At 39.5% G+C, this 1,153,433-nt stretch overlaps 1 protein-coding gene and 1 pseudogene across 5 annotated transcripts; one reads left to right on the forward strand and one right to left on the reverse strand.

Annotated features, from left to right (window-relative positions):
- Positions 1-61,107: 61,107 nt before the first annotated feature.
- Positions 61,108-573,736, forward strand: SORCS1 (sortilin related VPS10 domain containing receptor 1). 5 transcript variants are annotated; one of them, XM_059173260.1, is made up of 28 exons: positions 61,108-61,787; positions 251,349-251,416; positions 344,234-344,333; positions 394,078-394,236; positions 410,131-410,204; positions 437,438-437,502; positions 453,087-453,205; positions 455,711-455,800; positions 461,912-462,091; positions 470,364-470,510; positions 479,876-479,978; positions 480,243-480,319; positions 482,184-482,275; positions 483,570-483,677; positions 485,597-485,714; positions 487,811-487,941; positions 491,357-491,470; positions 504,100-504,271; positions 524,816-525,002; positions 532,544-532,677; positions 534,830-534,953; positions 540,189-540,301; positions 542,882-543,013; positions 552,184-552,283; positions 568,208-568,313; positions 568,436-568,596; positions 569,178-569,180; positions 573,455-573,736. In XM_059173260.1, the coding sequence occupies exons 1-28, from the start codon at positions 61,230-61,232 to the stop codon at positions 573,529-573,531; spliced, it is 3,612 nt and encodes a 1,203-aa protein (XP_059029243.1). In that variant the 5' UTR covers positions 61,108-61,229; the 3' UTR covers positions 573,532-573,736. The 5 variants fall into 5 exon arrangements, with proteins under 5 accessions (XP_059029243.1, XP_059029239.1, XP_059029240.1 ...); XM_059173256.1 differs by lacking the exon at positions 569,178-569,180 and having other exon boundaries at positions 570,402-573,736; XM_059173257.1 differs by lacking the exons at positions 569,178-569,180; positions 573,455-573,736 and adding an exon at positions 570,132-570,271.
- Positions 211,192-211,323, reverse strand: LOC131830902 (U4 spliceosomal RNA; annotated as a pseudogene).
- Positions 573,737-1,153,433: the final 579,697 nt, after the last annotated feature.

Raw genomic sequence — 1,153,433 nt, forward strand, 5'->3', positions numbered from 1 at the left:
CCAGTTAGGTGCCTAGGAGATTCAGTCCGTTAAGAGTCTGACTCTTTATTTTGGTTCAAGTCATGATCTCAGGGTGGTGAGATGGAGCCCTGTGTCTGGCTCTGTACTGGGTGTAGAGCCTGGTAAAGATTCCCTCTCTCCCTTGCCCTCTGCCCTTCAGCCTCCCCACTCCCACTCCTGCTCTCTTTCTCTTTCTCTCTTAAAAATATTAAAAATAAGAATTAAGAAGTGACCAAGTGATGATGTGGGGAGTCCAGTGTTGTTGAAAGACAAATGTAACATAACTTCTTTTTTCGCTAGAAATGAGAGAAAGCCCATCACCCAGGTCACAGAAGGAAAAACCAGTGTCAATCAGAGGCAGGAAAAAGAAAAGGAAATACATAGGTCACAGCCTTTATCGGGGTTTCTGTAAGAAAGACACGGCAGGGGCACCTGGGTGGGTCAGTGGGTTAAAGCCTCTGCCTTTGGCTCAGGTCATGATCCCAGGGTTCTGAGATCGAGCCCCGCATCAGGCTCTCTGCTCTGCTTCCTCCTCTCTCTCTCTCTCTCTGCCTACTTGTGATCTCTGTCTGTCAAATAAAAATTAAAAAAAAAAAAAAAGAAAGACACAGCAGAACAGGGTTCGATAATTTGAATAATTCGTGTGGGCTGTGGTGCATAGAAGCTGTCCCTAATTGTCTGGTATCTGTCCCTGAGTTGATTTAGGCCTGGAGAAATAACGACTTAGTGTGTGGAAGTTAGATAAAAGAGATGCTTGAGGGTACAGACTCAGGATCAGTTGGTTTGCGTTTGAAAGGCAGATCACCCACAATCTGTTTACTATCTCAAAGAAGTAGTTAGCCCTGGGAGGGACAATCTCTCTTCAGCCAGCAAGGGTCCCCCAAAGTGTCAAAACATTGTAAGATAAATTAAATTAAGAATATGATTAATACACTGAAAATATTTTGTGCCCACTATTAATCCACTTTTAGTTGAAGAACCCTTGTTGATGCCTGCATCAGTGTTCTGTGTGGCCCAGGTCAGAAAAGTGTTAGGTTAGGCTCCTTCTCTACAAATAACAATAGTGACAGTTAACGTTTATTGAGAGAATCCTATGCGCCAGCATGACACACATAGCACATCATGACTTAAAGGAATGATCACTATTAATTCTCACATACAACTTATAATACAGGCACTATTATAAGCTCTACTTTCCAAATAAGTAAACCAGAGTTATAAAAATAGAATTTTTTTCTTTTGAATCTCAAATTCTTTTCTTTCTTTTTTCCTTTTCTTTAAAGCTGAGTTAACCATCTCTTTAGTTCAGAACATGTTATAAAGGTTGACCTGTGCAATAAAAACAAGTTTTTCAATGAGGGGACTTGGCTGGCATTGGGCCAGGGTAGGGCTTCTTCTAACATCTTTTTATCGATGTCTTAACAGTTATCCTAACAAAATATAACCTTTAAAAAATATTGACTAGAGATCATTTTTAGAGAATTTGTACAGAATTTCTGACCTTTATGTGACTCTATAGCTCATACATTTAACCACCAAGCTCAATTGTCCTAAGTAATAAGCTGTGGAGAACATTTCTTATCATTGCTCACTCTGTGTATTTTCTCCTGTATCAGAGAAGGTACACATTTCTGTAGTTTAAGTAATTCCAATTTAACTTTGAACTTAACTCCCTTTGCTCTTCTTTATTGTGCTAAATCAGTCAAAGCTTCTCAGTCATAGACACACTTCCAGGAAATTGAATGGAAAAAAATAAGTGTGTGTGAAAAGTGCATAATATGATTCTTCTAGGCTGCTTAGTTATCTGTCTCCCTTTGGATTCCTCTGTAACCCTTCCCTCATTTTGTTTTCTGTTTTGTTGTTTCTTTTTTTGGAAAGTAACATTTCTACACTTTACGAAACCATTTATTTCCTTTACTTCTCTAAGTGCCAATCTAAGGGCCATTTCTGAGTATCTGAGACTTTTTTCCTTTGGCTGATTTCATACTTTTCTTTTTAAAATGGTAACTTCCTGAAGCAGGTGGTCTCTGCTGTCATAATTACATTCCCCGAATTTTCTGGGTGCAGTTCTAAGAATTACTGCCAGAACCTTTAGTAGTAGAGACAAGAGAAGTGAACACCATTGCCTCTTCATCATGGAGGCTCAGGTCTGCAAGAAAGAGCTCAGGAAATGGTCTACCTCTGCTGCTTTCGTGGCTTTCAGTAATTATATAATAATGCTGGCTTTCAGATAGCATCATCTTCTTCACATTAAAACCAAGAAAGAGGATCTTGAAGGAAAAAAGGAAAAGTTGAAAGCTAAGAAACCAGGTATATCTTCATATTTTAGGGATTATAGCACTGAGAGCACTAAACAAACAATAACACTAGCAATATTACACCACACAGATACACCAAAATCCCTCCTGGAATTGATTTAAAAATTTTTTTAAATAACAACCACCATCATCAACCCACAAAAACTGAAACATATTAAGAATTGGATAAAAATTAAGACCTTCTGAGAGGTTTCTTAGACATAAAAACAAATGCATTCATGATTACATTTTATTTTTCTGGCCTAAAACCTATAAAGGGACAATTCAGATGATCAAAATATTATTGTTTATTGGCTGAAAGAATTTGAAGTCACAGAGGCAAGAGAGAAAGGAGACCCAGTTGTGTCAAAATTCTGGAGAACAAATGCTAAGATTTTTAAATTTAGGAATGGTTTAAAGGGACTTTATAGCAAAATATGGGATCAAATAAAAATGTAAATGAGCTAGCTGAGCCATTGTGGGATTATGAAATTTTATATATCTATGCATACATATATATACAATATTAAAGATGTTAGATGAATTTTGTACATGTAATATCATTATTAATTTTTTTCTTTTAACACTGTGAGTAGTGAGTCATCTCTTATTCTTTAGAAATAATTTTCCTACTATGGGTTCTGAATTACAAAGTTCCATTCACAAACGTATTTTCATTTAAATATCAGTCAAGTTCCAGTAAGGAGGCAGAAGCAAGAACTTCCATTTTAACAGGAAGAATTGGTGTAATAAATTGTTAACCAGATTATTAGAGAACTGAATAAAACAAAAAAAGGAATTTGAGCTATGGCAGAGGCAGTAACTGAGGAAAGAGCTAACATGGGAAGAGGGGGAGGAGAAAGGGAGGAAGTTGGGATTATTAAAGGTATAGTTTTGGGGAAGTGGCTAGAAGGAGCTGGAATTCAGGCCTTTGGGGAACATGTACTACTGCTTGATTACCACACATACCTCAAAAGCTCAGAGCACGTTCTTGCAGAGCTGGGACCAAGACCACTGATTCATGGTTCTTCTAGACCTAGTAGCTGAGAAGTCATAGCTTCTAGCTTCTAGCTCTGAACTAGTCATCACTAAGAAGCTTGGAAGTCAACCCCATGGTGCTGCAACTCACACTACTAAAGAGAAGGTGTTGGACAGATGACGTGTTTCATGGATTTCTCAGTGAAAGTCTCAGAGTGGAGTACAAAAATATGCATAAATTACCATTAAGTTGCATAAACTCCTGCTAAGAATGATGCCTTCCATGTAATAGTTATCAGCACATGATGAAGTGAGTTGCCTTTCACCTGAGAATGCATAGCTCAGCATACTTCTCTGGGCCTTCAGATATTTCACAAAGATCGTGTGAGCCTCCATGAAGTTCATCTCACCATTTGGATTGCATGCATTTTTCCAAAGCCATGGAAGTAATTGCTACTATTTGTTCTTCTGGTCTGACTGGCACAATTTCATCAGTGTAGTGGACATTGTTAAGATGTTCAAGATTTCGGCAGACTATAATATAAGGGATAGGTAGGAGGAGATTCGATGTTGCCATGAGGCAACTTTGTGAAGATTAGTTGTGGGATAAAATAGAACTGCTTCAAAGGGATGGATCTTAGAAACTGGTATACAGGGAAAAAAAACACTTGCTAGTTGCATTCTAGGTACAGGAAATGTGTTCCTTTGTCCTGAAAGTTACTTTACCTTATCTGGAACAGCAGCTCAGCTTGGACTTGCCACTTAATTAAGTTTAAGATAATCCCAGTTGTTCTTGGAGATCCTTCTCCCTTCATCATGGATGGAATAGGACAACTAAATGAGGTATGGATGTGTCAGGACTCATAGTTATGTCAAATTTTTGATGGAAGCACTAATGTTGCTGGTTTCATGCAGGGGTAAGGTAGTATGTTTTCTTTTCTTTCTTACTCTGATAAGGGAAGGAAAATTCTCAAGGGTCCCACTTGGTTTTCACGTTCACAATGGCCTTCAGTCAACAGTCAAAGAGATGTGAATTTCGACATTTGCTATGTCTGCCCATTACAATTCTTCATTCAAGCACTAGGAAAATATATTAGAGTGTATCAACAAAACTACCAGGCCTCTTTTAATTCAAATCTGGCTCAAAACTCCATTTATTGCCTGGACTCCATGGTCTCCTAATTAACTTGTAGATCACAGTCACATTTGGGATTCCCAGAAATTACGGGCAGATCAAAGATAGTGTCTACTGATCTTGATAAGTGCTAAGTATTCCCATTTCCCCTTGTTAAAGGGCCTCAAGCCCCTTTGAAGAGGTTTAGAGAAATATTTCCATATATACTTGTGGCAGCATGGCAGGCCTTGTTCCTAAGAAGCGATTCTCCCACTAGTCAAACATCTCCAGGTTTGCAAGCTGGTTATGATCTGAAAACTGGGTGAGTGGCCATGATACTCCATGGTGGTAATTTTTTTTTTTTTTAAGATTTTATTTATTCATGAAAAAGAGCTCATAAGCAGGAAGAGGAGCAGAAAGAGAGAGGGAGAAGCAGGCTCCTGTGGAACAGGGAGCCCAACTCAGGGGTCAATCCCAGGACCCCTGGGATCATGACCCAAGTAAAAGGCAGATGCTTAACGGACTGAGCCACCCAGGCACTCCTCCCCCCAACCCATGATGGTAATTTAAACATCATCAGAACTGGAGTGGGTTTTTTTAATAATTTTTATTTTTTTATAAAGATATAATGTATTATTAGCCCCAGGGGTGAAGGTCTGTTAATAGCCAGGTTTACACACTTCACAGCACTCACCATAGCACATACCCTCTCCACGGAGTGGATTTTTTATTTATTTTTTTATGCAGATCATATATAAACACTAATATTTATCACTATTTATCAGACCACTCATCTATTTTTTCCTAAAGGCATCACAATTAGTTAGTGACCTCAAAAGTTTCCTATTAAGTAAAAAGAGTCTGATTTCTACCACATCCTTACTGTTGGTTATGGTAAATATCCCCAACTTGTCCATGGTGGTTATGTACTGTCAATTGTCTTTTGTTCCTCTGATCCTATCATCCCCTTTGAAATCAGAGAGTTAATTTCCTATTCTTATACCCTTACTAATGTTCTCACCATTAAGGTGCGTTAGTGGAATTATTATCTTCTGGGCACTCCTGGAAGAGACAGTGGGGATGTGAGGAAATGCAAGCCTTGAATGTTAATTCTCTTCCACATTTCTACATCTCTGAACCTTTGGATTCTCTCTGTCCATGGAAGTTCTGGCATCTCAACCACATTAAATGAGGAAACCGTTAAGATCAAGTTTTAGGCTATCATCAAATTTGTGGTAAACTCTTCTAAATCGGTGAGCATTAAATCCAGGATTTCTGGTAAATACACCTATATAAACATATTTAACTGAATCAAGAGTTACATTAAAACTTCCTTTCTCCTTAAGTGGTTACCATAGAGGCTCTTAGAATTCACTCGCATAGATTTCTGCTGGTATAAATTAGCAAGATATTGATAACATTTAGGAGTATAGCTATTTTCTGCTGGGTCAAATTTTGAGCTTTTTTTTTTTTTTTTAAAGAGGATTCTAAGGTATTATCTTGGGATTCTAAGTTATGATTCTGGTGGTAATAGTAGGTGGGTATATAGGGAGACTTTGGAGATAATAGATATTCCCCTGTAAGGCAACACCCCAGATGAAATTACAGGGTATTCAAGAGAAAGATAACTAGACTCCTCAGACACAAGAAGGTGGGTTGTATCAATTCGAAAAGAGACTCAAAATAACTTGAGAATCGAGATTCTCAGCTTCATCTGAGTTGACCCATATATTCCCATTCTAAATGTTAAGACCCAATATTTTCTAATAAATGTCCTAACTTTCACACAAGGTACTTGGCAAAACTCTGAATCCAGTGTAAACTGTAATTCTGTGACTTGCCCAATTAATATTTGTATCTGGATTTATTGAGCTTAATGCTATGGCTGTAAGAATAAGACACTGTCTTTGGGACCACCCAGAGAAGTTGTTGGCTGTTCAGTTGTGACCTTGTAATAGCACTCAACCTGTCTTAAGGCTTAACTTCTTCAAGCTTATGTAATCTTTGCTCACTGACCTAAGTCAACCTAAGTCCTTTGGTCTATAGGAGGACTAATCTACTTTCCTTGGCATTTCCAGACCACTGGCTTTGAGGAGTGAAGAATCAAACTTTCCCATAAAATAAGGCTTGACTACATTTGAAAACATCTGCCACTGATGCCAGCAAGTCTGTTCAGGGTCATGTCCACATATGATTAACTGCATGGACACCTGCTTCTCCTGCACAGAGCACTCCCTCCCTTTTCCCATGCTTTCCCCTTTAAAACCCTCTGGCTTCACCTAGATGGGGAAGATGGTCTTTGGGATGTTAGTCCATCATCTTCTCAGGTAGCAGCCAGCTTCCTCAGTAAGACAACCTTTCTTTTCCCACCATCACTTCTCTCAAGTATTGATTTTCAAGTGGTGAGCAGCTAACCCTGAGTACAGAACTGGTTCTCTGTCTGGTACCAACCAGCTTGTCATTTCTTTCTTTAAGCACTCCAAGACACTCAGAAGTAGTTACCCCACACCAAAGTTCATGTGTTCATCATTGCTGCCATCATAGTCAAAAGCAGCAAGCATCGCATCTCCCAAACAAATGCCTCACATCAGAAGGCACATTATCAAAACCATTGGTGATAATTTTATTGCTTCTCATACTACTAAATGGCACAGATTACCAGCACTCCATTCCTATCTTAAGGAGTACAGAACTGCGTTCAAACCCCAAAACATAGGAAGACCAATCCCAATGGGTCATCCTTGAGGGTTTGTTTCCCGGGACCCCAAAGTGACCAATTTTGCATCATTCAGGTTCCCGTGAGGATAGAGATCATCCTGCAAAACTGTAACAGACAACTTAATGTCTCATGTTTAACCAGATATTAGATAACTAAAAGGCAAAAGAGATCACTGATGTACAGTCACCACCCCCAGGACCAGGGAGAATAAGAGGAAGAGAATGAAAAGGAAGACGTCCAACCAAGCTGACTCTCGGCTCTCTGGAGAGAAGACACCAGCAGACTGCAACCCATGCTTCAGAATCTTGGAGAAGCACTCCCATCAAGACAGAACTCAAACCTCCAAGGAAAATGTGCTGAGATTTCTGAGGGAGCACTAGGGGACAAATCGGAACTAACCACATAGGAAACCAGCTTCTAGAATCAGGATGAACACAGATCCTGTGGTGATGTTAGTCACAAGTTCCTCTGTCATTTTCCTCTTTACAGGCTCCATCTCGCTCCCCCTGCTGGTGGAGCCTCACAGGAAGCCAGCAGGCAGAGGAGAGCTGCAGTTCGCACAGGACCAGGCACAGAACCCCAAAGTATGAAAGGGTGGCTTTTAAAGGAAGAGACACTCCCATGATAATCACTACCTACCAAATGATTGGAATAATCCCCAAATCAAAACAAATTGCAGGTGTTAGCTAAAAATGAGAGTAAAAAGATGATTTGGCATTTGTTCAAAACTTAATGTGGGAATAGTTTCCCATATTAATGTGTTAGAGAAGACTGTTTCTCCTCATGGTAGCACAACTAAGAATAAAATAATTATGTACTTCAAAAAAATCTGTCCTAATTAAAATGAAAAGATTTTTTTGCAGCAATAAAAATGGTGAGATTCTGGAATTGGTGACTAAGAGTATTTGCTGAATTTCTGTGCATGAGATTTTTAAGAAAAGAATATGCCATCTGGATAAGAAGAAGAATGAGCTGTGGAGGAAGAAGCAGGTTCTCTGGATAACCTTTAGAATTTCTTCCCCACTCTTGGTAGCATTTTGGTATGGTTTTTTTTTTTTTTTTCTAATCAATGTTCATTTCACATCCTTTTAAAATATATATCTTTATCACCACCAGAGCCTGCATTTGCATTGGGTTTTGAACTTTTAAAAATGTTCACACTTGTATTAGTTTTCTGTGGCTGCCATAACAAATTACCATAAATGTAGTGGCTTACAGACACAAATTTATTCTCTGGAGATGAAAAGCCTAAATGGGTCCTACTAGACTAAAATCAGAATGTTGGCAGGCTTGTGTTCTTGTCTGAAGGCTATGGGGAAAAAAAACACTTTCCTTGCCATCTTTAGCTCCAAAGACCTCCCACACTCTCTGGCTTGCAGCTCCCTTTCTCTGTCTTTAAAACCAACAACTTTGCATCACTTTGACCATTCTTCTGTGGTCTTGTTCCCTCTAACCACAATGGGGAATGGTTATCTGATTTTAAAGACCATGTGACTAGGTGAGGCAGACCTGAATATTGTACTTGCTTGTAGATCTTTTCCTTAATCACATACACAAAATCCCACTTCCCGTGTAAATTGATATAGTCACCCCTCCAGGGATTAGGACAGGGACATCTTGGGAGGCCATTACTCTAACTGACAACATCTTTTTGAGTTCCAGAGCCACGTGCAGGAATGCAAGGTGGGCATTTTATAGGGGAATTGTAACATTTACAGGGGAATTGTAACATGCAGAAATTAAAAGACTTGCTAAGGATCTCATTTCAAGCTAATAGCAAAAGCTTGAACTAAATGTATATTTCACACCTTAATTTGTTTTTATGATGTCATGGAATCATAACTGCCAACATTTAAAATTATCTAGCCCCATCTTTTATAACACAGATGAAGAAACTGAGACCTACAGAATTAGTGCTTTATTCTGTACCACATGCTAGGGATTGGCATATCTAATATTTCAACAAAGTACTGAACACAGAAGCAGGAAATCTATATTTATTATACCACTCTGGCCCTACAAAATCACTCCATATCTTCATTAACTATTTTAAAAATAAAATTCACAGTCAACATTTCTGTGGGCATCTGGGCACTTCCCACATGTGGACTTGCTATAGACTAGGTTTCACGTGCACAGAGCTGGCTCTGCTCTGATGTTTTAGAATTTTTGGATTTGAACCAAATTGTTCAAGGCTCAGTCTGTGTGTAACCAGTGTGTTGAGCAAGCACGACTCCTGACATAATCAAAACAAAACTTTATTTTTGTCTCTCGCCATCTTTCCAAAATGTATTCAGTTGTGATAATGTTTCTCTGCCCCTGGATGAAAACTTCAAGTCAATGATATTTTTGCTCACTTTTTTTTGGTTAAATATCCTGGAGTCACTTTAAGTAACAAACTGGTCCTAATTCAGGAAGTAGAATGTCCAATTCAAGATATCAATGCAAACCCTAGATCTGATTTAGCATTAAAAAGCTCTCACCTTCCCAGCTTGCAGAAGCCTGCGTCTCCTGGAGGTCTACAGTGGAAGAGAAGCATGGTTGACTTCTTTTGTATTTCCTTGCCTGTGCTTTCACTGCCCTCACTCTACCCTGCTGGATTGTTTCTGACTTCTATGCAGTTAGAGCAGAGTGAGAATGGAGTGGGAAAGAAGTGTGCTCTTTTGCTTAGACAGTAGTTTCATGAGCTAGTTTTCTGCTCCCTGAGCCACTGTTTAGTTTAGAACCCCTTTCTCTTTGGATACTGTCAGAGACTTTTTTGAGTTTCTGTTTTGGCCCTCTCTGTCATTAGATCTCATACTCTGAGCATCCTACTTTAGTTGATGGGTTGCCCTAACTTCAACAAGTCCTAGTATCCAGGGCGATCCCTGAGCTTTTTGCCGCGGAGACCTGAAATTCATCCCTGAACTCCCCAAGGTGACTCTAGGTTGGACAGTATTCTCCCACCCAAGAGAAAGATCTTGTGGCCCAAGAGAAAGATCTATATATCCGTTGTACTGACCAGTTCTTGGAGGAGTACAAGTTTATTGCAAAATAATCACAAAGCTGGGGCACCTGGGTGGCTCAGTCAGTTACGCCTTTGCCTTCGGCTCAAGTCATGATCTCAGGTCCTGGGATTGAGCACCACATCAGGCTCTCTGCTCAGTGTTGAGTCTGCTTCTCCATATCCCTCTGTGATCTATCTCACTTTTGCTCTCTCAAATAAATAAATAAAATCTTAAAAAAAATAATAATGACAAAGTAGCACCTCTAGCATCACTGAGATTTCATTAAAAGGAATTAGACTATAATCTTTGATCACAGAAGTCATATATCACAGAAGTCATATATTAAGTTTCCTATATTCTCAGGAACACACACATACATGTATATATTATCTAGCTGAAAGTTCTCAAAGTTGTAGAACTGGTCTGAAGCCTTTTCTTTGAACATTTGCATGTATTAATTTGGAAAGTTACTTCGGAATTTTCCATCTCCTATACCTTGGTGCTTAGTTGGAATATCACCTGTAATTAACTCTTCCATGTGATTCATTGCCAACTTATTGAAATCCATATCCTAGAGTTGTGGTTCTTTAAATTTTTTGTGCATCGAGATCCTCTGAAAATCCATAAACTTTCTGTTTCTGATTCAAGTTCTCAAGTAATGCTTATGCTACTGTGGTCCACAGACCACACTTTGAGAACGACTACTGTAGGACAACAGAATGCAAATGTATTCCTGCTCTTGTACTGTCTCGAAGTTAACATTTGGGAGATATAGAAAATTCATACATGTGAACTTTTCATAGGAAATTTAACAAATGTAATTCTTCCTCCCATCATCTCTGATCCTAGTGTCATAGAGTTAAGCACTTTGTTTCCAAATTACAAGTGATTCTATGAAGCAGTATGATTGATTTTGTTTATCAATCTGTCTATTTATTCAACTATGCAAAAAGTATCTGTCAATTATCTATATGTGCCCGGCATTGTATTCTGGGGCACTGTTTCTCAAAGTGTGGCCTCTGGCCCACCAGCATGAGCTGTGGGTTTTGTGGGGTTTTTTTGCATGAATCGGAATCACCTGGAGGGCTTGTTAAATGCTGATGGCTGGGCTCCACCCCCCCGTGTTTCTAATCTAGGAAGTCCAGAGTGGGGCATGAGAATTTACATTTTCCCAGTTGTTACTGTTCAAGTGAGTAGACAATTCTGAACTGTCTTAAAGTATTAGGCACTTCTGGTTGCTTCTTCCTGTTTTAAAAGTAAAGAAAAACAATATCTTTTTTTAAAAAAAATAAAGTCTCCATTTAAATAATTTTAGAATTATTTGCCAACTAAAGAAGAAAGGCTTATTTTTAGCAGTACAAAATATACCATCTTTAATGACGATACACTACAAATACAGTTCAGAGTTCATTTTATTTACATTCTTCTCCTTTTTCTCATGATTCTCTTTCTTCCAATTAGCTCTTTCAAAATCAAGGGCTTGTAGGTGATAGCGATGAGCTGGAGTTTTTATAATCCTGTCAATCAAAATAAATTCCCAGCATAAAAATGTCATACTCTTGTTGGCAATGACTAAAATGCAGTGATGTATTTTAAAGGGTCCAGTGGACACACGAAAAACAAAAGAGCACTGCAATATTTTAGAATTCTGATTATAGCCAAGGTGTAGGAACTTGAATCAGAATAATCCCCCTGTTGAAAACAACTGTAAAATTAGGTGATAACATAAAATTACTGTTTTAAAGGCCTTGGAAATAAACTATGCACAGAGGACTCAAGGGGCTACAATTCATGCAACGAGTTGAGCTCCATTGTCCAGGGTTTTACTCCTGAGTTCATTTATTAATTCATGATTGGGGGAATATTCTCCTTAACAAAGTAGCAGTCACATTGGGCCAAGGAGACCAAAGTTTACATTTAGGATGGGCAAAGCATCTAGGACTTAAAGGAAAGATACTACAATTACAAGAAACACTTAAAGTGAGTAAAATAATATGCATGTAATCTCCCCTTGGGAATTCATGATTGCACGTTATAGGATGAAACTTGAAGGAAAGCAGCAGAAGGTAGCAGCTGTTTGGAGATTAAAGAACTGAGCTGCACAGTGATTTCAGTCACCATTCAGTTCTGGGGAAACAAAATTGAAGATCAAGACCCATCAAGGTGCAGTGGTCCTTTCCCTAGTTTTTGTTTGTTTGTTTGTTTGTTGTTTGAGAACCCAGAACTACCATATCATAGCAACAAGGGCAAAACTGACATAGAGCAGTTCTAACAAACCCTAAAAACAAATCTCATCTAGATAAAGTTTGTATATTCTATCCATCACCTGAAAGAAATGTTTATACAGTATGACAAAGATAATTCATCTAGAGTATTTAAATAATTATACTATGTCTGGGATCCAAATAAAAGTACAAAGCATGCAAGAAAACGGGACTAAAATACTGAAAGAGAGAGAGACAGAAAGAGAATAGAAGAGACCCACAGATGAGCCACATAAACAGGTATATAAAAATAATAATTAATAGGTTTTGAAAAAAATAGATAAAAGGGGCATAATGCCTAAAGAATCCTATAAGCTATAAAAAATGGTCTACAATGGGAAAAAAGTTTTAATTTTGAATCTAAGAATCCAATAAAGGGGTGTAACAGAAAAACAGAGTATGTTTGATTGGGAAGGATGTCAGAATAATGTGATCAGATTGATGCTTTAGATGAAAAAAAGATAGGGTTATTTTAACATACTTTTTTTTTTTTTCATTCAGTTCTCAGAGAGAGAGCACAAGCAGGGAGAGCAATAGGCAGAGGGAGAGGCAGGCTCCCCGCCCAGCAAGGAGTCCTATGTGAGACTTAAGATTTGATCCCAGGACCCTGAGATCATGACCCAGTTGAAAGCAGACACTTAACTGACTGATTCACCCAGGTGCCCCAACACACTTCTAATTACATTCCATAGAGAGAGGAAGATTTGTAGGCAATATTTGAAGAAATACTGGCCAATAAAACTCTCCAAAACTGGCAAAAAAAAAAAAGTGAAATGTAGCATCAATCTACATCAAATGTAGATTAATGTAGCATTAATCTCATTAATAGCACGAGGACAGCATGAGCATCTTTGATTTTTGACTTCAGACTCATTCATGAGACTTGCTGAGGCTAGTTAGATGATAGCATACAATACACAGGAAGAGATTTGGAAAATATGTCCACATTAGGGCTTCTTCTCTCATTCTTCTATTATCATCAACATAGAAGCATATACCTCATACAGACAAACTGCTAAGCCAAAGGGGATGGCAAACACATAAAGCCCTTGTGCAAACAGATGTCTCCTTTATGCAGACCTAGCCAATCCACCAAAGCTCATCCAACCTCACCCAACCTGCAGATGCATGACTAAGAATTAAAGACTCTTGTTTATAATTCTAGATTTAAGTTAATGTTTGAAGGATTTTTTTTCAGGACTAGGTGACAACAGCAAAAAATATAAGATATAAATTTACTAAGTTCTCTATAAATTAGGAGAAACTTACTGGGAAGATGGGATAGAAATACTTTTCTCTCTTCTTCTCAGTGATATGTTTAAGAACATTGGGCATTAGATAATACAAACAAAATGATTTTGTAAAGTGGAAACAAGAAGGCAGATCAGCTGGGTACCTAAAGGTCCAGAGAACAACATGGTGGCAAGTTCCCTGGCTTTTCTTTTTGCCTTATATATCATAGATTTCAAGTTAGAAAAACTGACAACCTAAAAATACCAATAGTCACAGACCAAAAAATCCTAACAGACTGTTCTCTCTAGCCAAAGGACAAAGAAAGGTACAGACTACCAAGACACAAACTTTTGGTCAATAACTACACTACTTAAGACAAAACACAACAGAAAACACACACACACACACACACAAAAAAAAAAAAACAAACCCTACCTGTGGCTTCACTTTCAACCATGTCAATGAAGGCCACATGAGTATTTTAGCCTTCCATTCTTGCCAGGCTGTGACAAGGTATGCCAACCCTCCACCCATCAAGGTGGTATCAGAGAATAGAGAGGAGGAAGCAAAGATTTTCATCCCTGCCAGGCAATAATAAGGCACCCCTTCCCCAAAATGAAGACCATATAGGGAGCTTAGACTTCCACATGGACTCAAAGTAATGGAGAGCCCCTCTATCTTCCTTCGGAGGTAATGTATAGGAGGCCTAGTGAAGACACATGCCTTTCACAACTGTCCAGTGGTAACAAGGCAACCCTCACTTGGGTGTTGTTGAGGTTATGATGACAGCAGTACTAAGAACTTTTAGTCTCCCAGACAGTGAGGTATTTGTGCTAACCTAGTGGAGAGCCAGGACACTAACCCCACCTGGTAGTAACAAGAAGAAACCCTTGTGACTGTCAAAGATACTGAGAAGACAATGTGGAATTCTTTCCCCACCTGGCAGTAATGAAACAGCAGTTCATTTTCTCTGTTGGGAAGAAGCCACTAAACTAGAGGTTAAAATAACAGAATACCATAAGTGTTCAGTTTTCAACTGAAAATCTCTCATCATATCTAGAACTGCGAAGATCATAATCTAAGTGAAAAAAAGACAAGCAATAGAAGCAAAGACCAAGATGATAGAAATATTAGAATTATCTGAAAACAATTTTAAAGTATCCCTCAACAAAATACCTCAAGGAACAATACCTCAAGAAACAAGGAACAATGAACACACTTGAAACAAATGTAAACATAGAAAATCTCAAGAAATAAATAGAAAGACACAGCCAATGCAAGAAAAAGAAAGACCAAATGAAAATTTTAGAACTAAGAACTGCAATAACTAAAATGTAAAACTCAGTAGACGAGCTCAGAAAAAGAATGGAGAAAACAGAAGAAAAATATAAATGTAGAAATTATCAATAAAATATTACTAAATCAATCCCCAAAAGTATAAAAAGAATCACACACCACAGTCGGTTGGGGTTTATACCAGTTATTCAAAGCTCACTCACCATTTGAAAATCTATTAATGTAACACATCATATCAACAGAGTAAAAAAGAAAATGACATGATCCTACTAATAGACATATTAAGAACACTTGACAAAATCCAGCCCTCATCCACGACTAATATTCTAGGTAAGCTGGGAATAGAGGGGAATTTTCTCAACTTTATAAACTCTGTCTACAAAAAATCTCCAACTAACATCATACCTAATGAAAAAATCCAATGCTTTTCCACAAAGATTAGGTACAAGGCAAGGACGTCTACTCTCACTACTCCTTTTCAACATCACAGTAGAAGTCTGTGCTAATGCAATAAGGCAAGAAAAGGAAACAAAAGTTATGCATATTGAGAAAGAGGATATAAAATTGCCTCATTCACAGATGTCATGATTATCTATGTAGAAAATCTGAAAGAATTGAAACAAACAAACCAACCTGGAACTAATAAGCAACCGTTACAAGTTGCAGATTCAAGGTTAATAAACAGAAGGCAATTATTTTCCTATATATTAACAATGAGCAAGTGGAATCTGAAGTATAAAACAATACCATTTACATTTTTATCCTGTCAAAATGAAATACTCAGGGATAATTCTAACGAAGTATGTGTAAGATCTATATGAGGAAAACCAGAAAACTCTGATGAATGAAATAAACAACTAAATAAATGGAGAGATATTCCATGTTCATGAACAGAAAGATTTATTACTGTAAATATGTCAGTTCTTCCCAATTTGATATGTAGATTCAGTGCAATCTCAATCAAATCTCCAGTATACTATTTTGTGAATATCAACAAACTGATTCTAAAGTTTATACAAAGAGGCCCAACACCCAGAATAGCCTACAGAAAATTGAAGGAAAAGAACAAGGCTGGGAGACTAATACTACCCACCTTCAAGACTTACTATAGTACTATATTAATCAAGACAGTATGGGGGTACATGGGTGGCTCAGTCAGTTAAGTGTCTTCCTTCAGCTTAGGTCATGATCTCAGGGTCCTGGGATTGAGCTCCACACCAGGCTCCCTGCTCAGCCAGGAGTCTGTTTCTCTTTCACCCTTCCCTTTCCTGCTAATGCTCCCCGACCCTGCTCATGGGTGCGTGTGCGCGCACACTCTCTCTCTTTCTCTCCCTCTCTCCCACAAATAGAAAAATAAAATCTTTAAAAAGAGACAGTGTGATATCAGCAAAAGAATAAACAGATAGAGCAATGAAATGAAATGGAGATCCCAGAAATAGACCACCATAAATATAGTCAACTGATCTTTGACAAAGGACCAGAGACAATACAATGGAGAAAATAGTCTCTTCAACAAATGGTGATAAATCAAGTGAGCATCTACATGCAAAAAACAAACAAACAAATAAATCTAGACAGAGTTTACACCCTTCACAAAAATTAATTTAAAACAAATCATAAATGTAAATGTAAAACATAAAACTTTAAAATTGCTAGAAATAACATAGGGGAAAACCTACATATCTTTGGGTATGATGATGTCTTTTAGATACAACACTGAATACACAATACATGAAATACCTGATAAGCTGAAATTCTTTAAAATTTAAAAGTTCTCCTTTATGAAAGACAAAATCAAGGGAATTAAAAGACAAGTCACCAACTGGAAGAAAAGACTTCTGATAAAGGATTGCTGTACAAAATATACAAGACTGCTGTACAAAATATACAAAATGTTCTCAAAACTCTTTAAAAACTCTTAACAACAGGAAAACAACACAATTCAAAGTGAGCCAAAATCATAACAGAGACCTCAATTAAGAAGATATACAGATAGCAAATAAGTTTATATGTCATCATATGTCATCACAAAACTGCAAATTAAAACAACCATGAGGTATTGATACACAGCGTCAAACAACCAAAATACAAAACACCAACACCACCAAATGCTGACAAAGGTAGGGAGCAACAGGAATGCTCATACATTGCTGGTGGAAATACAACATGGTACAGCCACTTTGGATACAGTTTAGCAGTTTCATATAAAACAAAACATACTCTTAAAATATGATCCAACAGTTATGCTTGTTTGTACTTACTCAAAGGAGTCTAAGTTTATGCCCACACAAAAACCTCCATAAGAATGTTTATAACAGCTGTGTTCACAATTGCCAAAATCTGGATGCAACCAAGAATGCTCTTCAGTAGGTGAATGGAACCATAAACTGCTATACCCAGACACTTAATATTATTCAGCTCTATTAAGCTATGAAAACACATGGAGGAAACTTAAATGCATATTACTCTGTGAGCAAAGCCAGTAGGGAAAGATGACGTATCATATGATTCCAACTCTATAACATGCTGGGAAAGGCAAAACTATGGGATGGTAAAAAGTTCTGTGGTTGCCAAGGATTGGGGCATCATGGAGAAATGAAAAGATAGAGCACAGAGAACTTTTAGGGCAATAAAAACACTCTGCTATTATAATAATGGATGTATATATGCCATTATATATTGTCCATAGAATGCACAGTACAAAAGTGAACCCTAAGGTGAACTATGGATTTACATGGTTACACAATGTCACCCTAAGTTCATACTTGGTTAAAAAAAAAAAAAAAATGTACCGGTCTGGTGAGTGGTGTTGATAATGAGAGAGGCTATGTATATTTGGGGCTTATGAGAAGTTTCTGTAACTCCCTCTCAATTTTGTTGTAAACTGAAAACTGAAAACTGCTTTCCCAAAAGAATAAAGTATTAAAAAAGAATACAAAGTAGGAAGAATTCACCTACCCAGTTTCAAAATGTATTATACATCTATAGTACCAAGAATGTATGGAGGGTAAGCATACAAACCAATGGAACAGAACAGAGCTCAGAAATGAAAACCCAGTATGACCAACTCATTTTTCTCAAAGATGCAAAATCTTATGGGGGAAGATACTTTTCAACTAAACACTCACTCCTTATGCAAAAAATAACTCAAAATATACCATAGGCTTAAACATAAAGTGCAAAATTATTACACTTAGAAAAAAAAAAAAAAGAAAGAAAGAAAAGAAAAGAAACCTTAGGACTCTAGGGATAAGAAAGAATTCTTAGACCTGACACCAAAAGCATAATCCATAAAAGGAAAATTTGGCGAACTTGGCAGCCACAAAATTAAAAACTCTTATTCTGTGAAAGATTCCTTGAAAAGGATAAAAATGCAAGCTCTATAGTGGGAGATAATGTATGCAAACCATACATCTGAAAAAGGATGAGTATCTAAAATATATTTAAAAACCTCTCAAATCTCAACAATAGAAGAAGAAAATCAAATAATCAAAGCAGAATATAAGCAACAGACATTTCACCAACAAAGGTGTAAGAACAACTCCAAGGAGGAAGGGAAGACTTTCAGATGATGGTGTTGGAGCATGTTCATAAAATAAACAAAAGAATCTTAATCTAAGTCTCACGCCCTATGCAAAAGTTAACTTGCATTAACATTTCTGTGAATATACCACAGAAATAAATTTAAAGTTTAAAACTACATATTTAAGAAAAAAATGAGAGAAATTTTAGGATGTTTACTTATAGATTACTTTTAAAAAAGTCAAAGAATGACAGGAAGAAAAAAAAAACTATATGTTGTTTTAAAAGACTTTAACTATTGGGAAGATTGAAAATGAATGGATGGAAAATGAATACAATGCAACACTTTGGTAAAAAAGAAAAAAAAAAACAGGCATACCTGTATCACTAGCATACAAAGTCAATTTTAAGACAAGAAAAATAATCAAATTATTGATTTGCATTTTGTAGCATTTCAAGATGATGAAAGGATGCATTTTAAAGGAAGATATAACATTTCTAAATTTATTAGATCCTAATAAAACATCTCTGAAGTATATAAAACAAAGTATATAAAACAGAATATATAAAAACAATGTATATAAAATAAGTATTTTAAAAATTTGTTAAATCTTTCTTAATAAGTAAAAATTAAGCAGAAAATTAAGATCATAGACTATTTAAAAACATGACTTGGAACTTGATCTAAGGAACATACACAGAACACATTCCTTCAAGTGTGGTTAAATCATTTATCATTATTGATTATGGAGTAGACTAATTTCAAGTTTTGACTAATTTCAAATACTTGAAATCATAAACAGTATTTTTTCTGATCATAGGGGAAGAAACAGCCATTTAAGACAAAACAGTGATCAGGGAAACACAAATGTTTGAAAATTAAAGATAATATTTGTCAAAGCTCATTAATCAAAAAATAAATTATAATGAAAATTGGGACATAATTTAAGGCAAATGATAATGAGGTGTGTCAAAACTTGTCATGCTGCTAAAGCAGTGATTAAAATGGAAATATAAAGTTTTAAGTGTGTGTGTGTGTGTGTGTGTGTATGTGTGAAAAAGGTTGGAAAAATAATATTAGCTTTTACATCATTAGAATTAAAAAAAAAAATTAGCAAAGTAAGTCCAAAGTGAAAAAAGGGAAGAAAACTATGCAAAATGGGTATAGGTAAAAGTTGTTTTTAACAATTAATAAAATTGATAAACTTCTAGAAAGACTGGTCAACAAAAATGAGAGAAAACAAAAGTTACAAATATCAAGAATTAAAAAGAGAACATTGATGTAAGTCTAGTAGCAAAATAATAAAAGTAGTATAAGAGGATAAAGAAAAAATTTATGGAACAGATTTAAAAGTTCAGATTCAATGTATAAGTTTTTCAAAAAAACACAGTGTACCAAAATGAATGCAAAAAGAAATATATAGTTTTTATTTTACATTATGTTAGATTACAACATACTTTTTAGATTTAAAATTTATAACTATTTGGGTTGTTTAGTCCTTGTAGTTTCTAAAATATGTATATGTACATATATAGAACAAATTATGCATGTATATAAAAATTTCCCATACAGTAAACTCCAAGTCCTAACCACTTTATTTTTTTTTAAGATTTTATTTATTTATTTGTCAGAGAGAGAGAGAGCAGTAGGCAAAGGAACAAGCTAATAAAACACTGCTCAGCAGCGACCCCAACATGGGACTCAATCCCAGGACCTTGGGGATCATGACCAGAGCCAAAGACAGATGCTTAACAGACTGAGCCATGCAGGTGCCCTAAGTCCTGAACACCTTAATGGTTAAATACATAAGGAAGATTAAATGCCAGTCTTACACAAATTCTTCCAGAACATAAAGTGTGAACAATTATTTTGTTTTATGTAGCTAACACAACCTTGATTCCAAAATCTAGCAAAGACATTACACAAAAGGAAAATTAAACATAAGTTTTGAATATAATTGCAAAACCTCTAGACAAAAATATAAGCAAATCGGATTCACCAAGATAATGGAATAATAGATTATTTTCAAGTGGTTTGTTCCAGGAATTCAAGATTACTTTAAGATTTGATAATCAATTTACACTAATAGAACAAAGGAGGAAAATATGGGACTATTTCAAAAGATGAAGAAAAAGTATGTAGTAAAACTCAAAACCTATTCATGACTTTTAAAAAGACAGTGAACTAAGAATAAAAAGTATTGTGATAATGTCATTTGCAAAATAATCTCCACAAAACGTACTTCATAGTGGAATATGGAAATCTTCCGCCTAATTTTCTGAGCCTAATGCCACCAGATAAAGTAGCCCGCAGTTACCATCTCCATTCAGCACCATATTTGTCTTCTTATCCATAGAAATGCATTAATAAATAAGTATATAATAGAAATATTTGAAGGAGGGGCGCCTGGGTGGCTCAGTTGTTAAGTGCCTGCATTTGGTTCAGGTCATGATCTTAGGGTCCTGCGATCGAGCCCTGTGTCAGGCTCCCTGCTCTGCAGGAAGCCTGCTTTTCGCTCTCCCTATCCCCCTGCTTGTGCTCCCTCTCTGGCTGTGTCTATTTCTGTCAAATAAATAAAATCTTAAAAAAAAAAATAAATATTTGAAAGAAAGAAATAGACATGAAATCATTAGGCACATAGAAATTCAAAAAGATTCAAAAATTATTAGAATTTTTAAGTAAAATTAACACTAAGTACAAAATTAATATAAGAATTCCATTTCTGTAGGCTAACAAATATTAATTAAAAATTAAGATAAATGTAATATTCAAAGTGTCACAAAACACCTTCTATATCTGAGAATAAATTTCTTGAACGGTGTACAGGACTTCTACACTGAAAACAAATGAATATTGCTGAGAGAATTTAAAGAATGTCTACATAAAGAAAGAAAAATGTATTCACAGATTGGAGGACTCAATATTTTTAAAATGTTAATTTTTCCCTAATTGATCTATAGATGCAATGTAATCCCGTTAAAAAGCCCAGCCTTTTCAAAATCAACAAGGTAGTTCTGAAACGATCTAGAAGAATGAAGTAGGGGACTTCACACCAGACATCAAGATTTATTATAAAGTTACAGTAATTAATAAGTGTTTTTTTAGCACAGAATTTGACAAACTGATTAAACAGAGTAGAAAACTCTGAAACAGACACACACAGTTACCTGATTTATAGTAATGATGTTACAGTAGTGTAGTAGGAAAAGGATGGTCTTTTTAATTAATAATATTGGGTTAATTGGTAGACATATGAAACTATATGAATGCTCGTCCTTATACCTCATGCCATATACAGAAATTAATTAAAGATGGACTATAGACATAAATTGGTAAGTAAAACAACACAGTTTACAGAAAAATAAGATAATACATCCATGGATATGGTATAAGAAAAAATTTCTTAAACTAAAAATGAAAAGCATTACCATAAAGAAAAGTTTTGAAGTAGTTGAATTGTGTTACATAAAGATTAAGAATCTCTATTCATCAGAAAATAGAATATAGAAAAAGCAAACCACAGATTGGGACATTATATATAAATTATCATTACTGTCTCTATAAATCATATGAGGAAAAGGATTATATAAAAACTTACAGAAATCAATAAGAAAGACTGACCACTTAATATTTTTTAAATGACTAAAGCCTGAGACAAGCACTTTAGAAAATAGGATATTCAAATGTTCAATGAATACTTTAAAAATACTCAGCATCATTATTCTTTGGGAAAATGTAAATTAAATAACTATGGGATACATCTAAATTTTCACCAGCATTACTAAAAAAAGATTATTTTTATTTTTTATGAATTTCTTTTTTTATTAACATATAATGTATTATTTGTTTCAGGGGTACAGATCTGTGAATCTTATATTACAATTCACAGCACTTACCATAGCACATATCCTCTCCAATGCCCATTACCCAGCCACCTTATCCCTCCCCCGACCCTCACCCCCAGCAGCCCTTAGTTTGAATCCTGAGATTAACACTTGTCTCTTATGGTTTGTCTCCCTTCCCGGTCCCATCTTGCTTCATTTTTCCCTCCCTTCCCCGCATGAACCCCCACCCTGTCTCAAATTCCTCATATCCAAGAGAGTATATGATAATTGTCTTTCTCCGATTGACTTATAATACCCTCTAGTTCCATTCACAAATAAATAAACAAACAAACAAACAAATAAAAATTAAAAATTAGGTGTTGGTGAGGATGTTAAATTCCTGGAACTTTCTTATCTTGCTATTTGGAACAAACACTCTGAAAAGTTGGTACTATACAGTACAGGTAAACACATGCCTTCCTATGACTTCTGGATTCTAGACCCAAGAATGTATCCTCAAGAATGAGTACTTATGTCTACCAAAGCATGAACAGTGATGCTCATAGCCATTGTATTCATAATAGCCATAAAGGGGAAAGTATTTAAGGATCTGCCACTAGTGGAATAAAAAATAAATAGTTGTATATTCATACTTTTGGAATACTACACAGCAATAAAATGGACTGGTCACTAGTACACACTACATGCACGATGAATCTCATAAATGTAATATTGAATCATAAATGTAATATTGAATTATAACACCCAGAATATCTATAAAGAATATTTATTGTTTGGTCCTATTAAATATGTTCAAGAAGAGCAAAATTAATTTTTGGTGACAGAAAGTCAGAATAGGCGTATCTTTGTCAGAGTGGATGCATATTGGTGCTATGGACTGGTAGCGTTCAGGAAGCCTTTGTGATTCTGGAAAAGAAGTCTGTGTGTGTGTGTGTGTGTGTGTGTGTGTGCATGCACATGCATGTGTATGTGTAAAAACAAAATCACTAAGAAATATAGTTAAGATTTGGACATTCTCGGTGAGTGCTGTGAAGTGTAAGCCTGGCGATTCACAGACCTGTACCTCTGGGGCTATTAATACATTATATGTTAATAAAAAAATTAAAAAAAAAAGATTTGGACATTCTTGTGGTTGTAGGTTAAGCTTCAAAATAATTTATTAAAATATATTTCAAGGGGCGCCTGGGTGGCTCAGTGGGTTAAAGCCTCTGCCTTCGGCTCAGGTCATGATCCTGGGGTCCTGGGATCGAGTCCCGTGTTGAGCTTTCTGCTTAGCAGGGAGCCTGTTTCTCTGTCTCTCTGTGCCTGCCTCTCTGCTAACTTGTGATCTCTGTCTGTCAAACAAATAAATAAAATCTTAAAAAATAATAAAATAAATTTCAAATGCTAAAAAGTGCTGTCATTTTTATGGGGCAGGATTCCCTCCAAACAAGTTGTAGCTAATAGCAATAGATTGGAAGGCATTAACATTTCAGTTAATGATTTTTTAATAGCTTAGTTATTGATTCAACTTTTGTCTTGGGTGTAAATTTAGCTTTATGTGACATTTGTGGTGGGTGGCTGTGATTCATCCTAGTGATGATTATCTAACAAATATTAAGAAAATTTACCGGGGGTGGGGGGTGGGGGGTGGGGAAAGAAGCCTATCAAAGGTGGGAAAACGCCAGCCTTGTCATTCATTTAGACATTCAACAAACACTTGCTGAATGTCTAATGTGTACCAGCATTGGGTTGGATATAAGGTTAGGAGTTAAATATATAAGACATACAGGACCCCGACTCCATAGGAGTTTGCAGTCTGATGAAGAAGATGGATAGATAATACAGATGATTATAATAACAAAAATATAATGTCAGAGTAGATGCATGTGGGGCTGGGTGTCTCAATCAGTTAAGCCTCTGCCTTCAGCTTAGATCATGATTGCAGGGTCCTGGGAGAGAGTCCCACACCGTGCTCCCTGCTTAGCGGGGAGCCTGTTTCTCCCTCTGCCTGCTCCCCTTCCCCCAGTTTGTGCTCCTCCTCTCTCTCTCTCTCTCTCTATCTCTCTAACAAATAAATAAATAAAATCTTTTTAAAAAATTGATACAGGATACCAAAAAATATGTAGAAAATAGATACAGGTTACCTATTTAGTACTAAAACAACAGTACTGAAATATATGTTACAAGATAATTTCCATAATAAGAACCCTTAAAAGTCAACCAGTAAATTCCAAACATTCCTTAATGAAATGCTCAGGTCTACGAGGTAATGGCATAGGCTGTGGTAGGCAGGGACCAAAAGTTAGATTATTAAGAAGGTGACTGGTAGGTACCAGAAGGCTATCAATTCAGAGTTGAATCCATGGTCAGCAGATAACAAGGAAACAAAAGTAAACCATGTGAATCTAAGTAGGTAAGGGAATCAAAACCTGGAAATATTAGGGAGTTAGGCCAGAAGATGGAGAAATGGAATAGTAGAGAATAGATGAAGAAGTGAGATTGCTCAAGAAATCCAGCATTTAGACAGCAGCCACATAGCAGAGATTAACAGTGATCCTATCACCTTCTTAAATAGGAGTTCTTCAGAGCATCATAGCTAGGACCATAACTGACTTGAGAAAATGGACCAGCCTCTGCCCACAATGTAACTCTGCATCTGTGTATGTGTGTGTGTGTATTACCTCGTAACAGTAACTGAAACGAAGATAAATGTAGTTAGCTGAGCACTCCTTAGTAACATTGTTCAAGGCCAACAATCATGGGTCCATGTCTAAGGGTTGGTCTAAGCTTACATCTTCAGACTCCAGACTATCTTTACATTATAAACTGTATGTATTTATTCCATGATGTCTTAAATAAGGGATTCCCTCTGCTCTTTCTTAAGTTAATTTCCAACATTGCGAAGAATAATTCAAATACATAGTCAAAATTTCAGACTACCACCCAATCTACTGCTTACCTCCTGGGAGCTTGTGAAGTTCAAGGCAGACTCCTTGTACAGTGATTCACATAAAAGACAGGTTTGACAAGATGTAGGAAAAAGTAGTTCATTCCACCCTTTTAATTTAATTATAAAACAAACAAACATCTGAGTTTCAACCCCTGTTCTCAACCTTAAATTCTGGTTTATTTCTAGGAGGACGTAAGTTAATTTTTGACTGGATTTTAACTTCTTGTCTTCCATCTGGAGAGGCATGTTGGAGAACAGTGTCAGGTGGACAGTGATATCTGAACTGTGAAATAACTTTAACAACATCTAACATGTTTTAGTCTGTGTGGTTTGTGTATTTGCTCCAGGCCATACAGAGCAGCCTTACATATAGAATGTGATGGAATGTCCACTTTACAGACCAGGCAACAAAGACCCACAAAGTCAAATGATCTTTTTACAGCTTGTGAGTAGCATATACTGGATTGGAAAATGGGATTTTGACTTCAGAATTTAGGAATGTAAGCCCCACACTGTACTACTCCAGCAGTAGAGGCTGATAGACACGATGAGCTTTGGGCGTTGATAATTTCCCTTCCCTTCCTTTCTGTGCTTCTACCAGAGATTAACATACTGCCAGGGATATGTGGACTCTTGGGGGCTGGACTACATCTTCTCTTTGTCCAGATCAAGTAGAGAAATGGGAAGCTGTACAAAGTAGTTAATGTCTACCCATTGATGTGCTACTTATTCTTGGATTTGTTTGCTCCTTTTCTTTGCAAGCTACTCTTGTACTCTGAGAGAGAAGTCCCAAAGATCTTATTTTTCAATGGCTACTGTACATTTTATGGAGTTATATTCTGCTAGAATATTATGCCCTAGAAATCTACTGAATTTGGCTTCAATGTTAACCTCTTCGTCTTTGAATCAGTTCTATGGAAAAAAGACAAAAATAACCAAAGACTTCTTGTGATATGAAAGCTTTTGGTTTTCATCTCAGTGGCCCTTAAAGATTTGGGGAGTGGTTTTCTGTTTCTCTCTCTCCACTCCCCTACACAGTACTCCCAAAGTAAAAGAAGCAAAATATAGCTCCAACCAAGTTCATTTCTTACTATTTGGACTCTCAAGGAGTCTGGAATCAAAAGAGTGTTATAAAGCTAGTTTTGTGATTTACTATGATAAAACCTTTTTATTTTGGACTAACAGACAATTGGAGGACAGAAGAGGGATGATAGAAGTTACTTTTTATAGTTTCTAGATAATTTTAAGACTACAATAATTTTTAAAAACATTCTAAGACTTTCTGGTAATGGTATATTTTTAAAAGTCTAATAATACTGCTCTAAATAAACTTAGTCATAGCGTACACTTTATCTATTTCACATTAAGTAGGACTATTAAAATGGGGAAAATGTATATGCATATATGAGGTTCACACAATGCCAGTGATTTTATGCTTCTCTTTTCCTGTTTAATTATACAAACCAGCTTTTGAAACTTGAAATGATTGTGTAGGCTGTGCATAGTAGCTAAACAAAAATAATATAGAATTTTAATTCATGTATATATAAATTGGTTGCAGATTTGGACTAAATGAGAGGTGAGGTATAACAAAATTCAGCTCTAAGTTTTTACTCAAACTCCATGACCTTGGATAAATTTCTTTTTATTCTGTATGATGCAGGCAAAAACTGCCCCCTACCTATCTTTTGAAGCTGCTGCAAGATTTATTAAACTAGGGGGAAAAAACCCAAAAGCTCTTTAGACGTCTGATGAGATAGGAGTTACGTAAATATGAAGCTGTATTGTTATCTTCAAGAGGTATATGAAGTTGAATTAACTTTTATAGCATCCCTATGCATCAAGTAGATAATCTTAGACCTATTTTTAGAGATAAGAGAGTTTAAGTCCTTGCATTAAAGCCACTTAAATTGGGTATATGAGAAGAGATACAACTACTGGATTCAGACTCAGGCCAGTATTTGTTGATAGCCAAAGTATTTTAAAGGGCAGTTGTTCAAATCTCCCATCATCCCCTCAGCTGGTGATGAGAAGAGCCTGCATATTATTTTCCCTCACTTTCTTTCTATGGTTCCTCATGTAATTGATCCAAAATGCAAGACACCTTGTCTCAATGGTATCCAAGGAGAGCCAAGTATTTTGAGAGCTATTAAAAGACATTGTTCTAATGATGAAGCATATAATGTGATTTAGTGCAGCTGAAGCCAAGTTATCCACTAGCTATGGAGATACCTAGGGAAAGGGAAAGACACGGAACCGATGTGACAGCTCCTATAACTGGTGCAGGAAGGTCATGTGTGTAGTGAATGCACCAGCATCCTTAACATGAATCCCCACCCCCACCAAATAAAAGCCAATATAAATTGGAGAATACACATTTTACCTTCAACCTAAACAACTTACTTTCAGAATTGTTTGTTCAAGATTACTAGAAATCATTCAATGTGCTGATTGTAGTTCCTGATACAAAATAAATCACCAATAAACATCATCTGTTATTAGTTGGATTTGGAGAAAAAGGAGTACTGCACCAAGTCAAGAACATATTAGGAATAAGATGCCTACCTGGAAACCTTCCTCTTTACTAAATTGCTGTACGACTGCATTGTTGTTTAAAGAGATCTATGAAGTAGGGACAATGATCGCACTTAGCTGGGTTTTGTTATAATTAATTAATTAACTAATTAATTAATTAATGAGTGGTTACATGTAAAATCCTTAGCATGTTTTCTGGCACGGGTACACATCTGATTGACAAGGTCAATACTGGACATTGGGCAGACGAAGCCGCTATACCTCTGTGGTTCAGCCAGCCAAACATTATTCATTGAGGTCTCCCTGTGAGTCAGGCACTGAAGGAGGCACTGGGGAAGGAACAGATGAATAAGGGAGAGATGTGTTCCATACCTACTTGTAGCCTTCTGGGGAGTTTTTGCAGAAAACACTCAAATGAAATAACTGAAAACAACTGTATATGCTAAGAAGAAACTAATAGGGGACTGACACAGAAAATGTGAAAGGAATTTCTTGTTGGTTAGGGAGTCCGGGAAATTCTTTCCAAGGAAGTACATTTAGAGTGAAGACGTCAAAGAAGAGGAGTCGGCCATGTGAAGTAGCTGTGGTCATGGGAATTCCAGGCAGCATATGCAAAACTGAATGAGTTGAAAAAAACTTGGCGCAAGGGAGGAAGGCATGCCCAGAATGGCTGGAGCATATGGGTGAGGGGGGAGAGAGCTGCCAAATGTGGTTGAGAGACAGGCAGCCCTCACCTCTTGCAGCTCTTTGGCCATGCAAGGATCCTACCGGGATTTTATTCTGTTTGCAAAGGTTAAGGCAGTGAAGAGTTTCAAATAGCAGCAAGGAATATATATATATATATTTTTTACTCATTTCAAAGACCACTTGCTGCTTTGCAGAGCAAGTCATCTGCACTTTTTTGATCAAGGAACACCAATTAATACGTGCCCCAAATTGTTCATATTCTTTTTCTGTCTGTGTTTAGTTGGATAAACATACATTTATATGTCAATTGTTAATTAACCTATATGTTCATAGGTAATTAAATATTAACAGGGCTGTTTTCTTCCTGCCCACAATGGATTACCTTGTGATACTATCTGGGTACTTGCACCCCAATTCAGAGATGACTATTGCAGAGATAAGATGGAGCAGAGCAGCTGTGGAAAGGGGAAAACAATTAGAAGGCTGTTGTGTCAGTCCAGGTGAAAAATGATGAGCACAGACTAGCTGGTGGCATATCTTTCTTACGTACAATGAAAAGACTCCTCATTGGAATTACAGATCTATGCTTTCTACTGGCATATAATAGCAATGATTTTCCCAATAACCCATTCTTGATGCAGTACATCAATAAAATCTTTTAGGTTGCTTAGTGAGTTGTTGGATTAGAAATACCTTGAAATAGGCTAGCCCCTTTTCCCCCATAATTAGCTCATTTCTTGAAGTCTTCCTGAAAAAGAAAATGTTTAAGGACTTACTGGTACTTTTCTTTTCTGCTTGTTGACAAAAGATCAGAGACACAAGAAATAAAATGAATTTATATTAAAAAAAATTATTGGAGCCAATTTCACCCATATCTGTGTAACTTTTTTTCTCAAATGAATAATTAGAATCAGGCATTTAAAAAGCTCCTGCCCTCTATGAACTCACAGCAAATGGATTGCAAATGAATTCATTTCAAAGGGACTATTGAGGGTGCCTGGGTGGCTCAGTAGGTTAAAGCCTCTGCCTTTGGCTGGGGTCATGATGCCAGGGTCCTGGGATTGAGTCCCACATCTGGCTCTCTGCTCAGTGGGGAGCCCACTTCCCTCTCTCTCTGCCTGCCTCTCTGCCTACTTGTGATCTCTGTCTAATAAATAAATAAAATCTTTTTTAAAAAAGGGATTCTCATATTGGGTCTGTTTTAAAAGATGGTAGTTGTAGATTTGGGAAGGAAAACTCAGCTCTCTTTCTACCAATTCTTCAGGTAGAACCTCATTTTGAAATCAAAACCATCTAAATTTGGATAGAGCAGTAATAGACTAAGACCAGAAAAATTGAATTCCCTAATTTCCTTTCCTTTTCTTTCCATTTTGCGTTTCCCAGTTCTATATTAAGATGGGAATTTATTTAGGTTCTGACTCTTTAATCCGGTTTTTCTTCCATTGGAGGAAATCTCACACACTCATCCAGACTGGAAAGGAGGTTAGCAGGACATAGAAAGAAGGCTTTAACCAAACAACTTCCCAAAGCTCTGAAAACCTTTCTCAGGAGAGGAAAACAGCTACCCTGAGTTTTAAGGAAGAACACTTGTAGTTTGGGGAAGAGGGAGGACCTCTGGCTCTCCTCTCCATCTAGAAGCCTGCCAATGTTCCTTTTTTAGGAGGATCCAGGCTTGGGTAGTTGAGGTGCTTTCAGAAGAACTGTCTGTGTCTCCCTTAAAGACAAACAGGTCACTCTTTAAGTACTCACATTTAAAGGCTAAGAAGTCTGCCCTCTTTGCTTTTGCCTATTTCTGGGACTGCTCATAAGAACAAGAATTTAAATTATTGCTCGTGTAACACAGCTTTGGATTGGATTGATATAAGAGAAATTCCTCTTGAACAGTATCAAAAAGGGTATATTAACTAAAGAATAATTAGCACTGCTACTTTTAAGTTGGTCCTATCACAAACTCATAATTTAAATTTTTCAGTGAGGTTACCTTTGCAAGTGTGAAAATGAACAAAAATGTAATTAAAAGCTGAATATTGTATTATTTTGTGTGGCATTCATTTGTTTAATCAGTAAATATGCATTGAATAATTTAATAGCTACCATGTGATAAGGAAGTGTTATTAGGCACATGAAGACTACAAAAAAAAAAAATCTGAAGGTATTTCAACCCTTAGAAGCAAACCTTCTATTTGAAAAAGGCTTGGATTTTGAGAAATTCTTTGTAATTTTCAAAGCCTGTTCACCTACTATAAATCTTCATCTGAACTTTTGAACAGTAGCAGGGGAGCTGGGCTGGGCAGACATTATAATCACACAATTATAGAATTTTAGAAGTGGAAGGAATTTTAAAGGTCATCTAATGCAACCGCTTAATTTTAAAGTGTGGGAAGCAGAGATTGCCACTTTGTCAGGGCCCCACAGCAAACTCGTGGCAGAGCATTCCGCACCCACTTGAAGTTTGCTGATTAGAATCTTCAGGTTGCGCTAGTAGCTCTGGGCTAGGCACGAAGGACGCAGGATACAGACAGCACCATGCCTTTTTTCCTGCATCTATTTGCATACACAGAACAGACTCACACTACGTATTTATTCAATTAAGGACTGACGGATTTCTTACCGCCTGTGTCAAGCAGAGGATAAAAATGGCAAAACAAAATAAACTGGCCACTTCTTCCAAGTTGCTCACAATTCCTGTCATCAGTGAGTTTGTGGTCTCTTAGGGAAGCCAAGATACATGCCCGCAAAATGCAGAAAAACTGAATTCAAATACAGGGAGCGCTTTAGGAGCTCCGGAAAGGAATCTAAGCGTTCTAATTGAAAAAAAATCCCCGAAATCTCTCTCTCTCTCTCCTTCTCTCTCTCTCCTTCTCTCTCTCTCTCTCTCTCTCTCTCTCTCTCTCTCTCTCTCTCACACACACACACACACACACACACACATTTAATTACATCATTCTCTGCTGTTGCCTTCCTGGGATCTCCCCCAAGCTGGGGCACGCAGGCTCCGCTTAAGCTAAGGTCAAGACGCCAACTCGCGGAGACCCGGGAGGGAAAGACCAGGCGCCCACCCAACCTTATCGTCTAAACTGGAAGAGACTGGGAGGGGGCGGGCTGGGGGGGGGGGGAAGAAACGGCGGCAGAGACTGGCAGAAACAATAAAACAGGAATAGGAAGTCCCCAACACAGCGAGCGCTCGGCGAGCTCCGGCTGGCCGCCCCCACGGGAGGGGCGTGCGGGCGCCGCGCGGAGAGCGGAGACCGCGGCCGCGGGGGCGCAGAGCGGGCGGCGGCAGCGCCCGCGAGCCCAAGGGGAGGGTCGGCGACGCATCCAGTCCCCGCAGCCACCCGCGCGGCGCAGCTCGGCAGCGGGACGCGGCGCCCGGAGCCCCGGCAGCTCCCGCCCTCCCTCCCGCGTCGCCCGCCAGCGCGCCAGCGCCCGCTCCGCCCGTGACTTCAGTTCAGCTCCACCCCCGCGTGGCGGCGGCTCGCTCGGTCCGAAGCCGCGCTCGGCACCAGCCCAGCCTGGGCGAGCGGCCGCCACCTGCCCCGCGCCGCCTCCGCCCGCCCCCGCCGCGGCCCAACTTGGATGGAGTTGGGGTCCTGAGCGCCTGCCCCCCGCAGCCGGCCGGCGGAGAGCCCCGCGCCGCCGCCTCCGCTCCGGCCCCTTCTCCGCTCGCCGCTCTCCGATCCCGCGATGGGAAAAGTTGGCGCCGCCGGCGGCTCCCCGGCCCGGCTGAGCGCGCTCCTCGCCGGCGCGGGGCTCTTGGTCCTCTGCGTCCCGGGCGCCTGCGGCGGCGGCTCCTGCTGCCCCCAGCTGCCCCCCGGCTCGGCCCGACGCTGGGCTCCGACCCCAGGGGGCTTCCTTCGCCAGGGGCCGCGAGGCAGAGCTGCTGCCACGCCCCTGCCCCTCCTCGGGCGCCCCCTGTTCGCAGTGGCCCCCGGAGACCGAGCGCTGTCCCTGGAGCGGGCCCCCCGCACCGGGGCGTCCGTGGCGGTCGCCCCACGCTCTGGCCGGCGGAGACGGAGCGAAGCGGATCCCGGCAAGGCAGAACGGGGAGAGGGCGCGAGTCGAAGCCCCCGGGGGGTGCTAAGGGACGGAGGGCAGCCAGAGCCTGGGACTTTGGAGCGGGACCCGGACAAAGCCACTCGCTTCCGGATGGAGGAGCTGAGACTGACCAGCACCACGTTCGCGCTGACAGGCGACTCCGCACACAACCAAGCCATGGTCCACTGGTCTGGCCACAACAGCAGTGTGAGTAGAAGGGGGACTGAGGGCAAGGGGTGAAAGGTGGAAAGGGTTAAAACAGGCCGTGTGTTCTGATGGAGGATTGAGGGAAATGAGGTTTCTGGACTTGAGAGAAGCTGCAAACTAAAGTCTTCCCTGCCCACCTCCCCTAGGAGTTAATGTCACCTATGGGGAGACTGGAGACCCGTGACACCGTCAGAGTCCTCTCAGAACCCCCCAAAAGCTTCACACTGGGTAGGCAAATCCCTGTTTCCTGGTCTCATTGGTGTAGGAACAGAGCTGAAGACAGGCAGAGGGGGTTAAGGATTCTGAATGTTGAGGTGAATGGGTTAAATTTCCAGGCAGGATGACATTCCTTTAAGTGACTTTCCTTTTACTTGCTAGACTTATGGGTGAGCACAAGTAAGATCAAGAAGACTTTATGTGGAAGCTTTTAATTTTTCTGCAAAGCTTCTAACCCCCTCTTCCTCAGAAGGGAAGAGATATGCAATGCACACTAAGGTGCCCTTAATGCATTCTCTGTTTCTGAGGACCAAGTGGATGCAAGTTTCAGGACGGGAACTCTCTAGCATCTTCTAACAGCACCAGTCAGTGTGTTTTGAGAGCTGGGGCTTTCCAGCCTGTGAATGCGTGGTTGTTCTCCGGCATGATCAGTCCCAGGAAGATCAGATATATCGCAGTGACAACAACCCCCTGTTCTTCCCCATTGCCTGACCTCCTCTAGAGAAGAGAATAAAGACTTAGCCCTTCTTTTATGAAGGGACCAGAAGGATTGCTGGATTCCAGGAGGGTCACGCTGGGGAGAGTGGGTGAGAGACTGTGAGCTCTGGCCACATCAGGGGCGATTTTAGATTTTTGGAAAACCCTGCATGTCTGGAATCTGGGGTAGCTCTTCCAGCTTAAACTGCACCTGGAAAAACTTCATTGAGCTGAAATAGTAAAGATCCAGCTTTGACGGTAATAAGTGAAGATGACTTAAAAGTGTGGAAAGTTCTCTGAGCTGTCATTAAGCAGACAAGAAGAACGTGAAAACCAAGGATGGGTAAAAGGGGGAAAAAATCAGTTTTAGCTTCCATCGGGTTATTGAGATCGTAGTATTTTTAATATGCACAGTCGATGCAGCCTGGTATCTTTCAAATTGTTTTCAGTTGTGATGTCATTGCCAGAAACCTTCCCAGGGAAGCGCCACTTCAGTGAGCTGTGCTCATTGTCAGCTTTTTAATGAAAGTCGTGAATGTTGTAAAATAACAGTCTGTTACTATGAGTTCTTTGATTATATAGACATAAATTCTATTAGGACAAACCAGGATAAACAGTATTTTGCATTGGTGTCTCTGTCCTGAGGACATCGGTAAGGTTTTCCCTACAATTTGGCTCTCATGACTGAGGTTGTGGTTTTCTACGGTTATCAGGAATGGTTTAATCAAATAATTGAAGCTGATATTCTTTCCATTCAAGTTCTGGAGACCCTTGCCCTCATTTCTCACCGTAACTATCATACCTTTCGTGTCATAGCCACTAAAATTAATCCCCCAATTTGAACTTGAATCTTCTTAAACCGAATGAATAACTTTCACACTGCTTTATGTGATTAACTCAAAGCTTCTGGCTTTAAGGGGAGATTTTAAACACATCAAACATATTATATCTTGTTGTATCAAGAAGTAAAGGATATTGGACTCAAAATATTTCTGGCTTTTAATGTAATTTGAGCCGTAAAATATCACTCACCCATGAGACCTTTACTTTAGTTCATCTCTTGAAAGATCTTGGAAAGAGCTGGAAAAGGAGAGTACATCTTTGGCAAATATTAAACTCCATTTAAGAAATGGCGCCAAGCACTGCCAGCCGGTTTTTTTTTTTTTTTTTTTTTTTTTTTTTTTTTTTTAAGATGATGTTCATAAGCATAGTCTGGCTTATTAGGGTCAGGGCTTGGATGGGCAACACGCAGGGATGTCTGAACTAAAGTAGCAGATAATCAAGGTAGTACATGTGAAAGGTTTGAACACTCAAATCACATTGCTAGGGAGATTTCTATCCTTTGAAGTTTTTAATTCTGTAAGGAACCCCCCTGCTCTGCATTCCTGTCTACTTACACACAAATTGTGGGCTTGTTTGTTTTTTAGCATATATATACAGATCATAGAGGAAGAGCTACGGTTTTAATCCAGGTTCCACAAAACAAAGCTGGCCCAGATTCATAGGAGAGACAAAGTTTAACAATTGTTTTTAAGGGAAAGAAGGCAGAACAAACTTTTCTGGGCAACTCTGTTGGGAAAAGCAGTGTGGAGACTTGAGTTCTAGTTCTCTTTATCTGTGGCTTGATCTTGGCAAATTGAGTGTGAATTTCCTCATCCCCAAAGTAGGGGCCGTGCCAGTTCATGACGTGCCAGGTTCCACGTAAGCATGTTGTGATTGCCAAGTGTAGTACACCTGTCTGGAACTCTCAACTTACAGCACTTCACGTCTCCCCAGAGCGAGAAATCCACCAATTAAAGCCTGAGAGCAGGGGGCTCTCATTTTCTTCACATGTAGATGCCAGTCCCCCTGTAAATCTGCCCCCTGACCCACTCAGGGCCACAGGCAATACACATCCTCTCGAACCTGTCTCACCTTTAGGTAAAGCCTTGTGCGGTAGGGTTTCTGATTATAATAACACCTGCATTAAAGGTGTAAACGTGTGGTAATTATAGGCTGCCTGTCAAACTTGTGAGGAATTCTGAAGGTTTCTCTCTCGCCTCCTTTCCTTCTTCTTCCTGCCCCCTCCGCTGTTGGACTTGTGCAGTTGTGTAAAGACATGCCTCATCTGTGGGAGTGATGTGATTCCTCTGTACCGCAGTCTAGCTTGATGGAAAGTGTTGCTAGAGTTGGTGGAACACCTGGGGAGATCTTTTGGCATGAAAGGTGCTGGGTATGAATCATTTGTCATAAGCTTGGTGTCGTAAGCAAGAACATATTGTTCCTACCCTACTCATGCTAGGCATGCTGTGCCCTGATCTAAATTTATCCAGTAATCCTTAGTTTGTTAAAATACATATTTGTCTATATATGCATGTGTGATGGGGCATGTGTTTATTCTTTATTTCCAAGAAACTGCAAAGTGCTACACTTATTAACCCTTATAAAACCCTTGTTAGGTAACAGGTGAGTGGCAAATGTTAGTATCTATTTTTTCATATTTTTATGCTGGAGTCCATTTGAGTATTTCAGTTCACTGCCTTGTCCCTTTCTCACTGAAAATAGTGTCAGAAGGTTTGTTAACAGAGGCTTTTACTATGTGGCCATTGTGATACTCTAATGCTACATCTGCATGGACCACGATGATCTGGTTGATTTCCATGTGCCTCTTTGCCTTTCGCTGTTCTGGGACCTGACATTTACCATCCAGTCTTCGTGAATAAACTGAGTCCCAGCCTGGGTCAGGTTTTGCGTACATGCCTTATGTACCAGCATCTCACTTAATTTTCCAAAAAATGTATCCGTAGATATCCTTCTCCTCTTTACATAGAGAAGAAACCTGAGGCTCTGGAAGCTAACCGCCGTACTGAGATGGTACCAAAGGTCAGTGGCATATAGGCATGGAGACCCCAAGCTCCCAGAATGACTGATCTTAAAGACTTTCAGGTAGAACAAAAGAACTCAGACCTCTTGTAGTCAGTATTTTAAGTAGTCCTCTCTTGGGGTTCATATCTGATGACGCTGGAGGAGGACACAGTCTTACTGGGAACTCCATCTCCTTGTAGAGAAGCAAGGGCTTTAACATGTGCCTGTCACGTTGCACTCTTTACCTTAAGTAGTGATTTGGTTGTTCTCTTATCCGCCTACTTCTTCATCTTTAGTGAGACGTGGAATCTGCACCTGGTGATTCATTGAGCACGAGGTAACCTGCCATCATTCAGCTCTCAGATCTGGTGTTCTTCAGGAACAGATTCCTTTGCTTCCTTTTCTAAGTGACCGACAAACCGGATTTTAGAGAGAGGCTGCACGTAAACACTTGCTTTGACTGTACATTTAAACATATTCCTGACCTTTTTATTAAAGTGAAATGATGAACGATTTTAGCTTTCTCTAACAAGCCCACATAGTTCCTTCTCTGATCAGTGCTTTCTGCTATTCACGAATGTTAATGTGGTGTGACACGGAAGCAGACAAATTTGAGTTGAATGTTAACTCTCCTGCTTACCACACTCTGCCTTGAACAAGACACTTAAATTCTTTGAGTTCCACCTTCCTGGACTAAAATATGGGGATACTGTATCATTTACAGGCTCTTCCTGAAGATTTGACATCATGTATGTGGAGTGGTTGGTATACAATAAGTGCTTAATAAATGCTACTTGTTCTTTTAGTTGCAGAAATCATTCTCTACTGGCAGATAAGAGTCCCGGGTTATAGTTCGGACTGTGTACAACAGTTAAATATACAGTCATCACATGTCCTGTTAAAATTATGTGGCCTCTATTTCATAAATGATGCAAATAGACTAGAACACCACAGAAATAGGGGTTAAAATGAGCTCGATAGTTTGTTCAGTGTGGAGGTGTTATGCACCTACTGCATTTAAGTGAAGTACACTGGGAGTGTTGGGAATGCACAGATGACGCAATGATCTATACCCGTGACCTACAAGGAGCAAGCCTTTCATCTCACATGATCCCTCCTCTTCCCATGATTCATGTGCATATTCTATTTATAGGACATCAAAACATTTGAGATCCAAGCAAGCATTCATTTCAACAAGGGTTTGCAGCAAAACCTAATTTATTAAGTTTATTGTATCACATCTTCATGTAAAGGAATTTTGTATCTTTGGATAAAAAAAAAATGCTTCCTATGAAATTGGGAAGTTAGCTGCTCTTAAGATATTTAATGGGGTTTTCTAGAGGGAAACGACATGAATGTTGACTCTGGGAACTCTCTCCACATCCTTTTATGGAGGACCCTCAAAACTCTTAGACTAAAGTACAAAAGCTGATGGACAGATTTGTTGAATAATTATTTAGTAATTTAGAAGAATAATTGCTCATCTTCCAGGAGAGATTGTCAGGTGGCAGCATCATGCTAAGAAGCTTACACAAATTATCATAATTTTCTTTTAATTCTACAAATATGTATTGAGTCTTAATATTTGTTAGACACTGATAATAGAGATATATGTGGAAGGATGCACAAAGGTGAAAAGAAATAATACGCGCCCTCAAAGTGCTTTCTGTCTTGTGCTCCAAGAATCCTCTGAAGAGGAAGAGACAGCAGAGAGACTAAGTGTCCTCTGGGAGCCTAGTGTGCTGTAGAGGTTCAGAAGAGGACCAGACCTCTGCAAACTGGGGTGGTCTTCAGACTTCATTGCACAGCAGGTGCTTTAAGTGAACCTTGAAATGGAGAGAATATTTGGATCTAGAGACGGAGATTATTACAAGGATATTTTGAGCTGAAATGGGTAGTGTGACTGAAGATCAAGGGTAGAGATGTATAAATTACTGTGTATTCCAAGAAATCAGCCTCCATTAAATTTAAATTACGTTTAACTGAAGTTTATATCTTAGAAGCCATTTAAAAAATACTCCTTAAGCAAAAATACACACATTCATCTTCTAGCAGTTTGGGGTATATTCTAAGCCCAGAAAGAAAATAAGACCAGTGTGGTCACTTAGAGATGTGACTGTGTTTATTGCCTTTATTTGCACATTAAGTCTCAGCTGGAGACATCATTGTTTCTTTTTCTTTTTTTTTTTTTTTTTTTTTTTTTTTAAACCTAGACATTTGACACACAGAGTTTTCTCCAAAGGGCTTTCTTTTAAGTCCTTGGTCAGAAATATCAAGGGCTAGGCTGCCCAGAAGGTAAATTAATTTGGCCCCTGGCCAGCTGGTGTTAAATCGCTAAACGTATGTAAAATATTTGTCCTGTCTTTGTGTATGTCTCAATTACCATTCTATATGTCTGGCTCAAAAGGGTGGAGAATGCATCTGTGTGTCGTAGGAAGGAAACTAGCCAAAATGGCGTTGCTGTCATGGCCAGTGGGGATGGCAGGGAGTAGGCGTGGTCAGCGTGACGGGGGCCTGGTGCTATGGCATTGGAATGGTTACTTGGGAAGGGGGTGTGCTCTGCTCAAGGGGGGATGAATGGAATCGTCAAGTGGTTGGCAAGAAACGAAGGTGGAATCTTACTGTGCAAGGTTTATAAGGAAAGAACAGAACCTCTTCTGAAAGGTAAGTAGAGAGAAAAAGGACATGCGTGTTCTGTAGGAAATCCCACATGAAACTTTCCACGTGTATAAAAGATACTGTGTCTGTTTCTGTGGCCCTCCTGAATGTTGTTACAGCACTTTAGATCAGTTATAGCCATTTCCTTTGCAAAATGCTTTAGCTTTCAAGATTGGAATATTATTTCCCCTACCTCAGGTTTTTTTTTTTTTTTTTCTTTCTTTCTTTCTTTCTTTTCAACAGAGACCTATGAGGTAAGAAAGGCAAATATCATCTACATTTCTCAGGTAGGGAAATCAAGGCATTGCTGCTAAGCAGGTCACTTAGTGGAAGAAGAGGGTCAACAATGCTTAGTCACACTCTATGACTGATTGGTTTGGCCCACTGCTGGCTTTCCACAGGCAAGAGTTAGAACAGCTGCATCCTAGTCTCTCAGTTTGCCTGAAGCCTGTGCATGTGTGTCCATGATGCTTGCCGATGTGGGAAGAAGTGTGGAAATTGGCCGCAGAACTCCTGAGTTCTAGGCTCAGCTACTCAAGTTACTGATGCTGGCCTTCAGAGCAAGTGGCCTTATCAAAAGTCATGATCTTGGCATTATTTAAACCTTTCAAAGGGAACCTTTAAAAGAGATGATGGGACTTTCTGCAAGCTAGGTCTCTGGCAAAAGACCATCTTCCATGGCTAATGGACTTCAGAGGTCAAGTAACTTATGACTGAGCTAGTTGCAACAGGGGCTTGGGAGCAGGGGGAAATTGTCACCTCTTTCCCTCCTAATTGTCTGGCTCAGAGGAAATGTCGTTTAAAATAATATTAAGTATGGTCTTAGTCAAGGGAACCTAGCGTGTCAACATTTGGGAGCAGCAGTAGTCAGACTGAAGGGTGCCTTTTGAAACTCATGGATTTTATTCGCTCATAGATTGTAATTGACTTACCAACTAGTGCCTTTTCTACTCCTTCTGACTTTGGAGGTGGGGATGGGGATATGAGCAAAGGCGAATTTGCTACACACCGTGAGAGCTCTCTACAGCCAGATAAGGTATATTGATTATAATAGAAGCCCCTCTTCACAATAATATAAATAACCACCAGTTTAGTGAGCAGCTTCCCTGGAAGTATATTCTAGAGCCTCACATTATTTCACTCCATCCTACCACCGTCATAATGCAAATGAGGTATTATTATCCTCATTCCCAAGTTGTGGAAGTCATGGCTCAAGGAACTTACCCAAGGTCACCCAGCCAGAGGGTGGCACAGCTGGAATTTGATTTTTGCCCTTTCTGGCTCCAAAGCTTTTTCTCTTTGATCACATTGACCTTTGGTAAGGGGTCAGCTCTGGGTTTCTTTAGTGAGTCCCTCACAAGTCAGTGCAGAGAGGTCCTAGGGGAACTCCTAGCACGGGCACCTCCCCTCAGGGTTTTCTCTGTCCTATCCCAATCTCAGGGCACTAGCCTGATACATTTTACTTGGTAATAAGCTGCTTTGTGGTGGAACTTGATCAAAGCCCTAAGGGCCATCCGTCCCCATGAGTGGCTCTCCTGGGGTTATTAATATGTGTCTCCTTGTTATTCTGGGAGGATGTGTGGGATGTGCTATTTGGTTTCTCCCTGCTGGCTAATGAACCAAGAGTGGCAGTGTGGGCAACTTGTATGCTTTCTAAAGAAACTGCTAACAAGAATGATGTTATCCAACCACCAACTAATCATGTTGTGCCCTGAAGCCAATGGATTGATGCTTCTAGTCATCTTCCTCTAACCAGAGTAGCAGAGGCTATTGGGACACAAAACTGTGGGCCATAGATCCTTCTACTTCAGCCTCTTTGGGGGACAGTTGGGTGGGTTAAAAGCAAAATATCTTCCCCTTAACACTTCCCAAAATACACTCTTAAAAACATATTAGAGAGAGAGAGAGCCCGTGTGCACAAGTGGAGGGGAGGAGCAGATAGAGAGGAAAAGCAGACTCCCCACTGAGCAGGGCACCCGACTGGGGGCTCAGTTCTAGGACCCTGAAATCATACCTGAGCTGAAGGCAGACACTTAATCAACTGAGCCTCCCAGGTGCCCCCCAAAATATACTCTTGATAAAGAACCATTAAAGGGGTAAAAAAGGCTTTTTAGGCATGGTTGTCTCCTGATTAGAAACCTCTATATAGGGGCATCTGGATGGCTCCGTCATTAAGCATCTGCCTTTGGCTCAGGTCATGATCCCAGGGTCTTGGGATGGAGCCCTGCATGGGCTCCCTGCTCAGTGGGAGGCCTGTTTCTCCCTCTGCTTGTGTTCCCTCTTTCACTGTCTCTTTCTCAATCAAATAAATAAATAAAATCTTAAAACAAAAACAAAAAAGAAAGAAAAAGAAAGAAGGAAACCCATCTGTAACCTATTTACCTGACTTACATTTTGCTGAGTTAATGGGAGAATCCTAAATCGGGTAGCCATGGGCACCTCGGACAGCACTTCTCAAAGTTTGTCCTCACGGGGCCTACTTTTAAATCTGTTGATGGGGACTAGGAAACTTTATTTTGCAAATTCCCTTGGAACTCTCTATAAAGATCGAAAGTCATTTCCCTAAAATTCATTTGTGAATTTTGGTCCATGAACCCCTTGCATTATCACAGTGTATAAGTATCAGTAGGCTTCACTTTTCCCCATAGCAAACTAAAGCCCACAGCTTTTATCAGCTTCTCCATGGAAACCATGACCACAGGGATGAAGACCTGGGATGACATAGTATAGGAGAATGAGAGGCAGTTACAGGGGAGAGCACAGCTCCCCAGTCAGAAGAAGATGACACTTTCCTGGTGATACTTTTATCATTGAATATATTCTAGGCAGTTTCTTTCCTGAATGTCCATATGACCATGAGTAAACCATGTCTTCGGTGACTGAAAGCCTACACTATTTTAACTAGCACACAGTCTTTTGCGATGGGGTTGAATTCTTGCTCCCCTATCTACTAGATATGTGAACTTGCACAATTAGCTTTGTGGCTCTGTGCCTTAGTTTTCTCAGCTGCAAAATGGCAATAATGACAGTATACTTTGTACAGGATTTCTTAATGGTTAAAGGAGACAGTAGATATAAAAACGTTGGAAGTGGTATGTGGCACGTAGCCAGCAATCACTAAAGGTTAACTGTTATCATCATCATCACCACGATCACCATTATTTTGTTCCTGTTAATACTAGAATATTTAATGCTCAAGTATGACCTACTAAATGGTGTTTTTAATATGTTGCTTTTGATATTGCTTCTGTTTCTGCATTTACATTCTTCCATTCCAGTTCCATTTTCTTATCATGAGGCCAGGACTCTGTCTTACTCTTTCTGTCATCCCCCTCAGTGTCTCCAGCCATTTGCACATGATGGTTGTAATAGGGCTCTGGACCTAATTTCCACTGTGTGTGTGTGTGTATTGGGATGTGGGCGGGGGGGGGGGCGGTCCATACCAATAAGCAATTCTCTGACAGCCTCTGCATGTCTATAATTCAACTCGGTTTTGGCACGATCTACCCAGAGATGGCATCAGATTTCACCAGCTGAGGACTCAGTCCCACAGGACTTCCATCCCTCATCTCCCAAATTCAGATGCCAGAGGATCTCCTGTGCTTTGGACCAAGCAGCTATAGCTTAGAAGTTCCAATGACTCTTTCCTTGGCTTTGAGTAATTCGCTAGAGCAGTTTACAGAACTTAAGAGAAATGTTTTACTTATTAAATTGCCAGTTTCTTACAAAAGGATATAACTCAGGAATAGCCAGATAGGAGAGATGAGCAAGATGATACCTTGAGCAAGGTATGGGGAAAGGACATGTTACTCTCTCAGAGCATGCTGTCCCTGAATCTTCACATGTTTACCAACCTAGGATCTTTTGGAACCCTGTCCTTTTGGGTTTTATGGAGACTTTATTACATAGGCATGATTGATTAAATCATTGGCAATTGGCCATCAGTTCAACCTTCAGCCCCTCTTCCCTCCCCAGAGATTAAGGAGTTGGACTGGAATTTTCCAACCCTCCAATCAGGGTTGCAACCAGCCCCCATCTTTAGGTATGGTCCCATAGTCTTCTCATTAACATAGCAAACCACAACTTTATGTTTCTCATCACTTAGGAAATTCCAAGGGCTTGGGAGCTTGGTGCCAGAGATGAAATGAAAATAAAATATACATTTCTTATTATAAATCACCATCTCACAACTTGCTTATTACATATTTGCTATTTTGAAGGTGGGAACATTTTTCTCTATCCTTCAAAGTTCTTCTAGCTGGGAAAGCACCTATGTGGCTCAGTTTGTTAAGTGTCTGCCTTTGGCTCAGGTCATGATCTGGGGTCCTGGAATGGAGTCCAGTCCTTTGGTTCAGTAGGGAGTCTACTTCTCCTTCTCCCTCTGAACCTCCCCCTGCTTTTGTGCACACTCTCTTTCTCTCTAATAAATAAATAAAATCTTTAAAACAAAAAAGTTCATCTAGCTGCTTAAAAGATTAAATTGACAGGAGACAGAGTAACAGAAAAAAAATTTAATTCTTGTGTGTAGGGAATCCACATAAGCATGACATTCCAAAGATAGTAAAGCAAAATGGGTATGTATGTCATTCTCAAGTAAGGAGAAAAGGTATAGGTCTGAGACTTGAAAGGGAAAGAGGACAATTTTGGGGAAGATGAAAAAGAACAAACGTTTGGGAAGCAAAATGTTTTCTGGACCCTACAGAAACAATGGGACACAGAGAGGAATTTTGATAAAGACTTCACTACGTTCCTCCCTGTCTCCCACACCTAGTTCATGTTATATTGTAGTTGTCTATGGCGATAGCACCCTTCCTGAGCAGGTCCTCCATCTAAGTTCTTTTTAGCAGTTGGGGGAAGGTCAAAAATTCCTCCCAAATCTTTTGGGCTTTGATTATTTTCAGCTTGAAATAATCTACACTCCAAAGTGGCACATTTTGAGGCCACCAACCCTTAGCAACTACAGTGTTTTATTTGCTCTTTCCATGGGGAAAATGGCTTTTCACTTAGAACAAACAACCCATGATCTTATCCCATGATCACTAAAAGATTGCTTATGTAAAATATACATTGAATTGGGACCCCCCCCACACAAAATACTAGAAAGAGAAAAAATAGATTAAAAAATAGTACAAATATAAACCACATGAAGTCAGCAGGTGTTTTTTTTTTTTTTTAAGGTTTTATTTATTTATTTGACAGACAGAGATCACAAGTAGGCAGAGAGGCAGGCAGAGAGAGAGGAGGAAGCAGGCTGCCTGCTGAGCAGAGAGGCTGATGTGGGGCTCGATCCCAGGACCCTGAGATCATGACCTGAGCCGAAGGCAGAGGCTTTAACCCACTGAGCCACCCAGGTGCCCCAGTCAGTGGGTTTTGGTCTGTGTTCCATCAATATCTCAACCCCCTAGAAATATACCTGGACATGGAAGGGACTCAATATTTTTAAAAATTTTATTAAATACTATAAAATACCCCTTTCATTTAAAAAAAGAAGAAGAAGAAGGAATGGTAGGATTTGAAACGTTCACCTGTGATTATAATGCATGTTGGGTTTGTAGGTGATGTTTTCCACTTGTCCATAGTTTCCCTGTTGTTTTTTCTCAATAAACATGCATTGCTTGAGTTATTTTTAAAAGTTATTTGAAAAATGAAAGAAGACAAAACAAGAGAGAGCAGGCAAGATTTTGAACTTGGCCTCATTAGAACCGAATTCTAGGCAACTGAACTAAACAAAGAGCCCATGTTCAGGTTGCCTGATTTGCTTCTAATCACTGTTTCTGGGAGAGAGCTAGAGCCCCGGGTTTTTGTAAAGCAGCAAGATCACTCTGTTTCTCTCTTCTGGTGACAGTGAGCAGCAGCAGGGGCTACCAGGTCTTTTGTTTACCGTTCCCGTTGCTGATTCCAGAGAGACAGAGATCTGGAGGTAATTTCACCGACCTGATTGATAACCCTTTCCAGAAATTCTAGTAGCCTCCAGTCTCCAATAAAAGAGCATGTATTTCATTTTACATCTTAGTCTCTGTCTTGAGGTCTGTCTCCATCTCTAAATCATATATGTACGTATGAGTGCGTACGTGACAGATGTGTCAGTCCCTCTTCATCTCCATATGCTCACAGCGGCTTAAGCACTGATGTCCAACACTTACATCTCTACTCTCAGAAGTAGAATGTTAGATATTGCTGTAAGGGTGGTCCCTGACTGTGAGAGCTGAGTGGAAGAACATCTCCAGAACAAAGAGAGAGAGAGAGAGAGAGAGAAACATAGGAATGAGCCAGAGAGACGGTAGAAGCAGAGAGCTGGTGAGCAAGAAAGAAGAGGGGGAGAGAGAGACAGTATGAGATCCTGGCAGAGGCAAGGAGAGACGGAGAGCAAGACAGAGACAGCAGAGGTAGACCAAGAGAGAGGAGGATAAAGAGAAGATGAGGCAAGAGATAGACCAGAGACAGAGAGAGGCTGATGGGGAGACAAAAAAGACAGAATCACAGCAGAAGCATGGAAGCTCTAGAGTAGATCAGAGAAAAAGAGCAAGAGATGAAATAGAGAGGAAATGTGTTAGTGAGTGGAGAGAACTCGCTCTAAACTCCAAGATGGCAAAGTAGAACAGGAGTCCTAGTCTGATGGCACCTTGTCCTGTAGCAACAGCAAGCACTTCCCTGGCTGTTGCCCTGTGGGCGAGGGGCTCACACCCAGCCCTGCTGTGTTGTCAGTAGAGGCGGCCAATCTTACCTGTGTGACAGCTTTGAGAGCCATGCCTGTTGGTTAGCTGGGTGTGGGGTAGAAGGGGTGCATGTAGTGATGATACATTTTTAAGCACATCTTAAGCGTGATTTCCTGTGGGAAATGGAACCGGTGGTCTGGATGGTGGAAAGGCGACTTTTAACCTTTCCTTTTATACCAGCCTGTGCTGTTTTGAATTTTTAACATGGGCATGCATTTCTTTAATAATAAAAATACTAAAACATGTTTTAAGTGGCTGTTGTGTCAGCACTGTGCTGAGTGCTGAGAATACAAAGATGAACACGACCCGACCTTTACCCTTGAGGGTGCGTATTCTGGTGGAAACAGACAGACACATAAACAGATAAATTGCAATTTAGTATGATAAGTGCATAATAGCTGTAATAGAGTTTTGTGTAAAGTGCTATGGGAGCAAAGATGAGCGGGAACAACTAATTTTTTCCTGAGAGTGGGAGGCAAGGCTTTAAAGGGAGGTGACATTTAAGCTGGTCTTTATACAAGACGAGGAGTTTCACAGACAGAATAGGACCGGACAGGAGGAAAGGCCACTCCTGGCTATTTTAAACTCCCCCAATCGTAGGCCTCAGATTCATTTTAGGTTGCTAGCATAGTCAACAGGCTGTGGCCAGGGGTGGTATTCTCTATCATCTCATTGCCCAAGATATTTGGAACCGAGGCTTACGGTATGTTTAAATATCAGATTGGACTCCCTAGTTTAAAAAGTCCTATTAAGTTCTTGACTTCACACTGTCCAAAAGAACCTGATTTTCCCAAAGGGGCAAAGGTTTTCCCTGAATCTTTGCATTCTCATTTATGCTTGTGCAAGCATGTGCACAGTTGCACACACACACATCTTATTGCTATCGTCTCTATTCACAGGAGAATTTGATTCAGCAAAGATGGGTTTTTCCCCTCAGTTATGTGTCTGCTTTTAAAGAGTTAAAGGTGGGGGTTTCTGCCGTTTTCTTGGATGTGCTTCCAAATCAGCGTGGGGAACTGGGTACAGGATGGGCCGGGTGATCACCTTTGAGGATTGCAGAATGGTTCAAGGCAGTGAGAGTATGTCACAGAGTATTGTATGCCAGTGTTATGAATACTGAACTAGTGTGTCTTGTAAGTAGGAAGCAGAACATATATAAATATATAGGAAAATCTCAAAGAATAGATTTCACCTTTAATTGGTTGGCCCCTTTTCTTCCTTCTTATACACAAAGAAGGAAAAAGGGAAAGGGGGTAACAGATGAGGAAAGGCCATAGCCTGGGCAAGAGGGAGCATGTGCTCTCAACACTGGCTCACCAGCCATTGAGTGGCCGAAGGGACATTTCCGTGGTCTTTGAATTCTACCTTTTCTATGCACGGGACTCTAAATCAGACTGTGGTTCAAGATGATGTTACAAGGTTCAGAGCTGGCTTTGGGGTATCATGACTAAGGAATTTTTGCCCAACTTTTTGTGCTACTGTAGTCAATACAATGACTCAGGGATTTCACCATTTTCAGGCAGAAATGAGAATGTGCTTTGCAGCTGATCATAAATATGACTTGAGATGTACAAATGACTCTCCCTGAAGAGTAAGATGACCCCATGCATGTGTAGAAGCCTAACCCCCCAAATGGTGGTGTTATCAGATAGCGCCTTTGGGAGGTGATTCAGTCATGAGGATGGAACCCTCATGAATGGGATTAGTGCCTTTATAAAAGTGACCTAAGAAACTCCCTTGATGGGGCACCTGGGTGGTTCAGTGGGTTAAAGCCTCTGCCTTTGGCTCAGGTCATGATCCCAGGGTCCTGGGATCAAGACCCGTGTCGAGCTCCCTGCTCAGCGGGGAGCCTGCTTCCCCTTCTCTCTCTGCCTGCCTCTCTGCCTACTTGTGATCTCTCTCTCTGTCGAATAAATAAAATCTTAAAAAAAAAAAAAAAAGAAAGAAAAAGAAACTCCCTTGCCCTTGCCACCATGTGAGGACAGAATAAGAAGATGTCCTCTATGGAACCAAGAAGTAGATTTTACCAGACACTGGATTTTATATTGTCTTGATCTTAAACTCACTGGACTCCAGAACTGTAAGAAAGAAATGTCTGCTGTTCATAAGCCACCCGTTCCATGGTATTTTGTGACAGCAGCTTGAATGGACTGGACCAGTTTTCTACCAGTCACTGAAGCCTCATTTCCTATGAGACTCTCCTTGATACTCACTGCAGTTAGATTAAAATCTTAGGGAAAGGAGAAGGAAAAACTTGTATTTGCCTTTAAAACTCATGAGCTATGGAAGTACCCAAGTGCCTCTTGCTCAGCCTAAATGTAGATCTTGTCACAAACAGGCATTTCTCTAAAGAAGTCATACAAATGGCTCACAGACAGACACATGAAAAAATGCTCGATATCACTCATCATCAGGGAACGACGAATCAAACCATAATAAGATACCACCTCATGCCTGTCGGAATGGCTAAAATTAAAACAGATATCGGTGAAGACGCAGAGAAAGAACTCCCTCTTATGCTGTTGTTGGGAATGCAAACTGGTGCAGCCACTGTGGAAGACAGGAAGGAGCTTCCTCAGAAAGTTAAAAATAGTACTACCTTAGGACCTTATTGCACTACTAGGTACTTACCCAAAGGATACAAAAGGAGTGATTTGAAGGGGCACATGCACCCCAATATTTATAGCAGCACTATCAATGCTAGCCAAATTATGAAAAGAGCCCAAATGTCCATTGACTGATGAGTGGTTAAAAAGGATGTGGGATGTGTGTGTGTGTGTGCTTGTGTGTGTGTGTGTGTGTGTGTGTGTGTGTACACATATACATATATATTTTTAGAGATAGAAAATTTAATATTATGCAAGTAGCTATGCAAATTGGAGTCCTGACAAACTGCCAGAGAACTTTCCCAATGAAGATGTGCATCCCTGTATCATAGGTACCAAATCAGAGTAACACATCCTGAGAACAAAATGAGAATTCAGAAAATGCAGTATCTCAGATGTCCCCCAGATCTGGACTTTGTTTTCAAACACTCTAAATCAGTAGCTCTGAGCAAGTCTTAACTGCTTACTGAATGCTGATTGAGACACTGGCGAACTGTTAGGGAAGGAAAGGACTGTCCTGAGGAAGAAAAGGACTGGAGAGGAAGAACAGCCACCCTGCTTCTAGGAGATACCTTTCATGGCATGTCCAATGTGTGGAAGATGAACATTTGCTTTCTCTCTCTTTGCTGCTAAATCCTTAAATCAACCAATCTCTCTCTCTCTCTCTCTCTCTCTCTCTATATATATATATATATATATATAGGTATATATATAGAGAGAATGGGATATTACTCAGCAAAAGAATGAAATAACAAGAATGAAATCTTGTTATTTACAATGGTGAGGCTGGAACTACACGGTGTTATGCTAAGTGAAGCAAGTCAGCCAGAGAATGATACCATGTGATTTCACTCACATGTGGAATTTAAGACACAAAACAGATGAGCATAAGGGAAGGAAAGGGAGAATAAAATAAAATTAAAAATAAAAAAAATAAATACAGAGAGGGAGGAAAACCATAAGAGGCTCTTAAAACTGTAGAGAGCAAGCTGGGGGTTGCTGGAGGGAAGGTGGCACTTGCAAGGAGCATTGGGTGTTACATGTAAGTGAGGAATCACTAGATGTTACTCCTGAAACCCATACTACACTATATGTTAACTGACTTGAATTTAAATAAAATCTTGGAAGATAAACAAATAAATAAATGTAGGTCTTGGAAATATTCATAAGGAGCAGCACTTACATTACCATTGGAGGGAGAAGGATTCATTTATCTTTCTTTTACATGTGGGATTTGAAGTAATTTATTTAAGTCAGGGTTAGCAAACTATGATCCATGAACCATATCTGACCCAAGTCTTGGGTGTGCATGGCCCACAAGATAAGAATAGTTTTTATATTTTTAAATGGGTGAGAAAAATTAAAAGAAGAAGTTGTGACACCTGAAAATGATTTGATGTATTTTATTGGAACCCAACCCTCATTTATTTACATATTGTGTATGGCTGCTTTTGTGCAAAAATGACAAAGTTGAAAATAAAATGACAAAGTTGAGTAATGGTGACAGAGATCATATAGCCTAGAAAGTCTAAAATATTTATCCTCTTCTGCTTTCTGATAAAGGTTTGCTGTCCCCTGATCTGGGAGCTTGGAGAGCATGTGAGCAGTGGGGCATGAGAATGAAGATACTTAAGTTGTTATCTGTTTGCAGACTTGAGGGTGGTTGGTGACCCTGGATCTCTTGCCTAAGAAGCGTACATACTCCTAGCCACTCTAAATTCTCAGTCCAGTATGAACCTTTTGTTCTCTGTTTCTGTCCCTTTGCTCTCCCTATTTCCTTTGCTTAGAAACTTAATCAGCCACGGTTCTGCCCAGTTAAATCTACTTTATTTTTTAGGTCTTTGCTTGGATATCACTTCATTGGTCAGAGTTTCTCCAAGGCTTCCCAACAAGAAGAGACAACTGAATTTTATGAGAAGAGATCTTATGTGCCAAGCTACTCTCTTTATGCCTTTCTCCAAACACTGGCGTGTATTCTAATCAATGGACAGAGCTCCATACCATTCATTTTTATATACCAGTATTGGGCACACAGGAGGTGCTTTGATAAATGTATTTTAAAATATCAGAACACTAGGGGAACCTGGGTGGCTTCTTTGGTTAAGCATCTGACTCTTGATTTCAGCTCAGGTCATGATCTCAGGGTCTTGAAGACTGAGGCCTGTGTTGGCCACTGTGGGTACGCAGTCTGCTGGAGATTGTCTCTCTCCTGCTGCCTCCCCCTCCACTCTCTCTCTTAAATAAGCCTTTAGAAATTAAAATATCAGAACATTAAAGCAGTATAGGATCATTTTATTGGACTTTTTTGATAGGGAAGATTACTGGTCAACATTGAGACACCATAATCATGTGGGCTGCCTGGATATTTTTTCTTTCTCCTAATTCATGAAATATAAACTATCTGGATTGTCTCATGCAGACAATTCTAATAAAATGATACAAAATTAGCCAGCCAGCCAGCCAGACAGACTGAGAGAGAGAGATTGAAAGAAAAAGCATAGATTCAAAGCAAATAAATCAAATTGTGTTGGAGTCACAGCATCCTTGTTGCAGGAGGGGTAGGGCTGTGTTTTAATGAAGTCTGATGTTCTAGCTGCCAGGATGTGCTGATGGCTGGTAGGGGCTAGCATTGCCTCAGGCCTGAGGGAGAAAATAACTTCACGCTCCTAATTTAAGTAGCTGGGTTGAGAACTGGTCCCCATGATACAGAAGTCTCACCATTTGAGAAATGGTGGAGACATAGTACATTGTGAGAGATAAAATTGCATTTGTGATAATGGACAGAACTGAGAGCACTGTGACAATGAGAAAAGAATTATGGATTAAACAGACATGTTTTTTTCAGGCACATTTACCCGAAAGGGTAAGTTGAGAGTTGGTGGATTTCCCAAGTGAGTCTGGACAGAGTGGGAATTCAGTTAAAGGTGCACAAGGGCTGTTGTGTATTGTGGACTTAAACAAAGGTTGATAAAATGATAGCCAGCACTTACTGGGTGTTTACAATGTGCCAGGCACAAATTTTTGGTAGGATATGTATTAGCAAGAAGAAGTAGGCAGTGTCATTTTCCCCATCTTAGAAATAAGAAACTGAAAAATGGGAGGTTAAATAACCCACTCAAGTTGACGAGGGTAGCAGAAGGTAGAATTGGGATTTCAATCCAGATAGTTATGGTTTAAAAGCTCAGCTCTTTGTCATTATAGCCTACTTCATTTGAAACACTAGGACATTTCATCTTTAAATAGATTCAGCTTGTTCAGGTAGTAAATCATTATTTATTATGTGCCTAATACATATCAGGTATGTGCCGGGCACTGGGCATTTGTTCATGATTAAACCAGTAATCATCTTGATGCCCCATGAGCTTAGAGGCTGGTGGTCCATCCACAGACTGTCTGTAGACTTTGAGAGATTATGATCCAGGACTCCTTTTGAGAGGTAGCCTTTTCAGAACTCAAAGAGCTTGCTCATTCCTTAGGAATTCATTGGAAAAAAAAATGTGGGAGGAACATTTTTTTAAATGAGATGAACATTGGTAGGCAACAGGTAGAGTTCTGGTTGTCATGGCTAAAATGATGTATTCACAGAAACCTTCATCTAGAGATAGATAAACACTTAGGGGTTCTCTTTGTCATGGACTTTGGCAAATTAATAATTGTGCATGGGTGTGTTTGTGAAGGACATTTATAAATACACGTCTTTGCTTCTGCCTTCGTATCTAAATCATCAGCCATACTTATAGCTGGATCATCTCATTCAGTGTCTCTGCTTTGTTTTGCAAGTTTGAGGCAAATTCTATTATGTAAGTATATAATAAAACTATAGGATTGCTTTTCTATGGAAACAAAGCTGCTTGCCCCAGTTATATGATTAAGCAAACATTTTCTCTATAGATGGGGAAAAATGGTAAAAGTATTTCAAATGCATTAGTACTATAATATGAAATGAAAGTAGAGCTGGGCACCTGGGTGGCTCAGTCAGTTTAGCATCTGCCTTTGGCTCAGTTCATGCTCCCAGGGACCTGGGATTGAGCCCCTTGTCCAGCTCCCCATTCAGTGGGGAGTCTGTTTCTTCCTCTCCCTTTGCCCCTCCCCCTTGCTTGTGTGTGTGTATGTGCACTCTTTCTCCTACTCTCTCTCTCGAATATATAAATAAAATCTTAAAAAAAAAAAAAGTAGACCTAAAGTGAAAGTTACTTGGCAAAGAATTTGGGATTCTTTATTCTTGCAGTAATTCAGTTCTGACTCTTGCTTGAAGAATGCTCCTTTCTATTTAAGGGGTCTTTGATTTCTTTCTCTAAATCAGGGATTGTTTAAACCAGATAGTGTTGTATGCAACTGCCGTATTTCATCCTAACCCCTAAGTGGCCCTAATTCAATCAGAACACATTTAAATTATCTGACCTTGATTTATTATTAAAACTACCCTATAGCTAACATTTTTGTGTCTTTAATGGACTTCCTCATTTTTAGGCCTGCTTACATTTTATTTATGCTAAATTGCTTGCAAAGTTGTGGGTTTCTAATTAAGACCTATTCTCTTTCTTTGTTAAAGCACTTGGTGCGTGCTACTTCATTTTCCTGCACAGTGATTTTTTTGTTGGATAGAGTTTCTTAAAATGCAATATTTAGACTGTAGTGCAGACAGAAAACCAGGATAGTGAATGAGTTTCACATACTTTAGACAAGACCATTTCTGCAATGTGCCCATCTGGGACGACTGACAAAATGTTTCCTTCCCAGAAGTTGCTGGTTTCTGGCCTTTCTCCCATCTTCTCATTTTCTTGTAGGTGATTTAATTCAGCAGATTTTTGCCTCACTATTCCTGGTAGTTCAAATATCTTGTACAAGCCAGAAATGCCTAATGTGTTTGCCCAAGATTTTCTTACCAAACAATCTGCTTTATTCATTGCTTGCCCATGTTTTAACACCACCTCCCACTCACATCGGTGTTTACCACATTGTTTGGTGATGGATATGAGCAGAGAAATCAGAATGCTTTCATACCTCCTACTTTATCCATGGGAGATAGAGATTATCACCGCCTTGCTGAAGAGGGAGGTCATTTAAATAGCACCATGCACCCTGATAGTCTAATTCTTTAAAAGAGGCACTATAGAAAGTCTTGGCATATTGACGTAACCATTTATTTTTTTTTCCCTCTTTTTCAAGAGGTGATGTGGTTATTTGTCACACATATATCCTTATAATCCTGTGCAAAATGCAGGCTAGCAACTGAATGCAAAAGGTTTTTGTCCCCTCTGCAAAGCTATTGCTTCTCAAAAATTGTGACCACACCTCCACAGGTTAGAGGAAAACTGCTGAGTGGGGGGAGAAACCTGGAAGAATTCAGCAGGAGGAGCTGTTCCCTCTGAAACAGTGCTGAACCTAGCTCTTGCCCTGGGCTTCCGCCACTCACTGCTGCACCCCCACCTGGGCAAAGCCAGGGGCTTATTTGTTTGGCAGAGACAAGTTAGAACTAGCTGCAGGATTATGCTCTATTAAACTCAGGCCATATCCCCATGGGTATATCCCTTTATATGATGAGATGTTGCCAATGTGTGCTTAGATCTGTAGCTGACCGTTCTGATTCTCAGGAATACCTTGTGTGCTCAATAAAGGCTTACTAAGAAGGAGAGAGTAGTAGCTGAGAATATGGACTATATTGCCTCCTGACTCTTTGACTTTTTTTTTTTTTTTTTTTTTTTTGGTAGCATCACATAAACCCTTCATGTGCTAAATTTTCTGGTAGAGCTGAGAATACAGAAGTAGTCCTCCTCTCAAATGACTCACAGTCTAAGGGGGAAAATAAATAGTTAAGATAATTTTGGTAAGTGCAATATGCAGGTATTTACAGAGGAGAAGAATCCAGTCAGAAGGGTGGTGGCTGAGGTGATACCATCAGCAAAGACCTCCAAGAAGAGGTAACATATCATGTCCCTGGTAAATTAAAAGGATAAATGGGAATTTTCAGGTGAAGCAGTGAAGAGAATATGTTCCTTGGGAAAGGATTGGGTCACGTGACATCTCAGAGGCACCAGAGGGAACAGGCCATGAAGGGAAGGGAGAGCCCCTGGCACTCTGTGGAAGGTGGGGGAAGGAGATGAGGTCAGAGGAGAAAACTAGCATCGTTTCCTGAAGGGTCTTGCAAACCAAGCTGAAGAACTTGGGATGCACCCTGAACATATCATGGAGTGACATGATCAGCATTTCAGTTTGGAAGAAGAAAGATGGGGACAATGAATTGGTTGGAGGAAACATTGGAGAAAGAGAGGCTAGTTAGAAAGCTCCATGAAGCCCATTTGTGATGCATTGTGGGAACCGCTGAGTGCTTGCCTATGCATCTGGTCATGCCTTGTGACTTTCACACATACTTTTCAAGGTAACACTATAGAAGGCAGGGCTAACACACACAGCATGTCTCAAAATGTGTGTGATCAATAGTGATATCTTTTGTCTGTTATGATTTTAGCCTTCATCTTTGGAAACATAGCACATATTACCTCGGAAATGCCAAAGCCAGCTAGAGGGAGGCCTGTGGTAGGATTCAGGATGCCCGGGTGTGGCCCTCGTTCACCCCAAATTTCTGAATACCCAATGTGAGTCATTTTAGTTCCTGGGGCTTATGTTCTCCCTTCCAAAATGGAAATGTCAGACTGGACAATAACAAAGGTCCTGTCCATTCTATAGACTTATAAATGCGATCCTACCTATGATCTAGTGATAAGCAGGATTTGAAATGGTATTTAGGAAAAGGTGGGGAGGAGCCACAGGTGAAACTAATATTTACACTAATGATTGAGAATATCTTGTAAGGGATAGGGAGTATGGATTTGAACCATGCTAAGACATATTAATATAGGTCACTACAGAGATAGTATATAAATACAGGCTATGAATAAGTCTGCTGAGCATACAAGTGGTATTTAATAAATATTCAAATTAATTTTAAGCAGCTTTATCAAACAGATGTTATCTATTTTCCCCTAGTCTCCATGCTTAATGCAGTGCCCTCCTCATACTAATGCTTGAGAAATGTCAGTTAATGAAGATGATTTAAAAATGCCTTCTTCTAAGCGTGGTTGGACATTTTTGTAAGAACAGCACTAATGGTTTCAGCTGCTTCTTGCTTTGCAGATTTCCTGTGCTACAAAATCCAAGCTTCCTACACAGTCTCCAGTAGGAGTAGTCATGAAAGCAATCCCCAGTGGGAACTCTCCCAGAATCCTTATCTCCCAGAGTCAGATTTTAATATCTTTCCTCCTCCTAAACCTCTGCTACATTGTAACACCACAGGACAAAGGAGAATGCCTTGGGGGAGGCAGGAAGTGAGAGGGCTACCCCAGGATCTCTTTTCCCCAAGTTGAATGGGAAAGCTTAGGAAGATGAAAGCAGGGGAGGATAATACGAGGTGTCCGATCTCTTTTCCTCCTTCACCATCTTTTCTGTCTCCTTAGAATTAAGCTTCATTTAAGGGTGTTACGTTGTCAAGGACTCTGTTGAAGTCAGAGGGGAAGAATGGGGCTAATTTTCAGGAAGGTGAACACTGGTGTTTTTTATAGTTCTGTGTTCAGTGAAGTCAACGGGGTTGTGTTGAAGACAGAAAGTGACACTGCTGCCTCAGCATAGCTCCCCCGAGTGTGAGACCTGCCACTGGGACTGCACTGAGGAAGCTCCTGTGTTCAGCATGAAGCCAGGCATCTGGGGAGTTGTGATCAAAGGCAACAACTCCTCCCAGCTACAGCCAGCCTCTAAAATAGACCCAATTAAGCCCTTAACGAAGAACCCAAGGGATTCCTCTGCCCCAAGCCCATCACCACTCCACACTACCTAGGACTTCTGCATGCACACGGACAAGAAGCAGTGATAATAGTAACTTCTTTGCATTACATGATAAAGAGCCAGGAACAATTTTGAGTTAATGATCTGAGCTCTGCCCCAAAGCAAATCTGCATTACATAACAACCACCTTCTTGAAAAATAGTCCAATAATCTCATTGGGCTCACTGCATACTTTTTCATCTTGTTCTGGCTTGGAGAATTGTAATGGTGCTACCTATTGTTGGCTCAGAGGGTTTATGTTTTTATCTAGAAGAGACAGAAATAATATTAATTTGTTCTAATGTTAAATAACACAGTTATGTCCATCTCTGCAAATTTGACCAAGATGAAAGTTTGCCTAAAGGATGATCAGTACAGATGCTTAGGAGCTCAATTTGAGTGCACATGGGGATTTTACTAGATACTTCCATCCTTTGCTTTTCCACCAGTCTGATTTTGGTAATTGAGCGCAGTTAACTGTTGGGTCCCTTAAGAAGCAGAAAGATCTCTGAGGTCATTCCCTCTGATGCCCTCATTTTACAGAGGAGAGATCTGAAAATTGCAGAAACAGAACTAAATATACTGTGAAGGACTTCAGTTGTTGCTCTTGATTTTTACAAAGGGTTCCAAACACTGTTGGTGTAATTTGGACAGAAGTTGGCTCCTTAGTTCTGCCATTTCCATTTCCTAGTTGGGCAACATTGGATAGGTCACTTACTCTTCTCTAAGACAGTTTCATCACCCCTAAAATGAAACTAATATTGCATCCAACTGACAGGATTCACTTGAGTCCTACCAGAGATAATACATGCAAAGTGTTTTGAGCAGTGTCAGGCCAAAATAAGTACCATGGGTGTTACCTGTTGGGACATTGAAAGACCTTCTGAGAGGATGTAGCTAGACATGTCTTGAAAATCACGAGTTGCAGGAATATGTATGTATGTGCATGTATATAACTTTTTTTCCTATCACAGAGGTTGATGAGGCCGCAGACCTTTATAACAGACTTGTACTAAAAGCAGTTATAGAATGCATTTCACTTAAAAAGTAACATTATAGGCATTCTCTGAGAACATTCAGAGCTTTTAGCACAGTTTGTGCAACATGGTCCAATAAAAATGAATATGTGTTCACTTGTTTGAAAACTCAACACTTTAAAGTCAACCACAGAGAAGCAAATCACAAAAATGACAGTAGGGAAATGATTGCTGTTGGTAAAACTGCATGTCATGAAGTTAGAAGTTTGAAATTTAACTACTTTTAACATAACACATTTTTTATTTTCATTATTTATTTATTAGGGTAAAAATTGGTATTATAATACTATACTAGTTTCAGGTATACAACATAACTTGACATTGTGTAACACCACATACAGTGTCACCACAATAAGTCTGGTGATCAGTTTTATTTTGTTCATTTTGTTTTTTAGATTCCACAAATAAGTGAAATCTTAGATATTTATCTTCTCTCTCTGACTGACTTCACTTGATACATTCAAGGTCCATCCATGTTGCCATAAATGACAAGATTTCATTCTTCTTATGGCTAAACAATATTCCATTGTATACATACCACAACTTCTGTATCCATTCATCCAGTGATGGGCCCTTAGTTTTGTTTCCATATTTGTTTCCATATTTTGACTATTGTAAATAATGTTGCAGTTAACATAGGTGTGTATATAGCTTTTCAAATTAGAATTTTTGTTTTCTTCAGATAAACAGTCAAAAGCAGAGTAACTGGATCGTATGATAGTTCTATTTTTAACTTTTGAGGAACCTCCATACGGCTTTCCAGAGTAGTTCTACCCACTTACAGTCCTACCAACAGTGTACAAGGATTCCTTTTCTCCATAACCTCTCCAATAATACTTATTATTTCTTGTCTTGTCAGTGATAAGCTATTGTGACAGGTATAGATGATATCTCACTGGGGTTTTGATTTGCATTTCCCTAATGATGAATGATGTTGTGCAAATTTTCATGTGTCTCTTGGCCATCTCTATGTCTTTTTTGGAAAATAGCTATTCAGATCCTCTGACCACTTTTTGATGGCATGGGTTTTGTTGTTACTGTTATTGAGTTATCTAAGTTTTTTATACGTTTGGGCATTTGCTCCTTTGCAGATAATATGATTTACAAATATCTTCTCCCATGCAGCAAGTTACCTTTTTCATTTTGTTGATTGTTTCCTTCATTGTGTAGAAGCTTTTTAGAATGATGTGGCCCCATGTGTTTATTTTGCTTTCATTGCCATTGCCTTTGGAGTCAGATCCAAAAAAGATATATATTACAAAGCTATAAAAATCAAACCATCATAGTACTTGCATAAAAACAAGGACATAGATCAATGGAACAGAATAGAGAGCCCAGAAATAAACCCACACATATATGGTCAATTAATTTATGACAAAAGAGGTAAGAATATACAAAGAGGAAAGGGCAGTCAGTCTCTTCACTAGACGGTGTTGGGAGAAAGAACAAGACAGCCACGTGCAAAAGAATGAAAGTGTACTGCTATGTAGACTACAAAATTAACTCAAAATGGATTAAAGATTTGAGTGTAAAACCAGAAACTTTAAAATTCCTAGAAGAAAACATAGGTGGTGAGCTTCTTTTTTTTTTTTTTTAATAATTTTTTATTTTTTATAAACATATATTTTTATCGCCAGGGGTACAGGTCTGTGAATCACCAGGTTTACACACTTCACAGCACTCACCAAAGCACAGAGCCCCGCGCCGCCGCCTCTGTTTTAAAAGATGGTAGTTGTAGATTTGGGAAGGAAAACTCAGCTCTCTTTCTACCAATTCTTCAGGTAGAACCTCATTTTGAAATCAAAACCATCTAAATTTGGATAGAGCAGTAATAGACTAAGACCAGAAAAATTGAATTCCCTAATTTCCTTTCCTTTTCTTTCCATTTTGCGTTTCCCAGTTCTATATTAAGATGGGAATTTATTTAGGTTCTGACTCTTTAATCCGGTTTTTCTTCCATTGGAGGAAATCTCACACACTCATCCAGACTGGAAAGGAGGTTAGCAGGACATAGAAAGAAGGCTTTAACCAAACAACTTCCCAAAGCTCTGAAAACCTTTCTCAGGAGAGGAAAACAGCTACCCTGAGTTTTAAGGAAGAACACTTGTAGTTTGGGGAAGAGGGAGGACCTCTGGCTCTCCTCTCCATCTAGAAGCCTGCCAATGTTCCTTTTTTAGGAGGATCCAGGCTTGGGTAGTTGAGGTGCTTTCAGAAGAACTGTCTGTGTCTCCCTTAAAGACAAACAGGTCACTCTTTAAGTACTCACATTTAAAGGCTAAGAAGTCTGCCCTCTTTGCTTTTGCCTATTTCTGGGACTGCTCATAAGAACAAGAATTTAAATTATTGCTCGTGTAACACAGCTTTGGATTGGATTGATATAAGAGAAATTCCTCTTGAACAGTATCAAAAAGGGTATATTAACTAAAGAATAATTAGCACTGCTACTTTTAAGTTGGTCCTATCACAAACTCATAATTTAAATTTTTCAGTGAGGTTACCTTTGCAAGTGTGAAAATGAACAAAAATGTAATTAAAAGCTGAATATTGTATTATTTTGTGTGGCATTCATTTGTTTAATCAGTAAATATGCATTGAATAATTTAATAGCTACCATGTGATAAGGAAGTGTTATTAGGCACATGAAGACTACAAAAAAAAAAAATCTGAAGGTATTTCAACCCTTAGAAGCAAACCTTCTATTTGAAAAAGGCTTGGATTTTGAGAAATTCTTTGTAATTTTCAAAGCCTGTTCACCTACTATAAATCTTCATCTGAACTTTTGAACAGTAGCAGGGGAGCTGGGCTGGGCAGACATTATAATCACACAATTATAGAATTTTAGAAGTGGAAGGAATTTTAAAGGTCATCTAATGCAACCGCTTAATTTTAAAGTGTGGGAAGCAGAGATTGCCACTTTGTCAGGGCCCCACAGCAAACTCGTGGCAGAGCATTCCGCACCCACTTGAAGTTTGCTGATTAGAATCTTCAGGTTGCGCTAGTAGCTCTGGGCTAGGCACGAAGGACGCAGGATACAGACAGCACCATGCCTTTTTTCCTGCATCTATTTGCATACACAGAACAGACTCACACTACGTATTTATTCAATTAAGGACTGACGGATTTCTTACCGCCTGTGTCAAGCAGAGGATAAAAATGGCAAAACAAAATAAACTGGCCACTTCTTCCAAGTTGCTCACAATTCCTGTCATCAGTGAGTTTGTGGTCTCTTAGGGAAGCCAAGATACATGCCCGCAAAATGCAGAAAAACTGAATTCAAATACAGGGAGCGCTTTAGGAGCTCCGGAAAGGAATCCAAGCGTTCTAATTGAAAAAAAATCCCCGAAATCTCTCTCTCTCTCTCCTTCTCTCTCTCTCCTTCTCTCTCTCTCTCTCTCTCTCTCTCTCTCTCTCTCTCTCTCTCTCACACACACACACACACACACACACACATTTAATTACATCATTCTCTGCTGTTGCCTTCCTGGGATCTCCCCCAAGCTGGGGCACGCAGGCTCCGCTTAAGCTAAGGTCAAGACGCCAACTCGCGGAGACCCGGGAGGGAAAGACCAGGCGCCCACCCAACCTTATCGTCTAAACTGGAAGAGACTGGGAGGGGGCGGGCTGGGGGGGGGGGGGGAAGAAACGGCGGCAGAGACTGGCAGAAACAATAAAACAGGAATAGGAAGTCCCCAACACAGCGAGCGCTCGGCGAGCTCCGGCTGGCCGCCCCCACGGGAGGGGCGTGCGGGCGCCGCGCGGAGAGCGGAGACCGCGGCCGCGGGGGCGCAGAGCGGGCGGCGGCAGCGCCCGCGAGCCCAAGGGGAGGGTCGGCGACGCATCCAGTCCCCGCAGCCACCCGCGCGGCGCAGCTCGGCAGCGGGACGCGGCGCCCGGAGCCCCGGCAGCTCCCGCCCTCCCTCCCGCGTCGCCCGCCAGCGCGCCAGCGCCCGCTCCGCCCGTGACTTCAGTTCAGCTCCACCCCCGCGTGGCGGCGGCTCGCTCGGTCCGAAGCCGCGCTCGGCACCAGCCCAGCCTGGGCGAGCGGCCGCCACCTGCCCCGCGCCGCCTCCGCCCGCCCCCGCCGCGGCCCAACTTGGATGGAGTTGGGGTCCTGAGCGCCTGCCCCCCGCAGCCGGCCGGCGGAGAGCCCCGCGCCGCCGCCTCCGCTCCGGCCCCTTCTCCGCTCGCCGCTCTCCGATCCCGCGATGGGAAAAGTTGGCGCCGCCGGCGGCTCCCCGGCCCGGCTGAGCGCGCTCCTCGCCGGCGCGGGGCTCTTGGTCCTCTGCGTCCCGGGCGCCTGCGGCGGCGGCTCCTGCTGCCCCCAGCTGCCCCCCGGCTCGGCCCGACGCTGGGCTCCGACCCCAGGGGGCTTCCTTCGCCAGGGGCCGCGAGGCAGAGCTGCTGCCACGCCCCTGCCCCTCCTCGGGCGCCCCCTGTTCGCAGTGGCCCCCGGAGACCGAGCGCTGTCCCTGGAGCGGGCCCCCCGCACCGGGGCGTCCGTGGCGGTCGCCCCACGCTCTGGCCGGCGGAGACGGAGCGAAGCGGATCCCGGCAAGGCAGAACGGGGAGAGGGCGCGAGTCGAAGCCCCCGGGGGGTGCTAAGGGACGGAGGGCAGCCAGAGCCTGGGACTTTGGAGCGGGACCCGGACAAAGCCACTCGCTTCCGGATGGAGGAGCTGAGACTGACCAGCACCACGTTCGCGCTGACAGGCGACTCCGCACACAACCAAGCCATGGTCCACTGGTCTGGCCACAACAGCAGTGTGAGTAGAAGGGGGACTGAGGGCAAGGGGTGAAAGGTGGAAAGGGTTAAAACAGGCCGTGTGTTCTGATGGAGGATTGAGGGAAATGAGGTTTCTGGACTTGAGAGAAGCTGCAAACTAAAGTCTTCCCTGCCCACCTCCCCTAGGAGTTAATGTCACCTATGGGGAGACTGGAGACCCGTGACACCGTCAGAGTCCTCTCAGAACCCCCCAAAAGCTTCACACTGGGTAGGCAAATCCCTGTTTCCTGGTCTCATTGGTGTAGGAACAGAGCTGAAGACAGGCAGAGGGGGTTAAGGATTCTGAATGTTGAGGTGAATGGGTTAAATTTCCAGGCAGGATGACATTCCTTTAAGTGACTTTCCTTTTACTTGCTAGACTTATGGGTGAGCACAAGTAAGATCAAGAAGACTTTATGTGGAAGCTTTTAATTTTTCTGCAAAGCTTCTAACCCCCTCTTCCTCAGAAGGGAAGAGATATGCAATGCACACTAAGGTGCCCTTAATGCATTCTCTGTTTCTGAGGACCAAGTGGATGCAAGTTTCAGGACGGGAACTCTCTAGCATCTTCTAACAGCACCAGTCAGTGTGTTTTGAGAGCTGGGGCTTTCCAGCCTGTGAATGCGTGGTTGTTCTCCGGCATGATCAGTCCCAGGAAGATCAGATATATCGCAGTGACAACAACCCCCTGTTCTTCCCCATTGCCTGACCTCCTCTAGAGAAGAGAATAAAGACTTAGCCCTTCTTTTATGAAGGGACCAGAAGGATTGCTGGATTCCAGGAGGGTCACGCTGGGGAGAGTGGGTGAGAGACTGTGAGCTCTGGCCACATCAGGGGCGATTTTAGATTTTTGGAAAACCCTGCATGTCTGGAATCTGGGGTAGCTCTTCCAGCTTAAACTGCACCTGGAAAAACTTCATTGAGCTGAAATAGTAAAGATCCAGCTTTGACGGTAATAAGTGAAGATGACTTAAAAGTGTGGAAAGTTCTCTGAGCTGTCATTAAGCAGACAAGAAGAACGTGAAAACCAAGGATGGGTAAAAGGGGGAAAAAATCAGTTTTAGCTTCCATCGGGTTATTGAGATCGTAGTATTTTTAATATGCACAGTCGATGCAGCCTGGTATCTTTCAAATTGTTTTCAGTTGTGATGTCATTGCCAGAAACCTTCCCAGGGAAGCGCCACTTCAGTGAGCTGTGCTCATTGTCAGCTTTTTAATGAAAGTCGTGAATGTTGTAAAATAACAGTCTGTTACTATGAGTTCTTTGATTATATAGACATAAATTCTATTAGGACAAACCAGGATAAACAGTATTTTGCATTGGTGTCTCTGTCCTGAGGACATCGGTAAGGTTTTCCCTACAATTTGGCTCTCATGACTGAGGTTGTGGTTTTCTACGGTTATCAGGAATGGTTTAATCAAATAATTGAAGCTGATATTCTTTCCATTCAAGTTCTGGAGACCCTTGCCCTCATTTCTCACCGTAACTATCATACCTTTCGTGTCATAGCCACTAAAATTAATCCCCCAATTTGAACTTGAATCTTCTTAAACCGAATGAATAACTTTCACACTGCTTTATGTGATTAACTCAAAGCTTCTGGCTTTAAGGGGAGATTTTAAACACATCAAACATATTATATCTTGTTGTATCAAGAAGTAAAGGATATTGGACTCAAAATATTTCTGGCTTTTAATGTAATTTGAGCCGTAAAATATCACTCACCCATGAGACCTTTACTTTAGTTCATCTCTTGAAAGATCTTGGAAAGAGCTGGAAAAGGAGAGTACATCTTTGGCAAATATTAAACTCCATTTAAGAAATGGCGCCAAGCACTGCCAGCCGGTTTTTTTTTTTTTTTTTTTTTTTTTTTTTTTTTTTTAAGATGATGTTCATAAGCATAGTCTGGCTTATTAGGGTCAGGGCTTGGATGGGCAACACGCAGGGATGTCTGAACTAAAGTAGCAGATAATCAAGGTAGTACATGTGAAAGGTTTGAACACTCAAATCACATTGCTAGGGAGATTTCTATCCTTTGAAGTTTTTAATTCTGTAAGGAACCCCCCTGCTCTGCATTCCTGTCTACTTACACACAAATTGTGGGCTTGTTTGTTTTTTAGCATATATATACAGATCATAGAGGAAGAGCTACGGTTTTAATCCAGGTTCCACAAAACAAAGCTGGCCCAGATTCATAGGAGAGACAAAGTTTAACAATTGTTTTTAAGGGAAAGAAGGCAGAACAAACTTTTCTGGGCAACTCTGTTGGGAAAAGCAGTGTGGAGACTTGAGTTCTAGTTCTCTTTATCTGTGGCTTGATCTTGGCAAATTGAGTGTGAATTTCCTCATCCCCAAAGTAGGGGCCGTGCCAGTTCATGACGTGCCAGGTTCCACGTAAGCATGTTGTGATTGCCAAGTGTAGTACACCTGTCTGGAACTCTCAACTTACAGCACTTCACGTCTCCCCAGAGCGAGAAATCCACCAATTAAAGCCTGAGAGCAGGGGGCTCTCATTTTCTTCACATGTAGATGCCAGTCCCCCTGTAAATCTGCCCCCTGACCCACTCAGGGCCACAGGCAATACACATCCTCTCGAACCTGTCTCACCTTTAGGTAAAGCCTTGTGCGGTAGGGTTTCTGATTATAATAACACCTGCATTAAAGGTGTAAACGTGTGGTAATTATAGGCTGCCTGTCAAACTTGTGAGGAATTCTGAAGGTTTCTCTCTCGCCTCCTTTCCTTCTTCTTCCTGCCCCCTCCGCTGTTGGACTTGTGCAGTTGTGTAAAGACATGCCTCATCTGTGGGAGTGATGTGATTCCTCTGTACCGCAGTCTAGCTTGATGGAAAGTGTTGCTAGAGTTGGTGGAACACCTGGGGAGATCTTTTGGCATGAAAGGTGCTGGGTATGAATCATTTGTCATAAGCTTGGTGTCGTAAGCAAGAACATATTGTTCCTACCCTACTCATGCTAGGCATGCTGTGCCCTGATCTAAATTTATCCAGTAATCCTTAGTTTGTTAAAATACATATTTGTCTATATATGCATGTGTGATGGGGCATGTGTTTATTCTTTATTTCCAAGAAACTGCAAAGTGCTACACTTATTAACCCTTATAAAACCCTTGTTAGGTAACAGGTGAGTGGCAAATGTTAGTATCTATTTTTTCATATTTTTATGCTGGAGTCCATTTGAGTATTTCAGTTCACTGCCTTGTCCCTTTCTCACTGAAAATAGTGTCAGAAGGTTTGTTAACAGAGGCTTTTACTATGTGGCCATTGTGATACTCTAATGCTACATCTGCATGGACCACGATGATCTGGTTGATTTCCATGTGCCTCTTTGCCTTTCGCTGTTCTGGGACCTGACATTTACCATCCAGTCTTCGTGAATAAACTGAGTCCCAGCCTGGGTCAGGTTTTGCGTACATGCCTTATGTACCAGCATCTCACTTAATTTTCCAAAAAATGTATCCGTAGATATCCTTCTCCTCTTTACATAGAGAAGAAACCTGAGGCTCTGGAAGCTAACCGCCGTACTGAGATGGTACCAAAGGTCAGTGGCATATAGGCATGGAGACCCCAAGCTCCCAGAATGACTGATCTTAAAGACTTTCAGGTAGAACAAAAGAACTCAGACCTCTTGTAGTCAGTATTTTAAGTAGTCCTCTCTTGGGGTTCATATCTGATGACGCTGGAGGAGGACACAGTCTTACTGGGAACTCCATCTCCTTGTAGAGAAGCAAGGGCTTTAACATGTGCCTGTCACGTTGCACTCTTTACCTTAAGTAGTGATTTGGTTGTTCTCTTATCCGCCTACTTCTTCATCTTTAGTGAGACGTGGAATCTGCACCTGGTGATTCATTGAGCACGAGGTAACCTGCCATCATTCAGCTCTCAGATCTGGTGTTCTTCAGGAACAGATTCCTTTGCTTCCTTTTCTAAGTGACCGACAAACCGGATTTTAGAGAGAGGCTGCACGTAAACACTTGCTTTGACTGTACATTTAAACATATTCCTGACCTTTTTATTAAAGTGAAATGATGAACGATTTTAGCTTTCTCTAACAAGCCCACATAGTTCCTTCTCTGATCAGTGCTTTCTGCTATTCACGAATGTTAATGTGGTGTGACACGGAAGCAGACAAATTTGAGTTGAATGTTAACTCTCCTGCTTACCACACTCTGCCTTGAACAAGACACTTAAATTCTTTGAGTTCCACCTTCCTGGACTAAAATATGGGGATACTGTATCATTTACAGGCTCTTCCTGAAGATTTGACATCATGTATGTGGAGTGGTTGGTATACAATAAGTGCTTAATAAATGCTACTTGTTCTTTTAGTTGCAGAAATCATTCTCTACTGGCAGATAAGAGTCCCGGGTTATAGTTCGGACTGTGTACAACAGTTAAATATACAGTCATCACATGTCCTGTTAAAATTATGTGGCCTCTATTTCATAAATGATGCAAATAGACTAGAACACCACAGAAATAGGGGTTAAAATGAGCTCGATAGTTTGTTCAGTGTGGAGGTGTTATGCACCTACTGCATTTAAGTGAAGTACACTGGGAGTGTTGGGAATGCACAGATGACGCAATGATCTATACCCGTGACCTACAAGGAGCAAGCCTTTCATCTCACATGATCCCTCCTCTTCCCATGATTCATGTGCATATTCTATTTATAGGACATCAAAACATTTGAGATCCAAGCAAGCATTCATTTCAACAAGGGTTTGCAGCAAAACCTAATTTATTAAGTTTATTGTATCACATCTTCATGTAAAGGAATTTTGTATCTTTGGATAAAAAAAAAATGCTTCCTATGAAATTGGGAAGTTAGCTGCTCTTAAGATATTTAATGGGGTTTTCTAGAGGGAAACGACATGAATGTTGACTCTGGGAACTCTCTCCACATCCTTTTATGGAGGACCCTCAAAACTCTTAGACTAAAGTACAAAAGCTGATGGACAGATTTGTTGAATAATTATTTAGTAATTTAGAAGAATAATTGCTCATCTTCCAGGAGAGATTGTCAGGTGGCAGCATCATGCTAAGAAGCTTACACAAATTATCATAATTTTCTTTTAATTCTACAAATATGTATTGAGTCTTAATATTTGTTAGACACTGATAATAGAGATATATGTGGAAGGATGCACAAAGGTGAAAAGAAATAATACGCGCCCTCAAAGTGCTTTCTGTCTTGTGCTCCAAGAATCCTCTGAAGAGGAAGAGACAGCAGAGAGACTAAGTGTCCTCTGGGAGCCTAGTGTGCTGTAGAGGTTCAGAAGAGGACCAGACCTCTGCAAACTGGGGTGGTCTTCAGACTTCATTGCACAGCAGGTGCTTTAAGTGAACCTTGAAATGGAGAGAATATTTGGATCTAGAGACGGAGATTATTACAAGGATATTTTGAGCTGAAATGGGTAGTGTGACTGAAGATCAAGGGTAGAGATGTATAAATTACTGTGTATTCCAAGAAATCAGCCTCCATTAAATTTAAATTACGTTTAACTGAAGTTTATATCTTAGAAGCCATTTAAAAAATACTCCTTAAGCAAAAATACACACATTCATCTTCTAGCAGTTTGGGGTATATTCTAAGCCCAGAAAGAAAATAAGACCAGTGTGGTCACTTAGAGATGTGACTGTGTTTATTGCCTTTATTTGCACATTAAGTCTCAGCTGGAGACATCATTGTTTCTTTTTCTTTTTTTTTTTTTTTTTTTTTTTTTTTAAACCTAGACATTTGACACACAGAGTTTTCTCCAAAGGGCTTTCTTTTAAGTCCTTGGTCAGAAATATCAAGGGCTAGGCTGCCCAGAAGGTAAATTAATTTGGCCCCTGGCCAGCTGGTGTTAAATCGCTAAACGTATGTAAAATATTTGTCCTGTCTTTGTGTATGTCTCAATTACCATTCTATATGTCTGGCTCAAAAGGGTGGAGAATGCATCTGTGTGTCGTAGGAAGGAAACTAGCCAAAATGGCGTTGCTGTCATGGCCAGTGGGGATGGCAGGGAGTAGGCGTGGTCAGCGTGACGGGGGCCTGGTGCTATGGCATTGGAATGGTTACTTGGGAAGGGGGTGTGCTCTGCTCAAGGGGGGATGAATGGAATCGTCAAGTGGTTGGCAAGAAACGAAGGTGGAATCTTACTGTGCAAGGTTTATAAGGAAAGAACAGAACCTCTTCTGAAAGGTAAGTAGAGAGAAAAAGGACATGCGTGTTCTGTAGGAAATCCCACATGAAACTTTCCACGTGTATAAAAGATACTGTGTCTGTTTCTGTGGCCCTCCTGAATGTTGTTACAGCACTTTAGATCAGTTATAGCCATTTCCTTTGCAAAATGCTTTAGCTTTCAAGATTGGAATATTATTTCCCCTACCTCAGGTTTTTTTTTTTTTTTTTCTTTCTTTCTTTCTTTCTTTTCAACAGAGACCTATGAGGTAAGAAAGGCAAATATCATCTACATTTCTCAGGTAGGGAAATCAAGGCATTGCTGCTAAGCAGGTCACTTAGTGGAAGAAGAGGGTCAACAATGCTTAGTCACACTCTATGACTGATTGGTTTGGCCCACTGCTGGCTTTCCACAGGCAAGAGTTAGAACAGCTGCATCCTAGTCTCTCAGTTTGCCTGAAGCCTGTGCATGTGTGTCCATGATGCTTGCCGATGTGGGAAGAAGTGTGGAAATTGGCCGCAGAACTCCTGAGTTCTAGGCTCAGCTACTCAAGTTACTGATGCTGGCCTTCAGAGCAAGTGGCCTTATCAAAAGTCATGATCTTGGCATTATTTAAACCTTTCAAAGGGAACCTTTAAAAGAGATGATGGGACTTTCTGCAAGCTAGGTCTCTGGCAAAAGACCATCTTCCATGGCTAATGGACTTCAGAGGTCAAGTAACTTATGACTGAGCTAGTTGCAACAGGGGCTTGGGAGCAGGGGGAAATTGTCACCTCTTTCCCTCCTAATTGTCTGGCTCAGAGGAAATGTCGTTTAAAATAATATTAAGTATGGTCTTAGTCAAGGGAACCTAGCGTGTCAACATTTGGGAGCAGCAGTAGTCAGACTGAAGGGTGCCTTTTGAAACTCATGGATTTTATTCGCTCATAGATTGTAATTGACTTACCAACTAGTGCCTTTTCTACTCCTTCTGACTTTGGAGGTGGGGATGGGGATATGAGCAAAGGCGAATTTGCTACACACCGTGAGAGCTCTCTACAGCCAGATAAGGTATATTGATTATAATAGAAGCCCCTCTTCACAATAATATAAATAACCACCAGTTTAGTGAGCAGCTTCCCTGGAAGTATATTCTAGAGCCTCACATTATTTCACTCCATCCTACCACCGTCATAATGCAAATGAGGTATTATTATCCTCATTCCCAAGTTGTGGAAGTCATGGCTCAAGGAACTTACCCAAGGTCACCCAGCCAGAGGGTGGCACAGCTGGAATTTGATTTTTGCCCTTTCTGGCTCCAAAGCTTTTTCTCTTTGATCACATTGACCTTTGGTAAGGGGTCAGCTCTGGGTTTCTTTAGTGAGTCCCTCACAAGTCAGTGCAGAGAGGTCCTAGGGGAACTCCTAGCACGGGCACCTCCCCTCAGGGTTTTCTCTGTCCTATCCCAATCTCAGGGCACTAGCCTGATACATTTTACTTGGTAATAAGCTGCTTTGTGGTGGAACTTGATCAAAGCCCTAAGGGCCATCCGTCCCCATGAGTGGCTCTCCTGGGGTTATTAATATGTGTCTCCTTGTTATTCTGGGAGGATGTGTGGGATGTGCTATTTGGTTTCTCCCTGCTGGCTAATGAACCAAGAGTGGCAGTGTGGGCAACTTGTATGCTTTCTAAAGAAACTGCTAACAAGAATGATGTTATCCAACCACCAACTAATCATGTTGTGCCCTGAAGCCAATGGATTGATGCTTCTAGTCATCTTCCTCTAACCAGAGTAGCAGAGGCTATTGGGACACAAAACTGTGGGCCATAGATCCTTCTACTTCAGCCTCTTTGGGGGACAGTTGGGTGGGTTAAAAGCAAAATATCTTCCCCTTAACACTTCCCAAAATACACTCTTAAAAACATATTAGAGAGAGAGAGAGCCCGTGTGCACAAGTGGAGGGGAGGAGCAGATAGAGAGGAAAAGCAGACTCCCCACTGAGCAGGGCACCCGACTGGGGGCTCAGTTCTAGGACCCTGAAATCATACCTGAGCTGAAGGCAGACACTTAATCAACTGAGCCTCCCAGGTGCCCCCCAAAATATACTCTTGATAAAGAACCATTAAAGGGGTAAAAAAGGCTTTTTAGGCATGGTTGTCTCCTGATTAGAAACCTCTATATAGGGGCATCTGGATGGCTCCGTCATTAAGCATCTGCCTTTGGCTCAGGTCATGATCCCAGGGTCTTGGGATGGAGCCCTGCATGGGCTCCCTGCTCAGTGGGAGGCCTGTTTCTCCCTCTGCTTGTGTTCCCTCTTTCACTGTCTCTTTCTCAATCAAATAAATAAATAAAATCTTAAAACAAAAACAAAAAAGAAAGAAAAAGAAAGAAGGAAACCCATCTGTAACCTATTTACCTGACTTACATTTTGCTGAGTTAATGGGAGAATCCTAAATCGGGTAGCCATGGGCACCTCGGACAGCACTTCTCAAAGTTTGTCCTCACGGGGCCTACTTTTAAATCTGTTGATGGGGACTAGGAAACTTTATTTTGCAAATTCCCTTGGAACTCTCTATAAAGATCGAAAGTCATTTCCCTAAAATTCATTTGTGAATTTTGGTCCATGAACCCCTTGCATTATCACAGTGTATAAGTATCAGTAGGCTTCACTTTTCCCCATAGCAAACTAAAGCCCACAGCTTTTATCAGCTTCTCCATGGAAACCATGACCACAGGGATGAAGACCTGGGATGACATAGTATAGGAGAATGAGAGGCAGTTACAGGGGAGAGCACAGCTCCCCAGTCAGAAGAAGATGACACTTTCCTGGTGATACTTTTATCATTGAATATATTCTAGGCAGTTTCTTTCCTGAATGTCCATATGACCATGAGTAAACCATGTCTTCGGTGACTGAAAGCCTACACTATTTTAACTAGCACACAGTCTTTTGCGATGGGGTTGAATTCTTGCTCCCCTATCTACTAGATATGTGAACTTGCACAATTAGCTTTGTGGCTCTGTGCCTTAGTTTTCTCAGCTGCAAAATGGCAATAATGACAGTATACTTTGTACAGGATTTCTTAATGGTTAAAGGAGACAGTAGATATAAAAACGTTGGAAGTGGTATGTGGCACGTAGCCAGCAATCACTAAAGGTTAACTGTTATCATCATCATCACCACGATCACCATTATTTTGTTCCTGTTAATACTAGAATATTTAATGCTCAAGTATGACCTACTAAATGGTGTTTTTAATATGTTGCTTTTGATATTGCTTCTGTTTCTGCATTTACATTCTTCCATTCCAGTTCCATTTTCTTATCATGAGGCCAGGACTCTGTCTTACTCTTTCTGTCATCCCCCTCAGTGTCTCCAGCCATTTGCACATGATGGTTGTAATAGGGCTCTGGACCTAATTTCCACTGTGTGTGTGTGTGTATTGGGATGTGGGCGGGGGGGGGGGCGGTCCATACCAATAAGCAATTCTCTGACAGCCTCTGCATGTCTATAATTCAACTCGGTTTTGGCACGATCTACCCAGAGATGGCATCAGATTTCACCAGCTGAGGACTCAGTCCCACAGGACTTCCATCCCTCATCTCCCAAATTCAGATGCCAGAGGATCTCCTGTGCTTTGGACCAAGCAGCTATAGCTTAGAAGTTCCAATGACTCTTTCCTTGGCTTTGAGTAATTCGCTAGAGCAGTTTACAGAACTTAAGAGAAATGTTTTACTTATTAAATTGCCAGTTTCTTACAAAAGGATATAACTCAGGAATAGCCAGATAGGAGAGATGAGCAAGATGATACCTTGAGCAAGGTATGGGGAAAGGACATGTTACTCTCTCAGAGCATGCTGTCCCTGAATCTTCACATGTTTACCAACCTAGGATCTTTTGGAACCCTGTCCTTTTGGGTTTTATGGAGACTTTATTACATAGGCATGATTGATTAAATCATTGGCAATTGGCCATCAGTTCAACCTTCAGCCCCTCTTCCCTCCCCAGAGATTAAGGAGTTGGACTGGAATTTTCCAACCCTCCAATCAGGGTTGCAACCAGCCCCCATCTTTAGGTATGGTCCCATAGTCTTCTCATTAACATAGCAAACCACAACTTTATGTTTCTCATCACTTAGGAAATTCCAAGGGCTTGGGAGCTTGGTGCCAGAGATGAAATGAAAATAAAATATACATTTCTTATTATAAATCACCATCTCACAACTTGCTTATTACATATTTGCTATTTTGAAGGTGGGAACATTTTTCTCTATCCTTCAAAGTTCTTCTAGCTGGGAAAGCACCTATGTGGCTCAGTTTGTTAAGTGTCTGCCTTTGGCTCAGGTCATGATCTGGGGTCCTGGAATGGAGTCCAGTCCTTTGGTTCAGTAGGGAGTCTACTTCTCCTTCTCCCTCTGAACCTCCCCCTGCTTTTGTGCACACTCTCTTTCTCTCTAATAAATAAATAAAATCTTTAAAACAAAAAAGTTCATCTAGCTGCTTAAAAGATTAAATTGACAGGAGACAGAGTAACAGAAAAAAAATTTAATTCTTGTGTGTAGGGAATCCACATAAGCATGACATTCCAAAGATAGTAAAGCAAAATGGGTATGTATGTCATTCTCAAGTAAGGAGAAAAGGTATAGGTCTGAGACTTGAAAGGGAAAGAGGACAATTTTGGGGAAGATGAAAAAGAACAAACGTTTGGGAAGCAAAATGTTTTCTGGACCCTACAGAAACAATGGGACACAGAGAGGAATTTTGATAAAGACTTCACTACGTTCCTCCCTGTCTCCCACACCTAGTTCATGTTATATTGTAGTTGTCTATGGCGATAGCACCCTTCCTGAGCAGGTCCTCCATCTAAGTTCTTTTTAGCAGTTGGGGGAAGGTCAAAAATTCCTCCCAAATCTTTTGGGCTTTGATTATTTTCAGCTTGAAATAATCTACACTCCAAAGTGGCACATTTTGAGGCCACCAACCCTTAGCAACTACAGTGTTTTATTTGCTCTTTCCATGGGGAAAATGGCTTTTCACTTAGAACAAACAACCCATGATCTTATCCCATGATCACTAAAAGATTGCTTATGTAAAATATACATTGAATTGGGACCCCCCCCACACAAAATACTAGAAAGAGAAAAAATAGATTAAAAAATAGTACAAATATAAACCACATGAAGTCAGCAGGTGTTTTTTTTTTTTTTTAAGGTTTTATTTATTTATTTGACAGACAGAGATCACAAGTAGGCAGAGAGGCAGGCAGAGAGAGAGGAGGAAGCAGGCTGCCTGCTGAGCAGAGAGGCTGATGTGGGGCTCGATCCCAGGACCCTGAGATCATGACCTGAGCCGAAGGCAGAGGCTTTAACCCACTGAGCCACCCAGGTGCCCCAGTCAGTGGGTTTTGGTCTGTGTTCCATCAATATCTCAACCCCCTAGAAATATACCTGGACATGGAAGGGACTCAATATTTTTAAAAATTTTATTAAATACTATAAAATACCCCTTTCATTTAAAAAAAGAAGAAGAAGAAGGAATGGTAGGATTTGAAACGTTCACCTGTGATTATAATGCATGTTGGGTTTGTAGGTGATGTTTTCCACTTGTCCATAGTTTCCCTGTTGTTTTTTCTCAATAAACATGCATTGCTTGAGTTATTTTTAAAAGTTATTTGAAAAATGAAAGAAGACAAAACAAGAGAGAGCAGGCAAGATTTTGAACTTGGCCTCATTAGAACCGAATTCTAGGCAACTGAACTAAACAAAGAGCCCATGTTCAGGTTGCCTGATTTGCTTCTAATCACTGTTTCTGGGAGAGAGCTAGAGCCCCGGGTTTTTGTAAAGCAGCAAGATCACTCTGTTTCTCTCTTCTGGTGACAGTGAGCAGCAGCAGGGGCTACCAGGTCTTTTGTTTACCGTTCCCGTTGCTGATTCCAGAGAGACAGAGATCTGGAGGTAATTTCACCGACCTGATTGATAACCCTTTCCAGAAATTCTAGTAGCCTCCAGTCTCCAATAAAAGAGCATGTATTTCATTTTACATCTTAGTCTCTGTCTTGAGGTCTGTCTCCATCTCTAAATCATATATGTACGTATGAGTGCGTACGTGACAGATGTGTCAGTCCCTCTTCATCTCCATATGCTCACAGCGGCTTAAGCACTGATGTCCAACACTTACATCTCTACTCTCAGAAGTAGAATGTTAGATATTGCTGTAAGGGTGGTCCCTGACTGTGAGAGCTGAGTGGAAGAACATCTCCAGAACAAAGAGAGAGAGAGAGAGAGAGAGAAACATAGGAATGAGCCAGAGAGACGGTAGAAGCAGAGAGCTGGTGAGCAAGAAAGAAGAGGGGGAGAGAGAGACAGTATGAGATCCTGGCAGAGGCAAGGAGAGACGGAGAGCAAGACAGAGACAGCAGAGGTAGACCAAGAGAGAGGAGGATAAAGAGAAGATGAGGCAAGAGATAGACCAGAGACAGAGAGAGGCTGATGGGGAGACAAAAAAGACAGAATCACAGCAGAAGCATGGAAGCTCTAGAGTAGATCAGAGAAAAAGAGCAAGAGATGAAATAGAGAGGAAATGTGTTAGTGAGTGGAGAGAACTCGCTCTAAACTCCAAGATGGCAAAGTAGAACAGGAGTCCTAGTCTGATGGCACCTTGTCCTGTAGCAACAGCAAGCACTTCCCTGGCTGTTGCCCTGTGGGCGAGGGGCTCACACCCAGCCCTGCTGTGTTGTCAGTAGAGGCGGCCAATCTTACCTGTGTGACAGCTTTGAGAGCCATGCCTGTTGGTTAGCTGGGTGTGGGGTAGAAGGGGTGCATGTAGTGATGATACATTTTTAAGCACATCTTAAGCGTGATTTCCTGTGGGAAATGGAACCGGTGGTCTGGATGGTGGAAAGGCGACTTTTAACCTTTCCTTTTATACCAGCCTGTGCTGTTTTGAATTTTTAACATGGGCATGCATTTCTTTAATAATAAAAATACTAAAACATGTTTTAAGTGGCTGTTGTGTCAGCACTGTGCTGAGTGCTGAGAATACAAAGATGAACACGACCCGACCTTTACCCTTGAGGGTGCGTATTCTGGTGGAAACAGACAGACACATAAACAGATAAATTGCAATTTAGTATGATAAGTGCATAATAGCTGTAATAGAGTTTTGTGTAAAGTGCTATGGGAGCAAAGATGAGCGGGAACAACTAATTTTTTCCTGAGAGTGGGAGGCAAGGCTTTAAAGGGAGGTGACATTTAAGCTGGTCTTTATACAAGACGAGGAGTTTCACAGACAGAATAGGACCGGACAGGAGGAAAGGCCACTCCTGGCTATTTTAAACTCCCCCAATCGTAGGCCTCAGATTCATTTTAGGTTGCTAGCATAGTCAACAGGCTGTGGCCAGGGGTGGTATTCTCTATCATCTCATTGCCCAAGATATTTGGAACCGAGGCTTACGGTATGTTTAAATATCAGATTGGACTCCCTAGTTTAAAAAGTCCTATTAAGTTCTTGACTTCACACTGTCCAAAAGAACCTGATTTTCCCAAAGGGGCAAAGGTTTTCCCTGAATCTTTGCATTCTCATTTATGCTTGTGCAAGCATGTGCACAGTTGCACACACACACATCTTATTGCTATCGTCTCTATTCACAGGAGAATTTGATTCAGCAAAGATGGGTTTTTCCCCTCAGTTATGTGTCTGCTTTTAAAGAGTTAAAGGTGGGGGTTTCTGCCGTTTTCTTGGATGTGCTTCCAAATCAGCGTGGGGAACTGGGTACAGGATGGGCCGGGTGATCACCTTTGAGGATTGCAGAATGGTTCAAGGCAGTGAGAGTATGTCACAGAGTATTGTATGCCAGTGTTATGAATACTGAACTAGTGTGTCTTGTAAGTAGGAAGCAGAACATATATAAATATATAGGAAAATCTCAAAGAATAGATTTCACCTTTAATTGGTTGGCCCCTTTTCTTCCTTCTTATACACAAAGAAGGAAAAAGGGAAAGGGGGTAACAGATGAGGAAAGGCCATAGCCTGGGCAAGAGGGAGCATGTGCTCTCAACACTGGCTCACCAGCCATTGAGTGGCCGAAGGGACATTTCCGTGGTCTTTGAATTCTACCTTTTCTATGCACGGGACTCTAAATCAGACTGTGGTTCAAGATGATGTTACAAGGTTCAGAGCTGGCTTTGGGGTATCATGACTAAGGAATTTTTGCCCAACTTTTTGTGCTACTGTAGTCAATACAATGACTCAGGGATTTCACCATTTTCAGGCAGAAATGAGAATGTGCTTTGCAGCTGATCATAAATATGACTTGAGATGTACAAATGACTCTCCCTGAAGAGTAAGATGACCCCATGCATGTGTAGAAGCCTAACCCCCCAAATGGTGGTGTTATCAGATAGCGCCTTTGGGAGGTGATTCAGTCATGAGGATGGAACCCTCATGAATGGGATTAGTGCCTTTATAAAAGTGACCTAAGAAACTCCCTTGATGGGGCACCTGGGTGGTTCAGTGGGTTAAAGCCTCTGCCTTTGGCTCAGGTCATGATCCCAGGGTCCTGGGATCAAGACCCGTGTCGAGCTCCCTGCTCAGCGGGGAGCCTGCTTCCCCTTCTCTCTCTGCCTGCCTCTCTGCCTACTTGTGATCTCTCTCTCTGTCGAATAAATAAAATCTTAAAAAAAAAAAAAAAAGAAAGAAAAAGAAACTCCCTTGCCCTTGCCACCATGTGAGGACAGAATAAGAAGATGTCCTCTATGGAACCAAGAAGTAGATTTTACCAGACACTGGATTTTATATTGTCTTGATCTTAAACTCACTGGACTCCAGAACTGTAAGAAAGAAATGTCTGCTGTTCATAAGCCACCCGTTCCATGGTATTTTGTGACAGCAGCTTGAATGGACTGGACCAGTTTTCTACCAGTCACTGAAGCCTCATTTCCTATGAGACTCTCCTTGATACTCACTGCAGTTAGATTAAAATCTTAGGGAAAGGAGAAGGAAAAACTTGTATTTGCCTTTAAAACTCATGAGCTATGGAAGTACCCAAGTGCCTCTTGCTCAGCCTAAATGTAGATCTTGTCACAAACAGGCATTTCTCTAAAGAAGTCATACAAATGGCTCACAGACAGACACATGAAAAAATGCTCGATATCACTCATCATCAGGGAACGACGAATCAAACCATAATAAGATACCACCTCATGCCTGTCGGAATGGCTAAAATTAAAACAGATATCGGTGAAGACGCAGAGAAAGAACTCCCTCTTATGCTGTTGTTGGGAATGCAAACTGGTGCAGCCACTGTGGAAGACAGGAAGGAGCTTCCTCAGAAAGTTAAAAATAGTACTACCTTAGGACCTTATTGCACTACTAGGTACTTACCCAAAGGATACAAAAGGAGTGATTTGAAGGGGCACATGCACCCCAATATTTATAGCAGCACTATCAATGCTAGCCAAATTATGAAAAGAGCCCAAATGTCCATTGACTGATGAGTGGTTAAAAAGGATGTGGGATGTGTGTGTGTGTGTGCTTGTGTGTGTGTGTGTGTGTGTGTGTGTGTGTACACATATACATATATATTTTTAGAGATAGAAAATTTAATATTATGCAAGTAGCTATGCAAATTGGAGTCCTGACAAACTGCCAGAGAACTTTCCCAATGAAGATGTGCATCCCTGTATCATAGGTACCAAATCAGAGTAACACATCCTGAGAACAAAATGAGAATTCAGAAAATGCAGTATCTCAGATGTCCCCCAGATCTGGACTTTGTTTTCAAACACTCTAAATCAGTAGCTCTGAGCAAGTCTTAACTGCTTACTGAATGCTGATTGAGACACTGGCGAACTGTTAGGGAAGGAAAGGACTGTCCTGAGGAAGAAAAGGACTGGAGAGGAAGAACAGCCACCCTGCTTCTAGGAGATACCTTTCATGGCATGTCCAATGTGTGGAAGATGAACATTTGCTTTCTCTCTCTTTGCTGCTAAATCCTTAAATCAACCAATCTCTCTCTCTCTCTCTCTCTCTCTATATATATATATATATATATATATAGGTATATATATAGAGAGAATGGGATATTACTCAGCAAAAGAATGAAATAACAAGAATGAAATCTTGTTATTTACAATGGTGAGGCTGGAACTACACGGTGTTATGCTAAGTGAAGCAAGTCAGCCAGAGAATGATACCATGTGATTTCACTCACATGTGGAATTTAAGACACAAAACAGATGAGCATAAGGGAAGGAAAGGGAGAATAAAATAAAATTAAAAATAAAAAAAATAAATACAGAGAGGGAGGAAAACCATAAGAGGCTCTTAAAACTGTAGAGAGCAAGCTGGGGGTTGCTGGAGGGAAGGTGGCACTTGCAAGGAGCATTGGGTGTTACATGTAAGTGAGGAATCACTAGATGTTACTCCTGAAACCCATACTACACTATATGTTAACTGACTTGAATTTAAATAAAATCTTGGAAGATAAACAAATAAATAAATGTAGGTCTTGGAAATATTCATAAGGAGCAGCACTTACATTACCATTGGAGGGAGAAGGATTCATTTATCTTTCTTTTACATGTGGGATTTGAAGTAATTTATTTAAGTCAGGGTTAGCAAACTATGATCCATGAACCATATCTGACCCAAGTCTTGGGTGTGCATGGCCCACAAGATAAGAATAGTTTTTATATTTTTAAATGGGTGAGAAAAATTAAAAGAAGAAGTTGTGACACCTGAAAATGATTTGATGTATTTTATTGGAACCCAACCCTCATTTATTTACATATTGTGTATGGCTGCTTTTGTGCAAAAATGACAAAGTTGAAAATAAAATGACAAAGTTGAGTAATGGTGACAGAGATCATATAGCCTAGAAAGTCTAAAATATTTATCCTCTTCTGCTTTCTGATAAAGGTTTGCTGTCCCCTGATCTGGGAGCTTGGAGAGCATGTGAGCAGTGGGGCATGAGAATGAAGATACTTAAGTTGTTATCTGTTTGCAGACTTGAGGGTGGTTGGTGACCCTGGATCTCTTGCCTAAGAAGCGTACATACTCCTAGCCACTCTAAATTCTCAGTCCAGTATGAACCTTTTGTTCTCTGTTTCTGTCCCTTTGCTCTCCCTATTTCCTTTGCTTAGAAACTTAATCAGCCACGGTTCTGCCCAGTTAAATCTACTTTATTTTTTAGGTCTTTGCTTGGATATCACTTCATTGGTCAGAGTTTCTCCAAGGCTTCCCAACAAGAAGAGACAACTGAATTTTATGAGAAGAGATCTTATGTGCCAAGCTACTCTCTTTATGCCTTTCTCCAAACACTGGCGTGTATTCTAATCAATGGACAGAGCTCCATACCATTCATTTTTATATACCAGTATTGGGCACACAGGAGGTGCTTTGATAAATGTATTTTAAAATATCAGAACACTAGGGGAACCTGGGTGGCTTCTTTGGTTAAGCATCTGACTCTTGATTTCAGCTCAGGTCATGATCTCAGGGTCTTGAAGACTGAGGCCTGTGTTGGCCACTGTGGGTACGCAGTCTGCTGGAGATTGTCTCTCTCCTGCTGCCTCCCCCTCCACTCTCTCTCTTAAATAAGCCTTTAGAAATTAAAATATCAGAACATTAAAGCAGTATAGGATCATTTTATTGGACTTTTTTGATAGGGAAGATTACTGGTCAACATTGAGACACCATAATCATGTGGGCTGCCTGGATATTTTTTCTTTCTCCTAATTCATGAAATATAAACTATCTGGATTGTCTCATGCAGACAATTCTAATAAAATGATACAAAATTAGCCAGCCAGCCAGCCAGACAGACTGAGAGAGAGAGATTGAAAGAAAAAGCATAGATTCAAAGCAAATAAATCAAATTGTGTTGGAGTCACAGCATCCTTGTTGCAGGAGGGGTAGGGCTGTGTTTTAATGAAGTCTGATGTTCTAGCTGCCAGGATGTGCTGATGGCTGGTAGGGGCTAGCATTGCCTCAGGCCTGAGGGAGAAAATAACTTCACGCTCCTAATTTAAGTAGCTGGGTTGAGAACTGGTCCCCATGATACAGAAGTCTCACCATTTGAGAAATGGTGGAGACATAGTACATTGTGAGAGATAAAATTGCATTTGTGATAATGGACAGAACTGAGAGCACTGTGACAATGAGAAAAGAATTATGGATTAAACAGACATGTTTTTTTCAGGCACATTTACCCGAAAGGGTAAGTTGAGAGTTGGTGGATTTCCCAAGTGAGTCTGGACAGAGTGGGAATTCAGTTAAAGGTGCACAAGGGCTGTTGTGTATTGTGGACTTAAACAAAGGTTGATAAAATGATAGCCAGCACTTACTGGGTGTTTACAATGTGCCAGGCACAAATTTTTGGTAGGATATGTATTAGCAAGAAGAAGTAGGCAGTGTCATTTTCCCCATCTTAGAAATAAGAAACTGAAAAATGGGAGGTTAAATAACCCACTCAAGTTGACGAGGGTAGCAGAAGGTAGAATTGGGATTTCAATCCAGATAGTTATGGTTTAAAAGCTCAGCTCTTTGTCATTATAGCCTACTTCATTTGAAACACTAGGACATTTCATCTTTAAATAGATTCAGCTTGTTCAGGTAGTAAATCATTATTTATTATGTGCCTAATACATATCAGGTATGTGCCGGGCACTGGGCATTTGTTCATGATTAAACCAGTAATCATCTTGATGCCCCATGAGCTTAGAGGCTGGTGGTCCATCCACAGACTGTCTGTAGACTTTGAGAGATTATGATCCAGGACTCCTTTTGAGAGGTAGCCTTTTCAGAACTCAAAGAGCTTGCTCATTCCTTAGGAATTCATTGGAAAAAAAAATGTGGGAGGAACATTTTTTTAAATGAGATGAACATTGGTAGGCAACAGGTAGAGTTCTGGTTGTCATGGCTAAAATGATGTATTCACAGAAACCTTCATCTAGAGATAGATAAACACTTAGGGGTTCTCTTTGTCATGGACTTTGGCAAATTAATAATTGTGCATGGGTGTGTTTGTGAAGGACATTTATAAATACACGTCTTTGCTTCTGCCTTCGTATCTAAATCATCAGCCATACTTATAGCTGGATCATCTCATTCAGTGTCTCTGCTTTGTTTTGCAAGTTTGAGGCAAATTCTATTATGTAAGTATATAATAAAACTATAGGATTGCTTTTCTATGGAAACAAAGCTGCTTGCCCCAGTTATATGATTAAGCAAACATTTTCTCTATAGATGGGGAAAAATGGTAAAAGTATTTCAAATGCATTAGTACTATAATATGAAATGAAAGTAGAGCTGGGCACCTGGGTGGCTCAGTCAGTTTAGCATCTGCCTTTGGCTCAGTTCATGCTCCCAGGGACCTGGGATTGAGCCCCTTGTCCAGCTCCCCATTCAGTGGGGAGTCTGTTTCTTCCTCTCCCTTTGCCCCTCCCCCTTGCTTGTGTGTGTGTATGTGCACTCTTTCTCCTACTCTCTCTCTCGAATATATAAATAAAATCTTAAAAAAAAAAAAAGTAGACCTAAAGTGAAAGTTACTTGGCAAAGAATTTGGGATTCTTTATTCTTGCAGTAATTCAGTTCTGACTCTTGCTTGAAGAATGCTCCTTTCTATTTAAGGGGTCTTTGATTTCTTTCTCTAAATCAGGGATTGTTTAAACCAGATAGTGTTGTATGCAACTGCCGTATTTCATCCTAACCCCTAAGTGGCCCTAATTCAATCAGAACACATTTAAATTATCTGACCTTGATTTATTATTAAAACTACCCTATAGCTAACATTTTTGTGTCTTTAATGGACTTCCTCATTTTTAGGCCTGCTTACATTTTATTTATGCTAAATTGCTTGCAAAGTTGTGGGTTTCTAATTAAGACCTATTCTCTTTCTTTGTTAAAGCACTTGGTGCGTGCTACTTCATTTTCCTGCACAGTGATTTTTTTGTTGGATAGAGTTTCTTAAAATGCAATATTTAGACTGTAGTGCAGACAGAAAACCAGGATAGTGAATGAGTTTCACATACTTTAGACAAGACCATTTCTGCAATGTGCCCATCTGGGACGACTGACAAAATGTTTCCTTCCCAGAAGTTGCTGGTTTCTGGCCTTTCTCCCATCTTCTCATTTTCTTGTAGGTGATTTAATTCAGCAGATTTTTGCCTCACTATTCCTGGTAGTTCAAATATCTTGTACAAGCCAGAAATGCCTAATGTGTTTGCCCAAGATTTTCTTACCAAACAATCTGCTTTATTCATTGCTTGCCCATGTTTTAACACCACCTCCCACTCACATCGGTGTTTACCACATTGTTTGGTGATGGATATGAGCAGAGAAATCAGAATGCTTTCATACCTCCTACTTTATCCATGGGAGATAGAGATTATCACCGCCTTGCTGAAGAGGGAGGTCATTTAAATAGCACCATGCACCCTGATAGTCTAATTCTTTAAAAGAGGCACTATAGAAAGTCTTGGCATATTGACGTAACCATTTATTTTTTTTTCCCTCTTTTTCAAGAGGTGATGTGGTTATTTGTCACACATATATCCTTATAATCCTGTGCAAAATGCAGGCTAGCAACTGAATGCAAAAGGTTTTTGTCCCCTCTGCAAAGCTATTGCTTCTCAAAAATTGTGACCACACCTCCACAGGTTAGAGGAAAACTGCTGAGTGGGGGGAGAAACCTGGAAGAATTCAGCAGGAGGAGCTGTTCCCTCTGAAACAGTGCTGAACCTAGCTCTTGCCCTGGGCTTCCGCCACTCACTGCTGCACCCCCACCTGGGCAAAGCCAGGGGCTTATTTGTTTGGCAGAGACAAGTTAGAACTAGCTGCAGGATTATGCTCTATTAAACTCAGGCCATATCCCCATGGGTATATCCCTTTATATGATGAGATGTTGCCAATGTGTGCTTAGATCTGTAGCTGACCGTTCTGATTCTCAGGAATACCTTGTGTGCTCAATAAAGGCTTACTAAGAAGGAGAGAGTAGTAGCTGAGAATATGGACTATATTGCCTCCTGACTCTTTGACTTTTTTTTTTTTTTTTTTTTTTTTGGTAGCATCACATAAACCCTTCATGTGCTAAATTTTCTGGTAGAGCTGAGAATACAGAAGTAGTCCTCCTCTCAAATGACTCACAGTCTAAGGGGGAAAATAAATAGTTAAGATAATTTTGGTAAGTGCAATATGCAGGTATTTACAGAGGAGAAGAATCCAGTCAGAAGGGTGGTGGCTGAGGTGATACCATCAGCAAAGACCTCCAAGAAGAGGTAACATATCATGTCCCTGGTAAATTAAAAGGATAAATGGGAATTTTCAGGTGAAGCAGTGAAGAGAATATGTTCCTTGGGAAAGGATTGGGTCACGTGACATCTCAGAGGCACCAGAGGGAACAGGCCATGAAGGGAAGGGAGAGCCCCTGGCACTCTGTGGAAGGTGGGGGAAGGAGATGAGGTCAGAGGAGAAAACTAGCATCGTTTCCTGAAGGGTCTTGCAAACCAAGCTGAAGAACTTGGGATGCACCCTGAACATATCATGGAGTGACATGATCAGCATTTCAGTTTGGAAGAAGAAAGATGGGGACAATGAATTGGTTGGAGGAAACATTGGAGAAAGAGAGGCTAGTTAGAAAGCTCCATGAAGCCCATTTGTGATGCATTGTGGGAACCGCTGAGTGCTTGCCTATGCATCTGGTCATGCCTTGTGACTTTCACACATACTTTTCAAGGTAACACTATAGAAGGCAGGGCTAACACACACAGCATGTCTCAAAATGTGTGTGATCAATAGTGATATCTTTTGTCTGTTATGATTTTAGCCTTCATCTTTGGAAACATAGCACATATTACCTCGGAAATGCCAAAGCCAGCTAGAGGGAGGCCTGTGGTAGGATTCAGGATGCCCGGGTGTGGCCCTCGTTCACCCCAAATTTCTGAATACCCAATGTGAGTCATTTTAGTTCCTGGGGCTTATGTTCTCCCTTCCAAAATGGAAATGTCAGACTGGACAATAACAAAGGTCCTGTCCATTCTATAGACTTATAAATGCGATCCTACCTATGATCTAGTGATAAGCAGGATTTGAAATGGTATTTAGGAAAAGGTGGGGAGGAGCCACAGGTGAAACTAATATTTACACTAATGATTGAGAATATCTTGTAAGGGATAGGGAGTATGGATTTGAACCATGCTAAGACATATTAATATAGGTCACTACAGAGATAGTATATAAATACAGGCTATGAATAAGTCTGCTGAGCATACAAGTGGTATTTAATAAATATTCAAATTAATTTTAAGCAGCTTTATCAAACAGATGTTATCTATTTTCCCCTAGTCTCCATGCTTAATGCAGTGCCCTCCTCATACTAATGCTTGAGAAATGTCAGTTAATGAAGATGATTTAAAAATGCCTTCTTCTAAGCGTGGTTGGACATTTTTGTAAGAACAGCACTAATGGTTTCAGCTGCTTCTTGCTTTGCAGATTTCCTGTGCTACAAAATCCAAGCTTCCTACACAGTCTCCAGTAGGAGTAGTCATGAAAGCAATCCCCAGTGGGAACTCTCCCAGAATCCTTATCTCCCAGAGTCAGATTTTAATATCTTTCCTCCTCCTAAACCTCTGCTACATTGTAACACCACAGGACAAAGGAGAATGCCTTGGGGGAGGCAGGAAGTGAGAGGGCTACCCCAGGATCTCTTTTCCCCAAGTTGAATGGGAAAGCTTAGGAAGATGAAAGCAGGGGAGGATAATACGAGGTGTCCGATCTCTTTTCCTCCTTCACCATCTTTTCTGTCTCCTTAGAATTAAGCTTCATTTAAGGGTGTTACGTTGTCAAGGACTCTGTTGAAGTCAGAGGGGAAGAATGGGGCTAATTTTCAGGAAGGTGAACACTGGTGTTTTTTATAGTTCTGTGTTCAGTGAAGTCAACGGGGTTGTGTTGAAGACAGAAAGTGACACTGCTGCCTCAGCATAGCTCCCCCGAGTGTGAGACCTGCCACTGGGACTGCACTGAGGAAGCTCCTGTGTTCAGCATGAAGCCAGGCATCTGGGGAGTTGTGATCAAAGGCAACAACTCCTCCCAGCTACAGCCAGCCTCTAAAATAGACCCAATTAAGCCCTTAACGAAGAACCCAAGGGATTCCTCTGCCCCAAGCCCATCACCACTCCACACTACCTAGGACTTCTGCATGCACACGGACAAGAAGCAGTGATAATAGTAACTTCTTTGCATTACATGATAAAGAGCCAGGAACAATTTTGAGTTAATGATCTGAGCTCTGCCCCAAAGCAAATCTGCATTACATAACAACCACCTTCTTGAAAAATAGTCCAATAATCTCATTGGGCTCACTGCATACTTTTTCATCTTGTTCTGGCTTGGAGAATTGTAATGGTGCTACCTATTGTTGGCTCAGAGGGTTTATGTTTTTATCTAGAAGAGACAGAAATAATATTAATTTGTTCTAATGTTAAATAACACAGTTATGTCCATCTCTGCAAATTTGACCAAGATGAAAGTTTGCCTAAAGGATGATCAGTACAGATGCTTAGGAGCTCAATTTGAGTGCACATGGGGATTTTACTAGATACTTCCATCCTTTGCTTTTCCACCAGTCTGATTTTGGTAATTGAGCGCAGTTAACTGTTGGGTCCCTTAAGAAGCAGAAAGATCTCTGAGGTCATTCCCTCTGATGCCCTCATTTTACAGAGGAGAGATCTGAAAATTGCAGAAACAGAACTAAATATACTGTGAAGGACTTCAGTTGTTGCTCTTGATTTTTACAAAGGGTTCCAAACACTGTTGGTGTAATTTGGACAGAAGTTGGCTCCTTAGTTCTGCCATTTCCATTTCCTAGTTGGGCAACATTGGATAGGTCACTTACTCTTCTCTAAGACAGTTTCATCACCCCTAAAATGAAACTAATATTGCATCCAACTGACAGGATTCACTTGAGTCCTACCAGAGATAATACATGCAAAGTGTTTTGAGCAGTGTCAGGCCAAAATAAGTACCATGGGTGTTACCTGTTGGGACATTGAAAGACCTTCTGAGAGGATGTAGCTAGACATGTCTTGAAAATCACGAGTTGCAGGAATATGTATGTATGTGCATGTATATAACTTTTTTTCCTATCACAGAGGTTGATGAGGCCGCAGACCTTTATAACAGACTTGTACTAAAAGCAGTTATAGAATGCATTTCACTTAAAAAGTAACATTATAGGCATTCTCTGAGAACATTCAGAGCTTTTAGCACAGTTTGTGCAACATGGTCCAATAAAAATGAATATGTGTTCACTTGTTTGAAAACTCAACACTTTAAAGTCAACCACAGAGAAGCAAATCACAAAAATGACAGTAGGGAAATGATTGCTGTTGGTAAAACTGCATGTCATGAAGTTAGAAGTTTGAAATTTAACTACTTTTAACATAACACATTTTTTATTTTCATTATTTATTTATTAGGGTAAAAATTGGTATTATAATACTATACTAGTTTCAGGTATACAACATAACTTGACATTGTGTAACACCACATACAGTGTCACCACAATAAGTCTGGTGATCAGTTTTATTTTGTTCATTTTGTTTTTTAGATTCCACAAATAAGTGAAATCTTAGATATTTATCTTCTCTCTCTGACTGACTTCACTTGATACATTCAAGGTCCATCCATGTTGCCATAAATGACAAGATTTCATTCTTCTTATGGCTAAACAATATTCCATTGTATACATACCACAACTTCTGTATCCATTCATCCAGTGATGGGCCCTTAGTTTTGTTTCCATATTTGTTTCCATATTTTGACTATTGTAAATAATGTTGCAGTTAACATAGGTGTGTATATAGCTTTTCAAATTAGAATTTTTGTTTTCTTCAGATAAACAGTCAAAAGCAGAGTAACTGGATCGTATGATAGTTCTATTTTTAACTTTTGAGGAACCTCCATACGGCTTTCCAGAGTAGTTCTACCCACTTACAGTCCTACCAACAGTGTACAAGGATTCCTTTTCTCCATAACCTCTCCAATAATACTTATTATTTCTTGTCTTGTCAGTGATAAGCTATTGTGACAGGTATAGATGATATCTCACTGGGGTTTTGATTTGCATTTCCCTAATGATGAATGATGTTGTGCAAATTTTCATGTGTCTCTTGGCCATCTCTATGTCTTTTTTGGAAAATAGCTATTCAGATCCTCTGACCACTTTTTGATGGCATGGGTTTTGTTGTTACTGTTATTGAGTTATCTAAGTTTTTTATACGTTTGGGCATTTGCTCCTTTGCAGATAATATGATTTACAAATATCTTCTCCCATGCAGCAAGTTACCTTTTTCATTTTGTTGATTGTTTCCTTCATTGTGTAGAAGCTTTTTAGAATGATGTGGCCCCATGTGTTTATTTTGCTTTCATTGCCATTGCCTTTGGAGTCAGATCCAAAAAAGATATATATTACAAAGCTATAAAAATCAAACCATCATAGTACTTGCATAAAAACAAGGACATAGATCAATGGAACAGAATAGAGAGCCCAGAAATAAACCCACACATATATGGTCAATTAATTTATGACAAAAGAGGTAAGAATATACAAAGAGGAAAGGGCAGTCAGTCTCTTCACTAGACGGTGTTGGGAGAAAGAACAAGACAGCCACGTGCAAAAGAATGAAAGTGTACTGCTATGTAGACTACAAAATTAACTCAAAATGGATTAAAGATTTGAGTGTAAAACCAGAAACTTTAAAATTCCTAGAAGAAAACATAGGTGGTGAGCTTCTTTTTTTTTTTTTTTAATAATTTTTTATTTTTTATAAACATATATTTTTATCGCCAGGGGTACAGGTCTGTGAATCACCAGGTTTACACACTTCACAGCACTCACCAAAGCACATACCCTCCCCAATGTCCATAATCCCACCCCCTTCTCCCAAACCCCCTCCCCCCAGCAACCCTCAGTTTGTTTTGTGAGATTAAGAGTGGTGAGCTTCTTAACATAGCACACTTTTAAGGGCCTCTTTGAAAACCTGTGTTGCAGAAAGAAAGAAAGAAAACAAACCAACCTGTGTTTCTGGAATGTATGAAAGAATTGTGATGGCAGTAAATCTAGCTTTGCAGATTTCACGAGGGAATTTGGTTACCTAAGCTGGAGATATTTAGTGTATGTTCAGATAAACACAACTATACACTAATTTTCTTCTCAAATGTTAGGGAACTGAAAATTGTGAATGACTATTAGATCAAGATCAAGATTGTTTTATTACTGCATTGATATGAATGCTGCTTTGGCATTACCTTTGTTGATATGCAAGAGTGAAATGCAATGGGTAACAGAATCACTAATTAAAAAAAGGAGAACCCAAATACATGGAGACTAAACAGTATCCTTCTAAAGAATGAATGGGTCAACCGGGAAATTAAAGAAGAATTGAAAAAAATCATGGAAACAAATGATAATGAAAATACAACGGTTCAAAATCTGTGGGACACAACAAAGGCAGTCCTGAGAGGAAAATATATAGCGGTACAAGCCTTTCTCAAGAAACAAGAAAGGTCTCAGGTACACAACCTAACCCTACACCTAAAGGAGCTGGAGAAAGAACAAGAAAGAAACCCTAAGCCCAGCAGGAGAAGAGAAATCATAAAGATCAGAGCAGAAATCAATGAAATAGAAACCAAAAAAACAATAGAACAAATCAACGAAACTAGGAGCTGGTTCTTTGAAAGAATTAATAAAATTGATAAACCCCTGGCCCGACTTATCAAAAAGAAAAGAGAAAGGACCCAAATAAATAAAATCATGAATGAAAGAGGAGAGATCACAACTAACACCAAAGAAATACAAACTATTATAAGAACATACTATGAGCAACTCTACGGCAATAAATTTGACAATCTGGAAGAAATGGATGCATTCCTAGAAACATATAAACTACCACAACTGAACCAGGAAGAAATAGAAAGCCTGAACAGACCCATAACCAGTAAGGAGATTGAAACAGTCATTAAAAATCTCCAAACAAACAAAAGCCCAGGGCCAGACGGCTTCCCGGGGGAATTCTACCAAACATTTAAAGAAGAACTAATTCCTATTCTCCTGAAACTGTTCCAAAAAATAGAAATGGAAGGAAAACTTCCAAACTCATTTTATGAGGCCAGCATCACCTTGATCCCAAAACCAGACAAGGATCCCACCAAAAAAGAGAGCTATAGACCGATATCCTTGATGAACACAGATGCGAAAATACTCAACAAAATACTAGCCAATAGGATTCAACAGTACATTAAAAAGATTATTCACCACGACCAAGTGGGATTTATTCCAGGGCTGCAAGGTTGGTTCAACATCTGCAAATCAGTCAATGTGATACAACACATCAATAAAAGAAAGAACAAGAACCATATGATACTCTCAATAGATGCTGAAAAAGCATTTGACAAAGTACAACATCCCTTCCTGATCAAAACTCTTCAAAGTGTAGGGATAGAGGGCACAAACCTCAATATCATCAAAGCCATCTATGAAAAACCCACCGCAAATATCATTCTCAATGGAGAAAAACTGAAAGCTTTTCCGCTAAGGTCAGGAACACGGCAGGGATGTCCATTATCACCACTGCTATTCAACATCGTACTTGAGGTCCTAGCCTCAGCAATCAGACAACAAAAGGAAATTAAAGGCATCCAAATTGGCAAAGAAGAAGTCAAATTATCACTCTTCGCAGATGATATGATACTATATGTGGAAAACCCAAAAGACTCCACTCCAATACTGCTAGAACTTATACAGGAATTCAGTAAAGTGTCAGGATATAAAATCAATGCACAGAAATCAGTTGCATTTCTCTACACCAACAGCAAGACAGAAGAAAGAGATATTAAGGAGTCAATCCCATTTACAATTGCATCCAAAACCATAAGATACCTAGGAATAAACCTAACCAAAGAGACACAGAATCTATACTCAGAAAACTATAAAGTACTCATGAAAGAAATTGAGGAAGACACAAAGAAATGGAAAAATGTTCCATGCTCCTGGATTGGAAGAATAAATATTGTGAAAATGTCTATGCTACCTAAAGCAATCTACACATTTAATGCAATTCCTATCAAAGTACCATCCATCTTTTTCAAAGAAATGGAACAAATAATTCTAAAATTTATATGGAACCAGAAAAGACCTCGAATAGCCAAAGGGATATTGAAAAAGAAAGCCAACGTTGGTGGCATCACAATTCCGGACTTCAAGCTCTATTACAAAGCTGTCATCATCAAGACAGCATGGTACTGGCACAAAAACAGACACATAGATCAATGGAACAGAATAGAGAGCCCAGAAATAGACCCTCAAATCTATGGTCAACTAATCTTCGACAAAGCAGGAAAGAATGTCCAATGGAAAAAAGACAGCCTTTTCAATAAATGGTGCTGGGAAAATTGGACAGCCACATGCAGAAAAATGAAATTGGACCATTTCCTTACACCACACACAAAAATAGACTCAAAATGGATGAAGGACCTCAATGTACGAAAGGAATCCATCAAAATCCTTGAGGAGAACACGGGCAGCAACCTCTTCGACCTCTGCCGCAGCAACATCTTCCTAGGAACAACGCAAAAGGCAAGGGAAGCAAGGGAAAAAAATGAACTACTGGGATTTCATCAAGATCAAAAGCTTTTGCACAGCAAAGGAAACAGTTAACAAAATCAAAAGACAACTGACAGAATGGGAGAAGATATTTGCAAACGACATATCAGATAAAGGACTAGTGTCCAGAATCTATAAAGAACTTAGCAAACTCAACACCCAAAGAACAAATAATCCAATCAAGAAATGGGCAGAAGACATGAACAGACATTTCTGCAAAGAAGACATCCAGATGGCGAACAGACACATGAAAAAGTGCTCCATATCACTCAGCATCAGGGAAATACAAATCAAAACCACAATGAGATATCACCTCACACCAGTCAGAATGGCTAAAATCAACAAGTCAGGAAATGACAGATGCTGGCGAGGATGCGGAGAAAGGGGAACCCTCCTACACTGTTGGTGGGAATGCAAGCTGGTGCAGCCACTCTGGAAAACAGCATGGAGGTTCCTCAAAATGTTGAAAATAGAACTGCCCTATGACCCAGCAATTGCACTATTGGGTATTTACCCTAAAGATACCAATGTAGTGATCCAAAGGGACACATGCACCCGAATGTTTATAGCAGCAATGTCCACAATAGCCAAACTATGGAAAGAACCTAGATGTCCATCAACAGATGAATGGATCAAGAAGATGTGGTATATATACACAATGGAATACTATGCAGCCATCAAAAGAAATGAAATCTTGCCATTTGCAACAACATGGATGGAACTAGAGCGTATCATGCTTAGCGAAATAAGTCAAGCAGAGAAAGACAACTATCATATGATCTCCCTGATATGAGGAAGTGGTGATGCAACATGGAGGCTTAAGTGGGTAGAAGAAGAATAAATGAAACAAGATGGGATTGGGAGGGAGACAAACCATAAGTGACTCTTAATCTCACAAAACAAACTGAGGGTTGCCGGGGGGAGGGGGTTTGGGAGAAGGGGGTGGGATTATGGACATTGGGGAGGGTATGTGCTTTGGTGAGTGCTGTGAAGTGTGTAAACCTGGTGATTCACAGACCTGTACCCCTGGGGATAAAAATATATGTTTATAAAAAATAAAAAATTAAAAAAAAAATAAAAAATAAAAAAAGGATGAAAATTGAGAGGGAAGCAGACCCTAAGAGACACTGAACTCTGGGAAACAAACTGAGGGTTGTTGGAGGGGAGGAGGGGTGGGGAGAAGGGGTAATTGGGTGATGGGCAGTAAGGAGGGCACTTGACATAATGAGAACTGGGTCTTATATGCAACTGATAAATCACTAAATTCTGTCTCTGAAACTGATTTTAAAAAGAGAGAGAGAGAGAATCTCTAGAAGTCCACAAGCATAGGTTTGCATCTTGGGTCTACTGTTTACCACCCAGGTGACCTTGGACAAAGCACTTAAACATTCTACCCCTCATTTTCTTTGCATTCAAAATGGGGCTGATAATGGTGACCCCACAGAAGTGTTATGAGGGACGAATGGGAGAAGCCCTGAAGCATTTTGTGCTTGGTTACGTGTCAGGAGGTGCTGACTACCTGCCAGTTATAATTTTCAGTTTTCTGTCTGGGCTTTTCTTGGTGACTCCAGGTTTCTCATAAAGGACTGTGCAATCACTAGAAATAGTTAAAAAAAAAAAAAAATCCTGCCAAAAGACTAGTCCCCAGGATTGGTTACATTTTTTGTTCTGGATGGTGATGGAACAACCTTGTATATACAGGCTTCATGAATTCCTAAGTCTTAGTGTGTATGTGTGGGGACCTGACTATACTTCTAAGGGTCGACTTTCCATTTGTGCCTCTCTCTTGTGCCTTTTCTCTTTCTCTCCCTCTCTCCTCCTTGCCCTAAATTTGTGTCTCCCAGGACCTACTAGGCGTTCACTGCTAAGTCATCACTTGATTTCAAGAGCAAACCACAGAGTCTAGGTGTCCTTATTTTATTTGGAAAGATGTTGGAAGCATATAAAACAATAATGGGAATTATATTTTGTTTTGGCTCCCCCCTCATCAGGCTTTCCAGATAAGCTCCTCTTCCTTCGGCAAGGTTAAAATTAAGTGTACACCCCTGCCTGTTACCAGCTTGGTTTCTAATTTTAAAAATTGTGTTTTTATGTGTCTTTCTCCAACCAGTGACTTAAATGTCCTCCTTTCTACCTGCAATTTCTTTTAAATAAAGAAAGAATATCCAGATGATTTCAGCAAATGAGAATTTAATTCATAAGATTTAATCTTATTTCTGTGCTTAGATTCATAGCTTTAATCTGTAAACAAGCACATCATTAGGGAGATAGGTAATTACACAAATTAGATTGGAGAAACTTTGCCAGGGGAGATGGATTTTGTTTACCCTCATGTGTTTGGCACCAGAGGAATTTCTCTCTCATACAAAGCTATGTCTTGTGTGGCTTGAGAAAGGAAAAGAGTAGGAAGTCGAGGGAAGGAACACTTTTGGCCCTAGGACTAAATCTTGTAGCAATAAACACTTGTCTGGCCTCTTCCTGAGGGTCAGTCTGTATTGAAAGACAGCACAGAGCATGCAGCAAATAGAGGCATTAAGGTTTCCCCTTCTTAGGAGCCAGACACATGTTTGTTGTTCAAATTACGTTCTTCGGTTTCAGTGGAGAGTCTTCTAAAATTTCAGGGTGTGCTTTGCACGTGTTGAAGCGTGTCCATGAATAATCAATCAGATTGTCCTGGGGATCTTTACTGTTAAAAGTAATTTCTAGGATTTAAAAAGAGGTACATTGTTCTCAGAGTTCTGATCTTCTGCAAAGTAAAATGGTCTACTGCAAAGTAAAATGTAAATATAAATGGATGCTTCTGTTCGCTCATCTTAAGAGGGGACTGGTAAAACTTGGTGAGTAGTGTAGACCATCAAGCTTGGAAGGAGTTTACAGGCAGATATGGTCATTGAGGGTTGAGGCAGGCAGGGGAGGTTGGCAAGGAGAAAAGACATTGTTTGTGGAAAGATGGAGCCTCGTGAAGAATAATCAACAATAGATTTGCAAAGATAGTTCAGATCCTGGACACTAAGCATTATCTCTTTCTCATGGGCACTAATGATAGGTAAATACTTTAAATAAAAAGTGACATAAACATAGTTGCATTAAAATAGGAGTGAGCAGACTTGCCCTTCAGAAAGAATTATGGAGGTAGAGAAATGGTCTAGAGGTCCATCATTCATTCTTTTATTTTAAAGGATATTAATTGAGCACCTACTGTGCACTAGGGACCACACCAGATACAAGCGATTTAGCAGTAACAAAGCAAATAGGAATTTTGCCCTGAAAATTTTCAGATATCAAGACCTGACATACATGATTATGGTTTTGACTATTTTGGTGATAATGGGAATTGAAAGAAAACTATTTACCCATCCATTCCATACCTCACCCAACAAGCAGATGAGAGAGCTCATTACATTCCGAGAGCATAATAATAGGAGACAGAGGTCCTGTAATGAACTGGACGCTCATGGCCCCTGCCCTCGTGGGAGTCAGAGTTTAGCAGGTAGAGAAAGATATCAAGTGCAGAACGGTATTGATTTTTTTCTTGGTAAAAAATTACTAAAGTATAACACACATAAATCATAAATGGTTCATTTTCAGAGTTAGCCTCCTTGTGTAGCCAGCACTTAGATTAGGAAATAGAATATTATTAGTACCCCAAAATGCCCTGTGCTCTCTCTTAGTCATTACCTGCCATGGGTAATCACTATATTATTCTCAAAGGCAAAAAAAATCGTGTCATCTGTTTTTGAACTTGAAATAAATGGAACCATACCATACACACTCTTGGTGACTGGCTTCTTCTGTGACATTCATCCACATTATTCCGTACAGTAGTTCCTTCTTGTTGTAGAATAATATTCCACAGTGTGAATAACCCCCTGTTTATCTATCCATTCTCCCCATAATATGCGCCTGAGTAGTTTCCTCTTTGGGACCAAATACCTCTGCCATGAGCATTTTTATTAAGAGCAGCATTGCAACAGTTGTGATACATTCTATGAAAGCACATATAGAGAAAGTTTAACCTAAACTAGTGGGGTAGAAGAAAGTATGAAGAAGTGAAATTTGGCTTAGGGCCAATGTAATCCAGACAGAATGAATGATATATGCTGACATTCAGGGCAGAAAACAGTTCCAAGAGCTCCTCCAGGGCAAGAATGGGTAGGGACTGAGAGGGATCAGTTCAGTGAGCCTTACAACTCCCTCAAAACCTGCATCATCTACTGCCCATGCAACAGCCAAGGTACTCTGTCCTCTCTGCTGGTCCCACCTCCCAGCCTTGTCTTCCTCTACCTGGCTCACAGGCTCAAGGAATGATGACTGAGGGGCCAGGCTAGTAACCACAGAATACAGGGGTTCTGTAGTGGGAGACAGCAGGAACCCTTAGACCACAAAGCCCTAGGTTCTGTTGATGAACCTTTACTTTCCAGGATGGAACACTGGGCATGGTTTTTCATTAAGAGAGGTGGTTAGACCATGATTTTAGACCTGTCTAGTGGAGTGATTTGAAGGGAATTTGTTCCCAGATAGGGTTAGGTGGAACTGATTGGTTCTCCTGCATTTATTCTGCAGATGGGAAGTAAGAAGGGGGAGGCTTAGTGGAATATAGGGAAGCAGCCAGTGTACACTGGTTTAGTGGAACTATGGAAAGGGCAAGAGAACATCAGTGTTTTATTAGAAACTTGACCTTGCATCTATTTCTATTTGGGTGCAGGGCAAGGACAAATTGCGGAGCGGCTTGCTCCGCAGAAAGCAGTTCCCGAGGAGAGGCAGTGTTGCAAAGAGGCTAAGAGAAATGAACCCTGAGGTCAGAAGGCACGGACCTGAATCCTGACATCCCTGTTTAGTAGCTGGGTCGTCTTGAACATGACACTTAGCCTCCCATGTCTCTGTTTGCTTGTATATAACACGGACATTGTAATAAAGGCAGGCACAATGACTACAGGATTATAGACAAGGCATGTAGAATGCTGCTATATCTCAGCATCTCATAAGTGTTAGTGGTTATGAATCGGGCCCCTCACTTACCAGTATGACCTTGAAAGAGTCATGTTCCCTCTCTGAGCTTCAGCTCTTTCACCTGGCCCCCAAGCCCCGAGGTCTCCACTCTGCCCCCTGACAGTAACACTTGTGAGTCCAAAATGGTATGGTCACACAGCCAGGGAGGGAAGGATGTTTTGCATGCTCCTGATGCTGGCAATCACGGCCCCAGATTTGTCCAGCAAAACCCACTGCTTTCAAGCCTTGACTCAATCTGGACTTGATACATTCTGTTCTCACCGAAGGCTGTGCGGAACCCTAGATTGGAGCAGAAAAAGTCAAGATTTATTGTTCGTATTCTATTCTCTCATTCCCTTTTGAGTTTTAAGATTTTAATAGATCATTTGCATGTTATCCAGTCAGGATTCTTTGTACTCACCTTAAATACGGGTTCACCAGCCACTCCTCTGAAAAGTCTAAGGAAAAATGCCCCCATCTGTTTTGCATAAACAGATTTCTGGCTTCTGCTTTCTTGATCTTGTCTTCTGTCTCTTTTTCTATTTTCCCCCAGGACTTCAGAGTCCTTCCTACTAAACAGAGGCCACAGCTTACTTTCATCCTGATGAACAACTTAAAAGAAAAATGAGAGGTTATTTATCTGAAAACAGGATCATAGCAAAGTGTAGGGGCCAATGAGATCAGTTACACTTTTAGTTGCTATAACAACCATATATAATATCTGTATTCTCTTTCTTTTTTGCCTTTAGTAGCGTATCTAACCTATCTTTTGGTTTCGGATTCTAAAACTTAACTGGGTTCATTTTATGAAAGGACATGTGATTTTTAACAGTACTTGAAAAAGAAACACAAATGCAACAATGACTGTCAAGTCATTGTGGGTCCCTTACCTGCCAGCTACTTTACTGGGTATGTTCATATATTGTCATTTCATGGTAATTTTCTGTCTCTTCTAGAGCACTGCTTTCTAAAGAATACAGTATTAATCTGATACACTTACAGCTGGGGCCATTAGGAAACTCCTCATGCATGTCTGAGCTTCTAAGGGATCATTCTTATGGATTGGCTGGTGTTGGGTGGGGGAGGATAGTTTGATCAGTATCCTTGCATAACTTGTCCAATGACTTCTGTTCATTTTATAAAGTTAAAGCTGTGTTTAACCACATAATTGTCTGGATGTGTTTTTCTTTTGTCAAAGGGAATCCTGATCTCTGTGTATGACGCTATTACTTCTTCAGTGCCTAATTAGAAAAGAGTATAAACCACAGTTATATTTCAATGCATTCAGTTTTGTACCTACTATGTGCAAAGCACTGACTCAGTGTCAAGTTGGGTGAGTAGATATAGTCTGCAGCCTTCTGGAATTTGTATCCAAGTAGGAAAGAGAGTAACATACATGAATAATACAAATAATCTTATAATTGTGTTAAGTCCTAGGAGAGGCATGCAGTGATTAAAGGAGGTGGAAAACCTCTCTTCAGAATAAATTTACTTTAACAAAGACTTATCTGTCATTGTATCATAGTTCTTTCTCAAGGCCCCCTTTTTCTCTCTTCGAAATCAATTCACAAATATTCAGGGAGCACCTACAATGTATCGAGCTCTCTGTTCAGGATTGGTTTACAGTGGTAAATAAAACAGGACCCTCAATCAAAGGTACATTGTACATATTTATGCAAAGATACATTGTACATATTTACGCAGTGGAGTAGTATGAGTCTGTTTCCCAAAGCAACTTCTCCTCCTTTCCAGATTTTCCACCATAAGCCAGAGTTAGGTTTTCAAGGATTTTATTTCGTCACTCCTCTTCAAATCCTGCAGGGCCCCTTATAGGGAATGATTCGGGGAACAAGAAGGACCATCCCTGCTGGACCTTCCATGGTCCTCTCCATCCCACCATCACATTCTTGTCCGACAACGTGAAACTACAGTAGAGTGACAGGATGTCAATCTTCAACGATCCACTCTAGTCAGAGATGGGGGGGAGGGAAGACTGGTCGGTAGGAATTCATGGTAAATTCTAAAAGCTAAAAGCACTGTAGTGAAATGATAGCTATTTCTTTATGGAACAGATCGTCCTCACATCCTTTCCTTTCTTCTTTCCTCACATCTGTTTCCCACCCATACCTCCCTCACATTAGTGCGAAAGTACGCCAGGACCTTGCCCAGAGGCCACATGCCTCTGACCCCTTTATTATTTTTAGCAGCAGCAGCAGCGGCAGCAGCAGTACACAGAGACAATCATCTCAATGACTCACACAGAAATTCCAACAACTTGTGGCAAAGGTGGTGAGAATCTGTAGTTGTCCTTTCTAGCAGCTCTCCCACATAAAATGAAAGAGGGCTCGAGTCAGCTGCCCATGTTTGTTGCAGAGGTAGCGACAGAAGAAGAAAATGATTTAACTTGGAAATCTGCAGATCCCTTGAGGATTTCCATTCCGTCCTCAACCCTATCCTGGTTTTCAGATTTCTGGAGTCATAACACTAGAGGTTTTCAGAAGTTGTGGCCGTGGTCAGGGGCCGAGTGTCGTCCAAGAGATGCAGAAAAAAGGGCGTGATGGAAGCAGCGGGGCTGCCCCGAAGGTCTCTTCCCACAGTCTGGCCCGCAGTCTGGATTTCCAGCCCCTTTAAAGATGTCTCACATTCTTTTTTTTTTTTTTTTTTTTTAAAGATTTTATTTATTTATTTGACAGAGAACACAAGTAGGCTGAGAGGCAGGCAGAGAGAGAGAGGAGGAAGCAGGCTCCCTGCTGAGCGGAGAGTCCGATGCGGGACTCGATCCCAGGACCCTGAGATCATGACCTGAGCCGAAGGCAGCGGCTTAGCCCACTGAGCCACCCAGGCGCCCAGATGTCTCACATTCTTGACAAGGGAAAAACAAAACAAAACTGTTCAAGGCTCTTCCAAAAGTGTGACTGTTATTTTTTTCAAAGCCAAGAAAAATCCTGCATGTGGTTGTCGAAGTAAACTGTGCAAGGACTCATTTCTCTAGATTTTATTCTTAAAATATATGATAGAGAAAAAAATAATAGCTCAAACGTGGTTGCGCGCTTAGGGTAACAGCAGGGCTGTTGAAGATCGTAATCTTAGTGAATCTTGTTAATGCTTTAACAAACAGACAATAATCACAATCAGCACATTGATTCTTTGAATGGAAGCTGCCTCGGAAGTGCTGCTTAAAATAGTGTGTTGATTTTTACATTAAAGTAGGCCAAACTCTGTTTACAGTATTAATTTGCTTAGCAAGCCCTTTATTTCAGTGACAGTAAGAAGATAAGCTTCAGCCCAGCTGTGACTGAATTATCAATCAAGCAACAGGTGTTTGTTGTCTACTGTCTGCTAAGGACTGCTAGGCACCATGGTGGATCTGTAACGTAAATAATATGTAATAACTCCAGTTTTGAAGAAGATTGAATCTACAGCTAAGGTCTTACGGTAACTGATTTAAAAGTTAAATGCTGCCTTGTAAAATGAATATATAACATGGGAAATGAGAACAGAGACACTGGGATAGTGCTTTGTAGAACAGAGCAGATTCTCACTGGATGATTTAGGATAGGTATGTTTGGGCCCCCCCAAATGTGAAGTTTCCCATCAACGGAGAAAGGTTTGGCTACAGGAAAAGGTAAGGTGATTTCCTGGAGTTTGCAGAAACTGGACCCTGGTAGAGTGGTATGGATGAGGGTTGGAGGTGATGAAGGAGAGAAGCGGGAAGAAAAAGAGGGGGGAGGTGATGGAGAAGGAGGCTGGTCAGCTTTGGAAGCCTTTGAATGTGAGGAAGAAGAGAATTATAAATTCTGAGAGTTGAGTCTGAGAGGTTTAATTTTTGAGGTTTTATTTTACTACTTTCTTCTTCTTAAAGAAACACTGATGGTCTATGGCAGACTTGTTGGAACGTCTGCCATAGGCCATGGAAAGAGGTTAGGAACCTAAGGTCTAAGAGGTTGGAAAGAGGTTAGGAACAAGTGACAGGAGAGAGTAGACAAGGAAGATGAGGGATTTTCTCATCTAGGATCGTGTCTCACCTGCCCAGTTTGTGAATGGATGGGAGATAAGTCAGTCACAAAGTATTGTCATGATGGTGTCCTTTATGTAGTGTGGACTCTGCCTAGAAATACTCTAGATGTTAGAAGAGTGAGTTGACCTTTCGAAGGTACCATAACATCCAAGAGAAGGGCTGAAGCCAGACCATGAGGAGCAACAGTTTTTGAGAGCGCTGAATCCTAACCACTAGACCACCAGGGAGGTTGGAGGAGCAACAGTTTTTGAAAGAAGCTTTGCAGTTGTTATATGAGTTATCGGAGAGGGAGGTGGGGGACAGGGGAGCTGGAATTGGGAGAGGAAATAAGGTAGAAATGTGATCTGAATGGGCTCAGAAACAGGTCCAGGGAAGGGGGCATGCCAGGAATAACGTCTCGGTCAACATCAGTGGACAGACCTGCATAAGAAGTCCAGGTGCAAGACAGCTCAGAATTGGAATAGGTAGGGTAAGGAGCAGGACAGAGTACTCGGGGCCTCGCAACTTATGTGCGCTGTTTGCAACAATGAGGCCTTGAAAAGAGGTTTCTGCTTTTAGCCCTTTACACCTAGATGAGGTACTTGAATAGGCAAATTCTTAGAGACAGGAAGTGAAACAGAGGTCACTGGGGTAAGGAGAAGGAAAAATGGGGAGTTACTGCTTTATTGGTCCAGAGTTTCCGTTTGGGATGACTATACCCTTCTGGAAGTAGAATGTGGGGATGGTTATAGGACACTGAAAATGCATCTAATGCCACGGAATTGCACACTTAAAAATGTGTAAGATGGTAAATCTTACATTATGTGTGTATTACTATTAAAAAAAAAAAAAAACAAAAAAAAACTAGTCCTTTCAGAATTGACAGAAACACTACCTGCTTGGAAAAACAAAACAAATAAACAAAAACCAAAAACTAAAAAACCCTCTAGGGCTCAAAGTCTGTAAAGAAATCTTTTCAACTTCACATTGTATAAGAGCCAAATTGGGAGTAAAAGTTGATACTAGACAGATCCCGAGTCTTAAGATCTTTGTCTTTTTTACAGTAATGCCATGTCTCTGTGTTGCATGGAAGGAATTCTCAGCCATATGAGGCCACCATATGATGTTGATTTACTCTTGCAACTCTAAATAAATTATTCCCAGCCTTTGTTCCGTTGGGTAGACTATGAAAGGTTTTTGGTTAATCACTTAAAATATAATTTACCTTGTGTTCCACATATAAGTGAAACCATATGATAATTGTCTTTCTCTGCTTGACTTATTTCACTTAACATAATCCTCTCCAGTTCCATCCCTGTTGATGCAAATGGTGGGTATTCAACCTTTCTGATGGCTGAGTAATATTCCATTGTGTATATGGACCACATCTCCTTTATCCATTTATCTGTTGAAGGGTATCTTGGCTCCTTCCACAGTTTGTCTATCGTGGCCCTTGCTGCTGTGAACATTGGAGTAGAGATGGCCCTTCTTTTCACTACATCTGTATCTTTGTGATAAATACCCAGTAGCGCAATTGCTGGGTCATAGGGTAGCTCTATTTTTCACTTTTTGTGGAACCTCTATACTGTTTTCCAAAGTGGCTGTACCAACTTGCATTCCTACCAACAGTGTAAGAGGGTTCGTCTTTCTTCACATCCTCTCCAACATCTGTCGTTTCCTGCCTTATCAATTTTTGCAACAATGAGACCTTGAAAAGAGGTTTCAGCTTTCAGCCCTATCTGGTGTAAGGTGATATCTCAATGTAGGTTTTTTTTTTTTTTCATTTATTTATTTTCAGCATAACAGTATCATTATTTTTTCACCACATCCAGTGCTCCATGCAATCTGTGCCCTCTATAATACCCACCACCTGGTACCCCGACCTCAATGTAGTTTTGATTTTAATTCCCTGATGGCTAACGATGTTGAATATTTTTTCATGTGTCTGTTAGCCATTCATATATCTTCTTTGGAGAAGTGTCTATTCATATCTTCTGCACATTTGATTGTTTGTTTTTTGGGTATTGAGTTTGAGAAGTTCCTTATAGATCTTAGATACCAGCCTTTTGTCTGTAGTGTTATTTGCGAATACTTGCCTCTTTGTTTTGTTGACTATTTCCTTTGCTATGCAAAAGCTTTTTATCTTGACGAAGTCCCAAAATATCATTTTCATTTTTGTTTCTGTTGCCTTTGGAGACATGTCTTGAAAGAAGTTGCTGTGACTGCCTATGTTCTCTCCTAGGATTTTGATGGATTCAGGTCTCACACTGAGGTCTTTCATCCATTTAGAGTTTATCTTTGTGGGTGGTGTAAGAGAATGGTCAAGTTTCATTTTTCTGTATATAGCTGTCTAATTTTCCTAGCACTATTTACTGAAGAGACAGTCTTTTTTCCATTAGATACTTTTTTCCTACTTTGTTGAAGATTAGTTGACCAAAGAGTTGAAGGACCTTATCAGGGCTCTCTATTCTGTTCCATTGACCTATATGTCTGTTTTTGGGCCAGTACCATACAGTCTTGGTGATCCCAGCTTTGTCATATAGCTTGAAATCTATGTTGAACATAAGGAATAAAGGACATTATGAGAAGACAGGAAAAAATGAAGGGGGTGTTAGAGGGAGAGACAAACTATGGACTACGGGAAACAAACTGAGGGTTTCAGAGGGGAGAGAGGTGGGGGAATGGGTGAGCCCGGTGATGGGTATTAAGGAAGGCACATATTACATGGAGAACTGGGTGTTATACGCAAACTATGAATCTTGGAACGCTACATCAAAAACGAATAATGTACTGTGTGGTGATTAACATAATACAATAGAATTAAAAATAAAAAAAAATAAAAAAGGGACACCTGGGTGGCTCAGTCGGTTAAGCTGCTGCCTTGGGCTCAGGTCATGATCCCAGAGTCCTGGGATTGAGTCCAGCATCGGGATCCCTGCTCAACGGGGAAGCTGCTTCTCTCTCTGCTTCTGCCTGCCACTCTACCTGCTTGGGCTCTCTTTCTCTCTTTTTGATTGATTGATTGATAAATAAATAAATAACTTTAAAAATTTAATTGAAAAGTATATATATATGAAATTTACCTTGGGTGCCTGGGTGGGTTAGTCAGTTAAGCCTCTGCCTTTAGCTGTCCTCACGATCCTGGAATCTTTCTCTCTCTCAAATCAATAAATAATTTTAAAAGATTTTTAAAAAGGATTTTATTTATTTGAGAGAGAGTGACTAAGAGAGAGAAAAGTTGAGTGGGGTGAGGGGCAAAAGGAGAGGGAGAAGCAGACCCTGAGATTATGACCTAAGCCAAAGGCAGATGCTTAACCAACTGAGCCACCCAGGCGCTCCTCAAATAAATAAAATATTTTAAAATATAAAATAGAATACCGTTTACAATGGGGCACCTGGGTGGCTCAGTTGGGAAGTGACTGACTCTTCATTCAGCTCCGGTCATGATCTCAGGGTCGTGAGATCGTGCCCCACATTGGGTTCAGTGCTGGACATGGAGCCTGCTTAAGATTCTCCTTCTCCCTCTCTTCTGTCCCTATCCTCAGCTTTCTGTCTCTCCCCTCTCTAAAATACAATACAATAAAATAAAATTGACTTCTTCAAGTTATTTAACTTGGTCATTGCTTGGAGAACTTATTGCATTTTCCATTTTGTAGATATTTGAAATATCCAGCTTGATTTCAGGAAATGCTGATTATTTGTTGCTATGCTGTCTGTAACTCTATAGCAGTCGGTTGTTCTTTCTGCAAATAAAAGCAGCCTTAAGATAAAGCATCCTACTTTTTTGAAAAATTACTCTGCCCCTCAGGGCTATCAAATGGCTAGGTTTTCCAGATTTTCTCTCACTGTTGGTGGTTCTAGTGAGGGTGTTTGCATTCTCTTGACTCACAGCGAAGTCTGTTTCAGGGTCATAAAACAATGATTCCTTCTTGTCAGTCTTTTATTATATGTGAAACTCATCCCATCTTCCCTCATAGTCTGGTCTTTTTTCTCTGGAATATATAGAAATCTGGGACATACCTGAGGACATGATTGAGTCTGCGGTAGTTATAGAGGATGGAATCTTTGTAATGCAGAACAACATAATTCCATCTCCAATAAATACACTGACATTGACACCCACAGAAACTCCCACTTGAGCAGGGCGAGCGTTTGCGAACTTCGGAAAATGATCAGTGATGTCTCACATAGAACCCAACAATAGCACTAGTGCGAGTCACCGGGAAACTAAAATCAATGAAGAAAAGAGATTTCAGCTAAGGCATCAAAGACGTTATTAGGGACGGTGAGAAAGGGGAGTTAGAAGAGCAGCTGGAGGGATGCCTGGGTGGCTCAGTTGGTTAAGCAGCTGCCTTCGGCTCAGGTCATGATCCCAGCGTCCTGGGATCGAGTCCCGCATCGGGCTCCTTGCTTGGCAGGGAGCCTGCTTCTCCCTCTGCCTCTGTCTGCCTGTGCTCGCTCTCTCTCTCTCTCTCTGATAAATAAATAAAATCTTTAAAAAAAAATTATAAAAAAAAAAAAAAGAAGAGCAGCTGGAGAGGGTCTTAAAGATCTCCCTTGGAGGGCTTGTCAGAGAAACCTCTTGAATATATGATGACAGATCTTCACTCCCATTTTCAAATTAAATGGCAAGTTGGGAAAAGTGGATAAAATATAAAAACCCAAAGCATGTTTATGTGAAACGTTTTGCCAATTAATACATTAATCCATCTCTACCTGGTTTCTCCTTAAGGAACAAAGGCAATTGTGTTACCATTCGGGCTCCTGGGGAGCCTTTGATAACAGGAGTTATTTGTCCATTCTTTTTCCTCCCTCCTTTTAATGCTAGTGTCCAGTGGAGCCCAATCATTGTATTTCTTTTTCTGCTGAAGGAAATGGCAGCTCTTGCTTGAGCCTGACTGATTTATTCCATGTTCTTTCATCCCACGGCAACTAAATTCTAGTTAAATTTATTTTTGAACAAAGGTAGTCAGCCTCCAAGAGATTCTCTTTTAAATGAATGACAGCAGACAGTTCCAAGACCATTCATTTGCTTATATCTATTTGCTGTATCTAGACAGCTATTATCATGCATGTGGTACTTCAGAGCAATTTTACTCAGTCTGCTGTCAGTAGCAACCAGCTGAAGGAGCCAGACTTGTGCTTTTGGCATCTTGAATCAGGACTGAAACTTTCGATACTGCCTTGCTGTTTTGCAAGTTCCTGTTCAGAGACAGGTGATGGGAAAGAGCATCCTTATTTGCAAATGATTCATTGCTTTTAAGGGGCTTTAGATGTGTACGATAGGCTTTTCGGCAACCATTTTAGGAACAAGTTTGTACAAATGAAATGAAACGTGTTCCTCCTTGGAGCCTGGTTGCTAGAAGTGGTAGATAGTGGCACCAGCTGAGAATAAAACTCTGGAAACTTCATCAGATACTGAGATGATAGCTAAAGAGCAGTGAGGAGAAATGCCAGAGAACTAATGTGAATCTACGTTATGAAGCAAGGAGAAAGCTAGGGGAAATGCTCTGTCTCTGAGTTAAAGGGATGTTAGAATTTATGAAATCCCAGCTAGGAAAATGTGTCCTAGAAAAATAATATCGGCAATTTTTTGGTAATCCCCTATGTTGTGGTTAGGGTTTTTGTTTCTTTGCTTGTTTGTTTTTGCTAAGCATAGTATATGGATTATTTCATTCGATTTAATCGTCAGAAGCGCCCTTATTACTTCCATTTTACTGAAAAGAATACGGAGGCTCAACAAGCTTCAGATGCTTGTCCACAGCCAAAACCTGGTAGATGGCAGAGATAGAGTCAACCACTTACAGGCCTGATGATTCCAAAATTATACACTGCCCATTGGCTTCATCCGTGCCAGGGAAAGTTCACTCCTGCTTTCGGCAAGATTTCCTAACTGGGAAGGGGGAGTGGAGCCTTGTCTCAGCCCCGGATCCTGTTCTCCTAGAGGATGCTCAAGGATCCTCTTCATTTTGTGTAAATTCTTCTTTATGTAGGGCATGACTTAAGCTAAGTTTATCTCTCTCTCTCTCTCTTTTTTTTTTTTTTAACATTTATTTATTGGAGAGAGAGAATGAGCAGGAGGGGCATTGTGAGAGGGAGAGAGAACCTCAAGCAGGCTCCCCACTGAGGATGGAGCCTGATCTGGGGTTCGATGATCTCGTGATTCTCAGATCTTGACTTGAGACGAAGCCAAGAGTCAGATGCTTCACTAACTGCACCACCCATGCACCCCTAAGCTAAGTTTATCTTTATCCGGAAGAAGGAATTAACACCCCTGAGGAGAAATGCAGATGTTGTGGAATGTTTCTGATGCCCATGAAGATTTGTAAGACTTTCCCCTTACCCTGAAGAGCTTACAAACTAGTAGAAACATAGAAAGTAAAGTAACATGTTTTGAGAATCTCGTGAATTGTAGTCACTTTCCTAGCTGTTTTGCAGAGCTAATTTCATTCAATCTTTGAAACAGCTGAAGACATTCTTTGTGTCCCTAATTTCCAGTGAGAAAAGGTTCCAAGATGTTTAAGTTTTTGGTCCAAGGTTACGCGACCAGTAATCAAATGAGAGAGGCACAATTTAAACCCAGGTGTACCTGACTCCAAAACCAGTCTTGATGCCATGTTTGCCCAGCTCCCTGTTAAATAAGACCGTGTGCCATCAGATCCAGAGGAGGACGTGGGTCCAGCCTACCAGTTGGAAGAAATCAAGCGAGGTGTCCTGACTTTGAACCAAGCCATAGGGAAAGGAAGAATTCGAGCATGAGGGCAGAGAGGAGGGCAGAGGAAGGAAGCATAAGTGAAGTGACAGAGACTCCGAAGGGCCTGGGGTCCATACAGAAGACATGATCAGAGAGACCGTTCTCTTCTTTAAGTGCCTCTGCTGCCTTCGGGACAATGATTCCATCTTCCTACCACCTTGAAAATTAACCGCACAGTAGGTCTAGTTACGTCATGTGGGAGAGGTACCCAGGAAGGACACACAGACATTTAAGAAAGTGAACTAAAAGACATACCTGTTATGTAGAAATGCCTACAAACAACATGTCCTTTAAGAAAATAAGAGTAGTTGAGGGGTCTGTACCTATGCAGGGTCAAGCAGAGACGAACTTGCATTTGAAGCATAACCCTGAAAGCAGAAGAAACTTTATGCAAGGCAAGTGCATTCTTTGGTCCAAGAAACATAAGGAAAACAAATGTCCTAAGTGGCAGTGTAGAATCCTGGACCAGTTATTTCTATTACCTGGCAAGATCTGGCTCGTTATCAGCAAGCTTTCTTGAGGAGCCAATGTACCATGGTCATTTTTTTTTTTTTTTTCAATTACACATCTCCTCTGAATAATCAGCTTGTCATGAACAGGATTGAGGTTGGCATCTCATTTGCTGCCAAAGCCACCAAAGATCTGTAAATCACGTTAACCACTGCTGGGCTCAAGGGAGCAGGTGGGGGAAGGAAAGGCTACTTGCTCGTGGCGCTAAGTTGTAGGCTGTTCCCTTGGTGCTGCTATTTATGGCAAGCCCAGTGCTTATAAGTATTCTCCCAATTTGCTCATTAGTTCCTAACAAATCTTTGAGACTTCTTTTTCTGTCATGGACAGAGTATGTCCCTTCTGCTTGGAATTGATTCATTAATACAATTATCTTGAGGTCATAGATCCTCCTTCGTAACTGGGATACAGGGAAATGCCCACAATTAGAGGAGATTAAATACCCATCCATCAAAAGAAGTGCCCCAGTGATGAGCAGAACTGTTGTGTCTCCTCTCTTTGGTGTTTCATAATGAGGCTAGAGACATGGACACAGGCATTCCACACACGTGCAGGGCAAGAGTCCTAAGGAAGATTTCTGACTTCATCCCAGAGGCTGAACATGGTTTAGATCAAATTAGTGGAATGCAGATGATCATAGGGGTTCTTCCCCCTTAAAAGTCACAGGAGGTCAGAGTATTTTTGTTTCTAATTAAGATTTTATTATAACCTAGATTCCAAGGATTTTAATAAAGTAGAAACCTGTCTAAGATTTTTCTTGTTTGTGAACCATAGTATTCTGAGTGTTACAAGGGAAATTTTCAAAGTGCTGACCATGTGTCCTCGAAGTCCTAGGATGCCAGCTTCTTTTGGGCTGATGACCTAAGTGTTTTATTTAATTGCAATTTTTAAATTTAGAAGCAGGCATTGGAGGGTTTGTTGTTTGGTTGGTTTATTTTGTTTTAGACAGGGCGAGGTGATCATTGGTTTCCTTGGAGGAGGTCGGGCTTAAAGTGAACTTAAAATGAAGAGGAATATGGTGTGGTTCAAGAGACTCTTCCAAAGCAATGACAAAGGCAAGAAGGAAAGGAAAGGGACAAGTAGGTCAAAGAGGAGATAATAAAGTCAAGCCAAGATAAATGTGACCTTAAATAGGCATTTAATCAGATTGCATCATGTTTAATCATGTGTTATAGACGTTTGCTGACATGTTACTTTATTGGCAAATCACCTTAGGGACAAAGGAAGGAAGATCATTCCAATTTAGAAGCATTGGTCGCCTTTCTTCTGGGACCTGAAGCATTTCCCATAATGATGGTTTAATACAATCTTGGTCAATTACCTTTCTGTGAGAGCTGGGGATATGTGGCACCTTGCTGGAAATGTTAAAATCCCATTAAACTTCAGTTATTAGTGCAGAGAAGGAAAAAAAAAAATACAACCGAGTGATTCAATTAAGACACAAGCAACCAGATGTCTGTGGCACTGAATTAGTTTTCCTGTTATGACCAAGAAATACTGATTTTCAGGGTAGCTTGGAGCCTATTTCCTCCTCCTTAGTCACCTTTATTAATAGCTTCCCAGTCTTCTCATGCCCCCATTTCCAGATTTGCAGAGATAAACTCATATCCAAACACCTTCAGCCGTTTCTTCTGTATAAAGAGATACTAGAGCCACCACTCAAAGACAGGTGAGCCGTGACTAAGACACAGTATCTACATCTCTCCCTTGCTTTGTTTCTAGAATGTAGATGGGAAGATATTGGCAGGGTTTGAGATGTTGCTTCTTGGGATTAAGGAACTGAACAAAACTTCCTGACTCTTGTGTCGGGCACGTTTGTGTATAGCTCACTAGCAGTTTCTAAGAAATAAACAAATTGCTGTTTGTTGGGAAAGGGAGAAAATTACCTCCAAAGAATGCTGAATTTCAGGTCCGGCTTCATTAATGTTCGGTGGTGGGTGAAGTGCTTAGTACTTGAGAACACCTGTGTTGTTGTTGTTTTTCTTTTGTAAATTAAAGAGAGGGGGGTGCTCTGGGATTTTTTTTTTTAAGATTTTATTTATTTACTTGACAGAGAGATAGAGAAGGACACAAGCAAGGGGAGCGGGGCAGAGGGAGAGGGGGAAGCAGGCTTCCTGCTGACCAGGGAGCCCGATGCAGGGCTCTATTCCAAGATCCTGGGATCGTGACCTGAGCCCAAGGCAGATGCTTAACGACTGAGCCACCAAGGCACCCCTGTTCTGTAATTTCTACATTCTTCTAGCAGCTCTATTTTGTGCAATGATTCTACAAATACCAGGAAAGACCAAAGCAAGGAAGCAAACAAATGAAATACACAAAAATCTTAGAATCTACATGTTAGATAGCAGTGGATTTTCCCATAATGATGATTTTTGTATTGATTTTTTCTGTCATTGTGTTTGTAGGTTCCTTAATTATTAATTTTGGAGAGAATCTAGCTTGATTTTAATTGTACTGTGATACTCAGGACTTTGGGTGAAAGGATTTATTCTGCTTAGTCATTAGTTCATAATTGATTGATGTTACATTGGTTAAAAAAAGAAAAATCAGGCTAATCTAGGGAGCTCGAATGGAGCTCAATATTGGATGTCTGTATCATTGGTAAGAGGGAGACCCAGAGAGGCAGGCTCTTCTGATCTGACATTTCTAAAGAAGTCCTCGTGAGCGCAGACCCAGCCAGGGTGGATGCTGTTAAGTTGTTCCCAACTCCCAGTGAGCACAGTCAAAGCAATTTTCATGTTGACATGGCTAACTATCCCTATAATCCTTGCTAATTTCTGGCTGAACAAATCAGCAAAGCTTCCAGGTCTTTCTGGAAATGAAGAAGATGGGCATTTTTGTTCTGAGGAAGCTGGGAACAGTGGGCAGCAAGAGAGAACTCAGCTCTCAGCAGTTGCATTGAGCTGACCAAAAGCCTGACAGTTCCCATGATCCTTTTGGAGAACTGTTGTCGGCTCTGTGAGCTTGGTAAACAGAAAATTACACATTTTGTATATACTCTGCTTTTTTTTTTATTTATCAGGTTTGGATGTTTTCCTTTTTTTTTTTGTTTTGTTTTGTTTTGCTCTAACATAACTGCAAGTTGATGGATCATCAACTCTTAGATTGGATGACCTTTTCGTTTATTTCGTACTTCCCACCACTGGTAATTACATCCGCACTCAGACCAGAATGGTGACCACTTCCCAAGAAAATGTAGACAAGGAAGAGTGGACACTTAATGATATGCTTCCTTTCTTTTCAGTTTTCTGTACTCAGTTGTGAACACTAGCTTAAGCAGTCACCAGTTTGATGGGGTGCCTGGGTGGCTCAGTGGGCTAAGGCCTCTGCCTTTGGTTCAGGCCCTGGTCCCAGGGTCCTGGGATCAAGGCCGGCCTCCAGCTCTCTGCTCAGCAGGGAACCTGCTTCCTCCTCTCTCTCTGCCTACTTGTAATCTCTGTCAAATAATAAATAAAATCTTTAAAAAATAATTAACGAAAAATAATTAAAAGAAGTCACCAGTTTGCAATGACACATTGGTCTTTTGTTATGCACATGTGGAGACCTAGAGATTTTAATAAATTGTCCCTTTATTATTAAAAAAAAGAAGAAGTAGTCACCAGTTTGGGAGAAAAATATACATTTCAAAACTGCCCATTTTTTATTCTGTTTCCTGTCAGCTGTTTGGCAGGTTACCTATCTCAAGCCTGATCCTAACATCAGAATCAGACTTGCAGAGGGAGTGGGACTTAGGTACATTTAATAGAGGCGATTGTCTCCACCACAGACAGTGGTCAGAACTGGCAAGTCTAGGTTGGAACGCGCCATGCTTGTTGAGACCACTGCACACATCCCCTCTCTGTCCGAGATTGCTGTGCTTGACAAGAACAATGACAACACGTATTTCATATTTTGTAAGCACATGGACATTAAAAGGCATGGTGTAAAGGACTTTTCATACATTATACTATTTAATCTTCACTGCGTGGGTTTCAGGGCTGTGTCCATTTTTCAGAGTAGGAAACCAAATCTTTAAAAGGGTAATGTGCTCAACTCACCCAGCTCGGAAAATGGTAAATCACAGATTTTAACTCTTATCTGCCTTCTCTGGGACATACGAGTTTAAACATTAAGATGTATCTTCTATGTAAATGAAGGTTGTCACATTTCAAGTTAAACATTCTAAAAATTATCCAGCAATAATACCATCTTTAACTCTGGACAAACTTGAATCTTATTTGTAATCTTGGCATTAATTTGTGACACATTTTATTTAGTGAGTGTGCCTCATGTGCTAGGTTCTTGGCTCATTGCTGGGGTATAAAAATGTTTAAAACGTGTTTTATATTCCTTGCTCTCAAAGTGTGAGACTTTTGAGAAAGACTTTTGAAAAGTGACTTTTCATCCATTCATTTCAGGATTCTCTAGTGGAACCTACTTTCAAGAATTAGCATTCACATAGGTTAGGTCCATTTCCGTTTCTTTTTTACTGGTTATTGAACAGTACGTTTGTCTGCCATATTGGTTCATGACCATAAGCACATTGTTTCATCTCTTCTAAGCACTCGGCATCATTTGTGGGGACACTGTGAATGTAAAGACCAATTATTTCACTTTTTAGTGAGGAGATGCAACTTCATTTATAATCTTTAACCATGTACCCACTTCTCAGTTGGAAAATGCTTTGGTTCTTTAATGGAACACTTTGGGCCACATTCAGTTTGCTTGTTTTCTTACTTTTTTTTTTTTTTTTTTTTTTTTTGTCAGTTTGTTTCTGCCCTATAATTTTTAGAAGTTGGAAGAAAGTGAAAATGAGAGAGGGGAAATTGTGGACGTAAAGCAATATATTTTCTCATCTTGAATATGAGGGAAAGCAGTAACAGTGAACAGAAAGGGGCTTGTCAAAAAGACTGATACTGTCTCTGCATCTCTCACAATGTCTAGAATGACATCAACAGTCCTGAGGATTTACTTCACATTATTCCAACTTGAGTTTTCTCTCCTGCTTCCCTTCACGCCCAATTCATAGCTTATCTCCAGCTGCAAATTCAGCCTGTAAGACAAGAACTAAATTGGTGCCTCACTTTGGACCATGAGACGGGATTTTTTTTTTTCTCTTTGTTTTTAGCCTGTAAGAAGGTGATAGACATTTAGACACAAAGGTTTTCTTGAAGCTGCTTCATGCTGTTGCGCCGTCCGTGTCAGTATCAATACTTTGGTTCAATAAAAGAATAGCAGAATCTATAGCTGTTCATTTATGAATTATTTAAGATTAAGGTTTTGTGTTCTTTCCTTCAGGCTCTCTCTCTCTCTCTCACACACACACACACACACAGAGTCAAATGTCCTATTTTTATCTATAATTAATTTCAGTAGCTTCTTCCTCACCTTTCCTGATCAGAGAAGCAGAACCCTGACATTAGAGCAGAACTCCTGCTATGTTCTGCTCGGTAGTTCTCATTCTGAATGGGGGTGGGGGAGGGAAGAAAATGAAAAACAGTCTTCTGATGGTTTTACTTGAAGGAAAAAAAAAAAAAAACCATGGAAGAAACATCAAGATTGACCAAGGTCAAGAAAGGCTTAGGGGCGACAGCAGAGAGATGGAAATAAGGGGTGTAATTGGAAAGGATGTTTTCCCTTAGGAGGTGACCTCTTTGTGCCCTATGGAGCAGAGGAGGCCAGAACCAGGCTCCGCAGCACTTGTCAAGCCTGGCCCCGAGTGCAGACCGACACCATCTACATTCACGGAGGCGTCCGGCTGTTGCCTTCCTCCCCTTGGCACGTGCCCCATCACATACCAGTCGACATCTGCATGTAGATTTGCTTGCCTTCATTCCCTTATCTCTTTTATTTTTTTGTTATAATAATAATGCATGAGCAAATTTTTGCTGTGAGAGATAAAAAAAAAAAAATGATTAAAATATTGGTTTTCTCTGGTCTGTGCCCCAATCATGGTTCTTTTGACAAAGGGAACTGCTATGTATTATTTTCAGATAGTTCATACTTGTTGTGTATGGAGATGGATACACAGGGAAAGAAAATGCATTTTTTGTTGTTTTATAAATAACTGGTTTCATCATGTGTATACTGCTCTATAGTTTTGTCTTGTTTTATTCTCTGAACGATATTTCATGGGCATTTACCATGATGTTGCTTATAGAATAGCATGTGATTTTTACTATAAGACGGTGTTTTAGAATGTGGTTAAACCACACCCATTTTACTACTAATATGTTTCACAATACGGTGATGCAGCCACCATCTAGTCTTCTCTGTTGTGCTTTTCTTGAAACACCTGAAAAGCCAGATGGCACTGGCCCAACCCCATCATTGTATGGATTTTGCCCTGTGAAAGCCTAATTCAGGAAGAGCAGGGAGAATGCTCACGTTCTTGTGGTCAGCTCAGCTCTGAACTCCTGCTCCACTTTAATCTGTACATTTCGGGGATCATCTCAGTATGCCCCACATGTTTGTTGAATCAAGAACGTCTCTGAGGAGAGCCAGAAAGGAATTGTGTTTTACGAGCTCCTCCTATATGCCAGACACACTTAGAAATGACCTCATGTCATCCTATGGCAATTCTGAGAAACTGCCTCCAGGTTCTAAGGGAAAAAGAAGCTCAGGAAAATGAAGTGACCTGCCTGAGATGACACACACACTCCATAAGTAGCACATTAAAAATTTAAATACTCTGGCTCCAAAGACATTTGTGAATTGCCCTGTGCCGCGTTACCTTCTAATTGGAACTTCATCGTTCAAAGTGATGGTTGTTTTGCTCTGCATCCTCTTCCTGTCTTCATACGAACCCTTAGGCAAGGCTCTCATCAGCCAGCGTCGCTCTGCTTCTCCACGTAGATCAATGCTTGCTGCTTTTTACACTGGAACCATGAAATACAGAACCTAAGGATGTTCTCACCGGGGTCTTCCCTGCCAGAAGCATGTTACTAGAAGGGATGTTCTATGGAAATTAAATGGGTTTTCTTGAATGTGGTTAGCCTGATTTTTCGCATTTTCACTTGTAGCAATTTGATGCCAGTGATGCATGGCTGGTTTAAGCAGTCGTGCTTTGCCTATCAAGTTAGTCATCTCTGGGTTCATGGAAAGAATCCTCCCTTAGAGAAATAACAGGTGGGAAAGATCTATTAGGTTATCCTTTGCATTATGAGATGGCTTACCGCTGTGAATTTGCTGGGTCTTTGCTTTATCCCTATTTCAAGTGACCCACATTATAAGTCTTCGGTCTTTTTCTATAAACTAATAAGTATCACCATTGTGATTTGCTTAGTCTGAATGACCTCTTACTTATTTTGAATCTGGCAGTCTAAATCAGACTCTTACCATCAGAGAATAGAATAATATAGTACTATACAATCATCTCTCCCAAGGCACTTGGCTATAGGCAGGTGAATTTCTTTTATTAGTTTGTTTCTTTATTTGTGCATTTATTTATTCACTCTGAAAATACAAATTAAGGGCCTTCTATGTGTATATCACTCTAAGAAATACCTTATGACCTACCAATATGTGATGTGTTTTATGATACGCGATAATGCAAGGTAGTCAGCATCTAATATCTACCCTCAAAGGGTTTGACTATTTCTGACACAAAATATATTTACTTGCAAAGGTGATGTCGATATGAAGTGGAATTAATAACGATAACAAGGAGATAGGTTACAAAGCAGGCCCTGATTAAAAAGCCTGGTATTTATCCTAGATGCCATGTGCTTTGTGCTCTGAAAAGGTAGGTAGAATGAATTGGAAGAGATCATAAGAAGCTCTGCTGAGTGGCAGCTTTTGGAGGAGCTGTGATCAGTCTTGGATCTCAATGGATTATTCCATACACAGATGCTCCCCAGATTTCTTCATTCTCCACAACTGCGCTATCTTGATCAACTGATCAATACACGTATTATGTTACCTCTCTGAAAATGAATCCGACTTAATTCGTAACATATCGACTTGTTTGGTCCTTAGGAAATATGAAAAGTACCCAGCACCAAGGAGGAATCATAAGACTTTTTTCTTAGCTCTACTGACCAATTCTTGGACGTGGACAACTAAGTTAACTTCTCAGGACATAGGATGTTTCATCTGTAAAATGAAAAGTTTGAAGAGTCTTCTAACAATTCTTAAGGTTTTGGTTTGTTTAATTTTTTGGCCAATGACTTATTTGGACTATCTGATTGCCTCAACAATCCCAACATGCTGTAAGGCAGGTGCAATGCTCTCTCCATTTTATTAATAAAGCAAAAATCAAGGCCAAGCAAAGCAAATAACTTTCTCAAGGCCTGAGACATAGTAAGATATTTCTGCTTTACAACACTCTTAACAGGTTCAGTTGGATTTCTGCTAGGGATGATTCCAATACAAACCTTATATAAACTGTATCCTTTCTCTAAAACCAGCTGTATACCTCAGCTGAGGAAATGAAATGTACAAAGCAATGAGAATCTGCAGGGAAACAGTAACAGCACTTCTCGTATTTGTTGTTTTCTCTGTATCCATCCTGGTAACTTTGGTCATGCATCTCTAAACTCTTTCTAATTCTTCTGTACAATTTTGAAAGTATATATCAAAATCCACAATCCAGTTTTGCTATTTTTACTTTCTTCTTTCACTTCTTGTACTAGCAGATCCGGCCCCAGCAGATTTGGAGGATTGTCCACTACTTGCAATTTACTGGCTGTAAATGTAGGGTATGTAGCAGGACAGATTAGCCGACGCTGCAGTAACAAGCCCCTCTGAATTACCAGAAGCTTGAAACAGGGAACATTCGTATCTTACTTATATTATGTAACAAGTGTAAGTCATCTGGGGGCTCTGCTCTGCGTAACTATTTTTCAGAGACCAAGATGTTGAGGAGTTCGCCACCTGTGACTTTGCTAGTTTTGAGGCTAGGGAAGAAAGCCATGAAGGATCTTCCATTTTAACTAAGTGTTCTTATCTAGAAGTGGTATATGTCACTTCTTGTCACTACCCATTGCTCACATCTGGTCACATGTCTTTAGGTGCCTAGAAACAAGCAAGATGCTGATGTACTCAGTATATGGTTATTACTGTAAGAGAAATATGTTGTTAGTATTGCAGATATCCTGAAAAACTAAAAGGAAGTGGACAAGGGTATAAAAACCTTACTAAACAGGTGTCACGTACCTAGGTATAAATTTACCTGTGTAGTCTCCCATTGATCTGTTTATCCTTTTATACTATATAATTTTTTTTATCAAGTCTCTTATGACATTCTGGAATAAGATAGGGATAATTTTAAAATCAAGACCTTGGATGTTAAGTAAGTCAGTGGAGGAAAATGATTAAGTCCTAGAATAAATCTGTCATGGGCATTTGTATATGATATAGTTCTGTTCAACTGAAGGATTATTCCCCACATTCAGTACAAACATTTTAGTAGCTAAAGCAAAAAAATACACACATGTATTAATAAGATTAATAATGTTCATTTGATTTTAAAAAAATTGTGGTTAAGGAGTGAAATCTTTTTTTTTCCTTTTTTTAGATTTATTTATTTATTTTAGAGAGTAGGGGGTACCAGGCAGTGGGAGAGGAAGGGAGAGAATCCCAAGCAGACTCCTTGCTCAGTGTGGAGCCCAATATGGGGCTGGATCCCAGGATCCTGAGATCACAACCCGAGCTGAAATCGAGTCGGACACTTAACCAACTGACCCACCCAGGTGCCCCAGAGTCTTTCTTATTTCTGATACTGCAAGCTAAGTGTGATTTTTTTCTCCAAAATTCTGCAGGAGCCATTTCCTTCAAGAGCTGTAACAGCTTTATAATGCATTCAGTATTTAGAAGAATGGCTGGTGGAAGTGCACCACTTCTTTGCTAGCTAAGTATGTACAGAGCAAATAGGTCGTTCTCAGGTCTGGCTTGATTCCAGTAAAAGACATTTTATACTCATCTGTCCATAATACCCATTCGACATATACTTACTGAGCTTGTGATATGTTGGGCACTGTGCTTGATTTGGGAATTACCAAGATGAGGGGCTCATGGTGTAACTGGAACGACCTATTGCATAATTACTGTCAGGGAAAAGCCTCTTGCTCTTGTCAAACCTGGAGAGATGTTGGAATTTGTCCAGCATAAGGCTGTCCTAGGATTGAGTCTGCTTTATAGCATCTGAATGTACATAGTAACAGGAGAGCGTATTTGGTGAGCGGATCCTAATCCTAACTTCTCATTATCTGCATCCAACAGCAAAGGCATATCTATTTCTTGGTTTGACTAGTTCTGGGGGCCAAAGAAGTCCAAATCCAGTGCAGCTTTTTAACATTTTTTTTTTGCCCTTCCTACCTTCTGGACATCTTCTACTCTTTTTCTTCCCCTCGTTCTGCCCTTTTTCATGCCATGCTTTAGCCATGAAGAAGTACTCTTTCCTTCCTGATCTCTACAATCTCTGACCCATCACAAGTGCTTTGTGTATTTTGTGTTCACTTTCTAGATCAATCTCCCTCTGCCTTTTACAATATCCTTCCGATCTTAACTGACATATCACCTTCTGTCATACTTCCTGTTGTCTCCCAATAGTTAATTTGAGCCACTCTTACCTTCACCCCTACGATTTGATTCCTCCTTGGGCCAGATGTACTAAGCCCAGTGATTGGTCCCTAGTTTTCATTCAATATACATTAACAGTTGGATCACTAGTATTAGCAGTAGTATTCTTTTTAAAATACATGTTGCTCCTTGAGAAATAAAGTTGAGCTTGCTGTCCAGCATTTCTTTCCCAGGTTGGATCTTTTGGATCCACCACTGGCATTTAGGTCATTCTTGGCTCTTCCAGTTGGGCCCTTTCCGATTTCGTCTCCCACGTAAGGTTAAGGTTGTTTTCGTACTTGCCAGGCAGGCTCCCTGTTTCTTAGGTCTGACTACTAACTTCAGACTTGCTCTTTCCTGAAACCTAGACCCAGATACGACTCTTAAAAAGGTTATTAATACCAGCGTATCCCAAAGGCATTTCTCTGCATTCTTCAGAGGGTTTGGTAAAGGTGTGGGGTGGGAGGCGAGCAAAGGAAAGGATCGTGCCAGTACTATGGTGAGCAGTTAAATGATTTTCCAAAATGCCGAGTCTTAGAATGTCTTTTGGGCTTCCCTTTCTGGTGTAGACGCCTATACTTTTGGCCTGTTTATACATGCTTTCTACTGAGAATGTCACACTGATATTCCTTTCCATTTCCCAACTCTCAGTCCACGTGGTTCTAGGAGAGTAGATCCCACACTCCAGATCCTGAGGGACACATGACTCTGGTCTGTGAATGAGGGTATAGCATACCCCTTGGCCAGAAACACTGGCTCAAAAGAAGGAGGGTAACCAAATCCTTTCAAGTCCAAACCTTTTAAGCTAAAGAAACTCAATTTCCAGATTTTTGCTGCAACTAATGAATAATAGGGCTCCTAAGCAGGTCAGGTATTAACCGAGGATAAAAGGAGGGCAACCTGATGAGAATTTGCTTGAATAAAATCCGACAGCAAGGAAAGCTGAGCAAACAGGAGGAGCCAGGCTGTTTCCTGAGAATATTTGAGCACCTGGAGGTGTCCCACCTGAGGATTTGCTCCTTAAGCTTCTCAAATGCATGGGCAATGTATCTTCTTTGTTGTTGAAGCGTGATAGAGATGGGTTTCTGTCATTTGTATCTAAAAGCGTTCTGACTAAGCCACCACTCACTAAGGCAGAGGAAAAACTATATCTGGAATATTTATTTTTCCAAATAGATGAGTGGACTGTGAGTCAATTCGCAGTGAAACGTTGGCTTGTTTAGAACTTGAGTTTGCCCTGCTTTAAAATGGTGCCCATGGCAGTGGTCACAGGTGGTCAGGGGCATTTGGTCTTTGAGTCGTGCATGAAGGAGCACAAAGGGGGCATTATATGGCTAATGGATTCCTCTTCGGGATTCCCCTCTTTGCTTCCTACTGAAATGTAAAAGCCTACACAATGCAGATGGCATATTTCATTAATACAAACAGAAGTCCAGGCAACAGATGCTTCGGGGACTGAGGGGAAAGGAGATTTCTATATTTCTCCAACAGCAACAACTCCGATGACAAATTTCTCCCACTGAGCATATTGAACCAAGAGCAAAGAAACATGTAGTTTTCAAGCCTTAGGCACTGTATGGTATTTAAAAGTAGGAAGATCAAAACCAGCATTTTTTGGACAAAAGAATGTTTGTGCAGAGGAAGCTGTAGGGGAAAGGAAGGAGCAGAAAAGTGAGGCATGCTCTGTGAATTTCCCTGGGCTTCCGGATGGCCAGGACTTAGAGTGTTCCGTGTCTGTCTAGAGAGCATGTATTCATAAACCTTAGTCCGGGCCACTGTCCTCTACAATGACAAAAGCCAAGCCAGGCCAGTTATTTACACATTAAGGTCTGGGGTAGAATGGTTCCTGTTCCTTTGTTTCTTACATTGTTTTATGGAAAATGTAATGCAGAAATGATTAATTACAGAGGAGACCCAGTTCTCTTTCTGCTTACGATCAGGTTAAGTCAAAATGCCCAAGTTTAAAATTATGAAATGGTGTCCAGGTGTAGTGATTAAAGGATTATAAGAATTATACAGCACTTCCTGATCATATTCTCCTGAACCCATTGTGACTTTGGACAACTACCCAGTCAGGAGTATGGAAAGAGAGAGGTACAGGGACAAAAAGAATACAATAGGCAAAAAAAAAAAAAAGGTACTTTCTTTGGTGCTGTTTCATTGGTGCTATTTTACTAAAGAGGGAGGATTGATAGCAAACATTTAGAAGCAATATTATGGCAATTTTTGTGGCTCCTCAGTAGGGTAGGCATTATAATGACTGTGATCGTAGGACATCTTTCTGCTCAGAAAATGTAAAGATTTACATCATTCTTTGCAGTATGTGTGTGTGTGTGTGTGTGTGTGTGTGTGACTATATATATATATTTTTTTTCTTTACTAGACCCTCAAATTGTGTGTGCATTTTTTAACCTATTCAGGTGTCAGAACAGAAAAGGCTGAGTTAGACCAAAGAACCAAAATCCATAGCTTTGCATCTAATAGGGAGATGTTCAGACTCCTCTAGTTTTTCAAGGCTTTTTCTTTCTTTCTTTTTTCTTTTTAGAACAGAACTAAAACCCTAATGAAATGCCCGGTGAGATGTAGAAAACAAAATAAAACACGTTCAACCGATCCCAGTTAGATTGCCTTTTTAAGTGTAACTCAAAAGAGGTGATGCCATTAAAAGTTATGAACAACTTATAATTTGATACCATGCTGCTGCTGGAAACCAGGCTTCACTTGGTACAACTTGTCCTGGCCCACATCTCTAACACCTTATCCATTCTCCTGACTTTCCACAACTCAGAGGTCTCCTTGTATCTAGCTCCAGGGAGGTAAAATATACAGATTGGTTCCCATGAGAAAGGCCAAAATGTTTTTCCTTCTGAACTTTAAATTCTCTCACATCCACAATGTTTGAAAGAATAATAAAATAGGGAGGCTCACTCAGTTAAGTGTCTGCATTTGACTAAGGTCACGATACCAGCATCCTAGGATCATGATACGGGTCCAGAGCCCCACATTGGGCTCCCTGTTTTGCAGGAAACGTGCTTCTCTCTCTCCCTCTGTCTACCGCTCTCCCTGCTTATGTTCTCTCTGTCAAATAAAGAAGTTTTTAAAAATCTTAAAAGAAAAAAAGAATAATAAAATAATGAAGGGTTAATAATGGCAAGTGTCTAAAATGCAATGGCTGCTGTTAACCTCATGTATTCATTCATTCTGTACTTACTGATGTAACAATACATCTTATTCTTATTCTTACATCTTATTCTTATTTTGTGAAGCATTATTTCTAACCATTAGTGGAAAATGGTGAACGCAGTGTATGTGGTCTCTTATGATCTATAAAGGAAAGCTCTGTTTCTGTTTTGTACAATCCATGTTGAAAACATTGAATGTTGCATAACAAAGAAAAAGCATAACAAGTAGATCATGGTCAATTAAAATTGCATACTCAAAAGACTGAAGAGACTGTGTAGGTTACGACTATGTACAAAGTTGATAGTCCAGTGGGACCCATAGTTAACTGGACAAAGTCATGCTTAAAGACATTCAAATTATTTTTATTTTAAAGACAATCATGTCAACTTTCCCCAAACATAGAATAAACACACACACACACACATACATTTAGTCCATGGAAGACTTGTTTCTAGAAATATTTTATTTAGCTCTAAAATTTGAGGTTATTGCTTTCTTTCAATATATGCCCATTGTTTCTCAGAAGAAAGAATTAGTATTTTCTTAAGGAGGGAGAACTTTGAAGTAACATGAAGAATCTTGGCAGATAAATTTTTACATGGGTATTTTCTTGAGTTTTCTCTTGAATCATCTATGGGAGTCAGATCTTAAAACAATGTCAGGAAGAAGTGATCAAGATCTGTTTTTTTTTGTTTGTTTGTTTTGTTTTTTAACCACCAAAGTCATGGGTTAGAACGAGTGCTTACTCCTCTGAGTCATGCTCAGTTTGAGTAGATACAGATAACAAATATTCCTCTATCAACTAGGATAATTTAACCTAACCGAAGGCTGATTTTCAGTCTCCTTTTTTGATATTCTCAATGCCGGTTTGTCTCCCTAGACATGGAACTTTGATGCTATCATAAAAGCCTGCCTGAGAAACTCTGTAGTTACCTATTATTACAGATTACAAAACATCCTCATGTCGGAAAGTCTCATATTTGAATCAGTGTGAGATAAATATACCTAAATGCTTGTTCTTAAGCCCAAGTCTCAGTAACCTACGGAAATGTCTAGAAGCAAAGTTCCCTTTAGTTAGGAGGGGGTTGTATGTGACTCAGAAAGAGTGTAACCTCTCAGGAGACAAAAGTGTTTGCTCCCCTTCTCACATGTAAATGTCAGAGAGTTGCCATTTGTTGTTATGATTGCAACAAAATTACAGGTAGCAGTAAATAATCACATTCTATTGAAATGACATATTTTTTTGTCTGTTAGATGAATGAGGTCAGGAATTGTATCTATTTTGCTAATTATGTCTCCTATCACCAGTACAATGCCTGGCATATAGTAGGCACTGAATACATAATTGCTAAATCCATGTAGAACAAATAAATGAGTTAATTTAGAATATTTTCATCTATAGTGTTCTTATGGCTTTTTATTATGTGATCTAATGTTTCTTTGGTTCAACAACTTCAAGGAAAATGTATTTCAAACATACACTAGCACCGTTCAATAGAATTTTCCACAATGATAACAATGTCCTATACCTCCTCTGTTCACTATGGTATTAGCCCCATGCAGCTATTAGCACTTAAAATGTAGCTAGTGTGATTGACAAACTAGATTTTTAGCTTAGTTTAAATTTAGTTTTATTTAATTTAAACAGCCACTTGTGACAAGAGTTTGCTATACAGTATGGCACACAGACCATTTCTTAACTTTAGGGAATAATGTTTAACTATTAACTAGGAGCTCAGTATTTGGACCTGCTTATGGAAAGGGTCACATTTTATGAGGGGGATGTCCAGACCTCTTGTATTTTCTAGTAATTCCTCCCTCAAGAGGAGATGCAATTTGAGTCTAAGTAAAAATACAGAGGATACATTATATAGCCTGTAGTTAATGGAGGAAGAAAGCATCTTGTATCAAAACTTTCACTTTAATGTAATGGATACCAGATCTTTTTATTTTTTATTTTTTTCACAAAAAGATGTACTGAGCTTAACTTAATACCTTGCCCGTGGTTGGTCTTTTATGAAAGTTAGTGAAAAAGAATGGAATGTGGTATCGGCAGATTTGAATTCTAGTCTTGTCTCTGCCATGTTTCTAGGGAACTTGTCTACCACTTAATACTTCTCAGTTTCAGTTTTCGTAATTGGAAGACAAGAACATCAGTAAGTGCTCCCCAAGGGTAATGCATGAGGATTGCATGGAAGAATGTATACTAGCATAAAGGCTATCAAGAGTCAGTAGATCTAACTCTTGTCACTCTGGAGCTTCTGATCAATATCTCCAAAGAACTGATTTCAGTTCCAGGAAATAGTCATTCAAAAGTGTTGGGAGTTAGGCCACAAGGCATGAGTTAAATTCCCTCATTCCTTATAAAATGATGTCTTCTGCAAGAACAAGGTGTTGGGTGACCCCAAGTAGAAAACAATACATTTTCTAACGGGACATACCGCTATGCCATATAATACCCATTCTTATGCCAGCTCCTTTATCTTTGTGACAGATGAAGGTAGCCTAGAAACCTCATGTGGGAAAAAAAACAATACATACAATGATTGATATAGACCATGCGAGGAACTTACCACTCTACATTCAGAAAAATGACTAGTTGCCGCAGCTCCTGGAAAATGGCGAATAGTTCCTGGGACCCACATTATCTGCTGAGTGGCTCTCTAGATGTTCTGAAAAGAACCATAACATTGATGAGGGGTGGCACGGATTGACCTGGGAGGGAAGATGGAAAGAAAGAAAGACAAGCTGGCAAAGAAAGGCCCAAAGAGAAGTATCATAACTGCTTGCCAGTAGTTGTCTAACTTAATGTAGAGAACAACCTGGGTAGTAGCCAGAAAATGCAGTTGTTACAAAAGTTGTAGAGAACAACCTGGGTAGTAGCCAGAAAATGCAGTTGTTACAAAAGTTGTTTGCTCTGCAGCTTATCTAATGATCACCTGCCTATGACCCAGGACCTGATCTGCACAAGCAAAAATTGTATCATGATCCTGCTTTGCAGAAAACGCTGCTTCACAGTAGGATTTAACAGATGTCCGTTGATCACCTATCTATGCAACAGGCATAGAACAGGATGTTTTCACTTCTTTCATACCATTTTTACAATGTCTCAGCGGTGTAAACTTTTTTTTTTTAAGATTTTATTTATTCACTTGACAGAGAGAGATATCACAAGTGGGTGGAGAGGCAGGCAGAGAGAGAGAGGAGGAAGCAGGCTTTCCACGGAGCAGAGAGCCCGATGCGGGGCTCGATCCCAGGACCCTGGGATCATGACCCGAGCTGAAGGCAGAGGCTTTAACCCACTGAGCCACGCAGGCACCCCGCAGTGTAGACTTTTATGTGAATCAATCCTAACAGCAAAAAGATAGCATACTCAGGCAGGAATAGAGGAACATTTAACAAAGGGACTATTCAAGACTTACTGTAGGAGTTCAAGGAAACTAATAAATAATGAGAATGTGCATAGACACTAACAAGAGTCTGCAGCTCTCACCTCCTCAAGAGACAAGGGGAGAATATGATGACCAGGATGGAGAAGGAGCCATAGCAGGGGCCGAAGCAGAGAACAGGAGAGTGGAAAGCACAGATAGAGGAACATAGCCACTGGTTATCAGTGGCCTGAGAGAGAGGCAGATGGAAAGGAGAGAGGAATGGACATGTTGATCTCTCTCTCCAGCCGCTTTCTTCCCTTGGCCCAACCAGAAGCCGTAGCCAAGGGAGCCCAGTTGACACAGCCCCAAATACCAGCATCTTTTGGCACACAGCATGGAGAAAAAGGGTAGGAAAGAACCTGGAAGGGCAAGTGGAAATTATCCAGCCAATATTTTGCCTTTGGTTTGCAAAATGAGGCCCAGAGGGAATAGATGATTTGCTTAATAGCATGCAACAGAGGGATCGAATCCTTCTGATTTCAGAAATTTTGTTTACTTAAGTTCTCCATTTCCAGCTCACTTGTTTAAAATAAAGTGCCAGGTTAGACTTTATTGGACTAGGTTCATGACTTCTAACACCTGAGCACAGAGAGTATTTTATTTTGTTTTGTTTCATTTTATTTTGTTTTATTTTTCCAGTGTTCCAAGATTCATTGTTTATGTACCACAGAAGGTTTTATTCAGTTGCTTGACTGAAGACTACCTCCTAACCCTGACCCCTCATTTCCCAGAAATTTACATTCATCACAAGTGGATCTGATAAGCAAAGATCTCAAAACTAAGAAATGTTCTTTTTAACGTACATGAGTCACTTAATACAGTGTGAGAGTTGGGGAAAATTAATGTTGGGATAGGATAGAAAAGTGAATGGGGGAACATCAGATGGGAGATCTAACTGGAAATCGTGTGTGTAGGGGAGACATGTCTGGGGAAAATCTTGGTTTAGGAGTGAGTTTCTATTTGGTTACAGTAGGAATTTGGCCTTTAAAAATATTGATAATTTTAGCAAATCGTTAGTGCATATGATATGGCAAGCTGTGTTGTAAAACTTGGTCTTTTTTTTTTTTTTTTTTTAGGATTTTATTTATTTATTTGACAGAGAGAGAGAGCACAAGTAGGTAGAGAGGCAGGCAGGGGTGGGGGTGGGGAACAGACTCCCTGCTGAGCAGAGAGCATGATGCAGGGCTCCATCCCAAGACCCTGAGACAATGACCTGAGCCTAAAGCAGAGGCTTTAACCCACTGATCCACCCAGTTACTCAGGCTTTACGGACATAAGCTCTGTGCTCTATTTGAGCACTTATACATGAGAAAATGGAGGCATTACAGAAGCTGAAAGTTATACCAGTAATATGTGGTAACTAGGAATTGAATCTAGTCATCTGGCTTACCTGATGCCATTTCCTTCTACCTTTTACCGTGTATTAAAACAATGCACAAAGCCTTCCAGTTCTTATTCCTCATTTCTTAAGTGGGGGGGAGACATAACTTTGTCTATATGCTGCTTCTGCCATACAGCAATAACTTAGCTATATATTATCCACATGGAAGGTGATGGCTAACATTGGATGAGATGTAACTCATCTATTAACAAACAAAAGTAACTGTTTCAATTTATTATATTTTATCATGGTAATGGTTGTTTCTAGTTGGATGGAAACAGAATCCACAGTGAGGGTTTCATAAGTACAGGAGGGAAGTTTAAGGGCAAGTTGTGAAGTGTGTTTTTATTCTTGGGTTTTTATGTATATTGAATCCCACACACCATTTGGAAATAGCTACGTTGGGGTTATATAGTTTATTGTAAACAGGACATATAACAGTTTTTTATTCTTGGCTTTAAAATAATTTAGCGGAATCACTTTTATCATGTTTCCTTGGATGAGAAGTAAGGTTTTTTTTTGTTTTTTTTTGTTTTTTTTTTTTGGTCTTTTTTATTCCCCATGATTTCTACTGTATACTTAGCTATTGGGTAACTTTCTAAAATTTTATTTTACTGTAAAACTCAGCACTGATAAATCACTGGCCCTTACATATAGAGTGGATTTAAAATTTATACACTGTGACTCAGGTGGGTAGAAATATAACTTTATTTCTCCATAACTGAATATTGCTTGCTCACCAGTACCCATTTCTGCCTAAGGAAGGAATACTCATATGCCACTTAAATTTATCTCCCTTACTTCCAGTTTCAGTCTGTCTCTTTTCAGTTAAATCCAACCCTCCAACCCTTTAGAGAAAAGCTCTTCCAGAGTTTTTAACTCATCCTTTCTTTTGCTCTTCTACCTGGGTTCAGGGGGACCCTAAGTTCAAGAGCCACAGGGAGCCCCTGAAGTGGGGAAGAGGCAGCAGTCACACTCTGGTTGTTACACATTTCCACCAAAGAACATCACTCCTTGGTCTTTAGTGTTGATCCTGATGTAGTTGTAGGTGAGATCATTTGTGTTTGCTTTTCTTTTGTTTATTAGGCTTTGAGATCACTGCCCTGGTGGAGTAGGCCTCCATCTTCATGATCACGTAGGTGATGTTTTTCCTCTAGACTGACTGTGTCTGCCATTGAACCCCTAGCTTGGACTGTCTACCCTAATTCCTCTACCAGTTCCCTTACCCTCCTGCCTGGTGACTAGCTGGTGCCCTTAGGAAACATCTGTGTCCTCCCTGAAGCCAGGGGGACTTTCCACATCCCTTCACACTGCCTTGATGTGAGACATTCTGAAAGGCTGCCTTCTCCCATTTCCAAAAAGTAATGGAATCCTTACTACCCCACAGATCACCAAACCGGTCTATGAGATTCTTGCTCTTTTCCCCACTGAAGATTTTCTCTCCATAGGGGGCAGGGCTGGCTATGTCAGGGGCCACGCTTAAATCTAACCATGTTGCTTCTCTAATTCTCAAGGCTCCTCCCTTCCGGTCAAATGCTTCTCTCGCTTTTTCTTGGAAGGGGCTGGAGGGAGGTTGGCAGACTGCTCCGGTATCTTTTTATACCCAGTGTTTACCTTACTCTATCATTCTACCAACCATTGATACGTGGAGGCTTACACACAAAAAATTTAAAAACAAAAGCCACTTATCTTTTTTTTTTTTTGTATCTAAATATTACCAATCAAAATTCTTGGGCTCTAAATCACTTGTATAGGCTATGGCTTTGGGAAAAAATTTTGGGAATTTACAGTTGAATAATGAAATTGTCTCTCTAGTCTATTATTGTTGCCCTTTCTTGAGTTTTATGTCTCACCCTCCCAGTTTATTCTTCTCCTTCTTTTCATTTTTTAAAAATACTATTTATTTACTTATTTATTTATTTACACATAATGTATTATTTGCCCCCAGGTTATAGGTCTGTGAATCATCAGGCTTACACAATTCATAGCACTCACTATAGCACATTCCTTCCCCAATGTCCATAACCCAGCCACCCTATTACCTACTCTCCCACCACCCCCAGAAACTCTCAGTTTGTTTTGTGAAATTAAGAGTCTCTTATGGTTTGTCTCCCTCCCAATCCCATCTTGTTTCTTTTTTCCCTCCCTACCCTCCACGTGTCCCCTGCCTCTCAAATGCCTCATATCAGAGAGATCATATGATAATTCTTTCTCTGTTTGACTTATTTCGCTTAGCATTTACTAAGCAACCCACTAGTTCCATACATGTCATTGCAGATGGCAAGATTTCATTTTTTGATGACTGCATAGTATTCCATTTTGTGTGTGTGTGTGTGTGTACACATATACACGTATGTATGTATGTATACCACATCTTCTTTATCCATTCATCTGTTGATGGACATCTGGGTTCTTTCCATAGTTTGGCTATTGTGGACATTGCTGCAATAAACATTGTTGCTATAAACAACATGTGCCCTTTCAGATCACTACGTTTGTATCTTTAGGGTAAAAACCCAGTAGTGCAATTGCTGGGTCATAGGGTAGCTCTATTTTCAACTTTTTGAGGAACCTTCATACTGTCTTCCAGAGTGGCTGCACCGACTTGCATTCCCACCAAGAGTGTAGGACGGTTCCCCTTTCTCTTCTTCCTCTCCAACATCTGTCATTTCCTGGCTTACTAATTTTAGCCATTCCAACTGGTATAAGTTGGTGTCTCACTGTGGTTTTGATTTGTATTTCCCTGATGCCGAGTGATATTGAGCACTTTTTCATGTGTCTGTTGGCCACTGGGATGCCTTCATTGCAGAAATATCTGTTCATGACTTCTGCCCATTTCTTGATTGGATTATTTGTTCTTTGGGTGTTGAATTTGCTAAGCTCTTTATAGATTTTGGATACTAGCCTTTTATCTGATATGTCATTTATGAATATATTCTCCCATTCTGTCAGTTGTCTTTTGGTTTTGTTGAGTGTTTCCTTTGCTGTGCAAAAGCTTTTGATCTTGACGAAGTCCCAGTAGTTCATTTTTCCTGATCTATTCTTAAGGAGGAAGGGCTGCTTAAGTGAAAAAAAAAAATACTAAGCAGGAATATAATTAGGTAATATTTAGAAATATTAGCCAACTTTAGTAATAGGAACAAATATTAATTTGGAAGAATACTTAATAGGAAAGATTTTGCAGTGAGTTAAGATTGGTTCTATGTGATTGACAGACACTTCTTAGAATAGTAAAACAATGCATTATGCATTTTACAACAAATATTTGCCCTGCACGGTTGTTTGGGAGCTAGGAATGTAGCAGAAAATAAAAGAAACAAAACTCCTTCCCTAATAGAGTTGATATTCTAGAAAAGAACTAGAAAATGTATGTACCTAGGCAAAATATGAAAGACATATGGTCATCAATATTATGGAGAAAGTAAAGCCGGAAGAATGGTAGGACATCTGGGAGAAGCAGGGCTTTCTGCAGTGTTAAATGCAGTGATGAAAGTTGACACATCTTGAGGAAGTTAAGGAATGAGTTACATGTGCATCCGAGTGATCTAGGCAAGGGTATGGCAAGTGGAAACTTGCTGAAGCAAGAAGGACCTTAGTGTGTTCCAGATAGAGCAAGGAGACTGAGTGGTTGGAACAGAGCAAGTGAACAAGAGAGTAGAATGGGGTGAGGTCGGAGAGGTCATGGAGGAAGAGATAGTGACAGGTAGAGAGGCAGACAGATACATTGTAGGGAATGTGGTTTTGATTCTGAGTATGGTGGGGATCCAGTGGAAGGTCTTTAACAAGGAGTGATAGGAAAATCTCACTTTTTAATAGAATTACTCTAGTTGAGAGTAGACTGGAGTGAAGGGTAGAAGGAAGAGATTCCATTCAGGATCTTACTTCAAAAAGGGAAGCAGGCGGCAGCTGGTTCAGACCAGGTATGAAGCATGTAGTTGTGGAAGGTTCTCATACGATGGCTATATATGTGGAAATCACTCATGCATTTTGGGAGCCAGTATTGCGTTATGGTTCAAAACAAACAAAACACTGACTACAGAATCTTGGAGAATTTCACAAAAGTCTAAGCCACATGGGGCTTTCAAAAGGATTACATGAGAAATGACATGAAAAGCAACAAAAACAGTGCCTCACTCATAAAAACTCAAACTGTCACCTGACATTATTATTGTCTTGGTTGCTTTTATCATTGAACTTGAGAAAAGCAAAATCGGAATCACGAAGCATTTAGGTTTTTTTTTTTCTTTCTTTCTTTCTTTTTCATGATTTGTTTTCAGCCCATGCATCTGGGGATATTTTCCAAAAAGCTTTCAGTGCTTTCAGGATTTGTCTGGTATAGGTGCTTAGAAGTAAAATATAGAGCCTTCTCTTTCTCAAGTCCTACACTTAGTTCTCAAGTTGAAAGCCACAAAAACATGCATTTGGCATCTTATGGTTACTGTGAAAAGAGAGTGTGAAAAGAAAATTGTGATAGGTCTCTCACATCACCTTACTTCATTCTCAAGCCAACTTGTTGCTGGTATGTAGTACAAGTTTGGTTCCCAAATGCTGACTCAGTAGGAAGAATGGAAGATCTTAGGAGCCATTTGACTGGCAGGCATATTGGACTGCAATCTTCTCCTGTCCAAGGCAGGGAGGATGATACCATCAAGAGTCAACATTAATAGCTGTCCTGCATTCAGCACTTGGTGTGTACCAAGCACCATGTGACGTCCGTAACTCTCACCTGCGATAGAGATCATTCCTACTTTCTAGATAAGTGAAGCTCCGCACCACTCATTTCCATGGGCATAAGCAGCCACCAACTGAAGAATTTTTATGTAACATCCTGGCTTTTTACTGCAAAGGGTGCTTACCTCCATCTTGGGCAACGTCAACTCTTGAAGTGTTCTTGGCATCTTACAGTCTACCAGAAGGTGTATCTAACAGTCAGTGAGTCTCTTTTTTCTGAGCTCACATTTTTATTTCTAGATGCGCTTAGCATGGCTTCAGTGCTTCTATGTTAGGAGCATATTTGAACTTCAGATGTGTGCATGTGCTCTCTTTACTACATTTCCAAAGTTGGCTGAAGTGGGATATCTTTTCATTTTCCTTCATAAATCAACTTTCAATACTCTTAAACCATTTTTGCGGCTCTTCTCCTGATTCTCTTGGAATTATTGGTATCTTTGGGTCCTGGAGGTGTTTCCCATGGGCAGTGAAGCTCAGAGGGTTGTGCACTCTGATGGCATGACTGAAGGGCTCACTCATACACAAATTCAGGATAATAAGAAAGTAAATAATGGGTCATGAAACCATATGGCAGCTACTTTGCTATTGGGGGATCCTAAGATTTTTCCATTTCACGATCCAAAAAAGTAAAATGAGTTGAAGAAAATATGTTGCCATATGGACCATTTATGCTCTGAGGAAGCAGAGTCCAGCTGTTAGAAGCAGGTGGGGGGGCTCCGGTGGTTACTATATATTTAATATTCAAAAGCTTTTAGGCAAGAGGCTCTGAGGTAAGCATTATTGCTAAAGGTGTTTGACTCTCCATGACTTATTCTCCACCTGGCACCTTAGCAGCAGATGAACTCAGTCTCTGGAATTTCAAGCCCATGCCTAAACTGTTAATGATGACTTTGAAAGAGACACTCCATTCATCTTCCTGAATTTACAGGTTTGTCAGAAAGACCAGAGGCACAGATTTAGAAACTTCAGAAGAGTTTTCCTGCTGGAAATAGAAATTGATGTCTCATCTTCACTTCTGAAATCCCCCTCCTGTTTTAAGACCCCGCCGAGTGATGAAACAATGAAGTGCCATCATTACCAGGTTGATTCTTAAAAAAAAAAAAGGGGGGGGGAGTGGGGGCAGTGTTCACTTGGAATTCTAAGACATCGGCATCGTTCATGTGGGGGGCTAATAAACAAGTGGTGAGGATTATGGGATTTATCAGAGAAGGCTCAGAGGAGGCTACTCACCAGGTGCATTACACAGGCAGAGAAGGGATTAGTAGTGGAGTCTTGTTAGGCAGCTGCAGGACCAGATTTGTGACAGACTGTGGTAAAGGATGACCGTATTAACTGCTTTTGTTTTGGTTTCCCAAGCTACACCAGACCGGAGGGCTTGCGTCTTCCTTGCTTTTTCCTCTAGAAACCCCAGGGAGGAAATACTTTTCCCCATATGATTTCTCTCTTGTAGGAGTTGGCTATCTTACCTTTCATTCCACTCACCAGATTGGGGTGTGGGGGATGGGGTGGTGTGTGTGTGTGGGGGGTGTACTTGCATCTACAAATGCCCACTTGTGTGTGCATGTTAGAATAGATATCTGGCCATGTTGTTTTGGCCCATTAATCCTATACTTAGGGTTTCTCCTGACAGTGTTTCTCCACATCATTTCAGTTGTGAAATCTTGGTGTGGCACAGGGCAGGAGAGCATCCGATGAAAAGCTGGGCTTATGTGCCTGACAGACTTGGGTTCTGTATCCCTGTTCAGCATCTCAGTGGCCAACCTTTCCAGAACCTTCCTTCATCAGAATAAAGGCTTTGGTCTAAATTAAGTGTGCAGTCAGTGAGGCTATTATTGTTTGTGATTTTACCATCTCTCCCATGCCTAGACTATCCCAACCCCACCAAGCATCAGGGTCTCGTGTTGGTTCCGCACAGTTGGAAGAGAATAACTAACAGCGACCCACAGCTTTAAATTTTGCAAAGCAATTGCATACTTTCTCTTACCATCATCAAAAGTATTGGAAGAGAGAAAATATTAATATCATCGTCAGTCCTCCTACTCACCACCACCATCATCATTACCACCGCCATCATTTTACACAGGAGAAAGGGAAAGTCAGCAAAGCAGTGACCCAGCCCAAATTACAAACCTACTCTATTCACTCTTCCTATAGGGACAGTACTAAACCAAACAACAACAACAAAAGATTCGTTGCCCCAGGGAAACCCATAATTTCTCCCCAGCTTACATGGTCACTGGAAGCTGATGCCTTCCACTCTGTTTTCTCTGCTTCTCTGCTTCCTCCTTCATAGTACCTGAGGAGGCTCATGCTTCCACAGGTTTCTCTCCAGGAGGGAATAGAGTGTGACAGTTCACCGGTGGGAAGAGTGCTCTTGGTGCTCCCCTCCCCCTCCTCCTCTCCTATTCTCTTCTCCTCCTCCTCCCTTAATAAGGAATTGTGAGTGAGGAGGATGGAGATCAAGGCTTACTCACCCCAGACAAAGTCCTGGACCCTTTGCATAGAATTTCTCAGGGCTCGCCACTTCCTTTCACTCTCTTCTTGTTGGCTGGGTTAAGCAGTGAAATAAACACAGACTTCAGGGATTTTGGTGGTTCTATGGATGATTCATTTTCCTAGTTTTCTGCTCAGGATTCTAAGTCTGAAAAGAGCTTCAGCAATCTTAGAGTCCTTTTTAAAAGTTGTAAAGATGCATGGAGTAGGTATGGCTAGACTTTGGTGGGTGTATTTGAAGAAGAACTTACCGTAACTTGAATAATAAGAACTTACAGTAACTTGAATTTAGTTGTGTGCCAGTTTTTGGAGTTCTGTGCCTTAGGTGGGTAAGAGACAGTATTTGGGAAGGCGTAGAGGTAACAGCAGCGCATCCACTTTATATGTGGGGGAACTGGTTTGCTTTTACCCGACAGCACAGACTTGAATCGTGTTGTCATTTTGTTAAATTATTTTACCTCTTCACTTCATGTGTTTATTCTTTCTTCAACTTAATTATATAATAACCAATTTGAACCCTTGCTCAAGGTTTGACTCTGTGCTTAGTGATGGGAACAAGGCAGTGAGAAGGGCATAGACTAAATTCTCAGAGACAGGCAGTATGTGTTAAGACAGGACAGATTTTCCTGTGCCTGGACTAACTTAGTCTCCTCTTTCCTGAATCTCAGAGTAATAGAATATGTACAGTATTAGTATTATTTCGGCAGAAACCACACACAAACTAGGACATCTATGCCATTTTTTTGATCATCTCAATAGATATTCTTAGTTCACATCAAGTAACATCAGTCTTTTTGTTAGTTGATGTTGTGAAAACTTCAGCTTGTATTTTATTTTACTCTAACAAAGATACCAGCACAACAAAAGTAACAAGTAAAATGCTCAAAAAATAACAGGGTTTGTCCTATACTTACATGAAAAGCATAGGGATGTGATCTTAGGTGATTATAGCTACCGATGCTTTAAAGATTAATCATTGATTGATACAGACCATCTTTCACGAGTGACTTTGGCATGTCATGAGATTCTGAATCAGCCTCCTATTGCAAATTGAATGTGGTCAGTAGCAGCAATTAGAGTTCGTTAATAAAAATAAATCATGGTAACGTTGATAGTAATTTTCTCAAATTAGCTTGAATAAAGGGAGCACTAGTTAGAAGGGACACAGATGTCCCTCCATTAAGCCAAGGAAGAGCTGCACCAGAAGATTCCAGGAAAAGCAGGAACCATGACAACTCTAGGGGCTGCAGCAGAAGTTGTTCAGGAACTTTATTCTAAGACCTACCACTGGTGTGGTGGAAACTCTGCATCTGTATTCCACATGACTGTGCCCAGAGCAGGAGAGGCAGAAGGCTACTGATCACCGAGTCCAGTCTATGAGGGCTGACATTCTGAATAAAGGTGAGTCCAACACGTGACCAACATGCCTATTTCTTTACATCTTTGGATCTGCCACATTTATGTATATATACTGTTTTCCCTGTGGATCAAAGATAACCCAGCTTAGCACTCTCCAGCTATTACACGGGCAACCAGGGTGCCAGTTATCCCATACCCAAAGAAAAAGCCAAAGTCTCAAGCACAGGCCACCTCCAAATGCCATGAGTGCAAGGAAGCCCCGTAAAGCAGCTTGTCCATCACTGAGTTTCCTAGGTGATGTGTTTGCCTCTCTAATGTTTTTAGTTTAGTTTTGTTTTTTGCCTCTCTAATGTTTATCTCAATCTTGTCTCAGAATTCCGAGACTCATGGACCAAAAGGTGAATCTGACTATTACCAGTGCAATCTGTGTACAGTATTTGGGGAAGAGAGTGGGGAACAAAACAAAAATCCAACCATTTAAGAAAAAAAAAAAAGAAATTCAGTGGGTGAGTCAATTACCTGAACCGTAGCAACTGAGAAACCCTAGGAACCCAAAGAGAAGGAGGTAGAGGCTATCAGGAAGATTTCTGCAGACAGCAGTCTCTCGCTAATATTATCTTTCTTCTCCTCTGCTTGTTTTATTTTTGCCATGTCTTCCTGACAAATGAAAGCTTATTTTTCAAACATTTGGCTCCTCGGTGGCCTGGCCTGTATAAGGTTCTAGTAATCTTCCACTTCATATTTTTTACTTGCCATCATCTTCATCATCACTACTGCTCTGTATTGAACACCCACCAGGCTCCAGGAATTAGGCTTGATACACAGCTATATAGTTCTATGTATAGTTATAGTTATATAGTTTTATTAATTTATATATATGTATATATTATTCCCTTTTTATAACAATTTAAAAGATCATTAACATTTAGAGAAAATTTGATGGCTATTCAGATACATGAATCATTTGCCTGATCCTATAGCTAGAAAGTAATAGAAGCAATCTACATGGATCTTTCAGGATCTTTCCATCATACTGTGTTGCCTTTCATTTTTGCAATAAAAATATTTTTCTCCAGGAAAACTGAGCATATGGAATGCGGATGTTGCTGCTTATTAAAACCAGACTGGCTAGTGCCGCTATGGAGTCCCATGTTCTTTAGGGGAAAAAGGGGGGGGGGGTAGGGGCTATTCTAAACCCATCGGTAATGGTCCAAATTTGGAGATCCAGCCAACCACAGTGGCAGGTTAAGTGCACTGGGCTTCTTATATTTTATAGAGGACAATGCTTTGTCATTACCAAGGACAAGACCAAGATTGAAAGTACAAGAGAAGAAACCATAGAGGAATACAAATGAAATCTAATTTTGAGACTCTCAGTTTGTGCTCTTCTGCTTACTGGTATTATTTTCTCGGTGGACTTAAATAGCATGACCTGCTAGCAGTGCTCTATTATTTCCTCCATGTTGGTAATTCACTTAATCAACCCAAGAACAATGGTATACATGTCATTTCAATAGTTTTATTGTTTTGCCGTGAGAAACAAACAAACAAACAAAAAACCAAGAAATTGGTTAGTGCCTAAACTTACACAGTTACAGGTGACAAAGTCAAAATATTGAAACCAAACCTATCCAATTCCTAATTCATGGTCTTCCCCCTCTGACGTACGATTTCTGATTTGATAAATTTATTTGAAGAGATAAAAAATCCAGGATAAAAATTCAGAATACCTCAACATTTTAAGCTACTCCATAGTAACTTCTCTTAGTTATCAAAAACTGTAGTCTAGAAACCCCCTCAGCCACTCCCCCCAAAAATAATCTTCTGTGTTATTAAATACATCATCTACTCACGTTGGAGTCTTGAGAGGGGATTAATTTTTCTTCTGTATATTCACATCTTGGACTTTTTGTGGTATTGGCTGGGTTTTGCTACAATACACAATGGATTAGGACTTCTGTGTGAATTGTGAAGCTATTAAGTGATTATATGTCTCTAGAAAGCAATGAGCCCTCTAGGTATTGTGCTTCTATGAGATTACTCAGATGCTTCTCCGGTGCCTGAATTCTCTTCACTGTGAAAACAAGCTTTGAAAATTCTTATTTTGACAGCATCTGTGGAAGTGCTTTAAACCCCAAGTCACTTCCAGGCTTTGAACTTCTTTATTCAGTCACATTCTTCTTTGGAACAATGCAGCTTAGAAATTTGTTTGGTAATGGGGAAAAGGCCTCGGTTTGTTTTATTGTCAAATTCCAATTGCTTTGTGAGTGATTGTAAAATGTAGAGCTAGTGTCTGTAATGCAATTGCCTCGGTGTAAATACAAAATGCTCATTGTCAACTCCTTCTGAGAAAAACATTGTATCAGCTGTTAGAAAGGATTGTGCTCCTGCTTCTACAACGTGCAGCCAAGTGGGATCTTTTAGATCCATCTTCAGCACGTGACCTGCATTTGGGTGTCTCCAAACTTCTGTATTCTCTGGGTTGGGAAGTGGAGCAGATGCACTCTGGGACTTGATTTACTTGCCCTATTTCCCTTCAAAAGAGCCCCTGGCATTTTTTTTTTCACCCGCATTTCCCCTCGGTCACATTATGTTGTCCTTACTGTTGTCTTTAATTAGAATGTGATTTGATAGTAAATAAATTATTTAAGAGTTTAATAAAATAAAACATGGCATGAATTGTCCATAAAGGACAAACTGCAAAATGAGCTTTAATTGTGTTCCTGTGTTTTGGGAGTAAATTTTCCCATTTATTTGTGGAAGACAAACCATTACACTCCGCGTAATAAGTCACTCTAATTTGAGGAGAGCCATGTTAGGTCAGCTCAGATATAGTACGTTCTGGCTGGCTTTTGTTTGTTGTTGTGTTTAAATGGGATTACCTAAGGACAAATGAGGCTTTCCTAAAATTCAGACAATGTGGTTTTCAGAGTTATCTAAGATATGATGATTAAGAAAAGCCCAGAGTCAAGGCAACCCTGAGTAACATTTATGTCTCTATCTCTGTCTTTGCTCAAATGTGAATGAGCTAAAGGAATTGCCTCTTGGGTCCCTAAGATTTTAAATATCTGGAACCTGAGGTCTCCCCAATAAAAGAGCAGCTTTGAGAGCTTCATGCTTCTCTAACCTCCCATGAAAACCTGATTCTGGTTTTGAGAGAAGAGCACACAGATTCAGAAGCTGAGATTTTGAAAATCAGTATGGCCTTGGGTTTATAGGAGGTGGATCCTCAATGCTTTAATAAACTTGTAATCAGGATCTTGTGAGTCATGGACACAACATTTTTCAGGAAATGGAATAGATTAGAGCCCCCACGTAATTTTGGAAGCTGCATTCTTTTTAGACCAATTCACAATATCTTTTAAGTAATTTGTCTTTGTGGTTTCATAGCATTTACTTGGTCTCATTATGGGGCATGAAGTTTGTTGAGAAATACATCAAAGAATGCTTTATTATACTTCTATTTATTTTTTAGATTAAGAAGCCAAAGAGTGCATTCGATTATCTTGCATTTGTAGCTCTGTTGTGGACTGTTACTGAACATTAATAAATGAAATTACATTTCAGTTTTCCAAGTCCAATTTTTTTTACACCAGAAAATTCAGTGTAATATTTTCATTCTCCCTGCACCCCGCCCCGCTTTTCTCTCTCCGTATCTATATGTACATACACACACTGACATCTGTGCTCATTATGCAAACTATGGCTTAAGTGAAGATTTGGCTTCTGACAACAAAAAAAGTAATAAAAATATAGTTTTTGTTCATTTACAACCTTTCTTCCACCCCCACCCCACGGCTGTAGAAATTCACATTAACATTAGGAATACCGAACAGTTTAAGATATGTACACTTTTAAAAGTGCCCGCACCTAGAATATGGGAGACTCTATCATATTCATGTTGTCCTGGGTGAATATCCAACACCTTTCCTTACAGTAAGGCCTCAAATAGCAGAACAAAAGCCACATGCTGGAGTGCTAGAGTCACATCCAAACCTATAATAGGATCCTTTTGCAGTCAGAATCTCAATGGAATGCCAGGGGTTTGCCCTAATTCCTACCACTGTTCCCAGATAGAGGCCCATTTAGCCTCTTTGACATGAAGATGTAGATCCCTTGTCCAGAGAAGAAAGGCTTTCCCTTAAAGCAGTTGTGACTCATTTTGAAGCATAAGGATGGGTTAGGAATCTTCTAGAAATGTGTCCCATTTCCTAGAATTGGGGCAGTAATTGGTTTGAAGGAATACTCAGATTCACCAAACAGTTATGAGCACTCCTAAACGTTCTGAGAGTAAGGATTAAAACATTAAGAAAGTATGACCCATGATACTCTTGTATTTTAAATGCCTGGGTCTCGGGCAAGAAGGGTGTTAATTAAAAAGCATGTGAAATGAGATTGGAATAATAATATGAGAAAAAACAAAACTGACAATTGAAATAAAATCATTTGAAAGTCTAATGGAAAAAAAATGAAACAAAACCAGCAGTCTGTTTTGAAATGTATGTTATAAGATTAACAGTCCTCCAAGATTTTATGTCATAGAACGTTGCTTTAGATTTAAATATTCTCCTCTTCAAATATGCTCACCAAAATTCCAAGTCCCCATAGTGGGAATGAGCATTTCCTTTAAAATTTTCCTTTGAAATATTTAAGTATCTCACTCCCATAGATACCTTCTCACATCAGAAAATCCAGCTCTTGGATTTTTTTTAAGGACCTTATTTATTTAAGAAACCTACTCCCTTATGTAGTAAACAACATCTGCACCTTTGAACAGAACTGTACCTAACATGACAAAGAAGAAAAATGTCCATGTAAGAAATTTTTACAAGGTTAAAAAATAATAATAATAAGTTAATTAAAATAAGCTCTTTTTTAAAGAATAGTGAAAGTGAAGTTTCAAACATTTGAGGCCATTTCAATTCTCCCTCAGAGCCCCTGAGGGCAAATGAGACTCTGTTCAAACAGCTGGGAAACTGGACTTTGACAACAGGAAAATCTTTGCTCTGAGAGTTTCTGGAAATGCAGGTGTGATTAAAAAACAAACAAAGCCTGAAATTAAAATGAAAGAAAACGGCAATTTCACAACAAATTGGACAATTTAGAAATTGCACTGTTGCTTCGAACACGCCAAAATGGGAAAGTGTTGTTGTCTCTTTGCAGGATCTCTTCTTATCCGTTTTAAACCGAGTTTTTTTCTTCACTAGCATGGAAACAAAGCCAGGTATATTTGTTGTGAATTGAAAGACTGAGAGGATTTTTTCTATTGCTGTCCTCTTGGTCCAGGTAGTTTATGGCGGTGTTTTACTTTGTGAGCTCTTTAGTGTGGTTTTCTGGGTCATGTTTGTCACCTGTGAGATGGAGAGGCCACAGAAGAGGCCAATGATGGTTGGGTAGGTCTTGGTTTTTGTTTGTTGATGTTCTTCCTATTGTCTCATGTTAATCCATTGTTCTTTCCATCATGTTTTTCCCTCTCCCTTCCTCTTTGTATCTTTACATATTCACTAGGTCTAAAACTCTGCTAATCTGAAAATGGACTAAGTGATAGTCATGAGGAGGTGATACATAACATGTGATTAACTTTTGTCTGACCATGGTTGGATGCGATTGTTACAGAAGGCAAAGAGAGAAGAAAGCATTGAGGGAAATAGCCATTTGAGTCTTTCACCCACCAGAGGCAGACTGGGCCAGTGGGGTAGCCAAGAACAGCTCTCACAATGGCAAACCTTGTGGGTCAATACTACAGTGGTTTGATACAGTGGTAGGCATGTCCCCAAATTCACATTCTGTTCCCATCATATATGCAAAGCAATCAAGTCAACTTTCTATTCCGATGACTTAGACAAGGTTCCTTGTGAAGAAGCATAAGCTGCTTTCAACTTAGATGATTTTATTTGGGGTCAGACTATGACTCAGTGACCTGGGACTTATTCCTGAAAGTGTTTTCTTAACTTTCGCATGATCTCCAGAGTAGTAAAGTTACAGTAAGATTAGACTTGTGTAGAAGAGAGAGGGAATGATTGATGAGATGGCTTAGTAACGGGCTTAGAGGTACAGGTTCTAGTATCAGAAAGACTTTGAATTGTGTCTAGAGTACTTCCTAGCTTTGTGATCAGGTTGACTGACCTCTCCAAACCCCTGTGGATTCATTTATTGAATGGGAATATTGATACTACTTCATAAGATTGTAAGACTAAAATGAGATGAAAAATGTAATGTGCTTATCACACTGTCTCCTAAGGAGAAATCACCGGTAATCATGAAAGTTGGACTGGGGGAATGAAGAGAAGCCTCTCGGTGCATATTAGCACTCTGGGGACCAACAATGCCTTTGAAATTTCTGTAAGATTCTATTTTAAATGCGACATTTTTTAAGCCTTTGAGATCAGTCAGTTCCTTCATGTTAAAGTTGATCTAATAGATTGTGTATTTTACTGTTTTAATAATCAAGTTTTGAGGATGACTAAAGAGAACTTGTTAGAATTTGCCTTTCTATTTATTATAGTAGAGGAGTGAGTTTTGCCTTTGCATACAAAGCAGTTCTCATGGAAGTGTAGTAATTTCTTAACACTGGTTCTAGAACTGCCAAAAGTCCTTTATGTGCAAAGCTCTTTCGAAAATGATGCACTGTTGGATTAAAGACAATCTTTTATCAGGAAGTATGTTGTTACTAAGACACAGGGCCTTGAAGAAAGGGTTGTGGATAGATGCTCAAAGAGTACATGGGTTTTTTGTTCTAAGGATGCAAGTTGTCTGTAAATTGGAGGCATTATGAGTGTTTAGAATCCCTTCTGGCTAATGCTGGAATGACATGGGTTTAAGGGAGATCATCTTGTTTTATGAGTTGCCTGTGGATTGCAGAAGGTACCTTGGAGAGAGAGATTTAGTGCCCGGGAACCCGAGAGAAAGCTCTTACTTGGCAAAGGGAAGATGGCACACTGAAAAATAACATTATTGTTTAGTGTCAGCCACTCAAAAAACAAAACACAAAAACCACTGGGGGTTTTGTCATTCATTGGAAGACTTTGACGGTGCTAATAAAATACATTAGAAGCAGGTTGTTCAAAATGGTTCTAAAAATGGAAAAGAACCCAAATGTTTATTGCAGCAATTTTATTGCTGGGAAACATGGTCTTTACGACCAGAGTGTTTGTAATATATTCACTTGGGTCTCTGAGGAATTTCAGGCTGGTGAGAATTATTTGGATTGAGTGAGCATAATTATGTTACAATTTGAAAACTAAATCTCTCTGTTTTTGTTGTACATTTGATTTTATTAATCTTTTAGCTGGTAAGTAGCTCATGAGGAAAATTGTTAGCCAGCCAATGGTAGACATTGGGGTCCATCCAAGGTACCTTCGTTATTGGCTAGTAAATCCAAGTTTTGTGACAACTCGGAGTTCTCCCCTTGGCAATGTTTGTGTGGCATCTGTGCTGACTTCCACCAAATTGTCATTCCACCAAGGATGCTAGTCAGACGGAATATGTTTCTCACACAGGACCTTCCTGGTTTGTTTGTAGAGAATCTTTTGCCTCAGTTTTTTATTATCATTTTTCCAGAATCAGGGGGCAAAATTTCTTGGCATCTAACATTCTTTTTCTTTTTTGGCATCTAGCAATCTTTTTCTTTCCTTACTCTTTGGTTTACATTGAAAAACAAAGAGAAAACGAAACAAAAACCTTTAGTAATGGTGGCTGTTGGAACAATTGATGATTGTTCACTTCTTTGGGATTTTCTTCAGGATTAAGTTCTAAGAACCTCTGAAGCATCAAAGCCAACCTTCTACTCTAGTCAATGTTATAGAATGTGGCTACTTAGAAGATGTGTTGTTCTTAGTGACTTGACACCAGTTACCTAATTCCAGATCGACTCTCTGTTGGCATACCTAAGGAACTCTTCCAAATGGTGAAAATTCTTTATGTCGTGAGAGATATTATCTGCTTCAGAGTATTTCCTTATGATTGCATCATCATCTGTATTACCAATTAACTTCTTGAGAGGCTTTTAGGTATTTCAAGGGAAATACAGTATAATAAAATGAATTTAAGGTTTGTTATTTAGAATACTGTACATAAATACCACCAGCGTGAATCAATGAATGATCTTATTATTGTTTGGTGCTTAATTATGAGATATGGGATGTTATTGCTTTAGAAGCTCAGAAGAGAGAAATGGGACTTCATTCTCAGTGGTGGTCTTGGAAGAATGACCAAGTACAAAGGTTTAGGTAATTCAACTGTGAAGTGTCTCCCAAACATAGTTTGTGAAGAAAAATGTAGACTGCAGCTTGTGCATGATTGGGTGCTGGGGGGATCTTTGGGGACTGGGTTGAATGGAAGAGGTGTGTCCAGACCAAAGGCATTCATTATGTTTCGAATTGTTTTCATTGCCAGAGAACTCTTTAGTCTGAGATTTGGGCATGACTGCTAGGTAGAAAGAGTTCACAGGCAAAGTCCCTAACCACACAATTCTGTGTCAGACACAGGTTCCCCTCCCTTTCTTGCTGATAATCTAGTTTTGAATTCTCTGCAGGCTGAGCTAGAGCTCATTTGAATTGAATAAGTTTGTTTTGTTTTGTTTTGTTCGTTTTGTTTTGTTTTGTTTTTAATCCCAAACACTTCTACTACTCCAGGGCGGGATCCCTTTTTTCTGGCTGTAAGTTATCTAGCAGTGTGGGCTTCTTGTAAGAAAGGTGAAAATTATTGTTACACTGGAAGACTTTGTCAGTAGGATTAATGAAACAGAACCACTGTTGCAAAGCATTTACAATAGTATTTAATGTATATCAACTAGGAAAGACATTTCAAAAGTAATATTGGGCTTCCTCTAAGTTTTTCTAATTCACTTTTACTCACATAAAACTCTATATTGATTTTAAGTGATCTAGGAATAGCAGTTACATTGAACAGATGGGAGCCATAAGTTTCCCAGACATTAGATGGCAGTTTGGAATTGCAAAATCAGTGAAAATGAGTTTCCTGATGTCCCCAGATCTCAGCCTACTTCTCTTCCTAAATGTTTCCTTCTCCCCTAATTGACGTACTTTCATCTAAACCTCTTCCTGTCCCCTTGTTAAAGATTGCAGGTAGAGAGCAGATTGTCATTTTCTAGAGTCATCGAGGCCTTGTGCGTGAAAGGGAAAACTGGGGTCAGAGATCCAGGTTTGAGACCAAGCACTGTGTTACGCAGCAGTGCGGCCTGGACCCACTTATTCTTTTGTGTTTTGGTTCTCTCAAGTGTAAAACGGATATGATAGTGGTAGCTAACTAATAGATTATTGTGAGAATTAAGATATGGCACTTAAAATGCTTAATACAATGCTTACATTTTATTTTATTTTAAAGATTTTATTTATTTATTTAACAGAGATCACAAGTAGGCAGAGAGGCAGGCAGAGAGAGAGGGGAAAATAGGCTCCTTGCTGAGCAGAGAGCCCAGTGTGGGGCTCGATCCTAGGACCCTGAGATCATGACCTGAGCCGAAGGCAGAGGCTTAACCCACTGAGCCACCCAAGTGCCCCAATGCTTACATTTTAACAAATATTCAATCAACTTCAGTTACTAGTAAATGACTACATAAAATGAAGATCTCTCTGTATGTTTTCCCAAGTTTTATCCTACACTTCTTTTCATATAAGTATCCAGAAGCTATTACGGTAAAATCACGCCTGCTATTTGACAATGACTAGTGGTAGATAAGTTGTAACAGTTTATAAGAACAGTAAGATTTTAGAGTTATATCCTTTTTAAACATTTGAGACTGAATTTAGAGTTTATACAACAGGTAACATTCATTATGTCACCCAGTTTGAGCTAATTTTTTTTTTATAAAAATTGTATTCAGTTTTGAGAATTTGATTACCTAATTAAGTGTTTAAGTATTTTAAAAACTGTAAACACAGCTAAACCACAGGCAAGAGCACAGCGACCATGGAGGGGAAAAGTAATAAAACATCAGAGGGGGATAAATGAAACAGGAACACATGAAACTCTAGGTCACTGGAGACTAAAAGTCTGAGGGAAGAAAAGTGTGATTAGGAATGAAAAGAAAAAAAATAAGGCAAAATCCTCCAAGGTAGAGTTATTAGAAGGAATAGATGCACGTAATCAACAAGCTGCTTTCATCTTGAAAAACCACAGCAGATAAAGGATGTGTGTCCAATGCAAGTCCTACAGTGCAAGGCTTTTCACAGAGGAGCTAAATATATTGGATAAACACACCAACCTCTCTCATGATGCAAATCTTTCCTTCAGACCAATGTCCCAGATACCTACATACTATGAGAAATGGTTCCAGGGATTATGAGTGGAATAACAACTACCTCAGTCAGAACAATCAGAAAAATAAACTGCAGGGAACACCGAGCGGAGTCCCCCTTACCACGATCTTCATTCAGAGGGAAACAAAATAAAATATTGACCCTTGGTTCCTTACAAATAAGTAGCTATACGGTGCTTTCTCGAAAGTTCCATCACTGGCCTCATTAAGTGTTGGCTCAGAAAAAGAAAGTGAATTATGCTCAGATTGAACCAAGGGAATAAACAACTTGCCTTTATATATTATTAATTATTGGCAAATATTTGTTGGATGAATGAATTAGACCTTGTTCAAACATTGGTGGTATGCTGGTCGCTACTCGTTTTAAACTCACTGGGGTACTGGGCTTGTTTTTTAAGAAGAGATTGCTACAAGGAATGTCAATGTTAGAGGATATTAATATGTGTTAACAAAAGTGTTAAAAAGGCTTCCCTAGTCAAATACGCTGGCTTATGCAATATTAAGTAGATTTCTTCACTGTAGGACTTCAGAGACTTTAATATCCTGGTGTGTATTATGAATCACGAAGAAGACTTCTTACTTCACTACAGCCTGAGTTTTTCAGAGCATATCACAGTCCAGGTGTTCTACTAAACTCAGGTGGAAAACCTAACAACATACATTGATATTATGTATCAATTATATGTCTCCAACTTGTGGCAGTCCTCAGAAGTCCACCGTCTGAGAGAATTTTAATTTTGTCCCAGTTAGTATTTGAGTCTCAGGCACTGTCTAGAAAGTCATTTTAGTTAATCAGGCAGTCCAGCTGTATTCTAGATCCTTAATTTTTCTTCCTGGTGGTATCTCCCTTTTGAAGTAATAAAGCTTTGTTTCTTTATGAAAAAAAAAAAAAAAAGGTGGGGGTTCATCAGAAGAAAGTCAGATGATATGGCTGGGGACAATGAAAAAATGAATGTGAAGCTAAGAAATCATAGCCAGAAAACAGAAACTGCTAAGACAGTTAAGGGGTGAAAACCTGAATTCCGCTGTGGCCGTTCTTGATAGGAACACATTCAACATGTAATCTTATGGGAGCAAGAATGATTCAAGAACAGATTTTACTAAGTTCACCAGCTGGGGCAGAAGTTTCTCTGTATATAATGAAAAGAACTTTTACTGAAAGGTAAAAAGCTCAATTATTTGTGTGTAAAGTTGTACATAGGAAAGGTGTGACTTTAGAGACATGAATGGAGGAATTCCAGGGTCTGAAGAAGTGTTTTGTGTTCATGAACTTGGAGATTTCCAGCAATCTTCATGATTGATCATGTGAGAATATTAATCTCTTTTCTGTGTGGTGGTAATGTTTACCCAGTTCTCTGTACCAAGAACATTTACTCTAAAGAAGGTATATTGATTCCACTTTGCAGATGAGTAAACCAAGATCCAGAGAGATCAAGGCACCTCATCACACAAGACTGGAGGTTTAAGACTAAGCCTACCTACTTCCAAACCATGCTGTACCATCCTGCCTTCTAATAAGAAGTGGCTTCTTCGGTTGGGATTAATTGAGGAGTCACCATTACTGGATTTTGGTATCAGAACCTCAAGCCCTCTACTTTAACATATAAAACTTAACATATTCTGTTAGTTATGAAGCTGAACTGTCTAGTTGATAAAATGCCGAATGATTATTTTGAAGATCCATTCCAGGTGAATGTACTTAATAAGACTGATTTTTACAGATATTTACTATCCCATTTTTGGATATTTATGCCTTGACTATCTACTGCCTAACAGTCAATACTCAATAAATGTGACTACCATTATCAATGAAAACAGTTCCAAAATGTGTCTTATTGAAGAGACACCTGAGCCCGATTAAATGTCATCTGCTCCATGCCGTCTTCCCTGGTGCCCCAACTTAGAAGATATTTTTGCAGTCGCTATGTGTCCAAAATACTATATGACATTTTGCATTTCCTTGCTGTCGTCATGAGGGGAAGTAGGGCCCAGGAGAGCACAAAGGATCTGGAGTCAGTATTTCTAGAAATAAATGCTGCTTCCACCATTAATGGGCAATGTTACCCAAGTAACAAAACAGCTTAAACCTCCTGCACTTCAGTTTCCTTATCTCTAAAATTGGAGATACTAAGAATATCTGCCTTGTGAGGTGTGTGATTGTATTAGTGTGTGATCAGCACTTTCAACGGTGGAAGGGTTGGTACTTAACAAATGGTGGTTGCTGTTGAATCCATGTTCTCACTCTCCATTGGATTGTAAGCTCCTGGAATGGTCATTCGTCTCCGTCTGCAAACAGTACACACTGGAAAAATAATTTTTTTTTTACTGAATAAATGTGCCGAGTGAATGCCTATGGAGATTTTTTCTTAATGGTTTTGCTGTGGGTTTCGTGTATTTCTGAAGAACTTGAAACGTCAGGTGAATGCTCCTTAGAAAATTAGTTGCACCTCTTTACCCTGTTATTCATGGCCTTTCCACCTTGGCTGATCCCATCTCTCCAAATCTTTTCCTCTGTTTAAAGCGGTCTCCTTAGGGAAGAATTATATAAGGGTATCTGTGCTACATGTAATTGAAGCAGTAGCTCATTGTAATTAAAAGTAATTGGGACCACAGAGTGAATGGGCTTTAGAAGGAGCACAGCAGGCATCCACTAGACAGAGTGTCCTGGTGCTCTCCTAGCCCACTGAACTCTAGTAACCCTGCAGCCCTGGGGCACAATGGGCCTTTGTGTCAGTGCCACCAAATAGCACTGAGTGCCCTTCTGGGGAAGTGGCCTTTGAAAGACAGAGGCCTGGTGTGTCTCTTGTGGGTTTTGGGTAGTAGTGTAGATAGAGTAGCTGAGACTGTAGGGTTGAGGGTCATGTCCGCATGGGGCTTCTGGGGCAATTACTAAAACTTCCCTAGTCTTGGTAGTTCCTTTTTGTTGTTGCTGTTATTTATTTTTTATTTTTTTGAGATTTATATTAGGTCTCTAAAATTGGTCCAAATAATGCATGTGCTCTCATTTTTTTTCCCTTTCTTTTTAAAGATTTTATTTATTCATTTGTTGGGGGGGCAGGTAGGGAAAGTGAGAGAGTGCTGGGGGGAGGAGCAGAGGGAGAGGGCTGATCCCACTCCATGCTGAGTGTGGAGCTTGACACAGGGCTTGATCTCACAACCCTGAGATCATGACGTGAGCCAACATTGGGAGTCCAAGGGCTAAGCGACCGAGCCACCCAGGCATCCCTCATCTTTTCTCTCTTTCTTTATGCAATATTAAGTGCTCATTCTTCTTATACATGTATCTATGTATGTATATGCATGTGTCTATATTATATATATTAAATCTGTATATATATGTACATACGTGTGTCTATATTATATATACCATTAATATACATATGTAAAGAGAGAAAGAAGCTCATGTTATAGGGATGAAATGAAATAGTACACATTAACTAAATCATACTCTGGCATTTGCAGATGCTCAGGGCATGCTGTAGTGCGATTGGCCCTCAAAGGCATCTGTATGGGTTAGGTAGATAGAAACTTATTTAATTGGCTGATTTGAAAAATGAAATAGTCTGGAGGCTCCAAGTGGTAGAATGTGGCTTGCCTGGTATTATTACTGGCTCCAAAACCATCCCTAGGGACTCCATGGGCTGTGGAAAGGAGAAACAGGGCCACCGCTAAGGACCCTTCTTCTTTTCCTGGGTCTCTGTGTTCTCCTCCGCCCATAGAGGGCGCTAGAGCAAAAGCGACGGTGGGAAGGGAGATCACGCCTTCCCTGCCTTCGGTTCCTGGTCTTTGGGTTATCAGGAGCATCGCCATAGCCTTGCCCTCCCCTGAGCCGCGGAGCGCCTGCCTTCCTGTGGCTCAGCCGAACCCAGCTCCAGTTTTGCCAGCACTTGAAGAACCAACCTCCTGGTACCCCCCAGAGACACCCCACGAGCCAAGCTGCACCCGCTTCTCTCAGTTTTGGCAATTCCAGCCTCTTTCCCATCGCCCTCCCCCCCGCCCCAGTTTTCTGCAGTTAATCACCTTGTGATACCTTTAGGTTCCCTTTAGCCACGATCAGTCACTTAGTTCACAGTTTTATACTTAGCTCTCAGATCTTCACTTGAGTTTCTGCCTGTTCATATAAGTGATGTGGTTTCTGCCTGGTGCGGGAGCTGCCATGTGGGTCAGGGTGCCTGGGTGGGCAGTGCTGGAGTGAGGCGGGTTGGCAGATGCCGGCTGGGTGGTGGTTTCCTAAGTGCTGTAGAGTTCTTAGAGCCAAGGAAGTGTGCCAGTCTGGAGGGATGGTCCTCCAGGGATGTGGTGGCCTCAGTGCTACCAAATGAAGAAGTCTCACTTTCCCATGGGAACCTTAATGGCAGAGGACGTTCTCTGTCCACAGGTGCAATGACTCACCTTAAGGCGGGTGTCCCTGTGAAGGTTCATAGGCTGCTGGGGGTTCACATAATCTCTTGCAGTGGTGTGCAGACCTGAGCGCATGGACACTTTTCCATGGGGAGGATTTTCAGTAGGTTTTTCACCGAGCCCTGACCCATAAAAACTTAAACACAGTTGCAGTGGGGTTATTTGGAAGGAAAATATAGATGGCTTTTTTAAAAGCCTTTGGAATTATTTTGGGAATGAACATAAATAAAAATAACTACATAAAAAAAAAATCTAGCAGGATATTTCCTGCCCTTGAGGCTGATGTTGGGAAGAGCAACTCCTCTTCCCTGCCAAGGTCCATGCTCCCTCTTTTGGCAGCATGGTTCTGAGGCAGATGGGCTGTGTTTCCGAGCTGGTCATTCCAGCATGTCCGACCTCAGGCTGGGTAGAGCCAAAGCAAATGTTTACATTTTGCATCTTTTGCATTATTCACTGTTAACATTTAGTAGTTGCCAAGTGGGGAAAAAAAAAAAAAAAACTTTCTGGTGATTTGACTCAGGTCAATAGCAAGCCTCATTTATAAGATTTTTTTATCTTTTCTCTTGAAATGGTCATTGGAAGTTTTAGATTACTCTCCTTACATAACATATAGTCACAAGATAAACGTATGCATTTGAAAATATATGCTTTTGTATGTATGTAAACATATTCATATATAAACATATATATGAATCAGATTCTCCAAAATATTCACTGACATCATTAAATAAGTAATCATGATTTTGGGGGGTTTTTCTTGTTTTGAGAATTTTCCAATAATCCATGCAATCATTAAAAACCGTGTATTATTTTCCTGTTACTCGTGCCTTATGAGAGTTGGTAGAATGGATTAAAAAAGGAGACATTTTAAAAAAATGTTGAGGGGAGAGTACATTGTCTTTCTTGAGACTGATTTTGTATCCACCATATCGGAGCACAGTAGGAAGCTTAGGAAAAGAAGTTTTAATGAAGGATAAGTACTCAAAACTGACTTTTAAATTCTGCAATTCTGTTCTCTTATTTTCCATTAATTCTTATTCTCTCAGAGTGAAGAAAGAGGCATTTAAGTGGAAGTGTAAAATGGTGCAGCTGCTATAGAAAACAGTCTGTCAATTCTTCAAAGAGTATAGATTTACCATATGACCCAACAACTCTACTCTTAGATATATACTCAAGAGAATAATCACAGGCAAGAAAATGTACATGAATGTTTATAACAGTGCTATTCCTAGTAGCCAAAATGTGGAAATAATCCAAGGGTCAATCAGCTGATGAATGGATAAAGAAAATGTAGTCAATCCATATTTTGGAATATTACTCAGCCATAAAAAGGAATAAAGTACTGATAACATGCTCCAGTAGAGATGAACCTTAAACCATCCTAAGTGAAAGAACCCAGACACAAAATGTTATATACTATACAATTTTATTTATATGAAATCTCCAGAATAGACTATCCCATAGAGAATAGAAACACAATAAATTAGCAGCTTGGGGAGGGGAGAAAGGAGTGAGTGACAAGGCATATCGGGTTTCTTTTGGAGTGGTGAAAGTGTTCTGGAATTAGGTAGTGGTGATAACTGCACATCTCTGAGAATATGCTAAAACCCACTAAATTGCATGATTTAAAAAGGTGAATTTCAGGGTTTGTGAATTATATCTCATTAAACAAATTAAAAAGAATTGATAAAAATTAATCTTTTGCATTGAATGAATCACTTCATCAGACATTGTTTGAAGTGGGTACTCCTTCCTCTTTCAAATAAAGGCTGCTTAATTTGTCTGATTCAAGAGATTTTTAGGGACAGGCCCATGATTTTTAAAATTCAATCTTTTGTTTTTTTTTTTTTAGTTTAATCTTCAGTGGATTCTGAAAATACAAAAGTGTTAGAGATGCAGATGGGGTCAGCCTGGGTATCCTGTGGTGTTGGGAACTCATTCCCTTCCCCAGGTAGGATCCGTCCATGCTCACACTGGCAGATCTCCTCAATGGCACAGCTTTAGCTCCTCTGGAGGAGCTTTTTCCTCACTAGCTACACCTCCAGTGTCAAACCGAAGTCAAGGACGCTCTTTAGATTGAGAGCTGAGTTTGTAATCAGAAAAACAGATGCGAGAAACAGCAGCAACAAGAAAAGAGCAAGTGTGTACCTTAGGAGCTATTGGGAATCTGCCCGAGGTATGTTCTCTCACCAGCGAAGTCTCATATATAATCAGTTATTAGTGTGCTTCGATAATGCCCACTCACTCTCCCCCACCTCCCAAGAGCATAGTGAACTAGGGAGAAAACAAGCAAACCAACCCCCCAGAACCAACACTGCGAAACCTCAAGCTTTAGAGTCAGACTAATTTGTGCCTAAAGTAATGACGGTTCAAATACGTACTAGTTACCCGACCTGTAGAAAAAAACATGAACCACTTAAGTAACCAGTTCTTCATGGTTTATCATAAGATTTGAAAGGTATAATGCATGTGTGTCTTGATAGTATTTTGAGGAATGAAACTATTGGCTCTTCTTGTTACCTTTTACTGTTTTTCACCAAATTCAAGCAGTTCACGTCCTTGCTGTCCAATTGCCTAGTGAGGAAATTGGTTGCAAAAACTGTAAATGTGCTTTACAGATCTTCCAGACCTTTCTTTCCAAAAGCCCAAGCCCAGAGTAGACTCGGGATTTGTGGTAACAGGCTTTTCCAGAGCAGGTTAGAAAGCAATTGCTCCACGCTAGGAAGGGGAGGCAGATTAAAGTCACCAAAAAGCAAGGCAGTCCTTGTGTTGTTTCTCAGCAATACCAGTATGATGGAGGCAGGACCCAGGAGTGGAGATGAAAAATGGGTTTTTAAGAAAGCTAACAAAATTATTCTACATCTTGCTTACCACGGAGGCAGCAAAAAGCTGGCTTTTCTTCTTTTTTTCTTCCTTTTTTTCTCCTGACAGTTTCGTGAGATAGGGCCTTAGCCTCGTCATCATAGCCAACAGTGGGGTAGTGCTCTTAAGTGTGTCAGACATTTCTAAGCAGTCTGCACATATTGCTTTATTTAATCCTTACGACAACTCTACAAAATAGGTTCTCTTTATTATCTTCTTTTTACTACTGAAGGAACTGAGTGAGAACCACAAAGCTAGAGTGAGTTGTCCCAGGTAACAGCTAATAATGGGAAAACTAGGCATTTGAACCCAGTCTGATTCCGGTGGCTTTTAGGCACCATGTTACATGCCTCTCATAATGATGAATTAAATCTTGTATAAAATAAGGGAACTAATAGTTCCTAAAAAGGTGTATATATGGACTGGATTTCACACCTCCTGTGACTGAAAAGCACACACATTGTATATATCTTATTGATATAGTTCTATAAATAAAAAAAATACACTAAGATGTTTTGCAGTGCTAAACTAATTGATACCCCATTTCAAAAGAAATGTTCTTAACTGTCACCTGGCAGAAGGGACAAGTCTAGGAGGCCAGTGTGATCTTCGCTTAAACCACTGGGCAAGGACCAGAAGATGGTCATCCCATTGGGCCTCCAGAGACTGGCCAAAAACTTACTGTGTGGGGAAAAGTGTTGAACCAGCTAGCTGCTTTTCTTCTGAGGATGTGGACTTGGATCCCGGGAAACTGTGTGAGTCAGCGGTAGGAGAGAGGGCAGATTACATTTATAGAGCAGGTGAGTTTACGAATGGCAGAACCCAGGGAGGGATGACTTCAAAATCCCACGACTGAAATCCCTGGGACTGCCTCATCTCCAGAATGATTTTGAGTTTCAGCCCAGTTCGGTGAAACCACACTACCCTATCAGTCCTTTATAGTTTTACCACCGTAGTAGATGTTAGAACGTTCCTGTATTAACCCATATTTTTAGTATTAGGGTTGGATAATTCGATAAGCAAGATTATATTACAGAGGACCTCACGATGGCCAAAAACAGATTTTTTTTTTTTTTTTCATATCCCAGTGGCCTCTCTGGGATATGAAATCTATGGGGTTTCACATCTGGGATATGATATCTGCCATTTCTCCTTACCCTCCACTTACATGTTTGGGACCACACTCTTCTTCCTACTCTCTCTCTCGATCTCTAATAAAGGATCCAATCCTGTTTTGTGTTTCTCCCTTAGAAAAATTCCCCTAGTGTTCAGAACATAGTGAGAGAAATGACTCAATGATTTTAACAAAGTAGGCCTCTTGAATCTTGTAAGAGTCAAGGCCTAATCAGCATTAACTGAATGATTTCGATCACTGAACTTCATTTCTCTGTCGTCTTGGGTCTCCAATGTCTGGGCAATAGATTCATTTGTGGAGCCTTGTAGCAGATGGCTGGCTCTTCACTTTCAGATGGCTATTATCTTTGAAAAGGAAGACTGAAGATACTAAGTAATATTTCCAGATTTCCTTGTGGTTTGCATAACACATTCTCATTTCACTCAAAAACACTTTTATTTGGTAAAGCGATTGAAGGATGATGAACATGGTGGCAACTCCTAGTTTTCTGCCTGAAGGTATTTGAGGCTTTTGGAACACAGGGTACAGAGGCGACTCTAGAGTGAAATGTAGGAGCTCTTTCATGCCTAAATAGCAGTAGAAAGTGCTCCTGATGCATGGAACCCTAGGGGTAGCCTCAGAGCTACAGACACCTTCTCAGTTTCAGACAGAATGAGAAAATCAACCATCTAGATTGATTTGAGGTAACCTTAGGACTTGGTGGGGGAAAGTCATAAAAATATTAATGACCATGAACATTTCCACTTTTCTTCAAAGGCACAGTCGCCATAGGATTGAGAACTTGTTTTATGAAAGTTGAGAAAAATTGTTTTCTTTATAACAAGGATGTGGTGGTGGTGAAGTTTCGGGTCCTAAAATTATACAGATCGGATTTGAATCCTGTCTCTGCAACATTTTAGGTTTGAGTTGGAGCCTCAGGTGTTTTTTTGTTTTTTTTTTTTGTTTTGTTTTGTTTTTTTTTGTAAAATGAGGGAAATAATAGTACTTATCCTTAGAGTTTCTGACAAGATTAAATGAGATTATGTTGTTAGAAGCTTGAAGCACTCACTAAATGTTAACCAGTGATCCTTTTATTATTGTCTTTTGCTGCATTCTTACCGCTTGAAGTCAGAACATGCTAATTAGGAATGCTGACCATAAGCAGAGCTTCTTAGGATTCCTGGTATTGGTAGGGGAAGAGAATACTCCTTCAAATTACAGGCAGTTCTAGGATTTCAAAACTGCCTTTATTTGGGTTCACTACTCTGTTTTGCCACTATTCGGATGTTGTGCTTAGGCAGGAACTCTGAGACCCGCGTTCACCTTCTGTTAAATGGGAATCATCACAGTAAATGACACTTGTTGGTTGTCTTGAAGATGAGTGGAAGCTATTTCCAAAAATAGCACCATAGAATTACTATTTCCTTTGATCTGTATCTAGACCACTGGGAGTGTAGGGTAAGTCTTGTGACCAGAGCTTACAGAGTAGTATAATTACACAAAAATACAACACAGCGCATCAACAGTAAGAGATTGCTGTCAGCAAGAGAACAGGAATTCATGTCTGCAGAGGGATGGGTTGGATCAGGAGGGTAGATTTCACTTCAGGAGAGACTGTCAATAAACACACCTTCACAGAGATTAAGTATTAATAAAATTCCGTCATATAAAGTGCAGGCCCGTGTGCAGCCGACTGTTTACATTAACAGGAGCTCTTTGGGAGATGGGCTGGAGGGAAGGGTTCAGAGAGGAGTCACTTTACTGGTTATTCCTTCTTGCCCTAAGCACTGTTTCCTTGGGAACAGCTGTTAACCGTGAGCCAGGATGGGTCTGCTTCTCCTCACTGTTTGTCTCCCTCAGGTGGGAAAAGTGTAGTTTTGAGCAACAGGCTATTGAAGGCCTAAAATCAGTCAAGAGAAATGTATCAATTGATTGTGAGGGTCAGGAGAGACAAGGGTAGAACAGATGAGCCTAAATAATTTTTAATGTCCCTTCCAGTTCCAAGTTTAGGATTCTAAGATGGTAGACTCAGCTGCTGGTACCTTATTTAATCTTTCCCCTGATTAGTCAAGACAATTGTTTAAATGTTGTACGTGAGGGGCACCTGGGTTGCTCAGTGGGTTAAAGCCTCTGCCTTTGGCTCAGGTCATGATCCCAGGGTCCTGGGATCGAGCCCCACATCGGGCTGTCTGCTCCGCGGAGAGCCTGCTTCCTCCTCTCTCTCTCTCTCTGCCTGCCTCTCTGCCTACTTGTGATCTCTGTCTGTCAAATAAATAAATAAAATCTTTAAAAAAAAAAAAAAGTTGTACATGAGTTAAACTACTTTGGTGGGGGGGTGGTTTAAAGCCACAGGTAGCTGCCTAAAAAACTTATGAACTTTTGTGAACAAACAGTATTGGTTAATGGAGAGAATGGGGGTGAAGGGGGGATTTAATAAAGGTTATTGGTTAAATGTCTATGAGGTTTAGCAAGTATTGAACTCTACTGAACAGTTTCAGCCTGGTGTCTACTGTTCTTCCCATTCTTCTTTTACTTCAAGTATTTAAAAATTCACTCAGATTTCATTGCAACTAAAGAGTTACTGTCATGAACTTTTACAAGATCCCTGTGAGTTTCCATGTTTCACTGGGCATGTGGAGAACAGAGGTAGAAGTTGCAAGTTCATTTAGGTACTTGACTGTGGTATGAGAAAGCTCAGGATTGACACCAAAATCTGAACATCTATATGCATATGTTTATAATATGGAGGATAATAAACATATAGAGCTAAGCTCCTTTCATTAAGAATGCAAAAATGAGGGGTGCTACGTTGGCTCAGTTTGTTGAGGTTGTGACTCTTGGTTTGGGCTCAGGTCATGATCTCAGGGTCCGAAGATTGAGCCCCATAGCAACTCTGCTCTCAGCACAGTCTGCTTGCTCTGCTCCCTTTGCTTCTCCCTCTACCCCCTCAGCTTATGCTTGTGTGTGCACACCTGCTCTCTCTCTCTCTTAAATAAATAGAGAAAATCTTAAAAAAAAAAAAAATGCAAGAATGAAAACTTAGAGCCAGGCTTTGTTTAAACTCATGGTCAGTGAGGATTTATTTTTATTGTCATGGCCATGAGATTTTGATTGCCTTTCAAATTATCAAATGGATAGTAAATCATGTTAAACATCAATGAGTGTCACACATCCTAGTGTTTGGGAATTGATTTTCTACATATGGTACACATGGTTACTTTTTATTAAACAGAATTGAAAAAGCCACTAGCTTTTAAGTGATTTTTTTTTTTTTTTTTTTTTTTTTTTTGGAGAGAAAGAAAACACATCTACAGTGCGGGCACACACGGGAGTCAGGGGCAGGGGAGGGGGCATAGGGAGGAAGAGATTCCCCACAGAGCAGGGAGCCTAACACAGGGCTCCATTGCAGGGCCCTGAGATTATGACCTGAGCTAAAGGCACATGCTTAACCAACAGTGCCATATAGGTACCCCTAGCATTTTTGTTTGTTTGTTTGTTTTTAAGATTTTGTTTATTAAAAAAAAATACAATTTAAAAAAAGATTTTATTTGTTTATTTGAGAGAGAAAGTGTAAAGGGAGAATGAGAGGGAGAAGCAGACTCCCCACTGAGCAGAGAGCCTGATGTGGGGCTCAACCCCAGGACCCTGGGATCATGACCTGACCCAAAGGCAGACACTGAACAGACTGAGTCACCTAGAAAAACTGCCCCAGGGTTTAAATGGTCTTAAATATTGGTTCTGCAAAACTTTCTCAGCTACTGGTAATATCAGAATGTTCTCCTGTCATAGAACTAATAATAGTATTTAAATATTGTGATTTTCTCCAGAAGTTTTTTTTTAATATGGTTTTATTATAAAACTACTGCCTACTCACTTTAGAAAACATGAAATAGAGAATCATATAAAGAAGAACACAAAAGCTCCCCTTTTTCCACTAATAAGAAATAACCCTAATATGTTGGTGCATTTCATTATATACACACACACACACACATTTACATAAATATATGCAATAATATATTTATCCACACATCGATATGTACATACACATATATACACAAACATATGTGAGAATGATTGCATATACCCCTTCTAACCAACTTTCTGGTGTCCAGCATCATTAAGGAAAGGTCATCCACTTCTACCACCTGATTGTCTGATTTTCTGGAAACATATTTATTCCTCTATAATTTGAAATGAATACCTTGGAATTTTCCCCTTGGTTAGAAAGAATTATGTGAAATAACAAAAGCAAAAATCAAGCACAAAGCACCACCGTGAACCACAGTAAAACTCTTAGGTCTTTATGCGTTCTTACCCCTGACTTTACATTTCAGGGTGTGTTATTCCTGACCTTGTTGTATTTTGGGAACTGGAGAGAGAAGAAGTACTAGCTAAGGAAAAGGAAGTAATAGAGGCATGGCATAGATCCAAGTGATTTGCACATCAGTCCCAATGCACTTCAAAAGTGGCCACAATTCCTTTTGTGGTGGTCTCTCTGGATTGTTTGAACAGCTAACTTCTCTTTTCTGGACCCTGAAATTCAGACCTCATGTCTCAGCTGGCTCTATTAATTATTCTGAGCCATCACGGCTAGGTGATAAATAGTTTTAGCTTCCTGTGGTGTTTTAACATTACATCCCCTGCTTTTATGAGTATTTTAATGAAGTCTGTTTTTAGTTAGCTCTAATTGTAACCCAGAATGCCCCCCCCTTCTTCAAATTAATTTCACCTACCTCACTCATCTGTAATAGAAAATGATACCATGGAGGTATTAATCCATTTTAAAATGTTAATATTGATAAAAATATGGTGAGGATTGAAAGGATGACTTGATTTTTCCAACAACTTTAGAAGAAAGTAAATTCAACATCCATTCCCATGATGAATATTACTGTTGGGAATATAAACTCTTCTAAGTTAAGAAAATAACCCGTCCTTTAAAATGACATATGTGTGTCCTGCAGGCTATGTGGTTTTGGATAGATTCCTTTACTTCTCTGTGCCTCAGTTTCCTCCTCTAGATGAGGGAATGGAGGCTGCTTATACTGACTTAATAAAGTCATTGTGAGGGTTTATTCATATAATAAAATGTGAAGTATGCTTAACTGTGTCTGGTACAGAGTAAGAGCTCAGTAAAAGTTAGCTACTAATATTACTGTCCACTCAGATTAGCTTTTCATATTTCTTTCACATTTATTATTGACCAAACCTTATTCTGTTCATGTATTTCTCTGTTGCATTGCGATCAGCATATTTGCAATTTGCAGTGATTCATTCGTGTAGATACTATGCGCTACTTATATTTCCAAATTAATTTTAAGGTATTTTACATTATATGATAGATACAATGAGATAATCAGTTTTACGAATGAAATAAAACAGCCACATCACTAAAGGGATGAAAGAGTAATTAGGTTAAGAAAGCTATTATATTGGACCTGAACTAACCACAAAAAGGCAAAAAGGAAAACAGTGAGTTATGGAGTTTTTACCATCTTATAAGGAAAAGCTTGTTGGTTTTCCAAACAGTTTTTCTCTAGAGCTGCAATCTAAATGAAAATTATTGGATTGGCCTTTATATAAGTAAGGGATGTTGAAAAACCAAGTGGATGGTATATTAGCGGTTTTACTCCTAATAAATCATGAATAGTCTTAAAGTCATATTCTTTGCCTTTTGTAAGCTTGAAGTAAGCATTTTAATTAGGTATGTAGTCTTTTGTTATGATGCCATAGTGATATTTGCTTGGGAATTTACTTATTAAATTTATTTTACCTATGGTAAACATCCATTATGGATGTTCTTGAACAAGTAAATTTTCTTTTTTCTTTGATTATTAAGTTGTATATCATTCCCTGAAATAGATTATATAATAAGTAGTGAAAAGTTGTGTTGAGTATCATTAGATTACTTGGTAGAGAATCTGAACTGGTTCATTTTTACATCTAGTTTTCCTTATAGTTTTCTTTTTCTTGATGGAATACATCACCACCATAGCTCTTATACTTGTCAGGGAAGATAACTGTTATTTTTTACTCTTAGATGTGTCTAGGTGGAATAGAGACAGGATAAATTTTGAGTTAACTTGGGAAGAGAAAGAAGGTATATTTGAAAATGTGAGTACTTGATTCAGAAAACATTCTTAAGGCATTGGTTTGGGTCTAATGATTATATAAAATTAACTAACATATGATTTTTTAAAGATTTTATTTATTTGACAGAACACAAGCAGGGGGAACAGGAGAGGGAGGAACAGGCTCCCCACTGGGCAGGGAGCCCTATGTGGGACTTGATCCGAGGACCCCGGGATCATGACCTGAGTCAAAGGCAGATGCTTAACCAACTGAGCCACCCAGGCACCCCTAAAATAGAATTTCTTGAAGCCCCTTAAAACTCTAGTGGAAAAGGAAGATAAATATGAGGCAATAAAGAGAGAAATGAAATAAGTTATATTCAGTAATTTTTTTTCCTCTAAAAACATACTGTCTAAGAGTAAACATAATTGGAAATGTCAAAGAGAGGGGAGAATCGTGAGTTTGGGCTTTTGATCACAATTGTAATAAAGCAAGGGAAAAGGGTTGTTGGCCCAGATACTGAATTGGGCAGCTCCTTTTATGATTACGCAGGACGCTTTTGATCAAAAGGGGGTGCTCGAGGGCTGAAAGCCTGCTGGGGACTCTAAGGCGGGAACATCCCTGTGTGAACAGAGGACAGAAAGTCCACAGCCTGCGTTTGTAGGTCCGGAACGTCTGAAACCTCACTTAGTACACGACAGTAAAAATTAGAGCAAAGAAACCTACTTCAGTGTACACTTGGTTATCTTTGAAGGGATTTCCTATACATACATCAATTAATTATAACCTCACAAGAGCCCTCCTCAGTACTATTATCCCAGTTTTACAAATGAGAAAAAAGAAAATAAGCTAGATGGGTTAAAAATCATTGAGAATCCGATAAATCAAAGCATGGAAGATGGGTAGAACTCAGACTTTTTGTTTGTTTGTTTGTTTGTTTTTGAACTTAGACTGTTTAAATCCTTATTGCCATTTCTGTCCTGCTCTCTACATATTAATACTGCAGTGACCATGTGCATAGGTGTGAGTGTGTGTGTGTGTGTGTGTGTATGACAAGGTCTGGTAGTTATAATAGAGCCATGTTCTGTCACTCATAAGGAGTCTGTATATGAGGACAAATGATAAATTAAAGATCACTATGTTTGTCAGGAGCATTCTTTGACCCTCATGATAATCAAATCTCTGGCATTCTGATATACTTTATAATTGAATTTTATATCATTCTGTAGAACATCTACTTTAGAGTCTGAGTAGATTACTGAGGGTTTCTTTTTTAATTTACTTTTCTTTTTGACATCCAGAAACATGAAACAAAGTATTCTCTCCATTGTTTGTGCCTTGTGGAACATAAGCCTGCTCGATGGCATGAGGGTGGGCCAGATGGACTTTTGAGGTCCCTTTCATTTTACAGAACTCATCGTCTCGTCTCCAACTTCTCCAAAGGTCCTTTCATAATAAGGCTCACCATCAGAGCAGTAAACAGGCCCATCGTTTATACAGAATCCCTTGGATTCTTTACAACAGCAGGACTGCAAATCCTTGAATCTGACGTCCACAGTGTTTGAGACTTTTGCTTTCATTGTCATTTGTGACCTCATGGGAAATCTGAGCTTCTTGTTTCCCTGGGATTTTGAACATCTCTTCCGCCATTAGAGCAGGTGCCAGGCAGCGTAAAGGCTCTGTCTCCACTAGAGATCATGCCTGTAAAACAGTGTAAAACATAGCAAAGTAAATGCTTTTGTTTTAAGGTCCTTAACTTGGGGGAGAAAATGCTGAACAATAAGATTGCGTGGGAAACCATAGCCATTTCATGTCACAGTTTCAGCAAAACGAGACTGTTTGCATTTGTCACTTTTGCTGAAAGAGTGTCTTTATAATGTGTGCGTGGGATTTGCTTTCGCCCTTGTGGCAGGAGCTAGCTGCGTAGAGGGAAGGCCCTTGTTTTGAGCCTGTTGGCTGGCCGGCCTGTAACCCTAGGCTCCAGAGAGAAAACAACAAAGACAGGTTTTATGTTCTGTGTTAGAGATGATTTCGATTATGCTAAGGAATTTTTATGCAGACGTTTGTCATAGGAAACAAATTCAGATCAATGAAGACATAAAAATGGCGTATTGGTTTTCTGTCACAAGATGCATGACAAGGAAGAGTTTCAGCACACGAGAAAAACCCAGGGCACCACTGTTAGCATTGTGCCTTTCCAGATGGTGATTTCCCTAGTTTTCTCTGAAAAGCTGAAAAATTGTACTTTAATGCCATTTTGATGTCAAACAGATTCAGATTGTTTGTGCTTTAACTTATATTACTTGGAAATAAAATCTTAGGCAATTGGAATTATAAACCAAAATTCTGTGTCAGTCCCCACTTTAATGTAAGGACATTTAATATTTGTAATTCCTAATGTGTGTGATTGCTAACAGTTGCTTTCCAGTTCCCATGTGTCATGCCTGGGTCTGTCTGTACGGATTTACTACCCTATGAGGTATTATTTTCCCTGTTTAGCCATAAGGATGCTGAAGCACAGAGCTGGTGAGCCGCTGGCTTCCGACCACACTGACAAGTAGAAAGACTGGGATTCAAACTCAAGCATCCCAAACTGGGAGTCCTTGCTCCCTGAGAAAGGACAGTGAACAACTTGAAGTGCTTTCTGAATCATCGAAGCAAATTGCCGTCAAGATGATTTTATTGTTTCTTAACCTAAACCTAACACATTCTATATTTTTGAATGACAATCCATGTTGAAGATTTAAATATAAATCCTCTGTTAGCCAGAATATTTATTAACCAAAAATCCCTATTTCTCTGTCATGTTGAATAAAAAGTGACTTTAGATGTCTCACTTTTGAATTAGGTCCAACGGATGACTGCGATGACTGTTTTGAAACAGATTCTGTATACTCTTTTTTTCCATTGACAAGCAACAGAAATGTTCTGCATCCAATGGGTTTCTTTCATTTGAGGTGCTATAGCCTAAATATTTTTATCCCCTCAAAACTCCTATGTTGAAACCCAGTCCCCAAAGTGACGGCATTTGGAGGTAAGGCTTTGGGGGGAGGTGATTAGGTCATGAGGGTGGAGCCCTCGTGGGTGGGGTTAGTGCCCTTATTAGAGAGGCTTCATGGAGTTCCCTTGTCTTCTGCCAAGTGAGGACACAGCTGTCTATGAACAAGGGAGCTGGCAGAAGAATTAGGATTAATGTGTTGATGGTAGTATACTTTTACTTTCATATAACAATTAAGGGTGTAATTTTAAATTGGACTATACAAAATTTGGAATTTCTGAAATGAGAACAAATCTCATCTAAAATTTAATATATTTTTCTCTTATTGCCCTTGTTAAATACTGGAGTCTGTGGACCGGGTTAGATACTGAAGCTCAGTTCTATCAGACATTGTAAGAACCTGGATTTTGGTGGGGGGGGGGGGGTTGGGAGAAAGAGGTGAGGGAGCAGAAAAGGAGAGACAGCCGCAGCTCATGGACAGAAACTCTACACCTAACTCTAGGTAAACATGACAACAGAATAACTTTGTTTGGATTTAGGAGTTGAGAGCAGTTGGGCTCTTGGTGCAGGAGGTGTGGGTTGGGAAGGCCTATGACTGGAGACTCTAACCCCAAGAGGCAGAGGCAGATAATGTTTTGTAATGTCTATTATATAAAGGACAGGCCATTATCGTAATGAATTCCTTTTTCTAATAAACTTAGTGAGTTGTGTTGATGTGTATGTAAGGAAGAATACACTGGCTGGATTCATAACAATGATCACCTTAAGTTGAGATTTGTGTTCAAGAAACTCACTTTATGGGTAATTTTTTAATCTGGGGGGATATATCTGTTTCATAAAATGGTTCTACACTGATTATTTGAGAATAAACAATGGTGATTTCATCCTTTTCATGTCCTTGGAGCTCCGGTGGTCTGTTTTTCACTTCTCTGTGTGCCACAGTCAGTCGTGTTTTTGGGAGTCTTAATTGTGACATTTAGAACAGAGAGAGGTCAGTGGTGGAACATGAGGTTTGGGGAAGTGAATGTTGGGTGTTGGAGCTGATAGAGTTTTTGAGCATAAGATGACAAGGAAGCCACCCAGCACGCGGTGAGAGAGGAATAAGCAGAGAAGACATGAACAGCAAGTGACAATGAACTGAACATATAATGTCTCAGTTGTGGTTATATTAGCTATGGCTTCTTAGTGAACCTCTCCTATATGATTGGGCCATAGACAGTTACTGTAAGACCATAGTAAGATTAGAAATACAGCTCCAGGAAAAAGTTTGGGTAAAGAGAAAATAAATTTCACCAGTGCATTAGCCAATGGGATCAATTTATTTCCTTTTTTTCTTGCCCTCTTGCCCTTTGTGAGTTATAAATGAGTTGAATGAAACAGAGCAATACTGTTCCGCTTTCTGTATATCTTTGAATTAGCTACCAGTGGCTACGTGCTCAGTATGCGGCTGGAGATTATTTTCTCCTGCCCTCACGAACCATTTCCTTCTGTAAACTCAACTTTCTATGCCGCTAGAGGACACAGCACATCATTCTACTTCCCAGTAATTGGCAGAGAACGATTAAAATGAAAAGCTCAGTGGCAAAGGCAGGACGATTTATCTGTGTCTCACAGACTGATGGCCCATAGCCCTCCTCCCGTGCACCCTGCAAGGTGGGGCAGTGGTCGTGCCCGGTGCTTTCCCAATGAGGCAAGCTAGCTCGAGTGTGGTAAGTGACTTGTTTTTCCGGGCCATGGTGGCGGTTTGGAATCTCTTGAGTCCTGGCCCATTGTTCAGCTCACTGAACCATACAAGCGCATCACTTCATCCTGGCTCTTTATGAGGTTCTTTCCCATTCCTGATCACATTTTTTATAATGGTTGATGGGCTGTTTGTCGTGATTAAAGCCCCCCAGACGTCTGTACTCTGTAACAACCAAGGTCTATAAGGAGCTAGTTCCACAACTTCTAACATTCTTTTCTGCCAAATGTCATAAAGAAACGACTGTTTTCTGGAATTAAATAGCTTTGTTTCTCCATGGCTGGAGCTCAGATTGTCAAAGGGGGGTGTGTAGAGAAGAATAAACTCTCAAATGTAATCCCTCACGGGTGACTTCAGCCTTCAGAAGAGGAAAGGGAGTTACGGGTTGGGTCTGATAGCGACAGCTTGGAAGGGAGTATTTCTCCTTGTTTCTGCCCTGTTGTGGCTCGTGCTGAAGCAGCTTCACTGTCAGCAGACTGGTGTCAGGCCTGGCCTGATATCTTCTCAGTTTCGGAAGCAACCACGTGGCAACTCCAGATGCTAATTAGAAATGTCTACCTGGGGGCGCCTGGGTGGCTCAGTGGGTTAAGCCTCTGCCTTCAGCTCAGGTCATGATCTCAGGGTCCTGGGATCGAGTCCCGCATCTGGCTTTCTGCTCAGCAGGGAGCCTGCTTCCCACCCCCCTCTGCCTCTCTGCCTACTAGTGATCTCAGTCTGTGAAATAAATAAAATATTTGAGAAAAAAAAGAAAGAAAGAAAGAAAGAAAGAAATAAATGTCTACCTGCATTATTTTCCTGGTCTACTGTCACCCCCATGGACTTCTCTTCTCTTGGACTCATGCTATCATTGCTGCTGTCCAGTAGGGAAAAAAGCACAGAACTTTGTGTAGAACGAACAAGTTCATCCCCAAGTCAGATGGTTCAGAGTGCACTTAAAACAGCCTTAATATGCTCAGAGCAATGGTCCCTGCCCACTGGTGACATGCTAACATGTGAGGCACACCCTGCTTTTTTTTTTTTTTTTTTTAAGATTTTATTTATTCATTTGACACAGAGAGAGAGAGATCACAAGTAGGCAGAGAGGCAGGCAGAGAGAGCAGGGGAAGCAGGCTTCCCGCCGAGCAGGGAGCCCGACATGGGGCTCAATCCCAGGACCCTGAGATCATGACCTGAGCCAAAGGCAGAGGCTTAACCCACTGAGCCACCCAGGTACCCCCGCACCCTGCTTTTTAAAGAAGTGTTTTTTAGACTTATTTTTTGTATAAGTTATAAAAGCGTTATCAGTTCAAGTCCTCTTTATTGTTGGTAATGTAGGAAATCTTCCACATATCAGGCGCTCTTCTTTATTCAATCCTGCCTGTGTAAATTGAACTTGGGGACTATTCCTTTATGCATCTCTCTTTCCCCTGGGCCAGACCTCTGCTTCTCTCCTGCATCCTGCCTGAACATGAAAGGATGCTATGCTTTGCTCTTGTTTAGAACACAGAGGTAACAGGGATGAAAGAGCTGGTGGTTCAGGCGAAGTAAACCAGAGGGGAACAGGAGGATGATGCTCTTTGTTCTTCAAGGTTTCCCTCAGACATCTTCTCTCCCCATGAAGTCGTCTCTGGTCCTACAATTCAGAATCAATGCGCTTTCCCACTGTGCATTTCATTTCAGCTCCTCCGTGGTCCTCCGGACCTTCTCTGGTGGGTCTGAGGTAGCTGTGCTCACGTCTGGTCTCTGAGTACATGGTAGGCTCTTGTGAGTCTTAATGAGCGTAGCTAACACTTCCTGGGCCTGCGCTAACGACAGGGGCTCAACAAGCATGATCTCACTTGCTCTTTTCCTGGTAGGCATTAGGAGGAGCGCCTAGGCATTATTGTTTTATAGATAAAGTGAAGAGATGGTAAATAATTTGCTCACGTCAGATGGTGTTTCCTAAGTGTTGGGATTGAGTTTGACAACCCCAAACCCACTCTGGTCAGTGCGTAGCTTCTGCCCTGCTGTTGCCACTTGGCCACTGATGACTAACCATCGAGGAAGTAGAATTCTTGGCATTTAGCCGAACCATTTCACCCCCCAGCCCTGAGTTGTCATGTTAGTCTTTTAGCAAGACTGCAAATGTGACATTTTCCTGGTTATCCTTGACTTTTGGCTAAAATCGCTCTCTTGCCCTCAGTTCTAGCCAGATTTTCCTTCTTTCTGTTCACAGAATGGGCCCCCGCTGGTTCTGTCACACAGGTAGGATATCCGTGCCGATCTCTCTGGAATCTCTTCACCTGGCGCTTTTCTTCTCCTCCTTTAGACCTCAGTGGAAACTTCCTCAGAAGATCCTCCAGCCAGATCCCCCTGTTCCGTGCTTTCACAGTACCGGGTACCTTTGCTGTTTCAAAAGTTACTATAGTTCTCTGTTGTCTCAGGTCCCTTGGCTGGATTTGCTCATCACTGTAGCATCACCACCGATCACAGTGACGGTACTAAAGTTAAAAAAAAAAAAAAAAAGTATTGAAGTCGCCGTTCACTTTTCTGCTTGCCTCTCACCTGTTGTGAAGGTTTCCCCTTCGTGTTTCCTCTCTCTGCACCATATTGCGTATCCATCTGGAACCATTTTTGAGACATTTCAAAATAAATATCACCTCAATGAGAGGTCTTTGACACTTGATGGATGTCAGCGCCTATAAGGGACCTTTTAGAAATTTTGATAGCCGGGTCCCACTCCTGACCAATTAAATTGGAACCTGTTTGGGATAGGTCCCAGGTATCGGCATTTTTATTCCCTTCAGGGCTTCTAAAGTGCGACAAGGATCGAACTACTGATTTGAATGGTGATTGTGCACCCTAGGGGCTCTGTATAGAAATGCTCTTTGCCAAACAGGTGTGTGCATTTCATAAATGTAGACAAGTTCCATGCAGCAGGGGGTGAGCGTGCATGATTTAAGGGACTCTTACGAAGACTCGTACAAGTAATGGTAAGACACCAAAATCTTTATGAGACACCAGGATTTCTGCTTAGTGTCACTTTTAATGAAACTGATTCAACTTCTGAATCATTTGATTTGCCTCTCCTTTTGCCGCAGACAGCTTTTTGCAAGCATTTTCAGTGCACTCTCTAGGAGGACTATCCATGTGTGTGTTTCAAATATTATAGCTCTTCAAAGTTGCAAGTCACCCTTCTTTTCCAGTTGGAGTCACTTGACTAAAAGTGTTTTTCTGATTTAGAAAGAAAATACACAAATGGGGAAGTGTAAATATTCATACCCGGCTCACTCTGCATTTCGTATTCAACTACCGACTTAACCTTTGGCTGTCCGACCTCATTTACCTGTGCCAAAATGTGATCCGCAGGTGGTTTTTTGTTTTTTGTTTTAAGAAGTAAAGATTTTTAAAGGCTCTCAGTAATGGCAAAAAGCCTGCTAAAGCTGTTCTTATTTTAATATAATAAATCATAAATGTGTAAAGTGGATTTCCCTGGAAGTATGCATTTTAAAATTTAAGTGTGTGTGTGTGGGGGGGGTGCATATTTGAAGAGACTAATGCATCAGTACTCTCCTAGTGGAAATTACAATTAAAGAGTTTAAATAGGAGAATTTGGCTTGGGACAGGGTTTCTTAAGCATTTGAGTGCATGACTGAGTGGCTTTCAGTAAGAAAAAGCAATGGGGTTTGCCTGTAGGGTTTTAATGCACATGTAGAAAATATACTCCCAAGTTAGAGGTGTCATTGCCTCAAGATTTTACTATATCTAGAGAGTAGTTGACTCCTGCTTTGTACTGATTATGTCCTTAAATTAAAGTGACCATGTGGCTTGCAGTAAACATCCTGAGAAGGGAGAGGGGCGAGTTCCTTTGTTTGCAGTGAGTTTCTTATAGAGTTCAGTGGGGGAAAATAATTTTCTGCAAATGTGGATTTCAGGCCTTTTCCTATCACTGATATTCTAAAAAGGTCCTGTTCTACTAGAATATGATCCACCGAATTTGATGAAAAAAGATTCCTGTTGTAGGATAGGAGTTGACAAATAGCTGAAAAATAATTCAAGGGCACAAGTGTAGACAAATAAATCCATGGAGGCTAGGAAGAGATTAAGGACTTCTATAATACTGTTGTTTTGAAAAGTGCTTCTGTGATTGCAAAGGCTGGAATTCAGTGTTTGTCTTTGCATTATCCCTTAAGGAGATGATATCTACCTATCTGTCTGTCTATACCTCTGTATGTTTTATACCTGCCAGTAGTGGTACTCAGCAAATGATACTTGAATCTGAAGATACAGAGAACTGAGGTGAGCATACATCCAGTTAAGTTGTCCTAGAGGGCTACAGTTTACATATGTTTTTCTGGGTAATATTCATTCACGGTGCCCGTCTCAAAAACATCCTGGTTAATTGCTCATTTATATGTTCACTTCTTTAGAAACTGTAAGTCCTGCCTCGTGGACTTGATTAACTGAGATGCACCTGACTGGACAGATCTTGAAGTCTGAAAATGATGCTTGATTTGGACTAAAATGTCATCCTCATGTCTGAGGTAGTCCATGGATTCCCAACTGCTGAGAAATGATGAATGAACCTGTCCTGTAACCAGCAGGTGTCTGCAGGGATGGGTCAGGACCAGAGTTATTGAACAGCTCCATTAATGACCTGGAAGAGCTGTGATAAGCAGCTTGCTAATGAAACCTGCAGATGACACTAAATTTGTAAGTGTTGGAAGCAACAATTGAAGCATTAATAAAAAAGGATCCAAGCCAGGCCGGGGCCAGAACATAAAAGTCCATTTAGGGTGACTTTGTAAAGCAATTTTCTGCAGCATCAGTTGTCCATAAGACCAAAGTGAGGCAGAGCACAGAGGTGACTTATATCATTGAAAAGTCTGTGGCCACAATTCCCTTTGTCTGTAAGAGAGGGAATGCTGGCAAGACACAGGATTAATGTCAAAATAACTGGATTCAAGTTCCAGCCCTTTCATAGATGAGCAAGTTTTGAGCGACTTTCTGCATCTCTGGGATTTTTAGTTCCTTTTGTAAATGTTAAAATAATTATGTATCCGACAGTATTTGGGACACGCATGTAGCTCATTACAGACTGGTTGAATCAAATTTTAAGAGCAGCATCATAGCCCCCCAAATTGTTTTCTTTTATATCAAGAGTCCACAAGTCTCCAGTAAATATATAGATGGGCTTCAAAGGATGCACAAACCCTCTGTGGTAATATACCAAATATTTGGTATGGGCCTGTGAGTGTGGCTAGGTGTTTTTCTGGGGAAAGCATCTATAGGTTTCATCCTGTATTCGACGGTGCTGACATCTAGAAACTCATTAGAGCCTTGGCACTGGACTGTGAGCTTCTTTAAGTTCCTTTCCAGTACCCTGGCCACACATGTCATATTCTCTATCTTCAACGTGCCAGAATGGCCTGCAGCTCTGGGCTTGGGCAAGTGCTATTTAACTCTTGTCATCCCTAGATATTTTCGTGGCTGAAAACATGCCAGCTCCTTGGAGAGGGCTGAAGTGCTACCCTGTTTTGAGGGTCTCTCCATCACTGTGCCTTGTTTTGTTATCCTAATCATAACACAAGACCAGCCCAAGTGTGAGAACTTCCTGTTTATGATTTCATTCACTCGTGTGCTGCCAGCCATTAAACTACAAGCTCCTTGAAAACAGTGTTGAATTTCCTCACTCATTGCCATATGCCTGAGACCTAAAACTGATCCAGAATAGGTGCTCGGTGGTTATTTGTGGCAGGGAGAAATGAACAGACCTACTTTATTTCACTGGGACCTGGCACATAGTATATGTTACATGATTTAATGACTACAAGACTGAAAGAATCAATGAATGAATAAATATTCCTCACTGAGGGCTATGTGGGTGTCTCACTTGGTTGTGTCTGACTTTAGCTCACGTCATGAGCCCAGGGGTCCTGGAATCCAGCCCTGTGTTGGGCTCCCTGCTCAGCATGGGGTCTGCTTGATCCCTCCATCGTCCCTCCCCCTGCTCACGGGCCCTCTCTTGCTCTCAAATAAATAAAATCTTAAAAAAAAAAAAGTACTACTCACTGAGATTGTAAACATTTGGAGGGAAAGATGACATCTGAGCAATGGCAAAATTCACACCACTCTTCTTCAGCACAATAGAGTTTTTGCTCTCCAGCCTTCAAAACCTTTTATATTATCAAGTCCTTAAGTAGATCTGGGTAGTGCTTTTGATTCTAAGAAAAAGATTGCCAGGACATGTCCTCTATTGCAAGAATGGACTGAACTATCCATTGATCCATTTCTTGGATATACGCGGGAACTTTGGTTCAGCTGCCAACAAGATGAACTCTTGGCATATTGAACTTCTACCCAGAATTCAGTTTTGAGGAGAGGTTCCAATAAAAGTATTTTGTGCCTCCTTTTATTCAGCAGGACTAGAAGTTTCCAGAAATAAAGCCTAAATGGAGTGGCATTTTTATCACTGGGGTTTCTGTTTAACTACTCTGCAATCAAAATACATCCTTCAGAATCAGAAGGCAATGCCTTAGATCCTTCTCCTCACAGGAATCAACCTCTTCTGATTGTGGAAAAGGAATTTTCCTTATGGCTCAAGCCATATTGATTGATTCATATTTCACATTGGATTTGTTCTGTCAAGTGTTTAAAAGTGACCATATTCTCTGAAAGCCTGTCAACCCTGGATAGCAAGTTGTAGAATAAAAGAAAATATATGACCTTATATGTAAGCATCGACTATTGAGCCAAATCTACCAATATCTAAGATTCAGAGAGATTAATTAACAAGTACATTTGTTTTGACTTGATCCCTCCCTTAGGCTAGTTTTTAAAACTTAAGGATTCTGATTGCTTAGACCTCTTCCCACAGGAGCATGTGTTAATGGGCCAGGTTTTTTTCTTTTCTTTGAAGATTTTATTTATTTATTTGACAGAGAGGGATCACAAGTAGACAGAGATGCAGGCAGGGGGTGGGGAAGAAGGCTCCCCATGGAGCAGAGAGCCTGATGTGGGCTGGATCTCAGGACCCTGAGATCATGATCTGAGCCAAAGGCAGAGGCTTAACCCACTGAGCCCCCCAGGCACCCTGGGCCAGGTTTCTTGAAACTCTTGGGATATCCGTGTGTACTTGGTGGAACAACAAACCCAATTTCATTTACTAATATCCCTTGTTAAATGCGCTGGAAGCCAAAAATCCTAAACTGGGGCAGATTATGTTTGTTTACTAATTATCCTCTCGTCATATAAGCCATTAATCAGAACTGGAGCCTCAGTAATATCCTATGTAGATGCCAGAAGTACTGGAAAAATCTTTTCCCTAAAAATCCAGATTCATTTCTAGACTCTTGTAATTTTTACTGCATAATTAACAATAATGTCTCACACTGTCATCCTCTTGACAGAATCTAACTTGGAGCATCTGGTGTTATTTAGCCAAGAGCCTAGTTCTATTCTCCCAGTACAAAAGGGTTCTGATTAATTAATCATTGCTCATCCTGAATAATACATTAAAGATAAACTTCAATGCTTAGTAAAAAACAAAGGGGAAAGTTTTCTTATGTTCTAGACGATGGGGTTTCCTATTAATAGAAATGTAAAAATGAGTATGGTTTACCATTTATTCCCCACAGGTTTCAAGCCAAGAATGAAATAGGCAGAGTGTCTTCTTAGATGACTAGTTGTGGCTTCAACCAGCTGAGCTTACAACCTGCCCTAGGGTGTTTATTCCCGATTCCTCTCCAGCCACCCTGCCTTGCCTGTAATGCCTCTGTCTCACATCTAATGTGTCCTGTTGTCTATGTGCCAAGAAGGACTCAAAAGAGGATGGTTCATTGGGAGACTAGATTGTGAATTCTGTGTGAACTTTCTCTGTTTCATTCTCTGTTGGGCAGAGAATGTGTGTCCAGTGGAGTCCCACCCAGCTGTGCCAACTAGTGGTGTCTAGGTTCCAACCCCATTAGGGCCCTCCTCTGATCAAAGACGAGAAGGTGGTGTAGTTTATCATTCCGCCTGGTGTTCTCTGCATGAATGTGGCTCTCTGACCCACAGGTTCCATATCTATAGCCTTCTGAAATGCCCAAAGTGTGATGTTCATTGAATTGGGTAAGATTATAATGTGTTTGTGATTTGTGTTGCTTTTTTACCCAATTTAAGAGTCCTTAATATAAGCTTTCCAAACACAGAGTCTGTTATTTACTGTTATTTAATGTGGCCTAGTGTGGCTTTGTCCAGACATCTCCTCCATAAATCCTGTCCTTCTGTTTGTTCGTTATGTCCCTTCCATGGCTTTTCATTTAGACCTAACACAGGTGACTTTTCTACCCTATCCAAAATATCCTCTCCCTAGGGTGAGCATTCTGAATGGGTGTGCAAGTTGCACTTAACTGAACTTATGTAGAGCTTATAGCTCCATTCTGAAGGTCATGAGACATTTTTTCATCTTCTCATACCTCATCCAATACTTATTTTTGAGTGCTTATCAGCTGTCAGTTCATTCAAAAACCATTTGCTTTGCAAATACTATACCCCAGGCAAGGTCCTAGCCTGGAGACAGAAGAGTGAACAAAGCAACAGGCTCCTGCTTTCATGCAGCTTACACTTCATTGAAAGATAACAAGTAAATGCAAGGTGTAATATTTTAAATGGTGTGAAGTGTTGTGAAGAAAAGTAAGGCAGAAAAAGTGGGAAGACAGTGAGATGAAAGGCTAAGGTTCTTTGTGTTGTGATAGAAGAGCTTGGGCATGACCGATCACCAGTTAGATTCAGTGCTTTGTACTAATAGCCCATTCCTTCTAGTGCCCTTTCAGTGTGATAATGGAGAAGAGGACTCATGAAATATTAAGACAATATGGGGCACCTGGGTGGCTCAGTGGGTTAAGGCCTCTGCCTTTGACTCAGGTCATGATCCCGGGGTCTTGGGATTGAGCCCCTCATCGGGCTCTCTGCTCAGCAGGGAGCCTGCTTCCTCCTCTCTCTCTCTCTGCCTGCTTCTCTGCCTGCTTGTGATCTCTGTCTTTCAAATAAATAAATACAATCTTTAAAAAAACAAACAAACAAAAATATTGAAAATAAGCCAATGATAGAGGTTCAGTACAGTGGCAGAGGTATAGGAAATGAGGCTCCATTCCCAGGGAACAACATGAGTGAGGACATGACATTGGGAAACTGGTGGCAAAACACTGAAGTAGTGAATGACCCATTTTGGCTAATGTGCAGTGAAAAGACCTTGTGACTGTTGAAAGAGAAGTGTCGAGTTTCCTTGTGGCCGAATTTTGAAGGGCTTCCTGTGCCGAAATGAGACATCTGAATATAAGAGCAACTTTAAAGTATATATGTTTGAAACACTTTTTTCTGATTGTCAGAATAACACATTTTCATGAAGTAAAATGCAGGCAGTTCTTAATAATGAAGTTTCAGACAGAAAGGTGACTTGATCAGAGCTATGGTAATACAATAGTGACCTCTCAGTAGTATATAGACAAGCTTGGAGTAGAAGAGCTGCCAAATCTCATGTAAGTTTATTTATGTCACCTACAATAGTTTTGATTTTTGTTTTTTAATTACTTGTTCTGCTGACATCTGGGTTCTATCCAAAATAAAATTGAATGCCAGATGGGCCTTTTCCAGAAACCTTATGAAATTCAAATATGCAGCCACCGTCCTGGTTTCCGGACTGTTTGACAGGTACCAGACCACATTTACTGAATTTTTTCTCTTACACTTTCTACTCTAAATGGTTGTCCGAAAGTGTTGTGAGGTCTCAAGGGAGACTGATCCTTATTAAAGATTGCATTTTTTTTCTGGAAAGATTATAAATCCCAATGATTTTAATACAGGAGTTGAGAAAAGCAAAGGATTTCTTCCCTGGCATCAAAGTCCTCCCACTTTTCAGATTCTTTGTTTCCTGTTGGAATAATAGCTATGTCTTCTTTCACACTGCCTGGCATATGGAAGATGCCTGTCAGTGCCTGATGTAAAGACTTTCTCATCCTGTTGCATTTTCTCCCCTCTCTTGCTGGGCTGCACATGGACTTTTATGGGTATTACTTTGCCTGTGGAACCTGTTTCTCTCTAAAAATATATTGAAATTATATTTTATGACTGAATTGATAAAAGACAAATATATGTTATTTAAACATTTCATTTGAGCTAAAGTTTATTTTTTCTTCTGATTTCAAAATAAATTTAAAACCTTGTCCTGGCAATCTAAAACTAATACGACCCTTGGAAACTCTGTATACTGTGCTTTTAGGGTTGGTACTTCTTCCTTTCTGTGGAGAATTGATGATAAGCTGAATTGAAAACCAGTATGCATGGCTGGACCCAAGGTTGTTCATGCCCCATAAGACTACAAATATGGACTTCAAGTCAGATATCGCATACTTTGAAAATACCTTCCAGTTCTCCTGTAGGAGCATCGGGAAAGGTCAGATGCATTTTGCTGACCTTTTCACTCTGGTCAGTAGTGGCAGGTATAATCTCTTATTTGCGGTGAATTTGGGAAAAATAAAACACTTGGATGAGAAGGACCAGCTCTGGAATACTTACATGACAACTACCAGGGGCAGTTAACTAGGCCCCTTTTTAAATCAACCTTCAGCTTCTTAGGCGCTTTTTAATGGAATCAGATGTTTTGGATGTGTCGCAGTGTTGGGAGGCATAGAAATCTCATTTACAGATGAGCTTGTAGCCACTGTCCTAATAAAAATCTATTTGGGCTTCTTCCCTCCAGTCGTTCTCCATTACAGGATAAGGCCTAACCCTGAACCTGGTACTGACTGTCCTTCACACTTTGGTGTGACAGCTCTCTACGCCTGGCATCTCGCTCTCCAGCCATACTGAAGTACCCAAAGTTCCTCAAATGCTCAGCCTTCTCTTTAAGCTAACGTCCCCTTCCTTCAGAGACCTGTGAGTTCCCTGTGCCATTCTAAAGGCTCCTACCACATGCCATCCTTTCTCCTAAGCTTGTGTTGACCCTTTTGTGTAAAAGCTTTTCCTTTCTTTGTGCCCTGTCCACATACCTGCTGTAGCACCAGTGACACATTATGGCATTTGTTTGGTTGTGACTTTACCCAGACAAGGAGAACATTTGTTTCTTCAGAGAAGGGCCTCTTTCTTATTGTTCTACAAATTGCAATTCCTATTTCTTAAAAGTAGAGTACATTTCTTACTTATTTAGGTTTATTTGTGGTATGTGTATGTATGTGTGTGATTTGTTTATTTATTTAAATCCTCAAGACTTGGGACGCCTGGGTGGCTCAGTGGGTTAAGCCGCTGCCTTCGGCTCAGGTCATGATCTCAGGGTCCTGGGATCGAGTCCCGCATCGGGCTCTCTGCTCAGCCAGGAGCCTGCTTCCCTCTCTCTCTGCCTGCCTCTCCGACTACTTGTGATTTCTCTCTGTCAAATAAATAAATAAAATCTTTAAAAAAAAAATAAAAAAAAAATAAATAAATCCTCAAGACTAAACATAGAATCTAGCTAATGTTAGGTAGGCAGGACAGGATATATTGGTTTCTTTCTTCTTCTTCTTTTTTTTTTTTTTTAAATAAGGAAATAGTCAGGCATGTATTGGGTTAGCTAAGATTGAGATTAGGAAACAAGGTGAAAATCGCCAGAAAAATATTGAAAGCAAACAGTTAAAAATAAAGGATCATCTGACTTCACTACAGGACTCCATTATGAACAGTTCTCCCCCATAGGTTTTTGGTTTTGTTTTGTTCTTTTTCTCCAGCAAGAGGGAGAAGAGGAAAAACTAGCAAGGAACCAACACCATGTGATCTGTTGTTGGAGTGAGCAAAGGTAGGGAATCTAATGTGGCAAAATGTGAGTGCCTAATTGGGAGAACATAAAAAGGGACAAGCTATGCACTCCCTCCTTTTGTGGAACTTAAAATTGAATGCGAACGGCATTATCAAAGCCCAGGGACAGAAACTAGCAGGGCTTTTGGAAAGATAGTTCAGTTCAATTCATTGAATATTTACTGAACCAAAGACACAGATCATGGAGCTTTTTTTACTCTAGTGGGTGGGAAGACATTAAACATCAAATCCTACAATGAAAAATATAATTTTCGAATCTTGTAAGCATCACAGGTAGTTTGTTGTGGAAGGGCAGGGGCAGAAGGGGGCTCGGTGTGAAAACCAGCCTGGAGGGATAAGATAGGGCCAGATCTTGGCAGGGGGGAGAGTGGCCTGAAAGTAGTGATAACTTAGAGCATTTTAAGGAAATAGAGAAACTATATACTTAGGAAGTTTGGGGGCCATGGAAGTAAGGGAAGAAAACCACCACAAGAAGTGCTAAGAAACACTCCTTACCTTGTTAATGATTTTAAAGAAAGAAAGATTTGGTTGCTTTGTGTGTTTGGAGAGCTCTTTTTCCTATAAAGCCTCAATATAGCTATTTCCTATTTCCCTTATGTCTTCATAGAAGGAACACCAAGTTGATATGCACTGGCTGAGTCTGAGGACCCAGAGGGGGTCCTAGAGGACTAGCCAGGAGGCTCTTGGGTTTCAGGCCAGGTAGAAATCAAACACAAGCTAAGAGGAAGTGAGCACAGTTTATTGAAGACAGAGAGTACAGATAGAAACAGGAGTGTCTGGGAGACTGAGAAAGAAGAGGAGAGTGAGTCTCTGTCTTAGCTCCGAGGGCCATGGATTTTAGTAAGGATTGTTGTCCAGTGCATGTCTTCTCATCGCCAGGAACAAGACTTGAGTGTTCAGGTTCCTCCGTAAGTCACTTACACCCTGGAGCCAGGAGTCTTGGTGAGTCAGTGGTCTTAGAAAACATTCATGACCAGTCTACCCAGTCTCTCCTTAGATGTTACCTCCTGTGCTGGAAGACTCTAAAGAAATCATTAACTCTTTACCATTTGCAAGGAGGTCATGCATTCTCTGTCCTACAAGACCTGTGTAAGGAGGAGGTGGAGGTCCTAGTGAGAACAGAAGCAGGAAAATGAGCAAGAAAACCAAGCATCCTTCATGGGGTCCTTTCCATTTCCCTATCTTAGTTTCATCTGGCAAGGGAAAACATGAATCTTTCAAATGCAAAGTCAATGTTGAAAGGCATTTTTCAATATGAAACCTGCAGGTTGAATCAAAACTTGTGACAGAAAGGATCTACGACCCTACCCAAATTAAGTCTTCCTCCCTGGGTATGTGCAAAAAGGGTTTTTTTCCTTCTTCTCACATGCTTTCCAGACCTTTCCCTGGACCAGATTTTAATACTTGAGAATCCCCACGTCCCAGTATTACCCTGGAAAAATATTTTCCTGTCAAATTGGATCGTCTTGCAGATAGTTTTTGTTTTTCTTTTTCTTTTTCTCTTCCCTTAATTTGATTCTTGATTTGGTGGGTGACAAGTGACAAAGAGGAATGAATTAGAAGCCTGGGGTCTTTGGGGAATTACTTGGGAAATCTAGCTCAAATATTTTAATGCATTTATTTGGGGATAGTGGCAGCGTCTGCAACATGGAACTCTTGCCAACCATGGTCGCCTCCCCACTGGTGGAGTGAAAGTCTGAGCTGAGTCAGAGGTTTCCCACACACAGCATTGAGAGCTCCACTCCCCCTTCTCGGCCAAAGGCAGATATTCCTGATCTGTGGCAGCAGATTCACGCATACTCACTACCAAGAAATTTGAGTTAGCACCAAAGAGAACACTTACTTGCCAGCCTGGTTCTCGATGATTCCCAGGGTTCTTTGTAGTCTAGATTATGTGAGTCTCCTTGAGGTGTTTGTCTTAGAATTCAGTATAGGCCCCTTTCTGCCAGGTGAGAGCTCTTCAGTATTATTATTCTGGTTCACGGTTCTTGTTTTTGTTGAGTTAGTGGGTAATTTTTACCCGTTCAATCCCTGAAATGATTACACCAGACTCAAAGACAATGAAATCTATAGGTACAAGTTCTAAACCACAGCGGGAGATCTGTGGCCATCTGGTTTGTCGGCACCCTTTATTTAGTGTGATTGTCCCACGCCTAATTACAGAGGATGTGCTGAAGAGTTCGCTGCACTTAAGGGTTGACAGTATTATGAAGTTTTGGAAGCTATCATCTCTTTGCTGGAGATGGTGCATTTTAAGGTTAATGAATCTTTGTTATGGACTCAGATTTGAAACCTGAACAAGGATTTTAATTTTAAAAAGCTTTACAGCTTTCCAAAACACCTTAAGAACTGTTCTTTTCTTTTTTTATCAAAACCTAAAAGTACATAGGGAACATATTATTATTCCTATTTGCGATAAAGAAATCAAGGCATTGGAAGGTTAATTGGCTTGTCTAGGGAAACATAGATATGTACTCTGAAAGCACTGTTTGAAACCCAGTACCCCAGCCCTGCTGGCTAAGGGTTCTGAGGTCTGTGATCTCATTCCTCCTAACTTTTCACTGCATAGCTGGATTTACTGGGCTTTTATGTAAAATTCTATTTGAATGTAGGGCTAAAGTGTTTAAGAACCATTGGTGTAAAGGAAGGAGAAATGAGCTGAAATCCGAGTGTATTTCTTTTGCAAGTAACACAAACGGAACTCCACTGACTCCAGAGCAGAGGGGGTTAGCACTCCTATAACCGGGACATCAAACCACAGCCCTACCTTCATGGCCCCCTTGGACCCTAGTGCTTTAGTCATCAGAAATTCTAAAGAATTCAGAAATTCTAAAGAAATGCTTTAGTCACCAGAAATCTCCCTTCTTGCTTTCCTCTGGTCATCTCTCTAAGTAGGTTTCATTTTTGGCCAGGATCTTCGTCAACATAGCCAGCAGTCAAGAAATGCCTAAGCCACAGCAGAGGGAGAGACCCTCTCTCCCCATGGCATTAACCAGAGGTCTGTAGCTGCCTTTCATTGCATTAGAGAGGGCCATATGCTGGGTGAATCATCAGACAGGGATATATGTAGTAAAATATGCTGCATTTTAGTGGGGTTCTTTTTCCCCCTAAATCCAAGTTATGTCACACCATACATTTGTTCTGAACTTGCATTTTCCCTCCCACTTAGCTATACACTTTATAGATGTGTGTGTGTGTGTGTGTGTGTGTGTGTGAATCCATGTAGATCTACCTTATTCTTTTCAAGTGTTGCATGGTATTACATTGTACAAGTAGAATATCGATTATTTAAACATTTACCAATAGTTGACATTTAAGTTATGTGAGTTGTTTTTGTTTCAGCAAGTAGTACATCATGTTAACAGCATTGAGCCACATGTGAGATTATTTCTCTAGAATGGATGTCAGGAGGTAGATCTGCTGGGTTAAGAGCTATGGGCTTCCCACCTTTGTTGAGTGCCTCTTGACCTGTAAAATTTTCACCAGTCTCGTTAGCTTTTCAAGTTAAAATAATGTTGCTGCTGCTGCTCACAGAAAATTCACATCGAATACTTACTCTTTGTCAGGGACTCCGTGACTCCGTCAAGTGTTCTCATTGAATCCTTATCATGGGCAGATAGGGTTACCCATGTGTCTGAGATACATGCTAATTCTAGCATGATTGCTTTACGGAAGAGTCTGTTGAGGTTCAGAGAGTTCTTGGCTAAATTTGGCTAAATTTAGTCAAGAAATTGGCTAAATTTCTTGGCTAATTTTAGTCACTTGGCTAAATTTAGTCACTTGGCTAAATTTAGACCGGTGTTTATATCACCTTGATAAACCAAAGATGATCTTTATGTACTAAAGGTAGAGGGTATATGACTTAGGCCATCCCGGGTAGACAAGGAAGAAATTTGGCCCCTAGTCTTGGGCCAGACCTGCTAAGGAGCACATTCCCACATGTTCTATCCCAGTGTTCCTTACATGGGATCTGCATTCTGTACAGTATTTCTGCACTTATTATCTGGCATAATGAAACATGGAGTGAAACAGAAAGTCAATAAAAGAAAATTGCTACTGAGGTTCTACTGATCTGAGAGCAACCCAGAGAAAATTAACATGGCAAGGAGAAAACTGTATTGGTTAATGCAACACATACATTCCATAGAGTAGGGCATGTCGAGAACAGGGCAGTCATTGGCTGCTAATGTGGTGACAATAGTGACCTAGGAATTCTTGAAAGATGTCAGTGTTGTTACTTTGTTGCTGGCTTCCTGGAATCAGTTGGTATTAAGTAGCCTGATTTTCCTTAATCTTGTGAAGAAATGTGTTTATTTAACCCTCCATTATTGTGGTCATATGTTTAGCTTATTTAACATAGATTGCAGTGGTGGAAATTGTCTGGTCGCTTTAAAAAGTAGATCAGCTGCTGAGCTCTTAGGAGGTGGTTAATTGGTAGCTGCTGAGTCAAAAAAGCACCCCATGCCTCCCAGCTGAACCCAGAGGAGATCCAGAGAGGAAGGAAGGCTGCTTCCAACTATTCCAGCAAGAATGAGCTGAGCTCAGTTATTCTAAGAACCCGGAAATAATCAGACCAGATAAATTTAAGATACTTTGGCCCATACTAGAGAATATTAAGATATTCTTGGTACATCAAAGTTTTAGAAGTTTCTATAGAATGAGTGAGAAAGCATATGTAGGACCAGAATTTTCAATTTATAAAGACGTCTTGGATACTTTTTATTTTATGCTTTTTGGATTATCTTTATACTATTTAGCTTAATTATGTTTGGTAGCTTATCTCTGATTTGATCTTATAAATAATTCCTCCTTGTTTTGACATAAACTCTTGTGGCTTATCTTCAGCATTATTTTGTTTTAATATTCTGGATGTATTAGGGTGCCTGGGTGGCTCAGTGGGTTAAAGCATCTGCCTTCGACTCAGGTCATGATCCCAGGGTCTTGGGATCCAACCTCGGGTCAGGCTCTCTGCTCAACAGGGAGCCTGCTTCCCTTCCTCTCTCTCTCTGCCTGCCTCTCTGCCTACTTGAGATCTCTGTCTGTAGAATAAATAAATAAAATCTTTAAAAAAATATTCTGGATGTATCATGTTTTAATATTGGTCTTTTTTGTGGTTGTCCTCAAAGTCCTCAAAAGAAGAACCAATCACTGTTGACCTCTTGGCAGGGAGTAGAAGGTAGAGCATCTTAACAGATAGTATAAATAGTCGAGTCAGCCATTGGGAGGCTGACTCTCCTCCCATAGATGGAGAATATTTATTTGGAGCATATTCATCTGTCATGCAAGTTTAGGTCCCATTTCTAACAGAAGTACTGACACTTATGACCTTTATTGCCCTTAAAATGTGTGTCATGCACCTGGAAGTGGTAGACATTGCATTATGTCATTAATCTGCACCACCTGCCCACCCCTTTCAGGGAGGTTATACCTTCACCCTCATGCCCATTTTACCAGTTAGAAGCAAAGAGAATTTCAGGAGACCCTGTGGGGCATAGTTATGGAGCCTCTGACTCAGGTGCAGCTCACACCTGTCTGATTCCAGGATTCATTACACTACCTTGCTAAATGCTTACATTCCTTTTCCTGCCCTTTTTCTACCCCCGAGGCATCTTCTACAGCTTTAGGAGAAATTTGTTTGGTTTTTGTTTTGTTTTCCCATTTAGAGAAGCTTGGTACTCTTTTAACAAGTCTCCTCTTTCCTCTATAACGTTGTTTGGTGACACCTGGCCATAAATAGCTAAGAGGAAGAATGAACACATGAATAAAGTGTCCTCAAAACTAAGTGCAGAGAAAGTTCCTTCTTTTACAGTTATATCTGGGACCTGATGAGCAAGCTTCGCCTATTAGCCTCCTCAGCTGAAGCAATTGGGACTAATGATCCTTTTCTGGTGTTTACCTCAAAGGGATGTTATAAGAATTAGATGAGTCATTTGCTGGAATAACAATATAATATTCAATATTTTGAGAATGGCACCAAGTTTCCCTACGGTCTGGCCTGGAAATGATTTTAATCTGAGAAAGACACTAGATTTCCCTATTCCTGCAACTCATTTATAAAATGTGCCAATATTTATTCGAGCTTCTTTGGGTCCGGAAGCCAGATAGAAAAAGCAAACATATTGTGGTCATTTAATTCTTATTGAGCTACCACCTAGGCTGTATACGGTCCTGAAATGAGCACACAGACCCCTTGCTCCTTTCTGGGAGCTTGTGTACTGGTGTGTCCTCATGCACTCAAGTTAATTACGTAACTTGTGTCACCTTGGGAGTGTATTTAAATCATCGAACCTATCAAAAGCCTGGCTTCATTTGTGTGGTTCCTAATTTTAAAAAACATAAATGACCAGATAGAGAACTGACAAAAGTGGAGCCTTCTTTTTAAATGGAATGCTGAGCAATAAGGGAGGGTGACTATAATACCCAATTAAATATTTTGAAACTCGAAATTTTCCTAACAGTGATTTTCTTCCCCCAACTGTGAGCTGGGAAGTTTGAGTCTAGATATTGCAGCAGGGGGTATTCAGGAGATGCAGAAAAGGAGGAAGCACTCCCTAAGGGGGGTCTCACATCTTGGATCTGAAGCTATGGTGGACCCTAACAGCTATGGTTCTCACTTGTGTTGAAGTGACCGTTATGAACAGTCGTAGGGAACTAGCTCCGAGAGAAACAATGGATCTCTAGGCCAGATGATGTAAAGAGCTTGATGACGTCACCGGCAGCCTTGATGGGCTGGAGAATTTAAGTCATTTATATTAAGTATCACCGCCGTCATCAACAGACTTGAGTGTGTGCGCACATGTGGGAGCAGGAAGTGTATGGGCGCTGGTTCAAGGTTCCGCATCTGTACTTCACAAATTCCCCTCTCGAAGTGATGTCTAGAATGAAGATCCTGGCTATGGCCAAAGTGCCCTGAATGCGCCTGATCTTATCTAAAATGGAGGAACCTAAAACCCAGCATTTCTTATTACCAAAGCATTAAATACTTGCCCTTTATGCTGGCTAAATTAAACAAACAAACAAACAAAATATATATATATGCATCTATATGTATATATATGTCCATCTATCCCTAGAAGGTACAGTCTTTTGTCAGAGTATAAACATGTACCCTTGGGAATCACACTGTCTGGGTTCAAATCCTGATGTCGCCATTTACAATAAATATGACCGAGATATAATATACAAAATGAGAATAGTAATTATAATGTCGGTTTCATGGGAAGTTTCTGAAGGTAAAATCAAACCATCCATGTAAGGCACGAAGAGGGCGAGAACTGTAGAAGTGTTATACTTTTATCAGTCTGTTTGGAAACACAGATTTAATGATTCTCAAATGTGAAATAACTTTGAATTGAGGTTTGAGATTTACCATTGACAGGCAAAAGCAAGTTAAAGGAGGGAAAACCAAAATTATGAATGATGTTTGCAATTACTCACCCAGCCCTTGTATGTCATCTATGGAAATGACGACACAGATCATCATTGGTGGGATACTTGGGTGGCTCAGTGGGTTAAGCATCTGCCTTTGGCTCAGGTCATGATCCCAGGGTCCTGGGATCAAGTCCCTCATCAGGCTCCCTGCTTAACTGGGAACCTGCTTCTCCCTCTGCCTGCTGCTCCCCTTGCTTGTGCTCTCAGTCTCTCTCTCTGACAAATAAATAAAATCTTAAAAAAAAAAAAAAAAAAGCCTCATCAGCAGTGATGGAACACCATACATAGTATCCTGATTAAAATAAATAGAAAGTTTTTACTCCAATCTTCTTTTTTTTAATTAATTCATTTATTTTCAGAAAGACAGTATTCATTATTTTTTCACCACACCCATGCAATCCGTGCCCTCTATAATACCCACCACGTGGTTCCCCCAACCTCCCACCCCCCCGCCACTTCAAACCCCTCAGATTGTTTTTCAGAGTCCATAGTCTCTCATGATTCACCTCCCCTTCCAATTTTCCCCAACTCCCTTCTCCTCTCTAACACCCCTTGTCCTCCATGCTATTTGTTATGCTCCACAAATAAGTGAAACCATATGATAAGTGACTCTCTCTGCTTGACTTATTTCACTCAGCATAATCTCTTCCAGTCCCGTCCATGTTGCTACAAAAGTTGGGTATTCGTCCTTTCTGATGGAGGCATAATACTCCATAGTGTATACGGACCACATCTTCCTTATCCATTCGTCCATTGAAGGGCATCTTGGTTCTTTCCATAGTTTGGCGACCGTGGCCATTTCTGCTATAAACATTGGGGTACAGATGACCCTTCTCCAATCAAGACATACAAATGGCTATCAGACACATGAAAAAATGTTCATCATCACTAGCCCTCAGGGAGATTCAAATTAAAACCACATTGAGATATCACCTTACACCAGTTAGAATGGCCAAAATTAACAAAACAGGAAACAACATGTGTTGGAGAGGATGTGGAGAAAGGGGTACCCTCTTACACTGTTGGTGGGAATGCAAGTTGGTGCAGCCTCTTTGGAGAACAGTGTGGAGATTCCTCAAGAAATTAAAAATAGAACTTCCCTATGACCCTGAAATTGCACTCCTGGGTATTTGCCCCAAAGATACAGGTGTCGTGAAAAGAAGGGCCATCTGTACCCCAATGTTTTACTCCAATCTTCTATCAAAGCATGGTGCTTCTGCTATGGGGTTGGCCAAAAGGTGGGGCTTTGGGTCACTGAGTTCACTTTGAAGGGTGATTTTGTGTTTTTTATCACTGGGAAGAGACATTCTTGGTGGGAAACAAAATGCCTGATTCCCTGTGCTTTTCCCTCAAAGAGTAACCCTGCATAATGTCATGCATCAGGATTATTTTTTTCTGGAGGGATTCGTTGAAGCACGATGCTCTAAGATGCCTTCTAGGAACCCTGGAGCAGACTCAGCCTCCACATCTGTAAAGATGCAGGGAGCCCAGCGGTCACATGCAGCAGTGTCTTCCCTTTACTGTGGACACTGGTTGGGATTATAAAGGTGATACTAAATATCCTAAGCTACTTTTTAAAAAAAATTATAGATGCACAGTTGAAAGTCTGTGTCTGTGTTCTTAATTACACAGAATAGCTAAATCATTCAGCTTTTGGCGAATATTCCTTTAATACACTGAGGAGTTTATTTATGTATTGAGTTTATCAAAGTTATTTGATAGTTATTTACTATCAAATTTGAAAGTCATTTACGCGTTGAGTTTATCAAAGCGATTCGAAAGTCAGGTCAACATTTTAAATATTTAATAAAAATCGGTAAATAGACAACTGACAGTATATTTATTTTAAAAAAAGGTAAACCTTGGTGTTTATGGGAGAACATTGTGAATAGTGTACTGGTAGGAAAAAAAAAATGATAGGAGTCAATGTCCTGGTAACCTAACCCCCCTCAGAGAAACAGTTATTTTTTCCATTCTTCACATTTGGAGTGGAGCTGGCCAGAGGTTCCATTTTCTCCCTTAGAATCATTAGCGTTGCTCTACCCTGAAGTATGAAGGAAGGCAAGGTAGCATGCTCCTAAATGTCTCTCAGCCACACTTCCTCAGGCGGCCTTGCTCCTCATGCACCACTCTCCTCTGGTCCTCGGAGCGAGGCCAGCCAGATGCATTGATTCAACCACCTCAAGCTCCTGTCTTGCCCCTTCCCACTGGTTCTGGTTATGACACCTTCTTTTCTATGCAGTCTAATTAAGACTTAGCCTGGGTGCTTCCAGATGTGACAAATAAGAGATTTTCCTGTTGAATTGATCTGCCTGTCTCTGTTCTCTCCAAGCTGTCCCGTGGAACTCTCTTTCCAAATGTGTTTATGATGGCGATTAACAGTTTCCCCAACCCACTTTCAATAAGCTAGGGATTAACTGACTTATAATTGTATCTCACTTCTCCCAGAGCATCAGGAGTGATTAATGTGCCACATGTAGCTGGCTTTCCTAACTCCGTATTTCATTATCTGGGAGGCTTACCAGCCTCGGGCTCCTTCGCTGTACATGGCTGAAAAGTTCTCCTGGAAGCAGAAACCCCACTTGTACTGTAGACAGCAGAGCTCAGAAAATAAGGAAGTGAAGTACGGATTTAAGAAAAGCAGCCAAAACTTTATATACGTCAAGGAGGGAGGAAACAACTGCTAAACTCTAGAAGCTTTCTTTATTTTTTAAAATTTTTAGAAAAGATTTTATTTATTTATTTGTGAGCACACAAGCAGGGAAAATGGCAGGCAGAGGGAGAAGCAGGCTCCCTGCTGAGCAAGAAGCCCGATGCGGGACTTGATCCCAAGATCCTGGGATCATGACCTGAGTCGAAGGCAGATGCTTAACCAATTGAGCCACCCAGGTACCCCTATAGGCATTCTTTAGACTGGGAATAGGAGTATTCAATCTTGTTCACCTGTACTTCTCTCTGTAAAACGGGGGCTCCCCTACAGTATTGAATAGTTGCATGATCACATACTAATTAATTGAAGTCAGAGCTTAACATGGTTCTTGATGCATAGACATTAGTGTTTACTTGTAGATAAATCACTTTTTGTTCAAGGCCTTCACCGTCACCTGCTGGCTGTAGCAACCACTTTCCACAGCCCATGCTCTGCCCTGGACAGGATTCACACTGTTGCCATACTTAGTAGCAGTGAGACTGGTGCTGGGTGGGAAACAGGATTCAAGAAGGGCATATCATATATTGACTCTTGGACTCATGCCTCCCTTTAAAAAGAAGACAATGAGCTTGTTCTGTTGGCAGGTTTTGTGGTAGACAGGTTTGGTCGTGATTGTGACACAGATCCCTCCAGTGGTCAATTTTTGTTTCTAGATTAATGGCTGCAGCAGTGAGTCTGAAGATGCGCTGTGGTCTGCAGTGTCTGAAGTGAGGAGGAGGGTAGGCAGGAGGCTTAAGTTTGATTGCCCCTGTCGGAACAATTTCAAATAACAACAGCCCTGTTGTCTTTTCCTTTGGCATTGGGCAGTGTGGAGAACTACCCAACTCATAGGACCTCTGTTTTCTGGAGACATCTCCACATATCTGGGAGACAACAAGAGGAGGTTCCTAGGAGCCTCGTTTATAGTAAGTGACTTACCTCTCCTAAATGAAAGCTGGTTGAAATCAATGTAGTTTCCCACCCCAGGAAACTGGAATTGGGACTGAGGGAGAGCAGCCATTTGTACAATTGATTTGTACAACTGACAGAATGTGTGGTTGTTCTGGGGAGGCCATTTTCCACCCATTGTGTGGACTGAGGAGCAAGAGGTCGGGGGGAACATTCAAATAAGGAGAGAAATCGAGAAAAGATATGGACAAGGAGCACTCTTTGGTTCTTCATGGTTTTCATGCCTGATTTCAGCCCCAAGGCTTTCAGCCCATGCTATGCCCCTTTATGCGTGTAATAACTTTCCCTCTATTTTCTCTTTTTTGTTTGCTCTAGTTCCATCTGGTGTCTGTTAATTGTTGGAACCACAAGAGTTCTTACTAATAGATGTATGTCTGTGTGTCTTATGTGTATTTATGTGTCTGGAATGCAGCTCTGGATAGCAGATCCAATTCAAATGGCAATCCTTCAGAGTCTCAGTCCCACAGAGAAGCAGGGAGGCTCTGCCCTTGGGTCTATCAAAACATTGCAAATGCTGCTGCTGATTCCAGTGGGCTCTCCTTTCTCTCTGTTGGCACCACTGGATCATGCCGAGGTCTGAGATTCTAAACGTGATCAAGTGACAGATGAGAAAAAATGACATATCAGAGGTTAGTCCAGATTTCTGGCTTAGGAAGATAGAACTACACAGGGTCGTAGTGCAGAAAAGTTGGACAAGGGAACCAGAGGAAATGTGAGGAGATGCTGAGGCTGGTGTGGAACACAGATACGCTTTCAGGTGTCACAGAGAACCCCAGAGAAGGTCTCTAAGCAGTTAAACCTCAGGACCTGAGAGCCAGGGCTAAATGGAGATTGGGTGTCATTCACATTTTGAGGCTGTTAATGCAAAGTTCTTCTTTCCTATCAATAGCACAGAAACCTTCCAAAAAAGTCAATCATCTTCAATAAGAATGGAAATAAAGTCATTCCAGGCAGTTTGCCAAATTATATTACTCTGTGCCTCCAGGCCGTAGGCATTGGTTCCTGAAATGATTCTGGACATGATCAATTGCTTTCAGATGGCTAATCTGATGAGTATGATAGGCCATGGCTAGAGAAAAAAAAAAAAAAAGTGATAGAGATGGAAAAGAAAAAAACTGGCAGGGGTTGGAAAGGATCACTGGAAAGTTACTTTTTAATGAAACCAAATGAGGTAGCCTAGCAATGAAAGAAGGAGACACTATTGACATGTTAACTAGTTCTCCTGATCTTTCATGATCTCTTACCTCAAGGGTGAGGGAAAGGAGAGTTTATTCCATCCTTATTTTCAGCCAGAGGTAGCACACTTCTCACTTCTGTGACTTCATGTGCACAAATATCTGCCTCAGCCTGGGTGATAACTCCCCTCAAGGAAACTTAGTTCTCCCATTTGGAAACAAGCCAGTTTCTGAAAAAAGAATAGGTTGAGAATTCTAATTTTTATCTGAGGACAGCAATGAGAGGCAAGATTCCGGGATTCAGGTGAGCTGCACAAATGACACCTGAAGACTCAAGTGCCTCGTGTATCTCCATGTTGTGGTCCTTCTCCTTTTACCAGCATTTCTCCTGCTCTCTTTTTGTGTTTGTGATTTCCTGAATTTTCTTTAGCTCTTTATCAGTCATTCTTTCTTTTTCCCTTGTATTATCTTTCTCTATGCCCATTCCTCTTTTTCATATTTTTTATATCCTTTCAGTGTAATGTAAAAATGAGTTTCGCCCTTAAAATGATTAATGTATTAATCAATAAACTCTTTTTTTCTGTTCCAAGTTGAGTTTGGCCATGAATATGCTTTTACTGCAATCTTTCACTATCCCTCCAGAGAAAAATACTGAGTAATTAAAGTTGCTGTTCCCCTTCCTTGAAGTGGATTTAAAAGAGTTTTATTGGGCTGCCTGGGTGGCTCAGTCAGTAAGACCTCTGACTTTTGATTTTGGCTCAGGTCATGGTCTCAGGATTATGGGATCAAGCCCTCCATTGGGCTTCATGTTCAGTGTAGAGTCTGCGGATCTTTCTCCCTTTGCTCCTCCCCCTGCTTGCTTGCGCACTCTCTCTCTCTCTCAACTAAATAAATAAAATCTTAAAAAAACAGTGTTTTATTAACATATGTCAATACCTTTTTATTTGTAATGTCTCTTTGTTTGCACGGCAGTGCTGTGGGTATGGAGAACCAAGACACAGAGAGGACATAGATAAAAGCACAGTGGACTTTGGAATGTACAAATTTTGGATTTAGATGTGGTTCAACTACTGAGCAATAGTTGTATGACTTCAAACAAGATATTTAATCCTGTTTTCTTACCTGTGACTTTTGGGATCAAAATAATACCTACCTCATCATGTGATGAGGAGGATAAAGTACCATGTGATGTAGGTAGAGCACTTCGCCCAGGTTTTGGGCATTCTTAATAAATGATTGCTGTTATTATTAATAATGCTGTTACTAGACTTGTCTGAGTTCATCTGATACTAAGTAATAAATGTGGGGACTGGCATTTGACCAGCATAAAAGATGTTCTTATGACTGAAAAAAGCAACATAGAGTAGACCACTCTCCATGTCCTTCATTTTTTTAAGTGTCAAAAGGTTCACATAATTTTAGAATCTTTATGTTCTTGTGTGCCACGGTAATCCTCTCTGGACCTGCGTGCCTCTCCAAAGCTTAGCTCTCGTTACTATCTTCCGTTAGTTTCACTCTGAACACACCTCCCTTCTATCAACTCTTCCTTTGCCACGATGTTCCTTCCTGCCTCAGAGACGTCACACAAGCTGTTCATCCTGCCTGGAATATAGTTTATGTTTTCAACACTAGTAATTCTCTGATATGAGAATAAAGAGCCTACCTACCATCCTAGAACTCGAGTGAGAGTGGGACAGACAGAATGAGTTTGTGTGTGTATGTGTATGTGCAACTGTGTGTGCTTATATTTGATTAATGTTCCCCACCACTAATTGGAATGTCTGCCCAATCAAGGACATACTTTCTTTACCTCATCCCATATCCCAAATACCTAGCTCTGGTCTGACAGAAAATATGAGTTCAGTACATATTTATTAGATTAACTGAATGAACTGTGGAGTATTTAGGAAAGAGGCTTAAAATGAAGAGGGTCTCCTTTTAGTTGTGGGATTTTATTGAAAGTGAGTGAGCTAACATTCACTGTGCACATTTACCACATACTATTATTTGGGGAAGTTACAGGGAAAAGGAGATGCGGACTGATTCTTGCAGTCCAATGCTTGCATGAGTGATGTATGGTAAAGAGGCTTGGTGGGCACCCAGGGGAGTAGGTAGATTTAGTGTGACTTTTCCTGACTAATATGTTTCCAAACCAACAAACCCATCCCCCTGGCTGTTGGGAGGGAATACTGAGCAGAATGCACATGCCTTTATGGTACTCTCCCAGTATTACCCAAAGATGCCAATTTGCCAATGAATGACCCAAACATTCTCTATAAAAACAAAATTAAATTTCAGGCTTACCTTAGGGAATTTGCTTTAATGAAGTATAACAATTGATTGAAATCCCTTATGAGAACATCTAGCACAGTGTCTGTACATCCTATGGGCTTAATATATATTAATCTTCTTCCCATTAGAGCAAAGTTAAGAAAATTATAGGGCTTCATTTGGCTTTAATCTTTAACTGGGCTGACTTCTTGATTTGTTATCTAGCAACTGTGAGTGTTCATTTCCTAGAATCACAGACCATTGAGCCGGAATGACTATAGCCATTCTCTGGCCCAGCTGATTCATTTTATAACAAAGAGTAAAGAGAAGCCAAGGGAGGTTAAGTGACTTGGCAAAGGTCACACATGTGCTTCTTTGATTTAGAAGGAAGCATATGTAATCTGTTATGTCCCTCCAGTGAAGTGGGAAGAGACAGGAAAAGAATTGCATGGAGAAGAGAACCTTGGGGCTACACCAGTGGATGTAGCCCGTGGTTAAGAGAGTTCACGGTCCTATTTCCCACAGTTGGTTGGTTGGTTGGTCAATTGTTTTCTAAAACAGTTGTTAGTTGAGTTGTAAAGGATTTCCTGAGGATTTAATCAACATAGCCAACGTTTCACACAAACCATGTATTGCTAATCTCTCTCAAGAACACAGATTAAGAGTGCTTTCTTCTACTTAGCGAGCACCTGCTACCCCAGGCAATATGTTAGAACTCTTACTCTCAGTATAGCATTCACTTAGTCTAGTAGGCACTACCATCACATTTGGTCTAGACAGAAAAGAAAACTGAGACTCCAAGGTAAATGACACATTGCCAAAATCACAGAGATCAGAAGTAGTGTAGGTAGGAGCCTGCCTGAAATATGGACCTTTTTTTCTATTCCCTGCCCGCTGTTCCACATGAGGAAAAGATGGGAAATTCAACATTAAGGATTGTCAGATGAGAAACTATTAATACTACCACCTAATATGTGTTAGCCTAAACCTTGAAATTCCTTTTGAACTGAATAGTTTTTTCCAGGTAAAGATATAGAGGCCCATAATCCATCCGGCGTGAGTCAGCTGATCCAGAAAAACACCTTCCTCCCCATCAAAACTGGCCCATCAGTTCGGTTTGTGAGGAATAATTTTTTTTTTTTAAATTCTACCCCAACTTTACTTTTTCTTTGGTAAAATAAACTTATCTCCTTCACCAAAACTCATTTATTCATTCTTTTATTCCCTCACCAAACATAGTTTAAGAAGTTATGAAGTACGAGACACCGGGGGGAAAATTGAGGAGACAGATGAAGAAATCTCCATTCTCGTTCTGTTGAGTGTTCATGTTCTCACGGAGGGGTGACGGACAGGCCCACAAATAATCGTGATGCAGGGGTTTCCGTACCTTGACAGAAATCCATTTGCCATGGAGCTGATAGGTTGTGTTTGGGTCTCGGGTAAATCCGTGTGTAAGGACCTGCCGGACGAGTGGAGGATGGGAACATTTCCCTGCGGCATTGGCTGATTGAGACTTCTGCAGTGCCCTTGCCGATCCTGCTAATAAATCAGGTAGGATCCACTGTGTGGCTTTCGTGGCTGTCCTTGAGGAAGGTGTCATACACCTGCTCGGGGATGAGCGTAATGGTTTATGACTTCAGCCCCTGAAGTCCTATCACACAGCAGGTTCCCTGGAGACGGTGATCATACAGAACGAATATTGCTTAGCTGGTGATAATGTCACGCTGCCATGCTGAGTTACACGGATTGCCTGATTCCCGCAGCTAAAAAACTCGGGGCTGATTAATCCCGATGCCATGTAAATAGAGTCAGTGTCAAGGAGATCGTAAATGAGAAAATGGATGCTCGGGTGGGGACATTAGTGAGGAATAGAGAGATGCCATCACCCTGTTTGTTTCTCGGTTGGGCCCTGACAACATCGTTATCCAGGTGAGAGCAGGCACATCACTCAGCTAGGTCCTGGATGGCTTCCACGTTTGCTCCCCTTCACTCCCCCCAGCGCTATTTTAAATAGTAAATATTTCACAAATCATGTAACCAGGCTTTCTCTTGCTTGCCATGCCTTCAGAGAGGAGTTCTAGGACCACCCAGGTAGAAGAGAACCCGATAGTCACACACCTTAATTGCCAACCAGACGAACTGGGGCATGAGTTACTCCTATTGTGAAAGGACTCATTAGAGATTCCTTGAAGACGTGCTGTCGCATATGACTTACACAATTTTAATTGCACACGTAAGCTAGATTTCCGGCTTGCTGACACTCAGTCCTGTAATTGGTTTCTCCCCAGAAATGTACAAGTTCACCCACATCATTGGTCTTGTGTGTTTGGGAACTTTCCTGCGGATGTGAAGAGTTCTGGGAAGGTATCACATCACGCTAGACACTCCCTCTTACCATCACGCTTGGTCTTCTCTTTTCTCTCTTTTCCCTGTGCTTCCCTTTTCTCCCCTGCCCGACGCTTCCCTTCTCTTTCTCTATGTCTCTCTTCCCACCTGGAACAAAAGAAATATTTTAGAGGTGGCCTCTGCTTCAAGCTTTCATCAGGGCACTCCCTTCAAACAAATCCGTTGCTCTTCCAGAGAAATCCATTGCTGGGGTCATCTGAAGAAATAAATACTGTGAAAGAAATTTCATTGAATGACATTCTTCTCCATCTCATTAAATGTCTCAGAAACATTTCATTGTGTAAATGAAGCTTCTCTCAAACTCATTTGAACGTCTCTGGAGATTTGGAGTCATTTATTCTTTACCATGATGCTTGAGATTTCCTTTTAATGTGGGTGGTCACATTCCTGCCGCAGATGGTGGATTTTTAGGTTGCCAACCGCAGGGTCCTGGGTGGGAGAGAGGGGGGCTGTTGGGCTGTCTGAAGAGAGCTGATGTCACTCTCAAGGCTGGCATTCAGTTGACCCTCAGTCCTTCCAGGGCTTATCTCTTCAGGCCAGGATTATTTCAGCAATCCCTCCTGCTTTAGGCTCACCTTCTCTCTTACTGCTGTTGTCCGACGCACCTTTCTGAAGGGCTCTTTTTATCCCATCAAAGACTCCCCTGGCTTCCTACTGCCTGTGGAACTAAGTTCTAGCTCCTTACTCTACATCTAGGGTACTCCAGGAAATAATCTTCCTCTGACTTGAATTTACCTTCCTGAAATGTGCCACAGTTTTGAGATTCCCCTGGGAGTATCCCTCGGCACACAGAAATTAACTATTTTGGAGGCACCTGAGTGGCTCTGTTGGCTAAGGGGCTAACTCTTGATTTCGTTCTAGGTCATGATCCTGGGGTTCTGGGATCGAGCCCTACATCAGGCTCTGTACTCGACAGAGAATTTTCAGCCAGGTTATTATAAGCTTAGTTTTAGTTTTTGGTTTTTGTTTGTTTGTTTGTTTAGTTTTTTGCTGTGGTTGTTTCTTTTAAACATTTTCAGTCTTTTATTCCCTTGGCAAGCCATTTATAGCAATGTACCCCTCCTCACTTTTTAGATTCTGGCTTTGTGACCCGTTATACAACCCCTGGAAAAAGTCATTTGCCACAACTCATGTTAGTGGTGGTATACTCTGCTTTGTATCAGGTAATTTTGTGGGTTTTCTTCAGCTTCCCAGCTCTCCGGTACCAAGAAGACAACTCAGCTTCGAGCACCCTAGGTAAATCTCTGCAGAATCTTCCAAAATAGAAGATCCTTTCTCTTCCTAATCTATTCAGATGCTTCCAGAATACTTAATGATATTCAGGAATTATTATATTTTTAGATGTGGCAAATGTCTTACAGTTATAAATGTCTTACAGTTATTCTTTTTAAAAGACCATGCCTTTTAAAAAATGTACCCTGTGAAACGATTACCAATGAAGTGATAGGGCATACTGGGTTTCCTTTAAAGTAATCCAAGAGGACAGTGAGAAAACAGGCTGAGGTACACATAGAACAGGGCAGGCTGTGGGCAACTGTCGAATCTGTGTGATGGGTGCCTGGGTGCGTATTATTCCCAGCCTCTCAAAACTTAATGCACAGAGATCCCTTGCCAATCTTGTGAAAATGCAAATTCTCATTTGAGAAATCTGAGGTTGATGTGGAATTCTATATTCCTAGCAAACCTCCAAATAACACTGATATCTCATCCTCTGACAGCACTTTTGAAAGCTTTGAGAAGTATTATAATATTTTCTTCGCATTTGTAAAAACGTGGAACTTTCCAAACAACAAACCCCTTCTGTCCACTGTGGCCTAACTCAGGTTCCATGGCTACCTTGAGGTCTTTCTCCTCGTTTTAGAACAGATTGGTTTCTTCATGTTTTAAGCTTCACTAGACCTTCTGGTCTCCAGTTTGCCTTGATATATATAATCGTACAGTATCCTGACTTGTTAGTTTAAATTTCTATGTTCCTGGTTTTCTGAGACTGTGAAAATTCTCATGTCCCAGCTGTGTTTTGTGTCTTTTGTACCCCTAGTCCCCCTGACACGTCTCCTAGAGTTAGATTTGCCTCAGGGTGGGGGAGGAAAAGGTAGATACTGCCTGTATTCTGAAATGCTAAAATGAATGCAGCCCATTGAAGCCCCAGGAAGGTAGTTTGGGGACAGAGAATGACAGAAAATGATGGGAAACTTGTTAGTCTTACAGGAAGGGCCTTGGATTAGCTCCCTCAGTGGCAGGAAAGCCAGCATTTCTTGGAAACCTTTGTGTGTGGATGAAAGAGTATGGTAAGGTGTCCTCACCTAGAGACCTGGATGTGGCTGTGACTCAGAATGACGAGCTTCCTGGCCTATAGCTAGTGCAGGAGCTCAGGAAATGGTGGCTACAGGTATGCCATGTTCCAGATTCCCGGATTTACATACATCACCTGACAAAACCCTCACAATACCCCTAGAGGTGGTTACTACTGTGTTCCATTTCCTGAACACTTCACCGTGAACTTGGATACAGGGACCACCTGACCTCTCTGAGTCTGCGCCATATCAGGGTTCAAACTCAGACTTCCGATCTTGGAGGCCAGGCTCTTCCTTATTAGGCTCTTGCTTTTATGAAAAGTGTCTCAAGTGTGGTCTGCTCAACTTGAGGGGGACTACTTGGGGTGGTTGTGCTCCTTTCTCCCCACGCCCTGAATCAGAATGTTGAGGGTGGGGCTTAGGAACCTGCATGTTTACCAGGTGGGTTTGGGCACCCTGACGTCTGACCCACTGCTCTGTTGTTCTGACAGGTTGAATTACACACTCACGTACACAAACATGCACAAACCAGCCCTCAGCTTAAACTAGACTGGTATTCTGGTAGCTTCTCTGAGTCTGTACCCATCTACTTTTCTTTAATTATGAACATTCATTGAGATTTTGTATGTAAGACAATGGGCACGTAGTAGACACTCAGTAAATATCAGGGTGTTCTTCCCTTTTTAAATTCTAATGGAGAGAGAAAAATCTCAGTTACCCAAATGAACGTTCTATTGTACATATGCAGAGAGGCTGCAGTGGGGAGGGATAAAGTAGGTTTTGTTGAGAACTTAGTTCCCTCTGGGAACAACAGCAACAACAACAACAAAGTCTTTTGCCTGGGAAGTTTAGAGATTACTGCCCTCTGTTGTTCAAAATTTCTTAAATTTACTTTCTCCAAATCCAATCAAAAGTATGACATTTTGCATCGCTTCCAAAATCCATTAGAGAGGTTTGTCTCTAAATGTGTACGGACGAGACCTATGACCCATAGATTTAGTGTATTTGTTTTCTGCACCATCTGAGGGCTTAGGTACAAAAATGAGCCCTGGAAAGACTTCCCTTACAGTGCCTCTGAGGCCCCTTGATTGCATCAGTGTTCGTTGATGGCGTTAGTCACAAAAAAGATGTAGGAACGCAAAACCTAAACAGACTTCCTCACTGAAGAATGGTTTGGGGTCTTCAATAAGCCAGCATCTATAGGAACGAAAGTGAAAGGTCTCAGACATACGGACATAATACATTCTCCCCCTCCATCCTCCTTTCTCCCCCGCCCCCACCCCGCCCCCAAGCATTGTGGAGGACAGCGAATCCTGGCAATGCATCAGGGAGTGGGTTTTGAACAAATTTTATAGGCCAAGTCACTTCGGGGTTATTCTAATTCCATCCTGCTGTCCATTTGCTACATGAAATTCTAACCAAAAGAGCTTTTTTTTTTTTTTTTTTAAGCCCATTAGTGAAATCCAGAGATTAGAGGCTACACATTTATTAGCATAAAAGGTAAAGGCATTTGTCCTATTCATGGCTCCTTTTAGTCCTTCTTTCTGGGCAGAGTGACTTGGATAATTTGAGATAAAAGCCCATCCCAAATTGACTTGAGCTCAGTGGTCATCGCCATAGGGGACATGGGGCGACTCTCCCTAGGACGAGGGAACAGTATGGCCTTGGCTTATTGGATTTTGGATCTGTATCTTCAATGACTGCATTACTTCTGAAAAGCCTTCTCGGATTTTCTGTAGTTTCCAGTGATTGCTCCTTCTTGGAACCCTAGAGCACTCACCCTTTTTGTACCTCTTGTTCTGGCATTTACTGTCCTTGTTGGTCCAACAGATTCCTGTGTTGAAGCTGTCTCCCTAAGTAGATCATAAGCTTCAAAAGGGCAGAGTCACACCCCAGTGGGCTTGGCACAGCATACCGCATGCAGTGCACGGCTGACAGATGCCTGTTGTTGGGACAGAAAGCACAGCCCCTCTGTACTTACATTTGGCATTTGGGAAATTCCAGTGATACATTTTGATTGAATGGCATTTTCCCCACTTGGGTTGTTAGGGCTTTAAAAGGGATGACTTCTAGAAGGAGCCTGCAGAGACTGAAATATGTAGCACAGGAAAAGGGATTGGCAGAGAGAATGAGCTCCCAGTCAGCAGACCCTGACTGAACCCGAAGTCAGTCTGGAATTCTGCAAACCAATTGCCTTTTCTGATTTAGACAAGTTAAAATGCAATTTTTATAATACTGTGTTTTGTGGTTCATAGACTCCTCTTCCTATTATAACCAGCTTTGCCATAAAAATGAATGTGGAGGCTGTGGTGAGCCTGAGACTATATGATCCATTGAAAGAACAGCAGCTACTTCTTACCTTCACTCTGTTGTTGCTGTCAAGGATTGAGCCAAGGATTGCAAGACATTCAAATGTTAACAACAACAATAATAAGCTGAAACTAGTAGTTATAATGACAATCCTGATTTTTACAGTTTATTTACAGTTTATAATCTAGCTCTATATTCTAAATCTACAATTTACCCACTAGTCTGCATTGTATGTTTATGTGATGCTGAAGAGTCTACAAAACAGTTCACAGTTATCTCATTTAGTATTTTCAGCTACACTGTGAGTTGGGCAGGGATTGCCCTCACAGTTGAGGAAACCAAAGTTTGGATTGGTGAAGTGAGTTACCCAAATTTATGAAGCTCTTAAATAACAGAGCTGGGGCTAAAACTCAGAAATCCCAGTTTTGTGGGGTTTTTTGTTTGTTTGTTTTTTTGGTTTGGTGTTCTTTCCACCAAACTGCTTTTTCCTAAGTCTATATTTATTTTTTCTTCTGGTTTTGACAATCTATTTTCTTATTAAAATAGGACACATACACATGAAAATGTACAAATCATAAACTCACTGCTCAGTGAATTCTCACAAACAGAATGTGCCTGTAAAACTACCACCCTTGTGAACAGACAGAGCATTCCCAGCTTGCCAGAAGCCCAGGTCCGTTCTGACCTCGATTGTCAAAGCTAACTCCTCTCCCAACTTTCGACTCCGAAGGTTGTTCAGATTTTGCCTTTCTTTTTCTTTCTGTAAATTGAATTAGACGCTCCATATTATGCCATGTCTGGTTTCTTTTGAACAGAATTGTGACTCTAAGATTTATTGCTGTTTGTTTCATGTGGGGCTGATTTGCTCATTTTACCGATTGCAGTATTCTGTTGTATAAATATTCAACCATCAGTTTATCGGTTTTGCTGCTTGTGGACATGTGAATCGTTTCTTGTTTTTGTGCACTGTAAATAATGCTGAAGTGAACATTCTCACATCTGTCTTTTAGCATCCCATTATATGAATTTTTGTTGGATATGTTGAGCCATGGGATTTCTAGGTTATGGAGTAAGCACTGTTCACTTTTATTTTTATTTTTTTTTATTTATTTTTTTAAAAGATTTTATTTATTTATTTGACAGAGAGAGAGATCACAAATAGGCAGAGAGACAGACAGAGAGAGAGATGAGGAGAAGCAGGCTCCCTGCTGAGCAGAGAGCCCTATGCGGGACTCGATCCCAGGCCCCTGGGATCATGACCTGAGCCGAAGGTAGAGGCTTAACCCACTGAGCCACCCAGGTGCCCCTTATTTTTATTTTTTAAAAGATGTATTAATTTATATTTTAAAGAGAGAGTGTGAAAGAGAGCGGGAGAGCGTGTGAATGGGGAGAGGGGTAAAGGGAGAGAATTTGAAGCCGACTCCCTGCTGAGTGAAGAGACCTGCCCGGGACTTGATATCTTGACCCATGAAATCATGGCTTGAGCCCAAACTTAGAGTTGGACGCTTAACCGACTGAGCCGCCCAGGCCCCCGCACTGTTCACTTTTAATAAACACTGCCAAAGAGTTTTCCAAAGTAGTTAAACCAATAATCATACCCCTCCTGGTGGTGTCACTGGAACTACATTTCACCAACACTACATTTTTCAAGTCTTTCTGATCTTCACTGTTCTTGTGGGTATGTTCAGGTGTATCGTGACAGCTCTTACTTGCATTTCCCTGAAGAATAATGAAGTTAAGAAGTTTTAAAATGATTCTTAGCTACCTATTTCTCCTCTTTTGTGAACTTCTTGTTCATACCCTCTTTTTTTTTGTTAGCCAATCTTTCCTTTTGACTGAGGGATTCTTTATATATTCTAGATATAAGTCCCTTATCAATTACATATATTGCAGCTGTCTTTTCGCACTTGACGCCTTCCTTCCCTTTTTACACTGTTCATGGTTTCTTTGGATAAGTAGAAGTTTCTCATTTTAAAATAGTTTACCATTCCTTGCCTTTCTGGTGAGTGCTTTATGTGTCCTGGGTTTTTTTTTTTTTTTTTTTAAATGTATTTATTTGACAGAGATCACAAGCAGGCAGGCAGAGAGAAAAAGAGAGGAGGAAGCAGGCTCCCTGCTGAGCAGGGGGCCCCATGTGGGAGTCAATCCCAGGACCCTGAGATCATGACCTGAGCCGAAGGTAGAGGCTTTAACCCACTGAGCCACCCAGGCGCCCTTTTATGTGTCCTGTTTGAGAAATCTCTTGTCTACCCCAAGGTCAGACAGCCATTCTCTTATATTATCTTCTGGAAATTTTATTGCTTTGCCTTTCACATTTAGATCTACAGTCCACCTAGAATTGATTTCTGTGCATGATTCACATTAAGGGTCAGGATTTATTTATTTACTTCCATACGAATGTATTCAGTTGACCCAGCATCATTTACGGAAGAGACCATCTTTTCCCCACTATTCTACAGTGTACTGTGGGTATAAATCACACATTTCTATCACTATGAGCCTATTTCTGAATTCTGTTCTTTCCTGTTGGTTTAGCCTTTCACACTGCTTACTTTTTACAGATTTATAGAAAATCCAAATATCTGCTAGTGTATAGTCCTCTAAATTTTGGGTGGCTCAGTCTGTTGTCTGATTTTGGCTCAGGGTTGGGAGATCAAGCCCTGAATCGACCTCAGCTCTGGGCATGGGCCCTGACCAAGATTCTCTCTCTCTCTTTCCCTCTATACCCCTGCTCTCCCTTTCTCCGTCCCTCTCAAACAAACAAACAAACAAACAAAAAACACATTCTTGGACCTTCTTAGCCAGTTGTGTTTCTCTATTTTGTCATCAACTGGTAATGTTCCATTTTGACTTAGATGTTTTCTAGTCCAAAGTTATGTCTTTGAGAACTTTATAAACTTGTCACCCACAGTCAGAACTGATAAGAATGAAACTTGAACTCACGCATGTTTGTAAGGCGATAATAGGGAAGATCCCATGCCAAATATCTGTTCTCATTGTTGAAGACCATAGTTCATTCGGAGGCCAGAGACCAGAGACTGTATTACTATAGTTCTTATTTTAAAATTATTTCAAAGTATATATAGCATTTTCAAATATAGATGCCAGTTCTCCATATTATGATTCCAGGAAAACTGTCCTTGTTCATGTCTAGGTGCTTCTGCCTCTGAGGGTTTGCACTGGCTGACAATGAGGGTTAGACTGACAATGTTTTATCCCCATTACTGGCATGCCTAACTCCCTCACCTTTTTTCAAATCCTGCTTAAACACCACTTTCTCAATGAAACCTGATTGTAGTTAAACTTATAATGTCTAAGCCGCTTATAACTTCTAACCCCCTTGTGTGTATGTGTGTGTGGGTGTATACGTGTGTGTGTGTGATGACAGCAACACTGGTCACTTTTTGACGTACCATCTAATGTATTTCAGATTAAGGGTCATTTATATTGTCTGTCCATCCACCTCAGCAGAGGTGTTGGCTTTATTGACTAATATATCCCAAGGGATAGTACCTTGCACATATTAGATGCTCAGTAAGTATTTGTAGAATGAATTGAATGAAAGTATTTTTTCTTAAGCCTAATCCATCTCTACCTGTGATACAGATGTATCTAGGATAGTCTCATCATGAAAGGGTACGGCAGCCCTAGAAAATTAGTTGGTGTGTATGAGAATCTGAGGAGCTTCCTGGAAAGAACCCATCCTAATCTTACACATGGCATTTTAATCCAACAATTTATTGCTTCAGTGTTTGTAGGGGAAGGATGATTCTGACCACACTGGTTATTTCTTCCCCTGGGAATTCATGTCTGCATCCTAGAGGGAGGATTTCCTACAGAAATTCTGTAAGACACAGACTGCAGGGCTCCAACCCGAGTGTTGTGTTGTTGTTGTTGTTGGCATCGGCCTGGGGCTAGATCATTTGTATTTCTAACAAGTTTCTAGATTGTGCAGGTGTGGCTGGTCCAGGCCTCCCACTTGAAGCGTCAGTGCTGTAAGGTATCAGAAAGCAGGTGTGGTGGACTTCAACTCCCTTTTGAATGTGACCCTAAGACAGAAAGAAGCATTTTGACATTCCCTAGCCTGGCAGTTTGCCAGAGAAAAGCTTTCCAAACTTTGCCACTTTGAAGCATTTAACAGGTGTGACGTATCCTCTGAAATGAACGAGGGCCAGTGTCCTGGAGCACTAAGCAAAAGCCAGAGAAAGAGCAGACAAGAGTGGATGCCACTTGATGGGAATGTTTCCTTTTTCCTTCACTCAATCTCCTGTTTCTTCTTTATGCTTTTCCTCCCTCCTCCCCCTCCCTCCCTTCCTTCCTTCTTTTAATGAGAACATGTAAGTAATCCCCCCCAAAGGACTATGGGAAATAGCCAAGTGGGCCTTCTTTGTGGGAATCTAGAGGTTCTGAATTGGCAGGAGCAGGAGTCAAGAGTTACATGGGTTAGACGCTTTCTAGACCTTTTCGTCCTGATAAACTGGTCAGAAACAAAATTTTCGGCGTCCTGGACCTACATCCTTGTAGCAAAAGGTCAGGTGGGTTGGCAGTGGGAGGCCTGGAGGCCATTGACAGTGTCATTGCAGATTCCCTGTTTTATTTAATTCTGTCTTCTAGCCACCAGCCAGAGGGAGCCTACGAGCTGAGATGGTTGTGCCTTCTAATAAATAATCCTAAAGAGCTCTTGAGGTTCCATCTAGGCTTAATTACCACGTATTAATACGCAGACAGCCCATTTTTGATGGGCTTCCTTTCACTGCTAGCCTCGCAGTGCTGGTGCAGGAGGGGGGGCTAGCAATGAAAGGAAATATAGGTAAGAGCCTCTTATTAGCCCCTTCAACGTTAGAGTTAGTCTCCTGCTGGCTACTTGGGATTCACAGTTATCTCGGGAAGAATTACCTTCCTCTTGGTGGCAGGTTCTATCACAGTGCTCTGTGGAGCTCCTGGCTAGTTTCATGCCATTGACTTTGCCTTCTCTAAGCCTTCTTACTGAATTTCAATGAAGCCTGGGCTCTGGGTTAAATGCCATGTTAGTTATGCAACTTTTCTTACACGTTCAATTCCTTGCCCTCCTCCAAACCTACTTGAGGCAGATGCAGTTTCATGTTGTGAAGGGAACCTACCTACCAAGTGCTCAGGGGCAGGACCTAGACTTCCTTTTTGTTCATTAGTTCAACGTTAATGAGCTACCTCCTTTGTACCAGGTACTGTGCAAGCCCTTGGGATGCGGACATCAGTGCTTTTTCCCTGCTCTTTGGGAGCCCAGTAGAGAGACAGCATTGGACACATCGACAGATAATGACAGAGACATGAACAAGTATTAAGGGGTTCTAGAAGAAGACTAAACAACTCAGTAGGAACAGGCAGGTGCAGTCTCCTTAGTGGGGGTGGGAACTTGACCTGCGCCCTTACTATTTTATAGGAGTTGGTTAGGGAAATGGAGAGAGAGAGAGGGAGAGGAATGAGGAGTAGATGTTATGAAATGTTCTAAGTAAAAACATGAACATGATGAGTCACAGTATCTTTGGAGAAGTACAATTATTAAGACAGGGAAGGAGGAGAAAGGGTCATGGATGAGCTAACAGTCCTCCTGTTAACAGTTTTCATGTATAAAATAGTGGTAGAGTACGTGGATTTTGGAACTAGGTTGTCTAGGCTCAAATCTTGATTCTTCCACCATTAAATGTTGACCGTAGGCAAGTCACTTAATCTCTCCATGCAAAGTGCTTAACTTCTTCATGTCTTAGTCATCACATGTATAATGAGGAGAATGATACTCTCTCACAGAGTTATTGTGAAAACAAGTCAATATATGGAAAGTGCTTAGGACAGTAAGAGCTAAACAAATACTAGCCATTATTGTATTTATTGTTATTAAATATTTAGTATGTTTGATACCGTCATCATCTCCATCATTTCTCCCAATAATCCTATGAGCTGTCAGTGTCCCTGCTGGGATTTTCTTTCCCCCCCAAACCTGTCCAGCGTCAAGATGTTAGCTTCTAATCGTAATACTACACTGCTGTTCCATCAGCCGCCACTGGTCTGCTGCAAGTGTCTAGCCAAAAAGTCGGCAAGCGAGTGTGAGAAATGAAACCCAGTCGATACTGAAGGTTATTCTCCCATCCAAGTACTAACCAGGCCCGACCCTGCTTAGCTTCCGAGATCAGACGAGATCGGGCGCGTTCAGGGTGGTGTGGCCGTAGACTGAAGGTTATTCTCTAAAGCTAAACAATGGCGTGGAGTATGGAAGGCAGGTGCACAACTGAAGCCAAGCAAATCTCCCCATTTCAATTGGAGGCAAGTTACTGTAGGAATCCATGAAGTCCTAACCCACTGCAGTGATACCCGCCTTCTCTGTTGCCTGCCCAGATCCACGAGGTGCTTGTGTGGCCCTCAGACAATCTCTGATGTTAAATATTGCTGAGAAAGCAGATGAAGCAGTAAACATATTTTGTGATTTTTGTTTCCCTTTGAGACATGAGCTTCTCCGTATCCCACTATTCATCATAAAGATAAAATAGTGAAATCTGTGTTTGAACAGGTTCACCTTTTCAATCCATGTCTTCTGACCTGCAATACTCCAAGTATAGTAAATTAACTGGTTCTCTGTGTCATATAGTGAAGGAGACTGGGGAGAGAGAACCCCTCGTGCAGACAGTGACTTTTGCCTTAGGGGGAGCTATTTGCGGAAAAGAGGGAACATTCTGTTGTGTTCTCTCCTGTGTTCCATTAGACTCTCTGATAAATCTTTAAACACGTCCATGAACCAGGCTTCTAAGGGGTGGAAACTTGTCAAGATCTGCATAAAAGTGGAAATCTCTAGGAGGTCATGGCTAGCCACAAGATAACCCTTGCATCCATAAAGATCAGATGGGAGTTCACATTGCATCTAAAGGAGCAATCATTAGGTGGCTTGCAGGGCAGAAGCAAGGATACGGGGTTTGCAGGAGAGAAAGGGAGCAATTGTCGGAGGCTTACATGGATTTCTATTAAGAATCGTGAGAGACTATGGACTCTGAAAAACAATCTGAGGGTTTTGAAGGGGTGTGGGGGGGTGGGAGGTTGGGGGAACCAGGTGGTGGGTATTAGGGCAGGGATTGCATGGAGCACTGGGTGTGGTGCAAAACCAATAAAACATACATACTTCAGGAAAACAAAAACAAAAACAAAAACACAAGAACGTGCCTCCCTCTTTTGGGGGGGTCAGTCTTGTTTTTTGTTATCTGCTTTTGGTGAGTTTGATCTCTTATTCCCTCTCAGACTTCCAACGAGCACGCTCCTCTCGAGGAGACGGCATTTGAATAAGGAGTGAAAAAGAGTTTGAGAAATAAGAAGTGAAAGTTTGTCCCCCCGGGGACAAAAATCTGTGACAGGGAGCATAGCACTAAAATCAACCCCGAAATGCGGGCTTTGTTTTGTCTTGGACCGAGAAGGTGGAGTGGAGTGTACAGGAGCTGCTGTTTGTGGAGTGCCCGACTGGACTACTCGGTGATCAGAGCAGAACCATTGTCTTCTCTCCTGCTCCTTTCCCTGCGCCCAGCCTAGTGTGCAGGGGTGGAACCTTGTCATTCTGGGCAGCTCTGAGTGTGTATCGCAGAAAAACAAGGCTCGCTTCCATAGGGTTCAGTTAACCTATGCATTTTTTGGGTGGGGAGTGTGAAAAATCATTGTTGGTCTCTCTCTGGTGGGAGTATCTGATTTGAAAGCTCTGATGTGAGAAAAGCTAAAACATTATCCGCAAGATGCGTTGCAAACAGCAGGAAAACAAAGATGCAAGACAGTTCTGCCAATAGAAGCTGCTGTGGCCCACTGGGGTCCCCCAGAGCTTTGAGCTCTGCCTTAGAGAAGGGAAGGGATGTCTGACTTCCTCTGGGATCTGAGCCCTCCCTAAATGACTGCAGTCCTGAGGTTAACTTAATTATTCCATCTGTTCCTACTGAACTCTCCAGGCTGGGCTGCTTTTCCAAGCTTTGTGCTTGGTGGTAAGGCAGGAGCCAGATAGGACGTGATGCCACGATCCTTGACATCCCAGAGCTGTGGATAAACATATCGGCCGGAAAGATGAGCCGAGTAGTGAATGTTCACCAACGCAGCATGTGTAACTGAATGGCATTTTCTTTTTCAAGCGTCATTCAAAGAAAGCTGGGGGGCGGGGCGCCGGGCGGGGGGCGGGGACAGTCTGCCTTGTGAGCAGGTAACTACGCCTCAGATCAGTGGAGCATGACCAAGTAAGGCTGGAGTTTTCTTTTATATTCTGTCCTGCAGAGATGCTGTTTGAAATGTTTCTGGCTTGGTGGATTTTCAAACTTATTTAGCTGGGAACCCATTTAATAAACGAAACTTTTTTTTTTTTTTAAGATTTTATTTATTTATTTGACAGACAGAGATCACAAGTAGGCAGAGAGGCAAGCAGAGAGAGAGGAGGAAGCAGGCTCCCTGCCGAGCAGAGAGCCCAATTTGGGGCTCGATCCCAGGACCCTGAGATCATGACCTGAGCCGAAGGCAGAGGCTTTAACCCACTGAGCCACCCAGGCACCCCTATAAATGAAACTTTTGGGGAGATCTCGCACCGTCCTATCAAAAAATTGAAATAATATTTCATTGAACTAATTTAGAAGTTCAGATTTACATGCGCTTATAAAATCTGCCACTTCAAACATCAAGGTTATTTTGATGAGCAAAAATTTGAAAACAGATGTTATGTACGGTTATTACTGCTTTTGGAAATATGCTTGATGCTGTGGTTGTGGACACTAGTGCAGTTTTCCAGAAGTGAGAATACACTAGCCTACACAGGTAAGGAGTTAACACATTGTACGAATTTTTCAACAGTGCAAAGTCAATCTCGAAATGTGAGTTTTCCTCCTGTCTTCTTCCTAGTTGAATCCACTGAATGCCTTGAATCACTGCTGTCATTTAATAGTTATTTACATCTCCAATAAATAAAATCCAACTTAAAGGAATTAAAAAAAAAATAGGTTCCTCAGTGAGCTTAAAAGTTTTTTGTGTTTTGCAAAATACCATACTGTGTATTTTGAGGTGGTAATATTTTCAATCATTTTTAAACTGTGCGTATTTTGGTGACTTTCTCAGTGACTCAACACGTGAAAACGGGAAATTTTATGTTTCTCTGCATGCTGACCACAAACTTTACGTTTCCATTTCCCTCTAGCTTCTCATCCATAGTTTGTAAGCTCAAAAACGTTATGCTCTGCATTGTCAAACTTCGCGTGTTCTACTTACTAAAAACTTCAGAAGATTCACGAGAATCTTATGGCACCCATATTCTATGTTTGAGAGAAACAAACAAAATATTAGTGATTTCTTGTCTCACTTGAAATATTCATGCTTGTACCTTGCCTCCCTCAGAAGAGCTGAAGAACTCCATTGAAAAATGAAAGTTGGAACTCACTGCCTAAATGTATGTGATTTAGTGAATAGTATACAGTGCATTATCCAACAGAGTTTTGCTAGAAGACGACATATTAGAAAGTGATGTTAGCCCATGCGAGATACAGAGGCTACATGAACATACTAGGGGAATAGCTTTTGCAAGGGCCATGATGTTCTACAGATTTTCCTATTGTTTTCTCAGTATCTCTACAGATGTAATTACATTTCTGCCATACTGGATTGCATGTTTAAAAATCTGATCCAAGGGCGCCTGGGTGTTCATTTGGCTAAGTGTCTGACTCTTGATTTCAGATCAGGTCATGATCTCAGGTTCATGAGCTTGAGCCCCACTGGGCTCCATGCTGGGTGTGGAGTCTGCTTAAGATGCTCTTTCTTCCTCTGCTCGCCTCCCCCAATCAAGCTTGCTCTCTCTATCTTTCTCTAAAAAAAAAAAAAAGAAAGAAAGAAAGAAAAGAAAATGAAAAACTAAAACTGATCCAGATGCTCAAGTTTCTGTTGTATAAACAGAATAATCAAATAACAAATATTCCCAGATACCTACTTGCCTGTTCACAACTTACCTAAATATGCAAGATGGAGACAGGTGTACCATAACCAGTTTCATTTACAGTTGGATTCTCATGATCCCATATAACCTGCCCTCGGGCAGATTTATCCCCTATGTGGAATTCACTTTCTCAGCTCCCTCTCTGTACTCTGTTGTCAAATACTGTCTGATTGTGTTTTTTAACATGATCTGTTTCCTTAGACTGCAGACTGCAGTGGTCATGGTCAAGGATTAATACACTTGTTGTCTGTTGTGGACACACCTCCTTCCATGTGACGAAGCAATTTATTTATTTATTTATTTATTTATTTTAAGATTTTATTTATTTATTTGACAGAGAGAGATCACAAGTAGATGGAGAGGCAGGCAGAGAGAGAGAGAGGGAAGCAGGCTCCCTGCTGAGCAGAGAGCCTGACGCGGGACTCGATCCCAGGACCCCGAGATCACGACCTGAGCCGAAGGCAGCGGTTTAACCCACTGAGCCACCCAGGCGCCCGATGAAGCAATTTATATTGGACAGTGCCACAACTGCATTTTCATCAACATGTCTGATTTTTTTTTTTACATTCATCTCTTTATAGCATATACATGGTTAATAGGGCCTGAGAGATTCGAGGATGTACTTTTGTATTTTGTGTAAAAATGACCTTGTGACTTGGCTGAAACACTGAAACACCAAATTGCACTGCATAAATTACATCGAGGGTTGGGAATTCTATCACCTTAAAAAGTGAAACCAATGACAAAGGCTTATTGTACTATCTTTTTATGAGTGACTTTATGAAATATTGGGGACAGCGCTATTTTATGTACTGTTGAAGTTGTCATTGGGGCTCATTGAAGAATCATATGATGTTAGTATAAATTGCTGTCACATTCTGAAACTGATCAATGTCATCGCAGTCTATTCTAATTAAAAAAATTATCCATAAATGTCACGATATATTTCTAATATAATTATTTAACCTGCAGTAACTAAATAAAATGCTCTTGAAATTTATACAACATACAAAAATTTTAGAGTTGTTATCATAAGAAGACCTAAAACTTAAATAAGCGCTGAAATCCTATAGGAATATGTTATGTTGTACCGCTGACCCTTGTGTAACAGGGGTTCGAACTGCATGGGTCCACTTATATTTGGAATTTTTGTCATAGAGTAGTGTACGTGTATTTTCTGTTTCTTATGATTTTCTTCATGACATTTTTTTCTCTAGTTTACTTTATTGTAAGAAGACACTTTTTAAAGGGAGCCTGGGTGGCTCATTCGGTTAAGCGTCTGCCTTCAGCTCAGGCCGTGATCCCAGTGAGATTGAGCCCCACATCAGGGTTCTCTGCTCGGCAGAAGGTCTGCTTCTCCCTTTCTCTATCCCTTTGCCTCTCTCCCTGCTTATGCATGTGCCTATGTGTCCGCTGTCTCTCTCAAATAAATAAATAAATAAATAAATAAATAACTTAAAAAAAAACAGTATTTAATATATATACCATATGAAATGTGTGTTAATCAACTGTTTTTGTTATTGGTAAGGCTTCCGGTCATTAGTTGGCTCTTGGTGGCTTAGTTTTGGAGAGTCATAAGTTATACATGGATTTTTTTGACTGCTTGGGGATCAGTGCCCCTAACCCTGTGCTGGTCCAGAGTCAATTGTGTCATCACTTGTGATCGCACACGTATCAAACAGTCCTAACAAGGGCCTGAGCCTTGAGTGGTTCTCAGCACAGAGAATAGTTCATTCGCTTTAGTATACTCCTGTATAATGGACCAGCACAGGTCTGATATTTAAAATTTTTTTTTAAGATTTTATTTATTCATTTGGCAGACAGAGATCACAAGCAGGCAGAAGGGCAGGCAGAGAGAGAGGAGGAACAGGCTCCCCACCAAGGAGAGAGCCCGATGTGGGGCTCAGTCTCAGGACCCTGGGATCATGACCTGAGCCGAAGGCAGAGGCTTCAACCCACTGAGCCACCCAGGCGCCCCTTTAAATCTTTTTTTAAAGAGTCTTGTAGAATATTTCACTTAGCCATTTCTGAGTGACTAACTACTCCAGAACATTATGGCCTAAAACCCCAACATACATGTTTTGGTTATGGATCTGTGATTTGGGCATGGCCTAGCAATGGCATTGCCATGCAGTCCCAACTGGTGAGATGTAACTGGGCCTGGAGAATCGCTCTTCGGGATGGCTCATATGCATCCCATCGCACGACGGTGGTGGCTGTTGTCTGGGAGCTCAGCCAGGGGCCGACCTTCATTGGGACCTCTCTGTGGGGTTTCTTGGGCTTCCTCTTAGCATGCATGCTGAGTTTCCAGAGAGTGTTTCAGGAGACAGGAATGGAAGCTGACAGTTTGTTAAGGCCCACTCTGGAAGATGGCACAGTGTCCCTTCTGCTACATTCTGTTCTCTTCAAAGCTGTCAGAGGCCTACCCAGATTCTCAGGGATGAGCCAAGCATTCTCCTTCTTCTTGGGAGCAGTGTCAAGCATATCTAATCACCATTCAGAGTTACTACCTTGAGAGTCAATGAATATTTACAAGAAATTCCAAATAATTACACAGGGATTACAGGAGATGTTTTAGACTGAGGGTATCACAGGTAAATGGCCTAACCTGGAGGAAAAATGAACAACTTTGATTTCCCGTGGAATGTTGGTATTTGGTAAAGAACACATTTGGTATGCACATTTGGTTTTTAATTATAATCAGTAAGAATACTGAAAATGTAGTTCTAAAAAGAATGAGGCTAATAGAAGGATCTAGAATTCTGTGAAACATAATTTGAAACATTTTCTTGTACTCTTCTTTCAAAGTTGATTTCTTTCTCTTTCTGCAAAGATATTCTTCTGAGCTCTACTTGTTGCCCTCCTGGGCTTCCTCGGTTTCTCCGAGGTGGTGCTGTGGATTCTTTTGTTGCTCTGATTTAATGTATTTTAATTCATTTATTCATTCATTTAACAAAGGCCTATTGAATGTTAGGTGTTAAGGACAGGGTGAGTTGGGATGCAGAGACAGAAGGACGTAAGGTAGACTTTCCTGTCTCGCTCCCACCCACGGTCTATCACTAGGACCTAGAACAGGGTCTGTGGGGTAAATCGTCAGTAAGTATGAGTGTTGAGTGCATGACTGAAAGTTCACGGTGTTCCGCAAACTGGAAACCTAATAGCAGATACAGAAGTTAAGTAATTCAGAGTCTTCGTGATATGAATTCTAACAGCTGCCGTGTGTGAGGCACTTACGAAAGGGGCCCCAGATCCAGCCTGAGGTCACACACCCCAGCCAAAAACTAATTACCACAAAATCAAGAAGGGACAGCAGGTAGAATTTTCGATCACAATAGTATGTAAGCTGGAATATTTATTGATTCTGACTAATTCACGTCTTCACACAGGCAATTGTTATTAGGTATTAACGGAGAGAGAGAAAGGGGACCTGTAGCTTCCTTTAGGTTTAGTGTCAGAAGATGCCTCAGGATCATATGCCTATTTTGCCATTTTCTTTATTGTATGATCTTACTTCATTAACATTTTTTCTCTGTTTACCACAGCAAACTATTTCTATTGTAGGAAATACATAAGGGACAGAAAAGTACAAAAAGGAAAAAAAATAAAAAATTACCAAGCATTCCAGCAAGAAATCACCATGTCAGTATACATTATATATAGTCATATATATGTAGGTATATACTTGTAGTCCTAGAGAAAAAAAAGAGAGAAAGTACAATTTGGGGATCATTATACTTAAGCAGTTTTTAAATGTCTATATATTTCAGTTAAAATTCTCTACTCAGCCTTTATTCATGAAATGAATTTCAAAAATTATAATTTCTGCCATAAATTGTTATTATTATATGAAATTTCTAGAATGTAATCATCCTCTATTTTCAAAGATAGTGTAGTGTTCACCTTTTTTTTTTTTTCCTGTTGTAAATGGTGCTGTGGCAAAATTTTATATGCCTGTCTTTGACCAAGTTTCAGCTATTTGCTTGGAATTATTCGCCGAATCTGTGATTTTTTTTTTTTTAGTGACATCCATGAACATTATAGAGTTTTTTTGTATGTGTAGAACAGTCTACATTCCACATGTGTGGAAGTATCACTTTCTCTCTCTCTTTTTCTCTCTCTTGCTCTTACACACAATCACACACACATACACTCAAACCAGCGTACTTTTGGGGGTTTATTGATTCCCTCTCTTACAAATGCCTTGACTACAATGGGGGAGATGTATTCCACGTTTTTACCTACCCTGCCTGTAACCTGAAGTAGGGACCTGTAGAGGAGGAATGTAAGGGGAACTTCCCAGAAAAGCAGACACTTGAACTGAATTATAATAATTAAGAATTAACCAAAGAAGGAAACTGGAGAATGACTGTTGTGGCCTATTTAAAAATCCAAGCTTTTATATGGGAATTTATTACACACAGGAACAGTAGGATTATTAGCTTTAAAAGGAATATGGCCTGGGTTTTTAAAAAAAAATTTATTTATCTTGGAGGGAGGTTTTGGGACTCTCTTCATTAACTTTTACTTTTTCAATTAGCAATAATTGTGCTTTGGTTAAACCTCATTGGCTATGATATTGGCACAGCGCAAAGCTTGCAGTGTCCTGTAAAATACGATGGTATTGAAAGGTAAATCATTTAGTGACACTTTTTTTTTTTTAAGTAGGTAAAGACATTAATGTTTATTTATACAGTAAAACACACTATGGAGATTAAGGTGAAATGTTTGTGTATACATTTATAATGGAAACTTACTGGTAAATCATACATTTAAAATAGATTAAGGAATAGAAGATATAATTGAATCATATTCCTTCCTTTTTGACAAATATAAGTGTATATAGTGTATATATTAAAGTTTACAGTGTGATGATTTGATATACATAAATATGGTGGAATGATTGCCAAGATCAAAATAATTCACATATCCGTCACCTCATACAGTTAATTCTTTGTGTGTATGTGGTGAGAATGCTTGAGATCTACTCTTAGCATCTTTCCAGTTACACAATACAGAATTACTAGCTACAGTTACATGGGTGGCCTTTTAACTGTGAGTTTCTGTAGTTCTATTTCTCTCCCTCCCTCCCTCCCTCTTCATTCAAGCTCAGCCCTCTGCCCTCTCCCTTACCTGCCTCCTTCGCAAATCTTCAGGGCCATATTAATTACATAATGAGAGGCACAGTGGTCCTGAGCCGCAGGTGGGACCTTCTCTGTGACGTGGCCTCCATCCTTCACAGCCTCCCCCACAGCCGGCCATCCTCCTGCCTGGCCACAAGCTCCATCCATTATGCAGATGCTGCAGATCATGTCTTTGACCCTGAGGACTGCAGCGCAGTGCGATGGCACGTTTTTGTTAGCTAGCATTTAATACGTAGAAAAGACCCCAAGAGAGCATTGGACGTAATATTCCCCCTTAGATATTTATTTAAATGATTAATAATAGATTAAGGAAACAGATTTATTAATAGATAGGTAATCAAAAAATATTGATATCTCTACTTTAGCTTTACATAGCCATGTGTTCTTAGACTGTTACTCCATTGAAAGAATGCGAAGGTTACGTATTTTATTTATGCACATAGGTACCTCTTGTAGAACAACTTCTTGTAGTAATGGGTGGGCTGAGCTATATAACCCTACACTGATTACCTTCAGGGTCCCAGCCCCCTAATGGCGTCTCCGTGACAGCCACCACATGGAAGAATGCATGTCAGCAAATAGTGGGACAGGACAGAAGCCATGTGAACCCTTCTTTACACTTTTGTTTAAAAATAATCCATGTTGGGAGACAAACCATAAGTGACTCTTAATCTTACAAAACAAACTGAGGGCTGCTGGGGGGAGGGGGGTTGGGAGAAGGCGGGGTGGGTTTATGGACATTGGGGAGGGTATGTGCTTTGGTGAGTGCTGATTCACAGACCTGTACCGCTGGGGATAAAAATACATGTTTATAAAAAATAAAAAATTAAAAAAAATAAATAACCCATGTTATGTCTTCTAGGATTGAAAGTCCGCTGTATTAAGTTATGAAGAGAATATAGTGAAGGCTACTTGTTGAGCTCCTGATAGATACAGATGAGTTTCTTCGTACAGAATGTAGCCTGGATTTGCTAGACGTAATTGTCTTAGTTCTGTGTAGGACCTCCTGCATACGTACAATTCAAGTGATCTCGCATATTCAGGAAAGTTATACTGGGTTTTCTTAAATTCTCCCAGGTTTTTGTAGCTATAGAAATGAGGACTCATTAGCTACAGTATCTGCTTCAGCCTGTGTTCTGTGGGCTGGAAGGAATTGCAACCAGGGAAGAAGGCAGAACATACAGTAGCCTCAAAGAGTGTCTGTTTCTCAAGGCTTCCTAAATTAGTCTCAGGTAGGAGCTTCCCAGGGCCCAGGTCTGACAGAGTAATTAAAGGAAATTGGGAAGGTTCACTTGCTCCATAATTATTTTTTAGTTCCAATATAGTCTGACTTTACTAATTCAGTATTATCAAGGGAGATATTAGTTTGGCTTAATGAGAAGCATGAAAAATGTAACATTTTAAATTGAAACATGGCTTTATTACCTGAGGCTATATTCAAAACCACAAACTAGTAGCCTAACACCTTTTGTGGTGATGCTCCTGGGCCTGCTTTAATGATGAGATAAAGATGATTTTTAATTTGCTCAGGGCCATTCTTTTTCCTGATGTGGTATACAAATCCAGTAATCTTCGTGGGGTTCGTTTGCTGTATAACTCCTTTTTAAAAATTTCTGTATTCTTGGAACTTTTTCCTTCAAAATCATAAAAGTGATGCATTATCCCTCTAAGAAGTCAAAGGAAAATAAATGACATGAAGAACAAGGTTGATAAAGACCTTCTCTTTCCAGTCAAGTCTCAAATATAACCACTAAAAACAGTTGCACATGAAATCTTTTCAATCAAAATTTAACTGTCTCAAGCCATACAGTCGTTAAGCTGACCTGAAGCCAGCACTAGGTTCTAACCAGCCAAATTCCATCTCGAACCCATTACCCCAACCCCAGCTTGACCCTCCAAGGTTTTGCCTTTATGTAGATTACTGAAGTGGCTTCCAGCGGTCTGAGATGTGCTCTGTGCTGTACTTCCCTCTCCCAGAAGCCCCCACCACACTCCCCATTTCCTAACAAAACAATGACATCCCTCTTAGACACCTGAACATTTGGCCCCGGTCTACACAACCTCAATTTTCTTGTACTTTTCCCCCTCACGCATCTGAAATCCCAGAAAATGAAGACGTGTGAAATTTCTTACCTACACCTTACTCCTTTCTGCATCTCTGCTTATGTCCATGATCAGCCTTAGCCCAGGCTTCAATCCAATATTAATTTTAAGGAACTGCTATGTTCAAGACAATGAGCCTGTCACTCCCGAATGACTTACCTTTAGAGAGATAAGACATTTTTACTACCTTTAAAGGTAATGTGAAGGATGTTGAGATGATTACAGAAGAAACTCTAATCAAATAACCTCTCCCCCACTTCCCACTATTTTTGTCCATACAAGCAACATTCTCTTTTCTTATTCACTGACATCTTCCTCTCCTGCCTTCCCCCAAAGTGGCATTGATGCTTCTCCTGGATTCCTGTTCCCACTGGGCTTCTTATTCTGCCTCTTAAATTCTATCTCAAAGTTATGATTTTTCAATGTGATATGTGCAAGTGATACACATTCAGAAGAAACTATACTTGGGATTTGGAATTTGGCTCTTTCCCACAGCCAGCAATGCATGGTAGGCTCCTTGTTGGTGATGCTGGGTGAGGCAGCCACAGCTCTGTCAGCCGTGTGATCACCAGGGTGAACCACTCAGACACCTACCACTATTCTCTGTCGGTACAGCCATCTGTCCCTCGCTCGCAGTACAGTATTCAGTAAGTTAAATGAGGTATTCAGTACTTACTATAAAACAGGTTTGTGTTGGGTGATTCTGCCTGACTCAGTCAGTATTCTGAGCACATTTAAAGTAGGTGAGACTAAGCTATGATGTTTGGTAAGCTAGGTCTATTAAATGCATTATTGATTTAGGATATTTTCAATTTACAATGGATTTACTGGGACATAATCCCATCATAAGTTGAAGAAGATCTGTATAATTACTTATGTCCATATCTTGAGCCCCCCCACGCCCCCAGGTTGTAAACCCCTTGAGGACTGGGACTGTGTCATTCATTCCATGGGTCCCCTGAAGCAAACAAAGTACCAAGAATAATGTTTTAAAATATGAGTATTGTTTATTAATTTATACCTATTTGTACAATAATAACTGTATAATCTAATTTAAACACTCATGTTGGGTAAGGTAGATATTATCTTTAGGCTTATTGAAATTCAAATTTTTAAAGATTGATTGCTTGATTTAAAGAGGGAGAAAGTGGCAGAGGGAGAGGGAGAGAGAGTCTTAAGCAGAATCCAGACACAGGGTAGAGCCCAACATGGGGCTCGATCTCACAACCCTTGTATCTCAACCTGAGCCAAAACCAAGCAAGAATCAGGCCCTTAACCAACTGGGACACCCAGGTGCCCTGCTGAGATTCAAGTTCTGAGGTAAAATTGACTCCTCCAGTTAATGATCTCCCTGAGGGTTTTGCAAGTTCAGGAAGAAAGGTAGATGTTCCCAGGACCATTTTGGCATCTACCTCCTGGGTGTATGCCACCCAAAGTAAAATAAAATCTTTCTCTGGCTTCTATAGTAACAACAGAAAACAGCAATTTCAAATCCTTGTGAGTTTTGTGGACTTATCTGAAGATTTGGCAGGGAGAGAAGGGAAAGGAAGGACCCGGGAGCATGACTTGGGTTTGATTTCTTTCCTTCTGCACACCTCTTTCCTCCTCACCTACCCCTTTCTAGTTTGCTCCCTGTAACTCCAAATGTCCCCACCAGCCATCATCTGCTGAGATCATCTTCCAAAACAAAGACAAAAAACCCCAGGATCCAATTCCAAGAGGAATTCTGGTGTCAGCGGTTAAGATAATACAATTTTCCCCATTGTTACACTTGAGAAATCCCATTTTCATCATGCATAAGTAAAATTGAAGCTCAGCCCTTGGCTGAATTTGCAAGGCCTGAATTAGGGAGGTGTGTTCTGGAGGCCACTGCCTCATCTGGAAATAAGAATGGCTCAGAAGTCCCTGAAGCTAAGTTATTGTTCGAAATAACTTAGCTGGGCTTCTGCTGGTGCAAATAGAAACAGTTTGTCTTAAAGTCAAGTCAAAGTGACTTCGCTCCTGACAAAGTGAAGAGATGGGAGAATAGATATGTACCCTGAACTCCAGAATCCCGTTTCTGCTGTGTAATGTAAGGCCAGGGACTAAGCACATTTTCTTAAATGAAACAAATGGTGCTATAAATGGTAATAGAAACGATGCATCTTCACATTTTGATGTGGCTGTGATGAGCTCCTGTTAATGAAACAGGACACGGCAGATGCAAAATGATCAGAGTAGAAGACCAGAGATGGGATTCCATACGAAATACAGATCCTTGTGCCTGGAGATCTGATGTTAGAGAGGGAAAACGAAGTCTATCTCTTTGTCTATGTGTGTGTGTGTGTATCAGTGTGTGTGATGGGATGTGTGTTGTGGGGGGGAGTGTGTATCACTGTGTGGTTTTGGTGGTGATGGTGGTGTGCCTGTGTATGTTTGGCAGTATGTGTGTATTTGATGGTGTGTTTGTGTGCCGGAATATGTGTGGGGAAGCCTGTGTGCGTATGATGGGGTATGTGTGTCTGTTTGATGGTGTGTGTGTGTGTGTGTGTGTGTGTGTAAGTGTATATTTAATGGTCTGAAGGAGCTGGGCATTATTCATGTGTTTCTGTTAAACCTTCAGAGTATAAATCTAAAGTTGTCCTTTGACTCAGACTTTTGGGAAGGCATTTGAGGACCTGCGTTCATTTGACCAAATGAAGTTTTATTACTGGTTATTTCTTAAGATTTTACTTCGAGTCATTCCTTGCCAACCTCAGATCCCAGGAATTATTTGCATTGAAGGTGTATAGTTAGTGACAAATGGGAGAACTGAGAAACAGTACAAGGAGCTACTTTTAATTACTTGTTTATTGTCTTTACAGTCTGATTTTACTCCGGAGACCATTAGCTTTACTAACCACAGAAATTAATTTTTGCCGAGTCTGAAACTTTAGGAACTCAATATATCAGAGAGGTTATTTTTAAAAGCGATGAAACCACTCCTTGTTTAAAATGAGGTAATGGTATGTGCGTAGAGGGAGGGAATTTGGAAACATTTAGTGCTAATGAATAATTCAATTTGATTTACTGGAGAAATGAGAGGGGATGGCATTCTGCCCTTCTCTTAATGTAAAAAAGATAATGGCCGTTTCACTTTAACATTGTATCTGAAAGTATCGAATACAGCTTATTTTTATTCCAGGTCAAGTTATCAGCCTTTAAAAGTAGTTTAAGACTGGCTGTCATATTAAAGTGCACTTTTAAAAATAAAAGGAGTCTGAGATGAAATTGTGCTCAATCACTCCTTTACGTCACCCCTACTCCTGTCTTGCAAAAACAAAATGTGTTTCTTAATTGAACATTAAAGACATGAAAGAAGCCAGAGGTTGGGAATCCTGATGATAAGAAAGGCCAGCGTGAATGAGCCTGGTCGTTCAGGTAACCAGGCCAGCCTGCAGTTAAGCTAACACTCCAGAGGCAGGGATCTTCACAGCCTGAGCTGCTGCTTGTAACCATTACTTGGCACCAGAGAGTTCTAGGCTCCTTGGCTCAGGCATATTTGAATAGAAGACTGACAAGTCGTGTGAAGGCCATGGCTGTGAATACACGTGCATGCGTGTGTGAGAATGTGCTGGTGAAGTTGTGGAGCTCGACATGGTCACCACAGGGAGGTTTTGTGTATTGGGCTTCTGTTCTTACATTTGCAAGGCTGCTCATAGGTTGCATTCAGGGGAAGTTTTCTAAATTAAAAGCAGACAGTGTAAGTAGCTGCTGAATCTCTTAGAAGCGACCAGAATAAATCATCTCCAGTGCAGAATCTTTTCTCTCTTCTTGCCTCACCCACACAGCTACGAACAAGGGAAGTGGACAGCTAAGAGGTAGCGAGAAAGGGCGCTGTTCAGTGTGGGGGAGACCCATAGTTCACCAAGTAGAAGCACGTTTTCACATTTGCTTTAAGGTTTTGTTTTTTTTTTTTTTTAATTGCAAAAATGACCAAATCATATTCTTGAGCTTTTATGTAGACATTTAGGAAAAACCCTTAGCAGAGTAGCACACATTTCTCCAACTTTTGATGCCCTTTGGGAGGTTTTCTGAATCAGGGAAATCTTTCTGTGCTGGTTATCATTTCTTTTCAGAGGACGTGGAACAGGCCCCTGTTTGCATGAGCGTGAAGTGCTTGGACATGAGATGAATGGGGATAGTTATTTTACCAGGGGCTGGGGATTGCTTTGTGTCAGCCTATCTCTGATAGTGTAGTCTATCTATAGTCCAAGAGCAAAGCACTGGGTCAGATTCAGAGAATTTGTGCCAGCAGGGAAGTTCTGAGAACATGGCAAAGCTGCAAGCGTGGGAAAATGAATCAGAAATTCAGAAGCAGTGACAGTCAGGACAGGACTGCAGAGCAGAGGTGAGGGTATCCACACAGTGGGAGCTCAGGATAAAGGCAGAACAAGGTGAAGGCTGAGTTCACCAACCATTTATAACCCACCTATTGTGTGCCAGGCACTGTGTTGAGTAGCAAGGTAAGCAATGCATAGTTTTTGCCCTCGGCGTACTTAAAATTCCTGCGAACAGGAGAATCAGAAGATTAACTTACGTGTCACCAGCTTTTGTGGCCACAACACTGTATCCAACACCTTAAAGGCACCAGGCTATTCTGGTGCAGCTTTATAAAGGAAAAAAGGATGTAGAAGGGATTTTATGCATTCCTCCTACTCTTTCCTTTTCCCTAAATGAAAAAAAAAAAAAAATCCAAGAAAAAAATAGCAATGGAAATGGAGTCCCATATGCTTCTCTTGTGATTTTAAATTTATATGTGTTTTTCATTTTTAGAAAATATCATAGATATTCCTTTATAACTGTCTTGTAGTCACTGGGCAAGTTTTTCTGAGTTTTAGAGAAATTGAGTTTAAATTCTTTAAAAATTGGGCTCTATCATTTCCCCAGAGTATCAACACTAATCAGATCACATAGGTGACACGCTCCGGTCAAATCATCCAGAATGATCGCCGCATTGCCTGGCTGCTATTATATCTTTGGAATGCCTCATTTGCAAATGGAAAAATTGCAGCTCTGAAAACAATATGCTTCTGATTTCTTGATACAAAAAAAGGCAGGTGGTGGATGGGGAAATGTCTGAGAGAAGTTATGCATGTGAGTGTAATATGGAATTCACACTGATTTTTGAGGATTCTGTGTTTCCAGTTTGAGTTCAGGTAGTTCGGGTGTGTGTGTGTGTGTGTGTGTATGTGTGTGAGTGAAAAATCTTTACCTCAGTGGAAAACTTTACATTGTCTGTAGCACACCCTTCTGGTAGTTAACTAATTCTGATTTTATGAAAGTTGTTTTATAGTCTTTAAAATTGTAGGTAAGTGCTAGCCATGCAAAAATGATTTTTGTTGACAGACAAGCCAATTCTGTCCTGACCTGGGGAGGTCCATTGACACCTCAGCCCTGCAAAAGGGGATTTGCCTGCGTTTTGCACATTCATTTCAACATTCTTGTAATCTATGTAAATTGGTGCTTTTTTGGACTTCACTTTGATGGGTTATAATATCCAGCAGGTTCCTTCATGAGGAGTAAAAGAAATCTTTAAGCTGTGTTCTTTTTCTGTCTAAATGAGAATCATGATTTTGCCATTTTTGGAAAATGATTTTTGAGCACTGTTACCATTGTTGCTGCTGATGTGACCAATATGGCTACAAGTACTACCACGTCTACCGTGACTAATGTTTTTGGGATCGTGTCCACACCCAACTTCCTATATAGTCCTAACTTAAGAAAAAAAGAACGTAATACTCTGAAAAAGCAACCCTTTGGGTAAGTTTTATTAACATATTTCATCTGGCAAAGCAAAGGCTACATTTCACGTCTGCACACCCTCCCCAAACCCCCCCCCCCCGACACACACACCTTCCCAACGTAGAGGATCACCTAACGTTAACCTCATCTGTGGTGATCCTTGCCAGAGTGTGGCAAAAACCCTTGCTGAATGGATCCCATTCATTTTTCTGACCCCATCCCAACCACCACCAACAACAGATGTGCAGCTCCAGGATTCAGGTACCAATTCAGATTCCTGATTCATTCCTAAAACTGCTCTCTAGTCTCTGTGATTCTGCTCTCACTGCTTAATCCCTAATACCTACCCGTCCCACTTGTATTTTATCCCTCCTCTTAGGTATTACCAATAGTCATTCTGTTGACAAGGTTTCCATTTGAATTTTATGAAATGAAGTACTCGGTTTACTTTGCCTTCTGTGTTCTAAGGATGGAGAGGAGGCAAAACACATTTCGGTACCTGCCTCTCTAGGGTGTGTGTCAACTCTTAGCCAGATTGCAATCAATGAGTTATGACCTCTTCGTCTTATCCTTCTCCTCAGAAATATTCAGCACCATTTCAGAATGCTTTATCCTGAGTTGTTCAGACTTCACTAGTATTTCACATTCAAATAATGCTAAATAGCATGTTCGCCAACAAAATTCAAATTGAATCTGAACTATTACTTTTACTTCAGGGTAAAAGCAGCTCGGTGGCATATATTTCTGTCCAAAATAGTTTTAATCAGCTACTAAAATCAAAATCACCATTTAAATCAATACCATTTTCATTAAAAAAGTGGTTTCAGAACCCTTTCCCACAGTATCTGTTGGCTTAAGTAGGGTCAGTTGCTCTAAGTGTATCTCTGTGATCTTTATTTGCTATTTATATGGTATAATCCTATTTTTTTATTCTCTGATTACTTGGAATGGAATTACATACTGAATAGTATCATACTGGTAGAGAAATGGATACCTGATTATATTATTTTTCTGAGTTCTATTTTTTAAGACATTCAGCATATTTCCTAAGGGTTGTTGTCATGCTGTGGTCATTTTCCATAAAGAGCTGACCTCAAAAAAAAAAAAAAAAAATCAATTCTGTAGGTAGAAGAATTTCAGTATCATGCTGGTTTCCTGAAACTCCTTGAGATTAGATTTAATTAGAGTTTTAAAAGGCCCATATTCATAACAAAGTAGGTTTGTTTTTTCTCATCAGAATCACAAATTGAGTATATAGTTGCTTCTGATGTCCCCTTCTATATATCTTATTTCCCCTTCTTCATAGCACATCCTTGGATGAATAAAATTTACCTGGGTGATTAACTTCAAAAAGAGCATTTTTCCCCCCTCATAGATAGCACATTCAGATAAAGTGCTGATAGTTTCAACTGTGAAGTCTGGGACAGGACGCCATGCCAGGCTGGCTCTCGTGTTTGCTACAGAATGAACAAAAATATGATCCAGTTTTTAGCTTTCAAAAATTATTTGTTTAAAAAAGGAAATCTTGTTGTGCCCAGGTGGCTCAGTCCATTAAGCATCTGCCTTTGGCTCAGTTGGTTAAGTGTCTGTCATGATCTCAGGGTCCTGGGATGAAGCCCCAAGTTCAGCTCCCTGCTGAGCTCTCTTCCCCTCTCTGTCACTTCCCCCACGTGCGTTCTCTCTTTCTCCCTCAAATACATAAATAAAATCTTTTAAAACATAAAAAGAGAAGCCTTGCACACTCCTCTAAAAGTCAAGCATTCTAATTCAAAGTTCAGCCTCCATCATTTCCCTTATATCATTGATCGATCTTTTATTTCTCTGAGCCTCACTGTTCTCATCTGTGAAATGGACATGATAAAGAGTAAGAGAGATGCTTTGAGGGTTTTAGTTACCAAAAATCCCAGTGGAGCTTCACATGAATTTGGTGTCACAAACCAAAGCACGTGAGCCGTCTGCGACCAGCGCCCGTGCATGGGAAGAGTTGCCAGCCCGACAGCGGAACTGAAGAAATGCTTAGAAGCTTGGCCTAGGGAATAGCATCTTGGCCTGATGTGAAAGCCCTGTGAGAAAGAAGGGGGGTGTCTTAGAGTTGACAGGAAAACCTAGGTGAGGAGTCTGTGATACACATCATTAGAAACCATTTTATAGTGTTCCCATCTTGGAAAAACAGAGGTAAATGTATGATACTTTTCACTCTATTATAAACTGTTGCCAGTGAGTCCAAAATCAGCCTCTCTTTTCCTGGTCTGAGTCTGTACAGAAGGCTACTCCAGCTCCTCATTATCATGACGAGCGCCGTGAATGTTGGGGAAGCCTGTACAGAAGCAGGGCTCCTTTGTCAATGCCTGTGTGTTTAAAGCCCGCGCAGACTGTCGTTCTTGAGCGACGTACCAAGAAGCACATTACAAGGAGGCTTCCAGCAGCCTCGCTAGTGTGACCCCGTGTTGATTTCTCAGTCTTTACCTTTTTATTCCCTGTGCCTTTCTTCACACTAAGTTCTTGAGACAGTATTCACACTGAGTCACATTATAACGCACGATATTTAATTGCATAAAATATTTCATCTCTTTCAGATCTGTCACTCGTAGAAGTGGAGATAAAAAGACCCAAAAGACTAATTTACTTTTACCATCAGAATCAGATTCTAAATGTAGAAATTAATGAGACGTTTGCATACTTTAAAAATGAAGTTACAAACGGAAAATGCAAAAATGACTTCATGAAACCTCAGTGGCACGTTCTTCCTTCTCGTCTCTGCCTTGTTCTTTTGCTCCTTCTTCCATTCTCTTTCTCCCTGTGCGTTTCCCCTCCCCTGCTTCTAGTACATTCTTTAGCCTGCCTGGGATTTAAAATCCAGCTCTGCTCCTGAAGTAATGATTTTTTAATCAAAGACAGATAATTATTAGTGATGTTCAAGGCTGAACATCATGGATTCACCTTTCCTTGATTCTGTTGACTCTGTTCCAAAGACATAAGTACTTTTGTCAGTAAAGCTGGCAGGCATACGTTGAGGACTCACACAGAGATCTGTTCTGAGAAAATCAATTTTCAAGTTAGAATTGCCTACTACAATTAAGATCTGTGCACTTCCAAACATTTCGGCCTAGCTCACCTGTTCAACCCAGCTGAACGTGTTGTCACTGTTTCAGGTCTTGATTTCATATGCTTGAGAAATGGAAAGGACAGAATGAGGGTGCCATCTCCCTATCCAGCTTGTCAAACACATCACTGTGGGGAGAATTATTGAGCCATTTGGGTCCTGTAACCAGGAAACGAGAAAGCTGCAATAACACTCTTGCTTCTAGAACACATGCTGAGTAGGCATTGGTTTGGGTGGAAAGCTCTCTTGTATCCCAAGGGCCGTACATGTCAAATATAAAACCTAAGTCAAAGGCAATGGAACATAAAGCTCTGTGCTGTACCTGGTATTTGACAAATGGCTAAACATAAGTCACATTAGTTAGACTCGTGGAATACTGAACAGGTAAAAAAAGTGGCAGCTTTCTAAAAAAAAAAAAAAGATAAAAAAAAGTGGCAGCAGGATGTACAAGAACTGAGCCCAGTAATCACTGGCTATGGATGAGACTCTCTTTAAGCAAACTTATTTTGTCAATAATTGCAACAATGAGAAACACCAATTAAAAGGTCGTTATTCATTTTGCAGAGTGGTAATTTGCCTCAATTAAGAGAGGTGTCCATAAATCTCTTTAAATTATAAACTCTTGATAGAAGTATAATCATTTTTGTGTTTTTAGTGGTTTTGTCTTTTTTTTTGTTTTTTTTTTTTTAAGGAATCCATTTACTCACACTTTTAAAAGTAGTCCTATTACATTACCTGTATGTGTGCACACAAAATGAATAGGATTTATGTAGAAACGGAAAGTGGCAAATAAAGACTTAGGTTCTCTCCGATTTCCTTCAGGCCTGTTTTTCTTAATTACAACCATTTGGTCTCCATTTGCCCCTGTGGTTTTTGCGACCATACACTGTGACATGGGTTGCCGTGTTTCATTCTGAAGAAAGAGCAATTTGAAGCATGTAGGGGACTCCCCAAGCTGGGAGAAGGATTTCAATTTTCAGAGTAGAATGAACATGTGCTTTAGTCAGGCCTTGACGGGATAAGATGTGTTAGGTTTAAGGCACCTAAGGAGACTGTCTCCTCCCAACTACTTGCTTCTGAGCTGATCTTATAAAGGAAATCATGTGCTATTTCAGAAGTGTCTTCCTAACAAGAGAATATTTTGCAAGGCAACCTTTTTGTACCTATTCAATGCATGACCCTTAGTATTAAGAACAACTTCGGTGAAGCTGAACTCAGGAAGGATCTGCACATGGAGAAAAGCTCTGAGAATGGATTGTCTCAATGAAGGCATACCCAGAACTTGAAAAGTCCTCTGCCATAGGATGGATCTCCATGGCGGATAATGGAGAGGGAGACTGCATGGTGGTTGAGCTTTAAAGTGTCAGCAGCGTCCTGCTGAATGGAGACAAGGAGTAGATGAGGCTTAAAGATGGGTAGTCGAGAAAAGAAGTGAGGGAGAGCTAACTCTCCAGACATCAAGGTTATTGCTTACTCTTAGTGAACTTGACAGAATGAGGGTACCGCCAAGGGAGAAAGACAGCCTGAAGGGGAGTTTTAGGGAATGCACTTGCAGTATTCTAACATCATTTAAATTAGAGGGGGAAAAAAAGCCCCTCCTAGGGACATTTGATCCTTGTCTCATCAGTGCAAGATTGTGTTTTATAGAATAGTCTCCTCCACTTCGCTCAGGATACTATAGTTTTACGTGATGGGACTTAGAGCTGTTTCCCCTGGGAGGTTATTACACACTCTGAAGATATTTCTATGTTACAATTGTGTTAAAAAGGCACATTTTGAGACCTGATTTTATTTATTGTAGAGCATTGCAAGCATTTATACTGCTATATCAGTGTTAAATATTAATGCATTTTTTCCTGCTCTACTGGTACCTAGGCAGCACGAGAATGTATAATTCTGGAAAAGCAGTCAAAAACTTCTTAGGAGCTGTCCTACTTTATACATAAAAGGATGCCCTCTTGCAAAGCATTCTTTTAAAAAAATTAAAATCATTACCCACTTTTTAACCCAGTGGCTCCCTAGAAATGAGTTTCTCTCCAGAAGTAGACAGATTTTCTTAGATATACAGAAGGTGAGCCGAGAGGTTGGCATAATTATCAACTCTCTAGCCTTATGTTAGGACTAAGTAGCATTGGCTTAGTCAGCAGTAAGCAGAGATAGTATATCTTTCATTCACCACCTTTTTTGTTAGCTGAGAAATGGACACTGCTCTTCCTCTGGTATCTCTCTGAACAAACAGTAACTTTAAACCCACTCCTACTTTAGATCTTTGTCCCATGTGATCGTGGGCATGGTGTGACCCACATTTTATAGACTAACAGTGCTTTTCCAAGTTGACATGTGAGATAGAGGTCCACTTCTGCCTTTCCCATTGCTTCATCTGATGACTTTATTTGACACAATACAAAAAAAATTCGCCGAGCATGGACAGAAATGGCAGATTGAGAGCTTCCCATACTCCTCTCTAATCCAGTGAGAGCCAGGGAGGATGAGGCTCCTAAAACGACCTTGCTCTAACCATTTAGTCTGCTTTTGTTTCTATCATTTTTTGTTATAGGTGGCCCTGGAAGCCACCTTGAACACATGCAGAAGAGAATGAAAAGCGTTCTAGAACATAAGCAAGCAACTGATTGTGTAATCATCGTTGTTGTGTCATCGTGCAAACATGGCTTGAAATCGAGTTAAAAAAGGAAACAGCACTTGTACAAGACAAGAGTTTGGGGATTGTTTTGTTTGTTTTTGAGAAGGATCCCTAGGGTGTTAGAAGAGTAGCTCGTAGTGGACTAGCTCTTCTGCAGATAATGATTATAAACTCTGAAGGGAAAACAAATATACAGAAACTACCGGAAGATATGGGAGAGCAATCAACAACTGGCAGACTGAAGGAGATTTAGCTCATGAAAAAAGGGAATCAAACTGGGCAAGAGCTGTGTTTTCCCCTGAGAACGTACCCCTATTTGTGTGGTGCAGTGTGGGTGGACCCCTCTTCCTGAGGTCAGGGTGTCTGTGGTTTGGGTGTGAGACATCCAAAGAAGCTAATAACTGTGTCGATGCCTCTGATTGGAAGAAGCCACAGTGGTGGGAGCCTCAGCATCTCTCAAACACTTGCTGATTCCTGAATACTAAGGAACCAGCAGAAGAAACAGTTGTAGGATGAAGAGGGCTAAAACAGGGTGTCAGCTGCTGCTTACTGAAAGGGAAACAATTTATAGTTTGAACTCTGTCCAACCAAGAGAGAAATACCTTAAGCCTTCCATTCAAACACAGAAGGAACACACCTTAGGGATTAAGACTATGTATGAAAACTAAGGAATTTTCTAGAAGCCTAAGTGAAAATCTAAACTGCCTCATGCTGATAGAGTACAAAGCTAAGCTTCCACAAGCTCCAGGTAGTTGGTTAGTGACTTTTTAATAGCCTATTTGGAGGGAAAAAGTCTTCATAAGAAGGTAACATAATCTTATTCCTTGAACAGTAAAAAGTTACTAGTCATACAAAAGTGGAAAATGTCATTTACAGTCAAGGGAAAAAGTTGTCATGAGAAACCCACTTGAAGATGTTATAGTTGTTAGAATTAACAACAGAGACTTTAAAGTAGCTTTTATAAATATGTTCAAGGACTCAAGAGAAAAGGTAGTCATACTGAGAGAATAGATGGAGGCCTCAGAAGAAAAATGGAAGCCAGAAAAAAAAAAAAAAAGCCAGATGACAAAAAGTACTATATAAAATGAAAACACCTGTTGGATGAGGACATTGGACAGAGTATAAGGAAAGATTAATAAACTTGAAGATAGGTCAATAGACCTGAAGAACAAAAGAAAATAAAACTCCCCTTTGAATTTTTTTTTTAAAATAAAACTTTAGTGACCTGTGAGAAAAAAATAACATATATATATACACACACTAAAAATTCCTCAAATTTGATTAAAACATTTAAATGTCTAAGAAGCTCAGCAAACCCAAAGTATGAGAGATACAAAAGAAACCAGTTAGCCACATCATAGTCAAGCTGCTGAAAAACATTATTTGTGTTTCGAAATTCATTTTAGACAAGGCTGCTATCTAATATCGAGCTGATTCTTGGGAAACTTGTAGTTGTTGCCTTATGATTTCCGGTAGAATACAAGGATGAAGAAGGAATATGCTAGATCTGTGAACAAATAGATCAGAATTTGAATTTTGGCTCTGATGCTTAATGGCCGAACCCTTGGAGAAAGGGGCACCCTGTGTCACATTTCATCTGGAAGATTGTCAGTAACCATAGAAACCCCAAAAGGCTGTGTGAAGCTTGAATGAGATAATAGGAGATACACATGCATAACATAAGGCCCCATGAGAGGTACTCTGTAAATATTTCTTTTCTTTCTTCTTTCCAGGCATTTAGAGTACCTTTGGGTATACATGATTCTGGATATTCTATAGAGTATACATAAGGGCTTATATTATGAGAGAGGAAAATCCACTTTCTTATTCTAAAATCAGAGGCCTCTGGTAATTTCAACTTGATTTTTTTATATATTTCATATAATGTTTCCACTTGCATGATATGTCTCCACTTACAAGGCTTTGGGAGACATGTATGGAAAACAGAAGTCTGAAAATGTGCTCATCCATGTTTTTAAGCAATTTAATGAGAAGGTAGTTCACATTTCCTAATGTTTCTATTGTCTTCATGTGTCCCTGAGGTTTCAGGATTGAAAGCATCTCTGAAGTAAGTTTTTAAGAATTGCCTATATAGATAAACTTCATTTCCATGTCTTTTACTACCACATGAACAAAGGCAGGAACAGTAATTCTTATGATTAAGGATGGTGATCACTCTGCTGTTTCTGTAAAATTAAATTGATCTAGCTATGCCTAAAGCTTTGCAAGGATATCTGATACTTGAGACATCGGTTAGGCAGTTTACATGCCAGTAAATAAGCTTGTGCCATTGGAACTATTTCTAAATGGATTAAAAAGATGTCGCTCTCTGCTATAAATGATTTCCATCCTCTTAAAATCTCACCTTTTGACTATTGAAATAATGTTTCAGTGGGACTTGTTTCAGGATTCTCTTGTATAATTGATTAAAATGTATCATTCTCATGTGCCTGGATGGCTCCGTCAGTTAAATTTCCAGCTCTTGGTTTAGGCTCAGGTTGTGATCTCACCCATCCTCTGGCTCCGCACTCTGCCGGGAGTCCGCTTCTCTTTTCTCTCTCCCTCTTCCTCCGCCCTTCCCCCCGCGTGGTGTCTCTCTCTCTCCCCACTCTCTCTCTCTCTGTCCCTAAAATGAATAAATAAATATTTTAAAAAATGTTTCAGCCAGGGGGTGCCTGAGTGGCTCGGTTGTTAAGTGTCTGCCTTCGGCTCAGGTCTTGATCCCAGGGTCCTGAGATCGAGCCCCACGTTGGGCTCTCTGCTCGATGGGAAGCCTGCTTCTCTCTCTCCCACTCACCTTTCTTGTGTTCCCTGTCTTGCTGTGTCTCTCTCTGTCAAATAAATAAATAAAATCTTTTTTTTTTTTTTTTAAAGTATCATCCCATTTAAATATGTGGTCTCTATTCCACTCTGGTTCCTCTGTTACATAAAATGCACTGGTAATTCCTATTAACCCAGACATTGACAAAAGTCATTAGTTCTTGTATTTAAATTTTTTTTAGCAACTGGCCTTTAACAAATTGTCATCTTTCTTAATAATTATCACCCTATGTATGAACATGAAGTTAGATGTGACCTTTACAAGTTGTCATTAGGGCCTTGGACAACTTAGAGGTAACAAAAATTTTTCCTTTGTTTTCCCTACTGGAATATTCCTCACCACTGCTGCTAGTTAGGTGACTTGGGCTTCTGTTTTGCTATTGCTGCTGTTTTTTATAGAGTTCTTGACTCAGGAAGTTTGTGGTCAAGTCACGAAGATGGCAGTGCACTGTATGAACTTAAATGTTTACCGGTGGTTACTATTCATAAGAATGGCTACTAATATGGGCACAGTCTGGTTTCAAAGATGTAAGCAGTGTGGCTTATTGAACTCTAGTAGTGAAAAAAAGGCAGTGAGTCCTTGGGGAGCAGGAAGCACTTTTTACTTGAATGGCTAACCATGTTCACTTCTTACACGACAGAAAAAAAAAACCAAAAACAAAGCAGTGCTGTTTTTGGCAGGGCCCCCACTGACTTATGGAAAGAGAAAAAACACTGTCTCTGACTTTCAGAATTCTGTCCATTGCCTATAAAGATAGATTATCTAAGAAAATAATATCAGAATGCAATTATATATATATAATCATTCCTAGTTAGGCAATAAGCTGTATGTTTTTAAAATAAATATTTAAAAGTCAACATACATTTGAATGTTCTTTTTTAGTAACACCTTTGGTATTTAATTCATTTGACCAATACTTATAATCCTGTGCCAGGAAGCTAAGAACTCAATGTGTAACATAAATATAATGAGGTCTCTGATATCAAAGAACTTTCTATAGATAGCCTTCAGGAATAATCAGATGTTCTTTATTTGGTTATTTTTTATCATTAAAAAATTAACACTGGGAGGATCAACATATTAATGGGTAAATTTTAGGCAAACTCTGATAATATTCCAATAATATTAAAATGCAGTTCTGGTAAGCTACAACCTGCAAGCCAGAACTTTGTTTTTTCTAGAATATTTGATTTTCTTGTTTGTATCTTTCACCCATGATACTGATCTCTTTAAGGGACCAGGAGCAAAATTACACCCATAAGAAACATAAGACAATAGAAAGCCTGTCTTGAACAACTGAGTACCTGGAGAAGATATTTTTCTTAGCTGTGAGTTCAGATAAATTTCTGAAATGGTAATAGTTTGATGACAGAGAAGTTCCCCCCAACCCCCTTAAAATCTAAATTAGTTTTCTCATCCTTTAAACTGGGCACAGTTCTCTGTTTACATTTCCACATTTCATGGACTAAAATACTGTGAAATTTCAAGCCTAGCTGTCTTGGCTAATGAATATACAGTATGTTGAAAAAGCACGCTCCTTAGCTTGGAAGACAGAAGCACAATTTTGTTAGCAGTTCCTCTGTATCAATATTTATTTAGCTCTAGTTTTATACATATATATATATAGATATATAGATATAGATATAGATATATATTCCCCCTAGTGTTATATATATATTAATGTTATTCTTATAAGTCAGCACAGTGAGAATCTTAGGCATTAAGTCGTGGTTGAATCTAAGATTGAATTTTCCTTGATCAGATTTCAATAATGGCCTTTCTTGTGGTTGATTAATCCAATTTAGCCTCTTACACACAATCTAATCCAAGGCTATGTTCTATCTCTTTTAATTATACCTGACCATCTACAGGTACCAAAATCCTTAGAGAAATAATTACCATGCTTTGGCTAATGTATTGATGTCTGACTCTTGCTGACTTAGGATTTGGAAGTCTACAAACATGATGAAAGCCAATAGGCTTGGATGAATCTTGGGGTCAGAAGCTCAGTAACCCTCAGGGAATGTTTGGGACTGATAGCATTTTCTGAGCTTCTCACAGGACATCCATGAGAGCTTCAAACCCTAATGGACACAGAAAAATCGAGCAATTAGAAATGCATTTTCCGAGAAGGAGGTGACAGGAAAAACCAACAGACAGCAAAACAGGCTGTTAAACGCCCCTTTGCACTGTAATGAGGAGACCTGTTCTGTCTTCTCTTTGGAAAACTGGTTATTTTTCTGAGCACCGTTTTTTTGTTTTGTTTTGTTTTTATTTTTGTGTATGCCTCAGTCTAAAGTTAGGACAGAGAGAGAATTCTCAAAGATGAAAAATCAATTATTCTTTTGAATCCTCTGAAGTTCTAAGTGCCCTGGAGAGGTGATTACATCGTCTGCCTCTCTCCTGTGTTTTGAAAGCACATGGGTTGTAAGAAAAAGATCATCTGCATCTCTGTAACTGATGACATTCTTTACCCAGAGTTAAGTATGTGAGCTTCAGAAAGTTGCCCCAGAATTTTGTTTGTAGCCCCTGTTCATTGGAAGTGGTGTGTGTAGTGTCCAAGTTTTTATCAGATACTCAAAAAAAAAAATGTATATCCTCCCTCCAAAAACAGGTGCAACAAGCTCAGAACTCAGTCTCGTTAGAATTCAGATTCTTTTAAAAGATTTTGCTTATTTATTAGATAGAGAGAGAGAGAAAGAGAGAGAATGAGCCAGTGGGAGGATGAGAAGCAGACTCCCTGCTGAGCAGGGAGCCCAACGTGGGGCTCCATCCCAGGATTCTGGGCTCATGACCTGAGCTGAAGGCAGATGCTTGATCGACTGAGCCACCCAGGGGCCCCTAAAATTCAGAATTAATTACTCTCCCTGATGAAGCATTTGGACAGACTCCTGGCAACCCACAGTTATAGCAAATGCATTCTTGTAAACAGGTTGAAACTCCTTTAGTTTTTATTATTGGGTGGATTTTGGCAACATTTTCCTGTATTTTATTTTTTTATTTGGGAGGAAGGACGGTGTTAAGCCTCTCATATACTGACAACATAAAGACATCTTTTGGATCACAGAATTCCTGGAAAATAGACTTTATGAATCCCCTGTCCGAATTGTGGCCTTTTGATTGGTTCAAATCCCTTGAAACTTTTACCATGTTACCTCCCTATTTTCTTTTTCCTCATAAACAAATGAAACCTTTGGTTCAAAGCTCAAGGAATCATGTTTCCACGAAACAAATTAAATCCCTCCAGAGAATGAACATTGAAGGAGAAGAATGAAGAATTGATGACCTATTAGCAGTTGTAATTCTCCACCTTGAATTATTGACAGCATGTGACATTATAACCTTACAAATTGCAATCTATAAACAGCTTAGAAAATATGACCTTTGCATTACAATTGGTCTCACAAAGCCTCCGGCTTATTACAAACAGCTGCCACCAGCATATTTTCCTGTGGGCTGCAGAAAAGAGGGCATGCACAGAACCCGAGAACTGGATGCTATTTAGAAAGAGCTCCGCAAGGCCACTTACAGGCAGAAGTGATGGATGGTGAGTGGCAGCAAACTTCTCAGCCAGGGTGAAAGTATTAGAAGTTTGCTTGTCATTGATTTACAGTCACCAAAGAGAAAGAACTAATTAGCCGAAGTTGGTTGACTTAGCACTTTTTCTCCTCCACTTTTGAAACAGACAGGGACTTAGAATTCATAAGCAGGACAAAGTAGCTCCAGGGTATTTTTGTCAGTCTTTCTACCCACAGTTGTTCTTCAGATGGAATCCAGCTGAAAGTCACCAAACTTTGATTTGAGATGTGGGCTGGTTTTTACTCTGCCACAAAAGGTAGAACAAATGTTTAGAATTCTTTTATGTGGCTTTGGGAAAAAAAAAAAAAAATCAGAGACACACACGTATTGTCTGTTTGTTCCAGTATACTACATTTTTAAAAAAATATTTTGTTTATTTATTTGACAGACAGCAAGTAGGCAGAGAGGCAGGCAGAGAGCCCGATGCGGAGCTCAATCCCAGGACCCTGGGATCATGATGACCTGAGGCAAAGGCAGAGACTTTAGCCCACTGAGCCACCCAGGCGCCCCTCCAGTATACTACATTTGTTGGATACCCATGGAAATGCTTCATCATACTGGCCCATCATCATATCTGATGTTCCTTTTACTTTTTCTTCTTGTTTCAGGGAATACCTTTGTTAGGTTTTCCAAACATCCCAATTGCATTTGTGGTGGAGTACCCTCAGAGTACTGGAAATAGCCCTGATGTCAGGAAAAACGAGTTTTCTTACTGGTTCTGTCACAGACTGAGTGGAGACTTGGATAATCCATGTGACCTCTCAGGCTTCAGTTTCCCCTCTTGATAACAATCATGGTATTTCACATTTAAGGGACTACTCTGTGCCAGTGGTTTACATATAATATTTTGGTTAATCCTCATAGTAAGCCTCTGGGAGCCTCTAAGGAGCTGAAATTATTCCACACTTCCCTGGTGGATAAATTGGAGCTTATGGAAGTTAAATTACCTCCAGTTAGAAGGTGGCAGAGCCGGAACACTGGGCTGGCAGTTTGCCTCCAAAGCCCAGACATTGAAATCGGGACTCACTAGCGCCACAAGTGGTGTCTGTAAGTAATGGCATTGCGTTTGCTCCAGGGAAAGGAGAACTTGGGTTCTGTTATGGAGGAGCAGCTGCGGTGTCCTGCTGGCCAATTATTATGTGTGGGAATGGGAACCTAGTATTGCTAGATGTTTCTGATTTTTTTTTTTCAAGATCAGTAAAAATTCCAGTTCAGTATATAAATTCCTGATTTTCAAATGCTGACAACTTGATCCACTCCATTTTGCAAACTTGCTGAGGGCCAGAATTGTGTAGGACAAACAAAGCCTGATTTGGGGCTGCTGTGGTTTGAATGTCCTCTGCTTAATGATCTAGAAGGTAAACACTGCCGACCCTGCTACGTTATAAAATGGCAAGTTTGGACTAATTTAATAATTTGAATAATCTCTAGGTAGCCCTGTCGAATTCTTTGATTATCTTCAGTTTCTAGTTCTCATATATGCATCTTTTCAAATGGCTTTCTTCCAAACTTTTTAGGAGAATTTTTCCCAGATGCTTAACACAGAAGACAGTGTCCTGTCAAAGACGCCTTTAGTCTTCTAGTCCTCCTTTTTCCCAAAACCTTAAAGAGTTACTACTTTAGATTCTTTCTTATTTTCCCCTACATCATCAGTTAGTTAACCCACCGTAATATCTCCTTCTTTTATTCTCTTCTGTCCATTTCTACTCCTGCCACCCTGGCACAAGCCTCCAAGATGTTGCACCATTGCATTTAAATAGACTCTTAAATGTCTCCTTAACTTTCATCCGCTTATTGCTCTAATCCAGGGGTTGGCACATTTGGCCCATCACCTGGTTTTGTAAATAAAGGGTTTTGGAACACACCTACACACATTTTTGGACATATTTTCTATGGCTGCTTTCATGATACTACTGTGGAATGAAGTAGTAGTGACAAACATTTTGTGGTTCTCAAGCCCAAAATACCTACTATCTTATTCTTTAAGAAAAAGTTTGATGGTACCTGCTAATTCATTTCTAACATAGGTGTCAGATTTAAAATACATAGCTTTGTATCTTCAGTACTATGTGGGCCCCCTCTGTGTTCAAGAATCTTCCGAAAAAAAAAAAAAATCTTCCTCTCCATATTTTGTTACATAGAAACACACGAGTTCTAGAGATTTCTCAACCTGGCATGAGACACCATCCAAAAATTACCTCCATTTATCTTTTTTTTTTTAAAGATTTATTTATTTATTTTTTTGACAGAGAGATTACAAGTAGGCAGAGAGTCAGGCAGAGGAGGAGGAAGAAGGCTCCCCACTGAGTAAAGAGCCCAATATGGGGCTTGATTCCAGGACCCTGAGACCATGACCTGAGCTGAAGGCAGAGTCCTAACCCACTGATCCACCCAGGAACCCCTACCTCAGTTTACCTTTACAAGCCATATCCTTCAAACATCATTGTTATCTCTGGTCAGGCTGGTTTAAATGATGAACCACAAATATACAATGCTTGCCCTAAGTCTGAACTTCTGAGAATGTGCTGACAGCAGTATAATTTATACTCCCATCATTCTTCAAACTATGATATTCAATGGGCGTTTGATTCTAACCAAGCTAATTTTTATTGAGCATCTACTGTGTATCAAGGATGACACTGGGCTTACACATATAAATAATTTCATTCATCCCAAATTGCTTAACATTTTTGAGCATACCTGCCATTACGTCGTGTAATTATTCATTGACCATATATTGGGGCTTCTTTAATGTCATATTCCATTTAGCATAAGAAATTACATTTTTTATTAAAATTATTTTTTTAAGATTTTTTTGAGAGAGAGCATGAGTGGGGGTGGGGAGGCAGGAAGAGGCGGAGGGAGAGGGAGAAGCACTGAGCAAGAAACCCAGACATGGGGCTTGATCCCAGGACCTTGAGATCATGACCAGAGCTGAAGGGAGTTGCTTAACTGACTGAACCACCCTGGGGCCCCAAGCACAAGAAATTATATTATAAAATTCAATAACTAGATGATAACCTAATAGAAAAGACAGTTAAACAAGTAATGAAAGTGGTGGCCTAAGGGCCATAGTTGAAAATACTCTATGCTAAAGAGGCAAGATACTATCACGACCTCTGTCCAGAGAGGCTGGGATAGCTTCTTGGAGGAGGTGACTTTTGAGCTGAGTATTGGAAATTGAGAAAGCACCAGAAGCCTGAAAATTCATGGTGGTTCAAAGAATAACAGGGCAGTCATGAAGGCAAGATTGTAAGGAGAAGTAGCAACCAATAACAAAATAGAAAGTGAATAGGTGCTGTATGGAATGGAACTTCGATGTCCTATGGAGGAAGAGGGAATTAATTCAGTCCTACTGAGGCAAGGAACCTTGAGTGTTTCTGAACAAGAGAGTGATAATCACATTCTGCATACATCGTAAATTCCTGGGTGGCAGAAATTACATTTTCTATCCTTTTGTCTCCCATAGGGTCTATGGTTCTGCCGTGAACATAGCGAACATTCTGTAGAGAGCTGTTCATTGATTAGTTTCTTCCTGAGGGTGAAGCATTTCTGGTTGGCTGGAAGCCAACAACATTTCGAGTGTTGCCTGAGCTTGATAAAATGCTGACACTGACATACTTTAAAAAAAAAAAAAAGACAGAAAATATCATGAAGGTGACAAGAAGCATCAAATTCATGACATTTCTCAGTGCCTGTCACCTTCACTCCAGTGGCCAGAAGTGTTGTTTTCAGCTTTCAGCACATTTTTGGCAAAGTTGAGACTATCTTATAAAAGAGGCGGAGAGTTTATTCTTTCTTAAACCACTTAAAGTAGGGCTGGGGAATACTGGTGTTCTAAACTCCTTGAGGGTGACATGCTATTAATTATTACCTTTGAAGCCAGAGGGAAATGAGATGCAGGTTTTTGCAGCAGAAACCTTTGATGAAGTTCATAGAATGAATGGGTGTTGCTCTTCTTCCAGATGTGTAAACATCAAGCCGTCAGTCTTCTGCACTGACGGTGACAGGAATTACCAGCTGTACTAATTGTCACTAGTTGCCAGAACTAATGGAAGGCCGAGGGGATCTCAACTTTAAGTGTCTGACCTCAGGTTATGTTTGTGGCATTGGTTTAAAAACAAACAAACAAAAAGATATATCAAAATGTGTAATCTGAGCTAGTGCAGCCCTGTGGGGACTGCTTTGTTTCTTTGCACAACGAAAACCAGGATTATTATTTCATTCTGAGAACTTCATAAAGTTGGGACAATAGAAAGTCCCACTGTCTAATTTGACTTTAAGGAGAGAACCAGGATCATTCTTTTGCCCTGAACCAGTTTCCCTTGGTGTTCTGAAGCCCACCCTCACCACCACCAAGTAGGAATCAACTCAAAGGCATAGAACTCACTGTTTTATTTCGTAGCATATCCCAGGCACTTGGTTTCTGTGCTTGGCCTACGTTCATTGCCTTAGTAAAATAACAGTAGCTCCAAAGTAATAATAAATTATGCCCTGCTAGTCTTAATATCAGATGCATCAGCAGAAGTAGGTGCTCATTTAAACCTTGTGATTACAGGGAAGGGTCTCATTACAGCATCTCACTCAGACCCAGGCTCCTTTGAAATCCCAAAGTGCAAGGACATCACCTTTATCTTTATTGTGCCTGCCTCCCCTCCAGGCACTGCCATTCAATAATTCTGCCAAGTGGTATCTTTTCCTCAAGACAGAGTGCTAAACAGTGATTTATTGCTTGAATACACATTGCTTTCATGGAAGTGATTTGTTTAAAACAACAGTAAAGCACTAAATAAATTATTCATTCCATGCTAATTCTTCACTTTTATGTGCTGTAGTAAGCGTCAAAATAAGCAGCCTGTGGGGCATTTTATTTTTGCCACATTAATCTTGGACAGTTTAAAGGAAAAAAAAATAGGAAATCTAAGGAAGAGGTTCTATTTTCAAGAAAATGGATTTTTTTTTTCTTTTTTCCTTCTTCTAGCCTCCTACAGCAGCCAGGCACTGTGTTCTGGTGCTTTCCCTTCCCCCAGTGTCTCTGAATCACTTCCCAGAGCCCCCATCCCACTGGGCCCAGAGACCCCCTCACACTCCTGGTCAGCTTGTGAACCACACACATCCTTCTCTCTGCAGAGGGCCATTCACAGTGGGTCAGCAACTGGGTTTTGTCCTGGGAGATTTGCATTTCCTACGCCAGACAGGGCATTGGGTTTCTAAATTTCACTAGTGTCTTGATTTAGAATTAAAAGATTAAAAAGAGAGACACAGCAGTGACATACTTTATCCATTTCTGCAACTGATTTCCCATGTAGGACCAAGAAACCATTCTTTTCTAGGCTTTCTTATCTGTCTTTACTGAAGCCTTGTTTCCTGTGTTTGACTTGGGGACATTTGAGTGACTTTCAGTTTTTCTCACTAGCTGAGGGGCAGATAAATGGTCTTCTTGTAGACTCTTGGGAAGTTTCTCTCCTCTTTTCTGCACATGACCCTTCCGTGTTTTAGGAGTGTGGAAACGCTAACTTGGCCTCTCCTTCAAGCCCCCTCTCCAGATCAGAAGCCAAGAAGATCTAAGCTTACATAGCTGTGACCCACGCCCCGGGCCATCCCGTGTGAGGATGGCAAATACTATCACCCAGCATTGTGAAATGAATTAAATGACATACTGTGTGTCAAGCACCTGCTTGCGATAAGAACTTGAAAGGATCCCGTTTATATCCAGCTAGGGATTGCTCCTTTCTCTTTATTCCCACAGTACTTCCTTCCTGAAGTATTCAGCTCTGTGAGTCCCTTCTCGGCTACAGTGTGCAATGAGGGCGGGTATCTGTTTTCTCTTTTTGCCTTCTCAGTAGCACTTAGAAAAACAAATACAGATTACGGTCAGTGCCTAGAAAAACAACCAAATACATGGTAGATGGGTTGACAGACAGATAGATAGAGCTTGGCATCAAGCTGGTTGAAAGCCATGAGGTATACTCTTTGAAACTCTTTAAAGTTCTGTCTTTCGCTCTCCTAAGAGACCGTGTAGCGTGGTGATTAAGCACCTGAGCTCTGGTCTCAGTTTTTTGGATTCAAATACCAACATCCCACTTATGGGCTAGCTGATGTTGGACAAATTCCTTTAAACTCCTCTGCCACCTGAAAGTGGCAAAAAAAAAAAAAAAAAAAAAAAAAAAAAAAAGTATTGGCTTCATAAGATAGCTAAGAGAACGTACATAGACTGGGCGCCTTGGGGGCTGGTTCAGTTGGTTAAGCAGAGGATTCTTGATTTTGGCTGAGGTCGTGGATTTGAGTGTCCTGAAATCAACCCCCAGATCGAGCCCCTGCACTCAGTGGGGAGTTTGCTTGAAGATTCTCTCTCTCTCTCTCTCTCCCCCTCTGTCCTTCCCACCACTTGCATGCATGCACACTCACTCTCTTTCTCTCTAAAATAAATAAATCTTAAAGAATGTACATAGATTATATTATTCAAAATGCTTAGCAGAGTGACAAAAATTTTTTAAAAAGTATTCCATAATGTAAACTGGTGATGATAATCTAGTTAGAAATGGAATTCAAATATTATCAATCTTATTCAATAGGAAAGGGAAGGAAAAGAGTTAACCAGACTAAGGTCATACGAAGAATTAAAATTGACTCTAACCAGAATCTAGCTGTTTCAACTTCTAACTGTAGGTCTCTATCCTACCACTACATAGCTAACACTTTTGAATGAAAGAACAGAAAAGTCAGTAAACCTTTGGGTTGGTTCATAGGCATGTTTTACAACTACCAGCTCTCCCAAAAGAGATTCACAGCATTGAATTGTCTAGCATTTAATTACTTCATCAGCCTAAACTTCCAAGAGGAAATCCAAAGTGTTTGGAATATTATTCCTATGATTAGTATTTTCATGAAATAATAATACCCTTGTGTTACAATTTCTCGAATTTTTTTTTTAATCCTACTCTATTCTAGGTGATTGCTACGATGATTGTTTATGTAACTGGAATGTGTTGTTTATGCCTGGAAAAGTCCATCACCAATATACTTATAGTCAGTTAGTCAGACCATTAACACATATTGAAGTTCTTTAGGTCAGCAAGAGAACATTACATCTGGATTCACATGCACTTGTGAGAATAAAGAAGTTTGGGGAAGACGGTGATTTGAATGTGCATGCCGGGGCCATGTCACACTTGGCCTTGTAGATCAGATTATGAAACTTAAATTTTAAGATCAATGAGAAGCCATGCAGATACTTTGAAGAGTGGGAGGGAAACACACACACACACACACACACACACACACACACACACACACAACATTGCTATTTTAAAAAGCAGCAGTGCAGAAGGTGCTTGGAGGGAAGCAAGACTGAAGGCTGGGGGCATTGTTAAAGGCAGTGGAGTAGCCCAGTTGAGGAGAAGTTAATGAGAGAAGTTTGTAGGGCTTAGTGACTGGCTAGGTTTGGGGAGAAAATGGGAATAGAGCCAAGAAAGATTCACTCAGCGAGTTAGCTTGAACAATGACAGTAGCATTTACTAAGGCTGGGAACACTGAAGATAGAGGAGATTGGGGTATTTGGCATTGGATGGTATTATAATGGGAAGAGATCTTACAAATGTGTAGTGTAACCAGGGAGGAGACCGAAGCCCCAAGAGTCCATTGGCTTCCTCAGTGTCCCGGAGCCCAGGCATATGTCCATCTCTCTGGATTCGCAGCCCAGGACTGTGGGAATGGACAGCTCCATTCTTAATGAGCATCTGATATGGAATCCCACTCAAAAGGGGTTTTACAATGAAGCTAATGAAACAAGATTCAGAGCCCTCACAGGCATTGGCTCCTGTGCATGCCGGGCATTTGGGGGGAATCATAGATCACATCATATACAGAGAGAAAGCTAGGTTGCGATCAGAAAATGTTTCTATTTTCTTATTTTTTGCCAAACTGCCTAAAGGTATCTCAGAAGAAAAGTACATGAATTTTTAAGGCACTGGTAATTTGTTGTGAGCTAACTTGTCATTCTCATAAACCTTCACCGTTAAACCTTGTTTTATTCATAATTTTGTATTCTCTTTCCTGAAGAGAGGTACTCAAATTGTGTGACTCCTACCCTCACAAAACCCGTGTCGAGGCCTGATGTTCCTGGTTGCAGTCCTCACCTGACTCCTTGATCTCTCCCCCATGTCAGAACTGGTCCCCTCCAGTCCCTCCCTCTGTACACAGCACCTCCCTCCTCCATGCTCTGAGTCCACATATGGCATGTTGAGATTAGTCCTTACTCTCAGAAGCTCCTTATTCAAGAACAGACTCTTCTAGAAATATAACTTCCACCACTTGTCAGACAAGGTGGTTAGAGTTACATGATCTTTGCAGTCCTTTCCAATTTTGTCTTAAGTTTCCTTTAAAAGAATGACAAGGTGATGGGGCGCCTGAGTGGCTCAGTGGATTAAGCCGCTGCCTTCGGCTCAGGTCATGATCTCAGGGTCCTGGGATCGAGTCCCGCATCGGGCTCTATGCTCTGTGGGGAGCCTACTTCCCCCGCCCCTCTCTCTGCCTGCTTCTCTGCCTACTTGTGATCTCTCTCTGTCAAATAAATAAATAAAATCTTAGAAAAATTAAAAAGAAGAATGACAAAGTGCTAAATATTTTTATAACCACCCACCAGTCACCTAGATGCCATTGTAGAGGATTAGAACTAGAGTCATGTAGACTCTTGTTGGTTCTGTGATTAAATGACAAGAAATATGTAAGAATCATTTAACTTCTAGAGGATTCTTTCCTCCAACAGAAGCCTTTATTATTTATTAATAGATTTTACTTGGGATTTCAAGATGTTATTTAAATTTCACTTTCAAGCCAGGTTTTTAAGCTTTGAATTTCCTCTTGGGCAAATTGTGTCCCATCACACCTTAGCACTCAGACAGGGCGAACAAAAGATCTGTTAATAAAGCTCTGTTGTTATTGCTTATTTATTCATTTTTTAAAAGAGAGTAAAATGTTTCTCTTCCTCCGTGGTTCACCTTAAGATTTTCCCAAGGTAAAGGAAAATATTTAAACTTACCGTATTAGCTGTCTCTGATTTTTTATCCTTATTGCTTTAGTTTCATTGTGTGGTAAGTGAGAAGAGAAAATGAAAAAAAAAAAAAATTAAAGGCTGCATTCTCATTCTTTATGCCATTTTTATTGAGCTTCATCTTGTGACACTTGGATCACCATAAAATGCATATCTTTATTTATTGGCTTCCTGTTAGTGTGTTGTGTTAACCTTGAAAAAGCAGTATTTTTAAAAATTGAGTTAACCTCTTCAGATCCGTGAATAACAGCATAAAAACCAAGAGATGCAAAAGTAGAAAAGGAATGACTTGGTTCATTTCTTTATATTGAAGCTTAACATAAGGGAGCAGAAGAACAGAAGAGCCCCTCATCATTAACACACAGTCTGCTGCTTAATGGTGTGTTCATTTCGTGTGTGGGCTCTCACGTCGGGAGAGTTTAATATTTAGATAGTGTCTGTAATTCCGACAGAGAGTCATTTGAGAGCTTGGAGGTCTGTATTCCTCATCTCAGTGTATGGAGGAAGTTAAAAGGGAACATCCCCGTTCCTCACGTCTCTCTTTTTCTCTCCTGACAACCTTACGTTCTTCCCCTTTAACTTCGTCATAGGTGTTTCCTCTCTTTGTTTTCTAGATTTCGAGAGAGGAGCTAATGCAAGAAATAATTTCTTACGGTTTTGTAATTCCTTATTTGTGTTTCTGTATAAGTACCCGTTGATCTAATTCAAATAGGGATTAAGTCAAAGGAGAAGTTCTGTCCGTTACCTTCTTCTGGGGGGGGCAGGGATGAGGAGAGCATCGTGTATGGTTGGTTGGTTTATGAAGCAGTGACTTGTACTGGGTATTCTGTGTGGTTTCCTCGAATTGAGTCCTTCCCAACAACTCACGGAGTTTCCTGCTTCTCTCCCTCTCCTCCCTAGTCTTATTTGCTTTCATGGCTTGAAGCTTGGCCTTTAGCACTCTCCAGGTCTAATTTTTCTATTTTACTCTCCCTCCTGTAGAGAGGTCTTACCTTGAGTATGCATTTTCCTCATAGTTTGTACAATCATTTTCCTCATATTTTGTACAATCATTTTATCTTGGTACTTTTTGGAGATTACATTGATAGTGGTTATCAGGTTTTTTCTAGGAAAAAAAAAAAGATCATTTAATTTAGCGTCTGACTATCTCTCCTAGTGTAATGTAGATGGTTAGAATAGAGTATAATTTAGAGCAGAGTAATTTAAATAGAGAAAGGGGAATATGAAACAGTTAACTTTATCTGCTAGATATCGATATATGCTTTGGGAATTATTCCCTTTTTTGTTCAAAAAAGAGGAGGAGGAGAAGAAAGAAGACTATGGAGGACTGAAGTGTTGAGCATCTCCAGATTTTGGAGAGAATACTTCTTTTTTTTTAAGTTAACAGTGTCCCTCACCTTGAAAAATAGAAAAACAAGTTCTGCTTTCAAGACTTGGGTCAAAGGACAGCTTGGGTCCATTGGGTTTGTTTGCTAAATAGAATGACCTGGTTCTAGGAAGAGAGTATAATAGCCTTTTATTACGTGCATTTCTTTGCTAGTCACTACCAGGAAAGAACTTCGACTTTCAGCAGAAGAGGGGAGAGAGATGTGAGTTGGCCTTGAATGAGAGCTGTAGTCTTTCTCACATGGAAACTCCTGGGACAGTGCTCCACAGGTCCTGTGACCTCATATCCTAGCTGCAGATGACCTCTAGAGGGGAACAGATTCAGGGGAAGATATAGCAGATTTTTACTTGAAAACATTCTATTCTCCTAAAGGGTTGTCCCGTATTCTACGGTTTGGTCTTTGCCTCCTGTTGAGTCAGTCACCTATATCCCCTGTGTCTGTCTGCCTCACTGTTGGCTGTCCAGTCTTTCAAGTTCCTCGGGGTGGTCCAGTAGCCATGTAATTCACTCTCACACCATTTCAATGCCATTTGGAGGATATTACATAAAGAAACATTTTATTAAATTATGTGGATTCTTAGAAAACGTAAAGGCCATTTGGGATCCAGGACTCCTCAGAGGCCAAAATCTATTGCTTTCTGGCTGGCTACACACCCCAAATTCATCCCACCCTTTCTCCTGGTTTTTCTTTTCAAATTGCGTGTGTGCGTGCTGGATCACCTCTGTCTGATGACTTAGGGTGCCCACGTGCGGTGGTTGTACGCACCATCGCACCGACCTTCCAGTTCCCCTCTGAGGTCTCTTAATCCGATTTAGCTATTATTGAATTCTCATCCCTCGGATGACTCAAATGGAGTGTAATTACACATTCACATAAATCTCCTGCAAATGAAGATACTAGAAGCTGTTCTGTTGAAATCCGCAGTTCGATGTGCGTGCATTCATTGTCTGGAACCCCTGATCTGGAAGCCACCAACTTCTGTGATTTAAGGGGAAGGGTCACCCCCTAACACTGGATTTCACTCAGGTTCAAAGGTTTTTTTTTTAAACAAATTAAAAATGACAAATGAAAATGCCATTGACCTAAGGTCAATAAAGAATTAAAACTCCAGGGGTGCCTAGGTGGCTCAGTGGGTTGAAGCCTCTGCTTTCGGCTCAGGGTCGGATCCCAGGGTGCTGTGATGGAGCCCCACATCAGGCTCTCTGCTCAGCAGGAAGCCTGCTTTCCTTCCTCTCTCTCTGCCTGCCTCTCTGCCTACTTGTGATCTCTGTCTGTCAAATAAATTAAAATAAAAAAAAAAAGAATTAAAACTCCAGTTTATATCATATAAGGAAAACATATTCCAGGGATGTCCAGGAGAAGTCAAGTAAAGGAGTCATCCGGCTGATACCATGTCTGATGGGTAACAGGTCTACCATACTTTTGAATTGGACAAAAAGTGAGGATCCTTCACTAACCTCTAGTAACTGAAATACTCAGGACAACATACCCTGGAGATAATGAAGCACAGTGAGTAAGAGTCTATATATATATAATGTGATTTCAACTTGTTCACCACACAACAGTTGAATACATTTCTTAGCCTCTGTGTGCCTCAATTTCCTCACTAGAAAAAGAGAGATAATTATTTGAAATACCCTTAATGATGAAATTTGTCTGACACACAGACTAGGCCTCCAATAATTGCTAGATGTTATTAATAATAGCAAGTATTTACATCTGCAGCGTACTTGAACATTTTCACAGAATTTTTCCACTTCCTCTTGCTTGCGTCTCCCATTTCTAAGAGACTAAGGAGAGAGGTAACCTTGTCTCCTTTTCTCACATTTGTTTTTAATAAGTCTTTTCAGTATTTAAGTCATTTATTTAAGGTCACGCAGTGGCAGACACTACTCATCGCTACTCAGCAGCCACTACCCTCTATTTCTTGACTGGCACAGCCCATCTCTTACCATAGGAAACACCAAGTCCTCCTCCAGACCTCTGTCCTCCGCGTTTTCCCAACTTTCATTTAAGCCGTGATGTGGGCATGTGGCTCAACACTGGTCGTTGAGACGATAGAGATTTTGCTGGAAGGGCTTTGGGGAGAGTTTCTTTTCTAATTTAACAACAAAAAAACAGATGTACAGTAGAAATCCTTCTTTTCTTTGTGAGTGTAGCTGTGTCTGCATGTGGTACAGGAAGTGTTAGGACCACCTTGCAAACAGGAAGATGCACAGCGCTAAGCAGGAACGCTTTTGGAGAGGAACTGTGTCTCATTATTTAAGTGATTTTTAGTGTTCTGTTTCTTTCTAATAGGTGGCTAAACCAAGACTCAAAAGTCTGGTCTCCTGATTCCAAAGCCTTTGTTTGTTTGCTTGTTTATTTGTATGTTTTGGTGGAGCACACTGCCATCCTATATTTAAGGCATCCACAATAGAGCCTAACGTATCTGTGTCTTCTGATACTCTGTGTCTCCCAGGGACTTGCTGTCTTCTGACTGCTCTGTGAGCTTTCACACCTCTGGACTCGTACCCTCCTGCCCCCTTCCCTGAGAAGGGAGCCCTTACAGAGCTACCAGCTCTGTAGCTTCTCGTGACCATCAGAATCACACACGTCTTCTAGGATTTGTCTTGACTATCTTCTTTTGTAAGGATCTATACCTGATTATACTTTTCTTGCATGCTTTCTAAGAGATTTAAACACTGTCCTCTTGCTGCAAACCTTTGTCTTCCTTAGTGTAATCGTCTGTGTACAGCTCTGCCCCTCTACTTGACTGTGAGCTTCCAGGGCCTCGTACGAGTCTAATTCTCCCTTTGTGTCCTCACAGCACATAGTGGTTTATTATTATTATTATTATTATTATTATTATTACTTTTATCCTTGCCTCTTAAGAAAGCTTAATAAATATTTATTGAAGTCAGTATAGAGAATTTTAGAGCTGAATGTTCTTTCTTCTGAAGAAAGTTCTCATTTTCTGGGAATTAGAGAAGGTTCTTATTCTTGGATTCATGACCCCCCTAGGATTCAGGAGATCAGTGATATCATTAAAGTTATAGTCATTGTTTTATGCTCATAGATTTTATTAGATCAGATTCTTAAAGAATTCATGGCTGCTCAAAGGAATGAGAACTTCTTCTTAAGTTAGAAAGTTGAATAAATGCTTTCTGAGCCAAAGACACAATCTGGAGTATGCATATTTTTAGGAAAACCACTGTTGTAAGTTTGCTTCTTTTCCCTAAAACTGGAGTGCAAAGAAAACAACCCAAAACAACAACAAAAATTCCTGGCTATTGAACGCTCCTCTTATGTTGTATCTCATTCTTTAGTCCTCTGAAAGATTGTTCTAGATCTCTTCAAGTCTTATAATTTTTTGACCCCATATCACTTCTGTCCACAGTTTTAAAAATATCCAGCCACTGGTGTCTGGCAAGTAGAGAGGAGGCCACTGGAGACAGGGCAATGAGGAAATAGCAGGGCATGATGGTAGTTGTAGGAAAAGGATGGAGGTAGATAGCTTTAGCCCTGAACCAACCCACTGGCATCTTCAGTGTGGTTTTGCCATTCATTGTTCACCCAAGCCAGACTGTGCCACACCCCAGGTAGGTAGAGTTATGACTGTTAGCATGGATGAGTTCTGTGAGGTCTCCCCACATGTTACAATGAAAAGACACTTGCCCAGGCCAGCCCTGAATCACTAATAGCTTAAAGAAATACAAAAGAAAATGCCTTGTTTTATAGACTAGCACACTGTGTCACCATCTACATTGTTCTGGATTTAGAACTATAGATCTTCAGGAGTAAAAGAAACTTTAGGATCTTTTAGTCCAGATTGCTCACTGTCAAGGAGCCCAAGGACACACTTTTGTTTGCCTTGGGATTAGAATCTGTTTTTGCAGTTGGACCCAAGGGCAGAAAAGGGACATGTCTTGCTTTTCTAAGACTTCCCAGAAAAGATGAGGTAAAGTGAAGTTCAGTGGCCAGATCAAGGGTTCTGGTAGAACTGAAATCCGTCTAAATGTCCATAAGTTCTCCTACAGCTATCCTAACCTAAATTCATTATTTAAGAAGAATAGTAAGCTTGCCAAGCAAGCTCCTTCAAGAAAGATTCTCAGTAGCCCTCTGCCAGGTTGCTACTCCTAAGGTGAAGAATTAGGAGAAAACACTTATGGGGAAATACATGCATCCTCCTCAGAGAGTTGGGGGACTAGGAGATACACTGATGCCCACCAGTCTCCCAACCCCCTTCCCCTGGGATTCATTGTCCGTAAGTTAGCAAAGGAAAGTGTCAGTGCACTATGTTCCTTCCATAGGAAAAGAAATGGAGAATTCCTACCCTTCTACTTGGGAAGTGTGGCATAAATGTTGGTCTAGTTATTAATACCGATGTTTTCAAAAAGATATTGTGTTGAACCAGGTTACCACGAGGGTGTTATAGGGGTTCCTTAAGTGTTTGGGGTTTCATTTCTAAATTATATTTTTATGTTGGTTAAAGAAAACATGCTCGTCACATTCAAAGGGTCATACACCCCAATACTGGGCATAATGGAGACTGTCCACCTGTAAAGTTAGGTTGCTGCCATAAGACAGTCGGATGCACAGTTGGCAAAAAGGCTTGTCCTGATGTTTTGCTACAGCAGAATATTTCTGGCTGCCTTTTACGGTTTCACAAGAGAACGCTGTGAATAGCCATTGGCATAGCAGTGTCTCTGTTCATCTCCATGAATGCTTTTGTTTTGTAACCCAGTGAAGACGGAAGTTGGGGTTAGATGAGGGGGAGGTGGACGGACATTCCCCCCCCCCCCAGGGTCCATTGTGATGGTTGCTTCCCGCCCCCTCCAAATTTATTGAGGAATAATTGACAAATATAATTGTATAGATTTAAAGTACTCATTGTGGTGCTTTGATATACATATGCATCATGTAATGATTGCTAAGGCAGAGATAATTAATGCTTCCATCACCTTTCATAGTTAACTCTCTCTTGCTCTTGATGTTTGTTTTGTGTTTTTTTGTTTTATTCGCTTTTTGGTATCAATGCTTAAGATCTACTCTCAGTAACTCTCAAATGGACAATATTGTATTATGAACTATATCACCCTGATGGACACCAGAACCTCTTATAACTGAAAGGTTATCTTTGACCTGTGTCTCCCCATTTCTCCTCCCCTCCGAACCCCTAACGATCCCCATTATATTCTGTCTCTATGAAATCAGTTTTTGTTTGTTTTATATTCTGCATATAAGTGATACCATACAGTATTTATTTTTCTCTTTCTGGCTTATTTCACCTGGCAGAATGCCCTCCAGTTTCATCCATATTGATACAAATGGCAGATTTTTTTTTTAATGGCCCAACAACATCCCACATAGACACATATGTATTGTGTATATGTACACGTGTATATATACTGCATGTATTTTTTTAATGTGATAGTTTCTTCGTGTCTACGTATAGGAGGGTGGGTGAGAGGCTGGGGTTGGTGAATTGGTGGAATTATTTGGTAGGAGCTTTGGAAGACTCTGGGAGAAGGCACAGTAGTTTGGTGTGAGCCCAGATAGTGTCAGTTTAGCTCAGTCCTAGGGAAGAAGCCCATGATCACGTCCTTAAAGAACCACGCTCATCCCTGCACAGATCCCAACACTGTTTTCTGGCACTCTCTCACCTTCTAAGGGATGGATGGTTAGAAAATAGCAGCTTGGTAGGTTGACTTCAACATGCTCTTTATACATACAGACCAAGTGATGTTCCCCCAGTAGCTTTGTAAGCAGTGGATATGGCAGGAAGGAGCCACAACGAAACAAGGGTACAGTGGCCCATGGTGCTGTGGCTCCTAGCCATGGTGGGGAATCCCTGGCCGAACCACTGCACATCGTCCCACAGATGACTGGGTGCTGAGATCCTGGCTCGGTACAGGTAGAGGTGGTTAAGCCATCGATAGTTGGATTATAGCTATTTAAAGAAAGTATCCTAAGAAATTTAAAAGGAACCTAAAAAAGCTATTGCCGTATGGTCATCACTTTCGGTTATGAATCAGGGATATTTTGGTACTATATAATGAAAACAAGATAGAGAAAGAAATGAGATGCTGATGAGTATTCCATTTTGCGTGTGTATGCATCAAAACAGCCTTGCTCTCATTGATTGGATTCATAATTAAATTCTATGCAGTTGGGCTCATAGAATTAAATCTATACATGAAAACTGTTTACCGAATGAGTAAAAATAAATTACTGTCCATATATTTTTAAGTACATATAACATTTCACTTGATGAAAAAGTTTCACTGATTTTTTTTTTTAAGTTTGAAAAATATGCAAAATTAGTAGACATGGGGACCAGAGTAGGCAGGCAATTGCCTTCTCCCCTTTTCCTCATCTAATACTTGTAGTTTGGGTTGTGGGCCCTTTAACAGGTACCGATTCTATTAACTAGTATGGCTAATTAACCAGGACGGGACAATAAAGGAACAACAAGCCAGATCTGATACAATGAGGCATCGCAATGCAGGAGTATAGAGGTAAATCATGGCCACAGAGAAAGGATAAACAAGGAGGAGATTGCAAGGAATCGATTGGAGACATAACTGAAGGTTAGCAGGTCTCCCTTCTTTCTTGCTCACGTTCTCGAGTCAGAAAGATCAGATTGATTCAAGCAGATATACTTTGGAATGCCAGAAAGGACGCCTCTTCTGGCGCAGTATTGATAAACTGCCTGAGTGTATCAGTGGCATCTTCGTTTTCCTAGCCCCTCAAGAGGAGTCCGGGAGTGGATTTTACCTCCCTGCCGCCCTGCCTAAGAATTGCTTAAACAGGTTTTGTGTGTGTGTGTGTGTGTGTGTGTGTGTGTGTCTGTGTTCTCCACACCATTACAGGTTTTGTGTGTGTGTGTGTGTGTGTGTCTGTCTGTCTGTCTGTCTGTGTTCTCCACACCATTACCTGCTGGGTTAAAACGTTCCTTCTCCGGGGCTCGTCTGAATTCCACCATCAGATGGGTGTGAGGCGCAGGCTGGGCCCCGCTGAACTTCATTATTTAGTTTACGGCCGTATTGTATCAAGAGAGCAACTACCAAGAAATGCTCTATGCCCACACCCCCATTTTCTTGGTGGGGATCTCTAGGACTATTTGGCAAAATCATACGGAGGCGGAGTGGCGACGCCACTCTGTGTCTTCCAACAAACAGCCACCCTGCTGCTGCCGATCAGCATTCCTGGGATGGCGGTGATTGAAATTTAGCACTCAGAGTGACTTAATTGGCACGCAGACCTGTTAAGCATATGCCCCCACCACAGGTGAACCATCTGATAGACCTATAGGGTGCCCAGTACCTCCCACATGCTCACGTTTTGCTAAAGAAGCAAGTTCAGAGCAGGTCCTTGCAGGAAGCCTACGTGGTGGTTCAGGAGAAGGGCGGTCGAGAGCAGCGCTCCGCAGAGCTCTGCCTGTCTGGGTCACCGCAGCTCTTCATTCCCTTGAACTTGGAACAGGCCTGAGGTAGTGGAGTTCTGGTTTGCTTGCTGGGAAGGAGGTGTTGGGAATCTGCTCACGCATGCTCGTGCCTTCGGTAAATCAAGGCCTGTGCGAGCAGAGTGGAACCTGGAAGGATTGAGTACTCCTTGGCAGCTTGCTGCCTTGGATTTCAAGGTTAGAATGTTCTGTGCTCACTGTGACTAGAACCGATCCCTTGGCCTTCAGGGAAAATCCTGGAAATCGATGTCAACATGTTTCTGCTGAGTGGGAAAACAGCAGGACTGGGCCAAATGTTCTCGATTGTGTGAATCGGGAGAGAAATAGAAACCTTGACAGAAAACAGCAGACCTATTCAGTTCTCGTCCTTATGTAAGAAGAGTGCATGGGGGGTGAGGATTCACTGGGAGGGAGCACACTGCTCTGTGGGTTCTCCCATGTGTCCTGGGGCTCGTGCGTTCTGGGTAATGGGGGGCCCTGGTCATCGCCACGGATGCCGGAGGAAGCAGCCGTGATGGCTGTGAGGGTCGGAGGGACTGAGGAGAGGTAGATTCTCTCTCTGTCCACCCAGGTTGTGTTTGGTGAGCCCCTCCTGTCCTAACTGGACCACGGACTACCAGGCCTCATCTGTACTGGTGCTCTCCTCGGGCATCGGGCAAAATCCTGGGTTCCTAACAAATGTCCAGTGAGTGATGAATTCTGAAAGAAAGAGCTGAGTAGTTGGAGTCTCTGAGTGACGCTGCGAGCAGCCATGGGTTCAAGTCAGAGGAGGGTTTGCCATGAAGCTAATGGAGCTGACGCGTCGGTGTCCCGAAACGGCTTTTTAAGTTTGAGTTTGTATCTTTATATTTTTTTCTTTACGGAGGGTTCCCCAAATTCTGTACACTTCAGAACCCCATAAAACATAAATATGCTCCTGTTAAAATGTTCTTGCTGAGCCCGTGTGGAAGGCTAGATTCCATCCGGTGGCTTTCCAGGAACTGGACAATCAGAAGAAATGGTTAAAGCTAGTCCTACAAAGGAGAAGAAAGGGAAGGAATTGACATTGAAGAACCCCATGCAGATTGAAGAATCATTAGCATTTATTACCTATTTTAACTCCTCACAGCAAGCCTTTCTGGGTGATGGCATTACTGCTCACCCTCTTAATAGATGGGAACACTGAGTTTCAGAGAAGCGAAATAACCTTCCCAGTGTGGTACAGCTACTAGGACTGGGACCCGTATCAGGGACCTAACGTTCTCCCCACCATCTGCCCAGGGGCTCTCTTGCAGGGTGCCTGTTTGACAGGTCTGCTAGCCTCCCTGAAAGCCTTCAGGCCACCAGGGTAAGGAATGCCTGGATGGGCAGGTAACTCTCACTGGAGGGCAGAGGGAGAAAGTTGGGGAGGGAATCAGGCCTGAGCAGTTTAAAGGAAGGCCCTGGAAAACCCTACCCCAGTCGGTGTAAGTGATGCTGTAACAATTCATTCAATTATGTTAAGCACCCATTAAAGGAGTCCTAAGTCCTCCCTTGGGCCATTTCAGTTCTATGAGATTGTAATTGTTTGAGACTAACCATGATTTCTTCTTTTGCCTTCAGGTGATTCTCATTTTGACAAAGCTCTATGACTATAACCTGGGGAGCATCACTGAGAGCTCGCTTTGGAGGTATGTAGATAAAGTGAGCTAATGGTTACTGTGTTACTTAAACATGACACCTGTGACTGCTGTTCCCCACCCTTTTATCCTGGGGGGGGATGATTTTTGGTTCTGTGTTCTCGCTGCTTCCCTTTTGCTTTCTGTTTCCTTTACACGTGGGTTGGGGTTGATCTCCAGGCAAGCCGGATCCTTTACTTCTCTATAGGCCCCTTGTTTTGGTCACAGGTCTTTTGCTAAACTGGTCATTGGGTTGTCTTTATGCATTTTGGTTCCCACAGTTCTCACTGACATGTGAGCTCGTTGGAGCAGAAACAAAGAATGGAGGTGTCTTTGCAGAAGGGATCTACAGCACCGCTGGGTCAGCCGTCCCTGGCCACCCTGGCACTAGAGCTTTTTCCCTGAGTCCCTTCCTGGCCCTCAGCTCACTAGTACACAGGTGTGCACACACTCGCGTGCATGTCTTCATCTCTGGGATTCACACTGTATTGTCTCACACACAGAGTGTGTACAATGAATTCTTCAGACGAAAGCTGTTGATCCCCTAGGATCAGACTAACTCATCGAACGCCAGCACCCATGTGCAGCTGGGCTGAAACTGGGGTCGGGAATGTCCTCAGAAATCCAGCCCTCTCTTCTCTCCTTTTGTTCTGAGGGACTCTATGTTCTTCCGTTTCTGTTTGTTGGTAAATGTCTGCTTTATTGGTCTCATCCCGCTGGGTGGGGTCTTTGTCAGCCTGTGTCATGTGTCCACACCTAAACCAACCTTAAGCACAGGAGGTGCTCGGTTGGTTAAACCTGGAATCTTGTCACAGTCCCTGATCCAGGAAGACGATGGAGATGACCCCAGGGATAATATCCAGTCATCACTGGATTGGCATCTAGCCCAGAGTCTCACTGGTCGGTGCTGTAGTTACAATGATGTTTTTAATATGTTGGCTATCACTTCGGATCAGCCATCCCTGAACACATACACTGTGTGTGCAAACGAAGTGGGAGAGGTTATACTCATAACACAGTCCTCTCTGGGCAGACCCAAGCTGGTGGCTGTCCTCCACATAGGATCGGGGGAGGGAGGGGGACTTCATCCCCTATCAGTTAACATGACCAGGAAAGCCTGGTTGCTGGTTCTCGCGGTCAGGGCTGAGGTCTACAGAGACAGAGTCCAATCTGCACTTCGTGCCAAGGCTCCATCCCTGCTACACTGAACAGTGATGCGGGGTGGGAGGGATTGATCTTGCTTTTCATAAGAGCAGTTGGATTTCAGGGCCTGTCCCTGCAGGGCAATGCCGTTGTCACACAGAGGAGGGTCATGAGTTACAGGCCAAAGGAATCTACCCCACAAAAGGATTGTTTGCTAACTTTTCTTTTAACCTGACGGCTGTTTTCCAGTAGGCTTCACACTCTGTACAGGAAACCCCGAATAAATTGTTGTGTGCTTTAGGAAAACCCCAGCAGACTGAAGAGAAAGATAGAATCCGGTCTGAGGTGTCCAGATTATTGAACTCTGCCCCACGCCAGAAGGTCAATTATGCAGAGATTCGGTTCCAAGGAAATGATGGAACTAAATTAAGATGTGGGAGGTTTGGTAGGAGCCTCCAAGAGTGCAATTCTTTAAAGCATTAAGGCCTGACACTGGCTCTGTTGTTTAAATTCAGGACCCCTTCCTCAGACTAGCTTATGTTTCCTTGATAGATATCTCTAATGTATGTACATACATGAAGGTAAAAGCCAGCTTTTATTCTGCAGCGCATCTGCTGTATAAAGCGTAGTTGGCATATTGGAAAATTAAAAGATATGCAATCCTGTCTCAGTGGGACAGAGGCTATTAGCAGCCATAAGTCAGTGGGAAGGGCAGGCCCCAGGGACAGGAGGAGCAGCTTGCCCTAGACTGCTGAAAGTCAGGTTCACTGTGCTCCTTTCCCTCTACGGGGTACTGTGACCCATGCTCCAGCTCAGGGAGGATGTTTTTCTCTCATTTCAAGGCAGGGGGTGGGGGAGAGTTAATAAAATGAAAAGGACATCACACTCCTTTCTTCTGAAGGAGCAGTCTCCTTGGGCTTTGAGCTTTGAGCTTTGTGGCAGGAATCATCTGTAATGTAACCCATCTTCGGGTCAGTTTCAATGGAGGATGTATACATACACATATGCACACATAAATACGCCTGCTTATAGATACACACCTATACACATATCATACAACCGCGTATGTTTACTTTTTTGATCTGTCCACGGTAGTCATTTGCCATGTCCGCCCCGTGTCCCAGGTCTCATTTGTGGCAAACAACTACCATGGGTGCTCTATACCGTTAGAACGATCGGTTTAATACTTTGATAGAAGACCCCATGCCTTAATGAATATATGATTTATGAAAGAAAAGAGGGAAGGAGAAAAGAAAAATATTTAGAATACTTTATAAATGCTTCGATAGGGCGCCTGGGTGGTTTCAGTGGGTTAAAGCCTCTGCCTTCAGCTCAGGTCATGATTTCAGGGTTCTGGGATCGAGCCCTGCATCGGGCTCTCTGCTCAGCAGGGAGCCTGCTTCCCCCCTCTCTGCCTGGCTCTCTGCCTACTTGTGATCTCTGTCTGTCCAATAAATAAATAGACTCTTTAAAAAAAATAAATAAATGCTTTGATAGGGCTTACATTTTAGGGTCGCTCATAATGACCATGTTTGGTCTTTAGGGAATCTCTTTGGGGTGTTAATATGGGAGAGGAGAGAAAGAGGTCTGGGTTAGGCCTGCTTGAAGTAAACTAGTGCCAGCTGTGGACTCGTTTTCTCCTACGTCAGTTTTTTTTTTTTTTTTTTAAGATTTTATTTATTTGAGAGAGAGAGAGCTAGCGAGAGAGAGCGTGAGTGTGAAGGAGAGGGAGAAGCAGGTTCCCTGCGGAGCAAGGAGCCCAGTGTGGGGCTCGATCCCAGGACCCTGGGATCATGACCCAAGCAGAAGGCAGGCAGACGCTCAACCAACTGCGCTACACAGACTCCCCTAGTCTTAGTGCTTGAAATTGGGGGCCTCCTGGGAACAAGCCGGATTTTAGGTCTTCGCATTACATCCCTAGCACAGAGCACTGGACTTAGCCCATGGACGATGCCCAGGAAGCCTCTGTTTTTGGACAGACCCGTGAATACTTAAATTTCCTATTCTTTCTCATTCATTTATTCAACAAAGATATATTGATTAACTCCTATAGGTCTTAGATTGTTCTGGTCCAGGGAGGGGAATGTGGGTACGTGTACATAGATCAAGAGTACGTAAGCTCTGTCTGCCCTTCAGGTGTTCATTGTCTAGAGGGGGTCAGAGGTCTGTGTGGACAGTTCAAATGAGAGTTAAATGTACTTGTACGGAACCTGCCGTCTGTGATCCTATTGGATCGGGTACTTGGGCAGCCACCCAGAGCTGCCACATCCCAGAAGGATATCAATCTGACGTAAACAAAGTGTCCTATAACCTTAAGTGTTGTAATAAAGACATGAGAGAAGTGTTGGTTCTTTTTGCTCATGTGTATATATTCTCTCCTCAACTAGATTTTAAATCCTTAAACCCGGCACCTTTCTGGTTTAATGATAATGGCAGTGATGCTGGTGATAACGGTGATAACGACAACAATAATAAAAAGGAACTTTTATTGGGCGGTCACTATGTGCCACGCATGGAATGAAGTGCCACGCATGGAGTATTGCATCCTCCTACTTCATTTTTATGGTGTGCTTGGGGTCATACAATTAGTAAATAATAGGCCATATACGTTCGGGGTGTTAGTTAATAAACTTCAATCATTTTACCGCTTACCTGTCTTCTGGAGTCCCCTCTGACTTCTGGTGACTCTTTCCGTACCTAAGCAAATAAGCAAACAAAATTTTAATCATAAATCTATGAAATAAATGAGTTTTTAAAGGACTGTGACATTCTGAGCAGCTTATTACTATTCCAGAAAAATAGTGGGCAACAGGAAAAGGGCTTCTTGTCCAACAAAGAGACACAAGCAGTTCTCAATGGAGTGCTTATTCTTTCCAAATTCCTCCCACTGAACAGTGAGTCGGGGTCAAGTGGCAAGTGCCATGGGGTCTCAGAACAGGAGCAAGGCCAAGAGGGACCTGACCTTGGAGTGATGTCCTAGAGCTTTGCACCTCACTGGACCAGCCAGCCCTAGATGACGGGGTGAGATGCTGCTGCACCAAATTGATGAGCTTCGGCTCCCACTTGGCCTTGTCATTGATTACACCTTAATCTTGGAGCAAGTTGTTGATTTTGTTTTGTGTTGTGTTGTTGTGCACTCGGGGAGTCCCACTGAGAGGAAAGGGGGATGATCTGACGCAGAACAATTAACTACACCTCAGAATCTTCTCCACATTACAGTGGATTAAGCTTTGAGATTCTGCAGAGCTGCTGGTTTTACCATATTGGAGCAAGATAAGCTTAAAGGATGAGATAAATAAAATGTCAAAATCTAGATACAGTATCTCTGAGAAGAAATATATTCATCTTTTTCCCTGTGTGCCAGGGGTAATCAGCGCTTTGCTGGAAGAGGCTTAGCTGGTGAGAAAGCTCTAGGCAATTCTGGAAGGAGCAGGAAGGATGCTCTTAAAGGGACAGGAGCCTGCAGTGCGTGTGTTCCAGAGCCTGGCTGATGTGGAGGACTTCTCTTCATATCCGGGGCACCATTCCAGATTCAGCTGGAGCACAAGCAAGCATCCCAATACATCTTCCAATTAGGTACTTTAGGAGTCATACCTGCTTTCTGGGGACACGGAGCGCGTGGTTAAGGTAGGGAGCATGGTCAGGCATTCTGTCTGATTCCAGCTTGGGAGCTGAGCCTGGCTCCTTGTCCCAGGAGCCACTTTGTTATCTTCTTGGGTGTTACACACAGCAGTTAGCAAGAGATGCTTCCCAGTGGAGTCTTTGTGGAGAGAATGGCGCAGAGTGCCTACAGGCAGCATCTGTGTGGGGTCGGCTGCGGACGGTGCTCCCTGGAGAGCGCCTGTGGTTCAGGCTGACAGAAGCTGACCCAAGTCTGTGAGTGCCAGCCCTGTGGTGGCTGCGCATGAGCTGGGCATGGCTTGCCTTCCTGCTCCTTATGTGGGGGAGGAGCCAAGGGCCACTTGGGACAGGTCGTTTAGTCCCTGCTTTGAAGGGTGCTTTGCTACAAAACCCAGTTTTTAGTCATCTGCAAAAATAAGAATATAAAAAATAGGGATACCCACCTTAAAAAAAAGAAAAAAGAATCCAGCTACAGTATGGTAATTTCCCAACGGGAGGACGCTTCCTGTCACACAGCTCTGATGATGTTACTCAGCCCTGTGCATGCAGATGTTTAGTGCCTTTCCAGGGGCCTCAAGGAGAGAGCCAAGCTCCCCGGCAGGACCAGGACGAGTGTTGGATTCTGGATTCTGGATTGTTTGGAGCTTTCTCTAAGTCTCACTTTCTTTCTCATATTTGTGTCACATGGAGTTGCCTGTTTGCTCCTGGAGTTAAAAGACTATCGTATTAAACCATATTGCTATGTTTTTAATCGAAAAATGTAATATATGCTCATTATAGTGAGCCAAACAATGCAGAGCAGAGACAAGTAAAAATGTTAATAGTCTCTTCCCACACAGATCTAGCTTTCCTGAGGTCGCTGACGCTAAGAGTCTTTGGTGATTCTCTCCATATCATTATGCCCTAACTCAAAAAGACCAACAGAGAGCTATATATGTCAGCATCACTTTTTTGTTTGTTTAAGAAAATAGGAGTAACTATTTGCAGCGCTCTGATAACATGTTTGTTTCACTTAACAAGGAGTCTTGGGTGTCTGTCCAGATAAATATGTTAAAAAGACGGAGTCAGGTTGATCGGTATCAGGTCATATGGATACGTATGTGGAGTTAAACAGGGGCATCCTAACGTAAGTCGTGCTTCATGCGTGCCACGCAGTGTCCTCAGTGCTTTTTACCTTCCTATCAACCTACAGAACAGGCACGACTAGTATCCTGGGTTTGCATGAGAGGAGCGAGGCTTGGAAAGCTGAGTACCTTGCCCAGCATCCTGCAGCCGGGAAGTGGCTTCTGAATTGATCCTCCTTAACGCCTGTGCCCTGCTGCCTCCCCATCACCTTTCCAGTGGATCTTGAGCTCATGTCCACAATATTTGCTACTACATATATTTATAATCACGTCCTTACGTTGTGGTAATTTTTTTGCCGTTACTGTGGTATCCTAAATATATACATATATATACATGGGTAGCTGAGATGACTTTTTATTTTTTTTTTAAAGAATTTATTTGTTTATTTGACAGAGAGAGATCACAAGTAGGCAGAGAGGCAGAGAGAGAGAGAGAGAGAGAGAGAGAGGAGGAAGCAGGCTCCTCACTGAGCAGAGAGCCTGATGTGGGACCTGATCCCAGGACCTGAGCCGAAGGCAGAGGCCTAACCCACTGAGTCACCCAGGTGCCCCTGAGATGACTTTTTAAAAAGATTGAAACAATTCACACCCACAAGCAATAATAAATTTATATTTCCCAATGACTTCACCACCACTGGGAATGTTCAACTTAAAAATTGAATTTAAAATTTTAATTTAAATTTAATTCAGTTGAAAATTTTGCTAGTCCTTTCAGTGACAATGGTATGTTGATCTCCGTGTGGTTTAATGGGTTTCTCTCTGACCACCGGGGATGCTGAACATTTTTTCATATGTTTATTGCTCTGTGCCTCTGCAAACCTTCTGTTCCCACCTGCCTCCCTGCCCGGGCCCCCGCCGCCTGAAGCTAAAGTAAATTGTTCCTTCCTCATTAATCCTGTAGCACTTTGTGTATCTTTGACTTAGGATGGTTACCAGATACATATTTATTTGGTTCAGCTTAACAAACATCAACCAGTCCCCTGTACTGTGCCAGGCACTGTGCTAGACAGACACTGGGGGAAAAAGGTCCAAGTAAGAAATTGTTTCTTCCCTCCAAACACTAGCAAATCTAGTGAAGGGCAGACGCCTGGTGGGTGATTGCAGAAGCGTGGCAAAGGCACCGCGTAGTTACGCTTGAGCTATTGTCCGTGCTCCTCTATTTCCATACTGGCCTGGAAACTGAAAGACTGTGACCGTGTCTTAGTTATTTTTGTTTGTTTGGCACCTAAAATAGAACATAGCACATATAAAATATCATTACATGTTTTTTTGCTTAGAAGCAGTATACTAAGAAAGGGTTTCGGGTTTCTGAAAACCGGGCCCGTGCCTTATACTTGTTTCTTTCCTAAATTTTTAACCTCATTCCCTCCATGTAGGAGCTACTGTTAGGAACCCCGTGCTGCATGATCTTGTGAAAGGCCATCACAGTCGATCAAGGAGTGGGAACACAGTCAGTGCCGAGTGGGAAGAGCCTCAGTTCAAGTTTGGGGACCAGTTATGTCCGTAGAGGACCATGAATGCTTCTTAGCTCCCTCAGTTCTGACACAATCTTGTTGAATATGCACATGAAGGCCATTTCTACAAGGATCTTCCTGCAGACTCTGCCCCGCTTCGTGCGATCTCTGTGAGCGTCGGGCCTCGCGCTGCCCCTCTGTGCTTCGCATTGGCCTCAGTGGTTGGCTCTCTGCCGAGTTCTCCGTTTCTCTTTTTAGCGCAGTAATGGACGAGATAACACATGAAAGCACCCATTGCCCTGATGTTCTCATAACTTTATCAACATGAGCCCAGGAAACAAAATTTTCCTAGAGGAAGCAGAGCAACTCCCGTTGCAATACCAAACCTAGTTAAAGATTCAGGAAGTACTTAGACTGTTAATTCCCATTTTATTACACGGTCTTTGAGTATAGAACTCTATACTGGGCACAATGAAGTTCAGAAGATGCACAGTTTAATTATCATGTATAGCAACATACAGTCTCAGTATTCAGTCAGCACAACTCACTCATATTTCAGATCTCGGCCTGATTACCACCTCATTTCTAAAAAGCTGTTTATATCCACCATATTTAAAAGAAGGCCCTTGTTTTTGTCTACCACAGTTCTTTGTGCATTTCATTCAGTGTAATGCGGCACTCTGAAATGATTTTATTCCTCGTCTGTTGTCTGATGCCCACCGCTAGAATATAAGCCCCCTCATTTCTAAAAAGCTGTTTATATCCACCATATTTAAAAGAAGGCCCTTGTTTTTGTCTACCACAGTTCTTTGTGCATTTCATTCAGTGTAATGCGGCGATCTGAAATGATTTTATTCCTCGTCTGTTGTCTGATGCCCACCGCTAGAATATAAGCCCCCTTAGGGCAGAGACTTTGTCTATTTTACTTTCTGTTCTGTGGCAAATGCTCAGAAAAGTGGCTGGCACATGGCCATTTAAGTCAGATGTGTCAGATTAACTGAATGTATAAATAGGCACAACCTGGAATCATGCTAAAAGGTGTGAATCCCGATATGAATAAGATCTGATGGTCAGGGATACCTGGGTGGTTTAGTCATTAAACATCTGCCTTCGGCTCGGGTCATGATTCCAGGGTCCTGGGATCGAGCCCCACACAGGGCTCCCTGCTCAGTGGGGAGACTGCTTCTCCCTCTCCCACTTCCCCTGCTTGCATTCCCTCTCTCCCTCTCTGTCAATTAAATAAATAAAGCTTTTTAAAAAAAATCTGATTTTTCACCCTTAAACAACTCACGGTCTGGTGGGAGAGACAGATTAATAATGAGATTCACGTGTCAAGGATCAGAATAGAGGCATCATAACGTGCTCTCGGTTGGGGAAAGGGAAAGCTTCCTGGACAAAAGGTTATCTGATCTGACTTTTTCTTTTAAAGATTTTATTTGTTTGAGAAACAAAGAGAGAGCAGAGGGGAGAGGCAGAGGGAGAGGGAGAGAGTCTTGACCGAGCCACCCAGGTGCCCCCCTAACTCTTGATAAACAAGTAGGAATCAGGCCAGTAAAAGAGGCTGATTATTTACTGAGTGTTGACTGAATTCCAGGCATTTTTACCTACTGATGACACAGCATATTAAGGAGATTACAGAAGATCACAGTATAGTCTGTGCATTCATGGAGTATTTGGAGATGATTTTGCAAAAATAGAAATGGACCAGTTCAAATTCATCTGTGCTAGGTATTCTGACATTTATCCCAGAGGACATAATGCATCATTGAAAGTTTAGAGCAAGAGAAGGACTTGACGAAATGTGAATTTTAGGGGAAAAAAATTACCATGGTATTGTGTTGAGGATTTAGTTGGAAAAGAGCAAGACTGGTGACCATGAGAACAGTAATCCGTAAAGTAAGGGATGAAAAGGAGCTGACTTTTGGTGGGCAGGCAGGAAAAAATGGGAGTATGGGATTTCATAGATGGTGATTCCAATAGATCTTTTAAAGTAAAAATGAACAGGACTAGTTGGATGCGTGAGAAGGTGAGGGGAAGACACATTTCTAGAGTGACTTTCCTGCCGGTGTCTTGGATAGTCCGGTGGAGATGAGACCTTGGACTGCACACACCTGCTTTACTGATGTCTACTGAGCACCTACAACGTGTGAATGAGCAAAGCTTAGGGAAACCGCTCTTCCAAGGAAGAAGCTGTGAAGGGAAAGAAAGGAAGACACACGATTTTCCATAAAGAGGTCATAAAGGAGTATCTTCCTTTCTTGAAGAGAGGGCAACCCTGACCATGTTTTATGGGGGGATAAATCAGTAGTAAGATGTTGAAAATGTGAGCAAACCTCAGAGTGAATCCAGTTGGCAGAAGGTTGAGTGGCAGAAATAATCAGCGTTGGGAGCTTGATTGGGGGATGATCCACCAGGGTAGATCAGGATGGGCTGAGGGGTGAGCACAGGGGGAGCGTTTCTTCCACCAAGCAAGGAAGCCGGAGTGGCGCACACACGGATCGGCTTTCTTGGGAGCCCAAGAGTTGAGGAAGTTCCTGACACTTGGATTTAGGGGGTCATGAGAAACAGACTTGAGGGTCAACAATGTGGAAGGGCTGCCGAGGAGGCAGGAGGGCCCAGGGGTCAGCGGGTGCGTTGTGGGGCATGCTTAGACCCCCCGGTGCTGCTGCAGACTGGGGTGAGCACGGCTGAGCTTTCACTGCAGTGAAGCCTACATCAGACTCAAGAAGGTGGTTGGTTATGTCGTTCCTGAGAGGTGTGAAACAAGGACAGCGGGTGAGGGAGCCCAGGAAGTCGCGGTGGTAGATGAGGGGGTCCATACTATATAGAGAAGAAGGTGAAGCTGGGGTTTGGGAGAGGACAAATGGTCGAACAGCAGGACCCTCAATCCAAGTGTGTTTAAAAGCCTACAGAGCACTTAAGAAATAATATCCAGAGGAGTATGACTTTTAATAATATTAAACTTAGTACATATCTAGCCCCCTAGGGGATTTTGTGAAAAGGAACTGGTCGGAACAGGTGGAGTTTATCAGAAAAGCCTTTATTAAAGCCATTGTTAAGAAAACCACTCAACTCTGTAGGAGAAGGAGCTGCTGGTTTTCTGCATGTGTGCAGAATGGCTGGACCTGCTCGTCAGGTCCCCCACGTTCCTAGGTACTCGTGAGTGACAACTAACCTCCACATCCTGAGCGAACGCTGAGTGCCTCCTCTTAGCTGGTTATGGTAGGTTTTCTCTAGGCAGCTCTTACCTCCAAGACTGAGGCTTGTGTATTAACCTTATCTGGTAGTCACTGGCACACCTTTCTTGAGAGAGAGAAAAAAGACAGAGACAGAGACCAGCTCAGATGTCACATTGAAGTGATGTTAAGTTTCTTTTGGTCTCCTTTTGCTTTCTTCCCACAGTGTGCTTGGGAGCCCGTTCCAGTGATTTGCTCCTTTCATATTTAAAAGTCCAGTTTTGAGAATTCAATTTTCTGGATTCTAAATTGATGTTGCCTTCGGCTTCTCCTATCCCTCTCCTCTTGGATAACTATATTCCTTGAGTTTGATCACTCCACTTCCTAGGATTCTGGTGAAGGAAGATCATTATATGCTCTAGCCATGGTCAAGTGCTTGTAGGTTCTGCCAGACCGCAAGTGCTCATGGAAGGCCAGTCCGTAAACAGGTCAGCACTTGGGCTTAGATGTTGACCTGCCTAGGCAAGAACCCAGGATCTGTCCACTTACTAGCTCTGAGATGGTGGTCGGCTTTCTTAATCTCTCTGCTCCATTTCTTCATCAGAAAAAAAGGAGTCATAATAGCACTTAGCTCATAGAATTAGGGTGACAAGTATGTTAAATGTGTAATAGTAAATTAGGCAAAACAAACAAAAACATTGGATTTTATACTTCTGTGGTTGTCTTTGCTTGAAATATTTTTTCTCCTGTATTCGATTTATCTAATAAAGACTAATGATAGCCATTTATAGTGGCTATTTACTGTGTGCCAGGAACTTCTCTAAGGGACTTTTATACATATGAACTAAATTAATTCATCTAATAACCCTATGAGTTTATTGTTAACCCTGTTATTATACCCATTTTATAGATAAGGACATTTGTACACAGGGTCACAAGGGTATTAAGCAGTAGAGAAGACATCTGAATCCAGGCATTCTGGATGTAGGGCCCAGGCTTTGACCCCCACAGGGATTCTCTCTTCCCTGACCACCCGCTTCCATACAGAGAATAAACTGCTGCTCATGTATTAACTCTTACTATTCTACATGTGTTCCTGTTTGAATGTGTTACTTTGAATTATAAGTACTTTCTGTATATTTAGTCTCCTTACTGGGAATGTTTTGAAGATTGCCTGTTATCTTATTCTCTTTTGTATCCCCACGGCCAAGCACAGTTTTTGGCCTATGGTATGTGTTCAGTAAAAAGGAGCACGGGGCCGAATACATTGGGGAAATATAAATTTTTTTAAATTATGTATGTCACCTGTGCACTTAATAGATGTAAAGCTTGACCCCATACTGTATAGCACAGGTAATCAAAGGTTAACTACCCTCTGTCATTGAACCCAACTGTCAGTTCTTGCTGTAGTTTATTGCCACGGCACACGAAGGAGGGGACAAATATTAATTTGATTTCAGCACGTAGACTGACACTGTCGTGCTGCAGGTCTGTAGCGATGCTTCCGTGAGGGTCAGAAGCTGGTGTGATAGTGAAGGGACGATAAATTTACTCCCATTTTTGTCTCCTGGTTGCATTTCCTTCTGTTAGCATTGGAGGGTTGTTGAAAAACAAACATATATTGGTCCCATTTGAATTCCTGATCCTGAGCTCTGCATGCTCTGCTGTCATCAGAGAATCAACTTTAGGTGGAAGAACACAGGACGGTCACGGCAGAGCAGGCTCCCCATGAGCAGAGGCCAGGGGAGGGGGACTGTGCATGTCAAGGAAGCTGGTATCCAGCGGCAGGGGCTTGCCCAATGTGTCTTTGCACCGGAGGGTGAAAGCAGCCTTCACTGCAGAACTTTAGAAAAGCCTTCCTCTCATTCCAGGTGAGGTTTCCGAAATACTGCTCCTCCATAACTCAAGCTAGGGCACTTTCGGTTCCGTTCTGTTTCCAAAGGGAAATGGTGTGCTGAAGACTTATTCCTCAGCAAGGCTTTATTTCTTCCTCCCGCCGGGATGTATTAGCAAGGTCATCACCTTTGGTTTATTGGCTTCAAACAATCTGTGATTGCAGAGGATTATGACTTCTTAGCTTGCAGAAGCAGGAGATGCAATCAATTCATGAAAGGCACAAGACTTTTTTTTTTTTCTTTTAAAAAATGTATATTTATTTCTGCCAGCATTTCTGGGGACCAGGACTTAAAAGAGCTTTTTGAAAAGAATTTATCTTTGAGTGTCCTGCTTCTTTACCCCTTTCAAATAAGAACATGGAATCAGGCCACTGTGAACTTCGCTTTAACCCTTGGAGTTTGGAAGAAATAGGATGACTCGACGAAAGTCTGTCTTCTTCCAGCCCCAACTCTAAACCACATGAATTGGGAAATTTATACTTGCTGCATTATGCATTATTCCATATGCTTGGAAATAATTGGGGACCTGGATTAACCATGCCTATAATAAGTCAATGCATAGATTTTTCCTTTTTGGTGAGGCAAGGAGATTTTTTTCATCTGAGAACCTTAGAACTTGATTAGTATTTACTGCAAAATTTGTTTTCTCACTTATTTTGTCCTTTCCCAACTTCCTAGATCACACCTTCTTGATTCATTTTTGCCTTCTCCCAGTTGGGAATCTATCAGTTCTGACCTCAAAGGAGCGTCAGAATTTAAACCACCCTCTTCTTCTACACCGCACGAGACATTTCCTCTCGTTGGGTTGCAGAAAGCAATCCCAACACCCAGCAACCTGTCTCTTCAAAACTGCAGTGAATGTTATACGATGGAGACTGTACTTTTACCAGGCGACAGTGCGTCGCAGCCTGTAGTAGCCTTAGCGATCAGAGTTTTGCTGACATCAAGTGATTCTAGTTACTGCTGCATTCTTGATAGAGGTCTGGCCTCTAATTTCCCTTTCTTGGCAGCTCTGCAGAGGCTGATGCTCTCCATGCTGAGATGATATATGATTCTGTGGACTCTACCTGTATCTATCACATTTTTTTTTTTTTTTTTTAATTTGGGTCCGTTTTAGAGTATCTACAGACCTGGAAGACTCTTACTCAGAAGGGCCTTCTTGCTTACTCATTGGCTTGTCTGAAACCAACATGATACAGTCGGTTTTCCAATCACCACGAGACATTTGGGGCAGGGATGGGAGTAGCTACTGAAGTCGGCTGCTGTCCGGTCTCGGATCAGCTAAGAATGCTGCCTCCATGACCGTCCTGGTTAGCATAGCTTGGCTAGCCTGCATGGCAGCCTGGGGTACATCAGTTTGCCACCTTTGCTCCTGGGTACTAACTCATCTGCGCACCTCATCTTTTCCAGACACGGCTCTGCAGGGTATATCCAGATTGAAACTTAGAGCAACTTCTCTTACTCCAAGGACCCACTGTAGTTGGGCAAAGGTCAAGGTGCAGGTACCAGTCTAGTTTATTGTGGCAAACATCAAGCTGATGGATGTGGGGTGTGATAAGCCCTGAAATAGGCCTCGTAGACTAGAGCAGATTTAGAGTGTGGATTTTGGTTCCTCTCACCTATAGTTGCTGGGCCAGCTTTCTTCATTGATTTGATACTTTCTGTCACCCGATAGTTCTGTACCCACTGGAAGTAATGCTACCCTTCCTTTCTTATGGATTCTTTATCCTCCTGGAGAAGATAGAGTCAAGATGTATAGTTAACCCTCGTGGGTCCTCATTTCCCTCAGAGAATACACATATGCTAATTTCAGGTTAGATTGAGTTTTTAATTGCATTTAACCAAGGACAGAGATTTATCCATAACAGGGTGGTCCCCAAGAACTGTTGGTGATTTTCTCTCTGAAGGGTCATCTGCTGCCATATCTGTGAAGTCCAGTATTTTGATTTTCCAAGATGCTTTTGGAGTTGAGGCTTACAGTGTATTCAAGAATAGTCTTTACACGTGGTACTGCCTTTTAAGTTTTCATTTTCCTCCAGAGCTGATGCCAAGGCCACATCTGATCTATGGTGGAAATCGGGGTTAACTAAATCCTTGAACAATAGCTCTGCGTCTGGCTTTCCAATGTCCATGAAAACCTCATTCCCTTTAAGTTTGTCTCATGTTAGTTTGCTGTGAGGAAAAATGTCTTTGAAGCTCCAGATGCGTAGTAGGACTCATTAAATGGAAGTTCCCTTTTTCAGTAGTGTTTTCATACTTTGTTCTTCTCTGAATGGCTGAAGATGTTTTCAAGCAACTGAAAGTTGCACTGGGACTAAGAGAAAGCCTGTTCTCGGACTGGCTCACCAAATGTGGGCTCCTGCCACAGACTCACTGAATTTCATCCCAGTTTTGTGCTCTTTTCTGGGCATAGGATCCTGGGGTTGTGAGTTAGTAGCAGTCTGTTGTTTTGCTCAGACTAAAAATCATGCAACTGTGATACAAGATACCACTCATGACCCAAGTGGACATAGGAAGGAGAGGGCTTGGCAAAGTGCCCTGTCTCAGCTGATGATTTGGAGTCAAGTTGAAAGTTAAAGAAGAGAGGTGAGATTTTCAGCAGTGAATCTGCATTTAAGAGTCGTTACCTTCTTGCATCATACTGCAAAGATCACTTTTTCAGATTTTTAGGAGGTAGAAAAGAAAGTTAACTTTCCAGTGTGGTCCAATCAGATGGTGATTGTATGTATTCAAAAGAACAGAGCTTAAAAACAAACCAAAAATCCGGGGGGGGGGGGGGATAAAGAAAGAAAGAAAAGGAAAAAAGCCCCCAAAACAAAAGAGCTGAGTTTACAAGCAACCGGTCTTTGAATTTCATTCTTAAGTTTCAGAGCATTTTTTAGAAAATTGAATAAGCGTTATCTCCTTAGATTTTCCTCAAACTTCTGCAGATACATCAAAATATTTAATCTGTTAGATCAGTAGTTTAGTGAGCCTTATGAAAAATAAATAGCATGTCCTTTGTGTATTTGAAAGTTGGTATGAATATATCCTGTGTTCTCATCTTAGCACTGCCACTAATTATGTGATCTTAGCCAAATCATTTTATTTCATAGAGTTCCAGGCTCCACATTTATGAAAAGGAACATATGTACTAGATGTGATGGAGGAAAGATTTTAGGGTTTGAAGCCAAGGGCCAAGAAAGAATTCCTGAATCATCTTTGGTGCAAAATTGTAGTTTTACTAAAGCACAGGGACAGGATCCCTGGGCAGAAAGAGCGGCACTAGGGTCGTGAGCAGTGGGTCATTATATACTTTCAAGTTGGGAGGCCGTTAGGGATAGTGTAAGTCTCCAAGGAATTTTGGAATCAAGGTTACCAGGACCTTGAGGAGGCTGACCATTGTTGGAAGAAGGTCATTTATTACTGTCTAGTAAAACCTGAGTCGTGAGATCCTTCAAATGTAGATCAGTGAGTCATATGCTGAGGCGGGAGGTGATTTCCAACAGGTATCTTGCAGGTTAGACATAAAGGAGGTTTCCAAGGGAATTTTTATATGTTCAAGTAGATTTACAGGATCCTGGGGGTTGGACTAAGATTGCCTGTTGCCCTTAGCGAAGTATCAACATCCAGGTTTCTGAGTCCCTAGAGGAATGTCACTCGGCCTGTTTCAAGGACTTGTCAATGGGCTGTAGGTAATAAGGAAATTTAATAATTTTTCTCCTGCCTTTGCTTCCCACATCAAATAGACACTGTTTTTCAGTATAGCTTTGGCATTCTGTATTTCTGAAAATTGTTGCTGCAAACAGCTGCCTTGTTCAAAGCACAGGTCTTCATATATTTTGGACTGCTCATGAGAAAATTAGTAACCTTTCTCTAGGATTTCTTTGTCCCCCTTAAATGTCTCCATTTAAGGTAGACAGAGGCCGACAAACTCACTCTGGTTTTGGCAGGTAGTAACCTGGTTTTATGTCTACTAAATTAAAACAATATATATATCCCAAGTTAAAATGATAGAGAACAAAGAATTACCTTGCCTAAATCACCTTATATCTTTGACCTTTGATTTCCATAATCTATTGGGTATAATAATAATTCCATCAATCAGGTTCTATGAAGAGTAAATAAACATTTTTAAGAACTTGTCTGGTAATATAGATCAGTGAGTCAGAATTTTAAGCTTTAAAAGGTAAAAACAACTAAAACTCAGATCTACTGATTATAAAAGAAAAGAGAGGACAAAGCGAGCTATCATTTACTGAAAAGCTTCTGTGGGCCTCGGTTTTGTAAATTTGTGAAATGAGGATTTTTAAAATGATTTCCTTAGTTAAGTTTGCTAGAAAGGTCTGGGAACCAGATATCATGATGGTTCCCATGTTCTTCGTTGTAAAGTGCACTGTGGATGACGTAGTTATCCGTAGTTAGATGCTGGAACAGGGAGAACTTTGACCTTTGCGCTTCTGTCAACATGGCAGGGGACACCCCAGATGCAACTAAGTGTCATTGTAATTCACTAGATACTGGTCTCCTTGAGAATAAGTGTTTACTTTGCAACTTTTTTTTTTTTTTCTAATTTTTGCCTTATAGCCCTGGAGCAGAGAACAATGCCTGTCACATAGTGAGTACTCCATAAGTATGTCTCTAATGAATCAGTGAATTCATCACTGATTTTATTTTAGCTTCTATTTTATTGATCATATGCCTGGCAATATGCTAAGTATATTTCATAGTGGCTTTTAATCCTGGGGAGCTTTTCAAAAATATGTGGGTGGTCCCACTCAAAATTTATCAAATCAGAATCTCCGGGACATAGGTAGTTTAAAAGCTACCCAAGTGATTTTAATGTGTGAGAGACACACAGAATCAATGAACTCTTGATCCATTGTTTTCCTGGGGTTTGCATGACTGGGCTGCTTGCTAATGTTGCCAATTACTTATTTCTGGGCATCCAAGTTTCAGTGAGCATGTTCTCCCGTCTAGCCATTTGTCATGGCTAAAATATTCTACTTTAACAAGGATGCAAATTTATCATCCACATTAAGAGCGTAATCTTTTTTGCATCTAGTCCTGAAACACAGTCGTGCTCTCCATGTAAATCATAAACTTAGATCCTTTTGTAGTGTGAAAGGAAACACGTAAATCAGGATGGAGAAAATTAATGTTGACAAAGATCACTGATAGGTTGTAAATTGCGAAGGCCTGGGTCTCAGACTGGTTTCGGAATCACAACTCTTGGTAATTGCTCCATAACATTATGAAATGAGGAGGCAGCACTGGGAAAGGGGTTTGAATTGGAGGCTAATTCCTATTTAAGTGTTTGCTTCTCAGCTGCTTTGGCACAGACCAGTTAAATATTGCCATTGCTACTCAAGAGGGGGGGAACGCTCACCTGGAAGGTACTTCGGATTCTGTGGATTACAGAGCACACAGGCTCTTCCTGGATGTGTGATGAGGATGTTCTTAGAGCAAAGCTTGTCTGGATTCTTCGAAACTATGTTGCTTTGTTTTCCTTGGATGGTTAACATTTTCTTCCTCTTTAGATCCTGAGTCCCACCAATGTGTCATTTTCTTTAAAAAGCTAATGTAAGTCATGCAGGAGAAGGTATGCACCCACATGTGGTGAGGACTAGGGGAAAAGATTGCTATCGCTCTAAGGCAGCAACATAGACCTTTGCCTTGTCACTCAGTTGCAAAGTAAAATAGCAACTCGGGTTGCCAGTAATAACACAGGAAGATGGGAGTGCTGTGAGGTGCTTCAAAGAAGGGTGATTAGATGCCAAATGAATGGTATCAGGGGAGCTATCAGCAGCCACATGGGAAGTCATTTTTACTCAGGGCAGTGATTTGTGCTCTGTTTTTAAAAACCTTAGGGTATCTCCAAGTATTTCAAAAAATGTCACACACTTCTCAAAAATAATAATACACTTGTCAAGTATATTAATATAGCATGCTTTTTAAGTGAACATGGGGGTGGACAAAAATTCCCATAATGGGACTACTCCAGAGATGGGAGATCAGATGGTCAGCTAGTCTGTTGACATATCATTTCCCCATGAGAACACCCCCAGACTCTGTCAGTGTCCCGAAACCCTGTATATCTTGAGCCTCCTGGAATGGTGCAAACCTGTGACTATTCCTGTTCTTCTGGAAAATCTCCATTCCAACCCCCCACCCCCGAATTTTGTCCTATCTCACTGGCACGTGCATTCTTGATTTTCAGTGCATTTATCTCTTATCACCCTTTTGTTTCTCTCTTTACTCTTACCTTTGATTGCAGAAATGTTTTTAAAATAATGGATGGCAGTTAATAAACAGCATGGCAGGCAGGAAAAAATGAACAGTGGTGTGCTCATTTTGATAGACTATGCTGTCTGCAGGTAATTTACCAGGGCAGAGTGCTGACATACACAGCCCCACAAAAAGGGCTTATCCCTGATCTTAAACCAAAATCATTCTTGAAAGTTTCCATTATTCATAAGGCATGATCCATGAGAACTGCAGGAGGCTGTCCCGTGATGATGGCTCTGAGCTGGTGGCTCTCCGGTTCAGGAGTTAGAAACAAGCAAACATCTGTATTTGTGCACTTGGGGAGAATGCCAGCTTTCAGAGAAAGAACTTCACGCTGGAGTCCAGCATGGTGAAGCCGAGTTTTCTGCCTTTATTACCAAGCATTCCCCCTGCCTCCTTCCATGCTCTCCCTGATGAGTTCTGAGACCCTGTACTTGCAGCTGCTTTGAGCTTCATCCCATTGAATATATTTTGTCACTTGTTCTGTCTTGCTCCTACTGTAAACCCTTTGATGGTAGAACAACGTCGCTTTGTGTGTCCCTCGCCCACCAGAGTGCCTGCCACATGAAGCCGGCTCATTAAAATTAAATGACCAACTGAATGAATGAATAATGATCCAAAAGGACATTTCTGGAATTTTCTAGGTGAAACCTCCTCCCAAATACTATTGAGCCTTCAGAATCCGCCAGGAGACAAAAGGCAGGATAAGGATAAGGCCTTCTTAAAATTAGGAAAGAAATCAGACAGTCAATATTAATGTTCCCAGGACCCTACCCCACAACATGTGGCTTTTCCAGAATCATACCCTATAATTTGTGGAGATCCTAAGAACACGGTATCTGCATTCATAAGCCACAGGACCAGTTTTACCATTCTTCAACTCTAGGAAATTCAGATTGCAAAGTTCTGTTGAAATCTGCGGAGATTATCAGTCTTTGAAAGACACATTCCTTCATGGCTGTCTTTGGTTGCTAAGGCTTTGAGCAGATATGAGTTGTGGAGGTCATGGCCAGTATTAGGACTAGGCTTCCTAAACTTTTGATAGAAATTTCACTTTGGGAACTTTCCCGACTAGTGGTGCCATTAAAAAACAAAACAAAACAAAAAGAGAGTCCTAATTTCCCTGAGAACAACCATGTCCTTCCAGATTCTTAAAAAACAAACAACAACAACAAAACACAGAAAACAAGACACGCCTGATCTAAGCACTTGGCACATAGGTAGAGCCCTCTTCTCTAGATGCCATGCCTGTGAGCTGGCCAGTCTCTTTAATACAAAGACAGTGATTTACAATGAGATGTGCACACGTCCACATACATGCATAACCCCCCACGCGTCAGCTCCTGCATATTCCCAGTGCAAAATGAGGCATCCTTGCAGAGGGTTCTGCAAATAATTTGTATTCAAATATACAGCAGCCCTGCCACTTATTTTGCAGGGTAAGCTGGTAACTGTTTACTCTAAGCATAATGACTCTGTTAAGAGTGACCTTTCCTGATGATTTTCTAACCAATCAGTCTTAACCCTTTAATTAATTAATTTGCTTAAGCAGAGGGAGCCCTTCCTCCCCTTCTCTCTTAGCAATCACTCATTTTACACCATACTCGAAATTATTAGTTTGGGAATTGTAATGACCATACACTATTTATTTTCATCCATCTGGCTGGAATCTTAGCAACTGAGTGTTCTGATTAATGTGTGTATGTGCACGCGTGCGTGCGCGCATGCCCGTGCTTATGTGCGTATACGTTCACAAGTGTGTGTGGCTATTTGTTTATTCTAGAAACCTTGCTGATTGCTCCAAAATCCAGCCAAGAACAGCAGCATAAATGGCAAAGTTTGATTTTTCGTACACCCAGGGACCTAAAACAGTGGAGGGGAAAATGAACCAGAAAGACAGTAAGAGAACCTTTCTTAGGTGATCTTCTTTTCGAGAAGCTGAGTAGGGTTCTGATCTGTCTTGGTGTGGCTTCATTATTAGAGGGAAAGAGGAAGAAAGAAACATTGCCTTTTCTTTTATAAAAAGGCCATTTTTTTATAGGGGTGGAAAGTAAACGGGTCCATATCTCTGTGGATCTCAGTTTTCTCTAATGGGCCAATTCACGTCTTTTTCTGTTCTAATACCCAAGGTCTTTTTTCTTTCTTTTTTTTAAGATTTGAATTTTTCTATTAACTGTTACAAGGAGACCCACATATAATGTATAGTGGAAAAAAAGATGGAAAAAGGCTGAGCAATTTTAGAAAATTTTAGACATCTTTTGTTCTGGAAAAATTCATTCTCTGATCTTTGATATTATCGTAATCCCCTTCTAAGTCTCTCCACTAAGGCTAAGTCACCCTTGAAGATGAAGCAGTTCATAGCCACTGGAGCATATTCATGCCGACAAAGCAGCCCAGAGGAGCCACCGATATCTCACCTGTGAGAGTCCGTGCCTTTCCCATGTGCCATCCCATGTTTCGATGCTTCTCATCATCAGTATATTTTAGTTGTAGTCTTTAATTGGATGCAGTGGCAAGTAAAATAAAATATTATTTTTTTTCCTATAAAATGACACACACACACACACACAATCACAATCACCGTCGAAAAGCATTTGAAGAAATAGAGCTAGTTTATTTGCTAACACATACGGCAGAAGTGAGAAAAAGTAGGCATGCGGTAGGGGTGGTTAGATGCAAGTTATCAGCCCCTTCCTCTGTGTAGGACAGCCTTCGTTCCCTTACTCCTCTTTGCCTCCTCCCAGAAGGATGGAATACTTCTGCCCGTGGTCACTTGAAATGACAGATTCCAAGCTCAGAAGCAGCTCCTGCTTCTCTGGGCCCAGGGCCCAACCCAGATAGGACTGTGCTCTCCCCTGTGCTCTGTCCTGTCTCTCCTGTCTACCTACCTAGCTCAGAAGAACCCTGGCTACACCCTGGTACCATCTAGTATTTTTATTTTATGTTCTATTCCTAGGACTAGCATAGACAAACACTTGTTATGCCTGACATAAGCATTAGTCATTTTTTATTCATATAATACATATCTTTGTGGGAAGAATCATTGTAGTTTAAGACCCTTGATCTAGGGCGCCTGGGTGGCTCAGTGGGTTAAGTCTCTGCCTTCGGCTCAGGTCATGGTCTCAGGGTCCTGGGATAGAGCCCTATATCAGGCTCTGCTCAGCAGGGAGTCTGCTCCCCTCACCCCACCCCGCCTACTTGTGATCGCTTTCTGTCAAATAAATAAATAAAAACTAAAAAAAAAAAAAGATCCTTGATGTAATATCAGTTGAATACCAGTACCATTCTTTAGTAATTCTTTGACTTCAGAGATAACTTCCGTGTGTGCTGCTGTATATCTGGGTGAGATCTCACAGTCTACTTTTGTATCCTGTCTTCTCTAGTATTCTTTTTATTTTTAACCATGTGAGCTTATAAATTTCTGACCATTTTGAGCTACACATGGATTGATCTTATAAGCATAGGAAGTCCTCCGTAACAGGTGACTTTATCATTCATTGAACACTTAGCACATATCATCCACATTAAGTCCCAAAACAGTCCACTCAGGATTGTGTTTTAATCCCCACTTTTCAGATGAAATAATTGAGGCTCAGAAAGGTAAAGCAGCTGTTTGGTATTAGATGTCAGACAAGGAAGCAAATCGGTATTAAAATTCAGTTCTCTTTGAGTCCAGTTTTTTATTCAAGGCACACGTCATTTAAAAAATACATACTCCTAATGACACTGTTAACAGCCCATTAAGTGGATCACTTTAGTAGTTTTACCTTTTAAATGGTAAATCCCCTGATTAAGATCTACATTGTTATTACTTGTTTCATTACTATGAAGAATGCTGTGATGAAAATAACTCTTAGTATACATATAACCCTATGCTATAGCCGGGGTGGAATGTATTTTCTGTCTCTATATCTAATCCTCTCTTCTGCATAGATTGATAATATCCAGTACGAGCCTCAAGATTCCAACAGAGAAGTTACCTCTTTTTTTTTTTTTAAGTCATTTGTTACTTTCAAAGTGTTTTATTTCAGAATTTTTTTTTTTTTTAACAGCAGAACCCTCGTAATGTGTTTATATAAAACATTAGGTTTGTGCACAGATTTCCAGGGACACATCTATTTTATTTTTTTTTTATTTTTTATTTTTTTTTTTTTTAGATTTTATTTATTTATTTGACAGAGAGAGATTACAAGTAGGCAGAGAGAGAGAGAGAAGGAAGCAGGCTCCCTGCTGAGCAGAGAGCCCGATGCGGGACTCGATCCCAGGACCCTGAGATCATGACCTGAGCCGAAGGCAGCGGCTTAACCCACTGAGCCACCCAGGCGCCCCGGGACACATCTATTTTAGAGAGCCTGATATAACCTGTAATTGGATCTCCTTTCCGTTGTCAAGAAAATCTTAACAAAATCATTGGCTTTCCTACTCCATAGAACACACTGTCTCTGGGCTCTAGTATTACCCCCAAAGATAGAGGGCAATTGTTTTATAGTGTGCTGTTTTTGTTGGGAAGGAACAATTTCATCGTAAAAATACAGAAATAGACTTTGAAGCAATTATATGTGAAATGCTACATGAACAAATTTCAGGTTATCTAGACATAAAAGGAAACACTAATTGTCTGGGCTCAAACATTCTTCTCTCAAGCAATTTTCAAGTGAGGGGCACAGTGAAGGGGGAAATTGCTAGTCAGGCTTGGAAAGACCCTGGCTCTTGCTCTGGGGTCTCAACCAGTTACATATCGGTAAGCAAGCTTGAGGCCAACCAGAGGGGCCACTTATTAGCGTGTGTATTTCAAGTCAATTTCATGCTAAGCAGGGAGCCGGTATAATTTGGGTGTTCAGTTGTGCTGCAGGGACAGCCGAGTAAAGTGCAGTGATGGTCCCGTCCAGGAGTCCAAAAGCAGAGAGTGACTGCTGTGCTTTGTGGAAGATGAATCACGCAGCATGTGTGTAGCATGAGTAGTGGCCAGCAATAGGCCCTGCGGGAAATCTGAGGCTGCTCTGGCTGCAGGGGAAGACAGGCTTGGGGAAGGGACCTTTGTGGTATACAACAGAAAACCCTATTGAAGATAGTCAGCTATCCAGAATTATGAGGCTTTGCCTGCTCCAAGTTAGTCATTCTGCCTGAATTTTGATATTTTAATTTACAAGGATTCAGTGGTTGCAAAATGATATTTTTTGTGCATATGATATGATGCATACTATAGGATTGCAAAGTATAATTTTTAGTTTTATTTTTTATTTTTTTTAATTTGCCTATTTTTAAATTTTTATTTATTTGACAGACAGAGATCACAAGTAGGCAGAGAGGCAGGCAGAAAGAGAAATAGGAGGAAACAGGTCCCCCGCTGAGCAGAGAGCCCAATGCGGGGTTCTATCCCAGGACCCTGGGATCATGACCTGAGCCGAAGGCAGAGGCTTTAACTTACTGAGCCACCCAGGCGCCCCCAAAAGTATAATTTTTGAAGTTGGTATGTTTTAGAAAGTATGTGTCTATTTCTTTGGTATAAATATATCCTATAAGTGAACAAAATAATTGTCATTTTTCATAGATGGGAGCATCTGAAGTTTGTTGAAAGCAGAACAAAGATTGCAAAAAGCCTAGAGAGTTAGGAAAGTTACACAAGGAATACATTTTCCTGGTCTGTTTTTTGCAGAAAAAGTGAATTCACTTTACAGTCAGGTTACCTTAAAATGAAAACAAAACAAAATGTAGTCAAAATTTAAAAAAAAAAAAAAAGAGTAGAGGATTTCTATATACCTGTTCAGTTCAGGGGTTATCCAGTAGCAGCACGAACATCTGCAGAAGCAGAGAGCTTGGTGGGCAACTGTTTGAACCGAGTCCTTCCATGCCACTTCTCCTCTTGTTCTTACACTTTCTTTTCAAATTTCTCTTTTGCCTTTTGCATACCTTTTGGAATAGCTTCGACATAGATGTATATAGTATACGTGTTACATCTACCTATATCTGTCTAGTGAAATTTCTGGGATTTTCGTGATATTAACAACTATCAGAGCCTTTATTTGTTTTGGTGTTGTTTTGCCTTGTTTTATTTATTTATTTTTTTTTACTGTGTTGGACCATGTTATCCAAAAGGCTTGAAAGGTCCCTTTTAATCATTGAGCAATGCTTCACGTACCTCTCCGATCATGGATTTCTCACTAGGACAAATGATTTTTAGTGAAGAAGTAGATGATCATTTTAGAAGCTGTTTTCAAAAGAATGAGAGAACAAGACACAGACCCAAAGAAGATGTTTGCAAAGGACATATTTGATAGAGGTGTGTTATTCAGAATTTCTGAAGGATGCTTGAAACTTACTAGTAAGAAAAGAATCCTCTTAAAAAATAGGCAAAAGATATGAATAGACACGTCACCAAAGAACATATGCGATGGAAACCATATGAGAAGATGTTCAACATCGTCTATTATAAAAGGATTACAAATTAAAACAATAGTATTCCACTGTACACTTTTTTGAATGGCTAAAATCCAACCCACTGGCAGAACTCAATGCTCGGGAGGATTTGGAGTAACAGGAATTCTCATTCATTAGTGTTGTAAATGCAAAATGGCATAGCCACTTTGGAAGACAGTCTGGCAGGTTTATACAAAACTAAACATAATCTTACCATATGATCCAGCAGTCTTTCTCCTTGGTATTTACCCAAATAAGCTGAGAAATTACATTCACACAGGAAACCTGCACATGGATGTTTATAGTGATTTCATTCATAATTGCCAAGACTTGGATGCAACCGACACGTCCTTAAGTGGATAAATGAACTGTGGTATAGTCACACAGTGGATTATTATTCACTACTGAAAAGACAGGAGCTCTCAAGCCATGAAACGGTATGGAGAAACACACCGCAAGTACGTATTTCAGAGTAAAAGCAACCAGTCGCAAAGTCTACCTGGTTCCCGTTATATGCCATTCTGGGAAGGGTAAAACTCCTGAGACAATAAAAGACTCAATAATTAACAGGATTTTGAGAGAAGAGGGATGAATAGATGAAACAGAGGAGATATTTAGAGCAGAGAAACTATTCTGGGAGATATACAGTGGTGGGTATTTTTTTTTAAGATTTTATTTATTTATTTGACAGAGAGAGAGGCAGGCAGAGAGAGAGGTGGAAGCAGGCTCCCTGCTGAGCAGAGAGCCCCATGCGGGGCTTGAACCCTGAGATCATGACCTGGGCCAAAGGCAGAGGCTTAACCCACTGAGCCACCCAGGCACCCATGGTGGGTATTTTTCCTTGTATACATTTACCAAAACCCATAGACTATCTAACACCAGGAGTTGAACCTTAATGTAAACTATGGACTTTGCGCGATGAATGGTGTCAATGTAGGATTATCCACTGTAGCAAATTTACCACTTGGCTACAGATGTAGCCAAGATGTAGCCAAGATGTAGCAGGGAAGACTACATGTTGGAGGCCAGGATATAGGAAGTCTTGTACTTTCCACTTAATTTTGCTATGAATCTGAAATTGCTTTACATGAAATAAAGTCTATTACAAAAGAAGAGAACTTTAAGAAGTCTCTGATCTACTCTATTACTTTATGGTTTCAGCACTTTGACTTTCTGGTCAACAGATTTGTCTGTCCATGGTGTTGGTTTACTTTTATCAGCCCTTCACAAGGGAATGGGGGACCCGCCCAGAGGCCAGAACCTTGCTGGAGTCTTCATGTTGAGTTGAAACTAAGTAGTTTCATCCACCATATTCCTTGTGAGGCAATCCTGTAATTTCTTATTATTTTGAGGTTCTGCATTAGTGCTCAGTGGCGGTTGCATTTTGAGAACATGACACATGCAAAGGAAAGAAAAACTTTGTCCTTGGCACAAAATTAAAGTGCCCAAAGTGACTTATCCCTTTCATTCTTCCTTAATCCCTAATGTTCGCCACCTGAGGAGACCTGTCTACTCAATACAACTGTCCATTTACAAGTGGCATTTTCAGATTCTTGACCTTATTATATATTTCTTAGTGTTTTCTACTTCTGGGACTTCAAAAGTTCAGCAGATCAGAGGGGATTTCTCAACTCAGTATAAGAGCACACAGGAAAGCAATTTCTTAGATTTCCCTTGTGGGAGTAAGGTGCTTGGATTGTACAAGGTAGGACCCCAGAGAGAGTTTTCCTGGAAACCCAGGCAACACGGAAAGAAATAAGCATTGTTCAGATTGGATTTGTAATAGGTAGAGAAGGGATGTCAGCCTGCTAACCTGGTTTTGTGTTCTTGTTCTTAGACCCTTAATGTTAATACTCACAGAAGGTTTATAGTTGCCTCTGAATCTGCATTGTTTCTCCTGAGGGGCTAGTGTGACAGAGGTCACGGTTCCAAGGTTATGTGTGATGTGCGAGGTGGACACTCCCCTCCCTTCTCAACCCCTGCCCCCCCCTCCCCAAACATGTACTGACTTAAAAGGCAGATGTTAATTACAACCTGTTTCTGGACATTCACACTCTTCAGTCAAACAGAGGCGCTGGATGGACAATATGCAAATGGGCAAGGAGGGTGAGAGAATTTGTAAGGCGGGCACCCTTCCGAAGAGATCCAGAGAGAGGTATACTCTGAACCCTGCCTTCTCTATTTTGTGGGGTTGGAGCCTGTTGCATCTGTGGAGCCGGGGAAGGACTACCCGGCGGAGGAGGCATTCAGTAGGATTCGCATGTGAGGAGGTGGAGGAAGAGGATTTCTCGACAAGATTTGTCCAAGCACTGGGTTGTTTCTTGTGGCCATCACATGGTGGTGAAGGACTAGGCTTCCTCTGTGTCTCCCCAGATTTCGACTGGAACCAAAATGGTTTGTGGATCGGGGTGTGACTCCTGCCTGGGATGTCTAAAGCAAGAAGCAAGAACTGATGGCCTGGGTCGGAGAGGGAGCCGCTGCTTCGGTGCCCCGGGTCTGGGGATGTGGGCGCATTTAGCAAGGACCACGAAGGAGAGAGCGTCTCTGGTGTCCTCTTGGGTCTCGTTTGGCCGACAAGGAAGGGGCTAGGAGACTGCTTCTGAAGGAAGCAGTGGAAGTGGAAGTGGAAAGGGGCCGAGCTGGGCTCCAGGTGACAACCAGCTGGGAAGAGGGTCTCTAGTTATTACTAGGCTGGAGAAGCAACCGTCCAGGCCCTGGGCATGGAGGAAGAGCCTCCATGGAGGGGGCTCTGAAGACCTCACCAAAGAAAGAGTCACTTTTACTGTCTGCTATGCCCAGAGTGCTAGAAACCACCCAGCAGGAGGAACGGCCCTACTTTCTTCCCCCACCTCCTCTACTGCCTTCCTGGAACAAGGGAGCAGGTAGAGAGCTCGGCAAGCTTGGTTAGACTGCTCAGAGAGCAGAAGGCCTCCCTCCCACAAAGCAGGTGTCAGCCTGAAAGGGGCGGGGCAGTTCAAGGTGGGAAGGATGGGGGCTGGGAGCAGGAAGGTAGGGAAAGGAGCCGGAGAAGAGGGAGGAATTAATACAGTCAAATACAGGTTTTCGATTAACTTCACCTGGAACATTTATTTACTGAATTAAGACAACATATGGGATTTAATGTGACTTTGGGCTGTTATATTAAAAGAAACAGAAAGCCTAGGGGTCTGCCGGCGTTTCATCCAGGCAAGATCGCCCAAAGAGTAAAATTTAAGGGGAGGAAGAAACAAAACCATGTTTTAAAACCCTGGTCATGTTTGTTTAACCCTGTGGTTACAGGTGTAGGTGTGAATGTGGATGTCTGCCCTTGTCCTAGCAGGTGGCTGGATCTCTTTACTTCATGTGGAGTGACCGCCTTTCTCTTTGCACTGGCCTTTCTTCTCTGGCATGCAGTGGTGGGAGTGTAAAACTCTTTTTCTGGGAAGTGAAATTGTAGCCTTTGAAGGGAAGGGAGGAACTTGCCGCCTAGTCCCTAAACCTATCGAATATCATGGACAACCTATGGGAGGAAGCGTACAACTATTTTAAATGTGATTATGCATGAAATATAAACTCACCCAGTCAGGTACATTGCAAACCTGGAGGCATATTTAGCATGATTATGTAATTTAGCTTTCAAACTGCAATGTTTTGAGAGGGGACACTGGATAATCATGTTGAGACAACAGGAATAAATTGGGATTGTCCTGAGTAAGACAGTACATATGTGGTCTTTCTACCCACTTTCTGCTGCCCCTGATCTACAGGAGGAAAGGGTTCTTTTTTCTTTCTTTCTTTTTTTTTTTGGCCAGAAGTGAGAGCTAAAGTCTTATTACCCTGCTTTTATGCACTTTTGTGCCATTTACTATGTAACACCATTAAGCATCCCCTGAACCAAATAGCTATTCACTTCATGCTCAGTGATATTATGGGAGACACACATACACACACATACACACACCCCTCTATCAGAATCCAGCCAAGGCACTTAAACCTAGATATCAAATTATGAAGCAATGTATATCTCTCCAGGATATGAAGCAATGTATATCTCTCCACGTGCCCCTGGTGAGGGGTCCCCACAGATACTTTTTTCCGGGCAGACCACGTTCCAAGTAATTGAGAAAAACAAGTGACCACAACCGTCAGGATAGCAATTGAGGAGTCAGTACAATTAGGTGGAATTAGGGAAGAGTATATAATTAGGGAAGAGGTTGAAAAGTATATAAGATTTAAAATCAGAAGACCTGGATAGAAGTACCTCACACTTCGTGAGATTTAGCAAATGTTTAACATCTCCGCGTGGAAAGAGCATTGCACCCTGTCCATCCCCTATTTATAAAGAGGTGCTTCGGTGGTTGATGTTCCAAAGGGCATTAAAATATGGACTCTATCATACCCCTTCCAAGGTAGTCACTGTGAAAACTTCTGTTCCTTCTTCTCATTTGCCACTAAAATTAAGTGCAAAACTTTTCAGCCTCACCCCTTCCTCTCTCCGCATCTGAGCTCAGATGTTGAAACTTCTGGTAAGGAGTAATCACTTGTTTTTCACTCCTGGTGGTAGATTTTAAACCACTGATTAACCCTCTTCATTTCTCTCTGTCCTGGTCTCTCTGTCTGTCTCTCTCAGTCTCCCTCTCCCTGTGTGTCTCTCTTTCAGCTGTTTGATGAAATAATCTAGGTGAGAATGCACAGCAAATGGCAAAGTTCAAGCAGATCTTCATTATTAAGAAGGTGGTTTGCTCAGGTGCTCTTGGCGTCTGGCAGAAGGCACTGAAATATTGTAACAGGTGCAGATTCTTCCCTCTCAGGAGGATATAGTGAACAGGAAGACAAAAAAATACAAAAGGTAGTTACAATGATGAAAACTTAATTGGTGAGTTCAGGGGATAGTAAACAAGATATAAATTCACCTACTGTTCCAAGGATGTTCAAAATGAGCTGTATCTATTGAGAAAACAATTATGAAGGAAGAAGTTAGCATAGGCCTCCAGCCAGTTTGGCTGCAGTTTCTAGCCCTTGAAGTGAGCACCCCTCACAGGAGCCGTCAGGTATTTTTGGACACTTGGCTAGAGTGGAGCAATTCCTCCCAGACTTTGAGGGACTCTTTAGAACCCAGAGATTGCCAGGCTGCTTTGCAATTCATTAATCAACCTTGATTGAAATAAACACTTAACCTGGTGTTTTCCAGCAGGGTTATTGAGGGGTGAATTTTTCCTACTGGGGTCCAGCCTCGGCAGGTCTGGGTGTCCCCGAAGGAGGGGCAGTGTATGTGAAAGGAATGAATCCCACCGCGAGTTCTGGTCAGTAGTCAGGTATCTCCATTTTATTCTGATTTTTGAGCTTCTTATATAGGCAGTTTACTTGGGGTAGGGGGCTATATTCATGCAAAGGATATCAAAGGACATCAAGCATGCATCAGACAATTCTCTTTGTTCAGCACATGTTATTCTAGTTAAGCTATAATGGTACAGACTGGCGCCAAGGATGGGGGACGGGGTCTTGCTTCTTGAGTAATCATGTCCCTCAGAAAGCCATGGGAGGTAGCACAAATATGTGCTTTTTGGTAACTTATCCTGGGGTCTGCAGGAAAGCAAAATATAGGTTAATGGAAAACGAGAAGGTTGAGGGATGAACCAGATAGTCAGGAACGGCAGCAAAACAGGATATGGGTTAATGGAAAGCAAGAAGCTATCCGGAGGAACTAAGTATATAGAAGAGAAGTAGGAACGAGAAGTCGTTACCTTTGCAGGAGGCAGGGTGTTTATCAGTGGCTCGGCTGTGAAAGCATTGGGCAAACATCAACCTAGGAAGGAAACCGTCTATTGTGGTACACATCTAAAGTTCTCCAGTGTCCTAGTACAGAATAATTTACCTCCTTGAAGTCCTTCCGGCCCACAAGCCTGAGAGATGTTTGCAGCAGAGTAGCCAGGGGTTCCTTATTTGAGAGAGGTACGGGGATCAGAGGAAAAGGCTAGAGAGGATCATGATGAAGTCCCAAAACCTAAGTCAGGTTCGGTGGGGTGAGATTCGGAGCCGACGACGAAAGAGAGAATTCTTAAGACGTCGCTGGTGCAAAATGGTGGTTTATTAAAGCACGGGGACAGGACCTGTGGGCAGGAAGAGCTGCTGCCCCGGGTTGTGAGGGTGGGCATGTTATATACTCAGCGGTTGGGGGGAGGTGGTGAAGGGATGGGAGGTTTCAACAGAGTTTTCACATGTTAGGGAGGGCCTACAAGGTGCCGGGGGGGAGGCCTTGCCCTTATGGCTTGATCAATGTCGTCTCTAGGTCAGGCATTAACATCAAGATAATTGGGAGATTCTTGGTGGGGTATTATGATCCTGCTGTCCCTTCTACCCCAGTCTCCTCCAGTTTATGGTGGGAGGGAGACATCAGGGCTTCAGGAACCGATAGTTATTTGCCTCTGGAAATTTGTGCTATTGATAAGGTAACCTCCCTGTCTAGGTCTCTAGGACATCTGTAGAGCAAGGGAGAGTCCTGTTCTGCAGGATTGCGATCCCTGCAAGTTAACTATTTATCGTTTTATGGCAGTCAGGGGTGTCTGAGGAATGCTACCCATATGGAGGGGAGCGGGTGAAGAGGGGGTACAATGCGCCAGCTTTTGCTCTGTCCTCAGCCAGCCTCCTGTTCCCTCATCAATCAGACCATGCTTATCTGCAGGGCTGTCTGGCCCTCAGAAGCCTGTGGGGCTATCTGGCCTTCGGCAGGATTAGGCCTGCCTCAGTTCAAACCTCAACCCCGCAGTACCTGGGACAGCTCCTCATGACAGAGCCTTCCTGGGCCCATGATCTCAGCAGCGCCAGAGTTGACAGACACTGGCCAATGTTCCTGTGAATTGAGCACCATGGGAGATACAAAACAAGGAGGAAATAGGATAACTGTCCTCAATGGATTCAAAGAACTAATGCAGAGACCAGAACAGTATGTCCATTAGCTAAAATACTGCTACATCCAGAAATATTTACTGAGCACTTACTCTCTGCCGGGGAATCTGCAAGGTTTTAGCATTACCAGTAGTCATGACCGTATCTGTACTAAAAAAGCACAGAATGTATGAGGAGGACACATGTTCTAAAGGAAAACATACAGCTTATTCACTATATCATGAGATAAGCCATCATTGGAAGGGAAATCAGTGTTGTCCTTAGAATAAGGAGAAGGTTAGGTGGGGTGATCAGGGAAAACCTCCCTGGGAACATGGTGTCTCCGTGGTGAAGAGTTGGCCAGGTGAGAAGTGAAGACGAGCGAGTGAGAAAGGCAAGCAGCGGGAGCAATGTGGCCCAGACCCTGACGCAGGGAAAATCTTGTGGCCGTGAGTAATGCAGGCGGTTTGTGTGAGCCAGAACATAGAGATGGAATACAGTCAAGCCAATTAACCCAGTGAGAATTCAGGGAAGAGAGAAATAAATACAGCTAAGAGTCATCAGAGAAGATTTAGAGGAGAAAATAGGAAGTCGGTGGTGGGCGGGCTGTGTCTGTGTGGGGAAGATCCACAGGCAGTGATTTGGGAGAGAGATAAGCATATCTGGTTATAAAGGGAAACAGAAGAATCTGGCCTTCCTGGGTGAGAGCAGGACAATAGAGATAGGAACTTTGACTTTCATCAGAGTGTTTTTTAAATGGGTTCCTTTCGTTGGTGACATTGTATATGAGTGACAGAAAAAAAAAATGAAAATTTGGGGACAGTAGACCCTTGTTTGTAAAGGGCTTGGTCCAGGTCACTTTATGTGGAGGAACTCTCTAGCAGAGAAAAATCACAGTCAGAAGAGGCATATGGAGTTGACGGAAGGATGGAAAAAAAATAAAGCATCTCGCTGTCAGCAGCTACCCACGTCATTCACTCAGTGTGTTTGAGTGCCTTTGTCCCACTAGGCCCTGGACTATTTGGTGAGCAAAATCAGAAAAGGTTTTCAGCACTCAGGGATTACAATTCAGTGGGAGAGACTCCCCTAAAATAATAAAAATAATAAGGTATTCACAAAGTTAAGGGCTGACATGAATGGCTGTTTGTCCTCCTAAAAACCTGTAATTATAGGATTCTAGCTAGACAGCAGTGACGGGGAAGACTCTTCTGAAAAAGTCGTGGCCGAGTGGCACGTCCAGATTGTCCAGGTGTTGTGGGATGGAAGAGAAGAGTGGAAGGACCTCAGCCGCGGTGCTGGCGCGTGGCGGGAAGAGCCATGGCCCGGAAGAAAAACCGAGGGGGCTCCAGTGTGAGTGGAATGGAAGGGCCTTGGGATGTACGGTGTGGGATGAGACCTCATGATAGGGAAGGTGCAGGGAAAAGGGCCTGGATTTGGGCAGGGATGGGGAGAAATGGTCAACTATGCATTTTGGAATATCCAGGAGAAAGTGCTACCAACTCATGTAGGAAAATATTGTGGAAAACCAGGAAAGGGATAATGCATCCGTTAAGGTCTTGATGGTGGGAAGATGCATTGGTTTGTTCATATTCCGGAAGTGTTCAGCAGGGGTTGGAGGCTAAAGTACTAGATTTGGGGATAAAGCAGTTGAAGGAGATGGAAGTGTCGGGGGTGAAGTAGCCTTCATGCTGAAGGTGCCTGAAGCCAGTGACAGCATAGATCGTGGTACTAATCACGGAGGGAGGGGAGCTCTGCAACCAGACCCATTTGGGGGAAGAAGATCACATGTTCAGTCTTTAGAAAAGTCGCTTTTGAGGTGTGTTCGAGGTATCCAAGAGGAGTTCTCCCGTGCAGGTCCAGAACTCAGAGAAGAGGCTAGAGGCTGCAGATAAGCCACCACCCTGCTGCTGCTCAATTTTAAAAGCCAACACTCTTTCCCCTACAGAGGCTGGTCCGTTGCCCCATCACAGTTCCATCTCTTTTATTTCTTTGAGGAGGGGGTGGGCAGAGGTAGAGAGAGAATCTTAAGCAGGCTCCACACCCAACGCAGAGTCCGACACAAGATTCCATCTCACAACCCTGAGATCATGACCTGAGCCGAAATCAAGAGTCGAAGACTTAACCTACTAAGCCACCCAGACACACAGCACTGCTATTCTGAAGTGAGTCAAGGAGCCAAAGAGAGTTTAAATCCAAGCTCAACTGTTGAACTCATGCTCTGGGAAGAAAGAATGCAAAGGGTTAGAAATCAGATGTGCCGGGGTGCCTGGGTGGCTCAGTGGGTTAAAGCCTCTGCCTTCGGCTCAGGTCATGATCCCAGGGTCCTGGGATCAAGCCCCGCATCTGGCTCTCTGCTCAGCAGGGAGCCTGCTTTCCCCTCTCTCTCTACCTGCCTCTCTGCCTACTTGTGATCTCTGTCAAATACATAAATAAAATCTTTAAAAAAAATAAGAAAGAAAGAAAGAAAGAAATCAGATGTGCCGGTGTGAAGGGGGAGCATATCCACCGCACCTAATTTGGAAAAAATTGAGGTCTCACATTAGCCATTCATATAAGCTCTGAAGTAGCTGATTAATGCTGTGCTGGCTAATGAGCTAATTGGATGATAGGACTGTATTTTGGAAAAGGATCTTCAAAGTTATCTAGACCAGTCCATGCCTTTCGCAGATGAAGAAATTTAGGTCCAGGGAGGATAAATGGATTACCCAAGTTCATCCTGCATATTAATGACGGGGAATGGCTACCCCCTCTCCCAATTTATTTCACGTCCCACTTGGCTCTCCTCTGGAATTCTGGTTGTGAAAGGAATAACGTGGAGTGTTATTTCGCTGCCTTTTGTTCTTCAGAGTATAGAAGTTGATGAAATAGCCCTAGGCCCCTTTATTTTTTATTTTTTTTTTTTTAATTTTTAAACAAATTTTTTTTTTAATTTTTTTATTTTTTTTTAATTTTTTATAAACATATATTTTTATCCCCAGGGGTACAGGTCTGTGAATCACCAGGTTTACACACTTCACAGCACTCACCAAATCACATGCCCTCCCCAATGTCCATAATTCCAACCCCTTCTCCCAAACCCCCTCCCCCCGGCAACCCTCAGTTTGTTTTGTGAGATTAAGAGTCACTTATGGTTTGTCTCCCTCCCAATCCCATCTTGTTTCATTTATTCTTCTTCTACCCACTTAAGCCTCCATGTTGTATCACCACTTCCTCATATCAGGGAGATCATATGATAGTTGTCTTTCTCTGCTTGACTTATTTCGCTAAGCATGATACGCTCTAGTTCCATCCATGTTGTCGCAAATGGCAAGATTTCATTTCTTTTGATGGCTGCATAGTATTCCATTGTGTATATATACTACATCTTCTTGATCCATTCATCTGTTGATGGACATCTAGGTTCTTTCCATAGTTTGGCTATTGTGGACATTGCTGCTATAAACATTCGGGTGCACGTGCCCCTTTGGATCACTACATTTGTATCTTTAGGGTAAATACCCAATAGTGCAATTGCTGGGTCATAGGGCAGTTCTATTTTCAACATTTTGAGGAACCTCCATGCTGTTTTCCAGAGTGGCTGCACCAGCTTGCATTCCCACCAACAGTGTAGGAGGGTTCCCCTTTCTCCGCATCCTCGCCAGCATCTGTCATTTCCTGACTTGTTGATTTTAGCCATTCTGACTGATGTGAGGTGGTATCTCATTGTGGTTTTGATTTGTATTTCCCTGATGCCGAGTGATATGGAGCACTTTTTCATGTGTCTGTTCGCCATCTGGATGTCTTCTTTGCAGAAATGTCTGTTCATGTCTTCTGCCCATTTCTTGATTGGATTATTTGTTCTTTGGGTGTTGAGTTTGCTAAGTTCTTTATAGATTCTGGACACTAGTCCTTTATCTGATATGTCGTTTGCAAATATCTTCTCCCATTCTGTCAGTTGTCTTTTGATTTTGTTAACTGTTTCCTTTGCTGTGCAAAAGCTTTTGATCTTGATGAAATCCCAGTAGTTCATTTTTTCCCTTGCTTCCCTTGCCTTTTGCGTTGTTCCTAGGAAGATGTTGCTGCGGCAGAGGTCGAAGAGGTTGCTGCCCGTGCACACACAAAAATAGACTCAAAATGGATGAAGGACCTCAATGTACGAAAGGAATCCATCAAAATCCTTGAGGAGAACACGGGCAGCCCTAGGCCCCTTTAGCCGAAGAGAAAGTGTTTTGTTGCTTTTTGCTGGCACATCTTATGAATCCCACCTCCCCCACTGAAATCCAGAATAGCTTAGATGATGATAAGAACCTTAGCTATGCATTTAGCAGTCCGTTAGAGCAGCCAGCAATGTTAGTTTATTGCTGTCCCAAGGGGAGAAAGGGGGGGGGGGGGGGAACAGTATAAGAAACAAGCTAATAAATTTGTTTTTAAAACCCAAGGTCCTCCTCCCTCCCCCAGCAAATGTTGTAAATTCTGGGCGTTTATGGTTTGCTTGAGGAAGCAGGCTCAATGTCAAAAGTGTTTTAATAGCCTTTGATTTACTTTTTAAGTGCTTATTCGGATGATCGATGACAGCGTTTTGAAGCCAATCACAGACTTGGGAGAGAGAGGAATTCACTGCTGTCTTCCCCCTTGACTGGCCTGTGTGTTGGTTTGTGAGGTTTGGAAAAGGACGCCCCTCCCCCCAGCAAACAGGTCAGAGACTCCACCTGCACTGGCTTTTCTCTCTGAGTGCAAGTGGCTCTTCTGTTTCCCTTTTGTCACCTAAAGGGATGTGATTTGGGCACAAGGACATTCCTTAGGCTTCTGTCCCTCAAATGCCTAGTTCCAGAAGCCAGCCACTGAGTAGGTACGGAGGGGCCGGCTCTCAGGGCTTCCCCCTGCCTTCAAGATTTGCAGAAAGAATTATTCCTCTATGTTAAGTCATGAATTCAGACAAGAGCCAGAGTTCCATCTCGCATGCCTCAAAGTCCTACTGAAAAGTAACCCAGGATATTGAAGTGGTAATTGGCTTGGGTTTTCATTTGTTCAGGCCGTAATAACTGCCTCGCCATGCACAGCCCCAGCGGGGTGAGCTGTGACACCCCTTTCTCTCCTTAATAGACAGAATTAAGTTGCATTTCACCCTGTGCTCATTCTCTGACTCCCCAAGGGCCGGAGTAACTGAGAAGGCAGTGGAAGTAGGCTTTTCAGATGTAAATACCATTGCCTCTGCATGACAATCCATGAAGTCAGTTTCTGGGTCTTTACTTAGAAGACATTGAGATGAAGAATCAGTGTATTTCAGTCCAGCAGCATTTTTCTTCTCTTTAAATCCAGCCACAGTGTTCATCAATTTGTTTAATAATGCCTGGGGAGCCCCTGGTTCCGGCATTGAATAATGGGCATTCCGAGGGCTCCCTGCTTTAAATACTTTCTAAATGTGTGTTCCCTTCTGTGCAAAAGGCAAATTGACAGGAAGGAGATTTTCGTTTTTCTCATTCTAAAGAGAACTGACATAGAGGAGTGTGTTTTGGTAATGACACCTGCCCAAGAAAAAGACACTTTGATAATGTAGTCCATGCATTTTTTTTTTCTTTTCTTTTCCACTGCCCAGTGGCTTTGCCACCATAGCAGAGGCTTGTAGTTTGACTGACTACCTCTCAGAATCCCGTATGGAACTCTGAAAACTTCAGCAGCACAGATCCCACATCTGGATGCCTGGAGTAGAATCTGGATACCTACACTTTAAAGCTCAATGAGTTCAGTTCTGCTTGTGCAGCCAGAATGGAGAACCCAAAAAGGATTATGCTATCCGGAAGGGATTACACAGCTCTCTTCATGTAATCACATAGAGAGCTGTGGTTCTAAACCTTTGTGGGTTTAGATGCTCTGGAGAGCCTGCTGAAATGCAAATTCTCCGGCCCCAAGAGGCTCTGATTCCTGTAGGTCATGGGTAAGTACCAGGCATCTACCATGTAACAAGATCTTGTACGAGAAATAAAAGGATCATCTCATGAGAAAAAGTGGTGCAAGCAGGTGTCTTTGCTCTTATATCTCTCTTGTTTTTGTTTTATTCTTGTTTGGTTATTCTGACTTCTAGGATTTGGCCAATTTAAACATATAAATTGAATTTCATTCCTACTTCTCTCCATGCTCAGGAGATGCAGCCTTTCTGTCTGGCTGTGGTTAACCTAAAGCAGTAGGTTTAGGTTAGACTGAAGCAGTCTTCATATTTGAGGAACTTTTTTTTTAAATATTTTATTTATTTATTTGACACAGAGAGAGAGAGCGAGAGAGCGCACAAGCAGGGTTAGTGGGAGAGGGAGAAGCAGACACCCTGCTGAGCAGAAAGCCCGATGCAGAACTTGATCCCAGGACCCTGAGATCATGACCTGATGCGAAGGCAGATGCTTAACCCACTGAGCCACCCAGGCGCCCCTTGAGGATCTTTTAATATAAATGGAGCCCTGAACCCCTACGTTCACCAAGAGATCCTAATTGAATCAGTTTCGAATGGTTCTCAGACCAGTATTTTAAAAATAATTTCCGGGGCTGTCTGGGTAGCTCAGTCAGTTAAGCATCTGCCTTCTGCTCAGGTCATGATCCCAGGGTTCTGGGATCGAGCTCTGTGTTGGGCTCCCCGCTCCTTGGGGAGTCTGTGTCTGTCTCTACCACTACCCCCACTTGTGTGCACTTTCTGTCAAATAAATAAAATCTTTAAAAATAATTTCGCCATGTGATTTCTAAGATGCAAGCAAGATTGAGAAACACTTCCTCGAAAAATGTAGAAAGCCCAGGAGCTCTTGGATTGGCCGAGAAATGCAAAGAGCTTTACTGTGATGGTAGATACTGACAGTGCTGATGGGGTCAGGACTTCTGTCCTTGGGGACTGCACTACTGGATACTGAGGTCAGGATCCAGACTCCCTAATACTGATGTCATGAAGCTAATCTGTAAAGAGAACAGAGCTGAGACTGTTTGACTTTAAAAAAAGAAAAAAAAAAAAAAAAGTCGAAAGGCACCTGGGTGGTTCAGTCAGTCCCTTGAGCATCTAGCTGTTGATTTTGGTTTGGGTCATAATCTCAGAGGCTTGGCATCAGGCCCTGCTTCTGGCTCCATGCTCAGCGGTGAGTCTGCGTGGGGAATCTCTCTCTCACTCTCTTCGGTCCCTCCCCTTCTCATTCTCCTTCTCTCTCTCTCTCAAATAAATAATAAATCTTCAGAAAAAAGTCAAGAGAAGTAAGAAAAAAGGGACGTGTAGGTTTTGTTCTTATTAGGGGACTCCACGGGTGATGTCGATAATCTGCTGTTGCAGTAGGGAATCTCAGTGTGCCCCTGGCTGGGGGTGCACTCGTCCATGGAATCCTGAGTGGCACATCAAGCAGGGAACTTAGGGATGAAAAAACTCTCTTGTCTTTGAAAAGCCACCTTTCGGGTTGTTGAAACTCATCTACAGATACCATTAGTAACAACAAATAGTTCTTGGCCATCGACCGGAAATCAACACCATGTACTTGTCCAGTGCTTTACAAAACCCTTTCACACACATTTTCTCCTTGACCTTTAGAAGACATCGGGGAACTGGACTAATGGAAGCAAGTAGGGTTCAGAGAATTTAAATGATTTATCCAAGGGCACAGGACGAGAATATATCAGACAGTATTGGGGTGCAGGGATCAAGGCTTGTGATTCTGCTTTCAAATTCAGTTATAATAATTGGGACATGGATAGACATATTTAAAATGTTAGTTATTGCTCTTTATTTTATGACCATGAATCAATGATCCACAACACATCAGACCTATGATGTCATGGTTGTTAGCTTAGATGGGGCCTAAGAAAAACAGGTGAGTTGATTTAAAAGAAGAAAAAAGAAAAGTGGGGTGAATAATAGCACATCGGTCCAGAGATTAGGTAGAACCCAGGTGGCGCACAGATGACCTTGGTTGGGCAGTGCCGCACCAGTCATAGCGTGTGTGTGTGTGTGTGTGTGTGTGTGTGTGTTTAGCAGATAATAATCATCGGATAAGTTAAATAGAGATAAACTGTGTAGTCTAAAAACAACTTCCGATAGCTTCCTTTGCCTTCCATGGGAGACAGTTGTGGTAACTGACATCATTCGTGATGATGTGTCTGCACACTACATGCTCCCCGCAGAAGGAGTCAGGATGCAAACTCCTGCGTGACCTCTGTCTAGTGCGAACACTAGGAGACTCTCATCTGTGCCAGCCACCTGACGAGCTCCTTTCCTGCATCATCTCACATACACCTCGTGCAACCCCATGGCTGGATATCACATATATCCTTATATCTTATTTCCTTAGCCACAGTGTATATGTAAAAAGACTGGTGTGAGTTGAGCAGTAGCCTACCCTGGTTTCACACTGTAGAAAACCAGGCTCCTGGCGTCCGGAGCCCAGTCCTCAACCCCTTTCCTACATCTCAACCAATTATAGACTTTGCGTATGCAAGGGGATCCGAGTCCAATCTAAATCTGCAGGCAGAGACCAAAGAGAACAGGACTGCTCTGCATTTTGTGTTTAGCAAAGCTGTTTTACCTTGTTAAAGCAGGATGGTGTGGCTAAAAAAAAATATATATATATATATATCCAGTAAGTAGGTATGAGTGAACATTACTAAAGAACTTTGGAAGTCCTATTTTCTGCCAGGGTATACAACATGGTCTCCTCCCCACTGTGCCAAGGTCTGGAGAACTTAACTCCCCACAGAGCAGCAGCCATATTGTAGCAATAGCTGCACACCTATTGTGTGGATACGTATTGTTTGGGGTGTGTGTGTAGAGAGAGAGAGATCAATCAAAAGGGACTGGAGTCCTCAGATGAGAGGCAAAGGAATGGTCACTAGAGGTGATAGGTGAGATGATGGAGCAACCAGTTGGGAGTTGGAAGTAATTTTTAAATGAAATATTTTGAGAATGCATAACAATCTTGAGAAGGGTGTGGGGTAAAGAGATTAAACTGCTAACTGGGATAGACAAACACACCTTACCACCCACTACTTACACAGTAGCGTGTGGTCCCTGGACAAGGCATATCAGCGTGTTCTTGGCGGCGGGGTGGTAGGGACATGGGCATGTGGATTTCAGAGCTGGTATGATGCCATGGACTAGGAGCAAAGGATCCCCGTTTCTGTAACGGTGTGCACGTGTGTGAGTCTGCATTTCTCTATTTCAGTTTCTATTCCTGCGTATATTTTCTCTGTCCCTCTCTTGCTGCACTTTGTATTCTCCTACTCTCTACCTATAGCTACTTTGCAAGGAAAAGATGACGACTTAGGATAAACGGAAATACAGTTTTTCACCCCGGTGAAGTCAACGAGGGTCCTCAGCATGAGAGCTGCGGATTGAGGGCACGCAAGGCAGCCATGCATCAGGCATAAAATTGAATGTAGTCCTTAAAGACCTTGTGTTCTGTGGATTTTCAAGAGGCTGAGAGCTCTAAGAAGCCTTCAGTGTCGATAGACAAGTTGTATCAGCCTCAGGTTGAACAATGAATTCTGTGTAGTTGTGTGTTCTCAAAACTTCTTAGTACAACTCAGTGGGAAAAACAGCTACTGCAAACATTAGACATTTCCAAGATGGTTGGAGAGTTAAGACGAGGAATATGAGCCTATGCCCAGAGGTCCTCTGAAACTGTTGCCAGAAATGATGAGGGGGATGCAGACACTTGGGTCTAACAGTAAAGAGGCTGCCATGTGAGGTTCCAGGGTTGGGGGTAGAGACACAAATACATATGGAGACATGTAAATCATGATCACTGACCATCACTGACCACCAGGGAGAACTCTGCCCAGAGAAAGTGGTTGAATAAAAACTTAGGGCTGCATATTTTGAGAGAAATATTATGGATACACTCCTTACTTCAGTGGAAAGACAGTAGTCAGTGGTTGTTAATTAAGCTTTCTAGGAAATTTGGAACCAGGACTAAACTTAGAGTATGCATAAGTCGAGTTTCTATATGTGTGGCATAATCTTTTTTGACCTTATTCATAGATATTCCTATTTTATTATTGTTATCAAAATGGAAATACTCTGATTACTTTTCTGGTTATTAAAATAACATTTATTTCTTAAATATTAGAAAAATAGAAGCATATAATATCTGTATCTCTTACCCTAGGATAATAACTTGATATTCGTATATTGTATGCTTCTTTATTTCTGTATGTGTAGGTACAAATAGGGAGCTAGTTTAATCATAGTACATTTCATCTATATCCTTTCATCTATATCCTTTCCCCCCCCATTTTAGTGTGTACTAATCATATTTCCACATCATTATCTTAATGTCACAGTATTTAATGGATATACCAAAAAATGTGTGTCAATGCCCCCATTATTGGACATCAAGTTCTTTCTGATGTATTACTATTATTTGTAATAATTTGGGATAGACTCCTTTGACCTAGCAATTTCACTGTTAGGAAATAATGAAGAAATCTTATAAAGATTCACACAAAATGATGTGAATAGCTACTTTCTGGAATAGTTGCACTGAATATATCCTACTTGCAAGCTATTTGAGGAATTGTTTCCCCCATGCATTTGAAAAGAAGGCTTGGTGAAATAGCCTTTTATTGGGGGGGGGGGGTGGAGGCGGGGAGTCTGCATGACCTTTACAGCATCCAGAGTCTGATTCTTTTCATATTATGGCAAGTTGGTCACTTGGCACATCCCTCAATCGCGTGTCCACCTATCGATTTAGAGAGGCTTTGGGATCCAAGCAGAATGTTGATTTCTGTACTCTGACCTTTCAGGTTTGTATTTAAAGCAGATTCACCTGTTATTACAACTTGTAGTTGCTGAACCTAAATGTTTCCCCCAGAGGAGAGAGTGAGATGTTGATATGAGATGGATGAGACTGGGTTATAAGAGGATAGAAATTGACTTAGTTATAACCTCAGAGACCATACCAAGAGTTTACAATAAATTACGGGAGGTTACTGATAATAAAATGTGAGATTGTTTTAAAGCATTCCAGGGCTTCCTAACTCTCAAATTCAGTGTTTCCACCCTTGACAGTAGATTTGGCTGGCATGCATTATAAGTCATCATTTTGACACATAAACACATCACACACGCAGGCACATGTGAACCAGTGCTTGTATTACAGCCAGAGAAAGTGAGAATCAGGGAAGTAGAGTAATTTGATGGAAGTTAGACGTGAATTATTGGAAAACCAGAGTCCTAAATGCTTAGGCTTATTTGCAAATTCATTCCTTCTTCCATGATAACTAACCGTTTTAATTATAAAATTACTTGGAATGAAAATTATATATATATTTTAAAAATCACTCACAAAATAACCTTACTCTGTAACCTTTTTTTGAGGAGGAGGATATATGGAAGAAAGACTAATAGTATGTTACCTTTTAGTAATCCTGCCCCATATAAGTTGCAGGGATGAAAAGTACACATAGCGAATATAGTCAATAATATCATAATTATGTTGTGTGGTACCAGATCGTAGCTACACTTATCATGGTGAGCATTTCATAATGCATGTAATTGTCAAATTACTATGTTGTACACCTGAAGCCAATATAACATTGCATGTCAACTATGCTACAATTAAAAAAAATATACTGCCCCAAAGTACTCGTTTTTCAAATCTTTATTACATTTGGTAGCATCCATTCTCTTAGAAATGTATTTATTTGACCTAGATTTTCTATGTATCAACATTACATTGAGTAGAAGAATTCATATATTCTTTAAACGCTGCATTTATCTTTTCCTTCTCCAGTTTTATCTGTTTGCTTTTCTATTAATAAATTCACCAGATTCACATATTAATGCTTAATATTCATATACTAATTATGTTTCCCTAAGAAGCAACTCCTGGATTTATTGAGCAATTTTAATATTTTTCTTTTTTTCCCCTCTTCTCTAAGTCATCCTTTCCGCCTTTATTTTTATGATTTCCTTTTCCTGCTTTTGTTTGTAAAAATTATAGTTATTTTTTACCTTCTTAAATTTAATAATTACCTTTTTTGCTTTCATTTTAACTAATTAATTATTAAAGCATTTGAGGTAAAGCATTTATTTTAAATGCACAGTAGAGTTGTGGTATATCACGTTTTGATAGTAGTATTTGCATTTTCATTATTTTCTAATTAGTCTGTCTTTATAGTTTTTATTTTCTCTTTCACTCAATGCTTCTCTTTGGAGAGTGCTTTTGGCTTCTTAGTATAACATTGCTCTTATTTTAAAAATTATCTAATAATCTAATTTTACTTCTTGAAGTTAGCAAGTTATGTAGCCCAGTATAGAAGTCACAGGTCCCATCTCTCTGCCTCATTTTACACCAGATGTCTACATCCAAGCTGGCCAACAGGGGTTCACTCTGTTGGACCCATCTGTGAGATAATTAGGGTAGGCTTTTTCCAAATTCAGCATAGTTTAGCTACAATCTTGTTTTTCCCCTTCTGTGCATCTTTCCATGGTTTTATGGGTTTGTCCAAAGGAGGGGAGAGAGATACGGATGCCACTAACAGTTCTATCAAAAACAGTTAATGATCGATTTCAAGTCCCAGTATAAGCACTCAAGGTGCTTGACTTCCTTCTTCTCAAGCCCTAAGCTGTAATTTGTCTCACCACTAAATTCCTGTGGTCCTTAGATGCATTCCTCTCTGGCATGTTTTGCTCTTCCTCTTTCTGGGGCCAAGTCGCTGAATATGGTTCTCCTCTTCTCCTTTAGAAAGTAAGCTCTTAGAAGTCATTCTTTCATGTTCTGGTTTCGTTTATATGTTTTAATATAGGCCTAGCATATCCCGTGTGCATAATAAGCTCTGAGTAAAGTTTTTTGTTTTAAACTTTAAATCTTCAGACCAAGTTTAAATTCTAAAATTGATGTAAATCTACTTGATTTGGCAAATTTCATGGCCACCTCTGAGACCGGTGGGGACAGGCAGAGCTGTATGTATGCATTTACTGTATGGCACATTTCCCGGGTGTCAACTCTTGAAAATATTCCCAAGAGAGATTTAAAAGACCTGGATGAAAAAAAAAAAAAAAAAAAAAAGACCTGGATGATATCCACAATTCCAGTAACAAATATGTGAACTTTGGCAATGCTGATTCACTTCTCTCTGCTTCTTTCATAAGCAAAAAGAAGCTATGTTTTCCTAGAGCTAAGTCTCCTAATTCCTAGGCTCTACATTAGGGCTATGGGAAGAAGGGTAATTTTTCTAAGTCATTACAAGGCAAACAATGGCAATAATGCAAATCCCATCACTTGTCTTGGAGAAACCACAGTCAGTTGGCAGATAAAGCCATCTAGTCTTTTGCAAACCATGGATGTACATTATAAGATTTACATACAGCTATCGTCTGTCCAGTCACGAAGACAAAACCAAACAAATAAAGAAAGGAAACCTTTTCCCAAGCTAATGAGAAATCTCAAAATAAGTAGGATTTGATTTCTTTATCCCACTGAAAATTACACTGTTATTAGTGTAATTTAAAGGTAATTAAAAATACATTTGGTTTAGCTGTTGCTCTCTCTTCAAAATGTTCATTCTTTCTTGTCTCTGAGAAAGTCCTGCTGGGTCAGTTTGATCTTCCAAAATAAACAATGTTCATTAATTTACAGAAATTTTCAGCAAAAGCATCAAGAGATGATGGTGTGGGAAATCACCACAGAGCCAAGTCAAAACAAGATTGTTTTGGATTGTATTTTTAAATTTTTTTTATATTTTTATATAATAATAAAATAAATATATTAATGTATATTAATATATAACATTATATATTTATATATTATATATGATATAAATATTTATTTTAAAATTTTTTTAAAAAAATTTAATTTCAGCGTAACAGTTTTCATTGTTTTTGCACCACACCCAGTGCTGCAATCCATGCCCTCTCTAATACCCACCACCTGGCTCCCCCAAACTCCCACTCCCTGCCCCTTCAAACCCCTCAGATTGTTTTTCAGAGTCCATAGTCTCTCATGGTGCACCTCCCCTTCCAATTTCGCTAAACTCCCTTCTCCTCTCTAGCTCCCCTTTGTCCTCCATGCTATTTGTTATGCTCCACAAATAAGTGAAACCATATGATAATTGACTCTCTCTGATTGACTTATTTCACTAAGCATAATCTCTTCCAGTCCCATCCATGTTGCTACAAAAGTTGGGTATTTGTCCTTTCTGATGGAGGAATAATACTCCATAGTGTATATGGCCCACATCTTCCTTATCCATTCATCCATTGAAGGGCACCTTGGTTCTTTCCACAGTTTGGCGACCATGGCCATTGCTTCTATAAACGTCGGGGTACAGATGGCCCTTCTTTTCACTACATCTGTATCTTTGGGGTAAATACCCAGGAGTGAAATTTAAGGGTCATAGGGAAGATCTATTTTTAATTTCTTGAGGAATCTCCACACTGTTCTCCAAAGAGGCTGCACCAACTTGCATTCCCACCAACAGTGTAAGAGGGTTCCCCTTTCTCCACATCCCCTCCAACACATGTTGTTTCCTGTCTTGCTAATTTTGGCCATTCTAACTGGTGTAAGCTGGTATCTCAATGTGGTTTTAATTTGAATCTCCCTGATGGCTAGTGATGATGAACATTTTTTCATGTGTCTGTTAGCCATTTGTATGTCTTCATTAGAGAAGTGTCTGTTCATATCTTCTGCCCATTTTTTAATATGATTATCTGTTTTGTGTGTGTTGAGTTTGAGGAGTTCTTTAGAGATCCTGGATATGATATATAATGTAAATTATAATATAAATATTTATATTTTTAATTTTTTAAAGAAAAATTATTTTTTATTTTATTTATTTTTATTTTTTAAAATTCATTTATTTTTTTTTTAAATAAACATAGAATGTATTTTTATCCCCAGGGGTATAGGTCTATGAATCGCCAGGTTTTCACATTTCACAGCACTCATCATATCACATACCCTCCCCAATGTCCATATCCCCACCACCCTCTCCTCACCCCCCAGCAACCCGCAGTCTGTTTTTTGAGATTGAGTCTTTTATGGTTTGTCTCCCTCCCAATCCCATCTTCTTTCATTTTTTGTTTTCCTACCCCCTAACACCCCCACATTGCATCTCCACTTCCTCAAGTCAGGGAGATCATATGATGGTTGTCTTTCTCCAATTGATTTATTTTGCTAAGCATAATACCCTCTAGTTCCATCCACGTCATTGCAAATGGCAAGATTTCATTTATTTTGATGGCTGCATAGTATTCCATTGTGCATAGATACCACATCTTCTTTATCCAGTCATCTGTTGATGGACATCTAGGTTCTTTCAATAGTTTGGCTATTGTGGACATTGTTGCTATAAACATTCAAGTGCACGTGCCCCTTCAGAGCACCATGTTTGTATCTTTGGGATATATACCCAGTAGTTCAGTTGCTGGGTCATAGGGTAGCTCTATTTTCAGTTTCTTGATGAACCTCCACACTGTTTTCCAAAGTGGTTGCACAAGCTTGCATTCCCACCAACAGTGCAGGAGGATTCCCCTCTCCCCGCATACTCGCTAGCATCTTGTCATTTCTTGACTTGTTAATTTTAGCCATTCTGACTGGTGTGAGGTGATACCTCATTGTGGTTTTGATTTGTATTTCCCTGATGCCGAGTGATGTGGAGCACTTTTTCATGTGTCTGTTGGCCATCTGGATGTCTTCTTTGCAGAAATGTCTGTTCATGTCCTCTGCCCATTTCTTGATTGGATTATTTGTTGTTTGGGTGTTGAGTTTGCTAAGTTCTTTATAGATTTTGGATACTAGCCCTTTATCTGATATGTCGTTTGCAAATATCTTCTCCCATTCTGTCAGTTGTCTTTTGGTTTTGTTCACTGTTTCCATTGCTGTGCAAAAGCTTTTGAGCTTGATGAAATCCCAATACTTCATTTTTTTTTTTAAAGATTTTATTTATTTATTTGACAGAGAGAGATCACAAGTAGGCAGAGAGGCAGGCAGAGAGAGAGAGGAGGAAACAGGCTCCCTGCTGAGCAGAGAGCCCGATGCGGGACTCGATCCCAGGACCCTGAGATCATGACCCGAGCTGAAGGCAGCGGCCCAACCCACTGAGCCACCCAGGCGCCCCCAATAGTTCATTTTTGCCCTTGCTTCTGTTGTCTTTGGCGATGTTCCTAGGAAGAAGTTGCTGCGGTTGAGGTCAAAGAGGTTGCTGCCTGTGTTCTCCTCAAGGATTTTGATGGATTTCTTTCTCACATTGAGGTCCTTCATCCATTTTGAGTTTATTTTCGTGTGTGGTGTAAGGAAATAGTCTAATTTCATTTTTCTGCTTGTGGCTGTCCAAATTTCCCAGCACTATTTGTTGAAGAGGCTGTCTGTTTTCCATTGGACATTCCTTCCTGCTTTGTCGAAGATTAGTTGACCATAGAGTTGAGGGTCTATTTCTGGGTTCTCTATTCTGTTCCATTGATCTATGTGTCTGTTTTTGTGCCAGTACCATACTGTCTTGATGATGACAGCTTTGTAATAGAGCTTGAAGTCTGGAATTGTGATGCCACCAACTTTGGCTTTCTTTTTCAATATTCCTTTGGCTATTTGACGTCTTTTCTGGTTCCATATAAATTTTAGGATTGTTTGTTCTATTTCTTTGGAAAAAATGGATGGGATTTTGATAGGGATTGCATTAAATGTGTAGATTGCTTTAGGTAGAATAGGCATTTTCACATTATTTGTTCTTCCAATCCATAAGCATGGAACATTTTTTCATTTCTTTGTGTCTTCCTCAATTTCTTTCATGAGAACTTTATAGCTTTCTGAGTATAGATTCTTTGCCTCTTTGGTTAGGTTTATTCCTAGTGTCTTATGGTTTTGGGTGCTATTGTAAATGGGACTAACTCCTTAATTTCTCTTTCTTCTGTCTTGTTGTTGATGTAAAGAAATGCAACTGATTTCTGTGCATTGACTTTATATCCTGACACTTTACTGAATTCCTGTACAAGTTCTAGCAGTTTGGGAGTGGAGCCTTTGGGGTTTTCCACATATAGTATCATATCATCTGCAAAGAGTGATAGTTTGACTTCTTCTTTGCCGATTTGGATGCCTTTAATTTCTTTTTGTTGTCTGATTGCTGAGGCTAGGACTTCTAGTACTGTGTTGAATAGCAGTGGTGATGATGGACATCCTGCTGAGTTCCTGACCTTAGTGTAAAAGCTCTCAGTTTTTCTCCATTGAGAATGATATTTGCAGTGGGTTTTTCATAGATGGCTTTGATGATATTGAGGTATGTGCCCTCTATCCCTACACTTTGAAGAGTTTGAATCAGGAAGGGATGCTGCACTTTGTCAAATGCTTTTTCAGCATCTACTGAGAGTATCATATGATTCTTATTCTTTCTTTTGTTAATGTATTGTAGCACATTGATTGATTTGCAGATGTTGAACCAACCTTGCAGTCCAGGAATAAATCCCACTTGGCCATGGTGAATAATCCTTTTACTCTTGGATCCTATTGGCTAGTATTTTGGTGAGAATTTTCCCATCTGTGTTCATCAAGGATATTGGTCTGTAATTCTCTTTTTTGGTAGGATCCTTATCTGGTTTTGGGATCAAGGTGATGCTGGCCTCATAAAATCGAGTTTGGAAGTTTTCCTTCCATTTCTATTTTTTGGAACAGTTTCAGGAGAATAGGAATTAATTCTTCTTTTGATGAATTCCCCTGGGAAGCCATCTGGCCCTGGACTTTTGTTTGTTTGGAGATTTTTGATGACTGTTTCTATCCCCTTACTGGTTATGGGTCTGTTCAGGTTTTCTATTTCTTCCTGGTTCAGTTGTGGTAGTTTATATGTCTCTAGAAATGTATCCATTTCTTCCATATTGTTGAATTTCTTGGCGTAGAGTTGCTCATAGTATGTTCTTATAATTGTTTGTATTTCTTTGGTGTTGGTTGTGATCTCTCCTCTTTCATTCATGATCCTTTCTCTTTTCTTTTTGATAAGTCTGGCCAGGGGTTTGTCAATCTTATTAATTCTTTCATAGAATCAGCTCCTAGTTTCAATGATTTGTTCTATTGTTGTTGTTTTTTTTTTTGTTTTTCTATTTCATTGATTTCTGCTCTGATCTTCTCCTGCTGGGTTTAGGCTTTCTTTGTTGTTCTTTCTCCAGCACATTTAGGTGTAGGGTTAGGTTGTGTACTTGAGATCTTTCTTTTTTCTTGAGAAGGCTTGAACCACTATATATTTTCCTCTCTTTCCGCCTTTGTTGTGTCCCACAGATTTTGAACCATTGTGTTTTCATTATCATTTGTTTCCATGAATTTTTTCATTCTTCTTTAATTTCCTGGTTGACCCATTCATTTTTTAGAAGGATGCTGTTTAGTCTCCATGTATTTGGGTTCTTTCAAAATTTCCTCTTGTGATTGAGTTCTAGCTTCAGAGTACTTTGGTCTGAAAATATGCAGGGAACGATCCCAATCTTTTGATACCAGTTGAGACCTGATTTAGGACCCAGGATGTGGTCTATTCTGGAGAATGTTCCATGTGCACTAGAGAAGAATATGTGTTCTGTTACTTTGGGATGGAATGTTCTGAACATATCTGTGATGTCCCATCTCGTCCAGTGTGTCATTTAAGGCCTTTATTTCCTTGTTGATCTTTTGCTTAGATGATATGTCCATTTCAGTGAGGGGAGTGTTAAAGTCCCCTACTATTATTGTATTATTGTCAATGTATTTCTTTGATTTTGTTATTAATTGGTTTATATAGTTTGCTGCTCCCATGTTAGGGGCATAGATATTTAAAATTGTTAGGTCTTCTTGTTTGACAGACCCTTTGAGTATGATATAGTATCCTTCCTCATCTCTTATTATAGTCTTTGGCTTAAAATTTAATTGATCTGATATAAGGATTGCCACCCCAGCTTTCCTCTGATGTCCATTATCTTGGTACATTGTTTTCTACCTCCTCACTTTAAATCTGGAGGTGTCTTCAGGTCTAAAATGAGTTTCTTGCAGGCAGCATACATATTGATGGGTTTTGGTTTTTTATCCATTCTGATACCCCGTGTCTTTTGATTGGGCCATTTAGCCCATTAACATTCAGTGTAACTATTGAGAGATATGAATTTAGTGCCATTGTATTGCGTGGAAGGTGACTGTTCCTGTATATTGTCCCTGTTTCTTTCTGATCTACTACTTTTAGGCTCTCTCTTTGCTTAGAGCACCCCTTTCAATATTTCCTGTAGAACCAGTTTGGTGTTTGCAAATTCTTTCAGTTTTTGTTTGTCCTGGAAGATTTTTATCTCTCCTTCTATTTGCAATGATAGCCTAGCTGGATATAGTATTCTTGGCTGCATGTTTTTTTCATTTAATGCTCTGAATATATCATGCTAGTTCTTTCTGGCTTGCCAGGTCTCTGTGGATAGGTCCGCTGCCATTCTAATGTTTGTACCCTTGTATGTTACAGACTTCTTTTCCCGGGCTGCTTTCAGGATTTTCTCTTTGTCACTAAGACTTGTAAATTTTACTATCAGGTGACGAGGTGTGGACCTATTTTTATTGATTTTGAGAGGTGTTCTTAGCATCTCCTGGGTTTTGATGTTTGTTCCCTTTGCCATATTAGGGAAATTCTCTACAATAATTCCTTCCAATACAGCTTCTGCTTCCCTCTCTCTTTCTTCTTCTTCTGGAATCCCAATTATTCTAATGTTTTGTCATCTTATGGTGCCACTTATCTCTCAAATTCTCTCCTCATGGTCTAGTATTTGTTTGTCCCTCTTTTGCTCAGCTTCTTTATTCTCTGTCATTTGGTCTTCTATGTCACTAATTCTTTCTTCTGCCTCATTTATCCTAGCAGTAAGAGCTTCTATTTTTTACTGCACCTCATTAATAGCTTTTTTGATGTCCACTTGGTTAGATTTTAGTTCTTTTATTTCTCCAGAAAGGGCTTTTATCTCTCCTGAGAGGGTTCCTCTAATATCTTCTAGGCCTTTTTTGAGCCCAGTTAGAACCTTGAGAATCGTCATTCTGAACTCTAGATCTGTCATATTACCGATGTCTGTATTGATTAGGTACCCTACCTTCGGTACTGCCTCTTGGTCTTTTTTTTGTGGTGAGTTTTTCCGCCTTGTCATTTTGTTCAGATAAGATTTGCTTTCTCCTCCTCTGGAATTCCGCTGTTCTCCTTGGTGAGTGAAGTTGGTCTTGCTGGGTTTCTTGTTGATCTTCTGGGGGAGGGGCCTGTTGTAGTGATTCTCAAGTGTCTTTGCCCCAGGCGGAATTGCACCGCCCTTACCAGAGGCTGGGCTAAGTAATCTGCTTGGGTTTGCTTTCAGGAGCTTTTGTTCCCTGAATGCTTTCCATAGATTTCTGGAGGACGGGAATGAAGATGGCAGCCTCCTAATCTCTGGCCTGGAAGAGCCAGGAGCTCAGGGTCCCACTCCTCAGTGCGCCCTCAGAGAAAAGTGCCCAACCGCCCCCATCTCCCTGGACTCTGGTTGTGCTTGGAGGAAAGCGCTCAATCACTCGCACTTGGAGAAAAGCGCCCAGTCACTTCCGTCTCCATGGCCTCCAGCCACGCTCTGAGCTAACCCAGCCCGCGACTGGTTCAAGGTAACCCCCGAGCTGAGAGCTCACTCCTTGGCTTTGTTGCTGTAGCCGGCTTCCCCACTCTAATACCTGCGAGCTCTATGACACTCAGACACCCCTGGTCCTTCTTTGACTCTGCGGGACCTGGGGTTATGCTGACCCCATGTGTGCTTACCCCCAGTTTAGCCTCCCTCCATGGAGCAGACTTTTAAAAGTCCTCATTTTGTGCTCCGTTGCTCCGCTGCTTGCCAGGAGCCGGTCCCTCCCCCTGCAGTCTATCTTCCCATCATTTTGGATTCATTTCTCTGTAGATCCTACCTTTCAGAAAGTGATCGATTTTCTGTTTCTAGAATTGTTGCTCTTCTTCTCTTCAATTTCCTATTGGATTTGTAGGTGTTCACAATGGCTAGATGTGCTATCTAGCTGATCTCCTGCTACCTGATGTCGTCTCCGCCTGCTATTTCTCCACCATCTTGACTCTTCCCCCCTATATTTTTAATTTTTATTTTCTAAAAGTTATTCTGCTGCAACTCTTAAGAAATGGCAAGAAGCAACTGGCATTCTGAGTGAAACTTTTTTTTCTCAATTCAGGAAAACAGTTTGTTATCAAATGCATGGCCTTGGCTTTGCAGCTCTTTATGAAGCTTGTCAGTTGTTGCCCTAATTGAAATTACAAAAGCATATACCTTCATTGGTGTCCATGAGCCCTTAAAATTAGCACATACCCATTAACTACAAGACTCTCCAATGGTGGATGTTAGGACTGAAAACGTTAATATGGAGGGAGAAAGGAGGCATGCATCACCCCAACTTGGAAGATGAATTAGACAAAAGGAACACTACATAAATTATTTGTTTATTTCACCTGCTAGTACTTGTTCTTGATTCAATGCCTACTATCCTGTTATGCAGGGATAACCATCCATAGATTCACTTTCCAGGCATAGCCGATCCATAGTCTTAAATAACTTCACATAAATATAAATATTATGCATGTGTAGCCTAGAAAGTTGGAAATTTTGTAAGTGTTGATAATAAGTCACCCATAATCCCATTGCCAATTATAATAATTATTAATCACTTGATGTTTTCTTCCTATCTTTTAATCTAGGATTATTAACATTTAAAAAGTAAGCTCATACTTATATAAAAATATAGATGTTTTTAAGCTTTATATATAATATTTATGCCATTCTGTACCTTTCAAAACCTCAGATTTTAATGTTTAAGTATTCTAACATAGATTTGAACAGTTATTTTTCTGCTCTTCATTAGCATTTAGGTGATTTTTTAATTGGCTATTATAAATAATAATGTGATTTCAGGGCATATTTTGTTGTATATATGGGTGTGAGTTTTATCCTTAAGGTAAATCTATAGGCAAAAATATTAAATTAAAGGTTAGGGACTATTTTTTAAATTACTGGTCAGATTTCAGGATCTGTATTAAGGCTTCTATTACAAAATGCCAAATTAATTTTCAGATATGTTCTCCCAGTTTGTACTTCCACTGACATTATACCAAGTGCCTATTTTACTGAAGTTACTGAAGCACTGCACATTATCTTGGTGCACTATTAATCTTTGCTTATTTTGTAGTTGAATAATAAAATCTCATCTTTAAAACTCTGTGTATCTTTGATGGAAGTTGAACATTTAAATGTGTTCCCTTCCATGTCTTCATGTTGTAGATAAATTTGTATCTCTTACATACTTTTCTACCTTGTCTGGTTTTCATCTTAAAAAAGAACTCTGGGTTCGTGTACTGCATTGGGTACTTCATTTGTGTATTCTGTGCATTGCATTGGGCTGCTTTCTAGTTATTGTGGATGAATCCTCTGTATTCTGGATGATCATCATGGTGGCAGCACAGTTCCTAAGACGAGTGATTCCTATGTTTGGCCCTAATGTTCTCTTATAGAGAGTTTAGCTTGCAAATTTATACATGCTCTGCTATAAACTTTCTCTTTTTCTTTGGATGGAGGGCACCATCAGCAATTAGTATGCAAGCTTTTTAATTAAAGATGCTATAAGGACTAGTGAAAACACAGAGCTGGTGGGGGGAAAACCCATGAAGTCCTACTTAAGGTAGAGTGTCTTTCAATTATATGTTCTAAACTAATGGATGCTTAAACTGTATACCTCAGTTTCCTCATATGTGTAATAAAGATGGTATTAGTTCCTACTTCACAGAGTTATAGAACTGTTTTTCTTTGTTTTATATATTTATTTATTTGATAGAAATCACAAGCAGGCAGAGAGGCAGGAAGAGAGAGAGAGAGAGAGAAGAGGAAGCAAGCTCCCCGCTGAGCAGAGAGCCCGATGTGGGGCTCTATCCCAGAACCCTGAGACCAAGACCTGAGTCAAAGGCAGAGGCTTTAACCCACTGAGCCACCAAGGCACCTCTATAGAACTGTTTTTAAACTTAAAAACAAAAGTAGTATTGGAAACTGTCAGAGATGAGTTCCCAGCAACAGATTCTGGGAGTAGAATTCTGGTATAAGATATTTATTGTGAGATAATCCCTGGAAACCAAATTTGGACAAGCAATATAACTTCTGATTTCAGTTCTGGTCAATAAACATTGTTGCCAGGCACCGTGAAATCTACTGGGAATATAATGACTAAGACATGGATTCTGGATTCAAGCAGTTCACCATCTTGTTATTATAAACAGCAGAGTAAGCCAACCATGTGATGAATGTATACTGTTTCAAATGCAAAGTCAGGGTTTGATGAAAATTTCTGGGAGAGACAACCATGAGAACTCACAAGGGGAAGTCACATCTCTTTAGTGGGTGACTTAGAGGGTAGTTTCAGTAGAGGTAAACTTTGAGCTTTGTTTTGTGATGTAGGGAGGTGGTAACCTGTCAAGGAAATAGGAGGTGGACACCCCAGGAAGGAAATCTATATAATATAATGAAAAATCATGGAGTAATGGGATAAGATGGTTTAGCCAAGGATTTACAAGTATTTCCATATACCTAGAAGGAAGGATTCTTTTGGTCAAGTGATAGTTGTTGAGTCCCAAGAACCATACTAGTTCTAGGTCATAGAGGACTGGTAAAGGAGGTGGTGAGAACCTTGGGAAAGTCTTAGAGGGTAATGGAAAAATTTTATACAGAAGACATTTGAGTACTATTTGGAAGATACTTTATACAAACATGATTCTGGAAGCAAAGAGACCAGTCTAGGGACAACTGTAGAAATTATAGCAAAAGAGTAGTAAACCCCAGTGGTACAATAGATTAGAGTGATGGTAACAAGGGTGGAATCAAAAAGAGGATGTGAGCACTGAGTAATGTACAGAATTATTGGATCACTGTATTGAACACCTGAAACCAATATTACAGTAATATACTGTTAACTATAGTGGAATTAAAATAAAAAATTTAAAAAAAACCAAACAAACAACAAAAAAGAAACAGTTATGAGATAAGTCATGGGGGCTGGGGAGTCAGATGAGCGAGGTGGAGCAGCCCTGGATGATTTTCCAGACTTCTGCCTCGGCAACTGACAGCGCGCTTATGCCACTCATCAAGTGGGTGCTGGGGAGAGCCCGACCACTTAGGGGATGGAGGATGGGATGCTGGACTAGGGCAGGGTATTGCTTTCTTTCTTCAGTAACCACCATTCCTTCCCTCCTTCTCCCCCGTTAGTGCTTATTTGAATCCTCCGTGTCAGTGGAGAAGATTTCCCCTCTCTTGCCATACCCATTTTATGAAATCCTAAGAACTCAGTGGGGAATCCATACAGAGAACTTCATGGCTGCCATTTGGGTTCATGTGTAGACTGAAAAAGCAAATGAGTTGGAAAAGGGTGGGTTTTTAACTACTACAAAAGAAACAAACACAAAAACATAATTTAACCCTGGCTTCTCAATCCCACATTCCTCCCACCTGTGGAATGGGTGGGACTTTGGAATGAGTCCCTCAGCCCCTGGAGAGACTGTTGTAAGAAATTAACAACATCAGGAGTAAAGAATATGCGTAATAACCTTTAAGGACTATATTAGTATAAAAGCAGTTAATCTATAAACTAAGGAAAATAAATTAAGTTAAAAAAAAGAAAAGCAACACTACTCTGACAAGAGCCATCAAGATCATGCAGTGGGTCCCTTATCTTTGAACTGGGGACAGAATATAAATAATTGTGCTTTAAGGTTTGTGGGGGAAAGGTGATAGTAAAGACAGAAATGCGTGACTTTAGAACAGGACAAGAAACCATCAGAATAGTAAAAAAAAAAAAATTGGAAGCCATTTCTTAGGAGAAAAATAAGAAAGGGAAAACAACGAGAAAGAGGAATGATGTAATCAGGCTAGTGGTCCCCTGTGTCTTTCACTCCCTTCAAGCCTGGCCCTGGCTCCTATCAGACATACCATCCCCATCTCTTCAGCAGTGTAACCTGGATCTCCACCCCGAGAGCCACCTCCCGGCCCACCACACAGAGGTTCATCTTCTGACTAGTGGCACTGGCCATTCGTTTGACACTGGGAGTGTGGCTTCCTGTGCCACGTGGGTTTTAGAACGGTTGGCATGGCTGTTCTTTCAAGAATAATCAGAGGAAGATGACAGATGTGGACGGGTAACTAGTTCCTCATCTACCTCTAAAACTTCTGCATAGAAAGTCCAACAGGAGAACGGAAATCTAGCTGAAGAAGTTGGTTGTCAGACATGTAATTAGATGGGAGAGTGATTAGCAGGCTCAGTGCTGTCGGTGAGTTTATTTTAATAGTGTTTGAGACATGGGTGGGCAGAACAGCAGCTGATCAGCACGAACTGAAAGAAATCCGAGGAGCAGAATAACAAGACTGGAAGTAGAAACATGGAGGCATTTCAAAACCTTGCCTTAAAAAGAATCCGGGGGCGGAGAGGCTTCCCGAGGGCACCAGTGGCTCGTTGAGTTGGCAGCAACGGCATTGCTCTTTTGAAGTTACTTGTGCAAATAAACGTTGTCAGGTAGGCTTTGCTATTTGCAAGCAGCAGGAACCAACTCTAATTAATTGAAGGGAAGTTCACTTGCAGGGTAAGGTTGCTCACAGAATCATTCAGGGTGATATCCCAGCTTGGAAATGGATGGTGGCCAAAGCTTCGCCAGAGGTCTGAAAAACAGGAACTTCGGTGCCATCAGGTCAGGATGCTGATAGCACATGTCCAAACTCAGTTGTTTCTTCCATTCCTATGTTTCTCACTTAAAGTTCAAAATCCTGGGCTAGCGTGTCACGCTGGCTAAGCTCTGGCTACAGGATCACTCTGTGATTGCACAGAGTAGAAGGAAAAGAATTCTAACCCCTGTGAATTCTACAGAGAGAAGACACCTGCTTCTAACCATCCCTCCCAAGATTCTTCTCACTGTTGGAGACAGAATTCCCTATAAAGGAATTTGGATGTTGGGAAGGAAGAATGGACTTTAAGTCAAACATGTGTGCACACATGCACATACACACACGAAGGCACATTTCTTTCTTTTTTTTTTTTTTAAGATTTTAAAAATTTATTTGACAGAGAGATCACAAGTAGGCAGAGAGGCAGACCCAGAGAGAGGAGGAAGCAGGCTTCCTGCTGAGCAGAGAGCCCAATGCGGGGCTTGATCCTAGGACCCTGGGATCATGACCTGAGCCGAAGGCAGAGGCTTTAACCCACTGAGCCACCCAGGTGCCCCATGAAGGCACATTTCTGGTGTGGAAGTGCTATGGAGGTGGTAGGAAAGTCCAGCCACAAAAGTTGATTTTTTATCATGGGATTATCAGATATTAAGATTTCAGGCCAAGGAGAAATACATAGAAAAGTTGCTTTCCTTTTTCTATAGACCATAGCGTAAGGGTAAACTGAAAGATAGAAAAAGATTTAAGAAAAGCAAATAGCAGATCAATCATGGGGTAACCAAATATCCTCAAACCTCTCTGCCATTTCTGGGCCCAAGCAGGAAAATAAAATAGTATTTGGGGCAGGAATGATGGAAATGGAGTGGGTAGGATGTCAGAACACCTGAGCCTGCGACCTTGAGTTATTTCACCTTTTTCTCTAAACTTTAAGAAGCTGAGGTTCAGCTCTAATACCTAAGACTATGGGTGGATGCTTTGATTTGGAGAAAGTTTCTAGAGAGTGTTCTTCTGATATGTTTGCTAAGTTTATTTTTATCTTCTTAAAATATAAAATTTAGATATAAATAATTTACAGTTAGAACAACATGAAGTTTACCATCTTAACCATTTTTAAGTATACGCTTCCATAGTGTTAAATATATTCACATTGTTGTAAAACAGATCTCCAGAACTTTTCATCTGAAAAGCTTATCTGAAACTCAACACTCATTGAACAGTAACTCCCCTTTCTTCCCTCCCCATAGCCCCTGGTAACCATCACTCTATTTTTTTGTGCCTGTAACTTTGACTTCTTTAGAATGCTTAGTTAAGTCAGTGGAATCATACAGTGTTTTCTTTTGGGGACTAGCTCATTTGCCTAAGAAAAATGTCCTCAAGGTTTATCCATGTTGTAGTACAGGACAGAATTTTTTTTCTTTTCCATTGTGTGTGTGTGTGTGTGTGTGTGTATCACACTTGTTATTCACTCATCCATTGTTGGACTTTTGGGTTGCATTTTATGGTCTGGTCATTGTGAATAATGCTGCTGTGAAAATGGGTATATAAATAGCTCTTTGAAACTCTGCCTTCAATTATTTTAGATAAATGCCAGAAGTAGGCTTGGGGGGATCGTTGTCATCATTAATCATGATGATTCTATATAATTCTTTTTACATCATCCTGATAATTCTATTTTTAATTTTCTAAGGAGCTTCCATACTGTCTTCCCTGGTGGTTGTACCATTTTATATTCTCACCAACAATGCATACAGGTTGCAAGTTATCTACTTCTTCACGAGCTTCGTTTTATCTTTTAAACAAAAACTACTCATTTAAAAGTGACAGACCATGTGCAGAATTAGTGTCTAGAGTAGGTTGGGATCACTAAAAGGCTGTTTCTCATCATTTCTTGGGAACCCCCCCCCCCCCAGTGTTTTCAAAATACATGCTGTGAAGGGATGGGAAAGAGGAAGCCCAAGAGCGACTTGGGGAGCGTAAGCAAGTAAACATCTAACAGTGGGGTCTTAACTGAACTGACAAATGAACAAAAGTGATTTCACTCTAAAGGTTTGAGTACATCTAGTTCACTTGGGGATCTCTATCAGGAAGGTTCTGAGCTGATAGCTGGAGTATATCTGTTATGAAAATAGCTAATATGTTGGAATATTTAAACAAACAAACAAAGACTCAGAGATGGAGACGAACCATGAGAGACTATGGACCTCAGGAAATAAACCGAGGGTTTCAGAGGGGAGAGGTGCGGGGAAGGTGCAGGGTGATAGGTATTAAGGAGGACACGTGTTGTGATGAGCACTGGGTGTTATATGTAACTAATGAATCACTGAACACTACATCAAAAACTAATGTGCTATACAGTGGCTAACTGAACATAGTAAAAAAAAAAAAAAAAGACTCATGTAATCTCTCAACAGTTGTATGAAACACATTCTCAGATTATCCCCATTTGGCAGGTTGTGAAACTGAGGTTTGTGGAAACAGTTTGCCCAAGATTACACTTCATGTTTCAGCATTCAGCCAGAGCTCCTGGCTCTTCTGCCAATTTGGGGGGTTCTTCATAATGGCAATAATGTGATAAAATAGCAAGTCACTTTTGTTTTACCTCCCTACAAAGCTTCATTTTGCTGATTTTACACATTGTCTATAACTGAGTGTAACTTTGTTTGAAACTCATGAGCAGCTACTTTTCTTGGAAAAGATCAGATCGACAGCTCCCTCAGCTTCCTTCCTTGTTTCTGAGGCTCCAGTTTTATTTCACACCATCTTTGTAATCCCACCTCGGAGGTCTCCGGCATTGCTGCTGTCATTTTCAGGGTTTTTCTTGTAAGTCCAATCCATTAAGGACCTAGCCCAAGATCACCACATCTCACTTAATAAGGACGGCCGGCCCGTCTAGCCCGCGTAATTGCTTTAGACCTGTCGCAACATGGATTGGAACTAGTGGCTTTAAAAGAAACGGCTTTTTACACAGACCATGGCAAAGCAGCCTCCTCCTTCCCTCACCTTCACCACAGAAGCCTTCCTGTTCCCTCTCTGTATCCCCATGCACACACACACATACACCATGCATGTACACACACACACACACACACACAGGCCCCACTAACTCCCCGTATGCTGACAGGTGTTTCCAGTTTGCAGTTCATTAAGTTATATTGACTGAAATAAAATGTCACATGATCAAATGTTATGAGACAAAAATGAATTTGCCACCTGCTGCTTCACCCCCGCCCCTATGGAAAATAAAGGGAATTGAATTTGCTGAGAAATCCCCCGACTTGTATTTTTTTTCCCTTTAAGAAGCTCCATATGTCAGGGGGAGAGTCACAGCTGTGGGGAGTAGCTGAAAGTCCAACTCTGTCAATAATGAAGAACTTCTATGCAAATAAAAAGCCCCATTTCATAAGATAAACTTCCTGTTTACTTGCAAACTCATGTTTTATATCAGTACTGATGATGTATTCACCCTCATGCTGCTGGCCTGAAGAGCTGGGAGATAATTACCCGTTTTGGAAGACTGTGAAGGGTTGAATAGAAATGTTTACTCTGTCTTTTGAGCGGAGCACTCCCTTTACTCTTCCTCCTGCTCTTCTTTCCCACCCATGTTTTTTTGTTTTTGTTTTTGTTTTGTTTTCTGTGACTCTTTTAGAGGGGGGAGAAAATGACCCTTCCTGGCCCTTTACAATGATGTGCATTCATTTTCTACTTATTTTTCTTCTAGACTAGCTGCAGCATGTGATAACAGCATCTTTTAATTTGAAGGCTATTGGGGGATATTCATAGCTTTGCATGTATAAGTTTATATTGAATTAATTTATTTCATTCACTAATTCACTGTATTCCTTCCATAAATTATTAGTGAGTAAAGTATGTGTCAGGCACTGTATTAGGTGCAGATCACATATTAATGATCACAAGTACACATGGCCGTTGGACTCATGAAGTCTTTAGGCAATTAGTGGGAAAAAAATAAAAATAGCTAAGTAGCTTTAAGTGAATGTGTCATCATAAAATCTGAGCTAAAGTTAATATTTTAGATCAAAAGAGGTGTTTCTCACTCATTTTGTTGACTTTATGCATTGTATATTTTGTAGAGTTCATTGAATGGGACCATATTTGGTAACTGATGACAAAAAAACTGTCCTTGGGTGAGGTAGGAGAATGATAATTGATAAAATTTTCAAATGGGTCTTGTTTTTGTTTTTCCTGTGATTTTATTAAAGGAGTTTTACAAAGTATCTAAGAAAATAATTTTTTTTATTTGAAGTCTGGGGTTCAATATATATGGGGTTTCATTTATCTAAAACCCTTTAGAATGTCAGTACTACACACTGTGAACCCCAGAATGATAGGAATTATCCTTATTTATAGTTTCATCTTACCTGAAGGCAACTCCTTGAAAGATTGGCATAATTGGCGTGGCTCTATCAATGAATGAGCAAATGGATGGGTGAACCGTAGGCCTTGATAAAGTCCCAACATATGTACCTACACCCTTTGTTATTCAAGTTTAAGAGCTCCAAACTGAGAGGGCACTTCGGTAAATGCTGGCATAGAATAGTGAATTGTGCTAGGTTTCCTGTAGAGCATAAAAATGATACCGACCCTGAGTTTTCCCAGCTACGGTGTGATTGAGGACACTGTCTAGGGACTATCTGAAATGGATAAACAACATCTGTTTAAAATAGTTTAGAATAGCATATTGTTTCTGAGTCTGAGAAATAGCACACAGTTGCAATTCTATTTTTACTGCTGCTTATTCTAGGGTCACCAAGGAGAGTTGACCCTGGTTAACTTGACTACCAGGGAAATCTTGGTTTATTTCATGCGATTTTACATCTGTAGGTTAGCCAAATAGCAAACCCAGATAGGGTACAAAATGCCAAGAGGCTTTGCCCATGGATATGTAGAAGGCTTTGTGTCAACCGTATTCAAGGTCGCATATATATGTAGTTTGGCATTGAGTGTTAAATTTGGAGGGAATTGGTCAGAATTAAGGGTTGATGCTTGCCGGATTGGGCGAGCTATGGTGGAAGAAACGATTTACATGCTTCCCAAGAGGGAATGAAAGAACAATGCATCTCTGAAGTGAGTTAGGCATGGGAGATGATTGTCAAATAAAGCTAGAGGTCTTTTAATTCTCTGTCGTGTCTCTACAAAAATGGGTAGTTGGATTGGTTTATCCGAAACCTTAAATTAAGACAAAAGGAAACTGTATAGTCACATCTATTTACTCACTCATGTATTTGGCACCTACCGTACAACAGGCATTATCGTTCTTTGTGAAACTTTGTGCTAACTTGTTTATTTCTCATCCAAAAATACTTTTTCTTTAAATTTCTAAGGGGCCACTGGTTAATAGCATAATTTACCAGGTGCACTGTGTAAAAACAGCTTCTTACCCCCTCCAGACCAATCATCAGCTTGATTAATTAATTTAATCAAACACTCTAGTGTGACAGTTCATCCTAATTAGCTAATAATATTCTATTTCTCAGCACTCTTGGGACCTAGATATTTTTGTTGTGTAAAATAACACCGTTCCCATATTCCCTTTCTATTTTTAAAGGGTGGGGGTCTACCAAAATGTGGGAAAAGTTTTAGTGTTTTCCACTGAGAGAGGAAAAAATGGATTATAAATAATACTAAAAGAATAACCTTTGAATCTGGTACACATGCTAAGTGCTGGCTTTTTGCTGGAGCGGTCATGGTTACTATGACCTGGCATCGATGGCCTGAACTCTGTTCTGTAGGACAGTTTATTGGGTTCCTGTTGAGATAGGGACTCATGATTCTACTTTCAGCATAGTTGTCTAGGAAAAAAAAAGAAAAAATATATTTATATACATATGATATAAATATATATATAATAAAACTATCTTTTGATCTGCCTATAGATATATCTATAAATATATAACCACAAAAGGTGCCAGTAACTGTCATTCTCCTTAGGTTCATAGGGCCCAAAATGTGGCCCCAAATCTACTTTTGGCCTACAGTGGGAAAGCTTACTTACTTTACTTACTTAAATTTTGTTAATTTCAAAACTACTGGTGAGTTAATAATTGAGAAAATTCCCTTATGTTCCTATTCAGCATTTTCCCCTAGTAGCCTGCTGATTTATTTGACCATTTAGTGTTCCTTTGTCTGCCCAAGACGCCATTTAGAAAAGTTTTCCCCATCATGAATGCCTCTCAGAGCTGATTTTACATACTCATCACGAGCGATCACATTTTAATTACATGGGCCTTTGTTTTGTTTTCTCCTTTTTAATAAGGCTCCACTGAGGAGATCTTCCCCTTTCTGGGTCTAATCAGGTTGTCAGATCAATTAAGGTAATTGACAGCAGGTTTATCACATTCCTTAATCAGGACTGTAGCCGTTTTATTAGAGAAAACAAATCCCCATATGATTTAGACATAGAAAAAAAAAAAAAAACTTCAATCTGTAGAAATAGGGGGAAAGAGAAAGACAATCTGAAATGTCAGATCTCTGAATGAGAGAGGAAGTTAGGACAGAAAATAGCAGAGCGTCTTCCGACCCAGTCTCCATCGAAAAGTAAAACTGTGGTCCCCAGAGTTGAGCTTCAGAATCATGGGAGTGATTATTTAAAAAAAAAAATAGATTTCTGATGATAAAGAAATGTACCCGATGAACTAATTGTTCATCTTAAGCATATACAATGTTACATGTCAATTATATCACAATAAAATGAAAGAAGTTGTAAGAATATATATATATATATATATATATATATATATATATATATAAAATTTTTGTTTTGTTTTGTTTCCCACATAGCAGTTAAGTAGGTATTTGGGAGAGCCCAGAAATCTGTATTTTTACAAGGCCCCCCCACCCCCACCAAGATGATTCACCCCAGAAGGTGGTCCTTTGCATAGTGCACTTTGAGAAATATTAGTGTGAAGATCCCGAAGAGTAGAATGTCCGAGTAACAAGTAAGGTCAAAGGCAGGGCTTCTGATGCTTTGCTGTGGGCACCCATCAGCTGGGGCGCTCTTTCACTGGGTACACGTGAGGTGTGAGCCTCTGTTCTCTTCTAAGAAGCTCCAGGGAGTGATGCCCTTGCTTCTGGGCGATGGAATGCTCTTGAGGTTCATTGAACCTCAGTCTGTTTCTCTCGGTTCCCCAGGGCAGAAGTTGAGCGGGCACGGCTGGGGCCCGGTGTTCTACCCATTTGAGCTCCTAAAAGTCCTAAGGTAAGGAGGTCAGGCTTTCTACCAATGTCTGGGTTGTGTGGGCAACCATTGAATGGGGCTTAGTCCCAGGATACCTCAGCCCACTGTGCCAGAGAGTAACGTCTTGACTTTTGCCAACATTCTCTGAAGCTGTAGAAGGTTTATATCTAATCTCTGAGTACATAACACCAAGACAAGCAGGGTTGCGTGTGTGGGTTTTTTTTTTTTTCTTTTAAAAAAAAAATCTACGTCCCAGGAAAACAGCTTATTGGAATGACCTTGATGTTTTGCAAGTAATTATTCTCCTGTTGCTCTTGTGGCACATAGGCCTCTCCCTAAAAACAGCACCTTGTAATTTTAAATCCTTTAAAGTTTTCCAGATGCTTTCACATCTATGGTTAATTAATTTATTGAATGTGAGTTCTGTTCTGTTTCTCTGGTGCCTGACACAATGCTTGGAGCAAGGTCTAGGCCTGAGTTCTTCTACCTGTAGGCTTATAATCGAATTGAACAGACATCATTCCATAGTGTGTAACACGGGCTATATTTTTATTTTGTATGCAAATAAGACCTCCAGTCCAGGGGACAGTAAATTAGCTCTATCTGAGGCTGTCAGTGAAGTGAGACTTGCATTGGGCATGGAATAAAAACCTGTGAGGCCAACCATACAAAATACTACTCCCCTCCGTTTAAGTCATGTATGTACCCAAGGCTAATTGATGCCCCAGAGTGAACAGGCAAGTCTGTGGTAAACAGGTCAGTCTTGATTACTTCCTCTCTGTTGCTCATGGCTTCCATCTTTTGATTTTCTTCCAGTGCTCTTTCTACCATGAGAGAGAGAAAAAAAAAAAAAGGAGAGAGGAAGTCTAACCTCCTTACTAAACAGGCACAATCCTCAGATACCCTCCATTGTTGACTAGGCCATGATGAGCTTGACTTTCTTAGAAGGCCAGAAACTTTAACTCTTTATTAGGCCACTAATATTTTATTTTTCCCTTCCATTGTATAAAGTATGTGCTACCTCAGACCAGCTTCTGAAGAATGGAAAAGTGTTTGTGTTTTCTGTTTTTTCCTCTAAGTATCCAAAGAACATTCGCAGATTCTTTTCACTCTGTGACACCAAGGAAGGCGGGGATGAGCCAACACCAGGCCCATTTATAGTTGATAAAACGAAGGCCCAAGCAGCTGGTCTGTGCTAGAGGGAACAACAGAAAGCTGTCTCGGTGAGCACATAGTTTGTGGCTTTGTCTGAACAGCCGTTCCATCTTCGGGTGTAGTGTGTCTGTGTGTGAAGAAAGAACGCAGAAATACAGACTGTGCAGTAAATTGCCCACACATTAAGAAACAATGAGTTTGTAATGAGAATTATAGTCATTTAAACATTATAGGACGTAACTTAAGGAAGTAAATCTCTAACGAACAGCAACAACAAAAGACAAAACAAAGAACAGACTCTTAACTATAGAGAACAAACAGATGGTTATGGGGGGTGGGGTGGGGTGAGGGGTGGGTGAAATATGTGTTAGGGATTAAGAGGACACTTCTCTTGATGGGTGTTGAGTTATATATGGAATTACTGAATCACCAACTTGTGCTCTGAAATGAATACAACGCTGTATGTTAGCTGCACTGGAATTAATTATTTTTTTAAAAGATTTTATTTATTTGACAGACAGAGATCACAAGTAGGCAGAGAGGCAGGCAGAAAGAGGGGGAAGCAGGCTCCCTGCTGAGCAGAGAGGCCAATGTGGGGCTCAATCCCAGGACCCTGGGATCACGACCTGCGCTGAAGACAGGCTTTAATCCACTGAGCCACCCAGGTAACCCCTGGAATTAAAGTTTTAATAAAAGGGGGCACCTGGGTGGCTCAGCCAGTTGAGCATCTGACTTCAACTCAGGTCCTGCTCTTGGGGTCCTGGGATGGAGCCCCATGTCAGATTCCCCACTCAGCAGGGTGTCTGCTTGTCCCTCTCTCTGCCCCTCCTCTTTCTTCTGCTCTTTCTTTCTCAAATAAATAAAATCTAAAAAAAAAAAAAATTCTTTTAAGGAAAATAGAGGCACCTGTGTGGCAGTCAATTAAATGCTCAGGTTTTGATTTAGGTCATGAACTCAGAGTCTTGAGACTGAGCCCCAGGTCGGGCTCTGTGCTCTGCACAGAGACAGCTTCAGTCTCTCTCATCTCCCTCTGCCTGTCCCTGCTAAGTGTGTGTGTGTGTGTGTGTGTGTGTGTGTACCCTCGCTCTCTCTGTCACAAATAAAAATAAATAAATTTTCAAAAAAAAAAGAAATAAAAAAACATCAGTCATAAAAAAGATCAATACTTCAGAGTCCTCCTTACATGATGCATCTGAAGTAGTCAAACTCACAGAAGCGGAAAGCAGAATGTTGGCTTCCAGGGCCTGGCGGGGAGGGAGATATGGAGAGTTGTTTAATGGATGTGGAGTTTCAGCTTCACAAGATGAAAATGTTCTGGAAATCTGTTGCACAGCAGCAGTATATAAGTGAATACACTTAACTATTGAATTGTACGCTTAAAAATGATTAAAATGGTCAATTTTAGGAGATGTGTTTTTTTACCACATTAAAAAATTTTTATTAAAAAAAAGCAAATCTCTAAAGTGCTTGACACCGGATCCTATTTTTCTTCTTAGATTGTGTAACCATTGCATGGGCAAGTATTTGTAAGCTAATTACTTGTCTCCCACCAGGAAGGGTTAGCACATCCAGAAAGCCTACTATGTGCGAGCATTTCAATCTGCTTCTTTATTGGGAGGTTTTATTTAAATTTAGTCTCATGAACTCTGTTCCACAGTAATAACATTTTCCATTTTCCAATAACCTTTTAATCCATCCAAGATTACTGTATGTCAGGTGTGATTTTCCTACCTTGATCTCTTTATTCTTTTTAACCCAAAATACCATAAAAAGTGATTATGTAAATAATTCTTGAATTAGTGTTGTCATCCCCAAATAGTACACATTAACACATTTCTGACTTCATTTTACCTTGTCTTCATTTTACCTTGTCTTGTCAACTATTGACAAGACAGTTTCAACTGTCTAATTTTGTTGGATTTATTGAAATATAATCATGACTTTTCGTCAGTTTTAATTGGTATTAATATGAACTAGGGTTAATATTCTCCCCTGTGGCTAATATTGGTACTTCCTCGGTGTTTATGGATCTATTTGTTAGGCCTGTCATAAGTGATATTTCTACTTTATTTCAGAACCCTTTGACTCTTGGTTCTCTGCAGATGCTTCTGTTTCTGAACATTCTCTGTATAGTGTCTGCCTCGCCCTGGACACATATTAGCTTTATCAGTAACTGGTGGGTTTTGAATCCAGCTACTCTAGTCCTGGCTTCGCTCCTTTATTTGGATTGTCTAAGAGCTGAGCTTCCACATCCCACTTGGAGAGCAGGTGCTTCCAGCTCTCCGTGCTTTTGGACACGATAGGTTCTGGGAAGGGAATGGAGCTGCTACGTAATCTTTCTGTATGCCTGGAAGTCAGTACATTTAGTTTACTTCTAATGAATGATACCTGCAGAGCAGCTGCTCAGGATCTCTAATAACATCCATCCTTCTTCCGTGACCAGTCTGGTGAGGTTGAGTTGCAATGAGCTGAACAGATCGATAGTAATCACAGGGTGCTTGGAAAAGACAGCCTCCTCTATAATCTTGGGACAGCTTAGTTAGAGTTGCCACTCAACACGGATGAGTGTGTGTGTGTGTGAGTGTGTGTGTGTGTGTCTGAGACAGCTGAGTCAAAGGATTTCTAAGAACAAAACAGCAACAAAAATTCACAGCTATGATGACCTTGTCTTCCTCACCAGAAGATAAGCACGTCAACAGCACGGTGAACGTGCCTGCTTCCCCTGCTCTGAGGCTGTGTTTTACTCCTTTCCCCCAGTGGTGCTTAGAGATAGCCTTCTGAGTGGCTCACATTTGCTGCAGCAATAAATGCAGTCTTTTTTGTAAGGCCTGCCAAATCTCACTCTTTTGCTGCCGACCTCGTGAACAAAAATCATCTTTAGATGTTTGGCCGTGAGTCCTTTCCTTTGGAGTAAATTATGAACTATTTAATAATGAAGGGCCCAAAAGCAGAGAAACGAGGACATGCAGTTCTATTGTATAGGAGACTGAGCTGAGCAAAGTGAAGGAGTGCTTTTTTTCTTTCTTTCTTTTTTTTCCTCCAAGCTCTGTCTCTCTCTTAATTTTTTTCTTTTTTATATTTTTGGTAAAATAATGGATATATGATATAAAAATTGGAAAACAGAGAATTAAAAGAAAAAAACCATAACGTGATCACTCTAGTGCTGCATGTGTATGACCGTCGATGATAGCCTGCCTGTTCCATAGAGCGCTCCCAGAAATCCAAAACATAAATTTTTCTACTGCCTCAAGCACTGTCTTCAGCATAACCTGAGGACCACAATTTTATCAAACCTGTCCCTAATGATGGCTACATGTTAATTTCCAGTTGTTCATGTGCTTTTGTATCACTAGTGAAATTCATAAGCTTCAGAGAGGGTTTAAAACCTCCCCCTACTTCTTTCCTCAATAACAGATGTTCAAGTGCTTGTGTCATTGAAATTATTTTAATTATCCAGTAAAATAATGTTTTGTTTTGTTTTTCCATTACTATCCTTAGATAGCTTTTTAGTATATATTAAAAAAAAAAAAGACCTAACTCTTGAATAAATAAATAAATATCCAGGTCTTAAAAAATGTTCTCAGTCTCTGTCGTTGTTTTGGGTGGTTCTCCTAATTGACAACCACTGGTGATCCTCAGTATTGAAAGTGTTTGTGCTCCAGACAAGTGGAGGAAAATTTAATTTGTCTGGTATGGGCTTTAATTGACAAATGTTAGAAATTGACCTTTTCAACAGAAATTTACTTGAAAGTCCTAAGTGAAGCTCTGCTTTAAGCTAAATTTGTCACTAAGACATGATTAAATTCTTTTAAATGTAGATCAATTGCACATATTATTAATGGAAATTGAAATCTCCCTAAATGGTGTCCATAAATTTAAGAGAGAGGGGAAAAGAAAAAAAAAAAAAGGATGTGAAGTCTAAGGTGCCTCCTCTGCCATATGGATACTCTTGTATTATCTTGGAACTCTGTTTGAAGGGAAAAAAGAAAAAAGAAAAAAGAAAAAAAAAAGTTCTGCATCCCACAGTAGATGTAGCTGGGCTGTTTGCAATCTTGTATGAAGGGATTGAATGTTAAGTTTTCATCGCCACTGGAATCCAAGAGCCCCATGTCTCACAGCATCCATACCTCGTAACAGTGCCATGAATATGTTTCAAAAGAGAGAAAGCAAGAATGAAGGAGAAAGAAAGAGAAGGAGTCAGGGAGGAAGGAGTACGTCTTGACAACTTGCCTGGGTGCTGAGTAGCTCGCAGAATTCAGGAGAGGAAGCAGTGTTCAGGAGATGTGGCCTGAGAAATGGCGGATGTGTTCAGCAGGGAAAATAATAATTCATTGGCTCAGAACTCCAGCTATGGGTGCACTGTGAAGTTTGAGCAAGAACTTGTGCCTTGATTAGAGATGCCAACATATAAAAACAGGGAACACCCCAGATTCTTCCTGCTGTGACACTGTGTGAAAGATCACTTTACCTGTGCAAGGTCAAAACCATCATTATTTTCTTTCCTCTGAGGCAGGGAAGCTTAAGTCAAGGAAATGAGTAGAGCTGGTAACAGAGTTGCAATCAAGATCATTGGTTAGTAGATTTGCTAATTTTTTTTATGATTGTGCATATTAGCTCCTATGTGCCCCATTCGATCTTTGAGGATGATAGAACTTGCTAGATGAAAGAGAAATGAAAACTCTTTCAAAGGGTAAAAGGAAAAAAAAATGAGGGTGTTATTAATATTGCTGATAATATATTCTAAACTTACGAACCTCACCCCTCCTTCAGAGGTACTCTTAGGGCTTATAACATGCTTATGTAGATCAGACACATATCTGAAATTGGTGGCAAGTGGCTCTTCTAAAATCAAATCAGACTGAAAGACATCTGCAGACTCTGAAATGTCAATGACTCTACCAGTGGCAAAGGGAGCAGCCCTCCTAAGCATCCTCAGGACACCTTATACTGAACCTCTTCTGAGACTTCCAGCAGTGATTTCCGCATATCGTTTGGCTTTTGTGGGCACAGTGGTATGGTATGTGGTGACAGTGTTCACTATAATCAGAATGGAACTTGAGTCCATGAAGGTTTTGCTTTTTTTTTTTTTTTTTTTGGATGTTATTGTTGTTATTTGGTTTTTTAATTGAGTCATTCAACCTCAGCAGCCATCAAGGGGTCATTTAGTCCAGAGCTTCCAATCCAGTTCTGGGATATATCTCCAGATAATGTAATTTGTTATTTATCCTATTTTTACTAAAATTCTTTAGGAAAGCCTCCTATCAGGAGAACCACTGCTTTTGGCTTTGTTTTATCATTCGCTTCCTATCCCAAGAGAGAGAGAGAGAGTGAGTGATTGAGTGAGTGAGTGTGTGTGTGTGTGTGTGTAAATCTCAGGATTAAAAAGCTGAGTCAGCAATTAGGAAATCTAGTCTAAAGAATCTAGACTCTAGAACAGTCATCAAGCTATGTCCAAATTCTTGCCTACCACACGTTTTCATAAATAAATTTTTATTAGGCCACAGCTACCCTATCTATCTATGTATGGTCTACAACTGCTTTCCTGCTACGGTGATGGAGTTGAATTACAAGGGAGGCTCTGTGGTCCTCAAAGATGAGCATATTTGGTGTCTGACCATTTACAGAAGAAAGTTTGCTAAGCCCTGATCTAGACAGTGTGGTCAGCATCAGGTTGGTGGAACCAGATGAACTGTAAGCCATTCCGCAGGTATCTTGTTAAAGATGAGGATGATGCACAGACAACCCAGGAGTAACCACAGCAAATCTATAAGCAGAGAATTCAGGCATTTACTACTTCCATTGAGCATCTAATGGTAACTTAGATTTTACTTTGTGTGAAGTTTCCCTTGCAATCCTAGAGGGAACTGGACCAATTCATATTCTTTTCTGTGTCCAAGGTACTTACAGGGCCTGTGGCAAATAATCAAATGTTCAGGACATGTGGTTGAATGAATACAGACATATCAAAGCACAGTTGGCACCATCACTATTGCCAATCCACTGGGGATTGATAGGATACCAGGTAAGAAATCTATTTAAGAATGGTAGGTTCGTAGGCTGGCAGCAAATTTTAATCTTCTCAGCTCTTGCTGTTGAGCCCAATGGTCTTTAACTACCTTTAGTTGTCTCAATTTAATTTTTCTCTTCTCTGTAAGTACATATTGCGGATGGATAATAGGCTTGAGTTTTATTACGTGGGATCTGAAGAAAGCATTCCTGGTATAAATGATGTTACTGGAACAAATGACTAAGAGATGTTAATGAATTTTTCTGGCCTTTAAAAATTAATGGGATGCAAGCTCTTCTCTCTGAAAAGGTTAAAGACCAGGGGTGGGGATTAGTCAACTTAAAATATATTTATCACCTGTGGAACTTAAGTTTCTAACAGGGAACAGACAGAAGTATAGGTATTTATTAAATAGCTACAGTGTGCCAGAAATCACGAGTTCTTTTAATGTTCATCACTACCTTGAGGGGTAGATACTGTTCTCATTTGCAGAGAAAGACACCAAAACTTGAAGGATGGAGAAAATACTTACAGTCACCTTGTGAGTGAATCAACCAGGACATGAATAAAGGTCTGGCTATCCCCATAACCCATGGTCTTTGCACTGGACCATGACAGCCTTTCTGTTCAAAAGTAATAGGTCCTTTCTGTCCTTTTTGAAGAGATTTATTTTGTTTTGGGAAGTGGAGCTCCTGCTTGGTTGTTAGGGGAGCACTGATTCTGTGTACTTGCACCAGGTGGAATTTTGATATTTTTGTTCCATTTTTTTTCTTCTTCCCTGTTTTTTAGCCTCCTCTTTGCTTATCCTGTAGCGTTTCAAACACACTGAACCTTTTCTCAAAATAGATTGTTCTAAATCTAGGAAACCTTTGAAGTTCTATTTTCCTGAGTGCTTCTAGGACCTGTTGGACTAGAAGTTCTGGGGAAGAGACCCAGGGATCTGAATTTTTAACGGGCTTTCTTCCTCTGCCCTATATCATAAATGTCAGAAAGACTGTCCTTTGGAGAGTTAGTCTTTCAATGCCCTTCACTGACATAAAACTTAGGAACTCTTCAACTTAGAACTCTTCCTAATTAAGTTTATAAATATACTCTTTTCTTTCACTTTCTTTCTCGTTCTCTCTCTCTCTCTCTTTAACATAAAAATATTATTTTGTAGTTCTTTAGTTCCAAGGCTAGTCTAGTTAATATTTCTAACTAGAATGTGGCTGGCTCTTTTTACGATTCTGTCGGGAGGAACAGAACATGCTCATATAACAAGTAAAATGGAACTCTTGCGCACAAAAAACTTTATTTGGGACCGTTATCAGAGCCTGATCAATATCTGTCCTAGGGTCCAAAAAAGGATACAGACTACACTTTGGATTCCAACCATCTTAACCACCAACTCCACCATTATCGATCTTATTAGAACTAGTATCTCTGGAGTGCTTAGGTGGCTCAGTTGGTTAAGTGTCTGACTCTTCATTTTGGCTCAGGTCATGATCTCTGGGTTGTGACATCCAGTTTTGCACTGAGCTCCATGTTCAGAGGGAATGTGCTTGAGGATTCTCTCTCTTCCCCACCCCCCTTCCCCTCGTCCCCCTTCCCCCACCTTAAAAAGAAAAAGAATGACTATCTTACAGGAAAATGTGTTAGATTCCTATTGCTGTTTCAAAAATTACCATAAATTTAGCTGCTTAACAAGGCACTGTTTTGTAGATCAGAAGACCAGGCAAACTGCTGATTTACTACTTAGGGTTTCATAAGGTTGAAGTTAATGTGTCAGCTGGCTGGGCTCCCCCCTTGGAAACTCTGGGATAGTGTTCTCATCTGTGTTCATTCCGGTTATTGATAAATCCAGTTCCTGAAGCTGTAGGTCAGAGGTCACTGTTTCTTTGCTGGCTGTCCTCTGGTCCTTTTTGCTCCTAGAGACTACGCACATCTGTTCTCACATGGCCTCTCCATCTTCAGTCCAGCAGTGACACCTAGCATCCTTCTCATGCTTACTCTCTGTTTACTCTTCTGCTTTTCTTTCTTTTTCTTTATTTTTTTCCCCTGTTTTTAAAAACACATGTGATTAGATTGGGTCCACCCAGATAATCCAGGATAAGCTCCCTATTTTAAGATTCACTGATTAGTAACCTCAGCTACATATGCAGTGTTTCTTTTGTCACATATTCATCAGGAAAGGACTTTGGAGGGGAGGAAAGATTCTAGTTACCAGACTCACCCACTTATATCATTAAAATGTAATAAAAATAGATCATCTCTAATATAAAGATAAAAGAAGTGTAATGTATTATATGTGCATACATTTTTTCATTTATTTTAAATATGTGAGAGTACTGGTCCTACACCATTGGAAGTCAAGTTGTCCAAAAGAAGAGTATGATGAAGACTGATACAAATGGGTAGGACTGGCAGCCCATTTCCCATGAGCAGCATTGGTTGTCAGTTATGTGATTTTAAGAAATGATGAGGGGTGTCTGGGTGGCTTAGTCGGTTGGGCATCCGACTCTTGGTTTCATCTCAGATCATGATCTTGGGGTTGTGAGTTTCAGCCCGAGTCTGGCTCTGCGCTCAGCATGGAGTCTCCTTCAGAGTCTCTCCCTCTGACCCCCCATCTCTTCCTAAAATAAATAAATAAAATCTTTTAAAAAAAGAAAGAAATAAAGAAGGAAAGAAAAGAAAAGAAATGGTGAACAGCTCTTGGAAAAGTTCTCAATAAAACTTGCAGAAGAACACAATCTTCCCTTGAATTAAATGGGAGTTAGAGTCCTTAAAACTTAGTATATATTAAAAATTCAAAAACTATATATATATATATGTTGATATGTAAAATGGAGTTTGACTCTAAAGATATTTTTCCAGCTATGGGAAAGCCTAGTGTAATATTTGAACATTATATGTGGTGATGTCTAGCATCTCCTGGCCTGTGCCCCAAGCCCCCCTCCAATCATTATGACAATCTAATTTTTTCTTAAAGATTTTATTTATTTTTTGACAGATCACAAGTGGGCATAGAAGCAGGCAGAGAGAGAGGGGGAAGCAGGCTCCCCACTGAGCCGAAAGCCTGATACTGGGCTCAATCCCAGGACCCTGGAATAATGACCTGAGCTGAAGGCAGAGGCTTTAACCCATTGAGCCACCCAGGCACCCCCAACAATCTTACTTTTTTAATCTTTTTTTATTACAATAATTTTAACACATCCCACAAATTTACAAAGGGTCCCCTAAGAGATGGTGGCACCCCATATAAGAAATACCAGCAAAGTGACAAGGGAAGTATTTTGACTTGGAAATAGTGGTTGGTTCTCTCTGGACCTTTAAAAGAACCCTTATCTGCTTTCGGCCTGCTCATATAGGTTTAATAACTCATCAAAAACAAATTCCCTAGGTCATATGCAACTTGGCTATTTATACCATGGAGACATGCATAGGTAAGGAGTGAGGGTCAGGGAGACCTGCAATATTCAATTCTTTCTTGGGTAGTTTGTGGCAGAGAGAGAGGTAGAAGTCAGCCAGATTGACTTTTTTTTTTTTTTAAGATTTTATTTATTTATTTGATAGAGATCACAAGTCGGCAGAGAGGCAGGCAGAGAGAGAGAGAGAGGAGGAAGCAGACTCCCACCGAGCAGAGAGCCCAATGCGGGGCTCAATCCTGAGATTGAGATCATGACCCTGAGATCATGACCTGCGCTGAAAGTAGAGGCTTAATCCTCTGAGCCACCCAGGCACCCCCCAGATTGACTTTTGAAACCAGGTTCTACCCATTATCAGTTGTGTGAGTATGGACAGTTTCCCCCAATTCTCGGAGCCTTGCTTTCATCATCTGGAAACTAGGAAAGTATTTCTGTAAGAGCACCTTGCCAGGTGATTTGGAAGAAGCTCTGCTCCTTTTAGGCATGTTCTGTCCCTTTGCTTCTCTTCTCTGTACCGTGGGACCAGCTCAGGTTCTGCATAGAGCAGATGATTCCTCTTTAATGTGCAAGTGCGATTGGCTTTCCAGAGGAACCAGATTCTTCTAGAATCTGCATTTTGCCTGGTTCTTCTCCAGAATTCTGGTTCATCAGGTCCTAGAAGTCTCTCATGATGAGCAGATCAAATATTTATTTTATTTTCTACAGTTCACCAAACTTCACCTATGTTTTCTTTGCTGAGTGCTCTATCCATTTTTTTTTTTAAACTAGAGTATAACCTCTTCAAGAATAGACTGATGTTTGAATTTCCTCCTAAAGCCCATTAAGCAACCTGAGTTTTATTCCCTGAATTTTAGGGAAGATTGGTTATTAATCATAATTTGTATAAAAACCCAGCTGTGGCAAAAAAGAAAAGGTCTCTCCCAGGATTTTCAAACACATTTTAAAGCAAACAAGAGCTGAAATGTCTTCAGAGGTATGACAATAGCAACAGATTCTCATTAGCCTCATTACTATAAGAAAAAATTAGATAAATACCTAATTACTGAAGCCTTTATGCTGAGTGCAGAGGACACCATACAGGCCTGGTTTCTGTCCATGGGAAGCTTCTAGAAAACCCTCTTAATGAACCACATCTTTGGGTACAGGATGGAGGGACTGATTAAGTGGGTGCTGATGGTGGTGGTAATTTGCAAGGGACATAAGAAGTTACACAGCAGTGTGGGAGGGAAGTATAGCTCACAGCTAACCACATAAATGGTACTCAATAAAGAGCTGAAGATTTAACAAGTCCTGGAGACTTCTTTAACGAGGCAGTCTCTGAATAGAATTTTGGGAGATCGTCCTTCATTTTCAGAGAATTAGGCTCATGCCCTGATGTGGAAATGCTGGGGCATCCTGCCTGTCACTTCTCTGCCACCCCTCCATGTAGCTTTGATACACAGTCGACAATATTGACCATTTTTCTTCTGGGAAGCAGCCAGAGAGTGCATTCCCTTGAGCACTTGTTCTGGCATTAATCTCCAGCTATGTGCGTTCATTTCACTTCCTGTAAAATTCCATCTGTAGATCCTGCGCCTGACCTAAGGTTAGATGGCAGGGGAGCAAACTACTGATTCTCATTTCGAATCGCAATTGTTGCTATAAATAGCAAACTCTATATAACCTGGTAGCTCACTTGGATGCGAAGTGAATAGATGAGCTTCTGCTGATTAAAAAAAAAAAAAAGAAAAGAAAAAGAAAAGTCCATAACTCTCAAAGTATAGTTCAAGTTGAAGTAAATGGTAATAATAAAGCACAACTAATACACTGCTGAATTATTCATGTTGCTTATAAAATCTTCACCCTCAATGTCAAAGAAGCCACATCCCATCCAGGGTATCTGTAATCAGAAATCACGGGAGTTGCCTAGTCCTACAGGGCAAGGAAGTTTCCTGTACCGAATCCCATTTGTAAACTGAAACTAAATTTCAGTAAACTGAACAAATTATGGTAACTGGAAAATGTTGTAAATAAAAAATAGAAATTATTAGAAATTGTCGATAGAAATAATTATAAGCTGCTGTGTTCTGGTGCAGTTGATAATTTGAGGATGGCCTGTAAGTATTCCTCACTGAAAAACGAAGCCTCAGGAGGACTGCTAGACTAAGTCCTGTCTCCAAGCCAGCCTTACCCCCTAACTGGACTCCCTGCTTTTCCTACTCCTGCTGTTCTCTAATATATTCTACACACAGCAGACAAAATGACCATTTACAAAATGTCAGATTCTGTCATATTTGTGATCACATCCCTTGTGTGCCTTCCCATCTCACCAATGAGAAAACCCGACCTTCTATACTGTCCTCCAAGGAAGGCTTTTGGCCTGACCCAGCCCCTGCCTGTTTCTCTCCACTCATTATCCTCTGAGCTATCAGCCTGCCACTTTCTTTGGTTCCTTGAATATACTTTAAGGCCTTTGAAACTGTAATTTCTTCTGTTTTCCATGTACACTCATTTCTCTCCCCAGCTTAGTTCATCTGCCCGAAAAAGGCTTCCAAGGCCATCCAAACAAAAGTAAGCACCATGCTGCCACTTTTTATAGCAATATCCTGTTTTATTTTGTTTGTCTTTCTTTCTTTCTTTCTTTTCTTTTCTTTTCTTTCTTTTTTTTTTTTTAATTTTTAAGAGGGGGAAGGAGGGGGAGAGTGAGAGAACACAGGGATAGACAAAGGGAAAAAGAGTATCTTAACCAGACTCCACAGAGCTGGACCAGGGACTCCATCTCACAACCCCGAGATCATGACCTGAGCCAAAATCAAGAGTTGGATGCTTATTCGACTTAACCACCCAGGAACTCCTAGTCTGTTTTATCTTCATCTGAGAACTTATATAAACAGCAAAATATCAAACAATTTTATTGGTGGGATAGATTGTCTCTTACGCTAAAATGCATGCTCCTTGAGACGGGAGTCCTTGTTTTCTTGGATATTTCATCCCCAGTATCCAGCACAGTCCCCGGTTCATCTGGCTTGTTGAGTGATAAGCTCAGTTGTACACACATGTTATTATAGGAGTGTTGAATACTTTTCCCCCTTGCATATCATTTTACTGCTTTTTCCAAAACTATTTTATTTATTATTATTTTTAGAGGTAGGTTCAGCTTTTTATATATATATATATATTTTTTTAAATTTTTTGTAAACATATAATGTATTATTAGCCCCAGGGATGCAGGTCTGTGAATCACCAGCTTTACACACTTCACAGCACTCACCATAGTACATACCCTCCCCAATGTCCAAAACCCCACCACCCTCTCCTGAACCCCCTCCCCCACAGCAACCCTCAGTTTGTTTTGTGAGATTGAGAGTCTCTTATGGTTTGTCTCCCTCCTGACCCTATCTTGTTTCATTTATTCTTTTCCTATCCCCCCAACCCCCTACGTTGTATCTCCACTTCCTCATATCAGGGAGATCATATGATAGTTGTCTTTCTCTGTAACTTATTTTGCTAAGCATAATGCCCTCTAGTTCCATCCACGTCGTTGCAAATGGCAGGGGTTCATTTCTTTTGCTGGCTGCATTCATTTTACTGCCTTAGTGGACTAGAATCACTCTTTCCTTTATTTAGTGGGTAACTAAACTTTTCTGATCTGATTCACTCCCATCACTTAGGATAGGAAAACCATCCCAAAATGCCAGTAGACTTTTATTTAAGAGAAACGATCCATTGCAGGCACAACGTTTGACTATTATTTCAGGGTCCAGATAGTGTTTTCTCTGATGATGCAAATTCTTTGGCTCTCAAATGCAATGAGCTCATTGTATATTAGTAAATATTTATAAAGGATTCTATTGACTAAGTGTTTCACAATCAGGTTGATTAGTGATTCCGCCCAGCAACCTTGTGAGGTCAATCAGCATTATTAAAAAATACAGCCCAGAGATGTTGGGCAACTTGCCCAAGGTCACTCAGCAGGTCATTGGCAAAGCCTGCACTGGCAACTTCAGAGCCCATTACTGTGACGAGACCTGGCGCTGACTCCTTTTGGAAGGGTGACCCCTCATCGCTTTTCTTGTAAGGTAGACACATAAACACTAAATGTTCTGAAGTGAGAAAAGTCTAGAGGCCTTGAGTTGAAGGAGTTACTGGTGCAATTAGAAACTGGAGCCAGCTATTGAAAATTGGAAATGGTGCTTAATGGAGGTGAATTAGAGGACATTATTTTTGAGAGAAAGAGAGAATTATAGTTTGAAACAGTAGGAATGTAAAAAGCAGAGATATGTGTAGAAAATAAGTTTGGGTGGCTTTGGGGGTTGAGAAATAGTAAGTTATAGGACCAAAATATTTTAGGAAGAATCTGGGTCATGGTGTCAGATGTAATTTCTGTTCAGAAATGAGTTCTCTAAAATAATGTGCCACCAACTCACCTCCATCAAACGGTGTTTTCTGTTTTGTGAGAGTGAGATCTGCTTAAGGATATAGTGTTTCATCCCCTAAATTCCCACATACAGATTACATAGTCCCCAGCATTATCAATGTGTCCTGCTAACTACCTTCTAGGAATGTTGTATCAAGGAGAATGATCTGTTTTAAGAAACCACGCTGCATCTCACTTCCCTTTACATTTTTTTTTCTGTTGTTTTTTTCTCCCTTCCTCTGGGATTTCAAATAAGTTGTTCTAAGTCAGTGATCTATTATGTTCTATATCATTTTCGCCCTTTGGACCTTCAGATTATTTCTCCTAAATCTGTTCCTTGGAAGCAAATTCTCTTAAACCAATGACCACCTACAATAACTGTTTACATTGATAAATTCTTGCTACACATCGAGAACTTTCAGGGAGCATCTCCTTTAACCCTTCCAACAATCCTATGAAAATGGATACCATTTTATCCCCTTTTTACAGGCACGGAAACTAAGCTCCCAGCACTTTTGTGCTATTAAGATGTTGCTAGGATCATGCTTCCCCTTCTCAGAACCTTCCAAAGGCTTAGCAGGGCTTGGAAGGCTCGGTGTGGTGGAGGTGCTATTGTCTTCATGCAGTGGCCAACTATGTTTCCCTTCTCCTCCTTGTTGAGAGCCTCTGCCTGGGTGTGCTCACCTCCTTTCCGTGAGTCACACGCTCTGAGCTGGGATCTCAGTTAATGTCCTGGTACTTGGTCTTCCCATTGCCTGTAATAGCTTTTCTCACCGCACATACTTGCCCGCTTTCTACCATTCCAGTGTATTCTCAAAGGCCGGATCACAGCGGCCTTTCTCTGACCGTGCTGTGTAAAGTTGCACACCCCGTCCTCGCTCTCTGTCTTCCTTACTCTTCTTTTCCATTGTGGTGTTTACCATCCCCTAAAAAATTATATGTTCGTGTCTGTGCTTACAATCTGTCTCTCCCCACTGGAATTTAGGCTCTGCAAGAAGAGCAATTTTGTAGTTGTTTTTGTTGTCCTTGTTGTGTGTGTGTGTGTGTGTGTGTGTGTGTGTGTGTTTTCCTTTCTCTCTTTAATTGCCAAGGCCCAGAACAAGGGAGCATGGAACATGGGAGACACAACACAACATACATAATTGTTGAATGCGTGAATGAATTGGCCACTGCACTCTAGTGCTACACTGTTTCTAGTAATTAGATTAACTTCACGGGAGCTGCGCATTATGCTTGGTTGCAAAGAATCAGGCTTGGATTCTGGCAAACATTTTGCAGCACCTGTTACCATGCTTTCAGGTGCCACCAGTGCTACAGAAAAGGATCTGAGTCTTTTCATTCATACTGTGTTCATCTTGAAGCATGTAAGAATTCAGGGAAGGGACTACTTTTTTTTTTTTTTTTAAAGATTTTGTTTTATTTGAGAGCAAGAGAGAACACGTGCATGGGCAGACAGAGAAAGAGGGAGAAGCAAGCTCCCTGCTGAGCAGGGAACCTGTCGCAAAGCTGTATCCCAATACCCTGAGATCATGACCTGGGCCCAGAGCAGACGCTTCACCCTCTGAGCCACCCAGGCTTCCCAAGGAAAGGGGCTGTTTTAAGACTGTGGATGGGACTGCCAGTTTTTCTGATATTACTTTGCTTTTTAAACAAAATTGGAAAATCTGAGGGCAGTAGGACCAGGCCATTCTGCTGGATACTTGTGGATGAAGGTCAGTGTGGCCTCAAGTGATGGTACAGGTTAGAGCTCTGTCCCTGGTTAGCTGCATGATCCAGGTTTTGTGGAAGGGATTTTATCTGTGGGTCAGTGTGATATCACTGCATGCAGAATGGAGGGGGCACACACCAGTGATACAAGTGTTTCTGGGCTTTTTTGCTTGTTTGTTTAATCTATTCCATGACAGATACTGGAGTACATTCTCTGTAAGGATTATACGTAATTTAAATATTTTTAATATCCTCTTTGACTATCAGCTCTAGTCCTGGTTCCTTTCTCAAATGTTGCCATTGTTTTTTAGCCTGGTATGATTCCAAAGAGCAATTGTGCAGGTTTCTTAAACATCTAAGCCTCTGTGGTTTTTTTGTTTGGTTGGTTTTGGAGGAGAATCGGCTTTTTCCCATGTAGTATTATGTTCCTTCCTTACAGTATTAATCAGTTCTAAGATGGATAGGCTTTATAAAGTAAATTTTATTCTCAGATGAGATGAAAGTATTTTTCATATTTGATAACCTGTAATTCTGAGAAGTGTTTTGGTATGAGAATCAGAAAACCTGGCTTCTCTTCATGACTCAAGGCTCCCCTGAATGCTTGACTTACTCTACCCTGACCCTCAGTTTCTTCATCTGCAGAATCATATAGTTGAGCCTGTTCCATTGTGTGGAAACTGTTTTTTTGAGCCCTGGAAGCTGTGTGAAAACGTTAAAGAATTACTAAAAGAGGAAGACTAGGATGTGTGGGGGGTTGGCAGGGGTGGGGGGGCACAATTTGGAAGGACAGACAGTGGCTTCAGTGAGGATAGCTCCCTATCTGGTGAATGTATAGTAAGAGTAGGGCTTAAACTCCCCAACTGCTTAAAAAAAAAAAAAAAAAAAAAAAAAAAAAAAACATTGAATAGAGATGAAAACCTTTCTAAGATCTTATTGAAGTTTTAATAGTCTAGAGTTTTTAGCTTTCCTGAAAGTAATTGGAACACAGAAATGGTGATATTATAAAATCTTGCAGTGATATGCAACAAGGAACAAAGCATGTTTTCTTGGCCAGTCTCCATCATTTCACTTCTAAAGAAACTAAGAAGAAAATTGATAGGATGTAACAGGCAAAAGATAAAAATACCTCCATCTCCATACTTCAAGCCCTGATTGTCTCGTACAGTTTCGGGATGGTATTTTTTTCTAAGCCTTACTTCTCAGAAGTGTGTTGTAGGCTTCCCTATGGATGCAGAATTCCCCCAAACTCCTCCAGCTACAGGAATTCTTGAATATTACAAATAAGGCTAGAGATCAACTAGTCCAGCCTTCTCCAAATACATATGAGGAAGCATCTCACTCATTTTTCATTCACTTAACTTTCTGAAAACTCAAGGTAGCAGATGTGCACCATCAAGTGAAGATGACGTTCTGTCCATCTACGAGGAACAGACCCTAATGATTGGACCCTAGACCGTGACACCCAGAGGACAACTTCCACACCTTTGGATAATTGGATCATTTATAATCAGGGAATCAAATACAACCCATTGTCACCATTAAACATCAAAGTTGCTTATGCTTCTAGAATATATTTTTCACAATTTTTATTATGTTCAACTAGCTAACATATAGTACATCATTAGTTTTTGATGTTTTTCATAATTTTCATGTGCACGTTCTGATTGAAGGGCAAGGAGGAGCAAGTAACATTGGCTTCATTCAATAAACATTTCACTACTGTTTGCCTGTTCCCAAGGCAAGACAATTACGGTGCTGCTGTAGTCAAACAGGGTGTCCTGTAAGAGAGTGGAATGCTCGGACAGAAGTCACATGTGACAATTAGCAATTATAGCTCAAATTTGTTTTCTGACAAGGGTGGCAAAATGCAGGAGATTTTATATATTTTATATATTATATATATGTGTGTGTGTATATATATGTATATATATATGTTATTCTGTATATATATGTACATATATGTATTCTATATGCCATTTCCTGTGTGGAACTCTTCTCAACCAGGGGGAAAGTCTGCAGTGGTCTCTAGTACTATCAATACCTTTGAATCTTGGCTTGTTTGATGCTTGGCCTGGGGGTCCTCCTGCAAACACAAAATTGACTTTAGGATGATAACTGGCAGATACGGTGCATAGTGGTGCCTCATTGTTTGAGAGGCAGGTGATCTAAGTTCCGTATGCTTCACTGGAAAGAAAATTCCATCCTATTTCTTTTTTTTAGACAAACTATCCTTCTGTAAAGAGCACAGTTTCAAAACATGAACTCCTCCGTGTCTGTATTAAGTATCTAGGCTTCAGAGACTAACTAGCCAGGTCTGAATTGAGCTCAGGTCACTGTTGCCATGTAGCACTGGGCAAGCCAGTCATTGTCTCTAAGTTTCGATCTCCTCATCCATAAGATGTGAATCACAGTAGTTAACTCAGGGAATGCCATGAGAATTAACCGAGCCAGTCCCTGTAAAGTGCTCAGCCCGTGTGTGGTGTGTTTTAAGTGTTCAGTAAGCATTCACTATTATTATAAACAGTTTGGCAAGCAGGTACGTGTGATGGATCAGAAATGCCTGGCCATCAGGGTCATATCAGAAGAGAGAGCCCTTGGCAAAGTTGAATGCCCCCCCCCAATTTATGTTTGTGTAACTGATAAAGGCATGCTTTGTTTTCCATTGTTCTATTTATATTGAGTACTTTAACAATGCCTAAGACATTTTCTGTACATATTTGTATGAGTTCTTCCTAAGTAAGGCCTTAAATTCTCTTACATGTATGTCTAATGACTCTTGCCTGACCTAAACTCAGGGTGGGAGAGCCCTAAAATTTTCTTGCCCCCTCACCCTGCAAAAAGAAATACAATCACCTATCGTGAAATATCTCCAATAATATTTTGCAATAACAGAGGAGAACATTGAAGACAAGTGGTGTTCAGTTCAGTCAGCACCATGGTTGGAGCCTCTTCTGGATTTCAAGCAGCAACTACAATGTTGGAGGGACAGACGAGTAAGGGTCACTGCACTGTGCTTCCTAGCAGCTGGTGGCAGCTGGGGCGAGCAGCACCCGATAAGGTCACCCACCGCGGAATATAAAACCAGCGTAGGAGCCATTTGGATGAGTCTGAGCTCATTCTGCAAAGGGAGGTGAGAAAGTTCAGTGAAGGAAGGGGTACTTAAGTCTAGCCTTGAAACAGAGACATAGGCAGAAAGAAGGGTGAAAGTGTAAATATGAATGAGTCCTGCGTTCAGAGAACAGAGTCTATTAACACAGAAAACTGTGAGCCTTGACTGTTTCAATACAATGTACAGGGATCTGGGATGTCACTGAAGGAAGAATGAAGTCCCCTAGTCATCGGGCATTGCCAGGAGAGGCATTGTGGAATGCAATCTTGAAAGATAAGAAGGAGCAAGTGCCCTCTGCCCTCGCCACCACTACCAGCTTGTCTGCTGAGCAGGGGGTACCGCATATGCAAAGCCTTGGAGGCATGAGAGCAGCTGCACCTGTGAGAAAGAGCGAGCGGTCACTTTAGTGTGTTCTTGCAAGGGGTTCTAGCCACAGCAGGATGGTAACCGCCTGCCCCAGCTTGGAAAGTCGAGTGGGAGTGGAGGGTACAGAGAGAGAGGCTTCAGACCGGCAGGTGCGTGAGAAGGAAGTCGTGGACATCATCTAGGTAAGGATAATGTTCTTCCCTGGCCTTGCTCCTGAAAAAGAAACCCTTGCTTAAAAAGGAGACCTCAGTTTAAATTATTTGCCCTCCCTTTCTTAGGGAAAATAGTTAGAAACCCAGATATCAATGCAGGTTTTAGTTATTTTTATACTCAGTGAACTGAAAGATCTTTCAGAGGTAAGAGTAACCACTGTTATGGTGTTCTCTGTATCATGGACAAACATTTTTACCTCTCGTGGAAATATGTGGCGTGTGTGGCAACATGGTGTGGACGACACACTGCCATCAATGTGACCGCATAGTCGCATTCAGATGCTTTCAAGAGGGTTCTTACTTCAGCTACCCTGCGTGATGAGAACACTCGTCACACTCTGCATGTCTCCTTGTCTCCAACAAGGAGACAAAGACAGTGGCTCAGCAGGACCAGAAAGATGAGTGGGAATGTTTACAACTTGTGCAACTTGTGGACACATAGGTACCCGTCCCTTACATTTAAAAAAAAAAAAAAAAAAAAAAAACTTAAAAAAAATTTACAAATCAAATTAAATTGGAAATACTGTGACCCATGGCAGAGCAGAAATATCTTTATATCACCTTGACATGCCTCTCCCTAAACCCAATATTTAACCCCCCTTCTCTCTAGTTCTGCAAATTAACCTGAAAAGCTCAGGGTATCCAAGAAACAGAGGGAAGCTTGTTCCGCTCAGGATGCACCATAACGTCTCAGCAGCACGTTTAAATTATATGTTTAGGCTGACAGGCAAACGTATTTCACGGCAGAATCCTTAGGAAGCAAGAGACAATTTCCTTCAGCTGAACGTCATCGTTTGATGTAGATTGCCTATTATATTCTTGAGGTATTAAGAAAAATGGATTTGGAGATATTTTCTTGACAGTGGGTAGACTAATGGAATCTGGTGACTGTATTTAAAATGTGCAGAGGTTTGTTATAACATGGTAATAGAAATATCAATTGCACTGACAGGTTAAAAAAAAATCTGTCAATGAATGATAATGAAGTTATTTAAATGTCGACTCACTCGCAAACATTTTCCAAACCCTAAATTATTCTCACTGCTTTAACCTCGTGCATCCTAAGTTATTAGGGAGCAGTGTCTGCCCTGCAGCCCATGCGCCTTTGGCTGTGGAAGCTATTTTTATGCTGCCAAATGCACTAGGAGCAGTGAAAGTGACTGCTCTTAATGATTTTAGGAAAGAAACAAAACACAGAAGCCACAGCTGCTTGATTTAGAGGAGGATGCTATTCCGCTTTTGGGACATCTCATCGGTACTGATTGGAGTCATGCCCTGGTGCTTCCTTGCTTCCTGTCCCTAAGCTTCCATCTTTGTTTTGGGACCTTGGCAGTCTGGTTTGGTGCGCATGTGCTAGGACCTGTTACCTCTCTGGGGTCCGAAGGTTACTTCTTTTTGAAGAAGTGGCCTGGCTTGTTCTTGGTTCAAAGAGTGTCCATTAGGCTTCCACATTCCTCACCTTCTATATGGAGAAGACACCATCATGATGTACCACCATCATCCTGAGGCCTGGGGATTTGTCGGAGTGGGGGGTGGGGAGCAAACCAAACGTGTGACCTCTGTCCTTATGGCACTTAGAGGAGTCTAAGATGGCAGGCAAGAGTTTCAGGATTAAACAGTAGAGGAGTATAGAACGTGTTCCCCATCCTGGCCCCACATCTCCCCTCAGGGCTGACTGAATGTGCTAGGAGCAAGGACTGTAGTAGACCCTGCCCAGACGACGCAGGCTTCTTCCTTTTGGCTTAATAGAAGTCAACTGGCAAATGCAAGAAGAACAAGCTTCCATGGAGTCAGCCAGTCCGTGAAGAACAGGCTGTGAGGGGCTGCCGTGTATGGGGCACTCTTCTGAGGAAGACGGCGGCAGGAAACAGACATCCTTTCTGCTCTCCTCACATGGAGCTTTCATTCTGGAAGGGGAAGGACAGAAAATTATCTGGGGGAAGAGCTTTCTAGACACAGAGAATAGCAGGGCTGGAGCGCGCTGGGGTGGGGGCAGGCAGAGACGGCAGAGGAATTAAGAGTTGGGCATCCATTATGTCACCAACTTAGCAGATAAAAAAGCATGTCTGAAGTTGATTTGTTGAGGACCCCAGGGGATGGACCAGTTACTCAGCTAGTTTCAAGCCGGTGTCTGCTTCTGTTTGACCTCAAGTACTTCCTCTTTCTATAAAGCTGTGACGTCTTGATAATCTTCACGAGACGTCACCACATAATTCACAGGTTGACCCACTTACTTTCTTCATATTTCTAGCCTTCCTAGGAGCTTGGGTACCCCAGATGGACGACCTGCCTTCTTTTCTTAGCCCATTGTGACAGTTTCTGCTTATGGTTTTCTTAAGGTGGATTCTCCCTGGCAGGCCGTCCGTCCTTTTGCCTGGTATGAAGAAAAGTCAGGTTTTGGTCTACACCATATACAACTTCAAACACTTTGAGTTCATATTCCTTTTACAAAGAAATGCTACGCTGGATTTTGTAAATAGATTTCCTTTTCCTCTAGTAGCTTTGAGAGAGGCAGTGCGGCATAGGCTTAAGGATGAAGGCTCTCGAAGGGCAGCCACATGAGGACTGTGTCGTCCAAATTCTGTGGCCTCAATTATACCCCTGATTCCTCCTCCTCTGTAACCTGTGATTAATATCAGTGTCCATCTCACGGGCTTCTGCATGTGAAGGGCTTAGCTCACATGGTAAGCACCCCTATAAGCGTTCATTTTTATTATCTGTTAGGTTTCCTAAGCATGACGTTCCATCAGGAAATCCTGGCACACTTATTCCAGAAGCGGAGTGGAGCATCATTCACTCTCAAATTCCGGTTCTCATCCTTACCTCTCGAAGTCGAGCCGCACACAAAGCTACAGGCACACGTATCCTGTAAAATACAGTAGACTAGATTTGGTTCCATTTAAAAACGGTAGTAGTAACTTCACAAATATTTTCTCTTCTAAAAAAGCTACATTGAACGTATTTTCTGTGATTCATATTCTTTTTGAGGGTTCATGGTGTGGGTTTCAGTAAGTGATGGCTAAAGGATACCAAAAGTGATCAAGAAAAAATGAGTGACGAAACAAATAAACACCAGCTGTCATTAGGGATTGCTATTCCACGCCAGCCCTGGTGTGTACTACATTTTATGGATTAATTTAGTTTACAGATTATTCTGTGCTTGTTTATTATCTCATTTGATGGTATATGATTATAGCAGAGGAAATGCAATCACATTTTCTTTCCGCTACTCCCTGTGGAGACCAGTCATGCTCTGACTTGACCCCTTTACGTGTGATGGGACACCGCCATCTGAGAGATAGTATGAGGTCTTGGAAGGTAGGTGGTACCATACAGTGAACATGGTTTCTCCGTCCATCAGGCCAGCTCGTTTCAGCTGTATGACTATAGTAAATACATACTTTCTGTTCTAAAAGTCACTATTTAAGATATGTTTGCAAAAAGGTAGTATAAGGATTAAGGATCAAAAGCAAAAACCTGTGCAGCTTGATTTAATCACTTGCATATTTACTTTATTGGAATGCTATTTTTTTTTTAAGCTCTCAGCTTTTTCTTGCGCAGCATAGATGTTGACAAAAACCCTGTTTTCCATCTGTATATAAGTCAACCTGTAAATAAAACCTGAAAAAAAAAACAGTTTGTTTTGGAATGTTTTAAAAAATGGTACAAGCTGAGAATTCAAGGCTGTTTATATTGCATCTTAAAAACATTTCTGTGTGCTACACATCTTTTTAAGATTACTTTTTTTTTTTTTTTTTTTTTTTTTGCCTTGATAACAGCAGTCATTTTATGGTTAGCATAGGCTGGCATTTCTCTTTGCAAATTTGGTTTTAAATATTTTTATTGTTCCCCTTTTCTTATAAAACCAAGATTCATAATCTTTGTTTTGCCTTTTTTTTTTTTTTTTGGTCTTCAATATGCCGTTCTGAAGTATGTTGCTCAGAACAGTAATTTAATTAGATATCCCTCAAGAATGAATCTTAGAGTCAAATATGTTTGGAAAGTGCTTCATGGAATATGCATTTAAAAGGTTCACAGTGTATATTAAAATAAAAAGATTTATGTATGTATATGAGAAGAATAAAATTTATAAGTTCTCAAGTAAAGGAATATTAAATTTTGCATTATCAAGCATTTCCTAACATTTTTTGATCTCGGATAACACTCCTCTTCCCCATACCTAGGGATGATACTTAGAATATTTTAACAGCCAGTGCATTGGCTCACCAGCCTGCCTGCTGCTCAACTGTCTGTTTCTCATCTGCTCTTTCAAAGCCAGATCCCTAAGGGGCTACAGTTCCCACCATTGACCATACAAGGATAACTGGAAGCATCTGTTAGCTGGGAAGGGGAGTTTGTGGATGGGCACCAGGAATTGTTTTCCAGGGTGTGGTGCCTTCTCCAAGGTCACTGTCTCCTCCACTGGGGCCCAGGCTGATTGGCATAGGCACCAACCAATCAGAGCAGGTGTTCCTCTTGGTCCTGAGTGAATTTCTTGAGGACCTCTGCTGTGCCAACTTTCAATCTTTAGGTTGCTGGACTGTGATGAAATCTAGGAGGTCTCCAAGGGAGAGGATCATGTGGCAGAAGTACTATTCAGAGAACTTAGCACAGTAACTACTTACAAACTGGCCTGCAGAAATTAAATATTTTCGCTTCTGTCCTCTTGAATCCATGTATTCTGGCTGACTCTTAGTATTACCCATGATGCATGTAACACTCTATCTAATTCTAATTTCGTGAGACAACTTTGGACAACTGCTAGTCTGTGCCATTTTGGGCATGTGGAAATGCATCATTTTTTCCCTCTCTAACAATTATTACAATGCCATAATGCTTAAACATGTAGCTCTGGTGAATTGAGAATTAAATTTTGATTCAGTTTCTGAGCTTTGAAAAATCAAGGGGCAAGAGACAGCATTAAACAATGGTGGCAGATACCTTGAAGGATCTGGACTGGTGATGTTGTAATAAGGGGAAAGTATCTAATAACATATTGTAAGTTCTCTGAGAAAAATGTTACAAATGTATGTCTGAGCTGGTCACTCTATTATCATCCTGTCATACTGAAATTTCAGCTAAACACACACACATACGTACACACACAAGTGAGAGTGATTCTGTGTGGAATCTTCATGGAGCATCCTCTTTTGTCTTTGTAGAGTTTAATTTTTTAATGTAAGCATACTCATTGATCAAGGATCCAGTTGATAGACATGATAAGAAACTAATTATTACCCCCTTGTAGGTTAGTTTCTACTTCTCTAGCCTCCATTCTGATTATCCTACTAGGAAAACTAAGCCATTCTCTCATCTCTGACGTGGTCCTGCTGACGTCCGCATATGGCTGGACAGCATCTGCCAGGGGAGCAGTCTTCACACACTCTGTACTCCTCCCATTACCGCCCCCTGTCCCCGGAATAGATTTTTGCATCTATTTGTTTGTTTTTGAACTTGTGAATATTGTTTAGAACAAAGATTAGAAAAAGTTATCCCATTAAAGGATCTAGAGAAAGGCTAGTGAAATTTCAAAGACAAGGAGGTCTTAGGAAGCAGAGGAAGTTGACCTAGTAAGGCCAGGGTAGGAGTGGGGGGAAAATATGTCAAACACCAAGATTCCACTGAGTGAAGAAAGAAGTCTCAGGTACTCCTTAGAAAGCTGGAGCAAATTTCACATCAGCATGAATTTTAGGGAAAGGATTTAATATGGAAGGAGGATCTAAAGAGGTTTGTTGTGTTTCATGGATAAGATCTGTGAGTTTTGGGGGCGCCTGGGTGGCTCAGTGGATTAAGCCGCTGCCTTCGGCTCGGGTCATGATCTCAGGGTCCTGGGATCGGGTCCCGCATCGAGCTCTCTGCTCAGCAGGGAGCCTGCTTCCCTCTCTCTCTCTCTCTGGCTGCCTCTCTGTCTACTTGTGATTTCTCTCTGTCAAATAAATAAATCTTAAAAAAAAAAAAGATCTGTGAGTTTTGAATGCTCTTCAAATATTCTTGGCTATCAAACCACGGTTTGTTGGATTGGGATAGAGCACAGTCTGGTCCAGAAGAAGCCAGTTATATATTGGGTGACGCAAGTTGCCCTCTAGTTCTCTTTCCTAAAACCCTACCCATTTTCCATTTTAAAGGGCAATAGTTCTTGAAGTTTTACATAATACCCCAGTCTTCACTGATTTGCAGCACCCCCTGAATTCTATAAAGTGTTGACTATTATCTAATTATATATAATTGATTATGTAATTTATAATATAGTTTATTATATGGTTATATATTATCTATCTATCTATCTATATACACACACACACACACACACACACACACACACACACTTTAGGGGGAAAATGCCCTGGATCTCCAGCCAGATTAAATTCTTAATCCCTTAATTGCAGGATTGCACGGTATGTAGCTTTCTTGGTCCAGGGTAGCTTCTTAATGCATGGTGATGAGGCTGTTAACACAAACTTCCCTATGCAATCTTTATGGCCTGTAGGAATTTATATTTTGACCACTACCAGGAATGAATTAAAATGGTTACATTTTTGTGTTTCTATTTAAACCAAGTGTATTTTCTAAGCCTTGTTAATTTTAATCTGTAGCATTGAACTTAACACATTATGGCCTTATATTTCTGCCTCTCAAATAAAGCTGACAGATTTTTGAGAGTGGGGGCGATGTGTTGTATCCTGGCACACGGCACAGGGTCTGGCACATTTTAGGAGTTCTGTAGATGTAAATGAATAAATGAATTTGGATCTCCTATATGTAAAAAGAAGGCTAAGAGGAAATTGTATGTTTCCTTTAAATTGAAACAAACAAAAACAACAGGAAAACTGTGGTATAGTGTAAGTAACACAGGGTTTAGGGTCAGAACAGCTGTATTCAAATGCTCGCTGGCAATTTATCAGCTGTTTTCTTTGAATAGGTCACTTAAGTTCTGTCAGCTACTTTCTTCAAATACAGATAATGTTTCCTCCTTCACATGATTGTCATGCTGATCTAATGAGATTACAATTCTGAAATATGTAATAAGCTTTGATAGAGATGGTGATTAAAGCCTATTGATTTAGGCAGAATTAATAAGTTATTGACCAAGGGCTAGATAAAGATGAGAGAATCTTCAAAAAAGAGAGGGTTAGTGCCAAGAGGTAATATCTTCCCAACTCTGGGTTGAACACCAGAAAAGGCCATTGAGTAAGACTGTGAAATTTCTTTATTATTAAGATGTTTTCTTACTCTTAAGTAATAGGAAAAGACTGAATGACCTTTGAAGGTACTGACCCACCATAGATTCTATGACTCATGAAGAGAAACGTAATTTGTGGATAAATCAGGAGAACCTGCTTTTCCACTGCGCCACAGATAAAGAGAAGATTTGAAAATGTCAAATCTACATAAAAACTCTTTATTTTTGTGGTCAATTCAAGAGACACCCTCATCTCTTAATCTTTTAAAATTAACCACATCCTTTATGCAGTGTACGTACATGAAGGAGCAGTAGAGATGGAGTTTTAATTTTTACCAATTCAATTTAAATGCAAATGTTAACCGCTCACATGATGCTGCTGTGTACATAATTAAGCATCATTATATACTACATGAATCATCTAGAAACCTCCCGAGAGCCATTCTACTATGTAAAACATGCATTATACTGACAAGCAGCCAAATGACGTAGACATCTGTCCTCATTAATGCTCCTTTTGAATTATAGGTCAACTGATTATGGAACAACTTATGAGAAGCTGAATGATAAAGTTGGGCTGAAAACAATTCTAAGCTATCTCTACGTGTGTCCTACCAACAAGCGTAAGGTAAGACATGTATATTCAGCATGCTGCTTATTCATGATGTGACTTCTGTCTTGGTTGGCTAACCTCTCTAGCTACGTAAAAATCCAGTATAGTTAAGCCAGGATTAGAGGTGTAGAGATGAGCTGATGGATGTTAAGGTGATAAAATGTATGACACATCATAATTTTGAGAGCAACAGTCGTGAATGCAAGAGGGTGAGAGGTAGGTATATCATTACAGTTTCTGGAAGGCAGCTCCAAGGAATGGGTCTCCTTGAATGGATGCTGTCTTGTAAGGGCTCTGACTAGTCAGTCACAAGAATCAGAATGAGCCTTGACAAGATGGAGGAGAGGGTGGGGTTTTCATCTGAAGTGCCCCTGTTTTCCCTTGACCTGAATAAATAGATTAACTAGAATTGGGGTGAACGTGTCCTCCTGCAGCATGTTGGCTATCTCATTTCCAAAGTTTATTCAGCCCGCACACAAGTGACAGGATGGAGACACTGCTGGAAAGAACTTTGGAGATCATCATACACTGCACCCTAATTTTATAGATGAGAAAATTAAGGTTCAGTGAAAGGTAAGGCTTTGCCTCATTGCAGAGTTACGAGCGCAACCAGAACTAGGATTCCGGTTACTTGGTTGGCAGTCATACTATCTCTGCTATATTACACTGCTCCTAGTAAGAGGGTTTATCTCTTCTTCAGAGGGAAGTATTATTTTCTCAAAGAAGACGAGATTTGCTTTTAAGTGAAAAAGACTTACTTGTCTCAAGAGGGGAATGGCACTACATCCGTTCTTTAGTTTTTATAAGCTTGCATTGAGAGATTCTGAATTCTTTTTTTTTTTTTAAGATTTTATTTATTTATTTGACAGACAGAGATCACAAGTAGGCAGAGAGGCAGGCGGTGGTGGGGGAGGGAAGCAGGCTCCCTGCTGAGCAGAGAGCCGGATGCAGGGGCTCCACCCCAGGACCCTGGGACCATGACCTGAGCCCAAGGCAGAGGCCCCAGGTGCCCTGAGATTCTGAATTCTGACATACAATTTCTAATTGTTGTGTGAATTGCATGAAATAATAGTATGCATCAGGAAAGAGAGAATCGTTGTTCATGAGTATGTCCTAAGTCGTGTTCTTCTATGACCGTGGCAATGATGTCCAGGTTGTCAATCCAAATCTGTCAGCAGTTACCGTCTGTGACCTTCGGTCGGTATTTCATTTTGTAACGTGAACTCTGGGAGGTGGATGAGAACATTTCTGAATGGCCATTCCCTAACTCCAGCAGCACATCCAAAGCACTGGGGATCCCCACATGTGCCCTCTCACACCTATTTGCCCTGGATTAGGGCTCAGGTCACTGTACCTTGAGCAAACTCCCCAGGTGTTTCTTATATGTACCGAGGATTAAGAATTGCTTACGCAAAGTGCAATGCTCCCTCTGGCCCTAAACATTTCACGTTCGTCAGTAGAAGCAGCGTAACTCGGCGGCTGTGCATGGACTCTGGTGTCAGACGGCGTGCGTGAAAACCCAGCTAAACCAGTTAACACATGTATAACTGGGGTGATTGACTTAACCTCTCCAAGCAGCGTCATCGAATTTAAAATAGGGATCATTATAATTCCTTCTCATGTGAAAAGTTGTAACTGTTATCTGGAATAAGGCTTTTTAAGTATTTGGCATAGAATAGCTAAGGCTCATTGATGTTTTCTCTTTATTTTTTTTCTCATCTGCCTCCTCCTCTTTCATGTAATTATTAGAAGGAATAGTAGTGATTATCCTCCGTAAATAGCAATGTTTAGTAGAACTTTCTGTAATGACAGAAATGTTCCTTTAAGCTGTCCAGTACCTTAGACATTAACCACTTGTGGCTATTGAGTATTTGAAAGAGCTGAGGAACTCGATTTCATTTATTTATTTATTTATTTATTTATTTATTAAAAGATTGTATTTATTTATTTGACAGAGAGACACAGTGAGAGAGGAAACACAGGCAGTAGGGGTGGGAGATGGAGAAGCAGGCCTCCCACTGAGCAGAGAGCCCAATGTGGGGTTTGATCCAGGACTCTGAGATCATGACCTGAGCCGAAGGCAGATGCTTAATGAATGAGCCACACAGGCGCCCTGAAGCACTGGATTTTAAATCTAATTTAACTTTAATTAACTTCAATTTAAATAGACACCTGTGGCTGATGGCCCCAGTATCAGACAGGATAGTTTGATAATGTCAGCCTCACGAGTGTAGAGATACACGCTGAACATTCCTGTCTTCCCCTTACTGGCTAATTACTGGTCCATCATCAGCAATTGCATTTAAATAATTTGACCTGCTGCATACCGTTCTGAGTTGAAGACCTGAATTTATACTCTTTAGTTTTATAATGTGATTTAGTTATGTTTGTTAGCTTTGAATCAATTCTTAAATTCCATATTGATTTTTCTTCTAGTTTCACATTTTCAGTAAATTTCATTTAACAATCAATCTGTAGGGCTCCTGGGTGCCTCAGTTGGTTAAGCAGCTGCCTTCAGCTCAGGTCATGATCCTGGAGTCCCGGGATCGAGTCCCACATCGGGCTCCCAGATCTGTGGGGAGTCTGCTTCTCCCTCTGACCTTTCTAACCCTCTCATGCTCTCTCTCAAATAAATAAGTAAAAAATCTTAAAAGAAAAAAAAAACCAACAATCAATCTGTAAGTATCATAGGCTACAAAGAGAAATAAGTCAACACTCCACCCTCAAAAGTCTTGCATCCTAGTAATAAATGCAATAGGACTTTCTGTCGTTGAAGGGTCCTTTGACTCTGCTGCCCCCTAACAGATGACTTTGGGTGAGACATTTACATTTTCCCACTTGTAAAGTGATAGAGGCAAAAACAAAGGAATTTGCAACTGGAAGAGACTTCAAAATTGTTCTTAGAATTGTTTTAAGTTAGTGATAGTCTTTGTTTTATTGATGTTGTTGGAGAGGAATATGATGAAAAAGGGGAAAAAAAAAAGATAAGATGCCAAACAGGGAACAGTGAGCTTGGGATTTTCTATAGCCACAGAATATGTGACTCCAAGATGGTTTGCAGGAGCAGAGCTTGAACCACGAGGCTCTCAAGTCCAAATGCAGCTCTGAAGCTGGAAGGAAAGCTCAGAGGGAGCACCTCAAGGAGCCCCATCTTCTAACCCATTCACACCAGTGAGCTAGCATCAGTGAGCCTACATGCGTAGTCTGTAGTCTTCTGAAAGACTTAGAAAAGTCACTGGCCATGGCATTTAGCTAAAATTAAAACTTGGCAGACCCTATTTCCGGAGAAAGAGCAGTCCTTGTCCATGGCTATGAGAGAACAGCTTTCTCTGGGCCTTTCTCCTTCCAGAAGAAGAGGCGGGCCTGAGCTGTTTAAATCACAGTGTTTATGGGTGAATCTAAGTGAACCGATCTTTTCCTGTACAGATAAATGAGGCCTTCAGGGTCACTTTCTGAGATGCTGATAGATTTAAGAAATATTGGAGGACGATGAAGGTCTTTACAATGGTGCAAAAATCAATAAAGTTGACATAGCAGTATATTTGTGTACAGTTTTTCTACTTATGAGGTGAATTTATCACCATGAAATATGTACTTTCACCCCCCAAAGGGACCTACTTGAACCAAAGAGATAGTACCTGTACCACATTTTAAAGGGTGAATATATTTCCCCCCAATCAATGAGAGTTTAGGTTAAAAAAAAGGAAAGAAAGAAAAAAAAAAAAAGAAGAAGAAGAAAGAAAAATATCAGGCTCTATTAATTATGCAGGACAAAGGCACTCAAGTTCGCAGCAATTCTCGTAGGACTTGTGTGTTCTCCAGTGAGAAGGCAGCCTCCTTTCTGGGGTTGTATTAATTCTTCTCTGTCCCTAGGGTGCTATCCAGCAAGTTCACATCTTTTGTACCAGGTATGTCTCTCTGCTTTTCACATCAGTGGGAGCAACTGGAATCAAACTGACATCAGGGAAACTGCCTTGCCTTCCCGGAAACCTGTTCTGCCTTCACATGCTTTTTGCTATTTTTAGCTGCTTGTGAGGACAAGCTCAGTTCTTCAATCAACGTGTCTCCAACAGCGGGCATGATGCCCTGCCTTTGCAGACAGCTTGTTAGGGGCATTACTGGGATCAGAGTCCAGAACAAAACAGGCCCTTATTTACAGCTTAAATGAATGATCATCCATTGCCTGTTTCTCCACAAGCCTGCTGTAAATGACAGCGGCTTTCCTTGAATACGTCTGTTACAGTAAAATCCATAATCTCATTGTAGGTCGGTCTAGGAAATCTTGACTAAGAGACACAGAAAGGCTGCTCCCAGGTATCATCCTAGCTCAGGCATACCCTCCTTCAACGGAGCCTGCCCCTGGCCTCTGATAGATGAGGTAGGTCCCAAAGAACAAGGATAAGTGACTCCTAGAGCCAGAGGAGAGGCAGGCTAGCTGTCTGTCACCACGTCTCCGAAAGAGAGCACTCCTCAACCAGCCCTTGACAAATCCCAAGGCTTGTGGGTGTCAGTGGTGGTTTATTGGTTACATACCTTGACTCTCCCATGAGAAGGGATGATTTAACATTCCCCTAGAACGAGCAGCTGGGATGTGGCGGGTGATGGGAGGAACTAATACAAATCTTACACAGAAAAACAAAATCAGTGCTTAAATCTTAGTCTTAATCTGAAATTGGCACGGAGTCTGTCTCCTGCCTAAAAAGAGAAAACGTCTTGATACTCTGGGTGTATCTGTCCGCAGTGCCTTTCCCGCCACCCCAACCAACCTTAGCTGTTCTCTCTTCACGAGGTGTGGTATGACATCTTCAAGGATTAAAGAATACAAAACCCCAAATGGAATACAGTGGGGGAGAAAAGAAGAAAAAAAAATGTTTTGTTTTGTTTTGTTTTTGAACTTGGAGCATCCACTTCATGTCGTTGTTATATCCTAGCACTCTCCGTGCACTGTGTTCTCAGCAAAAGAGAAACCCAGGGAGTATTTGCTCTGTATGTTTTCCTGTGCCCCCCTCCCTATCCCAGTTTCTTCTCCTTTGTGTGTTATCACAACTTAATTAATACTCTTCCTGCTGAGAGAGCCTTCCAAGACTTTCATCCTATAAATAGGACCCCGGCTCCTCAGACACATGGATCATTTCTGCGGGTCCTGTGGTACATGCCAGCATTAAACACTGTTTGCATTTTCTCCAGATGTTTAGGTTTTAATTACCTTACTGTATGTGGCACTTTCTAAATTGGTGTTTGATTATTGACTCTTTGCCTCTTGATATCCAGGGCATGCTTAATCCCTCTTGTCTTTTACTCAGGAGAGGAAATAGAGACATATATCCTGCAGGTGACTTATGGGGATAGGAAAAAGGTGTGGTGGGTAGCATCTGCCAACTTCCCTTAGGGAAAATATGAAATCATTGAATCAGAACCTAAAAGATGTCAGAGGTGTTCAGATTCTGCTTTTTTATTTAATAGATAAGGCAACTGAGTCCTTAGAGTTTAGTGACTTGCCTGAGGTAACAGGCAACTGGTAAAAGAAAAGTTGAGATCATTAAACCTTTAAGGTGAACCTCAAATGCCCTCTCTTCCACAAAATTTAATCAATTCCAATAGTCAGATGTTCTCAGTCCCTCTGATTTCCCAGGCATCTGCTTCTCATTTCTAGCACTTTTCTCTCACTCCTGATGAGTCGGCGTTGACCGTGTCTAATACCCCATTTAGAATGTAAGGGCCCAGAGGGACTAAAGCACCTTCATCAGCTTTCTGGGCTTGTAACAGGCTGAGCACAGCGTCCTGGGGCATGGTAGGTGTCCAACACATGGCTGAGGATTTAACCTAAACTTGGTTGAGTGTGGAGCTCCTAGGCTGGCACCTGAAAAGCAAAGTACATTATAACACCAGCTTTGACTCATTTAATTTCTCTAATTATGAAATTAATTCTTTCAAGTGAATAAATAAGGGTAGTAACAATCCCTGTAGATTTTACTCATTTCTAGGCCAAAAGGCATAATTTTTTTCTTTTCTAGCCAAGAAGAGCATGATTAATATTTAAAATGCCAGGACCTTGCATAGCACTCGCTCGACATTATCTGGCGAGGCCAAGGGGAACTAGCGTATTGTATAATACATCAAAGGGGGTACATGACATTTCCCTTGGCAGATGCTCCGCAATTGCTCCTAACTCTTTCATCTGCCCCTTTGTACACAAGATCATGCATTTGCCTCTAACCTTTTAAAAATAACACATATTTCATTCATAAAGAAGCGCATGAACTCAGACACATCATGGAAGGGCCATTTTCCAAACTTCCCTACACTTAACCTGGGCAATGATGGCTAAAGACGGCTAAAGGGAGAGATCATCTCCTTTGATCCTTCCTGGGTACAACTGAGTGTGGGCACTGTTTCAGTCCATCAGTCTCCATTCTGTTCTTTTGAGAGTTCAAAAAGAAAATCAAACCCAAGAAAACATGCTGCATGTCCATTTTTTTTCCTCTGGGTAATTTTCCAACAGTTGTACAAGCCATTGGGTTTCAAATAAGCTACAGAAGAGTAAGTGCAAAGTGCTCTGTTTCAAACAGGTGGAATGCCAGGAGCACGGCCTGCTAGCACACCCCCTTGCTACTCCAAGATGGCCCTAGGGAGCCCTCCGGGTCTCCTGGGCTCCATGCAACACCGTTGGGGGAAAAAGACTCTGTATACTAAACTGTACCTGAAACAGCCATGTACCTGGTACAATTTTATATAAATCAAAGCACCTGTGGTAATATTCATGAATAAATAAGTGTGAATAAAACCACAATCTTTTCGATTTTAGCACATGATGTTAGTATAGTAGGTATTTAGTTGATTCTTATTGAATCTCATCTGTGTCTTACACTAATGAAAAAAAAAAACTAACAGGTTTATAATATGCCAAGTTTCTCAGAATTGATCCAGTTAATGAGTAGATTACAGACGTATTTCATGGGGTATGAAGTAGTGCTGAGTACTTTTTTGTTGGAAAGAAGCTTTTTGCATGATTAACATTATGTATTTGCCACTCCTCATTTGTAAGATGTTGCGTCTGTCACATGTCAGCATCTAATGCATTAAATATTAACCATGAATTGCTGATTAAAAAGTTGTTTCTGTATGAGGATCAAGTTTATGGGGTGTTACTCTTAAAATTCAGAGTTTATTAGTCACAGTTATGTTTAAAAAATACACAGGTAGCTAGCTAGACAAAGGGGTAGGTGGAAAGGTGATAGATCTCCAGATCAGCCTTTTCTGAGTTTAGATCATGCTTTTTGGCTGGCTTCTGGTGGTATTTCTTTATCAAAATGGAAGCAAATATTAGAATGCTGCCTTTTGGTTTTATTCTTTTTTAACAAATGAAGCTAATCAGGATAAATATAACCTGAAGTTGGTTTCCAAATATTAGGAAGTAAGACTGGTCCAGAAATTGAATGTTTCTTATACTGCTGACTGGGTCTGAAAAGGTAGTTTACCTCTGTGGCCAGGTGAGCAGAGGTTTCCAAAAAGGAAATGAAGCCTGTGTCAGAGGCTGATCGTTCTTCAGATATGCACAATAGACTATCTGCTCAAACTTCTTTGGGGAGCAGTTTTGTTTTGTTTTGTTTTGTTTTGTTTTAATTGCCTATTTTAAATTTATTTTTGCCTCATCATCTGTCCTTATTAGAACTCATATTCTCTGAAGTCTGGCTGGCCTAGTGTTAAATGCCCATCCATTACCCTTTTATGAAGGTCAAATGCATTATTTCAGGTTGGTTCCAAGTTACGCTCTGCTGTGGAAAATGGTCAGAGGTCTTTTCAACATTCTGGTCTGTTTGCTTCCAGCATACTCCCTGTGGCTTCTCAGAGGTTTCCATCATCCGGTGTTTGACATACTGTATCTAGAACATTTGTTTCTAGTGAATAGCCCGGGCTGCTCTCATGATGGATGGAGACGAATGCTGGCCGCTACAGGAAATTGCCATATTTACTAGGGTGGGGATGTTTCACTCCAATATATCAGATCTGCCTCAAGCTTTCTCTTGGTGCTGTCAGGAAAAACAAAGTCAATGTCAATGAATCTTTAATAAAACCACCCCCCCGCCGCGAGAAATTAAGAGAACACTACCAGCCTCAGGGGCCAAATGGCTTCCATTTAAACATTCCTTCTTCTGACCTGACCTTTCTCTTGACCAAATCTTCTTTTGAAGGTTTTGTTCTTCTCTTCCTCAAGGCACCCACCTTCCATTTTACTAGATCCCTAAACGCTCACATACTTCTCATTCTATCACCTTCCAAGTCAGCTACTTAAAATAACTTTTCCAAAACAAAATACTGTCATTTATAGGTAATAAGATGGGTTTAGATCTTCATGGGTAATAAGGCCTACGCTATGGAATATATTTACATTTTGATGACTGGGAAAGAGAGATCTCTTCTTCTGGCTGCTTGGGGCTGTTTGTGTGTGTGTGTGTGTGTGTGTGTGTGTGTGTTTGGGGACTGGAATACTAAGTATTGCCCTGATAGGAAACATTTGCTACCCAGGAATGAGCATGCTTGTAATGGAGAACAGGGTGATGTGGGTTAGTCCAAAAAAATAAAGAATGGGAAAAAGAAAAACACTTGAATATACGGACTCTCACAGATAAGAGAAGAATTTACTTATGTGTCAGTAAATTGCCTTACTGAAGGGGTAAGGGAGGAAAGACCCAGATGTTAAGCCGAGAGAGAAGATGGGAGAGATTACTACAAAGCATTTAAAGTAACATAATATAAGATAAAGTTATAAAGTAGCTTTTAAAGTAAATATGAGAGAAAGCTAATGCAAAGACCATAGTGAACACATAAGGTAGAAGAAAAAATAATAAAATCATAAATATTTTCAACCGTAGATTAAGAATCTCTTGAGCTCTCTCAGCGAGAGGAGGGCTAATTTACTGGGAACTTATTAAGACTTTCCGAGGGAGGACAATTTGCCCTTACCTCTCTGTTCTTCCTCGGTGCTTTCGGAGGGGTAAAGGATGTTGATGGCTGTGGCCGAAATTGGTTTTACCAGAAAGGAAAACACAATTATGACTCAAGCGTGGGGGCGTAGCAGGCCTCGATCAAGGGTCCTCAGCGGCGGATTCAGACACCACTGCTGCTGCCCGCGGCTTAATGAACTTTTGTCCTTTGAACGTCATCTCTCTTCTCTACTCCCCAGCCCTCTGTGTAATGGCATCTCCTGTTTACGCGTACACCTGGTCATTTCTGCAGTTGTCAGGTGTACCAACTCTGCACCTGTGTGCAGTTCAGTGTGGAACTACACTCTGTCGTCCGAAGGTGGTTATGGTAAATTTTTGCCTGGTGGAGAAGTATTAGTTGTGGTGTAGTGGTTCACATAATGGACCCTGGAGCCAGCCCGCCTGGCTTTAAATTGCCGCCAAGCCACATACTCATTGTATGCCTGTAGACGGATTTTATTTGCGGGTTTGTGTGTTATGAACCTCTCCATGATACAGTTTCCTCCCTGTCCAAAGTAAAATAGAAGGATTGTGTCAATATCATAAGGTAGTTATGAGAAGAATCAAAACAAACAAACAGTGCCTGACACATAGCAAGCATTCAATAAATGCTAGTCTCATTGTTACCACTATTAATCTCTTTCAAATGACATGGCAGTGCCTTATGCTGTCATTTGTCAACCCAACCAAAATTATTAAATGTCTGTTTTGTGCCAGATCTTTTTAAGACCTAGGAAGTAGAATAAAAATGTAAGACATTGTCCTTTCTTTTGAGGATTGTGCAGTCTGGTAGAGGAGATGAATGTATAAACAGTCAACTACAGTATAGAACTTATGTATCATAATAGCTGTGTACATAGAGCTCTATCTTTGGGGATTCAATGAAGGCTTCACAGAGAAGCAAATATTTGTCAACGGAGAAGGGAAAAAGAAGATGAAAACTGCTTTTCAGTGTATGTGTATGGAGAAACCAGTTTTCATAGACCACAGTGCATACATACCTTTGATTGGTCGCAAATATTAAATGAATAAGCATGTGCCTATTTTGACTCTTAAAACATGCTAATTTCCATTTATAGCTGGCTGTACTAACCAGGCTCCCCCCCCCAAAAAATGCCTTCATGACCCATTTGCATTCTAATTCTAAAATAATAACACAGTGTCTTTTCCATTGGTATAAACTTTTTTCCTACCTTGCTTATGAAATCAATAAGTAGGCAGTGGTGACATTATGAAGATTGAATTAATAAAAGTAAATGTTACCTTATTACAGTGGATTGATATTGATATATTCAGCATTTATCTTAAGTTAACTACCAGTCATTCAGAGCGATGGATGAAATTTAGAGGTGCAATTTTAAGAAATCAATTGACCCATTTTATCGAACCCTTGGCCTGGGCCCTGCCCTGTTCTTTGCAAACACATTGGTGAATGTTAAAAAAAAAAAAAAAAAAAAAAGTGTGAGCTTTACATGGCCCTTGCAGAGTTTACCATCCTGCTGCAGGGTTGCAATTAAAGAACAGTCCAAGACAGGAGATGATGGATTGCATGGTACACCTGACAAGGGCTCTAAGAGTTTAGAGAGGAATGTGGTCTGGATAATCTAACAAACAGTTTGAGAGGAGCTTAAATTGCTCAGTAAAGCAGACTGGTGTGACACAGGTCATGACATTCACAACAGAAAAATCTGATTCAGTTGAACCAGCCTTATTTAGTGCAAGGCAGTAGAGCTACAAAGACGCATGAAGCGGCACAGTCTGCAAAAATGGAAATTGAAGGGTGAGGTATGTACATAGAGATGAGCTTAAGTTTGCCTTGGTATGGGTACTACACCTTTCATTTCCTGAAATCTAAATAATTTGATAATATATATCACACATCTTCCTCTTTTGCACTCTAAAAGTGTTCCTGAAAGTGCTGCTTTGCTTATCCTAATTGTTGATTTTGAAAATATAGTTTCTTTTTTTTTTTTAAGATTTTTATTTATTTATTTTTCAGAGATCACAAGCAGGCAGAGAGAGAAGGAGGGGAAGGAAGCAGGCTTCCTGCCAAGCAGAGAGCCTGATGAGGGCTCAGTCCCAGGAGCCTGAGATCATGACCTGAGCCGAAGGCAGAGGCTTCACCCACTGAGCCACCCAGGAGCCCCAGAAAAGATAGTTTCTTTAAATGTATGGAATGCATAAGAGAGCACCCAGATTAGGGCAATAGATGAATATCAGGTCTGACAGGGGAAGGAGAAGTATGGAGTAAAAACAGAGGCAAGAGAAACAATGTAGAATTTGCAGGGGGTCAGGAGGGGCTTCTGGTATTCCGGTGACTAGCAATTCATCATTTCTCCTATTGCTACTTTCTCAAAGGGAGCCACATACTCTTGAGAGCTACAACAGCTACAGCTTCTTAGCAAACGCCGATGTTCTCTCATTCACCAGACGCCGCCGATGTTCTCTCATTCACCAGACGCCAACTTCCCTGGGATGTATATAGCTTTGGGAGCCAAACCCATCTTGTTTGATGTGGTATTTGGATTCCAGAGGTTGTCCAGGAAAAACAAAAACAAAAAACGAACTTGTGCTAAAGAAAAAGATATTGGATCATAGGAAGGCACTTGTCTATATTGGAAGGAATCTGTGTTTATGGGTTTCTGCCCCTTACAGTCTATTAATGCCTTATTTAGCCAACAGATTTACTTATTTTCTCCCCTGGCTAATGCTGTCTTTGTTCCTTGGGCCCAAGCCCTTTGTGCTTCCATTTGCAAGAATGTTACTGACATTTCCAAACTCCCAGGAGGACTCGGTCAGTTACCACTAGAGATGCCCATTGTTCCATGGGAGCTGACCTTTACCCCTAGGCACCAATTAAAATCTATTGCTATTCACCCCTGCAGTGCTGCCTGTAATTCTGGCTCACTGCCCAGTTTAACTGGTAGGATGCCTTCTTTTTAGTGTCATCTTATTTTTCTTCCCCAAACAAGAAGAGAGTGACCTGCAAATGAAAATGAGTGCTTCTGGTAGAAAAAACGAGGCCGACCGACCATTCGACCATTCGAGTGGACAGTAGTTTTCAGTTAAATCACCTGTTGTGTCAACACAAATGAAAACCTTAAATCAATAGTATAATTAGGCAACCTTTGGGACATTGCCTACTGGTTTATTCCAGATTCATATACCAGCAGAGCTCTGCAGTTAGGCTGTGGTGGTGATTTTTGGATAATTGCAGGGTCATTCTGCCTGAAGCGTGGCTGGGCCTGCTCCAGGGCAAGCTGACAGAGACCAAAGTCCCAGCCCAGGGAAGTCGGGAGCCAAGCCCTTTCTTTACATGTCACATTGTTTGTGTTACCCGCACAGCAGGGGGCCAGGAGGGGCTGACCCTCGTGCATGAGCACGATAACCTTTTAGGCAAACTTAAGTTCTTTCTGTAATGGATTTTGGTATTTGGGTCGTTTGCGCTGGAAGTAGTTTGTATGAGATCACAGATGCTCATCATAAAAAGATTGCCATTTCTGGCAGACCAGCAAGTTAGGATGTGCTAGTGTGGGGAAACAAACATGACCTGTATTTAGAGGTGTGTCACCTCCTTTGCAACTCGTTCTACTCCTCTATATCCCCACCTTCTGTGTGCTGGGGTGGGGGGTATGATGATGTGGATATTTTAATGGTGTTTGATGACAAAGCCTAGTGACCTAGTTATTTTAGTAGAAATTGGCTATTGTGTAAACATAGGGACAAGTGGCCTAAGAACAAGGTCTCTATACTTAGATTGAGACAAAGACTCCTGATTTGCTTTAAGTAAATGGAGCTTGAAATTTGCCTTTCCCTGTTTAGTTTAAAATTCCAGAGCTAAGCAAGTTAAAGCTTGATGGAAAGCACTGTCCTCTTCTTGTAGGAATAGTCTCTCTCTCCCACCTTGTCCCAGCACTGCTACTGTGAACCAGACTGAGTGTATGCAATAAATTCTTTGATCTGCAGAGAGAACGCTTCCTGGAGTTGTATTATGCTTTCTCCTCTCTTTACTATTTGAAATTTTATAGACTTGTGAAGATTATACTTGTATGAGGGCTTAAAATTTCCCAAGAGCCACCAACATTTCGCTTTTCCCACCCGGCAGGCCTTGGTAGAGCCTGGGAGGGTAAAGTGGAGAGCAGGAAGCCCTCCGGCTCCCTGGAGATCCATGTCAGCATTCCATTACCCAGAAACCAATGGAACCTGTTTAAGCTCATAGGACAGAGCCCAGAAGATTATCAAAACCCAAACCGTTTGGCTCCATTTATTACAAATACAAAGTTTCATCCATGGTTCATTATGTTCCTCCTATACAAACCCAACTCGGAGGAATTACAAAGAACTCTGCAATAAATATGCGGGGGAGAGCCTGTTGAAATTGGATATTACCTATCTACAACTGCTTCGTTTGTTTCTTTCATTTTCCTCACTCCTCCCACCGTACTTTTCCCCCTTCCTTCCACAGTCTCACTCTGTTTTTCTGTCTTTCTTTCCAAAGCTTATTTATATGAAAGAGAGAGTGAGAGAGAGGAGTAAGACCACCTTATGTATTTCACACAGAATATGTTTCCAGAATGATTACAAAAATGTAATCATGTCATGCATATAAAAACAGTGGGTGGGGAGGAGAGGTTATATTTTATACCTGGGACCTCATTAATAACGGGTGGTCTTTAACTAGAACTCAGGTCTTCGAGTTTCTGGCCCTTGTTCCTTCCATCATAGTTCACTATTTCCTAAATATTGCCCCACTTGCCTTGTCTGCAAGGTTACTTTGTAATAGTATCCTTGAGACTAAGTGCTGATTCCTCTGTGGACCTTTAATAAATTTCATGTTTGAAATATGAATTATATAATCTCAGATAAAATGCAAAGCACAGAGAAAGTGGTAAAGGCAATCCATATGTCACATTTGCAGTCAGCTTGTATAAAATCATTTAGCTTCCTGCTTATCATTTCATGATAATAGCCTTGACAGCTTTACAGGATAAACCTGATACTTTTAGAAATCTGAAAAGGACTCCATATATACAGTCCCAGGGAAACTTCCTTTTAACCCCAATTGAATCAGGCTAGATTTGCTCTGGCAGGAGGGGTGCCTTTCTGCTCTGTCATGCCATCCTGGGACTGGCACTCTTCCTTGTGCTGGCTCTCAGCTCTCATGGGGGCTCAGTAGGCTGCCTCTTTTGACTCACAAGGTGTATTTGTGGACTGTGCATTGTTATTTTCCATGAGAGAGAATGCATATCAGAAATGTACCCAGCCTGCCATCACACCTGTGGCCAGTGACCTGAGGAGCAAAATGACTAGCCAGTGTTTAGTGCAAGGATCTACTGAGAAGTCAACTCCATTGTCCCACAGGGTGCTCCCTGGAGAAATCACACCTGAGAAATGGTTCTCACATTGTTGCCTGTACACACTGAGATGGACTTGTTCTTTGCCTTGTGTAGCTGTAATCATGGGCTTTTGATTAGACCTTGTGACTCCAGCATTGCATCTGAACTTTGAAATATACCATCATTAAGGGCACCTGGGTGGCTCAGTTGGTTAAGCCTCTGCCTTTGGCTCAGGTCATGATCCTCAGGGTCCTGGGATTGAGTCCCAAATAGGGCTCTCTGCTCAGCAGGGAGCCTGCTAGGCTCCCCTTCTTTCTCTCTCTTGACTGCCTCTCTGCCTACTTGTGATCTCTTTTTCTTTGTCAAGTAAATAAATAAAATCTTTTAAAAAAAAGGATTATCATTAAATCTCTAGACACCAGCTTTTTCTGCAGAGGCTACTACTCTCTCAATTCCTCAGAGATCCTCTTCTTCCAAGCAATTTCCTCTGTACCAGCAGTGAAGAAAAAAAAAAAAAATACCCTACCCTGTTAAGATTTGACCCATGGGCACATGGGCCCGAGTATATAAACTTCTTGACTCCCCCCGACTTGTTTTTTCACTTTTTTCTATACCAAATGTATAAAAGAAACTATAAACATTATAAAAGGGAGAGATACAAAAAGAAGTATTAGAAAGGAAGTTTCAATGAGATCTGACTTGGAACCCGAAATCTTCCTTTGCCTCTTAAGCTAAGAAGTGTTTGAAACAACCCAGACTCTCACACTTATCAGAGAAGTAACAGAACAGTAGGCTTCCTGCTTTTCAAATCTGTGAATACAATAAATTGTAAGCTGAGATACACATAGATGAAATGTACTGAGAACATTCCCATGTATGAGGGTAGCTGATGCAGAAACAGATCAAACAGAAGCAAACTCTGAAATCAGCAGGAAAGCATCATAAACTCCATTTTAACTTTGAGAAAAAAAGTAAGGCTCAAAAAGTGGGTTGTCCAGGGCCCCTGGATGGCTCACTTGCTTAAGCATCCAGCTGTTGATTTCAGCTGAGGCATGATCTCAGGGTTGTGCGATAGATCCCTGCATCAGGCTCTGCATTGGGCATGGAGCCTGCTTACAATTCTCTCTCCCCCTCTCTCTCTGCCCCCTTCCCCCCTCCCTGACATGTGCTCTCTCTCTCTCTCAAAAATAAAAAAAATAAAAATAAAAAAGTGAGTTGTGCTGGTCATATAACTAGTACCTGAGCATAGATCTGGCATGTGTGTGCAGATTTTTCCGAGCTTTTTAATTAATATTTACTCTCCCTATGTACTACATAAAGGGTATAGTCTCCCTAGAGCCACAGTTATTTCCTGTAAGGGAGCATGGAGGACAATAGTGTCTGCTCAAGGAAGTGAGCGGTAACAGTAATTCTGTTTTTTAGCCATTGATAGAAGAATGCTGTAGCTTTAATGTTTTCCTATCTGTTACCTGATATACATGAAAAATCCCCCCCCAAAAAATACTTCCACCTGCCTTTCAGTAATTAGTGGAAGGAAATGGCCAAATTACTACTAAGGTTCCTAAACCCCTACAAATATTAGATGTTAGGATCATCTAGGGTGGTTGTCGAAATGTAGATTCTGGGCCAGAAGCTCTGAGAATCCACGTGTTAACCGACAGGCCCTGCCTCTCCAGCTCCCTGTAATAGTGCTGCACACAGATCTCAGGCAAGAGCTGTGCTGACAGTAAGGTTTCGGTTTTCAATGAATCTCTTGGTTTCATTTTTCTCTATAAAAGTAAAATAAGTTGGTACAGTTCCTGGTGTTGGGGACACAAGTATATTAAGTTATGTGTTTGGAACCAACTGCCCTCTGCTGGACAATGGAAGATTTGATGTGAAATTAGACTGTTTCTCACCATGTGTGCCTTTGACATTAAACCTGGATTCATCATTCCCTTCGCAGAAAGACAACTGTAAATGCATCTGGTGGCTGGGAGGGATGAAGGTCAAGAGCATGTAGACACACCCAGGGAAGTTTTGAGATTCAAGGACATGGGTTTAGGCCTCTTTAGTGGTTAATTAGGAAAGCACACGGTACAGGCAGTGTGCTGCCCTTCTGCTCTTCCACGGAAGAATGAAGTAAGTCAGGGTTGGGATAAGTAATTCTTAGTCACTTTAGTGCATAGAGCTGCTTACTGGCAGTTGAACTTTGCAGAGTTTCAGAGTTACAGTGTTTCAGAGTTATTTGTCTAGCTCAGGGAGGGGGCTTCTTGAAATTTGACTTTCTGAGAGTTCCGCTCCATTATTCTAGGGTTCTGACTTCATTTCTTTGCCCAGCAAGTGGCTCTGTGTTGGTATGAAACACAGAAAGCCCACACAGGCTGCCTCGATAAAAAACTTCTGTTCATAGAGCCCAGGAGAGAGGAACATTAAAAAAAAAAAAAAAAAAAAAAGGAAGGCATGTATTTATTGAAAAGCAGATTTGGAAATAAATTCGAGTCATTGTCTGCAAGATGAATGATGGGCATGGGTATCATTGCTTTGAATTTGGACCAGTGAAAGCTTTGTTTTAAGTAAGCACAGAAGTGTGAACTTTCATTTGTCAAGAACTTTGAGCCCTCCCCAGCTCCCAGGAGAAAAATGATTGTGAACATGAGTACTTTTTTATTTCATGTCTCTGATGCCTCCCCTTCCGCACCCACAAACACAAGATAAGTGAAATTAAAAAACTAAGGTAGAAAAGGACCAATGTGAGCTGGAAAAAGAGACAGACACAAATGCACAGAGAAGGTTCTCTCTAATCCAGAGCCAGGTGCGCCTATCGGCCTACTGTACAGATTCTGGACATCTTGTTCATAGTGAAGGGGAGTCTACACGAAGGCTGTAGAAGGACTGGGAGAATAAATGGTTTACATGCTACCAGATGCCCCCTTTCCAGTCCTTTCCTTTGTGCTTGGCAGCTCAGCCTTCCTCTGCCCCAGCATTGCCCGTGCTTAGCTGTCACTCATTTCCATTCTGCAGTTCGGCTGTCCTGTTTTTCAAGTTCCTGCAGTGACATGCGGAACTGAACAGGGCTGTGAGGGGGATCCTGGCACAAAAGGGCCTTCCTGAGAAACCAGTGCGGATCGGATCCCGTTGTCTTCTCCAAAGGGCAGCCTGTCTGCAGAGCAGATCAGCCAAGGGAAGAGTGAGTTCTCCATCCCTGGTACCTGCTGTCTCTGTGCCAAACCCCCAGTCAGGCTTCATTTCTGATGTCCAGGCACTTGGAGGAGACTTTTAGTCTGGGAGGGATTTGTTTGTTTGTTTCCAATTATATACCTATCTAGTCTCTCCCTAGCCCCCTCTCCCCACTCCCACCCCCCAAAACAAGAAAGCTAGCAAGCAAGCAAGAAAGGAAGGGAGAAAATTTGTCTTGGCTTGGAAAAAAAAAAAAAAAAATGCAAAGATTGAATCTGAGTCTGATGACTTGACTCAAATCCCGTATCTTGTTTTCTTTACAACTGGCAGTAAAATGGACAACTGCTTCAAAACTATCTCAGCTTTTCTCTGAACAAGTTCAATATCCTTTTTATTTCCTTTTGCTCTTCTGGGTTAGCTCTAAAGTCCTGCAGGAAAGCAAGAAGCAGTGTGATTACTGGATGTGACAGTGAGAACAGGCAGAATAAATCAGGGGAGCAGCACCCTTGTCCCACCTACATTTAGGAGATGCTGAAGGGTAGTTAAGAGTGTGGGGCACCTGGGTGGCTCAGTCGGTTTAGGGTCTGCCTTCAGCTCAGGTCATGATCCTGGGGTCCAGCTCATCAGAGAGTCTGCTTCTCCCTCTTCCTCTGCTGGTACACTCTCTCTTTCTCTCTCTCTCTCAAATAAATAAATAAAATCTTAAAAAAGAAAGTGTGGCTCCTAGAAGCAACCAGCCTCTACCCCGTATGCCAATTTCAGTGACACTGGTGTGCGTGCTTGAGGATGTCCATCTCTGTGCAGCAGAGATTGATGACATGGATGGTGGGGTGTGGTGACAAAGTACATGGTGAACACTTGCGAGTACTCTGTTCTAGGTCTGAATCCTTTTCTTTCAGAGCACCAGCATTTGCCTTTTGTGAACTCAGAGCCAGTGGACATTTAATTCTGATGCACCTTTTATAGGAAAAAAAACTCAAAATACAGTTGCAAAGGAGAATTTATTTTTCCTGTGTGTGTGTGTGTGTGTGTGTGTGTGTGTGTGAGATAGACTATACCTGCTATTGCAAGACACTTTTGCTACAAAGTGTGATGGCCTTATTTTAGGTACCTGTGGACCAGGAGCCCCAGCCTTGGGGAAAGAGAAGCCCAGAGAGACTATAATCATTCATTCTGAGTTCTTCATTTAAGAACCAGTAACAGAATCCAAAACATCTTATTCTATCTGGAAAATGGACAAAGTACTAATTCTTCTGCCTCAGGGTTATTAAAAGAGGAAAGTGCAGTCATATCTGAAAAGATAGTTTGATATTTCAAAACTAAGGTTCAGATTACAAGATCAGTGTTTTTATAGTTATTTCTAAGTGTTTTGGAGAAGTGATGGGGAAGGAAACTGGGCTTTATATGAGAAAGGTGTTAGTTGACATGTGGAGGAAGACGCACGTGAGAAAAAAAGAAGTAGGAAGCAGGTTGCCTTGGGATCACATCTGGCATGGGTGCCTTGGTTTTTGCAAAATTGTAAAAGTGCCACCTACAGAGTAGAGAGAATTTTAGAAAGAGAACAAAGATCTCTAACTGGGATGGAGGCAGCAGACTCTTCTGATTTTAATTACCACTCCAGCTAACAAAAGACATCCTCTTGTCACTTTGCCTTGTATATTCTCTTGTCTGATGTACATGCAGAGCCACACAGTTTTGGGTGCTACTGTTTCTTTACCTGTGAGTAGAGATAATAGCACATTTCCTTCTAGCTCACTGCACAGGGGCAAGAACCAGGAAATTACAAACACAAAGGGATGCATATTTATTGAGCTCAATTCAATATTTTAAACTGTATTAATACCACAGGGGAGAAACTTGGGGGAGGGTGTGATTAATCCCTACGTAGGCAGGGTTTTGAAGAACTGGGGAAGAGAAAAAGTTTTGAGCTCCTGGATGTTGGCAAATGGGACGATTTAAAGAAAGCTCTGAGATTGTCAACTCATGAGGGAATCATCGCAGACGACAAAGGGGGCCGTGGTGATGGGGCGCACCGTACATGTTCTCTGCATCACTTAGCTCCAGAAACAGCTTTGCCCCCAAATGAGTTGGAGCCCAGCAGCTGGTATTTTATTTGCAGAGGAACCCAAGAAGACTGCTTTACAAAATGCCTGGTGGAATGCAATTACTTGGAATGGAATCTGGCCAGGGCAATTGCTGTTAATATCACTTGCCCTTGCAGAACGTTTCCAGGGAACCTTCCTAGCTCTGAGCGGTCAGGACCTCTGTTTTACGTCTCATCAAAGAGCCTGCAAAACCACGCAGCCAGAAATCAGCAGCCAAGAGAGATCGTTGTGCTTCCATAGCTCTGCAAACCCAGCCAGCATCTGAGCTCCCAGGTGAGGAGCAGGCTGTGAGAGGCATCCCCGTGCTAAGTTAGGGAAACAGTTCATCACCTAAGTGTCTTCAGTGCCATTTCACCAGGAGTTCACATTTCCAAGAGTGGCACTTTCTCATTCACTGTTGCTTTTTGGTCTCTATCCTGACCACAAACATTAGGAAGAGAAAAGTTGGAATGCCTCCCAGCCTCGCCTCCTCCTCTTTCTTCTTTCTCCAAAGTAGACCCTCAAGATCACAGAGTGCCTTTTGAGAGCGTCAGTGACCTACATTACAGCGGAAGCGAAGCAGTTACAGGAGTAATCGAAAGAGAAAGATGGGAAAGAAAGAGAAAGCAAGTTGGGGTCCCTTAAGTTGACCTCATTGTGCTGGCTTTCCAAGGGAAGAAGGATGGTAAACATATGTGCTTCTCCCATGGCTTTATTGATATTCTGTTCAGGACTATGAAAATTAAAATACAGTGTCTCAGCTCCACTTACAGCATGATGGTAAGTGAGTGGGACAGGATGTTGAAAAGAGCCAAGCAATTATGCCTTTGTTGTGGGTGATGGGGAAGGTGGAGTTGTCTTCTTTGTTTAAAGGGTTTCTTCCATCAGATGGGCTCTAGTCCCGCAGGACTTTGCTTGCTTTAGATGTGTTGGTCTGAATACCCAAGTGTAGAGGTTGCTACATGAAACACACTTTTTTCTATTTCCTTTAGATTACTGTGATATGTGGGCACCTGGGTGGCTCAGTGGGTTAAAGCCTCTGCCTTCGGCTCAGGTCATGATCTCAGGGTCCTGGGATCAAGCCCCGCATCGGGCTCTCTGCTCAGCAGGGAGCCTGCTTCCCTTCCTCTCTCTCTGCCTGCCTCTGCCTACTTGTGATCTCTGTCTGTCAAATAAATAAATAAAATCTTTAAAAAAAAAAAAAAAAAGATTACTGTGATATGTGATATATATATAATATGTATGTATGTTTATATATATATAATATTGTATATATTAATACACATGGTGGGGGAGCTAATAAATGCTATACCCATATGCCACATGAGCATATAAATCAGTTTCTGAGGGCATTAATTCACTATCAAAAACTCCAAACCACGTGCCAGTCAATAGGCTGAGTGGCCTAGAGCAACTTGTTTTATCTTCCTGGCATGTGGGAATAAAACAGCATCATAAGATTTTTTTTTTTTTTTAATGAGTTAAATGGATAGTAACCTTAAGATCTCATATAAATGCCATGGGGTCCTTTGTACTTAACATATTCCAGTTCCTTTGATGTCTACTACGATCTGCCCTCTTTACCTGACCTTTACTTTGTAAGACTAAGTAGTAATTTGTAGCTTCTGGCCTCTGCATGGGGTTCCCGAACGTAATAGATTCCAAGCCTTACCTCTTCCAGGAGTTAAGTTAATCCTTTAAAATCTCCACACTTAGTTCCTTATCATCCTTATCAGGCTTTCTGATACTTTTTAGATAATATCCTTTAATCTAACCAATTGATTTGTTATCTCTAAACACCATTGTAGTCTAATTTGCAGCAATGATAGCCATTAGCAAGTGATTAGAGTGAATAAACCTAAATGCTATATATTGAGATAAAATACCTTTTCAAGTCCTTTGGAAAGCCTGGGGAGTGATAAATCTGTAGAGCACAGGAAGGCTGAAAAGGTTATGACAATTGGATCTTGAAGTTGATACAAATGGTTTTTAAATTCAATTTCTTATATTTATAGTTTGCACATCATCTTCAGACCTCAGTGAAAGGTCATTCTGAAAATACTGAACAACTGGAGCTAGTTTGCATAAGTAAATATAAATGAATTCTTTTCTCAGTGCATTCATATTCCATAGAACGGGTTATCTGTCTTCAGAACAGTGATGTTCTTTCCCAGAACACCTCCTTGAATTCTGAGTCCACCCTTGTGCGGGGGGTCTGTTGTAATATAGTGTGTTCGTGAAGACATCCGTGTCTTTTAGTGTTGTTTGTGAATGTACCAGGCCAGGGCTTTCAGTGCTCTAGTGAAGAGGATTTTCTGGGTAACTGTAGTTTATCTTTTAGAAGACAGTAGTGCCTTGGCCACCTACGTGGCTCAGCTGGGTCAACATCTGTCTAAATTTCAGCTCCAGTCAGGATCTCAGGGGGAATGAGTCCCAGGAGGGGCTGGATGATTGAGATTCTCCCTCTGCGCTCCCCTGCCTCACACTTACACACACTCCCTCCCTAAATCTCTAAATCAAAGACAGTCTTGCCTTTCTTTTATCCTAAAAATATTTCAAAATTATATTCTCACCTTCCTTATTAAAGAAAACACTCTAGATTAGTTCTTCATTATATGAATTTTAAATCTTTGTTTTATTCTTTTACAGTGGTGGTGGTATATAAATTTCCTTTATTGACTGAATTTTTTTTATGTTTTTGTTGTGGTTAACCTTGCCTCTGTTTACCATATGGAAAATTTTGTCCTTGGATAAATAATTTCCTGTAGCTACACTGTTAAGGTTTTCATTTTGCTGTTTTTTAATAAGGAATTTTTAAATCTGAAATGGAAAAGAAATGAAAGTTTTATAAAGGTTTAAACGAAAACACTTATATTTTGATTAGCTTCATATGGAATTGAGAGATTTCTGTGGCCTTCTTAACTAGTACGGAAGAGTGGAAAAAGAATATGTAAAAATAATACATATATATGTGTGTGTCTATATACACGCATACACATATGTATGTATGTTTGTAAAATGGAGTATCACTCAGCCATCAAAAACAATGAAATATTGCCATTTGGAACAATGTGGATGGAGGTAGAGTGCCTTATGTTAAGTGAAATAAGTCAGCCAGAGAAATACATATACCCTGTGATTTCACTCAAATCAACTGTGATTTCACAGTTAAATAAAACTGGAAATAAAACAAAGAAAAGAAAGAAAAAAACTAGTGCTTTGCATCCTAACTTGTAGTAGCACTCTACCAAGGCACATTCTTTCTAAATGATGTAAATGTTCACTGCCTGCCTTTCCATTCCTATCCCATAACACCTTCAGATAATGGTATTTGCTTTTCACTGACACATCATGGGTGAAATTCTAGCTTCATTTACCCAAACCTCTAGGACACAGCCTTGCTAGAATGAGATCTATATTTGAAGGTTTACATAAGGCTCTTCAGAGTAGAGCAACACCATGTACTTGAAGCACAGAAGAAATGGGTATGTTCTGAGGAAAAGAAAGAAACAAGGAGCAATCTTCCTGCATGAATTCCATCCTCCCTTTGACCTTGAAATGAAAATGTGGGAGCCCCGCCTTGGGCCTTGCTTCTATCAGTGTGGCATTCCTAGGCTGAGTAAGAGCCTTCTATTGAGGAAGGAACATAGCCCCAGATCATACCTCATACCTCTACCGGTGATGCTGGGCTAGATGACTTGATGTGGTTCCTACTCTGGTGTGGGGATGTTCATGATGGACTTGAAAGGGTAATAGAAAATATTTCTTTAGAAGGGGAGCAAATTCTACCACAGGTTTTCAAATTGCGTTCAGGTCACTCAGCTCTATTTGTCAAGGTTTTATGGGCATGTCCCAAGCTTCCAGCTCTGTCACAAAGGCCAGGCTCTTTAAATGATTCAGCCACACTTATTGAACATCCACATGTGAGACAATAGTCTAATGTAAGGGTTAAGATGGGCAGGATACATCCTCTTCATTGTTTGCATTCTAGTGGAAAAATGCATGCTATGTAGTAAATACTTAATTTCTAAGAATTTTGTCCCATACAGGTTAGGGTTCCTTAAAAATAAGCCCAGGGATGCCTGGGTGGCTCAGTTGGTTAAAGCCTCTGCCTTCAGCTCAGGTCATGGTCTCAGGGTCCTAGGATCGAGCCCTACATCTGGCTCTCTGCTCAGCAGGAAGCCTGCTTCCTCCTCTCTCTCTCTCTGCCTGCTTCTCTGTCTACTTGTGATCTCTGTCTGTCAAATAAATAAATAAAATATTAAAAAAAAAAAAAAAGCCCATAGAGAGTACTTCCAGAGAGATCCAGATTTAAGGTAGGCAGAGCGTCAGGAAAGGTATTTCAAGGTTAGAGATGTCCAAATGAGATTAGGAAAATAAAGAATTAGGGGAGATGAGAGAATATTTCGAGCTAAAAGTGTGTATTTCAAACATCAGTGAGAAAGAGCCCTCACAGTTTCAAAGACAGTTTGTGGCAAGAATTTTGAGTTTATGGGGGAAATAGTTATTCAAGGGAGTAATAGTTATTCAAGGGAGGTAGGAGTAAGATCATGGATGGTTTGAGGAATTTAAATATCATGGAGTTTAAATATCAATAAATAATAACTGATTATTATTCAGTAATAGTCATTCAAGGGAGGTGGAAGTAAGATCATAAATGGTTTTAAGGAGTTTAAATATCATGGTGAAAAGGATGGAAATACATTGGAAATGTTAGGCGGAAAACAGACATGATCAGACGTTTATTTTGGAGAGTCAGAGAGGGCAGGAGTGAAAGGGCCACAAATTTAGGAGCCCAAGGCAGCAGCCTCTGAAAAGAGGATGCATGTCTATTCTCCAGGCAACTGAGTCTGAGAGAAATTAGCTAATGTAACCTTCTACCTAGTGGAAACACCAGTCTACAGTGTGCACTCTGCATTAGACAGGAGGAAGTATGTATAAGGACTAAAACGAGGTAGAGTCAAAGTCCAGGCATACTGAGATATGGAACCTTGAGATTCACAGACACCAGTGATAAAATTACCATTATATTCGTGAAGTCCTGGTTTAAAAGGCCAAGAGGTGGTTGGACTCTGCACCCTGAAGAATTTCAAGAATTTGTACATTCATACACCATCCTTCAGAGATTCTAAGATGTTTTTCCCACTGATAAAACTTTTTAAATACCTAAGGTTTACTCAGAGACTTTTTTTTTTTTTTTAAGATTTTATTTATTTATTTGACAGACAGAGATCACAAGTAGGCAGAGAGGCAGGCAGAGAAACAGAGAGAGGAAAAAGCAGGCTCCCTGCTGAGCAGAGAGCCTGATGTGGAACTCGATCCCAGGACCCTGGGATCATGACCTGAGCTGAAGGCAGAGGCTTTAACCCACCGAGCTACCCAGGCGCCCCACTCAGAGACTTCTTGGAAGGGATTTTGCACTTGCGATTTAAACACAAAGTCCTCTGAAATTGAGAAGAGTATTTCCTGACTTTACATTTCCATAGGATTTCAGGGCTATCTGTGGATGTTTGGCTTTCCTAAAACAGAATTCTTTTCAGGTTTTTGGGTAAGTCTATAGCTAACATACCTTCCTTCATCTCTTGTCTCAGATGGCATCCAAGAAATATGCAGGCTGTATCTATGACATCACCGATCTAGAAGTTTCTCCTCCTCCAGCATTGCTTCCAGATGTCCAGATTCCAAAACACCATTTATCCTCTTCTGAAAGACAACATTTCATGACACATTTTCCCCCAAGAGCATGGGATTAATTATTTCCATACACACAGTTGTTAATTATGTTTCCAAACTACTGCTGATACGGCATCTAGCAGAATTAGTCTCTGGGCACAAGTGTTCTCCTTTTTTTTTTTTTTTTTTTTTTTTTTTGGAAAAAAGAGATTTATTTTGATGCAGTAATTATGACAAGTACTTTCTCTCCCACCAGTTTGTTTGACTTATCTGTGCCTTGCCCAACAGACTTCCTCTTTCTCATGAAATACCAGGTTTCTAAATACTCTCCTTTTATGACAGTCTCCACACATTGGCCCCATATCCTCCTCAAATTTAAGCTGTAAGATAGGCTGTTTATTAAAGGGTTGCTTGTCAGTCTCACTCACACGGATCATCTATAGAGTAGATGTTTGGAGATTTTGATATGAAAAATGTCCCTGTAGAAATCAACTGTAGTAGGAAACCTTCTCTAGCCATTCTCTGCTGCAAGCCTAGATTAGGAGCCCGGGAGAAGATGTCCAGTAATTTGTCTCATCATATCCCTTGGCTGGTATGATTCTATAGATACTACATTCAGAACTTCTTTTATCAGTTGTTCATAACTTTCACAGAATGTTCTACTCTCTCTACCTTATTCACATCAATCAATAAACAATATACTAACTGGAGATAAGCCAAGATGTGTCTTTGAGATAAAAAGGCCTAAAGACTTGAGAGATGTTGGAGAGGAGATCCTGAGTGTTACCAGTAGACAGAACAGTTTGGATTCTGACGCACAACCTTCCGCCACGCTATCAAGAACAGAATCTAACCACTCAAACACACTAAGTCATAGGAGAGGGCAGACCGCTGCCAGACTTGAAGGTTGTATGTGTTTCGGCGTGCGCATATGTGGGTAAATGAATATGTAGCCTGCTGTAGTACATACATGCGTAAGTTCAGGGTCTCAACCTGGCATATTTCCCAACTGCTCAATGTTTTCTACATAAGTATGTGCTCTTTGTATCATGTAAAATATACTTCCTTGTAAAGGCATTGACAGGAATGATTATGTCATTAAATCTGTTTCATCAAGAAGGCTATGCTTTGGGGCATCTGGGTGGCTCAGTGGGTTAAGCCTTTGGCTCAGGTCATGATCTCCGGGTCCTGGGATCGAGCCCCTCATCGGGCTCTCTGCTCAGCAGGGAGCCTGCTTCCCCCTCTGTCTCTGCTTCTCTGCCTGCTTGTGATCTCTCTCTGTCAAATAAATAAATAAAATCTTAAAAAAAAAAAAAAAAAGAAGGCTATCCTTCATTCTCAAGCCATGTTTTGTATCTCTTGGCATGTTGATTAAGTGTCTCCTTTTAAGTCTTGCTGGCTAGGTGATTTTGTTTTAGCGAACAAAGTTCTGGGCCCAAGATCTCTGCTCTAGGTTGGTTTCAACTTCTTTTGCAGACAGTGAGGCCCATGGGCATGATCAGGTGAAAAGAGAAGTGGGCCAGGCCTCCTTATCAGAAGGGATAAGATAATCCCGAATAAAGGGGGGCTCCTTTCTTCCTGTGGCATCTGCATTTTTTTAAATATGTACAGTCAAGTTTTGCTGAGATCTGTACACTTTTCTTTACCTTCCTGAGGCCAAGCTTACCTTACCTGCCTCATGATACTTTCTGTGACTAGCTGGTCTTTAAAAATATCTTTCAACACTTTGCTTCTGCAGTATCTATACCCCATTTGAGATTTTGTCTTTAATCTTGAGTTGTTACTTTCTATTTTAGAAAATACCATATATACTCAGTAAAGGAACTGAAGGTAGAAGGTGTTATGAGGCAGTGACTTAGACGTATCTATCCCTCTATTCCTCATGTGCCTGAGTGAGTTCAGTAAATGCTTATAAATTCACTGTAAGACTGTATAGCCTAACGGCTGGAAACCTTACTCTGGAGCCAGATGCTTACATTAAATCTGGGCTTGGCCATTTACAATGTGTGATTTGGGGCTGGTCACTTAACTTCTCTGGGCTTCGATGTATTAATCTGTAAAATGATAATACTAAGAGGAGCTGCCTCAGAATTGTGGCTTACATGCCTTAGTGAAGTCATGTAGAAAAGCCGTTAGAACAAATCCTAGCACATACAAAGGGCTATTGATATTTACTTATTAATATGGTGATTTGTGAATGAGTAAAAAATCAAAATTACGGTCTACTTATGGTTAATACATAACATATGGAGATTTAGTTTAATGCCCTAGACAATTCTACTTAGAGATGGTCTTACCCCCCCCCTTTTCTCTATTTTCTTTCCTTCCTCATTTTCGTCTTTTCCCATTCTTCCTTTGTCCCAACTTCTATCTTTAAAATTAGGAACAATGGCACATATATTAGGCAGTATAAGAATATGTGAATATTAAGTGCCCATTTAAACACTTAATGAGTTAAGTAATGAGTAAGTTATCCTAAAATACGAAATAAAGTTCTGTTTCTGTCCATTCTGTCACCATATATTAACAACTTATTGTGCAGAAGGCACTAGAGGAAGATGAAAGATTCTGAGTCTGCTATGGATACCCAGTCTGGGAAAGCAGACACACAAGTAAAGCAGCACGAACACTGAGCTATTAGTCTGGGGACGGTGTTATATCCAGCGCACTTCTGAAGGACAGAGAAAGTCACCCAGCCCAGCCTGCTGAGGGCATAGGGGCCTCTCCTTCTTCTCAAGATTGACCAACAACCTGTTTACTTTTGTGGTGTCAGTGGTTCATTGGTGAACTAGAACATGCAGACACAGTAATCTCTTGTATATAATTTTGTTTATAGTCCTAGAAACGTTCTAGAAAACAGAGATACCAACCTTTAGGAAGCCTTGCATTCATAGGTTGGCTTTATTTAAGTATTATTTAGGGAACATGTTTTTATTTTCAGATTGATTCATGGAAGTGAGAAATTACTTTCTATGGTAGGCGAGTCCTATCTGTGCATTTAATTGTTTGCAAATAGGACTGTTTCTTGCTTGAGAGGTTGGAGCCTTAGCTTAGAGCTGAAGTGTGGGGACATACCACTCCCTGGAGGTAGAATACGAATGAGATACTGTATCCAGTTGTTACAGTGCATCACCATCAGAAGCTTGGTCTATGTTAAGTTGCAGCAAAATAAGGCTGGCAGGTGATTCTCGTGCAGCCAATGCAACATTTGAGGAAATACATGTAATGGTTTGGCCTTGGGTCATAGAGATCTTTGCCTGAATCTAGGAATTGTAGGCTTCCATGAAGGAAATGGAAACATAAAGTGACCAAAGGCAATTCTCCATTTAAGATCCTTAAGAAATGATATCTCATATTTCAAAGAAAGGTCAAATAAACTTTTTTGTGTCCAGTAGCTTTACTTTTTGGCCAATCTGTGCCTACTGTTCCTTTAAAAAAAAAAAAAAAGTGTGTTTGTGTGTGTGTGTGTATTGGAAGATTGTGTGATTAGTTTTACTTTCTCTACCCTTGCACCACTCTGGGGATGTACCCTTTCCCTGGGTGTTCACACGGCTCAATGATAACCCCAGGCTGGCTGGCTGGGTATGGCTGGCTGCATGGGTTCGAAGGTGGTAAAAGCAAATTGGCCATCTGTCTGGGGCTGGTGTAGACACATAACAGAGATAATACTGGATAACATTCAGATTGATGTTTTCCCCCAAGGATGGTTGGAGGGGTTTTGTTTTGCATGTTTTTCAACAGACCTGGTTTAAAAATTCATGGATGCACCTGGTTGTTTGTTCCTATCCTCTGTTTTTCCGATATTCTGGTACAGCCAAAAAACCTCCTCAGCAAGAGACTAAATTGGAAAAGGGTTGTATTCAGAGCTTAGGAGAAAATCTGTGCAGTTTTCAGGAAAATCACCTAAGCATAGTGCTGCAAACTGAAAAGATCGGGTGTTTTTCAGGTCAAGATTCCCAAGAGTTAGCAGCACCGCTCGGTTCACTTTTCAGTCGGTGTTAGAGCAAAGCATCCTTTAGCCAAATGTTATATTTGAAAAAATGGAAATTTGGGTTGGATCCTATCACCTGTGGATGCTCAGAAGGGTTTGATGCACTAGAAGCAGACAAAAACAGCCTCAACCATGGCACTGCTTTTCCCAGTAGCTAATCTTACTGAATCTCCTAGAGCGAAGGTGATATGTGAGGAAAGTGGTTATCAGATCAAAAAAGGTGCTGTCTCTTCCATGTAAGATTTATTCTTGGTCCAAAGTGAAAATTCTAGTTCAGCTGTGGAGGAGCCAAATTAAATTTGGGTAGGATCCAGGGAACTCTGTTTCAGATCAATGAATCAGTAAAAGTTTCTGTTCCCCATGCTTCTTTGTCTCTGTCTCTTGTGTCCTCTTTTACCCCAGGAAAAGCGAAGAAAAAGATTTAGCCTCAAGGCTGAGCTTTAATAAACAGAGTGACCTTTACATTTTAGCTCAAAGAAGTAAATATAATCTTATAGGTATCATTGGAAACTGAGCCTGGGTGGAATGGAACCCATGGGCAGAAGGCCGCCCTAGAATTTACCTTCAGAGAGAAAACAAACTTGATAAAGGGACTGGTGAGAAATGCTGTATGTCAAGAAGATAGACATCTTCTTAAAAATTGGTGATCTTCGATTTAGAAGCCTGCTGAACTTTCCAGTTTTAAGCTTCCATTTAGCACAAGCTTCTTTCGGCTGTTTTTGGTACCATAGGTTTACCTTGATTTCAGAAACTCTTGAACTGGCAACATGCAAATTAAGCAATTATTTGCTTAACACAAAGAAACAGCACAGGCTTCTTTGAAATAACAGGCAATCCTTTTACATTTTACTAACTAAGGGCAAAACTTAAGACTCCAATGCCAGGGTCTAGTGTGAGAAAAAGATCAATTAAAGATGAAGAATGGTATTTTTGGAAAAGGTAATGCTGTTTATAGGTGTAGAGGATTTGATTCACTAGAATTTAATATGCCCATAGTTTCACTAGTCCCTTTCACCCTAGAAAAATTACATAATGTTTGAACCAAAAGAGATACTAGAAACTATCTGTTTCAACCCAGCAGTTTAAGAGCAGTTTGGCCCAGAGAGGGTAAGCGACTTTCCCAGTGCCCCAAAACTAGACAGTAGCAGAAATGGAACCCAGTTTCCCATCCAAGTATATGCTGCTTTTCCCCCATGACCTCTCCTGCAGCTCCCCTACCTTCACAAAGCATCCTGATTGGGAGCAGTGGACCTCTTTCCTAGTCCCAGAGCTGTAGCAATTTTTGTTTTAACTTCCTCCTGTTGGCTAACTCGAGTACATGTAGCAAACATCTCGTTCCTCACAAATGGCAAAGAGAACAGAAAAGTCCATTATCCTAAGGACTCAGAATAGAGTCAGATAGACTTATTTCTCCAGACAAGAAGGATCATCAAGGCCACGACTTCTGTCCACATCTCTTGCCAGCAGCAACATCACCTGATCTGTTCCTTGGTGTTCCCATTCTGATGATTTTGTTTCTTGATCTCACAGATAACTTCGAAAGTAGTGAGGGGGATCTAAAGCCACAGAAGCTAAAGAGAGTTGTAAGAGGGAGCTAACCACGGCCGAGTGTCTTTTCTGAGCCAGCGGTGTGGACGGTGGAGCAGTACTTCCCAAGGTGTATTCACAGAGCCCTGCTTCTTCAGAAGCTCCACAAATGAAAATGCATTCTGTCTTCTAATACATTTGGCAGATGTTACGCATGATTTCCCTTGTTTTGCTTCAGAATGTGGTCTCTAGAGACTTTAGTAAACCAAAGGAACCTTTTTTTTTTCTTTATGCTAGTATTCCTCAGATTTATATAACATTTTTTTTTAAGTATTACAACAATTTTGCTAAGAAAATGCTGTGCTCATTCCTTTGGGCTTGTTTAAATCATCATAAACATCTACTCTGTGAAGAGGGCATTTTTAGTCCTATTTCATAGCCATGGAAGTAAAGGATCAGGCATAAGAAGTGGTTTCCCAGGGTCACATGACTAATAAGAAGCCCAGGCGGGACCCCAAGTGAAGCCCGTGTTCCTTGTACCTACAAGAGTCTCCATTTGAATACTTACTGCTCCAACAGTTCATTGTAGATGACTTAAGTGACAAGGGACTTTCTGAGCACGGGCGTTCTATTTCAAGAAAGAAAAAGAAACGAGCATATGAGTTGGGAGGAGTGAGGAGTATTGGTGGCATCTAATGTGCTCCCCGTCCTCTCAGTCTGTCGTTTTGGTCCCATTTTCAACAGCAACAAGGACGTGGTGCTTCTCTTTTATTTTAGCTCTGAGTTTATGCTGTTTTTTTGTTTTGTTTTGTTTTGTTTTCTTGTATTAATGACAAGTACCAACAGAAGGCAACAACAGGGGCGCCTGGGTAGCTCAGGGAGTTAAAGCCTCTGCCTTCAGCAGATGTCATGATCCCAGGATCTTGGGATTGAGCCCCGCATCGGGCTCTCTGCTCAGCGGGAAGCATGCTTCCCTCTCTCTCTCTCTCTCTCTCTGCCTGCCTCTCTGCCTACTTGTGATCTCTGTCAAATAAATAAATAAAACCTTTAAAAAAAAAAAAAAGGTGACAAAGGATGACGTGGACTGTGGTAAACTGGAAATTCTATGACCTCTGTCTTGGATGGCAGCTCTAAAACTCATGTTGATGATGACCATTTGGGAATAGGGTCGCGGTAGGTCCGCATGTTATTGGAAAACTGGCCTATCGGTGGTATTCTTTCGGCTAATGTTTTCTATATCAAACAGAACTTGAGTGCCAGTTCAGACTTGGCCTTGGACCAGGGGGTTTTAACCTCTGCATTTCACTGTGCTACTTGCCAAGAAAAGAAGTCTCTCACTGAAATGATTCTTTTTATCGTGGTGGTTTCCTCTGTGGCAGTTCCCCATTCCGTGGGCTTGAGGGATTTGCTGAACACTGAAAAGGCACATGTGCTCATTTCCATTGGCAAGTGTTAAACTGGGGAGACCTATGTTTATTCTCCCCTCCTGTTAGATCCTTGAAGAGTGTTGGTTGCCAGACTTAGCTGTAATTTCCCAGGTGCTATTCTTCTAAAAAGTCTTTTGCAGAATCTCCAGAACTTATACATTGGGCTGGAAATAACTTTAAAGTATGATTGGAATCCTAGTGGATTGGGATCCTTGTGGTAACATTTAAACGGCCAGCTCTGTGGGTCCTTTCATCCTGTCTTAGATTGTCTGGGTGTGTTCCTGACAAACTTTTTCCTTCGATGAGGCATTGCAAAAACCTCTTAAGTGAGCTCCTTGACAATATTGCCTTCTCTTTAATCCAGCCCCTTTATTGCCTCCAAGGTAAACATCCTAAATGATCCATAGTCTATTTCCTGTATTTTCCTGTATTGACCCTGAGCAGATGGCTCAGAATATATAGGTTCTCTTGCCATTTAAGTCAGAATCCCTTTCCATGGCTAGTGCAGCTCTTTGAACTTGGCTGTAGACTGCTTTCCGTAACCTCTGCCCTACGGAGAAACCTGGCTATTACCTGAGCATGTAGTGCCTGTTCACATCTCTCTGTCCTTGGGTGCTGACTTCTCTGCCATGAGAGCCTCCCTGCCCCTTCTGTGTCTTACTGACACAGCCTTCACAACCCCCGTTAATGTTAAGTGTTCTGTAGCTCCTTCCCTTATTTTAGGAACAGGAACACAAGTGCTCCTCTGCGATCTCACATTACTTTGTACATACCTATGCACCTGCACGGTTCCCACAGAATTTTGACTGTCGTTTCTGTGTCGGAGCTGGTTGTAGAAGAATTCAGTGTCGTAAGACATTCAGTTACTCATTCCTCATTTACTCCCTAGTCGTAAGCACAGTCGCTATCCCTTGGTACCTGAAACTACTTAAATAAGTTAGGGAGAAAAAAAAGAAGAGGAAGAAGAAATGAGTGGTTGAATGGTAAACCTCTGGTCACCCCACAAGAAGTGACAATTTTCCTTCAAAAAAAAAAAAAGTCTATATTCCAGAAGTTGTATTTTTCTATTTTTGAGATGCCTGAAAAGGGATTGTCAGCATTTTAATTATTGAGAATATTTTTATTGAGATAGCCTGTAAAGAAGACAAATCATACTGTTCCATTTAGTGCCTCACTTATGACTTAAATGTAAATTGTATCAAAGAGGAAAAAATGTTTAATTTATATTTTCTCATATGTTTGAGACAAAATTGGTTAACCTACGCTCATGTTCACTGCTTAGGAGGTCTGCTTATTATGTGGTCCATTGTTTAGAATACAGCCCCAAGAACGAGGTCCTTAGGTGTGAGCCATAGATATGCCAAAAATGCTCTAGAATTATCTTAGTGACATCATCATACCCCTCCCTGCCTAAGTTCACTCTCTTGAGGTTTGCTTTAGTTTCCAGTCAGAATACCTTAATTCACATTTGTAAAGTGCTATTATCATGCTTAGATGAAAACTTCATGGATGTATACAATCTTGTTAAATAGTAGTTTACCAAATTTGAATTTCTTTGTGAGTGAACTATTTTTTAATATATACAATTTGCAGTAAATGGGTGGCAAGAAAGGTTTGCCTGGGAATTGATAGCATAGTGAAAAATGGAGAAGTAATGTTTTTCTGCCTTGTTTATTCAGGGAACACAATTATAAATTGTGCAGTGTAGAGTTTCTAATCTCTTAGGAACTTGTCCTCAGACTTGAAATACTCACTTGAGGTGACCCATGTGTATGTGTGTATAATATATGCAGAATAATACGACATTGCTTTTTCCGGAAACTTAGACAAGGACAAGAAACATGTATAAATGTGTATAAAAACACATTAGGCACTGTTATAAATAGACAATGAGGTCGGAATGGCAATTTAGACAAATCAATAAGAAAAAGGCACAATCATGATTTAAAATGTAGAAAAAATATGAACTGGCCGTCTACCAAATGAGGATATTCAAATGACTAAACACAAATGACAAAAGGGAGGAAGGGAAAATTCACTATTATTAGTGATGTGTATTGATGCAAATATGCCTTTTCCCCCAGTCAGTTTAGAAAACATTATAAAAAGAGAGAAAAAAAATCTCGTGTTGGTGATAGGTACTTCCCAAGCCCTGCCAACGAGCTATGAATTAGTACTCTTTTTTTTTTTTTCCTAAAGCATTTGGTAATATGAATCAAAGGGGTTTACAGAATTCACGTTCTTTGTTCCATAAATTCTACTTTGAGGAAATTACTTGAAGGATTAATTGATGTACGGAAATATTAATATACTTTGGTTCATAAGATTGTATTAGTGAAATTTGAACATCTTCTAATAAGGGATTAGTTACATAGTGGCATATTCATGCAATCAAATTCTGCGCAGCCAATAAAATGTGATAACACGGGAATATTGAATAGCCTGGAAAAATGTTTGCATCATAATTTTAAAGTGAGGAAAGCAGGTTAAAAAGCAGAAAGTATTGCACAGTACTCTCTCACTGTATATATCTCTTTTCATTTGGGACTTCATCAAAATCAAAAGCTTCTGGGCACCTGGGTGGCTCAGTGGGTTAAGCCGCTGCCTTCGGCTCAGGTCATGATCTCGGGGTCCTGAGATCGAGTCCCGCATCGGGCTCTCTGCTCAGCAGGGAGGCTGCTTCCCTCTATCTCCCTCTCTGCCTGCCTCTCTGTCTGCTTGTGATCTCTCTCTGTCAAATGGATAAATAAAATCTTAAAAAAAAAAAATCAAAAGCTTCTGCAAACAAAGGAAACAGTCAAAAAAACAAAGAGGCAACCCATGGAATGGGAGAAGATATTTGCAAATGACAGTACAGACAAAAGGTTGATATCCAGGATCTATAATGAACTCCTCAAACTCAACACACACAAAACAGGAAATCATATCAAAAAATAGGCAAAAGATATGAACAGACACTTCTCCAATCAAGACATACAAATGGCTGTCAGACACATGAAAAAATGTTCATCATCACAGGGAGATTTAAATTAAAACCACATTGAGATATCACCTTACACCAGTTAGAATGGCCAAAATTAACAAAACAGGAAACAACATGTGTTGGAGGGGATGTGGAGAAAGGGGAACCCTCTTACACTGTTGGTGGGAATGCAAGTTGATGCAGCCTCTTTGGAGAGCAGTGTGGAGATTCCTCAAGAAATTAAAAATAGAACTTCCCTATGACCTTGCTATTGCACTCCTGGGTATTTACCCCAAAGATACAGATGTAGTGAAAAGAAGGGCCATCTGTACCCCAATGTTTATAGCAGCAATGGCCACGGTCACCAAACTATGGAAAGAACCAAGATGCCCTTCAACAGACGAATGGATAAGGAAAATGTGGTCCATATACACGATGGAGTATTATGCCTCCATCAGAAAGGATGAATACCCAACTTTTGTAGCAACATGGACGGGACTGGAAGAGATTATGCTGAGTGAAATAAGTCAATCAGAGAGAGGCAATTATCATATGGTTTCACTTATTTGTGGAGCATTACAAATAGCATGGAGGACAAGGGGTGTTAGAGAGGAGAAGGAAGTTGGGGGAAATTGGAAGGGGAGGTGAATCATGAGAGACTATGGGCTCTGAAAAACAATGTGAGGGGTTTGAAGTGGCGGGGGGGTGGGAGGTCGGGGTACCAGGTGGTGGGTATTATAGAGGGCATGGATTGCATGGAGCACTGGGTGTGGTGTAAAAATAATGAATACTGTTATGCTGAAAATAAATAAATTAATATAAAAAATAAATCTCTTTTCACTCTCTCCCTCTCTCCTTTCCTCCCCTTTCCTCCCCTCCACAGAAACAAAGATTGGGAAAGCAAACATTAACACATGAGTGATAATTATCTCTGCCTAATGATGATTCAGAAATTTTCTTTATTTTTTTTTCCCTAAGCATGTTTTGGGGGCCTTTTCCAAAGTTTACTGGAATGAATACATGTTAATTCTTGCTCATATTTGAAGAGAAATACTAAACTTTAAAGCAAGATGAATAGTTAAGAAGCAAAATTATTGTACCATTGGCACATTCATATTTAGCAAAATCTAGAAACCTGAAGAGTAGCTTAAACACCTGGATTCCTGACACTAGGGGTGCCCTTTGTCTTCATTATGTTATTCTGAATTGAAGGAATTAGGTCCAGTACCAGGTGTTTGTCAATGGAGAAAGGACAAGGGTTGAGGCTCCCCCGTAGCAAGACTGAACTGCAGCCCGACAGCCCAAGTGGGGTCTTTGGAGGCAAAGACCAGGATTGGTGAGCATGCTAAAGAAGATCCGGCCATTCTCATAGGCTACTCCATGCAAGCCTGAGCTGAGAATGTCCAAGAACTGAGAAGTAGCGGGTCACTACTGTTTCACCAGTGAGGCCTCACTTCATGGTCCACATATTTGAGTAAGGTTTCTACAAAACCATAACTGTTGTTCTTTAAGATTGATCTTTTTATTTGGGAGGGGGGTGGAGCAGAGAGAGAGGAAGAATCTCAAGCAGACTCCCCACTGAATATGGAGCCCGATGTGGGGCTTTAACCCAGGACCCTGAGACCATGACCTAAGCCAAAATCAAGAGTCCAATACTTAACTGACTGCACCACTCAGGCGCCCCAAATTGGTTCTAAGAAAGGTTTTACTTTGGACATGTGTTCCTAATTTAATAAAATCCTTCATCAGGAGAATTATTTAAATTGAAGGTGGAAGAGAGGGTTCCATTAAACCAGCAGGAGCCTGTCTGATAGTAGAAAGACTGGGGACGGGATAAGAAGAATGATCTGACCTCAGAGAACTATTTCATGCTCAGTGGAGAGCTTAGCACACATCAGTAGTTCCAGAAAATGTTACTATATCATAATAACATGAATTAATTGAGATATACTTTCATGACCCTGGGGTTCAGAGAAAGGTCAATATTACTTAGTATATTCTGTTAGGGAAACTGTGGGTCTATTCGTGGTTTGAAGATTTTTTTTTTCTTTCATTTAATGTAATCACTATTTCTTATTTGTTTTGTTTGCTTTTAATTTTTCTAGTTACCTACATTTGTAATACTTTTTCTGAGGGTTTCTGATAAAGAAATGACTTCAGATAAAGAATGACTTCTTACTTACTGCCAAAACCACATATTTTTGAGTGTCAGGAATAATATTTATGATAATACAGGGCTATCTCAGACAAAATCTGACATATATTCACCCTATCTAGGGTTCATTTTAGAGAGAGCTAAACTATGACTTGTCATATGGTTAAAGCAGCTCCTAAATCAACATCAACCAGCTTTGTAAATGATTCTATCTTTATCAGTGGATTTGACTCATCATATATATGAATCTCAATCTAAAAATGCTTTTGTACAGTCACAAAATAGAATGGCAGTTTTATAATTGGATTGTATGGTAGCACCTTGATTAAGAATCAGTCTAATTGTTAAGGGTGCTAACTTCTGAGCACTTGTGACGACAAGACTCATAAATGATATCAGCTCAGATACATAAAAGATCATGTTGTTTGCAGAGGTGCAAATTTTTTTTCTTTTTGAAAGCTTTAAAAAAAAAAAAGATTTTATTTATTTGTGAGAGAGAGAGAGAGAGAGAGAGCAAGTGCTTGGGTGGATTGGGGGGCAGAGGGAGAGGGAGAAGGAGATTCCCCACTGACTAGGAAGCCTGACACTGGGCTCGATTCCAGGACCCTGAGATCCTGAACTGAGCTGAAGGCAGATGCTTAAGTAAGCCACCCAGGCAACCCCTGAACAGTTTTTTTTTTTTTTTTTGAAGAACTCTTTTGTTCCTTTTGAATTGGGGTGCTATGAAATACCACCAAGGTCAAGAGAGCTGATTTTGTGGTTATTTTCTTAAAGCATGGATTCCCTGTTGGTAGTAACTTGGAGCAGATGAGTGTTTTATAGGGTCGGCATAGTATCAGTAGGAATCGAGTTATGCAGCAGGATGCATTAAAAAAAAAAAAAAAACAAAAAAAAAAACAAAAAAAAAAAAACGTAAAATAAAAATTTCATATGGTTTTATATGGGCCTGCACCATGATAAAAATTGATATTTCTATATGTTTCTGGGATACATTTACCATACAACCATTCACCCTCAAACCCAAATTGCCTTTTGTTATTTTTGTTGGTCCAAGGTTACCTAAAAGTGAGTTGGGTTTTTGTTGTTGTTGTTGTTGTTTGTTTTGTTTTTTAAAGACCTAAGAGAACAGTAAGTATTCTGCTTTCAGTTGCTAGGTTATATTGTAATTGATACCAGTGCTTTTGCTGTGAACATAAAGATACAAGGACTATTTGCTCTTAAGAATCTCATTTTTTAAAAAGTATCACATCCTTAATTAAATGATGGGATTATAATACCTAGATATAGGCTCCCTTAATAAAGACTTAGTTATACACACTTTAATGGACATTAAACACATTTATCCTTCTGTAATTTAATCTAGGTATTTTATGCCCCCTAAAAATCCACAGCCTGGAATTTCTTGACCTTGGGTCTCTTGATGTCTCTGCGACTGACTAACAATAAAAATTATTTGGTCTTCAATAAATATTCACCTTGAATTGATATCAGTTTAGAAATACACAGCCCTCAGAAAGTTTAAGGTAGCTGAAACCCAATGAAAAATCTGACAGTTCAAGTCATGTGTATGTCAAATATGCTAGATCAGAAAACCTTGCTACTTATTCTGAATATAATAATAACAACAAACTTTTTATCATATTCTCCTGCTTTTAATTATAAGTAACAAATTGTACAGAAAATCACTGTCATCATGTATCTCCAAGATGGCTGCCACCAATTCTCGCCACCCTTTGTATGTGTGTATATTGTTCTTCCTCCCTTAAGAGGTAGAGTCTACTTTTCCCCTCCCTTTACACTTCGCTTAGAACTGGTGACTTGTTTATCCAATGGAATGTGGCAAAATCAATGTCCTGGGACCTCTGAAGCCAGGTCATAAGAAGCATTGCAGCTTCCACTTGAGTTTCTTGAACTATTTGAACCACTTTGAGTTTCTTGAACTATTTGCTCACACTTTGAGGAAGTCGGCCACCAATTACGAAATCCAAGAATCACAAAAATGCAATGCTTTGTGAGTTTCAAGCCGTATGGAGAGAATGCCCTTCTGTGTAGAAAGAGAGAGAGAGGCTAAGGCCAGATACATCAGTAAAGAAGCCATCTTGGAAGAAGAACCTCCAGTTCCAGCCCCATAGCTGACATCATATGGATTTGAAACTAACTACCCAGCTGAGCTCTTCCCGAATTCCTGACCCACAAAACCATGAGCAAAATAAATAGGTGTCTTAGACCTCTGTTCTGAGGTAGTTTGTTACACAGCAGTAAGTAAGTGGGACAGAAGTCCTTTTCTCTTTAATGTATTGTATCAGTTCTGCTGTTCCATGAGATACGTATTATGAGGTGGAATTAGTCCAAGATATAGAACTGCGAGAAAATGCAATCATGAAAAATGCAATCATGAAAAAAAATCATCTTCTTAAATAACCACACTACTATATCACATGCTCTCACCTGCTCTGACTGAAGGAAAGGAAGAAAGTATAGAGAAAAAGAAGCAGGTAATATCATTATACTCAGGGGCATGTCAATTAAGCATACTCACCCTTTTCTGCCTCTCAAAAACAACTTGAAATGATCAGTGACTGTCATTAAATAATTGAAGAACTAAGAAAAAAAATTTACATGAAACAGATCTCCTCATTAACAGGAGGGTCTTCTTCCTGAATGTTCCCCTTCAGCACCGTCTTCCTGGGAGCTTGGCAGTGGAGCTCAGAGGCGATTCTCACTTCACTAATCTGCAAAGCCTATAGGAGAGAAACCCCTGGTGGTCTCCACAGTCTTCTCAGGAAAGCTTTAATAGCCAAATGCATTAGCAAGGTCTCGTGTGGCTGAGACTTCATTAATCTCCCCCAATCTATCCTGGTATATTTGCCCATTCACCATGAAGCTTTAATATAAGTAAGTAAAACTAAAACACACTTGTCAGGATGATTGTACAAGGAAAGCAAGGACTGAAGAATGTGGGCACATTCTGTTCACTAACTTTTAGAATAGATTCATTCCTGGGGGCTCTTCTTTGCATTCTCTTGACTTTCAACTTGACATTTATTCAAACTCGAAAATCAAACGCACAACTCAGAGATTTAACCAAAAACAGTGTGTCCCTCACCTAAATCAATGTTAAAATATACCGATAGCGTCTCTTTCTTGCTCTCTCTTCCTCCCCATCCCTTCTCCTTTATCATTTCTGGTGGAATAAAGAGATTTCTTATCATTAAATGAACATCATTTCTTGTAAAGTTTCCCATGAGCAAAGAAGATGAATGTCTGCCTCTCCCAGCGTTGCTGCTCCTTCTGATAGCAGCTAACATTTTAGAATGATGTAACCTTTTGGCATTTATAGATCTTTGGGGATTTAAGAGAGAAGTTACTCTGGGACCTGTACCGCCCATGGAAGTGTGTTCTGATTGAGTTTGAGCGGAGGCTGTGGGTTAATGCTGGGATTTTTAAGGGAGCTCAGATAATCCTCAAGGTCTAATCAGTCTCCATAGTGGCTGCAAGAATAAAAACGTTTGTCAAATTTGTCCACCATTCTCTTCCTCTAAAATGCCATTTTTAAAAACCAGATGATACAGTGCTAAGCATTAATGAGTATACCATATTTCCTACTATCCCCTTAGTATGACCATCGTTTTTTCTCTGGCAAAGTGACTTTTTTTAGATGCCATTTAGTCATACGATGTTTCCTAGAAAACCAGTTACACTGGAATGATTCTTACTGGTTTTAGCATAAATTTCTTGGAGAAGTCTCTTGTGAGGAAATGTTTGTTTCCCTACCTGTACTATTACTAAGTCAGAGATTTTGCTCATTTCTGTTATATTTTTGTAACCTATACTTAGGATAAAGCTTAAAAACAGTCTTCTGGTGGTGCCTGGGTGGCTCAGTCAGTTAAGCATCTGCTTTTGGCTCAGGTCATGATCCCAGCGTTCTGGGATCAAGCCCCGCATTGGTCTCCTTGCTCGGAGGGAAGCCTGCTTCCTCCTCTGCCTCTCCCACTCCCTCTCTCTGTCAAATAAAAAAAAAAATAAAATAAAATCTTAAACAAAACAAAACAAACAAACAAAAAATTCTGAAGGACAGATGCTAAAAGGGTGAGGACGAGAAGGCCTGGGCCGTTGTGGAAAATCTGAGTCTGAAGCAGATCTGGGTATTTTGATTTCAAAGATTTAAATTTAAAGGCAAAATTTTTTTAAAGCCAAAAAATTATTTTTATTTCTTTAGGAGTATCTTACCAGTCATTTTGTTATGGAGAGTCTCCATTACCTAGTTCTTAATTCCTTACTGCCAGCCTGTTTTTCCCATCTATATTTTTCTTTTTTTTTTTTTTAAAGATTTTATTTATTTATTTGACAGAGAGAGATCACAAGCAGTCAGAGAGAGGAGGAAGCAGGCTCCCTGCTGAGCAGAGAGCCTGATGTGGGACTCGATCCCAGGACCCTGAGATCATGACCTGAGCCGAGGGCAGTGGCCCAACCCACTGAGCCACCCAGGTGCCCCCCATCTATATTTTTATGATGTATTTGCAATACAGTCTTTCTCTCTCTTACCCTTTCTCTCCCCATCCCTTTCTCCCCTTCCTCTGTCTTGAACTCAACTATCACATTTTTGTAAAACATGTAGTACTAAATGTGCTATTTCTTTGTGATTAATAATAATATTAATATAACACCTAGCATTGCTTTCACACAGATGATCTTTTGTAATCTATGCATAAACCCTTACAGCGTATGCCACAGATGATAGCTTTAGCACCCACTAGCTGTGTGACCTTGAGCTAATCACCTCATTTCTCTAAGCCTCATTTCCTCATCTGCCAAATATGAAGTATGTTTAAGCAGTTTAATGAAGTAATATTTTAATGGTTTAGTAGAGTGTTTGGTACAGAACACATGCTCAGTAAATGTGAACTTTTTTTTTTAAAGATTTTATTTATTTATTTGACAGACATCACAAGTCGGCAGAGAGGCAGGCAGAGAAAGAGAGGGGCAGGCAGGCTCCCCCCTGAGCAGAAAGCCCAATGCGGGGCTCGATCCCAGGACGCTGGGATCATGACCTGAGCCGAAGGCAGAGGCTTTAACCCACTGAGTCACCCAGGTGCCCCTAAAAGTAAACTTTTTTATAGGATCACTACTGTCAACAAGAAAATCTGCTCATGAAAAGATTCAGTGAACTATTAGCTCTTCAAAGTGGCATAACTGATATATAGCGGAGGTGAAACTCAAATCTGTCTTTGGAGTCAGACCCCGTGTTATTTCCTGTGATTATAGTATATAGTTATAGTTTGTTTTTCCTTCTTCTCCTGACACGAATGACCCTCAGTAAACACGTACTCTTTGTCTTTTTTGAAGAAGTACACACATTCATAGCAACGTTCACTATGGTCAGGTTTAGGATTTGGTCATGGCTCTTCTTGTGGGAAAATAGGTCTGTAGTTTAAGATACCCATGCTTAGCCCTACAGATCAACCCTCCCATATCCATATCCAATCCATATCCATATCCATATCCATAGCCGTATCCATATCCATATCCAACCCTCCCGTATCTGCCTTTCTACATTTCCTTTATGAGAGGGGTCGGTTTCATCCACAGTAATGGAAGCAAGGACTTACTGTGAAATGATAGCTTTTAGTTTGAGATTCTCTAAGTTGACACAAAGGAGAGGGTTATATAAGTTCAGTAGTTCCAAGAGAAATAAGAAACTTTGTTTTTGTGGGCTGGGGAGCAGGGAGAGAGGATCTTAAGCAGGCTCCATGCTCAAATTCTCAGTCCTACAACCCTGAGAACATGACCTGAGCCCAAACCAAGAGTTGGATGCTTAACTGACTGAACCACACAGGCATCCTAAGAAATCTTTTTAAAGCTTGCTTTCTTGAATTGTCTTCCAAGGAATGTGACCCATACACTCTCATTCCTGGTGAACCTCACTCTTTTTCTCTGTACTCGAAAGGGTTGGGCAAAAGGAGTATAGCTTGCTGTTATATAATAATTAATAGGTAGAGTTTTCTGACAGGGCTAGTAAGAGACATGTGAGAAACTGAAATTGTAATATATACTTAATGAAAATTCTTTTTCTCCCCTAAAAAGTCAAAGCCTTTGTGTCTGTATTTAAAAAAAAAAAATTGGGGCACCTGGTTGGCTCAGTGGGTTAAAGCCTCTGCCTTCTGCTCAGGTCATGATCCCAGGGTTCTGGGATCGAGCCCCACATCGGGCTCTCTGCTCAGCAGGGAGCCTGCATCCTCCTCTTTCTCTGCCTGCCTCTCTGCCTACTTGTGATCTGTCAAATAAATAAATAAAATATTTTAAAAAATAAAATAAAAATAAAAGTAAAACAAGAAACGAACAGTTTAAAAGTAAGCTCACACAATGAACTCTTTAGAATACAATGCCAGAGTTTCCCTGCAATTCCATTGAATCAGCTTTCAGGTTCAGAGTAGATGGTCTGTTGTCCAAACATTCTTGTGGTCTCTTGGTATCGAATGACCCAATTTTGTGTTAATGAACATGGATTGTGCATTAGATGAGCTTCACTGAGCTTGTGGGGGGAGGACGGGCGTGGGATTTAGGACACAGGATTGCACACTGAGTCCGCCTTTCTACAGATTCCATCAGTGTATACTTATCTGAACTTTTTTTTTCCTATTTAATCATGTCCCTGTTCTTTTCTTGTTATTGTTTGTACTCCAGTGATTTTCTTTTCATAGGTCATTCTAGGGTCCTGTAGAGCTTCCCCCAATACCGTCATCCAAACAGTAGCCAACTGATGATCCCTTATTGCTCTTACCCTCTGCCCCTCTGCAAAGGGTAAATGCTCAGCTCACATTGGGAATAAACAGCTTTTCCACCTACATTGATCAGCAAATTATTTACTTGCTCTGATTCAGTTTCACTTCATTTGTTTTTAATATCAAAGCCAGAGGTTTGCAAATAGCCTCTTAGAGTGTTTATATATAGATTCTGGTTTAAATCCAGTGGTTAGATAACTGGAGTGCACAGTTGCTACTACTGCTATTTTTCTTTGCCATCATCATCATCATCATGGAAAGTATTTGTTATGCACCTGGGATACAGGTATCTGGATCTGAGTTAAGCCTTAAGCAAAGCAAGTGATATCCCGAGTATATTACCTCTTTGTGATTATAGTCCTGTAGTCCATGAATGACAAGGGATAGACAAATGAGCAAACAAGTAATGAGCACATAAATACTCCGTGATTTTAGACCAAAGGAATGGTAGGAAGAGGTATGTTCCTGGAGGTAGTGAAGCTGCCCCTTATTAACTCCCACCATGTCTAAAGAGGTAAATGGCAGAATTCCAAGAACAACACATATAGGAAAAGAATCTGGAAAACTAAATAGTAGTGTTATTCCTTAGGGAGGGGTGTCCTCAGTAGGCACCTGGAAAGATCAGAAAGAAGGCTGCCGGGCAGCCTTTTGTAGAATGACATCATGTAGCCATATGTTGACTCTGGAGCAAGTCAAAGAGTAAAGATGCATTTAATTTCTGATGACACTGGGTTGTCAGAACGACTAATACCAAAAAAAGGGAGAAGTGACATTTTAAATCTATAAATTGCATTTCATGTTCATTTGTCACCTCTAGGAAAAGCAAATAAAGTTTCTTCCTTCTTCCAAAGTGGATGATGAATGATTGCTTAGGGTTGGGTGGCTGGAGCCTGTGTCGCCATTATTGACTTTCTATGGAAAACAATTCATCTACGGATGCAGTCAGTGCAATGTCTGCACACCCTGCAAGGCGTGAGTAAACTGCTTCTAATCACTCAAGGGCTGATCTGAACAGAGAATAATTACTTTCCCGTTAAAGACACACTCCTCCCCTTGTCTCAACTCTCCTGGCCTCCAAGTACAACAGCGGGGATTTGTTCCAGAAGACTCAGACTCAGTGTCACAGGGATTCATGGACTGCTTTCAGCCAAAGTGAGGTATGAAGACAACTCACTCATTCACGGATTTGTTCATTCATTTGTTATTTACAAAGGTTGATGGACCTACTGTGGACCAAGCTTTATGCCAGGCAAAGACCCTTCTTCTTAGAGAGCTCACTTGAGGAATTGTGCAGAGTTTAGATTCGTGCCTTTTACAACATCGCCCTAAAATTCTCTCCTTTTCGGGTGCCTGGGTGGCTCAGTCGTTAAGCATCTGCCTTGGGTTCAGGTCATGAGCCCAGGGTCCTGGAATTGAACCCCTCATTGGGCTTGGCAGGAAGCCGCTTCTTCTTTTCCCACTCGCCCTGCTTGTGTTCTCTCTCTCTGCCAATTAAATAAATACAATCTTAAAAAAAAAAAAAATCTCTCCTTCTGATCATATCCTAGAATGCAAAGGACTAAACACAAAAAGCAGAAGGGGACAGAGAGCCAAGGTATCATTGAAAAATGATACCTTGTATCATTGAACATGTCTAAGAAATGTAATCTGTTATTTTTTGAGGAGTATTCACTAATTTGTAGGTACAATTTTGATAATATTTCCCAGGAATACCTTCTTGAGAATACAGGACTTTATAAAAGACATCATGTATGTCTAAAGATTGGATCACATTTATTTTTACATTATTTGTTTTTCGGAGGTTAAACATTTTCTATTTAGATCTTGCTTATGGAGGTACCTGGGAATCTCATTCATTAGGTGTCTGCTCAGGTCATGATCCCAAGGTCCTGAAATCAAGCCTCATATCGGGCTCCCTGCTCAGTGGGGAGACTGCTTCTCCCTCTCCAGCTCCCCTTGCTTGTGTTCCCTCTCTCACTATTTCTCCCTGTCTTAAATAAATACAATCTTTAGAAAAAGATTGTTAACTTATTTACTTTTAATAGTCTTCAGAAGGACACAAAAACCTAATTTATTTAGGAATACGTTACTAAAAAATTTGATTTAAAGACTGAAATAATAAAATCCCATTTATTCACTTAATAATTTAAGTACTTTTTGCCATTCAACCACTGCACTGATTGTAACCCAATTTTGTTGAAGGCTACGATTAAGTAATTGAAATGCATTGTACCCAATGGTACATACTTATGTGTGTATATGCATTTGTGTGTTTATGGTTCAGTTGGAAATGAATGGGGGTCATAACACTGAATGGAAAGAAAAAATACATCCATGATATTATATAGAGATGTGAATAAAGAAGTAGAGGGATACACACACTTGGTTTGACTTGTTGAAGGAAGAGGGTCATGGGCAATTTATTTTTCCTTTATTTTGAATTCTGCTGGCAGTCTTACAAAGTTTGTGCAATAAAAAATGGCTAAATAAAAATGGATCCAGATTGACCTGTTTGTTTTGTGCGGATTTGAGCCGAGATTGGAGAGAGGAACCACTGGAAGGTTTGTGTAATTCAGAGCCATCTATAAATCTGACAGGGGGACTTTCCTGACAGCTTCCATCATTTCCAGAATGTCAGACGTTCAGAGAGAGGGTTTCAGGTGAGAGAGGAGAGGTGAGATTTTGGTCTGCCTATTTTCAGCACTCAGAATAAAAATGAAGGGAGCTCTGGATTTTGTTTATTCAATATTACGTATCCATATGTGTGAAAATATTTGTGTTATTCTGCCTTCCCTTACCTAGTATTATCTGGAAGCAGAAGATCTCATATAGTCTGCTGACTTAGAGCACAGAAGAGTATCAAAAATATTGTAGACGACACATGAAAACCAGCCTGATTGGAGGCTATTCGGCGGGCCTACTGTTTTTATTTTGATGAAATAGTCTGCCAGGAGAAGCAGGTGGTGAAAGCTGTGCTCGTGGGTAGAAAGGAAAACATACTTTGGTTAACAGGGAACTAGAAAAATCAGGGAGGGGGAAGAAAACCGCCTTGCCTGAGAAGGATGCTCTATAAAATCGAACCACTTCATATTATTGTGGAAATGACTTTCTTGCCATAGTGCCCCAAGGTTGTTCTATATTATTGCTAATGGTGGCTGGAGACACAAACCCATGTGATCACTTGATGACTTATTTGTTATTTAGAAAATGACAGCTTTCAGATGCCAATAAATGTGAAATCACCTGAAAATATTCTTGGGAATTTAGGAGCCATCCGAATGTCCTTGCTGAATGCACCTGCTAGATTTTAATGAAGGGACGTGAGCGTGTTCTCCGTACATGTTCCGGTGGTCCTGTCTCAGCCGTCTGATGAGCAGACACTGTCTGTTCAGTGGAGAGACGGAGACACCTACATAACTTTGTCACAATTTTTGGTTGGTAGACAGTGGCCTCGCTGGAACATGGAGTGAGGCAATTCGTCTCCAGTTCCATGTGTGCTTTTCGTCTCATCCGGAGGGCGCCTGACAGCCAGGATCGCACTCGCTCCACCACGTCCCTCTCTCTTCACGAACGGGCAGGTGGAAGGAACGGCGAGGAGCCTCGAATCCATCCTGGGTTACAGAAACACAGTTCAGTCCGCGCGTCTGCCGTGCGCTCTTTTGTGCCATTTGCGCTGACGGGACACCGCTCTCCACGCTGCCACGATCTGCTCTTGAGGTTTCAGTACGATGGCCTCCCAAGGCCGGAGAAAGCTCTGTGTGTTTGTCTGGCATGTGGATCTTTTCTGACATGGCTCTAGTATTTTTTTTCTTCCCTTCCCTTCTCCTCTTTTCCTGGAGCTGCCGCATCCTTAGCCGGGAAGCTTTACACCCTGGGCTGCAGTGATTTCTCTTCCTGCGGCCACACATGAAGCACATCTTTCATGCTTCTCCGAACCAAGCTCAGAAAGTGCCAATTAATAAGTCGCCGGGGAAGAAGTCTGTGGGTAGCATTAAGGCCTCCTGTCTGGAGGTATTGGGTGCGCACTCCGACTGACGGAAAGCAGACCTGTGAGAGTCGGGAATGAGGTACTTTATCACATAAAATGAGAGAATAGAAAGCGGTGTTCAGGGCGGCTTCTCCATTGTGGTCCTGTTGTGGATGGTCCCCACCGCTCTGGCCGTGGTCAGCCGTCCTAACAAGAAAGTACAGAGCAGGAGTGCCAGGGTGGCTCAGTGGGTTAAAGCCTCTGCCTTCAGCTCAGGTCATGATCCCAGGGTCCTGGGATTGAGCCCCGCATTGGGTTCTCTGCTCAGTAGGGAGCCTGCTTCCTCCTCTCTCTCAGCCTGCCTCTCTGCCTACTTGTGGTCTCTGTCTGTCAAATAAATAAATAAAATCTTAAAAAAAAAAAAAAAGAAGGAAAGAAAGAAAGAAAGAAAGAAAGAAAGAAAGAAAGAAGGAAAGAAAGAACGAACGAACAGAGCAGGGGCGCCTGGGTGGCTCAGTGGGTTAAGCCTTTGCCTTCAGCTCAGGTCATGATCTCAGGATCCTGGGATCGAGCCCCTCATCGGGCTCTCTGCTCAGCAGGGAACCTGCTTCCCTCTCTCTCTCTGCCTGCTTCTCTGCCTATTTCTGATCTCTCTCTCTGTCAAATAAGTAAATAAAATCTTAAAAAAAAAAAGAAAAAAGAAAAGGAAGTACCAAGCATCTGAAGCTGTGAACGTGTCCACATGTGAAGCAAATTATTTGGTCGGTAGACTGAAGACCAAGCAGGACGTCCAACTTCTCTTTCCACGGTGCTTCCATCCATGCCTGCTCAGACTGCTCTGCGTCTTTCTACTTCCATGCAACGACTCCGAAAACTCTTCATTTATTTACTTACTCATTTGGAAAATATTTATGGAGTCTATAAAATATGCCAGGTATTACTCTAGCTTTTGGGACTATACCTGTGGGGCAGAAAAAGAGAAATATCCAATACCCCTATTCTCATGGAGTTAACGTACTAGTAGGGATTATGTAGATGATAAGCAAAATAAAAAAAAGGAAATTATGAGATAGGTTAAAAGGTGACAGAGTTGACCTCATACAATTTCCAGAGAAGGCTTTAGAACACCCAGCCTTTGAGTCAAGGCTCAGGAAATCAGACAAAAGGTAGGATGACATACAGGGCTAGTGTTGATGGGAACAAGAGGGCTTATGGTAAGAGAGAAAAACAGTGGAGCCCACGCTATGTTTCTTTCCACCTTAATCACAACAGACTATGACAAGTCTTGCTATTTTATCTCCCCAAATGGAAAGTAGACACGGCACAATAGGAAAGAGGGCCAAGGTTAGAGGAAGAGTGGGACATACTTTAGATCAAGGAAATAACCGTGGGGGGGGGGGGGGGCAACAACAAGGAACCCTGTAAAACAAACTAATGCACCCCTCTGTGTCTTCTTCCTTCCTTACACCTTGTCTGCCTCTTTGAGGTTTTGTTGTTGTTGTTTTGTTTTGTTTTGTTTTTGTTTTTGTTTTTTTTATCGTATCATGGCATTGGCCCAGGAGAACAAACCCGCAGAGCCAAGGTCCTTGTTTGACCAAATGTTCTTTGTTCTTTTTTACTCTCTTTCCAAAATTTTAACTTGTTGTTAAGTTTTGTAAATGTGTAAGCTTAACTTTTTGTTGTCTTCTCTCCCCCCCAATGCCTGGCTGCAGATTATGTTACTCACAGACCCGGAGATCGAGAGCAGCTTACTCATCAGCTCCGATGAGGGGGCCACCTATCAAAAGTACCGGCTCAACTTCTACATCCAAAGCTTGCTTTTCCACCCCAAGCAGGAAGACTGGATTCTGGCATACAGCCAAGACCAGAAGGTGAGTGCGATTACCTTGTTGGAGACAACAGCGCACAGTTTTCCAGGGAACAGGCCGCTAGCTAATTGTCTCTGCATTTCTTCTCGGTGGTGGCTTTGGTTTGGGGCAGTACCTGAACTCTGAGCCAGGGGGTCAGGGGCAGCAAGGTGGATTTCAGGGTGCTCACTTGAGCTGTGTCTACATCTGAAACAGCATGTAAGGCAAAAGCCTGAAACTCAGGAAGACATGGGGAAGCTGTTCTTAGCTGTGGCGGGCAGTAGCTTAAAAATGTGGTGGGCAGTGAGGAGCTCCCAACCCCTTTGGAATCTGAGACTGTTTTGTGCATGTGGAGATATGACTGTTTTTCTAGGTAAAGGGCCCATAGCTTTTCTCTAAGCCTTGTAGGGAAGGACAACCCTGAAAAGGCAAAGAGCACTAACTAGGGATTTGCCAAAACAGTGAGAGAAATGGCCAGAGAAGCAATAATAATGTCCATACATAATATTATTCAGAGTCAAGTAATGTCAGGATTTGTCTGCTTTTGGTGATTGCATTGAAGGAGAAGTCTACTTTGTAAGAAAGCGCTGAATGAGGTTGTGCATGGGTGCGTGCGTGTGTGTGTGTGTATGAGATATGTTTATGTGTCTTATGGGATACATACTATAAAATAAATTACATACTCTATAATATAGATACACTATAAAACACCTTTAGCTCCTGTTTTTAGAAAAACTTAACATTTTCAGATAGAATATAAGGCTAACAACAGCAAATATAATTAAATAGAAGTTTCACAGGCAAATAACAGACTCTAGCTATAAAAGCCAACCAGAAAATAGGTGCAAAAGTGGAATGCTCTTTGTGAACTGTGATTCAGCGACGCTATCTTGCAGATTATTTTTATAGGAATCTTGTGCTAGAAATTACATATATTTAAAGAAATACTGGATTTCTATGAGTGAGGAGGGTGCTCAAGGGTTTTTGTTTTGTTTTATTTTTTTTGTTTTGTTTTCGTTTTTTTCTTTTCTGTTGGGAAGATGTAGATGTGAGGGGAGGGGAATGGTGGAAGTAACTTTCCAAGGTCTCTACTGGCATGGGCATTTTGGAGGAAGCAAATTAAAATTCTCAGGATTGGAATTTTATTCATGCTGCCTTTACTGAAAAAAAAAAAAATGCACATTGAGCCTAAAAATAGAAAAGATTTACAATTAGTTAAAAAAAAAAAACAAAACACTAAGCAGCTTGCCTACCCTTTTACAGAATGTACAATTCCATTCCTGGAGTCAGGCCACCATGCATCTGGTCCAAGATGGTGCAGTTACCAGAGGCAAGGCTGAGCGGCTGAGAACAGAGAGAGTAGTAGTCATTTAATCCACCGGGCTATTGTATTTTCTTTGGCAGTTAGTTAATTTTCCGTCTGATGCCAGAGGTGCAGTGAGGGCCAGATTTACCTGCCTAAGTTAAAACAGTTGTGCTGGAGGAAATGCCCAGAAACAGAACCTTTTATGCCTTAGCACTTCCAACAGTGCTCCCCACAATCACCGTGGCCAAGTGGACAACCAGGGGGGAGTGAGGACATCTGAGTTGGGGCCCCAACTCAGCCATGGAACTTGGTGCACAGTACTTGGTGTTGGCTCTTTGGCTTAAAATACGTTTGCATGGATCAGTATACTTACAGGTGTGCATCCACATGAGATTGAAAAAAAACAACAACAACACATTAGGCCCCATGTCTGGTTTAGGTGCTCATCAGGGTTCAGTGTTGGTCTCAAATATCTTTATCAAGGAGCATTCAGTCCATGTGGGGAGAGAAGATAAATGCACATGTGTTCACCAGTAGTCTAACAGAGGCCAAGAGTCAGTGCCTTCATTCACACATAATAGAAACCCAGTTGAAGTTGCTGGATGCGGTCTATGAAATTGTCAGCCCCAAGTTCAGGAGATGGAGATCTTATGAAATGATTTCACCTTGACCTTGAGGAATATATGTCATATTTCTGTTTGAAGGGTCATACTTCACACAAGAGGAATGTCAGAAACAATAATACAAAGTTAGAAAAACCATGTCTACACAGTTGGGAATGTCTCCATTTGGCTGAAACTGAAATTTTGAAAAGTTAATTCTGGGTATATTTGTGGAATCTGATATTGATTGTTTTTTACTGTTTTGACTATTGGACTACAAGGCAGAATAAATCTTGTTTTCATAATTAAGAGCCTTGTGAAAATTTTGGATAATGGAATAGTGTGTTCAGAGGTATAGATTACAAAGTTTAACCTGGTAGTAATCTTAGGATGAACTGTGGTTATAGGAGGTCAAAAGCAAGAAGACTAATTAGAGTGATATCACCGTAGTCCTGTTCTGGACCAAAAAGTATCTTCTGTGACCATGACCCAATGAATTCTGTCATTGCAGAGGTGGAAGAAGCCTTGACAGTCCTTCTGGTATGTAGCTAACAAACACCAGATCTGAGATGTTAGTGCATTTTCCTAAAGGGAAATACCACTCATTAGCATCAAATGCCAACATTCAGTGAATGGAATGAAGGCTTATGTGAAATTTGGTGGGATTCTCATTCTTGATTGTGACATCTTGAGATTAGTAGAGAGGCAGAAACCTGCCTTTGTGTTGAACTCTCTGTTTTTCCAGGAAAGAATGAAGGGGGAATCATCCTGGAAAAAAAATTGTGGATAACCTTCTAATATGAGTAGGGGATAGAGTACACCTTGTCTCAGGGCTTGTATCATAGAATGAGGACTGGGGCTTTCGCTTGGAGGAGAATGGGCTGCCGCCATCGGATGACTTGGCTGGAAGTCAAGTTGAGAGGGTCTGGGGCCGCTCAGGTGGGCCAGTGAGAGGGAAATGATAGCCGGCAATCAGCCGTGGATCCCGGAGCGTTCCCCGCGGATGAGATGCCGCAGTGAGCACGGAGGAGGGCCCTGCGCTGGTGCCAGAAGGCCCGCTACTGTATTTGCCCAGGAGAAGGGAACTTTTATTCCTTCGTGGAAGGATTGCTCATCAGTTTTTCTGTGACAGCTGCTCTTGCTGCTGTGGCAGAATTCCCAGCTCTGATCTCGCCTCAGCGCAAGGACTTGCTCTGCGGGATGCTTTTCTACACCAATGTACGGTGAACAGAGTCCCCAAGCAGACGGTGCTGGCTCTTAGAAAGAGTCTTTTTGAGGTGACAGCTCCTTCAGCCTCACCTGCGAACAGAATCCTCCTCCGCTCCCTCTTTCCTCGTGTCTTCTCAGGCATGCAGGCCCTCTTTTGCACATACTCTCCCACTTTTGCCAACTGTACTTTCCCCTTATTTCCCTGCCATGGCTTTTTCTCTCCCACATTGCAGGAGACTTTTAAGGCCCCGAGGACTGAGTCTGGGTCTCTGGCTTGCTGGATGGAGCCCATATGGGCTGCGGTGCTCTGCTCTGCTTGGCCTGCACTTCATCGTGAAGGCCTCGGTACCCAGTGGAGGCTTTTGGATGTGAGCATTTTAAAGGATTCAAAGAAATTGCTGAGCAGATTGTCCTTTCTGGCCCAAGATAGAGTTTTACTGGCCATCAATTCCATAGCAAATCAGATTTAAAAAACAACAACAACATCAGCAGCTTTTAATCAAGGAGAAATGCATATGGACAAATGGCCTCAGAATTCATAAAATCGGGACTCCCCCCGCCCACACCTGTCAGTGGTATGAAATTCCTAGGCAGTTGCCAAGAGGTAAAAGCTTTCTTGAAGGGAAAGGGAGGTTAGGAACCCTAATCCTTCTGAAGTCCTCAAGAAGTACTACTTAGGTAGCCTTTGTCTGGAGCCTTCTACGGTATTGCCATAGCACTAGCCTCCTGGGCTTCTAATAGGTCTATGTGAGGACATGCCTTTGGAAAGCCTTGGAATTTCCAGAAAAATAAACATTATAGACCTTATGGAAATTTTACATCAAATGGACAGGGCGATACTGATCCCATAAAGTCACACTGCTTAGAATTCTTACAGAATAGCAGTCAGTCACTGTGGACACTACAAAGAATCCATGGCATTTAGTGTAGAAACACCCCAAATTGTGCTTTCCTTTGTTTATTTATTTATTTATTTATTTAAGCAGTAGGCAAAGCAAACATCCTGTGCCACCTTTTTGTTTCTTTGCATTTGGCAATTGAGCAGGTACTAGAGAACAGAGAGAGAGAGAGAGAGAGCGAGCGAGCGTTCTTCACTTCATTGCTAGTTTCCTCTCACTTTCTTGCCTCAGTGCAGGAAACCACCCAAGGAAGGCTTAGCAGCAGGCTGAGCCTGCCAGATTACATCTTTATTTTAATTTGGCAATAAACTAGTGTACAAACTGTGCTATAAAACATTGCCTCCAACGGCATCTCTCAGTCTGCCTTAAACACCTCACTAAACATGATGTGTTGGGAAACATTTGAAATGAGAGAAAACAAAGCGCAGATGTGACTGAAAGAAAAAAATGGGAGAAAAATGTAAGAATATGCATATACCTCCGTTTTGCAGGCCACCGTGGGGGGCCCTGGGCTCATGGCCTCTCCATTAGCGGTCGCCCCACTGGATCGATTTATAAGGGGCGGGTCTGCAGGGTTTTGAAAGGGACATGAACAGTCCTGAGCAGCTCAGGAGGAGAGGCACCCTTGCTCTGCTTTCCCAGGCTGGCGAAGTTCTGCCAGTGGGGGTCCGCTGACCCCAACCCCTTTTCTCTGGTCCTGTGCAAGTACCTCCTTTCATCACGGCTGTGGCTGTCCAAGTCCATCGAGGCCATGAATGCAATTCCCATTCCCCCAAGCAAGAAATCGAACTGAACGAAGCGGTGGGATCTGAGCTGTCAGAAAGCAGAGAGCAGGCGCTCCTAAGACACTCAGAAGGGCAGGGATGGGGAGGGGTCAGGAAGCTCAGCTGAACCGAAGGTGGCTCGCCCAGTGTCACCAGACCTTCACGGCTTTTCAAGAGCAGGAATCCTGCTTCATGTGAAATGTGATATTTTCTTATTTTTAAGTATTTATAACTAACTCAGAAATTTAAAAGAGAAAACTGTGCAGGGCAAAGAAACCTCATCTGCTCTCTTACACGGGTCCCCAATCATTTTTTTGGTCCCTTCTGTTTTTCCCATCGTCTTTGTGTTTCTCCTGTTCATGGATCTCCCTATCAGTTTTATTTTAGGAGATGTTAAATTGTTTTGTGAATTTAAAAAATGCATCTAAGTGGGGTGATCCGTCCCGTGGGGGGAGAGACAAAACCTTTAAGACCGTTTGGTGGACCACCCCACGCTTTGCAGCGGTAGTAGGATACTCTGCAATTTATATTGTTCCATTTATTTTGGAGCTCTGTGATTCGGCAGTACGGGGGCCTGTCACGTGGGAATCTGCTTGATTCGTCTGTATTTCACATCACAGTTTACGAGAGAAATAAGAAATCCTAAGGCTTGCATGTTCGCCTCACCTTTAGTATTTTGGTATTTATGTATGTGTGTAAGACACACACAAAACCAAAACATGGCGTTCAAGGCAGAGAACATGTATTGATAAGGCATCTTTTTCTACAAATAGCTGAGACTCTGGAGTGCCTTAGTGGTTCAGTCTATGAAGTGTCTGCTTTTGGGTCAGGTCTTGTTCTCAGGATCCTGGGATCGAGCCTCACATCAGCTCCCTGCTGAGCAGGGAGTGTGCTTGTCCCTCTCCCTCTGCCTCTCTCTCTCACTCATGCTCTCTCTCTCTCTCACATAAATAAATAAATTCTTTAAAAAAAATAGTTGAAATTCTAAATATTACCAGCCAGCGTTCTCTGTATGAGTGAAGATGGACTTTGAGTTAAAATGATATACTGATAGGAAAGGAAAATTATACTGCCAGTGTGTTTGATAGCATACCGTAGAATTTTAGTAACTTGCATAAAAGTAAATTTAAAAATACTTTTCGTTTCATATCCATTCTTAGGAAAAACAGTAACCGCAACAACAGCTTCCTTCCATTCCTTTTTAATCTTTTGTACTTCTCCTGACTGGTCCCTCACAGAAGGCCATTGCTGATCACAATGACTTTGGATGCTGAGAATTCCCTGGGAAAATTATGATTGCTTGAAAAAGGGATAAATGTCAGCATTTTCCAAAACTCAGTCATACTGGTTTCTCACAAGTGCTAGACAGTCCAGAAACCAGGTAAGAGCATGAGCTCTCTACTCTGTCAAGCCATCCCAATGGCCGAGGGACCTCCGACATTTCATTGACCTTTACTGGTTCTCCAACAAGACTGTGTGAAGATGCTGACATGATGTACATGAAACACTTAACACAGAGCCTGATACAGAGCCAGCTTTGTGGAGATGCCAGCTGATGTATTATTCACAGGCCTGAGAGTTAACTGACCTGGTGTGGCGTAGCTGGGTTTAGACAGAAGGCTGTCTTCCTTATCAGTAGTGTCTCCCCAGTACCTGAAGTCATAGACACTTTTTAGTCAAAGTCACGTGCTCTCTTAGCGATCAGTTACTAAAAAGTACTGTGAAACCAGAATGAATGGAGCAAGGAAAAACCAATACACGGTACTCAGAAAATATTGATTATAATAACAGTAAGCCATTAAATATTAAAGCATTTGTCTTCACAGTAGCTCTATTTGTTTTTTAATAGACCCAGCAGCCCCCTAACGTCAAAAGGGCAAGATTGAAATAAAAGAGAAATAGATCCTTGAAATTTAGCCCCCTGCGGATATTCAAATAATTTCTGCACAAGCACAAACACTTAGGAAACTGATATCTACCCAATACCGTCATGTTTCCCTAAGGCACTGCATTAAGTAAAAAGGCACTCAGTTATTTATAAGAAATATGTTGAACATTATATTCCATGCTGATTAGGTAGGAATTCCATGTGCTTGAAATTCTCCAATGTCAGAGCTGATTTCTAATCTCATAAATATGCAAATAACTTCAGTATCCAAGTACAAAACTAGCAATTAGAGTGGAAACCGGGGAGCTTGCTAAATGTCATCCCAATGTCATCCCAATGCTTGTTTATAAAACAAATTCTCAAGCTGAAATGCCATCATAGGTAAACAGGGAGACCTCTGTTCCTCTTAGATACCTGTCTAACCAGGTTGCATTATTATTTTTCACTTGCAACCTGGAGAACACTTTGCTTTACCTGTTCCTAACCATTTGAGTGAAACGAGCTGGAAGAATAAGGAAAATGGACATTTAGAAGGAGTCAGTAGGATTAAAGTTGGGACAGGCACAATTATGCTATTTGGTAGCTCTTTAAGGTTTGAAATAGAGATAGTTTCATTTTTGCTTGTACAATTCCTTAGCCTGTTCATTTGATCTGTTCTGTCCACCAGTTCCTGTCTGAATGGATTATGATGTGTCTTTCATGACAGCACCAGTCTGGAAAAGTTTGAAGGGCATTGGATCTCATAAGAGAAGATGGATCTCTTTCCTTAAAAAGCTCATGGGGTACCCAGAAAGACCTGCCTCGAATGGGGGCCCTTTTGAAATCTGGTAATGCTAGGATTTCCCACGTTCTTCCAGGACGAGAGTGGTTGCAAGCAATGATGTTGCTAAGAAAGGGAGTGATTTGGGGAGGAGAAAGGCTTGGCCTTGTAAGTAGACACATTTTGTGAGTTTATGACTCTATGGCTTTCCTATTCAAAAAAAAAAAAAAAAAATATATATATATATATATCTTTTCCAATCTCCTATCAGTAGTACAAACTACAAATGGCACAGTCATTGCCCCAAGGAACCCAGAGGCCAAGATCACATAGCTGGCAAGAAGAAGAAAACCCAGAAGTCATGTACCCTCCTAGAATTGCCAGGCTCCTTTACTGAGGTATACTTAAAAAAAAAATATATATATATATATATATATATATATATATATATATATATATACATACATATATATATATTTGACAAAGACAGAGATCACAAGTAGACAGAGAGGCAAGTGGGGGAGTAGGGGGAAGCAGGCTCCCTGTGGAGCAGAGAGCCTGATGTAGGGCTCCATCCCAGGACCCTGAGATCATGACCTGAGCTGAAGGCAGAGGTTTAACCCACTGAGGCACCCAGATGCCCCACTGAGGCATATTCTTAATATAAAATATTATTAAATGAAGAGGCACCAATATAGACCTTCAAGGCCTCGCTCTCCAGACTTGCTTAACTCCGATGCCTGCCTGGCTGACACCACTACAGGCATGATGAGAAAATATCCCAGGACAGCAGGACATGAGATTCGAAGCCATACAGGGTCAGTTGCTCTAGGAAAGACCACGATAAAAAATTTTCAGCCTCAAAGGCTGGGAACTGGAAGCCTTGTCTAGGACCCTTCCTTGCTTTTAGGATGTCTGGAAGAAAAGGCAGTCTCATCTGCTTCTCCCTGTCATTCCTCCCTTTCTTGGGGTCTGAGGACAGTCAGTGAAGGCTGCTGGCAATAATCTGTAGCAGAAATGAGCAAGAGAGAGAGAGAGAGAGAGAGAGAGAAAGAGAACTAGCATTGACCTTTCACTCTGTAGCAGGCATTCTGCAAGGCCTTTCACATCAAGTGCTGAACTTCATTCTTAGAGCAAACATTAGAGATGTTATTGTGCCCATTTAGCATTTGGGGAACCTGAGGCTCTACGGAATTAAGAAAATTTCTTAATGTGGCCTGTCAGGCGATTGCTAGAGCCATAGTATAGCCTGTGTCTGAATGTCTTCCCACTCCGTCCTCCCTGCCCCGTTGATCCAAAAACCCTTTGCCTCCCTAGAAAAAACCAGTGTGATTTTTAAAGTTTCTTTAATTGCCGTTGTTTTTCCCATTTTTCTGTAATGATCTCTTTCCTATCCCACCTACCATGAGAACTGTTCCCTCTGACAGATGCTGCGGCCCCCATTTCCGGAGCTCATTTCACAGCAGAGGGGAGGACTGTTGTTTGAAGATCACAAGGGAGAGGAAGGGAGGGGCCGGAGGAACCCGCGAGCCAGCGGGAAGGCACCCATGACTGGCTCCTAGGCACCCTGCGCCCCTCGTAGCGGTAGAGTGGATTCTGCGTGTGAAATTGCCCCCTGCCCAGGAGGAGCGATGGGGGCATTCAGAAGTGACCCACTTCTGGTCAGCTATTTTTCTTTTCCTTTTTAAACTTTGTTTTGTTTCTTTTTATTTTTTAACGGTGTCTCTCCCTGCTGTGGTGTGGCACCTTCCAGCTGGGCTGTCTCTCCTTCCTTCTGTCCTCACCGTCCTGAGGCTTCTGTCTTTCGGAGGCACAGTTCTGGTGACACTCCTGTTTTGTTTCGCAACTGTTGAGCTCTCTCATCTGTGCACTTAAATAATGGTGGGATCCTATGGCTAGTGAGGACTACTCATTGATATTGAGGGATTTGTAACATAAACTTGATGTGAGCTTCCAATTATTTTATGTATCTTGTATTTATTTCTCCAGCTATATTAGATATCTTTAAGGACCAGATTCCATCTTACATTTTGTGTGTGTGTGTGGCCCTCGGTCACATATTGACGCTTCCTTCCCAGACAGCCTCAGTTCCATATGTCTAATCCCCTGAGCCTGCCTCAAAGTGCCAAACCCAACTGTGGGGCATGTGACAGACTTCAGTGACAGCTGGGGACTGGCCAGTGACAGATTTGATAAATCCAGCCACAGGAGAGATGGATGGAGCCAGCGATGCGTCATCGTTCCTACTCACTTTTCATCAGCAATGGCCGAATATCCAGCCTCGATGCTCTTGTCCTTTGACCTTGTCGAGGTCCCCATGAGTTTCACTCAGAATGCATGTGTCCAGCCTACCGCCAGGCTCTGTTTACAGTCCCTGCTCCCATTTTACTTCTCTGCAGGCAACCAGTCAAGCTGGGTCTCTTGTAGTTCCCAAAAGAACAAAACACCACCCCAGCTTTGCTGCTCTGTTTATTTGCTCAGAATGACCCGTTCATTCTGGAACACTTTTTGTCCACAGTTATGTTAACTGTACTCCAGGCCTACCTTGAAGGCTCTGACAGACGCCCACCTTTTTCTCTCCTACATAGGCTACCATAGTCCCCTGAACAACATGTTACACATTATTATTCTAGGTTGTCTGGATACTCCCTGATGAGCTAGTCTTTTCTTTGAGGAATTTTCATCTGTTGGGGATGGGAGGGCTCGTCTGTGATGGCCATCACGGTTCTCTCACCTTCTATCCCTGAACCCACCAGACAGGAAGAAGACACAGGCTAGCACTTAGTGAAGTTTTATCAAACTATTTTGGGTACTACAGGATGTGTTTTTCCTGTAGAGTGAGTTCAGGTCTTCTCCTGTGTGGTAGAACCAGGACATACGAACATATTTCTGAAGACCCTAGATTTCTGTGGATGGATGCTCTTCCTGTTGAAGCTGATGGAGGAAAGAGCTTGATGTTTGCTGTGCCTTAGGCCTGGCTTTAGGAATCCATCTGGGGTCCTCAAGGTACCATCTCTTTCTTCCTAAAAAGAATTCAGTAACAGCAGTGAGAACTGGAGAATCATGAGGTAGATGAGTGCTTTGTACCCAGGCCATCCCCAGGGCAATATAAGGGTGAGGCAAGTAAAATAAACCTGGCAGGGTTTTCTGTCAGCCTTCTCAGGAAGTGCAATTTGCAGGCCTCCTGCCTCTAGGATGCTAAGGGCAGAGAAGCAAAAGGGAGTGAGCAGGCAGCCTTGAGAAGAGCCCACGGCAGGAAGTGTTCTGCCAACATGGAAGCCTCTTAAGGAGTCTGTGTGTGGGAGACCCAAGGACCTAACCCCTGCCTGGGAAAGTCTCCATGAGGAGCTTCGTGGGGAAAGCATTCAGTTCCACCAACCAAAGATTTAAAACATGTTCTCACTCTTCCCTTTTACCAAATTGTGTTCTTGCACCAATTTCCTAGTCACAGAAGAAAATCCCTAATGTGTCTGCCTTGAAAAGAGGGGCTACGTTGGTAATGACTTAGAAATATTGAGAAGAAGAAATATTGAGAAGAAGGGGGCCGTGATGGGTACACGCTTTTGCATCAGACAAGAAAGTTGCATTTCTCTTCGAAGAAAGATGCTACTCTGCTAGGGCTCCCACCTCCGCGTGAATGAAAAGAAGATGGAAAATGGAAAAAGATGGAAAACGTTGGCAACAGCTGCTCTCATACTCCCCCCTTCTCTCACCCCAAGTTGGTCTGCTCTAGATCAGGAGTGCTGACCTATGCCAGTGAATCTCACTGTTTCCCACCTTGCCCCCCCCCCCCCCAGCGTCCCTCTATCCTCCCTCTGAGCCTGTGCCCCTAATCCGGCTTGCAGCTGGCAGCCTCCTGTGGATGGCACCAGCGATGGCTGACCAACTGGTGAAAAGCTCCTCACGAAACTAACCCTGGCCATCGCATCCTTTGCAATTAATTCTATTTTTACCTGCACTCTTCTTGCAGCAGACAAAGCCAGATGGCAAGAAAACCAGCCGATGTGAGGGTTGTCTAAAAGAAAAAAAGACTAAACAAAACAAAACACATTAGTAAAGGAAGAGGGAGGGAGGGAGGAAGAGGAGAGACACCATGCAGGAGAGGAGCGTGGCAGGAGGGAGGAGTACTGACAGCCCCCGCCAGCACAGTGACAGCGTGGAGGGTCAGGCCCTGAGGCTGACAGTAGATCTTGAGCTTAGGCGAGCGTTGGGTTGGTGCTCATTAAGTTGTATTTACTGAGGCAGGGAAGCAGTCTCGGATAGTTTAGGATGATTTGAGACAGGAAGGACTCTCTGCCTTGCATTCTTAGTCAACCAGAATCCTTTTCCTGTTCCCTTTCTTAAAAGTTTCAAATCCTTCAAAAAAATTTCCCCGGTTCTCTGTACCAGAGTTAGCACAACTGAAACAAAACCAAAAACCCTGCAAGAATGATGTTTGGGGGTTTATGATAGAGGTTAGCTGATGGCTCTTGCCCTCCTAAAACTAATTCGTATATTCTGTCTTCCTCTCTCTGATCTCTCTCTCTCTCACCCACTTTCTCTCTCTCTCTCTCTTCAGCATTGCTGGAGAAAGCTGCTTTGCTTTCTCTGATGTGACAGATCGTAATGATAGTTCTCAGTTCTGTGTTCTGACAGTCAAAAGAAACCTTAGAGCCAGAGACAGACAGAGAGGGAAATAAATCTTATTTAGGTGCTGCCAACACTATGAATTTTATTAAAGGACGTTGACTCATTTTGCAAGAAAAGCCTTCCACTGGCAGCTGAGACAGTGTCATTGGGTAAAAGGCTTTGATCCTTTTCTCTTCTTTCTGGAAGAGAACTTGGCTGTCAGACTCTGCAGGTTTAATTAACACATTAATTTGAGTGGCTGTGAGTTGTTGTTGTCTCCTTTAGGTATGAAACCAGGTTGGACAATGGGGGGAAATATTTGAAGTAGTAGATAGAGTATACAGAGCAGCTTTGGCTAAGGGTAAATTGCAGTATCCTGATATTTATAGTTCTGGTTTGTTCATTTGTTTGTTTTTTTAGGTATAAGCTTTTACTGGGGTTCCATGGAAATAAGATCTATTCCCCCGATAAGTTACCTTTGTCCACCCACTGGGAAGCCTGGATAACTTACAAGTTAGATCCATCACTAGGGCATTCGCGTGGTACAAATGGACATGTTTCTCCCCCTTGCCCAACTACTATGTGTTAGATATTTTCTAGAAGGAAAGGATTCCCAACACCTATAAACTTCATAGTCTCATCGAAGGGGCAGAGAGGGGTCTCCTATATTTTAGAATGCCTTCTATAAAGGAAGGAATTTCTGCCTTGCATTCATAGACGGCTCTCTTGGAAGGTTACTAAGAAAATTAAATATAACTATGTTGTGGCCTGTAGCTTGATACCATCTGCGGAGCCACGGAAATGAGGTCACAGGGAATTTTAGTGTGTAGGAGAAGGTCATAGAAAAGGCCTGTTTTGGTCTGGGCCTAAAAAGAAGACGGGCATAGGGGTTAGGCAGGTCTTAAAATCACCTCAGCCAGAGTGGGGAGCCTCAGTGGAGAAACAGAACAGGAAGTCTGCTCGGGTGGGAATGAGAACCTGAGAAGGGGAGTCCAACAGCACTAAAGGATTCCTCGAGAGAGAGAAAACGGGGGGAAAATGTCACTGAGCTGAAGGAGAGAGGCTTGGTTTATTGGATTATCTGGGACACCTCCTGCTGGAGGGGCCTCTGGGTGCTCACAAATAACAAAGCGTCTCCTGGAAGAGGATAAAAACAAATATCATGGGACATACCTGACTGGTCCACAGATTCTGAATCCAAGCCTGGGGGATCAATTAAAAAAGACATAGAGGAAAAAAACACACACGGATGCCGGCACCCGGTAATTCCTCACGAAGACGAATTCTGTGTGGGAGGCCGGGACAGCAAACCCTCGGTGTCACCGTGTGAGCCCTCAGAGTTCATATTTGATTTTCCGGGAATATGTGAGTCCAGCCTCATGCACAGAATTGTCATGATTTCAAGCCATCCTGATTCTGTTGCATTTGCATAGATCTTTGTATATTAATAGAAATATTAACATACATTTATATATAGATATGGGCACACACAACAGTGTGAACTCTCTTCTCTTTCTTTTTTTCATTTGAATTCAATTAGCCAACATAGAGTACATCGTTAGTTTCGGATGTAAAGCTCAGTAATTCGTGAGTTGCATGCAACACCCAGTGCTCATCACATCACGTGTCCTCCTTCTGCCCATCACCCAGTTACCCCGTCCCTCCACCTAACCTCCCTTCTAGCAATTCTCAGTTTGTTTCCTATACTTCCTATCGTTTCTTTCTTTTTTTTTTTTTTTCTTTTTAAGATTTCATTTACTTATTTGACTGAGAGAGACCCAGCAAGAGAGGGAACACAAGTGGGGGAAATGGGAGAGGGAGATGCAGGCTTCCAGCTGAGCGGAGAGCCCGATGTGGGGCTCGATTCCCGGACGCTGGGATCATGACCCGAGCCAAAGGCAGATGCCCAACGACGGAGCCACCCCCGCACCCCTAGTTCCTGGAGTTTCCCATGGTTTTTCTGCTTCTCTGATGACTTCCCATTCATTTCACTTTAAACTCATGGGAAGAAGTGCAGCTCTGGGCTTAAAAAAAAGAGCAAGAGGAGAGGGAGAGGCAGATCCTTTCAGACGCAGGTGCTTGCTGTTGTTCTGCAAGTCTGTGTGCTCGGACGCCAAGTGTTTGGGACATGCTGGTGAACCAGAAACAGGACAAGCCTGCTCCGACCGCTTGGGTTCAGAATTAAGAGGGAATGTGTTGTCCTATCCCTTGTTATCTCCCTGTGAGGGGAGCTGCCTTCCCATCTCTTCTAATCACCCTGAAAAGGAATCAAGCATAAAATGTACCCAGTCATGATGGAGCAGAGAAAAAATAGTAAGACTTGAAAGAAGAAGCCACAGATGCTCCATACCTGGATGCCCGAATACTGTGTAGTCGGAGCCAATGGAGCTGCTTGCTTAGTAATCACCTAGTTCAGTTTCCTTGGGGGCAGTGGGAGGCTTTAAAATGAGTTTTGATCCAATGGACACAATATCATATGACGCTCTTCCAAGGATTGGTATATAGTCCCTCGAGTTGACGTGTCCCTTGGACTCACTCAGTGCATCTGCAGCCTGGGTGAGTCACTTGGTGAGTCATTTGACCCTTCCCTGAGTGCTGGCACTGGAGGGGACAAAGCTGGGCAGTCACGGTACTCAGGATTGTATGACTCATTATCCATCCACTGTGGGATTTGGCGAATGCAGTGGTGGAAGATTGGGGTGTCGGTAGGTTACAGACCAGGCACATAGTGTAAAGGAGGAATTCCAAATGATATTTATCAAATCAGTAGCCAGTAGTCCATGGGAACCAGAATGTCGGAAGCAACAGGTGTCTCCAGGTTGCCATCAAAGGACGCTTCCATGGAGCTGTAGAGATTATTGGAGAAGAGCAGAGGTGTGGAGTGAGCCTACGGAGCAGGAAATAGGAGAAGAATTGTGTTTGGTGGGGGTGGAGCATGTGGAGCGTTAGATCCTGGCTCATGAGCACTGTTGCTTTGCCTTGCCCTGGAGATGCTGAAGCAGTGTAGCACGTGGCCTTGAGCTCTTATCAGCTGTGGAGCCATCTGTAAAATAACTTCCGATACCATCACAGGGATGGCACATGGATTAAATGAATTAATGCCTGGGAAGCCCTTGGGTCCCAGTGAAAGTGTCGTCCGCCTGGGCTGCCGGAATAGCCTGCAGGTTCTCTGGCTGTTGTGGAAGAGACCAGCCCTGGCTCCTCTGGGCCACAGGGTCAGTCCCGGTCTCCCCGACTTGCCACTCAAAGCCGTGTTCCCGGCTGCCCTCGACATTCCCATCGACTCTTACCTAGCTAAGCCAGGCTTATTTGTATTTTCCCTTATATACCTCACCACCCTGACCCATGTTGCTCCTTGTGTCATACCTGCCCCATTTCTGTTCGTTTGAATGCTGCCATTCATTTGGGCCTCAGCTGACTCTGCACACATCCGTGAAGCACCCCTCACTGACTTCTGAGTCTTGTGGAGGCGATACTGGCTGGTCATCAAGAGCCACGTATCAGATTTTGCCCTTCTTTGTAATCCGTGCAGTGATCTGTATAGGCTAGGTCAAGTGGCACGGCTGACTGTCACCAGGTAGAACGAGCATGAATCCCCGCTCATTCTCATGTTTGGGGGCGTGTGATCTCCAACAAATGACATAATCTTCCTGAACTTCAGCTTTCTCAGTTCTAAGGTGACGATATTAACACCCGCCTTGTAGCATGTATGTGAGGAGTAGAGACCGGATGTGGTTCATTCGCCCGGCACATGGCAGGTGCTCAGTAAACAGTAGGCACGACTGTGATGGTGGTGGTTGCTATTAGCATTGATCCAGCGAACTAATATTATGTATTTAATGTACTGGGGTCAAGGTGCGAAATAATTTCTCTTCTCTACAGTTATACAGCTCTGCTGAATTTGGGAGAAGGTGGCAGCTTATCCAGGAAGGGGTCGTACCTAACAGGTTCTACTGGTAAGTCTCATTTTATGTTGTAGCCCATTAAGGGATTACCTAGTAAATGAGCGCTAGAATCTTCTTCTCACCCAGATCTCTCACAGGAGATACGCCTACATCCCCGTAGGGCAGGATGTGAGACTGGAAGAGTCAGTATTTCAAGGGAATGTTAAAGCTGTGCCTCAGATGACTCAAGGAGCCCCAAATAGAGCATTGAGATGAGTGAAGGACAGGGCTTTGTAACAGCTGTTTTGTTATATTTTGATGGGACTTGGGAAATAGGCACTTAAAACATTTTAATACTGGTTTTTATTACTGAAAACATTATACACACGTATGGTACATGTTCAGAAAAGGGTTTCCAGTGTAAATAAGTAGATCCTTTTAGTCTATGGGTGGATCTTCCTCCCATTCCCGATTTCACATCTCCTGGGTCTCCTCATCATATGGGCACAACCGGCATTCTTAATTTCTTATTTCTCCTACCGTAGATGTTCTGTGAGTTCCCAAACATGTATATATCCTGAGCGTGGCCTCCCTGCTGTAACACAACACCATCGAGTCGTTAGCTTAAACAACACATTTATTTCTCATGGTTCTTGAAGCCAAGAAATCCAAGGTCAAGGTGCCAGCAGATTCAGTTCCTGGTGAAGACCAGAATATTGGAGAGGATATTGCAAGATGTTTCGGAGGATAGTGCAGGATATTGCCGAGGGCTGCCTACTTGCTGTGGTCACAAGCGGGGAGAACAACAGAGAAGCAGCAAAAGAAAGAAGGAAGCAAAGAAAGTAATAGTCTTCTTTTCTTTACCACGTGTGCCCATACCCTCCTCCACACCCCGTTTAAACCAGAGGTGATTTTGACATTACCTATCAGTTGCTTTTGAATTTACAACCTAACCTCTGCCAAAAGACATGACTCTACCCTACCTGACCTAATCTGCCCACGGAAAGGATGCTTAGGTTATTTGTAGCTGTCTGCTGGTATAAACAGTACTACAAGAACTAGCTCAAACAAGAGTTTCAATATCTCATGTCCACATCATTCAGAATCATTGGTACCATGACCTTTTAGGGGCCAACCAGCTCCTTGTACCTCTGAAAGGTGTCTCCACTTTACTCCTCCTGAAATCACACTGCCTCTACCAGCCTTTGGACTTACAGGCACCTGCTAGCTCCCCACACCAACACCAGTTATCTCACTTCTAAGGGTAATGCATTTTCATCTTTCTCGTTTTCAAACCTTGCCCTAAAAACCCCTGTGGGAACTGAAAGCCAGAGGAACTGCATTAGAGGAATCTCTTAAAATGCTTATGAAACTGCCTGAAAAAGTGAAGGACAAGTCATTTGCAAACAATGAGCTGAAAGATAACACCTAGAGAATTCTGTATGGAGCGATACCTAATTTTCCGCTACCAGAAAGAGATGTTTATAACTAAAGAAGGATTTTGGTGCACAGAAGCTGTTCACCTCTTTCCCACTGCTGCTCTGGCTCACCAGTGGCCAGAGGATTGCTCTCAGGGTCCACATTGGCTTCGGCCTTCTCCAGGAATTCCGCTCTAGCTGTCACGGAGTCTCCCTTCTCCGGTCAGCATTTTCCTCTCCTCCTCTCTTACTCACCCTGTCGCTTATACACGCGACACCTTGCACCTCTGTATGTTTTGCCTCTAAAGTATAAAATACATATAGGGGCGCCTGGGTGGCTCAGTGGGTTAAGCCTCTGCCTTCAGCTCAGGTCATGATCTCAGGGTCCTGGGATCGAGCCCCGCATCGGGTTCTCTGCTCAGCGGGGAGCCTGCTTCCCTCTCTCTCTCTCTGTCTGCCTCTCTGCCTGCTTGTGATCTCTCTGTCAAATAAATAAAATCTTTAAAATGAAATAAAATAAAATACGTATATAAAATTTTATATATAAAATGTATAAGGTCACGTTTTGGCAAGAGGGTCCATGTTTTTTGTTTCTGTTTTTGTTTTTCATTCTGTCTTTACCTGGTGCCATATGAGCAAAGAAAGGCTTCAGAAAATAAATGAATGAAGGATGAAAATAAACTAATGGCCTCCACCTGATTTAACCTGGAAATGGAGTTGACTGGGACCAGTCTTTCAAGTCCTGATTCTGAAATGACTTGAAGTAGCTACCTACTAGTGGACCCAGCAAAGTTGCAATTCACAAAAGGACTAGATGGACATGTGTTCCTACCAGCAGAAATGAAGAAAAATGTTGACCAAAAAGATAGGCAAGAAGAAAGAACTGAGAAGGGAATATTTTCCATGTAGATGGTTACACGGTACGCAGTATTTTCCAGGGCACTAAAGGTCTTATCTAGATGCAGCACCGTGAGGTGAACAGACCCTATCATTGCTTTGGCTGGTCCTAATTACATACATTCTTATCTGTTTTTTGAATGGGGGTCTTTTATCTGAAAGCCTGATGAGCAAAGCCCTTATAATGAAATGTCATAATATCATTATCTTTATAAAAATGATTGTGGATGAGTTCTGATTAATCTGTCTGGTAAGTAAAACAAATAACGCCCCTCCTTCTACCTTTGGGAAAAGAGCGACACATCTTCTTTATTCAAGCCCTAATATTGTGATAAGCACATTCAGACTTAAGCTGTTTAATTCCCCTAACAGTTTAGTGAAGTGAGCCTTGCATTATCATCTTTCACAGATGGGAAACTTATGGCATGGAGAAGTTAACTAATTTAGCCAAGGTCACACAGCCAGAAAGAAGCAGAGCCAGGATTCAGTTGCAGGCAGTTTGGCTCCAAGGTTCATGCTCTGCTAAGTCAGTGGACTTCTTGCCTCTTCCTCTTGGCTTTTTTTTTTCCCCCCCTGGGCTGGGGACTGTGAGCTCTGGAATCCCAGCCCATTCAGACAGATGAGGAGAGAAAACCTGAGGCTCTTTTGGCCATACTGTCTGCATGAGTATTTCCCCAACTGGGCCTGGCAGATGGCCCCCATGGGTTCTTTAAGCTCTGTTGGTTTTTCCAGAGAAGGCATGAGACCTTGTAAATTGCACAGTGCACATGACTGTTGATGAAAATCTCTTGATCTCTGGCCACATGGTCTGTATTTCTGACTGAGCAGCTTCCTGGGGCTGGCAGCTGAGGTGTCAGTCAAAGCAGTATTTATTAGACTCACTCCTGGAAACCAATTGCTTCAAATTACACGGGAACTCTGGGGCTATCTAGGATTACTCAGCAAGCTTAATTAAAAGAGGCCCCCTTTTAATCATTTTTGCTTGGAGCCCGGCTGTGGGGGTATGAAAAGGACTGAGGGCAACTTTGCTAGTGATAAATTTTCTAGTGTAAATGCCTCTGGGTAATAACATAGCATTTCCCACAGAGAAAAAGGAAGATGAGTTCATGTCGTCTTTTCCTTATCACCTGGCCCACTTGAGAAATCCCTATTTTGGGTAGCAGTAGCAGGGGCACCTCTGAAAGTAGTTGATGGCAATTGGAAAATAATTCTGGAACACAAGAGCTTACTCTCAGGTAATCACAGTAGTTGCTGTGCATATTCCCATAACTAACATAAATATGAACTTTCCTCCAAGGAGCTCCTATTGTTTTTAAAACAGATTTACATGGATATATAGCAGCTTATAAAACATGTCTTAGTACAATATTGCCCTTAATAGAGTAGGTGTCCTTTTTATTTAACTAACTGTGATAGCAGTCTTGTTCTTTATTATGTCAGAAATCAATCACAGTGGGGGTACAGCCGCAGATTAAGGGGCTCAGAGATGCTGAGGTGTGGGTCCCAAGTTTGCCATTTACTCAGGAAGGGGTCATGGGGAACTTATTCCTGTGTGTCTTGGTTTTTTTTTTTTTTTTTTTCCCCCTGTGAAGATAATTAGTTCCTACTTCATTAAATGAGATGTTTCTCGTGAACTGGTTACATGCCTTTCACCTAAGAATTGTATTAAGTGCCCACTGACTAATAGTGATAATATTCTTCATAGTGGCTGACCTTCTACACCAATTAGTTTTGTGTCCCCTCCCCTCCCCCCCGCCCCGTTGGCTTCATTCTTAGGTTGGTTTTCTCATTTGTGGCAATGATGGACATTATCAGCTTCAGTCTATTTTCTTTTTTAAAGATTTTATTTATTTATTTGACAGAGAAAGATCACAGGTAGGCAGAGAGGCAGGCAGAGAGAGAGAGGCAGGCTCCCTGCTGAGCAAAGAGCCCGATGTGGGGTTCCATCCCAGGACCCCGAGATCATGACCTGAGCCGAAGGCAGTGGCTTAACCCACTGAGCCACCCAGGCGCCCCTTCAGTCTACTTTCTAACAGTTTAGAAGCCCCATAGAACCAGCCTGCATCTTTCCTTATATTTCCAGGGACTGAGTCTTAGTGGTCAAGGCTATAGAAGGCGGTACATTACTCATGTAGGTCAGGGACCTGAAACAGGAGGTGGGGTTGGGTCCCAGTCCAACTGCATGGTTCAAGATTAGGGGAGAGAGGATTGCTAAAAAAGAGAAAAAACAGGATTCTGTGATCACCAAAAGGGAGAATAGATTTTCATTAGGGAAAAAATACATATGCGAGAACTGAGTGTCCGCAAGATAAAAGTCCCAAAATGGGGATTTCTTTTAAGTTACTAGAAAGGTCTGGGCACATGATAAATTGTGTCATTTGATCCTTATAACAAGATTGTGAGGTAGGGATTCTTATCCTCATTTTGATGAAATAGAAAAGTGATGTATTTTATCCAATGTAACACACATGGTATGCAATAGAGCCAAGTTTTGAAACTCGGTCTGTCTGGGCCCATGGCCCTTGCTTGCAGTAGTAAAAAGCAGCCCTATATTTAACATTTTTTTTTCTGACGTGCACCCCCCAATAATAACTGTTAATTTAACAGTTCAATAGAGAAGAGCCAAGGTGCTGCTTTGACTTTGAACAAGAGGGCATAGAGTTGAATGATCGGTGGTATCCAAAATACTTGAATAAGGGAGGGTCCTGCCAAGAGTCAAATTCACCATTTGACGTTGCTGGATGTGGCCTTGTTGGGATCTGTTTCAGCTTTTAACAAGGCAAGGGGAGGCAGTGTTCATTATACACTACTCAGCAATCTATTATCTATGCCAAAGACAAGGCAATCTTAGAGCTGTTTCACTTAATTAAAAATAGGTTCAGACTTACCTTATTGATTATGTTGTTCTGACACATAGGGGGCTGCCTGGAAACAGAGACAGCTGAATGATGATTGCATATTTTCTGTGACTAATTCACACAGAGAAAATTAAGAGTTGACTCAACAATGAGCCTTTGTATTCTAGAATGCCAGCCCTGTTTCAGTTCGGTCCCTCGAGGGCACGTGACAGCTGTGTTTTGCAGCAGAGAGGTACGGGAGTACTTGCTAGTCCAAACTCAGTGCTTCTGAGCATGGGTACATATTGTCATTCATTGCTGTGATTCGGTGCCAGTCCATGTGAATGACTCCCCATGCCATATCTTTGACAAGTCCCATTAACTGAGCACTTACTGTGTGCCAAGCTAAGTGTGCTAAGTGCTGTGCACACACTGTTGCAATCAATCTTCAAAATGATCTAAAGTAATTAAGTCATCAAAACTTTTTCAAGATATGTGACAGAAAAATGCAATGTATTTTAAGAAAAATAAAGTTTTTTTGTTTGTTTGTTTAAGAGAGATTGCCTCATGGATCTAAAAAGTCAAAAGGTCCAACTTTATCCAGACTCTGCTCGATTCAGAGACTCAAGTTCATCAGACCTTGATATGTCAGCTCTACCCTCCTCAATGGTAGCTTTACTCTCTGGCAGGCTCTTCCTTCCTGGTAGTTTCTAGCAGCAAATATTTTCCCAAATTTACTCTAGTGGAAAAGAAAATACCTTCTTGCTTTGTGCTCCTGCAGAACCCCTGGGATGAAGCCTCACAGACCTTGATGAGGTAACATGCTCACATCTAGACCTGAGGGTAGAACCAATTCCCGTAAACCACATGGACACAAAGTAAGGAATGGCGCTGGCCTAGGAAAGACTTGGGAACTTTTCCCAAGGGAAGGGAGAAGATTAATGGGGAAACATCAACAAGTGGTCCCCATTGCTGGTGTTTTCATTCCCGTTTTAAGATGAGAAATAAGTTAGAAGATAAATAAGAAAATAAAACACCGGAGAGGTTAAATAATCTTGACTAAGGTTATGTGTTCATTAGTTACGTCGATGGAATTTCAACCCAGCTATGACCAGCTCAGCAGTCTGTGTTTTTTTTTTTTTTTTTAAAGACTTTATTTATTTATTTGACAGACAGAGATCACATGTAGGCAGAGAGGCAGGCAGAGAAAGAGGAAGGGAAGCAGACTTCCCACCCCGAGCAGGGAGAGAGCCCGATGCGGGACTCGATCCCAGGACCCTGGGATCATGACCTGAGCTGAAGGCAGAGGCTTTACCACTTAGCCACCGAGGTGCCCCAACAGTCTGTGTTGTTTCAGCACACTCTGTCCCCTCCTGTGTACCTTAGCAAGGCCCTGTGCTGGAGACCAGTGAAGGCTGGCTTGAGCACCAGCGTTCTTGAAGCATTTCTAAGGATCCTTCTCCACAGAGCCCCCTTCTTACTCAGAACTTGTTCTGTTAGCAAGCGTTTCTTTCCACCTCCCTCCCATTGGACCCTCTGCCCAGTCATTCAAGTCCCATTTGTTTACCTACCTGGCCCGTTGTCCCTATCCACCGTTCTCTCCCCTAACCTCAGGCCTAAGATGCAGATCCAGAAACTTTTGCGGTGTTATCTGGCTATGTCAGAAAACACCTCAGGACTTAGAACAGTTTCTCTCTCCGATTCTGACTCCTTTCACTACCACTCATCCTTGAGTCCTTCTTGAACATAGCTGCTGGGCCAGTCTGAAGGTGTTTTTTTTTTTTTTTCCCCCTTGTTGTTTGATAGTTTGTTTTGTATATACCGGGTCACCATGACCCTTCTTCCTCCTTTGGATATGCTGGCCATGGAGCATGGCATCTCCAAGATTTTTAAGCCATTCACACCCAAAGGACATAGTGGGTGTGGTGTGAATTGGCCACCACAGAATCCTCTGCACTTTTCCTTCCCCATGTCCTGCAAAGTGGAAGAAGGCTGGAGTCTAATGATATATAAAAATAAATAGAATAAATGTAGTGAAGTCAAATAAAAATGTAAAACTCTATGCTATCAAAATAACTAGAAAATGAGCTGTCCTGTGGTAGAAAGGGAGTGTGGCTGTGTTTGGAAGATAACTTGCTTCATCCTTCACCCAAAGCTCTGAAGCAGGTCTTTGTTTGCAAGGAACCTCTTAACAAACACCATCACTAGCTTTTCAATGTATGCTGAGCTGGGAGTGGAACATCTCAACTCATCAGAATCAGATTTTTCTTTATAGGCTTTTGTATTTCTGTACATCCTGGGTCTCACCCTTAACACTTGAGCCGTATTCAACTCTGTTCTCTTAAAGGTTGTGTTTCCAACCCCCATCATTTCTATCTCCATGAAGTTACACCTGCCCACTTCCTCTTCTGTTCTCCTTAGCATTACCCCGGCTTATTAGGGACAGTGAAAAAGCCCTCTTCTCCTCATATCGTACTACTCCCTAAGGAATCTTGCAAACATTTCCCTGATCAAGCATTTGCCTTGTTCTCCGTTCCTTACAACATAAATCAAAAAAGAATAAGAGCATAACTAAATTCTTGCCAACCTGTATTTGAATGCCTTTTTTTTTTTTTTTTTTTTAAAACCTCCCCTACTCCATACTCTGAAATCTTTGGGCTAAATTCCCCCAAAAGGCAGGTAAATATATATATATTTTTAAGGCCAGGTAAATAATTCTAAGCAATGATTAGTCTATAGACCAGTCTATACCTCTTATCTCTGTGGTTTTATAGATACCCCTACCTGGGAATAAGCTGTTCTAATTTTTTTGTTTGTTTGTTTGCTTTTTTGTTTTTTGTGTTTTGTTGTTGGTGGTGATGGTGGTGGTTCTTTTTGTTTGTTTGTTTGGTTGGTTTGGTTTGATTTGGTTTAGCAGAGATTAAATTTTAGCACTTACTATGTGTTAGGACAGTTTTGGTCTTTGACTACAAAGATAATGGATGAGGATCCTTGTCATCATTAGGACCACAGCAGTGGGTGTTTATGGCCTTGTACGGATTCCCACCTTTACCCTTGGAGACTTCTTCGATTCATGCTTCTTGTTTTTCTAGGCAAGAAGAATCTCTTTCTTTGCATGGAAATGTGCTTATGTCACAAATAAAATGCAGCGTGTCCTAACATGTGCTGGACTGCGGGTCTGTGTATGGGATGGGTGTTAGTAGCGCAGGCTTATGGGCGCCGTCCAGCTTCAGACCCCAGCCTCGCTCGTCACTAACCCAGCAGTTCTGAGAAACTGCTTCACTTGCCTGAGCTTCAGTTTCCTTCTTCTGAGGCTCAGTGCGAGAATTAAAAATTGACATATTATCATAATCATTATTAAGTAACTTAGCACTTAGTATGTTCTGCACATCCATCTTTTTATTTCCTCATTTCCTCTCCTGCTAATAGAGAGTTCCTTAAGGACCTGTCTTTAACATGTTTCTATCGTACGTATGACAGTAAGTGGAGCAGTAGAGACTTGGTGTATGCACGCGCACACATACACACACACAGAGTACTGAAATCCTTCGAATGCACATGTGTATGCACACACATAAACCCAAAGAAACATCCAGATTGACATACATCTTGAATGGGCTTCATTTGTTAAATCGGGGAGCCATTAACAGATGACCTGTCTTTCTTTCCAGCATGAAAAGGCTAGACTCCTAAGCCACATAAGTACAGTTCAAGGGGGAAGAATTCTACAACAGTAAAAAACACTATGCTATTCTATAGGCTGTTTGGGAAGCCCACAGGCTGTCCTGTGAAATCTGTGTAAGGAGAGACAAAGTGACTGCCACCCAAACTGCCTAAACTGACGGGTCCCTTACACAACTCAGAATATGGGGTTCAGGAGAAGAGCCTCTGACCCTCCCCCTTCTTTGGAGTATTGCCTTGATTGTTTCTTCTCTTAAAATGCTACCTCAGCCTCCCAGTCTTTTCTGGTTCCTAACCCCCTATCTTGTGAGCTGAACCACGTCTGCGGTTTGGGTAAGGAGTGCGGAGAGGTGGCAGGAAGTCATTCCTAGGATCACATCCCAAGAGCTGCATGGGGGCATTTCTGGTACCTGGGCTGTGAGTGCTCGATAAGAGAATTTTCATTAGCTTTGAGAGGCCTGATGCTTTATCCTTTTTTCCCCCATTAATGATCTCCACGTGAATGCGGTTTTCTAATCGTCTTGTACTTTTCCTCCACGTTGTGATCTCTCCCTGTGATTAGCAAGTTTTCCCTACAAATTAAGTTCATTCCGCCCTGCTAACGCGCATGAGCCCATCACTTTTCTCATTGCCTTCATTCACTAAGTGGCCACCATTGATCTCTGTCCTCCTTATCTTGATGATTTCCTGTCTCCCTGGGCTGCAGCCCCTCTGTCTACGAGCAGCTGGGACTCCGTCACTTCTCTAGATCCCCGCTAACGACTACTGTGGTAGCAGAGTGCAGGGGATGGCGGCAAAGGAACGCAAAAGAGACAGGGAAAATCCTCGTCATTACGCCTTCTAATTTAGAATAATATTAAAAGAAATTGACTTCTGCCCTAGTGATCAGACCTCACTTAGCCTTCAAGTTCAAGAACCTGTGGGTTTCTACAGCGTCTGGATGTGTGGTTTCTCTTGCTCATTCAGTCATACATCACCTTTCTGTGTTGCTTCGACCCAAGAAGAGATGGTGTTTAGTGTTCAAGAGGGAGCACTCTGGAGTCAGAAGGACTTTGTTAGACTCCTATTTTCAAGGGGTGTGACAATGAGCTATTTAATTAGCTTCTTTAAGTCTTACAGTCTTCATCTGTGTATCAGGCATCATTGTACAGTCCTCCTTATCGACTTGTCAGGATTAAAAGGGGAACTCAGGTTAAACTCCAGACCCATATAATACAATGAGTGAATATTAACTGTCATTTAAAAGAGGAAGAAGGGGTGCCTGGGTGGCTCAGTGGGTTAAGCCGCTGCCTTCGGCTCAGGTCATGATCTCAGGGTCCTGGGATCGAGTCCCGCATCGGGCTCTCTGCTCAACAGGGAGCCTGCTTCTCTCTCTCTCTGCCTGCCTCTCCATCTACTTGTGATTTCTCTCTGTCAAATAAATAAATAAAATCTTTAAAAAAAAAAAAATTAAAAAATTAAAAAAAAAATAAATAAAATAAAAGAGGAAGAAGGAAGAATAGGGCATTCGTTTCAGGAATGTGACAATCTCATTTTGATATCCAGTTACACAATTTATATTTTCAATAGGATTTTTTTCTTTTTTTAAGAGAGAGTGCATGTAAGCAGGGGGAGGGGCAGAGGGAAAGAGAATCTCAAGCAGGCTTCATGCTTAGTGTGGAGCCCGACACAGAGCTTGATCCAGGGATCCTGAGCTCATAGCCTGAGCCGAAATCAAGAGTTGGACGCTTAGCTCATTGAGCCACCCAGGCACCCCTTAATAGGTTTTTAATGCAAACATGTATTTTGCTTTTCTGCTGCCCCAGAATCAGGAACAGAGGATAAATCAGCTTAGCATTTAGTTTTATAGTTTCTTAATTACCTAAAAGCCCTTGTTACTTAGTTCATTTAATTTATATCAATTGAGTGAGTAATTTTGAGCTGTAACTCCTGGCTGTGAACCTACTAGAAACACAGTCCCTGCCTTTGCGGGGTTTGGAGCTGCTGAGGGGGGACTGCAGTTGAGATATCCCTCTGGGAGTTTGTAGCCATACATCTGGCCTGTGGCCTGAAGGCACAGGGCTGGCAACGTGGAAGAGTAGCTGGCAGGAAGGCAAGAGAGGTCAGACCTGGATTTTGTCACTGCCTCCCTGCACCTTGAACCGAAACAGCCTTCAGAATGAACTGACTGCTGCTGCCTTCCTGTCTTCCAGATCTCATGTGTATTTCCTTTTGGTCAGTTCTAGTCTGAAACTATCTGGACACTCTGGGAAAGATAGCTGTAGGTTGGCCAAGGCGATCCAGGACAAAGTCATTGCAGTCTAAAAACTTGCTACCTAATACCTCTTGTAAAACCATATATGATCTGCAAAGAAAAACAAAAACACAGTTATGCTTCAACCTACAAGGGTGGGATTGTCCCTCATACAGTTTCAAGCATGATAAATGCCTCCCCAAAAGATGAGAAAGATTTGCATATGTCACATGGTTGTTGGGTGATGTTCCTTTCCTAGCTGAGTCATGCTTCCTCTTTTTATATTCTGTAATCCAAAACAGTGAGATGTAAGGTCAGCCACTGTTAGCACATCTCATGTTAAAACATGGAGAAGTAGGAGGAGGAGAAGGAAAAAGAAGATAGACATACAAATATATATTCATATTAAATTATGATGAGGTATCTTCTGGGGAAATGGCTTCTAAGGAAAGGGACTAGTCTGTGGATAGGACAAAGATGAGAAGAAATTGATGGACGAGTTGGTACAGGGAAGTACTTGGAACACTGCCTGACACACACCCTACACCATCAGCTCTGAAGTCCCATCAAATGAAGATACACCTTTGCTTTCTGTATTGTCAAAAAAATTGATAAACTTTATCATTTCGATGATTGTAAGATACTGATTTAAGAAATGTTAAAATGGGGAAAAAAAGTGAGCATTTTTGAATTGACAAAATAGGTGCTCAATAAATATTTATTGAATACATGAAAATTGGAAAACGAATATGGGGATGAGGTAACCATAGATACTTCTTTTCAGATCAAAAATTAGGTAAGGTTGTCTTAGTAGGTAACTGATAAGATATGGGATGGAAAGTTCTAAACAGAATGGTAGAAGGATGCAGAAATCAGCTCATTTGCCTAAGTAGGAAGGAGAGGCAGAGGAGGCAGAGGAAGATCCTAAAACCAACTCTTAGACTAGTGAATCCATGTAGACGCCCAGCCAGCCCCAATGTGTCTGTGAATGTGTTAAGAATTTTATCAGGATGTTAGAGAATTTTGATGCTATCCCATGTGACCTCCTATGAGTTGCAGGAATCCCTTCTACATAATTTTAAGATAAATGGCTGAAAACAGTCCTTTGGGTTAGAAAGGAACTTTGTCAGAATCTCTCTTCCTCCGAAGAGAATAACCAGAGGAAATGGACCTGTCCCACTGTTTTTTATTGTTTGGCTCTGGCACTTAAAACATCAACATCTCTAAACAAAGCAATTCCATAATTTAGAGAAAGCTGTCAAGGTTTTCACAGGCATGGCAAGATGTGCCCTGAGGTGGAGGACAGAACCTGCTGCAGCATTTATGAAATTTATGGCACAGGGTTTTCCATGAACACCCGAAGTTTAAGGCAGATAAATGCCAGAAGACAAATTCTACCAATAATTGAATTACAAAGCCATCATCATGTGCTGAACAGAGCAATTTTGTGACTCTACTGTGACAAGGAGAAACTTGTTAGAATATTTATGTGCCTGGAATAGCTTCTGTGTCACTAACCCAGGGAACAAACTAGCTCTTCTAGAATATTCCTTCTATGAGTAGTTAGCCTTCCTGAGTAATTCAGTAACCAAGGAAGGCAAGGTGCCTAAGAGAGGAACCCAAAGCAGACACAGCCTATATAGCCACATTGGCCACCGCTTCCCATTCACCCTCACACTTCACCATGCCTAGGCCAACGTATTTGTGTTGTCAGCTGCAATCAGGCTCTTCTCCTGGTAACCAGGGCAGCCTTAGAATTAATAAAAACCTTGGCTATCCACACTGCTTTCTACTTGTAAACAAATAAAGAGTAAGAACATCTCAATAATAAGAACCATTTTTTTCCAATCTTACCATTTTAAAAATAGGATAACTTTCTTTTTTGTGATGATTAAAATCTGTCAGTCATAAACTTAGAGTACCTGAAATGCTACAGTAGTTTACCTGCTTTATGTGATAAAATGCCACGACCCATCCATTCCATGGAGTGACAATAATTTAGAAAGAACAGAAAGGGGGCGCCTGGGTGGCTCCATGGGTTAAAGCCTCTGCCTTTGGCTCAGGTCATGATCCCAGAGTCCTGGGATTGAGCCCCGGGATCCAGCCCCGCATCGGGCTCTCTGCTCAGCGGGAAGCCCACGTCCCTCTCTCTCTCTGCCTGCCTCTCTGCCTGCTTGTGATCTCTGTCTGTCAAATAAATAAATAAAATCTTAAAAAAAAAAAAAAAAAGAAAAGAAAAGAAAAAACAGAAAGAGCAGATCACTTTCCTATTTATAGTAGCTTTGCTATACTTGAGTATATCCTTAGGAGATTTGGGTATAGTTTTTTTTTTTTTTTTTTCCTTTCTAACATTTTATTTCAAAGTATTTACAATGAAAGAAGAATTGTAAAGAAAGGACAGAGAATTCCCATATGATCTTCAGTCAGCTTCTCCTAAGTTAACATGTTTTATAACTGTGGAGCAGTACTTACAACTAAGAAAATAATATTGGTAAAAAGCTGTCAACTAAACTAGAGATTTTATTTGGATCCCCCCGGGTTTTCTACTAATGCCCCCTTTTTTTCTGATCTAGGATCCAATCCAGAATCCCACATGACACTTATTTGTCGCATCTTTTAGTCTCTTTGGTCCTCCATTGTTCCTTGTCTTTGATGACCTGGACAGGTTTGAAGTGTACTAGTCAGATCTCTTTAGAATGTCCTGAAAATTGACTTAGACTGATATTTTCTCATGATTACATGGTTATATAGATTGTGGGGAAGAATGTCACAGAAATGATGTGCCCTTCTCATGACAGCATATCAAACAGTATACGATATCATTATGTCTTACTACCACTGATGGTAACCTTGATCACTTGACGAAGGTAGGGTCTAGGAGGTTTCTCCACTGCAGAGTTCCTGTTTTTTCTGTTGCATTCTCTCTTGGTTAAAAGCAAGTTACTAAGTCCAGTGCATACTCAAGGGAAAGAGAATTGAGCTCCACCTCCCGTCAGGAAGAGTATCAGAAATTATGTGAACATCTAATAAATATCTGGGGAGAGGTACTTTGAAGCTATGCATTTTGTCCACTAATTTCCGCATTCATCCGTGGATCTTGCCCTGCAGCAGTGACTTCTGTGGTGTCCTGATGGAAATTTTCTATTTTGGTGATTTCTTGTATGTATATTAATTGGAATTTTATGAGGAATAACTGCCCCATCTCTACCAGTTATTCACTTATTCCATCGGTTAGTTGGTCAGCCAGCAAGGTGACCAGAAAAGTTGGTAAGTCCAACTCTGGATTGTATCTGTTGTCTCTTCTTCACCTCAGGTACCTCTGTGCCCTCACTCGAACCTCGAGGGCACACAGTCCCTATCAGATGCTAGTACACCATGAAGGTACCACCTGCTATTTAAGGGCAAGATCTGTGTGCCTAGGAAAATTATTGTTAAAGGAATGTTTTAGGGTCTGACCTGAGATGAAGATTTCAGAAGGAAATGGATTTTCTAAGTGACACATTCTCTTTATTGGTCCTAAAGAAGAGAATTCCCCCCCACCCTGACCCCACACTTCTAGGCTCCCCCCAGTTTGTTTTGTTGGGTATCTCCTACCACCTTTACCATAAGAAGGGTGACTTGGAGGTACTCATCATTACACACACACACACACACACACACACTCACCTTATTCCTCCCTTTCCCCCATCTTCTTTGTCCTCACCTAAGAAAAAAGCAAGGTTTGCTATTCCCCGCCAAAAAACAAACCTCTGTGAAAGGGTACTTAGCTTTTTTGTTCAACAGTGAGTTTAATTCCCAAGACAGGGGTGCCTAGCTGGCTCAGTTGGTAGAGCACGTGACTCTTCATCTCAGGGTTGTGAGTTTGAGCCGCAGGTTGGGTGTAGAGATCACTTAAAAAAAATAAAATCAGTAATTACCAAAACAAACAATTCAGGTTCCAAATGAACCAATTAAAAAATATCTGAAAAAGACCACACAAGGAGTGGGTAAATGCCCTCAACAGTTTAACCCTTCTTATAAATGAAAATTTGAATAAAAACATCTTGGCCGATAGAAGTCTCATGAACATGAACCGGCAGTTGACACAAGAAAAGAAAATGTTGAATCTCATAAATAGGAAATAAATTAAAATGAAAAGGATATAAAAATTGAAAAGACTATGCCATTTATTAATCTATCTAAAGGATAGTTTTTTTGAGAAGATAATACTTAGCCCTGGTGAGGGCTTGGGAAATGGACACTCAAATGCTCCTCTTAGCATAATTTATATGAACTTTCTGCAGGACAGTTGGACAGGGTATCAGGAGTCTTAAACAAATGCTCATTTTCTTTGTGTTAATGAAATTCCCTCTTTTAATAATCCTCCCTATTGAAAAACTGAAAGATTAAGAGAAACATGCAAATATTTACCTACAAAGATAATCCGTGCAGTATTGTGTGTAGACACTACCAATAGTCTGTGGCCAGCCTAGCAGTTAAGTAAGTTACAGAATGTTGTGCAGCCGGCAAAGTAGTGCATTCCAACACTACAGCAGGCTATGCTATGCTGTGTTAAAGGTGTGATGTGAAAGCTGTTTTTTTAAAAAAAAGGAAGGCCTACAGAACTTGAAAAAGTACTCTGAAGGATCAATGACCAAACGTTAAAGGGGATTGTTTCCAGATGGAAGGACTGTGTGAATGTTTTGTTTTCCTTTGTTACTTTGGTCCACTTCCCGTTGTGTTTCAGTTGAGCCCGTAATATTTTTATCGTTAGATTTCGAAAAGAAGGGTTCTTTTAATAATTATGCCAATTATGAGAATAGCAGAGCAGTCAAGCCTATGTCCCCACTGGCAGAATCTGGAGTTCAGGGCGGGTGGTGGTAGGAGATGAGCAGGACCGGGACCTGCAGCCCAGCCCCCTGGAAGGGCGTCTCTCTTCCACCCGCTCCCAGCCCTCCTCCTCCTATCCCCATTCTTTCCTCTACCCCCTCTTTCTCTCTTCTTTGTCTGCTGTTCCTCATCTCCTTTCATGGCCTCTCCCGTCTCCCCGCACCTTCCCCTCCTTCTCACGCCTCCTCCCTGTCTCCCCCTCTTCTCCTTCTGTCAACCTAAGACGTTTTCGACAAGAACTTTAGAATTTGCATCTATACCCGAGTATTAATTTAGGGGAAAAAAAAAAAATAGAAGGTATGTTTTACATGTTCTATCATTACATGAGTTTCCTTAGCCCAGCGGTTAGTACAGTTCAAAGGCCCCCTGGCATGACCTTCAGAGTATTTTCACAAACTCCGTTGACCCCGTGTACTCAGCACTCCAGAGATTCTTTGGGAATGAGCGAAGTACTGAGGAGAGTAACTGCCGTTTGACACCCCAGGACTTTGTGCCCCTGCTGTGAGGGTGAATCTGATTGCTTCCTTATCTCTCCAAATTCTGTCCTTGCTCCTTTCCAAGCTTTACTGACTGGGTCACTTTCCCGTCTCCATTGAGGGGCATGTAAGTTGTGGCCTTTTGCGGTGTTTTTTTCCACAGTATCGATACCCAGCAACAAAGCAAGAGAATGTCATTGTTTCATAACAGGTTCAAAAAGCAGAGCAGAGCTATACGAGAACGGTCAAGCCAGCTTTAGGTGAGGACCAGGGACCTGGCAGTCCAGTGTGGAGACTAACACTGGGTTTCTCACAAGGGTCAACATGTATGAGTCATTTTTCAAGTCACTTCAGAGAAATCACCTTCACACTTAGAGGGGCTGATATTTGAGGATCTAAACTAAACTTGATTCCAGGCTATTTCCAGGCTCTCAAGACATAGCACTGTCTCAAATATGCCTAGGCCCATGCTACCCTAGTGCCACCGCACGTGTCTCTGTTGGTCCGCCCATGCCCCTGTTTTGCTATAACAAAATACCACAGACTGGATGGCTTATATAAACAACAGAAGTATCTTTCTCACAGTTTGGGGGGCCTGAAGTCTGAGATCAAGGTGCCAGTGTGGTGGGGGACGATGAAGTCCCTCTTCTGGGTTGCAGATGGTTGGTTCCTTTCTTGCTATGTTCTCACATGCTATCATGAGCAAGGGGGCCTTCTCTGGCCTCTTTTACATGGGCACTCATCACCTCCCTGGGACCTCACCTCCTAATCCTATCTTCTTAGAAATTAGGCTTCAGCGTATGAATTTTGGGGATACACGAACATTTAAGCCAGAGAAACACATGACCCTTCTAGGATGTCAAACTGTCTGAAGTTTTGCCATCATTTCTCTTGACCTTTTTGATATAAGACACTAAAGAAGAAAAAGAAAATGAATTTTTTTTCTTGAGAAGGATCAGTGGAGTGAGTCAAGAACCTGGGTTAGTAGTTCCAGCCTTGATGCTCTCTGAGTGGCGTGACCTTGGATAAGGTATTTCCTCTCTTGAAGCAAATTGTAACTTCCTTAATTGTGACATGTGGTATTCAGACTAGTTATCTCTAACAGACTTTCCATCTCTGAAGGACCCCTTAATTCATGCTGCTGACAGCAGTGATGCCACACCTACTCTTTCTTTGGCTCTCCACGACCATGTTTTCATTAAGTCTTATTATTAATATCCTTTTCACAGAGGATACACGGAGCTGTAGAAAAATTAGCCTAAATTCTCTTCTGATCATATCATTAATGAGCTGTAGGTCCTGAGGCAAGTGACTTGCTTTCAGAGCTGCCACCACCTTTGTTATCTTGTCATTATGTTTCCTCAGTTTGTGTTGGGTGTGACTTTTGTGAGCACACAATAGGTGTTCTTATCCGAGTTGTTGACAGTTGATGAGCAGGATGCCAACAAGGTCACAGCTTTGTGAGCCCGATATGATATCAATTCCACACTTAACAGATGGACACCAGCCTTTGATTAACGCCATAAGACAGTAGTGTTTTTGACATGGTTAAAGCTTCTTATAGTTTGTGTATATATGTGTTTTTTCTCACACAAGTTTTAGTAAAAGTTGTTATCACCACCTGATACGTATTTACATTTTATTTATACCTTCCCTGTCTTCTGTCTGGAAATGGAAGCTCTATGAGGTGCAGGGATTATCCTGTTTAAATCACTCCTAACCCCTCAGCACCTAGAATTGCCTCTGGCATATTGTCGGTGTTTAATAAATATTTGTTGAATTTATTCACTCATTCATTAAAAAAACTTAATTGAGGGGTGCCTGGGTGGCTCAGTGGGTTAAGCCTCTGCCTTCGGCTCAGGTCATGATCTCAGGGTCCTGGGATCAAGCCCCGCATGGGGCTCTCTGCTCAGCAGGGAGCTTGCTTCCCCCTCTCTCTCTGCCTGCCTCTCTGCCTACTTGTGATCTCTTTCTGTCAAATAAATAAATAAAATATTAAAAAAAAAAACCTTAACTGAGGATCAGCCATCTGCTCTTCTGGGTGCTAAAGATTAAAGATAACCCAGGAATCCACAGTCTAGTCCACGGTGAGGGACCCACAGCAGCACCCCGGAGTGTGCAAGATGATTCTTTGAGATGTAGGGAGAAGATCCTATAATTCCTGGGGTTTTTTACTATTTTACTTTCTATTTTGTGTATATTTTCTAAAGTTAAAGCGTAAGCACCCTAGTACCTTTCCTCAGCCTAGACCCGACAGTCTTCCTATATTGGCATGTGCTCATTTTTGTTTTCCGTGCTTGATATGTTCAGCCCAAAACTTTGGAGATTGCTGTTTTGGGAATTCTCTTATAGAATGTTATTTCTCTAGGCCAGATTGTCTCCAGCAGCAAAATTCTCAGATTTCAGTCCTTCTACATACTACCCTCTAGTCTGAAGCTCTTTGTGCTTAACAGGAAGGGAAAGAAAGGGGCAAATGGTGGGGTTCTGTCCTCTCCTTGTCTTCTCTAACCGCGGCCCCTGAGCCCCAAGCCAAATGTTGGTCCACACCTTCCTCCTCTGGCTCTGAATTCACGACCGACACAAGCTCACACCTGCTGATGTCCCTTGCATTGTTTCCCCCTGCCGCAACTCCTCCACAGCATGAGCTTTCCGAGCCCTTGTGGTGAGTTGATGGCAGAGTTGCAAGTAGTCTGACGTTTGAGAATAGTCCACGTCTTCTCTCCATACTAACTTCGCTCATTCCTCCCCTCGACCCCTTTGTGACTTGTGCACATTAACTATATGTCTACTCATAGACTGTTTTCCACACTGAAGAAACGTTCTTCTTGTTCATAATAGTACAAATTTACTAATATTAATTATAAGGGTAATGCGTGAATACATTGCAAAAATTTTTAAATTATTGATAAGGACGGTGGTCTCTTTGTCACCCCCAATTCAAAAACCTCTCAGAGATGGCTGCTATTATGAATTTTGTTTTTTTATTATGAATTATGAATTTTTGAATTTGAATTATGAATTTTTTTTTCATTTCTGATACATTTTTGCTTTGGATCAATCAATGGATAATAGGTAGACAAATTGGGTATTTTCATTTAATAAATTGCAGTATAGTGGCTAGAGATCTATCCCATTAGTTTTATATTCTGGCATGGAACAGCCTCCAAGATGAATTAGAGTAAACTAACAAGTTGCTAAAAATGCATAGAGTACGATAGCACTACAGTTTAAAGAGAGAAAAAGAAGCTGTATTAAGAAATATATTTTGAGCTACTCCTTTACCTCAGTCCCAAACTGTTTGATCATTTTAAATATATTTCTCTGTATCTCATTGGCACAGTGATTTTTGTCTGAGGACCGGGCTGGCGATCTGGTCATCTTCCCTGGGTCCTCTAAATCCCGATGGCAAGGAAAGGGGCCCAGCCCGTGGGGAAATAAGAAGAAAATGGGAAATGAATTGGTGGTTTTAGAAGTAAAGCCGTTGGGGCACCTGGGTGGCTCAGTGGGTTAAGCCTCTGCCTTCATCTCTGGTCATGATCTGAGGGTTCTGGGATCGAGCCCCACATCGGGCTCTCTGCTCAGCAGGGAGCCTGCTTCCTCCTCTCTCTCTGCCTGCCTCTCTGACTACTTGTGATCTCTGTCAAATAAATAAATAAAATCTTAAAAAAAAAAAAAAAAAGAAGAAGAAGAAGAAGTGCGGGGAGGGAGAGCCTTGTAGCCCAAGGGCTTGTCTGACCACCTTGGAGCTGGTCTTTGTGATGTCTGAGGAAACATGTTACCTGTTGCTCAGTCTGGCTCTTGCAACTTTCAGCTTTATTTTCTACCATGGACTTTGTTCAACAAACATCCTCATCTCTTTACTACCTTCCTGAGCTTTCTGTATTCCTTCATTTTTTTTTTTTTAAGATTTTATTTATTTACTTGAGATAGAGTGAGAGAGAGCGAGTGAGAGAGAGAGCATGAGTTGGGGGAGGGGCGGAGGGAGAGGGAAAAGCAGGCTCCCCCCTGAGCAGAGGATCCTGGGATCCTGACCTGAGCCGAAGGCAGCTGTTTAGCCGACTGAGCCACCCAGGCGCCTCGTGTTCATTTCTTCATTCTGAGTCAGATACCCAATTCCTAACTTTGCTCCTGTAAACATGCACGCACGCACGCATGCACACCCGTGCGTACTCATGTACACTTTGTTGCAGACAACACCTCATTCAACAATTGGGCTTTTGGCTTTGGGGGGAGTAAGGATGGCAAAAGGTAGAATTTGATGGGCCTGAAGATGTTGGCCATGGTGATTCTCAGCAGCCATTTATGCATTTAAGCATAAAAAGCATCTTTTTGTTTGTTTGTGGTTTTTTTGTTTTGTTTTGTGTATTTATTGGTTCTGGGAAACCAGTGTGACAGTGTGGAGACAGAAGAAATCAAGCAAGCATGTTTCTTAGGACTAAGAGAGAGGCTAAAATGACACCTTGAAGCAGCTTTTTAATTTTTTTCTAGCCCATTCTCCCGACGTGGACAGGAGATGAGACCTTAGGATAAGCTGCTTTGTTCTAGAATGAAAGTCATTGCATTAGGCAGGACTCTCCTGATGACCTGTGTCTTGACTGTCTGACTGTGAGGCCAGGGAAAGGGGAAACCCTTGGCTCCAGAAGAGGAAATCAAGGGAGCCAGCCGCTAATACCGGCCAGCTTTTGCTGCTTCTCTCTCCAGCGCATAGAACCACTTGCTTCTTGGGGCTTTGTTCATAGAGAGAGGCTGCGGGAACCTGATGCTCCTTCTAAAACCAAAAGAAGACCAGTGTCTCCAACTCACCAGCCTGTTACTCTGCAGATCCCTGTTCCTTCCTCCATACGCCATTAATTGCAGTTCTAAATCTGAATAAATAGGTACTAACCCGTCACGGTATTTATTTTTTAATACTTGCTCTGCGGTTTTCTATATGAGGACATTTTGTGGCTCTGGAGCATTTAGTGAGCACTATATTAAACTGGTATAAACTCGGACAAAATGCCAGGGGAATGATAAACTGGTGACATTTCTGAGTTTCTCTGCAGAAAATGTCTCCAAAGGCTGCATTTGGTGATTGCATTTCAAAAGGCTGATGCTGCACCTTGAACATCATGGTGCCTGATACCAGGGTGTGTTTTGTTTGTGTTCTTAACTCCAGTAATCCTCAGATTTTATTCATAATTGGCTGCCACATGTGAACACCAACTTAAGATGCTGGAAGCAAGGTTGGTGAGGCTGGCCTGGTCTTGTTTTCAACTACAGAGCTGGATCTAGCCTGGCCTGAGGGACTTCACCTTCTCCTTTCCGTGCACAGGGAGGCCCACGCGTAGGTGGGGACAGAAGTTCTTCTTTTTAGCTTTGATAGCTATGTTCACTTCACTTACTTCAGTAGCATTTCATGGCTTTTAGGATCAAATAAAAAACCTTAGCATGATGCACAGAGTGCTTCACGATTGGACCCCTGCCTAACTTTTGATTTTATTTTCTACTGCTCTACTCTGAAAACATGAGATCTACTGACTTGCTAGTAGACGCCCATCTGGGTCATCCTTTCTTTGATTTGCTATTTATCTCTAAATAGAATATTCTTCCACCTCTTCTGTCCATTGATCACATTATTTCATATCCCTGAAGATTGAGATTATTTACTCTAAAGGATTTCTGGGCCTTCCTTCTCCCATAGGTTTCTGTCTGCCAGTGAAAGGTCATTCCTCCCACGTCTTCAAGGAGCACCTTGACTATGAGCACTCTCGTTACATGGGGGACTGTAGAACTCCTCCTTAGCTCTAAAGTGCTTAAGGACAGGGAATCCATAGCCTCTATGCTTACCACGTATTGGGGCTTGGAATGTTTCACTGAATAAAAATGTGATTTTATTTATTCCTACAGTTGATCTCTGGGCTGTTGATTCTTTTTTTTAATCTTTTGAGTTATAATGATAAATCAGTTCAGCCAATGGGGTATCCATGAAATCTCAAGATACTTTTATTATCAACATCAGCTTTAATTTTTAGATGGGTATTTACATTCCCCACCCACCTCTTCAAATAAGAAAGGGGAAAAAAAGAGAATAAAGAAATCAGCCGCATTTCTGAACCCTTGCATGTACAAGGACTCTGCTAAATGCTTTAAGATATATATTCTAGGAAAACTTATTTTAGCCTTATTTTACCAATTAAAACAATAATAAAAGCACGAGGATGTTAAGTAGCTCACCAGATTTCACATATACCAATACACTGGTAAATCTTGCATGTTGATTGTGTACTTCTTTTTCCAAAGCACTCAGTAAACATTTATTCAGTAGCTATACTTGGCATGCACGGTGCCTGGCATGGAAATACAGAAAGGTTTGAACATATTGGTCAGTAAGAGGGGTGAGTCACCAATAGAAACATGGCCTACATTATGCTATGCATAAGTATGCGCATGATTCTAGAAGTCTCAGAAGGAGTAAACAACTTAGTCTTAGCGGCATCTTCACTGGGAAGTCTATTTTCTTCATGTGTCTGCTGCTGAGCTTATAAGGGTACGCAGACTAAGAGTTAAGAAGACACGGGGTACATATATCTTTTATAATTACTGTTTTCTCTTTCTTGGGGCAAATACCCATCAATGGAATGCTGGACCATATGGTAACTCTACTTTTTAATTTTTTTTAAGTTTTTTTTGTTTTGTTTTGTTGATTTATTTGACAGAGAGAGATCGCAAGTAGGCAGAGAGGCAGGCAGGGGCGGTGGGGGAGCAGGCTCCTCGCTGAGCAGAGAGCCCAATGCGGTGCTCAATTCCAGGACCCTGAGATCATGACCAGAGGTGAAGACAGAGGCTTTAACCCACTGAGCACCCCTCTACTTTTTAATCTTTGAGAAAACTTCAGTCTGTTTTCCATAGTGGCTGCACCAGCCTGCTTTCCCACAAACAGTGCCCAAGGTTCCTGTATCTCCACATCCTTGCCCACACTTGACATTTCTTATGTTTTTTATTTTAGCCATTCTAATAGTTGTAAAATTCACTGCAGCATTATTTATAATAGCCAAGATATAGAAGCGGCCCAAGTGACCATTGGTAGATGAATGGATAAATTTGAGGTACATATCTACTGTGGAAGTTTACTCAGCCATAAAAAGGAAAAAAAAAATGAAATCTTGCCATTTGCAACAGCGTGGTTGGATCCAGAGTGTATAATGCTAAATGAAATAGATCAGTCAGAGAAAGGAAAATACGATTTCACTCATGTAGAATTTAAGAAAGAAAGAAAGAAACAAAAAATCAACAAATTAAAAAAGAGACGAAAAACAGTCTTAAATGCAGAGAACACGCTGCTGTTTGCCAGAGAGGAGGTTGGTGGTCAGATGAGTGAAAGAGACACAGAGGGTGAAGAGTACTCTTATCCTGATGAATACGGAAAAATGTATGGGATCGTTGCATTATTGTACACATGAAATGGGAAAAAAATACTCAAATGAAAGAGTTTCAGAGGTAGGATAAGGGTAAGTGGGAATTCCAGACAGATACCCAGTACATGCTAAGGCATGAAGACTTCCCTGTCCTTCTGTGCAATTTTAGTACAAGAAGAGAATTCGTTTTCTCAAGTAGACACACAGGCAATCTAAAGATATATTAGATCCCATGACCTATTGCCTTTTTATATAATTAAAGGATCCCGGATCAAAATTTTTCATCTCATAATACAGAGAGGTTCCTTTTGAGTCCCAGAATTGAACAACCCAATATATCAGATATTATAGTAGATACTGACTGGTGTAAAAATGTTGTCTCTATGTTTACTGAAGAAGCATTCTTCTCCGTGCTCTGGTAAGCACAGAGAATTCCGTGATAAAAAACAGCACCTGCCTTGTGGGAGCTCAGTGAAGTAAAAGAGACGTTTATGCAGAGAGATTGAGCAAACCATTATGAATCATGACGGGGATACATACATACAGGATAATCTAGAAGCATAAAACCAGTGTGTCCAACCTTTTGTGTTCAATACCAGAAGTCAGCTACTCTCATAATGGATAAGGACACTTGAAGCCCTCCTTGAGATCTCACTCTGGAAAGAAGATCATCGAGGGAAATTTTTTTGGATTAACTTTTATGTTTATGCTAGGTTTGCTTGTTAATGTTTTTGAGGCTTATTGAGGTAATATTGACAAATAAAATTATATGTAAAGTATACACTGTTATGGTTTCAGAAACATGCAGTGTGAAAAGATTTCTACAACCAAGTTAACAGATCCATCATCTCACATGTTTACCTTTTATCTTCTTTCCTTCTTTCTCTTTTTTGTGAGAATGCTTAAGTTCTACTCTCTTAACAAATGTCAGTTTACAATACAGCATTATCAACTATACTCCTCTCCTCGTACGTTACATCCTCAGACCTCATTCATCTTATAACTGAAAGTTTGTATCCTTTACAATCCTCTCCCTGTTTTCTCCTCCCACCAAACACGGGCAACCACCTGTTAACATTATTATCCTCATTAGTAAGCAAAGCACAGTCATTGGTCTTAATATAACCACCCAGCTCCACAGTTACAAGTAAAATGTATAAATGCTCTAGAGAACCATACTTTGTGGTCAGCTTCAGTGATGTGCTTCTGCAAGGTGGCTGGTCAACGACAGGGCCATTAAAACCAGCACCTTCGCAGACATTTAGCTTTGTTTGGCTTCAGCTTTTGAGAATTCACCAGTGCCACAAAATAAAAGCGGCAATAATTCTTTATGATCTGTGACGGCAGATCTAGAGGTTCTCCCAGACTGCTAGGAAAAGGGGCGAGCCTAACCGCAAATAAAAGTTGTGGAAAAAATTGTGGTTTGACTTTAAAGTTTTATTTTGTTGTTGCAGTTGTTTTACTCCAGACTGGGGCGGGGGCGGGGAGGGGTGGTTAGGCAATATAAGGGGACTTGGTTAGCCACAGCAGGCTCTAGAGAAGCAAGGGACTGTGTTTTGTTCCTGTGTCTTTTTGTGAATTGGTAAGAGCAGAAACATCCCTTGAAACAACAGCTCCTGCCTTTAGAAATAACAAAAGATCTTAAGAGACAACTTCTGTTATTGATTTGGGGCCATGAGCACATGGGAAGAGGCAACTGTATGCAGAGTAATTATTTTGTCTCCCATCGACACTCACCATTAGCCAAGCAGATAGGTCAGCATGCTAGGTTTTACCATTGTGTTTCTGGGATGCCAGCCTTCTGGGAATCTCAGTGCTGGTCATTTCAAGGAAGAAACAGGGCAACAGGCACAGTGGGAGGTGAACAGTGTGTAGCTACATATAATTTATGAAATAATTTATAATTTATAATAATAATATAATTTATAATTTATAAAGAACCAGTTAGCTGCTGAGATTTCTAGTTTGAAGGCTTTTAGGGAGCTTGTTTTCTTTCTTAATCTCCTGACTGTGGCCTCGTCAGAAGAGGTCACCTACGGATCCAGTCAGGGCTTCAGTGTGGGAAATGGAGAGCCACCCTCCCTGGACCAGCAACTGAACTCATGCTCAGAATGTCACCGACTGGGACGCATGGGTGGCTCAGTTGGTTAGGCGGCTGCCTTAGGCTCAGGTCATGATCCCAGCACCCTGGGATCGAGTCCCACATCGGGCTCCTTGCTCAGCGGGGAGCCTGCTTCTCCCTCTGCCTCTGCCTGCCATTCTGTCTCCCTGTGCTCGCTCGCTCTCTCTCTCTAACAAATAAATAAATAAATAAATCTTAAAAAAAAAAAAAAAAAAAAAAGAATGTCACCGACTGCCCTCATTCAGAGTCCAAGGTTGCGGAGTGTCCCAGTGTGCGTCCCCTGTCTCTTTGGGGGAAAATTACCAAACCCTTGTTAGGACATTTCTCCTGCCTGAGAGAAGAAAGTGGGGTTTAGTGTTTCAAGCATAGACTCTGAATTTCAGGCCATGTATCAATCAGAGAAAAGTTACTGACAGTGATAATAGGGCCTTTAGGAGACTTCTTAAGATGAAGAGAGACTAAGCTAGCTATGCTTCAGACTCTTTGAGCTGAGAAAAGGAGTTCAAATAAGAAGAGTTCTTGGGAATGCCCTTAGGACAATGATTAATTTACTTATTTCAAAGAGCTCACAGACCATTATACACTCCCTCCCTCCGTTCATTTCCTTACTTCTTTCATTCAACATTTGACTATCTATTATAGCTCAGGTAACAGAATAATTATTTTGTACTTAATAAGGCTCACTTCAAGATTACACTAAATAATAGGGACCTCCAAGGCATTTTAAATAGACTTTTCTTTTGCTTTTGATTTTATTTTACTTACACATATGGTTTCAAACATATACGTGAAGTGAGGCACATCTGCATTTTCCTCTCCCACGGGTGCAGCCATACAGAGGACAGGCCCTCTGTGCCCTGCACTGGGGGAGGAGGGAGGGTCACATGATTTGTTCTTAGTACATAGTAGGATAGTGGGACATAGTTCTGCTAATTTCAAATGAAAAAATTAATTAGGTCAGTTTGCTATGGAAGTCACTGTTCAAGTCGCCCAGCGAAAGCAGCCTGCCTGGAATTTGCCTGATAAGTCTTGAAAGTCTAATATACTGTCACTGAGATTGTCACAGGAGGACACGTGTGTCATGTGTAGGACTTATTTGCAGGTCGGAGCTAATAACACACAGTGTCCTTGTCAGAGTTAAGCCTGGCCTTCATCAAATGAAAGTTCATTATAGCTTTTATTTGAAGTGGAAATTTTACTGTCAGGTTATGTACATAAATACAGCAGATGTATTCCAAGGATTCTGGTGGTTAAATCCTATGAACGTTAGTAGTCCCTGTGCTCCGCTGAGTTTCTCTGAGGCACATGTGAAGTCATTAATGTTGGTCTTCCTTTTCTTATTTCTCCTTTTTTTTTTTTTTTTTTTTTTTTTTAGGTCTGTGATGGGATCAAATAAGGAACCAGATCTTGTGCATCTCGAGGCCAGGACTGTAGACGGTCGTAAGTAATTCATCTTCTCCATGACGTTCATAGTAAAGCTAGTTTTATCAGTCTGCCGTGAGCCGAGTCTGTGTCTAGGGAAAACACAGCAATAATAATCCACGTCCTTGGTGATGCAGAATTGCCTTAACAATTCCCAGCATCTCTCATCCAGCCAAGGTGTTTCCCTTTCCAGGCAATGGAGAAATGGCCCAATTTCTTATTTCTGAAGTGTTTTCTTGGTTATTAGTTATAATTATGTTATTGCTGCTGTTTTGTTTTCATTTGTTTTTCTGGTTTCCTTATTTTGTCAGATGTGGTCCAGGTAACATCTCACTGCTTTGTCTGGAAAGTCACAAAGCCTTTGGAAAGGACAAGGACGAGAGAACTGTCCTGGGCGTCTCTTGTCATAAAGAGGCAGAGGGAAACGTCGGTTGAGTGGGTTTGCTGGTGCTTCCGTGGTTCTTAGCTGCCCAGTGAGGCCGGCTGCCAGGACGGACTGCACTTTGTGTGGACAGGGTGGATTTGGGGACACGATACTGAAAAAATTGCAGTCCCGGGACCAACCCTATATCTGAAGGACTCAAAAGTTCACTCACTAATTGTGAGAAATTAGTAATTTGAAAAAGCTACTTAGACTTTTCATGCCTTGTTCTACAACTGTAAAGGACATAAGTTAATCATAGTGCTTCCTGGACTAGCTAACATTCGCTGAGCACTTACCCTCTACCAGGAATGATGCTAATCACTTTATATATTTTGTCACAATTAATCCCCAGCACAACTTGTTTTTCTGATTTTACAGAAGAAGACACTAAGGCATAGAAAGTTTAAGTAATATATTTACACAGCAGCTCCGTAAGTCTCCTTCTCCTTCTTTGGTCCAGAGGACCTCTAGGACGGCTAAGGAACAGAGGAGTACTGCCAGGCCTAAGAGAGGGCACTGCAGGTGAAAGCGTTCGAAGAAAGAGACAGGAGGAAAAGCATAGAAGAAAAAGAGTGAGATGAGGAAGGACGGGGGCATGGGGAGGAGAAAGAGGTCTCAGGTGTAGAGGAGAGAACAGAACAGACTCTCCGCAGGTACCCCAGAGCAATGAGGCTGCCCAGCACTGAGCCAAAGGGTGACAATCCAATTTTTGAGACATTTCCCGTTTGACAAATATCCCTCACCGTTCGAAAACTTCATCCTCGCTCTCCCTTGTCCCTATCTACTTGCCCTCAGCTCAGGTGAATGCAAAAGCAGAAGATCCCTGTACCTTACCTGCTTGGGGACAGACAAAGGAGGTCACCCCTGCTCTCCAGACTCCCCAGAAACCACTTCCTTACTGTGCACATGGCATGAGATTTTTCATTTCCAGAGGTTCTCCTTCCCGTCTGGGGAATGAATATATTCTTTAGCAAAATCCGTCGGGGGGACCGATCAGGGTCCAAGCTGACCATCACCTTCCTCCGTTGGAAGCTCAGGCGGGACTACCATATGTAATATGCCCAGCACTGTGCCTGGCACAGATTGAACGCAGCCGTTCAGAACTCTTCCCCTTACCTCTTCAGTGGGCTCTCTCTGGTGGCCACCGCTCCAGCCTCAGACCTGATTATGTTATCTTGGATTCCAAGGCCCAGTTTTTGCTATAGAAGAGCCAGAGCAGCCTTTTCCTTAGGCAGAACGATTCCTGCCATCTGGGCAGAGTTCTCACCTCGACCCTTAGCTCATCTCACTCTGTCTTCTCACTCCTTGCCTGCAGGCCTGTGGGTTTGCTCTCGGTTCCTAGAACATGCGGAGCCCTGTGTGTCACCATGAGGCTCTGATACTTACTGGTTCTTCCACATGGAGTATCATTTCTTCCACCTTCCCTGACCAGCTCATGGTAATTAATCACCACGGATGGTTCAGATATAAACAGCCATTTCTTTTTTTTTTTTTTTAAGTTTTTATTTTGAAATAATGTTGAGCTCACATAAAATCTTCAAAAAAAAGAAAGAAAATAGAATAATATCAGAACCAGAGAAAGCATCCCTCCCTTAGGAGAGTCTTTCTTGAACTCCCAATCTAAGCCAATTTTATATATTGTTTGCTTTCATTCTGTGGTTTTACTGGATGTTATCTTTGGGGGAAGCCAAGAGAGGCTTCAGAGCAACTCTCTATACTAGCTTTTGCAAATTTTATGCGAGTCTAAAATTATTTCAAAATAAGAAGTTAAGAAATAGAAATGGATGCTTACGTCTGAACCATCCATGCTGATTAATTACAATGAACTGGCCTCTAAATTCTAGGAGAGGAGGGGCCGTGTGTATCTGTGGTCAATATCACGTCTCCAGCACATGCCACAGTGTCAGCATGTAGATGGAGCTTAGTAAATATTTGCTGAGTGAGTGAATACATAGCTGGCCAGTTGTCAGGGTGACCAAGTCACTTACTAAGCTGTCAGAAAATTTTAGAGCATTGCATCTCAAATCTGGACATATCATGGCCCAAAAAAGGATCTCGTTAAAACGTGGGTTCTGATTCAATAGGGGCCCAAGAGTCTGCATTCCTAATAAGTTCCCAGGTGAAGCCCGTGCTGCTGGTCAGCAGAACACGTTTAGAGTCACAAAGTCCCATAACGAAAAACTAATGAAAGAGCTTTAGGGTTTGTCTCCCATGACTGCACCGTCTTGTTCAGGAAGCCCTGGATGGAATTGGTAACATCCCAGATTGCTTTCATTTTCAAGCTTTTGGGGATAATACCGCTTCTGGCTTGTGGCATCTAGTGCACACAACCCCACATCCTGAAAACAATAAGGCTGTCATTTTCCCTGATGTGCACGTTCCCTTTCACCCAACGTTATTCCTCTGCTCCCTGCAGCCATGAAGGTTGATAATGCCAAACTGTCATCTCGGGCTCAGCTTTCACATGGCATGAAATAGATCAGTTCTAATTTTATTTATTTTATTTTACTTTTTTTGCAAAGGCAGCATCTTCAGAAACTACCCAAGAGTGAAAATTCAATAAAGGGATCTAATTTGAAAAGTTATCCCTGTCAAAACAAAACAGAAAAAAAGAAATTACCTACCAATTGAAATAAAGGATCTAGGCATAATGCCTGACCTGCCTAGGTATAAAAAAAAAAAAAAAAGAGAGAGAGAAAGAGATTTTTTTTTTCAGTGTCATATCCAGCCTCTCCCTCTTTCTTCCTTCCTCTTCCTCTTTCTCAAAGTACTTGGTAACCAGGAAGTTGTTTTGACACAGGAAAAATCCCTCACTAGCTTATTTGGCTTATCCCCATCGGGCGGTTTACAAAGGCTTATCTGGGCTTGTTAATTCAAAGTTCGGTTTTAGCCTCATTTCACATTTCCTTAGATTACATTTTATAATCGATTTCTGTTTCACCTGAACTCCCCGTACCGAGGGCTTTTTTTTTTTTTTTTTTTTTGCTTCGTGACAGTCTGTGACTGCCATAGACATTTCTGCCACTGTGCTCTGGAATCTGGATGTCTTGTAGTTTACACTGTGACAAGGAAGTTATTCTTCCTTGCATTACCTCTCTGCCTTGGGAGGAAGGCTGGGGAGAGCAGCCTCAATTACAATCAATCACGGGAATTATTATTGGAAAATTTTGAACATGTTTACTGGCTGTGGCATTTGTTATTGGTCCCTGCATTTAACTGAGGACACCCTGACAGGTCCTCACTCCAGAGACAAAGATTTTACTGTTTAAATATCGGGTGTGTGTGTATGAATGTACCTGCTCTCAGGCATCCTATGGAGTCAGTACATTAAAACTGCCACCCAGTGCATTAAAGCTGTAAAAAGGACGCCTATCTTCTATTGATTCACCTAATATAGGTGCATTGCTGTATACATATGTAATGAACGTAGTTGGAAAATGTTGACCAAACCGCTGGGTTGAAAGCTTTGTGAAAAACCTTATCTCATTTTACTTTGGTTCTTTATACAAACAAAGGTCAGAGACTGACCCATTTGTTGACTTAATAAATAACCTTACCTGTATAAGCAAGTCTTCTCAAAGAAGGGCTTTAGCCATAGGGTCTCCAGAGTCCTGAGGGGCTAACAGACAAGTTTAAGAACCTCACTAACTCCCTGGAATTGTGCGCTGCGTGTTAGGTATACGGGATTTTGGAGGAAAAGAATGTAACTATGATCAGAATTCTTTACCTGGAAATTACACAGGGATGCAGAGTTCTCTGTGCACATCTGTACATACCATCTTGCAAGAAATGCAAGAAACTGCAGTCCTGAGTTTGACCTTTATCACTCCTCCCTTTCACTTCTGAAATGAAAGCCATAGTCAACGGCATGACTATTTTGGTACTGGTGGTGATCTGTGCTAGCATGGACAAGGGGCAGGGGACAATTACTGGGCTCATTGTCTGTTTGCATGAGTAAGTAACCTTGTAACAACTTGCACAAGGACTCATCTCTTTCACTGGGGAGAAACAACCTTGGCCCTTAAACCAACTGTGAAAATGAATGTCCAAAAACTCTTGCTGAAATGAACCACAGACTAGCATTTTACAAGCTGAAATAAAAACCAAAGGAGACTCACAACTTTATAGAACCACCATCCCACAGATTCTGGTCTTGGGTCAGAACTGGACATCCCATTCTATTCCCATTTTCCAGGGCTGCAGCCGACTTCCATAATGAGCAGCTGGCCAGCAATATCTGGTTGGGGGACGGTGGCTGCAATGCTGAGGGGCTGTGATGGAGACCTCGGTTCCCAATAGGCCTCAGTCTGTGACCTATGGGGTGCTTTCAGTTCTCTGTATAGAGATAGATTACCTTTATGACAACAAGAGTAGCAGCAATGACAATAAAAAGGAGAAGTTGTTCTCCGGTGCATCAAGCGAAAAGTAAAATCCTCTTCCTGACCTTCCTTCCTATTCCCCAGGTGCAGCACGTTTTTTTTTTTTTTTTTTAATGTTTCTTCTACATTTTTTCCAGAAATTGTGTGGGCTTACACAGGTGAATATGCATGTGAGTACACAGACATACACACTCACATACGTTTGTGTTCTAAAACCACCATGCCACATGCACTACTGGGGAATACAATAGCAAGTTAAAATTTTCCCATATCAGCACATGTAAATGCAGCCACTTTGTGACCAATGACTACAAAAAAACACACTTTGTGCAGTCAGCTATGCTCTCGTTAGCTTTTCTCTCATTAGTAGAACTGTAGAGGTTTGGCTCTTTCACACAGTGCTAATACATCTGTACACACACACACACACAGACACACACATTACTGAATTGGTTAGTCAGCATTCAACTTGTGCAGGCAGCAAGCAATGCTGGAAAGAGAAACTACAGATGGCCAGTTCCAGGTCTGAGAGTGAATACTTGGAAAATTTTAGTAGACCTTGTTGCATTGTCCTCTGAGATGGCTTCATCGTTGCACGCTCTCACTGTGTTGTGCTGGGATGCTTGGGTTTGCAAGCCCTCAATAGCCTGAGACATTATCAAAGATTTCTTAAACATAACCCATCCGATGAGCCACGAGCTATATCCTTATTGCTTTTATTTGCATTTATTTAATCGTGAATGAGGGTAAGAATTTTTACTGATTTTTCTTGGTTATTTGTATTTCCTCATTAGTGCGCCTTTAAAAGATGTCAAATCTCTTTAGTGTTCCAGAGAAGATGAACACTTTGGCTTTTGTATATGAATATATATATTTTTTAAAAAAAATGTCAAACTGGCCACTCCCACGCCAGCCAGGGTCCCAACCCTGGCTCACCAACTGGCATTTTTCGACCCCACGTTTTGTATCCTTGATTTACCTTCTTTTCAGTCCGTTTATTTAGGAACAGTTTCTGAGGTGGGACCTGGGAAGAGGCTAAAATTTTCTAGAATTGGGGCTGCTGCAGATTCCGATGGCTCCCTACTCCTCCCCAGCATGGGGAAGGGCCTTTCCCCTCTCCGCCTGCCCCCACAGCAGGCATCAGGACGAGAGCACAGAGGCGCCCTGCACTGGCTTGTTCTCTTGGCTGTGTCCTTCTGACCCCCATTGTTCATGTTGCAAAAGCCTCTTGATTTTGACTTCTCGTGATTTCAGTGTGGCCTCTCTGATAGAGTAGCCTTAAAGACAGCCTGAAAACCAACCAGAAAAGCATGAAACACGGTAACACAGGCCTCCCCACACAGCAGTGAAAATCTGGCAGGAACATGTAGTCATGGGCCCCGCTGGGCGGCTTTCAGAGTGCGTTCTTTGTACGCTTCTGTGTTACTTCCCCTGCATGCTGGGGGCCCAGTCGGCCGGGAGAAGGTCTGTGCTGCTTAGAAGAGAGGACAGAGTGCACAGAAGAAGCCTGTTCTCCCCTGGACTTTTTCACTCGACAGCAGAGGAGTGCATCTCTGTTGGGTTTTTAGAGTCCTCCAGGACACAGCAGCATGGATGGCAAACATGGATGGCAAAGTGTCTGGAAAATTCCTAATGCTTCTCACCCCTGCTTTAAAAAAAAAAAAAAAAAAAAAAAAAACAGTGTCATAAAGGTCTTGGCACTTACTCATACATTTCCTTCCTTGATCAAGTACGTTCTCAGGCAACAGTGATGCTAATACCATGCATCCATGCATCATATCCCTATCATTTGGCTCCGCCACTACTGCCCTCGGTACTTCTCAGTTGCATTACTCATCCCCATTCTTGTAAGTAGGCTCTATTGTTATTTTTCTCATTTTAACCTTGAGGAAAACAAGGCTTATAGTGATTAAATATTTTGGCCACTGCCTCAGGGCTAGAATCTGAAGCCCTATTATTATGCATTCATTCAGCAGAGACTGTTGGGCCTGGATGTAGTGATAGGAGGGAAAGTTGCAAAGGCCCTGCTCTCATCAAGTTTCCCTAGTAGATAGAGAAGACCTTATACTGGGTATAAACCCATGTTTAATGCCAAGTGGTGTTAAGTCCAGGAAGTACAGGAAAGCAGAGCAAGGGGAGCAGGGATTGAGGGGGAGGGGCTGTCAAGGAAGGAATCGCTGATCAGGTGGTATTTGATGTTTGAGCCAAGTAGTATGGAAGTAAGGGAGACAGCCTGCTGGAACAGCATTCCAGAAGGATGGAACAGTATATGCAAATGATACAGACTATGGCCATGCTCCGCAAGGGTCAGGGCATATCAGGAAGGCCAGGAATATGGAGACACAGGCCAGCGTGTCATCTTTGTTTATTTCACCAGGAAAGGCAGAAACGTACCTTATTGGTCTTGGTTGAACACTGACCATGTTCCAAGTATGATATATAGTATTGGGGGTGATTAAAAAAGAAAGTTGTTAAATGAAGAAATACTGGGTTGAGCATACCCAGGTGCCTCAGAGGCAATCCCTTGAACTGACTCTTTGTCCTGAAATTAATCACATAGATGTGAACACATCCAAGTAGGTTGCACACCCCTCCTCCAAAAAGCCCTGTAAAAAATTCTGTGTTTTCTCCCCCATGCACCAAACTGCTTTCATCTCTCCTCTTCCTCTCTCTCTCTCCTTCCCATTTTTATTCCTGCTTTTGTTCCTTCTAGCTTTCCTACCATTTCTTCCCAACCCCCAGCCCCACTCCCCAACCTAAGGCTCCCTCCTGCACCCTGCCTCTCCCCCTGTCTTTTTTGACTCAGTTTGGGAAGTTTCTCAAACAAATGTGCTTCTCGGTTTTTCATGCCTTGGTGTGACCTTCTATATAACTTCATGTCTTTTCTCAAGTTAAGCTGGATTTCCAGTGTGGCTTCCTCAGAACGGACAGGGAGCATTTCCCAAACACATCTTTGTACCCTCCCCCTCATGCCTCTGTGTTCCTTCTTCCTGGAGTCCTCCTTATCAAACTCACCCTACCACTGTTCCAAGCCACCTTCCAGACTTTTCTCAGCTCCTCCAGGAAGCCTTCCATAGGTGTCCCCGCCCTCACCCCCACACAGGTCATTGTTACCTCTGGGCCTTAGAGTGAATAGTAAAGTGGTCTCTATCTCCCAAGTACAGTAGGCCAGGGAGGCATAACAGGTCCACAGTTCTGTGTGAAGCAAAGTAAAATAGAGGCCATCACAGGAGAACCTATGGCATGGGGTAGACCATCTGTGGAAAGGTATGAATTAGTGTGTCCCTCACCTGTGGGCTCACAGCACTCCTTTCTGAGATACACTCACCATGCTTCATTGCAGTTGGCAAGTGGTGTTTCTGTATTTGTATTAAATTATTATGTCCTTCTCGCCTCTTTCATGTCCCTAATTTCTAGTCTTGTGCTTGGTGAAAAATTTATGATCTCAGAACTTTTCCTGTAGTAAGCATGGCCTCCTAAATGTCAGAAGGCTAGTCATAAAAGACAACATTTAGAAAGTTATCCTGGACCAAAATCGAGAGATTTCATAGAAGAAAGCAGTACCACCATCTCTATGTCGAGGGAGAACATTTGATCTAAGTTTATAATTTTCTCAGAAATGTATTGAACTTGGGCTTTTCAAGGGGCCACGGCTGGAGTCTCCACTTTGCATGTGTCAGTTTCTTACTGGTACATGCCACAGAGGGTTCTGGAACCCTGAGGGTAATGAAATGTGCATGAGCACAAGCATGTCGACACATGCGTGCATGTGTGTGGGTTGGGGACATTTAATGTGAAGGTTTTAAAATAATAGAACAACGTAAAGAACAAAAGGAAGCTATATATGCAGATATATGGGCTTTAAAAACTGCCCTGTTTTAATGTTGAAAATTAGTAGGGGATGGAGAGTTTCGGAGTGTTCCTGACTGCCTAGAGAGTTATGGTTTTGCTCAAAATGAAATTTTTATCATATTAAGATATATGAAAGGATTTCTTGCTAAGTAAATATTTGTTGAGTGCCAGAATCAGGGGGAGAGTCCTAGAGACCTATGATGCATTTCATTTACTAGCATTTGAGCTTATGCAAATCTCATCCCTAAGCTTGGAGTTCTTCATCTGTAAAAAGTACCACTTTCTGGGATTTTTTTTTTTTTTTTTTTTTTTTTTTTTTGGGTAAATCTGGAAAGAGAAAAAGCATGTGATCCCTTGGTATGGTTCCTAGCCGAGGGGCCGGGCGCGCTCCAGTTGTTCTGGAGGTTGATGCCATCGCTGCTCTCACTGGAGAGATGCTGGGAAAGGAGAGCTCAGCCCCGGCCTCAGGAAGAACCCCACGGAAGAAAGCCCAGAAAGTCTTTGGCCAGGGTCGCAGACAAGGAAAGGGCAGTTCGAACCAGAGGTTTGTTTCTTGGCACAGGATGGGAAGGAGACAGGTTTCAATGGGTAAAGACTTGCCGGATGTTAAAATGATAGTCTGATTCTTTTTTTAAGATTTTATTATTTATTTGACAGAGAGAGATCACAAGTAGGCAGAGAGACAGGCAGAGAGAGAGAGAGGAGCAAGCAGGCTCCCTCTACAGAGAGCCTGATGTGGGACTTGATCCCAGGACCCTGGGAATAAGACCTGAGCTGAAGGCAGAGGCTTTAACCCACTGAGCCACCCAGGCACCCTGATAGTCTGATTCTTAACATCCTTTTTTAATTCTAATGTTCTAATAACTGCTCGTTACCTAGAGGAACAGTCTGAAGCATAGCTTGGTAAGTGACCTTCTCTGACTCAGCCAGCTTGGAGGAGATAGACCTAGGTTCTGGAAGGTCACCCTCAACAGGAGGGCTCACTTGCAAAGCAATATGGCCGCAGGCTGGCTGGCCTGTGTGCTGGGCTCCCACACACCTCCCATGTCCTCCTCATAGCCCGAGTTATTTTCCAGTTCCCCCACTGGCCACTGCCTCACACCATTATCTATTAATTATGCCCAGAGAATATTTTTCCTGGTGTCTTAAAAAAATTACTTAAAAAAAAAGTCTTTAACCCACACTACACATTGAATATGAAGAAAGATACTGTGTCAGGGAGAAGTGTATGGAGTGCTTTACAGTCGGTTCCTGTGAGACATGGTGGGCAGCACTGGTGACTAAAGAGAGAGCACTTCAGGAGCAGCCACTACTCCTGTTCCTGGAGCACAGACTAGCCCGGCACCAGACTCACTGCCTTTCACGCCTGAGCTCTTCTCTCATCACCGCTGCTGGCAAGATGCCTCGCACCCGTTCCCATTTTGCAGATCAGCGTTTAGAGAGGTGCCGTGACTGCTTCGGTTTACGGAGCTAGAAAGGCCTTGAACCTGCATTTAAAGCCCTGTCCCTCTGCTCAAAGCCCAGCCCTTGAAAGGAGGCCTTTCTCTAGATCACAGATTTTGCAGGGGGTGGAAACTGCGTTACACCAAGCAGCAGCTGTTGCTCAGAGTGAGGATGCCTGGGAAGAGCAGCACAGGGCCCTAATTACCTATGGCAAGGAAAACATCTGTGTGGGAAAAGTAATGAAATTAATTCTAAAGTCTAGCAGTTGCATGCATTAATTGACGTTAATTAATGCCAAATTACAGGATACTTCCTATGGAATCACATCATACACTCACTAGAATTGAATATGGAAAGAGTTCATCATACTTAATGCTATTACAGCAAGCCCCAAGGGGAGTAAGAGTGATTGGTCCCTCATTATGAAGTGCAGCCAATTTCTTTCTGTTTCCATTAGAAGGAGAAAGAGAACAAACCAGGAGCACTCTACCAGGGGCTGGCGGTTCAAAATTGTTGATTTCCCCTTCAGCTTGCAGATTTCACTTTGAGCCACTCTAAGCAAGAAATGCTTTTAAGACCCCTTCTTGGGGCTTTCCTTGGGTCACCCAGCGGAACCCTCTGTATTTCTTAGTTGGAGAACAGCCTCACAGCATGTATTGCTTGTAGCCCCCCCCACCTCAGTACATGACATGGTGAGTGGAGGAAGATGGAAAAGCAGAGGAATTAGAGATGGTTCTTTAATTTTCCAGAGACAGATCTCAAGTCCACCGTGGACCACGCCCCCTCCACCCCCTGGCTGGGAGATGCAGACCGGGGATTTGCACACAGAGCTGTCTCCCTCTCTCACATCAGTGCCTGTATACTACTCTTGACATCTCCTATCTTTCTTTTATTCATTTTTCCAGTGCAAACATACATATGTAGATATCTATATATACAACTTGTACAGAATCTGGTTGATACACATACCGGTAACCTACTTTTTAAAAAACTTTTATTTTAGAATACTTTTAGGTAAACAGAAAAGTTACCAAGACAGTGTAGCTTTACCTAGCTTCTCTCAATGTTGAAATCTTGAACAACCAAGGTCTGTTTTCCAAACTAAGAAATTAACATTGATGCAATATTATTAATTGGTAACCCATTTTTTATTGTATGACATGTATTAAGCACTTCTACAAATACTCATATACTCTTTGGAAGCCCGGTTTTAATCACAAACTGTGTATGTTCTGAAGTTTTCAAAAATTATTCCCCCATTTTCAGCCCTTCTCCTCTCTTTCTTTATTATAAATAACACTGATGAATATTGAAATAGGTCATTCTTCTCATAGATCATTAATTATTTCCTTGGGTAGAAGTCTCAGAAATGAACATGAGGTTGAAAGATCTCATTTTCAAGGATGTTGACCATATTGTTGAATTATCCCACAAAAATACAGATTTACTGGTCTTTCTTTTGTATCTAGGTATATGCATTGATATTTAGCTCAAAGCCAAAATATGTGTAACAAATAGTGGCTCCCAGTTCACAGGCATTTTTCACACAATGTAGAGTTGTAGAAATAAAAGCCTTGGGGCCAACCAAGTTTGAATCTCATGATGCCGTTTCTGTAAATCATGATCTCTTTGAGCTCCATTCTCTTTATCTAAAAAATCAGTTGATATCTTATTATACCTTGTAGTACTGTGAAGATTAAATGCATGCAATAAAGGTGAAACATGCTTCAGAGTCCCTGGTACATAAATGCTCAACAAATGTTAGTTTCCCTGTTCTTTTATTTCCTTCCTGAATCCCTTCGATTCAGAAGTTCCGAATAGTTGAGTTATAAATATGAAAAGTGTATCTTTATATTTTCTATCTTGTGCTTGTTCAGGAACCTTTGAAAAGGAGGTTAAATTCTTAAGAAAGAAACTCTTAAACTTCGTTATAAATAAAACAAACCCTGTGTGTTTATCAAGAAGTCCTCATTAGGTGGCAGTCCAAGCAATTCTGATTGGAAGTTGTATTTGTAATTTGAAGACCAAGACCTCTTAATCAAGAACCTTTGGTTCAGTTTGGTTAATCATTGTTTTTATTCATTATCTCACATAATAGCACAGAGAAAGAGTTGCTCTGGGCTCAGTACAATCAGTAACTCAGTGTTACTGATTTTTTGCATACTCATTATGTACGCTTAAGTGTAAGACAGTCCCCTCTGTGTAAAAAGAAGGCTAGCGCAGTGCCAAGCATCACACTGGACACAGCGTTCTAGAGAGACGGAAGAGGGACTTCTGCTGCAGCTCCTGGTCTCTGCCCTGCAGCCCCTGAAAGACCTCCCTCTCTTCTCGTTTCCTGCGACAGGGTTTTAATGCCCTTTCCGGAACCATCCAGTGGCAAGGGAAGTAAAGGAAGACCTTGAATGGGCATAGACCCAAAAGGATTAATCCTTGCCTGTGAGCACTTATCAGTCACACAGGAGCGAGGACAAGCGTATAGATGGAGTATTGGCTTTTCCGTTAAAGAGGCTGGGAAGAGTGGGTATTGGAAGGTCACCAACAAAACATAACTGATAGAGAACTTAACTGAATAAACAAATTCAGTTTACCCTTTTAAAGGACCTCCTATGTGCTCTCAAACTGATTTTATCACTGTGAAAGGTAGCAAAAGAGGAAATAGGAATATTACCATTATTGATAACAACTGAGCTCTGTACCCATTTGAGTTTAAAAACTTGTAGCATATACATTATTTCAGTTAATTCTAGAAGCCAAACTGTAAGAGAGTCGACGTTGGCATCCCCATTTGGGTGGCAAGACTCAGGGGGATGAAATGATTTCTTTTGAACTACGCAGCCAGGAAATGACCAGACCAGAACTCAAGCCCAGGTCTGCTAGCTGCCAATGTTCATTGTTTCTGTGACCCCAAGCTACATTTAGAAAAACAGAAGTTTTTTAAAAGTTGTAGAAGGGTCTGTGGAGTGTGAAAGTTGTGAGGTAAAGATTTTGTGTGCTGTAGTGGTGGGGAAGGACTGAGTCACAGAAATTGTCTTTGAGAAGATTTGAGTTATGCCCCAAAATAAAACTCTAAGAGTGTTCACAAAAGGAGATAAAGAGGGAATAGTGGCTCTTCTTTAGTTATCTCTGGAAATGGTTTCACCGGGACTAGATGGTTTAAAGTGCTTCAGAATCAGTCCCATTCCCACAGATGGCAGTGGGATGAAGGAATATTGTAGATAAATCTCTCCTCCAAAGTGGTCCTCCTTCTAGAGTACAGGTTTACCCAAGTTCTGTTAAGTGAAGATTATCCTGGAAATTTCCTTAAGGAAGTTATTAGTGAATCCTTGATCCAACCCAATACTATTGCATACCCCCATTTCATGTAAGTCTTCATCTCCTGATTTCTTTTTAATTGGGAAGAGTGGATTTCTGTATATATCCTTGATGTCCTAAAAGCAAAGTCATCTGTTCAGCATCAAAAATAAATAAATAAAACAAAACAACTTTATTTTTCATTCAAAATATACATATTTCAATCAAGAGGCACATTTTCACTATTGGACATTTACCCCAAAGATACAGATGTAGTGAAAAAAAGAGCCATCTGTACCCCAATGTTCATAGCAGCAATGGCCACAGTCGCCAAACTGTGGAAAGAACCAAGACGCCCTTCAACAGATGAATGGATAAAGAAGATGTGGTCCATATAGACAATGGAGTATTATGCCTCCATCAGAAAGGATGAATACCCAACTTTTGTATCAACATGGATCGGACTGTAAGAGATTATGCTGAGTGAAATAAGTCAAGCAGAGAAAGTCAGTTATCATATGGTTTCACTTACTTGTGGAGCATTAAGGAATGACATGGAGGACATTGGGAGGTGGAGAGAAGTGAGTTGGGGAAAATCAGAGGGGAAGACAAACCATGAGAGATTGTGTACTCTGAGAAACAAACTGAGGGTTTTGGAGGGGAGGGGGTGGGAGGTTGGGTGAGCCTGGTGGTGGGTGTTAAGGAGGGCATGTATTGCATGGAGCACTGGGTGTAGTGCATAAACAATGAATTCTGGAACACACACACACACACACACATAAAATTTTTTAAAATGAGGCACATTTCAGTGAGTATTTACTTACTGCCCAGTATATGCCTGGAACAGTATTAGAACCTGGGGGCACATTCGTGAACAAGCAGAAAAAGCAGTCCTCAAGAAGAGTATATTCTAATGGAGAGGGGCAGAAATACATAAGGAAGAGGTGATTTTATATTGTGGTAAATTCCATGAAGGTAATTAACAAAATGATGTTGATCAACAGTAGTCATGGAAGACCCTCTGAAGTAAGAGTGGGCTGAAATCTAGAACTTTCTTTGTGAATCACCTGGAGAAAAGCAGTTCAGGCAGAGGGAATATAGTTAAAAAGTTTCTTACATGGTAGAAGGTTTGGCCACATTCCCGAACATAGAGGAGGCCAGATGAGAAGAGTCACAGAGAGAAGAGATTAACATGTGGGGAAATTGGAGTGATGGGTCCTAGAGGGTTCGAATTTATTTTAAATGCAATGAGGCAAAAGGAGTTTTAAGTAAGGAAGTGACATCTGATTAGTAGGGCAGAATAGTTAGAGTCGAAAAACCAAGACATCCTCCCTGATACAAAGTACTCCCAAGCAATAGGTATCAGATCTATGTAGGAGTTATTATAACTGATAGGTTTACCATCTGCTGTTGAGTCTCACGTGGGATTAGTTTACTTATCTCTAAATGAGGACAGATCTTTGGATGTAGGAAGCTCCTCTCTATTCTGTTTCACTTTTTTTTTAAATTTTTTAAAAAGATTTTATTTATTTATTTGACAGAGATCACAAGTAGGCAGAGAGGTAGGCAGAGAGAGCAGAAGGGAAGCAGGCTCCCTGCTGAGCAGAGAGCCCCATGAGGGGCTTGATCCCAGGATCCTGAGATCGGGACCTGGGCAGAGACTTTAACCCACTGAGCCACCCAGGCGCCCCTATTCTGTTTCACTTCTAAGTATTATTAGAAGAAAAGCCTTTATCTTGATATGGAATCTTCCTGTTTGTAACAGTGCACTTCTTGCACGAGATGACTGGTGATTGCTTGTATGTCCATATTTCCCTGCCTGTTGGTCAAAGGTCAAAGTGCAGAGGAAGAGCCCACAAATCCAAAGAGAAACAAACAAACGAACAAAACTATAGAATCACAAATACTAATGCCAGTTTTTAAAAATGCTTTCATTTAGAGAGGGGAAAATTAATTAATGAGAATTCAGTATTCCAGGATGGCAAGATTTGTTAGCGACATTGGGGCATGGTGACGATGGTGCTGCTAGAAAGTGAGTAAAATAATAGCGATACTACTTTTAACAATAACAATGGGAGGGATAATGCAATTGAAGAATGTGAGGTTTGTTTAAAGAGTTGCAGATAGCAAAGGAAATGGAAAATGTCCACTCCAAGTCCAGGACTCTGTGAGTGTACGTCCCCCACCCCGTTTTTTGTTTTTTGTTTTTTCAGATTCACAATACCTGACTTGCCGAATGCAGAACTGCACAGAGGCCAATAGAAATAAACCTTTCCCAGGCTACATTGACCCAGACTCTTTGATTGTCCAGGATGATTACGTGTTTGTTCAGGTATGAAAGATCCACTCCGGCTGATTGTCTCAGACATTTCTCTTTCCTGCTTCGGTCCTAATGCAGCCTCCTTTGCCTGTGTACACTCCCTTAAGAGTGAAAATGGGGAAAAAAAAATCATTATCTTTTTGACAAAAGGAACATTACCAAGGGTCAAAGCTTCTATGCTAACGGAATATTAATTAGCTCCTTTGGGCAACGTCTGGAGGACCTTATCAATATGGAGTCATGGGGGCCCTGGGTAGTGTACGAAGGTTGTCTCCGAATGATGCACATTCAGTTCACCCCCCTCCTCTGCCTTCATGGGCCTGAGCGGATATGTCAGTCTCTTCCTATCCGAATAGTCAGCCAATCAGCCTGTTCCCCAGTAGTCACCTTAAAAATAGAGAAACAGATGGGAACAGAAAGCTGGGGGGTAGCGGGAAGTGGTGGGAGGCAGAGGTGAGGTGCAGAGTAATCAGCCATTATTGTCATGCTCTCCCTGTGATTAGGATAAGAATTAGATGAGATGAGATGTGCTCAGCCAGGATTTTCACCCCTGAAGAGCGTGGCAAACCTTTTGTGGTTGAGTGGTTAGAAGAGACAGGGAGCAAGGACGCTTTGCTTCTTTGCAGCATTTAAGGAAAATTCTAGGCTTGCTTCGATAAATCTTCAGTTCCTAGTTAAGTTTGGACAGACTTCATGTATTGCTTCCCATCCTAAGAGTGGAAAGGTACGATTGCTAAATAGTTTATATCTGCATAGTTTATATATCAAATATATGTTTTTATATTAACTTTATTTATACACACATACTATATATATATAGATACACACAATTTCCCTATGATTGAGACCCATTCTAAACACTGTTGTGTGTATTTGGAGACAAAATCATAAATCAGAATATCCAATCCCATGTTTTGAGGAAGGAAATGTTCAAAATACCCAACATCAGCCTATGTATGTACTCTTAAAATGTTTCACAAATGACTACACACACACACACACGCACGTACACACACACACATAGCAGTTTTCCTTAGGGAAGTGAGTAATGATTACTCTGGTAACTTCAACATCAAATTATCAAGTGACATTAAAATGGTTACATGTGTCGGTTCGATCTATAATTCATTTCCCTATCACCGTTTCTCCCAGGAACCTTTTCTGCTTTCTAATAGTGGTTTATAATCCATATATAACTGACAAATGGGACTCCCTTCTGCGTTTAGAGTGTCATATATTTTGTACCCGTGCCACTGTGAACATGGTCCTGTAACCCATCATGAGGACTATGAGGTGATCTGACCCCATGATGGGGAAGCGGTAACTTCTGGCCGCTATTTTATGTGTCTGGTGGACATTCGCCCAGAGTATGTGTTGACCTAGTCTGAGTATGCACACCCCAGCTGATAGCCCAAGTCCAGATATTTATATGGATTAAGAGCACGTAAACCAGCTCACAAACAGTGAGCAATGGTGGTTGCCAGGGATTGGGAAGTGGGGACATGTGAATCAAAGGGGACACATTTCCAGCTGCTAAATGGATAACTTCTGGGGATCTAACATACAGCATAGTGACTATAATTAACAACACTGTATTATAGACATGACAGTTGTCAAGACAGTAGATTTTTAAAGATATCGCCACTCACAGAATGTCATAATTAAATGAGGGGCTAGAGGTGGTGATCATTCTGCCATATACACATGCATCAAGTCGTCACATACCTCTTAAACTCACATATGTTATATGTGAATAGTATCTCAGTAAACCTGGGAAACAAGAGTGGCTGCAGAGGAGAGAGACTGGCATGGAGCCCTTGATGCTGGGCAGAACAGCGCTCATGCTGGAGTAGAGACCGCACCCCTTCCTGACCTCCCTGGCATCCACAGGGTTCACTGGGCTGTGTGTGCCGGACAGACTTGGAGGAGGTGGCTCACTGTTCTCTTCTAGGAGAGAGAGCTCTAGAGTGATTTTGGACCACGACCCTGGCCAGCTTTTGTCTAATAGGTCAGCAGCACTGTTGTCTCTGAGACATACTCAGAGGCCTCAGTGGGACGGCATCAGATAGCGTTCAGGGCTCAGAGGAGAGAGGCGCCCACTCCGGCACTGTCAGACCCGGGCCGTTCACTTCTGGTACAACATGGGGACCTGTCTCCTGCCCGGTGGTCTTGGGCTAGGCAGCTGGGGACTCCTGATGGACATGAAGCTAATATACATGGAGGCTTGTGTCATTAAGAAGGAGGAGAAGGGGAGAAGGAGAAGAAAGAAACTGAAAATGGCTTGTTTCCTGGCTCCCGAGCTACAGTGCAGGTTGAAGAATTATATTTTCATGCAGTGGGTTCAGCTTGGGCCTCAGACCAACTCACATACTCGGTATGAGTTGTTTTTGAATGGAACTCTCGTTCTTTACCCTTGTCCGCAATAGTCATTCACACTGATGGGTCGGCGGCTAGCCCCTGCCATTCACGGCTGTAACTGTTATAATAGCTCCTCTTACTTCTGTGTTTGTGATCCAGCTGACATCAGGAGGACGGCCACATTACTACGTGTCCTACCGAAGGAATGCATTTGCCCAGATGAAGCTGCCCAAATATGCTCTGCCCAAGGTACGACCTGAATGGATCTCTTCATTTCAGTATTTTCTCCCATTCCCATGTTCTCGCCTGCACCCCTTTCCCAAGGACGCTCGTATTCATTTATCTCTTCTCATCCCCCATGACTGTTTTTCAACCACTCTCTCTCTCTCTCTCTCTCTCTCTGATTCTTGCTGTAGGAGCATCTGAATAGATTGTCAACTGATTTCCATTTGATTTTCAGTAATAAAAATTTTTGAGCCGTATGTGTGGATATTCTAGCAAGACAGAAAGTAGGCTTTGGATCCGTGTCATACCAGTACAACATTTTATTGTTGTTAATTATTGAGAGGCGGTGCATCTATATGGCACTCAACCTTTACATTGTCTCTCAGCAGGACTTACCACATTGGTTGTCTTTAGAGTTCTGAAGCATAGCTAATTTTTTGGACTTCCTCAAAGACATACTCCTTTGAAAATAAGGACAGACAAAAGTTTAAGAAAAGACCCTCTTAACCGCTGACATCCCTGGGCTCTCTTTCCAGAAACTCTGAACTGCGTTAATATGGAGCGCCACCTAGTGGAGGACAGAGTAACTCGGGAGCATAAAGCTGTGTGGATTTGTGGTCTCAAATAGTTAATGTATTGTGCCTTGATCTTATAGCAGGGGAGGTATGTGTGGCTGTTGGAGAGGGACAGTGTAGGTTTAAATGTAGTTGCAGCTCAGCTTTGAAACTGGACCAAGAACATAGGGAGCTTTTTTTGATTGAGTGTTGATGACTCTTGACATTGTGTTTTTATCCACAACTTTGTAGTATGCTGTCCTGAACCAACTAGAGCTAGCTGCCAGGAATTCATGTGACAGATAGAGCACAAGGACATCACAGGTCGCGGTAGCCAGTTGCTCTGGCCTTTCCAGGCAGAATTCTTGGCCGTCCCTCTGCCCCTAAGCATAGTAGTATAGAGACACTAGCCCACTCGGGATAATAACACACATTAAATTGCACTGTTGACTCCAAAGAACAATGTCCATGTTAGTAGTTATTATTTCCAGCTGCTAAGAGATTAATGACAGTGGTAATTGTCCAGAACTATATGCCTGCGACTGTATACATTGAAGTGCTCCCTGCTCTTGATTCAGCTTTAAGTGTTTTCCAAAAAGACAAGCACAACAATTTGGAGTTGTGCCTTAGATGAGAATTGGGTAAAGTCCATATGTAAAATTAAATCTGAGTGTTGTTAAAATTACCCTGGATTATCTTTTAGGAAGGCCCATAAGGGGTATGATCATGTCTCCCCAGTAAGTCCAACAGAGCTGCTTTATTTTCTTTTTTCCCCTTCGAGAGCTGAAATAAATGGCTATGTCTTTGATTGGCCAGCAAATGCAGTAGTTTAGCTTGCAAGACTTAAGCCTTTAAAAATAAGATTTAAAGTCAATGCAGGAAGATGCTCTCACTCAGGAGGCATGTGGGAATCGAGACCAAATCAGGAAGCAGCAGATGTGAGTCACTCCTCTTGCGTTCTCTCCTGGGAAAATACTCTGTGTGTGGAATAAGTCCGGGCCAAACCAAATGCTCTTTGCCGAAGTGAGGCAAGCACTCAGGTCTCCTGAGTTCCCAGCTGGCATTCTTTGTATTATACTTTTCTTCTCTTGAAATAAATTAATAGCTTACTATTATAAAATAGCAGATCCTTTACAAATTTTGATATACTGGAGGACCATCAAAAGAATAAGTCCTATGGACCCAAGGAGACCCATGGTCATTTAAAATCAAAACCCATCTTTGGATCTATTGCTGGAGTGTTAGGAAACACATCCTCTGCGTTGCTTGTTCAAGTCGACCCTTGCCCCCAGGGACACCCAGCCAGTCTGGAAGGAAAAGTTATCTTTTGAACCTGAATCTGCTGTCCCCTCCCCTTGCTACCTGAGATGAGCCCGCTCTATTCCTAGCCTCCGCTAAGGTGCGAGGGTAGAACACAATGATTAATTTCTCTTGTCCCTGGAAAAATAGGAGCCAGCGCAGCAAATGAACGTATTATGTGGTCCAAGCAGGTGTTTATTCTTTAAGACAATGAGTTGCCTTGTTACAGTCCCATTACACCTTCAAAGAATAGCCCCAGCTTGGGTGCACTGATCTGCGAGAAAGGCGCCCGTATTTCCTGGCCTTCTATCAAAGCCAGGGCTGCCTTGGCTGGAAAGGAACAAAGCCTCGTGCTCACCAAAGGAATCAAGACAAACCAGCACTTTCATGTTAAAATTTTCTGTAATCATCCACTGCCATTGTATCCGCTCTTGAAAGACCATGGTTCCCCTGAGCTGTGTTTAAAAATAATAATAATAATAATAATAACATAATGGTAATGGTGACGGAGAAGGGAATGGAGAGACTTTAATGTGGCTGCTACTATTAAACGCATGAGGCCCCCCCAGACTGGGAGACATGGTGACGGTTTCCCTTAACTTACTTGGAGCTCATTCTGAGCTACTCAAGGGAGATGAATGAGGCAATACATATGAAAGTGCTTTGAGCATGTTAGAGGACAGATACTCTATAAAAGCAAGGTAATGTTATTATCAGTATGGATCTGCTGTCTGTGTGGTTGGGGAGGGATGGCATGAGGCGTGGGTGGGGTGGGGGTCAGCAGCAGGAGGCCCAGATCTGCCGCTAACCTGCTTCAGACTGACTTATCAATTTCTATTTCTCTGTGTTTTGTTTGTTCTTTCATTGTTACTTTTTTAAAATAAGATAAATGTTAACTCGGAATAAAATGTCCTCGGAGGTGCCTCTCAAAAATTTGGTTCTATGACCAAAGAAGCTTAAGAAAAAAATAAACTCCATTCTATGCCCCTCGCCTCGAGAGTAGCGGTAGGTCACTGGTGTTGAAAGCTCTAGGATGTCCTGTAAAACAACAACAACAACAACAACAACATGTAATTCAGCATTAATCAAAACATTTTACAAAGGCATCCATTTAAAAAAATAGTTTGTTAGAGTCCATCAATGCTGGTGTCCAATGGAACAGATTTTGGGAAACACTCTAGCAGAAGATCCCAAAGGTCACTTCTTGTTCTGAAATTTTGTGTCTCCGTAAAAGTATTGAACATGAAGTGCCACTTTATGTAGAAAGAGCATATTCTCCTGATAGAGGAGAATGTAGACAAGAAAAGAAAGATGACATTTAAATATGTCAGACCTTTCAATTAAGATATCTGAGACCAACTTTTTTTTTTTTTTTTTTAAGTCTCTTCGATGTAATTGGGTTATATGGAGAGAGAACGATCCGATCTTGGCCCCTATCTAGAGATGGCCCTTTGAATCTGATGTTACTCGACATCAGGTTACTCTTGGTGACCTTGAAGCGCTGTGTTTTAGTTGTGAATCTACAAAATAAAGATGTGCATGAGTTGGGATGACATAGTTGATGTATCTAGCCCCTCGCATTTATTACCCAGATGTCTGTGATGACCCAGACTTCAGAGGTTCCCCAGTGCACAAATTCACTCCCAAGGCACAGAGGTGGGTAAGTAATTACGTGAGGGTCAGATCTGCGCTTAAGTGTTTTAACTTGAATTCAGGGAGGATGCTGCATCCTGATAATGAGGGAGTGTGAATTGGGAGTAGTTATGTAAGGCTTCCAAATGGCTAAATAAGGATTTGGGAGGGCAAAGAACTAGGAAGAGGGGAGCCATAGAATGTTTGGCCCTCAGTGGTTGAATAGCCCTTGGGCTAATTTCCATAGCTAATCCCCTCCATTAGAATGAAGCAAAATACTTGCACGAACCACTTTTTATTAAGTATACTAGTTAGCCCCCAAACATTTGCAACAAACAGAAAGGCCGAATCAACCTCGCTTCATCAGCAAAGGGGATTTAAGCACTTGCGTCACTGAAAATAGCTAGCATACGTGGGACAGATGCTGTGTGCCAGGCACTGTTCTAAGTGCTTAGCACTTAATAGCTGATGTAATCCTCACAACTCCAGGGAGGGCATACTAAAATCTCTGTTCCGTAGGTAGAAATTCTCAGGCACAGAGTTTGGTTTACACAGCTAAGTTACAGAGGGAGGATCTGAACTCAAGTAGTTTTATTTCAAAGCCCATTCTTTTAACCATTTTGTTCTACTCTCTGCTAGAGTAGATCCTCTCTAACTGAAAGGTTTACAGATAGAGAAGGCTTCTTAGTTATCCCCAGTCAAAGACTCAGAGACTTTCACACAATGTGGTCTCTCTCTCTTCCCTTTTGAGCCTATTTTCTTCAGGACTGGGTTCATCCCTTACCTTCCCTCCAAGATATGCCTCCATCAGATCGAGACTTTTTTTTTTTTTTTTTTTTTTTTTAAATTTCTGATAATCCCAGTGTCATTCTAGAATTGTGTCTTATTGACTTTGTGTTGTCTACCCATCACTGATCTAACCACTGTGGTTGGGGACATTGAGTATTCTGAATGGTAGGCCAACAAGGTCTTTTCTGGTGCTAAGGGTAAGAGAAAGTAACAAAGACTAAGTACAGGGAGGAAATTTGTCTGAGAGTGATAAGGGTGTTTTTCAAAGAACATCAACCCCAGTTATCAGAAGAAATGGAAATAGACATTTGGCTGGTATAAGCAATGGCCAACTTGCATACCAAACTTAGGTTTGCATTATTGATCCACGTTGAATTGATCCACATTGAAGTAGTGGGATTCATTTTTGGCCTCCCACTCTGTATTTTTTATATAAAAATATTACCAAACTCTAGAATATGACATGTGAGACCCAAGTAGGGGTGAGAAAGATGAAACTCTGTGGGTAAAGTCTTCTTCCTTCTGGGATCATCAGAGTTCACTGTGGTCATGGTAAAGGAAGGAGAGACTCATCCCTATATGTTTAGAGAGGGTCCAAGCTGAATTGCTAATCATTTGGTTGAAAGAACATGGGCATATATTCCAAGGAGAAATTTAGATTAGGAGTTAGGTAGAACTCTCTAGCACTGAAATTCTTACCAGAGAAGACTGGAAGTTCTCTGGAAGTTTTTCAAGGATGGAGGAAGATCCATCTGGGAAGATCTCAGTAGTAAGCAACACAAGGCCAAGAATCTTTCCATACTGTTCTTCAGTCTTTTTGCTTATTTGTAATTCTGTTTTTTTGTTTTGTTTTCATTTTTAGTTTTTGAAAGTTACACCACTTTTGAAAGCTACTGCCTTTACTCAAGGCAGTAGACAGCTGCCAAGAGCTTATGCACAGAAGACAGCAAGCCCTGGTCTGTGCCAACCTCCCCTGAACATCCACTTCTCTGGAGTTCTGAATGGGGAAGAAAGATTTGGAATTCCCACCCCAGGGACATCTGCTCCCTGCCTCCACATTACCTTTGCCTTTGTTTTTTTTCTTCCAGGACTACCAGAGTCTGAAAACAGGCTACTTCTTTCCTCTCACGCTTAAGGTTTCCTGCTGAATTTCTCAGAGTTAAGGGTTTAGATAAATTGCTGAGTCCTTGAACAGTCATTGACATGAAGATGAGTGCTTTGGGGTTCTCAGGTGACTGTTTTCCACGGCGACTTCTGGGAGTTGCTGAGCCTTAGGGAGTGTTTGTCAAACTTTAATGTGCATATGAACCGCTCAGATTTTATTTAAATACAGATTTTTGATTCAGTAAGTGAGGCCTGAGATTCTGTGTATCTGACAAGCTCACAGGTGATGCCAACACTGGCGGCCCATGGACCATGCTCAGAGAAGCAGGGCTTGTCTATTTTCTCTCTGTCTCTCGAACCTTCCCTCATATTTGGCCCACATATGCCTTCTGAACATATACCATGTTTGTGCCTGGCAAGTATATCAGGATGATTGATTCTCCAAAGATATGCATATTTGAGAAAATCTTCTTCAATTATCTAATGAGGTGATTAAATTATAAGCAAGCTACCAAGCATCTCTCTGCCCTATTTTCTCATGACCTTCCTGCCTAACCCCACAGATGACAAAGGAAATGGTTAACATTTGCCTAATTAATGACTACTTCACAAATATACAAAGGGAAAATTTTTATCTTCCATGACAGCGCCTAAGAGCCTATTCTGGTATCCTTCATGGGATTTCGCTCTCTTTGGACACATGCCATGTTCACTAGAAGCGTCTTCATCCTTCTTACTTCTCTGTGTCTTTCTTCAGGACATGCATGTCATCAGCACGGATGAGAATCAAGTGTTTGCAGCGGTTCAAGAATGGAACCAGAATGACACCTACAATCTCTATATCTCGGACACCCGGGGGGTCTATTTTACATTGGCCTTGGAGAACGTTCAGAGCAGCAGGGGTCCAGAGGGCAACATCATGATCGACCTCTATGAGGTATGTCACAAGGCATGTGTAGTCCTGAGCCACGGCAGTGCCTGGCCAGTGGGTGAGGGCCCACGGTTGGCTGTGGCCTCCATCATTTTAATTCCTAGTTCCTTACATGGCCTCATTTCGTTTGGGAGAGGGGAGGATTTGTAGAACATTTTGACTGGTTAATCTGCATTCCACCCAACGCCTCTCTAGGAATCCTGTCTTGGTGAAGTCCACAGTCCATGAAGTCTCAGGGGCCCTGGAGAGAGTGTCTGGGGAAGCAGTCAAACAGTTGAAAGGTTTGAACAAGAATGATCCTAATATGAAATTTGAAAATAATCTTGAAGGGCAAACAGGATGTCGGAGTTTGAGCAGAGGGGCAGTGGGCATCCTCCTCTTCTCTCTGATGAACTAACGAGGGGGTATCTTTGCGTTGAACTAGAAGGTACTGCCATTGGACCTGAATATCTTTCTGACCTGGTAACTTCCACGATTTGCCATCTCCTCAAGGACCTGTGAGTGAGACAAAGTGATAGATAAGTCTTTCTCTCCTAAATGGGAAGGGGGGAGGCAGAGACAAAAAAAAAAAAAAAAAAAAAAAAAAAAAAGCGTTTACCTCATTTCCCTAAAACAACTCTGGCCCCTTGTTTCTCAAAATGATTAGGGCACAAAAGAAAATCCTATACGTTCAGTCATTTAGCTTTCATAATAAATAACAACACTTGAATGATGTTGAAAGCATGGCTAGGTAGAAAGCATGCTGCTATTTGGGGATGGATTTTAACCACTTGTCAGTCTACTTTTGCACCATGAGGATTTATAATGGGTTATAATGAGCTGTTGCGAAATGTATTCAGAATTTGGGAAGTACTCATTTACCTGTATCCTATCTGAAACAACAACAACAAAAAAGAAATTCTGAACCCAATTCAAATATATATATAGTCATAATGATGCTGTCTTTTGATAGAGTACAAGTTCATGGAGTCAAGAGATTTGTTTGTATAATGAGAAGCAAGAGAATGATATCCAGTATATCAAAGAAAAAAAACCAATTTCATTTAACAAATTAAAACCTATCATTGTAATTCCTTTTAATATTGTCTACCCCCTTTCTCCTTTAAGAGCTCTTCGGGATTTTCTTCTAGTATCTAAATTTCTCTGTATGTATAGAGCCATATTAATGAACTTATATACCCCATTCAGAGCCCAAACCAGCATGAGACATAGTGTGTATATATTTGGAAAAACGCACTGCAGACTTATTTACACATTCACAAGGTTTTTCCACTCTTTTCCTGCTTATGTTCCAGATAAATATAGTAGTATCATATATCTCAGCCTCCAACGGAACATGTATTCTGGAAAACATTTACATATTCTGGTGATTTAGTTTCAAATTCATGTTGGATAAAATTGTGATTTAAAGTATACATTTTGGAGCCAGGCTGCCTGGATTTAAATCCTAGCTACACCACATGTATGAATTCTAGAGGAAAAGCCAAGAACTTCCAAGCCTCAGTTTTCTTATTTAAAATATGGAGCTATATACATGGTACCTACTTGATAGAATTTCTGGGGATTACTAAATTAATCTTCTTACTGTATATACTATGAACAGTGCAAAAAATCTATCAATGCTCAACAAATTATAGATAGCATAACTAATATTATATTCCAATGAGATTAAGCCCCAATACGATGTTCTGTTCTTACCACTCTTAAAATCTGCCCACGTTGTTTAAATATCCAACACTTTCGGATCCTTGTTTCTTCCCATATTGCTCTTAGCACGGCCATAGGATGTTGCTTAACACCAACCAGTCATCTTCCTATAAACAAGTATAAATTGCCACATTTCTTTCCTTATTTGTAAATGTCATGCAAACATTTAAATTGTAAGTGTGTTTTGTTGAAATGCCATGCATTTTCATGGCTGATTCCAGCACTTGCCATGGAAATATCTAGCTTCAAGAGTCTGATAAGAAGTCAAAGCAGCTGCCTCAGATCAGTCACCCAGTTTGCTTCCCTGGCCTTGACTTTGTCCTTGTTCTCCCAAAAACATTTTCTCATTTTTGGGTTGCATTTTTTCATTTCTGTTTAACTTCTCCCTCTTTTCGAGCATTGTGGAAGACTTTTTTTTTTTTTTTTTTCTGGGATAAATTGTGTTTTCTGCCAAAACAGAGACCATTCTAATTGGTCCCTTGATGACGGAAAAGATGACAGATTTGGACAGGAACGAGTTTGCAGTGTTCAGTTATTTACACCCGTTTTCATGAAGTGTTTTCTGAATCCAGATATTGCTAAAAGGTATGCAACGAGAAGAGGAAACGGTGACTTCTGGACATGACAGATCATTTCTTGGTTAATCCTTGTGTTTCCCTTTTGTGTCTCTCTCATGGTTGCCTGTCCGTAGGGAAACTGCTGACTCTTATTATCATCACTGTGAGCAGTGGTGTGACTGCATTATGTAAAGGTGTTCTGCATCCTGGGGCCCGGGAGGAAGAGTCTTTGGTTTTATTAGCCTGACAGTTCGCAGCAACTTGAATTGAAATTGATGTGATCAGAACGGTGGTGCCGTATCTGCTGATTACCTAGATAGAAAGAATATTGGCTGACATGGAACCTGGCGCAAATGTTCCTTAAATCTGATTGTTCTGGCTAGCAGGAAGCTGAAAACCATCCAGCATGAATTTCCCAGTAGAATTGCGATGAACAATGAGTGCTTAGAGATAAATGAAAAGTAAGAAAATCCATAAATGAATTAATAAGGAGCAGAGATGAGCGACATATGAAGTAGGGGTGACAAAGATAGACTATATGGAGTGCACGGCTGCTCACATTTGGGGGTGACTGAGGAGGATGGTGTGAGTTTTTTGCTTGTATGTTTCTCCATGTCAATGACCTGCCATTCTTGTGTGTTCTTTAAGGTATTTTAGCAAAGGCAAACTGATAATGTGTAACAGTTTGAGTCTGCGTGTCAAGGATATGTACTGTTGATGAGTCTGTGTGGGAAATGCAGAAGGAAGCACATTTCTCTTAAATTCAATAATTTTGTTCACATACACACATTGGAAACTTATAATAAATGTGGCTCTCTCTGCCCTAGAGATACATGTATGCATGTGATGACATAGGGAAATATTGGGGACAGAATGTTGGGTGACCATCTTGCATAGTTTAATCATTAAAATACCAGAATTCTCCTTCAGTGTCAGTTGACCACCATGAACCACACTCAGAAGAGTCATGGCGGGAAAGTTGGACACAGAGCAAAAATGCTGAATAGTGATTTTGTCAATGAAAGGTCATAATAACAACAGATAATATTTCAGGTGCCAGTATATGCCAGGCACTGTGTAAAGAACCTTCCATAATTATTTAATTCATTCCATATATTAATTTTATGATGCTGCGACTATTATTACTTCCACTTTAAACATAGGTAAATGGAGGCAGAAAATGCTATCATTTTTGCAAGATTACGAAGCTAGCTAAGTGGGAGACTTAGGATGTGAGTCCTAGAGTATGCAGAACTTTTAACAAACTATTTGTGTCTCTGGAAGGATTTGCACTTGTATTTGATTGTGGCCCAGCCATAACCCTTAGAATGAAAGTCATTGAAGGGTAGGATAAGCAGTATTAGACTTTACCTAGAAGTAGAGGAAAGCAGACAAGCAAAAGAAAACAGTCTTGGGAAAAAGCCAACAGAAGCAGACTCCACAAATGATAGCTCTGGACCTTTTCACCTCCTTCTGACCCAGGTCCTGAGTCCGCAGTTATAGCTAAATTCAGGCAGTGCTGTCGTTGTGCCTCCCAGTTTTGTCCAGTTTTGTCCGGTGGATGTGTTTCCATAAGAGACGCCTAGAAACAAGCGTCCTAAAATTCTGTCATCCCTGAATAGCACAAATGCCCCAGTGGCATCACGTGGGATAGGAAACAGAAGACAGCATGCCTGATGGCCGCCAGAGCAAAGGAGACAGGATGAATGTGTCTGAGACGCGTGATTCCTGGTGTTTTCGTCTGGTGTGGATGATGAGAGGGGGGTCTGACAGCTTTGGAAAATATCCTCCCTCCTCTGGGAAGGGAATATTAATTAATGATGATGAAGAGCGCTTTGGCTTAATGGACAATGACAGTTCACCCCAGCCAAGTGGAAAGGGTCGTGTTGGGAGTGAAGCCACCTGGCTGGCAAATTTGGGACGCACAGAATGTGTGCATGACTGAGCACAATGGGCAGCATGAGGAAGACATACCGACGAGCCATGCTTGTTCATTGGCACATGCTGTGTCTTCTGCACGGACGAGTGCCGCCTCTTTGAAAGAGAAAGCTCAACAGTTGTGCTGATGCGCTTAGACCTTGATTTCTTGGGGAAAGGTGCCTCGTACAATCCAGCGTAGGAGGTAGAGAAGAAAAATGCTCTCCCTTCCCGGGCTTATTTCTTAAAGGACGCAGAATGTGCTAATTATACTTAAGGCTACTCTCTCCTTAGGAGAGGAGTGCTGCCTGGTTAAGTCAGTAGGGAAGAAAAGAAACTTGGGCATTTTGGTGGGGAGCGGGCTCCTTGATTACAAAGTCACCCCTGGACTTTCTCCCTCTGAGTATATGTTTCTCCTGGCTGCAACCCTCTCTTTTGAGCAGAAAAACAGCTTATGTCCAAAGCGCAAAGCAATGATGGTCACAGATACGTTCTCTTTCTTGCCACACTTGTTGATTCATAATTTTTATTCTCTTCAGATTTTGACACCTTGCATTTGTAGTTGAAGTCTGAGACCGAGAGGGCGGAAGCGGTCATCTCCCAATGGGCAGTAGAGTCAGAAACCAGCAGTAACTGTTGTTCATGGGTCTTCTCAGTTTAGCCTCTGTGTGGAGCCTATGAATGGAAGATTGGGCTAGAAGAGAACCATCTAGAGGTGCCATCCAAAAAACCAAGGAAGTGGGCAGGTAGAGACATATCAGTGTGTTATCCAAGGAGGTGGGAGATAGCCTGTATGAACCAGCGGAGTGAGATAGGAGAAGGAAGGCAGCGCCCTGACGCTATCACCCGGCGGCACAGTAAGTGTGCAGATGGGCTTTGTGATGGCCTGAGGTTTGAGCTGTAGCAGTTCTTATTTAAAGCCTAATCAAAATGGCGTTTTGGCCCCTAGGAGATCAGAGAATAAGAAATAATAACTAATTACCTTTGAGACTTCCAGTATCACACTCCCCCTATGAGCCACAAAGAAACATAAGTAGCTTCTCAACTCACTCAGCATTTTTGAGCGGAATTCAGAAAGGTAAGTAAGGTAGCAGGTCTTTCCCCCAAAGGAAGACAGAATCCGTGATGTGTGATGTGTCATTCCCACAGGAATGTCCTCGTCAGAAACTGTGTTCACGGGAAGGCATGTCTTCATTGAGGGTAGTACTTTTCCCCATCCTGCGCCAACCCTCAGCGCCACCCATGCCACACAAATAAACACATGCTATGAACACTGAAGTTGTCTGGCAACATAAACCTGTGCTCCCTATCCTGAATGGAACCCCAGACCTTATACACACATATGCACATACATATACACACAAGTACACACACAATCCATATTCTGGGCACTGACACTGCTTCCTTAATTTCCAAAGTGACATCCAAAGTAAGAGGCTAGAGGTTCCAAGAAATAGAAGCTGAAACCTCACAAAAGAGCGCTTTAGGAAAGTGCCTTATGCCTAGAGGGGCACCAAGACACCCACAAAGATGGACTACTCGGGCTTAGAGCAAAACGAGCAGTGAATGGTACCAGAAACCGAAACGTCAGGGTGACCATCTCGGCAGGGCCGACGAAGGCAAGAAAAGTAAAAAGACACGACAAATGTGATTTTCACAGATTAAGCGCGTTGGCCACAAGAAGAGAATAAGCAGAGCCACTCCAGCTCCATCCCCTGTTCCCGGATTACCTCTGCTTTGGCAGGGTTTTATTCCTCAAGATAAACCAGAAGGCCAGGCTGCCAAAGATGAATTACAAAGCATAGCTCTCCACTCAAGTGGCATTTGATAATGCCAAGCAGTCGGGGGCCAATAAAGTCACCACTTCTGCAAATCAAATGAACCTGTTCCTAAACACGTAGAACCCTGCTCTGACACTCTCGCCAAAAGAGGGCGAGGGCAGGAAGGAAAATGGGCAATGAAACTACAGGAATAGGTAATCATTTCATTCTCTCTGTACTTACTGTGCCCTCGAGTGTCGAGCGGTTAAGACAGCATTGTTTCTCATGGAGGAGGATGCTACGGAGAGGAAAGGAGCGTGACTTGTGAAAATTCTGATTCACGAAATTTCATTTTTAAAGAACTGGCAGTTTAGTCATATTTAAATATGTAACAGCCTCTGGAACATATGCAAAACCACTATGGGGTTCCCTGGTGGGCAGTCCTTATGGAGCTGGGAGAGTGAGTAATTGACAACTGTCGGTAATTAACACACCAGCATCGGGAAGTTGCCCTGCTCCTGGAATTTATGCCTCCCACATTTGTCGCGGATCAACAATGCATAAGAAACTGTCTGCTTGCTGTCGATTGCCCAAAATGAGGCTTGTTTTCCTAAGTAGTATTTATCTGCTTAACAAACTTGTCGTTCCAAAGGAATACGAAGTTGGCCCAACTCTAAATTATCCCATATGCCGCATTGGCAGGTACAAACGAATGAGGCTTGACTGTGTCAGAAGCCAAGGTAACATGTACATATTCTGTTGCTCGAAACCCAGCCTCTTCGTGTTGAGAAATTCAGAGCTGTGTTTGTAAAAGCACACTGTAAATCAGATGGATTTGAGTGTGAACTCCAGCTCTCTGTTATCGTCAGCAATGAAGTTTGGTCTACGCATCGGTTTCTTCGTCCATAGAATCTGGGCTATAGCTGTGAGACAGGTTTGTAGTGAATAGAAGCGGTTCAGTGTATAAAGCGTTGTGCAGAGTCCTGGGTGAATGGCACGGATTCATGCTATTTTGTCCCTCTTCTGCTTAAAGATTTTCATATTCTTCTGTAAAGCGCCTGAGATAAGTGGGTTCACATATGCTTATTAGCTTGTCCACTTACTCCCTATCTGAGCTCCACAAAGCCACTCAGTCCAAGTTTCTATTTTCCTTACCTTCAAAATGCGGCTGCTGGTAATTCTATCTCACGGTTCCCGTGAGCATCACATGGGATGACCTGTGCTGCTGCACATATTCAGACCCTGCTGTCCCCAGCCCTCAGTCTTCCTGGGTTGTCACAATTCCAAATAGGGTAAAGTGGGTATGAATGCATTGAATACACTTGAAGGTGCTTGAAAAATATGGTGCGCAACTCAGGATTCGTGATCACGTGGCTTTACCAACTTCGCAATTTGAGTATTTTTCCTCAAGTGTATAAGAGAGAAGGCATTCATATCGTCGGAGCCAAGTAATGAAGAAGGACCATTTATAGTGAGAGCAGGCATGATAGCAATGGAGGTGGAGATGACTTCACAACTTCGGGAAACCACTGCTGCTTTAGGTTTAAAAGCTCTGGGTGTGTGTGTGTGTGTGTGTGTGTGTGTGTTTATTTTTATTTTATCAAAAGCTGTTCTCTGTTGTTCAGTATATTTCAGCGGCTTAATAGAGCCATCTTTTTAGAGAACAAAAAAGGGGGGGAACAATAGCAATTGGATCCTGAGCTTTAAACTGAACTTTGCCGATTGACCCAGTCTGTACACAGCTCAGTGACTTGGAGAGCTGTTAAGAGCACGGTCTGTGAAGCTATCAGTTCTGAGTTAAAATTTCAGGTCTGCCGCTTACTCTCTGTGTGACCTTCGGCAGCATGACCTTGGACAAATCACTTTACCTGGATGAGACTGGGTTTCCTCATGTGTGAAAACAAATAAGTTATACTTAGCCAAAAGGATTGCTACAAAGATTAAATGAGATCCAGTCTTTAAGCTATGGTACTATGCCTAACATCACATTAAAGTCACCATATTTACGTATCATAGACCGAGCAGCAGAACTGAAAGCATCAGATTGTAACTCCAGGAGACTGCGAGCTACCACCAACCTACTTTAGAGGAAGTAAGAAGCTTCCATCAAAATAAGACTACCACCGCCATACCATTAGGGGCAAAGATGTATTGCTCTTCTGTGCCACAGTTCAGGGAATCATTATAGTTAAGCATTACTTCCCTTTCCCTCATCCTCACCCTCTCTTTTCTCCACGTGCTTCTAGCTGAATTTGACCGTCACTTCTTTTTTTAAAAGTAAATAAATACATCCTATCTCAAATTGATGTACTTTTCAGCCATGTCAATTTTTCCCAGGTAGCAGGGATAAAGGGAATGTTCTTGGCTAACAAGAAGATTGACAACCAAGTGAAGACTTTCATCACGTACAACAAAGGCCGAGACTGGCGTTTGCTGCAGGCGCCGGACACGGATCTAAGGGGGGACCCTGTGCACTGCTTACTGGTAAGTTTTCACATTGGAGAAGAATGTTCCGCACAGGGGAGGGCTGGAAGCGGGTGATATACAAGCAGATGAAGATGGTTGCAGGGCTCGTTGTTCAGTCGGTGAACAAAAAGGGACAGGGCTGGGCCGGAAGGCAGGGTGTGTGGAAAAGAGTCCCTGTGCTGATTTTTGTGTGGGCCCATGACATAAGAGGGCCTGAGTGGGTTCCTTGCTGACATCAAGGATTCTGAGTTGTGACCAAAGGTCTGTGGAGGACCTCAAATTACAGTTTTAGGGAAAGTGATAGTTTCCATGTATGGTGAGGATAGACACCCTTCCTTTCCCATGAATGGCTTGTTATATAGCCAATGATGCATCAATTCAGCTGTAGAATTGATGAACTAAAGATTTTTGTAGATGTGTTTTCCAGCAAAGGTATTTAGTCATATTTTGAGGGGAGTTTGTACCTCAAACTAGGGTAAGAACTACGGATTTAAACCCTCACTGGTACCCTTTGTAAATATTTGGTTCATTTGAGTCTCATTCCGTAAAGCTGGGGTTGGTAAACTATATGGCCTGTCAGGCCAATATGGCCCACCACTTGTTTTTCTACATAAACCTTTACTAGAACTCAGTCTTGTTTAGTTACAGACTGACTTGCTTTTGCTCTCTATGGCAGAATAAAGTACTTACGGCAGGGACTGTATGGTATATAAAGCCTACAGCGTTTATTATCTGGCTCTTAAAAAAAAAGGTTTACTGATCCCTCCTCTGAAGTATGAATTTCTTTTAGTTGTCTGCATTTGCACACTGAGTAGACAGATCAGCATGGTTGATATATATATGTATAGATATGATTACATGAAGATGTCCAAGACGGGGATCGGGGTTGAGTCTTGACTTCAAGGAGTTTACAGTCACCTTGGAAGAGACTAGAATGATAAATACGAGATTGTAGGGCCACATCTCACTCCTCATAGTAGCTCTGGTGGTGCCCCGTGCTGGACACAGGAGTAAATAATGAAGGCAGGAGTGGGGAGAGATTAATTACAAAAAAGTGTACTTAAGTGCTCATTTCTGTGAAACAGTTTATAATAAAGGAGAGATCAGTATGTAAACCTAGAGGGGAGACTTCTTCATTTTAGTATGAAGGGTTTGGTTGTGTATACACACACAGACACATGCAAACACACACACACACACACACACACACACACACATCAGTGTTCACAGTCTTCATACAATTCTGACTCTGATGTTACCCACGCTCAACTTGCTGTGTCCCATAAAGTCTGAACAGTCCCTTTGCGGGCTCATCTCACACCGCTGTAGGCAGGTCACCCTCCTAACTCGAGAAGATGCCGGCAGCCACGGCTTGACCTTATTAGTTGCAAAGAATATCACAGTTGTCCGTGTGCATCAGGGAAGCAGTCTAAAATTCAGCCTCCCACTCAGCTTCCACCCTTATTACTGGCAACTTACAGGGGGGAGAAAAGCCCGTTGTTATTCTAAGTGCACAAAGCTGGTGACAAAGTAAGGAAATGTGGCAGTTATTGAATGCCTCCTCTGTATAAGGCACTGTTTTGTAGCATTTAAAAAAAAAAAAAAAAAAAAAGCACAGAGCTACCTTCCTCGTTTTGTGCTTTCAAGTTGGGGTATCATGGTATTTAGCCAGAGAAGCTTGGGATGCCCAGTGCCTCAGTGCAGTCCTACATCCTACCATGCACTTTGGAGATTCAGTGCCCATGAGAGAGAACTAACTGTAGCACCTACAGAGGCTTTGTCTGTCATCCCTCCGGCATCGCAAACGGGTCCTGACAAATGCCTCTGACACAAAGCACTTAGAGCAGCGCTTCCTGCTCCGCCTCCAGCCCAGTGTTAGGAAGCATTTTTTTTTTTAAAAAGATCGTATTTATTTATTTGAGATAGAGAGAGAGAGCATGAGCAGGAAGAGAGAAAAAGGGAGATGGAGAAGTTGACTCCCCGCTGAGCACAGAGCCCACCTTAGGACCCAGGACCCTGAGATCGTAACGTGGACTGAAGGCAGACATTTAACCAGCTGAGCCACCCAGGCACTGAGGAGGTCTTAACGCAGTGCCTCCAAAATATAAACACGGTGTCAGCTTGCTTACCCATCCCCACTGGGACAGTCCTAATCCTAGCCACCATCATTTCTGTCATGCTCTGCAGTGACGGGCTCCCAACTGGTCCTCCCTTCTCTACCTGGCAATCTCTTCTCCACACGGCAGCCAATGAGATCTTTTCTTTTGTAATCCAGTTTTACTGAGGTGAACCATACATAAAAAGTACCCATTTTAAGAATATAATTTGATGAATCTTGACAAGTGTAGATACACCGATGGGACCAGTACCTCAGTCAAGATAGAACATTTCATCACCTTCAGAAATTCTTTTGTGCCTTTTGCACTCAGTTTCCACTCCCCTGGCCCTAGACAATCACAAATCTGCTTTTCTTTACTATAGATTAGATTGATCTTTTCTCACATTTCATTTAATAAGATCAACTTGAGCTTTAAAAATTCAGATGCCCCTCCTTTACGTGAAGTTTCTGATGACTTTCTAACCCAGGGAGAAAAAGATTCTAGTACTTTACCACGGCCTGTGACGTCTCATAGGGCCCAACTCCTGTCTGCTCTCCTTCCTGCCGTCTGGGTTCTCTCTTCCGCTTGCTTACATAAGCTGGGAGAGGGCAGCACTTCTTTCCATACTTTTAGCTCACTGCACTCCTTTATGTCTTAGACCCCTGTGTTCACCATTATTTCTCCTAAAATGCCATTTCTGTAGTGTGGCTTTCTCTTGGCTTTCAGCTTCGTGCCTGATTACCTGAATCTCAGAGGCTTTCTTCAGCTTTCCCTAAGCTGGGACTTGGCCCAACTCTTGCTTACCTATGAGCCTTCTCATGTTCTGAAATCAGCACGTGTGCTGGTCGGGTTGTCTGTTCTGCCTCCCCCTGCCAAACCAGGAGCTGCACGAGTATAGAAACCATGGCAGTCCTGGCCACTCCAGAGCATCTGCTCACAGATCAACCCCGTGGCGGATGTTCAGCACGTGTTGTTGTGATAGGCATGGTTCGTCTAAAGTGATGCTTCATTGGCAGGTGGTGTTGGAGTTTCACGTCTGGGCTTGAGTGGAAGCTTTCCCTTGCCACTGACAGCCACACGGAGGGATCTGTCATAATACCCCTCTCTGAAGCCCAGAGGCTCAGGTTGACCCTACAGTTAGCAAAATCAGTAGGCTCATTAAGATCCAGTGAGGATGAATTAATGGGCTCTGGATGTGTGGCACCTAGGAGTCTTTTGGCCTGCCTCCCTCATTAACCCTGTTTGATGTTAGTTTGAATCGAGTTTTAGAAAACAGGCTGAGAAAAGGAAATGACAAAGGGCGGGTGGGGCAGGGACCAGAATCACTTATAAAAATCTGCTAAAGGCACAAAATAGGAATGAAAATCTTTGAGCTACAGGAGACCCGGACCGTTAAAAACCTCCTTTAGGCTTGGGAGCGGGTGGCAGAGAGGAGATAAAAAAAGTGCTTTTAGGTTGTGAGTACTTGGAAAGTGACAGTGTCACCGAAAGCACAGCCTAGTGATTAGAAAGGCGATTTTCCAGCAGGGCTGTTACAAATGTGGAACAAGTTCAGAATTACAGCCCCAAACGGAATGTCCCTGGTAAAATGCATTCTATAGAAATAAGACATCCAGAGTAATTTGAGGCTGTATTTTTAGGACTTTCAGACTGATTGCCCAGAGGGCTCAGCTAGGATTTCTTTTCTCTGAAGAATGCATTGTACTGTTAGATGGGGTATTACAGGTCATGGTCCACCTGCCTCCAAAGCCTCAGGATTGGGCTCCCAAGAGGCGAGATGTGAACTGAGCCTGTGACAAATCCTTCGGGTCCCCAGGGAAAGCATAGTGTTCTGTGGAGAGAGGCTGTGACTTCTTTATGCATTCAGCAGACAGTTCTCTGCTGGAGCTAGCCAGCCAGCTTCCCCAGGAAATCCTTGACCACACATCCCACTCCTGCACAAAGGCTGTGACTCTGCATGGGGTATTGGAACGGAGTGGAACTGAATCTCCAGGAGAGTGCCTGAGCCCCACGAGAAAAAAGTGCACCCAGACTCAGCCTCTTGGCCCACAGCTCTCTCTCTTCTTTGCCATTGACTCTTTACTAAAAATCTAAGGATTTCTAGTTCCAACTCAGGATCATAGAGAGCGGGAGTGTGCAGGGAGTGGATTTGGAGGATACTATTTAGGACTTCAGCGGCTGCCTTATTATTTATAAAAGGTGTGATTTGGCTTGTCAGTGTAATACCCAGATTAGGAGCCCTAGGGATATGAGTACCATGAAGACAAGACCTAAAGGCTGTTAGTACAGAGGTTGGGGAAAAGAGAAAGTGGAATGAGAAGCTGATTGATTCTCAAATAATCTAACAGTTTTTTAAAGTTGATTTTATTCAAGTTGGGGGCGGAGGGCATGTCTCCTATCAGTTAGTAATTCTCCATTGGCCATCCACAGTGCAAGAAGACAGTAGCTAGTTAATGCATCATTTAAATCCAACAGACAGATGTTGGACACTAGCAATGGCCAAAGGATTTCACGTTAAAATGAAAAATAAAATAATATGGCAAAACATTGGGACTTTGGTTCTTTCCACAGTTTGGCAACTATGGCCATTGCCGCTATGAACATTGGGGTACAGATGGTCCTTCTTCTCACTACAACTGTATCTTTAGGATAAATACCCAGTAGTATAATTGCAGGTTCATAGGGAAGCTCCATTTTTAATTCATTTTTTTATTATTTTTTAAATTTTTTAATAAACATATAATGTATTTTTATCCCCGGGGTACAGGTCTGTGAATCGCCAGGCTTACACATTTCACAGCACTCACCATAGCACATACCCTCCCCAATGTCCATAACCCACCACCCTCTCCTGACCCCCATCCCCCCAGCAACCCTCAGCCTATTTTGTAAGATTGAGTCTTTTATGGTTTGTCTCCCTCCCGATTCCATCTTCTTTCATTTATTCTTTTCCTACCTTTCAAACCCCCTACATTGCATCTCTGCTTCCTCATATCAGGGAGATCATATGATAGTTGTCTTTCTCTGGTTGACTTATTTCGCTAAGCCTAATACCCACTAGTTCCATCCACGTCATCGCAAATGACAAGATTTCATTTCTTTTGATGGCTGCATAGTATTCCATTGTATATGCCCTTCAAGAGCTGAATGGATAAAGAAGATATGGTACACACACACACACACACACACAATGGAGTGCTAAGCCTCCATCAGAAAGAATGAATATCCAACTTTTGTATCGATATGGACAGGACTGGAGGAAATTATGCTGAGTGAGATAAGTCAAGCAGAGAGAGTCAGTTATATGGTTTTACTTACTTGCAGAGCATAAAGAATAACATGGAGCACATTGGGAGATGGAAAGGAGAAGTGAGTTGGGGGAAATTGGAGGGGGAGACAAACCATCAGAGACTGTGGACTGAGAAACAAACTGAGGGTTTTGGAGGGGAGAGTGGTGGGGGCTGGGGTGAGCCTGGTGGTGGGTATTAAGGAGGGCATGTATTGTATGGAGCACTGGGTGGGGTGCATAAACAATGAATTTTGAAACACTGAAAAATAAAATAAAATAAAATAAAATAATAAACAAAAAACAAAAAAACATTGGGAGCTAGAGATCCACAATGGGTTTCAGTAGTCTGTGAACTCCCTGGAATTGAATACAGAACCCTGTGTGCATTTGCCTTTGAGCGTTTTTTCTTGGGATAGAGCTCTTAATTGGCCTCAGATCCTCAAACTCTAAATCTGATCTTGAAAAGATGAAAGACAAGGGATCCAGTTGCTGGTGATAGCCCCGTGACTGTGTGTGAGGAAAGACACAAAGGGTCATATCCAAACATGTACTGCGCGGCTCCCTTCATTCTCTGGAATCCGCCACGAAGTTCTGGTGGTCTCAGTGTACAGTTCCGTATTTTCTTAATGTGGAAAGATAAGAGGAGTAGAGAGATGCCTTTGGGGCTAACTGTACTTTGACTCTACTGAATTAGAGAGAACTCTGGAAAGATGCTCAGATATTTATGACATGGTTGGTAGAGGGAGAAAAGAGGGTGAGAAGGTTGGAGAGAAGGCAGGAAAAGAGAGGTAAGTGAAGTGTCCCCTGCCTGGGCAAAATGTGCCTAACAATCAGAGACCTTGTCCTGTGTCCTGCAGGATTTGGCAGGGGCTTGATAGCCATTATAATAAACCTCTCCATTAATTGTTGATGACTTGACTCTGACGGATCTCCCAAACTGGTCAGGTACAAAAGTTCAACTTAAAAAAAAGTAAAAATGAATCACTAAATGTTGTTTTTCTTTGAGCATTGATGTAGACTATGTAACTTCCTTGAAAAAAATGGAAAAAATGGAAGGAGGTGGGAAAAAAGCCACGAATATTCTCCTCATACCAGCTGGGGGCAATCCAGTACTGCAAATGTGAGAGTGGAGAAAAAAAGTGCACCAAAAAGAGCACTTCTAATGTTGTTGCTACGGCCTGAACTGGTGTCTTTTCTTCTCAAATTAATTTATCTCGAGACTCTGAGAGCCCTAACAACAGAGCAAGGACGAGATGGCCGAATGAAATCGCCCTCTTTCCTTTGTAACAGCAGATGCCCTATGTCAAATAATCCTTGATCAGGTCAGATGGCGTCTGAGTTTCGGAATCTTCTGGACTGCTGGGTGATGAAGTACGTGACAAGTATCTGGCTCAGCATGGCAGACTGGGTGCTCCCTTAGCTGTGGGTGTTCTACTCTGTTGGGCAACACAAGGGACCCTCCAGGAAGCCCATGAGACCCAGCTAATCCCCTAGGAGTTCTGGACTTTTTGGAATGCCATGGAGATGCTCAACATTAATTTGACGATGTGGTTTCCACTCGGCCCAATGTACTTCTGGTCTTGTTCTGAGTGAGATGTTCAACAAAGGCCTTTCAGGTGGTCCCTCGTATAAGGCATTGTTCGATTCTTCGAGCATCTATTGGCTGTCTCTTTTAGATGCTAGGCCAGGTTCCACAGAAGACTCCCAAGGGTGTTATTTGACGTTTTCTCTTTATTCGTAGTGTTTCTCTCTTAGGAAGATAAAACTGTACATACCTCGCATAGCTAATAGGAGATTGCACATGGTCAAATAAACTGTTGTCAATCCGAGAAGGGGAGATCCTGATAGGCTACAGCTGTCAGGAAAACTTTCATGGAGGTGCAGTTTACCGTCTCTGCTTTACTCTGTCTTAACATCAGCACGGCACAGCCCTGTCCGGGAACGTGCCCAGCAGACAACACTACCTGTTCTTTTTTTTTTTTTTTTTTTTAATTTATTTTTTATTTTCAGCATAACTGTATTCCTTGTTTTTGCACCACACCCAGTGCTCCATGCAATCCGTGCCCTCCCTAATACCCACCACCTGGCTCCCCCAACCTCCCACCCCCCGCCCCTTCAAAACCCTCAGATTGTTTTTCAGAGTCCATAGTCTCTCATGGTTCACCTCCCCTTCCAATTTCCCCCAACTCCCTTCTCCTCTCTAACTCCCCATGTCCTCCATGCTATTTGTTATGCTGCACAAATAAGTGAAACCGTATGATAACCGACTCTCTCTGCTTGACTTATTTACCTGTTCTCATAGTCTTCTCGGGCAAGAGGAAACCAAACCTCTGGGTCCAAAAGATTCTTTTTAGAGGGGCAGTCTTCCTTACTCTTATGAAACGTTGTAAAGTAAGAATGCCTTTTTTCGGAAACCCTTCCATGTCATTTTTAGGCAAAACCCATCACTTATAACGATCATCGTCCCTGGAGAGTTCACTCTGTGTTGGCAGGGAGGAAAGGCCCTGTTGGGGATCCACTGTTTGACTTCACCAGTATTTTGGCCGCTTTCATCCCTCTGCTTCATTTTTAGTTTTTCATTGACTTTATCCCATATAAATTTAATCATTGTATCTCTGTAGCTCTTTGAATATCTGCTGGCTGAGACTTACAGAGCAGAATGAAAGTAGTAACAGAGATACATTGGTAATTCCAAAAACTCAAGTCGATAAGATTAGAAGATAATCTTTTTGAGAGATAAAAAGAAATGCAGGTTCAGATACAAACTTGTAGTTTTTGACAACTCAGTCCTAGAACTGTTTTAAATGAAATTCATGTAAGATTTATTATCCAGTATTTGAAAACTGTTGGTATCTTAATCAGAGAATTTGATCGAGATTTTTACACACAGATTAAAAAGTCCCTCAAATTTTCATTTGAATTGTTATTACTAGTGCATTTTGTCTACAGGCATGACTTTTATATTGACTAATACAGATTCTGATCACGCCCTTACGTGGATATTGTGTTGATTTCCTGGTAGACGTTAGATGAGTTTCAGATGTCTTTCTGCACCTTCTGGACAACCGAGACTGATGTCTCCAATGGGCGGTGGCCAAGAGATACCAGCGGACTTCTTCAGATCCCCCCCAGCTTGAGAAAATCTTTTTTTTTTTTTTTTTAAAGATTTTATTTATTTATTTGACAGACAGAGATCACAAGTAGGCAGAGAGGCAGGCAGAGAGAGAGGAGGAAGCAGGCTCCCTGCTGAGCAGAGAGCCCGATGTGGGGCTCGATCCCAGGACCCTAGGATCATGACCTGAGCCGAAGGCAGAGGCTTTAACACACTGAGCCACCCAGGCACCCCTGAGCAAATCTTTTTACCTGATTTTTCTACCCCATTTTTCCTCCTCTGTCTTACCTGGCTAAACTCTTCTACTTCTTTTCTTTGTTATTGGTATTGCTCGGGCCTGAAATGTTCTTTATCTTCCTGAACATCTCACCTGCAATCCCTACCTTACGCATCTTTGCTCAGGCGCCATTTTCTCCTCGAAGCCTTCCCTTATCCAAAGTTGGACACACAGTCATGTCAGCCTCTAGAACTTCATGTTTCTTCCTTACTGATCTTATGGCTGTTATGCTAGTCTCTCTTGATGGTAGTCAATAGAAAAATCTTAAATTAAGTACCATATAATGGCAGAGACCAAATGTTAGTCAATGTAAGTCTTTCATAAGCTACGCCCAGTGCCTTACAGATAGAGCACTAAGATATTTGTTGAATGGCCAAATGGCAATCAAGGCAGTAGATCAGACCTAACATGAAGATGCTCCCTCCTTCCCCAGTTTGGCACCTGTCTTATACTTAGTGGACACCAGATACCTGTGGAATAGGAGACGGGTACATGAATGAACGGCTAGATGGGTTGGGTGGATGAATGCATGGATCCTTTGAATCTGGACTTTAAGTGATGGTTTAGATTACATGTCTTTATGACCCTCATTTCTCCTCTTCTCAGCCCTATTGTTCACTACACCTTCACCTTAAAGTCTCTGAGAATCCCTACACGTCAGGGATCATTGCCAGCCGAGACACAGCGCCCAGCATCATAGTGGCTTCAGGTAAGAAGCTTGCCTGGTGGGCTTGCTGTTGCAAATTGTATTTATTTTAGAAGCTAGATATCTGTGCTGGGAACTTAATAAGCAAGCGAAAATATTTTGGAAGTCACCCAAACAACAGACCCTGGAGAAACTGTGCTAAGAAACCCTTGCTCACGTACATTGTTGACAGTCTCAGTCTGTCTCAGGCAGCATAGGTGGGCAGTAGAGCCTATTGTTAGCTTTTGCAAGCAGCTCCTTTCACTGATGGTGACATGCTTTCTCTAGGTAATATAGGTTCTGAATTATCAGACAGCGACATCAGCATGTTTGTCTCGTCAGACGCAGGGAACACCTGGAGGCAGGTAAGAAGACATCCTGGGTTGAGTTGCTGCATTTTAAATGACATATAAACATTGTTCAACTTGGTTAGATTCTGGGAACTCCTTTGGCTCTATGTAGATCCTAAAACTTGTCAATGTGTTTATTTCCTTTTTTGTTTTATGAGAATCTTAAATAAGTCTTTGAGTTTAGCAAATAATTATGCAATGTGATTTTTTTTTTGTCATTCAATAAAAATGACCCTTTTTTCAGAGCCTCTATGTAAGAAAGTTTGTAAGTTACAATGAGACCAAATTGGAGCTGACTGAATTTTTTTTCCACAAAAGAAAACCAGGATCCCCAAGGGGTTATTATATAGGAACACGGAGCCTGGAGGGTGGATTCTATCCCTAACACTCAGTTGCCACCATAAATCCCCCTTGCCTTGGAGTCAGACTAGAGAGGAATGCAGTGATACAGAAACAGCCATTACCCAGGTGGTGGTCTGAAATGTTTAAATTTCATGTGCAGAAGACAGAGTAATAACCATCAGGGTGCATAAGTTGGGAAATGTAGAAATGGAATCACTTTAAACCAACGTGTTTAGCTTAAATGCTTCCTCTCTAAATTCTAAATGAAAATTAGATACCCATAGCTTATAAAACAAGCATTTAATGAGGTTTAGCAATCATAACAAGATATGTGTCTAATGCATGGTTGTTACACTTCAATAAATATATTTTAATAACCTGCTGACGTTTAATTATCATACAATAACTAGCACCATAAATTGAAACCTAATGCACAGGTAATCACACAGAAATGAGAATACTCTGCTTTAAATTTTAGACAGAGATGTCCATGCCATGGTCCAATTACCATTTCCTCGCCTCAGACCCTTCGTAGATCCTCCATGTGATTCACGTGGTTTGAGAAGAGTGAGGCAGGAAGGATATTTGCTTAAGTTGCTTAAACCCCAGGGCTGTTGATCTTGGGGCATGTAGGAACTTGGACTATGAAGCTGCCTCTGGCGAACAGTTCAAGAGCCAGGATCCCATTTTGTTGCTTCCAGCACCCAAACCAAGCAGAGAGCTCTCTACATCTGTAGTCCTGGGATATCTTTTAGGTAGAAGAGATAAACAAGAGGGAAAATAATTATGTCTGTAGTGTAGCCACAGACAAGGCAATACCAACAACGCAATTATGAGAAAACAGCACACGTCTCGTACGGAGAGGACACAGAAATTGTTTGCAGCCCATCTCCACTTGACTTCAAGTTGATTTCTGCACATTTGGTGAAAAACCTAAAGGACACATGTACCCCAGGTTGATTCCATTTTGATGAGAACTACATTAGGCTTGGTAGCGAATCTATGAATTGAACAAGAACAGCTTTCTTTTGTAGTACTTGGACACTTTGAAGTAATTACATTCTGGAAAGGGTACAGTAACGCCGCAGGTCGCAGCCCCGTGAGTTACTCTACGCCTGGCCTTAGACAAATCCCATCTCTCTAAACCTGTCAAAATGAAAATGTTGGAGTAAGGTATCTCTAAGCTTTCTTCCTTCTAAAGATGTTGTACAATAAGATGGTTACCCAGTATTCTGACATCGTCATCTGTGGGAATCAACAGAATTTACCACAAAGAGATGGGATTATAAATATGAACACATAACTCTTAATTCTTCAGATTTCTTTTGTGGAGCACCTAAAAGCATTTAGTATAACTCCAGTGGTACGTGTGGTCCCCCTTGGGAAGCACTGACTATAGCTGTGTCTCTCCAAAGATTTTGGGAAACCCTGTTCTCTCATGGGAGGGATTTATCTCCTCAGACGAAGACTCCTTCTCTGAACTCTGGGCATGTGTGGATGTGGCGTGTGTCCATGTGGCTGTGTTTCCCTCTTGCAGATCTTTGAAGAGGAGCACAGTGTTTTATATCTGGACCAAGGTGGAGTCTTGGTGGCTATGAAGCACACGTCGCTCCCGATTCGACATCTCTGGTAAAGGCATGGGTCATGACTGGATGGCTCCATCCCGCTAAGCCCAGCTGACGGGTCGGATGTCGGATGGGGACTGTGTTGGCAGAAAAACATCAGTGTCTACTAGAACACAATTTATAGCTTTACTCTATTAAAATAAGATGATTGCCTGCAGTTTCCTAGAAGAAGGAGGAAAGGGAGAAAGGAGAGAGAGAGAGGAAGATTTAGACTGATTCTGCCCCTGAGAGAGGAGTTAGTTGCATGGTGGTTTTCACATATGTCAGTGCCCTCCCTCTTAGTACCTACCTTATTGCTTCAGGGCACTCACGGGTACAGTGGCCTGTTGGGTACAATGGGCAGAAGTTAAGAGTAGCTTAATGTGTATTCATTTTGTGTGTCTGCACAGAGATCAGCAATTCGGGGCACATCTCTCCCTGTCTCTTTCCCCTGCTCCTCCTTCCTTGGCTTCCTTTGGCGGGGGTGGTGGGATGGGGTGACAAACCACAGCTCTTCCTGGAGGTCTCACACAGAGGGATGTGCAAGCCCTCCCTTCCAGAATGCTTTCTAGAAGGTTCCTTAATCTGTGTTTTTGAAAGGGGCTCTCTCCACTGGCAAGCTTGTTCAAAACCAAAAACATGATTTTCCCTCTGGTCTTAGTTACTTTGGAGACCTATGGGAAAGCTGCCGAAATAAGAGAAACAGAGGCTTAGCTTGGAGGGGGGAAGACATCCACAGAGAATGGCAGAGCCGAGGAACCATCCCATGCAAACAGCAGGGCTGCAGACCTCTCTTGCTCTCAGGAGCCAGTCCTTCTGTACCCCTCCTCCATGAGTCAGCTCGGATTCGTAACAGAGTAGGAGGGAAGCCGCTCAGGATTTGCTCACTTAGAGGCAGCTGGTTCAAGTCCATCTAAGTAGGTCTCATAAGGCCATTGCTCCTCAGAATCACCAGTAAAGCCTGCTGCTAGATTGCAGTGAGGTTTGGGAGAGGGTCACATTGAGATCTAAGACCTAATAAAATATCCAAATTAAAAAAAAATTCTATCAAAGACTTATTATTATTCCCATTTCGTACAGCTCTCCCCTTATAGCTGTTATAACACATCTGGGTCCCAGATTGCTTGGCTAACGGTATTTCTACCTTCTGATGTAATTAAGAATACTTATTCATATAAAAGGCTCACTTTGACAGCGCCCCGGGTACTTTTAAAATGTATTCTCTCCTGGCTGATAGTATCTTTCCCCTGAAAGGACTTTTTTTTTTTTTTTTTTTTTCCTTTTGAGATCTGATGCCTATTATTTTTTTCTTTCATTAGGTTGAGTTTTGATGAAGGGAGATCTTGGAGCAAGTACAGTTTCACATCTATTCCACTTTTTGTGGATGGGGTTCTGGGTGAGCCTGGGGAGGAGACTCTAATTATGACGTAAGTGGAAAAGTATGATGTCTTCTAATTATAATATAAATCCAGGAACATGTTGTGTTTTGTTTTCTTTTTAAAGATTTGATTCATTCATTTATTTGAGAGAGCAAGAGAGCATGAGCCGGGCGGGGGGCTGAGGGTGGTGGCGGGAAGAGGCAGAGAATCGAAGCAGATCTCATGCCATGCACAGAGCCCCGTGTGGGGCTCGATCTCGCCCTAAGTCAACACTGAGATCTCGCCCTAAGTCAACACTGAGATTCAGACATCAAATGGACTGAGCCACCCAGGTGCCCCCCGGAAACCTATTGTTTTTAGCAAAGCCTACTCACTTCACTGCTGTTAGATTTGAAATTGCCAGCAAGGTCAGTACATCTCACTTCATTGTTTCTCAGCAAAAGGGAAAGAAAAATGTGGGTGCCCATTTTCTTGGCTCTTTAATAATTAGGACACCCACACTGAGCGCTGGCGGCAAGAGGACACAACTTATTTCTTCCTATACTGAATGGGCCTGGCTGGGGAAATGAGACGTGATTGTTTCAAAAGAAAATAAAACTATAAATTTAAAACTTTAATAATAAACTGAATATACAGGAAATCACAGGCATTTAAGAATGATTTCACTTTAAGACAGAATACAGCTTGATCAAAACCCCACAAAGGATTTTCTTTTTTCCTGGCTCTTTACCGAACCCACTTGTGAGGTTATATTAGAAAAACCGTGAGAACAATCTGTTCTTGTGAAATTGTATTTGCACTCATTCTTGTCTGGAAAGCGATGATCATTAATTTGTGAAAGACTTGATTAATGACTTGCCTGCTTAAGGGTTTCAAAACACGAACGTTGAATTTGTAATATGAAACTGTGAAGGGTTTTTTGTTGGGTTTTTTTTTTTTCATCCCCTAAAAATTGGACATGGAAAACAGAAGTTTTAAAGTAGTCAACCCTGTCATCAATGAAAATTTAAAAAACAATGAATAGTTGGAACTATTTCTAATTTTTTCTAATTTTTTGTTCCTTCTTTTAATGATAGAAAAGAGCAACAAAAATTTAGTATGCCTCTTAGCTGTGCTTTTGCTCACCAAACACAGAGCCAGATAAGCTGTTTGTTCCATAATTTGCCCTTTATTCAGTTATCTTTTTTTTTTTCAGTATTTTATTTATTTATTCATGAGAGACAGGGGGAGAATCAGGGACTCTGATGCAGAACTTGATCCCAGGACCCTGGTGTCATGACCTAAGCCAAAGGCCGACTATTCACCAACTGAGCCACCCAGGCACCCCCCTTATCCGGTTTTCATATTTGCAGAATGCAGATGAAAAAGAGCTGACTGGAAAGGCTACTTTGTGGCTTTTCTCCACATTTGGCTCTGACTGGTGACTAGATACCTGAGTTTGTCTGAGTAAGGAGAGAATGCAGAGTGCCGGACGCAGTTCTCACTACCAGGCCCTCCTGGCCACTCTCCCTAGGGACAGGCAGGACAGTGAAATAGCACAAAAACTGTGGAAACCACGGACCTTAGCAGGAGAACCTAGGTGTGTAATCCTGGACCACATCGAAGGCAGCGCTTGTGATCGATCATTTCCTTAACTGTTTTTTTTTCTTGTCAGCCATTCTTGTGGTAAATAGGCAGAAGTGAGTTTTTCGTCAGACTCCACCTGAGTTCTGGGCTCTGACTGGACGGGTTCTTAGTGATTTGACTTTCTTTTTTGCACGTTAGCGAAACGCTCTGAGCCTCAGATTACCCATGGGTGATTCAGAGCCAGTAACAGTCACCCTCCCTATCACTGTGTTTTGGGGATTAAGTGATCTGCTCAGTGTAGAGTGTTGAGTGTTGGGCTAAGCTCGCGGTAAACCCCCAGCACAGGCTAGCGACTGGCATTGCTCTGATTGTGATTATTTTTCTCATTGCGAACCCTGTAGCGTGTTTGGACACTTCAGCCACCGCTCCGAATGGCAGCTGGTCAAGGTGGACTACAAGTCCATTTTCGACCGACGGTGTGCCGAGGAAGACTACAGACCCTGGCAGCTGCACAGCCAGGTAGGGGGGGCCGAGCTGAGGGGCAGTCCTGGTGGAGGGCATGGGGTGTCTGTCGTGCAGGTGTAGGAATTGGGGTCCTCACAGCCACAGCTTACCTCTCCGGCTTCATCTAAAGCTACATCGACTGATTTCTTACATGTTTTGTGTTCCACAACAGTGAACAAACTCAACACTTATGGCTTGTTGTGAAATAATTTCTTTTTTTATTGTACTAGGATATAATGAGATAAAATTCAAATGTGCTTGGCTTAGATTTACAACTCAAAATGAAATACCAACTCAGCACGCGGATCCAAACAGAATTAATCTGAGCATGTCGTGTGGGCGCAGGGTAGGGGCAGGGGTGAGGAGAGGGTCTTCAGTTTTATCGAGCAATGCAAACGGAGACATAAAATAATAAAATTACCCTCGGTAGGCGGTGCCAGTCAAATCCTTCCCTGTCACCCTGTGATTCCCTGGGATTAGGTGGTGCTTCTTGCCTCCTTCCAAGGCACTCAAAGTACAAAGACGCAGAATCATTAGTAGGAAGCGTTCCTTCATTCTGGGTCCTCAACTGATCAGCTTGTAGCTGAAAGCATCTCTCCTTTGATTTCCAATGTGGAAGTCATTCTGCAGGTTCCTCCAAGGAGGGACAGCAGGTCCCCCTGCATAGCCATCACTATAGTCAAGCAGTAACACATCGTATCCCCAAACTTAGACTAAGTACAACTGGATCCTTGAACCACATGGGTTTGAACTGCACAGGTCCACTTACATGCACATTTTTTTTCAATAAATGTAGTCCAGGGCTCTAAATATTTTTATCCTCCTAATGATTCTCTTTTTTTTTTTTTTTAAAGATTTTATTTATTTATTTGACAGATAGAGATCTCAAGTAGGCAGAGAGGCAGACAGAGAGAGAGAGAGAGAGAAGATGAAGCAGGCTCCCTGCGGAGCAGAGAGACCGATGCGGGGCTCCATCCCAGAACCCTGCGATCATGACCTGAGCTGGAGGCAGAGGCTTTAACCCGCTGAGCCACCCAGGCGCCCCCCCTCCTTATGATTTTCTTAATACCATTTTCTTTTCTCTGGCTTACTTTATTGTAAGAATACAGCATGTCATACATGTAACATACAAAATCTGTGGTTCATTGGCTATTTACATTATCAGGAAGGCTTCTAGTCTGTGGTAAGCTATTAGTAGTTAAGTTTCGGGGGATTCAAAATTATACGTGGATTTTTGACTGTGTGAGAGGGTTAGAACCTGTAACTCCCACATTGCTCAAGGGTCAGCTGGAATATATTTACATCTAGATGTGTCTATGAGATGGAGCCAATTAAAAGGAATTTGCTCAAAGGACAAAACTCTTTGCTGTCCTTCAGACGCATAGCTGTGTTTGACAGCTCGGGCTGCATCCACCAAAATCCTATACTCTTTTTTGGAGACTCAACAATAAAATCACTGCTCATTTACATTGCTGTTATTTTCCCCTTTGGGATCCACAGGCACTGTGGTATTCAAAGCTTTTATTTATTTTGTAGAGAAACACTGAGTTTAGTTCTCTCACTTGCTTGGTAGATGGACATAAAATCCGTGCTATAAAGTCATGTGGGCAGAGGCACAATAAATTGAGGCAAAATGGATCTTTATATTTCTTAGCAATACTCTTCTTTCATAAGCTCGTAAATGACCAGGTGCATAAATCTTTTATTATAGAAGAATTGAACTTAATTACCATAGATTTGTCGGCAGTACCTTTATTTGTTAAAAGCTGAGTCTGAGTTGTCTGTGTGTCCCTTGTAGCATGGAGTCTCATACCTTGCCAAGCAAAGGTTTGCCAAATACATGATGAGTTAACGATGTTTTTTGACACACCCTCCAAGTTTCTTAGAATTGTCTTTACAGTTGCATTCTACACTGAGGTTCTAGACATCAAAAGTAAAATGCTGTTAAAAAAAAAAAAAAAAAAAAAAAGTAAAATGCTGTTAGCACAAAGCAGGCGACCTGTGTCCAGATTACACTAAGGCTTGGGTACCTCTCCCCGAGTGTCTTGATGTGGAGCGGGGAGGGTCCGAGCTTTGTCCCCAACTGCCTGGGATCCTTTGTCTCCTTACAGGGGGAAGCATGCATCATGGGAGCAAAAAGGATATACAAGAAACGAAAATCAGAGCGTAAGTGTATGCAAGGGAAGTATGCAGGAGCTATGGAATCTGAACCCTGTGTCTGCACAGAGGCTGATTTTGACTGGTAAGCTTGTGCTGTCACTCCATGGGGTCATTCCATGTATCAAACCCATTTGCGTCTTAATGAAAGCCAAGATTTAAAATAATAGTAGCGAATATATATATATATATATATATATATATATATATATATATGCATGCTGTCACAAGCCTCATATTCTTATGAAATTACCTCTTGAAGACAACATGGTTCATTAGCTATGGGCATATGTATATGGAAAAACTAGAAGTTTCTTTGGACTGAAAGAGGATTAATAAGATGGTTGGTAACTAGCTTCACATAGTTGATAGATCTCAGGACAAAAAAAGATACCACATCCACCCTGAGTTGTGTCAGACAACAGAACTGAAAACAGTAAGTTGACTTCTCAGACAGCAAATGTATTTGGGCACAAGGTAAAGACCTCCTAGAGTTTAGGTTCCTAGTGGTGGAACAATGACCTTATAAGGCAGTAGATTTGCTGTCCTGGGAAGTTTTCAGTCAGTGGTTAGTTAGCTGATGATTGCTTGTGCAAGGTGTGGAAGACTTCAGCGCAAGAATTCAGTGCAAGGGTTGATTCAGTGGCATTGGCGATCTGTGGTTCTGTGGATCTGGTGGTGCAGAAGACTTCTCCCTCTTCCAAGATTCAGCTAGTATAAACTGGAAAGGACTGAGACATTTGAGCACCATAGCATTCTTTCCGAAGCATTTGGTAAGCGGAAAGCTAGCCTGTGGGGTCAGTGCTGCCCTTGCTCTGTTCTGGTCTGGCCTTCAGGTGAGACTCGAAATGATCGAGGATAAGTAGGTGGTAACTCCCTTCATCATATCCATCTCATTTTTTTCTTCTCTTTATTTTTCTTTAGATTTATATATATAAACATATATATTCAGCAATTTTTGAATATAGATGTCAGTGTTAAGTGACTGAAACTTGACCCACATAAGAAACCAAAGTCATTCCTTTCATATCAGATCTCTGCCTGTACAGCAATCACAGATCACTTATCTGATCATCAAAATATCAGTGACTGGGCTGGGTACATGCCACATAGCTGTGTACACACCATATGACTCAGAAAAAGTAAGTCTTCTCTCGTGGTAAACCTCTAGAGACATTCTCTGAATAAATGGTCCGGTGCAGGCCTGCCAGGATTGGCCACCAGCCCTCAGTCTGATAACCCAAGGCTGTTGCCCTCTTGTTGGTAAACAAGGCAAGCCAAGAGCCAGTGCTGTAATCTTGGGCTCAGCCAGAAGCCAACAGAAATTCAGTTACATTGAGGTTCACAAGGAAATCTGCGGGGGCCTCTCCAGCTGTAACGTCTGTGTTAGCCAGTACACCGTTACTAACAATGATAGAAGTATCCTACCCCCGCCCTACCTTTCAGGACTGACATCTTGAAATATAGTCACTGAGAAAATGTCCATGGAATTTTAAAGACCATCCCTCTTTCTGACTGCTTCTCCTTTTATCCCCTCTATTCAAGGAGGGCTTGTAAAGAAGTTAACATTTTATCTTAGTCATTTAACTTCAGCCTTCGCACGTAGTCATCCTTCTGTAAAGAGCAAATTTATGCTGGTAGGAAAGCAAAGAGAAAAAGCGAGATGAGACATCCCAATTCCCTGATTGTTCCTGAAAATACTGTTCAGGAGGCATCTTTTCTACGAGGTTCCAAAATAAGCTGGTCTTTTATTGTTGTCATTGTCATGTCTTGTTTTTCTTTTTCAGTTCTCAGTGTTAAGGTTTAGTCTAGAGTGGAAGGACCAGAGGGGAAGGAAGGCAATTAGGCTTCTCCCATTCTTTCTTCCTCACTCCCCTACAGTCTTGGCCCAGTTCTTGACTTCATCTGTGATTGGAATCTGCTACTCGTACCACTAACTGAAATGTATTCTGAGAAGTGGGTAATGAATCATAAATGAGGCCATTGTAAGTTTTTCTGGTCAAATGGGATTTTTGTTTACTGCCTGATTTCTAAAAATATTTCGGAAGACCCACCATGACCTTGTTGAGTCTCTCCCCGTAGCTAGAGCTTCCGTGATTCCACTTGACTGCAGCGTAAGAAAAGGTGGTTGTCCCTAAATGTTCCCTCTCAGCTTGGCTCTCCCCTGGACAGTCCCCCAGACGACCTTGCCTGCCATTCTTCAGCATTTGTAAAATAATTCCCAGAAACGAACACCGGGTGTCCTGTAGGCAGCATTTCTGAAGTCTTCCTATCCATGCTGTGTTGAACCAGCACCAAATCCAGCTGATACGTGCAGAATTCTAAGTGCCAGCTGCCTGGTGACAGGCCCCTTGGCTGCTTAGCCTGTTTCTCGCTTCCCGCCCCTTGTGAGCCAGCATCTCACCTCCATTACGCAGATGGGCCAATTCGTACTAATGCGAATGGTTACTGATTTGTCTGTGCCTGTGGAGGTGCAATTTGTTGTCGTCCTCTGTGCCCAAGCTCATCCTCCAGAAGCCAAGACTATCAGGCCATGTGGAGGCCCCTGGAGGCAAGAAAGAGAGGAGAGGGAGATAAAAGTCTTTGACTCTTTCCAAGCTATGGAGAGATTTAAAGCTAACTGGGATGATGCTAACTGACTGGGAAAAACAAACAAACAAACAAACAAAAAAACCTTTTCCTCGGGGGAGTGTTCATGACAACCCTGAAGGACATTTCCTTTTCTGCCGTGACTCTGAAGCATATGGAGAGTGCACAGAGAGACCTGGCTCAGCTCTGCTTGGTAGATCCAGATGTCTTGGAAGAGCACCCCAAAGACATCACCAGTGATGAGAATTGTGTCACGTGTGGCTGTGTTTGCATCAGTGATGTGTACACTGAGGCGTAAGCCTCCACCATGGCCTGCTTTCTTTCCTTTTTTTTTTTTTTTTTAAAGATTTTATTTATTTATTTGACACAGAGAGAGAGATCCCAAGTAGGCAGAGAGGCAGGCAGAGAGAGAGGGGGAAGCAGGGTCCCTGCTGAGCAGAGAGCCCGATCTGGGGCTCAATTCCAGGACCCTGAGATGACGACCCAGACCAAAGGCAGACAGAGGCTTAAGCCTCTGAGCCACCCAGGCACCCCCAGTGCCTGTTTAATAACTGCAGCTTTCTTGGGGCCCAACCACCGTCAGTATTGTGTATTCTCCTCACAAGAACATCATCTGCTCTCCGAGCTTAAAGACAGTTACTTGGAATTATTGGTCACTGAGCCTCTGTCTCTACACAGGGTTCTCTGTTGCTTTCAAGTCAGCTTTTCTGGAAATGTGGGGTATTGTCATAGGTAATTAACTGATATTCCACAGGGGGAAAAAACTGTTCCATTTTTGGTATTGGTATTGATTCAGTGAATCTTGTTGTTTGACTAATTGACTAGAGTAGAAGTTGGCTGTGTGCTACCATGAAACTGTTCTAGAGATTTTGCAACCTACTGACAGTTTCTCCTGGCTCTTTCCCTCACAGTGACTATGGGTATGAGCGACACAGCAATGGTCAGTGTCTTCCAGCATTTTGGTTCAACCCGTCTTCTCTGTCCAAGGACTGCAGCTTAGGACAGAGTTATCTCAACAGTACTGGGTGAGTGTGGTAGCAACCTGGAGAGGTCTGATTTCAGCCAGTGTTAAACTTACAGAATTATGTCTGATGGAAGACCTGGGCTTTTTCACTACAGCACAGTGTGTTCATTTATGTTAGTAATGCAGCACAGATATGTATTAATAGTGCAATTTTCATCTGAAAAGAAGACCTCAGTTGCAAATAAAGAAAACAGGTTCCTTGGAGGATGAGGAGGATGGTAATCTATAAATTTCTTTACTTTTTGATACATTATTTCAGAGCTATTTCTGTGAAGCTACCTTTCCCCCTCATTGCATCTCTGTGAAAAAGGCCAAGAAAATATCTCATAGGTGCATTTCCTATTTTATAGATGCAGAAGCTAGAGCGAACAAAGAAGCTCATTGACTTTTCAAGAGTATATTGCTATTAGTTGAGACGTGTTTCTTTTTCTTCCTATGTCCAGTCTTGACATGTTTAAGGCATACATTCTGATCTTTATAAAGATGGAATCAGATTCTAAAAGTTTGTTTTAATGTTTTGCATTGTAGGACTTATCCAATATTATTTAAGAAATACCATAGGGCGCCTGGGTGGCTCAGTGGGTAAATCCTCTGCCTTCGGCTCACTCAGGTCATGATCTCAGAGTCCTGGGATCAAGTCCCGAATCTGGCTCTCTGCTCAGCAGGGAATCTGCTTCCCTTCCTCTGCCTACTTGTGGCCTCTCTCTGTCAAATAAATAAATATTCTTAAAAAAAAAAAAAAAAGAGAGAGAAGAAATACCATAAAAGAGAAAACATTCTGTGACTTTTCCACAAGTGGAGTTGATGTTTATGGACTTTAAAAATATTATGTGGACTTACTTGGATTCTAATTCAGGCAGATTGTAAAAAGACACCTTGGAGCCATTTGGAAAAATGGAATATGGTCTGGTGATTAGATGATGTATTCATCAGGGATCCCCAGAGAAAGAGAACCAATAGGAGACCATGTAGATATATAGAGATAATAGATATATAGATATGTATATTCATTATAAGGAATTGGATCACAGATTATGGAAGTGGCAAGTCCAAGTGTCAAGATCTGCAAAGTGACTTGGGAAACTGGACACCAAGTAGAGCTGAAGGTTTGTTTCTAATCCAAGTCAGAACCAGGAAAGCTGATGGTATAGTTCTGTCTAACGGCCAGAAGGCTCAAATCTAGGAGGAGCCAGCGTTGCAGCAGAAGTGTGAAGGCAGAAATAAAGGTGAATTTCTAGTTTGAAGACAATCAGGCCAAAGAATTCCCTCTTGCTCACGAAAGGGTAAGCCTTTTTCTCCTCTTGAGGCCTTCCAACATATTGGACATTGGGAGAGCAGTCGGCTTTCCGCAGTCTACTAGTTTGCATGCTAAGGTCATCAAAAACAAGCCTCACAGAACCACCCTGAATCATGTTTGACCAAATACCTGAGCACCCGTGGCGGAGTCACACTGACCCATAAAACTATCACAGGTGATAGATCATGTTATATCTAAGCCTAAATATTTATATTATATTTATTGTATTAACTAAATATAGTTATATATTTGTGTGTGATAATGGTATTTTGGTCTGACTAAAAAGAAAGCTTATTTATTTATTTATCAGAGAAAGAGAGAGAGAAAGAGAGCATGCGCGCACAAGCAGGCAGAGCAACAGGCAGAACAGGCAAAGGGAGAAGCAGGCTCCCGGCCAAGCAGAAGGCGGACTCTGGGCTCCATCCCAGGACCCTGGGATCATGACATGATCCAAAGGCAGACACTTAACTGAATGAGCCACCCAGCCACCCCAAGGCCTTTTAAAGATACATGATGTGTGGCATTTGTTTTAAAACGTTAAAAAACAGCTATTGAAAATCTTTGAAAGTGAATTAGTGGGGAGCAGGGGTATTCATTATGCTCTTCGCTGTCACGTGTGCACATTTGAAAATCCTGGTCTTAAACCATGAAAAAGAGAGGAACTAAAGACAGAAGGTGGGACAGAGGGGGACGATGCCTCACCAGGAGGCCTGTCCTGCTTGAGAATTTCTCTTCTTGTTTCTCGTGCTAGCTGCAGGAAAACTGGAGGGGAAACAACACAGACTTGTACCCTCAAGTGTTCTTATCTCTGAGGTTAGGGATTCCCAGAACTTTAGAATATAGGGATAAGTTGTGATTTATTTGCAGCATAACTTAAAACCTGAGAGCACTACAAATGGCATTTTTACAGCGGTGGGTGGGTGAGGCCTTCAGAATGCAGCACCGTGGGAAAATGGAGCTGCTGAAACTAGTACCTTTAACCGTGAGGGAGTGCCAAAGGGCCGAGTGTTATGACTTGCACACACCAGCATGTTTAGACATTGTGGGGGGCACTGGGAACCCCTAACACCAGTTTCTGAATTGATTTTTTTTTTTTTTTCACTAACTCAGTCAAGGAAGTTATATCATTTCTCTTCGGTATTGATGAAGGGAGGTCCCAGTACAGAGGGGTCTAAATTATTCCATGTGCTACTCAAGTCACTGGAGCAAAGTAGAGTATAGGCAGTGACCCTCACTCTTTGGTGTATTGAGAATACACACACACACACTCGCACACACACACACACACACACATTTTAGGACATCCTTAAATAAGGTTCCCCATTCCTTTGATAAACTTAGTATGTGAAATTCAAATAAACTCTGGCTCCTATAAAATAAAACATCAGAAATGAATAAATCATAATAACCTGTCCAGTGGGATTTTTTTCATCTATGCCCTATTAAAATTTCAATTAAAAATGTGATTCAGCAATAAGTGTCCAGGTAGATAAATGTTTGTCAAGGCAGTTTATTTTTTTTTTAAAAGATTTTACTTATTTGAGAGAAAGAGAGAGTGAGAGAGTGCTTGAGAGGGGAGAAGGTCAGAGGGAGAAGCAGACTCCCCGTGGAGCTGGGAGCCCAATGCGGGACTCAATTCCGGGACTCCAGGATCATAACCTGAGCCAAAGGCAGTTGCTTAACCAACTGAGCCACCCAGGCGTCCTGCAGTGATGTTTATTAATCACGGAATCACAGGCATTATTCCCTAGGGCTCCCCTCCACTCCTGGAGTGTTGTTCATATAAGTGAGTGTTAGAGGACAGCGTCTGACCCCAAAAGTTTTTGTTAAGTTACCTACTGGTTTCATCTATTCTATTCAGACTCTTTCTAGAAAAGCATCTGTGTCAGCGAGGAGCTTGTGTAAAGAGAAGGTTGGATAAATTCCAGCCATCAGCAGGAAGGATGATTGCCTTGATCTCAAAACCAAGGTGCTCCTGGGTGGAGAGTGATCACTCGCACGGGGCTCTGTGGGCTAAAGCGCAGGAGAAGCGTGTGAATCCTCACCTCACTGGTGGGCATATCGCCTCCCTGTACATTCTGCAGTAAGAACAAGAAGACCCTTAGCTGGTACTGGTCCCTGAAAGTATCTTCAAAAAAGGCCTCAGCCCATCATATTCCTATTTACTGGGTCTGTAGCTAACTCAAAAGTTGGCAAGAGGTAAAGTATAGATGAAATTGAGAAAAAAAAAAAATGCAGTGTTCCTCCAGCCCAACCCCCCCGGCCTGGAAGGCCCCTTGGCTGTGTGTGGACTTAGCGGCATTTCATAAGCACAGATTTTGTATGAAATATTGTAGCCGCTTTAGAGCTGCCATTGAACATTGAGCTTTTCACTTAAAAATATGTAATTGCAAAAGAAATATATACAGATGTTTTCTGTTTAAAAAACAATTTAGATCATTACCCTCTCTCCTGCCCCTTTTCCTGTACAACTGTGATCTTTCGATAGGCCTGCTTCCAGACACTTTGCATGTGTCAGCAAAATATTATGCCAAGAAAAAATATACAAAACTAATTTGGGAGGTTGTTCTTACATGTCATTTCCTACCAGATATGTTATTTTTCTATGTTGCTTTTCATTCAGAAATATGTCTTCAACAGCTTTCTAAACAGAGGACAGATGGTTATCTGCCATCTAATTTCTTTTCATTTGAGAGCATTAAAGCCCCTAGTATTGCTTTGTCATTCCCTGTCATGGGCATTTGGGTTATTTTCTGTTTTCTGCCACCATAAACAATGTCGCCATGAACATCCTAGTACCATAATAATTGTTATAAAAACACACAAAGGTAATTGGATCCTCTTTTGGCAATTAGAAGTGTTTCTACTGACTTATAAAGCAAATCCCACCGAACCAACCACTTACTTCTTAGACCTAAGGATCGAAGCAAACCAAATATTTCCCCCAAACGATTAAAACACTGGATTCCGGCTCACAGACTGCCAGGAGTCCCACACAGGACAGATTCATTTGCATTAACTGCCATCTGCCTTTATAATACAAATGTCAACAGATTCTCTAAGGAAAGGCTGAGCAGGATTTCCCAAAGTAAGGAAGGTCGCTCCAGGGGAAAGGAATAGGAGATGATCAGGCTGAAAGGGTCACCCGATGCCAGTGCCTGGAAGTCCATAGACTAAGGAACTACCATGTACCCTCAGTCTCTCCCCTGTCAGCTTTAGCCACCCGTGGGCATCCCGTGCTTTGTTAGTACGGATCCTGTATTGGCATCAGGCTAGAATGAAGTACAGAGGAACCTCAAGACCAAGGTCAGCCTGTGAATGAGAGCATCCTCAGTTGTACTCCCTGGCTTCACCACACCCCTTCCAGCAGAGCCCAGGGTGCAGACATGCATCAGAACTTGAACTTTTGAAAGGGACTAGGGAATGACCGCCCTGGTCAGTGAAGTTTAACAAGCAAATCTCCCAGCAGCACCCTCTGAGAGTTTAGTTCAAAGCCTGCAAGTAAACCTTCCTTTCCTTTTATTTTTTGTAATGCTTCACTTTATAAAGGTGCCTTCAGAGTCACCTTTTTACCCTGTATATTATAGCAGCGTTCACGGGTTTGCTTACTTCCCCAGAATGGAAAAAGTCTAGCATCGGTTATTATTATGCCTAATAGAAATACTATTTTTGGGAGATGCCAAAATTTTTATCAACTTTGCTGTATAGACGTGAACAGTTGTGCAACTTCTGTTTTAGTTCTTGACTAGGTCTTAGAAAAGAGAGTTGGAATAAGAGCTGAAATGAATGCAAAATTCCTGTAGGAGGCCCGCACTTCCTGTCCTTAGTCCTTGCTCTGGTGATGTCTGACTTCTGAGGTTCATACCAGCGAACCACATGTGAGCAAACTTCTGCTGTGTTCTCCGTAGTAAGCTTCCTGCCTCTTTTCAGCCTTTGCCCTCACGCCTTCCCCACGCCGGTCCATGGAAAGCCAGGAGGCTGATACCGATGCCACAGCCTGTTATATGGGCAGGAAATGAAATATAATGCGGATGTTTTGTCTGGTGAAAAAGAGATGTATTTTAGAATGAAACAAGTAAGGGTTTTAAATGACTTCTGCCATTTACTGGTATCTTAGCAAGTGCTTCCTTTCTTTGAGCCATTGCTTCTTAACCTATAAAATGTTACTCTCTGCTTTTGGGGTTTGACTTAAATGCAACACTGTATATAAAGCATGCAGCCCAGTACCTAGGGGAGAGTAGTCACTTTGCAAAACGCGGTTACCATCACCAATAGTCATCATCTAAGGGGTTCTCTGAAGTGAAAAAAAAAAGAAGGGAGACACTGTTTTGTTGTGTATCTATAGTCCTGACATTTATTTGACCCTTAGTAGTCACGGCAGCACTGAGATCTAGGACATATTTTATCTAAGCCCCTGGTTTCATTGATCTGTAAAACAAATAATCACCTGCATACACTCATAAGACACATGATTAAAAACTACTAGGCATCAAAACATGTGTGTGTCCCTCTTCACCACTCAAGGCAGATAACACATTTACCTGATTGGTGAGCAGAATGAAATCAGTATTCATTCGTGTATTTTCTTGCATTTTAGTGCTGAAATTACCCTAAATGTGTTTCTCTTTATTTCTCCATCTGTGTCTATAAATATCTCCGTTTGCACACACACAAAGCACAATCTCTAGTTGTGCTTATATATGGTTAAATCTTGTTTATACGGTTTTGGATCCAGGGAACATGCTGCAAATTTAAGTTGCTAAATTAACTAGGACATTGCTTGTTTCAGGCTAGCCGTAAAAGATTCTGTAAATATAAAATAAAGTGAGCATTGGGCTGGTTTATTATAAGAAACCAAGATAATCTTCTCAGGGGACAGATTTCTTCTTGCTATTAAGCTAGGGATATTTCTAGATGTGTTAAAAAAAAAAAAGTAAGTGTATAGAAATTTCTGTCTGTGGAGTTTCTTTTGAGAAGCCATTAATCCCTCCTAAAAGAATGTACGGTGACAGCTCTTACTGCTCCTCAGGGTTTGTTTCTTAATATACTATGGAGATACTCAGGAAGCTTAAAAAAGATTTTTAGCATTAATTTTAATTTTAGCATTAGTTTTTAACATTAATTCAGTATCTATGTAAGAACATTTAGCGGGTCTGGGGGAAAAATACATACATATGCATAAATTCTAGCTAAACAATAATGTCCATACTATCAACATACATTTGGAATGTTTTAAAAATGCTTTCTAGAAACATACTCCTTTCTGTATCGGCTGTGAGAACGCTTAGACCCCGGCTAACCTGCCACTGCCCTGGAGTTGGTATTTCCAAGGGCTTTGAGGGCTGGCTGGCTGTGGTCTTCTCCCAGATGACCCCGCTCCTGGGCCTGGAGGCGATTTTGATGTTAGGTCTGATCTGCTCGGCAAGATTTGTCAGCGTGCATCATGGAGAATAATCGGTCCTAAAAGTGCTGCATGTGTTTACAGCCCACAGAAAGGAAACCACTTGCATAATTTATAAACTCACCATGGCAGGGGCCTGTGTCGCGGTTCTCTAGCAAAGAGCCATGCAGTGTCACCGCAGACAATAGTAAATATCCATGGCTGCGAAGCTGACTCTTGAGAGCACCTTGCTTGGATGCGGTTTTCCATGTTTTCATGGGATGACACTGAGGTCGGGAGTTGAAGAAGAAGGTAAACATCGCTATGCGGAGACCTGGTTCCTCACGGAGCTCGGTTGCCCACACTGGTGGTACTGGCGTTAGGGATTCTCAACCAGGTCATACGGCACAGTGGCAAGAGACACCAGACTCAGTCCAGAGGCCCAGAGCTGCTGATCATCTCTTATGTTACCCTGGCAAACTCTGAAGACTGTTTGCTTTTACCTATGTGAAAAATGGAGGCGTTGTATTGGATGATCTCTGCTCTTCCTTCAAGCTCTGATGTGTCCGTGGCCAATTTGGGATTCCTAGGACTGCAGGTGCTCAAAAAAAAAAGGGGGGGGGGAATTCTTTATATAAATTAGTTGTACAACTCGTTGACTCAGACTGTAGATTCCGTGAGTCACTCTCATGATTCTTGATTTTAAGTCATTTAGTTTAGCATGGCCATATGTCCTGTTTCGTCAAATTGGCATTCAAAATAAAGTCACATTCCTTTACTAATCAAAACAAATGACTTGTGCTTCTACCCTTCTGCTAAGTCTCCTCCTGGTCTCCTAATCCCAAGGTTGCTTATTCACTTTAAAGGAAAAGTCCTGAGAGCCGTTCCCTTTGAACAGAAAAACTCAGACAACCTGCACAGTCAGCTACGGAACCACATTCTTTCTGAATGTTGGTGTTCACACTACTGCACAGGTTTTGTTGTTGTTGTTGTTGTTGCTGTTGTTGAAACATGGGGACATTAGGCCTAGGGAGCTTTTAAGTCTTGGCCATACACTGTACCCACTGCTAGTCCCCTTCTCTACCCCCAAGGCTTGTTCCATTTTTTGTTTTGCTGAGGGTTGCATGGCATTCTTCCCTTGAAAGGCACACAGGACGATCCAAGAAAATAGACCATTTAAATTCTTCACACTGTGAGCACCCACGAGGGACACCATAGCTCAGTAACAGGAAGACCTGCCTCCCTTCAAGAAGACCGAGAGCCTCAGCTCCAGTGCGGTGAGGACGTGGGGGAACTACTCTAAAAAGGCAAGAGACAACTTCACAGAGAAACATGAATTCTGAGCTGATTTTTATAAAGAATGAATAAAAGCTTGACAGGAGGAAAGAACATTCAGAAAAGAATGAACAGCACAGGAAAAAAGAAGGCGTGTAGGCTTGACTGTGGCTGGGGCTCAGGACACATGTTGGGAAAGAGCTGAAGCTGGAAAAACGCACTGAAGAGAGACTGCGGACTGTACTGAAAACTTCAACTTGACACTCTTTGAATAATCCCACAGGAAGCTGTGAAGGAGTCTAAAAAAGAAATTGACATGGTTCGATTTGATCTTAAGATAATCTTGGCAATCAGAGTGCCACTTACGTTTTTCTAGGAACTTGATATATAATAGCAAGTTCATGTTTAATACTTTAAATGCTAACTTTTTTACTAAATACTGAAATTTTAATATTTACGAAGTTTCTAACAATGCACCAGACTTTAGGCTAAGCCATTTTCAATGTAGTATCTCACTTAATCCTCCCAAGAAGGTTATTGACAGGATTCTGCAACTATCCCTATTTGACAAGCAGAGAACCTAAGCATTAGAGGAAGTTTGGGTAACTGCCCAGGTTCGTACAGTTAGTGCTGAATTTAAAACTCAGGCAGTTTGGTTCTACAACACTAGTTTTAACCACCAGGGCAGTGGTCTTTGATTCTGGATGCACATAAGAATCACCAGGGGGAAACTTAGAACAAAAACAAAGACACACTAACGCCGAGAATTCTCAACTAAATCATAATTTAACTAATTCTCAATTAAGACCCCTAGGAGCAGGATATTGGCAGCTATCTATTTTAAAAGTGCCAGCAAGTGACTCTGAAAGACAGGGTTGTAATCTACTACGCCTGTCACCTTAACCCACAGTGAACAGTCACATTCCACCAGATTCCACCACCACCCCAAAAGCACAAAAGAAACAAACAAACAAAAACCTACTAAATAGTAAAATCACAGACTCTGAAGACCTTCATGGCTTTTTTCCAGTTTTACACTCACAAAGAAAAACTACAGCCTTCATCTGTGTTGACTGGCAGGAAGCACAGAAGAAAAATCAAAGAAGTTGGGGGTAAAAAGGAAAAGGTGACAGAGGGGTTTCAAGATGGGAAGGAAGAGAATGGCTGAAGTTGGGGCTGTTGAAGTCATAAGACGCTATCTACTGATGAGCGGTCGGTAATATCAAAGGCACATTTGCAGAATGTTTCCTTTTCAGTAATTGTACAAAGACTCCCTTGCCATTACAAAGCACTTTTCTTCTTGGCGGATTGAAGAATGCTTTCCCAACTAAATGCATCCCTGTAATATTCAGAGCTTAGGTCCAACATAATCACAAGTTGCCTTGTTATTATGGAGGTAGCAGCCCCATTTAATAACATATTAAATGCATTATTCATTTATGTAACTCAGACCTAGGGACAGCTGCTGGGATGGGAATAGAACCATTCTGTAATGCAAAAAGCAGGTGTGTGCTTACTTGAGTAAATGCACTCTGTATTTCTGCACAATTTTCTTCTAAATTTCAGGGACAGGTCTGGTAGGGCTAATGTGATGCCATTTTCATCCAGGAAATAAAATGGCTTCAGAATGCTTTTTAATGAGGGTTTTAAAAAAATTACCAACAGTCTTCTCTATGGCAGAATCCCAGGGGGGTTGGATTCGTGCTTAGGATTTAAACAGAACCGTTGCTGCACGATTCAGGAAAGCCTGGGGTAATGATTGGTCAGAAGAGCGACAAATAAAAGGAATGTTCTCTAGCTGTCAGTGGTGATGGTGAGTCCTTGCCCCTGTAGCCACTCGCTCGCCAAGACAGAGTCACAGGTGTGCTTGGATGCTAAGCGATTAAAAATCATAACATGCCTTTAGTTTGCATGGCACCTTGCCTCTGAAACACGCAGTTTCTGATGCACAAACTCACTGGGATGCCATAATTACTGTGTGACACTGCTGGTCATTTTCTTGCCACCATTGCTGGTGCCAGAATGTCAGATGTCAGCACTCTCCAGTGCCGGCACCTTTTTTCTTCTCTCTCCTGCCTGCCATTATTTTCTCTGTTAAGCAGCATGCACCCCTAAGCACCTAAAATGGATTTACTTAACTAGTAGATGGAAGGATATTTAAAATGCTCAGACTTGATAATGACCCCTGGAACCAGTAGGGATCCTGGCTGCCTGCAGGGCTGGGTGTTAACCCCTTAGTTGCTGGATTGTGCGGAGAAGCAGGGACTCGGAAGGTAAGGATTAGTGGCAGCTGGTTCATGAGCTGAGGTGCTTGAAGGGTTTGGGGGCAGTGGTAATAACCACCTGCTGTGCTGATATTTCAACATTTAAAATGGCACAGTCATCCCAGTGTGGGCCTCCTGATTATCAGTTTTGCTGTCTCCAGGCATGAGGTGTCCTTGGGGGAACTTTAGTCACCCATAGGAATACCATCAAAGAAGGTATAATACCATCAAAGAAGGTTCCTATCAGTAAATCATAAGGAGCCTTTAAGAGTTTAGAGAAGGGACAATCTCCTTCCATTTAAAGAGGCAATAGAGTAGTGGTAAAGAGAGAATATTCTAGAGACAAATTGTCTGGGATCCTGACTGGGTGATCTTGGGAAAACTGGTTAACTTTTACGAATCTTAATTTCTTCATCTATATGTTGAGGATAATAATACCTTCCTTAAGCAGAACTGTTTGGAATATTTTGAAGATAAATGACAAAAGTCATGTTTAGAACAGTGCAATGGCAGACACAGTAAATACTCTCTACATATCCACTTCTTACTATTTCACTTATTATTATTTTACCATCACAGTCAGGAAAAGACAGAGGACAGAAGCTATGACCCAAAGTGGAAATTTTAGGCAGCTCAGAGAGCATATGGGAAGACCTAGAAGCAGAAAGAGCAGAAGAAAATAAGTACTTTTCCAGAGGCTGGAAAGAGAGGTTTGACTAGGGCAGATGAGCTTTTTGGTGAGAAAGAATTCAGAGATGTAGGGCAGTTTGCTTGTGGAAGTATTTTTGAACAAGATTATGGGATTTATGACTTATCCCAAGGACATTTGGAAGCCATAAAGGTTATGAACAGGTAGGAGAAAGAATATTAAATAAAAATAACTGGCAGCAATTTCCTAAGCACTTGCTAATCATCGGGGCAGTTTTAAATACTCTGTGTACATTAGTCCATTTAATTTATACAATTACCCTACGAGGTGAATTAAATATTAATAATTGACCTTGTAGTGATCCACAGCTTTCATAGTACTTCCCCAGACAGTATTTAATTTGACTTTCTCAACCATGGTCTTAGGCAGTCGATCCCAAGACTCAGGGACAGAGGAAAGGACATTGGCCAGATTTGAAGGGGTTGGGAAAGTATAGCCTGCAGGTCAAATGCTGGTATCTCTATATAGTCTTACTGAAACCCAGATGTATTGATTCTTTGTGTGTTATCTGTGTTCTCTTATATGCTACAATCAAAGAGTTGAGTACTTATGACGAAGGCCATATAGCTGGGAAAACTAGAACATTTCCTATCTATCCCTTTATATTAAAAGTTTCTCTGGTCTAGAAGAGTGGAAAGACCTTAGACTTTGCTTCCACTTTGAGCTTCACCACTCACTCTAGGTAAGTAGGCGTGGGAAGTCTGACATCCGAGTCACAGAGAGGTTACTGCGGACCCCACACAAAAAGGATGATGAACAGATAACATCGAAGCTCAAAGTCTTAAAGGTTAATTGTTCTAAAACCACAGATTCTAATTTATTATGAATCTATAAATTGCATAGGACACATTTGTAGAATAATCTTTTTTTTTTCCTATTAAAGCTAAAATAAAAAGAAATAAGCAAAAGAGGAGGGAAGATTTACACAATCTCTAGACTGGACTCCTTAATAGGAGTTTTCAATATTTAGCCAGTATAGTCTCTCATAAAATATTGAGGACGAACTCTCAAATTTAGCCAACTTTCTGTACAAAACTATTACCGCAGCATCCTCTGTGGGGTCTAATGTTGAATCACATAATCCATAACAGTCTTTATCTGAATTGCAAATGCCCTTGCAATATATAGTACTCATTTTAACCCTCAGTTCTATAGCCTTTAAAATGTTTCCTGGATTATCCACATGTAACTCTTCAAGATTATAGGGGTGCCTGGGTGGCTCAGTGGGCTAAAGCCTCTGCCTCAGGTTGTGATCCCAGGGACCTGGATCAAACCCTGCATCCGGCTCTCTCTCAGCAGGGAGCCTGCTTCCTCCTCTCTCTCTCTGCCTGCCTCTCTGCCTACTTGTGATCTCTGTCTGTCAAATATATAAATAAAATCTTTTTAAAAAAATAAAGATTATAAATTTAGTGAGGCCCAGAACCACGCCTTCTACTCTTGTGCATTTCCCATAGCTCTGAAGCGAAATGATTGAGTGACTGAATGAAAGAATCTCTTCAAGTGCCAACAGTAGGTACAGTATGTTACTATGATGATGGGTCCTTTCCAATGGGTGTTTTATATGAATTAGCTCTAGTTCTCAGAGCACCATGAAGTGTGGTTCTCCCTCGCCTGCCAGGCTACGCAGTAGCGGGTCCAGCTCAAAAAATTGGGAGTGATCCGAATTGGAATGACCTGGATACAACTTGAGCTTTTCTCCGTGTAGGTATAGGAAAGTGGTTTCCAATAACTGTACGGACGGAGTGCGAGAGCAGTACACCGCCAAACCGCAGAAGTGTCCCGGGAAGGCCCCGCGGGGGCTGCGCATCGTGACCGCGGACGGAAAGCTGACAGCGGAGCAAGGGCACAATGTTACTCTCATGGTACAGCTGGAAGAGGTAGGACCAGACCTGCAGCCACTTCACCTTCTAGAGCCACTGATTTTTTCTAGGCAATCATATTTGCTTTACGTGTGTTTTTGTTTTGTTTCATTTTTTTTCCATTTTGAATGCTGTGGACATATTTAATTTTTTTCTATTTTTGGTTCCTTGGTTTGTTGCTGTTGCTCTTACCCGCAGTTAATCTCGTTTTACCGCAAGGTGTTCTTCGCTCTTACTTAATATGTCATTTCTTGGAAGTTCTTTCTGGATTTAACTGTGCCTCGTTGGCATTTCCAGCCAAAAGTTGTCTTGGAATGAACACGTTAATGGTATTCTAAAAATAAGTTAGTGCACACACGTGTTCAGCCTAACATACTGGTGCTGTCTTCCTCTCTCAACCTGATGTCTTGACTTTTCTTTTCCAAAGGCAGCATGCTGTTCATACACACAACACTAAGGCTAGTCTAAATATACCTGAGGGTACTTTCTTTGGCGATTCTGGCAATGGACAGTTTATGATTTTGTAGCATCTCCGCGATATCATTATGAGCCTCAGTGACTGACAAATTATGGTTATCTGAGATTTCTCAATATTAAGTTAGTGGATAAGATGAAATTTGTACATTTATATTTTTACATGTGTACAGGCATTTTTATCATCTTATAACTGAAGAAGATGTTCTCTAAAAGATAAATAATTACATTAATGATCTCAATTATCAAGCCTGACAGTGCTGCCTTTAGCTGTGTTTTCTGAGTGCTAAAATCTGGGCAGCACAATGCTAGGCCTTGTGAGCACAGAGGGATTTTAAAAAGTTAATAATGATGCCAGGATTAAGATCTACATTGTTGACGTCCAGGTTCTTCTGATAGCTCAGTGGTTTTCAGTCTTTAACATGAATACAAGTTACGTGGTGAACATGTTAAAACAGTTTTCCGGGGGGCGCTGGGTGACTCCATGGTTAAACCTCTGCCTTCAGCTCAGGTCATGATCCCAGTGTCCTGGGATCGAGCCCCGCCTCGGGCTCCCTGCTCAGCGGGAAGCCTGCTTCTCCCTCTCCACTCCCCCTGCTTGTGTTCCATCTCTTGCTGTCAGTCAGATAAATAAAATATTTAAAAACAAAACAAAACAAAACAAAACAAAAAACTGTTTTCCGGGCCCCATCTCCAAAGATTCTGATTCACTAGGTTGGACGGGGCCCGAGAATATGCATTTATATACAAGACTGTGGGTTATGCATTGTGCGTCACGAACAAACGGAACAAAACAAGAGTAAAGTCAAGGGGATAGAGTAGCCTTAGAGGCTCTGGAGTGTGACTTGAAAGGGAGAAGATGAAGCACTTAGGATTACTTTGTCAGCATTGGTCAACATTATTGCTATTTTAATTGCTGTGGGAAAAACAATTGTGAACTAAGAGTATGAAATTCTGGCTCAGATGGTGCTGATGCTTCAGGAACCACTTGGAGAACCATCCTTCTGAAACCCAGGACTCCTTTCTGTTACTTCCTTAATAGGTACCTTTCAGCCATACTCGTTCTCCTAAATACAAGGTTCCCCAAACTTTTTCAGTGGGAACTAGAAAGATACAGACCAATGTAGGCCAACCAGAGTTGCTTGCATTTCACAGAAATACAATCTTCAGGTTTCTCCCTGAGGCCATGACATATTAGCTTACAGCAAATCAAATGTATTGTATATATTTAGAGCAGGAGTGACATGCTGAGAGAGAAAGTGAGAGATAAGGAGGAAGAGGAGCATGAGAGTATCCTCACGAAGATTTGGGCAAACAAAATCCTATTCTTCAGAGATGGGAACTTCATTTTAGCTGTCCAACAACTCGTGTTGTATTTGCCCTCAAGGACTTTGCCAATTCATATGTCACACTGTAGAAGAGGTCACGTTTCAGATTCCCAGGTAGAAGGCCAGATAGAAAGTCTTGGCCAAACAATGGGCAGAGGGCTCACAAGCTAGAACATAAAAATTGACTTCAGATCGGATCCCAGAGGGAAGGGAAGCCTGGAGAAGGAGCACAGAATACTGTGCATTTTTCTCTCTGAGCTCTTTGATGACATCTAAGGGCTATGGACAAAAGCGAAGTAGAGTTTTTAGAAGTATTACATCTTCAGGAAATAAAAATGAGAGCCAGGGACTATTCAGAAGGAAATAATAATACAACACTAGGTTCTGGAGACTTCTGGAAAGCTTGATCCTAGGAGTGAGGACACCCCAGAACTAGACCAGGTTCTCTAAATGTTGAAACCCAATCTGGAATTATTTCAGTCTCTGAAAGGATTAGAGTGATTTTCGCCCACTCTAAATGTCTGCCAAAGCTAAAATGAACCTTCTTTAGAGGAAAATAATATAAATCAGAAAGCTTACCTATATTTTTTCGTATAAAATATTGGGTGTTTCATTTAAAATATTACACATATATATCAAGAAACAAGATGACGAAGTTGAAAAAAAATCATCAGAAAAAGGAACAGTTTCATGAGATATGATTGATACATTCATGAATGCAGATCAAGACCAAACCTGCAACCCTCTAGCAGTCATCAGCAGGAGGCAGGAACAATTGGAAGTTGTAGAAATAAAGATATAATAACCGATATTAAGGTGCATCTGGTTGGCTCAGTTGGTTGAGCATCAGAGTCTTGGTTTCTCCTCAGGTCATGATCCCCTGGGTGGTGGGACCATGGGAGCCCCAAGTTAGTGCCATGCTCAGCAGGGAGCCTGCTTGAGGATTCTCTCTCTACCCCCCCCCTCCAAATAAACTTTTAAAAAATAACTGGTATTAAGAAGTTAGATGGGTTGACAGCTGACTGAATCCAGAAGGATAGAGGATCAGTTAATTGGAAGAAAGGACCGTTGAAAGTATAACCTTTCTAAGATAAGAGAGGAGGGATTGAAGATAAAGAAAAGAGTAATAAGAGACACGTGGGAGAGAGGGAAAGGACTAACACAGATGTGACTGGCGTCCCGGAGGGGAGAAGGAAGATAAGGAGCCAGAATCTGTTTTGAAGGATAGTGTCTAAGAATTTCCCCAAACTGACAGGAGGCATCAGTGTCTCCGTGTAGATTGGAAAGAATCCAAAACCCCAAGCAGGAGCTAGACCAGGAAAACAAGGCACTTAGGTATCATATTCAAGCTATTGAAATCAAAAAACAACGAGAAAAATTTAAAAGCAGCGCAGAACAAACTAGAATGACATCTTAGAAGTGCTGGGGAAAAAGACAAATGTGGAGGTAAAATAGAGACTTTGCTCAAACAGAAACCAAGATGAGTCATATAAGATGATTTCTATAAAAAGAAACACTACAGGTAACTCTTCAGGCATAAGGAGAATGAACCCAGAGGAGAGCACAATAGTAGAAAGAAGGAAGAGCCAGAGAGAGGGCATGTATGTGGGTAAATTAAAATTAATAATAACTTTGCAGATCAGTAATGATAATCTGCTGTGGGCTTAAATATATATAGAATTAAAACACATAACAATAATAATTCAGTATGTAGTAAATGGAGTTAAAGTGTTTTAAGTTCCATGAAATGTCTGTGGTGAGGTAGAGGTACTAATTTGTATTAGATACCAGCATGTCCAGAATAGAGAATATTTAACTATCAGACTCTTGGCAGGGGACTTGGAATAATATTAAATGTGTCTCCTTAATACCAAGAAAAAGGCAGGAAAGGGAGAAAAAGGATCCTACTTACGTTCAGGACTAATAGAACGGATACTGAAATGGTTTATATAGAAACCCAAATATTATCATTAATTACATAAAATAAATAATTAGTGATTTTTCTGGCTTGCTTAAGAAGTCTGTGTCAAACCTGAGATTGTAAAGAAATCACACCACAGGTTTTTTCTTTAGTTTTCACATTTAAATCTAAAACCAGTTTATGTATGTTTTTCCATTTACACATTCAATTGACCCAGCACCATGGAAGGATAATTCTCCTACTGACTTGAGTCTTTGCCATACATCAATTGAACATATTTGTGTGGGTCTACTTCTAAATACTTTATTTTGTTCCATTGGTTTTGATTTTCAAACCTGTGTTGATAATTTAAAACACTTTTTTTTTTTTTTTTTAAGAGAGAAAACATGGGAACAGGAGGTGGGTTGGGGAGAGGGGGCAGAAGGAGAGGGAAAGAGAATCTTAAGCAGGCTCCACTTCCAGTACAGAGCCCAGCATGGGGCTCGATCTCATGACCCTGAAATCCTGACCTGAACTGAAATCAAGAGATGGACACTTAACCAACTGAGTCACCCAGGTGCCCCTAGAATATATTTTTATTATTTTAGATTCAAAGTTAGCCTACATATTTGGGGATATAAATCCTCAGAACCAATAGAAGGTCATATATATGTGTGTGTGTGTGTATATATAAATATACACACACATATACATACATGTATATATATATATAAAATACATTATATTCGTTATATATGATATTCTTTATAATAGCATAAAAACAATGCATACCTACAGGCAAACCCAGGAACTTATTTTCAGTATCTCTACCCAGAAAACTACAACACATTTGGAAAAAAATTTTTTTTTAAATACAAATGTATGAAGAGCTACACCATGACTGTGGATTGGAAGATGCAGTATTATGAAAAATGACCAATTTTTCCCACATTTATTTTATATTCAAGGCAATTTCAATAAAATCTTTAGCATATTTTTATGGGTTAAAATTGACATGATCATAAAGCATATGAAAAAGTAGGGGGTCAAGAACAGCAAAGATTATCTTAAAGATGATTCCCAAAACTGGATAGCTTATGTTACCAGGTATCAGTATTTATTATAAAGTTATAGTAATGAAGAGTGTGTGGTGGTATATATATAGCCTGCGTACACAAGCTGATTAGGAAAGGGAGTAGTGAGCCAAGAAAACCACACCCCCCCACATATGTATAGATGTGTGTGTGTGTGTGTATGTGTGTGTGTCTGTGTCTGTGTGTGTACATGTATACACACACATACTCTTTATGACAAATGAGACACTGTACTACAGTAGATAAATTACAATATTTTCTGTAAATGGTGCAATGGCATCAAAATCCACGTGGGAACATATGAACCTTGATCTCTCTTAACACAAAAAAAATAATTCTGACTGGATTGTCAATCTGATTTTGAAAGAAGAAACTAAAGTGTTGAAAGAAAAATGCAGAAGAGTATCTTCATGACCTTGGTTTAGGCATAGATTGTTTTAAAACAGAAAATGAAACCCACTAAGTATATAGAAGAATACAGTTTGATTAGACAATCTTAAAATTAGGAATTTCTTTTCTTCAAAATATACTATTTAGAAAATAAAAATAAAATTTAGAAAGCCCTGGAGGGTGAGAAGTTATTTGCAACACATAATTTTAATAAAGCACTCATACTCAGAAAAATATAAATGAATTCTATAAATCAGTAAGAAAAATTCTGGCCACCCAATAGAAAATGCACAAATGACTTAAACGGACTTTTCAAAGAGGGTAACCAAACAGCCAATAAGTGTATGAAAAAATTCTCAGCATCACTGCTCCTCAAAGGAATGCAACTTAACAGTAAAATAAGATATTACTGAGGAGCATGGGTAGCTCAGTGTGTTAAACATCTGCCCTCAGCTCAGATCATGATCCCAGGGTCCTGGGATCGAGCCCCATTTCGGACTCCCTGCTTAGCGAGGAGCCTGCTTCCCCCTCTTCCTCTGCTTCTACCCCAACTGGTGCTCTTTCTCTCTCAAATAAATAAAATCTTTAAAAAAATAAAATAGTACTGTCTACCCATCAGAAGATTTATATTTGAAAGGACAAATAATATCAAGTGGTGTTGTTGGAGCAACCAGTCATTCATACGGTGGTGTTTGGAGTGTAGATTGTCATCTTGGAGATCTGTTTGACATTAACTACTAACCACTATATTCTTCTGGGAAAACATGCACAGCCTATGACCCAGACTTTTTACTCCTAAGTATAGAGTCACCAGAATGCATACGGTTATGCACTAGAATGTATGTAAAATAATATACATAGTACACTTACTCATAAGAGGTCATAGCTGGAAATAAACATTTATCAAGAAGTAAATTAGAGTACCCACACAGAACGGAATGCCATAGAATAATGAAAAAGAACAAATGATTGCTACCTACAAAAACTTGAATGAATGTCCTATCTACGATCATGCTAAAGAAATCAGACTGAAAAAAATATGTATTGTATGATTCTATTTAATTAAACTGCAAAAGTAAGCAAAACTAGTTTATGGCGATAGAAGTGAGATTAATAGTTACCTTTGGAAGAGAAATGGCAGGGTGGATAAGGGAACACTGGAAACTGAATTTTTTGTTGATTAATGAATGCATTCATTTTGTAAAAAATCAAGCAGTATATCTGATTTACATACTTTTCTTTATGTCTATTATGCTCAACAAAAAGCTTACTTAAAAATCATCTGGGAAATTCAAATAGCATTGATTTGTACATTTTGCCTTTAGGTCTTAAGGGAAAAAAAGACACAGGGTAAAGGATTGGCTCAGAAAATAAATCTTTCCCTAAAACTTTGGGAACATTTAGGGAAAGATTTATTTTCTGAGCCAATCCTATACCCTGTGTCCCCCTGCATAATGAACATGAAGTCCCCTTTCCCAGTGATGTAAGTTCCAATAACTTAGAAGAACATGATCTTTTGAAGCAGACATGTTTGTATTGGAGTAGGCTTCAGATTTCAGATTTTTATTCCATTTCTAAGAAACAGTAGAGCAAGATCTGAAACAAGAACTCAGGCCTGGTCAGCTCTGACCTTTGTTCACTCTTCAGGGACAGAAGCCAGGCTCCTCTCCATTCAACTTTGCTTTCTCTGTAACCAAGATCATCAGACATCTCAGATTTGGCTGAGTGATGTGAGAACAGATTGGGGAATCTGGTCCAAAGATGAGTAAATTCATGCCTTCTGGGTGCAAGAAGAGAAAAAAATAGTTCATTCCACTTGAGTGGGCAATGCTGCAACAGCAGGGAGGAAATCTGCTACCTTCAGCTGTCAGACCTGGCCCCTTGGTGCTCTTGTTTCCCAGGGCAGCGTATAAGCTGAAAAGACTGTCCCCACGTCAAGATGCCCTGGGGACCTCACATTCAACTGAGGGATTCTGCGCTGACTCACAAGCTCTCCTTACAGAAACAACGGGTTTCTCTGTTAATCTCTGGATTATATACATAGACATGAGTGATGCGTGTGATGACCAATACAAGATAAAGGAAAGCAGAGTGCTTTTGAGAAGCTGGGGAGCCTTGGAATTTGACACAGTGACAACAGTTTGGGTATCTAACACTGAACATTAACTGTTGTCAGGTCTGTGACTGCTTTTTTGGATTGTCTCATTTAGATCCCACAGCAAGCCTATGTGGGTAGGTGTTATCATACTCACTGCATTCTACAGATGGCACAGCCAAAGCACAGAAAGGCAGAGTCACTTACCTAAGATCATACAGCTACCGAAGTATCAAGTCAGGAGTCAAACCCAAGCTCTGTGGTATCCTGCCTTTTTATGACTTCTCTCTGGTGGAAAGAACCATTTCCTGGGAAAGAATTTCATGTAGTTTCTAAGGGTCCCTAATACTACTTCACAGGGGACAGGTAGCAACAAAGACGAAGGAGTAGAAAGAATAGGCAGAATTATCTGTGCCTTAGCCAGTCTGGCCTATGGCAGCTGCTCTCTTCTTAAACACTAGTCAATATATAAAACATGATTTTCCTCCCAGATTTTCTGAGAATATTCATGGCTTGTGATCAGTTCATTAAAAACCATCTCAGCAAAGAGAGATTCCATATCCTCTGTGGGTTTCCTTCTCTTTGTAAGAGTACATCTTTATTGAATGGCTTTGCTGTATCTAGTATTGTTATATCCATTCTTAAGAATATTGAAAAACACGGGCTATGAATGCAGCCCTCTAGGACGGTCACCCCTGTATACCAAACTTCTCTAGAGTCTTGGGTATGAATTAAGCTCTCAAATCCAGAAAAAAAAAAAAAAAGTACCCTGATATATGTCACTGGCTCTGTAATATCCCCCTCAAAATTTGAGTCTACTTCTCATTTGAATTTGATGCTCTTAATTTTACTTTGAATATAACATCTGGCTCTTGCTACCATACCTAAGGCCAGTTTTTCAGAAGAGTAGGTACATTAATGCCAAGCTTCTGATGCTCTTTGAGCAACAAGTCTTGAAGGTGCAGGAGAGACCAAGAGGTCCCCACTACATTCTGATAATTACACTTCAGTGTGATTAATGCAGAAGTAGGCACAAGATTCTCCAGGTTGGTGTAATATTTTGTCATTTGGGGACCTAGGATTATGCCTCTGTGTCTCATGGCTCTGTGTCTCAGAGTTCTACTGTCTCCCATAGATTTGCTTCTCTCTGTGAGATTGGGTTGGGTTGGGTTGGATTGGTTGAGGCAATGCCCCTTTCTTTGTCTCCAAGTATGTGCATACAGACCACTCTGTGTAGGCTCCATCTCTTGTGTGTTCCAATGAAAAGTATGAGTGACCTGAGGAATCCACTGTCCCACAGAGTAGTCAGACATACGTGTTTATTTCTTCCTCAACATATATTTAACTAAGTTCCAATTTTATATTATGTACCTTTCATCCAAGACATATTCGTTTTGTGGCAATATGTGTTTTAGGTTAATGAGGGCCTCCACTGTAACAAGTTTTAAATAAAAATCTAACTGCATGAAAAAGAAAACAGTAAATATTTTATATTCATTAAAAACAAAAATAAAAAAACAAATGAGTGAGACCCTCATTTGTTGAATTCAGCCTTTATTGTAACAATATTTTTAGCAGCCCCCATTACATTGTAAATATTGTTAAGGTACAAACTATGCCATGCCTGGTCTTAGCCCTAGCCTCTCTTCTCACTGTGCCCAACACGTTGATAGAAACTCAATAAATGTGTGTGGATTTGGATAGGCTTCCCCAAGGAGTGTAGAGATAAAGCCTGAACTTAAAAGGAAAAGGCTCTTGAAATTTGAATAACATCCAAAACATTCTGAAGTCTTCATCTGAAATCTAAATCCCTTTCTTTATTCTGTACTAATGCATGTCCTAATTCTAACCTAAGACTATCAGTGAAAACCTTGCTAAAATCAGAGCAAAGGAGAGAACTTCTTATTGACAGAAAATAATCAAAGGCTAGATACACTGAGGCTAGCTTGTAACTCCATGCACAATAGTATGTAACTGAGTCAAAATTTTGCCGATTTGACATATGCAAGAAATGGAATCCCTTCCTGCAAATAGGATGTGAGGCCACCCTCCATATCTCTGGGACAGAAATAGCTCTATAACACAACTCCTTCAAATTCCCACAGCTTGGCCCACCCTTGTTCTACAGAACCACATAATTCTATAGAAGCTGATGAAAAGCCCCATTGTCAGAAGCTGCATCCTTGCTGTTTTCAGGGTTCTCTCCTAATGTACTAAATGAGGGAACCCTCATCAGAAGCAACAAGGCAAAGCAAACAATATTTCTTCCATCCCAGACTCCCTCATTGTGGTTGACCCAAGAACACACCTACACACACAGACACACACATTACAATTAGGCATCACCGTTTCCTTGAGGGCAAAGAACAGTTGATCCAGAAACCAATCATGAGGGGAGAGGAAGTCTCCATAAAGGTAAATCTAACTAGCCAAACATTTCAAATACATCTGAATTTTAGGAGGCCAATCAAAAGTATTTTGCACTGAGATCCAGGTATCCAATGAGAGATGATACCTCTCTGGAGACTTGCTTAAGATGAATGTTCTCTGGACCACTAATGAGCACCTAATGAGCCTATAGACTTTCAGTGTGATAACTCGGCTTCCTGGCGAAATCCTGTGTGAGAACCTGAAGGCACGGGATGGATGGCAAAGGGCCTAATCAGTCTTAAGAACTCAACAAAACCGATTTGGAAGACATTCATTTGAGAGGACTGCTAGGCAGAAGTAGTGTCTGCATGTTACAGAAGATAATTAAATCTGTTTTAAACAGCTGTAAGAATAAAGAGATGCAATTTGCTGCATAATTTAAGACTTTTAAATTAAATCTGAGGCAAGGGACTAAAATTAAAACTTTGATCTGTATCTCATTGTCTTAATACTTCAATTTACATACAAAGACTGGAAGTTAATAAGGAAAATTCATGATTATAACTTCTTTGGTGAGATCCAACTCCAAAATGTGAAGGCTGTGTCCTCATTAAATGGATTTCAATGATCTGTAATTTCACATACATTGAAAGACTTATGGCAGCATAAATGTAACCACAATGTAATAACACTTCATAAATATTGCAGGATGCTGCCAGCCGTCGGATGGTGGAGAAGATGACTCTCGATACAATTTGCAGTGAGACCCTCATTTGTTGAATTCATAAAAGAATTTGACCTACTTTTTCATCTGGGGAAAGATTGGGGCTTTTAGAAACGGCACAAAGAGTTCGCAGGCGCTATTAAGTCCAGGCAGGTATCCGTTTTCCAAGCCAGCCCAGATCTGACTCCGAAGCCTGGGCTGTTTTCTCCTTCCACACAAAGGAACAGGAGCTGATTTCAATGAGCCATGGAGACTTAAGAGGCTTTCTCATGTATTATTCCGTACTCCCACTCAGCTTTATTCTCTTTGACTCGAGCAAGGTAATTGAGCCACTTCATTTCTTCTCCCTTGCTGCTTCGAGTTACAAAGGAAAAGAGGGAAATGAGGCGGGCAATATAGGTCGTCTTTAGCCAGAGGCCTCGCATCTGAAGTTCAGGTTGGCTTAGTTAGCCTTCCTAAGGCTCCACTTTTCTTCAGTTCTGGCCCACAAATGTTGGGGTGTCGCTCTTCTTTAGAGTTTCAGGGAACCGGAATTTGCCAAGAACCTTGTTCTGCCTTGATAAGCAAGGAGAGGACCCTGGCTCATTATCAAGAGTTTCAGTTCAGGGCACGTCCCAACGACTGGGGTCATCGTCTTCACGTGGGCAATAGTCTTCAAATGGATTTTGAGTCTCGCAGCCTATCTGCTTTAGGCCCCACAACAGTGGTGCCCCATTTCATCTCCTTGGGTGGTCACCACCCCTGCATGTAAGAACTTCACACGACCATACAGGTTTGGCAAGTGTGTGACTTCTCAGGTTTCTGGCTTTGCACTTTTGCCTGTTCCATGACTCAAGCCTTATCAGCTCTCCTTAGCATGACCTAGCATCCATGTGCAATGCAAAAGTCTCCACCCCATGGCGGACAGCACTCAAATAAGCTCTACCTCTTCCCCTGAGAGCTGAGATTATTTTAGCTGCCTGAAGGGAGCCTGGAATGTGAGTGGATCTTCAATACTGCCCAAAGCAAGAGTAATAGAATTATAAAAGTAGCTGGTCGCCTCCCTTGGGTTTGATGATTGGGATCATGATCATTCCACCTCTCTTTGTAAGTAATGAAATTGAGCTTGAAATATGAATTGCATTTCAAAGGGCGTGTAACTCCCGGGTTACTGCCTGACGTCTGTAGGACACCTGGACTCTAGTGCCCCTGTAGAGGTCTGCAATGTCCCTGAGATCTCTCAGAGCCTAGTAATTTGGAAAAGTGACGAAGTAACATCCAGGGCAAGAAATCATATATCCATTTCATAGATAAGATCTTATGACTTGGTTAAGTCTAGCAAGCGATGCTAGATATGGAAGTTTTAAAAGCTAGCTAGAGATTTTGAAAGCATAACATAAAACAGACTAATGATTCCAGTGGGGGTGTTGTGTGTGTGTGTGTGTGTGTGTGTGTGTGTGCCCCCATGTGCTTCTCATTGGTTAGCGTGGCATTTACCAACCTAACGTTGATCTCCCTGAGTGGTAGGATTATGAGCAATTTGGATTTTCTTTTTCCTCATTTTATGTATTTCCTACATTCTCTTTGGAAATTTTCCATGACTTTCTCTCTCTCTCTCTTTTTTTCTTTCTTCTAGTTGAGCTAACATATTTCTATTACATATTTTACTACTAGGAAAAACCCATCGCCTAGGCTGATTCCTAAAGGCATCTTCCCACTTAAAAAAAAAAAAATCAAATTTTGTTCGTATTACATACCTGAATGTTTTACTTTTAGAGTGATTTTTAAAGTTGGTCAAAAACATCTTTATGATTTTTATTATTTGGTGCGCCATTGTTTTCCTACCCAAGGCTGCTGAGCTAATTCCTAAGGCCACTATGTAGTGGTAACAGTACAGTAATGTCCTTTATTCCCTAAAAAGTGTTTTCAAAACATAATGGGTCAAGGTTCTGACCCCTTTCTACCATAATGTCTAGATGGAGTAAAGAGGGCTTGGCTTATGGTTATTTATCTGCTTACACAAGCCAAATGTCTCTTCAGCCTTATGGTATTCTGTTCCATTCTAAGCCAGACATCTAGTACAGAAGACATAAAAAGGGAATGTGGAAATTTGTTGTTCATTCAAACACATGGTGCTGTGGCTCATTTGCAAGTGAAGGATTAAACCATTTTGTGATGTTACAATTGGAAATTCTTGGTCTGAGTATTAGATCCTCAAGTATTTGGATATTTCGCGAGGCAAGTCCCAAGGCGCTGAGTCCTCAAGGAAGGGGTCACCCATCTGCATGTCTTCCAAGAGAAGGTGAAATATGTATCCAGGCAAACAGTTTAGTGGGTCCATAATCTGGTCTTCTGGCATTACTGACCTTGTCAGACCGGAGATCTCTGGTGAATTGGAAAACCCCGTGCTCACACTGCCCTCACAGGTGTGAATGCCCTTCCTCCACGCCCACCGCTGCCATTTCTTGCAAGAGGCTCGGGGGTCAGCATCTTCAGAGAGGTACCTGTGCTTTAGATAACCATCTCTGAATAGGGGAGAAGCGGACTCTGTAATCTGCAGTTATGCCAATATCTTCCTGTTTTGGGATTATGTCCAGAGCTCAGTTTTGAAGCTGAAGAGAAACCCATGAAGCATGACCTGAACCAAATATTCAGGAAGTACTTTCCCAGCTAATGTAGTGAAGCAACCTCAGCGTTCAGCAATGGTAGCACCTCTCAAAAAGGATGCCAGAGAGAACCAAGACTTGCTTGGGAACAGGACATAGAGCATTTGCAACTACCTTTTGCCATAGACTGGTGTTGTCTGTGCTGGAAGGACTCAGTTTATCCTTATAAAAGGGAAGGCTCAACCCAGTTACAGCAGCTGATTTTTGTTTAGAGTCCTTTCATTCTTGGTTGAATATTCACATTGGCAGGGTCTCCCCAGACAGGCTTTCCAGCTTCCATAGTGTTTTTATAGAGCCTGGCATATTACACCAGGCTCCTCTTATATCGCCACTTAATGGAGAATTTGATCCATGTTGGCATTCCTCTAAAGGGTTTTAGCTAAAGCTTACAATAGCTTTCTAGTTTCCTGTGTGAGTGAATCCATTCTTCACAAGCACCTATTGGGAAGGAGCACAGTAAAATAGTGGGAGTGCTGACCTTGGAGTTAAGAAGGGTTTGGTTCAAACTAGTCTTGTGACTCTAAGCAAATTTTAGCAGTCTTTTAGGGTTGAAGATTAAATGAGATCTACTATATAGAGGGTAGTTATTATTTCTACCACAGGAAATTCTCAAGAAATGTTCTCTTTTCTCTTAGTGACCACCAGGAGATGTTCTAGAACAATCTTATTTGCATACTTTATATTAGAAGTCATATACCATTGTTCACTCTTATTGAATTAACACAAGGTGGGTTAGCATTTCTCCCCATGAACTTCTACCAGGTGACGAAATCTCTTCTTTGAAAGCTCATTGTACCACAGTCATACCTTTTCCTCTTTCTTGTCGAGATTCGACTAACCTGAGTCTAACTAGACCTACCCAGAATAGGCAAAGCACAGGTAGATTACTGTTACTTTGTGCTCCCCACTCTACTAAATATTCTTAGCCTCAAAAAGAAAAGGCTGGGGCACCTGGGTGGCTCAGTCATTAAATGTCTGCTTTTGACTCAGGTCATGATCCCAGGGTCCTGGGATGGAGCCCCACATTGGGCTTCCTGCTCAGCAGGAAGTCTGTTTATCGCTCTCCCACTCCTGCTGCTTCTGTTCCCTCTCTCACTGTGTCTCTCTCTGTCAAAAAAAAAAAATATATATATATATATATATAAAATATATATATTTTTAAATTTTATTTATTTATTTGACAGACAGAGATCACAAGTAGGCAAAGAGGCTGGCAGAGAGAGGGAGAGGAGGAAGAAGGCTCCCTGCTGAGCAGAGATCCCGATGCGGGGCTCCATCCCAGGACCCTGGGCTCATGACCAGAGCCGAAGGCAGAGGCTTTAACCCACTGAGCCACCCAGGCGCCCCTATAAGATCTTTTTTAAAAAGGCTGAAATATCTAATTTCCTGTCATCCAATGCTGCTTTATCATTTTTTTTATCTTACTGAGTGGTCAGAAGAGCATTAAAAAGAACAGAAATCTAAGACCAAAGTTGGTCGTCTTCCATCATCAATCTGTTGTCAATCTGTGTTACCTTCTGGTTACTTCTCATATACTTAATCAATATTTAAATATTAATTTACAGTAATGGTAGAAATAGAATTTGTGTTTTGCGTTGTCGCTTGTGTTATACCCTACTCCACCCCTCCCCCTTTTAAATCTGGCGAACTCGCTACTTCCCTTCACTTGCTCCTCCCCTCCTTTAATCCCCAAGGCTCATCTCTCTCTGCCCCTCACTTCACTTCACCCCTGCCCCAGGGGAATCAGTGTTATCAGACTGGGTTCTATTTGCCAACACCTTTATGCTCATACAGACTCACACATACAGTACATATACTGTTATCCACTGCGTCTTTGTTTTTGTTTTTGTTTTTGACCAAAAAAAAAAAAAAAATGGGTCGAACTAAAGTCAGTTTTCTACAGTGTCGTTTTTGGTACACAAACTTTAAAATCACTTTCAAGACTGAGTTCCAGCGAAGCCTGAGGCAAGTCTGAGCTTAGCAGGGGCCAGGCTCTGACATATGAGCCCGGTTTTTGTCTGCATTGAGTCCATAATGCCTTCAGGCGTGTCTCAGAGTCTCACTTTTGGATGAGGCTGTCAGCGTTGAGTTACTATAGCGTTTGTCTTCCCACTTTTCTCTCAAGCCATGTTGCAGGAACTGATAGGTTCATACACCTTCCATTCCTCAGGTTAATCTTGGCTCCTCAGTGGCCATTTGATATATTTGTTTTTCTATTGCCAAAGTCAGCAATGCCCTTGGAGAATCCCTATATGGATTTCAGGGGGCTTTTGGGCTTTTCTTGGGCACATCTTTGGAGCTAATATTCTCAGTTCTGTATTTGTATCAGAGCAGGTGACGAAAGAGCAGTAGATCTAAAAAATGTTATATGGTAGGCTAGATAGTTGCCAGCCCAGGGGCCATTCAGGACTGATGACTTGTGATTTATTAAATGGAAGCAACTCTCAATTATATGGTGCATTTTCCTGACTACTGAATTACGAATACCTATTGTTCCCCATACTCTCTGTCTTCTTTACGGCTTGAACACAATACCGCTTCACCAGAGGGAAGGCGTGGGAATGCAGTACGCCATTCCCGCCAATCCTTCTTTCTATTTCTAAGCAAAGCTGTTGTCAGAGGGAGAAAGAGTCAAAGCCGGGGATGGAGTCTAACAAGGAAAGAAAGCGATCCCTCGTCTTCGTCATCACCTTTCTGTAACCCTGAAAGGCATCACAAGTAACTTTCAATTAAAGAAGCTCACCGAGGAGTGCGCTGCATGGATAAAGTTAAACCCCAGATCATCTTAAACCCTTGCTTCGGTCTCACGCGTGGGGGGACGGCAGGCATCTTACTTAACCTGCCAGCGCCCAGTTCTCCTGGGGGAACCGATCAGAGCACTTCTGCCCTTGCTGTCTCCCTTGGAGTCCTCACAGCCAACTGAGATAATACAGAAGAAAGCACTTCGAGGAACAAGCAGGGGCACAGTATTCAAAAGGTACAGAAGGGACAAGAGAGGCCTGCAGGCACTGGGTTCGGTACTGAGGGCGCAACCGGGAAGGGCGCATCTCAGCACTTAGGACTTTATATAAACTACTTCTGTGTTATCCAGCAACTGGTTTTCCTGCAGAAGTTACCGAATCTTGACGATGTGCATTATAGAATGATTGTTTGTAGTTGTGTATCGGTCACTTTAAAAAAAAGTTCTTTTATTGCTGGCTTTTACTGATGCACCTTTCACACTGAGAATCCTAAAACATCCTGGGAAATGATCGCCCCCATTCCATAGTGGAATGAGAATGGCATTAGCTTGTAGTGGGCTGTTCTCATCTTCAGGTGGACTAAATGATGAGACAAGCTCATATTCAACAATCCAATCCCAAGGGCCTTAACCTTTGGTGCAGCCCAGCATCCGCTGGGAACCTTCCCAGACTGCAGCAAACCAACTGAGCATCTTCCCCAAAGGGCTTGAGTCAAGAGGGGACTCTTGGGCAGTAGCTGGGCATCAGTGCGTTTTTTTTTTTTTCTTTTAATTTCTACAAGAAGTGCTGATATCAAAATCTGACATTCATTGGTTTCAAAACCAATAAACTATGGGAGTTAATTTTGACAGGAAGGTACATGTAATTTCCTGTTGCAGCTCATATTTCAATCTACCATCACCTACCCTGAGCTACCCTCTAATTAACTTCCCAGAATAGTTGGGCCTCCTTCCAATTCACCCTCCATATTGTAACCAGAGTGATCTTTTTGAATTAAAAACATCAAAATTCCATCTTCTGCTAAACCTCCGCTTAAAACACTTTAGGAGCTTCTCACTATTCTTTTTTTTTTTTTTTTATGATTTTATCTATTTATTTGACAGACAGATCACAAGTAGGCAGAGAGGCAGGCAGAGAGAGAGAGAGAAAGGAGGAAGCAGGCTTCCTACAGAGCAGAGAGCCCAGTGCGGGACTCGATCCCAGGACCCTGAGATCATGACCTGAGCCGAAGGCAGAGGCTTTAACCTACTGAGCCACCTAGGCGCCCACTTCTCACTACTCTTAGGAAAAAAATAAAAATCAGAAACTCAGCCACAATTCCTAAAATGTCATTTTTCTCCCCTTCAGTCTAGTTTTATAACCTGTTCCTACTGTGTCTTTAGCTTTGGCTTCTTATGACTGTACTACTCACTAACTGCCACAGGGCCCTTGCACAGTCGATTCCCTCTGTCACCATTGCCTGGACTCCTTACCTCCATCTTGCTCACTCCTATCCTTTGTTTGGTTAAGTCATTTCTTTCCTTAAGGTCATCTTGGCTCAGATACAACTTCTCGGAAGATTTCCCTGAAGTTCTCAAACAGGTCAGATTTTTAGCTCGCTACCTCTCCCTACTGTACAACTTACAACACTGTGTACTTTCTTCCATATCATCCCCGGTAAAAACTTTTTATTTATCTGGGATTATTTCATCTGTCTCATTTCATAGTCTATGCTCAGACCACATCTGTTTCGCTTTGTTTGTCATGATTTACCTACAATCCTTTTCCCATGCCACGCGTGTCACAAGGTAGACACTCAATAAATATCTGCTGGTTGGGTGGTTGGTTGAATGGATGAATGACGGGAAAGCCAGTTAAAGCAGGGCAAGTGTGCCTAATTGTGGTGAGCTAGGACTAGGCTGTCTTGCCTTTGCTCTGTTTCTTACTCTCTGAAGGGAGTTTTGGCATTCCAGTCTCGGATGGCAATTTCAGCCCAAGGAAGTCAGAGGACTATGACTGATGAGCCCCAAAGAGATGCATGGACAGCCGTGTTAGGTTTATGAAGCACCTGAGAGCCTCTGAAGGCAAAAGCATGGCATCTAGTAGGTTCCACTGGAGTGGGCAAAGCTTCGCAGCAGCAGGGATGAAATCTGCTGCCTTGGCCCCTTGGTGCCCTTGGTATGGAGGACCAAGCTCAGGGGCCTGCACTCACATCAGGGAGAGTGAGAGTGAGAGTTAGAGAGATCTTCCTCATACTGGACGGAGTATCCTAAAAGCATCACTCCTCTGTGAAGGCAGCCCTACTGATCTGGGCGTCCCAACACTGTGGCTCCCTTCTTCCACCTGTTCCGTACATGGGGAACACTGTCATGAGTGGATACTGAGGAACACTTTCAGGCCAAAAGACTGGCATGACGGACAGTGGACATCCAGACAGACCTTGAGAGGAGTTTTCAGTCGTTGGAAGAGGTCCATGTCCAAAGGCCCACAAAAGCAGAACGGTGAATACGACAGAAAGGGCAAGGCCGGGAGACTCCAGCAAGGACGGCCCGAGTCAGACTTTTCTCAGGTGTGTGGGTAGCTGCTGTCACTTGTGGGGACTGAGGTAGAATCAGCTGAGATGTTGTCTCTCCTCTGTGCTCTTGCCAATGGAGAGCCTTACCTGAGGCCCACTCTGTCGCCACGAAGAACCCTAAATCTCTCTTTTTTCTGTCAGTCTCTCTCTCCCTCAGTGCTCTTCCCTCCCTCTCTCCTCACTCTCTTTCTTCCTCCCTATTTTCCCTCCGTCCTGCCTCTTTTCCTCCCTCAGTTCCTCCCTCCCTCCCCTCCCCCTCTCTCTCCCTCTTTTTCCTTCCCCTTCACTCCTCACTCCCAGTCTTTCTCAGAATTTATATTGCTGTTTTCTTTCATGGTTAACCCAGTTAACCCTAACTATTCCGGATGTTTTCCTCAGACACTTGTCCCAGATGATGTGAGTGGATTTTAAGGTGGTTCCTTTCTCTGTGCCCATACCAAAGACTGGCTGGCAGCCCCTCCGCTGAAAATCCCGAAAACCTGAGAACTGACCAGAAACCGCACCGAGAAATTGACCAGTCTGATTGGTGCCAATGAAGGACAAGTCAGCAAGAATGGTTGACATTTATATTTATTAGCGAAGGGAATTGAAGTAATTGCGCTGTGTCTAGGCTTGTGGATCATTTGTCTTGTAGTTCCGAGTGGAGTTTCTTTTTCCCACAGGAGGGGAGAGTTCTTGCTCATGTCTTCCGTGAGAGTTAGCTGCCCTGCCGTGTGCTGCCCTGCCGCGTGCCCCCCGCACAATGCTTGGCTGGGCATAGATCAGAAGAGTAGGTCACAGAGATTCATAGGATTTGAACTGCTTTTCCTTTCCCTGTGAATTAATCTTTTAAATGTCAGCATTTTAAACTTGGCCTTTTCAAAAAATATGATACCATATGAACCTTAGTTAATCGAAATTTTTTTTTTTTTTTTTTAGTTCAAAGGGTTTTAGTGTGTATGTGGTTTTTGTAAAGTTGGTTTTTTGTTTTGTTTTGTTTTTTGGTTGTTTTGTTTGTTTTTGTTTGTTTGTTGGGTTTTGAGTTTTTTTTTTTTAAGTTTTTTTCCTCTAAAAATGGGAAAAGCTAACAAAACAAACAAGAAAACTTGACAAAGGACAGGCTGCATGGGACGAAAGCTGGTTTTTGTCAGTTGGGTCTAAGATACTTTGTTCCTTAAGAATCTCTACTATTATTCCTAAAGTGTTTTCTTACAGGTCTGGGATTTTAGCAAGCAGATCTTTATCCTCTCTCTCCTTGCCTCCCACTGGGAAATTTAGATCTATATGATTCTGATCCAGCTATAAAATGGGGATTGCACATCCTTCACAGCTGTGTGGTTCTGACAGTCGTTGATTTGGTCCAAAATTTTACGGAGGATTCATCAACTCACATGTCTTGTAACAAACCTTTGAGTGAAGAGAGTAAGGTATTATTGTGCCCATTTCATAAATGAGGTAACTGAGACCCAAGGAGGCTGAATGACTTGGATGAAGTCGTGTGACTTGTTATTGATGCCCTGGACTCAAGCCCAGAGGGGAGCTGTGCTTTCTCCCCATCTAATGAATGAAATGCAGGTCCACGAGATGGGTTCAAATCCTAGGTCTGCCCCTAACTAGCTGTGTTAACCTTGAACATGTAATTAAATCTTCCTTAACGTCAGCATCCCTACCTGTAAAGTGGACAAATGTGGCCTGTTTTTCTCTCCCAGCTAAGATTCTATGAAGAATAAAATGACAACCATTTTTCTAGCACAAAATACCGAAGTGTAAAAGAATTAACCATCATTATCTTAAATAATAATAGCACTGAGCTCAGGTGAGACAAGGTGTCTTTTAACCTTCCTCTAATATGACTAGGGAACCATGAATGAGACGGGGGACTCAAGGGTCCTGAAAACCTGGGAACAGGTCCAAAACCTTTAAAGCTGTGTGTGTACACCTTTTACTCCTGGGGATAAGAGTATAAACAGATCCCTCAGAGAAATTGCCTCTTAAATTAGAGCTGATTGTCAAACACTTAGTTTTCCAAATCTTGAAACTTTTGGTGGTGGATGCCCTTCCGATTTGGAGAACATCCATCTTGGTAAGCTCCGGTCTGCCAGGCAATGTCACTGGGATTCTGTCTAATGCAGACAGATGCTCCCAGCTGCAGGAGGGAGCCAGAGTCCGCCACGAGCCCCGAGCCAGGGAGCGGGACGAGCCCCAGCCCCTGGCACAGAGGCGGCCAGCTGACCGACTCCCCTCCTCTGACGCTGGGCTGTTTTTCAGGGTGACGTCCAGAGGACACTCATCCAAGTGGACTTCGGTGACGGCATTGCGGTGTCTTACGTCAACCTCAGCTCCATGGAAGACGGGATCAAACACGTCTATCACAACGTGGGCATCTTCCGAGTGACGGTGCAGGTGGACAACAGTCTGGGCTCTGACAGCGCCGTCCTGTACTTACATGTAACTTGTATGTTATTGCTGTTGTTGGTTTATGACATATTTCAGATATCGTGTCCTTTGATAGTATAACTCAGTGTTTCAGGTCTAGAAGCAGCTCACCAGTTACCTTTAAGGAGATGGGGAGGAAGGATAAGACAGCCGAGTGGGAGAAAGTAGAAGGAAAATCAGGGAGCAGAGCTTGAATAATCCTAGCATTCGTGTTGCTGCAACTTGTTCTCATTGGACTTACTGTGCCTTTTCTAGGCGCCTCTGAGCCCATACCCCCTGTGGCTGGCGACTGGCGGCTGGTGGCTGGGCCGAGCTCTTGGATTGCATATGTTTTTCACCTTTTTTAAATTTTTTTTTTAAGTCAGAAACATTTAAAAACAATTTCCACATATGGCTTAATCCAGTACATTGAGAATTAGCGTGAGTGACGGAATTTCTACCCATCTGATTGTTCTCCTCCTCCCATGATATGTCCTGCTGTAAATTTTGCTTTTAGACTTTTGCTTCTTTCTAAAGGTGTTTCCTGGGCTCTTATCTGTGCTGTTCAGTGTTAGAGGGAAGGCGGTGTCAGGCGAGGGAAAGAGCTGCGCTGAGAAGTAGTTCCTAGAAGTGTTGAAGCATCTGTCCCATGGAGGAATGTGGAGGTGTGCTAAGTCTGATGAGGTCACAACAGCTCCTAAGTTCTGTGTCAGGCAAATGTGCACCACGAATGCCTCCGGTGGCAGGTGTGTGGGTGTCCCCAGACAGGCTTGCGACGTGTTTAGGTTGCTACAGAAGTGCTTTGCTTTAAAACGAAAGTAGCTACGTAGAGCCCGAGTGATGTAATGGATAAGGAGCTGGACTACTAAAATGGAAGTAGTTCCTTTTACGAATGGCCTTGTCCGAATTAATTCTAAATTCTAGACCAAGAGCGTTAAGACTGGGCAGGATTCCATGCCTCCCACCTGCCTCTTGCCCACTGAACTGATCACAGAACATACCAACTAGAATCCTTTTTTCTTAAGCTGCTGTGGTCCAGTGGGAGGACAAGACTACGTAGGGATTTCCCCGGTGATTGTTCATTCCTGAGGATTCCTGTAGTATCCGTGATTCTCGATCTTTCTCTCCCACACACTCACGACAGAGGTGCTTTGAAGAAACGCTCCCTCTCTTCTCTGGGTTTAAGTGAAGTTTTACAAGATTCCCAGTCAGCACACGCACGCTTCCTGCCTCTTTTCAGCTTAAGTTTATTAAGCAATTACTATGCACCGAGCCTTGTGCTAAGCAAGCCCTTTGCATGTCTGATCTCACTTCTCAGGACAACCTGAGGAAGTCGGCACTATTAGAAACCCTACTTTATAAAGAACAGCAGGGGCCAGAGAGCTTGAATAATGTATTTGAAATTTCAGACCTGCTATCTGGCAAAGCCAGGCGTCAGACTCAGGTCTTTCCGTCTCTGGAGCACCAGCCTTTGATCCCCGAGGTCACTGTCCATGCTGTCAGTGATGCACCTTGTCCCCTCCACTCCCTTGCAGATTGTCCCAAAGGAGCAGGAGCAACTACATAGGTTCAAGGCACATTTCATAGGCTTCCTTTCTCCTGACTCAGTGGCAGCCTCCCCCCCCTCTCCAGGCTGTCCTGCATGGACTTTCCGGAGTTCTCTCTTACTAAGGAGTAATCTTCCTTACTAAGGAATGGTCAGGAAATCTCTCAGAAATACATCACAAACGTTGGTCATTGGTAGCAAAACTAACTTAGAACACAGATGCCGGGACCTTGGCTGGGAATGGCCGCCGACCCAGCAGCCTCTCATTTTCCCTGTCTTATTCAGTAAGGGGAGGATTTTTGTTTGAGAGCGGCTCTCCTGAAGAATCACAATAATTTTAGTCCATATCTTGTGTATGTATGAAACGTCGACCGCACTCTAACCACATGTGAATGCGGATTTGAAATGCCGCAGCTTCTGGGTCTCCGTTTCTCGGGTCCTCCCATAGATCACCCACACCTTGGCCTCCCGGCCGCCCCTTTGGGTTCATCCTCACCCCAAGACATGATCGTATCCCTTGAGGGCTAGCTCCCTACCCTGACCCTCTGCTGGGTTTACTCAACCCTGGAAAGGAAAACAGCAGAGAGATCAAAGGTTGCTGAAGCCAGGACTTCTAAAAGAAATAAGCTTCACTTTTTATTTTCTTTTTTTTTTTTTTTTCTCCCCCTCCTCATTAGCCTCGTTGAGTGGCTCAGCAGTTTGACTTTCCCCTTAGTGGCACATGCTTTGTAAGGGGAATTTTTTATGTTCTGGTTCTAATTTTGTTAGGCTCATCCTGGGTTCAGTGTTTGGACAAGCATACCTCCTATAATGGAACCCCTCTGCAAGCCTGACTTTACGCATAAGAATTAACTGTTTTGTACTAATTCTATGGAAGCAAGACTCTGCCTCACCTGATGCCTCCCCTGTAGCAGGAATGTCTTTGGGACAGAGAAAGCAAAAATGGAAGGACCTTCTCTTTGACTCTATTTTACGCTCAGGACGTCCGAACAAGACCATACTTGATTAACATTCCCCCACATCTCAAACCTGAAGGGGATCATGGCAGTTTTTGGTGCTACGGTCCCAGGTTCTGGGGCCAGAGCTGGGCGGGGAGGGGTGTATGTTTTGTAGAACAAACACATTGGACTGGGTTAGGAGTGGTTACATGCAGATACTGGCCTGAACTCCTGGCCAACTCACTCCATTTCTCTGAGCCTAGGTTTTCTCCTCTGTCGTATGGGGAGCCCTCATCTTGTTTCTCAGGTTCCTTCAAGCAGAATATGCTGTGATCTGTCAGCTAGTAAAGCTTGCTTCTCCACCATCCCAAAGTAGCGCATGTGTTTCTACATAGGGGGTTCGCAGCAGCAACTCTTAGCTCAGTTTCCAAGCCCGGGCTCTGCTTCTCTCTCCAGTACCCCTCCTCTTTGCCTGGATTTCTCCCCCGTTGCCTGACTTGATGGCATTTCTCTCTCCCTCTGCTCTCCAGGTCGGAAAGGAGATTTGATCTCAAATCAGAGAGTTTTGTTTTTGTTTTTTTAATGCGGGTTTGGAAGGTCATCAGAAACAAATGGAGATGATGTGTCTGCTCTAACGTTGCCAGGAGTGGGCCAGCCGTTCTCACTGAGAGGCTGGGTAATCTGTTGTAGCCTGACAGTTGGAAAGTCCTTGGGGATAGGATTTACTGTGCTCTTCGAGTTTGCAAACTAACGAGACATGCGGTGCAGCCGGTGTTCCCTTCAGCTGGTGGAGCAGAGGATAGAATTTAGAGGGCATGCAGATTTCTGCTCAGAAAACTACTCCATCTCAGCCAGTCTTGCAGAAAAAAGTCACTGAAAACTGTGCAAATTTGCAGAATGGGAGGTTTAAAAAAGAAAAAAAGAGAGAGACAGATTTTCTAGTTCTTCCCGAATCTTCCCAACTACTTCTGTACATAGGTGCCATTTGCAGATGTCTTTCTGTTCCTATCTTAGGGTAAAATGATGGTTTTCTTAAAAACCTACACAGCTTTGCAACTTTTCACGTGATTATCATTTGGTCCAGCAAATGTCAAACCCGAGTTTTGTAAAGTGTGGCTTTATGAGTCACGTGCCCCAGAATTACACGATAAAAATATAGTGTCCTAGACCTCATCCCAGACCTGCTCTCTTGGAATTTCTAGAGGTGTGGGTCATCATCTGCCTTGAACAGATTAGCACAATCTTTATGCACTTTGAAGTTTCAGGAACTCTGTTTCAGGATCTCATCCTTTGAACTACTTTTACTTCTTCTAGCAGATTTTTAACATTTCAGACAAACAGCCATGTAATGCACACACAATATTTAATTTGGTGGTCACACACACACACACACACCATGTTCAGCTTCACAAACATCAGCTGCTTTCTGTAGCACATTAGGGCTAAACTGGGAAAGAGGGAGACCCAATTAACACAAGTTATTTCCCAGTTCCCTCACCCACCTGGCCTGGAAGATTCTTATGGAGTGATGCAGCGCCACCTGCCGTCCCTTTTGTGCATCACAAGCACCTGTCTGCGGGAGCCCCATCTGCAGGCTTGTTCAGCTCTGGATTTAGTGCAGCCAGCCAGCTGGGGGCCCCCAGGGGCTGGAGTGTACCTTCCGCAGCTCAGCGGGCTTAGTGCGGACTGCACGCTCTGTACACAGAAGAAATGCTTAAAAGATAGGCTTTGGGGCAGCAGGTGTGCTAAACGCATGAGAAGTAAATGAATACAAGAGGACAAGGTGGGAATATGAAAGGCAAACTGCGCACAAGTGAATGAACGTGTGATGTGTACACCTGCCAGAATGAACGCGTGCGAACACACGCATGCGTATTTCAGCGCCTACAAGCCGATGCACTGTGCGTTCTGAATCCTTCTTAGATCTCATCGGCTCCCCTTCTTTCCCTCCATCTCTCCCCTGCAGCCACTCGGGCTCCCTGTTCTTGCTGTTCCTCAGACTTGGCAAACCAACGTCCCTCTCAGGGTCTTTGCACTTGCCCGCCCTCACCCTGGAGCATCACGAGGAGGGTGGGGGGCACTCCTTCCCTTTATGCAGGTCACTGCTCACATGTCATTTCTTCTGAGAGACAAAAGCAGTCCTCTCTGGGCTCCCCCAGCTTTATGTGTTTAGTGCCCCCTTCCCCAGTGAGACATGAACTCCGCCAAGTAGCAGGTGTCCCCAGCACCTAGAATAATGCCTGATGTATGGCAGCCCTCTGAAACTATTGAAGGAATTAACGACCACATTTCAGGGAGAAGGTTCCATTTCTGCTGTTAATAGGACCCACTGATGCCATCCTTCCTCTGATGTTCTGACTTAAAAAAAAATATTCAAAATTCATATGTGAGAGAGATACAGAAAATGAGCCCCTTAGGATGGAACCGACATGCTTAAGAGAGCTTATTTAGTCCTTGTATTCTACCTGATCAGGGAGATCACCGATAAGGGGAGTCAGGAAGAACATTCCAGGAGCCTGATCACTGCCACTGAGACTCGAAGGTTAGCAGGTGCCTTGAGAGAGGTGTCTACCCTGAGGCCTTGGGGCAGCACAGGGCAGCACCTGCTGGAGCAAACCGAGTGATAGGGAACAGCAGAGCCATGTAAGAAATGAGAGCCTGTGTAAAGTGCACTTGCCAGTGCCGGGGCTATATTTCAGTGATGGGTAGATACTGACTCTTAGTAGCTATTTTGTGAAGATGGGAGCGATCTTTTGGAACATTTGTCACCCGGCCAGAGCATGGGCTTTAAAATCAAACCGCTTTGGCTCACATCCTGGAATCGATGTTTCCTCACGGTGTGACCTTGGGAAAGTCATTGTCCTCTATTTGTTCATCTTTAGTTGGAAATGACAGTAATGCCTATTTCATGAGGTTGTTGTGAGGAGGAAATGAGAATGAAAAGAGTCATTAGCAGAATATGTGACACATGGTCATCGCTCAGTAGATGCTGCCTTTTTTTTTTTTTTAAAGCACATTGAACCATTCTGACTTATGAACAACTACTTCTTATCATATGCTTTATAAACCAGAAAATCAATTCTATTCTGTATGCAGGTCACTAAGCTTCTAATTCTTTAAAGAGAGAGAAGCATAGGCAAAATCAGAAACAAGAAATTGTTCACCTACCCAACAAACATTCGATTACCAGCTACATCTCAGGAACTGTGCTAGTCTTTAAATACAAAGATACATATGAAAGTCTCTTACCCTCCAAAAGTTTGATTTTATATCAATATGTGTTAACTATCATTATTAGGTAATGGGAATTTTAATTTCAAACAGGTAGCATGATCAACTTGGCTTTCTAGAAACATCACTCTCACCACAGCTTGTAGTATGAGAAGATGCATAGTCATTGCCATCCGTAGTATGAATGTATAATATGTATACATGTAAGAATGAACTCATATAAGTACACATATGCATACCTCAGAGCCTACAAAACAATATGCCATGTGTCCTGAATCCCTCTTAGATCAGGGATCTAAGATGCTCAGGCTTTCTTTCTATTCTGCAAACACAGAGAACCACCTCCCCCTCAAGATCTTTGCACTTGCTCTACCCTGACCCGGGAGTATATGTTTTATTCTGGGTGCTGAGGACCCTGGTACCTGGTGCAACTTGTTATTACTGCAGAGGACAGGCAGTAAACACACAGAGAGGGAGGCCGGATTAGCTTGGGGCAGGTTGGAGGCAGAAAGATAGGTACAGGAAGATAAGTACGGCTTGTGACAGTCCAGCTGTAAGAGCCGGGAAAGGAGTGGGGGCGGGGCGGGGAGCTCTCACCGAGAGACATTTTATGAAACCAAGTCAGTGGTTTCCAACATAGAATGGGTGACAAGGAATAAGGAATCCAGGTTGACTTTCTGCTTCTGGGCTGGTCCCCTGGATAAACATTGTTTTCCATTCATCAAGACATGAAGAGTAGAGAATGGGGGAGAAGATAATGAATTTCTTAGGATCACTGGGCTCCTAATTGAGTTTCGAGTCAGGTAGGTGGTTTTTGAGTTCTGAGCATGTGCTTTATAGTGGAAGGTCAGTATGTGGATGAGAACACTCAGCAGAACAGTATCTGGAGGGAAAAAAGGCCAAAGTCCGTATCCTAGGAAAGCCATTTAAAGACCCAACAGAAGAGGCGGTGATTAAACTAGGTGGAAAGGTGCCAGTTTCTTCTCCATCTCATGGAATAATGATGGGGTGACAGAGTTTTCCCACATTCACCTCAGAGAAAACTGTATTTTCCCTAGGAGAAGTGGCTCAAAGGGAAGACCAGGGGTCGGAGGAGGGGCCCTACCGATTCGTTCTGAAGAAGGGACTCACAGCTTTGTGGGTTCATGCGTCTGGCCAAGGCTTCTCCCTAATGGACCTCCATAGCTAGAATCATCCCCTTTTTCAGCTGAGCACATCCTGAGACCCACAGAGCTAGCTCCTTGCCTATGCATATTTGGGCCTCGACACGCTGAACTCAACACTGAGCAGTTTGAACTGGCTGGGGGGGGGGGTGCGTTACGTATACTCGTGAAGAGAGATACTTCCACACGCTCTCACACACAAGCACACAGATTTACACATATACAGATCTTGAAAATCCCAGCAAAGAGTCAAGAACAGTCACATTTAGAATGGTGTGGGGGTGTGTGCATAAACCCCACCCCCAGCCCCCATGGCCACGCACATGGAGTCTGTGAGGGTTCCGGCCTCCTGGTTTCCCTCCGCAGATGCGACTTCTTGGGAGGACTTCGCATCTTTCTGGAAATCCTCGTTTATGCCTCTTTATTTAAAGAATTCATAAATTACTTGTAAGTTTTTAAGGTTTTACACATAAATAACTCAGGTTTTAGGCCTGGCAGAAATATCAGTAAATGGAAACTACTGAGACACAATGGGTCCCCATAATATCTTTTCTCCTAAGTAGGGAAAACCCCTTCTCCTCAGGAAGTAGGACTGTGATGTTTTGGAGGCTTCTAGAATGAGTATGTATTCTCTTCAGAGCAGGGAAGGGGAAGCCCAGAAGGCTCTTCCTTCTCTATCCTCGTCTTTTCTCTCGTGCCTCAGGTCCCCTGGAACACGTACACCTGTCTCTTCCTTTCGTCACCACAAAGAACAAAGAGGTCAACGCCACGGCAGTGCTGTGGCCCAGCCAAGTGGGCACCCTCACTTACGTGTGGTGGTACGGAAACAACACGGAGGTAGGTCCCCTCAGACTGGCTGAAGGTAAAAAAGGAAAGGGCTTGTTTAACCCAAGAGTCTGGGAGTAGTCCTGGCTCCGGGGACAGCAGGCTCATCGTGCCCCAGTAATGTCATCAGCGTGTTCCCTCTGTCCCTCTGTCTCTCTCTCACCACATCACCCCTGCCCTTCACCTCTGCCTTCCTCTGTGTTAACCTTCTCCAGCTGGCCTTCCCCTTGCAAAGGGCTTAGCAGCAGCCTGAGCTTTGTACTCTCACAGCTTAGAAGAGAAAACAAATGGACTTTCATAGAAGTTCTAACAGAAGTCCCGGAATGGAGTACTATTGACCAGGCCTTCCCAGTGCTCAGGGTAGAAGGAGACGTGTTGAAGTCAGCCTCCTTGGAACCACATGGACCAAGAGAAGGGGGAAAATGGTCCCCCAAAAGGGGAAAAAAAAATAGATACCAGACAGTCAAAAGCAAAAATACTTACCACAACCTGGCCCCCAGATGGCCTCTTCGCTTGATTCAGACACGGCCACTCCTTTCTCTCAGCTTTACCCTTTCTGTTTTCCCAGAACACACCCTGTGATCAAAAGTCAACAGCAACTTCAAAACGAGCAGAGACCTTAAACTTCATTGACTTTAAGGCCTTCGTTTTTCAGATGGAAAAATCAGGAGGACACACACGAAGGGATTTCCTCCTTCCTCGTTCATCTGCTTCACGGGGAGGCCGGATCCAAGGCCTTCCCACGCCCACGTGAATTCTCCTTCCCCTGATACCAGGCTGAAAGCTCCCTTTTGAACTTTATCCATTCTTAAAGATTACAGTTTGCCTCCAAATGTCAGTCAAGGTGGTCCAGGCAGAGGCCTCCCCAAAGGGCAGTGGCATGATCTGCTCAGAACAAGAAAGCCTCATCTTCCAGGAAGGCCGCTCTCTTGCGCTGGGTGACTTAGCTCTTCAAAGAGAGTGCATCCTATCCCGATATAAATCTTTTTCTACCCCAGAGTTGAATGTTGGCTTTAACAGGAGTCCTAATTTTGCCCAGGCCCAGGGAGGAAACCTCCCCCCATCCTAGACCTCCTACTTGCCTGGCAGGGGAAGGAAACTCTCACGTCTCCTGCTAAGTTAACTTCACTGAAATGCAGCTTTTTAAAAATTTCTTCTGAAACTATCCATGTAAACGTGGCCTAAGTCAGGCCCAGGACCCACAGTGGCAGAGGAGAAATCCAAGTTATTTGCATAAAACGTAGTGTTGGAAGGGGAAGGTACTAAACAACTTTCTTCTGTGTCTCTTTTTCTTTAATGTTTTTTTAACCTGACAGCAGAAAACCAAATTCTCAATGGATTATGTTGAGTGGGTTTCTTATGCTGGGCATTAGCCTTCCCTCTGCTATATGGGGAGCTGGTTACATGAATTTAGATTTTTAAATTAATTAAGACAGGAAAGAAATGTTTGTAGGGAATGAGTGGAGGGAAGTCAATAGGCTAATCATCTCTTCCTCTAGGACCCCAGCGTCCGATGATATCACAGGCACGACTCCAACTTGTAATTTTTTTTCAGTCCTCAAACCACTGTCCAATTAGTATGTGTTTCCATAATAGCTACTTCCAGAAACTGCTGATAGGGCCTCTCAGAGGAGTCAAGCCATACAAGGCCACTTGTAGTCTAACGAGGACAGTTTGGGTGTCCATGTTGCTGTGTTCCATTGTAATGTTCTACGAATCGTACCCCCTAGAGATGACCGACAGCAAGCTTGGAGATTTTCAGTGACTGCCCCCTACATCTGGATTAGCATGAGCTGCCTATTTGGGTCTGATTTGAGTATTTCTTTGTTTTAAGAGACCTGCCAGTTATGGGTAGGCTGCAGATAGAGATCTGTCCCACCATGAAGCAAGGCCTGTCGATGACCCCAGCCCTGAACCAGGATGACGCCGAAAGAGAGGGTCATCGTCACAGGGAATGGGCAGAGCTCCTTGGGGTCATGGCTCTCATAGCTCCTTTCCAGCCCGGACTTGAGATGATGGGGAAGCGGCTGGAGCCATTTGCATGGGGGCTCACCAGGAAGAGCCTCTGCTGACTTAAGTGGCTTGTTGGTGGCTCAGAGCTCGTGGCTGGTCTCATCGGTGACTGAGCAGCTGTCCCCTCACTCTGTGCCCTCTCCGGTTTCAGCCTCTGATCACCTTGGAAGGGAGCATATCATTCAAGTTTACTTCTGAAGGGATGAACACCATCACAGTGCAGGTCTCAGCTGGGAATGCCATCCTGCAGGACACGAAGACCATCGCGGTGTACGGTGAGTGCCTGTGTGCCTGCCCCTTTCCTGGCTCACCTTGCTTGGCCTCCCCAGGCTCAAGTGAGGTAGTGTGCTTACAGGCTATCAGAGGCCCCCAGGCCTCTACCCAGACTGCAGAGGGCAGTGGTGGAGAAAGAACTGAGTCAGCTCTGGTCTCATCCTCTGGGGAAGATGTCGTTCCCCAGCATAGTTATGGCCCCAAGACCCCAGGAGCGTTTACTGGTTTGTGTTTTGAAAGTGGCTTTTCTACCCTCACTCACCTGAAGTGGGGTAGGATGAGTTTCATAACGTGTACAGCTAATTCGTCCCATCTGGTATCTTGGTGGTGTTTGAATAATGAAAACCCATTAGAAAAGGAAATAGTTAATATTGAGGCTTTTTTTTTTTTAATTTTATTTATTTGACAGAGAGAAATCACAAGTAGGCAGAGAGGCAGGCAGAGAGAGAGAGAGGGGAGGAAACAGTCTCCCTGGGGAGCAGAGAGCCCAACGTGGGGCTCGATCCCAGGACCCTGGGATCATGACCTGAGCCGAAGGCCGAGGCTTTAACCCACTGAGCCACCCAGGCGCCCCAATATTGAGGCTTTTTTAAAAGTTCAACTTGAAGAGTCTTGATGATTAAGAACACTCTACCAATATCTAAATATTCCGAGAATCTCTTCCTCAAATATGTATTATCAAAACAAACAAACAAACAACAACAGCAACCACAAGAAGTCTGCTTGAAGGGCGACAATAAGCAGATGTCACATATCGTCCTGGACTGAATATTAATTTGAACAAACATCAATACAATCTTCTAATCAGTTGGGAAGTTGAATGTAGTCAGTACTGCATGGAATGAAAATTTACTGAAGTGGAAAAGTAGGATCCCTGACGGCAAATGGGGGGTTACAAACAGTTTCCGCAAACTGATCTTATTTTGGTAATTTTTATCTGCACGGAAAGATGGTCAGGTATGCAGAGTGTTATTAGTGGATGATGAAAATGGGAAGTGTGCTCTTAATATTAAAGTGGTACCTCTGCATCATGGAAAATTAAAGTTTAAAAAAGACAGGAATTTAAAAGAAAAACAGGACAGGTAAGTGCTGTGCAGAGAGAGCGGAGAAGACCAAGACTGAGACAGAGGGAGAGTCAGAGAGAAACTAGCTAGTGGTCCAATAATATCAATTGCCCCAGTCCCAGAATTAATTGGTTCTGATGCGGGTTTTGTTTTTCATTTCTCATCTGACCAACTTGACCTTCAAATTTAAAAAATAATTTACAAGGAACTTTGACCAAGTCTGAGGACACTCTTCCGTGCCTGCCCAGGAATTAGCTTCATAATGTGTCCTCCTTCCTCCCCTCTCCTGCCCATCACCCTCCCCAACCTCCTGCAAGAGGCTTGAGAAGCCCAAAGAGTAAGTGAAAGCAAACCAGGGCTGTGGTTTTCCTAACAAGGTCCTGTCGGTGAGGAGCTTGGTGGCCACAATGGAGAACTTTTGCTTCTCTTTCCTTCTGCATCTCCTTTCTATACTCTGGGCATGCACTAAATCTTCATAACAACCCTGGCGTAGGGGTGAGTGTGTTACTCCTCTCATTCATTCCTTCAGCAGGGCAGGTAACCTGCCCCAGCTCGTCTGTGTCGGAGCTGGGCCTCTAACCCAGCCCGTCTAGACTGCAGGGCCCATGCTCTGAAGTTACCCCACTAACCAGCTCTCATGGCTGTTCCACATGGGCTCTCTGTTCTCTCTCTTCTTCCTGGAGGTCATGGGTGTCACTGGCAGGCACTGACCGGTGACCCATTGCCCTCTCACCAATGGCAGGCTTTCTTTCTTTTTATGGATGAGTAATATTCCATTGTATGTCTATACTGTACTTTCTTTATCCATTCTTCTGTCTGTGGACACTTAGGTCATTTCCATTTCTTGGCTATTGTAAATAATGTAGCAGTGAACGTGGAGATGCAGATCTCCCTCGAAGTTAGTATTTTTGTTTCCTTCTTACAAATATGCAGAAGTGGAGTTTCTGGATGATTTGGTAGTTCCATTTTTAATTTTTGGGGAATCTCCATGGTCTTTTTCTATCTTTCATGATGGTTACATTTCAAAGAGATGACTCCAGGTTCCTGAGAAAGGCATTCCTGGTTTGGAAAAGATGTGTATCTCAGAAGAACAGAGAAGAGTTTTATAATTTCAGGTTTTGTAAAGTAAATGCTGGAAGCAAAGGGATGTCAGAGGCCTGCAGTCAGGAAGAAAGTTGTCTAGGGGCGCCTGGGTGGCTCAGTGGGTTAAGCCGCTGCCTTCGGCTCAGGTCATGATCTCAGGGTCCTGGGATCGAGTCCCGCATCGGGCTCTCTGCTCAGCAGGGAGTCTGCTTCCTCCTCTCTCTCTCTCTGCCTGCCTCTCTGCCTGCTTGTGATTTCTCTCTGTCAAATAAGTAAATAAAATCTTTAAAAGAAAAAAAAAGAAATTGTCTAAAACTTACTTAAGCTGAGGGGAACATTAAGGGCCTTACAGACAGACTGAACGAAGGATTATATTTGGGAAATTAACAGGGGAAAAACTGTCCACCCCAAGCCACCAAAAGGACTGCAGGAAAGAAAATCTGGTTCATCTAGTCTGCATTGTTTCCCTTAATTTGCTTCAGGGCACAGGTTTGCTTTTAAATAAATAAAAAAAAATGTAAATGTGTAGAATTCATCTGCCTCAGCAGTTGTAAGCACACACACACACACACACACACACACACACACACACACACTACACACACACAGGTGGCCCTTGAATGACACAGGTTTCAACTGCAAGGGTTCTCTCCTATATGGATTTTTGGGTAGGAGGTACAGTCCAATACTAAAAATGTATTTTACCTTCCTTATTATTTTCTTAATTTTTCCTTTCTCTGGTTTACTTTATTGTTAAGCGTACTGTGTATGAAACATGACATAGAAAATATGTGTTAATTAACTATGTTGTCAGTAAATCTCCTGGTCAACAGTTTGCTATTAATAGTAAAGCTTTTAGGAATAATTGTGGATTTTCAACTACCAGGGTGAGGCATGGCGTCCTAAACCATACATTGTTCAAAGGCGCAACTGTGTGTGTGTGTGTGTGTGTGTGTCTTTATTACTGGTATTCACCTTGTTTAGTACTCCCACATGCATCCCCTGCTTGTTGAGTAAACTTAAGTCTAACACTCCGGTGTCCTGCTACTGAGCTTGTTAAGTTATTATAGAGAGAGTCACGTTATTTTTCTACTGGTGTCTTTTTATTAAGATAATCAGCTTCCTTTACACATGATGTTTCCAGTTTGGTAAGAGGTTTGGGGAGAGTGAAAATGACATCAATTTACATCTTTAAAGTGAAAAGTTAGGATTCAGTGACTGATTCCTTGGGACTCCCATTTACATGCTACTAATTAAGATGCATTTCATTATTCTTCATCAGAACTGAAGTGGTGATGTTCATACAGGTGACCAGTGTCTCATAAAACAGTCACGCTGCGAAAAATACGTCTTTGAAATAGGCTAACTGCCGTAATACACTCCTTATAATTTAAGAGTCTTCAAAGCCTGTGTCTGATAAGTCTTTAGCATTGTTAGGAAATGTGCAAGTGGGCTTTTATGTTTTCTGAATGTATAATCAGCATTACCCGTGTCACAGAGCCCCTACTGAAACATGAGGACATGCTTTAAACAAGAAAGAAATGTTTGTTGAATAAGTCAATGCATAAATTACAAGACAGCCTCCAGTGTTATGTAATTATTTATTTAACAAATTGATTAAAAGACTAGCTAATAATCAAAAACCTACCATGTGCTTGGTACCATCCCACAGGACCAGGAACATGGTCTTTTTGTCCTTGCTGACCTTATGTCTCTGTGTGGGAGACAGGCAGTAAAAATAAAATAATTTAAGTGGCAAGAAGTACAAAGATGACAGATAGGGTCATATGATGAAAGGTGTCTGAGGTAGCAGAAGGGAGGGTAACTCAGGTTGCTAGTGGCAGAGTTTCTCCTGGGAGAGACTGACGGATGATGAGAAGGAGCCAACCATGCTGTATCTGGGGGAGTGGAAGTGTGCTCGTGTGAGAAGGAGCACAGCAGCACGGAGAGGTCCTGGAGCACAGAGGAACATGGAGATAGGCAGCAGAAAAAGTCTGCCCTGGCTTATGTGGGATGATGAAGGCCGTGGTTAAGAAGTTGATTTTTTTTTTTTTTCCTAAAAGGCACTAGCAGGTTTTAGGGTGGTGACATGACCTGACTTGTCCTGGGCTGAGATCCCCATTGCTGGGCTCCAAAACCCATCACTACCTTGGGCCAACGCCATGCCTCCCAGGTGCTGACCACAGTTACTGACCAAGTGTGACAGACATATTAAAGCAGACTCATTCCTGGCATGCAGGGGACTCCTCCTTTGCTGACGTGGCTCAAGGACTCCCTGACAGTCCTGTTGGACCTTCCTCACACTGCAAGGCAGCCACCAAGCCTTCTTCCCTCTCTCCCACAAGTGTCACGGATGCTTCTGCGGGCTGCAGTGTGCTCCCTCCTCAGCCTCCCCATCTTCTCCTCCCAACACCCTTACTTTTGCAATCTTGTTCTACTCTTGGAAGCACTGAGATGAACTCAGGGATACAGAGACAATGAACAAATTCTTGGAGTTAAGGAGTTTAAAATTCCGTGAAGTAAAACTTCCATACAAACACAACATAGCAACGGAATGACTATAGGAATAATTTTAGCTGTGGAATCATGGTTATAATAATCATACAATCCTAATAATAATGGGAGTGTGTGCCAGACACAGTAGGGCCGTGAAAAAGTACACTGAACCGTGGTGGAGGCAAGTATGCCATCGGTAAGTGCTCGAACGACAGCTTGAACATTGCGTGCGTGGCCGAGAGAAAGGGTGTGTGTCCTGCGGGAGGGACAGAGCGCAGAGGCCCAGGGTCACACGGCTGAGGCGCACCCAGGCACTCCGGGGCTCTAGTGACCTCAAGTGCTCAGTGTAGCACCGGGACCAGCCGGCAGAGGCCACAGAGTGAGGCATGGGCCAGACCTGGGGCTCTGGTTTAGTAAATGAGGGCTGGGGGAGACAGCAGATTCCAAATGGACTAGGAGATTTGCCTTCTAGAAGGCTCTGTTTGGTGACTGTGGAAGAAAAGGGCCCTTTGTTAAGGCTTTGCATAAAATATCTAACATGCTTTTGAGAAAACCAGTGGCCTCTGAGTCATCACCCGACTGTTGCATCCCCAGAGGAATTCCGATCCCTTCGCCTGTCCTTCTCTCTGAACCTGGATGACTACAACCCGGATATCCCCGAGTGGAGGAGGGACATCAGCCGAGTCATCAAAAAATCCCTGGTGGAAGTGAGTGCAGAGGGTTCCTCCTCTTCCGGGGCCCATTCCCTCTCTGTCCTCCCCGCGCTGCACCGTGGGGGGCCCATGGGCCAAGAACTGCCAGGAAAGAGCCAGAGCCCCTGCGAGGTCGGGCAGGGGCCCTGCCTTCTGCGTCGCTGATCCGGGCATGGGCAGACACAGCCGAGGTGCTCCTGGCGGGGGGATGAAAGTGGGGACAAACACACGGTCCTTGTGCCTTGTGAAACTTCTGCTTAGAGCAGAAACACATGGGAATTTGTGACCATCTTCTTCCTACGGCAGGGTTCACGCTCAGCTCACTAGCAAGTGCACAGTCAGCCCCGGGGTCCCATACTGAAGGGCCACGGCGAGAATACCGTTAGTGAGGGTCAGCCCGTGGCGGTCAGTCCTCTCTCTCTGCCCGTGTTCTTTCAAAGGCATGTCTCCCCCGCCACAGCCCCAAGAGGACGGCTTTATTGTCCTCCTCCTGTGGGCAAAGCCGCTGAGGTTCAGAGAGGTTAAATAACTTGTTTAGGCCTCACAGCTGGTAAGTGATGAAGGCAGCGACGTGAAGTGAAGGTTCTGAGTCCAGGGTCTGGGCTCGTGCTATGAAACCCGGCCCCCCGTGGTTTCCGGAAGAACGGCGAGGCGGTGAGTTTTATCCCTGTCTGAGTAAGCAGACACTTTCATGAGTGAGGCCAGGAGTGGAATCAATGCTCGTGGAGCGGCTCAGATTTATGGTGCAAGCCCAGAAAATCAGAAATGAGCTCTCTCTCCAGGGCATCTTCTTAGCCTAACAGGAAAATCAGCGCAGGGTGTTTCATACATTGTTCCCTGGACGCAGCACTGGATGCCTTGTGACACAAAGTGCTGGTGGGATAAAGGCATTCAGATAAAGCCTGCTCCTGTCGGCAAAGGGCTGGCCTTCTCCATATCCTGCCACGGTCTCTGTTGACAGTAATGTCACACTGATGGTAGTCCCCAAACTCTGCTCCGTGCTTTGCATTTTTTAGCACATTTAATCACAAAGAAGTAGCTTACGATGTAGCTGCTGTAATCATTCCCATTTTACAGATGAGGAAACTGAACATGGAGACTTCAGGGAGTTCCGGTCGCGGCCACAGTTAAGAGTCAAACTCTGGAGTCAGTCTGCCCTCCTGGTTTCCTAACCTCTCCGTTCTACGGCCGTCCTTTGCTTTCTCACATGGAGAAGCAGGGATGCGTGGAACAGTGGGGTGGAGAAAGGCTGCGCCTAAATGCCACCTGGCCTTTGTCCTCGTGACTCAGCATGCGTGACCTCCGTGTGGCCAAACATCATGGCCACCAGGGGGCGCATCGACTAACCCGCAGGTGCCGCCCGAATCGCTCCCTTTGCCCTCGGAGCTGTTGGTCCCTGGTGTAACTACTGGTTTCTCTCCTCTGCTGTCCAAGAGAGATGACGTCCACCCCTCCGTGAGCCCACAGCCCCTTTCCTTCCACCTGTAGCATTCTAGAGGTCCATGGAGCTGCCCAATGCCCTCGGGGGACTTGCCAACCAGGCATTAGCTCAGCAGTGACCAGTCTTGCAGGCTGCTCTCTCTTCGCATTTGTAGTCAAGGGATCACATCCCCTGGGCTTCTACCTTTCCACCAGCTGTCCAGAAGCCTAGAAATTACTGCGCATCAGTATTTCCAGGCTGCTGCGTAGCATCATCAGCTTGATACAGAATAGACCATTTGGCTCAGCATCTCTCAGGTCAGGGTGTGCTGGGGCAGAGGGGTTGATCCCTTCCACTAGCAAAGGCTCCTTGTTCACCGCATCTCAGGAGGCCGCGGACCCGGCCCCGGTTCCTAGCCTCCCACCCTGTGTTTGAGATGAGCAGTGCCCTTGGCTACTTCCTTAAGCCCCAAGGAACCGAACTGTCTAGCAGACTCGAATAAACCCTCCCAGAAGTCCAACCCGGGGCCAGTTTATTTGCTGTTTCCTTCCTTTTCCCTGGGTAACAGAGTGGGGAATAAAAGCAGTTACCTTTACCTCATCAAATGGGGTCTTTCCGTTCACATTTCACAGTGAGATCTTTAATCAGACGCCATTCGAACAGCATTCTTGGACCTGATGAGGACGATTCAGACATAATCTCTGAGTTTAAATCAGGGAGGGCCGTAGAACAGCACGTTGGCTGTGACGGGGGCTGCTGTGGACTAAGTATCAGGCGACGGGAGGCAGCAGAGCACTGCTGAGGGAGGGCTGCACCGTCAGAGCCAAGCTGCAAGCTCTGCATCCCTGCAGGCTACCTAGATGACCTTGAGCCGCTGTTGACCCTCCTTGCCTCTGCCATCTGTTTGGCAGAAAGTGAAGCACTTTCTCCCACTTCCCTCAGGGAGAGAGCGCTCTCTCAGCCCCCGGGTACCAGAATGCACCACCTGGGAGTGCCACCGTCACAGGCTCCAGCCGCCTTGCCCCACGCCGTGTTCCTTTGCAGGAGGCTCATGTCCTGCCTGCCTGCCGGCTTGCCTTCCCCACCCTGCTCCCCTGCTACCCGTGGACCACTCTGTGCATCCTCCCCGCCTCTTCTGTGGAACTTATGTGAGCTTCTGTCTCTCTCCCTCTCAGGCCACAGGCATCCCAGCCCAGCACATCCTGGTGGCGGTGCTCCCCGGCTTGCCCACCGCGGCAGAGCTCTTTGTCTTGCCCTATCAGGATCCGACTGGAGAAAACAAGCAGTCGGCTGAGGACCTGGAGCAGGTGAGTCCCCCAGGTGACATTCAGCGTCCATAGGAGCCTGAGCCACACCCCCGCTGGTACCTGACCCCCCAGCACGGCGCTCTGGGGGATCAGGCTTGAGAATGAGGGCACTGACCGTTTGTGGTCCTCTGTTCGCTCCCAGAATCCACTGATTGGCACTACAGCCTCACAGTCAGGCCCGTGCAAGCGTGGTTATTGGAGGTGGTGGCTCACCTCCTCAGAAGGTATCTCCATGCTGTAGATTAGAGCACTGACAGGGAGTTTGACACATCGGTGGAAAAACGGGCCAAGATAGTAAGTGGGGGAAGAAAGCAAGTGGCTGAATAATACTTGGAAGTCAATCCCATTTATTCCTTTTCTGACTTGGATCACAAAAGTGTCATTAGAGTCAAACAACATGTGATGCATGATACTGTTTTTAAAAGGTATGACTTTTATACATCCCCTGAACCCTCTGTACCTCCACCAGGCTAAGAGGACCTGCTCTGTGTTTATAATAAATGAGGTAATCTTGGTTCCAGACCACCTCTGCTGGCTGTGTGGGGTCCGTCTTTTCTTCAGGTCCACTGCCTTTTGGAGAAGCTGACTGTGTGTGTGTGTGTGTGTGTGTGTGTGTGTGTGTGTGTCCTGCCCCCTTCGATCTCTTCCCCCTGCCTTTGAACTTCGAAGGAGTCTTTAATCTGTGTAGTGAGGTTGATTATTACCTTGTTCTTCTACGTTCTCTTCTTCCTCTTCCCATTCTCCTTCCCCTCCCCTTCTTCATCATCCGTTCAGTTAAAATCATCAGTCTTGGTCTGGTTACCCTGCTAGAAACTACATGAATTTGGTTTCTCAGAGCTTTCTGGCAGGAAGATTAAAAAATAGGATTCTCTTCTCAGACTCTGAATAAATATTGGCTTTCTCCGCTCCAGTATGTGGAGTTTTTCAATTTGTTTAGAATAAGCCCATAATCTAGTCGCACGATCTCTCGTCTTTGAAGATGGCTTGAGAACCTCCTATGACAGGCTTATTAACAACAACCCCAAATTACAGCCTGGCTCACCTCCTAGCACACACCCTCCTTTCAATGGCACTTTCTCACTTGGCAGAAGGCTCACCTCGGTAATTTTCTCCATGCGCAAGTAACGTAGGACAAAGCTGTCCTGGAAAGCCCTAGTGAACTCCATCTCCTCGCGAACTGCTGTTGAAGAGCGCGCGGGGGCAGGTCGTCCGGTCGGATTTGCATCTGACCCCACTCAGCCCTGGCACTCGGCTTCCCGCTATTTTCCACAAATTATTATCTACACCTGCAACTTTGTGGGAGAACGAAATGGATTGCTTCTTATCCCCGCCCCGCTGCGCACCTGCGGGAGAGGTAGATGGGTACCTAAGGGCCTGAGGTATGAGCACATGCAGTCGTTCCTCCTCCTGGAAATCGTGTCGAGCTTCCATGAAACTCGGGTTATAACCCTTTCAGGTATGGAAGAGAGTCCAGACTTAGAGCCAGCTGATTTCCGAGGCATCTCATCCTCTGGGCATCTCTGTTTCTCACACTTACAATTGTTTTTTTGTTTTTTTTGTGTGTTTTTTTTTGTTTTGGTTTGGTTTTTGTTTTGTTTTGTTTTTTTCTAAAAGATGTTTTCTTGAGAAATCTAGGAAGAAGAGGGGTATCTTCTGTAAAGTTTCTTTTGCTTGTGTAGGAATGTATCTTGTTTGGACTCTTCTCTGGAGCTCCTGTTCCCCTTCATTCTCTCTCTCATCTGACCACCCGCCTCCAAAGACACGCTGAGAATGGTGGACTGACCCTCTCAGGCTGCCTGGTGTCACTGAGTCAGAGATCTGAAGGCTGTGTGACTTAGCACTTGGCTAAGTGCTAAGTGCTTAGGGAGACCAGTCTTTTTATTAGAGAGAGCACAGGGGAGTGGGACACCTGGGGGCTCACTCAGTTAAGGGTCTGGTTTCAGCTCAGATCATGATCTTGGAGCAGGGCACCTGCTTCTCCCTGTCCCTTTGCCCCTCCCCTGGCTCAGCCCCCCGCCCTCCCCACGCCCCGCAAATAAATAAGATCTTAAAAAAAAAAAAAATCCAGAGAAGTGGAGAAATTAAAAAACAAAAAACAAGCTTTTAGTTTTAGCTCTGATATCCATTGTATCTATTATTTATAGACAAAGTAATTTAGGACTAGTAGGATCATGTAAATGAGCCAAAGTGACACAATCTATAATGCCCATTTCACAAGGTGTTTGAGAGAACATTCAAGACATGACATGCAACATACTTGACTCCTAGTAAATGGTCGGTAAGTGATAAATACATTCTGGATACATTTGTAACCATCTCGAAATAGGAAGAGGATATATGGAAATGCAATATGGGAGTTTAAGCTTGTGAAAGAGACTATTTGGTACGGTGAAGGGCACATATTGGAAGCAAGAGGCTGGCGAGAGTAAGAGGACCATGACCGCATGAGGTTATACAAAATGGAGAAGACAACAAGGACAGGAAGAAATGGGAGGAATGCACACGATGGACGACACAGGAGTGGGGGAGCCCCGTCTGAGTTTTCGTGTGCATTTGCAGCATGGAGAGTGAGCTACCAGGCTAGCTAGCATCATATGTCTGTTGAAGGAAGTTGCAGGAGCACGAGCCTTACCTGGGACTCTAACAAAACAAGTGCCACACCAGGCGTAGAAGAATGAGTGTCTTTGTCGGAGCGGATATTCTTACCGCTTTAAAATGTGAGGTAACAAAATCTACATATAAAACTGAGCCAGGTGTTGAGATGCTGAGAAGTGGGCTGCCATCGGAAACCTGTGGTTTTCAACCTCCGAGGGTTCTTTGACCTTTCTCTCTGATGCAGTCCCTTCCAAGAGAGGGCATTCAGGCCCCAGCACGGAGAAGTGACTTGCCCGAGGTGACACAGCTCTTCAAGAGAACGAGATGCTACTTGGGTTTCTGCAAGAAGCTCAAGCCTGTGGCCCCCGACTCTGTGCACCACCCTCTCCCCGCCACCACAGACGTGGATTGGAAGCCGCTTTGCTTCCATGGGTCCCAAACGACCAAGGCTGTTGCACCAGGAAGTGAATGAGAAATGTTTTGTTTTGAGTTTTTGTGTCTTTTTTTTTTCTTTTCTTCTTTTAACTTCTGATGCAGTTGAGAGGGAGCCGGTTCAAACCAGGTTTAAGCAAAAACAGTGAAGCTAGGAGCTTATTTTATGGAGAGGTCCAAGGATACAGTTCAAGCATGGGTTCCTTCACTGAATTCAGAGCCACTCAAAAATGCCACCAAATACTCCCCTTGCTCCCCCTTTCTCCATCTCTTCTCTTTGTTTCTCCATGGGGAGTCTGCTTGAGAATGAAGCCAGTGGGCAGGAAGGCAAAGATGGCCACAGGTGGCCCCTGCTTCTGTTTAGCTGGCCTGTTGCCACATCTGCAAATCAGTGCCTCTCTCTCTCCCAAGAGCAACAAAAGAACTCCCGTGGACAGTTCTCGCTGGCCCGGCCTGGGAGAAGTGAGCATCTCTTACCTCGTCCCTGTGGTCAGGGGGACAAAGTGCTGGCTCCAACCACTCAGATGTTTGATGGGCTTCCTGGATCATGGATTCAGGAATCTTCTCCAGAATCAAGTGGACAGAGAGTGGAGAAGGACAGGATTCCCCACAGAAAAAACAGGGAGAGAGAATTAACACCAGGCTGACAAAAGCAGCTGATTCCCTTTGTAGTAAATTCCACAGAAACTTTAAAGGAATGCAGGGCAGAACTAAACAGAGGAAGAGATCCTTCCTGCCACGTGCCCCCCCATCCCAGGCCCTCCCCAAGGTCTGCACTCCAAATCCCAGCTGGAACTTGGGAGGGGCTGACCTTATCCCTGTCTTGATGCTCTGGCTCCTTTCTTGTAAGCATACTACACAAAACCCCCAGTGGGGGAAGAAGTGGGACCCCGGTCAGATGGGCCCAGGGAAACCTGCAAGAGGAAGGTCCCGGCAAAGGGCTCTTGGCTCTCCTCCCTTAGCCTTCCTAGGGGAGCAGCCATGCTGGCTCAGATCAAGCTATCTTGTCTGTGAAATAAATTGAAAATTCCTCACAGTGAGAAGTACTTGACCCTGTTATCCGGCTAACCTGGGCAGGGTTAATCAAGTGACCCCTGTCTTGGAGGGTTCCACCAGTCTTTACTACAGATCCCTGGGGAGCGAGAAAAGGCTCACTTGCCCTTAGCTGGCCTCATCAGGGAGAGCACATCCTGCTGCCCCAGCAGCTCAGGTATGGAGCAACGCCCCCCCCCCCCCGCCCCCGCCTGCACTCCCTCGCTCCTCTCTGAGTCCGCAGAGGGGAACAGATTTGTATCTGGCTGTCCCGGAGGGAGGGAAGACCATCATGTTCTATCAAGATTGTTTGTGACACTGCGCTGGAGAGATAGGGAGCCTACATGTCATCTTGCAGGATCCTTAAAGGGCATGAAACATTTACAAAGAAACAAGAAGATTGTGGAAAAAATGTCAACCACCAACACTGAATTTCCTCCTTGGCTGTTTCTGTTACCATATACCTTTGATCAGTGGAAAATCCAAAATCCAGAGAAAGGAAAGGTGCCTCGGCTGCATTTTAAGGAATTCGTTTAAATGGTAGCATTTAAAGATTCATTATGAACTGTAATCGATCATCTCGGACTATTACCCATATAATCTACCCTGTGCAGATTTTTTAACATGGGGAGTTCGATTATAGAAATACCCTGGAGTTCCCAAGGAAGACCATTAAAATAGGAAACTATAAATGGAAGGTGATCAGGTAAAAGTTGGACTGGAAGGAATATGGCCAAGGGAAACAAATTTAGAGCTGGTGATGGGGAATACCGGGAAGGAGATATGTACAACCCAGGTGTTTCTTCAGTATATCACCCAGGAAACTTCTCAGGCACTTTAATCGAGATGGTTCTCTGCTGCTAACAATGAAAGGACTTGGGTAAGCTAGTGTTAGGAAGAATGAGTGTTTGGTTCCCTTGCCAGCCTCGTGATTTTATCCAAAAATTACGTTGTATGAATTGGAAAAGTTCCTCCTTTGTTGAATCCGAAAGGAAGATTCTTCAGTTGCTGTTTCCAAGGACCTTAATAATATAATAGGATCAGGAGTGACGAGGTGGGTTAGCTCCAAGGTCATTACAGGCAACTATCTCTGAACATGGCACCAGAATGCTATTTACGTTCAGTAGGGTTTGCATACCTCGCGCCAGCTTCAGAGATAAATGTTAGCATTCTGGCTTTGTGCAACTTTATCATTGGGAAGTCTGCCAAAGACCATTTTGCATCTATGGTATCACCTTGTACCACTTGTTTGGCTTGTATGTTTTGTAAATTTACCTATTGCTCTGTTCTTAAACTTACCGGTTTTCATGTTTCAATATTTAACGTGTTTCATTCTTATAACCTGAGAGTGTTTTCTCCTATTGGTTACAATAAACATTGATTCAGCATTAAATTTGCTCCTTGTTGGCAGCCATCACTGCTGTGGACTATTTCCAGTTCATTTCCTGCTGGATACATGGTAGGCGGTTACCCGTGTGCCTCTTCTGTGGGAAGAACCATGTGACTAATTGTGGCCAATGAGTTGGGAGCGGAAGTGATTTGTTTCCTTGCAAGGGGAAGTATTCAAATGCTGGTTATAGACCCTGGAGGGCTCCTTTTCCCTCCTGTGGTGCTGTGGACAGAAACATTGGAGGGCACAGCTCCTCCAGCCTGTATCCCTGTGGGATCTTAATGAACACAGCACCACCATCCTCCTGTGGTGGGTGTGAAGTGTGACGCAGAAATAGACCTTCATTGTTGGAACCCTCTGAGCCTTTAACCCTGTTACCCCAGCCTAACCTAGCCTGTTCTGATGTCCGTACTTACATTTTATATTTTGTGAATGCCCCAGCATTAGGTGTTTTCCCTGTAGCAGCTCCCTCCCACTACTCCGTGCCGATGGTAACTTTCCGAGTGTTTTTATTGCATCCCCACTGTCTTTTTAACTGGTGCTTCAAGGGAAGTGTGGGCTGCCCTGGAGTCCCAAGCAGAGTCCACCAGTGGGCAGATACCAAGGCTAATATGTTGTTTCTTTGGTTGTGATTGTTTAGAAAGAGAATAGAAAATGGACTACGTAGGAGAGCAGCAGGAGAGGGCTAACAGCACAAAGGGTACGTGCAGTTTGCTAAGACAACACACTTTCCCTGGCCGGAGAAAGAAAAATAAATATATTGAACCGGCTTCAACAAGTTTGGTGTCCCTGGAGTCACACGTTCTCCCTCTTAGTCTCTATCATGCAAGGTTCTGTTCTCCCCATGTAGGCTACAGTCACCTGTTCTCCAGATTCCAGTTTATGCCACCCTTTCACAGCCAAAGTCTCTCCCAACAGTACAGACTATATTGATTCCTGAGCAGAATATGGCAGACCAGTGGAGAGGGCTGGCAATTGCCTGTTGGCGCAGCTCGTACTGGGCAGCTGTCCTGGGACTGGGGTGATGAGTGCTCCTCAAAGACGAATAAGAGATGGCAGCATAATTAATGAAATGCTGCAGTGGTGGTGTTTTTTTTTTTTTTTTTCTCTTTAATTTCTGAAACCTGCTTAGCCAGCCCTCTTCCCACATCTCTCTTGCTCTCTCCTTTTGTCAGCTGGTTCAAGGAAAATGTTTTTAACAAAATGCCCCAGCATTAGGAATCAAACAAAACTGAAGTCTGGTGTCAGCTCTTCAAATATTAACTTAAATATTGGGTAAACTTAAATGGGTCCTGTAAGCTCCATGGTCCTTCCCATGGAGACACCAGCACTAACACCTAAGACATTCTCTGTTAGAAAAATACTGAGACATAGGCAGCTTTGCCAATAAAAAGTGTTCAGTGCAGATATATTATGTATATGGTGTATATACCTGGGTATATTTTATGTATAATATATAACAACTCGTGATCTGATGGAAAATACAAAATAAACAATTCTTCAAATAGCTTGAAAAACATTTAAAATTGTAAAAGTCTGTCAACAATTTTGTACTCACTTATTTGAGTAGAGAATTACACGGTTCTAATTGAGATTATTCTTGTATGCGATGTACGTTTCATTTAATTTTGTTTCTGTGCGTGATTTCTTCCCCATAGATACGTGTTCTTTACTGCGTGTCCTTTCACGCAAGTTAAATACATGAAACATACTTCCTGCTACCAGATTATCTTGGCATAGCCTGCTTAGTTTTGTACATGATACAGATAAATCCAATGAAGCAATGTTATAAACCAAAACAAATCCTGGAAGTTAATTATTTTCACAAAGAATTCTCCCAGAGATTATAAATTAGAAATATGTTGTTCTGATGAAGGCTTTCTTCTGGTTTAGTTATTTGTACCTCTCACTTGAGGAGAAAGCATCCTCAGGAATAAGAAGTAAATATCACATCAACTGGTTGAAAGAGAGAAGTCTTTCTCTTGCGAATATATATTTCCCTCTTGCCCACATGATGGACTCTGCAAAGCAGTGCAGTTCATAAATTACTTCTGAGAAGTCTTTCCCATTTGAGTTAAAATATTCCTCTGCAAATATAAATATAGATATATACACATATATATGCATATGTATGTAAATGTGTACATTTCACACACACATACATGCACACACACACAAACATATTCCTGGGTGTGTGTCTGTTTCATTAGCAAAAACCTTGCTGAATGACCTCTACCAGAAATCCTGCCAGATTCCCATAAATTTACTTACCAAGTAAATTATAAGGTAGAATACAAGTCTATACATTGCAACACTTTAGAGATCACACAGGGAAAGTGTTCTGCACAGTCTATGTTAGAAATCTATTCCTGTAAACCTGGAGCATTCCAGAAGATTCCCCGAGCCCAGGAAAAAGAGAAATATAGAGCCTACTATAGAGGAGAAAGTTGTTTTCACCATAAGTGTATCACAACCTTGTTTTTTTTGCATGGTTTGCCAAGTGAAAGCATTTGAGATGCTGAGTTTGCACAGGATCCCAGGTGCTGGACCGCGGGTCACCGAAAGTCGTCCCAAGTTCCTGTGGTTAAGCAAAGTTCATCTGCAGGGCAGCTCAGTTCCATTATCCATCGGGGGTCTGCCAAGGACTCTGCTTCAAAACAAAGCCATCAGGCCCTGCTTAATTGATAAAAGGATCAATCGAAGGTGTCATTTTGGCTACTCAGTAGGCTGAGTGAAACGACGCATTTTTATAGAAGGAAAAAAAAAAGATTGTTAAAAAGCATCTAATTAGACCTAAATAGCATATTAAGTAAAATATTAAATTGATTAGAATATTAAAAATAAAGTAAGATAAAAATAATAGGAGTGTGGTTTTCCCTGAAATTGTTTTCAATTTCAATTTCAATTGCTTTTCAGAAATTGTTCAGAAGGATAAGAAAATGGGGCTGGATTCTCTACTTCAAACAAGTGAACAGAACAGAGTTTTACCTTTTCTGTCAAACCTACCTTTATGCTGTTACTACCCAAATATGGTTCTTTGCCCTTTGTTCAGGTTCACTATTTCAAGGCCCAGAATCCCATAGGTCTGCCCAGTACACACGGGTGTCCGCCTGGGGAGTAGGTTAGCTAATATCCATAAGCAGGGAACAAGGATCGGCCAATGCATCACTTAGATTGTTCCTACAGTTCCTTCCAACTGTATAATTTATTATTTTAGTGGAACTATATTTGCAGTTCAGCAAATATTCATAAAGTGTCTATTCTGTGAAAAACCACACAGTACAGTCAGGGGAAGGGGAAGGAGATGGTGGATTCCACCATCAAGAAGTAAAATAAATGCATACAGACCTCCCCAGAATGGATAAATTGTACATAATTACTTCTTTTAAGTCTTCGTGTATTATAAATGTTCTTTCAAAAAAACTGGGGTGAGTTTTCTAGGATAACACAGGATAGTTTTTTTAAGAGCAGAAATGTTTGCATTTACTAAGAGTGTGTCTTGTTTTGTAGCAATTAGGATGTAAACTCGGGTCATGCTTTAAAAATCACTGTGTGTGCATATTCCAGAATAAAATCTCAAACTCACACAAGACTCATTTCTAGAATTCACAGGTATCAGGTTAGGCTGCCTCGGTAAGTGCAGTAAATATTTCGCAGCCTATTTGTTCATTGGAAGGACTAGCACGTTTGGAGACGCTCACTGTAACCCTTCTTCTTTCAGATATCAGAACTGCTGATCCACAAGCTCAACCAGAACTCGGTGCACTTTGAGCTGAAGCCCGGGGTCCAAATCCTTGTCCATGCAGCCCACTTAACAGCAGGTCAGTTTCCATCCAGGTCCCTGCTTCTCGCATGTGGCTCTCACAAAGGGGAATCCCAGTCTGCTTTCTCAGCACAGATGAAATGATGGCACTGCTAATGAGAAATATGGACGCCCGTCTTTGGAGGTTCCCTTGCTTCAGGTTTTTGCCCTCATAGGGACCCAGAAGACAGCAGCATAAGGAGACTTTCCTACTTAGTCACTGGCCAAAACTGTCAGGCAATCACCTAAATACTTGCTCCTTATCAACAGGAATCTTGAAAATAAAGTTAAACTTACAATAACTTTTTTCCCCGATCTTTTGGCAAAACCTTAATTTCAGTTATTTACGTTATAAAGAATTTTCTTTATTTGAGTTTTAGGATAGTGAGTAGGAATAACTGGAACTTAAGCACTGCACAGGACCATAACCAAGATAAACCCTGAGTGGGTCATGTATGATCTTAGGATCATTAATCTTCTATCTTTTCGCGACTATGTAGAAATCTCAGTGATAATTCAGATAATTCCAAGTGTATAGAAATAGATACTATTGTGTTACATTAATACTAAATTAACAGTATTTATTGAGTACTTATTCAGAGTATAGTTCTGGTGCTGCATGGTATACAGAAGCTAACAGGAAATGGTCTTTATCCTCAAAAAACATAATCTGAATGGAGTGTGGTGTCGTCTGGTGGTCACAGTTGTGGTGGTGTGGTGGGGGCAGGAAATGGGCAATGGTGGAGTATCTCAATAAGTACAATAAATAAATGCTTATAGAGAGAGGCAATACATCAGCACTTAGATTTTTGCAATTCTGCAGCCAGATCATTGGTTTCAGTCTTAGTTCCCTCACTTGCCGTATAGACCTTGAGAAGAGACAACTTCTCAAAGGCTTCAAAATGGCACCAACACCTATGTCTATGAGGTTGTGCAAGGGTGAAGTTAATTCAGTCAGTGCACTTAGAGTAGTGCCTGGCACATAGTAAACTATTGTTTTCCTTCTATTTTTTTAAATTTTATTATTAACAATCAAAATTGTATAGGAAATTTGAAAACTGGAGATTCTGGGGGTGTGCCTAGGTGTAGAGGAAGACCAAGTAGGTTGGCTGCTGGCCTCTTTTCTGTTTCTTTTCTGTTTGGATCATCTCTCTCTCTCTCTCTCTCTCTCTCTCTCTCTCTCTTTATTAGGGTTTCATGAAATACTTTGTTTAGAGAAAATCCCACTGCCTTAAAACCAAAAATAAATGTTTAAAAGTCACTGTTGTGACCACAGGATGGCAGAGGAGCATGGAAGTATGCCAGGCTGCACTTTGTACTTAGTTTGGTGGGCTCTGGGAAGTCATCAGGGTGTTTGAATGGCAGGGGGACCGACTTAGAGTGTCCCTTGAGGAAGGTGACTCTTAAGAGCTGAGAGGATTGAGGAGGGCTGGTCTTGTATTCTCCAGGCTGCCATCCTAAGTCCTCTATTGAACAGGCATTTGGAGTGCCTCCCCACTCTGAGCCAAGCGATGTTCTCGGCATAGGATAGGGTCTGTGCCTTCACAAAGCTTCCGTCACTGGGGAAGGCTACTTGGGGAACAAAGTAATAAACGCTACTTTCTGAGTTGTACTGCTGGTGAGCATGCCATGAAGAGAAGGAGAAAGTGTGAGAACATAGAGAATTATGCAAAACCTGTGAGAGCAACCTTTAAGCCTAAGGCATGAAAGAAAGCTGCCAAGTTATCTCAGGGCATTTGATGATCTAGGTTAGCTGTTTCCTACCAAAAGGTTGACCTTCAGTCTTCGGTGGACATTGGTGACACATGGCAATTACACAGGGCGGGTTGTATTGGAAAACAAAGTTCAAAAGCATCAGCTATAGTCATCCTGATAGCCAAGCCACTGACAGATTTTTCAAATGAGTGGCAAGTAACAACTTGAAATTGTTTTAAATAGATCCACTGATTAATTTAATTAGACAGCCCAGCCTGTTGAGGTGGCAGACTGAACCTTATCAGCCTCTCCTCCAATAGCTGGAGCTACTTGTTCCCTTTCATTCCAGAGGTTAAAAACATCTGAGCCTGATGTTCCATACTGAATTCTGGATTTGCAGGGATGTGGCCAACTATTCCATCCTTTGTAGTCAAAATTTGCTTTACAGCTAGACAGCTTCTATGTGAACGCTATCTTTAGGCAACATATTTGCTATGGGTTAGCTTGATTTATTAGAAAAGACTCCATTACTGTTTACCAGGAAAGGGGACCCTCGTAGGTTAAATGAGATAGAGAACTAACCCTGCCCATCCAGCTCTGAAGGCCACCTGCATTTCCTACCTAGGCTTCCTCCCATACCCCCATATTCATCTTCTGTTATTTCATGTGCCGGATTTTTATTTAACTGTTTTTCACATCACACGCCGGAAATGGTTCAAAATATCTTGCTGAATTTGGAACCTTATTTTCAATGTTACTGAAGGAAGTGTTCCTGTAAGTGGTGCCTGGTAGAGCTGGGATCAGACTTCAAAAAAAAAAAAAAAAAAATAGGGATCAAAAAAGTGGTAATGAGCTAAAACTTGTTTAGCCAGGGCTTGGCCAGGGAAACAGATACAGGAAAGACCAGTAAAGCCATCAATGTGGGATTCATAGTTCCCCGTGGGAAGGAAAGTCCATTCCTGGTAACCATGAACGGTTAATTTCACCACTGTAAGTTCCAGATGGCAAGGTTGGGAAGATCTGGAAAACTTCTCCAATTAATGTTCACGGTTCATTCCATCCCTGGGAACTTGGGGAACAGGACTCAGATCTCCGGGAAGAAGAGGGTGGCCCGAAGAAGGTATGTTAACTGGGAACTCATGTAAACACACTGATATTTGAAGACTTCCCACAATGGAGATCCATATGATGAAAGATTATCGAGAGACTAAAATTAAAAAATAATTTGAGGCAAAACCCCAGTGACTATGCAGTTGGGAGAAAGGGAGAAGTCTTTTGACTTCCAACCATTGTGCATTGTTCAGGGTTCTTCTCTGTCAGATTGGATAGTAGGACTTTATGGCAGGATAATTCCAAACCTTGATTAGCTGGTATTATTGATGATGATACTGATCAATGATATTGATACTGATCAATGATATTGATCAGTATCATGACTGGCTCATAGAGTACAGATGGACTTATATGTGAATAATCAGCTCCAGTTTGAAGAGTAAAGGGAGAGGACATCAAGGGCTGAGGGAATAATGGAAGAGGAAACTTGGGCTGTGTTGAGTGTTGCCATGTTCTTCACAAGAGCAGTAGAGTTGGTCATACCCACAGGTGCAGCGTCGCTCTCAGCCTGACTGTCACTACAAAAGACAAGGCTTTTGTGAAGATGGGCTCTCTTAGGTGCCTCTGGTGAAGAGGGAAGCATGTGAGGGATCTGGTTCCCTGGGAGTGCCCCTAAGTTGGCCCTAGCCATCAGGAGAGTGCCCTAAGTCAGCCTTGGCCATCTGATTGTTGTAAACTATTTGAACAGAGTAGTAGATTGGGTCTACCAAGACACTGGGGGAAATTCTCTCACACTTAGAAAAAATGGCACACTGGGTTGGAGATAATGGATTGAGACACTTGCCACACTTTCTCTGATTAAGTTAAAATCAGCACACTCCTGTTTGGCTGGGAAGAGAAGGATGAAGATACGTGGGGAAAAGAGGAAACAGTGAGGAAGAATATTTGATGCCGAACTTCTACCTCACTCCTTTTCCCTTCTTTTCATATCTCCTACAGACAGGAGGACATAAAAATTAAAAAAAAAAAAAAAAAAGGAAAAGGACCACTGTTTGCAACATTTCATGTCTCATAAGCAGGATTGCTAATACCTTCCCAGGGACCATTACAGCCGCTGCTGCATCCCATTAATTGCCCAGCAGATGTTCGGCAGCCTTCTTTTAAAAATGTTTGAGCCAGAGTGTGTTGCTAGTGAGAGAGGCAGTGCATAATTTGTTTTGTCTCCAAGGAGAAAGAGCTGTCTTCTTTCAGGAATTTACTGGCCTTATTTTGTTTTTCAAATTCAGTTCCCTGTTTGCTTTTATGGGAGCACTAGGTAAGCGCTTCTCGGTCTGGACGTCATGAGAGACTGGATGTAGGCTGTTCGCCCACGTTCTACCTGGGAATTAGTTAGCTTTGGTGTCTACACGGATCTCAACTTGGAACCAGTCCTTGTTTTGTTCTTCGTGATTCCATGCTTCTCCCTTTCTCTTCAGTTCCTCCTGAGAGCTTGCCCACTCAACAACGATGTTTCTGAAATTCTCTTTGTGGAAAAAAGGGATTTGAAATTACGTATGAATAGGGTGAGAATGAGAAGCCCTTAAGGAGAAGTTGAGGGAGGGCTGGGACCTGCATAAGCTCTTTTCGGCTTTGGGGACCTGAAAGCATCCCATCCGTGTTTAGCAGACAAAGATCATGACGTTACACAGCCCAGAGAGAGGGGAACAGGAGTACAAATCGATCAAGCCAGGCCCTTGACTAGAAATGCTGGTGTTCTGACTGAAGTGTACCTTTCCTCATGCTGTTCCCAAGCGAAATACTCTTCCCCCATCCACCACCTCTCTCCATCTCTTGTCTCTTTGTATTTTAAGGGTCAGCTCAGGGCCAGCATTTGCATGGTGTCTTTCTAGAGACTTTACTAGAAAAAAACCACTTTTACTACTTTTACTCTTCTTACCATCTATCTCTTCTCGGAGCACACATGGATTTTTAAAACCTATATTTGTCTGAGGATGATGATGGTAACCATTGTACCTCGTAGAGAACACACATGTCTCCGGTGCTCAGTAACTGTGACTTTTGTAAGTAATTAGGTGTGTCGTCAGATATATTCAAAATCCCATTCCCTCCGTTAACCTTTAGGTTCAGTTTGCTCAATTGCGAACCTGCTCCCTGACATGCTGCTTCTTACCAAACAATTGGTGAGGGGAGACTTGCCTTCATGTACCCAACAAGCATCTGAGGAAAATGCATCTCATGTTTCTCTTACATCAGGAATCCCTTCAGGAAGTGGGATAGTTGTTTGTATGCACATTGTGGGAAATGAGCAGGTTGAAGAAAAATTAGAGTTCTATATCTCGGAATAAGAGAACCTAGAGATGCAGTGAGAAGGAGAGCTATTCCTGAAGGACCCTGTGGCAAGTCTGTGTTTCAGCCTTCATCTCCTTGCTTTGGTCACTGGCGGGAGTGTTTCCCCACATGGAAGAACAGCCTCACTAATGGTGGAGCTCAGGGTCAACACCTTCAATTGTACTCTCCTGACCTTATCAAACCAGACCTTTTTCACATCTTTTGTGACATCTTCCTGGAGCTCTCTCTCATCTATGCCTTTACCCTGGCCTTCAATATTTTAATTTGTAATATTTTTGTTTATCTATACTCTTCCACACTTTAAGAGCTATGATGTCACCCTAGGGAGAGTTTTTCCAGTAAGAATCGCAGGACATCTTCACATCTAATGCAGAGCATTTGATCTCTGCAGGTACTTATGGAAAAACAAACCTAAGCTGTTAAGAAAATACCCTCGAAATGCCAATAGTTTTCTCATTGCCCCTAGTAACTTGGAATTTACTCAAGGGTGAGGTCTGTTTCCAGTTTATCATCTCTTCTTCACAGGCTTCTGTGCCTCACTTTGCAATTACGCCTTCACTCACTCCACACTGGCTCGACCTGAGGCACAAAAATGATTTGCACGAAACTTTACTAATTCTAAATAAAGAAGAAGGAGAATATTCCATGCAGAAAGCTCAAGAAAGATGAGCCTTTATGTTGAATCTGAATTTGCCAAGGAAAGAGAAAATAACCATGGCACGTTGAGGCCTTGAGGGGCTATGTTGAGCAGAGGCAAAGCAAAGTGACATGTGATTTCTGAACAAAGTGATACACAGTTTGACATGGTTTGGGGTGTCTAGAGATCTATCCTTAAATACTCCTAATTGGTGTATCTCCTGAAGGTGAAAGTATGAGCAGAAGAAAGAGAGAGGGATAAATTCAGGAAGTCAAATATGCCATTATTTGATACTCCATTCATATTATAAATGGTTACTCATCGTCCACACAGACTAGTGAGACAACCCTCATTACTGCATTCTTGAAATTACCAAGAATGTTGAATATGGAAAAGGAAAGAAGGGGCAGATGGAAGGGATTTTTAAATAATAAGTTTGGGCAACAGTCAATAATTCTTTCTCTCTTTAACGAAGTATCAGTGCATTTTATAAGACCTTTTCAACCCAAGAGGGAAGAAGAGATGGTAATTTATCTGATAGCGATGGAGACTAGAAGTAGGAGCCCCTTTTTTTGGTTGCCACAGATTAGTGGTTCGTGTTGGGTTTGACGTCATCAAGCGTAGGAGTGGAAAACCCCATCTGGAGGCTGGAAATAAGAGGTTGAAACTCAGGGGAGCCCAGGAGCAGACTAGACATTCAACTCAGAGCTTTGATTTGCCACCTTTTAGCAGGTTCCTGGGTAGAAGGGATCTGCTGACAATGGATAGATCAAAGCCCTGATTCTGGTACAAATCTCCCAAGCTACTTCACACCCTGTATCTTTGGTGCTGTGAGGACCCATGGTCCTGAGTAAATTCGGTGTTTATATTTGAGAGTGAAAGTAGAGGAAAGCAACTTAAAAATGTGTCAGCTCTTTCAAGGTAGAAGAGATGAGCCTCTGCACGAGAATGAAAATTACTCAGCCAGCAAGCAAGGGGTAACACTGACATCTTATTTAGAACACAACATCTAACCAGATTGATTCATACTAAATTACAAACAACAGGACTATGGGGATGATTTGCATTTCACTGGAGTGATTTATTGGACAAATATACTGAAATTTAGCTGGTAGGTAGGGGCTGCTCCACAGAGGAGCTAGAAGAGCTAGAAGGGCTGGAACTGATCCTTCCCTCAAAACAGGTATGGTTGGAAAGACTCCATACAAGCTAGTGTAGACCATCCCAGTGATAAAGCGATAAAGCAGCTGTTCTTTTCTTTTTTTTTTTTTTTTTTTAGTTTTATTTATTTATTTGACAGAGAGAGATCACAAGGAGGCAGAGAGGCTGATAGAGAGAGAGAGGGAGAAGCAGGCTCCCTGCTGAGCAGAGAGCCCAATGCGGGGCTTGATCCCAGGATCCTGAGATCATGACCTGAGCTGAAGGCAGAGGCTTAACCCACTGAGCCACCCAGGTGCCCCAAAGCAGCTGTTCTTGACCTGACTCTACATCGCAGTGATTTCAGCAGCTTCACAAAAATAGAGATTTTTCAGGTCTCCCTGCACATACCCTGAATCTGAATCCCAAGGAGTCATATCCGGAAATCTGCATTTTTCACAAGTTCCCCCAATGAGACAGGTACAGCCAGGCCTGTCCCCCATGCTCACCAGACTCTCCAGCAGAACACTGCACAGACACAACTCCATCTGCACAACAAGGGGAGGTGCACGCGCACATGGCTATCACCAGCAATAAATCCTATTTACAGCTCAGGGCATCCACTAAAGGAAAGGCATGCATTTAACAAAAAAAGAGTCTGTGATATTAAGTACAGGAGGAAATTAGTAATAAACATTAAAATCTAATTTTTCCGCGTATCTGGAGCCAACCTAATTGGCAGAACGGGTAGCCGAGAGTGGGAGGAAGGAGAAAAAAAAAAAAAAAGGAACATATCTCCAAATCTGAGCTCTCCTCTATCCATAATCTAGATGAATGGCAAAGGCCAGCCAAGAGCTGTGGCCGTGAGGCGGTTGAAAAATGATTAAAGTGTGAACTAGAATCTTAGTGGCAGATGTAATTGAATAGCCATGAGTTTTATGAAAGTTGAACAAATTATATTATCTAGATGCTATTAATGTGCTAGTGTGAGCAGAAAATGATCCATCTGCATCTCCCTGTGGTTTTACATGTGTGTGAGAATAAGGGTGCTCTACAGCCTTTGGCTTTCCAGTGGGGTCTCTGCTTTTTGGAGACTTGGATATGTATGATAAAAAATGTGAAAGGTTAATATTTCTCAAAGGAAGAGATTCAAATTCCAGTTTGAATTAAAAAAAAAATTAATACACGGTAACCTCCCAACCTCTCCTGTCTGTCTAACAGTCCCCTGATTTAAGCTGTTGGGTTTAGGAAAGCTGTCCTTTGTCAAGGGTATGCGTGGGTTTTTAATAAAATTGTTATCTTGTGTGATCTTGGCCCTCTGTGGTTGCTGCTGACTGGTTCAATTTCTTTCTTTCTTTTTTTGGTTTAATAAAAAGATATTATCACGGATATATTAGAGACTTCAGTCTCTATTCAGTCTCTGTATATTAGAGACTTCAGTTAAAGGGCTTCAGTGGCTACCCTTGGATATGTTATGAGTAAATGTGGGAGGGGAGGAAGAACCAGAATTTCAGCCTAGGTCGGGATACATCATGAATTCTGCCTGACAGTTTCACGTTGAGAAAGATCCTTTCCACTTGAAGGCAAAATTAGCATTAGTCGAGAAGCTTTAGAAAATATAGTATCATCTAAGCCACATCATTCTGCATGCAGATGCCACATTGTGGAGTTGTGCGGCTCTGAACTGTAAAGTGAAATAAATTGTTGCAGTAGCATTTTCCATTTAGGGATGAAATTAGTACTAGTGAAATTCTTCCACAGCCAATAAATTCATCGTGTCCCTTTAGTCTCTGGTTGCCTTGTTATCTACACAGTTATTATTTATAAGTCTTTGTGAATATAGTCGCCCTGGTAGTATTTTTCCTTCGACTTTTTTGCCCCAGATTAAAATATATATATTTATAGATAATTATAAATATATTTATATATAAATGTGAGTGTGTGTGTGTGTGTGTGTGTGTGTGTATTTTCCCTCTGCAAATGTTTAGGCTTTTCACATCATGTGGATCCACTGGCTTCTGACAACTACTAAGCCATTATGGTGTTATGGCAAGTAAGAACAGATGCCAAGATATTTAAATATACCCCTTTCGCCAGTGCAGTTACCTGAATGTGATACTTCCATAAATATACCAGGGTCCAGCACCGAGGTTGCTCTTTAGCTTTAATTCTTTCTTCATCGTTTTTTTTCTAAGGTTTTTCTGGACCCATTAAAAAAAGTGTTCAATATCTACCTGGTAACTGGCCTGAGTTGGTAAGAAACACCAGCTGAGGTGTTACTAGAAACTCTTGGGTGGAAAATGGTTAAGGGGGAGTTATCAGATGAACCATTCAGAGAAAGGGTACAAACATGCATCACATTGGAAATAGGTAGAAGTAATAAGTAGTTAGGATGCACCAGATACAGTTCCCCAAGGGGAAGGCAAGGCACATAGTCCATAGAAATTGGCAGGAAATAGAAGGCAGGAGAACACACGTAAAAGACAAAGACACCAGAATCTAGGACAAGCTACCTTTTAGACACTAATTGTCTTATATCTAGAGTGATGGGGATTGTTCTGGATTATATCTATAGTGTGTGCATAAACTTTAATAGCATTCCTTTTCATTAATAAAGTGTTCTGGTTTAGGACAGAATAGTTAGGATTATCTTACTTATATCCTGCCTCTCTGCCAGTAAGGGCAGAGGTCCATAGCAAGAACTGAGTAATGTAGAGCCCAAACATAAGAATTGCTAATCAGGTGTTTAACCAATTGAAAGAGAAGAATTTTGAATAGAGAAGGTATCATAAGCTATTGCTGTGTAATAAAGACCACCCCGAAATTTACTGGCTTAACAGTGAGTTGCTGTTGAGTCTGTGGATCAGTTGGATGGTCCTGGTTTTATCTGTGCTCATTGTGTGTCTGCCATCAGCTGTGGGTCCTTGGGTAGGGGGTTCTACTGGTCTTAGTCTTCTGGTGTCCAAGATGTTTGGTGTCTTCTAGAACAGCCTTGATTAGGATAATTAAATTCTTCTCCATGTGGTCTGTCATGCTTGATCAGGCTATTCTGCACGTGTTCATATGTAACAATGACAGGATTCCAAGAGAGAAAGCAAAAGTGCAGAGGCCTTGAAACTCATGATTGGCACACCCTCATTCCCGTGTCATCCCATGGCCACATGCTACTGTCGCCCTAGCCCCGATTCAAGGGATGAGGAAGTAGGTTTCACCTCTTGGTGCGAAAAGCTTCAGACTTAGAATGTGAAAGGCTTGGGCACAGAGTGAGGTAGAGAAGTGATCCAGCAATGCAGCCAATCTCCACCACGCTCTTAGGGGAGACTTGAAATGCTTTTACGTAGTCTAGCAGGCTCTCCTGAAGTCATACCCAGATTAAGCTACAAGTAGTAATCAAAGGGTATGTTCTTCTTTTGTTTTTAGTGACCCAGAGAATATAAAGGTCAGACACACTCTAAGATAAGTACTGGATGTTTTAGGAAGGATGGTAGGTGGGTCCTAACATGCAGTGCTCTCAAACTGGCACACGTCACCATGACATTTGTAGCATGGGACACGTGCAGATTTCTGGGAATGATTCTCAGAGATGTAATTTTTTTTTTTTCCTCAAGTGAAGCTTGGGAGACTGCATTTTCACACATTCTCCAGGACGCTTCTGATTCAGGTAGTCTGTAAACTTCTACTTTGAGAAACACTTGGCAAATTGGTAAGCAGGATTTCTTGTTTACTTTCAACCCTAGAAAACCAAAATGCATCTTTCTCCTCCTGTCTGTCAATTACTGTAATATGTTTGGTCTTTGAGGTACGCAGAGTTGTCATGACTTGGCCAAGTGACCTAAACTGCATGACTCAATGTTCTTGAAGACTCATCTTCCCTTTCAAACGAGCCACAATGCTTCACTAGTCATTAGTGCCTCCCTGGAATTCTCACACTGTCCGGCCCTTAGGCCTGCAGGATCATGGCTTTATCCTAGCCAGGAGTGGCAGTCCTCAAGACTCTCATGATTCTGTTTGGATTTGAACCAACAGAAAGGCCTGTTGGCCAGGAAAGAGAGCTTTGTAAGTGAAAACCCTTTGTTTTTTTCTGTTTTCTTTCTTTCTTTCTTTCTTTCTTTCTTTCTTTCTTTCTTTCTTTCTTTCTTTCTTTCTTTCTTTCTTTTTTATTTTTAAGGTGTTATTTATTTATTTGAGACAGAAAGAGAACAGCAGGGGAAGGGCCAGAGGGAGAGCAGCAGACTCTCCACTTAGCAGGGAGCCCAACTAGATCCCAGGCCCTGGAGATCATGACCTGAGCCAAAGGCAGATGCTTAGTCATCCAGGCACCCCACTCTTTCTGTTTCCTAAATAAACTTTGTGCCATTCCCATATCATTTTAATTTCTGGAGACATTGCAGACCACATGGATTTTGTGATATTCAAGGCATGTAACTAAAGCCCAGTGTAGGTAGGGGCGCCTGGGTGGCTGGCTCAGTGGGTTAAAGCCTCTGCCTTTGACTCAGGTTGAGATCCCAGGGTTCTGGGATCGAGCCCCGCATTGGGCTCTCTGCTCAGTGGGGAACCTGCTTCCTCCTCTCTCTCTGCCTGCCTCTCTGCCTACTTGTGATCTCTGTCTGTTAAATAAATTTAAATAAATAAATAAATAAAATCTTTAAAGCCCAGTATAGTTCTGCTTGGGAGGCAGGAGAGTCGAAAAGAAATTCACATTTGCAAACTTGCTTCTGTAAGTTCCTTGACCACAGTAACTTCTGGATTAGAAATGTAGAACTGAATTAGAAATGTAGTTCGGGGTTTCAGAGTCCTAGGGCAGGTAGAAGGTCTCCAAGAAAGTCCCTTTGCTCGAATAAGAATGAACACAAAGAGCCCGGTGTCCCCAGCCGATGCCCCCGTATTGTTGACTTCATGGCTTGGAAATAAACCAAACCAAGGGGCAAGGCTGCAGCAAAGGGGAATGTGGTACTCAGGGTAAAAGCATTTCCTCAAGGATGTTGTGCAGGACCTTGGTCTGCAAAGGGGCTGTGGCCATTTGATTTTGGGAAATGCTATAGTGAGTTAAATGAGCTTCTGTCCTGCAGGACTGTTACAAGCTTTTTTCTTATTTTCTTTTTTCTTTTTTTTTTTTTTTCCTTAGAGGTATTTATTTATTTTAGAGACGGGGGAAGAACAGGGGAAAAGGGGGAGAGAGAATCTCCAGCAGGCTCCACACCCAGTGCTGTTTTTATAATCAGCCTAGGTCCTCATGAATAAAACACAATAATTCAGCGCATGTCTGAGTCCTGCCAGGATTTCAGAAACAGTGTGTGCCAGCACCCAGACTTAGAAATGTGAAGGTAGCGATACCTGGGTGTCTTCGTCAGTGAAGTGTCCGACCCTTGATTTCAGCTCCAGGTCGTGATCTCAGACTTGTAAGGGTCCATCCCCACATCCTGCTCTGGGCTGGGCACGGAGACTGCATTGGAGTCTCTGTCTCCACCCCTCCCCTGCTCCCTCTCTTAAAAAAAGAAGAAGAAAGAAATGCGGGGTCCCCTACAGTACTGACGTATCCCTGCTTTGCTCTGTGTGCATAATGGCAAATCAACCACTCAGCATTTTCTTTCAGGCTTCTACCTTGTTTAGGCCGCAACTGGAGAGAGATTAATTTATGCTAATTCCACACCAGAAGCTAAACCCATTTATCACCCCTTTCCATTCCTCAGCAGAATACACCCAAACACACCTAATCGTCGGGCACACCAAGATAATGCAGCTGTGGTGTGTGCAGCAGTAATAGGCCCATTTACATTTAGGGGCAGGTCAGCAAGCAGCCCCGTGGAACCCACAGGGCAGTGATGTCCTGTCTGACCCTGCTCCGCCTGCTGCCGGCTGCCTGAGCCCTCAGAGACAAAGCGATGCAGAGAAGGGGGAGCAGACAGCCGCGCTTTAGATCTCAGAACACAGAAGCTCATTTTTCCAAAATACTGTGCTAATTACTTACCAGTGCTGACGCTGCTTGTATACGAATGATGCTTTCAGTAGGAATGATTTAGAATTGAAGATAGAAACTTGTGATGTGGGGAAAAAGGATGAGGAAGGGAAGAAAAGGGGAATAGTGTGAGTGTGTGTGTGTGTGTGAGTGTGTGTGTGTGTGTGTGTGTGTTTGCTTTCTCTTTTAGCAAGAGCCTGGACAAAGCAATTTCCTCTTTACTTTTCCACTTATTTCAAATGTCAACCCTTTCAAGCAGGCTAGTATCCCTCCTGGTTACTCCATAGCCCTGATCTCCGCTTATCCCCAAGGAGTGTGCCGCTAGGAATTACAAGTTTAGCTACTAAAGCTAACCCGCCTCTAACCCTCCTAAACAGAGAGGCCCCTCCCTGAACCTGTATATGTTCCCTGCCAAGCTAACAGTTTGCATTAGAATGTCTTCCGATTTTTATTTCCTTGCGTGTGATAAGAGTATTGTGCTAATGTCCAGAGAGAGAAGGACCTTATCTTTTAGAGTTACAGATGGAATTACAGGATGGCTAAGATTGGCTTCAGAATACGGAGGGTTGTGGTTGTGAGGACTGGATGTGGATAAAAAGAATACAGTATTGTCTGTGGGTTGATGTTTGTTGAAGCCAGGTGCTGGGTATGTTTCTCTATGCACCTGCACCATGTGTGTGTAACCATACAGCGTAGGTGTGTACACCCACGTGTCACCCCAGTGTGAGCGTGCATGCTTTATGATTCTAACTATTCCTTTTAAGACTTGATCATTTTTTAACTTGGATCACTTAATTTACTTCTCGCACTATAGTTTTAGCCCTAATCCCCACTCTCAGAAATACGTTTTTAAATTTCCGGTATTTTCCACTGAAATTAGCTCCATGAGTGTTCGTGGTAGGACTCGGGTTCAAGTCTTCCTTCTTCCGCTTCCTCGTTGCGAGTCCTCTGGAAGGACATGAACCAGTGAGAGCCTCACAGTTCTCATCCGTCCGGCGGAGGCCACAGCCCTGCCTTCCATTTGTGGAAGTCAGCTGCGAAAATCCCTGTGAAAAATGGAAGGTGCCCCCCTCCCCAGTGACATCCTGTCAGTTGCAGTGTGGGTTCTGAAGTATTTCTGGACTCCTTTGCTGATGCCACTGTGTTTGCCTTAGTAAATGGAAGACACTTTGGTTTTCTCATTTCGACCTGGAAGCACGTGTGCGTTGGGTATGTCCCTGTGGTCTCCTCTCTCCCAGACTCACCTACCGCCCCGCTCGGCATAAGCGCTGCTTGACGTAGGAGAGAGAGATCACAGGGGTTGCCTAACATTCCTGCTTCCTAAAAGCTGATGCTACTAAAACAACTAAACCTGTTTTCTGAGCAACAGGGTTTGACCAGTTCCCCAGCAAAACTATTTGACGCCTGGAACGTGCACTCCAGTTTCCTGGAGTGTCTGGAACATAGTCTCACCATAGAACGTAATAGAACGTAGCCTGACTAGACAGAGCAGAAGCGGCCTCGAGTCCTGTTGGGGTCCGTCAGCATACAGGCCACTCTTCTCGAACTCTCACACCCAGGTGACCAGAACGTTGCCTTCTTGGCTCCTGACAGAGAAAAGCCACAGAAAATGGTGCTTGAAAGTCACCAACCTTCCTGAGTATCAGACTTTCTTAAGTGGGGGAAGGTAAAGTTCAGTGCCCAGGCCTCCTAAGGTGTACGTGTGGCTTGTCTTTCATGCTTGAGCGATGCTGTTTTTGCGACATGTCCATTTTTTTTTTTTTTTTAAGATTTTAGTTTATTTGACAGAGAAAACAAGTGGGCAGAGAAGCAGGCAGAGAGAGAGAGAGGAAGGGAAGCAGGCTCCCTGCCGAGCCAAGAGCTCGATGCGGGGCTCAATCCCAGGACCCCGGGATCGTGACCTGAGCCGAAGGCAGAGGCTTTAACCCACTGAGCTACCCAGATGCCCCAACATGTCCATTTTTTGAGAGGGTGCAAATTAATGGCATACAAAGTCCTTAAAGCAAGGCAGATTTGACCCTAAGATTGAGGAGGATTTGGGGGTGGAGAGATGCTCCTGAGAGCTGTGGTCTAGCAGGGAGGGATCTTTTTTTTTTTTTTAATATTTTATTTATTTATTTGACAGAGAGAGAGAGAGAGATCACAAGTAGGCAGAGGTAGGCAGAGAGGTGGAAGCAGGCTCCCTGCCAAGCAGAGAGCCCGATGTGGGGCTCGATCCCAGGACTCTGGGATCATGACCTGAGCTGAAGGCAGAGGCTTTAACCCACTGAGCCACCCAGGCGCCCCAGGGAGGAGGATCTTTTATGGCTGCAAAGAGGAGACGTCGGTGCTTCTGAGAGGCTGGTGCTCCTGGCGCAGATTGCTGTCAGGGCTTCCGGAAGCCGTCGAGACGACATGAGGTCGCGCACCCCTCCACCTGCACCACGGTGACAACTCTTGTGAAATCTTCCCTTAGCCATCGGTTTCCTGTGTGCCGGAAAGATGAGCGTGCTCGTACCCTCCGGTCCTTTGTCTCACGTGACAGTCGCAGGGACCGGAGTGAGAGACAGCAGATCCTTCATCACGATATTCCCGTTGCTCCTTCGGGGGGATGTGCATTGCCCCGCGTGAGAGAAGCTTGCACTCAGAGTAGAGGAAAATGTCATAATCATAGTGTTTTAAATATTGATTCAAAAGAAGAGCAGCAGCCGTCGTAAGAAAGGTTAACCCCTAGGGGAGACTTAATACGCGTCCAGCACGGTTGTCAGTGTGTTCACACGGTCCTCACACACACCCCACGAGATACGCCCCGTTACTCTCCCGCCACGTAAGCCTATTAAGGTGAAATCGCTTGCCTAGACTCACAGGGTGGGCTGCGGTAATGCAGGCCTGGAATCGGGGCAGTCTGGGCCCAGGGCCCACCGCCCACCCTTCCTGCACAGGCCAGCTGGAGCACTCCAGGGGCTACGCCAAAACTCAGATGCCCCCTCCTACCCCCATGTCAGTCACGTGACACGCACCTGTGCGTAGGCCCCACGGGGTTTCCTGGGACTCACCTTGCCTCTGCGTGAAGAGCATCAGCACCTGACGGCGTCAGGCGTGCCCTGCCCATGACCATGCCTTGTGTTCTCCCCTAGCCCCGCTGGTGGACCTCACTCCGACCCACAGTGGATCCGCCATGCTGATGCTGCTGTCGGTGGTGTTCGTGGGGCTGGCGGTGTTTGTCATCTACAAGTTTAAAAGGTATGAGGCCCTCTGTCCTTGTCGCCTCTCCCCCTCCCCTCTCCCCGACAGGCTCGCAAGCACGTGTTGCCATGATGTACGTCTCCCGTGCATAGCAATGATGCTGTCTGTTAATGTTTTAGGAAGATCCCGGGGATTAATGTTTATGCCCAGATGCAGAATGAGAAAGCACGAGAGATGGTCAGTCGGGTCAGTCACCCTGAAAGCAGGGCCCATATCCCTCAGACTGAACTAAGGAGGCCTGGCCAACTGCTAGATGAGAAGGTGGAATGCCAGCTCATAGGTAAATGACTCCCAGGAGCCGCCGCTGCTCAGCTGGGCAGTCAGTCCGACCGCTCACTGTCTCACCCCTTTCTGGCTTGACCTAACCACTCTCTCCTGCTCTAACATTCCTGAGAGAAACAGCTAAGATGCCTCCTTCCCTGCTTCCTTCAACTGGAATGAGGGGGGGAAAAAAGCCTTCTTGCTCCTATGTAGTGTTTTTTTTTCTTCCCTCTCTCGTGACGTTATGTTTCCTCTTGCAAAATCTCTTGCTCTAAAATACGGGGCTTCAGAATGTTCATGGTCAAAGAGCAGAGTGTTGACTCTAACAATGTGCAAGAAGGAAGCCTCAGAGGCTAGATCTGGTGATGTGGAGGGCTGGGCAGGGTAGGGAATGACAGGGTAGGCCAGACCCACCTGGCCTCAAGACAACTCTTTGGAGGGCAAATTGTTTCAGAATGCTTGTAGAGAAGCGACATCAGGAGACAGAATAGAGGAGGGACAAGCTGATTACCCTGGGATTTTTTTTTTTATTAGCAGGAGTCTAAAAACTGCCCCGAGCCCCGAAACATGGAACCTAAGAATGTTGAGGCCAAGAGGCAGAAAGTTTGCAGAACACCCCAGGAGTGAGGTTTCCTGAGAGAGACCCCTGGGGAGTTAACCTGTTACAGGGCCGACGGGCACATTTCTTCCTCCTGTTCACCTGTCCCTGGCAGGAGTCTTACAGTGGACCTTATCATATATCAATAGAGCTCTCGCTCTCTCTCTATGCCTGCAAAGTAAGCTGGGAATCCAACAGCTAGGTCCAGAGTCCCAGGCGTGATCGCTAAACCCTACTGTCTATGGCAGAGGAAAATTTCCAGGGAGTTAGACAGACCCCTGCGGCCGCCACTGTGACCCATGGCTGGCCCTGTTACATCCTGTCTGGTGGTGTCAGGGCTTGAAGCTGTCCTGTTGCCCCCTTGAATCCTGCATTGTGGAACAAGGCGGATACATTCCTACATAACTGTCTGTGCTTCACTCTAATGTCAGAATACCAAACCTTCTAGAAGGGTGCTCCCTGAGATTTCTCATCAGTGACTTGGAACAGGAAAGGAGCACCTAAATGGAGAAACAGCCCTCTCTTTAAGCAGAGGTGGGAGAGTTCTGTGATGGTGCTGGGTGAGATTTCAGTGCAGGGCCTGGCTTGTCTCAGACATAATAATACCAGCTGGAACCCTATCTGGGGTCCGGCGTTCACAATGTGCTGGCTTTTATTTGGGGAGACAGGGTGATAAATGTGTAATTGCTTTAGGTTCAAAAGAAAAAGCCTTTTCTGTCTTCAAGTCCAGAGAAGCGTTCACCCTGTCTATTTACTTCTAAAGCTTCTAAGTGCATTTTTGTGGGTCATTTGGTTTTCAATCCCATTTCCACGGGGTATGAAGCACGGCGCTGTTGACTGTATTAAAGTAGCAAAGCCTCCTTCACCAGGAGAATCCCATAGCTCGTTGCACAGTCTCTGACACCTTTCCATTGTCAGTGTCATTAAATGAGTAAGTGTTACACGTTTTCTCTTAGGAGAGTAGCTTTACCCTCCCCTCCCTCCCCTTCTACTCAACCTGGTGACTCATCTCTCCGATTGCAAAGAGCAAGACACGCCACTCCACCTCCAACGCCAAAGCGGGGATCTGCTGGGGCACAATTTGCAATTTAAGGAAAACCCCCCAAGGCTACAGGCGACCTGCTGATCAGGAAAGAATTTCGCTCTTGTCAAGTACACCATCCTTCATGACCACTAACTCTATGTTTTTTTTCTTTCCTTTGTTGTTCTGTTTCCTATTTTGCCAGGAAGTATTTCCATAGTTGCTGAGAATCAAAGCACAAAAGAAATCCCTACCTATGTAAATGTTTGAATGGAGGACGCCAGTAAAAACAAAAACAAACAAATAAAATAAAAACAATCAAAATCCAAACAGACAGACAAACAAACACTCACTGCATCGGGACTTTTTAATTCTTCAGACACAGACAACAAGGGTTTTTAGCTTTAAGCCTGTGCATGTGGACAATACCTTGAGAACATGCTTGGAGGGGCAGTGTACAGGTGCTCTATTTTAATGGAAAAACACTCCCCTCCCCTTTCCTCTTCTCTCTCTTTTTTCTGATCGGTCGTGTTTGTAGAAAATTCATAACATATAGAGGCCAAGGAAATCTGCATGTGTTTTTGGAAATATTCTTGGCCCTAGATTAAACACCAATTTTAGCCCTAGAGGCTGATGGGGGGATTAGCCACCCCAGCCCCTTTCATAAGACACAATGACATGCACAGGAGTGTGAAACCCTGAGCTGTTTCTCTGTCCCACTTGCCTCATTGCCAGTTTCTTTTCTAAGTTATCTCTGGTAGCTCCGGGGGGCCAGCAGTGGCCACCAGGCTGCTTGTGTTTTGCATTCTGAGCGGCCACAGGGATGAAGGAGCGAGGTCAAGTTCCACGTACGCAGGCAGAGTAGGGAAAGCCGGCTGGCTGCGGGGGCAAGCATGTCAGAAGTGGATCTCTGTTTCCTGTCCACCCCTTCCCATCACAAAGGCTTTCCCTTGTAGCTTTCGTGTTCCTGCCCCCCAACTTATGTAGAAAAGAGCATCCCAGTTCCCCAGCGTCTGGCCTCCCCATTTGTTTGCTATTCCCGTACGGTCATCCTCAGTTGGTGTCTTTGTACCTCTTCCTTCCGGTCTCCAAGTTGTCTTTCAACTCCCCTTACTTTTTCTTCCTAAACATGTTATTGGATTCTGGACATTAACCTCCGTGTTTCCTAAATACTGGCCTAGCCTCTGCCGGCCTTGTCCCCGCCACACACACGTTTCAGATCTGTCAGCATGCCAGCTTCCCTACACCTCTGCACACTGACCCAATACATCCTGCCCTGCAGGGTTCGGCTCCATGTATCCTTAGTTTCCTGTAGAACCTGCCTCTTCCAAATAGCCTTGCCTTTTCCCACCTGGAAACACGCAAAGTGTGTCAAAGAGTTGATGTATCCAAAGCAATTCAAACCTGGCCACATACACTGGAAAAAGCATACAGATGCGTAGTGGTATTCTCACACCTTAGCAAAAATCTCGTGTGCGGATTCCAGAACATTCTTGTGAGAAATGTTTTGAATGCGTTCCTGTGTGGCAGGGCAATTTCCTTCTGTAATGGTTGCTGTTACCCAGTTTTTGTTCTCTCACAGTACAGTAAAAATATTTGTAAAATAAAACTGATTTTAACCAGAAGAAGAAGCAGGTTAATGGATTGAATATTTAAAAATGTCAAAAAGTCCGAGAATATACGGGGGTCTTGTCTTACATTAGGATAAGATTTTGATGATGTAGAATGATTCCAGACATTTCCCAGTTATGCTCTCTGATCTCTGAGTATCCTATTATTGGCAAAGGAAAAATTAGCAAGCCGAAAGGGGAGGAGGTAGATGTCTAACTAAGGCAGATTGGCTCAGAGCATGAACAATCAATCCCCATTTGCCCAGGTCAATAATGAAAGAAGACCCAGAGTAAGAAAGAAACAAATGTGTGTCGAGCAGGCGGCCTTGAAGGATTAAGAATTAGGCAAAGCCTACTCTAAAATACGGGAGAAAGCAGTTTTGAAAACCACCCAGAGAGAGCAGCCTCCTCTGTGGCCAAGTTCCCAGGCCAGTCACAGTCGATAACAGGGTCCTGGTGATCCTGGGGGTCCCAAAGATCCTGGCGATCCCTGCCTTCACGTAGCTTAGGCAGGGCAAGAGTAGCGAAGCTGCAATCAGAAGTGAATCATTTGGAAGTTTTTGTGGTTGAAGATGCCCAGGATGAATCTGGGAAATGGATTATGCCTGAGGCGGCCATCTGTTTGTAGAACTCAATTGATCCCCCACCTGCCAGGCTTCCTATCCCATAGGAAACATCCTCATCGATCTGCTTCAGTTGGAGCCTTCCCAGTTTAATCTGGAAGACAAAATGTTTGGAAACCAAAAGAAGCTCACTCAAAACAGCACAGGGAGTCCTCAGAGTTGCCGTTCAATTAATTTTAATTGGAAAATTATGAAAAAGGGAATAACCCTCTTAGTCTCGCACAGTGCCTTGCCTAGAGTAGGTATTAAAAAAATGACTTTGTTGAAGGGATACATGGAAGAATACATGAGAAGACAGAAGGAAAAGTGGATGTGTGAGTCCTAATTAAAAATGGAGGTAGACGTGAGATGCCTGGCATTTTGGAAAGTGATCACAGATGGCCAGCTCTCCCGTTCAGCATCTCCGGGACCCTCAGGTGCCTCTCCTCAAAGCTCCCTTCCACTTGTAGGAGAAGAGTGAGGCAAGGGGACCTCATTGTTCTTACAATCTAGGGCTGTGGTTTTCAAAGCGTGGTGTCTGGACTGAGCAGTATCAGCATCCCCTCAGACTTCCTAGAAATGAAAATCTGGGGTCCCCTGACTGTAGACCTACTGAATCGGAAGCTATAGGGGGTGGGGCCCAGCAGTCTATCTTTACCAGCTTTTTCAGGTGACAGTGATGTCCACAGAACTTTGGGAACCACCACACTCGGCCACTCCAGCTCAATCCCAAAGAGAAGGCAGTGATGAGAGCCTACAAATGGGAGGGACCCAAGTGCCTACCGACTCGTGAACAGCAGGTGCAAACACAATGAGGAGTTTGGTGGGCTTCAGGCCAGAGGAGTGAGTGGGGAGGGATGCATGTGGAAGGGAAGATTCAGGGCAAGCTAGAAATCTGATATTACAACATTTTCCAAAAATCCCAGAAGGCAAACTGTGCACGCTCTTCCCTGAACTACCCAACCAACATTTTCTCCTTTGCCTTATTCCTAATTGGATTCACGGTCCAAAATGCAGAGGTTTGCTTTGCTTTTTTTTCCCACAAGTTCCAAACAGCAACTTTGAGAGCGATGGGCAGTTTGGCAACTGTTCTGTGTTTTCCAGGATTCCAACTGAGCATTGAAATCCCTCATTTGCCAAGTTATTTTTATAGGAAGCCAATTTAAAGAAAAAAAAAAAAAAAGTTTTCTTATAGTATCGGAACTACTTCTAATTTTAAAATGACTTTTTTGATGTATTTTTTTGTTAAATACTATGTAGTGTAATGTATACTTGCTCTTGTTTATTGCTTTTACAATCATATTTATTAAACAGATAATGTCTCTAAAGTCTTGGCCTCGAGGAGTTTATTTGATCTCAAACCAAACCGTGGCGTTCTGTCTTCATGCAGAAGTGATACAACTGTAGGATTTTATAAAGGCTAGTTGTGTGAGAATATAGCAAATACCACAGTCTCAAAGGATTATTTTTGTTTGTGTGCTTTTTTTTTTTTTTAACTCACAAAGGAAAATCTATTCTATTAACCTGAATTCAACCTGCATTCTATTTGACTCTATAATGTCTGTTGCTTTATTAAATTACCTTATTCTACTTAAAAACCCTCCAAACTGGTTACTTTGGAATGAGTCACATGCTTATTATGTTTAGTTCAAAATTAGAAATTACTACTATGTGACCAACCCATTCAACTTTGTTTAGAATATTAGTTATGGAAGGAGCAAAGCAGCCTGTGATGTAATGAGCTGAAACCTCGGGCCATGGGAAAAACACTAGGGATAGCATAATAAAGGCTTTGACCCTGAAATTAGGAGAGTGGATCTCTCCTTCCAGCTATGCCAGCTGTGTGACCTTGAACGAAGCACTTTCCCATACAAGAGCTTTAGTGTCCTCATGCATATAATCTGAAGGAAGAAGACAACTTCCAGCTTTGGTATTCTGAGTCGGTGAGTCATTCCCGAGAGCCCCATCCAGCTGATTTAAATTCAATGCACTGGATCCCAAATCCTCCAGCCTTGTGGCTTGCCTACATAGGTGACATCTCTCCTTGGACAACATTTTGCCCTTGTATTTATATAGAAAGAGAACTTTCCTCAGCTTTCCAGAGACCCAAGAGGTGCAGAATGGCGTTGCCTCAACAGCATAGTCACCGCATGTCTGAGAATCCCTGTTTTTAGGTGGCCTTGAACCTCTCCTTCCCCACAGGCTTAATCTTCTACCTGACCCTTTGTTGTTCTTTGCCCGGCCAGAACCTCTGCTGTGCTTCCCCCTCTGTAGTTTCTCTCTTCTCTCACCAAGGGTGCAGGCAGTCCAACAAAAATCATCCGTGGAGACTTCAAACAGAGATTTTACACAGGGAATTTTTTGCTTGAGTAACTGAAGAGCCAAGATGCCAAGTAGGTGGAGGTGACACAACGCCAGGATAAGCATCAGTAGGAAGCCTCTGCCTTCCCCGGGCTGGGCTGGAAGGACCCAGGGATTCCTGCAACCCGGGACCAGCACCACCAGCTGGACACTGAAATCATGGAGGACATGGCTGGCACTTTCTGGAACCACAGAGGAGCCATGGCCGTAGCCAGCCATGCTGCCCAAGCAAAGGAGAGGGAGAGAGGGAGCTTGCTGTTTCCTTGCTGTGACCCTCCCACCTGCAGAGGAAGCTCCCACTGACCAAGCCCACCCACAAGCCAGTGGGGAGTAGACTGGAGAGAACACAGGCAGGGGACTGGCACAGCTACACTTGCAGGTTTAGTGCACATGAAATCCACATTCTCCCCCAGTCCAAAGGAAATATTTAAATAGTAGGTGCTCCTTTCCCTGTGGCATTCTTTCACTTGTTTCACTTCCAACAACACCTAGTTATTATTATTAGGATGTTATGTTAGTCACCATGCAGTACATCATTAGTTTTTGATGTAGTGTTCCATGATTCATCGTTTACGTAGTGTTACAGTGCTCTGTGCAGTCTGTGCCCTCCTTAATACCCATCACTGGACTAACCCCTCCCTCCACATGCCTCCCCTCTAAAACTCTCAGTTTGTTTCCTGGAGTCCATAATCTCTCGTGTTTCGTCTCCCCCTCCGATTTCCCCCAGTTCATTTTTCCCTTCCTTCTCCTAATGTCCTCCATGCTATTCCCTATGTTTCACAAATAAATGAAACCACATGACATTTTTTTTCTCTGCTTGACTTATTTCACTCAGCTTAATCTCCACCAGTTCCACCTATGTTGATGAAAATGTTGGGTGTTCATCCTTTCTGACGGCTGAGTAATATTCCATTGTATGTATGGACCACATGTTCTTCATCCATTCGGCTGTTGAAGGGCATCTTGGCTCCTTCCACAGTTTGGCTATTGTGGCCATTGCTGCTATGAACATTGGGGTACATGTGGTTCTTCTTTTCACTACTTTTGTATCTTTGGAGTAAATACCCAGTAGTGCAATTGCCAGGTCATAGAATAGCTCTGTTTTGAACTATTTGAGGAACCTCCATACTATTTTCCAAAGTGGCTCTACCAGCTTGTGTTCCCACCAACAGTGTAAGAAGGTTCTCCTTTCTCCACAACCTCTCCAACGTTTGTTGTTTCTTGTCTTCTCAGTTTTTGCCATTCTAACTGGTATAAAGTGGTATCTCAATGTAGTTTTGATTTGAATTTCCCTGATGACTAATGATGTTGAGCATTTTTTCATTCAACAACACCTATTTAAATCAGAAATCTGTTCACCTGTGCCACTTTTTACATCTTGCTCACAGAATTCTACACTCCTGTAGGAAAGGAATCTTTTTAAAAAATTTTTCATTTCACTCCTTCAGCCTCTAGCACTGGACATTGCCATTAGGGGGCACTAGATAAATGTTTGCTGAAACTCAGCCCTGGCTTTTCAGCTTTGCGTGGTAAGCAAAGATCTCTGAGTTGCCCTCGTCTGATTCTCCTTACCCAGCCAGCACCCCTGATTTTATGTTCAACTGATGTTTTTCAGGCACCAACACATCCTTGCCCTTCCTCTCGCTTACCTCAAGCCACTGTTTTCAGGGGCCTATTCTTAGATATTAACTTCAGAGAAATAGTTGTAGTTTAGGGGGAAAAAATGGTTAGAAAATAGTGTGAAAAACCAAGGCCTAAGTTTTGCTTTGGAATTATTATCGGATCACCTATTTCTTAGAAGTTAATAGTATTTTGCTGATGCTTTCATAGTAGGGAAAAATCCCAAAATAATTCTAGATGGACATATGCTATAAGTAGGTGTTATAGTTTTCATGTTAAACATCAGAAAAGGAATCTTTGGTTGACCAAATACAAATCTGTATTAATCTTATGTGTTACAGACTTCTTTAGATGGTGATGATACAATCGAGAGCAAGGCAGATAAGCTATCTGCCTTTATGAGCGTATATTCTAATAGGAACAGCGAACAAATAATAAAATGTAGGGTAACAGATCTAATGCCATCATACACATAAGACAATTTTGATAAGTAAAAATAAAACACAGCAGAAAGCATAGTGACGGGGGATTGGGATGGGAGAGGAGGGGTTGGTCCCCAGCTGCTCTGAGATCTGAAAGCTGAAAAGCAACGAACTTGTTCCGCATCAGTCTCAGATCATCAAGCAGAAAACAAACAATTTTGGACCTCAGCACAGCCGTTAGAAATGCTTCTGAGTTTAAAGAAAAATTAATTTTCACAATGGTCACGTCGGGGAAATTTCCCCAGAGAATTATATATATTATGTGGCATATGTGCTCCTGAAAAATCACCTCACGATGCAGAAAAGCACAATAAAAATGCGAGGCTTAGGAAAAGAAATGGGACCAGGACACAACACACAGTAACTTTCTCATGTGCCACCTTCATGGGTAATGAGTCAGCGACATGTTAAAAAGAGATACAAACCCGTCCTAGTCCATTCTGCTCTTATAACACAGTAGGAGAGACTGGGTGGCTTAAAAATAGCGGGAATTTATTTCTTATGATTCTGGAGGCTTGAAAGTCTGAGATCAAGATGCCACCAAATTCAGAGGACCTGTTTTCCTCTCATATGTGGCATCTCCTCACTGCGTCCTAACAGGATAGAAAGAGCAAGGGAGCTCTCTGGTGTGTTTTCAGTAAAAGCTGTCATCACCTCCCAAGAGCCCCACTCCTAAATACCGTTACTTTGGGCATGAGGTTTTGGACAGAAGAGTTTGGGAGGAGACACTAACGTTCAGACCATAGCAAAACCTAATAAAAATGGTAACACACTTCTGTGGTGTTAAAAGGTTAAGAAATACACAGATAAAGCACCTTGGAAAAAACCCAATGTTGGCTTACGAAAGTGGGTATTAGAGTACTCATAGCATGTGAGCATCGTGAAGTGAGTTGTGACACAAGTCACTGTGAAGTGAGTTATTGTGAAGAAGGAGAATTACATGAAACCCAACAAAGTTGTAACACCGAGCGGATGGTATGGCCTGGGTCACGTGAGGCAAAGGGAGGTAGCTGGTAGATGGTGGAGGGTGTGTGTGTGTGTGTGTGTGTTGTGCAGGGTACATAGCAAAATCCAGTAGAGTATAGTTTTGTCTCTTCACTTAATATTTTTATTGGCAGAATCACACATACACACAAAATTTGCATTCTCTTCGAATTCTCTAATGTATCAATCCCTTTGGAATAAATGTACACCTTCAAAAAAGTTTTACCGCAGAACAGTAATCCAGATGTTAGTTTAAAAATAATCTGGATATACTAATAGGAGGAAGAGTCTAACTTGACCTCAGAGGGAAAAGGTAAGAACAGAGCGCCTATCCTCATTAGCACCGCCACGCGCCTGAGCATTGGGGCTGGGGGACCAGCAGCCTGTCTGCTTGCCCAGAACTCAGAGCATCACTCAGTTTCGATCAACCTCAACAACTCATGTTTAGAAATACATATTTGGCCCAAATAAGGTTAAGTTGTGGTCAAAACTCTTTGTTGAGAAGGATAGTATGACAAAGACGTACATAAACTGTTCCATGAAGAGTGAAACAGGGAAAGTGTTGAAATATTTAAAAATAAGCTTAAACTATCTAGATCATAAAATCCCTTTATGGATGATCCTGAGTAAGATATTTCAATGTAAGCACGAACAGATATCATCATGAAATCTCCCTGCCAAAGGAAGCATGCATAGAGCTTGCAGGTGCAGAAAAAGGATGCAATGAGCAGTATTTATGAATTAATTAGAGTTAAATATGTGTGTGTGAGTGTGTGTGTGTGTGTGTGTGTGTGTGTATCTCTCCATGCAATAAAATAGAATGCTTCCACTGAAACTTCTTCTAAAGAATAATTGAATACTTAGTGGCATGAGAATATTTTCCTTAATGTTAGAAGGATGTAGAATTGTAGAATTTAGCTTTACAAAGTATGAAAACAATTTGCACAGAAAATATATAGGAACAGACTGAGAGATTGAAATATAGGAACATTGCTTATTTCTCTTTTTTAAATATGTATTTATTTAGAGAGAGGGAGAGAGAACACACGAGAGAGAGAGTACAAACACAAGTGGGAGGGCCATAAGGGGGAGAAGGAGAGAGAATCTTAAGCAGACCCCATGCTGAGCGCAGAGCCCAACGTGGGGGTTAGTCTCACGATCCTGAGATTGTGACCTGAGATGAAACCAAGATCCAGACACTTAACCAACCACACCACCCAGACACCCCAACACTGCTTATCTCTAACTCATAAAATTCCAGGTTTTGAAAACTCACTTCTTTTTGCTTATTTTCCCAATTTTTCTAAAATGATTATACATTACTTGTATGGTTAGAAAAAGGTGATTTTAAGAAAAATTACCAAAAAAATAGACTGCGAAGTTAATCTAAAATACTAGAATTGCTTATTTTATTATGTAATTATTATGAGTAATAATAAGTTTAACATACTAGGTAAAGTTGATAGAAAAGTTCAAAATTGTTCATTTAAATTCCTTTAAAAAGTTAAAAATAGTTTCTATACATGAAAAAGACAAATTTCATTTCATTTTTCAATTTAAATTCCTATTGAGATTAAAACACTGTTTTTGCTACTCTGGTACCTGCAGTTTAATTCATGAAATTTCAAATGTTTAAAATTTTTAAGCTATTGAACTTACCAATCATGTGTGTATGTAGGTATAACATATATACACACATACATGTGCATTTACATGATTAATAAATATTTACAGTATAAATATAATGTAAATATACATACATGTTTACATATTATTTGGATACATGCACATATGTGTGGAAATAACCCCCCACACATAGACATTCACAATAATGAATTCACAGTAATGAGTTACAGGCCATACACATGCAAAAATGTGCTATTCTTAGATTGCGTGTTGAGTAGAGCAAGCCAGTGCTCTCTGAAGAATGGTTCCTACTCTTAGGTACTTGTGCTCAGCATCCAAACTGCACTGGGAAGGTTGTGTGTGAACAGAAGAGTTACTTCTAGAGGGGAAAAAAAAATGTGGAAGCTTCTGGAAGATACCCTGACTTAATTTCTGTAATAGTGTTGTTCGATAAAGCACCTTGGAAAAAACCCAATGTTGGCTTACGAAAGTGGGTATTAGTTATTGTGAAGAAGGAGAATTACATGAAACCCAACAAAGTTGTAACACCGAGCAGATGGTATGGCCTGGGTCACGTGAGGCAAAGGGAGGTAGCAAATGACAGGGACTGGCTTAGCCAAGTGTTCACTAAATAACTTGGCAGGATGTTCTCACTGACCAAGGTTAGGGCATAGAGGCAACACTGACAACCAGAGGTATAAGCAAACCAAATTCATAGTGTAACATCTAGGTCCAAGCACTGGTGTGAATATATATGAAGTCCAAAGAGCAAAAACAATCACAATTTTAATTCCTAACCCAAGAGTTCAGTGTTACATAAAAACAAAAAATGTGAATGAGGTGAAAGTATAGAAAAAGGAAGTTGTGAATGGAAAATATATTAATGACAATCACAAAGCAGCTAGCGTTTTATGTGTATGTTATTATGCAATACACTGTATAGTCATTGTCTCATTTAATCCACACAAGTTCCTAAAGTAGGAATGATTTTCTTCTTTCAAATTTGGTGAAAAGAGGGCTCAGAAAAGTAAAATGACTCGTGATCACAGGGTAGCAGTCCGTATGACATCAAAACATTTGCTTTTCCTTCTGTGCGGTGCTTCCTACGAGATGAACAATGTTTTAGACTCATCGCTGTGGTTAGTAGGGGGCTGGGTAATTGGTGGTCAGGGCTGACCCAAAGAGTGAGTCGAGACTCAAAAACCAGACAGGCCTGGGGCTTGGGCAGCTTAGAAATGCTCCTGGATCTGCTCTAAATCAAAGCCTCTCGTGCACTGGATAAAAGAAAAGAAAGCTCCGCGATACAATGAGGACTGTTTTCTGAACCCTACAGTGTGCTGCATTTCAGATGGCTCAAAACAAGGCAGACACAGTCATCCTCAGGGACATGCCTGGCCAAGCTGCTGTCTGGAAGGATGCCCAGAAAACATTCAGTTCTTCCTTCTAGCTTTGCACAGCTTTTCCCCTGGTTGGGATTGGATAGATGGTGGATTTATGGAATTAAATCTCCGGGCATCTAGGGAGGGAGGGTGACCATAAATTGGTAATTGGATCTCTCACATGTGCATTTTATTTGGGATGGGGGGCGGGGGGGAGGTAATGGATTGCTAGACCAACAAGAACAAGGAAAATAATTAACATGAGATTTTCCCCAAAGAAATAATCTGAAAATGTTCCCAGAAAATCTAGAAGGGGTGGCGGGGGGAGACATTACTGGTTTGTTTGTTTTTAACATGGCAGACAAGCAAATCAATTCTTGGTCTGCCTAGTATATTATTCCCAAATTCTAGGTATATTTCCAAATGTGTTATATGCACATTTCTTCTTTTTAGCCTCTTAATGTCATGCAATACATACAAGTGTGTTGGGCTATGGAGCAGGTGGATGTGGTGTTTTAAAAAAAAAAATGTAATGAGGGGACAATGAGATTTAAAAGGAGACGAGAAAAAGGTGGGGGTGTGTGGTACATTTGCTGTGTTATAAGAGATAAAGGATTTAAAACATACAGATGCTTTAAGGTAGTACGTTCATTTAATAATGCAGAAACCTGTGTCTGGAAAGTTTCGGGTTGCATGTCCAAGGTCACAGTGATGGCCCATGAACTAGTAAAGTCAGAATTTCAACCCAGGACTCCTAAAGGACATGCCCACTTCTTCCATTCTACTCGTCCTCCCCTCCAGTCCTTCTACAGGTAAGCCATAAAGAGGAGAAAGCTTAAAACGAGAAATTCTACGTTTACTCAGTTCCCTGCTCCAAATGTGGTTGTGGAAAAGCGTTTACACGAGGAAAGAGTTATCATTCTTTCAAAAGCACACATCCAATCTCATCTCAGCCCTTGCCACTGAGTTACACAAATGAAGACTTACTCCTTTTGACCTTACTCGATGTGGTGCACGGGGAAGATAGGCCTTCTAAGCTCTCCCGGAGGAAAGAAGTGATATTTGCTACTAACCTCAGCAAACAAGTGGATATAAAGGGAGTGTTTTCCAAATACCAACACTAAGAAATCTGAAACCCAGGAGCTCACACGTCACCCAGAATACACTACAGACACAGGCACGGCTTAGCTCACTGGCGACTAGCGTCCGTACTGTGATCTTCGTGTGTCTGCAGCTTCCCAACAGGGCAAGACTTTCCCCCATGGAGTACGACGTCTCTTGTAATAACTCACAGTGAAGCCTCGTGGCTCGGTTATTTAATACAAGCACACTTGACCAAACGTGGTTTTGTTTTTGTTTTTTAACTGACGGGAGCCTACAGTATTGCTGTCAATAAGACAAAACTGGTTAGTTGGGGATGTCCTGCTAGTCATCATGAGAGGTAAGTGGGAAGGACAAAGAGAGCAAGGCGGAAAGGACAGTGCTAAGACAGGCGTGACCCAGTGGAATGGCAGTTTCTGGAAAGCCGTACCCAGAGAAGCATGAATTTCAGGTTGTGTTGGGCACAGTTCCATTGGTGAAACATACATCTGAAGATTCCAGGCAGTGATTCTTCAAGAAGGCAGGGTGGTGGCCATGATCCAGGAGGCCTCCGGGTCAGTCCACTATGAATGAGACACCACTGAAGCACCTGGGGTTGGGAAGTCGGCGAGGTCTGACCCTGAAGGATGGGGTGGCAGGAACAAAGCAGGGCATCTGGGTTCCATTTCAAGTGGGCGGTTAGCAGGACAGAGCCAGGGGCTGGAGTCTAAGCAAAAAGCTGAGGCAAAGACCTGATACCTAAGCCTGAGCCACGTGGTGGTGACAAGAGACTAGTGGGAATATAGGGAAAACAGGCATGAAGAGCCAATCCCAAGCACTCTGGCCCCACAGCTTAAAGCATCACAATTTCTCCCAGGCTGAAGAAGTGAGATCCTTCTCACTTCTACTATATTCTTCAATCCTGGTAGCCTTGGTTCTAGGGCAAAATGGATTCCACTTTTTCCAAACCCTTTGGGAATCAATTCTCTAGCCATGTCTAAGCTTCTATGACAGTCTCCCAAAAAGTGACATGAAGAAAGAGCCAAGTCCATGAGCCCATTTGTTAGCACACTCACATCGATTTTGTCTGCACTTCCTTTCCCTACATGTTCTCCATGGCCTTTGTCTCCCTTTGCCTTCGGCACTGATCCGGGGTCTACCACTGTGTGGTTTCAGGGGACAACAAATAAAGCCAGTGAATATGTAACCAACTCACCTTCAACTCTTTTTCAGGGTAAGCTCTTTAGTCAACAAGCACATTTGTTTACTCTGTATATGCAGACGCACTCTTCTCGGAAGAATGTGTGGTAGGCTGTTTTTAGGAACAAAACAAAAGCAACGCCAGAACGGTTTATGAAGCATATTGCAGTGGCCCACTTTGCAGCATTTCAGAGGCCTTACAAATGAGACTGCCGTCCATCCACTCATGGGAAGCAGAGGCAGAAAACTCAGCCTGAGTTCAAAACTTTTCAGCGCTCAGAGGGTATCTCTGTTAAGAGTCAAGTCTGCCGAAACTGCTTTGCTAGAATCATAGACTCAGAATTGTAGAACTGGAAGGGAAATTTAAAAAAAAAAAAAAAAATCATTCTCTAAGTATTTCTTGAGCACTGATTAAGGGCCGTGTATCATGTTGGAATATCAACCAGTCACCTCATCTGATCGAGATCCGGCTCTTTTCTCACAGGTACATAGTAAGCTATCCACAGAGCAAAGACTTGGGCACCGAGATTAAGCCCCCTTTCTGATCCCACATGGTTAGTTTTGGTTCTTTTCTCAGTGATACCTTCTGCCACCCTCATTTATGCAGAACACAACCAAGAAGCTTGGAATGAAGAGAAAAGTGTTCAGGAGAGGTGAGAAAAAGGACTGCCCTCACACCCAGGCTTTGAGGGTGTGACATGGCCCCCAATCTATGAAAAATAGAGCATTTGTATATTCATTCATTTCTTCATCAACCTGACTACTGAACCACAAGATAGTCTCTGAGGTGTATAAACTTCCAAAGCTACAGCCTCGTTATCAACTAGCAATTTTTGAAAAAGCAATTCTAACCTTTGCTTGCATCTTTCAAGGACCATTATTGGGGAAATGATTCATAACCCTAACAACGATTTTCAAAAGCACTTTGACATGTCCCAATTTTCTCCTTCTCCTGATTGCTTTGGCGTCTCTCACAGCAAGAAACCGAACTCCTGGTAACTCTTTTCTGTAGTCTCCCTTCTGGCTTGTACCCATCACCCAGGGCTGCTGATGGTGGAAGTCAGCTCCGATTGTATCTTAAATCCTGTCTCTGACCAGATCTCGCTTCGTGCACATGACTTTGCTTTCCAAATGGTCCCTTTTACACAGGTAGAGGAGGGGAAGGGAGGGAACATTTATGCTTGCCTCAGAATGATATGTATTAATAGGAGGAAGTTGATCCAGTAGGTTTTGGCAATATGCCAAACATGAGAAGTAAGAGATAAAGAGGAGTTAAACAGTAACGCCAGATTTGGAGCTTGGAGAATAATGATGCTATTTGCAAAAGAGAATCTTGGCAAAGATACTGATTTCAGATTTAGATACATTGCATACAAGAGGCAGTAAGGACCCACTGACAGCAGTGGTGAGCAGTTCCAGCAGATAATATAAGGAAATTGAAACATAAGAAGTAGACAAAAATATAAAATCCTAGACATCCAGAGCCCTTTAGCTCAGAGGAAAAATCCTAAATACATCATTACTTAGTTCTGGAAGAGGTCTCATGAACAAAGGTATATAGTCATATTGGTAATCTACATCAGAAAGATGCATTTGTATTTTTCAGGGCCTCTCTATGGACAGAGGAGGTGCCAAGTATAGTACATTTTAGAAAAATCCAGGGACAATTATTAAAAGTAAATTTTAGCATTTACAGTGACATGGTTCAGTTATTTTAAAATGAAAATAAGAATACCTCACTTAGGTAAAACTCCCAATGCCCCAAAGTTGCCACATAGGTAAACTAAGTGGGGTGTGAATCTTCTATACTTCGATTATTCTAAAGAAACCAGAAAATCTGTAGGTTTGTGTATTGTCTTTTGGTAAAGACTGTTCATCCTTATTTTTTCAGTTCAGATGTAACCCATTTTCACCAGGGCCAGCTACTTAGGAATTGCCTAGTAATGCTGGTAAGTAAGATTACTAAGCTGGATTTCTATCTGTGTGCTTGGAGTCCTTAATATCAGAGACTCACTTCATAAGTTACTAATGGATATTCCTGGCCCTAAATTCAGTCTGCTGGTATCAGGGTGGATGTGGAGTTAATCTAGAACTCTGTCCTCGATCTTCCTCTTCCTGACTGTGTGGCATGAGCATTTGTATATTCATTCATTTCTTCAACTCTTCTTCTACTCTCTTTTCTTTTCCTTTATTTTCTCTTTAAGTCCAAGTGTACAAGATAAGGTATATAGCAATTTCAAATTAGTCATGTATGATTTAAAAACACAATCTATGGAAAATATTTAGTGTACAATCTGGTGTGTTGTAAGAACTCAATAAATGCTGGCCGGGAACTCGAGTAATGGTAAGCGGCACTGGCAGCAACACAATGCTCTAAATGTTCCTGTATCTGGTTATTTCAGGTCATGGATGAGAACATGGCTTCAATGCAGTGTTGTCATATATTGATCAGAGTTCTCCAGAGAAACAGAACCAATGAGATAGGTACATGGAGAGAGAGATTTGAAATTGGCTCATGTGATTGTTGGGGCTGGCAGGTCTGCTATGTGCAAGACATATCAGCAGGCTGGAGATTCTGGTGAGTCGACAGTATAGTCTTGACTCATAAGGCAATCTGGAGGCAGAATTTATTTCTTGTCTGGGAAGTGTAGTCTTTCCTCTTAGTGCTTTCAACTGATTGGATGAGGCCCATCCACATTATGGAGAAATATCTGCTTTACTCAAAGTCTACTGATTTCAGTGTTAATTAGGTCTAAAAAATAACTTTCACAGTGCAGGTGGCACTGGTTTTGACCAAACAATTGGTCACCAGGGCCAAAATGACACTTAAGATAAATTACTCATCATCTGCCCTGGACTCTGAACTGGTATGGCATTTAGGTGAACTGTTATTTGTCTCTTCGACTCTCCTCTCTTCTTGGTCTCCTTGGTCAAGCCATTTATTTCTCTGAGCCTCAGTTTCGTCCTCTAGAAGATCTTCCAATTGCTCATGTCTCTTTGTCTTCATATAGGAAAGTTGGTCATTGTGTAAGAAATATCACACAAATATGTAACAGTCTGGAAGAAGCAAATATAGCATTTTTTTTTCTCTTCAAAATACAAAATTAGTAGTCTAGTACTTCAGAAGGTGAGAGGTACTGACAAGTAAGTCACTGCTCACCTTAAGAGTATGGGTAGATGGCTGGCTCACCTGACAATTCTCTTCTCAGGAGAGAGCTGAGTAAAAATAGGCCTTAACGCATTCATAGGACTAAATTGAGATGGCTCAAGGGGCAGTGGACATCAGGACTGGAGATGACTCCCTTGTGAACCCAAAGGTAGGAGGCAGGAGAAGTGAAAAATCCTTGCAAAGGAAGCTGCTGACCCACAAAGGCTGAACTACTGTTGTATTATTTTCACTAAATTTAAAAATACTAACTTTTTTTCACAAGCGTATTTTCCACAGGGTGAAAGCATGAAGAATACCACTTAAGCAGGAGAGAAGGAAAAGACAGAGAATAAGGATTTAAAAAACTGAAAGCAAGAACAAGGAAAAAGGAGGGGAGAAAGAAAGGGAGTAGAGAGAAATGTTTCTAGACAGATGGTACGTGCAGTCTTTATCATCAACTCCAGGAACTGATTACTCCATTTCTAGTGAGAAGCATACAGAAGGGTGGACACTCACCACTTCTCTTTCTATTGTTTCTTGAACCTCCAGGAAGGGCGAAGGTGGCCGGGAGACCCTCCGAGAAAGACGGAGTGTGTGTTCGGTATTTTGCTTTCTACAAAACTAAGCTTCTAAATTGAATTTAATTATAAGCCTAAGTAGAAGAGCCATAGAATTAGAAATCGGCTGTTGAAGAAAGCAAAAGCTAGTCATTCCTACTGTCAAACTGGGAATAGAGCAAATCTCATATTTGGGAGGTTGGAAAAAGTGTCATGACCAAGCAGGAGCCAAGGCAATGGGTATTTAGACAGAATATCCAAAAAGCAGTAGCTAAAAGTCTCTATGATCACCATAACAAAGCCATTACATCCCTCTGTAGGAATAGGAATGGTATAGGATATACAGAGCCTATTATACAGAGAATGGGTAATCTTCCAAATAGGAAACATGGACTTCCATCATGAGTTTTCTAGGATATAAAGCTTAAGGGATGGGTTGATGATATATTCTAAAGGGCCTAAAGAATCCAGGAGTGAGGTAGCCAGGGAGTTCTGACTCTGGGTTCCTTGTGAGGTGGCAGTCAAGCTGTTGGCCAGACTACAATCATGTGAGGACTTAAAAGAGGTCAGTCTCATGGCTCTCACAGGAATCCTTAGATTCCATCACAGGGACATCTCTACAAGGCTTACCAAATGTCTTGTCCATGTGACAGAGGGGCTGACTTCCCTTAGTGGGGATGATCTAGGAGAAAGCAAGTGAGAAGGAAGCCTGGAACTTCTAATGACCTAGTCTCTGAAGCACACGCTAGCACTTCTGCTCTAGTCCATTCATTAGAAATGGGTCACTGTATCCGGCCTACACTCAAGGGGAAAGTAACTAGGCTCCATTTCTTGAAGAGAGAGATGGCAAAGAATTTAAGGATGCAAATTAAAACTAATGTAGATAATTTGGCATCAGAACTTTCTAGAGATTTTCTACCTTACACCTGGTGCCTCCCATCCCAACAGGTATCTGGGACAGAAAAACAAATCAGAAAGCTAGTATAGTGGTGAAAGGGACCAAACAACCAGATCCTAACAAACACGGTATGTAAGAGAAATGTTAGAGGCAACACATGTGAGATACATTTTGGAGGAAGATTTCAGGAAGACATGCAGTAAATTTCATAAGCAGGAAGGTAGAATGAAAAATAATCAAATATTTTTTAAAATTTATAAATGACATGTGATTATCAGATGTAGTAGACTGCACTATTTTAATGATGATGTTATTGGATAAATAAAAAAGTCTAAGAATGAGCAGAGGAAAGATGGGAGATAATGTGTTTGCTTTTGGAAAGGCTGAGTCTGTGTTATCAGTGGGCCTTCCATGTGCAAATTACCAGCAGGCTATTGAAATACTAACATGGAACTGATCAGTGAGTCTGGGAAGTAGGGGTGACTATGTCAATTGTCTCCGTTGAGCAGTAACATAAACCAGGAAATAAATGAATTGACCAAGAAAGAAAGAGTGAAGAAGGCTAAATTCAGACTCACGAGAAACAGTTACATTTAAGGGAAGGAGGGAAGAAAGCAAGCTGTTGAAACTGTCCAAGGAGAGTTCAGAATACGTGGGACCCAAGAGATAAGAGTATTGTGGAAGGAAAGGTAAGTGGAATCAGCTTACACTCTCAAATTCTGAGAAGTCAGGAAGTTGAGGACTGTGTGGGACACTGTACTTGGAAGTTATGTCCTCTGTGATATCTAAGGGAGGGTTGGAAGTGGGATGGAAAGGGAGGCAAAACACATGGTATGGTGTTGAGTAGTGAGTGCAAGACTTCTGTGCTGTGCTGAAAAAGGTTTCATCTGGCCCTCTGGGTGGGTGGGGGCAGGCCCTGATTTGTAGCATTTGCCAGATTTCATGGTGTCAATACTTCCATCCTCGTCAATTACAAGCTATCAATAGTTTAACAGTTGACTCACAAAATCCCTGAAAATTTGACAGATGGTTCTCACGAGTCTGTATGAGCTGGTTGCAGTATATCTCTGGAGGGGACTAAAAAGATGAATGGGTATGAAGAAGTATTCTTTTGAACTTTTTGGAAATAGATATGGTAACTTACACTTATGCACTCCACCGTGGAAAGGTGTGGCATACCCTTAGAAAGCCTCCAGTACTCTTCCCAATATCCAGAGGGAAGACAGAGGAAAGTGTCACAGTGGACACAGCGGACAGTGTCACATATCCATGTGCAGCTCACTTTCCCTTAGTGTCTCTCCCTCCTTCCTTTCGGTCACTTGTCCCCTAGGGCTAACTTCACCTCACAACAGCTACATATCTCCATGATGAATCTTTGCCTTGAACACTCGCATTCTTCTTGGTTGAAGTAAAGGAGAAGAAGGAGGAGGGGGAAGAGGAGGGGAAGAAGGAAGAAGGACTTTCTAGTATTTGTCATCTTGCAGTAGATTATTGATATGTCATGTTTATAGCCTTCTCCCCAACCAGGGATAAGAACCAGTGAGGGATAAAGGGACCAAGAAGAGAGCAGAAGCATATTCTCCCACACTCAGAATACATGAGATTCCATAGTGAAAGATGAGCTACCCACTACCTCTTTCTGCTAGAAAACTCATATTTCTCACCATCACTGTGATTTTGGTCAATGAAATTCTTGGTCCTGAGCCATCACCTCTCCACAAAGGAATCCCAACAAAAATGGTACAAAGACAAGGATGCTCTTCTAAACTCAAAGCGTTCCTTCTGTGTCAGAGGATAATGTGCTTAATGGAGAATTTGAAGAAACTCGGTGCCAACATTTATTCATGGTGCATGTTCTCCCAAGCCTAAAATTATAGGACTTGAAAGCTGTGCGAGTTTAAAGCAAATTGATCAAGACCACAAATGTTAATAAAATGCATGACTGCAGTCTGTATGATCTCAGAGGAAATACCCTTGGGAATCACACACCAGTGTCTTGCACTTGAGCTTAGAATCCTCGGTTTTTAAATGAAACTTTATTGTGATTATTAACTTGCAGAAATTTTAATTATCCTTTCAATGCTTGAAGGTTCATAATGGAGAGGTGCCAGAAAAATCCCACTGCTAATTAAGTCCAACTGAATATTTCCTTTACCTGAAGATATGGAACTACTTCTTGTTTGTCAAATCCCTTTTAGCCAAATAACCACTTAACTAATCTCAAATTGAATATCTTATTTAAGATTTTGAATTATCCTTTCTCTCCAGGGAGCTGCTGTTGAATATTGTAATAGCATCATGTAGGGAAATATTTCTTACCCTCCTGACTAGAGGAAAGGGGAAAAATATGTTTCTTTATATCACTAAGTAGATTGAAATCTGGGAAAATGAACAAGCTGACATTTTAAAGCAAAGAACATTAGTAGAAGTTAGGAATGGTTTCCATAACTGCGTACAAATCCTAGTCATGAGTTCACAAAAAAAGAAAAGAGGATTTGGATCATTTCAAATTTGGACTAATTTGATTCTTCTTCCTGAGAATTCTAAATAATGGATCTAATAATCATTACCCCAAATCACCAAATAATGACCTAGAAGCCCTGCAGGCCATTAGGTGCAGAATGACCTGGGCATCAGTGTACTATGAGAAAGAAAAGAGAATCAAATCTGGCTGTCACTTGCTAGCTTTGTGACCTTTAATAACTCACTTAAATGCCTTGAATTTCAGTTCAAATGACATTTGAGACATCTCTGAAATATTGCCTACCTTTCTGCCATTTAGGACTATTTTTATTGCAATAATATCAACAAAAGCATAGTATGAAATTAACTAAATTATTTCTCTACTCCTACCAGGGAATGGCTTGCTATTTCACTTAGATCAAAAATCTCATGTCCTTTCAGTGGTCCGTGATCTGACTCTGCATTGTCACTCTGACCTCAGATTCTGCTTCCCTTTTCTGTGTTCTTATTGCTCCAGCCACACTGACCTATTCCCTGTTCCTTGAGAAATAAACTCCTACACTAGCCCTCTGCTCTCACTAGTAGCTATTCTTACAATATTCTTCCCCTAATTTTCTACAGGACTTGCCTCATGTAAATCTCAGTGCCTCACTTAAATCTCACTTAAAATTTCAACACTTCACTACTGCTGGCACTTCTTACCCTTTTTGTTAAAAGATAATTTGTTTTAAAATCTTTGAATCTCATATAAACATCTGTGATGGTAAATTTTAATCTGTTAACTTGGAAGGTGTTTCTGCAGAGATTATCATTTCAATTGGTGAACTTCACATCAGCAGATTGCTTGCATGGTGTGGGTGGGCCTCATCCAATCAGTTGAAGGTTTGAATAGAATCAAAAGAAGTTCCCTTCTTTTAGACTGGAACTGAACCATCAGTTCTAGATCTCCAGGTTGCTGGCCTTCAGACTAGAACTGTAACACCAGGTCTCCTGGGTTCTAACCTGCTGGTCCGCACTGTCGATTTTAGATACACCAGCTTCTGTAACTATGAGTCAGTTTTTTACAATTTCTCTCTCTCTCTCTGTCTCTTGTTCTGTGGGGGGTGGGGGTGGGGGTGGGAGTGTGCATGCATGTGTGTCTGTGTATCCTATTGGCTCTGTTTCTTTGAAGAGTCTGGAGTAATACACCAAATTAACAAATATCAAATATTTTATTTAACTCATCAATTAATGAGTGAACCAGTAAGATGTGAAGACAGCTTCTTACATTAATTGCACTTACATAGAAATGAGTCAGGAACCTATGTATGGCTTAAACTAAAAGACACTGTTTAGTGTCTCACCAGGCTGCAATCAAGGAGATGGCCAGGGGAAATTTATCAAATGGAATATCAGCTGGGGAAGAAGCCATTTTCAAGCTTATTCAGATTGTTGGCAGAATTCTTTTCCTGAGGTTGTGGAACTGAAGACCCTGGTTTCTTGCTGGCTTTCAGCTAGACTCTGTCCTTCCTCAGTTCCTAGAGGCCACCTATAGTTCCTAGAGACTGACTACAGTTCCTTTCAATGTAAATTTCAACAATATGGCCACTTTTCAGGCAGAGTTTTCAGAGCAATTCTGCTAGCCAGACAAAGGTTTATATAACATAAAGTAATCATGGAAGTGACACTCTGCCATCTTGTTACAGATCCCAGTCACACTCAAGAGGAGGGGGTTACCTAAAAGCATAAATACCAGAGGGTAGATCACTGGGGTGTACTTTATAGTCTGTCCTTTATAAAATGAAGGTCAGTTAATGGCTCAGACTCCTTTAGAATCGTATAATATCCAGTGGATCCACTACCTAAAACCCAGTTTTCCATTGGAAAGATACCAAATAATGTATAAACATTCCTGAAATACTTTCTAAGCAACACCAATAAAACCAAAAATGAATAAATTCCATCATCTATTTCTTTCATTAGAATGTGAGGCCAGGGGCACCTGGGTGGCTCAGTGTGTTAAGCCTCTGCCTTCAGCTTAGGTTATGATCTCAGGGTCCTGGGATTGAGCCCCACATCAGGCTTTTTGCTCAGCAGGGAGCCTGCTTCCCCCTTTCTCTCAGCCTGCCTCTCTGCCCACTTGTAATCTCTCTCTCTCTCTCTCTCTCTCTGTCAAATAAATAAATAAAGCCTTTAAAAAAATGTGAGCCCCATTGCAGAGATCCTTGTCTTTTTAAAAAAAAATTATTTTTTTTAACATATAATGTATTATTTGCCCCAGGGGTACAGATCTGTGAATCATCAGTCTTATACACTTCACAGCACTCACCATATCACATACTCTCCCCAATGTCCATAACCCAACCACCCTCTCCCTACCCCCAACCCCCAGCAACCCTCACTTTGTTTTGTGAGATTGAGTCTCTTATGTTTTGTCTCCCTCTCAATACCATCTTGTTTCATTTTCTTCCTTCCCTACAGCTCACACCCCCCAGCCCTGCCTCTCAAATTTCTCACATCAGAGAAATCATGTCATAATTATCTTTCTCTGATTGACTTATTTTGCTCAGCACAATACTCTCTAGTTCCATCCTCATCATTGCAAATGGAAAGATTTCATTTCTTTTGATGCCTGCCTAGTATTCCATTGTATATATATATATATATATATATATATATATATATATATATGACCTCTTCTTTATCCATTCATCTGTTGATGGGCATCTAGGTTCTTTCCATACTTTGGCTATTGTGGACATTGCTGCTATAAACATTCGGATGTATGTGCCCCTTCAGATCACTATATTTGTATTTTTAGGGTAAATACCCAGTAGTGCACTTGCTCAGTGGAGGGTAGCTCTGTTTTCAACTTTTTGAGGAACCGCCATGCTGCTTTTCAGAATGGCTGCACCAGCTTGTATTCCCACCAACAGTGTAGGAGGGTTCCACTTTTTCCACATTTTCGCCAACATCTGTCATTTCCCAACTTATTAATTTTAGCCATTCTGACATGTGAGGTGGTATCTCATTGTGGTTTTGATTTGTATTTCCCTGATGCCAATCGATGTTGAGAACTTTCTCAGGTGTCTGTTGGCCATCTGAATGTCTTCTTTGCAGAAATGTCTGTTCCTGTCCTCTCCCCATTTATTGATTGGATTATTTGTTCTTTGGGTTTTGAGTTTGATAAGTTCATTATAGGTTTTGGATACTAGCCCTTTATCTGTGAATATCTTCTCCCATTCTGTTGTCTTTTGGTTTTTACTGTTTCCTTTGCTGTGCAAATCTTGGCTCTTGATGAAGTCCCAATAGTTCATTTTTGTCATAGCTTCCCTTGCCTTTGGCAATGTTTATAGGAAGAAGTTGCTGCAGCTGAGGTTGAAGATGTTGCTGCCTCTGTTCTCCTCAAGGATTTTGATGGATTCCTGTTGCACTTTGAGGTCTTTCATCCATTTTGAGTCTGTCGTTTTGTGTGGTGTAAGAAAATGGTCCAGTTTCATTCTTCTGCATGTAGCTGTCCAATTTTCCCAACACCATTTGCTAAAGAGATGGTCTTTTTTCCATTGGATATTCTTTCTTGCTTTGTCGAAGATTAGTTGACCATAGAGTTGAGGGTCTATTTCTGGGTGCTCTATTCTGTTCCATTTATCCATGTGTCTGTTTTTGTGCCAATACTATACTGTCTTGATGACAGCTTTGTAATAGAGCTTGAAGTCTGGAATTGTGATGCCACCAACTTTCACTTTATTTTTCAACATTGGCTACTCAGGGGCTTTTCTGGTTCCATATAAATTTTAGGATTGTTTGTTCCATTTCTTTGAAAAAAATGATATTATTTTGACAGGGACTGCATTAAATATATAGATTGGTTTAGATAGCATAGACATTTTCACAATATTCATTCTTCCATTCCATAAGCATGGAACATTTTTCCATTTCTTTGTGTCTTAATTTCTTTCATGAATACTTTATAGTTTTCTGAGTACAGATTCTTTGCCTCTTTGGTTAGGTTTATTCCTCGGTATCCTATGGTTTTGGGTGCAGTTGTAAATGGGATTGACTCCTTAATTTCTCTTTCTTCTGTCTTGTTGTTGGTGTATAGAAATGCAACTGATTTCTGTGTATTTATTTTATATCCTGACACGTTACTGAGTTTCTATATGAGTTCTGGCAGTTTTGGAGTGGAGTCCTTTGGGCTTTTCACATAAAGTATCATATCATCTGCCAAGAATGGACAAGACCAAGAGTTGGACTTCTTCTTTGCTGTTTCAGATGGCTTTTATTTCTTTTTGTTGTACGATTGCTGAGGTTAGGACTTCTAGTACTATGTTGAATAGCAGTGGTGATAGTGGTCATCCCTGCTTTGTTCCTGACCTTAGAGGAGAAAGCTCTCAGCTTTTGCCCATTGAGAATGATATTTGCTGTGAGTTTTTCATAAATGGATTTGATGATATTGAGATATGTACCCTTTATCCCTACACTTTGAAGAGTTTTGATCACAAAAGGATGCTATACTTTATCAAATGCTTTTTCAGCATCTATTGAGAGTATCATGTGGTTCTTGTTCTTTCTTTTATTAATGTATTGTATCACATTGATTGGTTTGTGGATGTTGAACAAACCTTGCAGCCCAGGAATAAATCCCACTTGGTCATAGTGAATAACACTTTTAATGCACTGTTGGATCCTATTGGCTAATATTTTGGTGAGAATTTTTGCATCTGTAGTCATCAAGGATATTGGTCTGTAATTCTCTTTTTTGATGGGGTTGTCTGGTTTTGGGATCAAGGTAATTCCTCATAAAAGGAGTTTGGAAGTTTTCCTTCCATTTCTATTTTTTGGAAGCATTTCCGGAGAATAGGTTTTAATTCTTCTTTAAATGTTTTATAGTATTCCCCCAAGAAGCCCTCTGGCCCTGTGTTCTTGTTTTTTGGGAGATTTTTGATGACTGCTTCAATCTCCTTACTGGTAATGGGTCTGTTCAGGTTTTCTACTTCTTTCTGGTTCAGTTTTGGTAGTTTATATGTCTCTAGGAATGCATCCATTTCTCCCAGATTGTCAAATTTGTTGGTGTATAGTTGCTCATAATCAGTTCTTATGATTATTTGTATTTCTTTGGTGTTGGTTGTGATCTGTCCTCTGTCATTCATGATTTTATTCATTTGGGTCCTTTCTCTTTTCTTTTTGATAAGTCAGGCCAGGGGTTTATCAATCTTATTAATTCTTTCAAAGAACTAGCTCCTAGTTTCGTTGATTTGTTCTACTGTTCTTTTGGTTTCTGTTCCATTGATTTCTGCTCTGATCTTCATTGTTTCTCTTCTCCTGCAGGGTTTAGGCTTTCTTTGCTGTTCTTTCTCTAGCTCCTTTAGGTGAAGGGTTAGGTTGTGTACTTGAGACCTTTCTTGTTTCTTGAGAAAGGCTTTTATGGCTATGTACTTTCCTCTCAGGACAGCCTTTGCTGTGTCCCATAGATTTTGAACAGTTCTGTTTTCATTTTCATTTGTTTCCATGATTTTTTTCAATTCTTCTTTAATTTCTTGTTTGATCTATTCATTCTTTAGTAGGATGCGCTTTAGTCTCCGTGTATTTGAGTTCTTTCCAACTTTCATCTTATGATTGATTTCTGGCTTCAGAGCATTGTGGTCTGACAATATGCAGAGAATGATCCCAGTCTTTTGGTACCAGTTGAGATCTGATTTGTGACCCAAGATGTGATCTCTTCTGGAGAATGTTCCATGTGCACTTGAGAAGAATGTGTATTCTGTTACTTTGGGATGGAATGTTGTGAATATATCTGTGATGTCTGTGTGGTCTAGTTTGTCATTTAAGGCCTTTATTTCCTTGATCTTTTGCTTGGATGATCTGTCCATTTCAGTGGGGGGGGGGGGTGTTAATCCCCTACTATTATTGTATTATTGTCAATGTGCTTCTTTAATTTTGTTGTTAATTGGTTTATATAGTTGACTGTTCCAATGTTAGGAGCATAGATACTTAAAATTGTTAGATCTTCTTGTTGGACAGACCCTTTGAGTGTGATATCATGTCCTTCCTCATCTCTTCTTATAGTCTTTGGCTTAAAATCTAATTGATCTGATATAAGGATTGTGACCCCAGCTTTCTTTTGATGTCCATTAGCATGGTAAATTATTTTTCACCCCTTACTTTACATCAGGAGGTGTCTTTGGGTCTAAAATGAGTTTCTTGAAGATAGCATATTGATTTTTTTTTAATCCATTCTGATACCCTGTGTCTTTTAGTTGGGGCATTTAGCTTGTTTACATTCAGGGTAACTATTGAAAGATATAAATTTAGTTCCATTGTATTGCCTGTCTAAGGTGACTGTTACTGTATAGTGTCTCTGTTCCTTTCTGGTCTGTTACTTTTAGGCCTTCTCTTTGCTTAGAAGACCCCTTTCAATATTTCCTGTAGGGCTGATTTGGTGTTTGCAAATTCTTTTAGTTTTTGTTTGTCCTGAAAGCTTTTTAACTCTCCTTCTATTTTCAATGACAGCCTAGCTCGATGTAGTATTCTTGGCTGCATATTTTTCTCATTTAGTGCTCTGAATATATCATGCCTGTCCTTTCTAGCCTTCCGGGTCTCTGTGGATAAGTCCGCTGTCAGTCTAATATTTCTACCATTGTATGTTACAGACCTCTTGTCCTGAGCTACTTTCACAATTTTCTCTTTGTCACTAAGACTTGTAAGTTTTACTATTAGATGATGGGTTGTGGACAATTTTGAGGGGGGTTCTCTGTGCCTTCTGGATTTTGATGGTTCTTCCTTTGCCATATTAGGGAAATTCTCTATTATAATTTATTCCTATATACCTTCTGCTCCCCTCTTTCTTTCTTCTTCTTCTGGAATCCTAATTATTCTAATAATTATTCATCTTATGGTATCACTTATCTCTCAAATTCTCCCCCTGTGGTCCAGTAGTTTGTCTCTCTTTTGCTCAGCTTTTTTATTCCCCATCATTTGTCTTCTATATCACTAATTCTTTCTTCTGCCTCATTTATCCTAGCAGTAAGAGTCTCCATTTTTTATTGTACCTCATTAATAGCTTTTTCAATTTCAACTTGGTTAGATTTTAGTTCTTTCATTTCTCCAGAAAGGGATTCTCTAATATCTTGCATATCTTTTTTGACTGCAGCTAGCTCCTTGATAATCATCGTTCTGAACTCTAGTTCTCACACATTACCAATGTCTGTATTGATTAGGTCCCTAGCCATCAGTACAGCCTCTTGTTCTTTTTCTTTGTGGTGAGTTTTTCCGTCTTGTCATTTTATCCAGATAAGAATATATGAATGAGAGAGTAAAATACTAAAAGGGTGGAAAAACCCCAGAAAAATATATGCTAACCAAATTAGAAAAGACCTGAAACTGGGGGGGTAAAAAAGGGAAAAATCAGAAGATAAAAAAGATAATAAATATATTTATTAATTTATTATCTTTTTAATAAATTCATATACATTTATCTTTTTTATACATATATATATAAATGTATATATATATATATATATATATACACACACACACATATATATATGTGTGACTGGTGAATAGAACAGAGCCACGCACTTGATTTTGGGTGTCTTCTGGTCTCTTAGAAGAAACTATCTCCCAAAATTTTAAAGAAATAAAAACATATATATATAGGAATACAAAATAAGGGTAGACACATAGAAGGGATGGAATATGACTGTAAAGATGAAAATTTAAAAATATTCTAAAAAATGAATTGATAAGTTGGTTGGAAAAAGAAAATAAAAAAAGAGGAGAGTATGTAATAATGCTGGAGCTGATGTGATGATAGCTGGAGCTATTTGATCTATTAGAAGAAATCATAACCCAACATTTTAAAGAAAAAACACCTATATGTATACAAAAATAAGGTTAAATACAATGAAAGGAAAAGATATGTCTATTACAATGAAAACTTTAAAATATTTTTAAAAGGTATTGATAAGATAAAATAGTTTAAAAACATTAAAAGAGGAAAGAGAAAAAGTTAAAAAAATAGAATAAGAAAAAAATAAAATTAAAAAAATTTAACTAAGCAAGACTAAAGGATCATGGGGAAAAGCCATGAGTTCTATGCATTGCTTTCCCCTAGCTCTGGTGTTCTGCAGTTTCTATTAATAGATGACCTTGGTGTTGGCTGGATGTTCTTGCTAATCATCTAGGAGAGGGGCCTGTTGTAGTGATTATCAAATGTCTTTGCCTGAGGTGGAATTGCACTATCCTTGCCAGAGGCCAGCCTAACTAACCTGCTGGGGTTCACTCTCAGGAGCTTTTTTTCCCTGATTGCTTTCCATATAGCTTTGGAGGCGGAGAATGAAAATGATGGCCTCCCAATCTCGGCCCCATAGGCGCTGAGAGCTTGGGGTCCCACTCCTCAGTGCACCATCAGAGCAAAGCAGTCAATCCCTCCCATCTCCCTGGCCTCCAGCCATGCTCTGTGTTCCCCCGGCTGTGACTGAGCATTTTATCTCAGGTGCACAGCCCCATTTGGAGTCTCTAAACCCAGTAGATGCCTGCAGCATTCTCCTCCAATGCTCCTTCTGGAGGAGGAAGGTGAGTCTCCCCACCTCTGCTGCTTGTGGGGTCCCTGCTCAAAGACTCTGGCCAGTCCTGCCTTGGATCATGGTTTAAGGTAACCCCGAGCTGAGAGCTCACTCCTTGGCTCTGTCCCTGCTGCTGGCTTCCCTGCTCTGATACCTGGGGGCTCTGCCACACTCAAACACCCCCGGTCTTTCAGTGACCCCGCAGGACCCGAGACCACACTGTCCCCCCGAGGGCACCACCCACACTTAGCCTCTGGAGCAATGTCCCTCAGTGGAGCATACTTCTAAAAGTTCTGATTATGCACTCCACTTCTCCACCACTTGCTGGGAGCTCGCCCCCCCCCCCCCCCATGGTTTATCTTCTTGTCACTTTGGATTCACTTCTACACACGTCCTACCTTCTCAAAAGTGGTCGATTTTCTTTCCCTAGAATTGCTACTCTTCTTCTCTTCTATCGCCTGTTGCGTTTGTAGGTGTTCAGAATGGTTTGATAACTATCTAGCTGAACTCAGGGGATCTAATGCTACTTTAGTTTCCTGCTTCTCTGCCATCTTGCTTCCTCCTGATCCTTCTCTGTTTTGTTCACTGCTGTGAACAGTATCAAGAACAGTGGTGGACACTAGGTATGCCATATTTGTGGGAGGAACAAATGAATGATTAGGCTGTTTTGCAAGAGGTATTGAGGTAGATGAATGTGTGTTGCAAAGAACATTGGGCTAGAACCCTGAAACCTGAGTATGGGAATTGCTCTTAATTAATTAGGAGCCTACCAGCTTCCCTAGTCAAAACTCTTTTCCCTCAGAGGGAAATAGGAACAGGGAAAGCCACATCAAAGGGCTTTTCTAAGAATGAAGTAAATGAAATTGAAACATTTTTGTTTTAGCACTGACCTGTAAAGAGGTTGGAAGTTGTCACTACCATCCTTATAACAAGAGAAAACTGAACAAATTGGGGAACAATATGGCATTTTTGGACTCATCAGAGAACTGAAGTCACAGGCAAACTGCCACTCCCAAACCTGATAAGACAGATGAACCCTAAGAGTCATAGCTGAAACATGCTTAATTGGAGCAGCATCTGCAAAAGCCATAATGTCATAGGAGCATTTCAATGGTAATTTAGATGAACCTTTGAGGATGAGTGTGAATTCCCTTAAAAATGAGAGACCTGGGGTGCTGAGTTTTGGGGACCCCCAAATTTTGTGAGTTTGACCTCTAGGACATATACCAGGTTCTCATGGCTAAGAACCAGGAAAGATAGTCTCATGGCTTTGCCAGGAGTAAGAAATAAGTAATCCTTGTGAAAACACCGGGAGCCTTCATAACAAAGGCTGGCTCTCAGGAGAAAAGTACTTTATCAGAACCTTAAATAACCTGGAGTTAGTGGCTTTCCCCCACTCCAGACATCTCTAGCTTTCCTGTTCACCTAAGAGGGAAAATGGTAAGCAACACTGTGGAGGTCACAGCCCAGGAACACAGATCCACTAAAAGTCTGGCACAAAAGATTGTAGAATAATTCCCATTCCCCACGCCTACCCCACCATACCAATAAGGCTACAGCATAATAATAGGGGATTGCAGCTAAGAGAACTGCAAATACAAACTCTGTCTAAGGGAGACTTCTTAGGAAAACCTAAAGACAACAGGAACACAAAAACAGGGACCCTAGACCTGAAGAGACCTCTCATCAAAGACTATATACAAATGGGAAATAAGCATATGAAAAGATATTTAACATCAGATGTCGTTAGGAAAGTGCAGCTTCATATCTATTAGAATTCCTAAATTCCAAAACATCTGACCATGCCAAACACTGGCAAAGATGCAAAGCAACAGGAACTCCCATTCATTGCTGGTGGGAATGCAAAAGAGTACAGCCATTTGGAAGACAGTTTGTCCATTTTTTACAAAGCTCAACATAGCCTTACCATATGTCCCACAATCAGGCTTCTAGGTACTTACCCAAATGAGTTGAAAGCCCTGCACGCAAATGTTTCTAGCAGCTTGATTCATAATCATAATCATAAAAACTGGGTGCAAGGATTCTAGGGAAGAAGAGGGACAGTTGAATAAGAAGACGAAACTATTCTGCCCAATACTGCAATTGTGAATACATAAGTTATGCATCTTTCAAAACCATTGAGCTTTAATAAACAATGTATGTAAATTTTAAAAAAATCATGTAGGAGTTCAAGAGAATCCTAGCCATTGATTTTGAAGTAGATAACTCCTGTGCCCCTTCCTTTCTACTTCCTATCAATGATTCTTCTGTTGGGATATGAGCTGAAATCTCAATGACTTGGAAGAAATGTTTTTTGTATGTCTCTTGTAAGAAAGTGGACCATTTTAAACTTCAATTTGAAGACTACTCTACATCATGCTCTCTCCTAGAAAAAAACTCTAAATTCTTTCTCCATTGTTTTTGTTATGGTTTCCCCCTAATAAAACAGAAAAGGAAACAATAGAGAAAGGAAATGCAAGTCCTAGCTTTGTAAATAAGCACTGGAGTAGCAAAGTGTAGGTTTAAGGGCAAATGAAAAAACGGCAGTACTCCTGTTGGGCTCAGTTTGGGAAAGGGCAAAGATTGATTCCTTAGTGTTGAGTTACAGAATGAGTTCCAGCAGCTAAGCCCCACTTCTACAAATTATCAGTCAGTGCCCATAAATGAACAAAGTGAAGTTGCAGAGTGGCACAGTGTTGGCTTGTTTGTCAACCATCAGGCACATCCTCTCAATTACCTATTCCAACACACAGGCTCATACCTCATCTGTTGGCACCATGGAGCTGGCACTGATGAAGGTACTCTTCTGCCTAAATTGTTTGCCTATTTCCTACCTGTCCCATAGTCCATTGCACTCAAGAGAAAAGAATCTGACTTACTCTACCCTCTAGTGAATAACATTTTATTACTAAAGCAATGAGAAAAATGTATCATTTCCATCAATAATGACTTTTACCATTCTTTGAAGATATCAACAGAGAAAACAAACATGGCCCTGGGAGTTTAAAAACCAGTCTGTTGGATGATTTACAGACATATGAGATGAGGAGAAAGATCTGTGGAATAATGTAATTTGGTGTAGTACTATTTTCGGATCACTTTTTGTTGTAAATAACAGAATACCATCTCAAACTGATATAGGAACAAAAGAGCATATTGAACCCCTGGACCTGGCTGTGCCAAGTCCAAAAGTACCACCTGGAATCTACCAATCTCTTGGTTCTACTTCACTGTATGTCTCTTGAATGGCTTCTAGAACCTTATCTTCTTTTAGTTTAGTAACTGCAGATGAAGAAATGTATTTTTTTTCAGCAATTCAGAAAATTTGAGTCTTACCATGTTTGTTTAGATTATGTGCAATCCCTGAATCTATCTCTATGGCCAGTAAGAAGAAATTCACTGATTGGCAAGGCCTAGGTTGTTTGTCTAGCTGAGTATTGAAGTAGGTCAGCATTATTCATATACTAAGATTGGGAGTTTTCAAAATGAAAATCAGATGCTTTAACTAGATGATGGAGAAATGGATGCTGCATGAGTAGAGCAACAGAATCTTCTCCTATGACCATAGAACCATCATGTATAGTATCATATGGCCCAACTCAGTTACTTTCAGGCTTGTCACAGTAATAGCCTCAAAGGTGAACTCACTTTGTGGATGACATAGAGGCTTTCTTTAGTCTGAATCTAGTGTGCAGCGTATTCCATGGTCCTAACTCCATTTTCTTTCCTGTCTCTCACAAGCCAGAACTCTGAAATAAAATTTAAATATGTCCATTGATAAGAAGATCTACCAGCAATGCCTATAGAATGAAAATATCACCATGGGGTTTGGAAGATATCTCCATTTTTGCTTATTTCTTCAACTGCCTTTATTACATGGATTCACTGTCATTTTTTTTATTTTAGTAAAAAACACATGACATATTTATCATCTTAACCATTTTTTAAAGACTTTATTTATTTATTTGACAGAGATCACAAGTTGGCAGAGAGAGGAGGAAGCAGGCTCCCTGCTGAGCAGAGAGCCCAATGCAGAGCTCGATCCCAGGACCCTGTGATCATGACCTGAGCCGAAGGCAGAGGCTTTAACCCACTTAAGATGGTGGGGCGCCACCTAGGCGCCCCACCATCTTAACCATTTTTAAGTGCACAGTATGGTTAAGTAATAACTCTCTATGGATTTTTTATCTTGCAAAACTTTGTGCCCGCTGAACAAAAACTGTTTCTTCTTTTCCCTCTCCTCCTAGCCTTTGGAAAGCACTATTCTACTCTCCAGTGTCTCTTATAAGGGCCCTATTACCTATTTGTGTGAGAAATAATTGAGGGACCAGGAATGCTTAATTTGGACTACAGCATGCCTAAGGGACCTGAGAGCTATTCTTATGCATCAAATATGTGCCATGCATGTCTTCTGAATAGACTGCTTCAGATACGATTAGGAAGCAAACAGGATATGAATGATTTTAAAAAAGTATATTCTGGATTATTCCAGTGTCTGGCAGAAAGATCAGATAGTGGAAGGTACAAAAGGAAAGAAGTTAGTCTCACTTAAGAAGGCATTTTGTAGCAGAGCTGTTTTACCATTAGATGTGATTTTTCTGGGGGAATGGAATTCTATGCCATTACAGATGTTGAAATAAAAGCTCCTAATAAGACAGAACAATTCCTAAGAACGTTATCCAGGTATCACACAAGGATTAACTTAAATATTCCCTTTATTCTCTTCTAACAATGGAATTTATCTATGGTTTTGGAAGAGAAAGACTATGAAGTATTAGCTACTTGGTATGACATAAATACAAAATTTAATGTTTTATATGAGATCTAGAAAGTTGAAAATTCAAACTATCTTGTGAACATACTCAACCGAAGTATACACCATCAAAATTTAAAATACATATGGGGTATAAAAGAATTCCTTTCATTCCTGGCTAAAATGGAGTATCAAAACCCACCACAAGCAAATATAATACTGGACAAAATTTATTAACTGAATTCATTCATACCTTGGGCACTAGGAAATGCTGGAATATAATGCCCGAGAGAAGGGAAGTAAGTGAAATATGAACTACAATTTCCCTGGATAGATGCCTACAGACAATTTTGAGCCATGCTGCAGGGAAGAATGAATGAATAGGGCCTGAAGAACTTGCTGAATGGAGGACACAGAGATCAAAATTCGAGGAGGCTGAGTCCTATGGAAGTGTATGTAGAACTCTGAAAAAGAACAATGCAAAAAAAAAAAAAAAGCCTCTAGAAATCTACATAAGGATCCTCTTAAGAAATTGCTAAATAATAAGTTATCCTTCTAAGAGGTGAAACCACAGAGAACAAATAGGGATCACAGAGCATTAAGGTGAACCAGACTCAAATCTCACAGAGGGTCAGGAGGTGTTCAGGCTTCAATAGTCCAGAATGGAGAGTCCTTTGTGATGTCCCAGATCAATGAGTTAATTCCAAAAATTTCATATTGTAGGAGGAAAGCAGAACTATCCTGGAGTGAAAGCTACTCTAGCCCTAGACCTACCTTTAAAAAACATCTTAAATCACACGATGATGGGATCATATGGATCGACAAGTAATCTGTCACAGAAAAAAACCCCAGTGCTCTTTAATTCTAGACACTCAGCAATGTAATATTCATAAAGTCGAGCTACCAGACAAGTCAAAAAGCAAGTAAAGGCATTCCATAAGCAGAAGAAAGATCAGTCATTAAAAACGGATTCATCAAGGAAGAACTAAATATATGGAAAGATATTCCATGTTTAATATTATCAAGATGTACTTTCTTCTCAACTTGATCTATAGATTCAAAGCAATCACAATAAAAATCTCAACAAGTTCTCTTGTAGCTATTGACAATGTTACTCTAAAGTTTATATGGAAAGGCAAAAAACCCAGAATAGCTAATACAATATTGATGAATAAAACAAAGTAGGAAGATTGGCTTCAAGACTTAACATAAAGGACAGTAATCAAGACAGTGTGATATTGGTAAAAAAGATAGATCAAGAGGATAAAATAGAAAACTAATATAATCATAAATCTAGTCATACTATAAATATACTCAACTGATTTTTGATAAAGGAACAAGCACAAGAAAATGGAGCAAGAAAGACTTTTAAATAAATGGTACTAAAACAATTAGACGAGCATGCAAAAATATGAAACTAGACACAAACCATACACTCTTCACAAAAAATTAATACACAGTAGACATTAGCCTAAATGTAAAACACGAAACTATAAAACTCCTAGAAGATACCTTTAGAGAAAACCTAGTTGGGTACAGCAATGCATTTTTAGATTCAATGTCATAAACATGATCCATTAAGGAATTGATAAGGTGGAATTCATCAATATCAAAAACCTGTGCTCTGTGAAAGACAATGTCAAGAGAATGAAAGCACAAGCCACAGAATGGGAGAAAATATTTGCAGAAGACACATCTTATAAAGGACTGACACCCAAAATATATAAGAAGTGCCTAAAACTCAAGAAAGCAAAAACCCAATTACAAAATGGACCCGAGACCTAAACAGATGCTTCACCAAAGACAGACAGATGACAAATAAGCATACAAAAAGATGCTCCATATCATATGTCATCAGGGAAATGAAAATTACAAATAACAATGAGATTTCACTACACATTTATTAGAATGGCAACCACTTTGGAAGACATTTTGGCTGTTTCTCAGAAAGCTAAACACGCTCTTACCATGTGATTCAACAATCACACTCTTTGGTATTTATCTAAAGGAGTTGGAAACCTATATCTGAATAAATAAATAAATAAATAAATAAATCTGTATCTGCACAAAAATCCAGCACAAGATGTTTACAACAGCTTTATGCATCATTGTCAAAACCAGGGAGCAACCAAAATGTTTTTCAATTGGTGAATGGATAAATAAACTGTGGTACATCCGGGCAATGAAATATTCTTCAGTGCTAAAAAGAAATGAGCTGTCAAAGCCAGGAAAAGACATGGAGGAATCTTAAATGCATATTACTAAATGAAAGAAGTCAATCTGAAAAGCCTACACACTATATGATTGTAACTAAATGACATTCTGGAAAAGGTGAACAATGAAGCCAATAAAATGATCAATAGTTGCCGAAGGTTGGGAGTTGGGAAGGATGAACAGACTGAGCACAGGGGATTTTTAGGATAATGAAGATCTTCTGTATGTTTCTATAATGATAGTTACATGCCAGCCATCACATATTTGTCTAAACCCATAGAATGCACAATACCAAGAGTGAACTATAATGTAAACTATGGACTTTAGGTAATAATAAGGTGTCAGTGTAGGTTCACCAATTGTAACAAATGTTTCACTCTGGTGCAGGATATTGATAATGGAGAAGTCATGCATATGTAGGGGCAGGAGGTATATGGAAAATCTATGCCTTCCTCTCAATTTTGCTGTGAACTTAAAGCTATTATAAAAAACTTCAGTCTGAATTTTGTAAAAAAAATCCAGAAATGACAGAGATCATAGAACTAGATCAGTGGGATGCAAAACCAGTTTTTATGGATATATGAAAGTTTTTGAAGATTAGCATGAGAAAAAGAAATGATATATAAAAGAACGAATGGTACATCTAAAAATAAAAAATAAAATATATGAATTGAAAAATTCACAGCATGGAATTAATTTGAGATTAGAATTATTTTAGATTAAATTAGAATTAATTTGAGATTAGAATAAAACAAAATATGATCTAACTTCAACAAAGAACAGTAGAATTTATCCAAACTGAAACAGAGAGATAAACAGAAAGATTGCAAGAAGAACATTGCCTCGGTGACCTGGGAAGCAATACCAACTGGTACAACATACATATAACTTGAGTCTCAGGAAACAAGGAGGAAGGGAGAAAAATATTTGAAAACATAATGATCAAATTGTTCAATATTTGATGCAAACTGTAAACACAGAGATTATACAAAACCACACCAAGGGACATCCTAATCAAATGGATAAAAAACAATGACAAAGAAAAAAAATAACATAAAAACACCAGCATATTAAAAGACATTTGAAATACTAAGAACAAAGATCAGGATGCCATAGAGAGAATGGACACAGCAAAAACAGAACAAGGGTTAAGAACTACTGAAGGTGTCTTAAAGAGAATGCATGTGAGAAGATAGTGGTGCAAAGCTGTCACGTGTCTGTGAGGAAAATCTGATAACCTAAAATTCTATATCTAGCCTAGAAAAAAAAAAATCCTCCAAAAATCAAGGTGAAATAAAAATTTTTCAGACAACAAATGCTGAAGGAATTTCATGCCAGCAGATTCATACCATGAAGGACATTTTAAAAGTTCTTTAGGTTGAAGGAGGTAACACCAGAGGGATCCCTGCATTTACATAAATAAATGAAGATACCACAAATGGTAAATATAAAGATCATTTTCTCTCATTTTTAAGTGTCTGTAAAAGAAAATTAACCATTAAAAACAACAACAGCAATGCATTACAGGGTTTATAATATACGTAGAAAAATGCATGATGAGACTATCTCAAAGAACAAGAGGAGACTAATTAAGGAATATTCCTATAAGGCTTATACATTTTTGCATTTTGGATTCATGTCGCAAACTCTGAAGCACCAAGTAAACTGGCAGAGGGGATGGAATAGAATAAATCAACCCGATAAAACACAAGGGAAAAGAGAAGAAAAAAAAAAAAAGAAGAAGAAGAAGAAAACCTGGACAGATTCATGATAAATAGGAGACAAAAGATTATAGACTTAATCTTATTCATATTTGGAAATCATGAATTTAAATGATATAGACATTCTAGTTGAAAGGCAGAGATTTCTCAGACTGGACAAAAAGGAGTTCTAACTGTAAACGCTCTACAATAAAACAATTTAAAATATAAAACCACGCAGAGCTGTTGATAAGGAGATAAAGTTAGTGCGATTCATGTTTTTCATCTTGATTGTGCTGTTAGTTTCACAAGCACATAGCTCAAACCCTTCTGTTTATACATTTAAATGGGTGCATTTTATTGCATATAATTTATATTTCATTATACAAGTTACATTATAACATGGATGGTAGAATATTTCATTGAATTGTAAAACAGTAAACTTGATTTTTAAAAATCAAAATGAAATCCATTTTAAAATATAGTTATGATCAGAGATTTTCTGGTTTCATGTAGCCAAACACCATTCCAGTCTTTGTAGAGAAATTTGTCATATGGCCTAGTAGCCCCTAGCACTGTCAGGAATATTTTTATTTCCTCTCTGGCCCTAGAACAAGAACACTCACTTTCCCCAGGATTAGAGCTGAGTAGGACTGACCCATCTACATGGGTCATGTAGATGACCTCTGCTCTCACTTAACACTCCCATTTACACAAGGCTTCTTCTGAAGAAAGCATGATCAGGCGATTTGGCTACACAGCACTTTGGTCTCGCTCCAAGCTCAGTAAGCACGATCAGTAAGGTAAATGGCTAGAGTTCAGGAGTTCCTAAAGACCAAGAGAGTCACAGTACCCAATACACGATGCTCAAGTGTAAGGTCAGGGCCTCATTCTTTCTGTTATACCTTTAATTCCAAGCAAGGTCTGCATCCCTAAGCCATGCCTGTTCCACCATGAAAAATTTAAGTGAATTAATTAAATGAATTCAGTATAGTGTGGTTTAGAAAGCCATTTATAACTAATTTGGTTTGAGACTTATTTGCAATACTGTTGATAACTTTATACTTCTTTCCCCCAAAAGTAAAAGGACTTCCATTGAGCTCATTTCTCTCAATAGCCTAAAATCTTTCACTGGTTACGTTGCTGGGTGGGTATATTGCCTTTCCAATCATAAACCATTTTCTTTTTGATTAACTAATGTACTCTAGGAGTCTTATGTCTTAAAGTTGTTTCCCAGCTGGATTTTAAGCTCCTAGATGCCCCTTGCAAGTCTCCATTCTGCAACACATTTCCAGCAGGGTTCCATGTGGTTGCTCAGTCTTAGAAGGCAAAAACACTCAGCAAGAACTTTGCTTTCTTGTAATATTTCACTGACCTTTAATGTCACTGACGGTGAATCATCTAGAGCAGGTTCCCAGAGTGTGGTAAACAATTTACAAATGAGAAATACCTGATTTCAGATGCCACACAGATCACTTTTTAAAAAATTCTTAATAGTTCTTTGTTTTTGTATACATTATAAAGTATACAGGCAGAACATAAATTTCTTAATTTTTAAAGACAAGGCTTGAGGGAGATATAGATTAAAAAATAGAAATGTAAGTAAAAATTTTAATTATTAAATAGGGGACACAAAGCTGGCAAAAACCATAAAGGTGATGTGGAGAGACTTGGATTTTTGTGGGTGGGGGAAATGAAATGACGTTATGACATTTCATGATGTCATGACAAATGACATTATGACAAATGACAAGCTAGGGTGATTCATTACATTCCCTGACTTGTAAGAATATATTACATACCCACCATCTGCCTCACTCTTCCTCCCTCCATGCTTCCTCCTTCCACGCTGCGAGTACACACCGCTCCCCTCCCGGGCCACGACTGTGCACACACACACACTTCTAATGATAAACATTCCAGCTGGCCAGTGTTAAATGACAGAAATGACTTTCTTCCGAACCCAGTGGGCTCTAGGTGTGGAGCCCAGATCTCTGAGCAGACCCCACCAGATCTCTGAGCAGACCCCCCCTGACCTCTTGTATGAGGTACTTAACTCCAGTTTATCTAGTGGAGGCTCTAGCAAATGAGTTTCAGCATGTTTGTCCTGATTTATGAGCTTACCGACTAGGTGATGAGTAAGAAATAAGTGTCATTTATCAGCTTTCTGGAGTCACTGGTAGACAGCTGGGTTGAGAGCTGGCTCCTAAGCCTGATAAGGAAATAGCTCCCACCTACTCGGGCAGGAACACTGTTCACCGATAGCCGGAAACAGAGACTTCATCACATTTCTCACCAAATACTTCTTCCGCCAAGTGATTTTTCGGTTCCAGTTGGGAATCTTAAAAAAAAAAAAAAAAAGGACATGTCAAAATTAATGTTGAGAATTGGTGTTATGAATAAAAAATTGTGCCAAATTAGCACTTCAAATTTAATTTTATGTACAGCATTCTGCCAAGCAACTTGGAACATTTGCAGGTTGTTGAGAAATAGTTACAAATGGCAAATAGCTTCCTTCGCTGCCTTCTCTTCCCCTCTCCCCTATAGCATCTCCTCTGGGAGACACAGGGAGCCGGGGTCTGTGTGGGTGTTGGAGCAGTAGGAGGATGACAGGCATCCAAGGGGCCTGGGGCGACTGTAGAAAATTGTGAGATTGTTTCTATTCGCATTTCACATGAAGAATTTTCAGCTCCCAGATTTTAAACAATAGGAACTGCTTAAATTCAAATCCCCACACTTGAATTCACATTCCTTGGGACAGCAATGATTAAAAAGAAAAAAAAAAAAAATCAGCCTGTTTGTATTACCTGCTCCATCCAAGAACCTGTAAGAACAATAATATACAGTGTTTCTCTAAGTTAAAAAGAAATTTTAACTTTTTAACCTTTTCTGAAAAGTCAAAAAAATAAGTTAACTTGTGCACTATTTTGAAATGGGCTCTGATTTGTGTCACTTGGGACCTACCATCTTTTTCTCTGTCCCCTACATTCTGACTCCAAATCAACTGACTCTTTGATAATGTCTAATCTTGACTGAATTGTATGAACTTGATCCATCGAAATGGGCCTTTTATTTTTCTAAAGTGGACTTCAAAATACTTTTCCTATGTTTTAAAAGACTTTATTTTTAAGTAATCTCTACACCCAACTTGGGGCTTGAACTCACAACCCCGAGATCAAGAGTTGCACACTCCACTGACTGACCCAGCCAGGTGCTCCTACTTGTCCTATTTTTAACCACCCCCATCTTCATGCTGGACTGGTTTATTATGTCATGCATTATATGCTATACATTTTATATTCATACAACTGTCCATTTTGAAAGAATCTGAGAGGGCATCTGGTTACCCTCCTTTGCACAAGGGAAGCTGTGTAACAGAGAGGAATCAATTCCCCATGCTCACAGAAAGCCATTCAGGAATTCTGGTCTTTCCTGCCTTTGCTCTCAGCCAAGGATGATTTCCCTGCCTTGCCTCTGGAGGGGTGGGATCTGTATGCAAGAGAAGACTGCTTTGTTCCCTCTAGAAAAAATATCTTGAGGGTGCCTGGGTGGCTCAGTGGGTTAAAGCCTCTGCCTTCAGCTCAGGTCATGATCCCAGGGTCCTGGGATCAAGCCCTACATTGAGCCCCACATTGAGCCCCGCATTGAGCCCCGCATCGGGCTCTCTGCTCGGTAGGGAGCCTGCTTCCCTTCCCCTCTCTCTGCCTGCCTCTCTGCCTACTTGTGATCTCTGTCACATAAATAAATAAAATCTTAAAAAAAAAAAGAATATCTTGAATGTTTGGTGACCTCATTATTTTGCACACTTGCTACAAAGTTCCTCTTAAAATGCTAATGTATTTTCTTGTCAATCCACCAAATGTCCAGACTCCTGTTCTGCTGTGGGTCCTGGAGTCTAACTGCCTGAGCACTGCTGGTGTGAATTTTGTCCTCTCTTGATGGACTGCAGTGGACTGAGAGCTGAACACTGGCTGAGTAGTTTGTGCAGTGAAATATGAAAAGGGAAGGAGCCGTTCACAGGCTGGGAGATAATCCAAGTTTCAGAATCTTGTGGGGGCAGAAGAACCAACAAGCAAAATATTCAGAGGAAGCTTGGCCACAGGCAATACTCCAGGAGCCAAGTGAGCCACCTATTTATTCATTTATTCATACAAAAAAATATTATTGTAAATAATATTTTGAAAAATATTTATATTTTTTCAATAATATATTGAAAAAATATTATATTTTTTCCTACAAAAAAATATTACATGATAACCCTCTACTAGATGCTATGGAGAATGCAGAAATAAATAGTTCATATATTTTTATCCTTAAAATTGAATTAGGAAGCCACACTGGAAAACAATTCAAGAAGAGGTACTATCAAAAATAGGACAAGTTAATGTGTCAGGCATAGTGCTAAATATATTTACACGTATTAGCTTATTTACATTCTTACAGTGGATATATATTTTCCCTTTTAGGGGTAAAGGTACTAAACTTGGGTAAGTTTTAAGTAACTAGCTCAGGCGTGCCTGGGTGGCTCAGTCGGTTGAGCATCTGACTCTTGATTTCGGCTCAGGTGGTGAGCTTGGGGTCATGGGATCTCACCCTGCTCCAGGCTCCAGTCAGTGGGGAGTCTGCTTCTCTCCTTTTCCCTCTTCATCTCTCCCTCCCCCTGCCTTCTCTGTCTCTCTCTTTGTCTCTCTCTCTGTCTCTCTCTCTGTGTGTCTCTCAGATGAATAAATAAATCTTTAAGTAACTGGCCCAAACTTAAGTATGAGAGCCAAAAGTCAACTTCAGGATTTTAAGTTAACAAACTCTGGCCCAGGAAGGCAGCACAGAAGGCATGAAGTGAGTCAGAGGTTGTTTATGATCTGAGTAGATGAGGATGGAATCACCGAAGGGAAGAAGGAACAGAGAACTCAATGCTTTAGGAAGCTTATAATTCATGCCAAAGTCCCATCTTTTGGGATCATATCCTTGTGCACTGGTCATGTATTGCGGCAGGGCCTAATAGGGTGGTCGTTTGGAATACCGTGAATGGGAAGCACAGAAATAGATTATATCCTGGATCAGGAGAGATGACACGTGGAGTTTCTCTCCATTGGGTACCTTCATTAGAACAAGAATAACACAGACCTGTTGAATCACCCTATTATATTACGTCATCATTTTCTCTGTGTTAGGTTGTGAGATCACTGATCAGACCCTCTCCACCTAAGGAACATCAGTCTGGAGAGAAAAAATAGACCCAAAAAACCCCAAAACAACAACAACAAAACTTTCCTTCACCAAGAAAACAACACAAAGCACATCAGCATTGCAGCTTTTTGAAAGCAATTCTTGTCCTGTACAATAGAAGGGGGTGAGGAAATGAACTCTGTCCCTCACTCTAGACATAATATCATCTCACAATTGGATCATGTCTTCTTCTATTTCTAAGTGGTTTTTAACATGTTTTGGGTTTCTTTAGTTGTTTTTTTGTTTTTGTTTTTTAATTTGATCTAGTAATTCCTCTTCCCCAATTCAGTTGGGGAATCTGGGCCAAGGGTGTCAAAGGTTTTGGCAAGGTAATGTTGCAGTGAGTGACAGAACTCAGCAGGACCACGGGTCTAGATTCTGCCTGATCCCACGGGATGGTCCATGCCCTTGCTCTTTGCTTTCTTCCATTCCCATGATTGGCTCTCTCTCATTTTAAGGAAAAAATAAATTTTCTTCAAAATGACCACGTTCATTCATTGCAATCAAAATGTGTATTTGTGAAGTATTCTTGTCTTCTTACATTAGGACTTTCTTGAGCCCTGGGGCCGTATCTTAAATATCTTAGTATTTCTCACAGTCTGGCATACACCAGGATCCTACATAAGGATGTCCTCCTTTACGTGTTGAATGAATAAATAAATGTACTTGTGCCCCTGAAGCAGGGAGACCACGGGATGTGGTTACTTACATTAGGGTTAAAAGGGAAACAGACCTGGCTCCGTTATTTGTTACTTGTAGAATCTTGAGCAAGTTGCTTCACCTTTCCAATTTTTAGATTTTTTTCCTCATTTCTAAAACAGAGGTACTAATAGAATTTAGTTTCATAAGATTTTTTGACAGTTGAAATGGATTGATGCATGTGAAATGCTTACCATTTATAGCCATGGTAGATTTTTGGCTAATGGTGGCTATAATTATCTAATGACTCATGTTTGAGAAAACAGGGGTCAAAAAGACTTCTATTGCCGTAGTTATCTATAAACAAATTTAAATATGTAATGTTTCCATTGGATCAAACACTCATTCCTCTTGAAAACAACCATTTGAACTCAGAAAACAAAACAAAACAAAAGGTGAGTTTTAACTTGTAAAGAAGTGTACTGTGTTCATTTAAAACCCAGCATTGAGTCTCCTGTATCTCCTGTGTGGATAATTTAATAATTGATTCTCCTGTTATCAATGCAGGAGAGACGGTTCTTGTAACTTCTGTCCTTTTCACCATGGTAGCTCCGCTCCAGGGGGGACGATAGGAGGCTGTAATTATGAACTGGAACTGATGACATCTACTAACTTCTCTCCTTGTGGCTCTGAGTGCCTGTTTTGTGTTCAGATCAGTGAGTAGAAAGCTTCACTTCTCTTCAGAATGACATATACATTGCCAGTAATTACTTTCCTAAAATGGAAAAGGAATTAAAATAAAAGCCTGAATGCAGAAGAGGGTGGCAGGTTTTTGGAAAGTGTATCGGCAATTTGAAGCATGAATAATTAATTTTGTCTTGAGATTAAGTTCAGTCTGTGTTTATGATCTGTTGAAAAAAAAAAAACACCCTAATGGGTTCTAAATAAATTCAGTATCAATTTAAACTATTAGAGGAAGTTAAATCAAAATAATTAGGATATTAAAATACTTTGTGCATTTCCAATCACTGCCTTATTGAGGCTCTGGATCTTTTCCAAGGAACAATAATAGCATGAATATATTAGGATGTTTGCTTCCCTTAGAATGTGACTGTTTGCTTATGTAAAGATGATTGAGAACTTGTAGGAGACAGAAAGCCAGATTGATGTGTTGACATATTCAAGGGAGAAGGTGCTATATAAATGATAAATTATTTTCTACATATAGATTAAAAACAGCATTGTGACAATTTATTGTTAAAAAAGTTGAACTTGATTATTCCTTATTTACAGTAATTACTTAATTTCACGCTGTAGTAAGGGAGGCATTATTTTTGTGACATTTTCAATTAATATAGAATGAGTTGGCAAAATCAGAGCAGGAGTCAGGTGAATTCCAATAGAACCCAGAACTTGGTCACTTGTTTGTTTTGCTCATGGCCATCAATTCTCATTGTCATTTAAATGGAGATCAAGGGATTCTTCCTCTATGTTACTTGCTTGGATTTTCCTTCCTTTTATGCCTGCTTGGAGCTTAGCAAAGTGTGGAAATTTGAACAAGTAGAAAGAATTTTGAATTATATCGTTTTCCCATTTTCGGAAGCAAAAGCTCATTTACTTGTAAATAATTTGGGTGAATTTATTTAGGGACTGCCATGGAGGAGGGCCTATGAACATTCAAGAGCTCATGAACACTCCGGATTTAATTATTCTGGAGCTTGCAGGTCTGTAAGTGATTTCCTTGTAATATTTTAGTGTTTTGTTTGTTTCCTTTCTCCTAAACATTATTCAGTTCATCTACATTTAATATTGTCTCTGGAAAAATATTATTAATTAATTCAGCATAAATATGATTTGAGAACTGGATATCAGAGCTACCACACAATTATTGTGGCAAGTTATAGCTTCCTTTCTCTCTTTTTTTTTTCCCCTCCAGAGAAAGAAGTAGAAAAAAACAGAATTTCAGGGCCCCATAAGTAATTGATTCTGAAACTAAAGCATTGTAGCATTGCACTGAATACTTCGCTTCTTGGAGAATCAGAAAAGGTAGTCAGGATTTGAAAAAAATGGACCCTCTCTCTCCAACAGACATCATAAAGTATAATTTCTAGGAATATTACAAATGATCCAGCAAAACAATAATAGTTTGAGCTCCAAGGAGCTCAATAAAACTGTAAACACAAATTAACAAGCGACTGAAAATTATTTTTATTAAAATCATGAAAATGTTTGTTATGTATCCTAATGAGAATGAATAATGAATAATGGATACATAGTAAGTGAGTTTTCCTTCACTTGAAATACCCTTCCCAGTTTGTAATGTTAATCGAAATGCATTGTTTCTTTGTCTCATTAGAAAGAGGTTGTTACACTCTCAAAAGTTCTATACTTTCTAAAATAGAGCTGAGCATCAGCAATTGGAAAATTATATCTTTAAAGGTTTTTGTCTCACTTCAGAGGATTCCACTGGAAGAGGCTTGGCTGTAGATGAGGGCAAGGTTTTTTTCTGAGTTAATTTTCATAATATTTCTAATAGAGAAAGCAGTTCTTCATTTGTCCCAGGACAATGCTGACTCATTTCTGTCACTTTCTTCCTTAGGTGTCAGTCCGTGCTTTAATTCCTCATGTGTACAGTAAAGCTGTACATCCTCTTTCAATCTTCCTGAGTATGTGGATAACTATTGTGTGAGAGAAGCCAAAAAGACTGACAAGAGGAAGATAGGTGAAGATGGTGGAAAATCATTGGGTTTGGAGCCTAAAAGTCCCGTGTTTTCTTTCTACACCATCATTGACCTTGGGCAGGTGGTTGTATTTTACTGAGCTTCCTTCCATTCCCTCAATTATAAAATACATAAGTTAATAGTACCTACCTTGCAAGTTCTCATAAGTAGCAGACATAATTTATGTAAAGCATCTATCACAGTACCTGGTAAATAATGTATACTCAGTAAACATGGACCAATATTGGTAAAGGCAGTCAAGGTCATTATTATTGCAGTAACATTAATGACAGTTAATGTTACTGCAGTAATAATTGCAGTATTAATAATTACTTGTTATTAATTGTATTTATTAATTAATAATTAATAAATACAGCTAATGACAGTAACATTAACATCCAGGCCTTGTCATTTTGCTATAAGTGATCATAATTATGTAATTATGTAATTATGTAATTATGTAATTATGTATTCATAATTTTTTTTTTAAATTTTAGAATCTTTTAAATCCAGTGCCTGCATGTTCCAGTTAGATAGTTTGAAAGTGTCTCAGAAGAGGTGTGATGTGATGAATGGCACGTGGTATCCAGGATCCTGGTCAGGGAGGCAGCACACAGCTGTGTTGCCTAGAACACTGGAGAACACCTGTACTATCTACACAGGGTAGGCACTACTTGCTCCCAGCTGATTTTTTTTTCCATGCAGTAAACAAAGGTTTCAGTGTTGACCAAGCCTTTCATTTTTTTCCCAAGAAAATCCAGAAATCTGGATTTAATGTAAAATATCCCTTTTAAATATTGACGACAAACTAAAAATTATTGTGTATAACAAGTGTTATGCAAAACACAGCATGATTGAGGGACAGATCCAGCCTGTGGATGCCAGTTCCAAATCTCTCATCTCTAAAATAGATAGCAATGCAGGTAGTACTTACATAGCATATACCACGTTCCGGGTGAGCATATGTCTACAGTCTTTATATATATCTATATATTTAAGCCTTCCAATGACCTTATAGATTGGTATGAATAATCAGTTTTATTATTATCAAGTTCATTTCACAGATGCAGAAGCCAAGGAAAAGAGAAGTAACTTGTCCAGACAGTAACGGAACTGGGATTCGATGTAGGTAATCAGACAGCAAAGTTTTTGCATTTGAGCTCAAGTTTATAGAATTAAACAGGGAATTCCTCTTATTTATAGGGACCATTTTTAATGGGGTCTTGAAGGATAAAATTCGATGGGACTTCAATTTTATTTGAGGTATACCTCATTCGGTAACATTGATTGAATATGTCCAAAATGCAGAACTCTGAATAAAAAGCAGTGGTGAGGATAAAGACATATAAATTATGGGTGCCATTTTCAAAGTGCTTTTAGTTAGTAAGATGAAATGCATGTCCAGCAAAGTATCATAATGTAGAGAGGGGTTCCATGAGATGTTTCTAAAGGTTTTTGGTATTAGAATGGAAAATTTGACTAGCAGTTGATGGTTATTTTGACAGACATGGTGTCATTTTTACCCACATCCTCCCGAAACAGGCTACATTTCAATGGACAGATATTAAAAGTACTAGGTATCTGTGCAAGCAAGGGGTTTTGTGGCAGAAGAGTCTGCATGGTAGCAAAAGCCAGGAATAGCCCAGTTATCTCTAACTAAATAGATTTGTAGAGGAACAGAAGACGGTGGAAAGATATTTGAGGGCTAAGTTGAGATGCTAATGTGTTCTGTTTTCTCTCTCTTGTAATTATAAGTTCATTCCCTAATTGTCACATGCACGTGCGCGCGCACACACACTTTCACAAAAGCAACAGCAAACATGAAATTTCCAGAAGGGCCAAATTATCCCAAGCAAGTAAGGAGGGTCAGATTTTGAAATGATTTGCTATTAGTGCTCACAACAGAATTGTAAACAATCAAAGACAGAGCCATAAACAATCTCCTTTCCTCGCTTCATTTATAAAATGAGAATCGCAGGAGATAGAGATATTTCAGAATGAGACCATAGAAAGGAAGACATATTTTAGCAAAAGGGAAGGGGATTATGAATGGCCATGAGCATGAGTGAGAATTACTGGCCCTCTACCTAGACTGAATTATAATTCTCAGTCCTCTGCCAGAGTAACACACAATCACTATAATCTATTGCCAAGCACAATATTGTTAGGTGGTCATAGTGATTCCATAAATTCTTTTAACCAAGTGTTAGCTTCTAGAATAAAGTGTTAGTGCTTATGATTACCACTACATAGATAGAGGTGGTTCTATTCCCTTTTCTTATATTTAAAAAAAAAACTTTATTATTTTAAAAATATAAATACAGTTTCAAGTCTAACTGATGTGAAACTATTATGACCCAATACACAATACTCAACAGAAATAAACTAGGACTATAAGGCAAGGTTCTCCTTACTTTTTGGCTCTTCGGTCTTCTTGTTAAATCATGTCTTCAAGTAAACACGCTTTGTGTATATAAAATATTCAGCACAGTGCATGACATAGAAAACTGCTCTGTGCATTTGGCTGTGATAACAATATTACTTGCTATTATTTCTATCATCCCCAGCAGAAGATCTCTTCCCAGGCTAGATTGAAAAAACCATACCCTAAATTTATTTTGATCATTAACTTCACCCGAGGTGCTGCTGGATCACGAAGTCTGACAAGGCAGACTTTGGACAATATCTTGTGGAAGGCCATCGAATTTCAGCACCAATCATTGTGAATCTATTTATTTGCTGCCAAAGCCTTTAATTTGCTGTGTTAAATCACAACTGTAAAAATTGTCAACCGAAATTTTCCCCATCAAATATAAAGCCTTAAAACACAAATTACATTTTTAAAACCTACATTTCTTATTCTTTCTTATTTCTTTTCTTGCTGTGTCATTTTCCCCAGGGGCGTGGGAAAAGTGGTTCAAGAGGAGCCTGTCTTTGAAGTTGTTTTAATCTTTATTCTAGCCAGTCCTTTCTGGACTCGTTTAATCTGCTTGATTTTTAAATTGTGCTTATATCCTCCAGATACCAATTCATGACATCCTTCCAAAGAATTGTTCATTAAAATCTAATTTTTACCTTCTAATGCTGGCTTTTTAGCTAATGAAATCTGCAGTAATTATAAATATCCATCTTGCAAAACCTCAGAATTATTGACATTTATATTTAAAGTCAAGCAATGAGAGAATGATATTAACACTGAAGTTAGTTCTTTCCTTTTCATTTCCATCAAGTGAAGTTAGCACATAGATTGTTATGTATATTTAAATAAAAGAATCTCGTTTAGCTTCTTTCAATATTTTTACACTGTCATTAGAACTCTTTTGAATGTGTCCAGGGGAGACCACATCTAATTTAAACTTCATGGCAGAAAAGACATCAGGAAACTTCAGATCCATTATTTAGCTTGATGATCTAAAAAGATTGGGGGAAAGTTTCTGTGATATTAGGCTCTGATCTACCAAAGGTGCTTAGTAGTGATGGCTTTTCCTCATTTTTTATGAATTATCAGATGAAATTTTATCAAAAAGACAGATCATTTATGAAAAGTTGGAACAATTCCCTAGTCCATGAGTTTAAGCTCTGTATAAGCTGAACAATAAGCTCTAAATTCCTTTGGCACTAATGACGTGAGAGCAAGGGTATGCATCCTGATGTGATGGGAGTAAATCCACAGAAAGCTCAGTGCAGGGCGCCTGGGTGGCTCAGTGGGTTAAGCTGCTGCCTTCGGCTCAGGTCATGATCTCAGGGTCCTGGGATCGAGTCCCGCATCGGGCTCTCTGCTCAGCAGGGAGCCTGCTTCCTTCTCTCTCTCTCTGCCTGCCTCTCAGTGTACTTGTAATTTCTCTCTGTCAAATAAATAAATAAAATCTTTAAAAAAAAAAAAAAAAAAAAAAAAAAGAAAGCTCAGTGCAGGTCCATACCTGCTTGGTATGGTCCAAGGTAAAAGATCAGATAGACATGGAAGGTCCTCCAAATAGGAGTTCCATGGAAGTCAGCTGTCTGTTGGAAGGGAAAATAGACTTATTATAGAATAGTAGAAAGAAGACCAACTTTGCCCAAGGACACAGGACTAGAATGCCGCAAAGCCATGATTCAAATCCAGGTTTGTTGGATGCCAAATGTATATCATATATCTGAGCTTCCATTTCATTATCTATGAAATGAGAATAATAAAGCCTTCTTCAATAGGACTGATCCAAAGTTTAGATAAAAAGTTACCCAACATTTATTGAATGCTTTCCATATGCCAGTTTACTGTTTTCATTTAATACCAAGTGTGCCCTGGGGACTAGAAGGGAAATTAGCTACTGTTCTTCAGTGATTGAATAAAGTCCATTGCCTGCTAGAACAAAGCATGAAATGAAGCCCATTGTTCACAATCAGATAGGCTTCAGTTTCTTTCCCTTAGGCTGGTGTTTCAGACTCAGGCAAATATATGCTTCATGTATCTTCCTTGGAGATAATTGAATGGGAAATACAAACTTCAGGGCCTCTGCACTGAATTTCTGTTTTGGGTAGGCAATTGAACAGATATCAACATCAAAGAATACTTTTGATAAAAATAATTTTTACTCTTCTAACATAAAATGATAGAAGACCTAATCAGGTTAATGTACTTCCTCTTATTTCTACACCAGACTTAATTTCAAGTAAGTTGGCTAAATCTGATGGTTTTCTGTCCAGTATTTCAAGACAGATTATACTATCTCACTGCTTTGACTCTTATATCAAAAAACCCTCAGTCTTTGCAGATTTAGAAAATACTTATTATTTTAGCTATATTCCTGTTTTAGTTTAATAGAAAAAAGTATTCTTTTTTTAGGGCTTTCTATACCATTTGCAAGATTCATAGCTATTCAAAATCTATGATTTTAGGGCCATCAACTCATAAGGTTTTTGAGTTTTGGTGTTACTTATTTACTATTTCTTTATTGGGAGGTCCACAGCAAGTACTATATTCATTCATAGATAGTTTAGCTTAATATATATTTGCCATTAATTAGTGTGCATCAAGAAATCTGTAGAGTAAAAATAATAAGGAAGTATTTTGTTGTTTTTCTTGCCCTCTAAGCTCTTCAAGATGGTCCAGTAAGACATAATTAACAGGCAAAACTAAATTACTAAGGAATAAAACAAAATTATAGATGTAAAAAGTACAATGTATTATTAAAAACAATAGTTATAACTTAATAAATGATAGCTGTGTGCCAGGCACTGTGTATTTTTTATCACATATAACAATCACATGTGATCTTTATCAAAATTCAACAAGGAAGATGCAACTTGTTTCTAAAGGAAAGAAATAGAGATTATAAATGATCACATGGCTTGTTAAGCCCAATTGCTAAGTTAGTGGTAGAGGTAAAACAGGAAGTCCAAGGTCTAGCCAGTCTCCTAGAAAATCTCTTATACATAGAGAAAGTCAAAACCAAAGCCAAGGGGAAATCGGTTTGGAATGAGATTAGCTGGAGAAAAATGTCCATGGTGGAGATGTGTGTTTTCTCTAAACATCAGTACCTGTTCTTGTTCCAGGATGCAAGCTCTTATAACGCTATATCCCTTTGAAAAAGTAAGTTATTTAATACTTTGTTTCTAATGAGACTGAAATGATGCATTTTGAATAAATATGAAGGTCCTTAGAGGTCTATGGATTAGGAACATGTATTTTTCCACAGGGGAAAGTAAGAATACATCTTCACTTTTAGAACATAAAGAAGAGAGACCACTGAAATTGTGTTTTAATTATAAAACCTTTGTTTTATAATTAAAAAAAAAAAAAACGAAAACCCCTGAAATTCAGCATTGTATTCAGATCTGTGTACACATTTTAGGAAGGGAGTTGAAAAATGGGAATGTTTAAAAAAAAAACCCAAACACATTCTGGAGACACATGCTCTTGTTTCTATTTGGTGTGTTCTATTTTGTCACCCATCCCTTCTGCGTACATTTACTCTGTGACTGTGCTAGCAGTGTGTGCATAGTTGTACAACAAAACAGCAGGGAGTTACAGCCTGCTCAGTAGTGAAAAGCCCTGAGACCCAAGTCAAAAGACTCAGGTTCCAGCCAGAGCTCTGCAAATTAATAGCCCTGTGACTCTGGGCAGCCAGTGTCAGGTTCTAAGTTAACCTTGTGACTGACAATGTTGGTTGACTCCCTCTAAAGCCATCTTCCTCCTTCTTTCCCTAGTAACAGAAGACTGATTTGGTTCCTGAGTCAAACTGGGTAAGGTGCTTAGGGGAAGGTGAACTTCTTGTGTGACTCCAGAGGATCAATCATTTTTAGCTCAGTCATGGTAAGCCAACCATTCTCAGTCACTGGGGGAGGGGAAGACATGTGACTTATTGCTGCCTGACCAGAAGTAGGGGGGTGTTGGCTGAGTGAATTCTGGGAAATATTTTACATCCCATGAAAACAGAAAGCTTCAGGAAAAGAAGATTTCTCTCCATTTATTCTTACAATTCTTCTGCTTACAATTCTTCTGTCATAGGAGCAAATTATACTGCTCTAGGCATCCTGTGAACAGGAATGGAGATATTCCTAACTAATATGGAAGGGTGGAAAGTTAGAAACGCCAAATCACCTATCTTACCTTGCTTTATTTTTCTTAATTGTTATCACTACCTGCTCTAACATGTTTGTGTGTGCTTATGTGTATGTGTATATTTATACACACACTGATCTCCATCTATTTATCTCTTATCTATCATCTCTCTTCTATCTATCCATCATCTATCTACCTGTGTATCTATCTGCCTATTTCCACTGTCTCTTACTTCCAAACCCAAATATAGCTAGAATAAAAGTTCAAGAAAATAACTATTACTGTGATCACTGCTGAATCCCTAGTGGGATAAATGAATGAGTGACTCTTTGACAACATTGTTGAGATGCTATACATGCCTCTAGATTTCTTATAAACTTTTAATATTGAAATGGTTTTTACCCAGGTTTCTGTTATTTACCAACAGATAGAGTATAATTTATATAATATATAAATTACATATAAATTACATATAAATATATATATAGTAGATATTCATACAAGGAGGATAAAAAAGGATACAAGGAAGATTATAAAGCTTTAAAAGTTTATGTCAAATGCTATCCCTTTGATTTATATTTAAAAAAATTATTTCTTTATTTGACAAAGAGAGAGTGAGAGAGTATACAAGCAGGGGGAGCAGCTGGCAGAGGGAGAGGAAGAGGTAGACTATCCGCTGAGCAGGGAACATCCTACAGGATTTGATCCCAGGACTCTGGGATCATAACCTGAGCTGAAGGCAGATGCTTAACCAACTGAGCCACCCAGGCGCCCCTCCCATGGATCTATCTTAAAAACTTTAATAATTTGTGAGTATCTTTCTGTACTTGTAGTTTCTACTTTTATCCTCCTTGTATGAATATCAACTTATTCCCTTCGTATAAATCAAAGGATTTTTAAAAGAGAACATATTGAAGAATGCTGTAAAAAATAATTGTTTTCATTTATTAACTTATTTCTATAAATCTAGGCAACCACAGGGAGAAAGGGAAAATCAACTAGTAAGAATCCCTAAATTAAGCAGTGGGAAGAACACACAAATGTGATGCAATCCCACGTTGTTTTGTCCTCAAGCAGCATGCCCTGAAAACCAAACTGAATGCATATACAACATCAAATGACAACAAGGCAATAAATATATAATGTGTTCTCAAATATGTGAAAGATATTTATGGATTGTAAATGTGCTCCTATGGCCATCTGTATACATTCAGATTTGTGCTTATCTCTCTACATGTATTTATTTATTTACATGTTCATCTTTCCCACTAGAATATAAGAATTTAAAAACTTGGACCTGCATTATACTAGTATTTGCAGCCCTGGCAGCTGGTAACTTTGTATCTCAGCACATAGTAAATGAGCAATGAATGACTGAAAGATCAATGAAATATCAATGAGTTTGAAAGGACTTCACAGAAGCCCTCTATCTACATTTTGAACACTGATTAGCATTTGAAAGGACAGAAGGGAGCAGAGTGTTTGTAGCAATGGAGAGCTTGATGATGTAAATCACTGAGATAGGAATGGTTGTTGAACAGCCATGGATCAGTAAGGCCTGAGCACTAAGAAAAAGAAAGCATAAAGTCATAGGAAAGAGAGGGCTGGGAAATGGGGTTCAATCGGCCACAAATCATGGAAATCCATTAAAGTCAGGATAAGAAGTTGAAATTTATATTTATATTGCAATAGAGAATAAAGAGCTTTGGTCAGAGGAGACAATGACCAAGCACGGGAGTTGGGTAGACAGGTAGGTACAGAATGAACAGGGAAACCAACCAGACAGATCCCATGTAATTGGTGCCAGCAATCAAGCAATGACATAATGATCACCAGTCATCTGACTCTACCATCTATGGTCCATTTACAGAGGCTATTTAGTCTAATGAAAGCTGATATTTGCAACTCTACTGCACTCTCAAAATCAAGGATTTATTCATTTGTTTATTCAATACTTATTTCTTGAAAATGTTTTATGCGTCAGGGAATATGCAATTTGTGGGGATTCAAATGTTCAGAAATTGATTAAAGATATGGAGCTGAAACACTGTCTCAGAACGTTTATTCCAAATCCCAAACTAATTTTATACTATTCTATGCAATTCTATACAATTTTCAAACAAATGGCTCTTCCTTTTACAATGCCTTGGCATTGATGTCTTTTGTACCACAACACCAAACTCAGTTGTGTTATAATGTTGTGATGCAATTTTTAGGGTCCTGTCTGACGGCATTGCAGATGTGAACGTTTGTTGAAGCAACAATAAAGGAAGGCACTATCATCCCAGACATTCAGTTTTCTGAGAAAATGACAAAACTTGACTGGTAATAGCATATTAAAAAAATCGCAGAAATGGGGCTGAGCAGAGAAGCTTAAAAATGCATCATTTTGCTATTGCTGTTGGTTTCGCTCTGCTAATGACATGAAATTATACCCCAAGGGTCAGTATTAATCACTGTGTTGACTTTTTCTGGAGGATGTAGACTGCTATAGTATGTATTAAAGAAATTCAAGCAAAAAAGAAAAGTAACCCAAGAGTCATCAGCACTCATCTAAGGGAAGAACAAATACATCTGCAGCCGTCTAGTTACTGTATTGGCTTCACGACTCATGTTTCTAGGGATGCTGTTGCCTATGTTCGCAGATATAGACATAGCAGGAATAGCTGACTTTTCAGAAATTAGGGAAAAATGGTTTATTCAAGGAATAAGTCAATGAGTGCAATGAATATTGTATTTAGGGTAACTACAGTATGCTAATCTGAGCATATAAAATTATCCCAGTTATGAGTAAATGTGAGATCCCAAGATCAGTAATGGAATTCTGTTGTGGTTATTTTTTGTTGTGTTCATCTTGAAGTTCTTGTGAAATTTGTTTGCCTCTAATTCTTCATGATTTTGGTAAGGTCACAAGTGAATTATATTTGCTCTAATATATGTCCTTTTTAATTCATTTTCCTACACTGTTTATATATTATAAAATCAGAGGTGGAAAGGTTATGAACATGTAGTCATCAAAGTCTCTGGGGGACATCCTATATACCTTTTATTTTATTTGTTTGTTTGTTTCTTCTCTGTTCCATTTTCTTCTGTTAAGGCCACCAAAACCTTGATATTCTATGTTATTTCCTTCTTTCTCTCATCTGTACCTTTGCTCACATGAGTGTCCATATTTCATATTCACCTTCCTAAAACCAAGAGAGATGATAGTTTATTCCCCTACTTATGATGTATTCTGTTTCCCAAGAACGAAGTAGAACTATTTCATTTCCTCAATATTTTCACAAAGTTCAGTAAGAAGTTCTTTTATTTTTAGTGATTTAAAAAAAAAAAAAACTTGAACCCATCTACTCAACTGACTTAAACTCGTGAAGATTGGATTATAAATCTGTAAGTAATCAATACTCTTCTCTATTCAAGACCACTCTTCCTGTTTGGCATTATTTCATTGTTCCTGGACCCGCTTAGTGCTACTCAACTATCTTTTCTCTTGAGATATTTCTAAGAAGGCTACTGTAACTCTTATATAAATAGGGTTCTGAAAGACCTGCCTCACCCATCTTCAGACGTGATCAGATAAATCTGAAACCCTGAAAGAGTATAATTTAGCTTCCAGCTTGGAAACACCCATTTTAATACACAGGTGCCCTTTTATTAGTTTTTGTGTTTTTCACTCAATATAGTTTTCATTGTTTACAAGTATCCACATGTAAAATAGATTTCAGTCACCATATTAGCACAGAGGCCCCAAATAATATTTTTTCATATATTATGCATTTAAGAGTTAATTATGAACAGAATGAAGATAAGTTTTGGATCATTGGTACTTTCAATTTCAATATCTTAGGAATTTAAACATTTAATGACTTGAATTCAGTTTTCTTTGTATATACCTCCAATGAAAATAGTATAGTTAATACCTTTTTATCTAAACAGGCAATAGAGAGAGCACACAGTGATATAAGCAGAAACATCCTATTGTTGATACTTGAGTCTGGGCTGTGACACAATTTTATATCTATGATACCCTAATACAGTATTCAATCTCAAAAATAGGTGTATGAACCATTACACAGTAGGTCAAACCCTGAACTGTATAATGGATAGAATTATTTGCTTTAGCATCACATAGCTGCAATGTTCATATTAAAATAGTTCACATGTTCTTGAATACCCATTTGCAATTCAATAATTGTGGAAACTTTGTATCCCTTTAAAATTATTTTAATTTGAAAATTGAGAGCTAGGTTGAAGGTACAACTTGTTAGATGCTATAACTAGCACTCAGTGACCCACAGTGTAGGTCTGATTTATTATGCAAATACAGAGGCAGAATAATATATTCTGTTTAATCATGCAGAATTTTTTTTTGTTTGATGGAGTGTCCAGGCACACAAATGAATATTCTATGAATCTACAATCTACTTCAGAAAGGAAGGTATTTATATGGGGTTGTAAGAGCAAGTTGTCAGAGCTGTGATTTACAGAATATGCTTGGTCAATTTTAGAAAAACAGTTTGTCTTTAAACAACTGAATTTTATAATGAGAAAATTACCAAAAGCTTTTAGCTACTCAGGTTATTTAAGTGAAAGATGAATTTATCCATTATGAGCTATAAAACCCATTGATTACTTGACTTGATTACTTAAATCTTAGGCCTGAGAATCTTGTCTAACTGATATATCCCCCCTTCACCCAGAATGTATTATTGAAGAATGATTTTATGATACTGCAGCATATCAGGTAAGCACTGTTCTCTCAACAAACATGAGGAGATAATTCACATGAGCAAAGGATAATATATTTAGAGGCCAGCAGCATTTCTTGGCGGCCGTTAACCATTACCATGCCAGTGCCAAAATGCCCATCTTGAGCCTAAAACCTAAACTCAGTGGGAGAACCATGAATAATTTAGTTTCTAGCATTTTTCAACAATGAAAATACATTTCAGCAAAATTATCCTACTTATCAGAGAAGAATAATTGGGAGAATGCTGAATATATGAATTCTTGCAAAGTTTGGTTTGATGTGGGTTGTTTGGAAAAGTGAGAATATTGTAAAATTTCTTTATTCTTTATGCGAACCTTTAAGGTAGGTCCCATCATTCTTACTTTAAGAGGTGAGAAATCTTCAGAGAAGTGAAGTCACTTTTCCAAAGACATTCAGCTGAGAAAGAGCAGTGTTAGGATTTCAAGATGGATTCTTCTACTTTTTTTTTTTTTTTTTTTTTGTGCTCTTAGGGAACATCGGTGATATCAGGCTTGATTTTTAAAAATTGTAAGTAGAATGTCATGAGAAAAGTAATAAAAGGAAACATATATAAAGGAAACAACCACCAAGAACAAAATTGCACTAATATATTGCTAACATGCCAATGTACTGTGGGCCTATATAATTTGATGGTTGTCTTCTAGTTCATTTCAAAAATCAGATCAATGTTTATGACTAAGTTAGTAAAGATTACAGTGTTCATTGCAATTATCCAAACTGAAAATGTCTTCCAGATTCCCTGCTCTCTCCACAATCGGTGAGAGATTGATAAATTCTTTCAAGAAGAAAATTTTAGAGCTTATTAAAAAAAAAGAACATAAAAGATACAATTTGCACTCAAACTGGCAGATTATAAAGTTGTGTGATTTGTAATGTTTGAAGGAAGCCAAGGCCAAGATTAACTCATGATGTTCTTAAAATTATGATGACCATCTGCCTTGCAGTATGTTAATGTAGAACCAATCTCCGAAAAGTGTTCCTCATTACTGAAATAATAATAATGCAGAGTGTTGTGCAAGTTGTGTTTATTTGATTGCTGCATCATTAAGAGTCTTTGATGTTTCAGGACCAGCTCTAAAAAAAAATGTTCAGTTGTCATTGGAAACAATTCTGGCTATTTACTACATTCAGTCTCATTCATAGTCATTCTTTACTTTCCATTTTTTTAGGTAATTTTTCTCTAAGACACTTGAATAGATAAATAATTTTTGCTTTTTAAAAGTGTATTAAATTCTAGTACTCTATTCTTACTTGAAGTTATATATTTTTTCTTCCTGTTTTTATCATGAGTCGGGATGAGGATGCAGGAGCTGCTTGTTTGATCTGATGGGTAGTTTTCCTGGTTCTGTGCCTCGGGGAAGAAGAGGAACAGATTTCACAAAATCCCCTTCATATCTCTAGAATAAAACAAAGAAGAAGAGGAATGAGAAATAGAACTCCTGTCAATGGTTCCCCAAATGGCTTTTGTTCATGCCTTTTCTTCTCTGTAGCTGTACTATTCTCAGCATATCCTTTTCAGGGACCACAGGTACCATCATGGGGCAGCATAGAATGGGAAAACAGAAGCTCAAGATGGGGCTTGTATAAGATCCAATGGTTGGTCAAGGTAATGTATCACTAAGCTTTAGCCATCAGACTATGCTATCTCTGAATGTAGAGACAGCAGGTGTTTTGCTTCTGTATCTCCAGTTCCTGGCCCATGGTAGGAAGTCAGTAATTTTCATTTAGAGAATGAACGTGGCAATTCCACTCTCTTCCTCTCTTAACATCTAGGTGTATTCTTAAAAGCGTTTGTAACTCCTTATGCTTACTTAAGGGACAGGAAACTTTTCAGGAATAATAACCAATCTCTTTGGTGGACCTTATTGGAGAAGGAAAACCAACGTTTAGGGTAATGTGGGTTGTCCAAAAAACACATTTGCGGATGGTGTGGTGGAAGGGTAGACGGAGGGAGAAATAAATTACTGGAGATTCTTCAGCAGACCCATGAGTGCATTGAGAAGGGATAGCCAAACACTTTCAAAAGTTGATTTGAAACAAATTATCTCTTTCAGTGACTTCACAGGGTTATTGGGAAAAACCCATGCTCCAAAATTATGGGAAGAATAGAAAATACCTCAAACGGTATTGTTGCAGGTTCGAAGCTGCTGGTTAATCACATGCATTTCACCTCCAAATTCCGAATCAGCAGGCCAGCTTTATTTCTGCCTATTTTGGTGTAAAAACATAGCAGGAACATGAATTTAAGTTTCCTAACAGTACCCTCTCCTCTCCAAACCTGAAATTCAGGTAGGGTAGGGAACTACATCCGTAGAGCTCACATTCACCCAGCTGGATATGCAGAGGGTGGTGGTCAGCCCCACTCCTTATCAAGCACAAACAGGGCAAGATTCAGAGATTCACGCTGCACAGTCAGCCTTTACCATACCGGTCCTGCCTGAGAGAGAAGCAAGGACCAATGGCTGCTGTACTTCAACGGCCCCAGCAATCAAATAAATGATCCCCCTTCCACCAGAGAGAGAGGGAAGAAGGGTAGATTTTTTTCTCCCCATTACCTCTGAGCAATAGAAGTTCCTTGCACATAGGTTGGCAGGAGTTATGGGGAAGGAAATGATTTCTATCAATATGATCATCTCCATTATCACTGTGGCCTCCCCTTTCTTTCAGGGACATAGGATTCTACTCTCTGGGAGGATCGGATGGGCACAGGCTTCATGATGGGCAGAGCTGCAAACAACTTTCACAGTGAGTAGAGGAGCTGCGGTGGGAGCTTTTGGCATGATTTTTCTCTGGATACCCTAACTCATTCTAATGGTCGTGGGTAGTCCATTTTAGGCCCTGGTTGTGTCATACCCTGACTATCCTTCCTAGTAGTTGACATCTCTAGGAACTTCTCAAACTCTATGGGCAATAGCATCTGGAAGTATCTTTTATGAGATGGGTGCGTATGAACACACTAGAGAAATCCTCCTCACAGATGGATTCCTCTTTGGATCTCTTTTTGTTAATTTCCAAAGACTACCACATTTCTATTAAATTAGAAGGACACAAGCTATAGAATATAATCTTAGTCATGTTGAGATGGTTCTCTCTCTCTCTCTCTCTCACACACACACACACACACACACGCACCACATACTTGCAGCCAAAAAATTGTGACTGCATAATTTAGAAACCTTTTTACATAAATGCGGACCGGAGGTTGTGTGTGTTTGTGAGTGTGTGTGTGTGTGTGTGTGTGTGTGTAGGGGGGCTATTCTTTATAAGGAATCATTATTCATATGAGATACATATGACAACTAGCTACAATTAACAGCTGATTAGGTGGATGATGGACAACACAAGGGCACGAGTCGAGTTCCTCTTGTTTCAATTGTTTTTAAGGTAAGTGGCATTCTGTACTGTTCACAGAGTGAGGCTTCTGATCAAGGCAGAAATGATCTTCTAATTAACTGCCTTTGTCTGAACCTCTGGAATAAAATGGAGTTTTGTTTACTGAAATCAAGTAGGTGTTAGACTCATCCCAGACTTTATTATGGGGCTCCTCTCTCTGCTTTCCAGTAGTTTTATCATCAAAGCCAGAAAATTAGTGCTTATACATTGCGAGCTTCATGCAATCACTGAGTAAATCATACCAGGATCTTTAGCAACCAGGCATATTACAAAATTCTGAATTGTGACTTGGTCATATTTTCTAATTCTGTCTCCAGTGGTTTTGATTGTTATCATAATCAGCTTGTAAAAGCATTTCCTAACCAGCGATTCTTAAGCCTGACTGCACATTAGAATCATCTGAGAGGTTTTTAAAAGCCATAAATGCCCACAGACCCATTCCAGACTCGTGTAATGAGTCTCTAGAAGTAGGAGGACCCGATGGTAGGTGATTCTATTATGCACCGGTGTTGAGAATCACTGACAAGAGACCAAGGGTCAGCAATTTTTTTTTTTTTTTCTGTAAAGGCCCAGATGGGAAATATTTTAGGCCTGTCACAACTAAACAACTCTGTAATAACTGAGCAACTGTCATGAAAGCAGCCATAAACCATATGTAAACAAGGGGTATGGCCGCCTCCCTGCAAAACTTCATATACGGCCGTGAAATCGTGATTTATAATAAGAAATAGATATTTAGTCTTTGTCCTCATTTCTGGCACGACCTGAAACTTGTGGCATTTTCTAGATGATGAGAGTGTATGGGTCCTTTTTATGCAAATGAGGTGACTTTGGAATGCATCCAAGGATGCCAGACCTTGGGGGAGGCAAGGGGGACTGGAGGTTGAATGGATCCCCAATGGCCTAAGATTTAATTGATTGTGTCTATGTGATGAAGCCTCCAGAAAAATCTCAAAAGCACAGAGTTTGGAGAACTTCTGGGTTAATGAAAATGAGAGCTGGGGAGTTTCTTGTTCAGAAGAGGCATGCAAACTCTGCCCTTCCCCCACATCTTGTCCTAGGCTTCTCTCCCACCTGGCTGTTTCTGAGTTATTTCCTTTTATAAGAAACCATTTTCCAGTAAATAACATGTTAGATCTCTGAGTTCCAAGCGCCTCTAGCATATTAATCAAACCCAAGGAGAGGGTCATTGTAAACTTAAACTCTATAGCTGGTTGGTCAAGAGCACAGGTAAGAACCTGGTAATGTGACTGTCATTTAAAGTGGGAATGGAAGGGACCCTCCTGTGGGACTGGAGCCCCAAACCCTTAGAATCTGATGCTGTCTTAGGGTGAGACAGAAATGATGTCAGAATGGAGTTGACTTGGAGGACATCGAGGTGTTGTCAGAAGATTGCTGGTGTGTGGACTCCTGCCATGCACACACACATTGTGATTGGTTTAAAGGCAGTGTTAAAATTCAGCTGACTAAATTATAAAAACCTGATTGGCTTTATTAAAGAATCAGGCAGCGTCCCATCTATGGAGTAGAGGGGACCTCCAAGGAGTTGTACAAAATGGGAGGTTTTTGTAGGAAAGAAGGTGGGGCAAGGAAATAATTAACAAAAGAAAAGGAAGGGTTGTTTGAGACAAGGTCTCCTCCCTTGGAGAAAAAGAGCAAGGGGTCCTACCATGTAGATTATCTCGCTGGTGTGGAAGAGGAGATTCCCAACCAGTTAAGACTGCCCTCCTGGGCGAGCCTGAAATTTTGATTAGGCTAGGTGTTAAACCCCGGTTTGGTGACTTGGTTTCAATGCCTCATTTTGGGCCTGTACTTCTCTTTTTAACATTAACAAGCTCTATTTGGTCTGATATAAAGGATTTGGATTAGCAACCCTCCACTTAGAATCCATAATTAACATGATAAATGAGCACTCACTAAGATGTGTTGACTGAGAGCAAAGTATAGAAAAGAGAGTATAGTTTTGTAACTGGACCAATGTGTATCTCGGATACACCACGTGGAGTTGTCACCCAAAGGAAACTTTATCTGCAGCTTAAAATAAGGAGAATACAGGAATGACTTCCAAAGCTGGAACTCCCAGAGCAAGGGTGAATGAGTTCCTTTTAATTAGGGTTAAGAGGAATCATTGGAAGGGGGGAACCTTGTCACCGTATGCACAGGCATATGCACTTCGAGCGAACATGCCTACACAGCCTTCAATTCTTTTTTTTTTTTTTTAACGTATTTATTTGACAGAGAGAAATCACAAGTAGGCAGAGAGGCAGGCAGAGAGAGAGAAGAGAGGAGGAGGAAATAGGCTCCCTGCCAAGCAGAGAGCCCGATGCAGAATTTGATCCCAGAACCCTGAGATCATGACCTGAGCTGAATGCAGAGGCTTAACCCACTGAGCCACCCAGGCACCCAAGCCTTTGATTCTTGATCGCAGTTCACTACCTCATTACAGATAGCCTCTCCTGCTGTCCCGTCTGAGGCTCCCTTGCAATGTCTTCAGTAAACTTCTCCTTTGTTCTGTCCCAGGTGAATTTTTTCAACTCCCCACCACCAGCTTCCACTGAATCCTTACATTTGGGGGCCCATCTGATGGAGAAACATCCCATTTAGGCACCACATTGGGGTCTAGCTGGTGACAGCTTTAAAGTTAAAGATATCTTGGTTCAAAACCTTGCTGCACTGCTGCTAGGTGCTGTGTAAAATGTGAGAATGCCATTTGGCCTGTATGAAGTATAGCTTCACTTTGGTAATGGGAATAGCCACACGTAAGTCCAGGTGTAACAGAACTAACGTGAGTTCCCTCCTTGGTGAATCAGAGACTGTACCAGGTGGAGTTGTTGCACAGAGAAAATTTGATTTGAACAGCAAATAAGGAGATCATAGGGACTGGCTTCCGAAACTGTGACTCCCCAAGAGAGGTGAATGGCGGTTCAATGATCTTCATTCTAGGTCCCTCCATGGTCCATCTGCACAGGTGTGAGTCAGGGAATAAGCTAAAACTGGTGTGGCCAGCCCACCTGGAGCCTTGTCAGAGTTACTGCAACTTCTCGAGGGGGCAGTTTGGCTTTCCATTTGCTTGAGTTAAGAGATAAGCTGGAAAGAAGATCTTATGGGAAAATGTGGGACAAAGTTTGGTGAGAGCTGGGGAGTGGGCAGTAAAGGTCAGGTTTTGGGCCTTACATGGTAACAAAGGGACTGTGATGCTGGTTAAATTCTCATGAAAATCGAGTAGTTTCTTTAACTAATAAGACTTTGCCTTATTGTGCATTTACCATGCAGTAGATGTTGTTCTAATCACTTACCTTCATCAACTTATTTCATTCTTCTCTGGGGCGGGGAGATAAAAAATGGTACAGACTTGTCTTTAATGAATTTCCACCATGATAGAGAAAAAAATATCATAAATTGCCACATTTCAGGACAGAACCTGAAAAAGTGGTCAATGCTAAAAGATGTGCAACACTGTATTAGGTATTGAGGAAGGAGAATCACATAGAAGTGGGTTAATTAAGATCTTCAGGAAAACAACTGGTGGCGGAAGGCTGACTGTGATTTCCTTTTGCAGATCTGGGAGTAGTGGAAGGGCGTTGGGAAAAGATGTGGAAGGTGGGAAGCAGGAGATGTATTTATGGGAAGAACCCTTAGTGTGACATTGAGCTAGGGGAATAGAAGGTGATAAGGCAGCTTAGAATCAGAATGTCCAGGGCTTGGATTTCCATGTTAGATAGTTGAACTTATTACATAAATCAACAGGTAAATATTTAAGTTTTTAGAGGTGATGCTATCTTTTTGTGTTGTGATTTATAAAGATTAATCCAACAGTGGAAGGAGGGAACTATGATGTTGTTCCTTTATTCTACTCATTTCATAGAGTTGTAGTGATTAGATGAGTTCATATGGTAAAGCTCTTAGAGCGTTGTCTGGCAAAGGGTAAGGATTAGCTAAGAAGCTATGAGAATCTTAACTACTGTGATGGTATCAGAAGGATAAAGGAGAACGTAGATTTAAGAGTCTTGATAAGTTCCACATCATTAGGAAGAAGAAGATGATTAAATGGTAAGAAATACAAAGTATAAATCAATATTATCTAAATGGTGGAGTCATTAACAAAACTAGGGAAGTCTCAAGGAGGTGATTCTCCGTGAAGTTGTAGTCAATTTGTGGTCGATTTAATTTGACCATGTTCTGTTGGAGGTATTCAGAGAGAGCTGTCTTGTGGGCAGATGGAAATGTGAAAATTAATCAAAACCAAATGGGAATCCTGTAATTCCATAAACTGGAATCTCATGAGTAAGTTTCCCTGCGGAGATACCCTACTACCTCTTCCTTTCCTGTTGGCTCAAGATTTGATCAGGGCATGGAAATGATAAAGGATGTACTTGATTGTAAAAAAAAAAAAAAAAAAAAAAAAGCCTAATTCACTCCTGCAAATCACTAGTGTATTCTAACTGTATGCCTAGGGTAAGGAGTTTTTCTCAACCTGTCTCCATTAAGGGGAGAGTCTTACTTAATACTTAGAGCAGTTCTGTGTGTTACAGTAAGCTGGTTAATTTTGTTTTCTCATTTCATAGTTGATAAATTTAATACACTTATTTACTCAAGGAGAATGGATGCCCAAAATTTGAAGAAGTCAAATAATTTTTTAAGATTCTTTTATTGGGGCACCTGGGTGGCTCAGTGGTTTAATGCCTCTGCCTTTGGCTCAGGTCATGATCTCAGGGTCCTGGGATCAAGCCCCGCGTTGGGCTCTCTGCTCATTGGGGAGCCTGCTTCCTCCTCTCTCTCTCTGCCTGCCTGTTTTTCCAAACAAATACCTGCTGTTATCACTGTAATAGTTCAAGAAATGTGCAGGCTTTGCCCCCCTCTCAAAAGATCTACAAAGGTCAACACTTTGCATTTTACCTTTTTGCTTTATTGAAAAATATGTTCTTTTGTTTGGGGAAAGCTTCATTTATTTTTATTTTTATTTTTATTTTTATTTGCTAAGCTGTGTCCTATACCCACGAGTAGTCTAGAAGTGATGATGGATGCTGACAAGAGATTGTGATAAAATTTTCTATAAGATGGTCCCCCTCATGGTGTCCTTTTATTTAGGGTGGCAAAACTAAATCCTCCCTTGTTCTGTAGCTGCAAGTGCACAACAGCCCCCCTCCAAAATAACCCCCCCAATTCCAAAACAACAACAAAAACAAAAAAGATAAAAGCAAAACATACAAATGAGCAGTTGAACTCATGAATTCCTCTACACCCACTTCTACACAATTCGTTAGTGAGAATTTGTTGGAATAAATTCAGAAGATGTTGTTACTGGGCATTTTGGTAGCTCTTGTCCACAATGAGGACATTGCTGAATTGTGTTCATGAAGCTGATGCTGGTGTCATCATTTTTTCTGCAATTCTACTCAATTTGGTTTCATTCTCTAGCCCTTTTGAAAAATCATCAGTGAATAACGTCCTCATGATTGTCCCCATAATCTACCACAGCCATGGCTTGCTCCTGTATCCCATTAGCAGTAGCCATTGATCTAGTTATTTTAAAATAACCAGTTGTTTCACTGAACTAACCAGATTGTATTGGTGGCTAAAAGCCCTTCTAGACTTCTCAGTGGGGATTTACAATCAGGTTGAAGAAAAGCACTGCATTTGATAGTGACAAATAGCTTTTATTATTTCACTCATTTTTTTTCCTGGTATTATTAGCGCTGAGTAGTTCTCCAGTTCAGGAACAATTTCTGGTTCTACACTCAGTGAAGACATGCAAATCCTTACTGCGTCTTCATCCTATTCCCTTAAAGAAAGAGTAGCTTCCAGATTCTATGATGAGACAGATAGCCTCCTGAAGAGGGAGATTAAGTACAACTCATTTCTATTTTGTGGGAACTGGCGACTCCACAACCAGGCACCTTCTCACCAGTAATTATTATGTGGCAGCTTTCATTTCAGGAGGTGCCAATGAACGCAATCACACCAATCTGTCTCTCACACCACTGTTGCGTCAATGAAAATAAGAGAAATTGCACAGAGGAAAAAAAAAATCCTGTGTCTGAAACAAAACAAACAAAAGAAGGTCTCTAAGAGGATTTTTATCAGCACAAACAGTATCAGTTTAGTGATGAGGACTCACAGAATTAGGAATAGAGAGTTTCCTGTGCTTGGTAGGTGTGTCTTAAAGAAGAATACAGTACCACATGCCAGTTGTAGCTGGTGAAAGCACCTTAAAACTACAAGTTCACTGAGAAAATTTTTTTCTTTGTTCACATGGGCTAATGTTGTTGTTGTTTGTTGTTGTTGTTTTTGTTTTCATTTGACTCCTCATTGAGAAGAAGCTGCTCATGATTAATTCCATATAACACTCAACATTTTCTACTCTTTATTGAATGCAACCAACTCAAAGGGGGATAAACAAAAGGGCATTTCTTGCACACCCTCTCTTCTCAAAATCATGTCACTGAGAAGCCCAGTTTGGAGTTTGCTCTCTTCACATTCAGGACCTTGAGTAATGTCATTAGAACTTAGTCTTTTTGTCTCCATATATCCATTTGTCCTTCTCTTGGGCTATATTGGTAAGCAGGTTCCCACTTTGTGATGGTGTTGCAGCTCCAGGCTTTTGTCTCATCAGCTGAGCATAATCAGCAATTCATCTGCCTTTCATTTGCGTGGGTCACAAGACCAAGCTACATGTCATGGAGTGCATCTAAATGGTCATAAGACCAAGCTATGTGTCACGGAGTGCATCTAACTAATGAGGCATGGATCATTTGTCAAAACTTGGAGTAGAGGTAGAAGAAGGATGACTTCCTATTGGGAAAAAAACCCAACAACTTATTTCAGTTATTAGTATATGAGTGCAGTTATTGGTATATGGATGAATGAATGTCAGACACACACAAACAAGGTAAAAAATATACCATCCTTTGAAATACTTCAACCAGTGGCTTTTCTATCAGTCCTTGGGCAGAACATCTTTCTCAACTGGCATTTTTATAGCACTCAAATGTGTTTTAACCATGGCCTTTTTTATATTGACGTATAATTATTGTGGACATTACTATTTCCATAGACAACTTTCTCTTCCAAAAAATGTGAGATTCATGAAAGCAGAGACAGAGTACTTCTTTTTTGTCTTGTGTAACCTCCAACACTGCCGCCATAGTTGTGTCTCAATAAATGCAGTGCAAATGATTTCATAGGTGGTTCTGATCTGTTCGAACTATTAGATTTCCTTGCCTTCCCACTGTCCCCACACCAAGTCCTGGTTTTTCTTTCTTTGAGAAGACTGTATGAATAGTTCTTATTTTTACTGCTTCTTGTCTAAAATTTTATTGATTTGTTAAATCAATGAGGGAAACCTCATGTCATCTCTTCCATGAAGTCTTTTCTTAGGAACCCTGGTCTTTATACATCATGACCTGTTTATTAAATGTGTTAAGAACATCCGTTCTTGCTATTTTAACAAGACTTTCTGTGCTTTTATGTCCTGTCTAGTCAACTGTATTAAAATGCCATGACTTACCTCCTATTCGTCTGCAGTTCCCGAGAGCAATTATTTGAATGCTTGGTTGTTAATATGTGGCATATGGAAAAGTATGAAACACAAGAAATAAAAGGGAAAAATATATCATGAAGTTAGAGATGGATGAAAAGAGCTCAGCTAAATATATATGTTAGTGATGCCAACTAAAATACCAATCTTCCAATCTGTCTGAAGGTGAATAGGGGTGACATTTCTTCGTTTCCTAGTTTTCTAGCACAGATATGTTTTCTTGTGTAGTTAGAAAGAAAACAGATTTTAGAAAAATTCAAAGGAGGTAATTTGGTTTTGTATTACTCATATTTACTCTAATTTTATATTTATTAATTGTCCTATTGAATGTATATATGTGTATATGTGATTATGTATATATGTCTATGTGTGTTATTACATAAAGTTTGTAAAGACAAACTACAAATCAATTTCTGGTCATGGCTATGTCAAATTCTGAATTAGTGGTATTTCAAATTAATAATGACTTTTTCATTATTCAAATTAATAATGACACCCTATTGTATTAATTCCTATACAAAATTCAATAGGTAACAATCTTTTTGCGTGGAGCTTTCCAGAGGTCAAAGAATAGTTTTTAAATAATATAGTAATTACCTTAAAACATTAGATCATGACTTGGTGGAGAAATAGTAGACCTAAAAATTGGATGGTAATTCCCTAAACTATGCATTAAATGTTGCAAAGAAAGGATCACAATGTGAATTTGTGATATACATATCTGAGAAGTATGTTAAGTGCCCTATATTCTTCAATTTTGATTAAAAAGAAATCTACATACTTTAGAATATCACATGTTTAGATAGAATAAGTTTATACTCTACACATATTAAATGTATGCCCTTGATTGCCTAAATAAAGAAATGGGAGAATCAAAGGATCCATTTAAATTTTCCTGGATAAATATTTAGTTGAGACTCCCAGAGTTTTGTGGTATTTGATTTAGGAAAGATACATGACAATTTCAATAGTATGTGTTTCAAACTAGATGCCTTAACTGTATGAATGTATTTTCAAGATTCTTCTATGCAACTATAGTCTATGAGTTGCCCACCTCTGATGAGGATGGTTGAGGCAGGTGATGAATTATATACAGTAACTGTCATCAGAGACCTGAAAATATGCTATGGGGTACTATATTATATATAATAGAGAAATATACATGCATATTATAAGGGTGCATATTATACAGAGGCTATAGTATACATAATATTATATAGGGTGCTCTATTATATTATAATAGAGCATACTATGTAGTGATGATGGTGGTTTTCAAGAGACTCTGGTGGCTATGTTGGGGTTCAGTGGATAACTGACTCTAGACTCAAGTCAAAGGGACCTGTAAGAGTTTACTGGTGGACAAAGGCCAGGTGGAGGACAGGTAAGGGCAGCCTGTATGGTTTCCAGTAGAACATCTGGGGTTGAGAACTCTGAATTATGCTGTGCCGGTTAACAAGATGTTGACCATGATTAGTTCTCTACAGTAAAGTAAAATAAAAATTATTTGGCATTGGTCATTTTCATTTTGGAGAATATCTACTAAATGTGTTTTTTTTTTAAATTTTTAATTCAGCAAATGTTAAAGTCTTCTGTTCCATTATAATGTATCAATGAATCCAACATCTTAAGATATCCTGAAACTTATTAAGCTTATAATTACAAAATCACAAATAATCATTAAGCTATTTTGAACTTTTAATTGCTATAGCAGATATATATGATTTTAAATGGTAACAGTTACCTTGTATAAATACAATTTTACATATTGGGGGTGAGCGTTTAAGATACAGATGGGTATTTTTATTATAATGCAGCCTATAATGTAATGTTTGCCCAGGTTTTAAAATAGGTAGACTTTGAGACACATTACCAGCTTAGTATTTGTACTGAGACCATGAAACTTGACTTAATTGCTATCTGTAGAATCTAAGGCTGACAAGAGATCAAGTAATAGTATGACCAATCTCTCTTTATTCTTGATAATTTTCAGAATGCAGTTAAATATATACAGGAAATGTAAAAGTTGTACTTCAAAATAACTATTATTTGACTGTTATTAGAGTAAACATTTTAATCTAGCATTTTTTAAAAAAAGGAATGTTGGCGTCAAAGTTTAAAGTATTGTCTTGAGGGCTCTAAGCTTTTGGATCACATGCTTTAGGAACATGGTTTCCCCCTGTCTTTCTGTTTCCCTCCATGTGGATGGTTAGCAGTTAGTGAGGTTGAAGAAAACTTGGCATGCTTTTTCCCCAGCCCCTTTCTCTTTCCCTCTATCATGATGATATACCTAGAATATCATGCTTGCTTTCTCTTCTGCTTTCCATGCCATATTTCCTATCAAGGTCAGACTGACCAGGGAGAGGAAGGAGAAGCCCTGTCCAGGGCTACCTGAGATTGAGGATGTAGCTAGTTCGTTCTGAAGGTCCTTGTTAGGAGGGCCATTTGCCCAGATATAGAAGTGTCTACTTGTTTGCAAGATACTGATCAGATTCATTAGTACTAAAAATATTTATGGTACCTATATTTATTTTCTTATAATGACCTTTTTTTTTTTTTTTTAATGAGCTTCTTTAACAACTTTAATTGGCTCAGAACTCTGGCAGAAACAGGGGAGCTTTTTATCTGGTATTCTCAAACTCCATCAATGGGAGGGGCTAAAAAGATATATCTTATTTTGTAGTCTCAAAGAGGCTGACCCTGAGTGAAGATTAGAGAGCAGATAATTTACTAGGGAAAGGGAAGGAGGTGGATAAAGGACATGTTATTAAGCTAGTTTCCATGATGACCAACTTGAGATTTATCTGACTGGGGAACTTTGGAAACAGACTAGAGTTATTTATCCTAACCAAGAGGTGAAGGACTTGGACCATTTATGCATAAGTTTCCATCAGTCATGATTTGGGAGCTGCTCATGAGGAGCATTGATTCTCTGACACTTCAGAGACACAGCAGTGCACATGGCCAGAAGGTTCTAGAACCATAGGCAAAGATGAATAGTAAAAATAGTCATGTACTGGCAGTTGAAACTGTAGCCTATATGTGCTGAAGTAGAAAAGGGTAAGGTGATATGTGTGGATCTCAAGAGTGTGCTCTAGAGCTGGACAGGAAGGCTTAATTGGGGCAAACTGCATTGTGGGTATTGAACCTCTTAAGTAAAATAGGCTTTTAATAGTTCTGACATTGAGACTCCCCTGAAAGCTATCTGCTTATGTGACTAATATGACTTTAAGTTAACTACTATACAAAGTCTCTTTTTTAAAGAACCATTATATAAAACTTAGAGATCTGTTTCTAAAGTCAACTTGATATCCCTCTTTAGCAAACATTGGATGCTTACCAGGTATCAGTTATAATATTACTTATCTTTCCTGTACATTTCTGTATTCAAACCTCAAAATTATGCAAGGCATCCCTTATATATTATCTCTCCAAGCTGGTATGATACCAGCTACGTATCCTGAAGTCAACAAGAGCTGGATTAAATATCTAGCTGGGCTACTGAATAACTACTGTCTCTGGCCAAGTTAGTTAATGTCTTCAACCTTCAGGTTCTCAACCTAGATAATGGAGATTATATTAAAGACCTAACAGATCTGACAGTTTAATGCAGTAATGCATGTACAGTAACAACAGGGAGTCTGGCATGTAGTAGACAATCAGCAAAACATTAGTATCCAGCACCATGAGGAAATGGAGTATTAGAAAAGTAAATTTTTAGAGATCATTCAAGTAGTTAAGTGTTGGAGATAAAATTAAATCCAGATCACTGACACTAAGTACAGTAGTCATTCTACAACACCAGTCATCAATAGAAAACTTTGCCTGTGTTCTTGATCTTTTAGGCTCCATTCTGTTGTTAACTATAATTATAGTCCCTAAAGAATGAAACCAAGACCTCCCATTAAGATCTATTATAATCCAATTATATTTCAGAAGTTTAAATTGATAATTAAGTGATTTCGACACAAACTTTATATTTGAATACTAACTGTTTGAAATGTTATCCTACTGTAAGTATCTTGTGATAGAGCTGGAATATATTTAACCTTATCAATAATACTTAAATTTTATTAAAATGAGGAAGCTAGGATTTGTAGGCTCTGAAACTAGATGGTTTGTGTTTGAATCTTATTCTCCCATTTACTAGCTGTATTTGTACCTCAGTATCCTCATTTATAGAAAGATTGCTTTTGCTATGGTTGCTATGAAGATCCAATCAGTGAATACATAGAAAGTGCTTAAAATGATATCTATTTCCATAGTAGAGGATCAATACATGTTATTATTTGGGAGAAAAGATTCCTAATAATATATTGTGTGATAACATAAGATTAATTCACAAATAAAGGTGGGGTTAGGAGCCCTGGCTAGGAATTTTTTAAATTCCTGCAATACTAATTAAGAAGAAAGGAATAAGAAAATAATCAGGACCAAGAATGAGTCCTTAATAGTCAAGAGGAAGCCATGCAGACAGAGATTAAAATGTAAACTACAACCAAAGGAATTTAGGACTTGCCTCCTAGCATGTTTCCAGAAACCACAAGTCAAGAATAGGCTGATTGGCTCAATTATTTTGTGGCCAGGAAATTCCCTGAAAAATGAAAACAGAAGCAGATAATTGAACGGGTATATAAGGGATGATATTGAATGTGATAGCAGAAAAAAAAAAAAAAAAAACTTTTGTGACAAATTCTGATAATATATTTACTGTATTCTCCCAAGACAGTGTAAGTTGTGAAAGAAAGTTAGTCCTCAGAAGGAAGGCATCACATCATCATGAGACATTTGTCCAGTGGGCTACAACTGATAGACATGGAGTCTGGATTAAGGAGGTGGTAAGACAGTCTTACACCATATTTGGAATCACTATCCCCTTCTGGTCCTGTGATTCAACCTGTAGCATCAGTGTCTATACACATGGGGGGTTCTCTTTGTTTCTCTCCTTCAGGGTTGGGCTCCTTTAGTGTGCCCAGTCCACTCCAGAACCCAACTCCACTTTTCAGCAACATTGTTTCTCATGTATATCCATTGACATCAAGGGTCAGAGGTGGGAAAGAACCCATCACAGAATAGGGAACTTCAGAGTGGCCACAGAATATTCAAAGATGGCACCAGTTGGCAGGCTGCCACAGCTTACAGAACTCAGAGAACTTCTGAAGCAGTTGTCTAATTCTAGATGTCAGCCTGAGAATATCTTATCTTCAAATCTCTTGTGATGTTCCATGAACCAAATTTATGATAATGTGTCTGATTGTTACCAGAGAACACAGAAGATGCTTTGAGAGTTTATCGAGAGACCATAGGATCTGAGTAAGACCAGAGGATCTGAGTAAGTCCAGGAAGGAGCATTTAAACTGACCTGCAGAAATTGGAATGAAGTGTGAAGACCAGTCCGGAGGGAGAACTCTAAAGGGGAAATGCTCTTTTGGCATTTGAGGAATTGAACTTTGTTTATGGGTCAGTCTGCAGGGAAGTCTAGTAGTCAGGTTGCCAGAGATTAGAGATAAATAGACCTCCGTTGCAAAGGCTAAGAGCAAATTCTGTATTCCAATGGCTCCTTTATTTGTGTAAATTCATGCTGCTCTCTAAAGCAGCACTTCCAAAAGAATCTTTTGGGTGGATGCGCCTTGTATGCTGAAATGAATAGGTGAGAGGGCATCAGGAAGTACCTAGAAGAAGCAACAAGGTGATACTAAGATCTGTAAATAAATCCAAGCTGGATCATCTGCTGCCTGTTTGAGGGCTGACTTTGTACTTAAATGGTGGTAAAATTATTTTGATTTTTTTTGTTAGTTCACAATTAAAATTTACCGTATTGCATACACTGCAGACATTGCTTTATCATTCTCTCGTGCTCTCATACCTCTTCCTGAGTAATACTATCTTCGGTCTCCTGTTTTATTTAATGCCAGTTTATTATGGGAGTCAGAAGAGCCAATTATAAAATGACCCAAATGAAATAATGGATTTTTATGTCCTTCTCTGTGGTTGTAGATAAAAATGCAATGGCAATGGGAAAGCCTGAATAAGGAGGAGAAAAGAAAAAGCTGCTTAATGTCAGGATTTGGCCTAATGCGTTGTAATCCGGATGGTAGCTCTGTGGGAGGGCCCCACACCTATAACTCTCTATCGAACCACTCATGTGCCCAATATTGCTGTAGCTCTAGAGTTTTTGGATTTTTATACTTCTGTGTCTGACACTGTGGCTTACATGATAGGAATTTAAACCTTGAAAAGCTAAAAGGTAGTCATCAGTTATGATTTAACCGATACCATGTGGTAAAGTCAAGAATACCGACACATGAATGAAGTAACCAACAGCATGTAGAAATGTTATGTTCAGAGGAAAAACTCTGTTCCACTGAATTAGTTTCTCTGTAAGGGTAATGTCTATTTCCTTCTTCTCTGGCCAGCCTGTGGGGTTATAATGTAAAAGCATAAAATCTCAAGGCAGAGCCTGAAAGTCCTGAACATGTTCTTTTGTGGTTTTAATGAAGTGATCAAGAATAGAAATTATTTTGGTTGGATTCCAAACAAATTCAATAAAATAAACACAGAGAAGAATTTATGATACAGTTGTCCTAATATGATTATATCTGATGATTATAGTCAACAGAAACAGTCAAAACTGTGGTGATTTTGGGAAGGAAAAAAGTATGTTTTATCTCTTATATTTGCATAAATTTCAACATGTTTGTCATGGGAACTGAAGCGCCATCCAGGGTTAGCTATGTTTGGGAAAATCATTCCATCAGGATCAATATAATAAGAAGATATGTAATTGTGCCTTGGAGTACAGAATTCAAGATTCAATTTGCACACTGTTTTTGATTCAAAATATGGTTGTAATTTGGTTATTACAAATTCTTAATACTTTTTCTTCAGACTGATGTGTGGGGGTTTTGTTTTTTGTTTTTTGTTTTTGATGGCAGGGGGGTCAAGCCAGAGCCCCAAACTGATTTAACATATAATGCCATGGAATGCACATGATACTGGCTTAGTTTTTGAACCTTTAAGTGAAAGAATCAAGACAGTGAAAGAAAAAAATGAGAGGAGGGCATGAGTTGAAAGTGAAAGAGAAAGAAGGTAGAAAGCAAATAAACAGAAAGCACACAAAGGCAGAGATTATAAAGGGAAGGGAGTACAACTTCTCTCTAATTCCAGAGCAGATGGCTGACCCCAGGCAAACTAAGAATGGTTCTGGAAGCATCCTGTGTCTCTATAGCTCTTTCTCCTTCTACTTATCACCCCAGACTTTTATGTCGTCTACTTTCCACTTCATGCTTTATGCTCTAGGAGTGCATTATGCCTCTCATGTTCTGTCGCCTCTGTATTTCTGGTCTAACCTATATGTGAAGGAAAAGGAAACAACTAATTTACACTAAATGCAGAGTTACTGCTAGAATGACAACACTTCTCAAAGCACTTCTGTCCAAAAACTATTTAATCCAAAGTCCATTGAGTGAATGGAACTCCAGAGAGTTTGAAGATACGTGCACAAATATAGGTAGAATGGAGGGAGGATTTAAGGCTCAGAGACCCAGAAATCACATAGTCTCTCAGGAGACAGTTCACAAGCGAACTGTCCTTGCTTTTCATTTCTTCACCCAAAGAATCCCTCCGAACTCGGGTTTTTCAAGAGGATCTTCGTCTAAAGTTTTCTCTCTCCTTCTGTCTCTCTCTCTCTCTGTTTTTCCCTTCTGACTATGAGCGCTAGTGCAGGGGGCGCCGAGTGAAGTTGTCTTTGTGCTCCTTTATCCTTCCCTCCATCTTCCAGTCTTATTTGACATTAAGTGTTTGATCCCAGATCATCTTCAAAGGTGTAAGGCATGTTTTCTACTTCCCTTCTAAAGGTCTGCACGTTAAAAGAATAGTTTTTCTATTGCCTTTCAAAGAAAAGAAAGCATGCCTTTTCCTCCTCCAAGTAGAAAATCATGGTTATATCTCTATGATTTAGAGAATGGAAGCTTCCAGTGAAAGTAGATGCAAATATGGGGACATGCTTTTATATCCAGGGCCCTGTCCCTAAAGGTGGGGATCTAGACAATTTGAAATCCATTTCCAAACTGAAACCAAATTTATCTCCTCTTCCACATAATGGGAACATTGTGAACTGGGTCTCTCTTAAGTAACCAACGACATCACATTTTCAAAGAGCTCATTGTCATCCCCATGATATTTGTTATAGGAGAGGATGGGATGAGAAGGCAGATTTCCAGTCATGTGACCGATCTGCTGCCTTAAATGGTATTACAGGGATTCAGTAAAGGGGACGATAAAAAGACCATGACACCGGAACACTGAAGGGTTTTGATTATTCCAGCATGTGGTCTAAGAGGCAACAAATTTAGCAAGATGAGGATTAGCATAATGTAATGAGACCTGAATTAAGAAACCAGAAAACCAGAAAGAGAGTGGTGAATATTTTTCACTTGGGCAACAACAGATCAGTGTAGGAATGAATGAAAGCCCAATTGAATGCCATATTCTCTTAGAATTGGCCCCCATTTTTGATGCAGAGAATGCCTCTGAGGTCAGAGTGCCATAAGAGCCAAGATATTTCATAGATATTTCTCTGGGTGTCAGGATATTTTCTTTTGTTATGTAAGTCACACTTCTTAGGGAAAATGGGACTTTTTAAAAAAAAGACAAATTAAATCCCATTTACAAATGGATCAGTAATGTCAAGTTGTCAGAATTTTAAAACCTGTGAGAAAAGATGGAAGACATTTGCTTCACAATTACTGGAATTTGGGTGATATCACTGGGTGCTAATTGCTTCTTCACAATTAAAGAAGGGGCTTGTTACAATTGATTTAGTTGGATTTAACACACAGTCCAAGAACAGATAAATGGAAATGATGTGCTCTATAAAGGAGGTGCTATTAAGAGAAGCAGATTGTTTTTCATGATGGGACTTCATAAAATAGACATAAAGAGGTAAAAATAGGCATAAAGAGGTGATGAACACTTACAAGCCAGGAATAATTGAGTCATGTCCTAGAAGACAAGTGACAGTTAATAATGAACTTTTGAGGTATTAATGAGGAATTCCTGGTATTTCAAGCCAAGTGTGATTATCTTCCTTTCCTTTAAAAAACATTGATGTTGCATGGGTCTTTGAATATTCCTACCAACTTTTCTCTTTGCTGATCAATTTCCATAATAAGGACATCTATAATGATGGTCAAAATCATGGGGATGAGATTTTGATATTCTTACCTTTTTCAAGAAGATACTGTACTGTGATATGCTTTATTGCAAGAAAAGGGATATATTAAATTGTTCTTTATTTTATTTCTAGAGTGATTATGGATCACCATGCAACGGGCCCATCGGGTTTTCTAAGGGATTATTTTAGTATGCAATCTTATTTGGGATGATACTGAAAAATTTACAGTAGCCTCTGTAGCAGGCTTGGCAACAGAGACTAGGAAATGAACTCAAGAGGAAAGTTATTATTATCAGTGTATCTCACACTTCATGTCCTTTCTTTTCAAATTCCGGAGGATGAGGCATTTGGGGAATTTCACTACATCATGCATGTGCAGTTTTTACGCCAGAAAGAACGTACAAGGAAGACTGGCAGCTCTTTCTGAGAAGCACCAAAGTGATGGTCAGAATGTCCCCGGAGATTTCTCAGGCTAGATAAAACTTGAAGAGTAGTAATCTGAGTCTCTGATTGCCTTTGAAGTTTTTGAATATTTTTTAGATTGTGAACAGTATACCCTTTTATGAGCCAAGGGTGGAGTCATTCTCGCCAGCTTGTAGTTAGCATGCTTGCTTTCCTTTTTTCTTTCCTGTCTTCCTTCTCCTTCGAAACTCCCTTCCTTCCTTCTTTCTTCCATCCTTCATTCTTTCCTTCTTTTCTTCCTTCCTTCCTTCCTTCACCAGGCATCAGATGACATAAGAAACTAATAGCAACTTGAGATCAAATAATCTGGGAATTAAGGTAGTGCATTGTTTTGTATTCTTTTTTTTTTTTTTAAGATTTTATTTATTTATTTGACAGAGATCGTAAGTAGGCAGAGAGGCAGGCATAGAGAGAGGAGGAAGCAGGCTCCCCGCTGAGCAGAGAGCCCGATGTGGGGCTCGATCCCAGGACCCTGGGATCATGACCTGAGCCGAAGGCAGAGGCTTTAACCCACTGAGCCACCCAGGCACCCCTATTTTGTATTCTTTTGTTGCAGGCAATAGAAACTAAGAATATTGAACTTCATGGGAGCCCTGAGATCCTGGAGAAGAGTGAATTTTAGGGAAACCTCCAACCCTTTTATGTTCTAGGAAACAGTTTAAAAAATGATCCATCCCCATAGGAGTTAAGTAGACTCACGGATACTCCTCTTATTTACTTAATGACAAGAACAGATACAGACATTCCAATTTCCTATTCTTTTTCCTGTCTCCTAAATGTTGAGTTGAAATGCTTGTCCCCACCAATCAACTGGAACAAAATGCTCACTTATCAAATTTGGTTAAGTTTCTTTCCTTCCTCAGGTTCCTGAAATTTGGCCCATCCTCAGCTTGAGTCTTCAACCAGCTTCTCCTTAGCCACCCTGGGAGACAGGCTGCTCTCGGGGTAAAACATTCTCCACTCTACTATTCATCAAACCAGCCTTTTCCCATACTTTTCTATGACTGATTCTTGTTTTACACCTCTCTATAAAAGAAAACTATTTTGCTCAACCTTTGAGAAGAATTGCATACCTTATGGTCTGAGTATTCTCCTTACTGAAACAGTCCCTTTGCTATCTCCCATTCCTTGCAATAATCCTCTTGAACAGTCCCTCTTTACTAAGTCCAGATTTTTAGTTTTTAATTTTTTTTTAATTTGACAAAAGCTTGCAGAGAAAATCAAAAGAAGTTTGGAACAGCTCAAGGACATGAAGTACCTAACTGAATAAATAGGTCTTAGAAAGAACAAACTCTACAGAGAAATAAGCAGACTCAATGGAAAGTAGGTTTAGATCTCCAGAGTTGGGAGTGATCAGCTCTACCCATTTCTTACCCTTACATTTTTCCTCTCAAGAGATAAATTCCAGGGACAGAGTTTTGTTGCCTGACTCAAGTTACCAAAAGGTGATTCCTCAGATAAAAGCTCTGAACCTGGTCCAAAACAGGAGTGAAATGTTGGGTAGGTGGAGACAACAGTGGTTTATATCGGTATGATACTTACCTAGAAAGCTTAACACATTTAGAATTACACAAAAACAAAATACATGAGAAAATTACAGATATGGATATCCATATAAATGCAGGTTTATGCCAAAAATTCTTGTGGCTAGTCTGCAAAGTAGCCACTTGGTGTCACTTTGATATATATTTTTTCATTTGTTGTCAAGCAGAAATATTAAGTTATAGTTATATAACACAATTCTCTCTATATACTTATATAAAATATCTCAGGAACCTAACCCGGAATGCAGTAGCAGGGGAAGTCATTAATGTGCAGCTGACTCTTTATAACCAATTTGATATGTGTGTTTATATAAAAGAGCTATGATGTCTTCTAAGACTTCCTGACAATCTTTAGCTTTATAAGCAACTTTGCAGAACTATTTCTGTCTCATTTATTTTGGCAGTGTCCAGGCATGGGCTAAATTATGGGGGTTTCCCCCCACCAAAAGTCACGTTATATTTCAGATATTTAATAACAAAGCTAAAGTTTGGTCTATAGGATTGAGCCAAATTCTTTTAGTCAAAAAGCAAGTTTCTTCGAGAAATTTCCTCCGTGTGGGTGTATGCACGTGAGAGAGAGAGAGAGAGAGCAGAAGAGAACGAGAGAGACAGACAGGGAGAAGGAGAGATGGTATTTAAAAAGGATTAAATGCTGTTTTATCAGAGTAGGTTATCGTTAAAACTTGCATAGAAATCACACACATTTTTAATCTGGGGAAGCTACTGGAGCTGTAACTTACCCGAGCCTTATAGTAATTTTCATGTTGACTAAAATGTCCTTCATTTCTAAGGTGCTCATGGCTTGAGAAGACAGTGTTCATTGTGGCTGATTTGCAGGTCATATGAATCAGCTCACATTCAGCTGATTCATGAATCAGCTAGTTTATTGTTCATATATAATACTCAGGAAATTAAGAGAGCCACGAGGAAAACAAAACAAATTAAAATAAAACAACAAAACAAAACAAATTCAGAGGAGTCAAGATGGTGGAGAAGTAGCAGGCTGAGACTACTTCAGCTAGCCAGAGATCAGCTAGATAGCTTATCTAAAGATTGCAAACACCTGTAAATCCATCAGCAGATCGAAGAGAAGAAGAACAGCAATTCTGGAAACAGAAAAACAACCACTTTCTGAAAGGTAGGACCGGTGGAGAAGTGAATCCAAAGCGACGGGAAGATAGACCCCAGGGGGAGGGGCCGGCTCCCAGCAAGCGGCGGAGCAACGGCGCACAAAATCAGGACTTTTAAAAGTCTGTTCCGCTGAGGGACATCACTCCAGAGGCAACCCGGGGCGAAGCCCACGCGGGGTCAGCGTGGCCTCAGGTCCCGCAGGGTCACAGAAGGATCGGGGGTGTCTGAGTATCGCAGACCTTGCGGGTATTGGAACGGGAAAGCCGGCTACAGAGACAGAGCCGACAGTAAGCTCACAGCTCAGTGTTACCTTGAACCGGTCAAAGGCTCGGTGAGCTCGGAGCGCGGCCGGAGGTCAGGCAGACGGGAGTGACTGAGCGCTGTTCTCTGAGGGGGCACTGGGAGGTGGGGTCCTGGACTCTCGGCTCCTCCGGGCCAGAGACCAGGAGGCCGCCATTTGTATTCCCGCCTCCGGAACTCTACGGAAAGCGCTCAGGGAACAAAAGCTCCTGAAAAGCAAACCCGAGCGGATTACTCACCCCGGCCCCTGCTAAGAGCGGTGCAATTCTGCCTGGGGCAAAGACACTTGAGAATCACTACTACAGGCCCCTCCCCCAGAAGATCAACAAGAAATCCAGCTGAGACCAAGTTCACCTACCAAGGAGTGCAGTTTCAATACCAAGGAGAGCAGCAGAATTCCAGAGGAGGAGAAAGCAAAGCACAGAACTCATGGCTTTTTCTCTGTGATTTTTTTTTTTAGTCTTGCAGTTAATTTAATTTTTTTCTTTTTCACTTTTTGTTTTTTTTTTCTCACCTTCTGGTAAATTTTTTTTTAACTTTACCTTTTTCTTTTTTAACGTTTTTTAACTAGTTTATCGAATATATATATTTTTTATTTTTTATATTTTTCTTATTTGTTTTCTTTTTTTAAAAATTCTTTTCTTTTCTTTTTTTTTCTTTTTTTTTTTTTTCTTTCTTCCTTTTTGAACCTCTTTTTATCCCCTTTCTCCCCCCTAACGATTTGGGATCTCTACTAATTTGGTTAAAGCATATTTTCCTGGGGTTGTTGCCACCCTTTTAGTATTTTACTTGCTCCTTCATATACTCTTATCTGGACAAAATGAGAAGACGGAAAAATTCAACACAAAAAAAAGAACAAGAGGCAGTACCGAAGGCTAGGGACCTAATCAATACAGACATTGGTAATATGTCAGATCTAGAGTTCAGAATGACAATTCTCAAGGTTCTAGCCGGGCTCGAAAAAGGCATGGAAGATATTAGAGAAACCTTCTCGAGAGATATAAAAGCCCTTTCTGGAGAAATAAAAGAACTAAAATCTAACCAAGTTGAAAACAAAAAAGCTATTAATGAGGTACAATCAAAAATGGAGGCTCTCACTGCTAGGAAAAATGAGGCAGAAGAAAGAATTAGTGATATAGAAGACCAAATGACAGAGAATAAAGAAGCTGAGCAAAAGAGGGACAAACAGCTACTGGACCACGAGGGGAGAATTCGAGAGATAAGTGACACCATAAGACGAAACAACATTAGAATAATTGGGATTCCAGAAGAAGAAGAAAGAGAGAGGGGAGCAGAAGGTATACTGGAGAGAGTTATTGGGGAGAATTTCCCCAATATGGCAAAGGGAATGAGCATCAAAATTCAGGAGGTTCAGAGAATGCCCCTCAAAATGAATAAGAATAGGCCCACACCCCGTCACCTAATAGTAAAATTTACAAGTCTCAGTGACAAAGAGAAAATCTTGAAAGCAGCCCGGGAAAAGAAGTCTGTAACATACAATGGTAAAAATATTAGATTGGCAGCTGACTTATCCACAGAGACCTGGCAGGCCAGAAAGAGCTGGCATGATATTTTCAGAGCACTAAACGAGAAAAACATGCAGCCAAGAATACTATATCCAGCTAGGCTATCATTGAAAATAGAAGGAGAGATTAAAAGCTTCCAGGACAAACAAAAACTGAAAGAATTTGCAAACACCAAACCAGCTCTACAGGAAATCTTGAAAGGGGTCCTCTAAGCAAAGAGAGAGCCTACAAGTGGTAGATCAGAAAGGAACAGAGACCATATACAGTAACAGTCACCTTACAGGCAATACAATGGCCCTAAATTCATATCTCTCAATAGTTACCCTGAATGTTAATGGGCTAAATGCCCCTGTCAAAAGACACAGGGTATCAGAATGGATAAAAAAAACAAAACCCATCTATATGTTGCCTCCAAGAAACTCATTTTAAGCCTGAAGACACCTCCAGATTTAAAGTGAGGGGGTGGAAAAGAATTTACCATGCTAATGGACATCAGAAGAAAGCAGGAGTGGCAATCCTTATATCAGATCAATTAGATTTTAAGCCAAAGACTATAATAAGAGATGAGGAAGGATACTATATCATACGCAAAGGGTCTGTCCAACAAGAAGATTTAACAATTTTAAATATCTATGCCCCCAACGTGGGAGCAGCCAACTATATAAACCAATTAATAACAAAATCAAAGAAACACATGAACAATAATACAATAATAGTAGGGGACTTTAACACTCCCCTCACTGAAATGGACAGATCATCCAAGCAAAAGATCAGCAAGGAAATAAAGGCCTTAAACGACACACTGGACCAGATGGACATCACAGATATATTCAGAACATTTCATCCCAAAGCAACAGAATATACATTCTTCTCTAGTGCACATGGAACATTCTCCAGAATAGATCACATCCTCGGTCCTAAATCAGGACTCAACCAGTATCAAAAGATTGGGATCATTCCCTGCATATTTTCAGACCACAATGCTCTAAAGCTAGAACTCAACCACAAAAGGAAGTTTGGAAAGAACCCAAATACATGGAGACTAAACAGCATCCTTCTAAAGAATGAATGGGTCAACCGGGAAATTAAAGAAGAATTGAAAAAAATCATGGAAACAAATGATAATGAAAATACAATGGTTCAAAATCTGTGGGACACAACAAAGGCAGTCCTGAGAGGAAAATATATAGCGGTACAAGCCTTTCTCAAGAAACAAGAAAGGTCTCAGGTACACAACCTAACCCTAAACCTAAAGGAGCTGGAGAAAGAACAAGAAAGAAACCCTAAGCCCAGCAGGAGAAGAGAAATCCTAAAGATCAGAGCAGAAATCAATGAAATAGAAACCAAAAAAAACAATAGAACAAATCAACGAAACTAGGAGCTGGTTCTTTGAAAGAATTAATAAAATTGATAAACCCCTGGCCAGACTTATCAAAAAGAAAAGAGAAAAGACCCAAATAAATAAAATCATGAATGAAAGAGGAGAGATCACAACTAACACCAAAGAAATACAAACTATTGTAAGAACATACTATGAGCAACTCTACACCAACAAATTTGACAATCTGGAAGAAATGGATGCATCCCTAGAAACATATAAACTACCACAACTGAACCAGGAAGAAATAGAAAGCCTGAACAGACCCATAACCAGTAAGGAGATTGAAACAGTCATTAAAAATCTCCAAACAAACAGAAGCCCAGGGCCAGACGGCTTCCCGGGGGAATTCTACCAAACATTTAAAGAAGAACTAATTCCTATTTTCCTGAAACTGTTCCAAAAAATAGAAATGGAAGGAAAACTTCCAAACTCATTTTATGAGGCCAGCATTACCTTGATCCCAAAACCAGACAAGGATCCCATCAATATAGACCAATATCCTTGATGAACACAGATGCAAAAATACTCAACAAAATACTAGCCAATAGGATTCAACAGTACATTAAAAGGATTATTCACCACGACCAAGTGGTATTTATTCCAGGGCTGCAAGGTTGGTTCAACATCCGCAAATCAGTCAATGTGATACAACACATCAATAAAAGAAAGAACAAGAACCATATGATACTCTCAATAGATGCTGAAAAAGCATTTGACAAAGTACAGCATCCCTTCCTGATCAAAAGTCTTCAAAGTGTAGGGATAGAGGGCACATACCTCAATATCATCAAAGCCATCTATGAAAAACCCACCGCAAATATCATTCTCAATGGAGAAAAACTGAAAGCTTTTCCGCTAAGGTCAGGAACATGGCAGGGATGTCCATTATCACCACTGCTATTCAACATAGTACTAGAGGTCCTAGCCTCAGCAATCAGACAACAAAAGGAAATTAAAGGCATCCAAATCGGCAAAGAAGAAGTCAAATTATCACTCTTCGCAGATGATATGATACTATATGTGGAAAACCCAAAAGACTCCACTCCAAAACTGCTAGAACTTATACAGGAATTCAGTAAAGTGTCAGGATATAAAATCAATGCACAGAAATCAGTTGCATTTCTCTACACCAACAGCAAGACAGAAGAAAAAGAAATTAAGGAGTCAATCCCATTTATAATTGCACCCAAAACCGTAAGATACCTAGGAATAAACCTAACCAAAGAGGCACAGAATCTATACTCAGAAAACTATAAAGTACTCATGAAAGAAACTGAGGAAGACACAAAGAAATGGAAAAATGTTCCATGCTCCTGGATTGGAAGAATAAATATTGTCAAAATGTCTATGCTATCTAAAGCAATCTACACATTTAATGCAATTCCTATCAAAGTACCATCCATCTTTTTCAAAGAAATGGAACAAATAATTCTAAAATTTATATGGAACCAGAAAAGACCTCGAATAGCCAAAGGGATATTGAAAAAGAAAGCCATGGTTGGTGGCATCACAATTCCGGACTTCAAGCTCTATTAAAAAGCTGTCATCATCAAGACAGCATGGTACTGGCACAAGAACAGGCACATAGATCAATGGAACAAAATAGAGAGCCCAGAAATAGACCCTCAACTCTACGGTCAACTCATCTTTGACAAAGCAGGAAAAAATGTCCAATGGAAAAAAGACAGCCTCTTCAATAAATGGTGCTGGGAAAATTGGACAGCCACATGCAGAAAAATGAAATTGGACCATTTCCTTACACCACACACAAAAATAGACTCAAAATGGATCAAGGACCTCAATGTGTGAAAGGAATTCATCAAAATCCTTGAGGAGAACACAGGCAGCAACCTCTTCGGCCTCAGCCGCAGCAACATCTTCCTAGGAACAACGCCAAAGGCAAGGGAAGCAAGGGCAAAAATGAACTATTGGGATTTCATCAAGATCAAAAGCTTTTGCACAGCAAAGGAAACAGTTAACAAAATCAAAAGACAACTGACAGAATGGGAGAAGATATTTGCAAACGACATATCAGATAAAGGACTAGTGTCCAGAATCTATAAAGAACTTAGCAAACTCAACACCCAAAGAACAAATAATCCAATCAAGAAATGGGCAGAGGACATGAACAGACATTTCTGCACAGAAGACATCCAGATGGCGAACAGACACATGAAAAAGTGCTCCATATCACTCGGCATCAGGGAAATACAAATCAAAACCACAATGAGATATCACCTCACACCAGTCAGAATGGCTAAAATCAACAAGTCAGGAAATGACAGATGCTGGCGAGGATGCGGAGAAAGGGGAACCCTCCTACACTGTTGGTGGGAATGCAAGCTGGTGCAGCCACTCTGGTAAACAGCATGGAGGTTCCTCAAAATGTTGAAAATAGAACTGCCCTATGACCCAGCAATTGCACTATTGGGTATTTACCCTAAAGATACAAACGTAGTGATCCAAAGGGGCACGTGCACCCGAATGTTTATAGCAGCAATGTCCACAATAGCCAAACTATGGAAGGAACCTAGATGTCCATCAACAGATGAATGGATCAAGAAGATGTGGTATATATACACAATGGAATACTATGCAGCCATCAAAAGAAATGAAATCTTGCCATTTGGGACAACATGGATGGAACTAGTGCGTATCATGCTTAGCGAAATAAGTCAAGCAGAGAAAGACAATGATCATATGATCTCCCTGATATGAAGAAGTGGTGATGCAACATGGGGGCTTAAGTGGGTAGGAGAAGAATAAATGAAACAAGATGGGATGGGAGGGATACAAACCATAAGTGACTCTTAATCTCACAAAACAAACTGAGGGTTGCTGGGGGGAGGGGATTTGGGAGAAGGGGGTGGAATTATGGACATTGGGGAGGGTATGTGCTTTGGTGAGTGCTGTGAAGTGTGTAAACCTGGTGATTCACAGACCTGTACCCCTGGGGATAAAAATATATGTTTATATAAAAAAAAAAAAAGAAGGGAATCTTTCTGCCCTTCAACAGATGAATGGATAAGGAAGATGTGGTCCATATACACTATGGAGTATTATGCCTCCATCAGAAAGGATGAATACCCAACTTTTGTAGCAACATGGATGGGACTGGAAAAGATTATGCTGAGTGAAATAAGTCAAGCAGAGAGAGTCAATTATCATATGGTTTCACTTACTTGTGGAGCATAACAATATCATGGAGGACATGGGGAGTTGGAGAGGAGAAGGGAGTTGGGGGAAATTGGAAGGGGAGGTGAACCATGAGAGACTATGGACTCTGAAAAACAATCTGAGGGGAATGAAGTGGTGAGGGAGTGGGAGGTTGGGGTACCAGGTCGTGGGTATTATAGAGGGCACAGTTTGCATGGAGCACTGGGTGTGGTGCAAAAATAATGAATACTGTTATGCTGAAAATAAATAAATGTAATTTAAAAAAAACAAAAACAAAAAACAAATTCATCACTACCACATTTCCGTAGGACCACCTAGAGGAGAAAGAACGATTATCTGTCACATTTACTTATGGGACTTTCAGAAAGTGGCAAGCAGCGCTCTGACATTCATAGTAGACTCAGTAAACTCTTCCAAATGGATTAAAGCAGATCTTGTACATCAGCAGAAACAATATTACTGTCATTTCTTCTGCAAGTAGAGACTTTGAACCTAAACTTCTTGATTCAAACGCTGACCCCATCTTTTGCTAATTGTATAATCTTAGAAAAGTTACTAAAAATCTCTGAGACTCTCGACCTGGAAAATGGGGATAACGTTAGCTACTTCATAGTTTGTTTCTAAGAAGATTATTTATGTTAATATAGGATAAAATGCTTAAGAACATCTGTCACATAGTAAATTTCCATGAAGTGCTTGCAATTTTTATTATTGTTATTCTATTAGAATGCACAGATAATAATATTTACTTTGGAAAAGTCCATTTCTCTGAATCTGAATTACCTCTCCTGTAACTGCAGACTTTGAACCATTGATCTCTATATGTGGTTATTTCTAGTTGACAGGGCCATTTCAAAATGTGACATCATGCAACCTTCACAGTACTAAGAGGTAGAAGAGGCAGGTAAGAAGAATGTTTTCCATTTTATAGACAAGACAGTGGAGGCTCAGGGAGATTAATTGTCTTGCCTAAAGTCACTGTAACCCTGTGACTAAAATGCAATATACGTGGCATAAATTCCTGTATATTTTATAGCATTATTTCTAGAATCTCCCCCAACATAAAGGTGCTTATAGAGTTTCTGACTTGTTGAAGCTTTGAAGTTGGTGGGCAGGCGGTCTCTCATTAAATCCTCCCCCCTCTCTTTGATTTCATAGTAAATGCAGACCTATAGAATGACAACATTCTATAGGTCTGCATTTACTATAGGCTTATCTACTTAAGCCAGTTTGAACATGCAACCTTGATATATGGCTGAGAGAATTGCCCCCATGTGATTCTGTTCTTCTGGTTTATGGAGAGCCATTCATTTTTATTTGCATTCACGCAAGTGATTACTGTGCCAATACCTCTGGTGTCAGGTGATCTGGTGATGAAGCCAGAGCATGCATCAGTCACCTGCTGTGGGATAAAATAGCTGGAGGTCTTTAAGAAACGTGTTCAGCTTAACTTCTAATGTCATGGTTCTTCCTAATAGCGTGGATTACAATGCCAAAGTCTTTTGCAATGGTTTATTAACCTGTCAGAGGCATATCTATGAATAATAATGAAGCCAGGAGATGATATTACCTTGCTGCATTAAAGGAGTATTGAAGAGCTTTTCCTGCCCTCACTTCCATCCTGTAGAATGTAATCAAATACCGTACCCACACTCTTCCCAACCCCCACGCTTCTTTCCTTGCTCCCTCATGTCCCCTCAACAACTTGATGCCAGTGTCCAACAACCAAACAAATAGTAGCATGAGATGATCCCCAATAACTTGTTACAAGAAAGAATTTCTTTAATTCCCTAACGGTATAGGTGTGCTCTCTATCAGAGGGGATTTCAACAACAGTGTCAGTTACACTGACAGAACAAGCTCAGATCGGCAGGAAATGTCACACATCAGCTTCTCAAGGCTCTGTGAAAGACTTTATGCATCATTATTCACCTTTAAATAAAATACAGCTAAAGCTGACACTCAGGTTTGTAATGAGATGAACAGCATTGATGTTTTCTGTATAGTAAGGCAGGGAACACATTCTGAAAATTTCCAGAGAAGAAGAGCCATTATTTTTAGTGTGAAATGGCAGTCATCAGAAACATATTGGGAATCCACTTTATTCAGCCCTTGGCTAGACACCGTGTGGGAGACTTAGAATAAGCAAATGAAGCAGAGCTGCCTTTTCGGAATTCATCACTTCTCTTGGGAAGTGAAATAATTTTTAAAATCATAAATGAACTGAGTGCTTTATTGAACATAGGCAAGCTATGCAAGGGGATGATAAGGGGAATGCATGTTTTGAGTGATCAGGAAGGGAACACCTATGGAGGAAAAATCGTGCTTACAGGGAGAGGTTAAATCAGTTCCTTCCCGACCATTTAACATATGGAAGGCTATGTGCTAAACATTTCGTCTATATGGGACAGGGGAAGAATAAGGGTATCACCATGAGGAATTTACGTAGGTAAATTAAATGGAAGGTCCAAATTTTTCACCTTCCCAAAGGTAAAAAATCTACACTCATACCTGGTATGCGGTTGGGTATATATAGGTCCTTTCCTTTTGGTGGTGGCCGTGTGACTTCCTTTGGCAAATGAGTTGCTAATGGATGAGCTGGGAGCAGAAGCATGGCATCCTTGAACTCAGTCTTGTGTCTTTAGATCTGCTGCATGAAGCAAGCTGCTGAAATCCTTCCCCCTCTGCCCAGACCCGAGAAGAAACATACATGGAGCCAATCTACACCCAAAACTAGACTATCCTTGAAGAGCTGGGCTCCATTATGCAAAAGCACAATTCCCCAGCAGAGTTCCTTTGAGGCTGGCTAATTTATTTTTAACCTGGTCAGGAGTAGGCAAATAAATGTTTGTTATAAGTCACTAAGATATTAGAGGTTTTGCTATACAGCAAAAGCTGATAGGAAACAGAAATTCAAGTTGCCTTCATATAAATTGTGAATCTAGAGGAGAAATAATGGTTTGTTTAAATAAGTATACTGTTAAAAGACTGCCCCCTTCAGTAAATAGGATAAGTATCTTGAAAATAGTATAAAGTAGGCTGGGGAAATGGTGTCACAGAGAAGGTGAGAGGCCTCATGGTTACAAGGCCTTTATGAAAGGAATGGCAGTATTTTTTTTTTTTTTAAGATTTTTACTTATTTATTGGACAGAGAAATCACAAATAGGCAGAGAGGCAGGCAGAGAGCCCGATGCGGGGCTCGATCCCAGCACCCTGGGATCATGACCTGAGCTGAAGGCAGAGGCTTAACCCACTGAGCCACCCAGGCGTCCCGGGCAGTATTCTTGAAGGGGAGGAGAACATTTGATCAGATTGTGGGGAGACAAGGGAAGCAAGGAGAAAGCAACCTGGGAGATGCTTTTTTTCTTTTTCTTTTTTTTCTTTTCTTTTCTTTCTTTTTTTTTTTTTTTTTTTTTTTTTTTTTTTTTTTTTTTTTTTGTAACACAAGTGCCTGACATCAAGGTTTTGATTGCTCAGGGAAAGCATCTACTCCCAACACAGCTATCCCCAGTAAACACTTTGCCAGCTAGAGGCGTAGAAAAACAGCCAGGCTTCCTCTGCTGAAGTTTCTTTGTCTTAAAGATCTCTGGTTGACTTACTAACTGATGGTTCATTCGCTTATTTTCCCTTCCCATTCATGTTTTACATTCACCAGTAAAGAGTGCACCTGAGAAAGCCAGAGGACACCCAGGCTCCACCCACCCACGCCCCGCCCCACCAAGCCTCAGGCGGGGTCTGTATGCGCATGCGCTTTGCTCTCTCCACCTACAACCCCCGCTGTGGGGCGCTGGGTGTGCAGCATTCCCTCCAAGACTTGGGAGTCATAAGATTTGTTTTTTCTTTTTTTCCTCATTTATTTGATGATTTTGGCCGAGGTGTGTCTTGAAGTCACAGTAAGAAGCACAAGGGCTGGTCCAGCCACAGCAGTGACTGTGAGGGGGGAAATGAGGTACGGTGGCTCCTGGGCTGAGGTGAGCGACCCCAGGCATTTCTAGAAGTAATACTACCCTGGAAAGGCTGAGACCAGGGCGCGAAGTAGTATCTCAGTTTAGAAGGTGGAATCCACTGCGGAGAGGAAGCAGTGTATACATGGCGTGATGTATTTGATTTTTATCTCTGTTATAATGATTTTTTTTTTTTCAAATTTAGTGGCTTAAAACGACACTCATCTCTCATCTGGTTATGTAGGTCGAAGTCTGGGTGCAGCCTCAGGTAGCTAGGCTTTCTTCTTGGAATCTCACAAGGCTGTGGTTAGGGAAGGCAGAGCTATAGCCTTCTCTGGAGGCTGTGGGCATGCATCCGCATCCGGGCTCCCTCCGTGTGGCCAGATTCAATTCCTTGCAGTTGTAGGACTGCGATCCTTGCTGATTGTTTGTCCAGGGAACGCGCTTTGCTTAGTGGCTGCCTCCCTCCTGTCCTGCTGTTGGCGATTGGGTTAGAGGGTAGCTTTTCTCTTCATCCTTCCTTTCTCTCCAACTGACTCTTTTGCTTTCCTATTCTGCTTTGAAGGGCTCCTGTGATTACACTGTACCCAACTGGATAATGAAAGATAATCGCCTCTATTCAAATCAGCTGATTTGTAATTACTGATTAGTAATTCCATCTGCAGAGTATTTCTGCTGTACCAAGTGTTTGATTGGATAAGCAGAGGACAGAAATATGGGATGGGAGGTAGGAGACTGACTTAGATTTCTACCTGCCACAGGGGATACGTAAGAAAATTAACCCTATTTGAATAAAATTAAGGCAATAGGTAAAGGAGTATAGAGAAACCATATAGAGAGACAGATGGACAAATATAGAGTGGCTTGTTGGAAAGCTTTATATGCTAGGATGAAGGTAAAGGGAGCAATGGAAGTTTCTTGTGCAGAGAAGTATAGAGAATTCTATATGTTTGTATAGAATTGTACACATTATACAACAGGCAGTTCTGTTGCCTAGTAGTAGGCCTTTGTATAATGTATAAAGTTCTGCAGAGCATCAGTCCATTTTGTTTGGGAGAGGGCACAGGAAATACAAGTCCCAGTTGATGGGTTATTGTAATTGTCTTGGTTGTTTTAATAAGATATAATCTTGTTTTTAGTAGTAAATATAGTGAGAGGGACAGATATGAAGGCCCATTTTGGTTAAATGTACAAGATTTTGGCTCCTGAGTAGTTAAGCTAGAAATTAAGGGAAGAGGGTGAGGTCAGGAATGGCTGGGATTCTGGGATTCCAGGCATGGGTGGACCATGCAGCTATCCACAATGAGACGAGTGCTAACGGGATCACCTGAGACTAGTGAGATGGGGAGGAGATGGGCAGGAACCACGAAGAGAGGCTGAGAACAAAACTTTGAAAAATGTTTGCATCTTGTGAGTAGAAATAAGAGCAGAGTCCAGTGATGGAAACCAAGAAAGAGCAGCCAAAATCCTAGAAGAGAGAGAAAGAAGATCCAGCGCCAAAGATGTGGAGAGAATTTTTAAAAAGGAAATGATCAGTGATGTAAACTGCAGAAAAATCAGTTTATTTCTGTCTTTGGCAAGCATGAGAAGTTGACCAGAAACCAGTTTCCTCTGACAGATGGGGAAAAAGATCTCAAGCACATGATGATCTCAACATTGTGGCAAACACTTGTAGCAGCGTTTTTAACTGTGTCTTTCATTTGCAAAACAAAAACAAAAACAAAACAAAACAAAAAAACAAAACAAAAAAAACAAAAACTCTGAACTGGTACCCACTGAAAGTCCCTAATAAACAAAAATTTCTTGGCTTTAAAATACCTAAATAATTCAGGAAATGGTGAGGAAAGAAAATTTAGTTTCCCTTTCATTACCTTTTATAGGAAAGAGGTTTCCCTAAAAAGCATTCTTTGATTTGCCAGAAAAAGGGAGACAGTGATCTTTTCCCTGGAAAGAACACTTTCAAAGTGGAGTGTCCAGTTTTCAGCATGTCACAGGTTAGTGCCTGGCAATTAATTCTGATGTTGAGTAAAAATGATTAGAGAAAAGAAAAAGCACACAACCCTCTCCAAAATTGTATGAAGTTCTGAAGTAGCACCCACCCACCCACCACAAATCAGATACGTTCCAGAATAAAAGTAAAACAGAGACACAGTTATTGATTATAGAGGGGGAAATATCTGAATCTTTTTTTTTTTTTTAAGATTTTATTTATCAGAGAGAGAGAACAGGTTGGGGAGGAGAGGCAGAGGGAGAGGGAGAAGCAGACTTCCTGTTGAGCAGGGAGCCCAACACGGGGCTCCATCCCAGGACCTCGGGATCATGACCTGACCAGAGACAGACGCTTAACTGATGGAGCCACCCAGGCGCCCCAATACTTGGATTCTTATTTACATCTAATTTAAACATTTTTTTATTGTAGAATTGGTCAAATGAAATATCTTGCATTGTCTGTCTCCACCTTGCCCCCAAGAGAGTCTATGAATTGATGTATTTACCTGTGTAAATATTTATGGCAGGACCTCAGCTTCCCATACTTGGATCATTTATCCTCTTATTTTTGGTAGGGAGATTTAGACATCTTACCAGTGCAATAAGCATGTCTCCAGTCAGTGTTAAAGACACTTGCAATACAGGAGAAACTCCTGTTCTTTCCACTTTACTAGGATTTGGGAGGGCTTCATGGAGGAATGATGTTCATACTGGTTGAAGTTCCCTAAGACTTGCTAAATGGCGTTCGATTTAGGTGAAACTGACTCAGACTTGGCTGGCTCTTGTCCCTTGCTGTCCCCATAGGACCTTCAGCTCCTAGAGTATCTTGCTCAAACATGAGTGGATGTGTCTTCACAAGCTGATTGGTTAGTTGCAGTTGTAGGACTGAGGTCCTACATACCACGGAGTGTCTGATTTTGTTCTTTTTCCATGTCTGTGACCCTCTCCCTTAAGCGATGCCTCATGACCAAGAACCCACAGGAACATGACACAGCAGTGCCGTTCTTTCTATGTTGTCATGGGAGACACCAACAGCTCTGCCTCCAGAGCTGCCTTCTGATGGTCTGAGCTGCTGGGTCCAAGCAGAAAGGGGAGAAGAGCTCTTCTCATGCTCATGTTTGCACGCAAACTGGTCTTTAAGCTGGTATCTGCAGTTGTTTTCACAGGGCTCAGAGACTCAGAAATGGACTAAGTGCCTCAGAGTTGCTTTCAGTTCCTCCAACTAAAAATAGCTTCTAGTGCTCGCTTCGGCAGCACATATACTAAAAATAGCTTCTACACCACACTGCTTATCAGTATGCCATACAGCTCCAGGTACCTATGAACCTCCCCCTTTCTCAGGCCATACCAAACCTTGCCACACAAATGCATCATTTTCAGCCCATTGACCTATTTGTGGGATATGTTTAGTTTCATTTTTTGGATCAGGCCATCTTGGATAGCAAGATATGATCATAAAAGTGTGAAAGGTATATCTGCATTCATGTCTATCAAATGGGGAAAATAAAATAATACCTCTTCAAAAACATAAAAAGGGATTTTGCATAAATTATGATTAAATTGTGATAAAATTGAAAGACAGTATCAGTAAAATCAAATTTGCTAACATTTAAAAGGCAAAATATAAGAACACTAATGCCTAGAGTTCTCATATAAACATCCCAAAAGAAAATGATAATTTTAAATAACAATAAATTAGAGAAGAAATATAGCTGATAAGTTTATGAAAACATATCCAACTATGCCAATAATTTAAGTATTTCAGGTTAAAATATTAAAGTATTTGGCATTAAATATGCAAAATTACAATATATATTATAGGCAAGATTACAATGAAAGGAGAACCATCCTCTATGACTTTTGGGAGTGCAATTTGTCATGAGTACAGTTTCTCTGGAAATGATCTTAACCTATTCATACACTTTCACCTAGTAATTACATATCTATTACAAAATCAGATGAACACAACTACAGTGTTCTTTAGAATGTTCCAAATTGAAACTACTATAAATATTTAACATATTAGGCTGGCTGTTATACTTGTGTATGGATACTATAACGAATTATCACAAGTTTGGTGGCTTAGAAGAACAGAAATCTTTCAGTCTGGAGGCTAGAAGTCTGAAATCAGTCCACACTGTGGGGGCCAATTTGGTTTTTGTGTCTTCTGTCTTCTGGTGGCTGATGGAAATCCTTGAATTGTGTCTGCATCATCGCAATCTTTGCCTCCGTGGTCCTGTTACCTCCTTCTTTTTCTGTATGTGCCCTTGTAAGGACACTTGTGACTGGATTTAGGGCCTCCCTGGGTAATCCAGAGTGATATCCTAAACTTAGTAACATCTACAGAAAGACCTTTTTTCCAGATAAGGTGATATTCTTGGGTTTCAGGGTTTCTGATAGAAATATATCTTTTTAAAAAACCACTGTTCAACTCACTATTGCTATTAAGTTTTAATACATCCATTTGTTGAAATGTACAGTCATTGAAGACACATTTAAATGGCATGAGGAAATGACTTCAAAAATATCAAGTAAATGTAGGGAGATAAAATTGTATATGCTAAAGAATTTCAATTTTGCAGAAAGAAATTAAAAAAAAATCCCATGAACACACATAAAAAAGAAGTGGAAGGAAAAATTTATATCTTGATATACCAAAATACTTTTAATGTATATCTTTTTCTGAATGGTGGGATTTCAGTTTGCTTGTATTGGCTTTCAGCATTTGTCATTGATAATGAGCACGAGTTTATTTTATAGCAAGTTGGTTTTATTCTGTTAAAGAAGATAATAAAAAACAAGATGTAAAAAATTAAAACTCGTAAGAACAAGCAGGCATTTCATTAAAATAACCAACTGCAAGTAAACACATTTATTTTTCACATGTAATAAGTTACAAAATACAGTAGGAAAAAAATCTAATACTCTTTTAAAAGGTCAAATAAAAACTGTATTGTAATTACATGGAAAAAACTAAAAATAAAAACTACTGAGAGACAAAAAAATTGAGAATTGGAGACCTTGTCTGCATTATTGGATGAGGATGTGATATTGTAAAATGCCGTATCTCTCAATTGCATAATAACTTAGCAAACAAGAGAGAGCAAAGTCGCCAGAGATGCCGGACCCCAGACCAGGGAAAGGTATGTACAGTCTCGGGCATCACAAGGAGGCTCAGGAAGAACATTTGATGATCTAAACATGCTGCTATGGCAGGATCCTCAACCCTACTCTCAAGGTACAAGCTGTAAGGCTTGAGTAAATGATTTCTTTTAGCCGAGTCCAGTTTACTTACCTGTAAAATGGGAAGCATAGAACCATAGACTTCAGGCTTATTGTGTGAGTCCATTAATGCAACAAGCATGGAAGTACCTGGTAAAACTAAAGAACTAAAGAACTAAAGAACTCTGTAGAAGTTACTGCTCTTTCTGCCTGCTCTTTCTGCCTGCAGTACCTGCATACAAGTGACCCTAGTCTCTGGGGCTCATAGAAGGTCAACTAAGCCATTTTTGATAACGTCCTTTATCCTTGTGATTCTGAATCATTTCCATGACCATTTGAAAAACAAATTTTTGGTTAGTTTGGCAGATATGGTTATTGTTCATTTAATTAATCATCACATTTTCAAGGTGGAGGAAGATTGTGATATAAATCTCTGATTTTATAGATGAGCAAATCGGCTCAAGTTTGCCCAGCTGCTGCTGCTGCGGGTAGAAATACAGACTAAGCAGTAAGGGATAAGTAAGGTAAGTGACCATATCGAAGCTCCTGACCTCTCGTTGGAAAATGAATACCTCCAGGACCTTAAACTGGGTGAAGTCACTCTATACATCAACAATGCTCAGTAATAACCTAACGGATCACCTTTGCATAGTGTGGCAAGATCTAGAGAACACCCAAGCAACTAATTAATTTGGTTGATTTAATTACAACAGTTGGGCAGTGTTTATCTGGAATTTGATAATGGATTTTGGTGGTCTATTTCTAAAATGAAAAGGGACTCTGGTTGTATCTCATTGATAAAGTTTAATAGGAGACTCAATCCTATAGAGATTTAGCTGAAACTTTCACTTCTAGGGAGGATTTAGGAATAAAATGAAGTTCATTTGACTTGAGAAATGGACTAAGTGTCCCAGAGTTGCTTTCTGCCCTAAGAATCTGTTGGGAAAGAAAAAAAAAAAATCTGATTTAGCAAACAGTAAAAAAAATCAATAATACTTAGGATGTTAATGATATTTGAAATTAAAAAATGTACTGTTATGAACTAGTCTGAAGTGTGCCTAGAGAATGATTAATAGTAGAAATTGAGGATTCTTTTGGTTTGGCTCAAACTCTTCCCCTTGGAAAGGACTTTGAACCCTATGAGTAAATGGATTTAAGTTTGAACTGAACCCTGTGAGTAAACTGACTTAAGCTTGAACTCCAGTGGGATTTGTCAACTTGAGCCAGTTAGCTTATGACCCACTGAGACCACCTAGATAATAAAAAACACTACTCTTGAATTTCAGAACAACAAAAATAATAAACAAAAACCAAACCAAAACAAAAAACTAGACCTCCCACACTTGACCCCTTAACTCACACATTCTTTGAAGAAATTTTGTTTCTAATACATCAGAAGATGAATTGGTGGGGAGTGAAGGCTAAGAGAGGGCTCCTGTTATGTAACAGACCGTGAGGTACTTTGCTATATCTTCTATGCAAGGAAAATTATATTAAGAGGAAAAGTGGATTTTTGTACTGCTTCATTTTCCCAGAACTCCTTACCTGTTGACAGTCTTAGGCATAACCATAAAACCAGGAGTATTAGGTACCTACACAATATGTAGGTGTGATAGTGGTCGATATCTATATGAGATGATAGTCATATTTATACTTTAATTTTTCATAATTATAAAAAAATGTACACTGCTGAAGAACTAATAAACCCCAATACAGCAAGCATTCCTTAGATGTTTCCATATTTATGAAAACCACATTTTTTCCCTTGCCCTTTACTGTTACATTAAGGATTACATTGCAAATTTATTAAATTCAGGAGCAGGCACATTAAAATGGAAATGGAGATAAAGGTTGAGATTCAGTTCTCAATCTGATACAACTTAGGTTTGAAGATACCATTTTTGCATTATTTTCAGGAATGTGAAGTCTGTGATGGCCAGGATTTGGGGAACTGTGTTTGCCTTGGCGAAGACTTACAGTGCCCCTCGGATCACAGGTAAACTGCTGTATGCTGCCTCTTTCTTAGAGCAGTTCTGGGTGTTTGGCATCATTTTTTCTGATTTGACTTTAGAAGCATTAAGAATATACTGACTACAGCCATGCCATATGTAAAATGAATTTATTGCTCTACCTTATTTATTTATTTTAAAGATTTTATTTATCTATTTGACAGAGAGAGCAAGAGATCATAAGTAGGCAGAGAGGCAGGCAGAGGAGGAGGGGGAAGCAGGCTCCCTGCTGAGCAGAAAGCCTGGTGCGGGGCTTGATCCCAGGACCCTGAGATCATGACCTGAGCCAAAAGCAGAGGCCCAAGCACCCAGGCACCCCTGCTCTACCTTATTTAGACTGGACTGATCTTCTCCTAGTGACTCTGAAAGATTAAAGAAATCGTATGGGTTTTTCAGTGTTTTTTGGGTGTGTTTTTTGCTGATATTGTAGTTCGACATGAATTCTGGGCTATTGAGTAAAAGCACAGTAACCAGCTTTACCCTTCCTTACCTCAACAGGCATATAGATATGGCCAGTTGCCTCCAATAAATTCTAATAAAACAGTGCCTTTTCTTGGTACTTTGCTCTTCTAAGCATGGTCCTGAGTCTCACTAAGCCAGTCCCAGGAATTTTCTCCTTTCCTCCCTGTGTTTGGAAATAAGTTCGTGGTAGAATTCTGACCCATGGAAAGCAAGGAAAAGTCTTCTGGGAAAGTTTGCTTCATTGGTAATGATAGACACAAGACCTTGTCCTTCTTCCATTGGCATTTTTTATGTCTGAAATTTATATCTAGAATTATGAAACCATTTGATGACTCTTAATGTAATAATAATATTAATATTGAGGGTATTTTGAGTTGGATTTTGTGTGGTCATATAAGATGTATTAACTGATCATCTGCCTTCCCAGTTTCTCCAAGAAGACGAGAGAGTGTGCTTAAACAGTCAGTAGGATAGAATGTAAGCAGTCAGTAAGATAGAATAGGAAGAAAATCTGAAAGTCTAGATCATGGGATCATTTCAGTACTGATCCAGGGAACAGTCTGCCTTTTTAGAGAACTAAACACAGGGGGAAAAAAGCCCTGTCACTTCTCCTTGGTATATGTAGATTTTGAGGTCCAATTTGTAAATAAGGAAGTATAGAGAGAAACTTGTTGAAAATGAAAGACCAGTAGGACCCCTTAGTGGTGTTATTCAAAATCCATATCTGGGCTGAATCAAGCAGGATCTTGAATGCTGTCATTGTTTCAAAGAGAAGGCTCTGGGCACAGATCTCAAGAAAGGGGCAAGAGCAGAAAAAAATTAGGCAAAATTCGCAATAATGAAAGATAAAACTTTCTAGACCTGTGTGGTTTCAACAAACTCATTGAACTGGGTTTTGACCACAAACCCAAGATCTTAGGATGAGCTTCTCATATGCTTAATTGGAGTAAAATATTTAGCACACACGTATTATTAATCATCCTGAAAATCGCTTTCACCTTAACAAGTAGTGGAATTTAGAAATTGTCTCAAAAAGTGTGCCATTTTGTGAGATTGATACTATTTTGCTTTAACTTTTTCATAGAGTATACTAATGAAACAATGTGGGCCTAAGGGTTTATTTTATGGAGAAATTTAAAATTATGGTTTTAATTTATTTAACAAACATATGCTTATTCCAATTTTCCATATGTTGTTAGGTCAGTTTTGGAAAGTTCTATTTTTCTCAAAGTTACTATATTTGAATCAGCAAGAGACAGAAAAGGAAACCCTGGACCCTCCTTGCTCTCACAAACCTGCTGATTCAACAACATGGACCAATTCCTTTTGTTAGAAATCCACAAACCTGTTGAAAGGCTCTGAGATGGTGAGGGAGGCTGTGGAAAGCCAAAAGGAAGAGAATAAAAAAATTCATGGCATTTTGAAAACCAAAGTTGGTGGCATCAGAGAAGCAAAAACAAAACCAATGAAAAAGAGTGAAGAAACCTTAAGAGACTTAAGGAGACTTCATGAAATAGATCAATATATGCATAGTAGGAATCCCAAAAGGAAAGGAGAGAAAGGAGAAAAAAGCTTACTGAGAAAAATATTGGCCAATGTCTTTTGTCTTAAGATGATTATTATATGTTGTTTTCTTTCATTTGTTAATGTGTTGTATCACATCAGTTAATTTGCAAACCTTGAAACATCTTTGATTCTAAAGAATAAATACCATTTGGATGTGAAAAAAAAAAGTGTGCCATTTTGAGGCAAACTGAATCAGATGGTTTGATATAATTACTGGTTAAAGTATAGTTGCAATGGAACTACACTCCTCAAGAACTTTCAAGACTTGACTAAGTTGTCAAGAGAGTGTATAATCTTGGACCTAGAGTTAGTAGAAAAACCATATTTGATTTATGTTGGGAACTTCACCAAAAAAACTACACATACTCCCTTTTCTAGGGAAAAGAAAGCACCAACAAAACTCAATCCAGCATTGCCATCAGGATGCAAGCTGGGAGCATTAATAACCAATCTTTAGAGCAGCTTGAAGAGTGCTTGGAGAAAATTTTATATTGTTTCAATTTAACTTTCTTTCAATTTGACTTTTTTAATATTGAGGTTGGAACTTGGATAATAATCTATTTCCCTTAAAAGTTGAGTTATTGTCTTTTGGAAACAAAGAGTAAAGAAGTTGAATATGTGATTGTGTGTGTGTGTGCGTGCATGTGTCCTATGGAATGTTAGGGAAAAGTGGAGCTCTTATGGTTTAGGTTCAAGTGGGTGTTCAGCTTTGGCCAATACATCTTACTCACATCCAGGAGTTGTGGTTACTGTATTGGACAATAGAGGTTTAAGGCAGTATCAGTTACGAAGCTTTTGATGGGTCACAGAAAAAAACACTCAAAATGGACAAGAAATACAGTGGTAGATAGGGCAGGTTCCATGACATCATTCAAGGTTCAGGTTCTTTGAATATTTTGGTTTTGCATTCCTTGGCAAGTTGACTTTGCACATGAGGCTACTATACCAAACAACCAGAATTCCATGGCACATGATGTGAAATCTTCTGAACTAGAACAATTTTCAAGTTTCTCTAGGTTATAAAATTCTGATTTATTCTATCTGAATATATTGTAGAGAAAAGCCTAGTTGCCTTTCAATCTGGAATCTTCCTCAGAACATCTATGGAACCAAACTGTAGTGCTAAAGGCTTTATTTCTGTCTGAGAAATTCTGATATGAAGAAAGACATGTTTGGGAGAAATAATAGGCTACACATGAATTTAATAGCATTTTAATATTGTGAACAAACAATTCACCAAAATTATATAGGGGAAAAGTTAATTAACTTCATTCAAATAATTATGAACTACACATTCAACGTGAACTTAAGATAACTGAAGATTATAATTTGAAAACTTCATGGAGTATTGGCAAGTTTGGGATTTCATTTACCCACTAATACAATGGCCAGAAGAAAGCTTTTCACTCCATAATTCAATCTCCATGCCAGATTGTCAAAGGAGAACATTAGAATTTAATAAACCCATTGATGAACATCTGGGATATAGAGATATTTGAACTTTCTGACTCACATGATGATGACAAATATTCACTGTTTTTTTGTATTATATATTAAAAAGTTCACTAGCTACTATTAGTGTTTGGGATAGTCTCTGGGTGAATTATAATTGTAGAAAACCAATTTAAAAGCCTAGAAATCTGTCATCCATATATATCATACTAGTAAATTTCGATCAACTGTCACCAATGATTTTAAACAACAAACAGCCTCCATTTTCAATACTTACAAATAAATAGGGTGTATTCAGTGTCTCATAGTTCCAGTCAATCTAGAAATGCTTCAGGAACAGCTGCTCCAACAGAATTTTGGCTCATTGGGTTTCTGTCAAAACTCAGAACTACAAATACAGCTCTGAAGATAGGAGGCGAGGGAAAACTTCAAGAGTGAAAATGATTTCAAATCTCAAAATAGCTCACATTGAGTTTGGCACGGGAGGGCTTAAATCTATTCCTAACTCAAGCCTATTCAGGGTCCTTTGTCAATGAGATAGTTTGCAATTTCTATAAAATCTCTTTGCATTCTTTTACCATGAAGGAGATGGAGACCTGGGGGTACCCATCAAAGGTAGGAAAAGGCAATATACACAGTAGTTAATTAAGTATGTGGGTTTGAAAGCCAGGCTGCCTGGCTTGAATTTCTGTTCTGCTACTGCTGTTAGTAGGATCTCGGGCATCTTGCTCAAACCCTCCGTACATAAGAGCAAAGTCGGATGGAATAATGCCCCTCCCTAGATTTGTCAGGAGGGTTAACAAAGTTGATATATATGAAGAGCAATTCCTGAACACACACTACTCAGTATCTTTAAATGGCTCTTTTAATTTAGTTTATTACTAAGAAGTTCCTTTGCTTGTATATTCGGCTAACTCCTATCCACCCTCCCCCTTTTTTTTTAAATAGGTAGCATTCAGTTCTTTAGAGCTGTTCAAATCATCAAGGTATAAATCTTATGAATTTGATGACATTTCAATCTTAAGTGAGTAGGAGTCCACAAATCCACTCTGGAGAGCTCTAGAGCATTCTCGATCAAGAGATTAAACACACCTCTTGGAAAGTCAGAAGGGCCCGCTTGCTGTGGCATAGATGGGTGAAAGTTCTTGAAGTAGCTGTGAAGTGTTTGGGTATGGAGCCAACATGTTCTTTTGATAGGCTTTAATCTTCCATTGGGGCTATATTTATTCCTATAGTCATTTTCAGTTCCTGAAAGATGATTCATTTTACTTTGGACGTTGAGCCAGAGGTTGTTAGAGTTCCTAATTCTCTTAAATCTCTGGATATGAAATTCCTTTCGGATAATATTGCTGATCTGGAGTAAATACTGAGTCGTTTGTTAACATGATAAAACCAGTAAACCACAGGAGACAGGGGAGCCCTCTGGGGCTTGTGATTTTTCATAACACTTGTACTTTATGGCAACATCTTTCATCCTGGGAATAGATTTGATTATTTTAACACCCTTTAAAGATGGACAATTTGTAGGGTGTTTGAGAGGTGGAAGCTTGGACAGTTTGCTCACACAAGGTCAGATTTTGTTGTTGTTGTTGAGATGGAATTATTTGAACAAATGTTCTCATATCTTTGTTTGTGGCTCTTTTCTATTGAGGCCAGGGATAAGTTTACATTAAAAAATTCTGACTATGATCAACTTTAAGAAAGATACCTTTTTTTTAAGATTTTATTTATTTATCTGACAAACAGAGATCACAAGTAGGCAGAGAGGCAGGCAGAGAGAGAAGGAGAGGAAGCAGGTTCCTGCTGAGCAGAGAGCCTGATGCGGGGCTCCATCCCAGGACCCTAAGACCCTGACCAGAGCTGAAGGCAGAGGCTTTAGCCCACTGAGCCACCCAGGTGCCCCAAGAAAGATACTTTTATACTACTGTTTAGAAATGGGAAGTATTAGCCTGCATTCCTTACCTGATTTTTCACAAACTCATGTCTTTAGTTCCAACTCTACTTTATTTCAAGACAACTTAATAAAATGTCTTTGGATGAATTTCTCAATCAGAGCCCCTATGACATGTAATTAAGTAATGAAGCTCAGATTTTTCAGGAAGGGCTTTGCGTTGAATTAGAAGTAGGAAAAATGACTTAACCAGGCTTTGCACAAAGGAAAGTGGAGATGTGTGACAAGGAGAAAATCGTGTAGCTAGAATAACTAATGAACCTGCTCTTGTTTTAAATTATAACATTATGCCTTGAAAGGAGTTAAAAAAAGGGGGGGGGACTGTAGTTGTATTACTTTTTTTTGTTGTTATTGACTCTACTGTAAGGCCTGCAGCAATTATTCTGAGTTCAGCATTTATAATAGTCACTCCCGATGCCTTTTAAAATGGCAAATGACTTTGTCCCACCGAAGAACTCCTAAAGGAGGAATCTGAAGTATATGCACAGTGAATTATTAGCTGGCATCAATTTTCCCTTCATTTGCCCCATTTTTCCTTGTTCCATAATTTGCCTTGGCTAAATTTCTTTTCTTTCTTTCTTTCTTTCTTTCTTTCTTTCTTTCTTTCTTTCTTTCTTTCTTTTTCTTCTTCTTCTTCTTCTTCTTCTTCTTCTTCTTCTTCTTCTTCTTCTTCTTCTTTTTTATTTTAAAGTGGGAGAGAACATGCATGTATGCATGTGTAGGAGGGAAGGGGCAGAGGGAGAGGAAAGAGAATTTTAAGCAGGGTCCACACTCAGCTTTTTGTGTGTGTGATGAGGATGCTTAAGCTACTCTTAGAAGATTAAAGGTATACAATACGGTATTAGCAACTGTTATCAGCATGCTGTGTAGGAGATCCCCAGAATTTGTTCATGTTCTAACTAAAGGCTTGTACCCTCAACCAGCATCTTTCCAGTTCCTTCACTCCTCAGATTCTGATAAATGCTGTTCTAATGTGTTTCTGGGAGTGTCTTCTTTTTTCTTTTTCTTTTTTTAGATTCCACATAGAAGTGAGATTATTCAGTATTTGTCTTTTCCGGTCTGGCTTTGGTCACTTAGTATAATGTCTTCTAAGTTTATTTGTGTTGTTGTAAAAGGTAGAATTACCTTCTTTCTCTTGGCTGAATAATATTCCTCTATGTGTGTGTGTGTCTGTACCACATCTCTTAAAAACTTTTAAAATTTTTATTATTGAAACAGTTGATGTATAATGTTGTACTTCACATGTCCAACATAGTGATTCAACAGTTGTATAAATTTGATTCTTACCATAAGTATAGTCACCATCTATAATCATATGTTATTGCAATATTATTGACTATGTTCCTTATGCTGTACTTTTCATCTCTGTGACTTTGATTGATTGATTGATTGATCATGTGAATGGAGGGGGGAAGGGAGAGGCAAAAGGAGAGGGAGAGAATCTTAAGCAGCCTCCATGCCCAGGATGAAGCCCAATCATGCTCATTCTCACAACCCTAAGATCATGAGCTGAGCCAAAATCAAGAGAGCAATGCTTAATCAATTGAGTCAACCAGGTGCCCCATCTCTGTAACTGTATTGTAACTGGATGTTTGTATCTCATAATCTCCTTCACCTAATTTGCCCATCCCCCATTCACCTCCTCTCTAGCAGGCACCAGTTTTTCTCTGTATTTATGAGTCTGTTTTGTTGTTGTTGTTCATTTGTTTATTTTTTTAGTTTCTGCATCTAACTGAAATTACGTGGTGATTGTCTCTCTTTGACTTGCTTCACTTAGCTTAATACTTTCTAGTTCCTTCCATGTTCTTGTCAATGGAAAGATCTTACTCTTTTTTTTGGCTGAGTAGTTATTCTGTTATCTACACTGATGTCTCACATTTTTATCCATTCATCCATTTACCAGTCTTTAGGTTGTGTCCATATCTTGGCTATTATAAATAATTCTGCAATGAAAATGGGTGTGCACATGTCTCTTTAAGACCATGACTTCAATTCTTTTGGATATTTATCCCAAAGTAGGATTGCTGGATCATCTGGCAGTTCTAGTTTTAATTTTTTAGAAACTTCCATACCGTTTTCCGTAATGGCTATCCCAGTTTACATTTCCATTCAACAGTGTACAAGGGTTCCCTTTTCTTCTCTTCATCCTCATCAATACTTTTTTATCTGTTCCCTTTTTTTTTTTTTAAAATAAAAGCCATCCTAAGAAGTGTGAACTGATATTTCATTGTGGTTTTCATTTGTATCTGCTTGATGATTCATGATACTGAGCACATTTTTTGCACCAGTTTGCCATTTGTATATCATCTTTGATATACAAAGATGTGTATATATTTGATATATTCTGATATGTGTGTGTGTGTGTGTGTGTATTTGATATATTCTGGTCCCTTGTTTAACTTTGATTCAGGTGATTTATTTTTGTTTTTATTTGCTGTTAAGTTGTATGACTTTCTTATATATTCTGGATATTAACCCCTTGTCAGATATTTGGCTTGCAAATGTTTTCTCTCATTCTATATTTTGTTTTATATTATTTTGTTGATTGTTATCTTTGTCGTATAGAAGGTTTTTAATATGATGTAGTCTTATTTTTTTGTTGAATATGATTTTGGGGTCTATTCAAAAAAATTGTTGCCAAGATCAATGTCAAAAAGTTTTCTCCATATGTTTACTTCTAGGAATTTTATAGTTTTGGGCCTGAAATTTAAGTCTTTAATTCATTTCAAATTAATTTTTGTAAGTGGTATAAAATGTGGGTCCATTTCCATTCTTTAGTGTATTAGATATCCAGCTTTTCCAACACCATTTATTGAAGAAATTATCCTTTCCGCACTGTTTTGTTTTGTTTTTTGTTTTTTTGTGTGTGTGTGTTTTTTGCAGCTTTGCTCAAAGACTAGTTGATAGCACATGTGCGAGTCCATTCCTGGGCTATCTATTCTGTACCACTGGTCTATGTGTCTGTTTTTATGCTAAACCATACTGTTTTGATTATGATAGCTTTGCAGTATAACTTGAAATCAGTAATTGTAGTGCCTCTAGTTTCATTCTTCTGGTTCAAGATTTCTTTGACTATTGAAGGTGTTTTGTGGTTCCCTATGAATTATAGGATTTTTTTTTTAAAGATTATTTATTTATTTATTTGACAGAGAGAGAGAGAGAGAGAGATCATAAGTAGGCAGAGAAAGAGGGGGAAGCAGGCCCCCTGCCAAGCAGAGAGCCAATGCGGGGCTCGATCCCAGGACCCCATGACCATGACCCAAGCTGAAGGCAGAGGCCTTAACCCACTGAGCCACCCAGGCACCCCTGAATTATAAGATTATTACTTCTATTACTGTGAAAAATGACACTGGAATTTGGACAGACATTGCACTGAAACAGTAGACTGCATTGGGTAACAGGGTATTTTAACTATTTTTCCAATCCATGAATACCAGTTACCTTTCCATTTATCTATCTTCTTTTATCAATGTCTTATAGTTTTTCATTATAGAGAAATTTCATTACTCATGGTAATTTTTGCATTTTTGAAAATAAGCTTAGATTTTCAGAGCTGCTGTAGTTAATAGGAATTTAAGTTGAGTCTAGTTTTTATAAAATCTACTTAGTAGTGACCCCTTATCAGGTACAGACATCTGATCCTGAAGCCATGGATAACAAAGAGAAGGTTGACAAAAGGATTTGTTTTAGATAGACTCAGGTCAGTGGTGGTACACAGTTAACATGTAATAGTATCAAGTGGTGGAAATTTTTTCCCATCAAATCAGTTTGCACTTTAGGGAACAAGGCTTAATTCTTCCTTCTCTTGTGGATGACAGTGAACCCCCTTTGGCAATAATCACTCAGAGTCTCATCTCTGAAATAAACAGATAAGATTAATGGGTGATACTTGAGCTGTTTTATGCTTTGGGGGTAAAGATATCCTAGCATGCACAGGTGATGTTACATTAGAGAATATACATTAGAACAGCTCAGTCTACACATTAGAGGACCTATTATACATGGAGACAATAGAGCATGGTGACTGGGATTCTGGACATAGACTCATGTGCCCTGGGTTAAGTCTGAGCCCTGCCATGTTCTTTGTGACCCTTAGCAAATTATTTAATCTTTCAAAGTCTCACTATACTTTTTTTTGTTATGTTTTAGTGTGAATGATAATACTATTACTTCTCAAGAGTAGTAAAAATTAGATAATGTACTGTTATGAGTAGACCTGTACCCCCAAAAAATATATGGAGGGCTTAATCCCTAAGAAGGTATGACTTCAGATTATGACCTGATTGAGAAATAGTCTGGACAAAGATAATGAAGTTTAAATGAATTCATTATGGCAGACACTTATCCGATATGATTAGTGTCCTAATATAAAGGGGGTGGTGGTTTGGACACAGAGACAGGGACATAGGGAGACAGCTTCTGAGTGTGAAGGCAGAGATTGGGGTCATGTACTTTCAAGCTAAGAAACACCAAAGATTGCCAGCAAGCCGACAGGTGCTAAGAAAGAGAGGCCTGGAATGAATTGCCCCTCAGAGTGCTGAAAGGAATCAACCACGCTGACACCTGATCTTAGACTTCCTGCCTCCAGAACTCTGAGACCATACATTTCTAGTGTTTCGCCATCTAGTTTGTGGTATTTAGCCACAGCAACCCTAGCAAACTAATACATACACACAAGCTGCCTGGCTTATAGTCAGTTCTCAACAATGATTAGTTTTTCTTATCGCTAATATTGTTTCGTTACAGCCCCAGCTTTGTAGTCACTCTACCTTATCCCATATTGGTCATTTGGTGAATGGGAATTGTTCTAGGAGCCAAGAGCAGAAAAACTAGAGTTACAAGGCAAAAACTAGAGTTACAAGGCAGTGTGTGATGCACAAATACCTTCTAGATATGGGTATGAGGCAGGGCCATTCTGGAACTACTAGAACGAGTTATTCTCCAGTCCCAGGTAGGGTTGGATGCTGACATGACAGACCACAGAGAAAAGCAAGGACTTCAGAGATGAACAGACTAGACCTGACATCTTCAGGAACCAGACTAGCAGATGAAACAAGAAAACACAAAAATCAAAACAACTTAATGATTTGATAGTGGACCAAGTAGAGATTGAGCATGTACTGATAAGAAAGAGGTCTGCTTTCATGATTGTGGACCTTTATTTCTTTCTGAATCAAAAATATCTACTTTTTATATAGGATTGGCCACAACTAAATATCATTCCAACAAGACGGTGAGTGAGGGGAGGAGGAGGAGAATGAGGAGTGTGTGGGGAGACCAGTTATAGGTGATGATATCTTCCACTGTGAATGGGGTACTTGGTAAAGTATCTAGGAGGGTATGAAACTGTCTCAGTGCAATTTATTCTTGAGGGGCTCTTAAGGTTTGGGAGCCCTTTCACTCTGGACTTAACATAACTGGGATCTGTCTACACATCGAATCAACCATCATAAGAGAAGGAAGAGACAGTAACTGCGAGTATGTGTGTGTGATAGAGGAGTAGGGAGGGGTGATGGAAAAAGCAAGAAAGAGAGGGGAGAGATAGAAAATAAAAAGAAAGGATAGGCAGGCATCATGAATAAGTACCTAGATTTTATATACTAACTCAGTGACTTGGGGTAAATTATTCATCTTTTAAGATTGTTTCTTCATCTCTGTATTGAAATTAATAGCATCTATCTCATGGAGTTATTATGAGGATTAAATTAGCTAATATGCAAAAACACTTGGTTTTTTATTCTTGCATTTTTATGGTGCTGGGCATCTATCAAGATGAGATGATCAAATTATGGTACATCTAATCTATGATACCATCTATGATGGTACATCTAATCTATGGTACATCTAATCTAAGAGTCTGATAGAGCTTCATGTGCCCAAAAAGCAGGATGCACAATATCAACAGTTAAGTATAAAAAAAAAATCTGTAAAATGTAGTATACAATGTATGCCCATTTTCATGAAAATTGATATATTTTCTTGCATATTTCTGGAATAATAAGAAATTGGTTATAATCATTACTCTCTGGAAGTTGTTTGGTACACCAGAGATCATAAGTAAAAAGAATCACATTTTACTATGTTTTCTTTGTCTCATTTAAAGTTTTATCATTTAGGTAGTCTTCAATTAAAAACAAAAATAAAATGAAGAGAGGAAAGCATGAGGGTGAGAATAGCTCCTGTCCCATAACTTGAGAAGATTAAATGAGATCATATATGTTAATATTTTGCTTCGTAGTTAAAAAGCCCTCTAAATGAGTACCTGGGTGGCTCAGTGGGTTAAAGCCTCTGCCTTCGGCTCAGGCCATGGTCTCAGGGTCCTGGGATTGAGCCCCACATCGGGCTCTCTGCTCAGCGGGGAGCCTGCTTCCCCCTCTCTCTCTGCCTGCTTCTCCGCCTATTGTGATCTCTGTCATAAATAAATAAAAATCTTAAAAAAAAAAAAAGAAGCCCTCTAAAACACTGCCTCTGATTATACTATAATAAAGGAAGTTTCCTTTGGCTTTCAACAGAGTTTTGGAATGGATGAAAAATGAATGACTATGGAAGGATGGGGGTTAGAATTATGAATAATGCTATTTGTGTACTTAACTGGCTCCATTTGGGGGGACGATAAACCACACTTTGTATATTGTGCTTTATGTGCTTGGTTAATGTTGGTTTCTCTCCGTGGTTTTCTAATCTACTAATGACCTGTAGTTTTGTGAGGGCGTGCACTTTCATGTTACCAGGTTAGAAAGAGTTTAGAGAATGGGTCTCCAGGTGCTCCTGAAATTCTCTACCAAAATGAAATTTCCTGGCCCTATGCCTTGCTATGGGGAGCTATAATCCTTTTAAGCACTTAAGTAAAAATTTTCAGTTGAAGGGGGGAATATCACAGAAGAGAAATGTGTGCTTTAGGGCTAAGAGTGTACAAGTTAATTTTGATCCTCCAAACTAGAACGTAAAAAAGGTCTGATTCCCCTCTGCCTTTTTTTTTTTTTTTTTTTGGCCATTAAACAACCATCAAGCAAAACCAGAATCATTATACCTAGTTTGAAAATGTTTAAATTATACACTGGATAAAGTTATAAAGTTACAGGTTTTTCTAGAGTTAAATTAGAGCAGAAAAATTAGAGTCTTGAAGGTGTAATCCTTCATTAGATGACTAACTTAGGCCATTCTTCTCCTCTTGATCTACTGTAGACATTCTGTATTTATGGATTTATTATAGAAGCCACCATGAGTCAATCTATATCCCACTTAATTTCAGCAGACTGATGCTGGGGAACCTTGTTTTATTTTCTTCGACTGTACCTAGACCAACGAAAGGCTACCTTTAATTGGTGATTTGTAGGAAAGCAACTAGACTGCAGCTCATTAGTGTCTGAGCTGGTGACTTTGAGGCTGTCCACTGGAAATGAGCTGAGAAAGTTGCCCTCCATTGAAAACTTGCTCTCATAGTACAATCTAACCTCATGCCATGTTAAAAACAAACAAACAAACAAAAACCAAAAAAACAAATCTGGAAAATACCTTTTCTTAAATGTCTGTGCTGTGGATAGTTAAGTGTACTGCCTCAGTATATATGTATGTGGCCAGGACATCTATTTCACCTTGATGGGAAAATCTCTCTTCATTGTCGCCAGGCAGCATACTCTAAGAGCATAAGGGGGCTTGTGAAAGAGTAATAGTTTGAAGTTTCTCTCCCTAGTGCCTTTGGTTCTTCTTTTATTAATCTATAGTTGTTAGTTGGTTAATTGTATTTTCTAGTCTGCACATTTCATGGCAAATAGGAAACCCATTTACTGTAAAAGGATGTCAGTTATTGTTGGTAAAAGACCCAAGACATTAGTAATCATGGCATGAGAAAAAAGAGTAATGGGTTTGGTTGTTTCCTTCAGTTGCTTTGGGAAATAGATGTTATGGCAAAATAACTCTTAGGTTTTATTTTCTCAAGGTCCTAAAACTCTGTTAATCTGATCTGTTTCCTGGATAATTCTATGCCTTTAAGTGTTAACTAGAAATTGAAGCTCTAGTTCCTAAAATTGCAGCTTCAGGCTTGCTTGGTCCAATGCTTCTTTCAGAATCATAGTTTTATGCTTTCATTCATGCATGCATGTTTATTTTCAACAACACGTTTTGAGTACTTACTATGTTCCAGATGCTGGTTGAGAAGCTGGAGGTAAAACTATGAACGTCCAATAACACAAAATCTGATATGGAGGATCCTTGGTTTAGGAAACAGACAAGTAAATAGATGATTCTACCACAATGTCTCAGTAGTAAATATAGAATATTCTAGGAATAGAGAGGAGGGGTAGCTAATTTAGACTGTGATAAGGATGGGAGATAGGGGAAGTCTCGGGGGAAATCAACATCTATATTGGGTCTCAAAAGATAGGTGGATGTTGGCTAGGTAAAGCGTTGTTCAAATGTACTTTTTTTGTGGTTTGGAATTCTTAATATTCCTAGAAATGTGGCAAAATCAAGATCCATTGGAAAAACTCGGAAAAAAGATCTATGTAAAGAAAATGTTGGACCTAGGATATTTGGCAGAGGAGAATATGTAATGAGTTGGATAGAAAGAGCGGGTGATGAAGGTGATACTTTTGAGTAGGAACTTCCTATTCAAGGATCAACGTATAATGATCTAGCAACTCATTGGGATGTTTTTAAAAAAATTATTTGTGTGTTTTCTTCTTCATGCATTCAGACTTAGTAAGTCTGGAGGGAGGGTCAGTAATAGGCATTAGTAACAAGCTGCCCAGGTAAGCACAGAGTTTTCCTCCCATTGACTTTTGTTACCATCACTATGCCCAGCCCCCTTTTTAGCCTTCTACTAGCGCATGCATGAGAGATTAGCATTTTCAAAAGAATTATTTTGAATACTAAGTAACAATAGGAAAGGCATAAAAGTCTTATAATTAGTGAGGTTTACGCAGCACAAGGTCCAGCTGTTCCTGTAAGTACAATCCAGGGCTCAGATTTAAAACAGCTTTACAAGGCCGTTTTTGGATTTCTTCCCCTCCTAGCAAATTTCTCTCTGAGACAGCTCACAGCTTATTTCCTGCACCTAAAAATTTATCACCTTCGTTTCACCTGTAACTGAGTTGAGTGTAAGCGTCTACTTTCACATTTACGCCCTACTGGAGTCTCTCATTCCCACCTGGCTTTCCTTCTCAGAGGAATACACTCATCCTTAGCTGATTTGAGAGGATATATTAATATTTTCGATCTCCTGATGCTCTATTCAGTCTAAGCAGTAAAGGGTCTTTGTGGAATCTTTACTAAGGATAGTGCCACAGCTTAGAGGTGCCTTCACCGTGAAATGATAATGTCCATAACAAAGCATTTGCACATAGACCATCAAAGCGTATCCATACTGCTCAGTGACATTTGTTCAAGAATGAAGAATTACAGTAATACAGTAGTAATACTGATACCTAGGAAGACACATGCGATATCTTACTCATCTTCCTCTGACATCAAGAAAAGTGATTTTTGTCAAGGCACTATTTCAAGAACTTGTTGAAATAAGTAGTCATCATGCCCTCCTGTCTCAAGTGCTGAGCTTAGTTCTTGTAATCTAATTGGAGATTAACTGATGAGATTACAAGACTGGTTGATTAACTAGGGATTAGTGGGTGATGGCAACTGAGCTCTTCCCTTGGAGAAATTAGAACTGTGAATGTGAAATTATGTTACAGCTAGTTTAAACGTACATTCATTCAACAAACATCTTGAGAGTGCTTTGCCGTGAGATTCAGGGACAGAAGAATAAAATACTGTTCACTAAGAGCTTGTAAGTGGACCAAATTCAGTAATCACGCTCGATTTAAAGGAAAACAAAACAAAACAAACGAACAAAATCTTATGTTTCTATTGCTACGTGTTTAGGTAGAACTTTAAACTAAGTCCCCGGCCCTGAATGAGCGACTTTTCTTCAAAGTGAGTAAGCCAGTGCAAGTAATTCAATCATAAGGTCTGAATTGGAAATGCAGTTACTAAACACAAGTTCTGATTACGCTGACAAGTGTGCAGCTGCCCAAGAAGATTTAGAGATAAGATCATGAAGATTTATCATTACAATTTGATTTCAAAATCTTTAAGATAGCACTTTTATTTATTTATTTTATTTTATTTTAAGATAGCACTATTATTAAATTTCAAACCTCTGATACATATAATCGATGGGGAAGAGGCTATAACAGGACCCTGTGCTGCCTCATCTCTTTTATTTTTCTTTTTGATGCCTCTCAGGCTGTATTTTAATGATGAGTCACATGAGCTCATTCTCCTGAGAAAGCGGCTCAATTAGGAGGATACGATAACCTTTGAAAAAAGATGAAACGCTGATGAGCCAACGTAAGAATTAACATTTTAAAATTGCTTCAGTACCAGCTCGCAACATGGGTAACAACAACAGTAATTACGATCGTTATTTCAGAAAGTTGTTCATTTCAGAGTGGGCGTGGAAAGTCAAACAGGAGAATAAACTTCCTCTGTTTGATTGACATTTTGGAAGGCAATTCTTTTTTACTCTAATCATCAACCTAGGTTCATAGAAACTGTTTCTTCTGAACAATACGCAAGGCCTAAGAATATATGAATTCTATTGAAATAAAGTGAAATTAAGGGTAAAAAAAAAACAAATCCAAAGTCCTTAGCTACTTCAGAATTGTTCTCTTTTGCTCCATAGACACATGGAAAACATATTTACAAGATATCTGAAAAAGCAAAATAAAAATGTATTGTGCATCATGTTTTTGGTACAAAATATTAATGTATTTTCAAGCAATTCAGCATCATTTACTGGGGATATTTTCGCGTGGGCACTGAAAATGATTGTTTGTTTTTGGAGCAGGGGTTCCTGAGAGAGAATCTTAAGCAGGCTTTACACCCAGTGTAGAGCTGGATTGGGGCTTGATCTTGCAACCCTGAGATCATGACTTGAGCTAAAATCAAGAGTCAGGTGTTTAACCAACTGAGCCACCCAGGTGCCCTGAAGATGAAGAGAGATTTAACTGTCATAAGGCAAATAAGATCCCTGCCCTCTTGAAACTTGCCTTCCTTTGTCCTCTGACCACTCCACAACTCCCACGTGGATATTCCCTAGTCAATTGCCTCAGTCTTAAGCACTACTGTCGAGTATAAACTGTTGACTCACAACTTATCTTTTGTGTGGACCTGTTTCTTAAACTTCAGATGTGTATCTCCTTGAGGACATCTTCATGGTGCTGATGATTTGGTACTTTAACTGTTAAAAACAGGACTTTTTTCCCTCTTACTATCCATGTCTCTTTCAGTCTACTTTCCCTCTTCCCTTGACCATCCACAGAATGCTGACTTCAAGCTGGTTGGTCTGGCTAAAATCTTCCAGTCCTCGGTAGTCCTCCCTCCTCCTTTCCCTCATTCTGTCTCACTGTACTTCCCGAAATCCAGTCTAGAATATATTCTGGTAATGGTAATTCTGAAATATATTTCCAGTTCCATAGCTTCTAAATATTGTCTCTACTCTTAGGCTACATGAGGCCATCAAGTTTTCCTATCTGGAATATTGTAGTTACTCCTAGTTGATCTCACCTTCCAATGTTGCCCTTGACCCTTAGAGTCTGTTTTGCAGAGAGCAGTCAGTAAGGACAATTAAAAAACATTCAGAATTTGATATAATTGTGGTCAAAACCCTCTTGTGATTTTCCATCTTACTCTAGGTAACGGAAACCCAATAATGACCTCAGACGTGGCTTGCTTTCACCCCTCTGCCCCAACGTGTTATAGCATCTGATATTTTTCTTTCGACCTCCAACTCCAAGCACATGGACCCCAGATTTTGCACTTGATGTTCTCTTTGTTTGGTATGTTCTTCCCCACAAGTACCTGCACAGTTTGTCTTTCATTTTATTTAACTGTTCAAATTTTACTTCCTCTGAGTGACCCTCCCTGACTAAGCCATCTGGACTAACAGTCATTCTCCTTACTTTGCCTTTATGTTTTTCTTAGTATTTCTCAAACTTGCAATCATCTGTAATTATAGTTGATGTTCTGTTATTCACAGATTATATATTTGTGAATTCTCCTGCTTGATAAAATGGATCTGTAATCCTCAAATCAATACTTGCAGCATTTTCATGGCCATTCACAGACATGGACAAAGTGGTGAAAAATTGGAGGGCCTGATGCTAACATACCCTAGCTGAGGTCAGACAGTGGATGCTCTGCTTTCTTACTTCAGCTCTCAAACTGCATACAGCTGTCCTTGTAGTCAGTTATTGCCGGATTTTTCTCATTTTTGTCTCTTGGTGGTGAGTTCACAGTTTAAAACAGCTTAAGTGTCTCTAGTGTGCTGTAAAGGGAAATACCTGTATTAGGTAAGTTCTGTTTAGGCATGAGTTAGTGTTGCTGAGTTCAATGTTAATGAATGAATAGTATATATTAAATAAGGTGTTTCTTAACAGAAACACACGTAGAGCAAGGTTGTATATTGATTGCTTGGTTAAAATGTTGTGATCAGAGGCATGCAGGTACCTAACCTCTTTTCGCTTAGGAAATAATGGTTCAATATTCATTAATTCATTGCTCGTGGTAACTTTACAGAATGTAACTACTACTTAATAATGAGAATTGATTGCATTTTGTTTATTTCACTGTCCACCAGCTCTTTCCCCATGATATAAACTTACAAGCAAGGACTTTGCGTCTCTTTCCACATGTCCAGTGCTTAGAACAGTGCCTGACACATAAGAGGTGCTCAATAAATATTTGATGATATAATCAAAGAGAACTCTATTGTGAGAGACAGACAATGTTAGTATGGTGAGAAATGCAATAATCTGGGTTAAAAACCTAACAGACATTGTAATACAGTCTCTGAAAGGCAGTAAATAGGGTAGTAAGGCTGAGCTGTCATTAGGCACACTGGTGTCATTTGATTTGAGACCTACCAGGGAAGACTAAGACTTGAGACTTGAGACTAAGACTTGAGAAACAATGAGGAAGGATATGCTGGGTGGAGAGACTAAGAATGAAGATACACAGTGAGAGTGATAGCTGCAGAGAATGAACAACAAAATAAGGACAGTGTGAGCAGTGGGCAGAATGGCGAAGATAAGCAAGAAAAAGTAGAGCAAAGCTAGATCTGGAAGACACTTTGTATTTTATTTTTATATTTCATTTCTTTTAAAGATTTAATTTATTTATTTGACAGGAAGTGAAAGCACAAGCAGGGGGAAAGGCAGAGGGAGAAGCAGCAGGGAACCTGATGCACGGGGCTTGATCCTAGGGTCCAGGATCATGATCTAAGCCGAAGGCAGACACCTAACCGACTAAACTACCCCGGTGCCCTGACACTTTGTATTTTAGATCTCCTAAGAAAACAGGCAAAACAGAGAAATGTTTTAAACAAAGTGAATTGACAAATTTGATAAATTTCATTTATACCCCAAAGAAGAGAAAGATAAAGGGGAAACTGATTAATCAATTAATAGGCCTCGTTTTTAATTACCATATATTCTGTAATTGCCAAATAACCATATGGGGAGGGTGTCTTAACTAATTCAGGTACCTGTACCGGTGACCACAGGGCTGCTCCTGCTTTGATTTCTTACAAATGGACTCAAGGAAACCATATGAGAATTTCCAGTAGATGGCATGTAGCTTTTTCTTACAAATGGACTCAAGGAAACCATATGAGAATTTCCAGTGGATGGCATGTAGCTTTTTCTTACAAATGGACTCAAGGAAACCATATGAGAATTTCCAGTGGATGGCATGTAGCTTTGACCACAGAGTATTCTCTGTTTGGAAAGGCCCTCTTGTGCTGATTTTGGAGAAGCTGTGTGAAGAGACAAACTAGGGAGGAAGGGAATACTTTGGTGGTCACAGTGATCTGTTAAATGAACCCTGCTGATCTGGACATGAGAGAGCAGCAAATGTTGTAACCAGACTTAATTAAAGATGGTATATTTTAGAAGTCTGCTCCAGCACTCAGTCCTTGCAGTGTGCTGAGTAATAGTGATTATTGTAAATTCTCATAATGAGTTTTGTAGTGAACTAGTTGCGAAATGGGTATGTAAGAGCAAAAAATTGCCTCCGTAATGGATTTCTCCAGATGTCCATGTTTTAAAAATGTTATTTAAGAAAAAAAGAGTTTGAATTTTCATGAGGTTAGCTGGGTTGTTGTTAATGTTGACATAATTTCTAGGCAAGAGGATCTCTGTGATCACAGTGCTCCTTTCATTGTTGCTAGAAAAATCGCTGGCATTAGGAGTGTTCCAGAACTTTAACTCACACAAAGAACTCTATTTGTTGTCATTGTTTTTTAAAGATTCATTTATTTACTTGAGAGAGAGAGAGAAAGTGAGGAGTGTGTACGTGTGTGAGTGGGAAGAGGGGTAGAGGGAGAAAGTCTTCAAGTAGATGCGTGTTCAGCCTGGAGCCCTAGGTGGGGCTTCATACCAAACTGATGAGATTACAACCAGAACCGAAACCAGGAGCCGAATGCTCAACTGACGGAGCCATCCAGGCACCCCAACAACACTTACTTTTAGTGGCCTGTCCTATTACTATGTAAAGAATGCTGATGCAGAATCTGGACTCAAAGTACTATCATCAGCTATTAATATCTACATATTTACCCCCTCCTAATCTTAATGTGCCACAATTTGGTCATGTCTTAAACTATCCTGGAAAAATAACCTCTGCTAGATCAACATGATGTACTGAAATGAGCATAGAATTAATACCAGCCAGAACCGATTGCAAATCCTTGTTATATCATTTGTAACAGCATGTGCTTTAAAAAGTTTTTCGACATCACTACTTGTCCATATACAAGGAGAATAGTGATACCCATATTCCATGGAGACCAAATAAAATAATGGATATAAGTGTATAGCATATGTTTGGAACTTGGTAAACATTAATTAGCTCTCTTTAAATTCCCATTTCCTACTATCTGGGGAAGACCATTTGTTTCAAATGCATAACTGCCATTTTTAGCTTACTCCCTTTATGGATCATTCTTAGAATTGAAGGCTTCTGCTGTTATTTTCCTTCATGGGTTAACATTCTATCCCTCTATAACTCTCCTCACTCATTTTATGTAATGTCTGTTTGTTATTGTGCACCATGCCTCTCATGAGTGTTGAAGCCAGGAGACCATTGTGTTCAGGGACTGCCCTTCACTCCATATCCATTCAGATCCCCTTTGTATACCTCTCAAGAGCTCTCCTATGAAGAGACTCAATTTTTATCAAAAATAGGAATCTAATAAATATAAAATATCAGGAAATTAATCTTTGGTCTCTACCAGAGAGATCTATAAACTTGAAAATGGTTTTTTTGTGAGAGAAAATTTGTTAAAAGAAAGATTTTAGATTTAAGTATTTTATATGTTAGGAAATCATAGGTATTACAGATCTGGGTAGACCATGGCTGATTTCATATTCCATTCCTCCACATGTTTTTATTGAATACTTCTATAGACCAGATATAGACTAAGCAGCCCTAGTTCTAGAGAGAAGACTATGACCTTTGTAATCACTAAGGGATAGAAAATGGGCAAGGATTTGATTTTATTCAGTGTTTGGCCAGTGGTTACCACGGAACTTAAATGGAAAATATTACATAAGTGATAAGACCTGGATGATCAGCCGTATCTGTGAAAGGATGAGAGAAGTCTTCGTGGGGGAAGGTGCATTTGAAATTTGCCTTAATGAGTGAAAACATTTAAGTTGATACAGATTAAATTAGAAGGGAGAGAACTTTATGTATTGCAGAAACTTATTAAAATGAACCCAATATGTTCAGGAAATGAAAAACAGTTCAGTATGTCTGAGTTTAGAGTATGTATGTGTACAGGATAGACTTGGGCCAGGTTATAGGGGGTTTTGAATATATGCATTGGTGTTGATTGATTAAAAGAATAGTAAAGAACCACTAATTTGAAGAAAGAAAACTATTAATAGAACAGTATTTTAAAAAATCTAGCATTTATCTATAAGTTGCATTGGAATTGGGAAAGAATAGACTGGGACCATCTCTTAAAGGACTAGTATTAGGATAAGACAGGAGCATGTAGGACCTAAGTTAAAATAACAAGAATTGGAATGTAAAGGGCATAATAAATGTAAGTTTTATTGTAAAGGGAGACTATATAAGGGTTTGTGAATTATTCTTACTTGCAAATATATTTTGGTCTATACTTGCATGTTGAAGTAAATCCTAGAGAGAATGTGTGGGGACATTCCACTTGGATGTGGGACAACCACGGGGAAATGCATTTACGATACCAGATGAAAATCACCACCGACAAAACTTGTTAGTGTTTAATATTTTCGATGTGGTTGAATTGTGAGTAAAAAAAAAAATTGCTTCCCATATCTGAAATAGTACATTAAATTTATGTTACAGAAAAGGAGTGAAAAAAGCCATCAGTCATTGAAGTAAAATATGCACGTCAAGAGAGTGTGCATTGGGTGCCATTTTATCACATCTTCTCTGCATGTTTTTAGGTTAAATGAAATGATTTATCCGCTTGTGCTAAATTGCCAATTCTCAGATAATGTATACTTCCAACTAGATCATTTGAAAGGATTTATCTCCTGTAGAACACTGTATACAAAGTGGCATTGTTTTTCTTCTGTGACTCTGCTTGCAAGAAGAGACATTAAATACACAAAACTATTGATTTTCTTGTTTCACAAATGCTTCCAAAGTTCTGTATAACTTGACCTTATCCAACCAAGGACAACCATTTTACATTTGTCAATGATCACAAGCAGTTACAGAACATTTTACTGAGGCTGACTCTTCCTTTTCTCTTGCCTTTTTTGTATCATCAGGACTTAAATTTGGACCGAGGGTAGAAAGGAGAATATGAAAAACTGAGTTTCAGTTATCTAGACTTATTTGTAGATTTCTGCCAGATTCTGAACTTCACTGAATCTTCAAATCTACCAACATAGTATATCCTTTAATTTATTTTGATCATTTTTTATTTCTTTTATCAGCATTTTTTAGTTTCTAGCACATAATTCCTGTATGTTTTATTACATTTATAACAAAATATTTTGAAATTATTTTAAATGAAATTATATCAGTATATAATCATATATTAATAGTATATAGAGATATGATTGTGTTGAACTTGTATCTCGTGACCTTGCTAAACTCAGATTAGTTCTAGAAGTTTCTTTTTGGTAGATTTGTTGAAATTTTCTAGGTAGACAATGTCATCTGTGAATAGGGATACCTATTTTTTTTTTTCCTATCTGTATTCCTTTTATTTCTTTCTCTTGACCTATTGTTAGGTTGGAACTTCTCATAGAAAGTTGATTAGTTAGAATGTACAACCTTGCCTTGATACTGATAATAGGAGAAAAACGTTGTCTTTTACAACCAAGGATGATGTTAGCTGTAGGACTTGTTTTTTGCATAGATGTTCTTGATCTTTTTTTTTTTTTTTTTAAGGAATTATAGTTTGTTGAAAATTTTTATCAGATGTTGAATTGCCAAAAGTTTTTTTCTTTTTTTTAAATCACAGGCTAATGGGATTATATAATTGTTCTCCTTTTAGACTATTAATGTGGTAGATTTCATTGATTTTTAATTTTTATGCATTTATTTTTTTATAAGATTTTACTTATTTATTTGACACAGAGAGAGAGAGAGAGGGATCACAATTAGGCAGAGAGACAGGCAGAGGGGAAGAGGGAAGCAGGCTCCCTGCAGAGCAGAGAGCCCAATGTGGGGCTTGATCCCAGGACCCTGGGATCATAATCTGAGCCAAAGGCAGAGGCTTAACCCACCGAGCCACCCAGGCGCCCTGTTCATTGATTTTTTAAAATTTAAATTCAACTAGCCAACATCATTAGTTTCAAATGTAGAGTCCAGTAATTCATCAGTAGCATATAGCACCCAGTGCTTATCATATCACGTGCCCTTCTTAATGCTCATCACCCAGTTATCCCATATGGCTACCTACCTCCTCTCTAGCAGCCCTTAGTTTGTTTCCTATAGTTAAGAGTCTCTCATGGTTTATCTCTCTCTCTGATATCTTTCCATTACATTTTCCCTCCCTTCCCCCTGTGATCCTCTGTGCTGGTTCTTATATTTCACATATGAGTGAAACCATATGATAATTATCTTTTTCTGACTGATTAATTACACTAAATATAATACCCTCCAGTTCCTTCCATGTTGTTGTAAATGGTAAGTAGTCATCCTTTCTGATGACTAAGTAATATTCCATAAGGTTACATAGATTTTTCAGTGTTGAATCAGTCTTGCTTTCTGGCATAAACTCTACTAGATTCTCATGTATTATATTTATATGTTGCTAAATTTGATTCACTTATACTAGGTTGAGGACTTTGGCATCTTTTCATGAGATATATTCTCCTAGAGCATTATTTTGTTGTATCCTTTTGAATGGTTTTACTATCATTATTTTTGGCCTCATTTTATGACTAGGTAGTATTCTCTTGTTTAAGACTGGTTGGGAGTTTCATGTAGAACTGATATTTCTTATTTAACAATTGGCAGACTTCACCAGTGAAACTCTCTGGGCCTGAAGATTCCTATTTTAGAAGGATTTTAACCATAATTTAAATATATTTAACAATTATAGAACAGTTCAGGTTATCTAGGGTATCTTAAGTGTTTTGGCCCAGTTTATGGCTTTTAAGGCATTGGACAACTTCATCTAAATAATCAAGTGTACAAAGTTATTTTAGTATTCTTTCATTATGGTTTTAGTATTTTAAGGCTCTCTAGTAGTAGTTTGCTTTTAATCCTAATATGAATAATTTGTATTTTTTTCTTTGGTTAGTCTTATTTGAGATTTACCAATTTTATTGGTCTTTTCAAGAATCTATTTCATTTATCAATTTCATTAGTTTCTACACTTTATTGTTTTATTCTCCTTGCTTTGAATTCATTTTGCTCTACTTTTTTCTTATTTTTTAAGATAAAATCTGAGATTATTGCTTTGATAGGCATGAAGGCACCTGCTGAGGGCAGCTAACCCAGACACTGGCTTTTTAGCCTACTTTGCTCCAAATTCCACACCCTGTGCACTGGTATGGCTGTGCTTCTGGGTCAAACCTGCATCATTCCCAGCATAGTGATACCTTCCCCGAGAAGATCAGCACAGGTCTTTGCTGTACCAGGTCGGTTGGAGTTTTAAAACTCAGCCAGCCTGGGTAAGATAGAGCCAAAAGCACTCTGTGCTGTTCTAGTCAGGCAAACAACCTAGAGACAGTGTGAAAACAGTGATCTGAAAAATGCCTAGGATGCACAAGGGGAAATTATTTACTCTTCTGAGAGGGTTCTCTGAAAGCAGGAAACATGGACTCCCCTCTACAGGAACAAAGGAGATGGCTGGTATCATTTTTCTCCCTCACCTCTCAGCAAAAGCCAACTTAAGTAAACAGCACAGTGCCAACCCTCACTGCCTCACCTGCTTACACCAAGTCCTTCCCCTCTATGCTCTACTGGTACTGCTTTTCTTGAGCAAGTATGCCCAAGTACAATGTGCTGGGGCCTTTCCCCAGAAGACAAGCACAAACACCTGGACACACTACGTCTACTGATCATAGAGTTCTACAAAGCATTAGTTCTAGTGGAAATTGCATCAGGTGTCATTTAATAAGCAGGCCAGAACACATATGGTTACAACTCACCACACAGTGGCCAAGGTCCAAACACCGACCACTGCAAGCAAGGAAAACCTCTGCAGAGGATTGGCCTGAGGGACAGAGCCACCAAAACACAGCTGCAGAGTGCATGTGGCACAGACCAGACATTATATAATATCTTTCTCATAAAACTATTACTCCCAGGAACAGAAAACAAAATAGGATTTTCTAACACACCAAAGAAGAAAGAGACCTAGACAAAATGCTGTGACAAATAATTCATTCCAAAGAAAGAACAAAAAAAGGTCATGCGAGAGATCTAATCAAAACAGGCGGAAGTGATATGTCTGATGCAGATTTTATTTTATTTTTTTTTTTTTTTTTAGATTTTATTTATTTATTTGACAGAGAGAAATCACAAGTAGATGGAGAGGCAGGCAGAGAGAGAGAGAGGGAAGCAGGCTCCCTGCTGAGCAGAGAGCCCGATGCGGGACTCGATCCCAGGACCCTGAGATCATGACCTGAGCCGAAGGCAGCGGCTTAACCCACTGAGCCACCCAGGCGCCCCCTGATGCAGATTTTAAAGCAACAATCATAAGGGTACTCAATAGCCTTGAGAAAAGCATGGAAGACATCAAGCATGGAAGACATCAAGACATCAAAGCATGGAAGACCCTTACTGCAGAGTTAAAAGAGCTGAAAAATATAAGCAGTAAAGGAAAAATATAACTGAGATTAGAAACTGACTAGATGTAATGACTACAAGGATGGAAGAAGCAGAAGAATGAATAAGTGACATAGAAGATAGAATTGTGGACATTAATGAAACTAAACAAAAGAGAAAGAATGATGGATCACAAGAGTAGACTTAGGGACCTCAGTGAGTTCTTAAAATGTAATAACATTTGTATTGTAGAAGAAGAGAGAAAAGGGGGGAAGAAGGCTTATTTGAGGAAATAAGACCTGAAAACTTCCTTATCTGGGGATAGAAACAGAGATACAAATCCAGGAGGCACAGAGAACTCCCATCAAAATCAACAAAATCAAAACACCAAGACATAATGTAGTTAAATTAGCAATAATAGTGGTAAAGAAAATATCCTAAAAGTATCAAAACAAAAGATGTCCCTAACTTACAAGGGAAGACCCATAAGCCTAAAAGCAAATCTCTCCACTGGAACTTGGCAGGCCAGAAGAACGTAGCCTGATACAGTCAATGTGCTGAATGGGAAAGATTTGTAGCCAGGAATACCCACAAAGCTACCATTCCGAATAGAAGGAGAGAGAGAGTTTCCCTGACAAACAAAAACTATAAAAGTTTGTGACCATTAAGCCAGCCCTGCCAAAAATATTAAAGGGACTATATGAGTAGGAAGGAAAGACCAAAAGTGACAAGGACTAAACAGGAACAGAGAAAATCTCCAGAAACAGTGACAAAACAAGTAAAAAAAAAAAAAAGGTACTAAATACATAACTATCAGTGATTATTATGAATATAAATGGCCTAATCACTCTAATCAAAAGATATAGGGTGTCAGAATGAATAAAAAGTCCCATCTATATGCTGCCTAGAAGAGACTCACTTTAGACTCAGTGACACCTGTAGATTGAAGGTTAGGGGATAATGAAATATTTATCATGCAAATGGACATGAAAAGAAAGTTAAAGTAGCAATACTCAGACAAATTAAATTTTAAACCAAAAACTGTATCAAGAGGTAAAGAAGGGCACTATATTATAATATAGGGGTCTATCTAACAAGAAGACCTAGCAGTTGTAAATATTTATACCCCAAAATGGGAGCACCAAAATATATAAAACAATAACATAAAGGAACTCATTGATAAGAATACAATAATAGTAGGAGATGTTAACTTCCCACTTACAACAATGGACAAATCATTTAAGCGAAAAATCAGTAAGGAAACAAAAGCTTTGAATGACACATTAAACAAGGAGGACTAACAATATATTATAAGAGAATATATTGAGAACATTTCATCCTAAAGAAGCAAAATATACTTTCTATTCGAGTACACATGGAATATTTTCCAGAATAGATTCCTGGTGAGCCACAAATCAGGGCTCAACAAGTAGAGAACAATTAAGGCCGTATCATGCTATGGAAACTTTAAGTTTCCATAAAAATTTGGAAAGATCATAAGTACATGGAGTTTAAAAAATAACCTACTAAATGGGGTGCCTGGGTGGCTCAGTGGGTTAAGCCGCTGCCTTCGGCTTAGGTCATGATCTCAGGGTCCTGGGATTGAGTCCTACATCGGGCTCTGCTCAGCAGGGAGCCTGCTTCCTCCTCTCTCTCTCTGCCTGCCTCTCTGCCTACTTGTGATCTCTGTCTGTCAAATAAATAAAATAAAAAAAAATCTTAAAAAAAAAATAACCTACTAAAGAATGAATGGGTCAACTAGGAAATTAATGAAGAGATAAAAAAGAATACATGGAAGCAAATGAAAATGAAAGCACAACTGTCCAAAACCTTTGGGATGTAGCAGAAGTGGTCACAGGAGAGAACTGTACAGCAATACAGACCTACCTCAAGAAGCAAGGAAAATCTCAAACAACCTAACCCATAGGAGTAATCTAAAGGAGCTAGAAAAAGAACAACAAATGAATCCTAAAGCCAGCAGGAGAAGTAGAATAATAAATGTCAGAGCAGAAATAAATGATAAAGAAACAAACAAGAAAACCAGAAAAGATGAATATAATCAGGAGCTGGTTCTTTGAAAAAAATTACTCAAATAGATAAACCCCTAGTCAAACTTATCAAAAAGAAAAGAAAAGAAAAAAAAAAAAAAAAAAAGGACCTGCATAAATAAAATCACAAATGAGAGGGGAGAAATAAAAATCAGCAAAACAGAAATACAATTATAAGAGAATATTATGAAGAATTATATGCCAACAAATTGGACAATCTGGAAGAAATGGATAAATTCCTAGAAACATATAAACTACCATCCTCTATTTCTTAATAGAAAACTTGGACAGACCAGTAGCAGCAAAGAAATTGAATCAGTAATCAAAAATCTCCTAATAAACAGAAGTCCAGGGCTAGATGGCTCCACAGGGGAATTTTACCAAACATTTAAAGAAGAGTTAATACCTATCCTGCTTAAACTATTACAAAAAATAGAAACCGAAGAACTTCCAAATTCGTTCTATGAGACCAGCATTATACTGATTCTAAAACCAGACAAAGACTCCACTAAAAAAGAGAATGATGAGGCAGTATTCCTCATGAGCATGGATGCAAAAATTCTCAACAGGATACTAGTAAATCAAATCCAACAGTATATTAAAAGAATCCTTCATCATGATCAAGTGGGATTTATTCCTGGGATGCAGGGGTGATTCGATATTTGGAAATCAATCAGTGTGACACACCACATTCATAAGAGAAAGGATAAGAACCACAATATCCTCCCAATAGATACAGAAAAAGCATTTGACAATGTACAGTGCCCTTTCTTGATAAAAACCCTCAACGAAGTAGGGATAGAGGGAACATACCTCAACATCATCAAGGCCATATGTGGAAAAACCCACAACTAATATCATCCTCAGTGGAGAAGAACCAAGAGCTTTTCCTTTATGATAGAAGCAAGTCAGGGATGTCCGTTGTCACCAGTGTTATTTAACATAGTGTTGGAGGTCATAGCCTCAGAAATCAGACAACAAAAAGAAATAAAAGGCATCCAAATCAACAAGGAACAAGTAAAACGTTCGCTATTTACTGATGACATGATACTCTATATAGAAAACCCAAAAGACTCCACCAAAAAAATTGCTAGAACTGATACATGAATTCAGTAAAGTTGCAGGATACAAAATCAATGTACAGAAATCTATTGCATTTCTATACACCAGTAATAAAGCAGCAAAAGGAGAAATCAAGGAGCCAATCCCATTTACAATTGCACCAAAACTAGTAAGATACTCAGGAATAAACCTAACCAAAGAGGTAAAAGCTTTGCATTCTGAAAACTATAAAACATTTGTGAAAAAAATGAAGATGACATAAAGTGGGAAAATGTTACATTGGATTGGAGGAAAAAATATTGTTAAAAAGTCTATACTACCTGAAACAATCTACATATTCAATGTGATCTGTATCAAAATACTACCAACGTTTTTCACAGAGCTAGAGCAAACAATCAAAAAAAAAAAAAAATGTTTGTAACTACAAAAGACCCTGAATAGCCAAAGTAAACTTGAAAAAGAAAAGCAAAACCAGAGGCATCACAAGTTTGGAATTCAAGTTATATTCCAAAACTGTAGTGATCAAGACAGTATGGTACTGGCACAAAAACAGACACATAGATCAGTGAGACAGAATAGAAAAAAAAAAAAATAGAAATGAACCCTCCAGTTATATGGTCAACTAACCTTCAACAAAGCAGGAAAGAATATCCAATGGAAAAAAGACAGTCCCTTCAACAAATGGTGCTGGGAAAACTGCAAAGAAAGATGCAAAACAATGAAACTGGACAACTTTGTTGCACCATACACAAAAATCAAGAGACAGGAAGGCATTATAATGATAGAGACACAGACTGTACCTCTTCGACATTGGCTGGGGCAACTTCTTAATATATATGTCCCTGAGGCAAGGAAACAAAAGCAAAAATAAACTACTAGGAGTTCATAAAATAGAAAGCTACTGCACAGTGAAGGAAATAATCAACAAAACTGAAAGGCAACCTTTGGAATGGAAGAAGGTATATGCAAATAACATACCTGATAAAGGGTTATTATCCAAATATATATAAAACTAAACATGCAAAAAAGAACTAATCCAAATACAAAATAAGTAGAAAACATGGCTTCTATTTTCTGAGTACAGATTCTTTGCCTCTTTGGTTAGGTTTATTCCTAGGTATCTTATGGTTCTGGGTGCAATTGTAAATGGGATCAACTCCTCAATTTCTCTTTCTTCTCTCTTGTTGTTGGTGTATAGAAATGCAACTGATTTCTGTGCATTGATATTATTTCCTGACATGTCACTGAATTCCTGTACAAATTTGAGCAGTTTTGGAGTGGAGTCTTTTGGGTTTTCCACATAAAGTATCATATTATCTGATGAGAGTGAGAGTTTGACAACTTCTTTGCTGATTCAGATGACCTTTATTTCTTTTTGTTGTCTGATTCCTGAGGCTAGGACTTCTAGTACTATGTCGAATAGCGGTGATGATACTGGACATCCCTGCCGTGTTCCTGATATTAGCAGAAAAGCTCTCAGTTCTTCCCCATTGAGAATGATATTTGCTGTGAGTTTTTCATAGATGGCTTTGATGATATTGAGATATGTACCCTCTATCCCTACACTTTGCAGAGTTTTGATTAAGAAAGGATGCTGTACTTTGACAAATGCTTTTTCAGCATCTATTGAGAATATCATATGGTTCTTGTTCTTTCTTTTATTAATGTATTGTATCACATTGATTGATTTGTAGATGTTGAACCTACCTTGCAGCCCAGGAATAAATCCCACTGGTCATGGTAAATAATCCTTTTAATGTACTGTTAGATCCTATTGGCTAATATTTTGGTGGGAATTTTTGCATCTGTAGTCATCAAGGATATTGGTCTGTAATTCTCTTTTTTGATGGGGTCTTTGTCTGGTTTGGGGATCAAGGTAATTCCTCATAAAAGGAGTTTGGAAGCTTTCCTTCCATTTCTATTTTTTGGAAGCATTTCAGGAGAATAGGTTTTAATTCTTCTTTAAATGTTTTATAGTATTCCCCCAAGAAGCCGTCTGGCCCTTGGCTCTTATTTGTTGGGAGATTTTTGATGACTGCTTCAATCTCCTCACTGGTAATGGGTCTGTTCAGGTTTCCTATTTTTTCATGGCTCAGTTTTGGTAGTTTATATGTTTCTAGGAATGCATCCATTTCTCCCAGATTTTCAAATTTGCTGGTGTATAGTTGCTCATAATCTGTTCTTATGATTATTTGTATTTCTTTGGTGTTGGTTGTGATCTGTCCTCTGTCATTCATGATTTTATTCCTTTGGGTCCTTTCTCTTTTCTTTTTGATAAGTCAGGCCAGGGGTTTATCAATCTTATTAATTCTTTCAAAGAACCAACTCCTAGTTTCGTTGATTTGTTCTACTGTTCTTTTGGTTTCTGTTTCATTGATTTCTGCTCTTATCTTCATTATTTCTCTTCTCCTTCAGGGTTTAGGCCTTCTTTGCTGTTCTTTCTCCAGCTCCTTTAGGTGTAGGGGTTAGGTTGTGTACTTGAGACCTTTCTTGTTTCTTGAGAAAGGCTTGTATGGCTATGTAATTTCCTCTCAGGATAGCCTTTGCCATGTCGTCCCACAGATTTTGAACAGTTGTGTTGTTTCCATGAATTTTTTCAATTCTTCTTTAATTTCTTGGTTGATCCATTCATTCTTTAGTAGGATGCTCTTTAGCCTCCATGTATTTGAGTTTTTTCCAACTTTCCTCTTGTGATAGAGTTCTGGCTTCAGATCATTGTGGTCTGACAAAATGCAAAGAATGATCCCAGTCTTTTGGTACCAGTTGAGATCTAATTTGTGACCCAGGATGTGATATCTTCTGGAGAATGTTACATATGTACTTGAGAAGAATGTGTATTTTGTTGCTTTGGGATGAAATGTTCTGAATATATCTATGATGCCTATGTGGTCTAGTGTGTCATTTAAGGTCTTTATTTCCTTGTTGATCTTTTGCTTGGGTGATCTGTCCATTCAGTGAGGGAGGGTGTTAAATCCCCTACTATTATTGTATTATTGTCAATGTGTTTCTTTGATTTTGTTATTAATTGGTCTATATAGTTGGGTGATCCTATGTTAGGGGCATAGATATTTAAAATTGTTAGATCTTCTTGTTGGACAGACCCTTTGAGTTTGAATTAATGTCCTTCCTCATCTCTTATTATAGTCCTTGGCTTAAAATATAATTGATCTTTTATAAGGATTGCCACCCCAGCTTTCTTTTGATGTCCATTAGCATGGTAAATTATTTTCCACCCCTTACTTTACATCTGGAGGTGTCTTTGGGTCTAAAATGAGTTTCTTGCAGAGAGCATATCAATTTTTGTTGTTGTTTATGCCGATGCCCTGTGTCTTTTGATTGGAGAATTTTTGCCCATTTACATTCAGGGTAGCTATTGAAAGATATGAATTTAGTTCCATTGTATTGCCTATAAGGGGACTGTTACTATATGTTATCTCTGTTCCTTTCTGTTCTACTTTTAGGCTCTCTCTTTGCTTAGAAGACCCCTTTCAATATTTCCTGTAGGGCTGGTTTGGTGTTTGCAAATTCTTTTAGTTTTTGTTTGTCCTGAAAGCTTTTTATCTCTCTTTCTATTTTGAATGTTAGCCTAGCTGGATACAGTATTCTTGGCTACATATTTTTCTCATTTAGTGCTCTGAATATATCATGCCAGTTCTTTCTGGCCTGCCAGCTCTCTGTGGATAAGTCTGCTGCCCATCTCATATTTTTACCATTGTATGTTATGGACTTTGGGTCCTGAGCTACACTCAGGATTTTGTCTTTGTTGCTAAGACTGTAAGTTTCAGCTATTCGATGAGGTGTGGACCTATTTTTGTTGATTTTGAGGGGGATTATTTGTGTCTCCTAGATTTTAATGCTTGTTCCCTTTGCCTTGTTATAGAAATTCTCTATTATAATTTGCTCCAGTATACCTTCTGCTCCCCTTTCTCTTTCTTCTTCTTCTGGAATCCCAATTATTCTAATATTGTTTCATGTTATGGTATCACATATCTCTATAATTCTCCCCTTGTGGTCCAGTAGTTGTTTTTCTCTCTTTTGCTTTCCTTCTTTATTCCCCATCATTTGGTCTTCTGTATCACAAATTCTCTCTTCTGCCTCATTTATCCCAGCAGTAAGAGCCTCCATACTTTATCGCACCTCATTAATATCTTTTTAAAAATTTTCAGCTTGGTTAGATCTTAGTTCTTTTATTTCTTCAGAAAGGATTTTATCTCTCCAGAATGGGTTTCTCTATTATCTTCCATGCCTTTTTTGAGCCCAGCAAGCTCCTTGAGAATCGTCATTCTGAACTCTTGAACTGACATATTACCAATGTCTGTATTGATTAGGTCCCTAGTCTTCGGTACTGCCTCTTATTCTTTTTCTTTTTTTTTTTTTTTGTGGTGAGTTTTTCTGCCTTGTCATTATATCTAGATAAGAATATATGAATGAGAGAATAAAATGCTGGCAAATAAAAGAGTGGCAAAGACCCCAGGAAAAATGTTCACTGACCAAATCAGAAGATTCTCCAAATCAGGGGTAGAAGAAAGGGAGCAAAAAGAAAAAGAAGAAAAATATGTATATGTATGTATTTATATTGGACTGGTGAATAGAACAGAGCCACCCACTTGATTTTTGGTGTATTTTGGTCTTGTAGGAGAAAGTTTCTCCCAACATTTTAAAGATAGAATGAATATATATATATATATATATATGCATGCACACACACACATACAAACAAATAAGGGTAAATAAACACACTGAAGGGATGGTATATGACTGTAAAGATGAAAATTTAAAAAAAATTCTAAAAATGGAATTGATAAAATTCTAAAAATGGAATTGATAAGATAAATTGGTTGGAGAAACAGGAAAAAAAAGTTGGAATTGATAAGATAAATTGGTTGGAGAAAGAAAGAAGAAAAAAAAAGTAGAGAGAATGTGCTCAGGCTGGAGACTGAAACAAAGCCCCATGGTAGATTTAGGTAGACTTTCATCTATTAGAAGAATTAGTATCCCAAAACTTTTTAGAAAAAAACCAACCCTTATGTATACAAAAAACAAGGTTAAATACAATGCAGGATAAAATAGGGCTATAATAATGAAGGTTTAAAAAGATTTTTTAAACAAAGGTATTGTTAAGTAAACTCGTTAAAAAAATGTTAAAAGAGGAAAAAGGAAAAGTTAAAAAAATAGAATAAGAAAAAAATAAAATTAAAAAACTTTAACTTTGCAAGACTAAAGGATCATGGGGAGAAAGCCATGTATTCTATGCATTGCTTTTCCCTAGCTCTGGAATTCTGCTGTTCTTGATTGATGAGTTTGGTCTTGGCTGGATGTTCTTGCTGATATTCTGGGGAGGGGTCTGTTTTAGTGATTCTCAAATGTTTTTTCATGAGGCACATTTGCACCACCTTGCCAGGGCTAAGAAATCTGCCCAAGTTTGCTCTTGGGAGTTTTTGTTCCATGAATGCTTTCCATAGAGCTCTAGAGGACAGGAATGAAAATGGCAGCATCCCAAACTCCAACCTGGAGGAGCCGTAGTTCGGGGCCAAACTCCTCATTGCACCCTCTGAGAAAAGCACTCAATCCCTCCCATCTCCTTGGTTTCCGGCCTTGCTCTCAGTTCACCTGGCCTGTGACTGAATGTTCCTGTCTCTGGCACACTGCTGGGTTTGGATTTTCCAAACCCAGCTGATTCTTGCCTCTAGAGATGGAAGGTGAGTCTCTGGAACTGCCACTTGTGGGGTCCCTGCTCAAAAAGCAGTGGTCCGACTGTGCCATGCTTCACAGTTTAAGGTAACCCGATCTAAAAGCTCACTCTTCAGGTCCATCTCTGTAGCCAGCTTCCCTGCTCCAATACCTGGGTACTCTGCCACACTTAGATACCCCCAATCCTTCTGTGACCCCGCAGGTCCTGAGGCCACACTGTCCTTTCAAGGACTCCAATCCTGCTTAGCCTCTGGAGCGATGTCCCTCAGTGAAGCAGACTTCTAAAAGTTGTGATTTTGTGCCCTCCTTCTCTACAGCTTGCCGGGAGCTGGCCCCTCCCCCTGTGGTCTATCTACTCATTGCTTTGGATTCACTTCTCTGCATGTCTGACCTCTCAGAAAGTGGTCAATTTTCTGTTCCTAGAATTGCTGCTCTTCTCTTCGATCTTCTATTGAGTTTGTAGGTGTTTGGAATGGTTTGGTAACTAGCTGAACTGTGATTTGATGTCATTTCAGTCCACTACTTCTCTGCCATCTTGCTTCAGAAAACCACACCTTATTTTCTAATAGAAGCTTTGTTGCTATCAAACTCTTCCTATTTACTGCTTTATTATTATGCTACAAATTTTGACCTACTTTGCTTCCATATTTATTTAGTTAAAAATACTTTCTTATAGCTCATGAAACTTTTCACATTGACCCATAGATTATTTTGATATATGTTGCTTAATTTCCAAATATTTTCAGAATTGTGTTATCTTTTTATAACTGATTTCTAGGTTAGTTTCATATACTCAGAAAACATACTTTGTAGGACATCAGGTTTTTCATACTTGTTAAAGTTTATAGCCCAAAATGTAGTTTATTTTGGTAGATGTTTCATGTGCAACTGGAAAAAAAAATGTGTATTTTGCTATTAGTTGGATATTCTGTAAGTGTCAATTAAATCTTATTAGTTGATGCTGCTCAGTTTTATATTTTTGCTAATTTTCAATTTAGTGCTCTTGATTATGGGAAGAGAAATGTTGAAGTCTCCAAGTATAATTATAGATTTTCCCATTTCTCTCTTTAGTTCTTTCAATTTCTGCTTCATGTATTTTGAAACTCTGTTATTATGTGGATACACATTTGACATTATAACCTATTTTTGGAGAACAGATTGTTCTCTTTCTTTCTTTCTTTCTTTCTTCCTTTTTCTTTAACCATTATGCAATGTTTCTCCTTATACTGTTTAATTCCCTTTTTTTTAAAATCTACTTTGTCTTCTATTAATATAGCCAGTCAAGCTCTCTCTTTAAGTATTACTATTTCATTTCTTCTCCTCACTTACTGTTTACAATGTAAATAATAAAGGCTATATTTTTTTTTCATAGATCTCTGCTTTAACCACTCAGAGATAGGTTTGCATTATTACAGTTATAATTTTTCTTTACTTTTAAATTGGAGAAGTTATTTTTCTGTCATTTGATATTAATTGTTAATTATATTGAATATAATTTTTAGAATGCTATTTTTATTTTGGAGAATATTAGTTTTTTGATAAATGTGTAGCAAATTTTAGTATATGTGTGATAGTTGAAACAATATTTTCTTACTTCAGGTTTTATATATGTGTCAAGCTCTACTATCTGCTCATTCAGCCCTTCTGTAACTTTTTAGAAAAATATTTTATTTGTTTATTTGAGAGAGAGCGAGCACATGCAAGAGAGAGAACATGAGTGAAGTGGGGAGGGACAGAGGGAGAGAAAGAAGCAGTGTCCTTGCTGAGCAGGGGGCCCAACATGGGGCTAAATCCCAGGAACCCAGAATCATGATCTGAGCCAAAAATAGATGCTTCACTGATTTAGCCATCCAAGTGCCCCTACACTATAACTTTTTAATGGGCCCTTGTTGCTTAGAATAAAGTCAGTAAGTTAGCCTCCATGCAACTATATGATGAAGTTCTGGCCAATAGGCATATCCTCCATCAATTATGAGGAACTTCCTGAAGAGACAGATGTCAGACATTATTGGCCTATTTTTCCTCAAAATTTCCACTCTATAACATGGAATATAATAATATTGCTGATCATTTTATCACCCAAATTCCATCGTGGGTCATAAGAATGTGGGTCACTCCACTATGATAGTGGAGTAGAATACCAAAGGAAATGTGGGTCTCAAAACTTTGTGGAACAAAGTAACTTACTAGGCCTGGATTGATCAATCATATTTAAATATCTATATCTATATATCTATATCTATATCTGAAATACAGATTTTTATTTTGCTTAAAGTACTATTGTTTTAGGTTTTCTGTTACCTACCTAAATCTTATTTCACATATATCCTTATGATATTTTGTATTTCTATATCTTCATTTTTAATATATTTGATATGTCCTGGTGGTAGAGATCACTACTTTATGGACTTGTGTTTGGAGTTTTTTATTGAGGATCTGTAGATATTTTCTTCTTTTCTTTTCATTTAACCTATTTTTTTTAAAGATTTTATTTATTTGAGAGAGAGACAGTGAGAGAGAGCATGAGCGAGGAGAAGGTCAGACGGAGAAGCAGACTCCCTGTGGAGCTGGGAGCCCTATGCAGAACTTGATCCCGGAACTCCAGGTTCATGACCCGAGCCGAAGGGAAGTCGCCCAACCAACTGAGCCACCCAGGCGTCCCTTCATTTAACCTATTGATGAATGGTGGTCTTATGTCTTGTCCACAACAATTAGGTTTTCATCACAGATCACTTTAAAATAGATTCCTTATGGGTGCCCGGGAGGCTCAGTTGGTTGTGTGCGACTTTTGATTTTGGCTCAGGTCATAATCTCAGGGTCCTGAGATCGAGCCCCAAGTTGGTCTCCATGCTGGACATGTAGTCTGCTTAAATTCTCTCTCCCATTCCCTCTCCCCCACTTCCCTAAAAAAAATAATAGTAATAATAAATAAATTGATTCCTTGTGTTCTCATTGAGATCTTCCATCTCCCCTTTCCACTCCATTCTCTATATGGAAGTTCCTTTGTGCCTTTGTTATCCCTATATGTTAATATTTTTGGCTTATTTCATGTTCTGCACTAGAGTCAACATGATTTTCTAGATTCTCACCCATAAGTGAGAAGAGAAAACCTTTGCTCAAAGGAAGTGCCTTGGCTTGGAAGCCAGTTAGATGACTTTTCCTGTTGTGGTGCTCCAAATGAACTGTGACAGATCATGGGTTATATCCCCCATGTTCTGAAGACATAGAAAAATAGTTTTAGGTTAGTTACTTTATTACTTTGCAATAAAACATGTGCAACTTACAACCTGTGACTATTTTAGTTTCTTTATAGAGCAATTATAGTCAACTGAGGCCTTCATTTTTTTTTCTCCATCAAATCACTTTTAAAGTTTTGCAAGTATTCATTTGCAGTCAACCCCTCTTCAAGTCTATGTAGTAGGAATCAGAATTGTGATAATAGCTAACGAGAACAACAAATATCTGAACTCTCTAATCCCTCACTAATCCTGTTTTTCTATGGCTAAAGTAATGAACTCTGAGCACCAATAGTCAGTTCTGGGGAAAGCTGCACCTTTCCAATATATCCTCATGTTGAATCTATTGGATTGTAGATAAAAGAGTAGGACTCTGAAACAAAATTAGAAATTAAAACTATTATCACAATATCAGCTTTATAAAGATCCTAGTTAAAAGATAACTCTACACTTGTACTTGATTACAAATTGACTAAAAAATAGATTTGTGTATTTAAGTATTATTGACCACTTTTTATCATTTCTTCCCAAAGAGTATGTACTAGTTTCCTATGGCTGTTGTAAGAATTTACCTCAAAATGGTTTAGCTTAAAAAGAACAGAAGTGTTCTTTCTCCAAGTTCTGGAGGCTAGAAATTCAGGATCAAAAGTATCAACAGGATTGGTTCTTTCTGGAGGCTCAGAGGAAGTATCATTCCATGTCTCTCTGCCAGCTTTTGGTGGCCAGCAATTCTTGACATTCCTTGACTTATAGCAACATAACTCTAATGTCTTTTTAAATCTTTACATGATCTTGCCCTCTCTGTATTCCTATCTCAAGTTTCCTCCCACCGCTCCTCCTTTCTCTTATAAGGACTCTTAAATAAGAATCTTATCCTGAGATCCTTACCTTACTAATAGCTGCAAACATATATTTTCTTAACAAGATCACTTTACAGATTTTGGAGGTAAGGTCATGAGCTTCTCTCCTGTGGGTTGCCATCCAACCTACTAAAATGCCCTTTATATATTCAGATAAATGTAATTTATTTTCATATTCAGAAACTAAAGATGTTTTGGTGGCATAACAAAATGTATTCCATACAACCAAGAGAGATAGGTATAAGATGGAGCACTCATGGCCAAGGGAGAGATTCTCTCCAAACACAAACGTTAAACTATTTGTTATAAGCCTACTTATGTATCTCCTTAGAATACAGCCGCTCTCATTGTACAGTACAAATATGAGAACCCTATTTCACACAAAGAAATTACTTTACACAAAATCATTATTCTTATTCTAAGATTTCAGTGTAACATAATACTTTCAGAAATAGCTGTTGATTAAAAACAGGTAAAGGTACACTTGGGCAACATAAGCATGCAAGGTCTGAATGATCTACCATCTAAGGTGTTAATGGATTTTGTTGAAAAACTTACTGAACCTCTGCTGATGGTTATTTATGAAAATTTACTGAGAACTGGGAAATGACAGAATTGAATGCCAACATTGTATCAATTTTCCAGGGTAGAAAGAACTATCATCATAGTAATTATGGTTCAGTGAATGTAACTTAAATCCTTCAATATTATGGGACAACTATTAAAAAGAAGAACGTGTAAAAACCTCTCAAAGGTAACAAAATCATGAACAATAAATAGAATTGGTTTATAAAAAAATTGTGACAGATGGAATTTAATAGCTTTTTGATAGGATTACCAAATTAATAGACTATGGAAAGGAAGTGATTGTAATATGTTTTTATTGTATTATATGTGATAGTCTCTAGTGAAATTTATATCAATTCAAATTTTCTGGAAAATGAGTAGAGCCTGTGGGTGGAAAACTACTTAAGGTCTCTAACAGTAAAATATCAACAGAAAAGTATCTAGTTTGGAAAAGAGTAGGCTATTCTGATTCATTTGGGTTTAAAGTGAAACTAAATTTTTCTCCCACTTTTGAGAGAAGCCGAATTTTAATACCTCATTTGAGGCCTCAGAGAGACAATTTTGTGGCTAGAAACTCTTACCAGTGTAGAAGAATGAAAAATTTAACACATTAGTGCATGCCAATGAGACCTATACAGAGTGGCCATTTCCTCCTCTCCTTTTATTTATTTATTTATTTATTTATTTATTTATTTATTTATTTATTTTTTAAGAGAAGTAGGAATGTGGTAGAATTTGGAAGTAAAGTGATCAGGTAGCTAAAAGTAAAACAAAGAATTCAGACCTGGTCTTTAATTTGGCTCCAAAGCTATATTTGGTTTAAGAGGCTCTCTGTTCAATTTTTTTCATTTCTTAGAATATATCTTTAAAAGATATTTCCTAGTTTTAGCTTATCTTTGATTCTTTTTAAAAAACTTTTAAAAGTATTTTATTTATTTGTCAGAGAGAGTGAGCAGAAACAGGAGGAGTGACAGGCAGAGGGAGAAACAGGCTTCCTGCTAAGTAAGGAGCCCAACATGGTAGAGGGTCTCTGGGGCCCTGGGATCATGACCTGAGCTGAAGTCAGACACTTAACCAACTGAGCCACCAGCCATTCTGGTTATATTGGTTCTTAAGAGAGGTTACCTTGGGAATATTTGATCCAAGGGAGACAAAAGAGGTTTTTAAGTTTGAAAGGATATGAATTATATTGATGAAAGTCAGGAGATTTAGTGAAATAAGACCATAGGCCTGAAGAATTATAATTGAGACAGCATTATGTCAAAATTATTGTGTGAAATATAGTATAGTATTAAACATGATATCCGCCAAGTATGTTAAAACATAGAATTCTGAGACATGTTAAATGAAAAATCACAAAACAAAATTATAAATATAGCATGTGCTCAGCTATGTAAGCAATAAGCAGAAATAAATTGAAGGAGGTAAGTTAAAATTGAAACAATTTTTTTTATTGCAAGTTAAGATTAAGAGTGATTCTACATCTGACTTTTTCAAATTTTCTGTAATGAAAAGCAATATAGCATTAACCTCCTGGAAAAATAGAATTTTTTATATGTACCAGTGAAGTTTTCTTGAGAGAAGTCATAGAATTGGGGAACTTAAAAGCAAGCACTTTTTAAGTATTATATGTTAAAAATGTGATGGGAACTTTATATTATTATTTCCTTTAATCTTAAAGACAATCCCTTGAGACAGATGTCAATTTTAATTGTCCCTTTGCAACATGGCTTTGGGTTTGGGGTAATATATTGATTGAAAGATGTCAAATGAATAAATCAGAGGAAGTTTAGAAAAGAGAGGAATGATGAAAGAGCTTCAGGTGGTGATTTATGATGTGAAACAGTTTATAGAGAGTTCTGTCACACATAAATGTGGTCCAAAAGAGATAAAGTAAGGACATAAAATGACACAATTATTTAAAGAGTACAGAGCAGGTAATATTGGTAGAAGGTGTTGAATTGTCATGGTACAGTGGGGCATGAAAAAAAGATCTCATCAGGGAGTCATATCTGAATCTAATGAGTATCCTATAGTTTGAAAACTAATATTTGGTATTTTAAAATTAATACTTGTCAGCAAAGCTATTGCTTTGCAATTGTAAGAGAAGTTGAACAAATACTAAGAACGGGTGTAAAAATACTGGAGTCAGAATAATTTCCATTGGAGAACAGGTTGAAAATGGGAGACAATTCTTAATAATGGATCAAAACAATTACAAAATAAACTGATAAGGATGATTATAAATGATGCATCAGAATGACTACACCTAAGCTTATTGATCAGACTTAAGGTCCCCAAAAAAGTAAACCAAAAATTATAGATTACCAGTTGGGTCACAATCGATAGCATATTAAACAACATATGAAGTGTTTTTAAGAACCAAAAATCAAATATGAATCTGATTGTACTTTAAGATTGGAGGAAATTTGAGGGAGACACAAACCATGAGAGACTATGGACTCTGAGAAACAAACTGAGGGTTTTGGAGGGAGGGGAGGAATGGGAGGTTGGGTGAGGCAACCACCAGGTGGGTATTATGGAAGTTACATGGAGCACCGGGTGTGGTGCATAAACGATGAATTTTGGATCACTGAAAAAAAAAAAGATTTCATAATCAGTTCCAAGCAATATAGGGGACAGAAAAATATGGAGATACAAATCATCCATAAAATAGCAGAGAAGAAAAATCCAGTTTCTTTAACATATTAATTTCATGAAAAGAAGGAAGAAGAACATGATACAAGAGAATTGAAAAGGAAAATATCAATTGCTTGCAAGAAAGTGAAGCAACAAGAACTCTCATTCATTGCTGGTGGAATTCAAAATGTTAGAGCCATTTCGGAAGACATTTTGTCAGTTTCTTTCAAAGCTAAATAAAGTCTTAATAATGCAGTGGTTGTGCTCCTAGGTATTTAAACACTTGATCTGAAATCTTAACATTGCATGCAAGCTTATTTGTGCTTGTAATAGCTTTATTCATAATCACCAAAACCTGAAAACAATCAAGCGTCCTTCAGTACAGGAATGCAGAAACAAACTAGTACATCCTTATGATGGAGTAGTCAGTGGTAAAAATGAATGAGCTATCAAGTCATGAAATGACTGGGATGGATGTTAGATGGATATTTCTAAATAAAAGAAGACAAAGTGAAATGTTATGTACCATATGTTTCTAATTGGCTAATTTCCTAGAAAAAATAAAACAGGAGAGAGTTAAAAAAATTTTTGTGATTGTCAGGAATTTGGAAGGAAAGAGTGGAGTTAACTGTGACAGAGGGCTTTTTAGGGCACTTCTATTCTGTATAATACCATGTGTGGGTATATGACAATATGCATTTGTCAGAATTGAGCTTTATAACAAAGAATAAACCTTACTGTATACAAACTTAAAAAATCTTATAGGATGTAGGGGGATTTCATGATGGAATACAGAAGGTACCAAAACAATATATATTACAAAAATATGAAATAACTCCCTGAATGGTTAGGAAAAAATACTAACATAACTAATTTTGCAGATGAAGTTTGTAAAAACAAGCACAAGAAACTGTACACAAGTACTATATGCCATTTGAGAAAGTTTCTTAGAAGGATATAGGTTAACAAATCTGGTACAAGACATATACAAAGGAATTGAGCAGTTAAATAAATGCATGACAGATGATGTGAACAAGGTTTCTCACTGTTGAAGTGGGAATTTATGGGTGAGAAAATGAGAAGATGTGGCTGGAATGATTCTTGCAGTAATGAATTAGAGATGGAGACATCAGTATGAACTTAGTTTTAGCTTACTATACAGATGGTTATATATAGAAACCCATCTGTATAGGTAGATTCATGCATGTGAACTAACTAATAACTACACAAATGATTCTTTGCTTCATCAGCTAAGAAAGCCTAAAAGAAATGATACCCAGTAACAAGGATGAGCACCCCTAGAATCCAGAATTTGGTGTCTAATACCATTCTCCAGTAAAAGAAACTAAGACACTTAGAGATATGGCTGATTCTAAGACTGCTGTGGGGAAACATACAGGATAAGACTGGAGTGCCTGAAAGTATGGAAGTGCTTCAAAACAAAATATTGTGCTGACACTATGTCGAAGGGACTAAGAAGTCTGCTTAAGGTCCATACCTAGAGCACTTTGAGCAACAAAATAAATATAAGTGTGAAGCCAAATATAACTCCAAGTATAAAATATTTGTGAGTCCATACTGATACAATTGAAAAGTTGAATGAATACATAAATGGAAATTTGTGAAAAATGTACAGTGCAAAAAAAAAATCAAATAGTTCTGTAGATACTCTGTGCTCAAGAAGGTGGAGCATAATTGCTCATGCCTTAAATGCGTGCTGCATGGAGGGACTTGATTGTAAAAAGTGCAGTGTGGAAGAAGGGGGACTGGTGAAAGGGAGAGTAATTTTACATGGAGACCTGACAAACACTACCTCAGCAAGGTGATCAGGGTCAACGTTAATAGTAACTTAAGCCAGGTAGACAGTGTGTACTTCTGATATGTGATGAAAATGGCACTGTATCTCTCTTCTTTCTAAAATGCATAACCTGGGACGCCTGGGTGGCTCAGTTGGTTGGACGACTGCCTTCGGCTCAGGTCATGATCCCAGAGTCCCGGGATTGAGTCCCGCATCCGGCTCCCAGCTCCATGGGGTGTCTGCTTCTCCCTCTGACCTTCTCCTCGCTCATGCTCTCTCTCACTGTCTCTCTCTCAAATAAATAAAATCTTTAAAAAAATAAAATAAAATAAAATGCATAACCCAGTTTAATCCCAGTAGAGGAATATTCTACAAAATACATGGCTAGTATTCCTCAAAACTGTCAAGGTTATCAATAACAAAGGAAAGTGAAAAGTTGTCATAACCAAGAGGGGCCACAGAAGACAAGGTATCTAAGCAATGTATTTTTTTTTTTTTAAGATTTTATTTATTTATCAGAGAGAGGGGGGGGGAGAGAGCGAGCACAGGCAGACAGAATGGCAGGCAGAGGCAGAGGGAGAAGCAGGCTCCCTGCTGAGCAAGGAGCCCGATGTGGGACTTGATCCCAGGATGCTGGGATCATGACCTGAGCCGAAGGCAGCCGCTTAACCAACTGAGCCACCCAGGTGTCCCTAAGCAATGTATTTTGAATGGGATCCTGGAACAAGAAAAGATCTTAGGGAAAAAAAAAAATCTAAGGAAATTGAAGTATGGACTCTAGATAATATTAAAGCAGTTTTGGTTCAATAATTATAACAAATGTACCATAGTAATATAGGATTTTTAATAATAGGGTAAACTGAGTGTGACATATATAGGAACTTCTGTACTATTTTTTCAATTTTGTATACATTCTAAAACTTTGAAAATGAATTTTACTAGAAATTTAAACTATTAAAGAGAGTTAGATATTTATACTAAGTATGTAGTACCTCCTGGATTGTGATCTAAATAACCCAACTATACAAAAAACAAACAAACAAGGACATTTGAATAATGACTGGATATTTGAGTACAATTATTTTGGATTTTTTAGGTAGGATGATATTTTAATGATTTAGTAAAACATTTTTTTTTTTTTTTTAGAGTTGCATGCCGACGTATTCACAGAGGAAATGACATGCTAACTCAGATAGGAAGGAAAATGGAGAATGTAGGGATTTTGCATAAAACAAATTGATCAAGTGTAAATTGTTGAAAGTTGGTAATAGGTATTAGTTCATTGCACTATGCTCCTGTACTTTAAATGTTTTAGAATCAGGTTTTTTTAAGCTTGAGAAGCATATATGTGCATGGAAGTGAAACAAGAATTAGTAGGAAGCTTGGCAAGTCACTGTCAAGGATCATGGTGAGTGTGGTGCAAGTATATTCTGAGTTTTATTCTTAATTCTATCCAACTTGGAGAAAGTTTATGTTCTAAATGGTTTTAGATGTCTAGAAAGAAATGTGGTGCTCACATTTAGGATGATTTCTAAAGGCAAACGGAAGGTTAGTCTCTGGAAAATACTTTTTTCAGATTTGACTAGTTTTGAGCCATTTCCTCAAAAGCATTTTTGTCTCAAAATCCTCTGAAGCACTGGTCTACCAACTGATTTATAATCCATTGAATAAGTTCATGAAAGTGGATGCAGTACAAGCTTTTGTTTTATCAGTGAGCTTGAAGGTATTTCTTAAAACAGTATTTCTTAAAAAAATTTCTTAAAACATCAATTCTTTTTGGTTTCTTTTAAGTTTCTTAGCCTTAAACATCTTTATATATCTGTACATGAAATAAAATTTCTCTCTGAAAAGGAACCCTTGTATACTGTTGGTGGGAATGCAATATGGTGCAGCCATTGTAGAAAAGATTATGGAGGTTCCTCCAAAAAATCAGAATTACTGCATTATCCAGTAATTCCACTACTGGCTCATAATCTAAGAACACAAAAACACTAATTTGAAAGGATATATGCATCCCTCTGTACATTGCAGCATTATTTATGATAGCCCAATTATGGAAGAAGCCCACATGTGCATAGATAAATGAACGGATAAGGAAGTGGTATGTGTCTGTATGTGGAATAAATATTAGCCACAAAAAAGAATGACATCTTGCTATTTGCAACAACATGGATAGATCTGGAGGGCATAATGCTAAGTAAGATAACTCAGCCAGAGAAAGACAAATAACATATGATTTCACTCATGTGGAATTTAAGAAACAAAACAAATGGAAAAAAAAAACGAGACAACAGAGACTTTTATTTATTAATTTATTTTTAAAGATTTTATTTATTCACTTGACAGAGGACACAGTGAGAGGGAACACAAGCAGGGGGAGTGGGAGAAGGAGAAGCAGGCTCCCGGCAGAGCAGGAAACCCAGTATGGGGCTGGATCCCTGGACCCTGGGACCATGACCTGAGCCAAAAGCAGATGCTCAATAACTGAGCCACCCAGGCACCCCAAGGGACTTTTAAATATAGAGACCAAAGTGATGGTTACCAGAAAGGAGAAAGATGTAGGGGTGAACTAGGTGATCGGATTAAGAGTACACTTACGACGATGAACATTTATTAGTATACAATTGTTTAATCACTGTATTATACACCTGAAACTACATAACACTGTAGGTTAATTATAATGCAATTAAAAAATAGTTCCCTGATTTTTTTTTTTTTTTTTTTTTTTGGAGAGGGAGATAGTTGGTGGGAAGGGCAGTAGTAGAGAGATAGAGAGACTCTTGACCAAGCTTCATCTCCAGCACAGCACACAACCCTGAGATCATGACATGAACCAAAATGAAGAGTCAAAATCCTAACCAACTGAGCCAGCCAGGTGCCCCATTTTTTTTTTCCTGAAAATATTCACTGTGGTAAGCAATCACTTAAAATTCTGCTTTACGCAATTTTTGAAAGTAACAGCTGCTTTTAAATTCATGGTAAATCTATAGAAGTCCTTAAATGTAGTGAACATAGCTTGGTTTTAATTTGGAAACAGGGTGAGACTGCTGTACAGATGTGCTATGATCAATTATGACTAGTTGGTATTTATTTCTTTTTCCTTTTTTTTTGCTCCTGTATGTTTTGCAGAGTGTTAGCATGTGGCCATAATGAGGGCAAAAGTTGAATTTTTGGCAAACTGCAAATAATCACGATGTCAGATAATTAATCCCAAATGTATTCTAATAACTCACTTGAATATAGATATTTTATTATCTGACTGTTGGCAGAAGGTAAGGTTTATTCATTGAAGAGTATCCAAAGCATAAAACATTTATGCCATTACAATTCTGGGAATATTAAGGACTTTAATTCTTTTTCTCTCTTTCTCTCTCTGTCTGCCTCTCTGTCTACTTGTAATCTCTCTCTGTCAAATAAATAAATAAAATCTTTAAGAAAAAAAAAGCAGATAGAGAAGGCTAGTAAATGGACAAAATCTGGACACTGAATAAATGTCCAGTTTACTCACAAAGTCTATAGACCCTTAATTCACATTTGGCTAATATCTCCATCAATAATTACAAAATGTGCCTGTTTGTGGTTAGAGTTGTTACTGTCCACCTTAATAAACGTGAAAATGTCTTGGTAAACTTACACCATGATCTGTCGCCTCTAGGATTAAACCCTCAATGTTGGCATTCAGTCCTCTCTTGGGCTCTCTTGCAGTATTGTCTAACCCTCTGGCTCAGCATAAAATAGTTTACTATTGCTCAAAGTTGTTTTAATCTTTTAACCCTGTTTATGTTCTATAAACAGCTCTCTGCATATTTTCATTAGTAACTCTAATCTTAGCTACTCCATATGTGTATTCCTTATGAGGGATTTATTTGCCTTCACCACCTCCCATGACTTCTTCCTTCTTCTGAACCCCTGAAGCAGTAACTCATACCACTGAATGGGAGACTTTCCAGATGGCTGGACAGGATATGTGGACAAGAACCAAGTATTATGTATCTTTGTCTACATAAGCCCAAAGTTGATGGTACATAAACATTTGTGAGTCTAGCAAACAACAGTTTTTCCAAGACAGTGTAGTATCCTGAACCCCAAATGGTTATTGGTTAATAAGAAAAAAGAAGCAAGATCATCAGCCTAGAACAGTGGTTTCTAGAGGCCTGTGAAGCGTAGATCAGCCAAGAGGGTTGCATCATAATTTTGAAAGCTCGGAAAAAATATTGAGAGCACAACCTCGGAGAATTTGGTGACGATTTTTGGATGTGCCCCAGAATTTGCCAGTGAAACCCAAGAGAATTATCACTGAGGAAGTCATGTGTGTTCATATGAAATAGATCTTTTCTAGCTGGAAGCAGAGGTTTTCCTCCATGGCTGCACATTATAATCACCTAGAATGCTTTCAAATCAAGCTCATGCCAGGGCCTAATCTTTAGAGATGCTGGTATAATTGGTCTAGAGTAGGCCCTGGTATTAGCATTTTTGAGTTCCCCAGGTAGTTCTAACGTGCAGCCAGGACTGAGAGCTACAGAACCAACATCTTTCAAAAATCAATTCATTAAAACCACTGGAAATAGATCATTGTGCCTCTAAGCCATTTACCATGCTTTTTCTTTTTTTCCCCCCAAACTTGTACCAATTTATTTAACCCTAGCTATGCCACCTCTTTTTAAAAAATTTTTATTTTTATTTTTTAGATTTCTTTTCAATGTTCCAGAGTTCATTGTGTATGCACCACACCCAGTGGTCCATGCAATACATGCCCTCCACAACACCCACCGCCAGGCTCACCCAACCTCCCACCCCCGCCTCCCCTCCAAAACCCTTAGTTCCTCAGAGTCCATAGTCTCTCATGGTTCATCTCCCCCTCCAATTTCCCCCAACTCCCTCCTCCTCTCCATCTCCCCATGTCCTTCCTGTTATTCCTTATGCTCCACAAATAAGCAAAACCATATGATAATCGACTCTCTCTGCTTGACTTATTTTGCTCAGCATAATCTCATCCAGTCCCGTCCATGTTGCTACAAAAGTTGGGTATTCATCCTTTCTAATAGAGGCCTAATACTCCATAGTGTATGTGGACCACATCATCTTTATCCATTCGCCCATTGAAGGCATCTTGATTCTTTCCACAGTTTGGTGACTGTGGCCATTGCTGCTATAAACATTGGGGTACAGATGGCCCTTCTTTTCACTCCATCTGTATCTTTGGGGTAAATACCCAGAATTGCAATTGCAGGGTCATAGAGAAGCTCTATTTTTCTTTCCACTCTCTCATTCCACTCCACCCCTCACCCAAACCAGGAGCGCTTTCTTCTTCTCTGGAGTTATTCCCACCTCTCCCACCCCTACAAGCTTGTAAGAATTTGTGTTTGGTGAAAATGTTGAATACATGAGTTCACCTCTGAAGGTTGCTTACAGGCAGAAGGGGTGTTTATACAAAGTTTTTTATCATCCTCTTTATCTTTTTAATGAGCAAGAGAACTAAAAAAAAAAAAAAATGTTAATGCCTTATATTAACAAGATAATGGCCTGTACTTAAACGGCAGTGCAGACTAATTCCTTTTCTCAAATAGGTCAGCATGGAAGGTTAGTTTCAAGAATTACAAAGGAAGACAGATGGATTTTTGCCTGTTTCCTGGAAACCAAGGCTGTCCTGTCCCCTCAGTCCACAACTGTTTTTTTCCCACCTGAGACCTTCATGCCTTTTTCCGTAAGAATTTACTACTTTTGCCAGAATTGAGATTTGCTTTAGAAATGATTCAGTGCTAGGTCACAGAAGCACTAATGCTTGCTTTTGAATCAACCTATATCGTCAATTTGAGACCCGAGTCTGATGCATAATTTGGTCTCTCAAAATGAAAGAGAACAAAGTATATATAAATATTTTTAAAGCAAGCCAAGCACCTGGGTGGATTTCTGGACTTTTACCTCCTTACAGATACATACTGGTGACAGGTATGGTTCCACTCATCCCTAGGATACAACAGGTGCATGTCTTTTCAGTTTCGGCTAATTGCAGCTGGGGAAAAAAATAGAGTGAGAAGGAATGTTCTATTTTGGTCTTCAATTAATTGGGTCCTCAAGGCACCAAGAGCTGAGCCTACTAGTTTTAGGAGCAAAAGCAAGTTATGCCCAGAATACAAAGGCATACGATGCACACATCGTCCTCCTATGGGAGATTGCGCTGCAGCTTGTGTTGCTATCTTTTAAACTGGCCTCTATTTAGGAGTTGTATTTGTATTCCTATCACTGGAGTTTTGATGCAAGGTTCATGGGTATAACCAATGGGGGTGTTGATGAGAAAATTAGAGTTCCAGCATGTCGACACCAATTAACTGGTTGTTATTGCAGTGATATTCCTGAAGGAAGTGATGCCTGTTAGTTACTGAAGCATAAAACGAGTCCCAGAAATGTCTGCATCATTTTGTGGATAGATTTTTAAACTGCTAGGTCTTCGGACTAAGTCTTCGAGTCTGGAAGTAGCCAAAGAGCCATTGTGGTAGGCAGACTAGAGTCATACTCAACCATCACTATCTTCTGATGTATATAAGCTTGTGTGATCCCCTTGAGTGTAGACAGGACTTGTGGCTTTTTTCTAACAAGTATGACAAAGGTGTGGGATCTCACTCCTCTATTTAGTTATGTTCTATGGCAAAGATGATGGAATGTTAAATTTTATTATGAGACTCCATCTTAACAGATTGAGACTGTCTGGGTTTTAAGAGGTAATAGCCATGTTGGAGAAGAAGTCTATGTGGTAAGGAACTATAGGGGACATTAGGAACAATGCATGGTCTCTAGGGGTTGAGAAAGTTTTCGAGTCAGTAAGAAAAAAGTTTGGACTTCTCAGTCACACAACCTTAAGGAAAGGAATTTGCCAACAAACTGAATGAGTTTGGAACTAATTATTTCCCAATCAAGCCTTCAGATGAGAATGTAGCCCAAGTGAATTGTTGACTTTAGAATTTTAAGACCCAGAGGAGAGGACTAAGCTAAGCCATAGCTAAATTTTGACCTACAGAAGCTATGAAAAATTGTTTCATCTTAAGCCACTAAATTTGTGGTAGTTTATTATGCAGTGATAGAAGACCTCCAGGGGTTTTAAACTAATAAGTAATCCTAGCTGGCATTTGTTTACCTGAATCGTGTAATTAAGAAATAGTAATTTAAGTCTGCAACATCATCTTAATTTTCTGGGTTAGTAGTGGGCTTTATGGAAATGAATATTAAATTATTCCTACCACACATCATACTTTGTGGAAAAAACTTTTCTGTTAACACATTGGCATTATGCAATTCCTTTTTGCTATTTGTTCTCATAAATTTTCATCATAGGAAAGAGAATAATCTTCATTTCTCATCAATGAAAGTACTATTTCCCATTCTGCATATCCCAAGGATTACTTTTGCAAAGTAACAAAAGACTTCATTACAGAAGCCAGGCTTCTGGGGCTTGATAATTTATTTGCCTTGTTATTCACTGTTCAGTTGTTATAGCTCAAGGCAGGTGTCTTGATCTTTAAAGTAGGACAATGATATAATATATTTCCAATCAGTGGCTAGAAGGAAGGTTGTAGCCCATATAAAGTAGAAGTCAATTAGGCATACTGGTAAAGAAGAAGGTCTGCATTATTGCGTAGAGATAAGGATTGTCCAGTTGTCAGAAAGATTACTCCATTGCTTTCTCTGTCCAATCATATTTATTTTGCCACTCTTAAAAAGGTAATTTAATTTTTTTCTTTTTTTATATATTTTTCATATATTTACTAGGATACTGCTAACTTTACTCTCTACAGTTATTTGGGATGTAACTACAGAAAAGTTAATATAGGATATTTAAAGCTATCAGATGATATTAAGAAAAAAACATAATTTCATAAATCTAGTTGGATCAACATCTGTGTTGATTTTTACTGATTGCATAGGAACACTTACATTCTTTGGCAGGACTGCTTTCTTTTTACATAAAAGAACTCTATTGAAATTTAGATATACTTTTACTAGGTGGCCATTGTTCTTCAGTCATAACCCAAGCCTGATACAGTAGACCCTTGAACAATGCAGGTTTAACTGCCCAGGTCCACATATACATCTACATTTTTTGATAAGTACAGTCCTGTAAATTAATTTCTCATCATTTTCTTAATGTTTTTTTTCCCTAGCCTAATTGTAAGAATATAGAATATAAAACATTATAACATAAAGTATGTATTAATCAAGAGTTTAAGTTATTGATAAGACTATTAGCTAAGTTTGGGGGAAATTAAAAGTTATATGTGGGTTTTAAACTGTCTGCACTTCTAGCTCCTCAACCACTATGTTCTTCAAGGGTTAACTAGCTGTATATTAAAAATTGACAGCACTACACATTAATAACATATATATAAATGGTTGTGTGAGATCCTGAGTGTGAGTCTACATACCTGCTTGTCTACTGGTCTGTCAGCTCTCAATTTTACTCCATTAATCTATAGATCTATCCTTATGTCAGTACTACTATTATCTTGATTACTGTAGCTTTGTAGTAACTTTCGAAATTTGGTAGAGTGAGTCCTCTAATAGTTCTGGCTATTTTGGGTCCTTTGTGCTTCAAAATGAGTTTTAGGATCCCTTTGTTTCTCCAAAAAAGCAATTAAAAAAAAAAAAAGAAAAAGTTAAAGACAATTGAAATTTTGATAATGAATTTGAGATATATTGTCATCTTAATGACATTAAATATTTCCATTTATCTAGGCCTTCATTCTTTTATTTCAACAGTGTTTCATCATTTTCAGTGTATAAGTCTTAACCTACTCTTATTTTACAGGAACAAATTGATAAATTTACTCATATGTATTTTATTGCTGATGCTATTTTAGAGGGAATTTTTTTAAATTTCATTTTTGGATTCTTCCCTTCTAATATTTAGAAAAACAATTGAATTTTGTGTATCCATCTTTTTTCCTCTAACTTGCTATACTTGTTCATTATTCTAACAGATTTTCCTTTTTTATGGGTTTCTTAGAATTTCCTATGTGTAAGTTCATGTCATTTGCAAATAACAGTATTTTTCCTTTTTTCTTTCCAAAATAGCTGGGGTTTTTTTCCTTGCCTGATTATTTAACCTTCAGATAATATTGAATAAAAGTGATGAGAATGGACATCTGTGCCTTGTTCTTGACCCAAGAGGGAAAGTTTTAAGTCTGTCAGCATTTAGTATGAAGTTACTCTGGGTTTTCATGGATAATTTTATCATGTTAAGGATGTTCTATTCCTACTTGTGGAAAGTTTTTCTGATTAAAGTGTACTGGACTTTATCAAATGACTTTTCTGTATCTTTTTTTTTTTAATTAGGTTTTCTCCTTTATTAATCATGTAGGTTTTTCTCAATTAGTTAATTGCTATTCACATGTGAATCAGTCTGGAATTCTTGAGATAAATTACATATGGTCATGGTGTATGTTGGTTTTTTACTTTACTGAGAATTTTTGTGGTGATAAATGTTGGTATTTAGTTTTTTGTTTTTGCTTTCCTTTTAAATCTTGGTTCTGGTGGTGTTTTCAGGGTAACACTGAACTCAGCATGGCTTGGTTTCTCTTTGTCTAATGTTTAACAGTTTGTGAAGGATCCATTCTTCTTCTTCTTCTTTTTTTTTTTTTTTTAAAGATTTGATTATTTGACAGAGAGAGAGACACACACACAGCCAGAGGGGAAAACACAAGCAGGGGGAGTAGGAGAGGGAGAAGCAGGCTTCCCTGTTGAGCAGGGAGACTGATGTGGGGCTCGATCCCAGGACTCTGGATCATGACCTGAGTTGAAGGCAGACATTTAGCAACTGAGCCACCCAGGTGCCTGGATCCATTCTTCTTTATGCGTATGGTAGAATTCACTGATGAACCCCTCTGATACCAGACTTGTGAGAATTTTTTTTCTTTTCTAATTGTTGCCTCAATTCCTTGTTATATGTCTACCCAGGATTTTTATTTTTTAGTGAGTTTTATTATTTTGTTTCTTTCTAGAAATTTATTTCATCTAATTTAACTATTGACATGCAATTGTTCATAGTAATTTGATAAAATCTCCCTTTTCCCCTAAGGTCAGTGATTATTTTCTTATTCCTGATTTTAGTAATTTAAGTCTTGTTTTCTTGCCAGTCTATCTGAAGGTGTGTTAATTTTGCTGATATTTAAAAAAAAAAAAACTTATCTTTTTATTGATTTTTGTTTTCTTACTTATTTTCTAATAATCATTTTGTTTTGATTTTTTTTCTTTCTTACTTGGTTTCTAATATTTCTTTATTCTTAATTCTGCTTGGTTTGGAATTAGTCTTCTCTTCTTTTGTAGATTTTCTAAGGTAGAGGAATAGCTATTGATTTGAGGTATTTTTTAATGTGCATTTATAATTACGATCTTCCCTTGAATATTGCTTTTGCTGTATCCAGAAAATTTTGGCATTTTGTGTTTTTGTTTTCACCTAAAGTATTTACTACTGCAATTGTGATTTCTTCTTTGATCTCTTGGTTATTCATGAATGTATTAATTTTTACATTTTGTAAGTATCTTAAATTTCCTTTTGTTATTTATTTTTCATTTTATTGTACTCAGAGGACATATTTTTTATGATTTCAATTATTTTAAATATATTGAGGCTTGTTTTATAGATGAACATATAGTTTATCTTGGAAAATGCTCCTTGTACACTTGAGAACCATGTGTATTCTGTTGCCCTTGAGTGGACAGTTTTATAAACAACTGTTCTGGTCTAGTTGGTTTATATTATTAAAATCTTGTATTTCCTTGCTGAACTTCTGTCTTGTCACTCAATACATTATTGAATTGTAGTACTAAAGTCTGCAATTATCATTACTGAATTGTTTATTTCTCCCTTCAATTCATAATTCTGTCCATTTCCGTTTCATGTATTTTGGGACTCTTTTGTTAGAGGCTTACATATTATCTTAACAGGTTGCTAGATTTACCATAAAATGCCTCTCTTTGTCCCTATTTGTCTAATTCTGGCACACTGATTCCAAGTTTTCTTCTGTTGATGTTTCCTGGTACATACATGTTTTCATCTTTTTACCTTCACCATCTTTGTGTTTTTGAATCAGTGTGTAGTTGAATCATTTGAAACTCTTTCTACCAGTCGATTATAATTGTAGGAGTTAATTCATTTAAATTTAATATGATTACATCTGCCACTGATTATTTATTTTCTATTATTTTACATATGTATTACTACCTTATTTTGTATTAAATGTATATGTTCTAGTGACCTATTTTAAATCCCTTTTCATTTCCTTTACTATATTATTTAAAAATCATTTTAGAGTGGCTGCTGTGAGGATTATGATTCATAATTAATAATACGGCAAATTTTTACTCTTTCATAAGTCCATTCCCCCTTTCTTTGTGTTGTTATTGTCTTATACATTGAATGTTTATACTTCATATATACATCAACCCAGGTATAATTTTAGTACTTTATGCAGTTGTCTTTTTTTTTTAATTTTTAATTTTTAATTTTTTATAAACATATAATGTATTTTTATCCCCAGGGGTACAGGTCTGTGAATCACCAGGTTTACACACTTCACAGCACTCACCATAGCACATACCTTCCCCCAAATCCATAACCCCACCCCCCTCTCCCAAACCCCCTCCCCCCCAGCAACCCTCAGTCAATCAGAGAAAGACAACTATCATATGATCTCCCTGAAATGAGGAAGTGGAGATGCAACATGGGGGGGTTAAGGGGGTAGGAGAAGAATAAATGAAACAAGATGGGATTGGGAGGGAGACAAACTATAAGTGACTCTTATGCAGTTGTCTTTTTAAATCATAGAAAAATTGTTATAATCAAAAACATATTTATTATTTGTCCTTTATATTTACCTATATCATCATTTTTAATAGTGTTATTTAATTGTTCATGTGGATCTATTTTAGTGTCTAGTGTTTCTCACCAGTTTTAAGAATTCTTTTAGACATCTCTTTATGGCAGATCTGCTATGGACAAATTCCCTTAGGCTTGTTTATTTGAGACTGTTTTCTTTTTCATATTTAAAGGGAAATTAGGTTTGATATAGAATTCTTCATTGACAGATTTTGTCTTTTTAGCAATTTGAATGTTACCTCACTGTCTTCTGCTTTCCATGATTTCTGATACTATATCAGATATTAATTTCCTTGACATGCCTTTGTACTTGGGGAGATGAGCCTCCTTTGCAGCTTTCAAGTCTCTTTGTCTTTACCAGTTTGATTTTGACGTGTCTAGGTATAGGGATCTTTGAGTTATCCTACTTGGAATTTGTTGAGCTTCTTGGAAACATAGATTAATTTTATTCATCAACTTTGGTACATCTTAGCTATTATTTAAGTTCTATTTCAGATCCTTTCTTTCTCTTGTGTTCTGGGATTCCTCCAGAATGTATATGCATATATAAGTACTTGGTGGTGCCTCACAGGTCTCTAAGCCTCTGTTCAATTATCTCATTCTTTTTGGTTTTCAGACTGGATGATCTCAACTGACTTGTCTTTATCTTGTTGATTCTTTCTTCTGCTTGTTAAAATCTGTTGTTATGCCTCTCTAGTGATTTTTTTTCATTTATTACCATTTTTGACTCCACAATTTATATTTGTTTTTTAAATGACTTCTATATATTTTATGATATTTTCTTATTTTGTTAGATAACCTTTTTATAGCTCCTTTCATTTCTTCAGACATGGTTTTCTTCAGGACTTTAAAGATGCTTAATATACCTGATTTAAAGTCTTTGTCTTATAAACCCAATGTCTGGGCTTCCTCAGCTTGTTTTTATTGACTGCTTTATTTTTCTCTCTATGGGGCTTGCTTTTTTGTTTCTTTGCAAGACTTGCAGTTCTTGTTATTGTTATTGTTGTTGAAATTTAGCCATTTTAAGTAGTATTATGTGACAAGTTATTGTTTGCTTAGTGATTCTTTAAAAATTAATTATATGAATCTGTATTCATTATCATCTGTGGCCATTAGAGCCTTTTCTCAGTTAGCTCAATAGTCAGTGATTGGACAGATATTTCCTTTGACTCCTAGAGCCAGTAAGTCTCTTCGTCTTTGTTGAGACACCCATGTTTTTGTTTGGTGTTTTCATTCAATCAGACAGTTTCCAATCCTGTATTAATCTGTGATTTCTGTTTGCACAGAGCCTCAAGATCAGCCAGAAGTGAGAGTTGAGGGTCTTTTTAGGTCTTTCCTGAGTATATGCACTGTCCTATACATGTGCATTACCTAGTTTCCCAGAAATATTTTTGAACTTTTCAAATCCACTTACGGACATCTCATTGCCCAGCTTTTCCTCTTAAGCTTTCTGGATAGCCACTTGTTTGCTGTGTTAAAGAACTTTAGGCAGCCATAATGTTTAACAGTTACATGTGGTTTTCAATAAGTGCCTTGGGGCGAAAGGTTTTTTGTATTGTGTATGCTGAGGCAAGTCAAATAAGGTCACTTTTGTAAATGTGATATTCCAGGAAGCCAAAAGTCAGATCATATAATGAGAAATCCCTGGGAACTGGGTTTTGAAATAGCTCTAAGTCTGTTCTGCTTTTTCCAGGTTGTTTTTTTACTGTGATTATGGACTATCAGTTTTCAAGGATACTGCAGATCTGGGGAGGGAGACCTGGGAATATTGTAAGTTAAATTGCCACAAACCTTGGAGTTCTTACTAAGAGTCAGCTGTTTTTTTACTAAGCATTCCCCAGATTGCTGCAAACCTTTGGTTAATTTCCAGAGTTCTAAAAAAAAGTTTTGATTCTGTTTTTGATGGTGTTCTTATTGCTTTTATGGAGTTGTTTTGATTTGAATTTGATCCTTACTCCACCCTTTTTGCTGACTTCAAATATCTGCATCTTTGTATGAATCTTTTTATCTAAGATTCCACAAGCTTATTATGGCTTTTCCACAAATTGTATTAAGTAACTGTAGTGTATTTAGAGATGGTAATTTTGAGAGAGAGCAAGAGATGTATAAATGTGTATTAGTTCTCACTAAATTCTTGAATGATAATTGGACGCTCTTGATTTTCAGTTGGTGACAATACTGTAACATTCTTGGGCTGTAAATACCTCAGTATTTGGTCAAAAGATCTCTTAGAAGGAGGTGAACCAAGCTAGCCAACAGGTTCAAACTATCAGGTGTTTCACCGCAAATAATGAGAAAGTAGGGACTTGACTTCTTCAGCAAAGCCATCAGTTGTCTTTAGCAAGTTGGTAAAGAACAAAGCTCAGACTCAGATCTTTCTATTTCTCTTCTCTTAGAGAAAAAGCATCCCTATTATACTTAGACTAACTCTTGCTGCTTAAAAACTGCAATAATATGGCACAAAGGTCATTAAGAAAAGTTAACCCTTTCATGCCAGAAGATGTTTCAAGGAAGGAGGGAAGAAGAGATATTCACACATGTACACTTGTCTACCTCTGTGTATGGGTCAAGGGGAAAACCAGTGGCATGGATCCTTTCTCCTACAGTCTGTGAGAAACCCAATAACATGAGACCCAAACTGAGCTAAGAGGGGAGGGGTGTCCATAGTGAGAACAGAATGAATTTTTAAGGGTTTGTACTTGTGAGCCTCCCCAGGTCTTCAAATATTTAATAGAGTTGAGAGTCTGCCTCGAAGCTTATCATGCACATCACAGTAGTGGCGATGGCTGAGGCTAGAGAGGAGAAAGAGAATGTGGCATACTCCAGAAGTTCTTGATTATAGTTCTGGCAAAGGGACGGCTGCTTGAGTAGGTAGAGTCTATCAGGTTAGAGAAGACCTGGTGAAAAAGAATAGACCATAGTTCATCAGTTATTACTTGGTCCAATCTGCCATATTTCTCATATAGATCATTACAGTAGACTCCTAACTTGGTTCCTGGTTTCCACTGTTATCCTGTTAACTTATTCTCCACAAATCAGTCACTATTCTTAACCTTATGCTCAACACCCTCCAAAACCAGTGGGATGGTTTTTCATCTCAGAGCAAAAGTCAAAATCCCATATGACCAAACCCCTGCCATCTCTCCCATCTCATCCCCTGTCACTTGCCCTCTCAGTCATTCCTCTCCCACTCCCTTGTTTTACCTCTAACATGCTGAAGACACCCCTATTTTAGGGCCCTCGCACTTGTCTTTTCCTTTTCTACAATGCTCTTTTTCCAGATGTACACATGATTCACTCCCCTATTGGCTTCCAAACTCTACTCAAATATCACCTTAGTAGAGACTTTGCTCTCCATGTCCATATAGAAAATAGCACCCATGTGATGCCTCATTTTCCATGTTCCTTTTCCTGTTTTATCTTTCTTCTCATGTGCCAGCACTTGACATGGTACATTTGTCTTTTTTTTTTTTGGTCTCTTCTCACTAGAATATGAGAAACACAATGTCTAGGGCATGGCAGAGACCCAATACCCATTTGGTGATTTTAAAAATCAGACACTGAAAATAGAATCACAGTAGAGTAGTGAGTATATGTCTGTTCTTGAATGAAGAATGACCTGCAGTTATTTTGAAAGCCTTGGTTTTTAAATTAAATTTCTTCCTGTTAACTTGAGGGCCACATTTGTGTTTTTCCAAACTGTGGCTTTAGACAGTAGTCAACTATTAAAGAAAAAGGAAGGGACAAACTATAAATTCTACTTTAACCACAGATGTTTTTGGTAAGATTAGGTGAACATGGTCAAAGAGAAAAGAATTCTGTGTTCATGCCATCTCATGATAATTAAAAATCTTCCAAAGGTTTCATTCTCGGAAGAGTAGTGCATGGCTGATTACTTCTTACATTGTACAATTTTTTGCCTCTACAGCAATTAAAACATTGCATGAAAATGAGTAGGAATGGTGAAATCCATTTTCCTTAAGAAAGCTACATAGGCCTGTGGACATTTAAATGTCATGGTATAACATGAACCCATCCTACAGCCCCCTCTCCCCCAAATCACACAGACTGTTTATTCTTTGGTATGTTGGGAAATTCTCATTGGCTCCTTTTAAAATGTGTTTGTGCGATTAGTCATGTAAATAACTGATGTCATGAGTAATGTGGCTATTTAAAGAATATTCCTCCTAAGTCCTTAGAATCCCAATTCATTGACGTGACCCAGAGGATCTCCAAACAAGTAATTTCTGAAAATTATTTACAACTATATTTGAATCCAGTGGTGACATTAAAAACAAAAAACAAAAACAAAAACAAGTTTTAGGAGAAATGGCAGATAAAACTAAGGCAAAATCACTTAATCTGTTTTTATCTTATTTGCTTATGAAATCTCTTGTAATAGCATTGTTTCTCAATACCATTTCAAGTCTGTGGATGGGGAAAGTGTAATAGAAGGTTCAGCATGGAATTTTTAACGGGGCTAGCTCAAGCTAGCAACCTTGTGTGCTGGGGTAGAAAGGGTCCTAGTCTAAGAATAACAGAACCAAGTATGTTCCTCTACTTAGACCACTAACTGTGTGACTTTTCAAATGTCTGGGAGCTTCAGGCTCTTTATGAACAAAACAGTGGGGTTGGTTGAATGACATTGAGGGTACATTTGTGCTACCTTATCACAAGATTGATTAAATTCCTGACATATTTGCTCTCTCATTAACTTATTTTAAAATAATAGTGTTGTTTGGATTAGCTAACTTTAGTTTGAGGAGGGGAGGGTGTTGAGGCCTAGGAAGGACTCAACCTATTTGGGGTTACTTTCTTATCCTTAACAATTATAAGAGAATGTGGCAATTTTTTGAAGTGGCCATGGTAGAAAAATTCTTCTGGTTTTTACCACATATGGCTTCTAAAGCCTACATAAAATTCTCTTGTTTCTGGGGAGTGTTTCCAGATTGAAAAGAGGGTAAGAATTCTGCATGTTGGAATTTTAACCAAATGAATCCTGGCCTTCAAGATAGACTCCCCAATTAAAAATCTTATCAACACAGCCTTTAAAAATTATTTGCCAAAACTCTCTATTTTACTTATTAAAATAGTAAATATATAAACAAACTCACTATTTTTTTTCTTTTTAATTTCATCAAGTCCCTGGTTTGAGACGAAGTTCAAAGTTTGAATATCAAATAACTCATAGCAGTGAATAATGTACCCTGTAAGATCAGGTTCCTGTGGCTCTTATTCTGTTAATAGCAGATTCCTGAATTTCTATGAATTAAATTCAAGTTTATTTCTGGGAATATGATGAAATGAAAGAATAATGATCACTGACTGATGAATTTATTGGAGGTGGTTTGTTCCACTTAGTTTTAGATTGTCAGCATCTACTCTGTTAAAAGCATTGGATTTCTATTTGTAATAGATTTATCCTTAAAACAAATGAGATGGGAGACTCTCAGTGTCTTAGATAAGCTCCTGCATACTAACCTTCATATCACATTTTGCCTACAATTTATTTCTTCTCTGAAATGTTTGAACAAGTTTCTGAACTCCAGATGATTCAGATCATGACTTTCTTGAGCCATAAAAATGTTGGCCCTCGCACATAATGTACCCCTGCAACCAAAGAGAGCCAGGAATATTCTGCAGTGTTCCATATCTAATTCCAGGAAAGAGTCTTTTCAGTTGTCCGGAATGTTATATGGTCTAAGAGGATTCAATGAAGATTATTTTATGCTTATACGATATTGCTTCAGAACAAGGACAGATGGTTCATCTGTGTATAAAAGTTACTTTTCCAAGAGCACAATTCATTCTAATACCAAATTTAAAATGCTCTTTGAGAAGCCCCTTGAAACTGAAAAAAACAATAAATCAGAGACCCTCAAATACATAAGGTTTATCTAGCTCTCTGCAGAAATTCTGCTGACAAGTTAAATCTCAATGCTCAAGAAATAGTATTTCAGAAGAGAGCTCTGTAAATCTAGGGGATGCTATGTCATAAAAAGGCACATACAGGCCAGGAATTAGGTGGCTAAAATATGAACAAGGGTTATGCATTTTCCACTTAATACACACACACACACACACACACACACACACACACACACACACACACGTAAACATATGTATTTAATAGAGATATTATATATTACTATGTATGTATGTATTACACTGTCACTGTCTTATTCACTGTATTCCTAGCACCTGGGGTAGTATTTAACAGATACGAAATCATTAAATATTTTTGGTTAAAAAATTAAAGGGAAAGGAAAGTTTTCTTTATTTGTGAAAGGTATACTTACTGATACATATTTAAATAATATGAAAAATTATGCAACATTAATAAATAATAATTTATTTTAGCAGGCAACTGATCCAAAAGAAAAAAATGGATAAGGACAAGGATAGTAAATTTGTAAAAGGATGCTGCTTCCAGACTATTACTTTGTTTCAGGCAAGCTTTCCCCACTAAGAACAAGTATTAAACTAAATATATTATTAAATAGGAATGCCTTTGAAGGAATGAGAGAGGTATCAAAGATACTGTTAATTTGCTGGGCCAGTTCAGAAGACAAAGGAATTAAAAAAAAAAAAAAAAAGTTGACATCTGTTTGGTGCTGTTTCTCCCCTTGAGATAATTTGTAAATGTTGGTGATCCCTGCTATTTCTGAAAGTGAAACTCATTTTAGAGAAACAAAGCAGAGGTTTAAATAATTTTACAGTATCTAGGAGAATTCATGACATACCAAGGAAGAAGGACACTAATAGGCAACCTAAGCTTTGAACTTGGATGTGCTACTTCCTGCAAATAAAAGTAAACTGGAAATTGAAAGCCCCCTCAAAAGGATAAAACAAAGCTTTGAGTTATTGCAAACACTGAATTAAGACAATGGGCCTCTGGCCTCACTACATATTCAGAAGCAAATTAAATTATTTCGTGCGTAGACTCATAATTATCCTTTGGACCTTTTTAAAAAGATGATTTAAGAGCACTTTTAGGTAGACAGATTACCCGTATACATTTGCCCTCACAAATGAGTAATCTTCCCTGTTAACAACCTTGTCCATCAGAGTTACACAATTGTTACAACTGTTGAACCTGCACTGACATATCATGATCCTCCAAAGTCCATAGTCTACATTACGGTTCGGTCTTAGTGTTCTACATTCTGTGACTTTGGACAAATATATAATGCCATGTGTCTGTCATCGTAGTATCATAGAGAATATTTCACTGCCCTAAAATTCCTCCATGCTATTCCTAATCTTTGCTCCCTCCTGCAAACATTGGCAACTACCCATTTTCATAGTCTTCCCATAGTTTCGCCTTTTCCAGAATGTCATATAGTTGGAATCATAAAGGCCATTTCAGATGACTTCTTACACTTAATAATGTGCATGTCAGGTTCCCCTATGTCTTCTCATGGTGTGATAGTTCATTTCTTTTTAGGACTGAATAATATTCCATTGTCTATACGTACCATAGTTTATTTATCCATTCACCTATTGAAGGACATCGTGGTTGCTTCCAAGTTTTGACCATTGAAGATAAACCTGTTATAAATATCAAGAGCAGATTTTTGTGTGGATATAAGTAATCAGCTCTTTTGGGTAAATGCCAAGAAGCACACTTGCTGTATCATGGTAAGAGTAGGTCTGGTTTTCTAAGAAGCTGCCAAATAGTCTTTCAATGTGGTTGTCACAGATTTCCATTCTGCAGGAATTTCCATTCTCTTCAGCAAATGAAGAGAGTTTCTTTTGCTCCAAATCCTCACCAGCATGTGGTATTTACAGTGTTTTAGATTTGGGCCATTATAGTAGGTATGTAGTAGTATCTCATTGTTACTTTAATTTGCATTTCCTTTATAATACATAATGTGGAGCATCTTTTCATATCCTCGTCATCTGTATATCTTTGATGAGGGGCCTGCTAAGATCTTTGGCCTATTTAATCTGGTTTGTTTTCTTATTGCTGTGCTTTGTATTTTGTCTATTTTGTGTAGCAGTCCCTTATCAGATGTGTCTTTTGTAAATACTTTCTCCCATTCTGTGGTTTGTATTCTCCTCTTTCATAAAGCAGAAGTTTATCCTTTTCATGAAATTGAACTTCTCAATTTTTTTTTCTTAGATCTTGCCACTGATGCTACACCTACAATAGTCTTTGCCATACTTAAGGTTATACAGGTTTTCTCCCATGTTATCTCCTAGGAGATTTATGATTTTGCATTTTACATTTAGGTCTGTGACCCATTTCGAGTTAATTTTTGTGAAGGATGTAAGGTCTGTGTCTAGATTCATGTTCTTGGCAGTAGATGCCCAGTTGTTCAGTACCATTTAATGAAGAGAGTATCTTTGTTCCATCATATTGCCCTTGCTCCTTTGTCAAAGATTAGTTGACTGTATCTATGTGAGTCCATTGTTGGGTTATCTATTTTGTTCCATTGATCTAGTAGTGTTTCTTTAATATCATACTGTCTTGATTACAGCATTATTATATTATTATTAAATCTCAAATTCAGGTGGCATCAGTCCTCCAATTTTATTCTTATCCTTCAATATTGTGTTGCCTACTCTGGGTTCTTTGCCTCTCCAAACAAACATAGAATCATTTGTTGATACCCACAAAATAACCTGGTGTTATTTTACTTTTTTTTCTTTTTAACTGGAATTTCATTGAATTTATAAATCAAGTAGGGGAAAATTGACGTCTTGACAATATAGAGTCTTATCCATGGACATAGATCATCCCTGCATTTATTTAGTTCTTTGATTTCATTCATCAGAGTTTTATAGTGTCCCTTATACAGGTATTAATGTAAATGTTATGTTTTCAACTTCAAATTAAATTCTACTTGTTAACTTCTGGTATACAGGAAAGAAGTTGCCTTCCATGTATTAAGTATAGTCTATAACTTTGCTATAATAGCTTATTGGTACCAGGAGTTTTTTTGTTGCTTCTTTCAAATTTTCTATAAAGGTGGACATGTCATCTTAAAATAAATTCAGTTTTATGTCTTTTTTTCTCAATCTGTATAGTTTCCCCCCTTCTTTTTTATTGCATTAGGTATTTGTACTCCAGTACAGTATTGAAAATAAGTGGTGAGATGGGACATCCTTACCTTGTATTTGATCTTAGCAGGAAAGTGCAAATTTCTTATAATCAAGTTTGATGTTAGCTATAGGATTTTTAAATATTCTTTATCAAATTGAGGATTTTCCCTTCTATTCTTAATTTACCTAGAGGTTGTTTTGTTTTGTTTTGTCTTAATCATGTATTGGTGTTGGATTTTGTTAAATGCTCTTACCACATATTTGGGTAGGATTATGTGATTTTTCTTTTAGTCTCCATATATGATGAATTATATTAATTGATTTTCAAATGGTGAAACATGTCTGCATTCCTTGACTAAAGCCCCTTAATCATAATATGTAACTAATTTTATTCATTGCTGGACTTGATATATTAATATTTTGTTGAGAGTTTTTGCATCTATGTTCATGAGAAATATTGATAAGTAGCTTTCTTGTAGTCTCTTTTTCTGATTTTGGTAAAGTACTGCTGTCCTTAGAAGGTTGGGAAGTATTCTCTTTGCTTCCATTCTCCTTAAGAGATTTTAAGAAGATTGGTATAATTTCTTCCTTAAATGTTTTGTAGAATTCACCAGTGAACTCATCAAGATCTGATGTTTTCTGTTTTGGAAAGTTATTAATTATTGATTAAATTTGTTTAAATTTGCTTTTTTAAGTTTTCCAATGTGAAAATGTATACGCTTAATTTTAGATCTTTCTTACTTTTTAAAATATACCTCTAATGCTATAAATTTCCCTCTGTGCACTGCTTTTGCTGCATCCCACTAATTTTGATAAGTTCCATTTTCATTTTCATTTAATTAAAAAGGTCTAATTTCTCTTGAGATTTCTTCTTTGACTCCTATATTATTTAGAATTGTGTTTTTAATCTCTGCATATTTTTGCATTTCCCAATCTTCTTTCTGTTAATGCTTCCCTGTTCAATTCCATTGTTATTTGAAGACATTGCATGATTTCTATTCTTTTAAGTATGTTCTGATATGTTCTATGGCCCAGAATGTAGTTTATCTTGGTGGATATTTAATATTAGCCTGAGAAGAATGTGTATTCTTCTGTTGCTAGATGAATTAGTCTATAGATATCAATTATATCCGGTTGATTTGTCTTATTGTTGTGTTCAACTGTGTCCCAGCTGACTTTTTGCCTGCTGTATATGTGGATATGTATGTGTATATTTTACATAATCATCTGTATGTTTTATATGAATATGGGGAAAAGTATGAAGAAATTCTTCAAGTTGCTAACTTTGGTTTTAAGGGTGAAGAACAGAGAATAAGGGTATTGAAGTATGAGGACTAAAGGGAAAATATATAAGAAAATGAAAGACCAAGAGAAAGAAGAAATGATGAAGAATAAAGATGTTACAATAAATCTACATATATGTAATTATTGCCTTAAAATTAATGGGTGCTACCTCAGGCTGATGGGATTTTAGGTCATTTTAAATGTATTGCTATACTTCCCTCTTTCATCTCCTATTTTTAAATGAGCATGCAATGTTTACATAAAGAGGAAAGCTTAATAAATCTGATTCCAATGTATTGGAAAAAAGCTTTTAAAAGAAAATATTTAGGTTGGAGTCTAAAAATGTTCTTGTTTAAATTGAAACAAAAATCTTGCACCTAAAGTGTTTATGAATTTCAAAAGGTGAACCAGCCTAAAGAAAAAAAAAAGTATGTGATTAAAAACGAAGAGTTGCTATTTAAACCATAGTCTACTTTGGGAGGTATTTATTCAGGAACATAACTGGGAGGAAAAAATATAACCAGAAAAGCACATTTATCTAAAGCTTTCTATTTTGAATATATGCATTATCTGCCCAAAGAGCCATCCCAGTGTTAAGTATAGAATGCCTTTGCTATTTTTCTTCCTCCCAGCCATAAAGCTGTTAGGAGCCACAGTAAAGACGATGCATAATGCCTGGTGAAATGGTGAGCTGTGAGTTAAAGAACAATCATAATTTGCTAATTTTTCTAAAATGCATTTAAAAATCCTTTCACATTAATCTCTGTGATTCATAAAGAAGGGAGACAGGCTGGCAAAGTTTAAATGATTGAAAATGATGCCGGTGGCCTTCTGCAAAATCTGATTACAGCTTTGATGATTGATAGCTTGCCATTAGCACAGAGGGGGAAAAAGCCTAGAAATTGAACCAAGTAAATCAAGCAAAATCTTTCTAGTTTATAGGGAACACTTAGACATGATTCAAAAATGTTTTAAGCAAGATTTCATTTTCTGTAAATATATGTTGCCTTCGAATATGAAGTATTCATTTCAGTGACTTTTCCCTGAACTGCACTTTAATCTTGTCTTCAAGAAAGTCCAGCTTGCCCTGCCACCTTCCCCAGGCTTCAAGGCTGGTGTGATTTACTTAAGTGACAGGGTACCACTCTATTTGTATTCCTGTTTTCATTTGGCAGCTTCTGTGGAGTGCATGTTGCTGTTGCTGGGGAGACCTGAACATTGGAAAAATTCAGAGGTGAGTAAAGTAAGGAGTCTCCCTTTTGCTTAATAGTTTTCTTGAATTTGCTAAATGCCTCATGTCAATTTGACCTACAGGACAAGTTGTTACAGCTCATTAATTTGAGCATTAGTGCATTGATGATACATTCATACTTCTGTATAACATCATGAACCAGAAAAGATAATTCATAGTATACCACTACTACAAATAAATTTTTTCAAAGGACTTTAAGCAGAGAGTAACAGTTATGGTAGGATTTACTATCACCATGACACAGACCATATTGTAGTAAATTTTCAGTAATTAGATGAGTTATGTGTAATCATGGAGCAAAATATTCATATACTTATATGCCATCCTTGCATGTGTATAAGATGCTTAGTACTGTATAGAATTACTGAGTGACCCACCATGTCTTTTTTAGGTAAATATTTATTTACCAACAGTGCTGGTCAATATTTACTGACATTTACTGTCTCCAGCATCTTAAAAACTTGGCTTAATGTTATTGTTATAAGTACTGACTATATACTAACAATGTAGGGCCAATATTTACAGAGTACCTGCAATGTGTGAGATTGTGAGATCCTTGAAGTAGAGGCCCTGACTGTATTGTTGATTTAAGTTTAGCAAAATGGTTATACAGAGTAGTTATGTTTCCTGTGTACATTGTAGAATGAATGTATTAAGCTATACAGTTCTTGTTTGAAGTCCCCCTTCCCCCTAGAAAAAGCCGTCAGGTAGGTGCTTTGAATTGAGTTGAATGAAAATTGGAATCTAGAGAGGACTGATTATTTCTTTTCCAGAAACATGCCACTGATTAGTGTCTTGGAATACTGTTTTCAGGATAGTTTGAAGACTTGAGGACATAGCTAGTCATTGGAAATTTTAAGAAAAATGGCCAGCACAAGAGGTATTTTAAGAATTAAGCCTTGGAACAAGTCAATGATTCTCTTGGACCTCAAGATTTTCTCTCTAGTTGGAGATCTTTTAGATATTGGGATTGTTCTGTATTAGTCTCTTATTGCTGCTACAACAAACTACCATATACCTAGTGGCTTAAAACAACATGCAGTTTTTAGGGTTTTGAAGATCAGAACAAAATAAGTTTTTCAGTAGGCTAACATGACAAGGGCATGTTTCTTCTGGAGACCACAAGAGAATCTATTGCATTTCCTTTTCTAACTTCTAGAGGGAACTCACCATCTTTGGCGTGGGATCTCCTTGAACCAATCACCCTATCCAACTAAAGCAACAGAATATTAAGATCGTTCAGTGAGATGTGTTTTGAGTAAAATCAAATGCTAATTTATTGAGTGCCATTTTGCCTGTATTTTGGATTCTGGATTTATGGGTAACATATAAACTGCTGATGGAGGTTCACACTGTCGTGGATCTGAGGAAATCATTGTGGGAGAATCATTTTATGTATTCGATTTCGAGCACAAAAACGTTCACACTTCAAAAATGGAACTTTTTGAACTTCTCTTTTGAAGAAGACATTTAAAGCTTTATGTAAATTTGTGGTTGGGTCCTTACTGCAGCTCTGACCATCTTGATTTCTCTTCGTGAATCTTAGGGTACATTACAGCTAGACGGTAGAAGTATCCATTTAATCACCTTGCAGGCAGTATTTTAGTCCCTCAAGTCAGACTCTTCATCCGAGTCAGGTTATTTTTTCCTCAACATGACTTTGATTATACTTTTTTCCTGTTCAAATCTGTCATTCAATTTCTGTTGTGTCCAGGCTTATTCAGACTTGTATTCAGAATTCTCCTTAGGCTGTTCCCAGATGAATTTTTAAACTTTCATTACTCTCTTAAAGGAGATTTTGTTTTTCTTTACTTTACATTTTATTCTAAAAAGTGCTAAGGAATCTTCTCAGACGCCCTGGAGCAAAAAACATGCTCCTGGAAAGATTTCTGCTTCGGTTCCCCCAGCTTCCGTTAGAATACCTCAGCTTTATCTGGTATATGCTTTGGGTTTCACAGCAAGGTTATTGTTAAAAACAAGTTAATTTCTACAGGGCTGTTGGGGAAATTAATTCTAGTGGTTGTTATCTATGAACTGTTTATTTAATCAAATGATGCCCCTTTTCTGACAAGCAAATATCTCTCACATTTCAGGCTTTTTATATATTTTTTCTGTCCTTTCCCTCTATCCTAGATTATTACTCCTTATTCAGATCCTTCATCCTCAAGGGCAAACTTTATGTGTGAGACTGTCCCTGATCACTTCAGCACAGAGCGCTCTCCCTCTGGAACACTAAGTGTGGCACTTCATCATATATTTATTTCCTGTTATACCCTTAGTGCTGTGCACAAGGCATGGTATTCCAGGGATATACAGTGTATGGAGTGGATAGACAGCATGATGAAGAGCAGAAGATGAGAGGAAGGAAAGACAGAAGGAAGGAACTTGAAACTGTGTGCATTATGTTAAGGTGTCCCTAAACTTCCATTGCTTGGTTTAACCTTCAGATATAAATACAAGTCTACCCAACTAGTTTCCGGGAAAGAGAGCTGACAGCGGGCTTAACATTTATCACATGCTCTGTGTTATGCTGGGTGCATATTGTGATTATCCTCCTTAATCTTCAGAGCAGTTTTGTGAAGAGGAAACTGAAGCTGAAGCAGCTAAGCTACTTCTTCCTCTTGCTGGTGATGACATCCAGCGAGCAACCCAGCCCCGACACTTCGTTATGTAAGGCTGTCTAGGTCAAGTGTAGGAGACACACTGCTGGTCTGTGAAAACTCATGGAACTCTTCCTTCAGATTAACATGTCAGGGACTATGGAAGCTGGAGGAACCTGAGCTTTTACTACATCTTTTGGGGGTAAATATTTTTGCATGATCCAGTGTTTTATATGCTCTAGTCTTGGCAGATGCCCATCAGCCATGCTGAGAGGTGCCGCAACATTCCCCATGTTGCACAGCACCCACGGGGCTTGGATTCAAATCCTGGCGTGTGTGCGATATGGATTTCCTCAAGCTCCTCTAAAGCTAGTCGCTGCTTTCTAAATATCACCGAGTGTCTGACGGGAAGAACATGTTATTTTATATTTTAGGAATAAATGAATGAATTATGGAATATGTTATTATAGAAAGATGACGTTAATGCCTTTTTATAAACTACTCTTCTCCTGTAGATCTACTGCTGCCATTGCCATGCTCTAGCTGTTAGGACCCCAGACACTGGGGCCATCTGGTCTTGCTTTCAGTTCTCACTATGTGAGCTATAGATCCACAGTTCAGTTACTTAGGCTACAGTGCCTCAGTCTTTTCACCTGTTACAGGAGGGAAATGACTGCATTTACTTCAAAAGGTTATTAGGAGAATTAAATGCATTTAATCCAGTTCCTAGAGCATAACAGCAACATTTATTGAGCATGGACTGCTGCCACCACTTCCACCACCATTTGTTGGGTTTTTAATAAATGCCCAGTATTGTGCTTTCATTGTCATTGCAAATCGCCTAATAGTCCCATAAACTGGACATTGTTACTGTTCTCCTTTGCAATGAGGAAACTGAAACTTGGAAACTGCTTGCCCAGGGTCATTCAACTAGTAAATGTAAGAGCTAGATGTAAGCCCAGGTCTGTCTGAGTCCCATGATCTAAAAGACTGAGACTTCATTGAAAACAGTGGACTCTATCTTGTCTGCTCCTTGTTGGGCTTTTGGTGTCATCTCCTCTGTCGATAGAATCTCTCCCAAAATATGTTCAGTATGGTGAATTCCTTTTGTTATGTTTGTTATTGTCCCGGCTCATGGCTTATTTGACTATACCCTGTGTCCTTCTGACTCCCCAGCTTTGTGGTCAGATCTGAGGTTTTACCAAATTGGGAAGGCAGTTTAGTGTTGTCGTTGCCATACTTGATTTTCATTTTTCTGGTTTATATCAGCTGTTTCTCTCTCTCTCTCTCTCTCTCTCTCTCTCTCACACACACACACACACACACACACACACACACACACACAGTCTTTCTGCTTTGGGTTCCCTGAGAAAATTATCTGTTATCAATACAGAATGACATCAGTTAATGACAACACCATAGATTTTACTAAGTATCTTCATGGCACAGGGGATATTTTCGTCTAAAATAGTGCTCCCAGGAGAGTCCCATTTAATTTTCCCTAGTAAAAACAACTTACCGTAAGCAATGTTAGTAAGGCCACATGCCAAGTATGCTAATCTACTTCCCTGAAAATGCTGCAGACTCGCATGGGCTGATGTCTACTACTCCCACATACTTGGGACCTTCTTAGGAAGCACCCAATGATGGGGTACAATGCAAAATACCTGAATTATGAGGCTGTATTTTCCCAGAGCAGTGAAATCTCTTACCTTTCTTAATTCTCTCTTTTATTGAAGGCAAACAGACATTTGTCGACTGCTTTGCTGACTCCCAAGGCAAATGAGGCCAGCTACTAGGTAGGTTGCCTACTACATGCTACTCAACATACATATATTTGGTTATTTTTAAATTTGCTTTAACACATACAGGGTGAGGGGCTCAGAATATAAGCAAATACAGGTTTTTAAGGAGATTGGAATCTAGTAATACCAGATAAATACTATGTGACTTGGCATAAATTTTCTCATTTAATCCTCATAATAGTCCTGAAGGAACAAATTATTATTTGATTTTTTTCACATGAGCAATGAAAGGCTGAGAGACATTTGGTATCTGGTATTTCAATTAAGGACTATTTTATTCCAAAATTCATGCATCTTATACCTTCTCACTGCCTTTGCCAGTGGCCACGACAGGAAAACTCTGGGACCTTGTGTGTAACATAGTGCTAAACATTGCTGCTTCAGCATCAGAAACATCTTAGTTCAAGTACCAGCTCTGCAACCTGTAACTTCTGTGACCTTTGGAGTACCTTATGCATGCAACACACACACACTATATATAAATCTACATTATAAGGTTGCCATGTGGATTAAATGAGATGCTGTATTAAGCCTGTTATAAACTGAGTGCATAGGAGATCCTTGTTAAATGGTAGCTACCATTGTTTCACTATTAGTAAAGGGAATGTAGGTTGGGCTATCCTGGTTATAGTACGGAAAACACTGTGAAACATAGTTCTCTCCTTCCACAGGAATAAGATAAAGAAATGGAATTAGCTGGTGGGTGAAATAGACTTTTGTCAGGTAGGACATCTAGCATTAACATGAATGAGTCAGCGCAATCATTTCCCAAGTTCTTCTAGTTTATTGGTTCCTTTTATAGGATATACGTTCTTACCCTTCATGGCTAATTTATACTGGAGCTGATTTTTGACTGCTCAGTGTTAAGCAATAAAATATCGAGGAAGTTCTATTAAAATGCTGTGTTTTTATTTAAACAAAGTGAGTCGTGTGGAACCTGGTAGGAAACTGCACAGCCTTCTTGCCTTTGTGACTTTGTGGCACATTTGCCTGAAGAAAGAGAAAACAGTATTTTAATAATATTCTTAAAGAATTTGAATGAGTACAGGGACAATCTGACATTTTTTCCTTTAGTGATCCATAAATAGAACTTGTGATTTGGAGACTGGAAATGGAGTACACCTACTTATTCACAACTCCAGCTAATATTTATTGAGCTCTATGCAGTAGTTTCTTCCAACATGTGGAAATTTTACTCTTGTGCCCTTCATTCAGTATGGGTCACGTGTTTATCATACATATCGGAGTAATACAAGGTTCTATAAAGTATTACTATAGTTGTACAAAAACACAAAAGGTATGTGAAAAAAACATAGAACAGGACAATATAAAAAGTAGTAACTATTTTGTACTGTTGAGGTTATAGGGAATCTTTGGTGTGTATACGTGCCTATCTTCTATCATTTATAATATTAAACGTCCTAGATCATAACTTTGTCTATGACAAAACTCCTAAAGTCATTTTTGACTGAGCTCCTTCCGTCTCTGTTTTATATACATGCCATTTAATCTTAGTTACTCATTATTCTTTATTTTCATTCTGTGCTTACTCCGAAGGTGATTCATTCTGTCTGATGACTTTCAATGTCATATATTTGCTGATGACTCTCCAGTTTAATTTCTTGTTCTGACCTCTCCCTTGAACTCCATACACAAACATCCAGTGGCTTATTTGACATCTTCTACTGAAGGTCTAATAGGCATCTTGATAGTAGCATGTCCTAAGCAGAACTTCTGAAGCATCTTCGAAAACATAACCTCACTAATTTTCTTACATAGTGTCCCTTTCTGTAAAATTCCTAGCTCAAATTTTCAGTGATTTGTTCTGATAAAAAACCAGCATGCCATCCTGGATTCTTCACACCCATCTCCAGTCAGCAAGTTTCACAAGCTTTATTTTCAAGACCTATGCCTACTCTGACTGCTTCTCTTGTTAGCACCTTCATTCAAGCAGGTACTCCCTCTGACCTGGCTGGCTACGTTGGTCTCTAATCTGGCCTCCCAGTTTTATTCCCTGACCCTCTTCCCATCAATTATCCAAGCAATAACTAGGGCGACATTAAAAAAAAAAAAATACACCATGTTACTAATCTGCTCGGAGCCATTCAGTGGTTTCTCATCACACTCAGAATAAAATTCTTAACCGTGACTGAAAACTCTCTTACTGGTCCTGGGTTACTTCCTAGACTGCTATTTCTGCCCTCTTCCGCACTCATGTTGCTTCAGCCACACTGGCCATTTCATGGTTTCCTGAGCACACCGACTTGTTTGTACCTCAGCAGCATGCTGTTCTATTGTCTGGAACACTGTTCCACTACTTTGTCATATGGTTTGCCCCCTCACCTCATTACCTCTTCAGAATTCTCATCTGACTGAAGTAGCTAGAATATCCACCTCCTCTTCCCATTACCCATCTACTTGTAACCATTCTTTATCTGAAATATGTGTAAATACACGTATCTATATGTTAATGCATTATACAAATTACATACTGTATTTCCTTAATATAATTTCCTTATAAAACTCTTTGCATTCAAGATTATGAACACCTCAAGATCTGGAAACACGTAACCGTCTGTACCTATTGCACAGATCAGCATGTAATAATTACTCAATAAATGTTTGTCAGATTGAATCGAATCAATACGGTGCCCTTCACATTTATTACTCATTTGCTTGTATAGATTTTTAAATTGACTGAAAGATTAAATAGTCCATCTTTGCAAGTTCATACGAAGAATTAAAATAGTTGAAATAGAAATATAGGTTTAGTTCTCTGCTTTCAGTTGAATGTCGATCCTTGCTTGGAAGATTCACTCTGGTGGTTTACAGAGTAGCAAACCTTTAAGAAAGATATTGAGTAAATATTTTTATTGCCAACTTTGAGTTGAGGAAATTGATATTCTGCATTGATTATAATATTATAAACTGTAAAAGCACAAGTGAATACTGGAGATTAACTAACTCTACTTAGAGATAAATAAACCACAACTGAGAAAAACTAACAGAATTACCAAAGTTCTTACACACTCCATGGTTCAATGACAAAATAATGGAGTACTGGCAGTGGGATAGAAAAATTCTGCTTTCCTGTTACATGTTTTTGGAGTTTGTTCATGAGTCTGTCTTATCTTTTGTTCTTTATTGGAAAGGTGGTGCACTAGGCATAGGGAGACCTGGTAGTGAAAATAGTGTGGATCCCTGTGTATTCTTCAAGGCATCATGCTAATATCAAAGAGCAAATTTCAGTTAATAGCAGATTTTGGCAGAAATGACAGTTTCTTTGGTCCTGTTTCTCCAATGTTTCTTTCAAGATGCCAGGATACATTGCAATATTTAATTGCTGTGCAACTTGTAATGCACCTAAAATGATATGTGGGGTTAAAGAAACTTTTTTTCAGATACATTGCTTATCTTATTTCACCCACTCTGACCACAAGAATCATATCTATAAAAAAGCCAGGTAAGGTAGCCCCATTCCACTGTTACTAATCTTTGACATTTTCTAAAAGAGATTTCAGGAAAACAACAGAAAGAATGAGACTGCATGAATCTACAGTGTTGAATAAGTATACTGTGCTACATATTTTATATTAGCATGATTAAGGCAACTTTGATGTTCTAGAGAGGAATGCTACATTTTTATTTTTCTTAATTAAGTAGCAGGTGAAATCTCTCAGCTGAGCATGGCTGAGGAAAGGGTCCTTGTTTTGATAGAACCTGAATTCTTCTCCATGTTCTATAACTAAGTTCTCCAAGTTCTTCTCCACATCCTATAACTAAGCACCGGGGAGTCCACATTGAGCTTTTATTTCCTCATCACATCTTATGATTTTGGGGAGACTGATATTATTGCTTATGTACTGAAAGTTCACTTTTAGCCCTGGAAATCTCTTTGTTACAAATTACAAAAACCCATTCAAAATGCTTAACCATAGAACAGACTTGATTGTAAGGATATGGGACTTCCTCCCGGAACCCTAGTTCAGGGAGCGAAATCAAGTGGGGGGGGGCGCTGAAGCTTGGAACTGTAAAGCTCCCAAGAATCAAAGCATATTGAAAGAGTGGATTCCCCTTCTGGATGCAATTTCATCACTGTTTTTTTTTTTTTTTTCAACATTTCTCCTTCTTTCTTTGGGTTCTGAGTTTACAGATCTAGCCCAAATGACGAACCAAGACTGGTAAGCAGCAATTAATCCTGATTCAAATAACCAGGACAAAGTGGATTGTCCAGTTTGGATGAGATAACTGCCTCTGCATGAATTGGCAAGGACAGTGGAGAGAAGGTCCTTAGGGCAAACAGGTTGCAGGGTCCCATCCCTTAGGTAGGGTAGGGAAAAATACCACAGATGGAAATTTGTGGGCTAAGCAGTCCCCCAAAAAGTGCACACTGCCAGTACACTTGTCATCTTTTAGTAGATGTGCAAGGAGCTTCGTGTCCCTTTAATGAACTAATCTTCAGTCCTGCATGTTGCTAGTTACTTTCTGGGGAAAGGCTTTACTCTGTGAATGCCTCTTCCTACCTTTCTCTTTGCTCTGAATGTTCAGTGTTCCCTTACTTCTGGCTCTGGATGGTCAATATTTACACCTTTTTGTCTTTTATTGAGTAAATATTCCTTGGTTGTTCACAGCTAATATCTCTGTTACAAAAATAATGGACTTACTTCCAAAGATTATTTTTTTCCCTTCTTGTAGGCAGATGGCAAGGATTGATGGAGAATAATCAAACATAGTGATTTTGTTTACTCTGTTTATTTTGTATCTTAAATGCAGACATAGTACTCTCCAACAATACTACTATACTTGTCAACTATGTATATTTTCCCACTCACCAAACAACTATATATAGCCTTATTGACTCTCCTCAAGGGTCTCCACTTAAATAATTCTTTATGGTCAGCTGATAACTTCCCTCATAATTTTTCAAGCTTATAAACCAATAGACATTTCCTCATCTTTCCACCATCAGAGTTAGGGATGACTGACATTTCTGTTCATTCTTCTCTTACAGTGACTGGTATTGTTCTTGATCCTAGACAATGCCAACCCTTCCCTTTAGATCCCTGAATCTATTCCTTTTTGCTCAAGGGCCTCACTCCTGCTTTATACACATACCTCTGAGCACCAGCTGTCCCCTTTCCATTATTTAGTTACCCATATCATTACAAAAGCATTTCCAAACATTTCCTTTTTTAACTTGCATTCTGTGAACTCTCCCAGACTTCCTCTTACCAGTACCATATTTTTAAAGTTCTCCTTTGTGAGATTCTTAAGTGTGCTATATGGTAGGTTTTTCCCCTTTATCACCTTGCATTCTTTTATCAACCCGCTATGACTGTTCTCTTATCCCTGCCATTCCACTGAGACCATTCCTCCCAAAGCTATCAGTCACATCTATGTTGCTGCTCCAATAATCTACTTCTCTGTCTTTATCTGAAACTTACATAAACATTAACTATGGCTGGTGATTCCTCTCCCTTTGCCTTCTGTGACAGAACATTGTCCTGGCTTCCTTTCTTGGTGGCCTTTTGTTCTTGACCCACTTTACTAACTGCTCCTCTTCACAACTTTTGATCACCACTTTTTTTTTTAAGATTTTATTTATTTATTTGACAGACAGAGATCACAAGTAGGCAGAGAGGCAGGCAGAGAGAGAGGGAAGCAGGCTCCCTGCTGAGCAGAGAGCCCGATGCGGGGCTCGATTTGGGGCTCAATCCCAGGACCCTGGGATCATGACGTGAGCCGAAGGCAGAGGTTTTAACCCACTGAGCCATGCAGGTGCCCCTTGATCACAACACTTGAATGTTGCATTGCCCTCTGGCTCAATGATAGACACTTTTTTTTTAACTACTCATTTTTCCTAGATGAACTCAGCCTCCTGTTTATAAATAACACCCTGCACCTTCAAATTCACTAGTCACAGCATGACCTATTCCCACAGCGCTACACCACTATGTGTAACTACCTACTTACCATACTGCTTAGATACTTAATAGACATCTCAAATTTAAAAGTTATGAGCTGGAATTCTTGGTTGTTGCCTATCCTTACTCTACTCATGCTGTATTCTTTCCCATTCAAGTAAACATTAAAATCAGCCACCCAGTTGTTTAGGTCAGTAATCTTTAGGCTTGCATTTCCCTCTTTTTACCTTAGGACATCCAATACCAAGTTTTTTTTTTTTTTTTTTTTTTTTTTTCCTCTGATTCTGAATCAAGTATTCATCCATTTTTCTCTCTCTCTATTGCTATAGCTCTGTACCAAATCATCATCCTATCCTGATTACTTGTCTTGAATAAAATAGTTGGCTTTTCATTCTTCCACAGTAACCTTTTTGTCTGTATACCTTCTATGATAAGTCTTCTAAAAAACTTACAGATATTTTGACTCTTCTTGCTGAAAATAAAGCCCTCTGGTAGAATTTCAAATTTTAATCAAACGCTATACTTTTATTTACAGAATTTTCCATGACCAGGCCTCTGACCAGTCTCAGAACTCATTTCATGCTAGTCTTATCCAGGTGTAACACAATCACCCACACACATACTCAAATGGCTTCTATTTTCAACACATCAACCTTGGTCACATTTCAGGGTCTTAGTCAACTCCAGCTGCTGTAACAAAATTCCAGAGATTGGATAGCTTAAATAATATTGATTACTCAGAGAACCGGAGGCTAGAAAAATAAAAATCAAGATGACGGCAGATATGGTGTCTGATGAGGGCCCACTTCCTGGTTTGTAGATAGCTGAAATTCTTGCCATTTTCTCACATGACAGAAAGAAAGCTTGCTTTCTGGCCTCTGATAAGGATACTAAACCTGTTCATGAGAGCCTGACCCCATAATCTAATTACCTCCCATATAGCAACACAATGGGTCACCTCCCCAAACCATTACAGTGGTGATTACGGTTTCAACATATGAATACTGGGAGGACATAAAATATATTCAGGGTCTTTGCACTAGTTTCTCTGGTATGCTCCTTCCCTTTACTTGGGCTTATCTACCTTTCTTGACATTGAGATTTCAACATGACTGTTGCATTTTGAAAACAAAATAAAACAAAAAGATTTCTTTGAACATGCCCTCCCTTTCTACCATGTTGTCCTATTTTCATTCCCTGCAGAGCCCTTATCTTTTGAGACTGAAATGGTATCTGCTTTATGGTATGTTCTCAATAAATATTAGTTGTTGCTCTTTTCCCATAACATTGCTGACATCTTGTAGGGCATGGATTTATTTTGTTTTTGTGAAGAAATAAGAACAACTTCTAATTTGATTTGAATTAGAGTAAATAAGAGAATACAAAAGTGTGACTGAAAATAAAGCGAGAAAACTGAACCCTAAATTGAATATATTCAGAGGCAGCATGTAATTAACCAAAATGGAAATCTGCTTTTGAGAAGATGGGGTGGGGATGAGAATTCATAATGATTGTGGTTCTTAGCATCCTGTTTTTACATCTCAGTGGAAAGAAAAATAATTTCATACTGGAAGATTATCTTTACTTTTTCTTTTTTAACTGGTCATGATCTTCCAGAGCCTTGTGGTATATTCTTTGTGGGCAGATTGAAATCTAGTACTAGTACTTTGTCCTTTGATCTCATGTCTGTCTCTAATTGTAGCCCAGCTAGATGGACTTTAGGTATTCTGGTCATACCACTGAATGATCTGGGGAAATTAACAGGTCACATAATGGGGAAAACTTAGTGAACTGTGGTGTTCCAAAGAATTATTCTTAATTTTATACAAAGAGTTCCTGGATATTTTCTTCAGGAATTAAAAATAAAATGTACAAGGTAGAAGACTCAGCGGGTTTCAGTATCTACAGATTTAGATAACAACCAACTGGTAAATGTGCCTCTGTAGCAGAGCCCTGTGTTGTTTATATAACCCAGATGCTGTTCAGTCTTCTAATAGTGCTTCAGTTTTCCTGGGGGGAGCTGCCCTGTTTTCCCACTTTTAGGTTGTAGGTTTTCTGTGGAGTGTAGTCAGTTGCCAGCTCTGGGAGTGGGTGTATTTCTTAGTCAGTGTGGCCAATGAAAATATATCATATGCCCCTGGCTGAAGTAATTGGTTTAATGGTAGGCAGATAATCAGAGTCAATAAAATGAATAAGACTATTACTAGGATTGCTGGGAGAAACGCACACTTTTCTGTTTTTCCCAGCTTCATCAGGATAGACCGCGTGCCTGGATCTCTACATAAAGATAGCGAGAGTTTAGCTGAACAGACCGAGTGGACAGAGAGAGACCAGGCTGTGTTATTCCGTTGTGCCTATTCTGTTGTGGGAACCTGTAAACTGCGGGCAAGGAAAACGAATTTCATATCCTGCTCATTTTTATGCTACAATATAAATTGTATTGGCCTTTAAATTGTATTTATGGTGGTCTTTGTGGTGAGAAAATACTTATTAAATTTAGATATATAATTGAGAATTCATGGCATTGGGAATTGAAAGGAATAACACAAAGGTTTAAAAACCAGGTCAAATTAATAAGTTGTACACCTGAAACTAAAGTAATACTATGTGTCTGCTCTACTCAGAAAACAAACAAAAACAACATAACACAGAAAACATCACCCCAAATTTCATTTCTGGTTGGGAAGATAGGATTGGTTACGTGAAACTGTTGAATGGGGGAAACTGCTTTACCTCTTCGTCAAAATGAGAAGGATCATTGAATTTAATGGTTTAGGAAAGTGAGAGATCAATACGGTTTAGGAATGCAGAGGATTTGTGGAAGATGGGAGACTTGAATTAGATCTTAAAGCTTAGGTAGGCAGTGTGTACTTGGAGAAGGGTCAAGACACTCTTTTTGGTGAGGAGCAAATGAGAAGCCCTTGGTGCTTTTGGGGAACAGTAACCCAATGTGATTGAAGCTGAGGATGTCCCTTAATAATAGAAACTATTCGTATTATAATGTGCCAAATCAGTCATTTGAAGAATGTGATTTTGTCAAATCTCAAAACAAACTTACATTAGAAGACTTTATTTCCAGTTTACAATCCAGAAAATTAGGTTTTGTGCAGTTCTGTAACATGTCTCAGTTACCTGGTTCCTAGTTGACAGGGTACAGTGATAAGGAAAAATGTGCCTCATGTCTTAATATATAGCTTGCACTTTTGAAGGTTGCGTAGGCTAATTGGTCCACTGAGTTCAGTACTCCAGTGAGAATTCTCTGGAGGGTCTCTAAGAAGTTAGAGACTGCCCATATGGTGATGATTTTAAATTGACTTAGGATTTTGGTGCAGTTTGAAACAACATAAGTAATGAGACCTCTTTCTCTGGTCCTTGATGTGACTCTGATAAGGAAATATTTTCTCAGTGGGAGGAAGACTTTCTCTCCCTCTATTTCATCCCAGTGTCCCTGGGAGCACCTGTCTTCATCACTGCGTCTGTTCTCCAGCGTGTTTCCACAGGTTAGAGTGAAATTAGAATTGGAACAGGAAGGTTAAAGCCTGTTCTGCATTAGATATATTTAAAGTCTATTTGTAAATTTTTCTAACAGCTGCGAAGTGGCTTTTTAACGTGTCCAGTAATTGAAGTGATTTTGTAATGCAAGTCTTGTCATACATCATTAAGATCATCTTCCTACCTCCAGGCCGATTTAGGAGTGGCTCAGACATTTGGACTGCCCTGCTGAATAATTCTAGTTTATTTATAGCAATCGGAAATGCAACATTAGGTTTGGTGATTCCAGAGTGACTGCTACTTTCAGATGTTCAAAGTCTTACCAGCTTTAGAGTTATTTTGCAGAACCTGTCCTTGTCTTGGTTACCAGGGTGTGGGAATACCCGTCTCTTGTTCTTTATTATAGGAGATAATCTTTTCCCTGGAGATGTATGTCTCTGTCTTTCACCATTAAATCTAGAAACGGAGATCTGCCCACAGTGCTGTCCTGTGGTGGCACCAGTGCCTTTGCCTCTAAAGCTCACATCTAGTCTTGCTTTGATTTTTCCAGTTGTTTCCATTATCTGTAGCTGCTGTCACAGCAGCAATTTTGCTCTTTTACATTCATAGTGGTACTGAGGACTCAGTAAGCTGCAAACACAGTGTTTCATTTTAGTTGATTTTTACTAAGAATACCAGTACATAAACCAGTATCAGTATAAACATACTAGAATTTTTTTTTTAAGATTTTATTTATTTGCTTAGAAACAGTGAGAGAGAGCATGAGAGGGGAGAGGGTCAGAGGGAGAAGCAGACTCCCTGCTGAGCAGGAAGCCCGATGTGGGACTCGATCCCGGGACTCCAGGATTATGACCTGAGCCAGAGGCAGTTGCTTAACCAACTGAGCCACCCAGGCACCCCTAAACATACTAGAATTAAGGCTGAGGCAGAATCCAGGGATGTAGCAACCGTGGTGTAAGCCAAGATCTTGCATCAAAATTTTCATTTAAAGAATTCCAAAGCTAGAGAGAATCGAGACAGGTGCCAGCCATAACAGGAAAATAGAAATGAAGCCAAAGCAAAGCTAGGGCTGAAGAGTAGGAATAATTTAGGGCAATGCAAAAGCAGAAGCTAAAAAGCCAATGTGGGTCAAACCCGGCACACCTCAGATGCTTCTTCCAGAGCAAAGACACCTAATTCTGTTGGGCTGGTACCTGATGCTGCTGGATTTTTTTCACTTTCTGTTTTTAAACCTGTTCCACATTCAGAAGCTTGTACTTCCAGAAATTCTTTAAGATGCCAAGTGATTTATACGATGCTTGATTGAAAACTGATGCATGGTGCTTTGCATATATTATATTTAATCCTCATAAGAACCCTCAAAGTAAGTATTTTTACTTCAGTTTTACTGATGAGGAATTTCTAACTCCGAGTGATTTGGAAAATGCATCTGGGTTTATACAGTTGTGTGGCAGAGCCAGGATTCAGAGCCAGTTGTGTTTGAATCCAGACCTGGTTTGGTTTCTCTGAACTCCCTCAGCCCGCTTTCCTCTTAACTAATAGGATACCTAGTCAGAATGTGACCTCTCCTGTGGGAGTCAAAACTATACATAGGCAAAACACAAAGGGGTAAAAGAAAATGTAGCACTCAAGTATTTTAATTTATTGTCTTTTCCAGCTATGTCAGAGAAGTTAGGTAACGTTCCAAGGTCGTTTATTCCAGTATTGCTAAAACCATTCTGAAAGGTAGGTCTCTAGATTCCTATGCCAGTATTACGCTCCTAGATCTTAGATCCTTTGGACTGTGCCACTGAGGGGTGAGGCTATGGGAATTTGGAGACAGTCATTACATTCTCATTCTCCTTCCTGTCTTCTCTGACAGCCTGTATGCTTTCAATCCAGACATGTATTCACTGATCAAACATTTTGACCTTATTAAGGTTCGAGAGAGGTTGTCATCGAAATGAATATCCCTGGAGGGATGATTTCACATTAGAGAGGTCATAGGTGAGTGCCTGGTGTCAGAACTGATCCATCATACATGAACAGGCAGCATGTGATTCCATTTTTCGGTTGGTGTTGATGCTAGGTAATAATAAATTCCTTTAGCTTCGAGGGATTTATTGCAGCTTGAGTTCTGCCATGGAAAATTTCATCAGTTTAGTAGCAGTGAAGTCCTACCCTGAAAGAGGTGTGCAAATGATTTCTGATACCAAGAAAACAACCCAGAGATCCAGTCATTTGCATGGAAATTAGATGAAGCCCTGGAGCCTGGGACCTGCTTTGGTTTTGGACGTCACTGAAAAGAAAAGAAACACTTATGTGATGCCAGATACCAAATCACATTTTCACTGGACCAGTTGTAATTTTAAAACTGAGAAGAACAATAAAAGTAATATAATTCTCTGTTCTTCTGGCTAAAATTATTCCATCCCCCAAACTGCTGCTTAAATGATCTCTCTAACAGTGGTTCTCAAAGTGTGGCTCCCGAATCACCAGTGTCAGGTGCTTTAGCATCACCTAAGAACTTGTCACAAATGAAATTCTCAAGGTGTTCCTTAAATCTACGAAATCAGGAAGTTTGAGGACAGGATCCAGGAATTATTTATTTATTTTTTTAAAATCAAGTCTTCCAGGTAATACTGATGTTCACTGAAGTTTGAGAACAAATGCCTTAAAATTGACAACTATGTTTGTCATCCTGGGTGTATGTATCCCAACTATGCTGTTTGCAAGTGTCAAGAACTCAAATTTGTTCCAACCAAGAGGACTTTGTTGGCTCCCCTGTCTGGGAAGTCAGAGATACAGCTCACTGCACTAGAGTTCAGATGTTATCATTAGAGCTGTGTTTTCTTGAGCTCTTGGACCTGTTTTCCTCAAGGTTATTTCTTATGTAGGCAGCTTCTTTATGTATAAAGAGGGGAACTGTCAGCTCTGGGCTTCGAGAGTTGTCATGGACCATTTCTTTTTTCCTGATGGCTTCAGAGTATGAGGGGGGTTACTCTCTCTGGCCTCTCCTGGGTCAGTTGCCATCCCTGAGCTAATGGTCAACGTGGCCCATCAGATGAAGTGTTCTGAGTAATCAGATTTGGGTCATTGTTGCACATGGAGCCAGTGAATGGTATCCACACCACTTGAACTGCATCTCCTAAGGTCATTTTCTCAAAGGGAGAAATGAAAAAATAAGAGCAACAACAACAAAACGGAAGTTCATTTTCCGTACAGGGATTTTGTGGGCTGTATTATGCCCCCCCCCCAAAATTTATATATTCAAGTCCTGACCTCTCCTACCTCAGAATTTGGCCTTATTCGGAAATAGCGTAACTGTGGCGGGGATTAGTTTAGGTGAAGCCAGGCTGGAGAAGGGTGGGCCCCTAATGCAGTATATGTGGTACCCCTATGAAGAGGGGAAACTTGAACACAGGACCAAACACAATGAGCCATCATATAAAACTTGGATTTATATTGCTACAACTCAAGGAGCTACCAGCGGCTCAGAGAGAGGCTGGGTCAGATCCCTCCCTAGCAGCCTCAAACGGAGCGTGGTCCTGTCGACATCTTGAGTTTTGGACTCCTAGCCTCCAGAATTGTGAGACAGTAAATTATGTTTTTTATACCACCCAGTTTGTGAAACCTTGTTATGGCAGACTCAGGAAACACATGCAGAGGTCAAGTGCTTATTCCTTCTAATGGTACACAAGGTTTCAATCAGTACTGTTCAACACTGCCTGCATACTGGAGCCGTTTCGTTGGTGTGTCATTTAGGCTCTCAGGACACATGTCAGGCTCTATGGGAATAACTGAGGAGAATTTAATGAAGTTATTACTTACGGAGGTGTGGGCAGTGTTATTAGATCCACTAAATGATGATGAAGCCTCTAGCAGCATTAGCAGCAAGGTCTTGTCAGGAGCTCCCTGGAGGCAGGAGAGGGAGCGCTAGATTGCCAAGTGTTAGAGTAGCAAATTAAAGCAACAAGCCAAAAATGAGAGTTAAGCCTTCAGTCAGTGACTGAAACAAGCAAGACTCTAAAGCCAGAGCAAGTCTAGACTCTCAGTGTCTCATTGTTTCCCAGGGAATGGCATACCAGCCAAGAGTCAGAGGGATTAGCCCAGATATGGGCATCATCTCAATGTTGAGGGAGCCCCAAACAAAAGCCCGTGGCAGCTTAATGGACCCTTGAGTTGGGGAGTTGTGGGGAGAGAGTAGATAAAGGGGAGGGACTAGGAATGAAAAGTGTTAGGTATTGAGATAAGGTGGACAGACATCTCAAGTTTTCCCTGTCCCCCCCATAAAGAGGTCTCAGTGGAGGCACCTGAAGAAGACTTCTGCCCAGGGCCTCAGGTAAAGAGACATGGGAATGAAGCCACAAAGTACAGAAATGTAAATGTATTAAGAACCTGTCTGGGCAGAGAGGCCTGAGCCCTTGCCTTCACCTTCCTTCAGGGAGTGGAAGGTGTTGGTGTGGGTAGAGCAACTTGCCCCCATGAGGCCCGTCCAGGTAAAGTGATCGTCATTGTCTATGGTCAGGCCTGAAAATTCACACAGGTTTTTTCACCAGTAGCCAGACTTGTCAGATGCCATTATTACACCAGATTAAAGGAGGCAAAAGAAAGAAAGAATGCATTTTTTTTTCTTTAAGATTTTATTTATTCTTTTGACAGATAGAGATCACAAGTAGGCAGAGAGACAGGCAGAGAGAGAGGAAGCAAAGCAGGCTCCCTGCTGAGCAGAGAGCCCAACGCGGGGCTCCATCCCAGGACCCTGAGATCATAACCCAAGCCGAAGGCTGAGGTTTTAACCCAGAGAGCCACGCAGGTGCCCCTAAAGAATGCATTTTAAGCCCAGTGAAAGTCATTGTCAAGGTCACTGGAGGAAACACTGCCACACTCAGAATCAGTCAGGGGGACAGCATGGTGGAAGCAACAAATCCTCCAACATCCTTCCCCTTCTCCAGATTCCTTCTATTCCCCGATCCATTGTGATAGCAGGTAAGGAGTCTGGGTAAGGCTGTTCTTAGCTGGCAGCTTCCCACAGTGCAAGTTTAAGAATGGCCAGGAATGGGGAGTACATGAAGCATAATCAGCACTCTGAGCTTTGAAAAATCACCAGAGCTGGGTCTCCCTGTCTAGAGATTCTGATTTAATTGGTTGGAAGTAGGCTTAGGCATTTGTGTATATTAGATTTTGTAATGAAATCTAACCTTCACAAAAAGTTCACAAATAATAAGTGAAAGTCTTAATGAGTTATCACGAAGTGAACACACCCATGTAACCACCACAATATCAAGAGACAGAACACTATTGCATTCTAGAAACCACTCCCAATCACCCTTTTCTAGCTTCTCCCCAAAGGCAACCACCATTCTGATCTTGGGCACCACAGATTAGTTTACCTTTTTTTTTTTTTCTTTTAAACTTTATACACATAAAATCATAGAGTTTACTTTTTTTGTGTGTCATATTTTCACTTAACTAGAATCCATACCATCTAAGTGTCCATCTCACCTACCATGTCAATACTTACCAATGATAGACTTTTCTTGACTCTTCAAAGGGAAGAGTAATTTCATATTTGGGATCTTAACACTAAACAGTTTCCATTTTGCAGTTTTCCAGCAGTTACATAGATACTTGTCTAACAGCCATAAATAGGTGTATTTTGGCAGAATTAGTTGGCTTAAAAGAGTAAGAAATCTATGTTATAGTGTAGGAAGTCTAAGGGAATGTCCCTAAGATGACATGGTTTGTAATGATGCATGAAAAAAAGCTCACTCTGTCAGGCAGCATAGCATGTGTGTAATGATAGAGGCACTACGTATACATATATTATTTGTAGGACAGAAGTAGGATTTCTGAGTAGAGATTTTAAGGAATTTTCTGTTTGGTGTTGTGGGACAAGTTGTTTGAGTTGAGTAAATGTGTGTGTTTAATGATTACTAGTTAATGACTTTAGCAGATTGAAATGAAGTAATGTGATTTTTGAGGTAAACAAAATGTGTCACATAAATACAGAACTGGGATGGTAAGTTTCAGTGCTCCAAGGTAAATATTTAGACCATGACAGATTCTAGAATCCACTTGTATATTTTAAAAGTGTAGCAAGGGATACAGAAGGTCTATTATAAGGAAAGATGGTTCATTAACCACACACATACACTGAGCACAAAGGATCGAAATATGATGTGTAACTCAGTCAAGGCTTATGTAAATTCAAGTGAACAGTCATTCCAAGTTTTAAATTTAAATGGGACTTAGTTGACTGTCTTTACCAAGTCAGTGTTGTGTAACTAGGTCCTTATGTCCTGCCCAGTGTCTAAAATCCAGTTAGTCTCTTTTTGTAGATAGCAAATGTATTTAGAACTTAGCTTGATGAAAATGATGTATGACGTGAGGCTTCTCTTTGGGACACTTGTCTGTTTCTTGGAAGAGGAAAACTTGTGAAATAAGATCTTCTCTGTCTACGGAATTCTGTCATGAGTCCTGCAGTGCGTCAAGACTGAATGGACGCTGGCAATTCCTTCCCAGTAGAAGTCTTTAATATGGTAAAGGATCACCTGTCCCTTTCTATAAGTGGTTGTTCATAAACTATCTTGTTCTAATTACACATAAAATCATGCTGATAGAGTGAATTATCAAAGGATGCTCAGACGAGAGACCTAATTCAGCTAGTACTTTGGGGACAGTGGATCTTGAGAGCCTTGCTTTGAATTATGCAATTTGCTACAAATCTTTCTTAAAGGAACTCTTTTCTTTTTTCTTTTCCTCCCCCCCCCCCCCAGAAATTATTCTTATTTTGACAGCTCTGTGCCATATGCTTGCAACTTGAAACTTTTTCTGACTTTTAAATCTGTTTTCAGTTTCATTATTCTGGGCACAACTCCTAATTCTGTAGCTAATGTGACATTCACCATTCTCTTACCATAGAAAACGTTTCAACACTGACAACAACAAAATAATCTCTAGTAACTGAAATAGTTCTAAGGGGCTTTGAAGAGGGGCACAGTCTCACACATCTTCTTCAGACACTAAGTCAGCATCCTTGCCTGCCAACCATGTCACTCACATTGAGTGATAAGGTTTGAAGAGATTTAGATTTGTGTGAGAGGAGGTAAATCTAACCCCCTTCGAAGCATTGTTTCAAGTATACACAATGTGAGTGACAGTATACACAATGTAAGTGACTTATAATGACAGAGTGCTCTCTGTCAAAGAAAGGATGAAATGCTAGAGCCTCCTATGTCTCATACAGTAGGATATGATTTCACAAATATTTAAGATGATTATTGTAGACTGTACATTTTGAGTAGGGGGGTATGAAGATTACAGGCACTTTTCCCCAGAGACTCAACATTGGCCAATTATAATTTTTTTTAACCTTTTATTTATTTATTTCACAGAGATCACAAGTAGGCAGAGAGGCAGGCAGAGAGAGAGAGAGGAGAAGGAAGCAGGCCCCCTGCTGAGCAGAGAATGGGATACGGGGCTCGATCCCAGGACCCTGAGACCATGACCTGAGCCGAAGGCAGGAGCGTAACCCACTGAGCCACCCAGATGCCTCAGCCCATTATAATTTGATGGTGCTACTTTCACTGGTCTGTAGCAAAGTGAGAATATTGTTGATTCTTAATGATATTGCCGTTAACTTTAGATGGTTCTTTAATATTTCCCTTTCCTATTTCTTGATTTTAAAATTATTTCTTTTATGGTATGTCATGATGGTACTTGTTTAGGATGGTGATTGTTGCTGTTTTTTGTTTGTTTGTTTATTTTATTAACACTCTTACCTGAAAACGTTTTAGAAACATGCCTTTATGTTTGATGACTTTTGAAAAAATTCTGTTAGTAGCAAAAGACCCAAGACTGCTCTTTGTTCTTTTATAGGATGCTGTTCTAGATGATCAGAACTTTAAAAATGGACGGAGAATTTCTTTCTACTCTGTAGACTGTGATCTGCAATGATACTTCAGACAAAGGGTTGTTGGACTATACTTTCAAGTCACACTCTGAATTGACAGTGTAGGTAGAATGTCGTTCTTCTGTTGGTCAGTGGTCCCCTAGAGGGAAGGATTTCCAGGAATACCTCCTCTAATTTCACACTTGTTATCATTCTCACCCAGATTATATAAGGAGGAGTTGTTAGGAATTGGTCTGAGTTTTGCATGGCTGTGATTATTATGCCTGGGTGTAGCTGGCTGTCTCAGGCTCTGTATTCCCTGTGGTTTGAATGTTAGGAGGATTCAGCCCAGGTGAGGATCTGATTTCCATTACCATGTCTTTCTTCTTCTGTGGTTGTCTACCGAAATGTTGAGCTGGAGTTCACCAATATCCGAGATTCTTGTTTCAGTTCAATGGGGAAAGGAGACCTCTTATATAGGGTTGGAGCTATATATAGTTTGGGCATCATAATACATTGCTATTACACTTCGTGATACTACTGTTTGTTGACAGTTGTCTTGAGAAAATTGGGGGTAGAGTTGCATACCAGAATTGGGCTTGGGTATTTTCAGATTCTCTGGCTATGGTTCTACAGAAACTCAGGTAATATTCACAGTTAATACCCTGGTATCATGGAAAAGTCAGCTTTGCTCTTTTGTTCTGTAAAACTCAGAAGTTTCTGAGATTATTAATGGCTGGTTTTGTGCTGATTTTCCCTTAGAAAACCCTTTTCTTACCTCATTAATCTGTTTATCCCTCCCTCTATCAGATCACCATTTACCTATTAGAATTGATTCTTATACGATATATCATGCTTCGTTGTAAAATTTTGTCAGAGACTTATGCGTCCCCTAAAAGCCTAAATCTTTAAGGACTGAATTCCATTTATCTTTGTATCTTCAGCCCTTATCCCTGTGCCTGACATCTTGTAAACATTCACTGAAATTTATTGAATGAGGATAGGAAGAAATACATGAGTAAATTAATTAATTTCATCAAGTCTGATACTAATACAGTTATACTATTTACTTATATCAGCAGATATAATCACCATTGTTCTTAATGTTCAGTTCTTTCCAGTCTTAGTCCTGTGAGCTGGCAATAGGAGCTTTCTTTTCTCACCCTTGTGAGCTCATAAACTGAGTTTCTTTGTCTTAACATTCTCCGGGATAGCCGTAAAAGTGCCAGTCATTTCCTTTGCATAAGGATGCCTCCAGTCCTGACTCTTGTCCTTATGATGCCCATATATGACTTTTTGGTTTCTGCATGACAGAACAGCATGACACACATTGACCCAAATAAACAAACACCCTCATCCGAGCTGATGTTATTTGGAAGTGACAGCAAGTTCTTATGCCAGCACATAGGTTTTATGACATTACCCAGGAACCCAGAATTTCACAGTGTGTTTTCATTTCTATAAGCATTGTTAACAATAAAGTTTTATTTTTCTTTTTTCCCTCTAGCACATCTGTTTGCCTTATAAAGGCATTCTTTATATGTTTAGTCCCATGTGGATCATTTTTCAAAAACAAAGCCTCAGTATGTAGGGAGACTGATTTCTCTTTTTAGTGTCTGTAAATAGCTATAGTACACTTTTTCAATATACTGAAAGTAAGAGGAAGCAATCTGGAACCAGTTACCTTTTTGTCATCAGTAGCTATAGCTTTACTCATGCAGAATAAGATGCAGTAGGTCTTTTGATTTTTGATTATTTGTTTTGTTTCTGCTGTATTTGCTAGTGCTATAAATTATTGAAGTGTAAATAATTTCTTGAGACAATCAGCCCTGTTTGGTGTGTGTGTGTGTTTTAAAAGAATCAGCCTTTTATATTTATCATCCTATAAACTCATTGGTTTGCTCCTATAAGCCATCTGTGAACTACTTAAAGTTACCCTTCTGTGACCTATTTTCTTTGCCTACAAAATGAAGATTTCAACTAAAATTTTTTCCAAACCAGTACACGATGATTTAGGAACATTTATTATGTTTTTCTTCTAGGATTCTATCCAGTTAACTTAAGATCCTGATTCTTTTATGTATTGTAGTCTCAACAGTCTCAGGCTTATGTCACTGCAAATTTGATAGGATGTCCAACACCTTCAACGGTGTCACTGACCAAAATGTTCACCAAGATAAGCTCAGTAGGGAATCATTTCATTAGATGCTATGCTTTAAACATGGAACTTTAATCAGTTATGAATCTACTAAATTTTCCTTATTTCAGATTCATTTTATATACTACATATAGATATCAAGAAAAGATTTCCAAATGCTTTTCTGCAGCCCAACTGTCCCATGTGTATCATGTCTAACTTATCTGTCTCTCAACTCTACCAAAAGGAAATGTGATTAGTATGATATTGCTCATTTTCAAATACTTATATATCTAATGAACCCATTTCTGCCTCCTAGTGCTCACCCACCACTTTGCTAGACCATCTTTCTTGAAGTTTTCCTGGAAATTACATAAAGCTCGCCTATCAGAAATTTGAAACTCTGCCTGTTTCTTCTGAGTCTTGCAGAGACATCAGCCCATCTCTAGTTTCTTTGTGTCATTCTCATTCTTTCTGATTCTTCCAAGAAACTGGCTTTAGATCAGATAAGTCACGTCCCTCAGCATCCCGGGAGGTGGGCCATCTAAAGCTCATCCTGGAGATGTTATAATCTTGTTCAGTCTCCTCACCCATTTTAGACCTTTCCTAACCATTTACGACAATTACTTGTGTATAATTTTATTCATCAGAGAAGGTGAAAATGTAGGTGTTGAATAGCTCAAGTGTGTCTTTGTCAGTCACCAGCATTAAGACAACTGATTGTTTTTCTTGGTTCTTAATACTTTCTACAAAGTCATTTTGGTTTTGCTGACAATGATCATCATACTTTGTTGCAATATCCTTTTTTAATATTGTGTCTATATTTCTTCACTCATTTGATCTTTTCATTGGTTTTGTTACATAACCACTCTGGTTTCCTTTTTCTATCTCATTGAGGTACTTTACTAATTAAGAGTTATGTTTTCTTCCTTTTTTTAAAAATTGAAGTATAATTGACACACATTGTGTTAGTTTCAAGTGTATGACCTAGTGATTCAACAACTGTATGCAGTTTGCTATGCTTACCACAAGTGAGCTGCCACCTGTCACCATAGAACCTTACCGTTAAATACATTCTCTATGCTGGTACCTTTTATACCTGTGACTTAGAATCATGTTCCTTAGAACCTCACGATCCCCTCAAGTCATCATCCTTTCCAGACTGAAATGCTGTGCAATCTCTCCTATAACCTGAATATAGAAAAATTTGGCTACTAGAAAATCTGTTCTACTCATTTGACTGCCAGGCTTCACCACCACATATACAAGAGCTGAACAAGGAAAATTGTTAGTTTTAGTCACAGTGAACTGTCATTTCAAGTCTTTTGAGGAATTGTGTTACTTTCATTTTACTAAGCAATATTCCTTTCTAGGCCAGAGTACGCTTCCCTGTAAATCTCTCAACTTCAACACTAATGAATTTTAGGCTGGATAAGTCTTTGTTGTGAGGTGCCATCCTGTGCATTGCATGCTCTTTTCCATATCCTGGTTTCTTTCCACCAGATGCCAGTACACCTTCCTCCACTTACAATATCTCCAGACATTATCACGTGTCCTCTTAGTAGTTAAACGGTCCTGGTTGAGAACCACTGCTCTCCTAGATTGCTTTGCTCTCCAGGAGATGGAATTTCCAGTCAAGGTCTTGTCATTTGCTTTATCATTTCTCAAGCACACGTCCCCTCTGCATTATGTAACAGTAATTCATCATCCCCTTTCCCCCCCTGGTTAAGTAGCTGTCATAAAATATTTTTTCCTCTCATATTTTATCTTTAAGTACCTTTTCTTTTATTAGACTTCTGCCCTCAGGTGAATGGGTTTTATAGCAAATGTTTATAGTATTTAAATACAGACCTACTCTACCTCCCTTTGGGGGCATAATTGGGATTTTAAATGGTTTTGAAAGAAAATCTGCCTTTTAAAAATGTTTTTTTTTAAGAGTTAAATACTGACAAAAGCACCAACATTAAAAGCTTACAAAAAAGGTGAACTGAGTGGTGAATGCAGTGCTATGAATGTTTGAATAACATACACAACATTTGATGTAATATGAGGTTAATAAAGAAGGTAGGACTTCAGATTTTAAAGGAAATGTAGGATCAAATGGAGAGGCAGAGACTGTGGGAAAGTCACAAATGGTTAAAATATCCATGAACAAAAGTTGCAAAACTCCACAAAGCAAAATATTTGGAGGAAGTATGTGCACTTTGTTTACCAGTTCAGCTGAAGAAGTTTCAAGGGAAATGGTGAGCATTTTACTGGGTGATAGATTGTTTATAGCTGCTATAACAGATTACCTTAAATTTACAGGCTTAAAATGACACAAAGGAGAGCAAACTTTGTGTTTATAAATTTGTAGGTTAAAAGTCCCCGTTGGGCTAAAATAAAGCAATTGGCAAGTGGACATTTTTAACCTGGGGCTGTAGGGGGCTTCTGTTTTCTTGCCTACTGTAGCTTCTGGAGGTCTTGGATTCCTTGGCTCTTGGCCCCCTTTCTTCATTCTCAAAGCCAACAACAGCAGGTGAGATCTTTATTAGGCTGCCGTTTCTCTATTTCTCTAATTACAGCAATAGTACTTTAATTTTAAAGACCCATAAGATTAGGTTGGGCATACCCAGGTAATCCAGTAAAATCTTTTTATCCCAGAGTCCTTAATTGAATCATAGCTACAAAGTCCCTTTTGCATATTAAATAACATATTTACAGCTTCTAGGATTATAATGAGAGAGGGCATCTTTGGGGGAGGGGTATTATTCTACCTGCCAGATAAAATGCCTAAATGCAAAGACCCTTGAATAATTGCCTCAAGTCTGTAGAGAAGCAGGAGCCATTGAAGGGGAATGAAGTTTCATAAACACAGATCATCATTGCATATGAAAGTATCACTTTAGGGGCACCTGGGTGGCTCAGTGGGTGAAAGCCTCTGCCTTCGGCTCAGGTCATGATCCCAGGGTCCTGGAATCGAGCCCCATATTGGGCTCTTCGCTCAGTGGGGAGCCTGCTTCCTCCTCTCTCTCTACCTGCCTCTCTGCCTACTTGTGATCTTTGTCTGTCAAATAAATAAATAAAATCTTTAAAAAAAATTTAAAAAAGTATCACTTTAGTAGGTTTCAAGTTTGTTTCCATTTCTACTTTTGTTTCTGTTATTCCTATGATCTCTCTGTACCTATGCTACCAGTTACAATGCAACCCCCATCCTTATATAAATGCCGAAGTATACAGTGGAAGATTTGACATCCTGGTATATGTACTGTGAATCAAAGTAGAAGGCAAATAAACTAGGGCTGGGATACTGAGAGGCGTGCCTGCAACAAAAGTATTAGCTCCAAGTCACAAGGAACTTGTAGCCAAGGGATAAAATAGATCAGATGAAATATTCCACCAGAAAAATGATGATGACTGACCAGAGGTTAAGGTTATGAAATGGGTCATCTTAGTCCTTACAGGCTGCTGTAACAGATTACCATAGACTGGGTGGCTTATTAAACAAGAGAGGAAATTTTCACAGTTCGGGAGCCTGGGAAATCAAAGATCAAGATGCCAGCAGATTTGATGTCTGGTGAGTGCACACTTCCTAGTTCATAGACAGCCATCTTTTGTGCTGTGGCCTCAAACAGAGGAAGGGGTGAGGGAGCTCTGGGGTCTCTTTTATAAATGCACTAATTAATCCCATTCACAAGAGCTCTAGCCTCATGATCTAAGCACCTACAAAGACCATACCTCCAAATAACATTATCTTGAAGATTAGATTTTAACATAGGAATTTGGTGGGGGGACACAAATAGTTTATATTTAAATAGGTAAATAAAGGAGAGAATTCACAACCTACAACAAATAGCAAGAGTGTAAAAAGGAGGCAACGTCTGCATCAGCTAGAAATCCTCTCATTATTCTTACATTAAGAGCCAGTAATTTAGTTTTCTTTTCTTTTCTTTCCTTTTTTTTTTTTTTTTTTTTTAATTTATTTGACAGAGAGTGAGAGAGTGAGAGAAAGCACAAGCAGAGGGAGCAGCAGAAAGAGAGAGAGAAGCAGGCTCCCCAGTATTCAGGGAATCCGAAGCGGGGCTTGACCCCAGGACCCTGAAGGCATATGCTTAACTGAGTCACCCAGGTGGACCCAATAATTTAGTTTTCTAAATCAAGTTAATCTAGGGTTCAGACTTTAATGATTAGTTTTTCTCCCAAAGACCTGTAAGACCTGGTAGTCTGCTGATAGGAGAATCATGGAGTATTGTTTATAAAATATACTTAATGATCAGCAGTTTCCAAACCTGCATTATAATATCCCAGGGGAAAATAAAGAAATAAAATACATACTCTCAGACCAGCCTGAACTGCTGTCTCAGAATTTCCAGGGGAGGTATTGGTGAGTTTGTATTTTCAATAAGCTTCCCAAACAACATCTTTATTTTCTATTTTATTATTTTTTTAAAGATCTATTTATTTATTTGAGAGAGAGTGCTAGTGGGGCGAAGGGCAGAGGGAGAGGGAGAGAATCTCAAGCCAACTCCTTGCAGAGCATGGATCCCAACTCAGGGCTGGATCCTAGGACCTTGAGATCATGACCTGAGCTGAAACCAAGATATTCAGAAATCATTATAAATTATCTTAGTTATTGTATTTTTCACTTTCTATTTTTTTCCTTTGGATTAAACAGTATGTAATAAAGATAATCTGTAATGGAATACAATATTTTAAACCAATCAAACTAAAGTTCTGATTGCATATTTTATTTAATTAATGTCTCTATCGTCTTCCCAACTCTCCCTTCTGTAACTTTGCATGTTAACATCTAAAATGCTTCTTAACCCATTCTGATTTTGCATTTGAGGACTAATTGGTAATGACAGAGTGCTTTGGGTGAGGGGCATTGATTCACTTCACCAAATATTTAACCTACCCTATGTGGCAAATAGAAATTGAAGTAGCTCCCATGATCCTCATTTCTTGGTGGTCATGCTATTACATGATTTCCTTCACTTGAATGTGGGAAGAACCTGTGACTTGGTCTTAAACAATGGAACATAGCAAAGGTAATGGTATGTATATAATTATAGTTCATAAAATGCTAGTGTCCATCTTGCTAGAATCTTTCTCGTCTTCACCAAGAGGAAGCAAGTGGCTATTTTGGGGAATCTTACATAATAAGGAATTGTGAACAGCTTCTAGAAGTGAGTTTGGCTTCCAGCCAACCAGCTAGAAACTGATTCTGACAGCTGCAAGGAGCTGGATTCTTCCAACAGCATGAATGTTGCCTTACATATTGAAGGAGCAGTGGGTACTAGAGTATGCTGGCAGTCCCTTCCTGAAGAATGGGTGCAGAAGGTATAAATAACAAGGTTCCCCCAAGGAGAATAATTGTTTCTGTCATATGTAAAATGTGATCTATTGACCTCAATAACACTGATTTAAAGATTGCTCTGGAGTTTGATTAAATAGATTGAACATATCTCAATATTATTGGTGCAAGATGAGCTTTTCCTTTTTATTATTATTATCTATAATACCCCATGATATTTTAAAGAACAAGTTGATAGTGGAGATTAATGCAGAGAATGATATACCTCTAATTGCTTAATTATGTAATGGTCTTTTATTGTATGATTGATTCTTTTTACTCAGGGGAGCTTTTTTTTCCCTCAAGTGTTAACTTTTGAAATATTCTGATTTTAAAAAAATAAAGGAAAAGGGTGCCTGGAGTGGCTCAGTCAGTTGAGTGCCTGAACTCTTGATTTTGGCTTGGGCCATGATCGTGAGATTGAACCCTGAGTTGGGCTCCATGCTGGGCTTGGGATTCTCTCTTCCTCTCCCTCAGCACCTCCCCTGCTTGTCCTCACTGTCTTTCTAAATATAATAATAATAAAAAAACTAAAAAATATATATATATCAACATGATAAGGGTCGTAAATGGTAAGCCCACAGATAACATCATACTCAATGGTAAAAAGCTGAAAACCTTTCCTTTAGGTTCAGTAAAAAGACAAATATTCCCACTCTCACCACTTCTATTCATTACAGTCCTGGAAATTCTAGCAAGAGCAATTAATCAAGAAAATTAAAGACATCTAAATCAGAAAAGTAAAATTGTCTCTGCAGATGACATCTTGTATATTAAAAAAAAATCCTACAGACTCTACCAAAAAAGAAAACCCATTAGAACTAATAAATAAACTTGCAGGGCACAAAACCAATATACAAGCATCAATTGTATTTTTATAACTTAGAACAAATTGCAAAAAAGTTGCTCAGTACAATCCAATTTATAATAGCATCCAAAAGAATGAAATACTTAGCATAAACTTAACCAAGGAGGTGAAAGTTTTGTACACCAAAAATTATGAAAGACATTGAAAAAGACAAAATAAATGGGAAGATATCCCATGTTCATGAATTGGGAGGATTCATATTGTTAAATGTCAATATTACCAAAAGTGATTTAAAGATTCAATGCAATTGCTATCAAAATTCCAATGACTTTTTTCACAGAAATAGAAAAAAAATTCTAGAATGTATATGGGACTACAAAGACTCAGAATAACCAAAGAAATCTTGAGTCAGAAGAACAAATCTGGAGTCATCATACTTCTTGTTTGAAACTCTCTTACAAAGCTATAAGTAATCAAAACAGGATGGTAGTAGCATAAAAGCAGACATACCAATAGAACAGTAGAGGAAGCCCAAAAATAAACCCATGTATGTGTAATCGATTAATTTATGACAAAGGAGCAAATAATACATAATGGAGAATTGTGTTTCTGTTTATAACTGGATCAATGATAACTGTCTCTCTGATGCTAGATTAATTTAAAACTATTTCTTACACAAATCGGCTTATACATTTTGCCTTCCAAGTGCTTAGACAACAAATACCAACCTTCTGGCTCTTCTCATGCTTGATTTGCCCTGTTAACTCTTCTACAAAACATACAACACTTCTTTTCTGGAGACCTCAAGCCACAAGAAATGAGCAGTATCAGAACAGTGAAAGGCTGATACTACAGCATGCCATGTGACAAGAGTTGTGTCTGCAATTGCAGTAAGACGTGAAATGTCAATCACGTATTGTTTTTCTTACTGACTACATAATACCCTGGAACCAGGCTGGGGGCAATAAGAGACTACCTGTCTCTTGTATGAAGTAAGGGTGAGACTCCACTGTGTTCTGATTAATTCTGCAATTCTGTTTATTTACAAAGCAGTGGTCCTTATGTCCACATCGATTTGTATTCTTTACATGTGGTTTTTTTTTTTTTTTTTTTTGTAATTTGCCTTAAAAAGTTGTAATTGCATACAGAAAATGCTTGTAATGTGATCCTTTCTTCAGTGGCTACTATTGATTGGAATATAAATGGATAGCTGACTGAAGGTTGGCATCCATTCATAAGTTGGTTAATTACCTCTTGAGAATTTGGGCTAAGAGTAGAGACCAGAGTCAGGCAGTAGTAAAGTGGGAGGAGCAGGGTAAAGGAGGAGAGGAGAAGAGGAAAGATTTGCTGTCAGCATTAGTTCATAGGGAAAAAATGTTGTTAACGGAAATGGAAGGTACATCATCTCACAATAAAAGACACTTTAACACGAACACGCTTGATATAATATATAATGGAATATAATTATATAAATTATATAAATTCCATTATATAAATATAATGGAAAATGACATTGTTTAGTTTTCGTTATTTCACAGTGATCTGTTGTTAAAAACTTCAACTCTTATAGGAGTAAGTTCTTCCTAATCTTTGATCTAAGATTGATAAGGGTTCATGGACTCACATATTTCAAAATCTGAGATATGGGTAATTGAAAGACCAATTCTTTTGTTCTCGCTCTTCCTTGACATAGAACAGCTTACTCCAGTCACCAGTGGTGATTTCATACAGGTGAATCGTGTTGATTAGTAATTACATATGCCTTAGTAATAAACTATGATCATTTTGAGGATAAATAAATGTCATTTAGTTGTTGGAAACAAACTTTCAAAACATGGGGCTCAGGAAGAAAATTACTGTCATTTTTTAGGTAAAAAATTATTTGGCAGGCTGAACTGGCAGTTATGTCAGTACTGATGAGACTAATGTGGAAAGCTTAACCACGTTTGACTTTATCTTCTTGACTATCACAATACTTTAGATGTGACCGAGCTATGTTGTAAGAAAATGACCCTGGTAAAAGAATACAGGGTCTGGGCCAAGGAGAATCAGAACTCCGTGGAACATTATCCATGTACATCCATACTCCTATGGCTTTACTTTATTAAATGCATTATTAAATTATTAATGTTAAGTATATTTTCTGCCATGAAAATTTTAAACATGAGGATGCATACACTAAGTGAAAACTGTGGCCAATTATTATATATACCTCCCAAGACACTTAAATGATAATAACTTACAAAAAGTCCAATCTATGCAAACTCATTTTGCTCTTAATGTTAAGTGAGTTCTCACCCAGATTTTCTCTCCTCTTAGGGGTCAGATGTGGTGGAAGTGGAGATTTGACTGAACTGCCTTTAGAAAAATTTTAATCAAGTGTTCTATCAGCAGGCAACAGATGGAGCGAAAGCCATTTGATATTACATCAGTAGCAATGTGCCCAGCACACGATATGAAACACAGATGTTTGTCTGGAATGGCCACGAAGTGGGGAACTGAAAACTTGGAAGGGACCTATTGAGTTCTCAAACCTCTCCAATGCCATATTGTAAACAGGCAGGACAGCCTCCAAGGGGTAGCATTAATACCTGATTCTCTTGCATTCTTCTAGTAATAGAGGCTGCACAAAAGTACATGTGCTCAGCACTAAAACCCCAAGTCAGAGATGTCTTTTTCATCTCTGAACAGTATTTCCAATTAATGTGTTTTCTGAGAAATTTTTTCCCAGAATCTCTTTTGAGTTTTATATCCAATATTGTATTCTATCTCTTGTTGAGATGAGATGGTGATGAGAGCCTAAACTAATTCTCACACATTCTTTCACTTCCTTAAAAACGCATAGTATAAAACATTTAAGTATCAATTACCCTATGGGAATTATTTTCCTCCCGAATGATGGTGAGGTTTTGTTTGTTTGTTTTCCATCTGTTTGCTTCTATTGATGAGGTAGCATTTTTATTCTGACTTTCCAGAAGACCATTTTTTACTCAACATAGAGTGAAAATATTTGACCCGGCTGTCACTTCACACCATGAGAGTGAATGAAGTTATCTGCTCAAAATGGGATTTCTGTTTTCTATATGTAAACAGGCCCACTGATAACATTTGCAAGGCTTGGGGGAAGAGAACAAATGGAGAGTCCTTCCTCTAAGGCTCACATTGTCAATTCTCTTCCCTCATCCCAGGCTGTACTATGCAGAGTCAAGAGCTTGTTTGTAGAGACCACAGACCATAAGTCCTAGTCCTGTCTGCCAGTGCCATCTTGAAAAGAGCTACCTCTTAACTCACTCCAGGATTTAAAGGTATGTATGTCATTAACATGCTCTGCCTTTAGAAGTGCAGACTGAGGAAAAGGACTACATGCTGCAGGAAGCTGGCATGGTGCTATTCAGGTAGGAAGTTCTGCAGATTTAAGTATCCAGAGGGCAGTATTAAACAGGTACGTGGGCTCAAGTTGGGCTTATTTCATTGGGTCAATATCATTGTCCAGCTTTCCCCCATCATTCCATTTATGTTACTTCCATTTGTGGAGTTGGCATACCGTAGGTGAGCCCCCAGTGATCCACACCCTTGTATAAACCCCTCTCCTTAAATATGGATGGGATCTGTAGTTCTAACCAGTAGAATGTTGAAAAGATAATTAGATGTCATTGGTTGTATTAAATATCAAAGATGGTGGAATGTTTAACTAAGATTCTGTCTTGGGAGGCTGTAAGAAAAAGTATATGTGTTGTTTGAAGCTACTGTTGTTGTGATAACTTGTTATACAGCATAAGGAAACTAGTGTGCCAGGTCTTTGGAGTTTGGGCATTTCTTCTTTCCCGTCTTTCTCATACTTAGTTTTTCCCACAACTATTAGAAGTAACCACTCTTCTTCTTGTGCATAGATCCTTGTTTTCTTGGTGCTGGATTACAATCTTTAGGAATGTCAAATTCATCGTATTATCTGAGTCAAGCACTTTAAAAAAAAAAAATTACTTATGTGACTTGAATAAAGATGATCTCGTTCAAAGATACCCAGATTTTTTCAAGAACTTGCTCGAGTTGTGTCCCCTTTCCCTCCTACTTTATTCTTTACACATATACTTATTTCTCTGATATCTTTCTGATGTCTTTTGATACATAAGCCATTTTTATTGATCTTTTAAAATTTCTGTTTCCTCAGTCCTTTACTTGGCATTTGTATAGGTACCCTTCCTTTCCCAGTCATATTATATTCTATTAGGTTTGATGCAGGGGCAGAAATAAAGTCATGTATGTCCTTTTTTTTCTTTAAGGTTTTTTTTTTTTTAAAGATTTTATTTATTTGTTTGACAGAGAGAGATCACAAGTAGACAGAGAGGCAGGCAGAGAGAGAGAGGGAAGCAGGCTCCCTCTGCCAAGCAGAGAGCGTGATGCGGGACTTGATCCCAGGACCCTGAGATCATGATCTGAGCCGAAGGCAGTGGCTTAACCCACTGAGCCACCCAGGCACCCATTTTTTTTTTTTTTTAAGTAATCTCTACACACAGCATGGGGCTTGAATTTGTAACCTCAAGATGAAGAGTCACATGCTCTACCAACGGAACCAGCTAGACACCGCCATGTATGTCTTTATAGCTTGTCTTCAAATCTAACTTCCCATTCTACATTTTGAATAGAATGGACTCTTCTTAGCTACTTGGATATAGAAATGGAAGTGATATTGTCGAACTGTATAGTTTTCAGCTCACACATTCCTTAGCCCATGCTCACATATTTTGCAACCTAGCCAAACAGGTCTGCTGATGTGTCTTGTTTAGGCTCAAGTGACACTTTCCATCCTGAAACTGGCAACACCTTATTCATAGACTTGAGAACTTTGATTCAGTAAATCGTCATTTGCTTGGAAATTTGGATGCCACTTGATGTGATTTGATCTATAAGGAATGTTTGAAAAATACCTACAGTTATTTTTAGAAGGACAGATAGAGACTGAAACCAACTGGGGAAGTCTAATGAGCAGCTCCTATTTCTGCTCCAGTTCTTTCCTTGGCTGGCAAGAGCCAAATGGAGCCTCCTGTGGGTTTTTGTCATTCTTGGTTGAAGCCCTAAATGTTGGCAGACTGTTCCCACAGGCAAGGTAAAAGAAAGAATTGAGGCAATAATCAGGGTAATTCAGGCCTCTGTGTGTGCTAATAGAGAAAACAGGTGTTTGGGGCTTGGTTGACCCAGCGTGGAACAAATATTTCAGATAAGTGGCCTTCACACTTCTTTCTGTTTCATAACTAGAGGCAGCTTGAAAGCTCTGCCCTATTGATCTTTCTGAAGATAAATCTTCTGTTTCTTTATGAAAAGTGTCTAGATTTCTTTAAAGCTCAACCTACTTACAAAGAGATTAAAAACCTTAGCCATAATTGCAACATTTCCCATTAAAATCTAGGCATTCATTTCAAATAATACTGGTAATAGAAGATTTGAACAATGACATAAAAAATGGTTTGGGGACTCAAATATATTGTTACAATGGGGGAAATTTAGCGGAGATGCTATGTGTAGAAAAAAATAATGTTAAAATCAATTTGCAGTTGTAAGAGCCTTCTTTCTTTGGAGTAAGTGTACCATTAATGCTTTGGGGAAAAGTGTGTCTTGCTCTAGTTTTCTGTGCAGCAGAAGTAGGAGAAAAGGGTAGTTGATTTCAGATACCATTGCTTCCTTTTATATAGCAGATATGTTTTCTCTCTGTGATTTTGATTGCAACACCTACCCTGGGGTTAATGAGATAGTTGAACCAAATTTTCTGTACATAAGTTCCTTAGAGCTTAAAAGTTAAAAGCATTATCCAAAAAGGCCCATGTGATCTACTCATTTGATTTTAACACATATTTGCTTAAGTCTGGTCAACAAAACAATTTGCAATGACAGAACCCATGCAATTCACTTACAGAGGCAGCAAGTGGAAAACTTCTTAGCTGAAATAGTTATTACAGAATGTAGGAGGGAGGGAGTGGTTACCCAAAATCTGTTTACAATCAGCATTTATTCTAAGAGAAGTGCAAAAGATTTAACTCCATGTCAAAACTAGCATGAAATAACAATGGGTAAATCATGGAGACCCATCTCAGAATCATTGTGAATTTCTTTTATCTGATTTTGAATGTAATTGCTGATTAAATATGAGACCATGATACAAAAACTTTAGTTTCCTTTTACTTTTTAAATTTCCTTTTAATATTAAAATGGATTCTCTTTGGATATTTAACTTCCATGAGGACTGCTTCCTATATTTAATTTTCAGGAAATTACTTACTTCCTAAAAAATATTTTACTCTTATTTCCTGAAAATATATTTTGCTATTTCACTGCAATTCAAAAAATTCAAAGGAAAATAAAGAATTGGGGTGCCTGGGTGGCTCAGTGGGTTGAAACCTCTGCCTTCAGCTTGGGTCGTGGTCCCAGGGTCCTGGGATGGAGCCCCACATCCAGCTCTCTGCTCAGCAGGGAGCCTGCTTCCTCCCCTCTCTCTGCCTACCTGTGATCTCTGTCTGTCAAATAAATAAATAAAATCTTAAAAAAAAAAAAAGAACTTAACAATATCCACCCCTGGATTCCAACAGTTCTTTCTTGTAAGCTGCAGAAGAGAGGCGATTGGGCCCTGCTTGCCCATGATGAAATTGATATCAGAAAAGCTTTTTCTCCTCTAGAAGGTTAAAGCCATTGTCTTCATTGAAAATAGAGCTCCTCCCATCCCCAAATCTTAAGTACCTTTTTATTTTCCTGTCCTTTCATCCTCCAAACCTTCCCTCCGAAACAAAACAAAACAAACACAACACATCCCATTTAACCATATCTATTGAAAATGGATTTTGGTTTACTTCTTCAAGTACCTAGAGGGATACCTTGTGGCTTTGATGAGGGAGCAGGAGGCTGGCTGAGGACAAAGCAAGAGCTGGCGCCTTGCACCCCCCTCTTCACCCTTTCCCCTCCATAAGTGTAGCATCCCTCAGGCAGCCCTGACTGCCATGAACAATAAGCAAATAGTTAACTTGCAGAGCTCACAATCCTGCTAGACAGGAGTCTCCCTTGGCTTACAAATGTCCTAAATCTCACTAACAAAGACGATTGATAGCAGGATTGTGACACCCCACCAAAAAGTCTCCCAAAGATCTTAATGTTAATGGCTGGTCAAAAGACAACACTGATCCAGCAGCAAGGGCAAGGCCTCCGGCAGGCCTGGAACATCCTGGCACCTTGTAGGCCCTCTTTAGCATATGAAAACTCCGCTGCAACCTCCCTTCCCCTCACCTTCCCCCAACAGCAGGGTACATAACCTGCCATCCCTCACAACCCGGGGCAGCAGCTCTTCCTGCCCACGGGTCCTGTCCCCGTGCTTTAATAAACCACCATTTTGCACCAAAGATGTCTCAAGAATTCTTTCTTGGTCATCGGCTCCGGACCTCAGCCCACCAAACCTCACCTAGGTTCTAGAACTTCATCAGCTTGGTCAGTTAATCGTCTTTCTTTGGCTCAGATCATGATCCCAGGGTCTAGGATTGTGCCCTGCATGGGGTTTCCTCTTTGGCGGGAGGGGGCTCTGCTTCTCTTTCTCTCCTTCCCCTGCTCATGCTCTCTCTCTCTCAAATAAATAAATAAAATCTTAAAAAAAAAAAGTACAGGGGTGCCTGGGTGGCTCAGTGGGTTAAAGCCTCTGCCTTCAGCTCAGGTCATGATCTCAGGGTCCTGGGATCGAGCCCCGCATGGGGCTCTCTGCTCAGTGTGGAGCCTGCTTCCTCCTCTCTCTCTGCCTGCCTCTCTGCCTACTTGTGATCTCTGTCTGTAAAATAAATAAATAAAATATTTTTTAAAAAGTACATAGAAAAATCAATGATTTCAATGGGACAAAAAATAGAAACTGGGTTAGGAGGTGGGGGGAGTAAAGAGTATTGATAATTGTTGCTTGATTGGTCAGTTGATTGGTTGATTTGTCTGTGAACATATATACTCATCATCTGTGTGTCAAGCATAATGCCAACCACTAAGGCTACAGTCATGAATATTATTCGACTTGGTAAATCCTGTCTTTACCAACTTTTGTTTTAATGGCTAGAAAGGTATTCATCAAACCATGTGATTTTTAATGAGTACATAATTATAAGCTGAGATAAATTTTATAAAGGAAGGGAACATCACTCTTAGAGAAGGAATTAACCAAATAACTTGGCTTTACTGCAAAAAGGATACTTGCAATATTAGGAAGTGATAAATTAACAGGGGAGTGATGAAGGAGCATTCATTGGGACCAGAGAAGTATGTATGAGGGCTATGGGTTGTAAGAGAAGCCAATAGTGTTGGGTAAAAGTGTAAGGAGAGTGCTAGGAAGGGTGAGCAGAAACCAGATTACACTGCTTTGCAGCCCTATTAAGGATTTTTATTCTATATGCAATAGAAAGCCTTTGGACAATTTTAAGCAGCATTGCCATAATTAGATCTAAGCTTTGACAGTAAAACTTTGAGTTGAAAACTCCAATAAGTATTACAGAATCCACTTTTGAGTTCTTGGCCACTTATTAACTAGAGGTAATGTTTTCATAATCACAGTGAATGTATGTATAATTGTATGAAATTTTTGCAAAAATTAAACTATCTCCTTATACTTTATAAGAAGGTTTCTAAGAGAGGTACAACAAATTCTAAATTCCCCAGTTTTCTTTTAGATGCCATGTCAACATATATTTAGAATTTTGTATATTTTTAATTTTCCTTTTTTCTTATTTCAATTATAACCCCTGACAGACTAGGTATTTATGTAACAATTGCTAGCTTTGTATTGAAATTGCTGTACTTAGTGGTTGTTATCAGTAACAACAGCACACTTAAATTTTTTAACCTTTCTGTAACAGAAAAATACAGTGAATTATTCATATCATTGTATACGTTGATAGTGATTGTGGCAAATAGGCTCTTAAGGTAGCCCTAATGATTCCCATTTCCTGGTATTCATACTATTGTGTGGCCCCCTACCCCTGAGGGTGGACCACCCCTTGGGTTTTCTTCTAATAGAATATAATAGGTGATGGGATGTGCATGATTATTTTTATGTGATTATGATTTACACATGATTGTAGTGCTCTTCTTGCTAGAGTCTCTCCCTTCCTAGCTTGCTTTGGGGAAGCAGGTGGCCCTGTTGGGGCATCCTGCATTGCAAGGAACTGTAGCTGACCTCCAGGAGCTGAGACTGGCCTCCAGTCAATAGCAAGAAATCGAGGTCCTCGTTCTACAACTGCAAGAGATTGAATTCTTTCAACAGCATGAGTGAGCTTGCAAAGCACAAGCTTCCCCAGTTGATCCTCAGGTAAAACTGCAACCCCAGACACATTAGGCTTTATTGCATCTTTGTGAGATCTTAGGCAGAAGATCCAGGTTAGCCGTGTTCAGAATCTTGACCCACAGACTGTATGAGATACTATGTGTCATTTTAAGCTGCTCAGCTTATGGTAATATTGTTACGCAGCCATACCTACATAGCAGTACTAAAATAACAACACCTACAATACCTATATAACCTACCAATTGTTATGGGATAAATACTTCAGTGATGAGGCCAGAAACGTACTGGATATGGCAGAAAGTATCACTGTGCAAGCAGATAAAATGTTACTGGTAAGTGGATGGAAAACTGAAGTCAGCCCGAGAGACTTGATTTAGCAGTATTGATGCATTTCTCTGAAAGGGTTAGCTCTCACAAAATCAATTGTCTGAATGCGGAATTGCTGCCTGTCAACTTGGGCAAATCACAACTTCTCTGGTCTGTTTTCTCATCTCTAGAAAAATAATATTTGCCCTCCCCACATAAAGGCTTATTATAAGATTAAATTGAGATTATTTAAATTAAATAATTATCACATACAATATGGGAAGCTGGTGACAACTACAGAACCCAGCTATTTAAGTGGAAGTATGAACTGTATTAATGAGTTCTCCTCTACTCCCTGTGACCTACCATTAATTATACATCCAACTTGGTGTATTTGATTTTTTTTGATTTTTTTAAATCTTTCTCTGAGTTAAGAGATCAATTGTTAATGTCCTTAGTAACAGTCAGGGTGTCCCTCCCTTTTAGCAAGGGCAGGTACATTACTGTAGGCCTAATTTATATGAATTCGCCTGGATGAGTTACCTCCTTACCCTTCAACTCTGTTCTTAGGTGCATTTGCTACTTGAAATTCTCTTTTGTGAAAATTCAGTGCTTTCCATTTGTCCATGCCTTGCCATTAATATTCGCCATCACATTTGCAAGCTTGTCACAAAAAAATGAATTTATTTTCAGTCCTCTACCATTTGTGCAAATGCTTCTGTCACCGAAGGGTGAAGATACAGACAGAATTTAAATGCATAATATCACAAATGTTTCTAAAACTCTTTTATTAATACAGTTCACAGCACAATTAACATAAATAATACTGTTTTTAGTCCACTAGTTCCCAAAAGCATTAAGATGCAAAAGCATATCTTGGGGAGAAAGGATTCTCAATATGGTTAGAAAAAAGTATCAGCGACTGGGTGTAAAATGTGGGTCAGCTGTTCCTGTGAAGTTAATATTATTTTTTTAAAAGATCTAAGTGATGAGAGATCTTTTTACTGTTGTTGTAGATTTTGCCTATTGGCTGGTTTTTTTAGCTCATAAAATATTCTTGCTGCTGGGTGGACCATTTGTGATAGCTCCATTTTGGCTGATTTTCTTTTTGTACCAATGGCCAGCTTACATCAGAATTTGTATCATAGATACAAGTTCAACTTGTTGGACACTGTCATTTCATCAAAACAAGGAAAATTAGAAAGTCCTTTACTTAAGACGTGTCTCTTAACATCCTGGTACTCAGAAAATTGGTTATTTTACATTTTATATTCACTGAATACAAAGTGTATTGTCTTTGTAGCCAGTCAGGAGCAGCAGTGAACATAATCACACAGTCACTGCGTTGAACATCTTAAGCACATTTTCAGGACTCAGTGGTCCAAATAAATAAAAATTCATCACAAAAGAAATACATATTTGTTTAATATAAATATGTTATTTCCTTGCACGTAAGAAGTTTTAACAAAACAACAAGATTGAGATAGTAATGGAGAAATGCTATAAAGGAAAATGTAATCTTGGCTAACTTTTCTTGAGTGCTTCCTATAGGGTTTCCATTCTGTTGTTTCTACACAGGTTCTCCAGTTTCTTTCTTACTACTAATCCTATCAGCTATGCACTACTGTTATCTCCATTTTACACAGGAGGAATGTGAGATAATGAGGGACGAAAAATTTAGCCAAAGGTCAGAAAGTTGGGATCTAAATCCCAAGTTGTGAAAGAGCTAGAATCAAATATTAGCGGATACGTTCCCACCTGAGTTAACCTTCATCTTTAATGTAATGGAAGTTGTGCAGCCTTTGTAACCTGAGAGAAGTAAAACAGATTCTGCCACCCAGTAAAAGTCCCATGTGACTACTTAGATCCTTCTCAGTGATGCAGTGGGTTTCAAAATTAAATAATCTATAAACCAAGGATAACATGGACATGACAAGTTCTTTCCCTGGGTTTTAGAACACCATGACAGAGAATGTGTACTGCAATGATCATTTCCCTAAGCACTCTAGGAGTCACCTGTCTTCTTCCCCACCCCCATTCTTGAAATGTTCGGGATGGGGACAGGGAGAAGGATATTGAGAGTCAAGCCAAAATTCTTCTTCTTTTCCTTTATTTTCTTTTCTTTTTTTTTTTTTTTTTAAGATTTTGTTTATTGATCTGACAGAGAGAGACACAGCGAGAAAGGGAACACAAGCACGGGGCGTGGGAAAGGGAGAAGCAGGCTCCTCGCTAAGCAGGGAGCCTGGTGTGGGGCTCAATCCGAGGCCCCTCGGGATCATGACCTGAGCTGAAGGCAGACGTTAACGACTGAGCCACCCAGATGCCCCCAAGCCAAAATTATTCTCAATGGGCAAAGGAAGGCAGAGTTTGAAACACTCTATATTTCTAGCTTTTGTTTGGTTACACTAGTGTTACATGTTTAAAGGCATTGATGATGCTCTATGTTTTGGAGACTCCAGAGTCTGAAACTGTTCCTTATTAGAGCTTGTCCAGATGGTATCGGAAACAAAAGTACACAGACTCATAATGGCTCTCTGAATTTTTTCTCTATTACACGATCCTTTTAAACTGAACTAATGCTATTATAATCGCCCCTGTGGGTAGGCAGAGACGGTGAATAAGGACAAGGTTTCTATGACATTACTTGAAGCTCGTCTGTCCAACTACCGAGTTGGGCTGGCTGATTTAAACAGGAAACCTTCTCTATTATACTGAGGTTTATATATAGCTGGTTGGTAATAGGTTCTATGTGGGAAATATTGATGACTAATACCATTTTACTGGGTAATAGCTGGTTTGTAATAGGTTCTATGTGGGAAATATTGATGACTAATACCATTTTACTAGGTAATGGCAGTTCAGGAAGTTTCGCATTGAAGTATAATTCCATATTTACCCTTAAGTGACTCCAACATTCCATGAGCAAGCATTTTCATTTTATCTGTAGGCCACGTGATATCATCACTTTAAGCCACAGACGTTGACAAAGAGCAGCCAGTGGCCAAGATCTAGGAGACAGCTTGACCTTGTGCTTCATCCCAGAGGAGTTCATCTTCCAATCAACCTCCCACTTGAACCAACAAGAAATTCATGTCAAACTGAAACACAGTTTGGGAAGCCCAGCTTTCAAGTCACAATTAACTATTTCTTTTTCAAGGTGTTTATTTGTTTGATAGAGTGAGACACAGAGAAAGAGATGGCACGGAGGGAGAGGGAGAAGCAGACTCCCAGCTGAGCAGGGAGATCAATGTGCGGCTCGATCCCCAGGACCCTGCGATCATGACCTGAGCCTAATGGAGATGTTTTACTGATTGAGCCACCCAGGTGCCTCCCATAATGAACTATTTTTTATATTATCCCCCCTTTTCTACTAATGCGTTGGCTTGTCTAGTCTGAAAATATATTTACAAACACAAAAGAAAAACATTTAAAAGTTACAGAATCCATCTGGGCATTATTTTAGAATTTAGCAGGTAGAACCTTCATATATGTTAACTAATAAATCCTCACCGTTGTCTTCTAGACTAGTGATAATCCACATTTTAAAGATAAGAAGCCAAACTCTTGCCCATTACATGTAAAGAAGTGCTTGAACAAGATTTAGACTCAGACGTAAACATCTGGTTTACTTTTATAGTATACTTTGTATTTTATAATAATAGGTTTTAAATTTCCAGTATGCCCCATGCCAAGATTCCTCTATTATTAACATTTTACAATACTAAGTTGTATTTGCTATTAACCGATATTGAAACTTTGCTATTAATTCTATCCTTCCCCCCCCCCCCGGGATTTCCTAAAGTTGTTTTTTGTTTTTTTTTTTTTTTTAATGTCACTATGACAACCCACATTTACAGAGTGGGGAGTTATCCTACACCTCTTTAAGAATGGATACATTATTTGGATAAATTATACAAATTTGGATAACTATCTAGATAAATTATTTGGAATTATTTTGCATGGGAGATTTGTCATTTCTCTCTATTGTTTCTCCCATGTATTTATTCATATTAGTATGTCCTCATGGGTATTTATTTTACACATTGGGACTGTAATGCATTTCTACTTTGTTGCTACAAGTTTGAAATACAGATGTAAACAAGACCATACTTCCTTCAAAGCCTCTAGGAGAGGATCCTTTATTTTCTCTCCAGCTTCTAATAATCTTAGGTATTCCTTGGTTTGAGGCAGAATAACTCCAGCCTCTGCTTCTGTCTTCATGTGACTATTTCTCTCTGTCTCTGTGTTTCATCTCTTCTTATAGGTACATTGGTCATACTGGATTAGGGCCCTTCTGGCTGACCTCATCATAACTTGATTACATCTGTAAAAGCTGTGTTTCCACATAAAGTCACAGGCAAAGGTACTGGGGGTTAGAACATCATCCTAACTTCTTTGGAGGAAAACAATTCAGTCCACCAGCAGCAGGCAGAGTGGTTTCAGAATTGTTAGCCTATATCCCCATGGGAAACAACTTCTTCCACTGAAGTATGCTTCTTATGCACAGTTCCTTTTTCCTTTAGTCTTACAGAGTCTAATTCCTTCCCCTAATTATATCAACACCTTTTCTTCCATTCTTTCCAATGAGATTGTCTCATACACTTTCAATACAGTTAGATTTTTTTTTCACATTCTGCATTCTGCACTCAGATCCCCCTAACCTCTCAAAATGATTTTTAAAATTAGCATAAATTAAAGTTCACTCCTTATGCTGTAAAGTTCTGTAGGTCTTGGTGAATGTCAAATGTTATATGCCACCATTACAGTATTATCCAGAATATGTCACCTCCTCGAAAAGCTACCTCTACACCACTTCTTCAGATGTCTCCTACCCAGTATCTGTCAACCATTGATCTGCTTATTGTCCCTATAGTTTTGCCTTTTCTAGAATGTCACTTACATGAAATCAAACAATGAAGCCCTTTCAGACCAGCTTCGTCTACTTAGCAATATGCTTTTGAATGTCATCTGTTTGGTGGCTTGAGAGATTTATCAGTTTAATAATATTCCATTGGGTGACTGTACTGCCACTTATCCATTCACCTATCGAAGGACATCTTGTGGTTGATTCCACTTTTAGAAGATTTTGAATTAAGCTGCTGTAAATATTCAAATCATGCAGGTATTTATGCAGAACAGGTTCCAATTAGGTAAATGACTAGGAGTACATTTGCTGAATTGTAAGGTAAGACCATGTTTTACTTTTTTAAGAAATTGCCTGCCAAGCTGTTTTCCAAAGTGGAGGTACCATTCCCACCAACAAAAAAGGAGAGGTTCCCATTGTTCTGTATCTTCATCAGCAGTTGGTGTCTTTGTTTTGTTTTGATTTGGTTTTGGTTTGAGCCATCCTTATAGGTCTGACAGGTAATGTTAAGCATCTTCTCATATGTTTATTTCCCATTTGTGCATCATCTTTGGGAAGATATATGTTTAGATCACTTGCCTATTTTAAAAACTGGGTGATTTGTGTTCTTATTTTGGAGTAAACATCTGTTGTTTTTTTTTTTTTTAAATGTAGAATTTGAAACTATAGTGTAGGAAGGACTGTCTTTATGGCCCAGCTACTCTGGCATGTATTATGTAATTTTAGCCTAAATTTATTCCAATGGGGCAGGTGTCATGATTCCCTTTTTACATGTGAGAAATCTAAGGTAAGAGATCTAACCCCAAATATTGGAACGTACAGACTAAGCCAACAGCCACTAAGCGGTAAGATGGCCTTTTTCTAACAAATTCTAAAAGTGGTTTTCAGACCTTTCAGACTTAACCTCTTCCTTTTCTGTTACAAATATTTTTATATCCTATTTACTGTCACAAAATAATACCCATAAACAATATAACCTACTTAAACACATAATAAAACAATATAAAACCCTATATCATGAAGGAGAAGAGAAAAAAAGAGAAAAATATAAATTTACATATATATATATATATATATATATATATATATATATATATATATATATATATATGTAGGTATACATGATCATACCAGATTATAATTCTAATAGGAGCACCACTTATAATTAACTAATTTAGATGTAAAAGATAAGAAACGTTTCCATACAAGGCACTCAGGAATTTAGCATAAAATTATATGAGTAGATACTAGAATAAAAACTAGTATCGGGGCACCGGGGTGGCTCAGTGGGTTAAAGCCTCTGCCTTCAGCTCAGGTCATGATCCCGGAGTCCTGGGATCGAGCCCTGCATCAGGCTCTCTGCTCAGTGGGGAGCCTGCTCCCCCCGCCCCCTCTCTGCCTGCCTCTCTACTTGTGATCTCTCTCTCTCTGTGTCAAAAAAAAAAAACCCAAAAAACAATAAACCACTAATATCAGATTAAGTATTAGTCAACCAGATTTGAGTATAGTACAAGAAGGAAAGATAATGATTATGTGAAATAGGGTAAACAACCCAGGAGAAATTGTAAAATCTTGAAGTGGAGAAATGAGGAAGAATAAAGTGTTTGCAAATAAGTTGTATTCAAAAGTCATGCAGGATGTAGAACAATTCTTTATTGGCTGATACAGTCATGTATTGCAAGATATTTAGTATCCCTGGCCCCCACCTACCAGATTTTAGTCATAACCCCATTCACTGTGATAAGCCAAAGCAATCCAAATTTCGTGGGTTGCCCCTTATTCTAAATCCATACACCAATCATCCTTATTTGTGATAAGTCATGTGAAGATTATCGTGACTCAAGTCAGGTTGTAGCATTGTGTAGTATTTTGATGGTAATCAGAAGTATTGAAGATCTTAAATTGTTCCAGCTCCTGGCCTTGAATCAGGTGTATGGAATCTTGGATGGCAAATAAGCCCTGTGAAAATTAGTAAGCATAGATTAGAATCAAGGATTTTAGATTTGGGCCAAAATTGGACCCCAGAAACCTCAAAATTATCCCCGTGGTCCTGCCTCATGTGTCTCTCGGCCACAGAATCATAGTATTTCTCCAATACTGCAGAATAGGCTGTGAAAAATTATTGGTTTCCTCCCAGTGAGCATCTATTAGTTATTGTTACTAAGAATAGTATTAGGTAGATATGGAGAATAGCTATAAAATTAAAAAAAAAAAATCCCTCTTTTCACCTTTCTTCCCTCCTTAATTCTGGTGTTAGAGATTAAGGGCACATGGCAATCAGCCTTAATAAGCCAGTATGGTCTTGCCATCTTTTCATTTATCTTGACATAAATCTGTATTTTCAGCATGGATCACCTTTTGTGATAATGCATTTTATAGATGTATTCCTTTTTCTCTCAAATAAGTTTTGCCTTTAGCAGTCCACAATTTCTCTCTTGACGTTTAAGGGGGACCTTTTATCATACTAGTCAGAGGGACTGGAAGGGTAGTGGAGCTCCAGAGCAGAGTACAGGGCATGGAGGGATTTGGGACTGATAAAAAAAAAAAAAAAAAAAAAAAAGATATGGCCACTAGGTGGCAGGAGCACACACAAGGTTTGTTTGGCAACCCTCTGACTGGTTTGCAGATTGAGAAATCCCTTACAGCTTGATGAGACCACATAGAGGTTACAAGAGCAGGGGCACCACTAGAAGGGAGACAGGGCAATGAACTCCTAGAGGGAGGTGGATCAGAGAGTACACTTAATATTTATCTAGGTCATGGGTGATGTTGTTCAGCAGTGTGGTGGAAAGTCTCTGGGTCAGAGAGCTGCCCAATGGGGCTGCAGCTTGAAGTATGTACAGCCCCAGGGCTTATCTATAGCTAGCATATGTTGGGCAAAGTCTCGGGTATGCAAAGCAGGCAGACTCTAAGTGGCTAAAAATCTGCTTACTTGGGTTATGTTTAAAACAGCAATGTGTTAAAGAAGGAATTTGGTGCCAGTCGGCTTTTGAGCCATTGGGTCTCAGTCCCCTATGAGGAATTAACCACAGATGGGCCAGTATGTGGAAGTCAACCTTGGCTCATCTATGTAACAGGGGGACTCCATTAGGTAGTGGAAAGGTGGTGAGTTTGGAATCAGAGATCAGAATCTGAAGTCCGTATTTTATCTCTAATTAGCTGGGCGACCTCTGTAAATCCCATTACGTTTGACAGTCTCAGCTATATCATGGGAAACAAGGGGGTCCTAATACCCAACCAGTAAGACAGGGATGAAGATTAAATGAGATAAGACATGCTGAACATCCCAAACATAGTATATGCTCAGTAAATACTATGTCTTCATGGTCCTCTCTTATACTATGGGGTATGTCTTAATTCAAGGACTCCTAAATAACAAAGCTTCTCCAAGAGCTTGCATGCTGGTAGTTTATTTTGGGAAGGGATCTCAGGAAACGGAAATGGAAGGCAGGAGAGAGGCAATTGCGAAAAGAGGGAAAGCTTTTGTACAGACATGGACTAAGGAGCACATAGAATGTGCCTCAGAATGACTCACCAGGGGAACAGAAGAAAGGGGAATTTATCTTTGGGTACTTCCATCCACTCCACCTAAATGGGATATTAACTCCTTTTCCCGTCTAGTCTGCACATGTGTGAGTGATGGTTGGTTTCCAAAGCTATCCAGTGATATCAACGTTGCAAAGCCAGGGAGTTAATAGGGCTGGGAGCCACAGCAGTGGCGCTCCTGGGTGAGATGCTTTGTAGTTACACCTGCAGGAGGCTGGTTGCTACAGCAGTGGGTGGAACACAAGGTGGGCTAAAAGGATGGTGAGCAGGGAGCACGTGGTTCGTCCGCAGAGCATGCTAAGTGAAACAGAAGAGAGGTGACTATCCATTAATGGGAAAATCCATCTTAGAAAAGAAGGGCTTATTTTTAATAAAACCACAAGCTAGCTTATCGATTTTTCAGTTCAGAAGCATAGCATTTTTTTAGGCTACATGCTTTCCAATTCTCCTTTATGATTTCAGAACAGGGCTAATTTTAGATATTTGTCTATTTCTCTGTAAGAAGATAAAGTGATAAAACACATGATTTTCCCATTCTATTAGATTCTTTTGGTTGCAAGGGACTGAGGCTTTCTCATTTTCCTTAAAGCACCAGGATTATTTAGGAAGCGAAGCATGTACGATAACCCAGGGCATATCTTGGGGTAGGCATTCTTAATTCGTACAACATCCACTGTACTTGCTTTTCTGAGGGGAGGGAAAGTGGAACGTTTAAAATGTGTGGAGGCATTCCTGTGACTATTCCATTTAATAAATCTGCACCCAGGAGTGAGCATGAGATAGAAGATGGGAATCTTCTATCTCCTTGGTCATTCTCTCTCACAGCAAGGACATCACATAAAACCCTGGGGAGATTATAATGTTTAAAGAAGCATATTTTTCATGTCAAATTTCTTCTGAAAGCAAAACATTCACTTCATCTGGTGCTCAATGAAAGAAGCCATGATTTGCTCCAAAGCTAGAAGAAGAAAAAAAGAGATACTTTAGTGTCTGTCGTGGCATTTTTCCCAAAGGATTTTCAAAGGAAATGATGACTATCTTCAATGTCTATTTTATGTTCTCACTAGAGAATCTGCATTCTGAGCGAGGCAGCTGACAAGCCACACCAATGGGGGGAAAGAAACTCGGTAACACCAAGACCCCTGAAATGTCCGAGTTCTCTCCTCTTCTGATAGCTTTCCCTTTCTGTATACTGTTGGTCTTTTTTCCCTTTTATACTGCAGCTTGTGACTTGAGTTCACTCATAGCTTTGACATATGAGAACTGTCAGGGGTCAGATTCTGTTTTAAGGCATCCTTTGATTATCTCTCAATCTGCTGATGGCCAAATTTTCTATTTTTGTTTTGTTTTGTTTTTGGCTTAAATTCTCGAGACTCTGTTTGACTCAGACCATTATTTTGGGGTGGGGGGCTCTAACACTTCACCTGACAGACCTCACAATTTACTGTTTTGGGTATTATTGTCCTAGAATCCCATCATCCTTGGGGGTAAAACAGGGTCATAGAGTCTGCATAGGGTTTTGAAAAGAACAAACAGGAGCTGTGGTTGAGGCAGCTTACACAGAAAGGGTCTGTGGCCCTGGAAGGCAGTTTGAAGGTGGGTCTATTACCATGAGCTCTTTAGTACCAAAAAAAAAGATTCTTCTCACTTCTCACTCTTCAGTTAATATCCTGTATATCATTCAGATAAAACTATAGACAGAACCAAAGCTGCTTTAATGAGAATTCTATTTCCAAGGATCCTTGCATTTTTTTCTCGTATTGTTTTTGAATTTTTCCAATTGTCTTCAACATAAAAGACCCATGTTTTGTTTTTTGTTTTGTTTTGTTTATTTTGTACTCTGACATTTTCACTTAACTCTCTCTTGATTAATAATAAACAACAAAACTCATACTCTAAACTTCTTTGGGAAGAGGTGGATTCAGAGTAATTTACTAGTTGTGAGCATTAATGTTAAAGTTCATTCAGAGATTTAAGAATATCCTAAGCCGATTTGGACATGGGCTTAGCTTCAATCAAGGGCAAGGAGGAAATATTATGTGGTGACATGGCCACTGAAATCTACTCCAAACCCAGCCAGTGTAGACAGTATTTGGTTTGATTTGATAAAAATGCATGAGTTCTATTAGATCCAGTATTAAATATATTGTCTTCAGAACATTGTTCCCAAATAATGAAATAGTATTATGTATTACTAGTATTATGTATTTGCCAATTTCTTGAGGAATTTGAGTGTAAAGTGGACCATATATATAAAAGGAAAAGGAGTAAATGAGATGATATATTGTATGAAAGGAGAGAGATAAAATTCATCAAAGTTTAATCTTTTTAGTCATTAGTCATGACTGAGTACATTTTTATAGAATATAATATATATTCTAAGGTTAAATTAGTTTTGGGATTTTTAAAATTTCTTTTACTCTTTAAGTGCCTCAGGACATGGCTCATTCTCTGAGAGAGGTGGTCTTTTTTTAATTTTAAATATTTTATTTATCTATTTGAGGGGGGTGGGGGGAGAGAGAATCCTAAGCAGATTCTCCACTGAGCATGGAACCTGTTGCAGGGCTTGATCTCACAACCCAGAGATCATGACCTGAGTTGAAACCAAGTGTCAGATGTTTGACCTCCTGAGCCATCCAGGTGCCCCAAGAGAGGTGGTCTTATTGTATTCTCAAATGATAGAGTATATTTAGGCATTAAAAATGTATAAGTTAAACTTCATATATCCTTCTAACCTATACCATAGCATATAGGCTGTATCAAGATGTTCTCAATGTGGATGCCTGGGTGACTCATTTGGTTGAGCGACTGCCTTCGGCTTGGGTCATGATCCTGGAGTTTTGGGATCCAGTCCCACATGGGGCTCCCTGCTCAGCAGGGAGTCTGCTTCTCTCTTGTCCTCTGCCTGTCACTACCCCTGCTTGTGTGTTCTCTCTCTGTCAAATAAATAAATAAAATCTTAAAATATATATATATATATATATATATATATATATATATACATTCTCAATGTCATTATGAATGTAATAATGTGAAATTTGAATCGTTGAGGCAAAACTTGAAATGTATTTATCCTGCCCTTTCATCCTTAAACTATTCTTAATTATCTACATTAGAGAGAAAACCTGTTTTTGTTTGAGTAAGATGCAGAGGTGCATGAAAGAAAAATCTTGAAGGATCTGTATAAGCAATGACAGTATAAGACAGTGTATGTTAAATGTTATAACAAAGGTAGTGTTAATACGATTTCTGAGTTAAATATGGAAGGAGTTAGCTGGATGCATCCCATTAGCTAGGTAGATCAAGAAAGATTCCAAGATGAAATAGACATTTGGATGACCCTCCAGGAAGGGTAAAAATTCAACGGGTATTGGGCAGGGAGGAAGAGAATTACAGGCAAGAGAAAAGGTGCAGCGAAGCATAAAAAGCAACTTGGGAAAACTTTATGGTAAATATAGAATTGATATAGGAAAATCCCAGACAATAGGGCTGAAAAGAAAGACTAAAGTAAGCATGTTGGGTACATTGAATGCCAAATTAACAAGTTTTGGTCATTTCATCTGTTCAGTAAATGGAACATAAGTAGATCATCAGAAGTATCAGCAATTAATGTGCTGATGCATAAATCTGCTTTGGCCCCAAAGACTGAAAAATAAAGTTCAGCTACTTATTTGGATTATATCTTCAAGACAAAATTTTCCTCTATGCATCTTGATTTGACTTTAAGAACAGCAATATACCCCCAAAGACGGAAAAGGTGGTTTACTGTAAACTGTCACATTCTTTTATTTTTTTTCAAGAATAATTAGCAGACAGTATTATGTTAGTTTCAGGTGTACAGTATAATGATAGGACAATTGTGCCTATTACTCAGTGCTCATCAGCATAAGTGTACATTCAATTCTCTTCACTTCCTTCATCCATCCCCCCACCTACATCCCCTCTGAGACCACCACTTTGTTCTCTACATTTAAGAACCTGTTTTTGGGGGGTAATCACCTAGATGGCTCAGTCAGTTAAGCAGACAACTCCAGGTTTTGGCTCAGGTCATGATCTCAGGGTCCTGGGATCGAGCCCCATGTCAGGCTCTGTGCTGAATGGGGGGTCCGCTTGTGGATTCTCTGAATCCAGTTCATTCATCAGCTGAAAATTGATGAAGTTTGGAGGGGTTTTGACTATCTTTAGCAAGAAAGGAGGAAAACAGTGACTCCAACCTACTTAAAGGGACACTTGGCAAGCCAAATGCAAGGTACAGAACTTTGGACTCAGGAAGGATATTCCATAAATACTCATTGATGATGATGAAAATCCGACAGTGGTTTAGAATGCAGGAAGTCAAGCATATGTGTTTTTATCATTGGATATTTTTCTACATCTCTACTGTTTCATCCAGTGTTTTTAGTTTCCCATGGTAAAGTAAACTGTGCTCTTTGGGCCTCAGTCTTTTCACTTGTAAAATGAAATATTTGGACAAGGATCAGGAAATGATAGTCCAAGGGCCCGATCTGGCTTGTTACAAGTCTTTGTAAATAAAGTAATTACTAAATGCAGACATGCCTGTTTGTTTATGTGCTGTTAGTGGCAGCCTTTGGGTGATGACAGGTGAGTTACATAGTTGTAACAGAGGTTAGATGTCCTGTGAAGTGGTAACTATTTACTATCCATCCCTTATGAAACAAATTTGCCTACCCTGGGCTGGATCCCTCAAGTAACCCACAAGTCCAGGAGTGGATTCTGATATTAATTAGAACTTTCATGTATGCAGGTCATTAGCAAAAGTCTTCCAGAATATGGCACATTTGTTTTCCTGACAAACACTGGACTGAGAGGTTTCCATGTGCACACGCTCAGTCACTTAGTAAGTACCTTGAAAACCACAGACTATTCTTCTAAAACCAAATAAAGCCTCAATAGCCATCTCCTTTCTCTCACTGGGATGGCACAATTACTGCTGCATTAAACTTGATTAGTTCAGACTTCATTAACTCGGTATTTGTTATAATTCAGGCAGATTGGGCTGTAATACACCATTATTACTTGTTTGAGGTTTTTTAGTTTTTTTTTTTTTCCCCTTTAAGGGTTTGTTGGAAGATGTATGCAATAAAAGAATGTTTATAGGGGAATATTTTACCTTATAAATTGAATCCTCTTGAATGATAAATTAAGTTGATTACAACAATTCCCCCACTTTTTCTGTTTGTTGTTGAAACAACAAAACGGTCCTCTATGAAAACCTTAGTTTGCCATCTGAGTAAGAGACTAATGGCCTTTGCATTGAATTCAGAAGAACTAGGTCCCAATTCCAGGTCTGAAACTTGCCGTATTCCTTAACCCCTTTAAGTCTCATAGCTCCCCAATTCTTTGACCCTCCTCCCATCAAGCAGTGGGGTCTCTGTACCATCCCTTTGAGTCTGGGTGGCTTGTGACTCTTCAACCAAAAACAATGGCTCTGTGTGGCTCACAGAGCTCAGTCATGAGAGATGATGCAGCTTCTGCCTTGGTGTCTAGAACACTTGCTCTTGGAGCCCTGAGCCACCAGGTAAAAAGTCTGCCAACACCAAGAGGACATGCTTTGAGGAAGACAAGCCCCTCTGCAGTCTTCGTTTGTGAGTCATTATGGAGCTTGACATGAGAATGAAGGAGACCCAGATCTTTTCATCTTTCAATTCTTTTTCTTTCTTTTTTTTTTTTTTTTAAGATTTATTTATTTATTTGACAGAGAGAGAGCACAAGTGGGCAGAGAGAGAGAGAGAGGAAGGGAAGCAGGCTCCCTGCCGAGCAGAGAGCCCAATGTGGGACTCAATCCCAGGACTCTGAGATCATGACCTGACCCGAAGGCAGTGGCTTAACCCATTGAGCCACCCAGGCACATCTCATCTTCCAATTCTTGAATCATCCATCTTTTGAAACTTCCCAGAAGAGATCCTGTATATCATGCAGCCGTGAAAAGTCATTCCCATAAATAATAAAATATAAAATGAATAATGAAAGGGTGAGAGTTGCATGCCATTAAAGATCAAAGCAGGTTGTTTAGCAACCACAAAATGGTTCCATCATCTGCAGAATGGAAACAGTAGTCATAAATGGTAGACAATTGTGGGGAAAAACTAAATGAAATAGTAAAATAATAAAATGCATGACCTATAATCAATATATTATAATACATTATTCCTGAAAATAATTCTTTAATTCTGTTTTTTTGTCATTACAACTGGGTTTTATATTCCCCCTCCCCACACACCCAGCCTTATTGCCACTCAAATAGAAACTATAGACTTAAGAATACCAAGTTCAGACATTGTATGAAGCAGCTGTTTCCTACACTTCATGTTCACTATTCAAGAACCTAAAATCCAAATGAGAAACTACTATTAATTATTTGCATATTTTCCCATGTATCCAAATAAACATGAAAGGCCTACTATGTGCCAGGACCTCTGATACACCCCATGATAATCAGCCATGGGGAAGATGTCTGCTTTGCCTTTGGCCCCAGAAAAATAGTTACTGCAGTTCCTGATTTAGTAGCCATATCCTTTCTAGCAAGGAGTTTGTGGTAGAGCTTGCATCTTCTCAGGTCAGAAAGAGACTTGCCTTTGTGTGACAGTTCCCAAATCTCAGGGTTTCCTTACACTGAGAAGCTGGATTCAAGTTTCCTCTAAGTTTATACTGTTTTGGTTTGTCAGTAAACAAGGAGTGGTAGGATTCGTGTAGCAGAGACTATGAAAGAACAGTGTGAGATTTAAATGCATGGTGGACTCTAAGAAACAAACGGAGGGTTTTGGAGGGGAGAGGAATGAGGGATTAGGAGGGCCTGGTGGTGGGTATCAAGGAGGGCACGTATTGCATGGAGCACTGGGTGTGGTGCATAAAGAATGAATTCTGGAACACTGAAAAGAAATAAAATAAAATGAAAAAAATAAATAAATGCATGGCGGATTGAAGTGATACTTTTTACCCAAGGCAATTCCTTTCCAAGCCACATCATTGGAGAAGGGCACAGATGAGAACAACTGTGCACTGAGACTACTCTGTGTAGACAAATTGTCCTGCACTTAAGCCTGAAAACAAGCACCGTGGTAAACAATTCTTTGCTCCAGGATCATCATAATTCAATTCTCTCTTCGTTCCTTTTGAAGACATTTATACCAGCTTTGTTAAATTACACAGTAATTCTTCGATTATGTGGTGTCATCCTAATGGTTATGATCTTTTGCAGAACTCTTAACAGATTACAAGGGGATGGGTGTGCAGGGATGGACTGGGGACTTTAGGGAAGGTTGAATTCTGCAGCGATTTATTGGTCAGGAGGCCTGTGTCTTCTTTCTGTAGAGAGCAGAGGGCGGAGAGTGTGCTGGATTGGGGCAGTGGTGGTGATTTGGGGGTTGATTAAGTGGCAGGCATTGTTACAGGCACTTCATGTATATTTTCCTCCTGTTAAGCCCTTAGGATCCCTCTGAAAAGGTGTTTTTTTTGTTTGTTTGTTTTTTTGTTTTTAAAGATTTTTATTTATTTATTTGATAGAAATCACAAGTAGGCAGAGAGGCAGGCAGAGAGAGAGGGGGAAGCAGGCTCCCCACTGAGCAGAGAGCCCGATGTGGGGCTCGATCCCAGGACCCTGAGATCATGACCTGAGCCGAAGGCAGAGGTCTAAACCACTGAGCCACCCAGGTGCCCCTGAAAAGGTGTTTATCTTTCATCATCCAGGAAGGAGGGGGCATGGATAACTTGCTCATTGTCAAACAATTTAAGACCTAAGTGTGAGATGTCCCTGTGTCTCAGGCGGAGTTTTTAAGACCATAAATCAAGTGGTTGAATACTGATAGAAATCTTCCATATTATTATAGAGTATTTATATGTGTTTTTAAACACTTTAAAAATAATTTTAGGGCGCCTGGGTGGCTCAGTTGGTTGAGCGACTGCCTTTGGCTCAGGTCATGATCCCGGACTTCGAGGATCAAGTCACGCATTGGGCTCCCAGCTCCTTGGGGAGTCTGCTTCTTCCTCTGACCTTCTCCTCTCTCATGTTCTCTCTCACTCATTCCCCCTCAAATAAATAATTTTAAAAAAATGCATGCTTAATTAAAAATTTAGAAAACAGTTGTTGATAAAGAATAGAATGAACACCACCTTTAATCCTGCCATTTCTAGGTGGATTAAGACACCTAGATTCCTTATGGTCTTTTTGCTATGACTTTTATTAACTTAAAGTCTCCCTCTTAAACTGGAAGTAATGCACACTTATTGCTGAACAGTAAGCAAGAATTTGTAAAGAAAAAAGTAAAAGTTACTAATAATTCCACTGTCCAGATATGTTAACATTTGGGGGAATTTTTATACAAATGTATACATATATGTATTGACAAGTGTGTATATGATTCACCTATTTTGTAATAATTTTACATATTTTATAATAATTTTTATATAAATTTACATCCCAATAATGTAAAATGCAATCATTTTACATATAATTTTTTTAAAGATTTTATTTATTTTATTTGACAGAGAGAGAGATCACAAGAGGCAGAGAGGCAGGCAGAGACAGAGGGGGAAGCAGACTCCCTGCTCAAAGGGCCCGATCCCAGGACACTGAGATCATGACCTGAGCCAAAGGCAGCGGCCCAATCCACTGAGCCACCCAGGTGCCCCTACATATAAAATTTTTGTAAAAATTGTACATACAATGTAATAATTTTAATATATTATAATGTAAATAATTTCATAAAAATTAGATACATAATTTTACGTATGTACAATACACTTACATATATACAAACGTTACAAATTTACATTTACAAAATAATTTTATACACATGTAATAAAACATGAAAATTTACATGTCATGCATGTAATAATTTACATACATACACACGTGTTACATATCCATGTAACAAATTTACATAATTCTATATTTACATATGTAATTTTATATCCTTATAAATTCATTATTATTGTTTTGTTAGGGAAATCAGCCATTTAAATCAGAAAGAAGAAGAGAGGAAGGTAGAGGAGAAAGAGGATATGGGAGGGAGGGAGGCGGGCTTGGGGGAAGTGAGACAGAGAGAACCTTGTTAAAGGAGTCCTAGGATTTCTGGTTTATCAGCTTTAATTACAACTGCAGTCATTCATCGCCATCTACATTTTTTTTTATGTAAGTCTTTGAGGAACATCATTATCAAAGATTATCTCCACACTGGGAAGAAATTTATGTTGTGGTTAACAGCATAAAAACCGACTTAAAAGCCTTGTAATCATAGGACGACACATCCTGGTGTCACCGTCCTCATCACCATTATTGTCAAGGTCCTCACTTAACTATTTGCCACTTGTTGAGCAGCAGTATTTCAGAATTTATGTGAGACATTCCCATTTGATCATTACCACCCTCTAAGGTAGGCATGATTTTAGATTTCACTTTACAAATGAGAAATGGGAGATTCGGAACTGTTAAGGGAATTCCCCAAGTTCTTATAATTAGGAAATGGTGCTGGATTTGGGTGTGGATTCTTTAGACCATGATTATAGTACTAGAAATCATATTCTACTGATCTTGTTGATCAAAGGTTGAGATCGTAGCTGAGGTATTTGCTACATAGATGACAACAGCATCATAGGCCACAGAAACAGAAGCATCACATTTCAGAAATGGAAAGAGTCTTGGTTGGCAGCATAATGTTCTCATATTAAACATGAAGTAAATGGAACACCAAAAGATGAATTAACTTGTCTAAGATCACCTAGCAGGTGCAGATTTACACCACGTGACCTGTCAGCTGGCACCACTGTCCTTACACTAAACCCATTAACATTGAGGGACTGGAAAGATCGTGTTCTGAACTATTATCACTGAGACTAATGTCCAGTCCAACTCTGTATCATGAACTTGTCATACATATGACCTTAGCCGATTATGTAATGTTTCAAAAATCTCAGTTTTGAAAAAAAAAATGTTTTTCTTTTCCTGGTGGAAAGAGTAGGAGTTAGACTAAGTGATACCCAAAGACAAAAGCTGAAAGTGCAGGCTCTAAAGCCTCAAAGGGGAGTTCAATTCCACCAGTCACAGATCTTTTCTTACGTAAATCACTTGACCTCACCAAAGCTGCTATATCTTATCCTTAAAATAGAAATAATAATAGTCCTTGGGGGTTGGGGGTTGATGTATGGATAAAATGAAATAATCTAAATAAAATGTCTAGCTCATCATCTGTGCTTGATAAATGATAATTATCTAAAGTCCCTCCAGGTTCTAAAATTAAGCATTGCAAATCAGGAAATACTTACTGAATATCTACCATATCCCCAAGGTCATCTACCAAAACTAACTCTGAAATACATACTGCTTACAGAAACTCTTCAGTGCACTTCTCTGAATGTTAGGCCTTTAATTTGAGAAAGTTAATTTTTAGTTCATGGTTTTATAAAATCAGAGAGAGAGAGCCAAAGAGGGAGAGAGAGAATGAGCACATATAGAAACCATTTTAGTGTGTGACTTTCACAAGGTTAAATCCCTCAATTAAGTCTGTCCTAGCTCTTTTCGGTCCTTAGAACTACTTGAAACCTCTTCATTGTAAGTGTTGTATCCAGAATTATGAATTTTGTTGTGTTTCTGGATCATTTCTAGTTCAACTCTTACTTTTCTCAAGGTAAAAAGAAAACAGATATGTTATTGCCATATTATTGAAGATAAGAAGTACAATGTGGTGCTTTTATCTGATGCTGTTAAGACATTCAGGAGTTTGGATACATTTTGCAATACAGTACTGCCTTTAAATGGTATTGTGGCTGCTTTTCTCAATTACAGGAACTATTGTCATATGATGAAGTATTGACCATAACTAATTATGGCTTTCATCTTTGCCCACAAATAGTAAAAGAAAAAAAGAAACCATGCAGCAGCCTTTAAGTTTATCCTTAAAGGACCAGTCAATGCGTCAAGTCTTGAGTTTTCCTCTTTTTTCAGTCGTGAGCATTCTCTCAAACTATCCCATTGGCGATTTAGACAACCTGGAAGAGTGGCAGGTACATGAAGTGATAGTGTTTCCTTACATGAGGTATGGTTGTGAATGTTAGACATTTTGAAGAGGAAGCCATTTACTTCTATCAAAGTGATGAACATGTTCACGAGGCGAGGCCAAAGGACAAAGTTGACAGTGTAATATTTCCTCTGCCCAATCCTATTAAGTGTCTTCTCTGCCATATGCTAACGTAATCAAGACACCTGACTGGGAGCTGTTTCCACAGAGTTAGGCTCTCTCAGGTGGTAAGGACAGAGACTGGCGAGGGGGAGGGACTTCACCTTGAAGAAATAAAGGAAGTCTGGAAATTCAGGAAGGGACCTCAGTAACTCATCCGCCGTACCTTACAGAGAAACAGCTTTCATCCAGAGCATCCCTGTCAGCCACGAGAAGTTCTAACGGTGTTCTCATCACTCATCCTGTCTTCTCCCCTGGTGATACCTGGACTGCTCCTGCAGCAACTCAGAACACTAATTTTGTTTCAGTTAGTATTCACTCTGGGCCAGTTACTGTGCCATGTACCTTGTGTGCCCTGTGTCAGCCTGACTCTGACATGCCCTAAGGTGCAGCTTCTGACTGGGTTAAATGCTCAGTCTGCAATACTGAGTGCCCTTTTGGGCTGAGTTCTCATCCCCAGAGATTTCATAAGCTAATGTCCGGTCTATAGATGACTTCCTGGGGCTCAGGATATGAATTGGTGCACGACTGCATAATTGTGTGACAAAGTATAAAATATTTCACCCACTAGGTCAAGGATCCCCTTGAGCTGCTTCATTTCACCAGAGCCATATAGCAAGGCGATATGTCAAAGCCTTTTTCTGTTTAGGGTGAAATGGAAAATGTAGCCACGATGACTGGCCCTACTAGTGTTGTTATTACTACAGTTCCTAACAGTAGGGATTATATTAGTCACCTTGCCTTACCTTAGAACCTTTCTCCTTTATGTACCTAGAACCTGCTGATGTAAATTTATGTCACTTGTTATCTTTGCAAGAAAATGGTGTTTTCTGTTCAACATCCAAGGGGATGTTGAGCATTCCAAGTTAATGTTTGTTTTATACATGTAAATACAGAGGTGGGGGATCTAGGAGCTACCCTGGTGGTTTACTCAAGTCACCTGTCCTAATTTCAGGAAAGTAGAAAGCAGGAATGGCTGAAACTGCATTTGAAGATAAAATATTATTTGTGGAGCATAACAAATAGCATGGAGGACATGGGGAGATAGAGAGGAGAAAGGAGTTAGGGGAAATTGGAAGGGGAGGTGAACCATGAGAGACAATGGACTCTGAAAAACAATCTGAGGGGTTTGAAGGGGCAGGGGGTGGGAGGTTGGGGGAACCAGGTGGTGGGTATTATAGAGGGCACGGATTGCATGGAGCACTGGGTGTGGTGCAAAAATAATGAATACTGTTATGCTGAAAATAAAAAATAAATTAAAAAAAATATACTGTACCTTATTAACGTATCACCTTATTAAAATACTGAGATTTGAGGGAAAAGAAAATATTAGTTGGAGTAAATAGTCCCCAGGCTTTTATTTTGCAATTTGTTCATTTTGGTTTAGCATTCTGAAAAGAATGTACGGGTGTTTTTTAAATATGTAGAATTATTTTTCTTGTTTCTTTATTTCTTGAAAGCTTCTATTCCCTTGGATGTCAAATGTACCTAATTAGTATAAGTTGATATGAGAATCTTATTCAGTTTCTTAAGACAAGAAAAAGAAAGCCTTAGTTGCATGAGATTTAGAATTGCAATTTATAAAGTAATGTTAAAAAAGAAATCATCATACATCTTAATTAAACTAGACATTTATTTGCAGAATGATATAACTGAAGGTTTTTTTTTTTTTCCTTTAAATACAATTATCTCAGTGACATAATGGAAAATACCTTGGATATGAGTTGGGATATCTAGATGCTGGTTTAGACTGTGCCACTGGTTCTGTGATATTGGGCAAATTATTTAACACTTCATGTTTTTATTTAAACTCTTTGTTGGCAAAGTAAGGTGTTTTGATAGTATGATTTCTGGTTTCTCCACAAAGATTTGTGAACATATATACAGATACATATCTATCTATCTATAGATACCTATAGATAGATAGAAAGATATGTTATATATATATATATAACATATATACACACATATATATAACATATATACACATATATATGTATATATCTATCTATCTCATATAATTACTGAATTGGTTTCATCTTTGAATTGGTTTTCCTTTCCTCTTATTACAGAAATCATCACAAAAGTACTGTGAGAAATAACTGAATGCACTTAGATTCCTAATCAAGAATATTTAACTTGTAATATAATTGTTTATATTCAGACATTCATAGGATTTGGGGATATGCTGAGTCCTAGATACACGTTAGTGTCTTTTTGGTACTTAATGTTTCTTTCCAGTGGGCTTTCTTTCTTTCTCTCTTTTAAAGATTTTGTTTTTAAATAAACTCTACTTAAGTTGAGACTCAAACTCAAAAGCCTGAGGTCAAGAATCACATGCTCCACTGACTGAACCAGCCAGCTGCCCCAGCACACCTTCTTTAAACACTGGGCTTTTAACTGAATTTTGGAATGAAGATACTCTCCAGTCCACTACACCAAGAAATAAGTCTCCCCTACAAATCCTATCCCATGCTCATTTATGACCTGTCTACGCTCATTCCACAGCTGCTTCCACACATGCACAGCTCACGAATGTCTAAGAGCCTTTGTAGCAACAGTGAATGCTGAAGATCAGTTCTCACAGGGCAAAGTTTCAAACATTTTGCAAATTTCATCCAGAGGGAAAAAAACAACAAACTTTAGGAATTGCTGTGATTCCTTAAGGGTGAATATGACAGCTGTTTTAACATCTGGGAAGTCACGTCTCTTGTCAACTCAGCAAAAGAGCTGTGGACTGCTGAACATATCAGAAAGTGTTCATGAGCCAACTGTCTTAGAACTTCTGTAAGATAAATTGATCTAACAGCTTTGCTCCTCTGAATAGTTTATAACAGTAAGCCGTCAGCAGGTTGAAACTAAAGACCTGGGAATGTTTCCAGCCCTCCATTTTTCTGAAGTTTCTGCAAGGGTCTCAGATTAGGAATGCTTTAGGGAATGAGAGATCCTACTTGATAATTAGTATTAGTGATCTGGAAAAAAAGTTATGAAATCTCAATTGGATTTTTTGAAAGCTGATTGAAATACTATATGGCAGGGGAAGGGAGAAGAACTTTTACGACTTTTTTTTTTTTTTTTTTAAGTCATAAACTAGGAAGCAGCAGTATACATATTAGTTAACTACTGGCAAGAGCAATATGAATGGTTTTGCCCCGTTTCCACCATAATGTACTTTCAACAAATGTCTAACTATATCTTCTAGAGTATTCATTCAATTATTTATGCCTTACACATATTTATTGAGCCCCTATTATATCAGTCATCTATTCTATGTCAGCCCTGGGCCAGGTGCTGAAATAGACATTACCACTCTTCCTCTCACAGAGCCGGGTGGGGAGATCATTATTTACTGATGAATTCTAGGCAAAGTGAACCACGTGTGCAAATGTCTTTAAGCAAAAGGAACACGATGGGTTATAAGAAAGAATAGCAATGCTGACGTGGACAGGCAAAATCAAGCCAAGACCTTGTAAGCCACATTAGTATTAAATTTTATCCTAAACATAGAGGCTTTGGAATGTTTAAACAAGAGAGGGAAGAGGGTATGATTAGATTTTCATTTATCATGGATCATTTTGGTAACTGAATGGAGAACTGGACAGGGGCTTGTGGAACAAGGTGGTTAACTGACTTCGGGGATATAAGGTAGGAAGCTGTTGCTGTGGTCAAGAAAGGAGATGATGCTAATGGTGTGAGCACGTGTGGGGATCAAGAGGAGTGAACAGCTTTGAATGACTGAGGAGGTAGAATTTATGGGACTTGGCTATGTATTTGGGTTATTGTATGTAAGGTATGATCTGAATTATTTTTCAAATCTGGAATAACTTTAAAACAAGATTTTTACTGTATGTTAGCACAAATGGCTATAACGTGTTACTTATTTCTTGGACACCTGCATTTATATTTATATGAAATATTATTATGAAATATCATTTAATATTTGGCCTTTTCTGAAGTTTGAATAAAAGCTGATGGTTTCAGCATGATAAAATTGCCTTTAAAACATACTTAATATGAACTATCTCTTATTTCTGTGTAGTAAAAGTTGGTAAACCCTTGCCCATGGGTCAAATTCAGCTCATGGCCTGTTTTCGTAATTAAAGTTTTATTAGAACACAAATACACCCCTTTACATATCATCTGTAGCTGCTTTTGAACTGTAACAGTGACATTTTATAGTTTTGATGGAGACTGTATGGCCCATGATGTTTAAAATATTTATTATTCGGCCATTTATAAAATGTTTGCCAATCCCTGCTCTTATTGGGACATGAATAGATCTTAAAGTATTTCTTAGTTGATTAGAACCTTCTTACATGGTATTTTGCAGCACAGAATATAAATCACTTTGTGGAATTGTGAATTTTTTTTTAATATTCATCACAATCCTCATCACATTAAAGGATTTATAAAGTGATGTTTTTGCAATTGAAAATAGTTGTTACAAAGGGAAGAAGAATTACATTAGCTGGAGCAAGTGTTTTTTTAAATTTTTATTTAAAGATTTTATTTTATTATTATTATTTTTTAGATTTTATTTATTTATTTGACAGACAGAGATCACAAGTAGGCAGAGAGGCAGGCAGAGAGAGAGAGGAGGAAGCAGGATCCCTGCCGAGCAGAGAACCTGATGCGGGGCTCCATCCCAGGACCCTGGGATCATGACCTGAGCTGAAGGCAGAGGCTTTAACCCACTGAGCCACCCAGGCGCCCCTTAATGATTTTATATATTTTTCAGAGAGAGGGAGACAGAGACAGAAAGAGCACAAGCAGGGGAGCAGCAGCTAGAGAAGCAGACTCCCTGGAACAGGAAGCTAGATGTGGGACTTGATCCCAGTACCCTGGGATCATGACCTGAGCCAAAGGCAGACGGTTAACCAACTGAGCCACTCAGGCATCCCTGGACCAAGTTTTAAAAGTGCAATTCCCTTCAAATACCTCCGGAAGTGGAGAATTTGTATTGAATTTGATATTACTTCTGGATGCCAAATTCTGTGAAGAGGTCTATCTATCTTACATTTAAGGATACAAAGACTGTCTCAAATGTGGCAAATGGAAATATTCAAATACATGAGTTAAATCAAATGAATGTTTACAGATGTTCTGCTTGTGGAGCAGTGAATATGGTTAAATAATGTACAGGCTTCTTTTTCCCACACCCACCTAATCACAATTGAGTTGTATACTTCTCTATGTATGGATAGCAGCTAACGTCTTTTTGATATTACCAAGATATCACATAGGAAAAAATAGAGACTTGAAAAAAGTTTTTATTTAAATTCCAGGTAGTTAACATACAGTGTAATGTTAGTTTCCTGTATACCTACAATTTAGTGATTCAGCATGTCCACACAACACCTGGTGCTCACGGTAACAAACCTTAATCTGCATCACCTGTTTCACCCATTCCCCTACCACCTCCCCTCTGGTAATCATCAGTTTTTCCTCTCTAATAAAGAGTCAAATGATTATGGGGGTTGGGGGTGGAGGTGGGGGGGGGCGAGAGAGAGGCAAACCAAGAAAAAGAGGGATTTAAAAAATCTTCCCTGAAGGCCTCTCATCTTGATTGCTTGTTATAAAACCATTAGCCAATGTCAAATCAATTTCACTGAATTCCTACAAAAATAAAGTTTAGATTTAAATTAACTTTTCACCAAATCGTTTTCACAAAGCATGAAATTATCTCAGTGCTGAGAATCACCAATTGAAATTATACCCTTGTCAAAATTTTGCTAATTAGTCATTATTCATGGCGACTGGCTCCTTTTCTCTTTGCACAATTGGAGCTCTCTGCACTGAGAAAGGGTGATGCTTCTGCTCACTAGTTGTCACTGGAGATTTGCTCTATGAAGACTCCTCGTGCAGCTGGGAAATTCCTTGTGGAATGTGTTAAGAATATGGTTAACAACAACAGCTGTGATAGATGCATTCCCTTTGCTGTAAGTACCATGACAACATCGTTGGAATTGTATCATTAGATTGTAACATGCATTCTATAGACTACCCTCTATAATAACCAATGACCCATTAATAATTAAAAAATGATCATCTTCACAAAGGAGAGAGGGACTGAGTGTTCACTATAATTGTATCTGCCTTGGTGTTCTTTAATATCCTTGGTGACCTAATGCAAAAGTGCTCATTTTTTGGCATTATTAAACTAAAATATAGCTTTATATACTTGCAAAAACAATGGGATAAGTCAAGACCAAAATGTGGATTTTAAAATACTAAGTGCAAAAGGTAAATAATTAAACTTTGCTAATTCAAAGGTAAAAGTAGAGCGTATATGCTATGTATATATTCTTCAAAGAAGGCAGGGGATTCCTTCCTCAAACTTGAGTTAATTCTCTCCTGTTTCATTAGATCTTAATATTATTTGCTGTGTCCTCATTGAAATTCGGAAGAGATTTTTCTACAGTGTATTCAAAGTCTTATTAAGCAAGAGAATGGTCTCCATATTTCCATTCTTCAATCATGGAACAGCTAATATAACAGCCCTGAAGATGCAAAGGTGAATTCAGACCTGCTCTCTGATATCAGTAACTAACCAGCAGGTGAAGAAGGTAGAGGGAGAGCAGGTCAGGCAGAGGGGACCACATGTGTAGAATCTCCGCGTGAGAAAGAGTACAGGGCATATTATTTTCTGCCTTAAATAAAATCCATGCTGTTAGTAGGAACCTGGGAAGATCTGTGTCACTGAGCTCTGCCCTCCCTCTTGACTAATGTTACTTTTTTTATGTTTCAATAAACTAATTTTTATCTCATGACCTTTGTATTAACAGTTCCCTAAGCCTGGAAAGATGTTTTTCAGGCTCTTCGCAAGGTAAGTTCCTTCTTTTTTTTTTTTTTTTTTTTAAATATTTTATCTATTTATTTGACAGAGAGAAATCACAAGTAGGCAGAGAGGCAGGCAGAGAGAGAGAGAGAGAGGAAAGCAGGCTCTCTGCTCAGCAGAGAGCCCCATGTGGGACTCGATCCCAGGACCCTGGGATCACGACCTGAACTGAAGGCAGCGGCTTAACCCACTGAGCCACCCAGGCGCCCCGGTAAGTTCCTTCTTAAATTAAAGATCTCTGCTTAAGTATTGCTTACTCGATGAATCCTGTTCCTATCCCTGGACTAACTCCCGCTTTATTATTTTGTTGCCACACCTTTTTTATTTCATCATACTTCCTGTATGCCGTGATTTTATTTGGGTATTCACTTACTTATGGTCTTTCTCCCCAACTAGACTTTAAATGCCACAATCGCAATATGTCTCTTCGATTCATAATTTTGCTCCCAGGGCCTAACACAATGCCTGCTTCATGGTAGAAGCACAATAATAAATACTTGTTAATTCGTAGTCTAAAAATATAGTGGATAAAATCCAGCGATGATGTGGGCTGTATTATGAGAAGACAAATTCTGTAGACTGTAAAGGCCTTAGTGATAGATGTTAAAGTTAGCTTTGAGAGCAAATAGGAAGGCATGGATGGCTTTAACCTGTTGAACTGTTGAGCTTCATGGACCCTCCTTTCTTCTCTTCTTCAACTTGTATGTACATATAACGATTGATCAATTGATTGTCTGTTGAACTTCCATGGATTTTCAACCAGGAATTGACTACTCACATGTGCCTCTATATAAAGGTTTTTTTTTTTTTTCTTAATTAATATAGTTGTTTTACTTAGCTATGTTACTATGAGATTTTGAGCAACTAGAGGTTACTCTCTGTGTTTCACAGTGTCTGCTAAAGTTCAGGTGCACAGTAAATATTCATAAAATGATTTAATATAATGGAATTGGTATAACATTTTCCTATAGGAGTGAGTGGGTAAGAAAACTACATGTTAGAGCTAAGTTGTTTTGGACAGTAGATTTTAGAACCTCTGGTACCCGCATGACATTTCTCATGGTATTAGCGGCACACACAGGTAGGGATAGAAGAGAAAACAAAATCATTTCCTTTATCATTTCTGTGCCATAATTCTTCCCTAACTTTCATCAGTGTGTGCTGATATTTCCAAGATCATTGGATGATGTAGGGCTGATTCACTCTAATCCTTTGCTGGTATTAGACTAGGTATCTGTGACTTAGCCCACTTGTTTGCTGCAATAGTACAACCAGGAACCAGTCCAATTTTTAGTGAGTCATAGTTACTCAGATTCATGAAGGTGGTCTTGTAAGGAAAGACTATGGGAACTGGTAGACTATTTGGCTAGCTCAGTAGATTACTTGGTTTCTATCAGTCTATAGTACAAAGACAAACTTTGTTGTTGATGGTTTATGATACATATATATATGCATAGAGCCTTAACAAAAGGAAATCATTTGGATATGGGTTAAACCTTTTTATTTTTGTTTATTTATCTTTGATATGGGTTAAGTCTCAAATATCTTAGAAAACATATTAGGAACTCATTATTTCAATTTTTCTTTTCTGATTAACATTTTAAAAATCCACTGAATTATCTATTTTCAATTTTTACTTTATTTAAATAGGAAGCTGTTAGAAGATTTCTGTATTTCTGTTTAAGAGAAGTCCTTCTAATGAGATATTCTGTTCAGCAATCTGAAGAGGAATGCACTTTTTAAACATAATGCTCCCCCCCCCATAGTCAGAAGGAATAATCATTTAAGGAGTGAGGCTAATTTTATTTGCTTTTTTTTTTGTTTTATAGATTGTATTTACAACTTTCAGCCCAAGGGTAATTACAGTAATGCAAACTTAAAAACAATTTCAGCATGACTTTTAAGGACAAATTCTACCCGCTTTCATTATTAAAACTGAACGGTATTCTTCCTCCTTTAAATTGGTCTTGGAAAAAAACAAAACAAACATGTTTCTCTGGTGCTTTTTGTGACTTTGTGACATAATTGGCAAAATGTTGGCATTTTGGACTGAGGAGACAATTATTTCTTGTCACTGATTACGTTAAAGCCATCTCTGCATAACTGTATTCACAGAGCTGTGATGAATGATGAAAAAACATACATTTTATCTAAAGATTTTAAGTCGTTAAAGCACCCTTTTCCCTAAATAAACACATCATTTCTGGTTCTAAAGATGAAGATGAACAATAATCAGCTAAATTAAGTGTGTGTGTGTGTGTGTGTGTGTGTGTGTGTGCCTCTAGGCACAAAACATCAGGCTTTGATAATGTGATTGATGCAGAGCTAAAGGAAAGGCGATCTCTGCCATCCTGGAGATTAGTATCAGTTCAGAAAACAGTAGAGAAATAATGAATTTTGAAATAAGTCCTGCCCTGCTCTGTTCTTTACTAGAGTTGCAAAAATGCATCTGTATATTGGAATATGAGTCAGAAAGTGTAATGCCATGTATATGAATCTGTGGTATTGGTGGCAGAGTGAAACCAGTTTCCTCTCTGTGCCAGAAATCTCTTAAGCAAGAAACAAGTCTCATGAAAAATAGGGCTCCATTTCCTACTCACAAAAGGTACCAAGTGTGGTTTCAGTATCTCCCTTTATACCTGGACATCATGAGATGCCTTTAGCGGCCAACGTGATAGAAAGTACCATGCATCCATCTGGTTCTGTGGCCAAGGAAGCTTGACAAACTTCCTGACACTCTCTCTTTCTCTAAAGGGTAGGTAGGAACTATTGCACGATGTCTATTAATACCCTGGGAGATGTGTGGGTATAGACAATTTTCTTCTTGACCTTTACAACTTTATAACTCATGTGACTTTATAATGAAATGGAACAAAAATATACAAAATATGCCTATTTGTGTGAATAAAGTTATTTTCTGGTCAGTGGCATATTTTCTTTTCACCCACAATTGACAGGGATTTGAGGTGTGGAAATGGCCCCTCTAGTTAGGAAATTAAGCAAAGTTACTGAAAGCTAAAATGCACTATGAAACATTAAAAGAATCATCATATTACTATAATGATTTGAAGCAAGCTTTCCTTTCTGAAAATAGGTTTTTTTTTTTTTACGAGAATACAGCAAAAGAGAAAATGCCTGTGTTTATACCCAATAAATATCAAGAACTGGTTAAAAGTACAATTTCTTTTCTTTTTTTAATTTAATTTTATTTTTTCAGTGTTCCAAGATTCATTTTTTATGCATCACACCCAGTGCTTCATGCAATACGTGCCCTCCTTAATACCCACTGACAGGCTCACCCAACCTCCCACCCCTCACCCCTCCAAAACCCCCTTTGTTTCTCAGAGTCCACAGTCTCTCATGGTTTGTCTTCCCCTCTGATTTCCCCAACTCCCTTCTCCTCTCCCATCTCCCAATGTCCTCCGTGTTATTCCTTATGCTCCATGAGTAAGTGAAGCCATATGATAATTGACTCTCTCTACTTGACTTATTTCACTCAGCATAATCTCCTCCAGTCCCATCCATGTTGATACAAAAGTTGGGTATTCATCCTTTCTGATGGAGGCATAATACTCCATTGTATATATGGACCATATCTTCTTTATCCATTTGTCCATTGAAGGGCATCTTGGCTCTTTCCACAGTTTGGCGATTGTTGCCATTGCTGCTATGAACACCGGGGTACAGATGGCCCTTCTTTTCACCCCATCTGTATCTTTGGGGTAAATACCCAGTAGTGCAATTGCACTATAGTAATATGACGATTCTTTTAATGTTTCATAGTGCATTTTAGCTTTCAGTAACTTTGCTTAAGTTACTGGGTCATGGGGAATCTCTATTTTTAATTTCTTAAGGAATCTCCACACTGTTTTCCAAAGGGGCTGCACCAACTTGCATTCTCACCAACAGTGTAAAAGGGTTCCCCTTTTTCCACATCCTCTCCAACACACATTGTTTACTGTCTTGTTAATTTGGGCCATTCTAACTGGTGTAAGGTGGTATCTCAATGTGCTTTTGATTTTAATCTCCCTGATGGCTAATGATGATGAACATTTTTTCATGTGTCTGTTAGCCATTTGTATGTCTTCTTTGGAAAAGTGTGTGTTCTTGTCTTCTGCCCATTTTTTGATGTGATTATCTGCTTTTTGAGTATTGAGTGTAAAGAGTTCTTTATAGATCTTGAATATCAGCCCTTTGTCTGTAGTGTCATTTGCAAATATCTTCTCCCATTCCGTGGGTTGCCTCTTTGTTTTTTAACTGTTTCCCTTGCTGTACAGAAGCTTTTGATCTTGGTAAAATCCCCAAAGTTCATTTTCGCTTTTGTTTCTTTTGCTTTTGGAGACATGTCTTGAAAGAAGTTGCTGTGTGCCTGTGTTCTTCTCTAGGATTTTGATAGATTCCTGACTCACACTGAGGTCTTTTATCCATTTCAAGTTTATCTTTGTGTATGGTGTAAGAGAACGGTCAGCTGTCCAATTTCCCCACCACCATTTATTGAAGAGACTGTTATTTTTCCACTGTATATTTTTTTCCTGCTTTGTCAAAGATTATTTGATCATAGAGTTGTGGGTCCATATCTGGACTCTCTACTCTGTTCCACTGGTCTATGTGTCTGTTTTTGTGCCAGTACCATGCTGTCTTGGTGATCACAGCTTTGTAGTAAAGCTTGAAATCAGGAAATGTGATGCCCCCAGTTTCCTTTTTTTTTCAACATTTCCTTAGCAATCTGGGTCTCTTCTGTTTCCATACAAATTTTAGGATTGTTTGTTCCAGCACTTTGAGAAATGCTGGTGGAAGTTTGATTGGGATGGCTTTGAACGTATAGATTACTCTAGGCAATATATACACTTTAACAATGTTTATTCTTCTGATCCATGAGCATGGAATGCTTTTCCATCTTTTTGTGTTTTCTTCAATATCTTTCATGGGTGTTCTGTAGTTTCTCGAGTATAGATCCTTTACCTCTTTGGCTAGGTTTATTCCAAGGTATCTTATGGTTCTTCATGCTATAGTAAATGGAATCGATTCACTAATTTCCCTTTCTGTATCATTGTTAGTGTATAAGAAAGCAACTGATTTTTGTGCGTTGATTTTGTATCCTGCCACATTACTGAATTGCTGTACAAGTTTTAGTAGTCTGGGGGTGGAGTCTTTTGGGTTTTCCATATAAAGTACCATGTCATCTGGCTGCCTGGGTGGCTCAGTTGGTTAAGCAACTGCCTTTGGCTCAGGTCATGATCCTGGAGTCCCAGGATCGAGTCCCACATTAGGTTCCCAGCTCTATGGGGAGTCTGCTTATCCCTCCGACCTTCTCCCCTCTCATTCTCTCTCTCACTCTCTCTCTCTCAAATTAAATAAAATCTTAAAAAAAAATAAAGTATCTCTTTTCATTGTCTGATTGTTGTTTCTAGGACTTCTAGTACTATGTTGAACAACAGTGGTGAGAGTGGGCATCCTTGCCATGTTCTTGATCTCAAAGGGAAGACTATCAGCTTTTCTTCACTGAGAATGATATTTGCTATGGGTTTTTCATAGATTTTACAAAGTTGAGCAATGTTCTATCTCTGTACTTTGAAGAATTTTAATCAGGAATGGATGCTGTATTTTGTCAAATACTTTTTCTGCATCAGTTGAGAGGACCATGTGGTTCTTCTTTTTTCTCTTATTGATTTGTTCTATCACATGGATTGATTTATGATGTTGAACCACACTTGCATCCCAGGAATAAGTCCCGCCTGGTCATGGTGGATAATATTTTTAATGTACTGTTGGGGATCCTATTAGCTAGGATCTTGTTGAGAATCTTGGCATCCATATTCATCAGTGATATTGGTCTGAAATTCTCCTTTTTGATGGAGTCTTTGCCTGGTTTGGAGATCAGGTTTTGGGGAATGCTGGCTTCATAGAAAGAGTCTGGAAGTTTTCCTCCTGTTTCTATTTTTTTAAAGAGCTTCAGGAGAATAGGTATTATTTCTTCTTTGAATATTTGATAGAATTCCCCAGGGAATCCGTCAGGTCCTGGGCTCTTGTTTTTTGTGAGGTTTTTGATCACTGCTTCAATCTCTTTACTAGATACTGGTCTATTCAGGTTGTCAGTTTCTTCCTGTTTCAATCTTAGAAGTTTATCAGTCTCTAGGAATGCATCCATTTCTTCTAGGTTGCTTAACTTATTGGCATATAACTATTGATAATAATTTCTGATGATTTTTTCTATTTCCTTAGTGTTAGTCGTGGCCTTATTTCTTTAGCCAATCTCTGAAATAAGTGATCCAGTCGAAGAATAAAACATCATAGTGATTTTTACAGCACCTGACTATTCATCAGTAATGTAGATGGTTGAGTGATGAAGGTATTTTGAACTACTTTATAGATGTTAGTGGTGATAACCCCATCATTTTGTTATCTTGGTAATCTGAAAAGCTCCTTTCTTGCACAATACCAAGCATAGGATGTTGGGCACCTAAAACGTGTTTCTTATTTTATCCCAATCCAACTGACTAAACCCACTTGTTAATCTACCTGGGATGGAGCAGGATTTTACACAATAAAAAGACTTTTCAAGAGTATCACATTGCATATCTGATATCTAAAACACTTACTGGAGTAGGAGTATGACAAGTATGACAAGAATAAAAATAACGAACACTGAAACATTTGCTCTGTGATAGGCAATTTTGTACATGTTTTATACATATTCACATCTAACACAGCAGTCTTATGAGGTATCACACTTCCATTTTACTGATGAATGAAGAATAGAGGTGCTTTCTGTATAGAATTGCTCAAAGTCCTAAGCCAGTAAATGGCAAATACAGGATCCCAAATTTTTCTTCATGCTTTTAACAGCTATGGTCTACTGCCTAGAATTAAGAAAACAATCCTTGATTGTTAGTGAGAAACAATTACATGGGCTATTTAATTTTTTAAATTTTATTTATTATTTTTTAAATTAACATATAATGTATTATTTACTTCAGGGGTACAGGTCTGTGAATCATCAGTCTTACAGGATTCACAACACTTACCATAGCACATACCCTCCGCGATGTCCATCACCCAGCCTCCCCCAGCAACCCTCAGTTTGTTTCCCGAGATACATGCAATGTTTAAATGGTCTCTTCTGTGATTTACTTAAAATACACATTCTACATTTTTTTTTTTTTGGCAAAAAGTTCTATGGGTAAAAATTCTGGTCTTCATTTAAGGAAAAAATTATTCTGATACTTGTTAAAACAGTAAGGAAGACTTTGTTCAAGGCTATTCCAATAGGGAAGAGAGACCACACGCAAAACTAAGTACATTGAAGACAGCTGGGAAATTGTAGACAAGGAGCAAGGTGAGGAGATCTGCGATGGAAAATCACTAAGAGAAGACCTCAAACGTAGAAGGATTGTTTCTGAATCAAACAGTATTCTGCTAAAAGTAGGCCAAGGACTTAGACATCAAAGGTGAGTATGAGATGAAAACATTAATTTTGAAGGCATATAAGCACCCCTATGTTTATTGCAGCATTATTTATAATAGCTGAACTATGGGAGCAGCCCCAATGTCCATCAACTGATGAATGAATGAAGAAGAGGTTGTATATGTGTGTGTGTGTGTGTATACATACATATGTGTATGTGTGTGTGTGTGTGTGTGTATAATGGAATATTATTCAGCCATAAAAGGAATGAAGTCTTACCATTTGCTATGACATGGATGGAGTAAGAGAGTTCAGTGCTAAGTGAAATAAGCCAATCAGAGAAAGACAAATACCATATGACTTCACTAATATGTGGAATTTAAGAAACAAAACAAAGTGCAAAGGGGAAAAAAGAGAGACAAAGCAAGAAACAGACTCTTAATTATAGAGCACAAACTGATGGTGACCAGAGGGTTGGTGGGCGGGAAGATGGGGGTAATAGGGGATTGTGATTAAGGAGGGCACTTGTGATGTGCATCAGGTGTTGTGTGAAAGTGTTGAATCACTATATTGCACGCTTGAAACTAATAATACAATGTATGTTGACTAACATATTTAAATAAAAACTTAGAAGATGATGGGCTTCAGTTTCTTCATCTGTAAAGTGAGGCTAAAATTTATAAAGACGTCACAGGAGGGGTGCCTGGGTGGCGCAGTGGGTTAAGGCCTCTTCCTTCGGCTCGGGTCATGGTCTCAGGGTCCTAGGCTCGAGCCTCACATCGGGCTCTCTGCTCTGCAGGGAGCCTGCTTCCTCCTCTCTCTCTGCCTGATTCTCTGCCTACTTGTGACCTCTGTCTGTCAAATAAATAAATTAAATATTAAGAAAAAAAAAAGACTTCACAGGAACATTGTGAGGACTAATCAAGATAATGTATAGAAATGCTGAAAACAATGTCTCACATACAGTAAGACTTTCATAACCCTTAACCATCACCATTAACATTTTCACCATGACCTCTAAACAACATATCTGTGCTGTATGGTAGGTGTTCCTCAGATGGTTGTCAGTCTTCAACTGTCACTAGTCCACGAGAAGGACCAAAATGGAGCATAAGCATTTAAATAATTTTGTAGCAATTTTCCAGAGCAATTTTATGCCTTTTGAATCTAATAATAAAAAAGGGCTGTGTTCTACATGTTTTTGGCTTTTTATTTCATTTCTGTAGTTATCTGTGTATTTACTGTGTTTTACAAAAACATCCATCAGCAGTGGATTTGAAAGGGAAGAAAAAGGAACAATTTTCTTTTACCATAAATGGTTTGAGAAATGCTGGTCTAGACTAGAGGTAGAAATTAGGGACCCACTTGCATGCTAATTTTCCAATAGACCAAGAATGGGGTGGCCTGTGTTTAAAAACGACAGTGGCACAGCTAAAGTCCAGCCCTCCCTTACCCATCACAGGTTTTTTCCTTATCTCTTTACAGTGTTTATCTTTATGTGGATATCTATGTATACACAGGGTGGACTGTTCGCAGTGTTCCTTAATTTTTGAAAACTATTTATTCAGAAACTTAAGAGCTTATTGAACACATATCCAATCATAATGATGATAACAGTAATCACAGATTATTTGGTGAGTAGGATTGGATATCTTTTACTCCTGTCCTGGTTCCTGCTGTAGAGGGTTTCCCAAACTTATATTCATTCACTCAGTGGAATACATTTGTGGCAAAGAAATTATAGGTTGTTATAGCTTAAGCAGATGAGTGAAGATAATTGAGAAATGATTTAAACTCTACCTTACACACAGTCATTAAAAATGAAATTCTGAGTCAATCCACTGTTATTTCTTCTCCAGAGCACTAACAGTGAGTTTGCCTTTTTCTCTCCCCCTTTTACTTAATCAACTGGTAGTGATGGTATCCTGTAAGTACCGCCTTAATAACTTCTTCACAAGTATAAGTAATCCAAACTTCATATTGATTAAATTTCAATTATAATAAAATGAGATTTTAAGAAATCTAAGGGGAGGGTACTCTGAATTATACCAGTTAAGAATTTTATTGAACCTAGGGGATTTTAAGACATTCTGCTCTGCTGCTTTTCTCGTGAGTGATTGATGTTACTTGTAATTTAGAAACAAAACAAAGGGAATATGCTTTTTTAATGTGCCATAAACTACAATTTTACTTGTACTAAATTATCTCCTTTCAAGAAAGGCTCCCCCCTTTCCTACTGTGAGCTTATGGTTTTCCCTATGTAGTTCTTTAATGTCTTTACAGTTTGTATTTTCTTAACAGATCTTTTCTGACACAAACCTGAAAACACCTTTTGATCTCAGATTCATAATTATCCTTTGGATCTCTTTTTTGTCCTTTTTTCAGAGCCCAGTAGTTTCTAACAGGAGACAGTAAGGAGCAATATACTTAGTAGGAAGATTCAAAGTCCTTGATGAATTTAGCAAGATCTTAGACATTTAGCAAAGCTTTTGTGTTTGACTGTCCTTTTATGCCATATGGGAATAAAGCTAGTCCTATTGATTTTGCTAGTGGCTTTGTGTGAAGATCACATGAGATAATGGATATAAAATCATTTTAGAAATGCATGAAATGTATTCAGAATGTAGAATATTAATACTATCTTATCAAAGAGACTCTGGGGAGGTAATTTTTTTTCTTGTAAGGAATATATAAATGAATGCTGAGTAAGTAATGTAAGTTTTGATGACCGTGTGACCTGTAAGCCGTACATTAGTCAGGAGTAAATTTGGACCATTCCTTTCCTTACACTTCCACAGCCTTGAAACTTCTGCCATCCTTTGCTTTAGTCCTTGTCCCCAGGGCTGTAATGTGAGACTTTTCAAATCAACCCTCTCTCTGCCCCTCCCCTATAATCCCCCACATTTGGGGAGGTAAGGTAAATATTCTTATTTATTACAAAAACTCAGTTTAACAAAAAGGAAAAATCCCATTTAGGAACCTATGATTTAACTGAAAATTTACATCTATTTTTCCGGGTGGATACCAGTTCCTACCTTCTCAGGAGCATTAGTGGTTCACCTTGGGGTATGGATATTACTTCAGGAAACAACTTACCCGAGGAGGCATGGAGACATTTGGGGCAGAACATAGAGTCCTTTGGAAATTTCTTGGAAATGCAAATGATCTTCTGTAACTTGGTCCTTTATGCACTTTAATCCATGGATTCATGCAGTGTGTTTTAGGTCCTGTTCTGGGCCCTGGGGAATACAGCAGCAGCAAAATCCCCTGTCCTCCTCGGTTTTTGTCCCAGGTGGAGAACATAGACATTAAATAAAATCAGATATATTGATATAAGGTGGTAATGAATGCAATATAGAAAAAAAAAAAAGCAAATTAAAGGGCACAGGGTGTGGGGATGGGGCAGTGGAGGGGGATTTCAGTTTCCAAATTAGGTGCTGAAAAGAAGGGTAAACTTTGAACTCATGGAGTTGGAGGATATGGGGGAGGTAATGTATTTCTGCAGTATTCCTGGCAAAGGTAAGCATAAGTGGAAATGCTCTGAGGTAAGTGTGTGCCTTTTACCTCCCAGAAACAGCCAGGAGACCAGTGGGCTGGAGCAGGAATGAGAGAGGGGGTAAAGGAAAGAAGTAAGGGTAGAAGGAAAGCAAATTGTATAGGGGCTGGCAGACAGAGATGAACAGGGGTTGCTCTTAGGAACAGAACCTGAAGGAAGTGGAGGAAGTGGAATTTAGCAAAGGGAGCAGCTGAACCATGATGCAAATGCAGTAGAACCTCACAAAATCATAGGGAGGAGGTTTCGAGCTAAGTGGATCCTTCCAAGAGTTGTTCCAGATTGAGGCAAAGAGTCTGCACCTTTGTACTCATCATTAGCCAGCCATTAGATGGGAGCTGCTTCTGGGAAGGGAGTCCAACTTGGGGTGAGCCTACTTGCTTTGGCCAAAGACAATTACCGGAAAGAGATTCAGCCATAAGTTCTTATTAACCCATACTCCCAGCGACTAGGGAAATAAATGTCCCTTTACTGCATAAGATAGATACCTGAGTGATACCCATGGCATTCAGTTCAGGGAGGTACTGGGGATTTTTTGAGTAAAGTGTTAAAATTAACTTAACTTTTCTTCAGAGAATCGTTCTAGATCTGTATTAATATACAAAATATCAAGAAGAGAAAGGTGGACCTCTGTAGAGGTCATTTCAGTAATCAAGGCAGGAGAGATGGTGGTTTGGATAAACATACTATTAATAGAAAAGCTAAGAAATGGTAAGAACCTGAATACATTTTGATACAGAGCCAATAGAATTTGAAGATAGAGCAAATGAACAAAAGTATAACAAATGACTCCAAGGTTTATAAAGCAGCTCAAATGATGGGGTTTCCATTATTTGAAAATGAGAAGACTACAGGAGACACACACTTTAGAAGGAAATCCAGAAACCCTATCTGGGACATTTAGAGTAGAACATACAAGTTCAGATATAAAGAATACCGTTCTTTATGTGAGTTCAAAAAATAGATCAGGGATGATCATAATTATTTGCAGGAGATGAAATCTTTTTGCCACTAAGCTGAGGAAATTGGGATCTTTATCTAGCTACTGTATGATTTAAGAACCTTCGTGGACTTCCCATTAAGTAGTTCAAGTTCAAATATTTTAGCCTAGAAATTTTTAATAATTTTGAGTCAACTGCTTAAATAATTTTAGTGAGTTATTTCAAATATAAGGAAAAGTATGGAGAATATTACCAGCATCTGTGCTTATCGTCCAATGTTTAACAAGTCTTATATTTTGCCATCTTAAATTTAGCAGGCACATCTGTTTTCCGTTCCTGCTCCCTCTTTATAGCTACGGCTGGTTCTGTCTTTGTATGTTTTCCCAATATTTTCTTTTTTACTCCAGAGGTAATCACTGTTTTGGATTTGTTGTTTACCATCTTCATAAATATTTTTATCATTTTATCTTTTGAAAACAAACTATATAAACATTTTAATATATATTATATAAAAGATGTGGAATAGTAAGATATTATCCATATTGTTATATTTTATATGAATAGTATCACAGTGTCTTTCCAGTCTACAACTTCATTTACTTAAGTTACTTTTTAAAGATCTATCTGGGCCAGTAGGCAATGATACAGGTGTAGGTATAGAAATATAGGTCATTTGTACTGATGTTTATGGTGCTTTATCATATTAATCCTTTCTCTAGTGATGGATATTTGGGTGCTTTCTAATTTTTCACTATTGAAAACAGTGGCATGAAAAATATGCTTTATATATCTCCCTGAACATTCCTTTGAGTTTTTCAGGAGTAGTTGCTTAAGAAAGGAATTGCCTGTAGATGGAAATTCTATATTTATCTTTTGTTCTACCCAATATTGCTAGATTACTTTTTTAATAATAGTTTTACAACACTTTATATTACTCCCCCCCAGTAGAGCATGAGAATTCTAGTTCTTCTGTGATTTTGGCAACAGTTGGCATTTTCAGACTTAAGACAAAAAGAAAGACTTATGGTGGTGATATATTATTTATATTTTCACTTCTTAAACTTCTAGTGAAATCGAGCATATGTTCATTTTTCTTGGCCATTTGTGTTTTCTCCTATGTGAAATGTCTATTTATATTCTTTGTCTATTTCTTTCTTATTGATTTATAGGGTACGAGGGAGAAAGAGATTTGTATATACTAAACATTGTCAGTTTTGTGTATTGCTGATACCATCTCAACATTATTTGTAGGCTTTTATTTATTACCTAAAAGTTTTATCTTTTTGTAATTATTTTTAATATATCAATCTTTGCTCTTATGGCTAATTTTTTCTGTCTAAGTCATTTTCAATGTTCTGGTCATTAAATGTGTTCCTATAGTTTCTTTTGAAAAAAAAATTTACTTTTGCGTATAGATATTAAATATGTCTGGAAATTATTTTTGTGTACCATTTAAAGTACAGATCCATATGAGTAATTATCTCAGTACCATTAAGTAATGCCACCTCTAAATAAGAAATAATTTATTAAATTATCTCATAAAGAAAATATCAAATAAAAATAGTAATATATTCATGAGGTTTTTTTTTTCCTTTCTCTGATTGCTAGTCTAGTTACTGGTCAGTTTATCTTCTGCAAACATCATCCTGTATTTTAATTACAATGATGTTATAAATTTTGATATATAGTAAAGTAAGAGGTCTCCCTCCACCCTTATTTTCCAGAGGCGTTTTTATTATTCTTGGCATTATGGTGCTAGATAGCTAACCAGATAGATAGGTAGATGGATAGATTCCTCAAGTTTCATGAAATACTCTATTTGGATTTTAATATAATTTGTATTGGTTTAATTTAATTTAATTTAATTAGGAAATTTGCTTTAATATTTTGCACTTTTCTCTATGAAAAATTATGCATTTTTTGTTATGTTTATTCCTGGGTACCTTAATTTTATTGTTTCTGTGTTAACGTGAATACATACATGTATATATATGTATATATTTTAAGATTTATTTATTTATTTATTTGACAGAGAGAGAGAGATCACAAGTAGGCAGAGAGGCGTGCAGAGAGAGAGGAGGAAGCAGGCTCCCTCTGAGCAGAGAGCCCGATGTGAGCCTCGATCCCAGGAGCCTGAGATCATGACCCAAGCCGAAGGCAGAGGCTTAACCCACTGAGCCACCTAGGCACTCCAACGTGAATATATATTTTTTATTAGAATCCATACCACAGTCCTAGGCAACAGTCAACTAATAACCACACTTACAGAAATTGTTCTTACATAGTTAGATGTTTACAAGTCTGTCTTTTAGTAGATTATAAACTCTGTAGGTGTCATACATGTTGCGTGTTTTCGATAAATGTCACATGTTTGGAGGAGTGACTGAATGACTATATCTCAGTTCCTTTTGTTGTATATCATTAAGAAGTCCTTTGTGGTCCATTTCTCTCTGCTGTTACCTCATCAGATGAGATTGGTGAGAAATGAAAGCTTTTAGGGTCTGCAATAGGCTGTAGATTCTTCTGCAGCATGGACTTGAGTGGCAGAACAGAAGAGTAGTAGATGGGTGACTTCTGTAGCATTTGGGATTTAATGCTTGAAACTTATACAGGTCTCCAGTTCTACAGCTTTAATAGTAACTGCAGCCTTGAAGGATTCCTTATGCTTACTTATCCTCTCCTGAGATGGAAATGTTTAGATGTAGCTATACTGCCAGTCAAGGACAAGCTTTGAAATGGCAATGATCTGAACTTGACTATGAAAACACTAAATCTTGAGATGGTTCTCCAAATCTTTTCCACAAGTGGATTGATCCCAGATTTATTTTGTACTACCTCTGTTGCAAGTAACCTCTGTAGAGGTCTGTCTACTTGTCAGGTAGAGCATTTGGACTCATGAAATCTCCTTCTGGAGCAAGGATAATATTAACAAATGGAAGAAAAACCCTATAGTGAAGAGAAATTTGAATTTGCAATTTAAATAAAATTGTAAGAACAGGCATTGATTTATTCTTAATGTCCTTTCAGGGTTGTATAAAGACCTTCTCAAGTTTGAGAACTTTTGATTTTTATGGTGTCTTTGCACAGTGAATAAAATATTTCTTGGATTACTAGTAGAAATGCAGTAAGTTTGTAGAGAAACTACTTACCAAAATCTCACAGCACTTTATTCATAAAGAACCTTTTGTTTTTTCCTCTTAATAGTTCCTGTCTCGGGAAGGTTAAGTTGCCATTTACATGTTGGCAGTCAATATCACTTGGTCTGAGTGTTTTCCACTAATCCTCTCCCTGATGAATATAATTTGTATATTCCTCATTTTATTTTTCCATTTCACCGTAAGAAGTAATTAAAAGTGCTCTGATGCAGATAAGGAGAGACAGTCACAGTACAGAAATTCCCTTTCAAGTATCCAATATTCTCTTTTTAAACCAAGATGGAGGAAAATATTAAGATAGTTATGGTGTGTGATCCTGATGCTAATGATCGCTCCATTTTCTTTTTTTTTTTAAAGATTTATTTATTTATTTGACACGGAGAGATTACAAGTAGGCAGAGAGGCAGGCAGAGAGAGAGAGGAGGAAGCAGGCTCCCCGCTGAGCCCAATGTGGGGCTCGATCCCAGGACCCTGAGACTATGACCTGAGCCGAAGGCAGCGGCTTAACCCACTGAGCCACCCAGGCGCCCCTCCATTTTCTTTAAATAGTATGATATACTTTCCCTCAGGAGTAGATCAACTTCTTGTGGGTAATGTAAATAATTCTCAACAGCAATAAAAATCTTACCGGCAATATCAGAATGAGAATTACAAGTAACATTGGACATATCGGCTTCAGGACTTATTACATTATCTCACTTAAGACCCCCCATTACTATTTTATTTTTAGATAGCTATTATTATTATCATTTTATGGATGAAAAAACTGAGGCATGAACAAGCCAAATTGGCCTCCTAGGATTCCAGAGCCAGAAATAAGGGATTTGAACATCAAACTGATGCTTTTCTGACTTTTAAGCCAATACTTTTAATTATAGTCCTGCATCCTCCTTCCTTATTAAAGTATGGGTAAGATGTATAGAAAAGGAACACAAAGAATATGACTATATATTTGATATCATGGATGACACAAAATAAAAATATCATAAAACAGTACTTTTTCTATAAAATAATTAGAACAATTCAGACTCACTTTAACTTTTTTCTTTTTTTCTTAAAGATATTTATTTATTTGACAGAAAGAGAGAGAGATCACAAGTAGGCAGAGAGGCAGGCGGAAAGAGGGGGAAGCAGGCTCCCCGCTGAGCAGAGAGCCCAGATGCAGGCTTGATCCCAAGACCCTGAGACCATGACCGGAGCCGCCTTAACCCACTGAGCCACCCAAGGTGCCCCTAATTTTTTTTTTTTTTCAGAACCTGAGATCTGAATATATATTGAGTATTCTATAAAATATATTTGGGTGCTACTATGGTCAGATTCGAATTTTCCATTGAGAGAGTCTTAAAACCCGCTAAGAAAGAATATTCTGTATGTTAATCATTTGAAATTTTTTTTGATCAAGGTGCCTCTTGGTAAACTTCCTTCTCCCTCCCTCCTTCTTCCTTCCTCTCCTCCCTTCCTCTCTCTTTTTCTCCCCTCCCTTTTCTTCCCTCCCCTCTCTTCCTCTCTCCCCCCCTCCCCTGCCCACCCCTCCTCACCCCTTCCCTACCCTCCCCTTCTCTTCTCTCTTACGGGGCTATTGTAGATGTCTCTCCCAAACAATGATTATTCTGGTAATAGTCTGTTCCCTAAAGGGGTGTGATTCTACTCTTGATCTACCAGAGGAAAATTCATCCTGGTGTCCGGAATTCAGAATTTATGGCCCTTCTGCTTGTCTCTTTCTATGTTTACTATTTTTAAAGCTTTTCAGCCTTGGTACTTACAAACCTTTTAATTTACTGAGCTGACAGAGCTATCTACTGAGCAGTTTGCTTACATCACCCTGGCTCCTCCAGAGGACTTAAATGAAGTGTATAGTTAGAAGCAGGCATGCAGGGGCGCCTGGGTGGCTCAGTGGGTTAAGCCTCTGCCTTTAGCTCAGGTCATGATCCCAGGATCCTGGGGTTGAGCCCCACATCGGGGCTCTCTGCTCCGCGGGGAGCCTGCTTCCCCCCTTTCTCTACCTGCCTCTCTGCCTACTTGTGATCTCTGCCTGTCAAATAAATAAATAAAAATCTTAAAAAAAAAAAAAAAAAAAAAGAAGCAGGCATGCAAGAGGGACCAGTGTGTCTGGAGTGTAGGAACCTTCCTCTCGTATGCTCCTCTTCTTTTCTCTCTGTTTTCCCTCTCCCTGAGATCATTTACTGTGGCTGAGCAGGATGTTATAGGCAGATGCTGGATTTAATGAAAAGGTTTCACACAAATCTTCCCTTTGGTAAGATTAGTTGCACTTGTAACATTGCAGAAAAGTCACCCTGAAATAACTGTGCTGTAGGTACAAGGGGCCAGACAAGGGGAGTGAGACTCAGTTCAGTTCAGTATCTGAAAGAGAGCCTCCAGTTTAATTCATACTTAGGAGCATTTTCAAAACAAGCCAATAATTTTATTAAGTGCTGCAAGGTAGAAATTGGTTCTTAACTCCAGTTAACAACCTTAATCCCTGGGACATTGATAATGCAAAGCCATCTTTTTCTGTTTCGTTGTCTTCAGTTTTGGTAAGTGTCATTCTCAGAAATTAACACAATCATCACATCTAATATACAATATTAAAGAGAGAATGAAAACTGGAATGTATATGAATATGCTACCTTGTGGTTAGAACTCCTGTGAGTTACTGTTTAATTAAAGTTCTTGATTTCTTTTTTTTTTTATTTTTTTTTTTTTTTTTTTGATTTCTTTTTTTTTTTAAAGGAGGAAGAGAGAGAATCCTTTTTTTTTTTTTTTTTAAGATTTTATTTATTTATTTGACAGACTAGAGATCACAAGTAGGCAGAGAGGCAGGCAGAGAGAGAGAGGAGGAAGCAGGCTCCCCGCTGAGCCCAATGTGGGGCTCGATCCCAGGACCCTGAGACTATGACCTGAGCCGAAGGCAGAGGCTTTAACCCACTGAGTCACCCAGGTGCCCCAAATTCCAAGTTCTTGATTTCTAAAGTCATATTTATAGTGCTTTGGGAGATAGTCTGTTCTAGCTTTTTTTTTTTTTTTAATTTTAATCAAATAAATATCAAGTATTAGGATTAGGCTAATACTTCCAAGGTTAGACCAGATTCTTATTCTGTAACTTTGTTTTTCACACACGATTTTCCGTTTTTTTTTTTTTTTTTTTTAATGCGTATTCATTTATTTATTTAGTAATCTCTACCCCTGACACGGGGCATGAACTCACGCTCCTGATCAAGACTTGTGTACTCTTCCCACTGAGCCAGCTTGGCACCCCAGGATGTATTCTTGATATTAGACACATTTCATAAAGAATGAAGAATCACTACTACATTTCCAGGGTCCTATTTTATTCAGTATATGATTTTTTAAAAGTAATATCTTTTTAAAAGCCCCAGTAATTAAAGAATAAAATTATCATCTTCTGAATATTGCTTGTCAGAAAAAGCAAAACAGAGTGGGGAACTGCTTCACACACTGCGAGGGATGAAGCAGTACATGATACAAAGCAATGTGACAGTATCCCCAAATGTTTCTTTCAACATCTTATTTAAAAAAAGAAATCCTTGCATGATTGAAAAGTCTGCAAGAGCTGTTTCTATAACTAGTGTTGATTACCTTTCCCCATCCCCTGAATTTCCCATTCACTTTCAAACGTCCTGGTTTTTCTTGGGGCACAGTTATAATGATGTGGCCTCAGGACCCTGGTTTGGAGAGCTTGTGCCTCTGTTGGGTCCTTTGGATTGAGAAAGAAAGGTAGAGACAGCCTTTGCTTGCCTCTCTCTCCTTTTCAAGTCTTTGGGTAAGAAGAAGGAAGTTGCGTGACTACCAAGGTCTGTTATTTTTCCTTTCACTCTGAGTTCTTGATCTTCTTTGGCTCCTAGGTCTTTAATATCTAATTCGATGGCAGAAGAATTTCTGTAGACATTATTGACAACTTGCTTTAACAACTAAAATCTCTTCTTCTTCTGAAGAACTTGCTAATATTTATCCTGATTTTTTTCTTTTGTATACTCATAGATCTCTCATTTTATTCTTATAGAATATTAAAAAAAAACCTTGTACACACTTAAAACTAACGAATATGATATTCACTTGACAAGAACATAAGAAAGCCTTGAAGAGTTTGATGGCACTAGTTTCATCAAAAGTCTTTTTTCACTTTCAAAAACATCATCAGTTATTTAACCTTGCAGCATTTTGCAGTGTGGAGCTCTTTACAATCCTATTTTATGGACTGCAGACTAATCCTTTACACAACCAGTGAACTTTTAATTATGTATATTATAATACAAACACATACACACACACACAAAACAAATATATACATTTGTATTATGGCCCCTGTTAATCTTTAATGTGCTTCTTACAATAGAAATAATAACCCAAGTTACTTGTTTTTTAAAGTTATTGGCACTGAGCATTAAAATGTTCAATTGTTTACAGTTTTGTAGACTGGTTAGGTGATCAGCAAGTATGCATTTTTAATTGTTCCACAAAAGGTTTATTAAATGTGAAAGTAGTGACTAGCTTCTCATGCATCATGCAATCTATTTCAGCCTCATTACCTGGGCGATTAGGTTGTAAGTAAAGAATATTTAAATACCTATTTATTATCTAATTGCTAAATAAGCCTGATAAATTTAAGTTAGCGGCACAGTGAAAAAAAAATAAGATAAATTGAGAAGTAACTGGATGATTGATTCATCTCCTCCAGAGGAAAAAAATAAAACAGAAATGTGTCAAATCCAGTTACAGAGAATTGATGTTTTATGTAACTCCTTTTGAAGTAGAAATTAAATTTCCTTAAAAGGTTATATTAAGAAGGAGATGGGATGGAACCATGAACCAACACACCATTACTCTAATAAATCTGGGGGAAAATACATTTTGAAAACTTTTCTGAAGTATGGTATTAAATTGATTTATTCAGTCCTAAGCAGTAATTATGGAATGTGCTTATCTAGAAACCTTCTGCTTCTATTGATCCTCATGTGCTCTGATGAAAAGCTCATAATTCATTACATTCTTGAAGTTTAGAATTGTTAGAATTATTTATGATCCATGGTCTTCAGTGCTGGTAACTAGGCAGTGGGAGTGATAATTCTACAGGGCAGCACAGTGACTGTTTCCCTGAGCCAAGTGGGTAGCTGATGGAGCCAGATAGCCTATACACGGGAAGTGTTGGTTTCCTGTAGAAATTTTAAGAGCTATTATCATGGTCAGAAAACTAAGGGATCTCTAAGGATGTTCAGCCTTTATGATCTACCTTTCCCCTGGGGTACTTTATCAATTAAGAAGGGATAGCTCTCATAGTATTTGTTAACTTCAATTTTCTAAAATCCCATAGTCTGCAGGAAATACAGTTCTTTAGATTTCTGTTCCTTTGGGCAGAAATGACAAGGAAGAGGTCACAACATTTACATAATCAAATTCATATTTCCAGTTGCCACACTCTATGCCTTACATCTAGCTTAGGTTTCACTCTTCATCGTAGAGCTTATATTGCATTTGCAATTTCTCCCAAATCTGTTTCTTTTTTACCATTTGCTGTTTCTAATGATGGTACCCATGTCTACTCAGTTGCCTCCCCCTACACCTTCGTACCTTTTCTGACTCTGCCTGTCTTCTCATCTGTTCCATCCCGTTAGTCACAAGGTTCTGTGAAGTCTGGCTCTACAAGTGTCTTCCACCTGTTCTTTCCTTTCCACTCCCATGGTCAGATTAGCTTCAGGACTTCATTACCGCTCATGGGGGCAGTCTTCTCCTCAGCGATCCCCCACTTCCTGTCTCGTCCTCACCCAGTCTCGCTGCTGCCACATTTATCACCCTGAAGCACAGCTCTAACTAACTATGTCACTCTCTAGTGCAGAAATTTAATGCTTTCCCTTTTGACTCACAAATTAAAGTTTTCCATGTAACTGTCGTGATTCTGGGTAATTTGAATACACCAACCTCACCCTTGAAATTTTCCAACAGCTATTATTGCATGACTTGGACCCTCTTTTCAGACCAGCACTTTCCAGACTTCAGGATTTCATGGATTTTTATGTTATTGTTGTTATTATTAACCATTTTGATTTTTAGCTTTGGACATATGCTTAATATATAAGATTATAACACATAAGATGAATAGAAAAAAATTTTAAAATGTCATCTCCTGTAATTATATCGTTATTTCATTAAACACTTTAACTTTAAAAATTTAATTTTTTTAATTTTAAATTTTAAATTTTTATAATTTAAAAATTAAAGATGACAAATTTTGAATAAATAGGTATTTTTAAATTGTAAAAACCTGTCTTCATAAAACACTAACAATTCTGTACTTATTTTCCTCATTTAGCCAAAAACCTGTAAAGAATTCCCATAATGGTATAGAACCATAGAATCTGTTTATGCCCCAGAAACACAAGGTGATTTCTCACCTTAAGTGTTCTTCTATATGATGGAACATTTTGAGGGTAGGAACTGTCCCATTCTTCTTTGGATTCCTAAAGTCCAACACTTGAGAGAATCTGAATGACTTCCTAAACACAGATATTAAATGAGTTGACTCATATGTCATCCCTAGAGGTGTTTTACTATGAATGATTCCCAGTCATTTGGTGTTAGATAAATATGGGTCAAAATTCAGACATTTCACTAGACTATGAATGTGAAATAAGGACTCAAGGTATAACAAATTCTTATTCTTGGTGCCTACTTAATGTCATGAAATTGATTATTTAGAGAGTCAAGTCATTTTATACTATAAAGATGAAGATTTATAGTTAACACATGTTTTATCAAACAATTAGGCACATACATTCACAAGAGAAGATAACATTGAAGATTTACGTCTGTTCCAGAAAATCAAAATTGCAGATAGATCAGCAAAGTCAGATAGTGACTATATTACACTATGTGGGTCATACACCATTAGAACTACTCAGTTTGGCTGTTGTAAGGTGAAGCAGTCTTGCATAATATATAAATAAATGAATGAGAATAATTCTGGTTTTTTTGAGAATAATTCTGTTTTAATAAGACTTTATTTAGGTATACTATTTGAATTTCACATAGTTTTTACATGTTGTGAAATACTATTCTTGTTTTAAATGTTTTCCAACTATTAGAAGATGTGAAAACCATCCTTCCTTCATGGGTCACACAAAAGTGGTCAGTAAGCCAGATTTTGCCTGTGGGTCATAGATTGCCAATTATGGATGTACCTAGCTCGGATAACCAAATACATTGGTGTCAATGAAAAGGGCTTAAATAAAAGTTATGTTAGTTTCAGTATATTCAATTTTAAATGAGGATTTTATCCTTATCCTTAGATGCCAGGGTTCTAATTGGATCTTTCTCTATCTGCCGCTATTTCTGAAATGGTTATTAAATATAAGAGTTCTGTTCAGAGACCAACTATCTACAGGGTAGAGCTGGCCTGCAGGGGATTGCTTTTCTTGTTGTGGTTCATATTTAGACTTCTGCTTTGTTATTTATGGACTAGGGAATTGGGTTAGGTTGGAGGCCTGAGAAGCCTAACTTGGACTTAGCCTTTTAAACTTGTCTCTGGATTTGTTTCGTTCTGTGTGGTATATTCAAAGGCTCTCAAGTGATTTGATAGTCCACCTCCAAAAGGAATATCTGCATCTAGATTTTAAATATTTATCTCAGACAAAAGGACCTGGACAGGAATTTCTATTACATTTTCTTGGGAAAAAGTTGGCAGCATTTTCCTTTTTGGTTGAAGTTTCCCATACTTTTTTTTTAAGGTACATTTTCAGACAGTATCTTGTCTCTCTCTCTCTCTCTCTCTTTTTTTCTTTAATACCCTCCTCCCAACAGTGTTTTCCTTGGGGTCTTCTGTTCCATCTTTGGTGAGCAAATCTAATTCGGCCTTGAAATATTAATTATAGTCTCTGGTGAAAGGATAAATTCTCATGCCTTAAGGAGATCTGTAAAAATACATGCACAAAATGTGAAGCTCATTACTTTCCTAAAGGGTTCAGCTCTCACTGCTTCCAAACTCTTAAAAGTGAAAGGAATCATTCTCTTTGGTTTTAGATTATGGCTTAGGTTAACAATTCTCTGTCATTAAATGTTTAGATCCATGGGCTATTTAAAAACTTTTATGAGTTACTTCATGTTCTAGAACATTGGCATCTAATAAAACAAGCAATAGTTTGTATAAGGAAAAGAAGCTACTTTGTTCCTATTTTCTGAAATACCACCCCCCCCCCAACAATACTTTTCCTTCTACCACTACCTTCCTCTTCGTGCCGCTGCCTTTTTCCCTTCGGGGGTCCCTGGCTGGCTCAGAGGGCAGAGCATGCAACTCTTAATCTCGGGTCATGAGTTTAAGCACCATGCTGGGTGTAGAGATTATATTAAAAAAATATATTTAAACAACAAAAAAATGTTTCTTTGTGTCTACATCTCTGCATAGGAAGCAGCCATTCTCAGATTTTTGTCCCTTTAAGAAATATTTAGAATTTAGGGCGCCTGGGTGATTCAATTGGTTAAGCATCTGTCTTTGGCTCAGGTCATGATCCTGGAGTCCTGGGATCAAGCTCCGCCTCGGGCTCCGGGCTCCAAGGGGGGTCTGCTTCTCCTTTCACTGTCCCTGCCCCCTACTCATGCAAGCTCTCTCTCTCTCAAATAAACAAAATTATTTAAAAAAAAAATAAAAATAAAGTATTTGGGAGGTTTTTTGGAGGAGGTGATACATAAACAAGTCCCTAAAGAACTTCACTCATTAAAATGGCATGGAGAAAAAACATAAATAAATAAATTAAAAATGGCATGGAGGCCCACCTGCCCATGTAATGTACAGAGCAATGGTCATTCCTCTCTCTCCCCTTCATCCTCATAATAATCTAATAAGTATGTACCATGCCTCTATAGGTGTGTCCACCTTTCTGGCTAGATTCTAAAAGTGTGTTCTTTTAGCTTCTTGTGTAGACATTTAGAATGCAGGGTTGAAATGGAAATGTCAGAATAAGTGGGAAATGCAACTTCTTACAAAGCCAATAGTCTATTTTCAAGTTTGAATACAGCTCAGCAATTTCGAGGTCTCAGGAAGATTAATAGCCTAGGGAAGCAAAGGTGTAGTTTCTGATAACAGACAAATGCAGGATATAACAGGTCTTGATAACTATCAGTGTGCATATTACCCAGAAGGACATTCTAGAAATCAAATATTCACCATGCATTTTTCCATCAGGACACTGCTCTGGGCAAGGCACAAGGTTCTCAGATGTCCATAGAGATCGGCTGTGTAATTGAGCATATTTGATTCCTTATTCATATTGACAAATGTTATTTTTGTCTGGTGAAAATGACAGAAGGGTATTTCCCACTGGGAGAGGTGAGATGAGTCTAAATGAAACCTGTAATTCATATGATTATAGCCACGGCAAATGAAAGAATCTGATTTGCCAGGAAACTTAATAATAGATAGGACCATGGGGGCAAAATAGCAATCAGAGATTAGTCAAACATTTTCTACATTTATGGAGAAAAATCTGTGTTTCCTTTATTTCTGCTCAGAGCCATGCAGAGAAGCTACTGTTTCTTCTACTCAGTCTATAATGCCCACCACCCTTACTCAGCCTCCTATTTGCATAGATATGGTTCTGACTTCTAAAGGCTGATTGTGTTAGTAGTTGTGATAGTTTCTTTCTATTTTCAGCTTTGTCTTTGATTCAGATATGTTTTCTTGAATTTGATTAGCCATTACTTTGCTATCTCTCTTTTTTTCTAAGTACCCATATTGGAAGACAGTTTGTCTCTTTGGGCCTCAGTGACCTCATCTGTAAAACACAGGTGGCCAAGATCTCTTTTAAACTCACATCTTCTGTTTCTCTTCTGTAATTCTCCAAGCGGCATTGGATGCTGGTTTCATTTTTATGCCAGAAGCCAGAAGCCACCTGGTTCCAAAAAAATAATTTCATATCCTGAATTTAAATATTTTTTTTCTGTAAAAGAACAATCAGTACAAGGGCATATGTAGGTTCTCAAAATAATAACTGTCAGTAGTTTGTTTAATATGAGGAAATAGAGGTTATTTTTGGAGAGCTAATTCTAAATGATTCATTTTTAGATTAAAAATAACAATAATATATTATTTTCATTACTCACAACTTAAAAAAAAAAAAAACAACATGTAAGGAGTAAAATTCCACCAATTCTAAATTGTAGAGTAGCTTGGAAAATCTCCCAGAAATTTGGGTGACTATTCGTTATTGTTTTAACTCACAAGTCACCTTTTAATGTATGATAAAAATGCTTTTTCACCTGCGCCATTTACTTACTACTGTTCTTCTCCATCTACTACTTTTTAAACATTAAGTTGTTTAGTTTCTATTTCTCTGCTTCTTCTTTCTTCAAATTTCTACTGTAATTCTCTTGTCCAATGCCCAAATTACTTCCCTTTCTCCAAACCTTACCATAAATGGAGTCTTTTTAAAAATGATGATCTTTGGCAAAAAGCCCCATGTAAGTTTTTGGTTTGTTCTTTTTCCTGGGAGCTTAAACAAGAAAATAATAAAAGCTGCCATCATTGGTTTCCAAGGTAGTTTTTCTCCTGTATCTTCAATCATTAGTGTGTCTGGTCTAAATATGTATTCTTTCTATTTATTTATTTTATTTTATTTATTTATTTATTTATTTATTTATTTGACAGCGAGAGATCACAAGTAGGCAGAGAGGCAGGCAGAGAGAGAGAGGAGGAAGCAGGCTCCCTGCTGAGCAGAGAGCCCGATGCGGGGTTCCATCCCAGGACCCTGAGATCATGACCTGAGCTGAAGGCAGCGGCTTAACCCACTGAGCCACCCAGGCGCCCCTAAATATGTAGTCTTAAAACCAACTAACATGTTTCTCGTCCACAAGAGTTGTTTAAATGCAATACTAGGGAACACGTTTAGCTGTTGAAAGGTGGCAGGCCGTTTTCTAGGTGGACGGAGTTATATTTGCTATCCTGTTGTAAGTGGGGTGGAGGGGTGCAGGAGCATGGGGCTCCAGGGGTCACAAACAGACCTGGTTCAGGCCCCCCTGCTAACATAATCCAAAGGCAGAGGGACAGGTGGTGGTGAGACAAGAAGTGGATTTATTTCAGTGAAGCCAGCACTGGCAAGACAGCAGAGTAGTGTGGTTTCAAAGACTGTCTCTGAAGTTCCAAAAATACTTGTAGGTTTATATAAGGAAAATGTGGGACAAAAGTCAGTGAGTCCAGCAGGTGGGGAGTGAAGGTCAAGTTTATCATCATCTTGAAGTCAGTCATGGGCGGGATCTTGCTGGCTAAGTCCTTACTGCTGGGGGGGTAGTTTCGGTTCTCATCAGGGGATGCTTTGCCCACAGGTTCTTTTGCCTGAGTTAAGAGACAAACTGGAAAGGGGAACTTATTTAGAAGTACAGACTGAGGTTAGAATGAAAGCAGTTGAAGTCCTCTTTCAGCATGTCTGATTACATGTTCTTGAGGAAGGCACTGTTATCTTTGTTTTGTAGAAGCGTAGTAATAGAAATTTGAGCATTATTCCCAGTGTTAAGTCATTAGTTAACCAGTAGTGGTTGGAATAATAGATAGGTATAATATACAGTCAGGTGTAGGATACCCAAAACATGTGTTGACCATCAGCCTTTTGGATCCTAATGTTGCAGGATTTCTCTTCCTCCAGTGCCTGCAGTTCTTGGTGGATAGGCTTTGAAGAATGATGAGGTCAACCAGGTGAAGTCTGCTGGGCAGCAAAAGCAGCTTATTGTGCCGTAGTACAAAGGTCCTGAAGAGGGAGGGGACCTGAGAGGGTCGCCACTGGAGTTTCTAAGTCTAGGGGTTTTTATGAGATTGCGGGCAGGCTGTTTAGATCTGCTTAACCCTCCATGCACCTGTCACCCAATCAGGTTTTTGTCTGTACCCTCATCCACCTATCAGATAGTTGTTTACATGGGAAAGCATGGAGGGCTCCTTTCAAGGAGGTGTACAATAACAGGATGGGGCCTTTTCCCTTCTAAGGATAGTTTCCTCTAAGGAGAGGGGCCCTGCCTACCTTTCTTCTGACTCTCCTCAAGTACACCAATGCAGCAAGGAGGGCTTTCTTAGATTCTAAAGAAAAACATCTACAATGACCAAAGGTCACTCGCAGGTCATCTAAAAATGACCTTTGGCTCTTCTTATTTTTATCAGGATTGACTCATTAATGGAGCAAAGAACGGCCAACCAGTTAGCTAACGCATCACGAGAAGCTAGTGGCACAAGTGAGGCATGGAGTGTGGTTTTAATTTAACGGTAGAGTCCAGAACCTGTATCTTCAGAAGACAGACATTTGTACTTTCTTGAGGCTTGCAACAGATTACTAAACGGCAAGCAAACGTTCTCCTGCTCTCTACTTTATAATGGGATTATTGTCTATGTCAATGTGAAAAAGAACTCTGCTTTCCTCCAGATTATGATATGATCATCCACCATTTACCAGAGGGGGGGGAAAAATCTGCCTCTTTCCCCAGCTACACAGATTTTGTTAAATTTTGCTTTCTGTAATTTGTACAGTGAATACCACCATTGTCTTTTTAATGCAGCCATAAAATTATATTTTTATGTTTGATTATTTGCTTTCTAAAACTTTCTCCCTTAGTCCCTCCAGAAGCGAGGGGAGTAATTACTACACTTGTGTCTGTGTAGACCCAAATTGTTTTGGAAAATACATGAGATTTTTTATTGCTGAGATTCTGAAGAAAAAACAGTAGAGGATGCAGTTTGAGACTTCTAAAGAAAGTACTTATCCAGTTGTTTGTAGGGAAGCCAGGAATGGAGATGTGATTGCCTCATCTTTGTTGACTTTAAAACTATGCCCTAGAATGATCTGAGGCACCCCATTACCTGTCCTGCAACTAAGCTCTCTCATTTGTCATCTTTACTCAGAAGGTATCAGAAACCTATTTTACCTCAGAGTTATATGGAGCAAGACTCAGTCACTGAGCTACATTTTTACACCCTGTGTTTTGAAGAAAGATGGTTTCAGCATAATCTCAGGCTGATTGTATCATGGCTCTTCTGTCAAAGCAGTTAATGGTCTCCTGCATAAGTTGGTGAAATAGATATATAAGTGTGTTTGTGTTATTGGGTCTGGCTCAGATCTGGATGTTTGCTGAGAGCAGAGATCTGTAACCAGTGTGTACATATAGCCTTGTACGTTAAGTATGCATTCGAAATAATGCGTGCTTGGTGAATATCATCAAGAGTTGGAAGGGACCCCTTTGCAAAGTTTCTGTCATGTCTGTGTGTGTTTCATGAAAGTTTTTTACATTTTCTCATAAGACTCTAAGATTATAGACATCTATGAAATAAGAACCATCATAAATACACAACTGTGTGCCTCAGGGGATTCATCTTCTCCATTTCTTCCAGGTGTGGATTCCAGGGTATCATAAGTTACCTTCATTTCCTTACTCTCAAGGCTTATCTCTTGGCTTGTTCCCCTCACCCCATCCTGATCTGTATTACTGATTACTCAGATCCAGATTATTACAGACTAGGGACTCCCACATTGTAAGAATGGGGGACAGACGTTTATAACATCATCTCATTTACTGACCAAAATATATGTTGACCCTGGATCAATTAGGTAATAAAATTATAAAAGGCCCCATGGAAAGATGAGGTATATGCTCAGAGCCACAAGTGCATAGTTACTGAACATATATTTTTATGTTGCTGTGGAAAGTGGTTCCATAAAACTACAGGCAACTTCAACTCTAGCTAAATAAAAATGGTAGCTTACCTGATTTTTTAGAATAGTGGATATAGGCTAATGTCAAGTAGAGAATTATCAGAATCAGTGCAATCTCCTTTTTTGGGAAGAGAAAAATTTTTTCGCAAAAGAGAAAAATCCCCCCCTCAATCTTCTTAACTAAAAGAAAAATATTACCCAAATTATAAAGGAAATAATTTTAGTGGAGTTATACTGTCAAAAAATCAGGTAAAGAATGAATCAACATTTTATGTTCTGTAAACAAAAAGAAGTTCTTGGAATTTAAAAAATTTTATCTTAGAAACAAAAAATTATAATTTGAGATACATGTATATCTCCTCTATATATCTAGTACTCTTAGAAGTATTTTGTAGTTAAGTGGGACTCAGAAATTAAGCAATATGCCTTACTTCGCATAGGTAAAAAGATAAAAAAGAGACAAGTTTTTTTCTAGTTATACAATTTTTTTCATTTCATTTTCTTTTTTTTTTTTTTTAAAGATTTTATTTATTTATTTGACACAGAGAGATCACAAGTAGACAGAGAGGCAGACAGAGAGAGAGGGAAGCAGGCTCCCTGCTGAGCAGAGAGCCCGATGTGGGGTTCGATCCCAGGACCCTGAGATCATGACCCGAGCCGAAGGCAGAGGCTTTAACCCACTGAGCCACCCAGGCGCCCCTTTTATTTTATTTCTTTTCAGTGTTCCAAAATTCATTGTTTATGCGCCACACTCAGTGCTCCATGAAACATGTGTCCTACATAATACCTACCACCAGAAATTTTAAAATTAAAATCAGAATTTGAACTCAGGTCTATAAAACCCTGAAGACCACTTTCTATCATGTCATGTCTTCCAAAGATACAGTCTTTCAAAATTTTCCAGATAAAAACATTTGATAAAAAGGGACATCTAGTAGTCACTTCAAAAAATAATATAAAAAAATCCATTTTTGATGAACCAAGAATAATAAAATAAATAAAGGAGGAAATTCTGAAATGCCAAATGCTTAAGGTATTTTACCAAAACTGAAATGCAGATTTGCTTTTCTTTAAAAATTAGTGTTCTTAATTAATATCCCTTGACAGTATTTAATTTCATGCTATTAAAATTAAAATAGTAACAACAATAATAATCATAAATAATACTTTGACCTTCCATGGGTGAGGGCAGAAAGAAACGTATAAGGTGGTCAGAAATGATTTGAAATCACTGGATTTTGGACACAAAAACAGTCTCCAATACACCCTAGGAACAGATGGTAATAATAAAATCAGTCTTCTGAATTGTTTGCATCTAATTTCAGATCAGAAATCATTACTGTTCAGAGGGCAATAGGAAAGATATTTTGTAAGTTTTGCATATTAGACTTAAAAGTCAGTACTGCAATTTCTACTTCATTGTTCCACTTCACCAACATTAATGGCTAATCTAAATAAAACTGACTCGTTTTGCTCTCACTACAGAAATGGCCTGGTCTCAGCACAGCAATACAAACAAATGGCCACCTAACAACTGCAAAAGCTTTGAAACAATCTTGTACATCTTTACAGAAGATTTTCTTAAGGGGGTATCAAAGAGAAATTGCACAACAGAATGAAGCGAGATGTCTTGGAAAGCCTCTGTGCAGTAACATCTCTAGAGTTATGTCCACCATGAAACTGACACCTTGTAAGTAAAGGGCAGTTCTGCTAACTAAAGTCCCCCTTCTGCAGACCAGGCTCTGCTAATCACAAATAAGTACTCACCAGGCTCTAATCTCTTTCAAGATGGCAGGTCCTGTAATACTTTCAATATTGCTTGAAAAGAGCACCAATTAATTACAGATGAGGCACAGGAAGATTTTCCTCATTGCTTTTCATTTTAAATCTCATGACTTACTTCTTTCTTTCTTTCTTTCTTTCTTTCTTTTTATTAACATATAATGTATTATTAGCCCCAGGTGTATAGGTCTGTGAATCACCAGGTTTACACACTTCACAGCACTCACCATAGCACATACCCTCCCCAATGTCCATAACCCAGCCACTCTCTCCCTAACTCCCTCCCCCCAACCCCCCCCCACAACCCTCAGTTTGTTTTGTGAGATTAAGAGTAGTACAAGTTATTTTTAATGAGACCATACAACATTTCTCATATTTTTTTGTGTGTGATTCTAACCCCTTGTTCCTCACCTTGCTTAGTGTCATAACATCTCAGATCATTAACTTGATCCCTTGAGATTGTATGTATATGACCTTGAACTTTTTAATGCTGCAACACAGACAATTGAGGTCCATTAGCGATAGCCTCAGCAAGGAGAAATTCATTTAATGACCTGTGTGGGAACCATACTTTCCATCTTATAAACATTCTGAGCAATAGATATTGAAGGCTATATCCAAGTGTGTAACCAAAGGATGCATAATTTTAGGTGTCTGTGTTGACCTGAAGCCACTGCACTCTACAATACAGGTATACACGAAAGCAATACATCATTAAGTGGTCCTGTTCCTAGACAACATCCTAGCCAGATGCCAAACAACATGAGATGATTTCATTTTCTTTTAACTTGACTCAATAATGGCTAGGATTTCTAGACAACATAGTAAAACTATTTATGAGGTCATTAACAGGAAATGTCATTACTACTGCTGCGTTTAATCCTAGAGATGCTGGAGGACTCTCGCAGGACACACCTCAATACTAGAAACTTAGGGGTTCACATTCCTCTTTCCTTTATCTTTTCCCCCAAATTGTGTGTGTTTGTTTTAAGGTGGGCACAGGCATAATCTTCTGTTTCTGAGTTAATGGAGAAAAAAGCTATAAATCCATAGGATATGAGCTGAAGAGGACCGTTGAGAGTCTCCCAATCCCTACAGAACAGGAGAGAGAGCACAGGTTGAGGGAAGTGACACGGCTTGGCCAGGGTCAAACAGTGGGGCAGAGACTTGGGTCTTTCCCTCTCACTACCATTCCATAGGTACAGAGCATATGCCTGGAATGTTGCATATACGTTATGAATGTGACCTTGGGGAATGAACCGATGAATGAGTGTGGTAACAGCATAGCTGGTACCAGCACTCAGAATCCCTAGTTTCCCTGTTCCCGCTCGCTGCTGCCATTTCTCTTAGACCGTGGTTTTCTTTCAATCCTCCCTGCTAATGAAGGGGATGGCTCTGAGAGCAAATGAAGGACAGCAGAAGGTCAGACAGTTTATAATAGGGGGCGGGGCTAAGTGATGGACTGTAAGGCACAAGTGCAGAGAAAACTGTGTGAGATGAATGAACAGGAACTATTTGAGATTCAAAGACTTGCTAAACTAGAAGAGTTTAGTGAAGAGTTTGGAAAATGGTGAATCCATGATACAGCCGAAAGCAGCACTGGACATGGTTGCTTCAGCAATATGCTTGAATCACAAGGCCCACAGCACGTGCGTGTGAGCTTCCTATAGGTCAATGGAGCTATGTGTCCAAAGGTGTGATCTCTAAAATCAAGGAATTAGTGAAATGCAAAATATCGGATAACTAAATTCCTAACAGTTTGATATATAATCAACATGCCAGACTATAAAATTCATATGCATTCATTATTTTATTTTTATGACTGTTTTCATTACACATGCAAAATATATCCAGTTTTTATGTTAGTATACTTGAAATACATGAACATGTTAAAAGAACCACTAGAAATTCTACCCTCTAGATAAAACTACCATTAACATTTTTATTTGTTTATATCCAAATTTTTCATGTCAATATATATATCTGTGTTATTGCTTTTAAAAAATTAAAATGAAATTAAATATGAATTAAAATATGAAGTTCCAAAAAAAATATATATGAAGTTCCTTTTTTACCCTTTCTTGCTTGAGGCCTTTCTCTTTAAGGTCTAATATCCACGAACTTGTGACCTTGTGGTTTGATAACAGTCAGTTGGGGTGGCAATGTTAATGTAGGAGTCAGTTTATTCTGAAAAAAAGGCATAGATATTCTGAACTGAATCATGACTTCATAAAAAATACTCTGTGTGTGTAAGTGATCCATACTTTTATTTCCAATTGTGCATTTTAATGAGGGGGATATTGAATAATAGAGGAACTATCATAAGGCCATGCATCTTTCATGATCAAAGGAATAAGAATGGCAGTTTCTGCCTTAAGTTCAGCTAAGGTGATGTCAATCCATGGAAGTCTGTAATCATAAGTTTAGATATCGGGGCACCTGGGTGGCTCAGTGGGTTAAGCCGCTGCCTTCGGCTCAGGTCATGATCTCAGGGTCCTGGGATCGAGGCCCACATCGGGCTCTCCGCTCAGCGGGGAGCCTGCTTCTCTCTCTCTCTCTCTCTCTCTCTCTCTCTCTCTGCCTACTTGTGATCATTCTCTGTCAAATAAATAAATAAATAATATATATTTTTTTTAAAAAAAGAAATTTAGATATCATGGTCAAAACGGAACTTGACTTGGGTGCCAAAGAAAATTTCAATTTGGAATAATAGAGAATAAGGTAAAGCATTTTAGACATCAGGTACAGATAAAAAGTGGAGAGGAGGAGACTTAATTCTAAAAGAAGGGTCCTTTGCCATTTTCTTGTTGCTTATGCTTACATTATAAATATTTTTTTAATTCACACTGCCTTTCTACAAATTTTTCAAGCCATGCAAGCATATTGTGAGAGTTAATAAAATTAATTTCCCTATTATTTGTTTTAACTGGAAAAACAGAAATGAGTTAAGTTGCAAAACACTGAAAATAGACAAAGATTTTAGAGTACCTTTATTAAATCCTTTGACTTAAAAAAAAAAAAAAGCTAATGGTTAACGTACAGTGTTATATTCATTTCAGGTGTACAATATAGTGATTTGACAATTCTGTATATTACTCAGTGCTAATGACAATTAGTATGATTTTAATCCCCATCACCTGTTTCATTTTTTTTCCTTTGTTTTGTTTCTTTAATGTCACGTATGAGTGAAATTTTATGGTATTTGTTTTTCTTTTATTTCACTTAGCGTGCTCTCTAGATCCATCCTTATTGTTGCAAATGGAAAGATATTGGTTATTTTTTTATGGCTGAGTAATAGTCATATTTATATAGATAGATACATGTATATATCACATCTTCTTTATCTTTTCACCTATCAATGGGCACTGGAACTTCTTTCATAATTTGGTTATTGCAAATAATGCTGCAATAAATGTAGGGGTGCATGTATCTTTTAAAATTTGTGTTTTCATAGTCTTTGGGTTAATACTTAGTAGTTTATACCCTTTGACTTTTTAAGTCACCTTTTCTATCAGGACATCTCATCACATACGCTTGGGTACGCGCCAGTAAACATAACAGAGACCACAGAAGCCATATAAATACTAGTAAAACTTAACTTTTATTTCAATTAAAAATAAATACAGGGGCACCTCGGTGGCTCAGTGGGTTAAAGCCTCTGCCTTCAGCTCAGGTCATGATCCCAAGGTCCTGGGATGGAACACCACATCGGGCTCTCTGCTCGGCAGGGAGCTTGCTCCCCTTCCTCTCTCTGCCTGCCTCTCTGCCTACTTGTGGTCTCTGTCAAATAAATAAATAAAATCTTTAAAAATACATACATACATACATACAAATACATGTTAAGGTTTTCCTCTTGATCCCAGTGAATTATCTTGTGCAACCCAGGTGGAGGACGACCGTTAGAGAAAATCGGAGCCCCTGCCCGCACGCATAAGTCAGGTAAACATGTGTTACAATAAAATGGTGCTTGTCATCCATACCACAGTGAGATCTAATTACCCTTCATGATAGCAAGGAAACTTGACATTGAATGGCTTTCCTAAGAGCTCAGAGAAGCAAATGGAACATAGAATGAAATTACTGCATATGAAACCCTTCTTTCAAGAGAACCAATCAGTGTAATTGAAACATCTCACAATATTTGATTTGTTTTGGCCCTTAAAGCAAATGTTTCAATTAAACCCATTTGCATTAGCATGGCTAAGACCATTTCCAGTGCTTTGTCTAAATTACCTCAGGCCTCAGCCTGGAATCTCACCCTCAAACCTCAGAGGACAGAGCCTAGGCTTCGGACAGCCTGTGGACCAAATGTAATGGGGATCTTTATCATTCCCATATGGGCGTACTCATTAGTGACTACAAGCATTTTTCTTCCTATACTTTAAACAAAAATTCTCCCGCAGAGAGCTAATCAGTATCCACAGCCAGCAAACAGAATTCCAAAGTAGTTTTTCTATTTAAAGAGGTGTCTGGTTTCATACATGGTAATGGAAGATGAAAATACACTTTCTGCTTACATTTTGTATCTATTCAAAATACTGAAATGTTGTATATGCAGAGATGAAGTTGAAGGTCAGCTCTCCCTTTGGGACCTCTTTATCTATGGTTCCCCCAAAGAAATAATTAGAACTAAGTTTTGATATATTTGTCCAATTATTTTGACATCTAGAATTTTACCCATTAACATTCATTAAATCTTAAACACCCAGGAATATTGTGTAACACAAGAGGATCCTAAGTTGTATATAAACTGTGAAGGAATAGACCACCTCCTGCAAGCAACCCTAATGTGTGAAAGTAGTACCTTAATGGCACCAAAAGACCTCAGTGAGATATGGTAGCCTGGATATTGACTGTTAATCACTGTCCTCTACCACCATGAATCACAGACTTTTAGAATTCAACGAATGTAAAAGCATAATCTGTATCTCCCTAGGTGAAGATCTTAGTCCAAGGAAGAGAAATGCCTTGGCTCAAGGTCACACAGCTCTTTTGGGACAGAGCCCAATGAAAGTCAAGATCTTAGGGATCTCAGTTTTGTTCTCTGTCAATATATCTTGAAGCCACTTTGCATCTTTACATTTGGATTTAATGCCAATTAACATAGTGACTTTGTTGGCTGAAAAATAGTGATTCTCCCCACCTTTACCTCAATTAATGCAAATAATTTAAATATAAAACAATTGACTGTGAATTAATTTCTGCCTTTAATTAGGTAGAGGTTTACAAAAGTCATACATGTGTTTATGTGCTTCCTCCAAAGGTCCATAAAGCTTTATGAGGTCAGAGTTGAGTTTTTCATTTCATCTGATTCTTCCTAGATAGTACAAGGGTTTCTTCACTGTAAGTGCTCAAACATTGCTGTTCAGTAAGGCAGAGCATCAGTTCCTGAAAACTGGAGTATCTACCACCCTCCCTTATAACCCCTGCACCTAAGATAATGTGAAAGAAATTACAGTGCTTGGCATAGAACATCGGAGTGGTGGAGTTTAAAATCTACTCTTGATGCTTTTGAAGGGATGCTTTTGAAATTGTTCCTCTCTCCTTTTCTTTTCCTTCCCCATCCCTGCTATGAAATGTCAGAGAGAATTTTGGAGCTGTTATTCATTTTGGTGCTCTGAGTGGAGGAGGGATTGAGGACCTAACCCTCACCTCCAATGATGCAAAACCAACCAAGCAAGGATCAGTTTTGTCATTAAAGTTTAAAAAAAACTCTTTGAGCCAGGACCTCTTGTCTTTAGTAAGAGTTCTATAGGAAAGCAGTACTTAAAGATGTTAAGAGCTAGTTACCGACTAGGCAATAATCTCAAGACAGTTTTGTTGTCATTTAAAAAAAAAAAAAATGGGCAGGATCTCCAATCTGGCCTCTTTCCTAGTAAATACTGATTTTGCTCTGCTAGGGATACCTGATCAATAATTCTCCAGTTCCAGAGAGTTAGTTAATTACCATCACCACACAGGCCTGATCGGTTGAAAGAAATGTAGGGGAATAAGATTGGCTATTTAAATAATTGTAATCACCAAAAATAAACAAAATATCTATCATTAAAGATTGTCAATCATGTTAGGGAAAATTATTATCTAAAATAATCTTAGGTCATGATAAAGAATCAAATGAGGATATTTTATTTTATCTGTTTTAGAAAAAATAGATTTCAGATCGATTTATTTATTTTAGAGAGAGAATGTGTGTGCATGGGTGCACAAGAGCAGGGGGAGAGGCAAAGGGAGAGGAGAGAGAGGATCTCCAGCAGACTCCCCATTAAGCACAGAGCCAGATGCCAGGCTCCATCTCTAGACCCTAAGATTGTGACCTGAGCTGAAATCAAGAGTCTGACATTTAATTGACTGAGCCACCCAGGTGCCCCTCAAATGAGGATATTTTCAAAGGTAACTCTAATTTCTGTATTGGTGGTGTTCTTAAATGAATACAGACTCCCCCCGCCTCCCTTCTCTAGCCTGTTTGGAATAGCTTTAACATTAAAACTAATCTTATCAGGCTCATCAAATTCAAGTTGCATTAGGTTTTCGTGGATCTTGTTACAGCCTCAAACTAACATTAAAAAAATATTCTTCATTCTCTGAAAGCAAAAATAGCTAGTTGGCTTGAGAAGGCTTGATAAGGGACCCTTGTTTGTTTTTGTTTTGTTTTGTTTTTTAACTATGAGAACACAGCAGGGATTAGCATGTGTAGTGTTCCTTGCAAGTCAGATACTTTATTTGTGAAAAAAAACCCTATGGAGACTTCTGGTGAGACAAAGCAGTAATGACTATTGGTTTGTAGTTTTGTTTGAATAGATGTTGATGGGAGGAAAACTCAGCTGCTGGAGTTTTTAGAATTAATGTTTTCTGAAGTTGTAAGAAAATTTAAGGCACTCTGGCTATGTTAGCAAAGTACAAAATTGGTAGAGGGCTGAAAGGCAAAACTGAGAAAAAATCATTTTCCCTAGGTCTTTTCTGGATTTTAAAACATTTTAAGTCATTGCTATATCTGTGCTAATGGCTATGGAGAATAGAACAAAGGAACAATATTCTAGGAACTTAATGGATGGGAACCACTTGTTAATGGTCATATGTACACAGCATTTTCCTATCTGTTGTCTTATCTGATATTCTTCATTATATGGGAAGTCAGAAATACCTATCATTATTTTACAGACTGGAAACTAAGCTTTCAGAGAAGCTAAGGCCATTTACTGAATGGAAGTTGTAGCCAAGGGCAAGAATGTCAATAACTTAACATGAAAAATTCTTCCAGTCTGATGCAATCCAGGATCAGCTCTTCTAATTCAATTGAATTCTAATTCACCAGTTGTCAGTCAACTTCAATCAAATTTACTGGGAACCCCCCATGGGCTGATACTATATTAGGGACTAGAAATGTAATGAAAGGTACTCTGTCTTCAGTGACCACAGAGTTAAGTGAGAAAGATAGGCAAGAAAAGCAGCACATGAAAATCATGGGAATAGGAACCCTCAAGAAAACAGTGCAGTTGATTACCCAAGGGACTCTAAGATCATTCTGTGTTCTAGTTTGTTGGGACAATCCTGGTTTACTTCTGGTATTCTCTGGTAATTATTAATGGCACCCAGTTTCACCATGAAAGACATTCTCTGTCTGATAGACATTATAAAATTATAAAGTATATGGCAACCTCTATTGAGAGATGATAAAACAAATTTTAGGTGACGTTGCTTAAAATAATTATATCTCATATAACTTATTATTTTCAATTTGAGTGTAGTTGACACACAATGTTAAGTATACAACACAGTGATTTGACAAGTTTGTACATTATGCTGTGTTTAACCACAGTTTTGCAACTAATCCCTCAAACTCCTGTCTAACTCACCTCTAATATATATTGAGTTACCCTATGATCTTTCTAAAAGCCAAATCTAGCAATGTCTTAGCCCACCTTAAAAAACCTTTGGTAGTCCCTCATTTTCTCTAGAATAAAATCCAAGGTCTTTATGTAAGGAACTTCATGTCCTGGCCTCTATCTGTTCATCTTCATTAAAAACAAGCAAAACATGCCTCTCAGTTTAGCCATTGTAACCCACTTAGAATCCTCAAATGTGCTGTGCTCTCATCCGTCCGTGCCCGAATGCATTCCATTTCCCACGACTGCAGTCCCTTTGCCCCCAAACTGATCTGACTGGTGGGTATTTACCTCTTTCTTTTAAGAAACCTTCCCTGAGCCACACAAGCTAAAATTGCCCTCTTCATTCTGCCACTGTGCCATCTCTAGAGTGGTGTGCCTCCTGCCATATTTCGTACTTTATTTATGTGTCTGTTTCCCTGATGTTGCTGCATATTCTGTTGAGGTTACAATCAGATCTTACCTGTGCCTCAGCCTACTTCAGCTCACTTAATGAATGAATACTTGTTGAGTTTAATTCATGAATAATTAGGGGTGTAACTTTAAATATTTTATTTATTTATTTGACAGAGAGATCACAAGTAGGCAGAGGCAGGCAGAAAGAGGTGGGGGGAAGCAGGTTCCCGGCCAATCAGAGGGCCCGACGTAGGGCTTGATCCCAGGACCCTGAGACTACGACCTGAGCCAAAGGCAGAGGCTCAACCCACTGAGCCACCCAGGCGCCCCAGGTGTGTAATTTTAATTTAGAAACAAACATCCTGTGGATTATATAATTTGCTAGAAAGTACTGAATGTTTGAAATGGTGTCAACTATTTAAAAAGTTCATTCATGTGTTTCTTCAGTGGGTAGTGATGGAGTAACTACCAGGTAACAGGCATTATGCAAAGCTACACCATGTGTTTTGGTTGTAAGGGCAGCCATCAATACCAGTTCCTCATTAGCACCCATCTGAGATTCACAGATGTAGAAAAGTCTCAGGAAAAGGGGAGGAGACTAACTTTTAATGAGCATTTACTCTCTGCATTCCTTTTTTTATGCAAAAGGAAGCCAAAAGTAATGTCATCTAGAGTATTGGTGAGAACCAGCACAATTCACAGTGTACTCAGGCACGCCCCTGGTTCTAGGGGACATTGGGCTCAATTAAGTTGGAAAACAATAGTAGGATCATCTTTACTAGCTGCTGGAAAGCACCCACTGACCAACGCGTGGATATGCAAATGTCTGCAGTCTCCAGCACTGACACAATTTTAGTGAATGTCAGAAAGGGATCGAAGAATTAAGAGGATGGTGAAACAAGGAACTGATGAAATTGCCCACACAGGCTTCAAACATAATAAACTTGAAATGATCTTTCACCCGTCCCTTGTAGAGGGATTCATGGCATTAGGTTCTGTATGTTTCTGGAGCTATTATGGTTCAATGGGAAAAAATTTTGAGAAGTTTGGGGAGTGGGGTTCTAGTATTAAAGAAGCCTACATTCTATGAGATTCCCCCCGCCCTCCGGCTGACTGTCCTAGGAAATTTATTGGGACTTTGATAAGGATGGAGGACTAAGTTATAATATTTTCAAGGATCTTCAGAAGTTACAGCGGAGATCTCTAAATCTCTTCAGGCTAACTCTTCGTGAAAAACAACAATAGACTAAATTAACAACTTTTCTATTCACTAACCTTGTAGGTACCTGTCTGGGCTTTAGGAGAATTTTGCTTACTTCTTGGTCGTGGATTATTTTAAGTCTTTATCTTTCTTAGAAGGCACATTAATAATCACATTTAATGTTATATGGTATATGGTATATGGTATTTTGCATTTCATCCTTCCATAGGGATATGGAGAATAGGTAGATCATGTATGTCTGACTAAGTTTTGACAATGTAAAGCAAATCTTGATTCTCTCTCGAAATGAACTTACAAGAGCATTTTGTTTTTTTGCAAGGGTTGTGTGTGTGTGTGTGTGTGTGTGTAAAGGTAATTTTATAGAAATATATACAATTTATAAAAATACATTTTAAAATAGTATGTATCACATATATATACATATGAATATATATACATATATTATACATATGTGTGTATATATGTACACATATATGTTTATATACATATATACATATATACACATAGGAATGAGAGATTTTGAATATTATAGAAAATTTATTTGTTTATTTTTTACAGATTTTATTACTTATTTGAGAGAGAGAGAGAGACAAACAGAGACAGAGAGAGAGTGGAGCGGGGAGGGGAAGGAGAAGCAGCTCCCCGCCAAGCAGGGAGCCCAGCATAGGGCTCGATCCCAGGACCTGGATCATGACCTGAGCCAAAGGCACTTTCCTGACTGAGCCACCCCTATAGAAACTTTTTTAAAACAATATTTACTTTGCAATGAAGATGCATAGAATCTGGGATTATAGAAAATATAGCATGAGTTGACCAAAGATGACTTTTATTCAGGGAGGTTTTTGCAGGTTATTCAAATATCTTCTAAGCTAAATTTCTTTTTTCCTCCTGGTTATTACCTCTCCTTTGGCTGGTCAGTTATGACTCAACTACCACTTGCTTTAATTGGAGCTGCTTTATCTCTTTCTGTGGTTTTCTGTAGCAACTTAAGAAGACCGCAGTCTACTTCCTGGGGGTCCACATCAAATGCCCAGAAAACATGCAGGTTTTTACTTTACAAAATATGAAGGAAAAGGCAGCTTGACCTTCAAAACAGGCCTCTGTACTCTACAGTTCAGGAGCCATAGATTTTCAACTTTAGATACTCAAGTATGAAGCAAACACTAGTCACCATGGTCCTTATGTTCCATATGATATCTTTCAGGGTCAATGAATGGTCTTCTGTAATCCTTTTGTCTTCATTTGAATTGAGGAAGTCTGCCTCTACTTTTCCTCATGGTTGGCAATATAAATGGCACAGCAATTACTCTTTCTAAATAAATTCTGTCTCTTTGTCACGGCTAGGATGTCACTTCCCTGTTTCACAGGAGTGCATCAGAAACCAAGCCCCAAGCCCCACCCTCCAGAGGAAATGGAGCAAAGACTGTGAAGACTCCCTTTGCAGCCTCTCTGGTCGGACACAGGGTGATTAAAAAGCCTTCCAGTCACTTCTTATATGGAGAGAAAGAGCATACAACAAATTAATATTGACACCTTTCTTTAAACAAAATCCTTTCCCTTCTAGCTTTCTCATCTAAAGTCTTTCATAGTCTTGAGGTGGGTATAAGGTAAAGGCAATAGGGACATTTTCATAATCTCTTTCCATGTCCTGACTAGCAGGTCTAGCACCTTATTTCTCCGTATGAGCAAAATTAACATTTACTGTATTAGCTTAGGCCTTTGGGGAATCAGCCAGAGATGAGACAGAGTCTCATTTTAAATTCCTGTTGCATTAAAAAGTATATTATTTAATAATATTAGATCAGAAATTGTCTCTTCCATACTCACATATTTCTGCTTTCATTTGAGTTTGCAACATTGACTGGCTAGACCCTTTCTGAAAATAGCATTGCTTAATCAGAGGTGGAATCTATTGGTAGAGGAGGGAAATGATCTATTGTTAATTACTAGGTATCACACAAAGGCATAGATTCAGGGGACATATACAGTTGAACACAACCTTGTAGAGAATGAAACAAAATAGGGAGTAACCTGCTGAATGTTTTACATTTTTTGATCACAGCAACTGTACACAGAGTTGGACTTTAACCAGGTAGAACACAAGTTCTCAGTAAAAGCTGAACCTGACGTTAACCATCCTGTCAGTGGGGTTCCTTGGTGGTTTTGGATATAGTTTGAGTGATAACAGCAGCAACTTTGTGCTCTAGTGCTTTGGAAACTTTCTCTTCATTTGAGTTTGTGGTCCCTATTATCTGTGATACTCATTGGGCTCTGACCTTTCAGTTCAAGGAGGCATCATCTTTTATTAATTCATATTTGTATGTTTCATTTTCCATATAAAGTGTCTTTCTGTTCTCCTGTAATGTCCTTAGATTTAAGATTACAAGTAGTAAGTGCTCATTTAGTGACTTTGAATTGATGATTAGCTTTCCTTTCTTTGTTTATTCATTAGGTTCCTATTATGTGAAAATATTTTTATAGTAAAAAGCAACAGTCAAGTCACAATCATCTAGGAGTCAACTTTAAGAGGTTCCCACTCAGGTGCCTGGATGGCTCAGCTGGTTAAGTGTTTGACTCTAGAATTTGGCTCAGGGTCCTGGGATCAAGCCCTGCATTGGGCTCCACACTCAGCAGGAAGTTTGCTTGAGGATTCTCTCTCTATTTCTTGCCATCTCTGTCTGTTCCTCCCCTGCTTGAAATTTCTCTTTCTATCCAAAAATAAACAAATTTTTTTTTTTTAAGTCTGTCTCCCTTTGACCAATGATGTAGAAATTTGGCCATCTATGAAGATAATAACAGGAATATATTAAAATATATCAAATGTGTTTAAATCTGATATTTCTAAATTGAAGTAGAGTTGACATACTATATTTGTTTCTGGTGTACAATATAGTGATTTGACAGTTCTGTACATTATGCTGTGCTCACCATGATAAGTATAGATACCATCTGTCACTGTACAATGCTATTACAATATTATTGACAATATTCTGTGTTGTATTTTTTATTCCTATGGCTAACTTATTTTATAACTGGACATCCATACCTCTTTCTTTTTTTTAATTAACATACAAGCTATTATTGTTTCAGGGGTACAGGTCTGTGATTCATGAGTCTTACACAATTCACAGCACTCACCATAGCACATACCATCCCCAGTGGACATTTGTACCTCTTTATTCTCTTATTTGGCCCTTCCCTCAACTCCCTCCCCTCTGACAACCACCAGTATTCTGTATGTAGATTCTGTCTCTGTCTTGTTTATTTATTTGTTCATTTGGTTTTTTTAGATAGGCAAATAAGCAAAATTGTATGGTATTTGTATTTTCTCTGACTTTTTTCACTTAGTATAAGTCCATCTGTGTTGTCACAAATGGCAAGCTCTCATCCTTTTTTATAGTTGAGTAATATTCCATTGTATGAATAAGCCACAGCTTTATCCACTCAACTATCAGTGAAAACCTAGGTTGCTTCCATATTCTGGCTATTGTAAATAAAGCTGCAATAGAAGTGTGTATATTTTTTTCAATTAGTGTTTTTGTTTTCTTTGGGTAAATATCCAGAAGTGGAATTACTGGTTCATATATTTGTTTTGTTCTATTTTTTAGAGAGAGAGAGATGGGGTGGATAGTAGGCAGATGAAGAAGGAGAGAAAATCTTAAGCAATCTCCATGCTCAGTGTAGAGGCTAACACAGAGCCCCATCTCAAAACCCTGAGACTATGACCTGAGCTGAAATCAAGAGTTGGATGCTTAGCCAGTTGAGCCACCCAATATCTTTATTATTATTATTTTTTTTTGGACGAAAATCTGTTTTCCATAGTGGTTACACTAGTTTACATTCCCACCAGCAGTGCGTGTGGGTTTCCATTTCTCTACATCCTTAGCAACACTTGTTATTTCTTATCTTTTTGATCCTAGCTGTTTTGACAGGTGTAAAGTGGTATCTTATTGTGGTTTTGATTTGATTTCCTAGTGATTAAATAAAAGTTCTTAATAGATTAATGATTATCACTAAGGGTAGTAGAAATCAGTTCATTTTTTGGACACTGCTAAATAAAGGAAGAGTCAGGTATTTATTCTGCTTTTGCTGTGCCATTGTGTAACTGAGTAACCAAATAGATGAAGGCAAGTAATAAATAAAAATGAGTGTTAATGTTAAAATATCAACATTTTCAATCTCTAATCAAGAAATGAATCTAGACATTCAACATCAAAGACTGCCTACATCAAAAAAGAAAGAGGGGGCACCAGTGGCTCAGTCAGTTAACCATTTGACTCTTGGTCTTGGCTCAGGTTGTGCTCTCAGGGTCCTGAGATCCAGCTGCGTTGGGGGCTGTGCTCAGCACAAAGTCTGCATCCCTCACCCTTGTCCTCTGCCCCTCCCCCTTTCAAAATTCAAATAAATTTTTAAAAAATATTTAAAGAAAAAGAGGGTAACAACCAGGTATTTTCTGTTTTCTAATAGAAAAACACGTCATTTATAAAAGTAAAAATATAGTTAAAATCTGATCATATATGATCAAGCTTCTAAACCGAATTTCTAATTTATAGGAATTTTAGATAACAAAAGAGAATGTTAAACTATACCATGGGGTATAGTCAACAAAGCCTTTATTTGATAATACTCCACAGAAAAAAATGACCCAGTTTATTTGACTAATAAATTGTAGGACAGAGAAGAAGAAAGGGAGAGAGAAAATAATAGAGTAAAAAAGATTTGAACTAATCCCCGTATGGGGGTATTATTTCAATCCTAATTCTAATAAATGGTAAAAATTGGTAAAACTTCTGTAAGACAACTAGAAATTTGAACATTAGGTAATTTGATTATATTAATGTATAAGAAATTTTTTTGGTATGACAGTGGTATTGTTCTTAGGTCTGAAAATGGTCCTTATCTTTTAGAAATGCATACTAAAATATTTATGAAGGAAATTATATGGTAGATGAGATTTTCTTCAAAATAATATGGGTGATGAGATAGTAGAAGGGGCATAGATTCTACATACTTCACCATGAGTTCATAATCGCTGAAGGTGGGGGCTGGGTGTATGGGAGTTCGTATGTAATATTCTGTCTATACTTTTGTATTTGTTTCACATTCTTCATAAAAATACTTTGGAAAATACTAAAGGGAAAGACAATATATTAATCAATATAATCATACCCATAAAACCTAAGATGTTAGTTTTTAGGGAGAGAAATTTGTGTATATCATTGTATTTGTTTTTGTTTTTTATATAAACCATGCACTACTGAATAGCAAGACAGACTTTTAACCTGGTGTATTGATCCAAGAATGATTCAGGGAATACATAACTATCCATAAATGTATGCACAATTCATTTTGGATGTATGTGTTTTTGCATTTTGGAGGTCAGAGGATTCTATAAACCAAAAGATTGTAAGAACAAAAAATTTATTGACATTACTTTTTTTTTAAAGAGAGACTCCAGAGAAGTATTGATTTTCTTAGTATGATGTAGCAACTGAAATGAAAAAAAAAAAAAAAAAAGTGTTTTCAAAATAACTTATTAAATTGGCAAGAACATGTTTCCATTTTGTCAGATCCAGGCATACCAATGTATAATTTGAGGCAAACCTGCTGTTTGAGCAGGAACAGTGACGCATCCTACGAACCTGAGGTTTTCATGATCTGGTTGTGCTTTGTTTAAATTCTTACACTTAAAACCACCTCCTCTCTAGACCAGGTCTCTTCACTTATTTAAGGCAACTTCCCTTCTACATCATAGCCTCCTCCAACTCACCCTGAGTAATGTTGAAATCTAAGTACTCTTTTGAGCAACTTTTAGATTTCTTTAAGATTTTATTTATTTATTTGACAGAGATCACAAGTAGGCAGAGAGGCAGACAGAGAGAGAGAGAGAGGAGGAAGCAGGCTCCCTGCTGAGCAGAGAGCCTGATGTGGGGCTTGATCCCAGGATGCCGAGATCATGACCTGAGCCAAAGGCAGAGGCTTTAACCCACTGAGCCACCCAGGTGCCCCAACTTTTAGATTTCTGTAAGTACATTTTATGTAAGTTCTCTCTGTGAGTAGAGGCCATGTTTTTGCTGTCTGTGTATTCTTCCTAACATGTGATTCTGATGAGGAAGAAAGCATCACTATTCATTTGCTTCACTCTTTGTTCTATTTACCCTTGTTCTAGAAGTAAAAGGGTCCAAATTAGATATTGTAAAGGAAACTGAGTAAACACTATGTTTGAAGCAACTATTTGCATGACTTGTCTGATTCTCTAAATGTACTCATCTGCTTTTATTCCAGTCCAACTTGAAAAGTCAGACACACGCGGGAATATACAATGCCGTATCCCTAGGCAAAATTATTTTTTGGCATTTTTTTTTCACGTGTTCTTGTTTAATTCTAATAATTGACTGTTTAAAGCCTGAAGGATAAATTCTAAGATAAAATTACAAGAAAACCTTTCTCCTTCATGTAAATTTTCTTACAAGATCATTTAGAATGTGATCTTTTTTTAAATCTTCGCTGCTTCACTTATGTTTAAAATACACACACACACACACACACACACACACACGTTCACAGCATTACGAGGTCATCACTACCTCTTATTCTCGCATTTAAAACTAATTTTAAGAAAATACAATATCTAAAAAGATTCTCATGAGTTTTCTCATCAGCAGGGTTACCATTTTTGTGCGATATAACAGCTTGAGAACACAAAGGCATTTGAAATAGGCATCCTTGATACAAATTGCAGATTACTTTCTCACTAGTCTTGGCTGTGTACTCCCAAATCAATAGAAATTCATGGGATCTGAAAATTAAATCTTGCAGTGCGATTTTTTTTTTCATTCTGACTTTATTGATAAGGTTATAATCCTCCTGCACCATTTTAGCAAGTTCAGGTGGAAAAGTATTAACACTGACATTTGAAAATGAATGTGTTAGGTAGGAGAGGCGGAGGAGATGTTAGGATTCCACAGCCCAATTACCTACGTCCTCTTTAAATTTCATAGACTGCACTAAGCATACAAGAGCTGTAAGAGCCATGCTAATGTTCCGTTTGTTTCTTCTGCATTACCCAAATGCAGGGGAATAGACTCATCAAAAAAATGGAGAAAAAGTAAAATCAAATCTTTCCCAATTAAGGGGGAAAAAATCAAACCATCAATATTCAGAGCTCTTTTGCAAAATCCAAGGCAGTTCTGTAAGTACAATAGCCACAGATCCTTTTCTGAAGAGCTGACATAAGGCGGTTTACTAAAAACAAATAGATTTTGAATTTAAACAGAAGCTTTAGTACTCCACGCGTTCTTCCTGGCAATTGTATATCATTTAGTCAGAAACAAGGTGTTTCCTCAGCTGTCTTCCTTCTTGGTGACTCACAAATCCATGTCATGCCACAGGGACTGTGATTTCTTCTCTCAGCTCATCTTTCAGAGAGGGCATCATTAGAACATCTCCATCTTTCTCTGGTAAATTATTTGGAAACAAACATTTTTTTTTTAAAGATTTTATTTATTTATTTGTAAGAGAGAGAGAGTGAGAGCGAGCACAGGCAGACAGAGTGGAAGGCAGAGTCAGAGGGAGAAGGAGGCTCCCTGCGGAGCAAGGAGCCCAATGTGGGACTCGATCCCAGGACGCTGGGATCATGACCTGAGCCGAAGGCAGCTGCTTAACCAACTGAGCCACCCAGGCGTCCCTGGAAACAAACATTTTTTATATCCTTATTTACTTAGTCACTGTGGGAAGTCTAAAATTCCCTGTTTCTACATGTAGATCGATGGTTTATAAGTCCCCCCCTCTCTTTAACTTCTTTAGTTACTGGTCGCTTTTTCTTGTTGTGAATCCTGAGTCCATCCAGAATCCATGGCTTTATTTGCAACACTATGAACTTGGGGTTGTATTTTACTTGTGTACTTTTTAAACCACACATCTCAAAAATGAGATTGCTTCTTGATTCTAGTTGTTCATTTCCAGATCTTTGTCCTTCAAAAACTCCTGTTCCTTTAAAGTGTGTGTCTCCACACTTGACTACCTACTCTACCTTCTTATTGCTGTTAGCTACCAACCTTCAAATTTTAACAGCTAGTCTCATTGGGTTTCTTTTGTCTCCTACTTTGGAATAATTCTTGGTGACATTAACAGCAATGGGGTGATCTCTTGTATGCCCTGGGCTCTCATATTTTTGCCACTCTACCTTGGCTATCTAGTCCTATATTTATTGCTTACACATCTCTGGTAATAACAGTACCATCTGCAAAATTTTAGATGTCTTTGACCACTATCTCCTGTATTTCTGCTCACTTTTTCCATTCCCTGCATGCCAACAGCTTAACTCTATGTGAACTTTTAACCCTTTTTCCCCCTATCATTGTCCACTCTGTCCTGGTGTATGTACTCATTCCCTTTTATCTGGCTTAGTTTCCGTAGTCCACCATCATTCGACATTTGTTTTTAATTTACTTTCAATTCTCTTGGACCCCTCCCTACCACCACGAATCTCTTAAAAGTTCAGTGTTTCTTCAAGATGGAATTGGGAAGGAGACAAACCATAAGAGACTCTTAATCTCACAAAATAAACTGAGGGTTCCCTGGGGGAAGAGGGTAGGGAGAGGGTGGTGGGATTATGGACATTGGGGTTGGTATGTACTATGGTGAGTGCTGTGAAGTGTGTAAACCTGGCAATTCACAGACCTGTACCCCTGGGGCTAATAATACATTATATGTTTATAAAAAAAATTTATTAAAAAAGGTTCAGTGTTTCTTAAACCTAACTCTTCATACTCTGTTCTTCCTCCCATAAAGCAGTGTCTAGAGAAATCATACAACCTTACTGCTAGGATTTAATTTAAATTTGTAACAGCAAATGTAAAGTGAGGACTCAGACCTCATCAGAAGTACCCAAATACTCTTCTAAATTTCCCCAGATCACTTTCCCTCTTTCCAGAATGTTTTACTTGTCTTCTTTCTTCAAACCTCATACCCTCCCCCAGATCCCTGCATTTTCAGTGAAGTCATGAAGAATGAGAAACATCATCTTCCACTGTCGAATCTACCAACCTTTGTACAACCATATTCACACTCTCCGTATTCCTTCTCTTCGGTATGTATGGCATGTTCCCGCTGCTGTCACCAGCCCAATCTGACCCCCAAGTTCTAAGTTCGGTGGTTTCTTGTTTACTCCAGGACTTCACTCCTGCTCTCTTCCATCACCTCTTTTCCCGTGGGTGTGTGTGTGTGTGTGTGTGTGTGTGTGTGTGTGGCGCGCGCATGCATGCATGCATGTCTATAGTAACCTACAGTCTTGCTGAATTCATTTATTAGCTCTAATAGCTTCTTTTGTGTGTGGATTCTTTAGGATTTTCCATATACAGTATCTATGAATAGACACTTTTTACTTCTCTCTGGTCTATCTGGATGCTACTAGTGCTCCACAGCAATGTTGAACAAACATGGCGCGTGAAACTGAGCATTCTTATCTTACTCCTGACCTTTCTTCTTAGAGAAAAAGGTTTCGGTCTTTCACTGTTAAATCTGATGTTAGCTATGGATTTGTTTATACATATTCTTTATTGTGTTCAGGAAGTTCTTTCCTACTCCTACCCTGTTGAGTGTATTTATAATGAAGAGTATTAATTTTTGTGAAATTACTTTTTTATATCTGTTGAGATGATTGTGAGTTTTTATTCTTCTATCCTTTATTAATATGGTATCTTACATTGATTCCATATATTGAACCAACCTTACATTCTTGGGATAAATCCTACTTGGTCATGCTATATAATCATTTATAGATTATAGACTTATTTAGCTAATACTTGTTGAGGATTTTTGCATCTATGTTCATAAGGGATTGTGTTACTAAGGTTTTAAGGAATAATATAAATACATGCAGAAACACACCTGTGTGTGCTATTATGTATATGTGTGTATATATATTTATATATATATCTATATATATATATTTATATCCTATTATACATACACACACACATACATACACACACACACACACACACATATATATATATACAGTGTATATGAGAGAAAAAGAGACAGAAATTAATTTAAGGATTTGGCTCACATGGTTGTGAGGCTGGGCATCCAAACTGTAGGTTGGAGACTCGGGCAAAATTTGACACTTAAGTCTGAAAGGCCGTCTGCTGGCAGAATTTCGTCATCTTCGGGGGAGGCCTTCACCTCATTGGATGGGCCCATTCACTTGAAAGCAAATTAAAGCAATTTGATTTACTCAAAGTCTGATGATTTAGATGTTAAAATTGTATAAAAAATACTTTCACAGAAATATCTAGAATAATGCTTAACTAAATATCTGGGTACCATGCCTTAGCTGAGTTGACACATGAGATCAACCATCACAGGAATATTGGTCTCTTTTTTATTTTCATGTGATGTCTTTGGGTTTTACATCAGGGTAAGACTTGACCTCAGAAAGGTAGAATTCCCTATTTTGCTTTAAGGAAGAATCGGTAAACTATTAGTGTTAATTTTTTTTTTTTATTTTAAATATGTGATCGAATTTGCCAGTGACACTATCTGTTTCTGGGTTTTTCTTTGAAGAATGTTTTTTTGTTTGCTAACTCAGGCTCTTTCTCTCTGTCTCTCTTTGCTTCTTTCCTTCCTTCCTTCCTTCTTTCAAGATTTATTGGAGAGAGTGAAATAGCACCAATGGGGGTTGGTGGGCGGAGGGAGAGGGAGAACCTGACTCCCTACTGAGCGGAGAGCCTGATACAGGGCTTGGTCCCAGGACCCTGGGATCATGACCTGAGCTGAAGGCAGGTGCTTTACGACTGAGCCACCCAGGTGCCCCGAGGTACTTTATTTCTCATAGGTCTATTCAAATTTCCTCTTTCCTTGAGTTTGTCTAGGTAGTTTGGGTCTAAGAATTTGTCCATCTTATCTGAATTATCTATGCCTTGTAAATGTACAGATGATTTATTTTTAGTACATTTATATTGTTGTGCATGCATCATTTCCATCTAGTTTTTCGAGGAGTTTTATTACATAAGTTTCCTCTAGTGTATTTGAGGTCATTTCTCCATCTACTCCCTGTCCCAAGAAAAAACGAATGTGCTTCCTGTTCTTATAGCTTTGTCTTTTTAAAAAAATTCCACATAACTGGAATCATGCACTGTATCATCTGTTGTGTCTGGCTTCTTTCGCTTTATGGAACTTTTTAAAAATTAACATATAATGTATTATTTGCTTCAAGGGTACAGATCTGTGAACCATCAGGCTTACACATTTCACAGCACTCACCACATCACATACCCTCCCCAAAGTTCATCACCCAGACACCCTATCTCTTCCCCACAACCCCCAGCAACCCTCAGTTTATTTGCTGAGATTAAGAATCTCTTGTGGAAGAATTAAGAATCTCCCTCCCAAACCCATCTTGTTTCATTGTTCCTTCCCAACCCCCCACAACCTCCCGCCCTGCCTCTCAAATTCCTCATACCAGAGAGATCATATGATAATTGTCTTTCTCTGAATGACTTATTTCACTCAACATAATACCCTCTAGTTCCATCCACATCATTGCAAATGGCAAGATTTCATTTCTTTTGATAGTTGCATAGTATTCTTCATGGAACATTTTTGCAGGTACATTCTTTGTCTTGTAAAAATAGTGAGTTCTCTTTCATTAACAAGTAGTTTTCCACTATGTTGTTATCCTAAATTTTATGTATTCATTCATTGGCAAGCATATTTATTTATTTATTTATTTAGATTTTATTTATTTATTTATTTGGCAGAGAGACAGCAAGAGAAGGAACACAAGCAGGGTGAGGATCAGGGGGAGAAGGAAAGCAGGCTCCCCGCTAAGCAAGGAGTTCAACTTGGGGCTTGATTCCAGCACCCTTGATCATGACCTTAGCTAATGCAGATGCTTAATGACTGAGCCACCCAGGCGCTCTGTCAACATTTTTTAAAAGTTTTTTTTTAGCAATTATGAATCATTGCTGCTATGAACATTTGTCCAGATATATATCTTCATATCTTTGAAAGGAGATATAGGAGTGAAATTGCAATCCTCTAGTATGGGAAGTACATGTTTATTTTGTTAAGGAACAAGCAAACTGTTTTTTCAAAATTGCAGTGTAAGAGAATTTTGTGTTCTCCATAATCTCACTGACACGTAGTATTCTCAAGTCACTTTGAAATGCAAATTAAAGCTACAGTGAGCTATCATCATAGCCTCCACTCTGATAGTGTCTCATTATTATTTTTTTAAAGGATTTATTTATTTAAGAGTGACAGAGAGAGCACTTGCATGTTGGAGTGGTGGGAAGGGCAGAGGGAGGCGGAGAGGGAGAATCTCAAGGATTCTTCCGATGAACATGGAGCCTGACAGTGGAGTTTGATCTCAGGACTCCACGATCAGGACCTGAGCTGAAATCAAGGGTTAGATGTTCCACCAACTGAGCCACCCATGTACCCCAGTGTCTCATTATGATTTTAATTTACATTTCCCTAGTGACTAATGATGTTGAGATTCCCTTCTTGTGCTTATTAGCCTTTCGTCATCTTCTTTGGTAAAATAGCTATTTAAATTTTATGTCAATGTTTTTTTGTTTGTTTGTTTGTTTTTTTTGCATGTTGCACTTCTGATTTATTCTGGATTTAAGTCTTGCACCAATTAGTGTAAATAGTTAAATCTCCGTTTTTTTTTATATAATTTTTTATTTTTTATAAACATATATTTTTATCCCCAGGGGTACAGGTCTGTGAATCACCAGGTTTACACACTTCACAGCACTCACCAAAGCACATACCCTCCCCAATGTCCATAATCCCACCCCCGTCTCCCAAACCCCCTCCCCCCAGCAACCCTCAGTTTGTTTTGTGAGATTAAGAGTCACTTATGGTTTGTCTCCCTCCCAATTCCATCTTGTTTCATTGATTCTTCTTCTACCCACTTAAGCCCTCATGTTGCATCACCACTTCCTCATATCAGCGAGATCATATGATCATTGTCTTTCTCTGCTTGACATATTTCGCTAAGCATGATACGCACTAGTTCCATCCATGTTGTCGCAAATGGCAAGATTTCATTTCTTTTGATGGCTGCATAGTATTCCATTGTGTATATATAACACATCTTCTTGATCCATTCATCTGTTGATGGACATCTAGGTTCTTTCCATAGTTTGGCTATTGTGGACATTGCTGCTATAAACATTCGGGTACACGTGCCCCTTTGGATCACTACATTTGTATCTTTAGGGTAAATACCCAATAGTGCAATTGCTGGGTCATAGGGCAGTTCTATTTTCAACATTTTGAGGAACCTCCATGCTGTTTTCCAGAGAGGTTTCACCAGCTTGCATTCCCACCAACAGTGTAGGAGGGTTCCCCTTTCTCTGCATCCTCGCCAGCATCTGTCATTTCCTGACTTGTTGATTTTAGCCATTCTGACTGGTGTGAGGTGATATCTCATTGTGGTTTTGATTTGTATTTCCCTGATGCCGAGTGATATGGAGCACTTTTTCATGTGTCTGTTGGCCATCTGGATGTCTTCTTTGCAGAAATGTCTGTTCATGTCCTCTGCCCATTTCTTGATTGGATTATTTGTTCTTTGGGTGTTGAGTTTGCTAAGTTCTTTATAGATTCTGGACACTAGTCCTTTATCTGATATGTCATTTGCAAATATCTTCTCCCATTCTGTCAGTTGTCTTTTGATTTTGTTAACTGTTTCCTTTGCTGTGCAAAAGCTTTTGATCTTGATGAAATCCCAATAGTTCATTTTTGCCCTTGCTTCCCTTGCCTTTGTCAATGTTTTTTTAAATGTTAATATTTAATATATAACTCCTAGTATTACAGAGTTATCAGTATCCTTGGTACAATTTAGAGAGAAGGCCAACAGTGAATATATGATCCGCAAAGCTGTTCTTCTAGTCTGTGGTTGGTCCTCTTACCTCAAATGGGCTTTAAAGAGCATATTTTTAAAACTTTGAGGAAGGAGAATGTATCTTTCTTTTTGTTCTTTTATGGACTGGGCTCTTTCTTTTGTACCTGAAAATATATCTCTGAATTTATGGTCATGCAAAATGTGTTCTGTGTTTTCTTGAGTAATTATGTTGTTAGTTCTTACATTAGGTCTCTGATCCACTGGGCTGTTTACCATTGTGGTCTAAGGTTTTTTTTTTTTTTTTTCTTTTCTTTTCGAATGCAGCGATGCCAATTATTCTAGCATCTCTGTTCCAAAGACCATTTACTGAATTCCCTTAACACATTTTGTCAAATATCAGTTGACTGTAACTGTGTAGATTTGTTTCCGTGTGTTCTAGTCTATACCATTGATTAATATGTCTACACCAGCCCCTGAGATAAACAGTAAGGGGGCACATGCCTCTAGAACACTAGCCTGGGTTTATTTGGTTCTCATGGTGGTCTTCAGCTTCCGAGTATAGTTTCAGACACAAGGCTCAGGGCACAAGAACTTTTCAAGTCCCTGCCTCTGTCATGTTTGTTACATACATGTTGGCTACAACAGGTTATGAGGCCAGAATCAAGGGACTGGAAGGGAAAGCTACACTGCAAATTCATGGGTACAAGAAAGGAAAGAATTCATGGAGAGGTGGTAAGACCACACAAAAAGGGAATAACTAGGTGAAGTGCCTAGACAAATGGGGCCTTGGGCGGTCTTGCAGGTATTTCCAGGGCTTAGCAAGACCCTGAAGTGTCGGGAAGATTCTTTTATACCTGTGAATGACACAAAGTTAATAGAAAGAGCTGGTTAATATAAAGGGGCTTTGTGGTTGGGCACAAAGGATGAGCTAACAATGACAAGCTCAACTAACAGCATGATGAGGCCTCATGACTTGGTATTCAGAGTCAGTGTAGGGAGAAAAAGCTGTGAAGGGCAGATAAATTGAAATGGATCTGGTATTCGTATACCTTGGCCGAGGAGGGGTTGAAATAGAAATTTAGCGCAATACAGAAAATTAAAGAATGCTTTATTTTTGTACCTCTCAGTTTGTGGTCTTAGATTCATTCTCATAGTTGAATTTTCTACAGCTATTTTCCAATTTGTCTCCTGCAACCATGTTTGCACTAGAGTGTTTGGTCAGGGGGAAGCCTGCTTTTATGTGACAAGCACCAAAAACTGCATTATTTTCTTTTGGGCGAGGGGGTGCAGAGATTTCTTTTCCAAAATTCTACCTGCCTTTGGCAGTGCTCACAGTTCAGAGCTCTTTCTTGGCCAGCAGCTAGACCAGTGACTTCACTGAGTCCTTGATGAGGTTCGTGTAGGTGAGAACATTCTGGGGATTGCTATGGGCGTGGGTGAGAGCCTGTTTAATGGACTCTCTGGAATCATATTCTCCCTGTTTGGGTAGAATGTTTTTAATATCCTTGTAGTCATTTCATTTACTTATTTTTATTTCCTGTTCTTTTTTTTCCTCCTTACAGCCCATTCTAAATTTTAACTTACTTTTCCTTCCTGTCTGCTTGCCTACCTTCCTTTCTTCCTTCCTTCTTCTTTCTTTCTTTGTTTCTTTCTCGCATTTTTTTTTAATGGCACAGGTAGCTTTGGGGACAAAAGCTGTAGAGCCCAAACTAAATGATCAGATTTAACATGGTTTAAAAAAATTTTCCTTCATATTATATAACAAAGACATTTAAATATCAATAGCATTCTTTCATTTGGAGCCTAAAAATTTACTTAGCAGACATTGAAGTTGCTTTCAAGTTTTTACCATTGTAGATTGAATACTGTCATCCGAGTGTATATCACTAATTATGCATTCACTGCAAAGGTAAATATAGTCGAAATCTTGTTTTGTAAATATTTCTAAATTGCTCACCATTAGTGAGGGTATCTTTTCAGTGGGGGGAGCAGAACTCTTTAATGCTAAAACCTCTTTCAAGGCTGAAAGGAATAATTGTGCCAACTCAGGCAGGCTCTGAAGATAATCTTATGAAGAGTCCTGGTGGAGGGTACCTGGGTGGCTCAGTGGGTTAAAGCCTCTGCTTTCAGCTCAGGTCATGATCCTAAGGTCCTGGGATCGAGTCCCACATCGGGCTCTCTGCTTCTGCCCCTGTCTGTCTGTCTCTCTGCCTACTTGTGATCTCTCTCTCTCTGTCAAATAAATAAATAAAATCTTTAAAAAAAAAAAAAAAAGAGTCCTGATGGACTGTGGACTGGGCACTGAGAGGATAGACTTGAACCTCATAAGGTAGCTTTCAATTCAGTGATGCACTTGGAAACACAGGGTGGAAAACATGTCATGAAAAAAGAAAATACTCATATCTAAACAAGCAATTTCAAGATGCAGAAATTATGGAAATGATACCAGGTGATAAAGAACTAGGAAAACATGCAATGCATGAATGGCAAGGTTCAGGAAAAAAAGGAACAATCCAGTTAGTCTTTCAGGGATAAATCCCGACTGGAAGTTCTATAGTAGTGGATCTCCAACATTAGAATGTCTAATATTCATCCAGGCCCTGGTGCCTGGGTGGGGGGAATCCTTTTGCCTGTACCCCAGAGGGGGTTGTGATTTGTATCGCTGAGTTAAGTCCAGGCGATTCTGGTGGAGACATTCATTTGGGAGCATGCATTTCAAACATACCGATCTTAAAAGCAGCTGAATTAAGAAATTTCTGCAAATCCTTCAGTAAACACTAGAGACTTTGGTTCAGATCCCTTCAAATACAGTTGACCCTTGGACAACATGGTAGGGCTGGGGTCTGACCCCCCACATAGTCAAAAATTTACAGAAAATATAGCTTTTGACTCCCCCAGATCTTAACTTCTAATAGCCTACTGCTGATCAGAAGCCTTACTGATAGTCAATTAACATATATTTGTCTGTTCTATGTATTATATACAGTGTGCTCATGATAAAGTAAGCTAGAGAAAATATTATTGAGAAAATCATAACAGCAAATGTATTTACAGTACTGTATTGTATTAAGTGAATAAAAACCATATATAAGGGGACCTATACTTTTCTAGCCCAAACTGTTCAAGGATCAGCTATATTTATTTGAGGGTCTTTTAATTGTCAGTGACAGTTTTTTTTTTTTTTTAAGATTTTATTTATTTATGTGACAGACAGAGATCACAAATAGGCAGAGAGGCAGGCAGAGAGAGAGAGGAGGAAGCAGGCTCCCTGCCGAGCAGAGAGCCCGATGCGGGACTCGATCCCAGGACCCTGAGATCATGACCTGAGCCGAAGGCAGCGGCTCAACCCACTGAGCCACCCAGGCACCCCTGTCAGTGACAGTTTGTGGGTGAAGTGTCTTCCCTCTTCAGGAACTTAACCTCGTGGGCAGCTGCCTTTCCTCCCTACATTTCAGACCTCATTTGACCATAGGCCATAGGTGCTGTGTACGGAGTCTAAAAGCTCACTTTCCATTCATCAGTTTGCATCTCTTCCTGTCCCCCTCCCCGCCCCCCTCCTTTGTGATCTCCACACTCTGCAGCTGAGCCGATAAAGCTGGATTTCTCCGAGCTGAAATCTGCTTCCCTTCTATGGAAACATGTTCTGAGACACTGTACACAGACAAGAAGCATTAGCATCTGATCTGCTTTATCCTGAAGCAGTAGGGAGCCCTAGTGCTTTATGCCAGAGAAACAGGGCTGCGGGGGAGGCGTAGAAGATAGGGAGCATCTCCTTGCTCAGCTTGTCAGAGGATCAGCGTGTAAGCCGTGTTTCCAGTGGTGTCGTCTGTGACAAATGCCTCCTCAAAGCCAGACAGCATCTCCTGATGGACGCAGCCCTCTCCTCAAGATTTCAGTGAGCACATACCTTTTAGCGACCTCTGTAACAAACACTTGTTACAAACTTTCTTTGGAAGTACCAAATGATATGTGTGATAGTATGCATTCTTGGTCTTATTCTGGTGTCTTGGTTCTGTGGTAAGCCAAAAGAGAGAAAACAGAAAATTTTGCTGTTATGGGGTGCCTGGGTGGCTCAATGGGTTAAGCCGCTGCCTTCGGCTCAGGTCATGATCTCAGGGTCCTGGGAATCGAGTCCCACATCAGGCTCTCTGCTCCGCAGGGAGCCTGCTTCCCTCTCTCTCTCTCTGCCTGCTCCTCTGTCTATTGTGATCTCTCTCTGTCAAATAAATAAATAAAATCTTAAAAAAATTTTTGCTGTTTTTTAGGCTTACATGTGAGTTGAGCGAGGAGATTTTTATGTTAGCTAATGGCAAGGCAGCCAGAGAAACACAGAGCAGGTTGTAACCCTGGCTCAAGCTCTCTGTGGTCACTCAGAAGCAGGGAGGCTTAGATACAGCACTGCCTCTGCCAAATAGAATGGCTGGACGTAATCTTGCTCAAGCGGGGCCCTCCGAGGATAAAGTGTCCTGCCCACTCGCAGTCCTCCTCATGAAATGGATATGCAGACTCACCTAAATTTGAGTTGGCCGAGGCACCATTAGGGGTGTCCCCGCATTTGATCCTGGACCTGACACATACTGGTCCCTTGGGTCTCCCTCTTACCAGCACTGTGCCTGCCTCACTAGCTTAAAAATGAATAGGAATCTTTTAGCCAGTCGATATTGGTATTAGATATTAACATTAGAAAATATTTTTTTTCATAACTGAGAAAAGCATTAACAGAAAGTACAAACAGAACTGAAGCAAGTTTGCAAAGGATATGTGCAAATCCTACAGTCAGCATCTCATGGTCAAGATAAAGCAAGGTGTAGGCTTTCCCTCGTTTGAGTCTTTTGTTGTATTATATGATGAAAAAATGTTATGCAATTGAAGTAATTACAATTTTCCATTTAATACATCGGTGCTTTAATTTTTCCATTGAGCCAGTTTTCTGTTTCAAAAGTGGACACTTTTTTAAATCAACTTTAAGTATCTTATGACAAAGGATCGAAAGCCTAAATCTGAGGCAGACTTTCATGGCAGTGTAGCTCCGGCCAGATCCCTTGCCTTCCAACGCACTGTTTCCTACCAAATGGCTGGTACGTCTGATATCTTCTTAGACTCCCTTTCAGCCTGTCACATATTTTCATGAGGGGATTCAGCATCTTATTTCATACTAGTTGGAGGAGTTTCCCAATATCAGGACCCATGCTATGCTCCCAAGGAGAAAGGAGACCAGGTTCAAGTTGTCCAGATATTTTGGGCTGTGTCTTCCAGGTTGAATGGACACAAGAGTGATCTCTATCTTCAGATGAGACACCCTCCACTCCCCCCACTTCTCTCTATACAAAAGAGGCCAAACACAGAGTCATAGCATGAGGGAAACTTCACCATTTAAACCCTGGAGCCATCTGTAAGAACTGCCTGATACCAACAGGGGAAGCCAGTCCCTCACCAGAAATAACTCCCTGAAGTATTTTCCTTTCTACCTGCATTAGGACTCCTATCAACAGGTGGATTATATTTTTTGTGCATTTCTTCAGGTTACAGGTGTGCTGACAGCCAGTCTTCTGTCTTACTACCTGTAGCATTCACTGTATCACAACACAGGTACAGAAATTCCCTCTTTTGGTTTTTGTCTACTTCCCTGAATGATCAACATAGCAGAATACCAGACAATACAATTTCTTTTCAAACATTAGTTGTCTTTTACTAACAATGACAGTTCTTTGAACCCAGTATCAGGCTCAGGTTTGCATATTACCCCAAATTAATGGGCACATGCACACACACACACACACACACACACACTTGCATGTGTGCGTCTCATGTAAAGTTATTTAAGCTTTCATTTTCCCTTTTTTAAAGATTTTATTTATTTGAAAGAGAGGGAATGAGAGAGAGCATGAGAAGTGGAGGGTCAGAGGGAGAAGCAGACTCCCTGCTAAGCAGGAAGCCCTCTGCGGGATTCAATCCTGGGACTCCAGGATCATGACCTGAGCCAAAGGCAGTTGCTTAACCAACTGAGGTATGCAGGTGCCCAAGCTTTCATTTTTCAAAACTCTTAACAAGGACACCGCAGACACCCAGTGGGTATATGACTACCAACTGATTCCCTTTAACTGGGTTAGAATGCAGAAGGGTCGGAGGGCTTTGGTACTAGAGCTCCTAGAGGTAACTTCTCTTGTTCCCTCTTTTGTACGCAGCCTGCTGCCACCAACATGGCCATCTTTGGAATGTTTAGATGGAGTCAGAGGGCAGGTTTGCTTAGAATTTCAGGCTGACTTTCCTATCATCATCACAGGAGAGGGATCCAAGTTTAGCTATTGTTACTTAACTTCATGTCGGATGACGTGGCAGTAAAATGTATCCTATGACAGACTCCTATCATGATTAGATTTTAGATTAGTTTGTGATTTTAGAATTCAAAAGCCCAAATTGTACATGGCAGATCTTTTAGTTAAATGGGAAATTGATTTAATTTTGGGAGGGGTAACACTCTCTATGGGGAATCGTGGGTACTGTGAAACTAACATTGCCAATCTTCCTCCTGAATGAGTGAGAAGGATGTGCAGTCCTGTGACTGAGGTGGGCTGTGCCAGGCTATGCTGAGAGTGAATTTGGCCCTTCTCAGCTGGATTGAGGTGTACCAGCCAATGCTGGGAATAATCATGTAATCTTATGCTGGGATAGATTGTGCTAATTTTTCCCTGAGGAATGGTGTCTTTTTTCTAGGACAAATGTGAAATGCAGCAATAGCATTTTTCTTGGGATACAAGAGCTCTTAGAGCTACCATTGTTTCTAGGTAGATGGAGGAGATAGAGTTTGATTCTGGGAAGGAAAGGTAATGGATTGATATTTAATAATTATGGGTGATATATCACTACAATTTATAAACTTATAAACTTAACAACTAAGAGTTGGCCTGAGGATTTGTGAAAAGTGTTATCACGCTATATTATCACTCATTGCCCATTGATCCCTTGATTTGTTTTCAATTAAATTATTTTTCAGTCTCACAGGTAGTGTATTTTTCTACAACCTTCTCAGAATGCACTGTAGGGTCATCAAAGCTCATGTCATAGTTACTCATTATTCTTCCAACAAATACTTGTTGAACATTTGTGACATATAATGCACTATACTGGGAGATGTGGAGATACAGATAAGAATACATCATGATTTGAATCTTAAAGCATATAAATTTTTAAAAAATATTTTATTTTTTCAATGTTCCAAGATTCATTGCTTATGCACCACACCCAGTGCTCCATGCAATACCTGTCCTCCTTAATACCCACCACCAGGCTCATCCAACTCCCCACCCCCCTTCCTCCCTTCCAAAACCTTCAGTTTATTTCTCAGGGTCCACAGTCTTTCATGCTTTGTCTCCCCCCCCCACCGGTTTCCCCCAATTCACTTTTCCTTTCCTTCTCCCAATGTCCTCCATGTTATTCCTTATGCTCCACAAGTAAATGAAACCATATGATAATTGACTCTCTCTCCTTGACTTACTTCACTCGACATAATCTCCTCTAGTCCCATCCATGTTGATAACAGCTATTCATCTTTCTGATGGAGGTGTAATATTCCATTGTATATATAGACCATATCTTCTTTATCCATTCTTCTGTTGAAGGGCATCTTGGCTCTTTCCACAGCTTGGTGATTGTGGCCATTGCTGCTATGCACATTAGGGTACCTATGGGTCTTCTTTTCACTACATCTGTATCTTTGGGGTAAATATCCAGTAGTGCAATTGTATTGTCATTTTGGAAAACACTGGAGATTCCTTAAGAAATTAAATCATGTAAATTCTATTAGGATTTTAGTTGAATGCAATACAAGCTTGTAATTAAAAATCCATGTATCACCCTGAAATCTTGACTTTGCAACTTATTAGTTGTAGGACCTTGGGCAAGTTTCTTAACATATTTAAGCCCTTATGATATTTTTAATTATAAAAAGAGATGATAATAGTGTCTACTTAATAAAAATAGGTTAGGTGGAGTATTGCATGGCATAACTTTTGTACAGAATTTAGAAGAGGTGTTGCAAAAGGTTGGCAATTATTAATAGTAATCCCAATGTGATAAGCAATGTTATAATCTTTTGTTATAATATAGAAAATATGTATTCTTTTCTCATTTAATTTTTTAAAATGATATGTATGTTGTAAAGAATAAGAGTTTCTTGAGAATAGACATATTGCCTTGATTGTTTTTATTTTTTTTTATTTTTTTTATTTTTATTTTTATTTTTATTTTTTTTTACTAGAGAAATATTTACTCTGTGGGCACACCACCAGGTTCTGGCTGCTTCCCCTTTATGCCTGGTTACTGTCCCCTTCCAGTATCGGCATTTGCACTTTTGACCTTTGGCTCCCATGTGAGCACACCTTGCCTTGTAGGCCGTCTGAGTGCACCTTGCCTTTTAGGCGGCCTTGGGGGCCATCTGTTGCCTATGGAGTCACGTTGGACAGATGTAGGAGTCTTATGGGTTATATTAGAGGCTAATGGCCTCAAAATTCTTTGTTCCTCCTTGCCCGCAGTTGAGGTGGCAGGGAAAGGATGATCGGGGATGGGGGCTGAATTTGCTGTTCCTGCTTTGTGTCCACGGAGAGATGTCAAGCTTCCATTAAACTCTTTGTATTTAAAGTGCTGTGTGGATTCAAGGACCCTAGGGGGAAGCCCCCAAGTCACCCTCTTATTAAGCTTTTTAATATGATCTTCCAGCGTCTGTGCTGCCGTAGGTGTAACAAGGGGAAGCTCCTGGAAGTTATTCAGGGAGTCATCCTCAACCTGTGATGGTGGCAAACTTCCCTGTCTTCTTTCTTTCTGGGATTTCTTAGAAGTGAGTGATGTCTGCTCCACGGAGTGCCATGAATTATGGAGAGTTTTCACGGCATTAAGTTGTCTCTGTCCCGTAGTCTCCACAGCCACCATCGAGTTTTTCACGGATGGGCTATGTTCTTGGTCAGAACCATACCCCATATCATTCTCGGTGTTGTGTCCCTGATCCTTCTCCAGATCATTCTCGGTGTTGTGTCCCTGATCCTTCTCCAGGTCATCTTTGCAGGAACTCTCCTCTAGCAGAATTTCTGGGAGCTCCCCATAGACGCTTTTTGACATACTCCTTCTGATCGGACTCTTATTAGAGATTGCCGAGCGTCCACCATGGCGCTGAGACTCAGGTAGCTGTGGAAGAGTCAGTGCTAGAGACTCATAGATCCTGCGGGTTAGGCCCCTCTGGTGTAGGATGAGCCGGTTTTCAAGAAGAGACTCCAGTTTTCTCCGAAGCTCTTCATTCAGAGGAAACTGCCCAGGAGGGACAGAAACTACAGCATGAGCCTTGGTGGCCTTGTGGCTGAAACAAGGGTTAGACGCAGAAGAACAGTAGTCCTCCTGGGATCTTTGGACTATAGTGGGTAAACCCCACACACGTTTCTGTATCTTCTGCAACACGTTCGATTCCAGATGTTCCATTTCTGTTGATGGCAGACTCTCAGACTCATTTTGAGGTCTGTGGAAACAAGCTCCACAGATTTTGATGTCAGGTAGAGGACCAGATGGCAGGATTGGGAGTGGGGATTGAAGGTGGGCCTGGGGCTGGACATGAGGGAGAGGTAGGGGCTGGGTTTGAGGCAGGAGTTGAGGCGGGTTCTCAGGCAAGGATGGAGGAAGTGGATGGGGAACTCCTGGGGATTCCTGCTCTGGGGAGGCAGCAGGGAAGAAGGACCTGCTTGGAGTTTGGAGACCCCAGAAGAACTGGATGGGGGTTTGCTGTAAATGTCCCTCTTCCGAGGTGGTAGGATATGGACACTGCTCCCACAACTCCGGTAAGGGGCTGACATCTTGGGAAAGGGTATTTAGAGACACTGTCTCTGTTTGGACGCTACGGTCCACTGAATGGGCATGATGGGGTGGGACAGGAGGTGGAAAGGCAGGGGGCTGGGCTGGGAAATGGTCCATTGGGAATTTGGAATCCAAGGGAGGAAAGGGCTCTGGTGGCACAGAATCACCCGGTGGTGAGGGTGGAAAGAAATCAGCCACAGGGATCACTGGGTTAGGTGAGAAGATGGAGGCAGGTGGTGGGGAAGACTCAGACAGCGAAGCTGGTATTAGCTCTCCTGGAGGGACTGCTGAGAAGTCAGTGGAGAGAGTGAATGATGAAGAAGTCACAGAAGCTGTGGAAGCCAAGGGAGTAGAATCTTCCAGAGCCTGCAGGAACAGCAGCCGATCGATCTCAGCAGATGTGCTGTTACATATCTCACAGGAGGGGTCTGGACATAACAGTTGACGAAAGTGGATGGTATCATGATGCCGGCCGAGGGGGCTTCTTAAAATCGAGATCAGCTTCCGGGCCTCCTCCACTTCCCGTTGGTACCATCTGCCATCTTCCAGTGTCCCTCCTTTCTTCCTCCTCTTGGCTCTGCCCTGATGCCCTGCCCAGGCCTCTTTTCCTAGAGGAGTGAATGTCTGTTCTCTTAAGACTTCCCATTTTAGGTGTTTCTCCCACTCTACCAAACTCCTTTTAAAACCTGGGATTAGGGCTCCTGGATGGCTCAGTTGGCTAAGTGTCTGCCTTGGGGTCAGGTCAGGGTTCCAGGGTCTTGGGATCTAGCCCCACATTGCCCTCCCTCTGCCCCTCTACCGCACTTGTGCTCTCTTCGTCTTAAATAAAATCTTTTGGGTAGTTTTGATTTTCCAATTTGGAAATGGAATCCCCACCAGGTAGCACAGGAACAGAAGGAGCAATCCCAAACCACACAGGAAGGTGAAGTTGGGATCAATCTCCCAACATGCTGAGCCAGAGCTCAGACATGGTTTGGTATCGCTATTCATAAATGAGAGAACATTCCAGTGTTGGAAATCCATAGTCTAAATCACAAGACCGCCTTGATTGTTTTTAAAACTTTTAACATTCTGCCTTCAGAGTAAGTGGCTCTTAAATACTTGTTGATTTTGAAGACTAATTGACAGATTAAATGAGGAAATTCTTCCAATAAGTTTGTGTAACATTTCCAAAGAAGCTGAAGATTTTAAAAACTCAAAGTTAGAGGTAAGTTCAATGCCTTTAGAACCTAAAACTGTGTTAGAAGTCCACATACTGCCTCTGTGACTTGAGGCAAACACCTGAGCATCTTTAGACATTAACTTCCTCATTTGTAAAGTGGGGTTAATATTGTTTTATTTGAAAAGATTGTTTTTAAGACTAAGTGTAAATCTATGAAAATTTCAGCATTGTGCAGAACATGTGCTAAACTTGCCATACTTGATTATTCTAGCTCTCCCCCTGGCTTCATTCATCAACATGTTGAGGAGTGAATCATACACATAAACATGACTTCAGCATATTGAGTGCTGGTTGTCAGGTAAATTTGAGAAGGATATGAAGGTAGAGTTGGGCAAATTGACCCATGGGAATGGATGATGGATATGAGAGAAGTTCTTTCATTCCCTGAATTTTTAAAGAGTGATGAGAACACCATTATTTCTGGCTTGATGTGTGCACTCTTACCAAGTGTCAGACAGCAGAACACTTGTTAATATCTGTTGATCTTCTCTTTTGCAGCAGGCACTATGCTAAGCCCTTCACAAGGGTTATATCATTTGAGCCATATGGCCACCTTGAATCAGATACTGTGATTACCCTCATTTTATACAGGCTTGGGAGATTTGGGCATTCTGCCCAGTGTCTCAGCTAATTAAGTCCAATACCTAGGACTTGAAATCAGGTTGAATCTGACCCTGGGGCCTGTCATCCTCACCACTACTCTGTACCCTCTTTGTCAAAACAGAAGCAAGAGTCCTGATTTCTGTTCTCAAGGTATCTGACACCTTAATCTATCCCGTGTTTAATTTACGAAATTCAGAAAAATTCTAGCCAAGTTTAAGAAGCAAAACATTCTAGCTTTATTTATTAGACTTGTAAGCATTTAGTTTAAGGAATAATAAACATAGCTTGAGGCTTATTATCAAGAGGTCATAATTGGCAAATTTAAATTTATCATCCCTTGACTTTATGTACTCTGTTGATGATACCCTAGTAAAAAGGATATTCAGGTGGTTTGTTATTCATGCTTTTGAAGAACCAGCATATAGTCATCTCTTTCTCTTTCAAACCTGTAGTTACTAATAACCTTTGGCCTGAATTTGAAAGATATATATATTTTATGGAAAGACATATATATATTTTATGGATATGAGTAAGGAGCGCACACACACACACACACACACACACACACACAAAACCCCACAGATGAATAAAAGCAAAACATGCCCATATCTCTAAAAGAAGTTTTTCTGTAAAAGTCTCAAATGCCACTATAACTTTGACCTTCTCAATAGCAACCACTTATATTGTAGACAGAAGACAAGATAGGTTTGTGGAGTCATTGCAAGCATTTTATGCAGAGCTGAAAATCACACACACAAAAATGAGCATGGGCTATAAAAATTGCTCTTATAAAATCTACCCTGTAACACTTCTGCCAAGTGACTTTTAATAAATTATTATTCATAGCATAGAGTTTCAAAGAGCAATTAGGTGTTGCTTCCTTCACAAGTTAAAGTAGGGATTGGCAAAGACAGGAAGGTATTCTGCATTTGTCCTGTGAGAAAGATGCTCACAATTGTTCTTATGTGTGTCAGCTGGCCTATATTGTATTATTTAATAAACTAACCATGTTCATATTTCTCAGAAATTGTATGTGAATGATTGGCCATGTTTTATCAGTATCTTAATACAGTCAATATATGAAAAGATCTGAACTTAAGTACAAACTTGAAGTAATTTTCATGCCCGGCATTTCGTTTAGCCATGTTCTGTTGAATCTTGCAATATTTTGAATATGTCCCATGGGTCTCCTGTCGTGTTTGGTTATGGAAAATTCCAGTTGTGTTTAATCCAAGTGAAAATGTAATGCCTTTTCAAGTGAAAGCCTTTCTCTTTCTTGGATCAGGAACTTGCTCTGAGGACAAGACTGGCCAGGCTTTTAACTCATCCACTATCCTCCGCCTTAACTTTAAGTCCTCAGCTCAGTCCTAACTAAATGGTTCAACATTACGTATATTTATGACAAACATATTTGGGTTTGGTGCTAGGGTGAGAGACATGGTTCAGACCTGTCCTTTATATCAAAATAATCACAGTGTGATGGGAAAAAAAAAAGACATTAAAACAATTCCATTATAATGCTGTGTGATGTGAGCAACAATGAGGAATAAATAAAAGTAAAACAATGATAAATGGCAACCTGGGTGTGTCAGTTGGTTAAGCATCCAACTCTTGATTTGGGCTCAGGAAATGATCTCAGCGTTGAGGGACTGAGCCCCATGTTGGGCTCTGTGCTCAGCATGGAGTCTGCTTGGGACTTTTTCCCTCTCTCACTTGGGCTGTCCCTCCTCTCACTTGGGCTCTGTCTCCCTCAAATAAATAAATGGATAATATCATTTAAAAAAAAAAGAAGTAAAACAGAAATGGACATAGAAGGCAGTTCTCCCCACAGTGGATATCAGGGAAGAGTTTGTAGAGGGCTGTGTCTTGAAATGGACTCAGAGAGCCAGGTAGAGGACAGATATCCTGAGAAACAGTGATGGCGGACACACAAGCAGAAAGGACCAAAATAGTCTGATTTTTCAGAGAATGAGTAGATACTATGTAAAATAAATGACAGCTGAACTATTATTGGAGTATAAACTCAAAACAGGTATTCAGCACTTAGGACCCAATCTCTAATGTGAATATTCCATTACTGTATCTTCTCTCAGCAGTGCAGGAAACACAGCTGAATCTCATGTGTTACTGTACTTAGTACGAGATCTTTGGGACATTCAGAAAGAAAGGCCTATAGCAAAGGTATTCTTAAAGGACACTTGATAATTTATTGAGGTGAACATATATCCATGCACTCATTCTTGTGCTTTTTATTGTTGCTAACTAATTGTAATCCCCTATATGTGTGGGGATGCAATGATTAATGCACAGTCACTCCTGTCTAGAAAATTTAGACATGTGGAGGCTATAAAAAGGATGGGAACTTCTGTAAGAAAGGGGTAGCTTGCATGGATTTCAGAGTAGGGAATCATCATTCCCAAGGGAGAGGTCAAGTGGATGGCTTCCTTTACGCTTTAGTACACAACACTTGACAGAAGTCTCCCAGAGTAAACGTGATGTCAGTAGGTTAGGGTAGGAGCTTAAGCAAAGACCTAGAGGTGAAACAAAATGGGCAAACCTGGGAGGCAGTGAGAAATCTGGCACATGTAGGCAAACAGAGGAAAGAAAAGTGGGAACTGCATTTTGCCTGGAGAATTGATGACTCCGAATGCCATTTTCATTGGGCGGGAATCAATGGAGAATCACTGTCTTTTGAATATAAAAATAGTTGGAACAGAACATGTGTCAGGACACTTGCTGTGCAGCGTGACAGATGGACTGCAAACGGAGCGGCCCAGGAGCATTTGGAAGGCCACAGCCACAGAGTAGCTGTGAAGCTTGGAGGGTGCCAGAAAACCACATGCATGGACTAGAAAGAATTTGGGAAATATTATATGGAGGGGAGTGTGCTAAAAGATGACTCTAAGAGAAATCAAGGGAAGAACTGGTCATGAGTTGCCTCATGGAAGAGCTCTGTTAAGCTCTGTCTTACAACCCTGTCTAATCCCTGGGTGAGTTGTGGCACACAGATCACATCACATGGTTTCATCATACGAGCTGACAATTATAAGAACAAACTCTTTCCAACCACCTGATGACTAATGGGTCCCATAGTCATCCCATAGATGACTAATAACCCAGAGAGAGTGGGTTATTTAAAAAATCAATAATTCAGAAAGATAAGACCTCAAATAACTACTGTTGCCTCTGGACAGGTGTGCTGCAGGTTTGAGCTGCACACCTGATTCAGATGCAAAGGTTCTAGCATTCACACACCGTGTGTGATATGTTTTGTATGAAGTTTGAGGATGAGGAATTTTGCTTTACCCCAGTGGTTAACTCCTCAAACAAAGGACCTTTTATCCCAGATTAGTCATTCCTTGTTCTATTGACAGAGAATTCTGTCTCTTTACAGGGAGAAAAGAGCTACTGTCATCTTCACACATTAGATTGAATCGGAAGAAAATACTGTCATGGAGATCAAAAATAGTCAACGATCACAATGGTTCGGCCTCTGCATGCCCAGTGAGAGTGATGTACTGGAAGGAACGTTGAGTAAAGCACAGAGAGATTCTCAGTTCTGGTTCTGATTCTCCCATTTATTAGCTATATGGTCACTATCAGCCAGTTCACTTTTCAAAGCCTGGAACAAGTAAAGGACCACAGAATTGTAGCGCCAGGAGATATCTATGAAAGAAGCTTATTTTATCAGAACAGGCTGCCATTATGAATTCTAATGTCACTCATTCAGTAACAACTACAGGAGCTGTAGATTGTACCGGGGAAGGATAGAAATTCTAAGGCCAGATTACTTTGGTTTGGATCCTGGCTCTCTCACTTATTATATCTGTGACTCTGACAATTAACATCTTCAAATTATAGTTTCCTTACTGGCAAAATGAGGAAAATAAGAGTGCCTCCTTATTGGGTTGTAGTGCCAATTACAACAGTTAACATATATAAAGTTCATAGTATAATGTCTACTATGTTATACACGCTTTACACATAGTTGCTACTTTGAACATTACCATAAGGCAATTCTTTTCTAGAAGATTCTTGCTGCCTTCACTTTTTGTTCAGCATTTTTTTTTCCTTTTCCTTTTTCCTTTTTTTCCAGTCGGCTTTAATGGACTGGTGCTAAACTGTCAGTGGTCCACGTTGAAGCCATGTACAGATCCCTGGGGTTGGGGATCGATAGTGACAGCAGCTAATTGTGGTGCGTGAACATGGGGAATCTTAATTGAAATAAATCAATAGTATCAAGGAATGGGATAAAAGCCCAATTGGAGAAGTTTACAATGGAAAATAACAAGGGCTAAATTACCCTTTAAAACTTTCGATCAAGTCATCAGCTGGTAGAGAACAGAGTGTTTTATTACAGAAAAGTAACCAAGCAACTTCTGTATAGAAGAGGCAGCCATGTTTCAGTAGTTGCTGTCGGTGTTGGAAGCACTTAGCTAACATTAAGCCCAATTAGTGACAGGATATACTCTCTACCCGCTCTAACCGAGGGGAAGTGAAAAGCAGCTATTGAATTCTGAGAATAGAGGAGTGAGGGAGACAGTAGCTTCAAGGTCAACTGCTAGCAATGAAGAAGCTCGGTTTTGCTTCTCGGTCGTGTGCCTTTTATTTGGTGTCTGCTCTTTTTCTCTGCCCTTAGCCCACAGAGTAATTTTCAGCTCTAACTTCAGCTCTCCTAACCACAAATGCTTTCCAGATTGCAGCAAAATAGATACTGCTCATGACTTTTGGTGCGAAATAGACAATATGGAAAACATTAAATACAGGTTTTCTTTCCACAAAGAAAGTTTGCACAAAAACGTGTTGGGCGGGATATCACAAATATGAAAATCAAATTGTTTTCTAAATTTTCGATGATCAGATTTGCTTACTCAAATAACTCTTGTCATTTAGGTTTCTCCCACTGGTTGTAGCATCAAGGTCAACAATCAATAAACTCATTAGGACTTACAAGCATCTTTGATTAATATTCCTTGTCTAATTTCCTGAGAAATGTACTATATCTTCTAGCTTAATGAAGACAAGGCTGAGTTATTTAGGTGTTAGTGAGGCTTATTTGCATATAATTAACTAGATTCTCTGTGTTTATAGCAAGCAGTAAAAACTTTGTACCAATGGATATGCTTTCTACCCAGTTCGATATGATTAACCAAATGTTTTTGTTCCACTAGAAACTCTGATTGAAAGGGCTAATTTTTCTGTCCATCAATTAAAATCAGACATACCCATGGAAAAACTGGTTGGACTCTTTCTTGAGAGCAGTTTCCATATTTCTCCTCTTAAAATTAATAATCTTTTTTTTAGGTTCACAGCAAAACAGAGTGGAAAGTATAGAGTTGTCATATATCTCCTTTTCCCATACAACTACAACCTCCCCCACTGTGAACACCACATCCGAATGGTACATTTGTTATAATTGATGAAGCTATATTGATGCATTATTATCACCCAGAGTCCATAGCTTAGAGTTCACTCTTGATGATATATTTTCTATGGGTCTGGACAAATGTATGACATGTATCTACTCTGATAGTATGATACAGAACAGTTTCACTGCCTTAAAATCCTTTTTTGCTCTGCCTGTTTATCCCTCCATCCCCCCAACCCCTGGCAACTACTGATTTTTATACCATCTCTGTAGTTTTGCCTTTTCTAGAATGTCATACACTTGTAATCATAAAGTATGTACCCTTTTCAGATTTCTTCCACTTAATATACAGTTGAGGTCCCTCTATGTCTTTTCATGGCTTGATACCTCATTTATTTTTAGCACTGAATAATATTCCATTGTCTGGATACCACCATTTATGTATCCATTCACCTACTGAGGGAAAACTTGGTTGCTTCCCAATTTTGGCAAATATGAATAAAATTTCTATAAACAACCCTGTTCAGGTTTTTGTGTGAACATGTTTCCAATTTATTTGGATAAATACCACGCAGTAATTGCTGGGTCTTAGTGTAAGTGTTATTTTGTAAGAAACAGCCAAACTGTCTTCCAAAGGGCTATTCTGTTCTCTGTTCCTACTAGCAATCAATGAGAGTTCCTATTGCTCCACATCCTTGCCAGTATTTGAATTTATTAGTGTTTTGGATTTTGGCCCTTCTAATAGGTATATGGTAGTATCTCACTATTGTTTTAATTTGCAATTCCCTGATAACATATGATGTTGAACACCTTTTCATATGCTTATTTTCCATTTGTATATCTTCTTTGGTGAGGTATCTGTTCTGTTGCCCACGTTTTAAGTTAGGTAGTTTGTTTTCTTATTATTTTTAAGAATTCTTCGTATGTTTTGGATAACAGTCCCTTATTAGATGTATCTCTGCAAATAATGTCTCCAAGTTTATGGCTTGTCTTCTCATTCTCTGAACATTGTCTTTTGAAGAGCGGAAGTTTTTCATTTCAACCAAGTCCAGTTTATCAAATTTTCTTTCATGGATCTTGCCTTTGGTGGTAGATCTGAAAAGTCATCACCATACATAGGGTTGTATAGGTTTTTCTCCCATGTCATCTTCTAAGAGTTTTATAGTTTTGTGTTTTATATTTAGGTCTGGAATTTATTTTGAATTAGTTTTGGGGGAGGGTTTCAGATCTGTGTAGGTTCTCTGTCTCTTTCCCTCCTTCTCTCTCTTCCTTCCTTTCTTCTTTTCCTTTCTTTTTTTTTTTTTTTTTTTTTTTTTGCATATGGATGTCTGGTTGTTTCAGCACTGTTTGGTGAAAAGATTGTTGCCTTTGTCAAAGATCCATTGACTATAATCATGCAGGTCTATTTCTGGAGTCTCTGCTGTTCCATTGATCTGTTTGCCTCTTCTCTCACTAATACCACACCATCTTAGTTGCTTTAGCTTTATATACCAAGTCTTGAAGTAGGGTAATGCCAGTCTCTTGACTTTGTTCTTCTCCTGCCATATTGAGTTATTTATTCTGGATCTTTTGCTTCTCCATATAACTTTGGAATCAATTTTTAAATATAAACAAAGGAACTTAAGGGGATTTTGATTGGGATTGCATTGAATCTCAGTCAAACTGGGAAGGACTGACATCTTGAACATGAGCTATCTTTATTTAGTTCTTCTTTGATTTCATTCATCAGAGCTTTGCAGGTTTCTTCATATAGATCTTGTGCATACTTTTTAAAATTCATACCTAAGTATTTCAGTTTTTGACTGCCAATGTAAATGATAATGGATTAGTATTTAGCAATGCAGTATTTTGGTTTTTTGGTTTCTGGCTTTTGGGGTGTGTATGTGTGTGTGTGTGTGTGTGTGTGTGTGTGTGTGTGTGTGTTTGAGGGCAGGCCTAGCTAGAAGAACAGAATGCTCTGGCATATTATGAAATCGTCCCCCCCCCCACCCTTTTATCCCCTTGCCAGAAGCATAAGGGGACATCTGTCAGCTTTTGCTCTTAGGACCTGGTAAAGCTCCTGGAAGTAAAAGTCACAGAACTGTGCCCACCCACACCCAATGTGACTGGGTCCCCCTGGATTTTTTAACTCTCAGAATTGTCCACATTGCGCATCAAACAACTTGTCAATTATAGTCTGGTTTTTCTATCTCAGCACTTATTCCCAGAGGATTTCTGTCCATGGATTTTTGTCCATGGATTTCTGTCCATGTCCACTGTGGTTATGTTGTAATTCTCTGTGTGTTTCTGGGTCTTCTCAGGTTTGGGGGCATCAGTTTGCCCTGTGACCTCAGTTCTCTGGTGGATCTATGAAGAGTCATTGATTCTTCAGTTTGTTAAGCTCTTGTTGTTAGGATGGAGTGGTGACTTCTTATATGCTGGGCTAGAAATCTTCCTCTCCTCCTAATATCATTTGATTTATGAAGTTAGAAGAATGGACAACCAAGAGAAAATATATTAGGAAATTACATATTCCAGTAAGTAAAGGAAATAGCCTGTATCAGGGCTTACTAGGTTACAGACCAGTAAGGTGTTCAGGTGAGGACAGTTATTTAAAGATTTAATATACTTTGTATCGTTGCTCCAAGGAAATGGTGTGTCTAGATTATGTTTGTGCATGGCATCTATTTAAGGGTTGAATGATGAACAGAGGGACAGAATAAAAGAGTAGAAATGCCCTGTAAACTGTAAGATGTTAATAAACATAAGGTGAATCTTTTCAAATGCTTTCATCAAAACTATTGCAGAGGAACACAAATACTGGGAGTATTGAGACTATAACCAAGAATCATACCCCTCCCTGGTACATAAAATTTTTTTAGTCTCCAGATTTATCTTAAAAATAAGTTTAAATAATGCATAACCAACCTAACATTGTTCTACTATGAAATACAATTTTATAATTCCCGAGTAGAGCGGATGCCCCCCAAAGGTGCATTCTATTTATTCTGTGGCCTCCGGGAATCTCTAGCCAGCTGGCAAGTACTGTGGAGGTCTGTGGTTTCTCATTTAAAAAGCATAGGGGAAGATATCACTGTTATAAATTCATATCACAGAACAATGGGATCAAATTACCCAAAAAAAAAAATGGCATTCGCTAAAAAGGATGAATATTTATCACACTGCCAAAGAAAGATGCCACATGGCTATTTTATAAAATAACATTATATGTAATATATAGAATTGGCCAAAGTTGACAAAAATTGACAAAAGCCTTCTTTAAAGTCTGCCTAAGGTGAGCAGTATTTCTTAACATGTTTTAGTCCTTAGATTCTTTTGAGAATGTGATGAAAACGAGAAGCCCTCTCAGGAGGAAAAACGGATATAAGTATAAGTAGATACACTCGATTTTTTTCACTTTGTTTTCACGAATGCTCTGTTGGTCTGCACTCCAGGCTGAGGACTCCTACTATGTAGATGTAAGATGGATTTATTGTAACGACCGTTGACATCAGACATTCTCAAATGAAAGTGTGATGCATGGCCCTCCTTTCTCCTCCTCTTCTTTGTGCTCAGAGGGGATAAGCGTGTTGGTGTCTAAACAGGGTGGGTTATTTTTTCTTAATATAAGCAGGTACAAAAGGTTATGCAGTGAAAATTTTCTCTGTCTCCGAGGTTACAGCTCTCGATTTCTTTTGCAGCAGCCAAGAGATAACACTCTGCATACATAGATATATGTGTGTATATATATATATATATATATATATATATATATATATATATAATACACACAGGTCTATGCTAAAAATACAAAAGTACTTCCACATTCTGCAGACCGTTCTGTGCCTGCCTTTTTTCTCCCAGTAACAGTCTATCAATGTTACATGTACTCAATGATTTTTAATATTGCAGAGTATTCTGTTTATGTCCCATTGTTTATTTATCCCGTCTCGTCCTGATACGCATTTAGGTTGCCTGTGATCCTCTGCCACTAAAACCAATAAGGCAATAAACATCCTCATACATATGTCTTTGTGCACATGGGAGTTCCTCTCTTTGAAATGTAATGAAAGAGCTGGAGCCACTGTAGAATGACTGGCACTTGTTCACAGGCTCGCTATGTTCAGCGTGGCACTTTTAGTCATAAGAATGCTGTGGGGAAATTAATTCATTATATTCATGCCACCTCAGGGTACCAATCATCCGTTCTATTCTTGCTTCTATGTCTCTCATTGTAGCGTGGTTCTGTAAGGGAACGGAAATGAGGCTGAACCTTAATTATGTTTCGGCATCCAGTTTGCCTGAATTATAGAAGGACAGAAATGTTTTCGAGGCTCTGTTCTACCCTGACTGCACATCTTTCCCATAGCAGCGGTCCAGCGTGTTCCTGGGCTCGGGCTGTTGTCTGCAGTAGCGTTTGGCGCTGGCTCACACTGAGAGTCTCTGCGGGGGTAGGGTGAATGGAGTGGGGTCTCTCTGGGTTCCTGGTACATGGGTTTTCTCATTGTGAAAAGAAAATTAAAAAATTAAAAGAACAAAAAGGCATAACTGTCAGGCTTTTCTGCTTGACTGGGTCAAGGTGATGGAGCCATACATCCAGGCCAACAAATTGCTACATGATAAGGGATTTTTTCCTCTTCTGGAAGGAGCAAGCTTTCAAGACACTTTCAGGCTTAAGCCGTAAGTTATTTCAGTATCCAGGCCCCTTTGTTACTCATGTAGGCTTTCTTGACAACTTTGCCCATGGTAAATTAAAATTAATTTTCATTTTAATTGAAATCAGTTTCTTTTCTTTGGATATGGTTCTTCTTTTAAATCTTATTCGGTTTCCAGCTTCCTTAACTTGCACATCAGCACTGGTTTCTTATTGACCTGCTGCCCAGTAAGCCCCTATTGGTACTTGTAGACTACAGACTCTTCTGGAAACTTCTGATCCACTCCAATCCTAGATGTGTCACAAAGTCCAACTGGTCTCTCTTCTTTGGGTGAGCTTTATTCTTGTACTGACTTTCATACTGTTCTGTATATTCACAGCTATTGGGGGTGGTGTCAGGACAGAAGTCAGAACTGTAAGATAAGAAGCAGGATGCAGATGGGATGACACGGGGTATAAGGGTTAGTGTAGAGCAGGAGTCAGCTAAGGCAGTCAGAATAGAGTCAGGGAAAGCAGTGGGTCGGATTCAGTTAGATGACTTACTAAGAACACCCCAAAATCAAGTTCAGTCAAGGTGAGAAAGCTAAAAGCCAAGCAAATTAACTTAGACCAAGAGAGCTTTAGATGTTGAAGAAGGAAAGAAATGGATGAGAATGGATAGGATCAATAGCAATAGACGACCTTATTACCTTACAACACCTTCAGTAAATATTGGAGACATGCCTATGATGTGTCGGAAATTCCACTAGGCATTAAAGATACAATGATAGAACAAAAAAAAACCTCAAAAAATATCTGTTGTCATGAAGCTTATCTGAAAACCAGGTATCTATATAATTCAAGGAAAAGTAGAATCAAATGTCCTTGCATGAATAACATGAGACCAGTATACAGAAATAAGTCATAATACTTTCATCATATGGGACAATATTTTTTTTCAACTATCTTTGATAGAAAATAATTCTGTAGGCTTTTTTCCAAAAGTTCTGTGTTCAAATACATTTTATAAGTGGTAGCAAAAGTTAAACAGATTTTTTAAAACTCTGGAATTCTTGGTACCTTTAGTAGGCTTAAGTATTGTGTGAATTTACAAAAGAACTATATAGTTTGAGTATTCTCCGTGTTTAAAAGTTCAAGTAATCCTTTTCTAATTGAGTATTTTCTGGAATTATTATTTTATAAAATTGTTTTTCACCAACATTGATGTTGGAAATGGATAAGGTAAACACTATATATATATATAGTGTTTACCATATATATATATATATATATATATATATATATATATATATATATATAATTTTATTTTATTTTGTGTGCCTTATGCCTATGATGACTCCAGCGGCTCCCCTGATCTCTCACTGCTGGTACTTCTTGTGATGACATCAATGTTGTGTGGGGACAACCTCACCTGCTTAACTTCCTTCCCTGCATTAGTCTAGAGAGCCACTGGTCCACATGAAGAGGTCTGTGAATTCTTTTCTGCAGTATATGGAGAAGCCAGTGTTAGAAGCTAGTAGAAAAAATGGTAGGTGCCTCCCTTCTAGCAGGAGTGGCTGATGACTTTATACATGAAGGAAGGGTTGCCATCTGTACAAAAAATCAGCTGTCACCCCAAATGGGAAAATGTGTGAAGTGGGTATCTCAGATTGCCATTCTGTTTTGACAGGTGGAGTAGTGGCATTTTTTTTCTAAATCTGCATTATAAGACATTCTTTCTAATGTAAGCCAATCCCATCTCGTTGCTTCCAAGTAATATCCATTTCATACATAACTAATATGGATCCCCAACTTAGAGTCTTTAATTTTGAGGAAATCTCATAATTTCCCATGGTTATCCACTGCATTTCTATTTTCTTTATTATATAATTTTTAAGATTTTATTTATTTATTTGAGAGAGAGACAGTGAGAGAGAGCATGAGTGAGGAGAAGGTCAGAGAGAGAAGCAGACTCCCCATGGAGCTGGGAGCCCAATGCGGGACTCGATCTCAGGACCCCGGGATCATGACCTGAGCTGAAGGCAGTCCAACCAACTGAGCCACCCAGGCATCCCTCTATTTTCTTTAGAATACTCTGCTATATGGGGTAAAAATGTGTATCCATAAATGAAAAATTAGTTGCATTTGTTAGGTTAATGAGAAAAAGAGCAACAACAACATGTTCAGAGAATTGTACTGTTTTCTCCTTTATTAAAAAAAGTTGTTTTATAGCTGTTAGTGAAGTTGCCCATCTTTTTTACTGTTTTCCTAATTCAAAAGAATAACTCTTCCACCTAATGACCCTAATATTTAATAGAATCTAGAGTTCTTGATCTAGATATTTAAAACAACAGAGAAGTCCTCCAGTAAAATACCCAAAGCCCTGAAAAATAACTTTATAAATTGTGTCTCATATGAAGGGGAAAAAGGGGGGGGTGCCCCTATTGCTAGTTTCATTGAAACATAAATGTTTTTGGAAACAATGAAGAAGTAAGAATGCTATTCTTTAGAATACAAGATGACAGGTTCAATAGCTCCATTAAATCGGTGCATTTCCCAATCTAGTACGTTTTGAGGGAACATGGTTAACCTCGTTGTTCAATAGATTGAGAGCAAAATAAGGTGGTGATTAGCTCTAGTATCTGTGTAATTCATCTGGGTGTTTTGACAATTTGTATCCAGTCTGGCACTAATTAATATACGATTCACAGGGAATGGACGTTCAGTGGCTCAATGTCCTAATTGTCACAAAAATTTTCTGCTTATCATGACAAGAAACAGAAACATGAGCAAATCACTTGTCTGAGATGATAAGCATCAATGCGAATTAAAGGGTAAAGATCAAAATGTGTGTGTAGGGAGTTAACTGGAATAGACAGCATTCGGCCTCAATACCCTTTCCTTCTTCTAAGAGGTGGTTGGGAGACAGGCAAAGGGAGACTGCGCAGGCATAAGTGACTGAAGATAACTGACATATGTTTTGGAATTCAGCACAACAGGGTGGACAACTTCTCACCCTTGCCCTCAGATGGGTTCCAGGGGCTCCAACCTCCGATCTAGCAACGTGTATTAGAATAGTTCCGTGACCTTAGGCACATCTCAGAAACATCTACAAATATATATTTGCAGGTAGGATAAAATGAGATATTGTATAAAACACATTAGGCATAGTGATATAGTGATTTACCAAATAGCAAATGCTTAATAAAAAATGCTTTTCCTTTCCATCCTCCACAGCACGTTTGTATTTAACACACATGCCCGTTCTGTCTATATCTCTAATTTTCTTCTTGGTTGTTAGAATTTTACTTTTGTATGACCCAGATTCAACTGTGATTTCATGTGCTATGAACTCTTGTATATATATGCAGTTTTATAACATACATATATAGGGTTAATGTTATTTAAAATGCATAGCAACATCAATCTTTTGCTTTATACATACAGGAGCACTCTTTCAGAGTAGAGCTTTGTAGAAATGAAAGGACAACAGGCATCATGTTTAATGATTGAAAAATGTAGATAAGAAAACGGAGACGTTTTAGAAACACTTAAAACCAGCTAATTTATGATCTCATGCCTCTCTCTCTCTCTCTCTTTTATCATAGTGACTCCTTTCTGCTGTTGGTCTTTTAGCTATAATGAGCGCTATTATTGCTTCTCTGTTTGCTAGTTCTATTCCCTTTCCCCACAGACGTGTTTAAGCCTGACCTTGCCTCAAGAGTACAGGATAGGTTAAAGCACCACTGTCCCCAGGTTTCAAAATGTCACCATTAGTGCATAAATGTTTGCAGTTTAAAAAAAATAATTTAAAACACTTTTATATTTATTTCTCGTGTTTTTGATGAGAACCTCTTTTCATACAAATATGATTGCCATTATTTCCTTCAACACAGGACACAGAAGCCTAGACCGAGTAAGTAAATTCCTTTGTCCACCAAGCAGCAAGCAGAAGGTGGAAGCCAAGCCCCCTGATTCACAGTTGTTGCTTTCACCACTCCATTTTTCCTTGTAATATCCAAAGTCCAACAGAATTCTAATGGAATTCCAGCCGGAAGATACTGGAGTCGGAGAGCATGCTGAAATTCCTACACGTGTGTTCCTTGGTTTCTACTGACTTTAAACGTATACAGTGGAGTTGGTTGACAGATCAATTAAAATATAATTGGATTTTCTCCCTAGCAAAATCCCATATTTGAGACTAGTTTATTGAGAATAACCAATCAGTAATCCTCTTTGTCATTCCCATCAGCAGACTACTTTAAGGGGAAGTCCTTTTTTTGTGATAGCGTACGCAGAGATTCTTGTAACTGACAGGATGCACACTTGGCTTTGATATGATATGGCACTGAAGACTTCTATTTACTCATTATATTTTAGGAATAAAAGGAGAATTATGATCTAATTGTAATCTCATTTCACAGAGAGAACTTGATGCAGAAAGTGAATTGATTTCCCCTAAAAAAGCCAAAGCTAATGGTAGTTTTCTTATTAGAATCTAGTTTGACTCTTTTGACCCTGTTGAATGTTCTTTTATCTTTTCACTCTATCTCAGTGTCAGTGTAACCTACTGTTTCTTTTAAACCTATGTAATACTATATAGCTCCTCAGAACTTCTAAGTTTTAATGTGATACTCTCATGAAGTCCTAAATTCCCATGAAGTGTACTACATTTCTGAGCACCTGTAATCATTGAAAAATTGTTAATATCTGAACTAGGCTTTAAGGGCAGTCATATGCTTGTATTATAATTTTTCAGTTTTATTGGGTTATACTTAAAATACAGAGTTTTCCCAGAGTCAATGTACAAATTTTGATGAGGTTGCCCATATTTAATTTGGGGGAGTTATACATCCATAGACCTGGCACACTATCACCATAATTAAGGAAATAAACATATTTATCACCTCCCAAAGACTTTCATGTCCATTTGCGTGTGTGTGTGTATGTGTGTGTATGTGTGTGAAAAGAATACATGCCATGAGATCTACTACCTTCTTAAAAAGTTTTTATTTATTAATTTTTTAAAAAGATTATTTACTTATTTATTTGACAGAGATCACAAGTAGGCAGAGAAGCAGGCAGAGAGGGAGGGGGAAGCAGGCTCCCTGCTGAGCAGAGAGCCCCACTCGGGGCTTGATCCCAGGACCCTGGGATCATGACCTGAGCTGAAGGCAGAGGCTTTAACCCACTGAGCCACCCAGGCGACCCTTAACAAGTTTTTAACTGTCCAACTAACATCTCCTTTAGAAAGATGGACCTGAAAGGGCCGAGTCTCTAGTTAACAATACTGTATGGTATACTTAAACATTGCTAAAGTGGTAGGTCATATGTTAAGTGTCCTCATATATAAATAAATAAATAAATGGCAGGAGGGAACTTTTCGTGGTGATGGATATATTTCTGTCATAGTTTAAAGTTATGATTTCACAGATGTATACTTACCTTCATGCTCAGTAGTTTTACATATTAAATATGTACAGCTTTTCTGTGGCCGTCATAGCTCAACAAAGTGTTTTTTAAGAATAATATATGAGATTTAAATGTGTATATATATATTTTTCTGATCATAAGAACCAGTGAATCAAAATTTTAAGACATAATGTCAAAAAGTAAGTACCAACAAATAAAACACCTCAGGCTGTTCTGTTATACTACACAGATTTTCTCACTAAGGTACCCGACAGGCAATTTAAAAAAAAAAAAAAAGAAAGAAAGAAAGACAACTAATGATTTTGGAGAGGATTCCCCTTGGAGTTATTGACTAATACGACACCAGAGAATGCCGGGATGAGTCTTACTCTTATGTCTGAGGGGCTGGGGCCCCTGTCGCAGACAGTGGGCTTTACTGGGTCTGTTCTTACCCTTCCCTGTCTTCCCTTGCCTTCCTGCCTGTTCTCTGAGATGAGTCCACGGAGCTAAGAGGATAAGACTGCCCATGGTGAATGCATGTATGCTCCAGGTACCTGGAATCCAGAAATTTCTGAATTTAGCTTGTCTCTGGCCTGTTTCAGGGCTTGTAAGGACCTGTTTTGAAGTCCATTTTCTTGGGGGCGCAGTGCCCAATTAGTGGGCATGACAGCAGTCCCTAGTGCTTGTGGGGATGGTTCCTGGACGTGTAGATGGGTCTCTGTCCATGCCGGTCATGTGAAGGTTGGAAGAGGAATGTGAGAATTATTCATTTATAGCCTGTCTCTGTCTCTCTTTCTCTCTCTCTCTCTCTCTCTCTCTCTTTTTTTTTTTCCCCCAACACTCCCCAAATGTCTAGAGCAGTCTATTTGGGAATTATCTGATATCATATAGTATGTTTACAAAGACTTAGAGTTTCTCCGATACCTTGTTTTTCTTTTAATGATACATTTAAAGTGTAATGAGAAACCTGTATGTTGATAATGGAAAAATGTGAACTAGGTGAAGTTTTTGGTGCTACCCAAACTCAAAGTGCCAGATTGCCTTCCACAGCCAGGATGGGCAGCTCGAATCCTTCCCTTCTTGGATAGTGCCCTAGGGTTAAAGAAACAAGTACAGTCATTAGTAATTTTTGCCGTGTATGGCAAGTGCCTGCTCTTTCAGAAGCTACACAGTCCATATTATCAGTAACTTATGGCCCTGTGCATCAAACCTTCCTTGCTTACAGTGTATCACTGTGCAGGGATCACGTTCCCTTCTTTGGCATTTTATGATTCACCAAAAAGTCTTATGAGATAGCTGTAACAGTGAAATGTTACACTTCACAAAGGAGGATGCTCCTTTGCATGCCGGCGCATTTTTCTTATCCAAATCCACATGTCTAATAATTGGTAAGACCAAGCCTAACAGCCAGGGAGCACAATTCAACACATAACAGATCCTGTTTTACTTAAATTCTATATACGTGGTACTGTGGGAGAGGTTATTAGGGATGAAGGGACTGGAGGAGAGAGCATGTTAGATTTCTGGTTATGATTACAATTTGGAAGCAGAAGGATTCTTGAGCTTAGGATATTAATAGGGAACATTTTTTCATTTATAAGAGGAGTCACCTAAAGAATAAAAATTAGGGACGTCTGGGTGACTTAGTCAGTTAAACGTCTGCCTTCTGCTTGGGTCATGATCCTGGGGAGCTGGAATCAAGTTCCATACTGGGCTCTTTGCTTAGTGGGGAGCCTGCTTCTCGCTCTGCCCGCCACTCACCCTGCTTGTGCTCTCTCTGTCTGACAAATAAATACATAAAATCTTTAAAAAAAGAAAAATTAAAGAGTAATTTTACGTCTGCTTTTAAAAGGCAGAAAAGGGGAAGATTTGGAAAGGTACAAAAGGACAATGCAAGTTGAAAATACCAAATAAGATTCAGACATAAATCCATATATATATCAGTAATTATAAATAGGCTCAACTCATCAGTCAAATGATAGGCTGCTAAGTGAATAAAAATCAAGATATGCTAATGTTGTTATGCAAAATTTTACTTAAACAATTATTTTTTTTTATTTACTTGAAAATAATCTATAAGCCCAAAGAAATCCAGGCTAGGAATTCTAAGAGCTAACCAAAGGTAATATAAGAGTAGATGAAAGAGAGAAGGCATCAAAAAGCTAAAAATGATTAATGTGTATGTATTGAATAATACTTTAAAATTCATAATTTATCGTTGACAGAACTGTATGAGAAAATATAAATGAACCGTTATAGTTCAATAATTTAAAATACGCTCTTCTAAAATAGTAGATCAAGGAAACACAAAAAAGCAGATACACAGATTTGAAAGTAATGTGTTAGTAAAACTTTATAGTGAACAATACATTCCTTTATTAATTGCTTTCTTTTTAAAAATTTTAAAAGATTTTATTTATTATTAAAATTTTTTATTTATTATTTGAGAGAAAGAGAGTGAGTGAGCATGAGCAGGGGGAGGGCAAAGGGGGAGAGACTCCCTGCTGAGCACAGAGCCTTCTTGGGCTAAATCCCAGGACACTGGGATCATGACCTGAGCTGAAGGCAGATATTTAACCAACTGAGCCACCCAGGTGCCCTGTTCCTTCATTAATTTCTTCTTTCTTTCTATTTATTTGTATATTCCTCTGTTCTTAAATAATTATATGTATTATAGATTTTAAAAATAAGATAATACATTTATCAATTTACATATCAATAAGATAGAAATCTAGATGAATGTAATCCATTTCATGAAACATAAAATACCCAAACTGACTAAATATAGACTAAAAATGTGAATCACATAATAGAAACAACAAAAATTTTAATTAGTAATGAAACTTGATTCCATTTTTATCAGAAAGCCCAAATCTGGTTTAAAGGTGAATTAAGCTACACTTTCAAGAAACAAATAATCCCAATTTAATAACAGGTTATGAAAAGTAAAATAAAGATGGAAGTAATTTAATTTTTCATGAAATTAATAATAATCATGATACTCAAATATAAGAAAAATCATAGGTCAATTTCACTTTTAAATATAAATATAAAAATTCTAAATTAAATTAATTAAAGAAATACTATGTTAAAATAATACATCAGGAACCAATAAGTTTATTCCAGAAATGTAATGGTGTTTTAACAGTAGAAAAATAAAACTGTAGTTAATAATGAACTATAGGTGAGAAAAACACACCAAACATGTAGAAATCTCATACTCTGCAGAAATATGGTCATGTTCTATATGACTCTATGACAAAAAAGACAATTTTGAACAAAAGATAATTTAACTCCAGAAATGACAAAATTATAAAGTTGTCAAATATTAATGTATTGCTGAGACTATTATAACCTCTTGTGAATTTCTGGTGGGTGATTAAACTGCCTAGTCATTGAGAAGAAGAGACTGGTGAGATAGATAGATAGATATAATATGTAGTTTTATATATACATACGTAATTATATATATTTTTTAAAACTAAAAAATATATAATATATAATATTTTATATATTATATATATAATTTCATTAAGACCAAGAACTTTTATTCGCAAGTTTATATCCAAAGTAAACCTGTGTAAATTCATCAAAAGACATATACACAATTTTTTATAACAACTTTTTTTTCTTTAGATGGTGGCTGTGAATCGTTGGAAGCAACCTACATGCCCATTCCCAGGGGAATGATTAAATAAAATATGGTATATGCATAAAATAAAATATGAAGCAGAGTCAGAAGCAAAGAGGCAGATTTATTGCAGTTAGGCTACATCTCACAAACATGTTAATAAGAAAAGAAAGCAAGAATAAGATTTATAGCACCATTTATGCAAATTAAAAATGCACGTTAACACCATATATTTTTCAAGGATACACATATATCTAAATAGGTACACAGGAGGGAAATTGAAAAGATATATATTAAAAACACTAGTGTGAATACTTTTAAAAAGGAGGGGAAGAGCAATAGGGATGAGAAATGAGGAGAAAATAATGCAATGAAATAGAAGAGAGACATTGCCAGGGTTAGTGGTGAGTGGTGAGTAATTTAATTTAATTTAATTCTGTGCATCTAAGGTGAAGCTAAAATTAAAAGATAGTAAAATTGACTATGTGGTATATGTGCAAAAAAATGTATTTTTATGTGTTCCTTGCAAAGCTTTCTAAATAGCAAGTTCTCCAAGTACTTTGGAATGGGATTCAATTATGTACTATTTTTCCCATGAATGCATCTGTAACATAAATTATTTTCACCTGTCATGCTCTGAAAAGTAGTTACTTTGCAGGGAATCGTAACTTTTCTGTTTTTCCTTGGCTGGGTGAAACGGGATTGAAAAGTTTGCATATTTCCTTTGTTCAGGCAGTAAGGATAAAAGAAAGTCTGTGGTTTTTCCATGGCCTTAGAGTTGACAGGCTGACTCCTTGAATCTGAATCAGATTCTTCAAGGGTCAGGCTGACAAAGTGAGTGAGTCTATGATTTTTTTTTTCCTGACGTTGAAATGGCTTGGATGAGGACCCAGTTGTAATGTGGCCCCATATATATTTACCTAAATGTACAAACAAGCAAAAAAAAAAAAAAAAATCAAATAATAAAGACAACTGCTTTTTTAAGAGCAAGTATTAATTCATTTTACTGGAAAAAGAAACTGAGTCACAGGAAGATTTAGTGACATTGTTATTCCAAATCACACCATGAATCAGACCAAAGTCAAATTGGAACGAAACATTTTCAGACCCCTAGCAAGTGCAGCTTCTACTACCATGCTGCCTCTATATACACAGGATTCAAGGTACAGTAACAAAGTGTATCATCAGTATTTAAGATTCTTCCTATGAAACATTCCATACAGTTTTGTGGTTTATGGGAAGATGCAAAGTAGCAATTTTTGTTTGCAGTAGAGACATTTTAAATGACTGAAGTTTTAATTAACCGCTAATTTTTTTTCTTCCCACAGTGTGCACAGTAAACTTTATCTGTTTGCTGTCTGAAGCTCTGTGTTTGCAAATTAGGAGCTCCTGCTTCTTTCCATTTTAATTAAAACCTGCGAGCTTGACATAATCAACTTCCTTCCTTTTTTGGTTGTTTAATGAACATTAATGAAACAAAATTAAAGTGCTATTTAACATTCATCCAATTTATTAATTGTTAGGCTGGATAACTTTGTTTTCAGGGACAGGAGTTGAACTTGAATAATTTAGAGAAATTAACTTTCTCAGTAGCATTTAATAAAACCATGGCAGGGCATGTGGCCTACAAAGTCAGGTCAAGGCGCTATTGATGTTATTGTTTATACTGAGAAGGCATCTCGAAATCAGAGAGACCATCAGAAATTAACCAACAATTGTTTCCACTTGATTAAAATTCTGGCATTTCGGGTGAGGACAAGGTGCCATTTTCTCATGATCATGCTATTGTGTCTTTCATCCACATATTTTCTCTATTAGTGCATGTGCCCACTTCCTAGTTTTCTCCTTCTGTGCTTTCTTTGGTTACATATTAAATATTTTATCTATACCGGGTCCTACCAGATATTTTATACATTTCTGTGTATATGTTTATGGTGCTCAGAAGTTAATGTTTAAAGGTCTGTAAGAAGCAATATAATAGAGTGTTATATGGTAAGCGTTCAAGCTTCGACAACAAGAAAAACTTTACTTTGAATCCTAGATCTGCCCCTTACCAGCCGTGTGATCTGGGGCAAGTTATCTTCTTTGATCCTCAAATTTGTCTCATCCGTATCTGCCTTATGGAATTTATCATTCGATTCGAAGATATTTTTTGTGCCAGGTGTTGTATGAGGCCTAGGTTCGTAAGAATGAACCCAGTGAACGTGTTTGTGCTCTCATGGAATTTGCCACCCAGAAGGGGAGAGAGACCTAAAGCATTAAATCACATATAATGATTTAAGTTTTTACCAGTTTTAGTGAATGGCTCAGATGTCTGGAAATCATGATGGTCTTTCCGAAGGAAAAATAAAATATTAAACTAGAACTTGAAAGTGAGTAGAAGGTAGTTGGCCACGAGAAAAGAAGAAGGTAGGGCTTCCAGGGAAAAGAAACAGCATTGATTGCCGAAACTGGGAGAGGAAAGGAGCTTGTTTTTCATGACCGTCTGAGGAGGGCTAGAGCAGAGACAGAAAGGGGGGAGTTGACAGTCTCTGGGCACAAGGTAGATCCTAGCGAACCTTGGATGCCAGATTGAATGTTATACTCTGTGCAGGTGTGACAAGAGCCACTGAAGGGTTTTAAACAGTAGAAGAAAAAAGAGCATATTAGTTTTCTACTGCTGCTCTAACAAATCGCCACAAGCTTAGTGGCTTGAAATAACACAAATATATATTTTTAAATTTTATTTAAAGATTTTATTTATTTAGTTGACAGACAAGAGACCACAGGTAGGCAGAGAGGCAGGCAGAGAGAGAGGAGGAAGCAGACTCCCCGCTGAGCAGAGAGCCTGATGCCGGGCTTGATCCCAGGACCCTGAGATCATGACCTGAGCCGAAGGCAGAGGCTTAACCCACTGGACCACCCAGACACCCACAAATATTTTATTTTATACTTCTCTATGCCGAAAATACAACCTAGGTCTCACGGGTCAAAATCAAGTGTTGACAGGACAGTCTTTCCTGCTGCAGGCTCTAGAGAAGAATCTGTTTCCTTGCCTTTTTGAGCTTCGAGGCTGCCCACATTCATCGCCTGGCATCGGGAGGAGGCCGATCAAAGGTGTGATCCCCGAAAATGTCCTGCAAGGAAACTGAGGGATATAAATTCACTTCCTCTTGTTTGTTTAAGTTTCTATTTAAATTCCAGTTAGTTAACATATAGTGTAATATTGATTTCAGTAGAATTTAGTGATTCATCACTTACGTGTAACACCCAGTGCTCATCACAAGTGCCCTCCTTCATACCCAACACCCGTTTAGCCCATTCTCCTGCCCACCTCCCCTCCAGCAGCCCTCAGTTCGTTCTCTAGAGTTAAGAGTCTCTTACGGTTTCCCTCCCTCTCTCTCTTTTTCCCCTTCCCCTATGTTCATCTGTTTTGTTTCTTAAATTCCACATATGAGTGAAATCATATGGTATCTGTCTTTCTCTGACTGACTTCACAAAGCATAATGCACTTTTAGCTCCATCCATCCATGTCATTTCAAATGGCAATATTTCATTCTTTTTGATGACTGAGTAATTTTTCATATATATATATATATATATATATATATATATATATATATCACATTTTCTTTATTCATTCATCAGTTGATAGGCATTTCGGCTCTTTCCGTCATTTGGCCATTTTTGATAATGCTGCTATCAACATTGGGGTGTATGTGCCCCTTCAAGTCTGTATTGTTGTATCCTTTGGGTAGATCCCTTCTGGTATAATTGCTGGATCATAGGATAGTTCTAGTGTCAGTTTTTTAAGGAAACTCCATAAAATTTTCAAGAGTAGCTGTACCAGTTTGCTTTCCTATCAATAGTGTAAAAAGGTTCCCATTTCTCTACATCCTCACCAATATCTTTTGTTTCCTGTGTTGTTAATTTTAGCTATTCTGACAGGTGTGAGGTGGTATCTCATTGTAGTTTTGATTCATATTTCTCTGATGATAAGTGATGTTGAGCATCTTTTCATGGGTCTGCTAGCCATCTGTATATGTCTTCTTTTGAAAAAATGTCTATTCATGTCTTTGCCCATTTCAAAATTGAATTATTTGTTTTTTGGGTGTTGGGTTTTATAAGTTCTTCATGGATTTTGGATAATAATCCCTTATCAGATATGTCGTTTGCAAATATCTTTCCCTCATTCTGTAGGCTGCCTTTTAGTTTTATTGATTACTTCCTTCACTGTGCAGAGGCTTTTTATGTTGATGAAGTCCCACTAGTTTGTGTTTGCTTTTGTTTCCCTTGCCTCTAGCAATGTGTCTTGTAAGAAGTTCCTATGGCCAAGATCAAAGAGGTTGCATTTTATGTATGTTCCATCTAGGATTTTGGTGGTTTGCTATCTCACATTTATACTTCTTCAAGTGTGATTGTGATCCAGTATGTGATCTATTGTGGAGAATGTTTGATGTGCACTTAAAAAGAGTGTATATTCTGCCTGCTACCTTAGGATGAAATGTTCTGAATGTATCTGTTAAGTCCATCTGGTCCAGTATGTCATTCAGAGCCATTTCCTTGTTAATTTTCTGCTTAGATGATCTATCTGTCCATTGCTGAGAGTGGGGTGTTAAAGTCCCCTATTATTATACTATTATCAATGAATTTCTTTGTGTTTGTTAGTAGGTGATTTGTAGATTTGGATTTTTTTTTTGTTGGCTAGACCCCTTTATGATGATATAGTGACCTCCTTCATCTTTGGTTTAAAATCTAATTTGTCTTTTATAAGTAATGCTACTCCAGCTTTCTTTTGATGTCCATTAGTCTGGTAGATGGTTCTCCATCCCCTTACTTTCTATAGGTGTCTTTAGTTTTAAGCTAAGTCTCTTATAGGCAGCATATAGATAGATCTTGTTTTTTGTTTGTTTGTTTGTTTGTTTTCTTTTCTTTTCTTTTTATTTTCTTTCTTTGCCCATTCTGATACCCTGTGTCTTTTGATTAGCGCCTTTAGTCCATTTACATTCAGAGTGATTATTGATAGATATGAATTCAGTGCCATTTTATTACCTGTTAAGCCATTGTTTCTAGATTTTCTCTGTTCCTTTCATTTTTGATCTTTCTCTCCCACTCAAAGAGTCTCTTTACTATTTCTTACAGAAGTTATTTTGTTGTCATGAGCTCCGTTTGTTTTAGTTTTTAGTTTTTCTGGGAAACTCTTTATCTTTCCTATTCTGAGTGACAGCCTTGCTGGATAAAGTATACTTGGCTGCATATTTTCCCCATCATGCTACCCTCTTCTGTCCTGCTACTTTTCTGTGGATAAGTCTGCTGCTAACCTTATTTTTCTTCCCTTGTAAGTTAGAGATTTATTTTCCATTGCTGGTTCTAGAATTTTTCCTTATCTCTGTATTTTGCAAATTTTACTATAATATGCATTGGTGTTGGCCTGCTTTTGTTGACTTTGATGGAAGCTCTCTGTGCCTCCTGGATTTGGATGTCTGTTTCCTTCCCTAGATAAGGGAAGTCTTCAGCTGTGATTAGCTCAAATAAACCTTCTGCCTCCATCTCCCTCTTTTTTTCTTCTTCTGGGACTCCTATGATAAAGATGTTATTATGCTTTATGGAGTTGCTGAGTCCCTTAAGTCTCATTTGTGATCAGTTATTTTTCTTTCCCTTTTCTTTTCAGGTTTATTATTTTCCATAATTTTGTCTTCTATATCACTTATTTGTTCCTCTGCTTTTTCGATCTTGTGGTCATTGCATCCAGTTGGTTTCACATCTCAGTTATAGCATTTTTTTTTTTTAATTTCAGTCTAACTAGTTTTTAGGGCTTTTATATCTGTGTTAAGGGACTCCCTGGTATCTTCTCTGTTTTTCTGAAGGCCAGCAAGTATCCTTTTGATTGTTGTTTTAAATTCTAGGTCAAGCGTGTTACTTATATCTGTTTTGATTAGCTCCCTGGACATGGCCTTTTTTTTTTTTTCTTCCTTTCTTGGGGGATGGATTCCTCTGTCTTGATATTTTATCTAGGTCTCTTCTTCTGTGTGTTAGGAAAGCCTGTTACATTTCCTGTTCTGAGAGTAATGACTTTAGGAAGAAGAGGTCATGTATTGTCCAGTACCTGGTGCTTTAGAAAGCATTTCTGGTGTATGCTGTGTGCACTCTGCTGCTGTGCTTTGGCTGCTCTCTTCCTCATATCAGCTCTCTGGAGAGTTTCTCCTTGTGTGTAGTAGGAAGTGTTTGGGCCTTGTCCAATGTGTGGTGAGTTTTAACTAGGTGTGCTTTAGTCTGCTTGTTAAAATAAGCCTGATCCTATATTCACTAGAACTGAAGCTTTGCAGCACTCTACGGTCAGTAGACTTGGTGCATACAGGGAGTTTGTGCTGATCTAAGAGAGGGGGCCTGCTGCTGCTCAAGCCCTCAAGAACACTTGCCCTAGTGAAAAAGCATCTGTTGAGTCCAGGGAGACAGGGCTTGGTGTAAGTGGCTTAGGCCTCCACTACGGGCACTGTGCAGCTAAACTGAAGTCTATCTTTGCTGATGGGTAAGGCCTAAAAATGGTGCCAGCCCACTTTCTTGTACCTGGAGAAAGGAGTTTGTGCTACTGTTGTCCAGAAAGTTCTCAGAGAAGAAACGCTGTTGCCTCATGTCTTCCACACATTCCTCAGATCCCTGCCTTTGTCCTGACTGTGTCTTTGCCATCTGCCCACACAGCAGTGCAGTGCACCTGTGTTTTATCTCGGGCGAAATGGCTGAGTTTCAAAACTCCCAAGTTTTAGTGATCTAGCATAGCATGGAACCACCCTGATCTTCTGGAAGAGGGTTTCACCACTCCAGGGGTGGTGCAGGTTTGTCCCAGGAGGCAGCTGTACAAATGCACAGGTGACTGGAGTTTAGAATAAAGTGCAGCAAAAAGCTGGTATCGGATTAACTGCCCTCAGCAGGTATCTCTGGCCCTATGCTAGTGAATGTGGCAGCGCAATGGTGTCCACTGGCTCTTTTGTCCTCTGAGAGGCAAGGCCACCTCTCCCAAATGCACACCAAGAAGGGGAACTGTCTTTCCCAGTGCAACCCAGGGTATCTTCAGATCATGCTGTTCACTCCAGGGCTACTGCCCTCCTCCTCCACAGGAATACCACCTACCTGCTAGGCTCCACACTGGTCACTGTGCAGATATCTAAATCTTCAGTTTTTTTGAACTCTGCTGGTTATAAAAACACCATAATCAGCCCTTCTCATTTTCCAAGTCAGTAGTATTGGGGAAGTGTTTTTTTTTTTTTTTCTTGTGAATCCTTTGTATGTTGCTTGCTTGCTCTCTCTCTCTCTCTCTCTATCTCCTCTCTCTGTGAGCTTCTCTGTACTCCCTCCCCTCCACAGAACCCACAATTCTTTTCCCCCACCAAATCATGTCTCTGCACACCCTACCTTCCATGAGGTGTTGTCTTTTCTATCTCTAGTTGTGCAGTTTGTTCTCTTAGTCTTCAGGTCAACCTCTTGGATATTCATAATGATTTGATATTTATCTAGCTATGATTTGAGAGCTGAGGCAAACACAGGGTCCCCCTTACTACTCTGGCATCTTAACTCCCACATAAATTCACTTCTAAATCATTCATTAAGGGTCACTCTAGGGAGAAGTACTTTTATACATACTCTCAGTGTAAGTGGATAGTGGTGGCTGTTTAAAGAGAAGGTAAGTTGGGACAGGTACAACGCACTGTGATTTTATGTAGTACTGGGAACAAATTTTACAGTAATTAAACTTTTAAGTTTTACAGTAATGAATAATAGTCCATCCATTGTAGGATATTTCCTGATTTTAATGGGATTAAGTGTGAAAAAAATGTACATCTTAAGAGTCTCATGCTCTACCGACTGAGCTAGCCGGGCACCGCTCAAAATGTACATCTTACAATGAAACCAGAAAATAGTATTAAACTTTTATTAATCACTTACTCTTATTACCATAACACCATTTAAAAAACATTATTTATATATGCCAATATAGAACATGTTGTCAATTTATTCCCCATATTGTCTACTTCCTTTATTCTTGTTATTCTTCTAGCTAAATGACATATTTTTATCTGGCTTATCCATTAACATGGACATCCCAAACAAAGTACATATGGTATCCTGCCAAATTTACCAGCTTTTTAAAACTACTCTTAACCCTGGGGAAATGTTACAAATTGATCGGTGAACTTTAGGAAGACTCAACTTCTTCCTCATAGATGAAGTGAAAACATATCTGATTGTTGAAACTAGGATTCTTATGAGTGTTAAAGTGACAGCTATTAATAAACATGCTTGAATAAAAAAAACATGACATGGAAATGTCTGAAAAAAATGGAATATAGTCTTTCTGTGCTCCTAAAAGTTCTATAATTCACCACCAGCTTATTAGAATTTAGCATGCAGATTGAAACCTATTTGCCAACCCCATGTCAATATAAGCTATTGATAAAACTGGAAAGAATAAAGAGGTTATTGGGTAGATTAGAAGCAGCTGTGGCTTTAGGATCTTCTGAGGAATCCTGACTGTTTTCTCCAGTCAGCTCTCCAGTTGTCCCCATCTCCTGACTTTCTCTTTCTCTGCCTTCATTAGCTGTGTGTACCTTGACTCCAGCCTTGTCACTGTGGGATCCAGAGCAGTCTATGAGGCTGCTGCTTTCACTTTTCTTGATGCACATTTCCTTCATTGTCAGTGTTGCTCTACTGACTATAGTGATGTGGGAGTCGTCTGCAACATAGCCTAATTTTGACAGTTGGATATATGATGTGTCAGATAAACATGGAAGAGAGAAGTCAGAAGACAGTTAACGGCAAAACAGACACCATTTGCAAGACTGGTGACATGCAATGAAAAAAGACTAAAAATGTGAATATCCTTAATGTGTAAACTATCTAAATATTTCCTCGTATTTCTGACTAGAGATTTGTGAAAAATTTAAGTGAACTGTAATAAGTACTCTAAAGCAGATGCACCACGTATTGAAGTGAGGTGAGAAAAATGATCCCATTAAATAGTTTGATGTTTTGGCTATATGCTACAAATGATCCAAACAAGTGAAAAATTATGTAAAAATACAAAATATCTGATTACCTTGCATTCTCTAACTATGTAAACACATACTTTTATGTAAAAAAATTAAAAAGAATCAGTGCCATTTGTTGCTCATTTAACAAAATGTTAAATCATAAATTAGGCTGATTCCTACTATCTTTGTCTAGAATAAAAAAGCAAACTACTATTCTTTTCATAGCAGAAATCCTTTATTGGTTTTGATAAGAGAAATCCAAGCATAAATAGTTCTGTCATGAATATCAAGGCTTATATTTTAATCACATAATAGAGCCTTAAGGAGGAAGCTGGGAAAAAGAAAGAGAAGATTAGATAGAACAAAGGAAAAGATAATAAGTACTTAAAGAAACCTGTCTAGGTAGCACAAAATAAGGTTATTTACCTACCCATCTTTATATTTCCTACCAAAACAATACATAACAGTAAAAGGGGGAAATACACCCACACATGCACACAGGTATTATCTGTAGAGATCCATTGTAAAAATTTTGAAAACAAAATTCCAAATATATTAACTGCAGATACTTCTCCAGCAAAATAGTCAGTAAGTGGGAGAAAACTGCTAATCAACATTCTGAAGAGAATTAAAATATACTCAAACAAGCATTTGAGGATATGAAAACCACCTTGGATCAGAACTACAAAAACAAAAATAGAAATGGCAAAAAAAGGGAGAAATGAAAAGAGACTTGCTGGACTCAAGGAAAACCTTGAAGATGAGGCCAACCATAAAACAGACTCTTAACTATAGAGAACAAACTGAGGGTTGCTAAAGGAGAGGTAGGCAGGATGATGGCTGACTGGGTATTAAGGAGGGCACATGTGATGAGCAGTGGGTATTATATGAAAATGATGAATCATTAAATTCTACTCCTAAAACTAACATTACCCTATATGTTAATTGACTGGAATTTAAATAAAAATTTGAAACAAAAACAGAGTAGAAGAAAGACCTGAAAGAAAAAATTATCTTGGAAATAAAATTACAAAAAAATAACGGGTTATCTACAGGATAATTGACATGCAAATCTAATAAGTGGTTTTGAAGAAAGGCATAGAATAAACCAAGAGAAATCAAATGAGATAAAGAAACAACTAAAAATTGATCAAAGGAGAGATGCCTGGATGGCTCAGTTAGTTAAGTGTCCAACTCTTGGTTTGGGCTCAGGTCATGATCTCAGGATTGTGAGATCAAGCCCTGTGTTGGGCTCTATGCTCAGCAGGGAATCTGCTTGGATTTTCTCTCTTCTCCCTTTTTCCTCCCTGCACCCCACCCCATTAAAATAAGTAAATAAAATCTTTTATAAAATGGTTAAAGGAAAAGTAATAGAAATAGAAGACAGGAAAAGAAGGAATAATAATATTATTATTAGAATCTCTGAAAAAGAAAAAGAATACAATTACATGGAACTAATAAGTGAACTCATCATAGGCAATACCACATTAGTAATTATTGGAAAGAACCATTTATGAGCATTAAAACTAGTGACAGAAAGTATAATGATAAATAGGAGATGTGTAGTGTATCAAAGTGTCTCCTCACAATGCATTTATTACAGTGGAAAAATTAGCAACTTTATGATGGAGAAGCCTGGTAGATGCCACCTCAGCCAAGTGATCAAGCTTAACATTACCAGTAATAAAATATATGAATATCCTGGATGCCCTGCTAGAATGCACTAATAAGCACACCAACATCACTTCTGTGTTACTCATTGAAGCTATACAACTTCAGTAATTGCGAGAAGACCCCAAACTCAGCTCAAAGATACTCTACAAAAAGTGGTCACTGTGAAAAGTGCCAAAGTCATGAAAGACAAAGATTGGGAATTGTCATGATTGGAGGAATCTAGGGAGACTTGATGACTAGGTGCAATGTGTGAACCTGGGTGGGATTCTAGACTAGAAAAATGACATTATGAAAAAACTGAGACTTAATAAAGATTTTAAGGTAGTTAGTAATTTTATGTAAGTATTAATTTCCTGGTGTGGTTATGTTAAATTAGGAGACACTCTTTGAAGGGTATAAGGGAAATCTATACTATTTTGTATAGTACACACATTTTGACAGAAGTGATTAAAAAGAAAAAGCTAAAAAAAAAAATTCCAGTGATGATAAGCACTGTTTTTGTTCTGTGATGTTGTTATGTTCTATAAGAATACCATAGCGCATGCAATAATGCTCTCTATATAATGTTATTTATATTTGTACATAAATACATATTATATGTAAAATATATAGAGAGTTGTCATATATGTATATATACAGATACATATGACTGTGTAAAATCATACCAAAACATTTTTCTCAATAAAAGATATTATTTTAAAAGTTTCTCTTTTGTTTGTAAACATGAATATTAATGTCTTATACATGAAACGGATGTCTACTTATTAATTAATTCATGTTTACCAATGTTTAAAGTAACATGTTACAGTGACTTTTTCATATATTCTATTATATAGCATTACTTGAGTTCTTTAAATCATTTTTGCTGGGTTGTCACTATTAGTAGTTACTTTTGGGGTCACTTAAATAGATTGTCCTTATTTCTCTCTGACTTATTTATGATAATGGTATATTTGAGTTGATCCATGGGGCTGCTCCCAAAAGTTTTATTCTTAGACTTGGAACTAAATTATTAGATGTTACAACAATTTCTTTCTTTAATTTCTTTTTCTTGAAATTAAATAGAAAAGTGTGGCTGAATTGTGAAGCTACTTACTATATTGTTTTTAAAATAGTCTTCAATGGGTTTGCTTATCAAAAAATATCCACTCACAATTGAAAATAATGACTAATAACCTATCTTTTTAACTTTATTTTTGTATTCTAAGATTCATTGTTTATGCATCACACCCAGTGCACCATGCAATATGTGCCCTCCTTAATAGCCACCACCAGGCTCATCCAACCCCCCATCCTCCTCCCCTCCAAAACCCTCAGGTTGTTTCTCAGAGTCCACAGCCTCTCATGGTTTGTCTCTCCCTCTGATTTCCCCCAACACCCTTCTCTTCTCCTTCTCCCAATGTCCTTCATGTTATTCCTTATGCCTCACAAGTAAGTGAAACCATATGATAATTGACTCTCTCTGCTTGACTTATTTCAATCAGCATTATCTCCTCCAGTCCCGTCCATGTTGATACAAAAGTTGAATAGTCATCCTTTCTGATGGAGGCATAATATTCCATTGTATATATGGACCATATCTTCTTTATCCATTTGTCCACTGAAGGGCATCTTGGCTCTTTCCACAGTTTGGTGACTGTGGCCATTGCTGCTATGAACATTGGGGTATAGATGGCCCTTCTTTTCACTCCATCTGTATCTTTGGGGTGAATACCCAGTAGTGAAATTGCAGGGTCATAGGGTAGCTCTATTTTTAATTTCTTAAGGAATCTCCACACTGTTTTCCAAATTGGTTCCACCAACTTGTATTCCCACCAACAGTGTAAGAGGGTTCCCCTTTCTCCACATCCTCTCCAATACTTGTTGCTTACTGTCTTGTTGATTTTGGCCATTCTAACTGGTATAAGGTGGTATCTCAATGTGGTTTTGATTTGAATCTCCCTGATGGCTAATGATGATGAACATTTTTTCATGTGTCTGTTAGCCATTTGTGTGTCTTCTTTGGAGAAGTGTCTGTTCATGTCTTCTGCCCATTTTTTCATGTGACTATGTGTTTTTTAAATGTTGAGTTTGAGGAGTTCTTTATAGATCTTGAATATCAGACACTAAATGTAGTGTCATTTGCGAATATCTTCTCGCATTCTGTGGGTTGCCTCTTTGTTTTTTTACTGTTTCCCTTGCTGTGCAGAAGCTTTTGATCTTGATGAAGTCCCAGAAGTTCATTTTTGCTTTGTTTCCTTTACCTTTGGAGACATGCTGTGGCTGATGTTGAAAAGGTAACTGCCTATGTTCTCCTCTAGGATTTTGATAGATTCCTGCCTCATATCGAGGTCTTTTAGCCATTTCGAGTTTATCTTTATTACAAAACTGTGATCACCAAGACAGCCTGGTACTGGCACAAAAACAGACACATAGAACAGTGGAAAGCACAGATATGGACCCACAACTCTGTCATCAAATAATCTTAGACAAAGCAGGAAAAAATATACAGTGGAAGAAAGACAGTCTCTTCAATAAATGGTGCTGGGAAAATTGGACACCTATGTATAGAAGAATGAAGCCTGGCCATTCTCTTACACCATACACAAAGATTAATAACCTATCTTAAATTCATTTGTCTCCTTTTAAAATTTCTTCTGCTCTAAGAGTTTATAGTTATCAAAACTAATATTGTCTGAAATCTCTTCAATCTAATATGTATTCCCCAGACAGACCTTCAGCATCAAAAATGAATTAAGAAACCACCTTAGAATATGAGGTTGATAAGACAACTTTTTTTTCTTTCTTTTCCTTTTTTTTAGACGGAGGGGTAACCAAGGCCTATATTATATACCTGACATTTCTTACTTTAGAGGAAAATACCAAAAATCCAACATAATTTTTAAAAACTTTTCGTGTCAGTGATTCAGAATTATGTATGTGCTTCTAAAGTCAGATTGTTACTCAAAATCATGCCTTTGTGCATTGAGTTGACTGGGCTACATAGATCCCAATCATCCTCTGATCTTTCTCCCTATTCTGAGGCTCTGATTAAATCAGAATGGCTTTAGGGGAACTTCACAGTAGCAAATAAAGTCTCCCCCCTTTTGTGGAAATGAAATGATGTCTGACAATGGGTCAGAGATAAAATGAGATGAGAAAGCTCCTGTTCCCTGAAGTGGTCAGGTCTAGTGCAGGCTCCTCTGTAAGAGCTAGAGATCATTCTGTCAGCAGGATTTTATTTTCCTTGTCTCTAAGCCCATACAGCTCCCTTTGCAAATATTTTTTTTCTCATTCCCAGAGCTGGAAATCAATATTTACTTTTGTTGGAGAAGTGTACATGGTGGATGTGACTTAGTTCCCTAACTCAAGTATGCAAGAGAACAAAGGTGGGGAATTCGCTCTCACTCATCCATGGAAGGCTTATGTGCTTCTGGGAAAATCCAGCAAGTTCTAATCTCCAGTCTGTCATGCTTGTTGCTGCTGCCCTTCTCATTCAAATCCACAAGCTTCCTGAAAGAATACTGGTTCATGGATCCCATGCCATATGCTGGCATGTGATGCTTTACTACATAGGAAAGAACCACGGGCCAGGGAATAGCCTCCCTAAATTTGCCAAACTTTATCCTCTAGGTGTTTCACCATCACAAAAGTCCAGAATCAGACATGAGAAACCCAGAGATCTCCCATTCCTCCTTGGCCTAGGAAAAATCTCCCTTTCCCCTCTTACACCTGCAAAGGTAGAAATTCTCCCACTTCCTCTGCAGTACACTGTCAACATTCTCTGTCCTGAGTTAAAAGAATGAAAGGAAACATTTAACTTTGAAGCTTTTGCTTCATACCTGTAAAATTCCAGAAACAACAAAGCTCTAAGAACCGCACGGCCTAGAGGAGGGGTGAAGGACAGGAATAGAGGAGAAAATACCCTAAATAAACCAAAACCACCACTTAAAAACTCTCTTGCTGCCACTAGGCCAATAATAATTGACTATAGGTCTGGCAAGATGAATATCAGGAGAACATATGACACTGGACTCTTTGGGGGAAAGTCAGTACTATTTTGTTACAGTGATAAAAATCTGATTATTTGCATCCAGAGAGGCAAAAGTTCTATAAAGTATGTACTCATTTCCATATGTTATCACATTTGTTTATCTCAAATGCTAATTTCTCACAGTCAAAAGGGATCTCCTTCCCATTCTGGGAACTCCCTGAATGCAAATGTGTGTGTTTCATTTACTTTGCTCTTTTTAGCTAACACGTGTTTACTCATGCTTCTTCTCCAAGCCAGGGGCAAACTCTCTGAAGTTACGATGGATGCTTGCCGCACATCTGTAATGGTCTCGGTACTGAGTGTAGTACCAGGCACACACAATGAAAACTTAAAAAATTCACAGCAATTGAATGACATGAGCATTTAGCATATGCAAATGCAACCGTACAGACTGAGGAAAAATAATAATAAAAAATAATGCCTAGATTGAAGCCATGTATCCTACCATTTCACTTGCTGGACACTGGGAGCCCTTGTTCTCAATTCCCTGCAGAATTCAGCCTTTTGTGTCCCTGACTGTGGTTTGTAATGATTGAAAAAGCCTTGTGACTAAACATACGACAAGTGCCTGACTAGAACACAACAGTCTGCTGTGTAAAACTAACTGATGTAAATCTGCCCGTATTGAATTTGGGGAGTGATAATACCATGGGGAAGCTCATGGCATCCTCAAGGGCAATGAGCAATGTTCATATTGTGCCATAATTGTTGAACCCAGTTATTATAGGTGATTGATCATTTTTTATCTTTGGAGAGGCTGGAAAATTTGAGACCACAATTCCCAGATGCTCTTGGAACCAGGTTTGAATACACATCAGTTTCTGACAGTAGAAGAACACGTGCAAACCCAGGATCCATACATGAATGGTTCAGAGGGAAGTCCTCTTCCCTTTGTGAGATCACTGGAGCTCTTTGCAGCAGCTGGATGCTTCATTCTAGTGCGAGATTTCCGTTTTCAGATTATGGTGGTAAGGCCTTTAACACTCAGGGTCATTTAACAACAGCATGCTCTTAAGTTTCACAGGCCAGAGGTACCTTCCTGACTTGTGCCACTCTATCCCTTCTGTTTTATAAGCAACTGATTCTGCCTTTCAAATGGGTAGGAGTTTTCCCAGAACCTTCCTTCCTCCCTTCACCAGGAGCAATTTGAAGTGATAACAAAGAAAGATAATTAAGACGTGTATATGTTTGTGTGTGTATGTGTGTATGGTATAAATATCGATGTGTGTATTTACTGATTCTACTTCATACAGTGCTACAGGAATAAGAAACCTGAAAAAGCATATGACCACCCCTCCTTTCAATCACAGATGAGAGAACTAAAATGTTTTGGCTTGTCCAGATAGAAATAACAACGACCTACAGCTAGGGGGCTACTACCCAAGTCTTCTGGCCAGATGTTCAGGTCCCTTTCCATGGGGTAACTCGGCTTCCAAAAGACTCGAGAAGACTATCTACTTAAAATCCTTGCTAATTACTGTGTTCTATTCTCTCTCTCACTCTGTTGATCTCTCTCTTCCCATCTCTTTGTCTTTCTCCCCTACACATTAAGACACAGCCAAAGTAATTAAAACTCAAATTTGGAGCTTATAGCACAAAAAATATGTTCGTATATGTATAAGCGTCCTTCCCCATGTGATATGTCATCAAGAATATAGTTGAAGTTTAAAATGATTTTAACCCAGTCATATTATTTTTTATATTTATATTTTATATTTAGATACTATTAGATACTATTTGGAAAGTACCAATCACTTGGAGGTATTATCTAGGTTCTAACATTTTATTAACTTTGTGACTTTGGAAAGTTTCTTTACCTCTCTGGGCCTTGGTTCAGTAAATACAAGAGTGATTAAATGGGGCTTTCCTGAGTATTAAGTTATGCTCGTGCTTTACAAACAACCCATCTGCATGGAACCTGGTATTGATCTAGTGACTCTGCAAACTCAGAGGACATAGAAATATAGCACTCTTGGTATAGACATTAGTTTTCTCATGATTAGTAGAAGCAGTTGTGGGGTCTCTTTGAGCAGCCATATTAGCATTTAGAATTTTGAAGAAGGGAGGAAGGTCAGGGCAAGTTCCTCCTGGTGACTGTAGATAAAAGGAAGTTTGATGGACACACTGAAAACATACCATTGTAGATCCCCAGGTATAGCTAGGCAGTATTTTGGGAAGGTTTCCTACCTTGCTTAGAAGGATAGATGCTATCAAGATAACAAATAAAGTATTTGCATTATAAACTTAAAGCATTGATAACAAAGTATTTGGTATACAATTTCCACTTAATAATTGGTATGCCATTTTTAAACATCTACTGTATTTTGTCTTTCTAACTTAAATTTTGCCTCTTTCCCCCTAGGGGACAATTCTTTGCACAACCAGTTTCTTTACTGAGCAAAACTTCAGCAATGACTAGATTAAGAGGTGCTATCATCCTGAGATGATTAAAGACCTAAAGGAAGTCATTTGCATCATTCACTGAAAGACAATGTTAGGGGCTATATATTTTATAAAAGATGCCGACACAGACATTGATTTTGTGGTGGACCACCAGAGTCCGCATTCTGTCCTGGGGAAGCAAAATTTAGTGCCATTTTAAAAAAAAGTTAATTAAACCCACTGATGTATGACCACTAAAAGAGTGAGCATGTCGGAATGCTCGTATTGCAAGAAGGCACTCCAGGAGAGCAGACTTCATGACTGAAAGGGTGTCTATGAATGGTGCCAACACCTGCCCTCATCCCTCCAGAGAAGCCAAGAGAAAAGAATATAACCAGAAAAGAGCTATGGGGAAGTCTAATGGCAAAATGTAATAGAAACACCACCGGATAAGGAGCCAATATACCAGGTACTGTATCAGCTCTGTGACATAGACATACAGCCCTCAGGAAGAAAACTAAGGCCTTTGATTTCAATGAACAGATACTCAATAGGTTCTGGTTCTTATCACTATGTGTTCTTCATCAGGTTGGTTCGCCTCTCTGAGCCTCAGTTTCCTTGATGATTCCACTTCTGTCAGAACCCTGGGAAATGGAGCATGCAAAATGATGTGCAGATTTGGAGGAAGGCAATGGAGAGATGATAGATTTGATTTGGGGCATACTGAGTGTGAAGGTCATTGGAGAACCCTGGCTTAGAACTAGGGATAGAGACAGAATTGAACATGAAGAGCTGCTGAATCCACAGGCTAAGCCTCAGTTAACTGTCTTCCAGAAGGAGGGCTTCCATGGGAAAGAGTGCAGAGGACACACGAGGCTGGCACCCTGGCCATGTTACTGCATTGTCCTCACACCATCTCCGTGAGGCTGGGAGCTCCCCTTGTTCCTATTGGAGAGATGAGGAAATCCAAATGAAGCAAGACTGAACTGTCAAAGATGACATGATCGGTGGCTTGTGAAGTCCACTCCACCCCAGTTTAACTCTGTAGACTGTGTTTCTCTTTCTCCATCGTGTGGATTCTCCTAGAGCATATGAGGGAAGCTGCAAAAGAGAACAATCTGCTTCCTGCTGGAGGAGATCTTGTGGAGTCTATGGAAAAGGTAACATTCAGGCTCGGTCAGCTTAGGCAAGGCAAGGCAGAACTGAATATAATAGGCCAAAACGCAATATCAATGGAATGAAAAAGTGAAAACTGTAGAAAGAGTAGGGGTGGAGCTTACAGTAGTAAAGAGAAGGACATTAAAAATAGAAAGGTAGTTTAAAACAGTTTCTTCGAGGCTTCGAATGTCAAGCCAAGTATTTGATTAATAGTCAAATGGCTGAGTCAGCATTGAAGGTTTCTGAGCAAAGCAGCGATGTACTCAGAGTTTTATTACTCTGTAAAGATTAAATTTCCAGGATTTTCAGGTTGACTGAAGTCCTTGGTTGACATCACTAAAGGATCTGGGAATTTGGGGGAAGGAACTTTTAATGGTGGTGCCTGGCTCATTTTCAAGCTTGACTCTTTTAGACTAATCCTGTTGGTTTACGTTTTGCTTTTTCCTCGCAGCCTTCTACCACCCATCTCCTAAGGTACATTAGACTTCTCCTTTCCTTTAGTTAAGCACCAGCTCTGCACGTCAGCGAGCTGAAGTAAACATCACTTCCTATGTTACTGCACTGCGCTCTGTATATCACCTTGATGAGCTTGTGTCCCTGGAACAGAGCAGTTCAGACACTGCCTCTTAGTCAGATGTCACCTTCTCCCTTCCCTCAAGCCCACCCCAGCAAAACACAGGCTCTCTCTTTTGATATACAAGAATCCCTGGGGCGCCTGGGTGGCTCAGTGGGTTGGGCCGCTGCCTTCGGCTCGGGTCATGATCTCAGGGTCCTGGGATCGAATCCCACATCGGGCTCTCTGCTCGGCGGGGAGCCTGCTTCCGTCTCTCTCTCTGCCTGCCTCTCTGCCTACTTGTGATCTCTGTCTGTCAAATAAATAAATAAAAATCTTTATAAAAAAAAAAATAAGAATCCCTGGGGTGGGGGGCGGGATCTGAGCAAAAGGTTCCAAGAACAAATGTGAGGATATGGTTTTTCCCATCTATTTTCACTTTTGTTTGAAGGTCTCAGAAAATACAGGGAGGAAAATATAACAGCTCCTCATTACCATGTCTTTCCGGAGCTATTCCATCACCATGATAACCAAATGCCAATGGGTCCTGAATACTTTTTAAAAGGGAAACAATGCCTTTGATCTCTGATGATGTGTTTGTGGATTTGGATGAAGAAACACTTCTCTACAGTGAGCGTCTATCTCTATAAACTGTGGCATAATAAAGTTGACAGCGGTTCTCAGAATTGGCCCCTTTACAAATGACAGGGTTAGCTTTCCTCCTGATATCAGGCCTGTAGAACTCTCCTAATCCAGAAGACTTTATTGTTGCTGCACTGCTTTTTTTTGTTTTTGGGTGTGTGGGGGGTAAATATTAGAAAGAAACAACTTATGTATTCTACTAAATTACTAAATAAGGCTCTGTGGATTCACTCTAAAAGCAAACCAACAAAAATGAATATACAAAATAGTGTTCATCCTTTCTCACTTACATGACAACTATGAAGGTGGCTCCTAATTATCTTTCTGACACCTGGCAACTAGATTTAATTGTTATCTTGCTTTTTATTAGAGGTCTAATTATGAGGTATTAATGGTTCTCTTTCTGTTACACTTTAAACAATAATCAAGAGATTGGGTATGCTTGAGTATTTCCTTCAGGGCCATTCACTGGTAAATTTGGAGATGATCAAAATCTCCTAAGTGACTGTAGCAGAATATCCCAAGAATGTAGGCTATATAAAATGTTTAATTTACTGTAAAATATACTGTCTCTCAATATTTTTTAAAAGTAGCCTATTATAGCTTTGACCAACTGTTGCATTTATTAGAACATTCAATTAAAAAATGAGATCTATGTTAAGACTCCCCAAAACTCAAATTGTTAGAATTAAGTTTCTATTAAAATGTACATATAAGATTTACTCTATCTACGGACAATTATTTTTGATTAGAAGTCTGCTAGAACACGTGATGCCTTTTATGGGTTAGTTATTAGCCTGTGAACAGTGCAAAGGATGTCACTGTGGGGTCAGGAAAGATACATATAAATTATGGATGGCGAACACAAGGTGAAACACAGTTTTTTAACAAGGAAATCCCCTTGCCCCCTCCCATATTGTAAATCAACCTGGTGTTCAGCAGTTCCCTAAGATGAAACTAGAAATATTTCCTTAGCCAGTGAAATCTGAAGTGTCATTTATTTTAGACAGACTCACAGTATCCCGAACAAGAGGGTTCCATTCTGAATACACTACATGTACAACAAAGGATGGTCCTAAGAGGGACTGACCCTATGCAAAGTCCAGAGAAAGCCAGCTACTTCAGGAACTGTGTTCATTCTTCCCCCACCCCCCTTATCTGTAAACCCAAATGGCAACGACTCCCAAGGATTTTATATCAAGTTGCTTTTATTAGGTCCATAATATGACCCTCCTGGGTTGGCTAGTAGCTCATCTTCATTTTATTTCCTTTGATTATTTAATCATTCATGAAAACCCCTCTTCCCTCTGGTACTCTCTGATTCTATAGAACCTGATAATAGAAAGATGTTTTTTACAACATCCAGCGATAGACTTCATAAATTCCATCTGCTCTCAAGACAGCCCCTCGTTTAAGATGATCAGGATGTTTTGCCAGCATATGCAAGACTCTGATTCTCACTCTTCAGAAGGTCATTTAATTGAAAGTGATCCCACATGTTGTTGGTTTGCCTTAATACTGATTCTGCCGAGAAAGTTTTTTTTAAACAGATTTCAGCCAGTATGCAGATTCCGAGATCAATCAGTGAAACACCTTTTTGTTGGCAGGAAGCACAAAGATCCAGGGATGATCACTTGCATTTGAACACGGTTTTCACATTTCATTTTTGTTATAATCTTGACTTTAATGTTCCCAGATTTATTCTAAGCCTAGGTTTATTCTCTGTAAGACCCAAACTAATTTTCAAATATTCCATTATTTACAAGCACCCACGTCTACCTCTATGTTCCTCTCTTTCTTCCTCCTTCTTGCTTCCACCTCTTGTTCTTCCTCTCTCTGTGTTTCTTGCCTTTGCAATGACCATAGTTGCCAAAAATCTCATATGGAATGTGCCAGAAAGCATTAGCATGCAACTTTAGTGGAGAACAAAGGTTAAACCTCATAGCTGCTGAAATATTGCAATTAATTCCTGATTTTTTTTTAAATCATGTAGGAAAAAAATAATAAAGTCCATGGTAAAAAATAAATGGCCATTTTCTTACCTGTGTGTCTTTTTTTTTTTTAATGTGTAGGGAGGCTGTTTGCAGCTCTTCCCCTAAAGCATATTCCCCCTAATCTGGTCACTGTCCTCCATCAGGAATGCCAGTGGGGATCGACAAACTTCCCCAAAGCTATTTTCTCAGGCTGGGCATTCTATGAGGTTATACCGAGCTCTAAATCTGTGCCTATTTCCTGTGAGACACACACCTAGAACTGTTGACATTGTTGATCAGATTAGATGGAAATGTGGCTTATAGCAACAGCACATGTTAGTGACAGATAAAAGTCTCTTTATGCAGCAATTTCAGCCCTGAGTCCTTTATAAAACAAGGTGTCTGTGCGTTGTGATAGGGAGTAATTAAAAATGAAAAGACTGTCTGTGATGAATGTCTTATACATTTTTCATTTTTCGGAAATGAATATCTATGTCAGTAAATAACTGTGCAGCTGTGATGGTCGCTTTTTGTGGCGTACGTGCGTGTGCGTGTGCGTGTGTGTGTGTGAGAGAGAGAGAGAGAGAGAAAAAGCATGTGGGTGTATGAAGGAAGGGGAACAAAACTGAGAACCTGAAAGAGGTTGAGAGAGCAGGGGGCACCAGGGTTGGTTGAGAGAGAGAGAGAGAAAGAAGGAGAGGTAAAACTACTGATAAAATCTAACAACAGCAACAAAAAAAGATGTGTGATACTTATTTAGTGTTTAATATATGTCAGATAAAGCAGGGTTAAGTTGAGATTGTGGTAGGTGAAGTATATAATTCAGAAGGAACATTGAAGAAAAATAAATGCTAAAAAATAAGCCATCAAGATGAATAATTTTTTTTTAAGATTTTATTTATTTGAGAGAAGAGAGAGAGGACATAAGTGGGGCAAGGGAGGGACAGAAGGAGAGGAAGAAGCAGACTCCCGGGTGGTGAGCCTGACATGGGCCTCGAACGCAGAACTCCAAGATCAAGACCCAAGCTGAAGGCAGACGCTTAACCAACTGAGCCACATAGGTTTCCCAAGATAAATAATATTTTAAAGCAAGATTTCAAAAAATCTAAACTGATGCAAAAGATTCCATTTTGAAAAAGGTATCAAAATCATAAATAAAGACAAGTTCAGTAGCAAGATGCTAAAGTCTTGGGACACCTGGGTGGCTCAGTCAGTTAAGCATCTGTCTTCAGGCCAGGTTATGGTCCCAGGGTCCTGGGATCGAGTGCCGTATTAGGCTCCCTGCTGGAGAGGGGAGCCTGCCTCTCCCTCTGCCTCTGCCTCTCTCTCTGTCTCTCATGAATAAATAAATAAAAACATTAAAGAAAAAGATGCTAAACTCTTTGCCTGCTTTGGCTGGTTTAAGACCCAAATAATCATATGAAATTGATATTATTGTTATACATATTTTACTGATAAGAAATGAGGCTTAAAGTAGTGAGGAGGTAAAGGAGGAAGAATGATGCAACAACTTGCACCCCTCGCCCCTGCCGATGGGTTAGGATTAGTGTTTGCTGGGAAAGGAGTTCAAAGGCAGACACAGGTATGTGTCACCCACTGTCCATTGTGCTCTGGGCGGTGCAGAGGGATCTAGGCAGGACTCAGTATCAGATGCAGAGAGGAGCTGTGGCCACAGGTGTGGAGCTTTTCAGCTGCTGAGGAAGGTGAGGTGGTCTTGTGATGATGTAGTGGATCTGTGGTCTCCAAGCCTGGTTCCTGCACCTCAGCTTGCAGGGATGCTAGAGGGTTAGCCCTTCCCTGGGCATGTCTAGGAGCAGGAGTTGAGGCCTGAACCATCCTGTCCCTCCCTGGTTCTTGGTGGGAAGCAAGTTCCCATCCCTTCCCTGTGTAATCTAGCAGCTTGGTTCCCGCATGATGCATGGCCCCCCAGCTGTGGCCACGATTGCTTGCTGAATGCTCCCCGCACTGACCAGCTTCTACGGAGCCAGTTTCAGTTCTCCAATGGTCCTGCTCTGTAGGAGATTGACTCCCTCTCTGGGAGACCATCCTTCACGGAACCCATCACTCCTGTAGCCTTTATCTTCAAGAGTTAAATGTAATTGTCCAAGTCCACATGTGCAAGACATTTGCAAAGTCAGGATTCAGATCCAGGTCTGTGATGTTCCACAGCTCACACAGTTAGCCTCTATGTAGTATTCACATCATTCATTTATTCCTTCATAGCACAGTGATTGGAGCTTTAATTTATGCCAGATCATTTTCTAAGTTCTGGGGAATAAAACAGTCAGCATGACAGTGACCATCTTTGTCTTCATAAGACTTGTTAGTTGAAGGATGAGGAACATAAATCTTTATGATTTTGGAGTGCAGGGATTCTTCCGGTGGGTTACCCCAACGTGCCATCATGAGGCACGCTGTAATGGATAACCAAAGAAAATCATTACTCTGCTTAGAATGAAATCCAGACCAGACTCTCCAGCTCATGGGGCTGTGCACTGGGCGGGGAGTGGGGGGGTCTCCCTCTTTCTCATTATCATTTCATACCAGCATCTCCCGTGCTCATTATTTTCCAGCTGCTATAATGATCTTGCTTTAGTTCCTCAACATAGAACGTTACTTCCTGCCTTGGGGAATGCTCTTTTGAAGAGTAATGTTTCTCCCCAGGCTTTTCTCCCCATACTTTCTCATTGTTTGTGTCTCAATTTAAGTCTTTGTGCCCAGAGCGACCTTCTGTGACCATCCTAGAGAAAGGAGATGACCGTCTCATGATTTGAATTCTCTCTCAGTTTTTCATTGTTTCTTTTTTTTTTAATAACACTAATTATGATTTGTAATCATTGTGTTTATTTATGTGATTTACTGTGGTCCCCTTAACAAACAAGGGCAGAAAATAGGTTTGTCTTGTTTACTATTAGAGCTCCAGAAACTTACACTGTGCCTTGTGTTGAAGTGCTCAATAAATGTCTGCTAAATGCATAGATTATAACACTGATAATTATAGTAATAATGGCTACCATTTCACCAAGATTTAGTCTGTGCTGAGTCTATAAGTACAACAATTCTTGAGGTAGGAGCTATTTTAATAAAAATGTCTTATTTTATAATTATAAAATAATAAATCCTCAGTGGGAAGAATTGCAAATAGTGCAGGAAGTCTACTTCCATCTAAATCCATTCCCCAGATATATAACCTCTGGTTATAGCATACTATATATCCTTGTCAGTATATTCTATGGCCATAAATATTCTGACTCCCCTGTGGCCTTAAGGGTCAATCAATAACTTCATATTTTATAGTGGGTCTCTTGACCAACAATGAAGAACTTAGACGACTTGAACTAGCTAGCTGGTTATGAAGGTTCAACCATTGACCACACACCTCCATCCTCTAAGACTTTGTAGAGGCCAAGAAAGGAGATGCTGGAGTTGGAAGAAAAAATTTCTTTGGAGAAAACTGTTGACTCTGTGAGTTCCCTCATTCTGCCTCGAAGGGGGAGAGGGTCACTTGGCTCTCACCTCAGGCCTCCTCTCAAGGAGAAAATCAAAAGTGCCCCCTATAGAAATTTGGGAAGGCTGTGTTTGAGAAGCAGGGAATTTTTTTTTTTTAAGTGGAAATGTATAAGTTTTCACTTGATGAGAAAAGAACTACAAGTGAGAGAGAGAGCGGGCCTGGCCATGTCTGACAGAGTCACTAGGAAGACCAAGGAGTCTTCAGCCTAAAGAAGTGGGGGGAGGCTCTGCTCTGAAACACCACAATCCATGGGTGAGTCAACATTTCTGTGAGTCAACAGAGCTGTAGTTATAAGATCTTCAGTGTTTCTCAAGAAGTTACAGAGAGGAAGAATTGGCTGTAGGTATGTACTTGGTTCAGAGAAAACAAATGGCACTGCGTTAATACTGGTCATTAAGGCCCTCCTTACTGCTTTCCTGCCCCCTTTTAGAAGTGGAGGTAGAAGAGAGGAGGGTTTCCAGTCAAGAGGGAAGATAGTACCTATGCCAGCATTTCCCCACGCAGGCTTCCTCACTGGGAGGTCCCATCCCCAGAGGAGAGAGGTACCAGTGTAGATGAATTTCCAAATTTGACCACTACATGGCATTGAACATTTTAATTACTTTAATGAGACTTTTCTGGCAATAAGAAAGTAGTCATTTCTTTGAGAGTGATTGAGTAAGTTGTGGAGTCTACTTAGTATTACATTTTGATTTAGAGGTATAACTGGTTTCATGGAGGGGGCAGGTTCAAACGGGGTGGGGAAGAGGAATGCAATAACTTCTTACTGCCCCTGAAGTCCCAATTAATCAATCTATGAGATTATACACATTAAAAAAAAAAAAAAAAGCAGAATTAGGATCATGCCATGCCTCCAATTCATCATGCATATCCTTCCCTGTCAATCCACGATCAGCTGTATGGTCATGTTCTTACCCTCATCTATACAGCCCAAGCCACCTTGTTCCAGAATACCATGAGGAGCCAGGCAAGTGCATAGATCCAATAAATGACATTTGGTGGTCTAATATCACAAAAAAGAAAAACCACTTTCTATAGAGGGTGGAACCTTCTAACACTGAAACTTTCACAATTAAGATATTTATTTATTTATTTATTTATTTATTATTTTTTTAGAAATCTCTACATCCAACAAGGGGCTCGCCCTCATGACCCTGAGATCAAGAGTGACATGTTCTTTCAACTGAACCAGCCAGGTGTCCCTACAGTGAAGTAATTTAAATTGAGTAAAGGACAAAGGTCACAGAAGAGCTCATTGGGGGAGGAGGCGTTCAAATAATACTGTCTTCTTCCAGAGGTTTCACTCCTTCCACTGCTGAGTTTTGACAAGCTGCATGTGTTCCAAAGTTGGCAGGCATAAAGGCATAAAGGGTGGACTGTGGTTGATCAGGGCGTGGGGAGGAGCTATAGGATGGACAATATGTTCAGTGCAAAACACACTGACCTCTGAGTAAGAGAGGATCCTACCATAGGATTCAAACCCTGCCATTTGCTGTCATGTGACCGTGGCTCAGATGCTTAGGTTCTTCCAGGCTCTAATCTCTTAGATATAAACAAGTGGAATTTAACATGCGCAGAAGTATCATGAGAGGCAAGTGAGCTTCTGTGTGTTGAGGTACTCCATAAGCTATACAGCAATGCATATGCATAAAGATGTTTATGCATCGTTTAATCAGGATAGACATGAACTTGGTTCACAGCCTGCACATCTAGATGTGCAGTTTTGGTTATTTCAAGTCTAGGAGAACTTTGCTGATGTTTGCTGCATAGCACAATTCCAGAAGCGACCCCACAGTGGTGGGCAGAGTAGGCACCATCGTACTTAGCTCAGAATCAAGGCTTTTGAGGTGTATCAGGGTCTGCACTTGGTTCTGGCCTTACTTACCTTGTGTTTTGGACAGTTTCCTTCAAATCTCTAAATCTCCTTTCTTCATTTCTAAAATTGGGTTAGTAATACCTACTTCCTAGATTTGTCCTCAGGATTCAAGGAGATGTGTTGAAGCACATAATGGCATTCATTAAAGCTCTAATATAGCCAATATTACTACCCCATTTCTCTAATTTCTGCTCCAGTTGGGTGTGGTTTGGGAAAATAATTCTCTGTGTCAGTATGTGTAGGAGCCATCATTCCAGCTCTATAAGGACCATAGTCCATAGGCCTCAGACAACAAATCCCTTCTTGGTTAAGACAGGGACAATGGCCTGCTGGCTGGTGCAGGAGGCAGGACCTTTCCGATCCATGAGGCTTTTACATTGTTGATACTGTTGCTGATGATCCAACAGGGCCTTTCTTGGAATTTATAGAAAGAAAAAGCATGACCTTACAATCCTTACCGCAGGAGAAAAATAAACTAACGGTAGAATTTCGTGGTTTTGAGTATATCCAAGGTTCTTTTCTTTGGATTGAACCCTGACCTTCATGTCAAACATGAAGAGCTACTAAGTTTCTCTGTTTGTTTGCCAGTTTCTAACAATGGTGAGGATTTGGGGGTGCATTAGCATAAAGTACAGAAGAAGCCTGAGTTTGTTTCTGCATGGCTGTGACCCTCTCCGCCTACCTGAGCTCTTCATTGTAGCCAGAGGCCTGTTTACTCGTGTAGGATAATATCACCCAGTCCCCGTGTTACAGACTTAACTTGTGTCGCCCTCACAAAATTTATATGTTGAAATGCTAATTCTCACTATGTTTGAAGACAGGGCATTTGAGGGGCTAATTAAAGTTAAATGAGGTCATGCTCGCTTCGGCAGCACATATACTAAAGTTAAATGAGGTTGTGAGGGCCTTAACCCAACAGGACTGGAGTCCTCATAAGAAGAGGGAGAGCTACCAGGAGTGTGTGTGCACAGAGCAAAGACCATGTGAGGACACAGCAAAGGGGAAGCCATTTGGAGGCCTGGAAGGGATGCTTCACCCGCAACCAAGCCTGCAGGTGCTCTGATCTCGGACCTCCAGCCTCCCAAACTGTGAGAAAATAAATTTCTGCTGTTGAAGCTGCCAGTCTGTGGTATTCAGTTATGACAGCCTAGGCTGACTAATACACCTGGTATCCAAGTCTATCTCTATTTAGTTCAGCATGAAATCAGTCTTTTTAATTGATTGTATCTGGCTTTATCCACGTGTCCAAACTTACCTCCTGCTGTTCTCGCCACTAAATTCCATCCATTCCATCTTGTATTCTTTTGCTATCCTGAGTTTGAAGGAGAAAAAAAAATCATCACGTGAAGTTTGTCTGACTGGAACTTCCTTTCTCTGGTAGCTTTCAAGAGTGGCTCCTTCTCTTCCTTGAAGTTTGAGCCCAAGGGTCCCTCATCAGGAAGGTTATGTCTGATCATTTCCTGAGGAGATCATTTCCCTCCTGTCCCACCCCCAGAATGCTCCATGATACTCTTCTCTTATTTCCTTCTCGGTATTTGTCAGTCTCTGACATTATCTCATGTACTATTTGTTTGTCTCTTCTCACTAGGAAATCTCAGTGAGGACAGGGCCCTGACTGTTTGTTCAATGTTCATCCTCTGTCCCAGTGTCCTGTGGAGCACTGAACACATGAGCAGCCCAGTATGTGCATGCTGAACGTTGAGTGGATGAATGTGTCTCTTCTGTTTTCTGTTCCCCATTCCCCTTTCCAGAGAGTCTCCAACCACTGCCTATCCCATATTCCATGCCCCAGGCTGCCTGCTTTTAGATAATCTGCTCCAATTAACTAAAAGCTCTTTAAAAACTGAGATAATTCTCCTCACAGGGGCAGTTGCATTTCATCTGGAATTAGACTTGTGTTGAATGTTTACTGAAATGGGAAAATATTGAAGTATACAATGACTAGTCCAGTGTCCTTCGAATTGAGATCACCATCAATACCCTTTAATTCCACTCAGTTGAAGGGCCTTGCAGGCTGTAGCCTCTATTTAAGCTGTACAAGAAAATACTAGTGCTCATAAAAGGAAAAAACATTTTTAATAAAGTGATCTTATAGGACATTAGATATTGGCTGGCTTTGAAGGTCTTTTATTGCACTAAGTCTTCAATAAAACACAATTCCCTCTTCCCTGAAGGTGTGAGAGGGAGATAAAGTGAGAAGGCTGTGGTCACAATCTAGGGAAGGATCCATAGCCCAATGACATTGAAATTCAGTCTGGAGTGCTATAAACCATCCAAACTGTTGTGTAATTTACAACTGTGCCACTTCACATGCCAATAAGGCAGGGAAGTAAGATGCCGAACAGAACCACTTGTCACTGATTTCCCTGTTTAAAGATGCCCCCAATCTATTATCAAACCTTTCTCTTCCTCTCTTCCTGCAAGTTGGACAAAGTGAAGCCTGCTAATTCTAATGCCAACAGGATGCTGTACTTGTCACTTTTCATTGCAAGTGTTTCTATAGAAAATGCCGTCCAGCTTTCCTGGAGGAGGGCTTGACATTCATCCCTGCCTTTACTTCATTACCCTGAGCCTAAGCTCAGTTTCAATATCAAACACAGAGAGAAGGATCTGAATCTACTAGAGCAGAGATTGGTCACGGAGAAGCATTAGCCAGGCCCCTATGAGCAAACATGGTTTCTAAATTAATATCTTGCTAACAGCTTCTTCCGCCTGTTTTATTAAAGTAACATTATGACTTGGAATAGTTCTAGTTTTTTTTTTTTTTTTCATCAGTGTCCAATATCTAATTTTAGTACTTTGCAGAGGAAGATTCTATTAGGTTGTATTATATAGTTAGCATTGAATATATAGTTATTTTTCCCCACTTGAGCGTAAGAGGAAAAGGCTACTTTAGTTCACAGGATGCTTAGCACACAATAGCTTTACCAGTTCATTGAACAGCTCTATAAAAACCAGTCTCTGTAAGTTTAAATGCTACCTTCAATCTATCCCATTCCGCTTATCCCCATTGTCTATGCATGTAGAACCTTGTCCCTATTTTACCTGAAACTTGATTTGATTAAAGAGAGGCTGCTTGAATTGTCTTTGCCACAACATGAAGAGCAAAAAGCAAATATCTTAGAAACATCCCTCACCTTTAACAGAAGAGAATAATAACAACGACATCCGATCAATGCGGAAGAGCTGGTGAGACAATGGGCAGCGGGGAAAAAGAAGCGTGACGAAGAAAAAAAATCATAAAACCTTCAAAATTGTAATAGACTGATAGAAGAAATATATGACCTTTGCACCCTGGCAATGATTTCTGCTGAGAAGAGCCTGGTCGTTCTCTCAATCTCTCTCTATCTCAGTTTCTCTTTCTTTCTTCTTTACCTCTGAAGAAACAATTCTCTAGGAAGAGGAAGGGGTTTTCCCCCCCCCTTTTAAGCGGAAAAATCATTGAAGTTTTACAGTAATACTGAAAAACTTATACTAACATATATTCTGTTTGTAAATATGGAATCCTTTTGGCAGACCTACAGAAACAAACCAGCACTGATATTGCTCTTGAATTTATTGGGGCTTATAGAGAATTTCCCTAAAGATGCTGATAACATTCAATCCAACTTCTATTTTATTTTTTTTAAGATTTTATTTATTTATTTGACCAGAAGGAGACAGCAAGAGAGGGAGTACAAGCAGGGAGAGTGGGAGAGGGAGAAGCAGTCTTCCCCACAGAGCAGGGAGCCGATGTGGGGCTTGATCCCAGGATCCTGGGATCATGACCCAAGCTGAAGGCAGATGCTTAACAACTGAGCCACCCAGGTGCCCCTCAATCTGACTTATAAAAATAGATGGCAAGCGTTTTAAAAACACTAGCATCTTTTTCTTTACTTATAAGGAATTAAAAATCCTAAGAAATTAAAATTCTAATATTTGTACAATCATGCATGATGAGTCACGCATTTAAATACACCAAGTGGGGCGCCTGGGTGGCTCAGTGGGTTAAAGCCTCTGCCTTCAGCTCCGGTCATGATCCCAGAGTCCTGGGATCAAGCCCCGCATCACATCGGGCTCTCTGCTCGGCAGGGAGCCTGCTTCCTCCTCTCTCTGCCTGCCTCTGCCTACTTGTGATCCCTGTCTGTCAAATAAATAAATAAAATCTTTAAAAAATATATATATAAATAAATAAATACATACATACATCAAGTGTAAGGTGAGTGCATGAATCCAGATGGTGTGCATTTTCATGGTCATTTGTTAGTTCCTCTGCAAATGAACAATGTTACCATTCGTTGCATTCACTTCCCTCCACTCCTTAAAGTTGCAAACCTCTGCAACCACTGATTTCCATAATCCTTTCTCTGGATATGTTCTCTAGGGTAACTTGGCATAATCTTGTCATCACGTGGTGAGTTTAGATTTCAGACCTACCCTGGATACAACAGTCTTTATCAGGGTAGTAAAAAAAAAGAAAAAGAAAAGAAAAGAAAAAAAAATTAACCCTACTCCAGTGTGCCTATTTTCGAAAACGATTTAGCATATTGTTTTTCCAGACAGTTCTTAATTTATTTTTTTGTTAGCTCACGTATTTTATTTTATTGGAATAAAAGAATGGAGGGTCTTAAAACTTCAAGTATAACAAACTACTTATTCTTCATTCAGATGTTCTCATTTACTGCATATCTTAGTCTTTGTTGCATGCCTTTCTTTTTACAAGCAGCAATCTTCCTGGCACTGCTTCTAGAATGAAGTAGTCCTTCTGATCCTCTCTAGACTTTGAATTATAATCTTGCTCAGAAGGATTTATGTCCTTAAATATTGGAATTATAATCTTGTTCTTTGTTCTTATGATTTTGCAACTTACCAGAAAAGACATCACTTCACCTGTGAGTTTCTCTGATAATAAATAATGTTTATTTAATATCGACTGCATGATGGACACCCTTCTAAGTGTGTGCTGTGCAGGGATCCATCGGGAAAGAGCATACCCAAAAAGAATTATTAGAGAGTTTAAATAGGGACTAGTTACAAAAATATGAGCAGAATTAAGGGGAAATAATAGGGATAGCAAAAGACGCCAGAGTCAGCTGGGTGTTCATTCTTTCTGGTGGCAGAGTAATATTCCATTGTATTTATGGACCGCATCTTCTTTATCCATTTGTCTGTTGAAGGGCATCTCTGCTCTTTCCACAGTTTGGCTATTGTGGACTTTGCTGCTATGAACACTGGGGTTTATATGGCCCTTCCCTTCACAACATCTATATTTTGGGAGTAAATACCCAGTGGTGCAATTGCTGGGTAACAGGGAAACTCTGTTTTTAATATTTTTTAAAATGTTATTTATTTATTTTTTCAGTGATCCAAAATTCATCATTTATGCATCACACCCACTGCTCCATGCAATGCATTCCCTCTTTAATACCCACCACTAGGCTCACCCACCCCCCCCTCCAAAATCCTTACTTTGTTTCTCAGTGTGCACTGTCTCTGATGGTTTGTCTCCCCCTCCGATTTCCCCCAACTCACTTCTCCTCTCCATCTCCCACTGTCCTCTGTTATTCCTTATGCTCCACAAGTAAGTGAAACCTTATGATAATTGACTCTCTCTGTTTGACTTGTTTCATTTTTTGAGGAAACTTCACACTGTTTTCCAAAGTAGTTATACCAGCTTGCATTCCCACTAACAGTGTAAGAGGGTTCCCCTTTCTCCACACCCCCTCCAACATTTATTGTTTCTTGCCTTGACAAGGCGAGAAACATTTTCTGGGGAATAGTATAGTGGTATAAACCTGAGATATGTGCAAAGATTTTAAAAATTGGCATAAAGATTTTCAAAGTTTTTAACTTCTTTTGTACTGGAAATCACACTTCTGTTGAGTTTCTACTATGCTGGAGTAAAGTGAAATTCTTTCATGTCAGAGAGCTTAGTGGAATGCATATTTAAACTATATTCTTGTCACAGTCAAGACTTTTTCTGTTGCAATGAACAAAAACCCTATTCATGGTAACTTAATGAAGAAAGGGCTTTATTGGCTCATGAAGGTGAAAAAAATACTGAGAATTCAGTAGAATGAAGAAGATTCTATAGGAATTGTTGGAGGCCATGGCATGGTTGGAGTCGAGGACCAAACCAGGCCCTGACTTGTGTCTCCTTCAAAGTCCGGACACCTTGACAAGGTTAAGGACGGGAAAGTTGAGTGCACTGAGAAAGGGTCTGTGCTATGTGTCGTGCGCTCGCCTACATGACTTCCCACACGCTCTCCATGCAGTAGGGAACAATGTGGCCAGGGTCCTGAGTTCTTAGTCCTTGTTGTTCTGTACCTCCCATAACCCACTCCCTGGTAGATTGTCTTGCTAATGGCTTTACCCGAAACTACCTGGCATCATGAGGTTTGTTTGTAGTAAATGTAAACTTGTTATAGGAACTTGCAGTCATCTGACAAGGTACTGATATAATGCTCCTCCTATTCTGGTCTGCCTTATAAATGCTTGTAAGACGTGGAATAAATTTGGCACTGTTAGACATCATCTTCAGTGTCCCTCCTGCCCCCATCCCTTTGTCTCTTAACTTTTTTTCATCATCCTCTTAGCCCCCACGGTTACCCTGGTCGATTCGTCGCACTGGCCGCGACAAGAAATTATGGTCTAAAGGATGACTCCACTCGTATTTCATCTCTGCTTTTTCTAACTTCTTGATGTGTTGGTGTCATTTCCTTTTATGCAGTAGTTTCTTAAAATTATAAAAAAAAATTATAAAGTTCTACCAAATCTTAACAATTTTATAAAAATTATAAAAATCTTTAGCTCTGGTTTGAAATATTTAAAAATACTAAGAAATTTGTTCTAAATGATTCTCAAGTACATGCAAAAGTTAGGTGTGTTTATATGTTTGTATAAAATTTAGTTTATTACTGTATTGAAAAGAATCATACTAGACATATCTAAATATACACATTTTTATTTAATATGTGACTCTAAAATTCTATTGAGGTACCTTACGATGATTCATTGTCTTGCGGGGGGAATATTCATGTAACAGATATTTACTAAGCCTCTGTTACAAATAAAACACTTAATTACTGGTCCTATGCAGGAATAGAAATGTAAGTATAATTTTCTAACCTCCAAGAGCATACAATTCTGGATGGATAACTATTGTTAGCCCCAGTGAAAGGAATTTCTTTCCTTAGGGTCCATATGTCAATCCAGAAGATAAATTCTGATTGTTTCTTCTAGACCCGAATGACGATCCCATATCCTATTCGTTGTTACCAGGAAGATGGGGTGGTATGATTCCACAGACCTGGCTCACTTGCCAGTCAATGTGATAAAAAATACTAAGTGAGTTACCAAAGAACAGAGACAGAATATGTCTTGGGCTAGGAAAAAAAAAAAAAAAAAAAAAAAAGAAAGAAAGAAAGAAAAGAAAAGATCTGTTACCATGGTCCAGTAGAAACAGCCAGCTACCTAGTGATTTAATAGATTGTGAGCTTGCCTCCTGCTTTCATTTCCTTCTTCCTCAACCACTCAAGAGATAATGATATTTTAATTTACTACTTTGTTTAATTTCATGTACATGAAAACCATTTTGAAACTTTTTAATTGAAAATTCTTATTTAAGAATACTGTGTGTATCTTACATCTTGATGAAAAACATGAAAAATGTTTAACCACAGATGTTCCAAGAGAGACTCAAAATTTGCCTTTGCTATATGATTCACATTATTTTTCTTCTCAAATGAAAGTAGGAGGTTAGTGGTAATATAACTCTTTGTTTTATTTTATTTTATTTTTATTTCTTTTCAGTGTTCCAGAATTCATTGCTTATGCATCTTAATCAAGTGTTCATGATTCACTGTCTTATCTATCTGGAATATTGGCATTTTATTATATTTTCAGCCAATACAATAAAGCCTATTTCTATTATCCCCACCATTAATGTTTTAAAATCTATGGGAGTTTTTCAATTTCTACACTAATATCATATAAGTTTATTCCTCTTCCTTATACTCCATTTTCCTCAGGCCTCTAAAAAAATAGTGGGGTGGTCCAACTGCATTCATGTTTGTGAAGAATTTTTTTTCAGAGCTCTAAAATTTTTAAGGCAAATAAGTGAACAAAACCCAAATAGAATATTTATTCTCTTCACATATAGTCTTATTAGGCATTTACAATTTCCCTTGACGTAGTACATAAATGTTATCTTCAACTACATTGAACATAAAATTATGTCAGGAAACCACTTACATTTTTAATTGCACATGGTATTTGAAAGAGTGATATATATGTCACTATGGTACTATGGATTGGAATATAGACATTTATACTGTCCAAAGTGCAAGAAGAAATCTAAACACTATACTTCATTTCTCCAAAGAGATTGAAATTTTGTACACGCTGTTCTAGATTTTAGTGGGATTACATTTTCAGAGAGTGATTGAACACCTTTTTTTTTTATTTAGTCTCTTACAACTTTATGGTATACCAGAACCTTCTGGAAGAATTATCTCTGAACATTAAGGTAGGAATGACACACAGGAAAAGGTGATAAAAGTATATAGAAAAATGAACTAAGTATCGAGTACATGATATGCTATATATTATCTAGGTATGTTAAATAGCATTTATTGAACATTTGCTATTTATAACATCCTAGATCCAGGGCTTTTGTACATTATGTCATTTAATCTTCATAACAATTGGAAAGGGCAGGAATTAGATATCCCTGTTACATATGACAAGGTGGCACTTAGTGTGGTTAAGGCAGTCACTTACAGACACAAAGTCACAAAAGTTAGAGCTTTCCGTCAAATACAGGATTGTCTGCTATCAAAGATCCTGCTCTTAGTCAGTATATAACCTCTCCTTCAACTTTGTCACAAGAGCATAGTTTAAAAACTGTTACCAAAAAATAAATTAAAAATAAATCAATAAAAATAATTACCACTACATGGGTGTGTTTGGTGTGTTTAAAAGAATTATATGAGGGGCGCCTGGGTGGGCTCAGTGGATTAAAGCTTCTGCCTTCGGCTCCGGTCATGATCTTAGGGTCCTGGGATCGAGCTCCACTTCGGGCTCTCCGCTCAGCAGGGAAACTGCTTCCCTTCCTCTCTCTCTCTGCCTGCCTCTCTGCCTACTTATGATCTCTGCCAAATAAATAAAATCTTAAAAAAAAAAAAAAGAATTATATGACTCACTCAGTTTCCCACATTTAATGAAGGCCAGTCTAGAATTGGAGCTCTCAACAGTGAGACTCCAGCCTCACTTCTAATAAGAAGTACACAAAGGCTGCAATTGTGTTATTTCACCCTCAGATATAATGAAGTCCTCTAGAAAAAAAAAAAAAAAATCAGCTTTTCATTCTCTGTGCTCAATTTGAGAAGTCATAAAGGTTTAAGACATATCTCCTGGAACATTTCCTCCTCTGACAAATTGGAAGTGACGCCATTAGTATCACCGGAATGGACACTTACCTGGACAGTTTGGTCCTTTGGCATCTCTTGTCACCACTATTATTTACGAATCATCTAACCAGGCTTGGTGATTTAGTTTTCAAATTAGTTATTGATCCACCCTCCAGGAAGAGCAAATCCTCCCTCTCTACCTTCCTTCCTTCCATTATCGATCCATCTATTATCTATCTATCATCAATCTATCTATCTTGTACTTGTACAAGGGAGTCCACAAGAGAAAAGTGTAAGAGTTATGATGAGCAGATATCTTCTTCTTTAAGAACTTCTCTGGAGCTCTGAATGTCAACCTTGAAAAGAAAAGACCTGGAATTAACCTTAAGGAGTGACTCAAGGAGACATAGTAAGTCAGGGCCTTGATCCTAACACTCTTTTTCATATCCCTCTGCAATGACCCAGGTCACAGTTATATTCTGATAGTTTATGGTTTTAATAATTAGTCTAGTCTTATATATGTTAATTTCCTACTGCTGGGTGACCAATTATCAAAAACTTAGAAGCTTAACACAACACATATTAAGTATCTCACAGTTCTGTGAGTTAGGAGTCTTGGCACAGGTTAGCAAGGTTCTCAGAGTCTCATAAAGCTGTCATCAAGAGGTACTTGTGCTGCAGACTCATCTGGAGTCTAGACTGGAGAAGAAACAGCCTCCATGCCTACTCAGTTGTTGGCAGGATTCACTTCTTTGCAGTTGAAGAATGTGTGTCCCAGGCTTCTTGCTGACTTTTGACCAGGGGCTGCTTTCAGAGAGGCAGGTGGAGAGAGAGGAGGAAGCAGGCTCCCTGCCGAGCAGAGAGCCCGATGTGGGGCTCGATCCCAGGACCCTGGGATCATGACCTGAGCGGAAAGCAGAGGCTTTAACCCACTGAGCCACCCAGGCACCCCTGGAAGAGAAGTTTTGAGGAAGTCTGTCAATGGTGCATTACAGGTCAAGAATTCAACTGTGAACCATATGACTTGGGTCAAGAGGCAGAATTTGGTTACACAAACCTGACCCTATCACACATCCTCATATTGTCCTTTCCTCGCTTCCTACCTCAGTTTTGTTCCCCTCAATCCTGCTCCCTGGGATAGCCCTCTGGATAAAACAACAGTTTATACCTCTTCACATTAGACCCTGCAGTGTATGGGAAAGCAGACTGAGACAGTGGTATTGGGGGTGGCTCTACAAAGGAGATGGGAATTTGGAGCTGGATTACTCTCTGATCCAATGACAACAAGGATCTCATGAACCGTGACGAGGGCATCATTATCAGTGGGGCTTTCACTGTGATTAATCAGAAGGAAGTGCAGGTAGAATGTAAGGCACTGTCCATGCAGTAGCTAAGGGCTTGAATGACATGGGGGAAATGATAATGATAAAGAATGTGAATTCATTTGGTTCTTTATTGAAAAACTTGAAATAAGATGATGATCGCTTTAGGGCAGCCAACTGCTGTCTCAAAGCACACGAAAGCCAGAGAGCCTCTGGGGCAGCTATTAAGGAGATTTTCATCTTCTGAGGCCACAGCACAGCCTGCACTGGAGATTAGGCCCATCGTAAGGATGATCCCTCCATATGGCATAATTCCTCTAGAAAACCAGTTATCCATACGGTGGTATGTCAGTTAAATTGGATTCCTTCCACCCAGAAAGGGAAAGAATTGACTTCTACTACAACTATGGATATTCCTTCCCTGCCAGCAGTGCATCTACCATCACCATTTAGAAACTTAAAAAATGCCTCACTTGTTATCATGGTCGCCGACGTAACATTGTTTCAGAACAAGGGACCTTTTACAGCAAAGAGACTATGAACAATGGTTGCATGATAACAGATACATCAGTCATACCATAAATCTCATCATCCAGACAGAACAGTAGAATGAATTATTAAAAGTTGAGCTAATGAGACAGTTCAGGACCAACATCCTGGAGACTGGGGCAGTGACCATAAGAATACAGTCTGTTCAATGGACTGAAAGTGTCCTTAATAGCTGGTATATCTGGGTCTGGGAACCAAGCAGTAGACATAGGATTGGCTCTTCTCACTTTACTCCCAGTGCTGTCTTTATGGATTCAGTGCTTTCTGTCTCCCAGACCTTAGGCTTTTCCAAATTAGTGACCAGGGATCTTGGGAAGAAAGAATGCTTCTCTTAGAAATGTCAAGAGTTCTGTTGAATTTTAAGCTACAACTTTTTTTTAGTTGCTTTGGATTTCTTATGCCAGAGGAGCAAGCATTAAAAAAAGAGTCACTGTACTGGTGGAAATAGAGGCTCCAGATTATCGTGATGAGCTCATGTTGTTCTACACAGTAGTAGATGACGGAAGGAATGTCCTGAACTAGGGACCTCACTGTGGCATCTGTGCTTCTGTGCCCAGCAGTAAGAGTGAAAGGATACTTGCAAAACCTTGACTTTACAGGAGTGAATTAAGGGCAACAATGTATTAAGGATAAGTGCCTGGGCCATTCCAACAGGCAAATCATTATGGTAAGTTGATGTGCTGACCAAGACTGAGAGAAAACCTAGAATAAATGGTAGAGATTGGAAATTGGTATTTGCAAGGATACATAGAGTGACCAAGTGACAGAGGGATGAGGACCTTATGAGTCTTTTCCCATTGGAGACTCAATGCCTCAAAAGTCCAAATATTCATTTATTTTCTTAATCTGTTCACTATTTGCCCGTTTTGTATCTGTCCCTTTAGTCCATCTGGATGATATTATTAATTATCTGGAGAAATATATGGCAACGGTGTATGTAGTTCCGCTTATACAAACCTGTTCTTCATGATAAATCAGGTGTGTAGAAAACAAGAAAAACAAGGTTCTCAAGTAATGCCTAAGATGATAACTGAGTGATGATTAACTCTCAGGTTCAAAAATACACGCACAGCACGTACAGCAGGCAGGGGGTTAAGCAAAAGATTTTTCACAAGAAGTGCAAATAAGGAGCTGGATATTATTTCTTTAGGGTAAAAGGAAAACACTCCTTAATTAGTGAAGGTGAGCAACCAACTTGATCGGCTAATGAGATGTTGAGCTTCAATAAAGGAGGTTTTGGGAAGGAATTACTGCCAACGTCAGGTTTTGCTGCATTGCCATGTTAGAAAGTGCCTGAACATAGACTAGAGGAAAAGAGTTGATCTTCACACCCCACATTATGGGGGGTGTGATTCGATAACTTCTTGGGAGCTTTCTCCTCCATACACTGTTCTTCTCGAGCATTTTTTTTTTTTTTTTTAATTGTAGTGAACTTCAAGGTTTGCTGTGTGGCCTTGGATGAACCATTGACCTTTTTTAGAACTGAGATAGTTGTACCATAAAATAAGAGACAGTGATTAATTCCCTTATAACTTTATTCAACTAATATCTTTTGGACACCTGCGATAGGTTAAATTTTGGGGATGCACTTGAGAACAGGATTAGAAACTCTGCTAAAGGAGTGAGGGTGATTTTCCAGTATACTAACTAAACAGTCCTCCCATTGGTCTCTTCTCTGAGCCTGTTTCTGGCCTATACACTGAGAGGTAATACTTGAAATGAACTATATCTTCTCAGATGAAAATCTGAAGAGACTGTTTGACAGAAGCCTTGCCTTCAGGCTTACTCTGAAATGGAGCTTGTCTCTCTTATTCTGGAAGCTTTTCAGCCTTCATCAGTCACTCTTTCTGTTTTTTATCCTAAGCAAATAAGACATTCTTCCTAATGTTCTACCGAAATCTACTCTGATTTATAGTAACTTCATTTTCTCTGATTTGTCTCTGAAATAATGGCCCAGAATCCTTATAAAAGAACTTGAAAGTAGTCATTGAAGCTGAGGAAAAAGTCTCATTAAAACAATACCGTTGTCATGGTTGGAACAGTTTCTCTCTCTCTCTCTCTCTCTCTCTCACACACACACACACACACACACACACCAGCATTGCTAGAGATGTCATAGAAGGGATGACATAGTGAAAATGACTATTTGTTAGAATAATACCAGGAATGGGATCTGGGGAAGTGAGGTCAGGCTTTGCCTGACAGATGCAGATCTCCTCAGGGTCCTTCTGGTGGCTCACAATAGCAGCTGACTTTGTTTAGTTTTATCTTGGGGTATGTCTACACTCAAAAGGGAGATTTTTCTGGCTAAATGTGGTGGCATTAGGCCTGTGAAGCTAGTGAGGGAAGGTGTGAGCTGCATATACCATTCTTAGAACACCCAGTGAAATGCCAAGCATTTGCTAGTTCTACTAAAATACATCTTTGATTAGTTTGAAATTGCAATTATTTGATAATAATACTTATAAAAACAGCTCCGTGCAAGAAAAATGATGAACTTTTCCTTCCCATTTGAAAACAATTCCTTGAGATTAGCAGAAGGCATTAGAGAAATAAGTGCTGCTTTTTCATCTAATCCTACAAAAACAGGATGGCTTGTTGTTCAAACTCATCAAAGTAATTGCAGTTCTCTTGAAGGAGTTGGACTTTTTGGATGTTCCAAGCCAATGATAGGGGGGGTCCTCTGTTTTTCTTGGTGATGCTACAAAAATAGAGGCAAAATTCCATCTGAGAAATGAAAATAAATTTTATATCTAGCAGTGATAATAACATGATAAATAAATCAATAATATTATATATTAAAGCATGCTTTTAAACATAAAGTCTAATTTCATTATTATTTTCACCCATCCACCTGTTTCTTTCTTTCTTTTTTTTTTTTTAATGATTTATTTACTTACTTACTTACTTGAGAGAGAGAGCACACAGAGGGAAAGGGAGAAGCAGCCTCCTGCTGAGCAAGGAGCCAGATGCGGGGCTCGATCCCAGGACCATGAGAACATGACTTGAACCAAAGGCAGACTCTTAACTGAGCCACCCACGCATCCCATCATTCTATTGTTTCTTAAGTGAGAAAAATAGCTGCTAAAAGTTATTAGTTTCTTCTTTGAAATTGGTGAAGAAGCATTCCTCATTGTGAAAACTTTGATTTGTTAAGCCATATTTAGGATTATTATGTTACAGCTTATCCTTACATATTTCCTTGAGGTGCTGGGATCATTGTCTTTCTTAATGGTATAACACCTTTGAATAAGAAAATAGAATATATAGAATTCTTCACATATTGTCCATAAGCCAGAAATGCTTATTTTTTGATTAATGTATTCACCCAAAGAGTTCCATGTGTTTTTTTTTCCAACTAGCTGCCAATTATCTTGTAGATCCTTTTGGATAGTTGTCTAGGAAAGAATTTTTGAATCTTCAATGCACTTAAAAATTAGAGTATCAGAGTAAAAAAGAATCAGAAGTTCAATTCGAGAAAATTGGGGTTTAGTAGCTAGTCTCATGAGCTGTTACTTTACCTAGCATAGGTTCCATCCTTGTGTACATAAGGTCTATGAATCAGATTGTGCTCAATGCTCTTTCCATTTTAGTTTCTGAGGTTTTAGTTCCATGTATGATTATCTCATCTGTCCATCTCTTTTCTGTCATTATTATTACTAATAGTAGTCAGATAACGGTATTTTAATCAAGGAGGAAATGAAGAGCCAGGAAGATGAAGTTATTTACTCAAAGATATACAGCCAGAAACAGTAGATGTAGTTTAGTGCTAAGTACATTAGGAACATTTTTCTGTTTGATCCTTTTCTCAAAAAGTTAAATATAGGAGAATATGTATCTCGCAGTTAGTTCCTCAGGAAGAGGCTGGTAAAAATAGATAATTGGTCTTTATCAAGTGAGGGCTCTGAGCTGATCACCAAACCAAACTCAGCAGAAGGGACCATGGGAGTCACCTTCAGGTCTGGAGCAGCATATGATGGAGATATCATCACTTCCTAGCACCATCTCCCTGAAAGTCTCCCTCCCTTTAGGTTAGACCCCTTGCAATGAAATTTCTCTTTGAAATGTTTTATTATTTCTCAAGAGCAACTTAATGTGACTCCCTTCACCTGGAGGCCTGACACCCCTGAATTAGATCCCTGAAATGATGCCACAAAACTGAACCCATTTAATTTTGTCTGGTTCTATTCATTTGCATAATGAATATTGAGCTCATTTACAGCTCTATGAGAACACTCCATATTAGCTAGTGGCAAAATAAAACTCTTTTTATAACCAGAATTTTCTAAGTAGCATTCACTCAAAATAACTTGGGAAAATATTAAAATTGTGAATTGAATTACAGATTAATTTGTCTGCATAATTTCGATCTTAAACAAAAATTCAGAGATTAAAGGCATACATCATAATTTAAAAATAAACTAAAAAACTGAGGGGAATCAGGAAAGATGGACAATTAAATAGATGTTCCTTATGTATCCTTTTGGTCACCTACTTGCCTTCTGATGAGTAAAATAATGAGGACTGACTATAGATACATGTGGAAAGCCGCATATATAGGCCAGTGGTCCCATAAAAACAAAGAGAAAAATGCAGATAGACTCTAACATTTATATACATCAAAGAACTGCAGAAGGAATAAAACACTGAACAAAGGAAGTTAGAAACAAATGACCACACACTAAATTATTGATATAAAATTCTAACCATGCAAAACTATGGAGACTGAATTCAGAATAGGGGTTTATTCATCATGTATTAATGTCTACATAACAAATGCCCACAAATGTGGAGAATTAAAACAACACATGCTGATGATTTCAAATCTTCTGTAGGTTCAGAGGTCAGCTATGGCTTATCCGGATCTTCTGATTGAACTATCCCAGAGAAGCATTCAGGGTGTCTGCTTGGTTCATTGTCTTCTGGAGGTGTCTGTGGGGAAGAGTCAGCTTCCAAAGCAAGTAAGTCTGCTGGCAGATTTTATTTCCTTGTAGGAATGAGAGACATGGCTTCTCTCTGGCTGTTAGTTGACTCTGGTCCTGGAGACTTCCTGCAGTTCCTGGAGGCTGCCCTTAATTCCTTGCCATGTGGATTTTCCCAACGTAGTCACTTTGTCAAGATAGCAAGGAGTCTGCAGAGCTAATTCACGAGCAGGATGAAGTCACACATAACATGACAAGCACAGAGTAACATCTCTCTCCCTTTACCATTTCTTGTGGTTGAAAGCAAGTCAAGACCACTGGTCCGCAGGTGGAGGGGATGGCAAGAGCACCCTGCAGTCTGCCTGCCGGGTCCCTACATAGAGTATTAATTTAAAGGGAAATAACTGGAACCGGAAACAAAGGGGGTTTTGTTGTTGTTGTTGTTGGATAATGGAAATACTGTATTTCTTAATTGTATTGGTGGCTACAAAAGTATAGTCCCTCCATAATAGTTTAGCAAGCTGAGTACTTATGATTTGGGGCCTTTAGGATTATTAGGTTTTGATTAAAAGTTTACTTAATGGAATAATATTGAACATATTTTCGTATGCCTGTTAGCCATTGGTATGTTTTCTTTGGCAAAACATCTGTCTAGTCCTTTGCTGCTTATAGGAGGTATCTAATGCAGTCCAACTTACAGAAGCAGAGGATACAATAGTGGGTACCAGGAGCTGGGGAGTGGGGGAATTCGATTTGTTAAAAAAACAACATCAAGCTTCAGTGATGCTCATTGAATAAATTCTAGACATCTGCTCTACAACATGGTGGCTACAGTAACACGTCTGCTGTACAACACGGTGGCTACAGTAACACGTCTGCTATATGACACGGTGGCTACAGTAAGAACACAAGTATTGTGCACTTCAAATTTTCTAAGAGAATAGATCTCATGTTGTGTTCTTACTGCAAAAAAACAAAAAAGAGACACAAAGAAACTCTGGAAGATGCTGGATACATTTATTATCTTCACCCCGATGATGGTATTAATGAGTGTTTGTATATATACTAACTAGTCAGATTGCATACATTTAATATGTGCAGCTACTTAACATTTATACCACAATAAAGCTGTTGAAAATTTATTTCAGGTCAACATATGCCCACAAACATATACATTTCTAATATATATTTTGTACTTACTATATCCATGTAATGTAAGTGCAAAAAAGCAAAGAGGCCTTATTACTATCAATGCTTTATTTGATACTAATTACATTAAGTTAAAGAAAAAGACACAACTTTCTATCTTAAAGGAAAAAAATCTATGGTAATATACTAGTCATTACTATCTTGTACCAAAACTTAAAGCAACAAAATACACAAAGTGAGGCACTTATGTGTCTTTTACAGAAATTGATAAATTTGAATAATATAATCAAGGTATTTACAAAGAGATCACATACATACATATTCTTTTCTTAAATCAATGAACTATTTACATAAAAATTCACTAATATAGTTAGCAACAAAGAAAATTAATTAAAGATACTCCATAGACCAGAGTATTTTATCACAGTCCAGTAAGACTGTGTACCAAAAACAAAGAAATAAACACACAAATTCAAAACATTAATAAAATAGAACAAAGCTTAGTCCTGAAAAATTAAGAAACAATCCTCTGAGTATTTCTTAATCACAGTGATAATGAACTCAGCATTAAAAATTGTCTAGAAATGAATGAAAGTAACAAACCACAGTAAAACATGAGCCCAACTTAGAGCTAGACTCAGAAGAATATTTGTAGCTTTAAGTATTTTTTAATTAAAAAAGGAAGTTGGATTGAATTATTACTAATAAGAAACTAGTAAAATGAAACTACAGCTAAGCCCCCCAAATTGAAAGAAACCTTTTAATAAAGACAGAAATAGAAATTAATGAAATAAGAAAGTAGTAAGATTACATACAATGAATAGCTACTCTTGAAGATGCTGGTTGGTTTGGGTAAGGAAAGAAAGAAAAACAACATTAAGAACAAAATTTGACCTGACTTATGTAAAATTATGGAAAGTTGCAAGGTAATATTATGCATAACTCTTTAAAAATACATATTGCATGGAGCACTGGGTGTGGTGCTTAAACAATGAATCTTGTAACATGAAAAAATTAAAATTAAGATGTTAAAAAATATAAGGGGTGCCTGGGTGCCTCAGTCATTAAGAGTCTGCCTTCAGCTCAGGTCATGATCCCAGGGTCTTGATTGAGCCCCCTACTCAGTAGGAAGCCTGCTTCTCCTCCTCCCATTCCCTTAGCTTGTGTTCCCTGTATCACTGTGTCTCTCCCTGCCCCCCCCCCCAAATATATATGTATGAACTTTGGGAAAATGGTGATTTTTCCACAAAGTAGAGATATTACAGATATTACTTTGATTAAGGAAGAGTTATAAAATAATAATAGACAAATCATCATAAGGAGATTTCAAAAGTTCTTTTTTTAAGAAAGCTCATCTTGAAAGGTACCAGATTCGGGTGGGCTTATGAGTTATAGTTTTCTTAAGAGTTACATAAGAATTGAGTTTAAAGATGATATATAATTCTGATAATCCCCTATCAAGGAAAAATATAGAGTTCCCCAGGTAATTTTATAAGTAATCACAAATTGTTTTAGTCAAACCTGAGAAATGCATTCAAAAACTATAGACAAATTTAATTTATAAATACAGATGTGAACATGCTAAATAAATGTTAATAAATTATATATCAAAAGAATAGGGTGCCATGAGAAAGTTGAGATGATTTTAGGAATGCCAACATTGCTCAATGTGAAATAATCCATCTAAATATGAATAATATATTTACATTGAAAATAATACCTAAAATTTTTTGAAATAAATGTAATAGTAAGTTACAGAAGAAAAAAAAAATTCATTGTAAAAAAATATCCAGTGTGACTAAAACAGAAAGGAAACCATGTATACCTAATCCTATTTCTTGACTCAAAACTAATAGCAAACATTATCTTTAAAAGTGAAATAGTAAAGCCATTCTCATTGAAATCTGGGTAAGAACAAGATGAAGGATATTATCACTACCTATCAACACTGTAGTAGATGTTTTGTCTAATTAATAATATTTAAAATAGTCGGGGCGCCTGGGAGGCTCAGTGGATTAAGCCTTTGCCTTCGGCTCAGGTCATGATCTCAGGGTCCTGGGATCGAGTCCTACATTGGGCTCTCTGCTTGGCGGGGGGCCTGCTCCCCCTACCTCTCTCTCTGCTTCTCTGTCTACTTGTAATCTCTCTCTCTGTGTCTAATAAATAAATATTTAACAAATAAATATTTAAAATAGTCAAAACATGAATAAAAGAAAATCAATTTGAAATGTAGATAACATATCTATGTTTTTAAAATACTCAATTGAACCTAATATATGGAATTAGTAAATCATTTGATTATAAAAATAAATATATGAATCCCAGCAGTTGTCTTTATTCAAACAAATAATATATCAAGAATAAAAATGGGGAAAAAATTTGATGAAAAGTATGAAATACCTTAAAGTCAGTTTAATAAGAAGTGTATGACATGTAAAATAAAGGGATCTATAAAATTTCATAGAAGAACATTAAATAAGATCTTGAAAAATGGAATAATAGACCATTTCACTAGATGATATAAATTAGCAACTTAAAAATGTCATTTCCTTCCAAATGTATATATAAAAATTGTTATCAGGTTTTTAAAATATACTTTGATTCAGATTATTAACTGATATTTTTGGGAGAAGAAAATACTAGGCCAATTTCAGTTTTACATAAACTAATATATATATATGGAAATCGGTAAGAAGTGAGAAAGAAAAAAGAGAGTGAGGAAGCATTTGTATCTCCTTCACATTAGAATTTTCTAGAAAACTTCTTTAATCTTAAGAGTATGTTATTAGAATAGACAGGCAAATGTATAAAGGATAAGCAAAACAGAATATAGAGTTCAAGAACAAATTTTACTTTATAGAGAAATTTAATATATGTGAGGAATAGCACTTGAATTATGTGGAAAAGAGACAGATCTTTTATAAGAATAATTGGATTTTTTCCATTTATTCATCTATATCATTGGTGCAAGTTGCATATGTAATTTTAAACTAGGAGCCATATTAAAAAAGTAAAAAGAGACAGATCAAATTAATTTTCATATATTTCATTTAATTCAATATGTTATCATTTCAGTATGCAATGATTATAAACAGTTATTAATTATGTATTCAGTTTTGCTTGTTTTTCCTCCTAATTCTTTGACATCAGCATCTATTTTACACAGATAGCACATCTGGTTAGACTAGCATATTGTAAGTACTTGGGAGCAGCATGTAACTACTGGCTGCCATATTGGATCCTCTCTCCAATTGGTGAGATAAATGCTGGACCCAGTGGGGCCCCTTGTTCTATGAAGTCTTGTGGAGTTCAGCCAAAGAGAAGGACCAAGGAGAAAAACCTGGAGTGAAAGGAATATTTATTGGAGTACTGGTGTATTTTTTCCTCCCTATATCTCTCTGCTTGATTGTGAGTTGGTTTCATCCTTGTCCTGCAGAGTTCTGGTAATAACCACTCTGTCCCCTGCCTTTCCTGCCCTCTCCCCCAGCCTCGCCTCACCTTTGTTAATAGTTGCTTTATTAAGCCTTCTAATTTACTCTGTTTGAATATGCCATTGAATATGCCATCTTTTTCATGCCAAGAAGGATCCTAATTGACATAATTATTCAATTTGAAGGATATAAAAATATACCTCATCATATATCACAGGCAACAGACACACACATACACACACATCAGATACCCCAAATGTATTACAGCTTTCAATATAAGATATCTAAGTATGTATAAGAAAATATTTGAGTAATTTTGTGGGGAGAAGCACAAAATTGAGAAGACATAAAGTATAAAGCAAAACAAGAAAACAAAAACCCTGTAATATTAGATGACATTTATAATTAGCCTGTTTATGTGATTAAATTTTTTTTATTAATTTTTTTATTTTTTATAAACATATATTTTTATCCCCAGGGGTACAGGTCTGTGAATCACCAGGTTTACACACTTCACAGCACTCACCAAAGCACATACTCTTCCCAATGTCCATAATCCCACTCCCTTCTCCCATACCCCCTCCCCCCAGCAACCCTCAGTTTGTTTTGTGAGATTAAGAGTCACTTATGCTTAGAGAAATAAGTCAAGCAGAGAAAGACAACTATCATATGATCTCCCTGATATGAGGAAGTGGTGATGCAACATGGGGGCTTAAGTGGGTAGGAGAAGAATAAATGAAACAAGATGGGATTGGGAGGGAGACAAAACATAAGTGACTCTTAATCTCACAAAACAAACTGATGGTTGCTGGGGGGAGGGGGTTTGGGAGAAGGGGGTGGGATAATGGACATTGGGGAGGGTATGTGCTTTGGTGAGTGCTGTGAAGTGTGTAAACCTGGTGATTCACAGACCTGTACCCCTGGGGATAAAAATATATGTTTATAAAAAATAAAAAATTAAAAAAAAAAAAAAGAGTCACTTATGGTTTGTCTCCCTCCCAGTCCCATCTTGTTTCATTTATTCTTCTCCTACCCACTTAAGCCCCATGTTGCATCACCACTTCCTCATATCAGGGAGATCATATGATAGTTGTCTTTCTCTGCTTGACTTATTTCGCTAAGCATGATATGCTCTAGTTCCATCCATGTTGTCGCAAATGGCAAGATTTCATTTCTTTTGATGCATAGTATTCCATTGTGTATATATACCACAACTTCTTGATCCATTCATCTGTTGATGGACATCTAGGTTCTTTCCATAGTTTGGCTATTGTGGACATTGCTGCTATAAACATTCGGGTGCACGTGCCCCTTTGGATCACTACGTTTGTATCTTTAGGGTAAATACCCAATAGTGCAATTGCTGGGTCATAGGGCAGTTCTATTTTCAACATTTTGAGGAACCTCCATGCTGTTTTCCAGAGTGGCTGCACCAGCTTGCATTCCCACCAACAGTGGAGGAGGGTTCCCCTTTCTCCGCATCCTCGCCAGCATCTGTCATTTCCTGACTTGTTGATTTTAGCCATTCTGACTGGTGTGAGGTGATATCTCATTGTGGTTTTGATTTGTATTTCCCTGATGCCGAGTGATATGGAGCATTTTTTCATGTGTCTGTTGGCCATCTGGATTTCTTCTTTGCAGAAATGTCTGTTCATGTCCTCTGCCCATTTCTTGATTGGATTATTTGTTCTTTGGGTGTTGAGTTTGCTAAGTTCTTTATAGATTCTGGACACTTGTCCTTTATCTGATATGTCGTTTGCAAATATCTTCTCCCATTCTGTCAGTTGTCTTTAAATTAATCAAAAACAGTAAAAAGATTTTTTAAATATAGAAAAATATGGATATCATGAAATATACAAAAAATTAATATCTTTAGTATACATAGACCTAGAGATATCTTGAGAGAACCTGAGGAGAAAAATGGACAATAAATATGAATAGAAAATTCACAAGAAATTAAATGTATATGTGAAGTAAGAGTATGGAAAGATGTTCAATTTCACTAGTAGCTGGTCAATCACAAATTAAAATAATAATGTGTCATTTTCCCTCCAGTGACAAAATGAGGGATTGTGTAATTTTTTTCCCCCAGTAGCAAAATGGAGAAGATTGATTTCATGCAGTGATGAAAAAAGGCAGCGTCAAAATCACCATCACAGTTTATTGGTGTGAGTCTAAATTTCGACAACCACAGTCTTGGGTGGTAAAATGGCTTTATCTGTACTCTTAAACTCAAACTGTGCCTTTACTTTGCTTCCGCAATCCCCTAATTAGTCATCTACCAGAGTGAGATAAAAATATCAGTACCTAAAGATATGTTTACGAGGATTCTTATTGCTCTACTGTGACATCAAATACTTCAGGAAAAAAATTCCATCATACGGGAAATGTTTGAATAGGTTGTAGGCAATTATTTTATGAAACAGTGTGCAACGAATAAAAATGGGTTATGTCTGCATGTGTTGGTCTGTTAACAAGGAGAAAATATACAGAAGAATACATATTGTACAATTTTATTTCATCAAAAAAACGGGAAAACAACAGAATTACACGTGTTATGTCCTTAGAACACCACTATGGAAGGAGATGCACTAGGCAATTAGTGTTAATTACATCAATATGTTGTAATTAACATATTACATGCAGATAAAAACATGCAGATAAAAAACAAATACTTTGAAATAAGAATAAAGAACAGAACCAGAAACCTACACAAAATATTATTTAATATTTATATATATATTATTTAATATCTCTATGTAAAAATCTATATATCTATCTATACTCACAGACACACACACACACACAAAACTGCTCTTTTTAACATCTCAGAGTCAAATTCTGTGTAGTCTGAATATCTGAAACTTGCAAAAGTGAGGGTTTCTAATCACTTAGATCCAGTTTTCTAGAAGAAAGCTGTTATCACACTTTCTACTGTGCATTAAGATCAGTTAAGCCCTCTGATCATTGTGTGCTTCTGCATTTATTAACTGATATAATTATTTTAAGAACTTAATTGATAGTTTTGGCAGTAGGTCAGTCCAAGTTTAATTCAGAAAAATAAATAAATAAATAAATAAATAAATAAATAAAGCCTGAATCAGGAACTGTGCTTCCCTGGGTTCTATCTCAAGGAATTACTTTCTAAATTAGGAGTGCTTAGTGTACTCAAGTCTATGCCTCAATCTAAAATGGTATGGGGCAACAGAGGAAGTTAAGTGAAATTTTGTTACAAGCTATCAGAAGTTTTAATATTTAATAATCCCTTTTTTATTTCCCCATTCTTTTTTTTTAAATATTTATTTATTTATTAGACAAAAAGATCACAAGGAGACAGAGAGGCAGGCCGAGAGAGAGGGGGACTCAGGCTCCCTTCTGAGCAGAGAGCCTGATGTGGGGCTCGATCCCAGGACCCTAAGATCATGACCTGAGCTGAAGCCAGAGGCTTAACCCACTGAGCCACCCAGGCACGCCAATGTTTTCCCATCCTTATGTGAAGATTTCACTCATTTTATTATAAGTAAGACCATTGTTTTTAAATTTGATTTTTCGATGTTTATGCACCTGACCTAATGTTACATAGGCATAATTGGCATGGATAGTGTACGGGGGACAAGAAAACAATGATATTTCCCTGCTCTTCTGAGATAAATGTCATTCAGAAGATAGATAAACAAAGTGCCCTGCCAAATAAAACGCACACTCTAAATGCAAAACCAGAAGATAATTGGTCTATTACCAGTTTTGACTATCTGATGTTTGAGAACCTACCTAACTTATCTGAATTCATTTTGCTGGCAATCCACATGAATGTTTCACAGCTAACCAAAGAGCATCTTACTCTTGCCATCTGCATTGCCTGGCTTTTTGTCCTCAACTTCAATCATACTATTTTTTTCTACCTAGTCACAATTTAAATTTTACCTCTTTCCCAGTGATTTCCTTAAAGACAGTGATTGGAAATTGAATTTCTTATCTCTTATCCAATACTGTCATGCATTTTTGATAATGGTGTACATGTTTTAACACTCTTAATGCATTATAAATTTCCAGTGGCAATTAGTAGAGCTTTGCACAAATTAGTTACCCACCATGATTTTTTAATAAGAAACATGTTGAATATGAAAAGATTTGCTATCATTTTGTACCATATTTAAGTAATTGCTTAAAAATACTTAAATTCTGGATGTTTGGGGGAACTGCAGATATGGCCCATATTTCATAACAGAAACTAGTTTATATGAGTAAGAAAATTGGAAAAGAAAAGATAGTCCACTATTCTATGTCTATTTTATAATACTTTGGAGACCAGAGAATGTTGGAATCAAGAGATTTGTAAAACATTAGCCCTACAGCTTTCCTATGTTTGATTTTCCAGATGGTACATTGCATATAGTGGGTATTCATACAATACAGAGAAGATTAATCAAAAGAGGAAAACATGTAAATGTGTTTTTTAATCATAATTTTAATTCTCTCCTTTCTTCACCTCCAAAGATTTGGATAAAATATTTCCCTGCCTTGGCAGTATTTTTCTTTGGAATGCAAATTGCTAGTGTAGACCCGTCACATATCATTCCAGGCCAGACATCTCTAAAATGGCTAGCATATGCTCAAGGTTCACCTATGAATTTGCTAAGTTATGTATTCAGAACATAGGTAGAGACAAATGAAATGTTGAGGCAAACATAGGTAGAGAATCCAAATGAAATGTTTACTTACCTTAGGAAAATAAAGACTTGCATCAATTTTAATTCCATAATATAAAACTTTTTCACCCCTACCTCCATTTCTACACATCTTCCTGTGATAATTCCCTCCTGTCTTCTCTTATATATTAGTCCATATTGAGAGGTTACTTTAAGTTCCATCTCAAAACTGTTTTTTTCCACTTTTCCTTCCAAGATTTTCCTACTCTGATAATTCTTTTATCCAGATTTCCATGTAGTATCTGTTGAATCATTTTCATATATTTCTTCTATTGTGTGTATATGTTCTACCTTGTTGGTGTGTTATTTTGACATTATTTTTAGACTGGATTGTGTCTTTCTTAGAGGATAAGCTTCTAAATATGAGAAACTTTATACTTTCAGGTTTCTATTAAGGACTTACAGAATAATGGCAGAAAATATATAATTAATAAAATAATTAATAAAATACATGGGGCTCCTGGGTGGCTCAGTGGGTTAAGGCTCTGCCTTCAGATGGGGTCATGATCTCAGGGTCCTGGGATTGAGCCCTGAATTGGGCTCTCTGCTCAGTAGGGAGCCTTCTTCCCCACCCTCACCACCCCCAACTGCTTGTGATCTCTCTCTCTCTCTCTCTCTCTCTCTGTCAAATAAATAAATAAAATCTTTAAAAAAATAAAATACATGACACAGCTAGGATAAAAACAGTTTAATGTTGGAATGCGTGTCTCATCTGATGAGGTGAAATTGAATTTCGATCATCATAAGGTACTACCTTTTAGTCAGCAGAAACTACATCCCAAGTGCATAATATAAATTATGTTGCAGAATAGAAAAATACATTTAAAAAGAAGAGAAAATATATGGAAAAAATGCCAGTATTATATTTCACTATAAACTAAGGCATTTAAGAGAAAATATGCATGTGACAGACATTATACATTGTTGAAAATAGTTGGAATTAAGGATACAAGAACTAAAAGCACATGAGGTTGGGAAGATTCATATAAATCAGTTTATGAAAGCCCTCATGATATTAATTTTTAAGTCAAGATTTCCTTGAACACCGGATATCTGGCAGACATTGAAACTAATCAGTTTACATATAAAATATCTCATTGAATCTTTGCAGTATCCCATGAGAAAGGGATTTCTCTCCACATATTGTAAAGGTAAAAACTAAGCCTTAAGAAATTGGAACAGCTAAGCCTAAGTAGAGAAGGGAAGTTTGAATGCACTGGCTAAGAAACTGCAAATAACTACAAAGAGAAGGTACCAGGGAAGCAATTGGAACAGAAGAGTGGTAGTGTCAGTTTAATGTTGGAGATCTAAATTATAAAACAGAAACTTTTTTTTTTTTTGGTTTTTAATCAAAGAATAATAATTGCAAGGGGTGACAGACATGCATAAAGTTTCCCTAAAAGATTTTTGGTAACCTCTCTCCTACCCAGTTGAGAATCAATACCTTGCAAGCATGGGTTGGCGGCAACATGAAGAGTTTGCTTCCCTAATGCATGCTTCAGTCCTCTGTTCCAAGAAAGAGACTATTTGGTGTCCTCGCTGCACGTGTTAGATCAAACTTGTAAAACAGCATCCATTTGCAAGGCACTAATTAGGAAAAACCTGATAAAGCACCAAGTATTCAGGGTCAAGCAATTAGGATGGTGAGGGCATTCGAAATCATTTTATGATGGAAAAGAAATGTGGATGCTTAATTAAGGAGCGAGGGGAGCAGCAGATGTATCTTCATATGTTTAAAGAGTTGTTCCTTCTTGGAGAAATCAGTTGTTTTAAGTTGTTGTAAACATATAACTTTTTTTCTGGATTCAGCGCAATATAAGAAGGGCATTTCTAGTAATCGTCTTTGGGATGTTGGAATTGACTGTCATGGAAGTAGGTGAATTTCTGATGACTAGAGGTTTGAAAATATGGGTTGAGCAACCTCTCATCGAAAGTATTATCCCTTTCTGATTTTTCCCTTGAATGGGGGAGGTACCTTAAATGCCAGGATTTTCTGTGTTTCAAAGAAGAGACAATCCAGTGCAAATGAGCTCTTGTATAAGGGAACTCATTAGCTTATATGAATGGAATTCAGGAGATAGGTCATGCTTTGGAAATTACGTAGTTAAGACCCAAGCAGTTAAGACCCAAAAGTTCATATACCCCTCTTGCCAGGGATACAGTTTGATTTTTCTTTTTTTTTAAATTAACATATAATGTATGATTTACCCCAGGGGTACAGGTCTGTGAATCGTCAGGCTTACACATTTCACAGCACTCACCATAGCACATACCCTCGCCAGTGTCCATAACCCAACCACCCTCTCCCTAACCCCCCCACCTCCCAGCAACTCTCAGTTTGCTTTGTGAGATTAAGAGTCTCTTACGGTTTGATTTTTCAATCTTGTCTTCACACACGCTGGCTGTAAATTACATGAATCTTAATTTCTATTTAGACTAGAGAAACCTCAGCTGCAACAAAGTGCCCTGTTTCAGTCTCATACCTTTCCCTGAATGTGCTGATCTTATATATCTGGGTCATAAACCAATCTCTGGCCCATAATCTGTGGAAAATAGATTATGAGTATACTATAAATTTGGCATATCCCACTGAGCAAGGGTTTTTGATTTTTAGCATGCATTAAAATCACCTGTATCACTTATTAAAACACAGATTACTGAGTCTGTCTTCCAGAGTTTCTAATTTGGTAAGTAAGGAGCCCAATAAGTTTTTTTTTAAAGATTTTATTTATTTATTTTGTTAGTCAGTTATTTTAGAGAGAGGCAGGCAGGGAGCGGACAAGCAGAGGAAGAGGGACTAGCAGACTCCATGCTGAGCACAGAGCCCCATATGGGACTCGATCTCATGATCCCTGAAATCATAACCTGAGCAGAAATCAAGAGCCATACTCTCAACCAACTAAGCCACCCAGGTCCCCCAATAATTTTTATTTTAACATTTTTCCAGGTGATGTTAGTAATGTTGGTCTAGGCACCACACTTTGAGAATCACTGTCCAGACCCCATTTCAGAACAAACGAGAATCTCCGATGCCAGGACCCAGGCATGTGTGTTTTTGTAGGTGAATACAAATCATTTGAAATCTTGTCAAAAATAAAATCTGGTTTTGTAGGTCTGGGTTAGGGCTTGAGATTCTGCATTTCTGGTAAGCTCTCAGGTGATATTCATGGTCCTGGTTCATGGACCTCCCTTGGAACAATAGGCATCTAGACTAGATCCTGGTTGAATTCATCTGGGGAGAGAAGGTGTTCCTCTTGTGCTGACTTAGTTGTGAATCATTATTATAAGCAATCAGGACCCAGGAGTTAAAAGCCGACCCCAAAGCACCAGGAAGAGTAAGTCTCTTTTGGAAAAATGCTCGGTTGGCAAGAAGGTGGGTGATTGGATTTGCTGTGTTGGTCTTTGAGCTCTCTTGTAACTCTTAGTTTCTAGGAATTTTCTTGAGATTTTTTGCATGGGCTCACACAAAAAAGGACTCCGCTTCAGAGGCTCTTCATAGTTGAGAAATCAACTCAAGTAGAAATATTTGTTTTGTCCATTAAAAAGAGTCTGAAATCATGACGATCTTCTATTGCACGGCTCCAGTCCTGGTGTGTTCTAAAAGGAAGTCGCCAGCATTTTAATCATCCCTCTCCCTGCAAATCACGGACACCCACACAGCTGTTACCACAAGAAAAGGTAAGGGAACAGTTTCTCATTCACCAGTGGTACAGAATCTGGATTAGCACAGTAGTTCTTTTTTTTTTTTCTTTCCTAACACCTCTGCAGTATTTACCTTTGCCGATGTGTTTTGCTTACTAATAACTGCTGCTCTGGTCTGAATTAAGAGATTATTTTTTTAAGAAAAGATTTGCATGATAGAGAATCAATAAAGCAAGTTTAAATTCCTAGGGTGATATGGAGAGAGGAAATAGGACAAATCTATCTGGTTATGGTTGACAATTGTGAGCAGACAAGTGGAAATACCTACTTTGAGTGGGGTGGAAATGGTGTGCTGTCCAGGGTGAAAAAACCAGAAAATTTCAAGTCCGGATCTGAAAGTTTCTGGTCTCTGCTGAAACCCACATTCATTAAAAACAGATAGGAACTATTTATGGACTCTGTCCATTATTAAGAGAAAATAGCTTTGATCATAAATGTTGAGATCAGCACTCTGTTTTGCTTAATATGAACCGGTAGACCTTGATAGTATTTGTGTGAGGTTACTTCCGGAGAACTTTTTTTTTTTTTTTTTAAAGAATTTTATTTATTTATTTGACAGAGATCACAAGTAGGCAGAGAGGCAGAGAGAGAGGGGGAAGCAGGCTCCCCGAGGAGCAGAGAGCCCGATGTGGGGTTTGATCTCAAGACCCTGAGATCATGACCTGAGCCAAAGGCAGTGGCTTAATCCACTGAGCCACCTAGGCGCCCCTACTTCAGGGGAATCTTAAAGCATAAATAAGGGCAAGAAGAGAGCAAGGGCAAAGGAGATTTCTCTCTGTGGATGTTTGTGCTGTTGCCGTTCTCTGATTTGGAAGCATGGCTGGGGGCATTGGGCTGGGTTCCTTAGGGGCGTCTTCTAACCCGCAGGTAGCAGTTCCCCCAGTAACCTACTGTCTTTCCGCGGCATATTTTATAGTTAGGATCCGTACGGTAAGCCTCATTAAAAATTACAAATTTTATCACCCCCACATTAAAGTGATTGGTAAGATGATTTGGATGACTTAAGAGCATGGTTAATTACCCATTTCTTACAATTTGCAAGGTCGCGGTATCAACTGCTGAGAAGACCAGTATTGGGCAAAGGGCTGACATGAGTTTGAGAGGTTTCTTGAAAAGATCAATGACCTTCATTTGTTGGGGGAGGTAAAACGGGCTCCAGTTCCAGTGGAGGGCAAAAATAGCGGCATATGTTTGACCTTGTGTCAGAGGCCAGGCCCAGGAGGAGCTAGTGATTGGAGTAGCAGTAACAATTACCAGCTGAGTTATTATTCAGTCAAGTGGTATGTAGTCTTTATTTAATTTTCAAAACAAGTGCGTGAGGTTTTTATTATCCTCATTTTATGAATCAGGGAGCAAACTTGGAACTTAATATTCCAGAATGAGTTGACCAAGCCCATGTATGTTGGAAATAAAATTGAATCCAGGTTTTGTGGGCAAGTCAGTACCTTGGAAAACAGGACTACAGATCCTGTCTTGCTCTGAGGATGTCCCATGTGATTTCCTGCAGTTGTATTCCTGGAACCTGAATATTTCTGCAAGATATTTCTAGATGTTGGGTGGGGGTTTCCTGTGTGAGTAGGATACTGGGGTATGGAACTTTAAGCAAGTTTATTTCTTGTAGTACTTAATCAAGAGGGAGATATAATATATAACACAATCAATGTATTACAGAATATTATCTCAAGTGGAACACAGTTTGGGAAGAGCTGAACTAGGAAAAGAATAAAATACCCAGTGTTAAAAACCTAGCCTCCAGTCCTGCTTGGAAGATTAAATCAACACCAACTTCCCCACCCCCAACCCCTATTCCCTGTGCAGGGCAAATTACTATCATTCTTCAATTTTAGCTTTACCAATAGGACAACCATAATGCTTTCTTAGGTCAGAGATGGAGGAAGATTTTCTTGGTGTCTTAAATATGATATATATAATGTAATTATTTAAATGCATTGGTATTTTATCTTGGAAATTCATGCATATAATTACTGTATCTGAAACTTTCCCCAGTTGCCTTTTTTGTAAGTCTATTACTTGGAGCTATAGTTTACCTAAGGAAATGGCTCACAATCCTTGGTAAACTTGCTTTTTCCCCTCCACAAAGGATTTGAGGTGACTTATAGCCAGATAGATAGGTATTTGCATATATATAAGAAAAGAAAGCCAAAAAAAGTCAGGCTCATTGGTGAATTTAATGGATCGAGGCAAAAGAGAAAGTAATATTCTAGATTGTCAACCTAGAAGAGTATATCTTTACTGAAGTTGAATCTCAACTTGGTTCTTACTTCCTGGTAGCTAAGGAAGGCTCATGTTGTAGTTTCCAACCTAGCCACCTTCCTCCTCACTGGATATTGCACCTGTCAGAGCAGGAAAATGGAATCAAAGATGGGAGAAAATGAGAATATTGTTAGGGGAAAAGAGACAAAACTGTAGAAGTTTAGAGACAATGAGGGGACAGAAGCAGAGTGTCCTATCTGCTTGATTCAAAATATTTTAACTCCTGTATCTAGAAACCTCTCTCCAAGACTATCTATGCAACTGACACCCTGGGATAGGGATTATATACATCAAAAATCATATGACAAGCTGTTTTTTTGCCCTGTGAATCCAAGAGAAGTCTGCCAATGACGACATGTAGAACATAAAAACAATAACCAAAAAAAGGTATGTGTTTGCAGTGATTTATTGTATCAACAGAACGTACTGAGCACATGGCTAAAATGGTAATTTGTTGACTTTGGAGACCAAATAAACACCATATTATCTAGAGACTCCTCGGAATTGAAAGACCCCACATCTGGCATCTTTTGTATTGAAATAAGAAATTACTTTTGTTATGTAAGATGTTGTCTCTACTATTCTGTGAACTCTATAAAATTTACTTGAAGTGTAAGTACCTGAATTCATAGAATAATAGGATTTAGGTTCAAGCAAGTTGTTTAAGTCAAAAGGGGCCTTGCGGGGGCCTACACCTTACAAATAAGGAAACTGAGGCTTGCTAAGGAGACTTAACATTCTCAAAGCAGGTTGATGACAGACAGAGTTTAAGATTTCTATTTATAAACATACATTTTAGAGACTGTCCACGTGTCATTTTACATCTATGTCTTCAAAGCTGTAGTGTATTTTGTATCTCAAGTCTTCAGAGCTAATTAGAAGTCAAAACAAGAAGGTGTCCAGTGAACATGCAAAAGAAAACTGATTTCAAGTGGGTGAGTACAGAAGGAAAAGAAGGGCCTGAGTTTCTGCTTTAAAAAATGTTTTGGGAATGAGGCGAAGCACTTAGAGTGAGTTAATATTTACCATGATGTGTAATTCCAGGAATTTGAGCTGATGCTCTTGGGTAAAAATGGTCCCCATCTTTTCAGAAAGCAATTTCTGCTCAGCTATGGGGAGGGAACAAACAAGACCACTGAGAGATGGGACTGAATTATTAAAAGCTTGGTTGGCTTATAAGGATTAATTGTGAGTCCTAAATCAATATTTTATCATTTTAGCTGGTGAAAAATGTATGAGACAGCCCCCCCCCTTTTTGCTAGTGTCCCAGTATAATTAAAAAAGATCTAACCCTCCAATTGGCATCTCCTTCTCCTTATATCCATGTTTTGTTGGTGGGTTCTCATTGAGCTAGGAAGGGTCTCTCCGACCCTCTGTGCCCAGCATCATTGCATGCAATGGCTTAACTTAGAAAACCTGTACTGAGACACTGATTGAGGAATGGGTGTTGTGAAGAATATGGTGATGACAGATACATCATCTGGACCCACCAACAAAATACAGACCTCGCCGACGTGGAATCCATCTTTCCTTAGACTGCTTCGTGGTGTGAATATGTGGGTGGGGTGTAGGGTGTGTGTGTGTGTGTGTGTGTGTGTGTGTACTCATGTGTGTGTGCACACATGTACCCAGGTCCAATGGATGCAGCTACGCCGCACAATAACAAAACAGAATATCTAAGCAGCTCTGTCTGATAATATTGTTAGATTTACTAGTTACTCAGTATTTTCAGATTAACTTGGAGTCTGCAGTCTCTCCCAGACTCCAGGTTTTTGAAAGTTCTCGAGAATTGTTTCACATAGTTTGGTGACCTTGGGGAAGTTCTTCAACCTCACTTTCAGCCTCTGAAAAAAATGGAAATACAGCTTATTGTCCCTGCAGATTTGCTCAAAGATAAATTGATGTAAAGGCCCTTGAGGGGCACCTGGGTGGTTCAGATGGTTAAGTGTTTGCCTTAGGCTCAGGTCATGGTGCCGGGGTCCCACATCAGGCTCTCTGCCTGCTCAGAGGGAAACCTGCTTCTCTCCCTCCTTCTGCCCTCCCTGATGTGCTCTCTTGTTTTTTCAAATAAATAAAATCTTAAAAAAATACTCAGTATTAAAAAAAAAAGCACTTGATATGTAGTGCTGGATATAAACCCTCAATAGTTTTTTATTATAAATCTGTACATGTAATTAGGTCTAAATTACATGTTTCATTGACTCTGAGATGCATTTTTCTATTTTAATATCTCAGAAGCTGGAATCTGAACCAAAAATACATTGTCTTAAATTCAATGAAGGAAAATTCTATAAAATGGGTATTTATGTAACATGCATATATGCATTTACAATGTATTTAGGTAACATTTATAATATGTATTATTATGGGTTCATGAACATCCCTTATCAGCTACCTGCATATTCCTATCTGGTTTTTCCTTATAGATCCAGTCCAATGTGGTGATCTGATGTTTAGATCTGATTCATGTAATTATATGGACATTGCAGCTGGAATCAAATAAAACTGGCTGTGTTGCTGTTGTTTCTAGTACCTGCACTGGGTTGTCTAGCAGTCAAGGTCTGAGGCATTGAGGAAACCCGTGGAGAATAATAATTTCCTTTACTACAAGAGTGATCAGTACTTACTATGCCCCAAATCACTTTAATTTCTGCTTACACAGAGCTAATCTCATGGATGCACCTTGTGTCACAATGTTACTAATAACTTACGTCAGCATGGTTTGAGACTCTTTGAACTTTGCAGATTTAATTAATCAACTCTTTCAGGTTTGGTTTGTAAACTGGCCTTCCTGAGGCTGAGACTTCTATCCTGGGGCTAAGCTCAGGCTGGGAGTCTGGCCGTGTGCAGTCCTTGGGGTTGTTCTTCCACTTAGGCAAGTATGGGTGTCTGATCCTTGTTGGCTGATGAATTGTTTCCTGGGGGTCCAATCTCTTTCCGAGGTACCTAGGGTGATGCGTAAATGCCGTAGCTGTGGATAGTGTGGCAGGTTGTGATGTGCGGTGGATAGTGTGGCAGCCCTCGTGTCTCTTGGTCTGTTTGTGCTCCAAGCGCTTGACTTCCCCATCCTTCACTCCACCCTGTATCACAACGGACTGAACTCTACAAACTGTATTCCCCAGACTACTTTTCTTCCATCTCGCCTCCAGCTTGCTCTGGCTGAGAGCAAACACTGACAAGAGCTTGGACTTGAAGAGGAAAGGAGAGCCTCAGGTATGTCTGACTCTGTAGTTTGGCACTGTTCCTAGTAGGGACTATGTTCTTTGGATCCACCTCCCACCACTTCTGCCCCCTTAAGGGTAGCCAATCTCTGGGCTCTAGCAATTCTGTCTCTTCCCTTTATCCTTATAGCCCAAGGGTGATGGAGACTTTCTGCTGTTGCTCATTTATGAGTTGCCTACTGTTCGATATTTTGACTCCCACATCTTTGGAACTAGTTTTCTGTATTAAAATCCTACTCTTTACCTGGAATGAGTATTACTTTCCTAACCAAGTCCCATGCAAAAGGAACTGCAGAACCCTGCAGAATCTTGATGTACCCTCACATGTCTAAACATAGGTAAGACAATAGGAGTTTAAGCTGAGATCTGTAATATATCTCATTAACTGATTGTCAGATGTGAAGACAGAGCCATCCAAGATCCATGAAGAATGACAGAACTTTAGAGTGGGCTGATCGAAAAGATGGCAAGGTGGCAGTGGGGAGTGTTTTGTGTCTGGCACTCAGGATGAGGGATGGCATTATCAGAAAAATAGCACATTGATGGAAAAATGATTCATTTTGGAGTGTAGGATACTACAAAAAACAAAAGATAGTACAAATTAATAACAACGTCCAAGACAATGTCATTTATTTTGAACCTTATATTTACCAAGCCCTAAGTGGTCAATTTACATTCTGTAACTTTGTAAAACCTGGTAAGGGAAGCGTTATTAACCACATATGATATAGGAACTGAAAGTGAGAGATGAGAAGTGAATTCACACAGCTAGTAAGTGGCAGAGCTGGGCTGTCAAATCCCATGGCTAGCCCCATCTGCTCAGCCCATCTGATTAGCCATTCTTGACAGTGGCATGCTGGCTCCCACCTTAGGGCCTTTTTACATTCTTTTATCTTCTGAAATGGTCTGCCCCCAGATCTTCACATTTCTGTCTTTTTCATCATCTAGAAATAGCCCGTGTATTTGTTTTTGATCATTTTCTCCTGTTCCCCCTACCCCAGTCATAACATAAACTTCAGGAGAGCAAGGAATAGGATTGTATTTCCTCTGTTATATTCCTGGTATCCAGAACACTGCTTGACACAGAGTAGCTACATAGTATCCATTCAGTGAAGGAAACGACAAGTACATAGTAGACCCTTAATAAATATCATGGCTGTTTCCTTTCCCAGTTCCCCCTGGGGTGTCCAAAGACCAGCCTTTAAGGAACTTTCAAGGACATATACCATATAACCATCAACGTAATTCAGTCTGTTCCCAGAAAAATTATTTTTTAGGGAAACCTATAAAGAGTAGGCTTTAGAACCATCTCTCCTAGCTACTGTCCTCCTGTAGGCTGAGGAATACGATTCCTACCCCATCACTATATATATATAATATATATATAATATATATATATATTATATATATATTAGGTAATTAAAGCAATGAAGATGTCTGGGAGCACAACACATTGTATGCCATTCCCTCTGGCCCTATTCATCTCTTAATTTCTGACTCCAACGAGCAGTTTTATGGAGGAAAATCACATAGGAGAATGGGAACCCATGCAGAGTCTCGTGGAGGTATAAGCTATTTGCTATTTCCAAGAGCAAAAACAGTGAGGAAAAGAACGGAGATTTGAGCCTGCTTTCCTATTTCAAGCAAGGGCTGTGTATTTTAAACAGGCTTCTTAATGAGGCATGGGGAGCTCCAGCCAGCAGCACGGCTTCTATGTGGACACTGCTAAGCGCCTTGCACCATTTGAACTAGATCTACATAAAAGGCAAACACAGGGACATACTCTTTTTTTTTTTTTCCCAGGAATCAGTGTAGCACAGAAGGGTGTTGTATCCGTATGGAAGTAAAATGGTAAACTGCTGTTTCTTTACAAGTAAAATGCTGTTTCTTTACAAGACCCTCCCTTGGGGGAAGTGGGTAAGGGTAGAGCTATGGGAATTTGCCTCTGGAAGAGATAGCTTGAGCCTCTGTCCATGCTTAACCCTCTACCTTACTGCAAGTTCAGCTCAAGAGCAGTCTCAAAGGAGCTTCTCTGGGTCTCTTTAAAGATGGTCTTTCATCCAGCCCTGATATCCTGCCCAAGTCCTAGAATGAGCACTTGGGTCATTTAAAAACAAAATTAAAAAACTGAATCTTTCTATACTGTTTGGTAAAACTGACATGCCCAGAGCTCCCTAGTTTCCCTGGATGCCCTGACCACTTAGGCTCCTTCCTGGAACCCATAGGTTCTTTGTGATCCAAGCTGGCATCCAGCCTGGCACATGGGCTGCAGACCTCTGTCTGAGATTGGGGGTGACCCTGGTTGTGGCTGTTCAGTACCTCCACCTGAAAAAAAAATGCTGATGGATAATATTCCTGCTTCTGATTGAAAGAGGGTGTAGCTCTCTGTGTCCTTCAGTCTTCCTTCACTGTTGAAATCTCTCTGATTCCTTCCAAGGCCTCCAGTACAGGACTAGGGACAGGGTCAGGGGGCACCATGGAATGCAGGCCTGGAAGTCCACCTGAGCGATGTTCAAATCCTTCTTGCTAGTTGGGTGAACACCTGTATTGTTGTGTCCCACATCTTGTCATCACAGTTTTCTATCTGAATCTCAGGGGCTTCACGGGTGAATTGGAGGGTAGTAATTTGAACATGAAGAGAAGAAACAGGAATCAAAGTGACTCACTTGATGCTTGAAAAAGTAACTTTCTTGGAAGGAGCTAATAACTTCAGTGGAGGTCCCAGAAATCGAAGGATGGACTGAGCAACTGAGCGTCGGAAAGAGCAAGTGCTACACCAGAGCTGGGTGTTCAGAAACACAGATGACTGGACTCCAAATATAATTCCTTCCATATGCATGTTGTTCCAGTTTCTGGAGGAGGGAACCTGGCTGAGCTAGTTTGGGCCTCATGCCTGCCTTTGTATCTAGAGGTGCAAGTCCCTTTGATGGGCAGCCCCACAAGAATCTAATGGGTTAGTGAAGAGGAACTTTCCCAAAGAAAGGAAAAGCCATCAACAACTGAGCAAGAGATGTCCAGGAGACCGGAGCCCTATGGTCACCTCCAAGTTAATAAATGTCTCTAACCTGTCAGTTGCTTAGGTTACCACATCATGCAAACCCTCAACAAATAGATGACAAGTATGAAATAAATGATAACGAAACAGCAAATAGTGTAATTACGGTATCCATAACATTACCAGTAACAAGGTCCAGGGCAAATCCAGGATTCATTCTCTTCATCAGAGAATAAAGGGTATGACACTTTCTTTTGGTTGCTAAGTTAAATGACACAATATATACAAAACACTTATCATGGATTTTTGGCTTGTGGTTAAGCACTCAATTTTATGTTTGTGCATAGATTTCTATCTCTACATCTATATTTATAGGTCTTTAGCTGACATATATAGGATTATTTATTAGGACTCTAAGAGAATCCTAAAATCCATTATTAAGATAAGTTGGAGGTTGTGTCCATTTTCAACCTTTTTTTGAACTCCCTTCTATCTATTAATGTATTTCTTGAACATCCACATGAAGATAGAACTGACATTTCATTCCATCAAAAAAAAAAAAAAGTTATCTGGAAGACTTTGGGCAAATATATTATTAGGTTTCCATCATCAATTTTTTTTAAAGATTTTATTTATTTATTTGACAACTAGAGATCACAAGTAAGCAGAGAGGCAGGCAGAGAGAGAGAGGGGAGGAAGCAGGCTTCATGCTGAGCAGAGAGCCCGATGTGGGGCTCAACCCCAGGACCCTTGGATCATAACCTGAGCTGAAGGCAGAGGCTTTAACCCACTGAGCCACACAGGTGCCCCTCCATCATCAATTTTTAGAAGATATGTATTAGAGCATGAGTGGAGGGAGTGGAAGAAGCAGACTCCCCAACTGAGTAGGAAGCCCAATGCCAGGCTTGATCCCAGGACCCCAGGATCATGACCTGAGCCAAAGGCAGATGCTTAACTGACTGAGCCACCTGGGTGACCGTCCATTATCAATTTTAAGGTAAATTTATTGTTATTAATTTACAAACTCCACACTGATTATTCAAAGTGGATATTAACAGCTGTACTTTAATGAATGAGACCAAAACCTAGATAAAAGAACTTGCTTGTGAATGAGTGTGTGCTACTTTCTGAGGAAGACAAGGTCAGAAGAGGAAGCTTGTGTTTCCACTTTTCCAGTGAGTTCTTTGTCAGTTGTTCCTTTGCCTTCCTATCTTGTGGCCCATCGTGGAAAAGTGGCATGGCTCTCGTCAGGGAGGTCTCTGCTTTGAGTTGTTGTCTCCAAAGGTAATCGAATGAACAAACGGATTTCACTACAGAAGAGTATATGCCTCATCAGTGTAGGTTCACCTCATATGCCGCCTTTGGTGATGTTTCCAGAATAAAAGAGGGGAAAAATCAGGCAGACATATTCTCCATAATATTAAATTATCTTGAGGTAAATTTGAGCTGAGACTTAGTCCTGATCGTAGTCATTTTCCCCTGACCACTGCTCTCCATTTAATCCAATTTAGAAAATAACAACAGATTGTTTTCCTCTTGCTGCAAACTCAGAAGTAATTAAGTAGTCCCAGTCAATTGATTAAATAAGTTACGGCGCACAATGTAGAACACAGATACACACTCTGGAGCCATGGTTTTTTAGGCCCTATCTTCTGAACATGAAGACCTCGTCCCAACATATTAGTAGGTAAGAAAAGACAGGGTTCAAACGTTATGTAACATAATCTCAAATCATCAAAGATTCTTAAAAATTCTGTATTGATAATTCTTTGTTTTCCAAAGATTCTAAAAGGAGTATGTGCTTCTTTATGAACATAAAGAAAATCCCTGCTGGGTTTTTAAAAATGCTCCATTGGCCCTTTTATCCAGCCTCTGGATCCTGGTAAGGAATGTTGCTGGACCTACTCATCCCTCATCCCCCTTCCATTGTACACGGCTCTACCTCTGTATGATCACCTTGGGATCACTTCTGTCCGTGAACCAGACCTTCTGAGATTAGATTAAAAAATCTTGCTACTTCCTTAATGAACTCACACTTAGCAGTTCTAGGAGCTTCTCCAATTCATTTTTTCATCTTACATCTTAAAGTGCATACATGATGAACTTTCCCTAGGTAGAGTCTGTGAAGGATCTGGGGTCAAGCCCTCCCAGGCAGCCTTGGTGTCAGCACAGTGCGCATCACACCATGGCCAAGAGTAAAGCAACAGGCAAACAAAACTGTTCAGTGCTGCCACTGGACCTCAGCAATGTACTGGATTTACCTCTTTGGGGTCTATGGAGGTGACTATAACCCACATATTTTCCTTCAAGAAGAAAACAAGGTGGGGTCAGAAAGGTGATCGTGTGATAAGAACCCAGATGACTCCTACATAGGACAGAAAGTGTATGTTCAGTTTTCCTAAACAAAGGTCTGAAAGACTCAAAGGGGGTAAAACTCTTGTGGTTTACTGAGTTTCTGGGGATAATTTCTGTGGGATAATTTCTGTGGGATTTATCACTCAAGGGGGACTTGAAGGAGGTAAAGGTTGGCAAGAAGATGGGCACTTCAAAATGAAAGGCATGAGTAATTGGAAAGTATGAATAATTTCCAAAATCTGAAATATGCTTGGGTGCCAGGGTCCATTGGGCTTGACTGCCTCATGGGGAATGGTGGAGATGGTGCAGGATATTGAGGTCATGGTCCCACAGCACAGGGTACTTACTCCAGGACAGTTTATTCTCCAGTTGGTAGGAACAGGAAACCGCAAGTGGCTTGATAGTCTTAGACTGAGTGAAGTTTCATTTATATATTTAAAAGAAAACCTGGAGATGGGGAGACCAATTAAGTGGTCATTCTAACAGTTCATTCAAGATACAAAGAGGGTCTTTAGAGTGATAGGATTGGAAATAGACAGATGGAATCCATAGGTTGAATTCTAGCATTTTGCAAGAGTTTTTACATAAAAACATAAGGTTTTTTACAACCTGTATTTAATTTATCTTTCCAGAATAGCATATGTCAAGGCCCACCTACCCGCATGTATTTCTACCATTCAAATATACAGTTCTAGCTAATTCTGAATCAATCTGTTCTTTTGCTGTTTCTTTTGCTGTGTTCAGCATGCCCTTCTCTCCCAGCTAAGATGTCCTCTCCCAGTATTTATGGACTCCTGTGGATAGTTTCCCCATGGTATTTTTTCATATCTCTAGTCCTTGACTACACATGGTAAGTTCCTTAGATGCAGATCTGCCTCCCTCACAAGACTATGAGTTCTCATTCCCAACCTAAAGATATCTGCAAACTTGAAGAGATTTTCTTCTAGCTCTTTCAAGTCATTTCCCCAAATATTCAACAGGACAAGGCCATGGTTTTGTCACACTCCGAATTCATTCTATTTAAAATATTTATGGTGCACTGGCTGTGCTCAGTCTTCTGACAGATGCTGTGGAGGATTTGGATAAAAATAAAATATGGGATCCCTGTCCTCAAGCGTCTCATCCAATAACAGGGAATCAAGAGCAGCACTTGTGAAAACAGTAAGAGGACAAAACACGGTGTCGCATAATTAAGAGTTTAATTGTGTGATGAAGATGTATAGAGATTTAAGGGGATGGCAGTTGGTAAGTTCTGAAGAAGTCAAGGATGGCTTCATGGAGGAGATGGAAAGAAACAAAGGAGAAATGATGAGGACACTGCAAAGTGTTTCCTGACTAAACCCCCTTCTCTGACTCCATTCCTTTGTGCCATGTACCTGTGGGACTTGGCCAGGACAGGCGCAGACATGGATGTACAGTGGCTCAGAGTTAGGGTATTTAGGAAGAGGGGACACAGAGCGTGCACATTTCAAAGGTAAATATGCAGGTTTTTTTTTTTAATGGGACAAATCAGCCTAATACATATCCAGATATTTTTGTCTGAGGTTAGAATAGAGTTCAGCTGATTTACCTACTATCTTTTTAATCATAATCCATACAATAGCTGGTAAATGAGGAAGAAACTTATTTCTTTATAGTAATTACTAAGAAGTCCTTGTATCCAAATTCTTTGTTTTGAAGAGCTCAAAGCAGTTGGATATTGAGAGATGAACTTAAGATATTAAAAAAATACATAAAAAACTGTAGAGATACACAATAATCCTAATATTTCTTTGGAAGGATTTGGTTTTATTTGATGTCTTTCCAGCTTATCATTCTAGAATCAAAGACAGTGTTTGCACATTATAAAAGTCTGAATCAAATCGGTTATCCGCAGAATTGAGATGTGTTTGTTTCTAGCATTAAAGCAGCATAATGTTAACATAATGTATTAAATGAAAGGTTATCGCCAATGGAAACCCACTGCAGTACTGTACTTTCTTTCCTTTGTAACAGCTTTCTTCTTTAAAAAATAATGCAGTGTTTATGCTGTGTTAGAATCCTAGTACTTGATAATTAATAATTATATGGGCTTGAGGTTGTGCTGACCAACCAAAATGAGAAGGTAGAAGTAAATTTAGCACTTCAGTCTTAAGTAAGATTTGCTGACTCATTTCTGTGTGTTTGACAGACACCTCCAATATGACATTTTGTATAAATACATGTACACCGGTGATTCTTTTTTTAATGTAATGCATTATATTTTACCTTATAAAAACCACAATTAATAATAAAACTGAGTGGGGGGCAACGGTTTACCTATAATATTTAGGTCAATATGAAGCACTTTCTCTTAGATCATAATCTTTGTGTATGATTGAAGAAATATGTGGATTGTCAAGGTGACTATAAAACAGCAGTCAGGTACAAACAGTAAGCTTTACACGTCTTCCGTGTGAGCTTTTCTCCACCTTCCTCTACTGCCTTTTGTCCACAAGGTGGCACTCTCTAGATATGTCTAAATTCAAGCCTTTTTAATAAAGATGCATCAAAATAGAAATCTTCCCCAACCAGCCTCCATTGTTAAAAGCCTTCCCCCAAAGCCAAGTAAATCCACTTAATGCAGCTTAGAAAAATAGTATGGTTAAATGTGTCACATAGATCAGCAACAAGGTGTCATTCTTTATATCATGAATGTATAAAGTCTTTAATTCTGGATTAGTCCATTTAGGTCTGATATTTATTCCCAGGTATGAGCAGAAAGCAGATTGCCCCTACCTAATCTGATTAGTCCTGAAGTCTCTCTATTCCACCTTGTTTGTTAGGAAGTCCACAGGCGCATTCCAGTGGGGGGAGTTTATGGAAAGAGAAGGGGGTTGTCCACTTTGACTGCAGGGACCATATATCCCAAATTTGCCAGGACACAGATAACCTGAAATAGTTAATTTTGATTACTCCACCTGGATATTTCTATTTCTAGAGTTTATGTTCCACATTTTGGATTTGAAAATAGATTATTTTAAAAGACAATCTTGATTTACTTTTCAGCCATGGAGACCTGACTCTCAAGAGCATGAAAACTGGTACTTGGTCCCTATTTACTATTTGCCCCGGGAGATGCCTTGTTCACTGGCTAGCGTAATAGTTCAAGGATGTGGCTCTGGTTTCTCAATTTTAGGAACAAGTCATCCCTATCAGCTTTCACTGCCTCTTGTGTACCTGTCTCAAGAAAGAGATAGATCCTAACCCTTGGCTTGAGATACTTTGAAATTGAACTCTGAAAAATTAGAGCACTCACCAAAAACGATGTCCTTACTCTATGGTCTGGTTCTTCCAGGCAGAATTTGATTGCATTTTCTCTTACCATGGAGTAATTATGAAATAAACACACTTTCAGTAGAGAAAACAATATATTTTCTATGCCTTGCAACCAAGAAGGCAGACTCTGGGTAGTGCTTACTAATAAGGCTGTCAGAGGGCTTCTAGTCTTCCCCCTTCTCCCTTCTGTGTATGAAAGGGAATTGAGATCTAGTGAGAACAAAGAATTAGCTGAAAGTTACACAGTAACTGTTGTCACTGAGACTGGTTAGTGTCATAAAACAGATAATGTAAGTAACAGGTTAGTTACAACCTACCTTTGTATTTTTTGCCCAATATATATATATATATATATATATATATATATATATATATATATATATCAATGACAGATCCTACATTTTGTTAATGTGGGTGATGAGGACTTCTTATGTTTCAAAACATTTTTGTTTTTCTGATACATGGAACAAGTGTTTAAAATGTCCACGAGAAACTCATGCCTGAAATTAAATGAATATAAATTAAAGGGGGAGGAGGAGGAGGAGACCATAGAAATTCTCAAATACCAAATAATGTGGAGTGGGTGGTGATTACCAGGGATTGAGAGAAAAAATAAACTGATTAACTGAAAAATGGCCTTAGACAGAAAGGCATCTTGTAAAATCTTCATACCTTCAGTGTCCTCCCTGGCCCTATTGTGAAAATGACAACTGGGAGGAGTTACTGTCTTGCAAAATTGAGTAGATGTAATAAACTGGGAAAGAGTTTTGCTCTGGGAAGCCTCTTAGATGCATATGGTATTGTGAAATGCATTACGGCCCCAGCATAAATAACCTAGGTATAAGTGTACCTGATAGACGTTTGCAGGTGGTAGTGTAAGTGGAAAATAAACAGAAGGACTTGACTTGATTTAAAATGAGGAGGAAATTTGATACAACAGACCATGATGGAGAGGTCAAACTGGAGAACCAGAGGTTACAGAGCAGAAACAAATCAGCATGAAGAGATGGAGATGTGTGCAGAGACGAGTGAACTAATCAGCCAAACACTAAATGTATTATACACGGGGCTCTTGTTGGGCGGGAAGGAAACCTGCTATGTGACCTCAGGGACTGCAAGAGGACGGCAGAAGACAGGTCAGTCACTTGTTACTGATCATCTTATAATCTTACCAGGGAGGAAAGATGTCAGCACCTAAGAAAATTAGATTTTAATACATATATTAACAAAAGACAATAGGACAAAAATGGCACAACATAGCATATGAAGAATTACAGAGAGACAGATCACATTAGTGTGTCTGAAGATCCTCACCAAATCATGGGACAGATTAAATCCATCAGAAAGGACGAATACCCACCATTTACCTCGACATGGGTGGAACTGGCGGGTATTATGCTAAATTCAGTAAGTCAATCAGAGAAAGACAGTTATCATATGGCTTCAGTCCTCTGTGGAACAAAAGGAATAGTGAGAGGACAATAGGGAAACGGCAGGGAAGCTGGAAAGAAATCAGAGAGGGAGACAGACCCTATGAGAATCTTGAATCCCCAGAACAAACTGAGGGTTGCGGAAATGTAGATGGGGGGGGATGGGGTAACTGGGTGATGGGCATTAAGGAGGGCACGAGATGTGATGAGTCTTGGGCATTATACACACCTGATGAATGACTAAACATTGTATCAAAAACTAATGATGTTGCATCACCACTTCCTCATATCAGGGAGATCATATGATAGTTGTCTTTCTCTGCTTGACTTATTTCGCTAAGCATGATACGCTCTAGTTCCATCCATGTTGTTGCAAATGGCAAGATTTCATTTCTTTTGATGGCTGCATAGCAACATGGAGGCTTAAGTGGGTAGAAGAATAAATGAAACAAGATGGGATTGGGAGGGAGACAAACCATAAGTGACTCTTAATCTCACAAAACAAACTGAGGGTTGCCGGGGGGAGTGGGTTGGGGAGAAGGGGGTGGGATTATGGACATTGGGGAGGGTATGTGATTTGGTGAGTGCTGTGAAGTGTGTAAACCTGGTGATTCACAGACCTGGGGATAAAAATATATGTATATAAAAAATATATGTTTATAAAAAATAAAAAATAAAAAAAAAAAAAAAAAAAAAAAACTAATGATGTACTATACGTTGGTGAATCGAATTTAAATAAAAAAATCCATTTCTTGGACAAGTTTTTATCCTATACAACTCCTTGAATTCTGATAATAATTATTAATTATTAACTAGTAATTTGGATGATGGGGCCTACTTATGTTTAAAAACATTTTCTTGGTATGTGGAACAGCAGACTGAAACGTTGAATTAACACCGTGTAAGGTAAAATGATAGAGACATATGGATGCCTTTGCTTCCATGTCTGTGACTTTCCAAATTTTCTGTTCCAATGTTAGATCTCAGGGATTATTAGCTCAGAAGAATAAGCTTTCTAAGTCCTTTACTTTTAAATGTTTATGTTATTAAAGCAAAGAAGAAGGCTGCTAAAAATAGAAAAAACCGTTCTTACACTAAAAGAACTTAGTCTGAATACCAGTATTTTTTAAATTAACTTTTAGATTCCCAGGGAGAATCACACCTTAATTTTTTAAAAAAAATTGTCAGTGGTAGTTAATTATGTACAATCATTTGTGACATTTCAAAACATTTTAAAAACTATAATTCACTTTGGTTTAGGCTGAAGAAATTATATTTTTCAAGGGAGCAGTTTTTCAAAACCCCATTTTTATTTATTTATTTAAAGACAGCACATGCATGAGTGGGATGGAGGAGATGGAGACCGAGAATCTTAAGCAGGTTCCACACCCAACGCGAAACCTGATATGGGGCTCAATCCCTTGACCCCTGAGATCATGATCTGAGCCAAAATCAAGAGTTGGCCACATAAACCAATAAGCCACCCAGGTGCCCCTCAAAATCCCTATTTTAAATGATGGCTAAAATGCTCACTCAATGAACAATAGTTGCTGTTGTCTCTATTATTGTTACTATTCCTCTATTCAATACCTAGATCAGGTGCTGTATGTAAGTCAGCCCGAGCTGATAAATTTGCAGTTTCAACAAATCACTCAAAAGATGGGAACAGTCAAGCTCAGAGAGGTAGTATCTTGTTAGAAAATGGCTCAGCTGAATTTCACTCCCAAATCTCCCTGATTTCCAAATCACTGCTCTTTCCACTGGGTTGTGCTGCCTCCTTAGGGAGTACCATACTGGGAAATTGTCACATGACGTGTATGTGTGTGTGTGTGTGTGTACACACCTGTGTGTATGTCTGCACACACACGTACCAGCTCATGTAAAATTTTGATCTCTTAGACAAGTCCTTAATCACCTTCAAGATTTGGAAAAACCTTGAGATGCAGGTTAGAATTGGATGATACAGGGGCACCTGGGTGGCTTAGTCATTAAGCTTCTGCCTTCGGCTCAGGTCGTGATCCCAGGGTCCTGGGATCGAGACCCGTGTAGGGCTCCCTGCTCTGCCGGAAGCCTGCTTCTCCCTCTCACCCACCGTGCTGGTGTTGCCTCTCTCATTGTCTCTCTCTGTCAAATAAATAAATAAAATCTTTAATAAACAAAAAAAAGAATTAGATGATACATTGTTCTTTCCTGATCTCAATCTATACTACCCGAATTCCACTCCAGAAGAAAAACTGACGGCATACAACTTGTTACCATCAACTCTTGGGCATCTTTTCATCCCTGTTTACCTTTTTTTTTTTTTTTTAATTTATTTATCTGACGGACAGAGATCACGAGTAGGCAGAGAGGCAGGCTCCCTGCTGAGCAGGAGCCCAATGTGAGGCTCGATCCCAGAACCCTGGGATCATGACCTGAGCCGAAGGCAGAGGCTTTAACCCACTGAGCCACCCAGGCGCCCCAACCCCTATTTACTTTTAATTAGTATATAGTGTCTGACCCAAATCAGGTACTTTGACATCCTTGAAAGGCTGAATGCTATTAATCTGATTTTATATCTCATGGGTCCACAAATAACACTTGTTTTGCCTCAGGTGCCAGAAAACCCAAAAACACATTGAATTTTATTTATTAAAAAATAGATTCTTAGGTGTACTTACATGTAGACAACAGTTGAAAGCTCACTTATACTGAATTTTTAATTGCCTTGTCAGACAATTATATAATCTTAAGATTTATAAGTGACCTTAGAGATAACATAGTCTGAGTTTTTCATGTTATCAAAGAGTAAAATGAACCTTTGAGAAATTAGGACATCCTTAGTTTAAATAACATCTTAGACTTGCCAAGGAAATCCAGAGAATTCACATAAACATCTCTGTGAATAATGATGGAGTTTATGTTGTCAGTCATTTCCCTTATGTATTGTGGCTGAATATAAGACAGTGTTAATGGGAAGTGGAGTCAGGGAGATCTGATTTTGAGATCTACTTCTGGCATTTTCAACAGGTGGCTTGGATATTCTCTTCCCAAGTTTCTTTTTTTATATATTGGATGTTATAGCTATCCCAAGAGACTCATCCATTCAATAATTCATTCATTCATTCATTCACTGTAGGAACATCTAATTTTTAAAATTTAATTATTGAGGGGCGCCTGGGTGGCTCAGTGGGTTAAGCCGCTGCCTTCGGCTCAGGTCATGATCCCAGGGTCCTGGGATCGAGTCCCACACCAGGCTCTCTGCTCAGCGGGGAGCCTGCTTCCCTCTCTCTCTGCCTGCCTCTCCATCTACTTGTGATTTCTCTCTGTCAAATAAATAAATAAAATCTTTAAAAAAAATAATTATTGAAATATAATTGCCATGTAATGTTATTTTAGTTTCAGGTATAAAATTGATATTGATTCCATAATTTTATGCATTACTCAGTGCTCACTAGGATAAGTGCAGTCACGATCTATTACCATACATTAATAGAGTATTGTTGACTGTGTTTCTTATGCTATATTTTTATCTCTACAACTTATTTATTTTATAACTGGAAGCTTATACTTCTTAATCCTGTTCATCTAGTTCACCTGACCCTCTGTCCACCTCCCCTCCCGCAAACATGAGTTTGTTCTCTGTATTTATGAGTCAGCTTGGTTTTTAGATTCCACATATAAGAGAAATCATATGGTATTTGTCTTCCTCTGACTTACTTCATTTAGCATAATATCCTTTAGATTCATTGATGTCATCACACATGGCATGATTTCATTCTTTTTGTGGTTGCATAAGTTTCCTCTGTGTGTACGTGTGTGTTTACCACATCTCCTTTATCTATTTATCTATTGATGGAAATCTAGTTTGCTTCCATAGCATGGCTATTATAAAGAATGCTGCAAATAACATAGAGGGGCATATATTTTTTGAAAGAGCATTTTTGTTTTCTATGAGTAATTAGTAGTGGGATTGCTGGATTGGATGGTAGTTCTATTTTTAATTTTTTGAGGAACATCCCTCCATATTGTTTGTCATAGTTTTGTACCAATTTATATCCCTATCAATAGCGTAGAAAGTATTTTAAATATTGAATGATGTAATACCTGAGAAGAACATAACACACAGTCTTGTTTGTAGTAAAATTTCAATAAATATCAGTTTTCAGTACTGTTGTGTCACAATCCCTGCTTTTATTAGTTCTTTGACTTTGGGGAAATACTATAATCTCTCTACAACAGAATGATACAAAAAGTACAGCAATTCCTGATCTGTCTACTACAGCATGTGCTCTTTCTTTCTTTCCTCATTTCCTCCTTCCATTTGCTTAAAATCCAACCCTTCAACCCACTTCTGATGTCAGTACTGCTGTTGTGGACAATCAGTGGACTCGGTGATAGGGAACTGGAAGTCACTGCCAAGTTTCTTCACTTTTCTGTCCCAAGGCTTTCCTGCCACTGGAAGCCATTCCACCTGGCCTCAAGTGTAATGTGGAAGTGAAGGGGTGTTAACACTTACTCTCCATCAGTGGGATGTGGGTGTTGGTGGATAAATGTGCTTCTCCAGTCCTTCAGAGGAACAACCCTGAAACCCATTTTACAGTGATCCTTCAGGATCCCCAAGATTTTAACCCCAATTGTTCACAGTAGTGATTAACTTGATTATACTTTACTGGCTTTTATCCTTCCTTGCCTTTTTTTCTCTACTATCTCTCTCTTATCATCCTATTTAGAATTTTATCTTAAATAGACTACCTCTAGGCAAGTCCTTGGTTGAGGCTCTGTTTTGAGGGCAGTTCATCAAAGATCTCTCTATGATGTTGCTTTCAGTTACCAAATTAAAACTGACTGGGACAACAAGAGGTTTTACTGATGGGGACAAGGAAAACATCCAGAAGGATTAGTTTCATGTGCATCTTCAACCATGCCTTTCTTTTCTTTTCTTTTTTTTTTTTAACCATATTCCAGAGATTTGCTTTCTCTCCATTATTCTTCTAGGCCTCCAAAATATCTCCATCCTTTGGTCGATTTTCTTCATAGTCTCAAGATGGGTTTCACTGGCTTCCAGAGCCAGATCGTTTTTCTTTTACATGTGGTATGAAAGAGGCAATAGTTTCATCCCGGGAGGCTTAGAAGATGTCAGCATGGGTTTTTATGTCCATGGTGGTACCACTCACTGTGAATAGGGAAATAATATATGCTGACTGGCTTTGACCGATTCCTGGGTTTTACCCTAAATCTAGGAGAGGAAGTAGTCTCTTGAGATTTGCACAATTTATCTAACAGAAAGTGAAACTTCTGCAAAGGTGAAGTCACTAGGGGGATGCTAAGGAGGTAACCAAAAATGTCTGTTATCTTACCCCACATGGTGGTATTGAAATTAAAACGAGTTGTTACCTGTGAATATTCATTTATACAGCTGTAAATTGCTTTACAAACATCAGTGGTTGTTGTTAGAATTTTATTTTCCTTGGCGGTGGCATCTCATGAGGTTCTATCCCTTTGTCTTTAATCCAGAACAAGGATTCTATTTGCAAAAATGTCTCAGAACCACTCCCTTGGTGTTCAGTAAGAGTTGTTGTCTTTGTAAGCCATGATACTCCAACAGATGTGCATGGGTAGGGAATCAAGGGAAATTTTTGTATACACAGGAGGAGCACTGCAAATCTTCCTCTGAGCATGACTGGATGTTCATAGAAGCAGCTGTTAGGTCTTAGCTGCTGCACATAGGTAAAAGGGAATAGGATATAGTTAGGATGGACTCGGGCAGTTTTTAGTAACCACACCATACCACACATGAGCCAACCTGCCATCTAGGAGACTGTTCAATTTCGTTCCTCCCAAGAGGAAAGAAACAAATTTATTCCACAGGAAACCGTACAGTCTACCCTAAACACAACATGCATCCTGTTCTCCACACCTAAAAGCCATCGTAAAGCACCAGTTTGGGAATTAACTGTAATTTGTTTGAAAATACCATTGTTTTAGATTACCACTTCTAAATCTGAGGTCCAACACCACACAAGTTCATAAATAAAACAAGTTTTAAAATACGTGCTATTTCAGAACAAGGAGATCCCAAATGGAGTAGAAAATGTCTTATTAAGTAATATGATGGCCATTTCAGATACAGTGCTGATCAGAGCAGAGATAGAATCTTCGAAATAAATGGAAGTGAGCAAAACACCGTGAAGTTCGCCAATAAACATTTTGTAAACATTTTTCTTTTCTCCTTAATAAAAGAATGTAGGGTTCATGTATTAAGGCAAAAAAAGGAGAAAAAATGCACTAATCCAGGGAAAAGAAATAGGTCAGCATTACTAGCCTTGCTTTATAGCGATAAATGTGTTTTTTAAAATGACTAATTGAATACATGACAAGAAACGACATTCCTGGAAAATAACTAGCAATTGAAAACATATCACTACCTTGCAGAAAACCAGACTCCTAGTAAGTCATACTGAAACACAGAGTAAGGATTGGTAAACCACAGCAATAACTCAGATTGTTGTGAAATGGCTGAGAAAAGTGCCTTTACTCTGAAACGTTTGGCATCAACCTTCTTCTCTGATCCCACGTGCTTTTGCAGGACATCACGAATGCGATGCCTCTAGGGAGAAAGAAGGCATGAATATTTCAGAATATGGTAGTCAGAGAAGTACACAAGGCAAGAAAAGTAAAGACTTGAGAAAATACCTTGAATTAGATATTGGCAATATTCGTTACTTGGTGGTTCCATGTGAAAGCCCTCAAAGAATCACTTGGTTTCACAAGTTACACCGTGTCACTACAGATCGTCTATGGCAGCTTGACCAAATCTGGATCAGTGGGATGGGAGAAACATTGTAGGGAGATGTTCACAATGCCACAACATAAGACATGTTCTGTGCAAAAGGAAGAGCAAGTACAGTAAGAGCTCAGAGATGAAAACTTTATCAGTTTATTCTACATTGTTCTGAGGACACATTCAGAACCACATGGAAAAGTGATGAGGTAGTTGATTTCTGCAAAATACAAAGAAAAACTTAATACCAGTGAGAACAATCTGAGAATGGAAACTCTGATCAGATCCTTGTCTCTGAATATGGTTAGAGACCCCATTCTCCCAAGATACTATTTAGGATCAAGTTTAGTGTTCAACTAAATAACTAGAAAAGGCTTCAAAGTTTCCAAGAGAAAACAGTTTATGCCTTCACTATTGCAAATATTTTTTATTTCTTTGGTATTTTGGAAATGAGGGATTCTTTTTTGAAACATTTGTGAAATAAGTTTGATATGGGAGACCTGAAAGCAAGAGAAATTTCACTGAGGTTCTCAGAATTTCTGAATTACAGGATAAATTTATTGGCTTTTTATTCTGAAAGTAGATTTTCTCTAATTGATGCTTTCAACTCTTTAGCTGTTGTTCTATATTATATTTTCGACCTTCTCACAGGCTTGCTTTTATTCATGAGTTGTACTTCCCTGTTTCCTTGCATGATTCATGATTTTTTCCTTGAAAACTGGACATTTTAAGAAATATATTCTAGCAACTCTGGATCCTTATCCCCTCTACCTTTTGGGACTTATTGTTTGCATATTTAGTTGCTTGGTAATTTGATTAGTGTTTTTGATTTTTCTAGTAGTGTGAAGTTTCTAGTGTTTCTTCAGGAAGTATGCTGCCTTGGGCATGCACAGTCCCCTTGAGCACCTGAGGAGGTCACCTTCTATCAGTATCATACCCATTTGCTTTCACAAATTGCTAGCTGATTGTTGTATTTTTTGCAACAGTATCCTGAGGCATAAATTGTTCCACAGTCTGATCCAATTAAAGTAAGGTCCCTTTACAGGGACAGTCTCTTGTCAGTCTTGGTGGTGGTTCTGACCCCCTGAAGGCTCTCCTTGATTTTCTCTTTCACTGGTTCTCTCGGTTAAAATTCTTTCCTGTTTACAGTTTTGATTTTTTTTGTTTGTTTTTTGTAGTGGTGTTATTAAGGTCAGAGAGCTGCTGATCTATTAATTGCTTATTTGGTGATCTCCTTTGTGTTCAAAAATGCCCATAATCTCTTCCAAATTAAATGAAACTTAATTAGGAAAATTTGTGAGTTCTGTGCTTACTGTCTGCCTCTTCTACTGGACAGAACCACTGTGCCACACTGAGTCTGGGCTGGGGGTAGAAGACAATTGCCCACTTTTCCTAGAGTGACTCCCTGGTCAGCAAGTGGGACTCTGGGCAGGAAAGTAGCCCTTAGACTTCTGGACTTGCCCTTTTTGGCATGGAACCTCTGCCCTGATGTGAGGTGGGCAGGGGTGTTTGGGATCAGGCTTCCATGGGCTGCTGTGCTTGAAGTAGAACTTCAGCCATATGAGTGGGACTGGGTGTAGGAAGAGACCAGTGTATTTGGCAACAGTTCCCAGAAAAGGGTTTCTACAGTTCAGAATTGGGATGGGATGTGGTTGCCCTCCTGGGTCCTACAGTAGCCCTAGACTGAGAGCTAGTAGATAGGAAGACCTATCTGCTGTGCTTCAAATGCCTGAAATAGAGCTTCCATCACATTGAGCTGGGTGTGGAGGGGAACAGGATGGGAAACGATACTGAATCACGATTTAAATGCCACAGATTCTTGCTGCTTTTATCTAGATGCAGTAGATTCTCTTGATCAAATGGTGGTCCATTTGCTATATACATTTAGGACAATTTCTAAAGCCTTTAGATGGTTAATTTCTAAATTTTTCATTAAATATTTGCTTATCTGGATAAGAGTTCTTATGCTCCATTTTAAAAGTCAATTTCACTGGTTGCTTTTAAGGTAATAGCTTGTCTTTCATGTTCTGCCATTTTACCACAATGTGTAAATTGGATGTGCTGGCATTTCTTATCTTAATGGATCATTTTCTTCGTCAATCTTAAAGCCCCCCCCATCTCTTTTCCAGTTTGGTGATACTCTCTGTCGCTATGGTTTATAATAGTGCATCTTTTTTATTTATCCTACTTTTTTCCTTCTAGAATATTTAAGGTATGTTAAGGAACTTCCATGTCTCCATATCTCCAAATCTGTTCTTTATCTTCTCTAATTCAGATATTCTCAAATATAGCAAATATCTGAATTCCCTGGAGAATTTATTAAAAGATAAATTGCTGATCTATACCCCCAGAATCTCCACTGCCATAAATGTAAGGTAGGGCTAAAAAATTTTATTTCTAACAAGTTTTCAGGTGATACTGATATTTCTGATCGAGAGACCACACTTTGAGATCTGCTGTTCTAGTTCTTTTATCTTTTGTGAACTTCAAATGATTTCCTCAAATTCATCTTTCCATTTACAGATCTCTCTTTAGCAGTGTCAGATTTACTATTAAACTCATTCTCTGTAGTTTAAATTTCAGGTGATGAATCAGAGTCCCCTGTCTTTTCACTGTAGTTTGTTTTAATTATTTTCAGTCTTTATCCCATCTTAACATACACTTATTTTCTACCTTATCTAGACCACCCCATTACATCAAGTTCTTGGATACTAATTTTTTATTGATGGGCCAATAGACTGTCCATTATGTAGGATCACTTCCTCATTTGTTAGTTTTTGTTTGTAAATTTTTATGTGCGATTACCCTTGAAATAAAGTATTTGCATATGGGAGTTTTGTTGGTAACTTAAAGTCAAAGCTTCTAAACCCTTCTTATTCTTTAATTCAAAGAGTTTCTCCTTCCTAATCAATGGGTCTATCAAGAATCAGTTCCTTGGTGGTATGTCTTTCTTTTTGGCTCCAGATTGGTTTAGGGACCCTTTAAGATTAATATAGTATACAGGGTTTACCTGTAGCCTTATGTTTACTGCCAAGTATTCTAATAATTAGTCTTCTACCAGACTATATAGGCTTCTTAAGAACAAGGTCCAAGTCTTATTTTCATATACTTGGCAGCTGATCGGGTACCTGGCACAGTCCACTCAGCATACATATGTTAAATGAAAATATGATACATCACCCTTACCTCACTTTTAAGCAAACATCTCCAACGATCCTTAGTCATGCAAAATCCCTTTCTTTATGAGATAACTTCCTCTCCATACCATTGAAAGCTCTTGAGACATCTCTCTGACTGAGCTAAATGAATTTAAATTTATATAAGTAGAATAATGTTATAGTTTAGCTCATCAAAATCTAAAAGGGAAACTAGATCTTCATTTTAAAACACTAATGCTCTTTCTTACTTAAAATACTAAAATCATCTTTTAAGATAGATTATTGGAATAGTTAATGTTTAATTGACTAGTAGTTTTGTTTCTTTCTCCTCAAATTTTCCTCCAAGGAGTGGCACAGAGAGAAGGAAGAACTCATTGGAATTTGCTTCATTTAATCAATTAATGACCTAGAATCATCTTCTTGCAAATTGGGTCCTATGGTTAGTGATTTCTTCTCTGTTACTTTCTGGTGGACATTACTAAAGTTTCTAGGGAGATAGGCTGGGACAGGAACAGGGTTCACAGAGAGAGGCAGAGCCCAAGGATTTTGGTGAATTCAGACTTGAGTCAGGCATGCCACTTCTGTGGCTTCATGTCTTTATTAAGTAGATGTCTTGATCTAGAATATCTTTTCTAGTATGAATGTTCTGTCCTTGAATTCTGAGACTCTCTGCCCATGATTCTCCCCACCTTATTACTACCACAGACACAGAGAAATCCTATAACTGCAACAAATCCACTGGGATACAGAAGCATGATAAGAGACAGATTTGGGGCTACTGTATCTGCACACAGCTTCTAATGTTTTGGGTATCCTTCATGTCCACACCCTTTGTAGGCATGCAGGGATTCTCAAATCACAGCATATTTCAAAGTGTGTTTGTGTAAGGTAATAGGGGAAAGTGGTAAAGTGGTATCTCACTGGTTTTGATTTGTATTTCCCTGATGCCAAGTGATGTTGAGTATTTTTCATGTGTCTGTTGGTCATTTGGATGTCTTCTTTGCAGAAACATATGCTCATGTCTGCTGCCCATTTCTTGATTAGACTATTTGTTCTTTGGGTGTTGAATTTGATAAATTCTTTATAGGCTTTGGATACTAGCCCTTTATCTGATATTGTCATTTGCAAATATCTTATCCCATTCTGTCTGTTGTCTTTGCTGTGCAAAGTTTTCAACCTTGATGAAGTCCCAATAGTTCATTTTTGCCCTTGCTTCCCTTGCTTTTGGCAATGTTTCTAGGAAAATGTTGCTGTGGCTGAGGTCAGTTTACTGCCCATGTTCTCAAGGATTTTGATGGATTGCTGGCTCACATTGGGGTCTTTCATCCATTTTGAGTCTATTTTTGTGTGTGGTATAAGGAAATGATCCAGTTTCATTCTTTTGCATGTGGATGTCCAGTTTTCCCACACCATTTGTTGAAGATACTGTCTTTTTTTCTTTTTTAAGATTTTTATTTATTTAACATGCAGAGAGAGATGACAAGTAGACAGAGAGGCAGGTGGGGGGGTGGAGGGGTGGGAAACAGGCTCCCCGTTGAGCAGAGAGCCCGATGCAGGGCTCTATCTCAGGACCCTGAGATCATGGCCTGAGCTGAAGGCAGAGGCTTAATGCTCTGAGCCACCCAGGCACCCCAAAACTGTCTTTTTTCTATTGAACATTCTCTCCTGTTTTGTCAAAGATCAGTCGACCATACAGTTGAGGGTCCATTTCTGGGCTCTCTACTCTGTTCCATTGATGTATGTGTCTGTTTTTGAATCAATACCATACTGACTTGATGATGACAGCTATGTAATAGAGCTTGAAGTCTGGAATTGTGATGCTACCAACAGTGGCTTTCTTTGTAACATTCCTCTGGCTGTGCGGGGACTTTTTGGGTTCCATGTAAATTTTAGGATTATTTGTTCTATTCTTTGAAAAAAGTTGATGGTATTTTGATAGGGATTGCATTAAATGTGTAGATTGCTTTAGGTAGCATAGACATGTTCACAATATTTGTTCTTCCAATCCATGAGCATGGAATGCTTTTCCATTTCCTTGTGTCTTCCTCAAATTCTTTCATGAGTACTTTAGTTTTCTGAGTACAGATTCTTTGCCTCTTTGGTTAGATTTATTCCTAGGTATCTTATGGTTTTGGATGCAATTGTAAATGGGATCAACTCCTTAATTTCTCTTTCTTCTGTCCTACTGTTGCTGTATAGAAATACAACTGATTTCTGTGCATTAGTTTTATATCCTGACACTTTACTGAATTCCCGTATGAGTTGTAGCAGTTTCAGAGTGGAGTCATGTGGGTTTTCCACATAAAATATCATATCATCTGCAAAGAGTGAGAGTTTGACTACTTCTTTGCCAATTCGGATGCCTTTTATTTCTTTTTGTTGTCTGATTGCTGAGGTTAGGACTTCTAGTATTATGTTGAATAGCAACGGTGATAGTGGACATCCCTGCCGTGTTCCTGACCTTAAGGGAAAAGCTCTCAATTTTTCCCTATTCAGAATGATATTCACTGTGGGTTTTTCATAGATGGCTTTGATGATATTGAGGTGTGTACCTTCTGTCCCTCTACTGTGAAGAGTTTAGTTCAAGTAAGGATGCTGTACTTTGTCAAATGCTTTTTCAGCACCTATTGAGAGTATCACATAGTTCTTGTTCTTTTTTTATTAATGTATCACACTGATTGATTTGTGGATGTTGAACCAACCTTACAGCCCAGGAATAAATCCCACTTGGTTGTGGTGAATAATTCTTTTAACGTACTGTTGGATCCTATTGGCTAGCATGGCTAGTATTTTGCATCTGTGTTCATCAAGGATATTGGTCTGCAATTCTCCTTTTTGATGGGTCTTTGTCTGGTTTGGGGATCAAGGTAATGCTGGCCTCATGAAATGAGTTTGGAAGGTTCCTTCCATTTCTATTTTTGGAACCATTTCAGGAAAATAGGTAATTCTTTAAATGCTTGGTAGAATTCCCCTGAGAAGCCTTCTGGCCCTAGGCTCTTGTTTGTGGGGAAATTTTTGATTACTGCTTCAATCTCCTTATTGGTTATGGGTCTAAGTTTTCTATTTCTTCTTGATTTAGTTTAGATGTCTCTAGGAATGCATCCATTTCTTCCAGATTGTCAAATTTGCTGGTGTATAGTTGCTCATAATATAATAATTCTTGTATTTCTTTGGTGTTAGTTGTGCTCTCTCCCCTTTCATTCATGATTTTATTAATTTGAATCCTTTCTCTTTTCTTTTTGATAACTCTGCTAAGGGCTTATCAGTCTTATTAATTCTTTCAAAGAACCAGCTCCTAGTTTTGTTTATTTGTTCTACTGTTCTTTGGTTTATATTTCATTGATTTCTTTATTATTTCTCTTCTCCTTCTGGGTTTAGACTTTCTTTGCTGTTCTTTATCCAACTCCTTTAGGTGTAGGTTTAAATTGTGTACTTGAGACCTTTCTTGTTTTTTTTTTTTTGTTTTTTTTTTAAGATTTTATTTATTTATTTGTCAGAGAGAGAGCAAGCGAGAGAGCAAGCACAGGCAGACAGAGTGGAAGGCAGAGTCAGAGGAAGAAGCAGGCTCCCTGCGGAGCAAGGAGCCCGATGTGGGACTCGATCCCAGGATGCTGGGATCATGACCTGAGCCGAAGGCAGCTGCTTAACCAACTGAGCCACCCAGGCGTCCTGACCTTTCTTGTTTTTTGAGAAAGGCTTGTATTGCTATATATTTTTGTCTCAGGACGACCTTTGCTGTGTCCCAAAGATTTTGAACAGTTGTGTTTTCATTTTCATTTGTTTCCATGATTTTTAAAAATTCTTTTAGTTTCAAAGCATTGTGGTCTGAAAATGTGCAGGGAATGATCCCAATCTTTTGGTACCAGTTGAGACCTGATTTGTGACCCAGGATGTAATCTATTCTGGAGAATGTTCCATGTGCACTCAAGAATAATGTGTTTTCTTTTGCTCTGGGATGGAATGTTCTGAATATATCTGTGATGTCCACCTGGTCCAGTGTGTCATTGAAAGTCTTTATTTCCTTGTTGATCTTTTGCTTAGATGATCTGTCCATTTCAGTAAGGGAGGTGTTAAAGTCCCCTACTATTATTATATTATTATTGATATGTTTCTTTGATTTTGTTAATAATTGGTTTATATAACTGGTTGCTCGCGTGTGAGGGGCATAGATATTTAAAATTGTTACATGTTCTTGTTGGACAGACCCTTTAAGTATGATATAGTGCCCTTCCTCATCTCTTACTATATATAGTCTTTGGCTTAAAATCTAATTTATCCAATATAAGGATTGCCACCCCAGCTTTCTTTTGATGTCAATTAGCATGGTAAATTGTTTCCCACCTCCTCACTTTAAATCTGGAGGTATTGTTGGGTCTAAAATGAGTTTCCTGCAGACAGCATATAGATGGGTCTGGTTTTGTTTTGTTTTGTTTTGTTTTCCCATTCTGATACCCTGTGTCTTTTGACTGGGGCATTTAGCCCATTTACATTCAGGGTAACTATTGAAAATGTTAATGTCATGCCATTGTACTGCCTGTAAGGTGACTGTTACTGTATATTATCTCTGTTCCTTTCCAGTCTGTTACTTTCAGGCTTCCTCTTTGCTTAGAAGACCCCATTCAATATTTCCTATAGGGATGGTTAGGAGTTAGTAAATTCTTTTAGCTTTTGTTTGTCCTGAAAAAAACAAAAATCTCCTTTTTAAAAAATCTCTCCTTCTATTTTCAATGACAGCCTAGGTGGATATCATATTCTTGGCTGCATATTTTTCTCTTTTAATTCTCTGAATATATCATGCCAGTCCTTTGGGCCTTCCAGGTCTCTGTGGATAGGTTTGCTGCCAATCTAATATTTCTACCATTGTTTGTTACAGATCTCTTGTCCCTAGCTGCTTTCAGGACATTCTCTTTGTCACTGAGACTTCTGTTTTACTACTAGATGACAGAGTGTGGAACTATTTTTATTGATTTTTTGAGGGGGATTCTCTGTGCCTCCTGGATTTTGACACTTTTCCCATCATCAGATTAGAGAAATTCTCTGCTATAATCTGTTGCAGTATATCTTGTGCCCCCCCTCTCTCTTCCTCCTTCTTCTTCTTCTTCTTCTTCTTCTTCCTCTTCCTCTTCCTCTTCCTCTTCCTCTTCCTCCTCCTCTTCTTCTTCTTCTTCTTCTTCTTCTTCTTCTGAGATCCTAATTATTCTAATATTGTTTTCTCTAATGGTATCACTTCTCTCTTGAATTCCCCCCTCATGGTCCAGTAGTTGTTTATCTCTCTTTTTCACATTCTTTATTTTCCATCATTTGGTCTTCTATGTCACTCATTCTCTTTTCTGCCTCATCCTAGCAGTAAGAGCCTCCATTTTTAAAAAATTTAATATTTTTTCAGTGTCCCAAGATTCACTGTTTATGCACCAAACCCAGTATTCCATGAAATACATACCCTCCTTAATACCAGGCTCACCCAACTCCCCTTCCAAAACCCTCAGTTTGTTTCTCAGAGTCCACGGTCTTTCCTGGTTTTTCTCCCCCTCTGTTTTTTCCCAACTCACTTCGCCTCTCTGTCCCAATGTCCCAATGTCTCAATGTCTTCCGTGTTATTCTTTATGCTCCCAGTGTCCTCTGTGTTATTCTTTAAGCTCCACAAGTCAAACCATATGATACTTGACTCATTTCTCTCAGCACAATCTCCTCCAGTCCCGTCCATGTTGATACATCCTTTCTGATGGAGACATAATACTCCATTGTTTATATGGACCATATCTTCTTTATCCATTTGTCCATTGAAGGGCATCTTGGATCTTTCTAAAGTTTGGCGACTGTGGCCATTGCTGCTATGAACATTGGGGTACAGATGGCTCTTCTTTTCAGTCCATCTGTATCTTTGGGGTGAATACCCAGTAGTGCAATTGCTGGTCATAGAGTAGCTCTATTTTTAATTTCTTAAGGAATCTCCACACTGTTTTCCAAAGTGGCTCCACTGTTTGCATTCCCACCAACAGTGTAAGAGGGTTTCCCCTTTATCCACATCCTCTCCAGCACTTGTTGTTTACTGTCTTATTGATTTTGGCCATTCTAACTGGTGTAAGGTGGTATCTCAATGTGGTTTTGATTTGAATCTCCCTGATGGCTAATGATGGTGAACATTTTTTCATGTTTCTATTAGCCATTTGTGTGTCTTCTTTGGAAAAGTGTGTTCATGTCTTCTGCCCATTTTTTGATGTAATTATCTGTTTTTTGGGTGTTGAATGTGAAGAGTTCTTTATAGATCTTGGATATCAGCCCCTTGTCCATAGTGTCATTTGTGAATATCATCTCCCATTCTGTGTGTTGCCTCTTTGTTTTTTGACTGTTTCCCTTGCTGTGCTGAAGCTTTTGATCTTGGTGAAGTCCCCAAAGTTCATTTTCGCTTTTGTTTCTTTTGCCTTTGGAGACATGTCAACATTGCTGTGGCCAGTGTTGAAGAGGTTACTACCTATGTTCTCCTTTAGGATTTTGATAGAGTCCTGCCTCACATTGATGTTGTTTATCCATTTTGAGTTTTTTTGTGTGTGTGTATGGTGTAAGAGAATGGTTGAGTTTCATTCTTCTATACATAGCTGTCTTATTTCCTCAGCACCATTTATTGAAGAGATTGTTCTTTTTCCACTATATATTTTTTCCTGCTCTGTTGAAGATTATTTGACCGTAGAGTTGTGGGTCCATATCTGGACCCACTCTGTTCCACTGGTCTATGTGTCTGTTTTTATGCTAGTAACATGCTGTCTTGGTGATCGCAGCTTTGTGGCAAAGCTTGAAATCAGGCAATGTGATTCCCCAGTTTTGCTTTTATTTTTCAACATTCCCTTAACAATTTGGGGTCCCTTCTGGTTCCATACAAATTTTAGGATTGTTTGTTCCAGCACTTTGAAAAATGCCAGTGTAATTTTGATTGGGATGGCATTGAAAGTACAGATTGAAGAGCTTCAATTTTTTATTGCACCTCATTAATGATTTTTTTTTATTTCAGCTTGATTAGATCTTAGTCCTTTTATTTCTCCAAATGTTATCTTATTTCTCCAGAAAGGGATTCTCTAGTATCTTCCATGCTTTTTTCAAACCCAGCTAGCACCTGGATAATTATCATTCTGAACTCTAGTTCTGACATCTTACTATGTCCCTATTGATTAGGACCCTAGCCATTGGTACTGCCTCTTGTTCTTTTTTTTGAGCTGAATTTTTCTGCCTTGTCATATTATCCAAATAAGAATAGATGAATGAGTGAACAAAATACTGAAAGGTAGCAATGACCCCAGAAAAATACACACTAACCAAATCAGAAGATACCCAAAACCATATGGAGAATGGAGGGAAAAATATATTTTATTTATATAGAGTATATATACTATACACACACACACACACACACACACACACACACACACACACAGTTTGTATATATAGTATATATTAGATACATATATTATTTATATATATTTATATATATATAGGGTATGTGTGTGTGTGTATATATATATAATATATTTTATATATATATATATATATGATGGTGAATAGAACAGAACCACACACTTGATTTGGGGTATATTTTGATCTGTTAGAAGAAACTGTATTCCAAAATTTTAAAGAAAGAAAAACCTGTATGTATACAAAAAATAAGGTTAGATACAAGGAAGTGATAGCATATTACTATAAACAAAAATTCAAAAAGATCTTTAAAAAGGTATTGATAAAATAAAATAGTTAAAATAGGAAAGAGGAATAATTTAAAAGACAGAATAAGAAAAAATAATTAAAAAAATTTAACTATCAAAGAATAAAGAGTTCTGGGATAAAAGCCAGGAATTCTCTGTGTCACTTTCCCCTAGCTCTAGAGTTATACTGTTCTCATTGATCAGTGAACTTGGTCTTGGCTGGATGTTCTCGCTAATCTTCTTGAGGGGGTGCCTGTTGTAGAGATTCTCAAATGTCTTTGCCTGAAGTGGAAATGCACTGTTCTTGCCAGGGGCCAAGCTAGCGAATCTGTTCAGGTTTGCTCTGGGTAGGTTTTGTTCCCTGAATGGTTTCTGTAGAGCTTTGGAGGATGAGAATGAAAATGGCATCCTCCCAATCTCTGGCCCATAGGAGCTGAGAGCTCGGCGCCCCACTCCTCAGTGTGCCCTCAGAGAAAAGTAGTCAATCCCTCCCATCTCCCTGATCTCCCCCTGCACTCCATGCTCACCCGGCCTGTGACATAGTGTTTCTATCTCTGGTGCACAGCCCTGTTTGGAGTCTCCAAACCCAGCAGATGCTTGCAGCACATGGAGGAGGAAGGAGGGGTTCTCTCTGGATCTGCCACTTCTGGAGTCCCTGCTGGAAAAGCAGCGGTCTGACTGAGACTCGGAACACAGTTTAAGGTAACTCCGAGCTGAGAGTGTACTCCTCGGTCTGTCTCTGTAGCCAGCTTCCCCTCTCTGATACCTCGGTCTTCTGCCACACTCTGACACCCCTGGTCTTTTTGTGACCCTGTGGGTCCTGAGACCACACTGTCCCTGTGAGGGCTCCACCCTTCACTTAGCTTCTGGAGCAATGTCCCTCAGTGGAGCGGACTTCTAAAAGTTCTGATATTGTTCTCCACTGCTTACTCTTTGCCAGGAGCCCTCTCCCCCACTCACTGTCTATCTTCCCAAGTATTGCCTCCAATTCATTTCTCTGCATATCCTACCTTCCAGAAAGTGATCGTTTTTCTATTCCTAGAAGTGCTACTCTTTTTCTCTTCAGTCACCTGTTGCATTTGTAGGTGTTCAGAATGGTTGGATAATTATCTAGCTGAACTTCTGAGACCCAATGATATTTAGGTCTCCTGCTCCTCCCCATTTTCCTTTTTAACCATGGCTTTTTAAGAAGTTGTGTTCAGATTAGCTCTCTTGATAAAGTATTATACTTCATGCAGGATTCATAAGGGGCCAAGGGTTTTTAAATAAATTAGTGGGTAGGACGAAATCTGCCATTGCTCACCTTCTCAGGCTGGTCCTTTGAGAAAATGAGTGCTGTGTTCACACAGAGAAATGGACAGCAGAGAGGGCTTCACTGTATAACTATAGTCCACTGTTGGAGCAAGAAAGGAAAATAAATTATATACAATTCCAGGAGGATAATGTGGTATTATTGTCCCTAATTCAGTGCACGGTGCTAATACTTAATAATTGTTAGATGAAAAAGTCCCATTCTGTCTTTAGCTAATCTCAGCATGATTTGCGAAAGCCTGAGAAATATCTTGCCTTCCCACTACTCATTTATATTTTTCTATTCACTTATTTATAAGCTGCCTTGTTCCAACAAAGATTTAAAATGATATAAAAATGTAGGCAAGTAGCTATAACAAATATAAACTACAGAAGACAAGGAGGGAATTTAGAAAATAACATTTTGGGGACAAGGTCCTCCAAAACAAATGTTCTCTCCACTTAATCATTGTGCTGTCCCACAAATTAGTTAAAATTTGTGTATTTTAAAAACATAGTGAACTGATAAAACTTGAATATGTAGCTATTTTAATTCAGGTTCAAGTGGGAATACGTTACAGGGAAGTAATGTATTTTAAAAGGATTGCAGCTTTGGGACGCCTGGGTGGCTCAGTGGGTTAAAGCCTCTGTCTTCGGCTCAGGTCATGATCCTAGGGTCCTGGGATCGAGCCCCGCATCGGGCTCTCTGCTCGGCAGGGAGCCTGCTTACTCCTCTCTCTCTCTCTCTCTCTCTCTGCCTGCCTCTCTGCCTACTTGTGATCTCTGTCTGTCAAATAAATAAATAAAATTGTTAAAAAAAAAAAAAAAAGATTGCAGTTTATTTTTTTTTTTAAACATTCTGGCCCTGAATTTTTGGCTATTTGCACAGGAAGCTAGTCCTTAAAAAGTGAGATCCTTTTGGTCATCTCTCCAGAGGAACCCGAGGGAAAAGGATAGGCTAGCCCTCTGTCTGGTCTATGTAGCTGCCATCCTTCTACTGAACCTTGCTTTTCCTCTTGTGATGGCACAAGTAAAGATCTGGTTTTCTTGGTCACCAAGAAGTAGAAAGCCATCAGTGTTCATCCTTGAACATCCAACATTTGCCATACCTCTACTAGAACAGTGAATATCTGTTCATTGATCCTTCCTTTTCTTCTCACTTGTTTTAGGGAAAATAAAAGAAAGTGTTAACAGAGTTGGATTTTTCCCCCATTCTTTCCCCTGTGACTATTGAAAAGGTGTTTATTGTTTAAATGTCCACCATTTCGGGAAAAATGGCATTTTGAAGGACATTATTAGTCACTGTGCCAGGACCACAGGCATAAACTAAGATTGTCCCAAGCAAACCAGCCCACAGAGCTGCCCTGTATACAAGTATCATCAATTAATGTTTATAACATGATAGCCAAGTATAATTCAGTAAAAGCAATTCTATGGTGAGCAGGTGAGAGGGTTGAACAATAAAATTCACATTAGAAATTTTTTTCTCTGTTGATATGGCTTAATGAAAAGACAGATTTTAAAAAATCCTGAATGATCGACAGGCAGTATATCCTTCAGGCAGTCCTCCAATATTTTTCTCTGCTGAATTTTGGAAGCTACACTTCTGGGAATTTGAGATTATATTTCTTGAAAACTACTTGGATTGAGGCTATTTAAGATTCACAGTTAAAGGCAGCATCTTAAATAATCAAATATGAAGTGCAAATTGACTTTTTTAAAAAATGTGAGGATGCTAACACACACTTACATAGAAGATTATGCTTCCTGTGTTCTGCAGTAAACCATACTTGCTTCTACTTTGCAAGTAAAAAAAAAAATTTTTTTCTTTTTTTGTACTGACAATACATTTGTATACTTGTTTATTTGAGTCCTGAACAGACTTTTCCTGTAATGTATGGCATGCATGCTATAAGGTACTCCAACAGCTTGTTGTAGTCGTCATTCATTTTAATGACCCTGGCAACTTAGTTTTCAAAGACTAGTCTGCCTAATAGAGCACCTGTCTTCTTGGTTGTCACTGGCTGTCCTGCAGTGACTTCCTACCATTGGTGATATCTTCAGTGAGGCCATTTCTTTCAGAATATCAGCAACTTTTCTAGCTTGGAATAATTTTAAAGTTCATGGAGTTCACGTATTTATTTTTTAGAGTTACCATAATTGAACTGTACAGGTCATATGTGCTCTTAGTAGCAAGACTAGAAATAGAATCCAGATGTCTTGACTTCTAGTTTAATCTGTGTTCTACTTTTGCGAATATCAGCTGTGTCCCATGGAAAAGATTTAAGGCACTGATTCACATTCTACTTTCTCACCTCTTTTTGTGGATTATTTTCTGGTTTGTTGTTTTGTTTTGTTTTGTCTTAAATCCTGTGTCTGCCTGAATGTATCAAGTACATAGGCAAGTTCAGGTACTTTCATTTGGGCTTTTAATTAATTAACATAAATTAGACATACATAGGATTTATTCACTAGGTTTGAAATCACCTGAGACACATAGCCTTCAAGAATTTGGAATGTACCTAATTATAAAAATTTGTGGAAAACACCCCTGAGCTTTAATATTAGTATCTTCTAGAATAGTGTCTGCAAACTAAAACCCTAGATCCAAACCTTGTCTGCTGTCTGCTTTTGTAAATAAAGTTTTATCAGCCACACTCATTTGTTGGTATAGGCTGCTTTCACTCTACTTGGGTAGAGTTCGAATAACCATAACAGAGAAAGTTTACCCTACACAGCTGAAATATTTACCTTCTGACCCTTTGTAGAAAAGTTTTGCCACGTGCTGCTTTGGAAACGATAAACATCCCTGCTTGTGGTCAAGATTCTTTTGATTAGATTTTTTTTTTTAATGGTTTATGAGAAAAGCTTTAGGTAATTTTAGACCCATAATAAGGGTTGTCAATAGACAACTTACTCAGTGCCTTCCGGAACAATCAGTGAAGTTGTGGGTTTTGTTGTAATGATGATTCTTCTTGTGGCTTGAATATTCATTTGTCCTTAAAGCTGACAGGTAATTATAAATTGAGATGACATATCCTACATAAACATGAATGCATTTCTCCTTTTAAATGTGAGAACCCAAAGATACAAATGTGTCTTTGATTTGTGAATTGACATTTGCAAGCTTTTAATGAATTATCTATGAGAAGAATATGAGAGAAATCAACATCTTCTTTGAAATTACTGTTAAAGTTTTTGTGCCTACTCTTGTTCTTAGTGAAGATGCTGAGGTGATAGATTTGTTCTTTTGTGGATATAGTTCTAGAATTAGCTTTGCAGTAAATTGGCCAAGTCTTAAGTTATTTTTTGAGAAATTTCCAAACAAATCCAATAAACATCCTGGCACCATTTGTAAGGTTGACTTAATTTTGTTAGGTGCCTTTCAACACTTTGCCTAATCATGTTTTAAACAAGTAATAAGTATCTGTAAATTGTACTGTGAATCTTTCCCTTTCAATTTCCTCTAAGAACATCCATTAGTATTTCAATGACTTTTGTTATTGTTATTTGGTTGGAGAGTAGTCATCCATCCTGTTACACATTTTTGCAGTGATTAGTCACTGATCACTATGTAACTATTCTTCTTCCATCACACTTATGACTAAGCAATATAATCACTTAATAATAATCTCTTTTACTTGACTATAAATTCCATAAAATTAGGCTCTGAGTATATACTGTCTTTCATTATATCTCCATAGCAATAATTTATTTATTTAGCATATACTATTGAGTGGACACCTACACCAAAGCTATGCTAATCCTGAAGGAAAAAAAATGGAAACAATCATGTCCAAATCCTCCTGGACTTCAAGTTGAGCTTCTGGAGCATGACTGAGCATAAAAAAATTCTTAGGGATACTCCTCCAAGAAATCAGTTAGTGAAGAGTATTAATATTCCATACCAAATCAATAACAATCATGGTTAATTTTCTACTAATTCATTACTATAGGTCTCTCATCGCATGCCTATAGCCAATAAATAGGATAATTTGTGAAACAGTAGATGGCTTAACTCTTACCCCCTGCTAGAAAAAGAACACCTAACAAATTAACTACAAGGAGTGGCAAGGATAGGATGAGCTTCAATTTAATCTGGGTATTTTTAGGGTAAAAATATGTATTTATTGAGTCTAAAAGGCAAGGTCCTTGCAGTGACCTGTAAGAGCCCGTGAAATCAGGTGTTCAACTTTCCATTCTACTCCAGCCACGATGTTGTCTTTGATCTCTATCCATGGATTTCAGTTTTTTTCCTTCTCCCTGCCAGAAGCATTCTCCCCTCAAGGAATCCATGTGGATCACCTTCTCAGTTCCTTTTGCTGGATCTTACTTCATTCATGTTAATTTTTCAGAGAAATTTCTCTGACCTCCCCAACAAAAAATGAGCCCTACCCAAGTTCTCTCTATACCCTTTCTCTGCCTGCTTCCTTGCTTGAGATATGTGTGTATGCATATATGCATCCACTTATATACTCAATTATTTCTTTTTTTAATGTATTTTTTAAAATTTATTTTTTATTTTCAGCATAACAGTATTATTTTTGCACCACACCCAGTGCTCCATGCAATCCGTGCCCTCTTTAATACCCACCACCTGGTACCCCGACCTGCCACCCCCCGCCCTTTCAAAACCCTCAGATTGTTTTTCAGAGACCATAGTCTCTCATGGTTCACCTTGCCTTCCAATTTCCCCCAACTCCCTTCTCCTCTCTATCTCCCCATGTCCCCCATGCTATTTGTTATGCTCCACAAATAAGTGAAACCATATGATAATTGACTCTCTCTGCTTGACTTACTTCACTCAGCATAATCTCTTCCAGTCCCGTCAATGTTGCTACAAAAGTTGGGTATTCGTCCTTTCTGATGGAGGCATAACACTTCATAGTGTACATGGACCACATCTTCCTTATCCATTCGTCCGTTGAAGGGCATCTTGGTTCTTTCCACAGTTTGGCGACTGTGGTCATTGCTGCTATAAACTTTGGGGTACAGATGGTCCTTCTTTTCACTACATCTGGTAAATACCCAGTAGCGTAATGGCAGGGTCATAGGGAAGTTCTATTTTTAATTTCTTGAGGAATCTCCACACTGTTCTCCAAAGAGGCTGCACGAACTTGCATTCCCACCAACAGTGTAAGAGGGTTTCCCTTTCTCCACATCCCCTCCAACACATGTTGTTTCCTGTCTTGCTAATTTTGGCCATTCTAACTGGTATAAGGTGATATCTCAATGTGGTTTTAATTTGAATCTCCCTGATGGCTAGTGATGATGACCATTTTTTCATGTGTCTGATAGCCATTTGTATGTCTTCATTGGAGAAGTGTCTGTTCATATCCTCTGCCCATTTTTTGATATGATTGTCTGTTTTATGTGTGTTGAGTTTGAGGAGTTCTTGATAGATCCTGGATATCAACCTTTTGTCTGTACTGTCATTTGCAAATATCTTCTCCCATTCCATGGGTTGCCTCTTTGTTTTCTTGACTGTTTCCTTTGCTGTGCAGAAGCTTTTGATTTTGATGAAGTCCCAAAAGTTTATTTTCGCTTTTGTTTCCTTTGCCTTTGGAGACACATCTAGAAAGAAGTTGCTGTGGCTGATATCGAAGAGATTACTGCCTATGTTCTCCCCTAGGATTCTGATGGATTCCTGTCTCACATTGAGGTCTTTTATCCATTTTGAGTTTATCTTTGTGTACGGTGTAAGAGAATGGTCGAGTTTCATTCTTCTACATATAGCTGCCCAGTTTTCCCAGCACCATTTATAATCTTCGACAAAACAGAAAAAAATATACAGTGGAAAGAAGACAATCTCTTCAATAAATGGTACTCAATTATTTCTTTAACCAATGATACTACAGATTTAAGAAAAGGTGTTTTTATATATTATAAGGAGGAAACTTAGATCAGTATGGCTGTGAGACAATAGAGAATGTCTTGGCAAAATACATTGCTTGGCAAAATATAATGCTACCAACATTTACAAAGGGTAGTGATTACAGAACATTTCAGTAATAGAGTGATCTAGGCTCCGATTCTTAGTAAACAACTACTCTAAATGAAATTGAATGGCTGCACCAGTCCATGAGGTTATGGTTTCTAAATATTCTGTGGCCAGATGAATCACTGAACTCTACCTCTGAAACTAATAATACACTATATGTTAATTAATTAATTAATTAAAATAAAAAAATAAAATGAATTAGCAAAGTCACAGGAAAAAAGTATTTTGTGGTCAATCTCTATGCAATATTTGAGCAGTGCTTTACATATGACTGTACAAATGACTCATGTACCTTTAGATTTTCCAGTTTCCTAAGGCATGATCTTTTCACCTAATTCCAAAATTTTGACTGGTTTTACTTACTAGAGTACTGGCTCAGCATCGCACATGGTTGAGACAACTGAAAGTAACAGATCTGGCCCTTTGGTTTGCTCCTGTCTCAGTGTAGATGTCACTGCCAGTGTCTTAATTTTAATTATCAGTCTAACTAAGTTGCCAAGACTTGCTGTCCCCCTGCAACGTGTTCTGAAAATCCTTAACCATTACAGCTGATTTTAAACCCAGGACAGCAACTCAGGCATCACCGTATTCCCTATACTATTCATACAGTTTCTTCGATTAAATAAGCACATTCTATTACCTGCCTTTCAACATTTATGTGGAGTCATGGAAATTTGTTATGTTAAAAAAAAAAAAAAGGCTGCAGTTTCAACATTCAGAACAACTACTTTGCCAGTAAGAACTAAGTTAGAGGAAGGATGTGTCTGGATGCCTCCTCCAAGATTTGGCTTCTAGTCTGCATGGCAGAGGGCCTCGCGACTCTCAATATATGAGAAAATGGTACACTCTGCAGGGGAGTGGAAATTGGACTTTATTGTTAGATATTAGCTGTTTGGAAAATGGTACTGACAACATACGTTTTAAAGGGTTATGGCATTTTTCCAGGAAAATGTTTTGGATAAAAAGAACATTTTTGTTCACAGAAGTGAAATATTCAGAATCAATGAAGAGGATACAGTGTTTTTGTTTGGTTGGTTTAAGAAAGTAAACCCTGAAGAATTCCCTGTAAGTTGTGTTTTCATCTTTGAGACTCTAAGTCTGTTCTTAAGTTCTGTTGATTATGGACATAAATTGCCTTCGCAGTCTGTGTATGAGTCTATTGCAATGCAATATTGACAGACATTCATTATTGTTCATTTGCATGTTCTGAGGGTACCTTATAACTTCTGAACATGCCATGGGAAGTTACTCTTTTCTAGTTCAGCTATTATCTCTTTTAATGTCCCTCACTGCTATCCTGTGTTCTCTGTGGTTGCTGTTAAAACTTTAAGCAGGTGCTACTGCCCACAATTACAGACTCCAATCTCCAGAGAATTCAGGACAGGTTCGCTCTCAGAAGACTGTGCTTCAGTTCTCCTAAAGCTTCTTGCATGGCTCCAAAGGAGGCAGGAAGTAAGTGGGAGAGTGGACAGCAAGAAGGAGAGTGAACAGTGTCCAGGGATTTACAGATCCCCGATCCTTGCTTTGAGAGTACATCATTCACACACAACCCTGAAAGAAGCTTATGTTCTGTTGATGGAATTTTGACTTTATCATAATGTGCTTTCTAGTCTAACTTTAAAAACCTGATAAAATCCATTTCCATTGGTATTCCCTATATAAAATTAGGTTAGCAGTTTGTCTTTTTAATTTTTTTTTCTTACAACTTGTTATTTAGGTATTTATTCTTAGAGAGAGAGCAGGGGAGGGCAGAGGGAGGAGAGAGAGAATCTTAAGGAGTCTCCATACCCAGCACAAACCCAATGCAGGGCTTGATCTCACAACCCTGAAATCATGACCTGAGCCAAAAGCAAGTTTCAGATGCTTTAAGTGAGCCACCCAGCCCCCCCAGCAGTTTGTCTTTCATCATGAGGCTGCCTTGACCTCATCAATCAAATGTGTAATTGTACTTGGAGGAAAGCTGTGGATGGCTTTGGTGACCTGCATTTTGCCTTGGATCCCATGACTAGATGTCTTAGTGGAAATGATGGTAGTTTTTCCTGAAGTTATATGGAGATCCTCAGGACCTAATCAGTCCAGGAGCATGTGACCAATTACCAAGTTAACAGTGAGGGTAGAGTCACAACAGTGACTTAATCAGCAAATTTAAGGTAAATTGACCTCTCATCTTTGACCTGAGCCTTGACATCAGCCCCACTGCTTTCACTGTATGCAGACTTTTCCACTGGCTTTGATGGTTTCTTTAGGAAGGTGTAAAATTATTTGTCCATGGGCTTACCAAAATCTGTGATGATTTTGATCAAGAGGCACAAACCTTTTTTTTTTGGGGGGGGGGCACAAACCTATTGTTTGAAACTAATCTATTGATTGAAACTAATCTGGCCTTATCTGAATTATCTTTTTTTTTTTTTTTTTAACCAATCTCCTGTGACTCTGCTTCTAGAGCTCAGGAATATGCCAGACACTGCTCTGAAGTCCCATGCTTACAATGGAGGGCTGAAACACAGGAAAACAGCAGGCTACCTCACACTGACTTGAATGAAGCATGTGCCTTCTCCCTTGCTTTCTCATATCTGCTGTGTTGTAACACAGACAGTTCTCATACAGTTGTCAAAATCAGAAGGGTCATTTTAAGCAAGAAGCCCTCCTGCAGGAATAGAATAACAGCCATAAGATCAGCAAATTAAGGTTTGTAGTATATCCCAGGGCAGTGGGGATCTTTTTTTTCCCTCTAGAGAAAATAGGATCAGTGCAGAACCATCAGTGTTTTGCTTTGAGTCCAGTGAGTCCATCACACGTTCTTAAGCTATTTGAATAGATGTGGACAACTAGAAAAATAGGAAAATATGGTCTTGATCCAAATTGTAGACACTGTGGAAAACTCTGGGTTCATGCAGAATAAAGAAATATCTGTGTGTGTGTGTGTGTGTGTATGTGTGTGTGTTGTTTGTATCACTGTTGGCTCATGTATGATTTACACTTCAGCTGTCACTTAGTACTACTTTACTAATTTTGCTCTCTCAAATTGATTCAGTTTGGGCCACCAGGAGCTCTTTTGGTTGGCTCTGCTGTTGCTCTGACATCCCCCCACTGAATGTTCTTCCTTGGTCTCCATTTCTCTATGGTTGCTGCCTTTGTCCTAGTCTGAGCATGTGTGAGTTTGATCTTTCCTCATGAGGTATAATTGGCAGGTTTGCGAAGTCCCGGAGTAGAGCAATTCTCAAGCTTGTTCTATTTTACTTCACCTGTTAAACCAAGCTACTTAGACAAAACAGCTTTACTAGCTTGCCTAGACCAGTTTGTAAAATACATTTTCCTTTGGTATTTGAAATCTAAGCCAAAGATTAAAAAAAAAAATAACGAAAAATAGAAAATAAAAAATTACACATACGTTTTACATACACACACAGACATACACATCCATAGACTCTTTGGGAACTTTGTGTGAAGGAATCTAATAACGTCTTCATATCTTCAGAATTCAGGATTTCATCCTGCTTTTTTAACGCTGAGAACTAAAAATGTTCAGTCTTTCCTGTGACCTGATTGCAGAAAATTTGAACATGATCATATTCATGTGTTAAGGTTTAATGATATCCTACAGCTACCTCATCAAGGATGGTTTCCTATCAAATAGGAAAGTGGCAGAATTTGGATAACTAGATAGTGTGGGCAAATTTTGTTAAGGATGTGGGATTTCAAAGACTCTCTATTTTACTGTGATCTTGTAATATCTAACTCTATACCTCATTCTTGGTTTATCATCACATTGAATACAGATAAAAGGATGAATTCACTGTCTTCATCCTATATTATGTGCAGCTAAATTAGAGGTAGGAAGAATGAAATGCATTTGTACTAATGTAGAAGGTTTGAAGGGAGTTCTTTGAGAGTTGGGAAACATATTCTGGAGTTTCATAATGTCAAGCACAATGTACTTCTTAGATATAATAGAAGGCAAATATCTTCATAGATCAATGTTGTTTGGCATCTTTGAGAAAACAGGACTACAGAACAAAAAAATCTTAGAAAAGATTGTTTATGCTAGGTAATATGCCTGCTCTGCTCTTTCATTTACCTCCAGGGTCAATGGTTACCTATTTAATATCAGGTGGTAATCAGAGATCTTGAAAAATTTAAAGACCACAAAGCGGTGAACCAAAAGCAACTATGATTAATTTTTACTGTAAAGAGCCAGATCAAGACAAGTGAGCAGATTTAAAGGAAATGAAAGCATTAAGGAATCAATATACAGTTGCAAGAGCTTCTTAGTGAGTCTACTATCTGAAGAATAAAACATTCTCTACAACCACTATATCAATATATGGCAAACAATATCTTAAAACTTACAAACAGGTTCTTCTTACTTGATCTGTAGTCTGTTCTTTGAAATGATGCTTTAAAGCATTAAAATGAAAGATCGTTTTTAGATGTAATACTATCTATAATTCTTATATTTTCTTTCCAAAGTAGTCATTAGTAAATACATGGATAAAGATGAAAAGAATTAATGATTATAAGCTGAGTGTAGAAAATACATCTATACTTTGAATTTTAATTAACTTTATTTATGTCAGGGTTGTATGAATAGTTATTTTGTGAGACACTGAGCCTGAAAAATGGCTTAAAATAAAAATGTTCTGTGAGGCTGTGAGTTTTGGAAACAGTTTCTCTAATGAAGAATATTAAAACAATTTAGAGTTGAGGATAGTGGAATTGGAGTCATGGCTCTCTTTCGGTTGAGAGATGTATGGGTGAAGACCAAAGATTTTTTTTTTAATAAAATATCTTGAAATAAAAAGTTAAATTGTCAACAGACTAGGTCCCACAATGGGTAACTGGAGAAGTGGCTTAAGGATCATTGCAAGTCCCAATGTAGGAATTTATGTAATTATTTTTTAAATAATCTTTAAGGAAAGTTGCAAATTATTTAATGCATATTGTGAGGAAAACTGGCTAAATATTAGTAAATGAACAACAAACTAACACAACAAATGAACATCAATACATTCCAAAGTGATTTAGATACAGATTTAAAAATTTTTTTTTTCTTTTCAGCGTAACAGTATTCATTGTTTTTGCACCACACCCAATGCTCCATGCAATCCATGCCCTCTCTAATACCCACCACCTGGTTCCCCCAAACTCCCACCCCCCGCCCCTTCAAAACCCTCAGGTTGTTTTTCAGAGTCCATAGTCTCTCATGGTTCACCTCCCCTTCCAATTTCCCCCAACTCCCTTTTCTCCATCTGAGATTATGCTGAGTAAAATAAGTCAAGCAGAGAGAGTCAATTATCATATTGTTTCACTTATTTGTGGAGCATAACAAATAGATACAGATTTCTTAATAGCACCCCCACCCATGCACCCAAAGATGAACTACATTATCACTTATTTTACCATTTTTTTAAAATGTTTATATAAACTTTTTCTTTTAGAACAGTTTCAAAACCACTGGAAAATTTGAGAAGCTGGTAAAGAGAGTTTCCGTAATACCCCTGTACCCAGTTTCCCCTATTAACAACTGACATTAGCATGGTACATTTGTTAACAACTAACGAAATGATATTGCTACATTGTTAGTATTTAGCCTATATAGATTGTTTATAATTCCTTGGTTTTTATCCAGTGGCTTTTTTTTTTGTTCTAGGATTCCTTTTCTTACCTTGACAGCTTCTCAGATTGTCCATGTTTTTGATGACTTTTACAGTTCTGAGGAGTACTAGTCAAGTATTTTGTAAAATAGCCTGCTTTGGAATTTTCCTGATGTTTTCCATCATGATTAGACTATGGTTATGGTTTTTGTTTTTGTTGTTTTGGGAGGAATACTCAATTCTGCTTCTAGGGAATTCTGCTCCTAGAAATTTACTCCAGAGAAATGAAACATTTCCACACAAAGAACACTTGAAAACGTATATTGCAGCTATATTCATAATAGCAAACAGCACAAACTAGAAATAATCCAAATGTCCACCAATGATGAATGCATAACTGAATTATGGTATATCCACCCAATCAAGATCACCTGGATGAGATTATAGTATTTCAGCTTTTTTCACTCAATCTCCTCTCTTTACCCCTGTAGTATACTAAAGTTTTTGTAAGGATATTGCTATGCGTAGCCCATACTTAAGGAGTGGAAAATTATCTTCCCCTCTTTGAGGGTGAAGTATCCACATAAAATATCGGGATTTATTCTACATAAGAGATTTGTCTTTTGTCCCCCATTGATTTATTTATTCAGTCATTTATTCATCATAGTCCTATATGACTATGGACTCAAACATATTTATTTTCTACTTTGGGAAGGAATCTGATACTACCTTATTTTGTTGTTCAAATGCTGTAGTTTTGTCACTACCTTATTTTGTTCAGAATGCTCTAGTTTTGTCAATTATTCTTTCAGCATTTCTTTACTTTTCAGCATTTCTTTACTTTCTGTTACTATAAGGTTCTCTAGCTCATGTTGTATGTGGAATTAGCAAATTTCTTTTATTAGAGCATGGTATATGAAACTGAGATCTGGATGCTAGAGGTGTTCTCTATTTTTTTTTTTTAAATCCGATAGAGAGCAAGGGATGCAAAGAAATCTAAAAGGACCCAATTCCAAAAGAGTGTTATCCCTTTGTAGGTATGAGGAGTAGTATACCACTTTCCTACTCTAGGCACTTGTCTATTTTTGGCATAGATGGGCAAAATATTTTCCTGAGGTGTAAAAGAAATGAGCAGAACTGTTCTTCACTGCTTATGGGCTACCCTACAGAATTGAAAATATACGATTAAGTACAAAGCTAGCAAATTTGATTCTCTTAAAGACATTTATGCTGAATATTAGACAGTACAGGAGAGTAGGAACATCTCTCCAAATCCTTACAATCATTAAAAGAACTGTAATGATACTACAAATAACTTCATGCCAATAGATTTACAACTTTATGAAGCTGATATTTTGTTTTGTGAAATTAAATTAAATGAAAGTGATAGAAGAGAAAAAATAAAAAATTTAAATTAAAAAAGTACATACATCAAATACATGAAAATTCTCAAGTTAAAAAAAAATGTCTGCTCTCTGTTTAAAAATAATGAATCCTAATTAAAAACTATCTAAGTTCCAACAACTTTATGATGAACAGAACATTTAAAATGGGAATAAGGGTTTCCAGAGAAAAAATGAAAGGTAAACTTTTCTCACTTTGTAAGGCTATTATAATTTGTCACAATACTACCTAAATAACAGTAAGAAAAGGAAATTATCTCTCAAGCATAAACACAAATATTAAAACATTAACAAATTTAATCTTCTAATCTATATAACATGAGCAAGTGAAGCTTAAATTCAGTTAAGACAACTTATTTTAATATTTAAAAAATCTATTATGAAGAGCATTCTTCTCAATGGATAAAAAAAACTTAATAGAATTAAACACACATAAATATTGCCAACTTATTTGGAGTAGAAGGAAACTTCCTTAATTCAATAAAGGGTCTCAATGCAAAGTTGTCAGATAACATGTTTCTTCATGGTTAAATAACTATTGAAGTCTGTCCCCTGAGTTTGGGGCAAAAACAGGGCCACCTACTCTTCACATTTTTTTGTGCCTCGTCTCGTTCATTCGAACAAGGCTTTTCAGATTCATGCACCTTGTTTCAGGTATCAAGAGTATGTTTCTTTTATTGGTGAATGATGGTTCATTGGGTAGATATACCATAATTTGATTGTGGATTCATCATTGGTGGACATTTGGATTGTTTCTAGGTTTTTTTTTTTTTTTTTTTTTGCTATTATAAATATAGCTGCAACATACATTTTCAAGTGTTCTTTGTGTGGAAATGTTTCATTTCTCTGGAGTAAATTTCTAGGAGAATTTTTGGGCAGCATATTGTTTAATTTTATAGGGAACAGACAAACTCTTTTTCCAAAATGGCTATGCTATTTTTATTTGAGATCTTTTGTTGATGAGCAGCATCCCACATATTTTGATACATTGTATTTTCATTTTCACTTGGTTCAATACATATTAATACATATTAATTTCCCTCACGACTTTCTCTTTGATCCACAGATTATTTAGAAGTATTTTGTCTAATTTCTAAATATTTGGAAATTTACCTGTTACCTTTCCATTACTAGTTTATATTTTAATTCCATTATGATCATAGAATATGTTTCTTATGATTTTAATTCTTTAATATTATTGAAGTTTATTTTATGAACGAAAATATGGTTATCTTGGTTCATGTATCCACACTTGAAACAATGTGTATTTTGGTCTTTGGGGTGGAATATGTTGTAAACATCAGAACCCATTAGTTGATGGTATGGTTAAGTTCTTTTATATCTTTGCTGATATTCTTTCTTCTAGTTCGATTTCTGGTTGGTGAGGACACCCATGGCTTTATTTGGGAATTTTTTCCCTTCTCTTTTCCATTCCTGGTTCACATTCTCAAGTTCTCTGCTTATGTTCATACATATTGAGGGCTATTTTGGTTTCTTGGTGGATTTACCCTTTTGTCATTATGTAGTGTCCCGTTTAATTTCTGGTAATTTTCTTTACTCTGAAGTCTTCTTTGTAATTAATATACCCACTGAAACTTTCTCTTAGTGTTTGTGGGCAAATATTTTTCCATCTATTTAATGTTAACCAAACTATATCTGTTTTTGACATTAGTTTCTTATAGATAGCATGCAGTTGAGTCAATTTTTAAATACACTTTGCTGATCTTTCTTTTTGTTTGTGTACTTAGATTATTTAGAGACCATTAATTCATTAAACAACTATATGGGCTTTGCATTCCTGATCTCCTCCCTCTCCAAATTTTCTCTGATATTTTACAGTCCTATGGTATTCCCCTTTTCTGTGCTCTGGCCAGAAATATGGAACTCTAGCTACTCTACCTACCATGTACTTCCTATGACTTTGCCAGCATCAGGGTCATAGCACAATAGAATAACTAAATCACCAGCTTTTGGCCAAGGGGAAGACAAGAAAAACACAACTGGGGTTTTCTTTACCCTCTTGAGACCACAGATCCTCTAATCAAGGAAAGGTTTACTTCCCCCTAAGTCTATGTGCCCCTGGGTGGATGTACCTTTGTAGGGCCATTTTGGTTAGCAATATGCAAAACCATATCTAGTGACCTTGAAAATGAGCAGACCTGGAATCCTGTTTTTCATCACATTCCCTAAAGAAGTTTTTCATTGTGTTCAAAAGGAGACAAAGGTCATTTATCATTTTAGTATTTTTTATATTAGCAAAATTAAAACTATCCTAACTTTCTGTCAACAGAGAAGCAAATCGTTTCCTTCTTCACTCCCTTCATGTCTTTGCTCTAGAGTAGCCTCTTCAGAAATACCTTTCTTGACCACCGTATTAAAATGATTTATCTCTCTTAATGCCAATCTCTATCTCCTTATCTTATATTATATCTTTAGTTATTCTTAATATTATCTAACACTATATTGCACTACCGGTTCATCTCCTGTTAGTCTTTCCCCCTAGAACTCCACAAGAATAGGGATTATTTGTTGTTGATGTCACTATATCACATTATATATTTATTTGTTAAAAATATCTCTTTGTTCTCTCTCTCCCTCCAGAATACAAGTTCTGTGAGGGGTAGGAAATTTGTCTTACTCACTGTGGTAGCCCCAGTGACTGGAAAACTATGTGTTACAAAATAGGTGCTCAAAATATTTATAGAATATATGAATGTATGAATTATTTAAATCAATAAAAATTTCATGACATTTTATAATTCCCTATATTTGTCTCCACTCTCACATTTTATAAATGACTTCGGTTAAATTTGTTGGTGGTCTTTTTTCTCCTTGTCATGTTTTATTTTTCAAATTTATTTGAATACATTTTATTTTTAGAAGTAGAATGCTAATTATTTTTATCGTTAATATGATATTTTTAAATTTAGCAATAAGTCCTTTGCTTAGTCCTATTTATTTTATACCCATTCCTCTGGCAGCCTATTTTTCTAGCCAAAGAATTTAGGACTCATGAATGAACATTTTGGCATGGAAAACTAAGAATCTCCATATTGTGCTCTGTGCTTACTTCTCTAGCTTCTAACTCTGCACACATGCTATTCTTTTCATCTGGAAAAGGCAACCCACAATAAGATTCTATGGTAACTCAATTTAGGGATGACTGTGTTTAGGAAAAGCTAAATAGATTCGTCTAAATGCACACCTGTTGAGAGCATTTTATTTGCTAATGTGTATTATGCCTCTCCAAGAGGGATCTATAATATGCAGAGATTCAGCTTGTTTGCTCATAGAGTTCCTTCTAAAATCTGAATGGTTTTCTGCTAAGTATTTCTTTGAATATTTCTTTGAATATTTCACAATGTGGACCATGGACCATTATATCTTGCTATGTTTCATACTTTATTCAGGCAAATAATCTTTCTGTCTTGAAAATTCCCTCCCTACAAATGTATTCACATATTAGATACTCTATGCTCACTAAACAAGCACATAAGTGATAACTATCAGAAATTTCTAGAGGAAATTCAGCACCATGTCTTGTGTGACCCTCGAAGGACAGTCCTCTTTGTTCATAACCTCCTGGCAATGAAATCTAGCCTGTTAAACTGACGTCCATCCCACACCCTCCTCTACTCCCCGAAGTGTGCAGGGAGTTGAGGGATTTGTGAAGAATTTGTTAACTCTTGTTACTGATGAATTTTTCACTGGAGGAATCTGAGTCAAAGTCAATTTGACAGGTGGAAGTTGTCTTCAAACTTTTCATGAGAACAAGAGAAGAGAATGTAGGATTACAGAGTCTAAGTAGGTGATTTTGGAGAAGGAATGTGTTGGAATTTCATTTGGTTTTGTGATCAAATGGACTGACTTGGATTAAGGCTGAGTTCTGAATGTAGGCTTAGTTTGCTCTTGTAAAATTCCTATGTTGTATCCTTTTCAAAATGTATTCAGAGAAGGAACCATTGTCACTCCATCTGCTTTACATTTGACAAAAGTAATCCTTTTAGATAGGTTTCAGCTAAAATTACTGAAGATCTAGAAAAGCCCATTGTGACAACAGTGAAGTGGGGAAATTCATTTGTCCTTTAAAAATTTTTAATTTATCAGGATAGTGGGAAGATTCACTAAAAAAGTTCTAGTTTAAGCTTCATAATTCATATCATTGATGAATTCCCAAATTTTAAAATGTCTTTTTCTGATTCTCTTTGCCATTTGACACCCATTTTTTCAATGACTGAGGAAAGTTTTTAAGTTATGCAGCAATATTACTGTGCTCTTATTGTGGTTAAAACCTACTGTGTACAAAGTATTTACTGAATACTAGTGATAATCCTAAATATTTTACATATATTGTTTCATATAATCCTTAGCAGAGTTCTATGAGGTAGATGGGAATATTATTCCCTTTATTGATATTCTACAACTATGAGCACTGACATGATAAGAAAATAGGGTACTCTGTCCAAGGGTCCAAGCTGGGATTCAAACTCACATAGTCTTTGTTCAAAATCTGAATATCTAATCATGGCTATACAGTATGCAAAGGAATTTAAAAGTATAGGCTCTGTAGGAAAAAGCACCCTAAATTCCAGCGTTTACTGCATATTGCAAGACTTTGAATAAATTGTTCAATCTAGCTAAGCTTCAGTGTCCTTTTCTGTAAATTAAGGTGTAGAAAGGTTTCCATTTAGTAGGCTTTTTTAAAGTTAAAGATGTTTATGCATGTGCATAGTAGAGCTGAGTAAACAGTCAGAAATTGTTACCTGTTACTCTGATATGATTACTCTGATTATATCAGAAAAATTTCCCCATTTTAACCAGTTGGTTCCTCTATGGAAAGTTCTGTCAAAGGCTTATCTGGAAAAAAAAAAATGTAGTGATACAGTAAAGGTTTAATGTGTTTCAAGCCACAGATAAGATTTCCTGCAAGAACACATTATTTTAAATCACTCTTGAATTAATCTTTCCTTTTTCAAAAGGATAGTAGTTCAATACCATCATCATAAACTTCACTATCATATTCATGATTCATAAAGGCTTGAAGTAGATTTTTAAATGTGTGCTCCAATCAGCAAAGAAATAGCACCCCTGCCCTCTCAATGGACCACAGAGATGGTCTTACTATTACATTCTCTAGTTTTTCTACCTAGGTCCAATCAGCTTCACAATCCATAACATCAAATCAAGAGTTTTACCTAGGGAATTGGCTGGCTGGTGATTTGCGGGAAGACAACATATGCATTGACTTACAATTCATTTACAGACATAAAGCAGATTTACGAAATAATAAACTCCTAATGAATATGCCTGAATTTTAAAATCCTTGTATTGTACCTACTTATGAAAAATGGTTCTCCAGTCTGAAAAGGTTTATAAATTCAGTTTACTTTTCACAAATTTTTGTAATCCAGGTACTTTTAAGAAAATAAACAGATTGTTCTCTCTAGAATTCAGATTTAGCAGTAATCTGTTTAATGGGTCAACTCGAATGGCTGTCTTCTGCAGGTCAATTTGGCGGCCTTACCCACGCCTCTCCCTTGACAGAATTCGGCAGGGTAAATTGCATCACTGCACATTACAATCATTGTCAATAATTCCTTTCATCCTTCAGTACTTTCTTACAGTACCTTAATCCATCAGTTTGTATCCTTGTTTTGAATCACCTTCTTTTGATCCTCACAATCACAAGGTCTGTGGCTCTAGTCTAACTCTATCATTATGTACCGAGGAAAAGGATTTTGTTTTAAAAATGTAAACTGTCTTGTTCCCACAACTGAAAGTCTGACTTTAGGGGCTTTCTCCAGTCAAGCCCTCCACTGGCACTCCAACAAAATAATATTGAAAAAGCTTGAGCATGTAACTTTGAGATTTAAGGCTCTTACTTACATATCCTCTGTTGTTCATTTGAACAAAGAATTTAAAAAAAAATTATTTATTTTATAAACATATAATGTATTTTTATCCCCAGGGGTACAGGGCTGTGAATCGCCAAGTTTACACACTTCACAGCACTCACCATAGCACATACCCTCCCCAATGTCCAAAGCCCCACCCCTTTTCTCCCAACCCCCCTTCCCCCAGCAACCCTCAGTTTGTTTTGTGAGATTAAGAGTCACTTATGGTTTGTCTCCCTCCTGATCCCATCTTGTTTCATTTATTCTTCTCCTATCTCCCCACCCCCCATGTTGCATCTCCACTTACTCATATCAGGGAGATCATATGATAGTTGTCTTTCTCTGCTTCACTTATTTCACTAAGCATGATACCCTCTAGTTCCATCCATGTCGTCGCAAATGGCAAGATTTCATTTCTTTTGTGGCTGTATAGTATTCCATTGTGTCTATATACCACATCTTCTTTATCCATTCATCTATTGATGGACATCTAGGTTCTTTCCATAGTTTGGCTATTGTAGACATTGCTGCTATAAACATTCAGGTGCGCATGTCTCTTCGGATCACTATGTTTGTATCTGTAGGGTAAATACCCAGTAGTGCAGTTGCTGGGTCATAGGGTAGTTTTATTTTCAACTTTTTGAGGAACCTCCATGCTATTTTCCAGAGTGGTTGCACCAGCTTGCATTCCCACCAACAGTGGAGGAGGGTTCCCCTTTCTCCGCATCCTCGCCAGAATCTGTCATTTCCTGACTTGTTAATTTTAGCCATTCTGACTGGTGTGAGGTGCTATCTCATTGTGGTTTTGATTTGAGTGATGTGGAGCACTTTTTCATGTGTCTGTTGGCCATCTGGATGTCTTCTTTTCAGAATTGTCTGTTCATGTCCTCTGCCCATTTCTTGATTGGATTATTTGTTCTTTGGGTGTTGAGTTTGCTAAGCTCTTTATAGATTTTGGACACTAGCCTTTTATCTGATATGTCGTTTGCAAATATCTTCTCTCATTCTGTCAGTTTTCTTTTGGTTTTGTTCACTGTTTCTTTTGCTGTGCAAATGCTTTTGATCTTGATGAAATCCCAATAGTTTATTTTTGCCCTTGTTTCCCTTGCCTTTGGCAATGTTCCTAGGAAGACCTTGCTGTGGCTGAGATCGAAGAGGTTGCTGCCTGTGTTCTCCTCAAGGATTTTGATGGATTCCTTTCTAACATTGAGGTCCTTCATCCATTTTGAGTCTATTTTTGTGTGTGGTGTAAGGACATGGTCCAACGGCATGTGGCTGTTCAATTTTCCCAACACCATTTATTGAAGAGGCTGTCTTTTTTCCATTGGACATTCTTTCCTGCTTTGTCAAAGATTAGTTGACCATAGAGTTGAGGTTCTATTTCTGGGCTCTCTATTCTGTTCCATTGATCTATGTATCTGTTTTTGTGCCAGTACCATACTATCTTGATGATGACAGCTTTGTAATAGAGCTTGAAATCTGGAATTGTGATGTCACCAATTTTGGCTTTCTTTTTCAATATTCCTTTGGCTATTCGAGGTCTTCTCTGGTTCCATATAAATTTTAGGATTATTTGTTCCATTTCTTTGAAAAAAAAATGGATAGTATTTTGATAGGTATTGCATTAAATGTGTACATTGCTTTAGGTAGTATAGACATTTTCACAATATTTGTTCTTCCAATCCAGGAGCATGGAACATTTTTCCATTTCTTTGTGTCATCCTCAGTTTCTTTCATGAGTACTTTATAGTTTTCTGAGTATAGATTCTTAGCTTCCTTGTTTAGGTTTATTCCTAGGTATCTTATAGTTTTGGGTGCAATTGTAAATGGGATTGACTCCTTATTTTCTCTTTCTTCTGTCTTGTTGTTGGTATAGAGAAATGCAACTGATTTCTGTGCATTGATTTTATATCCTGACACTTTATAAATTCCTATACAAGTTCTAGCAGTTTTGGAGTGGAGTCTTTTGGGTTTTCCACAAATAGTATCATATCATCTGCAAAGAGTGATAGTTTGACTTCTTCTTTGCCGATTTGGATGCCTTTAAGTTCTTTTTGTTGTCTGATTACTGAGGCTAGAACTTCTAGTACTATGTTGAATAGCAGTGGTGATAATGGACATCCCTGCCATGTTCCTGACCTTAGCGAAAAATCTTTCAGTTTTTCTCCATTGAGAATGATATTTGCAGTGGGTTTTTCATAGATGGCTTTGATAATATTGAGGTAGGTGCCCTTTATCCCTACACTTTGAAGAGTTTTGATCAGGAAGGGATGGCTGTACCTTGTCAAATGCTTTTTCGGCATCTATTGAGAGTATCATATGGTTCTTGTTCTTTCTTTTATTAATGTGTCAAATCACATTGATTGATTTGTGGATGTTGAACCAACCTTGCAGCCCTGGAATAAATCCCACTTGGTCGTGGTGAATAATCCTTTTAATGTACTGAATCCTATTGGCTATTATTTTGGTGAGAATTTTTGCATCTGTGTCATCAAGGATATTGGTCTGTAATTTTCTTTTTTGATGGGATCCTTGTCTGGTTTTGGGATCAAGGTGATGCTGGCCTCATAAAATGAGTTTGGAAGTTTTCCTTCCATTTCTATTTTTTGGAACAGTTTCAGGAGAATAGGAATTAGTTCTTCTTTAAATGTTTAGTAGAATTCCCCTGGGAAGCTGTCTGGCCCTGGGCTTTTGTTTGTTTGGAGATTTCTGATAACTGTTTCTGTCTCCTTACTGGTTATGGGTCTGTTCAGGTTTTCTATTTCTTCCTGGTTCAGTTTTGGTAGTTTATATGTCTCTAGGAATGCATCCATTTCTTCCAGATTGTCAAATTTGTTGGCATAGAGTTGCTCATAGTATGTTCTTATAATTGTTTGTATTTCTTTGGTGTTTGTTGTGATCTCTCTTCTTTCATTCATGATTTTATTTGGGTCCATTCTCTTTTCTTTTTGATAAGTCTGGCCAGGGGTTTAATTCTTTCAAAGAACCAGCTCTGAGTTTCCTTGATTTGTTCTATTGTTTGTTTGTTTGTTTGTTTTTTTGTTTTGTTTTTTGTTTTGTTTTGTTTTGTTTTTTTTTGGTTTCTATTTCATTGATTTCTGCTCTGATCTTTATTATTTCTCTTCTCCTGCTGGGTTTAGGCATCCTTTCTTGTTCTTTCTCCATCTCCTTTAGATGTAGGGTTAGGTTGTATACTTGAGACCTTTCTTGTTTTTTGAGAAAGGCTTTTACTGCTATATATTTTCCTCTCAGGACTGCCTTTGTTGTGTCCCACAGATTTTGATCCGTTGTGTTTTCATTATCATTTGTTTCCATGGATTTTTTCAATTCTTCTTTAATTTCCCGGTTGACCCATTCATTCTTTAGAAGGATGCTGTTTAGTCTCCATGTATTTGGGTTTTTCCAAACTTCCTCTTGTGAGTGAGTTCTAGCTTCAGAGCATTGTGGTTTGAAAATATGCAGAAAATGATCCCAATCTTTTGATACCAGTTGAGACCTGATTTATGACCCAGGATGTGATCTTCTGGAGAATGTTCCATGTGCACTAGAGAAAAATGAACAAAGACTTTAAAAAAATATATTCCTTTAATAAATTTTGTCCTCTGAAATTTTTCTGTTGCACATGAAGTGATAGGATCTCATCATAGACTCAGTGTTGATTATATGGTTATAAGTAGCTCTTCATGAATGACAACCACAAGGGCTGCTTTGGAAGAACTATCAGCAAAGTCTCTCATCATCGCAAGCAGGAAAGTTCACATGTGATCATGTCACATCCTACTGTTACATACTGTCCTCCCTTTAGCCTTCTGCCAAGAAGGCTTTGGTAGTTCCAGATGCCACTCAGGTACCCTAATAACAATTGAAACATCAGCTATATCATTTATGGCTTGTGTTTTTCTTTATTTGCTTGATTATATTTTAAGTTGAAGGGGGGTCTGAATTAATCATGTCGATGCTGCAAAAGTAGTGTACAAAAAGCAGATGCCCTCTAACAACTCCCTGATCTTTATGTCTCCTTTTCTTTCCTATCCACTCTGCTCCCTCCTCCAACTAAATTGCTCTTTCAAGTGGTCAAATCCAGAGCCTGTTTCTTTGTGTTGGCCTTGCTTTCCATCTCTGCAGCAGCATTTAGCACACTTCTCTGTAACATTCAGACATGTTGTCTCTCTTACCTTCTCATCACAGGTCTCCCTTGGATTTGGGGATCATGTAAATTAGTCTTCATATCTCTTCTTTGTCTGTCTGCCTTCACAGCTGTTCCTTCTCTACCTGCTATTGGATACTGGACAGTTGAGTCTGCTTAGATACACTGTATATATCTCCACCTTCTTTAGTTCCAAAGCTTAAACTTTTTAAAGATTTTAAAAAGATTTTTAAAGATTTTATTTGTCAGAGCACAAGCAGTGGGAGCAGCAGGCAGAGGGAGAAGCAGGATCCTTGCTTGATATGGGACTCAACACCAGGACCTGTGATCATGACCTGAGCCAAATGCAGAATCTTAATTGACTGAGCCACTCAGGTGTTCCAGATCCAAAGCTTTAAATACTGTGTTCTGATGACTTTCATATTTGAATCAAGAGTCATCACTTGGGTGCATGGATTGCTCAGTGGGTTAAGCCTCTGACTTTGGCTTGGGTCATGATCTCAGGGTCCTGGGATTGAGCCCTACATTGGGATCTCTGCTCAGCAGGGAGCCTGCCTTCCCCTCTCTCTCTGCCTGCCTCTCTGACTACTTGTTGTCTCTCTCTGTGTCAAATAAATAAATAAAATCTTGAAAAAAAAAAAAAAGAACAGTTGTCATTTTCCCCTAAGCTCTGGACTTGGACACCAAAATGGAGATTAAAGTACTACTATACACATTAATTAATTGATTAATTATTTATTGTTATTAACATATAATGTATTATTTGCTTCAGGGGTACAGCTCTGTGAATCATCAGTCTTACGCAATTCACAGCACTCACCGTAACACATACCCTCCTCAATGTCCATCACTCAGCCACCCTATCCCTCCCCCCCCATCCAGCAGCCCTGTTTGTTTTTCTAGATTGAGAGTCTCTTCTGTTTTGCCTCCCTTCTGGTCCCATCTTGTTTCATTTTTTCCTTCCCCACCCTGCAAGCCCCCCACTTGGCCTCTCAAATTCATCATATCAGAGAGATCATATGGTATTTGCCTTTCTCTGATTGACTTATTTCACATAGCATAATACCCTCTAGTTCCATCCATGTCATTGCAAATGGCAAGATTTCATTTCTTTTGATGGCTGCATAGTATCCCATTGTATATATATACCACATTCTCTTTATCCATTCATCGGTTGATGGATATGTAGGTTCTTTCCTATATGTTTGGCTATTGTGGACATTGCTGCTATAAACATTGAGGTGCTTAACATATGCATTTAAATGGCTCAGAGTTGATAGGTCTCCCAGTTTTCCACAGAAATATGTTTCTCTGCCATTCCCCATTCCAGTAAATGAGTCTGCATGTGATTCCATTGTTCACTTTGCAACATAGATAGTTATTCTTAATTCTTTCTATATTTTAAAGAATATGGAGAGTTAATTTTGACCAGACGGTGAGATTTTTATAGGAGAATATTAACAGGAAACTGATTGTAATATTCTTCTATCAGACCAAATCTCTTGTATCTTCTTAGTTTTTTGTCTCATTTTATCATCCTACCAAGGATGGATTCTTAAATTTTCACTATATTTTTATATTGCATATTTAATGATGGGACTATGTACAGAAGATAATTGTACTAAAATTTTTGTCTAAAATATAATTGTTCAAAGAAATGAAAACAAATTTCCAGACTTAAGATATTTTGACCTACAATATCCCTCTTCTTTGATAACATTAATAGCTGTGTTTTTTATTTATGAACAGCTGACAGCTAACTCCATTGGATCAAATTCTTTGACAACCCTCCTAAGAGGATGAGGTGAGAGGAAACATGGCTGATTGAGTCTGAACATAGAATCAGAGGAAAGATATGTCCATCATAAACCTTTTGTCTTTGGTTATTTTTTTTCAAACTTAGAAAGTGATTTAATCTTACATAAGAAAATGTAACAATGATGTATAGAATGCCGACTATAACTGTACATGAAATATATTCTGAGTCACCCAAATTCTTCCATTAAAGGGAGCTAGTCTCTAAGTAATAATTTCATTCCACACATAATTTTGAACTTTAAAAAATAGAGTATATTAAAAAGTAAGAGTTTCATACAACTGAACATTAGAAAAGGAAAAAATTTGGCATACCTGGAATCCTGCACCTCTGAATCAAGAAGGAATTCTGGCAGAGGCAATGTCTGCCTTTCTAGAGGTTAACGAGTTCAGAGGAGAAAGTGAGGAAGTTTTTTTGATAAGTAGCATGTGACTCAAGAGGAGACCCCTGTATATAACTGATGAGGAGAGGAGTATGTTTTAAGTGCTGGCATAAAACAAAGACTTCCCATAAAAATTCACTTAAATACTTGGAGAGGAAAGCTATTTTCTGTGATAAGTGTAAAGACCTTCTGGAAATTAATGTCTTTGCGAAGTGACACTAGAAAAAAAAGTTTTATAGGGGAGCCAAGGAAAGACTGCTGCTCCTCCTTCTCTCTATCAGAGGTCCCTTGTTTTTCCTTGTTTCCTTGCCCAGGAGCTGACACTTCTTTCTGGAAAGGGCTAAGATTTAAATATTTTAGGCACTGTGGGCCATATGATTTCTGTTGCATCTATGCAACTCTGCCAATACAGAGAAAAAGCATTCCTTGACTATATGTCAACAAATGTGTATGACTGTGTGCCAAAAAACTTTTATCTGCAGAAGCAGGTGGATGGCGAGATTTGACCTGTAGAATTTTTTTTTAACTCTATTTTATTTTTTTAGTGTTCCAAGATTCATTGCTTATGCTTCATACCCAGTGCTCCTTGTAATACATGCCCTCCTTAACACCCACCACCAGGGTCACCCAATCCCCCACTCCCCTCCCCTCTAAAACCCTCAGTTTGTTTCTTAGAGTCCACAGTCTCTCATGGTTTGTCTTCCCCTCCAATTTCCCCCAACTCACTTCTCTACTTCTCTGTTATTCTTTATACTCCACAAGTAAGTGAAACTATATGAAACTTGACTCTCTCTGCTTGACTTATTTCACTCAGCATAATCTCCTCCAGTCCCGTCCATGTTAATAGAAAAGTTGGGTATTCGTCCTTTCTGATGGAGGCATAATATCCATTGTATATATGGACTGTATCTTCTTTATCCATTCATCCATTGCAGGGTATCTTGGCTCTTTCCACAGTTTGGCAACTGTGGCCATTGCTGCTATGAACATTGGGGTACAGATGGCCTTTCTTTTCACTCCATCTGTATCTTTGGGGTGAATACCCAGTAGTGTAATTGCTGGGTCATAGGGTAGCTCTTTTTTATTTCTTAAGGAATCTCCACACTGTTTTCCAAAGGGACTGCACCAACTTGTATTCCCACCAACAGTGTAAGAGGGTTCCCCTTCCACCACATCCTCTCCTCATCCTCTCCTTTTGTCCATTCTAACTGGTGTAAGCTGGTATCTCAATGTGGTTTTGATTTGAATCTCCCTGATGGCTAATGATGATGAACATTTTCTCATATGCCTGTTAGCCATTTGTATGTATTCTTTAGAGAAGTGTCTGTTCATGTCTTCTGCCCATTTTTTTGATGTGATTATCTGTTTTTTGAGTGTTGAGTGTGAGGAGTTGTTTATAGATCTTGGATATCAGCCCTTTGTCTGTAGTGTCATTTGTGACTATCTTCTGTCATTTCATGCATTGCCTCTTTGTGGTTTTTTTTTTTTTTTTTTTTTTTACTCTTTCCCTTGCTGTGCACAAGCTTTTGATCTTGGTGAAGTCCTCAAAGTTCATTTTCGCTTTGGTTTCTTTTGCCTTTGGAGACATGTCTTGAAAGAAGTTGCTGTGGCCAATGTCAAAGATGTTACTGCCTATGTTCTACTCTAGGATTTTGATAGATTCCTGCCTCACATTGAGGTCTTTTTATCCATTTCGATTTTATCTTTTTGTATGGTATAAGAGAATGGTTGAGTTTCATTTTTCTATACGTTGCCCAGCACCATTTATTGAAAAGACTGTCTTTTTTACACTGGTTATTTTTTCCCTGCTCTGTCAAAGATTATTTGACCATAGGGTTGCAGGTCCATATCTGGACTCTCTACTCTGTTCCACTGGTCTATGTGTCTGGTTTTTGTGGTAGTACCATGCTGTCTTGGTGATCACTGCTTTGTGGTGAAGCTTGAAATCAGGCAACATGATGCCCTCAGTTTTTTTCTTTTTCAGCATTTCCTTAGCAATTCAGGGTCTTTTCTGGTTCCTTACAAATTTTTAGAAATGTTTGTTCCAGCACTTTGAAAAATGCTGGTGGAATTTTGATTGGGATGGCATTGAACATATGGATTGCTCTAGACAATATAGACACTTTAACAATGTTTATTCTTCTGATCCATAAGCATGGAATGCTTTTCCATCTTTTTGTGTCTTCTTCAATTTCTTTCATGAGTGTTCTGTAGTTCCTCGAGTACAGACCTGTAGACTTTTTGTTGCCAATCTCTACTTTCAACTACTGAAGAATATTTGCTAAAGGGACCTTTACTAGGTGAAAAATAAGACAAAGACTCATTGCAAGGTTTACTAAATCCAGGGTTTCAAAAGCCTCATCAGGGCATTCAGTTCCTATTAAAAACCTCACAAAAAAGAACATTTGTAACATTCTTTTAGATTTCAGTTTTAAATTAAGATGGAAAAACTCTCATTAAAATATATATGATGCTGTGTTATTTACATAATTTGAGAAAATAGTAAATATAGTTTCAAGATCTGAACATTAATTTTTAGAGCTGCACTGGTAGCAAATAAAAAGCCTACTTAAATGGTGGTTTGCTATCTTTTAGAAACAAATTAAATCCTAAATCTGGAATTTTTCCAGTCTGTCTTCTGTTAGAACAATATAAGCTTATCTCCAAACCTGGTGAGAAGTCTTAGGTCATGTCTGAAATCTTAAAAGCTTGGAAAGGATTATTATTATGCTTATAGTCTAAGCTAATTGAAGTAGGGGATACAATTGTAGTCTTTGATAGTTACTCACTACTCCTTTGACTATATCTTTGTAAAAAATTGTCTCCATATTCTAAAATATCTTTCACCAAAGAATCAGCTTTGTAGCCACAGTAGAGTGGAAAGAGGAAGTTTAGTAAACCAGGCTTCTTAGGAAATATGCAAGATTTTGATGCAGATTTCAGGCATACAATAACAAGCATGCAGTTTTTGAGGAAATATAGCCAACGATCCATTGCAGTGAAATTGAAATAAGAACTTCATACATACCATGACATTGAGACCCATCTTGAGGAGCTGTTTAGATGTCAGTTAAAAAAAAAAAAATGACTTGTGAGATGTGGGTGGAATCAAGGAAGCACAAGCTTCGTTAGCTAAGGAGGGTCTGATCTAAAGGATAAGCAAGAGAATTAAGGTCAAATCATCCTAATGATTTATGGGAAGCATGTGGAATTTTTTTAGAACTTGAAAATAGGTGAATTTGAAAACCATCTTCCTTGCACGTGGACAAAATCACACTTTGCCTTTAGGATGCACAGCCATTCTTTAATTTAATTTAATTTAATTATTATTATTATTATTATTACCTCTGCTGGTTTGTACTATAAAAGCATCCATAAGGTCATAGATCCACTATTTTTTTTTTCATAGACCTTTTTTTTTCCAGTTGGGGTAGCACAGCTTTTCATGTTCACCAAGAGTCACCAAAGTCTTGCACCAGTCCTCTTGCCAACTGCCCACAACACACGTGCAGCCCACATGGCCATGGAGCATCTGCACATTGTTCTAAATTATGCACCATGGCTTTAGTTAGAGTCCTTAGCTTCTTGCTTTTTACAGCAGCCTTAGTTAGGATGAAGAAGTTCATTTTTATAACACATGTGATGATGCGCTTAATGGCTTCTCTCCAGTCGCTGTATCCTAGGTATATATTCAGTGACCTATAACATACAATGCATATGAGCTGTGGAGTAACAAATTAAAAAGCTTTTATAGAAACCTTTAATTACTATTTATGGCTCCCTTGGCATTACCTAAACTGACTACTACTCAAATAATTCCAAGTTCCCCAATGAGTGTGGGGGTGTGCATTGTTGGTTAACAACAGATGTAGTGAGCAATGGGATTTATTATTTAGGGAAAGCCACAAGGTAGGTTTTTTGTTTTGTTTTGTTTTTTATCAATGATACTCTGTCTCTGCACTGCCAGGCAGACCATGAGAAAGGGCATTTTTTTAAATGGTGACATTTTTCTGCCCTCTAGCTATTCTTCTTTAGGTGAGCATTCCTTAACCCCATCATGTTTCTTCAGCACACAATATCAAGAACATAATAAAAGGGACAGATATGCTAACCTGGTCATACAGTAATTTACGTATCATCTATACTATATTTGTAGCTATTAATTAATACATTTATTGAGACCCCCCTCTAGGCAAAGTACTATTCTGTTGCCTTGTTAAAATCATTTAAAAAATAGTGCTTGACATAAAGGTGAGTATGAGCTAGTACATGATTGTTTGTTTAGTATATGACATTATTTCCTAAAATGTCAAGATGGTATCAATTTTATTAATCCAATGTTTATTGAATATCTACTATCTGTCAGCTACTGGTTAAACTCTGGAACTCAGAAATGAATGTTCTTGACTCTAGATGCTTATGATCTAGTGAAGGATGGAGAAAGCTACAGAAATGGGCCCTGTCAGATGGTAGAGAGAATAAGTGATCAGATTTCCAACCAATATATTAAAAGAGAAGGAGGAATGAGATTAAAAATGAGTGGAAAAAAAAATAAAAGTGAGTGGAGCTGTTGGGAAGACATATGAGATAAGGTAGAGTACGGACTTTCTTAAAATGTACGACTTAGTCCTGATCTGAAGGGACTTTCCAGGTAAAATAATGGCTTGATGTGAAACAACGATATATTCACAAGGATAAAACAGGAAGAATTGTAGTTGATGTAAGACTGGAAGACAGCCACAATTATCACATAGACATCTGTTTGATGGGATGATAGAGTGGTAAAGTTAAAAGAGAAAATATAATTATTGTTTTCATGATGTTTAGAGTCTAGCTGGATGGTGAGAGCATCTCTTCTGCAGGATCAGATTGATTTTTACATAGTTTAACAACAGAAACTTGGGTTTTGAAGCAATGTACCTACTTTAACTCTTAGAGATTGTATGAGTGTAGAGAATACACTTGGAATTGCTTTACCAATTCCAAAACTTCAAAGAAAAGTCTGACTTGTCCCAGGAGATATAGAAGTAGTACTTCTCAAATGTCACACAACTGGCTTCTTTGCAACCCAAAGAGCTTCCTTCAACAGAACAGTTTCGGTTTTTTGAACTTGACTAGCAGTGACAAGATGCTGTTAATAATGATTCTACCTCGAGAGCTTGTTTGGAGGTTCTAGCAGGGGAGCGCAGCTACTCGTATACCCTTGACCGAAGAACGGTCCTCTCCTCTATCGGGGAAGGTCGTCCTCTTCGACCGAGCGCGCAGCTTCGGGAGGGACGCACATGGAGCGGTGAGGGAGGAAGGGGACACCCGCCTAGCCAGCCAGATCAGCCGAATCAACCCTGGCGATCAATGGGGTGACAGATGTCGCAGCCAGATCGCCCTCACGTCCATCAACAGATGAATGGATCAAGAAGATGTGGTATATATACACAATGGAATACTATGCAGCCATCAAAAGAAATGAAATCTTGCCATTTGCGACAACATGGATGGAACTCGAGCGTATCATGCTTAGCGAAATAAGTCAAGCAGAGAAAGACAACTATCATATGATCTCCCTGATATGAGGAAGTGGTGATACAACATGGAGGCTTAAGTGGGTAGAAGAAGAATAAATGAAACAAGATGGGATTGGGAGGGAGACAAACCATAAGTGACTCTTAATCTCACAAAACAAACTGAGGGTTGCTGGGGGAGGGGGGTTGGGAGAAGGGGGTGGGATTATGGACACTGGGGAGGGTATGTGCTTCGGTGAGTGCTGTGAACTGTGTAAACCTGGCAATTCACAGACCTGTACCCCTGGGGATAAAAATATATTATATGTTTATAAAAAATTAAAAATTAAAAATTAAAAATTAAAAAAAAAAGAAGAGATGTAATATTTTAGCATCCAAATGTGACTATTCCATATAGTAGGAATGGGGTATTCTTGGCTTTATAAATTACTGTAGCTCATCTTGAAATGTGTACCAAATTATTTAAAAAAATATTACTGCTACCCTAAATCTTTCTCATTCTGTTGCACTGGGAGATTTTTTTTTTCTCTTGACTGCTTTTACTTCCACTCTTTTGTTCTAAGCTACTTAGATAGAGACCCTAATCGTGAGCTCTTGCCTTTGTCAGAATGGTGTGAAATTTATTTTTTTATTAATATTCTAGTTCCAAAAACCTTGATAAATGAGTGTTTTTCCAAAAATACTTATATGTGTCTTAAGGGTTTTGAGTGCTTTCTGGTTATACCGAGAACTTTGTGACTGTCAGAGACACAATATTTCACTTCAGTTTGGATGTATGCTTTATTATTCTGTTTTCAGTGACTCGAATCAAGTTACTGAAATGTTGATCCAAAAATAACCATTCAAAAAAAAAAAAATATTCTGCACCACCTGGTTGATTCAATAGTAGTGAAAAGACACTGTCCCTGTCAGGGTCTGGCCTATTGTGTCCTACCCCAGGTGACTTGTCTTATGACCACAAAGTACAGATGGTTCCTTAAACCTGATGGTAAGGCGGTAAGAATGAGACATCTGTGAGGTGTTTGAGATGGCCAGGTAAAAAGAAACCTGCAAGTGAAAACCATCCTTGTTATTATAAATGGAAATATCAAAGATCCTGGGGAGGTAATTCTAGAATTCAGATCATTTTCCAAAACATGGCAGCGCCCTTTCCCTCTTACCACCCACAACTAGAGAGGAAATTCTCCTTTGTACCACCCAAGTGGGTGTAGAGAAAACTCCTCAGACATTTGTGCTTTGGGTATTATATTATTACAGAAGTCAATAGATAGCCCTAACTGGCTGTATATAAATGAACATTTACTGAGACAGTTTGTTCAATACATACAGTATGAAATGAAATTAGAGAGCAGGGAACTTTTGTCAGCAGGAATATATAATTGCAATGTATTTACCAAATGTGTACCTGCGAGCTCCGTTACATTACTACCTAATTAAGAGGCAATCTGTTCTTTACTCAGGCTGCTGGTTAGGATATGAGGAGTGTTCTTATAAAAGTCAAAAGAAGCCCAATAGTTCATGGAACATTTCAGAACAGTGATGGAGAGCTTCAAAGTGGATTCAGGTTGTTTTCATGACCCAGTCATGGGCCTCCAATTAATTCTCCATTTATTTTTGTTTAACTATCTCAGACAAAAGATTTTTCTCTTTCTGATGGTCACTTAAAATTGTAGAACCTAGTGACTAGTTTATGATATTGCTAAAATTGATACACCTCTACCTACCCTTGAAGGTTTTAATGGAGTAGAAAGAATGCACTGCCTTTTGAAATTTTTTTCCTGAAGTGCCAGGCTGATAGTCTATGGGGGATCCTGTCCACTTCAGAGTTTCCAGCTCACTGGTAAAAATGTAATGGCAAATTGCCAGATTTATTCTGGCTTTAAATAAACAGGTGTTAGTGAAGGAAATGGTACATAGTGACAAAAGGGCGCTCAGTAATGAAATCTCTGTGTGTGTGTGTGTGTGTGTGTGTTGCTTACAACTATAAGGCAGGGACTATGAAGATCTTGTTCACTGTTCCACAGTGCTTATGACTAAGGACAATGCATTCCAACTGGAAATATCTAAATAGTCCCAATTTCAAGCCACTCTAAAAAAATATTAGGGGAAACAAATGGTTGCAGCAGAAATTTGCAATTCAAATAACACTGGTTTCTCTCCTGTGTAGCAAACTGTTTGCTTCCATTCAGAAAACAACAACAAAACAGCCCTCAAACCTCTACTCATGCTGTGAACACCTACCCTACAGAGCTGAAATAGATGTTAATTGTCCTAACATATCCCTGTTGTTCTTCATGTAATCTTATCGATGATGCTTCTTAGGGTGTTGTTAATGTTTTAAAATACTTTGCACTTAATCATAATTACCTGAACCTCTCTCACACTGTTTTGCAATGCTGGCAGTTAAGGTCCCCTATGTAATGAAATTGGTTTGTCTTAACATTTTTTAGGTATTGTTTCTTTTTGTCTTTTCTGCACTCATAATTGGGTCTTCAGTAAAGGAGTACAGGAGTAGAGCAGGGTGTGGTTTCCTCTTGGGGACTTTTTCCTTCAGATAAGCTTGAAGATTTGTATTGTTCCTTTTCCCATCACAACATACTGAAAGAAGATGTCACCTGTGGACATTGCTGCAGTACCCCAAGCTGGCCGAATGAGTGGTGAATTCAGTCCCTAAAAGACACATGTAGATGAATGCGCTGGTGGAGGAAATAGTTGAGAATAATTTTACATGAAAGAGAACCACAGAGTATCCAGGAATTCTGCACATGGGGTGGAATTTATTTTCCAGCATCTTCCTGGACTCACCCTGTGATGAAAATCGATTTATCAGGTGCAAAGAAAGTTTGGCAGAGAGAAAAATAAGTGCTATATAGGAGATGAAAATAGAGAACAGAGAATCTGTCTATATCACTCTAAAAGAAGTTTGAAAAGCAAAAAAATAAAGGTAACTGGGTATTGTGGAACATAATTACATTTCTGAATTAACAGGCTGGTTTGAGATTGTGTGGACCGAGCTGAGCAGATTAAAATGAAAAGCCTTCCTCCTTTCCCTCCCAACAGAGACAGAGTTGTGTGCACACAGGCGTACAGGCACACACTCTTACCTAACCAGAATATAATTTGTATTTGGCATAATGACAAAGTTTGAGAAAATAGTGAATAATTACTATTTTTCTTTTCTCTATAATTGGGTTTCAACAAGGACACAACAAATAAAAATAGTAGTGAATATTTCATATACATTCTTTTAAATTTAATCCATATTTGTATGTATTTTTTTTCTTCTCCTAGTATTCCTCCCACTCCTTATTACTATTCTGTATTTATTGACTCAAAGGAAGGAGGGAAGGTAGAAAATACAGAGTATTTTTAGAATTTATTTAGTATTTACAGAAAAACTGGCTTTAGTTTCTAAAAACCAATGTCTGCGGAAACAGAGCTTCTGAATCTCAGCAAAATGCTGGAGAGAAACATAGGGTAAAAAGGATCCTGCCATCTTAGACAAGAGATAGGTTTCCTTAGCCTATGAAGTAGATAGAGGGAAGTAATGAAAAGAAATATGTTTATGTATTGAAGAAAAAGTTCTACCATGTTCTCAGACACAGCCTTTGAAAAATGTGTCCAGTGATATAAGGTAGATGGAATCACAGAAAACCTTCCAGAGATTTGTAGGTCCCTGGTGCTTGGTGCCCAAGTAGCACAGTAGTAGAGATAATCCCATTAATCCAACATTGGCAGAGAAACAGGAGAATTTATAGACTCAAGATGCCATGAAGGCAATATTGCCAATGAAGATGGGGTCCAACTATGCAGACCAATGAATAAGAAAATAAAAATCTTCATTTGCTAATGCCTTAGCACTATGTATGTCTCTCAGCAACTTGACATAACACCAGAAGAACTCTGAAAATTCTATGGTTCAGTTTTCCTGTCTTCCATTTCTCGAATCCTAGCAGATGGAGACTTGAGATTGAAACAGCTTTGTTTTTGTAGAGTTCAATAAAATGCTCACTATGTACCTGAGGTTGTCCATTGCTGACTTTGATTTTAGTGGGCTCAATTTGCAAATGATGAGCTTTGTTAGATTGGCTTCCTGTGAAAGGAGAAGTCTGAGACCTTGCTTGTGGGCAGTTTATTTGGGAGGTCATCCCAGGAAGCCAGGGTAAGGGAGGAAGAAAAGTGAGACTGAACAGGAGAGGAAAAACAAAAAACAAAAACAAACAACATAAAAGTGCATTATTGTTGTTGTTTCTGTGAGTCGTGAGGGCTTGATTCTTCTAGGGTCTGAGTAGCATGACGAAAACTTCTAGAAATGTGCCCTGGTTCCTTCCCTCCCCAGCTGGTTAGGGGTGGCTTCTGAGAGCCTTAGCTCTCTTGTATCTACACTGCATTTTTATGTGAGGAAGGCTCTAAAGTAGGAAACCATAAAAAGACACACAGCATGTCTTTAAGTTGGGGTACTGTCTGCATGGAAATGTTCACCACTGCTGTATTAGAAATAAGATTTGGTCCAACCAAAAAAAAAAAAAAAAAAAAGATAAAAGAATATAAAAACAGCATCAGGTCTAGTCCCTCCCTTGCATGAATCAGATCCACTCTTTTCAATATTATGTCCATCTCTTCCTGATTCTCAAAGATGGGAGCCAGATAAAATCTCTTTAAAAAGCTGTATTAAGGAAGGGTTCATTGAATATACTATAGTCCCTACTGCTGCAAATGGTGCTGAGACCAGGAAAAGAGTAATTTTCCTCCTCTACCACTGATTCTACATTCCTACATATTTTTTTAGCCCTTCAGTGTTCTGTAGTTCCTGCCTGCTGATATGCCCCAGTCCTTGTTCCTGAGCCCTTGTTAGCTGTAGTTGAAGATGCAAAGCACCAAGGAAATCTCCCAATAAATCTGTTGATTCCAGAGACTGTCTTTCTACTCCCCACAACCCCCATTATATAGCAGTAACCCAAGCTCTTTACTGGGTTTAAGGAAAAATTGACTATGTCCCCTGGTTGAAGTTAGCCTCCCCAACTGGGAACCAAGACCTCTTATCTAAAAGAGTATGAGAAGCACAGATTTTGCAAGTGGCTCACTAGGTGTGATGATGGGAGAGATCATTTCTTCTAAAACTTGGCTCCCAGACCTGTATATTCCATTAATGGGAGACTCAGCGTATGTAGGCTACTGGTTTATGCATATATTGCATTCTGGAGGACAGTGTTATTCTTGAATATTAGTGGAGCCTTTGATGAGTCACTCTAACATTTTATTAGACTTACCAATTCCGTGTGATGTACTATATGCTAAGGCCAGTGAGTTATGTGATAATGCAATAATTGGTACTCCTTAACTGCAAACTTGGCCAGTTGGTCCGAGGTGATGTTATACAACAATCTATGCCAGTATATGAGACATTCTTTAAGTATGCTAATAGCACTGTGATAAAAAGCACTTTGAGAAGGGAAGAGAAACATATCTACATGAGATTTCACATCGAATAAAGATACACAATTGCCATTAATAGGGTAGAAGGGACCTAATGTCTTCAACTAGGCAGAAATGACAAACTAATCTCCTCAAGGGACTTGACTCTATTGGGGTCACAGAGAAGAATGTATTGATTCTGTATCTGCTGTTCAGCTGTTTGGGTAGCTAACTCCCCTTCACTCAGAGGGATTCTTTCCATTAGGGTCATGTGAGGACACCATCCACAATGGATAGACCTTTTGTGAGCCAGTTGCACAAGCAGAGATTAACAGAACATTGGATCTAGATAATATCCATTGGATTCACCATTCTGTCCACTTGTTATTATGGTTATGTGTGTTCTCTGTGGTTGGTCCTTTTTGAGGTTCACTGGTAGGGTACACAAATACCCACTGGCAAGGATTCATGAACATACATCAATGTCAAACTTCTTGGATTTGAGTGTGCAATTTTTTCCAGTCCCCTGACCAGCCAGCCAAGATATTTGTAATTTTTCATGAGTCATGTGTACCCTTACTTCAGACCATTTCTCTCCCCACAAATAAATAAATACATAAACAAATGGTTATATTTCTAGAAGTTCTCCTCATCACTGTCTTTGAGGGCTAATTCTCAAACTAAAGAGTGGCAGAATAAAATTTTAGCTTGCACTGATATTAGCTGGACAAGGTTTCTGCACAGCAGGACTGATTTTTCTCTTTTTTATTCATGTGGTTGGAGGGGATGGCACAGAAGGCCACAGCCATAGCCTTTGATGCAACATCAGTAAGAAGGGTCAATATCTTGTTTGTGTGCATGAAACTGACTTATCGTCTTTGGACCACTCAGGCACAATTTTAAATGTGTTGTTTCTATCATATCAGAGATTGCTGTTGATTTGCCTGATGTCATCAATAAAAAGTTCAGGCATGAATATAAAGGTGATTTAACATTTCTTTGGGCTGTATCATGACAGAAGTCAGAAGAGTTAACCTTGGGTTGAGACAGTGAATGGATATAGCTCTATTTCCCATATAATAGCAAACTGAAATAAATTCTCATTTTTTAAAAAGATTTTATTTATTTATTTGACAGAGAGAGATCACAAGTAGGCAGAGAGGCAGGCAGAGAGAAGGGGGGAAGCAAGCTCCCTGCTGAGCAGGGAGCCCAATGCGGGACTTGATCCCAGGACCCTGAGATCATGACCTGAGCCAAAGGCAGCAGCTTAACCTACTGAGACACCCAGGCACCCTACATTCTCATTATTGATGGGGTTTGAAAAGAACACATTTTTCATGCAAGTACTTCCATACCACATCCAAGAGGCTATATTGATGTATTCCAGGAAATAGTCTTCATCTATCAGAACAGTTAGGATTGTGGATATCACTTAGTTAAACTTATAATTATTTTTAGTTATCTAAAGTGATACTTTGAGTTTTGTAAATTCCTTAAATTTTTGAGGGTGGCATTAATCTCTGCAAAGGATCATGAGGAACTATAATGCTTCAGATTTCTCTTTGACAGGATGGGGATAGTTTTAGGGGATATATATATATATATATATATATATATATATATATATTTTTTTTTTTTTTTTTTTAAGAATTCCATAGTGTCCCCATATGACTGGCATCTAATAAAATATTCTGACACACAAATTTTTTTAAAAGATTTTATTTAGTTTTTCTGACAGAGACAGTGAGAGAGGGAACACATGCAGGGGGAACAGCAGAGGGAGAGGGAGAAGCAGGCTTTGTGCCAAGCAGGAAGCCTGATGCTGGGCTTGATCCCAGGATCTTGGGATCATGACCTGAGCCAAAGGCAGATGCCTGATAACTGAGCCACCCAGGCACCCTGACACACAATTTTTTTTTTAAAGGATTAGTGTATAGTTGTATCTTAAGCAACAGATAAAAGTAACTTAATCATAATTCAGAGAATGGAGACAAGATTTTAAAATAAATATTTGAATGTGTTAAAATAGAGGAAAAGATTATTAAAAGCGGAAGAAAACCTGTAGAATTCCAATAGAGAATTAGTATTTGTAAAATTAATAAATCAGTTATTTTATGATAAAATACAGTATACAATATTTAAAAACCCAATGTATGAATCTAAGAAGAATCTAGATACAGTAGAAAACAGGATTAATGGGTTCAATGATAGGTCAGCAGAAAAGCATTTAAATGAAGCACAGATAAGAATAGAATAGAACAGGGTGCCAAGGACATGTGAGGCATGATCAAATATTTTAATCTCTTGGGAATTGGAGTTCCATAAAGAGAGGAGAGGGAGGATGAGGAAGACAAAATTTGAAGACATCATGCCTGAGAATTCCCCCACCTGATAAAGATCCCAGCCCAAAAGTTCCAGAAGACCAGTGAAACCTAAAAAGGAGACATGCAAACAAAGTCACCTTTAGATGCCTCCTTATCAGATTGCTGGATTTTGAAGAAAAAACCTGAAAGCAGCTAGAGCGACAATAAAAGTGATGTCTGATTTTTCAACAGAAATGATGGGATCCAGGAAACAATGAGATGACTTTTTTTTTTTTTTTTAAATCTCTGGGGGAAAAAAAAATCCAGTCTTGAATCCTATACCTAGTGAAAATATCCATTAATAGTCAAAGCAAAATGAGGACTCTTTAAGACAAACAAGAGCTGAAAGAATTTATTACCAGATATTTACATGGCATGAAATCTGAAAGGAAGTTCTTTAGGCTAAAGAAAAATGATTTCAGATGGAAATTTTGTATCACATGAAAGAATAGGGTTTATAGACAAGATAAAGGGGGGGAGGGTAAATAGGAAAGGATACTAAGTGTGCAAAACGGCAACCATGTCTTACATAACATGTAGAAGAAAACTATATGATAGCAACAATACAGGGAAAGTTAAAAAAATTTTTTTAAGTTCTTTGCATTATTCCAGATGTAGTAAATATGTTAACGCAGTAAATATCTTATCGCAGGGCAAATATCTTCTCCCATTCTGACAATAAGAAGACAGGTATGCACATCTAGGATATCCACTAAAAAACCAGAAAGGTATACTAATAATATAATAAAAATACTCAGTTCTCCAACTACCTCCCCCCCCCGCCCAGGCATGAGGATCACATCATTGAACAAGCAAAAGTCCCTGATTTTTTGAAGAGATAAGAAATAATCTTAAATACATGACAAGTTAGATAATGAAAGCTATTGGTAAAAATAAATACTAAAAACTGTTACTTCTTGACCATCTAATAGATTTAGGCACTGACCCAGGAGTTCAGCATGCATAGCCAGATTTCTCTTTTCTTCACATCAATCTTATGAAGGGAAATAGCACCTAAATTCTACATATTGATAAAGTAGGATTTTTAGAAATGGAGTGATTTACTGGAGGCTACAAATGAATGAGTGACATAAGCAAGTTTATAACATTTTTCTAAACATTATAGCCAAAACATTTTTCCATGTTACCAGTTTTTGCAGCCCAATTTAAATTTCTACATAATATTTTTGGATATTCAAGGCACACTCTATGCCAGGCAGTATTTTAAAAAGTAATTCCTCTCTTGTGGGTTATGGCAGAGTTTGTAGTGCTATTCCATATGTTCTGTGACATTTACTAGGCTTCCTTTTATTCTGGTTAGGAGACAAGTGGCTAGTTTAGGCCAATGAACTGTGAGTAAAATGAGTAAAATGATATGGGAGCAATTAAGTTATGATCTTGTTCAATTACCTTCCCCTGACACAGTGCACATTTCAAGGTAGCCGGATCATAAGTTGGAGTGAGTCTGAATCTTTGATTAGGGAGTGGATAGAGGTGGTACCCCTTGCATCTTTGTGGGAGGGAGAAATGAACTTCTGTTTGTGCAAGGCCAATGTATAGTTTATTTTCATAGGGTGGTCTATAGTTAGTTATCTGGTCTGATGCATGAGCTATTGAGCTTAGGCCCATTTTTTTGGACTATACATACAATGCCATATTGAGAATAATTGTGGATTAAATATTTTCCATCTTTGGGATTCTATTCTTGGCATAGATGATTAAACATGGAATGAATGGTTCAAGTTGAGGCTTACCTTCAAGTTGCCTTCCCAAGGGTCATTTTTATCATAAGTCCATTGAGTTAAGTGCCATGTTCTAGTAGACTATCAAGATTATTAATCACTAAGTCAAAAATCATATATTCAGACACACAAAACAGGAAAGAACCTTCCTTGTTGTTCTGATTCATAGTTATATGATTATTGGTAAAGGTGAACTTGGTTTCATACATTTACTTTTTTAAAAAATTTATTATTTTTTTTAATAAACATATAGTGTACTTTTATCCCCAGGGGTACAGGTCTGTGTATCACCAGGTTTACACTCACCATAGCACATACCCTTCCCAATGTCCAAAACCCCACCCCCCTCTCAACCTGCGCCCCTGCCAGCAACCCTCAGTTTGTTTTGTGAGATTAAGAGTCACTTATGGTTTGTCTCCCTCCCAATCCCATCTTGTTTCATTTATTCTTCTCCTACCCACTTAAGCCCCCATGTTGCATCACCATTTCCTCATATCAGGGAGATCATATGATAGTTGTCTTTCTCTGATTGATTTATTTCGCTAAGCATGATATCCTCTAGTTCCATCCACGTCGTCACAAATGGCAAGATTTCATTTCTTTTGAAGGCTGCATAGTATTCCATTGTGTATATATACCACTTCTTCTTTATCCATTCATCTGTTGATGGACATCTAGGTTCTTTCCATAGTTTGGCTATTGTAGACATTGCTGCTATAAATATTCGGGTGCACATGTCCCTTTGGATCACTGCATTTGTATCTTTAGGGTAAATACGCAGTAGTGCAATTGTTGGGTTATAGGTAGCTCTATTTTCAACTTTTTGAGGATCCCCTATGCTGTTTTCCAGAGTGGTTGTGCCAGCTTGCATTCCCACCAACGGTGTAGGAGGGTTCCCCTTTCTCCGCATCCTCACCAGCATCTGTTTCCTGACTTGTTAATTTTAGCCATTCTGACTGGTGTGAGGTGATATCTCATTGAGGTTTTGATTTGTATTTCCCTGATGCCGAGTGATGTGGGGCACTTTTTCATGTGTCTGTTGGCCATCTGGATGTCTTCTTTGCAGAAATGTCTGTTCATATCCTCTGCCCATTTCTTGATTGGATTAGTTGTTCTTTGGGTGTTGAGTTTGCTAAGTTCTTTATAGATTTTGGATACTAGCCCTTTATCTGATATGTCATTTGCAAGTATCTTCTCCCATTCTGTCAGCTGTCTTTTGGTTTTGTTCACTGTTTCCTTTGCTGTGCAAAAGCTTTTGATCTTGATGAAGTCCCAGTAATTCATTTTTGCCCTTGCTTCCCTTGCCTTTGGCAATGTTCCTAGGAAGAAGTTGCTGCAGCTGAGGTTGAAGAGGTAGCTACCTCTGTTCTCAAGGATTTGGATGGATTCCTTTCTCACATTGAGGTCCTTCATCCATTTTGAGTCTATTTTTATATTTTGTATAAGGAAATGGTCCAATTTCATTTTTCTGCATGCGGCTGTCCAATTTTCCCAACACCATTTATTGAAGAGGCTATCTTTTTTCCATTGGATATTCTTTCCTTTTGTTAAAGATTAGTTGACCTTCTTTCCTTTGTCGAAGATTAGTTGACCATAGAGTTGAGGGTCTATTTCTGGGATCTCTATTCTGTTTCACTGATCTATGTGCCTGTCTTTGTGCTAGTACCACGCTGTCTTGATGATGACAGCTTTGTAATAGAGCTTGAAGTCAGAATTGTGATGCCACCAACTTTGGCTTTCTTTTTCAATATTCCTTTGACTATTTGAGGTTTTTTCTGGTTCCATATAAATTTTAGGATTATTTGTTCCATTTCTTTGACAAAAATGAATGGGATTTTGATAGGGATTGCATTAAATTTGTAGATTGCTTTAGGTAGCATAGACATTTTCACAATATTTGTTTTTCCAATCCACCTCATGGTGTTTTGAAAAGGTATGAGTATAGTTAACACATAATGTTACATTAGTTTTAGGTGTACAACAATGGGAATCAACTTCTTTACATCTTAGGCTATATTCACTGCAAGTATAGCTACCATGTATCACTATACAACATTGTTACAGTATTGTTGACCATATATTCTCTATGTTGTTCCTTTTATTCCCATGATTTATTCATGCAATAACTAGAAGGCTGTATCTCCCATATGTGGAATCTAAAGAAAACACATGAAAAGCTGAATCAGAACTATAAATAGAACAAATTGATTGTTGTGGTTTTGATTTGCATTTCCCTGATGATTAGTGATATGAGAACATTTTCCTGTACCTTGTTAGCCATCTGTATGTCTTCTTTGGAAAAATATATATTCAGATCCTCTGTCCATTTTTAAATTGGATTGGAGTATTTGTTTTGCTACTGAGTCATGTAAGCTCTTTATATATTTTTTATACTACCCCTTATCAGATACCTGATTTGCAATATCTTCTTACATCCAGTAGTTTGCCTTTTCATTTTGTTGATGGATATTTGCTGTGCAGAGCTTTTTTATTTGATATAATCCCACTTATTTATTTTCCTTTTGTTGTCTTTGCTTTAATGTCAAATTCAAAAAATCATTGCCAAGACCAATGCCAATGGCTTAGCACTTGTTTTCTTCTTGGCTTTTATGGTTTCCAATCTTATACCTAAGTTTTAATTCAGTTTGAGTTAATTTATGTGTATGGTGCAAAATAAGGGTCTCGTTTTTTGTTGTTGTTTTTGGTTTCTAGCATGTGGCTGTCCAGTCTTCCTGTCAATATTTATTGAAAGGACTGTCCTTCTGTGTTGGCTTGCAGTTTATGGTGTCCAGCAACAGCTGAAACTATTGCCATGGTATAATCTTAACTCCTTTGTCATAAATGAATTCACCATATATGGTGGACCTATTCCTGGGTTCTCTATGCTGTTCCATTGATATACATGTCTGGGTTTTTTGTTTGTTTTCGCTTTCACAAAAAAACTAAGAGTTTATTTTTCCTGATTTCAGAATGTTTATATAACTATTCCCAAGGGCCACCATAATTAAGAGTTGTTGAATTTTTTCGTATACATCTTCTGAATTTTCTTTGTGACTGGTAGCTATTACCAAAACTTCTGACTAAATCACTTTTTTTTCCCTAGAATTCAGCATAAAACTTACAGATATGTAAGTTTTTCTATTCAGATAATTCAGAGGATAAAAATGAAAAGCTGGGATACTTAGGGAAAGTGCATATGAAAATGCATGCAATATATTATCTAGGTGATATATTCCTATTGAGAACATTAATATTTTTTAAGTCATAATCTCCTTATGTTCCAGTCTTATAAATTATATAAGAAAGTACAGTAATTTATGGAATAAGGAAAAACTTTGACTTAGGTTTCACATCTAGTATCTGCTATTTATAGGTTGTTTAATGAGCTTCCTATTTTTTATTCTAGTGTAAACATAATAACTCATTATTTTAAGAACATTTTCTGCACAATGTTATTCTATAAAGTGATACGTCTGCCAGGAAATGAAGCACTCAACATTCAATCAACAAATATTTTTTAATCATATACAAATTTATACTATAGAGTCAAACACATATTTCCTACCAATGAGGAGTATCAGTTTTAGTAGATGGAGACAATCTCAGGGAAGAACATGCTATATTTCAAATCAGAGTATTAAAAGTTGCCTGAAAAAAAAAAGTTGCCTGAAAATGAATTTACTAATAAAATTATCTGCTTATCATTTACCTTATTTCTGAGAAGATAATATAATTATTTTAAAATAATTTAAAAATATTTAAACAAAATATCCAACTCAATCTACTGCATCATGATCATTTAATAAAGAAAACTTCTAAGATGATATAAAATATTTGATTTTTTAATACTTGAATATCAATACTATAAAATGTTTATCAAAAGCCAAGATATGAAAAATAGATTAGATTAGCAAATCTAATTGCACACAAAAGTACTATATTCTTGCACATATAAATTTTCCCAAAATTTTTTGGGAAAAATATTTTCCCAAATCCATGTTCCAAACCGTTCTTTCAATTCTGTTATTAAAACAGTTTGCTCAACAAGTAACATTTTTTTGATTAGTGTATTTTAATTCACATTCTACAATAGTCTATAGTCATATTTCAATTGCTGTAAGACTAAAGTCTAAAAAATAATATGATATGAAAACATAACACATGTATTTGACCTTATTAGAGAAAGAAATAAGCTCTAAAATAGATTTTGAATATCATGTAGAAAACATTTTAAACATACCTCTTATGAAATATATACATTAGTGGATTTGTTAATAAATTTTCCATTTTTAAGACAAGACAATGAAAGGAATTATTCAGTTCAAAATTGGAGAAGGAAAATTTTCTTTTGGCAAACTGAAACCAGTGGTTTTCAAGTTGGATAGTGGCATGTTGCTCACTGTAGTCATAAACTAAAAACTAGTTTCTTAAATACGATAAGTCAATTAGAATATTCTTTGAATTCTATGAAATGTTGGGTGCACAAGTATTTACAGTTGTTATATCTTCTGGTTGGAATGTTCACTTTATGATTATACAGTGCCATTCATTGTCTCTTTCACAGTCTTTGTTTCTAGTTTGTCTGATATAAGTATTGCTATTTCAGCTTTCTTTTGACATCCATTTGCATGATCTCACTTTCAATCTGCAGGAGTATTTTGGTCTAAAATGTGTCTCTTAGAGGCAGCATATCAGTGGGGTTTTTTTTTGTTTGTTTGTTTTGTTTTTTTTTAAATCCATTCTGACACCCCAAGCCTTTTAATTGGAGAAGTTAGTCCATTTTCATTCTAAATAATTCTTGGGGGGGTTCCTGGGTGGCTCAATGGGTTAAGCCTCTACCTTTGGCTCAGGTCATGATCTCAGGGTCCTGGAATCAAGCCCTGCATCAGGCTCTCTGCTCAGGAGGGATTCTGTTTCCCCCTCTCTCTCTGCCGACCTCTCTGCATACTTGTGATCTCTGTTTGTCAAATAAATAAATAAAATATTTTAAAAAATATTTAAAATATTTAAAAAAATAATTCTTGGTATGTATTTATCACCATTTTATTACTTGTTTTGTCATTTCTGCAGATTTTTTTCTGATCCTTTCTTATCTTTATCACTTTTGGTCTCTCCTTGGACTCAAGGAGTCCCATTTAGTATTTCTTGCAGGGTTGGTTTAGTGATGACAAACTATTTTAGTTTTTGTTTGTATGGGAAACTCTTTCTCTCTCCTCTGAATGATAGCCTTGCTGGATATAGTGTTCTTGGTGGCAGATGTTTCCCATTCAGCGCTTTGAATATATCATGCAACTCCCTCTGGCTTGCCAAGTTTCTGCTGAGTAATCTGTAGCTAGCCTTATTGGTTTTCCAAATTTATGATTTCTTTTGTCTTTCTGTTTTTAAGATTTTTTTTTATCACTATATTTTGCAAGTTCAGTTACAATATGTATTGGTGTTGGCCTGCTTTTTATATATTTTGATGGGAATTCTATGTGCCTCCTAGATTTTGATCTCTGTTTCCTTCCCCAGATTGGAGAACTTTTCTGCTATTATTTCTTGAAATAAATTTTCTACCCCCCTTTCTCTCTCTTCTTCTTCTGAAATTCCTATAATATTATTGTTATTACATTTAATGGAGTCATTGCATTCCACAAGTCTATTCTTTATATTATATATCTTCCTCCTTTCTCTCTTTTTTTCAGCTTCATTATTTTCTGTCATTTTTTCCTTCAAGTTACTAATGTGTTCCTCTGCTTCTTGTAGCCTACTCTTTATTGCATCATGCCTTTTTCCAACCTTATTTATTGCATTTTGCAACTCTGATAGAATCTTTTTGAGAGATTCTTTTTAAACTCTTTAATCTCTGTGGCAAGGGTCACCCTGATGTCTTGTATTCTTCTCTCAAGCCCAGTCAGTATCCTTATGATTGTTGCTTTAAATTATCCATCAGGCATGTTACTTATGTCTGTTTTGCCTAGCTTTCATTTGGGATGAAATCCTCCATCTTGGTGTTTTGTCTAAATTTCTGCCACCTTTTGTGTGTTAGAAAGCCAGTTAGGTCTCCTATTTCTGAATCTAATGGCCTTATGAAGAAGAGGTCAAGTAATACACAGGGAGTGATGCTTCCATGAGTGTTTCTGCTGTTGTGTTTTGGCTGCTGTGTCCTTTAGCCAGTTGATTGCAGAGGCTCTCCTTGTCTACTGTGGGCAATGTCTGATCCCTGACCTAAATGTGCTGACTTGCAAATAGGTGTGCTTTCATCTGCTTGTGAAATGAGTCCTGACACCAACTCCAGTAGAACTGAGATTCTGCAGAACTCTTTGATTGGGAGACATAGTGTGGGCAGAAGTTCGTGCTGGTCTTTGGGGGAGTGGCCCACCACACTGGGCCTGAGGCAAGCTTGACTGAGAAGGGCAGTCCCCTCAGAGGACAGAGGGGTGGGGCTTGGTCTCAGCAAGATAGGCAGCCAATGCTAGTGTTGCCCTGCTTCCCACAGGTAGTTCTGTATGCTGAGGAGTGGGGGAAGGAAATGGTGCCAGCCCGCTCCTTTCCTCAGAGTGGCATCTCAATGAACACTGCTTCTCAGGGACATACTCTGAGAAGAGTGAACAGTCTACCCCTGTGTGCCCCAGGCACTCCCCAGATTGCCATTTCCATACTGTCTGACATCTGTTTGTGTGCCCTCTCTCCAGGAGCAGGACAGTGCCTTCTGGGCTCTATCCCAGCCAAGCCTGATGATCTTTAAAACTTCAGGATTTAAACCCCACTGGTTACAAGAACTCCTGGAATTCAGTCTCTCTCATTTCTTTGGGAAACATTCTCCTTGTGTTTCCCTGTGAGCTCCTCTTTTTCTCATCTTTCTCTGCAGCCATGGCTCCCTCCCCTCCACAGCACCCATGATTCTTTTCTCCTCTAAACCACATCTCTGCACTTTCTACCTTCTTTGATGTGGCCTTTTCTTTCCCTTTAGCTGTAGAGTTTTTTCTGTCACTCTTCTGGTCAATTTTTGGGATTTAGAATGATTTGATAGTTACCTAGTTGTGTTCATGGGACAAGCTAAGACTAGGATCCTCCTATGCTGCTGCCATCTTTCAATGTCCCTGATATATATGTCTCTTCTTAAGCCAATACCATACCATTTTGATTGCTATAGCATTATAATATAGCTTGAAATCAAGAAATGTGATGCCTCCAGATTTGTTCCTCTTTCTTAATATTGCTTTGGGTATTTGGTTTTTTTTTTTTGTGGTTCCCTACAAATTTAAGGATTGCTTGATCTATTTTTGTGACAAATGTCATTGGAATTTTTATCAAAATTGCATTTAATTGGCTTTGGATAGTATGGACATTTTAATGATATTGATTCTTGCAGTCTATAAACATAAAATATCTTTCCATTTGTTTGTGTCTTAATTTCTTGCCTCAATGTCATAGTTTTCAGTATACAGATCTTTAATCTCCTTGGTTAACTTTATTCCTTAATATTTTATTCTTTTTGATGGAATCATAAATGGAATTGTTTTCTTAATCTCTTTTTGATAGTTTGTTTCTAGTATATGGAAACTCAACAGATTTTTATATATTGATTTTGTAACCTGAAACTTTACTGAATTTATATAATGGCTTTGTGGTGGTCTTTAAAGATTTCTATATATAATATCATGCCATCCATAGTGATAGTTTTACTTCTTCCTTTTTCATTTGAATGCCTTTTTAAAATTTTTCTTGCCTAACTCTTCTGGTGAGGACTTCCAATAACTATGTTGGAAAAAAGTGGCAAGAGTCTTATTCCTGATCTTAGAGAAAAGCTTTCAGGTTTTCATAGTTTATATTAGCTGTGGGTTTGTCACATAGGGCACTTACCATGTTGTAGTATGTTGTACCTTCTATACCCATTTTACTGAAAATTATTTATTATAAAATCATAAATGGATACTGTATTTACTTCTAAATTTGAAGTCAAGTATAGAAAGAATAACCATACAGTGTATCTGAGGGCCCATTTTCTCTACTGTGAGATAAAAGTGTTTGGAGGCTTATGGAGAACAAGTGACAATCAAATAAGATGTCCATGGTGGTATTTTGAATTCTCTGGTAGCAGTGCAAGCTTAGACTCTGTATTTAGTATCCTCTCATAAGTTCTGATTAGTATACAGTTAGAGGATACATGGCAGAAGTCTCTTTGGAGAAGGATTGATAGAATGTTTATTATAGTTATTTTCAGTAACATTTCAGAGACCCTACCCAAGTAACAGTTGGCTTCCTGTTCAGCTGGTAGGAACTGCATTTGAGAACTGGGGAGTGAAATACTTTTAATAGTTCAATCAGCTTTCTTCTAAACTCTTTCATGTTTTTGTTTATAAGAATAAAGCAGTATCCTTATCAACTGCCTTACACAAAAAATCCATTTGTTTATTAGTCATTGACACCAGATTCCCAGAAGGGCAGCCTGGTTGATGCTGTGTTATTACTTTCAGAAATAAATAAACAAATAAATAAATAAAATGTTAGTCTGCCCAATGTCATCACATGGCTTCTTGTGTGCACATTGTCACATGTTCCCTGGCAGCGTCGCCTAATGTCAATTTTGGCCTTCAAAGGATCATCACCGATAAACCAGGAGTTGGGGGTTGAGGTGTGCTTCAGTCAAACTGGAAGGTTCCCAGAAATCTACTCATTTATATGCTGATTACAAATACTGAGGTCCTACAGAGTCCCTGACTTTACCCTGGGCTACCTGCCAAGGTAGTACATGATCTTTGCTGTTAAACTCTGAGCTTAATTTTTAGCACAACACTGGTTTCAGTGAAGAGTCTCGTGAAATTATGCCATAATTTCAGGCTTTTATGTCATGCTCTGCTGGTTGATAGACCTAAGCATGTCATCCTCTTTCTTTAAGTCTTTTAAGAAATTTAACAAAAGCCAGCTACCTCCTGATCTGTATAATTACCATTGCCTCACACCATTCAAGTGCCAGAAGCAATACATACATTATGCTCCCCCTCCTCATTGCATGTCATTTCAGTCCATCACAGGTAAAATTGGTGATTGTGATATTGCATCACACATCATAGGTTATCAGCACCTATGACATAGATAGTGCCATCGATAATTGATATCTGGGCATCAAGGAATCTAGTTCCAAAATCCTATCCTAAGGATAAGTTTTCTAAGACTAGTTCTGGAAAGAAAAAAAACTGTCTCTACAGGCTTTGCCAAATGTAGAACTTGAAAGAAGAGAATTTTTGAAGGCAGTTTATTTGAAAGGTTATTCCGTGAAATAAGAGTGATGGAATAGGTGAAAAATGAAGAAGAAAAATTTGAATTAAGGGTGAGATTTAGGTTGTTGTTAAGGGCTGGATTCCATTGGCACTTCTGTGAAGCAAAATAAATGCCCCCTGTATTAAACATCCACTAAGCATAGGGAGCTTCTACCAGCCGAGTTGTCCCTGTGGGGTATTAACTCCAACACTCTTTAGAGTTTTGCAAAAATGTATTAACTAAGCCAATTCTCCATGATCAGAATGTGTCCTGAGGTTGAAAAGGAGAGATAAATAAGAATCTTCAAGTATGAATGAAACTTTGAACCACAGTTGCTGCTGAAATAAAAACTGGGCTAGGAAACCTAAATTGTACAAAGAACCAATTTATCTGCTTCATGTAGAATTTATCTGTCTTAACCAGGACCCTCTTGAAAATAGAGGTAAAAAAGAATTAGAAGAATCTAGAAGTAAATTACTTCTAGAATTAGAAGTAAAAAGGGAGACTGTTCCCATTCTGCCTCTTCCTTTACACATTAACAGTGTGGCAGGGAGAAGGAGGGAATGGTTATGGTGGTGTAATCCTAGCACCTAGGAATTAAGAATTAAAGATGGCTTGGGAGAAGGGGGTGGGATTATGGACATTGGGGAGGGTTTGTGCTTTGGTGAGTGCTGTGAAGTGTGTAAACCTGGTGATTCACAGACCTGTACCCCTGGGGATAAAAATATATGTTTATAAAAAATAAAAAATTTAAAAAAATAAGAATTAAAGATGGCCACAGTTTTACACAAAACCACAATGTCTTCTTAGTCACATGGGATGTATCATTTACCACTCACCTTTGGAAGAATCTGTTGAGAAGTAGAAGGAGTTTTTCTTTCCCATTTCTTCTCTAATCAGCATTTGTCCACAGTGTTCTTTTTTCTTTCTCTTTTTAATAGCTTTATTGAGATGGGATTTGCATACCATGCCATTCACCCATTTAAATTCTAAAATTCAACAGTTTAGGGCATATTATATTGATTTTTTTAAATTGTAAAATATATGCATCATACATTTCTCCATTTTAATAATTTTAAGTGTAAATTTTAATAAATTTAAATGTATCATTCAGTGGCATTAACTACATTCACAGCTTGGTGCAGCCACTCTCACTAGTTCCAGAAATTTTTGTCATCTACATAGAAACTTTGTGGCAAGTAATAATGTCCCAAATTCTCCCTCTTCCCCTTTCTCCTGAACTCCTCTATGCTTGTCTTCATGAACTTGCCTATTCAAAGTGAGTCATATAAGCAGAATCATATAATATTTGGCCTTTTGTGTCTTCCTTATTTAGCATACATTTTCAAATGTATACTGTAGCAAGTTTCAGTATTTCATTATAGTAAGGCTGAATGATACTCCATTTCATGGATATACTACATTTGCTTATCCATTCATTCAACGATGGAGATCTGTGTTTCCACTTTTTAGATATTTTTGAATATTGAGAATAATGCTTCCTTGTAACATTACTCACAAGTCCTCTGAATCTCGGCTTTCAAAGCCTTGGAATTTACTCTAATTTTTGAAAGGTACAGAATTCTATGTTGTTTATTTTTTCTTTCTGTGATTTCAAGATCTTATTCCATTTTCCTTCAGGTCTCCATCACTTCTGGCTAAGTCAGCCTTGATTTTTATTGTTCTATACGTGATATGTCTTTTTTGTTTTTTCTGGTTGCTTTTAAGATTTTGTCCTTTTTTTCTCAAGCTTTATTGAGATAAAACTGACATATAACATTTTGAAAGTTTAAGATGTATAATGTGATGATATGATACACATATATATTATTCAGTGATCACCACAATGAAGTTAGTGAACATACCCATTGTGTCACAAAATTACCATCTTTTTGTGTGGCGAGAACATGTAAGACCAATTCTCTTAGCAACTTTTAAATATACAATTCAGTGTTATTTCCCAGCACCATTCATTCATTCACTCATTATTTATTTATTTAATACAGACAGCGTTTGAGGGAATACAAGCAGGGGGGTGGAGAGGGAGAAGCAGGCCTCCCACCAAGCAGGAAGCCTGACGTGGAGCTTGATCCCAGGACCCCAAGATCAGGACCCGAGCCAAAAACAGATACCCAACAACTGAGCCACCGAAGAGCCCCTATTTATTTATTTTTAAATATTTTATTAATTTATTTGTTTGACAGAGAGAGCACAAGCAGGGGGAGCAGCCGGCAGAGGGAGAAAGAGAAGCAGGGAGCCCAATGTGGGACTTGATCCTAACCTGAGCTCAAAGTAGACACTTAAACAACTGAGCCACCCAGGCACCCCTCCCAGCACCATTTATTGAAGAAACCATTTTTTCCTCCTTGTATGTTATTGTCTTCTTTCTTGTAAATTAAATATTTATGCATGGGTTTATTTCTGGGCTCTCAGTTGTGTTCCATTTATCTATGTCTGTTAGGCCAATACCATACCATTTTGATGAGTATACTATTGTAATACAATTTGATCAGGAAGTATGATGCTCTAAATTTGTTGCTCTTTCTTGTTACTACTTTGGCTATTCAGGGTCTGTTGTGGTTCTATTAAACTTCTGAGATTGTTCTATTTCTTGAAAAATGCCATTGGAATTTTGGTAGGGAGATGCATTGAATGTATAGATTGCTTGGGTAGTATGAATATTTTAACAATACTAATTTTCATAACACATGAGCACAGATGTCTTTCCATATATTTATATCCTCTTCAGCTTCTTTAGCCAGTGTCTTAGTTTTCAGTGTACAGAACTTTTATTTCCTTGGTTAAATGTATTCCTAAATATGTTGTTCTTTTTTATGCCATTGTAAATAAAATGGTTTTCTTATATTATCTTACAGTTCTCCTATGTTGTATAGAAATGCAAATTAGGTTTGTATATTGATCATGTATCTTACAACTTTACTGAACTTATTAGTCCTACAGTTTTTAAAACATTTTTTATTGAGGGATGCCTGGGTGGCTCAGTCGTTAAGCATTTGCCTTTGGCTCAGGTCATGATTCCAGGGTCCTGGGATTGAGTCCTGCATTAGGCTCACTGCTTGGCAGGGGGTCTGCTTTTCCCTCTGCCCCTCCATTCTGTTCCTGTGCTAAACTCTCCATCTCTCTCTGTTTCTCTCTGTCTCTTTCATCTCTCTCTCACACACAAAAATAAGTAAATAAAAGTCTTTAAAAAATTCTTGCCTCTAATACCTCAAAAAATGGTATTTTTGTGGAGTGGTTTGAAAATACTAACTTATGTGGGAAAGTTGGGATACAATTAGAACTTCAGGGGTGCCTGGGTGGCTCAGTCATTAAGCATCTGCCTTTAGCTCCGGTCCTGATCCCAGGATCCTGGGATCAAGCCCCACACTGGGCTCCCTGATCATCAGGGAGCCTAGTTCTCCCTCTGTTCCCCCTGCTTGTGCTGCCTCTCTCTTTCTGTCTGGGAAATAAATAATAAAATCTTAAAAATAAATAAGAATAAATTTTTAAATTTAAATTCATTTTTATTTACATATACTGTATTATTAGTTTCAGAGATAGAAGTCAGTGATTCAGAAGTTGCATACATCACCCAGTGCCCATTGCTTCAAGTTCCTGTCTTATTGCCCATCACCCAGTTACCCCATCCCCCCCCCACTTCCCCTCCAGTAACCCTATCGTTGTTCCCCAGAGTTTTCTCTTAATGTTTACCTCCCCATTTTCTTCTTATTTTGTTTTTCTTCCCTTCCCCTATATCCATTTGATTTTGTTTCTTAAATTCCACATATGAGTGAAATCATATGGTATTTATCTTCCTCTGAGTCCTACAGGTTGTTTTTTTTTTTTTTTTTTTTTTGATGGAGTCTTGAGGGATTTTTATATATAATACTATGACATCTGCAAATAGAGACAATTTTACTTCTCTTCCAATTTAGATGCTTTATTTTTTTTTTCTTGTCTATCTGCAACAATACTATGTTGAAAAAGTAGCGAATGTGGGCACTCTTATTTCTGATTTTAGGGGAAAAGCTTTCAGCTCTTCAACACTGAGTATGATGTCAGCTGTAGGCTTATCGTGTATGGCTTTTATTATATTGAAGTACATTCCTTCTATTTCCAGTTTGTTGGCAGTTTTTATCATGAAATTAAGTTGAATTTTATAAAATGTTTCTTCTGCATCTATTGAGATGACCATACGATTTTTATCCCTCATTTGTTAATGTGGTTAATCTGGGATCAATTAATCCCACTTCTCATGGTGATCCATCATTTTAATATACTGTAGAATTCAATTTGCTAATTTTCTAATATTTTGCATTTATGTTCATCAGAAATAGGCATGTACTTTTCTTGTTTTACCCTTATCCGGTTTTAGTGTCAGGGAAATGCTGGTGTCATAAAATGACTTTGGAAATGTTCCTCCTTTTCTAGTTTTTTGAAAGATTCAGAGGGTTTGGCATTAGTTCTTTAAATGTTGGGTAGAACTTACCAGTGAAGAAATTTGATCCTTGTTGGGAGTGCTTTCCTTGTTGGGAGTTTTAGATTATGATTTAATCTCTTTGTTAGTAACTACTTGGGTTTGGACTTCCTGTATCTTCATCAGTCCCTCTTAGTAGGGTTTAGATTTATAGGAATCTATTCTATTCTTCTGGATTAACCGATTTGTTTGCATTCTATGGTTCACAGTAGTCTCTTAAGAAGTTTGTGTTTGTGTAGTATCCACTGTAATGTCTTCTCTTTCATTTATAATTTTGAGTTCTTTCCTCTTTTTAAAAATTTCTTGGGGAGTCTAGCTAAAGATTTGTCTATTTTGTTTATCATTTCAAAAATCTAGCTCATAGCTTTTATTGATATTTTCTACTGTCTTTTTAATCTATTTCATTTATTTCTTGATCCTTTTTATTTTCTTTATTATACTAACTTTGGATGTACTTTGTTCTTTTTTTATTTTCCTTTTCCTTGCCCAAGGTGCAAAGTTAGTTTGCTTATTAGAGATGACTTTTTTTTTTTTTTTTTCCTAAATGTAGGCATTATTTTGCTGAACTTCCCTCTTGGAACTACTTTTGGTACATCTGGTAAGATTTAATATGTGGTACTTCCATTTCCATTTGTGTCAAGACATTTTTTGATTTTCCTTTCAGTTTCTTCTTTGAGCCATTTGTTTAGGAGATTATGGTTTAATTTCCATATTTGTAAATTCTCTTTCTTGTAAGTAATTTCTAATTCCATACCATTGTCATCAGAAAAAGATGCTTCATATGATTTTAATTTTTTAAGATTTTATTTATTTGAGAGAGAGAAGAGAGCATGAGAAGGGAGAAGGTCAGAGGGAGACGCAGACTCCCCGCTGAGCTGGGAGCCCCATGCAGGACTCAGTCCCAGGACTCCAGAAGCATGACCTGAGCCGAAGGCATGGCTTAACCAACTGAACCACCCAGGCACCCAATTTTAGTATTTTTAAAGACTTGTTTTTTGACCTAACATGTGACCTGTCTTGGAGAATGTGAGAAGAATGTGGATTCTCTGCTAGTGAGAGGAATATCTGTTAGGTCCATCTGTTCCAACGTGTCCTGTAAGTTCAAAGCTTCCTTATTGATTTTCTGCCTGGATGATCTGCCCATTGTTGAAAGTGGTGTATCAAGTCCTCTAATGTTATTGCTGTCTATGTCTCCTGTTAGGACTGTTTGTATTCACTTTATGTCAATGCTCAGTATTTTGGGTAAATATTTACAAATATGATATCCTCTTCTTAGAGTGACACCTTTATCATTACATAATGACCTATGTTTCTTATTACAATATGGGATTTAAAGTCTATTTTGTTGGACACAAGTATAGTAATTCCTGTTCTCTTTTGGTTTTCATTTGCATGAAATATCTTTTCCCATCACTTCATTTTCAGTGTGTCCCTAAAGTGAGATGAGTCCCTTGTAGGCGTTGCATATTTGGCATATTTATTTTTTTTAATCCTTTCAGCCACTTGCTTTTTACTGGAGAATATATCTATTTACATTTAAAGTAATTGTTGATAGGTATAGACTTACTATTGTCATTTTGTTGTTTTCCATTTGTTCCATAAATCTTTTATTCCTTCTCTTGCACTCTTACTTTTTAATTGGATGGTTTTCTGTAGTATGTTTGATTTCTCTTTCTCTTTTATGTATCTACTGTAGGCTTTTCCTTTGTGGTTAGCATAGAGGTTATCTAAAACATCTGTTTATAATAGTCTCTTTTAAGCTGATGATAACTTAATTTCAAATTCACATAAAATTCACATTCTACATTTTTCTACTTTCTCCCCCACATTTTGTTCTTGATGTCACAATTTGCATCTTTTTACAATATTTGTTTATCTATTAACAAATCATTGTAGTTATTCTTAGTATTTTTGTCATTTAACCTTTCTATTAGAGTAAAAAGTGATTTATTCTCCACCATTAGGGAATTCTGAATTTATAGATTTACTTTAATCACTGATTTTATACTTTCATAAGATTTTTCTGTAACTAATTAGCCTTCTTTCATTTCATCATAAACTCCCTTTAACATTTCTTGTGAGGATGATCTATTTGTAATGAACTCCTTCAGCTTCCATTTTGTAATGTGGGGGTTTTTTTCCATTTATTTATTTTCAGCATAACAGTAATATTATTTTTTCACCACACCCAGTGCTCCATGAAATCCCTGCCCTCTATAATACCCACCACCTGGTACCCCGACCTCCTACCCCCCCCACCACTTTGGACTCTGAAAAACAATCTGAGGGGTTGTAATGTGTTCTTAAGCACTCTCCATGTCTTTTTTTTTTTTTTTTTTTTGGTGGATGGTCATACTTTTTGGCACTGAATAATACTTTATTGTCTACATGTAGTTGATTTGTCCATTCACCTACTGAAGGATATCTTAGTTTCTTCTGTGTTTGGACAATTATGAGTAAGCCTATTATAAATATCCCAGTGCAGGTGTGTGTATGCATACGTTTCCTATTCTTTTGGACTAATACCAAGGAGCAATTGCTGGAGCATATGCTTGAATGTGTTGAGTTTTTTAACAGACTGCCAAATTGCCTTCCAGCATGGCTGTACCACTTTGTGGGTCCACAGCAATGTGTGTTTCTCCTGTTCCACATCCTTGTCAACATTTGGAATTGTCAGTATCCCAGGTCTGGGCTGTTCTGGTAGATGTGTTGTTCTATCTCATTGTTTTGCTTTGCATATCTTCTTTTGTAAGGGTCAACATTTGTGGGCCATTTTGGGTTATTTTCTTGAGTTTTAAGAGGTCTTTACCTATTTTGGGTAATAGTCCTTTCGTTAATATGTTTCTTTCAGTGTATCTTCCTATTGATAATGGCCTTTCACAGAGCAGAAATTTTCCATTTTAATTCACTCCAGTTTAACAACTATTTCTTTCACGGATTGTATCTTTGGTGTTGTATTTAAAAAGGCACTGCCATACCCAAGGTATGTAGGCTTTCTCCTGTATATATCTTCTAGGAATTTAGTAGGGTTTGTTTGTTTTTTTTAATTAACTTTTGTGTTGGGTATAAGGTCTGTGTCTAGGTTCGGTTTGTTTGTTTGTTTGTTTGGCATGTGGATGTCCAGTGTTATTTGTTGAACAGACCATCTTTGTTCTAGTGTATGGCTTTTGCTCTTTTGTAAAAGGTGAACCGACTATATTTTTTTTTAAAGATTATTTATTTATTTATTTGACAGACAGAGATCACAAGTAGGCAGAGAGGCATTCAGAGAGAGGAGGAAGCAGGCTCCCCGCTGAGCAGAGAGCCCGATGTGGGGCTCGATCCTAGGACCCTGGGATCATTACCTGAGCCGAAAGCAGAGGCTTTAACCCACTGAGCCACCCAGGCGCCCCGTGAACTGACTATATTAATTTTAGTATATTTCTGGGCTCTATCCTGTTCCATTGATCTATTTGTCTATTCCTTCACATGCCACATTGTGCTAATTACGGTAGCTTTACAGTAAGTCTTCAAGTCAGGTAGAGTAATTTCTTGAACATTGTTCTTTTCTGTTTTTTAATAATACATGGTTAGATGTATTGCATCTACACTGGAAATTTAAGAAAACTCTTTTTGGAATATTACGATTGGCTGTGTTCCTTAAAGTACAGTTTAATCAATTTGAAGCCTTCTGGAAGTTATATTGAAATGTTTATCCAGGGCCATGCTAAATAAAGGTGGTACTTATAGAGTGATTTTGTTTCTTCAAGTGTGTATGCTTTTGAGTGGAACTTCTTTATGCGTGTCCTATCCTGTTTTGAATTTTACATTAGGTCTATGTTCTATCTTAGCTGAAGACTTCTATTTTCTGATGCAGTGAATAGTTAGACCTTAAGCTGGCCTCAAAGTAGGCTTTCCTTGTTGTAACATATTGCAAATCAAATTCAGGCTGGCATTTAATCAGCTTCTTTAATTTTAGGAATGTGTATGTGATCTTTCTGATGATTCCTCAAAATCTTCCCTGCTTTTTTTCCCTTAAAAAAAAAAATCATTAGGATGGAGACTCAGTCTTTTTTCTTAATAAAAAGAAGCAATTATAAGTTCGAAATGAGAGATGAGACATTCAAACCAGCTGATTATAGATATTGCCAACGTTGAGCTTTTCTGTAGTTACCTCTTAGGTTCAATAACAATAACCAAATTGGAGTATGAGAAGATGAATAGAATTTTATGAAATCAGTACTGCTGCCATGTTGATATTTGTGTTACTTCATATACAGAAGTCAGCATAGTTCTTGAGGCATGGAAATTATTAAAGGAGCAGTTCTTCCAGTTTTGTCCCATTTACTCATCACAAGAACACTAATTAATAACTATTATCTAAATTAAAAAAAAAAAAAAAAACCAAGGCACAGAGGGGAAAGTAGTCACATAACTAGTGATCCAGAGCTGAGATTGAAACTCTGGTTCTTAAGTAACATGCACACACACGTGCAATTCACACAAACATGTACTCCAGTTCTTAACCATTGTCCTCTCTACCATCGTAATGATTATTTATTCCAGATGCTTATTTTGTGATGGTGGAATGCAGGAGGATAATATTTAACATATATTAAGTATTTACCATGTGGCACAATTAAAATGGCTTTATATGTATTATCACCTTAGAGATAAGTAATATTCAGTATTTTCTCTGTCAATAGCACCATTCTTTTCCCTCTCTAATATTATGTGTATGATCATTCATAGTATATGGTATTTTTTCAGTTTAAGGCAGAGATTTGTGATACAATTAAAAATTCTTTTTTGACTATAATATCCCAAATTTGTCTGTTTTGAAATATTCAATACATATGTAGGAACATATTTATAAGGTATGAAGGATAATCAAATGGCCACCTGGGTACTCACCACAGCTTAAAAATCAGAACACTCTTGATACATTGTGTCTCTCCCTGATTATACTCTTCCTCCCCTTTCCACAGGGATAACCACATCTTGAGAATGTGTTTATCATTCTCTTACTTAAAAACACACAGAGACAAGTATTCCCATATAAAATATATTAGCATTTATTGCTTTTGAATTTTATATAAATAGCGTTGGACTCTGTGTATTCTACTGTGACTTAATTTTATCAAACAACCTTGTTGACACAATTTATTCATGTTGATGCACATAACTATACACTTTCTTTATTCCCAAAGCTTTATCAAATATACTTAGTTTATTACACAATCTCCTTTCAGTGGAAATTTGGTTTTTAGATTTTGCTCTTAGAAACAGTGTGCTACAAACATTTGTTTCCATGTCTTCTGGTGGTAGGCTGATGCAAGTTTATCCAGAGTGTATGTGCCCAAACATGTATATCCAGAGTGTATGTGCCCAAACATGTAAATAATGCCAAATTATTTTCCAAAGTTTTTGGAGCAATTTACATTTCTCTCTATACTAGTTCTCAATGCTTCATATCCTTAGCAACAGTTGATATTATTTAATTATCTGACATGTATGAGGTTTCTATTTATCTATATAGCATCTGACTATATAATCATTATACAATCTCTATAGAAAGAGTCTGAATAATTGACTCAAAACCCATGTAAAGATTTTTGGTGAAAACTAGAGAGACTCACTAAGGAAATAGAAAATTGGAAAGAGAGAAAAGCAACTTAAAGATTTAGATACAGTTAAGAAATTTGAGCACTCTGATCTGGCCATGCAGGAATATAGAGAATTCTTTAATATCAGGAAAAACAAAGATTAAAAGCCTCTAACAGCTAGGAAAATCTCTTGGGATATGGATGATCATTCAGAATCAGGCACTGCTCTTGAGAACTGGTACTCTTGCTGTCTTTGTAGTGGGAGTAAATCAATTTCTGCAGGTAGAGGACTTTGCATTCTTATAACTCTCTCAATACTGACATCAAAACCAAAAAGATTCAGAAAAAGATGAATGCTTAAATTTCTCTTATGTATTTCTTGTTCAAATGAAGGAGAGATGCATATTCATCTAATTAATTTTTATTCTAATTGATCAAAGCTCTCCTGACAGTTTGCCTCATACTTATAAACAGATACTAATGACTGTATCTTCACTTTTATTAGCTTTTTGCACTCAACGCATTTTTATTACAAGCCTAGATTAGTAGATAGTCTTCTATAATGTGATTTTGCTGCCTACAAAATTCTCCATTATGCTTCTATTCAATATTGGTTTCATCTCTTCATGTTCTTTCTTGCCACCTTTCTCCACACCCGTGGCCTCCTCATCAGTGCCCTGCTTTGCTTGTTCTATAACACAAGTGTATCCTTCGCGACTGCCCTCCTCGAGTCTCTGAACATCGGTGTTTTCATTGTGCTTCCTCTTGCTATTCTGTCAATTAGAATTCACCTTCGTAGGTTCCCACTCTGATGACTCACAGTGGGGAGTATTGGTGTTTCTGGAATGTTATCTTTCATATCTGCATTTGTATCCTTTAACTTTGGAGACAATGTCTCAAGTGTCAGATCTGGTGAGATTTCAGAGCATTGTGACCCGGTAGAGGTAAAGCCACTTCAAGGTCTTTTTTATATGAACGTAAAATAAGCCTTAGCCTCTTCCCTTTGCATTTGGGGCCTGCGCCCTATATGTAATTGAACTCAACTTCAGCTGCCCCACATGCAGCAAAGCCAATCGGCGAGATGTCAGTATGCAGCAAGGACAGGGTTGGAGAGGCAGGCAAATGAGGAGATGGCAGAGCAAGTCTGACATCTTCCTCCCTGAAGGGGGAGAGTCAGAGGAACTTAATGGCAAAGAATCTGGGTATAGACGAGAAGAACTATATAACTTTAAAATCAGATAAATGAAGTTACTAAGAGAGGATTGAAGTCCTTTTGTTGTCTCCACATGCATGGATCGTCTGCACACATGGGCATGTGATCCATAACCAGAAAATGGGTGGATTTTTAGGCCCTTTTCCATCAGAAGTCCATCCATCAGATACTCGCCCATGCTCAAAGAGAAAGTCAGTGGTCCTGGCTAGTTCTGGCCAGTTTCTTTGTGAAGTTTGAGTCTTTGCAAAACAACTAAATCAAAAATTTCGGCAAACATATTATCTTACAGAAACTCGGTGGCAGACAGCCTTCTGAGAACAAGCAGATTTTGGTAAAAACTGTAGTTATGCTTATTAGTTCTGTTAACTCTTTGGTTACTGGTGTTAGTCCCCAAGGTCTTCTTGAGGGAATTGGGATGATTGCTCCAGCTACTTCCTGCTCAAAAAGGGGTGGAGATCAGAGGAATGAGCCTTTCTACACTCATCTGGAAACATTTCTTATTTCTAGGTTAAAACTCAACATTTTGTATTACTAATTCTCTTGTTCTTTAGATAATAGTTTTTGTACAGCATTATGTCACGTATTTTATGATTAAGTAGCGAAGAAGGAGAATTATGCATATGCACATTTCACATTGAATAATCTTAGTAAAACTGACCTATTTCTTGGAAGGATCCAAGAATGTATCCCTGAAAAACAGTTCAAAGCTGCTCTGGGAATTTAGGAGAGATTTGTTCTAACCAAGTAACTTGTCTTATTTTGTCAAGAGGAACTTTAACTTCTGAGGGAATATTAATATATGTACAGCATGTGGAATTAGCTACTACACAAACTCTTCCTCATTCTGTTAAAGTAAAAAACTTAATGTTTAAAAGTACTCTGGCCAAATAGTTGGAAGGCCTTTTGTTGCGCTGCTCTGTATGGTTTGAGCAGATTCATTCATTGTGATTCCTAAAGTCATTAAAAGATTTGTACTTATATGTTCGTGCGATGCTCTCTACCATGAAAGTGATATTCTCTCAGATATGTACCAAATTTCATACTTCTGATTTCTGGGAAGAGAATTAGATGATTTTGTGGTTTCTCTCTCTAACGTATAGAGCAGTTTGAGAAAAACTAGTCTAATGACTGACTTTATCAGAGTTAGATATCGAAAGTAGGGATAACCAAAAGTCCTAAAAAACAAGTGCTTTCCATGTTCCAGATATTGTCTATATCCACAGGGGGGATACACATAGCATGTCTTAACTCAGGGGCCTCAAGACTTTTGTACTAAAGGGGCCATTTGTGTGGTTAAGTTTAGTGTATTTGGTAAGAGGCATTCAGGGAGGGATGTGGGGACCGCATGTGGCCAAGTTTATCAGTATTGTAAAGAGAGGAATAGAATCAGATGAGTAACTTTTGTTAAAAGTGTGTTTCTCCAATGTCTCTGGAAGGTGGTGAAAGGAAAAAGTTATAATTGAATTTACAAAAGGTGAAGTTATTAACTCCTATGGTTATATTGCAAGCGTAAGGAGAATTACAAGCTTCTCAGGTAGACTTCAGTTACTGAATGTGGGGAGCTCATATTTTGGTCTAGTAAAGAAAAAACAAGGGAGAGGAGCAGTAAGGAAAGCTAACTTGATTAATTGACCCCATATGCTAAGGAAGTATGTCAATTTGGATGTTTTGAAAACTTGGGCATCACCATAAGGTTGGGGCTTAGGGTAACACATCCAACAGTGAGGAGGACTGGCAGCCTTGGCCAGTGTTTGAGAAATCCTAAATCTTTCCAAGCAGGAGACCTTGTAAACAATAGGAAAATGCAATGAGGAAAAGGAGTAATATTCATAGCATATAATCTAGGAGTAGTTCACAGGTTAATACTTACCATTGATGACTCTTTTCCAAACAGCTCTACTACATAGCTCTTTCAGGTGCATCAGAGGCTCACTTGTGCAAGCAGGGTTCTTTCCGGAAGTTTTCCTTTGAGTGTATAGGCAGCCTGTAGAATCTTGTGGAGCCAGCCTAACTTGTGTGTGATGAATCCATGGCTTAATATCCTTTAGTTTCCCCAAAGAATGGGTAGTCAATAGTACCTCCTGAGGTCCTGTTCAATGAGGTTGGAGCTGGTCTTCCAGATCTTCACAAACATTGCCTCCAAGATTTAGGGGGTACAGGGCACAGATGTGGGGTACAGTCAATCTGCAGGAAGCAAACATAGACTAGAATAGAATATATTCTAAACATAGATTATTTCCTAAAGACTAAATATACCTGATAGTATCCAGTTCCCTATTTTGAGCACCATCAAGAACTCCTATGTCATGAAAAGAATCTCTTAAGTGTCCTACATATGGCATTTCATAAACATTTAAACCAAACTTGCTACGAAGGGCCACTCTTGCCCTGCTTTAGGTAACTAGGAGGGCTTTTTTCCTAGTTAAGTTGGTTTCTTGGAAAACTTGTGCCTTTTTTTTTTTTTTTCTTCAAGTGTGTGGTTCTGTTTTCTCAGTCGATTGGGGTTTTCAGGAAGTAGGTAATGTCCATTGATGACTTTTGCCACAAATGAAGCTTCGTTGTTACTCTGCATTGTGAGTGGCAATCCAATTTAGGCATAATTTTGTTTCAAAGTGTTTTTGAAGTTGAGCATCCAACTTTTGATTTCAGCTCAGGTCATGATCTGATCTCAGAGTTCTGGGATCAAGCCCTGCATTGGGCTCCATGATCAGTGGGGATTCTGCTTGAGAATTCTCTTTCTTTCCCTTCCCCTGTTCATGCTCTCTCTATAAAATAAATAAATCTTTTTTTAAAAAATGTTTTTGACAACTTTTCAGGTCTTCTGTGAAAGCATGAAAACGTCTCACCTCAACTTCTGAAGGCGTCTACAAATAGTAGGAAAGTCTATTTATCAGTCTTTTCTAAAATAGCTCCCTCAAGGATGTACATCATTTAAAACTAGTTGGGGGGGGCAGACTTATGATTGTTTTTAGCCCAGATGATTTTAGGAGATTTTGGACTATCATTTCAATCATTCTCTGAAGTTCAGGACCACAATATACTTCAGGATCCACTGAAGATTAGCATCTGGTGTGTAATTGGTCATAGTCACCAAAGTACCGATTATCTCTTTGATAAGATGTTCAAACATGGAGGCTTGATCTACCCGATTGTTCCCTGGTGCAGTCAAGCAATCCGATTGCTTGCCTCCTCAGCAGTAAACAATAGCTACCATCTTGGGTTCTAAAACAGCCTCCAATAATTCTAAAATCTCTTTGGCATATTTAATTTTTCTATTTCCTATAGTTAACCCATTTTCCTTTGAGATTGACCCATGTGCATAAACCACTGAAAAGGTATATTTAGAATCAAGAATCAATAAAAACAGTCACTCTCTTGTCCTTAACCTAAATGGAAGGATCTTATGAGAGCTAGTATTTCAGCTTTCTGAGTGGAGATACCTGAAGGCAGGCTTCTACTTACAGTGTCTACTGATGGATCGCAACTGCATATCTAACTCTTCATCATCCCCAATCCATGAAACTCTCATCCGTGGATATCTCAAGGTCTGGTTTTTCCACAGGCAGATCCATCACATGGGATATCTGGAATAAACTTGTACAGTTGTTTGTATATAATCGTGTATATGTCCCTCAGAGTGACTGGCAAGCAAAGTCAGAGTGTTACCTTCAAAGTAACACTAGGATTGTCAAATAGGGTGGCTTGATATTTGCCTCATCTTCCCAAGGTGGGGCCAGGAGCCACCTTTTGTTTTGGTAGGGACAGTGCATAATGTGGAGTATGCACTACTGTAGGGTGCCCCTGAGTAAACTTTTCTTGTTCTTATAATAGATCACAAGGGGCCACTAATGCTCTCACCCCTTGGGTATTAGGTCCAGTTATTTTAAAAAATACACAATAGTTCCTTTTATGTCATCCTAATTCCAAGTTAGTACTCTCAGATGGATCACCTGTCTCTCATGGACTAACAAATCACAAAAAACTTTCCAATATCTGGAGGCCCCATGTGAAAGCTTTGAGTAGCTTCCCTTTAGTAACCTGGAATGCCTCTGGCAGTCTCTGGAATTAGGAGGCCTGTTTCCTCCTCCTTGGAGTACTTCATCCAGGGGTTTATCAATGAGTTCAAAATTGGACATCCAAATACGGTAGAATGCATACAACTGTCTTTTAGTAGTGGGAATGCTTTCTTCCTGTAAGGGAGCAGATTTCTTTGTCTCTGTGAGATTTTAAGGCCCAGCTATTCGACAGATTTTTTTTTTTTTAGACCTTTTAGCCTTGCTCAGCCAAAAAGCTTGAATCATATGCTCAGAATCATATTTTTAGTCTGAAGCTTTTCTAGTCTTGCTAGTAACCAAAACATCTATATAGGTAAAGAGGGTTCCTCCCTGAAAGTCCTTGGCTAAGATTCTCCCCACCCCCCACCAAATAGTTTGTGTTGTGGGGGAGAGTTTTTTAAAAGCTTGAAGAGTTTTTGAAATTTGGAGTAAGCAGCAATACAGTCTTGAGGCCTTCCCATTCAAATGTAAAGAGTTCCCCCAGATCCCCAGGAGCCTGAACTGAGAGGGATGCAAAGGAATGTAGCTTTTAAATCCACTACAGTGAATTTTTGAATGTCCTCAGAGTTGTTAATAGTATTGGGACTGGTTACCACCAGGTGGGTATCATCTACAATTTGGTTAACAGTTTTTAAATCTTGCACAAACCCAAGTCTTTGTACAGGTAAAATAGATGTGTTATATGGTGATTAACAAAGACAGTTAAGGTCAAATTCCAAGAATGCAGAAAGAATGGGTTCCTTTTAGCTTGCTCCTTTAAGGGCTTCTACCTGAGGTTGGGAATCTTAATCCCATCATGAAGTTTAATATATACCATTTTGCTTGTCCTGGCTTCTCATCTACCCAAACAACCTACCTTTATTTATAATTTTTAAAAGGATTTTATTCATTTATTTGAGAAAGAGTACAATTGAGGGAAGGAGCAGAGCCCCCCCCCCCCCCCCCGCATCTTACCTTTTAGATGACATCTTCAGGAAGCTCTAAAAGGACTTTCCACCTTGATGGAAGTAGCGTTGCTTGAAAGGCTCCAGCTTGCCCTGATGGTACCTTTATATTCACATATCCAGGTTGAAAAGGAACTTTAGGGCACCTGGGTGGCTCAGTGGGTTAAGCCTCTGCCTTTGGCTCAGGTCATGATCTCAGGGTCCTGGGATTGAGGCCCACATTGGGCTTTCTGCTCAGCAGGGAGCCTACTTCCCCCTCTCTCTGCCTGCCTCTCTGCCTACTTGTGATCTCTCTCCCTGTCAAATAAATAAATAAAATCTTTAAAAAAAAAAAAAAGAGGAACTTTTAACATTCAAATTAGTTTATAAGTCATGACCCAGTGAAGGGATAGGGCATTCAGCCATACGTATATAGAAAATTATGTTTAAGGTGAGTTTTACCTAAATTTGAAAGCCAAGAGAGCCAGGTATTTAGTACTGAATAAGTAACCCCAATATTAATAAAAAAAAAATCTGAACTTATTTGCCCTTGTAAACTGGGGTTCCTTGTGAGAACTGATGGCAGGCTCTGTAAGATATACAGGAACAAATGGGCCCCTTCATTCCTGGTCATTATCAACCAATTCAAGTATCTGGGCGGGGGGGGGGGTGACTTATGGCTCTGTCTCCTCAAGAGATCTCACGAGCTTGGACATTTTCTGTTTCAATGCTCCTCTTCTTTACCATAGGCACATCGATGAGATCCCAGACTTCTTACCTGAGTTGACCTCATCCTTGTAGTGGTTCTTGTCCTGGTCTTGGATTCCCTTGAGTTAGGGCAGCAGCTAACAAAGTAGCCTCTTATTTCATTTTCCAGTGACCTTTTCTACCTTGCACTTGGTTTCTGCTGTTCAAACTGTAAAGGCAACTTTAACCAACTGTAACCTAGGCATTCCCAATGCATCCTCTAGCTTTTCAGTTTCTCTTGAATGTCCATGGCACTTTGTCTTATAAACATCATATTAACCTTTTTCAAATTTTCTAGAGCCTCAAAACCAGTATCCAATATATCTCAATGTTTTTTTGCAAGAATTTCCAAGGGGTTCTCAGTTTTTGCCTCACTTCTTGAACTTTTAAAATTTATTATTATTATTAATTTCGCTTAGGGGCACCTTTTTAGAAATCCAACAAAAATACAATCCCAGTAATGTTTGAGCTTACCTTGGTCTCCATAGTTGAGATCCATGTTTGAAAGAACCATCATAGCATCAGCATTTAGGAGGTTACTGGGTGTTTCAATCAACTAGCCTTTTTAGCACCATGTAGCATTCCTCAGCAGTGAGGAAAGTGATTAATCAATTTTGTACATCTGTCCACATCTGCCACAAGGGTGGCAAAAATAGATGAGAACAAATTTTTCACTCTCTTGAGGCCATCTCTATAAATGGTCATAGTGTTTATTCAGTGAAACAGATATAAGGTAGAGAACGGAGGATGGACCCAAATCCTTGCTTCACGTTATCCCCTGGAATCTAAGCTCCAATTGCCTTAGCAGAGATTGGCCTCCTTGGGGATGAGTGGCTCCCTGGCCAAATTGAGTACCAGGGAGGGAGTGAGAAGGGAAGACCATTCCTACTTCTTGGTCTCCCATGGTAGGAGGTCCTGGTTCAGGACCCTGTTGGGCCTTAAGTTTTTGGGACTGTGTGAGGGAGTTTAATTCAGTAATTAATAAACTATCCTATTTTCCCTGGTTAGAACTGGGTAGCACATGCTTCATAATTGGAGTAAAATTTTACATTTTCTCTGAGCTGGCTTATTCTGATACTCTGAAAGCATAAAAGAGGGAACATAAGGTATTGCATCCTATTTTTTTCCCTTTTACAAAACAAATCTAATTGTAATGTGGTATTCTAATTTACGGATGTGTTAATTGACTATTTTTTCTCCAGACTCTAACAAATATTGTGGCCAACCAGTATTACAAAAAAATATATATATATTTTTCTTTTTATAGGTTTATAACTAAACATTGCTCACTTTTAGAGAATACAGTCAAAAGAACTGCGTTTGGCAACTGAATTGTCATTTCCCTTCTCCAGTTAGAACATGGCTGGTTTCATCTGAAGATCCCAAAAGCTACAGCAACAAATAAACCAAGCCCAGAGTGACTCTGAGAGTATTAGTTCCTCCCTAATTTGGGACTTCACTGACTGAACCAGAAGGGTTCCTCGTCAGCCCTTCTTTTAAAAGCTAAGAACCACCCCCTAGCTAGAGGCAACTGGATGGAAGGAAGAAATCAGAGAGCCAAACCAAACATTAGTAAGAGAGAAGCTCATTTGTCCCCTACCCCCAACACAGTAGTCACCCAAACATGTCTGTCCGGACTGAAACCAAAAACTATTTCCCTGCTACAGGAGTTAAAATGCTGAAGGTCGGAGGCACCCTTTTAGAGTAGGGCTCTGGGGACTGTCCCTAGGACAAAGAATTAAGGTGGCTGCAAGGACTCCTCATCAGATTCCCATTACTGGATGGGGGCCAGTGAACCATGGGCAGTGCAGTTCTGGCTTGCTCACCAAACTTTTAACCGAACTGCAGTTTGTCTGATGCAGACCCACTCACTAAGACATCAAGGATGCAGCTAGCAAAGGGTTCATTTGAGAAGCAGCCAAACAATGAGATAGGAAGGCAAGCCTCAAATCCATTTCCTAGAAAGGGGAGAGTCAAGGACACTTAAAGGTAAAAGAAAAAGGATCTGGGTATAGGGGAAAAGAGCAATGTAACTTTAAAATTAGCTCAAGTTAGAAAGTAAGGGAAGCTTGAAGTCCTTTGTCTGCACCTGTGGGGATCTGCTTACATTTTCATGTGGTCCAGGCCCAGAGAATGGTGTCCTTAGCATGATCCAAGGGTGGATTTTAGGCCCTTCTATGTGAAAAGCTTGCCCATCAGACACACATGCATGCTCAGAGAGAAGGTTGGTGGTCCTCCACTGGTTCTGGCCAGTTTCTTTGTAAAGGCTTGAGTCTGTGTAAAACAACTAACCGACATTTTGTCATCATGATGCCAGACAAGTATGTTATCTTAGAGAAACATGGTAGCAGACAGCCTTCTGAGAACAAGCAGATTTGGGTAAAAAGTTCTAAGTTGCACTTATTAGCCCCATTAACCTACTGGTTACTAGTTTCATATTGGGGGTATTATTTTTGAATAGTAAGTTAAAGAAATATTACCTATAGATAGTCAAATAAAATGACTATCATGAAAAGCCACTAGTATAAAGCTTTTAAAAAAAAAAAAAAAACCAGCAAACAATAACCTTTTTTACCCGAGTCTGAGTAACACTGCCAGAAAGTAGGAGCCGATGGAATTGGGGGGCTTTAACTGTCTCAGGCCAAGTTTATTTGAAATCCCCATTTATATTTTAATTTCTCTAGTGAGAGGAAGTAGACAACCCATCCTTGATCTTCTCAACAAAGAATAACTTTAAATGTCATTGACATGGTTTCGTTAAAAACAATCACACAATATAGGGCTGCTCAGTTTTTGTGTAGCAATGAATACAAACTACCTAATTCCAAGGTCTAAAATACATATCTTCCTTTTTAATTTTGCTTTTATTATAAAGGATCCTTATGCAAAAAAGATACAAAAATTGTATAGAGAAGACGTTTTTAAATGATCTGATGATCATATGAAAGTTGGTAACGTTTAAGTAAAAGAGAAAACTCAATTATAAATGTCCTCTTCCTGCAACATCTGAATAAATATTAAGCTTAATTTGAATCTAAACATAAAGGTTTCCTAGTAACGGTACAGATTTTTTAAGCTTCATTGTGTTACCATTTCTGGAACTTCTGGTTTTGTTTTATTGATCTTGCTATTCATGCCCTGCAAAGCTCATAAACATTGCTCAAACCAAACCTACTCTTTGATGATCTCCAAATGACTTGGGTTTTATTTTGTAATTCTAAAATCAGTTTCATGCACTAGCTTCTGCCTCCCACACACAACACAGACTATCTCTGTTAAGGAGTTTTCCTTTCTCTAAGTCCTTTAGCTCCATGTTTTATTTCCCACATTCTGTGAAAACCTGGATTTCATGATCTGTGCTTAAAACTAAGAGAATAAACTACCTGAAATAAGTGTGTGTTAAGGATCTCTTAAGAGACTCGTGGGTGAAAGGTGAGGTACAGGAAATAATCTCTTCCCACTTCTGCTACTTGTCAAGTCTGTTAGTGACTGCCTGGAGGACCTCTGCCTTGGGGAGGTAACAAAGGGATGGCTCTAGAATATTTTAAATGCCACTCTTAATCTGTCTTTGGAGGTGCCTCTAGGGTCAGGAACATTACTTACTGTAATTTGCAACTGCAGCACAAGAGGATTAAAGAGATCTAAGGAAACTTTTCTAGCCTCTCTGTGGTTCCTTTTATCCATTTACAGTCAAAACTAATGTCACCTGAGGATATATCTAGTTTTTACTTTACTGCATTCTGGAGACCTCTGCCAGCCACTGGTGATTACTTATCATGTTGACTATATTCACTGGTAATACCCTAGTTACTAACAGATCTAAGATTATTTAGTTCTAAGAACTATTCATATTATTTAGTTCTAAGAATAGGTTATTCAATCCTCAAATCTCCTATAGCTCTCAGTCTCTCCTAAATATAACTTTTTAATTAAATAATTTTAGAATTAGATTTAATAAGAAGCACCAGTAGCAACCAACTGAGTCTCTCCAATTTGACATGGGGAATACTGTGATTTTTTTTTTTTTTTTTAAGTTTGCCTTTATATTCTCTTTGGCAACATTCTTCCAAGTATAGACCTTGAACCCTTGTATCATCCAGTGTGACCGCTGAATAACCAACTTCCTGGGTTGTATTCCAAAGTACTAGAATGAGCATCTCAGAAGCAGGGTCAAGATATCTATATTTTAACCTGCATTTAACCTGCATTTTTCTTTCATGATTATTTACCTGATTGGCTTTGGCAAAGCAGTTATCTGAAGCTAATAAAAAGTCATACTTTAGCTCCTTTTCTTCTGAAGGTAAGATAACACTGACTATTAAATCATTTTTAGGATTTGCCAGTGCTCTCAATTCTGTCATTCCTTCCTATAATTTTAACCAGGACACTCCTGGTGCATTAGAAGGAGCTAGGGAATTGAACCTAGTTTTGCAAGTGCTGACTCTGTCACTTACTAGCTCAGTAAGTGCACAAGCCAAATACGAAAACCTTTCAATTGAATTAGCTGCCTTATCTGAAAATAGGGTTATTAATAGTGTCTTTCATTTTAAGTAATTGTTTCATGGCATTTTCAAGGCTGAGACATCTTTGAGGTGTTCTATATGCTATAGTGATGGAAATATATAGGCAAAACAAATGTTTACTCCAACTTTAAAATACATAGTTTTCCTCTAAATTGGGAGCAAGAAACAGTAAAACTGTGCGAAGCTTTTTAATAAAGGCACTCCCTTTCATAATGAAGACTAACTTGCAGAGTCTGTTCTGTAAAGTATCTCTGAATATCTTTATTATGTCTCCAGTTGTTGAAGATAGACTACTGAATGATTTTACTAATGGGTGATAATTTAGCTAACATATGGTGAAATTTAAATTTGTGGATGGAAAAAAAAAATGTGTGCAAATCTGTATAGTTACCTGGAGCTATATATTAACATTTTAAGGATAAAAATATGTAAACACAGTACTCCTTGTGACTATGTCACAGTGTGGGGATTTCAAGAAAGGAGTATCATTATTTATAAAATATTTGAGTTTGGATTAATGAAGATAATACTAATGGAATTCATTTGATTCTTAACTGAGCATCAATAACTATGTTTAGAGAAAGTGAGAATACTGCTTAGATTATTTTGCTTTTAGTCTCTTTCTCTGTGGGAATTAATAATGCATATTTCACTCTGAAGCTGGCTTTAGGGTAGTTGCTCAGTGAGCCTCGTGCAGTTAAAAAAGTTATAGGTATCAGTGTGTAAGGAAAGGAACCTGGTGGTGGCTGGCGAAGAAGACATGCCTTCTCTCACTTCCTTTGTCTTAAGTATCCAACAGTATGCTTGACTTTTGAAGTTCAGTGTCATTCTAGGTAGCAAATCATGTCAGCCTAGTTCAAAGAGTTTGAAAGACCTATTGTATTTGCATTTGTGTCAGTGTCACTCCATTCCTATTTCTTTGACTTACAGCTAAAGGGCCAGCCTACCATAGTCAAGGGAGGAAGTAGGACCTTTTGTCACTCACCTCCTGATTGAAGCTTCTGAAAAATTATCTGTCCATCTGTATCTCAGGAAAAGCTGCTCTTGGCTGCAGCATAGGTGATCCAGAAGAGAACTGTGACATACTGTAAATTATGGGTTACTACTAATAGAGTTAGAAAATACTTTTCTTTAAAAAAACAAAACATTGCAGTTTCTAGGTTCCACCTCTGACAACCATATTCTCAAACACTTGTTTTATGATAGGCTTTCTTAAGCAGAAAAGGGCAAAAGCTTACCTTGTACAGGTATCAACTTTGTGCATAGATCTGAACTGAGTGTGTGAACAGTATGTGGTAGATGTCTTGCGGCCTGAAGAAAAATGGTTGAAGCCACTTGCCTGTAAATTATACTTTTGCCTAGTGCAAATAGTGACAATGATCCTTTCCTGAGAAATGTATTGTTGACCTTAAAAAGCAAAAAGCTTTTGTGTTTTCTTGAGGCTCTTTAGATAAACACTTTCTGAGTATGCTGTTTCCTTCTGGAATTCGTCTTGACAGAGTCATTCTACAGGGTTCTAAAATTACAGCAATTTTTGTAGAGTATTGGATATGGCTAATTAAACTACACATTAAAAAAAAAAAATGGTGACGAGGAAGGCCAGGGTGGCTTAGTTGGTTAAACATCTGCCTTCGGCTCAGGTCATGATCCCAGGGTCCTAGGATCGAGTCCTACATTGAGCTCTCTTCTCAGCAGGGACTCTGCTTCTCCCTCTGCCCCTTCCCCCATGTATGCCTGCTCTCTCTCTCACAAAAATAAACTAAATCTTCAAAAAAAAAAATTGTGATGCACATAAACTAGCAACAGAGGCAAACCATTACCATTTCTAGGCCTGTTGGAGGGAAAGCAATAAGAGCCTTTAAAAAATGTTGAGCCCTGAAAGAAAATGCTCCCATAGGATATGTAAACGCTGAGTGTGTCCACCAAAAACTATAGACAAAGAGTGGAAGAAATAAATCTCTTGTCTTCTAGTTCCTCCCAGTGCCTTCTATTGGCCAACTCGGCTAGAAGCCAGAGGGTCAGGAAGTATCCGAGGGCACAAAGGTGGTGAGGGAGTGCAGAGGGGGGGGGGTCTGAGAAGAAGGAGGGTAAACAGGAAAAGCTGTACTTTGTTAGAAGGGAAGGAAGAATAAAATGAGAAAAACTTGATTCTTTCTCTTTCTTCCAGGCGACCTTGCCAACTACCGCTATCTGTATACTCAGGAAAGAAATGAGCAGAAACATCATGCGGAGAAAATCTGGAGGCAACATACTATCTCTTTCAAATAGATATGCTTTGGATAACGATGGCTCCGGTAAGTGAAACTTTTACTTTGGATGTTCTAACTTGAATCTAGGGAGCCCAGATTAAGTCAGCTCTGTGTTATTTCTGCATTAAAACCCAGATGGGAGTGATGCTCTCCTTTGATGGCGGGTCTACTTTTGTTGGTACCACGGAAGACAGAGAAAGCATCAAATGATACATTACTTTATCTGCTGCTGACAAGTGTGATACTCTATTTCAGTGTGTGTTAGGACTTCTGTTCCTAGAAACAAAGGAAGAAAAATTATTAAGCCGTTAAAAAACCTTTTGAATATTCATAACAATATGCCCATGCATGATTATTTAGAACAGGAAGTCACTGCCAGATAAATAAGTTAAAAATGAATCATTTTTCTTCCTTTAGCCATATTCAGTCAGTTTAGAGGCAACTACTTATAGTTAATCTTCATTATTGCTAAATTATTTTTTTCTTTGGTGTCTCGACTAGTAAAGGTGCATAGACTATGGGGAGCTGTCCACATCAAAATTAGTACTTGAACAAATAAAGTGGCTTACTTGTTATATATTAATCATGGATTAATGGGAAATGGAAATACAGTTGGCTCAGAAAATGCTTGAGTTTTTCTTAATCAGAAATGTGCTTAGGAACACTTTCAAAGGGAAGATAGATTAATGACAGATTTCCCAAACACAATGAAAGAAAGATATTATTAAAAGATTTCTGAAATTTTAGGAGTTTATAATATGAAGATCTGGACAATAAAAGTTACAGATACAATTTTCTTGACTCCCATTGCTGGTAATATATATATCACTGATTTATCCAACCAACAAAATTTAATACAGATTGTATGTGGAAAATTTAATTATGTATTTAATATAGATGAAAGTAGGAATACCCATGCATGAGCAAAGATAATGTAGTGGAGATTTGTGGTACTAATTTACTAATTAAAACTGTAAATGCTGTGTATGCATCAATCTATCTAAAATAATCACTATGCTTGTGTTTTAAAGTTAATTTTGGGGGGCACCTGGGTGGCTCAGTGGGTTAAAGCCTCTGTCTTCAGCTCAGGTCATGATCCCAGGGTCCTGGGATTGAGACTCACATCGGAATCTCTGCTCCTTAGGGAGCCTGCTTTCCCCTCTCTCTCTGCCTGCCTCTCTGCCTACTTGTGATCTCTGTCAAATAAATAGATAAAATCTTAAAAAAAAAGTTAATTTTTTGAAAATCTACTAGTAAAATGTCTCTCCAAATATTGTAGTTAATATGCAAATATTTATCATCATCAATGTATTTGTGATTCTCACCATTCCTCAGTAGTGTGTGCCCCTCGACTGGAATAATGAATCCCCAGAATACATGATTTTTATGATCTGGAATCTGTAACATGAGAAAGAATATATAAATGCTTTGAATACAAAAGTTTTTCAAAGTTCAATGAGTTTAGGAATAGGATACACAAAGTTTTGATTCAAAACAAAACATAACATACAGGCATACCTCATTTTATTGTGCATCACTTAATTGTACCTCACAATACTGTCCCCTCCCTGCCCCCAACAAAGTGAAGATGTGTGGCAACCCTTTTCTGAGCAAGGCTACCTTCCAACCACCACCAACCACCTATTCATCCATCTTTCTCCCTCACCTAATTAGGCATCCCTAATTCCCTGAGACACAATACTGAAATTAGGCCAGTTAACAATCCTACAAGGGCCTCTAAGTGTTCAAGTCAAAAGAAGAGTTACACATCTCTCACTTTGAATCAAAAGGGAGAAATGATTAAGCTTGGGAAGGAAAGTATGCTTGCACCAATAAGCCAGGTTGTGAATGCAAAGAAGTTCTTGAAATTAAACGTGCTATTCCAGTGAACACTTGAATGACAGGTAAATGAAACAACCTTATGGCTGATATGGTGAAAGTTTTAGTGGTCTGGATAGGAGGTCAACCCAGCCACGGCACGCCCTTTAGTTACAGTCTTGTTCTGCAGGAAGTTTTAACTCTCTTAAACTCTCAGAAGGCTAAGAGAGGTGAGGAAGCTGTATAGGAAGAGTCTGAAACTAGCAGCAGTTGGTTCATTAAAGTTTAAGAAAGAAGCCATCTACCTAACATAAAAGTATATAAAGGGTGAAGCAGAAAAGTGCAGATGTAGAAGCTTCATTAAGAGAAGTAGCAACAGATTTTCAGCATCGAGAAAACAGTGTTATATTGAAAGAAGATGCTATTTAGGACTGTCCAGAGAGGAGAAGCCAATACCTGAATTCAAAGGTAGGCTGACTCTCTTGTTAGGAGCTGATGGAGCTGGTGACTTTAACTTAAAGCCAGTGTTCATGTAGCAATCCAAAAGTCCTAGGGCCCTTAAAAATTATAGTAAATCTACTCTTCCTGTGTTCTATAAATAGTACAACAAAGCCTGGGGAATCGTATATCTGTTTCACAAGTGGGACAACTATCTGTCTTGGGGTACCTGGGTGGCTCATTGAGTTGAGCATCTGACTCTGGATTTGAGCTAAGATCATGATCTCAGGGTCTAGAGACCAAGCCCGGGGACAGGCTTCCTGCTCAGCAGGAAGACTGCTTGTCTCCCTCTCACCTTCCTCCTGCTGGCTCGCTCTCTTTCTCTCTCTCCTCCAAATAAATCTTTAGAAGATGAGGAGCTGCTTTTATTTATTTATTTATTTATTTATTTATTATCATGAGATTATAGTATTAAGTCCCATCTTCAGGCTCCACTTCTAATTCCTTTGCTGTTTCTACCCCATCTGCCATTATGTACTCCACTGAAATCCTGAACCCTCTTAAAATCGTCCATGAGGTTTGGAATCAGCTTCTTCTAAACTCCTGGTAATGTTGATTTTGGACCTTTTCCCATGAATCATGAATGTTCTTAATGGCATCTAGACTGGTGAATCCATTCCAGAATGTTCTCAATCAGCTTTACCCAGATCACTATCCATGGCAGCTATAGCCAAACACTAAGACTTGAAATTACTCCTTGCCCCGTGTGTTGCAGAATGGATATTGTGTTAGCAGGCATGAAAACATTAATCTCATAGTACCTCTACATCCATAACCAGCAAAAAGTTCCAACTCACTGAAATCTCTGAAATTCACTGAAATCACTGAAAATCACTGAAATCTTAATGGTTAGCATTTTTTAGCAATAAATATTTATTTATTTGTTTGTTTGTTTGTTTATTTGACAGATAGAGATCACAAGTAGGCAGAGAAGTAGGCAGAGAGAGAGGAGGAAATAGGCTCCCTGCTGCAGAGGGCCCAATGCGGGGCCCGATGTGGGGCTCAATCCCAGGATCCTGGGATCATGACCTGAGTCGAAAGCAGAGGCTTTAACCCACTGAGCCACCCAGGCACCACGCAATGGATCTTTTTAAATTAAGGTGTATACATCAGGTTTTTAGATAGTCTTTTAAGTATGCAATCATATTCTAAAATATAGTGCAGAGGTACTAGGAAACTAAAAAAAAATTCATTTGACTTGTTTTATTGCAATATTCACTTAATTGTAGCAGTGTGGAACCAAACACACACAGTCTCTGAAGAGACATTTTTCATACAGAGATCTCACTAGTACTGGCAGCATTGATAGCATAAGAACATCCTCAAGTAGAACTTACTTGTTAGTTAGAAATATATTAGGTTCCAAATAACAACAACAAAACCTTGGATCCTCACAGTTTAAGGGAGGATCACTTACTTGTGTCTCTATGTAATCTTACTGATCAGGATACATTCTCTCTTTCTACTGCACTATGCTTGTCAAGATGCCATGTTGCCTCACATCCAGGAGAGAGCTGAAGAAGAAAAGAAGGGCTGTAAACCCCATTTGTAACAGATAAAAGTTTAATTGCTTTGGTTTATTTGTTGAGGTTCCATGAATGTTTTATTTGATAAAATATCTTATAAAAGTGTTTTAAAAAACACTAGGCAGAAAGCTCTCTTAGATCTTTCCCATCAACAAAATGCTCAATAGGCTATGCTTTAATAAATAAATAAATGAGAAAAAACTGTTAGGTAAATGTAAAGCCTTATTGCATTCTAATTTTGATGTGAAATCACCTCAGGAAATAATAGAACTACACCATAAGTCATTTGGATAGGAGTTCACTTATTTTTAGAAATTTATTGTTATAAGTGCCAGTGGATTCTGAGGGAATTTTTGTCATTGTGATATAACTTAAGATTCATTTCTATATCAGAGCAGAGAAAAAAAAATCCAAGGGAATGGAGTATATTCCATAGAAGATAGATTAAAATGGTTAAGATGTCCCAGGTATCATATATATGTAACTATATAAAAATAAATATTTCTATAATGTATGTGCCAAGAATGGATAAGAGTAGAACCCATAAAATTAGCAGAAAAGCTCAGAGAAAGAAGACAAAATAACCTAGGGGGGAATCTAGGTTTGGGACAAATAAAGACCTATTTTATGCAAAGAAGTAAAAAATTAAGTAAAAATGAATTCCTTTCAGTTTTGAAATATTACAGAAATGATAATAGTCCAAAGTCTCCATAAGCTTATGATTCACCTATAACAGACAACAAAAAGAAGTTGTTGTTTTTTGACATTACCCTAAAAATGTTAATTCGTAGTACATGTTGTTAGTTACTGACCTTTTCTAGTAAAAATCCCTTCGTGTTACTGTCCTGACCCAAAGAAATGTTTTCAAAATTCTAGTGAATTCAAATAGATTTAAAACATTCATTGTGTACAATTCTCTATGCTGGGCAGAAAAAAGCATACAAAAAAATATATAAGGTATAGTGCCTAGACCTTTATGAATCCTGAAAATTAGGGAATTAAAATATAGAAATGGAAATGGAAATGGATTTTAAGCTATAGGTATACAACCTGAAACAGTGGAAGCACTCCTATTTAATTTTCACCATATAACAGCAATATCCCTGTTTTGCAGATTGCTTGGCTTTGGGGAGTATCCTATTCAGTGTTACTCTCTCAACACTGACACTGCTTATTTGTTGTGTGTCTCGTTTTCTTCATTTATTGGGATGTTCATGTTCTAAACCACTGCACATTAATATATTTTAAATAATAAAGTTATGTTAGACCTTCCATCAAGCCTTTTTTTTTTCTTTATTTTCAGCCAATGACACTGTCTCTTAACAAAAGAAATCTAGAGCTTGCATTAAAAACTGTGGGATCTGCATTTTTTTTCCCTTCCTGAATACAAGAAGAATGGATATAAACATTAACAGATGCAAGTAAAAGTCCTGCCAAATAATCTTATCACTGTTGTCCTTGAGGTCAGTGATTTTGACTTTTTGGATAACTGGTTATGTCTCTTCTTTCTCCCCAGTGCCTTCACTTTCCCTCTATGACCCCAGCATTAAACTGGGAGCACTTGCTCTCTCCTTCCATAAATAAAACACGTTAAAGTCGCTCAAAGCCTAAAGAAATGGAACTTCCTTTTTTCATGTTGGTCAATAATTTTTTCCTTCATGATTGCATTCAGTAAAGAAGGACTAACATTTTTAGTATTTTTTTATTGTTTTTTTTGTTTTTGTTTTTGTTTTTTTTTGTTTTTTTTTAAAGTATATATTTATTTATTTATTTATTTATTTTTTTCTAGCTCATTTCTTTTTTTTTTTTTAATTTTTTATTTTTTATAAACATATATTTTTATCCCCAGGGGTACAGGTCTGTGAATCACCAGGTTTACACACTTCACAGCACTCACCATATCACATACCCTCCCCAATGTCCATAATCCCACCCCCTTCTCCCAAACCCCCTCCCCCCGGCAACCCTCAGTTTGTTTTGTGAGATTAAGAGTCACTTATGGTTTGTCTCCCTCCCAATCCCATCTTGTTTCATTGATTCTTCTTCTACCCACTTAAGCCTCCATGTTTTTTAAAAATGTTCCCTTGTAATCACTGATCATGGGCTTTTTGGGTCCTGCCATTAGGAATGGGCTTCTGAGGATACCAAGAGCCTTTAAGCTGCTCAGTGTAATGGAAAAATCTAAGGTTCTTACTTACAGATTAACATGATAGTAGATACTGTTGACGACAATGTGCTTTTTCTTGAAATTCTCTTCTTTCACTAGAAAGTGAATGTTTTCACTTTATTATCTCACTTTCTGTAAGAGTACACTGCATTCTTCTCTCTGGTTTCCTCTTTATGTTCTCAAGTGGTGGCTGTGTTCTCCTGGAGTCTTTCCTTCCCTACCTTTTCCTTTTCTGAGTCATTCCATACATGACTCTATGATATAGCCTCTATAAGAATGACTTTATATCTTCGGTTCTGACCTCTCTCTTGAGCTAAAAAATTGACCCTCCAGTGAATCCATTCTTATACTTCTTTTGAACCTGAAAATCAACATTCCCTTACTAAACTCTTATCTTTTCATCCCAATCCTCTTTAGTTTCTTCTTTTGTCCTTAAACAATCCTCTTTAGTCTCTTCTTAGTTTCTTACTTTGCTTCTTTCCCCATACAATCTAAACTCTGCCCAAATCTGTAATATTTCTAATTCTGACCTTCCTACCTTCTTGTTTCACCTTTCAGGAGATACCTCTATGTGAATGCTCCTTGAACACATCAAACTTTAAAAAAAAATTATATATATATATATATATATATATATATATATATATATATATATACATACACATACACACATATAGTTTCCATTACAAAACTTCTATTCCTATTTTATTCATTTTTACAAATGTTCTACTAGCTAGAAGTGATGTCACAAAATAGCAGCATCTGTAGTTCCTAACTTTGATCCACCTAACAAGAAGAACAAATATACTATTCATGGACAGGACATCACTGAAGGAATCTTAGAATACAGGGTGAGGCTAAAGCACACACCGCTGAACCACATAGACCAAGAGAGATCACATGGCCCATTCCCCCAGGTTCACAAAGTATCATGCCAAGAGGTGTTTTCTCAGTGTACCATTCCCCACGGTGGGAAAAGAGAGCCCAAGGTACACATTTGGACCCACAACATGGTGGGTCACTTCCTGAGAGTCCCCACTCTGTTCTTACTGTATAGGAATTACAGGGGAATCTATGGAACTTGACCACTAGAAAACTAACTGTGATAGAGAAGGGGAGAGGGGCTTCCAACCATCAGCACTTGGATCTTGGAAGACCAGATTCCTACCCAGCAGGACCTACCAGCCAGGACCTACCAGTCCTGGCCAGCAGTTCTGCTTATCTATAGATAGGGAACCTGTATCATTAGATCTGTATGATTTAGGTTCTCACACAAAGACATTTGCTAGTTCCAGAGCTTGTTCTGTCCTGCCCAGGAGGTGGGGTTATATCCTAAAAGCTCCCATGCTCACCTAATCAGAAATCATGGCCACAATGCCTAAAATGTTGTATAGGCCAAAACCACTTGAGCTGAGAGAATGATGGTCTGCAGAACAAAGCCAGTGCCTCTATTTGGCCAAGGAAATTGGGGCAAAGGTTGCCATGAGTCAGTAACACAAACAAAACCCTCACCTGCCTTAAAGCAAGTGCTTGTACTGCTGATGGGTATGGAAACCAATTTATAGCCCCACCCAGTGCTGAAAACTCTTTCACAGTGAACTTAACCAAAACACATAGGAAGTTGCACCTCCCATCCAACAGCCATACAAACAGTGGCACTTAAACACAGAGCAAACCTGTGTCTCTTTCCATTTGCACAGCAAAACCAGTGGTTCTATCTGGGTAGAAAATTCAGTGCACAGCCACGCCTGTTTCAGGTCCCCTACAGCAAACAGTTCAGTCCCTAGGATGCTTCATGCTGCCCTGCCAAGGCAGAGAAGTTAATTCATAGCCTCACCTACTGGTGACTATAGTATCCAGTCCTGACTATTAAGCCTGACTAAAAAATTCAGAATCTCTTCAATAGATTTATTTAGGCAGGGAACCAAGCCATCAACCTTATCCAACTGTTCTAGCCAGCATACCTTTCAACCCCAAAACTCAGTCATGACCTTACCCCAAAATAAACTGGGTAGCAATCCCTACCTGTTAAGAGTTTTATAAGCAGATGCATCCAGAAACCCAGATGCACCAACTGGAGATGAACTGTCTCTGTCAATCAAATCTGCAAAGTCTTGAAGCAGAGACCACTAATTCAAACACATAGATAGATACCAATGTGAAGAAGCAAAGATAATGAAAAATTTGGTAAACATGACATACCAAAGGAAACTAATAAAATTTAAACCTAAAGAAACGGAGCAAATGGTATCTAAAGAAAAAAACAAAAAACAGAAGTGAAGCTATACTTACAGAAAATATTAAATAAATATAAATATAAATAAATAAATAAAATCTATCTTTTAATAACTTTTAGATAAATAAAAAATTATCAGAAAATAATAGACTTTAAGATAAAAATAGTAAAACAAGCCAAAGAAGCTCATTATATAATGATGAAGGGATCAAACCATCAAGAGGATAACAATTGTAAGTACTTATACACCCAAAATCAGAGCACACAGATATATAAAACAAAAAATACAGAAGTAAAAGCAGAAATAAACAGCAATATAATAGTTGGGGATTTTAGTACCTAGTCTCAGTAATGGATAGGTAGATCATATGGAGAATCAACAAGAAAATAGAGGATTTGGAAAACACTCTAGGCAAAATAGATCTAACAGTCATATACATAACATTCTATCAGACAACAGGAAAATAGACATTTTCCTCAACTGCACATGGAATATTTTCTAAGATATACCGTATGTTAGGCAACACAACATGGCTTAGCAAATTCAAAAAGATTGGAGTATCTTCTCTGACCATAATGGCAGAAAACCAGATATCAACAAGAAGAAAACTAAAACATATAAATGCATGGAAATGAAACAACACTCAGCAGCTAGTGGACAAAATAAAAAAGTACCTTGAGAAAAAGGAAAATGGAACCCATCATATCAAAATTTATGAGATACAGCAACAGTAGTTTAGGAGGGAATTTTATAGCAACAAATGCCTACCAAAAAGAAAAAGTTATCAAACAACTGAACTCTATACATTAGGGAGCAAAAGAATAAAACTTAGCCTAAAATTAACAATGAGAAAGAAATAATAATGAATAGAGAAGAAATAAAATAGTAAAATGGAAAACAATAGAACCAATTAACACAAGAGTTGGTTCTTTTAAAAGATAAACAAAAATTATAAATCTTTATGTAGACCAAGCAAGAAAAAAAGAGGACCCAAATCAATAAAAATATAAATGATGAAAGAGATACTTCAATGGATATCATAGAAATAAAAAGGATCAGGAGGTCACTGAACAGCTATACATCAACAAGCTGAACAACCTAGAAGAAATGAAAAAATAATCAGAAACATACAGCCTACCACTGGCAAATGACATGGTGCTATATATACAGGGAGAAAAATCTAAAGACTCACCCCAAAAATATTAGATCAATGAATTCAGTAGTTGCAGGATATGAAATTAGCATTCAAAAACTGTAGCATTTCTATACAGTAACAACACATTTTCTGAAACATAAGAAAATGATTCTATTTACAATAGCATTTAAAACAATAAAATACTTTGGGATACATTTACTCAAGGAGGTGAGAGTGCTATACATTGAAAAGTATAAGACACTGATAAAAGAAAGCCAAGACATAAATAAATGGAAAGATATTCGGTATTTATGAATTGGAAGAATTAAATTGTTAAATTATCAGTACTATAAAAAGCTATGTATAAATTCAATACAATTTTAAATCATAGTTCCAGTGGCATTTTTTTTTTTTTTTGCAGAGGTAGAAATAAAAACACTAAAATTTATACAGAACCACAAAACACTCAATCATGAAAGCAATCCTGAGAAAAAAACACAAGGTATTACACTTTTTGATTTCAAGCTGTATTATAAGCTCTAGCAATCAAAACAGAATTGTACTGGCATAAAAACAAATAGACCAATGGAACAGAATCAAGGACCCAGAAACAAACTCAGGCATATATAGTCAACTAATATTTGACAATGTAGCTGAGAATACTCGATGGAGAAAAGACAGTCTTTTCAATAAATAGCACCATTATTGGAAAAATTGTATTTTCACCTGTAAGACAATGAAACTAGACAATTATATGATTCACAAAAATTAAAACATACATAAAACAGATGATAACTAAGTAATTGATAATAATACAATAATAGTAGAGGACTTTAATATCCCACTTAAACTAATGGATAGATCAGCCAAACAATATCAATAAGGAAACAGTGGCTTTGAATGACACGCTGGACCAAGTGGATCTAATGGATATATTCAAAACCTCCCATCCTAAAACAGCAGAAAACACATTCTTTTCACATGTGCATGGAATATTATCTGGAATAGATCGCATATTAGGTCATAAAACAAGTCTCAACAAATCCCCTCCTCCCAATGAAGTCTTATCGTGCATCTTTTCCTACCACAATGTTATCAAATTTGAAATCAAACATAAGGAAACATCTGGAAAGAACACAAATACATGGAGACTAAGTAATTTCAACATATACAAAGTTATAGTACTCAAAACAGTATGCCATTCACACAAAAATAAACACATAGATCAAAGGAAAAGAACAAAGAGCTCAGAAATAAACTCACGATTGATCAATAAATCTTTGACAAAACAGGCAAGAATATGCAACGGGAAAAAGACAGTCTCTTCAAAAAATGGTTTTGGGAAAACTGAACAACTATGTGCAAAAGAAAGGAACTGGGCTACTTTCTCTTACCTTATGTAAAAATAAACTCAAAATGGGTTAAGAACTTAAATGTGAGACATGAAACCATAAAAATCCTAGAAGATAGCATAGGCAGTAACTTCTCTGACATTGGCTATAATAACATTTTTCTAGATATGTCTCCTAGATGAGGGAAATGAAAGCATAGATAAACTATTAGGACTACATCAAAATAAAAGCCCACTATACAGCAAAGGAGACCATCAAAACTAAACAATATCCTATGGGATGGGAGAAGATATTTGCAAATGACATATCCAATAAGAGTTAGCATCCAAAAGAAAGAACTTTACAACTCAACATCAAAAGAACAAGTTCCAATTAAAAATTTGGCTGCAAACACAAGCAGAAATTTCCCCAAAGAAGACATATAGAAGGCTAACAAAAACATGAAAAGGTGCTAAACAGGACTCATCACCAGGGAAATGCAAAGCAATGACTTATCACATTATCACATTACACCTGTCATTATACCTGTCTGAATGATTAAAAGAAACAAGTGCTGGCAAAGATATGGAGAAAAAATAACCCTCATGCATTGTTGGTGGGACTGCAAACTTGGTGTGGCCACTGTGGAAAACAGTATGGAGGTTCCTCAAAAATTTTAAAATAGAAATACCATATGATGTAATACTTCTACTACTGGGTACTTACCCAAAGAAAAGAAAAACACTATTTTGAAATGCACTCCTATGTTTATTACAGCATTATTTATAATAGCCAAGTTATGGAAGCAGCCCAGGTGTCTATCAATAGATGAATAAAGAAGTGGTACATATATACAATGGAATATAACTCAGCCATGAAAAAGAATGTAATCCTTCCATTAGCAACAACATGAATGGATCTATAAGGGTATAATACTAAGTGAAGTAAGTCAGAGAAAGAAATACTGCATATCTCTCATTCACATGTGGAATTTAAGAAACAAATGAAGAAAAAAAGAGAGAAACCAAAAAAACTGACTCGTAACCACAGAGAACAAACTGATGTTTTCCAGGCAGCAGGTGGTTGGGAGATGAGTGAAATAGGTAAAGGGGATTAAGAGTACGCTTTGCATTATGAGCACTGAGTAATGTATAGAATTGTTGAATCACTATATTGTACACCTGCAATTATTATAACGCTATGTGTTATCTATACTGGAATTAAAATTTTAAAAATAAAGAATTTGAAAGAGATGAAAGTCTTAAATATAAGACTGGAAACCATAATTCTACAGGAAAACATAGGGAAAAAATTCTCTTTGACATGGGGCTTGACCAGGACTTTTTGGGTATGATACTTAAAGAATAAAGAAAATCAAAAGTGAAAAAGAAAAAAATGGGATTACATCAACTTAAAAACTTGTACACAGCAAAATATATATTCAACAAAATGAAAAGACAGTGTATTGAATGGGAAATAATATATTCAAACCAAAAATCTTATATGGAGATAATATCCAAAATAATAAAAAACCCATACAAGTCATTAGCAAACAACCCAATTTAAAAAGTGGATAAGACACCTGAATAGACACTTTTCTCTAATAAAGATAAACAAATGGGCAACAGGTACATGCAGATATGCTCAATATCACTAATTATTAGAGAGCAAACCAAAACCACAATGAGATATTACCTCATGCTTGTTGGAATGGCTAACATCAAAAAGAAAAGAAATAATAATAACTGCTGGCAAGAATGTGGAGAAAACTGAACCCACTGCACACTTCATGGGATTATAAACTGGTACAGCCACTATGGAAAGCAGCATGGAGTTTCTTTATAAAATTAAAAATAAAAGCTACCATATGATCAAGAAATTTTAATTTCTAGGAGTATATTCAAAGGAAATGAGAACACTACATTGAAGAGACACTGGCACCCTTAACATAGTAGAATTATTGCAATAGCCAAAACATGGAAAAATGTAAATGCCTGTCAGTGGATTAATGAATAAAGAGAGAAACACACATACACACACACACTGGAATATTATTCAGCCATAAAGAGGAGGGGATGCTCCCATTTGTGACAAGATGGATGGTAAGTGAAATAAGTCAGAGAAAGATGAATTCTGTATGATTTCACTTGTTTGTAGAATAAATTTTAAAAAAAGAGGTAGGAGGTAGAGAGAGGGGAAATTGGATGAAGGTTGTCAAAGGTATAAACTTCCAGTTATATGATATATATGAAAGTTGCTAAGACAGTCTATGCTAAGAGTAGTCATCACAAAGAAAAAAAATGTTTTGTATCTGTGTAAGAAGGTGAATTTTAACTAAATTTATAGTGGTAATTATTGTTTGATATATGTAAGTGAAATCATAATACTTTATACATTGTGATGTCAGTTATTTCTCAATAAAACTGGAAAAAATAACTGCTCTGTCTAGCTTAAAATCCCTATTGTTGGTACATAGTAACTGCTCATTTAAAAAAAAACAGTTGAATAAGATAACACATTACTCCTCTCTGTTCTTTCAATCTCATTTTCCACACCCAGTTAATTTCCAAGTGCTTTCAAAGTCCCTTCACAATGCTTTCTGAGCCGGGGCTTGCTTTCTTCCTATTTGCATTGCCAGATCTTCACTCTCTTTGAAACAATAGCTTTCTATCTGATTTAATGATCTTCAGTCTCTTTACCTTTATATGCTACTGATAGTTTAACACACATGACACGTGATTCTGGCCACATCTTTGGCTAGGCTCAAAATTTTCTTCAGTCACCATTCTACAACCTGTTCCCATGCCAGGACCCAATACTCATTTCTATATTTTTACTTCCTTTAGCTTTAGTCAACCTGTATTGGAATAAATGAGAGAAGGAAGGCAAAAGGAATAGACCCGACTTTGTACCTATTTTTCACCAATTTATGTTCTCTCATCTTTTCCTCTACGTATCCAATTAGTCTCTACTTTTCTTAGCCCAGTTAAAGTGTTTAATGAAAACTTTTCTGATCTGTACATTCAGTGGCAACTTCTTTATTTTCCAAACTTCTATGACATGTTGAATTTGGACCAACATAACTTATTATTGCTGACCCTTTCTGTAATGATTTTCTTTATTGAGCACATGCTATGTGTCAGGCTATAGTAAGGTTATAAATGGTAAAAACAGACTCAGAGTGGACCATGTAAAGTTCATAAACCAGTTGGAAAGTGCTATTAGAACGGTAATGTGTTTTGTGAAGAATAGGAACCTATAAAAACTAATGAGGCAGGTGGTTAAGGGGGCTTTCATTTCCAGGCCCCACAGTACTGACACAATTAGGCAGTTCTGGACAGGCTACCATGACCAGGGTACTAGAGCCAGACTGAAACAAACCCCTGGTATTCCTGTGACCACTCCTTTTAAGATAGAGAGATAGCAGTTTTGCCTAAAACCAAACACAAAGAGTCAAGCAAAATTAAGAAATGGTGATTATGTTCCAAATGAAAGAACCAAGATAAAACCCAGTTTATGAGAAACAAAAACACACCTTATTGAAATGGAGGTAAGTAATTTACCTGATAAAGAGTTCAAAGTAATGGTCATAAACGTGCTCACTGACCTCAGGGGAAGAACAGATGAACAGAGACAAACCTTCAGCAAAGAGAAAGAAAGTACTGACAGAAATCACTGAGATGAAGAATAAAATAACTACACTGAAAAATATACTAGAGCAGTTCAACAGCAGAATAGGTACAGAAGGAAAATCGATCAGTGACCGGGATGACAGAGCAATAGAAATCACCGAAAAAGAGCAGCAAAAAGAAACTAAAAAATAATCAAAAAGTGAAGATATCTTAGGAGACCTAGGGACAACATCAGATATTCAAATAATATGGGCCTCAGAATGAGAAGAGAAGGAGAAAAGAACAGAAAATTTATTTGAAGAAATAGCGACTGACAACTTCCTTAACCCAGGAAAGAAAACTGACATCCAATGAGTTCCAAATAAGATAAACCTAAAGAGATCTACATCAAGACACATTATAATTAAAATGTTAAAAGTAAAAGAGAGAATTTAAAAAGCAGCAAGAGAAAAACAACTTGCTACATACATGGTAAACCTAATAAGACTATCAGCTGATTCTTCAGTGGGAAGTTTGTCATTGTACCCTCTTCTGGCCTATATTCAAAGTGTTGAAAGGTAAAAATAGTCAACCAAAACTTCTCTACCTAGTAAGGGTGTCATTCAGAATTGAAGGAGAGAAAAGAGTTTTCAGGATAAGCAAAAGCTAAAGGAATTCATCACCATTAAATCAGCCTCACAAAGAAATGTTAAGAGACTTCTTCAAGATAAAAAGAAAAGCCAGTAATACAAAACATAAGAAGGTAAAAATCTCACAAAAAGACAGAATTAAATTTTTTAAAAAGGTAGTGAATTAATGACATAAAGCAAGCAGAAGGGTAAAAGACAAAAGTGGTAAAATTAATTAAACATACAGTATTTAAGAGATACACAAAACAAAAAGATGTAAAGTATATTATCAAAAATATAAAAAGGGAGAGTAGTAAAAATGCAAAGCTTTGGAATGTGTTCAAAATGAACTCAACAACCTAAAAGAGACATATACAGAAAATGTGATGCTCACAGTAGCCAGAAAGAGAACCCTTATAATGAATACACAAAGCTAAAAGAAAGGAATCTAAAGAAAATAATCAAGCCACAAGGAAGATGGAAAGAAAATAGGAACAGAGGGGAACTACAAAAATAGCCAGAAAACAGTTAATAAAAGGAAAATAACTACATACTTATCAATAATTGCTTTAAGTATAAATGGACTAATTGCTCCAACCAAAAGATGGGGTGGCTTAATGGATAAAAAACAATAAGCTTCAATATGATGCCTACAACAAAGATTCATTTCAAACCTAAAAACACAGACTGAAAGTGAGGGTATGAAAAAAGATGTTTCACACAAATAAAAAGCAAAAGAAAGCTAGGATAGCTATACTGATATTAGATAAAATGGACTTTAAAACAAAGACTATAATAAGAGGTAATAAAGGGCCTTACAGAATTCTAAAGAAGGTCAATCCAACAAGATGATATAACATTTATAACTTTTATGCACCCAACATAGGGGCACCTAAATATATAAAGCAATTACTAACAGACACAAAAGGGAGGGAATGACAGCAATATACAATAGGGAAATTTAATACCCCACCTACTTCAAAATTAGTTCAATGATTATGTTAAGACTTAAACAGCATATTAGACCAGATGTACTTAATAGATATATATAAAATATCCCATCCAAAGGAAGACTACGCATTCTTCTCAAGTATGCATGGAAAATACTCCAGGATAGATCATATGTTAGGCCTTAAAACAAGCCTCAATAGATTTAAAAGATTTAAGATTATTTATTTTAATAAATAAATTTTGTTTATTTATTAATAAATAAAGTGAGAGAATAAGTGGGGGCAAGGCAGAAGAAGAGGGAGACAATCTCAAACAGACTCCATGCTGAGTGAGCATGGAGGAAGACTGCAGGGCTTAATCTCACAACCCTGAGATCATGACCCAACCTGAAGTTAAATCGCATGCTTAACCAACTGAGTCACCCAAGTGCCCCAAATTTAAGAATATTTAATTTATATCAAGCATCTTTTCAGAACACAGTGGTATGGAACTGGAAGTCAATCACAAAAAGAAAACTGGGAAAATAAAAAAATATGTGGAAATTAAATAACATGCTACTCAGTAACACAGGGTCAAAGAAGAAATTGAAGGAGAAATAATAAAAAAATAAAAAATACCTTAAACAAATGAAAATACAATATACTAAAATCTATAGGATGCAGCAAACACAATCCTAAAAGGGAACTGATTAAAAGTGATATAGTCTAGGGGCGTCTGGGTGGCTCAGTGGGTTAAGGCCTCTGCCTTGGGCTCAGGTCATGATCCCAGGGTCCTGGGATCGAGCCCCGCATCGGGCTCTCTGCTCAGCAGGGAGACTGCATCCTCCTCTCTCTCTCTGCCTGTCTCTCTGCCTACTTGTGATCTCTCTCTCTCTCTGTGAAATAAATAAAATCTTTATAAAAAAAAGTGATATAGTCTACCTTTAAGAAATAAGAAAAATCTCAATATAATCTGGCATGTAAAACTAGAAAAAGAGGACAAAAAGCCCAAACTTACTGGAAGAAAGGAAATAATTAAGATGAGTGTGGATATAGATAAAATAAATACTAAAAGGGCAATAGAAAAATGAATAAGACTAAGAAACAATTCATTGAAAAGACTGACAAAATTGTTTACTCTTTAGTTAGATTCACTAAGAAAAAAAGAGGTACAGCTCAAATGAATAACATCAGAAATGAAGGAGGCAAATTACAACTGATACTGAAGAAAAACATAAAAAACCATTATGAACAATTAAATGCCAATGAATTGGACAACCTAGAAGAAGTAGGTATGTTCTGAGACACATAAAAATTACCAAGACTGAATTATAAAGAAATAGTAAATCTGAACAGAACAATTACTAGCAAGCAGATTGAATCAGTAATCAAAAACCTCCCAACAAACAAAAGTCCAGGACAGATGGCTTTATTTGTGAATTCTATCAAACATTCAGAGACATAATACCTATGCTTTTTAAAGTCTTCCAAAAAATTCAAGCAGAAGGCATGCCTCCAAACTTATTTTATGAGGCCAGCATTACTCTGATATCAAAATTAGACAAGAACACCACCAAAACAAACAAACAAACAAAAAAAAGGACGGTGGGAAGAAAGGAAGGGAAGAAGAGAGGGATGGAGGGGGAAAAGAATTGAAAAGAGAAAACAAAAGAAAGAAAAATTAAATTACAAGCCAATATACTTAATAAACATAGATGCAATAGTCTTCAATGCAACATTAACCGACCAAATTCACTGATACATTAAAAAGATCATACACCATAATTAAGTAGGATTATTCCAGGGATGGATCATTCAGCATTTGCAAATTGATCAATTTGATACACTACATCAACAAAATGAAAGATAAAAACATATGCTTTCTCGATACAAAAAAAAATTTTTTCATAGAATTCAACATCCACGAATGATAAAAAATACTTCACAAAGTAGGTATGGAAGGAATGTAATATAATAATATATATGTATATATGTATCTATAATATAATAATATTATATATGTATATTATATATTACACATGTATATGTTATATACATAATAAGGGCTGTGTATGACAAGCCAATAGCTCATGGTGAAACGGTAAAAAGCTGAAAGCTTTTCCTCTAAGATTAGGAACACGACAAGAATATCCATTCTCACCACTTTTATTCAACATAGTATTCAAAGTCCTAGCCAGAGCAATCAAGAAATAAAAATAAATAAAGGACATTCTAATTTGAAAGAAAGAAATAACACTGTCACTATTTGTGGGCAATATGATTTTACACATAGAAAACCCTAGAGACAATATTAAAAGAATTAGAACTAATAAACAAATTTATATATATACGCAGGATACAAAATCAATATACAAAAATTTGTGATTTTTATACATTGACAATAAACTTCCCAAAAGGAAAATTAAGAAAACATCCTATTTATAATTGTGTGAAAATAAAAATAAAATATTTAGAAATAAATTTAACCAAGGAGATGAAAGATCCATACACTAAAAAATTACAACACATTGATGAAAGAAATTGAAGATGACACAAATAAATGGAAAGATATTCTGTGATCACTAATTCAAAAAGAAATACACGGCCCTATGATCATTACTGCATTAGTCAATATTAGCCAAGATACAGAAACAACAAAAGTAGAAACTGATGGGTGACTGAGTAAAGAAGATGTGCACACAGTATATATAAATGCACACAGTAAGCAGGATGTGATATATACGTGTATACATATGTGCATATACAGATATATGTATATGTATATGTATGTGTGATACACTCTGGAATACTACTCAGCTTTAAATATGAATTAAATCTTGCCATTTGCAACAATGTGGATCACTTCATTGAGGGCATTATGCAAAATGAAATAAGCCAGAAAGCAAAGAACAAATTCCATAGGATTTCATATATACATGGAACCTAATAAAACAAGCAAATGAAACAAAACTCATAGAGGCAGAGAATAGATCGGTAGTTACCTGAGGGGGGGGAGGGTGGACAAATTTGGAGAAGGAGGTCAAGAGGTACAAATTTCCATTCATAAAATAAATGTCATGGAGATGTAATGTACAGCTTGATGAATATAGTTATTAATGTTGTATTGCATATTATATGACTTTATATGGTGATGGGGAAAACTAGACTTACATGTGGTGATCATTTCACAGTATATACAAATATCAGATTATGTTCTGTAACTCTAATATAATGTTACACTGTCAACTGTACTTCAATAATAAATAAAAGAACCAATGAGTAAAGTTAAATCACATTTATGTTACAATGTAAATAAAGGATAAATAAAGGCATTTCTGCTAATATTTGTGCTAACATTTGTGCAAAGACTTTATATCTGTTATTTTTTTCTTCTGTTGCTACCATCTCTGCTCTTCACATGATAAATAAGTATTGCTTAAATAAAGACATCTAAATATTGCCCCAGCACCTATCCTATCCTGTAAAGACAATCATTTTGGAGGAGCACTATAAGGGATGGCCCAAACTGGGAATATACCCGCCAGCCCATGCAAATAAGAGGTTCTGCTTACTAAGACAACAGCACCTGTTTCTAATTACCCTTGGCATATTCTTTGTAGTTGGTGGGGTTGATGGTGACCCATGCTGTGTTTTAGCAAACCCTATCATTTTAGCTGACACACCTGAGGTGGGATACAATAATAATGTAGGTGTCACTTTAAATCACCAGCCCAAAGGATTCTTCCTCTTGAAAACTAGAGAGGCTGGTGTTTCAGCATCTAAGACACACAATCGAGCATGTTCTTGTCAGTGAAATGAAATGTTGTCACAATGTAATGCATTCATACTTCTCCCTAAATGCCGTGGTCATGATTTTCCCTGATCTCATAGTGGTATTGTTTTCTCTCATATAAGGGAGTTGATGCAGATATAATCACTCAACTTCTTGAATGCCATTACTTGACATGCATTGCTGAGAAATGATTAATTTGAGATATTGTCATTAAAGGCAGGAGACTATACTACCCAAGAGTCTAAATTCAAAAATAGAAACCAAAAAATGTTCATCTCAAATGCACACTTGTTTTTCTGTTTCCAGAATTGCTGTTCTTCTTCTCTTCGATCTGCCGATGGATTTTCAGGTGTTTGCAATCTTTAGATAAGCTATAACCACAATATCTCTATGGATTCCAAATGACTTTCTTATGATACATTAAAATGGAATGGAATGCTGTATTTTCTTGCAAATTTGTAATATTTGTTTGTCTCTTGTAGTGCCAGTATAATAAAGGTTTAATCACTGTAAAAAAAAAAAATGCACACTTGTATCAATCAGCATGCTCTCTGGAGTATGCTTTGGAGGATTTTAAGTATGTGCCAGGCTTCTCAATGAAAATGAGGATCTTTAACCCTTTTCCACTCACTCTCATTTTTTTTTTTTTTTTACTTAATCTAGACCATTTTTTTCACCTTCCATTTTTTTCAATATCTCATTCCAATATCTGATCTTCACTGAACTCCACACTCTGCATAAACTCTGAATACTGCTGACCCAAACTATTGTCTTACTCTTACTTCCTTTTCTACTGTATCCTCCCATCACTCCTGTTCACCCCAAAGACCCCCAAAGACACATACCATCCTCTATCTGGTTTAGCTGTAGTCACCTATGAATCAGTTATCTAGGGGTAGAGTAGGATTCCATGACTCCCACAAAAGTTAAAAAGGGACTTTAAATCAACTATGACGGGAAACATGCATAAAGTTTCCAAGATGTATAAGGCAACATTCCTTACTCTTCCTGAAAGATAAACAAAGCTGTGTAAGTGTTCAGAAACCATGACTATTTGACATTCAAATGAATTGTCTTACAGTGTTTAGTAATTGTGGTACTAATGAGTTGAGATGAAATGAATTCTATTAATATTCTAAATTCATCAGGCAAATCTTCCTGGGGGTGGTATATCCCAATATATGGCGAAGTTTCTTTTCTTTTCTTTTCTTTTTTGAGATTTTATTTATTTATTTGACAGACAGAGATCACAAGTGGGCAGAGCAGCAGGCAGAGAAAGAGGAAGGGAAGCAGGCTCCCCGCTTCGCAGAGAACCCGATGCAGGTCTTGATCCCAGAATCCTGGGATCATGACCTGAGCCGAAGGCAGAGGCTTTAACCCACTGATCCACCCAGGTGCAGCCTGTGGTGAAGTTTCGAAAGATGATACTTATGTAGAATTTCCTAAACTGGAAACTTCCCTAGAACATTTGGATCTATGTTACTAAGCTATTGTAATTCAGGTTACTCAGGACAAAACAGTAAGTATGTGCATTTCTTATTAGCTATTGCCTTGGTTTTAATGTGTGCTGTGATTTTTATTTCCAGGGGTTGTCAGACCTTTCCATTTGAAGCTCTGTGCGAGAGAGAGAAAGTGAGACAGAGAGACAAAGAGCAATGTATTCTGACTCGAGAAATTTATTAAATGAATTGCTATTGGTTGTGCCTGCTTTTGTAAAGAAATTTGCTTTAAATAAGAAGCTGTCATAATTTTCCAGTAGTTTCCCTTCAGGGGCTGGCTAATCTAGTATCATTAAACTTAACAGAACTTTTATGTGATATTAGACAAATACCTTAAAATGGAAAGGACTCATTAAAAAAAATCATTATGTTAAGGACATTGGATGAATCTTCTAGTTCTATCACTTTTCTTTTTATCTATTTATGGAGTTTAATTTCATATTTTCAACTTAGAGGTAAATAAGCATTTTAACAACAACAACAAAAAAAACCCCACAAAGCTGGTGTTTTAAAGTTGTATTTTAAAAGAGACACATGCATATACAGAATTGTTCTAACCTGGGATACAAAGATTGAAGAGTCTGGCTTATTTTTGAAAAGATGAAGCAGCATTCAGAAAGAGAATTCTGATGAGGACCCACGATCAGTTAGTCCATATTTTTAAATCTGCAAGACATGATAACAACTAAAATAATGAAATGGAGTGGTATTAAGGAACCTGTATGAATTGTTCCACAACTTCCAATTTGAAAATGTAATTCTTACAGTAAGAAAAAAATGAAAGACTAATTTGACCAGATTCTGTCCATTTCTTCAAATGACATTTTGACCATATTCTCCTAATTTAGTCCAGTAAAGTTAAATTGCCAGTTCACTGTCAGAACTCTCAAGATCCTGAATTTAAAAGACTGGAGTACTTTACCACTAGCCATTCCTTAATCTGAGTTTCACCAGGTTTCAGGCATCATGCAGTGAAAACACCTACAAAGGATGTTAAGTAACACATCTTACCTCGTTTCATCATTTTATGAGAGGTAAGAAGCATGACAGTATGTAAATACAAAATGTTTAGAGAATTTCAGAATAAATGTTCAGTGGAAGTACAAAATAGCTGCCTGCGAAAAATGGCTTTGGTGGGTATCGGTCATTCCTGCTCAAATTTAATCTCCTTCCGTCACTAAAAGAATTAGATTTTACATTCTTTACAGTACCTTTTATTTACACATATTGAAAATTTCCACAATCTCCATTTTCTTAGCATCCTGGTGATGTTTTTTTAATTTCACAAATGGGGAAACTGGGGGAGGTTAATTGGCTTTTCACTGCAATGAAGGGTGAGTCAGTGACAGAGCCAGAAATAGACACCAAAGCTTCATCTTCTCTCCTGGTTCTCATCACGAGAAAGAGCTTTCTGCTTGTAAATACATTTAATGACATGGTTCCTGGAACTGTTAATTAGGGTAGTTTTAAAAACCCACCTGGTTTCAGAGCTAGGTAGAAACTTCCAAAGGTATCATGTTTAAAACAAAAAACAAAAAAAAAAACCAGTTTGGGAGTTTTGTAGACTTGGGAACTTTGTAGTGAACCTAGCGTAACTTAGTAAAAATTGTGTATAGTTACCTCCATATATGCTTACTAAGTACATTCAAAACTATTCTTCTGAGAGAGTCACAAAAATTGTGTTTACAATTTTTGCACCAGGCAGAGCCACATGTGTTTCATTGGGAACAGGTACCCATACACATGTAAAATGATGAAAAAAAAACTGTACAAAAGGGAATATACTCAGAATTGGCCTCATCTGTCTTTGTTGCCTATCTGACACAGAGTTAAGAGTTCCTATCAACGATAAGTTTATAGGAACAGGGAGCGGGTAGACATCACAGATGAGTGGCTGCCAATAATAATAATAATAGTAATAAATACCTTAGCCTCTATTGAATGTGTGTATGAACAAAGTAATGTTTTAACATGCTTACAGAACCGGTTTAGTTTGTGGTGTCCAGGTTTTAAGAGGAAAAGCAATTGGTCATGTTTTTAAGTGAGTAGCCAGAGAAGAGAGAAGGCCTTTGAAAAGTATTGATTAATATTAATATGGGAAATATTTCACTTGGAAAAGATTTGTGAGAATATTAAATACTGTACATGATATTATAGGAAAGCACCTTAGACTCACCCCATATAACATCAAGAAACAGAACTAAAAAGAATGGGTGGAACATATAAAGCTGCAAAATTTTAACTTCAGATAAGGAGATTTGTAATAGAGATGTGCAGAAATAGGATGGACTCTAGACATTTCTGGGGGTGAATAAGCCTGTGCTCTGTTGTACAGGGGATTCATGCACCACATCAATTGTTGATTTAGCCAGAATTGAAGGTCCTTACAAGGACAGAGGGTCCATTATTCTTATTGACAGGATGTGTAGTGAAGCATTCATTTCTGTGGGGGAATTCAGAACAAAGAAAGTGAGAAACCACTGTGGAGAGACCGGGAGCACAGGAGCTCGAAGGGAGATTCGAGTTTTCATGGATAAAAAGGAACACTGAGGCCATTTTAGGGAAAAAGAGAAATGAGAGGTGGAAAAAAAGAAACACTTTTCTTATAAGAAATTATTAAAAGAATAGCCTTGAAAGATTTGAGTGTACATGCATTTTAGATTGGTAAGAAAGAAACAAGACTTAAAGGCCAAGAATATGTTTTGATGTAGTTTGACAAATAACATGTAGTGAAGGACAAAGAACATAGACCTTGGAACCAGAAAGATTCAAATTCATATCCTGATTAGATAATCTCCAACTCCAAAGCAGTCATATTTATAGAAGCTGAACAGTGGTTACCAGGAGATAAGAAAAGGGAGAATGAAGGAGTTGTTTAATTGGTACAGTGGTTCAAGTTTGTAAAAAACTAACAAATGTTTTACGACAGTATGAATATACTTAACACGACTTACCTATACACTTAAAAATGGTTAAGATAGTAAATATTATGTGATTTTTAGCGCTATACAAAAAAGTACCCTCTATAATCTGTGTGTACAGTCTCTGAATACTAAGATCTACCCCCATAGTGTACATACTTGTTGGGCGTATTAGCTAAGTTCTGTTAAGTGACTCTGTAGAGTAGCACATGAATGAAAATGTCAAAAATGTTTTCATTTTTTCCCATTTTCTCTCTTTTCCTACCTGTTGTGAATTTTATCCAGAAAAACACAGGAAGTAGTTCTATGAAATTACCTTCTCTGTGCATGATGGTGGCAAATTTTAAAGTCATTTTCCTAGGCAAAAATTTCCCTTGGAAATTCTTTTAATTTTGGATAGAATACTGAACAATACCTTTCCTAAGTATATACAGCTATTTTCTTCTCTAAATATTTAACACGTTATTACACTGAATATTTTTCAAAATATTTGGTTTGTGTAACAGCCACGTTGCATGAAAAATATTCACAGACCTCTACCCGTGGGGTACAGGTATATATGCTTATAAAAAATAAAAAAATTAAAAAAATAAAAAAAAATTTACCTTCGACTGCATACTTTTATTCAGCTCACGAGGACAGATCAAGAGAAGTAAGACTGAAGCAGCAGTGTATTTTCTTCTTCAATCTTAGGCTTACTGCAAGTCAGTGCATCTCAAACTCTTCATGCATCAGATTCATCTGGAGGGGTTGTTAAAACCCAGTTGGCTGGGCCTTACCTCAGAGTTTCTGATTCAGTGGGTATAAGGTGGGTCCGAGAATCCATTTTTAATACCTCCCAGGTAAATGTGGCTGCTGCTGGTCAGGATACCACACTTAGCATGTAAATCCTCATAACTCAACTCATACACACTGCGTGAAACAGTAGAAAGTATCTACCAAACTGTTAAAATCGCTCAGTCTCATAAATGAAATCGCACATGTGAGGTAAATGGCTTTATAAGACCCATTAGACCTAACTCCTAAGCAAGTAGATTTCAAAAACTGGGGGAAAAGTTTAAACAAATAAAACACACATATAACAGACACCTCCTTGATGACGTTTCTGGGCCACATGTGAAGAAACCTTCCCGTGCCACATTCCAATCCCAGTCAGCCATACACTGTCTCGTCAAAACCTTCTCTCTTTGGTTTGACTCCCTAGTAAGTTTCAAGCAGGGCCAGCTCTGGTACTCATCACCGAGAAGACTGATGTGACAGCTGTGCTGGGCCTGAGGGTGACAGTCTCTACTTGGACTATCATTTTGAGGTTAGATAATGGCGAAGGATCCTTCCAACCTCAAACCCTTCTAACATCATAATGCCGATGGGCTGAAAGATATCCTGTTCCTTTAATGGCCACACTATTTAGGCAAATAAAATCAAGGTACAGCCCTGCTTCCCCCACAGTGAGCTAAGAGGATTAAAAAAAAAAAAAAAAAGTCACAGCTCATCTCTGTAAGCAAGAGATCAAAAATTGAAACCACGTGTGACAAGCCTGATTTATCGGTGCCAATATGCATTTTTTTCTGAACACAATATCCATTTTTCTAACTACTTGATTCAATTTGCTTCTATAAAATTCAGTTAAAGCTCTTGTTTTAAATTGCTTTTAGTATACATTGCCCCAATTTGTTTATTCAGTTCTGATTCAAGGCTTTGCTTTTCCTTTCGGGTCTCTTCATTTCTCTGCCCATTATGCATACTCTCCCTAAAAGAATCTTCTCCTGGGAGGATAATTATCCTGTCTCTTGTAATGGTGTAGTTAAGGTTGTATCAAAAGGATACTTGCATAGTAGGATTAACTACTCTTTTGTAGGATTTGCTGAAATCAAAGTAATTATTTCCAGTTACCGTGGTATCATGCTGAATCTACTCTATGCAGAAACTTGGAATATTTAAACTCACTAATGGCGTGAACTCAGTCTAGGCAAGTAATGGGAAAAAAAAAAAAAAATCCTTCACGTTATACTTAGAGTTACACTCCAAAAACTCTCAGGTAATGGGAGAGAATTAGCTTCTAGATTTGCCGAAAAATAGATGATCTTTCTTGCATTTCATGTTTGTGCATTAAAATGAGTGATAAATAATTTTAATAGATTCAAAATGGCAAATTGAGGGGGCTGACTTTTTCAGGCTTCCAGGAAGAACTGCAGATCCTAAATTTAGGGACCCTTAAATTTTTATTGAGTGTATTAAGAACATCTCTAGCTTGAGGAAAACATGTCTTCACGGTTTCAGCACTACCGTTGCTTTCTGAATTACAGTAGGAGATGCAACTTCCTGTGAAGAGCTATAGGGGGGCCTTACTGTACTATTTTCATAACCAACGAATATAGAACAATCCTGTTAACATCAAGGACGTAGGAGAGAAATTGACTGATGGAATATTTGTTTACTGTTACATACACAGAAAGAAAGGCATTTTAAGTCTTGATTCTACTGAATGAGAGAAAATATAGAATAATTGTTTCTGGGGTGCATGCAGTTGGTAGTGAAAATAAAACCTAGGTAAGGTGAGAGTGCTCTTTCTCAATAAAGGACAATTTATTAGGTTATCAGGAAATCAGTTTTAATAGCTTATGTTCCCACAATAAAATTTGTCTATCAGAGAATCAAAGAAACTCAAGTTGGTGTAAAAGTCTACATAAAACATGGTCCTTTGTCTAAATATTTCTACATAGTCTCCTTATTTTAACATGAATATCCAGGATTTCCAATCTTGGGGCAATAAAATTATGAGCACAACTCTATTTGGAATAATAACTTTAGGAATCTTTTTTTTTTTTTTAAGATTTTATTTATTTATTTGACAGAACAGATCACAAGTAGGCAGAGAGGCAGGCAGAGAGAGAGAGGAAGAGAAACAGGCTTCTCGCCGAGCAGAGAGGCCAACACAGGGCTCGATCCCAGGACCCTGGGATCATAACCTGAGCCAAAGGCAGAAGGGTTTAACCCACTGAGCCACCCAGGTGCTCCAAACTTTGGGAATCTTTTTTAAAAATTGCTACATCAATAACTCCTGTATAATTGGCACAACTAACAATGAGGTGAAATATATCAAAATAGAATACCTTCTTTTTTTCCCCATGCATTCCAGGTAATTCTGTGGATGTGATAAGCCCAGTTTAAGCCAAATACTTCTGGAGTGCCAGTGATTATAAAGATAGAATGCTAGGCACTATATTGAATATCGGGGATTATAGAAAATCCTTGTCTTCATTGAGCCCACAATCCAGTAGCAAAGTCAAGTACAACTCGGGCTCTTTACAGTGATTAGTGTTATGTAAGGTAATTAATTTGGAGTTCTGTCAAGAGTGCTAGGCAGTTATAGGAAAAGGAAGATTGAGTATAACCAAGAAGCATTCAAAAAAAATGTCTCTGAAAGGTTTGGTATTTGAGCTTGACCTTAAATGATAAATAGCTCATTGCTATAATCTTTGACTTCACTGGGATACCATATATCATATCTTGGCATGTGAAAGGCATAGAAGGAGTGTGTCATTTGCATGTAGACAACAGGGGTGAGTAGTCCATTGCAATGGAAATGTGTGTGACAGAGTATAATTGGAAATGTGCTTTAAAAAAGCAAGCTGGGTGATTAAGAATGTGGCTTAGTTTAGTTTCTGCAACCACCTTATGAATCAGCACAGACATCATTATCCCTATCTTATCCCTGTAATAAAGCAGAAAATTTAAAAGTTTAGACATAACTCCCTTGTGGGAGTTGATTAAATAGTTGTTATAAGTCTGTTTTCTCTGGGGCCAAAGTCAGCAAGGCTAGAAGTCAGGAAGGGGGGATGGACATAAAGTGGGGAGTGCCAGAGACAAACATGAATCTAGGAAAACTATCAACTCCCCCAGTCTCACTGATGGTGATGAGCTCTAGGAAAAACAGGCACCTGTCACCACAGGTGTGCACAAATCTGCTCCAGGATTCAGAGAAGGTAAGAAAGAAATCTGATTGCAGCTGGAGGAACTCTGAGCCCATCTATTGCCTCACTCTATAAGGTGAGTGTGTGACAACTTGCATGAGTTGTGTATGACTTGCAATAGCACCTTCAGTAAGATGGCCTGCAGAGAATAAAATCCTTTACTTGGGCCTTGCAAATTTCATAAAATTTCTCAGTGGCCAATAATAATTCAGAACCACACAGGGAAGAGATTTCTGGGAAGATATTCCCCGTTTAGCTAAGCTAAATTGTACAGAGCTACCAGAGTTGTAGAGATTCTGGATACTATTACATTCTTTTCAATAGTGATTCCTGCTCTAGCAGGTAATTTATATGGTGGGACTTCAACTCCACAGTCTGTCTCCTGAGCTTGGGCCACAGTGGCAACCTCCTCCATTCAGTTTTTTCGACTGACTTCCTGGGTTCTTTCTAATATCTGGATTGTTAGCAGTCAAATTCAGGAAGATTTTATGTGCACCCTCCTTTGTCTCCATTCCTTCTGGGAACTCCCCAGCTAACTTTTAGTCTGTCGTACCAGCAATGAACTCTAACCTCTAATATCTCAGGCCAGTTAGGGTGTTGCTTTCTGCTGCTTCATGCCACCTACAATTTGAGAGATGTCCTCAAAGAAGCACCAACAGGCAACTCTCACCAGGTATGATCCTGTCTTCCAAGGGTGAGGGTTGTAGATTGAATGTTTAGTTTCTCCCAAATTTGTATGCTGAAGTGCTAACCCTCCATTGGATGGTACATGGAGGTAAGGCCCTTAGGAATTAATCAGTTTCAGATGAGGTCAGAGGACGTGCCCCTACGATGGCATTAGTGTCCTTACAAGAAGAGAGAGACAAAAGCTTGTTCTCTCTGAGCACACACAAAGAAGTCACGTGAGCAGCACAGCAAGAGAGCAACCACTTAAAAGCCAAGAGAAGAGGTCTCAGAATGAAATCTACCTCGCTGGTGATCTAGGACTTCCCAGCCTTCAGAACTGTGAGAAATGAATTCCTATTGTTCAAGCCACCTAGTCTATGCTATTTTGTTATGGTAGTCCAAGAAGACTAAGACAGGGTTTTGTACCAAGATGTGGGATACAACTGTGACATACACGTGAAATTGTGAAACCGCTCTGGAACTAGATAAAGAGTAGAAGCTGAATGAGTTTTGGGGTGCATGCTAGAGATACGGCCAGTAAGAGCAATTCTGGTGATGTCTCAGATGGGAAAGAGGAACGTATTATTGGAAGCTGAGATAAAGACAATCCTTATTATAAAGTGCCAAAATTGTGTTATGGTGTTTTGTGAGTGATGAAAATGGATATCTGGCTGAAGAGGTTTCTGAGCACAGTGGTTGAGAGACTTGGCTCCTCTTTACTGCTTACAGTAAACATGCAAGTAGATAGAGAGAAACTGAGGAAAAACATTTTAAACTAAAGAGACCCAGAACTTAAAGATGTCAAAAATTCTCAACCTGCCTGATTACAAAACAAATAAGAAACAAGTTTGGAAGAGCCTGTCAAAAGTGTGGTTGGATTATCATTGAATAAAGAGCTCCTGCCTATGATTTGTGGACTTCATCAGCTATCTGAATAGAAGCCAGGAAGAGAAATGTGATCTTGTTAACAGAAGCACTGACAGGTAGGACTAAAAGAGACAGGGTCACATGGGCAGAGCTCTGGCAGGGAGTCACAGGGGCTGAGAGGTTGAGACTGCTCTGTGAAGCCATAGAGGTCATATTGCCATTCCAATAGGCCAGTAGGGCAAACCATTAGATCAAAGAAGACCACTCTTGAATCTCAAGAGTCAATGGAATTCGTCTGGCTGAGTTCTGGATTTACTGAAGACCTGTCACCTCTTCTTTCTTATTTCTCTTTTTTGGAAAGGAAATGATTATCTTATGCCTATCTCACCTTAAATATCTAGTGTTAAGGCCATTCAATCTATGGTATTTTGATATGGCAGTCCAAGACTAAGACAGGTAGTTTCCATTTTCTGCCTTCAAACAATGCATTTTTTTCTAGATTATATAATTGTTACCTGTGGGAGTTAATGTGATTAAGCTATTACATCATTATCAGAAATTAGTGACATATTTTCTGATAGGGATGTATTGTTAAAAATCGTGTGTCAAAAGTGTTCAATATATAATGCCTTTTAAATTTTCTGAATATACTTATTCATATATGCATAGAAACAAAGATCTAGAGGGCTTTTAGCAAACATTGAGGGGTTGTAGTACAGTGTGAGTTTACGGGTATTTTTTTCTATTTGCCTATCACATTTTCTGTTTCCTTATGTTGATCAGGCAATATTACATAATTTAGAAAATATAGATTCAGTGGAAAAAAAAAAAAGAAAAAACATAATGCTGATGTGTCCGTTCATATTTGTAATATTTTTGTCTTGATTTAAGACAACCCCAAACAAATTAAGAATGGTGTTTGTATTGCTAACTTACGTTCACCCAGTCATCTCATCCACTGTTAAAAGTTAATAATTAAATCTGAAGTCATTAATTCTGGGAGTACTCCCTGGATATTAGTAAGTGTTAGAATCAGTCTGAATGTTTTGTCATCATGAAAACATGTATTTAGATATAAATAATCCTTCTCAAATTAGTGTTAGTATTTTCCATTTCCTTCTTAAAAACTGGAGCTCCCATTCTTTAGCCAACTAATTTTTTCTCTCCTTCTGTCCCATCCCTTTTCCTCTTCCTTTTCTCTTTTTTCCTCTTTACTTCCTCACCATATTTACCAAGTTTATATTCTATGCCAAATACTGTGCCGGTCTCTGGAGATCCAGAGTTGAATAAACCCTAGTCTCCTAAGGAAACTATCTAGGAAGAAAGACAAGCACATGAACTGACTTGACCATATTTGAGACAGAGGTATGGACAGGGTGTGGAGAAGGCAGAGCAGAGACACAGAAGGGTCTCTAGAAAAACCAGAGAACAGAGGCTCTCTGCTTCTGAATGGCTTTTATAAGAAAAGATATGAAAAACATTTTCAGGTAATGCATTGCTCTTCTTTCCTTACAGATCCATATTTAAATAATGATTTTTCATTTTAATTTCTGTTTTAGCAGGTAGATACAACAGAGAGATGTTTTATTTAAAGTGATATATCAAGAGATTGTTTTTCTATCCATCATAATTTATGTTGCAGAGCTTTTTCTCTCTACTTTTAAAAATACTGAAAGAAATCTTACATATTCTGAAAGGCTTGGTTCCGTCATGATTAGGACAATAGTGACAGAATCACGTTTCTCTTACAGTCTAGATCACCTACATAGAACTGGAGAAAAATTGGTTTTTTTTTTCTTTTTTAAAGATTTTATTTATTTATTTGGCAGACAGAGATCACAAGTAGGCAGAGAGGCAGGCAGAGAGAGAGGAGGAAGCAGGCTCCCTGCCAAGCAGAGAGCCAGATGTCGGGCTCGATCCCAGGACCCTGGGATCATGACCTGAGCCGAAAGCAGAGGCTTTAACCCCCTGAGCCACCCAGGCACCCCCAAATTGGTGGTTTTTAGCTGATCAGAAATGCATTAGTATCAAAATAACTTCAGTATTAGCATTTGGACTGAGCCTCGTTTACAGAGACATAAAAATAAAGTTTTTCCACAGTAATTTTAAATGCCTTATGGTGAAGTTGATTGATCTCCTACACTAGGCAGAAAAAACTGAAATCCCCCAAGGAAACACTTAACATGAATAAAAAACCAAGGAATATTAATACGCCATGTCTGTGAGTCCTGCATATTTTATTTCTTTCACAGTTCATATAATGATCATTGAAAACCTAGTGCTTTCATGCATATTTGAAGTATAACTCCCCCCCACCCGACTGCACTGGGTAAAGTGTGCAAGATAACAAATGCATTTAGCCTTTAAATGAACTCAACTCTTCAGAAGTGATAGGTGTTTTACAAGTAGTGATGGGCACAAGTCAGAAATTTGGGAGGTAGATACAAGTTGGAATATTTTATCTGAAGCTATTTGATTCAGCATTATGGGGTTGATAGTCTCACAGGAACAGAAATTAGCACATTCAGCAACACTGAAATAATATAGAAGTTAACATTTGTTGGGCAAATGAGTTTTTGGTGTCAACATAAAAGTAGGTTTTTTCTTGCAACCCACTGTAGAGACCCATGAGGAACCATAAATTTGAAATATTGTGAATTTTGAAAAGTGAATGTCAAAGATTAATTACTTCTAAGAGAACAGCACAGACAGAGCTTTTGCATGATTCACACTAACAGAGAGGATATTATCCCCTGTAATTTAAAAGGGGGGAAATGCTATTTCTTTGCATATAGTCAGGAGAAAAATCTTGAAAAATGAAGTTTTCATCTCATTTGATACACAAATTTTTAAAGATACTTATCTTTTGGATGAAGAAAGAGATAGATACCTTCCTATTCTCACATGCACTCTTTAAACTAAAATAGGAGGAATTAAACCAATTTAGATTTTATACATGAAATGTGTAAATTCAGTAAATACGAGCTTCTCTTTACTACTACCTTCCATACTGCCAGCCATCTCAAAATGAAAACCACAAGTCTCACTCTGACACATTTCTGGAACAACAGAACAAGGTTACAGTCTCTCAGCCTCCCAGTGCCCCCTTAGGTCCTCGAGGATTATAAATTAGGCACAATGGGGACGTGAACAGGACATTAAATAAGAAGTTGAGCTCCATTCCAGTCAGGAAAATTTATTCTCATAGTAACCTTAACCACAATATTGGTGAGTTTCCAGGCATGAGGGAACGTTTTCCATGATGCCACCATGTCTTGGCTCATCTCTAATGTTTATTGTTACATTACGATCTGACTTTTAAGGAGGCCTGTACTAGCTCATAAGGAAACAGGCAGGCACCTTGAAAGCCGCTGGAGGAAGGCAGGAGATTCCTGACCCCCCACCCACACCCCAGTGTAGTGTTGACTAACTATGCAGTCCAATGAGAAGGGTTGGAGAGACTCGAGGTAGGGAAGGTACCCAGTCTTGGCTTTGTTACTGCTCAGGAATGACTTTTGGAGGGTTTGTGAGGACACACCAGGGAAGAAAAAACAGAGCATGGAAACAGGTGGAGTGATCAAGAGCTTAGATTTTGGAGAAATAAAGCCTAAGCTTCACAGCTTGCTTCTCTTTGGGCACATCCCATAGCCCTTGTAACTTCCGCGACTTTATTTTCCATATACTTGGCACATGTATAGTATCTTTTGCCTATGATTATTGTGAGGTTTAAAGTAAAATAATGATGGTAATAATAAAACAACATCACAGTACTTAATAATTATATATTTAACATGGTCATCGCAGACCCTGGCAAATATTATGATCTTCAACATCATTATTTTTATTAGGGTGCTATTCTGATGATATTAGCTCTGTTTTGTTTTTGTTTTTGTTTTTTTCTTTGCAGTGCTGGTTAGGTGAGTCTCCTTTATTGTCCAGACCTTTGTTTCTCATCTCAGAAATGGCAGAGATTGGTCAGCTTCTCTCCAGGGTCCCCATCTAACTAACAGTCCATGACTTGGTCTATTTTTACAGACTGCACTTCTGAGAGTGAACAACTATGTATGCATACTCCCGTGGAATTCTAAATGAGGAGACTTTAGGTGAGGAATAGAAATGGGGGTAAAAAGCGAAGAAAATAATTAGAGAGAGAACATAATGATAGAAAGGGCCCATAAAAATCCCTGCCTATTTTCCAAGTCAGTTTTTACACGTATGCATTCCCCACGAGACTGCCCAAAATGCAATTTAAAGAGACACTGAATTGGATTTAGAAAGCTGAGTGTTTTATGAATTTTTGTCTCTAAGTGACATATGCCTTTCTGCAAAATCAGAAAATGGATTTGTTCAGTGCGGGGAGTGGAGTATTACTGATATAATTGGGTAAGGCTGGCAAAATATGTTTGGTTTTAGTTGATGACACTGAATAAATCTCCTGTCAGGAATAAATTGAGTATTCATGGAAGCTTCGATGTACCCATGAACACAGACCAGCAGAGAAATGGGAGAGCTTGATCAGATTTTCTTATACGGATTCAAAAACATGACAAAAATTGACTCACATGTGGAGGAAAATGCAGCCGTTGAAACCCAGCAATTTACTAAGACCACAGCTTCCTTCTAGAAATGAAAAAGAACTCACTGAAGCTGTGTGCCCTCATGAGTTGAGGCACAATGTCACGACACCCAAGTTTACCACTAAGCATCTTTTCCTTTGGATCTCCTATTATACCTAGTTTGTGAAATTTTCAGCTAGAAAGAAGATGCCACTGCCCAGAAAGTGGGAGGAGCTTTAAGATTTATGAATCTACAGGCTGTAACCAACAGGACTAAATAGGCATCGAGTGGTTGACAGGACAGCCGAAACCATCACTACCATTTTGTGAATCCTACTAATAGCCTACAGCTCAGAAAGCAAGAGCACTAAATCAGACTAACATATTAAGGATATTTCTGGTATGTCTTGCCCAAAGTGACATAAATCCCAGTGCACTTGCTTTGATTATATATAGAGAGGATGTTAAGATGGTAAAAATTTTATTTTCATGGACTCTAGCTGAGAAAAACCCCCAAACAAAAAAAAATCTGAGGATAAACTGGAGCTTGTGATTAAGAAACCGTAGTCATAGTACTTAAAAGGGGACTTTAATACATAAGGAAAGATCCAGACTGATAATGCAGGACTTAAATGATGATCCCTGGGTTAGTGAGGCAAGCAGCAATAACTCTTCACAGGGTAGATGAATCCATGCCAACCGTTTTCATTCCAATACGCACACACAATTGCTGTCATTGGAACAAAAAGAAAAACTCAGGATGCTTTTCAACCTTCAAGAATATCTGTTTATATTGGTTACTGTACTGGAGAAGAATCTTCGGAGCTTAGGTCTAATTTTCTCACCGTAGGGACTACTGCCTCTACAGAATACACCTTGACAGATCCATTAATATCTGAGTTCAGTGAAACAAGAGGCTTTTTCTAACTTCCAATAACTCAAATGGAAAGAATGGAGGCTGTGAGGTACAAAAGACATTGATTTATATCAGGTTGTATCGTTTACCAGGTGACTGACTTTGAGCTCATCAATTTGCTTCATTTAAGCTTTAGTTACCTTATCTGTAAAGAGGAAAATTCAAATATATTAAACAAGGTTCATGGAAGCCTATTGTCATGCATAAAGTATAAAGGGCCCCAAAGTATAATGTTTGATTACAGAAGACCTAGCATTGAAACACACGGGTCTAAATCCAAACTCCCTTGCATGAAAGCAATGGACACGAGCAATTTTTTTCTCAGTTTCTAGACGTATACGATAAAAATAATAGTCCATGTCTCCCAACACTGTAGAGCAGGTTCAAGAAAATGGGTAACAAAAATGTTCAGAAAACATGTGGCAGATAGTAGGTGCTCAATAAATTCTAATTAGTATTTTGGTGTGGATAATTATCCAGTTGTGATTGTTCTCCTTTTAGAAATTGTGGTATGTCTTGCCAGACTGCAAGTCTGCATGTTTCCTTCCTATTTTCCTTGTGGAATTTTCTTTCTTCATGCTTTTCTTACTCCCTGATTTCTCTCAATAGAATCTATAGCTAGTACAGCCTTTCAAGACAAGCTCTGTCCATGACTCAGACCTGCTGAAGACTCTCGGGACAACGGAGCTACCTGACTTCAGGATGATGTGGTTAATGCCACCTTGGCAAATAGACAGATTCATCCAGAAAACTCTCCAAGTGCTTACTTACCTAACTGAGGGCTGGTAATATTTTACAACAAATTTCTTCTTTTGCATACACTCAAAAAATATTTATTAAGCAGCCACTGTGCCAGCCATAGGGAATGCAGAGATGAATAAGACCAACAGGCTTCTTGTGCTTACGAAGCTTACATGCTGTTGTAAGACGTGCCGGAGTATGTAATCCCAGTCGACCCCAGAGTGAAGGGTCGACTCTAAAGGGGATTTTACTGCCTGAAATTGTACCTTGGCTTGCTTCTTTCCCTTTCCTTTTCTGCTTCCTCCATCCTTACTTTTTTGACTTGACAAATTCTTCTCCTCTAATAAGGCACTTACACAGATATTCTAATTTCAGGGTGTATTTCTGGGGAACCTAACCTAAAGTGTCCAAGAAGAGGTAGTGAATAAAAGTATGGCTATAGGGACGCTTGGGTGGCTCAGTTGGTTAAGCCGCTGCCTTCGGCTCAGGTCATGATCCCAGGCCCCTGGGATCGATTCTCGCATCCGGCTCCTTGCTCAGCAGGGAGCCTGCTTCTCTCTCTGCCTCTGTCTGCTTGTGTGTACTCTCTCTCTCTCTCTCACTGGCAAATAAATAAAAGTCTTAAAAAAAAAAAAAAGACTATGGATATAATCATGGGATTCCTGAGTCAACAAGTGTCAGCAAATGGCTTATTTGAATGACTTGTGAAAATTTCCTTTCGGTTCTGTATTTTTTAATTCAAGAAGATAGTTCAATTTAGCTCCAGGATGAGCGTGCAGAGTCTCAGAAATTATCAGAAACCAGAATAGCAGCACAGATATAGGGAAAGAGTATTCTCTCGTGACAGTGGATTAATTTTCCATTACAGAAGACAGTGATGTTGTAATATTAAGAATATTAACAATAGTAATGGCAAATATTATAGCACTTACAATGGCAGAATTTTTTTCCTAAGTACTTTATATAAGTATCAACTCTCACAGACCCCAAGAACTCACCATCATGACTTCCATTTTATAAATAACGAAACGAAGACATAAAGAAAGTTACTTGCCCTAAGTCACACAGCTAGTAAGTGACAAAACTTACTTTGAACCAACATACTTTGGCTCCAGAGAATGTGCTCCTCACCACCCAAAATACAGCCTTTCATAATATAATTAATTGAATGTTCATAGCAACAGCTGCATTGAATGTATATTATGTGTCAACGAGACCTGGCACTGTTTTTGTTTTTGTTTTTGCTTTTGTTTTTTTTTTTTTTTTAAGATTTTATTTATTTATTTAGCAGAGAGAGAGGGCACAAGCAGGGGGAGAGGCAGGCAGAGGGAGAAGCAGGCTCCCCACTGAGCAAGGAGCTCTGTGTCCTTCTGGATCCTAGGACCCTGCGATCATGACCTGAGCTGAAGGCAGACACTTAACGGACTGAGCCATCTAGGCGTCCCAAGACCAGGCACTGTTCTATGTAGGCTTTGTATATATTATTTTGTCTAAACCTCATAAAAATTAGATGGTAATACCAAAAACTGGAAAATGGAACCAGAAAGAGGTTAAGTAATTTACCCAAAATCATATTAGATAGAGGCAGAATCAGGTTCAAAAGAAAATGTATTGCATTCTCAACAGAGAAATTTGGGGTATTAAAATGTAGAACCACTCATCTTACTCTTTGTTTTATATAGCTAAATCATCTTAGAGTCAGGAACAGAAAGGGAATTTTTGAAATTTTACTTAGACATAAATTATATTACCTAAAACTTTTTACTACTATTATTTAGTACAAAAGACAAAAGTTATTTAAAAATCATTGCAAATATTTTCTTTTATAGTTTCCTAGACATTTTATATTTTTAAATATTTAATCTGATATATTTCAAATAGTTTTTGTGAATGTTGTGAGGCACAAGTGAAATTACATGTATTTTTTTTTTTTCCTCCTGGCATGGATATTGGGTAATCTAGTACTATTTACTGCAAGTTTATGTTTCTCCATTGAATTTCCTTATCTATATCTAGGTCAGTTTCTGGATTCCCTGTCTCAACACCATCTTGTCTTTGCTGTGGTAACTCTCTTCTATTTTATTGACTTATATTCTTTGTCATTCCTTGTAAGTCATGAAATTTGTAGTGTACCTTCTCCAAATTTGTTCTTGATTTTCAAAAAAAATTGTTTTGGCTACTCTAGGTTCTTTGCATTTTCATATGCCTTTTAAAAGTAGTGTACTGATTTCCTACAAAGATTCTCTGATTATGGGTCGATTATCTTGGAACTATAGATCAATTTGGGGAGAATGGAAATCTCACAGTTTTCCTACCCATGAATATTTTATACAGACATACCTCATTTTATTGCACCTTGCTTTATTGCACTTTGTAGATACTTTTTTTTTTTTTAACAAATTGAAGGTTTTTGGCACTCCTGTGTGAAGCACTTATCAATGCAATTTTCTAACTGCTCACTTTGTGTCTTCATGTCACATTTTGGTAAACCTTACAATATTTCAAATTTTTGCGTTATTATATTAGGGTGATCTGTGGTCAATGATTATGACTTACAGAAAGCTCAGATGATGGTGTTTTTAAGCAATAAAGTACTTAAAATACATACTTTTCTAGAAGATATAATATTATTACACACCTAATAGACAGCAGTATAGTGTAGACATAAATTTTATATGAACTGGGAACCCCCAAAATTCCTTCTTTCTGCTAATTTTGGGCTTCACTTACTCTTCTTTTTCTAGTTCCTTGAGGTGTGCAGTTTGGTTGCTTATTTGAGATTTAGGTTTTCTTTTTTAATTAATAAAGTTATTTCTTACTATAAACTTATCTCTTAGAACTGCTTTTGCCAATCCCATTAGTTTTGATATGTTGTGTTTTTATTTTCATTTGTTTAAGATTATTGTTCCTCCTGGTTTCTTCTCCGATTCCTTCGCTGTTCAGGAGTATGTTGTTTAAATTCCACATATTCATAATTTTTTTGTTTCCTTTTGTTGTGGATTTCTATTTTTCAAATCATTATATTTAGTTAAGATATTTGGTATGATCTCAGTCTTTTAAAATTTGTGAAGCCTTCTCTTGTGGCCTAACACTCTCTATCCTGGAGAATGTTCCATGCATGCTGGAGAAGAAATGTGTATTCTCTTGCTGTTGTAATGGAATGTACTATCTATCTGTTAGGTCCCTCCACCAGAAGACAGAGGTTGGCAGGACAGCAGAGGAGAGGCTGCCTGCAATGAGCCCGTGGGTGGGGGCTACTTTTAAAGGTGGAAGATGAGGAAGTAGCACATGGAATCTTCCTTTTTTGGGAACTGTGCCCAGTTCCAAGTAGTCTGGCCAGTTAGTGCCTATGGATATTTTGGGGTGGGCTGCCTGATGGCCTGCCCGTATTCGGCCCAGGTGGTCCCTATGGCCCTTTCTGCATTCCATTGCTCAAGCCTGTTTGCCAAAAAGAAGCCTTTAAAATTCCCTCAACAGGGGAATTCCTTGACTTTAAGCCTACATGTTGCTAAGGCAGAAGTGAGTCTCTTACAAGCAGCATAAGTTGGTTTCTTTTTTGTTTTGTTTTGAGCTTGCCACTCTGTGCCTCTGGTATGGAGAATTCAATCCATTTTTATTTAGAGTAATTATTAGTACCTAAGGACTTACTAATACAGTCTTATTGTTTCCTGGCTATTTTATAGTTCCATTGTTCCTGTTTTCCTATCCTGATGTCTTCCTTCGTGAATTGGTGATTTACTATGTATCATTGTATGCTCTGATTCTCTTATCGTTTTCTTTTGTGAATCTACTATAGGTTTTTCCTTCTTTTAAAAAAGATTTTATTATTTATTTATTTATTTGACAGAGAGAGAGAGAAAAAGATCACAAGCAGGCAGAGCAGCAGGCTCCCTGCTGAGCCCGATGCAGGGCTCCATCCCAGGATCCTAAGATCATGACCTGAGCCGAAGGTAGAGGCTTAATCCACTGAGCCACCCAGGCACCCCTGGTTTTTCTTTTCTGATTGCCATGAAAGTTGCTTATAATATCTCAAAGATATAATAGCTTATTTTACACTGGTAACAACTTTGATTAAAAAAAAAATCAAAACCAAATAACTTTACCCTTTTACTCCTTCCCTTTTAAATGTTTTTAGTGCCATAATTTACCTTTTTATATTATTATGTATTCATTAATTATAGCAGCTATAGTTATTTTTGATACTCTAGCTCTTTAACTTTATGCTATATTTAATTCTTTAACACACTATCATATTACAGTATTAGAGTTTTCTGACTTTGACACCCACTTGCTCTTTTCCATTGTGGGGAAAATCACAACCTGTCTCATTTAGCCCTATCCTGTCTCCACTTGGAGAAGGGGAGATACAGGTAAAGGTACATATTTGCTAGAATTCACTACTGACACTAACTGAGCCTGGAGTTTTCTTAGTGAAATTATTACTTTTTTTTTTTTTTTTAAGATTTTATTTATTTATTTGACAGAGAGAGATGTCACAAGTAGGCGGAGAGGCAGGCAGAGAGAGAGAGAGAGGAGGAAGCAGGCTCCCTGCTGAGCAGAGAGCCCAATGCGAGGGCTTGATCTCAAGACCCTGGGATCATGACCTGAGCAGAAGGCAGAGGCTTTAACGCACTGAGCCACCCAGGCACCCCATTAGTGAAATTATTACTATAATTCAGTATTTTGGATAAATCTAGGATTATTCAAATTTCCTATTTCTTATGGTTGGTTTTAATTATTTGTGTTTCTCAAGAAATGTATACATTTATTTCTTGATATAAAGTTATTTACAATGAACACTTTATACTCTTAATATCTATTAGATTTGAAGAGGTATCGACTCTCCATGGTGTACTTTTTAGTTTTCTACTTTTCCTTGAAAATACTGTCAATTTAATTTTTAATATTTTCAAAGAGTAAGTAATATATAGACTTTCTCTCCTCTCTTTTTATTTTATTGTCTTATAATCTTTGTCATTCCTTGTATTCAACTTGTCTTGGACTTAATTTGCTCCTCTTTTTTTATGTGTCCTATTGAGAAAATAGAGATCATTGATTTTAAACTCTGTTTTTCTTAAACATACTTTTAGGACTGTAGATTTCCCTTTCAACCTCTAGTCTAGGTTCAGTTATGATTTTGATACTACTGTGTTATATTTAACATCCGGTTTTAAACATTTTTCTCTCTTTACCCATTGTTTAGAAACATGTTGATTAATTTGAAAATATTAAGATATTGTATACTATCTTATTTGTTACTGATTTATAATTTGATATAGCTTTAGTTAGAGAATACGCCTTGTAATGTTTTATTTTTTTGAATTTCTGGACTTTTGTGTTATAGCTTATTATAGGGACTACCTCAGTCAATGTTCCATACACACTTAAACTATATATATTCTAAAATTGTTGGGTATGTTGTTCTGGAAAGTCAAATAGGTCAAATTTGTTTCATAGAGTTCAGACCTTCTGTATTCACTACTAGTATTTGTTTAGGTCATTCTATTTATTACTGAGTGGGGGTGTTAAAATTGATTATAATTTATCATGTTTTTCTCTCTTCAGTTTCTTTAATTTTTCTCTTCAACTACTTTGAAGCTCTGTTATTAGATTCAAATACTATTAGGATCCTATGTCATTCTGATTTCTCTTATCATTATAAAATCATATTTCTTATGATTAGTAAAATGTTTGTCCTGAAGTCTACTTTGTCTGATATTGATATAGCCATGCTAACTTTGTATTCTTAAGAAGCTAGCAGGCTTGGGACGCCTGGGTGGCTCAGTTGGTTAAGCAGCTGCCTTCGGCTCAGGTCATGATCCCAGCATCCTGGGATCGAGTCCCACATCGGGCTCCTTGCTCTGCAGGGAGCCTGCTTCTCCCTCTGACTCTGCCTTCCACTCTGTCTGCCTGTGCTCGCTCTCGCTCGCTCTCTCTGACAAATAAATAAAATCTAAAAAAAAAAAAAAAAAAAAAAAAAAAGAAGCTAGCAGGCTTTATCGGGTATACAGATTTTTCATCTTTACAACTTATCTGTATCTTTCTACCTAAAGTGTATTGCGGAAAAAAAAAAAAGTGTTTCTGTAGACACATCTGTTTTTTGTCTTTTTACTTTTATCCAGTTCAATAATCTCTAGTCTCTACCTACAATGATTAAATAATAATGTTTCTTTCATTAACATTTACTATAATTATTGAGATGGTTGGATTTAAGTCTATATCATATTATTTTCTTTTTCTTTTAATCTCTTTTTGGGATTATTCTAGAGCTAACAATATACATCTTTAACTTATTAAAGTCTACTGAGATTTAGTGTTTTACCTTAAACTTCACATCTCACAGCTCCTAATCATATTTCACAGTGATTGCTTCACAAATATAGTAAATGCTGTCAAGGAATTAAAATTAAAAAAAGCAAAACATATCTGACCAAGGAGTTATATCTATGATATATAAAGAAATCTTAGACTCAAGAATAGACAATCCAAGGGAAATCTCTGCAAAAACTTTGAACAGATACTTCCAAGAAGATATATGGATGATAAGCACATGAAAAGAAGATATTCAACATAAGTAGTCATTTAAGAAATACAAGTTGAAACTGTGAGATAAAACTACAAGTCCATTATACTGGTTAAAATTTAAAAAATGCAAAAACAAGTATTAGCAAGGATGTGGAGCAATAGATACCCTCAGACACTGCTGGTATGACTTCAAATGGGGTGCTGCTCTGTAACTTAGCCCTTGATAAGCTTGGTCATCCTCAATCAGCCTCCTGCACCCTCCACTTTACTTGCTGAAAAGTTACTTGCTGCAAACTCTTTTTCCTCCAACCTACTTTAGTGTTCCCAATCTCATTCTTTGGCACAAAAGTCCCATTTTGTTCTATTCTTTTAAAATTGGCTCATTTGGACCAGAGCCTGAATCATTAGTAGTTGTATATTTTCTCTTTCATTTTAGGATTCAGGAGAACTCAGTCTTTAAAACATAATGCCTTTAAAACACAAAACACTCCGATGGTTGAGTGTCTGCCTTTGGCTCAGGTCATGATCTCCAGGTCTTGGGATCAAGCCTTCCATTGGGCTCCCTGCTCAGTGGGGAGTCTGCTTCTCCCTCTTCCTCTGCTCGTGCTCTGTCTCTCTGTCTCAAATGAATAAATAAAATCTTTAAAAACAGCAGCAGCAACAATAGCAAACCCACAATGTCTTATCTCATGCCTCTTAAAGGAAACTGGGTATCTTGGTTGTGGAGGGAGAAGGACCTTCCCAATCCCCACCCTTAAAATGCTTTTTCTTTTTCTAATATGGACGATAACTACAGTAACAACAGAAACAAAGTAATGCTACATTAACACCAGACTGAACATTCATGCTTTTCTACAGAAACATTTATGTTTTAAATCAATGTGACTTTCCTTAGACACAATTTAATAAGGAAGGTTGAAGGCATCATTTGTAGAGATCTAGTTCACCATTGAACTTGAGGTGTTTGCAGTGCTTTAATACAGTTTCACCAAGAATAAAGGAAATATACTAGAGCCTTTATATATTTATTTCAAATAGAAGAGTTCTAAGATATAGATTTTAACTATTCCACTGTTTCAAGGATCACCCTATAGAAAGCGTTTTTTTTTGATGCCTTACTAACTAGGAAGAACTTGATGAAACCAATAATTTCTGCTCTAAGTTGAAGCTCCCTAAAATTCCTCTTGAGCAGATTCTAACCTCAGTACAGGAGTAGCACAGTGCCTTATGGCAACCTGAATCTTGGGGAAGCAAGGAGAGTGTTGTCAGTGTGCTGTCAGCGATGAACGCAACCACGAGTCAGAACACCGCTGTATAAGACATTGGTGGGAGCTCTACTTTAAGAAAAAAATTGAAAACATCTCCCTGAATAGGCTGAGAATAGGTTTAAGTCAAACACCTGATGAGACGTAAAAATAAATTTAAAGGGAGAAATATTTCATTTTTTTATATCAACTGTTACATAGGTGTCTTAGCCTAGGTTCCCCCAGAGTGGAGTGTGACACAAAGAGGTGTATGCAAGTCTATTTTCTCTGTGGGGGAGAAAGTCTTTATACCAAGGACCAGGAGCAAGGGATAAAAGAAGTTTCACTGAGAAGATGAAAAGACAGGAAGAATAGCTATATAAGAAGTTCCTTCACTATATCTATTTGCGGAAAAAAAAAAAAGAGAGAGAAATAAAGATGTTTTTTACTAAAAAGTTTTACATTTTTTACTAATTTTATCTTTTTTTTCTAATTTTCTTTTGGGACAATGTAATTTTTATATTTTGAGTGCCCATCAGGAAATTTGAGTTTACTGCTTGGTATTCTAGGTAATTGTTGCTTTGTCCAGCCTAAATTACAACACATTTTCTCTTCTCTTAAAGTTTGGATGAATTTAAAAGCATATTTAGGTTAGTTCTGGAATTTCTCAACTGACAAAAGCTTCCCAATAACATGAAAAATCTTTCCTCGTAAGCATCCTTTGTATTAGTCCATTTAATGCCCCTAGAATGTATCTTATTTTGTCAGGGAATTTGGGCTTCAGTTTTTATGAAACACAATAAATTATACATGCAACATATTTCATATCCTTATAGCCAGAGAGTAAACCTGTCACCATTCAATTGAAAATAGGTCCCTGATTGATATAGCACTTTGCCGAGTAGCCTCCATGAAGTGACTGACCCTCTTGTGACTTAAAAATCTGTGCATCTCAGCAATGATTATTCACCTGTACATGCATCCTTTTTCTATGACATTATTGTTTTTGTGTTTGATTTAATTCAACAAAGCTCTAGTGAATATATTCTGTGTGCCAGAAACTGTACTTTGCTCTGGGAATAAGAGATTAAGAAGACACTGTACCTGTTCTTTCAGATTTCACAATCTAATGAAAAAATCAGAGGTGTGTACTTTCTTTTATATAAGCCAAGTTAAAATAGTGCCAAATAATAATTTCCAGAAAAGCTAACTGGGGTAAAAACCAAGTACCCCTGAAAATGAGGGAGAATGGGATATTTTACACAGGAAGAAAAATAGGAGAGAACACTGAACTGGATATCAAAGATTAAGCTGCAGTTTGCCAGATGGACATGGGACAGAGAGAAGGGGATTCAGATTTTTCTGAGATAGAATAGGTTAGGCGTCATTTGACTAGAAAGTCAAATGACCTGTCATGTTTGGAAAATGCCAAAGGTATCTACTAAGAATGGATGGGGAAAAAATGAGTGAGGGTGAAGAAAGAAACAACCTAGGTGTAAGGGCACTGTATTCCATGTCCAAGGATTTGGAATTTTTCATTAGATATACCAGGAGATGTTAGAAATGACAACTAACCCGACAAGCACACCACGGAAATCGGATGCTTTCCTTATACAGCCCCAAAAGTCTTTTTTATGACAGCCCTCAGTCTCCCAAAAATTCATGAATAAGCCATCAGATCTCTGGGTTTTATTCTTGGGAAGAAGAGAGAAACCCCTGAGGCAGCAGTAGGCTTGATAATACCAAACTGTCCCTATTGACCAATCTCATCTATGGCATTGGGGGAAAAAATAACTAACTGGCTCTGTCCAGCGGAGTAAAATAGCTGCCTTATAGCAGCAAACACTAGCATTTTTCATTTGATATACTTATTTAAATAAAACTTGAAATAAAGGAATTCCAGTACTTATAAGTTTGTACACTGGACCTAACTCTAGTCCTTGGAAAAAGAAAGCTTGTAATCAGATTTACCCAGAAGGGGTAGGAGAGAGAGAAGACAAAGACATAAAATCAGTAAACAAATGCATGAGTTCTATCAAGGGAGTCTGTTTCCCCTTGAATGCTGGATCTGCATGAAATGCACATTGATGACAAATGGAATACCTCCATTTACTGGCAGGTCAATCCAGAGAACCCACAATTTCTGATGTATAGCTCCAATTTCTGTACACTAGAAAGCTTTCCTTTCCTTATGAAGCTCTTTAGAACTCTCCCTTGGGGTTTTGTTGCCTACAATGATAAAAATACAGGCAAAAAAAAAAAAATTAGATGGAACCAAAATGATCAGAATAAACATAAAGAGAGTTTCCAAAGGCTATTTGTTGCTAAATGAATGCAGTCGTGCGCTATTGTGCATATGCCATGCGATCCTGGTTCAGCCTCGTCCTGGAGATCAATATGCGTTACTAATCAAAATGGCATGAGAATTCTAGTGCTACAGTCACCTCAGTGATACCAAATGGCTTTCATGGTAATCTCAACTTTGACAGCCACATTTCCACTAAAATGTTTCAAAGGTAGGAATGGATGAAATGAACAATTCTCAAATAATGTTGGAAGTCTTATTATCCAAATTAATGTTTCCATGTGCAGGCACTTCCCAGGAGCAGCACACAGGGCTTAGCACTCCACATCCACTCACTTGTCTGCATATCACTACCCACTGTTAGAGTACTCCGGTGCTTTTCTCAATAGGCAAAAGTTTATCTTTACCAAGCAGGGAGCACTGAAGAGTCCATCTCTTTTCCTCCCTCTCTCCCTGAATCACTGACAGATAGGGACTCAGAATCTACTCAGCAGAACTCACATCTTTCCTCAGGGGGGCTGTCCCAAAGCTAGATAGGTTAATGGGTAAGGCAGAATGGTTTAGCCAGAAGAGAATTAGAGTACACTACATTTGGGAAAACGGCTAGGTTGGGCTATATCAGAAACCAAATAAAAGACACTTAAATGGACATTTACATGCCTTGCCTTTTCTGGGGAAGTGAATTTGTGAGAAGGTTTTGAAGGGCAAGGATCCTCAGGTTGTATGTTAGCTTTAAAGTTTATTAGTTATATCTTTGGACAGGTCACTTTCTTTTCTCTATTTTCACATCCATAAATTGGCCAAATCAATGGTCCCTAAATTATCAACATGTTGTGAGGAAAAATTGATATAGCAAATTGAAATTTGTGCTCATAGTAGCCTTTGATAAAAGTACACTAGAGTAATTGTTACTGCCTTGGAAGTTAAAAGCTGTGTTATCAGTAGAGGCATTTTTAATTTATATAAGCAATTCTGAAAAACAGATACTGTTCCTTAATCATTGGAAATCAGACTAAATGATTTATGTTTAAGTTTCTATGTAATACATACCGTGGTCATTCAGTCTTTCTACAATTCTGCCCAGATATTTGTCTATTCTCAGGATCACATTTATAGCATGACTTGCATGTGTGTGTGTGTGTGTGTGTGTGTGTGTGTGTGTGTGTGTGTTTGTGTTTGCAGAGTAGGAACCAAGTTTTACAAATTGGCGTATTATAGGAATTAAAGATAACTCCAGAGGAATTAAAGATAACTGAGTAGATTATAAACTTGTTTCAAAGGTTGCTCAGCAAAATGGAGGGAGTTACCACTGGAAATACTCCCCACTTCCTCCCCAATTTAGAGGTGAGATATTAGAGATTTGTCTGAACCTAATAGAAACTTCTATTACCCTAAGTAAGCTCTAACTGGAAACTTAGGTCTTTAAATCTTATGTCTGGTCACCATTAAGATTTAGGGTATTTACAAGATATGTGGATTCCAAAGGTCAGTACTCCCAACTGTCAACTGTGTTGTGTCAAATGCTGAGGCAACAGGGACTCTATTAGCTCCATTATGTTAATCATCACCTGTATGCTGGAACCTTACCCTGTGCCAGATTATGTTTAGGGTTCTTTCTTACTATGGAAGAGTTTAGAGCTTCCCCAGGGATCTAAGGCCTACTATGAAGACTGTGTCCCTACTCCATAGTCTTTGGTGAATATTTCCTATAATTTTATCTAAAAATGTAAAGAAAAGATGTCATTGATTACAATGAATAGAACTGCAGTACAAACTGATGACAATCAGTTTATATAAAGTCATGAGCAGAATTTGAGGAAGCTAATTAGGGATTGCACAGTGTCCCAGTGCCAGTATCAGCTAGGTAAACATGAATGTTCTGACATGATGGAACTAGTGAAAGGAGCAAAAATTAATTCCCATTGTTTAGCTGTATGTAAAGGACTGTTTCACAACAACTGGGCAGAGAAAGATTGCAGGAGTAGATGCCCCAAACTCAATTTCTTCTAGCTCTATTCCTTAATTTCCTTCAGTTTTCCTCCCTGTTGACTGAAATTTGAGGTCATGGAAGTATGTTGATGTGGGCAAACTCCTAGCACAGAGTAGTATGAAAATAATGGAAGAGTGATCTGGAGGGACAAATGGAGGATATACCTTCCACTGATCAGAGGAACTTCCCAGAGGAGTGAGGGAAATGATAATTCAGATAACTACTTCTTTTTGGAGAAATGTTGCATAGAACTGATTAGACATATTTTTTTTATGCTGAAAAAGATAATGTATCAGGTATAGCTATTAAAAACAGAACAACCAAGGTCACCAATTTCAGGGCAGACATATATAACCACAAATTAGATGAAAAGAGGCAGAATATAAAGTTTTCACACTCCCATGACTACAAAAGCAAGCAAATTAAGAGTATGTATGGAACTTCAAAAGTGGAGTAGAAGGTCTGGCTGATGCCGGGATATAATTTCCAAGTCTTTGTAATGACAAACTGCCTTCTTTAACTGTGTTATAATGAGATATAAAGCAAATGAATTGAAATTGGGTAGAAATAATACATAGTATATAGAATTTGATACTCAACGTATTTTCTACAAACCAACAGTGTTGGTATTATCTAGAAGGTAGAAATTTAAAAATTTGGGCCCCAGCCTAGGAATTATTGAGTCATAATCCGTGTTTTAACAAATATCCATAAGATTCCTATGTATTAAAGTTTTAGAAGCACTGATCTAGTTATTTCTTCTTTGGTGAACTGGAGGATATGGTTGTACAATGAATAAATGAGGAGATAAGACTGTAGCGAGAGGTCCTGTGCTAGGAGTTGAGGTGGTTTTATTGAGTCTATGAGCACAGGAGAGTGGAGGCACTAAAGATTTCTATTATCATCCACTGACTAGCTGGAGTCAAAATAATTACATCAGGAGTTTGTGCATACACTCTGTCTCACTTTGTCCAACTGATTGCCACTAAATCAAGGGAGGAAACTTCAAGATAAGGATGTGATTATGATCATCCCTCTCTCCCTTGATCAATTGCCCTGTATCTTGCTGCCATTTAAGAGAGGTAAGGCCTCTCCAAAGAAATTGCAGTGGATAGGAAACATGGCAATGGTAGATGTCTAGTGTATTTGTGAATCTATTTACTCTGCCAAATTATTCCTAGTATCAGGATTCACTATTCAGAAATTGGAACCAGTTGGAGGATAATGTAAGTAATATTTCATTGATGTCATATCTTCTAAATATCTATCTATATGTAGATAGATAGAAATAAATATAAATATATATAAGTATATATATTTATATGTAGATAGATAGATATAAATAGATATATTTATATTTATATTTATATAGATATGTCATATCTTCTAAATAGCTATCTATATCTAGATAGATATAAATAAATATATTTATATTTATATAGAGATATCTATTTATAAATAGATATTTATATTTATATAGATATGTCATATCTTCTAGATATCTATCTCTATGTAGATAGACAGATACAAATAGATATATTCATATTTATATAGAGATATCTATTTATAAATATATCTATTTATATTAAATATATCTTTATTATATCTAAATATATCTATTTATATAGATATAAATATAAATATATCTATATCTATCTACATAGAGATAGATATTTAGAAGATATGACATATCTATATATGACATAAATATATATAAGATATATATCAATATATATATAAGGATATATTTTGACCAAAGCTTATAAACTATAAACTCTAAGACAGCAGAATTATATCTTTTTTTGTTTACTGCTACATCTCTAGCACCTAGGACAAAGCCTGGCAGTGTAGGAGCTTAACAATATCAGTTAAATTTCTTGAGTTATTTAAACTATTTTCCAAAATTCACTCAAATCTTAAGACTAAATCTTACCCCCATATACACCAGGCTAATAAGAGGTCTTATCAGATAAATTCACATAAACAATCAGCTATTGAGACCCTGGTACAATATTCAGGCCTCCCTTGAATTTGTTGGAAATTCTTAAAATATCGTGACATTCAGCAGTTGTCTATCACAACTTATGGATTCAAGCTTTAATTACTATCTTGACCACAGGGATATTACTAGTTTCTTACTCTAAAAAATTAATTAAAAAGAAAACAGTAAAAATATCAACAATGAATGGATCTATCCTATCAACTGTAAGAGAAATTTTCGAATAAAAGGAACTACAGATAATTATAATGACAGTCCAGGGAAGAAAAAAAAAATCAGTGATGATTTTATTCTTGGACATTATAAATTCTTAAGAGGGGGTGTTTAGAATATGCCTTATTTTGGGACTGAAGCCACTATTAACAGAGAAACACAGTAACGTGCTCATACCAAATCTGAATAACTACATAGAGTTAAAAGAAAGCTGAAGTGGAGGTAAGGTATATGTTGTCTCTAGGATGGGTATAAAGGATATCATGGAGAGGGAGAAGAAGGTGCAGCAGATTAAAAAAACAAAAAACAATAGTAACCCACAAAGACAAAAGGCTCTACTTGGTGATTACTAGAATAGGTATCCCTAAGATAGCTATAGCAGGAGTCCTACAAGTGTGGTCCACATACCAGAAGCATCAATATAGCTTATAAACTTATTAGAAATTTAAGTTATTGGGTCCCACCCAGACTTACGGAATCAGACATTCTGAAGTTAGGTGTCAGAAAGCTGCCCTTTGACATACCTTCCAGGTTAATTGTAATACATGGTAAAATTTGAGAACCCCTGGTACCATTTTGGGAAAAAATGTCAAATGAAAAAATCAGGTTGTAGACACACTTTGAATATTCCAAGAAGCCTGGTCTTCACTATAGGCAATTGTGTAGGTCAATATTCAGGATATCTGAAATTGGAGAGAGTGTTATACAGTGTAGACTTAGAGGAGTTTCCTAATTAATCTATGTTTGAAATATTTGGTATTCTTTCTTCAATAAACTGGTCATTTTTGTGTTAACTTTATTTTTCTAAGATTACAACTTTGTTATAGATCTTTTTTTTAATTTGAATTTGATAAAATTCCAAGATATTACTGATAATAATATTCATCTTAGTAAGATAACTTTGGAGATGTAATATTTCTGTTTTAAAAATAAGTAAGAAGTATTTTTGTTGAATTAAAATCTTATTTGCCCACATTTCTCTGTGAGCTGCACTCTTTTGCAGTTTGATTCTTCGCATCTTTTACTCCAGAAACTGACTTCAAGTGGTCCCTAAAAGGATGCTGTCTAGACAATATCCACATGAACTTTATTAATTTCTTATTGGAAATAATACTTTGAATGCAGTCTGATCCATATTTCAGTACAAAACAGCTAAAGCCCAAAACCCCCAATGACAGAATGAAGTACAATAATGAGATCCTCCGGACAGTTCTCGAGGTATGACAATGAAGAAAAAAAAAAGTGCATCACAGACAATCTACTAAAGAGATTTGCAAAGATGGAAAAAAAAACCTTTTATATAGCCAAGAAGATACAACCCATTACATACATCTTCTGAAGATAAACAATAACTGGATTCAAGTAAGAGAACTTGACAGCACCATTTGCCACACATCATAGTTCATTGTAGATTCACTTGGCAGTTGGGGTGGCCAACTGTGTTAGCTAAATGGCTTTCTCCAAAAATAAATAAGTAAATAAAAAGACAAACTTCTCACATCTTTATGACAAGCAGTACTTTTAGAGCAAGTCATCAGTACTGCTAAAAGTAGGCTACTACCTTCACAAAGAAACTGGGAAGTAGGGGTACCATTTTTGTTGTTGCTATTGTTGTTGTTGTTGATTCCATCTAAAAGACATGGTTCCCAAGCCCTTGAGAAAGAAATACATTTTTTGGTTCTAAAGTGGGTGGGAAGTTTATTTAGCTTTTAAAATTTAGCAGTTCTATTAATTCTGACTAATGCATAGTCTTACAACTATGACCACTATCAAGACATGAAACATTCCTATTACTCCTAAAGTTCCCTCATTTCCCTTTATACTTATATTCAACTTCCAGATCCAGCCTTAACAATGACTAATAGGTTTACTGTCTCTATAGTTTTGCTTTCTTCAATTGTCATATACATGGAATCATGTAGTAGACATTTACATCCAATTTCTTTCACTTAGTCAAATACATTAAAAAATCACCCTTATGTATTGTTTAATTGCCATGTATTTATTAATTTTCCAAGTATCCTCCTGTTATTTATTGACTTGCAGTTTTAAACCTTTATGGTCAGAAAAAATTGTTTATCATCACTAGCACTCAGGGAGATTCAAATTAAAACCACATTGAGATATCACCTTATACCAGTTAGAATGGCCAAAATTAGCAAGACAGAAAACAACATGTGTTGGAGGGGATGTGGAGAAAGGGGAACCCTCTTACACTATTGGTGGGAATGCGAGTTGGTGCAGCCTCTTTGGAGAACAGTGTGGAGATTCCTCAAGAAATTAAAAATAGAACTTCCCTATGACCCTGCAATTGTACTCCTGGGTATTTACCCCAAAGATACAGATGTCGTGAAAAGAAGGGCCATCTGTACCCCATTGTTTATAGCAGCAATGGCCACGATTGCCAAACTATGGAAAGAACCAAGATGCGCTTCAACGGACGAATGGATAAGGAAGATGTGGTCCATATACACTATGGAGTATTATGCCTCCATCAGAAAGGATGAACACCCAACTTTTGTAGCAACATGGATGGGACTCGAAGAGATTATGCTGAGTGAAAGAAGTCAAGCAGAGAGAGTCAATTATCATATGGTTTCACTTATTTGTCGAGCATAACAAATAGCATGGAGGACATGGGGAGTTAGAGAGGAGAAGGGAGTTGGGGGAAATTGGAAGGGGAGGTGAACCATGAGAGAATATGGACTCTGAAAAACAATCTGAGGGTTTTGAAGGGGCGGGGGTTGGGAGGTTGGGGTACGAGATGGTGGGTATTATAGAGGGCACGGATTGCATGGAGCACTGGGTGTGGTGCAAAAATAATGAATATTGTTATGCTGAAAATAAATAAAATATAAATTAAAAAAAAGAAAAGATATTTGATACATTTCAATCTTTTAAAATTTGTTTCGTGTTTGTGTTAAATTTTCCCATTTTGTGTTCTAATACATGATCTATTCTGGAGAATGTTTCACGTGTACTTGAGAAGAATACATACTCTGTTGTTCCAAAATGTAATACACTACATATGTCTGTTATGTCCACGTGGCCTAGAGTGTTGTTCAAGTCTGCTGTTTCCTTATTGATTTTCTGTCAAGATGATCTATCCAATGATGTAAATAGAATACTGAAGTCTTATACTATTATTGTATTGCTATCTATTTCTCCCCTCAGTTGAAGAAGAAAGAACACTTACAGATTCATTTTTTGAAGCCAACATTACCCTGTTACAAAGCCATGAAAAGATACCACAAGAAAATTAAAAGCCAATACACCTTATGAAATAGATATGAAATTCTCAAAACAATACTCTCAAACTAAATTTAACAGGTCATTGAAAGGATGATACAGCATCATCAACTGAGGATTATCCTTGGTATGCAAGGATAGTTCAATATATTCTAGTCAATAAGTATGATACATCACATTAACAAAAATGAGTAAAAATTATATTTTAATCTCAATAGATACACAGAAAAAAGTTCTGAAAATTCAACATTTTTTTCATAATAAACACTCTTCACAAATTAGGTATACAAGGAATGAACCTCATATAATATAGGCCATATATGAAAAGCCCACAACTAACATCATACTCAATGATGAAAAGTTGAAATCTTTTCTTCTAAGATCAGCAAAAAAAAATCAAGAATGACCAATCTTATCACTTCTTTCCAACATAGAAGTGAAAGTCCTAGCCAGAGCAATTAGATAAGAAAAACAAATAAAAAGTATTCAAATCAGAAAGGAAGAAGTAAAATGGTCTCTAACTGCAGATGACACAACCTTACATATAGAAAACCCTAAAGACTCAAGCCAAAAGCCAATACAACTGATAAACAAGTTCAGCTGCAGGACACAAAATCGATGTACAAAAGTCAGAGTATTCCTATATACAAACAATCAACTGTCAAAAAAATAAACAAATTAAGAAAACATCCTCATTGAAAGTGCCATCAAAAGAATAAAATACTTAGGAGTAAACTTAACCAGGAAGTAAGACCTATATACTGAAAACAATAAAACACTGATGAAAGAAATGGAAGAAAACACAAATAAATGGAGAGATATCCTGGATTCATGAATTGGAAGAATAGAGTTAACATGTCTAAACCACCCAAAGCAATCTATATATTTAAGCAATTCCTATCAAAATGCCAGTGGCATTTTCAGAGATCGTGGGGAAAAAAAAAAAAAAAAAACTAAACTAAAATTAATATGGAACCACAAAGAACCCAAACAGCTAAAGTAACTGTTAAGTAGAAAAACAAAGCTGGAGTTATCACACTCCCTGATTTCAAATTATATTAAAAAGCTATAGTCATCAAAATAGTTTGGTACTGGGATAAAAATAAAAACACAAAAGTCAATTGAACCGAATAGAAAGCTGAAAAATAAACCCATGAACGTATGGTCAACTATTCTTCAACAAGGGCATCAGACTATGCAACAGGAGAAAGGATTATCTCTTCAATAAATGATGTGGGAAAAATGGGATATCCAGATGTCAAAAAACATGAAATTGGATGCTTATCTTAAAGCATACCAAAAAAATCAAGTCAAATGGATTAAAGAACTAAATGTAACACCTGCAGTCTCAAAACTTCTAAAAGTAACCTAGGGAAAAGCTCCTTGACATTCATCTGAACAATGATTTATTGGATGTGATACCAAATGCAAAGACAACAAAAGCAAAAATAGGCAAGTTGGATTACATCAAACTAAAAAGCTTAAGCATAGTAAAATAAACAACTGACAAAATGAAAAAGGAGTCTATGGAATGGGAGAAAATATGTGTAAGCCATATATCTGACAAGAGATTATTAACCAAAATTTAACAGGAGTTCATGCAACACAATGGTAATAAATAAATAATCTAATTTCAAACAAGAAAGGAACTACATACATATTTCTCCCAAAAAGACAAACTAATAGCCAATAGGTATATGGAAATATACCAGTACTCATCAGGGAAGTGCAAATCAAAACCACAATGAAATATCATCTTCAACCTGTTAGGACAATTATCTTTAAAGAATAACAAATATTGTCAAGGAGGTAAAGACAATGAAATCTTGGTACACTGTTCGTAAGAATGTATATTAATGCAGCCATTATGGAAAACAACATAGAAACTTCTCAAAAATAATAAACAAATAAATACATAAATAAATAAAACTATCATATGATCCAGCAATCTTACTACTAGATATTTATGCAAGGGGAATGAAATAAGGATCTCAAAGAGATAGCCACACTCTTATGTTCCTTACATTATTTACAATGTCAAGATGTGGAAACAACCTATGTGTCCATAAATGGACAAACTGATAATAAAAATGTGGTATATATTTAATGGATATTATATATATATAATATATATATATATACACATACATATATATATTGTGTGTGTATTTATGTATGTATGTATATATATATATACACATACATATATATATATACATACATACATAAATACACACAATATAGATATACTATATATATAGATATAGATATACTATATATATATATAATATAGATATACTATATCTATATAGATATAGTATATATAGATATACTATATATAGATATATATATAGATATAGATATAGATATACTATATATATATATAATATGTATATATAGATATATAGATATAGATATACTATAGATATATATATATAGATATACTATATCTATAGATATACTATATAGATATAGATATATAGATATACTATATATATATAATATAGATATATAGATATATATAGATATAGATATACTATATATCTATATAGATATATAGATATAGATATACTATACAATATAGATATACTATATATATATAATATAGATATACTATATATATAGATATAGATATACTATATAGATATAGATATACAATATATATATAATATAGATATAGATATACCATATATATAGATATACTATATAGATATAGATATACTATATAGATATAATATAGATATACTATATAGATATACTATATATATATATAATATGTAATATAGATATAGATATAGATAGATATAGATATACTATATAGATATACTATATATATATATAATATGTAACACACACACACACAAAGGAATATTATTCAGACTTAAAATAATGAAAAAATGAAACTCTGCCATTTTCAACAATGAAGATGCATCTTGAAGGTATTATGCTAAATGAAACAAGCCAGACACAGAGAAATATCATATGATCTCAGTTATTTGTGTTGTAAATTAGTCAAAGACATAGAAGCAGAGAGTAGAACAATGGTTATCATGGGCTGATGAGAGGTGAAAACAAGGAAGGGATGTTTAAAATGCAAAAAAAAAAAAATAGTTAAGATTAGTAAGCTATAGAGATCTACTATACAGCCTAATGCCTATAGCAAACACTGCTTTACTGTATGCTTAAAATTTACCAGGAGAGTAGATCTTATGTTAAGTGTTCTTACCATATACTTACAAACAGTAACAAAGGAGACAGAAGGTAACTTTTGAAAGTGATGGATATGTTTATGGCCTTGATTCTGGTAATGGTTTATTGGGTGTATTCTTATCTCCAAACTCATCACTTTATTTAGGTTAAATATGTATCAATTTTTATATATCAACCATATTTCAATAAATTGGTTTAAAAATAACTTTAAAAAAATATAAAAAACAGTGATAAGAAAAAAGAGAAGATACAAAAATACAATTATAAAAATTCTCAAATAAAACTAGAGAAAGCAAAAAAACTAATGGAAAACCAAAATGAAGGAAAAAAAAACGATAAAGAAAAAGATAAAGGCAAATAGAAAATAGCTACCAATGCAGTAGATATTAAACCAACTATATCAATAATCATTGTTAATATTAATGTCTAAATATACAATCAACGTGGATTTAAAAAGACAACTACTTTAAATATAAAGACACAGGGGTGCCTGGACGGTTCAGGCTGTTAAGCATGTATGTTCAGCTCAGGTCATGATTGGGGGTCCTAGGATCAAGAACTCATGGGGCTCCCTGCTTTTCCTTCTTCCTCTGCCCTCCTCCCCACTCCTGCATGCTCTGTCCCGCATTCTCTCTCTCAAATAAACAAAAAAAATTTAAAATAAATAAGTAGACACAAAAGGAAAGGAATAGGAAGAGATACACCATGATAACACAAATCAAAAGAACGCTGAACTTCCTATATTAATTATAGGTAATATAGAACTTCAGAGTAAAGAAACTTATTGGGGAAACAGAAGAGAATTGCGTAATGAGAAAGGAGTCAATTTTTCAAGAAAAACATAGCAATCTTAAGCTTGTATGCCCCTAACAACAGAGCACCAAAATACTTGAGACAAAAACTGGTAGAACTCCTGGGAGAAATGGGAAAATTCACTATTATAGTTGGAGTTGAAGACAACATCCATTGATTAGTAACTGATATATCTAGCAGGCAGAAAATCTGTAAGCAGACAGTTAAACACCACCTTCAGTCAACTGGGTCTAACTAACATTAATAGAATATTCCATTCAAGAACAGCAGAGTATATATTCTTCCTAAGCTTACACGAAATTCACCAAATCAGTAAGTGAGTGATAAAACATAGCTTAACAAATTTAAAAGAAGGTAAATCATGAAGTATGTTCTCACACCACAGTGGAATTAAATTAGAAATCCATAACAGAAAGATAGCTGGAAAATTTCTAAATATTCAGAGATTAAACAACACAGCATAAATAACACACAGATCAAAGTAGTCTCAAGAGAAATCTTAAAATATTTTAAATTCAATGAAAATACAACATATTAAAACATATGAGATACACCAAAAGCAATGCTTAAAGTGAAATTTAGAGCACTGAGTGCATTTATTAGAATAAAGAAAGGCCTAAATGTGTAATATAATCTTCTACCTTAGGAAACTAGAGAATAAAGAGAAAATCAAACCCAATGTAAGACAAAAATAATACTTAAAATTAGAGCAAAAATCAATGAAATTGGAAAAAAAGGAAATCAACAGAAGAAATCAGTGAGATTAAATACTGGTTCTTTGAAAAGATCCGTAAAATTGAAAGCCTCTAGCCAGGTTAATTAAACCCATTGTCCCCCCCGACACACACACCAAAAAAGCAGACATAGATACCAATTATTAGTATCATAAATGAAAGAGAAGTCATTGAAAGAATAAAAAGACACACAATAAACAGTTTATGTTCCAGAATTTGATAACCTAGATGAAACAGACCATTTCCTTGAAAGATACAAAACTACCAAAACTCACACAAAGAGAAACAGATAGCATGAATAAACTTATACCTATTAAATAAAGTGAATCAATGATTAATAATCTTCTAAGTCCAAAATAATTAACAGGTGAATTCTACAAAACATTTAACAAAGTAACAGTGATTTTCCACAAACTGCTCCAGAAAATACAACAAAAGGAGCAATTCCTAATTCAATCTATGAGACCCAAATTATCTTAGTACCAAAATCAGACAAAGACACTGCAATAAAAGGAAACTAGAGGCCAATATACCTTACGAACACAGACTCAAATATCCTCAAAATATTAGCAAAAGAATTATATATCATACATATACCAAATTTCCCCATTACTCAAAACTGGTTCAGAATTCCAAAATCATTTAATATGATCTATCACATTCATAAGCTAAAAAAAAAAAAAGAAAAAAAACATGCACGATTATGTCAAAGATGCAAATATTTTTTGAAAAAACTAAATGGCCATTTATGATAAAAACTATCAGCAAACTGGAAATAGAGGGGAATGTCTTCAACTCGATTTTTTAAATCTACCCAAAAACCCCAAAATTAAAGTTATTCTTGATGAGAAATAAGTTGTTCTTCAACTGAGATCAGAAACTAGGCAAGGATGTCCATCCTTACCATTCTTATTCAATATTGTACTCTAGTTCTAGCTAATGCAGCAAGACAAGAAAAATACAGTATTCAGAAAAGGAATGGAGAAATAAAGCACGTTTTGTTTATATCACTTTTTGTTTGTCTATGTACAAAATCCCAAAGAATCAACAGCAAAAAGCCTCTGGAAATTAGTGATTATATTATGGTTGCAGGATACAAGGCAAATACACAAAAGTCAATTGCCATCCTACATACCAGCAATGAACAATTAAAATTTGAAATTTAAAATGCTGCATTATTTATATTATATCCTTCCAAAAAGTATTTAGGTATACAGGTAAGCCTTAACCATGAGTTTGAATTGAACGGGTTCACTTCTACATAGACTTTTTTTTTTTTTTAACACTACAGTACTTAAATGTATTTTCTTTAAATTTTCTTAATATTTTATTTTCTCTAGCTTACTTTATCAATGAGTATACTATACAGTATGCAGTAGATACAACATACACAATATATGTTAACTGTTTATGTTATTAGTAAGGCTCTTAATCAATAATAGGCTATTGGTAGTTAACTTTTGGGATTCAAAAGTTAAACATAATTTATGACTATATGGGGTTTAACACTCCTTACCCTTGCAATGTCAACTAATATGGGTATAAATGCAACAACATACATTTAGTATTTCTATGCAGAGGGCGATAAAACTCAGGTGAAAGGAATCAAAGACATAAATAAATTGAGGTATGCCATTTTTTTGTATAAGAATGCGCAGTAATTTTAGGATGTCAGTTTTTCCCAACTTGATCTGTGGATTCAGTATAATGTCAGCAAAATCTATAATTAAACCCCATCCTTCATCTCTGATAGTAATAATTTGTGTTCCCTCTCAATCTAATCAGTGTGTCTAGATGCTTATCAATTATATTGACCCTTCTGAAGAACCAGCATTTAGCTTCATTAATTTTCTATATTTTTAAATTTGTTTACCATTCATTGATTTTTTGCTCTTACCTTTATCATCTTTGTCCTTCTGTTTGCTTCAAATTTTTTTCTAATTTTTTTCTGCTCCAATCTCTCTCCATCATTGGAAGTCTAATTACATATATGTTAAAATATTTGATACTACTCTTCATCATTTTGGATGCTGTGTTCTGTGCATTCTTTCTCCCTAGTATACCTTTTACGTTTCTTTTTTTTTTTTTTTTTAAGGATTTCATTTATTTATTTGACAGAGAGAGATCACAAGCAGGCAGAGAGGCAGGAAGAGAGAGAGAGGAGGAAGCAGGCTCCCTGCTGCTGCCTTTGGCTCAGGTAATGATCTCATGGTCCTGGGATCAAGTCCTTTTACCTTTCTTGATAGGATTTTTATTTGACTTCAGTTCCTATGTCTTTGATGAAATTCCCTCCATCTTTGTGCAAATTGCTCACCTTTTCTACTAAATCTTTAAAAACTAATTATAAAATACCTGATGGCTCCAAGTACCAGGTCATCTCTAAATCAAGCCCTTCCTTTTTTATTTTATTTTATTTTTTTTTAATTTTTTATTTTTTGTAAACATATATTTTTATCCCCAGGGGTACAGGTCTGTGAATCACCAGGTTTACACACTTCACAGCACTCACCAAAGCACATACCCTCCCCAATGTCCATAATCCCACCCCCTTCTCCCAAACCCCCTCCCCTCAGCAACCCTCAGTTTGTTTTGTGAGATTAAGAGTCACTTATGGTTTGTCTCCCTCCCAATCCCATCTTCTTTCATTTATTCTTCTCCAACCCTCTTAAGCCCCCATGTTGCATCACCACTTCCTCATATCAGGGAGATCATATGATAGTTGTCTTTCTCTGCTTGACTTATTTCGCTAAGCATGATACGCTCTAGTTCCATCCATGTTGTCGCAAATGGCAAGATTTCATTTCTTTTGATGGCTGCATAGTATTCCATTGTGTATATATACCACATCTTCTTGATCCATTCATCTGTTGATGGACATCTAGGTTCTTTCCATAGTTTGGCTATTGTGGACATTGCTGCTATAAACATTCGAGTACACGTGCCCCTTTGGATCACTACGTTTGTATCTTTAGGGTAAATACCCAATAGTGCAAATGCTGGGTCATAGGGCAGTTCTATTTTCAACACTTTGAGGAACCTCCATGCTGTTTTCCAGAGTGGCTGCACCAGCTTGCATTCCCACCAACAGTGTAGGAGGGTTCCCCTTTCTCCGCATCCTCGCCAGCATCTGTCATTTCCTGACTTGTTGATTTTAGCCATTCTGATTGGTGTGAGGTGATATCTCATTGTGGTTTTGATTTGTATTTCCCTGATGCCGAGTGATATGGAGCACTTTTTCATGTGTCTGTTGGCCATCTGGATGTCTTCTTTGCAGAAATGTCTGTTCATGTCCTCTGCCCATTTCTTGATTGGATTATTTGTTCTTTGGGTGTTGAGTTTGCTAAGTTCTTTATAGATTCTGGACACTAGTCCTTTATCTGATATGTCGTTTGCAAATATCTTCTCCCATTCTGTCAGTTGTCTTTTGATTTTGTTAACTGTTTCCTTTGCTGTGCAAAAGCTTTTGATCTTGATGAAATCCCAATAGTTCATTTTTGCCCTTGCTTCCCTTGCCTTTTGCGTTGTTCCTAGGAAGATGTTGCTGCGGCAGAGGTCAAAGAGGTTGCTGCCTGTGTTCTCCTCAAGGATTTTGATGGATTCCTTTCGCACATTGAGGTCCTTCATCCATTTTGAGTCTATTTTTGTGTGTGGTGTAAGGAAAGAACCATAACCAGTAAGGAGATTGAAACAGTCATTAAAAATCTCCAAACAAACAAAAGCCCAGGGCCAGACGGCTTCCCGGGGGAATTCTACCAAACATTTAAAGAAGAACTAATTCCTATTCTCCTGAAACTGTTCCAAAAAAATATAAATGGAAGGAAAACTTCCATACTCATTTTATGAGGCCAGCATCACCTTGATCCCAAAACCAGACAAGGATCCCACCAAAAAAGAGAGCTATAGACCAATATCCTTGATGAACACAGATGCGAAAATACTCAACAAAATACTAGCCAATAGGATTCAACAGTACATTAAAAAGATTATTCACCACGACCAAGTGGGATTTATTCCAGGGCTGCAAGGTTGGTTCAACATCCGCAAATCAGTCAATGTGATACAACACATCAATAAAAGAAAGAACAAGAACCATATGATACTCTCAATAGATGCTGAAAAAGCATTTGACAAAGTACAGCATCCCTTCCTGATCAAAACTCTTCAAAGTGTAGGGATAGAGGGCACATACCTCAATATTATCAAAGCCATCTATGAAAAACCCACCGCAAATATCATTCTCAATGGAGAAAAACTGAAAGCTTTTCCGCTAAGGTCAGGAACACGGCAGGGATGTCCATTATCACCACTGCTATTCAACATAGTACTAGAGGTCCTAGCCTCAGCAATCAGACAACAAAAGGAAATTAAAGGCATCCAAATTGGCAAAGAAGAAGTCAAATTATCACTCTTCGCAGATGATATGATACTATATGTGGAAAACCCAAAAGACTCCACTCCAAAACTGCTAAAACTTATACAGGAATTCAGTAAAGTGTCAGGATATAAAATCAATGCACAGAAATCAGTTGCATTTCTCTACACCAACAGCAAGACAGAAGAAAGAGAAATTAAGGAGTCAATCCCATTTACAATTGCATCCCAAACCATAAGATACCTAGGAATCAACCTAACCAAAGAGACACAGAATCTATACTCAGAAAACTATAAAGTACTCATGAAAGAAATTGAGGAAGACACAAAGAAATGGAAAAATGTTCCATGCTCCTGGATTGGAAGAATAAATATTGTGAAAATGTCTATGCTACCTAAAGCAATCTACACATTTAATGCAATTCCTATCAAAGTACCATCCATCTTTTTCAAAGAAATGGAACAAATAATTCTAAAGTTTATATGGAACCAGAAAAGACCTCGAATAGCCAAAGGGATATTGCAAAAGAAAGCCAACGTTGGTTGCATCACAATTCCGGACTTCAAGCTCTATTACAAAGCTGTCATCATCAAGACAGCATGGTACTGGCACAAAAACAGACACATAGATCAATGGAACAGAATAGAGAGCCCAGAAATAGACCTTCAACTCTATGGTCAACTAATCTTTGACAAAGCAGGAAAGAATGTCCAATGGAAAAAAGACAGCCTCTTCAATAAATGGTGCTGGGAAAATTGGACAGCCACATGCAGAAAAATGAAATTGGTCCTTTTTTATTTTTTAGTAAAAATAAATATTTCCTTTTATTTTTCATTGCATTTCTTTTTATTTTTCATTGCATTTCCTTTTGACAATGCATTGTTTTCTCTTGCCTTTTAATTTTTGATTGAATGCCAGACATTGTAACATCCCATGAAGTATATTAGAAAATAGGATATGCATTATCAATGTATAAAAATACACACATCTCTTTTCAATCAGTTGTGGAAGATTAAGCCAATCTCATCAGGAATTTAGCTGGGTATATATTCGGTTGTTCTTTTTACCCTTCATTTCACCACAAGCTTCAAATTCCCTTAATTATGACTGTTGTTTATAAAAGTGGCTGTGATTGTTGAGTTCTTCTCAGTGTTTTTGCCCCACCCTTGCCTTTTAACCATCACTGTACATCTGTTTCAGAAGGATGTCTGTTCTTTGCCTTTCCTGAGTATTAAACTCATATTGCTTGCTATGCTGATGGTGGGAGACAGGAAGAGTTTTGTCCTGGTCCAGCCTGAGTGTTACTTATCTCCTGTGATTCTGAGCCAGGAGATTCTTAGCATTCTTGCCCCTTCCCCCTTTCATAGAAAAAAGCTAACTTCTACCTTGAATCTGTAGCGAGTTTTGTGCAGAAGTTTATTACCCTTTTTCCCTGTTGTATGAGACCTCATATAGTTTTAGTATGGAATCCTGGGTTCAGCACATTTTACTGTGATTTTAATAAAGAAGAATTTACTAATGCCAATGAACTCCATTTCATATTGCACTTTAAATATATATATATATATATATATATTTAAAGTGCAATATATATATATATATATATATATATATATATATATATCTTCATCCAGTTCCACTTTTGAGTTTTTTGGAATACACACTGAATGAAACTTCAGAAATACAGAGATGCAAACTATTTGAATCAAATGCACATTTTCCTTTCTATATTACGCATTTTCTTTTCTGTTTTCTATTTTTCCTTCTATAATTTTCCTGGAACAACTTTTCTGAAGCCCTGACATCATTTTTAAGTTTTAGTTGGAAGGCTGCTTTGCTTAATTGAATCCCACTCTGCCTGAGAGTGGTTAATTATCAGAACAGCCACTGTGACATGCAATTCCCTGTAGTATTTTTGATGTTTTCCAAGTCACATATGTGCATGGCTTGTTCTTTGTGGCAAAAGAAGTCAATCAGGCAGAACAATGTATTTGGATAATTTAGAAGTTATATATGAGAAAAGGGGATCTATACACAACCCAACTGGATTTCAAGGTCTTTCTGTCAAGGGTGCTAGTCTAATCAATCATTACTTCTAAATTCACATAGTCTATTTATCTCTTGTGTTGAAGTGTTGAAAGCCAAAATTAATGATAGCAATGGGCAGTGCAGCTTTTACAAAAGATAGTGACAAGATATCCTTGGAGAATATTTTCTGTGTTATCCGAAGTTTTCTAATAGACTAGTATGAAAGTAGAAATATTTTGGTTACTCAGCTTTCTAATTTGGGTGTAAATGTTAAAATTACATACATTATCCAGACAGATTTTATCTAGTGTTGTTTTCCCATTAGTTGAATGGTTCATTAATTTATATCTAATCTGTTTGTTTGTTTGTTTTTTCCCTGACAACACTGCATTCACTATAACAAATCCAATTGACTTTTCCTGGATATTTTCACAATGTTTCATTGCAATTTGCTCCATTTTGTTTGGAATAAAAAATTTAGCTGACATTTAATGCTAGGAGATTAAGAAACAGTGACGTGTTAACACTGTAGTCTTAGTACAATTTTGGCTAGTCTGATTTATTTAAAGAGGATAGTAAATTGCTCATCAATATGAACAATGTTTAGTGTCCATTTAGGCAATACAAAAAGAAATATATCCCAAACAAAAAATATGTTTCTTGTCTTTTATGTCCTACTACACAAATATATATAGAGAGAGAATAGTATCATAGACAGTATTTTTTAAAAAGTATTTTCTAGCACACCACTATCTGTGGGATGTTCAACTTCTTAGCATGCATGACAGAATAAACTCATGTAAATTTTACCCCAGTTTATCACTCTATCCACACTTAATGTTTTTGCCTAAAAATGCAGTGCTATGAAAACTCTGAACTTATGACCGATCTCAAACATGTGGTGCCCTCACAGAGCTCCACACTTAGACATCTGCCACTTTCCCTGGCATATCCATTCTATTCCTGCCCACTAATCAGGCTTAATATCCAGTTGGAATGTTATTTGTGCTCCTGCTTTTCACTTTTTTTGTTGAGTGGTAAGTGCATTCTTTTGTTATATAATCTATCTTACCGTATGGTAATTTTCTGTTTATGTTTTATAAAAATCTTATCCTATATTTCAGCCTTATATGTTGACTACTGGAGGAACAGAACTATACCCATTAGGTTTTTCTTTTTTTAATTTTGTTTTTCTTTTTTTTTTTTTTAAAGATTTTATTTATTTATTTGACAGACAGAGATCGCAAGTAGGCAGAGAGGCAGACGGAGAGAGAGAGGAGGAAGCAGGCTCCCCATGGAGCAGAGAGCCCCATGAGGGTCTTGATCCCAGGACCCTGGGATCATGACCAGAGCCGAAGGCAGAGGCTTTAACCCATGAGCCACCCAGGCACCCAGGTTTTTCCTTTAGTCTCAGTATTCCAGGATATCACTTCTCATTTAACATGTATTCATTGAATGATAAATGACTAAACTACCTACTTGATGATGGATTGAGGCAATAGAAGAAAGTATTTGGGTTATTAGTAATTAGTTGATTCTAATGGGAAATATGCCAGGATCAGTGCAGTTCCACTTCTACTTGAAGAAAAACCTAAAATATATTATCTTTTGGCAGTGACCTAATTGCTTATTTGAAGAGGATTTTCTGAAAATTTTAAGAAAATCGGTACAAGTAGATACCAAAGACTACCTTCCTTTGTCTCCCTCACTTCAATAGAAACAACACTCCTCTTTTGCAAAGTTCAAACATTTCATCATTCTGTTGTCGGTACTATTATTGAACAGCATGCATTTAGTGTTATATACTTTGCTCTGTGTTTCAGAGCCCTTAATTCTTATTACAACCTATGAGCAGAGTTCTGGGAACCTGACAATTATTCAATAGTTAAAAAAAGGCTCATCACCAGTTGTTCTTAAACCCAGCTATGTCCAAAGATAGTCTCATTGGAGCCACAGAATTGCTTACATTCAGAGATGCTGGCTCTTGGTAACGACACATGAATCACTATGTGAAAACCAGAATGAAAGTTTGCTAATTTTCCATGATACATGTAAGACTTTGGATCAATCGACAATACTTTCGGTTTGACCAGAATAGTCTCACTGTAGGTAAGTTGCTTAGAAGCCAAAGTATCAGAAGTGTACTTGGTGATCAAAATTTGATGAAAGGAAAATGGAAGTTATAATGCAGGACGTATAATTAATGGCGTTGTGGTCTGATAGGCCTTTCATGCAATCCACATATTAATTTCAGTCTAACGGGTATCCTCTCCTATTGACCAGTTTGAATGTGCACTGCCAATGCTTTTTGTTGCCATTCACTTTTTCTAACTTTATTCTTCCACTCATGGTCTAGTCAGTCACCTTTTGAGCAACAGTCTTTCTCTTGGTATGTTCTGGTCTTCAGTCAGGTTACTTTCACATTTTGCTGCCTGCGAATCTCTTCAAGAGGGTCAATTTTTTAAAAATTAACATATAGTGTATGTATTTCAGGGATTCAGGTCTGTGATTCATCAGTCTTACACAACACCCAGCACTCACTACAACACATACCCTCCCCACTGTCCATCACCTAGTTATCCCATACTCCCACACCCCTTCCCCCCAACAGCCCTCAGTTTGTTTCCTAAGAGTCTCTTATGGTTTGTCCCCCTCTCTGGTTTCATCGTGTTTCATTTTTTTTTTCTCTCCTCCCCTATGATCCCCTGCCTTGTTTCTTAAGTTCCCCCTATCAGTGAGATCTTATAATAATCATCTCTGATTGACTTATTTTTCTTAGGATAATACTGTTAGGCCAGCCACGTTATTTCAAATGCCAAGATTTCATTTTTGATGGCTGCATAATATTCCATTGTGTATGCATACCACATCATCTTTATCTATTCATCTGTTGATGGACATCCCGATCTTTCCATATTTTGGCTGTTTTTGACATTGCTGCTATAAACAAGTCTTTGGACCACTACATTTGTATCTTTGGGGAAAATACCAATTGTGCAATTGCTGGGTCTTAGGGTAGATCCATTTGCAACTTTTTGAGGAACCTCCATGCCATTATACAGAGTAGCTGTACCAGCTTGCATTCCTACCAATAGTGTTAGAAGCTTCCTCTTTCTCTGCATCCTTATTAACATCTGTTTTTTTCTGACTTGTTAATTTTAGCCATCTGACTGGTGTGAGGTAGTATCTCATTGTGGTTTTGTGTCGTATATCCATGATGCCAAATGATGTTAAGAACTTTTTCATGTGTCTGTTGGCCATCTGGATGTCTTCTTTGCAGAAATGTCTGCTCATGTCTTCCTATTTCTTGATTGGGATATTTGTTCTTTCAGTGTTGATTTTGATAATTTCTTCATAGATTTTGGATACTAGTCCTTTATATGACATGTCATTTGCAAATATCTTCTCCCATTCTGTCAGTTGTCTTTTGGCTATTTTTTTGTTTTAGTTTTTGTTTTTACTGTTTCCTTTACTCCTTTCCTTTGCTGTGGATGAAGTCCCAATAATTCACCTTTGCCTTATTTCCCTTGCATTTTCAAATGTGTCTACCAAGAAGTTGCTGCAACTGAGGTCTAAGAGGGTCAATTTTAAACATCTCTATCATAAACCATCACAGCAACAGTGAGTTGATATTTCAGCAATAAACCAGGCACTGTTCCAATTATTTTCTTTTCATAAAATTTAATTTTCAACAACTTTTTAAACAGTTACTTTTTATTTTTGCTGTACAAATGAGGAAATATTGTCAAGTAATTGGAATAAATTCCTCAAGAATACACAGTATTAGGTGGGGAAGTCATGGTAAAAATCAAGCTCTATGTGTTTTCAAAATCTGAGTACATCACATTTGGAAGATTATGAGTTAATTTCATTACTTAGCTCTCAGAGGGAAAGTTCATTTCCATATCCATTTTCTTGCGGACATGCCATTACTGCCACCACGTTCTTCCTACAACAGCTGTTATTAGTCCCTTTCTTTCTTTTTTTTTTTTTTAAATGAGATAAGTGATAGATAAATACATTAGGTGAGCTGTCCAAAGTCACACAGCTAAGGAAGTGGCATAAAAAACTTCAGAATCCAAGACTTTCTGGCTTCAACATCGTTGAGTTTTCTATCCCATGATGTAAATGAAAATTTGTTTTCCTACTCAAATTAACTAGAGAAATAGAAATATTTTTTATCCCTCAACTGGAGAAGGACTGTATTCCAGTGGCCAAGTTGGATGGGATTACCCTCTCCTACACTCACAGAAATAGTTTATGACTCTATGTGACTTGGGTTTCTTACCCACCTTAGATATCAACATTTAAGAACTTCAAATCTTTCAGGGGAAAGTAATGAGTTGGTTCTTCAACAGTCATTAGGGAAGACTGGGAATTTTTTTTTTTTGAAAATTTAGTGTGATACAATATATTCTATATATATTGAATCTATAGTATGATACAGTATATTTTATAGAACTATAACCAACATTGAAATAGAATGAAAAGAAATTTTACATTTCCTCACAAAATTCCATATTCTTCCCCATAGGTTGCATTTCTACTAGGCTTTTCTATGCATAATATATACATAAATTAGATTATGATTTTGTGCCCTAAATTTTCTATAAGTAATATTCTCAAGTATTTAAGGTTCACAAATGACTTTATTGGTTGAGGAGAAAAATATGAACAAACTTCCCTGCTTGCATTGTTTTTCACTAAGCTTTCAAATGATAACATGGATGGGAATGTCTTGATTCTTTGGGCCCAGCCATGGTGTGGCAGGGGGTAAAATGCACTGGAGATTTAAGAGGTAATTTTCTATTCTCATACAAAAGCATACGTAACTAACAAGCATTAAAACTATCATAGTAAGAGGCATTTAACAGTTAAAGAGTTATTAAGTTCTAATTATATATCAGAGAATGTTAGCTTTCATCTTCACAGAAGTACCATAAGCAACTATTGCTAGTTCCATTTGTAAAGTGAGAAGAAAAACAAACAAACAAACCTGAGCTATAACCTCCTTAAGTAACTCACTCCAGATCATGAAGTTAGTGTATCAGGCATAGTTCCAATAGAAAAATAGAAACAGATAATTTATAACACAAGGAATGGATCACAGGTAGCAAAAGGAGAGAAAGGGGGAGAAGTGAGATAGCCTAGAGATTCCTTTCAGGTAAGAAGTCATTCACTCCTGTTCTGGAGGGACAGACAAAGGAAACAGTGTTACACCAAAATTACTGAGTATCATTATTCTGCATGAATCTTCCTCTATGCACTTAGGAAGACTAATGTTTTATATTTTTAGTTAAAACCATTTTCTTCCTATTGCATCAGTTTCTTGCTTGAATAGTACCTTGTAATATGGGCAGTAGACTTGTACAAAATTTTAAAAATAATTATATTTAAAGGTAGAAGAATTTAAAATGACTTGTTAATCTTAAAAGATTGGTAGATCAATTCAGTCCAAGCTAATCCTCAAAAAGAAACAACCAAACAAAAAACTGAAACCTGTGTCATTGGGATTACATTCCTTAAGTACTGAGATTTAAGAATAGAACAGTGACATGATAACTCATGAAACCAGTAGAACTTATCATGGTACCTGGACAAATGATCCAGTTATATTCCAGAACAAGCAAGATTTGGGTGATCTACTAAAAATTATTTCCAAGAATTGTATTGGACTACAGCTAAACAGCAATCTTGGGAGTATCATATATGATAGGCAGAATCCAAGAAGGAGAAACAAACCATAGATGGCTTTCTACCAGCCTTAGCTCAAGTAAAACCTTTAAGCACTAAGTCAATTTGAATTCCTGGCCACAGGAGGATTCAGAGAATGGAGATTCATTCTGATCCTAATCTTTATTTTGAGCCTAGGTTTCTTTACTCAGGGGGAGATGACCAGTAACAGCTGCTTGACTTGCTAAAAAATAAATAAACAAATAAATAAATAAATAAATAAAAAGTAACTGTGACAAGCAGAGCTGTGCAAACTAGGTGACAAGTAACTGATACTCCAGGAGGAGAAACCAGCAGCTGTTAGGCTTCCCATTCCAAACTGAATCCAGAGCTCCCTTTCTATTGCAGGCTTTCTAGAGGAACCCATCCATTCCAAACAGCAATGCAGACTAGGCCCCAGGATATATTTTTCCCCTCTTGGTGGGAGATAGGGCAGAAACTGGGATATGGAATTTGGAGAACTCAGACAAGGAGAGAGGAAAATCATACAGTGCAATCATCTTCTGAAGTTATTAATGCATCAGGACATAAAGAAGATAGGTCATTGATGAGATATGATAATATCAAAAGAGATAAGAAGGAACAATGGGCTGGATTCATTTGAAAATTGATCAGCAATGCACATTTGTCACTGATGAATATCTAATCAAGAATTTATGAAAGTCATCTTGATAACTCACTTCCAAAAATTTTTTGCCATGATAACATAATGCCTCATCCTGTGACTTTTGTTCACTTGATGTGCAGTTAGGAAGATCAGACAGGTTGAAGATTTTGAACTCTACAATAAGTGGAGAAATGGGAAGTAGCTATTTATGGCGTCTTTGCATGGGTATCACCAGGGATTCTGTTCTTACTATGGTGTTTAGTTTTCCTTATAGGACCTGAAATAGGCCCTATACATTCTCTGTCTACACTAAAAAGGAAATTAAAATAATGGATAGCTAGCTTTTGAATGTAAGTTTAATATCAATGTACTTTATAGGCCTTTCCTCTTCATAACTCTCTTTCCAATTTTATTTGATGCCAGATGCATAAACTACAGACATTCTATTTGAAACTGTTAGAGCAAAGGCAGTTAAAGGAACTATTTTGAAAGACTATTATCTAAGATATATATATTTTTAAAAACTACTGAATAATATAGGATGGGGATTTTTGTTAATGCCATGTTCAAATAATCTAACTTCATTCAACATTTTAAAAACATTTTAAAAAGGTGAGTTTTCTGGAAGCATATAGATTTTGGAAATCCGTGGTCTTTTAAGTCTTGCATTTTTGATATATTAAACAAATCTGTTTCCAGAATGTTAGAACCCTAGATGACCTTGGGAATCTAGTCTAATCCCATCATTTTCTGATACTTAGAGAGTAGGTTCCTTCCCCAAAGTTATTCAGCAATTAGGGATCAATAAGATTTTAATATGTCAATGATATGTTGAAATGTTGTTCCAACAGACATTTTATCAGGAATAATGCCTACAGGGGCACCTGGATGGCTCAGTCAGTTAAGTGTTTGCTTTCCACTCAGCTCATGAACCCAGGGTTCTGGGATGGAATTCTGAATCAGGCTCCCTGCTCAGGGGGGAGCCTGCTCTCTCACTTGCCTACTCTCCCTCTCATATAAATAAATAAAATATTTTTTAAAAAAAGGAATAATGCTTACAATCTCCAGAAATGTTAATAGATACTAGTAATCCCACTAGACTATGAGAAATACTGGACAGTTCCTGAGAGTCAGGGATCAGTGGTCCCTCAGACGGTTAATACAAAGAGAATAACTTATCCACCAATATGCATAAGGTACTGTTATGTCCTGCCTTCCATCATCCTCCATAAGTATCTGGGATACTATCTCTTTGGTTTCAACTTTTTTCAGCTTTGATCCTAAACTTCTTCTTTTGACCTACAATATGTGTGACCACTGACTCTTCCCAGAGCCCCATTTGTGTAACACTGAACCCAGATTCCTTCAGTTGATAGTTTGGTCAAGATCAAAGAGTTGGAACAAAACTATTCTATTCATTCCTGGGATTAACAGGAAGTAAAATTCTACTAGCCAATTGTCTCTCTTTCTCTCTCTCTCTCCCCCTCTCTCATATATATATATATATATATATATATATATATATATATATATATTTGGAATTTAGCAATATACTTAGTTCCTCTGTGAAACTTGCCTTGAGAGAAGCATTGTATATGGAGACAATGGGTAGGATTTCCAAACAGCAGTACTGAGTGTCCAGAATAATGTTCAATGCTTGGTCCCTTCTAATCCTAATTAGGCAGCCAGTCAGATGAACTACATAACACCATTCATTATCCAGCCTTCTGAGCCTCCAAAATAAAATTCCAGATTGATTGCTGGCCAAAAATAAAGCTTCTCTCTCCCCTTCTCACGGTCAACAATTATGTTTATACTTCAAAATGGAAATGATACTTCAGCTATCCATCAACTGAAAGCCAAACGTGAAGTTCACCCAAAAGCAAAACAGGCAGTTAGCTAGGCAATTGCTTCATTTTCAAAAGTTCTACATTAAATTCAAATGTTATTCGAGGTTCACTGCCATTCAGATTAAATTGACATTTAGAAAGAAAATATGCATTCTTTTCTAACCTTTAGAAATAACATAGAATTTAGACATTTCAATCTTGCTCCTTTTCCCCTTACTTGTGTTCCTTATCAGTTTATTCAGTGCCCAAACAATTATTTCTTAACCTTTGATAGGAAGTGATGAGCTGGTCTAAGAAAAGCAACTAGTAGAGACACTTCAATATTGCAAAGAGTTGAGAACATTTTATCCCAGCTTTTGAAAACCAGTTAAAATGGAAGCCAATTGAATTTTTTTTATTGTTGTTTGTTTAGGGAGGTGAGGTTTCACATTCTTTTTGATGGAACAGAAATACTTTCTGAGGAAAGAAAAATAAAGCACAAGTTTTTTTTTTGTTTTTTTTTTTTTTTTTAACAAACTTACAATTTTCTTTTTACCATTTCTCTTATCAAATTACTCTTCCCTGTCTTTATACCAAGAATAAAATCAGAGCCAACTTCTTCTACTTGGAATGTTAAAATTGGTCCGAATATTTTCTATGCAATAAGGTGAGACTATAAAATTAATAGTGGAGAATATTGGTCAAGCATTTCTTCCACAATGCGCATGGAATACAGAGAGGGTCAGGAGTCAGACCTTAAGTGAAGTTCATTCATGGATTATTCATGCACAAGAATGGGAACATTGCAATTTGATGGCCAAGGAAATTTAAAGGAAAAAGAACAGCTTGCTCTTTAAGGGTTAGTGGAAAGGTAATTGTGCAGCTGTAGAGTTGAGAAAGACATATATAATGACCAAAACTCATCTCTGTCATTACCTGATTTAAAAGCATAAAGGCATATGATTTAAGACATAATTTTTTAAAAAGTAGTAGAGGAGACTGACGTGAAAATTCTCCAGAGGGTATAAATTCAGGTATTTATAAACCAATTATCTGACCACATGTATGAAGACAAGGTGGCCATATTAACACAATATTAGAGCTTCAGGGCACCAGAGTTATGATTCTTATTGTGTCATTGGTTGAGTGCTAGCCATAGAGAAAATCATTTGTTTAAAAAGTGGCTACTCCCAGTGCCCAGTCCCCAGTGGTTTCTATTAAAGTTTTCCATTAAAGGGAATAAAGGCTCTTTGGAAACAGGACCGATCCTAAGGTCAGAAGACAGAACATGCAAGATGAGCCTGAAACACCACATTGTGAGGAATACTAAGTGAGTGATCCAAAAACAAACTGATGGGGGGTAAATCAAAGGGAAGCAGGAGCCTGCTAAAAGAGCTCCCAACTGCTAAAGTGGAACAATTTAAGTAACAAAACAGAAAAAAAACTAGTATTATGTTATGTTATATTATATTAAATTATATATATGCATATATTATATGTAGTATTATAACTATAGTATAAAGAAAATATCCACGTGTCCATGTTGACATAAATACATTTTAAAATGGGAGATAAGAGACAAACCTTCCTAACTGAAGGATTCCAAATAATTTATGTTGATATTTTTTCCTCAAGAAACAGGTCCCATCTTTCAGTGTGGACTATGCTTAATGATTTGCTTCTGAAGAGTACGGTATGAAAGCAAGGCAAGGGGGAAGTAATGTTTTAGTGAGAAAATCTGGCAACAAATGTATTATAGAAATATGTTAGTAGAAGAAACTGTGTCCTGAGTTTCAGTACAAGAACTCTGCACTATTGTTGCAATCTTTCTGTATTTTAAAATGAAAAAAAAAAAACATCTATATATTTTTGAAATGGCTACATTGGACATGTTTTAATAAATATGAAATTAGGAAAGTTTTAAATAACTCAAACCCATAATTCTAAAACTGGACTTTATACCCATTTTTTGGTAGGTAAATGTATTTTAATTTCTGCAATATTATAACATGTCCTCATACCTCAATAATCTTTCATACTACAATTTTTATATTGGTGAACCTCAGTACATTGAAACTTAGATTACTTACAAGTTTTCTCTAGCTGCTACCTCAATAAATACCACGGTTAATATATATTTTTGCTCTATGGAAACATAGAAGGGAAATTGTTGGATTAATATATATGAGTATCTCAATAGCTTTTGCAATGTATTTTTTCTTTTTCTTTTTTTTTTTATTTTCAGCATAACAGTATTCATTATTTTTGCACCACGCCCAGTGCTCCATGCAATCTGTGCCCTCTATAATACCCACCACCTGGTTCCCCCAACCTCCCACCCCCTGCCCCTTCAAACCCCTCAGATTGTTTTTCAGAGTCCATAGTCTCTCATGGTTCACCTTCCCTTCCAATTTCTCCCAACTCCCTTCTCCTCTCTAACTCCCCTTGTCCTCCATGTTATGGTTCACAAATAAGTGAAACCATATGATAATTGACTCTCTCTGCTTGACTTCTTTCACTCAACATAATCTCTTCCAGTCCCATCCATGTGCAATGTATTTTTTTTAAACAATTTGTATTACTTCTCAGATCAATACTGAGTATATATAGAAATTTTATCAAAAATAAACTTCTGGTGTTGAATTTTATCTTATAAAAATAAATAATATCACCAAACAAAAGAGCCAGTGTTGAGTTTTATAAAATAAATATTAATAAATACAACTAAAAGTTTTCATTATAGCTTGAATATTTACTGCCATATTCATTCTAGCTTTCAGCTATTCTTTTCCTGTAGTAAAAAAATTTATATACACATGTATATATACTCTTAGATTTTTCACAAATACAAACATGTAAGAATAGAGGATAGCCATTGATAGTCTAATTGCTTTCCCATCAAAAGTTGGTTTCAAAAGATAAATAGTAGATATGTAACTTCCAGGTTTCAAAAGATAAATACTAGATAACGTCCAGAATTCTCTTAACCTCTGGAGTGATAATATAATCAAACAAACAAACAAAAAGCCCTGCCCCAACAGTTTTGGTCTCTTGGGATGTGATCATTGCTGTCATATGTGGATTTAGTTAGTATCGGTATCCTGGATTTATCTATAATTCATTAAGAAACTATAAGCATACAATTAATCCATACTCTCTCATTTTCTCCTTCTAGTTCTTAAGTGGATATATCAAAACTTAAAAACTAGGGATCAAATATATTTTTAGAAATATTAGAAAATCTATAAATTCCCTCAGATCTCCGTATTTTATATTAGGTGTTGCCTATATATATTTTTTTCACATAAAAAGAACAACCCCACACAATATAGTTGACACAGTCTTCAGAGAGAAATGATTAAATAAAAGTTATAAAAACATACATAAAGCTGCTGGCTTGATGATTTAACAGGCATTGGAGTCTATACTCATTTTCTTTATAGCTCACATCATGCCAACTGCTCATATGAGAAATACCTTAATTATCAGGGCTAGTCTAAGGTTTGAAGCCTTTAAAAACAAAGAGGGCTAACAATAAGGTTTGACACCATTTCACCTTTAACTTTCTGGTTCTGAGTCATGCTTAGCTCCCTCTTACCCTGTGTCTATATAATATATCCTTATGGGTAGGACAATTTCTGCCATAAACTAGAAGATCCTCTTTATGAAGGACTGTTTTGGGGTGATTAAAGTAAACTTTGTATCATAGACAATGAATGTGGCAATAGAGATAAGCACGAGAAACAGTTATTAACTTCCCAGCCTCTTGCTAGAGTCACAGAGATGAATAAAATATGCCGTCATTGAAGAAAGTAGAATAAAGGGGAGAGATGCCAGAGCAAACCAACAGTTTAAGAGTGTAACTCATGGTTTAATAAACAGATGTGAAAACTGACATGAGCATATAGGAAATCATAATAACTCTGCATAAGACAATCCAAGGTTTCGGGGGAAGGGACCCCTGATACTAGAAGGGGAATAGAAGTTTCACCAAGGGAGAAGACAAAAGAGCTAGTTAAGGGTTTGAGAAAAATACCTGAAGGACTGAATGTTCAGAAAATTTGGGGGTCTCCATCAGCAATTCAATATGAAATGGGGAAGAACACTGATGAAATTTAGATGTTAACTTTGTAACGGATTATGAAGAGCTGTGCGTATATGTAGAGATTAGGAATATGGCAGTGAGTTCTTGATGGTTTTTGTCTAGAAAAGAGGATTTTTGTTTTTATGATTTTAGAGAAATACTATTGGATACAGTGTGAAGAGTAGATCATAGAAGAAAAAAGACCAGGGTAAAAAGGAGAGGTTGTCTCAATCATTCAGACTAGAAACGATGGTGACCTGAACTTTAGCCATGAGGACAGAGAAGACCATATTTTTAAGAATATATTCAGGAAATTAATTTGCTGGTATTACACTATGATTTATTGTCAGAAAGGTGGGAAGAGAGATTTTGAGCTAGAATAATGACACAGAGGAAACCAAAGGAGAAATGGATGAAAGTTCAGTTGCAGCAGAATTGCTGCAGAATTTGAAATTCTACAGGAATGTCTACAGAAAAAAAAAAAAGTATATTCCAGGCAAAAAATGTGGATGTGGGACTCTGGAGAAGGCTGGGGCTTGGAGCCACTTGTTTTTAGTGTTATTGGTTTATAGGGGTCCAGGGAAGGGAATGGGGCTCCCCAGGGAGAACAGAAAAAGAAAGAGCAATATCAACATGACTTGGATCAGAAAGCCTGAGTTTGAGTCCTGGGTCCTGCCATTCATTCGCTCGGTGGCCTTGGCCTTGTAGTAGTCAACAGACAGAGCCAACAATAGTCACCTTCTTGACAAGTGAGTTACTTAAATAAAAGGTGAACATCCTTTGGAGAGCCTTAGCGTATTTTCTATACTTTTTGATTATGATGTACTTCCTACATCATCTATAGGTTAAGATGTTCCCTGCAGGATTTCAGTGAAAAAGTGGAATCGGCCTAAATAACTGTGGCCCAGATCACTTATGTAAAAAAAGTACATCAATTTACACGCAATTACTATTATGCTGTCAGTAATTTGTGTTGCTACTGAATTGCAAAATCACAGTAATTGTTTACACTTCTCATCGAGTGGGAAAAGGTACAAAGTTTTATATATAGCTTATTCATTACTATCTAAATACCTACCCAGAGAAGAAAAAAGCAGGAAAAAAAAAGATTTCTAAAATCTTAGCAATTGTTGCTTTGGGGAGAGATGATGCTACAGGTGGTGTCTTTCCATTTTAGTGTTACTATAATTATTGGGTAGGAGACTTGAATGTTTCTTTAAAGAATTAGTTCACCTGTGATATAAACTAAGAAGTTTATGTTTGGCATATAAAATCTTAATTATATTTAATAGCATATAGAATCTTAACTCTGAAAAAAATTTAAAATGATTATGCTGGGCCAATTACCTCACATACATCAATTACAGATGGAGAATTTAAAGCCTCAAGAAAGGCTCAAGAAAAGACATATCCCTTGAGTCATAGATTTCATGGAAGAGCTAAGCTAGGACCCCAGGGCTCATTGCAGAACCAAAGCAGGTTAGGTTAGAAACTCTGAAATAGAGTTCGGGAGGACGGGAATACAAATGGCGGCCTCCTGGTCTCCAGCCCGGAGGAGCCGAGAGCCCAGGGCCGCACTCCTCAGTGCACGCTCAGAGAACCGCGCCCAGTTACTCCCCTCTGCCTGACCTCCGGCCGCGCTCCGAGCTCACCGAGCCTGCGACCAGTTCAAGGTCACCCCGAGCTGCGAGCTTACTGTCGGCTCTGTCTCTGTAGCCGGCTTTCCCGTTCCAATTCCCGCAAGCTCTGCGACACTCAGACACCCCCAATCCTTCTCTGACCCTGCGGGACCTCAACACCCAAAGAACAAATAATCCAATCAAGAAATGGGCAGAGGACATGAACAGACATTTCTGCAAAGAAGACATCCAGATGGCCAACAGACACATGAAAAAGTGCTCCATATCACTCGGCATCAGGGAAATACAAATCAAAACCACAATGCGATATCACCTCACACCAGTCAGAATGGCTAAAATCAACAAGTCAGGAAATGACAGATGCTGGCGAGGATGCAGAGAAAGGGGAACCCTCCTACACTGTTGGTGGGAATGCAAGCTGGTGCAACCTCTCTGGAAAACAGCATGGAGATTCCTCAAAATGTTGAAAATAGAACTGCCCTATGACCCAGCAATTGCACTATTGGGTATTTACCCTAAAGATACAAACGTAGTGATCCAAAGGGGCACGTGCACCCGAATGTTTATAGCAGCAATGTCCACAATAGCCAAACTATGGAAAGAACCTAGATGTCCATCAACAGATGAATGGATCAAGAAGATGTGGTATATATACACAATGGAATACTATGCAGCCATCAAAAGAAATGAAATCTTGCCATTTGCGACAACATGGATGGAACTAGAGCGTATCATGCTTAGCGAAATAAGTCAAGCAGAGAAAGACAACTATCATATGATCTCCCTGATATGAGGAAGTGGTGATGCAACATGGGGGCTTAAGTGGGTATGAGAAGAATAAATGAAACAAGATGGGATTGGGAGGGAGACAAACCATAAGTGACTCTTAATCTCACAAAACAAACTGAGGGTTGCTGGGGGGAGGGGGTTTGGGAGAAAGGGGTGGTATTATGGACATTGGGGAGGGTATGTGTTTTGGTGAGTGCTGTGAAGTGTGTAAACCTGGTAATTCACAGACCTGTACCCCCGGGGATAAAAATATATGTTTATAAAAAATAAAAAATTATATTAAAAAAAAAAAGAAACTCTGAAATAAGTCTCACTGTGTTGCAGCTAGTTTCTGGGTAGACAAGATTAGTGCAACTGTGGGATGGGCCACTGAGCATGAATCAGGATTTGAATTCTCTGTAAAAATTGTAGGGTGGGTAACAGATTGGAGGGAAGAAGCAAGACACACATACAGGGAACTTTTTCAAAGTAGCTCTTTCTATCTGGATGACCTTACAGAAAGATACAAGGTCTCCTACAGCCTTTCTGGCTCTGAAGGGTTAATTCCAGTTAGGAACTCTGGAAAGGAATTCAACAGCTCAAGAAAATGATACTTTGCGGTCAGAGAGCGTGGTTTTTTCCCTTAATTTTGAGTGGACTTGGACCAGTGATGGAACATACTTTTGCTTTTGGTTCTTTGCATCATTTTTTTTTTTTTAAGATTTTACTTATTTATTTGACAGACAGAGATCACAAGTAGGCAGAGAGGTAGGCAAAGAGAAGTGGGGAAGCAGGCTTCCCGCTGAGCAGAGAACACAATGCAGGGCTTGATCCCAGGACCCTGGGATCATGACCTGAGCCGAAGGCAGACGTTTAACCCACTGAGCCACCCAGGTGCCCCACTTCATTTTTAAAATGGTCATAAGACCGCTTATCTTGCTGCAAGTTTAGAAGTCCTGTCTTTAAAGCCCTGAATACAGTGATGATTGTGGCTGTGGTGGTGGCGATGAGGACAAAGAGGAGGAGGAAGTGCGTATCAGTCATGACAATAACAATGATGAAGAGGGCGGCAAAAATAATGGGGCTGAGGAGGGTGAGGATAATGACAGTGATGTCAACAGGGATGATAATGAGGAGGAGGAGGAGGAGGAGGAAGAGCCTTTTCTCTTCCATTTTTAAAGAGGTTCTCAGAGAGGACCCTGCCTTTCTATTGCATCCACCGATGGCTCTCATGCACGGCTTGACTGCAAACTTCAAGAGTACAGAGTCCTTTCTTCCTAGATATCCCTTTGTGCTTACTGACAAAAGGATGGGCTGCAGCAACGCACAAGTGCTTGTATGTATTTCAGCTGATAAGAAAGCAAGCTGCTTTCTGCGAGAGGCCATGGCACTTTTTCCTGTAGGGGACAGATGGAGAAAACACTGCATTTAATTTAGCTGGCTGCTTCTGATTCCTTTCTCATGGATTTTTTTTTTTTTTTTCTTGAGGGGAAAATGGCTTTCTTTTACATTTCTTTGATGGATTCCTTCTGGTGTTCTCTTTAAGGTTTTTAAACTTGGTTTAGGGTACAGTAGAATTGCCCTCCAGACATTTTAAGGAGGTTGACTGACAAGGTTTGGGAACAGCTCTCATTCTGTATCTTGATAAAAATGGACTCACTTTTAGCAAATGTGGTGGGCAGTGGTCAGAAGATTAATTTTCCATTACGTATCTGAGGCACTCTTGGCAACACGCATGATGTATGTTACTATAGCTTCGGTGCCAGGAGTGTGTTGTGGGAATTAAATTATGTGGAGGTAGAGGATATCTATCTGCACATTCACAGATCCATAAGAAAATAGAAACCATAAAAATTGCATCTATAATTATATAATTATCACATAATTTATTATTATGACTGTCACGTCAGAGAGATTGGTTTTCAGTAAAGTAAAATTTAGTATAAGAATAATTCGCATTCTAGTGCTGTTCTAACATGCACGTTCCAAAAGCGAAAAGGCACCTGAGTTGCAGAATTTCTATGTTAGTACCCATGAGGGAGATGGGTTTACTGTAGTATAAGAAGTCTGTGCCTGAGTCCTGTGCTTCTGAGCAGCATTTTTACTATAGTAGCTCTTGGTTTATAGGAGTTAAGTCCTGCTATGAAGTAGAAAACTGAGTAACAGAACACCAGTTCTCAAATCTTATGCTCTAAACATTTATAGATGACAACTTTAGAGTAGGTCAACTTCAATATCAGATAATCCTCAAGCAAATCGTATTTTTCTAAAACATCTCTTTAACAGAACACAATGACAATTCCCATTTGAAGGCGAACAAAGCTGAGATATTGACTGCAATCTGTTTTGATAATTTATAGAGATTTGTCGTCAGAAGATCAATTCTCAGGTCCCATGATCCAGAGTAATTTAAAAATTTGATCCATTATCTCCCACTTCTGTAGGATATTGTCTCTTATTTTAATCTTTCATTCAGTCAAACAAGTAAGTATTGCGATCTTGCTATGTGCAAATTACTTTGCCTTCTAGGGGAGCTGGAAATTTATAATCTTATAGAGAGTCTAATTTACAAACATCATTGTTTTTGCATTGAAATCTTATGGTTAAAATAATGTATGTTTGCTGTAAAAAAATTCAAGTACTACATTATTATAAAATTAAAAATAGCCATCTCCTTTTATCTATTCAATAAATAACCTTTATTAGAATGTTTGTATAATTATCTTGATACTAACGATATAATGGGATACATATTACTTTGCATGTTGTTTTTCTCCTCTTAATAGTAAATGACAAATTGCTTTTTATGTCAGTAAACGCAGACAGAATGCTCCTGCCACTTTTAATGGCTGACTAGTGTTTCTTCCCATTATAGTAACTACATGTATTTTTCAAGTCCCTTATTAATAGACTCTTGTCTTTTTTACATTTTCATGCTTTTAGATTTAGTCCCTGCATTTGTCCCCTAATTCAGACCAGCATTTCTTCACGATCAGATTATCTTCTTCCTGCTAATCTGACCTCTGACGTGTCACTCCGCATCCTACCTGCACTTGACTGCCAAGATCTTCATGTTGGACCTCCAGGCTAATCACAGACCTCTACTCACCAGCAAGTGAAGTGTGCACCCCAGTGTAAAATTCAAGGCCATTTCAACTCCATACAACAGAGAAGTAAAATCCGATGAAAAATTGAGAAGAGCAAATAAATAGACATGTTTTCTCAAAGAAGAAATAAGGTACTAATCACTAATGATCAGGGAACTACAAATAAAAACTAAAATTAGGTATTACCTCACAACTGTTAGAATGACTATGATCAAAAAGACAAGACATATTAAGTGGTGGGCAAGGGTATAGAGAAAAGGAACCCTGGTGCATTGTTGGGGGAATATAAATTGGTGTAGCCAGTATGGAAAACAGTATGAAAGTCCTTCAATAAAGTAAAAGCACAACTATCATATAATCTAATAATTCCACTTCTGGGTATTTATCCTGAAAAATGAAATCACTATCTCAAAAGGATATCTGTACCTCCATGTTCATTACAGTATTATTTACAATAGCCAAGACATGGAAACACCTAAATGTTCATTAATAGATGAATGAAAAAGAAAATGAGAGATACCTACACACACACACACACACACACACATCCCATGTAATATTATTTAACCACAAGAAAGAAGAAAATCTTGCCATTTATAAGAATAGGGGTAGAACTTGAGGGCATTGTGCAACGTGAAATAAGTCCAACAGAGAATAAAAACAACATACTCTCTCACCTATATGTGGAATCTAAAAAAATGTGAACGTAGAGGTAAAAACAAGAGATTGGTGGTTACTGGAGGTAGAGTGGGGGTGGGCAAATAGGAGGAAGGTGGTCAAAAGGTACAAACTTCCGGTCATAAGATGAAGAAGTCCCTAAAAAATATTCAGTGCTTTCTGAAATCTGTCCATTGAATGTTGCATCCACTTGTCCCAGAACATTTTGCATTTTGGAGCACCTGGGTGGCAGCTCAGTGGGTTAAGCCTCTGCCTTCGGCTCAGGTCATGATCTCAGGGTCCTGAGATCGATCTCGACATGGGGCTCCGCTCAGCAGGGAGCCTGCTTCCCCCTCTGTCTCTCTGCCTGCCTCTCTGCCTGCCTCTCTGTCTGTCAAATAAATAAATAAATAAATAAACATACTTTAAAAAGAACATTGTACATTTTTATCAAACTAAACCCTACCCCCATATTTAACAATAGTATAGTTTTCCCCCCTCCCATTTTCTTTACTTTGAGCATTCTCTTCAGTCTCTGAAATATAACCTGTCTTTCAAACTACAGTTCAAATTCTAGGCCCTTTTGGAACTCTTTCTTTCCCTCCCTCATCTTTCCAATATACAAAAACACTTAGTCTTTCCCTTTCAGAGTTTATCTAGCAAACTGTTTGGTCCTACATAGTCTTGGTCTGATACCTAGAACATACAAATTAGCAGGAAGGACAGCCGTACTACACAGATCTGTAATGTAATACTCAGAACGAGATACAGGTTTCTCTCATCTCCCATCCACTTTGGAGATCCTCCCCCCAAGTCCTTGTGCATGTAATCAATATTATTATGGTGATAATTAAATTTTAGTGAATGTTTATTACCTGTACTGTACATCAGACACATTACTTTAGCCATCTTATTTAAGTGTCACAAGAAATACACAAGATAGGTGGTCATTATTCATATTTTGCAGGTGAGAAAGGAGCTGGGAAGATTCAGCTACTCATCTAAGACCACATAGCTATTATTTAATAAAGCCAGGGTTTGAATCCAAGTTGTCAGAATTCCTAAACTTTACATTTCTTTCCTTAAAATTTGTAAATTGAGGGGCGCCTGGGTGGCTCAGTGGGTTAAGCTTCTGCCTTAGGCTCAGGTCGTGACCTCAGGGTCATGGGATTGAGCCCTGCATCGGGCTCTCTGCTCAGCGGGGAGCCTGCTTCCCCCCTCTCTCTCTGCCTGCTTCTCTGCCTACTTGTGATCTCTGTCAAATAAATAAAGTCTTTTAAAAAAAGTTGTAAATTGAATTCATAAAATAGTCTTTAGAAGAACTAAACTGGTGGTCTGCAACCCAAGGTCCATGACACAAGAATATATACAAGAGCTCCATTACAGTCAAACCATGGGAACCATTATCCCTTAGGGACTGATTATTAGCTAATAATGACATGTCATTGCTTGATAGCTAATTAAAAGAATTACATTCTTAAAAGATCAGGTAAATTGCCCACTAATTTAAGTAAAAGGCATTTTGCTTCTCAGGCTCAAGTCAAGACAGCTTGTCATTTTTTTTTTTTTTTTCCCTGCTGCCCCATTCATTCTAGATCCTAAGGAAGCATTGCTCTTCATTGAAAGATATTGACCGCAAATGGGTAATTCATCTTTGTTCAAAGCAAATTATGTTTCACGTCCCTCTGGAAAATTTAATCATTAGGACAAATTCTGCCTGTATTTACTCTTTCTGGGGAAACCTTACATTTGTCAAAATGAATGACCATTTTCCATGAAATATGTCCTTTGATATGGATTATAGTAGCTTCCTCATTTATCTCTCTGCCAGCAGTTTCACCATCGGTATTAGTTGTCTATGGCTGTTGTAACAAATTACCACAAACTAAGTGCTTAAAACAACACATTTATTTTCCTAAGCTCTAGGTTAAAAGTCCAACATGGGTCCACAGGGCTAAAGTCAAGGTGTCAGAAGAGCAGTTTCCTTTTTGGAAACTCTCAGGGAGAATCCATTTCCTTGCCTTTTCCACTGTCTAGAAGCCATGAGCATTACTTTTCTTATGGCTCTCTGGCTCCATCTTAAAATACAGCAACAATAGATTTATTTCTTCTTAAATTTTATCGCTCTGACTTCCTCTTCTGTTCACCTGGATGGTCTATGATAATTTTCCCACCTCCAGGTCCTTAGCAACATCCTCAAAGTCCCTTTTGCCATGTAAGGTGACATAATCACAGATTCAGGGGATTAGAATGTAGGCATCTTTGGTCAGCCATTATTCTGCTTACCATACTATTTCTCGATCTCTATTCTCCAAGCCATTAGCAGAGTAGACTTTCTGCAATGTATAAACACTCATGTCCATGTGCAATTTTTTTTTCAGTAGTTTATCTTAGCACACATAACAGAACATACAAGAACTTCATAATTTGGCTTTTGTTTACTTGGTCATCCTCACAGTTTACTACTCTTACAGAAATGGTTTTGTTCCATGTTTATTCTCTTCTATCACTGTGCTTTTCATAGACTGCCAAGAATCTCTTTCTGTTGACCACCTCAAAATCTCTACCCTATTTTTAATTCTTAGTTCATTTACTTTTCTGTAAACTTTTCTCTGTTTGCAGGCTGTGTTAGTTGATCTTTCTCCATGTTCCATCAGAAGTGCTCAGTACATGTAGTGTCTACAAGATCAATAAGTGGTTTCTACTGTTGTACAGGTGTTAAGAACTATAGATGGCTGGATCAGAGTGGTCTTGGGCAAGCTGTATCCAAAGACCTACAGGGGAGATGCAGTCTCATGCGGGGTCTAATGGTTAACTGTGACTGCAAGAGGGATCTTTATTGACAATTATAGCATTTGATCAGAACTACATATAGCAAGGTCACCTTGGTTCACCTACTCTTGCTCCTGTCCCAACACTACTGCTTTAATACCTATCCAAAGCACTCAACCTCCATGCGCAAGACAACTGATTGCAGTGGTGGGTATGGGATTGAGAACTGAGGTCTGCGTATGTTTATATGGTGTCAGAACCCCAAATGTATCCCCTTTCCTTTACCTTTCCTGGTGACCTAGATTCTTTCCTCTTTGGATTCTTAAATACTAAGGACATTTGCCTTAGTGCTTTCAGTCTGAGTGTTTCCCTTTCTTAAATTTTCAAAGTAAAAGAAATAGTTAGACTCTATTTTCTGGACAATAGAGTTATATATCCACTCTCCTATTAACAGATAGTCTCATTGTTTTCCAACAACATTATAGCATTGTGCTCATCACTCATTGCTAAGGCTGGAAGTTATGATTTTGTTTCCCAAGTATCTGGTAACAGTCTCGGTACAGCAAAAAGTCAAGCACAAGAACATCAATCTCAATCTCCTTTAGGGCCTCTCACTGCAATAGCACATATTGGTTCATCAACAACTAGTAGATTGTGAGCTCTTTAAGATAATGTAACCTGTTTTATATGTTAAGAGTCTTTAGACCCTAACAGGGTACCTGCAACAAAGAATTGAATCAAGAAAAAAAAAAAAAAAAAGAGGTAAAAACATAAATCAATTATTTTGAAATGGATAATTAAGTAATGGACAGAGACCATAATTTTCTTCCTAGGTGATCTTTATCACTTCCATTAGAAAGATCTATCCTATGACAGCCTTATATTGCATTGCCTTCCTGAATGAGAAATATCCCCATTTGTTCAATTTCACTATTTACAACAGATTTATTTTCTAGCTAACAATAAATTACAGTTGTATCTCAGTCTAATTAGACTAGTAGGAAATATGGATGAGTTATAATCAAAACGTGTATTAGGAAAAAAATAGCCCCAAATAGCCAAGATAATACTGATGAGGGGTAAGGTGGAATGATTTGTCCTATTTGATAACAAAACTTATTATAAGCCTCTAAGTACCAAGCAACCTGTTTTTATAAGGATAGTCAGATAGAACACATGTTGATAGAAATTTGACATATTTTAGCATATCATTATAGATAAGTGAGGAAGGGACTATCTGTTCAATAAATGATGTTGGAACAATTGGAGGGAAAAATTCGGTACCTACCCCACAGCATACATAAAATTTATTCCCAGGTGAATTAAAAGCATACATATAAGAGGAAAACAATACAACTTTTATAGAAAACACAAGATAATGTTGTGTGAATTTGGAGCAGGGAAGGATTTCTTATCACATACACACACAATTATACACAATGAACAAAAACAGAAAGATCAATACATTATAACATATTAAGAATTTCTATACATAAGAAATTGAGTGAAGAGCAGCAACAAATTGGAAGCACAAAGAATTAGAATTCAGAGTAAATGAAGTGTTTCTGCAAATCCCTAAGGAAAAGATATCTAATCCAATAAAAAATGGCAAATATATATCAGTTATTCATTGGCATATGAGAGGAAGTGTTTATTTCTCATGAATCTGTGTTCAGCTGGGTAACTCCATACCATGTGTCTCAGGCTAGGACCCAAGCTGGGAAGTGATAAACAATGTCTGAATGCTCAAGGACAACCCCCAGACATAAGCACATTTCAGATCATTGTTCACATTATTTTCTCTCATATCCGATTTCACTTATTGGCCAAAATGAGTGAAATGATCGAGACCACAGTCAAGAGGAAGGAAAACCCAACCCTTCCATCAGGAGGCTGTTTATACATAACAAGAGTATAAATGCAGAACTGTATTACGGGAGAGGGAAACACTGAAGCAGAAAATTAGTTGACTACATATGTGAACAGGACTTTACAGAATAACCTACTTACAAAATCACACACACAAATGATAAGTAAATGTACGTAAACTTGCTCAAACTTGTTAGCATCAGGAATAATGAATTCAAATCAAAACAGCAATTTTACATCTAGCAATTTGGCTAAAATGAAAAACTAAACACCAAGGGCTGGCAAGGGTGGGGAATAGAATTTCTTATGTACTGCTGGGCAATAACTAAGTTTCTCAATGTTTTGGGAAAACAATTTGGCATTATCTACTGAAGTCAAGGGTACACATATTCTACATTCTAATGGTTCTACCTATGGCTATGTATGCTAGAAAAATTCTTGGAAAAATTCTTCCATATCCTTGGAAAGTGTCCAGTCCATGTGCTATGTATGGCTATGTATGCTAGAAAAATTCTTGGAAAAATTCTTCCATATCCTTGGAAAGTGTCCAGTCCATGTGCTCCAAGCAGACACATACTCAAAGCAAAACAAAAAATACCGGGCAAAAACTCATTGTTCATTGTGCAAGAAAACAAACTATGGCATATTTATACAAAATTCTATCCAGGAAGTGAAAATGGAGAGCTACACATATCAGCATGGATAGAACTCATTAATATAATTCTTAGTAAAAGAAAGTGATAAAAATAATGATTCCATCTAAAGATTTTTAAAAATGGAAACTATCATTTAGGAATATATGAAGTGAATTATTTCATATATATGTATTGTATATAGAGAGTAAATATATAGTAAGAGTAAAATATAGTAAGATATTAAATACAGAGAGCAATTCTTAAGTTAAGAATAACTACACAGACGTGGGAATGGAGACAAAAATTGGGGAGGGGCATATGGTAGATGTTTTGATGATATTCATTTTTATTAAATGAAAAATGAGATGAACTAATTTTTATTATTATAGTTACTGTATCATACATGCATGTTACAAATATTCATTGCAAGTAATCTTATAATTTGAAATATATATATGTATATATAGGAAGTGTTTATTTAGGATGTTTAATTTATCCCTTTAAAGGAAATTTAAGTTACTTTTTAAAGAGTTCTTTTGAATTTGTTATTATTACAGACTTTTCCATGTAAGAACAAACAAAAGCCAATTGAAAGATAAACATATATCTACTGTATTAATATAATCAGGGAGTTAGATTCTCCATTCCTATTAAAAATGATCAGACACAGGGGCACCTGGGTGGCTCAGTCACTTAAGCATCCAACTCTTGATTTCAGCTCAGGTCATGATCTCAGGGTTGTGAGATAGAGCTCTGCATCAGGATCCAAGGTGGTCATGGAGCCTGCTTAAGATGCTCTCTGTCTCTGTCACCCTGTACCCTCCCCCCACTCCTAAAATTAAAAAAAAAAAAAAAACCTACTTCATTATGTGTTTCAAGTGATGTACAGAAATTCTTTAGGAAGTCCTAATTCCTTTCTTGTACCTCATCACACCAAGTCCAATTACCTACCTCTTCCTTTTCTTTTCTTTTTTTTTTTACTTCTTTTCAGCGAAACAGAATTCATTGTTTTTGCACCACACCCAGTGCTCCATGCAATCTGTGCCCTCCCTAATACCCACCACCTGGCTCCTCCAAACTCCCACCCCCTGCCCCTTAAAAAACTTCAGGTTGTTTTTCAGAGTCCACCTTTTAATGGTCTTTGAGATTTTAGTTCAAATGTGTCCTTCTACCTTTTCCCGGCAGATCTATCAGACCCATGGCAAGTTGCTTCTATTGTATGAACTACATTTTCAGAGGCCTAATGCTCCTTAATGGGCTGCTGGACCAGCCATTTCATAAGAGGGCACCAAGCTCATTAGGGAAGGAGAATTGTTCTTACTGGGGTAGTGATGGCCAGAATTTATAGAGTCTGCTTTGCAGGTCACAGATCCATCATCTCATACACACAGCATCGTCTCTCCCAGAGTTTTATTATCCTCCAGGGCATTTTGCTGATAGCTTCATTCTTTCAGAGTGTATTTGTCACATCAGCTCCTAATGTTGGAGGGCAAGTTTCAAACTCTACAGAATGTGAGATTTTTCTGGAGTCCCCTTTTTATTCTGAGTAATCACCATATATAAAATTTCATGTGGAAAAGAAAACAATTAACTATATAGTTTTCATGGCTAAGGCAGAAGAAAAAAATCTTCAAGAAACTTATATGGATATGCTTATAGACAAATACAGTTGAATCAGAGACCAAAAGGAACACACCTCCAGATTTCCTTCAGCACAAATTTATAATGAAAAAGGTTTAGCAATACAAGATGCATCTGATTTTGCTATGTTCAAGCTTACTTACTTTGAAGACTCACAATCCTATCAATGAGCTTGAAGTTCTTGAATGTCTAAGACTTCATGAAAACAGACTGATGAATGTACACATTTTTTTTTAAAAAATGAAAGTATCATTATAAATTTCTAAATTGATGTTCTAGATCAACTTTATCATTGAACCAACAACTGGATCTTGAAAGTTAGTCTGGAAGTCTAGCAGAGGAATGAAGTAAATCTATACCCTTATAAGTAGGTGCTCACTTATTAGGAATGCTCTTTGTTTCTGAGTGACTAATAAGCACATAAGTCACTTTACCATACTTATATTGCTAGAGATGGACAGATCAATTACAGCCAAATCACCTCCAACTGTTTTTCTTATTATCAGTGAGAGCAACTACCTTTTCCTAAGCATGTTCTAGGAAAGTCAGTTTTTCTCCTAGGATTCAATCAAGCCATGAAAAAGCTCCATGCTCCTCTACCATAGTCATGAGCTTATTGGTTACCATGTGTTTCAAAGTGTAGCAGGAGCACTGAACTCTAAAGTGTAGATCATTTGTCAGAGGTCTGGGTTCAAGCCCTGGCTCACATCTCAATCATGAGACTTCAGGCAATTCACCAAACCTCTATGGGCTTCTGTTTTCTCACTTGGCAAGAAACTGCATGGATTAAGTTATTTCTGAAGTTCCTTCTACAACTACACACTTAAGATTATCATCACCATGTTCTTTTTTTTTTTTTTTTAAAGATTTTATTTATTTATTTGACAGAGAGAGATCACAAGTAGGCAGAGAGGCAGACAGAGAGAGAGGAAGGGAAGCAGGCTCCCTGCTGAGCAGAGAGCCCGATGCGGAACTCGATCCCAGCACCCTGAGATCATGACCTGAGCCGAAGGCAGCGGCTTAACCCACTGAGCCACGCAGGCGCCCTCATCACCATGTTCTTAACTAGCGGGTCCCAGTTGTCACCAATGGAAACCTCCTAAAGGTTTATACATTCCTCCATACCTATCCATTAAATAATTATTAAAAGTTCATTATAAGCAAAAATGTCACTTTTCAGTAGGGATGCCACAGCTTCCCTGAGAAAACAGGACTATCACACATGGACCTTCAAGTATGTGATGTAACTTAGATTTCTCTAGAACAGTTCTAATCTTTTTCTTCCTGGGTAATTAATGCTGTTCTATCCATGTGCAAAACAAACGAAAAAACCCCAAACCCTTTCAAAATGTTATAAGCTGACATCTTGCTTTTATGCAGCAAATGGGGCCATGCAATCAACATAAATTATCTTTTGGACATGGATTTTAGATATTCATCACCATCACTGAAAAGAGTTAGGATTTCTAAACATCTTTTATAGCTTCAAATAGTCAGATAAAACTCAATATGCCAGGTTGTGAAGTTGAAACCAAGGTTTATATTTTCTTAGTTAAAAATATTGTCACCCTGTCAAACCATTAGAGACTCAATCTCACAAAACAAACTGAGGGTTGCTGGGGGTAGGGAGGTAGGGAGAGGGTGGTTGGATTATGGACATTGGGGAAGGTATGTGCTATGGTGAGTGCTATGAAGTGTGTAAACCTGGTGATTCACAGACCTGTACTCCTGGGGCTAATAACACATTATATGTTTCTAAGAAAATAAAAAAATTAAAAAAAATCGTCACCCTGTAAGACTGATGATTCAGAACTCTACTGCTAAAGCAAATAATACATTATACATTAATTAAACAAACAAACAAAGGCTTAAGAAACAAACAAAAATATTGTCACCCATAGTCTATTTTTCCCCTCAGAATTTTAAGTATTTTCTCTTTGAAAAGGCGGAGAGTAAGTACAAAGAGGGAAAGACCCAATTATTCTGATTTGCCTCATGAAGTAAGGCTCTCCAGCCCACAGTGAGGATAAGTACTGGGGATTTTGCAGAGGGCAGCCCCCTGATATCCAGACACAACATGATTTAATTTCCTTCTTCTGGTGTGTGGGGGTAACCATGGGTCCAGTCATCACCATAGCAATGTTAGAGAATGTTAGATTTATGGAAATTAGAATATGTAGGCACAGTAGATAATGTGTGTTTTTGATCCTGAGGTAAAGGTAATTGGCTTTAATTATTATAGTAAATGCTCTTGCTACTTCAGGTAATTATAGGTGGACCCTTCCAAATAAAGGATTTATTATAGTATCTAACAAGCTCAGCTAAAGCTATGGTTCAGGGAGCAATTTCATTATATGTCTCTTGTTATTAGGGGATGTATCACCGCCTTTAAAAAAAAAAACTAATGCTGCTATGTTTTGTTTTGTTTAAAATCTGGAGCTGAAAGTTGGCAATTTTCCTTTTGAGACTGCTTAAGAGAAGCAAAAAGGGGAGGCCAGGTTCCTGAGATTCACGGTTGTTGGATCCCATCTCTTAAAGTGCAGAGAGTCTAACCTTGATATAGGAAATCGGAATCTGTGGCTGCTTTGGTTTTCATTGGTTTGTTCACCCACTGGAAGAAAGCAACTTATTGTCAAACCATTTCTTCCAATTCTCTGTAATATGACACTACTTGCATTTTTACTTTAAAAGCACTACGAGAAATACCAAAAAATCATAAAATTAATATTCTGATTATAGGACTTAGTGGTTTTCATTTTGAATTGCTGTGAGGCAGATTAAGGCAACATATGAGGTAATTTGGGTGGATAATTAAAGTTGATTTATTTTAGTGTATTTATTTTTTTAGTTAAACCCATTCATTACACCCATATTTTCACAGATATTATCAAAGTTGACCTTTAAGTAGTATTTAGATCTTTCTTCAAGGGAACTGGTTTAGAGATAAGTATTAGGCAAATACAGTACATGGCTTTCCACAGCTATAGCAGAAATAGTGAAGAGAGTTTCACCATGACTCCATTTCCTAAAGCGCCACTACAAGGAAACTTAATAATCACATTGGTCTACCTCATTATTTTGTAATGAGAAATAGTTTGTAATGAGATATTCCAAGCCTAAAATAGATGCTCATGTCACAGGCAAGGGATGGATGGCAGAATGCACGGCCAATCAGCCAGAATATCTACAATACACCAAGAGTCATACATTCACAGAGCAAACAGAAACTTTTATTTGCTGATCTCCAAAAGGCCTCCTAACATAACAGATAAATACTTCTGCCTAAATAAACATAGAAAGGATTTCCTATTTTCCTTGTCCCTCTTCTACAATAGCAGCTTATTCAACAACTTTGGTTAGAACATACGTTTCCCATTATGTAGTATTTTTTTTCTCTTTCCCCTCATAGAATGTCCTTTTGATGATAAATTTAACCTGTTCATATGTAATTTAAATAAGGCAATGCTTTCATGAAATTCAATGTATTTGTATTGCAAGGAAATCCTTTAAATTCCTCTTATCAAGGAATGCTAGTTTTTCTCCCTAGTCTAAAAATACAAACAGATGCCTGTTCAAGGCCAGAGAGGACATTGGAAGCTGCTTTCTGTTTCTGGTTCTGAATGTTAGCTGGTCTGGAAACGCTTTAATCACACAGTATAATACAGCATGTTTGGGGGAAACTTAACTCCCCAGACTCCTATAAAGTTACAAAGCTAGTCAAGCAAGTTGTTGCAACTCCGTCTCCATTGTGTAGAGAAAATCCCTCTGGAGGAGAGGTTATTGTTTTTAATTAGCCTTCACAAATTGGGAGAGCTGGAAAATCTGGACTAGCAAGCAGGCTTAATACTGGTGATTATAGACTATTCCACGCTGTGCACTAAACAATAATTTGCAAAATAAGGAAACAAAACAAAACAAAACAAAAACAATCACAAATATAAAGACATTTTAGAAACCTGGCCTGACTGACCCACTATAGGCATAGACTTGAGCCACCCATGCTACAGGAGTAGAGTCTTTCTCTGTAATAGAACTTTTCCTTGTTAGAGGTATGACAAAAGAGACCCTCCCCCCCATTTTTGTCTCTCTAAAAGACTTCCGTAGCTCCTCTGGGACCACCAGCATGGCTGAAGGACAGAAACCAATCCCTCGTTGTCCACCCACCACATGAGGCTTTGTTAGCTCCAAGATCACAAACATGGTTTTCAAACAGTCACTGGATACTTCTTGAAATCTGAGCTGCCCCCTCTACAAACCTCTTCTACCCCCTGACTTACTGGGGTAGAAGAGAAGGAAGGGGCATGAAGAAAGGTTCCTCTGTGCTCATTGCAAGACACATGAAACAACATTCCTATCTTGGTCTCTGGGCTGTATCACAGGGAGGAAGGGACTCATCTAGTCTCTGAATGGACCTTTTGCAGGAGTCAGAGCAAGACTGAGCACTCCTCAGCCAGAGCAAACAACGGTGTCAGAGAACACTCATTCCAGAGTTCTGGACTGAATTAACAATGGTCTGTTCTATCCCATTTCACATCTGAACCATGGAGTGGTCTTGAACTTATTACTGACAAATACAAACTTTTTAAAAAAGTACTCACTTAAGGGGTGCCTGACTCATGATTTTGGCTCATATCAGGATCTCAGGGTGGTGAGATTAAGCCCTATGTCAGGCTCTGTGCTCAACTTGGAGTCTGCTTGAGATTCTCTCTCCACCTCTGCCCCTCTAAAAAAAATAATACATAAGATCTTTAAAAAAAAAAAAAAATACTCAAATGAACTATTGTCTTTCTCTCCATGTGGATTAATTGAGAATGGCTTAAGGATCATAATCACTTATTATTTTTTAATTATTTGTTTCTAATTTTTAAATGATTTTTTAAAATGGTATTTTAAAGCAATTACTAAGTGAAAATGTGGAAGGGTAGGCAGGCTCTCCAGAAGCACATTAATGCTGAGTTTAGGAACAGGATGTAGATATCCTACACCATTTGAGCCACCTCTTCTCACTCCCTCTCTTGTTCTCACTTTGATCTCAAAGAAATATTTTTTTGGTTTCTGTGTATTCCTATGTGTCAGTGTATCGATATATGAAGTTCAAAGGCTGAACAGTATGTCTCCTGTGAAAGATACAACTGGGAAGATGTGACTATCCAAACTGGTTTGGATCATCTCTAAATGTCATGAAATTAAACAACAGATCTTATAGCAGAAAGAGGACTGGTATCCCCATTTTTAAGGTAAGTATGTTTAGCAAAACAATACCCTGCCTGGACTTTTTGGCATCCAGGCGGACATCCCCAGCTAAGACAGATGAGTGATGAGCCCAATTAATTCTGTAGACACCTAGAGGATCACCCTGTTAAGCATGGGTCTGCCTGCCTCCCTAAAACATCTATTTTATGTCCTATTGTCTAATTTTGTTGGCCAGGTAGGTTTGGGAGCTGCATTCACTGTGATTGGGGAAGATTATTCTGGAAGATAGAAATCAATCTGGGAAAAGAAATTAGCAGGTCAAGCTTGAGCCAGAGAGGAACTCTGCTTCTGTTGGGCTTCCTAATGAGTCTTAGTGCCTTCCCCCACCATTTAATCATTTTATCTCTATTCTTTTCTTGTATCATTTTAAGAAGGAGAAAAAACTCTGCTAGGTCTCGGGTGTGAGTACCATACTTAGAAGATAATTCCCACCACACCAGAAACCCTAAGAGACAGGTACTGCTCAAGAAACTCTGTAAGCCCAACTGATTTGGAACAGGGATCAGCAAACTGCCATCTACAGGCCAAATCCAGTGCACCACCTGATTCTGTAAATAAAGTTTTACTGGAATACAGCCATGTCCACTTGTTTACCTATCATCAATGTTTGCATTTGTACTGCAACAGCAGAGTTGAGTGATTGACAGAGACCCTATGACCTACAAAGCCAAAATATTTACTAGCTGGCCCATTTCAGGTGAAATTTGAAGATCTCCTCTGATTTAGGAATTTGATTCAAGTTTCAAAGTCAGTGAGTTGTCTAAATACGGGGAAATTCTATTGAAGTGAAATTTGATGTGGTTTAAGAGTTAATGTAGACATTTCAGTGTTTGCTGGGATAATCTCTTACTAGATCAGATTCAGGAATTTTTCAAGCCAGTTGTTAAACCATAAACCATGCATTTGGCCATGGCGGGAGCATCTGCACCATGGAGATCAGCAAACTCTACTAATACAGACATCATGTATGTATGTATCTGTGTATTTCTGGAGAGGTAGTTTATCTACACACCGCAGTGCACAAACCTCATGCTTCTGGTGAAGAAAGAGATGCCTAACCATAGGTTTAGATAAGAAACAGCATGAAAAAAATCTAACATCATGCACCTTCCTTCCTTCATGTATTGGCCATGTCTGTTCCTCATTCCATACTGCCATTAACAGTATCGCGCTTATCTAATGTCCAGAAAAATCATGCAGTCTTTTTACCAGAAACCATGACTGACAGCACCTATATGTCTTATAAAGGATTCTATATATTTACTATTTCTAGGGTCAGATGTATGAGGAAGAATTATATCAACTTCACAGGGAGGGACATTCTGCAGAAGACATTCCACCTGACTGATTTTCCTTCTACCTTCCTGACTGTATAATTTTGTCTAAAGAGGAGATCCTTAAATTTTAATGATCACTAAAAGCATCCACTGTGTTTGTTAAAATTTTTATTTCCAGGCTTATTATGCACAAAGTTTCATTTAGTGGATTTGGTCGGGGCTCAGGAACTGACCTTTTTAACAAGTACATCTAGAAATTTGGTCTCAGTGACCCACAAGGGGAACCCTAAAATCCTTTAATCAATCCTGAAATTGTTTAAATAACCACAGACTCCCTATATGTGAAAAACCCAAGATGGTGTATTAAAGATTCTTTCAGTTCATTCCCTCCTCTTTCCTGTTCAGAACTATGCTGTAGAACTGAAGAACCTTACAAGTCTACTCTTCCGAAGACTTGGGAGTTTTTTCCCCCTCTGACTACGCAGTGTGTTCTCCTTGTAAATCCTGGCCTAGACTCTGCCACTGCTTCATGTTTGTGAATAAAACTTTTCCAAATCAATATACACCAATACGTATATTCATGTGTGTTCTTAGAGATAATGTTCAGCTCTCCTTCCTTATAGTAATTGATGCTGGGTTGCAACACCCAGATCCCACAACTTCTGGATAAAGACCCCTATATTCCATCAACTGGGAACAGCTGTTGATGGCTCACAGCTGAGTCTAAGTGACTGGGCAGGTCTAGAGGACCTTCCCAGGGTTCTGTCCATCCCTTGTGGTCAGTCTACATTCATTAATAAGGGAGTACTAAGGCATCCTTTAGCTTCAACTCAAGACAACTCTGAAAGACAAGCTTAACTCTAGGGTTTCTTGTGGGATTAGTCAAGAGCTTTGTTGTGACTGCATTGTGTAACTTCTCCCTTTGCCCGTTCTGCTTCTCTGACCCCCGATACCTCAAGGTGCTGTTGCTGAAAGCACTGTTCAATAAACTATATGCATGCAAATTTCTATTTGACAGCCTGTTTTCCCTGGGAATTGGGTCTAAGATATTATCCTATAGCCTGGTTCCTAAGGACCAATTCTAGCCCTATCTTGAGTTTGGCTAGATTTTGGAATCAGCTATTTCCCAAGATTTCCCTTACTCATTTGCAAAATATCCCAGAGGGGGCACCTGGCTGGCTTAATCGGTAGAGCATGTGATCCTAATCACAGGGTCATGAGTCCAAGTTCCATATTGGTCATGGATCCTATGTTTAAAAAAGAAAAAATATTAAAAAGGTATATCCTGGATGGAATAGGGGAGAAAAGGAAAAAAATGTAAAAGAAAAGTTTCATCCCAGGCTTAAATCATAAATTCATTTGTTGCTAAAAATTGTTATTAAAATATTACTCTTTATAAAATATTGCATTGGTTCCTTCTGAGAATACACTTGATCCCACAGAACTAATGGTAGAAAAACATAAGCTTTTTTGCTGCTGTATCAGAAAACAAAAACCCATTTAAAAAGACCTCCCAGAAAAAAAAAAAAAAAAGACCTCCCAGAAACCAAAGTTCAAGATCCCCACTGTGCTAGATACAGAATTTTCTCCCAATCAGAATTCCAATCTACAAAGACCCCAGTGAATTAATCCACAGAGATGGAACTGAATATTCTTCTAAAATGCTATATTTATATATTTTTTTAACTCAAACTAGAAGTGGTTTCCTAGATCAGCTAATCAATAATGGTCCTTCTTCTTGTGTGACTTGATTTGGAAACCATATTAAGAGCAGACTTGTCTTGTTCCATAGGGAATGGAGATCAAATAGGTATTACAAGCTAGCAAAACCTTTAGCCCTGTCATAAGGCTTGCCACTGTATGGAAACTCCACAGGGCTTCTTCCACAGGAAGACAGAATCACAGACTGCTAGGGCAGGAGAAAGCTCTTAGATATATATTTCTTAACCTTTGTATATGCAGTATTCATAGTTTAAGTTTGGATTCAAATTGGCCAGGATTCAGATTTGCCATTTATTCTAAGTAATCTTGGAAGAATTGTAACCCTCACTGAACCCCAAATGCCTCACCTGTTTCATGGACATAATAATGTATCATTAAAATCTTAGTAAGTGGAGGTTAGTAAAGCACATTGTATAAAACAGGTAATTAATTCATAGGTTTACCCCCTCCCCTTCTCTCCAACATTTCATATGTGAAAAGATCAACATGATGAACCGGTTGAGAAACTCCTATCAAGTCATGAAGCTAATTAGTACTGAAAATACAAGAAGAATCACGTTTTCTGGTCCTGAAATGGAATACTCTTTAACATGACGCTTCTCTAGACCAAATTTTCAGCAAACCTTCCCTTTCAGCATGTCAAAGCCAAATGCAGTTCATTATACATGTGTCTGCAGAAACATTCAGGAAGAAAAATCTTCACCTATGACATCCAAGTAAAGGACAAGTTCTTTAGAAGCTTTGTATTATTTTAAATAAAAGTAAATCCAGAGTGACCTAATTCTCCTTATCCCACACCTTCGTATTTTTTCTTACCGCTCATCATTAATATGGATATGATATGGACAAATCTGCATATGTGCACTTGTTCTAGATCAGATACCTTCCCCTTCATTTGCGAATTTCAGACTAGAAAGTAGATGTGTGACACCTGGTTTTTCTTTTCAGCGATACTGTTTCTGAGGTGCCAATCTCAGGCACAAAGGAAGGCTGCAAAGATCCACACGGAACAAGGATAACCAGGGTTAACAGCAACTCAGAGCATCAATCACTTTTATTGCCCCCGAGGCAGTGTTTCCATTATTTATGCTGCTGGGTGATCTGCTGTATTTATGATACAGCTAGTTGTCATGGTTTTAAAAATATGATGGATTCCTAAATTAATCCCGTATTCCTTGTCTTGTGCTTGAAGCATGGGCAGTCATAAGGAGTACAGAGGTATCTGTAATCACAAAGTTAAATGCCCATGGGTCATGATGAAGGACTGACCATTACATCCAGAATAAGTTTGTGTCCATAATGCTCAAGCTCCCCATCTATGCCTACAGATGGAGTGCTAAAATTTATTCTATCAATATTTAACAGTGTAATGAGCTTTCCTAGTTCTCTGGGGGGAATGAAAACATGAAGAAGACACAGATTTGACTCTTGATGTATTTTGAGTCCACTTACAATTAATAATTGAAAGCACAGAATCTGTCTTAGAAGTAAAAATAAAGTGTTGGGAATTTCATAAAAGTGAGAAACCACTTGCTGCTGTGACTAGGGGTGGTGATAAAGAGTATGGCATTTAGGGAGACATGAAGAATGGAGAAAGTGTTGACAAGATGGAAAACAATTCATGTTTAGAGAATGACATGGACAAAAGGATCGAAATCAGACCTAACAATTGAATGGTACACAGGAAGCAATTAAATTGAAAAGTAAGTAGGAACCAGCTCCTGCAAGGTCAAGAGAAGTTTTGACTTAATTCTAGAAGCAATGACCAGCTTAGGGGAAGTTTTCTTGGAAGGAAAAACTCCCTGGACCTTAGGAAAACAAGTTTGTCCACAGAGTTAGTAAGAATTGGAATAAGAGTGGGGGGAGGGAATGTACATCAGGATGCCAATTTGCAGGCACACAGGTTTCAAGAAAGGACATAGTAGGAATTGGACAGAAATATTTTAAGTCATGTTAAAAAGAAATTCTAAGGAGAAGAATAGAGAGAATGGAGATTAACGCTGCTGTTGAAACGTAACCCTGTACCAAAAATCCTTAACGAAGTTTACAATGACCTACGTGATGAGTCTTTTATGGACTAATAAAGCCCTGTTCTAGATTTTTCCCACATGACCACTTCATGCCAGACACACAGGCTTTCTTGAAGGCCCCCAAATGGAGCAAGCACATTCTAGCATTAGGGCTCTGCACTAGGGAAGAAGTTATTCCCCCAAATTGCTGCATGGCTCGTTCCCTTGCTTTTTCTGATTCTTTGTTCAAAGGCAAAGCCCTGACGCCTTTACTTAAAACTACAACCACCTCGTGGCCACCCACCTCATAATACTCCCCTGTTGTCTATAGCACTTATTTTCATACATAGAAAAAATATGATGTACCTATTGGATATACCATTTATTGTCTTTTTCTACCATTTTGTACATGAACTCCATATAGGTAGAAATCTGTCCAGTTCAGTTACTGATGTGTGCCCAGTGTTTAGAAGAGTACCCGGAGATAGAGTAGGTAGTTAGTATGTGTTTGTTGAATGAATAAACCAGTACAACTTACTTACAACATATCCCTGTGTCATTTTTGGATCCCATGGACCCTCATGATGTTCTACCAGTCTACGTTTGCATTTCTGCACTGGCCATGTATCTCCACCATGCTTGCCTCACTCACATCAGTTCCAAGTTAAACTTTGTTGGATTCCCAACTAGGACAGGAATGTCTTCTTTCAGTGAATGAAGACTCTGAGGACATTTTATTTTCAAGGACCTATTTTCCTGTAGCCTTGGGAACCTTCCTCCTTCCTTGATGCCTTGTAGGCTATTAAGAAAACCCCTGTGTTGCCTCATTATTCAAGTCTTACATTATAGTTAGGATACTTAGAAATTTTAATGAGGAAATATCTTTGAATTTAGTCCATGGTAATTAATAGCTGTGATTAGAAATTGTTTTCCATTTTCATCATATGTTCTTTAAATCAAGCCGATCATATTGGCAGACTTTTGGCAGGAACAAAGGAAGTGATATTTAGTGTGATTTGCAGCTACCCCAAGTAATTTCCATCTTTTCTCTAGTGTCTTCTCCAGAGTGGAAGCACCATTTAACTTGTCATCCCAGAACCTACTCAGTGCCAACACATCAATACTCTGGCCCAGTCAGAATTATGGTCGTTTCCATGTGCACAAGCAAAGGAGAAAAATATGAGAAATTTTGAGTAATACCCACTAAATTTTTCTATGTGGTCTTTAGTTGATATCCTGCCATGTGTTTTCTCTTGGCATGTACTAAGCCAGGGGACCATGCTCTTACTTGGGACTTAACATCAGTATTTATATAAACCTATGAGAAAAGTCAGACATTTTGGGATTGTAAGCAAGTATTTGATGTGCTAAACTGCCTTTCATATAATCTGTGTGGAAATTCAACAAAGCCAGAAAGTTGACAATCGATGAACAAGTAAATCCTGAGTATTCATCGTGTCCCTCCCTAACAATGTACTAAGGAATGTGGAGTAATAAAACATGTCCCTTCACTGATACTGCTAGGCAAGCAAAATGTGACAATTAACAAGGGAACAAAAAGTAAAAAAATCATGGCAATTAGCCAAATTATAGCTTTTTTTAAAACCTCATGGAAAATACAAATTATGGGTTTTTGAAAATTCAGAATAGTTACTGTGTTATAAAAATAATACATATGAACTATATTTGGATAAACAGTTAAAATCAAGAAAATTTAAAAATTTAAAAGTGAAAATAAAAATTGCTATTATAATATCTCTTAGAAATATTCTGTTCAACATTTTCATGGCTATCATTTCAGTATACTATATCCCATGCTATTTTCCAATGCTTGTTGAATGCTTTTGAGTCAACAACTATAAAGTTTAAAATAGTCATTAAAAATCCAAGATGAAGGGGGCGCCTGGGTGGCTCAGTGGGTTAACCCTCTGCCTTCGGCTTAGGTCATGATCTCAGGGTGCTGGGATCAAGCCTCTCTGCTCAGCAGGGAGCCTGCCCCCCCCCCCCCCGCCTCTGCCTACCTCTCTGCCTGCTTGTGATCTCTCTCTCTGTCAAATAAATAATATATTTTTTAAAAAATTCAAGATGAGGAAGATCTGGCACATTCCCGTGCTGACACTCTTTGAAGGTCAATTAATAATTACAAGAAGCTTTCTTAGGATATTTTAGAGATGAAAAGAGTGTAGTAGTGTAGATGAAAATTGTATAGTCACACAGTTGATGATGACAATATTCTTGGAATCTGAGAGTTTGTGAGGAGATTGTCACACTCATGAGAAGTATCTATAGTTAGGTATATAGGGTACATGTGTCTGGTCCTGTGATCAGAAATAGATGGTAGCACTTGGTACAAGCCGGATTTATGGTATAGACCTTAAGGTTCAACTGCCAGCACCAGACATATGCCTGAAAGTTTGTTAGAAATATAGAACTCTGCTTCTTCAGATTCACTACATAAGAAACTGCTTTCCCCCACAAAAATTCCTGAAAGATTCCTCCTAACATAAAGTTTGAAAATACTTTCAAACACATGCCAGGATGGTCCATCGGAGGGAGTGCTCAACGAAGCCAAGGAGGTTTGAGAAGCTTCGAAGACCCTCTAAATGTACCAAGGAATTTCAACATGAGTTGTAAATAAAACAAACAAATAATACCAAATTCCAACAGAATCAAAATAGGATCTTGAAATGTACATATACACTTGGTAAACAATCATAAAGAGGAGTAACAGTAAGAGACCAATGGTTTAAATACAAGTTATAAAGGACAAACTAGAAATTGAGGACCGTTTATCCATGAGTACATTTTCCCCTTCCATTTGGAGGAAAGATAACCTAAAAAATACTCTAAAGATGTATCTGAAAATTACCAAAGATCATCCTTTGAGAAAGAGTAGCTTCTGGCAGGGTTAAAGAAGAAAGTTCTTGTCCCACTTTAAAAAAAAATTATTAATTCTCCATGTATTTTGGTTCTTTTCAAACTTCCTTTTGTGGTTGAGTTCTAGCTTTAGAGCATTGTGTTCTGAAAATATGCAGGGAATGATCCCAATCTTTTGATACCGTTTGAGTCCTGATTTAGGACCGAGGATGTGATCTATTCTGGAGAATGTTCCATGTGCACTAGAGAAGAATGTGTATTCTGTTGCTTTGGGATGAAATGTTCTGAATATATCTGTGATGTCCATCTGGTCCAGTGTGTCGTTTAAGGCCTTTATTTCCTTGCTGATCTTTTGCTTGGATGATCTGTCCATTTCAGTGAGGGGAGTGTTAAAGTCCCCTACTATTATTGTATTATTGTTGATGTGTTTCTTTGATTTTGTTACTAATTGGTTTATATAGTTAGCTGCTCCCACGTTGGGGGGATAGATATTTAAAATTGTTAAATCTTCTTGTTGGACAGACCCTTTGAGTATGATATAGTGTCCTTTATCATCTCTTATTATAGTCTTTGGCTTAAAATCTAATTGATCTGATATAAAAGGATTGCCACTCCTGCTTTCTTCTGATGTCCATTAGCATGGTAAATTCTTTTCCACGCCCTCACTTTAAATCTGGACATGTCTTTGGGCTTAAAATGAGTTTCTTGGAGGCAACATATAGATGGGTTTTGTTTTTTTATCCATTCTGATACCCTGTGTCTTTTGACAGGGGCATTTAGCCCATTAACATTCAGGGTAACTATTGACATATATGAATTTAGTGCCATTGTTTTGCCTGTAAGGTGACTGTTACTGTATATGGTCTCTGTTTCTTTCTGATCTACCACTTGTAGGCTCTCTCTTTGCTTAGAGGACCCCTTTCAAGATTTCCTGTAGAGCTGGTTTGGTGTTTGCAAATTCTT

This window comes from Mustela lutreola, chromosome 4 (genome assembly GCF_030435805.1).
Source record: "Mustela lutreola isolate mMusLut2 chromosome 4, mMusLut2.pri, whole genome shotgun sequence".
Lineage (NCBI taxonomy): Eukaryota > Metazoa > Chordata > Mammalia > Carnivora > Mustelidae > Mustela > Mustela lutreola.

Coding starts and splice junctions, on each gene's coding strand:
- SORCS1 (XM_059173260.1), top strand. CDS start 61,230: ATGGGAAAAGTTGGCGCCGCCGGCGGCTCCCCGGCCCGGCTGAGCGCG. Junction 462,092..470,363: donor TCATGATCGACCTCTATGAG/GTATGTCACAAG, acceptor AATTTTTCCCAG/GTAGCAGGGATAAAGGGAAT. Junction 479,979..480,242: donor CAGCATCATAGTGGCTTCAG/GTAAGAAGCTTG, acceptor TGCTTTCTCTAG/GTAATATAGGTTCTGAATTA.